Source organism: Ambystoma mexicanum, chromosome 1p, assembly GCF_040938575.1.
Source record: "Ambystoma mexicanum isolate Mex_15411 chromosome 1p, UKY_AmexF1_1, whole genome shotgun sequence".
In the NCBI taxonomy this organism is placed as follows: domain Eukaryota; kingdom Metazoa; phylum Chordata; class Amphibia; order Caudata; family Ambystomatidae; genus Ambystoma; species Ambystoma mexicanum.
In genome coordinates this window covers 634633537-635786969 of record NC_090921.1, presented here as the reverse complement: position 1 = coordinate 635786969, position 1153433 = coordinate 634633537, and the positions used below count along the sequence as shown (strand labels likewise).

The following is a 1153433-nucleotide window of genomic DNA, read 5'->3' as shown; positions in this document are numbered from 1 at the left end:
TGGCTGCCTGCAAGCTGGAGATAAATTGTGCAGACCACGAGGGTTCAGTAGTGGATGCGAGATCTGGGGTCTTCAAATGGGAACTTGCTTGTGTTGGTAAGCGGGAGGGTTAGCAATGTATTTCTCAATATGATTGCTGCACACAGTATTCTACCAGATGGTGCATGCAAACGTAGTAATGGATTTGAGAGCAGTGGCAATCCTATACTCCATTATGATTTTAGGAGGATATTACAGTTGGTGGCCGAGCAACCGACCAACACGCATCCTTTCTCCTCAGCTGAAAGGAAGACCTATTTCGAGGATGTTACATTAATTTTCCCAGAGATCATTCCAGAAAAGGCTAGAGATTGGCACTCAGTGTACATGGCCAGTACATGTGATTCTCTTTCGAGCCACCTCTATCAAGCACTGTTGTGTTTTACCCAAACATCATTGCAGGTGGACTCACATAGCGGTTCAGAGATTATTCCCCAATTATTCTTCTACAATTTACTGGCTTGCATGTTTTATAAGAGTTTTGTCAAAGCGAAGGGCTGTAGGTCCTGAGACACACTCCCGCAACCCATCCCACATTAAATTCTGTAAGATGTCTGGTGTATGCCAATTGAATTGTGTAGGGCCTTTTATGAATGGAGGTAATGTAAATGTATGCTGCTGGAAAGATCCCAACGATTCAGCAAAGTCTGAAGAGGCCACCATGCCCTCTGCAACCAATTGATTTATCCACTTGAAACACTTTTTGTGCAGGCTCAGCCATACGATAGTAGAGCCTTATTGTGCCAGCTTGAATGATTATCCACTTTTTTGCTATAGTTTGAAATTTGTTATAAAGTGAGTAAATCTTTCAAACTGTGGCCCACATGAATCTGAGCCATGCGGACATGTCCACTACATCCCCAAGAGAGAAGGGAAAGACCATCTGGAAGGTCTTGAATATTTCAGCCTGCATCCTGCTGAAACGCACAGGCCCCCCACCCCAAAAAGAATGGAAATTAGGGAATCCAGCCTCTGTAAAGTTTATCTAATTTCAGTTTGGACTAAGATAACCTGTTTCTACCCTTTCCCCATAAGAAGTGGGTCTAGACTTTTGACAAAGGTGTTGGGAATTAATTATGCTTCACCATTACAAGACACGGGCAACTAGTCTCTCAGACTCAAACCTTATTTGACGAATCCAGAGGGATCGCCACCTCTCCCCAAGGGAAAGCGATCCCCTTTGGGAATAGGTCAGTGAGCCTGTTGCGCTTAGGAGCCCCCAGGGACAGGGTAAGCAGGATCCCTCTGGAGGTGACTCCCCCTTAGGTGACAGAGTCGCAGAGCGGGCTATAAGCTACCAACCCTCTCCTGAGGTCACTAACACCTTTGTAGGGTACCTAGGGGCTGGGTTTTACAAAAAACAGATACACCCTTTATCAATGGCTGACTTGGCTACTGAACCAAGGTGTGCCCAATCTCCTGTGCTGTGAAGAATGAGGAGACATAAGTAAACCAGCCACCTGGAGGATTTTCTGTGAGAGAACCAATCATGAAGAAGCGTCAGCAGGCCCGACGGATTCAACCATACCAAACAGGCAAAAGGAGGAGTTCCCGGTGACGGTGAGTGAACAGCAGTGCCAGCAGGTAAGACCTTGTCCTGCCCCTGGAGAGTGCAGCAAAGCACAGGTGCATCTCATTGCCTTCATGAGCAGCCTCAAGAAGCTGCAAGAATGAGGGGGAAGACCCTCAGAAGTGGAGCCGGGCTGAATCATTGCATAAGCAACACTGCACAGACCAAGCTGCAGGATCAGGAGAAGAGAAGCTTGGGAAAGCTGGAGTGAAAAGTCACATAAGTGGCTCTACGAAGCCAGGAAAGCCGACCCAACTCAATACTCCTCCCGTGGAGCACTGCTCGAGAATACGCAGAGGCTGCGCTGGAATGGGAGGTGGGTGAAAGAGACAGAAAGGAGAAGCATATCACAGGCCTGGGGACTGAGAAGAGAAAGAGCCACGAAACAGACTGAGCAAGTCCCAGAGTGGGGAGTGAGAGTAAGAAAGACCCCGGGGCGAGGAGAGCCTGAGAACACCCCATAGTGGGGAAGAAGAGGAAGAACAGCCCCAGAGTGGGGAGAACATGAGAACACCCAAGAGCAGGAAGAGTTGGGAACACCTCAGAGTGGGGAGTAAGAAGAGAACGAGCCCCAGAGCTGGGACAGTGTGAAAACACCCCTGAATGGCGAGAACGAGTAAGAAATGCCCCAAAGTGGGGAGTGAGAATACACGGAGGCTCCACTGGAATGGGAGGAGGGTGAAAGAGAGAAAGGACAAGCATAACCCAGGGCCGTCCCTGCCAAAGTCCTCCTTTGTTGTTTTGAGATAGGAAAAGTAAGCAGGTTAGAGTAGGATTCAGGACAAATGTTATGTTGTGGGCATCGTGACAAGCACCCTTTTTGACTTTCTTCTGTAGAATAGGGAAAGAGTTTGTAGACTTATGGAAAGATTATTTTGGAATTGACAAACATAAAAACTTTTAAATATATCTCGTGGTCTGAGTCCTGATTATGTACTGCCACACATATTAAGCAAGAAGTCCACACTGGAATGTTGAGGGTACTGCAGACAGAGCATGACAACATGTATCTCTAGGTCTTTGGTTTTCACACTATGCCTGAGGTAGCAAAATCACTAGAACACCACTTTGTGAGAAGTGTAACTTGTAGCCATGGACAGCCGAGTATTCATGAACTGCTCACAAATAAATGAAGGAGGGGCTCAGATGGACTGGATGGGTAGACTAGTATATTGTTCCCTTATGTAGATACTTCAATGTTCTGATTCTCCAGTGTAAAGTAAAATTAAGTTCATTTGTACTATGTAGAATTATCACGTGTTCCCCTTTCTTTATGCTGTAATTTCAAAACAGGGAGAGAAGACCCAATTAACCAAAACAGTTTTTTGGGGTTACCTTAAAGCAGTCAGACGAGAGAGAAAAACCACAGGCTAATTTGGTGTTGTACTCCATGGTGGCCCACTTTTTATCTCCTCAGCTTTCCACAGTATTCACAATGTGTAAGAGATGTGTAGTGAATTGTATCAAGTCTAGCTGGCAGTACTTTTGCATACATCTTACGTTCAATATTCAGTGAAATAGGTTGGTTGTTGTTTTTATAGCTGTGGCCTTCTCTGTGCCTGTCCCCAAACCACGCCACAGAGACCAATTTAATGCCCTCAGCCCACAGCTCTTTGGCCTTCTGCAAATGGCGCATAGCCAATTTCATCTCCTACAGCAGTTACGGGTATTGAGAGATGCATTTTCAACCTTATTTGCTTTCGCCACTCAGCTTCTGATTGGTTGCCTTCATGGTGAGGATATGCTCAGAAGTATACAGTTGTTCATAATATTTGGATAAGACTCTGGCAGTCTCCCCAGCTGTATGGACTGACTTACTTTTATTATCGCAGATGCACAGGATATGAAGCATATTTGTTTTTAACTTTAAGGTTGGATCCCAGGTGATTTTTGGCTTGAGAAATTTAAGTTTCAAGTTTGCCACATATTAGATTTCATTGTGGCTACATGTATATTGTTTTTTTGTCGCTCTACGTGGAATGCAGTAGATTTTGTGATTTTGAAAAAGCTTCATTTTAGCACTTGTTATGCAACTTGGGTGTAACTTATTGGCTAAGATAAGATAGAAAGGCTGAAAGAGACTTTTCCAGGAAAATCTGAGCTTCAATTACCCTTCCAGAAATGGAAATCTCCTGCTACAATGTGATTTGTGACCGGGGTGGATGTATGTTTCTTTTTCACAATACGCAAAATCTGCGATTGCCTTGTGTCAGTCAGGCCATATATTTTCTAATGATAAGTGCGTGTCCATTAGTGGTTTCATCAGTGAACACCAACACCGACCTCCCCTCTATATCTCAACTCAATGGTTGCTTAGTAACTAAAAGTTTGAATTCTCTATGGATTTGAGTAGCAATTTCATCTTTCCTCAATTAAATGTTTGGGTGAACAATACTTCCCCAACGCATTGATGATATGACTTACCAGGCATTTAATCATAGAAGTTGGTTTCCTATAAAAAGGCAATTCAGACTCTTTATGTTTGAAGATGTAAAACACATTCTGTGGCTTAATGTGATGTTTTCAAACACTTAACATTTCATGACACAATTGTAAGGACCATGAGTCAACTCGTTGTGATATGTAGTGGAAAGGTTTCTATCTGTATGAAGATGTAGTAGTAGTGTGCACTAGGAGACATGACACAAGGAGGAATAACATATACAATAATCCTCAAAAAAGCAAAGGAGAGAGAGAAAGTAAAGGAAGGTTGTACATAGTGTGAAGAAAAGAAAATGGCATAAGGCCATAACACCAAACCAGTAAAACCCATGGAAAATAGGGATGTGATCTGAGGGCCTGAGTACCTAACTCAGAGGTTCTGCTCCAGCTACTTGATCAATTTCAGGATTTCATAGCAGCATAAAATCAAAATATCCCCCTGAAGAGGCATCAAACCTTGACAGTGAACCAGCCCTGTGCAAATAATTAACACATAATTACATATAACAAATAGAAGCATCTGTAAACTTTAAACAAGCAATTACACCCAAAACCACCTGTAGGAAGGTAGCTATAATGTTGGGAAGTCATAGAAAAGAACACAACACGGATTAGATAGGAGTTGATTATACAATTCATTAACTATAATTAGTAAGGCAATGAATTAATGAAGTCAGAAACAAATCTAAGTTAACAGGATAAGGGGCGAAACATTGATCACATGTCATGGGCTTAGAAGCTCTTGCACACATTATTACCATTATAGGACCAAACTGTCACTTGTTCCAAACATGGTGATATATTAAAAGTACTGTAGTTGATTCAATTATATTCTATCTATATTTGATTTCTTTTGACATTTTTGTAATGAGGAGACCCAAGAGTATCACAGCACTTTGTACAGGAGCAGATATAATACAGAACATGAAGACAACAATGGCATGGAGTGACACCTGTTATTACTCATATTTGTCAAACAGCCAGGTCTTGACAAGTTTCTTGAATGTGGTGAGTGAATGCTTGTTTCTGATGTGCGCAGGTAGGGAGTTCCATAGTGTGGTGGGGGGGGGGCTGATGCAGAAGCTGACACTGCCGGATCTTTTGCTCTTAAAGCGTGGGGCGGTCAGTAGAGTACTGACGCTTGACCGAAGTGCTCACACAGAGACAAGTCTGTTGATGGAGCTATTCAGGTATGAAGGAGCCTCTACGTGGATGCAACGGTGTATGATAGCCAGCGTTTTGAAGTCGGAACATGCATCAATGTGGAGCCAGTAGGATTCACGTCTTATAGCTGGGATGTGGTCAGAGCGTTTTAATCCAAGGGTGGCGCAGAGTGCTTTATATTGAAGTAGTTGGAGTTTGGACATGTTAGTGGAGATTTTGCCCATGAATAGGGCATTACAATAATCCAGTTTGGAGAGAATTGGAGCACGAGCCAGTGTGAGGCAGTTGCTTGGAGAGAGGAATTGCCTACTTAGTGAGATGAGTCTTGCAGTGTAGGCAGTAGATGAGGCTAGGGAGTTAATCTGCCTTGTCATGTCTAAATCGGCTTTGAGGTAGACTGCCAGTGTTTTTATATGTTTGAGGATGGGAATGGTTGACCCATCAATACAGATGGAGGAGAAGGAGGCATCCCGGTGTTTGAGCTGGTGAGGTGAGCCAATGATGAGCAGCTCTGTTTTATCATCATTTAGACATAAGTTGTGAGTTGCCATCCAGTTTTGGATTGTGATGTATACATCATTGATTGTGGACATGCCACTGGCATAGTCACCTGTAATGGGAATGACAATGTGGGGGGAGTCTGTGAAGTTAGCGTAAATGATCTTCCTAGCGTTGAGCAGATCAAAAAGGGGTTTTGTGTATGTGTTACAGAGTGTTGGGGAGAGGCACAAGCCATGCGGGACACCCAGCAGGGTGGGGATAGGGTCGGTCCAGGATTCCTGAAGACTACTCATGTGGTGCAATCACTCAGAAAGGATTTGATCCAGACACAGGCTTTGGGAGAGAAGAGGAAGTGGTGACTTAGGTGGAGACATGTGGGCCTGATCACGACTTTGGCGGTAACGCCGGCGGTGTTACCGCCAGCATTATTAGCCCTACCGCCGAACTCCCGGCGCTTATAGCGCCGGATCACGAGTTCGGCGGTAATGTAATTCCTCATTCCCCATTGAACCCATTCGGGAATGCCCCATTCCCCATTGGGCTCAATGGGGAAAATTTGCGCTCTTACCGCCGGCGGTAATAGTGCGAATTTTCGGCGGATTTCCCCCCAGCCAAGAGCTGGGGCGAAATCGCCGAAGTCCTGATTTGGCGGACCCTTAAATCCGCCGGTAAAAGCGCGACCGCCGGATTTAAGGGTTACCGCCAAAGTCGCGATGAGGCCTGTGTTGTGATCAACTACGTCGAATGGAGCAGAGAGGTCGGACACCAACAAGATTGCTAGATTGACGGAGTCTTGGATGGAATCCATTTGGATTTTGAAGATAAAGCCGGGCCGTTTCCATGCTGTACATTTTGCAGAAAAGGTGGTTTTGCTCCAGGAAGTGGTAGACTTGGATCTTTGCCAGGCGATCCAGGATTTTAAGAAAGAAAGGGAATGTTGGAATAGGTCTGTTGTTGCAGGGGGTGCGAGGATCTGGGGAGTTTTCTTTTAGCAGATGTGTCATCCAAGCGAATTTGATGTTAGTGGGCACTGAGCTAGATGTGAAGAAAGCTTTTGCAAATTCTGTGATGATGGGGGCTAGCATGGAGGCACAGAGCTTTGCTGTGTGGACCGGGCAAGGGTCGCCTTTACAGTTGGATGCTTTCAGTGTTTTAATGGTGTTGATTTCTTGCTCTCGTGTGGCTAGAGTGAAAGCGAATTGGGTGGTGTTAGGGGCATGAGTCCTGCTGGTGAGGGCAGCGAGCTCAGGTGGGGGTACTTTGCTGGCGAGGAGGGCTTCTTTTGGCATCAATCTTGGTAATAAGTGTCTGAATATTGCTTGAGAGGGCATCTTGAATCTTGGTACACCAGGCTTTGTCTGTGCATGTGGCAGACAGGGGGCGGGGATTGGAGTCTCTAGCTCTCTGTGGATAGTAAATAGTTCTCTAGTGCTGGCATTGGAGATTCTGTCATTGAGGCTGTTAGCTTTGCAGGTGATAACCGCTTTCTTATAGGTGTGAGCTAGTGTGGCAGGTGCTGAGCAGTTATTAGGAGTGGGATGTTTCTTGCATATGTGCTCAAGACATCTTTTCTCGCTTCGAAGGCAGACAAGATCATCCGTAAACCAGGTATTATTAGGTGTGTGTGGTTTGGAAATTTTGTATTTGATCGGAGCAAGCTGATCGAGGGTCTGGAGTAGGCCTACGTTATATCAATTGGTAAGGTTGTGTGCTGTGAAGTTCTGACCACAGGGAGAGGAGCTTAGTGAGGCTAAGAGTGAGGGCATGAGGTCCTCGTATTTCAAGTTGCAAGTATTGCAGACTTGTATGGGGCTGAGCGATACATCTGGGATTTTATGAAGTTTTGCTCAGGGAGAGATTGAAGTGGATAAAGAAGTGGTCTGACCAGGAGACTGGGTTGATGTCTGGAATGTTAATGGTGACATTGGTCGTGAGGATCCAGTCAAGGATGCAACTTTTTAAATGCGTGGGATGTTTATATGTTGGGCGAAGTTCATATCGTGAAGGGAATTAGGTAGCATTGAGGCTTTGATGTCAGTGGCTTTGTTATAGCCCAAGTTGAGGTCTCCCAGTATGATGCACTTGGTGGAGGTTTTCATGAGGGAGTGATGAATAGGGGGATATCAAGGTCAGGACAGCTCGGTCCATTGGGTTGCCTATAAATGAAGAGCAGGTTAAATGTTGTTTGTGGGTCAGTGGTGAGCTTCAAGAGCAACATTTCATAACCGGTGGAAGTGGGTGAGGGGCACAGTAGGGAGGATTTGGCTATGAGAGCTGCTCCACCTCCTCTTGCATTAGGGGGGTCAGACCTGAGGATGGTGTAGTCTGGGAGGATGACAGTGGAGTGTAGATGGCCGAAAGTGTCATGTAGCCATGATTCTGTGGTGGCTGCGATGTCTTGGTGAAGCTCGGGGATGAGGCCATGGATTTCAATAGTGTGAGCACCTTGCGATCTTGCGTTGATTAGCACACATTTGAGGAAGTCTGTTTGCTTGAGGATCATAGGGCTGGTGTTGTGGGGAGCCTGTAGTGTCAAATCATGGGTAGGGGAGCGTGTGTATGAGAGCCAAGTCTTGCTTGTCTGGTAGCTTCTAGGAGAGGGCGGTAGGAGCTGATGAGCGTTCTGGAGCATAGTCTATTTTGGGGAGAGAGGCCCAAGATGGGTGAAGTGCTGCCCAGGAGTAGGTTTAGGATGTCAGTGTTTGGGTGTGTGTGACTGGGGCAAAGAGCCGGATGGTGGTGGCTGTACCCAGTGAAGCAATATTGAAAGAGGCCAGTCTCGCCGCAGACCCTAAAAGAGATCTTTCAGCCTTAAAGGAGTAGTTGGGCAGCCGGATTGGTGTCCCACAGTGCGCTACGGCGGTGAGATTGTGTAAAGCAGATAGGAATGATGTTGGAGCTGGGAGGAGATGGTCAGGGTTGTGGCAGTGGCTAGCTGACACTGCAGATGGGGTTACATTTTTCACTACGCGATAACTGTGCAGTAAGGGTAGGAATGGTGTCGGAGTTGAGAGGGTAATGTTGGGGTTATGGCGCAAGGCAGAAGACCTGAAAGGAGCATAGCAGTGCGCCAAAACATATTGTGGACGGATGCAGGCAACATGGGAGATGGCAGCAGCGTGGGTACAGCAGAGTAGACCTGCAATACATCATTTTTCACAGGCTCTGAGTGGAGCGCTGTAGCGCCAAGACAGTCTTGTGCAGACTGCAGATATGGTGCAATACAGTGTGCCAAAACAACAGTGTGGGTTAAAGCAGGCAAAATGGGAGATGGTGGTATGGGCACAGCAATGGATACATAAAGCATATCAGTTCTCATAGGTTCAGAGAATATATATAAAAGGGATATTTGTGGATATGTCTGTTCGAAATGTCAGCATACTTCCCAACATGCTACAAACCTAAGATTTGCCATGTGGGTAGGTTCCATGGTGTAGACAACGAAAAAGTATAATATATATACATATTTGTCTAATTCATTTTTTGGGGGGACATTTGTGGATATGTCTGTGTGTGTGTGTCTCTGTTTCAAATGTTCAGCATACTTCCCAACATGATCCCAACCTGAAATTTGGAATTTGGGTAGGTCCTATGGTGTAGACAATGTAAAAAGTATAAACTATAAATATACCTTTTTCTAATTTGTTTATTTGTTTGAAATGTGTAGATATGTGTGTGTGTCTGTTCAAAATGTCAGCATATTTCCCAGCATGCTACACACCTGAACATTGGCATGTGGGTAGGTTCCATGGTGTAGACAATGGCCCTCATTACGACCCTGGCGGAAAGGGTTTTACGCCAGCGTAATGCATGGCGTACCTTTCCGCCTTACTACGAGTTCCCGTAGCGCCATGGTGGTTTTTTCGCCTGGTTTTTCCGGGCGGAAAAATCCATGGCGCTACGGGACCTGTTGTTAATTACGCCACCGTAATTTACGGTGGCGTAATTAACGCCTTCCCCACTCCCATTATACCCTATGGGGCAAAAATGGGAATGGGGAAGGGTAAATGGGGATTGGGGACTTACCGCCCCGCCAAGGTCGGAATGGGGCGGTAAGTCCGCCAACCCCCATGGCGGAGTTGGCAGCTCTGCGCCATGGACCATGGTGCAAATTGCACCATGGTCCTCTGCCAGGGTCGTAATGAGGGCCAATGTAAAAAGTATAAAAAATAAATATATCTTTGTCTATTATTTTTCATAGGTATTACCGTGCGAAGCATGGGTACGACTGGTAGTAAGAAATACAACTCCAAGAATACGAACTGGAGACACAGCACGGATAACCGCTAACTACAGATTAACATTACAGTCATCCATAGTTGGAGGTCAGGTCTTCAGAAGGGTATGCGTACTCCGGTAAATGAGCACGACTGTCAGTCCAACTCTTCTGGAGCGCCAACCTCCCTGGCCTCCTCCTCAAATTTTCTCAGGAAGGACCTAGGGTCTGCAGAGTTATCGATGGGTTCAGAGTCTCTTAAAAGAAACATATAATGTATGAAAAATTAGATGTTTAGCAGCTGCTGCATGAAAGTGGGTGTCCCAAAGAATTCCTTTCATCTTCTTGCTGTTGCCTTGGCGACAACCTTTGAGTAGAAAAGGATGTTCCCATTTAGCTTCAGCTGCCCCCGCATCCTTGCGAAACTAAACACCTCCTTCAATTGTATGTAATCTTGAAATACTACAATGGGTCCTCTGGCACTGGAATGTGCAGGCAGAGGGACAGCAATCGCAATATTCAAAGGGTGTGTGCCTTCCTGGTTGAAATGTTGTAATTTCCTACTATATCTGCTTTCATTCACAACATTCAGAGTGCCTCTCCATCTCTTACACGTTTCCTTCCAGTCTAGTAGCTAGATCTTGGACGGCGCTGAAATATTGCACGCTTTGGCCAAGTGATTTTCATCAGTAACCCACTGCTCTGCAATGGCTTTGGGTTACTCGTTGGCTACCCACATTAATGATTAATAGGCCTCAACCTGCAGCAGGGTCTCCAACATTGGATTGTGGTATCTAAGTAGCAGAAGGGTTGGTCTGTGCTCTTTTGAGAGATTCAACACCCATGTCCTGCAATTAACTGCACGTGCATCGAAAGAACTAAAACAGACATGAATGGCTGGACGGTGCAGCAAGTACTAAAATACCTGATGAGGTAGGAATGAGCCATCTAGAAGACTGAAAGTGATGTTTGCTCCGGTTTCGCACTGTAAAGTGGCACTAACTTTGTGTCTTAAGGTTACAGCTATCTGGTCTAGACACAGGGCCGAAACAATGATTAGCAGTGCAGCGCAAGACAGGAGATGGGTTGCAATGAGGCAAAGGATGACAGTAAGCAGCTAAAATCACAATCTAAAGGGAAGGCTAAAAATGTAATGTGGGTTTGGAAGTCACCTCAACCAGTCAGTCAAGTTTACCTTTAGGGCTGCACAATTATTCTTAATTAGATAGGCAACGGTGCTATGGGACTTACAAATTGTGAAAGTTGAAAAATGGAAAACAGCTAAGCGAAATAATGAGAATGCTGCTGTGAGCCACAGAGAGCAGCGTCAAGTAAGAGTAGTAGTCAGGGGAGCAGATGCCAGCACCGCAGAGGGGTGTCCAGAGTTAACGAGGGTTGACCCACAACAAATGAAACACACAGAAATGCGGCACAGTGATAGCACAATCGGCACACTATTTGTTCCCCACTGAGCGCCTGTATTATTGACAAAGGACTGTCAGGCACCGGAATGCCAATGGTACTTTGATGAGTCAATCTGAGCAGAATTTCAGAGAATGGAAAGGAGATGGCCAAGTACCCTGCCCCACAGCACCAGCAGCTTGTTTGCCAGAGCACACCCAAGTGCATGCCTGCATCCCTCAGCTGCTCGCAGTGCCCCTTCTAGTATCTAATCTAGGTGAATGCTCAAGATGCCAGGAGTTTTCTTTTCCTATCAGTGAGTAATTTTATTGCAGTATTAGTACTCGGTGGGGGGGATGTGGGGGAGATTGGCAGCCTCCCAGCCAATGAGGAGGTTCGGAACGGGGGATTACTTCTCCATCCCCCCACCCTTTTGCCCTTCTCCCCTCCCCCCTCCCTGCGCTTGCGCGATCTGAATGAAAGAAGGCTTAGTAAGATCGTTGTTTTGTCCTCCCTTTGTCTCCCCCTCCTTGTCTTGTTGCCCCTAAAATCCCTTGTGTGCAGACGTGTTATAAATGCCAAATCATTACCGCTTCAGTCCTTCAACCGTCTAAGTACTACTACGTTTCGTACAATGCGTACATTATGTACTAATAACACCGTTTGTTTTGTTTTTGCACTGCCAGTGGTGGCCGGTGAATTATTTTGTTGGTGGGGTGTAAATATTTTCTACCAATTTGCAAGCGTGACTGAGTGTAGCGCGGGAGCTTGGATAGTTGGTTCTCCCCACAATGTTTTAATAGGTTAAAATGGTGCATTATACAGCACACTCTGTGGAAAATTGGTTAAAAAGCCAGTCAGTTTGCAATCAGTTTTGGAGGGTAATTCCTGAAAAAAATCCAATAGATGTAAGTCGCCAACAGTGCACAGAAGCATTTCTCAGTGCATTTATATGATGCATTTCCCACAATATATGCCAGTATTAAAGCATTTTCACACTGCCTATGCATTTCCTTTTCCATGCTGACTGCACCTAAACATGGCAGTATTCCCATAGAACAACATACTCATTTTTTACTCATAATGCCAGTAATGATACCATAATAAAAATATTTCTGGCCTGGTTCTGCCAATACATGCCAGTACCTGCAGATATAAACATACTCCTATTGGCTTTGCCATTAAAAATACCATGCCTCAAAAAAGAAAGCATGTTTCAACTGGCTGCTCCAATGCAGGCCAGTCTAGACACATAATAACACTCATCATGTTCGCTTCATCATAGAAGGTCATTAAAAAATGCCATGCCATAGTAAGATATTACAGCTAGACTGGCTGCACCAAAATGCCAGTCTAGTCATGTAATAACACTTATCATGCCTGCGTTATTATAGATACCAATTAAAAAATGTCATTCCACAGCAGGAAATGGTTTGGTGTACTAAGTCTACCCATTTCTTATTGTGGCATCTATCGATGCCCAGTAAAAAATGTCATGCCACAGTTTGTTTGTTTGTTTGTTTATTTATTGTGCGCGCCGGACCCTAAGGTATCAGGGCACATGAGAGCAAGTAGGTTTACAGCTTGCTTACAGAAGTTACAAGTATACAGAACATGGGAAAACAAAATGTTCTTAGCACCACAGGGTGAGGCAAGAACAAGTACAGAAGATGCACAGCCTAACAGTCATCATATAGCTAGCGTTAACATGATATCAAGTCAGTCTATATCAGAAGCAGAGGTAGGGGCGTGAAGAGTGTGTAGGTTACATAGCATTCTCAGTGAGCCAATTTATTGTGTTCTTTCTGAATTTGTTGCAAGTTTGGTCAGATCTAAGTGCATGAGGTAGGGAGTTCCACAATTGAGCTGCCTTGACAGGGAAGCTGGATCCTCCAATGGTGGTTAGTTTAAATCTGGGCACTAAGAGGCAATTAGGGCTGACTGTTCTTGGGAGTCTAGTAGGGATTTTTTTATTAAATCGTTCTGTTAGGTAGCGGGGGGCTTTATTATTTATGCATTTGTGGATGAGGGATGCAGCTTTAAGATTGATTTTTTCTTGGGTAGATAGCCATTTGTATTCCCGTCTTATTTCAGAGATATGTGCTCTTCTGGGAATACTCTAAGTGCCGCTCTAAGTGCATTATTTTGGAGCACTTGTATTCTGTTGATTATTTGTTTGGTTGTCCCTATGTAGAGGGAGTTACAATAATCTAATTTTGATAAGATAAGGGCTCTGGCTAGGATAAGACAACTATCATCTGATAAGAAAGGTTTCCCCGCTCATATTAATTTACATGTATAGGCCGAGGATGAAGCCAATGAGTTCACCTGTTTCGTAATGGATAAGGTTGAGTCAAGGTAAAAACCTAGGGTTTTTACTTCTTTGGCGACCTTAATAGTGTTCCCATCGATGATAAATGCTGAGTAGTTTCGGTTGAGTTTCGAGATGCGAGCTGTGGTGCCCATGATGATGAGCTCTGTTTTGTCATCGTTTAAGCATAGGCCGTGGTTGGCCATCTATGCCTGAACGATGCTATAGACTCTGTTCACCAAAGTCAAATCTTCTCCGTAATCCCCAGTAAGTGGTAGGAGAATCTGGGTATCGTCTGCATAGTTAGTGTAGGTGATACCCAGATTGTCAAGATCGTCAAAGAGTGGCTTGGTGAAGATATTGTAGAGTGTTGGCGAGACACAGGATCCCTGGGGCACTCCGCAGGTGATGGGTATTGAGTCTGCTGCCGCTGAGGGGGAGAACACCCTCATGGTTCTGTCACTAAGGAATGACTGAATCCAGACTATGGCCTCCCCTGAGAAGTGGGCCGCAGAGTCCAGGTGATTGCACAGCACTCTATGGTCCACCAGGTCAAAGGCGGCTGAGAGGACAGTAAGAAATGGCTAGACTGATTGCATCAAAATGCCAGTCTAGACATGTAATAACACTTATGATGTTTGCTTAATCATGCTTTTAAAGCAAGCACGATAAGTGTGATTACGTGGCTAGAATTGCATTTTGGTGTAGTAAGTCTAGCCATTTCTTTCTATCGGATGGCATTTTTTACTGGGAATGTATGGACAGTAAAAAATGGCAAGACTGATTGCACCAAAATGCCAGTCAAGCCACGTAGTAACACTCATGCTTGCTTTATCATGCTTTGAAAGCAAACATGATAAGTGTTATTGCGTGGCTAGAAGGCATTGCCATGCAATCAGTCTAATCATTTCTTACTGCAGCATGATATTTTTTACTGGGCATCTATGATACAGTATCATAGATGCCCAGTAAAATAAAATCTGTCCTCCAACACTCCCCACTCCGAAATCAGCTTCCCAGCCTGGCACAAACCCAACCCAAGCTCACCCACATTCATTCACAATTTCAAACACACATTCACGAAGCATTCACACAGCATTCATCTCAAAAAGCATTCACACAGCATTTACTCTCATTCAAACCCACATTCATGCATTCAAACAACATTTATTTGCTCATTCAAACACACATTCACGGATTGAAGCAGCATTTAGACAGCACATACTCGCTCATTCAGACACATATTCATGCATTCAAAGAGCATTTATTTGCTCATTCAAACACACATTCACTCACTTATTCAAACTCATATTCATGCATTCAACCAGTATTTACACAGCACGTACTCGCTCATTCACACATGCATACATACATACATACACATTGAAAATAACATTTTCCTTTCACTTACCTCAGAGTCAGCATCAGTTGGGTGCTGCTTTTGAGGTCCTCTCAGCTCCCTTTGCACAAGTACAGAACCTAGTGTGATGGCCCCGGTATCACAGGCCTGGTGTGCCAGCTGATCTGCCACTGTAAGTATGGCTACAGACGCAAAGAGTTGGAGATAAATGGAGTTGCTACAAGGCAGCCCGCTCATGCATATGCCTCAGCACACAGCATCATGTCATCTTTATTTTACCCACGCAATGACGTGGGTACCAAGTCATCTTAAAGGCGTAGCGGCTAAAACATTCGTCTGTTACCATAATGAACATGAAAAAAACACATGAACATAAAACGTCATTGGAACTTGGTGTATCCGAACCTTAATCCAGAGCATAGTTTATACACACTACAATCTTGAGAGTCCACCATGTAGTCTTCCAAGTGTCTTGGGGACGTCTGGATGACCTAAACGCTTATCTCCTCCTGTCTGGTGTGTGTTATCTCAACCTTGGAGAGGGTAGAGACACCTCCAGCTCTCTTAGTTCCGGGCTACCCGAGATCGATCCATTCCATCTACTTGTGCTTACCCCTTCACTGCCCAAGTCGATCCTGGAGCTTTTAGCCTCATCACCTGACGAGTAGTTGTCAAACACTTTTATGAAAAAGCTGGAGTCCGACCTGTTCTCACCAGCACCAAATTGGAAATCTTGAGATCTTGTCGCCTCAGCCCCCTGCACGCACTCTCTTTATCATTAGCACATTATTGCTCCTGCTGAGGGATGACGCCTCATGGGCACTGTCCGAACAAAGCTTCTGCCAGTTCTACCTTGGTCGAGGAATGGGGGTCAGGTGGACTTCAAACAGAAATTGGTATAGAGCCTTACACTTGTCGACCCCTTGACTGTGTGTGATGCCCATTTGCTCTCGCCACATAGGGGTGGATCTTCCTGTGATCTATTACCCTTCCTTCCAGGAAATGTCAGATGTGTTCCCCTCAAAAAGGTGGACCGTTGTCGGAACACAGTTCTTTCGGGTGACCATGAGCCGCAAACACTTTATCCAACACAGGAATGCCATCCTCTCCTTTGGTCAACTTCACAAACTCTCGCAACCACTGGTTGATTATCACTAGAAAGTGTTCCTGCACTGTGAGTGATCCAAAATCCACATTGATGGTGCCCCACAGGTCTTTGCTCCTGGACATGAATTGTATCAGTGGTGCTCTCTGTTCCGGTGACGCGTCTTGACACCACACACATTTCTTTACGTATTGGTCAACTCTATCTTCCAACATTGGAAACAATACTTTTGAATGAAGTCGTGCCTTCATCTTGGATTCACATTGGTGTCCCCGATACACCAGTTCCATCAATTTTTGTCACCAACTGTCCTGGAATGACTGTCCATGAATCCCGCAACAGAAGTCCCACTGAAGTTAGTATCAGCTCGCTCCTGACTTTCTACAATTTCCTGAGTGAATTCCGCACCTCTTCTGTTTTCTTGCCCAACTGATCCAACACCTATTTCAATTCCCTGCTCACTAAAGCGGCACCGGTTATCTGGAAACACTCATCATTCTTTGATGCCGGGGCGATCTCCTCCAGCGACATGCAGTTGGGTATTGCACTGTGTGTTATCATGCATACATATTGCTCAGTGTCTATCTCCTGGTCCAACATCCCCTTGTTTCAATCATTGGATGTCTGGACAAATAGTAAGCTGGGTTGTCACCGCCTGGGTGATATGAGAGTGTAACGTCATTGTCCTGTTTCGATCCATTCTGGGGCCGCAATGAAGACCCTGCCATTATGGGAAGCAAAGGCTGGTGGCCTGTCACTACAGAGATGGGTTTCCCATAGATGAATAGGTGATAGTGCCGGCAACCCCACAAGAGTGCCGGTGCCTCGCGTTCAATACGGAAGTACTATTGCTCAGTCACTGACAATGCTGTGCTGGCATAAGCTACTGGCCTCATAGCCCCTCCCCTCTGATCTGATTGTGAGAGCACTGTTCCCAAGCCAAACCGGCTCGAATCGACCACCAGTTCAGACTTTTTCTTTTTCTTCAACCCTTATTTATCATTTTCATACAAATATACATTATATTCTTTACATCAGCAACACTATACAAACTTACATTTTCCTTAATCATCTAAGCATATTAACTTATAATACAGTTTCATCTGACATAACAATCAAAGGAGCATGAGTATGAAAGCAGCATCGTTCAACATGTTTAAATTCATAAGTAAACAGGTAGTGAACAAAACCTGTAACACACAACCACATCATAGTACAAAACAAAGAAGAAAAGAAAAACGGGGATCGTATCTCTCCATGACTGAAATCTCTTCACTGGCTCCCAGTGGAAGCGATGATTACTTTCAAAACCCTCTGCATTGTCCACAAGGCCTTCTGGGGCCTGGGACCTTAATACCTTTAACTCTCTCTTCCTAAATATCTTCCCTCTCGAGTTCTTCGCTCATCCGCCTCCAACTCCCTCAGGGTCAGTCGCTTCTCCAAGCAGCGAGTTGGTGGTAGATCTCTTTTTTCTGCTGGGGCCTCCCTCTGGAACAGCCTCTCTGCCTCGCTGAAACTTGAGGAGAACCATCTCCGGTTCCAGAAGCACCTCAACACCTTCCTCTTTGCTTCTGCTTTCTCTCCTCCTCTCCCTGCTGATCTCCTGGCTGAATCTGAAACTGCACTGGTTACCTGGCTATCCTCTGATCTCGGGCCCAGGTCCCCTCCCGGCGAGATGCACACCTGCACTGCCCCCTGGCAACCCTTGCACTTGGGGGCTGTTTCTATATCCCTACAGCCCCTACTAGCACTTGACCCCCGATGTCTGTTCTTACCCTTGCACTTGCCACCAGCTGGCCACACTTTTATTTATTGTCTTATTTATTTACTGTTATCCTATGTACTGCACTGTCCCCGCCCCTTTCGCCCTGCACATTTCCCCTTCCCTTCCCCCCTGCACTTGGCGATCTCAATGTCACCTGGCCTAGTAGGAGCGATGTCTGTCTTCCCTCTGGTTTCCCTCTCTTGTCTCGTCAAGCCTTGAAACACTTGTGTATAAGCGCGTTATAAATACCATATCATATCATATCAATACCCAAAATCATATCTAATCTATCCAGTACTTCTCTCCAATAACTACGTACTTGTGAGCAATTAAAAAGTTGATGCAATAATGTGCCTCTCTCTATTCCACCCCCCCAACACAAGTCATCTTCAAGCAACCCCAATATATACATCTTAACCGGAGTCCAATACAACCGCCCCAATACCTTCTGTTTTATTAATCTCATTGCTGTATCCATCCTCGTCTTTGGAGCGACTTTGAGTAAACCATTCCAATCCCTCTCTGATAACTGCATACCAGTGTCTTCATACCATTTTTCCCTCAATCTTGTCCATGAATCTAAATGAGCAGGTTCCATGGGCATCATATTCATGTAAGTGCACATACTGTGTCCAATTCCATCAAACAAACTAAAGATCCCAGATCTTGTCTGAAGCATCCCAGCCAACATACTCATCCTTACAATCAGCAACTCCTTTAGCTCCCTATAACGGTTCAACTCTTTCCTGAGCAGCCCGAAACGTAGTTGTAACTCTTCAAATTCCAACACCCTGTTCTCCCTTACAACATCTTCTATTCTTAAAATACCCTGATTAATCCAACGTAACCAATGCAGACTTTTATTATGTATTTGAACAGCCAGATTATGCCAAAGTGATGCATTGCCAAAGTGATGCATTGTAAGTAAACCAAATTGTTTGGTCATTCTCCTTAAACCATGTTACCAAGGCCACCTTTGTAGCCGCTATCGTTGGAATTCTCCATTCTTCCCCGGAAGTTTCTCCATTGTATATGAGTTATCTATGAGATACGGCTTATAAACACTCTTTTCTATTTTCAACCAATTTGGGTCAGCTATCTCTTCATTTTCAAAATAATAGTTAGCTTTCTTCAGATGAAACACTCTATGATATTTTATGAGATATGGGTATCCAAACCCCCATATTTTACGCTACATAGTAGGATAGATTTCGGTATTTTTGCACGTTTACCTTCCCCCACAAAGAATTTTGGAAAACTACATCAACCTTCCATAACATCTTTTTCGGCACCAATATGGGAAGGGACTGTATTATATATAATACCTTTGGCAATAAAACCATTTTTATTGCATTAATTTTTGCCCAAATCGATAAAACCATCCTATCCCATCTTTTAATGTCCATTAATAATTTCTCGATTTCTATATCAATATTATGATTAACTATTTTTTTTAAGTCTTTAATAATCTGTACACCTTCATATTTTATTCCAGACACTGACCATCTGCAATTCCATGATGCTAGCACATCTTTATCACAGTCCGCTGTAAGTGGAAAAACGACTGTCTTACTCCAGTTGATGTCCTGATAGTTTCCCCACTTGTTCAAACATTGATTTCAGTAGTTGACTACATTCATCTGGATTAGAGAGTAACACCGTCATATCATCTGCGTATGCTAGTATTTTCAATTCTTCCCGCGCACATCCCTACTTTGTCTAATATATGCAGCTAATGGTTCCAGCACCACGTTAAATAAATATGGAGACAGCAGAAATCCTTGCTTACTGCCCCTTGACAATGGAAATGAGCCCGACACTAACCCATTTATTTGTACCTTTGCCAATATATCCCAGTGTAAACTATGTATTACTCTTATGAAGACTGGACCAAAACCCATTTTTCCTAAAGTATATTCGAAGAAATTCCAGTTGACCATGTCAAAGGCTTTCTCCACATCAGAAAATGCCATTATTGAAGTATTTTTCTCTCCACCCTTCATACCTAGAATATCCAAAATCGTTCTGATGTTATCATAACCAAACCTTCCTGACATAAACCCTACCTGACATTTTTCCACTAGATCACCTATATATTTCCTCAATCGATTTACCAATATTTTTGTAAATATCTTTGATATCAGTCTATAATTACCACATTGTGTATGATCTTTATCTGGCTTAGGTAACAAGACAATTAGAGCTTCCCTCATTGTTTTACACAGCAAGCCTGTAGATATAAAATGATTAAACAGATCACATAAGTGTTGCGCAAGTTGAGATGCATATCAATTATAACATTGTACTATCAACCCTTCAGTACCCAGGGGTTTCCACCATTAAGTTGTTTATTTGCCTTTAGCACCTGAATGATAATGATTTTTGCATTCACCCCAAATTTCCCTTCTGGCTGCAACGTTGGAAGTTTAATTTTCCGAAAGAAATTGTCCAAATTCGTACCATTCAGAGATATATTTTCCGTATATAATTCTGAATAGTAATCCCAAAAACAGTCACGCATTTCAGAGCTTTTTACTCCTGTTTTTCCATCTTGACCTCTCCACTATTCCTTTAAGTTTACCAGCCAATAATTGACCTCTCCAGCATCCCAGAATTTTAGTTTTGAATAGAAAATACCCTTTTCCACCATTAAATCAATCAAGTTATCATGGGCATCTCTCACCTTTTTCAATTCAATCCTATCCCTTTCCAAACTCCATACCGCATATCGCTGTTGTAATATTTTGAGTTTGTCTTCCAGCGCATGCATTTCTTCTATACTTTCCTTCTGATCATGTGCAGATCTACTCATTAGTTCTCCTCTTACCACCGCTTTAGATCCATCCAAACAATTAATGCATCAGCCGATCCCACATTTAATTCGAAGTAGTTTGTAATAAATTACTCCATTTCCACAGTTACTCTTAAATCCTTCACTATCCCTGCCTGTAATCTCCAATTATTTTCTTTAGGTTTCATACCTGTAAGGGTCATCTGAAGTTCTACTAAGGCATGGTCAGAAATCACTCTTTCTTTTATTACTTTATTACTTTATTACCTTATTACCATATCTGCCATCTTCTCACTAACCAGCAAGTAATCTATCTTTGAATAAGAAGTGTGTACGGGCGAATAAAATGTATATTCCTTTTCCTTTTTGTGCATTAATCGCCATATGACAAGTAGATTATACCTCTGTAGGAAATGATTGAATTCCTTACTTATGCCCTCACCTGAAAACCTACATTCTGCTGAACTAGCCATCTTACCATCTAATACACAGTTAAACCCCCCGCCCAGTATGATTTTTCCTCCATGCATCGTATATAACAGTTTGCTTAACACATCAAAAAAGGAGATCCCTGGTGAACAGGGAGTATAAACAGAACCAATAGTATGTATCTTTCCATCATACACAATATCAGCCAAGTCATTCTGACCCTCACTATCCCTGTCTTCTCTACTTGCATTGCTAGACCCTTTCTAAACATAATGCTCAACCCTCTAGATTTCATTATATGCTTACTAGAACATGCATGTGTATAACTAGAGGTAATTAGCATTTTTCCAATAAGTGTGTCTCCTGAATAAACACAACATCTGCCTTGCCTCTCTTGATACTTTCTAGCACTTGTTTTCTTTTTTTATTTGCACAATTTCATCCCTTAACATTCCATGTAATAATATTCAGTGGTTCCATCCTCCAACCTTATCTAACCAGCTATTTACAATCCAGCTAATAACTCCATAAGTTTGAATAATGCACCACTTAAAATAATCCATTTCAACTGACCGAGTGTTTGTAAAAACAAAGCTACAGGACACAAGACAACACACAAGACATACACACAATAACACAATGAGAACGAAAAAGCATTGTAATACTGTTTGCTATTACCAGACACTTTATGAACAAGTTTATATACACAACTCAATACATTCCAAACCATACACACAGGTTGGAACCATGTCCACTCTAGAAAGCACTATATATTGTTTCTAATATCTCTCCGAACTCCATCTATTCTAACTAACCACTCCAATTAATCTCATAAGCACTAAACGTTATCTCTATTATTCGAATGTGTTCATAGTATTTCTGACGGACCATATTTCTATCGAATTCTTACTCGTCTTGTACAATGACACACTGCCAACAGCACACCAAACATCACAATTTCATAAAACAATGGTACTATACAATCACATCCCACATACTTCGCATAATAAACCTGACAAATGTACAGATTTGAAATTGAACCCAGCACTATTAACTGGCTGGCTTTTAGTGGACAACTGTATGCATACCTTTAAGTTACAAGCATACGCCAAAACTACTTTTCACCTAATATTTGACCATTGCATCCCTCAATCAAATGCCATTCGATCTTTCACTTAGCAATTTGCATACCCGGTCTCACCCGTCCACAAAGCATTGCAATTTCATTCACAGACACTAAATAAGGAGCATTTACCCACATTCACAGATGCAATTGCATCTAGTCTATCAGGTTGATAAAGTATTTCATTGCCATAGTCCATTTGTTTTTTAACCCCGTACATACTACCACATTACATTACATTTCCAAATCCGGCAAGATTGCATACCCTGTTATATGCATATTTTTAAATAAACTCAGCAGTCAATTTCCTCCTTGTACAGTCTCGTTATTACCCCTTAACTGCAGACAATGCCCAGCCTCCATTTTGTTAATTTTAACACCCTTTTTCATTTTCTCAAGTAGATATTACAGTACTGTAATTAAACAAATGCTGATCCGACCATTATTATTCCATTCCCTAGTAACCGGTCTCAACCCGTCTTTCTTAGGAAATCACACTAGTAACAGCATTTTTAACTATCGCTGTCTTCACAGAACCTTTGCCGACGTCGCTATCTTTGTTTTCATTCGCCCTTCATCAGCCACATTGAGTGTCCCATGAGATGACACCAATCTTGTATTTTGAAGCCTGGTCACGGTTTACCACTCCTCTCGTACAGCGTAAGTCTGTATTTATGTACACGGAAAACTATTGTGTGCGTAACGTGGCGTCAGCACACATCCCGTATCCTAGTCCTTTACACTATTTTTTTTCAGAGGCTTCCCATGTGAAAATAAACAAACACAAGATAGCTCAAGATTCTAACAGAGCTTAAAGTTAACAGCAGTTTGCTGTGGTCATTTTGTGCTAATGAAAGTCAATTGAAACACCTTAACATAAATTAAACCTTTCCTTTACACATTTGAAGTGAAGTAAGAAAAGTGCAGATTATGCTGCAGTGATATTAAGAGGAGGACAATCTTTTCTTTTTTGTGCTCATTTTGATGTTGTTCATAGATGAAGTACCCTCCATAGGATCCGACTCTAAATAAGATAAAAAGGCTTCTGCACTTTTATGATCTGTGAAAGAATGTAATTGCTCCTCCACAATGACCTTAAATACGGCTGGGTAGAGCATATAATATTTCAGATACTTGTCTCTTGCTTTATCATTTTCTTTATCAAAGGACCGCATTTTATACAAGACATCTTTAATTAAGTCAATGAAAATCATTATTCGGTTGCCACCCCAAGCCAGATGCTTCAACTCACGTGCTTTCTTCAGTATGAGTTCTTTTGTTGGAAATCTTAGAAACTTTACAATTAAGTGTCTCGGTCTTTGCCCTCGGATGTTATCATCCATTGTATTGAAGTGTGATTCAGCAGTATCAACCCTTAGCGAAAGTTCAGTAAATTTCTCTTCTGAGTCAGAGAGCTTAGCCTTAATCTCAGCAATGGCCAGTGTCACTTTGGTGAGGAGCTCCAGCAGTTTATCATCCCAATCATTGCAAGTATCCCTCTTTTCAGCACCCTTTGGTCTTTTGGCGGGTTGAATTGCCTCAGGGGTGCCAGGTACAGACATCTTAAGGATGATGATGATGGGAGTTAGCTTTGGGCATAGGAGCTCAGCTTTCAGGCTGCCATCCTGGAGCTGACAGTTCTAGAACCAGTTCAGACTTTTACAAAGAAAGCAATTGTCAGATCTGAAGACAATGATGCTTTAATTTCCAAGAAGGTCGTTTCCTCCAGTGGCATCCACTGCCAGGGGACATCCTTTTTGGCGAGCTGCCACAATAGTTCCGAAAGGGTGGACAATTTTTTTTTTAACCTTCTGCAATATGTGTCCATCCCCAGGAATCTGTGAATTTCAGAGACATTGGTAGGAGCAGGTGACTCCAGAATGTCCAGCACCTTTTGTGGGTCTGAGGAAATGACTGCTTTTTGGAATATGTCTCAAAAAATCTCAAGCCATTGCTGCAAGAACACACAATTCTCCTGTGTAGGGTGAACCCTGTTGATTGTATTCTTTCCAGTACCTTCTCCAATCTTGCCAAATGTTCCTCCTCAGTCCGGGAAAACACTAAAATGTCACCACTAATGTTGATTGCCCCCGGCAATCCTGCTACTACTCCCCTTACAGCGTGTTGGAAAATGTCTGCTGCAGAGGAGATAACAAAACCGAGCCGTTTATAATGGTACTCGCAGAAAAAAATGTGATGCACCTAGAGGACTGGTGTAAGCTCAGCTGCTGATACTGTGCTTGTAGATCCAATTTTGAGAAGAACGCAGCTCCTTGCAGGTGTGACACAATCTCATAAATTGTGGGGTGATGTGTTTCTCCCTCTTTATTGCCTTATTGGGAATCCTCATGTCCATGCAGATGCACACAGTCAGGTTACTTTGGCTTGTGTACCACAATGATTGGGGAGAGCCATGGAGTCGGTCCTTCAACCGTAATAATAATATCCAGAGACACTAGCTTTTTCACAGAGATTAAAGGGACCCTATTCTATTCAATTTAATTTTTGTAAAGTGCAAGCTCGCCCATAGGCCTCAGAGGGCTGAAGCACTCTGCGGTGCCCTCAAGCACCGTCCGGTGCTTGAGAGTTACGGGCTGAATATTCTTGTATGTGGCGCCTAATGGGTTCCCCTTTTAAGCACCCAATACACTCAAAAACATCATGAAATCTTGCCACTAGGCACTGGACGTCATTGACATACAAAGCAAATGAGAAATTGACAATTTGTAGGGCCTCTGCCACTGCACACCCCAACAGGGTATCTTTGCTGACTGTTGTAACAAAGAAATGTACTTTCATCTGTTGTGAGCCATGCCTGACTGCTCCCACAAAAGCGTCCACCCGTGGAATTGGCTTCCTACCACCAAATGTGAAAAAATAACGCACACGGTTGTCTTCCGTAGTGGCACTGAATTTCTAAGCTTCTTGAAATGCGATGATAGCATCACATTAATGGACACCACCTGTGTCTATTATGGCTGGTATGCCCTTCTCTTGGATGTGCACCATGCATTTGGGCTGGCACTTTTTCTTTTGCCCTGCACCTATGACATTTGATATGAAGAATGCTTCTCTGTCCTCATCTTCCTGGAGTTTTGGGTCGTCGCATTGTACCGAAGGATCAACTTGAGCGACGTAAGGGTGCACCTAGGCATACAGGGTGATGGACAAAGTTACTGTGCGGCCCAAAGGATGTTCTGTCAACCTCTAAGAGGTGGAAAGCAGAAGGCATTGTAAATATATGCAACGCAAAAGTGCGAGAGTTTTGTACTGGAAATGTATCATTTTAAATCATGCATTGGGATGTTGCATGTATTGAAATGTTTCACATTGCATACACCTATTGGATGAATCATTGACTGGAGAGTGATTACGAGTGTCGCTCTTGCATAATAAAGGATGTCACTAATAAAGGGAATTATGCACATTCATTCCTTTTTTAAATTAATTTTTTAAAAGAACTGCATTGCCATCTTGACATTCTTTTTGTAATGTCATGCATACGTTAGGTGAAGGTCTTTCTATGAGCACGTACCTCGAAGATGTAGCCAGGGCAATCAGAAGAGCTTGCAATATTCCCTGGATGAAGGGGAAGGGATTCTTCTTAGTAAATATGAGGTACAGAAGTGGCAGGAGAATGACACCATGGATGAACAGCCCTGCCATCACTGTTATGGCATAAAGGCCCAGTTTCTTCCCAATCGTTGCTGGATCCTCCATATCCAAAATCTTCCCAGCAATGAGGAAAACGATCCCAAATGGAAAATACCTAGAGCGGATGAGAAAGAAACATGGCTAGTTAGCAAGCATGACATGATCCGTGCTCGCCTACTTTAGTGATTTCCAGCACATGGAAAGGGATTGCAGAATGATCTAGGGTTATCTAAGCATATTTATATTTTCACTGAAATCACTGAAGTTCGAATAGTTCAGACTATCATTCAGGTATGCAACAGTCGGGAAATTCAAATGCCATGAGGCTCATGTTCATCAGAGCTGTAACGTTCATGAAAAGAGTAGAAGCCTTGCGTAAGACTCCTACTCCTTCCATTAATGAAATGGCTCATTTTCAAGAATTTGTGTGGCAGAGAGGAGGGGCGGAAAGCAACTTGTGTGTTTGCCCCCTCTCCACCATACAAATGCTCCAGAATGTGTGCCGGCATGGGTTCCCATGCCAGCGCAAATGCTGGAGGTCCCTATGGGGTCCGCCAGCTTTATGCAACAGCATAAAGCTGGCGGACCCCATAGGGATACATTGCACACGCTGACTGCCATGCTGGCAAGCAGCGTGTACAATTACGCATGTCGGGTAGGGTTTCATGTCAATTGGGAACACTGCTTACCATGCAGGTTTAGTGGCGCTCACAATTAGAAGTAAATACAATTAAAAGTAAACACTGCCTGGCATGCAGGCATGCCAGGCACTGTTTACTAACTTTGCAAGGCAGAGTGTAAACGTCTACGCCGCCTTTTGTACTGAACTGGTGGCATACACACGTGTACGCTTCCTTTTGCCCTGCGCTTTTGCACTCCGCCGTGCAAATTACAAAAAGGTGGCAGTGGGGAGTTGCCTACATGTTTGTCAATATGTAACGGCTCCCTGCTGCCAAATGACACTTTCTAGAACATGAGCTCCTATGTAGCAAACACATTTCCATTCCGCCAATTCTGATGACATCACATGTGAAATCATATACAACATCAAATAGGGCATGGTTACTCCCTACAACCTAGTCAACAGTAATACCAAGAGAGGGAGTTCTTTTTTGTAGTTTTGTTTGTATAGAACAGGTTTGCTCCCACCTCTCTATTTTCTTCACCTGGTATTCCCTCAATTTTCAAATGGTTAAGGCACGGCTATCGGTCGTGGGGTTCTGTTTTTTATCTATAATCTCCCAGTAAATTGAGGGAACACAGTCCACAGCAATTTTCTTCACATATCTTGAACAATAGCAGCAGATAAGGTCAAAAGCTATGACGATGAATACCTGCTGGAATTGCTAGCGCGAGCGACAGCATTGGGCCCAGAAAATGAAAATTATCCATTAAGTAATGTGAGTAAATGGGACGAGCAGGAACTATTGAAAAAGAGGTTCATAAGAACAGAACTACATGGAGTGATAATTATAGAGTATATCTGCAATGTCACATTGCCACAAGGTCTAGTGGTAGAAAATGAAACACGTCTGTTTTTAGATAATACGGAATTCATACTACAATGGAGCTATATAGCAAACAAATGCGGCAGAGACGGGATTATTTTGATTATAGATACAGCTAAGGAAATGTCAGATACATTTGCAGCAGAGTTATTAGTCTTGGAAGATGATATCAAATAATTGGTCTCATTAGATATTTACCAGAAAAGACCAGATGAAATCTCTAAAGAAATAGATGATTTCAAAACTACTTGGGACAGAGTTAGACGTATGAAAAATGATATAGCAAACCTTTTGCATGAGAAGTCTTTCGTTTATACACAAGATAATTATAAATCAAATACCCAAATAGAGCAAAAACAATCCAGAGGCAGCAGGGTACGCTTTGGGAATACGTCTCATAGCTCCCATGGTTCACACGATGATAACTTGTATGAAAGTGATGACTTCTACTTGAATAAAATAGGGCCATACAGAGGTTGAAGACAGAACAGTATGAGACGTGGTCAACCCCAAAGATCATCAAGAGGAAGAGTAAGAGCCAATACTAGAGCACAATCGTCTTTTTTAGACCAGGGCCAAGGGAATTGGGACTTCGAACCACGCCAAAGGCGGTGCAAAACACCTTTTTAGTTAATCTATTAACTTATCAACCGACCGAGGCTGAACTATCAGTACTGGAGAAGGGTTTTAGTTTTGTCCCCATGGACAGACATAATGAATTCAGAACTACAACTGATCTGGAACAACTATTCAGAAAAATACACCTGAAACAATTATTTATGAACCACCCCTTTAAAGGTGAAGAAAATGAAACAGGGTTCCGCAACCATTCACTTTTAACCCTCCAACCACAAGCCATACCACAGAGTCGATAGTGTTCGAGAGAAGAGTCATGAGTGCTCTTGAAAAACTTGAGAGCCAGAATATTACGAGAAGTGAAAGTCAAGTCATTCACACCCTTAAGAACAACCAAAAGATAGTTCTGAGGAAAGCCGATAAAAGAGGAGCCATTGTTAGTCTCGACCAGCAGCCGGCAGGACTACATTAATACGTGTAATCACCAACTGAATGACAATTTACTTGTGAGCCTAGACATAGGGCCACATAACGAGTTTGGCGGTAACCCTTAAATCCGGCGGTCGTGCTATTACCGCCGTATTTAAGGGTCTGCCAAATCAGGGCTTCGGCGGATTTCTCCCCAGCTCTGAGCTGGGGGGAAATCCGCCGAAAATGTGCGCTATTACCGCCGGTGGGAAATCCGCCGGCGGTAAGAGCGTGAAAATTCCCCATTGAGCCCAATGGGGAATGGGGCATTCCCGAATGGGCTCAGTGGGGAATTCCATTCCCGCCAAACCCGTGATCTGGCACTAATAGCGCCGGGGGGATTGGCGGTAGGGCTAATACCGCCCAACTCATGATGAGGCCCATAGTGTCTTTGTACACTAAAATCCCCCAAATGGCAACACTGAATATGGTTGATGAAAACGACTAGAATCAAGACCAGTGGGCAAAACACCTAACCCATTCATATTGTGGTGTACTGAAATGTCTTTATTGAAAATTTTAAGCAGATACATGGCACATGGCACGGCCATGGGTTCCGCAGTGGCATCTACATTGGCCAAACTATACGTTGAAACTGTTGACACACATGTAATCTTGAACAACACCAACCAATATAGACAATATATCAAGTTGTGGAAAAGATTTATCAATGACATTCTAATGGTTTGGTCTGGTGACATCCCAACATTAGAGTCATTTACATCCTGAATCCATTCTTGAAATGTACCAATACCCACAGTAAAGAAAACATACATTTTTTAAACTTTACTATTTATGTCAAAAAGACGAATAATGGTTAAACCATACAACAAAACCACTGACAAAAATTCGCTATTGCTATATTCTATTTTTCACCCTAAGCACACAAGACAGAACTTACCAATTGGACAATTTCTTGCGACTTAAAAGGAATAGCACTACTAAGATGGATTTTGTACATGAAGCTGATAAATTGAAACATAATCTCATAGTTAGAGGGTACCTGAGCAAAATAGTAGAAAAATCTTACAAGGGTGTTTCAAACAACCACAGAGAGGTACTCTTAGAATATATAGAGAAATAGAACAATACGATGGCATTGTCTTTGTTAGCTCATATAGCCCCTTAACTAATGAAATTACGAAGATCATTAAACATAATTGGCACATACTGGAGGGCGGAGATTGTTCATTGATACAACCGAGACGTGCGTTTAGAAGAAGCAAAAATCTTAAGGAATTTACCACCACACGGAATTATGTTTTTATTAAAACAGATGGTCAGACTACCCTCACAGAAAAAATGGGGTATGATTAAACCTACAGGTCACAGTCCCTGTGGACAATGCAGCTGTCGCCCACAAACAACAAGAACCAAAGACATTGATCTAGGACTTAGTAAGTTGTGGCAACAGAGAGTATTAACTAACTGTAACTCAGTAATGGTGATTTATGCCATATGGTGTCCGTGCAACTGATTGTATATTGGCAAGACTGAGAGAAAAATCAAGATAAGATTACAATCAGTGAACATAAGAGCTGTATAAGGAACAACACACTCAATGCTCCATTGGTAGGGCATTTCAATGGTCTAGGTCATAAACCAGAAGATCTAAGACTGGCCATAGATTAATGTAGCAGTGTGCCGCTGGCCACGTTTTTTGGAGCGCCAGTGGTATGAGAATCGAGGCAGCGCAGTGTTATTTGTTGGAAGTTGACATTGTTGCCTCACCTTGAAAACCATTCCAACCGAGCACTTGTTCTACTGTAACTCGTAACGATCAAGCAGCTGCAGCTATTTCTGATACTGATCAGACGCTGTTTATATTTGCATGACTTTCAGTGTTCAATTGAAATCGCTCCCATTTTCATTGCATATGTGCGATGCCCTTCACTTGATTACCTGCAATTCTGAACGCATAATCATGCTCATTACGTAAGTGATACTCGTCACAATCCCTGCCAATCAATTAGTCAAGACGTGAGTAGGTGCCACTGGTTGTTCAGATTTGTGAAGTATGCTGATAAGACTTTTATATGTGTGTCCTTAGGGATATTTCGACTACTGTACTGAGAATTTTGCAGTCCATATGGATGCATTACAAATACTGAGAAACGGTAAGCACCAATCGTAACCCTCTCATAGAATACATTATGGTGTTTAAGAAAGGTCTCCCCTACTAATTAGGTACCTTTTCTGTTTTTTTGTTTAAGGTTTGGTCTAGGCTCGTTAACTGCACTTCCACATTGAGAAGCCAAGTGACAAGATATCACGCTAGAACGTGTTTGTTCAACCACAAGTCTCTTTGAGCATTGCTCTGAAGCCACTACAAGCCAGACCTGTTTGGGTCTATGATATTGGCTTTTTTATGACCCCTGAAGAGGTTCCTACAGAGATGCAAAGCGTTCAAAGGAACGATACATGTTGGGGTTTTCTACAGCACTAGTCCAAGTGTTGTGATGGACACTAGTTTTCATTATATGTAAAATAGGCATTGTTGTCGTTGCATATTGAACAGAGTTATACATGGATTGAGAACTCTGGACTATGATAAATAATTGTGGTTCTTTTACTAAAAATATGCTCTTTGAAATGTATTTTTATAATTGTTGTATTTTTCCACTTTGTGGACTGTAGAAATGTTATATACATTATTTTCACTTAGAATCATCTGTTAGGTGACAGGCACAGGACACTTTATTAAGCACTTGTCACTTTTTTTATATGGATTTTACTATAATGTTTTTAACGTGTATGTTTTATGCATTAACGATGTAATGTTTTAGAGTTGTGTGCATTAAGTCTGGTTGAATATTCAATGCACTTTATGTTGTTATAGATCTGGTTGAACCATAGAAGTAATAAATCCCCTACAACCTAGTCAACAGTAATACCAAATCTAAAGAGAGAGGGAGCTCTTTTTTGTAGGCACTTCAGATGTTTTGCACTACATCTTCCATGATCTTTCACTACTACCTATTCTGGATAGGGCTGATGGTAGTTGTAGACCAAAACATCTAGAGGGCCATACGAGTAACCATGGTATAACCAATACTTCTTAAATTGTAGATGCCATACGAGGTACATTCTGATGATATTACTAATTCCAAGACTTATGTGGATGCATGTTTTCGTGACTTTTTCTTTCAAGGAGTTCCATGTGTGCACTGCAATCATTAGCATATGCTATCTTTCATTTTCCATGCCGCGTTTTCCTTTTATCTGTCGTACTTCACCACCACCAACTTATTGAACATTTTATATCTTTAATTGTGTATTATTTCACACTTGAATATGCAAAAAGTACATAATGAATGCATGAAAAATCTGTCACAGTCGAGAAGGGGTACATTCTACCCATGGAAGAACAAAGAAGGAAAACCATAGAATACAGTGTTGTTTCCTTATGGGATGTAGCCTCCAGTTATATAACCATGCACAAAATATGAAGGTGGTTGAATCAAACATACCGAATGCAGCATCTAATAATGATAACATGTATGTACATCAGTGTAAAAAAAAAAATGCACTACAGCTTCACAGGGAGAAATTATGATATGCAGTCTAACTGTGAAATTGTTGCTTGATGGACACTGACCCAGTCACATAACTGGGGAAATACATTGACATTGTTGGAGGGAATCTCTCTCTTAAGCCCTTCCACTGATCAGGCCCAGAGAGCAGGTCCCACCCATGTGGCCATCTAAAACCACTCTGCCCAATGGCCTTGTTTTTCAAGGAGCGCATTGCAATAGGTCGAATGGCCGCCAGGTGGGAAGGTGAGCATATCTCCTGGGAGAGCCAAACCATCAGTGGCCCGCTGACACCCAGGGACAGGAAGAAGCCAATATGTCTCAGACACGCTGCTCAGGGGGTACTGTACAGAAGCCCGACCATGCTTAAGAGTGAGAAGGGGGAAAGAGACTTTCAGTTCCATTAGTTACCAGCCTTCAGCTGCTGGGCCCACACATTCCGACATCTTGTCCAACCAAGTGGCTATTTTGTTGGCTGTACATTGCACAATAGGCTTTCTCAGTCACTTGAGATTCCGCGCTTGGGTGTACATGTGTAAAACGATGTTAAAGGGACGTTATGGTTAAGTTGCTCTACAAAAAACTTTGACATTCAGGGAAAAGAATTCTTTGTTAAAGGGACGTTTGGTTAAATTGTAATAATAAAAACCTTTGAAATCCTTTGTCTTTTGCGGTAAGGTGGACTGAGGGCATGCTACAGAAGGGTATGAATGTGAAACAGTAGAAACTCAAACAACAAAGTAAATAAGTCCCAACAAAAGGAATGTCTAATCAAGGTTGTATACAAATATATATACTTATAAACACCATATGCAATAATAACTAAATAGAAAAATACTACAAAACCCTGACAATGTGGAACGAACACAGAATATGCAAAGACAGGACGATGCAGCACTCTAGGTAATGAAGTAGGGGTGAAAGGCAATCAAAAATCACAATGTTCGAAGAGGATACTGTTGCAGGAGTTGCCAGAATATGTATGATAGAGTGGTTAAGGCAATCTCTGACAATTCTGAACGTGATTGCGTGGAAGAGACCAGCTCTGATGGTGAAGCATATGGTGTAAATTGGTCAGTGTGTTCAGTTGGGCCAACTAAAAGTTTAAATAAAAAACGCATTCCATTGTGTTGATACATGGTATTGGAGTTAGAATGTTAATAGACTTGGTTTCTGAATATACCAATGCCAATTGACAAACTTGGCAAAATGTTAGTTTAAAGCCATCCCATATCAGAGCAAGTGCATATGCGGGGGCAAACATTGTCATGGTGGGTTGTTTTGTTGCAACTTTTGAATGTCAAAAATAACTCACCAAAGCACAAATATGTGTCAGGCAGAAGTGGATGCTTGTTTGGATGGTACCAACAAAGTGACATGGGAATCGTGATTGACCCAAAGGTTCCAGGTAGTGTTGCTGCCATAACCACAGTGCCTGAGAACAACATCTCTGATGTTTTCAGAGAAAAGCTTGGCTGCCTTAAAAGGGTGTGTCATGAGATTTGGCTAAAAAAGAGGGCTGTACCCATGGCAGCTAAAATGAAATGTGTGCTTCTGAGTGCTGCTCCCCGTTGTTGTGGTAGTACGTAAACCCAATGAAAGTGCCTGTCTATATGTGGATTTAAGGGCACTCAACAAGAATGTGAGCATTGAGCGATTTCCATTGCCAAATATTGAAGAGCTTGTCAGTCTCATGGCAGGTGCTAAAATATTTTCTACTCTAGACTTGGCTTCAGCAAACCATCAAGTCAAATTGCACCAGGACTATAGGGGCGTCACCACTTTTATCACCCATGAGGGTACATTTGGGCTTATTTCTGCTGCTGCTGCTTTCTTCCAAAGGGCTATGAAGAATATTTTGGTTGATACTAGTGGTGTATTCTGTTACCAAGATGATACACCTACTGGTCATGGGATCTGTGCTAGAAGACCATGATGTCAAATTAAAAGTTGTGCTAGACAGACTAAATGCTGTAGGTTTAACATTGCAAATACCCAAGTGTTGTTTCAGGATACCTCAGATTGATTATCTAGGCCACAGACTGTCTGGTGAAGGGGTGGTGTGCAGAAATGGTTTAGTAAAATCTATCACTCAAATTGTTCTGCCGGAAAACAAACAGGATTTGATGTCATTTTTGGTGGTCGTAGAGTATTACACCAAATGTATAAGAAACTTTGCAGACAAGTGTAAAAACATCAGGGCCCTATACAAAAAGGAAGTTGTCTTAGAATGTTTGCCTGAACGTGGTAAGAAATGTACAGACATTAAACATGCCATCTCTAATTCACTGGTGATGGCGGCTTTTGACACTTCCAAGGACACTTTTCTGATGACAGATGCCAGCGGTACAGGGCTGGGGCTATGCTTATACAGAGAGACAGGCATATTGACTGAGTGATAGCCTTTGCATCAAGAGCTCTCAAAGATGCTAAGCGTAGGTACTCAGTTATAGAAAAGGAGGCGTTGTCAGTATTATGGGCAATACAATCAATGTAAGGCCTGTTTGTGGGGCAGAGGATTTACTGTTCCAACTGATCACAAACCATTGGTGGCGGTCTTCGTGTCAAAAGTTCTGGATGGTATGTTTAGGCGCATTGTGAATTGGGTAACTGCTCTGTGTTCCCGGCAAGGACAATGTAAGTGCCAACTTCTTGTCCAGGAATGCTGTGTGCGGTACTGATGAAGATGGTGAGGAACAACAGTGATCAGCCAAGAAAACAGCGTTACAGTATTATTAGTAAGTATGTGGTTCCTTTTGAAATGTGCATATAATTAATTGCACATAGAGCGCTGAGGGTTGCATGCACATCAAAAGGAAAAGCAACAACAAAGCACGCTGAACGCATGTTGTCTGACACGCCTCACACGTTCCAATGCCCCTTTCTTCACTCTTCTGCTCTTCATGTCAGCATCACCATGAGCAGGAGAGAGAACACTGGCTACTGGAGATCTAGAAAAGGAACGCTGGCAGGATTCCAGTGATCGCCAGCACCCTCTGCCTGCATAGCCACGTCATCACTCTGAGATGCACTCGAACACGGAGCAGAGCTCTGTGCACCCCAGAAGTTCCTTTTGCCACTACTCGGACATTTTTGCTGCTCCTTGACAGCTAACATGAAAGTGGCAACCCACGGACAACTCTCCATGAGTTTTGATGCTGTCTGGCCGCTCCAGCTTCACTGTCTCAGTGTTGCCATCCAAACCACTGAAGTTGGTTGCCAACTTCCCCTTTTCAGCATTGCAGTGCAGACATTCTCAGTACTGGTACATCTCAGGCACTGCAAGCTTCTTCATCAGTACCTGGCCACTTCTAAAGCTTGTCGCCACTCTGTAACATTCAAAGATGCATACTGGGACTTCAGGTAAGTGAGTCACGTGGAGCAGGAACACCCAGGATGCAAGTAGGTAGAAAAGGAAACCACTTTATTATGTTACAGTGGTAAGATCAATAGTTAGGCTGGAGAGTATAAGTGATGCATCTTCTCAGTTCAAGCTCCTATCCTGAAGTCCTGTCCAACAGACTTCCCTGGAATCTGGAGCTACCCCGATTCTACATTCCAATGCATCTACTGATATGCGATATGTACAGTAATGATGCTACACTCAGCCCCTAGCAAAGAAGACCTGCAGTGCTCCCTGTGACATTTCTTTGCCCCTCAAGGATCTCATTGGCCTCAGAGCATTTCACCTGACCGCTCCCGACCTTCCTTGGTCCACTCCCTCGTTCACAACCACGTTCCCCTGACTGTAGATGGTTGCTGGGTCACGCGTCCCATACTAGATAGCAGAACATCCCAGGGCTGTCTAACAGGGCAGGCAGCTAAGGGCACAGTCAAATGGCACCTCCCTGGGTACCTCCATGACCTGTTTGCCTGCCCACCCTGGCCGTCCGAGCCCTGCCAGGCCCCGACCCTTGTCTGTTGCAAGAATAAAGTAAGGGACCACACATTTGTACCCCTTTTGTTCTGATGTAGGTATGTCATTTGAACCTATCTACTGTTTAGTGTTGTAGGTCTGTAAATTGAATCGAGATACTGTTTTGTGCCACTGCCTTGCATCTTTTTCTAAAGTTACAGTGCTGTAGGCCTGTATTTTTAACATAACTGCTGTTTAGTGCTCTAGGCCTGTATTTTGAACATAGCTACTGTTTAGTGCTGTAGGCCTGTAATTTGAACCTAGGTACTGTTTAGTGTTATAGGTCTGTCATTTGAACCTAGCTACTGTTTTGTGACACTACTTTGTAACCTCCCCACAGGGATAGTGACGTAGGCTTGCTTTTTCCTCCACAGGAGTTAGATGCTGTTTCTCTCAGCTCTGCCCTCCTCCTCCTCCTCTTCCTCCTCCGTCCTAGCACAGACGTCGCACTCTACTACGGCTGCTCTAGTTTCTCTTGCCCTACTCATACTCCTCCCTACCTTAGGGCTGTGGATGCAGGTCCTCTGACCTGCCGAGCAGCTCAAAGATAGAGGACCACTTGTGCACACCAGAAACCTCTCCACACCATCTTCCAGACCTCACTCCTGCTCACCACCTCTCCTTCCCACACATACCCCCTCTAGGGAGTACACATCCCCCAAGCCTTCTCGAACCAACCCTGTAACCCTCTCTACACAGACCACCTGCACCTCACCCGGCCATCTACCAGACCCCTGCTCCTCCTCCAGACCTGCTTTCCCCCTCTCACATTCCCTCCTCTCTTCCACTCAGCTATGTCCCACACTTTGCATCCCTAAACTCTGCACAGGCTATCCAAGCAAGAACCCCTCAATATGCTCCCTTGCTGACACTCACACACACAAACACCCGGACTCCCTTTAATCACCTAACATACAAACACTGCACCACCCAGCACTGCACACCTCACCCTATCTCCCCTCCAGACCCAAGACATTCCCTCCACATACACCCTTACCGCCTTCCTGAAGTCATCCAACCTAGTGATATCCCTCTTCAGCCTATCATACAACGCACCAGACACTGACACCAGACACCCCCCCCGCTTCTCTAGAAGTCAGCCCCCTGTCACCGACCTTAGATGATATTCACCCTCCCTCTCCCTTGCAGGAGGCCAGCATGACTTCCCTAGTCGCTGCCCTGTCAACCTCCCTCCCCCCTTCCCACTCCTCAGAACAGGGATTCCACCCTGCAACCCACCCACACACTCCAACCACCATTAACCACCACACCTGCCAAAACACAAGCTCTCTTCTCACATGCACCAACAATACATTCAGCTTCCCTCACCACTCCCTGTAACAGAGACAATAGGACCATCCCTAGACACTCCTCACCTCCCAACAATTACCAGACCCTACCCGCCCGACCCTTTAAACCCCCTCAAACCCTCCTTCTCTGCACACCCCTATCACCCAACAAGGTCCTGCAAATGGATCTCTGCTCCAGTTCTCACCTACCCTCTCACCACCTTTGCACCCCCACCTGAGGTCAGCCACCTCCATCCCACTAGATCCCCTGTTAATCCTCCCCTCTTCACTGCAAACACCCATCTTAGCAACAGACCAACATGCATCCTAGTTACCGCCAGATCTGTCGCAAAGAACTCCCACAACATGTATGACTTAATATCCTCTGAATGTACTGGCATCCTTTTCATCACAGAAACATGGTTCTCCTAGAACTTCTGGCCCATCACGTGCAAGGCTACAGCCTTATTGTGCATAACAGAAACAGCAGAGCAAGCGGAATTGCTATCTTCTACAAATCCCACCTCTCCATTTCACACTTCGAGCCTGCAACTCAGGCTGCAAATCCCTCATAGTGAAATTTCTCATCACCCCTATACTTACAGTTTCTTACTCATATACAGACCCCGTGCTACAACAAAAATGAGTTCCCAGTCAATTTACCAAAAACAAAACAGAGTGGTACATTTCACAGGAGACCATAATACTGAAAAACACGGAAAATATTGAATACAACTATATAGGGTAGTGGGGGTAAGGGGTTCAAATGGGCCAGGTTGGGGTGGTGTTAAAAGGATAACAAATCATGTAGCTTGCGGGGGACCCCCAAATAAAAATCCCCTCCCAAATAAAAATAAATAAAAGGAAATTCTGTGTTTTTCAGTTTTATTGTTGCAATGAAATGTACCACTCTGAAATGTCTGTCGGTAAAATCCCATATAACCCAAATACTTTGCTGAAAACCTCAGTGACTGGTTACTCACCCACCCCTCCCTCGCCATGCTAGGGGATTTCAATATAGTTCGACATCCCACGTAACCCCATGACACAACCTCTCCTGGACAACCTGGAATCCTTCCATCCAACTCAACTGGTATCAGGCCCCACTCGCTCTGTAGGCCACACCCTAAATGAATCTTCAGCTCTTCTGAACTCGTCTTCAAGCTCCCACCTCGGCCACTAATCTGGATGGAACACGCAGCCATTTTTCTTCACCCTATTGATTGCAGGCCCTCCATCCCCCTTGACTAACCCAGGACTCGCCTCCCACCTCCCTCAATGTAACAAGTTTAAAGTAACCACGGACATGGCTGACTCCCTGCTTGCTTCTTTACCCTCACTCCCACTCCAGGCCGGTCAGTGCTCCATCAGCCATTTTGCCAATGGCTCTCTGAAGTGGTAAGCCATCTCACACCTATCATACCCTCCTCCAACAGACAAGGACACTTTGCCAGATGGTTCACGTCGACTCTCGAATCTCACAAAACCCAAAAGCACATCCTGGAATGCAGATGTCGGTGGACCCTTCACCACAGAATAGAACTTCATACAGCTAACAGATCAAAGCCTACAGGGCAGAAAGTCAGAAGGCTCAAAAATCATTTTACTGGAACAGAATCACCAATGCCCCTAACACCTTAAGGAAACTGTACAAGATCCTCTCAGAATTCAAGGCCCCTCCTTTACACCTCCTACTCCCCATCCCACTCCCAAGCAATCTGTGATGCTCTCTCTGACCACTTCCACAACACATCCATGGAAAGAGACCTCACCATTGGCTCTAAATTAGCCTTGCTCAAGCCCAACTCAAGCCCCACTCCCTTGCATCCACGCCCGGGCTCTCAAACCTGCTAGCCTCCCGCCTATTCTTCTCTTCCTTCTCGCCCAACTCCCATTCTGAATTTCTAAAGCGACCAGCTAGCAGCCATCCCTAAGTATCCACTGGAGATCCCTGCCCTGCTTCTCTTCTCAAAGAAATCTTTTCCTCAACCTGTGCCGACACCACTGCAAGATCGATCCTTAATACATATCTCACTTCAGTCACATTCTCAGCAGATTTCAAGACATCCCACATCAAACCCCTGCTGAAAAACCCTCTCTTGACCCCCTTCTGCTAGCCAACTACAGATCTATCTCATAAAAACGTTTGTTAGCAAAACATATTGACCCAACAGCCTAGACCCAGCTATGCCTTTCACAGAATCTAACCTCCTCCTCAACCTGCACCGTTCAGCATCAGACCGCTACGAGGAACTGAATTATGCCTAGTGTCCATCTGGGATTATCTCAAAAGAACCTCAGACTCAGAAGGTTGTGCCGCATTAATTCTTCTCGACCTCTCGGTGGCTTTTGACACTATTGACCACTGCACCTTCACAGGGAGAATCCACCCCCTCGGTATCAGGGATGCAGCTTTGAAGTGGATCTCCTCCTTCCTCTACAACTGATCCCAAATAACACACATGCCTCCCTTCTCATCGACTCTGCCCTGTCACCAACGGAGTACCACAGGGCGCTTCTGTCTCACCCCTGCTCTTTAACCTCTACCATGGCCCGCCATTGTCCGTTCACACGGTCTGTCTTGCTACAACTACACAGATGACACCCAGATCATCTTCAAGATCCCAAAGGATCCCTCCAACTCTATCCCTGACTTCACTTCTTGCCTCACAGAAGTAGATGTAAGGAACTCATGGTGGCAACAGTAAAGACAGACACAAGTGATCACAGTTCAAGGGTGTTTATTAAATTAAGTTTGCAGGTTGGAAAAACGACTAATGAAACCTAAAGCTAAGATGGGAGCAAGCTACGATCATCAAAATGAAAATAAGGCAGTCCTAGTGGCGTTGTGCCAAATAAAAGGGCCTATACTAACAAAAATACTTAGCTAATTAACAAAAAAGAGTGTGATAGGTTTCATAAGAAAGAAAGTGTCCACAAGTAATGTGTCAGGATACAGTAGTCGGGGTCTCCCTGCCCCATGTTTTGAGCATGCGATAAGGTGGAACCTCTGAGCACAGCACACTTCTCGGGCTTCCCCAGCATGAGACGACAGTTCCACTCTCAACCTTCAATAACCTTGATAGCCAAGTCTCTTTTCCTGCAATAAGTCTCTTGCCTTTGAGGATCGGAAAATAAAAAAACAAAAAAGTTACGTATATACGGTAGTTACAGTGATAATGGCTCACCCCTGGGTCACCCTCTTCTGGGTGTTAACCCCTTAAGAATCGTCCCCTGGGCCCCCCCTTTTCCGGTCATAAACAAAACAAATACAAAGTTCTTTTCAAAATGGACTTTTGGGGTGTTGACTTTCCACTCCAGGATCTCCCTCCTTCGGGTTCGGACCCCTCTCGGACGTCAGCCTCCCTCCTTTGGGTTCACTATGGTTTTTCCTTGGTTCAAAAATCTTAATGTCTTTTTAAGTAATTCTTCAGTTTTTGACCCTTTCTGTAGAAATTCCTCTGCCGGGTTCACTCTTGCCAACTTTTGCAAAACAGTTCACTGTGGACATCTCTCAGTCGGGTTCACTTCTGTCAACAAGCTGTTCATAGGGACTTCATGCTTTGCCGCTTTTTGTCAGCATTCCTCTGCCAGGTTCACTGTTGTCAACTTTATCAATCGTGCCTTTCTCAATCACCTGTCAGTAATTTTTCAGGATTTTTCTAGACCACTGTATGACCACTTTGAGCATCCCTTTGCGGCCTTCCCGTGGCCTTCTGGTGCTAGTAGTCTCAACAAACACCGGATTTACCAGAGTCTCTCGAGTAAGCACCCACGTGGTGCCGGATCCCTCTGCAGCTGGTCTCCCCTTTATTTTAACAGTTCTTTGAACTTCCCTTAAGTTGCTACTTTGCGGTTTTCATTCAGAACAGTTCAGGTTTTATATCGGTTCTCCCCACGACTCACCGGCTGTGATGAACCGCTTGGCTTTTCAGAATATCTGGAGTCAAGGCTTGTACCATGGTAGCAGATGCCTCCCTCGGTCCTGCTTATCAGCGGAGGCACGCTTTGTGCACCATTGACATCTCCTGCAACACATTTAAGCTATTGTCCGCCGTTTTACAATTCCTTCTGCTGAGGTTTCGCAGGTCTGGTTGGAAAGGGCAAGGTTGCGTCTCTCCTTGTCAGCCTCTCGATATTCACCATCTTTTTCCTCCTTTTGAACTGCCGTGCTTGGATAGCTGTCTCATTGTGCGGTCTGCTTTGCTTGTCACGTGCTGTTGTCCTCTACCTTTTATCCCTGTGGGGAGGAGAAAGGGCTGTCAGGTGTGTGTGTGATTCTGGTTAATTGCCTGACTCTGCCCAACCCTTGTGTCGGGACATGTCAGGTAAACAGTTTTAGCATTAGCCCAAGTGTTCGTGTTCGAAAAAGAGGGTGGTAGGATTTTGGAGTATCCTCCAGGGTAGAATGGAGAAAAGGTATTTTTGGAAAGGTAAGATTGGTGGGGTGTATGAATCAAATGAGAATGACCGGAGTTCTTATCGTGACCTGAATAGGTGGGAATTGTGGGAATGGTAGTGTGTTGTCAAAGCAGACTGGGAGTTCGGAAAATAAAAAAGAGAAGAATGACTGGGAGTATTCAGATAGGAAACAGGTAAAATGGGGATTCTGGGATTTATACTTTTTGGGTGACACCGGGTATTGGACCTTAGAGGATTGGTTATGTACGGAGGGGTTGTTGGATCTAGGCAGGAGACTTTTAATAGGAGGAAGCGAGGCAGATGTAATATAATCTATAAAGATCTTAGGGATGCCGTCCTCCTCTCCTTCTTCCTCTCTGGTGCCATACAGCGTCTCACCTGGGGCATATCTCTGGGCATAACCCTGGGCTCCCCAACCCATGTGACCCCCCTCGCTGGTCCACCCCAAGGGTTGGGATATGAGAGCGCTAGCCCTTCCTTGGCCACCTGAATAGATAGTCTTGAGGTCTAATTGGGAGAATACCCCCAGGTTTCTCACAAAGACCACTGGATGACGGCTAACCACCTCCTTCTCAGCCCCAGAAAATCTGAAATCATAATCTGTGGGAAGACTGCATTCTTCCTCAACACACCCCTTGGCCGTCCGCTCTAGGCCCCCTCCCCCTACTTCCAACACAGTAAAGAACCTTGAATACACCATGGACTCAGATCTGACACTATCTCAGCACATCAACTCTCTGTGTCACAATCCTGCTATCTACACCTATGCATTTTCTGATGCATCTTCCCCTACCTTAGTTAGCCAGACATAGTGGCTGCAATCATGAGATTTGTCTATCTCGCCTAGACTATACCAGCACCTATAGCATGGCCCCCCTCATCACAACTTAGAAAACTCCAATGGATCCAAAACACTGCAGCTAGGCTCCTTCTTGCTTTAGGCCCTAGACACCACATCACACCTGCCCTCTGTTTCCTTCACTGGCTTGCGGTCAGGTGACTGTCCACATTCAAGGCTATGTGCATCACCCACCAGGCCCAGAATATCTACAACACAAGCTCACCCGTTACAAAGCCAAGAGAAACCTGAGATCAGACACAGCTGTCCTCTTTGTCATCCTTTTCACCAAATATACCAGAACAGAATAGCGGGATCTTCCTTCTCCGTCCAAGTACCCACCATATGAAACTCTATCCATTTTAGCATCTGGAGGTATCATTTCACCTTCTGGAAGGTACTCACGACCTGGATCTTCCCTTCTGCATCATCCACCTCTTGGGTGAACTTTCACCCCCAGACAGCTATTATTATCATTTCTTATTTATGTATTTCTTGAGCGCAAACCACGGCCCGGAGGCATCTGGGCACTAAAGCTGACCGGTGAAGCAGCAAGATAGTATGCCTTAAAATAGAAATGTTTGAAGAGCAGATGATCGGAGATCCTTCGCGAGCCTTGGGAAAGAGTATTCCACAAAACAAGAGCGAGTACAGAGAAAGAACATCCTCCAGACTGTGACCTACGGAAGCACAGAACTACTAATAGATTTTGAGAAGCTGGTCACAATCTTCATGAAGGAACATAGCCAATAAGCTTTGACTGAAGGAAACCAGGACCTACAGATTTAACAATTGATGTACGATACACAAAACCTTAAACTTGATCCGGCTTCTCACCGGAAGCCAGTGAAGCTCAGCCAATAGCCTAGTGGAGTGAGAAAGTCTGGGAGAGTTTACGGCTAAACGTGCTGCAGAATTTCACTGGATCTGGAGCCTCTGGACGAAAAAGTCAGGCTGCCCAAGGTAGATGCAATTCCAATAGTCCAGAGAGCCCATGATAGAGGCAATGACTAGTGAGGATCGGCATTGAAATGGCAAAAAAGGCAGGACTTTCCTCAGGAGTTTCAACCTAAGAATACCGGTGTTACAAATTGAAGCAATCCGAGCTTCATGCGAGGCAGAAGGGAGAAGTTGTATCCCTAGGCTCTTCGCACTAGGGCCGGACACTGGCACAAAGAATTTGGCCAAAAGTCTGAATTCCAAAAGGAAGGAGAATCTGTAGAGCGGACCACCGGGATCTCAGTCTTCTCCCTGTTATGTTTTAGCCAGTTTCTGGCCATCCAAAACACGATCTCAGTAAGACACTCCTTAAGTCTGGAAGGAGGATCTGAGACCGGGCCCAAGGCAGAAAACCAGCTTAGAGACATTGGCATAGCTATAAAAACAAATGCTGTAGGAGGAGATGAGGTCAGCAAGTGGCCGTAAATAAAGATGAAAAAGTACTTTACTTTATATACTCTGAGGAGTCAAGCTTTACATTATTTATGTATTAAGACAAAGTTAGGATGCAAACCCTATTTTGATTGGATTAGATGCCCATGTAAATATGTTTTATTTGTTAAATTCAGGTTTGATATGCTACCTTTATCAAATCTAGAAGCAAAATGGCAACCTTACCAGTTGAATAAGGGTAAGAGATGTACATTACTTATTGAAACCATTTTGCATTTTTTATTTCAGTGCCCTACTTACATACTAACTAGCGTGAGCTGGCGCTGAGTAGTAAGAGTAATGTTTTTACAGCCATGTATGGGTATCACTACATATTATCCCCACCAAAAATATTGCCCTATATATGGTCGTCGGGAACGACCATAGGTGATATTTTTTGCTCCTTTAAAAATAATGCAGGGGTTGCGGGGGAGTCCCTCGCAGGTTCCATGCCTTAATATCGCCGCAAAAATATGGCGAATTTTTTGTATGGCGATATTTTTGTGGGGATAAGTTTGGTATCACTAACAAAAATACAGGACATTATCGGAATAATGTTGGATATTTAAGAGTTCATGAACTGTTTTTAAGATCTTTAGAAGTATTTATTTTAGACCATTGTTGTTTCATTGTAATATTGTTTGCTTTTATGGATAGTTGTAGTCTGAATTAGGCTATTTATTGATTGATTGAAAGACTTTGACCAGAAGCTGTATTTCCAGGAGTTGCAGCCCAGAGACTCTGTACTTATCTGCAGGTTGGGAAAACGAGGAGTGGAAAGGCTTCATGATAAGTGTTAGTTAACACCCCACGTTAGTCAACACCCCACATCATAGACCACGAGCTACCGATTCTTCCAGTATATTGGGCCTGCACAGAAATAAATGTGAACCCCTGGAACAGGAAGTACAGATACCATCTGAAACACATGAAAAAGGCACTACCACCAAAATACCAGCAAGAACAACAAGTGACAGAATGAGTACAGCGAAGCGATTGACATAACAGAGTCTGTGATTATTATGTGGTTTATGATGAAACCTACAAAGGATTGAGATGAGAGTTAGGGATTCATATTTTTATAGTTTCAATGCCATGACTTTTATATTATTGTTTTAAATTCATTTTGCAATGCACTTTACTTCATTTAACAAAATTAATCTTATAACTGTTGCGTTTTGCAGCATAATTATTCTACAAAACATATAGGTGCTCATTACGCGTTTGGTGGTAATATAGCAGTAATTCTGCCAACAAGCAATTACCGTTTCCGCCCTGGTGTGTGGCAGAATTACTGCTGTATTACAACTCGGCAGGAGCACGCACCCACCGTTGGCGGTACCGCTAATTCTGTCTGGCAGAATTACTGCCAAAAACTAAGCAGATGACGGTAATTCAGCCGATATTCAGCGGAATTACGGTTACTGCAGGGTCAGTCCGCACTAAATCCGCAACAGAAATAACGTCATCGCAGGAAAAAGAAGTATTGCTGCAGCTATCTATAAAAACACCATCCACTGAATATCAACCTGTAGGAGTGCCATCCATCCCCAGAGGCAATCCCAATAATGTCTACTGGGAAAGGCAAGTCAAAGGTACCAGATATGCGAGTGCAGAAACCCAAATTCAACAATCAGGAGATAACAGCCCTGACAGAGCAGGTGGTGGAAAATTATGAGGAGCTCTCTGGGTCACAGCAACGTTAGACCACCCAAAAGCACAAGAATGCCATCTGGGCAGACATAAGCCCAAGGTGGTGTTGTAGGCCATATCCCACGTGACAATGAGGACATGAAAAAGAGGTGGAATGACCCCAAGGCAAGAGTCTGCACCTAATTGCTAACCGCCTCAGGGGGATGGCTGCCAAAGGTGGAGGACCCTCTACAGCTGACCCAATGGGAGGAGATGGTCAGCAGCATCCTGCACATGATAGGCCTGTAGGGTGTGAGTTCAGCGGAGATCGGAGCCAGCAGCCAGGGAGAACCTGGTGAATAAATGAGTGAATGATTGGCCTATTTTAGAACAGCCTTAATGGCATGTAGACTGTACAAACTGCCATGCATCCAGGCAACAATAACCCTGACAATGCATGATTGATCCCTGCTACACTGTAGGCTATTACATCATGAGTCATGGAAGCCATAATCCCTCTTAAATTCCAACCATGTAGGATGACGAGAGCATGGCGATCAAAACAACCAATATCGAACTGCAAGTAATAAGAACTGTCACACATCTGCATTATGCCACAAAAGGGTAAACCTCACAAAAAGTCAAAGACCAAAGGACCAAATCTCATTTGTTGAGGGTGGGTGACAGTGAGATTTTACAAACATGGTTCTGAATCATTTCTGTTTTATGCATCAACCACGTGGTACTGGCATACATTGAGTTTGTCTAAATATGAGTTAGATAGGGCTAGCAGTGCAAGATCAGGACTGTGCATGTCTGAATTGGTTCGCCCTACATCTACAGCCTTTCCCGTGTTTGTAAAATCTCACTGTCACCCATCCTACCTATGCAGCATCATTCCTCATGTGTTTGTCTATGCACTGACGTTACCCTTGCAATTGGCACTATGGAGATCGCGCCTATGACCATGCATGGGCAGGGAATGGCTTGACAGGGTACAATGTCCATTCATCCCCGTTTTTTTTTTTTTTCAGGATTTGTTTACGCCGTTTTTTTACCGCAAACACCCATCGGAAAATATAGGGGGCGGGGTAAAGGGATATAAGGTGTAGGGGGGCGTGGGGACTCAATTGTAAATAGGTGGGAAGTGGATTTGGAGGGCATAACCCCTGCAACAAAAACAAAACAAAATTCAATGAGTTTTTGCAGCAAAAAATCGGTGGCAAAAAATGCTGCAATAAAAAGGGCATTGAAACTTTGCCAGGTGCCGTGCTTGGTGTCACTGATTGTGTTCGGCTACCTTGCATGCCAGGATGTCCTGTGTAAGTCAGTCATGGCTCATCGCCTATTCATTGCTTTCTTGGTCAGGCATCATGGGACTTGTAGTTTGCTCACATTACTTCTCATTCCGTTCTCCATGTGTGTCACAGTGCTATCTCTTTGTCAGATTGACTACTACTACTTACCGACAAGTCAGGTACATGGTCGTCTGGTGTGTCCAAGCGATGGAGTGTCACTAATTGGTTTGTCTGTCAGTGTCCAAGGGGCTGGGCGGACACGTGGTATGGGTGCGCTCCGCAGCACACGACTCTTGCACCTTTGTGCTGCCTGTCTCCTTCCCTCCTGCTGAGGTCTCACATGCTGCTGTAGCTGGATTTATAGTAGCAGGCTGTGGATCCCATAACCGACGTCTGACTGTGGCTGCATGTTGCTTGGATGTGTGTTTGGGGAATGTGTGGGCCTCATACACTCCTCCTGATTTGGATTCGGTGCACCTGTGGCTTGATTTCCATCACCTGTGTGCATATACCACCTCCTTCTATGTGGAGGTAACTGAACTCTGTTATTGACTGAATAACAGCCGATTTTCAGTGGTAATTCAGCAGTCCGCCAGTGGAATTAGCGGCAAGTCTGTAACTCGGCGTTGTGGTTAAAGTAGCAGTAATTCCGTTACTGGCACTTTTTACTTTTACTTCTTACCGCCAAACTCGTAATGAGTCCTTTGTACTTTCCTATTCTTTTCTTTAAAACAGCACAAACATAGCAAAGATGTCAGACACAAATGGTACCTGAAGGCGAGAGGGAAGAACGATGTGACGAGGGGGGAAGAAGGCACTTTAAATGATTATTCAAATTTTAGGAAACCACCTCATACCACAAGATCATTCCCCCCATATTACATGCCATTTGCAGTGTGTTCTAACAAGGACTCACCTAGGTCGTGTACATCAATCTCACTGGACACTGTGATTATGTTCTGCATGTTTGGGTCCACATTAGCAATGTGACCATGTGCCATCCCTCTGCAGACACACCTGCAGGCACTGACTCCACCTTACTTACCCAAAACTATCACTTTAGTTTTATCAACATTAATATAAAGACATTGGGCCTCATTACGAGTATGCTGGTCGGTAACAACGGTGCCGGTAGTCTCACCTGGTGGGCGTAATGGCACCCTCTCGCAGACCTTGATGGATGCACTGGCACTATTGCTCACATGGCCGGTTTATCCGTCCTCCTCATTCCAATTCAGTCCAATGGGACTGGAATGGGAAAGGGGAGTAATTCCTTCCGGCACCCGGCAATGGGGAATTACCGGGCCAGCCGGGGCTGTAATGCCCCGGTAAGTCCCCATCGCCGGGTCATAATGACGCCCATTGGGCCTCATTACAAGTGTGCCGGTCCGGTAACAATGGTACCGGTAAGCCTACCGGCAATGTTGTTATCGGACCGGCACACTCCAAGTCTGCCTGTCGGAATTGCTGTGCCTAGCAGGTCTAAACCTGCCGAGCACAGCGGCCACGGTAGGCAGACTTTCACAGAATCATTGGCACCGTTATTAACGGTGCTGGTGCTTCTGTGTTCCCCACTCCCACAAAGTGCTATGGGACTCTATGGGAATGGGGAACAACAATTTACCGGTGCCTGATTTCCTGGACTGCCGGGGTTGTAATGCCCCAGTGTTTCTGGCAAGCCAGGCACTGGTAAAATTCACAAGTCCCGCAGCAAGCTTCTGGTTTTATCAGCATGCCGGTCTGGTAACAATGGTGCCGGTACGCCTACCGGCAGCATTGTTACCAGACAGGCACACTCCAAGTCTGCCTGCCGGAGTTGCTGTGCCTGGCAGGTCTGACCCTGCCGGGCACAGCGGCAACAGTAGGCAGACTTTCATGGAAGCACTGGCACCGTTATGAACGGTGCCGGTGCTTCCGTGTTCCCCACTCCCATAGAGTCCTAGAGGACTCTATGGGAATTGGGAACAACATTTTACCGGCGCCTGACTTCCCGGACCGCCAGGGTTGTAATGCCACGGTGATTCCGGCAAGCCAGGTGCCAGTAAAATTCATAAGTCCGGCGGCAAACTGCAGGTTTGACGGGCACAGTTACCACCGGACTTGTAATGAGGCCCATTGCCCCTACAGTAGGTCACAAATCCTTCAAATAAACCTTTCAAGGCCATATCGTTACAGCCCAATAACTCTGCGACAAATGTAAAGAGTTAGACAGGGGCAGTATGATCCCCAAATGATGAACCAATCTAGCTCAATGACTTATGATCATTGTTCAAATCATAACTCAAAAGGTTAAATTGAGTGGGGGGCAGTACTCACTATTTCAATTGGTCTAGTGCTTTCAATGCTTGCACCAAGATGGACACAACGCTAAGGCTGTTTGATGACAGAGTCTAATAAAATCTAGAACTGCATGCTCCATCCCTTCTGTAGCCATTGTCTCCCGTAGTCAATCTGTTTTTACAAAATTGAATACTGCTGCTTTGAGATTAAAACAAATGTAATCCAGACGCTCATTCCTAAATTTATAGGGCAGAAATGGGGTGAAGTCTAAATGCTTGGTCTATGGTCCTGATTCCCTGAAACCTGCTTAGGCAAGGCTGACAGGATGTCCTAAAATTTAAACCGATAATGTACACTGGTCCCCATAATCCTGGGGCTGTAGTTACATGGAGCATTGTTGCTTCCCCTTTTGAATATTGAGTAATGATTGGCAGATTTCCTTGTATCAGGAATGAGTCCACTCTTAATTACTGTGCTCTTTACCAGTCCTCCAGGCGAGACACTGTCCGCTGCTTCAGTGAAGCCCCTTCAGTGGATGGTCAGGCTCTGGATGGCTCCATCGATGCTGTATCAATGCTTGTAAATCCCATTGACGGCAATGCAGGACCATAGTGGAGGACAATGACTGGTTTGGCCATCAGTCTAGGGGAGGAAGGCACCCGATGAAGGTCTTTCCTGGTCGCTGAAGAAGATCCAGTGATTCCCCCATGTATAGCTTTGACAATGCAAGTTTCTTAGCAGAAGTTCTTCGACTCCCCTCTTCTGGTTCCAGTGGGTGACATTCATAATGGCTCTGGACCCTCTATTTTTAGCCAAAATCTGAGCTACAGGCTGCCCCACCCTATCAATGGGAAGACTCTGCACCCTTCAAGCAGGCAGTGGCTATCTAATCATGGACAGCCAGCTGCACAACATCTGCCTAGCAACAGACATCCCCTTTCCAGAATGTGGATTGGGACTAGTCTGTCCCCCTCCCCATTCCAGTCAGTTCCAAGCACACAAAGTGCTGACTATGGGGGTCATTCTGAGGTGGGCGGTAAGAGATGCCAGGCACCGTTAAGGAGACTGGTGCCGGTAATCCCTTACCGCCCCATTCCGAGGTCCCTTAGCCGGAAGCGTAAAGAATGTGTGATCTAACTAAAAGTCCTTTACGGTCCCGCTAAGGGACCAGGGCGCTAATAATGGGCCTGCTATTTGCGTGCCCGTTATTAGCGCCCTCCCCATTCCCATTGAGCCCTATAGGAGCTCAAATGGGAATGGGAAATGGTTAGTTCAATGGGGATTTACCGGTCCCTCCAGGGTCGGAATGCACCGGTAAGTCCCCATTGAACCAGACCGGTGCCGGACCCGGTATTGGAGGCAGCCATGGCGTGATAGCGCAATGGCTACCTCCAATCTCGGAATGACCCCCTATGAATTGAAGGCAGGATGCTATGAAAATGCATTGCCTTATTTGGTAGTCTCCCAACTCAGAGGACAGAAAGATGGCCAAAAGAAAGATGGCACAAAGTCCAGGGGCCTCATTACGAGGAAGGCGATAGAGGGTTAACAGCACCGGTAGAGCTGCCGGCGCTGTTAACCCACTACCGCCTCATTATGAGGTCTGCTCGCGTGTCCCGCTAAGGGCGTCTGGTAAAACCAGGCATCCGTAGCGGGACCCGCTAGTAGACCAGGATGCTAACAACGCGCCCGTCATTAATGTGCCCGTTGTTAGCATCCTCCCCATTCCCATTGAGCCCTATGGGGGCTCAAATCGGAATGAGGATGTACTAGGTCTGGGTCTCAGGAAAGGGAATTACTGGGCGCTCCAAGGTCAGAATGGCCCGGTAATTCCTCATTCCTGGAACCCGGACCCGGTACCCGGTATGGGGGTAGCCATGCTGCTAAAAGCGGCATGGCAAACCTCCATACTTGTAATGAGGCCCCAGGTCTTGTATCACGAGGAGCAACCATTTTGAGAATGCAGTGCTCAAAATGGCAATAGTGCAGTATAAAGAATGGGGCACGGCAGTGCACTGGAAAAAAAGTGTAAAAATGTTTTCATCTCCACCAGCCTGTACCGTGTACACCGCAAATGTATCAAAAATTAAAAGGAACGGAAATTGTCCCTTTAACAATCCACTGAATGTGATCTTCTGTTACAATGTAAAAATACATGGAAAGAACTTGGGAAAAACTGTCTTTGCACTGCCAGCTATAGGGACGGACTGGTGCCCCCTAAAAGCATATATATTTCCGATAAAACTATATTTAACATGCATTGACTTTGGCCATGCGAGCCTCCTCCTAACTCTCAATCAGGGGCCTGAACAGCTGAAGGACCACTGCCCAAAGAAAAGAATGCATTATCCACGCCCTCCAATAGCAATAGCAGACTTCCTGCACGTGGTGCTTTTCGTCCACATATGCTTTTGCAGTATATTTAGCTCCCCCTGTTTAGTGCTAAAGCACATCCAAGCTGCCTACACCAATGGTGGGGCTAAATCGTGTTGATAAACGGCACCCACGAGCCAGAATTCATGGTGGCGCTAAAGAGCCAACTGTGACTCAAAACTAAAGGTTGTGATAAATTGCCATCTACGTGCCAAAAAAGAAGCCACCTTTTAGGATGTTTGCATCCTTGTTCTGCCTCCACAAGAGACCCCTCTCTCGACACACCACATCGCCACATAGCTTAGGCATGTATCTTGGTAAAGGGCCATTTATAAGCCAACATCTTTTTACAAGCTTCCTCATGCCATCATACTGCTGGTATGTTCTGGAGGACTACGAGTGCCATTATGATTAAGCTTTATTTATCTGCATGCCCATGGAGATGAACACGACCACCACCATGTTGCCTTTCTGCGATAGGCTTCCCAGTACTGGAAGTCCACTTTTGTACGAGAACATGCATCAGATTTGGACCTCTACGTTTAATTGGCTAAAAGAAAACAGCCATCACACTATCACCAGGATGCTGTAATCTTCCAGGTGTGCCTGCAGGTGAAAAAAGAGCACTCATATTTTGGGAGGTTGTGACCTTTTCAAATACTGGCAATGACATGACAAACAAGGATGGGGCTTTTAAGCTGTATGTGGATCCTTTGAGAAGGCAGCAGAGTGTGTTCAGTTCAGTATAAACTTTATTTCCATGATAAAATACAGCCATAAAGCAAACCATATAATAACATCAAACTTTCAACAATACGTTAAAATACATAAATAACTTGACAAAATCTGCAATATAAACGAGAATACACATAAATCAATTCGCATTTTCATGTTAATTCCATTTGATTGTGTATTCTAAGTGCCCAGACAGCGCACATATTGTAAAACTGCCCTTGTATAGCAAGGAGTAGTAAGAGAAAAAACAAGGCTGAGCGACTATGTTTGAACCCACGCTCCTTTAAAGTAGGGATTTAAAAATTCTTCCTTGGGATTTTGTATTGTGGCCAGCAGAGCAAAAAGTGCGAAATTGATTCAGCAGGTTGGACGGTATTCCGGTGGTAAATACGCTGGAATACTGCCCCAATGGAATTACCGTTACTCCCACCTGGTCTGGCGAAAGTGGTTGTGGTAGAATAGGTCCCCATTAATTTGGAGTCCACAGGAATTACCGGAGCAGTAATGCTCCGATTTTTGCTAATATTTCGGCCGAAAGTGGGAGGATTTACCCCCAGCGTGATGCTGGAGGTAAATCCCCCACTCCAGGGCCCAACTCGTAATATGATGGAGCGTGAAAAGTGGCAGTAATTCTGTTACTTCGAGAGAAAAGACCAAAGCTAATTAGCCTTAGGTGTGGGCCGCACACCCTCTTAGCCACTCTGGGTTAATTGTATTCTTCCAATGCTTATGGTACTTAAAATAAATGACGGCATTCGATTTTTTCATTAATTCGAAAATTTGGTTCGAAATTAAGTTTTAAATCGGTTGTGATTGAAAATGTTATGACTTTACAGAGCGCATCGTGTTCAAGGAAGATGCGAACGACATTCGCATGACAGGTTAAAATGGTTTACCATACCAGCAATTACCCCGGGGAGTCTTATGGGACTCCATGGAATGGGGAATGACTGCCATTCCGACTGTCAATGACTGCCTGTCGGAATTAACAGCTCCTAGTGACCCTCTAAGGGGGTCATAACAAGTGCGACGGTAAGGGATTAACGGCACCGGTAAGCATGCCGGTGCCGTTAACCCCTTACCGCTGCATTACGAGGTCCCTTAGCGGGTCCCGCTAAGGACGGCTGGTTTTACCAGCCGCCCTTAGTGGGAGCCGCTAAGGGACCAGGGAGCTAATAACGGGCCTGTTATTAACGGGCCCGTTATTAGCTCCCTCCCCATTCCCATTGAGCCCTATGGGGGCTCAAATAGGAATGGGGATGGGTATTTTGAATGGGGACTTACCGGTGCCTCCAAGGTTGGAATGACCCAGTAAGTCCCCATTCAAGGAACCGGGACCCGGACACGAGTTTGGAGGCAGCCATGGCGCTAATAGCACCATGGCTACCTCCAAACTCGTAATGAGGCCCTAAATCTTGAATTGACTACCGTGTTCACTGACATGTTTGATGTAACACTTATCCTCTGTTGTTCACTACCAAGTATGAACATCTAGATAAAAACTCAGCATGTACATAAATAATACTTAGGGCCCATTTTACATGACAAAATTGATCGAGTTGCATGATCAGCTGATTGGCCTGCCAAGTGTACACATACAAGTTAGATCAGTTTCATTCTGGCCCCTAATCCTAGACACGAAAACAACACTTAGAACAAAACACATTTTAATTGTGTTACTTACCAAACAGCCACTGAAACAATTTTCATAACAGCTTCATTGAGACACTGACACACATTCACCAAAGGGGCTCCTCTGTCTCCCATTTTTCCCAGAAGAAGCCCTGAAACCAAAGATGAAACGTGTTTAAACATTCAAAATGAGTCTTCTTTAAAGGTGTGAAACTAACAGATAAGGAAATCTTCTGACAACACATACATACTTTTGGGAAGGAGAATAACTACTTTAAAATATATGTCTGAAAGGCACAAGTCCAATTTTCAATATGGGAGAGGCGGCTGCCATGCACTGTGCCTCAGTTCACTGTTAGTAGTTCTGACACAAGCTTCACTAGGAGCCGACGCCCATCGTCCAAAATGCTATATAAACACTTATAAAAGGTTACAGTTTGTTAGAAATAGTCTCTGTAAATGTAACCTGAATTAATTAAAAAAGGTCACATTTTTGCAATTCGTCAAAAGAAATCTGTTAACAGCTTCTGTCTGTCCATCGATGGTCACAAATGTAAAGAGGTAGAAATGAAAAGTTCTGAAAATCCCAGCAGAGAAGGACAACCTGATACATCCAGTCCACCTCCCCTGAACCTACCAACAACAAAATCGCACCAGCTGTAGTCTCCAGCTTTTCCCATGCGTCTCCGCCACTTAGGTATCCATCTCACCTTTCCTTTGCACTTTTTATGGGATAGGACGAAAATGCCGAATCCTATCACTACGGACCCGAAAATGTCGGTATTTTTTGGTTGAATTTTTACACTTTTTCTCGCAGATATAGATGGTAAGTGGGGGGGTGGGGCTGAGAGGGGTCTCCCCAGCATTTATTTGTCAGAAAAAATGCAAACATTCGAGAAATTAAGACATTTTGGGGATTCACAGTAAAAACCGTGCAGTAATCACGTAGATCCCTTTTTATAAGATCCATTATCATTAGTAAAGGTGCATGATGGCTGATCCAGGGCTCCCAAAACATCTAAATTATACATCTCTCTGCACATCATTTAATGGAAAAATATTCCTCCCCATGGTAGAGAACTTCTAAAGTCAAGAGCCTTGAGGGCTTGTTTCTTTCTCTCCGGGGTTTTCTGGAATGCAAAACGTGAATGAATGCGTTATTGCAGCTAAGCATGTCTTCTGGATTCATGAGGGCATCTGGCTGAGAAAAGGAAGTGTCCTGGATAGAGGATACACCCTACCGTGGCACCTGACGATGTGCTTTTTCCAGGGTAAGAAAAGAGCGAGTTATGTAATGCTACTATAGGTATAGGTACGGCTCCTGGGTGAAAGGTATTTGTATTTAGGGGAGGTTAGAAGGTGAAGGAGGAACTAGTAAATGAGGGACTGCAAGGTATATATATGCTGAGGACATCAAGGAGTTTGAATCCTTTCAGGAAATGGCTTAGACCCATTACAGGGTGTCACAATGGGACAGGAGATTTCCCTAGGTCCCAGATGTGAGAGTCCAAAAAAGAATACTGGTTAGGCTTCCAGTTGCTCACCTCATGGTAGTAGTGGTTGAGGAATAAAGGCCAAGTTAACACTTTGTAATAAGCAATGTACAATGCATGAAGGGACCACGCCTGATGTCTCTTGGTGATACTGTTGTTCAGGTAAAGAGGGGCTTCTTTATAGATGCAGTGGTGGGCAATAGATGGGGTTTTAAAGTTGATACAGGTTTTAATAGGCAGCCAGTGAGCCTCACTGCGTGCTGCAGTGATATGATCAGATCGACGGAGCCCCAGTGCAGCACGTACTGCTTTATTTTGGAGGAGTTGGAACTTAGCGAGGTTGGTAGCAGAAGTGGCCTTGAGGCGAGCATTACATGTGCTTTTGCTCTTTCTGTTGAGGGCCAGATTGAGTGCTTGATTTTGTAATCATTGCAGGTCAGCGAGGAGTGGTGTGTGAGGATGCGTAGATTACACTGCACTAGTCCAGAAACACTATGACCAGTACACTAGCCTGAAAAGCGCAGCTCTATGGTCAGTATAAAGGAGTCATGTTTTATTACCTAGCAGGCGTCAGTGGGAGTTGGGGCTCTTAAAGGATGCCTTGATTTAGAAGGGGCCTGGCGCGTTTAAGCAAGATTCAAGGATTGCGCCAAAGTTTGTTACTTTCTTTGTTGTCGCTGTCATTCTAATTCTGACGGCTGTCCCTGGTTCACATGTTCACTAGGTGGGGCAATGGGTATTTTCTCGTTCATCTGTGTAATGGTCTTTTGCTGGTTAATGTGAGCATTCTTCCTGGTGGACGCCTTCTACTGCAGCGGACACACAGAAGATCCACTAGCATAAAGAGAGATCTATCATTTATACCATTGTAAGGCCACTTCAAAACACTGTGAACAGACAGCCAACAGAGACCATAGAAAACAGAATTAGATAACAAAGTATATTAGAGGCTTCATTTAGGGCTAAATATGAAGTTATGTTGAAGGCAATGTGAGCTTATGTTGAGCGTATGTGATAGCTTTGTGGAAGCTGCATGGTGGGTTTTGTTGATTCGGTTCTTAATATATTCATGCGTCTTTGTTACTATATAGTAGAAATTCAGTTTTGTGCAGATTCCACCCTAAAAGATTCACAGAAACAACCTGTTTGAGTGTCCATTGGACAGCCATGTGCAAGGAAGGGTAACGACGAGCCATCTTGAATCTGATAATTCCCGGACGTGAATCACATTACAGCTGCCATCGCAAAATTGGGGGGGGGAGTCAATCCCCTAGAAACACTAAGGAATGTTAGAGAGTGGTCTAGACATCTGTAGTGAGTTGAGGAACAAACGTATCCCGGTGGACCATAGATACCATGATTTGGTTGACCAGCAATAGAAGGACAGCAATGTCAGACACAGAAGTGCTAACATTGGGGCCTGCCTGTCCCAATGTTTTATAACTTATTTACAGTTCCTTTCCTCGACTGTTTGGAGGAAAATAACATTGAGTATACCAACTACACCGACGACACACAATGTGTCATCCCCCTGACAGGCAACCTTGAAGAAGACGAGCTTAACATCAATAGGATTTATAGCCCAATACAAAGGTGGATGTGCAGTAATGGCCTCTCACTTAATACTAGTAAAACAGAGCTAATGTTGGTTGAGACTGAAGTGACAACGCGTAAAATGGAGATGGAATATGCCCAGCTTCAGATTGATGGTTGTGTAATTACAACCAAAAATAAGGTTAAGACCCTTGGGCTTTACTTTGATCGCAACTTGAATATGAAAGCCCAAGTTAGCAGCCTCGTCTCTTCAGCCTCCTACTATATTAAGCTACTGATCCATGCACGTCCATATATTTCAAAAGAGAGTGGGGAAACATTAGCAAGAACGTTGATGGGATCAAGAATTGACTACTGTAGTAGTCTCCTCATTGGCCTGCCGAAAACAGAGGTCAAAAGACTACAAGTGGTGCAAAATAATGGGGTCAGAGTTATTATGGACCACAAGAAAAGGGACAACATATCTGAGGCCAGAAGAGGCCTGCACTGGCTTCTGATCAAAGATAGAATCTGTTTCCATCTCATACTGATCACTTATAAATGCTTGAGAAGCACAGCTCCAGTTTATCTCAAGGATGAACTGGTTGTCAAATCCAATATACATAATTTGAGATCTAACAACTCCACCCAATTGAAAATAGCAGCCTGCACACTGGCGCAGGTGAGGAAGGAATATTTTATGCAGCAGCTGTGGCTGCTTGGAACAGTCTTCTGTTGAGTCTGAGAAAGGAACCCTCAATGATGGTCTTCAGGAAAAGACTTGACTTAAGACTTTTCTATTTAATTAAACTGACATGCCCACCTTTAGCATTGTTGTAATCCACCTCCGGCACTGTTGTAGCAGATAGGCGCTGCCCATATCTGTCTTTTGATTTTTTGTTTTTTTATTGTCTTGTGTCTCTGTCTCCATCGCCCTAAAGCCTCTGGGACAGCAGCAGCGCTATACAAATCAATAAAGTAAAGTAAAGAGTATGGGACTCACAGACCCACCAAAACTGAGAGCTTGGGAAGCAGTGAGAGAGCCAGGTGAAAGATAGGCACGGAGTACTGGAGATCCAGCAGAACCACTGCAAGGTATCCCGATCAGGAATCTCTCATGAGAGAAAACCGACAGACAGAAGGCAGGCAGAGCTTGCAGATTAACCTGACCTGAGAATTGGTGCGCTCAAGATCCTCTCCATTGCCCGCAGCACAACATTTCAAATAGAGTGAACTTTCTGCCCAAAATGCAACTCACACAGCAGAGTCGAAAAAAGTGGCTAGCAGTGGGAAGGCACAGCCCAGGTGGTTGAAGATGGGGGGGGGCAGAGGAAGTTAGAGTTGACAACTCTTTTTGCCTAAGAAATGGTTGATGGTGTTTGGTAGTAGAATGATTGTGGACGTTTAGGACGATTATGGAAAACAAGGCGGGTTCATGGGTTTTCAGGCACAAGCGTGGTCCTGGCGGTGGCATATAACACTCCTCTACCCTCGCCTTCAAACTTACACCATCATCTGGAGCTTGCTACAGATATCTTTGTGGGTATTTATCAGCTATGATAGTGCATGGGAGGCGTGAAAGGGACTTTCAGTTGGCCTTGCAGTATTAAACAAGGAGCAGAGAGGAAAATGCTAAAAGGCCCTCAACAACCAAGACACTTTCGAATTGAGGTCTCCATGTTCTATGTTATTTAGGGAAATAATAATCTTTCTCTGCTGTCTCTTTGTAGATACGGATGTCTCTTAAATATGTGTGAAACTTAAACAAATGAAATAGCAAACCATTCTGCATTCACCAACTCTTTTAATTGTATAAGCATTGCTCATTGTATATTAGGACAGCTATGATTTCCCTTTTCATTTGCATTCTCAAAAAGGAACATCAAATATTTGTCATTCTTACTGTAATTAATTAAAATTGATTATTTAATAGCAAAGGGCGTTTTCATTCTACAAAGTGAACAGAATTATTAAAACAATCTTCATTGACTTAACCCTAATTATTGTTTGTAACTAATCATTGACAACATTTACTTGATGAGCTTCCCATTATGAAATAAGGCAAGGCATCTATACAGTACATACAAGCAAATCAGGTGTGCCTCTTGCCTGTCTACATTAGCCAGATCTGCCGAAATATATTCTTTACACACCATGTACTAATTGGTGTTTTTGTTGATTTCATTTCTATAGATACCTTGCTGACATATCTATTTTGAGTCCTATGTTTCTCCCTGGTGAAGACTCCATCAAATAATAAGTGGGATTTGAAACCAGCTTGCCTGAGAACTGATATGATGATGTGAACAAAATAATATTATGAATTGTATTTCACATGCCTGTGGATACTTTTATAGATACGAAAATTGTCAAATTATAGGAAATGTGTGTTGGGGATGAACATCCCAATTTATCATTGAAAAATAAACTTTTCTGTTAAACTGAACAATTATAAGGTGATTGTATAATAATTTGGAGGACCAACCACACATTGGGCCTCATTCCGACTATTTGGTACTTACCTTTACTGGCACTCGGTGCTGCCGGATTATGAGTACCGGCGGTACAGTTTAAATCCCCATTAATGGAGTCCCATAGGGTAACAAGGGATTTTTTGTACTGTTGGGCATCTGGTTTACCTCCAGCACTTAGCTGGAGGTAACCCAGGTGCCCCACTGGCAATCCCGTAGTTGAGCGGTCTGGTAAACTGCTGGCATCCACGGATACCTGCACTTTTTTACCAGACCGCCTGACTCGGAGTGAGGCCCATTGTTTCATGTCTTTGGAAGTTTCATGTTGTTGTGTACTGCATATGCTTTTATGCAATGATACATTGTTATTTCAACATCACAGATTAGTTAGTAAGTTTGGAAGGAAGGGGGATCAACTCATACAATTGTTATTAGCACCGCACCCAGGGGAGGTTCAGACGGTTTCCCAGCTAATCAAGAAGCTCGGAAAGGGGGCTTTTCCTCAGAAGCGGGAGAATGCCCTCTTCCCCGGTGGGGCAGCCGGTAAGTACGCTCTGCACTCCCCCGCATCTCGTTCCCACTGCACCTCCCCCCAATAACAACACACCCCTAAACAACTGCCACCCAAAGTATGGGTGCCCCCCTGTCGCTCACAGCTGCTGGGAACTCTCTGTGATCCCAGAACCTCCCAGTAATGGCTGCTTCACCCTGGCCTGTAACTCAGTCCCAAGACTTTACCTGAGCCGGTAATGGCCCCACCCGTCGAGGTTTTTTGCTTAATTAATGCTATTTGTATTTGTATATATCCTCTATTAAAGCTAATCTTTGTTGATTACGTTCTAAATATGTTTACTTGTCCATTGCATATCCACTTAAGCGAGTAACATAAATGCTCTTTGTTTTTTACTATGAATAGAATTAGATATAAATAGATAAATAGATTTTGGACACATTTTAGGAAATATTGATGGCTGCCCCCAAATCTAACCCATTTTTACTTATGTTGTGGCCCTCCAGATGTTTTGGATTTAAATTCACAGGATTTCTAGCAAGCTCCATCAGTGGTGAAGGATCTTGGGAGTTTCAATCCAAAATATCTAGAGGGCAGCATAATAAGTAACCATCCTCTAAACAATGCGTCTATGTAGCTGTAGCTGATTTCATTGCATTGATGGATGGTGCCCTTATTAGAATTCTGTCTGTGATCCCCCACCCATATGTTGATCAATCAACAAGGTTTGTTGTGTATTTAACCAATGGCAAGGGGATATTTAAATAGCCTATCATGCTTCATCTATTAGATTCATTCTCAAAGTTGCCACTCAAGCAAGTAACATTTGGTCTTACAGCAGTTCACTGCATATTCCAGAAAAATCATTAGCATATGCATTCCTTTAGGCACATTGGGCCTCATTCCGAGTACGGCGCTAACCAATGGCGCTATTAACGCCTTGGTTGACGCCGTACCCGGACCGGCAGCGCCTTGGTGGATGGCGGAATTACCGCCCCATTCCAAGGTCGGCGGGGCGGTAATTCCCCATTCACCAAGGCACTTGCCCATTCCCAAATGAGCCCCCATAGGGCTCAATGGGAATGGGGAAGATGCAAATAACGGTGACCGTTCATTACGGTCACCGTTATTGGCTCGGAGGCCCCTTTGCGCCCTCGACTTTAACACCTGCTCAAAGCAGGCGTTAAGGACGAGGGCGCAAAGGGAACTCGGAGTATGGCGGTAAGGGATTACCGCCACCGGTCTCGTGGCCGCTATCCTATCCCTTAATGAGGCCCATTGAGTATTGAGTTCCAACACATTTGAAAAGGCATAATTATTAAATCCTTTCCACATTAGAACAATACAAATACATATTTGTTAAGTAGACATGTAGTAAATCTCGACTCATTATAAGGGTGAGCTAAATACTGAAAGTCAACTGGACTCCACTATACCTATAGTCGCAGAGAAGATGACGATTCCTAAAACATTCATTTCTGTGTTGGTCCCAGGACGAGTTTTGTAGCTCATCTGAGGTGACGGGGTGATCTCGAGTAGGACAGGCCGGTGAATTTCAGGATTCTTGTCATCTGGTGCAAAATAGATAAAACTCAAGGATTTCTTCAGAAACTTTGAGTCTTGAGACTTTACAACTGGAATTAGAACGGTTCGATACTGCAAAAGAGCAAACGGCGAAAGGACAATGAAATCCCTTAAGAATAATTATTACTATGACAACTCAACACACCAAGCTGATTGGATATTTGTAAGATTAACATTTTTCCCCCTTAAGAGACCTGATGCTGCAGACCACCTCTGCTCCCTAAAGAATCATCAGCATCAATGCTAACCTGTAGGCCCAAAAGTCAACTCAGATGTTACCCATGCTGAAATTCAAGATCCATGCCTAAGGAACCTCATGGCATAACCCTGTATGGTATATGCACTGATTTCTACATTGAAATCTAAGCTCTAGGATCCTCAAGAAGATCTCCTCCACCTCACAGAAAACCAGCATCTGCATCACTTACCAGAGGTGGAACCTGTGCTTGGTTCAATGTGGCTGTAGGCATGGTTATGCCAAGCTAGTAAAATGTTATGTGCAAGAATGTAACCCCTGGTACACAGGTGTTGTTAGACAACACAAAGCAGCTGAAATTGGGCAAAGAGAAATGAGAAGAATTCTGTAAACATTTGTCCCAATCTATCAGACGGATTTTGCAAAGTTGATGATGGAAATATCCCAGTTTCTACGTAAAATAAGCTTGGTATATTTCTTTAAGAACCACACCCATGTAGAGGGGGACAGAAACACTGGCCTTAAACCTAAGTCTACCTTCTACCCCCCACTCCCGCCACCAATACTATGTCCGAAGAGATTATTACGTTCGGAAATCGGATTTGGTCAGAACCAGACAAACTTGGAAAAAGAAAATACTGACAAAACCCAATATCACAAGAGAGGAACGATCAGCAATGAAAACCCTGAGCTGTGAGCACAACATCATACCCTGCTCTTCATGTTACCTCAGCAAGGCTCACACGTGGATGTTGTGAGCAAGGAATGTCTTGTCTCTACGATCAATTGTGACCCAGATGTTTCAGTTAAAATTCAAGTTGGGGTTATGGTCATCTGGCCAAGCATCTTCTTAGTGTGCCTTTTTCTTTTAAAGCCAATTACTTCAGATGGACCTAATTCGATTTAGAATTGTGTACAACTTGATAATCACAGTCAGGCGTTATTGTTCTGCCTGCGACTTTGCCTAAGGTTATCAGTGTCCTGCACACAGAGTTAATTATGTGTGACTTAACATTTTCTCTTCCAGTTTTATGGTGCCATATTTGTAGAGTGTCTTTTGGTTTTACTTCTTAGTTTGCCCCTCGTTTCTATGCACTGTACCTCTCCACTTATTCACTTGCAACTGAGGCATGGAGGTGCTCGTGCCCGGTTCCATTGCATTTGTGGGTATTTTTCTAAATGATCCTATTCCATATCCCACCGTGGGAACATAACACAACTAAATTGTTTGCTGCTCGGCCCTCCTCCTCATCCTTGAAAGATAAGAATGGTAAGATGTTTTTATTTTTCCCCATCTGCTGCTGTGTCTGGGAGACCATCATAGCAAGTAACCATCGTAACAAGCAACCTCTTGCAGACCCAGGCTTGGTGCTCTACTAATGATCACTGCTTTAATGCCAGTAATACTGAGGGCCTGATTCATGGAACATTTTCCTATGGGATTGCGCCATTGTAAAGCACTTCCATGAATCAGGCCCTGAGATCCTTCTCATTGGGACCCCCGCTCCCTCCTTCCCTCCTACTCTCTGGCCGCCCTCCATGGGTCCCCTTCCCCCACCCTCTTATGAGGCTAAAAACCTTGGCGTTATCTTCATCTCCTCCATCTCCCTATTTGCTCACATCGCAGACCTTGCCAAGAAGGCCCACTTTCAGCTGCACCTCCTCATAGGCATTCTCCCTTACCTCACCTTCCCCCAGAAACTCAATGGGCCTCATTACGAGTCCGGCGGTAGCCGTGCCGGAAATACTGGCAGGCTGCCCCCGGACCATAAAATCCCATTCTGCCTCTGTGATTGCCGGAATCACTGGGGCATTACAACCCCGGTGACCCGGTAATTCCGGAGGCGGAATTCCGTAAATCCCCATTCCCATGGGGGATGGGGACAATGGAAACACTGGTTCAGTCTATGACGGAGCCGGTGCTTCCATTTCCGCCTGCAGGTGGGTGGCGTTACTCCCGCCAGGTCAGACCTGGCGGGAGTGACACCTCCCGCTTGCAGAACTCAGAATCAGCTGGTCTGGAAACAACAGTGGCAGCGGATTTACCGCCACTGTTGTTTCCAGACTGGCAGGATCATAATGAGACCCAATGTCTTCAGAGCTCTGGTCCTCTCTCAGCTGGACTACTGCAACAGTCTCTTCTGCAATCTACCTTTATACGCCCATTCGCCCCCTTCAACTAATCCAGAATAGGACTGCAAGACTTATCCTTGGCCTCCAGCTCAGGGACTGCATCTCTCCAGCCCTAAAACCTCTCCACTGACTCCAAGGATCAAGTTCAAGAGCCTCTGCATCACCCACCACGCTTTCTGGGGCCTGGAACCCAGCGGCATCCAACTCTCTATCCCTAAATACCTCCCTGCTAGAGTCCTTCAGTCTTCTAGCTGCAGATCAGACGGCTGGTCTTGGAAGCAAGACCATGCGAGCAACAGAGGCTTGAATCCCGGTACCACACTTAGAAACCAAACTCTGGTATGGTATTAGGCGCGTTATACAAAACCAAATAAATAAATAATGCCCCCCCCCCCTCTGCTGCATTGACTGGCTGCCTGGTCCCTTCCGAGTCCTACAGGACACCAGGCCCTCCTCGCCCAGTCTACCCCAGCACCCTGATCTCCATGCCGCCACCCTAACCTGCACTTGCCCTTCCGTGCACCCTTCCTCTGACTAGCCTGGCAGGGTGTGCATCCCTACCGAGCCTGGCCCATCATCGCAGTATGCATGCGGTCCTCACTCCCTGCATGCCTCTTGCACATGCCCACCTGGTATCCCCTTAGCACTTGCCTTACCCCAAGGGCCCTCTTCTTCCCCTCCTCCCTCCCTCACATTTATGCAGCCACTCTGGCACTCACTTCCCTTCCACCCTAGCATTCACCCCACACTCCCCTCTCCCTTGCACTTCTTGTTACTGCACTTGTACGACCCGAATGACACAAGGCCTAGTAGCACCGTTATTGTTCTTTTCATCCCTCCCCCAGCCCCCCTTATTGTTCTGTGGTGCCTTGAAACACCATTTGATGTGGCTAGGTGTTCTTTTCAGCACTCATTTTGTTTTGTGCACAACGAGTGTATGTGTGAGAGTTTGCGACTGTAGATGGACGCTGTTGGATGAACTGGTGCATGTTCCGCCAAACACACTGAAACCTGTGCCTTGCAACTGAAGCGCGCACACATGGGCGCGCACCCGAGAGATTCCTACTGCCCTTACCCTAGAATCCCCAGCTAGCAGGGGCGGCAGGCTTGGCCTTCATAGCATACATTTTTGCCAGCAACCATTGTAATTTGACCAGGTGTCCAGGAGCCACTTAGACGAACACATGTTTTATTCCATTAGACAACTCACCTGCTGGAACGATGCTTCTATCAAATTAGCTGGAAACATATTTCTGTAATATTCAAAAAACAAAGATTAATACATTTTATTTTAACTCTTACGTTATATACACGGTACTTCTTTATTTGAATGGAAAGGTGCACAGACTCCAATGCAAAGGTAACAGACACGTGAGGCTACTTTTATGCGTCACATTATTCGTATGTGACTCAATACAATCAGAACCTCAGTGTGGGGAATTGAACTTGCGTTGGATGGAAAGTTTATGTGCAATCAAGAGGTACCTTCGCGGGGGTTACCAATTGGCTTTACATTCACTTCGGCTTGCTGGTACATCTGACCAAAGCGTCCACCCCTAGGGTGACATCACTCAGGTATTTATCATAATGAATGCGCAAGGACTAACGTCAGTCTGCGCGCTTGTGAATTGCGTGCAGGGACTGGCTACACTTCCAAAGCTGGAAGACAGCAAACTGTGACACAGCCCCGCCACATTTCGCACTTCCATGGTCAGATGCACCAGGGTCACCACTGTCACTGCTGAAATAAGGGACATCCTCATGGATTCCAATGTGGTAATGATACAAATCTGACCAACCACCTCAGCCTGTTAAGTGTTAATAATTATGGAAAGACTGCAGCCAATAGAACATTTCTTTGCATGCTGGCTTCTTCCTCTGAGGGTCCCCACATACTACCTAGGCTATTGCAATGGGCTCTGCGCTGGACCCTCTCCTACTACCCCACTTTCCCTCCTCCCTGCTGTGGCGCAAGTCCTGTGTAGTTGTCATACGTCATAGAGACAGGGAAGAGGAGGAGCAAGGATGATAAGAGTGTATAGAATAGCTGTAGAAGGCACCATCCCCCACTACATATTTCGGAGGAACTGCTAGAACCGACCGGCGACATTGTCCCTACGTGTTTACCTACCTGCCTTTACTCTTCACCCCTCCTATCTGCCACATGTCCTTTCACATTGTACTGTTTTTAGCCAGAGTAAGTTTCTGTTTTTAATCTAGCAGTTCCTTTTAGCCATTTATGTTAGGGGTCAGAAACTGATTTCTATGTAAACAATCATTGTCGCTTTTCTTTTTACAAGATTGCCGCCTATTAGGGAGTCATGCCTGACCACCATTTCCTAGCACGAGCCCTGCAATGGCCAGTGCTGCAACCACTCTTGTAGAAGGGCTTAGTGCAATTACCATCCCAGTTGTGCACACGTGCACTGCTACCTTCACCATGCCTAATGGATATGCCTGTTCTATACCTGAGGATAGAGCCGCCAAACTGGTTACTTCCTCTATGGCCAACATCTTCAAGGTCGTCCAGCAAGAAGCCATTGCAGCAAAATCAGTGCTTGGTCCTTACATTCAATGCAGCCCTTCTTAACGGAGAAGGCTATCCTGAGGGTTGAATCTAAATACTAGACTATGACTGACCACCACTCAAATGTTGCATACATGGAGACCCTCTGACAGGGAATAATGGCATGGAGTGATAGAGAGTGTTTGAGGAATTCGATTACGTGCATGGTGCGTATGCGCTCGCCTGGACTTTTTGACATTTTTAATTCAATGGAATGATGGTAGACCAATCTCAGGAAAATGTGTGGGGCTAATCCACACATTCTTCTATGCTCACACCACAACAAACGCATAGACAGTGCACTCTAGGTGGACACAGCCTAGAGACACCGTCCGCCCTGTCATATTTAGTTGGAATGTGACAGCCATAAGTGCATTATGTCATCTTCAGGAAAGGAAGACCCAAGCTTTCCCCTGCAATGGCCAGCCTGATTAACTAACCAATGCTCCATGGATCTGCCCTGCTCTTTTGTTATGCCCTGCAGCTGGTGGTAGCGATTAACATACCAATAAAGGGTACTTCAAACAGACCCACAGGGGGCCTGGCTGCAGAGGTTAACAAAGGAGACAGGAAACCCAACAACCTTTCAGATGTAACTGTATCAACCTAAAGCCAGCTCCTGCCCTCAGTATCAATGACAGTGAGTTGTCATGTCTGGGACTGCCATTTACAGTAAGCTGCCCCGCTAGTGGCACCCCATTCATAAGGTACAAGAATGTGGTTGGCAGCAGCCAGAGAGTCTGGTTTCGTCAAAGCTGTAAGGGAGACCTGCCACTTTAAAAGGGACCACATAGAGAGGACCATTAAACAGAGAGACTCTTTGTTTGATCGACAGCAGAAAGGGAGATGGGGGTGGGTGGGGGACTTAGTATCACAAGGGAGTGTGGCCAGAGAGCTTTCTGTTGAGAAATGATTTTAGTCCTGATTCACCCCTTTACCTTTCCTGTTGCAAGGCACTCTGGTTATGAGCTCACACATACAGGGCATTGTGGCCTACTTGGCTTTAAAAGATGGCAGAGCCCCTCTTTTGGCAGATCATCTGAAGACTTCACCAGAAGTAACAAAGAAGAACTCAATCTTGGACCCTGGCTGAAGGTACAGTCTGCCTTACATCTTCTGCCACTGAAGGAAGTCCAGGCTATCCAAAGCGGGAAGCAAGATCCCTCCCCTAAACCTCTCACAGGGAACGGAGGGAGAAACAGAACTCAGAGGTCCCTCCAGCCACTCCAGAACTGGTACCCAGCCAGCACACAGCGTACCCTGCTAGGCTCTGCAGTAAGCTTCCTGGATAAGGAGTGCCAGAAGGTCTCTGAACCTAAAACCAAGGACAAGGCAGCTGCCTGCAACACACTCCACAGCTGTGGGCTGTCCGCCTTAAAGGACAACGCAAGTCTATTGAAGAAGCTGGGAGAAGTGCCTCGATGAGCATCTACCAACGTCCACCTTTAAGGACATTTTCAAGCCTGTCAGGTTCCTGGATCTGCAACTGATGGCAAACCCTGACCGTTGTTAAGCAGCCGTCGCTTAAAGACATCTCCAACGTCTCGACCAGTGCTTCAGAACTGCTGATCAGCACTGAGACAACGATTCCTGACCCCGAGCTGCCGTGTTGGCCAGCCAGCAGCCATTCGTCTAGCTTTGCTCGCCGAACTGTCTCACAGCCTGATACCCCACAACTGACTCCCATCTCAAACTGTCACAGAAACCTGCAAAGCGCCCTTAAGCAGACTCTACCCTGTCGAGCACCAAGAACACCTACAGCACAGGGTAAATTGTGGTTCTGCCCCTCTGGTCCTTCACAGAAGGACCCAAGAGACATATTAAGACCCATTGATCCCTGTGTGCTAAAGCCAAAAAACCTTAACAAACTGTTGTTATTAACTATACTGACTACCCTCCTGTCAGTATCTAGAGTGCATCCCTTTTCCTTCTTTGAAACTGTCAGTCCTCTGCACTCCTTTACAGGGTGGGTTGTATTTCGTAGTGTTGTTAGACTGTCTGTTGTGATATTTTTATACAACCTTGACTGGACAGTTCCTTTTATCACTGGGTAATAATTGGATTTTACCCAGTGTTGCAACTAACCAACGATCCACGACCTTTCGGAGAAAAGCCTACCATTCCGTCCACGTTACCACAGTTAGATAAGGAGGTTTATAATTTGCTTGTTATTCCAATTTGTTTGGATCCCTTCTGGTGTATTAGAGGTTTAGAAACTGAAATTCCCCTCTGGACCACTGGGCCTGCCTGGAAGTAGATTCGTCACAGAGAGTCTGAAAGGTCCTGCTCTATGCATCACCCAGACACTTCTGCGGATGACATGTGCACTGCGGATGGAGTGTTTGGAGCAAGTGAGTCGAGAACATGGGGATGAGGTGAAGTACTATGCAAACTCCCTTCAAAATGGTGAGAAGCTATCGGAGTACTAGCCTGGATAAAATCTATTCCTTAGCTAGCCTTTCAATGGAAGGCAGTTACACTGCACGGCCTGAACTTGGTCAGGGTGCAACACATCCTACACAGAGCTAGATCCATGCCACTGATGTCTCTGCAACTGTGACTTCAGAGAATAGATCTAGAACCCCTCATCCTTTCAAGAACCTGTCTGAGGGTTGCGCATTCGGAAGGCAGAGATGAAGTACCCAGCGTACAGTCATCCCAGTCAGCTGGTGACCCCAACCACAGCCCCAGAGTGTGACCCGAGATATCAGGTGGAGTAGCTGCAGCAGGCTATCCCAGCCATGGAGCTGCAGAGGGCTCCTATAGCAACACCCAATCCACCAGAGCATGGAAAATACTCTACACTGCTATCACATGAGAGGGAGCATGAGCTTTTTTGACTTGCTGAAGAGCCTAGCCAGCCCAGGAAACATCAATGGTGTAATAAACTGCTCCTGCAGTGGCAGTTCTGTCATAGGTGTGGAAAGAAGAGCCAAGCATTCCTTATGTGCCCAAGCTCACCAGACTAAAAGTGGCAGAGAGATTCCAGGTTTTGAAGATTACAGTACGCACAATGGTGGGAAAAGCTAGTGAGGTTCAGGAAACAGCTCCTGAAACTGTGTCAGTACTATGCTCCAACAGAGTGAACACTAATGACATCAACACTGTGCCACCAGATTAGCCCGAGGCCACAGTTACACCACAGGTGATAAGCCACCTGTGCAGATGTGTTCACCCGGACTGGCTAGTGCATGTCAAATGCTGATTGCCTGCAGTCCCACCCACTCCAAGCGCAGCACAAGAAGATCATGGGCAATGCCTGAAGGGATTTTAGGACCACCAGCCTTCCTGGCAGCTCGCATTGCTGTAAAGTAGGCTGAAGTGCTACTGGATAGTGGTTCACACGTGACTAGTCGTATAATCACAAACACATGGCACAGATTTCGTTGAAGGCATTGGTATCGATGAACCTTCTCAACAATCTGGGGTACATGTGCTGCAGATTTCATGAGCTGTAATTCGAGTCAGTACCCCCATTAGCAACCTGGCTCAAGTGTGCAGCAGTTGAAGAGAAGAATCTGCAACAACAGTGGTGACAGGTACCAACTTTTCAAATTCGACACCCTTGCTGCACTGTGTCGGGAGATGGTGGAACTACAATATACTAGCATGCTGAGACCATGTAAAGAAAATCACCAGACAGACACATTGGAGTTACTCGCACCACGTGATGTGGGCAGATCACTTTCCTGGCACATGCCGTTGTGATGGCTCCTGGTAGAATACGACACAGCTGGGAGCAACAACTGAGATGTCTGGTGATGGAGGCAGTGAGGCACTAGTTCACGGGGGCTCCCAGGTGGATTGCTGGTATAGCAGACTGTAATGATAGATGGTAGACTGTGATGATCTAAAGACCATCGAGGTGCCCGCCATCAAACTGACAAACCAGACTAACCACTTACGAGGATGTGTCATCATCACAGTTGACTGCTTCAGTAACACTATTGAGATTTCAGGTGAGTGAGCGGCATTCCAAAGTTGTATGAAGAAGACAGTGAGGTGACATGGGCCTCCTGGAGTGGCTGGTCTAACTCCAAGAGATCAGTGCACTTGAGATAAAGTTGGGGGACCACAACAGGAGGTTCATGACCACTTGTAAACGTCACCATGGGATGCGCCTATCCAGGATGGAAAGAGGAGTACCATCAGTCCCAAGGCACCTTTATATCTTTCCTGGGATCCCTTCAGTGAGAAATGGATGGAAGGATGACAGCAGAACTTCGGGGATCTGGAGTGGAATGTCTCAAATGCTCCTACACAGATCCCCAGTAGGAATACATCGTGCTTGTAGATGTGAGTTTGGAGGGATTGGAATCTGTCCATTATCAGGAGACAAATTGTCGGATGAGAGCCATTGCTTACACCATCTGAGTCCTACGTGCAGAAGAACAGAACTGCCTGTCTATAAGTTTGCATTCTTGGCATTGAAGGGGCCAGTGCAGAGAAGTTCCAGGATTACCTTTACAGCGCCACCAACACAGTGAGGAATGACACCAACCATTTTATGTATGTGTAACCAGGCCACTGCAGACAAGTCCGCAGAGACAAATGAATACTGAACAATGCCAAGGTTAAGTTCCCCGCCCCCCAGCCCAGCGATCGCTTGGTGATCCACAGAATGGGTATAAGCGGAAGGAATAAACTGGGTGACAAGTGGGAATCTCAACCTTACATTGTAGAACAGCAGCTAAGGGAACTGCCTGTCTACCAACTGCGTGAGGAAGGTCAATTATGAAGACCGTAGACCGTAATCACATGCTCTCAGTTGGAGACTATGTTGAGTTACTGCAAGCAGAGGTCAAGTTACCTCCACCATCGTGGCTAGTGACTAAACAGCAGCGTCTCCAAGCTGAAGACCAAAGAGATAGCATGTTGGCTCAATCCTCAGAAGCCTATCAATCTCAAGTGACACTGAGACCAGGAGAAGGCCATATAAATGCAATTATTTTGTATGGAGAAAACACTGACCCAAGAAGTGGAAAGGGGTCAGTTTGGCATCAGTAGTGATGTGTCACAATTGTGGGTTCACACATCTGCATGTCCTGCCCCTACCCCTGAGTAACATGGACCTACTATGGTACTTCCTGAGAACTGTCAGGCGATTTGTTCTGAACACAATCCTATCACTCCGGCTGCAGTGGACACGGTAGGGGTTACCTGCCCTATGCCTCCATTGCAAGATATGGACTACCAGGTGTCCCTGGCCAAATCTGGAGGAGACCATTGAGGAAGAACCAGTTGCTCTACCCCTTTCCGCCAGAAAGAGCAGACCGGTCATAGACCTCAAGTATGACTCACTAGAGATATATGGGGCTCATTACGAGTCTGGCGGTAATCGTGCAGGTACTACCGGCAGGTTGCTGCCAGACCCGTTAATATTTACGGGCACCAGACTTGCCGGAAATACCGGGGTACTACAACCCTGGCGTTCCGGAAGCTCAGGCGCCGGTAAATTGTAAATCCCCATTCCTACGGATTGGGGACTTACAATTTACCAGCGCCAATAGGACTCCATGGGAATGGAACCACGGAAGTACTGGCACCGTTATTATCAGTGCCGGTGCTTCCATGACAGTCTGCTTACCCTGGCCGCTGTGTCTGGCAAGGCCTGAACTCTCAGGCACAGCGGTTCCGGCAGGCAGACTCGTAGTATGCCGGTCCGGAAACAATGTTGCTGGTAAGCTTACCGGCAACCTTGGTTCTGGACCGACATACTTGGAATGAGCCCCATAGTGTGAGGTTCCAATTTTCCATTCCTCTCATCTTCTATCCCTCCAGTGCTTGAGCTGGTTCATAGGAATTATTGGGTACTGTGGGAGGTGGCGAAGTTCTAGGGAAGTGGATGACAACTGTTGACTGTAAGACAAAAACCATGGTTGGATGCCTTCATTGCTTGGGTGAAGACTATTCTTAGGGGAGGGAGGAGACATTTCCAAGGTGGGAGTGTATAACCGCCCTCCCCAAAATGGGGGTAATTTAAAACCGCTGTGTAATAAATGGTAATAATAAGCATGTACATGTAATAAAAAAATGGTACAGCCCAGGCTCTCCGGCATGCTTCGGAGACTTTTCAAAAATTAACAAACTGGGCTTTTACAAAGCGTTCTAGAATGAAAAACCATTACAGCAGTTAGTCCTAACCCTCCTGTTTTGAGAGCCGTGCTGCCGACACTCTGTTTGAAGACCAAGGACCCCCACCACAGGCCTGCTCAACTGTTATTCCCCAAGTACCTGGCTGATCCTGCTGAGTAGGGCTATCTCTACTGCAGGTACTTAGTGAATCTTATGTATACAGAGATTCTCACGCTAAGTGCGGTATTTCAAGTTTGATTCTGTATTTACAGTAGTGTAGACACATGGTCTAAGGTGGTCAGCCGAAACGTGTTTCGACCCCGAAGGGTCCTTCTCAAAGCAAGATGAGTTATAGAGAGGGGGGTTGCCCCTGGAGTTCCTCAATTAGTCTGCATAAATCAGTGTCTTCCCAGGTCAGGTCTGTCGAAGTTCAAGGCTGATGCCTGCAATTGTGTGGAGTCTCGGATGTAGAGTGAGGGATCTCCTCAGGAACTATGACAGACCTGACCTGGCAAGGGCAAGGGGTTAGGGTAGGGAGGGAAGGGTGAGCCAGGAACAGATGGCGGAAAACAGGTAGAGTACCAGGCACTACTACGCTCAAAGTTACTCAAGCAGTTTGCGAGTAGCAGTCTAACAGAGGGATGTGATGGTGGGGGGGGGGGAACAGAGGGGGGACAAAACAAACAATACATGAGGATAGAAGAAGATGAGAGTACAGGTAGGGAGGAGGAGGAGGAGGAGGAGGAGGGGTGGCGAGGGGGATAGAGCTACTCTCTATGGAAGGCTCAAGATGATTCTTGCGCTTTACAGGGAGCAGTGAGAGAACAAAAAGCAAGGAGGGGGCAGGGAATGGAGGTGAAGTAGGAGAAGAACAGGGGGAGGAGAGCAGAGAATGCAGTCGGTGCTCATGACCAATGCATTTTTCAAGGCACAAGAAGATACAGGGCGCAAAGGCCTAGTGTAGCAGTGAATGCAGGGGTGCATATACAAGTATAAATGACATGTTTAGCAGCCAAAGCATGGGTGCACACGGCCTTAGGTTTTAAATGGACAATACATTGTTCTGGAGAAACATCACGTAATGAGATACAATAGTCCAAGGGTGCAATCGGTGAGCAAGGATAGTAAGGAAATAAGCAGGGTTTAGGGGAGGTACAGAAGGTAAGTTTAGACAGGGGCAGGGCATGCTGCATGCCAGCTGAGCAGTGGTCTGCACTCGCGTGATGAATCAGCGGGGCTCACTGTGTTGGGGTCGATGAACGAGACACAGGTAGGCAGCAGCATGAGGGATTTTTGAAGGTTGCAGAGGCTCCCCCTGACTCGCCCATGCTCGGATTGGAACAGACAGGCGACTTTGGAGGTGGGCCGGCTTCTGTCTGCCGGCTCACCCATAGGTTCTTAGATGGTAGGTAAGGGCCAATCGCATCGTGGCAGGCTCAAAGGTGGAAGATGTCTGTGTATGAGGTCCAAATGCAGTGGCCATGATGGAAAACGCACTGCCCGTTGTTGTGGCACAGTCCAGAAGCCAGACGGCACAGGCTGCAGATGAAAGTTGATGGACACGCTGATGCGTGTTCCCATAGTGCCCCCATATGGGAGAGCACAATGAGTAGAAAAATTGTACTCCAAAACGGAACGCTGCAGAGTCGGAGCGAATAATGATCCAAAAAGCCCATCTAGGCTTACCTTGTCGTGCGGTCCAGTTGGGAGTTGCATGAAGAGACTCAGGAGCAAGGGTGGAGGAGGGAAGGGGATAGCAGGTGTAAAGGTAAGAAGAAATGAGGCAGAGGATGGTTCAGACAGGGGACTTAGCTGGTGGGACATTGGAGGTGAGCCGGATTCCGCCTGCCGGCTCACCCAAAGGTCCTTAAATGGTAGGTAAGGGCCTTTCGCATCACGGCAGGCTCAAACATGAAAGACACTCCAGTGTCTGTGTATGAGGCCGAAAGGCGGTGGCCATGATGGAAAATGCAGTGCCCATTGTTGTGGCACAGTCCAGCAGCCAGACGGCACACGCTGCAGACGAAAGTCGATGGACACGCTGATGCGTGTTCCCATAGTGCCCCCATATGAGAGAGCACAATGAGTGGATAAATTGAGCTCCAAAACGGAACATTGCAGAGTCGGACCGAATAATGATCCAAAAGGCCCATCTATGCTTACCTTGCCGTGCGGTCTAGTTGTGAGTTGTATGAAGAGCCTCAGGAGCAAGTGTGGAGGAGGGAAGGGGATAGCAGGTCGAAGAGGGAAGAAGAAATGAGGTTTTCCTGTTTCAGGGTTTTATTATTTTTTACTTCCGGGGGTGTTTTTCCAGTGTTTTAAAAAAGTTTCAGGATCTGTGTTTATCAGGGTTTCCTGTTTGCCTGCTTCAATAAATCTCAGATGACAGATTCAACACACAAATATTATTTTATTGTTTCATTGCACGCATAAGTAAGGTACTATCTCTTGGAGCAAGATGTTATGAGCACTTTCCGGACAATAAAGATGAATGTGTTAACCCATTATTATCTAACATTTGTATAAGTCAAAATTAATGTAGTAAATTATGCCATGCTTTTTCAGGGACTCCTTCCCCATCCTTCCCCTTTCTTTTCTTCCCATGAAGACTTTGATTTGTATTTGTATTTATTGAAGTTATATAGCCCTTTAATCCAAAGTGCTTTACATAAGAACAGGAAAAATACAAGCATAAGATGGTAATTGAATCATAACACGAAAACAGTTTAAAGAACAATTTACAACATTGTAGGGGTGAGGAGGGGGTAGGGAGGGTCAGGGTGAGCAAGGGAAGGAAGGAGTTAGTGGGGGTAGGAGTGGGAGAAGAGGGAATGTAAGAGAGAATGAGGAAGAGGAGAGGAAAGAGTGGGATTATATGAGAGCAGGGGGTGGGGAGGAGGAGGTAGAAAGGGATGGGAAGAGCAGTGGTAGGAGGTGAGGAATGAAGGTGAGGGAGAAGGACGAGAAGAAACAAAGGGTGCTAGGGAGGTGAGTGAAAGAGGTAAGATTTGAGAGACGAGCAAAAGGAAGGGAAGGAGGGGGAAGAGCGGATGTGAAGTGGGAGGCGGTTCTAGTGGAAGGAGTTGGAAAGAACAGAAACAGGAGGGGGCACAGGGAGATGGAGGAGGAGAGAGTAGGAAAAGATTAGCAGAACGGAGAGAAAGAGAAGGGGTATAGAAAGTTAAAAGGGAGGAGAGATAGGGGGGGCAAGACCATAGAGGGATTCGAAAACAAGACAGAGAAATTTGAATTTGAGATGGGAGTGAAATGGGAGCCAACCTAGAGAGGAAAGAGAAGAGTAGATGGGATCTAGGGGTGAGAGAAGGCAGAGAGAGCGGGAGGCAGAGTGATAGATGGATTTGAGTGGGGAGAGATGAGAGGAGTGGAGTCCAAAGAGAAGGGAGGAACAGTAGAAGAGTCTGGAGAAGATGAGGGAGGTAATTAAAAGTTTAGTAGCATGAAAGGTAAGGAGGGGTCGAATTTTACGAATGTTGTAGAGGTGAAAGCTACAGGATTTGGCAGTAAGGGAAATGTGGTGAGATAGAGAGAGGTAGAATCAATATGAAGACCAAGGTTACGGGCATGGGGAGCGAAGGAGAGGTGTGAGGGGGAAAGAGAATGGAAGCAGGAGGGGAGGGTGGAGGAAGAGAATTGGCAGGGAAGAAGAGGAGTTCCGTTTTTTCAGTATTAAGAGTAAGGAAGTGAGAGGACATCCAGGATTTGATAGCAGATAGGCAAGAAGATAGTTTATCATGAATGTCGGGAGAGAAAGAGGAGAAGGAGAGGAAAAGCTGGGTTTCATCCGCGTAGAAATGGTGTGAGATGCCAAATGAGGAGATGATAGGAGCTAAGAAGGAAGTGTAGAGAGAGAAGAGAAAGGGGCCTAAGACAGAACCTTGGGGAACTCTGTGGTTCAGAGGATAGGAGGGGGAGGAAGAGCCACCCCAGGAGACTGAAAAAGAGCAGTTGGAGAGATAAAATGAGAGCCAGTTAAGAACAGAGTCCTTGAAGCCAAATGAGGAGAGGGAGTTGAGAAGAAGAGGATGGTCAACAGTATCAAAAGAGGCGGAAAGATCAAGGAGAATAAGAATGGAGAAGTGTTTTGAGTAACGTGCAGAGAAGAGGGAGTTAAGAACAGAGGTGAGAGCAGTTTTCAGTGGAGTGCAGTGGGCGGAAGCCAGATTGGGTAGCGGGAAGGAAGGAGTGGTTAGAGATGAAGGAGGAGAGTTGAGAATAGACAATGCATTCAAGAAGTTTGGAGAGGAAGGGTAGGAGAGAGATGGGTCAATAGTTGGAGGCAAGACTGGGATTAGAAGAAGGTTTTTTGAGAATAGGGATGATGGTCGCGTGTTTTAAAGGGACAGGAAAAGTGGAAGTTGAGAGACATATGTTGAAGAAGGAGGTAAGGTAAGGAATCAGGAGGAACTTTAGGGATGAGGGAGGTAGGGATGGGGTCAGCAGGGGAAGCAGTGGGTGAGGAGGAGGGTAACATCAGAATGAGTGACGGGAGAGAAGGAGGACATAGAGAAGGTAGGGGGAGGAGGACAGTAGGAGAGGGAAGAGAGGCTAGATCAGTAGCAGAGAGAGAAGAGGCGGAGGGGGGATCAGGAGTGGATGGAGAGAGAAGACGGGCTAAGGTTTGAAAAATGCGACGAGGGTGGGAGGATTGAGAGTGGAGAAGGTCAGAGAAGTAGGTGCGTTTAGCTGAATTGAGGTATGAGTCGTAGAGGGAATGATAGGAGAAGTAGGCAGATTGGTTAGCAGGGGTTGGGTGTTTGAGCCAAAGACGCTCAAAGTGCCAAAGGAGGCGGCGCATGGAGGAGAGATGAGAAGAAAGCCAAGGTTGAGCAGCACGGTGAGAGCGGGAAAATGAGGAGAGGGGGTAGAGAAGATCAAGAGAAGAAGAGAGAGAAGAAGTTAAGATGGAGGAGGCCTCAGAGGCGGAGAGAGAGGAGAAATGGGAAATGGGGGGAAGGAAAGAGGAGAGGGATGTAACAAATAGAGAGGGGTTAAAGCCACGTAGGTCACACCGGGAGAACGAGGTGGGAGAGGGAGGAGGAGAAGGAGAGGGAGGGGAAAGGGGAAAAAGAAAGTAGAGAGTGATCAGGCAAGTAGGTGGGAAGGGAGGATACAGGGGAGGCAATGAGAGAGCAAGTAAAGATGAGGTTGATGGTAGAGCCAGATTGGTGAGTAGAAGGGGAGGGGAGGGGAGAGAGGAGGTAGGAGTCAAGAATGGATAAGAGAGGAGAGGAGGGAGAGTTGGAAGAGAGGTGGAGATTAAAGTCACCAAGTATGAGTAAAGGAGTGGGACTGGGGGAAATTAGGCTGAGGAGATGGTCAATGTCCTCATAAAAGGAGGAGAGTGGCCCAGGGGGGCGGTAGATAATAGGAAATGAGATAGCATGAGGAGAGTTAAAGAGTTTGAACATGTACTCAAAGGAAAGGAAGGGAAGGGAGGAAGAGAAGTAGGGGAGGGAGAGAAAGAGAAGTGTGGTCGAAAGAGAAGGCCAAGACTGCCTCCGCGGTCAGAAGAACGTTCCTATTTTTCTCTCTTCTACCATTCTATGGTTAGGTAGGCCAATGTGGGAAATTAATGATTGTAAAGGCTTATAATCTTGTTATAAATGTGGCAGTATTTCTTTAGCGAAACAACATTCTATTGCTGGCTTTAGTTGCAATATCTGGCAGTGCAACGTTGCAGTGCTCCATGACTAGGTTTTTGTCCCGTTTTTTGTGACGCATAAAGCATACACATATTTACATAAGTGTTAACCAATGTGAGAAATGTACAATATTGGGCCTCACCATGAGTTGGGCGGTATACAGTAAAAGAGTCAGAAATTGAATTACTGTCACTTTTGCCACACTGCCGAATAAGGAGTTGGAGAATTAGCCCCAGCGGAATTACTGCTGAATGTACCAATGGTGATGGTAATTCTGCCAGATGGAATTACTATTACCGCCAGTGGTATTTGTGCACTCTCGCCATGTTGTAATAAGTCTGTAATTCAGCCAGACACCATAACGGTAATGGAAATTCCACCTCAGAAATTACAGCCGTATTACTGCCAAACTCATGATGCAGCCCTCTCCCCTCAAAAATGTTGCCCCCTGCCAAATAAACACAATGGCTCTTTCAGTCGCCAATCTGTGGTCCCTGGGCCCACCCGGAAATGTGTCCGGGACCTTGGACCAAAGTAGCCAATGGAATCACCAAAAAGTGGTATGGTGAGCTGTGCATTGTTCCGAGCAAACACAGATATTACTAATTGTTTTTTGGCCAATTTTGGGCTGAGTTGAAAGAAAAAGCACGATGGGTTTGGGCCAAATTTGCAAATACACGTTTTAGTGCACGAAAGCTTGGTGTCAATCTGTTCAGAGTTTCGGGAAGTGGAGTTGGAAAAATATGTATTTTTGGTAAATGAATGCGAAAACATACATTTTTGGATATGGCCTATTACTCGCTCCCTTTGATAAAGCGTCACAAAACTGCATGAAGAGTCCAGTTTATATTTGTGTTTGAAATCTTTTTGACGATTCATCAAACCACAGTAAAGCTATAAGCATCAGAAAAAATGCAAATCCCATGTGGAATCCATCTTTTAAAAAAGAAATGTTTTTATTTTATTTAGTTGAAATTCAAGTTTACAGATAGAAAAATGCATTTTCTCCATAAAATCGCAACATTTTTGCAAAAATGACCTTATTAATAATATGCAAAACAACATCCATATAATCATAAATCAAAACCAAGGAATGCAAATGGGACAAAAACACATATCAACAATACATATATACATACTCACATATCAATATCATAACTTTTAGAATTTCTACTCTTAAAACTATAGATGTTCCACTTCTATCCATACATTAGTTATTTCACTTCTATCATTGTGTCTAACGTTTCTTCTCTCTGACTATTAAAATCATTGCGCCAAATACATTTTAGCAGGCTCAATGATTCCCAGTTTTGTCAAGTATCCAATAATAGCTGTGTTCAGAGATATCTGTTGTGCATTATACATTATTGCCACACATAGTTACCTGATTGATTTAAATGTTGTCTTTAAAATATTTCATAAAAAATTCATGCCTTAATGAAATAAGCTTTTTACACTCTATCATGATATGTTGTAATGCTTCCGGATCTTTGTCATTCTTGCAAAATCTACAATTACTATTTGTTTCCTTGCCTATATCCCAGCCAGCTTTAATTGCTCGAGTTGGTACCAAATTGAACCTGAATCTCATCACATCCATTCCATACTGTAGATTCGGATGCCTTTGCAAATAAATTGGAATTTCATTACGTTTGTTAAGCAAAAAAGCTCCCTTTTTTGAAACATTTATATTTTTCACAATCATTTCTTGTTTTCGTCCAGTCTAGCCTCCAATACTTCTCTTTTGCTCTCAATGGATTTTCTGTCAGCAGGCTTTCACTAATTCTTGCTTCTGTCATGTTTTCTCTACATGTTTCTTTCCAGATGTTTATTCTGTCTGTACCATCCTCAGCAAACATTTGAAAAATCATACCAATCACTGTGTTTTTGTATCGTTCTAACATTTTACATTTATTGTATAAATTCAATGAACTCCAATCAACAATGCCTTGAAGAGATGTCAAACCCAGTTCATACCGTATTACTGACATGGGAAAGCTTTTTGGTAGTCTCAAAATTGTCTTCCAATACAAACACTGAAGGAATACCCAATTTGGCTGTTCCTTGGCCAATTTGCTCGAGGCTACATATGTTATTGTAGGAACTACTTTCTGTCGGTAGTACGTAATATTGGCTTTGCTATTATACTGGATAATTTTGTTGGATCAATTTGGCTTGAGAACAAAGCGCAGACATTTTATTTTTAAGCTCTTCTTTGTAGACACGTCCGTCTGACTGTCGTTAATATTTACTCCCAGATATTTATAATGCTTAACGACTTTGATGATCTCGCCTGCGATTTGCCATCTCCTTCTTAGTTTATTTTTAAGTACTTGGTTGTTAACTAAAATTAGTATGTTAGACTTAATCAAATTCATTTGAAGATTATTATCTTTTGCATGTTTTTCCAATGCATAGAGTATTCTGCCTAACCCTTTCGGTGTTTGATCTATGATAATCAAATCATCCGCATAAAGCATATATTTGACCAGATTTCGGTCTCGGTGGAAAAGACCTAGGTTAAAATAGTTGTTTATATCTCGAATGTAAAAGTTAAAGACAGTGGATGCTAACATGTTTCAGTCCTACATTGGTTTCTATCGCTCTGTTAGCAATCCTTCTATATTCAGTTTTACTCTAACAGATGTCCCCATATATAGCTGTTGTATTGCACGTTCAGCAGATATCCTGGGCATCCTTCAAGTTTTAATTTCTTCCATAATATGGGTCTGGACACCGTATCAAACGCTTGCTTATAATCTATGAAAGCTATGTAGAGAGATATTTTATTCTTCATTGCTTGATTTTTCAAAGCTTGTAATATATATAAGTTCTGGGCTGTTCCCAGATCTGATATAAAACCTGCTTAGTTATCATCTAATAGATTGTTCTCTTTTAACCATTTATTCAGTAGATTGTTCTGTTTTAAGCTTTTATTCAGGGCAGCCAGTATGATCTTGGCATATATCTTTCCCGCTGAGTCCATCAATGCTAAAGATCTATAATTAGCAGGATTCAATCGGTTTCCCTTCTTAAAAACAGGAAATACAATGGACTGTTTCCAGGAGTCCAGTATTGCCGTCGACCTGTGAACTTGTAAGTAGATCTGATGCAAGATTAAGGCCCATTTTTCTGGGTGTTGTTTGAAGATAGCATTAGAAATGCTATCAGGCCCAGGGGCCTTAAGAAGTACTCAGTTTTCTTATTATTGCTTCTATAACCTCTGTCTCTATCGCTAGTTTATTGCCCTCAACATTATACATTATACAAGAATGGTATTTCCTGAACCGGTGACTTATGATAAAATAATTTGGTGAAGTGTTTTAACCATCCATCTTCACCGATGGCATTTATGACATTCAAATTGATCTCTGTCCTTGCTCCATCTTTTAGCAACGTTCAAATCTGCGTACTCGATTTACTAGCAAAGAGACACAACATACATTCGCTTTCCATTTGTATTTTATGTATTCGATGCTGCTTAGTGAAATTTCTATAATTTGTATTTATAATCCTTAGTTGTTTCTTGTAATCATACATGTTCTCAAATATGATATTTCTAATAGCGTTCCTTTTTTCTTTTTTCTTGTCTCTTATGATCGGTTCATATGGTTTGACCCTCCTATCTCTCAGGCGAAAGAATGGATTTTGTACATTTTAAAATGTATGCAGCACCTCTACATAGGGTCTCTGTCGAGACATTATCAAGTGATGTAATAGTTTATATATTTTGGTGGCTGTCCATTTTATACTAATAAGTCCCTGATTTACTCTAAGATCATGACCATAAATTTGTTTTTCCGCTTCATTCACTATGGCACATGTAATCCCCCAAATATTATGATCACTTAAATCTGTAGATATGACAGTGAAGTCAAGCATTGTTTCCAGAGATTGTCTAGATACGAAGGCATGGTCAATGTTTGCTGTTGTGTGCCCTGTCTTCCACGTTGGTCGAGGTGGGACATCTCCTTGTGTAAAACCCTTTAACATGACCATATTTCATTCTTTCATAAAACTAAGCCATTTCTCTGCTCTATTTTTAAAGGATTTTCACTGTTATTCACACAATGTGTGTTTAAATCACCTGCAACTATTGTCATGGAAATCGTTGGTTCTGTATCTATTTCATCTAGTAATCTTGTAACTAATGGCAAGAATGTATCGTCTGTGATCTTTACAGGATTCCAATAGGCGTTTATAATAACCATTGCAGTAGGCGGATTCTGGGTTTAAGAAGTTGGAGGCCAGGATAAGGATTTCTCCATTCTGTTAGTTTCCGTTGCAATGTCATTTTTAAAGCCTCAAGTAGGCCCATCATGGGTCTACCTTTGGGCTGTTTTATGGCCGGTAACCAGCAAATGTGGCGATTTGGCCAAACCGGTTCAATGGTAAGCCAGGTCTCCTGCAATAATATTAAATCATACTTGTTTAGTATGTTCACTTTTCCCGGGTTCCATTAAATGTGAGTGTCCTCTAGTATTCCAGATGCCAATTTTGAAATTAGAGGTTACTCTTTTGTCTACATGCTAATCGTGTATGTTGTGATTTCTATTTTGGATTTCGCTAGCATGTTTTGCCCCTATTGTTTTAGGTTTCTTATTGTTGTAATACACCTCTCTCTGCAAATTACACGTGGCTCCTTGACAATTTATCAGTAGTGTATCAATTTTCTCCTTGTAATATTTCAGGTCATCCCAGTTGGCCCTGTCACTATATCTTCTATCCTGCTTCCTCTTTTCTGTGGTTTGTTCTTTACTTCTAATCTTAAATCTCTGTGCATCAATGTTATCTCTCTCTGACCCTCTCAGTTTTCTCACTATTAAGGACGGAGCATGTATATCAGCAGTATCCACTCTTTTATTTCTGATGATGATAACAGTTTCTATATATTGTGTTCTTATCACACGAAGGGATCTGAGTCTTAAATAGAGCTAATAGCGAGGACCTCTTTGGGTAGGTATCTCTCTGCCTTCTGTCTACCATTCTTATAGTAAAGTACTCATTATATTGGATCACGCTGTCTAATGGTGAGACTGCCTCATCAGTTTGTCATTTATTTCTGTTAAGTTCTCTTACTTCCGCATCAAATGCATCTCTAGGGTGCTTATTTATTTTCCCTATTCTTTCTCTTTTCGTCCCTCTCTCCCTTTCCCTCCCTTCTGAGGCCCCATATGTGGATTCACAAGATCAACATTTTTGACAGACAGCCTTTTCTTCTTGCCCCAGTTCTATATCAGTGTATATAGAGGTTATGGAATGCGTAGTTAAGTTCAAGAGATACTCATGTTCACGTCTCTCTCTGTATCCGATAACATACTCATATTTTGTGCAGTTTCATGCTGTTGTACATTGCCATTCACTTCTTTAGTTTCCTGACGTTTTTGAGGTGTATTCTTAACTTCTTTTGATCTCCGTCTATGTGCAGGTGTAGTATGGGCCTTTATGAACTTCCTTTTCTCCATGGTTCGTTTTTAGTTTATAAAGGCTGTCTGACTTTTTTTTTTTCGTTTGCTAAACTCTTGTCCTGTTTTTTCCCCACTTATCGTTGGTAAAACATATCATATATCTGTTCCTCATCTAGGGAGTGTTTATGAACTCTGTTATTCGTACTGGCTTCATCTTCAAATGGAGGTGCATTGCCCATTTCATAGTCTATTGCACTTTCTGCTACAGTTGCGCTTTGAGTTCTATGAGATATTTCAACACTCTGTATTTCATCCTCTTGTTCAACTTAATGTATTAAGTTACTCTCACATGAGACCCTATCACCATCGCTCAGACACACCCCACATATCTCCTTGGGGTTTAACAAGTCACTATTGTGATCACAAGGTGCTTTTAAAGATACCAACTCATTAAGTATAGCTTTTTTCATGTCTGTCATTCTTAAATGTATTTGATTAAGTTCTGCAAACATGTGTTCAAAGCTGATATGAAAGGCATTTATAGTCTGCACACTTTTCACCATCTTGTTTTCCAGGTGTTCATAGATTTTTGTCAGGCTATAAATACCTGTATTCATAGCGCAAGTGTAATATTGTATGCCGGGATATTGGGGATCTTAAACCCAAAGAAGGGTCTGGGGGTAGGTCTAATGTACGACATTTCGGATGACACAGTAGAATTCATTATTTGTGTTGGAGGTCTCGGAATAAATAAAGGTGAAGCTGAAAGTTTTGCCTCTTCTATGTATTGGCCTACCATTTAAGCTGAATTATCATTATGCATTTGGGTACATAAATCTCCTGCTCCTGTAACTCTTTACTATCTATCCTCCTAGTGAGGTCACCTTCAATAGTCGGGGGTGCCCGCCTTATTGGTTAGGGAGCCATCATTTGAAATAAAGGTTTTCACATGATTTCAATTTAGTTCATCATGTGTACATGCAGTGTGTATTTCATCATTATTACCATCTAACTCGCAAGTATTCGAACGCTCACGAGAACCAGTTGACGTGTTCTTACTATCCAAAACTGCTTTTTGTATTTTGGATTTAGATCACGTGACTGCGTATGAAGTCCCCCCTCCTTTTTATCCAACACCTCTGGCTGGGCAATAGAGCCTCCCCCAGTGCCATCAGACCCAGTGCATTCACAATTCCCATGACCAGAGAGAGCCTGTGAGTAAAGTTTAGGAAATTCCAAGCTTTCATTAGCATGAAACTGCAATTGTAGAACATCAGATCTAAGTAAATTCGGACTACATTTTTCACGCGGTTCTGAACAAGCGGACATCGGATTGCGAGTCTTACTGATAGTTTGACATATTTGTGAGTTATACTCCAATATTTGTTTGTCCATGACATGCATAGACTTCTTTGTGGGGAAGGAGGCAGCACGGTTAATAAAAGGGGAGTCCTCGCAACTTTCAATGCGTTCATTACACTGTTGGGCATGTCTGATTTCAGTGTATAAATATACCACCCAAACAGGTTCCAATAATCTTCTCCTAATTTCGGTTTTAACACAAAACACTCTGGTGAAGTGACCGGCCTGGACCCAATGAATTACAAAAACACCAAACACAGCAGAGAACCGACTGCTCGACTGCCTCGCTGCACAGCTGAACATCTGCACAGCTGAACAATCGAACAGTCAGCACTCTCAGGAAGCACTCTCGAGGAAGTACGTGTGCAGGAAGCGCACGGCCAGGGTATTTTATGGCTTTCTGGGAAAGTAGGAGGAGCGTCCCCTAACAAAAGCAAAAAGAGGTATTTCACACTCATATATAGATCCAGAGGTCTATAAATGTTCCGTTTGTATAGATAATCCTACCATATTTGTCACGTAACAAGGGTTGTGATTGCAGCGATGATTTAAAAATCCAACGATCCAGCAATCCAGCAGAGTGGGCAGTCGAACAGTCAGCACTCTCAGGAAGCACTCTCAGGAAGCGTGCTAGGGACTCCATCTTAACCATAACTATCTTCAGAACTGATACTAAGTAGAATTGATCTGCATACCCACTGTTGCAGTACTGACTTTTTTACAATGAAACATTATTCCAATCTGGCTCTAGGTATGCCCCTACTGCAGGACACCCACTTCAACCTGCAAATTATCTAAAACCAGACCACATGTTCATGTGGCAGGTAGATTGAAACAACCAACTTTTTCCTCCTCTTATTTTAACTCGGGGTTGTGAGCACAGTGTTTCAAGGGAAAGCTCACTGATCAAAAATACAAGGCCCCCAACATTCATAAAGTATTAACTCATTCTTTTAGTCTCAACCTGGGTAAAGGGTGACTTATCAACAGGTGCAAAATTGTACTTTAATTTCACAGGGCTTACTGTGAGTCACTATGAATACATGCACATATGGAAGTAATTACGGTTAACTCTCACATGTTATTTACACGGCTGTCAATAAATAGATGCCTATTGATGATTATGTTGTTGAACAGAGTTTGCATTGCCAGGTAGACTTTCGCTTTTAAAAGGTTGAGGAGCTAAGTACCAGGTGTGTGATGGGCAGGACCGGGCCCTATTGGTAGCCACAGTTCATGCTTTTCTTTGGTGTCCAGTGCACTCAGCTATCAGGAATTAGGTCCTCAGGAGTATTGCTAGTGTCCCTTTTCTTCTCCTAAAATAGAAGACCCTAACATGAACCTCCTGAAAGACATGTCCATTAAGGATCCAATTACTTGGCAAACGGGTCCCGTACCCACGTGGCCATTCCATTCTTGTAATGGGAGAGTGGGAGATTGTTTGTTAGTGCTAAACATAGTACCTTTACATATTAGAGATCTAAGGGACTGCTATAGGGAAGGGGAATATACGTTTTTCATTCAATGTTTGGAGAGAAAATTACTGCCCTCTACGTTGCCTTCCTTCACAGCCCACTAACAAGATATCAGTCTTTCTTCTATGCAGCAGAACACATTAGTTAACATTGAATACGAGTTTGCAAGTAGTGCAGGGTTCCAGATCCGCGTTCCAGTTTGAAGTGGATTTGGTATGGGGGCAAGTAAGCTGAAAGCCAAACATACAGCCTCTAGACGGCACAACCAATTTGTGTGGATGTGTTCTCAATATGTATAAAAAGAACGAGGAAGGCAGTTACCCCAATCTTAATTTGACTTCTTCAAGGTTCGTGCACCATCTAGTAACTGCATACTTCAAAAAAGATTGTATGCAGGCTGGTCATTTGAGACGACTCAGTACCATTCAAAAAACATATTTTATTCAAAAATTATAATTACGAAATATTTTTGTTTATAAAAACAGTATGAAATTACTGAATTACAGTTGTTGTAAAGTAAAAATAGATTCCTTTGCATCATTCTCGTCTAGGAAGGTGGGGTTAGTAGATGAGCATATATTTGCAAGTCTTAGCAACAACTAGACCCAAAATGTATCTGTTTATCAATTTGTTATATACATTTCTGTTGTTGCATAATCACAAAATATGGTAGCTGCAGAGGTACACAATTCTAGTCTCTGTCACATAGGCTTGAGTGTTAATAGCCTACAAGATGGTCGACATATGTTTTGGCTTTATGCAGTTTATAGGGCGCTATTCCTCGTGCTTTTTACGCAGATGTAGCAGTCTTCAGGACAAAAGCACTAATTTTCTGATGTTGTATTAAATCACAATACCCCTTCTTTCGACTAAATATTTATGCCCTCTTTTTTGTTTAAGGCCAAGTCGAATCAGAGCAGATTTCCTTATTTTAAGGTTTGGCATTCCTTTTATAAGGTAAAGGCATTCTGTTTGGCCTGTCTACTAGATTGGTTGTTTTTGTTTTTCCTTATTTAAAATTTGCATGATATATTACCACTAGACATGAACTATTCTGTGTCCTTTCCCTTAGTTGATGCAGACGTTTGTTTGCTTGCTTCGTAATGTAGCTTGAGTTGTATTCAGTTATTGGACCGCGGCGGGATGTACGCCTGTTTGTCAGTTTTTTTCACACGCATTTCTGACAAACTGCTTGTAGATAAATACTGAGTTTGTCGGTTGAGATTTTTCTACCAATATGTTTTTTTGAATGGTACTGAGCCGTCTCAAATGACCAGCCTGCATACAATCTTTTTTGAAGTATGCAGGCGCTACATGGTGCATGAACCTTGAAGAAGTCGAATTAAGATTGGGGTAACTGCCTTCCTCATTCTTTTTATACATGTCTCTTCCCCTATGTAAGGCTGTCCCCCGATAACAAAATATTGGGGCCACCCATTCATTTTCACTGTGTTCTCAATATTACTCTTTGTTCTACTCTTGACTTTCTCTAAACTGCCCATTCCTTTTCTCGCTCCCACAAACCTTCTAAACTCTGAGCTGCCGCCTTCGTTTACGTGTTCTATGTTCTCTACTGTGCTGAAAGACTGGAAAAAGATCTTGTTCCGCTTCTGACTTTACTTTCTTCTCGGCATTCTTCTTATGATACCACTCTCTCTGTGACCAAAAATCAATACTTTTCTGATCTTGTCTATTATTATTCTCACCCCGTCAACTCTACTAATTTTTTAGGTTTAAGGCTCACCTGATGTTTGCTGGCAGTTTTGCTCTTGGTGTCATGCACGTTGTGACGGTCCTCTCAGGCTACCAGGACTCCCTAAGTTGAAACAGGGTGGACCAGCCACCAGAGAGGCCGTTGCCCAGAGGAAAAAAAAACTTGAAGGCGAAAAACCATATCCAGAGGTAGGGTGTTTTGTAGATGGAGGTTTCTGATGGAGCAGAAGTCTGTATACTCGAAGTAAGTTGATGAGGAATCTCCAAAGGTAGGATAATAGCGAGAGAGAGACAGATCGCCGTGAGGAGATCTGGAGAGGCAAGGAAGGCAGAGCAGGAGAGGTGGATCAAGGGAGGCTCTGTCAGGAACAGAGCGAGTGGAAGTCAGAAGCAGTTGAGTGAACCGCAAACAGAAAAAACTAGCGTTATGGGGCAAGAAAGTTGCAACGCGAGGACCCAGCGCTGCGTTCTGCATTTGTGTGTGAAGGGAGTGGCTCCTCCTCTGATTGCGCATGGCGTGGAGGCCATCTTGGGATTGGCCAGTATGTTCTCCTCATGATTGGCACAGTACGTGGCCATTGAAGGATTGGCCACTGTTGCATGTCGCAGAGCATTCAGTGAGTGACGGGATGTTCTCCAAAGATGCCAGAACGACAACCAGGGAAGTCGGGATGTAATCATTTGTTAATCAATTATCTTCTGTGTGATTGATTGCCATTTGGCAAAGGCTTAGCAGCCCTGACTTTTATGATTTTCCTTATAAATAAAATGATGCAGGTAATTCTCTCTCAGAAAGGCTGGTCTGCTAACTAGACCGCACTTTCAGCAAACTCCATGCCAATAGCATAGTGTACACCTGTGCCCTGCTGCATCAGTATCCTGATCCTACTCTCCAGTGGCACAGAGGAAGTTCAGAGGTCACATTTGCCCTGTTGACAGCTGCATTGACAGTCGAGTCACTTCAGCACAGGGGCTGCATTTAAAAAAATGCACCTTTGTTAACAAACTACATAATTACAAGAAATCACCATTTTAGAGGCAGTTATAATCTTGAAAAATAGGCCATATCTGAGTTTAGGGTGTGGTGGCTGGTATTGGATATATGTATTAAAGTCACACCTGAATCTGTATCATCCATGTGTCAATACTGCAAGCCAGGCCAGCTATGGATAGGCTGCGTGTATTCCTATCAGGCTGTTTGTCTCTGCTGCACCCACCCAGCACGACCATAGCCAGTGAGACTGTCTTATTCTGATCCTTTGTGAGGTCAGGTAAAGCCTTTCTCCACCAAGACAGCCCCTCAGCAGGAGCTGTTCTAGGAAACAGGAATCAAAGGGCACATCCTATACAAACGGACTAGCCTCACACCAGTATGTTGCATACCAAAGGGCCTTCAATGCTATTGGTCTGGGAAGGGGGCAGGATTAGTGTAGCTAAAGGGAGTTCAGTGTAAGTGGGGAAGGGTTCCATCATCTTGTTTTCCTCTGTATCTTTCTCCTTACTTCCTATCATTCACTTCCTTTAGTACAAAGGAATTTGGGTATGATAACAAAACAAAGACCACTTGTCACAAGGGCAGGGATTGGACCCCGTAAAGTAGGCTTGCTTTTGTCTAATCACTTGTGCTATTTTGCCTATAAAAGAGGGTGTCTTCCACTCCTTCTTTGATTTAATTCTGGACCACCCAGAATTTGTTTGGACCTCTTTTCGGGATAGTTGTTCTTTCCAAAGCCCCCTGCCATTGAGGTGAAGGAGTGTTGCAAGGCAGAGGCAAGCTCTGCTGCCTACCCTCTCCCAAGGCACTTTGGGGTGACTCTTGCTGAGGCCCAGGACACACCACTCTGCACACAATCTCCCTAGGGTGGGAGAGCAGAACCTGAAAGGACTATCCCTGTCTTACAGAGCCCCTGCAGTGGGTTTTACAGCAGACAGAGGGACTCGCTGGTGCTGTTTTTGGGCCTTCATCAAACTTCGAATGACCTCTAATTTGCTCCTGTTGAACTGACTCAACACTACATCATGCCAAGCAGAGAACGTCATTTGTTTGGCTCAAACAACCAGCTCACTGTTGCAGACAAACTCGAACACCATCTCTTCAAACCCTACATTGGATCACTAAGGTCACTGCATCAAACTGAGGGACCTTGACTTGAACCGCTGGAGCTTCGCGTCACTCCGAGACCTAAACCCGGGGCTACTAACATCTCAAAGTGATTCGACCCTCGGACCGACGCAACCCTCAAACCGACCCTGGTGAGCCATCCAAACTACACAACCCGAATGCTGGACCCGACAGCACTGAGCTCCCCACTGCATGACTCAGAACAAATTGCCAAACACAAAACTGTTTCCACCTGCACCACAGTGCAGCTCGAAGCCTGGTTTGATGCTATCATTTGCTATGCCCCTGCTCCCGTGGTCCTCCTTTTGTGGCCCTAGATGCCTTTTTTTAATTAGGACCATATTCTTTTTGAATTCCCCATTGCAGTTGTTGCCTGATTTTGCTCGCTGCTTAAAACACAGATTGCTGAACCAAAACATTCTGGATATATGTCTTTCCTTTACAAGGGTGGGGTTTTTATAGTGCTTTTATAGTTATTTGTACATTGGTGTGTTTAATTAAAGTATATATATATATATATATATATATATATATATATATATATATATATATATATATATATATATATATATATATATATAGTTCAATAGATCCTTGATTGGACATTCCATTTATTTTGGACTGTTGTACTTTGCCATTTGGGTTGCTACTAGATCGCATTCACACCCCTTCTGAGCGTATAGACGTCCCTCGGCCCAGTTACTGTTGGTTTGTAAAAGTGTGGTGGTGGAGTAGGTGGTTTAGTCATCAACCACCCTTGTACTACTCCAGAGAAATGGTAATTTTGCCACATTCTGTCTCCCCAGATCCCTGATTCTACCTGTTCTTCCCCTCTCTCGCCCTCTGATTGTGCTAATTTTTTTTCCAACTACGCTCTTCTCTTTCTTCATCTTTAATTTTTCCAATTACCCCTTTTAAGTCTGCTCCTCCCTCTCATTCTCTCTCCTCTTTTTCTCTCTTATCTGATTCTGACACTGCTCTATTTTTTCATTGTGCCCATCCTACAGCCTCTCCTTTGGATCCTCTACATTCCTATCTTGTCCGTAGAGGTTTTCCCCACATCATACCCTACTTAACTGCTCTCATCAATTTATCTCTTTCTACACCCACTTTCCCCACCCTTTTCAAACATGTTGTTATTCTTTCTTAAACACATTTTTCCTTTGCTTCTTCTAGCTTTTGTCCTATTTCTAGACAAAGTTCTTGAGAAATTCTTTTATTTTCAAATTTCCACCGATCATTATTCTCTCCTCTCAGTCGATCAATTTGGTTTTTGTCTGTTACACTTCACTGAAACTGCTTTTACCTACATCAGAAACTCCCTACTATCTCCCTACTATCTCTCTACTATCTGCACTTCACTCAAACTATCTTCTTCCCTTATCCTCCTTGATTAAACTACCACCTTTGACCCTGTCGACTACCATACACTTCTTAACAATCTCTTTTTTGGGGGTTTCCAGTTCTGTGCTAGAATGGTTTAGCTTCTATCTATCCAATCGTACCTTTTCTGTCTCCTGGGCCAGTAACCATTCTTCCTCATTTCCATTTAAAGTCAATGTCCCATAGAGCTCAGTTCTTGGATCGCTGTTGTTCTCTCTTTAAATGTCTCGGCTTTCTTCCATCATGGACTCCTTTGGTTATTCCATTCACTTCTATGCTGATAACTCTCAGATTTTTCTGCCTCCTTACACTCCTCTCTATCTGCTTGCCTGCTCGAAATCCATTCCTTAATGCACATTTTCTTCATCTTAATGTTTCTAAAACAGAAGTCGTCTATTTTCCCTCCTCTACTATTACCCCCTCCCCTTTTCCCCTCTCCTTTGTTTTTCTCCTTCAGCACGAAATCTTGGAGTGTTTTTTGAGCACTCTCTCTTTTCTTTATATATCTCGAATGTTTCTCGAACTTGTCGTGTTCATTTTTGTACCATTTGTAAAATCTGTCCATTTCTTTCCTTTAGTGACACTAAACTACTGATTCCTGCTTTTATTTTTTTCCTTCTGGACTATTGTGCTGTGCTATAAATGGGTCTCCATCCCCAGCAGCATTCTCCCCTTTGCTCCATCTCTATCCCTGCAATCAGTACACCCTTTCCTTTGCCCTGTGCCCCATTTACTCCTCATCTCTATCTGACAGGCCTTTGAATCCCTCCTCCTTTTTCATTACCTTTCTATTCTCTTCAAATGTTTTGATGGTTTAGCAGCTCCCTATCTCTCTTCTTTACTCTGTGAGAAATTTGACGGTGTCTCCCTGGCTAATCCCTGAGGATCTGTCATCCAGGTGGCCAGGATACAGTCATCGCTAGTGGATCCAGTTCCTGGGGGAGGATCACCTGGATGGGGGGGGTCCTTGGGGAGTGGGACACCGACATGCGAGACGTGGTATACACCTTCTTTCAACACCTTTTCCCCATCCTACCACGTGGTATATACCAAAGAACTGCCCCCCCCTTCTCCACACGAACACTTTCGCACAACATGGATGACAACGGACTAACACCAGAGCCATTTACCTGACATGTCCCAATACAAGGGTCAGGCAAAGACAGGCCAGAATCACACACACACTGACGGCCCTTTCCCTTCCCCACAGGTGGAGCGCAAGAGCACAGGACGAGCAAGGCAGACCGCACGTCGACCCGGCAGTTCAAAAGGAGGAGAAAGACAGCACGAGTCGAGAGGATTTCAAGGGGAGGAATGACCTTGCCCTTATCGACAGTGACCTGTGAAGCCTCAAGAGAAGGAATCATAAGACGGCAAACAATAGCAAGCGTGTGTTGCTGCAGATGTCAACGGTACCCGGGCGCCTCCTCCGCTGACAGCCATGCCAGGGAGAGACGCATGGCCCAATGGTATCGGCCTTGACTCTGCAGACAAGAAAGCAAAAGCAGTTCATCACAGCCGGTGAGTCAAGTGGAGAGCTGATAAAGACACTGAACTGTGTTTAATGAAAGTAGCAAGCGGCTAATTGAACTTTGAATATACGAAGAACTGCTGAAATAAGAAAGGGGAAAGCCAGCGTAGCATAATCAAGCACCATGTGGGTGTTCACTTGAGGCGATTACCCTGAGGTTGAACTACAGTTACCAGAAGGCCTTGGGAAGAAGGTGAGAAGAGGGTTCGAAGTGGTGACAGGGGGGTCTTGTTAAATCCTCCGTACAGTCGAAAATCTTTGACCGACAGATGATTGGCAAACTAAGGGGAACGAATGCTGCATGATAAAAGTAGTACACAAAGTGTGTTGTAAAGGTTGGCAAGAGTCAACCCGGCAGAGGGATGCAAACAAGAAGGGACAAAATCTGAAGTCCCATGAACATTGTGTTGATAGGAGTGTTCCCGGTGGATGGATTTCCTCAATGAAATGTGTAAAAGGACATTGTGATTTGTGATTATGAGGAAAGCCATTGTGAATCCGAAGGAGGGTGGCTGATGATTAAAAAGGGGTCTGAGCCCGAAGGATGGAGATACGGGGATGGAAAGTCATCACCCAAAGTTCATTGAGAAAGGAACTGTTTCATTGATTTGTCGAGTACAACTTGAGAGGGGTTTGCACCCAGAAGAGGGGGACAGAGGGGTGAAACCGTCACCCAAAGCCATACGTGAAACAGAACTTTGTGTTTGGGGTTTGTGCCTGGAAGAGGGGGACCCAGGGGTGAAGACGTCACCCAAAGCCATGCGTGAAGCATAACTTTATGTTTGGGGTTTGCGCCCGGAAGAGGGGGACACAGGGGTGAAGTTGTCACCCAAAGCCATACGTGAAGCATAATTTGTGTTTGTTTGTTGAAAATGTCAGGCCCTCGAAAGGCAACAGACTTTTTATTGAAAAGAAACTTAACCATCGAAGAACCTGATAGACTGGAATGGAACTGTCGGCTTGTTCTGGGAAAGCTCGAGTGTGTGCTTTGCTCAGGAGTTCCATCTTGCCCCGTGCTTAACACGTGGGGAAGGGAGACCCCTGGCAATCACATCCTGACTTATTATTTGTGAACACTTCTTTCTTTATTGAAACCCCTGTCCACACTCTTTCTATAATTAGTTGTAAGGATTTGGCAGTAGTTTTCTTAGTGTATAGGCCTTTTACTTTGACAAGACGCCACACAAGGACTGCCTTATTTTCATTTGATGGTCGACGCTTGCTCCCATCTTCGATTTCGGTTTAGATTAGGCGTTTTTAAACCTGCATATTGTTTAAGTAAAGACCAATGAATCGTGATCACGTGTCTGTCCTTACTGTTGCCACCATGAGTTCCTTACAACTAACAGTATATCATCATCCACTCCTCTTGCCCTGACAGTCTCAATTTCATTGTGCCAGTCCTATACCGCCTTGTGATCAGTACTGCTTTCATTTCTTCTCTTTCGTGTCCCCCAAACACTGGAGCTCTATACCCCTCTCCCACTTTTCAACCCACTTGAAACCTTTTCTGTTATCCTCCAGTGCCTAATGAAATTGAATTCTTGTAATTTGTATTTTCGTAGCCACATTATTGTTGCATTTTAGCATTTTTTACAGTGCTTTTATGAATAAACAATACGAAAACAATACAAAACAAAATCAGTTGTGTGACTCAAGAATGCTTTCAGAACTCTGGTTGGTTGTCCAAACTTGCATGCATTTTGCCTCTGTTTCAATAAGGTTTAAGGGTTTTGGTTTCATTCGATAACTGATTTCATTAATAACAAGCCACCAAGAGTGAATGTTTTCTTCTTACTGAAAAACTGGTTTCATTTCAGCTGCGTTTACCACTATTGCAGAGAGAAGGTCCGAGCACTGTAGGGAGGGGGGGAGGGTGGTTAGAAGATAAAGGGAACCTACAGAGTTCTAAGCCATCATAGAATGTCCAAAAAATGTACATGTCCTGCCATTGTTCCAAGTAGATGCCTGCGGTAGGTAGGGGGGCAGTGATTACAAGTTTAGGGAGCATGCAGGAGGCAGAGATGCCATAAAATGTCCCACGCCCACCCCTCAGCCTATGTGGCTTGCATAAACTTGCTGTGTTTTTCACATTGTCTCTTTATTTTAACCAGTGCTTTCATAACACAGGATGCAGAAGACAACTTATTTAGTGATGAGATAATTGTGGGAAAGACTATCCTCTGACAAGGGACATCTTCTTTTAGGTATCAATGTCTGGTAATTTAAAAGCCCCCAGTTAACTTTTCAATCTGTCTTCCTTCAAAGAAAATGGAATCACAAAGTAAGCCTCATTATTAAACCTCGGAAGGCTGACTGTTAAATGCACAAACACCTTTTTGTGGCACTAGAAATGTCATTAACACCATGTATTTACAAGGCATGTCCAAACAATGACTAAAAGCAGGAAGCAGGTGGCGTACACCTTCAAGCTCTTTGGGCCCTGTCAAATATCTTTTAAGTAAAATTACCCACAGGGAGGTTTACATCAATGTTAAGTTGACCCATATCATGTGTGAACCAATCAGCCAGTCCTAGCATTTAGGGTAACCTCATATTGCCTTCTGGTAAATGTCGTCCTGCAATTATGATAAGAAAAACTACAAATACCGCAGAATAATACTTTCAAGATGTTCTGCAACCTATTCCGTCACTACTGCTTCTTAATAATGATGTTAGGTACAATAAATATCTGTTATTTACGCACCAGTACCAATCTACAGGGTGAAAGTGTGCATGCTATGGTTTGTTATGCGAGAAAAGTGGTCAGTGGTTTATCAAAAATTACTACCTTTTGTGGGTTTTTAAAAGAGATTCACTGGCACAGGACCCCTAACAGGGCCTTTTACATGCATATTTATATTTTAATGTTTCTACTTTTTAAATTGAATTGTACTAGTTGTGCATGAACACATTGTATCTGTGTTGTCTCAATGACATTGGGCCTCATTACGAGGAGGGCGGTAAGGGATTAATGGCGCTGGTAAAGGTGCCGGAGCCGTTAACACCTTACCGCCCTATTACGAGGTCTGCTCGCGGGACCCACTAAGGACGCCTGGTTTTGCCAGACGTCCTTAGCGGGTCCCTTGAGCAGCCCAGGATGCTAACAATGGGCCCGTCATTAACGGGCCCGTTGTTAGCATCATCCCCATTCTCATTGAGCCATATGGGGGCTGAAATGGGAATGGGGATGTACCGGGTCCGGGTTCCCTGAACAGGGAAATACCGGGCCCTCCAAGGTTGGAATGGCCTGGTACTTCCCCATTCAGGGAACCCAGACCTGGTACCCAGAAGGGAGGTAGCCATGCCGCAAAAAGCAGCATGGTTACCTCCTTCCTCGTAATGAGGCCCATTGTCTTTGTATGTGACGTTTATGATCCACCAGGGTCGAAATAAAGGATTGATTGAAAGTGTATACGCAGCTGTTATGTACTTTTGCAGATTACTGCGATGTGGCAAAGCATAGTATATTCACTTCTGACAATGATTCAGATTCATCCAGGAGGACTCGATTCACATACATGGAAATCTACATAAATAGATGTGTGTAAAATGCAAGTGTATGTTTGCATTACAGAGCTGCTTTCTCTGCTTTTCATCATGCTGCAGTCAATGAAATGAGTGAGTCAGAGTTGGTTATTTGCAACATCTATTTACAATGCTGCTAACATTGTGTTAGCAAGAAATTCATAAAAACAAACAAGTTGCGTTGAGCATATTAATGTATTCCCGGCCTATATGGTGGCACATGGGAACATGGTATATTAGTAAATGAGAACACTTAATGAAAATATTAAGCCTCTTCATAATAGGCTGTCATCCCCCTCCAAGAGTGTAATTTGGGATGGAGGAGTGTGGTGGTGTCACCTTCCCCACTCTAAAACTGACCAAAGAGCCTCTGGGTGTCACTCCACACAGGTAGACATGGTGCAAAGTGTCCTTTCCATTTGATGATCATGTTTGCCAACTTTCTGTGACCAAAAAGATGGAGGATTTTTCACGTTTCAAAAATAATTTGCATAAAATGCCATCACAGAAGAATACAAAACATACATTGTGGGCACCATTGAAGCATTCTAAAATACACCACCCATCAAACAACACAACATGGAAAGATGTTCAAATGTTAAAAATGTATAATTCTGAATGGTATATTAACACCAAATCCAATTACATAGAAGGTAATCACACAGAGCTGGTAGGCAACATTTGCCACTTCTCTGTCGCAGCAGCCTGGGCAATACATATGTATTCCTGTGGTGAAATTTGAACACTGAATGACATGAGACTGATAGCCCCCCTCAGTCTGATAGGCAGATGCTGTGTGATGGTGGTACGCTCTGCCACTGCCCTTCACTGGTGGTTCACCTAAGGGTTGTACCGGCAAGAGTGCAGGGCAGAGTCGCGTAGCTGTCAGGGCAGTGGATTGGTCTGAGCCCAATCAAAGGAATCACTCACCTACCAGCCCACTGTACAGACAGACTATTTAATGTGATGCATGCTTTGTCCTGCAGCCTGCCTTAGAGTCACATAAATTACCTGCCAATGTAAAAAGCAGTAGGATCTGCCACCCAAATCTATAGGCGTTAGGACTGCTTGAAAAGCAATAGCCTACTGCCTAAATCTGTAGGGTTGGCAAGTATGATAATGGTTAGCTCGGCTGCTCGTGTACACATACCAGCTTCACTGCATGGAATATACTATGCTCTCCACAAACTACATTATTAGCATTCTGGAGGCCTTGCCACTTTAACCCGAAATAAAGACATTTCATACTTGTAAACATGCACCATGTCATTTGAGGGATGCTTAACCAGCCCTCCTTTTTTCTTTACATTTAGGCACTTGCAGTTTTGCTTGACAATCCAGTTCCAGAATGCAAAGAAAAAGTTATCAGCGTACCTTTGACTTCAAAGTGTAGATCTGCAACACGAAGGGCTTTGTGGTATCTGTGCAGCTGTGTAGCTTCGATCGATTCCAAAACAGAAGTTTCATTCGCACCCAGGGAAGGGTGCTCAACCAATCGGGTGTCTGGAACAGCGGGCGAGAACAAACAATCCCTGCCTGTTGTCCCAGCCACTGAGGCCCTTCTTGGATGGTACTTTTTTCATTTTGTTTTTTTCAGTGTAGGGAGTCAAGAGGGAGCCTCTGCTCTCCTCCCCCCTCACCCGCCCCACCCCCAAATACTCTGATTGCCCTCCATAACCCCTCCACTTACCTGCGGGATAGGAGCATTGCCCTCTGGTCTTGGTGCTCCTCCCGTCTGGCGGCTATATACACGGAAAAGGGACTTAGTCCCCTTTCGATATGACGGTGGCCATCTTTCTTTCCCCTCCATTTTTCATCATTGCAGCTCGCACCCCCTGATGAAAAATTGTGAAAGCCATTCGCACCCTGGACGAACCCCAGAGTGCGAATGGCTTTCACGCCCTGCCAAGAGGGCGATTATGGCCTTAAACGGCCCACAGCCCGAGCTGCATTGGACTGGTGTGCCGTTAAAGGCCATGTCCGCCCTCCTGGCAGGGCATGAAAGTCATATTATTCTCTACGTGGAATACTGGTGGACAGGCAATTTATCATGTAATAGGCACTCACATAATAAGGTGTTTCTAACATAATGCTATTGCAATACCTGCATATAGATGAATGATTACGGTAAAGCTAACTATGGAAGGAGCTTCATGTGGAGTCTTGGGAGTCTGCTGTGCAGGAATCTGGCTCTGAGGGTCTGATTTACAAAAGCTTTTTTCAATGGGAAAACCCCATTAAAACGCTTTGCAAACCATACCATGCGTGCCTATTTGTGAAATTAACAATACACTGGACTACAACATTATTTAGTTGGGCTTGTACAGTTGAATAAGGAACAAAAACAAGTAGAAAGGACACTCCACCCAACCACCCTTCCTCATTTATCAGGGACCAAAATAAGCATTTGATGATCAGGAGCCAAACCTGCCTACATTTCACAAACAAAAACCCTGAAATGTACATCATGCAAGGCCACCCCCAGCCAAGAATCTACTCACCTTCCACACCCATCCCCACTCGAAGACTTCACCCTCCTGTGTACAAATAAACAATAAAAAACACCATGCTGTTGATTGAGCCTGGTCAGGAAGCCAGATATGGGCGGGATTTGCGTGCCATACTGGGTCTCCACCCATACTTGCATGTGATTAGTCCATTATTTCGCCAATCACATGGAGGCGTGAGCACTGCTGGAAAACCCGGAGGCTCCACACTGTTGTGGGGGTATTTGGCGGGGTAACCACAGATGACACGGAGCCAGGGATCAATGTGACTTCCCTTTACTTCTCTCATTCACTAACTGACTTCCTTTCTCTTGTCCCTCCCTTTCCTCCTCGCTCCTGCGCGCCCTCCCTTCATCACGTGTCTTGTTCATAAGGGGGCCGCCCAAAAATCTCCTGCTCTGTAACACACACTGTCGCCCGGAGACCCAGAGGATAGCATGGAAATCCAGAGTCTGCGGGATAAAACGCAGACCCTAGGTAGGTCTGGCAGGAGATAAAAGCAGCTCCTGGCTATCCAGTATTACAGAGTGAGCAGAAGCCACCTCTCCAGTACAAGGAGCCAGCACCTAGCGTGCTGCTAACCTAACTACCGCATGTGATGCAAATCATAACTCAATGGCGATGTATGCCCCACTTTGCTATAAATGTGTTCCAAATGCGTCCCAATGCTCTAATGTACACACTCGCAAACACACATGGTTAATACCACATAGGTAAATGTGTGTGGCACCAGATGACCTGGGAGTCAAAGGTAGCACCTACTAGTTGTTGGTGTCAAGCAACCAGGCTCTCCTATACCATAACTGGGAGATAAACAGTTCCCGGCTTGCAGCAATTTCAAGCCCTGTCTTTTTATATAGAGATAAAGAAGCTACGTTGCGATCAATCCTAACCATGTCGAGGTGTTGGTTTACATTTCCTTTTTAAGATGGAATGGCTCTGAACTCCTTCACTTACTGCAAAATGATTGTATATTGTATCTACCCCATGAATGGATTTTCCATGGTGCAATCGCAGTTGGATAGGAAAGGAGCGCTGTACAAAAGAGGGAGAGTACAAATTGTAGGGGGTTGGGGGGAGAAGAGCAGAATAATGGGAGTTGTAGATGGGGGTCTGCGTTTCGGAAATCAGCAGCTGCAATGTGTTCTTTGAAGAGCAGGGTCTTCCATTCCTCCCTGAAGTGCAAGGGAGATGGGTCCAACCTGATGGAGGGTGGACGTTTATTGCAAAGTACAAATGCCTAGTAGGAGAAGGACTGTCTCCTTTTGGCTTTTCTGCTTGCATTTCTTGGTTTCCAATCTTTCGATATTGTACTTCTAGTGGCATGTTGAATCCTAATGAGACAATTCGTCCAGGTGAGATGGCGCCTAGGCTGTCATGGCTTTGCTTATAGGTAATGCAGACTGTCTTTCATGTGATGCAGGCATGGCGAAGTAGGCAATGGAATTGAGTTTGAGGATGAAGTGGTCCAGTAACTTTTGTCATGTGACAAGAATGGACTGTAGCATGCTGGATGGCTATAAAAAGAGCAAACGTGGCCTTTGGGGGTCAGTAAGCAGAGTGTTGCCCCCATGCAGATATGGGAGGAACACAGCTTTGTAACCATGTATGAAGTTTGGTGCTAGGTTGGAGGGCCTCATTGTACAGAAGAGTGGGAACTGAAACGCTGAACTAATTTCATGTCCTTACATGGTTCAGTTGACACAGCATTAGGACAATATTATGTTGTTTCTTTAATCAACCTACAATTACATTATTTACTCGTTGCTGTAGCTCGGATTGTTGGAGGTGCACCATTAGTTACATATATGTTGTTACTGGCATAGAATTAGAGAACAATGGTTGTCTTCTATCCAGAAGCTGCCAGAAATGCATCAGAAACGCTTTGAATCATGCCCTGTCAAGGCCGGGCTAAGTCAAATGTGTTTGCATCAATTTGATTCTATTATTTTTACAGCCATATCTGTTTTAAACGAACTGCAGAGACATCAATATGCTGTGAGTCAGCACACTTTGAATTATTTTGTGATAGGACAGGCATATCCTCAGGCTCATACATGGACTACATGAATGAACCACATGGCACAATCAGAAAAAAACTTCCAAATTCTAAAAACAGTTGTACACACTTAAAAATATACCATTCTAGCATGTAGTCGTAGTGCAAGGACACCCTATTGGTGTAATCATGGTTTATGTTTAGAAGTTAAGAGAAAAAGAGACTACACTTAGGCTGTTTTTGAAAGCCAGTGCTTTCTGCACCCGGTGTAGCTCAAAAGGTGAATGACAAAAGACATGTTCGAATTTGGCAAAAACATCAGCCTGCCAAATAAATGCAAATTGATAAATACCAATCGTTTTTCAACTTTTCTTTTTTAAGGCAGACATTTTACATCCTAAACGTGACATTTGTTGTTAAAAATTACCTTATTAAATCCAGTAGCGCGTCTGCAGAACTTAGAATAGGCTTCCCACCGATGTGCTCTTCTTTTTGTGCCGCGGCTCCGGGGTGGATGCAGATAACCAAGATGATCCCCACTGCAACCGCCAAGAATGTGGTCCACAGATAATACGTAATGGTGATCAGCCCCATTTTGCCACACACCTTGGAGTCCATGGTTGCTAGGCCGGACATTAAGCTGCGAAGCAAAAGAAAATGACATTTTTAGCACCCAGAATGATGAACTCTCGTCAAAGACAGACACAGTGGCCTATTGCTCTGGGCTTGTGGGTTCTATGTTATTTAATTGCCTGGGGCATGCCACCGGGGTGGATACCGCATCCCGGATTCACATAGGTATGTGCTCAGATATGTGGTGGCTGCTGCACCAATTTCTCACGTGCCTGTTCTCCACTGTTTCATGCCAGGAACAGAAAGCTTAGTACAGACATGGGTCTTTCCAGACCCCAGAGCTGCATTAATGTGCCTGAAATATAAACTCCCGAGCTTGGCTTCTATTTTGTCATTTCATTGCTGCCTATGAAAACAGAGATGGAAATGTAAAAAATCTCATTGGCAGATATATTTATTTTCAGGCCAGTTGTTGCCAATACACACATGGTAGAGTGGCCTTGCTTGGTGCTGTAGTCCTTTGTTTGTTTCTGGCTTGTTTCCTTCTCCAACCCAGCCCTTCAGCAATTGGCTGAAGCAGTCAGGTGCCCCTTTGCCTCTGTCCTGGCAGCCATCTTTCCGTGCTTCTCTCTCCCTTCCTGAATATATTCTGCAGCCTTCCTGCACAGAGACCACTTGGTCATTAGTTGTAGGGCCTGGTAGGTGCATTGTGAGTGCTTTTCCTTGATTGCAGTTTGATTTTGGCTAGAATGTGGGTGCCTTTTGGAGGGATTTGTGCGTATATTGCAATCGTTTTTTTTTGGGCTGCTTGTTGATTTTCAGAGGGATTAATTTTTGTTTCCCTTTGACTCTTAACCCATTTTTTGTGCTGCCTGTAGTGTGCCCTGGCTTGGTGCTGTAGTCCTTTGTTATTGGCTTTTTTCCTTTTCCCACCCAGCCCTTTAGCAATTGGCTGAGGCAGTCAGGTGTCCCTTTGTGCACTAACCCCGTCCCAGCAGGCACCACAACCCGATTTCTTGTTTCTGCAGCTGCCTGCCTCCTAACCCACCCCCGAGTTCGGATTGGCCTAAATAACCCTTTTTGAGAACGCCCCGCAGGGCAGCCCCTGCCCAGGCAGCCCATGGATAAGGGCCCCAATGCAAAGGGCAGCCCCTGAAGAAGCAGCACCAGTGCGTGTTTGCCCATGTTCGCCTGGGAAGCCTGCCGCCATCAAACAACAGCGACTGCTAAGGTAAATTTGGAGTTAGCGGTGGTACATTCATTACTGTCCTCCATCACAGCTCCACCACTCTTATTACCTATTGTAAATATAGCCTATCTGTCTAAGGTATTCATATTTGTGTTAGTCAGCCATATCTCAAACTTTCCCTATTTTGTGTAAAACCTCACCTCTACTATTAATATCATATGCCTACATGCTGTTAGCTTGATTGTTTCATGTAGCTATACTCTGCATTTAGCAATTGCAAACGACACCCACATGTCTCACTTAGATAGAATTATGAAGATTAACCACGTGGCACAATTAGATAGATCTGTGAAGATTAACCATGCAGCACTTTTGGATAGATCTGTGAAGATTAGCCATGCAGCCCTTTTAGATAGATCTGTGAAGATTAACCATGCAGCACTTTTAGATAGATCTGTGATGATTAGCCACATGACACACTTAGATTGTGAAGTTCAGCTATGCAGCACATTTAGATAGATCTGTGAAAATTAGCCATGCAGCACTTTTAGATACATTTGTTGAAGATTAGTCACATGTCACACTTAGATAGACTGTTAAATTAACCTAAGATCAAATCCTATAACCCATACCAATCTCCACCCATGGGTGGGGGGAGGCCTTCACCACCTTACTCCCCAAAGACCACTAGACAGCAGTTACAGAGACATGCCACCACTATGCCCAGAACCCAGCGAGTGACTCACCACAGAACACCCCAGTACACAGCACGGGCAGAGACACCTTACAAAAATGTCAGAAGCAATGAGGTGAGAAAAAAACCCTACTAACCCAACCGCTAAAACCTCAACTCTCTGCATATATCTCTCAAATGCTTAACAAACACAACCAGATCTTTGCACAGAAATCCACAGGCACTTCCCTACACTGCACCAACAAAACAAACCATACATAGTCCCACACAACAGCACATGGGAGTCTACGATTCGTAAATCGCACCCATGCTCAGCGAACAGTGTTAACCGAACTGAAGCTGTCAACAGGACATCACAACTCTCGCTCTACCTTTTCAGCTATGCCCTACTAACCCATCTTACCCTCTTTCATTTCAGATCCACCAGAGCGCCAGGGGACCGCTCCGGTGGTGATAGTGCGCTGTATAAATGTCCTTTAACATTAACATGTGTATCACTATATAGAATTGTGTAGATTAGACACATAAAAGAACTTAGAGAGTAGCCAATGTACTAACCACCACGCTCCTGCTTCCTCTAACACACCGCTAAACACTATATACACCCACTGAGCTAGCCAACCTACTCACTAACACACACCCAATACAAGAAACACAAGCTTATAGTGACAAACCTGGACACTGGACCTTACCCATACAGATACAACAAGCCAGTGCGAACAACCTGAAATACCATCCAATCCACACATAAAACAGTCACATAGAAATAACCCAGACATTGGATCTTACCCGTAGGGATACAATAAGGGCACACAACCAACCATCTGCAAGCCAACACACACAGATGCCAGTTTCTCCTGGTTCTGACCTTATCCTATCACTCTTCCCTCACTAACCAACCCCATCCTCTTTCTTGCAGAGCCAAGTTAGCACCTGGTGACTGCCCTTGGGTGGTAGCGTTGCGCGGTATAAATCAACAGAACATAACAAAACGTAGCACTCCATCATGGGTTCTATCGGCCAATGCATGTTTAGGTCTGGCATAAGTGGTGAACACTTGCATATGGTAAGGGGGCCTGGCTGTGGGTCCACAGTAACATCACCTATTCCCTCCTCCAGCACGCATGTCATCGCTGTGGTTCAGGGGCCTTGCATGCTGGGGGAGATGCCAACGTTCAATTTCACATGCTGCAGCCGCAGCATTTTGAGAATTGGGCCCAAAGTGTATGTCCATTACCCTCCATGACCCCTGTCTCTGTGCTCAATGTCACTATTTTCCGTTCCCTCCATGCCTCCTGTGTGTGTCATCTACCGTCTGCACCCCAGGTTTATATGCACAGCCCGGTCTCAGCCCAATCTCTCTATTTCCCCTTCGCAATGCTTATGGCCAAAGCCTCTGGGCCCCACACACCCCCTGTTCTTACTCTCAAAACTCTGTAAACTCTCTGTTCCCGCCCCCCGTACGCCTTGATAATTCTAGGTGCCCGACTAGCGACCACCCTCCAAAATGAGCAAAGGCATTATAAAATTGTTTTTTATAGCAGCACGTTTGAGGGCAATGCAATTTAAAAGTTTTATTGATACACTTTTAGTGGAAGGCAGGGGTAAACCAAGCCTTCACCTTTGCTTTGAAAATATTGAAATGGACAATCGTAATAGAAAACCTGTTAGATTTCACGGTTACCTTGTCATATAAATATATCACTAAATGCAGCAGCACAATAGGGTAATTCCATGGTCAACGATAAATATGCATTCTGTTGTACACCATAACAATGCACTCTCTATGCATAGCTTTACACTATTTTGCAAGTGTGTGGCAGAGAGTATTCAGCTCAGCAAAGTGTGTCATTTTACAGTAAATTATGGCAAATGCTGAACAAGAGGAATGGGGTATGGACTATGTATTGACACCAACATAATCTGGTCGGTTTAGTAAACACTTTCACTACATTAATACAATTGTCAGACCTGTGACTATTGCCACCATTACCACAAACATTTTGTAAGCCCCTTATTAGAGAGATAGACGCACTCGCACTTTCTTGAATAGCTGCATTTAAATGGATGAGGGGCAGAGCTAGCTGTTGCTTACGGAAATGAACACAGGTGGAGCATGACGAAATAAGTTGAACAATGTCTGGACTCCATCAATTCATTATAATTCATTAAAATAATAACATTTTCGTGGTCAGTTTTTTTTTATTATGCATGGCACTTTAAGTGCAACAAGGGTGTTGCAATATCCAGTTCATACAGAACAAGCTGGACTCATTAGGTAAGTCTTGGAGGTAAGTTCCATGTATTAAGTTCATATTTATGAACTTGTAGTTCTCAACCATAAGTATGAAAAGTGATCTGCACCCACCATCTTCCGCCACCCAGGTAGCCAGCTCTGACTGACATTGCTGGAACACTATGTGGGGGAAACACTGTGGATGACGTCACAACCCTTAACTTCACATGCGCATGTCACAGCCATACCAGCAAGTATACAGAAGAGGCAAGGCAAATGCCACACAACTCTCCCATTTATACACATACACACACACATACACACACTCTCTCTCTCTCTCTCTCTGTCTCTTTCGCTCTCTCTCCTGGACTAATTGACAAGGGGAGAAACGTCGCATTTCACAAGCAGCACACATGGCACAGATGCACCAAGCCCAAGTGTAACACATGGAGACAACTGGACCAAGCACAAACAACACACATGCTGGCCCACAAAGATGAAAGCACCAACCATAGACTTACATCCACAACACCTCCTACTAACAAGTCTGATTCTACACAAAGATACCATTCCATCCTTAACAATTTTGTCCTTAACCACACTCGTAGATGCCATTCCGACCTCAACCACACTCGAGGATACCATTCCATTCTCAATCATGTCCACTGGGACAACACACGGTGTGTCCTCAATCATAAACATTGGACCAACACATGCTCAGATGAGGACACCATTCTGTTCTCAACCACAAAAAGGATACCTTCTGTCCTCAACTGGTGTCTGATACATATATGCTGTGAGAACACTTTTTGGTCTTCAAGCACACTTAAGGATAGATACCATTCCATCCTCAGCCACACATGAGCATATCACTCCATCCACAACCACAAACGAAGATACCACTCTATCCTCAATCATGTACACTGGGATTGATTGATTGATTGATATTTTATTTCTATTGCGCTCATACACAAGTGTTTCAGAGCGCGACAAGGCAAGGGAGGGGAACAGGGGAGAACAAAACAGCAATCTTACTAGGCCCAATGACATTGAGAACACGCAAGTGCATCGGAGAGGGGGGAGGGAAAAAGTGCATGGAAGGGGGGAGAGGTGGAAAGTGTGAAGCAGAGGAGAAACAGATAAATAACAATAAATAAATAATAAAGGCAACAAACAGTGGTAATGCAGCCAGCAATTTGCAAGTGCTAGGTTTAAGGCAGGAGACAGGTTAGGTCCGATAAGTGCAGGAAGAAAAAGGGGGGGCTGTATGGGTACAGATACAGACCCCAATGCAAGGGGTGGCCCGAAGGCAGTGTGGGAGGGACAACACGAACACAAAGCTACCATTCAATCCTTAATCATAAACGAGGATATATTCTGTTCTCAACTGGTGTCTCTGATACGCATAAACTATGAGGATAGACTCCGTTTTCAACAACACTGGAGGATACCATTGCTAATCCACTGTGATGTACATGTGTGGGTTCAAAAGTTGGGTAAGCAACATAATTGAAGAGTGCTCAATCACTGATGCTTTCGGTTAGCATAAAATGTCTGAATTCTCTTAGAAAAAGAACAGAAACTTATAGACAATTCACAGATATTCAGTATCTCTGGAATCACAATCATTTAATTGTATTCAAGTGTTGGTGTTTGTTTATGGAGGTTTGGGAGCATTCCGTCATCTAAAAAAGGGTTGTTGATTCAGGATATTGAATTAAATTGGACAGATAGGTTTTTCTGGAAAGTGGTCACGGTTTGTGGCAGACATTAAACAACTCAGGAAAAGGGGGAACATGAAATAAAGACCCTAACCCCATACCTACCAGGAGCTTAGATAATCTTCTAGGAAATCCAGAAAAATGTAACCTGCTTCCCTGCGATTACAAACACGGGCAACCTGCCTAAAAGACTCTGAGATCTGATGAAACCCCCTGCTAGCAGAGCCACTCAGACGGTATAGAGGGTTCCCTATCATCAGGGCCGGTCTTAGACCAGATTGCACCCCAGGAAGGAAGCATTGTTGGCGCCATCCTCCGCCCCCAAAAAATGAAGACAAAAATAGTTTGTTACAAATGTTTAATGTTAATACGACAGTCAATAAACAACTAGAGGGAAATGCAATACAAAATACATACATTAGATACTGGGTAACAGTCCTAGAATGTTATCTGTATTATGTGTTCAAAAGTAACTTTTCTTGGCTTTGCCTTGCAAATACGTCAGCTTTTTAGAGTACCAACACTGGTCGAGTGATACTGTGTGTAGTAAAAATGTTCTATGTAAAGTGTTCTGGTGAAAGCTCTATATAAACAACTTATCATTACTGTATTTGCGAAACTTCCCCACCAAACACCATGCTCTTGTACAAGGTGGGGTGACTCCATCTTGTACGAGAGCAGGTTGTTCTGTGGGAAGTTTTGCAAATACAGTAATGATAGAGGCACCCACACCGTAGAATGGTGATCACGCTACTCGAGCAGGCCTGGCTGAAGATGTGTGGGGGCCCATTTCAACAGGATGGTTCAGGGCCCCTGCTTAGAGCAAAAACAGTCTGAAGTACCCGTGGGGTACATACATTACAATGGTGACAAAGATAAGATTAATAGCTGCCAATTATCACGAGACGGCAAGCTGCCATGGAGCCTAATCACGAAATGCCCACTGAAGAGCTCTGAACTCTTCTTAGTCAGCAAATGGCTGATGTAGAGGAACCAGTGTTAGAAGGCAATGAGGTGATAACACTTCTGTATTTCCTGCAATGCAAGTGCTGCAAAGCACACATTGTAAACTCCAGAAAGAAAATGGAGACATTAATATATTGAAAGACTGCCTGGGGTGGTTGCTGAGGACCCCTTGAGGCTAGAGTCCCCTTTCATTTGAAAATGTTGAAAGGCCCTGAAACCATCCCTGTAAAACAATTGCGATCACAAAGATACTGGGTCTTCTCTTAAATATGTGTGTGCACACAAAATGTACACAGATTCCAAGGAGTACATCTTTACATGCAAGTAACTCTTTTCAGAGACATTCCCCAAATCTTTAATTAAACATCTTCATAAAGGTTCTTCCATTCATTTTGGACCAACTGAATGTAAAAGTAATTTCAGAGCTAATGCATCAATGTCTCTCAATCAACCACCAGCAGGCTAAAATAAGACGTTGATATCATCATCACCACCACCACCCCATGAGAAATCAAAAAAGGGCTGAAAGCATCGTAAAGTCGCAGAAACTAGCACCCTGAGCAGATTCATTACTTCCAACAGAAGGCCTCCCCACTGAGCCACGTCCCTGAAAGTGGGGTTTGAAAGTGTTGTTTGGGCTGCAATGTAGACGCCACTTCTGCTGCTTCTGAATATAACCACCGTCCTCAGCAGTGAACGTGAAACCTTCACCAGCTGTGCACACGCACACCTGGCTCTAGCTGCGCGAAGTGATCTATCTGCTTGTCTTCCAAAAAGGATGTTGTTGTCAGGCAAATGCAGCACGGAGGGATGGTGCGCAATGTGGGAAGATTAGAGGGGATGTCACTTAACATAACTTTAAAAGGGTGTTCTGTAGAAAGGCACAAGGTAACCACACCAAGAATCTGTGCATGGCAGCATCATCAATCAAAATCTGATGCCTAAATATCGAACACATGGCATTTGAGTTATGTACAAAAGTAACAGTACTATCCTTCAGATACAGTACTTATAGGGTTCTGTTGAGGTTTGCCAGTATATTCCTACAGAAAAGGCATCAGGCCCATTTAAATTTGCCTCGTTTTCAACACCAAGAATACACAAGAACTCTGCAAACAGCAGAAACCAGGAAAAAAACATCAGACCCCTCTCAGATCTATACAGACGGAAGCCTGAAGAAGGGCACATGGTCATGGATTCGAGATGCTCTGACCTCTAGCTCCAAGAGATAGCAACCATTATGGGGTGTTGTTCCAGCTTTACAGTCACCCCAACTAAACCAGGATGACTCTCCAAAAACTATCCTGAACATAGCATCATGGAATACTAGAGGCCACATCGATCTAACCAAACCTTACAGTCACAACCTGGGAGCATACGATGTTCTGTGTCTACAGGAGACCTGGCTGTTGGAAAAACTTGTCCTCGACGGCTTCACTATTGAAATTTCACCGGCGTCCAAAGGGCTGCTAGGTCACCCATCTTCAGGCCTATTGATAGCCATCCGTTCGGTGTCGGGAATAACCATCACAAAGAAAATAGCAGAACGCTACGGGTTGCTGGCCGTCCTTACCACGTGGACCCTCCCAACTCCAGTGGCAAATTTGTCTCCAGGTGTCCCCCTGGCTATTGTCAATGTCTACTGGAACCCTCAAAGAACCCTCAAAGAACTTTGATAGTGAACTTCTGTGACGAGACCTCTAACATTCTAATCTGCGGAGACCTCAATGCCGAATGCACCGTGCCCAACACGCTTTTGCTTAAATCACTGTCCGCCAGTTTGACCGAAGCCAGGGGTTTGGCATGGATGGAACTAATGAAATCTAGAAACTTTCTCAATTTTTTCAACGTGGCAACTATAAACAACGATCAACCGTTGTTACCAACGTGGGAGCGGGATACCTCATCGGCCACGGTTGATTATATCTTTGCCTCCCAAACCGTGCTTCCATGCATAGAGTCTCCTGGGGTAATCAGAACCACAGAGAGTGACCACAACCTGTTCAAACTTACCTGCAGTGCAAGCGCACTTTCCCGACATGCATACAGAGCAGCCATCGAAATCAACACCCAGCAAACCCGTCTTCGTATGACGGGACTTGACATTCGAAAGCTTTCAGAAGAATACAAAACTTTAACATCAAGTAACGATACTCAAGAAGGAACCTATAGGGCAAGTTACATACCGTTTCTCCTACCTTTTAAAAAGCCCAGGAGGGGAGCTCAGAAAAATACTTTAAAGCCTATCCATATGTACAATGCCAACTTAGTAGCCAAACGAAGGGGTTTGAGAAAATTGAAGAGACAAGCAGCCACTCTCAAAACCACAACAGCATGGGCAACCTTCCATTTGGAGTCAAGGAAATACAAGCAATGGCTCAGAAACACAAGATCTGCCCTTTACCAGAGCGATGCAGAGGACATGCTTAAAGCCTTGACCGACAATAAATCTCGCGAGTTCTGGTTACTAATCAATAAAACTGACCAACATCCAAACAGGCAAATGATCAACGCAGTTTCAGAAACAAATTGGATTACTCACTTCTCCCAACTATTCGAGCCCCAGAAACAGCTAACAAATGCAATCAACTGCGCCCGGGAATGGGCATTACAGCCCCGGCAGGCCTGGTAATTGCCCATTCCCGGTTGCCGGAAAATATTACTCCCCATTCCCATTCGAGTCCTATTGGACGCAATGGGAATGGGGAGGACGGATGCACCGGCACCATTCATGAATGGTGCCGGTGCATCCGTCAAGGTCTGCTATTGTGTGCCGTTCCACCCACCTGGTCAGACCTGGCGGGCAGAAAGTCACCCGCTTGCAGACCTCGTAGTCCAACGGTAGGTCCAATAGGATCAGGTCATCTGCATATAGTAACCTTGGGACAGTCTCTTTCCCTACTTTCCGTGCGAAAGACTTGATCCTAGCTTGTGATTCTTTAAAGTCACTGAGGAAAGATATAAAGAGAGCAGGTGCCAGAGGGCAGCCTTGCTTCATTCCACATTCTGAGGATATAGCTTCAGAGAGTAGGCCTTGCTCGTTTAGGCAGACTCTTACGTTGGTATGCCCTGCCTGTGTTGGTTTACGCCCTTCAGGACTTGGTCACTACTGATTTCTTATGAACCCTCCACCCCATTTGGAGACTGGTAGGGGTATCCTGTTGCTGAGTATAAGGGATGTTGATGATCCACACATCTGAATGTTGTTCTAGTGTGTGCAGAGTCCGCAATGGCACAATTGTCATGCCCTTATTGTGCTGGGTTGTCCTGGGTTCCAACTTCAAAAGAAGGAGCTAGAACACATCTAGGGTGATACCTTGATGTGTCTAGGAATATCTGACAGTATGCAAATATTTCAAAGGGTTATGGGACAATTGTAACTGGATACAGAGTGTTGTCTGTGCTCCTGGTGGGGCTTTTCTTTGAGGCAGTGCTTATACCTGTAGTGACTGCCCGAAGTGTACACTACACTAGCCTTGACAGTCACTTTGAGCATTCTAGATAGTAGACCTTTCTCTCTCGTTACTTGGTGAGACTCTTGCAACACAGATAAATTCACTGTAACATAAAATACAATGAAAGGGGAAAAGTACAAACAGAATAAAACATTAAGTAAGAAAGTAAAAATAAAAACCTTAATGACCATGCACCTGGATCCGTAAACCAGGAGTTTGATGGGATAGATGGCACTGGAAAATCCTGTGGTTGCGATGTACATGGGAATCAGAGAGATTGTGGCTTCGTTGGACAACCTAGCCAGAAAACATGATGCATCATAGGAAAAACGTGCACGCATTGTGCAGCCAAGTATTTGAGGTAGAGAAACCAATTAACACATTTGAAGGCACACATATTTAGATAGCCAAAGCTAGAAAGTTGAAAGTAGACACCACGTGATCTCTGCTAAGAATGGGGAGCCAGATGGATGAAACCATATTTTCTTGATGGACCTCCCTTGGGCCACTATATTTGCATTAAGTTTTTATCTGTTGACAGTGAAACTCTTTTTCACCCTCAATGTTCCCCTGGTCTGTTCTGTTTACAACATGTTGCAGAAAGGACCCACAGAGCATGTGGATCGGGGCTGGTACCTGGAGAAGCAGCAGACCACATCACAATTAAACTTGACAACCAACATAATAATCAAGGCATGCATTTCTATGCGAGAATAACAAGAAATACACTGTGCCATCACCCGCCTAAATGTATGAATTTTTGTAGCGTGAGTAGACCTATTTTTTAAGGTACTGCAACCGGCAAGGCATGCCTCAAGATACATATTACAATAGAGCCATCTTTGTCACACAGATCGATTGGCAGGATTTCTCCAAACACAGGAAATAATGAATGCCATTTTTGATGGGGGACCAATTACTGTCATTATGACCCTGGCGGCAGCCGTGCCGGTAAATACCGGCATGGCTGCCACCGGAGACATGAATTATCCGGTGCCCGGGAATGGGCATTACAGACCCGGCAGACCCGGTAATTGCCCATTCCCGGTTGCTGGAAAATATTACTCCCCATTCCCATTCGAGTCCTTTTGGACGCAATGGGAATGGGGAGGACGGATGCACCGGCACCATTCATGAATGGTGCCGGTGCAGATCTGGCCGGCAGAAAGGCACCCGCTCGCAGATCTCGTAGTTTGCTGGTCCGGTAACAATGGTGCTGCTTACCGGTACCGTTGTTACCGGACCGGCAAACTTGTAATGAGGCCCAATGTATTAATATATGAAGCAAATTGTGCTGTACGTTCTGTAATTCAACTTCAACTTTTCAGTCTGGACTGACACATGTTCCTGTGGTGCATGTGAATAAAGGCTCATCACCGAGTTTTACTATTGGGGATGAGGATTAGGTTTTCTCTGTGTAATACGGGGATGACAGTCAGTAAATGAGCCATCTTGGGTGGGGGGTGGCTTCTCCAATTGGTCACACTTGCATCAGTCAAATGCAGGGCAGAGCAAATCAATGTAATTAGCACAAAAATGAAAGTAAAGTGATGATATTTTCAACTTAAATTACTCCGTAGGGTCCTCCCCTTTATCCCGGTTCAGCTCCGCGCTCCGGTTGTGTCAGTCATGGTCACATCTTCTATTCACTATTGTAATTCATGATTTCTGGCACAAACAGTCAGTTTTCTGCGGTGCCTCCAGATCCTTCACAACTCCGAAGCGCGCTTAGCCACTTCCACATCTTGCTGGCGTTACGTCATCTCCACTGGCTCCCCATTACTTAACACATTCAATTCGAAACAGCATGTCTCGTGCACCATGCCTTTTACGGTCACGGACGGAATACCTTCAGGAAAAGTTCCACCTATATGTACCGGATCAAGCACTGTGCTCCTCGGACGCTTGTTTCATTTCAGTCCCCAGGTTCAAGCTGTGCCAGATTGGTGACCTTCTCGCATGCAGTCTCATTGCTATGTAATTCTCTGCCCCCGCTCTTCGGACTGTGTCTAACCATCTCTCTTTCTGCTGGGCCTTCAAAACTCATCTCTTTTAAATGGCGCTTTCCCTCTGTACTGCTGAGTCGCGCCAAGATGCCTCTGTGATATTAGCAGGGGTTGTGTTATACTCAACTAGAGTTAGGGAAGTGTGCACATTTATACATGTTTACATTCAATTAAGATATAGATGACGCTGGCAGAAACATCATTAGTGTGTGAGTACAAAAAATCTATCCTTGAAGCTAAAAGAGAATTTCATAAGTAAGTACTCCTGCTCCTATAGACACCTTTGCGAAAGATGACGCAAACTGGTGTCAATTAATACAAGACGGCCTATTTAATAAACTACACAACATTCGGGCAACAATGTTAGATAAAAAAGAAATCCTCCTTTCCGGTATGCAAGGTTTCTAACAAAGTGCTCGGTCATGACCCCTCGGTTCCTCAATTTGATTTCCACCCCATAACGGTGAGTGAGCTACAAAAAATCATAGAGCATATGAAACCCTCACAATGCATAGGAGATGCTTGCTCCTCGATGATTATAAAGACCTGTCCCCCGCGGTTCCTAGACGCTGTGTGCACATTTATAAACACTTCCTTGAAGGAAAGTAGCGTCCCAGATGAGATTAAATCTACTATGGTAACCCCCATTCTTAAGAAACCGGGCCTGCCAATGGATAACCCACTTAATTTTCGCCCCTTATCCAATACTCCTTTTCTACTCAAAATTTTGGACAGGGTTGCATATGGCCGGTTGGCAGAACATCTGGAGAAATATCCTATTCTCCACCCTAAGCAGTCAGGCTTTAGAAAAAAATTCAGAACAGAAACAGCTCTCTTGGAGCTTAAAACTAAACACTTGGGAGAAATGGATAGAAGGGGCTTGTCATTAATAATCTCTTTAGATCAATCAGCAGCGTTTTATCTGATTGAACATTCCATTCTCATTCCTAGATTACAAGATGTGACTAATCTCTCTGTATAGGCAGTTCAGTGGGTTGCGTCTTTCCTGGAGCATAGAAGCAGCAGAGTCTACTCGGCCTCGGCGGAAGCCACTCCTTTATCAGTGCTATACGGGGTTCCACAAGGGGCGAGTATGTCACCCTACCTTTATAATTTATTTATGGCCCCCTTCTTCTTCATGCTTGAGGAGGAGAGGGTTGTATTTTCAAATTATGCAGATGACACTCAATGTGTCATCTCATTAACAGGACATCATGAGAGTGATGAGCTGGAGGTAAACAGAATCTTTACTTTGATAGAAAGGTGGATGTTGGAAAACTTCCTTGCTCTGAACCGTAGCAAGACAGAGCTATTGATTGTTGGCAGCTCAAAGGCTCTAAAAAATCCTAATCAAGCATATAGCTCCTTTAAACTAGGGGATGATGTCATCTCTCCTCTACCGAAAAGAATAATCTTAGGGGTAACCTTGGATTCGACCTTGAGTATGAAGGCTCATGTTTCTACGGTAGTGGCGGGAGTAGTGTATTATGTTAAGCTACTCACCTGAGGTCTATGATATCTCAGGAATGCGCTGAGACTATTGCTAGGGCAATAATTAGGGCAAAGCTGAACTATTGCTGCAGTCTTCTGCTAGGCATTAGTCAACTTGAACTATGTAGATTGCAGGTCGCTCAGAATTGGGCGGTCACAGTAGTTCTCAGACTGCCCAAGCACAGTCATATAACAGAGGCTAGGAGATCTCTTCACTGGCTTCCGATAGAGTCCAGGATATCTTTCAGATTGCTGGTAATCACATTTAAATGTAGATTACAAGTTATGCCCATGTACTTACAAAGTCACATAAAAGAGAAACGCAGACAACGAATAAGGAGCGTTTAATGTTAGGGCTCCTTTTTTGTGGAATAAACTTCCAGTCGGACTAAGGAGTTTGAACTCTCTGCATGTCTTCAAGAAAGAACTTAAAACCCTTCTCTTTGCCTGATTCCACACAGACATTTTGAACGTACATGGGACTCTCGTAATAACATCTTTCTCTTCTACCATATTAATGCTCCAACTCATTTTTGGGATATGATATCCTGGGTTGACCCAGTTGAACACTCTTTGGTGGTCCCCACATGCCTCTTTCTTCCCGTCTTTATGGGTGGAAGATGTGTCTTTTTTTTGTTTCCATGTTTATCTTTCCTGTCCCTGTCTTGTCTGCGCCTTTATGCCCGAGTGCCAATAGTGCGCATTACAAATGTAATGTAATTAGTAAGGGAACGCTAAAAGAAGCACTGGCACTCTAGGATAATTTGCATGCATTTGCATTTGTTAAAGACCTAATAAAGTGATGCAATGATGACCTGGATGATACACTGATTTTGGGAGGAAACTAATAGAGTAATTCTCCCAGGTGGCACAGCTGTGAAGTACAGGTTGTACCGGCACATGGGGCTTGCTAGTGTTGTGCAAGAAGTAGAGAGGAAACAGTAGTGCCTGCAGGTTCATCCCAGAAGAAGCACGCTTCCGGGGAAAACCCTCCACAATTGCGGACGGAACTGCTCGCTTGCTGGGTTGTTGAAGGGCATTACGGTTTTAAGATGGTTTTAAATGGCAAAGAAGTCTTTTAACAGAAATTTGGTGAGAAGAATGCTGCTCTGTAGAAAGAGGCTAAGAAAGTATTCAGGAGAAGGTTACTGAGAATGACTGGACACAGGTAACTGGAATCCAAGCAAAGGATAAATTGACTAAGTGGAAGTGACATAAGAAGAAATGAATCAGGACAAGCAGAAGCTAGGGAGACCAGGGAAAGGTCAGATATAATCAACTGTAGACAGGATCAGGACTAGCAGAGAAGTAGCAGCTAAGAAGCTTGCAGTGTTGCGATGCATTATACAGAAAGAAGGCACCCCTTCTAAAGCTTTGCAAGTAGAAATGCAGCACAGAAGGGACATGGATATCTCTGCGATTTTGGTATGGATAATAGCTGATGGCATCATGCCAATTCTCCGTCTTGGAATCTCCCAGATCATTCTTCTGCCACAATAGATGTTGCTGGTTCTCTGAAAAACCTGCCACTACTGCTACAGTCCACCACCTCTGAATAGGGAAAACACCACACCCATGACCACTGTCCTCAAAACCCACTCCATTGAACAGGGAAAGTGTTGCTGGAAGCAGAGCAAGGTAGGTCAACGATGATGTTGCCAGCTCTGTGCTAGACTCGCAAAAGCACCCATCCATTGATAGGGAATGCTTCCAACATTTGATCTTAACATAACAAATGTACAATATCTTAATTAATCATCCAATAGTAAAAGAGTTACTTTTGGAAGCAGCTCAGCTTAGAAGACTAACGCAGTACCATCATACGGCTAACAAATTAAAGCAGTATCATAGCGTAACATTTAGTTGAAACATTGATGCATTAACCTATCTTGCGCTTCTGCTAAACTTAATGAACATCAAATATCTGAGCATAGTGAGCCATTTGTCCAAAGTCTGATTCATTTTCAATTTGTTTCTGAAGGAACTATGCATTTCTATTGGGTATGGACTTCCATGCGTCCTAAGTCAATAAGTTGTTTTATTAAAAACTACACAAAAAACGATTTAGAAATACTGCTCCGTGAATGCAAGGAGCGGTCTTTCTAAATCGAACTGTCATGCCCCTGCTGCACAGGAGTGCGTGCATGGTCTGACAGCCACGCCAGGACCTGGAAGCGTCGAGGGAGCCCGGGTGTGTTGTATGTTGGTTTATGTTTGGGTTGGGGGAGTTTTGGGTAGGGAGGGATGCCGGGCTGGCAGACAGAGGAATGTTTGGCGGGTGAAATCGTGCCAGAGAGGGAGGGGGGCTAGGGGTCGGCCGGTGGCTGTGGGGGCGTCAAAATTAAGTTTTTTTCCCGATTTTTGTAGGCTACCTAAAATCGGCCAAAAAAAAACTGTCTTTTTGTTAGGCGACCTACAAAAAGCTAAATTATGACTTAGAGCCTGTTCATGTGATTGACCTCAAGAATACTGACTAAAAGTGGACATCAGGAAACGTGATGCTGCCAGGAAGCCTAAAGAAAAATGCATGAGTACAGTTTGGAAGGAGGTTACATTTCTATATAGGGTTTGTACTTATTTGTTTATGCTCTGTTAGGACCAGAAGGAGGTTAGCGAATGGTGTGGGGTGTCACTATATGTCTCAGGCGCTCCTTTAAAACCCAGGAGGTGCTTTTTTGGGCCACCTTCAATAAGTGATTAGTGGTTACATTTTATATTTCCTGGGGGAGTGACTTCTAATGGTAGGGTGTTTGGGGGCGGGGGGAGGAGTGGGAGGGAGCACAAGGTGAGTGTGAAACAAAAAGGCTGAAGTGGCCTCGAAATCGCAGTGTGCGGGCAACAGTGGCACAGGATATAGAGTTAACTGGCTAGGGAGGGGCTTTTCCATGGAGAGATTTATAGAGCTGAAGAACAGACTAAGAAGGCGCCTGGGATTTCTTAGGTAGGGAGTTATGCTGAGGCGATGGATGGGGTTATCTGAGGGAAGTTGTAGACTATGTGGTTGTTAAAGTTGAGCGAGATAGGAAACTGAAGCACAATAAACTGATGTGCATGCTCCCTTCAGGGAAATGGGAGGAAGCATGGAAGCATGGAAGGAAGGCTGCAGTGTGATGAGGAATTTGCCTGCCGGTGGTGTAATGTGGGCAAAGGGAACCCGCAGTTTTGGTGAGAAACTCCTGCACCCCCATGATGATTGAAAGGTGGAGGCAACGGCGGACTGCAGAAGAAGGGGTAGTGGCACAGCAGTTCAGACAACAATTAGGAGAACATGAAGGATCAGAACAAGAAGTGCAACAGGTTAATGAGACAGGGGGTTGGGGCAACACGGTTAAGTGATGGCCAGGAAATTTCAAGAGGCTGAGCTTCTCGGCAGGTGTGGCTTATTCATACAAATAGTTATTTCTGGGTTTCTAAGTTCCAGCAGAAGGGGAGTTTTCTTTTCTCCCAATGGGTTAGATTGCCAAGCCTTCTTGAAGTATCTTTACTAACGTTTCAGGATTCAGTGTGAGAATGTACTCTCTCCACAGTGTTTGTTACGTGCTTGGGAACCTTAACTCCACGTTCCAGGGTTCTGTGCAAAACGTCACCCTCATCCGCAAAGCTGTTTACACGCTTGAGAAACTTCAGGTTTCAGGATACAGCACAAGATTTATATTTCCCACAGAGTTGGTTTCCTTATTTGGAACCTTGTCTTCAATTCCCAGGATTAAGCACGGAATTTCTCTCTTTCATAGAGCTTGTTTTGTTCTTGGAACTTCACTCTTGGTTCCAAGATTCAGCACAGTCTTGTGTTGCCACTGTTTCTTCTGCAGAAAATCCAGGGACTGCTCAAGTGCCCCTCAGTTGCGTGCCCTTCTCCCCTATCTCTTACATGCCAATATTTTGCAGAACCTGGGAGTACAATTTTCTAAGAGAAAGAGGGAGATTCACATTTTATTCATTGGGTTGCATTGGGATAAGAATTAATTTAGAAGACAGAAAGTAAAAAAGAGCAACCTTTTGGTTAATAAATCAGGAGTCTGTTGTCTAAATCGTGGGGGTTGGCATGTATACTAATTCTGCCTCCTTCCTCAGGATTTCCAGGGCTCTCACCATTATTGAATTTTCATGTTTCTTCCTTGTTTTCTCTCCTGGGCTGCCACCCTCCAGTGATTTCTTCTACTTGTGGCGACTCTGCACCTCTAGGCCACTATCACTATTTGGTGGTTGTGAGGAATTGCCATCTGGAAAGGGTGCAGAACCCTGTAATTCTTCTATTTTTAGTATATAAAATGATGCATGTGATTCTTTCTCCAAAGGGGTAATCTGTTAACCAGGTCCCCCCTTTGTCGCAGCTCCATGTCAAAAGCATAGCGCACTTGTGCCCTTAAAAGAAGGAGTCTCCCACCCCTTCAACAGAATACCTTCAGTTACTTGAGGATCCTTTAAGGCCTAAGAGACACTCTGGGGACTCTCACCTGGCCCAAAGCACTCCGCTGGAGTGAAGACGGAACCGTCCAAGACAGAATGAAGATCTGTCCCCTAACCACTCCCAGGGACTATCGGGAGCGAAAAGTGCTGTGGACCAGGACCAACCAATCTGCAAGGAATCTTCTGTGCAAGAAGAGCAGACCCTAAAGTGGAGTATCCTGTCCCTGAGCCCTTTGCAAAGGCCTCAAAGCAACCCGGAGGGCCAGACCAGCCGAAGCTCCCTGTTCACCTGCATCGAAACTGTCGCTCAGTGTTCACTGCATCCTGATTGAGAGGGAAGGTGCTGGTATCTGCATTCCTCCGACCAGCTGAATAATTGCACTGCATCTCCAACAGCCCGACACAAAATCGTGTCCTAGCAGAGCCCGTCAACTCCCAGACTCAAATTGTCTGCTCAATGACAGAAACCGAACTGAACCTCTGGAGGGCCACTCACCAATACTATCTGGAGGGCCACTCCCCGATTCTGTCCGGAGGTTACCACACGGCTCAGCCCAGTGAGCCTGAGAACCGCCGCCTCATTGCTTGCACCTCAAGGCCCCCTTGATACCACTTCAGGACCACCATCCGGCGGCTAAAGACCAACTTGGCCGGGCGAACATTGAAGTGCTCTTGGGAGCGCCCTGACCTGCAACACTCGAACCGCCGCCGTTCTACCACACCGAACACTCGCATTCAACCCTGCTCGATGCCTGCTTGCTATTTGGGCCATCGTAGTACTACGTGCCCGACTAAGCCTGCCCAGCTCACATCAACATTCAACCCGAGTCTGATGGATCAGCCCACCAAGAAAAAAATTCAGCTACTGTGACACAGAACTCCCTCCCCGCTCTCCTGACCCACGATCCACTTGGGCCCTAGAGACAGGTTGGGTCACAATCGTCCATGTCTCCACCAAACTATCCTTTTTGGTAGTACCTTACCTACCACCCGAGGAACTAAGCTCGAAGTGCTACTTTCTCCAGTCTGTTGCATTTCTTCTGTTCTTTCCTTTGGGGTGGGTTTTTGTACAGTGATGAGGGAAAATCCAAATATGCCTTCAGTCCCAGAAGGCCTCCCAACCGGAAGAAGCACCAGCAACAACATGGCCACTGATCCTATGAGCTCGTACCAATCCCCACTGCTCCCACCTTGGACAACTATCACGACAGGTACCCTACCAGTCGACCACATGACCCAGCAGTAATACAAACTTTGCCTAGAGTGGATGAAGAGACACAAGACAGAGCTGGAAACAACTGCATGGACAGACTTGACTAAAAGCACCAAGAAGCCATGCCTAAAGTCGTTAGAGACATCACAACAACATAGCTACATTAGACAGGAAGCACATGTGCAATCCGCACATTCGGGACACTCACGCACACAATCTACATGAAGAACACACGCGTACAGATCTATGAGGTAGAGGATGGTGACATATACATACCGTCTGCACGTTTATTATTTTGCCCTTAGGCTTGCTATAGCAAGGCAGAAACGCAAGAAGCAAGAAGTGTTTGTGTACCAGTTTGCATTTGCTTACATGCAACTAACTCTATGGAAGAACAGGAGCACCTTAGGGACCTGATCAACCATGACACACATTAACCTATGGACAGTATGGAAAACACATACTAGAAGGCCGTGGAGGCCTTAGGAAAATACTATAGGCTATGATTGTATCGTAGAAATCCCAAGCCACAAGATGCTGTGCAAGCAGAACAGCTATGGCCAGCGCTAAGGCAGACAAGGCCACGATGTTGCGAACAGCATGCCACACACAGAGCCAAGGAGACACCGGCTGCAGCAACAATATTCCCTAACAATATAAGCTAATTCGAGGCAATTAAGCCTGCAAGAGTGGTCTCCAACTACGTGACTCGGTCGAGCTGATATTGGGCCAAGACTTGGAGGCTGGGAAAGAGCAGCCGTCCCACGACTAGACAATGGTTCTCAACATACTTGCTATTCTCCTGTTACCTTGCACGATGGGATTGGAACGCTGTCATGGCATTAGTCTACTACACACTATTGTCTAATACAAACATATATATGCACCTCGGTGACATATAGTATACATGCAACAAGAACGGTGTCTCGCAGGCTGGGAACAGAGTTTGTCTCAGGCTTGGGGGCCCGCGGCCTGACCAATCAGGACACTGGAGTCTGGGGGTAGGGGCTATCGATCAATCACAGGGCTTATCCAATGTAACATTTTTAGAGTAGCAAGTTTCGGGGATGATCCAAGTACACCACCTGACACAGCAGAATCCACTAATATTGGTCCTCTATAGGTTCCTATAAAGGAACTACCACTCAGTGACCAATCCGGAGTACTGTTAGGTCTGGGGAGGGAGCCTGCTGAGTGACACATGTTATGACATCACATGTATACAAAACTGGCCTGCGAGCCAGAATGCAGCGAGCAGTGCCTGGACCTTCGTCACTGCATATAACCCCTGCGTGTTTTGTATAATACATCACTGGCCAGAAAATAAACCAAACATAAAATAAACGATAAGTGTGGCATAAAAGCCATCTGCAAAAGCAAATCTTGGTCTTCTGCATGTGCAGTTAATATTGCACAAGTAAGTATGCATATGTCCTAATCTAAAAGGTGTATAGGCTGTCAACAATGATTTGTCCTTATATATGGATAACAATTTCGTGGAATGGAATGTTAATATACTAAAATGCATAAATGTGCTCTTGTAGTAATGAATGTCAAATGCATATAAATGTTGATTTCATTTTATCTAATTTCTTGACAATTCTATTAATTGTATTTCTTAGTTCATTAATTGGTTTTATAAAATGTGTTTTAGATTTTTGTTTGTTTTTATGATCCTTTTTCTCTTTTTTGATGAATTTTGTATACTTTGAATTTGGTATATTGAAAAGCTAATTAATTTGAGCTAAATACAATAATAAAAAAAAAACACAGTAACTCTTTGCTTCTTGTGTGGACCTCGATTTCTTTGGGACAAAGGAAGGAGTTAGGGCCTTCCGTGAGCTGGGAGTCCGCTGACCCTTGGCACGGCTTTGCCTTCCCTAGAAACTACCCTAACATCAGAACTCTATTTTCATTCTACTGGCAGATTGTGTGTTTTATTAAAGTGTTCATATTTTTATAGAACCTTGATTTGACAGTCCCTTTATTCTGGACTGTGATACTGTGTTTTTTGTGTCAATAGTGGTTCCCCTTCACACCCCTCTTCAGAGTATAGCCTGCCCTGGGGCCGCATTACCACAAAAGGCGAAGGAGGTATATCTCTTGATTGTCCCCGTTTTACCTTTATGATTGCACTGTGTTTTGGTTTGCAGAAGTGTGAGGGCTGAGTGGGACATTTTACCCCTACCCATCCTTCTACTCCTGTGAGGCAGAACGCAAATCCCATGGTGCTCGGCACTTTAATCCTCTGTCGTCTCCCATGGGTTCTCACTCCCTGCCTCTGCTTGCGGCATCTGTGCCTGGCATCAACTGACGTATCCGTCCAGGTAATCCCCGCAGATTAATCGCGTGGCACCGGCTCTGCAGTTTGTAAAGGCCTTCTTTTGGCATTCAGCTTGTTCGGTTTGTCATTGTCACCTCTTCCTGCTAAGAATGTTCTCCTCTCTATGGTCTTCGGAAAGCCTTTGCTTCTCCTAGGAAACTGCATCCACGCATCTGAACATGAAAGACAGACTTCAAAGATTTCTGCTTTTCACCCTGTGATGGAGACACCCCACCCCAAAGGGCTTGTGTATATATGTTGCCAAGGCAAAGTGCCCAAAAGGAAATTATGAGCTATCCCCTTTTTACAGAGTCATGTGAAATAGTGAAGGGACGCCCGCCACCGCCCCTAATGCCTATAATAATGAAAACATTAAAAACACTGCAGCAACATTGACACTGCCTAGCCCAAATTACTGAGGGAAGAAAGAGACACATTTGATGGGAAAAGCTTTGTCTTGGCAACTGTCTACTGATCAGAGTAGGTTCCATGTAATAATGTTCCCTCACAAATATCGGCTTGCAAAAATGTTGCCGAAAAATGGCCGTTTTTTGTGGGGACATTATTGCATGGAACATGCGGGGGACACCCCCACAACCCCCAAACCCTTTTTTTTTCTTTGCTGCCCCTATCCCAATATATATGGTCACTCATATAATATCGCCACAACCTTTTCCCGGCGATATTATATACGGCGACCATATAGATGGGGATAATATTACCTGATACCTCATAGTAGACCTGTCAGTGAAGTACTCTCTGTATTGGCCCAGACAACCAGGCCCCACCATGCAGCCATCTAGTCCTACTTTACTCTGCATCCTATAGCCAAGGGCATGCATTTGCAGCAAAAAAGGTATCTCATCACTACCTGCCTCTGGAACCCCCCGAAGAGCCAACATCTCAGAGTGGTGGAGCGGATGCTCACCAGGCTTAGCACCTATACCTACCCATCTACATTCACTTTGTTAGACATTTATTTCTTCATGCACTTACTTCTTAGCTTTACTTCATCTGCCTCTTCAAATTGTTAAGGGGGCAATGGATATGGCAAGGGTAGCTGTATTGTTTTGGAGTCAAGGGCGGGGGTTAGAGTATGGGTTGAAAAGAAGAGGGATAAGGGGATCTCATCCTGTAATGAGGAAGTGAGTTTTAGATGTGACAGAAGTAACGGCATGAAGAGGTAAAAGTGATGAAGTGAATGTATGGGGAAGTGAATGCAGAAGAAGTAGGGTAGTATAGCTGAGTGGCAACACGCTCGTTTTGGAAGCAAGACAACACAGAGCAACACAGGTTCGAATCCCAGGTCCACACTTAGAAATCTCTTTAGTATAATTAAATTAACCAATTAAAAAAAGTAAAGACATAAATCCACAGGAACACTGGCCAGGAAAGTAAACATGTCTCCTGGAGAGATAAACCATGCAGGGCTGCTGACACCCTGTGGCATGAAGCCATTCTGCATTGAGCGTGCTGGCCCCTTCAGTATTTACTGAAAAAAGAGAATAAGAGCAAGAGAAGAGAGAGTTTGATATCTCCCACTGCGACCACTCTTAGGAAGTATAGGGTCTTCAATGGGCCCTCCCATCTCTTTTACAGATAAGCGTCATAGACCTGTTTTTCGTATTTACCACCTCACGTGGTAAAGGAGGCTGCAAGTGCCATCACTAATCTTTGTAAAAGCAGTAATCAATAAAAAACCCTACAGTCTAGTCACAGGCTCTGATATGAAGGGCATAGATGCATTTCAGCACTATTTTTAGATGCCCCGTTTGGAAAGGTGCGAATGAGCAGTCTGAGGCCCAAGTGACGGCACAAGAAATGTATAACACGACCAGAGGCCTGAACCAGTAAGGAATTAGATTGTACAACGTCTACCATTCAAGTTGTTTAAGAATTGTTAGGAATCTATGTAGAAGACTTTAAGAGGGGGGAAAAGCATCCCGTTTCACTCCAAGCGGAAGTAAATATGGGTCTGCAGACACCAGGGGCCACATTATTTTTAAAATGTGCCCTTGTGTAAAAAATGGACCCCATTAATTTAGCACCAACTTTGCTGCTTGAATAATAGGGAATGGAGCAAAGAGGTTTTCCTCAATCAGTATTATCCAGACATTTTTCATTACGGCAAAAGTGATTCAGCCCGTTTTTTTTTACCAAGCGTTCTGCCGAACGTACAAAGAAATGTAGAAAAACACATGTTTTTATATTATGCAATAAACACAACCTTTTTAGATAATACGGATTCAGACAAAAGCTGTCTCTCCATTCCATATCAGTGCCAAATTCGTGTTGCTCCATTTTAAGCACCAGTGTACATGTTACATAATCTGGCTCTGGGGCAGCTCTTACAGGCTGCTCATAATGATATTCTGGTGTTGGTCTTGCCTGGCAAATACTGAAACAATAGTCTAATTCACCCAGATCACTCTGGATTTGTGGACAAGAAAAGCAGAAGTGTAGAGCCACCAAAGTTATGCCAGCCCTAGACAGACACTGGAATTGGTCTATGCCTCAGTATCCGTTCCAATAAGGGTCCCAATACTATATAAATGAGGGGGTTCAACTGCAACTTTAAGTATATTTATCTCATTATACAGAAAACTCGTTTCCATATATTGTAGAACACATCATGTACCAGAATCTTATAAGCGAAAGAGAGAGAGGACATAAAAGAGATATCCTCCCACCACGTGATAGTTTACTTTTGTGGCGAATTCTCTGGCTGAGTGGTCCCATGTGCTTATCGTGCATAGCTTCTATAGTGCACCGCTCTTTCAATTGAGTGCTATTTTCATTTTCCTTGCTGCTTCAATTGAAAATATGCACTCTCTGCGTATGCCCCTTATATCTCTCTGTACAATCCTTGTTCTTTTTATCTGCACGTGGGGAGCCCTGAAAGCCCAGAAATCAAATCCTCACCCCTCGGCCTCCGCCTCCCATCTCCTTCCTTTCCTCCTCATTTCCTTAGGGCTTCCACCCACAATGCCCTGATCACCGCTTCCTCTAGCCACCCACAATCCCTATCTTCACCAGTCCACTCTTTACCCTACCTCCTGACCCCTCCATCCTTTCGCTAAGTCCACCTTGCTCCCCATCTGCCCTGGTTCCCCCTCAGTTCCTTGACCACAACCCTTGCTGCTCCGCCTCCTGCCTTATATCTTTTTGGGCAGCGGATGAAGGTCCGGGTGAAAAGGCATTACAATTTTCTTTCTCAAAGGTTACTCACACAAAGTTCAGCCAAGCTCTTCTCTCACCTCTTTTCATCGTCCCCCACACTAGTCTGCTACCACACACACCCATGCCATTACACGCATGCGCACCTTCCTCCCTTCCAAATGGCTCCTTGCGGCAGAAGACTGGAGACCATCAATGACACGCCTTTTCCATTAAGAGGACTGGGGCGGGGCTGTCTCTCACCATACACTGGCATGTGATTGCGCATTTCTGTTGTTCACAATACGCGGCTTTGCGCAATTGTGTAGTTCAATCATTCTTCAGTTTAAAAACAAAACGGCTTTGTCAGTCACACCTCACCAAATGACTAACATAAACCAAGTATAGCTTATATTTGTTTAACTACAGAGACCAGATATAACACAACACTTTTCACTTCCCACTTTCAATAATAATTTTCCTGCATGGGAAAATAAAACATCCTTTTAATGCCGTACTAAACTAAACTAAACAGTGTACTACAAATGTTTAGTGGCAATCATTAGTAAATGTCATTTGTGAATCACAAGCCAATAATGGCCATCAGTGGAGGTTCGCCTCTTGTTCAGAGCCACGAGCAATGCATTGTGGGTATGCACATTAGCTCAGAATCATGCATATTGCTACAGATAATTTGTTGTTTATTTTACATAATTTTGTGTTGGATAAAGTGTGGGACTAGCTCAAGAGCAGCAGAGCACTGTGCAGGGTGTCAGTGGCCAGCATTTGAGATGGCATATTTTAACAGTTGTGTTGTACTCTGAGTTGCAGTCTTTGCATCAGTCTCTGCATCCATCGGGATTAGTCCTTGGTCAGGTATTGTTGCAAAAGCCACGTTCTAAGGGCTTTGCAAAATTGGAGAAATGTGCGGCCATTCAAGCCAATACAGGGATCAAATTTCCAAGCGTGGGTGCATGATCAGAGAAGGGTTGTTTTGTCTGTGTGGGCCAGTTGTGAATCGAGTGGGTTGGTCGTTTTGCTGCTCGAGGAGTGTGTGCAAACAGATATGTGGAGCTTAGCCACGAGGTATGCTGGTGTGCCCCAGATGACTGCTTTATAGATGATACATGAAGTCTTGAACAGTTTCATGGCCTGGTGAGGAAGCAAGTGCTCATGTAGGATGGGGATGATTCGGGCAAATTTCTGCGCACCCATAATGAGGCATGTTGCTGATTTTAGGGGTGCTATGTGAGCGACTGGGATCTCGCTCAATAGGACATTTCCTCCATTGATGTGTGAGACCACAGGTGCCTCCAGTACGGTCTGGAAGTCCAGTGGCTGGTGATGGGTGGAGATTTGGAGCCAGACTGTTTGGGCATTCTTGGAAAAGTGTTTCTGGAAGGATACGCTGCTGTTAATGATGAAGCCTAAGGACTTTGCTCATTGCAAGAGTTGCAGATCAAATCCTGATAGGTGCATATCACTGAGCCACTGTTGGACGAGTTATAGTTTAGAAAGGGATACATTGATCATGAATTTGGTCTTCTGTAGGTGACGTTTGACATAGCCAGTTCAGTTGACGATGACTGGGCAATCATCTTAGACAATTGATTTACAGTGGGCTTTTTAGTCTCATTTAAAAAAAATGTTTATTGCATTTTACAATGCAGTGACCTCCAAGGATGTCTTCCAATAAGTATCATTGCACCACTAAAATCAAAACCCAACTCTTCCCCCATGCTCCCCAACTTACCCCCTAGGCTGTCCGATTACCTACATATTGAAAACAGCCATGGGCGCCGCTGCCAGTTCGTAATCCTAAGTACATTGTGCAAGCCAGGGCCTGCCCCATGCCATTACTCTCTATTATAAGTGAGTATCATCAGCATATTGCTGGATTGCTATTTCAGGAACTTTCCGCAGGGTGTGCAGAGGCTTCTTGTAAACGTTTAATAGGATTGGTGAAAGGATGGTGTCTTGAGGGACTTCGCAGGAGACTGGGAGATGGTTCGAATGCAACTTGCTCATCTGGACGGCCTGGTGTCTTCCCGAGAAGAAGGCGGTTAACCAATTCAAGACAGTGCCAATGTATCGCATCCTGCTGGCGAGGAGGGGAAAGAGATTTGCATTGGTTGAGGTCAAGCCGGACGTGGAAGGTTGAATCTCCCTTATCCATGATCTGGAGGGCATCGTCCATCACCTGGATGGTGCCTGTCTCAATGATACACTTAGGGCAGAACGCTGACTGACAGTAATGTAGGTGGTGTAGTCGTATTCTAACGAGTAGTTGTGTAGCAACTATTTTTTCCAAGATTTTGCCAATAAACGGGAGGTTCATAATAGGCCGGTAGTTGACTAGGTCACCTGAGTCTTCGATGGGCTTTGTCAAAGGAGTTTGTTTGAGACCAGTTTGACGGTGTCCAGGAATTACCTTTCAGTGAGGGAGGCATTAATGATGCTGAGGAGTGTGTTGAGCCCCGGTCCTGTCAATTGTTGATGGGGGCCAGGATGATATTGTCAGAGTACGAGGTAGGTTTGAGGGAACAAGTGTTTTAGGAAGTCAGGGGAGAAGAGAAGAGTGAAGTCAGTCCTCAAGGGAAGCAGAGAAATTGGTCCAGAAGGACAGTGTGCATGCTGGAGGTGCAGCGGGGCTAACGCTGGTGAAGGTTCTTTTGATGATCTGTTTGATTTCTTCTATGCAGAAGTTGTTGATTCTGTCACATTTACATTGAGATGCTGTCACCTCAGGGTTAGGTGGTGATTGGTACAATGCTTTACTATTTTGAAAAGGGCTCTTGTAAGAAACCAAAGGATGTCTCACTTACTAGTCCCCGGGGATCTCTCTCTCTCAGGTGCCTTTGGATCCAGACCCTGTGGGTGGACCAGTGCGGGAGGATCACCTGGGTGAGGGCTCTTCAGGGAGTGGGTGTGAGACAAACAATGGTGAGACACAGTATTATATCCTTTCCCGTGCCCATACCCCATCTATTTTTTAGGATTCTCCAACGTCCCAACTTGCCACCTTTCTACACAAACACGGGGCCGAGGAAGAGGACAACTGAGAGTAAAGAGGCTACCCCTTACATATCTCATTGGACATGTCCTGTTAATCAGGTCAGGCAAAGTCAGGCACTTGACCTTAATCAAATACATCTGATACCCATTACATCCCCCCTACATCCCCCCACACGGATAAAAGATGGAACATAGAGACACACTTTGAGCAAGGTGAGACACAAGAAGGAGCAAATCTTCCGGGGCAAAGGCAAACCCACTGGGGCAGGACGACTGACCGAGGGACTAGTGCGAGGGATGGAGAGACCCTGAAGATCCCTGCAGCAGGTTGTTGCCTCTGAGAAACGTGAAGGATATACAGAGAAAGCCAAATCCCAGATGAGAAGAAGCCTGCTTTTGTGTTTCAAGGACGCCAGCGCCCCCCTCCTCTCCCCCCCCGGGTGAATGCCAGAGTTGGGGAAGCGAGGCCAAGCTGTGGTATCAATCTTGACTCATGAATCAAAGCCACAGAGAAAAGAAAGGAATGCACACAACCAATGAGTTAATGAAAGACATGAAAGGCCGTTTTTTGTCAAGGAAAGATTGAAGCCGCAACAGTTTATCTTACAATTCAAGGTTGCACATGTGCTGAAGAGATGCAAAAGAAAGCAAATAAGTAGTGAACTTTAAAGATCCCAATAACTGTGAAGCCAGTGATACAGAGTAGCGGAGTGCTCCGGCAAAAGGAAGTAGCCCACTGGAAAGTCTCAGCGGAATGTGTGATGTCTTGTTAAAAAGCGACAAAGTGAATGAATTTTGAAATGCACAATGGTCAAGATTAACCCCTTCGAAAGGGGAAGTTAAAAGGGCGATTGCTTTAAGATAAAATATCTCTTTGAACTTTGCTGATTGTGTTATGGAACTACCGAGACCAAGAGACACTGGGGCAAATACAAGAAGGGAGAGAAAGTGAAAGTCACAGTGGTCCTGCGGAGGTCTATAGAAAAACCCTTACACAATCGAAAGTCTACAACATCTGTGAAAGGTCCGAGCCTGACCGAGGGAGACCTGGAATACAAAATAAGATGGAGGAAGGAAACCGCAAACAAATGTGGATAAAGCTTGGGTAACGGAACCCCTGCAAGTGCTGTGATCGCAAGGTCCGAGCCCGATTGATGGAGACCTATGTGATGTTGAAGCAGGTACTTTTTCTGTTGAAAGTTCTGAGCCTGACAGGGGGAGACCTACGTGAACATTTGGAAAACTGGAATAAGTGCATTTAACGTGAAAGGCCAAGCGAGCCTCAACCAACGTTTTGAACAGATTTTTTTTGATAACCTGAGCCAGAGTGTTTCTCCCTGCTTACGGAGCCCACCTTACTCTGTGCTGTCCAATGTGGGGAAGAGAGCGGACTCAGTCACCTTGATCGTTTATGTCATAACACTGACTTTCCTTTGCATATGCATTCTGCTTTACACACTTTTTGTATAGGAGATAGGGCCGGCATTGTTAGTAAAGGCTATTTTTAATTGACATAAACTGACTAGGATTGCGTTTTCCATATTATTTGATGGTAGAGACTACTCCCATCATAGCTATAGGGCAAAGTAGGAGTTTTTTCCAAACCCCAAGAATTGACTAAAGGTTTTGCAACCTGTACCTCTTGTGTCAGTGTCATATTTGTGATACCATGCCTCCCTTACATATGGTGTCAGTGGGATCCTACTCAATTGATACAAGTTCAAAACCCATGCTGATCATCATGATACCACATGAAGGGTACAAAATAATTGTTACCGTTCAGAGTTCTGACCAAGTTTATAGCATTAAAGAGGCTCCGTATTCCCAAATTCATATCCCTATCATCCAAAAAGATTTATTCTTTCAAGGTCAAGTTTTTACTAGATATTCTTCCTCTTTCTCACTACCGCATACAGCAGTGGGATTGAATAATCCTAAAAGTAAGACCCTCTCAGGTTTTTATTAGACCTAGTACATTAAGCCCCCCTTTTCCAGATCCTTCTTTCTTTAAAGCTGAATTACCCTCTGGATCAGGCTTAGCAGGTATAAATCCCGATGCTCCGAGGTCTCCTTCTCAATCAGAATCAACCCCCGAAAGTCTATAAAGTTCTGAAACTTCCTCGGAAGAAGGTGAGAACATTTATTATTCAGATTTTCCAGGTACGACAGAGGGAAGAACTCTCACACCCCCGAGAGTATGGCCTCAATAGAAGATTTGCTAGCACAACTGGCCGCCCATCAGATATAAGCCGAAAACCGTCGCCAATCAAGCTTAGAACAATTAGTGGCTTTACAGACCAAAGCCCTATTACCTCAGGGGATATTACAGCCATATCAAGATGGAGAAGATCGGGTGAATGTGTTTCTGAATTTTGACTGGCTAGCAGAGCAATCGAATGGCCTGAAAATATAAAAATGTCTTACCTGGGACCATTGCTGAAAAGGGAATTACGAACTACCTACCAGTTACTCGATCTCCCAGCAGGGGCCACCTTTACCTCGATTAAAGAAGGACTTCTTAAAAGAGTAGGTCAGACCAGCAATTTCTATAGGCAAACATTAAGTAGTATCTGACTGAATCCAGGAGAAACCCCATTAGATTTAGGAGAACAAATTAAAAATACAATATTTTTATGAGTAGCTAAAACAAAATCTGGATGAACAGATAAAAAATGATAACCCTGGAACAATTTGTTAACTCTTTACCTCCATATTTACAAAAGGCAGTGTTGCAGCTAAATAGACCAAGGTTCAAGCTAGCCGGTGAAACGGCCAAATCCCATTCGGAGACCGTGAAATACTTCCATGCCCTGCCTAGAAGAGAGGATAGGAAAGATCAAAAACCATCGTACTACTCTATGCTACACACATCAGAGTGAGGGGAAAACCTTTCTAAACCAAAAGAATGGACGATGAAAGAAAGGGTAGAATTAAACAACTAGAACCTAGACTTCGAGAGGAGACCAGAAGAGAGGAGTCAAAAAGCATTAAACCTCCTCCCCCTATCTCTTTCTCATGCAGAGAAATTAGTCATATGGCAAGACACTGTCCAAAACAGCAAAGGGAAGAACCTATGGAGAGAGGATGTCTGAGAGATGAGGAATGGGACGATCAGGAAGAAATTACAGAGTCATACTTGTGATACCATGTCTCCCTTACACTGTGCTCTTGTTAGCGGTTGACACTAGTGGTGGAGTAGTATGCAGCTTTGCCCTCAGTGATAAAAATCCTATGGCTGGTATGGAGAAATTTGAGGTGGTGTGATCTCTGTGGTTATTTTTTTTTCGCCACTGTTTCTTTAGGGCTCTTTTTGAGCGTTCCTTAGAGGCAAGCTCAGGGGTGATCAAGGAGTGGATTGTTTGGTGTCGGTGCGGCTGGTTTTTAGGTGGACATGAGTGTCCACCAGTTTCAAAGTAGAGCTTTTTCTTATAAGACAGCGCTATTGTATACATAAAGATTCATAACGAGTACGGCAGTGCAGTAAAAATTGAGGTAAAGTGGCAGTAATTCTGTTACCGCCTCATTACTACGCTGCCTCACTACTAGTTTGATGGTAAGGTGGAGGATAAATCACCAGCAAGAAGCTGAAGGTAAAACCTTCACCTTTCTGCCAAAAAACAGCCACATCGGCAGAATGACCACCGGTGGAATGACCGCTGACGGTACATTCGCTGAAATCCCCATGGAGTCCTATGGACTTCGGAAATGGGGACTTACACCACCCTACCTACCACCACTTATAATCGTGCAGAAGATCCACTAAACCAAGTGGCTGTAATGGTAATTCCATTTGGTGGTATTTTGGCAGATTTACCACTGGAACATCGCCAAACTCATAACAAGGCCCATAGTAGTATCAACCCAAGACTGACAACTCTCAAGAATGCAGATAATACTATATATACTCACCCTTATTGGGATCATCAGTGTAGAATATAATCTGACATCCGTGTGATTGTAGCATTGGCTTGTTTAGCAAACACCATCAATGTTATGGTGGGTTTAAAGATGCATAAAAATCCGAAAATGTATATGATGCCAATAAAATGGCATCAGTAGGTTCAGGTGACATTTTAAAGCCACTCAGACTATGCCCTCAAGGCTTATCATGCCACCCCAATACCTTGATACCATTACAGGCGGGGGAGTATCCAGCACTGCAAGAGTGGGTGTGGTGGCGGGGCGGGGGGAAACGAGAAGGCACGAGAAAAATGTCCTGCTGCCCCCAGACCACACACCCCTTCCCCAATCTACTTTATTTTATAACATTAGTGGCATAGGGCATTTTAACACATAACAAAAAACAAAAAAACAGCAGAATCATAACAGATGCAGGAAACACATCTATTAGAGCTCTGCCCAGGCACTCTGGGGCAAAATACATGCAAACCTCCTAATTTTGATATGGATTGCACCAACAGAAGTGACTTAATAGAAAAGGACATCAGTCTTTGATACTTGGAGGCACCATGGAAGTTACATTAGAATAAGTTGCCATAAGTAAGCCAATTGGTGAATACCTTTGTGGTGCAAATTATAAAAAATTGCAGTATTATAATATATGCAGCAACTCTATAATCATTAGGCTTTTTAAAATAATATCATGATATATTAACATTAGCTATGAAGTGAATCAAAATCACTTACAGAGCTGCATATAAGACGCGGTGTGATTAAATGATTTGCTTGGGATCACACACTTTGGTTAAATGATGAAACAGGGATGTGGTCAATTTAAGCACATCTTCCCAGGTTCAGTTGATATAGATATTTATTAAGGTTTTGCTTTGCCTTTCATGTGCTTAAATAATACTTTATTTATAGCAATGCCTTTGAAGCAAACCACATAAACAAATCATCTAGTGTTTCAGAGTAAACTAACTATACACTATATACATTGTCACAGAAATATGTTGAGCAATAAGAGTATGGCTTTAGTTGTATTCTCAAGAGAGAGGGGCGAGAGTGCACAGCTTACTTTCTTGATAGTGTATTTCGTTTCCAATGGAATGTTATTTTGTAAATAAATATGTTAATGGGGTGCAGCCCACTATCATGTGCCACCGTGTTGGGCACAGAAAATGAACATGGAGAAAAAGAGACCGAGGCAACAGTGCCTTCGGTGTGGGCCGCACACCCTTGATTCCCACTAAGGGTTAATCAATTTCTTTTGTGATCGTTGTTCAGTTAATAAAATCCAACTTCAATCGTAATTCACAGATATGTATATTTTTTAATTTTTCAATTACTGTGTTAATAAAGCTCATAAAAAATTGTGCTTAATTGGTTAAACTTCCCCAAAGAAGCTAATTATCTCAGTTGAGGCAAAACAGAAAACCCATCTGGCTAATGCATTTCGGATGTATATCCTTCGTCAGAGCCAGGTTAGTACTACACACATAATAATGCATTATAGGTGGATTTAGAAGGTTTACAATGTTTAAATTAATAATTGTTCCGTACGTCATGTGTAGCAACCAGATATTCAAGAATTAATAACCAAAACAATCATAATAAACAAAACAATCATAATAAACAAACAGGGCGCCCACAAGGACAAACAAATATTTAACAAAAAAGTGAGATTGGAGAAAGGAGAAAAAAACAAACAAGTAAGCATACAAGATTGTAGACAGTATAAATACAATATTTGCACAGATAATGATATTGCTCTATAATTCAAACAATTAATGGGACTAATCAACTGCGTACTAGAATTGCCGTTTAAGCCTTTTTGGTGACTATGTTGCTTAAAGGTAAAGTTAGGCAGCGTGTGTTTATTGTACCAGAGTATTGATAGTCGTACTATATTGTGTGAGAATACCTGTGGCTAGTTAAACATTTCACTAACCTGTGTGTCAGTATGCAACCCACGCGTGCTGTCCGCGTGTGGTGTTTCTCTATGAAGCACTGCCTAGTGTGGGGAGAAAAAATGTGTTATCTCCTCCGAGTAATTAGCTGCTATTGATCTATACGCGATCTTACTTCGCGTCGCTTTGTGCAAAGGTATGGCTTACCTGGAGCGTTCTGAGCTACGTCTTGCTCGATCAACTCCGAACAGCGTCTGAGGCTCGCGGTTCGTGTCGTTGCCCTGGGCAACGTTATGTAAACAAAATGGCCGTTTGTGTATAACCAAGTCGGCCATATTGGTAGAGGCAATACTGGGACATGAGTGGCATAGAGTGTGAAATATAAATGGCAAATGTAAGGGATGTGAATGTTAAGATATTAATTGCACATGTAAAGATATTAAAGCTTCATGATATCTGTGTATTTTAAGTTGAACCTCTAGCACATGTATGTTCTGATAGTAACGTCGTGTACCTCATGGCTAATTGGCTAATTGGCCATTAATGTAAGGTTATATAGCGTAAAGATATACTGTCTAGTACACATCAACAAAGGAAAATACAAACTAATAAATAATAAATGTTTACAACAAATGGTTATAGCAGAAAGCAACAGTGTTTTCAAATCGGGTAGTGATTTATACTTATTGCATGAGCATGAGACAATTTAGCATGTTCATTATTGATATTGCACGGTGAACAAATAGTGACATCATTACAAGAAGCAGTTGAGATCAAATTCCTCGTTGAGCCCTCGTGGTGCCAAGGAATCGAGACGATCTATCCAATAGGCTTCTCTTTGTTGTCTTCTTTTTTTCAAATCAGCATATATGCTTGTCATTTCCAGGGTTTCCAAAATTTGGAACTTGACTTGAGAGATGTTATGTTGCTTTGCATTAAAGTGTCTTGCTACGGCTGAATTGATGTTCTTATTGCGTATACATGATTTATGTTCATTCATCCGAATTCTCAGTTTACGCCCTGTTTCACCTACATAGTAAAGTCCACATGGGCAACGTATGCAGTAAATGCAGTTTTCGGTATTGCAGGTGCCATAGCTTTTTATCATGATCTTTTCTCCCGTGTATGGATGTGGAACCAGTCCTCCTTTGATAATGTTATTGCAATTACTGCAATTTAAACATGGAAATGTTCCCGTCTTTTTTGGTTTGATCCTTTTGGTTCTGGTATCTCTTGTGTTAACTAGATAATCCCTAAGGTTGCTGGATCTTTGATAAGCAAAAGTTGGGGTCTCTAAGAAGAGATTCTTAGTTCTTTCGTCATTTTTAAGTATTGTCCAATGTTTATTTATACATCTTTTGATCTGCATACTTTGGGATGAATATTTAGACACATATACAAGTGATGGGGATTGCTTTTTGTCCTTTGGTGCTAGAGTGCTGGTTCTTGTTATTTTTTGTACCTTTTCTTTTGCTGTCTGTAGATCTTCATTCGGGTATCCCCTATCTTTAAGTTTTTTGCTTAGTTTTTCAAGTTCTTGTTCGTACTCTCTGTTATCACTGATAATTCTTTTTAATCGCAACATTTGTCCATAAGGTAAATTCTTCAGAGTGTTTTGTGGATGGAAACTCATACGGTGTAATAGATTGTTCCTATATGTAGGTTTTGTAAACAAAGAGGTAGTGATTTGTTGGTTGTTTACGTTCACCAGGATATCCAGATAATGGATTCCTGGATTGCCAATTTCTGAGGTGAACTGAATACGCGGGTCTATATTGTTGATATAACTTATAAACTCATTAAGTTCTTCTCTTGTGCCTTGCCAGATACCGAATATATCATCTATATAACGCACCCATGTTTTCAATTTGTTCTGCCATTCGGGTTTTTGCAAGATATGGGTCGTCTCAAATTGGTATATAAACGCATTAGCGTAAGCTGGTGCCATTGTTGCTCCCATGGCTGTTCCGGAAGTTTGGATGTAAAATTCATTCTTATATTCAAAATATGAATTCATTGCGATAAAAGAGAGTAGTGATAAAATGAATTCTTTCACTGCTCCTATATCGTTCTCCTGTAACAGGAGCCACTCTACCGCTTCCTGTCCCAAGTCATGTGGAATGCTTGTGTAGAGGTTAACCACATCTATGGTGAAAAGTATGTCGTTCTCTGTAAGTTGGACTCCCTCTATGATGTTCAGAAAGTGTGTACTGTCTTTCACATACGTGGATGTCTTCTGTATTAAAGGGTTAAAAAAATAGTCTATATATGTTCCTAGTGGTTGTAAAATCCCTCCTGTGGCTGCTACTATCGGTCTTCCAGGTGGATTATTAAGACTTTTATGGATTTTAGGCAGCAAGTAAAAATGAGGAATGTTTGGTTTTAAGTTCAATAGAAAGGCCTTTGTCTTATGTGTTATCATCTCTCTTTCTTCTGCTTTTGTAAGAAGTTCATCTAGATCTTTTAATATTCCCATAGTCGGGTCGTGATCTATTTTGGCATAAACATTATGATTGTCCAGTTGTCTTTTGCATTCATTTTCGTGATCTGAGGTGTTTAATAATACCAATGCACCCCCTTTATCTGCTGGTCTAATAGTTATTTTTTCATCAGAGTATAGGTTCTGAACAATTGACATTTCCCCTCTGCTGAGGTTTCTGTTCTTTGTCATTCCATATTTGATCTTTTTAAGATCTGTTATAACCATTTTTTCAAAAATGTCGATTGCTGGTACATTAATTGGAGGAGAGAAGGTACTTTTCGGTTTGAATTCTATTAATTCTGATGGTTCTGGTGAAGAATTAGTATTTTCCAATTCCGCAAAGAAAACTTTGAGTTTGAGCTTTCTAGTCAATTTATGAAGCTCTACCTTAGTGTTGAATAAATTGGTATTATAAGTCGGTACAAATTTCAAACCTTTCTGTAACACCTCTTCTTCCTGTTTAGTTAGTATTCTGTTTGAGATGTTGACCACTAGGTTGCTCGTGCTTGGAATCTTGTTTGGACTCCGGTATAAACTTCGTCTCTCAAATAGTCAAACGTGTCACGCTTAAACTTCCTTACGCAATCCTAGGCCTAATTAAGGAAACCAGCAGCACACTAAAGGATGCAGATCCTAACAGAAGGATAAAACAACTTGAATACACCATTCGAAAAACAATTAACCGAAAATTGCACGCAGTGACATTAGGCCGTTATTACAAGGCACAAAGGATCCCTAGAGGTTTACGAATTGGACTTAAACCGACTTTGTGCAAAGAAAGCAAGGAATTTGTACACAAATGGGAGCAGATTCTTAATAAATGCTCTTTGGACTTAATTCTACTCACGATCAAAGAGCTCTCTATGAACATACAGAATCTAGAACAAGAGATACAGATTTTATCTGTTGAAATCACAGATCTTACAAGCAAAGATTCATTGGATGAGATATTAGCAGATATCAACACAAGATTAGAGGGATATAAAACTGATTTGGAAGCAAGAAAAATAAGGAAGTTTAAGCGTGACACGTTTGACTATTTGAGAGACGAAGTTTATACGTGGGCGGACAGATTTCAAAATCAACCTCAGAGGCCACACAATCCCAACCGGAACTCAGAAAACAGCAGTTCAGACACAGATTCTAACAGAGATGAACAGACTGCACAACCTCAACAACAAAGAGCGGAAGGAGACAGTGGTCACAACAGAGCTACCCCGAGTACCAGCGCATCAACATCACGACAAACGTCTTTTTTAGACAACCGAGAAGGAAGAAACGAACGAGGAGGGGCAAGAGGAAGGGGCACCGGAGTCCAAACAAGATTCCAAGCACGAGCAACCTAGTGGTCAACATCTCAAACAGAATACTAACTAAACAGGAAGAAGAGGTGTTACAGAAAGGTTTGAAATTTGTACCGACTTATAATACCAATTTATTCAACACTAAGGTAGAGCTTCATAAATTGACTAGAAAGCTCAAACTCAAAGTTTTCTTTGCGGAATTGGAAAATACTAATTCTTCACCAGAACCATCAGAATTAGTAGAATTCAAACCAAAAAGTACCTTCTCTCCTCCAATTAATGTACCAGCAATCGACATTTTTGAAAAAATGGTTATAACAGATCTTAAAAAGATCAAATATGGAATGACAAAGAACAGAAACCTCAGCAGAGGGGAAATGTCAATTGTTCAGAACCTATACTCTGATGAAAAAATAACTATTAGACCAGCAGATAAAGGGGGTGCATTGGTATTATTAAACACCTCAGATTACGAAAATGAATCCAAAAGACAACTGGACAATCATAATGTTTATGCCAAAATAGATCACGACCCGACTATGGGAATATTAAAAGATCTAGATGAACTTCTTACAAAAGCAGAAGAAAGAGAGATGATAACACATAAGACAAAGGCCTTTCTATTGAACTTAAAACCAAACATTCCTCATTTTTACTTGCTGCCTAAAATCCATAAAAGTCTTAATAATCCACCTGGAAGACCGATAGTAGCAGCCACAGGAGGGATTTTACAACCACTAGGAACATATATAGACTATTTTTTGAACCCTTTAATACAGAAGACATCCACGTATGTGAAAGACAGTACACACTTTCTGAACATCATAGAGGGAGTCCAACTTACAGAGAACAACATACTTTTCACCATAGATGTGGTTAACCTCTACACAAGCATTCCACATGACTTGGGACAGGAAGCGGTAGAGTGGCTCCTGTTACAGGAGAACGATATAGGAGCAGTGAAAGAATTCATTTTATCACTACTCTCTTTTATCGCAATGAATTCATATTTTGAATATAAGAATGAATTTTACATCCAAACTTCCGGAACAGCCATGGGAGCAACAATGGCACCAGCTTACGCTAATGCGTTTATGTACCAATTTGAGACGACCCATATCTTGCAAAAACCCGAATGGCAGAACAAATTGAAAACATGGGTGCGTTATATAGATGATATATTCAGTATCTGGCAAGGCACAAGAGAAGAACTTAATGAGTTTATAAGTTATATCAACAATATAGACCCGCGTATTCAGTTCACCTCAGAAATTGGCAATCCAGGAATCCATTATCTGGATATCCTGGTGAACGTAAACAACCAACAAATCACTACCTCTTTGTTTACAAAACCTACAGATAGGAACAATCTATTACACCGTATGAGTTTCCATCCACAAAACACTCTGAAGAATTTACCTTATGGACAAATGTTGCGATTAAAAAGAATTATCAGTGATAACAGAGAGTACGAACAAGAACTTGAAAAACTAAGCAAAAAACTTAAAGATAGGGGATACCCGAATGAAGATCTACAGACAGCAAAAGAAAAGGTACAAAAAATAACAAGAACCAGCACTCTAGCACCAAAGGACAAAAAGCAATCCCCATCACTTGTATATGTGTCTAAATATTCATCCCAAAGTATGCAGATCAAAAGATGTATAAATAAACATTGGACAATACTTAAAAATGACGAAAGAACTAAGAATCTCTTCTTAGAGACCCCAACTTTTGCTTATCAAAGATCCAGCAACCTTAGGGATTATCTAGTTAACACAAGAGATACCATAACCAAAAGGATCAAACCAAAAAAGACGGGAACATTTCCATGTTTAAATTGCAGTAATTGCAATAACATTATCAAAGGAGGACTGGTTCCACATCCATACACGGGAGAAAAGATCATGATAAAAAGCTATGGCACCTGCAATACCGAAAACTGCATTTACTGCATACGTTGCCCATGTGGACTTTACTATGTAGGTGAAACAGGGCGTAAACTGAGAATTCGGATGAATGAACATAAATCATGTATACGCAATAAGAACATCAATTCAGCCGTAGCAAGACACTTTAATGCAAAGCAACATAACATCTCTCAAGTCAAGTTCCAAATTTTGGAAACCCTGGAAATGACAAGCATATATGCTGATTTGAAAAAAAGAAGACAACAAAGAGAAGCCTATTGGATAGATCGTCTCGATTCCTTGGCACCACGAGGGCTCAACGAGGAATTTGATCTCAACTGCTTCTTGTAATGATGTCACTATTTGTTCACCGTGCAATATCAATAATGAACATGCTAAATTGTCTCATGCTCATGCAATAAGTATAAATCACTACCCGATTTGAAAACACTGTTGCTTTCTGCTATAACCATTTGTTGTAAACATTTATTATTTATTAGTTTGTATTTTCCTTTGTTGATGTGTACTAGACAGTATATCTTTACGCTATATAACCTTACATTAATGGCCAATTAGCCAATTAGCCATGAGGTACACGACGTTACTATCAGAACATACATGTGCTAGAGGTTCAACTTAAAATACACAGATATCATGAAGCTTTAATATCTTTACATGTGCAATTAATATCTTAACATTCACATCCCTTACATTTGCCATTTATATTTCACACTCTATGCCACTCATGTCCCAGTATTGCCTCTACCAATATGGCCGACTTGGTTATACACAAACGGCCATTTTGTTTACATAATGTTGCCCAGGGCAACGACACGAACCGCGAGCCTCAGACGCTGTTCGGAGTTGATCGAGCAAGACGTAGCTCAGAACGCTCCAGGTAAGCCATACCTTTGCACAAAGCGACGCGAAGTAAGATCGCGTATAGATCAATAGCAGCTAATTACTCGGAGGAGATAACACATTTTTTCTCCCCACACTAGGCAGTGCTTCATAGAGAAACACCACACGCGGACAGCACGCGTGGGTTGCATACTGACACACAGGTTAGTGAAATGTTTAACTAGCCACAGGTATTCTCACACAATATAGTACGACTATCAATACTCTGGTACAATAAACACACGCTGCCTAACTTTACCTTTAAGCAACATAGTCACCAAAAAGGCTTAAACGGCAATTCTAGTACGCAGTTGATTAGTCCCATTAATTGTTTGAATTATAGAGCAATATCATTATCTGTGCAAATATTGTATTTATACTGTCTACAATCATGTATGCTTACTTGTTTGTTTTTTCTCCTTTCTCCAATCTCACTTTTTTGTTAAATATTTGTTTGTCCTTGTGGGCGCCCTGTTTGTTTATTATGATTGTTTTGTTTATTATGATTGTTTTAGTTATTAATTCTTGAATATCTGGTTGCTACACATGACGTACGGAACAATTATTAATTTAAACATTGTAAACCTTCTAAATCCACCTATAATGCATTATTATGTGTGTAGTACTAACCTGGCTCTGACGAAGGATATACATCCGAAATGCATTAGCCAGATGGGTTTTCTGTTTTGCCTCAACTGAGATAATTAGCTTCTTTGGTGAAGTTTAACCAATTAAGCACAATTTTTTATGAGCTTTATTAACACAGTAATTGAAAAATTAAAAAATATACATATCTGTGAATTACGATTGAAGTTGGATTTTATTAACTGAACAACGATCACAAAAGAAATTGATTAACCCTTAGTGGGAATCAAGGGTGTGCGGCCCACACCGAAGGCACTGTTGCCTCGGTCTCTTTTTCTCCATGTTGTATTCTCCACATCCTGCATGCAAAATTAGAATAGCATCAAGCAGATTAATGTGAGCCTGACATAAATATGAGCCTAACAAATCTCCCTCAGGTTTTAAAGCCATAGTCATTATTTCATAGAGCATGCAACATTATGCACTCTTCTCTCTTCTGATCACTTCCTCCCATTCCCATTTCTAAATGGACAAAAGTCCCTGCTAATAGTCCCCCTTCCCTCCCATCAGCACCTAATGGCTCACATTGTAATGCTCTGTTGACACAGAGCAATGTGAGAGTCCCGTCGCTGCCCGGAGCTCCTTGGAACATTGTCTGGTCAGTGGGACACCTCTCCCGTTCAGTAATGGCAAGGTGTCCTGTTATCAGGACAATGTACGTGTTCAGCAGGAATTGCTCGGTACACATTGTGCTGCCAGCAGGACACCTTTCTCATTGGGAACCCTCATTGAGGTGCCGAACGGGAGAGGTGTACCACTGACAATTGTCCCAGTCTGGCTCTTAAAAGAGCCACAGAGGGGTCAACTTGCCCCCCTGGACCCTCACACGGTACGCCACTGATTATAGGACACTAAGGTATGGTTTCAACACTTTTCAATATTATATACAAATCTCTTCTCTCTAGTAGAATCCCTACAGCTGTTGTTCCCCAGTCGTGGAACTAAATTATTTTGTAATTGGAATATGTCACCATACTCAAAATAGTTGTATTACCCTATCTCTTAACATTGAGTACAAATGTGTTTTTTATTCTTAATCTTGATTTTTTATTGACAGAACAACCCTATTAATGAGCATTAATATGACCAATCATATATTCAATTTTTGGGAATATTGTAGGGAGAGGATCCACTGGGTTCATATTTGCTGCCGAACCCAAGGCTTTTGGATTAGGCAGAACATGGATGCAAATTAGAAACTTGAGAAAAATAGTCTAACGCTCAAATTGTGAGCACGAAGAAGCCGCTATGTTGTGATGTCACACCCTTTGCGTACTGTGATCTATGTAAGGCAGTTCATATTTTGTAAAAGAAACGCAAAATCTGATACTGTTAACACGAGATGGGAATTTATATGGAATAATTCTGGGTGAAAGGATCAATCTTAATACAGAAGCAAAGGAGATGATTTAGGAACCTTGAGTTTGGGAAATACAAAGGCAAACAAAAAAGGACAGTCCAGTTCTATTTGTATTTTCTATCACAGAGATATAAAAAAAAGAAAAATTGGCTGCAATAGTGGTGCTATGGAATCAAAGTAAACTTTACAAATAATTATTCTTTTCTTAAAATAATCTCTCAACTATGCCCGTATTGAGGTGAGTGTAATGTGGTACATAATCTTTCATACTGAGTTAAATGTGATCGTGCCTACACATTTTTGCATTCTGACATAATTCATTCTCTACATCTACATCTACTAAGCACCCACCCAAAGCATGCCCAGCTAGGATACCAGTAGTTATAAATACACAAAAACCACACTTATAATGTGCTCTACTCAACGTACGATCCCTCCCTGCTCATGCCCTCAAAATAAATGACCTTCTGTCCAATCAAGACCTAGACATACTAAGGATTACCGAAACTTGGCTTCACGAGGCCTCTGCCCCTGCCATCACCCTCGCTCTGCCCACAGGTTACACAATCCTCAGGCAGGATAGACACTCCAAAATAGGAGGAGGAGTTGCTCTAATCTACAAAGATTCCTTATCTATCAGACCCATCCCTCACCTCTGGGAGGGCAACGCAGACATCCTATCTGTCAAACTATCGCTCCCACCCAACAACACCATCAATATCCATATCCTTTACTAGCCCTCTGGTCTCCCGGCAGACTTTCAAGGCGACCTCAAACACTTACTCAGTGACAATATAAAAAAATCCACCAAAACGTTACTCTTAGGTGATCTTAACCTTGGATACAATGACCCTAAAGTTAAACCAGCCACTGCACTCACCACAGATCTTCTTGACCTAGGATTCTCCCAAAAAGTCTTAAACCCAACTCACTCCAAAGGCCGTACCTTAGACTGGGTCGCTGACCACAACTGTGACTCAAGCATCACGTCGAATCTTGCCTATCTGTGGACCGACGGCATTAAATTCTCCATTCCTACTGACCCATGCTCTAAATTCCTCACACATGCCCCTACAGCACACACAAGAAGTGCCAAAAAACTCACAACAGACAACATTCTACCATATCTCAACATCCCTTGCCTATCACCTCCTTTCTCACAGGACCCATCTGTTCTAGCAGACATCTTTAAGGACACCCTCACCAATGCAGTAAACTCCATAGCCCCACTTGAATGTAAAAAAGAAAAAAAATCTTTCCATAAGAACTCATGGTTCACTGAAGAACTCAAAACTGATCGTGCTAATAAATGACTTGCTCTTAAAAAACTGGCAGACCAACCCCAGCAACTCTACCAAAGAAAGTGTTAAGATAATTGCACTGCAGTACAAACAGGCTATCATCACTGCCAAATCCAACTCTTTCAACTTACGAATATCCAATGCCAAATCCCATACTAAGGAATAATTCACCATCTTCAATGAACTCACTGCACCTCCAACTAGTACTGACGAGATCGTCAAAGATGAAGCATGGTGCGCAAGCATACAAACTGCAATGCTGAACAAAATAGACTTTCTTCAGAGGAAAATTCAGGATCACTATAAGGCGCTACCTAGCCAGCTCTGACCTACTCTCACCCCCATTGAGCCCAAACTCCCTTACTTGCCTAACTTCTCATTCAAAGACATCTCAGAACCAGAAGTCATAGACCTCCTCAAACACTTTAAACCATCAAAAGGCGACATATGCCCACCTAAGATTATTCAGGACTGTTCCCAAGCCCTTGCCCCACTACTCACAGCCTTCATCAACTCCTCTCTTAAAACAGATATCGGTCCAGATAACCTAAAAGAGGCATGGGTTTGCCCCCTCTTGAAAAAACCCACTTTAGATCCTGCACAACCTAACAACTACCGACCCATAACAACCGTCCCCTTCCTTCTCAAAATTCTGGACAAGACGGCCCACAACCAAATCCAACTATACTTAGAAACAAACTCCATCCTAGGAAAAAGAACCAGGTTTCCGCAAAGGGCATGGTACTGAAACTGCTTTACTAGACCTTAAAAACCAAATAACGCAAATCATGGACAAAGGCAAGCCTGCCCTCCTCCTCCTAGAACTCCCAGCGGCCTTTGATCTCATAGATCACAAGACTCTTATAACCCACCTCACTCAAGCGGCACAATTCTCAAAACAAGCTGCTTCATGGATCACCTCCTTCCTCGAAGGTAGAGTAAGGAAAGTATTCTCCAACATAGATATTGCCCCGCCCACCACCATCCACTGCAGAGTCTCACAGGGCTCATGCACAGCCCCCACACTATACAACCTTTTCATGAAGCTCCTCTTCGACAAGCTTGACGCACTCGGCATAGCATATATCAATTATGCTGATGATACTCAAGTCTTGCTACCTCTATCAGGCTCATATGACCAAGACTCAGAGGCTCTTCACCTAATCTACGCCACCATTCACGCATGGATGGCAGCTAATGGCCTATGGCTCAATGGGGACAAGACAGAGATCCTCATACTCGGTCAAAAGGCCACTCTAGCCAAGCTAGACCCTCTCTATACTAAATCCCTCATAGACAACACCAGCATCCCTAGATCCTCTTCAGTAAAGACACTAGGGGTGCACATTGATTCCACCCTATCAATGAATAAGCATGTAAATGTCATCGCATCATCCTCAGCCCTTAGCACGAAACTCATCATTGCCATAAAATCCTACCTAACCAAATCAAATTGCCTCGCAATTGCTAGAGCAACAATAGGGGCTAAGTTAGACTACTGTAATGCGCTTCTAGCGGGCACATCTAAAAAGAACCTAAGCAGACTTCAAGTCACTCAAAACAATGCAGTAAGAGCTGCATTAAGCATCCCGAAAAGAGACCACATCACCCAAGCCAGACAGGCAGCCCATTGGCTCCCAGTCAAAGATTGCATCACCTTTAAAATTCTTACCATCACTCACAAATGTCTCAATCTCACTGCACCCTCATACCTTTCTCCAACCATATTTAGGACCATATCCTCCCGACCCATCAGAACATGATACACCAATCAAATCAACATCCCACAAATCAACAGGGCCAAAGCAGGAGGGATAGGCTTCCCGTTCCTAGCCCCCAAGCTATGGAACGCGATCCCTACTGACCTAAGAGCTGAAACGTCCCTTACAGCCATCCGGAAACACATGAAAACCTCCCTCTTCAATTAACTCCCTCCCGTATGCCTCCTGCCATTCCAACATTATACACCCCATACACATTCACACCTTTTCTCACTATGCACTATGTACATCTTGGATAATGTATGTGTTAAGAATGTTATATGTCTGAAATGGCTTCCTTTCTGCAACTAAGCTCTGTTACTAAGCTCTTATCAATCTCTGTAACAAGCGCCACGATGCCCAAGGGCTGCGGTGCGCTCTACAAATGCGAATAAATAAATAAATACATTTTCTGTGTGTCTTGTCTTGCAGTGAGGTTACATGTTGTTCTTCCTTCTTGTAGTTGGAGATTGTTTTTGGAAAAAAGATGGTAATTCATTGGTCCTATTGAAAGCATATTTGAACATAATGTAGGAGTTCATAAATTTGTCGAGGGTTTTGTTGATTTTTATTATTTATTGTTGTAGAAAATACATGTTCCTTGATGAAGAGGTGGCCACAGAATAATGAGGTCATACATCGAAAAAGGTTATCATTGTATATAAATTGAATAGATTTTGTATCTGGTTTATACATTGTTGTACTTATTTATGGAACAAATTACTGTTGCAGTACATGACATCAATATTGCAAATATATGAAGAATTTGGAAAAACTTTTTTTGTAATAATGGATGTATTACAAATTGGATTTTAAGGATTTGTTGGCTAAAAGGTTTAAATGTTGTTCGATAGTTATGGTTAATTGGAATCGGATGTATATTGAAAAGATGTAATGCATTGTGGTGATTATTATAACATTGGCTGAATAATTTTCATTATGTCAGTACTAATTACTAATTATTATTATTATTATTATTGTATTTATTGAGCGCGGACATAGCTTTCAGAAGCAATGGAGCACTTTACAGAGGTATACAACAATACAGATACACAGCTGACCGCTTTACAGAGGTATACAACAGTACAGATGCATAACGGAGCATTTTACAGAGGTAACAACCGAACAGCAGGGGTAGGATACAATGAGCAGAAAGGAGGGGTACAGGTGCGCAGGGTGATGGGGAGGAGAGAGGCAGATGGTGTCTAGCAGGTCAGGTGGTGTGGGGGGTCATGATGGCCTAGCTGTTGAGGAGGAGAGACGATGTGGGTCGAGTTCTTTTCTGATTGTAGGAGCGTGGGGCGAGTATGATGCTGACAGAGAGGAGGTTCCATAGTCTTGGGGCGTAGGGAGAGAAGGCTTGTTTTGTGGTCCTTTCTTTTTTGTTGCAGTGGATTTCAAGTCTGCACATGTCCTGGCTTCTGGTGGTGCGCTGTCCACCGGAGAGGTAGATTAGTGACTTGAGGGCGACTGCCTTATAGGTGATGAAGCAAGACTTGAAGGTGATTTGTGTCTGCAATGGGAGCCAGTGAAGGCCGATGAGGGCCGGGGTGATGTGGTCTTATCTGCGTAGACCCTTGATGAGGCATGCAGCTGAGTGTAGGACACTTCTCAGGGGCACAGGGGATGAAGACGGGAGACCTACAAGGAGGACATTGCCCCCATCCAGGTGGGATATGGCCAGTGCTTGAATGGTGGATCTAAAGCTGTCCGACTTGACTTATCACTAGAGGGAGAGCTGATACCAAGCTGAGTCCGGTATGGGCCTGGTGGTGAAACTACAGCATGTTTCCCAGTAAGGGCCGGTATTATGTCATGGTTGGATTTTTTATTTGTTTCAAATAATCTGGATTCCAAACTTAAGTCTTTAAAATTGGATGTTCCAGTGACAAATGGAGTTACAGCCCCTTTATTGATTTATGTAGATAATGCAGTTTTATTGGCAAGGACAGAGAAGGCATTTTGTTCTTTGCGGTTAGCTCTTACCGTTTATTGTGAGAATAAAACTCTAATAATAAACAGCTTGAAAACCAACAAGATGCTTGTGGGGAAAGAGTGTGATCTATGCCACCTCAGGAAACTGAATCGGACACCATTGGAAATGGTCCCCTCATTTGATTACCTAGGGTTATTGTCCTCAAGAAATGGTTCATGGGTGCCACAGATAAATAAAACAATGTCTATCCTGAGACAGGTTGCTGGAAGTATTCTTGCTTTTTATAAAAAAATATAGTGGCTAGGCAAGCACTCATGCTTTCACACCTACCAGACAACTCTTGCTCACAGCTCTGTATGAGGTAAACTTTTGGGCTGTGTGAAATTAAATCTCTTGGCCGCTCTAGATGATATCTTTTACTGATAGCTTACAGGTCTTCATGAAGGGGCTCTGTTGGTTTCTATGAGATGCGAGCTGGTTGCCTTTAAACCAATCATGTACTGGGTACTCCTGCAATCTAATCTCAATGTGGAAGCTCTTAGGCAGGCTATTGATGATGTCCTGTCTTTTGATAATTGCCTTAAGGCTGATTGGCTTCATTACAGCAAGAAAGGATTCTTCAAGTTGGGTTTAAATGATTTTTGGCTTTTATAAGCTAACAGAAAGGTGATCCTGCAATGCAGATTAAGGTCATAGAACTACAGAGGGTAAACTCATTTGTGAAGTCATCTTTGATGTCCTGGGTGTTAGCAGTGCACGGTGGTGGCGCGAGTTATGGTTGCTTAGCTTACCATAACTGGCGAATTTCAAGGGTTTTTTGGTTTTACTTAACGTCCCGTTAAGAAGGTTTTTTTAGGGAATTTCATAGGATTTTAGTAGTGCAACTTAACCATAACGTCCCTTTAACAATGTTTTTTTATTGAATTTGATAGGTTTTTAGAAGCGCAACTTAACCATAATGTCCCGATAACGAAATTTGTTTACTGAATTTCATAGGTTTCCAGTAGTGGCACGTAACCATAATATAAATGAACATTTGACTGTATTGCACACCTTCCGAAGAATGCCACATGACCATACACACTTCACAATAAGATCAGTGCCTCGTGGACAGTGTGGAAGTACATTTTGTACTGCTGTAGGAACGTGCAACGTCAACATTTCCCTTGCACAACTCCAACACCTATTGTACACAGCCATTAACAATCTAGTACACAGTACATACTTTTAGCAAAACTACTATTTATCTTAAAATGGCATCAGCTAATGCCATCCCTCCTCCCCAAGAGCTACCACCACTGCTGTAATCAAGGAGCATGAGAAACACTGCCCCCTACCTTACAAATAACACATGCACAACATTTTCCCCCGTCCACCTACCCCTCCATATTAGTGTTTGGTGCCTCTTTCCTCAGTTCCGTCCGCAACTTTCTTTCTTAGCTATCCTCCCAAACAAAAGCCATCCATAAACAAAATAAATGTTCCTTTATGATCCACCTTTCACAGTTAAAAACTAGAACTAAAAAAAAACGCATAGACTCCATCTACTTTATATTTCGCAGTAAAGTACATAGACGCAATAAGATTTTCCAACCTTTCCATTTGCAGTTTGTGTTATGCTAATGGGAATACTGTAGAGTTCATCCTCCGTTCCAGGGACTGGAACGGTGGATAAAGGACGAGCAGGCCAAGTTATCAGCCCAATCGAAGCGAGAGTGCATAACGAGATCTCTGGATCATTACCCCCCCTTCAACCCCTAAAATGGGGGATGAATGCCATTAACAATCTAGATTTCCAAAGCAGCAACCCGTGCTACTGAAAAAGATGATTTTTTGTCCTAAACCGGGACGCCTCCGGCATCCCGGTTTAGGAAAGAAAATCCTTTTTCAAGATGGCCACCATAGAAAGGGAAGGCCCTTCTTCGCTTTCCATTGCAGCCTGCAAAAAGCAAAAATGAAACCCTCTGACCATGTTGTAATGAGTACATTTTTCTTCCCTTTGCAAATGTATCCTAATGTGCAACAACTGTACCACAAAGCCAGTCCCAGGTGGACATGGCAACTTTAATCCTATGTTTTGTCCCTTCTGGTAATGGCCAATAGCCATATTGTCCGGATCATGACCGTATACCATAACCCTGACATTTTGCCCACTGCCCATGGCTACAGCTTACCCCTCAGTCACAGAAGCTGTACCGCTATTATTTTTTAAGTAGTACATTACGGCACTTGTCAAATATACGAAAACACTGCCACATCTCCAACACCATGCTTTTCGGTCATTGCAAATCAGCCGTACGCACATTTACTGTAAATCCACCCAGTTTTTTTTTTTAAACTGCCGAAAGAATACACAAATGATTCGTCATATTACGTTTGCAGAAAATATCAACAAACTTTGTGAACTCATTCGCAATCATGTCAGAAGTATTCCAACCATCAGCATTAACCCTCACCTTCCAGCACATTATTTAATAAGTTGCACAAGTGGAACGGTCAGAAGATATTGTTATCCCGGGGTTTGACCATGTATTTTTTTTACAAACGTTGATCTATCGCAAACATTTTCGGTGTACCTTACCTAATTTTTCCTCTTTTAGAAAAATACGAAATTGTACAGAAGAGCGCGTCCATCTTGTGCTAATATTGTCCATTGCTGCATCTGGCTAAAATAAATCACCCTGACGTCACTAAATCATATGGCCCGCCTCTGTCTCTCACATAACTAACCCTGGTGATATTCAACACCTTTCTCAATATCGTTCCTCTCCAGCGTAGCCAAATGCGCCCATAAGCATCTACGTGCTGTGATGCAGAACCTGAAAATGAACACACATTGACGTACAACACAGCACATCACATTTTGAAATAATAAACCGTTTTTTTAAAGAAAACAGTAACACTTTAAAATGTGTAAAATACTTTTATTTCACAATAAAGTGTCCGAGAACATCGGACTATTCCCATATGCAAGCAAATAGCAAAATTGTTTCTGCGCTCGTGATCGAAAATGTTAATCGTGAGGCACACGTTGTTCTTTTCCCATACGCAAAGTATTCAATTCCGAGTAAGGAACTGCTTCGGGCGCACAGTGAATTCCACGGCGTCGACATGAAATTGAGCCTAGACCACCATAAAAGATGTTATGTTACTCCTAAGCGCCAGGGCAGCATACGGACACATGGGGCCTGCGCGATCGTCCCACAAAATAGTCACGGTGATGCAGGCGTTCACGAGTACGTGCATCTGCCGTCCAAAAAAGTCATCACTTGGCATCTGGAATCCATGGCAATCGCAGTAAGGCAGCAAGTAACTGTTTGGAAAACATAACAGAAAACACGTGTCAATACCCACCCTTTATTACAATACATCTATTGGTTTCTTAATTCGGCATACAGTTTAAACTAACGATTACTACACACAGCAAATTATTTCAAAAAAGACAAAAATAACATGGAAACTGATACACACATCGATGTGGTCATACATGACATATCAAAGACATATTAGAGTTAAACATGGGTGAATCTAGTGATAGTCTGCAAATGGCGAGATTGTGCACTCCCCATAACTACAAAAAAATGACAACTACACAAGTACTTCAGTTACATTGCCAAAATGAATGTTCAGGTAATAAAAAATTAAAGCTTGTTCCGGTGTAGAGTCGTCAAAAGCAAACTTACATGATATTGACCGTCTCCATTCTCTTCGTGAAAGTCTGACAGCAATGTGCTTGCACCAAACAATCTTCATGAACTGATATTACATGTGTCTTATAAACGTTTGGTATGCATTACCTTATCAAATTGTCCTTATTGCAAACTTCCACTCCCTGCATTCTTACTAAATATTCCCTTTCGCTCAAGGTCAAAAAACAATTGACCGTTATGGGTTCAGTCCCATGCAAAAAATCAAAGTTAGTGACCTTCATGCAGAATCCAAATACGTTCTCACTTTGCAATCACATGGCTCAACGCATTCATGAGAACTGGTACTCCCATACACTTGCAGACCCGCTGTTTCCATCAAACACTGCAGGTGGCTGCCTCAGATTTCAAACTCTAGGGCGCCAGTTGGACTGCAATGTTATTTTAAATTCATTGTAACATAGAAACAGTAATACTTCGCCTGTACTTTACGAACATTATATTCTGCAACAACTTCAAATGTACTGTATGCCTTTCGTAACAAAATGTTTTTCTTCCTGCTGCCACATCCCATCCCAGCCTCATCAACCCTCACCTTCCGAGACAGTATTTGCTAAGTTTAACAAGTGCAATGTTTAGTTTTTTTATATGTTTTAGCAGCGATGTCCACAGACACCAAAACATGGATGAAAGATGGCGGGTGCATCAGAACAATCTGACGCACTTCACCCTCTTCACCGTCCTATTAATGAATGCGTCACATGTCCACGGACATGACGCTGCTGATTACCCAATCGTTATCTTGTCCGCGGAGCGAACAGGGAAGTGTGACCGAGGAGCGGACATAGATATCACACATTTTTGAGACATACTTTTTGGTCGTTTTAAAGAAAACTACTGGACGGATTGTGACCAAATTTACAAAAGCACGCTTTCGGGACCTAGCTCCTGCTCCTGCCGCAAATTTGGTGAAAATCCGTCCAGCGGTTTGGGCTGTAGGCGTGCGCAAAGTTTTTCCCCCATTCAGTCTATGGGAAAAAAAGACATTTTGGGACCCCCCTATAACTTTGCCCCCCCTGGACCAAACCTCACCAAACTTTGCAAAAAAATTCAGAGTGGGCCATATACTTTCTTACAAACTTTAGTGAGGATTCGTCCAGGGGGGGCGAAGTTATAAGCCGCCCAAAAAGTGCTCTTCCTATGGAAACAGCAACTTAACCATAACTACACTGCCACTACTGTGGCCGTGTAATACAGGGGCGGAATGGCCTATCATTCTTTCGGCCGCCGGTCGAATGAAATTAGACTTGGATTGACCCTGGGAACAGTTTTATAAGCCAATAGATGGGCCGGATTTTTGTTGTACTTTGTAACGTTGTCACTGCAAGCTCACCACACAGCGGTGCATGGATGGATACATCATGTATTTTCAATGTGCACTCAGAGTCGGAACGAGAAGCAAACATCTTCAAAGAAATGTAACACTTAGTTACTGAGTGTTCACTTTGATGACTGAATGCACCAATAGCATGAGGTCCCTGTGCTACCAGCCCTCTGCAAGCATAGGGCCAGGTAGCCCCGCTCCCTCGAACCACAATGCATGTCATGTGGGGGTAGGTCATGAGCTTGCGTTATGTGTTTGCTTTTGCCTGCCTGGGGCGTGTGGCTGACTGCCTGGCTCCTGAGCCTCACCCTCTCAGGGAAGGCCAGGGCCATGTTGCTGTGGAGCAGGTAGACAGTGGTGCTCTTCATGCTGTCTGATCATGCACACTGGTTTTGAGTGGTGGATGCGGCCTCGAGGACACACCCCAGCACATGAGAGAGCAGAGAGGAAGGAAGGAGAGGTGAGGGAGGGAGCCAGTGGTCTCAGGCAAAGCTTGCACGACACAGCCTATTCCAGCTGTCTTCCGGAGCCAGAGGCCTCAGGCAAAGCACACGCGACAAGGCCTATTCTCGCTACCTTCCTGGCCCAGCCGAGGAGACAGATTGTGCATGTGGGTCGGTGTGCTTTACTGCTACTCACTTAAGTCAATAAAATGAACAAAGAAGTAAGTCAAATAAAAACATAAAATTGAAGGGGGGAGTCAAGTCGCGAGAAGGACGAGAAGTCAAGTGAAGTGTTTGTTACTGTTAGCAGTTGAGAAAGGGCAATGTCATTGTGTCATGTCAAAATAGAACGAGAAGTCAAGTGTAGTGTTTATTACTTCTGCTGTTACTTGAGAAAGGACATTGTCGATGTCACTTAGATTAATGGGGGTGATGGGAAGAACAGCCCTGGCGAATCGCGAACAGGCTATGAAATTGGTGATTAGAGCGGAGAGCAGAAGCATTATCAGTACTTTGATGCCGGAACCGTATGGCACTATATGCCTAAGGATGAGCGAGGCGAAGGTATTGTGACAGTACTGACACCAGCAATAGGACAGAACTGAAAATAGGTGGGGCTGGAAAAATGGGCAGATGCTGGAGGGACAAATTGCTGAAACAACTACAATAAAAGTGAGACGACCCGATCGACCAACCTAACAGTCGGGGTGATGGAGGAAAGACGCCATCTATAGAAGATGCACTAGCTAACACCACAACGCTAATGGAGGTCAGATGCTTAAAATAGGCCAGACACCTAATGGACCGAGTTAACAGAATACGGGTAACCAAGGAAACGCACAGCAAGGATGGCCGAGGACAGAGACCACGAATGTGACATGTTCTGTCCACTAAGAGTGAATAGGGACAGACATCCGAAATAGGAGCAGATGCCAAATTATGGGGGGCAGGCACTGGTTAGGAAGCTGCGGTCAACCTTTTCTCTGTTTGCCTCGGTAGCCATCCATGGCAATAGATGTGTTCCGCTCAGGGTCACAGAAATACAAGCAGTATTTCACACCAAAATGCTCGGTTTAGAAGCATGTGGAGACCAGCACCATCCGTCCATTGAACATCCTTAAACAGGCAGCCTGCAGATGCTGCTGCTTCGGTTGGGCTGGGGAATATTCCACACCAGCCAAGAATAAGTGATTTGTTCTGCACTGTTTCTGCAGCTTCTTTGCAGCCGGTTCCTAATGTGTTATTATGTGAAGTTTCTTTGATTAACCGTCCTTGCTGTCATAGTGTCCTGTTCTTTCCAGGATGGAACACAGGCTTCCACAGCCCAGGAAGCTGTCCTATTGCCCATGCCAACACTTGATTACTCTGTGATGCAGCGAATATGGGCTGATCAGCAATCTCTCAAATGTCATATTCGACTTCAAGCCGTTTATAAGACTATCCCTTTGATTGTTAATCTGGAAATTTTGCTAGGCTTGTACTGGCTGTTTGCAGCACTAAAAGCCCAGATCATAGAACACGGGCCCTGATCTACAATCAGCAGCGGACCGATATTGCAGGGTTCTCTTTACAGTGGCTGCCATTTGAAGTCATTTTGAGAAGAACCTGCACACCACCTTTATTCTAAGAATTATTCTGCAGGCGGCCCAAGGTTCAGATTCCAATTGGACCATTTTACGGACTGGATCAAGTAAATTATATTGTTTTACAATTTCAAGGTCCATGTAATGCAAGGAGGCAGGGCCGGGGTGGGAGTCGGGACCATTGAATTTATCATTTGATTTGTGTCCCCTTTGTCACGTTGTTGCCACCACTTCTCACGACAGCCTTTGTGAATGAGTGATACATTTTTATAGGGCCGAATAAAATACAGCCGACATGTGAAAATTGCCTTCTGCTTGCCATGAATAAATAGAAACAATGCAAAATACTGCTGTCAAAAAAGCTTGTCAAGACTGCACAAGCTCCTCTGGCCTTCGCATCCCAGCACAGCTGCTAGTGGTAGGTGTTTTGTTGGGCTGTCAGTCTAGAAAAATGGATACCTCTACTTTGTGACCGCAAACGTATTTTGGTGGCAGTGGGCCAACCGTCTCATGCACGATATGACAGAATATAGGTTTTCGGGTTTGCCAATGAACGGCCATTTTGATGTAACAAGAATCGCCATTTTGTTTTCTAACCATTGCTCATTGCTTTCTGTTCCTATTGCTGCGCAGTATATTTTCCGCTTACACTGCTCGACTGTAAAACATTGTTGTCTGTATGTAAAAAGGACAAGGCCGCAGGGCCAAGAGGATAACAAGAGTTTGTTGAAACACAAATGTAGGCAGCGCCAGGAAGAATGCCCGGCTCCCTCCTGAATGTAGCCTTGAAGCAGAGCTGCAGGGCATTTAATCATTTTGCAGCTGCCATCCAGTCTCGTTATATGGTAGAATATGTTAGAATAATACAGCTAAAGGCTTGAATTATGCTCTTCTTACGGCCTCCCTTTGCTGAGCCCGTTAGAGCGTGTCAGCTCCCAGGACACGAATAGCACCTAATAGATAGCAAAGTCCAGAATGCAACTCCCCCCCCCCCCGTATGAAGCTCGCTTCCAGGAACAGAAGCGCTGTGTTCTATTCAACTGAAAGATGCCTTCGCACTCACAAATTGCAAATTGTTACTAGAATAGATGTTTGAAGGTGTCATAGTTGTCGGAGATGTCCATCATCACACCAAGTTCAAAAAAACCTAATAAAAGGGGGGTGTTAAACATGTCAAAGCTGATTGTTTGATATGCATTTTGTATATATGTAACTGATGTACGTAATTCACTCTCTTGCGTCCCTCAAGGTCTAGAGATACAGGTCGCGGGGCGTGAGACCGAGTTGGCCAACTGAGACTTTTGCTTTGCAATAAACCCTAGCTTTGGGAATACAACCTCGTGTCTGGCGTATCTATCGTGTGTGGTGACTAGCCTTGTTTCCATAGACGTCAGGGTCCCCGAGGGACCCCTTTCAAGATGTCGCCCAAATAGGGACCCTCCCCCACTTGTTCCATCGTATAACGTTGTAATTGAGTAAGGCGCAGAACGGCGAGGACGGGGCGATCGAGCCGGGATCAAGAGGTGTTCGGGGCACCCTGTAAAAGTGATGAGAGACTCCTTTGCAGATCTGCACACATCTGATCCCTGATCGACGTGCCTGGCTAGAGAACAAGGAGGCGAGGGTCCCGAAACGAGGCGGAAGCCAAGAAATGCAGACCTGACGTCCTTTGGTGCATCAGTATACAGACGACTTGATTTATCAGGTGAGTCATTCCCCGATTCAAAGTAATCCTGATATTGGTTGAGAGTTGACTTTGCAAAATCAAACGCCCTAGGTAAGGTTGATTAACCAGGGGGAAGGTTGAAACATGCCTGGGGTATTGTCCACCTTAGCAGGGTTTTTACGCTGTGGTAGACAATCTTTGGAAGATGGCCAAATTGTACCACCTGGGGGAATGCCGACGTATGAGATATATGTGAAGTATGGAGTGGGTGCGATAATATTCTGTGAGACTTGGCATAGGCAAACCAGAAAGCAACAACACCATCAGTGGCCGATTAATGGTAGTTTTGAGATAGCGAGGATAGACAACCTGGAAAGGGTGTTAAGAAAGAAAGCGCGCCCTGCAGCATTTGAGACTATTAAAGACTGGAGAAAGGAAGCAATGCTCCGATTTAAAAGCAGAGAGAAGCATGCGCACAGGCATAAATCAAAAGGTGAAGTAGAGGAAGAGAAAGAAGAGGAGGAGTGGACTGAGAGTCTAAGAAGGGCAGGTATGCGAGACCAGTTGTATATAGAAAAGATATATCTACAACGGGAATTACACATAGCAGATGAATTAATAGAAAATATATTGACCCATACAAAACAAGGCCCAAGATCAGAAGTAAGACCAGACACGCCAGTAGCTATTGCCCAGACCCCGCCCGTAGCCCAAGCTCCCCCTCCGGTACCTCAAACCCTCCCACAGCCACAGACCGCGCGCGTAACACTTCCTATTAGCCAACCAGGCCCACAACAGACACTCCCTGTTCCCATTGTCCCATCCGCACCTCCAGCCTCAGACACAGACTCAGAACCGTCTATTCCTCCTGGGTTGAAATTGAAACCACGGGGGCAAGAGGGGGGACTGACCAACGGGGATGCACGAGGGTAACCCGCAGCGCAATCAGCAAAGAATGGATGGTTGAATTGCAGCAACAGGCAGAGATGTATATAGACAGAATGATGGGACGGCAGCATTGGCTTCGATGTATGACTTCCGAAGGAGCAATGAGAGACGGGTAGTGTTGGAATGCATGGGTGAATATTTGGTGGAGAAATGGAAACAGTTAATTGGGAAATTACCACCGCAGCGATTGTTAGTTTTAAATGCATTAGCACGCTGTAGGGAGAGGGATGTTGAAGTGAGAGAACACGTATATGGACTTTTTGAACTTAAAGATGAATTGGATAATGATTATGCCGAAATGTTTGCTACACCTGGTACAGGAGTAGGGATATTGGGAGAAACAGGAAGGAAACTGTAGAGCCATATATAGAACAACGACATTCAATGTCGTCTGTGCAAAGGGGCGACAAATTAAAAGTATGTATACGAGAAGCGTTTAGTTAGATGTCGGATCCCAGTATTCCCACAATGGAGATACACGAGATATTTGATGAATATTCCATGTCCATGAAAAGAAAAGCACTACAATCGATGGCTGAACATTTATTAGACAAAGATATAAAAAACGATAAGGCCAGCCCACCCGAAATAATGGCAGTATATAGAAGAGCACTAGAGCGAGGGATAGGAGAAACAGCCCTATCGTTGGATCTGGGAATATTGTTACATCTAAGAGAAGGGGGGGACGGTAAGTGGGGCATTTCCTATGAGAGAGGTCCACCTACCTTTGTGCCCAAAGTAGAGGTTCCCGCAGTGGGCAATGTAGCGGCGCAGGTAACACCAGCCCATTACACTGCCCAATATGTGCATGTCCCCTTTTCCAGACAGGAGGTGAACAACATAAAGCAGACGATTCCTGATATAAGAAAGAATCCTGCCTACAATCATCCGTGCTTACCATGGGTGATATAGATCTAATATTCCCGGTGATTCTGCCAGCAGATATATGGAAACAAATAAGGAAGGTAGATGACACAACGGCCTTTGGCGCCACATGGGCGGACTTGATAATAGAAGACAGGAATAAAGCGGTTGGAGGGACACCAGGAGAGAACCTGGTGGCATTACCAGCACGTATAGTGCAGAAGTTAAAAGAAATTGTCCCAGAGAAAATAATTCAATGGGACAAATTGACTGCATGTGTACAAGGCAAGGATGAGTTGGCTGCAGATTATTGTAATAGATTTGAAGAAGTATTCACAGACTTCAGTGGGCAGGATGTGGGCTCGGAAGGGGGAAAGAGGTTATTTGTTGACAAATATGATAGGGGGTTAAAACTTCCAATCCAGGATCTAATAATGACATCAGAGAGTGCATGGCAAGCAAAAACGTTGGGCGAAGTATTACATATGGCCCAATATTATGAGCACAGAGTGACTGCGGGAAAAGAAAAAGAAGAGAGGGATAGGGTAAATCTGAAAACACGGGTATTAATGCAGCAAGTAGTAGGACATAATAGAGGGAGAGGGAACACACAAGGAAGGAGTAATTTGAATATGCATGGGAGAACAGTGGGACCAAATCAGTGTGCGTATTGTAAGGAGGAAGGACATTGGCGAGCGCAATGTCCGCATCTACAGAATAGAAATGGGTCTGGTCAGAGGAGACAGCATAGAGGACACCCAGGAGCGAATGGACCAAATAGGAATAGTATGCAGCAGCATCACAATAATGGAGGTAATCAAAACCAAGGCCAAAACCAAAATGCCCCAAACCAGAGTCAGGGACAGCAAAATCAACAATATGGAAACCAGAGTGGGGGAAAGAATGGGAACGTTTTCAATGCACAGCCAAACACGTATTACAGTAATAGTAATGATTACACATCGGACGATGTGTTATTTCCCCAATAGGACAGCCCAGGACAGGGGTCGGAACCAGTGTCTATTCCCGTGAATCAGAGAGGACCCTACGTAGAAGTGAGAGTCGGGAATGAGGAGCACCGCTTTCTTGTAGATACAGGAGCGCAGAAGTGTTCAATAGACCACCACTTGGTTCCGGATATACCACTGTCAGGGCAAAAGAATGTTTCCGTAGGGTTTGCAGGTACACCAGTCATAAACCCAGTGTCCAAACCAGTCCCAGTTACAATAGGACCATTCACTGAACATTGTCCTTTCCTTTTAACAGAAAATTGTGGGGAGAATTTGTTGGGATTAAATTTGTTGAAAAAACTAGGTTCCGTTATACATTGCATGGCGGACAGAGTGTTTCTAACGATTTGGCCACACAATGCCCCTGTGTCAGAATTCATGTCTGAAGCGTTACCAGGGGAACTAAGTTACATATTTGGTGAAATTAGGGGTAATGGAAGACATTACAGGCAGTACATGCAACAGCCCGATTCTTCCGGTTTATTAAAAAGGAGGCAATGAGGTACCATACCGTTTTATAATTGATTTGTGCGCATTGAACAAGGTAGTAGATCCACAATTTCCTCTAGTGCCAGATGTCACTACAATATTAACAATGATACCTGTTTCAGCAGAATATTTTAGTGTGATAGATTTGAAAAACGCATTCTTCAGTATTCCAGTGGACAAGGACAGCAGATATTTGTTCGCGTTCACATTAGGAGGACGATCATTTACATTTACGTGGATTCCGCAAGGTTACACGTCCAAAGTCCAAGTAAACAGTAGAGCATTAAAAGAGCAGCTAGACATGCTGGAATTACCCGTGGGTTGTGTACTCTTGCAATACATAGACAATCTATTGCTAGCTGCAGACAAAGAGGAGATTTGTAAAGAGAGCACTGTATTACTACTGTCACACCTAGCGTCACATGGCCATAAAGCTAGTTTGAAGAAATTTCAATATAATCGAAAGGAGGTGGCCTATTTGGGCTACCTACTTTCGAAAGGAGGGAGAAGACTAACGCCAGAACGCATAGAAAGTATTTCTTGTATGTCTATCCCAAAGACACAAAAAGAAGTCAGAGCCATAATAGGCATGGCTTCTTATAGCCGACAATGGATTGGTAATTTTGCGTTAATTGTGAAGCCGTTGGTGAATTTGACTAGAAAGGATGCGGTTATGCCTTTGCAGTGGGATGAGGAATGTCAGAAAGCATTTGATGGATTGAAAACTGCATTATGCTCGGGTCCAGTTTTGGGTACGCCGAATTATGAGAACATTTGTAGACTATTTGTGTGTGAAAGTGAAGGATGTACATTGGCGGTTTTGACACAGGAACAAGGTGGAAGAAATAGGCTGTGCGGCTATTTTTCTTCTGCGCTGGACCCTGTAGCACGCGCACTACCACGATGTTTGCGATCTGTTGCGGTGGCTGCTGCGTCAGTGAAACAAACGGAAGGGATGGTATTGGGGCACACTTTAATTTTGATGGTGCCACATGCCATAGACGTTCTATTAAATAGGACACAGACGCAACACCTCACCTCTGCTAGATTGACAAGATGTGAGATTATCTTGTTCGCACCCCATATCCAAATTATGAGGTGTAGCGCTTTGAATCCTGCAGAATTAATGCCACCAAACATAAAAGAAATTGGGAAGGATGAATCACCCCCCCACGATTGCTTAATGGTCACTGAGGAAGAAACCAAGGGGAGAGTTGATTTAAGTGATATCCCACAGAAAGAGCCAGATGGAGAGTTATTTTGTGACGGCTCATGTTTTAAATTACCAGATGGCACGACAACTGCGGCATATGCTATCACTACCCTAGAGAGCGTTGTAGAAAGCAAAAGAATTCCCTATAATTCAGCACAAGCCGCAGAGGTAATAGCATTAACCAGAGCCTGCGAGATTTCTGAAAATTTGAATGTGAATATATATACTGGTAGTCAGTATGCTTTTGGAGTGGTTCATAACTTTGGTCGACTCTGGGCTGAGAGAGTGTTTTTGACATCACATGGCGCCAGAATTCAACATGGCCCTTTCATTGTACGATTGCTGTCTGCACTCACGTTTCCAAAGCGCCTAGCAAAAGTGAAATGCGAGGCACATAAAAAAGTAACATGCAAAGTAGGAGAGGGAAACGCGTTTGCAGACAGAATTGCGAAACAAACTGCCACTGATTTGAATACCAAAATCATGACGGTTCAGACTGAGGAAGTACCCTGTATGATAGAAAATGGAGTTACCACTGTCAAAGAAATGCAGGCCGAAGCTATGGCCGATGAAATACAGGGGTGGGCAGAAGGATCTGGAGGGTTGTTGGGTGGACAAGGGAACTAGAAACTGGATGTTGCCAAATTTGTACGTGACTGCAATGGTCACAATGGCCCACAGCCCTATGCACATCTGTGCGAAGAAGATAATACAGCAGCTTTCTACAGTTTGGCAGAATGTAAACATAAAAAAGAATGCAGAGAGGTTGGTGCAGAACTGTATCACGTGTTTGCAACACAATGTAGGGAAGGGAACAGTGACTCCAACAGGCAGTTTTGGCACGCCCTCTATGCCATTTGAGGTGATCCATTTTGATTTCATAGAGATGGAGAGGTGCCAAAACTTCAAATACGTCTTGGTGGTGATCTGTGCATTCAGTAAGTGGGTGGAGGCATATCCCTTGAAGGACTGCACAGCAATGAGCACGGCAAAAGTAATGTTGAAGGAGTACTTTTCCAGATTTGGCTTGCCCTGTGTCCTATGGTCTGATAATGGACCACATTTTGTGGGCGCATTGGTATTACAGATATGTGCTGGTCTTCAGATTGATAAGAGATTCCATAGTTCAAGGCATCCGAGTTCTGCCGGTCTTGTGGAGAGGCACAACGGGATTCTCAAATCAAAGATTAGCAAGATTTGTGCGGGAAGCAAGTTGAGTTGGGTGGATGCATTACCAATAGCACTATTATGCATGCGTACGTCTCTACAGGCTAAAACTGGGCTCTCCTCGTATGAGATCGTGATGGGGAGGCCGGCAAATGTATGGTGCGCACCACAGCCAAAACGACTTAGTGAGGTAGAACATCCTGTGCTTAGTACTTATTGTGGCCTTTTAATGCAGAAATTGTGTTTCATTCATCAGCAGGTGCAGGAGGCATTACCAGTGAGATACACCGGTCCGGGGCATGCGCTGGAGCCAGGCGACTTGGTGCTGCTTAAAAATGTTGAAAGAAAGTCATCATTAGCACCCAGGTGGTGCGGGCCCTATCAAGTACTCTTGGCGACGCAGACGGCAATACGGGTGGATGGAAGGAAGTCGTGGATCCATGCCACCCATGCCAAGAAGATTCCAACTGCACTGAAAGACTTGCCTGACACTGATGACCGGAAAGAAACAGCGGTCCCAGAAACGAAAGAAACTGTTGCCAGTAAGCAGCCACCTAATCTGCCAAAACGAGAAGTGAAACTCGAAACAAAGCCTGAGACGATTGCCAAAGAGGGGGAAGGGCAAAGAGTGCCCCAACGCTGCCCAGCAGAATCGACATCACTGCTGGCCGACACGAAATCTGCCTTGCAAATACCAGCAGAAACAAATCGTGTACCCCTTTGGCGCCCACCAGCACTTGCCAGCACGCCAAAGAACGGATCTGCACCATTGGTGCGGCGCACACCAGCACCTGCAGTAGCGCCACATGCTGACTTTGAGCCTGAATCTGGAAGTGCACCGGCACTGTTCACGGATCACACGATACCCGGAGCAAGGCGATACAACTTGCGGCCTCGGAAGACAAAGTGATCCACAGTTCTTTTTGGTGTTTATGTCAACCTCTGGTTCATCTCATGGAAGGAGAAGGAACTAGAGGTGTAGAGGAGAGAAGCGTGAGAATTGTGCAAGTCGGACAATTCAAGACTCGTGGCTCCTCGGTGCGATCATAAAAGTACATGTGTCAGGAACCAGAGCGGACAAGCTGGGCGCACATGATACTAAGGCGATAAAATAACTGATCAAAGGTCCGCTGAGCAGTATAAGAAAGGACAAGTGTTCTTGCCTAAAAACGAATAAACAAATCCAGGCTAAAAAGGACAGGCAGAACTGAACTGTGACAATTCCGTTGAACTTATTGACATCAGAGCAAGCGCGACGAAGAGAGATATCCACAACGAACTGTGATAAGAAAGAAGAAGGACAACGAGAAACATGCCGGGAACGGTTCCAGCCTCCTCCTGCACCACCACCGCTGAGAAAGAATCAATTATAAAGACTGTAAGCTTAAGAAAAACACATGGTAAAACAAATTGTATGCTGGTACTGACAATAATAATGTGCTTTATGAGCGTGGTAGCACCAATATCGACAGCCCTAATATTATGGTATGTGGAAGCAATACACCCATTAGAAATGTTTTTACCAATAATTAATATATCACTACTGAAAGCCCGGTTCAGGCGATCACCTATAGCCTGCCCCCAATGGAAGAAAGACACAGGGAAGGTTTTGGAAATAATACCTTGCTATTGATCATGAACATGACACATGCAATTCTGAAGAAAACAAATTGCTGGGTATGTGCCCATTTACCACAGCATGCTGGGAAAGGAATAGGGTGGTATGTACAGTCACTACCATTAAGTTCTGCATGTAGTGCATCTTTAGGTGCAATGTTCTATGGGAAATGGAATGAGAGTAGTAGGGGTCAATTAGGCAGAACCAACATGAATTAGTTTGAGGAGATAATAATGAAGCCTGTGGGTTGCTCCATTTTCCATAAAGCACAAGTAATAGCCCCAGATCCCACGAGGAAAAGTACACGAAAGATAACATGACAAAATAGATTGTCCCCACCAGAAAAAACAGCTGTAATGACGTTTCGTGTAAGAACAGAAGGGGACAAAGATATAATCCCCCCATCTTACACGGTGAATTATAGCCTAAGAACTGTCCCTTTTTGTCTAAAAAAGAAAGGCTCTTTTTCAGTCAGAACATATACTGGATGCATGAATACAGTGGTATTAAAATGGGAAATAGAACCAGTATATGTAGGTGATCCCGTTTATTTTATATGTGGAGAGAAAGCATATCCTTGGTTGCCCAGAAAATGTGGAGGTACATGTTATCTAGGTCTACTGTTCCCAGGAGTATTCCTCTTAGAAACAGCAGACATGGCCAGACTATCCAGAACTAGAGTCAAAAGGACTGACGAGGGTGTTTTAATAGCAACTGATGCAGCAAAATCATTCATTCCATTCTTAGGGCAGATAGTCAACTCCTATAATTTAAGGCAACTGTCCAGAATCCTAAAAAATACAATAAATATAACAACAGATATACTATTTAATATGACGTTGGAGGAAAGAGGAATCAGGTTAATGACGCTGCAAAATAGAATGGCTCTCGATGTGATCCTGGTTGATCGTGGGGGAATTTGCAAGATAGTAGGATCAGCGTGTTGCGTTTATGTCGATAACTATTCCCCTACGATCTTTGAAGCAATAAAGAAAATGCACGTCCTAAGCTCAGAACTCCCTACTGGAGAAGGAAGCTGGGGAATAGGATCTTGGTTTTGGAGAATACTACATTCCTGGGGATGGAAGTTGATCTCAATATTAGTAGTGGTGTTTGGAATATTCCTAACGTGCTGTTGTTGTATACATTGTCTACCCATAGTTTACGCTGAGGTAACTGAGGGATGTACGGAAGGATGTATGCATATGATGACAAAGAAAAAACAACCTCATGGTCGAATTGACCAAGACCCAAACGAGATGAAAGCAGTAAAAGAGTTGATGGCAATAGATATTGATGAAGACGATGATGTTTGCGATAGCATGCAAAATTCAGACACACGTACTTCAGACTCATCATCACTAGAGGAGGTTTCAATAAATAGATGAGACGTTTGGCATACGGCCAAAGGAGGGTTTGTCAGTCTAGAAAAATGGATACCTCTACTTTGTGACCGCAAACGTATTTTGGTGGCCATGGGCCAACCATCTCATGCACGATATGACAGAATATAGGTTTTTGAGTTTGCCAATGAACGGCCATTTTGATGTAACAAGAATCGCCATTTTGTTTTCTAACCATTGCTCATTGCTTTCTGTTCCTATTGCTTCGCAGTATATTTTCCGCTTACACTGCTGGCCTGTAAAACATTGTTGTCTGTATGTAAAAAGGACAAGGCCGCAGGGCCGAGAGGATAACAAGAGTTCGTTGAAACACAAACGTAGGCAGCGCCAGGAAGAAAGCCCGGCTCCCTCCCAAATGTCTTGTTATATGGTAGAATATGTTAGAATAATACAGCTAAAGGCTTGAATTATGCTCTTCTTACGGCCCCTCTTTGCGGAGCACGCTAGAGCATGTCGGCTCCCAGGACACGAATAGCACCTAATAGATAGCAAGGTCCGGAATGCAACTCTTCCCCCCGTATGAAGCTCGCTTCCAAGAACAGAAGCGCTGTGTTCTATTCAACAACGGAAAGATGCCTTCGCACTCACAAATTGCAAATTGTTGCTAGAATAGATGTTTGAAGGTGTCATAGTTGTCGGAGATGTCCATCATCACACCAAGTTCAAAGAAACCCAATAAAAGGGGGGTGTTAAACATGTCATAGCTGATTGTTTGATATGCATTTTGTATATATGTAACTGATGTATATAATTCACTCTCTTGCGTCCCTCGAGGTCTAGAGATACACGTCACAGGGCTTGAGACCGAGTTGGCCAACTGAGACTTTTGCTTTGCAATAAACCCTAGCTTTGGGAATACAAGCTTGTGTCTGGCGTATCTATCATGTGTGGTGACTCGCCTTGTTTCCATAGACGTCAGGGTCCCCTAGGGGCCCCTTTCAGGGCGGTAGCCTTTACATGGGCCATCTTACTGCACACACAGTGACAAAGCCGCCCGCTATTCACTGGAAGAAATCTGATTAAGCATTTTTCTGTCTGCTCAGCATTGACAATGGAGACAACATGAGCTCTGATGAAGATCATATCTGCCTAAAACTCCAAGAGAGAAACAAGGAACTCACACAAGCATGAGGCCATGGGCTTACCATGGGAGGGGATACAGTACAAGAAAGCCATCCATTTAATGATGCGCTGAGTGACATTCAGCCCTGGTTACAGGATCGAGAAAATGCCACTATGAGCCCTTATCCACAGCATGCATGTACTTTGTTTGTTATCTATTGCTTTATATTTACAATGGAATTATTTTCCTGCTGAATAGGATGCTTGCCTTTCAATAAAACAGAACACCCCGTTGCGGGGCCCTGGTGCTTCTGAGATCTTTTGATGGTATTTTTCAAATTTAGCCATCAAGGTACGGGCATGCTGCTTCTCAGGCCCTGGATAAAATATACACAAAGGGCTCCTAGGGCCCCACTGAATATAGGCATTCAAGTCTGATCAAATGGTACAGGGAAGTAGATGTAGTTGCCGCCACTTCTTGTTTGAGTGACAAGCATTCATTAGTCTTGAAGGTCAGCTGCTATGGCTGCACAATGTGCCCCCTCGAAATTGGTTCCAAGGTTCGCCTCCTTTATTCCTTTTGGTGCCAAACCTCTGAAGCTGTCTGCTCACCTTCGATGATTCCAGCCCCCAGTCGAACACCTCAGTACACCGGGGCACAGCTCAGCCTTCGGGAGATTGCCCTCATCTGCTCCCGCCATTCATCGGGATGGAGAACGAGATGCACGGGCCCAACCAGTGGAGTAACTTTACTGAAAATGTTCGGGGGGACAGGACAATTGAAGGAAAGGGGCGGGTGGAGGAAGGGTGGATGGTGGCTCTGAAGGATTATGCTAAACTACGACACCACAAGAGTCCCTTGCCGATGCTCTGTTATAACTTGCATAAGACTGGTGCAATATCTTTAATTCACTGCATTGACAACAGTAAAACATGCCAGTCTAACCAATTAATAACACATACCATGCTTGCTTTATTAAGATGCCCAGAATAAAGTCATGTCATAGTAAAAAAGGGCTAGATAGACTGACTGTCCCAAAATCCCAGTGTAGCCATGTAATATTTCATATTTGCCTTCTCGATGCCCATAAATAAGTGCTGCACCTGCCAAGCATCTCTCGCGCACACTTATACATACATAAATACACACACTAAAAATTCATACCCATTCACCATGGACAGCATCAGGGCATTTCAACCTTTTCAAGTAAAGGATGCCCCCAGCCTTAGGGGTGGCCCCCAGCACCTGCCCCCATGTTGCCAGTCAGCACTCAGCAGTCTTGTGACACAGCATTATATTAATTTCTCTCTATTTTAGTTCTGGGGCTTAAAATGTGCACTTTGCAGCACTCGCATTACAAACTGTGTTTTCTCTTCCCACGGGATACACCAAAGTGTTATCACTTCTTTGCCTTCTAACACTGGTTCCTCCACATCAGCCACTTGCTGTCATAAAAGGGTTTAGAGCTCTTGCATTTAGCTGGCTGGCCGCATCAAGATAATTGGCGGCTATTAATGTTATCTTTGTCACCATTGTAATGTATGCACCCCACGGGTGCCTCAGACTGTTTTTGCTCTAAGCAGGGGGCCCCCAACCATCATGTTGAAAATGGGCCCCAACACAACTTCATTCCTGCCTGCCACCCACCTAGTGACACAACAGCATAACATTCACAAAATTAATTCCACCCAGAACAAACAAACCATGCATTATTTATTATTCATTCAGACACAAAAGTCAACACACATATGCTTGTACACACTCACCTACTCACACACACATGCAACCAGTGTCTCCATTGCAATGTAGTGTGTGCCCACAACATTCATATGTACATTACATAAACAATAACACATGTAAATAGTGGCGCACAGCCATTGAGCAGACTATGTTTTATCCCCCCCACGTCCCCCCTCTGGCCCTGACAACTGAAATGTTGGGCTACGTTGACTTAACCTGGCTGAACTACAATGCCATAGCAGGACAGGACCTGACAAACAGTGCTTGGGAGCAGGGGTGCACTTTTAACAAAGGCCAAGCAATTACTAATAATTTAGCGCATTTCATTGTTAGCACCTGAATTTGTATGCATACATTTTTTGGCAATTGAAATCATGATATGTGACTTGGTACTTGCATGTCAGGGGAGTGAGCAGGTCATGGGAGACAGCAGGCAGCTCAAACTCAAAGTTCTTAAGTAAGTGTGTGTTTCTGACGCAGAGAGTCAACAGCTCTTAACATTTAAGCTGACTAGAATAGTCTCATTAGAATATGTAGATGCACCCACAAAGTGTGCGCCTCTCCCGGCGACTCCCACAGTCTCTAAAAGTTAGCCCCTCACTACAGGGTTAGCTCGCAGTCAGGGCCAGCCTTAGGATTTGCGAGGCCCTGGGCGGAAAATGATGTGTGGGTCCCCTCGTAGACAATGATGTAAACAAAATTGTCATTAATATCCGTAGGGATCAGAAAACTGATGCTCAATATCTGAATTTTAACTGTTAATAATACGGTTGTAGCAATATCAGGAGTGAGGCTTATTTTGGAGTAGCCGACTGAGGGAGCTGAATCATTTGTAGAGATGGGGACCTCAAAAGAAAATACTGTGACGAGGAAGAACAGGGCAAAGAGTAATGAAGATCACTGGTAAGTAATCCAAACATACCTAAGTTGACTGCACGCTCCAAAGATGTAAGGGCAGGGATTGGTCCTGTGCCAGACAGGGCAAAGTGCTTTTGCTGCAGGATAGTGCAATCGTAACAAAACCTATTTACCAGAAAGGCAGTCACAGTAAGCAATTCCGCAGGTCTTCAAATGTCATCAATAGGTGTCAAGTCCAGAAAAAAAGTGTGGGAGTTCATTAACATACGCACAGGGACTGAACTTATCCTACAGTGAAATACGTACATTTTATTCAACTGGCCTTTCCTAATGGAAGAAAATTCAAAATAGAAATGAACATTGTCTTTTACAAAATGAATCATCAATACCCGGAGAAAAAAACAGCTAGAGGAGATTTTCCTAGTACACTGCTGGCAAACTGTAACAGGTGTGCACCTTTTAACCCAAAAATCTATATTGAAAAATGATGGAAAGCAAAATACCAATAGAAGATGCCTGCTTTGGGGACATTTATTTTCATGTGGTTTTGTGGGTTTAAATCCTGGTGGGCGAAAACTTGAGAAAACAACCTTTTTTGCATGCTGGCCTCAAATCATCCAAGGGGGATGGAATCGGCACTGTGAAAAAAGTGAGCAGACACAGTCAACGCACATGTAATCTCAACTTGTACCCTGAAAACCAACAAAGGACCAGGGAGAACATCTTCAGTCCAGCAACCTCTCTTCCCAATCCTCACAACAAATGTGCCTTCTGATCCTTTCCCCTCCTCACCATGACGTTTGGCTTTCAGCAATACTCTGTTTTATAAATCAGGCCTGAAAAGTACACCTATCATAATTAAAGAAGTCCAGCAATATAGGAATCCTTATTGAAATATGTCAAACAATAAGAGTACAAATGCATTATTTTCACCCCATCTTGGAGACTACAAATACCAGAATGCAATTCCAAAAAATTATAAAGAATGGCTTGTCTCATAATAAAAGATAATGCGAGATGGTAACTTTTGACAAAGGCACCCCCCCCCCTCAAAAATGTATTTAACACACTAAATGCAAACATATGAATACTATCAATTTCACTCAATTCAGCACCCTGGCAGTGGCTGCTGCCTTTGAGTCAGGCCCCAATCCAGGGTGAGGAACTGAGCCGTGCGGTGTATCCCTGCCGTCCGCTTTATGTAATGGACGTGCGCTGTCCAAATATTTAATTGATGCAGCGGCTGCAATGTGGCACCCCGGCCCAGCTCTGCCCCAGCCAAAAGATGGGGGGACAATTTGGCATGCCATAAAAGTTGGGGGGACTTGTCCCCCCCGTCACCCGCTATAATTACGGCCATGGCCACAACCATCTTGAATTTCCCCACTGTGCAATGAGGAACATCATCATGGCATCTGTGTATGCTAGCTTCCGCCTCACTGCCACTGCCACAGGGATCAGCTGCAGCAAAGGACCAATGTCCCCATGGCAGTGGCAGGAAGGTGGTCACTAGGTCGGTGGTCCTTTGCTCCCCTCTTGAAATTTGAGAGCCTACACATCTAAGCATTAATACGTCAGAGAACTCCATAGTGGAGCAGTACCACATCCCCAAAGTGGTGCGAGTTCTCGGGAGCCTGGCTAGCTCCACCACCTCCAATTCGTATTTTTATACTTAACGGCTTTTATCAATTTTGGTATTTCATGTAATACATTTTATTTTTGTATCTCTTTTGCAATGGCATTGTTTTGAGTTTACCCCAAAATACCCCCAAAAAGTTTGAATGCATGTTTACTGTGCATTCGACCTGGTATAAAATCAAAGCCTATAATACCGAACAAGGGGAGCGGGTGTTGCGGGGGTGTCCCCCGCCACCCTAGATCGAATTAAAAAATGTGAACAAGTGGGATTTGCAATTTTGTAATTCAAGCTTTTGAGATTCGGTTTTATAACGTTGATCCCTTGTTTTACTGACAATACTTTGAAAATGTAATTGATAAATGTATTGAACAAAGAATAGTAGCTTCAAAACACAAACATAATTTAGAGGAATGATATCACATCCATGACTTCTTTTCATGGCTACCTGGTATGTATCGTCTAAACATTACTTGTTTGCCTCGGTTTATCATACAAAAGTACAGAGCTGTTTTGAAAACTCATATGTCATGGCGATAATGTTGCATCCATGAATTCTTTTGCATTATTTACCGAAAATATCTCATTCCCATGAAGTAAGAATTTCACCCACTGTGAACACTAGAATAACAGCCTGGCCAATTACAGCAGACCTCTCGGTTTGTTATGCTACACAAATCCATCAAAGACACTACGGAACCAGTGTGCATGGCTCACTGTTATGCACCTCAGTGTTACATGTTTGGCTGTGAATATGGAACAGACAGCAGAGGAAAATGATATCGTTAGTTCACGGGCATTTCATTATTCCCGTGTCTTGTGGATTCAGACCATTAGAACTCCTGGATGATCAACTTGGTCAATTAACTCATTTTTCTCTGAGAATGGCAATCACTTTTGACTAATCAAAAAACTCTACTTCCGACTACGCCACTGTCTTTTGCTGTACATCATGTACTGGATATAGCAGAGAGCACCAGCTCATCAATTAAAACAGTCCCCTTTGTTTAATCAACAGTCAGCTTTCCATGAAACGCAGACTAACCAGAACTATACTCATTCTGGGTGCTGCATTAGACGTTGAAATCTCCAAAGAGCAGCTACAGATACCCACTGCTCCTGCAGAATAAAATGTTTTTTTTTCTAAATCTTCCAGTGCATTCGTTTATAGCCGACCTACGAACTAGGTAAATTAAGTATGCTTTCTTTTTTACAGTTATCGCCTGGTTCTCTTTAAGGCGCAGCAAAGAGTGGTAAACACCATGCTTCACTGCGCTTTTTCTTGATGCCCAGGTACCGCCCCAATTCTCCAGGGGTCCTGGACATCAGAGTAGAGCACAAACCTGCTGTGTCACAAACTGCCAGGGTTCTATCTCATTTTTAGGTTAACGGGCCGATGCTAGGTTTTGGAAGCATTTTCGTTGAATTGCATGAAATTCGCAATTAACTAAAACACCCATTTGCTGGCACCCAAACCTATCTGATAATTAAGAACATGTTTGTAAATGTCAATAAGCTGTGGAATAGCATATTTATTTTAAGATTTGCCATCTTTCAACTTTGATACTGGTTGCTCTTTCTGTTACCAACCCTGCAGTCGCTCTTTCTGCCTGGTGAGGGAGGTGGGTGACCATACCTCCAAAATAGTGAACGTCCAACAAGCGGACTACCACCAGAGGATGTAGCGTATGTGTTCGACATTTTTACACTGTCGCTAATGTGACGCAGTGACACCAGAATCCAGATGCGGTTGCCATGTTGGTTTCCAGTCAATGCTAGCAACAGGAGCACAGGTTCCTGGGCTGGAGCATTGGGAGCTCCCTCTGAGAATTCTGACATCTACAGAATAGGTGTTAATTACTAAAAATGACAGTAAACCATATTCAGACATTTTCGATAATTAACACAGAGCTGAGAAGCGGGCCCTAAGTACCAAACTGGATACGTATGATAAAAGGGCAACGTCAAGCTCTTGTGAAGCACAAGTTATTGATTGCATATCATGAATACTTATATGTATTCTTAAGCCATTTCTCTTGCGCATAATACCCCTTAATTAGGAATTGTAACTACATTAAATACTTTATATTTTGACAAATAATATAAAAAACACATATAACTATTTATATATATTATCTTATAGGACCATAACAGATGGTCATCCATGAAGGATGCTCTATATATAACATGGTCACTTGTAATCAGAAAATCATATAAACAGTACACAGATTAAATAAATACCGTACTTTGCGCTCAACATTAATTGATACAAGTCTTCCCTGCTCCATGTAACAATGGTTGCATTGCACAGGCCTACCAACTCCCTTCCCCACACAATATCAACTATCTGGGAGAAACATTATTTTAATTAATGACAATTGTAGCCCTGGCAGAGTTTTCCACCTCGCCCCTTCTGACTACTCTATCCTCCACATTAGTATTTCTACCCTCCTCTTCCGGGACAAAAAAGGGAGTCCCAAAAACAAGCTACCTATTGATGTCAAACATATAGGTTGGACATTTAGACTTGCATGAGGTACCTATCAGTCTGAATCTTGTGTGGAAACATATATCACAAGAGAAAAGGCACAGGCCGGTTTTACAAAAATAAACTTAATTTTATTTTGCTAGTACAAGCTAAAAAGTAAGGACGTCAAAAGTCCATGTCTTTTTTTTTATAAAAATACAACAAAAAAAAAACATGTAACAACATGCGACAACAAGATGTGTCACATCTGTTACATGGGCTCCCTTGATAAATCATTCGTAATGTTTATGATTGGAAGTCACCATGTTTTACTAACATCACTCTAAGCTGAGAATGGGCTTTATTGAGTTTGACATTGACCAACTGTTTTGATTTGTATGCTTTTGAATACAGTGTTTCATTTATTGTTGTCACATGTTGTTACATGTTGTTTTTTGTTGTATTTTTATAAAACATGGGGCCTCATTACACGGAAGGCAGTGCTATTAGCACCATGGTTGCCACTGGTACCATACCAGTACCACCATGGAGGAAAGGGGAATTACCACCCCATTCCAAGGTTGGCGGGGCGGTAATTCCCCCTTCCTCCATGGCCCTTCCCCATTCCCATTTTTGCCCCATAGGACATAATGGGAATGGGGAAGGAGCTAATTACGGTACCACAAATTGCAGTACCGTAATTAGCACCAAGATCCCTTTGCGGGTCCCAACTTTAACGGCTGGTCTACACCAGCCGTTAAGGTCGGGTCCCGCAAAGGGACCTCGTAGTAAGGCGGTAAGGGTTTACCGGTACCGTTCCCCTTACCAGTACCAGTAAACCCTTAATGCCTACCGTGTAATGAGGCCCATGGACTTTTGACATTCTTACTTTTTGCTTGTACTAGCAAAATAAAATTAAGTTTATTTTTGTAAAACCGGCCTGTGTCTTTATCTTGTGATATATGTTTCCACACAAGATTCAGACTGATAGGTACCTCATGCCAGTCTAAATTTCCAACCTATATGTTTGACATCAATAGGTAGCTTGTTTTTGGGACTCCCTTTTTTGTCCATGAATTGTAGGCCACATCCCACAAGCCCCTAACAAAAAAGTGGCACCCTTTGTTTGCTCATATAGCAATACCCTACCCTCCTCTTCCTACATTCCTGTTATCTTGAAACGTAAATTGAAACCTGACTCTCTAGCTCCTTAACTAGCCATGGTAAGGTCCTCACTGATCTCCCTTACTCCTCTTCTGGGCTATTCCATTGAGCAGGCCTTACATGAATGTAGACTGGGTGTTTTTCCACCCCTATGATCTCCATTATCCCTCTCATTCCTTCATTTCCTCCCCCACACCACCATCCCCTGATAACTCCTCAGTTCTGCCTCTCCAAAACAGAAATGCAATGTATCCTTTGTAAGTATTACAAAAACTGTAACCCCTTCCTTCCCCTTATATACATGTATTCTAGTCTATCCTTCATCACTACCTTGGACTCTATTAAAGCAATCTATTTCAACAATCTAATCACCAATGTAGGCTTTCATCCATGCAAACTCTGTCCCATACTATAAGCTATCTTGACTTGTCCTCGCCTTAGGGCAAGCTCTTCTGCCCTCTTTGGTAATAACTTTGCTTGCTTCTTCTCTTCTAAAATTGAACAAATCCCACACAACCTTACCACTCTCATATCTCTCCATGTGCCTGCCTCCCCCCTCTGCCTATCTCTACCACCTCCTCCTTGTGTCCATTTAGTCCAGCTTCTCCTTTTGAACTTGCCCCATCCTCAGCAATGCCAACCTCTCCTCTGCCCCTGTTGTCCCCTTTAACCAACAGACAATCAAGGAGCTTGCACCTCTCACCTGCTCACATCTCTCCTCCCTTTTAAACTATTCTCAGTCTGCTTCAAGTAGAGAAGTGTCCTTCTTATCCTTATAAAGCCATCCGCTAACCGTTCCAATTCTGTCAGCTGGTATTTGTCCTTGCACACTACTCTAAACTAATTGAATGTCTCATTTTCAACATGAGCTCCACCTACCTGCAAGGCAACAATCTCAGAGACACTTTCTTATCTGCTTTTTTTATAGGTGGAATTCCATTGAATCAGCCTACTCCCATGTCTCTGCTCACCACTCCAAACTATTTTCCACCCTACTCCTACTCGACCTCTCGGCTACCTTTGACACAGTTGACCACTAATCTCCTCTTCTGAATCTTAATGACCTTGGCATCCAGGGAACTGCTCTTGAATGGTTTTCTGCTTATCTCTCACATTGGCCTGCCCCTACATTTTGGAACCTGGGTAGCTCAGAAAGAACCCTTCTACCTGTTGGCATCCCACAAGAATCCATTAATAAAATGGTGACTGTGGCTTTCCTGATTATTAATGTATATGACACTCCTGGTGGTGCATTTACTGATGAAATTATATACAATCTCTCTGATTTAGTGAACACCTTCACACCAGGCATGGTAAACCCAATTATTTAAACAGGGGTTATTTCTGTGCGTATTGTGCAACAGTAGATATAGATGATTATTCATTATCTAAGTTCTATAACATTCCTGACTCATTTATGAACTTAAAAAACAAAAATAATATTCAAAGTAGAAAATGGGCCCAATTTATCGAAGATCGTGGTCTTGTTACGCTTAGCGGTAGAATCCCAGGGTATGTTCCCGGGCAGCCGACTTGGAAAATACAAAACAATCGATTGACTATATTTATGTAAATGGCTTTCGTTTTCAATTCGCCAAATTTCTCTATATTGTCAGCAACAGTGAGGGTGATTCACGCGTCACTTAGGCTTACTGTGAATTTAGTGATGGTGGTAAGCAAAAGCTTAAACAAAGGACAACTTGCAGATAGCAATGCCAAAAAATGCATTCTTTGGTGTGAATTAAATGTATGCAGCTCAAGCACAGCAGCCTGAATAGATATGTCAACACAAATAAAGCTACCTTGATCGCTTGCATACAAGCATCTACAACAAAAGAGATATCCAATAGTTAGTTAAACTAACTGAAAAGTTTGCTAAACATTCCCGGAAACTGGTAAATGCACAAGCAAAAGCCTCAGCATTTTTTTACGATGCTATTGTGGCTAGGCATAAACGACAATTGAGTTGATCCATTTGTTTTGTTGTGAAAAATAATGACCTTGGTCTTCTGGAGTAGAATCCTTGATTCGCCAATTAAAAATCGGCTATAAAAACTGCCATGATAGATGTAAACATTCAATTAGGATAGTACAATGCAAACTAATGCTAAAGGTTCTTCTAACTAAGAATATGAAGATATGTTGGCAACCACATTGGAATTTTAGGGCAGATCACTCGACCATTGAGATAAATCCCAGCTCTAAGTCAAAGTACAACTCTCACATGAAATCCTTATTTTTTTCTGGTAGATAATACACCTTTTTTCTCTAGATTATGTTAATAACACATTTCAATATAAAGGTGGAAGTCATCATCCACATTATTGGTAAACTAAAATCTTCCCGTGCTCCAGGGCTAGATGGGATGGCGCAAAATTCTTTTACAAATACGATCCAGAAATCTGGGCCTCCGTTTTACATGCACTCTTTAAAAAAGTATGTTACAGGAGCGTACAGTATTCGTGACGTGAATTCTTTCTTATCCCTGTCTATGAAAGAGGCAACAGATCAGAACCTGGAAACGAAGAACACGGAAACTACCAACTGCTGGCTTTGCTGGACAATGAACTAACTAAATAAGATAATGATAACATAATACTTCCCAGATTTCAAACAGGCTTTTGTGTGGGCTCTTCCACAATTGACAATTGAAAGTCATTACAATATTTTATTCGGCAGGTAAGTTACAAGGACATCTCTCCTTTATAGATAGCCTTTAAAGATTTCAAGGCTGATTTTGATATTGTCAATTGCAATGTATCATGGAATAAATTAGCAAAATTGGGTATTCCACTTACCATTCTGAACATAATACAACAGCTTTATTCTGAAACGACTGTGAAAATCCACCTAAATCATTCTGGGAATACCCAAACCGTATTCACACTAATCATGGGTTAAAACAGGGTTGCATTCTTGCACCACTACTTTTTAACATGTAGCATTTATGTTGGAAATTATGGAAGCAACCCACATGAGTAGGTCTGCTGCATGGGCTATGACGACGATGTTGTGCTCATGGATTAGATCCAGGTTGGCTTGAAACACACCCTTGAAGCCCTCATTAAATAAGCCAACTGTAATGAGCTTTACATTCATTTTGAAAAATCTAAGGTTCAGGTATTTGGTGCTAACAAGCCTATTATGACAGTTCCTGCCACATAGCAGAGAGGCGCATGCAAGATTGAGACAGTTAAAAATATTAAGTATCTCAGCACATTGATTCATAAACATAAATTACAACATCATGTCCAATCCCAGGCTACTTCTAATCTAAAGCCCTTGCAAGATTTGCATTTATCAAGAGTGTTACTAAATACTGTGTAGGTTTTTCTTTGGAAGGAGCACAGAGAGCTTGTGGCTTGGAATATTATTGTTCCGTGATCCACAATTGGTTAGCTATCACAAAATGGGAAATATAGAGATCTCTTTTGGGCCTTCAACAGTGTGTGCCTCTGCAGGCGAACCTCCTAGGACTTGGCCTTGTTTCTTTGAGAACTGCAGTTGGAATAAGGCGGAGCTCATTGCATATTAGGATGATTCTAACTTGCGCAGACTTAGTACTATGGCTGTTTGTAGACCTTCTTTGCTTGTGAACGGTAAAACCACTTATTTCAGTCAATCCCGCAACGGTTTTCATGAAAAAACTGGTTGGGTTCCTGAATGGTCTCTTGATTATGCTACTCTCAAGCAGCAATTTAAAAACAAGACACAGCTTTGGGATTGGTCTAACAATGTACAATGTTTAGAAACCAAAAAACGGTTACAATTGATTTTGATGAATACAAAATAACTAATCCCATTACAACTAATACCGTAATAACGAATTTCAAAATAACAAATTCATTTTTCGTTGTTTTTGGGGGGTTGCCACCCCAAGCACCCCTTTCTTTGTTCCTAATACTTTTCCCCAGCCCCTAAACCACTATTCCCACTCCCACCCCCTTTTTTAGTTTTTTCCAAATTCGCTATTTTCGAATGAGTTATTTTCGGTTCATTGTAATTGGATTTGTTATTTTGTTATTCGTTACAATCACTGCATACCCAAAAAACTATGTTAATTTCTTGACCACTTTGCTGAAACCAGTATCTTATTTAATTCTTTGTCCCGGTGATAAATTACCCAGATTGCTAATGCTCCTACGGTATACACTTCTACCATATTTTATGATCATGGGTGCTGACTTCATTCCTGAAGAAGAGAGAACCTGTAGAGGATATTGTGCACTTTCCACTTTGAAAACTATGTGCAATCTGCTAACACAATGTCTCAAGTTTGTCTCAGATATATCGGCAGATATGTGCACAACTGTTCTCATATAGTAACTGATCAATAATGGCATTTTATTCTCCCAGGCAGATCATTATCTTTGGTGAACGAACATTTATTTCCTCGTTAATAAGAATATGGAAAAACTAAAAGACGGAATATGACATTTTATTTGCATTGTATTCTAATGATTTTATTCATAGGATTTTTGCTTCTTTCATCTTTTCTATTTATAATTATCTTGATTGTACTGTACGATGCTATGCTAATGTCATTGTTGTGTGCAAGGTTTACTGTTAACTGAAACACACTAATCAAAATAATGTTAAAAAAATATATATAGTTATCTTATGCTTCTGCCACACTGTCCTTTGCTCAATGTTGCAAAGATGGCATCAGGTGAACATCTGCATTTTTCACTCCATGTCTTACATTTCTGAGGAAGAAGCTACATACATTCTAAGTATTAATACTTCAAGTCCTGAAGGGTGTTCAGACTTGTATTTTTATTATTATTGATTCTGATTCTCAGTAATTGTAATTACAATGAAGTCCAGATATTATAATTTATAAAATAGAAAGTGTTTATCTTCACACTTGGTCTTAATATTCCAAATTCATGGTGTTTGTGTTTGCATTAGAGTCAAAATGTTACATCTTTTGGGGATTCAAACTGTTTACCTTAGAGGAACTTTATTGGTCATCAGACGGTTATATAATCCACGTGGGGATCGGTGTCCCAGATTCTCTGGACAACTGTATCCAGTGCACACCTCAAATTAAGATACTGGGCAGTATTTGGAAAACAAAGCACACGCACACTTGAAGAAATACTGCTTCATACCAAAAGTAAGAAGAGCCCCAGTCCGGTGCACTTCTCATTCCTTTATTTGCATCCCAGCAATTTCCCATGAGCCTACCAGCACCCACACCATTTCTCCCCACTCTCACTCCACCGCCGAAGGTGTCCTGCCAGCATTGCTGCTGACCCGCACCCGAGGGACTACTTGATGAAATCAATCCCAATATACCCCAGAATCTTACCAACACACTTTTCAGCAAACCTCCCACTCTCCAAACGAGTGCTCCGTTGCCGCTACGCATTGTCAACGACCTGCCCCCTAGATCTATGCCCTGCCCGAAGCACACTAGCACATCATCACCAAAACCTGCCTCTTTGGATTAATCTCCCACAATCAAAAACATCCTCACCACCAACCACATATACACCCCTGCGGCCTACCAGCCTCACACTAACGTGAACCCACTACCATGTCTCCTCGCTGGAAGAAAAGACTCTGAAAAACCTGCTTCACATCTAGCTATTCTCACCAAGAACACCAACACACACAGACATCTCTCTCACTCCACTTGCAGAACAGCACCTATCACCCCAGGCCGAAACTTGCCCCAAATACAGCACCCCCCTCTCATATTACACTGCTCACAAAGGTGAACGCAATCACACCTACTAGCACATGCACACTACTAGCGATGCTCCAACATCGCAAGCCTCCAGCAAAATACCCCCACCCCCATTGACACCTTCTTGCATTGACCAGAACAGCAAAGAACCCTAAAATGCACCCTGATCAACGCACACTCCTTGGGGCATATGCAATTGATGGACACGACCTGCTGCTAGAACACCACATGGACATTTTAGCCATCACTGAATCTTGGCTACACTAAGCTACAGCCCCCACCCTCGCATTAGCTGTACCATCTGAGTATATCATCCTCAGGTCAAACCACCCAGACGCCCCAGGGGGAGGGTTTGCACTCATAGTGAAAACCACTCTTCAAATTAGATGCATTCCAATTCCAACCTTGCCAGGATATGAAATCTTGATTATGAAGCTAACCACTAACCCCAAAACCACCTACAACATTCTACCGGTTTATCGACAACCCAACAATGGCAATTGCCCTGACCTGGACATCTCACTACTCATCACACCTCTATTGAAGCCTTTCACATAATTCATTATCTTGGGTGACATCAACCTGGGCTTCAATGACACTGCTGACACCAAAGTCTCAGCGCTAGTATCAGCCCTTGGTGACATGAATTTCCCCCAAAGTCATCAAGCCGCCCACCCACAACAAAGGCAGAACTCACGACTGGATTCTTGCAACTAACTCCAACATCAATATTACTCTATCATGGAAATTCCCTGGTCTGATCACTTTTTAATCGACTTTCACCTTTGCGTTTCCAACATAAAGGTCGCTCCTCCCCGCAAACCAAGCCCTATTTTAGTCAGAAATACCCACAAACTCAGACTCCATAGCCTCCATCACCTCCATCCTACTCTTGCAGCCTCACTCAAGAACCCCAACCCTACCAACACCAACCCACATGACATTGCCAGCCTCTACCATTCATGCCTGCAACTTACTGTAGATGCTCAAGCTCCATTAGTTGAAAAAATCAGAAAACCTGCCAACTCATGGTTTGATGAGGAACTCACCAACATACGCTGGAAGAAAAGAACATTAAAACACTTGTACAACCAAAATCCCTCTATACCAACTGCAACACACTATCCACAGCTACCCAAACGTACAAATCAGCAGGCGTGGCACACAAAACTAACTTCCACAACTCTCACATTTCTAACGCAGGCTCCAATACTGAAGAGCTATTCTCCATACTCAGAAAATTGGAATCAGTCATTCCCACTGCCCCTTCTACTCAAGCAGACAAAGTCTGGTGCACAGTCACTCGAAATGTCCTGGCACACAAAATGGATTCCCTCCTGAACAAAATCAAGACCAAAAGAGATTCCCTTGCTTCCAAATCATCCACACCTATCACTGCTAACCAAGCCAACTCCACCTCCCCCCACACCATTCCCTTTTTTCAAATTCACTAAATTCTCTCAGGATCAGGTATTGTCCACCAACCTCGCCTTAAAATCTTGTAAAGGCAAGGGAGATAACTGCCCTGCTCACCTGGTAAAATGATGTGCCCCCTTCTTGCTCCCATCATCACAGACTTCATCAACACCTCCTTTATCATCAATGCTATACATACCAACATCAAATCAGCTTGGATCACCCATCGCCTCAAAAAACCCACTCGTGACCCTAGCACACCCACATCTACCATTACATCACCACCATCCCCTTCCTGCTGAAGATATTAGATAATGTAGCTTACTGTTAACTTCATCCAGTCCTTAAACGCAACCGCCTGCTTGGCTAAAGGCAATCAGGATTTCTCATGAAACACAGCACGAAAAACTGCCCTTCTAGACCTCAAAATCCAGATGGACAGCATCCGTGACTCAGGTAATCTAAGAACCCCCCCCCTCCTAGAGCTCTCGACTGCCTTTGATTTAGTTGACCATGAAAAACTATGCCAGACCCTCAGCCAAGACTTCCACTTCTCTCCTGAAGCCACCCTTTGGATTAGTTTGTTCCTCTCTGAACGTACCGCTAGAGTCTTCATTGGCGAAGAAGCAGCTGATCCCATCTCTGTACCACTCTGGGTTCTCCAAGGATCTTGCCTATCACCAACGCTTTACAATACATATACAAAACCCCTCTTTGAGGTCTTTGATTCCTTGGGCATCACCTACACAAACTTTGCCGACGACACCCAAATCACACTATCGAAAACTGGATAGCTTCACATAACCTTTGCCTCAATGATGAAAAAACTGAGCTCCTCATTGTGGGCTCGCCCGCCTGTCTCAAATCTCTTGACAACAACTAATCCTTTATCTGCATTGATGGTACAGTCATCTCAGTCTTGAAAAATGTTAAAACGCTAGGTGTCAACCTAGAAGCTGATCCCTCAAAATCCAGACATAGTAACGCTCCATCTTCATCCCCACTGTACATTTCCAAACTCATCTCACTAAGCAGGCAATTCCTGCCACCAAACAACTGTCTAACATTAGCTTGAGTACTGACCCTTTTGAAACTGGACTATTGCAATGTGCTCCTCTGGGGCACCTCAGCTTCCAAACTATCGAAAGTACAACATCTACAGAACAAATCCCTACGAGCCGCCTTTGGACTAAAATGCAGCGACTCCATCTCTTCCACCAGACACGATGCTCATTGGCTGCCCATAACAACACGGTTTGACTTTAAGACTCTCGCCCTGCCCCACAAGTGCATCTACAATGATGCACCTGCCTTCCTCAATGACTGCATCACCCTAAAAACACCTCTAAGTGAATTAAGATCCTGCACCAGCATTTCCTTTGGCATCCCACGATATAAGAGCAAAAGGGCGGGGGCTACAGTTTTATAGTGGCAGACCCCATTCTATGGAACTTTCTGCCTACCCCCATCAGAAATGAACAGTTGTACTCAACATTCAAACAACAACTTGTCAAACCTGGCTCTTTGACAAATATGATTTATAATGCCCCAATATATCTGATTGCCGTTTTATGTAACAAATACGATGTATTTGCCCCACTGCATCTGATTGTTTTCTCATTGAATGATTCTGTTGTAACAAACACTGTGATACCCTTGGGTTTGGATCTCCACAAAAAGCTAAGACTATTCACTGCCTGGTTTGAACGAAATATTCTAAGTATACTAAACTGGGCAATTTATTTGAACATCAACCTAAAATGAGTTCAACAAAACAATTAGCATATTTAATGAAAGAACATGTAAATGTAATTCTGCATGATACAACTCTAGTACAACATTGCCAGGTTAAAAGAATAGAACAAGGCTTAAGGATCTTACTTATATGAACATTATGCTTCAAACGTCTTTATGTGTGTTCATGGTTTAGCTCTTCCATATCTCTGTGTATGCAAAGTATGTGTCTCTCACGTACATTACATTCTCAATTTCAATTCCTCTTTGCTGTGCCTAAACCTCTGAGTCCAGTCTCATTTCTGTTCTTTCTCCAACATGTTCCTAAACACTAGAATTGTTACCTCTTTGTATTTGTTCTTTTCCCAATTTTTTGCTTTTCTTTTCCCACTTGAAAACCTACTTCCTAGTTTCATCAGCCTACTGTATTTCCTCTCATGTGTACTGTTTGTCCTTTAATGGACAGCGCTTTGGTGAGCATGCTTTATAAATAAATATAAAAACAAATAATTAAGACATTTTTAATCAAATGAGAAATGATGAATACATGCTCACTTAATGTGTTATTGTTATCTATTCAAGAATGTTCTATTATTGAAAATGAACTATTAAAAGTGGAAATTAATTAAAGTAAAATGTCATTGAAGAAGAGTTTGAATCCCCAAGAAATGGAACAAACTATGGTTGAAATAATACAATATTGGATGATTATACAAATGATTTGAATAAAACAAAAAATATGTGTAATTTTCTGTACTTTTTATGTGCAATTCCTCTTATTTGTAAGGTTTATTCTTTCATTTGCAGCACATTGGATAAAGCACTTTATAAATAAATAAATACAAATACAAAATTAAAACATTTTCATCAAACGGCAAATTATATTAAATACATGCCTGCTTCATTGGAGATGAGTTTAAATCTCAAGAGCTGGAAAACATATTAATTAAAAAAATAAAATATCAGATAATTATACAACTGATTTGAATACAACAACATTATGCTAATTTAAAGGAGAAACCCTTTTGCTAAATGAAACTGTATGTATACCGGCTTAGAGGAAAGACAACAGCAAAGACAATGGAGTTTAAACAGCAGTATGCTATCAAGTTCATCAACAGACACAGGGGAATTAACAGAGAAATGTGTAGTGACCTGCTGCTGTCGCTTGCTCTCCCACGAGCTTTCCTCCTACGTTCTGAGGTGGCTCGCGGAGAGTGAGCGGCGGTTGGCGAAAGGCTGGTTGGAGGGCTGCTCTCGGTTTCCTCCATGCAGGCCCGTTAATAAAGAACCACAGAAAATACTTACGGCTCCAAGCTGCATCCTTTCATTTGGCGACGGGGATCAGCGGGCCTGCTGCGGATGCTGCCTGCCTCTCTGCCGGTGCCGTGAGCCAGAGGGACGCCTTGGCACAGTAAGGAGCAATGGAAGGAATGACTCCATATCATGCATGCCCCACACCAGAACAAGCCAGTGTTAAGTTCCTCATCACCATTGCAGAGATCGGGCACAAATGGGAGAAAGAATTTCCTGATGTTTTTTTGGAGGAACTGGGAAGACTGGATGGGTTTGAACACCATATCAAACATAAAGAAAAAGCAGTTCCTAGTATGCATAAAGTGAGGCCTGTACCTCAACACCTCAAAGACAAAGTAAAGGTGGAGATTGAGTTGTTACTTCAGAAGGGGATTATTGAAAGGATTGAGGGGTCGGAGTAGTTGTCCCCTGTAGTAATTGCTGTGAAACCTAGCGGTGAAATCAGGCTCTGTGTGGATTTGAGGGATCTGAACAGGAACATATGGGTAGATTGTCACCATCTTCCAATTATCTCGGAGAAATTGTCAACATTAAACAGCGAAAGGGTGTTCTCCGTAATTGACCTGTCCCAGGTTTACCATCAAGTTTCACTGGCTGTTTGGGTTGGCCTCATCGGCAACGGTTTTCCATAGGGTCATGGAGATAATCCTGCACGGAAAGCCTAATGTTGTGATTTTTCAGGATGACATTTTGGTATTTGCAGAGTCAAATGAGAGGCATGAGGAGGTGCTGAGAATGGTGTTGTGCAGATTGAGAGATGTAGGTTTGACTGTACACAGGAGGAAGTGTAAGTTGGCGGTGGAGAAAGTAGAATATGTGGGTCAGGTAATGTCAAGTGAGGGGGTCAGACCGAAATTAAGTTTGTTGGATGCCATTAAGGGAGCACCGTGCCCATTGGACAAGGACCAACTGAGGTCTTTTCTTGGTCTAGTGGAATACTATCATAAATTTGTGAAAGATTTTGCTGTGATCTTCACACCCGTAAGGTTTTTGTTAAAGAAGGGTGTAAGATTTGAATGGTCAGCTGGATGCGAGGAAGCATTTTGCTAAATCTAAGAGGGGATAGCAGAGTCGCCCTCAATAGGGCATTTTGATCCGGGTGACAGGAGTGTTCTGTCTGTGGATGCTAGCGTCCTGGGATTAGGTGCAGCGCTCATACAGTACGACAATAACAACACAGAAAGGGTGATAGCCTTTGCCTCTAGGACCTTGAAGGGGGCTGAAGAAAACTATTCGGTTATTGAGCGGGAGGCTCTGCCAATGTATTGGGCCATTAACCACTTTTTCTTGTGGGGCAGGAGATTCATTGTGAGATCTGATCACAAACCGTTGGTGCAACTATTTGTCAGTGGGAAGTGGGCATTAGGTTCCCCTAGAATCAGTAGGTGGGGTTTAGGTCTTCAGGAATATGACTTTGCGGTGTGTTATCTGCCAGGGAAGAAAAACATTGTGGCGGATTGTCTCTCAATAATGCCCGCTGATGGTGGTGAAGAAGTGGCAAGGAGTGTGGAAGAGAGTAAGGAGAGCGTGATGGCAGAGGTCGATGTGGTCTGTGTTGGGCGTGAGGAATGGGAACAGGGAGAACTGGTAGAAAAGGACCTACACAGTATTAAGAAGTGGACTGTGGAAGGGTGGCCCAGCAAGGAAGTGCTGGAGAAGAGGTTTAAGGTCTGGCGGGAGGTCAAGGAGCAATTGTGTATCATTGAGGGAAGATTGAGAAGGGGTATGTGCATTGTTCCTCCCAAGGGTGTTAGGGTTGCGTTGGTGGAGTTAGCACATCAGGGACACCTCGGGGAAGGAGCCACGAATAGGAAGCTGAGGGACAGCTATTGGTGGCTGGGAATGGATAGGATGGCGGAGAGGTTTGTTAAGGGGTATGTTCCTTGTCAGATGAGCGATAAGAACAAAGTGGTGCGTGAGACCTCGTTAATTCCCAATAGCATCCCAACCATGCAAGAAGTTGGCAGTAGACTTTATGGGGCCAGTCGCAGGCTTAGGCAATGGTTTCAAGTATGTTTTCATTTTGTAGGTTTTTCCTTAGGGAAGGGTTTCCATTGGAGATAGTATCTGACAATGGGATTCAGTTCATTTCTATGTTCATGAAAAAATTCCTAGAGAGTTATGGCATTGAACATTCTCTAATGGCTTTAATTCACCCTAGAGCCAATGGGCTCGTGCAGAGAGCTAACAGGTATATTAAAGGGGGGATCCAGTTGGTGTTGCACACAGGGCAGCTGTGGAGAGAGGTTTTCGACCACATGACGTGGGGTTATTTAACGGCTCTGCATTCAGTCACTAGGGTATCTCCGTTTGTATCCCTCAAGGGCAGGGAACCTGGAACGAGGCTGTGCCCAGGATGGTTTGGTTTGTCAGGCTCAGTTACAGTGGACAGGGAAACTATCATGAATTTTGTCAGGCATAGTAAAAAAAACAAGGATCATTTTGGCAGGAGGGAGTGTATGAGTGATCGAGTGTGGAGAGTGGGTGCTTATCAGGAATCCCAGATTTACTCACAAGTGTGTTGAGAGAAAATTTATTGGCCCCAAAAGGATCTCAGCTGTGAGGGATGGGGTGGTCATCGTGGAAGGTGGTGAAGTCTGGTTGAAGGGCAGGTTGGTGAAGGTGGTGAATGTGGATGTGTTCCTGGCAGGGGTGGGTTGCAGCCCAGTGATGGTGCTGCTCAACCTGAAGACGGATCTGGTTTGGGTGTCAGCAGTAGTGATGTGCGACTTGGTGGTGATCCAGATATGATGAACAAGGTGCTGGGTTGGGATGTGGAACGGGTTCACGCAGAAGGAGGTCACACGAGCCTGGGTGGTTGAAGGATTATGTGTGTTAAGTTTTCGATTTGACTTTTCTGTGTTGATGTTATTGGCTTTGTTTTCTTAACTGAGTTTGACATTTTTACTGTTGGCCTTTAAGGGTTTAATTCTGTTAGGTGTTGTGGGGAGGGAGTTATGTAGTGACCTGCTGCCGTCACCCGCTCTCCCATGAGCTTTCCTCCTACGTTCTGAGGCTGCGGAAAGCGAGCGTCGGTTGGTGAAAGGCTGGTTGGAAGGCCCGTTAATAAAGAACCACAGAAAATACTTACGGCTCCAAGCTACATCCTTTCAAAATGCAAAGTAATCACGGAAAAGACAAGTCTGTTAACATTAAAATGAATGCTTTTTTAGAAAAACCTACAAATAAACAAGGAGAGGGAGGAGGAAGAACTCCAGAAAAAAGGATTACTCGCTGAACCAAATCACAGGGCCTCATTACACGGTAGGCGGTGAGCCATGGCGCTATTAGCTATTAGCGCCATGGCTCATGCTGGTAAAATACCGGCACCGCCTTGGTGGAAAGGGGATTTACCGCCCCATTCCAAGGTTGGAGGGGCGGTAAATCCCCCTTCCACCATTGTCCTTCCCCATTCCCATTTCTGCCCCATAGGGCTCTATGGGAATGGGGAAGGCTCTAATTACGGCACCGCAATTTTGCGGTGCCGTAATTAGCTCCGAGGTCCCTTTGCGGGTTGGATTTTAACGCCTGCAAAAAGCCTCGTAGTAAGGCGGTAAGGATTTACCGGTACCGGTATTTTACCGGTACCGGTAAATCCTTACCGCCATCCGTGTAATGAGGCCCACAGTGTTTAATATATGTTACGATTTCAATTTGATGCACATAACTTTAGATGTAGATGTTTACTAATATTTTACAGAGGACAATTTATCTGTGTACTCATATGAATTTATGCAATCCAAAATAAAGGAAATTAGGATCCTGGTGCTGATTAATATATCAAAGTATATTTTAATGATAATGAAACCGAATTCGGTGGAAAAGTCTTAAGTTCTGTTCCAAACCAACTTAACCTTACTTTTGAAACAATAGTTGGGAAGGAGAAATGTTTATGAAAATGTGACCTAGAATTTTACAATTTCAACACATTGGGAATCTATGGCAACATCTTTCCATACATGGAACAAAAAATAAAAGTACTTGAGCACCAGCATTGATTACACCAGCTTCCCAGGAGTGCTTCCTAAGAGTGCGGACTGTTAGGCCAGCTGCTCTGTTCCATTGTGTACTTTATTGTGGATTAATCCGGCGATAGGACTTTAACCTGCTGCTACATGACAAGGCTCCTCCTTACCCAGAAAGCACAAAAACCTCTGGCCACGTGCTTCCTGTGCGCACGCTTGCCAGGAGAGCTCAGGGGAGCCTTTGAAAGACTCCCCCAAGCTGGCGTGTTGCCCCAGGCAGTTGCCTGGCTCGCCCCCCCCTAAGACCGGGCCTGTTACGACTCTAACTACATCTTGAAAACTGGATTGATACACTTCCGTGTACTACTGCTATAACCACGTAAAACTCACTATTTTCTTTGTTGCAGGCAAGGCTCCTCCTCCTTACCCAGAAAGCACAAAAACTGCTGGCCACGCGCTTCCTGCACGCATGCTTCCAGGAGTGCTTCCTAAGAGTGCTGACTGTCCAGCTGTTCAGCTGTCCAGCGGGACAGCCATACAGTCAGCTCTCTCTCTTTCTACTTGAATTTGCCTTGCCTGCCCTTGCCTTCTTGGTTCTTAGCTGTGACTTGGAAGTATCATCATGTGTATGCTAAGGACCGCAATGCCAGTGAATGCACCAAAAATGCTACAGGAGGTAGCTGGTGACTTGCAACATCCGGGTAAGACATTTTGCAAGCAATATTGTAAAATCCAAAGCTTGACCTGATCCAAGTCAGCGTGAGCAGACCTGAGACAAATGTGGTCTCCAGCTAGGAAATGCACCGGTAGTCTTGCCACCAGTTCAAATAAGTTACAACTTGGGGCTTTACTACCGGTGTTGACTCGCCGTGCAAGATTTCACAGGCGGCTCCAACTCATATTACAGATTAGGAGCTTCTGGAGATCCTCACCCAAGAAGGTCTGTCTTGTCCCCACCCTCTACAGACTTGCTCGGTATGAGAAGGTGTTAATATGCCAAAGTTTGTGCCTTATGTTCCTCAACCTGTGGAATCGATTACACAAATTCATATGAATGATTCGATAAACATTCCAAGATTGTATTCGCAAGCACTAACAGACGTTAGAGAGAGTAAAAGGAATGTTCAAGAGCCCAGAGGAAAGGGGTGGTGCAATATAGATGAGGAAAGTGTGTCTATTGATGTGGGAACCATTGGTCAAAAGCTGGGCACTGATAAAGGTCACCATGTTACACAAATGAGGAGGGTTTTCAACAAAACCAGAAATCAATATCCACACCCACTAAGAACTTATGCAATGCAAGTGAAAAATTGTCATCCCCAAACATACATGAACGTGACGAGACGTTCCTGTGCCAGAAACACAAATGAATGTTGAGTCAGACTTGTTGTCACTACTAAATGTGGGAAATGATCCAGAATTGCTGGTTTCACCCAATTTACCTCTTAGAGAGAGTGAGCATATATTGAATTCTACAGTGTCATCTGATATGTCCTAGATTAGGCCCACTCCAAGACCATCCTTCAGATTTAAAGATCCTTTAATTCCTGCTTATGAACTCACCCTTGCGGCTATGAATACGGGCATTTTTAGTTTAACCAAAATTTAGGAACCTATTGGAAAAAAAATTCAATAGCCCTTTCAAATATTCAGTGTCATTTTGATCAAGTACTAGCTGAGTTAAATCAATTAAACATGAGGCTGCTAGAGATGAAAAATGATATGTTGTCATTCAAAATTCCTGGTAAATGTAATTGTGCGGTGTTATTGTCTGAAATAGGTCTTGGAGTACGCGGTAGGACTTTAACCCACCGCGGTGTGTGGAAGAGGTTAATATGACTAGTTCTGTTTCTGTGTGAGAAGTTCAAGTAGATCAGGGTGGTGGAGACCCCCTCGAGATGAATCAGTGGTTGCTCCGATGTATGAAGAGGAAGTAGGGCTGGGAGCAAAACCTTTGCCCCTTGGTGATGGTGATAAAGGTGTAGTTGAGGTAGACCGGGTCACATCGGAGGAGAATGAACAGATATATGAACTGTTTCACCCACAGAAAAAACGTAAAAGAAAGAGTAAAAAATAGACAAAGAAAAAAACAAAGAACCAGATGCCTACTAAAAGTAGCCATTAGACAAGTGGGAAACAGACATTTTTAAAAGCTCTGACCGTTCCTGGACGGGTTAAAAACAATAAAGAAAGGAAACTCAAATTGCTGCAGGTGGCGAGTGAACAAACCAATACATCAGGCATGAAATTTATATGCGATCTAGGTGAGGCAGACCAAGAGGTAGATATGAGTCTCCTGATGAACCTTACAACATATTATATAAAAGAAGAGTCGCCTGAGTCTGAAATATTTTCCAATTTAAATAACTCTACCCACTGTCTGGATCTGGTAAATCCAAATGGAAATGCTAGCGATTCACGATTCAAAATTGGAAGAAAAAAAATACCTTGGGGACGGGAGGTGAGAAGAGAATGCTCCCAGCTGAACAAGGGGAGATAATATCTAAAAGAAGGAGAGAAATTACTAAAACACCAGGGAAAAAATGTGTGAGCAGCGACTCACGCATTAGAGAATGTGAGCAATTGCATACTGATGACCTAATGGAGATTTATCAATTTATAATACACATGATTGATAGAAGATCCAGAGACCCTTTCCCTAATAGACCCACCTTAATAACAGCTTTTGGTATGATCCCAGCTCTATGAGCTATACAGTCTAGCGATATTGAGTCAGTTACAATTTCCAGAAATGGGCGAATGAATATGGCAATTATAAAAATTCCATTGCTGATAATGAGACAGCTGTTGTGGTATGAGAGGAAAGAAATCCGTGGTAGAGGCTTTGATATAGTACTTGGAATAAGAAAGCGAGCGGAAGAGCAAGTACAACACAGGTGGACACACCCCTTAAAATTAAACACTCTAAAAAGCTCTAAACCTAGCTTTGAACCACTTTTGACAAACTGACAAGGTTCATGTGGCCGTTTGCGAAGAGAAGGAGCGTTTAACACCGGTTGGCCAAACTACCCATTGGGGGTGGCTAACAAAAGCGGTGTCTGACACCATTCATAAAAATAATGCCTAGCTCTAAAAAAAAAAACAGTCATCTGATTTTAAAATAGCCATATGGAATATCAGGGGTTTTACCCATTTGATGTAACCTGATAATGTGGCTAAACTAAGCAATTATGATCTAATCTTGTTTCAGGAAACGTGGCTAACCACTGAACCGGTATGGCCAAATCACCAGATTTGCTGGATACCTGCTATAAAGCCTCCCAAGGGTAGGCCCATGATGGGACTTATGGGCACATTGAAAATGGATGCGCCAGGGAACTTAACTCAATGGGAAAGTCTGCACCCTGGATTACAACTACTAAAATATGAAACAGATACTCCTAGTGAAACCATGGCTATTGTAAACGTGTACCGGAATCCAGTTAACATAGCAGAAGGGCACGTCAGCCAAAAACATCGAAAAGCTGCAGATTATTCAAAATAGCACGCTACGTGCAGCACTATGCATACACTAAATGGAACACATCACTGCAGCCAGGAAACAGACACACTGGTTACCCATTAAACAGCGCAACCTCGTCAAGACCCTTGCACTCACCCACAAATGTGTCCTCCAAGCTGCCCAGCCTTACTTGCATCAGAAAATGCACCGACCCACGACCTCCAGACCTACTAGGACTCCATACTCCAACATGCTAACTGTGCCCAGAATCAAGAGGGTCAGAGCAGGTGGAACCAGCTTCCCCTACCTCGCAGCCCAGCATTGGAACGCTCTCCCCTCAACACTCAGAGGAGAAAACTCACACACGGCCTTCCGCAAAGCAGTAAAAACCTTACTCTTCACCTAAAACTCGTCAGCACCCAGTTGCTGCATACTATGTTTTACAAATGTTTAATTGTTACCATCACTACTTGGCAAAATGTACTCTGTATGTATATATGCAACTAATCCTATATTGATTCCAACAGCATCTCTGATGCCCTATACAACTAAGCTGTGCATGTAACAGCGCCTCGATGCCCCGGGCCTGTTTGTGCGCTATATAAATATAAATAAATAAAATAAATAAATAAGAGGACTTTCTTGAATTGGTTACGAAACTCCTGGATGAAATTAATCTTGATCCAACTATAGCTTGGACGCTAATTGCAGGGGATTTAAATGTACACTGTTTACCGAATAGCCATAAATCACTATCACCTAGAGCAGAAAAATGGCTCAGACTGATGTCTGACAGGAATATGGTCATTTTAAATGGTTGTATACAAGGGGATGTTCCTGCTAAACACACGTGGCAAAGACAATAAATTAAAGCCATCATAGATTATGCATTTGTATCCCAAAAATCCATAGATGTAATCTTAAACTTTAATGTCGTAAATATAAATTTAAGTGACAACAATCTTTTGGTTATAACATGTCAAGGCTCCCAAAGATCCATACGAAATTATTGTACCCCTCATCTTGGAATCAATCAGGGACTGAACAGAATTAAATGAACATCGGGCAAGCTAGATAAACTGTTAGAGGACCTGGCTAGATTCAGGGAAGAACAATATGTTGATGTACTGTTCCAGTTTAGACCAATGGAAAGAATACATAGTAGCTCCAAAGAAAACCCTTTAAGACCATATGATCCTGTGATAAGAGACAAAAAGAATGAGAAAAGAAGAGCTATACGAAAGATTGTGTTTATCAACAGAAATGACTATCATAAACAATGTGCGATAATAAATAATAAATACAGAATCTTTATAAACAGTACCGACGACAAAAAGTACAAGAGGAAAATGGAGATATGTTACACTCAATAGCTTCTAAGTCAAGTGCACAGATTTGGGCTTTATTAAAAAATGGCGCAGGAACATAGAGCAGACCACAAATCCTACAACACCATTGGTGAAGATGGCTGGGTCAAACATTTCACAAATTTATTTTATAAAGAATCTCTACCAAAAGAGACAGTAGTGGAGTATGAGCCTTTACACATAAAAATAGTGTTTGACCTAACAGATATACAAGAGATAATCAAAAAGCTAAGTACATCCAGAACCCCTAGGCCCGACAGCATTTCTAATAACACTATTAAGAGGTTCCCAGAAAAATGGGTGCTTACTTTGCAAGAGATTTTTAAAGAAATACAATTAACAGGGTGTATACCAGCTTTGTGGAAAGAATCCACGGTCATACCGATTTTTAAAAAAGGAGATAGATTAGACCCAGCCAATTACAGACCTATAGCTTTGCTGGATTCGGCAGCCAAAATATATGCCAGGATCATTCTAGTGGCTCTGAATAAATGGCTTAAAGAAAACAACTTGTTGGTTGTGAACCAAGCAGGGTTTGTAGCAGGAGTTGGAAAAATTCTGAATCTTCTACTCCTACAAGCACAGAAATGTCAAACTCTAAACAAAAAAAAAACCTTTATGCGTACCCTTTATAGACTACAAACAAGCATTTGACACGGTATCCCGTCCAATGTTATGGTCTAAATTGAAAGTAGCTAAATGCCCAAATCATCTTCTCAGTATAATCCAACAGTTTTATCCAGGAACAACAATTAAAGTAAAACTGAATAACCAAGGCCTATTAACTAAAGCAATCATGACAAATGTGGGATTGAAGAAGGGGTGTCTATTTGCATCAATCTTGTTTAATTTTTACATCTGAGACATCAATAAATACTTCAAAGAGGTCAGAGCCTTTCCATCGAAGATCAAAAACAAGGTGGTGCAATATCTACTATATGCAGATGATCTAATCATTGTAGATCAAACGCCGGTAGGGTTGAATAGAATGTTGGGGGCCCTGGAAAAACATGCAAGGGACAACAACCTACAGATCAATGCTATTAAGTCGAATATACTAGTAATTGGATGTAATCAACTCGCAATATATAAATTGAAAAAACGGCACATAGTAGGAGAGAGAATTGAAGTTGTGAAAAAATATTTAGGGATTAATATTAATGATAGCAAGTGTGATCGATCATATAAAGAAGATCTTCAAAACAAAATGCGTGTGATGTGTTCTCAGGCCAGGCTCTTACAACAAAGGTATGGGATTTTTTTTTTAACTAAACCTTTAATTATGTACTATAAGTCCAGGGTAATCCCTACAATCACATATGGAGTGGCAAGCAAGTTGCCGATGCACCAGTCAAACTGGCCATAACTGGAGGGTATGTATTGGAAGATGGTTCTGAAGCTTCCAAAAGGTTTTCCTATGCCAATCGTCAGACATGAGCTGGGTTTAACATCTTTCCAAGCGGCGGCTAATTGGAATTCGTTATTATTGTATGAGAAATGCCAAACGAAAGCGAAGTATGACTCCACAGTGATGAACACAGTTACTCAGATGTTTGATGAGGAGAATGTTGACATGATAAACACATGGAACGTCAATTGTAGAGAAACCATGGCTGAAGCTGGTATTAGTGAGACCCGTTTAACAGAAAATCCGGTCAGAGCCAAGACCAAATATAGGATTTGGGACTGGATAAAAACAAGAACTGAATGTGAGAAATACAAATGCTTCAGATCAGGATATTTTCCCACTTGAAAGTCTGAACGAATTGCCAAGATATATACAAAAACATCCTGACTTGCAGTATAGATGTAATGTTATGAGATTTAGGTTTGACTTATTGCCTACAAGAGCCAGAGAAATTAGGTGGGCTGGAAATAATGAGATAAATGGCTCATGCAGATACTGTAAAAAGCAGCTTCAGAAGGAATCCCTCAAACATGTTATGATTTATTGTAAAGCTTTAGGAAACTATAGAAAGGAATACTTTTCGAGACACTTTGAGATGTGTACTCTCCTTGATAATGACAGAATTTGGGAAATAATGTGTGATGCCCAATACATTGATCTAAATCTCTCTATAATGAGGTATCTAATAAGAATAAGATTAGATGAAATAGCGGATCCTATTGATAGGACTGACTTTGTAGGTTGACATTCCTCGCACTGCCCCATAAAAGAACAAACTTGAGACCGAAGGTCCTAGTTTGAGTCCCTAAGGGAAATAATAACGCTTACTGTTAAGGGCTTTAAGAGGAACATTCAAGTAGTGAATTTAGAGTATAGTTGCTCTAAAATGGACTTTTTGGACTTTTATTGTTTGGTTGTACTGAGTGTATTAAGTGTATTGTTACTTGTCTTCTCCCTTTGCTTTTGTTTATATTGCATTTGTTCAGATTGATATTGATGACCGACTATTATTAAAATAACTGTAATCAGTCCTTTTAAATATTTCTCTTTTAAACTGTAAAATTGTTAAATGTGTATATTTCTATATTTGGAAAGTTGCTCTGCAACTAAATCAAACTGATTAATGTTTAAAAAAAATTACACCAGCTTTACATACATTTTCAAAAATGATTCAAGTACAAGTGTATAAAAAGAATTATTAATAAAGGCCTAAATTAGTAAAATATTTCAGAGATGGCATGAAAGGCATTGTTGAGTTTGAAGGAAAGCAAAAACATACATATTGAAAAGGCAGACAGAGGTGCAGCCACTCTTATAATCGATCAAGCAAAATATTTACAAGAATGTTGAAGACAACTAGCTGACACTGAAACATATGTACGATTGGAAAAAGATCCTACCACAGATCTAATAGATTTATAACAAAAACTATTCAAAACGCAAATTGATCAAAAATTGATCTCTGAAATGACAGGTAACATTTTTCACTATACCACTTATTTACACATTGCCAAGGCACATAAACATGTATATTAATCAAGAGAACGTCCAACAGTACCACAAAACGAGTCACTGGTTTGAAGAAGTAAACATTTACTTAGGCAGCGTTTTGCAGCCTTTGGTAGGAAAATGTACAATCACGTATATGTGACTACAGATTTTATTCCCAATTTCATGTGCTCAAAAAACTGAAAATTAATTATGGCAACATTAGATGTGGTTAGGTGGTTTTGAACTGTACCCCATTAATATGCAGTGTAAGGATAAAATATTTTTTTTCTACCAGTTAAGCAAAATGGGTTAGTAATGATGATAATGTTTTATTCTTGAGTAAAGTCTTGACATAGAGTTATTTTCAATTTGATTATGATTTATTCAAACAACATAATGGAACATTGACGGGTATGAGATTTGCATATTAAAACGATCAACTTGGAAGAAGAATGTAGCACTGTGGCTTTTGTTTATTGAAGATTTATATTAGTTTGGCAAGAAAACAAGATTTTGAATAACCTTTTATGACGTAAACCAAGTAAATGAAACAATTTAACTCAAGGCAACAGATGGATTGAAGAAATTAGTTATGATACTTTGGTCAAACTAGACGAAAAGTGAAATGCTTCCAAAGCAAACAGATGTCAATTCATTTTAATGAGGGGACTCATTTACCCTGAAACTTTAATACAGATTGTTCCATATTCAGAATTCTTGCAAAGCAAAATAATCTGTATATGGAGTGATCACTATGACCAAGAGGCATTTAACATTATGATATTGACGCACTCTATAGGACTTAAGCCAGTTTTTCTAAGACTGTTTCCCTTTCTGACTCAGTGCAATAATCCAAGCACAAGCTTCATTTGAATTTATCTGCAAATTTCTAATATTACGTCTCATATGGTACTTACACAAAGCGATCTGTGGATAGCTTGTTGTGGTTTGTGATGCTAATAAGAACTAAGAAGGGCTTCTGCTGCCAGTGTGATCAAGTGGTCGCAGAGGACTTCCAAGAATACATGTGGATTAAAATGTCCAGGGAAACTGTTGCGTCTCCTTTCTTGCTCAGTCCACTCATGCCAATCACCAGAGGCCTTAACCTTAAACAGTGTAGGGGTTTACCCCATAAACTCAGAACAGTACCTTCTAGGTTACTTCTAAAGTCCCTACATATGATATTTGCGAAGCCCGCTGAAGGTACTCTAAACGCAGAGTACAAGTTAAACAAGCATGATCGCAAGGACTGTCAGAATCTATGACTAGAGAGCAAATCCTATACAGCAAAGCATTTGAAATATAGAAAAAACTCAATAGTTGACGATGAAAAAGAACCTATCCAGGTGAACTTCATGGGTATATCCCCTTGTACATTCCCGTAAAGTCTCTCCAAACACCATTTCTTCATAAATATAGTACATCGAATCCCCCATGCAGATCTATCAGGGTCTGATTTCATTTGACCACATTGGGCATTCAAAAACAGTGAGGCCTCATCTTACTCAACTTGTTCATCGTCCAAGCAGAAACAGTTACAATCACTGCTACATGAAAGGGGGACCCCTAATGTCATGAATTGGCGGTGCGATTAAATATACCACAACACATTTCCCTAGCATGAATCTAACTCCATAATTGCTTCAAATCTAGACCTAGCAATCCAGTGCTTTCATATTTCAATAGGCAGTTTGAGTTAGGTATATATCATTTAATTTTTCTTCAATAACTATTTTTCAATCATGTCATTTCTTCATGATTCAATCATTTCATTTCTTCATGATTAATGCTTTTCAAATACAATATACTTATTTCCTCAAACTTCTCTTTATTATAAGTTCAATGAAATACAACAAACAACTGACATAAGGCGGATCGAACAACAGACAGTCATGACTCTGTATCCCTCTGCCCCTCCTCCCGCATAGGTTCCCCAACTGTATCCCCCCTCCCCGAGCACACACTCCTGCCTCCTCCCTTCTGATTTCTCACTGCTATAGCCATATCTTTAGTCCCTTCAGTAAGAAACAATAATAGAAAGTAAACTTTTAGCATTGGCACCTGGCTTCTACACAGGTGTATTGTCCATATCAGTACGGCATTGGTCCATGCCCTACCCGCATTCATTTCCTGCATGGGGTCTGGGCACTCCCCTTCTCAAACCTCAGCATTGGTCATTGCAGGGTTTGCCCCAGGCCTCACATGTTTATCAATGAATTATTTGCACTCAATTTCAAGGGGGCATGTATGACCATGGAGCACTGCAGTTATTCTCTCCATAGTGTATATATTCATAGCCACATTGATCCTTTCCTTCCTGCCTGGGGGTAGAGCACTTTTCCACTTGATGGTTAAACAAGCCCTTGCCGCTGGGAGCAGGGAAGAGGACATTTTCGGCAGCCTCAAGTAACCTCCAGATCAAACAGGACCAGCATCGGCTACTAGGCCCGGGCAATCCTGCCAATCTCCTTAATAAAACCTAGGACTTCATCCCAATAGAATTGCACTCTGGGGCATCGCCTCCACATATGCCAGTAATCGCCCCTAGCTCTGCACCCTCTAAAACATTTTGGAGAGTCTATCTCGGTTATAGTGTCACCTGTGAAGGAGCTTAATGGTATGCAATTTGTATTGACTGGAGTTTGACGTCTTCAAAACTCCCCTACACATTCTGTCCCAAAGTACTGCCTCTATGTCAACCTCCATGTCTTGCTCCCAATTAGTTCTAAGCTTCTCCGTGGACCACTTCCCCGATCCCACCAGAGTCCCGTACAAGGGGGTGAGGTCTCTCCGTGTCTGCTCCCCCCATGGGGCTCCTGTTAGCACCCCCTTCAATTGGAGGTAAGAGAAGACTGAGAGTTTGCCAATGCCCAGGACCTCTTCTAAGTCGAGTATATTGAAGAAGCTACCCTCCCTCCAGAGCTGGCCAATCCTCCATAATCCTGCCTTGAACCATTTTTCGTGGTCCAGAATAGGCTCCCTGACACCCAGTATCCAGAGATGACCTAGTGGTGAGGGCCACATTGTGACCCCTCATGTCTGCGCCTTGTCGCAAAATGTCCGAAATAGTTCACACAATCGGGTGTTCCCGAATTGTGCAAGGGAGCTTACCTCTCGGGACCCATACCCATTATCCGACTGTGGCCGGGCGCAACTGAAGGTTATCCAATGAGACCCATGGAAGATCCCTTTGGACCCTAATATGAGGTATAAGGATACTAAACTAGGCTGCTTTGTAGTATAGTTTAATGTCCGGTAGGCCTACTCCCCCTTTTTCTTTGGGCAGGACCAGTACTTCCCCAGACATCCTGGGTCTCTTTGTCTGCCAGAGAAACTTGGATTGCCCCCCACCCCCTATTTCCCTGAAGAATGAGTCTGGTATCCGAATTGGTAGCATTTGGAACAAATAAAGATCCTCGGGAGAACCACCATTTTAACAGCATTGAGGTGCCCCAGCCATGATATTGTTAATTTGCTCCATTTTTCCAGGTCAGTCTTAATTTTGGCCATCAGGGTGGGGGTAGGGTGTTGCCCCGAATAAATCCCATATGTCCCTTGGTACATTAATTCCAAGATATATGAGTTTCCCAGGTTGACCTGCAAGCCGAGGGATCCAAATGCCCAGCTTCCCATTCCTTCCTCCTATCCAAAGGGAAGAGGACCGATTTCACCCTATTAATTTTGAATCCTGCCAAGGAGCCATATCGTTCGATCAGTTGGATCATGGCTGGTATGGAGGACAGGGGGTTCCTTATGTGTAAGAATATGTCATCCACATATGGGGCAACCTTATAGGTCTCGTCTCCCACCGCGACTCCCTCTACCCGGGGGTCCGCTCTAATATGCGCAAGTGGTTCAACAGAGAGGGTGAACAACATCAGTGAGAGGGGGCAGCCCTACCTGGTACCCCTTCTCAAACCAAACCACCAGGAGTATCCCATTTACCCCTACACATGTCTTGGGGGAGGAATACACTGCCATAACTTCCCTGAGAAACATTTCTCCAATGACGCATTTAGTGAGCACTGCTTTGAGGAATCCCACTCCACCCTATCAATTGCCTTCTCAGCATCTACCAAGAGGAGGGAGGGGTCCCCCGAGAGCCCCCGGGCTTCATGCATCAGGTGTAAAGTTTTCCTCGTTGTGTTGGCCCCCTGATGTCCCTTAATGAAACTTACCTGGACTGGATGAATCAATCTTGGTATGTACCTCTCTAACCTGGCTGCTATAACCGGGTGTAGATTTTGGCATCTATGTTTAGGAGGGAGATGAGGTGATATGAGCCACACGTCTGGGGGTCCCTCCCTTCCTTGTGTATTACTGAAATAAGCACCAGAGTGAAGGACTCCAGAGCCCTACCAGTGTTCAATATATCATTGAATAGTTCCACCATAAATGGGATTAGTACAGAGGAACGATTTGTAAATCCCAGCAGAGAAACCTTACTCCCCCGGATCCTTTCCCAGTGGCAACCTCCCAACAGCCTTCCTGATTTCCTTTTCCATTATAGGGGCCTCTAGTGTACCGGCTTCGACATCAGACAGTTTTGGAAGATGGAATTTTACTAGGTATGCATCTGCATCACCCTGATCCGCGCTGCAGGTAGGAGGGAATCCCCTTTCCTCTCACTGGAGATTTATTATAAATGCAAACAGAAGATTAGGAAAATACCAATACATTATTTATAGGTTTTTTCAGGTGATGCATTCCAGCCCATTCCAGCCTCTATTGAATAGAGGCTCGATGAGTATGGGCTTGAGGCCAGGCGAGCTAAAAGAAGAGTGGATGAATAAGGTTGATGATTCAGATTTAGGTGTCGTTTAGACTAGGGCTGTTTTGTAGTAATAGCAGTACATAGTAAAACAATGTCCAACTTGTTGTTTAAACACAGTGTTCATTCACTGTGCTGACAAAGGTGGTGGAATAGAAGTACCGCCGAAACATCTATTTAGTAGAGTGAACGTTGTTACATTCTAGCCCACTCAGGAGGCGACGTTGACCCTGCAGCACCAATTAAAGGCTGAATAGAAACACAAATCCATGGTCAAAACAAATTGGGAGGTGTATCATTGTTGAATTTATGGGAATGTGTTATGCATGCTGCACTCTCTACATGATGTAATTAACACAGTAAAGAGTGTACATGCATTTAAGAAGGCATCAATATACAAGAGTGTATAGGCACAATATTTCATTAGTTGCCAAAAAGAGGTGGTATGAGAAGAAAAATCAGTACCATACTTTGTTAATACAGGGTGATTAGATTGCCCACTGTGATAACAGGCAATGTGCATATGTCTAGAGTTTCTTATTAGATTTTTTTTGTTGTACTCTATGAATTTTGGAAAAATGCATTTAATTGGGTTTTTATAACACGCTTAATACCCGAGTTCGGTTTCGAAGTGTGGATACAGGACACGAACATCTGTAGTTTCTCGTGGTCTTACTTCCAAGACCAGTCTGTTGCCCTGTGCTATCCTTCATTCATAATTTGCACTACGGGTTAAAGGTAAACCCGATAGCTTTGTGAACCAATCCTACAGATGTATTCTCCGAATTATCTTTTAACTAATTGGTGTAGTAATCTGGTTTGTGTATTTGTTTGTACATTGGAAATCAGTATATTGTATTTGAAAAGCATTAATCATGAAGAAATTAAGTGATTGAATCATGAAGAAATTACATGACTGAAAAATAGGTATTGAAGAAAAAAATATATATACCTACCTCAAACTGGCTATTGAAATATGAAAACATTGGATTGATAGGTCTAGATATGAAGCAATTGTAGAGTTAGATTAATGCCAGGAACAAAATTAAAATAACCAGCACAGAACACGTATGGCGCAGGAGATAAGGCTGCGTTGTGCTCCAATATACCATCTAATTCAGACCAAATGACTTTATCCTCTACAGGCAACGGGTTGCAGCAAAAGATGATTAAGAAAAAAATAGTGCAATGCATGATTTACTTTGATCTGCACGTTAACGACTATCATAGCCTCTGTCTCAAGGGCACAAACAGACACCATTTTTCGTAGCAATCAAGATTCCAGCAGCCGATCTACCCTTTGCGCCCTTCCTGCCCTTTTTTATGTGAACATTTAGGCCCTGATTCATGGAATTATGTGCGTGTAAAACTGGGGTTTGCGTGCCATTCTGCCTGCAAATCCCCATTCGTCAAGCAGGGATTTGCAGGCAGAATGGCATGCAAATCCCTGTTTTACACACAAATAATTCCATGCAGAGTGTAGTCTGAAGAAGAGTTGGATGTCATCTGCATAACACTGAAAGTGCGGGGAGAAATTAGAGATAAGTTGAGCAAGATGGGAGAGATAGATGTTAAAGAGCCAAGGCAAAATGATGGAGCCCTGTGGAACACAACAGGTGGAGATAGAAGTGGGTGAGGTGAAAGAACCCAGGATAACCTGGGAGGGATGGTCAGTGAGGAAGGAGGTCAACCAGTCCAGTGCCCGCTCTGAGATACCACGGTTATCATGGAGCCGCTTTATGAGAATGGAGTGGTTGGCCATGTCAAAAGCAGAGGAGAGATAGAGTAGAATAAGAACAGCTGGTGAGATGCGAGCAATTCTTCACGGGTGTTCAGGAAAGCAGTTTCTGTGCCTCTCCTCCCATTACTCCTGAGGGTGACAAAAATAATGAATGTGTCCTTCTCTGCAGCACAGGTTCCCACATGCTTGCTGGAAGCTTGGATTTCTCCTCTTCTAAATAAGGATAACTGGGATCCAGCTGTAGCTTCCAATTTTCAACCCACAACCAATGTTGCATTCTTGTTGAAAATCCTTGACAAAACTGCCTATCTTCAGTATTGTGAATATGCTGATCAACACAAACTACTGTGTCCTGGAGAGTCAGGATTTCATTCCATTATGGGATGGAAATGGCACTGCTGAATCTAAAATCAACTATTGTAAAAGCTGTTGACAGAGGTCAAACTGTACTACTCCTCTTGCTTGACCTGTCAGCAGCATTTGGCCTGGTGGATAATAAATGCTTTGTTGACCGACTGGTCACAATAGGGAAATGCTCTGACACTGCGGCTAAATGGTTTAATCCTTTCGCGGACCAAGACAAGCAAGAGTAACAAAAAATGACAATCAATCCTCTCCTGTACTTTTGACCTGCGGCGTGCCACAGGGATCATGTCTCTCGCCCCTGCTGTTCAATGTCTACATCAGGTCCCTATGTGACCTAATGGACAGTCTGGGTGTGGAGTTCACAAACTATGCGGAGGATACACAGATTCTTATTGAACTCTCGGGATCTACTGCACAGATGTGGAAAAGTGTACCAAATCTTCTGAGCAATTCAGTCATGGATGGCACAAAACTCGTTAGCCCTTAATAAGCAGACTGAGCTGCTGAATATTGGAACTGGTACAAGGTTAAAAAAAAATGGATCCACAATACAGTCACTTTCGAATTGCTGGTAATATCCTTCCTGTAGCCCAGCAAGTCAAAATGCTGGGAGTCTACCTAGATTTGCAACTAACATCTAATAAACAGATAGCACATCTAAAAATATCATGTTCATACTCAAACAAATTTCCGTGGCAGATAAGACCATACCTGTTGGAGCGGAATAGCGCATTAGTGGCATCTGCCACTGTTAATGCAAAGCTCGACTAGTGCAACAGTCTGATGGTTGGCACTGCACAGGCAGACTGAAAGAAACTTCAAAACGTGCAGAATGGAGCGGCGCGTGAAGTATGCGGGCTCGGGAAGCAAGCACATGTGTCGGAGGCACGCTGGAAGGTGCACAGGCTCCCGTTGGAGCAAAGAATACGGCATAAGCCAAACTTCCTTGTGCACAAATGCCTGTCTGCTAATGCTCTTAATCTATGCTCGCACGTTCAAAAAACACCCATAAGACAAACCTTGCAATCTAATAAAAATAGAACCCTGGCATGCACACCTTTCAACCTGAAAAAGCTTGGAGGAACCAGCTTTGATGTCTGGGCTCTCGTGATGTGAAACGCGCTGCCTAGCATACTGAGGGCAATACCAGCTCTATCCCACTTCAAAAAGAGTTTGAAGGACCTTTTTCTTTGATAAAGGTAAAGCCTAAGGAGTGCTCGGCTTAACAGATTCTACTCCTGAATGTTTTCATGTTGTGTCTGTCTTGTCAGCGCTCTGAGGCCTCCGGGTGAATGGCGCTATACAGAAAATAGAGAGATAGATTAAAACCCACAGGACAGGTCATCCATGGTGGAGACAGCCAGCCTACTAGGGTTAAGGGCATAACAACGCAGCCAGAGGCCTCAACGATAGTCATGCAACAGTTAGCAACAGGGAAGGCGCATCCTGAAGGTTCCTATCAACATTAACACACAGGAGTGAAAGACATGGGTGCTTAAGCAGTTGCCCAAAAAGGAAAACAATTTACCCGAGTCTGTGAATGATTCTCAGTTACTGCATCTGGAAGCAGGTAGTCCATTTTCAGTGTTTATTACAAGGTTATGTTATGGACGCTGAAAACAGACTACTACTGAAAAGAAGCAGTGATGGAGAAGCAAACATGGTGTTACATTATAGGACTTGATAAAACAAAAAGGGCCTTGTGAGTGCTAACTCCTTATGGAGGTTGAGAGGGAGCGGTAAGCAGGAGGTGGCAGTGAGTAGCACGCAGCTGTAAGGCTGCTCAAAATGTGGCCATTGTACCAGTGAATAATACCTATGTTCCAAGCTGCTAATATTGTGATAAACTCATAGCTAGCGAGCTGTACTGGCCAGCTAGAGGACATTCTCTGAGCGAAGTGAGGGACAATTCTGAGGGCTCACAGCTTCTACTGGCTGGAAGGTTTATCTCCATTAGACCACCGGGCTAATATCTGGAGCATTAAAGGGCTAATTTTGAGGGAGGAAAATGGGCCATGGGGAGCCACAAAACACCTTTTAATATAGTTGCCATGGAAAAGGTTTACAGAACAAGCATCTCTTGCATTTACATGGTGGCTGGGAACAGAGGCATGGAAACGGAGGTGGTGAAGGTGAGTACTAGATGGGTTGTAAGTGCTCCCTTAGGTGCTCATGTATGATATTCAGTAGGAGATGGTGGTCTCTGAATGGAAATGTGCAAGTTCAAACATGGTTGCCAAGCTGTCTGGGCAGCAAAAAGACTGATGATCTCTCATATGCCCTACACAGCACTTTACATGAGTGAAGGCCGGCGACTAAAACACCCATCCCTCTACTCCTGTAAAGCTTTGTGAAAAGCATTAGGGAGACCACGGGTGACGTCACACCCCATTCAAGATCCCTCAGAGTTGCAGGAAAATCTGGAGCATGAGGCATCCCGAAGGGCTCTTCACCCCTCCCTCTGCCTGTCTGTCTCAGGGCAGAGATGGCATCAAAAAGCAGACTCTGGCCTCTGCCTCATACGAGCATAGGAAAGAGGAGGGTTGAAGTGCATCTCCTGAGCCCTGACCCTTTTCCTCCAACATGATGATGTTGGAAGAAGAGGTATAAAGCCCAACGAGAGAAGATCAGAGATGCAGCCAGCTCAAGTTGTGTGAGTGTATGTGGGTTTGTGAGAGAGAGAAGTTTGGTGCATGAGTGACAGTGTGTCTGTGCGAATGAAGTGTTCTAGTGAGTTCCATGTGTCTGATCGAGAAAGAGAGGTTGGATGGGTGTGTGACTGCTTGTGTGCATGTGTCTATTATATGAATATGTGCATATGAGTGAGTGCGGTGTTCTGCTGAGTGCTGTGTGAATGAATCATTCACATGGCAACCATCAGAACACTTACTCAGGCAGATGAGCATATCCATATATAAATGACAAGCAGTCACACCCCCATACAGCATCTCTCAAGTTGTCTCCATGCCACACCTACAGTCCTTAAAACAATAGAAGGTTCTTCTCCACAAGCGGTCCCTCCAGGTCTTTCCCTGGTGTCACTCACAGCCTCTTGTCACAACTTGGGCAGACCAGTGAAGACCCCTGAGATGAGAGTTCCAAGGTTTCATTCTTGAGCTTACGCCCTTAATACCAAGGTGCGTCTCAGACCTTTGGTCAGCCTGAGGGACAGCTTTAGGCCTAGAGACAGGTTACCAGCAATGAGTGAGCATGTTCGGCAGGAAGGAAAGTAAGCTGGGACTAGGTGAAAGGATCAGGTTCCAGGACCAGTGCAGTACCATGCTTATGCACACGTTACCACGGTGAGGCTCACAGCTAACATCCGCCAATAAGAGTCTTTGGGCCTCATTACGACCCAGGCGGTAAGTTACCGCCTGGGCCGTGACTTTACCACCATGGCGTAAACTACGTTTACGCCATGGTGGTTGGCGGACTTACCGCCCCATTCCGACCTTGGCGGGGCGGTAAGTCCCCAATCCCCATTTACCCTTCCCCATTCCCATTTTTGCCCCATAGGGCATAATGGGAGTGGGGAAGGCGTTAATTACGCCACCGTAAATTACGGTGGCGTAATTAACTCCATGGTCCCTTAGCGCCATGGATTTTAACACCCGCTAAAAGCGGGTGTTAAAACCTCCATGGCGCTAAGGGACCTCGTAATTGGCGGTAAGGGGTCGGCGCAGCTAACGCTGGCGTAAACCCCTTACCGCCAGGGTCGTAATGAGGCCCTTAGTCTCCTAAGAAGGTGTAATGCTCCTCATCCATGTTTATTCCATGTGGTTTCATGGTCCCCAGATCCAAAATATTTTGCTTTGCAATTGTAATAGTATTCACTCATTCTTCCTTGCAATGTTGTTATATTCAATTGAGTCAATTCCAAAGTAGAAAAACTGTGCAAGTGCCAGGCCATAGGGTATGCAATGCCCACCTTTTCAATGACTCCCATACGCTGTAAATTGTGTCTTGAGGTTGCAGGTAGTGTTTCCTACCTATAGCATCCCAAATGGGCAGTACAGGACATAGATGACTCTTTTACATGTGATTTTCCCCTTTATTTTAACTTTCTTCTTTATATTTACTGAGCGCAGACCTAGCTTCAAGAAGCAATGGAGCCCTTTACAAAGGTATACAACAATACAGATACATAACAGAGCGCTTTACTGAGGTGTACAACAGTACAGATGCATAATGGAGTGCTTTTCAGATATAAAAACAGAACAGATATACAACGGGGGTACAGAAGGGCACAGAGGAGGGGTAAGGCTGTACTGGGTGGTGGGGTGGAGAGGGACGGGTAGCATCTACTGAGCCAGGTGGCCTGAGGAGTGAAGTGATGGCCTAGGTGTTGAGGAGGAGAGACTCCTTGAAGAGGTGGGTTTTGAGTTCTTTTCTGAATTGTAGGAACATGAGGGTGAGTCTGATGCTGACAGGAGGAGGTTCCATAGTCTTGGGGCGTAGGCAGAGAAGGCTTGTTTTACTGTCCTTTGCTTTTTGCAGCAACGGATTTCAAGTCTTGCTTCTGGTGGTGCACTGTCCATTGGAGATGCTGAGTTTCTCTGCAAGGTGATTTGTGTGTGTAGTGGGAGGCCTTGAAGGTCGATGAGGGCCGGGGTGATGTGGTCTTGAGCATGGATGCTGGGAGGTTGTCGTCTATATATGATGTGGCTTTGAGGGTAGCCAGGTTTTCTACCAGGTCCACTGTCATTGAAAGTTGTCCAGGGTATGGAGATTTTGCGAGGAGGGAACGTGTGGTGGGTCTGTGGATGCAGCGCTGGTGTCTACATGCTGGTAAATCTTGCTGATTTTGTCAAAGAAGATGGTGTTGATGGTGGTGAATTTTTCGCTGGACTGTGGTTTGCCAGGGTCAGGTAGGGGGTTGATGCAGTGCTTAACTGCTTTGTAGAGGGCTCTGCTTTTGTTGTCTGCATCTGCTATGGTGTTGAGGAGGCCTTGGCTGTGTTGGTTAGTTGTCGGTGAGTTGCTCAGAGTTCCTTGAGGAGCGCCAGGTCAGATGCGGACCTCTAGCAGCACCAGCTTTTCTCTTGTTTCCTGATGACTCTTTTGCTATGGTTGAGTTCTTGCATGTACCAGGGTACTGACGGTTTTGGTTTGCAGGTGCGTTGTTTCAGAGGTGCATGTCAGTCGATGGAGGCTGGAAGGGTGGCGTTCAGTGCTTCCAGTAAAGAGTTGCAGTTCGGTTGGCGAGGTCTTCTGTGAGGGCTTTTACCAGAAAGTTCTTGAAGGACCTGAAGGTTTGTCTGATGGGTTTCTGCTGGGAGTTCTTGAATGGGGGGTTGTGCAGGATGTTGAAAGGCACAGCAAGGTGGTTAGATCATTAAAGCGGGAGAGGAGAGCTGTAGTGGAGGTAAGGCAGTGTGGGGATGATTAGGTCGTGATTTTATTCTATTCCATTTCTACTGCAAACCCGTTCCTCCCCACATTAATCCAAATGGAACCCTCAGTAGTCCAAAAGTAGAAACAGAAAATTCTGCTGTAAGCACATTGGCAGCAATCTGAGGCAGTGACAGGGACACCGAGGCAGGGATGAATACGGTAAAACCTTTGCAGTCATAGACTGTGATGGACATACCATTTCTAGAAGGTTTTGGTTTGTAGGAGGTAAGTGTATTGGGGGGCTGACATTTATTTATTTAGGTTTACAATGTGCTGCATGCATCTGAGGTGGGGGACTGAGGGTGAGATATTCCACAGGCAAGGGCGTTTGTAGGGCTTCTAGTAGTGAAACTCTGGGCTATGGGGCTTCTGGGTTTTTATGGGTCGGGAGAAAAGCAGACAAAAATGGGCTTATGAGGACTGGGCGAATAATATTGACTGATGCGGTGCACATCATTGGTTTATGGAGCCTACATGCATGTAGCTAATGGGACTCAAGCGTAATGGTGTGGATCTGCATATTGGCAGCTGATTGGAGGCTCCTATAAAAAATAGGCTGGTACCGGGGCGCGCACCACACAGGTGAACGAGAAGAGTGGGGAAAGTTACAGAGTCCACACAATGCTTGCTGATGTAACAGTTCTGACCTTCAAAATGTCTGATGTTCAAAGCCTATCCGATCCCTCACGAGCTAGCCATTCATTTGATATGTTATGTAACCTGGTCTTATCATAGCACAGCTTCGGCCATTTGCATGTCCTCCGTTAGCATTTGTAGTCAACAGTGTTAGGTAGTAAATGCTAGCAAATTTCCTAAGGCACAGCACAGCCTCTCCCAGCCTTACTCTTGTATCCGGCTACTGTGATCTTGGACTGTACATTCTTTGGCTCAAACACTGAATTGAACACTGAAAGCTGTGATGCTTCACAACGCTCACGATGCTCGTCCTATTATGAATCGCCATCTCTGTGTCATAGCTTCAATGATAAAACAAAATTAAAAACACAAAGCATATGGCTATTGTTGCACAGTGATTTAGACAATGTTGAGACACTCCAACCCCCACAAACAATTCTCGAAAGTAGAAATGTGAAAATGCATTAGGCATGTGAGTTGGCAGAAAATGCAGTGGCCGGCAGCTCTTTCAAGCACACGAGTACTCACGGATATTCACTTTCAAGGATGACGTGAAATTAGAACACTTATTTTATGTTTTTAAATAGACTTCAGAGCTTAACGTATTCTCCTGTTGTGAACACTGATGCATGACTGACACCTGCCTCTGTGTAATGAGTGTGACCTTAAGCCAGTCTTGTTTTGATACAACTGCCATCTGCTTTCCGAGATCGGCCCAACCTCAAAACGAAAAAGTAAAACTACACGAGCCATAGTCTAAAGGGCTTTTGGTTTAAGGTCTGGGTGCAGGTTACCTTCATGACACGGATGCCGTTGCCAGCCTCATGGAAACATGCAACTTCCGCTAGGACCAATGTGAGTCACGAGACTCCAGCGGGAGCTTGATTGCCGTGGTCTACCGGCGCCCTTACCTTGACGTAATCAGGGGGAGGATCAGCATCTTCAGCATCCGCATGAGAAGCTCGCCTGGGAAGGAAAAGTACTGCTTCTCCTGCATAAAGAAATGAAGAGATGTCCGGTCAGCCAATCATCTTCAGAGAAATCAGTCATCTGAATACAACATCACTTCAATGAGCAAATGAGATAGCCCATTCCTTACATGATGCACAACATCCACTGTGCTCTGCAGTAGAAAAGAAGCACTGGCTGCCATTTTTGTTTAAGTGCCCGGCCGCAGGGAGGGAATTAACCCCTTAAGTGCCAGGCTATTATGCAAGTCTATGCAAAAAGGACGAGCATACTCGTCCTTGGCACTTTGCAGGGAACTCACGTTAATGCCTTTATGAAGGTTAAGGATAGTTAACCTCCATGAATGCCCCCATCCCCCAATGCAAATGAACTAAGAGTCTTTCCACACGAGGGATGGAGAATACCCACACAAAACAAGCAGTGGCCAAGCCAGTCGTCCTTGACTTTCCAAATTGGCATTTCCAAGGCGTGTTGACCAACCTTGACTTTGAGGATGCCCTTCAGTCAAAGAGTGTTTGTAAAAAGATCCGCCAGTATGGTACCCAGAATTGAGAGTTTAATTTGAATAAAGCATATGCCTTATCTGTACAGAGAGTGCTTCTGTTTTAAGTTTATATATTTCCTTTCTGAGGTTCCCAAATTATATTGAGGTAGGGCCGTAGGAATTAGAATGTATGAGAGGACTTATCCCCCGACTTTCCGTAGTGGGGGTGGGGGGGGGCAAGATGATGAGTTATGCCCGCACCTGTGCAACAAGATGATTCAGCACAAAAGGGCTCACAGGGTTTTCTTTAACCAACTGCTTTCCCAAACCCATGGGGAAACCGCTAGATCTGGAATCAGCTCCTGCAGCCATGGAAATGCAAAGATATCAGTGAGCAGGACACGAGAGGAGTTTTTCGACTTTGCAAATTGATCTGCCCACAATTTCCTATTAAGTGTCTGCATTCAAATTGAGTAGGTGGGAAACTCTGCAGTCAGCCACATGCTGCTCATTTTATGCTGGGGGAGGCTGGGAGTAATAGCCATGATTGGTAATGATGGCCTTTTATGGTAACTGTGCCGCGGGTAGAAAAGAAAAAGAAAACAGCTGCAAACAAACATTTGGAGAGTAATTATGTTTGTGTATTGGAATACTTCGTGTTTCCCCTAATACATATCATAAATACACAAAGGCCTTGAAGGCACTCAGAAATACTGCAATTTGGTTTGGTTAGGATGTGAGCTTTCAGTAAGAACTCCCCTGGCTTTCAGTAGTACCTCACCCCTGACTTTTTGGGTCTTCGATGTACTTGCTTTTCGCTGGTCATTGCTAGAGCTCCATGGACAAATGTGCACAGAAATACAAGTATTTTAGGAGTCGACCTTAGAGTTTTATGATATACACTTATGCATAGTAACCATGTCATGTGCAAAAACAACTAAGTGCCTTGACAAATGTGTCAATAGTACACAATAGAAGCAGGATTGTCGCTGCATAATCAAATACACATATAGGAACACGTGATTGTGCTTTCCTGTGGGACTCCATGGAATGGGAACTTACTGCCGTTGCCGGCACCCGTAATATCCCAGTAACTGGGATATGGGGCACCGGTAACAGTACGAGGAGTTTGCTGGTAACCTCCCGGTACTACCGGCAAACTCCAAATGAGGGCCATTTGTGTCACCATGGCAAACAAAACGGAGACACGCGCTTAATTTGGCTGCACTACCAATATTATGGCAGACTGCAAAGCGCCACCTGTTAAGCTTGTGGTTGTGCATTTGTATACATAGAATGTTGGTGTCCAACTGGACAACGCTGTCTATTAGCGGCATGCAGTAGTGGGCTAGCTCTGTTGTTGCAAAAGGCTGTGAAATGTAAAGATGCACATATTCTTTGCCCCATCTCATCTGGGCAAACGTGAGACAAGGGTAACGTGCCTGCCTGCCTGTGCATTACTTGTGTGAGACTGCACTACACTACATAGGAACCTCAAATATGGTACATGAATGCTGTAGGCACCTGTTAGTGCCAGATTGCACAGCAGCACCAATTAACGACCCACAACTCTGCAACCTTGCATATCCAATATTGGTGCCCCGCTGTAAAATGCTGTTTGTGAAAGTTTGTGATAGAGCACTCCTGTATACCAATTGCTGGCGCCTGGCTCCAGGGTACTGCACAATGCGGTGGTACATAGATGCAAATGGTGGTTTACCCACGCACACCAGATCACCAAATATTTGTCAGTGTTTTGCCATGCATCATGGAGCGGCCTGCTGCCTTTGCACAATTATAAAACAGAAGAAATATACTCCTGTACACCATTGACCCCAAGTGCTGGTGCCTGGCTCCACAGTACAGCACAAGGCCCTGGCACAGCGATTACAAGAGAGGCACACCCATGCAGACCAGAATAGCCCCTTACTAAACATGTGACTGTATTAAGCCTTGCAACATGTCGCAACGTTTAAGAATATGAAGAAGCGCAGGCATTAGTGGAAGGAAATCTAGGCATGGGAGACTAAACGAGCAAAGGTATAGACCCAACGTACAAAGTAGCCTTACCCGCTGCACAATGACTGATACTAGGCACACACAAGCCATTTTCTCCTTTTTCTGGGAGAGTGCCCGCTTCCCCTCTCTATTGCAGGTCTCCCTCTTTCGCTTCATCAGCTGCTTTAGTGTGTGATAGAGGGAGGGCAATGTTGCATAGTTGTTGTGGTCGTCAAAATATTTGCCATTGTTTAGCCATGCATTACTTGTGCCAGACTGCAAAGAACCATTTATTACCCACATGTGCTTCTGGACTGTACCGGTGTCATGGAAACAAAAATGGCACTTAAAAACATAATTCAAGCACAATTCAACAAATCTCTTCCCAAAGCAGACGGCTCGACTAGCATGAAAACATATCACTCTACCAGGCAGCATGAAAACAAAGGTAACATTCAGCAACCTTTACAAATTATAAATATAAATAAATTCAGCACAAAGGTGGAACACATGTCAATGCACTGGGCACTGTAGACTAAAGGAGTGCCTACAAGTAGCATTATTCATCTCTAGGCGAAGCGTACACACCAGCCCAGGGTTTTACACAAGGTCTGATACGATGCACTGGAAACCTGCGTTGTCAATTGTTCAGAGGCAGGCATGCCCAGGTTGGGGCTTTCTAGAGGGACAGCCAACATAGCGTGCTGTCCCCTCTGGCCGCCTCCTTCCGGGGGTGGTTACCCTCTACACTTCCGACCCTGTGAGGTGGAGGAGGCATCCCCGAGACATGACTTCCGGTGGCAGGCACTTGGGGGACGCTTATAAGGCGGGGGCTGCTGCGGGGCAGTCTCTTTTCCAGCAGCCCCTATAAATAAATTCAGTACATAAGGGGAAAAAGTGTCAATGCACTGGGCAGTGTAGACTAGAGGAGCGCCTACAGGTAGCATTATTCATCTCTAGCCGACGCGTACACACCAGCCCAGACTTTTACACAAGGTCGGATCCGATGCACTCCAAACCTGCTTTGCCAATTTTGCTGTGCGTATCAAGCCTCTTCTTTATACTGCACGCCCCCTTCTTTAACTTTCTCAGATGAATTAGCAGCACAGAGGGGAAAAATAGCATTATGTGGCCACAAATAATGTGGTCAGTGTTTAGCCGTCCACTTCTTGAGCAAGAGCACCACCTATTAACCATATGTGGAAGTGGACTGCAGAAGCAGCATGAAAACAAAAAATGTACTTAAAAGCATCAGGCAACCAATCAAAATCTATCCCCAATGCAGACAGTTAAACTAGGAGCACAAAAGCGAAAAAACATTACTCTTCCAGTAAGTATGAAAAGTAGCAGCATGAAAAAAGCATAGGCCCATTAAAGCAAGATTCAGCAAATCTCTCACCAGGTAAACAGCTTCACTGGCCCTTGCAAAATGGTCGCTGCTGTAGCAGAGCATTGGGAAGGAAGCGCTGGTCAGGCATGACCAGGCAGCTGACGGAAAGTGGGGCGCCTCCCTGTGCATATCGTCATTCGCTCTCCAAGGAAGCGAGCAAAGCTCCCTCCAGCCAAACCTTAAAACATTTAAAGGAGAGCTGTTTTGCTCGAGAAATGCTAACTTCTGGCAAACACTTGCTCATTTGAATGCTGACATTGCGTTGGCGTATCTTCTCAACGTAAGTGTGTCTGATACTAGGCTTTAATAACGGTATCCGAGAGTACTTCATTTTTGTATTTAGCTTGGACAGTTTTGTTAGATAACGGAGGGCCTGATTTGCAAAGCCTTTTTCAATGAGGCCTTCCCATTCAAAGGTGTTTCTGTAAATGAGACTGTGTGTTTTAAACTTCTTTATCCTTCTTAATAGTGACATTTGAGTGCTCCTAACGATGGCACATGCCAACATGCGAGTGTTAATACCACCTACTATACAGTTAACATTTGTTTCAGATTGGAGATCTTTTTTTGTTTATATATTCTTTGAAAGCATGCTTTCAGATAACATATTGTCTTTCGTTGTTTGGACTACATCGATTATGCTTTAAGTTTTAGGTACTTTTGATGATTTTTTGTTTCATATTTGTCTATGTGCATTAAGATGTGACTTAATACTTATAATTAAAAATATTTTTTAATTTTTGTAAAGTTGACTTGCAATCACTAATTTCACCTTTGATGTCTTTCTGGATAAACATTTGTTGTAATTCTTGTCTAAATGTGTTTATTTCCTCAGGGGGCTACAAACTAAGAGTGTGAGGGGCACCAGCTAATATGTTTAATTCACATTTTTAAATGCTTCGGCATGAAGTTGGTTGTATACTAGGGTTTTACACCATCACATTACGATTAATTGTTTATCAAATTGCAATTTTTGAACTTTTCTTTTAGTGGTCTGGCTCGCTATGTTTGAGCCAGTCATTGATAACATTCCTGGATGCTGGATGGCAAAGAAGACCCTCCTGGATACTGTGTACCATGAAGAGGTCTAGCCCATGTTTCGCCACATGACCTACACAGAAACAGCATGTTGTGCTTCTACTTAGTTTTCATATGTGCATTTAGTAAAAACATAACTTCATAACAACTAATATATATTGGAATGTATTATTAATATTGGATTATTCATTTTTTTCTCTCCAGAGAATAATTTTGTGTAAGAAAAAATAATATTTTGCCCCTGATGAAGAGTGAAAGCAATACTCGAAACGAGTTGGGCCAGATCAAAATTGAATGTTTTTTGTCAAAATTTGAATAAATATTTGTTTTAGATAAACAAATGAATTGTCAAATATTAATTGGGTTATCTCAGAGAAATTTCCCTGCCATTGCAAGGAAAATAAAACCACTACATTCATAAAACCAAGAACTACTTAGAAAACTAAGAGGATATTTCTGTATTTTCTCCTTAGTAATACAGTTATATACCTCTACTATTCTAAAATTACATACAGGCCTAGGCCCTTTTTGGTAGTGTGCCGGGCACGCGGGTTTCCTTAATTAGGAAACCATTTGTCCTTGGTATATTTGACCAGCCTAGATACCAAGGCTGAGTACTTCTCCTCTGCACCTCTAATTACATTCACCTTAAGATTAATTGCCTTGAGTCAAAATTTGATATACTTGAATAAATATGTGAATACGGTGTGCATCGTGGTTAACACAATGTTTCCAACCAGCGATGGAGAAGTCCATTCACCAACATATGTGCTAGCCCCCCTCCTCCATTCCACCTAGGAGTGAGGGGGCAGCACTCAAGACACTTCATTTGGCAGTACGAAGATCGATGCTGCTTTAAGATGGCCACCGCCATCCTTGTGAATCCAGCACTGGGCTTTGTGCTGGAGGAGTGCCCTTCACCACACTCCGATTGGTTGGGCCTACCCACAGCCGGCAGGTGAAGCTGGCTCATTTCCATCAAGGAGGCGGGCGGGAAAGGCTGCAAGCATGTCTGTGCCTATCTGGGCCTGATTGGGCCCTTAAATATTTACACCACTGTCCGTCTGATCATCTAATCAGAGTAAGACTATCTCTCCTGTTCGCAAAGTTCTTGTCACACGATACTCCCTTTCACTATGCCAGTGCTATTGCGCAATCCTCTGGAGCCCTCCCCCTTTCCTGTCCCACTTCTCTCCCTTGCCTCCTTCCTGCCGGGGGTTGCTGGCTCCTTTCTCCGGTTTCCCCCACCCTACCCCCCCATTTGCTTCTTACACCAGTCTCCACTTGTCTCCTCTCCCATGCACTTGCGTATTCTGAATGTCACTGGGCCTAGTAAGATCACTGTTTTGTTCTCCCCTGTTCCCCTCCCTTGCCTTGTCACGCTCTGAAACACTTGTGCAACTCCGCCCTGAAGATTCTGTTTATTTCTAAGCATGAGGCCTCCTTTATTCTTATTTGCACTCTTTTTCCTCAACCTCTCCTTTCCCCCTCAGTCATGCCTCTTCCTCCTGTCCCCTGGTTCTGCCCGCCGCCTTCCACTGGTTGTGGGTTGTGTTCATCTCTTGTGCTTCTCGTCGTCATCTTTCTCATGTTATTCTCCTCCCACTGATTCACTTTCTCCCCTCTGGGCCCAGCTGGGGTATCCACAGGTTCCCTGTGATGCAGAGTTCCTTCACATGACGGTGCCCTGCCCGCTTCTCCGTCCCTGGACACTTTACCTCTCCCTCCTGACCCAGCAATCGTGACTATTCTTGCCGATTGCCTTTTATTTTCCACTTGCCTTGGATTCCTCCCTCCCCCTTGTTCTGCCTTCTGTCACCCTAGGCTGCTATGTCACCCCTATGAGCCCCTCTTCCTTTCTGATCTGCAGCCACTGCTCTGACTTGCTGTGTCTCCTATTTGCGTATCTGCACCCTTGGTATTGAATTCACAGCTGTTAGGGAGAATTCTCATTCAATGGCTAATTTCCCTTTCCTAGTGAGTCCCTCAGCAGCTTTGCTGGATTTCTGGAGTTTACTTTTTTCCACTTGGTAAGAGTGTGAGCTTTTCCCCCACTCTTACCTGTGTTTTGCCATGTGTATCTCATCTGTTTTTGTGATTGTGGACTCTGGAGCACACCACTTCAGTAGCCCCACTTTTTTGTGCGTTACACAGCACCTTCAGTGCAGTGACACAGGGTTGTCTTTTAGGCTTCCAACCGACTCCATTTCTGGGGCTGACTACTGTCCCCCAGAAAAGGGTAAAGTTGCGATTAACTTTACATAGTCAAATAACCACAGACCCAGTACACCCCATCTTACATGGAGTATTGGAAAGGGTTAATCCTTAGCCCTTTTTATCTGTACCTCCTAGAGCATTGTTTTGCTCTTTTAACATTTCGACTTGGCTGGTGGCAGTGGTATCTACCCTGACTTTTCTACCGTGATTATACTATATAAACGTGGTATTGTTTTAGGCTATTATATTAGCCTAGAACATAAACCCGCTTGACCAAATACTCTTTCTTTTGGTTCTGGTCGGGTTTATTTACCATTTCTTTTTGTTAAAGTCCTTCTTGTGTTTTACTTTGCACGGCAAACCAGGTATGCCTTCTTTCTTCACCTTTTTTGACGTGCTTCTGCCAAGAAGCCCTCCTCTAGGAGCCTGGGTGTCTAGGTGGGCTGAATGTGAGGGAGGGGTGTAGTCACCCCCTGCACAGGGTATCCTAGGAAACCCGAGTCGCACTTTGCCATGATTGGCTGAGGTGGTTGTCCGGGCTGGACAACCCCCCTGCTGCGTGATTGACAGCCAGGCTGTGTGATTGGGTGATTTTCGCATAAAAGGCAGGACTCTTGGGCTGGAAGTCAGAGTTGCCACTCAAACTACAAGGAACCGAAGAGAAGCGGAGAAGAAGACGGCTGCTGCAACTACCCTGTCCCGGTGAAGCCCTGCTGCGGTCCTGAGCTATCTACCCTTCGACGACCAGAGAAGATCCAGTCCAGAGTCTTCTTCCCTTGAGCCTGGTGGGGTCAACCAGCTCATCTTCCACAGCCAGAGGATCCTCTTCGTGGTCGAAATCGCTGCACATTGCTGTAGTGGTCTGGATAGCCATCTGAAGAGCCTCTCCTGTTTTTAAAGGAGCGCACCTTTTATTCACCGTCACTGCTGCTGGCTTCATCCCTGGGTAGTGCAGACCCATCCAGACGTCCTCCTTCTCGTCTCCACGACCGAAGACCCAGGAACCGTGGGTCTGCAGGGAACTACCAGGAACAACTGCCGTTGCACCAGTTTCTTCCTTGAATAAGGTACTGTGTTCTGCTTCGAAGGAACTAGGGTGAATCCCTTTACTCCTCATCCAAGGCTTGGCCTTGTCTTCCCTCCTTCTTATAACTTTTGCTTCCTCTGTTGACAATATCCAAGTACTCCTGGCAACGTTGAATCTCGAACTGTCTGTGTGATCCTCGACAACAGGATTCCGGTTCCACTTGACACTGGCTCTGGCCTATTGACTTTTGTATTTCTGTCAGCGAGTTTTCTCTGATTCTGTCTGCCTTGACAAAAGTATTGCCTATGATTTTTGCCCCCAACTCGCTCTGGTTAACTCAGGTGCTAAGTGTGTTTTTTCCCCGGTAACATTTCTTTCCATGGATAAGCATATCTTTCGTAAAACCGAACTGTCATTACTGTCAAAAAGTGATCGCATATGTATTCCCGGTAAAGTCTTTCTTACCTTGAGTTATACTGTACCAAGTGAAATGGTTGTTTGTAGTGTATTTTACGTGTGGTTTTGAATTAATAGAAGTGTTGTGTTTTACAGATGGTTTAAAAATAAATGTACTTATATTTCTTACCTGAAACCTTAAGTCAGTGTTTGCTTGAGTCACAGTAATTGTGGTCCATTTGTGTAATCTCTGCTACTGCTCATATACTCTTGAGATAAGTCTGGCTGCTCCGCTACTGCTACCACTTTAACATAGTAGTACAGGATTGTACCAAAGGTGAACTTGTATTACCACTTGTAGTCTTAATTGTGTGTAGTGCTCCCTAAGGGAACTGCACAGAATTCTGCCTAACAACAGCCTGGGCTTCTTCTTGTCATTTACCAACCGCCACCCTCCTGACCACGGCTCACTGCCCCGTGCTGTGCTTGTTCTGCCTGCTTTCTCCCTTCGTTCATCCATCTGGGTTCTGCTCCTCCCACCTCACCCCTGGATTGACTTTGGAACCTTGCTGTTGCTGTGCTTTGACTTACCTGTAAACCACTGATTGACTTTGGAACCTTGCTGTGTTTTGCATTGAGCCTTACTGTGTTGTGCATTGTCTTACCTGCAACCACTGATTGACTTTGGAAACTTGCTGGGTTTTGCATGGATTTACCTGCAACCACCAATTGACTTTGAAACTGTGTTATGCTTTTTGCCTGCCTGCCTGCATGCCTGCTGTAGCCACTCATTCCGGGAGACGAGGTTTTTCCAGCCTGTAGTCACTCTAACCTGCTTAGTCTTAATTGCTGTCTGCATGCTTGATGTAGCCCCACAAGGCGAGGCTTTTCCAGTCTGCATTCACTCTTACCTGTTTGTCATAATTGCATGCCAGGTTTTACTTAATGCAGTTTACCTACTTGTTCCTTCACTTTTTAATTGTTGTATTTACTGTACCTCTCACCTCCTTCCCCTCCGGCACTCCCCTTTTTATGTCTCAGCACTTGCACGTGCTAAATTGTCTCACGACCTAGTCAGAGCGTTTTGTTTGTTTTCTTCCCTTCTCTTCATCCTCCTCCCTCTCTCCCCTGCTCTCATGCTATAGCACTTCCGAATGTTTCAAGAACTTTTAAGAAGGTTATTGTTTTTTGTTTTATTCCTACTTCCTTATCTACCAGTGGTGGAACACAAAATGTGGGTGTCCCCCTGCAAGCCCTGCTGAGGGGGCACCCTCCATCGCCACTTGGCCCTCTGCTGGGCATCTGCAGCATGGGGCTCCCTGCATCACAGGGGCTGCGGGGGCCCCTGTTACGCCAGTGCTATCCACCCTCTTGTCTTGATGCGCCTTGAAACACAATTTTGCTGTATAGTGCGCATTACAAATAACTAATAAATAAGAATACAATTTAAAATTCCTGGAAACAGTGAGATATTTTCTGGCGTGTAGGCCTGCCTGCCTTGAGGTGGTAACTGTTCCCTAAAATCCAACTCTGGTGGCCGTAGGAGTCTCAGGGCACAGAAGGATCAAGGGCTATTCAGAAGTCATACAAGACCCCAGGGTTGGGCAACTTGGAAACGAACTTCAAGAGCTAAATAACCCTCTTTTTTCTGTCTTTGACTGTGAAAAATGACTGAAACATTACTGCCTCGTCTAGCTGAGCTAACATCTCAACACATGCATTAATGTGGTTTGGTCATTTCTAAATGATAGGATGCGATAGGTAAAGTTGGAAAGCTAAGTAGGCCCTTTTGTGTGCTCTGGAGTACCACCGGGCTCCCTGCTGCCTGCACCGTTATTTCATATCTCCACCCGCCCACTGTTTGATATATTTCCTAAGTGTGGACTTTCATCCCATTCACATGCACACTGCACTCAAGTACATGTTAATAACGTTGATGGTGCCAATATTAATCGTGGAGACCTCGTTAATTGTCTCTGTGAAGTTAAACATGGGATGTTATCCAATGGGCTACAGCTGAACCTCAGTAAAACAGTCATCCACTTGGATCCAAATAGTAAATGTTGCTGTGCTTTGCAACTCTGCTCTTTCCTGCATTATTTAACTTACCAACAAGTTATGCTACTAAGGTAAAAACCTAGGTTTTTATTAGGAACAAGATTCTGACACGAACGTCCAAATAAACCAACTGTTGAAGGCCACTTTTTGATAAGCTTTGCTTGCTCTGAAGGATTCTGATATGAATGGATAGGAAATGCCTTCCAGTGGCTATTATTCCCCTCATTAGCTCCATACTGGAATATTGTACCTCACTCTCTCTGGGCACTCCTGGCTATCAACTTGCTCGGCTACAGACAGTTCAGGGTTATGCAGTCTGATAGATTTTTCTTTTATCTGGAATGGATTTGGTGACACCTTTAGAAAGGTCCTTCTTTGGCTTCCCGTTAGATGCATAATTGATTGTAAGGTTGTATGTCTTGTTTTTAAGTGTTGTCATGGCTTGACACCATTTAAATCTGCAAAACAAAATTCAGCAGTAAAAGCCGCCTGTTCTCTACATTCCGAAGATTTAAAATGGTTGGGAATTTCTAAATCCTGCTTTAAACCCGCAGGAAAGCACAGATTTTCCATTGCTGCCCCACGGCTCTGGAATTAAGCTAGAGCACATTTAAGTTTTTTTTAAAAACCTCAAAACATGACTTGTTTGCTAATCGATGCATCAGTTTCACTTTACTGGACTCATTTGTTTCTCCGACAATAGAAGACAGATGTTAAACGGCACCTGGGTTTTGCCATTAAGAAGGGCCCAGAGAGGATGTAATGCCAACTAAGAAATGCTAATAAAAATATTTTGAAAAAAAAGAAGGGCCCAGCCCATAAAATTACTAATGTACATCATTTCACTGTTTTACCTGCATTCAAATGCCAAATTTTTTAAGCAATTGAAATTGTGATGTGGGTTTAGTACTTGCATACCAGTGGAGTGATTGGGAGGGTAGAGCGGAAACAGGAGACCAGTCATTCTCACAGCAGCCCATAAGTGGGTGCTTTCAGACCTAAAGGAGAGGAGAGAGTTAACTGCTTGTAACATTGAGGCTGCACTACCATAGTCTCATTAAAATGCGTAAAGAAGTTAGATGCCCCCACACAAATAGGTTTGCACCTCCCCACCACACGTGAAGTTAGCACTCTCCCAACATTTGAAAAGTTAGCCCCCCTGAAATGTAGGTTTTGTTGCGCTCCTGAACACAAGCACACACACCATTACCCATATATTCACACGCACACCCAGCCATCCATATAATTAAGTGTGCAGCCTTTCACCATACAGGCACACCCAGGTAGCCACCTGTACCTTTAAGTGTGCAACCTTTCACCATACAGGCACACCCAGCCACCCATACATTTGTGTGCACCCTTTCACCATGCCGTCACACAGAAATTCACCTATACATTTAAGTGTGTACACTTTCATCATACAGGCACACCCAGGCAGCCACCCATACATTTCAGTGTGCATCCTTTCACCGTACACGCACACACGCATACCCAGCCACTCATACATTTGTGTGCACTCTTTCACCATACACTCACACACGCACACGTCATGGGTTGAGGGGGGCCATAATACTTCAAAAATACATTGGGCCTCATTAGGACCCTGGCGGTGATGGTATGAACGGTGCCGGTTCATACCGTCCCGCCGCATTACGAGTTCTGCTCGCGGGTCCATGACAGCCCGCCAGGTCTGATCTGGCGGGCTGAGCGGCACCCGCAAGCATAACTGCCCTATTTGGCAGAATGGGGATCGGGAGCCCGGCAATACCGCCACCCGCGAATGGGCAATTACTGGCCCATTCATCTTGTAATGGGCCAGTTATTGCCCAATCGCGGGAGGCGGTGCCGGTAGCGAACATGGCAGTAGCCGTGCCTTCCATACAGGCACGGCTACCGCCATGCTCGTAATGAGGCCCATTGTTTCATTTTGAAATCACTCTGACTTCTTAAAGAAATTATTTCCGTTAAGGACTCAACCATAATGGAAATAATTTCTTTATTAAGGCAGAGTGACTTCAAAAATAAACTATTTATTTTTGAAATCATTGGGCTTCCCCCATCCCATGACATGGAGGCCACCAGCCTAGGGTCTTCATGTCATGGGGTGGGGGTAGCCACAAGACTTTTTGTATTCACTCTGCCTTCATAAAGAAATTATTTCTGTTACAGAAATCATTTCTTTAGAAATGCAGAGTAAATCCAAAAAGAAAATGTAAAAAAAAAGTTTTTTTTACTCCAAGCGGGGCCCCTTCCAGAACATGTGGTCGCGGGGCCCCTGTTACGCCACTGTCTGAGTGGCTAGGGAACTCACACCTTGGCGTGGTTTATTCTGTGTGTGGGGCATTACAAGTCCTTTTCAGAAATCACAAAAGAACCCTCCAGAGGATTAGCGGCAGAAGCCACTGACCACATCCGAGAAAGATGATAATCAGAAAAGCACCCCAGGGTACTTTCAGACCTTCTAGGCGCATTTAACCCTGAAGTCCCTAAAAGCATATCAAACGGTCTATGGTCTTCTATGTTGCCTTCTCTGCATTGGCACTTTGTGATATGTGCGCTGTTTTATTTTGGCTTTCCAGAGTAACCAGTGAACTTTATAAGATCACGTAGATCTTTGAACCAGCTATGAACCTTGCCTTCTCCCATTACGTTTTCGACAATGGGAGGTAGTCATTTTATATAGGCCTCATCACAAGTTCGGAGGTAGCCTTGCTGGTAAAACAACTGGCAAGCTGCCGCCGAACTTGCACATTTTATCAGCGCCTAGCAATGGGCAATTACCGGGGCATTCCGGCCCCGCCAGAACCGGTAATTGCTCATTCCCGGGTGCCGGTAAAAAATGCTCCCCATTTCCATTGAGCCCAATGGGAATGGGAAGGTCGGATGCACCGGCACCATTCGTGAATGGTGCCGGTGCATCCGACATGGTCTGCTGGCGGGTGCCTGTACACTCGCCAGGTCAGACCTGACGTACAGGAAGGCACCCGCGAGCAGACCTCGTAGTTTGACGGTCACGTAACAACGGTACAGGCAAGCTTACCGGTGCCGTTGTTACCGGACCTGCAAACCTATTATTTTACTTTTTGATTTCTGTGTGCAGGCACAAGTTCCCCATTGATCTCAGAAAGCCTGCGCAACCCAAAGTGACTTTGCGTATCCCTGCGTGCGTTAAGATTATCTGTGCGCTCCGCATATTCATGGGATTGTTCCCGCAAAGTAACCCCATGCGCAAGTAGCGGCCGGAGTGCCCACGATGAGCCCCCACGCATAGCAATTCCAGCCGCGTATACAGACCTTTGCGCACTTTCCGACTGTGAAGCAACGCACCCCGGCAAAACTGCATGAAACAGCCCCTTTGTCTGCAACCTGTGCCGCCACCAGGAACAATTGCAATACAAGATGGCAGCAAATTCCAATTGTGTATTTGTATAAGAGCACAAAAGCAGCTGCCAGTTGTGCAGCAGAGGAATCGGACATCATAACCCAGCTAGACAACTGAGCGTAACTCCTCCACTCGACCCCTTTACATTGTGCGCGTAACTTATGTCACTGTACGCTCTGCAGGGAGGTCTCACAGTGGAAAGGCTTACAGACCTTACAGTGACACTAGTGGAGCACTGTAGGCGATAAAAGGCACAACCTGATGTCTTATGCCTCCATGACTAATGTTGCTATAGATTCTAGAGGGAATAGCATCAAACCACCACTCATGTACACTATTGCACGGTGCATGAGATGACTGGTGGGACAGACAGGAAACAGTATAGGGTAGATTTAAAAAAAAAACAACAGGGCTAGCATGTGACAAATGCCAAGGATTATACTACCTACGCACATTCCCTTGCATATGTTCACCAGCTATTGAGGTATAATGAGCATGATTTTTTCTTAAAAAAGGCAAAATTATCAAACTCTAACACCAGCACACAAGTGCACAGGGCCAGCAGTCTATTAGTGAAGCTACGAGGCCTGTGATGTATTTGACAATAATGTTATCTGTTAACAAGGTACATACTACAAACCACATGGTCTTTATTTTAACTAACACAATTACTCTAATTTGACAACATCAAGGTTATAAAGCTGATTCAGTCCTGCTTGTATTTAAATCTGTGACCTGCACGTTCCTAAGCAGCAGGCAGTGAGCTCACTGAGCTATATTTGACCATCACATGGGCTTCAGGTGTTACAATCTAAAACACACATCAGTGTTTTGACACAGACTGTGAGATTAGCATTTCAATACCAGATCACTATGTTACACTTAACGCATTTAACAAATTAGGATGCTGCAGGACCAGCAGTTTCCCAGCCATGGTACTGAAATAGCAGAGCACGATGCTCATTCATTTTGAGGGTCCAGGGCCGGCCGTGGGCATGGGCCTTCTGTGCCATCGCCCAGGGCCCGCAGGCACCAGCTGCCTCGTGCATTGCAAGGGTCATCAGCAGGGCTGAGTGAAGTGAAACAAAGGGCCTTCCTTAGGCTGCAGGTAAGTTCCATTAAGCTTTATTTACATCTTCTTATAGCTACATCAGGTAAGCTTATCAGGAACAGTTACAAGGAACAGACACTGGCTCCCATCACCCATGAAGTGACTCTCCAACTGCCTGGGCTCAGAAGCCTCACCACAAGCATTCCCTCATTCACACCATAACATTCCACCTTCCATCACATGCTTCTGCATTCACTTCCAAACACATCGTGTGTAAGGAAACACCAGAGGTTAGGCGCTGGCAGATTTGTATTTGGATCTGAAATCGGAATAACAGGAGTTGCTGTGAGGCAGTATGGAGGTGAAATGGCAGAGTACTGCAGGTCTATTCTTAATACTTAAAGTAACAACGGGCAGGAAGGAGGTGGACCTGTCGGTCAAAACTGACAGAGCTGTGCATGTGTTTCAGTGCTATTATATGAAGCATTTGAGCTGCTCCAAAGGAACTGTGTGCTGGCTCTAGAAACGGTTGCAACTGGTCAGAAGGACGCGGTGATGGTAGAGCTGTGCTCCAGTCCCTGTTGCGGAACCTTAGGGAATGATGCATGTCCCGATTGGGGCGCTTTGGTAGGGCTGACGGGTTGTCACAGTGCATGAGCATTATGGAAGCTGCAAGATTGGGCTGCACTGGCAGAAGTGCACATGGGCACCTGAGATGAAATAGCAGGAGTGTATTTGCAGAGTGGTTGCGGGTATATCCACTGGAACAGCAGGGGCACTCCAGTTCAGCATTCATCTGCACTGTTAGAGCTGTGTGCGGCTCCAAGTACAAGAACAGCACCGCACGAAAATACAGTAGCGACGTGCATTTGCAGAGCATTGTGAATTCCCAAGACCTGGACAATCGGTTTGGGTCTATTTGACCTAAAACATTTGATCGAATTTATTTGACCTTTTTTTTTGGTCTAAAATGTGGGGGGAGACCCCCAACCCGCAAGCCCCCCCACACTTCCCCTCAACCTAATCTATATGCTTACTCACCTCCATCTATATATTTAATTAAATTTGACCCAAAAAAATCAACTAAATTCGATCAAATGTTTTAGGTCAAATGTTTTTAGGTCGATTATGCTAATACCAGACTATCAGGAGGTGAAATTGACTTGGAACGTGTTCCATTGGCAAAGTTGCGTTTCAAACCCATTATTGAAGCAAGCATCAAAGAGAGCTGCAAGACAGGACTGAGGTGCATCGACAGAGTTGAATGTCCCCCCTGAAACAATAAGGGCTGAAAGTGTGTTTGGTGCACTGCCAGGAATGTGTGTGGTGCCCACAGCTGGAGAAGCAGGGGTCTGCCCATTTGCAGAGCTGCATGTTGGCCTTAGTGCTGAAATGGCAATGGGTCTTGCACCATTTTCTCTCTATGTTATTGGTGTATTTAAAATACAAATTTGAACACAAAAAAAACAAAAATTTATTTCTCAGCCACACACTTGACTCAATAGGGGAAAATCGTGTAAAACAGTTAGGGACCATTCACAAGTACTGAGGGTCTCCCGCCATAGTGGTAGGGTTGTACTCTCAGGGCCTGATTTACTTAAAATGTTTTAAAATGGGAATGTCCATTGAAAAGATTATTGTAAATCCGGCCCTCAGTCTCATAGATGGATAAAGATCAATGATCCTTCATGGCAGTCGCACTCACCCAGCCCCAGCTTTCATGACTACATGGAAGGGATGAATCAGTGCGTCTGTGTACTTTGCTTAATGGGGCAGGGTGAGCAAGGTAGGAAGTCAATGGTCCATGTTATTTTGTACCATGGTCCATATAATGTTTTGCTCACCATGGTAGAAATCCCAGCAAGCAGGTTGCAGTCATGGGCCGTTTGCTCCATCCTCTGGTCTTACTGGACAAAGTTGCTTTCACACCAATGTTGGAAGACCACAAATCCAACTCCAATTGTCGGGCAGCACATAATGTGATACAAGAAATCCAACTCAACCTCGGCGCCAACACCCCCATAGACCCCTTATTCTAGCAGCCTGTCAACACAAGTTGAACGGCAGTAGATGGACAAGTGACTTCTGAGATGCCTGCCCACACAAATTTTACATGCAGACTTGGGCGGCAGTTTTTCTAATGTTGTAACAAATAGCGGTAAAAGAGAAGGGAACTCGGGGCAACCTGAAGGGTTGCGGTCACCCGTTCAGCATCCTGTAATCTCTGGTGCCTTATGTCACCTTTTATTTCCCAGGAAGGATTTAGAGTTGGTCTATTTGCAACAAATCAGCTTAGCAGCTCTAAATGACATTGCCTGCAAGGCGCGTTCACTGGGAAGCACGTGGTTTCCAGACCATCACTCTGTGCAAACTGCTGACAGTTCCCAGTCAAAACAGAGCCCAGGCGGCATACCTCAGTGGGTCCCCATAGCATAGCGGGGCACCCCAGGAATCGGATTCATGTCTTTACTTCTTTACTTACTGTGCTTAAGGAGCCCAAACCTAGCCCTGGCGACAACCGGGCACGTCAAGAAGAGGGACAGGGTACAATTCCTTGTTGTCTCAAAAGAGAAAGAATATAGCAAAACGCAATATAATAGTATGAAAACCTATAATTGTATGCACACCCCCCATTCCCCGCTACCTATCAATGAAGATTACCCCTGCTAATTGCTCAGGGAGTATTAATTCTATTAAAGACTAGTAGGCAAGCTGAAGAGTAATAAATAAGTTGAAGCATAATGGTTGCCTCCAGTCTTGACATAGAATGGTAATATCTTTTGTCCTTTTGGTATACTTTCCATATTACTGGCTTGAATTTGTCTTTAAGCACATTTGTTTTTGGCAAATGAGCAGTCTTAGGGACAAGAATATACATTGATTTGCCCTGGATCAAACAAACCGCTGAAGCAGGAAATCCAGAAACCCTTCTTGTACAAAAACTTCATCACAATCCTTATTCTGTGCGCCCTAAATTGCAGGAAAGGTGCTTCACAAGCTTCCTAAGAATGTTTTGCTCTTGACATTTGTCTTTTTCTAGAAATTGTGTTTTGTCTGCTAGCGGTGATGGTAGAAATTGTGTTTTGTCTGCTAGCGGTCAGCTCTTCGAATGCCTATCGTGTGTGCTGCTGTATTTCATAGTTTTGAGGGGGCCAGTTTCTCTTGGTTTAAGCAGGACTGCACTTGCAGGGTTGACTCATTCTGCATCCTACTCTTTTTTTTCAGATCAGGTAGAATTTTGAGAATGCTCCTTAAGTGGAGAAACTGTGTGTAACCAGTGATGTCTCTAAGAATCAAATTTATTGGCGGGCACAAACGGGGTCACATGCAAAAGTAGGAGGGGTGGGGGCAACTAAAATTGGACGATATAAATGTTTTTCGATATTGACGTGGGCGAAGTAGCCCAAAGTGACCTTGGAAGGTAAACATTGTGTATTCCTACAGCACAATATTCGGTGAACGTTGGATTAAAAAAAGACATTTAGAAGCAATTCTGTATGAAAAATTAAATATCCTAATACTTCTGTTGCCAGGGCATCAACTGTAAGCACAATGACAATTATTCTTCATATGTCAGTATAAATTACATGAGTTTTAATATTGTGCCAGGATATCATGGCGTGTAAAGCGTTGTGTTGGGAAAGGCCAGAATTTAACAGAACTAGTTACAGAATTAGTTGCAAGGTGTTACCACCAAATTGTAGACCTTAGTGCTGCTTGAATGGTGCAGAGTGCTGTCTGTTCAGGGTGACCCACGCTGCTCAATTACCGAGAATTGCAAATAAAAGTGGTAACCTGCCTGGGGAAATGTCTAAATACACCATTGCTCTCTTAAAGCCTCCAATGTTCAGCGCAATGTGCCAGCCTGCCAGTTAAGCATAGCCTTGCCAGTTTTAAACATCTCTACTTAAAGGTGTAGTTTGGTCAGAAATTGTATTGGCCCAATCGATCGGGCATGTATTTCAAGCATACATATATCGTTCTTAAAAACTTCCACTGCAATTTACCTGAGTTTTTTGCACTTTGACACATGCGAAAATGACGGGTCGGGGACCGTCATTTTGTGCTAATATTATCCGTTGATCATCGCTGACATCACTAGATGCTCATGCCCCATTTCACAACACCAATCCACATCTCATGTTAACGTCCTCTATTGATGTGTCTCCATGGAAATGCCTAGACGTCTTGTTCCTCAACAAGTGCAATCACACAATGTTGGAGTTTCTTTTTCCTTCGTGCCAGTGTATTTCGTTTCGAGCTTCCGTGACTTGTTTCTGCTCTGTTCAGCTATCTTCCCAGTAAGTCGCACTGAAAATAGGTACTTACACTACCTGAAATGAACTCTGTAGTCGCTTTTCATTTCTTATATTATGTACTAATGTCTTTACCAAACCATATTTAAACATGTGTTCTTGCAAACATTTTAATTTGAGCCTATTAATCTTGTCTTTTCACAATGTGTTTTAGTAACATGGCTGTTTCTTCGCTTGTCTTTCTTTAACATTTAATGTTAATGGGAAACCACTTTTCTTTAATGTATACAAACAAAAATGTTGTTATTTACCTCAATGTTGATTCTGTGCTTCTTCACTATTCAGGAACTATGACCACAATCCAGCCCTACATGTCAGTGTCCTTTGACTGTGTTCCGTGCCTATGGTGCTCGCCTCATCCACATCCATCCCTCTCTGCTATCAATGACAGTTTGCACCTGTGGCTGTGTGCTCTCAAGTGGGCTGCACTGGTGGGTTTGAGGCGGTCAAATATTGTCATAGAGGCTTGGTGGGTGTGAACGAACATGTCACACATCCACTTCTGTAAGTCTTCATTAATACTTTAGAAGTTACCAGAAAAACATCTGTGAAATCGACAACAGATATGGCTATCCCTCCACATTTTACTTTGCTTGCTGAATCGGTTAATCTGTTCTTCTAAGTAACGGTTAATCAACTTACTATTGTTTTCTGTAATGTCAATGTTCTCTGCTAGGCCACTTTCTATTGCTTTATATTCAATGTACACCCTATTCTCATTTTATTTTATTCAAAAAAGTCTATACCATTATCAACCGTCCTACCGCATTTTTTCTGTAATTGGCACATAACATCACAGAGTATTGTTTACAAATGTAATTGTTCATAGTGTATGTTTTCAATGCATGTCTACTTTAGGTGCCATTTTTTGTAAATTCAATATTTTTATTATTATTAAAAGGAATGCGATGTTTGGTTTATTCACTGTGATACTTTTTTGATAGTAATATTTATGTATTTTTTTAATAGATCCTAAGGACAATCCAACAATGCCTTCTTGTATCATTTTGGGTTGCAATAATAACAGCCATGATAAAAGTCAGCGTACAGTTCTACATGTTTTTCCAAAGGATTTCAATTTAATAAGAAAATGGCTCTTGAGCTGCAGATTTCCAGTGTCTGAAATTGAAAGCAGAGCCAAGGATGTCTTGGATGATGTGAGGGGCAATCAATTCCGCGTCTGCAGCATGCACTTCTCAAAAGATATGTATGAACAATTACAGTACACTAAAAAGCATTGCCACAGACTCCTTCGCAAATTACTTCCCAATGCAGTTCCAACAGAATTTCAGCACACGCTGACCCATTTTCTATATTTTCCTGTACAATAGATCTTATAAATGATCACTCAATATATTGAACTAGTCTGTGAACAGGTAACATAACAAACGTTTTTCTGTTTTTGGGGAATATTTCCATTGATATTTTATTACACAAGTTTCCTTCGTAACACGATGTACTGTGGTTTATACATTTTGAACTTTAGATTACTTTGTGTATCCCTACTTTCGGGATACTTGAATAGTTCAGTGCAATGGGATGCCCTTCCAAACACACAGTCATATTGCGTCCTTTAAAAATATGGCATGATGGAAGTACAGACTGTTACCATGGAGGAAACCACAGACACGTCCAACATCCTAATGGTGAGGCCAAGCGACTTGCACACAAACGTTTTTTTAATCATTTTTGATGTGGTCTAAATTATAAGACTAATGTACATTTTCTATCGAATAATGGTATGAAAATACAAATGGATTAAAGGACTGTGATGCTATATCGACCACTATTTCCAAGTCAACAGCAACCTAACTCACCTTTCAAGTACATTTTTTAGAATTGAATTTTTCAAGTTCAACTTAAAACATATTATTAGTGTTATATTTAATATTAGCATTTGATATAAAGTGGCTTGTAGGCTTCTTTGTCAATATCGACCATCCCTTGCATGTCATTTTTGTGTTTTTTTGATTTTGGTTTTACATCTTTATTAGTACAATTACTGCTTATAGGTGTAGCCTGGAACTTCAACAACATACTATTATTCTACTGCAACCGGTTTGGAGTATGATGTATGAGAAGTGAAAATGTATTGATTTATACTAATAGCTATAGATTAAAAATATATTTTTTCCATTTAAGCTAAGTTATTGTTTTGATAATTTGCAATACTTTTTTTTAAACTCTTTATTAATTTTCAACACTCAAACACAGACAAACATTAACAATAATAACAAACTCCTCACTACAACTGGCACTTCGTGTTGGGATCTGCACTTCTTCCTCCATCTCTCGGAGCGTCAGCTCAGCTCACTCCATGATTGCCATTCATGTTCAGCATCGGTCATCCCCGGCACCCACTTTCGGTCCTTTGTAGTATGTCCCCCGTCCTCTCCAGGTTCCCTTGCTCCATTTGACCACAGGAATTCAATCTTCCTCTGGCCTGCTAGGGCCTGTCGTGTCATGTTCTTCCATGCAGTGAAAGAGGTCCTGTATAAGAGAGTTCCAGGCAAGCAGTCTGGCCCCACTCTCCCCCTCTCCTGCCTGCGCCACTGTGGTCCACACTGATGTTACCGCTATTGTCAATTTTCTCAGGTCTGCCCACCACCTTTCTGCTGATGGTCCTGTGTTTGAATTCCATGCCATCGCTATGCGGCGCTTGGCCAGAATACAAATTAGGGGCCTCATTGCGACCCTGGCGCAAAGGGATACCGGGCACCGGTAAGGACACTGGTGCCGGTAATCCCTTTGCGCCCTATTCCGAGGTCCCCCAATGGGACACTTAACGTACGTTTGGTCGGACCAAAGGTACCCTACGGTTCCCGTTAGGGGACCTGGGCGCAAATAATGGCCTTGGCATGCGCTGGGACGTTATTTGCACCCTCCCCATTCCCATTGAGTCCTATGAGGGCTCAATGGGAATGGGGATTGCCATTTTCAATGGGGACTTACCGGTCCCGCAAAGGTCGGAATAGACCGGTAAGTCCCCATTGAACCAGGGCGGACTCGGTACCGTTATTGGAGGCAGTCATGGCGCTAATAGTGCCATGACTACCTCCAATCTCGGAATGAGGCCCTAAGTCTTTCATTTTCGCTATATTTGTCCGTTTTTTATCGCCCCTCAGGAACAACCCCAGGAGGTAGGTTTCTGGTGACCATGCTTGCATTCGCATCCCTCCTGCCTCTGCCCTCGTTTTCACTGGAGACTTTTTTCACATACCGAAGTGTCCTGCTCCACTCCTCATTCGGTGAAGGTCTTTTGGAGTTCCTCCACCCATCTGGCTCTTGCTGGCAACGCCCTTCCATTATTGCTACGCTGGAGCTGTTCATAGAGTCTGAATATCGTGTGTCCTCCCTCCGACACGTCGTACCACGCATCCAGTGCTCCCTCGCTGTCTCCTTCTCCCAGCAATGTCTTCCACCTTTTCTTGATCAGTTGTATCATATCGTTGTACAAAAGGAATTGTCCGCTGTGTACTCCTTGTTCATCTATCAAGGTCTGAAAATCCACCCACTGCCCTTCTTTCCATAGGTCTCCGGTCTGTGCCACTCCCTTGTCTTCCCATTGCATGCGGTAGGGGTCAGGGATGCTGCTTGTGTGTCAACTAGCCCCACGAGGGGAATTTGTCCTGAGTAGGGGGTCTCGCTCTCATTGCATCTTCCACACTCTCCTCCACAGAGTCAGGCCCAGCTGGACCATAGTTGGGAATGATTTAGCTAGAGCCTTTTCCAGCCTTGGGAGTTCCCTCATGTAGTAATGACGTATTGATGGCTGAAAGAGAAGTGTGTCTATGGATGTGTCATCCCCCAACCATTTCACAACGAACTGGAGTTGTACCGCCAGGTAGTAGTGTTCAAAGTCTGGTAGCTTTATCCCCCCCCCCCCCATTCGTAATCCCTCTGTAATGTGTGCAGTGCGATCCTGTTCTTCCCTCCGCCCCATAGGAACTCTCTCGCCAGTGTGTGTACTCGTCTGAAGAAGGGCCTGTGTACCCCAGCTGATGCGTGATGCTCTGGCTTCCAGCAGTCTTTACGGGCCCATTACCTTCCAACCACCGGCTCTGTGTTTAACCCTTGTGCATAGGGGTTCACTCCTGCCTCTCCTGCATGTTTTGCCCCTCTCTCGTGCCGTCTCTCGACCTCCCTGATTGTCGGGTGGGGGCCCCCACTGTTAGTGGCCAGCTGCGGCATGTTGTTATATCCAGCGGTCTCCTTCCCCATGGGAGACCTCGTTGCCGGCTACTCCTATCCATCAGAGTGATACTCAGGGCCTGGCTGGTACAGCCGCCTACGTGACTGCGTGGCAGGCCTCAGTCCTCTCAGAGCCTGCCTTGCTGATGTGTAGGCCAATGTCCTCCACACCCCTCAACTGCGTTGGGGTTCCCCTATCCCCCATGGCACCCCTCCTATGCAGCCGTCCTGGCGAGCGAAGCAATCCTCCTCACTGTGCCGAGCCTCCACCCGCGCTCACCATCTTTCTGTATCCGATCCGTGGGTGTGAGCGGGGTTCTCGATGCAGCCATGTCTGTGTGATCTTGTCTCTGGGGGTGCTGTGCTCTTAAGTGCCCCTCCGTTAGAGGGTCCGTGGGCTTCCTTCCTGCTGTCCGGCTCCTCTTGGCCCCACCTAATGAATTTCCCATGCCCCCCCGCACTTCGTAGGAGACCCAGGACGTGGAAAGAAAGGAAGATGAAGCAACCCTCTCCTGAGAACAAGCTGGAGCGCCGGCACTGCCTCAGGTCTTCCGTGGCCCTGCCACTTCGGTTATGGCTGCCTCCTTGTTCCCTGTGGGGGGGAGGTGGGTTCCTGCTCCGTTCCCCAGTATGGTGTGAATCCCTTGGCTGAGGCCGCGGGCGCCCCCAATCATTTTGTGTTGCCCCTCGGTCAGGAGCAGCCCGACCCTACCGCCAACTTCCTCACCACCTCAACCTGGCGAGCTTGGTCTCCTCCAGCCACTCCGTATTGGTATGGGGTCACCAGGTCTCCCGCCGGGAAATTTCCTCCGGCTGCGCTCACTTGCTTCACCACTGGTCGGCTCCTCACCCACCCGCTCTCCTTGTGGCTTCGTCTGCACCTCTGTCTTCGCGGGGAGTCTTGGTCAGGCTAGCGAGTCGCGCCGCCATTTTATGTATGGCATTGCAGTCACTTTGGTCCTCTTGCTGGCACCAGCTCAGTCTGATTCTTCCCCAGCTTGCAGCTATCTACTCCACAGGTCTTCCGACACCTCCCCTGCGCTTTCCATGCGAATTTCTGTAAATTTTAACCGGTTTTGGCGGATCTATGTGCCAGATCATGGGGATCTCTAAGATTCCGCTCACCCTCACATGGCCGCCAAGCCACGCCCCCGATAATTTGCAATACTTTCAGCAAATTGCAATGTATTAGATGAACAACCTTGATGAATTTATCTCAGAAACACATGCAACAATGAAAGTAAACCTTCATAAAAAATGTACTTTTTTACTGATGTTTTCACAATGTTTTCTGGTTTTACCAGACGTGCAGAGAGGGTCCCGTGAGGGGAAGAGGGAGCAAACAACAGGCCGCTCGTAATTGGCCCGTTGTTTGCTCCCTTCCCCATTCCCATTCAGCCCTCTGGGGGCTGAAATGGGAATGGGGAAGGTCCGGGCCCGGGTTCCTAGAGGGAGGAATTACCGGGCCCTCCTAACTCAGAATGGCCCAGTAATTCCCCAATCTGGGAACCCAGACCCGATTTTGGCGGCAGCCATGCCGCCAATAGTGGCATGGCTACCGCCAAAATCGTAATGAGGCCCAATATGTTTTGCAGGATGATCTTGCACCAACTCCCTGCGACATCTCTGAAGTTTATCAGGTACATTTTTCAAATATGTCTTTTTAAAATGTTACATGTATACAGTGTTTGACTTTATGTTAATACTAATTAAAGATCTTTAATCAGGCGATTAACTGCATCTTTTTACATAGTTTCACTGATATTGTAAGGTCGACAATCATTAAATCAACTTTCTCAAGATGTACTTTCTGCGATCAAAGATTTTAACATTAAATTGTTTAACAATGTTTTCAATGTTCTTTGAATTTGTTATGTACAAGGAATGTACTACTGATGCAGTCGAAATTCGAGAGACACATGGACAAGAGGTATATATAAGATATTGTAAAACATCAGTTATCCATTGCAACTGTGATGTAATATTTTATATTTTTTAGTGGTTTCAATAGTGACATTTTGTTATATTTGTATATATGTATCCATGATTGTTTAAGTGGAAAAGCAAATCTCAAGGTTTATACAATTTCAAAATGCTGTTTTTCAGCACGGTCCAGTGGTCGGCAAATCCAATTTGACTGTTACCAGGAAAATTCGGGAAACAAGGGTACGTAACAGAAAGGTTTTTATAAAAAATAAGTTGTTTTGGAGTTATTTTATTGATATTACACTTTCATGTTGTAATTCATATATTCTGTATGTGTGCTATAAATTAAGCATGTTTTCTTTTCTCTTAAATTAGACACCTAGGAATAAGAGGAGCATAAAAACTCAGAGAACTACACAAACTAATGATGTTGGTTGCCAAATCATTGTCACTTGAAGCAGCTACATTCTGAGGCTCAGCATGGTCCTTGCAGGATTCAGTGTCGTGATGCAGATGTCCAGTGAATTGAATGACAGCAGTGACCCATGGAAAGTAACCCTTGATCATTGTTACAGGACACAATGTTAACCAGAAGAGACCGACAACACAAAAGATGTTTCGGAATTACTTGCAGAACCGCTAACACAATCAACACCCTCTATTAAAATCTATCTAAGAAACATACAATGTTCCCTGTTTCCCCAATAAATGTGGACAAATCTAAAATATCACACACAGAAATAACTGAAGCATCTTCAATACTGATTGACGATTGTGCTTGTGATGTGGTCTTCGTTTTTTTATTTTTTATTTTTATTTTCATATTAGTTATCATTTTAACTTTTTGCACAGAGAAACACAAAATACCAACACTAACATTTTCACAATACTAATTTACACATTAGTGATCTTAATGGAAAAACAAAAAGAAAAAAAAACAAGAAGATACGCAACACATAAATAAATCCATCACTGCCACCTTAGGATAATCAATTTGGAAAAACATAGAAAAAAGTATAGTTAGAAACATAAAATCCCCGAAACTCATATGCTTATCGGTACAGAACAAAGTAAAATCAGCTAAATCTCATTTGCAATAAATTTCAAATCAATTAAAAAACATGTTACTTCATACGTAAGAAATGTTTCTTGGCCTTGCGATAATCTTTCCCAAAACAAATTTGTGTTTAAAATGTTCAAATTATGGACAAATATTTGAAATCTTATCAATCTCAGGGACAATGTTCCCATACAGTTTGATAGCAGATGAACCATGGTTTGTTTTGCACACTCCTCACATCTATCACAGATGTTAGACGGGAAGGCTATTGGGTCTCTAATATGCTGCAATTCCAATGAGAGACCAAATTTAGCCTGAATCTTAAGAAATCTGATCTTAATCTCGGATTTGATGAATTTTTTAAATATGCTGGGAGGGATTGAATAGGTTTGTCAATTTGTGTCCAGGATGATGATAGTTTGGCCGCTCTCATCTTGGAAATGGTTCATATCCAATCCATTTGCTTTATAGATTCCTTTACATTTAAAGGATTTTGGATTAGAATGTCAATGGTGCTGTCTGCCGCTACTAGTATATTATTGCAAAAAGATCTCAGACTATTAAGAAAGGTGTTATTGTTCTTTTTCATCTGATCTGCAGCTTCATCATATAGAGATGTTTTCTGAGGACATAGAATCAATCTATATAGACTCAACCATTTCCATTCCATTACAGACAACAAAGATCCAAGGCCCAGCTCATACCTTACACATGAGATTGGTATACAGTTTGGCAGAGTTATAACTTATTTTCCATAGCTGGCTCTCTGTTTACTCACAATTAACATCAAAAGACTGTGGATAGCACTCTAAGATATAGCTGATAGATGGAAGGACCTTTGCCACATAAACTTTAATCAGCTGTATCAAGGAGAATCTGCAATACTTGATATACACTCTTTTCATTTGCGCCCCCATCTTGCTTTGTTTGGGCTCAATGGTTATTAGAAGATGAGACATGGAAGGATAGGATGGAATCTGACACCCTAGATAGGTAACCCCTTTATCAATAGGAACCCCAGTATTGTTCAAATGCCATACATATGTTTTGGTTATTTTGTTAGGATGTTTAAAGATTACATTCTTTGACTTAGCTGGATTAATAGCCAGGTCATTAATGCTAGCATATTCCGCTAGGGCTATCAGTAGCTGCTGGAGACCGACTTGGGTGTGATCCATTACCACAATGTCGTCTGCGTAAGCCAACCATGATGTTTTAGCTATGCCAATCCTGGGAACCACCAAACCTTTCTCCAACAACCATTGAGACAGATCCGCCATAAATAATATAAACAGAAAAGGAGCCAAGAGGCACCCCTGATGAACCCCCTCTCTGTTTTAATAGTAGTAGAGAGAAGACCCGATTTTGTAAGTCTAACTCTAAGGACAGAATCTTGATGAAGATGGATAAGAATATTTAGGAGGCCGTCTGGAAGACCCCATTTTTTTAATTGAAGCCATGGCCTATTTCTGTTTATGGTGTCAAACGCCTGGGAAAGGTCGACCCAAGCCGCAAAAAGCAGAGTGCCTGCTTTGGCGAATGATGGCGATGTAATACGGGTAAGAGTTAGTATATTCAGAGTAGTTCATGAACCTCTCCAAAAGCCTGTCTGTACTCTTGGAATTATACCATTTGATGTAGCCCATTTCTCCAATTCCATCAGATCTAAACCACTAAAGATTTTTCTATCTGCATCCAATAGCAATATTGGCCTATAATTGATCGCCAGAGTTCGATCTCCCTTTTTATAGATTGGAATAATGATCGCCTGTCTCCATGAATCTGGAGTTGTTTTAGAGACAATGGCCCTCATTCAGAGTAGGGCGGTAAGGGATACCGGGCACCGGTAAGGAGACCGGTGCCGGCAATCCCTTACCGCCCTACTACGAGGTCCCTTAGCGGGTCCCTTCCTTAACGTCTGGTCTGACCAGATGTTAAGGACCGGACCCGTTAAGGGACCTGGGTGCAAATAACAGGCTTGGCATACGCCGGCCCGTTATTTGCGCCCTCCCCATTCCCATTGAGCCCTATGGGAGCTCAAAAGGGAATGGGGAATGGTTTGGTAAATGCGGATTTACCGGTCCCTCCAAGGTCGGAATGGACCGATAAGTCCCCATTGTACCAAACCGGAGTCGGTACCGGTATGGGAGGGAGTCATGGCGCAAATAGCGCCATGACTACCACCATACTCAGAATGAGGGCCAATAATATTGTTAACCAGGGTCTTCAATATTCTGGCCCAAACAAGAGGGTTATTTTTCAGAGCTGAATTTGATAGGCCTTTAGGCCCTGCTGCTCTAGAGCTAGAAGATTTTTTATCATGTAAGAGGATTCAATTCAGCACTACAGCTAAGTTAACGCCTAGTCTAGAATACTGAATGAAAACCCTTATTGATATATCTTTAGGTCCAGTTCATGCGTTCTGGATGACTACCCCTATATAACACCCCTCTCTTGGAATCCCCCTGACCCCACTGAGCCAAGAAGTAGTTCTGTTTTGCAAGTTAAAAGGGTTTATTTGATAATTTAAACAATATATATATATATATGACACTTTATAATAAATTAATAATTGAATATCACACTTAATCTGATATGATACAGATTAACAACAGAGAATCTGGCACTAGCACACTTCTTTATAATTACTAAGGAGTTGAGATGAAATGGATAAGGTAGCACACTGGTAAATAGGAACAAAAGAAGAAGGTGGTACAAAATGCTTTATAGAGTTCAAATGGATGCAAGGTTGAATGAATGAAATGCAGTATAGAGATACTCAATATGATTTCAACAAAACAATGTAATCACTTTTCTCTGGCAATCCCCTCCCCCCCTTGATGCAAGGCAAGGAAATGGAAGGAAAACACACAGTTCTCAGAAATGCAATAAAATGTGATTCAGTTCACCCCAGCAAGCTTAGACTACAGAAGTTTGAAAACACAGATAGGAGTTTTGAAAACACAGGCCCAAATGCTTTGATATGTGCTAGCAATGGATGAGAAATATGCTGGAAATGCTTTTTAATTCCCTTTCAGAGGTTCAGGGTGAGTGGTATCTAGTTAATATTAGTCCAGGCTCACACTAGCAATGATGCAGGGATAGTTAGCAGGTTAAACGAAATTCTGGCAAATGGAAGGCAAGCAGCAGCAGTTTTTACATGTGAAGAAATTTGCAAATCGCGGTAAAATTCGCGGATGCGCCGAGCGCTATTACAGAGGAACCACAAGGACTATCTCTATCGTTTTGGGGTCCTAGGAAAGCCTAGGATCTCAGCTTCAAAATGAAAGTTACGGCAAGTCTCTAGCACAAACGGTCACGGAGATATGAGCGATTTAGTAAAGGTCGTTTTTGGTTTTGCAAATTTTAAACGCACACTTTTTCAGCTTTAAAAATGATGGCAGAATAACACAATTGCTAAGCTGCAGTTCTACTTAGATAAAAAATGTATTGAATTATATTATTTTAACTAAGAGATTGGTTCTGCACAGTTTTACTATGTACTCACACTATATTCTTGAGTGAAATGGGCCTCATCATGGATCTGGTCAGGGTTTTAAACTGGACTCTGGTCTGGTCTGGGTCTCTCTGGGTACAGCACTGCTTTCTCTCTGGTCTGGTCTCTTAGTTCTGGATAGATTGAAGTCTCTAGTTTGGCTCTCTGGTGGTTTGATGGAGGTAAAGTATGGATTTTTCCGGCAGAGCTTCCAGCGGCAGATGGATTTTGAAGGTCCCTATCTGTCCTGTCTGTCTGCTTTTATGTGTTTAGAATGTGGGTGTGTTCTAGCACCACTGACCCTACCTCTCTCTCAGCTTCTAATTGGTCAAACTTCCATTTCTTATTTGATTGGGGAATGAACTGTGAGTCAGAGGGATGTCATTTTATGGCTTGCAGATAGGACACTCCTCTGTCAGATTGCACACATTCTATATTTGATAATAAAAGACATATTTCACAGTTACCCAGTTGCTTGAAATTACATATACATGGTGTGGCTGAATTTAGCCATGTCTCTGTCCAAATCTGCTGTTTCTAAGAGCTTGCATTCAGAAATGGCACATATTTCACTTTTTAACTGATTTTTCAATTTCTGACATTGACCCAACTTTACATACATGTGTGCAGGGAGTATGGACATTAACTGATGAAGTTTCCGATTTTTAACATGCATACATTTAGAGTAATATCCACTTTTCCGCTGACACCCCCCTGAACATGCCACCGGGTCGAAAAACCTCTTAAAATGTGGGCAGAAAAATCACAAGAATTCTGGTATCATTTATAACATTTTCACATGTCCGCTCTATGAGTTATTCATCTTTTTCTAAACAATATTCTGGCTACAAAGGGGTGTGGTTTCCTCTCAGCACAAGGTAGAAATACTGGTCTTTCCAGTTCTGCCAAGCCAGCTTGCTCTCCCAGGCAGTGCTCCTCCCAGCTTCTGCCAAGAGGAAGCTACATTTTACGACCATTTACGACTCCTGCCAATAAAACCTTTGCCTGAGCCAGGACAGGGCTTTGTTCACTTTCCTGCAGAGCACAGGTAATTCAATTATCAGATAGATGGCATATCCTTAGTGTGAGCAGCAAAAGGGCAGCTAGGCCTGGGAACACAGCTGTGACTCAAGTTTCACTCCTGATGGGGGTAGTTGCCAGGCAGAATTCAGTTCCTTAAGCCAGGTTTCAGATAAAATGTCACTTTTTGTTCCCCAGTTCCTGCATTCAAATAAAACTAAACATTTTTACATATGCAGCTAGAATGCTGATTCTAAGTGCAAAACTATGACATTTCAACAGTTACAAAGGCATGTGACACCAAACATAGGTCACTCATTTAATCTAAACATTTTCGATTTTAGTGTCTTTAAATCCAGTGCAACTTAAACTGCTGACTCCATAGCTCAGCCAGTTTTGTTATAAGCATTGTTCTGGGCTCTTCATTTCCCAGATTTTGTAGGCACACAAAACTCCATTCTACCAAATGTCTGCTGGTGTTCAGTGAATATTTTGCACATATTGCAATGTTTGAAATAGGCACTTTGGCTTGCCTTCAGAGAAACACAGGGTGGTTTTAAACTGCCGGCTTTTGGATAGTGGTGAGTACTGGTACTGCACCCATTTTTGGGATTGAAGAACGAATTCCCCACAATTCTAAGTTGCATTTGGCAATCAGCATTGCCATTCCCAATGGTTTCAGACTACTGTGCGGGTAGTCCAATGGTGGTTTTAGGCAGTGTCCTTCTGTGCCCATAACATCGGCAAAAATGGGTGGCAGCCTATTCTTCCTGCAATTCCCTGTGCATTTTCTGGGAAGCTCTGGCCATCATGATGTTTTCCATGTCAGTACTGCACAGTTTTGAGGTACGGCTCGGATGCATGGGTAAATACATCCCACAAGCCCCCCTCTTGCGATGGCCATTCTATTTCACGAATGGGACTCGCAAGACCTGGGATGTTTCCTCATCTTCTTCCAATAGATGGCACAGTTCAGCATCTTTTCCTCCATCCGGTCGGATCGATTGGTTTTCCTCGCCGGTCCTGATGGGAGTATTGGGCGGTCCACTGGGCCCATTGGATCTTCGTTCCCGGTCTCCGGATCGTCCTCCTTGGTCAGTCTCAAGGTCTTCTTTCTCCTAGGACGACAAAGGAAGAGCGGCAATACCTACTCATAGACGTTTTTCCACCACTGTTGAGATAGTGGGGCAGCATATGCATTTCATCATAACGAAACATTACATTCTTATTTTGATAAAAACAGTATAACTAAGAGACAGTTTCATGCAAATCACAATATTTTAGAGACTAGATGTGGTATGTTTATGATTGGAACTGAATTAGTCTGATACAGTACCCGCTAGGATTCCAGAGGATTCCTCCAGTTGTTGCAAAGTGTGCCTGGGATGGCAACACTTCAACTGGTTTATGTGGACCCACTTGTCTTCCCCCTCTGCCGAACCGCCTTTGGGGATGTGGATTTTGTAGACCACAGGTGAGATCTTGTCGATGATCTCAAAGGGTCCCTTCCATGTAGGCAAAAATTTGCGCTGCTTGGCCTGGTTCCTTTGGAAGTTGTATAGATAGACCCGGTCCCCCACCTGATATTCCTTCCTGGAAGTTTTCAGGTCATAGTGGGTCTTCATGCTATCAGCTGATCTTTCTAGATTCCGCTGAGCATAAGCAAAAGCATGTTGGAGGTGTTTCCTTAAATTCTCTACATACTCATGAGTAGTGGAGGCATTTATCAGTGTCTGCTCTTGGGTCCTATAGAGCAAATGCTGAGGAAGCACCATCTTGCGCCCAGTCATCAACTCAAATGGTGACATTTTGGTTGCAGATGAAGGGGTAGATCTGATAGCCATTAGGACCAGAGGTAATCGGATATCCCAACTTGGCCCAGAATCTGCCACAAACTTCTTTAATATGCTCACAATTGTCCGGTTATATCTCTCTACTGCCCCAGAAGAAGCTGGCCGATAAGCAATATGCAACTTCCTTTTGACCCCCAGTATCTCCCACATCTTTGTCATTACTTCACTGGTGAAGTGGCTACCTCTGTCTGACTCAATCCTTTGAGGTAGACCAAAACGGGAAAAGATGTGGTTAATCATCAAGGCAGCTGCAGTTTCTGCCTTGCAATTTGGGGCTGGGAGACATTCCACCCACTTGGTAAACAAGCATGTCACAGTCAACATGTACTTATTCCCCCTAGCCGAGCGAATCACAGGGCCGACAAAGTCGATTTGTAAATCTGACCATGGCAGGGTCATCCCCCTCTTTTGTAAAGGCGCCCGGTGTGTGAGGGATGTCGGCTGAAATTGTGCACACACAAGACAACCCTTCAAATATTGGTTGAGGTCCTGGCCCATGTGTGGCCAGTATGCAACCTCTCTTAAGATTTCCAATGTTGTGTGAAACCCCCTATGACCGGCGGTGGCCGCATCATGGGCGTGACTTAACATCAGGCTTCGGAATGAGGTAGGAACCACCCACTGATCGTGGCCAGCTTTGGATTTCCTTACCAGCAAACCGTCTTGGATCCGGAACATTTTTGGACATTTCATCAACACTCTTAGGTCCTCTTTCCCAATGTAATCGGTATCCGTCAGGGGAAAGTTCTCAGGGTCCTCAAGGTGCTGGTAAAATTTACCAATAATTGGATCCCCCTTCTGAGCAGTAATCAAATCATCATCAGGGGTCTCCTTACTCCATTGTGCAATTGAAAGGTCGTTGTGAGCATTTGTCTGGGACCTAGTGATAGCAGTGACCTGGATTTCCCCCAACAGGGACCCAATCTCAATTAGATCCCCTTGGATGGCCCCGGTTTTGGCCAGCTGATCAGCTAAGTCATTTCCAGTTTTGTCTGGTCCCTCTACTTTGGAATGACCCTTGATCTTCTTCCAATAGATGGTCATCTCGTTCGAGGTGACCAGATCATCAATGTTTTGGATCAACTTCCCATGTTTCAAGGGTTTGTTGTTAGCACATAACATGCCTCTAGTTTTCCAATTAACCAGATGCTCCACGAACCCGTTCCGTACATAATCCGAATCTGTGATTATGACCAGTTCGTGGAGTTGATGTCGGACAGCAGTGAGGATGGCCTGATGCACAGCCATCAATTCTGCCACCTGACGACTTCGGGGACCAATTTTGTATCCAGCGGAGGGTTCTGGGGACTCATTCACCCATGCATTCCCTACGCCGGCCACCAGTTCTTTCTCCCCGTTGTTGTCAACATGGTAAGAGCATCCATCCACATAGACAGTGGGCATTCCCTCACACTTGTCTTCTTCAAAGACCTTGTGTGGGGAATTAAGGTATGCCTCCATGTTGTCCTTGATTTTTAGACTTTCGTCCTCGAGACAGTTTTCTCTGGCACAATCATGCAAGTCAGCCAGACCTTGCGCGAGGGGACTCTTCTTGTTTTGGCCATATCGGACCTCCACAGGAAAGCCTTGCATTGACAGAATCCAGGAAGTAATTCGGGAATTACTCACATTTCCGGCCCGGATTCTGTCACTTTGGAGATATTGCAGAGGCTGGTGTGGAGTCTCCACTATGATGTGTTCCCCCTGGATAAACGGGCGGTAATTCTTCAATGCCCACACCGTTGCCAGGAGTGCCTTCTCACAATCGTTGAATTTTTCCTCCACAGAGGATAAAGTTTTGCTCGCATAGGAGATTACTTTATTGACCTTGTCATGCTTTTGGTATAATACTGCCGTCAAGCACGTATTAGAGAACCCCGTCTCCAGGAAGAACTCCTTGTTTCTGACAGGGTAAGCTAGGCAAGGCGCTTGTGAGAGGCTTCTCTTGAGTTGTCTTACTGCCTCGGCTTGTTCTGGACCCCATTCCCACTTGACCCCCCCCTTCAAGAGATGAATCAGGGGTCTGGTGATCTCTGCGTAGCCCTCAATGAACTTTCTGCTGTAATTAGTCAGTCCAAGGAGGCTCCTTAGTTCCCGCAGAGTTGTGGGGTCTTTCAGTTTTTGGAGGGCTTCCACTTTCTTTTCCTGGGGACAGAGACCCTGAGGAGTAATCTCATGCCCCAAGAAATTAACACGGGTTCTACACCACTGTTCTTTCTGAAAGGAAAGTTTTGCTCCGGCGGCCCTCAACTGTGTTAGAACATAACGGATCTCCGCTATGTGTTCCTCAACAGTTGAGCTTTTGATGAGGACATCATCTACATAAGCCAGGTTACCCCTCGCACCCAGGTCGGGCATGGCCTTATGTAGAAAAATGTTGAATTCATTGCCGGAGTTGAGGTATCCGAAGGGAGTCCGGGTCCATGTGTACTGCTGGCCCCCAAAGGTAAAAGCCAGCTTGTATTGGTCCTCCCTACTGACAGGCACAGTCCAGTATCCATTGGTCAGGTCTATTGCAGTGAATACCTGTGACCCATGGATCTGGGCCAGCCCTTGGTCAATGTAGGGCAGAGGCCATCGGGAAGTATGGACCCGTTTGTTGAGCTCTCTAAGGTCGGCGCAGAGTCTCCACTGGCCGTTCGGCTTCAATATTCCCAGCACCGGATTATTGAAGGTGCTGTGGACTGGACGGATTATTCCCCGGGACTCAAGGTTCTTAATTATTTCAGTAAGGGACTCCATGGATGCGAGAGGCAAACGATATTGCTTCACAAACACTGGAGTCATGCCAGGGTCCGTGGGGATTGTTGTTGTGTGGATGTCAGTGCGACCACAGTCATATGAGTCTACCGCAAAGAGATCTTGGAAATCCAAGAAAACTTGTTTCAACTTTTGCTTTTGTTCCAGAGTCACACAGGCATCAGCTAGGTTGACTCTCTCTTCCACCATCTGCCTGAAGCCTGGAAAGACTTCTGGTTTGGCTATTTCAGCGGCCTCCTCCAGCTGGGTGGAGAAGTCCCTGGTCAGAGTGCTGATTTGGACTGGAGGCTTCAGGTGGGAAAGGCAGCCCTCATGGACCTGGAAAATCACCTCATCCCTCCTGAAATCACAAGTCACATCTTCCTTACCATAGGGGCAGGAAGTGTACACCAGGAAGTTCCCCCCATGCCGGGTAAAAATCCTGTCTGGTGTTGTATGGTCCTCACTGTCACTGTCAAAACAGTCCTTGGGGATTGGTCCTAACAGTTCATTTACAAGATCAATGGAGAAATGTCGGTCATCAACCGCCATTCCAATAATGGTGCCTGCGGCTAGAGTAATACTCTTTAAGTCGCTGTTATCCACCTCTATTAGAATGGTGTCATGTTCTATGTTGACTAATGGAGTTGGATTTACCCCCAACCCTTGCTGTTGGAGAGAAGCGTTTAGATGTATGTAAGCATCAGGGTTTTTCAAATGTTGTCCTCTTTTAACTTTCACTTCCAGGGAGAATTGTCGGGTCCTTTCTGGGATGGTGACCTCCTCTTTAATCTGGATTTCAACTGCATAAGGTAGCAATTGAGCTGACCTAAATGCTTTTTCTGGATCATCAAAGCCCATGGGATTATCCGCTAATCGGGACCAAGCTTTGCAGTTTATTAGGTCCAAACTAATGGCAAAGCGATTGAGAATGTCACTGCCTAAGTAAAAGGCGGCAGGGACGTCTCGCACGACCCAACAATTGTGGACTATGCTCTTGTTGCCAATGGAGATTTTGAGCATACACCTGCTTGGCAGGAGATGTTTGGAATTAGGTGCTTCCAGGTCCATTTCCCATTTGTCTATCAGTTTGAAGGTGGGAATGGCTGGATCTTTTGGGAGTTGGCGGAACATGGCTTCGCTGATGAAGCTCTTACCGTTGTTCACACACACTCGAGCGAGAACAGAGTCCTTCCCATCATTTAACTGAACAGGGATGAACAACTGCTCTCCAATTTGCTGAATATCAGCCAGGCTTTCAGCTGATTTCACATCTTTCTGGACTATAGGAGTGGGAGTTTCAGATTGTGGATTGGTATAGAATTTCAGAGTGTTTCCTTCCAGCGTGGAATACCACTTTAAACTGGAAGGAATGTTGATTTTCAGAAATAGAGAGGACCCTCCATCACCAGTCTGTTGTCCTACTGCTATTACTGTCACGCCTGGAATTTGGCTATTCTGGAAGTGAAATTCTACTTGGTCAGATTTCTGTTCAACCATGTGGCAGGTGCCGTTTAAACTAACATGGTTGACACTCTGTTTTAATTTTATGGGTCGGCTAGTCTGGGTCCAGAGGACCTTGTTTACACAATCTATTAGGGGTGACAACCTTCTCAGGAGGTCATTCCCTAGTAAACAAGGGGTGCCCTCCGGGGTCACAACTATGACCGGGTGTTTCAACTTATGTCGCCCAATTTTAATGTCCAAGTCTGCAGTCCCCTCAACGGGAATTTCCTTCCCGTCAAAGTTCTGGAGTTGTCCAGGAAGAGAGGTGAGAGGAATTTGGTAATTCTCTCCCCTTCCTGCATTCAGTTCATCAAAGGCCCTTCTGGACAGAAGGGTAGCTTGAGATCCAGTGTCCACCAGTGCCGAGATTGTACCCTGCCCCTGTACTTGTACCGGGGCATAATATCTTCCCTCCTTCTCCTCAAGGGGGCACAGATAATGCACATTTTTGGACAACTGGTGGGCTAACTTTCTGGTTTTGGACATTGCTAGCGAAGAGATTTGGGCAGAATTCTGTGGAGAGCCTTGGGAATCTGAAAGAAAAATTTGGCAACTGGAGATCAGAGCCATTGTGGGTTCCCCTGGCTCCGGTTCTGGGCCGCCCCCCCCTTTTTGGAGGCAGTCACCAGGATGGGTTTGAACCAGGGGATTTTCTTGCTGTTGGTTCTGGGATGAGATGGTGGGCGGCGGTAGCTCAGTCTCCACATCTCCCCAGTCTGGATTTGCATCCCTAGGGACCCATTTTTCTTTGGGAGGAGTTCCCCCCTCTCTGAAGGAGAAGATCCTTTTCCCAGGATCCTCTGAGGATCCCTCTCCCTCAAATTGGAAGATCTGTACCTCCTCCTCAAACTGAGTCTGTTTGGGTCTTTTGTTTCTCCTACCCCCCCTCTGCTCCTTAGGAGGCAGACTTTCAGGGGCAAGAGATTTTGTTTCCGGTTCCTGGGTTTCCAGGGGCTGTTTACAAGTGAGGAAGGAAGCTTCCTCCAAGGCTTTACACCCCCCTTCCCTTTGTGCCTCCTCCCTGGGAACCGGTGAGTTATCGGGGTGCTGCCCCCGTCATTGTTCTGGAGCACCAGGTCCAGAGTTGGGTGCGTTCTGCGCCGGCATGCTGATCTGAGGGTTCTGCTGCGCCCTCAGTATATGACCCATATCCCGCGCCATGTTTTGAACCTGGCGCTCTAACTGGGAAACCCGCTCAGGCTGATACGGGGCCCTGTTTTCTCCCCTGGGCTGATCCCGGGAAGGGTAGCTGTCCCTCCTCTGGTAATACCCCGGGTTGGGAAGATTTGGGTACCCCTCCACCCTTGGCCTCCCCTCTCCCGGATTCAGTGGTCTGGGCTCAGGGAATTGGGGAAAGAAGGATGGATGATTTTGGGGTTGGAAGTCGGGTGGATATCTGGGGAAAAAGTTCTGCCCAGGGTTTGGTAAATTTCTGCCCTCCTGTGGGAAGTTTGGAGGGAAGTTCCCTGGGTTAGGTGCTTGGCTGGATCCCCCCCCTTGGGCTGGAGGAGTCCACACATAACCCAGGATGGGTCGATTTCCCTTGTAACGGGGACTTACATAATCAGGAGAGCGAGGGACCCCATTTGTGGGGCTGCCTCCTTGGCTCCCTGTCTGTGACTGACCCGAGGACCTTCTGGGCCTAGCATTATTAGGTGCAGGTAGGTTTTTAGGCCCCCCCATCTCCAAATCCAAAACGGGGGTGACCTTTACCTCTGCCACCTTGGCAGCAGCAGGGGTGCTGTTGGCTTTGGGGTTTTTCTGGGCATTACTTTTGCTATCTACCGGTTTCTGCACCTCATAGATCCGGGTAGCCTGTTCAATGACCCAGTCTAAAGATCTTTTCTCGTGAAAATCCCTCACGAGCTGGGTCATGATATATTTGGGCAAGGCATGGAAAAACGTATTTATAAATTCCCTGCTATCCGTGCGCACCCTTCTTGTGGTCTGTGCAAAAGCACGCTTTAACTCCTGCACAAATTCTTGTGGGGCCTGATCCTCCCCACATTGCAAATTGTAGGCTGCCTTGCGAGCCTCTTGAGGATTTCTGTGAACAGAAAAATGTTTCAGGATGGCCGCCTTATATGTGGACCATCTTAAATGATTTTGGTCCTCCAGCCCCGCAAAGAAACTGGAGTATTCCGGGGAGAATGTCCACTTTACATATTGAATACAGCTTTGGCTGTCCTTCAAATGGAAAGTCTCCATCATTTGTTCAAACAACTCTAAGTGCTCCCAAACAGAATACTTAGCGTTCTTATGGTAAGGCGTGATGACGCTCCTGATCGCCTTAATCTGCTTTAAGGGGTCCTTAAGCAAGGCCCTTTTTGCCTTATTGGCCTTTTTGGTTCGGGTAACCCTTGTCCATTCTTCCTCGGACTCAGAGGCACTGCTCCCAGAGGTTCCCGTCTGTTCTTCCAGGTTTTCCCGGATTCTGCGAGCCTGGGAATGGCTGGCAGAATGTGGGGACCTGGTCTCCTGTGTCCTGCGCAGTTCAGAGGAGTCTTCAGATTCCTCCTTGCTGCCTGGATTTGATGGGTACCCCCTCCACTGACCTAACTGGGCAGAGGTTTTCAGGATGCCCTTAATGGGCCTACTCTCCTGGGGTTCCCCATTGAACTGTACTGTACTTGGGTGCCCATACCCGGATGCCCACCCCTCCATTCCTGAGTGGTACTGGCCTATGAGCCCCATACTCTTAGCTGGATAGTAATCTGCCATCCCTGTGGCCCTGTGCTCATGTGCGCCAGGGGACATGGGGGTGGTAGAGTCCAGGGACTGGGGAAGATGAAGGCCCCTGGTGTTAGGGCTCCTGCGGTTATGGTCAGGAGTCTCTCTTTCCCAGCGGACCTCATCTCTATCCGCCCCTGCTCCCTGTTGCAATGCAAGAGCCTGCATTTGTGCTTTCAGTTCCTCTGTTAAGGCCTTACTCGACTCTATCAGTCTCTCCTGCATCGCTACCTGTTGTTGGAGCCTATCATTGTGTTGACAGAGGGCCTCATTTTCCCTCTGTGCTTCCTGGGTGGTCCTGGAGAACTGGGCCAGTCTTTGCTGCAGGAGGGTTACCTCCTGAGCTGTGTCCCTATTGGCCTGCTCCTTTCTTGCTAGAGCATCTTCCACCCTTCTGGTGTGCTCTACCAAGTTCTGGTGTTCTTTTTGGAGGTCACCCAGTCCCTGGCGGGCCAGGTGATTTTCTTCCATTTTTCTTTTTAAATGGCAGACTTCCTGGCCTAAGGCGTCTCTTTCCTGACTAAGAGCCTGCATTTGTGCTGCCAGGTCGTCCCTCTGCCTTTGAAAGGCACCAGCTTTCTGGCGTTCCTGATCAAACTCTGCCTGGGTATCCAGATCTTTCAGAATTAGTTTGTTGCTCTCTACCTTCACTCTATCTAGATGACTTTGCAGGGTGGCTACCTGCTCCGTGCATGCCCTGTTAAAGTCTAATTGTTGCTCCAGCTTTTTCTGGCTCTGCAGTAAGGAGTCCAAACTGTCTTGGTGCTCCTTCTGCAGGGCCAGAAATCTAGTATCCTGTTCTACCTTTTCCTGTTGCAGCACATCCATATCCTTCTTTATTTTAATGATGTGCTGCCTACTATCATCTTCTGACTCCTGGCTCCTCTGCAGCCTCTGCTCAGAAGAGACCAGGTCAGATTGGGCCTTCTCTAACACCATCTGTTGCCTATTTGCCAGATTTTGGCTTTCAGCACATCTATCCTGCATGTCTCCCATATATAGGTACAGGTATGCTGCTATCCTGGCAATCTTATTGTGTTCCTCTTTGGCTTTAGGAGCCATATATAGTTCGCTCAGGGTCACATGTAATGGACCCTGATCTCTATATATATCTGACCCTGTTTCAGTGACCTGTTGTGTGATTGCCTGCAACCACGCATCCTGGCCCTGTTCGGTCCATTCACCTCTCACAAATAGCTTATGCAAGAGGTGCTCTCTGGCCATTTTCATGTCTACTAAGGTCGTCATTCTAGAGATTGGTCTCTGTCCTGACTTACAGAAGTTTGTATTTTATTTTTGCAGAACAGAACTTTTCTTGGAGTGTCCCTTTTGAGGAATGCTTCACAGCGTAATGCAGCGTGGTGATCCGACCGGATGTATGTATCCCGTCAGTTAGCACACTGTATTAAGCTGCACAAGTGGTAAATCTAACCCAACGTCTCGGCTCGAGCCCCCAATTTGTAAGAGGATTCAATTCAGCACTACAGCTAAGTTAACGCCTAGTCTAGAATACTGAATGAAAACCCTTATTGATATATCTTTAGGTCCAGTTCATGCGTTCTGGATGACTACCCCTATATAACACCCCTCTCTTGGAATCCCCCTGACCCCACTGAGCCAAGAAGTAGTTCTGTTTTGCAAGTTAAAAGGGTTTATTTGATAATTTAAACAATAGATATATATATGACACTTTATAATAAATTAATAATTGAATATCACACTTAATCTGATATGATACAGATTAACAACAGAGAATCTGGCACTAGCACACTTCTTTATAATTACTAAGGAGTTGAGATGAAATGGATAAGGTAGCACACTGGTAAATAGGAACAAAAGAAGAAGGTGGTACAAAATGCTTTATAGAGTTCAAATGGATGCAAGGTTGAATGAATGAAATGCAGTATAGAGATACTCAATATGATTTCAACAAAACAATGTAATCACTTTTCTCTGGCAATCCCCTCCCCCCCTTGATGCAAGGCAAGGAAATGGAAGGAAAACACACAGTTCTCAGAAATGCAATAAAATGTGATTCAGTTCACCCCAGCAAGCTTAGACTACAGAAGTTTGAAAACACAGATAGGAGTTTTGAAAACACAGGCCCAAATGCTTTGATATGTGCTAGCAATGGATGAGAAATATGCTGGAAATGCTTTTTAATTCCCTTTCAGAGGTTCAGGGTGAGTGGTATCTAGTTAATATTAGTCCAGGCTCACACTAGCAATGATGCAGGGATAGTTAGCAGGTTAAACGAAATTCTGGCAAATGGAAGGCAAGCAGCAGCAGTTTTTACATGTGAAGAAATTTGCAAATCGCGGTAAAATTCGCGGATGCGCCGAGCGCTATTACAGAGGAACCACAAGAACTATCTCTATCGTTTTGGGGTCCTAGGAAAGCCTAGGATCTCAGCTTCAAAATGAAAGTTACGGCAAGTCTCTAGCACAAACGGTCGCGGAGATATGAGCGATTTAGTAAAGGTCGTTTTTGGTTTTGCAAATTTTAAACGCACACTTTTTCAGCTTTAAAAATGATGGCAGAATAACACAATTGCTAAGCTGCAGTTCTACTTAGATAAAAAATGGATTGAATTATATTATTTTAACTAAGAGATTGGTTCTGCACAGTTTTACTATGTACTCACACTATATTCTTGAGTGAAATGGGCCTCATCATGGATCTGGTCAGGGTTTTAAACTGGACTCTGGTCTGGTCTGGTCTGGGTCTCTCTGGGTACAGCACTGCTTTCTCTCTGGTATGGTCTCTTAGTTCTGGATATATTGAAGTCTCTAGTTTGGCTCTCTGGTGGTTTGATGGAGGTAAAGTATGGATTTTTCCGGCAGAGCTTCCAGCGGCAGATGGATTTTGAAGGTCCCTATCTGTCCTGTCTGTCTGCTTTTATGTGTTTAGAATGTGGGTGTGTTCTAGCACCACTGACCCTACCTCTCTCTCAGCTTCTAATTGGTCAAACTTCCATTTCTTATTTGATTGGGGAATGAACTGTGAGTCAGAGGGATGTCATTTTATGGCTTGCAGATAGGACACTCCTCTGTCAGATTGCACACATTCTATATTTGATAATAAAAGACATATTTCACAGTTACCCAGTTGCTTGAAATTACATATACATGGTGTGGCTGAATTTAGCCATGTCTCTGTCCAAATCTGCTGTTTCTAAGAGCTTGCATTCAGAAATGGCACATATTTCACTTTTTAACTGATTTTTCAATTTCTGACATTGACCCAACTTTACATACATGTGTGCAGGGAGTATGGACATTAACTGATGAAGTTTCCGATTTTTAACATGCATACATTTAGAGTAATATCCACTTTTCCGCTGACACCCCCCTGAACATGCCACCGGGTCGAAAAACCTCTTAAAATGTGGGCAGAAAAATCACAAGAATTCTGGTATCATTTATAACATTTTCACATGTCCGCTCTATGAGTTATTCATCTTTTTCTAAACAATATTCTGGCTACAAAGGGGTGTGGTTTCCTCTCAGCACAAGGTAGAAATACTGGTCTTTCCAGTTCTGCCAAGCCAGCTTGCTCTCCCAGGCAGTGCTCCTCCCAGCTTCTGCCAAGAGGAAGCTACATTTTACGACCATTTACGACTCCTGCCAATAAAACCTTTGCCTGAGCCAGGACAGGGCTTTGTTCACTTTCCTGCAGAGCACAGGTAATTCAATTATCAGATAGATGGCATATCCTTAGTGTGAGCAGCAAAAGGGCAGCTAGGCCTGGGAACACAGCTGTGACTCAAGTTTCACTCCTGATGGGGGTAGTTGCCAGGCAGAATTCAGTTCCTTAAGCCAGGTTTCAGATAAAATGTCACTTTTTGTTCCCCAGTTCCTGCATTCAAATAAAACTAAACATTTTTACATATGCAGCTAGAATGCTGATTCTAAGTGCAAAACTATGACATTTCAACAGTTACAAAGGCATGTGACACCAAACATAGGTCACTCATTTAATCTAAACATTTTCGATTTTAGTGTCTTTAAATCCAGTGCAACTTAAACTGCTGACTCCATAGCTCAGCCAGTTTTGTTATAAGCATTGTTCTGGGCTCTTCATTTCCCAGATTTTGTAGGCACACAAAACTCCATTCTACCAAATGTCTGCTGGTGTTCAGTGAATATTTTGCACATATTGCAATGTTTGAAATAGGCACTTTGGCTTGCCTTCAGAGAAACACAGGGTGGTTTTAAACTGCCGGCTTTTGGATAGTGGTGAGTACTGGTACTGCACCCATTTTTGGGATTGAAGAACGAATTCCCCACAATTCTAAGTTGCATTTGGCAATCAGCATTGCCATTCCCAATGGTTTCAGACTACTGTGCGGGTAGTCCAATGGTGGTTTTAGGCAGTGTCCTTCTGTGCCCATAACATCGGCAAAAATGGGTGGCAGCCTATTCTTCCTGCAATTCCCTGTGCATTTTCTGGGAAGCTCTGGCCATCATGATGTTTTCCATGTCAGTACTGCACAGTTTTGAGGTACGGCTCGGATGCATGGGTAAATACATCCCACAATCAAACGCTCAATATCATCTACATCAAATTGGAGAGTCCAATTTGTCTCTTGCATATAATAGTAGGATTCAGAATAGTTGGAGCATAAACCTTCAGAAAGTGAGCCACCCATGCCTTTTCCTCAATCAATGATTCTTGGGTTAAGTTGGTATGGAGTTGAGCTGAGTTAACAATAGACAAAAAGTACCTGGAATTTTGTAGGGATATGGGCTTCAGCATTTCTTCCCCATCTTTTTGTAGTAACATAAACCTATGGCTTCTAACCCAGTTCTTATATTGGTTATTAAGTTGTTTAACTTGATCTAAACAAACCTTCTCACTTTTTACTTCTTTCTTTATTTTGTATTTTTCAGCTCTTGGTTGCTTCCTTTTATCGTGGATCTGATTATCGAAGCCGCGTTTATGTTTTTTAGTAGGTTTTCCCTTTCCAACCTTGGGGGGATTGAGAGACCAGAGGAAGCCAGTATAGTTGCTAAGTTTACAATGTTCTTTCAATTGTGCAGCTGATATCTGGCTAATAGCTTTTCCCCGATGATCATTTAATATTTGGCCCCCTTTTTCAATTTTTACAATTTGATTACCCACAGTATTCACCTCAAGAGGATGTGAGTAATACAGATTAGATGATATATCTTCAGTTCTTATAACAAAATCCAACATAGCATGATCACCGTCTAGAGTATGAGGCAGCTTCAGAGTTAGACATTTCTTAAAGATGTTCCCAGAGATGTATACATAATCAATAGTTTAAAAAGAGCCATCTATCTCCCAAAATGGTGCACATGGTATAGCCCCCTTCACATTCCAATTTAACATAGTCAGATTCCATTCCGACATAAACTCGTCCTACTCATACCCATCCTTTGATTTCTTTTTGGGGGGAAGCGACCTTACACCTATATTCACACACTGTGAGTTGAAGTCACCCAATATTATCAATTTATACAAAGGAAATTGTGATAGAACTACAACCAATATATCAGACAAATGTTGCAGAAAAAGTCCAAGAGACGACACCGCAGGATTCCAATATACTGTAATTACAACCCAGTGGACAGGGATCAGATTTTCTTTAAGGAGAACTCTCACCACCAGGAGTCCCTGGACTTTGTTTGATACCGAAATGCATTCATTAAAATTCTCTCTTTTGCAAGCCAACAAAAGACCTCCACTTGGGCGACCCACCTCTTTGTATTCTGCAAGTTGTTGAAAGACAGAGAAACCCTCTATACCCACTGCTTCCACTAGCCAGGTTTCTTGTAAAGAAATTAAACCAAAGTTTTGAAAAATGAAATCTCTTTGATTATCCCCCAAAAATGATTTGTAGCTTCTGGAATTCCATGATAGGCATCTAAGTTCCTGGTTGGCTAGAGCCTCTGTTCAGGCATGCCATCTTCTGAAATTCTTGTGCTATGATTTCAGGCACCATTTCCCAAAGATTCACAGAATCCCCCCTCTTTGAGGACTCTTTCATAGAAGGTATATTTGAACCAGTGCTGGGATTGGATCTGGATATAATATCACCTATGTTTAACCATTCCTCCTTTGACTCCAGCATATACTCAGAGGCCAATCTAGACTTCATTAAGATTTCAGTTGTGCTTATGTTTGGGTAGTCTGGAAAGCTTACTCTGTCAATATCACTGGAGGTCAGAAACTTCAATCAGTTCATCTCTTCCAAGATAAATGCTCGGTTAACCGGATTCTTTGATTTGTTGTCTTGGGACTTAGATAGAAAGATCTTTTGAGATGAGATATTGGTTGCACCTTTTTTAGCAGACGGGAGGGAGGAAGCTTTGGAGTTCAGGTTTGGGAACATTATTTCTACAGGCTTTGATGACCTTAGGTCAGTCTTTTCTAAATGTGATTTGCCATACAGATCTTCTCCAGCCAACATCTTCTGCTTCTCCATTTCACGGCCCTTGTGTGGGTCACTATCTTGTACTGATGGAATAATAATTCCCATACTTTGTTTACGTCCACCCAGTAGTGCATTATCCTTTTTATGCTTCAGAAAAATTGAAGCAATTTTCAAGGAAGGCATATTTGGATGCAATTTTTGTTTTGGAGGAAGGACAATATGGGCAATTTTCTTTGGAGAGGCCAAGAAGTCAGTCTGACTACTCACTGTCGCTTTGATAATGGCCAGCCAGGGCTCACCCTTGTTCTTATTAGGCTTCATCTCTGCCCCTTTCAATGTATGATTGTTGGATGACCCCGGCCTTGGTCCTTTCAAAATTCCTTTATCTTCACATGGCAGAGACAGTTTTTTCAGATTTTTGACAGACTGCTTTATGTTCTGTGCGTTGGATTCCAACTCCTTTTTCTTTTCTTTCAGCTTATTCCTACTTTGTGTCATTTTTTAGCCTTCCGCTTTGCCTTTTCTTTTTTTATTTGTTTTTCCATTCGGCTTCTTTATAGCTTTGTCCAAAGATTTCAGTTTGCCTGACTGTTCCTCGGCCACCTTGGGATCTTCAGGCATATCTTTGTTCTCATTTGGAGTAACTACATCCTCTGCTAGTTGAGCAAGGTGCATGAATTATTCCATAGTAGAAGCTGATAAAGGTGTATCTTCCCAGTTATCTGCCATCTGGCCCTCCTCCAAGTTCACAGGCGCAACAGAGTGCCCTTGGCTTTTCTGGCCCACTTCCCAGTTTTTTTTTAGGAGGGCTAAACCCAATTTTAATTCAGCACCTTGTATTTGTATAGATTCCATTTTGTCCATTTGAGCTTCCTGGAAGGATTCCCAGAGATCAGTTGATGCAGTTCTCTCCTCATTAATAGATGATTTTAAGGCCACCATGTTTGAGTCCACTGACTCCATATCTTTCGATAATTCCAGCAGGATTGCTGAATGAAGTTCCACTTTTGATTTAATATTTTCATAAACCTTCACTAGTGAGCTCAGAACCAAGTTTAGGGCTGCAATAGTTGGGGGTCTCAAGTCTTCCCCTACCATTGCTGCTAGTTTAGAATCCCTTTTCTGCTGCTCAGAGACCGGTTCCTGGTTTGTTGTTTCATCAAGCATTCCTCCTCAGTTGCTGGTCACAGTTCAAATACAGGATTTTGCTCAATGGATAAATCTAAATCTTGGACATGCAGGGCAACGATAGAAGAATGCGAGCTTTGATCAATTTGGTTAAAACAGTTGTCTAAAGATTGTTGACAGTTCGAATACTGTTTCGTTAACATGGATATGCAGTCTTTAGCTGCTGCCTCAGTAAGTCTTGGGACGCGGTCCTCAATAGTATTTTTCATTGTTGTGGCCATGACTGTATAGTTGAAATTCGACATTAGGGTGGATTTGGGTGCAGTATTTAGTGGCGAGGCGTTGGTTGTATCCTTCGGTTTGTCTATCTTAGTTACAGATAGACCAGTGATTTAAGGAACTTCAGAATCCTTTGCGAAAGTGCTTTTTAGCAGCAGAAACCTGCCCCTCCCCAATTTAAAATGGTTTGTTTGGAGATTCTCTGGCAGACTTATCCGGTCCACTGGGGTTGAAATGGCATTGAGGATCAAATAGGTTCAGTTTATCTTCCAGCTGTCCACTTCGCAGATTATAATTGTTCATCATATCCCTTTCTCAGATGAATATACAGCCGCCCAGTTATGCCAGATATGAAGGGAGAAAAGAAAAAAAACCTCTCAGCCACAGACCGAGTCAAAGGTCCTTGACCCACAGTCCTTGTTTCGATCTTTTAAAAAAAATATGGCTATGAGTAAATTGACCCACGGCGGGGGAGCAGCTATGTGCAGAGAGCTCTCACGCTAATAATCAGGGCCTGAAACACGCTTTCAATATTGCCTATTAGCAATAGAGGTTGTTAGTAGCACATAGATCAAAGCAAAGAAAGCCCTGTTCCCGCGAGATCATAGGAGATGGCTCCAACAGTCTCTCGAGATTCCCAATCAAACTAAATGATAATGTAGAAGAGAGCAATCAGTCCTTACCATTCCTTTATGACAGTTATATAGATGCTGTTCAGCCGTGAAGTCTCAGGAGCTTTTCGCTGCGGTCCTCCTCCGCGCACTCCCAGAACAAATGGCAAAAACAGTGAAACCAGACGCGTTTGCCCATGTCACCGCGTTTGGGCTTAGCGCTGCAAGGGTCACAGGGCCTAGCTTATAACAGGTGATTCCCTGATGGGCGTGGCCAGCGACGGCAACCCCCTTAAAGCAACAGGGGATATGTTGTTTCTTTACTGCCTGGAGCAAGTCTTACAAATGTTGCCTTTCCTGATGACACTATCAGGCACTCTCTCCACCGAACAGTCTTTGAACAGTCTTTGATCTTCGTCGCAGTCTCCAGGCTCCAGGCTTCTTATCAGGATTCCAAACACACAGTACAGCAAAAACAGTGAAACCAGACGTGTTTGCCCTTGTCACCGCGTTCGGGCGGAAGAGTGTGGTCTTCACTCTTCCTAGTGTTGAGGACTTATCCACCACCATGGAATCCCAAACCACTATACTTCTGGACGATTGGCTATTAAAGGAACCAAAATACATTGTATTTGACTGCTGCCTGATCGAGATTATGAACATGATTAAATGTGATCATAAATTGCATAGGAGGATTTGTGGGGAGCCATTGGTGAAGTTTACTCGTGTAGTCAAAAGCACCAACCTGAAGATCAAGAGTAGCTATGCACACAACCATAATTCATTTTCATGGTCTGCCTAACATATACTTGGAAAAGTGCCTGCTGGAAATGTACTTTGTTCATCTGCTTTCTTGTTTAGCAGAGTTTTTCCAACTTTATGGGACTCAAGTTCCTTTCAGAACCCAATACTGCAAATATCAGAAGGATTTCTCGTTCCCCGCTATTAGCAAGGCATGGACACTAGAACAGATGTCAATGGACAATGCTCTTGCTGGAAAAAGGCTCTGGCTTACTGGCGATGGACAGTGTGACAGCAAAGGTGTTTCTGCTAAATACTGCACTTACCACTTCAAAGACACGGAAACTAAAAAAATAGTGAGTTCAGTCCTCATGCAAGTATCTGAAATTACATCTTCTGTTGCCATGGAAAAATATGGTTTCATTAAATCCATTCAACCTCTGCAATCCAGAAGAATGCAAATCATGTAATCGTTTTGTGGACTCTGAACAGATGCAAATGTTATTGTAAGGATTCTTTTTGTGGAGACACTAAAACTCATTTTGTTATTGCTGCATGCAAGATGCTCGAAACTTGCTTTTGAAGCAGCCCAAGTTATGAATATTCAAAGACTAGCATTAGCTTTGACTCCATTGGGCAGGAAAACTACATATCCCAGCAGCCCCAGTCTATCTCATATTGGGTGACCAGGCGCACCAGTGCCAGCGCACCAGTGCCGGTGCACCTGAGTCAAGTCCGGTCTTTGCTGATCCGTGACGTTTCACACTTCGTGCTGTCTTGTGGCCCAGTTTACATCACACATGCGGCGCTGAGGGCCTTTGACCATTCATAAGTATGGCTTTTACCTTACTTTCCTGCCCCTGCTACTGTATGTGCAGCTGCCTGGTAATCCTACGTTTGCCTTGGCTCTACTAGACTACGTTCTTACACATGTTTTTCTGTGGGTTACCCTGCCCAAATCCCACTAGTCCTGGCAGCTCAGAAGGTAGCACGTGAAGCTAAAGTCAGAAAATGTCTTAACCAACTTGATGATACCACCCCATCGGCCACCCCTACACCTCCCACCAAAGTGAAGGACATAAAAACGGCACACAAGAAGCACCATCTAACGGCCCAGGTCCAAAATACTGCACTGACAGAAACTGAGTATTGGTCACGCCTCCAGTCTCTTTGACATCTTTTCGGAATAAAGAGCACTGTTCTAGCCTTCCTGCTCGTTCTGAATTAGAACCCTTGGAAGCGTTGACCCGTCACTCCAGCGCCAGCATGGCGACAGAAAGTATGACTTTCAGGCTTCCCTTCTTAACATTAGATAACTGAACTCTCCCACTACTGACATCCAGGACTACATACTTGAACAGAACCTTGATTTACTGTGCCTCACTGAAACCTGGCTTCAGGACAGGCAAAGGGGGAGGGGTGGCAATTATTGCCAGGAAAGACCTTGGTCTTTATGAAGCCTCTATCTCCTGTGCCAGATGAGAGATTATTCATCTTAAATGTACCCCCTCTGACCATTTTTGCTTAAACATCTTTCTGGTGTACCATTCTCCCACAATATGCCTGATTTCAATGACAAACGTTTTCAAATATTACAGCTTTATAACAGATCAGGCAGTGCCACTCTGGTTCGTGGAGATTTTAACCACTGGTCAGAGGAAATCTCAGACCCTGAAGCTACCAATCTTGAGATGAATCTCCACAACTGTGATTTTACTGTCCTTAACCGGGATTCTACTCATAACAAAGGTATAACTCTAGACTGGGTTATGAGCCGGAACTATCACCCGCACTAAGCCCTGCATCTGGTCTGATCATTTCTTTATTGCATTTTTAATTCATCCTATTTTTTCAGTAAAAAAAAACCTTCTAAGTCATTAATGAAAATCTGTAGCAGAAGCCTTAAAAAGATTAATCCTTCGGATCTCTCTACCTGGATCCCCCAGCTAGTTAGGGACACGTCAGATCATGACTGCCCTAACTCTCTAGCCAACTCATACACGAGACAACCCCCTCTTCGCCCCTTTTTTGACCTGTTTCGTGAACTCCTCTTTTAAAAACAACATGGTTCCTGATTGTATCAAGAAAGTAACTGTTGCACCTTTGGTCAAAAAGGTTGAGCTTAGCCCGGAAGACGCTGCTAACCTTAGACCGATTACAAACTCCTTTTTTCTGCTCAGGGTGGTGGATGTAATTGCTAACAAGTAGTTTCAAGCTTTTCCAGACTCGTCATCTTTCTTATACCCTAAGCAATCAAGTTTCAGAGCACATCATAGCACTGGGAGTGCTTTACTAGATCTCCAATCCAACATGCTAAACTTAGTGGATAACAAAAGTGTAGTCTATTGATGCTGCCAGAATTTATCTGCAGCTTTTGATCTGCTGGATCATGATATCCTTATTAAATCCTTAGAAAATGCTGGTCGATTCTCTTCTCAAGCCATCTCCTGGATTCAGTCTTTCTTATCTGGTAGGGTCTCAGCAGTAGATTGAGGAGGCTTTAGCTCCGATGCCTCTGCGATCCTCTATGGAGTCCCTTGGGGGGGGTGCCTGTCCCCTGCACTTTTTTAACTTTTATATTAAGCCCCTGTGTGATCATCTGGAAGAAGCCAACATTCTGTTTTCAAACTATGCAGATTATACCCAGCTTCTACTTCCTCTGACTGGTGGCTATGTCTCTGATTCCTCCGATTTTAATCACATCTTTCTGGAGGTTAAACAGTGGATGAATACCCATCAAATGTGCCTGAACAACTTGAAGACAGAGCTGCTAATCTTCGGCCCCCAAGCTCTAAGATCTAAACTGAATCCCTGATATTCAGAAATTGCAATTGATGGCTCCCCAACTCCTATACTTAGTACAGTTAAAACTCTGGGCTCTTATCTAAATTCCTCTATGAACCCTGACACCCTAGTGGATGCCATAGTTAAATCCTTGCAATATCATTTACATCTGCTTAGACAAATAAGGTTGTTTGTATCTGACAAAAACCGAGAAACCCTGGCCAGAGCTACAATCCTCTCTCGTCTTGATTACTGTAACACACTTCTTGGAGGTGCCTCCAAAGGCAAAAATTTCAAACTTCAAAAAGTTCAGAATAATGCCATTTGCATTATAAAGAAAGTGGACCGTGGTGAGCACAAGCAGCAGACTCAAAAGCAACATGCACAGCATATTTTGGAGAGCTACTAGAAGTGGAGACAGCATCACATGCCCGAAACTATGCAAGGAACATGGTACTGAAGGAAGGGAACAATGCATTGCCAGAAACACAAATAATGGAGATGCAGGGAGCTGCACCCAGGGATGAGAAAGAGCTGTGGACCAGGAGGAGATGTACAGTATGTCCGACAGATGCCCCATGGCAGCAGAACAACACAGGAAAAGTGGTGATGCTACTAGGATTATTGAACACTGCACTGACACAGTTGCACTATCCAACACACACAGGAAAAGAGGTCATTGCTGCCCATATTGGAGAAACATGGGTTTGTCCTAGTTTGGCAGAACAAGCGGCTGAATTTCTAAGCAATTGTTTGGCATGTAAGCAGTTCACTGCAGAACATGCGTTGAGAGTTGTGAGAGGAGCCATACCTCAGCCAGCAGGCCCATTCCAGCATCTACATGTCGACTATGTTGACATGATCCAGGTGTGACAAGGCTATAAAAAATAATTTCTCCTGTTCTCACACACTGATGGACTAGTGATGAAGGCTTTACTGACACATAAGACAAGTTTGAGGCACAGACCCATAGCCTACTACAGTGGAAAATTTGACCCAGTAATGAGAGGACACTACCAATGCGAACCCCATGGTAATCCCTGCTGATTTCTCTATTGCGAATGCGGCAGTAGACAAAGCTTGTTCGCATTCTCATTCCCCACTGCTAACCTCTGGCCCGCTGTCATCCTTTCCATCTCATATATCCATTTCCCAGCACCTGCTGACAATGATGGTAACCTACACCTTATGTTTTCCTTGTCAATATGCTTCCATGGTATATATTGTGGTTGCCCCCCTCCCTTTTCTAGCAGGGGCATCTGTGTGAACCCTACCTCCCCATTCGCACCTCTAGTTAGTCTGACCTGTCTGTCTGCTTTTCTAATGTCGGTGTACACGACTATTGGCTCGGGTATGGGTATTCGGATGTCTTCGTTGGGTCCCTCCGGGATCCTCTCCCTGGAACATACTATAGCTGTCTCCTCCTTCCTTCGTCCTGGGAGGTCTCTGAGCCTCTCTACGTATGGTACTAGGCCATCAATGTGTATAGGGGTGCCAACCCCTTCCCCCTCAACTGAGAATAGATAACATGATATGTAGATGAAATGGTTCTATTATTGCAGAAATCAGGATTATAGTGCCTTTATTTAAGGTAAAAAGTGCTCATGGCACTGTGCATATTTGGGTTAGAATGACCCAAGAAGTGAAGGGTACTTTAAATATCACACACATAAGTGTATAAAGATATATTATGAATAAGGGTTACAAAGTGAAAGATGCTTAAATAAATACATAATAGCTCCCATAAGAATTAATACAGTGTCACACAAAAATATATTTCAAAATGGATAACTCAAGTACAAAATGATGGCCAGTTCTAAGCCAGGTGTGAAAAACTATGACTCATGCCAAGAGTTTTCAGACAAGCAACAGAGGCTGATACATTCTCAGTGAGATAATTTGGTTTGTTAGGTTAAAAATGGAACTTGGCAGGAAAAGCAGTCAAGATTAATGATGAAGCTAGATAAAGCAAGGGAAACGTGGATACATTTATCTATGTTCTTAATGAGAAGTGCACAATGTGCTTCATGGAGACCATTCTGAGAGACCACTGTATAATTTGGCACCATATAATAGAGTTGATCTATTTCTCCACAGTATAAGGCACTAACTAACATGGCAGGACCTTGAAAATCAGATAAAGAGTAGACATTGATATGATGAAAGTGTTTTTGGCAGAAGTTCAGAATTGTCATAAATGTGTGCAGCCAAGTCTAAAATAAGCTTGTCAAATTTATAAGCTTGTCAAATTTATGGGTTAGAGAAAATTGTCAATGCCAGCTATACTAATGTCGGGTTGGTGTACACCAGATAAGCCATCCAATGATATTTAAGTGATGTATTTTCTCTGACTAAGAGGACCTATCAGAAGCATACTCTGACCAAGGTGGTAATTTGCATAAGGATGTTGCATCATCCAAATAGCCTACATAAGCAGGTAGAAGGCAAAATGTTTTCTGAGTGTGTGTCTAGAGCGTGTCTTGTAACTACAGTTAATACAGACTGCTGAGACCCTTCCAGGTGCCTGATTTTCTCTTGTCTCTCTCTCTGAAGAATGTTCATGGATGCCTGGTGTTTGATGGAGGATGGGGACCAGGGCCCTCGATTGAGATGTTACATTTGAGCTCATCCTTGCCACCTCCTGTTCCCCCTGTACCGGTCCCTCTCTCCCATGTCACCCTCTTGTCCGTCCCTGTCGCCATGGACTGCGGCCTGCGTAGCTCCCCCCTCTGATCCCCACTGTTTCGTCCCTCATTGTCGGATCCCAAGCCCATGTTACTGCAAACGTTGTCTACAAAGCTCAGTCTTCTAGTGGTTGTGTCCGTGTTGATTTTCATGGTGATGTCGATGTCCCGAAAGTCATATCTACTTCTTCCCCCCAGGCTTCTAGGCCTGCTCTGTCCTGGTCCGTGGTATTTCTGTTTCATGTGGTCGTGCTGTCCGGTTCTGCTCATCTGCCCCCTTCAGCTCTGTCATTTCCCCGATGCACTGTCCATTGTGTCTTTATAGCCCGTATTGCTCCCTCATCTTCCTCCTTGCGTGTGTGCTCCCTTGCCAATCTCTCCACCTGTGACTTTCTTTGTTCCTCCTCTATCAACTTGCATTTTTACTGCTCCGCTGCCTCCTTCCACCTCTCGATCTCCTCTAGCTCTCTTATCCTCCTGTCCTGCTATTCCTGCTCCTCTCTCTTCCTCTCTCTGCGCTCCCTTTCTATCCTCTCTTCTCTTTCCTTCTGCACCTGGTCCTTCTCTTCCTCTCTTCGCCTTTCCCTGTCCTCTCTCTCTCTCTAACTCTCTTCTCTTTCCTTCTCCTTCCTATCTGCTTCCTCAATTATCTCAACCCAATCTGTAGCTTTGCGGCTCCCCCTCAAACCTTCCATTGCCTTAGTTGCCCCTCTGTCTGCCTATCTGTCTTCCCTTCCAGCTTCCGAGGAATCTGTCAACCTATCAATTTGTTCTTGGCTATGCTCACTAGCCCCTCCTTCATGCTCTTCTGCGCATTGCTGCTTGCTCCTCGCCCAGGGGTCAGCTGCCCTGCGCCTCTCTGCCCCTCTTCCCTAGTATATGATGATGGTTGTTTATATGTCGGGTTTGAATACCCCTCTGCTGCTCTTAATTCTCGTAATCGGTACATCCCCTGCTCATCGTCTGTCTCATCGGAGACCACGCTCGGAGGGACATGTGGTGGAGCGGAGGGTGGGGTCGCGGGCCCCTGCATACCCTGCTGGGTCAGCATCCACTGACACCTCGCTGTGTTCCCCTTGACTTCTTGGAACATTCTTCAAAGCTCAAATATACCAATGTGGCTTGCTAGCTTCTTCCCCTTATAGGTACCCTGTATATGCGTCAGTAGTGATTGCTGCACATCTTTGGAGAAACTTCTGCAAGGTGGCCATGGTTTAGTTAGCTTCCCCTTGGTACCGTTAGACCATTCTATGCTATACTTGCATATCTTGTCCTTATAGGGTGGGAGCGTCTTACACAGGTGCTGGAGGGGCGTGTCACTCCTGCACTTCCCTTGATACATTGCTCTTGCATTTACCTTACCTCAAATTGAGGGTTTTGATAGTCCACTGTTAAGGAAGGAAAACAATGTAATCACAATGTTGTTAATTTACTATGAGCCTCTCTGGCTCCACAACCTGCCAACTCTGCGCACCACCCTTTTTCAGACTCGCTGCCTCCTCAGGCACACCCAAAATCTTGCGCATGCGCCTTCCGTGCACCACCACTGGCCAACCTCGTCTGCCAATCTCAATTTTTCCAATGCTAGCTCCTCACCGTATCGTGCTCTCTGTGTTTTATGATATGATATGATATGATATGATATGATTGGTTTTATGTAAAAATCTACGGGTGACATCACCAATTTTCTATCCACATAGCGCTGAGAAGCTAAATACCGCGCAAACAACTTTACAGCCCATTAGCCCAAAATACACACAACCCCAACACAAACTCCCCCAGCTGTATACCAATATTCTCTTGTGTTCGATCTGCACCTGCTGCGTCGCCTAGAAAATAATACGCCTCCTCTCGATACTTAACCAGTCGAATCAACTTCCGCAATCTAGGTCAGCTCCCTTGCTAAACCTTGCAGAAATACCATCATCTATGACCCGAGCTAAAATGCCCAACCCACAGAAAACCACTATGTACATACTTCTGTCTTCCATGCTTTCAAGTCAATAGTCTAGGTTGTTCACCAGAACCGTTTACCTCTAAACTTGAATGTTCCCTAACCACATATGACGTCTACCTCTGCTCCTGTCCCTACTAAGATAAACAATGCTAAACAATACTTTGACAATACTCGACAGTACTCAACGTTACTTCACAATACTCAGTACCCTCCGTCACACCCACAGTTGCTATGTGACTGGGTCAATACTTGCAATGCGTGGTCTGCTGATGTTGCTCGGCTGCCGCGTCCCCCAAAGCTGCAACTTCCCCGTCCCGGTCTGCTTGGATGCCTCGCTGACCTCGGGCAGGATATTTCCAAGCTGGCTTGTGATGGCCTATTCACGGGTACACACTCCCGTCCTTCTCGAAATATGTGTAACGCTCACCTGACTCCCACGGAGGCGCTGGTCTAGGCTGGGTTGCTGTGGCCTCTTCGAGCGTGATGCGCAGAACTCGGAACACCGACTGAACAGGACCCTCAAATCTTGCTTGTCTGGCCCGTAGGAATATCCTTCTGCAGATGAGAAAGGGGATTAACAGTCTGCAGAATAGTGTGCTTACTACCCCCTTCCCCCTTCGTTCTTCTCTAACTTCCTCCGAAATCCCCGGTTGAAGCTCACCTTATGGTTTGAAAGGATGAACTCTCCATCCTGCTTCTGGTGCAGGGGCGCATGTTTGTCCAGTTACTTCACTGGTTTTCAGAATGGCGCTGGCAAAATCCACTTGACTTTTCCGAGCGGAATGCTGTAAGTATGAAGATTACAAAAGTTCAAGTGTTGAGCCTCCTTTTCTGTTGCCTTCCTAACCTGTGATCTGTCCTTTATTTCAGGAGCAGAATGAAGGCGATGCGTTGAGGGATTGACTTGCCGATGGTAAACTCAGGTGAGTTAGCGATGGGGGCGATCCCTCTTAATGTCTTTAAATTCCTCCAGTAATGTCTTTTGTCCTTTCCCCATAGGGGCCGGGGTGCGGTACCTGCCAACGTAGCGGCGCCGACCCGAAATGAGGAATGATCCACCAACAGAAGACCGGTAAGTGTTATGGCGGAAAATTAGGCTTATCTCAAATGTTCTTCTGCTCACCTTTTGTCTCTTCTTTTCTCCCCTAGGCGCAGAGATGTGGCGACCGGTGCAGACAGTCGTGGTGGAGCCAGAAGAACTCCCGAGGACAGGTGAGTGAAGCGCGGCGCTGCAGCGAGCAACGCGGTGCTTTTAAATGAAAGTCTTTTCTCAGGAACGCTGGGGTGAAGGTTCCGGATGCAGGTAAGAAGTTTGATAAAATTCTTGGTTTTCACCTTTCTCTTCTCTTCTTTCCTTACAGGTTTTCCAGGATCGAGGCGGGCGTGGCTGGAGACCAGATGCAGGAGCAGACAAGGTGAGCGTTCAGCTGCTTGGATGCAGAACAACGCGAAGCGTGAGCTACTGTCTGGGCGTGGCTTAAATAGCCCCCAAAGTAGTTCCAGGTAAGTATCCTTCCCTGGCCACGCCCGAGTGGCAAAATAGTCCCAATGAAAAAATAGTCCCTTTCAGGTCTCAGGGAGGCCTGAATCTTGCAGCATGGTCTGCATCAGGTAAGTGCACAAAACACCTTCCTCTATGAGCCTGGCGCCTATGGCGCCAGGACTGATGTCCAACATGAGCCTGGCGCCAAAGGCGTCAGGACAGAGTCCAAAGAGCCCCTATAAGGGGCCGCTGGGCTTTTACCCGGGGGCATGATGCCTGCTCCCGGGGGTGCTGGGCCTGGCCTGGTGCTCCGGGGGTAGGCATCATGACAATATGCGAGGGTCCTGCAACCTCAGGTTCTGCGGCGGAGGAGACTGCTTCGTGTCGGGCTGGCGCAGTCAACCATCCTCTGCTACCAACTTGTTGGAAGGGACTCCCAGGTATGCCAGAATATGGCTGGGTGTCTGCCGGCTTCGAGGGCCCAACACCCTCCCCAGAACAAACGTAGGATTCAGCCAACGGCAAGTACAAACTGCAGTTTATTGCAAATAAAACACACAGGGATCAATACAAGAAAACAGGAATTCTCTGGTACATCTCAACTTTGCATGGCATGCAGCATGGTTTTGTGTGACTCTGACGTCATCACTTGGACCCTTCCCAAAAAAACTGTCAGCACAAGGGATTGGGTACTGAGAGCATTACTGCCTATTGGAGACTCTATATGTGTTTTTCTACTGGTCCTTAGATGTCAGGTGGTCGGCCTGTCCCATCCCCAAGGAACCATCTATAACATTGTTGCAGAGTAGTGGGCTTACCTTTGGTTCATGCCCCTTGCCATCCACCCCTGGGTTTCCAAACTGTAGAGGAGCAGCCGAATGCCTCTGCAGGAAGTCCCGCACCCCTACTACCTCTATGCTGGAAGACAGAAATCGTGCCATGCTTGACACCAACGGTTGTGACTATTCCACAGAGAATCTTCGAGAAAAGGTATCCGTTAAGAAAGCCCTATCAGATGTATTTCCGAAGAGATGACAATCTCTTGGAGGCAATCCCCAAAGGAATATGAAGAGAGAAAGAGAAGCTGGTGACGTCACAAGAAGCGAGCGTGACGCAATAAGAAGATAAGATGAAGAAGGTGTATGGACTTTATAGATATTGATGATGAAATAAAGAACAGAGTGAACGTTCCCAAGCAAAAAGAAGATTGCACGTGTGAAGGGCACTGCAGAAAATGCAAGTCGTTCGATACCTGGCCTATTCACGGGTACACATTCCCTTAGTAGGGACAGTAGCAGAGGTAGACTAAGTGATCATAGAAGCTAGCTATACGTAGTAAATAGAATGCAGGCAGAGCCGCCTTTATATAGAAACTGGACATCGGTGTCACAAATTTTTGTAAGTTCAAACCCACGGAGAAAGAAGGATCGAGAGCTGTGTCGCAGCAAAGGCTTAAACTGAGATCACAGACTTGAAGGGTGAAGCTGTTTGGCTTGCTCGGTTATCGATTCTTGAAGGCAGCAAACGTGAGTTGCTGGATCAACCCCGATCAAGGTGCAAGAAAGAACACCATCAGTGCCAAGTTTTATTCATTTAAGACAATTAAAAACTGCAAACCAGGCCGAAGTACTGTCACGTGAGCGGAGGATGAAAATATTGTTGGGCATGCAGTTCCAGAACTATGATAAGAGCGTGCTCTCACTCCCTTATATTCCCAGAGACAAGGATTCTTTGCAAGGCCAAGTTCAAAGACAATCTTCATGACAGAAGGCATGGGTGATGAGAGACGTTGGGTTCATTGGGTGGGGACGTAAAGTCAAGTCCACCTCCTGGCACCTGGGAATTAGTTTACGTGCTGCCAGTGGACCGAATGTTCTAGACATGGCACGAGCGTGCCAACCAATTGTAGAGGGCCATATAACGAAGGGCCCTATAGTTTGAGAGCCAATGAGATACTGTGTACTTAATAAGTGTTGAAGATGACTTGGACTAGGGGTGGGCATGAGTTGTCCACCTGATCATAGATACCCAATCACAACCCAACCCTGTATAGAAAGTATACTTAGATGTTCCCCTTGAGCCTATCACAAACCCCCATATGTTTTTCTTATTTGCCACATATAACATCACGTATGATGAAGTTTTAAATAAAAGTATGTTTTTTTATGAAATGCTTTGAGAATGCTGTGCAACGTCCGTTGATGTCCATTGTAACTCCCTGTTTTAGATAATTGTTTGTTAAAACAGTTGACGATTTGCCATCTTCCTGATTTGGTCTGATTATTTGGTGTAATACTCTACCTCCCATCCGCTGCATGACACGCTACCCGCCAGGGCCATAAGTTCAAAACTGTGATTGGTTAGAGGTGATCTGCCCAGGCCTGGAACTCGATCGAGTTCTCAGCTCGCTGTGCACCTCTTCAAGGTGATGTGAGCGATTATGTGTCTGTATTGTAACTGGTGTGCACCACTTTTGCCTATAAGAATATGCTCCTCATGGCGCAACACTTGTTGCAGTCTGCATCTGGCTTGCTGGGATTGGCTTCCTTTTCCCACCATGGATGACGGTCCATTGTCTTGTTTGGCTGTACCACGTGTTTAGGGACGCCCATAAAATCCAGCTCTTCAGCTTTCAATTATGAGGATTTATTCTGTTTTTCTGCAGCTGGTGGGGATTGGAATGAGTCCTTGTATCTCTGACCTTGGCTGTGAGGCTGCCTTTCCACGTCTTACTCTCTGTGCAGCCTGAATCAGCTTTGCTCGTCTCATACTCAATGGCTCGAGGCCTGCTGTAATTGTCCTAACCTTTATACTGCGGTTTCTACATTGTCCATGTTATGCTAGGCTCTCTATATATTTGTCACACTTGGTCCTATCAGGTTCCATATATATCCCTGTACTTCCATGGGTTTATTTGCAGTTCTTCTCCGACACATGTAAAGATTTGCATTGTATTTGGTCTGTATGGCTGGCTTAGAGGATACCTTTCAGTGTACTTGTCAATCATTGGTGCACTCGGGATTCGTCCAACGTAGGATGGGTGGCTGCGAGAATTTCTGGCTCTTCATCTCGACATGAACCTGGGGGTGAGGAGGGGCATCTTCGGCACCCTCTCTTCAGTGTGCAATGCATGCATTTCAAAATAAATATCAATGCATTGGCAAATCAGTCAAGTGTTAGGCACTTTAAAGCCTCTGCGACCACTCTTGATGCTATACAAATGAACAGTAAATAAAAAAGGGGCATGTCCTGAGCTCATGTAGCGCAGATGTGTCCTGCAAAGCTCCCATTGTGATCCTAGGGAATGACCCTTAACGCAGCATGAAAAGGCACTTTTCGCATTATAGTACAACCTACAGGTTGTGTAAATCTGAGACTATGCAGTGACCCGCTTGGATCAGAGAAACAGAGTGCCTGCAGCCCGGGAGGACGCATGGAAGTCTAACATGCCAAGACGCAAGATGGCAGCCAAGCCAGCCTGCTGATAAGGAGAGGAGCAGCAGAGAGAATCCAGCAGGGAACCGGAGAGTTGAGGTGACCGAGACTCCATAACGCAGGCGAGTTGGAAGTTGACTCCGCCTCCCCCCATACTATTGCGGCACGGGATCCAAAGCAGCACCCACTTGGAAGAGGCACAATGACAGCTGCGTGGAAGCAGCTACGTGCGACAAGCGAGCCAGAGTGAGGAGAACACATATAAAGACAAGCTGTGGCTAAAACAGTTACTGTGCTTGCATGATAAGAGACCCCTGGGGGGGCTGTGGTGGCGGGGGACCAGATGCACACCACGGGGAACCACGCAGACTACATCAGATTGGTGGAATGGACGGATTAGCATTGGGGCCACTCTGCCGCATTAAGGCTGCATACAATAGTGTTGGCTGGCGCTCACTGAATTGCTGAACCTCACAGAGCCCCATATGGAGCCGCACTAGGCGGAACCCACGTACTGGACTACCTGACGAAGATTGCACAGCGAAAACATCAGTGAAGACCCTAATTGCTGCGTGCTAGGCTTGCTGTTGTGCATCAGCCCAACCAGTGGTAGGAGAAGTGGGAAATATATGTTCAATTCCCCCAGACCCTCACACAAGCTGCTGGCCGCGTTAGGGCACAATCCAATCTTGTGCTCTGGGTAATGCTATAGGGCTCAGACTAAGCTGGCGGTGCCACAGGAAGACGCACAGGAATCTAAAGTATTGGCTGCCATTGCGGAGCTGAGATCCTCGTTGGAAGGAAAAATCGACGTGGTGAGCATAGATATACAGCTGCTTTGGCAAGATGTGTGCTCGCTTACTGAGAGGGTCACGACAGCAGAGGCTACTTTGAAGGACACGGTTACGACCGCTGGAGACTTAACAGTGAGGATGAAGGTGCCGGAATCATGAAACGGCCATTATGGAGTCACAAGCTGAGGATGCAGCCACAGATCCCGTAGAAACAACATAATGGTGCTAGGACTGCTGAAGACACGGAAGGCCGTGACCCGACGGGCTAAATTGAGAACCTGCTACTGCAGGAGATTTACCTCGAGAAATTGTCACAGGGTTTCGCGGCGGAAAGAGCAGACAGGTCCCTCCAGAAGAAACCACCTGCTGGCTCGTACCCCAGGCCAGTCATCGGCAGGATCCTAAACTTCAGAGACAGAGAAGTGGTGTTTCAATTCTCCAGGGAAGGTGGGACAATCCAGAGAGGCAATGCCAAGATAGCAATATATCCTGACTATACACCTATGATGCAATGGAGGAGGAACACATTTGTGTCCGTTAAAGCGCAGCTACGATGACTCGGTATAAAATACATGCTGATGTATCCAGCCAGGCTGAAGATTTTGTATGAAGGAAGGACACATTTTCTTGAGACCCCTGTGGCAGCAAATATGTGGCTCAAGCACAATAACTTGGGGAACGGTGATGAGGAGTATGCCAAAGGCCTCAGGGAACCACCTGTTTGACTTGCTACTGAATGCAGAGACATGTGAATGACAGTGGCGAACAGCTTGAGACACGCTAAATACAGCTTGATGTGGTGGCCTGCCGCACCCTGATCAAAAGGAACCGGGGTTCCTTGAGAGGTGGGCCTTCGCCTTGCGGGCAACGCAGTCTATGGTAACCTGTTCAACTTGAACTGATAACTACAACTGATTTGGGAATGCGGCCGCATGTAAGCTGTGTACAATGGGGGCTAGCAGTGTCACTACTGGGTGGTGCTTGGACAACCCCGAACTTGGTGTTACTTAGGGCCAGCCATTTGCTGGCCTTGTCTGGCACACAAAGGCTAAGTATAGCTTTGCCGGTATGGGTATCCCCGAATAGGGACTCTCTGTTGGGTGGTGTTTATCCCTTGGATTTAAGGGGCTGTTGAACTTGGTTCTGTTTGTTTGTTATATAGACCTCAGAAAGTGTATGCAATGGGGGGAGAGATATGACTGGTTACAACGGAAAATGGCAATGGGTCGCACCCATAAACCTTTGGGGGCAAGGGTGCGAGGCATACATGGGACACAGATCAGACGTGCCTGTATACGGTGGGAGACATGGCTGAACACTAAATACCTCTATGAAACAAGTTAAGTTTCTATCTTGGAACGTGAGGGAACTGGGATCATACATTAGAAGAAATAGGGTGAGGCCCTACCTCCGCAGGAAGCGTGTATCCATAGCAATGTTGCAGGAGACCCACTTGTTACCGGACGAACAGGAACAGCGCTTGTCAAGATAGGGCGGGACGGAATACGGCTCTACTTTATCACAATTTGCTAGAGGTATCCTTGTATGGGTGGATGCAGCAGTTCCTCTACACTTGTGAGGGAATCGCCTCTCAAGCTTTTGCCTGTCCCCCAAAAAAGTCCATTATCGAGCCTTTCTACTTGCTCTTGGTAGGAGACATCACAGGTGGGTGTCACTTGTTTTCAAAACTCTTGCCTTGACACTTGCCTTCACGGCCTAGAACCCCTGTACCTAGCACAAAGGAACATCAAACAGATATCAACTAGACCTTCCAGAGTTGCTTACTCAAATCGTATCACTGTTCCTCCCACACGCAGAGTGCGGGCAGGTGGCTCAAGCTTCCCTACCATGGCTGCAACCTTTTGGAATACCCTCCCAGCCCAGATGAGGATGTTAGACTCGCACACAGCTTTCCGGAAGGCCATCAAGACTAGGCTATTTGTCTGAGTGGGCCCTGCTCCCCCTTTTATGCATCCATGTATCCGTATCCGTGCAATATATGCATCCATGTATCTGTATCCTTGCACCATCCATCTACTATATTATGTATTGTAACAATTGACTATGTAACTAAGCAGATTGTACTAAGCATTTTCTGTTGGGCCGCACTCCTGTAACCCTCAAGCAAGCCCTCTTACATATCCTTATAGCGCCTCAATGCCCGTGGGCTGTAGTGCGGTCTACAAATCCAAAAATAAAATAAAATCCAGGTATCGGAGGTGGTGACAGATGTGGGTGGAAGATATGTGATCCTCTGTGGCCACATTGGCCAAAGGGGAGTGTGCATTGTAAACTCCTACTCTCCGAATAATGTGATTACGGCACTGAGACGGGATGTGATGCTACTCTGGGGTAGTGATTTTAATTGCGTGAAAGATGTTCTCTTAGACAGATCTACACCCCTCAGGGAGGAAACCCCTGGCTACTGAATCATTGAACACAGCCCTACCTGAGCTAGCTCTTATAGATATCTGGAGGGAGCTAACTCCAAATGCTCAGGGGTACTCGTATTACTTGTCACCACATGACTTATATACCAGGATTGACTACATGTTTGTGGGTGAGCAACAGTTACTGGAATTTGTCAGTGCAGAATATAAAGGACGTACTATGTCAGACCATTCACCGCTGATGACTGTGTGGGAAATGGGGGGTGCTAGGACCCCTATTCCGACGTGGCATATGCCCACAGATACTCTGCGGGATGGGCCAATCAGAGATTCACTGCGCCATTCCATAGTGCATTACTTGGAGACCAATGTAGGCAGTGTGGATAGCTGGGCACAGTTTGGGAGGCACTGAATGTGGTTATCAGGGGTGATATGATAGCAAAGGCTGGGGCACACGCAGAAGACTGAATGCAGAGCTGGAGGCATTGGAAGACAGAATTGCTAAACTGGAGGCCCGTGGGCCTCTGCCGGGACAGCAGGAAAAGACCTTGCGAAAATGAGAATGCTATGTGCGCAGGCATGGGGCAGACTTTCTAACTTTGATTATGAGGCAAGGGTGACACAGTTGTATTCTAAGGGAGATAGGTCTGGTAGGCTGTTAGCATGGTTATGCCAACGGGAACAACCCAAAGCTCTGCCCACGCTGCTGCTAGATGAGAGTGGTGCTCCATGGAGCTCTCAAATAGCTATAAATGACTTCTTTGCTGTGTATTACTCCAAGTTGTATAGTCATGATATGCAGATACTCCATGAGGAGATTGAGGACGCACTTAACCAGATCCGACTCCCACAGCTGACTAAAATACAGGTTGAGGACCTAGACAAACCCATCTCAGTAGAAGAGGTGCGGGATGCAATAACAGCATTAGCTACAGGTAAAGCCCCGGGGAGCGACGGATTACCGTCAGAATTTTACAAGACATATTGCTCAATATTACAAATGCCACTGCTTAAGGTCTATGAGGAGGCATATGAAAAAGGTGTTTTACCACTCGGTATGCGAGAGATGATGGTGATACCCATACTTAAATCTGGGAAGCGCATGGAGAGCTGTGACTCTTACAACCCATTAGCCATGCTGAATTATGATGCCAAAATACTTACGACCATACTGACTGGCTGCTTGCACAGGGCCATAAGCACCTTCATACATACTGATCAAACGGGATTCGTACCAGGTCGTTGTACAGCCTCTAATTTACGCAGGGTAAAACACCTAATAGACCAAACTTATGATCTACAGGCACATCTAGTGATAGCGTCATTGGATGCAATTCGACTGTGTTTTGCCAAAATACTTACGACCATACTGACTGGCCACTTGCGCAGGGCCATAAGCACCATCATACATACTGATCAAACGGGATTTGTACCAGGCCGTTGTACAGCCTCTAATTTACGCAGGGTAAAACACATAATAGACCAAACTAATGATCTACAGGCACATCTAGTTATAGCATCATTGGATGCAATTCGACTGTGTTTTGGGAGTGGATGTATGCAGTGCTGAAAGGGTTTGGATTTGGTGAAGCATACATTAAGTGGGTGGCTAGGGTTAAATCCAGGAAATGCATATCTGAGGTATGGGACATACAAAGAGGGTCCCGGCAGGGTTGCCCGCTTACGCCGATGCTATACATACTGGCACTGGAGCCCCTGGCGGTGTACCTGCGACAGGAATATTTGGCAGTGGTCATTGATGTGGGAGGCACAAGACACCTCATATCATTACTTATTTATTTATTTATGCATTTATAAAGCGCTCAAATCCCAAAGGCAACTAGGCGCTGTTACATACTTAAGGAAATGGTTACAAGATGTTAAACACCTAACTTCAAGGTTGCAGAATTACACTTTTACACAGAGAGCATATACACAAGCAAATATACAGTTATATAATCATTTATATGCAAATTATGTACAAGATTCATGCCAATATTAAACAGATGACTAAGCAGCTATTGCAGGTGGTCAGTCTTACAGAGAAAAGTTTTTAGGCCTTTTCTGAAGGACCAGAAGGAGGTGTAATTTCTAAGATGAATGGGGAGGGCATTCCATAGTTTGGGGGCTATGGTAGGGAAGCTTGCTCCTCCTGCTTTCTGTCTTTTGTAGTTGGGTGTGATGAGGAGGTTAGTGTACTGGGATCGGGTAGGTCTGTTGGTATTGGCTTTGCGGATAAGATTGCTAAGGTAAGGAGGTGCCTTATTGGTAATGCATTAATGGGTGAGCATCAGTATTTTGAAATTAATTCTATCTTGGACCGGGAGCCAGTGGAATTTTCTTCTGATGGTAGAAATGTGGTCATGTCTAGGAATGTTTAAGGCAGCCCTAATGGCGTTGTTTTGGATGACCTGTACTTTTTTGATGCTTCTTGAGCTGGTTCCTGCGAATAGTGAATTGCAGTAGTTTATCCTTGATAATATCAGGGCTCTAGCCACGGTGATCAGATTGTCAGCCGAGAGGAATGGTTTGCTGGCTCTAATCAGTTTGGCAGTGTGCGCTGCTGAGGAAACAACAGCGTTAACCTGTCTGTTTAAGGTAAGAGCGGAATCGATGTACACTCCCAATGTTTTTATTTCGTTGGCGACTGTGATAACGTTGCCATCGATGATAAAGGATTTGAGTCAGTGTCATGGCATCCTGTAACAGGTATTAGTATTTGTGTATCATCTGTATGGTTTGTGTACCTGATACCCATGTTGTCTGGTTTATCTAACAAGTGCTTGGTAAATGCATGGTAATGTGTGGGTGACACAAAGGAACCTTGAGGTACACCACAGGTCACAGGGACTGGCGGGGCTGCCGAGTTATCAGAGAAGACCCTCATGGTACGATTAGAGAGGAATGATTTAATCCACTTGATGGAATCTGCTGAGAATTGTGAGGCGTGTTCTAGGTGCTGGCAGAGGATGTCATGATTTACTAGATCGAAGGCTGAAGAGAGATCTAAGAGAAGGAGGATGCACAGTTCCCCCTTGTCTCTGTATTGATCCATTTGCATTTTTAGATCTAACAGGGTAGTCTCTATGCCGTGACCTGCCCTGAAGCCTGATTGTCTTACGCTGAGGAGGTTGTTTTCTTCTAGATATATTTGTATCTGCAGATAGGTTGCGTGATCGAGTATTTTTAATAAGAATGGTACAGTGGTGATGGGGCGGAAATTAGTGGGGATGTTAGAATCTACAGTAGGTTTCTTGTGTAGGGGTAGAACCCAGGCTGTTTTTAAGTCGCTTGGAACCATGTTGGTAGTGAAGGAGCTGTTGATGAGATTAGTGATGAATGGTGCGAATTCTGGATCGCATTCTTTTATCAGGGTTGCCGGGCAGATGTCGCCTTTGCATCTAGATGGCTTTAAGCTCTTGATGATATTCACTGTGTCTGGGATCGAAAGAGGAGAGAATGAGAATTTATTAGCCTCCACTATGGCAGATGGAATTAGCTGAGTTTGTGTGAGGCAGAGTTTCATTTTTCTTTGTTCTACTTTGAGTTAAAGTAAAGAGATTGTGTTTGCTAATGCATTTGTAATATTAGAACACCATTGCCCGTCTTTCACTGTGTGTGGTCTGGAGTAGGTGCTGGGGATTCTAGTTCAGGAAGGATGATGAAAAGTTCTCTGGTAATAGATTGAGCATTGGCTATTCTATGATTGTAGACTTCACTTTTCGCTAAGAGAATTTCTTTTTTGTAGTTATTGGCTGCTGCCTGGAAGAGGCTTTTGTTTGCTGAGTTTGGCGATTTGCGGCAGTTATTTTCCACAGTTCTTTCAGAGGCACGCATTGTTTTGAGTTCAGGGGTGAACCAAGAGTTGATATGTGCTGATTGTTTATTTTTTTTACTTTTTAAGGGGGCAACTTTGTCAATAACATCTAGCATGATTTCATTATATTGACATACTAAGTTTGATGGGTCATTATGTGATGGTTGGTGTTTATATAGGCATTAGGAGTGGTAGCATATTGTCTTTATTCATTTTTTTAAGGCTGCTAGACAAGGCTGAGGATGCTGTGACTGTGGTTCTGGTTTTTAGTGCTGATGGTGGTGGTAAAGATGATAGTGTTCTGGTCTGACCACGGCGTAGGGGAGATAGATAGTATGTTGGTGGTACAGTTGGTGTCAGCTAACCAATCAAGAATTTTTCCTTTTTCGTGGGTTATATGCTGATGACATTTTGCTATATATATGTCAGCCGACCCACAATCTCCTCATGCTACTAGATGTCATAAACGACTTTGCAAAACTGTCGGGGATCACGTTTAGCAGGCAGAAATCATACCTGTTCCCGCTGGCAGTACTCCAACGGAAAGCTGCAGAGGACCTAACGGACCTGGGACTGAAGTGGGAAAAAGTCACATTCCAATGCTTAGGGGTTCGAATTGCACACACTCCACAAGGCACACACCGACTTAACACAATCTGGACAACAGATGGGATAAGGGTAGAGTCTCTATAACAAAAATGATCATTCTCCCAAGACTGTTACACGCCTTTGCAAATGTACACTATATACATAGAGCCAAGGTTCTTCAGGAACCTAGAAATCTGAATCAGAGATTTCATGTAGGGTACTGGCCGGCGCAGAATAGTGCTTAAGGCACTATACTCACCGTACCAAAAGGGGGAAGCACAGCTCCCGAACTTAGAATTATACTATTTGGCTGCCCAATTGCGGTATGTGACATTATGGCTATCGGATGGCATCACCATGGAAACTAACCAATTGCAGTCGGTAGTGAAGCCAGACAAACTCAAGGAAATACTCCAGGAACCTGCATGGGCACCGAATGCTTGATTGTGGGACTGGGTAGGAAGATTTGGACCATGGTGCTGATATTGGCCCACCTACCACACTCCTACTCACGAAATACCCCTCTTATAGCAGTTACCTGCTCGAACCTGCCAGATCTGAGAGTAGCTAGAACTTGGGAAAATAATGGCATATACGCATGGGGAGACATGTTTGCTAATGTGAAATTTCAGGGAGCTGGACAGCCTGATGCTAAACAAGGGGTTGCCCGCTGCCCAATTCCTATGGTATGCAAGGGTGCAAAAGATGGCTAGACAAAAGTGGCATAGATGGCTTGCCGAGCTGGAAGAGGAAGCACTTTTTTCCCTGCTGTACGATCTGGAAGATGGCTGTAGGCAGACATCCAGAATTTACGAATGTCTCCTGGGCATCTTCAGCACGACACATGAAAGGCTGAAGAGCAAATGGTAGAGCAATAGGGGTACACAGATCACAGAAAAATAATGGGAACAGGCTTTGACCGCTGTAAAAAATGGCGCGATTTCACCTTATACAGCTTAACATACTACACCGTACATACATGGCTCCCAGCAGAGTTGCGCACTTTAACAAAGAAACAGTGCCCGAATGCCCCTGGTGCAACGAAAAAGGGACAGACCTGATACATATGCTGTGGTAATGCAAGTGGGCACAATCATTGTGGTGTCACATTGAACAGGCATGCAGGGCAGCGGGGGTTGTCAGGTTTGAGTGGAACCCACTAGAATGCCTGCTGGGGATATATCCTAAGCCTGCAAAAAGCAGGCATGTGATTACAAATATGGATCTGGCGTGCGTTGTAGCCAAGAGACGTATCGCTATGTCTTGGAAGAACAAGCAGGGGTCCTAATATAGTCAGTGGCGCAGGGAATCTGAATGCTGGTGGCTTGCGGAGACGAAGGTGTGGGCCGGGGCCACAAGAGACGAGGAAGTTGAACAGTCTGATGCGTTTGTTGCATGGAGAGACTCGAATGTGCAGATGTTCCCACCCTCTGATGACAAACCACCCTGAACGAGAAAGGTATCACTGTGTTGTTGGTACGACTGGAAACACGCTTTCACTGGCATACGGTTTACCACCCTGGCCGGTCCTCCCCAAAGTGCTGAGATGACTCGAATGAGCTCTATATATTTTCTTACTGTTGTTTTACGTGCCGTTATGCACAAGCTTGGAAACTAAAAATGTTACTGCAGATCTACTTCACACTACTGTCATTGTAACTCTTTGCAACGCTGGCAAAGCTATTATATGTCACTGATTATGATGGTTGTGTTGTGAAGATGTATCTCAATGCTATGCTGAAAATCAATAAAAACACATTTTAAAATTAAAATAAACAATAAATAAAACGTGTTCATTCACCTGTAATGGCTGCGGTGGGGTAGTCATTAAAGATTTCCATTCTATCACTTGGTAGGCAAAGGTACTATAAGTGTTTAGTATTTGGAATGCAAATGTAAACACACATCCGTGTTGATTACTCTGCTGAAAGTGACCTTTATGTGGTGGTTTGAGGGTGACCTTTGGATGCAGTAAGGGGGGCACAATATGGCAGTGATTATCCAAGACAGCCTGATGCCTGTGAGGGTGGATTGAATTAGTGCATCAGCAGTCAAGTATGAGTGACTGCTCCATAGAAATCCCTTGCAGACTGCGGGGTGCTAGAGAGACAGCCTGCATAGCGGGACGCCCCTCTGGCCACAAGCCCTGCCCGGTAGGCGGGGGTAGCTAACACCTCTCCTCCTCCCCCAGAGGCGTACGGAGGTGTCCTTCTACCTCCAGCAGCTATAATTCCGGGGACATTTGCCATGGGAAGCTTCTTTGTCTGGAATTACTTTAATTTGGTACGCCTGCCGTGTATGTCTTGGGTAAAGTTGGCGGGCGAGCCTTGGGTGGTCGCCGCACCACCTGCTCGTGACCGTTGCTTTGCCGATTGAATGCTGGATTCAGTGCATTGTGTGTGCCTTTGACGGTTGCCGTACCGCGTGGTGCTGTGGTATGCTTCAAGGCATTTTGTGTGCTTTTGACGTTCCCGTACTGTAATGTGCTCACACATGGACCTCCTCACGCTCTGCTGTCGGACTCGCACTCATGCACGCCAAGAGAGGGCCGACAGAGCTGGGGTGCAACACGTCTTTATTTCAGTGAACCCAGGCTCGAACTGCCGTCGGGCAGTAGCCCCGCCCCTTAACACATTCGGGTCGCAGCCTGCGAATAAACACAAACACAAACAGAGGACTTCCGTCGAAAAGAGAGTGAGGACATCACACGTACTACATGGTGCTGTGGTATGCTTCACGGCATTTTGTGTGCTTTTGACGGTTATTTGGGTCTCGAGTGGTTGCCGTTCTGCGATGGCATCATCCTATCTATAACTTTATGTCTCTTTTACAAGCTTTCAGTTGTAGGACACAGTGGTTTACACTATTTGACAGATCTAAGCATTTTATGATAAATTATTGCGAGGGGGCACTGGGGCTGTAAATATGGAAATGTTTTACCCAGAACGGTCACCGCGCTGAGTGGGGAATTGCTTTGGAAGGCTGGGACCCACACGGTAACACGGAAGGTGAGCCTCTTGCGGGCAATAGGCAAGGAAAATACTGTGTCGTGCAGGGCCGGTTGTCGCCTGGTTTATGATTTATGGAGAGGATTTGTGTGTTCAGAATGATTTAGTTCAAATATTCTCTGTGGCGCGCAAGAAAATGGGAGCTTTGCTAATGATTGAACAAGAGTATTTAACTGTTGCACTGTTTCAAAATGGCGATATGGCTTGGTGTTAACAATCGCCTCGCTTTAATTTGCATGCAATACCGCACTGGCAAGCTATGCCTCTGTTGCAAGACCGGAGTTTAGCACTCCATATGGTTGATGCTTGTTCTATATCAAGACCGGAGGCGAGCATTATGCTTCATCTTCACATTTATTCCTGTCTCCAGCAGTTTCAACAAAACAAAAATATTACAACTTCCCTGATGGGAAAACACATTTTTTTCCTGCATGAAAACTACATTTCCCTTAGGTCCAAGTCTATATGTAGTCCATTATGCCTCGAGCACGTGATCATAGTCCTTCCTGTTCCTGTCATCTCCCTCTCTTCTTTCCTGCTCTCCAAGCAGATAAGTCACATATTTGCTTAACTGTGTAACGCTTTATTTATACAGGAGATTTTACCCTGCTACAGTGCGCGCAGCGACAGCAGAAAGCGCACGCGTTATCTAGCATTGTATGGAATATGTATTTTAATTAAGGTGCTAACAGTGTGACGATAGAACATTAGTCAGCTGGAGTCGGCATGCCTAGGGAGCCGCCGAACTCTGCAGCGTGAAAGCGCCAGCCCCCTCCCTCGGGAGGACGGAGCAAGCAATGTGGGCCCCCACCCTTGGGGAAGTGGGCCACGCCTTTTTACCTTTGAGCTCAATGCACCTCAGAAGCGCAAGCAGAGGAGCAGAGCCCCCGACCCTTTGGAGGGAGGAGTTTCCCCCTCGGCTCAACGTGCATTAGTAGCGTAAGTTAAAGAACGGAGCTCCCACCCTTGGGAAGGAGGAGTTTCCTCCGAGATGACATTCAAACGAAGCACGTATAATACAAACAGTCCGTGCTTCGAGTGTATAAGACGGGGAGAAGCAAATTGTGCGCAACGGAGCGCCAGATTACCTCTTCAAGAGGCAGGGAAAGGTGGAGAGGTTGCATATCAAACGAAAGCCTCAGTTCCCCAAACAGAGACATTTCAGCAAGCGGAAAGCTCCTTTGATTGGCAGCAAGACAAGCGCTGCAAGTATAAAGCTCGAAGAGCACATCCTGAGGCCTACACAGCAGGACAAAAACATGGGTGCAGCCACACCATAAATCACAGTAAGTGGACGTGCCATAACACCTGATCAAGGTACACCAAGGCACAGTAACAGCACATAAAAATGACAGAATTTGAATGGAGCGAGGAGGAGCAGGCTAAAGACCTGGCATATAGCTTCTGAGAAGTGCTGGGAAACTCACTGGTAGAGGCAGTGGCACAAGGGGTGAGACCCCTACAAGAGAGACTGGCGACCATCGAGACGGTTTTAAGGCAGGAGAAAAAAAAGGCACCAATAACAAGGAGAACACGTCCACAATGGCCACTCCACAGGCCCCTCAGGGGTGTAACAAGACCCGGAAGAGAGAGAACTCTTCTGACCCCCTAGGTCAACCAGACGGGCAGATGATAAAGCCCCAGAGGCTACCAATGCATTTATGAAATTAAGGGACGTTTTTATGCGCAAGTCGGGAGTGCTGAGCCTCACGACCCCCTACCGAGGGGAGGTAAATATGGGAAATGGAGGGCAGGATTCGAAGAAGAGCCCACAGAAACCCCACGATCTTCGCAAGATGAGGACGATAGAGCTAAGGAGGACCAGCCTCAGCCTCCTCCTAAGAACAACATAGAGGATGACGATAAGATAGCACACATGTTTGAAAAAGAAAATATAATAAACCATAAATCAGCAGTCTGGCTGCCATCACCATGAGTCCCAAAGATTATTACTCAGAGACTGCACAAAGCGCTCGAGAGAGAAGTGAGGCAGCGCATGCGGGCCCAATGTCCGAAATCAGAGTTGCCGGGGAAAGTGGCGGAAGCGCCAGAACTCGACTCGAAAATGCTAGCATTCGTGTCATAGACCTCCAGAGACCCCAGGAAGTGGATAGACAGGTCTTGGAAAAGTTGCCAGGAGAAGGTCCTCGACATCGCTGGCCCCCTGGCCAAGGTTATGGACCTGGTGGAGCAGTCCCGGGACACCGGGAAGAGGTGGACCCAGACATACTAGCCAAATGTGCGCAAAGAGCCGTTTGCCTCTTAGGCAACATAAAATGCGCCATATCCTCGGAGCGCAGAAGAGGCCTCCTTGTAAAGATGAACCCCAAGTAAGGAGACCTAGCCTCATTTGAGGCGGGAGAAGCAGCACAAGGCCTACTATTTGGGGAGACGTTCGGGAAGGAAATGGGGAGGTTTGTAGGCACCTACACCTCCCTATAGAAGGCCCAGGCATCAATAAAGAAGATAATCCCAGGCAGAATTTTCTCTGGGACTGGTCGGTATCGAGGCCGAGCGACCGGTCGCTTTCAAGTCGCAAGAATGCCTCAGAATAACAGGGCCCATTACTGTGAGAATAAGCAGCAAGATGCTTTCTTCCCCACGAGAGGGTGTTTCCCGCGAGGAAGACGAGGAAGAGGCCAGGGAAGAGGACAAAGTTTCCCCAGAAGTGAGACATATCCCATACCTGCCAGTTCGAGGGAGAACACAACAGTTCTGGGACAACTGGTGTGCACTTTCCAGCGATGTCTGGGTCTTGCAGACAGTCAAAGGGTTGCATCTAGAATTTATACAAGTACCCACGCAGACCAAACCACCCCGACCAATGCACATAGCCCAGATAGAGAAAGAGACATTACAGGCAGAGCTGCGGAGCTTAGCACAGAAGAGAGCTATAGAGCCTTGCAGCGCACCCCCAGCATTTATAAGCAACGTGTTCCTGGTGCACAGGAAAGACAAAGTAAGACCGGTAATAAACCTGAAAGAGCTGAGCAGCTGGGTGACATACTGCCATTTCAAGATGGAAGGGATTCACCAGCTCAGGGATACCCTCAGACAAGGAGATTGGCTCACGAGGATCGACCTGAAGGACGCGTGCCTCACAGGACCAGTACAAAGGGAATATCGGCCCTTCCTAGTCTTTGACTGGGACGTCCAATTTTGGCAATTTACGACAATGGCGTTTGGGCTAGCCTCAGCACCTTCAGCTTTCACAAAGCTCATGAAACCGATAGCGGCAGCGATCAGAGAGAAGGGCTGATGGCGAACAGCAGAGAGACACTCCAATATCAGACATGCTGGGTGCAGGGGCTTCTAGCATCACTAGGCTTCCTAGTGAATCGAGAGAAGTCAGACGTGAACCAGACGAGGAGAATGGACTTTCTCGGATTCATCATAGACACCAAGGCAGGCACCTTAGAGCTACTAGCCGGAAAAGTAAGAGACATAAAAAGAGAGCTAAGGAGCTGCCTAGACAAGAGCGTAGTGACCCTAAGGACGATAGCGGGAGTAGTGAGTCTACTAGCAGCGTCAATTTAAGCTATAAGTCCAGGGCCCCTACATTATCGAGCCCTGCAATGACTAAAAATAAAGCACCTGCAGCAGAGGCTAAGGTATCACCAGACAGTACCCTTCAACGTAGATTCCAAGATAGAATTAGAATGGTGGCTACAGAATATGGATGCCTGGAACAGGAAATCCATATTCGGAAACCGACCCAATCTGCTGATAGAGTCGGACGCCAGCAGAGCCAGCTGGGGAGCCCGCTGCGGGGAGCAAGAGACAGGGGACAAATGGAGCGCAGAAGAGAGATGCACATCAACTGCCTGGAACTGCTAGCCAGGTCATTCACGATCAAAGCCTTCATGAAGGGCAAAGATGAACAACATATCAGCAGTCAGATATATCAACCACTTGGGAGGGACGAAATCCAGATTGCTGGCAGAGATAGCCAAGGATTTTTGGCACTTTTTCCTCGAATCAGGGCCCCTCGGTGGTAGCGGACTATCAATCAGGTTCGCTCAATGTAGTAGCAAACAGAAATTTCAGAAACTGGATGATGGACAAGAATATCTTCCAACAGATAGAGAAGCTATGGGGACCGGTCCACGCAGACCTATTTGCGTCTAGGTTGAACGCGAAGAAGAGCAGGTATTTCAGTTGGAAGTTAGATCCGACAGCAGCAGGAGTAGACACTTTCCTCCAAGACTGGAGGGAGCCACGCATTACATATTTCCACCATTCATGATGATGAACACAGTACTAGCGAAAGTGCGCAGAGAGGAAGCTAGGATGATAGTAGTGGCTCCAATATGGAAGTCGCAAGTATGGTTTCTGACGATAATGGAACTAGTGGAACTAGTGACCGATTACCCAAGAGTACTTCCGCCAGGAGACAACATACTTATGGACCCTGCTGGGTCATATCATCCTCTGAGAATGAGAGGGACTCTCCCACTGATAGCGTGCATGATAGCAGGAGACAATGGGACCCAGGCATTTCCACACAAGCTGCTCGCCTCATCGCAGAATCACGGGCGCCGTCCACGAGATGGAGCTACGATGCAGCTTGGAGAAGGTGGTCTCGGTGGTGCAAAGGGAGAAATCTTCATCCCGTTTCAGCCCCTTTAGTAGAGATCTTGAATTTCCTAGCAGAATTGATGCAAGATGTAAAATACAATAGGAGTGTACAGGTCTACCATATCAGCGGGACACCTACCTGTCGAAGACATGCCCATCAGTGAGAACGCAACGGTTGTAGGACTCCTTAGAGGAGTTTGATTCAGGAGACCGTCAGAGCCAAGATACAATGTCATATGGGACGTAACAATAGTTTTGAAACTACTCGCGAGCTGGCCAGGAAAGAGATATCTATCATTGAAACAACTGTGAGGGAAGCTAGCAATTCTTTTATGACTGGTCTCCTGTAGGAGAGTGGCGGACGTCAGAGCGCTGGACGTGAACAGAAAGGCATACGGACCAGAAGGAGTTAACTTCCCGATAGTCAGGAGAACGAAGACACGTTCCACGGCAATAGTTTACCCTTACCTACACAATCACCCCAAGTGGTGCGTATCTGCATAAAGGAATACGAGCATAGGACAGCGGAGATGAGACCAAAGGGGACAGCGCAATTGCTTAAAGCGCGCAGAAAGCCACACAACGCAGTTGCAACAGCCACCATAGTGAAATGGGTGCGCAAGGTGATGCAATTAGCAGGGGTGGACATGTCTAGGTTTGGAGCGCATTCTGTGAGGGGCTCAATGACTTCAAAAGCACTAGCGCAAGGCGCATATTTACAAGATATTCTGCAAGCAGCCAACTGGGCGAGTGATACTACGTTCAGAACGTTCTATTTCAAGCCTGTGCAATCAGTAGCAGCGACAGTAATGACAAGCTTTGAACAAGCATAATGCTCGCCTCCGGTCTTGGCATAGAATGAAGATTAGCCCTGCTAATAGCGCAGGGCTTCTTGATTCTATTGAAGACAAGGAGGTGAGCATTACTTTCCCACCCTAGATACACACGATAGTTAATGACAAATGCCATTGATTGTGCCGTAATGAAATTTCCTTTCGAAATAGACTTGTGTATCTGCCTCCCTAATATGCTCTTTAGGTTTTTTTTGGTAGGAGATGACCAGAAGAACAACTGAGGCAGGCTAGCAAGAGCACAGGCTGGTTGAGCAGAAAAGCCTGTTCAGGCATATACGGAGACCATGCAGAGCAGTGCAGAGGGGAGAGGAGTTTGCATATTTGGTCAAGTTCAGAGTTTTTGGTTACATGCTGGAGTGCAGTTAAGAGCATTAAAGAAGAGGGGGATAATAGGAACAGGAAGGACTATGATCATGTGCTCGAGGCATAATGGACTACAGATAGACTTGGACCTAAGGGAAATGTAGTTTTCCTAAAAAATGAAGAAAAGAAAAATGTTTTTTTCCCATCAGGGAAGTGGTAACGTTTTTGTTTTGTTGAAACTGCTGCAGACAGGAATAAATGTGAAGATGAAGCATAATGCTCGCCTCCTTTTCTTTAATAGAATCAAGACTCCCTACACTATAGCAGGGGTAATCTTCATGGTTTCTCATAAAGAGGGAGGGAGGAATCCAAGACACAGTGGCCCGGTTAAATGGGGATGCATGTTGTATTGTGCACTTTAGCACCACTGTTTAGCCCACACATATATGGGGTGTTATCAGGTCAGATCCCTTTCCTTTTATTACGACATGTTATTGGTTATGTGGATTACATTACAGTGAGGACATACTTTATTGCAAGTTTGCTGTTCCTTGAGCTGCCGCTATATGCTAAATGTGCATCCCATAGAAATATGTTATCCTGCAGTGCTTGATTCCAATCGGGCGTCACACACCGGACCAGGACACTTGGTCTTATCATGGGATGTGGCGCTCAATGGGAATGCTTTTTCTATAATTTAAATGAATTCAAATTGAGCCGATACCCGACCCGTCTCACAACCGCTTTTACAAATACCCCGGGTCACAATGGACCATGAACCAGGCCGGTTGGTGAAAATACAATATTTATTTATTTTAAAACTCACAAAAATCGCACAAATTTTAATATTGGGCAGCAATTACCAATGGGGTGATAATTACAATAGAAACTACTGAACTATACTTGGTTAACCTTCTACAAGGACATTTTCAAAGCACAATTCAATAGGAGCACCTTTTGAATTAGGATAGATAGCACCCAAGTTAAGGTTTCCACCTGCAATATTCCCTCAACCCACAAGTATTCGAATTCTGAGTGGATAGAAAGAATTAGCAGGTAGTCAGGAATAAGAGGCAGCAAACAGAATCAAAATCAGACTTTCCCTCACAAAATAAGAGCCAAACCCTTTTCAAAGGCCTAAAATGAAACTCGGATTTAGATAAATAATTAATTGTATGTGTGTTAAAATAATGCTATGCATATGTTTTATCACAGTATCAGGGGTGTTATATCACTAGCAACTATAAGGTTAAGTGTCACAAAAGCATACAGTTCACAAAGCAGGTTGAAATTGAAAACACAGTGCAGCCAGATTTACACATGGAGACATTGCATTTACACTTTTTTTTAGCTTGAAATGTAAAAACTGGTTTTCAAATAAAACGGGTGAAAAACACTGAATTGGAATGTGGTTTTTTGGCAGGGGGATAGATGTATATCACAGGGACAATATAGAAGTGCAAGGAGGTCTCTAGCTACAGAACTGGATGAGATTTGCTAGATCGAAGAAGGATCGCTTTTGGTAAAATAAAGCAGGACAGGTTTCACTTTAACTAGATTATTAAGACTATATTGTTAAAGAGGGGCACAGTAAGATCCAAGGTTGATTTGCAACATCTACCTTGTCACCCCAGCGTTCAACTTTATGTGGAAATTAGTTTGATTACTCCAAATATGACTAAGGGCTTATGATCAACACAAAAACAGAATTAATAAAGAGATGGCACTAGCACTTAGAAAGCCAAAGACAGGGTGCACTGAGAATTCTAACAGTTTTAACAAGTTACCAGGGTATGGGTAGGATTGCTTAGAGAGTGGAATAAAGACAAAAGGGTCAAGATGGGGAGACTGTGTGTTTCTCTGGGATGAGGAAGTACTCACAGTCCACGCTTGAGTTTTGGGATTTTGGAACAGTCAGGGTTCTGGTCACAAAAGATCCTGGTCAACGGATAGCGGACTCTCCTGGCAAAAGACAGCTGGGCAAAGGTCTGGTCACCGGATCACAAGGACAGCTGGATGGCAGGGTTGCAGCGTGCATGCAGTAAGTGGGCAAAAAGCAGTTCTGGTTTCAGGATGCTTCCCATAGAATACCACAGCTTTTCCCTTTGGTTATTGGGATTTAGTGGGATTTCATAATTCAGGCCCTTCTATGCTTTGGCTTTATGCTTTGGCTTTGCAGTGGGATCTGGAATCAGGCAGGATGAATGTTGAAGATCAGGAAAGCAGGCGAAGGAAATTCAGGAAAGAGTGTGTCGGAGTTCTGTCAGTGTAACGCTCACCTGATTCCCGTAGAGGCGCCGGTCTTGACTGGGCGTATACCGTATCTTCAAAGGTGATGTGTAACACACGGCTGGCTCTTTGGGCTGGACCTCTGTGCACTGTATGTCTGACTCGAAGGGTAAGATGTCTGCAGATAGAAAATATGGGATTAATGAACTGGGTTATTGAATGTCTCTCTCTTCTTCCCTTTCTCTTCTCCTGTAGAACCCCAAAGGTTAACGCGCTCACCTTAGGTAAGTGAACGCCGTGCTCTCCATCTGCCTCGGGGCAGGGTGCTGTAACCAGTTTCTTCACTGGATAAGGGGAGCAGGCCTCTTGACTTCAGAGGACTGCTGTCCGTCGTTTACTGCACGAACGGTAAGTTTCGAGTAATTCTAATGTCTTTAAAAGTCTTTAGTAATGATGTCTCTTGTTTTGCAGGGTTCCGGCGATGGCGGATGACGGGCTGAAGTGAGTTGAAGATGGAGCCCGTGTGATGAATAGAAGCGCCTGGAAGCACGTAAGTAAGCGCTTGTTGCCTGCTTCACAATGCGCTCTAACTGTCTTTTTATTTTGCAGGTACAAGTTCGGAGCGGCTGCAGGGTGCCAGAATACCCACTGGGTTAGATGTGGAAAGGAGTAATGGCACGTGAGTATTAAAGTTCCCCAATGTCTTTAAACGCACCTTGTTTTGTCTTTCAGATGCGGGATGCAGCGCCGAAGGCCTCCGGAGCGTGCGAAGAGTTGGTAAGCTTTTGTCTTTCAGATGCCGGAATGCAGCGCGAGGCGTTGGTGACAGCCGATGGACCAGGTAAGTGAAGCGCTGTCACTGAAGACCGTAATGCTAACCTGTTCTTTCTTGTCTTTATAGGTGTTGCTGAAGACTGGATTCAGGATGGTAAGCCTTTTTCCTTAGGCCCAGGATCAGATGCAGAAGACACGATGAGCGTTCTGCTGCAGAGGATGCAGAATAACGCAAAGCAAGATTCATCCATCGGGTGTGGTTTAAATAGCCTCCTGTAGTGCTTAGGTGTCTCCTTCCACAGCCACGCCTAGGTAAGAAAAGAGTTCCTGCTTTCCAGAAGAGTTCCAGTGTTCTGAACCTAGGGAGTGGCTCCTGCCCCACCCAACAGGAAAAGTAGTTCCAAACAGAAGAGGATCAGAGGCTCAACTGGCAGGCAAGTAAGCAGCATGGTCTGCTGCAGGTAAGTCCACCCAAGCATTATGAGCCCGGCGCTTCCAGCGCTGGGACTGGGCATATTTATGAGCCTGGTGCCACGGGCGCCAGGACTGGGTCCAAAAGGTCCCAATTGGGACTGGTTGGCACTCGGAACCTGGGTTATGGATCTGCTTCCAAGGGAGTTGGGTAAACCCTGACCTTTTGGAAGCAGAGATCATGACAGTACCCCCCCTCAAGGCCCCTCCCAAACCGGGCTTCTCCGGGGGTTTTGGCTTGTCAGGAAATGTTCGGTGAAATCTTTTGATTAGGCGAGGAGCGTGGACATATTCAGCAGGTTCCCAGGATCTCTCTTGGGGGCCGTAGCCTTTCCAGTCAATTAGGTAAAATAGTTTAGATTTGGAGATCTTGGAGTCCAGAATGCTTTTGACTTCAAACTCGAGTTCTCCATCAACTAGGATGGGTTTTGGAGATTTAGTTAGTCGGGTTTGAGGTTGCACGGGTTTTAATAGAGAGACGTGGAAGACCGGATGTATCTTCATGTGCGGGGGCAAGTCCAACTTGACCGCTACTGGGTTTACTATGGTAGTGATGGAATAGGGACCAAGGTATCTTGGGTTGAATGTGCGTGGCCCTTTTAGAGGTAGATATTTGGTGGATAACCAGACTTGATCCCCTACTTGATATTGAGGGGCTTCCTTCCGATGTTGATCTGCTCCTTTCTTGTATTGTTCTTTAGCCCTTTGAAGGTGAGAAACAGCTTCCTTAAAGGCTTGGGTGATTGTAGAATGCAGGTAGTCTACTGCTGGTGTTTCAAGATCTTGGAGGGGATCCAACTCCGAGGTTCGAGGGTGACTGCCGTATAAAAGAAAAAACGGGGTTTTCCCAGTTCCCGAATGGACAGAGTTATTGTAGGCATATTCGGCTATCCAAAGGATGTCTTTCCAAGTTTTTTCAGTTTGTTGCAGCATGCAGCGTAAATACTGTTCCAGAGTTTGATTGGTCCTCTCGGTTTGTCCGTCGGTCTGAGGGTGGTGACTGGTCGATAGTCTCACATCAATTTGAGCCGACCGACAGCAACTTCGCCAAAAATGAGAAATAAATTGACTACCTCGATCCGAAATTAGAACCGAAGGAAAACCATGCAGTCGGACGATGTTTTCGAGAAATTCTCGGGCCAGAGTTGCTGCTGTTGGCAAGCCTTTGAGCGGAATGAAATGCGCCATCTTGGAGAATAAGTCCACGATTACTAGAATCGTATTGTATCCGGAGCATGGAGGTAGATCGGTGATGAAGTCCATAGAAAGCGTATGCCAAGGGCGAGGTGGGATGTCAATAGGGCGTAAGAGGCCTGCTGGTCTTTCCTTTTGACTCTTGTTTTGGGCGCATACTCCACAGGACATTATAAAGTCTCTGATATCTTTTTTCCAAGACGGCCACCAGAAGTAGCGCTTGATCTTTTCTGAGGTCTTGGCCATACCGGGATGTCCTTCCATTAATGAATCGTGATAACAAGAGATTACTTTTTTCTGTAAATCTGTGCTGGGCAGGTATAATCGTTCTTGGAAATACAATAAGTTGTCCTTTACTGCAAAGTCCTTTCCCTGCAGATGCCAATTCTGTATGTCTGCTGGAGTTACAAGTTGCCTGGCTTTATCCTTAACTTCCTCTATGGATTGTGTGGCGATTACACCCAGAATTCTTTGTTCGGGAATGATTGGTACAGGTTTAGGGTTGATCAAGTGTTCTTCCACTCCCATCCGAGAAAGGGCATCAGCTTTACCGTTTTTTGTACCAGGTCGATAGGTAATTATGAAGTCAAACTCGGCAAAGAATAATGCCCAACGGAGTTGTCTAGAGGATTGGGCTTTTGCGGTTTTCAAATATTGCAGGTTTCGGTGATCCGTAATCACAGTAACGGTGTGTCGGGCCCCCAGCAGATAATGCTGCAAAGCCTTAAAGGCAGACTTGATAGCCAGAAGTTCCTTGTCAGTAATCGTGTAATTGATTTCAGGAGGCGAGAATTTGCGGGACCAAAATGCCACGGGATGCAACTGATTGGTTACCGGGTCCTTTTGTGATAGAACTGCCCCCATGGCAAGGCTTGAAGCATCAGTTTCCACGATGTAGGGGAGTTCGGGGCGAGGGTGTTTTAAGATTGGTGCAGAGATGAATTTAGTCTTCAAATCCTGGAAAGCTTGTTCCGCCTTGGTAGACCATTCAAAACGTTTGTTTTTCTTTAACAAGGCAGTGATGGGCTGGACTATTCGAGAAAATTCGGGGATAAACCTGCGGTAAAAGTTAGCGAAGCCTAACATGCTTTGCACACCTTTTACGGAGGATGGTGATGGCCATTTGAGAACTGCATCGACCTTCTTTGAATCCATACGCACTCCGCTAGGTGATAATATGAATCCCAAGAATTCAACTTCAGTCACGTTGAAAACACATTTTTCCAACTTAGCGAAAAGTTTGTGTTGACGCAATCTTTCGAGGACCATTTTCACGTGTTTCCGATGTTCAGATTCCGATGAAGAATAAACGAGGATGTCGTCAATGTAAACAACAACACACACATCTATGAGCTCTCTGAGGACATCGTTCATAAAATATTGAAAGGCGGCCGGGGCATTGCAAAGTCCGAAGGGCATGACTTGATATTCAAATAGCCCATATTTGGTGCGGAAGGCCGTCTTCCATTCATCGCCCTCTTTTACTCGTACCAAGTGGTAGGCTCCTCTAAGATCCAGCTTTGTATATATGCATGCTTTTCTGACTTGGTCCAGGAGTTCAGGGATCAAAGGTAACGGATATCTATTCTTGACGGTGATCTGGTTCAGGGAGCGATAATCTATACAAGTTCTAAGGTCTCCTTCCTTTTTTGGAACGAAGAACAAAGCTGAAGAAGCAGGGGACTTGGAAGGACGAATAAACCCATTTGCCAGGTATTGATCCAGGTATTGTCGAAGGTGAAGGTTCTCAGGCTCGGTGAGGGCATAATTTCTACTACAAGGAGGAGTAGATCCAGGTATCAGGTCTATCTGGCAGTCATAAGACCTATGAGGAGGTAGAGAGTTAGCCTGATCCTTCCGGAAAACATCTTGGTATTCTAGGTATTCGGGAGGTAACTGGGGAGTCTCTGAAGAAATTGCTGCCAGTGCAACACCAGGTGGAGGGTGATAAGTAGAGACACATTCTGGAAACTGGACCATTCTTGCTCGCCAATCGATCAGAGGATTGTGTTTCTCTAACCAAGGTATTCCTAGAATAATCTGAAACTGAGGAGCCTTGATCACATCGAACACGATCTTCTCATGGTGTCCATCTTGACTTACTAGCGTCACTTCTTGAGTGGTATGCGTTACTGGTCCGGAGGCTATCTCCGTTCCATCCACCGTAGAAATGACGTCCTTTACAGCCTTGGGACAAAGAGTTAGATTCATCCTCAAAACCATTTCATGATCCACATAATTGCCGATGGCACCGCTGTCGACGTAAGCTTCAATTGCATGTAATCGATCCGGTTACATGCAATCCGATACCATAGGTATCACGAAATGCGAGGTCACGGAACTGGTTTTCACGCTCGGCAAGAGGACCTCTATTCTTGTCGGGCGAGGTCGTTTCCCTGCTCAGAGTTTGTAACTTTGGTAACTGCAGCTCCTACTGCCTTCTTGGCAGGTTTCACCGGACAGTCTCGAAGAAAGTGCCCTGAGTTTCCGCAATAGAGGCATAATTGCAACTGTTTTCTCCTTTCCCGCTCCTTTTGTGTTAGAGGACCTTTCAGGCCCCCTATTTGCATGGGTTCCCCGGAGTCTACTCCTTTGGAAGGAGTCGGCGGTTTGGAAAATACTCGAGCATCAAACTTGGAACGATCGGCCTTCCTGTTCTGCAGTCTGTGATCTATTTGAACGACTAAGTCTATATAGTCCGAACAATCTTGTGGGGGATTCACTACTTGGTCTAACACATCTTTGAGCTCTCCACGTAGACCTCTATGAAACAGCGTAATCCTTTTGTCCTGAGGCCATTGAGTTTCCACTATCAGTCTGTTGAAAGACGCAATATAAGCCAAAAGGTCTTGATTACCTTGTCGCAACGAAAGAAGCTCATTGTCCAAGGCCTGCCCCTGTGAATGTCTTGCGAACAGTTTTTCCATACTGAGCTGAAAAGCTTGAAAATCATGGAGGACTGGATCATCTTGATTTACTAGAGGGATCGACCAGTCTGCCGCATTGCCACTAAGGTACGAAAGCACGAAAGCTACTTTAGCTTGATCAGTTGGAAAGGCTGCTGGCCGGCATAAGAAATGCAACCGGCATGATTGATAAATACTGCAAACCTCTTTGGGTCACCAGAAAATCGTTCGGGCGGAGCCAGAGGTACATTCCCAGGTAGGTTGATCTGCACTGGATTCATAGAGGATGTAGAAGGAAGATTTCCCCCAGATGCGGGTAACGGGGTCTGTCCGGCTTGTGACTGTAGCAATTGTCTAGCGAGATCATCTGTTCGCTCCTTGGAAATAATCAGTTCCCTTCTTAGAGCGTTCGTTTCCTGACGGGCTGCATGCACTTCTGCCCTTAGTTCCCCAAGTAACTGGGCTAGCTGGTCGGTATTCGAGGTTTCCATAGCGCCTGGACGGGAGTTTTGCGGTAGGCTTTGCGTTCTGTAACGCTCACCTGATTCCCGTAGAGGCGCCGGTCTTGACTGGGCGTATACCGTATCTTCAAAGGTGATGTGTAACACACGGCTGGCTCTTTGGGCTGGACCTCTGTGCACTGTATGTCTGACTCGAAGGGTAAGATGTCTGCAGATAGAAAATATGGGATTAATGAACTGGGTTATTGAATGTCTCTCTCTTCTTCCCTTTCTCTTCTCCTGTAGAACCCCAAAGGTTAACGCTCTCACCTTAGGTAAGTGAACCCCGTGCTCTCCATCTGCCTCGGGGCAGGGTGCTGTAACCAGTTTCTTCACTGGATAAGGGGAGCAGGCCTCTTGACTTCAGAGGACTGCTGTCCGTCGTTTACTGCACGAACGGTAAGTTTCGAGTAATTCTAATGTCTTTAAAAGTCTTTAGTAATGATGTCTCTTGTTTTGCAGGGTTCTGGCGATGGCGGATGACGGGCTGAAGTGAGTTGAAGATGGAGCCCGTGTGATGAATAGAAGCGCCTGGAAGCACGTAAGTAAGCGCTTGTTGCCTGCTTCACGATGCGCTCTAACTGTCTTTTTATTTTGCAGGTACAAGTTCGGAGCGGCTGCAGGGTGCCGGAATACCCACTGGGTTAGATGTGGAAAGGAGTAATGGCACGTGAGTATTAAAGTTCCCCAATGTCTTTAAACGCACCTTGTTTTGTCTTTCAGATGCGGGATGCAGCGCCGAAGGCCTCCGGAGCGTGCGAAGAGTTGGTAAGCTTTTGTCTTTCAGATGCCGGAATGCAGCGTGAGGCGTTGGTGACAGCCGAATGAACCAGGTAAGTGAAGCGCTGTCACTGAAGACCGTAATGCTAACCTGTTCTTTCTTGTCTTTATAGGTGTTGCTGAAGACTGGATTCAGGATGGTAAGCCTTTTTCCTTAGGCCCAGGATCAGATGCAGAAGACACGATGAGCGTTCTGCTGCAGAGGATGCAGAATAACGCAAAGCAAGATTCATCCATCGGGTGTGGTTTAAATAGCCTCCTGTAGTGCTTAGGTGTCTCCTTCCACAGCCACGCCTAGGTAAGAAAAGAGTTCCTGCTTTCCAGAAGAGTTCCAGTGTTCTGAACCTAGGGAGTGGCTCCTGCCCCACCCAACAGGAAAAGTAGTTCCAAACAGAAGAGGATCAGAGGCTCAACTGGCAGGCAAGTAAGCAGCATGGTCTGCTGCAGGTAAGTCCACCCAAGCATTATGAGCCCGGCGCTTCCAGCGCTGGGACTGGGCATATTTATGAGCCTGGTGCCACTGGCGCCAGGACTGGGTCCAAAAGGTCCCAATTGGGACTGGTTGGCACTCCGAACCTGGGTTATGGATCTGCTTCCAAGGGAGTTGGGAAAACCCTGACCTTTTGGAAGCAGAGATCATGACAGTCAGATACCCTTTTCATAGAGCATGGTGACATCAGATGATGTGCGGGGCAGGCTTACCTGAGCACGCCTCTAAACATCTGGATTGGTCAGGGGTAATGGTTGACACCTTGATCTCAGCTGGTTGGGTTTCAAGGGCATGATGTCAGATTTATGATGTGAGTTTTACAATATCCAGATCCTCCCACAGTTACTTTAGCTAAAATCCAGTTTTGACATAAATGGCACATTTGTACAGTGGTGGCATTTTAACAAATTACATAAGCAGGTTACACATTTTATGCAGCACATGCCGGTCCAACTCTGCAGTCTGTAAAACATTGTGTCGCCCTTCTCATAATTTTTGCTCATTTTTAGTGTGAAATATTCGGCCTAAAATGGATTATCATTAGGCATGTCAGCATTGAAATTCGCAATGGCATCATATATACTTTCCTTAGAATACCCAATTCTCTTTCATTTCTGTTCCCAATATGGCAGAGAATGCTAAAATGTCTTAAATGAAAACCCATAAAATCACATTTAAACTGTTAACTTTTTACATTTTTGCGAAGTCCTGTTGCAAAGATAAAAGTCTTACAAGTTTTATTAATAACATAGTCTTTGCAAGCAAATGGGCTGGCCTTTGTCCTTCACTGGACCATTTTTTTTCTCTTTAGCTACCACCAACTGTCATCTCCCCCAGAGGGAGGATGGGAGTTTCCCAGCTTGATTGAAGGTTTATTGCCCTTTATCCACTTCACACATCCCTGTCCCAGAAATCCTATTGTAAGAGACTGGAGCACAGACCAAAGTCTGTAAAGGTAGCAATTATCACTTGTGTTCTAGAATCTACTATGAGGGGCCTTCTGTTGCTAGCATCGTCCAAGCAGAAACCTGTTTTAAGCTAATTTCCCCCATGTAGCCACTGTCTTATAATTCCTTATCTTGTTTATTTTTGTCCTGAATCTTAAGAAAGCATGCTGAATAAAACCTCCCATATATATATTCCACAGCACAATCTCCTTTCACATTGCTAGGCAAGGATACGTTTTTATTCAACATTGTACTTTTAAAACAAGCATTTTTTTCTTTGGTTTGCAAAAGCCCATTTTGACACATGTGTTGAAAGCTGGCATGTTCCTTTCAAATTCGGTTTTTCCATCTGACTTACCAATATTGTTTTGCAGCCACAGTTAGTTCCTTGTAGGCCGGAATTTGTTTAAACACAGATGCACTGAAATTGACAAAGCCCAGAGAGCTGGAGTTTCTTTGAATTATTGGTCTTTGACACTTTGTAACTCAAAAAGTAAATCGTTTCCCGTGCGGCTGAAAATGAAGCTTCTTTTATTTTCCCCAAGTTTGGCTTGACAGAGCCTGTCATTCAGAGTCATGCTTTCTTCTGCTGAAGCACCATGCAGATGTGGATGGGAATGTCAAGGCCTTATTAATAAAAGTAGTTTGGTGAAAAACAGATGAAAATAGCATCAGAGCAGCATTCTTTTTAATTTTAAATATTCCCTTTTTTAATGGGATCTTTTTGTTTTTGCAAGCAGCAGGGCAGCGCTGATTTTATTCGCTTCTTTTGGGTGCACCTCAGAACACACTGGCACCTTTCTCTGTGTGCTCCTGGTTCCAACTCGCCCATTTTGTGTTTGACAAGATGGTGCAGCCATCCTTTTGTCGCTGCAAGGTGCAGTTTTGACACAACGGTGCCCCCAAGGAGCCAGCGCAGCCATTTTGCTGTTGACTGCAGAAGCACAGCTTGGTTATGGAGAAGAATTCTGTTGAGTGGGTCAATGTAGCCCACAGTGCGAGTAGTATGAGCTTGAGGCTGGGAATTCACATGAGGGCTGTTGTCGCGGACTACAATGTATATTGTGGGAAACTATAATGGTGCATTTTTCACGCAGTTGATAATTTTGAAATGGTGTTGTGGCGCAGCGTCTGCACGAAAGCAGTGAAGTAACATTAGGGGTTTGCCACACTGATTAGTGAGGGCTGCAGGGACAATGGACCGCATTTGGATGGGTTCTTACCCGTTTTTGTTTCATGAAACTGTGTCATAAAAGGAACAAATAGCCATTTGCAATTTCTGGTCAGTTTTTCATTGGTGCCCAGCGACAAATTTTATGGCACAGTCAGACCCTGTGAGACAGTATTCTTGTTGTTTCAAGGTAGAGGCTCTGGGTTGCTTGGTTTTAATCCCTGCCATGACAAAGGATGTGCAGGGCGCAAACTGTTGGTTAATTATTAGAGCCGTGAAGATGAGTCAGTGGGCTGAACACTGGTGGCTCAGAGCTGTGTTTGATCCACATGTCCGTATCCCTGAAATTATGCGGGGACTGGGGAGCCAGTATTTAGTGGTCAGCCATCCATGTTGTTATGGCATAAGCATTGAGTGGCACATTTTTATATTTTTAGGGGCTGAATGAACACGGTTAGAGAGTAGCTGCATAGGTCTCGTACGCCCTTCTTAAAGATTTCTACACGCACAATAATGTTGAAACTATTAGGGATGGTTAATTACAGCGCTTTGCGGGGAAAGTATTGTGCGCACTTTCATGGTTTTTAATGGTCCAATGGAATGCCTCTGGGTTTTCTCTGGACGTTTAATGGGTGCATGGCTTAATGCCCAGAATGGGTTAAAAACAACTTCAGCGGGGTCCGAGAAAGAGAAAATTAGGGTGACATGCAAACATTTTCTTGGATGCTTACGTTTTTATGAAGGAGTATGTACAGGAGTGAGAGTTTCTTTCTATTGGTTTGTGATAAAAATGTTTGGCAATTGCATGCTCAAGGTAAACACCCACTGGGAGTACGGCTCTTGCCCAATTTCATAGCGTTATTGGAGTAAAGGCACAGTTTGAGATACGTGTACAGGTTGCATGGGAAAAGCATGCCCCACCGTTTTTAAAGTGCGTACCTCAGCATTGTTTGCGGTACAACATCACGTTTAAATATAAATTGATAGAGCCAGTACGCTAAATGCTACTGGCATTGACCTGTGGTTGACCCGCAGGTCTCAGGTACAAATCCCGGCAAGGCCTACTTCCTCGGGTCAAGAAATAAGTACCAATTTGATTGGGTAGTAATATTAATGTAAGTAAATATGTCCTATGTAAGACGCTGTACTCTAGCGATATAGATAAAAAATACATCATTATTTACTATTGGGTATTTATAAGGTGCCTAGACAAAAGGTTGCTAGACAAGGTTTAGGAGCCCCAAGTGGGTGAGGATAAGAATGCATTATTATGTGACTTTGTTGAATAACGTATTGTTTTATGTATCACACACAGGTCAAGTGTATCTTGAGAGGATAAAGGATCATTTGGCAGGTCAGTCACGTGGACATTAGTGGTAAGGTGCCTATGGATGACTCAGTTGAAGAGTTTTTTTATGGGGCACTCAAGAGGAAAGGATTATCTCCTGATTATTATAACAACTGTAAAGATAAAATGAAATTCCCTCCCTTACTTCCCCCTGCAATATTCCGCTATCACACTTTGATGATCTAATAACAGAAGACCTAGTAAGATTGGTTGCCTGGTTTTCCCCACCATCTCTTTTCCTTTGGGTACTGTCGCATTTAGGAGTACTTATATTTAGGGGTTTTATGAATATCATATCATGCAATGGATGCTGAGGGAACACGGCAGGGAATGGCAGGAGTGGCGCCCCATATCAAGTTAGATGTTTTTGGGCAATAGACATTATACAGAACAGTCGCATTAATTAAGTACATCTGACAAATGGACACTCAAATGAAAGAGCAACCAAAGGCGTGTGGTTTTTAAGGCAATTGCATGGAATGCGGAGGTACGCGCACTGTAGTATGTGTGTGCGCACAGCGTTGCGAGGGCGTGACCTATTGGCAGCACTGCATCAGAGGAGCTGCCACACAAAAAGGAATTAGGGCCCCTTGAATTTAAACAGGTGTGATAGCTGTTCATGAAAAAGATTTGTCATGCTTTTCAGTTTTTCCACGCCCACACATTCCCAGGCTGGTTGCACCGGCGCGGTGCATTTAGATCTTCCAGTAAAAAGATTGAGGCTTGGATGTGAAGGGTCTGAGCAGGGCTAACTCCCTAGAAAACACCAAGGTAATGGAAGGAGAATGTAACTCGGGCCCCCCCACCACAATATATATCCTGGGTAACATTTCACTGACCAATGTTGGCGGTAATTGATAGGTTGTCTGTTTGTGTCTGGTGGTCGCCAGACCTTCAGCATGGCAACACAAGGTTGCCATTTAGAACCTTCCCCCCTCTATCATAGGGCTGGTCAGGTGGTAGGAATGAAAGGATAAATAAATGAAAATTACTGGCCCACCAGAGGGTCCATCATCACCGAGGGGGCCAACTGGGGGGAATTTTTTCGATACTTGCAGTGTCGATATTAACAGACTAATAATTATGTGTTGTCATAGGAAACGGAGATATCTGAGGACGACGAGGACCGCCTCATGTCAGTCTCAGGAGTATGGCCATGAGCACTACAGAAGTACCCAGAATTGTTGTACGGTGTGGGATACTCCCACAAGGTGCAGCCTCAGCGGTAAGACTGGATTGCTGGACCGGGGCTTGAGTGCACTGACAATTTCCAATTATGGTTTTTATGTACAATTAGGAGTCCAAAGGTGGTAAGCATGTACATTGTTACCGGTTGATCAACAAGCCTTCAATAGTACATGATACTATGGATACCTGGCCCACTTGAAGGATATTATGGTATTTTCAGTGCCAGGACAGTTTTTCGAAAGGCCAACTAAGGGCTTAGTAAATACATCACGGGATGGTACAAACCCCCACTCTTAAGCTAAGGATGTACCACTTGAATATTTGGTATAATAGAGATGGCAGCCAGGTTTATTTTAAGAGAGAGAGAGGGCTGTAAGGAAGGTACAAATAACTTGTAGTAAGGCAAAGGTGCAACAGAAACACTTACAACCATAAGAAATAAAGGTTTATTGTGAGTGCAGTCAGGAAAATTTAGCCTTGGGGATGTGCTGTGCCACGGAACAATAAACACGTAGAAAAACAGAACACGATGATTGAAGGCACACAGAGCTAGGCATGCCCCACCCCTGTCAGAATATCTGCATTTCTAACTAAGTGAGACCGTATCAAACGCATTTACTAGGGGATCAGCTATCCAGGGGGAGCGTACACACCTGCCAATTCCAATTTCCTAACGGCACGTTTCACAAGGTAGAGGGACCCCCGGGTCCACCTGTTTTTAATTACAAGTTAAGATTGGACCGATAGTTTAAGTGCAATGTTAATGTTTGCAAAATATGGTCTTAGCCCAAGGTCAGGGACCCTGGAGTGGGAGGTGTACACTTGTTACCGGGGCCTCGGTTGGCCCAGGGCCTTGCAATAGGTAATAGCACAGGATACAAGGATGCTTGGGAAATGTGAGCAGAGAAAGCATGTTACGGCCAAAGAGTTGGAACACCAGCTAACCTGGTGGGCTACTGATAAATAATGTACGACCGCCCAGCGCCGGCCCCTGCAAACTATGGCTAGCAGGGTATTTATTGAGCAAGGAAAATGTGGGAACAGTGCCCAGCGGGAGAACATTTCTCGGTATCAATGACATTACTGAGGGCAGTCTGTGGTAATAATATTAAAAGCACACCAATGCAGGGCTGCTTTAAAGATCGGAAAGGTTGAAAAGACAGCTCTAAACATGTTAACGCCTGGTTTCAAGAGTTGGAATAGCTCTGGGATTGAGCGCTCGCTGCAGTATTTTGGGTTTGGGAGCTGCACGCTGTAGGTCAATATGCGGCCATGGTCGGCTGAGCCCCTCAATTTTCTGAAGCAGATACATGAGAACCGACTATGTTTGTATGGTAATAGCAGGTGAATATCTGCTATGTGCAACACTTTCACAGAAAAGTGATACCCCTGGGTGCCCTGCTACACGGGAATACAACCACTACTGACTGGTGTCACCCGGCCATGGGCACTGCAGAAGAGCCCAGATGTTTGGTGAGGTGTGGGATAGTGCCGCGGGTTACAGGCTCAGCAGTAAGATTGGATAGTAATCCAAATATTGCAGAGAAAGCTTACAATTAGAAGTATGAAATACAGTTAGGGTGAGTGAGGCCTTGGCAAGTACTTTGCATACAGTCATTGGAATATTAAATTAACACAACACAAGCCTGCAAGGTACACAACAGAAGACCAAAAGCATAAAACCTCGTATGACCAAATAATTGTTTTCAGGTGCTTTGCACCATTCAAAATGGACACCCAAAAGAAGGGATGGTGAGAATATTGGCCCGAAACGGTGGGGCCAGTGTTGAGGGGGTACTGACCTGGTGGTCAGATACCATAGGTGGGCCATTCCCACAAGAACGGAGACATGAGTGATCCATAAAAAGGATATCGGAGTGATTGACCGGCAGTCAGACAGCATACGGCAAAAGTTTCCTCGTGGTGTGTTTGCAGCTCTAAAATGGGTAGGATGTGCTAATGAGAGACGAGGAGTGTAGATTTAGGTAGATAGGGTCGGTAATTTATTGGGGGCATTGAGGGCAGTGAGGGGCCACCCCCAAAGCATGGTGGAGTTACAAGGCAGTCCTAGCCAGGGAGGAGTTTGACATTGCGGTTTCGGCCGTGGGTGGTTTCCCGATAGCTGCACTCGAGCCAAATTTGAACGAGTCCCTTATGGACATTATTTATTTATTTAACTTTATTTTAGGTTTTCCATATAAAAACAAACCAGATCTGCACCAATCGGGTGCAGTCTACAAAAATAAGTTCATAACATGCAAAATTCCCTGCTTAACCTCCTTCCCGCTTGTAATGTCAGATTTAAGCTCCATTCTGTTGACTTGTTCACTGTACTTCAGTCCGACACGTTGGTTATAGGAGATGTGGATGCAGTTGCCCTCTGCGTTTGCAAGAGTTGTGATTGAGAATCTGAGGTATCTGAGATGGAGAGTAGGTAGGCGATGTATGGACCCCAGATGTCTGGGGGTCACGTGTGAAGGGGTAAAGTTCTTATGAATTCGGTGTCCATGTCTTGGCAGTACGTGATGTCTTTTCCACGTCCCCATGTCAAGGCAACTCTTCTGCGTGCCAGCACCAGGAGAAGGGCAGCTAGTCTCCTCGACGGAGGTTGCAAGTATTTGGTCAGGCTTAAAAGTGCAATGGTCGGAAGAGGGGTTAGCTCCTCTCCTACTATATCGACAGTTGTCTGTAGGACCGAAGACCAGAACCGGGATATCCCGGGACAGTTCCAGGCGAGGTGGAGAAAGTCAGCGGCCAGGGCGCCACATCTTTCACATTGTGCTGATACTTCCGGATGATGACGCTGTTTTTTCGCAGGGGTATAGTAAGTTTGATGCACAAAGTTGAAATTAATTTGTTTGAAGCGAGTGTTTATAGCGCCTTTCTGGGTTTGGCGAAGAATGTAGGTCCAGTCGTCTTCTGGTATTGTAGACTGGATGGCTGTCTCCCATCGTCGTTTTGTGCGGGTGTCGCTAATTGCTGTGTCTGTTAGTAGGGATTTTTATATCATGGACACTTGTCTTCCCTCTCCCTTTGCCTGGATCACGTTGTGTAGCAAGTCCCATGTCGCTGGCTGCTTGGGAAATGATGGGAACTGGGCTTGTAGTGTGTGACGTAGACTAAAGTAGATAAATATATCGAGTGAAGTATTACCTCCTCTCTCTTTGGCCATCTGTGGGGTTATAAACATGCCTTCAGGGAAAAGGTCACCAAAGGATCGGATATTGATTTTGTTGCGCCATAGATGAAATATCTTTTCACTTGTCAGGGGTATGCCAGGGATGAACTTGATTGGTAGTAGGGGGGGAATATCTCATGTGTATTTAGTATTTTTTGGCGATTTTCTTCCAAATAGCATAAGTGGACAGAACAGTATTCATCGTGTTGTGCGGTACTGGGAGGTTGCTGGGAATAACAGCTCTCAGTAGGTTTGGAGACGCTAGGGCCTGTTCAACCTGCACATGTGGGCGTATAAAGTATATAGTGTACCAATGGCTCAAGAATTGTGCCTGTGCTGCCCAATAGTATTTCTCCATATTTGGGAGTGCGAGGCCACCTTGTGATGTTGGTAATGTCAACGTTGTGTGAGCGACTCTTGCTGGCTTTCCAGCCCATATTAGTTTGAGGATAAGGCTTTTTATTTTTTGGAAAAAATAGTGTGGTATTATCAGGGGTATATTTGTGAATAGATAAAGAAGTTTGGGGAGAATCACCATTTTGGTCAGTAAGACCCGCCCCCATAACATTAGTGGGAGAGACTTCCATCTGTGAATACGCTTCTGAAGGGAATTTATTGTCGTTCCATAGTTGTCTTTGAATATTTGGTTACAATTAAGTGACATATAGATGCCGAGGTATCGGACTTTGGAACTTTCCCATTTAAATCCGAAATCATCAAGGAACTTAGAGGTATTTGGCGTCAGCAGAAATATCACTGATTTGGAATGATTGGTCTTAAGGCCTTAACAAATTCAACTTAATCTCCCACCAATACAAAACAGCCATCACCACTGCTAAAGCCAACGCCTTCAACACACGAATCTCTACTGACAAATCGCATTCTAAAGAAATCTTCGCCATTTTTAAAGAGCTCATCTCCCCCCCCCCTAAATCACCTGATTAAATCATCAAAAATGAAGCTTGGTGTGCTAGTATCCAAGCTGCCATGCTACACAAAATTGACCTTCTCCAAAAGAAAATCAAAGACCATTGCAAAGCATTATCTCAACAGACAGGAACCAAGCCTACCAACTCCACACCCGCCTCGTCTAAGCCTACCATACCTGACTTCTCCTTCAGGGACGTCACTGAACCAGAAGTTATTAATTTACGAAAAAATCTCAAACCCTCCCCTTGTAAAGGCGATATATGCCTGCCCAAGCTCATCAAAGACTGCGCAGACTGCTTTGCGCCGCTCTTTACGGCCTTCATCAATGCGTCCTTTAAATCAGGCATTATCCCAGCTAGCTTTAAAAGAGGCCTGGGTCCGCCCCTCCTAAAAAAACCTACCCTCGACCCCCTTCAACCCAACAACTACAGACCGATAACTACAGTGCCATTCCTCCTGGAATTATTGGACAAAGCCCCACACTGCCAAATCCAACACTTTCTGGAAACCCACTCCATCCTAGGGACCAGGCAATCAGGCTTCCGGAAAGGACACAGCACCGAAACAGCCCTGGTGGATCTAAAGAGTCAGATCACCCAAATCATGGATAAGGGCAAGCCAGCCCTATTGCTCCTCCTAGATCTCTCAGCCGCATTCGATCTGGTTGATCACAAGACCCTCACCTCACACACTCAGCCAATTTTTCTAAATAATCAGCTCTCTGGATCACCTCCTTCCTTGAGGGAAGAGCCATGAAAGTCTTCTCGGACACTGCTAACGCCACACCCACTACAATCCATTGCGGGGTCCCTCAAGGATCCTGCACTGCACCCACACTTTATAACTTGTTCACTAAGCCTCTCTTTGACAAACTCGACTCACATGGTATCACGTACACGAACTATGCGGACGATACACAAGTACTTCTACCTCTCTCAGGATCATACCACGAAGACGCCAAGGCACTCCACACGATCTACTCCATCATCCAGGCTTGGATGGCAGTTAATGGCCTCTGCCTTAATGGAGACAAGACTGAGATTATGATACTAGGTCAACAGAGCACCCTAGACAAACTGGACAAACTGTACGCCAATTTTTCCATTGACAACTCCATCATCCCCGTATCCCCGTTATTCCATTGACAACTCCATCATCCCTAGTATACCTAGACTCCTCACTATCAATGACCAGACAAGTCAGCGCAATCACTTCCTCATCTGCGCATACCACCAAACTTATAAACGCCATCAAGCCATACCTCTCAAAGCCTAACTGCCTTTCAATAGCCAGATCAACCATTGTATCCAAACTGGACTATTGCAATGCCCTCCTAGCAGGCACATCGGCAGAAAACATTAACAGACTACAAGTCACACAGAACAATGCTCTCCGAGCCGCTCTTAGCATCCCAAGAAGAGAACATATCTCCCAGGCCAGACACTCAGCCCAATGGCTCCCGGTCAAAGAGCGGATCACACTCAAAATCCTCACCCTCACACACAAATGCCTCTCTCTTTCCGCCCCGCCCTACCTATCAGAGACCATCTCCAAACCCTCCTCCTCACGTCCCATCAGGACGCAATACACTAATTTACTCCATATCCCACGCATCAAAAAAGCCAAAGGCGGTGGCCTAAGCTTCCCCTACATTGCTGCCAAGTCCTGGAATGCTTTATCTGCAGACATTAGAGCGGAGAACTCACTCCCGATTTTTCGTAGGAAACTTAAGACCTCCTTCCTTGCACAATAATATGTGACACTCGCTAACCTATGTAAATATACTGCACTGTAAATTTGTACAAATGTCATACATGCTCGTGTAAATTAAGTATTACTTGTGTATATGCAACTAAGATATGTCTGTAACAAGCGCCACAATGCCCACGGGCTGGCGTGCACTCTACAAATCTGAATAAATAAAATAAATAAAATGAGATATTACTGAATTTGATCACTTCGCGCATTATCGGGTTGAGGTTTGTTTGGGGATCATTGACGAATAGCATAACATCGTTGGCGTATACGGAGACTACTATTTTATGCGGGCTCAAGGTGAGGCCTCTCTGGAGTTGGTGGGATCTTAGTCTTGAGCCTAGGGGTTCCATTATTAAGGCAAAGATGAGGGCAGATAGGGGGCAGCCTTGTCTGGTGCCACGTTCTAGCCTGATACAGGGTGATTTTGTGTTGCCTAGGGTAATGTAGGATCGAGGGTCATTATAGAGCAGCAAAATCATTTTGATAAAGAGGTTCCCCAGTCCCATTTGTTTGAGCGTCGCAAAGAGATATGGCCACTCTACGGAGTCAAAGGCATTTTCGGCGTCCAGTAGGACGGCGATTGCTTGTTGTGTTGGGTCAAGTGCCGCAATGACGCCGAATAGCCGTCGGATTCCGTAGGTTGTGCTGCGACCCGGGATGAAACAGGCCTGGTCACCTAATACTAGTGCGGGCATGAGAGGAAGTAGTCGTGTCACTAGAATTTTAGCTAGTATCTTGTTATCAAGATTAATTAAGGAAATTGGTCTGTACGAGGCGCAATCTTCCTGCGGTTTGCCTGGTTTATGTATTAAGAACACATTGGCTTTGCATAGTGTGGGTGGGAGGATCCCCTGCTCTAGGGCTTCTTCATATGCTCGGAGGAGTATTGGAGCTATGGTGGCCACGTGTGATTTATAGAATTTTCCTGTAAGGCCGTCGGGACCTGGTGCTTTGGTGTGTGGTAGAGTTTTTACTGCTTCTACTATTTCTTCTTGTGAGATGGGTGTGTTTAGTGATTCGAGAAGTTCTTGGTCTACCCAGTATAGTTCGGTATCATTGAGGAAGTCTTGGAGTATCTCAGGGCTCGTGGTGTTTTTGGAGCTGTATAGGTCTTGATAAAAGTTGCGGAATGTATATACTATTTCCTCCTCTGTATAGACTAGGGTCCTTGTGCGTCACGGATATGTTCTACGCGGGCAGGTGTTTTGTCTATTTTTAGTAAGTGGGCCATAAGTGCCCCGGGTTTTTGGCCTTCGCCGTATTGTCGGATCTGGTGTCTGCGTCCGAGGAACTTCAGCTCGCGCTCAGCTGATTCTTGAAATTTCAGCAATTCTTCTTTCAGCTCAGCTTGGGTCTGTGGATCGTTGGATGTTGTGCATTTAAGTTCGAGCTCCTTCAGACGTCATTCACTGTTTGTCAATTTGCGTCATATTATTTTTAGAATGACATTCTCTTTCGCCATGCACACACCCCGTACATAGCATTTCAGTGTTTCCCACAAAGTTCCGGCAGAGCTAACCGAGTCCTGGTTTATTTCAAGAAAGGTTGTGATCTCTTGATGTAGCTCCGATGCAAATACAGAGTCTGATAATGATCCTGCTTTGAATCTCCAATTGATGACAGTCGCCTTGGTGCTGGATAGAGTAAACTCAAGTGTCACATTGCGTGGTCGGAGAAGGATTGTGGGAGGATTTGACTGGATCCCCAGCAGTATGGGCTTCTGGTCGATACCATAATATAGTCAAAGCATGAGCTGGTGTTGTGGACTGCTGAGTGAAATGTGTATTCACGCACATCGCGATGGGTGTGTCTCCAGATATCGGTCAGTTCGAATGCTTGACAAATCTCATTCACCTGATGGCTTGCTTTGGAGGGTTTGCTGGCTTTGTTGTGAGATTTGTCAATTTTTGGATCTAGTGGGGTGTTGAGGTCTGCGCCCCAGATGATTGTTGCTGTGGTGAGTGTTCCTAGCTGAGACATGATCCAGTTGAAGTTATTTGGTCCGTCCGTGTTGGGGGCATAAGAGTTCACCAGGACTATTTATTTTCCAGCAAGTATTCCTCTCACCAGTAGAGCCCTTCCCTCTGTGTCTTTCCTTGATTCAATTAGGCTGAAGTTGGCTTTTTTGTCAATTAAGATTGCGACCCCTCTTGCAAAAGATGAGTATGATGAAAAGTATCTATGACATCCCCATAAACGGGCCCAGTGTTGCTCTGCAGTTGGCATGAGATGGCTCTCCTGTAGCATGGCAATACTGATTTTATGCCTCCTGAGGTATTGAAGGATCCTCCTGATTTTAGCTGGTTGGTTGCCACCTCTGATGTTCCAAGTGGCTACTTTAAACAGATCCATGGGAGGAGGGTTAAATGAAGACTGCTGGACTCCGCGTGGTCGGCTGGTTTCGGTTGACGCTTGGGCGTGGATGGGAAGCTGTTGATATTTATGGTCATCCTGGTGGGGGTGTGTGGTTGTTTTGCATTAGAACATTGGTGAACAGTCAATAATAACTTAGTGAGATTAACATCCCTCCCCTGCGTGGGCAACCCCCAACTGGCCCACGGTGTGCCCACCCTTGTGAACAAAACTGTCAACATTGCTGTGTTTGGGGCGTTAGTAGCCTTCCAAGAGGGAGAGAGGCTCCCTGTGGTTGTAGGATTGTGTTTCTGTGGTGAGTATCTTGCGTGATGGTGGAGTTGGAGTGGTACCACCATCGTTTGTTGCTAGAGCCGGCTGTTATGGCGGGTCCCTGCACATTCGGTCTCCTCGTTGTGGCCTTGGGTTGTTTGAGGCGGGTCTGCATCCAGCGCGGTCTAGGAAGTCATTGGCTTCTTCTGGTGTATTGAAAAATTGGGCTTTACCCTCGTGTTGGATTCAGAGTTTTGCAGGGAATGGCATTGAATAGAGTTTTTGTTTGTCCTGCAGTCGCCGTTTGACAGCTGTGTATGAACGCCTTTGCGCCTGAAGTGTTGGGGAGAAATCTGGGAAAAATTTGATTGGGTCCCCGTCATATTGAGGTTTTCCTCTTTCTCTAGCAGCCTTGAGTATTGGGTCGCGGTCTTTGTAATTTAGTAGCTTTGCTATGATTGGGCGTGGGTTTGCGCCGGCGATTGGTCTGGAATTGGGGATTCTGTGTGCTCTCTCTATAACAAATAGCTGGGAGAAAGATTCTTTTCCAAATATTTCCATGCAAATCTGTTCAATATGGTCTTCCATTTTAGTCTGAAGTTGTTGCTCCTTGACCCCGATAATTCTGATGTTGTTTCTGCGAGAGCACCCTTATAAATCTTTGTTCTTGGCGCAGACTGCCTTCATTTGGGATTCTAGGATGGAGACTCTGGAGGTCAGAGCTGCAGTGCCATCGTCGAGGTCCAATACGCGTTGTTCGACTGTGTCCAGCCTATCTGCATGTTTGTCGAGGCGGTGTTGGAGTTGGTCTACCTTCGACGATAGAGTATCTAGTTTGCTCCCCAGTCCTCCAATCCAGCTTTTAGGTCCATTAGGATTTCTCTAATGTTGAAATTCTGGGCTTGCTCCTCTACTGGAGCTGTGTCTGGAGTTGGTGACTCCGGTCTGCTGCTGGCGTTAGGTGGTTTAATGGAAGAACTGGGTTCGAAGTTCAGTTTTTTTTGGGACTTGTCAGTTTTCCCCATGATTATCTTTGATTTGGTTTCTGCAAGTTTGTGGATGTTGGTGGCGTGAGCCGATGGTGGTAGTATTCCGGCGTGGTGAGTCGCTTGAGATGATTTTAACTGTTATTTTAGGTAGCTTGTGAGGGGTAGGTTGATGATTATTGTGTGATTTAGGTAATTTGGATCCAGTCTGGGGGTCGTGTTGGGTCTTTGCCGCAGGTTGGCATAAACCCGGGATTCTCTGCGCACGCGGTTGCAGCGAAGGGTATTTTGGGGGAGTTGCATAGATCTTGGGACCTTTGGCCAGCTGTACTGTTCGGTCAGCGTTGTGATGCTCTTGGTGCGGTTTTGGTGGCGTGTTGCCAGCAGCTCTTACAATTTGGTCCCAGTCTCACCGCGAGTAGGCCCCATGGCAGGTATTGTTTATTGCGTTGGTTTGGCTATGCTATGCAGTGTCTCCTACTGGATCCGCGAGCATGTGCCAAAGTGCTTTTGGTTCTTGTGACTGCTGTTGAATGGTTGGGGGCAGTTATTGGTGTGCTAAGGTGGGGCCAGGTGGCTTGAGCTGGCTGCTCAGTTGTTCCTCATTTATTAGTGATGAATGGTGCGAATTCTGGATCGCATTCTTTTATCAGGGTTGCCGGGCAGATGTCGCCTTTGCATCTAGATGGCTTTAAGCTCTTGATGATATTCACTGTGTCTGGGATCGAAAGAGGAGAGAATGAGAATTTATTAGCCTCCACTATGGCAGATGGAATTAGCTGAGTTTGTGTGAGGCAGAGTTTCATTTTTCTTTGTTCTACTTTGAGTTAAAGTAAAGAGATTGTGTTTGCTAATGCATTTGTAATATTAGAACACCATTGCCCGTCTTTCACTGTGTGTGGTCTGGAGTAGGTGCTGGGGATTCTAGTTCAGGAAGGATGGTGAAAAGTTCTCTGGTAATAGATTGAGCATTGGCTACTCTATGATTGTAGACTTCACTTTTCGCTAAGAGAATTTCTTTTTTGTAGTTATTGGCTGCTGCCTGGAAGAGGCTTTTGTTTGCTGAGTTTGGCGATTTGCGGCAGTTATTTTCCACAGTTCTTTCAGAGGCACGCATTGTTTTGAGTTCAGGGGTGAACCAAGAGTTGATGTGTGCTGATTGTTTATTTTTTTTACTTTTTAAGGGGGCAACTTTGTCAATAACATCTAGCATGATTTCATTATATTGACATACTAAGTTTGATGGGTCATTATGTGATGGTTGGTGTTTATATAGGCATTAGGAGTGGTAGCATATTGTCTTTATTCATTTTTTTAAGGCTGCTAGACAAGGCTGAGGATGCTGTGACTGTGTGGTTCTGGTTTTTAGTGCTGATGGTGGTGGTAAAGATGATAGTGTTCTGGTCTGACCACGGCGTAGGGGAGATAGATAGTATGTTGGTGGTACAGTTGGTGTCAGCTAACCAATCAAGAATTTTTCCTTTTTCGTGGGTTATATGCTGATGACATTTTGCTATATATATGTCAGCCGACCCACAATCTCCTCATGCTACTAGATGTCATAAACGACTTTGCAAAACTGTCGGGGATCACGTTTAGCAGGCAGAAATCATACCTGTTCCCGCTAGCAGTACTCCAACGGAAAGCTGCAGAGGACCTAACGGACCTGGGACTGAAGTGGGAAACAGTCACATTCCAATACTTAGGGGTTCGAATTGCACACACTCCACAAGGCACACACCGACTTAACACAATCTGGACAACAGATGGGATAAGGGTAGAGTCTCTCTAACAAAAATGATCATCCTCCCAAGACTGTTACACGCCTTTGCAAATGTACACTATATACATAGAGCCAAGGTTCTTCAGGAACCTAGAAATCTGAATCAGAGATTTCATGTAGGGTACTGGCCGGCGCAGAATAGTGCTTAAGGCACTATACTCACCGTACCAAAAGGGGGAAGCACAGCTCCCGAACTTAGAATTATACTATTTGGCTGCCCAATTGCGGTATGTGACATTATGGCTATCGGATGGCATCACCATGGAAACTAACCAATTGCAGTCGGTAGTGAAGCCAGACAAACTCAAGGAAATACTCCAGGAACCTGCATGGGCACCGAATGCTTGATTGTGGGACTGGGTAGGAAGATTTGGACCATGGTGCTGATATTGGCCCACCTACCACACTCCTACTCACGAAATACCCCTCTTATAGCAGATACCTGCTCGAACCTGCCAGATCTGAGAGTAGCTAGAACTTGGGAAAATAATGGCATATACGCATGGGGAGACATGTTTGCTAATGTGAAATTTCAGGGAGCTGGACAGCCTGATGCTAAACAAGGGGTTGCCCGCTGCCCAATTCCTATGGTATGCAAGGGTGCAAAAGATGGCTAGACAAAAGTGGCATAGATGGCTTGCCGAGCTGGAAGAGGAAGCACTTTTTTCCCTGCTGTACGATCTGGAAGATGGCTGTAGGCAGACATCCAGAATTTACGAATGTCTCCTGGGCATCTTCAGCACGACACATGAAAGGCTGAAGAGCAAATGGTAGAGCAATAGGGGTACACAGATCACAGAAAAATAATGGGAACAGGCTTTGACCGCTGTAAAAAATGGCGCGATTTCACCTTATACAGCTTAACATACTACACCGTACATACATGGCTCCCAGCAGAGTTGCGCACTTTAACAAAGAAACAGTGCCCGAATGCCCCTGGTGCAACGAAAAAGGGACAGACCTGATACATATGCTGTGGTAATGCAAGTGGGCACAATCATTGTGGTGTCACATTGAACAGGCATGCAGGGCAGCGGGGGTTGTCAGGTTTGAGTGGAACCCACTAGAATGCCTGCTGGGGATATATCCTAAGCCTGCAAAAAGCAGGCATGTGATTACAAATATGGATCTGGCGTGCGTTGTAGCCAAGAGACGTATCGCTATGTCTTGGAAGAACAAGCAGGGGTCCTAATATAGTCAGTGGCGCAGGGAATCTGAATGCTGGTGGCTTGCGGAGACGAAGGTGTGGGCCGGGGCCACAAGAGACGAGGAAGTTGAACAGTCTGATGCGTTTGTTGCATGGAGAGACTCGAATGTGCAGATGTTCCCACCCTCTGATGACAAACCACCCTGAACGAGAAAGGTATCACTGTGTTGTTGGTACGACTGGAAACACGCTTTCACTGGCATACGGTTTACCACCCTGGCCGGTCCTCCCCAAAGTGCTGAGATGACTCGAATGAGCTCTATATATTTTCTTACTGTTGTTTTACGTGCCGTTATGCACAAGCTTGGAAACTAAAAATGTTACTGCAGATCTACTTCACACTACTGTCATTGTAACTCTTTGCAACGCTGGCAAAGCTATTATATGTCACTGATTATGATGGTTGTGTTGTGAAGATGTATCTCGATGCTATGCTGAAAATCAATAAAAACACATTTTAAAATTAAAATAAACAATAAATAAAACGTGTTCATTCACCTGTAATGGCTGCGGTGGGGTAGTCATTAAAGATTTCCATTCTATCACTTGGTAGGCAAAGGTACTATAAGTGTTTAGTATTTGGAATGCAAATGTAAACACACATCCGTGTTGATTACTCTGCTGAAAGTGACCTTTATGTGGTGGTTTGAGGGTGACCTTTGGATGCAGTAAGGGGGGCACAATATGGCAGTGATTATCCAAGACAGTCTGATGCCTGTGAGGGTGGATGGAATTAGTGCATCAGCAGTCAAGTATGAGTGACTGCTCCATAGAAATCCCTTGCAGACTGCGGGGTGCTAGAGAGACAGCCTGCATAGCGGGCCGCCCCTCTGGCCACAAGCCCTGCCCGGGAGGCGGGGGTACCTAACACCTCTCCTCCTCCCCCGGAGGCGTACGGAGGTGTCCTTCTACCTCCAGCAGCTATAATTCTGGGGACATTTGCCATGGGAAGCTTCTTTGTCTGGAATTACTTTAATTTGGTACGCCTGCCGTGTATGTCTTGGGTAAAGTTAGCGGCCAAGCCTTGGGTGGTCGCCGCACCATCTGCTCGTGACCGTCGCTTTGCCGATTGAATGCTGGATTCAGTGCATTGTGTGTGCCTTTGACGGTTGCCGTACCACGTGGTGCTGTGGTATGCTTCAAGGCATTTTGTGTGCTTTTGACGTTCCCGTACTGTAATGTGCTCACACATGGACCTCCTCACGCTCTGCTGTCGGACTCTCACTCATGCACGCCAAGAGAGGGCCGAGACAGAGCTGGGGTGCAACACGTCTTTATTTCAGTGAACCCAGGCTCGAACTGCCGTCGGGCGGTAGCCCCGCCCCTTAACACACGCGGGTCGCAGCCCGCGAATAAACACAAACACAAACAGAGGACTTCATCAAGGTACACCAAGGCACTGTAACAGCACATAAAAATGACAGAATTTGAATGGAGCGAGGAGGAGCAGGCTAAAGACCTGGAATATAGCTTCCGAGAAGTGCTGGGAAACTCACTGGTAGAGGCAGTGGCACAAGGGGTGAGACCCCTACAAGAGAGACTGGCGACCATCGAGACATTTTTAAGGCAGGAGAAAAAAAGGCACCAATAACAAGGAGAACACGTCCACAATGGCCACGCCACAGGCTCCTCAGGGGTGTAACAAGACCCGGAAGAGAGAGAACTCTTCTGACCCCCTAGGTCAACCAGACGGGCAGATGATAAAGCCCCAGAGGCTACCAATGCATTTATGAAATTAAGGGACGTTTTTATGCGCCAGTCGGGAGTGCTGAGCCTCACGACCCCCTACCCAGGGGAGGTAAATATGGGAAATGGAGGGCAGGATTCGAAGAAGAGCCCACAGAAACCCCACGATCTTCGCAAGATGAGGACGATAGAGCTAAGGAGGACCAGCCTCAGCCTCCTCCTAAGAACAACATAGAGGATGACGGTAAGATAGCACACATGTTTGAAAAAGAAAATATAAGAAACCATAAATCAGCAGTCTGGCTGCCATCACCATGAGTCCCAAAGATTATTACTCAGAGACTGCGCAAAGCGCTCGAGAGAGAAGTGAGGCAGCGCATGCGGGCCCAATGTCCGAAATCAGAGTTGCCGGGGAAAGTGGCGGAAGCGCCAGAACTCGACTCGAAAATGCTAGCATTCGTGTCATAGACCTCCAGAGACCCCAGGAAGTGGATAGACAGGTCTTGGAAAAGTTGCCAGGAGAAGGTCCTCGACATCGCTGGCCCCCTGGCCAAGATTATGGACCTGGTGGAGCAGTCCCGGGACACCGGGAAGAGGTGGACCCAGACATACTAGCCAAATGTGCGCAAAGAGCCGTTTGCCTCTTAGGCAACATAAAATGCGCCATATCCTCGGAGCGCAGAAGAGGCCTCCTTGTAAAGATGAACCCCAAGTAAGGAGACCTAGCCTCATTTGAGGTGGGAGAAGCAGCACAAGGCCTACTATTTGGGGAGACGTTCGGGAAGGAAATGGGGAGGTTTGTAGGCACCTACACCTCCCTATAGAAGGCCCAGGCATCAATAAAGAAGATAATCCCAGGCAGAATTTTCTCTGGGACTGGTCGGTATCGAGGCCGAGCGACCGGTCGCTTTCAAGTCGCAAGAATGCCTCAGAATAACAGGGCCCATTACTGGGAGAATAAGCACCAAGATGCTTTCTTCCCCACGAGAGGGTGTTTCCCGAGAGGATGACGAGGAAGAGACCAGAGAAGAGGACAAAGTTTCCCCAGAGGTGAGACATATCCCATACCTGCCAGTTCGAGGGAGAACACAACAGTTCTGGGACAACTGGTGTGCACTTTCCAGCGATGTCTGGGTCTTGCAGACAGTCAAAGGGTTGCATCTAGAATTTATACAAGTACCCACGCAGACCAAACCACCCCGACCAATACAAATAGCCAGATAGAGAAAGAGACATTACAGGCAGAGCTGCGGAGCTTAGCACAGAAGAGAGCTATAGAGCCTTGCAGCGCAACCCCAGCATTTATAAGCAACGTGTTTCTGGTGCACAGGAAAGACAAAGTAAGACCGGTAATAAACCTGAAAGAGCTGAGCAGCTGGGTGACATACTGCCATTTCAAGATGGAAGGGATTCACCAGCTCAGGGATACCCTCAGACAAGGAGATTGGCTCACAAGGATCGACCTGAAGGACGCGTGCCTCACAGTACCAGTACAAAGGGAATATCGGCCCTTCCTAGTCTTTGACTGGGACGTCCAATTTTGGCAATTTACGACAATGGCGTTTGGGCTAGCCTCAGCACCTTCGGCTTTCACGAAGCTCATGAAACCGATAGCGGCAGCAATCAGAGAGAAGGGCTGATGGCGAACAGCAGAGAGACACTCCAATATCAGACAGGCTGGGAGCAGGGGCTTCTAGCATCACTAGGCTTCCTAGTGAATCGAGAGAAGTCAGACGTGAACCAGACGAGGAGAATAGACTTTCTCGGATTCATCATAGACACCAAGGCAGGCACCTTAGAGCTACTAGCCGGAAAAGTAAGAGACATAAAAAGAGAGCTAAGGAGCTGCCTAGACAAGAGCGTAGTGACCCTAAGGACGATAGTGGGAGTAGTGAGTCTAGTAGCAGCGTCAATTTAAGCTATAAGTCCAGGGCCCCTACATTATCGAGCCCTGCAACGACTAAAAATAAAGCACCTGCAGCAGAGGCTTATGTATCACCAGACAGTACCCTTCGACGTAGATTCCAAGATAGAATTAGAATGGTGGCTACAGAATATGGATGCCTGGAACAGGAAATCCATATTCGGAAACCGACCCAATCTGCTGATAGAGTCGGACGCCAGCAGAGCAGGCTGGGGAGCCCGCTGCGGGGAGCGAGAGACAGGGGACAAATGGAGCGCAGAAGAGAGATGCACATCAACTGCCTGGAACTGCTTGCCAAGTCATTCACGATCAAAGCCTTCATGAAGGGAAAAGTGAGAGTATTCTGCTGAAGATGAACAACATATCAGCAGTCGGATATATCAACCACTTAGGAGGGACGAAATCCAGATTGCTGGCAGAGATAGCCAAGGATTTTTGGCACTTTTTCCTCGAATCAGGGCCCCTCGGTGGTAGCGGACTATCAACCAGGTTCGCTCAATGTAGTAGCAAACAGAAATTTCAGAAACTGAATGATGGACAAGAATATCTTCCAACAGATAGAGAAGCTATGGGGACCAGTCCACGCAGACCTATTTGCGTCTAGGTTGAACGCGAAGAAGAGCAGGTATTTCAGTTGGAAGTTAGATCCGACAGCAGCAGGAGTAGACACTTTCCTCCAAGACTGGAGGGAGCAACGCATTACATATTTCCACCATTTAGATGATGAACACAGTACTAGCGAAAGTGCGCAGAGAGGAAGCGAGGATGATAGTAGTGGCTCCAATATGGAAGTCGCAAGTATGGTTTCCGACGATAATGGAACTAGTGGAACTAGTGACCGATTACCCAAGAGTACTTCCGCCAGGAGACAACATACTTATGGACCCTGCTGGGTCATATCATCCTCTGAGAATGAGAGGGACTCTCCCACTGATAGCGTGCATGATAGCAGGAGACAATGGGACCCAGGCATTTCCACACAAGCTGCTCGCCTCATCGCAGAATCACGGGCGCCGTCCACGAGATGGAGCTACGATGCAGCTTGGAGAAGGTGGTCTCGGTGGTGCAAAGGGAGAAATCTTCATCCCGTTTCAGCCCCTTTAGTAGAGATCTTGAATTTCCTAGCAGAATTGATGCAAGATGTAAAATACAATAGGAGTGTACAGGTCTACCATATCAGCGGGACACCTACCTGTCGAAGACATGCCCATCAGTGAGAACGCAACGGTTGTATGACTCCTTAGAGGAGTTTGATTCAGGAGATCGTCAGAGCCAAGATACAATGTCATATGGGAAGTAACAATAGTTTTGAAACTACTTGCGAGCTGGCCAGGAAACAGATATCTATCATTGAAACAACTGTGAGGGAAGCTAGCAATTCTTTTATGACTAGTCTCCTGTAGGAGAGTGGCGGACGTCAGAGCGCTGGACGTGAACAGAAAGGCATGCGGACCAGAAGGAGTTACCTTCCCGATAGTCAGGAGAACGAAGACAGGTTCCACGGCAATAGTTTACCCTTACCTACACAATCACCCCAAGTGGTGTGTATCTGCATAAAGGAATACGAGCATAGGACAGCGGAGATGAGACCAATGGAGACAGCGCAATTGCTTAAAGCGCGCAGAAAGCCACACAACGCAGTTGCAACAGCCACCATAGTGAAATGGGTGCGCAAGGTGATGCAATTAGCAGGGGTGGACATGTCTAGGTTTGGAGCGCATTCTGTGAGGGGCTCAATGACTTCAAAAGCACTAGCGCAAGGAGCATATTTACAAGATATTCTGCAAGCAGCCAACTGGGCGAGTGATACTACGTTCAGAACGTTCTGTTTCAAGCCTGTGCAATCAGTTGCAGCGACAGTAATGACAAGCTTTGAACAAGCTTAATGCTTGCCTCCGGTCTTGACATAGAATGAAGATTAGCCCTGCTAATAGCGCAGGGCGTCTCGATTCTATTAAAGACAAGGAGGTGAGCATTACTTTCCCACCCTAGATACACACGATAGTTAATGACAAATGCCATTGATTGTGCCGTAATGAAATTTCCTTTCGAAATAGACTTGTGTATCTGCCTCCTTAATATGCTCTTTAGGTTTTTTTTGGTAGGAGATGACCAGAAGAACAACTGAGGCAGGCTAGCAAGAGCACAGGCTGGTTGAGCAGAAAAGCCTGTTCAGGCATATACGGAGACCATGCAGAGCAGTGCAGAGGGGAGAGGAGTTTGCATATTTGGTCAAGTTCAGAGTTTTTGGTTACATGCTGGAGTGCAGTTAAGAGCATTAAAGAAGAGGGGGATAATAGGAACAGGAAGGACTATGATCATGTGCTCGAGGCATAATGGACTACAGATAGACTTGGACTTAAGGGAAATGTAGTTTTCTTAAAAAATGAAGAAAAGAAAAATGTTTTTTCCCATCAGGGAAGTGGTAACGTTTTTGTTTTGTTGAAACTGCTGCAGACAGGAATAAATGTGAAGATGAAGCATAATGCTAGCCTCCTTTTCTTTAATAGAATCAAGACTCCCTAACTATAGCAGGGGTAATCTTCATGGTTTCTCATAAAGAGGGAGGGAGGAATCCAAGACACAGTGGCCCGGTTAAATGGGGATGCATGTTGTATTGTGCACTTTAGCACCACTGTTTAGCCCACACATATATGGGGTGTTATCAGGTCAGATCCCTTTCCTTTTATTGCGACATGTTATTGGTTATGTGGATTACATTACAGTGAGGACATACTTTATTGCAAGTTTGCTGTTCCTTGAGCTGCCGCTATATGCTAAATGTGCATCCCATAGAAATATGTTATCCTGCAGTGCTTGTTTCCAATCGGGCGTCACACACCGGACCAGGACACTTGGTCTTATCATGGGATGTGGCGCTCAATAGGAATGCTTTTTCTATAATTTAAATGAATTCAAATTGAGCCGATACCAGACCCGTCTCACACCCGCTTTTACAAATACCCCGGGTCACAATGGACCATGAACCAGGCCGGTTGGTGAAAATACAATATTTATTTATTTTAAAACTCACAAAAATCGCACAAATTTTAATATTGGGCAGCAATTACCAATGGGGTGATAATTACAATAGAAACTACTGAACTATACTTGGTTAACCTTCTACAAGGACATTTCCAAAGCACAATTGAATAGGAGCACTTTTTGAATTAGGATAGATAGCACCCAAGTTAAGGTTTCCACCTGCAATATTCCCTCAACCCACAAGTATTCGAATTCTGAGTGGATAGAAAGAATTAGCAGGTAGTCAGGAATAAGACGCAGCAAACAGAATCAAAATCAGACTTTCCCTCACAAAATAAGAGCCAAACCCTTTTCAAAGGCCTAAAATGAAACTCGGATTTAGATAAATAATTAATTGTATGTGTGTTAAAATAATGCTATGCATATGTTTTATCACAGTATCAGGGGTGTTATATCACTAGCAACTATAAGGTAAGGTGTCACAAAAGCATACAGTTCACAAAGCAGGTTGAAATTGAAAACACAGTGCAGCCAGATTTACACATGGAGACATTGCATTTACACTTTTTTTTAGCTTGAAATGTAAAAACTGGTTTTCAAATAAGACGGGTGAAAAACACTGAATTGGAATGTGGTTTTTTGGCAGGGGGATAGATGTATATCACAGGGACAATATAGAAGTGAAAGGAGGTCTCTAGCTACAGAACTGGATGAGATTTGCAAGATCGAAGAAGGATCGCTTTTGGTAAAATAAAGCAGTGGAAGAGAGAAAATCAGCTTAGAAACAGGACAGGTTTCAATTTAACTAGATTATTAAGACTATATTGTTAAAGAGGGGCACAGTAAGATCCAAGGTTGATTTGCAACATCTACCTTGTCACCCCAGCGTTCAACTTTATGTGGAAATTAGTTTGATTACTCCAAATATGACTAAGGGCTTATGATCAACACAAAAACAGAATTAATAAAGAGATGGCACTAGCACTTAGAAAGCCAAAGACAGGGTGCACTGAGAATTCTAACAGTTTTAACAAGTTACCAGGGTATGGGTAGGATTGATTAGAGAGTGGAATAAAGACAAAAGGGTCAAGATGGGGAGACTGTGTGTTTCTCTGGGATGAGGAAGTACTCACAGTCCACGCTTGAGTTTTGGGATTTTGGAACAGTCAGGGTTCTGGTCACAAAAGATTCTGGTCAACGGATAGCGGACTCTCCTGGCAAAAGACAGCTGGGCAAAGGTCTGGTCACCGGATCACAAGGACAGCTGGATGGCAGGGTTGCAGCGTGCATGCAGTAAGTGGGCAAAAAGCAGTTCTGGTTTCAGGATGCTTCCCATAGAATACCACAGCTTTTCCCTTTGGTTATTGGGATTTAGTGGGATTTCAGAATTCAGGCCCTTCTATGCTTTGGCTTTATGCTTTGGCTTTGCAGTGGGATCTGGAATCAGGCAGGATGAATGTTGAAGATCAGGAAAGCAGGCGAAGGAAATTCAGGAAAGAGTGTGTCAGAGTTCTGTCAGATACCCTTTTCATAGAGCATGGTGACATCAGATGATGTGCGGGGCAGGCTTACCTGAGCACGCTTCTAAACAACTGGATTGGTCAGGGGTAATGGTTGACACCTTGCTCTCAGCTGGTTGGGTTTCAAGGGCATGATGTCAGATTTATGATGTGAGTTTTACAATATCCAGATCCTCCCACAGTTACTTTAGCTAAAATTCAGTTTTGACATAAATGGCACATTTGTACAGTGGTGGCATTTTAACAAATTACATAAGCAGGTTACACATTTTATGCAGCACATGCCGGTCCAACTCTGCAGTCTGTAAAACATTGTGTCGCCCTTCTCATAATTTTTGTTCATTTTTAGTGTGAAATATTCGGCCTAAAATGGATTATCATTAGGCATGTCAGCATTGAAATTCGCAATGGCATCATATATACTTTCCTTAGAATACCCAATTCTCTTTCATTTCTGTTCCCAATATGGCAGAGAATGCAAAAATGTCTTAAATGAAAACCCATAAAATCACATTTAAACTTTATAAGTTTTATTAATAACATAGTCTTTGCAAGCAAATGGGCTGGCCTGTGTCCTTCACTGGACCATTTTTTTTCTCTTTAGCTACCACCAACTGTCATCTCCCCCAGAGGGAGGATGGGAGTTTCCCAGCTTGATTGAAGGTTTATTGCCCCTTATCCACTTCACACATCCCTGTCCCAGAAATCCTATTGCAAGAGACTGGAGCACAGACCAAAGTCTGTAAAGGTAGCAATTATCACTTGTGTTCTAGAATCTACTGTGAGGGGCCTTCTGTTGCTAGCATCCTCCAAGCAGAAACCTGGTTTAAGCTAATTTCCCCCATGTAGCCACTGTCTTATAATTCCTTATCTTGTTTATTTTTGTCCTGAATCTTAAGAAAGCATGCTGAATAAAACCTCCCATATATATATTCCACAGCACAATCTCCTTTCACATTGCTAGGCAAGGATACGTTTTTATTCAACATTGTACTTTTAAAACAAGCATTCTTTTCTTTGGTTTGCAAAAGCCCATTTTGACACATGTGGTGAAAGCTGGCATTTTCCTTTCAAATTCGGTTTTTCCATCTGACTTACCAATATTGTTTTGCAGCCACAGTTAGTTCCTTGTAGGCAGGAATTTGTTTAAACACAGATGCACTGAAATTGACATAGCCCAGAGAGCTGGAGTTTCTTTGAATTATTGGTCTTTGACACTTTGTAACTCAAAAAGTAAATCGTTTCCCGTGCGGCTGAAAATTAAGCTTCTTTTATTTTCCCAAGTTTGGCTTGACAGAGCCTGTCATTCAGAGTCATGCTTTCTTCTGCTGAAGCACCATGCAGATATGGATGGGAATGTCAAGGCCTTATTAATAAAAGTAGTTTGGTGAAAAACAGATGAAAATAGCATCAGAGCAGCATTCTTTTTAATTTTAAATATTCCCTTTTTTAATGGGATCTTTTTGGTTTTGCAAGCAGCAGGGCAGCGCTGATTTTATTCGCTTCTTTTGGGTGCACCTCAGAACACACTGGCACCTTTCTCTGTGTGCTCCTGGTTCCAACTCGTCCATTTTGTGTTTGACAAGATGGTGCAGCCATCCTTTTGTCGCTGCAAGGTGCAGTTTTGACACAACGGTGCCCCCAAGGCGCCAGCGCAGCCATTTTGCTGTTGACTGCAGAAGCACAGCTTGGTTATGGAGAAGAATTCTGTTGAGTGGGTCAATGTAGCCCACAGTGCGAGTAGTATGAGCTTGAGGCTGGGAATTCACATGAGGGCTGTTGTCGCGGACTACAATGTATATTGTGGGAAACTATAATGGTGCATTTTTCACGCAGTTGATAATTTTGAAATGGTGTTGTGGCGCAGCGTCTGCACGAAAGCAGTGAAGTAACATTAGGGGTTTGACACACTGATTAGTGAGGGCTGCAGGGACAATGGGCCGCATTTGGATGGGTTCTTACCCGTTTTTGTTTCATGAAACTGTGTCATAAAAGGAGCAAATAGCCATTTGCAATTTCTGGTCAGTTTTTCATTGGTGCCCAGCGACAAATTTTATGGCACAGTCAGACCCTGTGAGACAGTATCCTTGTTGTTTCAAGGTAGAGGCTCTGGGTTGCTTGGTTTTAATCCCTGCCATGACAAAGGATGTGCAGGGCGCAAACTGTTGGTTAATTATTAGAGCCGTGAAGATGAGTCAGTGGGCTAAACACTGGTGGCTCAGAGCTGTGTTTGATCCACATGTCCGTATCCCTGAAATTATGCAGGCACTGGGGAGCTAGTATTTAGTGGTCAGCCACCCATGCTGTTATGGCATAAGCATTGAGTGGCACATATTTATATTTTTAGGGGCTGAATGAACACGGTTAGAGAGTAGCTGCATAGGTCTCATACGCCCTTCTTAAAGATTTCCACACGCACAATAATGTTGAAACTATTAGGGATGGTTAATTACAGCGCTTTGCGGGGCAAGTATTGTGCGCACTTTCATGGTTTTTAATGGTCCAATGGAATGCCTCTGGGTTTTCTCTGGACGTTTAATGGGTGCATGGCTTGATGCCCAGAATGGGTTAAAAACAACTTCAGCGGGGTCCGAGAAAGAGAAAATTAGGGTGACATGCAAACATTTTCTTGGATGCTTACGTTTTTATGAAGGAGTATGTATAGGAGGGAGAGTTTCTTTCTATTGGTTTGTGATAAAAATGTTTGGCAATTGCATGCTCAAGGTAAACACCCACTGGGAGTACGGCTCTTGCCCAATTTCATAGCGTTGTTGGAGTAAAGGCACAGTTTGAGATACGTGTACAGGTTGCATGGGAAAAGCATGGCCCACCGTTTTTAAAGTGCGTACCTCAGCATTGCTTGCGGTACAACAGCACGTTTAAATATAAATTGATAGAGCCAGTACGCTAAATGCTACTGGCATTGACCTGTGGTTGACCCGCAGGTCTCAGGTACAAATCCCGGCAAGGCCTACTTCCTCGGGTCAAGAAATAAGTACCAATTTGATTGGGTAGTAATATTAATGTAAGTAAATATGTCCTATGTAAGACGCTGTACTCTAGCGATATAGATAAAAAATACATAATTATTTACTATTGGGTATTTATAAGGTGCCTAGACAAAAGGTTGCTAGACAAGGTTTAGGAGCCCCAAGTGGGTGAGGATAAGAATGCATTATTATGTGACTTTGTTGAATAACGGATTGTTTTATGTATCACACACAGGTCAAGTGTATCTTGAGAGGATAAAGGATCATTTGGCAGGTCAGTCACGTGGACATTAGTGGTAAGGTGCCTATGGATGACTGAGTTGAAGAGTTTTTTTATGGGGCACTCAAGAGGAAAGGAGTGTCTCCTGATTATTATAACAACTGTAAAGATAAAAATGAAATTCCCTCCCTTACTTCCCCCTGCAATATTCTGCTATCACACTTTGATGATCTAATAACAGAAGGCCTAGTAAGATCGGTTGCCTGGTTTTCCCCTACCATCCCTTTTCCTTTGGGTACTGTCGCATTTAGGAGTACTTATATTTAGGGGTTTTATGAATATCATATCATGCAATGGATGCTGAGGGAACACGGCAGGGAATGGCAGGAGTGGCGCCCCATATCAAGTTAGATGTTTTTGGGCAATAGACATTATACAGAACAGTCGCATTAATTAAGTACATCTGACAAATGGACACTCAAATGAAAGAGCAACCAAAGGCGTGTGGTTTTTAAGGCAATTGCATGGAATGCGGAGGTACGCGCACTGTAGTATGTGTGTGCGCCCAGCGTTGCGAGGGCGTGACCTATTGGCAGCACTGTATCAGAGGAGCTGCCACACAAGAAAGGAATTAGGGCCCCTTGAATTTAAACAGGTGTGATAGCTGTTCATGAAAAAGATTTGACATGCTTTTCAGTTTTTCCACGCCCACACATTCCCAGGCTGGTTGCACCGGCGCAGTACATTTAGATCTTCCAGTAAAAAGATTGAGGCTTGGATGTGAAGGGTCTGAGCAGGGCTAACTCCCTAGAAAACACCAAGGTAATGGAAGGAGAATGTAACTCGGGCCCCCTCACCACAATATATATCCTGGGTAACATTTCACTGACCAATGTTGGCGGTAATTGATAGGTTGTCTGTTTGTGTCTGGTGGTCGCCAGACCTTCAGCATGGCAACACAAGGTTGCCATTTAGAACCTCCCCCCTCTATCATAGGGCTGGTCAGGTGGTAGGAATGAAAGGATAAATAAATGAAAATTACTGGCCCACCAGAGGGTCCATCATCACCGAGGGGGCCAACTGGGGGGAATTTTTTCGATACTTGCAGTGTCGATATTAATAGACTAATAATTATGTGTTGTCATAGGAAACGGAGATATCTGAGGACGACGAGGACCGCCTCATGTCAGTCTCAGGAGTATGGCCATGAGCACTACAGAAGTACCCAGAATTGTTGTACGGTGTGGGATACTCCCACAAGGTGCAGCCTCAGCGGTAAGACTGGATTGCTGGACCGGGGCTTGAGTGCACTGACAATTTCCAATTATGTTTTTTATGTACAATTAGGGGTCCAAAGGTGGTAAGCATGTACATTGTTACCGGTTGATCAACAAGCCTTCAATAGTACATGATACTATGGATACCTGGCCCACTTGAAGGATATTATGGTATTTTCAGTGCCAGGACAGTTTTTCGAAAGGCCAACTAAGGGCTTAGTAAATACATCACGGGATGGTACAAACCCCCACTCTTAGGCTAAGGATGTACCACTTGAATATTTGGGATAATAGAGATAGCAGCCAGGTTTATTTTAGGAGGGAGAGAGGGCTTTAAGGAAGGTACAAATAACTTGTAGTAAGGCAAAGGTGCAACAGAAACACTTACAACCATAAGAAATAAAGGTTTATTGTGAGTGCAGTCAGGAAAATCTAGCCTTGGGGATGTGCTGTGCCACGGAACAATAAACACGTAGAAAAACAGAACACGATGATTGAAGGCACACAGACCTAGGCATGCCCCACCCCTGTCAGAATATCTGCATTTCTAACTAAGTGAGACCGTATCAAACGCATTTACTAGGGGATCACCTATCCAGGGGGAGCGTACACACCTGCCAATTCCAATTTCCTAACGGCACGTTTCACAAGGTAGAGGGACCCCCGGGTCCACCTGTTTTTAATTACAAGTTAAGATTGGAACGATAGTTTAAGTGCAATGTTAATGTTTGCAAAATATGGTCTTAGCCCAAGGTCAGGGACCCTGGAGTGGGAGGTGTTCACTTGTTACCGGGGCCTCGGTTGGCCCAGGGCCTTGCAATAGGTAATAGCACAGGATACAAGGATGCTTGGGAAATGTGAGCAGAGAAAGCATGTTACGGCCAAAGGGTGGAACACCAGCTAACCTGGTGGGCTACTGATAAATAATGTACGACAGCCCAGCGCCGGCCCCTGCAAACTATGGCTAGCAGGGTATTTATTGAGCAAGGAAAATGTGGGAACAGTGCCCAGCGGGAGAACATTTCTGGGTATCAATGACATTACTGAGGGCAGTCTGTGGTAATAATATTAAAAGCACACCAATGCAGGGCTGCTTTAAAGATCGGAAAGGTTGAAAAGACAGCTCTAAACATGTTAACGCCTGGTTTCAAGAGTTGGAATAGCTCTGGGATTGAGCGCTCGCTGCAGCATTTTGGGTTTGGGAGCTGCACGCTGCAGGTCAATATGCGGCCATGGTCGGCTGAGCCCCTCAATTTTCTGAAGCAGATACATGAGAACCAACTATGTTTGTATGGTAATAGCAGGTGAATATCTGCTATGTGCAACACTTTCTCAGAAAAGTGATACCCCTGGGTGCCCTGCTACACGGGAATACAACCACTACTGACTGGTGTCACCCGGCCATGGGCACTGCAGAAGAGCCCAGATGTTTGGTGAGGTGTGGGATAGTGCCGCGGGTTACAGGCTCAGCAGTAAGATTGGATAGTAATCCAAATATTGCAGAGAGAGCTTACAATTAGAAGTATGAAATACAGTTAGGGTGAGTGAGGCCTTGGCAAGTACTTTGCATACAGGCATTGGAATATTAAATTAACACAACACAAGCCTGCCTGCAAGGTACACAACAGAAGACCAAAAGCATAAAACCTCGTATGACCAAATAATTGTTTTCAGGTGCTTTGCACCATTCAAAATGGACACCCAAAAGAAGGGATGGTGAGAATATTGGCCCGAAACGGTGGGGCCAGTGTTGAGGGGGTACTGACCTGGTGATCAGATACCATAGGTGGGCCATTCCCAAAAGAACGGAGACATGAGTGATCCATAAAAAGGATATGGGAGTGATTGACCGGCAGTCAGACAGCATACGGCAAAAGTTTCCTTGTGGTGTGTTTGCAGCTCTAAAATGGGTAGGATGTGCTAATGAGAGACGAGGAGTGTAGATTTAGGTTGATAAGGTCGGAAATTTATTGGGGGCATTGAGGGCAGTGAGGGGCCACCCCCAAAGCATGGTGGAGTTACAAGGCAGTCCTAGCCAGGGAGGAGTTTGACATTGCGGTTTCGGCCGTGGGTGGTTTCCTGATGGCTGCACTCGAGCCAAATTTGAACGAGTCCCTTATGGACATTAATTATTTATTTATTTTACTTTATTTTAAGTTTTCCATATAAAAACAAACCAGATCTGCATCAATCGGGTGCAGTCTACAAAAATAAGTTCATAACATACAAAATTCCCTGCTTAACCTCCTTCCCTCTTGTAATGTCAGATTTAAGCTCCATTCTGTTGACTTGTTCACTGTACTTCAGTCCGACACGTTGGTTATAGGAGATGTGGATGCAGTTGCCCTCTGCGTTTGCAAGAGTTGTGATTGAGAATCTGAGGTATCTGAGATGGAGAGTAGGTAGGCGATGTATGGACCCCAGATGTCGGGGGGTCACGTGTGAAGGGGTATGAATTTGGTGTCCATGTCTTGGCAGTACGTCATGTCTTTTCCACGTCCCCATGTCAAGGCAACTCTTCTGCGTGCCAGCACCAGGAGAAGGGCAGCTAGTCTCCTCGACGGAGGTTGCAAGTATTTGGTCAGGTTTAAAAGTGCAATGGTCGGAAGTGGGGTTAGCTCCTCTCCTACTATATCGACAGTTGTCTGTAGGACCGAAGACCAGAACCGGGATATCCCGGGACAGTTCCAGGCGAGGTGGAGAAAGTCAGCGGCCAGGGCGCCACATCTTTCACATTGTGCTGATACTTCCGGATGATGACGCTGTTTTTTCGCAGGGGTATAGTAAGTTTGATGCACAAAGTTGAAATTAATTTGTTTGAAGCAAGTGTTTATAGCGACTTTCTGGGTTTGGCGAAGAATGTAGGTCAAGTCGTCTTCTGGTATTGTAGACTGGATGGCTGTCTCCCATCGTCGTTTCGTGCGGGTGTCGCTAATTGCTGTGTCTGTTAGTAGGGATTTGTATATCATGGACACTTGTCTTCCCTCTCCCTTTGCCTGGATCACGTTGTGTAGCAAGTCCCATGTCGCTGGCTGCTTGGGAAATGATGGGAACTGGGCTTGTAGTGTGTGACGTAGACTAAAGTAGATATATATATCGAGTGAAGTATTACCTCCTCTCTCTTTGGCCATCTGTGGGGTTATAAACATGCCTTCAGGGAAAAGGTCACCAAAGGATCGGATATTGATTTTGTTGAGCCATAGATGAAATATCTTTTCACTTGTCAGGGGTATGCCAGGGATGACCTTGATTAGTAGTAGGGGGGAATATCTCATGTGTATTTAGTATTTTTTGGCGATTTTCTTCCAAATAGCATAAGTGGACAGAACAGTATTCATCGTGTTGTGCGGTACTGGGAGGTTGCTGGGAATAACAGCTCTCAGTATGTTTGGAGACGCTAGGGCCCGTTCAACCTGCACATGTGGGCGTATAAAGTGTATAGTGTACCAATGGCTCAAGAATTGTGCCTGTGCTGCCCAATAGTATTTCTCCATATTTGGGAGTGTGAGGCCGCCTTGTGATGTTGGTAATGTCAACGTTGTGTGAGCGACTCTTGCTGGCTTTCCAGCCCATATTAGTTTGAGGATAAGGCTTTTTATTTTTTGGAAAAAAGAGTGTGGTATTATCAGGGGTATATTTGTGAATAGATAAAGAAGTTTGGGGAGAATCACCATTTTGGTCATTAAGACCCGCCCCCATAACATTAGTGGGAGAGACTTCCATCTGTGAATACACTTCTGAAGGGAATTTATTGTCGTTCCATAGTTGTCTTTGAATATTTGGTTACAATTAAGTGACATATAGATGCTGAGGTATCGGACTTTGGAACTTTCCCATTTAAATCCGTGATCATCAAGGAACTTAGAGGTATTTGGCGTCAGCAGAAATATCACTGATTTGGAATGATTGGTCTTAAGGCCTTAACAAATTCAACTTAATCTCCCACCAATACAAAACAGCCATCACCGCTGCTAAAGCCAACGCCTTCAACACACAAATCTCTACTGACAAAACGCACTCTAAAGAAATCTTCGCCATTTTTAAAGAGCTCATCTCCCCCCCTAATACACCTGATTAAATCATCAAAAATGAAGCTTGGTGTGCTAGTATCCAAGCTGCCATGCTACACAAAATTGACCTTCTCCAAAAGAAAATCAAAGACCACTGCAAAGCATTACCTCAACAGACAGGAACCAAGCCTACCAACTCCACACCCGCCTCGTCTAAGCCCACCATACCTGACTTCTCCTTCAGGGACGTCACTGAACCAGAAGTTATTAATTTACTAAAAAATCTCAAACCCTCCCCTTGTAAAGGCGATATATGCCTGCCCAAGCTCATCAAAGACTGCGCAGACTGCTTTGCGCCGCTCTTTACGGCCTTTATCAATGCGTCCTTTAAATCAGGCATTATCCCAGCTAGCTTTAAAAGAGGCCTGGGTCCGCCCCCTCCTAAAAAAACCTACCCTCGACCCCCTTCAACCCAACAACTACAGACCGATAACTACAGTGCCATTCCTCCTGAAATTATTGGACAAAGCCCCACACTGCCAAATCCAACACTTTCTGGAAACCCACTCCATCCTAGGGACCAGGCAATCAGGCTTCCGGAAAGGACACGGCACCGAAACAGCCCTGGTGGATCTAAAGAGTCAGATCACCCAAATCATGGATAAGGGCAAGCCAGCCCTATTGCTCCTCCTAGATCTCTCAGCCGCATTCGATCTGGTTGATCACAAGACCCTCACCTCACACACTCAGCCAATTTTTCTAAATAATCAGCTGTCTGGATCACCTCCTTCCTTGAGGGAAGAGCCATGAAAGTCTTCTCGGACACTGCTAACGCCACACCCACTACAATCCATTGCGGGGTCCCTCAAGGATCCTGCACTGCACCCACACTTTATAACTTGTTCACTAAGCCTCTCTTTGACAAACTCGACTCACATGGTATCACGTACACGAACTACGCGGACGATACACAAGTACTTCTACCTCTCTCAGGATCATACCACGAAGACGCCAAGGCACTCCACACGATCTACTCCATCATCCAGGCTTGGATGGCAGTTAATGGCCTCTGCCTTAATGGAGACAAGACTGAGATTATGATACTAGGTCAACAGAGCACCCTAGACAAACTGGACAAACTGTACGCCAATTTTTCCATTGACAACTCCATCATCCCCGTATCCACAGCTGTCAAGACACTAGGAGTATACCTAGACTCCTCACTATCAATGACCAGACAAGTCAGCGCAATAACTTCCTCATCTGCGCATACCACCAAACTTATAAACGCCATCAAGCCATACCTCTCAAAGCCTAACTGCCTTTCAATAGCCAGATCAACCATTGTATCCAAACTGGACTATTGCAATGCCCTCCTAGCAGGCACATCGGCAAAAAACCTTAACAGACTACAAGTCACACAGAACAATGCTCTCCGGGCCGCTCTTAGCATCCCAAGAAGAGAACATATCTCCCAGGCCAGACACTCAGCCCAATGGCTCCCGGTCAAAGAGCGGATCACACTCAAAATCCTCACCCTCACACACAAATGCCTTTCTCTTTCCGCCCCGCCCTACCTATCAGAGACCATCTCCAAACCCTCCTCCTCACGTCCCATCAGGACGCAATACACTAATTTACTCCATATCCCACGCATCAAAAAAGCCAAAGGCGGTGGCCTAAGCTTCCCCTACATTGCTGCCAAGTCCTGGAATGCTTTATCTGCAGACATTAGAGCGGAGAACTCACTCCCGATTTTTCGTAGGAAACTTAAGACCTCCTTCCTTGCACAATAATATGTGACACTCGCTAACCTATGTAAATATACTGCACTGTAAATTTGTACAAATGTCATACCTGCTCCTGTAAATTAAGTATTACTTGTGTATATGCAACTAAGATATGTCTGTAACAAGCGCCACGATGCCCACAGGCTGACGTGCACTCTACAAATCTGAATAAATAAAATGAGATATTACTGAATTTGATCACTTCGCGCATTATCGGGTTGAGGTTTGTTTGGGGATCATTGACGAATAGCATAACATCGTTGGCGTATAGGGAGACTACTATTTTATGCGGGCTCAAGGTGAGGCCTCTCTGGAGTTGGTGGGATCTTAGTCTTGAGGCTAGGGGTTCCATTATTAAGGCAAAGATGAGGGCAGATAGGGGGCAGCCTTGTCTGGTGCCACGTTCTAGCCTGATACAGGGTGATTTTGTGTTGCCTAGGGTAATGTAGGATCGAGGGTCATTATAGAGCAGCAAAATCATTTTGATAAAGAGGTTCCCCAGTCCCATTTGTTTGAGCGTCGCAAAGAGATATGGCCACTCTACGGAGTCAAAGGCCTTTTCGGCGTCCAGTAGGACAGCGATTGCTTGTTGTGTTGGGTCAAGTGCCGCAATGACGCCGAATAGCCGTCGGATGCTGTAGGTTGTGGTGCGCCCCGGGATGAAACAGGCCTGGTCACCTAATACTAGTGCGGGCATGAGAGGAAGTAGTCGTGTCACTAGAATTTTAGCTAGTATCTTGTTATCAAGATTAATTAAGGAAATTGGTCTGTACGAGGCGCAATCTTCCTGCGGTTTGCCTGGTTTATGTATTAAGAACACATTGGCTTCGCATAGTGTGGGTGGGAGGATCCCCTGCTCTAGGGCTTCTTCATATGCTCGGAGGAGTATTGGAGCTATGGTGGCCACGTGTGATTTATAGAATTTTCCTGTAAGGCCGTCGGGACCTGGTGCTTTGGTGTGTGGAAGAGTTTTTATTGCTTCTACTATTTCTTCTTGTGAGATGGGTGTGTTTAGTGGTTCGCGAAGTTCTTGGTCTACCCAGTATAGTTCGGTATCATTGAGGAAGTCTTGGAGTATCTCAGGGCTCGGGGTGTTTTTGGAGCTGTATAGGTCTTGATAAAAGTTTTGTGGAATGTATATACTATTTCCTCCTCTGTATAGACTAGGGTTCCTTGTGCGTCACGGATATGTTCTACGCGGGCAGGTGTTTTGTCTATTTTTAGTAAGTGGGCCAGAAGTGCCCCGGGTTTTTGGCCTTCGCCGTATTGTCGGATCTGGTGTCTGCGTCCGAGGAACTTCAGCTCGCGCTCAGCTGATTCTTGAAATTTCAGCAATTCTTCTTTCAGCTCAGCTTGGGTCTGTGGATCGTTGGATGTTGTGCATTTACGTTTGAGCTCCTTCAGACGTCATTCACTGTTTGTCAATTTGCGTCATATTAGTTTTAGAATGACATTCTCTTTCGCCATGCACACACCCCGTACATAGCATTTCAGTGTTTCCCACAAAGTTCCGGCAGAGCTAACCGAGTCCTGGTTTATTTCAAGAAAGGTTGTGATCTCTTGATGTAGCTCCGATGCAAATACAGAGTCTGATAATGATCCTGCTTTGAATCTCCAATTGATGACAGTCGCCTTGGTGCTGGATAGAGTAAACTCAAGTGTCACATTGAGTGGTCAGAGAAGGATTGTGGGAGGATTTGACTGGATCCCCAGCAGTATGGGCTTCTGGTCGATACCATAATATAGTCAATGCATGAGCTGGTTTTGTGGACTGCTGAGTGAAATGTGTATTCACGCACATCGCGATGGGTGTGTCTCCAGATATCGGTCAGTTCGAATGCTTGACAAATCTCATTCACCTGATGGCTTGCTTTGGAGGGTTTGCTGGCTGTGTAGTGAGATTTGTCAATTTTTGGATCTAGTGGGGTGTTGAGGTCTGCGCCCCAGATGATTGTTGCTGTGGTGAGTGTTCCTAGCTGAGACATGATCCAGTTGAAGTTATTTGGTCCGTCCGTGTTGGGGGCATAAGAGTTCACCAGGACTATTTATTTTCCAGCAAGTATTCCTCTCACCAGTAGAGCCCTTCCCTCTGTGTCTTTCCTTGATTCAATTAGGCTGAAGTTGGCTTTTTTGTCAATTAAGATTGCGACCCCTCTTGCAAAAGATGAGTATGATGAAAAGTATCTATGACATCCCCATAAACGGGCCCAGTGTTGCTCTGCAGTTGGCATGAGATGGCTCTCCTGTAGCATTGCAATACTGATTTTATGCCTCCTGAGGTATTGAAGGATCCTCCTGATTTTAGCTGGTTGGTTGCCACCTCTGATGTTCCAAGTGGCTACTTTAAACAGATCCATGGGAGGAGGGTTAAATGAAGACTGCTGGACTCCGCGTGGTCGGCTGGTTTCGGTTGACGCATGGGCGTGGATGGGAAGCTGTTGATATTTATGGTCATCCTGGTGGGGGTGTGTGGTTGTTTTGCATTAGAACGTTGGTGAACAGTCAATAATAACTTAGTGAGATTAACATCCCTCCCCTGCGTGGGCAACCCCCAACTGGCCCACGGTGTGCCCACCCTTGTGAACAAAACTGTCAACATTGCTGTGCTTGGGGCGTTAGTAGCCTTCCAAGAGGGAGAGAGGCTCCCTGTGGTTGTAGGATTGTGTTTCTGTGGTGAGTATCTTGCGTGATGGTGGAGTTGGAGTGGTACCACCGTCGTTTGTTGCTATAGCCGGCTGTTATGGCGGGTCCCTGCACATTCGGTCTCCTCGTTGTGGCCTTGGGTTGTTTGAGGCGGGTCTGCATCCAGCGCGGTCTAGGAAGTCATTGGCTTCTTCTGGTGTATTGAAAAATTGGGCTTTACCCTTGTGTTGGATTCAGAGTTTTGCAGGGAATAGCATTGAATAGAGTTTTTGTTTGTCCTGCAGTCGCCGTTTGACAGCTGTGTATGAACGCCTTTGTGTCTGAAGTGTTGGGGAGAAATCTGGGAAAAATTTGATTGGGTCCCCGTCATATTGAGGTTTTCCTCTTTCTCTAGCAGCCTTGAGTATTGGGTCGCGGTCTTTGTAATTTAGTAGCTTTGCTATGATTGGGCGTGGGTTTGCGCCGGCGATTGGTCTGGAATTGGGGATTCTGTGTGCTCTCTCTATAACAAATAGCTGGGAGAGAGATTCTTTTCCAAATATTTCCATGCAAATCTGTTCGATATGGTCTTCCATTTTAGTCTGAAGTTGTTGCTCTGTGACCCCGATAATTCTGATGTTGTTTCTGCGAGAGCACCCTTATAAATCTTTGTTCTTGGCGCAGACTGCCTTCATTTGGGATTCTAGGATGGAGACTCTGGAGGTCAGAGCTGCAGTGCCATAGTCGAGGTCCAATACGTGTTGTTTGACTGTGTCCAGCCTATCTGCATGTTTGTCGAGGCGGTGTTGGAGTTGGTCTACCTTCGACGATAGAGTATCTAGTTTGCTCTCCAGTCCTCCAATTCCAGCTTTTAGGTCCATTAGGATTTCTCTAATGTTGAAATTCTGGGCTTGCTCCTCTACTGGAGCTGTGTCTGGAGTTGGTGACTCCGGTCTGCTGCTGGCGTTAGGTGGTTTAATGGAAGAACTGGGTTCGAAGTTCAGTTTTTTTTGGGACTTGTCAGTTTTCCCCATGATTATCTTTGATTTGGTTTCTGCAAGTTTGTGGATGTTGGTGGCATGAGCCGATGGTGGTAGTATTCCGGCGTGGTGAGTCGCTTGAGATGATTTTAACTGTTATTTTAGGTAGCTTGTGAGGGGTAGGTTGATGATTATTGTGTGATTTAGGTAATTTGGATCCAGTCTGGGGGTCGTGTTGGGTCTTTGCCGCAGGTTGGCATAAACCCGGGATTCTCTGCGCATGCGGTTGCAGCGAATGGTATTTTGGGGGAGTTGCGTAGATCTTGGGACCTTTGGCCAGCGGTACTGTTCGGTCAGCGTTGTGCTGCTCTTGGTGCGGTTTTGGTGGCGTGTTGCCAGCAGCTCTTACAATTTGGTCCCAGTCTCACCGCGAGTAGGCCCCATGGCAGGTATTGTTTATTGCGTTGGTTTGGCTATGCTATGCAGTGTCTCCTACTGGATCCGCGTGCATGTGCCCAAAGTGCTTTTGGTTCTTGTGACTGCTGTTGGATGGTTGGGGGCAGTTATTGGTGTGCTAAGGTGGGGCCAGGTGGCTTGAGCTGGCTGCTCAGTTGTCCCTCATTTATTGGAGCGTTGCGAGGAACTATCACGGTGGGCGCTTTCCAGCTGCTCCTCTGGCCGCGAAGTAGGAGCGTGTTGTCTCTGGCTGTTTCGCGTGTAAATATTATTTCCCAGGAGGGCTGGTGGAGGTCGCCAGTGGAGGCGCTTACCTCCGCGCTCTCCACTGATGTTTCTTGTTGCGCAGGTAGGCTGGGGTGCCCTGCGGGCCCGTTGGGGGTGCAAACCCGAAGCCTTGCACGCTGCAGTTTGCTCCTACCTGGGCACCAGACTGGATTTGCTCACACTATCTGGTGTCACTTCCACTCCCCGTTCCGAGCCTCCGCGGGGAAGGAGACTTCCGCGTCTCTCTGGGCACATGGGACGCACATGTCCACCTGCCTTCTTGAAGCGACTCGGGTCTTTTAGCCGGGCTGGATTGGCGCTCGTTGATCGCTCGTCTTGGAAGGCAGTTCGGCTCCATGGGGAACCTCCTTCCTCGCCTTCTAGCTGCGCCTGCAGCTCGGTAACACAGATAGCGTGGGCCGGCGGGCCTGTGATGTTTGGGCCATAAGTGTGCGGATGTTTGACCGCTCGAAGTGAAAATAGTCTCAAATTGTGCAGCAGGGTTTCATAGTACTGCACGGCGTTAGCTGCCAACGAACAGGTCACCACAGAAGCGTTGATGTTGCAGGATTAATTTGGAGCCACAGAGAGCTCTCTAGGAAGCCGCCATCTTGGTTGGCTCTCTAGCACCCTCTATCCTTATGGACAGTTGAGTCTCCTCATCAACGAGATTCAGTGGTCCCTGGAAATTACTGCTTGGCAGTTGAAAATCGGAGGCGGACATCCGCTACTCTGCAAAACTGGAAGTGACAATTGTCACCCAGGACAATAAGAACTATTGCAAGCCCGGGTAAAACCCTAAAGGGCACCTTAGAAGTCTAAGAAGATTGCTTCACTTAGGGCTCAACCGCCCCCAAATTATTTATGACTCCAATAAATGTGATCTTGTTTTTCCAAATTCTATACAAATTGTATGTGTGATTATTACGAATAATGTAACAATTGCATTTATGTTTTGGATCCTGGTGGAGGGGGGGTGCATAATAGGGGATGGCCCCGCTTAGCGCTGTGAGGTGAAGTAGAAAACACACTAGTGTACTTCATGTTTCAACAACACTACAGTACTACATTTAGAATAACTATAATGTAATACACAAATAAAAAGAGGCTTGAACAAAGCACTTATGGCTGCTCACTTTCCACGTCAGTGAAACTCCCTTGGATCGGCATACTGCCCACGGCCGCCTCACGTTGGAAGAGCAGACAGCATGCCCCTGTGATTATATTGATAGGAGAACACCTATGACGCTGAAGCTCAGGGTTCCCCACCCAACTACAGACCAATGCATCTGAATGAAGAATGCAACTCCCAGAGTACAGCTGATGGAGAATGTGAAGCACATGGTTTGGACAGACGCAATTATCCAGGCCCTCTAGCCACTTTGATATAATTAACAGTAAGCAGTTAAATATCTGGGAATTACTGTATCAAACCGATCTAATTATTCCAACATCATAGATCTGAAAACCAGGAAAGCCAAGCAACTAAGCTCTCTCTGCCACAGATTTGTCCACCAGTATGTGGGCTATTCCCTGGTTGGGATAGTCACATCATACAGTCGTTTTTTCCTTCCGTCCTATATGAACTGGAGGCTCTGGCAACGCACAATTTAAGTTGGCTTAACAGACTCGAGGGGCATTCCTGGCCTACTGTGTTGGGGCTGCCTTGATCGACGCCCATGGAATACATATGCCTAGAATTCGGTTTGATCTCTCTGACAGGTATGGCGCTAAGAAGTGTTTACAATCTCTGTTATCCGCACAGTGTCCAGTGCAAGCGGTTTTGGGTAGTAGTTTGCACAAGGAGCCTTTACTGCGAGGTTCAAATTATTAGAAACTAAATAACGAGCAATTGATCTAATGCAGTGGCATCTTGACCTAAACTGCTGCAAAGACTTTAAGACAGCTAAAGGGGTCTTTTGCAGGAAACTTAATAGATGGGACTGGTGATGCAACTACACCCACCTAGAAAAACTAAAAGGTTACTTAGCTGTGAATACTGTGAGTTACACTTTTGGAAAGCCCCATGTGTACTGGGTGCAGTGTCCCCACCCAGGAGTTTGTCAGACGCACATTATGATGCCCTGCAAATTTACTACCAGTACGGGCCATTTGGGGAGTCAGATGGGGTCTTGCTGAAGAAGAGAGGTATTGTCGGATTTGCCGATCTCCCATAATGTGCCCCCTGTATATGACCTCACTTGGGAAGCTAGTCCATGATTATGAGAGTATAAAAAGTATGGACTTTTGGAATTACTGCTTAAACACAGATTCTACATCCACACATGTGGCACTTTATCAGGTATGGACAAAACTGAAGAATTGTTAGGGAATTATATGGATTTTATGATTGTAAGCTAAACGATGGCAACTATGAAATATATGATGTACTATATGAGGAATTGTAACCAGGTGCAGTGCTGTTTCTTTGCACATGAGGTTTGCTGATTTTGATTAAGTGCTGTTATTATTCTGTCATTAATGTTATTGTTTTGTTGTAAGTATGGATTGTGTTTCTTTCAGTGTGATTGTTCAATGTATGTGGTATTAATATATGTTGATTTTATGAAAAGTTCTGATTTGAACTAAAACAGTAATACATTATTATTAATGTTCTATTATTTACTAGTACATTATTAACAAGTTAAAGTTAATCTACCTTAAGCCAACTCTAAAACTGTGCTTATTAAAAATTGAAGTTGATGACTCTCAGTGGTCTAAACCAGCCACCTACATTACGAGACCTAACTTAGAGCATTGTTCACATAGGAGGAATCAAACTCGATTAGTGTATGTTATTTAAGTGATGATGCTCACCCACGTACCAAAGGCTTCCCTGAATCAGGCACAGTTTCCATATCTACTGTACAGTAAAAGTTTATACTGCATATAAGGTATAGCTTTCCTGTAACATAGCCATTATTTCAAACCTTGTTAAACGGCAGTACTAGAAAAAGAAATATAAAAGAAGTCAAAAGTGAGCATCAGTGAACAGGCTCGAAACAGGCAGTCTTGGCTGCTCTTTTCCTAGGGTAGGGGTCTGCACACTGCGCCTCTCCAGATGTTTTGGTCTGCAACTCCCATGACCTCTAACTTTTGACTTTGCTGACTAGGGTCGATGGGAGTGGTAGTCCAAACATTCTGGAGAGCCAAAGGTTGCAAACCCCTGTCTTAAGCTGAGTGGTCTAACTTACCCTCATTCAAATCCATCTATATAGTTGATAGTTACAGGCATTTTAATGTTCACACTAGGTACTTAGTGATCCAAGCATTTTTATCACAGATATATGTGTCATATATAAATATCTGTAGCCACTCTTATGTTTCCAAAATGCTATTTGATTTTATGCCAAACAAACGGGAACCCTCATTGGTGCTATTTGGCCATTTCCTCCTATGGGGCTTTGAAAGAGTACATTAGGAGTGCACCAAACTGTCATATTTGAATGATAATCTTCTATAACAAAAATGTTTGTCGTAATTCTAGGTTAGTTAAAGTGCTCTTCTCAGTAATAAAATTGTAACATTCTTATTATGAGCACAATATATATATATATATATATATATATATATATATATATATATATATATATATATATATATGGGAAGTGATCATTAGAAATGAACATTATACTATTTCGAAAAAGAGACAGTTTACAATGTTAGGAAAATTAAATAATTCCAGAACCTCAATAGATGTCACATAGCAATACCCGGGCTCCCTTCAGCTCTCCACAAAGAATGTATTTTCTCTAAATACCAGGCTGGTTTTCACCCCATGGAATGCCTCTTTCACTGCTACTATTTTTCTACTTTTAACCATAAAATAAGCTGCCCCCATTCACACTCCTTCAAGATATGTGTGATTCGTTTCTGGTGACACTGCTGTCAGCAACCGATGCGGCGTCACTTGACACAGGTAGAGAGAGATAGAGACATAGAGAGAGAGAGAGAGAGAGAGAGGGGGGGAGAGAGAGAGAAAGAGATGGGTGTATTATGCACTATGTTCTGCTAGTATGCAATTATTAGTCTTAAACAGCGCAGGTAAATGATTGGCTCTCTTTGTTCAGCAAAGAACATATGCTAACCACCTATGAACACAACAATCTATTTAGCAGTAGCTCAGAATGAATCTTCCAGCCTCACTTTTTCCATGTACCTCTTCAGAATAATAAATCCATTCTCATCATTTACGTAAGAAAAATACAGGAGATTTTAAAGGGCGTCAACACTTGTGCATATTAGACACGCACCTTCAGATGCCTTCTAGAGTGGCCCCATGAGCAAATGAGCAAACTAATGGGTTGAAGGTGTGGTGTAGCCCAGTCACGTGGATGAGGAGAGACCCGAGTCACGTGATGTGGGTGGAGAAAATAAAGTGGAACCGAAACTACGTCAGTCCGGAGAAAGCACCGACATGAAGTGGTTGCATTGTGTTTTTGTGCGCCCATATGTTTGAAACCCGTGCGGGCCTGCATGCATTACTCTGCCCCGCTACACTGGAGGTTTGAGTTGTCTCGATACAGAACACTGGCGAAGAGGAGACCTGGACCAGGCGTGCACGGCGCAGCAGAAAAACGATGCAATTTACACGCGCGCCACACACGCTGAAAAAAAGGAACGTTCATGGAGCATTCGAACGTCACATTTGCTCGAACGCCTGAAGCGTTCCACTCCACCGCTCCTTCACTCCGGTAAGCAAATGAGCTGCTGCAATGTTCTAAATCCATTGCCCACCAATGCTCAGCTTGCACGGCAGCGATATTGCAGGCCAGGCCCATCCAAGATACGTTTCAATCCACGAACGTGGTCAATGGGCAACCAATAAAGTGAGGATTCAGCGCAGATCCACCCACAATCCAGTTGCATTTTTTCACAGGGAAACTTATAAAACTAGGATTGACTCATCCATTGCAGTGGAGAAGAGTGAGGAACTGTTCATCCCCATCAAAACAAGAGGGGGTTCCTTGGTGTGCTACTGCAACCAAAGAAACCGCGGGAATCATGCAGAATTCGCTTGCTGCAAGCACAACACAAGCAGCAAACATGTTGAGCCCTAATGGGGGCCCATCCTGAGCAGGAAACAGTGCTGCAGACAGGAGGAGCAATATTTTCAGGCCAGAAAACCAAGAGTCATCACAGACAACACTCATGGGGCATTTGATCCCTACACCATAGGGGCTGCGATCCGGTGGGTCATATGGCTACAACAGTTCGAATTACACTTACAAGCAAGAGATATCACCGAGGGGAAAAGGATGCGCACACTCCTCCGGCTGAACATTGGGGTGGCAGCACTGCGCCTATTTAACATGCTCCACAACAATGGAGCCTCAGATCATTACAACGCAGCCAAGACAGCTTTAACAAGAAAATTCAAACCAGATCTCAAACCCAACTACAAAAGATTCCACTTCTGCATGTCCCGCCAAAGGGAGAAGGAGACAATGGACGACTTTCAAGCCAGGCTGAGGGAACTAGCTGTAGGGTGTGAGTCTCCTGACGAGGAGTTCGGAATCCGCCTTCAATTCATAAATGGACTATCACCTGAGAAACTGCGAAGGGCTATTTTATCGGAGAAGAACATTCCACTAACCCACATACTAGAGATGGGATGGCTCAGAGAACGTACGGATGACCAAGTAGCGGTGATAAAAGTTGCGATACAGCACTTACCACTAGATAGCCCCCAAAAGAGGGAAGAAATCGCAGCCATCAAGAGACGGCAAGACAATCGGCCACAGGAAGAAAGGCGCCCTAACTACCAAAAACCTGGACACACGCTAGGGCGAAACGACGCATGCAAATGGTGCGGCAGCCCATGGCACCGAGGAAAACCGTGACCAGCATGGGGCATGACATGCCGAAAATGCAAACGACTACACCACTTGGCAGCGGTGTGTTTAAACCCCTCAGACCCAAAAAAAGCGAACCAACAGGAATGCCTAAGAGACTCTAATCAACGCTGATCATCTTGCCAACCGAGAGGAAGAGGGAGAGCAAGGGCGGTAGACAGCACATGGAGATCGCCCAGCAGCAGTGAAACCGAGGAGTCATCGGACAAAAGCATGTCCCCAGACAGACGAGGGTAAGAAAGGTGGAGATCAGGCAAGAGAGAACATTGTGTACATATGATCTCCGCCATAAAACCTCATAAAACGAAACATGGGAAAGGAAACAGAACAAACGACCGTCCTGCACCATCTTGTCAGATGGACACCCCACCAAGGTGGTCATTGACACGGAGAACTGTAAATGTCATGCCCACCAAAACATTTAACAAACTCAACCCAAACACAATGCTTCAAAACAAGCAAGTACAACTATTGCGTATGGCAACAGGAATCCACTACAAGTGCAAGGGTCGTTCAGATCCAACCTGACATACGACAGCTTTTCATGCCAGACGAGAATATACGTGGTAGACGAGGGCCAATAGACACTATTGAGCTGCCGAACAGCAGAGAAACTGCACCTGATTCAATTTGCTTTAAGCATCAACCCGACAGAGATCGTCAACCTTCTGGAAAAGCATCACCGAAGGGTGCCTTCGCGGCTGAACCATAAAGCTGCATATAGATCCAACGATAGAGCCGACGGCAGTATAGCACCACCGCACCCCCTTTCATATGAGGGAAGAGGTTGAAAAGGAACCAGAGAAATTGGAAAAATCTGGTTTAATCGAAATGACATTGGGGAGAACCCCTTGGGTATCACCAAAGGTTGTCGCACAGAAGCCGAGGCAATGCAATACCGCAAGGATATGCATAGACATGAGGCTACCAAATGCGGCAATCGGATGAGAGTGCCAGGTCACGCCAACCATCGATGAACTAGTCGTAGACCTGACTGGTGCCAAATTCTTTAGCAAGTTGGACCTCAGGTCAGGTTATCATCAGCTGCGTCTTGCTAAGGAATCAAGATACATAACAACATTTTCGTTCCACCTAGGCCTAGGAAGATATAAAAGATTGAACTTCAGCATATCCTCAGCAGCGTAGATCTTCCAAAACGATATTAGGACAGTTCTACTCGACCTGGAGGGGGCCACCTACATAGGTGACGATATACTAGTCTATGGCACCACTGCCAGGGAACAACATGAACGACTAGCAGCAGTCTTACAACGGCTGGAGGAGGCCAGGCTCACCCTGAATGCGGAGAAATGTGAGTTCTGCCAGGAGGAGCTTAGTTTCTTCGGGTATGTTTTCAACTCAAACGGCGTCTCACCAGACCCGGCCTAGGTGAGCGACATAAAGACCACAAAAGCCCGAACTTCAGCAACCGAAGTGAGAAGCTTCATGGGCATGGTGACATACTGCGCAAGATTTATACCCGACCTTGCAACCCTTGCAGCGCTCCTAAGAGAACTAACAAATAAAGACAAACAGTGGGAATGCACAGCACAACATCAACAGGCATTCCAACAAATAAAGGACTCGCTGTCCAGCATCACAAGAATGGCCTCCATTAACATTGAATGAGACACCAAACTCTTAGTTGACGCCAGCCCAGTGGGGTTAGGAGCTGTCCTCACAAAGTTGGATAAAGAAGTGTGGAGGGTTTTGACCCATGTGGAATCATTAGACGGGGTAAATGTGGGGATTAAGCTGTTGCTGCCCATCATTTTACCCCAGAACAAAAATAAATCATTGGAGTGGGTAAAGATGGGGATGCGCTGTTGCCGCCCATCATTTCATCCCAGAATCCAGGAGAGCTGCGCAGTTGTGCGCACACCAAAATGGGTTGCCAAAGGAAAAACAGTAGCGCCGGTTAGCTCAAAACAGCGCTTCAAAAACCACCCTGGTTTCCCTGAATGCAAGCTTCAAATGCCCATTTTAAACATTGCACATATGCAAAATGTTCACTGAACACCAGCAGACATTTGGCAGAAGGAAATGTTGTGTGCCTACAAAAATCTGGGAAGATGAAGAGCCCAGAACTGTGCTTATAACCAAACTGGCTGAGCTATGGAGTCAGCAGTTTTAAGTTTAACTGAACTACAGACATTAAAAATCCAGATGTTTAAAATAAATAAGTGACCTACTTTTGAGTGTCACATAGTCTGTAACTGTTGAAATGTCATAGTTTTAAACTTAAAATCAGCATTCTAGCTGCATATGTAAAAATTGTCTTGACTTAAACTTGGGAACAAAAAGTGACATTTTATCTGAAACCTGGCTTAAGGAACTGAATTCTGCCCACCAGCTACCCCCGACAGGAGATGAGACTTGCACAACAGCTGTGTTCCCAGGCCTACCTGCCTTTTGCTGCTCCCACCAAAAGGGATATGACACTTCCCTGATTGAATTACCTGGGCTCTGCAGGAAATTGAACAGAGCCCTGTCTTGACTCAGGCAAATGTTTTATTATGGGGGCCATAAATGGCTTCCTCTTGAACAATGGGCCTTCCAGGGCCCAGGCAGATGGTTTATTGCAGGTGTCGTAAAACAGCTTCCTCTTGGCAGAAGCTGGGAGGGGCAGGGTCTCTGGGCTTGGCAGAACTGGAAAAACCAGAAATTCAACCTTGTGCTGGGGGGAAACCACACCCCTGTAGCCAGAATATGGTTTTAGAAAAAGATGAATAACTCATAGTACGGACTTGTGAAAATTATTTAAATGATACCATAATTCTTGTGATTTTTCTGCCCACATTTTAAGAGGTTTCTAGAACCGGTGGCATGATCTGGGGGCAAACTAGCAGTTAAGAGGGTATTACTTAAAATGTATGCATGTTAAAAATCTGACACTTCATCAATTAACGTCCATACTCCTTGCGCACATGTGTGTAAATTTGGGTTAATGTCCGATATTGCGAAATCAGTTAAAAAGGGCAAATGTTGCCATTTCTGAATGCAAGCTCCCAGGAAGAGCAGATTTGGACAGGGTATACCTCCTGTGATATGTGATGGGTGCATGCAATTTTAAACAAATGTGTACCTGTGCAAATATGTCTTTTGGGTCAAAATATAGATTGTGTGTAATTTGGCAGGGGTGGGTTCTCTGTATCATAACCAGACCTCATCATGATGACATTTCATTCCCCCAATCAAGGGGAAGAGTATGAAGTGGCCAATGACGAGTGGAGAGGGGTAGAGCTTAGTGATGCTGCACACACACCCACTTTCCAAACACATAAAAGCAGACAGACAGGACAGATAGGGACCTTCAATTCCATTTGCTGCAACGCGCTCTGCCGGACCATACCACATCCAGAGATCCAGACTTCAAATCCATCAATCTCCAGAATCCAGAGAGGCTAGAGAGAGAGAGAGCTGACCCAGATCACTGTGAAGTGCAGAGACCAGACCAGAGTCCTGTCTAAAACCTGACCAGATCCGTGGCGAGGCCCATTTATTTAAAAAATATATTGTGAGTACCTAGCAGACTGTGCAGAACCAATCTCTTAGTTAAAATAATATAATTCAATCTATTTTAATCTAAGTAGAACTGCCTCCTAACTGTCACCTGTCATTTGTAAAGCTGCCACCTGTCATTTTCTAGTTGCAAGTTGCACTTGTCACTTTGAATTTTAACATTCCAAATCCGAAAAACTACCTTTATTTAATCGCTCATATCTCCGTAACCGTTTTTCCTAGAGACTTGCAGTAACTTTCATCTGGAAGCTGAGATCCCAGGCTGTCCTGGGACCCCAAAACGATAGTGCTAGTCCTTGTAGTTCCTCTGTAATCGCGAAAAACGCACTCGCGAATTTGCCGTGATTTGCAAATTTCTCAACCTGTGAAAAAAGCAGTTTTTTTGCTTTCAGTTGCCAAAAATTCGTTTAACCTGCTAGTTACTCCTAGATCCTTGCTAAAGCGAGCCTGGACTAATATTAACTTGATACCACTCACCCTGAACCTCTAGAGGGAATTAAAAGCATTTTAGCATATTTTTCACTTCATTGCCAGCACATGTAAAAGCATTTTGGGCCTGTGTTTAAAACTCCGATCTGTAGTCTAAGCTTGCTGGGGTGAACTGAATTACAGTTGATTGTATTTCTGAGAACTGTGTGCTTTCCTTTCATTTCCTTGCATTGCATAAAGGGGGGAGGGGATTGCCAGAGAAAAGTGATTACATTGTTTTGTTGAATGCATATTGAGTATTTTCTGTACTGCATTTTCATTCCACCTTGCATCCATTTGAAACCATAAAGTATTGTTGCTATCTTATCCATCCTATAACCACTCATCATTGATTATAAAGAAGTGTGCTAGTGCCAGACTATCCATTATTGATTAGTGCTCAGATTCAGTGCGATATTCAATTATTAAATTATTATAAAGTGTGATATATATATCTATTGTTTAAATTATCAAATAAACCTTTTAACTTGCAAAACAGAACTACTTCTTGGCTCAGTGGGGTCAGGGGGATTCAAAGAGAGGGGTGTTATATAGGGGTAGTCATCCAGAACGCATGAACTGGACATAAAGATATATCAATAAGGGTTTCCATTCAGTATCCCAGACTAGGCATTGACTTAGCTGTAGTGTTGAATTGAATCCTCTTACAAATTGGGGGCTCGTGCCGGACGTTTGGGTTAGATCTACCATTTGTGCAGATTAATACAGTGTGCCAGCTGACCAGATACACATATCCGGTCGGATCACCACGCTGTGTTACGCTGTAAAGCACTCCTCAAAGGAACGCTCTAAGGAAAAGCTCTGTTTTGCAAAAATAAAATACAAACTTCTGTAAGTCAGGAAGGAACTCCAATTCCAGAATGACGACCTTAGTAGACATGAAAATAGCCAGAGAGCACTTCTTACATAAGTTATTTGTGAGAGGTGAGTGGACTCATCAGGACCAAACGGTTTGGTTGCAGGACATCACGCAACAGGTCACTGAAACAGGGTCAGATATATGGGGAGATCAGGGTCCCCTACATGTGGCCCTGAGTGAACTATACATGGCTCCTAAAGCTAAGGATGAACAAGACAAGATGGTTAGGATAGCCGCATACCTGTACCTATATATGAGAGGCATGCAGGATAAATGTACTGAAAGCCAAGATCTGGCGAATAAGCGACAGATGGCGTTAGAGAAGGTCCGATCTGACCTGGTCTCTTCTGCACAGAGGCTGCAGGGGAGCCAGGAGTCAGAAAATGAGAGTAGACAGCACATCATTAAAATAAAGAGGGATATGGACATCCTGCAACAGGAAAAGGCTGACCAGGATACCAGATTTCTGGCCTTGCAGAAGGAGTACCAAGAAGGTTTGGACTCCCTGCTGCAGAGCCAGAAAAAGCTGGAGCAACAATTAGACTTTAATAGGGCATGCACGGAGCATGCAAAGTCATCTAGATAGAGTGAAGGCAGAGAGCAATAAACTGATTCTGAAAGACCTGGATACCCAGGCAGAGTTTGATCAGGAGCGCCAGAAATCTGGTGCCTTCCAAAGGCAAAGGGACGACCTGACGGTACAGATGCAGACTCTTAGTCAGGAAAGGGACGCCTTAGGCCAGGAAGTCTGCCACTTAAAAAGGAAAATGGAAGAAAATCACCTGTCCCTCCAGGGACTGGGTGACCTCCAAAAAGAACACCATAATTTGTTAGAGCACACCAGGAAGGTGGCGGATGCTCTGGCAAGAAAGGAGCAGGCCAATAGGGACACAGCTCAGGAGGTAACCCTCCTGCAGCAAAGACTCGCCCAGTGCTCCAGGACCAATCAGGAAACGCAGAGAGAGAATGAGGCTCTCTGCCAGCACAATGATAGGCTCCAACAACAGGTAGCGATGCAGGAGAGACTGATAGAGTCTAGTAAGGCCTTAACTGAGGAACTGAAGGCGCAGGCTCTTGCATTGCAACAGGGAGCAGGGGCGGATAGAGATGAGGTTTGCTGGGAAAGAGAAACTCCTGAGCATAACCCCAGGAGCCCTAGTACCAGAGGCCTTTATTTCTCTCAGTCCCTGGACTCTGCCACCCCCATGTCCCCTGGCGCACATGAGCACAGGGCCACAGGGATGGCAGATTACTATCCAGCCAGAAGCATGGGGCTCATAGGCCAGTACCACCCAGGAATGGAGGGGCGGGCATCCGGGTATCGGCACCCAAGCACAGTGCAATTTGATGGGGAACCCCAGGTGAGTAGGCCCATTAAGGGCATCCTGAAAACCTCTGCCCAGTTAGGTCAGTGGGGGGGTACCCATCAAATCCTGGCAGCAAGGAGGGATCTGAAGACTCCTCTGAGCGGTACAGGACACAGGAGACCAGGTCCCCACATTCTGCCAGGCATTCCCAGGCTCGCAAAATCCGGGAAAACCTGGAAGAACAGACGGGAACCTCTGGGAGCAGTGCCTCTGAGTCAGAAGATGAATGGACCAGGGTTACCTGGACCAAAAGGGCCAATAAGACAAAAAGGGCCTTGCTTAAGGACCCCTTAAAGCAGATTAAGGCAATCAGGAGCGTCATCACGCCGTTTCATAAGAATGCCAAGTATTCTGTTTGGGAGCACTTAGAGTTGTTTGAGCAAATGATGGAGACTTTCCATTTGAAGGACAGCCAAAGCTGTATCCAATATGTAAAGTGGACATTCTCCCCAGAGTACTCCAGTTTCTTTGCAGGGCTGGAGGACCAAAATCATTCCAGGTGGTCCACCTATAGGGCGGCCTTATTAAAACATTTTTCTGTTCACAGAAATCCCCAAGAGGCTCGGAAGGCAGCCTACAATTTACAATGTGGGGAGGATCAGGCCCCACAAGAGTTTGTGCAGGAGTTAAAGCAGGCTTTTGCACAGACCACAAGAAGGGTGCGCACGGATAGCAGAGAATTTATTAATACGTTTTTCCATGCCTTGCCCAAATACATAATGACCCAGCTCGTGAGAGATTTTCATGAGAAAAGATCTTTAGAATGGGTCATTGAACAAGCCACCCGCATCTACGAGGTGCAGAAACCGGTGGAAAACAAAAACCAGCCTAAAAACCCCAAAACCAACAGCACCCCTGCTGCTGCCAAGGTGGCAGAAGTAAAGGTCACCCCTGTTTTAGAGTTGGAGATGGGGGGGCCTAAAAACCTACCTGCACCTAATAATGCTAGGCCCAGAAGGTCCTCGGGCCAGTCACAGACAGGGAGCCAGGGAGGCAGCCCCACAAATGGGGTCCCTCGCTCTCCTGATTATGTAAGCCCCCGTTACAAGGGAAACAGACCCATCATGGGTTATGTGTGGACTCCTCCAGCCCAAGGGGGGGATCCAGCCAAGTACCTAACCCAGGGAACTTCCCTCCCAACTTCCCACAGGAGGGCAGAAATTCTCAAAATCCTGGGCAGAACTTTTTCCCCAGGTATCCACCCAATTTCCAGCCCCAAAATCCTCCACCCTTCTTTCCCCAATTCCCTGAGCCCAGACAACCGAATCCGGGAGAGGGGAGGCCAAGGGTGGAGGGGTATCCAAATCTTCCCAACCAGGGGTACTACCAAAGAAGGGATAGCTACCCTTCCCGGGATCAGCCCAGGGGAGAAAACAGGGCCCTGTATCAGCCTGAGCGGGTTTCCCAGTTAGAGCGCCAGGTTCAAAACATGGCGCGGGATCTGGGTCACATACTGAGGGCTCAGCAGAACCCTCAGATCGGCATGCCGGCGCAGAACGCACCCAACTCTGGACCCCGATAACACACCGGTTCCCAGGGAGGAGGCACAAAGGGAAGGGGGGTGTAAAGCCTTGGAGGAAGCTTCCTTCCTCACTTGTAAACAGCCCCTGGAAACCCAGGAACCGGAAACAAAATCTCTTGCCCCTGGAAGTCTGCCTCCTAAGGAGCAGAGGGGGGGTAGGAGAAACAAAAGACCCAAACAGACACAGTTTGAGGAGGAGGTACAGACCTTCCAATTTGAGGGAGAGGGATCCTCAGAGGATCCTGGGAAAAGGATCTTCTCCTTCAGAGAGGGGGGAACTCCTCCCAAAGAAAAATGGGTCCCTAGGGATGCAAATCCAGACTGGGGAGATGTGGAGACTGAGCTACCGCCGCCCCCCATCTCATCCCAGAACCAACAGCAAGAAAATCCCCTGGTTCAAACCCATCCTGGTGACTGCCTCCAAAAAGGGGGGGGCGGCCCAGGACCGGAACCAGGGGAACCCACAATGGCTCTGATCTCCAGTTGCCAACTTTTTCTTTCAGATTCCCAAGGCTCTCCACAGAATTCTGCCCAAATCTCTTCGCTAGCGATGTCCAAAACCAGAAAGTTAGCCCACCAGTTGTCCAAAAATGTGCATTATCTGTGCCCCCTTGAGGAGAAGGAGGGAAGATATTATGCCCCGGTACAAGTACAGGGGCAGGGTACAATTTTGGCACTGGTGGACACTGGATCTCAAGCTACCCTTCTGTCCAGAAGGGCCTTTGATGAACTGAATGCAGGAAGGGGAGAGAATTACCAAATTCCTCTCACCTCACTTCCTGGACAACTCCAGAACTTTGACGGGAAGGAAATTCCCGTCGAGGGGACGGCAGATTTGGACATTAAAATTGGGCGACACAAGTTGAAACACCCGGTCATAGTTGTGACTCCAGAGGGCACCCCTTGTTTACTAGGGAATGACCTCCTGAGAAGGTTGTCACCCCTAATAGATTGTGTGAACAAGGTCCTCTGGACCCAGACTAGCCGACCAATAAAATTAAAACAGAGTGTCAACCATGTTAGTTTAAACGGCACCTGCCACATGGTTGAACAAAAATCTGACCAAGTAGAATTTCACTTCCAGAATAGCCAAATTCCAGACGTGACAGTAATAGCAGTAGGACAACAGACTGGTGATGGGGGGGTCCTCTCTATTTCTGAAAATCAACCTTCCTTCCAGTCTAAAGTGGTATTCCACGCTGGAAGGAAACACTCTGAAATTCTATACTAATCCACAATCAGAAACTCCCACTCCTATAGTCCAGAAAGATGTGAAATCAGCTCAGAGCCTGCTGCTATTCAGCAAATTGGAGAGCAGTTGTTCATCCCTGTCCAGTTAAATGATGGGAAGGACTCTGTTCTCGCTCGAGTGTGTGTGAACAACGGTAAGAGCTTCATCAGCGAAGCCATGTTCCGCCAACTCCCAAAAGATCCAGCCATTCCCACATTCAAACTGATAGACAAATGGGAAATGGACCTGGAAGCACCCAACTCCAAACATCTCCTGCCAAGCCGGTGTATGCTCAAAATCTCCATTGGCAACAAGAGCATAGTCCACAATTGTTGGGTCGTGCGAGACGTCACTGCCGCTTTTTACTTAGGCAGTGACATTCCCAATCGCTTTGCCATTAGTTTGGACCTAATAAACTTCAAAGCTTGGTCCCGATTAGCGGATAATCCCATGGGCTTTGATGATCCAGAAAAAGCATTTAGATCAGCTCAATTGCTACCTTATGCAGTTGAAATTCAGATCAAAGAGGAAGTCACCATCCCAGAAAGGACCCGACAATTCTCCCTGGAAGTGAAAGTTAAAAGAGGACAATATTTGCAAAACCCTGATGCTTACATACATCTAAACGCTTCTCTCCAACAGCAAGGGTTGGGGGTAAACCCAACACCATTAGTCAACATAGAACATGACACCATTCTAATAGAGGTGGATAACAGCGACTTAAAGAGTATTACTCTAGCCGCAGGCACCATTATTGGAATGGCGGTTGATGACCGACATTTTTCCATAGATTTAGGTAATGAACTGTTAGGGCCAATCCCCAAGGACTGCTTTGACAGTGACAGTGATGACGATACAACACCAGACAGGATTTCTACCCGGCATGGGGGGAACTTCCTGGTGTACACTTCCTGCCCCTATGGTAAGGAAGATGTGACTTGTGACTTCAGGAGGGATGAGGTGATTTTCCAGGTCCATGAGGGCTGCCTTTCCCACCTGAAGCCTCCAGTCCAAATCAGCACTCTGACCAGGGACTTCTCCACCCAGCTGGAGGAGGCCGCTGAAATAGCCAAACCAGAAGTCTTTCCAGGCTTCAGGCAGATGGTGGAAGAGAGAGTCAACCTAGCTGATGCCTGTGTGACTCTGGAACAAAAGCAAAAGTTGAAACAAGTTTTCTTGGATTTCCAAGATCTCTTTGCGGTAGACTCATATGACTGTGGTCGCACCGACATCCACACAACAACAATCCCCACGGACCCTGGCATGACTCCTGTGTTTGTGAAGCAATATCGCTTGCCTCTCGCATCAATGGAGTCCCTTACTGAAATAATTAAGAACCTTGAGTCCCGGGGAATAATCCGCCCAGTCCACAGCACCTTCAATAATCCGGTGCTGGGAATATTGAAGCCAAACGGCCAGTGGAGACTCTGCGCCGACCTCAGGGAGCTCAACAAACGGGTCCATACTTCCCGATGGCCTCTGCCCTACATTGTCCAAGGGCTGGCCCAGATACAGGGGTCACAGGTATTCACTGCAATAGACCTGACCAATGGATACTGGACCGTGCCTGTCAGCAGGGAGGACCAATACAAACTGGCTTTTACCTTTGGGGGCCAGCAGTGCACATGGACCCGGACTCCCTTCGGATACCTTAACTCCGGTAATGAGTTCAATATTTTCCTACATAAGGCCATGCCCGACCTGGGTGCGAGGGGTAACCTGGCTTATGTAGATGATGTCCTCATCAAAAGTTCATCTGTGGAGGAACACATAGCGGAGATCCGTTATGTTCTGAAATGTTGACGGCCGCCGGAGCAAAACTTTCCTTTCAGAAAGCACAGTGGTGTAGAACCCATGTTAATTTCTTGGGGCATGAGATTACTCCTCAGGGTCTCTGTCCCCAGGAAAAGAAAGTGGAAGCACTTCAGAAACTGAAAGACCCCACAACTCTGCGGGAACTAAGGAGCCTCCTTGGACTGACTAATTACAGCAGAAAGTTCATTGAGGGCTACGCAGAGATCACCAGACCCCTGATTCATCTCCTGAAGGGGGGGGGTCAAGTGGGAATGGGGTCCAGAACAATCCGAGGCAGTAAGACAACTCAAAAGAAGCCTCTCACAAGCGCCTTGCCTAGCTTACCCTGTCAGAAACAAGGAGTTCTTCCTGGAGACGGGGTTCTCTAATACGTGATTGACGGCAGTATTATACCAAAAGCATGACAAGGTCAATAAAGTAATCTCCTATGCGAGCAAAACTTTATCCTCTGTGGAGGAAAAATTCAACGATTGTGAGAAGGCACTCCTGGCAACGGTGTGGGCATTGAAGAATTACCGCCCGTTTATCCAGGGGGAACATATCATAGTGGAGACTCCACACCAGCCTCTGCAATATCTCCAAAGTGATAGAATCCGGGCCGGAAATGTGAGTAATTCCCGAATTACTTCCTGGATTCTGTCAATGCAAGGCTTTCCTGTGGCGGTCAGATATGGCCAAAACAAGAAGAGTCCCCTCGCGCAAGGTCTGGCTGACTTGCATGATTGTGCCAGAGAAAACTGTCTCGAGGACGAAAGTCTAAAAATCAAGGACAACATGGAGGCATACCTTAATTCCCCACACAAAGTCTTTGACGAGGACACGTGTGAGGGAATGCCCACTGTGTATGTGGACGGATGCTCTTACCATGTTGACAACGACGGGGAGAAAGAACTGGTGGCCGGCGTAGGGAATGCATGGGTGAATGAGTCCCCAGAACCCTCCGCTGGATACAAAATTGTCCCCGAAGTAGTCAGGTGGCAGAATTGATGGCTGTGCATCAGGCCATCCTCACTGCTGTCCAGCATCAACTCCACGAACTGGTCATAATCACAGATTCGGATTATGTACGGAACGGGTTCGTGGAGCACCTGGTTAATTGGAAAACCAGAGGCATGTTATGTGCTAACAACAAACCCTTGAAACATGGGAAGTTGATCCAAAACATTGATGATCTGGTCACCTCGAATGAAATGACCATCTATTGGAAAAAGATCAAGGGTCATTCCAAAGTAGAGGGACCAGACAAAACTGGAAATGACTTAGCTGATCAGCTGGCCAAAACCGGGGCCATCCAAGGGGATCTAATTGAGATTGAGTCCCTGTTGGGGGAAATCCAGGTCACTGCTATCACTAGGTCCCAGACAAATGCTCACAATGATCTTTCAATTGCACAATGGAGTAAGGAGACCTCTGATGCTGATTTGATTACAGCTCAGAAGGGGGATCCAATTATTGGTAAGTTTTACCAACACCTTGAGGACCCTGAGAACTTTCCCCTGACGGATACCGATTACACTGGGAAAGAGGACCTAAGAGTGTTGATGAAATGTCCAAAAATGTTCCGAATCCAAGACGGTTTGCTGGTAAGGAAATCCAAAGCTGGCCACGATCAGTGGGTGGTTCCTACCTCATTCCAAAGCCTGATGTTAAGTCACGCCCATGATGCGGCCACCGCCGGTCATAGGGGGTTTCACACAACATTGGAAATCGTAAGAGAGGTTGCATACTGGCCACACATGGGGCAGGACCTCGACCAATACTTGAAGGGGTGTCTTGTGTGTGCACAATTTCAGCCATCATCCCTCACGCACTGCGCGCCTCTCCAAAAGAGGGGGATGACACTGCCATGGTCAGATTTACAAATCGACTTTGTAGGCCCCGTGATTCGCTCTGCTAGGGGGAATAAGTACATGTTGACTGTGACATGCTTGTTTACCAAGTGGGTGGAATGTCTCCCGGCCCCAAATTGCAAGGCAGAAACTGCAGCTGCCCTGATGATTAACCACATCTTTTCCCGTTTCGGTCTACCTCAAAGGATTGAGTCAGACAGAGGTAGCCACTTCACCAGTGAAGTAATGACAAAGATGTGGGAGATACTGGGGGTCAAAAGGAAGTTGCATATTGCTTACCGGCCAGCTTCTTCTGGGGCAGTAGAGAGATATAACCGAACCATTGTGAGCATATTAAAGAAGTTTGTGGCAGATTCTGGGCCAAGTTGGGATATCCGATTACCTCTGGTCCTAATGGCCATCAGATCTACCCCTTCATCTGCAACCAAAATGTCACCATTTGAGTTGATGACTGGACGCAAGATGGTGCTTCCCCAGCATTTGCTCTATAGGACCCAAGAGCAGACACTGATAAATGCCTCCACTACTCATGAGTATGTGGAGAATTTAAGGAAACACCTCCAACATGCTTTTGCTTACGCTCAGCGGAATCTAGAAAGATCGGCTGATAGCATGAAGACCCATTATGACCTGAAAACTTCCAGGAAGGAATATCAGGTGGGAGACCGGGTCTATCTATACAACTTCCAAAGGAACCAGGCCAAGCAGCGAAAATGTTTGCCTACATGGAAGGGACCCTTTGAGATCATCGACAAGATCTCCCCTGTGGCCTACAAAATCCACATCCCCAAAGGTCATTTGGCAGAGGGGGAAGACAAGTGGGTGCACATTAACCAGTTGAAGTGTTGCCATCCCAGGCACACTCTGCAACAACTGGAGGAATCCTCTGGAATCCTAGCGGGTACTGTCTCAGACTAATTCAGTTCCAACCATAAAACATACCACATCTAGTCTCTAAAATATTGTGATTTGCATGAAACTGTCCCTTAGTTATACTGTTTTTTTTTTCAAAATAAGAATGTAATGTTTCGTTATGATGAAATGCATATGCTGCCCCACTATCTCAACAGTGGTGGAAAAACGTCTATGAGTAGGTATTGCCGCTTTTGCTTTATCATCCTAGGAGAGATGAAACCATGGAGAATGACCAAGGAGGACGACCCAGGGACCGGGAACGAATATCCAAGGGGCCCGGGGTACCGCCCAATATTCCCATCAGGACCGGCAAGGAGAACTGACCGATCCGACCGGATGGAGAGGAAGATGCTGAACTGTGCCATCTACAGAATTGGAAGAAGATAATGTGGACATACCAGCGCCAGGGTTCAAAACCTCCCTTGCAACCGACTCCCCCTCGACTCAAGTCAAAGCGCAGTCGGGCGGGGGGGTTTGTGGAGGGTTTTGACCCATGTGGAATCATTAGACGGGGTAAATGTGGGGATTAAGCTGTCGCTGCCCATCATTTTACCCCAGAACAAAAATAAATCATTGGAGTGGGTAAAGATGGGGATGCGCTGTCGCCGCCCATCATTTCATCCCAGAATCCAGGAGAGCTGCGCAGTTGTGCGCACACCAAAATGGGTTGCCAAAGGAAAAACAGTAGCGCCGGTTAGCTCAAAACAGCGCTTCAAAAACCACTCTGGTTTCCCTGAATGCAAGCTTCAAATGCCCATTTTAAACATTGCACATATGCAAAATGTTCACTGAACACCAGCAGACATTTGGCAGAAGGAAATTTTGTGTGCCTACAAAAATCTGGGAAGATGAAGAGCCCAGAACTGTGCTTATAACCAAACTGGCTGAGCTATGGAGTCAGCAGTTTTAGGTTTAACTGAACTACAGACATTAAAAATCCAAATGTTTAAAAAAAATAAGTGACCCACTTTTGAGTGTCACATAGTCTGTAACTGTTGAAATGTCATAGTTTTAAACTTAAAATCAGCATTCTAGCTGCATATGTAAAAATTGTCTTGACTTAAACTGGGGAACAAAAAGTGACATTTTATTTGAAACCTGGCTTAAGGAACTGAATTCTGCCCACCAGCTACCCCCGACAGGAGATGAGACTTGCACAACAGCTGTGTTCCCAGGCCTACCTGCCTTTTGCTGCTCCCACCAAAAGGGATATGACACTTCCCTGATTGAATTACCTGGGCTCTGCAGGAAATTGAACATAGCCCTGTCCTGACTTAGGCAAATGTTTTATTATGGGGGCCATAAATGGCTTCCTCTTGGACAATGGGCCTTCCAGGAGGAGCTTAGTTCTTCGGGTATGTTTTCAACTCAAACGGCGTCTCACCAGACCCGGCCTAGGTGAGCGACATAAAGACCACAAAAGCCCGAACTTCAGCAACCGAAGTGAGAAGCTTCATGGGCATGGTGACATACTGCGCAAGATTTATACCCGACCTTGCAACCCTTGCAGCGCTCCTAAGAGAACTAACAAATAAAGACAAACAGTGGGAATGCACAGCACAACATCAACAGGCATTCCAACAAATAAAAGACTCGCTGTCCAGCATCACAAGAATGGCCTCCTTTAACATTGAATGAGACACCAAACTCTTAGTTGACGCCAGCCCAGTGGGGTTAGGAGCTGTCCTCACAAAGTTGGATAAAGAAGTGTGGAGGGTTTTGACCCATGTGGAATCATTAGACGGGGTAAATGTGGGGATTAAGCTGTTGCTGCCCATCATTTTACCCCAGAACAAAAATAAATCATTGGAGTGGGTAAAGATGGGGATGCGCTGTTGCCGCCCATCATTTCATCCCAGAATCCAGGAGAGCTGCGCAGTTGTGCGCACACCAAAATGGGTTGCCAAAGGAAAAACAGTAGCGCCGGTTAGCTCAAAACAGCGCTTCAAAAACCACCCTGGTTTCCCTGAATGCAAGCTTCAAATGCCCATTTTAAACATTGCACATATGCAAAATGTTCACTGAACACCAGCAGACATTTGGCAGAAGGAAATGTTGTGTGCCTACAAAAATCTGGGAAGATGAAGAGCCCAGAACTGTGCTTATAACCAAACTGGCTGAGCTATGGAGTCAGCAGTTTTAAGTTTAACTGAACTACAGACATTAAAAATCCAGATGTTTAAAATAAATAAGTGACCTACTTTTGAGTGTCACATAGTCTGTAACTGTTGAAATGTCATAGTTTTAAACTTAAAATCAGCATTCTAGCTGCATATGTAAAAATTGTCTTGACTTAAACTTGGGAACAAAAAGTGACATTTTATCTGAAACCTGGCTTAAGGAACTGAATTCTGCCCACCAGCTACCCCCGACAGGAGATGAGACTTGCACAACAGCTGTGTTCCCAGGCCTACCTGCCTTTTGCTGCTCCCACCAAAAGGGATATGACACTTCCCTGATTGAATTACCTGGGCTCTGCAGGAAATTGAACAGAGCCCTGTCTTGACTCAGGCAAATGTTTTATTATGGGGGCCATAAATGGCTTCCTCTTGAACAATGGGCCTTCCAGGGCCCAGGCAGATGGTTTATTGCAGGTGTCGTAAAACAGCTTCCTCTTGGCAGAAGCTGGGAGGGGCAGGGTCTCTGGGCTTGGCAGAACTGGAAAAACCAGAAATTCAACCTTGTGCTGGGGGGAAACCACACCCCTGTAGCCAGAATATGGTTTTAGAAAAAGATGAATAACTCATAGTACGGACTTGTGAAAATTATTTAAATGATACCATAATTCTTGTGATTTTTCTGCCCACATTTTAAGAGGTTTTTAGAACCGGTGGCATGATCTGGGGGCAAACTAGCAGTTAAGAGGGTATTACTTAAAATGTATGCATGTTAAAAATCTGACACTTCATCAATTAATGTCCATACTCCTTGCGCACATGTGTGTAAATTTGGGTTAATGTCCGATATTGCGAAATCAGTTAAAAAGGGCAAATGTTGCCATTTCTGAATGCAAGCTCCAGGAAGAGCAGATTTGGACAGGGTATACCTCCTGTGATATGTGATGGGTGCATGTAATTTTAAACAAATGTGTACCTGTGCAAATATGTCTTTCGGGTCAAAATATAGATTGTGTGTAATTTGACAGGGGTGGGTTCTCTGTATCATAAACAGACCTCATCATGATGACACTTCATTTCATTCCCCCAATCAAGGGGAAGAGTATGAAGTGGCCAATGATGAGTGGAGAGGGGTAGAGCTTAGTGATGCTGCACACACACCCACTTTCCAAACACATAAAAGCAGACAGACAGGACAGATAGGGACCTTCAATTCCATTTGCTGCAACACGCTCTGCCGGACCATACCACATCCAGAGATCCAGACTTCAAATCCATCAATCTCCAGAATCCAGAGAGGCTAGAGAGAAAGAGAGCTGACCCAGATCACTGTGAAGTGCAGAGACCAGACCAGAGTCCAGTCTAAAACCTGACCAGATCCGTGGCGAGGCCCATTTATTTCAAAAATATATTGTGAGTACCTAGCAGACTGTGCAGAACCAATCTCTTAGTTAAAATAATATAATTCAATCTATTTTAATCTAAGTAGAACTGCCTCCTAACTGTCACCTGTCATTTGTAAAGCTGCCGCCTGTCATTTTCTAGTTGCAAGCTGCACTTGTCACTTTGAATTTTAACATTCCAAATCCGAAAAACTACCTTTATTTAATCGCTCATATCTCCGTAACCGTTTGTCCTAGAGACTTGCAGTAACTGAGATCCTAGGCTGTCCTAGGACCCCAAAACGACAGTGCTAGTCCTTGTAGTTCCTCTGTAATCGCGCAAAAACGCACTTGCGAATTTGCCGCGATTTGCAAATTTCTCAACGTGTGAAAACAGCAGTTTTTTTGCTTTCAGTTTCCAAAAATTCGTTTAACCTGCTAGTTACTCCTAGATCCTTGCTAAAGTGAGCCTGGACTAATATTAACTTGATACCACTCACCCTGAACCTCTAGAGGGAATTAAAAGCATTTTAGCATATTTTTCACTTCATAGCCAGCACATGTAAAAGCATTTTGGGCCTGTGTTTAAAACTCCGATCTGTAGTCTAAGCTTGCTGGGGTGAACTGAATTACAGTTGATTGTATTTCTGAGAACTGTGTGCTTTCCTTCCATTTCCTTGCATTGCATAAAGGGGGGAGGGGATTGCCAGAGAAAAGTGATTACATTGTTTTGTTGAATGCATATTGAGTATTTTCTGTACTGCATTTTCATTCCACCTTGCATCCATTTGAAACCATAAAGTATTGTTGCTATCTTATCCATCCTATAACCACTCATCATTGATTATAAAGAAGTGTGCTAGTGCCAGACTATCCATTATTGATTACTGCTCAGATTCAGTGCGATATTCAATTATTAAATTATTATAAAGTGTGATATATATATCTATTGTTTAAATTATCAAATAAACCTTTTAACTTGCAAAACAGAACTACTTCTTGGCTCAATGGGGTCAGGGGGATTCAAAGAGAGGGGTGTTATATAGGGGTAGTCATCCAGAACGCATGAACTGGACATAAAGATATATCAATAAGGGTTTCCATTCAGTATCCCAGACTAGGCATTGACTTAGCTGTAGTGTTGAATTGAATCCTCTTACAGGCGGCACCATACACCCGATCGCATTCGCTAGCCGTGTGCTAACGAAAATTGAGCAGATCTATGCGCACATCGAGAAACAGGCGTTGGCAATTCACAGACCCTAAGCCATTAGTTCCAATCTTCAAAGGGTCTGCACCACATCCCCCGGCGAGACTAGAAAAATGGATGCTGCAACTACAACCTTTTAACATCACCGTGGAATACAGGGCCAGAGCTGACAATCCAGCAGATTACCTCTCCCGACATCCCTGACCTGCCACCACTCTCGAAGAGCATCACGCAGCAGAAACAGATGAGCATATGTGTCATGTCATTGCATGTGCACGACTGCGTTCACTCATGCTACAAGAGATAGCGGACGAAACAAAGACAGACAGATGCCTGCCTGCTGCAGACCATGCAAGCAGTGAAATCGGGAGACTGGAAGAACTACCTGATAGCAGTAGCACAGTGCACACCAGCAGCCCAAGAAACAATACAAGCGTTGTTTGGGATCCGCCACAAACTCACACTGTCCGGGGACGGCGTTCTGCTAAAAGGACACAGAATCATCTTGCCAGGCACGCTGGAAGAGTGGGCCCTGAAGCTAGCACACGGAGGCCACCAAGGCATAGTTAAAACACAGTCATACCTAAATTCCAGAATGTGGATTCCACAAATGCACCAAGGCGTGATAGAGCTGGTTGAATCCTGTGCAGCATGTGAATCATCGAGAAGACTTGCTGTGTCAGAACCAATCATCAGTGCACTGTGAAGTCATAGAAGATGGGAGTCAGTCAGCATGGTCTTTTGCACCATCGCTGGGGAGGGGTATCTCCTCGTCCTAGTCGATGAGTTTAGCCGGTAAACAGAGGTTGAGCATTTGAAATCCACAAGTGCTGAATCAGTGATCACCGCACTCGAAAAGATATTTGCTGTGCGTGGAATACCGGCCAAAGTGAAGAGTGACAAGGCCCCCATTTCACTAGTCAGGACCTCAAACAATTCCTCCAGGTCCTAAGCATCAAACACAGAAAAATCACTCCATACTGGCCACAGGCCAACGGGGACGCAGAACGATTCACAGGGTTCCTGAATCAGGTCATACAGATTGTGAAGGAACGCGGCCTCCCATGGCTTGCAGCAGTGTATAGGTTCTGCGGACCCATCGCCAAACCCCACATATGTCAACGGGGGTGAGCCCAGCGGCGCTCATGTTCGGAGTGCCAATTCAAGCAGAACTCCTGATACACCCGAGCTGGGTAAGCCCTGATCCCGACATACCCCTCATCGAAGAAAGACGAGTCGGGAGGAACGAACAGGAGAGCCAAGGGCGCCACACTCAGCGCAGGGAACTACAGCCAGGAGACACTGTGCTGGTGAAAAACAGAGCGCCCCAAAGGAAGATGACGCTGAATTACGAGTCCCGGCCGTGGACAGTCCAGGACACCAAACACAGCATGATAACTGCCACCCGAGGAACCGAAGTGGTGACAAGAAACGTATCTTATTTCCGGAAAGTCTCAGAGACAATGTGGAAGGAACAGCCCGAACACCGGCCAACATAAGAAAATCATCAACCAAGACAGGAAGCATCAGGACAGACAGAAGAGGGCCGCTCATCCCAGATGATGAGCGAGCAAGTCCCCCAACAAGACATAAGAGTTCCAATTTCCCTGAGGGTGGAAGTGCCGGAGAGGGCCCATCCGCGATACCTGCTGAGAGAGAGGGCAAAACCATCATCCTGCCTCCACGGGTATGTATTGCAGGGGATATACTGCCGGTGAAGCGAAATGGAGAATCAGCAGTAAGAGACTATTAATGTGTACATTTTATGTTGGTTTGCATTCTAAGTTTGGGAGGAATGTGGTGTAGCCCAGTCACGTGGACGAGGAGAAACCCAAGTCACGTGATGTGGATGGAGAAAATAAAGTGGAACCGAAACTACATCAGTCCAGAGTAGGCACCGACACAAAGTGGCCGCATTGTGTTTTTGCGCGCCCTTATGTTTGAAGCCTGCACGGGCCTGTCGCGATACAGAACAGAAGGGAGCACTTTCTCACTTCCCAAAAACTCTTCTTGGTTCCCAAATGGGATTTGCATTGAAATATGAAAAATATAGTAAGAGTAACTTATTCGACATTTTGGAACAGGCGCCAGGTGATGTTTACTGCCAAAAATGGTCATGTTTTACTATTCTTATGTATGAACTGCTGATGATATCCTGGCTTCATTGCTATAACTGAAATAGGGATAGAAATGTGCTTGTTTTTTTTAACTTTCCGCAGTGGCAGGCCCTTTAAGAGCCAGTCATGGTCAAATGCACTCTCAGCACTCAAGTGAGTTCCAGGGGCCTATGTTACATTAGTGTCTAACGAATGTATTCAAGACGCCTAACCAAAACATTACTTGCGCTGGCGCACAAACCCGTCAAATGCACATACGCTTCATTTCATGTCTGCATACATAAGGGTTCATGTCTCATAAGCATTTGGAGGGGGCGTAGACATTTCCCGCTCAGTTCTAAAAATGTTGCTTGAAAACAGTGGCAGCTGGTGAATTCTGTAATGGGAGGGGCATAAATGTTTGCTTCGAATATATAGGAGTGACCGAGCATAGCGAGGGAGCCTGAAGCAATTCACAGGAGTTTGGAGGCTTCTCCCACTGAGAAACCGTTTAAAATAATGGGTTCAAATTATGAATTTGCTAGCACACATTTTGTGAGAAATTGGATAAAAGCGGCAAAGTTTGCGATCACTTTTGTATGCAGCACATTCAAAAATCCAATCCATACAAGTTACCAACAGTGCACAGGAGCTTATCCAAAACATTTTCATGATGCCGTTACCCACAATGCATGCATGTATAAACAACGTTTTCATGCTGCATCTGCCCGTCCATATCCATGCATACTGCAACAATAGATGCCATTATTACCATATAAGAAATGACTCCGGTTTGCTTTTGCCAGTAAAAATGCCATGCCACAGTAAGAAAATACATTCATATGACCTGCTAGACCGAACATTGTCATAGGTTGGCGCTGTGTTCTAATGGGAGAGGTGTTGAGGCAAGCCTGGTCTAAGGGGCGAACCTGCTAACATGTCCAGCAAGACCGAATTTATCGTAGTTGTAGAGGCATTCTAAAGTGTGTGGATGGATAGCCGTGCCTGCGGCAGATGTCCACCGAAGTGTTGCGTTTACTGCTGATGTAAGAAAGGTCTTCACAACATCATCTCTGTCAGTTTGCAGCACTGTGGCTGGGCATTGTGATTTTCATTGAACAGAAATCGTCAGTGACCTCTAATATCCTTATAATTACAATGTTAAGTTTAAGATCCATTATTCTGTATACAAATGACGGTACCGTGTCGTCACACTACATCGTTGCTTTTAAGTTTCACTGTTTCGCCACGGATACTTTTGAGGAAAAAAGGCAAAAGATATAAAATACAGTTCACTTGAGTAAAAAAAAATTATCAGTATATGTTGCCACCAACGCATCTAAAAAAATATACCACGCCAAACGCATGCCAGTTGACAGGCTCACCTGATCACTCAGCTCCAGGGCGCGCAGCAAGAATCCTATCAGGCACCCAGTGATGACGGAGAGCATGGACAGGGTGAGGAGGCCATTCTTTTTCCAGTAGTTTCTCAACCAAGTCACAACATCCGCAAGACTAAAGGGGAAGTTGTTTAGCAGAGCCTTTTTGATGCGCTCCCACATGATGGTGTTGCGTTCTGTGGGGAAACTGGCGGGAAACCTGCCCTGTGGGTGCAATCTGCGTCAGCGTCCCCTTGCATCCTCCATTACCGGTGATCTCCCCTGCCCGAGAGATGAACATCCCTTCCTGAGGTTCGGGCGCTCTCTGCGGAGATCAGCGAGAGGAGCCAGGCGCGTCAAGCCTCGGTATTACTCTGTGGGGTGGGCTGAAGGGCGAAGGCAGGTCCAAGCAGCTATTTAATACCACTCAGCCCGTAATTACAACTGACATATTTGCTCTTCCGTCTTTTACGCGCTCGGCCGTTAGTTAATGGAAAGGCTTGGGGCTTTAAGAATCAAAGGCCAGATGCAGCCGTCGGTTGTGGTGTTTTATTTGGCCGACGGTGTTTTATTTGGCCGACAACATCTGTCCCTTTGGGGGTAAATTCTGTAACATTTTTGTATGAAAGGTTAAGTACTACTCATCCATGATTTATACAATAATCTCATGGTACTAATAACAGGTGTGTTACTAATGCCAACTCAATGGCATTAATGTTTTGATCTCAGAGCAAGAGAGAATAGCCAGAATTCGAACCGGGAGCTTGGACTGCATGAACCACAGCTCTCTAGGTATCAGGTAATATTATCCCCATATATATGGTCGCCGTAAATAATATCGCCGGGAAAAGGTTGTGGCGATATTATATGGGTGACCATATATATGGGGATGGGCAAAAAAAAAAATGAAAATGTAAAAAAAAGAAAAAAAAACATTTGGGGGTTGCGGGGGTGTCCCCCGCATGTTCCATGCAATAATGTTGCCACAAAAAACTGCCATTTTTCGGCAATATTTTTGCATGGCGAGATTTTTGTGGCGACATTATTACATGGAACCGCTCTCTAGTACTTTGCAGTTTTTGTCACATTAATAAGAGTTGGCACTGCATGCAGCATTCTGAATATATATATATTCGAAATGTCATGTACATTCCCTGCCTTTTAAGGGACTACTAAGGTAGGCATGCGCTCAGTCTGGCCCTCCCTCTGAGCCAAGGTCTGCTCCATAAACATGGGGACCTCTGTGCAGCCATTGCTGGTTACTGAATGTCTGAATTACTAAACAGTAATCTTAATTACTCTTAGTCATTCTCTTCCTCATCACAGTACTTACTTGTGAGGTACCCACCTCGATCCCCGGGAACCCTTTTTCAATTGTTTGCCATGTTCCAGCCCCGGGTGGAAAAGACAGTACTGTGGCCAGCAGGGGTGTTACTAGGTCTGGAAAAGACCCGGGGCTACGCTGATGTCAGAACTGTCGAGACTGGGGGCTAGCTAGCCTTTTGGCTGTAGCTCCTGAGATTCTATCTGGGAATACAACCATAAGATCAGGGGCTATAGCCCACTTAGCCACCCCCCTGCCCCAGCAATGCCTCTGGTGGTCAGGGAGAGTAGCACTAGGAGTAATGACGATTACCTGTACACAATCCAGACATTGTCTACACGCCTCTCTTCCCGGTACATACTTGTGAAACATGCCATCGTCTGAGATGGATGGGCCTAAAGAAGACTCAGACCACCAGATGCCATGCACACCTACCATCAGCAGTTAATTGGGAAATCACCAATTAATATGATCTTAGTGACTCCCTGCACTCAAAACCACAATACCCAAAACACTAGAGTTCTGCCTTTGTAGGTTCAACTGATAGGACTTAATGAAAGTGTTTGGATCCGCCCAGGTGGCAGCTTGGCAAATGTCCTGGATAGATACCCTTTAGCTCCTGCCCTGGGTGCTGTCATTGTCCTGGTTGATCTCCCCTGGCTGTTTGGTGGGGAAGGGCTACAGCCACCAATTATGTTATGTTACTTGCCATTTATACAGCGCCTTATGTATCATTGGTATGACCTCAAGGCGCTAGTAGGTTGAACGCCCTCGGGAACCGTAGTTCTAGTCAGTAGAGAGAGAGAGTGTCATATGATGTGTGGGCGCACCGGATATGTGTGCAGCTGGGGTGGTTGTTGCATGATAGCTGCTTCTTAAGCGGTAGGTGTGGTGGTGAGGAAGTCAGTTTAATGTGTTCATTCTGGAGGGTGGCCACCCAGACTGAGTTCCGGCTGCGTTAGGCCTGAGGAGACGCCTAAGCTAGCCGGTATGGGCTCAGCTAGCTGTGTTTTAATAGGATGATGAGGTGTTTGTGGGGCCATGTTAGTATGAGAACAGCTAGACCGAATTTTGTCGTAGTATAGCTGTGTTCTGGTTGAGTGATGGTGGATAGGAGAGAGTGAGCATAGTAGTGTGATATGGTGATTGTCAGTAAAGAGCCTGCGGCCAAGCACGAGAGCAGGACAGGGGACATACATAGCAGCATACGTATATAAAGCGAGAGGATTGATGGGTAAACATGGGATACAGATAACATGGGGATATGGGTATGTAGCATATACATAGCATAAATAGGGGATACAGAGATATATAGGGATATATCCATTCCATCCGTTCTGTCTGTTCTATCCTTTCGGCTCTTTTTCCATCTTTTCCACCCACTCCATCTGCTCCATTCTGTTCCATCCGCTTCATTCTTTCCATCTACTTCATCTGTTCCATCCACTTCGTCCGTTCCATCCACTTCATCCGTTCCATCCACTTCATCCGTTCCATCCACTTCATCCGTTCCATCCACTTCATCCATTTCATCCGTTCCATCCATTTCATCCGTTCCATCCACTTCATCCGTTCCATCCATTTCATCCATTCCATCCACTTCTTCTGTTGTATCCACTTCATCAGTTCCATCTATTTCATCCTTTCCATCCACTTCAACCGCTCCATCCACTTCATCCGTTCCAGCCATTTCATCCGTTCCATCCACTTCATCTGTTGCATCCACTCCGCCCGTTTGTCCACTCCGTCCGTACTATCTACACAGTTCGTTCAATCCACAATGTCCGTTCCGTCCGTTCAGCTAAATTGTCTCTCTAACTCATCTATTGATCATATGTACCATTGCCCTCGGGCCAAGGCTTGGACCACAAAATGTCACAAACTGTCAGATCTAAGCGGCCCTGATTTTCCCAGGTGTATAAGGACTTCTCTTTTCAAATCCAGCCGATACCGTTCCACTTCTTCAGGCATGGATAGATTCCGAAAGGAGGGATAGATGAAAGGAGGGATAGATGAAATTTCAATATAACTTTAGGCAGGAATGCCGGGTCACTCCAAAGAAATAATGTATCTTCTTGGACTTCTAGATAAGGAGTTTTGGATGTTAAGGCCCAATTTGCCCCTAACCTACTAGCAGGCTACTAAGAACACTGTTTTAAAAATCATCAATGTCAATGACATCTCCCCTATCAGCTCAAATGGGACATCCCTCAAGATTCTCCATACCAATGGAAGACCCCATGGGGGGACTCCTGACACAGAAGCAGGTCTGGAGAGAGAAAAGTTTTCAGGAATCAGTTAATTTAATTTATATTCCCAAACTCCTCCCAGGATTCCCTGTATCTCCTAATAACCACCCATCAAGCACATAGAGTACAAACTGCTAACATCTTGACAAATGCTTCCTGAAGGAATTGAAGCAAATCTAGAATATGACATTCTAGTGCTATAATCTTCTTCCTTTTGCACCATGTTTGAACATGACTCCAGTGCTTATCATTTCTGAGCTTGGCAGGACCTTTGACATCCTGGACTGCCTGTGCTTATCCCTTGCAGCTGCAACCTCTACCTCTCAATTTCCATGCATCCTAGACTAGTCTTCTTAGACTGGCCCTCCCTGGAACCCCTTGATTGGATACAGTAGATTCTGAAGGAGATATCCCAGGGAGGGTACCGTCTCCATCATCACAGAGAGCTAGGACGTGCAGGCCCAAAAGGGGGCTACCAGGAAGAACTCATCTGATGAGTCTCGAATTTTCATCACCACGTTGGTGAGCAACAGAACAGTGGTAACAGTGTATAATAGACCCACTGGCCACTGAATGGTCATGGCACCCTACACCAAGGCACCACAGTGTCTGAAAGTTGAGCAGAACCTGGGTGTTTTTATGTTCTGATGTGAGGCAAAGAGATCCAACACCGATGTCCTGCATTTCCTGCATATGGTAAGGAACATCTCGTGTTGTAACTCCCACGTCACTGACCGGAATACCTTCCTCAGTTAGTCTGCCTCCAACTAGATTGTTCTTGCTTCTGATATGCACTGCCTTGGTAGACAAAAGATGTATTTCTGCCATTACCTCCATGTCACTAACTAGTTGTTTCAGGTGTCTTGAACGAGTTTCCAATTGCCTGTTGATGCATGCCAAAGTCTGTTTGAAGAGTCACCTTGCGAGACTGCGGAGAAAAACGTATGGGCTTGCATTTTTGTCTCCAACTCCCTCCAGTTGGATGAATTGGCTGCCTCGGGATCCAACTATCTTTCCTGATGCCTTTGACCTTCAACCACTGCGATCACATCTTGCTTCTGTCGTAAGAATAATCAGTCATGGCTAATTCAGATAAAATCCCCTGAAAGTTCGATCCTTCGAGAGCCAACATTTTAGGCAGGAATTCAACCCCAACAAGATTGGAATGAATGTATCGAATTCTTGAGAGTCTTCCCTTCATTTTCTATGGAGATTGGATAAGAGTGGCCTCGTGTGGAGGCGTGCCCATTGAACTAGCTAGACACATGATGCCATGGTTCCCTTGTGCTTTTCCTGGCTTTTTTCTTGTGGTTTGGATAGGAGAACATGGCGGGCTGCGCCTAGGAGACCCACTTTCCCTCCAGCTATCCAAAACCTTGCTTCAATTAACTGATTATCCTGAGAGGGAAGTAGATATGACTCCTCCCAGTTTATCAGGAATCCCACAGATTTGATCGTCCTGCATTTCAGGTGTACGTGCGTGCTGTACTTCAGTTCCTGCTTTGTCACTTTGAGCAACCTGTCATCCAGATAGTGGATAATATGAATCCCGCTTTGATAAAGCCACGCTATTACCGGTCGCAGGATGTAGGACCGGATGTACCCTGACCTGAAAGTGACTCTTGCCCATAGGAAACCTTAGGAACTGCTGATGGCCCTTCCAAATCGGTATGTGAAAACAGCAACCCACAGGTCTAGGAGCATTAGAAAGTCCTTGTTCTGCATTAAAAAAAATGATTCCCTCTGCAAGCATTCCATCTTGAAATGTTTGATCAATAGGCACATATTCAATCTCTTCATGTCCAAAATAAGTCTGAACTTCCCCATAGGTTTTGGTACCAGAAACACAACGGGCTAGAACCCCTGCCCTTTCTCCTGTTTGGGGGCTTTCCAGATTGCCTTTTTCTGGATCAGTTCTTGGACTGCTCGTAACATTACTTTTCTCTTGTCCTTTCCCCTGGGCAGAGGAGTATAGATGTTCTCTGAGTCACAGAACTGAACTTGAACCAATAACCCCAGTACACCAGCCTGCTGACCCAGGTAATATCCCCAGCACACCAGCCTGCTGGCCCAGGTAATATCCCCAGCACACCAGCCTGCTGACCCAGGGAATATCCTCAGCACAACAGCCTGCTGACCCAGGTAATATCCCCAGCACACCAGCCTTCTGACCCAGGTAATATCCCCAGCACACCAGCTTGCTGACCCAGGTAATATCCCCAGCACAACAGCCTGCTGACCCAGGTAATATCCCCAGCACACGAGCCTGCTGACCCAGGTAATATCCCCAGCACAATAGCCTGCTGACCCAGGTAATATCCCCAGCAATATCCCCAGCACGCCAGCCTGCTGACCCAGGTAATATCCCCAGTACGCCAGCCTGCTGATCCAGGTAATATCCACAGCACGCCAGCCTGCTGACCCAGCTAATATCCCCAGCACACCAGCGTGCGGACCCAGGTAATATCCCCTGCACGCCAGCGTGCTGACCCAGGTAATATCCCCAGCACACCAGTCTGCTGGTGTCAGGTCTTTGTGTTCTTGGAGGTGACATTATTCTTGTTCTTTTTGGACCATTTCTGCCTCCCCTCCCCCATTTCCTCATCAAGGGGAACTGGAAGACAGCTGTGTGCTGTTCCTTCTATGGCCTGGGTTTTGTTCCTGACGTGATCCTTAATTTTCTGGAGTGTGTATCTGCCTTGAAGAACTTGTGCACTTTGTCTAGCAAAGTGTCCCCAAATAACATGTGGCCCTCAAAAGGAATCTTCAAAGCCGTAGTGTCTGGGTGCGAATAGCAGATCCGGTGGTGATTGCTGGTGCCATGTCCCCATTATACGCTGTCAGACATACATTCAGTTTGTGTGCAGAAATCTTGTAACACAGGTGTAGGATTGATATAGAGCTCTTTCGGGAAAGTGATTTACATTGAGCACTTTTATATACAATTATTATGCAACCGAAACTAATACTTTAGTACTCATTTGACAACCTCGAAAGAATAAAAGGCTTAGAGAAACTTACCAGTAAACTGCAGATCACAGCAGCAGGCGCTTAGATTGCTGAACTGGTAATACCTTGACTCTCTCTGGTGGGTGGCATTTCCTATTTCCAGCGCTGCCCATCAGATGTGTAGCCGGATCTCGGGATCCCGGGATCCGACCAGCCTCAGCCTCAAATCGCTCGCCGATATTTTCTTTCTTTAAAAAAAAAAAAAAACTAAGAAAACCCAAACCAAAGAGCTTGCAGCGCTATGGTATGGAGTGTGTCACAGCAGGAGCAAAGGCAGATCCTCGGTGAACCTGGGGGCTCGCCTCGGTGCCCTTATGTGCTCTGTGCGAGCCTGTGTGCACAGCGCGCTCGCACAGAACAGATTCGGTTCGCTGAGGGTCTATGGCCCTGTGACAGAGGTGAAAGCGCGCAGTGCGCACAAAGCAGAATCCATTTGGAAAACAGAATTCTCACAGAGCCCCCAGCTTCACAGGCTGGGTGATCATTGCCTTTCCCAAAGGAATTCTGGTATTTGTAGTTCTGCTCAGAAAGATGGCTTGAAAACTACACAAACCATAGTAAAGTATGTTTGCCATGGTTTGTGTACTTTTCAAGCAATGAAAGAAATTGTGCCATTTTTACGAACATTTCCTTCGATTGGAGTTCAACTGGCAGCTCCTCCCCTTCTGAACTCCCTCCTTTCAGAACACCAGCCCCTCCTTCAAACTCCACCACCACACCGGCCCTTGTGGGATCCCCCACATTTTCACCACTGCCTATTTCTATAAACCTATTATTACAGTGCTTAGAAACAGGAGGAATAATGTCATGGCACACTTCTTAAGCGTGCTAATAAAAGTATTTTAATCAAATATTCTGTAGCGCGTGTGGATAGCACAGCACGTGAAATGTTCAACTCTGACATGGTCCAGTCTGGGCTTTCTTTGCTCAAGTATCGGCAGGGGCGTAACAGCCTGTTATCCTTCTGAGGTTGGTAAATTGCATTTGCTAGCACTAACACCTACTGTTACAGCAGCAAGAAGCAGGAGGAATCAGGCATGAATGAATATACACAAACATGTGATGTATATCAACTGCTGTAGCTGAATACGGGAACTTCTAGGCAGCAGGAACATCAACACATGGAGTATTATGTCATACAAAAAATGATAAGCCACAGAAACATAAAACAAGCAGGCTGTCTCTAGATAATCAGCTCCACTCTGCCATTAGAGGCGCAGAAAGGACTGTTTAACAAGTGGGGCCTGAAGCGAATGTAGCTGAGCCCACCACAAGAGCAGCCTGCAGAGGGAATGGTGATTGCTCTCCCCCTGCAGACTCAATTTGGGAAAGCTGGGCATTTTAACTGCAAATTTGTTTTTATAAGAATAAAATAATTTAACTTTGCAAGAGAAAATCATGACGCTGTGTTCAACATAGTACCCCACTTATTTCCTCTCCCAAGACCCCCACCCCCCCACCCCCCGCTTGGCAAGACACACCTATTCCTTCCCAGGTCTTCGTACACTTGCCCTATAGATCAAACTATCCCTTATTCTCGTAGGACAGGGGCAGGACTAAAGTCGAGGGTAAAATTTATCTTGCAGCCTAACAAACAACTGTTGGCGAGCTGGATGTATAGAGTGGTATGATTTCTTATGAACAGTTCGTTGAGTGCTGCGAGGGGATGACTATATCACTCAGACTGCAGAGTGTCTCAGGAACTGGAAAATGATCAATGGTTGTAGTCATACAGCCTGCGCACCTAATACAAAAAATAAGATTTTTCAAAATTTTTGTCAAAAAAAGTTTTTTCTTTTATTTCCTTTTTATCAGTATCAATTTAAGTGATCCCTTAGGGTTAATACAGATCGTTCCCTCAACACGTGTTTCCCCAAGTTCATTGGTTCATCAGGAGGGTGTTTTTGTCATAAAGAATACAGTACTTCATTGTTAAATATATTGTTTGTCATACATAGAGCAATTATCTTGTCAGTGAGCTGTCTGTCCAAATAGATTTTAATTAAATTAACCCCTTCAAAAGCTGCATGTAAGCTTTTTGAGAGTACCAGTGATTGTCGAGTTCATGATTTTTGATGGTGTCCGGTCGCGCAGAAGTCTGTTTATAGCAAGTGAATTCAAAATTCCTTTCGGATGGAACAGCAGTTCTTTCTTTACGGTTTGGTTTCCAGCAGTCCAACAGTTGTTTGTTAGGCTGCAAGATATATTTTACCCTCGACTTTAGTCCTGCCCCTGTCCTAGGAGAATAAGGGATAGTTTGATCTATAGGGCAAGGATGGAACAGCAGTTCGTTCTTTACGGTTTGGTTTCCCGAGCTCTCTGGCTTTGTTTTTATTAGTAAACCTGGGGCTTGGATCAACGTGTACCACATACATGTGGATACATTGGACTTCCTGTACTTACAGCCTACACAGGGATTACCTAGCTAAGGTATGTGGACCCAGTGGGTCATCTATCTTGTGATTTGTGAAGTGTGTGTTTTTTGACTAAAACTTGGTTCTGTCCCGCCAACTGCTCTTTGGGGATAGATGTGAGAGGCACCTCTTTAACGTGAAATTACCATACTATACAATTGATGTATTCAATAATTGAATGCGACGTTGACCTGAGGGCGTCCAACTGTGCTATAGATAGTCGCCCTGGGTAAATGACCAAAAAGATTAAAACTAAATGGATGTAGGCTGTGTGCATTTGCCTACTCACTGAGTTTTTTAGACAGTTAGGAGTACCTATCTGCTTCACCAAATGGAACAGTAGTATCAGTAGTGTTGCACTTGTGAATGACATCTAACCTATTGTGATTCACACTCAATTGATTTGAAGTTATTAGCTCAGAGGTGAACATGGTGTCAATATTTTTTTTGTTTCTCATAGGTTCCCTCCCAATTTGATCCAGCCTCACTGCACTAACGACTAGGTGGTAATGTATTCATGCTTACAATTGTCATATCTGTATTCACTCAATATGGTCAGTTCATAATTCTTTTGACTGAACCGATTGATTGGATTGGAAGACTGTCCTGATGAAAGTGGCCTCACCTATATGTTTGCCACTGAAACCGGTCGACAGTGGTTGCTACACACAAGAGGCATAAATTGGGCCTACCTTGCAGTTTGAGCATACCTTTTACCTAATTCCCACAACCCGCTAACCAACATTACTCTAAGACGGAGAGTGGGACTTTAGTGTCTTCTTGTCGAATGTTATTGTCTAACATTGTCTGTCGTTGTGTTATTGTGTCGTTTTTAGATTTGAGTTCCCCAGGGTCAGATAGACAGTCTATAGGCTAATACAATACACAATACCCTATTAGATGTCTAATTGGTTGACCACTGGTGTACCATTTTAAACTATCAATATAGTTTTTTCTCTTCCAATACACACTCACACATAGAGGAAGAGAGTGGAAAAGGACCAAAAAGGCTGAAAGTATTACCCATCTAGAAGTGGCTAGTTTACCTCTTATCCTATCTTTATTAGATAAGCAGCACACCATCGTAACCTAGCGGAGACAGTAGATTCAGGCAGGGTTAGTTAGAAACTCACTCTATCCTCTCTGTCTTCTTTCACAGCATTGTAGTACACCCTTCTTTGGGTGACAGTACATCGGTCCTTGACCAAGTAGGTTCTAGGATTTGAATGAGCTATAACAAAATGATGAGGCAGTTGGAAATTGCCCAATTTTGTGTTAAAACATGTTAAGAGTAAGGGTAATAACCTGGTAACTCTACTTTTTGCCCCTTTGTTTTGTCAAAACACTTCCCTAGTGTGATCCTTCACTGTTCCTTGTATATTGCCGATATTAACCCCCTCGAAGATGTCGCCCCTTGTACACATTTTTCCATAGCAGTTATCCCCTGAGAGACTCCCTCCTTATTGATAGGGTGTAATAATCAATGACGCAATTGAAGATAGTTTGGTCGGTCTTGCTTGCTAATTCCGAAGTCTGCCTTAAATCTTTCAAAGCTTTTTATGCCGTCCCTCTCAAACATATCTCCCATCTTAGTACACCCCCCTCTTTTACATGCCATTACCTGGGTTTCTCAGACTCCTATTATGTCGACTCCCCCAAAACTCTCAACTGGGAGGCTCTGAAGTAATTCCTCACATTTGGCATCTCCAGTTCTCCTTTCACCCCTTGCCCTCAGTAAAGTCCTTTCATTGACCCGGATCCCCCCCATATATAATGATGCGTTATTTATAAAGCGTTTTTTGCCAAAGCGCTTTACAGAGAACATATTTACATAAATATCACCCAACCAAAGTTGGTACTCATTTATCAACCCCGGAAGGATGAATAACTGAGTTGGCCTTGCTGGGACTCGTACCTGCATCTTGCAGATCACACACAGATTGCATCAGTGAGTGCTCAACCCGCTGAGCTATATTATAAGCTATATATTTGAGGAATATATTTTCAATCCTTTTTAGAGTTTGTCTGGGTAATGCGATATAGGGAGCTTGGAAGACATACAACAATCTGGGAGTGCCCTCATTTTTGGCACGGCTATGCACTCCAGCCATGTAATGTATAGCTTTTTCCACCATTCAGTTCCTTTTGTATGGAACTTATTATTTGGGATAATTGGCTTCATATCATCATGGGATTTTAGTTGGGAGGTTTATTCCTAAGTACTTGATGTGCTTCTTTGCCCACCGAAAGGGAAAGCTTTGCTTCAGGGACTCCATCTCTTCCGATGTGAGGGAGAGATTAAGGATCTCTGACTTGCTTATGTTAACCCGAAACCCCGAAGCCCTAGCGAAATATCTAATTTCTTCTACAACGTAGGGAAGTGATAACTCAGGGTCCTTGACTATCATGTTCGCGTTGTCTGCCAATAAGCACACTGTGTGTGTTTCGCCTCCCCAGTCTTTTTCCCCAATCCTTATGTTTTGCCTAATACGAGTGGCAGACGCCTCAATCACCATGGCTAAGAGAAGTGGTGATAGCCGGCATCTTTGTTCTGTTCCTCTAAATCTAGAATAGTTCTGTAAGCTCTCCGTTGACTCTCACTCGGGTCGTGGTTGTTTGTGATTAGACATTATAATTCTTATCATTTCTGGCCCAACACCGACTATCTTCAGCACTCTAATCATAAAGCCCCAATCCACCCTATTAAAAGCCTTTTCGGTATCTAATGTTAGTAACATTTCTATTTGTTGGCTAGTGTGCTGGTGTAAAGTTTTGCATCCACATTAATCAAATAAATTGGCCTATGTAAGGAGCATAGTTGGGCATCTTTTCCCCATTTAGGAATAATAGTGATCTTGGTCTCCTCCATTGGTGACCGTCAGTTGCCCTGTCTCTCTGACATGGTTAAAGAGATTCTCTATCTTTGGTACCAACAGAGGCACAAACATCTTATAAAAACTCTGACAAACCCATTGGGTCCTGCACTTTCATTGAATTTCAATGTTTTGATTGCCTCTCTTATTTCCGCTCTGGAGATTGGGAGCTCCATGGACTCTGTGTGGGTCTGTTCACTTTCCAATAGGGTCTGTATCTAAGTAAGCTTCTTGGTGTTCTGAAGAGTGTTGTTATGCTGAGTACAGCATTGCATAAAATACCTCAAACATTTTTCTCTTGCCCTTCACTTTCCCTACCAGCTATCTGTCTGTTTTTCTTTTTTTTCCATCTTTATTTAAATGTTCATATATAACAATAATAATACTCGTGAGAATCACAAAAGTAACAACATACTGACAATTCTTTTAAATACAACACATCAACCATGCAATGAACCCTCATCCAAAATTCCCACCCAATACCCGAATCACATTGTAACACACACACAACTAATACACACATACAAACAAAACTATGATTTTTCAATCCAATTTACTTACACTTCACCCAAATAAATCATTGAAGGATTCCCAACTTTCACAATAGTCAGACTCTCGATGAAGCCGATAAGCACGAGACTTTTCATATCTCGATAATATGCGCATATCCACCAACCAACCATCAATACATGTTTTTTTTCGTGATTTCCATACCTTCATAATATGTTTTATTGCTGTCATCAGTGCCCTATTGATCCTATCTGTCTGTTTTTCTGAGGAAAGGGACGTATGTTTTATGCCTCTGCTCCTGCAGTTGTCACACTAATACTGCTCCACACTTATTACAATGTTTATAAAAGCAGTGTTTCACTCTTAATAGCACAGCTTCCGCCCTGCCTGTTGTTGGGGTATTATTGTGTGCTCTAGCCATTGCTAATTCACTGTATATCCGGGTTGAAACAGACTCTTTATGTTCTTTTTCCAGTTTTGCTATGTTTCCTCTCAGGTCTCCCTCTGAGGTGAGTCACCTGCATCCATAAATTTACCCCTAACCAGTACCTTCATTGCCTCCCATGTGGTTCCCCAGGAGGTGTCTGCCGGGTTATCTAAAAAGTTATCTATTGTCTCTTCCAGCTCTATCCTACATACGGGGTTCTGTAAGGGTATAGCCTTCCAATTCCAACCTGTTCCCTGCTTGCTTTTGCTGTCTACTCTTACTGTTATCCACACAAGAGTGTGATCTGATAGCGAAATAATTCCTATCTCGGATTCACTCACCCGCTTATACAGATCTTGCATGCACAAAATATGCTCAAGCCTAGAATATAACCGGTGCACATGGGAATAGAACATGCAATCCGTGCTAGTTAGGTTTGCCATTCTCCATACATCCAATAGCCCCATGCTAAATAATGTTTGACAACATTCCCCCCGACCCCACGCCCCAGAGGCCACTCCCAATATACGAGGACCTATCTTCAGCCGGTTTGTATACTAAGTCAAAGTCCCCCGCTAACAACAATTCTGCCTTTCCTCCCCCCTCCAGTAGTTCCAAGTATGTCTTTAAGAAGAATTCTTGTCCCTTATTGGGCCAGTACACTGATATAATCGTGATATCTCTGTCTCTCAGCCTACCTGACACCATAGCATATCCTCCTTACCAATCTGACTTAGAGGATAGTAATCTAAAAGGTGAGTCTGTATGTACGAGGATGGAAATCCCTATCCTTTCTCCATTGATACTTGCATGTGCTTGAGTGGGATAGTTCTTATTTCTCAGCCTAGGCATCTCCCCCACCTTTAAGTGTGTTTCCTGGAGCAGTACTATATCTGGCTCTTGCGGTTTAATCTCTCTAATCAACCTGAGCCTCTAATTAGGGGAGTTAAGCCCCCCCTATATTAAGAGACCATATTTTGATCATTTCTTTTTTTCCATTTGGGATTGCACTTGTTTCCTGCCTTATATATTTACTGTCCTGTTTTGACAATGACCCCCTGTTCCACCCACAACCCATCCCCTTCCTCCTGCCCACTATTGCAGCTCCAATCCCATTATATGGATTCTGAGAGTAACCCTTCAGCTTCCCCCCAGCGTGATCACACCTTCCTCATTTGCTGACAACGCCAGCTTGGGCTCACCTCACTTCTTTATCTATCTATCTATCTATCTATCTATCTATCTATCTATCTATCTATCTATCTATCTATCTATCTATCTATCTATCTATCTATCTATCTATCTATCTATCTATGTTCTTATATAGCGCCATTCACCCATAGGCCTCAATGCGCTTATGAAACAGAAACCAACAGAAAACAGAAATGAGTGTCGGAGTCGGAAAGGGAGAGTCAGTGCCACAGAACAAGATGGTTTCATTAGCCCACATCAAATAAATGTGTTTTTAGTTGTTTCTTGAACTGGGTGGTAGACTCGCAGCCCTTGAGGACCGACTGAAGCTGGTTCCAGAGATCTGGGGCCCAGGCATGAAAACCTGAGCTACCGATCCTCTTCAGTAGGAATCATGGTTTCTTCAGGAGAATATCTTTATTGGAGCGAAGAGTTCACCCAAGGGGAACTCTGAGGATTCTGACTGACATGTATTTCAGGGCTTTGCCTGACACACATTTATGAACCAGCATAGTGCCTTTGAATCTGATTCTTTGTTTGACGGGGAGCCAGTGTAGTTTTCTACGAGCCTCAGTGATGTGAGTACGTCGACCAAGGTCGCAGACAGCCTGGATTGCTCCATTTTGTATCACTTGTAGGCTTTTTATATTGGTCTGAGGAGATCAATTAAGCAGACTATTGCAGTAGTCTAATTTAGAGTTGATAATGGCCTCCGCAAACATAGCCCGGTTTAACTCTGAAAGGTATGGGGGAATTTGCCATAATAGATGGATATAGAACAAGCTTCTTAAAGGAAAGATGGCAGTCAAAATAAACTCCTAGTGTCTTCACCAAGTCAGAGACCTTAGTAGTGTTACCTGCTATGCAAAAGCTAGCATAAGAGGGATGCATATGATTACGTTTTGCCGGTGTGCCCAATATGAGGAGCTCTGTTTTCTTATCATTAAGGGCCAGAGATTTCGTGGCCATCCAGAATTCTATGGCATGGAAGATGCTGTTAACTTTCTCAAGGTCCTCATTATATTGGCCTGACAGTTCTATCACAATCTGGGTGTTGTCAGCATAGTTTGCGAAATGGACACCCAGTGAGCAGAGAAGATAGCACAAAGGTTTGATGTAAATATTGAATAAGAGTGGTGACAAGCAGAATACCTACGGTACCCCACAAGTCAGTGTTGCCTTAAGGGACTGCGCATTATCCTTGCTCACATATGCAGATCGTGGGCCAAGGAAGGATCTAAGCCAGTTTGCCGCCGACTCAGGTGCCTCTGCCCATCTCAATCAGCCTGCAAGCCAAGATTGCATGGTCGACCAAATCAAAGGCAGCCAAAATATCCAAGAGAAGTAACAATGCCTGGCTACCCTTGTCAATTATATCCACTATATTGGACTTAAGATTGAGTAAAGCAGTCTTGGTTCCGTGATTCACACGGACGCCTGACTGACTAATAGCAAGAATGTCATTCTGTGTAATAAAATCTTGATATTGATCAAGTGAGACCTTATCCAAGATCTTTAACAAAAAGGGAACATTAGTGATGGGCCTGAAGTTCCCAGGATCCCCGATATCGACATTCTCCTTTTTCAGAAAGGGGGTAATCCATGCCTCCTTGATGTTGTCAGGGACAACAGCCTCAGCGAAGGACCGGTTTACAGGAGTGGTGACCCAGAGTGTCAAAGTGTCTCGAAATTCTTGGAATAGTAAAGTAGGGAAGCTATCTCCTTTGCAAGATGTGGGCTTTAACTTTGATATGACTTCGTTAACTTTGCTTTCTGATACTCCATGAAAGAAGAACAGGGAAAGGCTGGGTCATAGAAGGGACCTATTGGCGTTGAATCTTGCTCAGAAGATTGAAATAAATTCAGCTGATGAGAGATGTTTTGTTGGTGTGAAATAACTTTCTTAGCGAAGCAGTAATGAATGTGCTGACACCATATTTTATCGGCTTCTGGAAGAACATTACAGGATTACCCTTAAATTCAGATAGCACTTTGAACAGTTGTCTAGGCTTAGATTTGGCAGATTCAATTCTGGCATTAAGTATTTCTTCTTTGGCTTTCAGAAGCAGATTTTAAAATAATCTCACAGCTGCTTTATATATGTTAAGAGAATCATCAGAGGGATGTTTACGCCAATGGCATTGTGCTGTACATTTATTTCGCACTGGCATCTAAAATGTCTGAGGAGAACCAAAGTTGGGAGGAGAGTGATTTCTGTGAGCAGAGTTGTTTGAGGGGGGCCAGAGATTCAAATGATTGAATTACGGCCTTCCTAAGAGCAAATGAAAAGACGTCAAAAGGAAGTTCGGCATCAAAAGGAGGTAACAGTGGGAGAACGGGGGGGTCAAAAACCTCATGGTTTATGCCTTTCGAGTTCCTTCCAATAACGGTATGTCTAATAGGACGGACAGGTTTGGTCACTGCTGAGTCGATTTGAGAGTTAAATAGGATCAAAAAATGGTCTGTCCAAGGAGATAAGGAGATATCTGGGTCTTAAAATTAAGAATATCCATGTTACAGGATAATATCCAATCAAGGATATTCCCACCAGTATGGGTGGGTTCAGTAACATGTTGTGTGAAACCGAGGTTACCCAGGGTTTCTAGGAGAGATAGAGTATCTCGGCATTGGGGATTGTTTAGCCCAGAGATTGAAATCTCCCAGGACAAGCAAAGAGGACTTCAGTTTGGTGGTAGAAGAGCCAATAATAGTTCTTCACAGAGTGGTGTAACGTCTGGGCGACTATAGAGAAGTAAGATGCTGAGAGTGGTGACAGGGTTAATTTGCAGTTCAACAAGCACTGTTTCCGAGTAATTTAGATGAACTTTATTGGAGATGTATAAATGTAGCTTTTTTCAAAATATTAGGGGAAAGCCCCTCTGCGTCTTGTAGCCCGACTGGTATGCAAGATGTCATATCACTCGGGAATTGTGAGAGATGTAGTGTGAATGGCTGCGTCATGAAGCCATGTTTCGGTTATGGCCATGATGTCCGGTTCAGACTCTTGAATAAAATCAGCAATTTCCATGGCGTGACAGGTCAGGGAACCCGTATTAAGCAGTACGCATTTAAGATGTGTTTGTGTGGCTGATTTTAGTGGATCAGTTATTAAGGAAATGGCGGCATTTGTATTATGAAGCTCTTTCTTTTTGCTGCATCAGTAATTTCCCCCAATAATGGGAGAGATGGCATAGGAATAAGAGAATCCTGTGGCTCATGTGTTACGATGGCCGACAGTTTAGCTGCAGATATAGAAGGGGGAGAAGAATGAGGGGGTGAGTCCTTTACTGATGCAGCAAGCCTCACCCGGCAGTTTTCTTGGATGGCGGCCAGCAAGGAGAAGCGTGTAGACATACTCAAAGAGAAGCTGAGACACAATGTGGAGGCAGTACGCAGCACTTCTCAGCACTAACCGGCACGAACCGGCTTGTTCGCGCCAGGTGCATTCGCGCATGTGTCCTAAATAAAACGGGCCGTAAGAACTACAATTTGGTGCAAGTGTATCTAGGTCACCTGGCCTAAGCCCCACCCACTTTCTTAGCTCAGCCTCTTCCTGTCTGCTCTTAGATCAAGGGTGTTTCTCACCCGGGCGTCTGACGTGAAGGCCAGATGAAGAAAAGGGCAATTCCTGTTTGGACCTGTTCATAATGGGTCCTGAAACTCTGCTTAGACAACAGGCACCAACATGTGCATTTTCCCTCTGTCCCCACAGGCCATCCCCACCATTATCAGGCAATGCCAACATCAATGACATCACCCCTCCTCTAAGGCATGTACTCCTCAATGCAGCAAGCTCACCCACATCAGCCCCAAGTCTTTCAGCACTTCCTCATCATGCACAACACGGATGTTGATGCTCGCTAACGTCTTCTCAGCTATCATCCATGCAACAGACATTGCCAACCTCATCACCGCACACAACCTTGATGCCATCTTCATCACCGTGACATGGCTGACACCCACATTCTAGACGTCCTTGTCCCCAATGGCTACAGCATCCAACACAGAGACCGACCGAACAAGACAGGCAGAGGCCTCGCAGTCATCCACAATACCTTGTGGCCCTGCACCAGATTTGACGTCGACAACACTGACCCCTTTGAAGTCCTCTCCTGCCACTTCCCGCTCTCCCCAATTGACACAATTACCTTCCATCTCATCTACAGACCACCCAAACCCAACACTGCCTTCATCTGAGACTTCACCGACCTGGTGTACGCCAACAATTTCTTCCGAGGTGACTTCAACCTCCCAGGCAACAAGGCAACCAAACCGATGAAGGAAGCTCTCCTAGGTTTTCTCAACACCGTCACCCTCACACAGCACGCAAAAGACCCAACGCGAGAAAGGTAACGTCCTCGATCTAATCATCACTGCACTGTCTCCCCTCCACTACAGCTCCCCTCTCCCGCTTTACTGGTCTGACCACCTAGCCATGCCTTTCAACATCCTGCACACCACCCCAGACAAGCACTCTCAGCAGATGCCCATGAGACAAACCTTCAGTTCCTTCAAGAACTTCCCGGTGGAAGCTCTCATGGAAACCTTGCCGACCTCCACCCTACATGGACCGAACACCCCCAACCAAACTGCTACTCTATAATGGAAGTACTGAACACCACCCTTTCAGCCTCCATTGACCGACACGTCCCTCTGAAACAACAAATCTGCAAATCGAAACCATCAGCACCCTGCTACATGCAAGAACTCAACCTCAGCAAAAGAGCCATCAGGAAACAAGCGAAAACCTGTTGCCATTCCAGGACCACATCTGACCTGGCACTCCTCAACGAGCTCCGAGCAACCCACTGACAACTCATCAACACAGCCAAGGCCTCCTACTATCAGAACTCCATAACAGAAGCTGACAATAAAAGCAGAGCCCTCTTCAAAGCGGTCAAGCATTGTGTCAACCAGCTACCCTCCATCGAAAAATCCACCACCATCAACACATTCTTCATCGACAAAATCAGCAAGATTCGCCAGCTCTGAATCCACAGACCCACTTCACATCCCTCCTCGCAAAATCTCCACATCCTGAACAACATTAAAGACACTCTCGACAGAGGACCTGGTAGAAACCCTGGCCACTCTCAAAGCCACATTGTATGCAGACACCAGCATCCATCCTCAAGACACTCCCTGCAGAAGCTCTCCTTCCCTACCTGGATATCATCAACAGCTTTCAAACCCAAGGCACTTTCATATCAACCCTAAAAACAGGACAAATCCTCCCTCTACTAAAGAAACCCACTCTGTATCCCACCAACCTAGGTAAGTAATGCCCCATCACCCATCTTCCCTTCCTAGGTAAGATCATTGAGAAATCAGTAGCCGCACAACTGCAGCAACCCATCGACACCAACAATCTCCTCCAAACTGACCAATCCGCATTCAGACCCAGATGCAGCATGTAGATAGCAACCATACAGGTGGTAGACGATACTCTCAACATCCTTGATGACAGCCACCCTTGCTTCCTGGTTCTACTCAACCTCTCGACCACTTTCAAGACAGTAGACCACCAGGCACTTATTGACACCCTACATCATCGCATGGGGATCAGCAAGCTTGTCCTACGCTGGTTCAAGTCCTACCTCGCCAACCGCCATCAGTTTGTTCAGATGGACTCCTCTGGATCGTCAATGCTAACCATCACCTGTGGAGTCCCGCAGGGCTCCATCCTCTCCCCAGTGATCTTCAATCTATACATGGAGCCACTGGGAGCCCTCCTAGCCACACACAACATCCACATCCACCAATACACCAATGACACATGGCTATACCACAAGATCGACTCCATCAAGGACACCCATAGGTTCAAAAACCGGCCTTTCAATGATCCAGAGTTGGATGTCCAGTGCATAATACTTGCAGTTCAATCCCTCCGAGACCGAATTCCTACCCCTCACCAACAACACCCAGACATACAGACCTGGCTATCAACCATGAACTCTGAGGGCTTCACACCTGATCTCATCTCCCTTGGGTTCCACATCAACAAACACCTCTACTTCAAGACACACATGGCTAAGAAAAACTCAGACAGCTTGGTATAAGCTCTCTCTCCTGTGGAAGGTCAAGCCCTTACTCCCTTCTGGACAGCTTTAGATCCACCATTCAAGCACTGGTCCTATCCTGCCTGAATAGGGGCAATGCACTCCTCGAAGGCCTCTGTCGTCGTCCCTTGTGTCCCTGGAAGTGTCCTACACGCGGCTGCACGCCTCATCAAGGGTCTATGCAGATACAACCACATCACCCTGGCCCTCATCGACCTTCACTAGCTCCCATTGCACACATGAATCACCTTCAAGTCTTGCTGCATCATCTATAAGGCAGTCGCCCTCAAGTCACCCAGCTACCTTGCAGAGAAACTCAGCATCTCCAGTAGACAGTGCACCACCATTAGCCAGGACACGTGCAGACCTCAAAACCGACACTGCAAAAAGGAAAGGACCAGAAACCAAGCCATGTCTGCCTACGTCCCAAGAGTATGGAATCTCTTCCCCATCAGCATCAGGCTCCCCCCAGGCTTCTACAATTCAGAAAAGAATTCAAGGAATCTCTCTTCCTCAACACCTAGGCCATCACATCACCCCTATGCGCCACCTGACTAGCTAGATGCTGCCCGCCGCTCTTCTCCCCGTCACCTGGTACAGCTTTACACCTCCTCTATGCCCCTCTATATAGCTGTTCTGTTGTTACCTCTGAAAAGCGTTCCGTTATGCATATGTACTGTTGTATACTTCTGTACAGCGCTCCGTTATGTATCTGTATTGTTGTATACCTCTGTAAAGAGCTTCATTGCTTCTGGAAGCTAGGCCAACACTCAATAAATACAATAATAATAATAATAATAATAATAATAATAATAATAATGATAGGGGGCTAGTGTCTCCTCTTGCCCTCCCTACAGATTCCATTGATCAGGACTACAGGTACATACCTAACACACTGCTGGCTCATCCGTGAAGAAGTAGGCATTTCAGGGAGTTATGTTGAACCCTTTCACTGTTGGGGCTTTAATGTTTTCCCATGGGAATTAGGATGTATAGATACTTCTTAAGGCTACACAAAGGGCGTGGGTAAGCGGTGTTTAGAAATGGACATGGCATTGACTACCAGAATTAGTGGAATGTATTGTTGTATGTTGGTTAAGCTGAGCTGTGTAGCTTTCAGTTATCATTGTTTCTGCCCTGCTTGGACTCAGAGAAGTGATGTGAGTGCCTCTTGGTTAAAGTGAATGACCAGTGAATTTTGTGTTGGAAAATAATGCACATGATACAGAGAAAAGTATAATGCAGCTGTGGAGGGTAGTATGTCGAGGATGTGTGATAGAGCAGCAGGTGTGTTGATTCAAGAGGGATTCTTGCTTGGCATTGCTTCACTTGAATAGTTGAAGTGTTTTCATTTGGTTCTTTCATATCTCCTAGTGTCCACAATAATTGTTGTCTTATTGCGGTATTGCTCCCTGGAGTCCCTCATGCATTGTCACCCCTTTGTGCTATTATTATAAGTATTACTAATCCGTGATATCTATAACCTTGTGCCCATATTAAAGGTTGCTCCACTGTGATATTGCTCACTGGTGTCCATATTAATTAGTGCTGCACTTCGATATTAATCACTGGTGTCTACGTCTGTTGCTAAACAATGTAATATTGCTCCCTCTTTAAGTGGTGCCCCTCTGAGCTAGTGCTCACTGGTCCCTCTATTAATTGCTGTCCCACTGTGATATTGCTTCCTGGTGTACATAGTGGTTATTCCTCACTTATTTATTTATTTAAATTTTTGTTACACTCTACACGCCCGTGGGCCTCAGAGCGCTAAGAGAGCAGAGAAGTCAAAGGAGGTGGTCAGAAAAGGAGAGATTTAATCTGCTGTGTTAAAGAGGAGGGTCTTTACTGTTCTCTTAAAGGATGACAGAGAGGAAGAGGACCTTATGCTCAGTGGGAGAGCATTCCATTCTCTCGGCGCATGAGTTTCAAAACGTGTCCCGCCAAATCTTTCTAGATGGTAGCGTGGTTGATTCAGGGCATGGTTCTTGCTAGAGCTCACCGTCCGTGCCGATTGTCTCAAGCAAAGTCTGTCAATTAGGTATTGGGGAGCAACCTGATTCTGGCATTTACAAGTGAGTGTTAGAATCTTATGCTTAATTCTTTGCTTGATGGGTAGCCAGTGAAGTGATTTTCTGAACGACGAAACATGATCGCATTTGGAAAGTCCGTAGATGGCCCTAACAGCTCCATTCTAGGTGGGTTGCAATCGCTGCAAGTTTGCCTGTGATGAACCAGTGAGCTGGCAATTGCAGTAGTCCAACCAGGAATTGATGAGTGCAGTGGGCAAAAGGGCTGTTTTTTATGGAAAGAAATGGTCAGATTTGAAGGAGTAATTTGGTCATGTAGACACATGACAAGCGTATTTGATCGACATGTTGTTTCATGGATAGCTTGTGGTCAAAGATAACACCCAGGGTTTTCAGAGGTTTACTCACTGGAATCTGCATACCAGCGATAGAGAAGTGGGAGTACTGCTTGTCAGGTATTTTCAATTGGGAACCAGATGCAATAAAGAGGAGTTCCATTTCCATCAATGTCCCTTCCTGCGAACTACTCTCAGCCAAAGCAGTGGCGTAACACAAGATGTGGGAGCCCCCCTGCGAGCCATGCTGAGGGGGCCCCCCAACTCAGCAACAAATCAAGGGTCGCGCCACACTCTGGGCTGGCCTAGATTATCACACTTGCGCAATACGCACAAACGTGCTGCTGAACGGATATGCCGCACACTGCACTAGGAGAAAGATATAAATATGTGTTTTAATATAACATACAGCACACTGTCTGAGAAAAATTGGCTAAAAAACCAGTGTTTGCAATTGTTTTGTAGGGTAACACCAATCCAATAGATGCAAGTCACCAACAGTGCACAGGAACATTAAAGCTTTGCTATTAAAAATGCCATGCCACAATGACAACATGTCCAACTGGCTGCACAAGGTAGACCAGTGTAGACATGTAATAACAATATAGTAAAGCTTGCCAGGCCACATTTAGACATATCTAGACTGGTTGCACTAAAATGGCAGTCGAAGCAATAACACTCATCAAGAATAGAACACACATTCAAGCCTGTGTCTCTGTGGCCTCTAACAACACGGCCAAACTCTTTAAAATCTGAAAAGAACTGGTCAATCCTGTTGAGGTCTTTACGTCTCCTGTTCCCTCCCAGGCCCTCTGTATGGCTCTGTCATCTCACTTCTACGCTAAAACTCAGGACATCCTGTCCTCCATCTCCTCTTCCTCTCCCTCTTCCTCTCTCTGCCCCCCTTTGGCCATCTCTACCTCTCTTCCTCCTTTCTCCTCTTTCTCTCTGACAACACCTGACGAGGTTTCTAGACAAGTCCGATCTATGAAAGTGTCATCCAAACAGGTGCTCTCCTGCTACACCAGAACCATCAAGAACCATATTGACACCCTCGCTCCAGCCTTGACTGATTTCTGTAATCACTCTTTCCCCTCTCCCGTTAAGCACTCCCTTATGCACCCACTCCTCAAGAAGCTTTCTGCCTATCCTACCTGCCCGGCAAACTATCGCCCAATCTCCATCACCCCTTTCCTGGGCAAACTGTTGGAAAAGCTGGCCATCTCCCAGCTTACTATCCACACGGAATCTGTTGGTTGTCTCCATGACCATCAGTCTGGCTTCAGAGCTGCCAGAGACATGGAAACTGGTGTCCTAAACATCTGTGAAGTTCTGCTCTCTAACCTTGATTCCAGCATTCCTTCTGTCCTCATCCTCCTTGATCTTTCCTGTGCTTTCGACACGGTCAACGATGCCATCCTTATCAATCCTGATCAATCGACTCATGATCATGAGAACCTGGGCATCACGGATCAGGCCCTTGAGTGGCTGACCTACTTCCTCTTGGACTGCCCCTCCCAGGTCCAAATTGGTCCCTTTCTCCCCGCTCCATCCTCTCACTCTGGTTTTTCAACCTCTATGTGGCCCCTTCGACCCACCTGATCTCTACATTCTCCTCTAACTTTCAGTGTTATGCGGATGACACTCTGCTTTCCTTCAGGCTCCCCTCAGACTCCTCATCTCTCGCTCATTCCCGACTGTCTATCCGCGATTCAGGATTGGTGTGCCTCCAACGATCTCTGCCTTAATGTCAGTAAAATGGAGATCCTTCTCATTTGGACTCCTGCCCCAGCTTTCCCTCCCTCACTCTGGCCGCCCGCCTTGGGCCCTCTTCCTTCGCCTTCCTGCGAGGCAAACAACACTGGTGTCATCTTTGACTCCACTCTCTCTTTCTCTCCTCACAAATCAGACGTTGCCAAGAAGTCCCACTACCAGCTGCTCCTCCTCAAAGGGAATCTTCCCTTTCTCACTTTCCCCCAGAAGCTCACTGTCTGTAGAGCCCTGGTTCTCTCTAGGCTGGACTACTGCAACAGCCTCTTTCTCAATCTGCCTTCCTCTACTATCCAGCCCCTGCAACTAATCCAGAACAGGACTGTGAGACTTATCCTTGCACAGGGATTGTATCTCTCCAGCCCTGAAATCTCTCCACTGGCTCTCAGTTGCTGCAAGTATCAAGTTCAAGACCCTTTGCATTGTCCACAAGGCTTTCTGGGCCCGGGGCCCGCGCTACATCCAATGCTCTCTTCCAAAATATCTTCCTTCTCATGCCCTTCGCTCAGCTACCTACAACTCTCTAAGGGTTAGACGCTTCTCCAGGAAGAAGTGGGGGGTAGATCTCTCTCCTCTACAGCTGCCTCCCTGTGTAATAGCCTCCCTGCCCCTTTCAAGCTTTAGCAGACCACCTGAAGTTCTGAAAGCAGCTCAAAACTTTCCTCTTCTCCTCTGCTTTCTCTCTCTCCCTCCCCTGCTGGCCTACCTGACCTACCTGTCTGCTGTACCGACTGGTTGCTTGGCTACCCTCAGAGTCTCACTGAGTCAAGACTCTTTCTTGATCAGTCACCCTTCCACTGCCTTTGGTCCTACCATGCACCTAGGGGCTGTAACTGTAACCCTACAGTCCCTTGTTCTCCTTGCACTACCCAGAGCTGTGCTTCCCTGACGGCACTTACTCAGAGAATTGCTGCCCTGTTTTTCCCCTCCCCTCTCCCTTGCACTTCCACCGTCCCTTTCCCCTAGAGCTTCTCATTATCGCATTTGCACGATCTGAATGACACAAAGCCTAGTAAAATCGTTTGTCTTGTCCTCCCTCTATCTTCCATCCCTTGTCTTGTTGCGCCTAGAAACACTTGTGTGCAGGTGTGTTATAAATGACTTATATCATATCATTTGATCACATATGCCCAGAAAAATATACAATGCCACAGTAAGAAACGGCTGACTGGCCGCACCCAAATGGCAGTCTAGCCAGGTAATTCACTTAGCAGGACTGCTTTAACATAAATGCCCCATTAAAAAAAGTCATACCAAACTGAGGAATGACTAGACTGGCTGCACCAAAATTCCTCTCTAGCCACTAACACCACATATCATGCCTGCTTAGCCTGGACATGGACAGCCATTATAATTTGTTGTATAATCCTGTCCCCCCACACATCCCCTCTCCCTCTCACCCCAACCTCCAAAATCAGCTCCTTGGCCCAGAATTACCTCCACGTCCCTCTTCCTTGAACCAGAACTTGCGGTTGAGGCTTCTGGCCACATAGTTATGTACTGGAATGAGGAAGAGTGGGACTAGGAATAATGAACATTACAGGTAGCTAAATCAAGCATTACCTCCATGTACCTCTACCTCATCCCAGTACTTGTGTATGAGCCAGAGTGCCTTATACACAAGTACTGTCTCATACACACTGGGACGAGGAAGAATAGGGCTAGGAGTAATGAAGATTACCAATAGGTAATCCAGGCATTAAACACAAGTATTGGTGCAACACCATTGAGTTGACTGGGATTCAGCACTACCCCCTCCCCTGAAATGTTGGGCTATGTTGACTAGACCTGGCTGACCTTCAGAGCAGTTGCCAGACAGAAAAGGACACAGATGTTAAACGGCACCTGGGTGGGTTTTTCTGTTAACAAGAACCCACCAATTACTAACATAAAGCAATTCACTGTTAGTACCTGCATTCAAATTCCAAATTTTTTAGGCAATTGAAATTGTGATGTGGGTTTAATACTTGCATGCCAGGGGAGTGATTGGAAGGGTAGAGAGGGAACAGGAGACCACTCATTCTCACAGCAGTCCATAAGTGGGTGCTTTAAACCTTAAAGGAGAGAGTTAACAGCTTGTAACATTGAAGCTGCACTAGAATAGTCTCATAAAAATGCATAAAGAAATTAGATGACCCAAACAAATAAGTTTGCCCCTCCCCCACCGCCCATGAAGTTGGCACCCCTCCCAACATTTGAAGGGTTAGCCCCCGAAATGTAGGTTTTGTTGCACCCCTGAACGCAAGCACACACACCATTCACCATATACGCACAAGCACACCCAGCCATCCATACATTTAAGTGTGCATTCTTTCACCATACTGGCACACCCAGGCAGCCATCCATACATTTAAGTGTGCACCCTTTCACCATACAGGCACACCCAGGCAGCCACCCGTATATTAAAGTGTGCACCCTTTCACCATACACTTGCACAGGCAGCCACCTATACATTTAAGTGTGAACCCTTTCAACATACACTCACACACACATACACACACATCATGGGATTGTGGGGAGTCCTAACACTTAAAAAAGAAATCGGGCCTCATTACAACTATGCCGGATTGTAAACAACGGTGCTGGTAAGCTCACCGGCACCGTTGTTTCCGGGCCGGCATATTACAGCTCTGCGGGCAGTTGCCGTCCTGCCCGGCAGAACGGCACCCACGCGCATAGTTTTCACGGAAGCACTGGCACCGTTATTAATGGTGCCGGTGCTTCTGTGGTCCCCATTCCCATAGAGTCCGATAGGACTTTATGGAAATGGGGACTTAACATTTGCCGGCACCCAACTTCACAGACCGCCAGGGTTGTAATCCCCTGGTTTTACTGTGAAGTCGGGCGCCGGTAAATCATTACGGGTCTGGTGGCAACCTGCTGGTAGCAATGGCACAGTTGCTGCCAAACCCGTAATGAGGCCCATCGTTTCTTTTTGAAGTCACTCTGACTTCATAAAGAAATTCTTTCTGTTACAGAAATAATTTCTTTATAAATGCAGAGTGAATTCAAAAAGAAAAACATTTTTTCTTTGCAAAAGAATTATTGTTCTTTTTTTTCTACAAGTGGGGGCCCCTCCCAGCACATGTGCTTGCGGGGAACCCGCACCGCGGGGCTGCGGGGGCCCCTGTTACGCCAGTGAGTCAAAGTTTCCATTACTAATACCCAAACCCTCAACATCCATGTGCTCTATCGCCCTCCGGGCCCAATAGGCACATTCAATGAGGATCTTAATACTATTTTATCCACCAACCTAAAAAATTCCACTCAAGTACTCACCCTTGGAGACTTTAACATGGGTTTCAATGACCCTGAAGACCATCTCGCCATCATCACGCTTAATACCCTTACTGAATTAGGATTTACCCAAAGATGTCGGAAACCTACCCATGACAAAGGTAGAATACTAGATTGGGTGGCTGACTATAATTGTTTAGCTAATATTACCAACATCTCACCACTCGCCTGGACTGACCACCACCTGGTATCGTTCTCGCTTTCCACCACCAGACCTCCACCCATGCCAACCAGCAGGGCTCCACCCACACTCACGAGAAATGAAAAGAGTATCACTACGGAGAGACTCCTCCCGGACTTACTCCCTACACTCAACACACTCCCTGACAACTTGGATCCTGAGACTCAGGTCGAGGAATATAATACAATGATGTCCACCTCCCTGGACCTTATTCCCCTCTCAAACTCAGACCAAGCAAGCCCAAAATGCATCTGAACAAATGGTACACACCATTCCTTAAAAACTTAAGACAGCAAAAAAGAAACTGTGAGGTCACTTGGAAAACAGACCCATCAGTAGCCAATAAAATCAAACTCACTAAACTAGCAGCCCCGTACAAAAAAGAAATCTTCCTAGCAAAACGTACCTCTTTCGATTTCCGTATTTCCCAAGCCAAATCAAACATGAAGGAACTATTTTCTATTGTCAAAGAAGTAGAAACTCCCATAGCACCACCAGATACTTGCGCCAAAGACAAGAATTGGTGTACCGAAATTCAAAACGCCCTAGCCAACAAAATTGCTACTCTATAAAACAAAATCTCCTGTAAAAATGCCTCCTTGAATAACGCTTACTTGTTCAAATCATCTGAAAAGCAGATTTCAAGGGAACCTACCCGCTTCAACTTCAACAAAGTGACCACACTTGAAGTTGAAAAAATCATCTTGTCTTTGAAACCCTCCAACTGCCAGGGAGACTTGTGCCCGGCACAGCTTATTAAAGACACTGCCCGCGACCTCTCCCCATTCATCACGAAGTTAATCAACGCCTCCTTCTCTACTGGATCCATCCCAACCAACCTAAAACAACCCTGGGTATTATCCCTACTAAAAAAAACACACTTGACCCGGCTATGCCCACAAACTACAGACCCATAACGACCGTACCATTCCTTCTAAAAATCCTGGACAAGGTTGCATATGTACAAATTCAGAAGTATTTGGAAGAACATCACCTATTAGGAGCCAGACAATCAGGCTTCCGTCCCCAACACGGGACTGAGACAGCCCTTACCGACCTTAAAACACAGATAGATCTGCTCAGAGATAATGGCCAAGCTTCCTTACTCCTCCTCCTCGACCTCTCTGCAGCATTTGACCTGGTTGACCACTCTGTCCTATGCACTCACTTACACACATCTGCCCACTTCTCCACCGAGGCTATTACATGGATTAGATCATTCCTTAACGGCAGAACCATGAAGGTTTTCTCGCCTATAGATGCAGCCAACCCCATACCCATCACCTGTGGCATACTACAGGGATCCTGTGTCTCCCCCACATTGTACAATATATTTACCAAGCCCCTTTTCGATGATCTGGATCATCTGGGTATCACCTACACTAACTATGCGGATGATATCTAGATCCTCCTTCCGCTTTCTGGAGATTATGGGAAGGATTTGGCCTTGGTGAATAGAGTGTACATCATCATCCAGGCATGGATGGACACACACGGTCTATGCCTGAATAATGATAAAACTGAACTCAGCACCTTGGGCACCAATGCCAGCCTCAAGAAATTAAGCCCTGCCTACTCATCTTTCATGATTGATAGCAACTCTATTAGGGTGGGACATGAAGTTAAAACATTGGGCTTCTACCTAAACTCACTAGACTCATCTACGGCCTACACGTGCAAATTGATCCGTGCAGCCAAACCTTTTCTATCTGACACCAGCTGCTTGACCTTTGCCAGAGCCCTTATACTGTCCTGTCTGGAGTACTGCAAAGCTCTTTATCTTGGGTCCCCTAAAGCCACCATTAGTAAACTACAAATTCTCCAGAATAACACACTTAGAGCGGCTCTGGGCATCTCTAGAAGAGATCATATCTCAGTATATAGCCAACAGAACAACTGGATCCCCATCAAAGATAAAATCTCCCTAAAAACTGCTTCACTCACCCACAAGGCCCTCAATAACGCTGCCCCTATCTACCTGATCGACAGATTCCACAGACAGACTTCTCTAAGACCGACAAGAACAGTATACAGAGACTGCCTCTCCATCCCCAACTACAAACGCTCCACTATAGGAGGCAACAGCTTCCCAGTGAAAGCGGCTAAACTGAGGAACTCCCTACCACCTACTCTCAGAATGGACTTACCCTACCAAAATTTCTGATCCAAGATTATCTCCTGGCTGAAGATGCAAGTTCTTTAAACACACCGATCCAAAGACCTGTACCCCCTTTTGACATCTGGACATACTGTACTCACATGTGTTAACCTGTATATATATATATATTCCTTTGCTATTATCATTTTTTGTGTATATGTGTATGTAAATATCATTATTGTTGCAACTAAGCCTTGCAAATTCCTGTAACTGCTGCGCCTTGTTACCCTAGGGTATTCTGGCGCATTAAAAATAATAAACAAACAAACAAACATTCAGAGCCAGTGAGTTAACCGCCATGCATAAATGGATTTCTGACCAGACCTATTTGGAGCCTGGGCATCTGTAATAGTACGGAGGGTCCCAAAGCTGTGCTGATCCTGTTTTCTAATCGACAGGGAAGACCTGTAAATGACGACTTCCTCCCTTAGGCTGGTGGGACAACTAGCCTCGAGACAAACTCTATTTTGGCACAACCCCTGACTTGCTGTGACTTTCCTAGGCTGCATAAGCCCAATCCCAGGTATAACTTGAACATCTGTGAGTGCATTGTCTTCCAAAGTCCGAATCTGGCCAGATCTTCCTGGGCATCCAGAGAACCCTACAGAAGTAAGAAATCTGCATCCAGATTCCCCTCCCCAGAGACCAGGACCGAGGGATCAAGGAAATCCTAACCAGAGCTTTTCGTTCTTCTTTGGCACTGACAAAAAGGTGCCATAACCACAAAGAGCCCCTGAATCGATGGAAATCCATTGCTGCCGAGTCCCTCTCTCAAATGCTGCCACAGGAGCCTACCAGATGTCTACCCTTTCATCACCATAACCAAGGACTAGGAACAAGGGTCTACTGGATTGCATCGTGAAGGCAACCAGCTGGAACACTTTCTTCATTTTCAAGGTACTTTGGGGCTTGGATTATTTGATCCTTTTGCCATTTGAGGTGTTTCCTATCTTTTGGAGTGCGATTTGACCCTACACTAAGTTGACCTCAACTTACCTGCATTGGCCTTAAAGCTTGTGATTTCCATTTGAACACTGACTATTTAAGAACATAGAGCATCAGAACTTTGACTTTGCCCATTGACTCTGGCTGTCCTGGCTCCCTTACAGGTTTTAAATGTTGAACATTTTAATGCTGGTATAAAAGCCTGCCTGCATCCCTTTGGGAGAATCTATCTGTTCTTTTAACTCATCAGTCTGTTCTGATCTAACCCTAACCTTTCCTTCCTTAAAAACTCTTAGTATTGCAAAGGTGATACTATATAAATGCTATCCTGACCTCAAATGACGTCCGCTCCAGGTGCTTGAACATTTTGAATTGAATCCTAACTTGGCATTAATGTTACAGCTATTTACTGCTTTTTAAAAAATGCTTTAAATATCTTTGTGCATAAATAAATACATATTTATTATATAACTTTAAGTGTGTAAGTGTTTAGTTTGATACTTGCATTTACTGGTTTCATTGCAAAGCTCTACAGCTCACATTACCCCTCTTAAGATAAGCCTGGCAGCTCAGTCACACTACCAACATGTGTAGTGCAAGCCTATATTAAAAGGTGGGTTACCTAATACCAAGAGATAAGTCTTGTGTAGTACTACACCAGATGGACTGCACTAATTGTTCCCTAACAGGTCTATAGGACCCAATGGGGATGGGAGGCGCTATTTTCGGCCAGCGGTAATAGTGCCGAAAACGGGCGATAAGTGGACATTTTTACCTCCAGCAAAAAGCTGGAGGTAAAACTCAGACTTACTGCCCAACTCGTGATTGGGCCAACCCTTAAATGCGGTGATAATAGCGGTACCACCAATTTAAGGGCTGAAGCCAATCTCGTGATGAAGCCTATGTAAGGTAAAACCACCTATGTTGTAAGCACCCAGTGCTTCAGGGGAGGTAACACTGCATGACAGCCTGTTACCTGTTTTGTGTTGTTACAAGGTATGGATTGCTTTAATCAGAAAAAACGTTTGCCAGAGCCAGTCTCATCACTAAAGTACAGGAGATGGAATAAATATGTGTTTCAGCTTCATATTTTGCTCTATGATCTTTAGTTACTTCATGGTAGATGTGGAGTTGTTCCACATTTAATTGGGGTACGAGTACTGTCAAATGTACCTCTGCCTTCAATTGATTATTTCAGCCTCACTTACTGCTATTTCAGCTTGATTTTGGATGAGTGGGTCTACCAATGACTCTTGGCTTTCTACAGCGGATGGCTGACTTCCTTCAAGTATGTCTTGAGCTATTTCAGTAACTATGTGTTATTCTTGGCAAACATTATCTTCTAACAGTTGTGTGTTGTAAAAGTCAAATCTTTCATGTCTAATTCAGACTTAAATTGCTTTGAAGTAATTTGTAAACAATTGTATTTTCCTCTCAGTTGTTCTGTTTGCCAAGGTTTGACAAACTGCAGAAGAGCCGTGTAATAGAAATCTTTTTATGTCTGCAAATTGACAAAATAATTTAATGTTGTTAATTAAACTAGCTTTTGCAACTGGAAATGGAAGTTAATCAACCGTTTCATCTACAGACAGTTTTTATGGAATGTGTAGTACTGAGGTATCTCATACAGTGCATGCGTTCCAAATCAGCACTTCTGTTTGTATGCTGGGGTTAATTTTAAATTAAATGTGGGGAGCGCCAACTTTATTTACGTGTCGTTGGGTCTCCTGCATGCAATTTCCATAAATTGTAAAGCAAAGTGTAAAACAGGTAACAATCACCTTCAAACTTCACTTTTACGGTGCGTGTTTTGCAAAAGCACAAAACCTTCCTGCAAACTACGCTTTGCAGGTGGCCTCAATTAATGTAATCCTTTGGAATCCACTTCAGCAGGTGCAACTGCAAAGTGGATCCATAGGTATCCATTGGTTTTACGGATGCGTGAAAACCTCCCACATGCGTAAACCCAGGTGCTTTTCCAGGACACAAGAGGAAATCAAAGTGGAGATGCAAACTCTGCTTTGTGCCCCTTCTATGCCTTGGAAAAGTATGAAAATGAGCTGGAGTGCAAAATGGAAGCATCAAAGACATGCATGCCCCTAGCTTTCATGCTTTCATTGTCCACTTCACTTATTTGAAAAATACTTTGACATTGACATTCCACTGGGAAGCAATGATTGGGCTGTGTTCCCTCAAGTACTTCGAGGCTTCTTCTCTTTTGATATATACATATTTGGGAGACTTGCAAATAACACTGTCCCTGGCAGCTGACTTGAACCTATGTTCCTGACCTTCTGCAGGGATACCCTTGTCTTCCCCGCCTTTGCTTCTGTAACTTTGTCAGCAGTATGCAGCCCACTTATGTTGTTAGAAATGAAGCAATGTTGGCTAAGAGGTAATTAGTGTATTCTGAGGAATAGCACATGTGATATGTTTTTTCCATAATTCCCAAATCAGTGTTGTCACTGCTAAGTCCACATTTTGGGGCATCTTTGATAGACAAAATATGTGCAGCTTTTCTGACTGGTATTCTTGTCATCAAAAGAAATGCTCAACTTGTCCTCTGGCAGAGTAGTGTTTTTTGCAGATGAAATGTAACATGCCATTGAAGTGATGTTAGAACTATCATAGAACATTCAGTGGATCAATTGAGCAGAGTACACCAGTAGTTTTCGGATCAACGCTTTCTTTTTTTTGGTTTCCAGTACATTGGAAGGCATGTAAGTCGTCCTAGACATAACCTGCAAAAATGAGAGTAACAAACCAAGTGGGAGGACCATGATACCTTAGCATTCTGCAAAGACCAGCATTACTGTGGAATAAGAAGTCTGCTGTGCTACATATATTTGCCAATATGTTGGTAATAATTGACTGTTGAAGGTAAGTCCCTTTTTACGCACACTCCAGAATAAAGACAACCCTCTAGGGAAACAAGCCAGGAGATAGCGTTGCAACGATAACAAAGGTTTAATTTTAACAGAATACAAATATCAGCAAAGAACTCTGCTGCTCGAGAGCGCTCTGGTTAATCTAAGGACAAGCAGAAGCTTAAAAGGCCATGTGGCGTCATCATATACAGTAAGAACTGGTGCGACTGATTGGTAGAGCCCTATAGATGTGCCTGATCCATAGGGTATCCCAGGCTACAATTGGTTAGTTCTGCTGCTGTCGATCAGTCTCCATGTGGGTCAGCTGGGCTCATCTAAGTCTTGGGTGAAGGTCAGGCTACTCGTATAGTACAAAGTTACATCTAAACGAACAGGCTAAGCTTCCTATTCCATCACTGTGGCATGCACAGGGGTGGCGCGGAAAAGGGTGCCAGAGGGAAGGGAGGATAAAATACAGTCAGGCTGACCCACTCATTCAGGGCTTCATTGATACTGTACTTCCTGCACTCAAGGTCTCCACCCTGGGTTTGATATTTAATTCATCCCTCCCTGTACCTCATATTACAAAGGCTGTATTTTATGCTGGAAGAAATACTGTTGTGCATGCTTGGATCTTTTATGGACAATTTAATTGTGTTAAGACAGGAGGGTTGCTTGCTTATCAGGGAATGCAGAGTTGTGGGAGTCGAGTCATTGGTGTGGGCCAAGCTTTGGGATCACTGGGTGGGGTTAGAGGCCTATTGGCAGTTTAGTGGCGATGGACATGCTGCGGCGCCTGGGGTTTGTCTCACGCTCTTGCAGGCACATTCCTCTGAAGGATACTAAATGTGTGCAACAGTGAAGGGACAAGAAGGAAGTGCACTTCCGTGAGAACTGACTGCACGGATTCCTAATGAACTGGGTTCATGGTGTTTGGGTGCAGCGCAATCATGCAAGCATGTGCTTTTTGGCCTACTACAAAATTGAGTATTATTCTATGTGTTTTCTAGTGCTGCACATCTACTGTTGGCGCTATAATACTTCTATATTGTGTTTGAGGGTACGGTTTTCTCCCCCTTGTACACTACATCACTTCATATGGGGTTCACCTCACATGAAAGCACCTCGGGTGGTGGGATATGCTCATTTCCATCCCAACACTTTAACACTTCATCTTGTCTTTGCTATTTTGTATTAGTTCCCCTCCACAGTTGTTAGTGTATGGGCAACACTATAGTATAAGATTTCCAGTTCACTTTCAAACACCAAATGAAAGATCAGAATCTGGGCTCTTTAGAGTGCATTCTTAGAGAGTGGTACTCTGAGGCACTTGTTTCTAGACATCTCTCATTGTATCTTTCTCCTTTCCCTGTGGAAAAAAGGAGAGGAAAACAACAAGCTTCTAAACTCGTTTCCCGTACACTCATTAGATGTCTGTTTGCTTGCTGCATTCGATACATTTCCAAAGTATTTCCCACAATGTCTTGAGAATTCAGTAGGTGATTGTGCAGTGGGCACATGTAAAGCATCATGTTCAAATTGATCACTTTGAATATTCTCTTCATATGTGTGTTTTGCTTCCTGTATGTCTATATTGTGTAATATTCATTGCGATCTTTTAGGTTTTAGATATTGAAGAGTCTGTGTTAGGGAGAATTCTCTTCTATGGCTAATTTCCCTTACCTATAGATTCCCCCAGCAGCCTTGCTGGATTTGAGGGGTTTATTTTTTTCTCCTGCTAAGAGTGAGACCCTTTTTTCCCACTCTTAGACAGATTAATAGTGTATGTTTTAGGCTATCTTGTATGCTTATGGTCTATGAGGTTTTCTCACCCTCATAGGAATCATCTTTGTTTACATGTGTGGTACACAGCACCCTCCGTGCCATACCACAGGGGTGTCTTAGCGACTCCCAAACATAGACTCCATACCCTGGAACTGACTACTGTCTCCCAGGGCATGTAAAGTCCCCATTGACTTTACTAGTCAATTATTATGAACAAAACCAGTACAACCCATCTTACTATGGAGGTACTGACAAGGGTTCATTTTCATTTTCAAGGGGGTACTCTACAGTCCCTCTCTCAAAGGTTTCTGGCTGGTGGCAGTGGTTTCTACCGTAAACATTCAATTGCGAACATTTTCCTATGGGATTTCCCCATTGTTCGACGCTACCACTTTTACTGACAGCCTCTAACATACCGCTGGTTTATTTTAATATTAAATTTACTCTGGTAAATTTTTATTGCCAGAACTTTGATTTAATTTCTTTCTCGTGTCTTTCTCTACAGTCCTAATCCAGGTCGGGGATCCTTTGTTCGTCCTTTTGGCGGGCTTCTGCACAGAAGTCCTGCTCTCTGCGCCACTGAGTCTGGGGTAGACAGGATGTGTGGGAGGGGGAATAGGCACCCTGGACAGGGTTGCCTACGCAACCCAAGTCGCACCCTGCCCTGATAGGCTAGGGGGTTCTCCCGCCAGGAGAGCCACCCCACTGTGTGAGTGACAGCTAGGCTGTATGAATGGGGGTCTTGCTGCATAAAAGCAGGGTGCTGAGGACTGGAGGACAAGACATTGCCACTGGAACTAAGAACCCAAAGAGGAGAGAAGCTGAAGACATCTGCAATGACTGAACCACCGGTGAAGCCCTGCTGCAGATCCTCACCACTTTTCTCCAACGACTTGAGAAGATCTTCCTCTGCAAGAGTCTTCTTCCCTTGAGCTGGTGGGGCCAACCAGTTTGCCATTCGCCTTCCAGGACCTGCCTTGGTCGAATCGCCAGTGCCCTGCACTCGGAAACCGGATAGCTAGGCACCCGACCGCGATTTAAAGGAGCGTACCTTTTAATCCGTTTCGGCATCACCGCGGCTGGCTTCTTCCCTGGGCAGTGCAGTAACTCGTACCTTCCTCCATGACGAGATCCACTCTTCCTCTGTTGGACAACACGAACTGCAGGAACTGCCAGGGACCACTGCCACCACAGGAGCCGTTTCCACTTATTCAGGTACATTGTTCCGCCAGGCCTCCTGTTTCGAGGGGTACTGCTAAAGGTGTTTGAAATCCTTTACCTAACTCCTGGGTTGGCTGCCCCTATCGACTAACATTATCTTTTACTTTCTGCACCCTCCTTTTGAATCGTTAAACCAAAGACTTGACTGCAGCGACTAGTACAGTTTGATCCTTGGTATATTTCCCTGTACCACTAACTCTGGCACAGGCCTATTAACTTTGGATAAATTTGTTATAACTGCCTTCACTAGATTGCTTTTCACCCTCAACTGTGTTGGTGCACCACAAACTCTTATAACACTCTTCCTTCCCTCTTAAGTATGTATGACTATTGCTAAAGTGCTACCTTGTCTAACTTGTTCACAATCCACTTGGGAAGTGGTGCTCATGTGTTTAAGAGGTTAATTCGGTATAACTTGTCCTTTCCCTCCCCTTTTGAGAAATTACTAGAGTGCCATTTTTGCTTGGGTGACCCTGTGCCATTTTGCTCAGTTTTCACTCTGGCTCAAACTGGTCTATAATTTAAATAGGGAGTGTGTATACTTTTCTTGACTGTTTTAACTTGCTTTGATAAGTGTGACTTATGTGTTGAACTAGAAGTGTGTAAAATAAATATATATATATATATATATATTTATATATATATATATATATATTCTTTTTAATACAAAGCTTTGGTCAGTGTTTCCTTGTACCATAATACTATAGTCCTAATGTGGAAACCCTGAATACTGCTCATCTTCCTCTTGAGATAAGTCTGACTGCTCAGCCACAGCTACCAAAAGGGAATTTATTGCATATACCTGTAGACTTAATCTGCTGTAGTGCTCCCCAAGGGAACTGCACTGGATTCTGCCTAACAACCTGTGTGGCTTTGTTGAGGTCAACTAGTTGTGACCATATCCTTTGAACTTTTGTCAGTAGTCCATTTACCAAAATGATGAAAGATTGACTTAATTGATGGCATACTCTTTGGGTTTCTAATTTTTCTTTGAGGTGTAGTGGTAAATATAAAACCTTTACCGGGATCCCTTTGAGTATTTCTGAAGCAGGTAAAGTATTGTTTTTGTTGTTGTAGCCAATCAATAGCTTGGAAACGATGTATTGTTTAAATTATGATGATTTGATGTAGATTTAGTTGTTGGGGAGATCCTAGTAGAGGAATCAAGTGGTTACAGTTCATGAGGACATGTGGTTGCCATTGCGATAATTACAGCAATACATACAAATTAACAAGGTAATTTGAACCCACTCAGACTGCACATTGTCTTCAGTTTTAAAAAAGATATCCACTAACCATGTCAGTTTCTTGTAGAATGTTTTATGACAGCAGCCACATGTGTTTTGCCTTGCTTTCAAGTCTGCTATTTCTGTTAGATATTTAATGAAAATGGTGCTCTTGCTTGAAAATTTGTGTACACTATTTGGAGTTGCATTAGGGTTTTGCATTTCTTCAACTGAGAAAGTGGGACTTTTGAATATTGTCCACTAGGTTAATCACTTCTTCTGCTGCTTCTCTCCTAAAAATGATGTTTAAATTAGTAGTTCTAGAGCTGCACACTTAGCACTGTATCATGTATGGGTATGATTGGGCATAAGGTGCTTTTGCAAGATGCTCATGAAAGACATGCCAAAGAATGTACACCTAAACAAATTGTGATGGTGAATAGGACAGGAGTACATGTTGTGTTGTGTTTTCATTTTAGATGTTATGTTTCCTTTTATATACTGTTTAAAAAGTAGTCTCCATGATATGAAGTATTCTAGGTAAAGATCGCAGAGTGAGCTGCAAATCCACTGGTATTCTGGACATGTTGAATGTTGAGAGGGAGCTATAGGGCCATTGTCCATTAAACAACCGCATCGAATTACAGTTTCCTTTTGCATAATTGCTTATTGGCCATCTCATTGCCTCTGCCATCAACATCCAAGGAAATGGGATTTTGTTTTTGGTTGGAGGCTTCCTGATGGAAGAAAGGTTTGGTGTTGGAAGTGTGGTACCAATTTTCCTCACAAAAGTGGCAAAAGATTTTGCACATTTCTAAGTTTCCATTCTAGTTTTGTAACTTGTGTTGTCAAAGCTTTGGTTTTGTTCAAGATGGGAATACATATGTTTTCGTTTTAATTGGCAGCTGCTGTCAATGGGAGCTTCTAGAAGGAGATATTTGGCAAGTTTATATTGAAACTTGTCACTTTTTCAGCAGGTTACTTAGGACTTGAGAAGAAAATATTTTCTGTAAAAGTTGGTTCTTGGAATGGCATATTGGTAGCACATTGACATTGGCATATATGATTTATCTGTCTGTGCTTTGTGTTGTGTTTTCACCTGTTGACAGAAGTATTGCAAAAAGTATATCGTTGCATTTAGCTTTTTGTACAGTGGTTCAGGTTACCAATGTGTCAGTGACTGGCGGGTTTGTTCTCTGCAAGGTGACATCAATTTGTTCTATTACTTTTACATTTTCGATAAATCGTTTGAAAGGAGGGTGTTCCTACAGTGGTGCAGTAATTGCACATGCACATTTTTGTTTTCTTTTTTTCCCTCTTGTTTGAGCTTTGGTTAGCATGTTCTGTGTCTTTTGGTACATGAAGAAAAAGATCTAACATATACCCTTTGAAAAATGTATGTACGTAAAATCATATTGACTTATTTACAGTTTTGATTAATTAAAACAGGTATATTCACTGTATGCGAGGACATATGTTTGCAATGGTAATAGGACAGTATCCTTTTGATATTAGAGAATATTTGAAAGACTTATTAGTCAAAAGCCACACATGTTCCATGCAAATCACACGTGTCATCAATATTTTTTGTGACAGTAGTTTCTTTGGCAAGTTATTCTGCTTAATCTTGCATGGTTATAGTGTGAATATAGAATTATTGACGGGTAGCCATCAAGTATGGAGATCTGTACCATCAGGGGGTTTTGAGTGATGTGTTAGAAAATGAGATTCAAGCTCGTCATTTATGATGTCACTTGGAACTCTGTATAATGATATGATATGATATGATGTGGCATGTATAACGCGCCTGTACACAAGCATTTCTAAGCAGGACAAGACAAGGAGGGGGAAACTGTGGGATGTCTCAACCCACTAATCCAAGCCTTGCAACATCACTGTGCATTGCTGGCAGCAGAAACATAATGGCCGCCGCAAAGCATGCTGCGCGCTTGAAATCACCAGAAAGTGCGCAGTGAAAATCTGATAAATAGGCCGCCATCCACTTTTGCCTATGTCAGTGGTAACACAAGAGACCACTGCCAAAACCCATCATTTGGCTGCCGTCAGAGCAAAACCATTGCAAAAGAAACAAAGCTGTTTTCAAAAATCTGCTTTTATTTGGTGTCAAATTTGCAAGAATCATGGCTCACCAATCACCCAAAAAGATCCAACCTCCTTGTTGGGTGGTCAACATCATTCCACTTCAAGAATCTACATAGATATAAGGTCCACAGAAGTATGTGTTATCTGAACAAAGTCCACTTTTGAGGATTGCTTGCTGGAAGAAAGCTGTCAAAAATGGGTGTAATACCATTACTCACCTCCATCAGAAGCCGGCGATTTAAAACCATCTTATGTAAAGTGGTACATTGAACCCAAACAATGCCGAAGAAAGACTTGCTATCAGAAGTCTAAGAGGTGGAGACAATTCAAAACTATATTCTGAAAAGGCTTGAAGTAAGAAAGGGTTTGATGTATTTGTGAAAAATGTGAGTTATATTATAAGATAAGACAATTTTTAGACATTTGGTTTAGGAGGTAAAGTTTCCCACACTATGCTTCAAACAAATTCCACACTTCTCCTTGAACAAAGGAAACTCCCCCCTGCCCTTGGCTAAGAGATTGACAGGCTGTTGTTGAAAGGAACTAGGAGAGGCACCCTGGCCTGTTGCTCTGAGTGAAGACAATGGAGTCTTTGGGCTGAATAGAAATGCTAATTTGGGTGTGACTGACAACAAACTGCTGGCAGGAAGAAGGACATGTGACACCTCTGAGTCAGCCCAGCTCTGGAGGCCGACCAGACTGAAATGTTGCTTTAACATTGAATTAAATATATCCTTTAGAAAAATGCTTATAAAATATTGCACTGAACTGACAAAAATATGAAACTTTGAGATTGTTAAAATGAAAAATGTGCTCACAGTCTAAGACTAAGCTGGAATCCGTGCGATGTTCTGGGACTAAACCCCGGAATTTTTTCATATTGTAGCCACTGTGTTTATGCTAGGAACATGAAAAATTACAGAAATGTGCCCAGGTGGAGTGTGCATGTGGGTATAAAAATTGGTGCAGAACGAATATTGAGAAACCCACCAAAAGTGTAAAAAAGTTGTCATTTCTGAAGCAAAGCTCTTAGGAAGAGGAGAGTTGAAAAGAAATGTACCTTAGGCAATCTGTCATGTAATTTATGTAGTATTAACAAGTTGTGCATATTGTAAAGATGTTTTTTTTAATGAAAAATAGATTTCCTAAGAAAAAGCAAAGGGGAGGGATTTCCTTTGGGCCATAAACACATCATCACTCTGACACAGAATGGCACACTGCTCCTTTCTCCAATCAGGGGACAGGAAATGCCATGACCTATCAGATCCTTAGAGGGTTGGGCATAGAGAATCAGCCTCCCCACCTACTTTGGAAATACATAAATAGGGACTGCTGAGGACAGACAGGGGACACACACTTTCCACTTCTCAAGTAATTTCTTGGCGAAGCACCCTGCAGGAAGATCCAGACATAGATCCAGAAACCAGACTCCAGAACCAAGCTCTAGAACCAGACTCTAGAACCTTGAAGCAGAGAGGCCTAACCCACAAGCTGAACCCTTCTCAGCGGGCCTTCAGAATCTTTTGCAACCTGATTCTAACCCCTAAACTTCCACAGGGCCTAACCAAACCATTTAACAGCCTGGCCAAGCTGTTTTGCTATCCTAGCTAAGAGCCCTGTGCTAGAACCCAGATCCAGACCCAGAGAGCAGATCTGTATCCAGAACCCGTCAGATCCAGACCAGAGTGCCGAGCGGAGAGCAGAACCCAGTGCCTGAGACTGTCCGGTGGCGAGAGAATTCTAGCCAAATCCTTGACCAGATCTTTGACGGGGCCCACTCCATTCCAAAGCCATAGTAGTGAGTATCTAGTCCAGAACTGTCCATAGTCATCTCTTAGTTTAAAGTAATCCTATTCCAACCATTTCAACCTATCCAGAACCGCATTATAGATTCTTGTGTCCATCCTAAATTCTTCTCTCCTCCACATAATCCTTGATAATTGTAGCAATAATCATCTTTGGCCTGATATTTTTCTGAAGAGGGACAAGTGTTTTGACAGACAGAGGTCAGAGCGGAGGCACCGCTGTTCTGGTGGCTGCCCGTTGAGTGTCTTGATTCTTCATAGCTCCTTATATAAGCCTATCCTTGTTGGTAAATCTTTAAAGCGCATCTATCATTTTGGAAATCTTGACTTTATTTCTGAAAAATCTACCTTCACAAAAACCTCTGTCATTTTGAAGCTAAGATCCTAAGCTTTCTAACGAACCTAAAACGACATTCCAATTCCTTATAGTTTTTCCGTAATCGCGTTTCACGCACGCGGAAAAGTTGCAGCGAATTGCATTTTGGTTAAATTTCACCACATGTCAAAATAGCTGTTTCTTGTTTTCAACTGCTGAAATTTGTTTTCAATCTGATAATCATTCATGAATCATTGCCAGTATTGACCTGAACCAATCCAAAGTAACTCTCACTGATCCTGAGTATCCTTTAGTGAATTAAAATCCTTTTAGCATATTTTCTCATTCATTGCAATCAAGTTCAAAAGAATTTTGACCTATTTTAAAATCATTCCTGTGTCTCTCTAAGCTTGCTGGGGGAACTGGGATTGAACTGCATTGTTGATTAATATTCCTGAAACCTGTGTGCCCTAATTTCCACCTCCTCATATTGCATAATAGTGGGGGGAGTGAGTAGTAACAGGGGGAAAAAGTGATTATACTGTCTTTTGATTGAAGTCATATTAAGTTTTATTTCTGTGTTGCATTATTTCCTATATTGCATTTCCTTGGACCCATACAAAGTATTCTCTGCTACCTTATCCTTCCTATTCCTACTCCTGATTAAAGAGATTGTTGATATTGTAATATTACCCTTGCTGATCACTGTTCATATTCATAAGTGTGCTATTCAGATATTATTTCTATTCATAAAAGTGTGATATATATATTGTTCAATTCTTCAAATAAACCTTTTAATTTGCAAAACAAACCTACTTTTTGGCTCAGTGAGGTCGGGGAGATCCAAAGAGAGGGACGGTATATAAGGGTTCATCATCCAGATTTAAAGAACTTTTGACATAAAAAGATATAAATAAGGGTTTCCATTGGGCATCCCAGACTAGGCATTGACTTAGTTGGAATGCTGGATTGGAGTCACTTACAGATTGGGGGCTCGAAGCGGCACTTCTGGATTAGATCTACCACTTGTGCATTTTAATACAATGTGCTAACTAATAGGATATATAAATCCTGTTGGGCTACCACGCTGTGTTACGCTGTAAAAGCACCCCTCAAAAGGGAACGCTCTAAGGAACCGGTCTGTTTTGCAAAATTAAATAATAAACTTCTATAAGGCAGGAAGGAAATCAATTTCCAGAATGGAGACATTGGTAGACATCAAGACTGCTGGAGAGCACCTTTTACATAAATTATTTGTGAGAGGTGAGTGGACTGAGAAGGATCAGAATGTGTGGTTGCAGGCAATCTGGGTTAGATATCTGGAGAGATCAGGGTCCCTTACATGTGGCCCTGACTGAACTATATATGGCCCCTAAGGCCAAGGATGAGCACAACAAAATTGCCAAGATAGCGGCATATTTATATTTATCTATGGGAGCCATACAGGACAAATGTGCTGAAGGCCAAGATCTGGCAAGTAGGCAACTGATGGCATTAGAGAAGGCCCAGTCTGATCTGGACTCTTCTGAGCAGAGGCTGCAGAGGAGCCAGGAGTCTGAAAACGAAAGTAGGCAGTATCTAGTTAAAATCAAAGAGGATATGGGTATCCTGCAACAGGAAAAGGCAGACCAGGATACCAGAATTCTGGCTTTGCAGGAGGAGTACCAAGAAGGTTTGGACTCCCTACTGCAGAGCCAGAAAAAGCTGGAGCAACAACTGGATTTCAATAGGGCATGCGCAGAGCAGGTAGTCACCCTGCAAAGCCACCTAGATAGAGAGAAGGCAGAGAGCAATACATTATTTCTGAAAGACCTAGACACCCAGGCAAATCAGGTGCCCTTCAAAGACAGAGGGACAACCTGGCGGCACAGATGCAGACTCTTGCTCAGGAAAGGGATACCTTAGGCCAGGAAGTCTGCCACTTAAAAGGGAAACTGGAAGAAAATCACCTGGCCCTCCAGAAAGAGCATCAAAACTTATTAGAGCACACCAGGAGGGTGGAAGATGCTCTGGCAAGGAATGACGAGGCCAGTAGGGACGGGACTCAGGAGGTAACCCTCCTAAAGCAAAGACTGGCCCAGTACTCCAAGACAAACCAGGAAGCACAGAGAGAAAATGAGGCTCTCTGTCAGCACAACGATAGGCTCCAGTGACATGTAGCCATGCAAGAGAGAATGATAGAGTCTAGTAAGGCCTTGATTGAGGAACAGAAAGCTCAGGCTCTTGCATGGTAATAGGGGGCAGGGGCTGATAGAGATGAGGTTCGCTTGGAAAGGAAAACACCTGAGCATAACCTCAGGGAACCTAGTACCAGAGGCCTTCATCACTCCCAGTCCCTGGACTCTGCCACCCCCATGTCCCCTGGCGCACATGAGCCCAGGGCCACGGGGATGGCTGATTACTATCCAGTCAGAAGTATGGGGCTCCTAGGCCAGTACCTCCCAGGAATGGATCTGGGTATGGGCACCCAAGTACTGTGAGGTTTAGTGGGGAACCCCAGGAGAGTTGGCCCACTAAGGGCATCCTGAAAACCTCTGCCCAGTTAGGTCAGTGGGGGAGGTACCCATCAAATCCTGGGAGCAAGGAGGAATCAAAAGACTCTTCTGAGCGTCCCAGGACACAGGAGACTAGGTCCCCACATTCTGCCAGCCATTCCCAGGCTCGCAGAATCCGGGAGAACCTAGAAGATCAGACGGGTACCTCTGGGAGCAGTGCCCCTGAGTCAGAGAATGAATGGACCAGGGTTACCCGAACAAAGAAGGCCAATAAGACAAAAACGGCCTTGCTTAAGGACCCCTTAAAACAGATTAAGGCTATAAGGAGTGTCATCACGCCTTATCACAAGAACGCCAAGTATTCTGTGTGGGAACACTTAGAGCTCTTTGAGCAAATGATGGAGACTTTCCATTTGAAACACAGCAGTAGCTGCATTCAGTACGTAAAATTGACATTCTCCCCAGAATACTCCAGTTTCTTTGCGGGGCTGGAGGACCAAATTCATTCAAGATGGTCCACATATAGGGCGGCCATCTTAAAGCACTTTTCTGTTCACAGAAATCCCCAAGAGGCTCGCAAGGCAGCCTACAATTTACAATGTGGGGAGGATCAGGCCCCACGAGAACTTGTGCAGGAGTTGAAGCATAGACTAAAACAAGAGGGTGCGGACCCTCTTGTTTTAGTCTAGTTCTTAATCCCTTTCCTCACTGCTTATGGGATAATTCCCCCCTTTTTCTTTGTGTTACTACAGGAGTTAAAGCGTGCCTTTGCGCAGACTACCAAAAGGGTGCGCACGGACAGCAAAGTATTTGTTAATACGTTTTTCCATGCGCTGCCAAAATACATCATGACCCAGCTAGTGAGAGATTGTCATGAGAAAAGGTCACAAGACTGGGTCATTGAACAGGCCACCTGAATCTATGAGGTGCAGAAGCCCATAGAAAATAAAAATAATGCTCAGAAAAGCCCCAAACCGACCAGCACCCCTGCCGCTGCTAAGGTGGCAGAGGTAAAGGTTGCTCCCATTTTAGATTTGGAGATGGGGGGGGGCCTAAAAACCTGCCTGCACAGAATAATTCCAAGCCCAGAAGGCCCTCGGCCCAGTCACAGACAGGGAGTCAAGGAGGTATTCCCACAAATGGGATCCCTCACTCCCCTGACTATGTAAGTCCCTGCTACAAGGGAAACCGACCCATCCTGGGTTAAGTGTGGACTCCTCCAACCCAAGGGGGGGGATCCAACCAAGCACCTAACCCAGGGAACTTCCCTCCTAACTCCCGCCAGGAGGGCAGAATTCCCCAATCCTGGGCAGAACTTTTCCCCCAGGTACCCACAGAACTTCCAACCCCAAAATCATTTACCCTTCTTTCCCCACTTTCCTGAGCCCAGACAACCTAATCCGGGAGAGGGGAGGCCAAGGGTGGAGGGGTACCCCAATCTTCCCAACCCGGGGTACTACCAGAGAAGGGATAGGTACCCTTCCCGGGATCAGCCCAGGGGAGAAAACAGAACCCCATATCAGCCCGAGTGGGTTTCACAGTTAGAGCACCAGGTCCGAAATATGGCACAGGATCTGGGTCGCATTCTGAGGGCTCAGCAGAACCCTCAGATGAGCATGCCGGCGCAGAATGCCCCAAACTCTGGACCTGGTGCTCCAGAACAATGACGGGGGGCAGCACCCCGACAACCCACCGGTTCCCAGGGAGGAGGCACAAGGGGAAGAGGGGTGTAATGCCTGGGAGGAAGCTTCCTTCCCCATGTGTAAACAGCCCCTGGAAACCCAGGAACCGGAAACAAAATCTCCTGCCCCTAAAAGTCTGCCACCCAAGGAGCAGAGAGAGGGTATTAGAAACAAAGAACCCAAACAGACCCATTTTGTGGAGGAGGTACAGATCTTCCAATTTGAAGGAGAGGGATCCCCAGAGGATCCTGGGAAAAGGATTTTCTCCTTCAGAGATGGGGGAACTCCTCCCAAAGAAAAATGGGTCCCAAGGGATTCAAATTCAGACTGGGTAGATGTGGGGTCTGAGCTAGCGCCGGCCATCATCCCATCCCAGAACCTACAGCATCAAAATCCCCTGCTTCAAACCCGTCCTGGTCACTGCCTCCAAAAAGGGGGGGGGCGGCCCGGAACCAGGGGAACTCAAAATGTCTCCCATCTCTAGTTGCCACCTTTTTCTTGCAGATTCCCAAGACTCTACACAGAATTCTGCCCAAATCTCTTCTCTCTCCAAGTCCAAAACTAAAATACTAGCCCACCAGTTGTCCAAAAATTGGCATTATCTGTGCCCCCTTGCCGAGAAGGAGGGAAGATACTATGCCCCGGTTCAAATACAGGGGCAGGGTACAATTTTGGCACGGGTGGACACTGGATCCCAAGCTACCCTTCTGTCCAAAAAGGTCTTTGATTAACTAAATTCAGGAAGGGGGAGAATTACCAAATTCCTCTCACCTCTCTTCCTGGACAACTTCAGAACTTTGACGGGAAGGAAATTCCTGTCGAGGGGACTGCGGATTTGGACATTAAAATTGGGCGACACAAGGTGAAACACCCGGTCATAGTAGTGACTCCAGAGGGCACCCCTTGTTTACTAGGGAATGACCTCCTGGGAAGGTTGTCACCCCTAATAGATTGCGTAAACAAGGTCCTCTGGACCCAGACTAGCCGACCAATAAAGGTAAAACAGAGTGTCAACCATGTTAGTTTAAACGGCACATGCCACATGGTTGAACAGAAATCTGACCAAGTAGAATTTCACTCCCAGAACAACCAAATTCCAGACGTGACAGTAATAGCAGTAGGACAACACACTGGTGATGAGGGGTCCTCTCTATTTCTGAAAATCAACCTGCCTTCCAGTTTGAGGTGGTATTCCACACTGGAAGGAAACACTCTGAAATTCTTTACCAATCCACCATCAGACATTCCCACTCCTGTAGTCCAAAAAGATTTGAAATCAGCTCAGAGCCTGGCTGATGTTCAGCAAATTGGAGAGCAGTTGTTCATCCCTGTTCATTTAAATGAAGGGAAGGAATCTGTTATCGCTCGAGTGTGTGTGAACAACAGTAAGAGCTTCATCAGCGAAGTCATGTTCCGCCAACTCCCAAAAGATCCAGCCATTCCCACATTTAGACTCATAGACAAATGGGAAATGGATCTGGAAGCACCCAATTCCAAACATCTCCTGCTAAGCAGGTGTATGCTCAAAATCTCCATAAGCAACAAGAGCATAGTTCATAATTGTTGAGTCGTGCGAGACGTCACTGCCGCCTTATACTTAGGCAGTGACATTCTCAATCACTTTGCTATTAGCTCGGACCTAATAAACTTCAAAGCTTGGTCCCGATTAGCGGATAATCTGATGGGCTTTGATGATCCAGAGAAGGCATTTAGGTCAGCTCAACTGCTGCCTTATGCAGTTGAAATTCAGATTGGAGAGGAAGTCACCATCCCAGAAAGGACCAGACAATTCTCCCTGGAAGTGAAAGTTAAAAGAGGACTTAAATTGAAAAAACCCTGATGCTTATATTCATCTAAATGCTTCTCTCCAACAGCAAGGGTTGGGGGTAAACCCAACACCATTAGTTAATATAGAACATGACACCATTCCAATAGAGGTGGATAACAGCGACTTAAAGAGTATCACTCTAGCCGCAGGCACCGTTATTGGAATGGCGGTTGATGACCGACATTTTTCCATTGATCTAGGTAATGAACTGTTAGGACCAATCCCCAAGGACTGTTTTGACAGTGACAGTGATGACAACACAACACCAGACAGGATCTTCACCAGGCATGGGAGGAACTTCCCGGTGTACACTACCTGCCCTTATGGTAAGGAAGATGTGACTTGTGACTTTAGGAGGGATGAGGGGATTTTCCAGGTCCTTGAGGACTGCCTTCCCCACCTGAAGCACCAGTCCAAATCAGTACTTTGACCAGGGACTTCTCCACCCAGCTATAGGAGGCCGCTGAGATAGCGAAACCAGAAGTCTTTCCAGGCTTCATTCAGGCAGATGGTTGAAGAGAGATTCAACCTAGCTGGTACCTGTGAGGCTCTGGAGCAGAAGCAAAAGTTGAAAAAAAAATTTCTGGATTTTCAAGATCTCTTTGCGGTGGACTCATATGACTGTGGTCGCACCGACATCCACACAACAACAATTCCCACGGACCCTGGCATGACTCCAGTGTTTGTGAAGCAATATCGCTTGCCTCTCGCATCAATGGAGTCCCTCACTGAAATAATTAAGAATCTTGAGTCCCGTGGAATAATCCTTCCAGTCCACAGCACCTTCAATAATCCGGTACTGGGGATATTGAAGCCAAACGGCCAGTGGAGACTCTGTGCTGACCTTAGGGAGCTCAACAAACGGGCCCATACTTCCCGATGGCCTCTTCCCTACATTGACCAAGGGCTGGCCCATATCCAGGGGTCACAGGTATTCACTGCAATAGACCTGACCAATGGTTACTGGACTGTACCTGTCAGTAGGGAGGACCAATACAATCTGGCTTTTACATTCGGGGGCCAGCAGTACACATGGAACTGGACTCCCTTCGGATACCTCAACTCCGGCAATGAGTTCAACATTTTTCTACATAAGGCCATGCCCGACCTGGGTGAGAGGGGTAACCTGGCTTATGTAGATTATGTCCTCATCAAGAGCTCAACTGTTGAGGAACACATAGCGGTGATCCATTATGTTCTGACACAGTTGAGGGCCACCAGAGCAAAACTTTCCTTTCAGAAAGCACAGTGGTGTAGAAGCCGTGTTAATTTCTTGGGGCATGAGATTACTCCTCAGGGTCTCTGTCCCCAGCTAAAGAAAGTGGAAGCACTTCAGAAACTGAAAGACCCCACAACTCTGCGAGAACTCAGGAGCCTCCTTGGACCGACTAATTACAGTAGAAAGTTCATTGAGGGCTACCCAGAGATCACTAGACCCCTGATTCATCTTTTGAAGGGGGGGGTCAAGTGGGAATGCGGTCCAGAACAATCCGAGGCAGTAAGACAACTCAAAAGAAGCCTCTCACAAGCGCCTTGCCTAGCTTACCCTGTCAGAAACAAGGAGTTCTTCTTGGAGACAGGGTTTTCTAATACATGCTTGACTGCAGTATTATACCAAAAGCATGACAAGGTCAATAAAGTAATCTCCTATGCGAGTAAAACTTTATCCTCTGTGGAGGAAAAATTCAACGATTGTGAGAAGGGACTCCTGGCAACGGTGTGGGCATTGAAGAATTACCACCCGTTTATTCAGGGGGAACACATCATAGTGGAGACTCCACACCAGCCTCTGCAATATTTCCAAAGTGACAGAATCCAGGCCGGAAATGTGAGCAATTCCCGATTTACTTCCTGGATCCTGTCAATGCAAGGCTTTCCTGTGGAGGTCAGATATGGCCTTCTGACAAGAAGAGTCCCCTTGCGCAAGGTCTGGCTGACTTGCATGATTGTGCCAGAGAAAAACTGTCTCGAGGATGAGAGTCTAAAAATCAAGGACAACATGGAAGCATACCTCAATTCCCCACACAAAGTCTTTGAAGAAGACAAGTGTAAGGGAATGCCCACTGTCTATGTGGATGGATGCTCTTACCATGTTGACAACAACGGATGCGGGGAGTCTGGAATGGAGGAGGGGGGGAGAGGTGATGCTGAATCGGTTGAGGATAGGGCATGTGGGGTTGAATGACTGTCTGTTTCAAGTGGGGAAGCGTGAGTCGAAGGACTGTGCGGTGTGTGGGGTGCCTGAGACTGTGGGGCATTTTTTGCTTAGGTGTGAAAGACATGTTGAAGAGAGAGAATTGATGAGGGTTCGGTTGACTGCGCTGGGTGTGGCTGAGCTGAGTGGGAGGGCTTTGCTGGGAGGTGATGGGGTGAGAGGCAGGAGGAGGAGCAGTGTGATGTTGGATTTTGTGAGGTAGACGGGGCGGTGGGAATAGTTGTGAGTTTATGTGAGCTAGGTATTGATTGGTGGGTCTGGTGCACATCATCCTTTAGGATGGGGAAGCGCCTGCATGGGTCCGCCCACGCCTCTGATAATTGAGAAGAAGAAGAACAACAACGGGGAAAAAGCACTTGTGGCCGGTGTAGGGAATGCATGGGTAGATGAGATCCCAGAACCCTCTGCAGGGTACAAGATTGGTCCTTGAAGTAGTCAAGTGGCAGAGTTGATGGCTGTGTATCAAGCCATCCTCACTGCTGTCCAACATCAACTCCACGAACTGGTCATAATCACAGATTCGGATTATGTACGGAACGGGTTCGTGGAGAACCTGGTTAACTGGAAAACCAGAGGCATGCTATGTGCTAATAACAAACCCTTGAAACATGGGAAGTTAATTCAAAATATTGATGAACTGGTCACCTCGAATGGGATGACCATCTACTGGAAAAAGATCAAGGATCATTCCAAAGTAGAGGGACCAGACAAAAATGGAAATGACTTAGCTGATCAGCTGGCCAAAACCGGGGCCATCCAAGGGGATCTAATACAGATCGAGTCCCTGTTGGGGGAAATCCAGATCACTGCTATCACTAGGTCCCACACAAATGCTCACAATGACCTCTCAACTGCACAATGGAGTAAGGAGACCCGAGATGCTGATTTGATTATGGCTCAAAAAGGGGATCCAATAATTGGTAAGTTTTATCAACACATTCAGGACCCTGAGAACTTTCCTCTGACGGATACCGATTACATAGGGAAAGAGGACCTCAGAGTGTTGATGAAATGTCCAAAAATGTTCCGAATCCAAGATGGTTTGTTGGTGAGGAAATCCCTAGCTGGCCATGATCAGTGGGTGGTTCCCACCTCATTCCGAAGCCTGATGTTAAGTCACGCCCATGATGCGGCCACAGCCGGTCATAGGGGGTTTCATACAACACTTGAAATCTTAAGAAAGGTTGCATACTGGGCCCACATGGGGCAGGACCTCGACCAATACTTGAAGGGGTGTCTTGTGTGTGCACAATTTCAGCCAACATACCTCACACACCGTGCGCCTCTCCAAAAGAGAGGAATGACACTGCCATGGTCAGATTTGCAAGTAGATTTCATTGGGCCCGTGATTCGCTCCTCTAGGGGAAATAAGTACATGTTGACCATGACATGCTTATTTACTAAATGGGTGGAATGTCTCCCGGCCCCAAACTGCAAGACAGAAACAGCAGCTGCGCTGATGATCAACCACATCTTTTTGCATTTTGGTCTACCCCAAAGGATCGAGTCAGACAGAGGTGGCCATTTCACCAGCGAAGTAATGACAAAGATGTGGGAGATACTTGGGGTTAAAAGGAAGCTACATATTGCTTACCGGCTAGCCTCTAGTGGTGCAGGAGAACGATACAACAAAACTACTGTGAGCATATTAAAAAAATGTGTGGCAGATTCTGGGCCAAGTTGGGATATTCGATTATCTCTTGTCCTGATGGCCATCAGATCTACCCCTTCATCTGCAACTAAAATGTCACCATTTGAGCTGATGACTGGACGCAGGATGGTGCTTCCCCAGCATCTGCTCTACAGGACCCAAGAGCAGACATTGATCAATGCCTCCACAACTCATGAGTATGTTGAAAATTTAAGAAAACACCTTCAACATGCTTTTGCCTATGCTCAGCGAAATCTCGAAAGATCAACCGATAGCATGAAGACCCACTATGACTTAAAGACTACCAGGAAAGAATACAATGTATGAGACCGGGTCTACCTATACAATTTCCAAAGGAACCAGGCCAAACAGCGGAAATTTCTGCCTACCTGGAAGGGACCTTTTGAAATTGTAGACAAAATGTCACCAGTCGCCTACAAGATCTGCATCCCCAAAGGCAGTTTGGCAGAAGGGGAAGATAAGTGGGTCCATATTAATCAACTAAAGTGTTGCCAACCTAGGCATTCTCTGCAGCAAATGGAGGAGTCTTCTGGAACCCCATAGGGTGCCACTCCAGATCCATAAAATTCCAACCCTAAAATATTCCACATATATGGGCCTCATTACACGGATGGCGGTAAGGATTTACTGGTACAGGTAAAATACCGGTACCGGTAAATCCTTACCGCCTTACTACGAGGTCCCTTTGCGGGTTGGGGGATTTAACGCCTGCTTTTTGCAGGCGTTAAAAACCAACCCGCAACGGGACCCAGGGAGCTAATTACGGTACCACAATTTGCGGTACCGTAATTAGCGCCTTCCCCATTCCCATTGAGCCCTATGGGGCAAAAATGGGAATGGGGAAGGGCAATGGTGGAAGGGGGAATTACCGCCCCGCCAACCTTGGAATGGGGCGGTAATTCCCCTTTCCGCCAAGGCGGTGCCGGTATTTTACCGGCATGAAACATGGCGCTAATAGCGCCATGGTTCTCCGCCATCCGTGTAATGATGCCCATAGTCTATAAAATGCAATAATGCAAATGTCTCCTGATTTATAAAATGTATATGTCCACCCCACTACATTAATAGTGGTGGGGAAATGTCTACAAATATGTTTTTGCTTTGTCACCCTAGGAGAGAGAGATGACCTATAGTTTATTGGAAACCATGGAGACTGACCAAGGAGGACGACCCGGGGACCGGGAGCAAAGATCCCAGGGGCCCGGAGTATCGCTCAATACTCCCATCATGACTGGCGAGGAGAACCGATCAATCCACCCCTGATGGAGGAAAAGATGCTGAACTTTGCCATTTGTGGAATCCAGAGAGATGAGGCTGACATCCCAGTCTTGCGAATTTCCATTGATGGAAGATCAACGCCCATCGCAAGAGGGGGGCTTGTGGGATGTCTCAACCCACTAATCCAAGCCCTGCAACATCACTGTGCATTGCTGGCAGCAGAAACATCATAATGGCTGCCGGAAAGCATGCTGCTCGCTAGAAATCACCAGAAAGTGCGCAGTGAAAATCTGAGAAATAGGCCGCCATCCACTTTTGCCTATGTCAGTGGTAACACAGGAGACCACTGCCAAAACCCACCATGTGGCTGCCCACGGAGAAAAACGATTGCAAAAGAAACAAAGCTGTTTTCAAAAATCTGTTTATATTTAGTGTCAAATTTGCTAAAATCATGGCTCACCAATCACCCAAAAAGATCCAACCTCCTTGTTGGGTGGTCAACATCATTCCACTTCAAGAATCTGCGTAAATATAAGGTCCACAGAAGTATGTGTTATCTGAACAAAGTCCACTTTTGAGGATTGCTTGCTGGAAGAAAGCTGTCAAAAATGGGTGTAATACCATTACTCACCTCTATCAGAAGCCGGCAATTTAAAACCATTTTGTGTAAAGTTGTACATTGACCCCAAACTATGCCGAAGAAAGACTTGCTATCAGAAGCCTAAGAGGTGGAAACAATTAAAAACTATATTCTGAAAAGGCTTGAAGTAAGAAGCGGTTTGATGTATTTGTGAAAAATGTGAGTTATATTATAAGATAAGACAATTTTTAGACATTGGGTTTAGGAGTTAAAGTTTCCCACACTGTGCTTCAAACAAATTCCACACCTTTCCCTGAACAAAGGAAACTTCCCCCTTCCCTTGGCTAAGGGATTGACAGGCTGTTGTTAAAAGGAACTAGGAGAGGCACCCTGGCCTTTTGCTCTGAGTGAAGACAATGGACTCTTTGGGCTGAATAGAAATGCTAAATCGGGTGTGACTGACAACAAACTGCTGGCAGGAAGAAGGACATGTGACCCTCTGAGTCAGCCCAGCTCTGGAGGCGGACCAGACTGACATGTGGATTTAACATTGAATTAAATATAATTTTTAGAAAAATGCTTATAACATATTGCACTGAACTGACAAAAATGTGAAACTTTGAGATTGTTAAAATGAAAAATTCACTCACAGTTTAAGACTAAGCTGGAATCCGTGCGATGTTCTGAGACTAAACCCCAGAATGTATTCATATTGTAGCCACTGTGTTTATGCTAGGAACATGAAAAATTACAGAAATGTGTCCAGTTGGAGTGTGCATGCGGGTATAAAAATTGGTGCAGAACGAATATTGAGAAACCCACCAAAAGCGTGAAAAAGTTGTCATTTCTGAAGCAAAGCTATTAGGAAGAGGAGAGTTGAACAGAAATGTACCTTAGGCAATCTGTCATGCAATTTATGTAGTATTAACAAGTTGTGCATATTGTAAAGATGGTTTTTTATGAAAAATAGATTTCCTAAGAAAAAGCAAAGGGTAGGGATGTCATTTGGGCCATAAACACATCATCACTCTGACACAGAATGACACACTGCTCCTTTCTCCAATCAGGGGACAGGAAATTCCATGACCTATCAGCTCCTTAGAGGGTTGAACATAGAGAATCAGCCTCCCCACCCACTTTGGAAATACATAAATAGGGACTGCTGAGAACAGACAGGGGACACACACTTTCCACTTCTCAACTAATTTCTTGGCAAAGCACCCTGCAGGAAGATCCAGACATAGATCCAGAAACCAGACTCCAGAACCAAGCTCTAGAGCCAAACTCTAGAACCTTGAAGCAGAGAGGCCTAACCCACAAGCTGAACCCTTCTCAGCAGGCCTTCAGAATCTTTTGCAAACTGATTCTAACCCCTAAACTTCCACGGGGCCTAACCAAACCATTCAACAGCCTGGCTGAGCTATTTTGCTATTCTAGCTAAGAACCCTGTGCTAGAACCCAGATCCAGACCCAGAGAGCAGAGCTGTATCCAGAACCCATCAGATCCAGACCAGAGTGTCGTGCGGAGAGCAGAACCAAGTGCCTGAGACCTGTCCGGTGGCGAGAGAATTCTAGCCAAACCCTTGACCAGATCTTTGACGGGGCCCACTCCATTCCAAAGCCATAGGAGTGAGTATCTAGTCTAGAACTGTCCATAGTCATCTCTTAGTTTAAAGTAATCCTATTCCAACCATTTCAACCTATCCAGAACCACATTATAGATTCTTGTGTCCATCCTAAATTCTTCTCTCCTCCACATAATCCTTGATAATTGTAGCAATAATCATCTTTGCGCTGATATTTTTCTGAAGAGGGACAAGTGTTTTGACGGACAGAGGTCAGAGTGGAGGCGCCGCTGTTCTGGTGGCTGCCCGTTGAGTGTCTTGCTTCTTCATAGCTCCTTAGTATAAGCCTATCCTTGTTAGTAAATCTTTAAACCGCATCTGTCATTTTGGAAATCTTGACTTTGTTTCTGAAAAATCTACCTTCACAAAAACCTCTGTCATGTTGAAGCTAAGATCCTAAGCTTTCTAACGAACCTAAGATGACATTCCAATTAAGCTTTCTAACGAACCTAAGATGACATTCCAATTCCTTATAGTTATTCCGCAATCGCGTTTCACGCACGCGGAAAAGTTGCTGTGAATTGCATTTTGGTTAAATTTCACCACATGTCAAAATAGCTGTTTCTTGTTTTCAACTGCTGAAATTCGTTTTCAATCTGATAATCATTCATGAATCATTGCCAGTGTTGACCTGAACCAATCCAAAGTAACTCTCACTTATCCTGAGTCTCCTTTAGTGAATTAAAAATAATTTTAGCATATTTTCCCATTCATTGCAATCACGTTCAAGAGAATTTTGACCTGTTTTAAAATCATGCCTGTGTCTTTCTAAGCTTGCTGGGGGAACTGGGATTGAACTGCATTGTTGTCATGATCTCTGCTTCCAAAAGGTCAGGGTTTTCCCAACTCCCTTGGAAGCAGATCCATAACCCAGGTTCCGAGTGCCAACCAGTCCCAATTGGGACCTTTTGGACCCAGTCCTGGCGCCAGTGGCACCAGGCTCATAAATATGCCCAGTCCCAGCGCTGGAAGCGCCGGGCTCATAATGCTTGGGTGGACTTACCTGCAGCAGACCATGCTGCTTACTTGCCTGCCAGTTGAGCCTCTGATCCTCTTCTGTTTGGAACTACTTTTCCTGTTGGGTGGGGCAGGAGCCACTCCCTAGATTCAGAACACTGGAACTCTTCTGGAAAGCAGGAACTCTTTTCTTACTTAGGCGTGGCTGTGGAAGGAGACACCTAAGCACTACAGGAGGCTATTTAAACCACACCCGATGGATGAATCTTGCTTTGCGTTATTCTGCATCCTCTGCAGCAGAACGCTCATCGTGTCTTCTGCATCTGATCCTGGGCCTAAGGAAAAAGGCTTACCATCCTGAATCCAGTCTTCAGCATCACCTATAAAGACAAGAAAGAACAGGTTAGCATTACGGTCTTCAGTGACAGCTCTTCACTTACCTGGTCCATCGGCTGTCACCAACGCCTCGCGGTGCATTCTGGCATCTGAAAGACAAAGGCTTACCTACTCTTCATGCGCTCCGGAGGTCTTCACACTGCATTCCGGCATCTGAAAGACAAAAGCTTACCAACTCTTTGCACGCTCCGGAGGCCTTCGGCGCTGCATCCCGCATCTGAAAGACAAAACAAGGTGCGTTTAAAGACATTGGGGAACTTTAATACTCACGTGCCATTACTCCTTTCCACATCTAACCCAGTGGGTATTCCGGCACCCTGCAGCCGCTCCGAACTTGTACCTGCAAAATAAAAAGACAGTTAGAGCGCATCGTGAAGCAGGCAACAAGCGCTTACTTACGTGCTTCCAGGCGCTTCTATTCATCACACGGGCTCCATCTTCAACTCACTTCAGCCCGTCATCCGCCATCGCCGGAACCCTGCAAAACAAGAAACATCATTACTAAAGACTTTAAAGACATTAGAGTTACTCGAAACTTACCGTTCGTGCAGTAAACGACGGACAGCAGTCCTCTGAAGTCAAGAGGCCTGCTCCCCTTATCCAGTGAAGAAACTGGTTACAGCACCCTGCCCCGAGGCAGATGGAGAGCACGGCATTCACTTACCTAAGGTGAGAGCGTTAACCTTTGGGGTTCTACAGGAGAAGAGAAAGGGAAGAAGAGAGAGACATTCAATAACCCAGTTCCTTAATCCCATATTTTCTATCTGCAGACATCTTACCCTTCAAGTCAGACATACAGTGCACAGAGGTCCAGCCCAAAGAGCCAGCCGTGTGTTGCACATCACCTTTGAAGATACGGTATACGCCCAGTCAAGACCGGCGCCTCTACGGGAATCAGGTGAGCGTTACAGAACGCAAAGCCTACCACAAAACTCCCGTCCAGGCGCTATGGAAACCTCGGATACCGACCAGCTAGCCCAGTTACTTGGGGAACTAAGGGCAGAAGTGCATGCAGCCCGTCAGGAAACGAACGCTCTAAGAAGGGAACTGATTATTTCCAAGGAGCGAACAGATGATCTCGCTAGACAATTGCTACAGTCGCAAGCCGGACAGACCCCGTTACCCGCATCTGGGGGAAATCTTCCTTCTACATCCTCTATGAATCCAGTGCAGATCAACCTACCTGGGAATGTACCTCTGGCTCCGCCCGAACAATTTTCTGGTGACCCAAAGAGGTTTGCAGTATTTATCAATCAGTGCCGGTTGCATTTCTTATGCCGGCCAGCAGCCTTTCCAACTGATCAAGCTAAAGTAGCTTTCGTGCTTTCGTACCTTAGTGGCAATGCGGCAGACTGGTCGATCCCTCTAGTAAATCAAGATGATCCGGTCCTCCATGATTTTCAAGCTTTTCAGCTCAGTATGGAAAAACTGTTCGCAAGACATTCACAGGGGCAGGCCTTGGACAATGAGCTTCTTTCGTTGCAACAAGGTAATCAAGACCTTTTGGCTTATATTGCGTCTTTCAACAGACTGATAGTGGAAACTCAATGGCCTAAGGACAAAAGGATTACGCTGTTTTATAGAGGTCTACGTGGAGAGCTCAAAGATGTGTTAGCCCAAGTAGTGAATCCCCCACAAGATTGTTCGGACTATATAGACTTAGTCGTTCAAATAGATCACAGACTGCAGAACAGGAAGGCCGATCGTTCCAAGTTTGATGCTCGAGTATTTTCCAAACCGCCAACTCCTTCCAAAGGAGTAGACTCCGGGGAACCCATGCAAATAGGGGGTCTGAAAGGTCCTCTAACACAAAAGGAGCGGGAAAGGAGAAAACAGTTGCAATTATGCCTCTATTGCGGAAACTCAGGGCACTTTCTTCGAGACTGTCCGGTGAAACCTGCCAAGAAGGCAGTAGGAGCTGCAGTTACCAAAGTTACAAACTCTGAGCAGGGAAACAACCTCGCCCGACAAGAATAGAGGTCCTCTTGCCGAGCGTGAAAACCAGTTCCGTGACCTCGCATTTCGTGATACCTATGGTCCTCATTAGCCCTGATAATCCGGATCGATTACATGCAATTGAAGCTTACGTCGACAGCGGTGCCATCGGCAATTATGTGGATCATGAAATGGTTTTGAGGATGAATCTAACTCTTTGTCCCAAGGATGTAAAGGACGTCATTACTACGGTGGATGGTACGGAGATAGCCTCCGGGCCAGTAACGCATACCACTCAAGAGGTGACGCTAGTAAGTCAAGATGGACACCATGAGAAGATCGTGTTCGATGTGATCAAGGCCCCTCAGTTTCAGATTATTCTAGGAATACCTTGGTTAGAGAAACACAATCCTCTGATCGATTGGCGAGCAAGAACGGTCCAGTTTCCAGAATGTGTCTCTACTTGTCACCCTCCACCTGGTGAGGCACTGGCAGCAATTTCTTCAGAGACTCCCCAGTTACCTCCCGAATACCTAGAATACCAAGATGTTTTCCAGAAGGATCAGGCTAACTCTCTACCTCCTCATAGGTCTTATGACTGCCAGATAGACCTGATACCTGGATCTACTCCTCCTTGTAGTAGAATTTATGCCCTCACCAAGCCTGAGAACCTTCACCTTCGACAATACCTGGATCAATACCTGGCAAATGGGTTTATTCGTCCTTCCAAGTCCCCTGCTTCTTCAGCTTTGTTCTTCGTTCCAAAAAAGGAAGGAGACCTTAGAACTTGTATAGATTATCGCTCCCTGAACCAGATCACCGTTAAGAATAGATATCCGTTACCTTTGATCCCTGAACTCCTGGACCAAGTCAGAAAAGCATGCATATATACAAAGCTGGATCTTAGAGGAGCTTACCACTTGGTACGAGTAAAAGAGGGCGATGAATGGAAGACGGCCTTCCGCACCAAGTATGGGCTATTTGAATATCAGGTCATGCCCTTCGGACTTTGCAATGCCCCGGCCGCCTTTCAATATTTTATGAACGATGTCCTCAGAGAGCTCATAGATGTGTGTGTTGTTGTTTACATTGACGACATCCTCGTTTATTCTTCATCTGAATCTGAACATCGGAAACACGTGAAAATGGTCCTCGAAAGATTGCGTCAACACAAACTTTTCGCTAAGTTGGAAAAATGTGTTTTCAACGTGACTGAAGTTGAATTCTTGGGATTCATATTATCACCTGGCGGAGTGCGTATGGATTCAAAGAAGGTCGATGCAGTTCTCAAATGGCCATCACCATCCTCCGTAAAAGGTGTGCAAAGCATGTTAGGCTTCGCTAACTTTTACCGCAGGTTTATCCCCGAATTCTCTCGAATAGTCCAGCCCATCACTGCCTTGTTAAAGAAAAACAAACGTTTTGAATGGTCTACCGAGGCGGAACAAGCTTTCCAGGATTTGAAGACTAAATTTATCTCTGCACCAATCTTAAAACACCCTCGCCCCGAACTCCCCTGCATCGTGGAAACTGATGCTTCAAGCCTTGCCATGGGGGCAGTTCTATCACAAAAGGACCCGGTAACCAATCAGTTGCATCCCGTGGCATTTTGGTCCCGCAAATTCTCGCCTCCTGAAATCAATTACACGATTACTGACAAGGAACTTCTGGCTATCAAGTCTGCCTTTAAGGCTTGGCGGCATTATCTGCTGGGGGCCCGACACACCGTTACTGTGATTACGGATCACCGAAACCTGCAATATTTGAAAACCGCAAAAGCCCAATCCTCTAGACAACTCCGTTGGGCATTATTCTTTGCCGAGTTTGACTTCATAATTACCTATCGACCTGGTACAAAGAACGGTAAAGCTGATGCCCTTTCTCGGATGGGAGTGGAAGAACACTTGATCAACCCTAAACCTGTACCAATCATTCCCGAACAAAGAATTCTGGGTGTAATCGCCACAGAATCCATAGAGGAAGTTAAGGATAAAGCCAGGCAACTTGTAACTCCAGCAGACATACAGAATTGGCATCTGCAGGGAAAGGACTTTGCAGTAAAGGACAACTTATTGTATTTCCAAGAACGATTATACCTACCCAGCACAGATTTACAGAAAAAAGTAATCGCTTGTTATCACGATTCTTTAATGGAAGGACATCCCGGTATGGCCAAGACCTCAGAAAAGATCAAGCGCTACTTCTGGTGGCCGTCTTGGAAAAAAGATATCAGAGACTTTATAATGTCCTGTGGAGTATGCGCCCAAAACAAGAGTCAAAAGGAAAGACCAGCAGGCCTCTTACGCCCTATTGACATCCCACCTCGCCCTTGGCATACGCTTTCTATGGACTTCATCACCGATCTACCTCCATGCTCCGGATACAATACGATTCTAGTAATCGTGGACTTATTCTCCAAGATGGCGCATTTCATTCCGCTCAAAGGCTTGCCAACAGCAGCAACTATGGCCCGAGAATTTCTCGAAAACATCGTCCGACTGCACGGTTTTCCTTCGGTTCTAATTTCGGATCGAGGTAGTCAATTTATTTCTCATTTTTGGCGAAGTTGCTGTCGGTCGGCTCAAATTGATGTGAGACTATCGACCAGTCACCACCCTCAAACCGACGGACAAACCGAGAGGACCAATCAAACTCTGGAACAGTATTTACGCTGCATGCTGCAACAAACTGAAAAAACTTGGAAAGACAACCTTTGGATAGCCGAATATGCCTACAATAACTCTGTCCATTCGGGAACTGGGAAAACCCCGTTTTTTCTTTTGTACGGCAGTCACCCTCGAACCTCGGAGTTGGATCCCCTCCAAGATCTTGAAACACCAGCAGTAGACTACCTGCATTCTACAATCACCCAAGCCTTTAAGGAAGCTGTTTCTCACCTTCAAAGGGCTAAAGAACAATACAAGAAAGGAGCAGATCAACATCGGAAGGAAGCCCCTCAATATCAAATAGGGGATCAAGTCTGGTTATCCACCAAACATCTACCTCTAAAAGGGCCACGCACATTCAACCCAAGATACCTTGGACCCTATTCCATCACTACCATAGTAAACCCAGTAGCGGTCAAGTTGGACTTGCCCCCGCACATGAAGATACATCCGGTCTTCCACGTCTCTCTATTAAAACCCGTGCAACCTCAAACCCGACTAACTAAATCTCCAAAACCTATCCTAGTTGATGCAGAACTCGAGTTTGAAGTCAAAAGCATTCTGGACTCCAAGATCTCCAAATCTAAACTATTTTACCTAATTGACTGGAAAGGCTACGGCCCCCAAGAGAGATCCTGGGAACCTGCTGAATATGTCCACGGTCCTCGCCTAATCAAAAGATTTCACCGAACATTTCCTGACAAGCCAAAACCCCCGGAGGAGCCCGGTTTGGGAGGGGCCTTGAGGGGGGGTACTGTCATGATCTCTGCTTCCAAAAGGTCAGGGTTTTCCCAACTCCCTTGGAAGCAGATCCATAACCCAGGTTCCGAGTGCCAACCAGTCCCAATTGGGACCTTTTGGACCCAGTCCTGGCGCCAGTGGCATCAGGCTCATAAATATGCCCAGTCCCAGCGCTGGAAGCGCCGGGCTCATAATGCTTGGGTGGACTTACCTGCAGCAGACCATGCTGCTTACTTGCCTGCCAGTTGAGCCTCTGATCCTCTTCTGTTTGGAACTACTTTTCCTGTTGGGTGGGGCAGGAGCCACTCCCTAGATTCAGAACACTGGAACTCTTCTGGAAAGCAGGAACTCTTTTCTTACCTAGGCGTGGCTGTGGAAGGAGACACCTAAGCACTACAGGAGGCTATTTAAACCACACCCGATGGATGAATCTTGCTTTGCGTTATTCTGCATCCTCTGCAGCAGAACGCTCATCGTGTCTTCTGCATCTGATCCTGGGCCTAAGGAAAAAGGCTTACCATCCTGAATCCAGTCTTCAGCAACACCTATAAAGACAAGAAAGAACAGGTTAGCATTACGGTCTTCAGTGACAGCTCTTCACTTACCTGGTCCATCGGCTGTCACCAACGCCTCGCGGTGCATTCCGGCATCTGAAAGACAAAGGCTTACCTACTCTTCGTGCGCTCCGGAGGTCTTCACACTGCATTCCGGCATCTGAAAGACAAAAGCTTACCAACTCTTTGCACGCTCCGGAGGCCTTCGGCGCTGCATCCCGCATCTGAAAGACAAAACAAGGTGCGTTTAAAGACATTGGGGAACTTTAATACCCACGTGCCATTACTCCTTTCCACATCTAACCCAGTGGGTATTCCGGCACCCTGCAGCCGCTCCGAACTTGTACCTGCAAAATAAAAAGACAGTTAGAGCGCATCGTGAAGCAGGCAACAAGCGCTTACTTACGTGATTCCAGGCGCTTCTATTCATCACACAGGCTCCATCTTCAACCCGCTTCAGCCCGTCATCCGCCATCGCCGGAACCCTGCAAAACAAGAAACATCATTACTAAAGACTTTAAAGACATTAGAGTTACTCGAAACTTACCGTTACCGTAAGTAAACGACGGACAGCAGTCCTCTGAAGTCAAGAGGCCTGCTCCCCTTATCCAGTGAAGAAACTGGTTACAGCACCCTGCCCCGAGGCAGATGGAGAGCACGGCGTTCACTTACCTAAGGTGAGAGCATTAACCTTTGGGGTTCTACAGGAAAAGAGAAAGGGAAGAAGAGAGAGACATTCAATAACCCAGTTCCTTAATCCCATATTTTCTATCTGCAGACATCTTACCCTTCAAGTCAGACATACAGTGCACAGAGGTCCAGCCCAAAGAGCCAGCCGTGTGTTGCACATCACCTTTGAAGATACGGTATACGCCCAGTCAAGACCGGCGCCTCTACGGGAATCAGGTGAGCGTTACAATTGTTGATTAATATTCCTGAAACCTGTATGCCCTCATTTCCACCTCTTCATATTGCATAATAGTGGGGGGAGTGAGTAGTAACAGGAGGAAAAAGGGTTTTTTACTGTCTTTTGATTGAAGTCATATCAAGTTTTATTTGTGTTGCATTCTTTCCTATATTGCATTTCCTTGAACCCATACAAAGTATTCTCTGCTACCTTATCCTTCCCATTCCTACTCCTAAGTGTTTAAAGAGATTACTGATATTGTAATATTACCTTTACTGATCACTGTTCATATTCATAAGTGTGCTATTCAGATATTATTTCTATTCATAAAAGTGTGATATATATATTGTTAAATTCTTCAAATAAACCTTTTAATTTGCAAAACAAACCTACTTCTTGGCTCAGTGAGGTCGGGGAGATCCAAAGAGAGGGGCGTTATATAAGGGTTCATCATCAAGAATTATAGAACTTTTGACATAAAAAGATATAAATAAGGGTTTCCATTGGGCATCCCAGACTAGGCATTGACTTAGTTGGAATGCTGGATTGAAGTGACTTACAAAACAACGGAGGACAAAATAATGATCTTACATGCAGGGAAGAGGGAAGGAGAGAAGTGCCAGGGAGTGTAACGCCCACCTGGTTCCCATGGGGGCGCTGATCTAGTCTGGATTACTCCGGCCCCTTCTAGCGTGATGCGCAGGACCCGGAACACCGATTGGACAGGACCTCCTAATCGTGCTTCCTTGGCCCGTAGGAATATCGTTCTGCAGATGAGAAAGGGGATTAACAGTCTGCAGAATGGTGTGCTACATCCCCCCTTCCCCCCTCCGTTCCTCTCTATTCCTCCAAACCCGGTTTAAGCTCACCTTATGGTTTGGAAGGTTGAACTCTCCATCCTGCTTCTGGTGCAGGGGCGCGCGTTCGTCCAGTTACTTCACTGGTTTTCAGAATGGCGCTGGCAAAATCCACTTGACTTTCCTGAGCGATGCACCGTAAGTATGAAAGTTCAAAGTTCAAGTGAGGCCCCCTTTATGCTGTCTTTCTCTCCTGTGATCTGTTCTTTATTTCAGGTGCAGAATGAAGGCGATGCGTCGAGGGGTTAACCTGCCGAGGTGAGTAGTAATGAGGGCGATCCCTCTAGATGTCCTTATCATTCCTCTGAAATGTCTCTAGTCCTTTCCCCATAGGGGCCGGGGTACGGTACCTGCCAACGGGGCGGCACCGACCCGAAATGTGGAAGAAAAGCCGGTAAGTATTATGGATGTTAATAAGGCTTTCCTTCTGTGTGTCCTTTTGCTCACCTTTTGTTTCTTCCTCTCTCCCCTAGGTGCAGATATGTGGCATCCGATGCTGACAGCCGCGATGGAGCCGGGAGATGTCTCGAGGACAGGACAGGTGAGTGAAGCGTGGCGCTGCAGCGAGCAATGTGATGCTTTTAAATTGAAATCTTCCTTCAGGGATGCTGACGAGAAGATTCCGGATGCAGGTAAGAAGCTTGAAATAATCCTTGGTTTTCACCTTTCTCTTCTCTTCCTTCCTTGCAGGTCTTCCAGGTTCAAGACGGGCGTGGCTGTAGTCCAGGAGCAGGAGCAGACACGGTGAGCGTTAAGCTGCAGGAAGCAGAACAACGCGAAGTATGAGCTGCTGTCTGGGCGTGGCTTAAATAGCCCCCAAAGAAGTCCCAGGTATGTATCCTTCCCCAACTAGGTATGTATCCTTCCCTAGCCACGCCCGAGTGAAAAAATAGTCCCTATGAAAAAATAGTCCCTTTCAGGTCTCAGGGAGGCCTGAAGCGTGCAGCATGGTCTGCATCAGGTAAGTGCACAAAACACCTCCCTTTATGAGCCTGGCGCTTATGGCGCCAGGACTGATGTCCAACATGAGCCTGGCGCCAAAGGCGCCAGGACTGAGTCCAAAGAGTCCCTATAAGGGGCCGCTGGGCTTTTACCGAGGGCATGATGCCTGCTTCCGGGGGTGCTGGGCCTGGCCTGATGCTCGGGGGGTAGGCATCATGACATCACTTCCCCCCCAAGGCCCCTCCCAAGGTCGTTCCTTCTGGAGGTTTCGGTTTGTTTGGGAAATTCCGATGGAACCTTTTTACCAGCCGAGGTGCATGTACGTGATCACTGGGTTCCCAAGACCTTTCCTGAGGCCCGTACCCTTTCCAATCAATTAGATAGAAAAGCTTTGATTTTAAGATTTTAGAATCCAAAATGTTCTTTACTTCGAATTCTGGCTCTCCATCTATCAGGATTGGGTCTGGTGACTTTATTAATCTGGTTCCTGGTTGTACTGGTTTCAAAAGAGACACATGAAAAACGGGGTGAATCCGCATGTTGGCTGGTAGATTGCGCTTGACTGCTACTGGGTTAATTATAGCTTTGATTGAGTAAGGGCCTAAATACCTTGGATTAAAAGTTCGAGGTCCCTTGAGCGATAAGTGTTTGGTAGCCAACCATACTTGATCCCCAATTTGGTACGGAGGCGCCTCCTTTCGATGTAGATCCGCATTCTTTTTGTATTTCTCTTTCGCATGTTGCAAATGTGCAGTTGCATCCTTGAAGGCTTGAGTTATCGTAGAATGCAAATGATCCACTGCGGGCATTTCAAGGCTCGAAGGTGAGTCCAAGTCTGAAGTACGAGGGTGATGTCCATATAGGGTAAAAAAGGGGCTTTGACCCGTTCCAGAGTGTATCGAGTTATTATAAACATATTCAGCCACCCACAGAATATCCTTCCAATTACCCTCCGATTGGTGCAACATACATCGTAGAAATTGTTCACGGGTCTGGTTCGTTCTCTCCGTCTGACCATCGGTCTGTGGGTGGTGGCTGGTCGAGAGTCTTACGTCGATTTGTGCCAGCTGGCAACACTTTTTCCAAAAATGAGAAATAAACTGGCTTCCCCGATTGGAGACTAGTAAGGACGGGAATCCATGCAAACGGATGATATTCTCGAGGAATTCCTTGGCAAGAACAAAGGCTGAAGGTAATCCTTTCAACGGAATAAAGTGGGCCATTTTGGAAAATAAATCCACCATGACCAGAATAGTATTGTAACCATTACAAGAGGGCAGGTCCGTGATAAAATCTAGTGACAGGGTGTGCCAAGGTGCTGGTGGAATGTCTAAGGGCTGGACATCACGAAAGATTTAATATCCTTTCGCCAGGAAGGCCACCAGAATTGTCGTCTAACCTTTTCCTCAGTTTTGGCAATTCCAGGATGTCCTTCCATCAGGGTGTCATGATGACGGGAAATAACCAGTTCTTGCAATTCCTTTTCTGGCAAAAATAAGCGTCCTTGGAAGTAAGGTAAGCCATCCTTGACTGAAAAGTTAGACCCCTTTTTGATCCAATCCTGCAAGGCTGAAGAGTCCAGGACTTGTTTTACTCATGCTTGAATGTCTTCAAGGGTTTGTAAAGTGGTTATTCCCAAAATTCTTTGTTCAGGAATTATCGGCACAGGTTCTGAGTTTGTGTCTATTTCTTCCATTCCAATTCGGGATAGAGCGTCCGCCTTACCATTCTTAGAACCGGGGCGGTAGGTGATTACAAAATCAAACTCAGCAAAGAACAAAGCCCATCGGAGCTGTCGAGACGATTGGGCCTTGGAAGTTTTTAAATATTGTAAATTTCGGTGATCAGTGATCACGGTGATGGTATGCCGGGCGCCGAGGAGATAATGCCGCCAAGCCTTAAAGGCGGACTTAATGGCTAATAGTTCCTTATCGGTAATCGCATAATTTATCTCCGGCGGTGAGAACTTTCTGGGCCAAAATGCTATGGGGTGCAGTTGGTTGGTTTCAGGGTCTCTCTGAGACAGGACAGCTCCCATGGCTAAGCTGGACGCATCGGTTTCGACTATATATGGGAGATCAGGACGCGGGTGCTTCAAAATCGGTGCGGACGTGAACTTAGCTTTCAACTCCTGAAAGGCCTGTTCGGCTTCCTCGGTCCATTCAAAACGTTTATTTGTTCGCAAGAGTGCAGTGATGGGTTGCACCACACGTGAAAACTCCGGGATAAACCTGCGATAAAAGTTGGCAAAACCAAGCATGCTTTGGACACCTTTCACTGAACTAGGTGATGGCCATTTGAGGATGGCATCCACTTTCCGTGAATCCATTCGGACCCCTTTAGGTGTCAGGATGAATCCGAGAAACTCAACCTCGGAGGTATGAAAAACACATTTTTCCAGCTTGTCAAACAGTTTGTGCTGGCGCAGTTTTTCTAGGACGGCCCTGACATGTTTTCTGTGATCAGAATCCGAAGAGGAGCACACAAGAATGTCATCGATATACACGATAACACAGACATCGATGAGTTCCCGAAGGAAATCATTCATGAAGAATTGGAAGGCAGCAGGCGCGTTGCACAACCCGAAAGGCATCACCTGGTATTCGAATAGTCCATATTTTGTACGGAAGGCCGTTTTCCATTCGTCGCCTTCTTTTACTTGTACCAGATGATAAGCCCCCCGGAGATCTAACTTGGTGTATACACAAGCGTCCTTCACCTGGTCAAGGAGTTTAGGGATCAGAGGCAGAGGGTAACGATTTTTAACAGTTATATGGTTCAATGCGCGGTAATCGATGCAAGTCCTAAGGTCGCCCTCTTTTTTAGGCACGAAGAACAAAGCTGAAGATGCCGGGGACTTTGACGGGGGAATGAAACCATTGGCGAGGTATTGATCTAAATATTGTCTCAAATGCAGATTCTCAGGTTCAGTAAGGGCATAAATCCTGCTACAAGGGGGTTGTGCACCGGACACCAGATCAATTTGGCAATCGTACGATCTGTGGGGAGGTAACGTGTTGGCCTGTTCCTTTTGGAAGACGTCCTGAAAGTCTGGAGGTAGTTGCACGGAGACAGAGGTTACTGATGCTAGATTAATCTTTGGATTTTCTGGGTAGCAGGTTTGTGCACAATCCGGGAAGGTTATTCTCTTTGCTCGCCAATCAATTCGAGGATTATGTGTCTCTAACCAAGGATCTCCGAGAATAAGCTGAAACTGTGGAGCCTTGATCACATCAAACACAACTGCCTCCTGATGGCCATCCGGACCTACAAGTGTCACCTCAGCTGTGGAATGTGTTACCAGTCCAGAGGCAATTTCGGTTCCATCTACAGTGGTGATGACATCTTTGCTGGTTTTAGGACGCAGAGGGAGGTTTATCCTAGAGACCAATTCTCGATCCACATAGTTTCCTATAGCCCCGCTATCGATGTATGCTTTTATAGCATGCAACCGTTTTGGCTGTTCCGGATCTATGAGGACCGTTGGCACAATGAAATGCGAGGTCTGAGAGTTAGTTTTCAAGCTCGGCAAGCGGACCCCTACGCTTGCCGGGCGTGGTAGCTTCCCGATACAGAGTTTACATGGATTTTATCAGCGGTTCCTACCACCTTCTTGGGCGGCTTAACCGGGCAATCTCGTAGAAAGTGTCCTGAGGACCCACAATAAAGGCATAATTTCATCTGTCGTCTTCTTTCCCGTTCTTTTTGAGTTAGGGGTCCTTTAACTACTCCGATTTGCATAGGCTCCGAGGCATCAGCCCCCTTGGGGTTAGCGTGGGTTTTGGCCCACACCCGGGTTTCAAACTTGGACCGATCTGCTTTTCTGTTTTGCAGCCTGTGATCCAACTGGACCACTAAGTCTATATATTCAGTGCATTCTTGGGGCGGATTTACAACTTGTGCCAGGACATCTTTAAGTTCTCCGCGTAGACCTCGATAGAATAACGTGATTCTTTTATCCTCTGGCCAACCAGTTTCCACAATTAGTCTATTGAAGGTTGCAATGTAGGATAGAAGGTCTTGATTGCCCTGTCGCAGAGATAGAAGTTCGTCATCCAGAGCTTGTCCCTGGGAATGTCGAGCAAATAACCTTTCCATGCTTGTTTGAAATCCTTGAAAATCACGAAGAATCGGGTCATCTTGAGTTACCAGTGGGACTGACCAATCGGCAGCACAGCCGCTGAGATATGACAACACAAAGGCTACCTTGGTCTGATCATTAGGGAAGGCCCCGGGTCTGCATAGGAAGTGCAAACGACACTGATTCATGAATACGTCGAATCGTTTGGGGTCCCCAGCAAAGCGTTCGGGTGGGGCCAGCGGCATGTTTGCAGGTAGATTAATCAGCACAGGGTTACTGGAAACCACAGGAGTGGGGTTCCCCCCGGAACCGGGTAAAGGAGTTTGTCCAGCTTGACCTTGCAAAAGCTGTCTAGCCAGGTCATCAGTCCTTTCCCTTGTTACAATCACTTCTCTTCTGAGGGCATTAGTCTCTTGACGAGCGGCGTGTACCTCGGCCCGTAATTCCCCCAGTAGTTGGGCCAATTGGTCAGTCTCAGAAGTTTCCATAGCGCCTGGGTGGGAATTTGTAGGGAGGCTTCGCATTCTGTAACGCCCACCTGGTTCCCACGGGGGCGCTGATCTAGTCTGGATTACTGCGGCCTCTTCTAGCGTGATGCGCAGGACCCGGAACACTGATTGGACAGGACCTCCTAATCGTGCTTCCTTGGCCCGTAGGAATATCCTTCTGCAGATGAGAAAGGGGATTAACAGTCTGCAGAATGGTGTGCTACCTCCCCCCTACCCCCCTCCGTTCCTCTCTATTCCTCCAAACCCGGTTTAAGCTCACCTTATGGTTTGGAAGGTTGAACTCTCCATCCTGCTTCTGGTGCAGGGGGCGCGTTCGTCCAGTTACTTCACTGGTTTTCAGAATGGCGCTGGCAAAATCCACTTGACTTTCCTGAGCGATGCGCCGTAAGTATGAAAGTTCAAAGTTCAAGTGAGGCCCCCTTTATGCTGTCTTTCTCACCTGTGATCTGTCCTTTATTTCAAGTGCAGAATGAAGGCGATGCGTCGAGGGGTTAACCTGCCGAGGTGAGTAGTAATGAGGGCGATCCCTCTAGATGTCCTTATCATTCCTCTGAAATGTCTCTAGTCCTTTCCCCATAGGGGCCGGGGTACGGTACCTGCCAACGGGGCGGCGCCGACCCGAAATGTGGAAGAAAAGCCGATAAGTATTATGGCTGTTAATCAGGCTTTCCTTCTGTGTGTCCTTCTGCTCACCTTTTGTTTCTTCCTCTCTCCCCTAGGAGCAGAGATGTGGCATCCGATGCTGACAGCCGCGATGGAGCCGGGAGATGTCTCGAGGACAGGACAGGTGAGTGAAGCGTGCGCTGCAGCGAGCAACGCGATGCTTTTAAATTGAAGTCTTCCTTCAGGGATGCTGGCGAGAAGATTCCGGATGCAGGTAAGAAGCTTGAAATAATCCTTGGTTTTCACCTTTCTCTTCTCTTCCTTCCTTGCAGGTCTTCCAGGTTCAAGACGGGCGTGGCTGTAGTCCAGGAGCAGGAGCAGACACAGTGAGCGTTAAGCTGCAGGAAGCAGAACAACGCGAAGCATGAGCTGCTGTCTGGGCGTGGCTTAAATAGCCTCCAAAGAAGTCCCAGGTATGTATCCTTCCCCAACTAGGTATGTATCCTTCCCTGGCCACGCCCGAGTGAAAAAATAGTCCCTATGAAAAAATAGTCCCTTTCAGGTCTCAGGGAGGCCTGAAGCGTGCAGCATGGTCTGCATCAGGTAAGTGCACAAAACACCTCCCTTTATGAGCCTGGCGCCTATGGCGCCAGGACTGATGTCCAACATGAGCCTGGCGCCAAAGGCGCCAGGACTGAGTCCAAAGAGTCCCTATAAGGGGCTGCTGGGCTTTTAGCCGAGGGCATGATGCCTGCTTCCGGGGGTGCTGGGCCTGGCCTGATGCTCCGGGTTAGGCATCATGACAGGGAGGAGGGGAAGGGAGAAGTGCAGTTAACTCACAAGTGCAGCCAGCGGGTGGCTCATAAGTGCTGAGAGAAGGGACTGTTGGGCTGCAGGTACAGACCCTTAAGTGCTGGGGAGTCCAGAGGCAGTGTGAGGGCGACTGGACATGCCAGAGCCAGGGTCCGAGTTCAAAGGGTGACCAGTGTGCAGAGCGGTCAAGGGCATCAGCAGGGGAGAGGAATGGAGAAAGCAGAAGCGAAAACAAAGGTCTTGAGTTGCTTCCGGAAACAGAAGTGGTTCTGCTCAAGTTTGAGAGAGACAGGGAGGTTGTTCCAGAGGGAGGTCCCAGCCGAGGAGATAGATCTGCCCCAACTCTATGCTTGGAGAAGCATCTGACCCTCAGAGAGTTGGAGGTGAATGTCGGAGAGCTGGAGAAGGAAGATGTTTTGGAAGAGAAAGATGGAGGTACAGCGGTCCCAGGCCCCAGAAAGCCTTATGGACAATGCAGAGGGTCTTGAAGTTGATCCTTGCAGCCACAGGGAGCCAGTGAAGAGGTTTCAGAGCTGGAGAGATACGATCCCTGGGCTTGAGGTCAAGGACAAGTCTCACAGTCCTGTTCTGGATAAGGTGTAAAGGTCGAAGAGTAGAGGCAGGGAGCTGCTGTTGCAATAGTCCAGCCTAGAGAGGACCAGAGCTCTGGAGACAGTGAGCTTCTGGGGGAAAGTTAGAAAAGGAATAATAACTCAGAGGAGGTGCAGCTGATCGTTTGACTTCTTAGATAAGTCAGAGATGTGAGGAGAGAAGTAGAGGGTGGAGTCAAAGATGACACCAAAGTTCTTCTCCTCACAGGAAGGAGCAGGTAGAGGTCCCAGAGGGGGCGGCCACAGAGAGAGGAAAGGAGGGAGCAGGTGTGCCAATGAGGAGGATCACAGTCTTACTGGCATTAAGGCAGAGATCTTTTGCGGCACACATTCCTGAATTGTGACCAGACAGCCTGGTATGAAAGAAGAAGCAGAGGTGGCTGAGCGGAGCCTGAAAGAGAGCTGAGTGTCATCTACATAACATTGAACATTAGAGCAGAAACTAGCGATGCAGTGGGAAAGAGGTAGTGGTTGCAGAGCCAGGGAGAGAGTCAAGACCATTGGGGAACACCACAAGTAGAGAGAGAGATAGAAGAGAGGAAAGGCCCCAGTTGGACCTGAGAGGGTCGGTCAGTGAGAAAGGAGGTCAACCAGGCAAGGGCCTGATCAGTAATACCAAGATTATCCCGGAGACGAATGAGCAGGATGCCATGTTTGACCATGTCAAAAGCAGAGGATAGATCAAGGAGAATGAAGACAGAAGTGAGATTAGAGTCAAGATTGGAGAGCAAGTCTTTGCAACTGGGTTCAGGAGTGCAGTTTCTGTGCTTCTGGCAGCTCTGAAGCCAGATTGGTGGTCCGAATACACCCCATACTTAAAAGCTAACCATCTATAATTGTATATTATGTATGGCCCCCTTGCATCCATGCACTGCTGTTATAGGTCAGGATTGTACTGTGAGCACAGAGACGAGTCATGCGGGAAATATATTTAACATGGAGTGGTTCCCTCTTCCCACATCACAAAACAAAAGGACGTTTGACAATACAAATGCAATACTTCCATGCTGTGATGTCATAGCAGTTGATTACAACTTCCCTAATCCTGCGCCATAGCCTCACCATAGGAGAATGTAGAATTCAGAAAAGTAAATACCTGCTAATGGGTCCTTATGGAGCCTATACATAACATTAAGTTGATGTGTCAAGAGTGGCATAACAGGAAGGTTAGGAAGGTGCTGTTTGTGGACACATTTTGATACAGAAATAGCAAACAGAACAAGAAGGTTGTTTTGCAAATCACACTGTCCAATGTGTAGGTGAGCAGGGAGTGTATGGTGCTATGAGTCTTTCATCTTGCAAATGGAGATATACTGGGTTTATAGGGACCTGCATGTTGTAATCTAGATGCAACTGCCGTGCTCTGAAAAGCATGTAATACATTTTAAAAGCAGTAGCAAAGCTAATAATAGATTATAGAAAGGAAGAGTGCATGAGCTAATGAGGGCAGGTGGGAATGGCTGAGAAGAATTTTATTTTTGAGTATGGGATGCATTGAAATAATGGTTTAGGTTGGTGTATGGTGAGAAAGGGGCTGTTTCCCACTGCATCCAGGCATCCCAGGAGGGCGGATCCATTAGCTCTGCTGCGAGCCATGCAACAACACGTTGCTCTCTAAAGCCGCTTCCTTAAGCACATTGGGCAGTGGCATGGACTATTTCACTGACAACATGTGTGATTTGTCCTTCAAGGATGTGTGCCTGATGACTGATCCTAACTCAACTGTTAACCTACTGGTAAGAGGACGCAGTACTGTGGTTTGTGTATCATGAAGGCTTGAGCAGGGATGGAAGTTGCTCATAAAGTGACTCTGAGCATACTTCACCCTGTACTGTGTATGTTATGGGCCATTGCACAAGGACTGGTGGCATTTATTGGAGCAGGTACTTTGTATTCTCCTTTGTACCTGGTTATGACTTTTGCTGACTGGTACAGTGGTTCTGGGGTAGAAAACCCTGCACACCCAGCCCAGAACCCATATTTGTCAATAAGCTCTCTGACAACATTAAAGTTTTGGCAGTGCAGGCATTTAATAGTTTTAGGCAATTCAGAATGATCCAGACTAATTAAATTGAACAATTTCACTTGATAGCTATCTGCTTTTGTTTGTTTCAATATTTGTATCCTTTTTTATATTTTTAGTAACCTTATTTTACAGATAACTGACTGCTGCAAATGAATCCATGCATTCGGCCTCCGTCAGACAGGCAGTATTGAAAGTGTGTCTCCCGTGGCCAATGTTCAGTTGAGGATCGAAATATGCCCTTAAGTCCTTGATAGGTGGCAGCCTGTCCATGTGCTATAGTGGGGATCAGATCCTCGACTTCATCCCCCATTGGGTTGGTTCAGAGTCTACAGGTACATTTGTTGGAAGAATGTTCGTTGTAAGCCTCTAGATAGTTCTCAAATCTTCTCAACCAGCTCTCCCATTGTGGTCCATGGGATTGCTGCCCCGACAAGTCGAATGGCCTGGGAGAACGAAACGCTGCTGCCCCTCTGGATTCTGCATTGGGCTCATTCGTGTCAGACATGGTGATGGCCGGCTGCGAGAAAGTGCCAACCGATGTGTGTTCAGGATATCTTGCTGTTCATATCCATCTATCCATATCATTATTTATTTATCTTTATTTATTCATTTTTGAAGGTGCAGATGGTGGAATTACCTGCATCCCATCCTCCTCGACATGTTGTGGGGTCACTGTGTGAACATGCTACAATTGCGGGCCAAGTTGAATAAATAAATATACAGAGACGAGAGTGAATGTGTGATATCTTTATTTCGGGTCGGTGCAAACTGTCGGGTCTAGCGCATGTGCATGGCTTCCTCTTCATCACATCACGGCACACAGACCATGCCGCATCAGTGCGATCACATCAGGTTAACCATGCCACGTCAGGGGAGTAAAAAATGTGAGCTTGGTCTGCAATGTTACCAGTGAGCTCAAATGATTTACGAATGCTACAAACCAATGGTTAGGCTGGCATATTGCAATTTGCCCCTAGCCAACTCCAGTCTCTAAAACAGGGCAAAAATAAAAATAAAAAGAAGCCCTTGTAATTATTTCAGGAAAGGTTGTGGAAAAGGCCAGGGTATGGCATGTGGCCACTGACAAAGCAGTCACAAATAGTGGTGTGGGTAGGATTAGACAAGCTAGGAATGGATCGTACAGCACGCAGACAACCCATTTGCATTAAAGTACGTGAAAGTGTTTACCTTTTGATTGCTGACACTGTGTAAATGTCAGAGTTAGCACAGTAACAACAGTTGCTATAAATAAATAATTGTCTTTTGAAAATCAATATTGTGTTTTTTCGGTATGCAGTGATAAAATCGAGTGATAAAATCGAGGCAAAAATGTCGCCTGCACAAAAAATCGCAGCAAAAATGCCATGGTTTGACCTGTTAAAGGTGTGCCCCTTCACACCATTTAAGGGGAGCTGAGTTTGCGGGGGTTGTCTCCCGCTCCTCTTAAATGGTATAATGGGTCCGGGAGTTGCAGGGGTGTCACCCGCATCGTTTACATCGATTGCGGCGACAAAACCACAGCTTTTTTGCCACAATATTTTGTGTCCACGGCCATTTTTGCTGTGATTTTAACACATGGAACCGTTTTTTCTTACCCTTCTTTCACTAAACATTTGGACCAATAACTACTAAAGATATTCACCTAACAAAGGTCATACTTGCACAAGGCGTTTTCCTATCTCATTGGATACTGCTTATTTATCAAGAAGCAATATGGTGGCCACTTAATAAATGGTTAGATATAAAGAATACATTCACTAAATAAAAAGTTCTGATTGTGTGCATTGGGCACTGCGGATTTGAAGCTGCTCATGAGAAATACCCAGGAAACATGTCTGGATGAGCAGATTTTAAGGTGGGTTATCTGCCTTACATAAAAGTCAAATGCAATGCCATGACTTTACAGCTCTCATACTGCCCCGTGTCAGGAGTCAGTAGTCTGAGAAAGTCAGATAAAACTGTTGGCTTTCTCAATGCTTGTTTTTAAAAGGACTTCAGTGCAAGGAACAAATATATATCACAGGGCTGAAGGCAGACTTGGTTAAAATAAATGCCTTACACCGTAGTGCATTTTACAGCTGCAATTAAGCCATACACTCTCAGCAGAGAGTTTAGAAATAATACTGCGTGATAAAGATAGCTCAAAGAGAGCCTGGGAGGTTGTGTTTTGGGCGGAGAGGGGCAGGTACTGGTCAGAAATGGCCATAGAAATTACTATGGCCATGGGCAGTCAATCGGTGGGTAAATACCAAACAACACCTGCAAGCTGCGTATCACTCCTCACGTGGTATCTCCCTCCGAACTGTTCTCCAATGCAATAGTTTCAGCACATAGGCGGCACTGAAGCACCACCTAATAGACAAAAGTAAAAATGTCTGACCCTCATTTTTTTTTTGTGGGCCATCTCTCAGATAATAACATGGGCCCTTATGGCATTTTTGTAAAGTGCATTTAAACTCAGTGATAAAATGTAAAAGGCTTATCTCAAAGTTCATGTATCTGACTGCTTTGACTAGTCTGTGTAAAATCATCAATTTAATCCATTTAATGCTGTTTCTGGCCAAATCAAATGGTGATCTTTTTTTTAATCGTTTTTATTGTGGATTGGTTAAACATAGCAAACCTTATACATTATGAATGGTGATTAATTATGTTATGGCTTGTGTGATATTTTATTATGATGATTTTAAATTGCTGTGCAAAATGGCATTTTATATTTGTTTTGTGTGAACGTTTGTGTGGGATACATCCCCCGAAATAAAGTTTGTTGACTGACTGACTATGGCCCAGGCCTACATGACTTTCGCAGGCAATGACTTGGCATGAAACTGACTTGGCCTGTTCCCTACCGGCCTTTAAGGGAAAGGGCCGGCAGTACCTCACTTGACATCTCTTTCATTCTCCCACTCTACCCAGCATGCCCCAGCACGTGCAGTACGAATCTTGGTGCAGCATTAAAGCGAGCTTCCCCGCAAGGAACCTTATTACCAATAAGGGCATTCTGAAGCGAACGCCAAGATTAATTAATTGCTATTGCAAGAGTTCCAGGTGTACCATTCTTACTCTTTTTATATTTCACTTGGCTCTTGGGCGACATTTCCATATACCGGATGTTTTGGCGGTCTAACAAATTGCGAACTTGGAAGCTACATCTCTTGAAAACCATTCCTTTGGTGTGTGGGGGAAATGACCTCCTTACTCCATGTTGGCATTACTGCGTGCGGTAATAACGCATGCCCCCAGTGGAGGCCTAACTGAAGGCCCTGCAGGACCCTAAATGAAGCAGGCCCGACTTCCCCTGCAGCAAGAGTACATGAGTTTGGGGGTATTGTCATTGCAGTTTGTGTATGGACAGACCCTGTGTCTGCCTCAGTGGCTAGAACATGTCGGAGACCGGCTGGTAGAGCGCGTGTGCAAGGCTTTTCAAATCAAAGGCCTGCTAATACGTTAATGGTAATCTGCTCAGAAGAGCTCATGACGTCACGTGGCGCAATTGTAATCCCCTGATCTCTGGTAGATGCTAATTTGAATACATTGCACCTCGCAAAAAAGGGCGAATGTGCAATAGGTTTTACCACTGTAGTGAAACGAGGTTAACAGTCATCAGACACACAGCAGGATTGCATCATTTTTTTCTGATCTATTTCAGTTTATAGGCAGCTCTGCAAGAGAACAGATAGATCGTGAGAAGGAGTGAGCGTTACAGAGAGATGAAGAAAGAAGAAGACACAATAGTACATGGTACGATTAGAGGGGGAGGCAGGGTGATAAAGGAAGCGGAGGGTCAGGGCGGGAGATACGGATAGGGTCTGACACACAAAGACAGTGACGAAATGAACAGATGTGTATAGAGACGGTGGATGGATGGAGCAAGAGATGAGGGCGGATGGGTAGACAGACAGGTTGGGGTATAGCTAGAGAGGTAGACAGACACATGGATGAATGAGTGGATTTTTTCCACCTGAGCACGGAATCGATGGATAGATAGATAGGCCGGAGAGATAGGAATCGTGTTGCAATTTGTATAGTGCTTTAGACCACATTCTTCCAGTTTCCAAGAGCTGTAACAATCCGTGGCACCATTATTACCCACTCATGGCACTCAATGTATCGACTTGGGACGGATGAAGGGCTGAGTCGTCCCAACCGAGTTATAAAAAGGCACCGTCCCCAAGTAAAGCGAGTTGCACCTGAGCTCTCTGCCCAGCCACCGGACATATCGCTACAGGCAGAATGATTAACAGGCTTGATAGGCCGACTGGCACATAGCAGGTGCAGATAGATAGTGAGGTAGATATAAAGCCAATCACCCAGCATCAACAGTTCGGTCTATCATTCTCAGACATCGGGCCACCGTCTGGTCCACTAGAGGGCAAGTCACGAGGGGCAGCCTGACTAGGAGAATGTGTGAGATTTTATGAATGGGGAGAGCAGATGAGGCGTACAAATTGCCACCAGAACTCAGATCCCGCTCCCCGCCGAGCCACAAATACACACTGCTTGTCAGGAAGTATTAAAGCAGTAAACCGGAAGGGGCCAAACCCGGCCAAATATAACGCGGACACGAGTATTCTGACGGCAAGGTTGCTGCCGACTGTTAATGCCATTATGGGGATTGCTTTTCGGAGTCTGCAGTGTTATACTTCCTGAAAAGCGACCTGAGTGCCATGTGTTGTTTTCATAACCCTACATGTCAACAAGTCCATGGCTTCGCGTATGCTAGTGCTCGAGTGTGTGCGGTGCTTCAGGGCGTGCCTTTGTATTTCTGGATGACTGTGTGTTGTTGTTTATTTTATTTATCTGTGTTCCTGGTTGCACTAAGACGACCTTACCTGGATGAATGTGTGTCGTGCTTGTTTATTTGGAAACGGGCTGGTGTTCGTATGTTTCGGATGAGTTTGTTTCAGTATTTTTATATTCCTTAATTTACTGGTCTGATAATTCAGTGCCTTGCATCTTCAACAAGATGTCATATATATGTAATAAGTGACCCGTCGATTAGAGCAAATACGTGGTCATGAGAAGGAGAATAGCCAATAAAACCCCTCCCCCAAAAGTTCAGCATCTCTCAGATCACCCCTAAACCTTAACTCACTATCATCTGTGGTGGCCTGAAGGAAGACTGGACACAGGTTGTGCTGGAACACAGTGTCTTTTTAGACACCTTCATTAACTTCATGAACTGGGGTTAAGCAGAGTCCAGGACAGGGGCAGAAACAGTACTCACGTAGATATGCAGTCCAATGCATACAGTTACTTCACTGCCTGCTAGGTGTGCTAAGGGGGCACACATCACGCGTCCAAAGCACCCAGGTGGCTGCCCTCAGCCATGGCATTACGCTCTGACTGTGCAGGCCACCATTGTCAGGGCCTAAGGGTAACGGCGCTCCAGGATCAGGAGGAGCACTGGGCAATGTGTCTTCATTCACTGCAAGCTTCTTTCTGCTGCCTCTGGCGTTTTCTGTGCTCCTCGCGCTCTCCGCTCTCGCGAGATCGCCTTCCTGCGATGTCGCGAGACTACGTCCCCACACACCTCCTTTAGTGGGAAAAAAGGATGGGTGCTAGTCCATGACAAAGTCTACGAACTTGATGGGCTTCCTTCTCTCCCACTGGGGTCTGCATTGGTTGGGGTTGAGACCTGGAGATCGAGCGGTGGCGTGGGGAGATTTGGGTGGATCGTGTTCTCCTTATGTTGCCTCCCGAGATTCCCAGGGATGGGGAGAGGGGCTCATGTCTGATTGTTCCCTTTGATCCTGTATCTCCAGAGAGTCTGTCTCTGGATGAAGGGGGTTGCCGGGCGAACCTCGCTGTTCCTGGTCATCTCCTGCTTCTGTGTGGTTGGTGGACGCTCTTCTGCGGTATACGGCCACTCTTTCCAAATTTCTGTCGCTGGTGAGGACGTGGTTGGTTCCCTTTGCAGTGACCTCCATGGGCCTACTGTATTTGGAGCCAGTCTTGGTGTCTTTGTGAGGAAGGCGTATTTTTACTAGATCACCTTTGTTGACCTCGGTATGGTGGGCGGCCTTGCGTCTGTCGCCTTGAGATTTCATTGCTTCCTTGTTTTACTGCATGCGGAATACAATGTCTCGCATGTCTATGTCTTCATCTTCTCTGACTTGGTGAAGCCAGGGCGGTACCAGCATGGGCGCCGCCCTTCTCCCTCGCAACAGTTGGAAAGGTGAAATTCTGGTGATGGCATTTGGTGTGATGTAGTGGGCTGCGACGGCCTCCTTTACTGTCTTGCTGGGGTCTAGCAGCGCGCCTTTGATGAAGTGGTTTGCCATTTCCACCAGCCTATTTGCTTGCGGGTGGTACAGGCTCGCTCTCAACTGGCACACATTTCCATTTCTCGGGATACCAGCTGCGCTCCATTGTCGGTCACGATTTCCTCGGGGAGAGCTTTGCGCTGAAACACGGTGGTGAGCGCCTCTTTGACTGCTGTGGTGATGTCTGCCGCAAATTCGATCTCCACCCATTTGGAAAAGTAGTCAACCATGACTATTCCATACTTGTGTTCTGTGGACATGCCGTCTAGTGGGCCAATAAAGAACAGGCCCATTTTGTGCCATACTCCCTTTGGGATTTTGGTGGGCATCATGGGGCTTGTCTCACGGACAGGCGTTTGTCGCTATTGATGCATTCATGGCACCTTTCAATCATTGCCCTTATGTCCTGGTCCATGGCGGGCCACCAGTAGGCATTGCGTACTCTGCGTCTCATCATGTTGCTTCCTAAAGGGCCTGAATGCGCTCTGCACAGGATTACTTTCCGGATACCTCTTGGGGGAATCACACGGTCACCAATCAAAATGAGACCGTTCATGGCAGTGATTTCATCGCTCACCTTCCAGTAGGGGTACAGGCCTCCAGGGACGGCTCTTTCGTTGGGCCATCCCTCGCAGACCTACGCCGCCACGCGGCATAGGGCTTCGTCCTGCTCATATTCCTTCTGACAGTGGCGCTCACTCAATTCCATGAATTCAATGTTCCTTAGATTACTTATGGAGGTTATGATGCATTCATCTTCAAGGAACGTGGTTCCTGGGGTGTTTTGGTTGATGAGCCTGGACATACCGTCTACCTGGGCGTGCTTCCAACCGGCGATGTGGACTATTTCGTAGGTGTACTCTTGAAGTTTTGCTGCGATTCTGGCCAGTCTTAGAGGGACGGTCTTGGTGCCGCCTGGGTTTAACATGTGTATGAGATTTTTGTGGTCTGTGACCAATCGAAATTTGGTACCCCAGATGTATCATCTTAAATACTCGACTGCCCAGGCGCACACCAGCATTTCCTTTTCCACAGTGGAGTAGTTCTTCTCCAATGCTGATAGGGCCTTTGAGGCAAAGGCTACAATGTTCTCTGTTCCCCCTTTTTTGGGTTAACGTGGCACCTAGTCCGTAGGCACTGGCGTCTGTTGTGATGCATGTTTCCCATTTGGGGTTGAAGAGTTTGAGACAGGGCACGTGCAGGATTCTCTTTTTGATCTCGACGAACGCATCGTCCTGCTGTGGCCTCATGTGTAGGTCACACCCTTCTTCAGGAGTTCGCTCATGGGGGACGTGGTTTCGGAGAATCTGGGGACAAATTTTGCTTAGTATTCCGCGAGGCCCAGGAAGGACCGGAGTTCATCTTTGGATATCGGGGTTGGGGCGTTGGTTATGGCTTTGAGGAGATTCTTCTTGGGACTCACCCCATCCTCCGAGATGCGATACCCAAGGTATCCAACTTCACCTACGCTGAACATGCATTTCTCGTGGCGTAGGTGGGTGCCCGCTTCTTGTAGTCTGCTCAATACCACAGTGAGTGCCCTGTCGTGGGTATCTGCTTTCTTGGCGTACACTAAGATGTCCTGAAAGTAGGAGACGTTTGTGATTCCTTTCAGCAGAGAGCTCATCAATCTCTGGAAGGCCGAAGCCGCTGAGGACAGGCCGAATAGCATGCGCGTATACTGAAATGTGCCGAACGGGTGATGAACGCCGTTAGGGGGCGCAAGGCCTTGTGCAAGCTTATTTGGTGGTACGTGTCACGCATATCAAGCCTAGAAAATATGGTTGCTTCTTTCATCATGAGTACAATTTCGCTAATGCTGGGAAGCGGAAAACTGTCTGTGACCACTTCTAGGTTGAGACTTCTTAGGTCTATGCAGACTCTGAGATCGTTCAAAGATTTCTTTTTGATGAGGACTGCTGGGCTCAACCATTCTGACGACTCCACTGTTTCATCCTCTGGAGGCGGGCTTCCTTCACTGGCCTCGTTGTGACAGGCACGGACCTGACCTTGTGCTTCAAGGGCCAGCATTTGGTTTGAGGCGGATCTTGTGGACATAGTTCCTGATTTTTCCCAGCGTTTTGGAAAACAGACAAGGAAAGGTTTCCTTCAAATTCGGCGCTCATCCTGAAGAGACCAAACACACCTGCTCTGGGGTGCTGGGATCTAGCCTTATGCTGAGCCTGTGTTGATCGTCCCATCCAAGCACAGCGGGGCCTTGGGAAGAGAAGTAAACTTAGGTAGTGGTGGACCTGCCTTTGAATTCGATTTCAGCTCTGATGTAGCCGAGCAGATCTACGGTGGCCCCTCCAAAGACCATCGTCTTCTGTCTGGTAGTTCTGATTTCCACTTGGTCACGCCCCATCATCTCTTTATATGTTTTTATGGGGAGGATGGTGAGGTCTGATCCTGAGTTGGCCATGACTCGTGTCTCCATGCCGTCTACTTTCACTGTGCTGTGAGGATTTTCCCTCCTGGCGTGGGGTGGTTTGACCATGATTACCATGGATTTGTCCTGTAGATCGTCGTCTTGGCTCGACTCTATGTGGCCGTCGACGCGAGTGACGGTTTTTTCCTGCCATGTATGTGTAGGCCACAGCCACGTGACCAAAGCATCGACATTTTTAACACTCCTTGCTCCTAGCGGGACAGTCGCAATCATTCGCAAATTTGCTTGGTGCTGGCACATCTGTAGCACTTGGGTGCATCTCTTTGCGTGGGACCTTTGTCTCTGGGGCTGTCGCGGGGCTGTCTTTCTTTTCTCCCTCTCCACTGCAGCGCAGTTAGTTCGGGTACAGGTCATAGGCCTCCGACTTCTTTGCACCTGCTGGAGCTCCTTGCATGTTGAGCCCACGTCGTTCTGGCCCCTCGTTGCCAATTATGTGGTGGCCTGAAGGAAGACAGGACACAGGTTGTGCTGGAACACAGTGTTTATTTAGACACCTTCGTTAACTTGCTGAACTGGGGATAAGCAGAGTCCAGGGCAGGGGCAGAAACAGTACTCACGTAGATATGCGGTCCAATGCATGCAGTTTCTTCACTGCCTGCTAGGTTTGTAAGGGGGCACACATCACACGTCCAGAGCACCCAGATGGCTGCCCTAAACCATGGCATTACACTCTGGATGTGCAGGCCACCATTGTCAGGGAATAAGGGTAAATGAGCTCCAGGATCAAGAGGAATGCTGGGCAGTGTGTCTTCATTCACTGCCAGCTTCTTTCTGCCGCCTCTGGTGTTTTCTGCGCTCCTCACGCTCTCCACTCTCGCAAGATCGCCTTCCTGCGACTTCGCGAGACTACATCCCCACATCATCCTACTCACTAAAGAGGGCACACCGGTCTGTCAAAATCCTTCTCAGGTAGGCATTAGCTGTGGAGAAATGATCATTGCTTTGTGATTCCACTAACCATATGCCAGGACGGATATATTTGACATCCCTTTACCAGTTTTGGACAGTAAGGGCTCTAAACCACCACCTATAAACCAAAGGTCTTGCATTGGAGTTCAGATAGGATGGAGATGAGCTGTGAGGAGGGACACAAGAGCATGTGGGAGTTGTTTGTATTTTTACCCACCCATTTACCATCCATTGCATGCTAATCCATGTTGCCTTTCCCATGCTACCTGCCTCTCCCCGCCCCAAACCTCACCCTCGTGGGAACGCTTTGGGCTAGCTTTGTCACATAGTAATATCAAGCTTTGTGGTGTATAAGGTCAGTCACTGTTATTCTAATTAGGCTTGTGAGAGGTAATAGCCTAATTGCAACTGTAAATGAAAGCCTGGTGTAATAAAGCTTGTCTTCGCCTAGTGTAACTCCACTTACTTATAAGCACTATGTGTGTTCTCACATATGTTCCTTGCTTTGAAGTACTTTTAAGCATCTCGGGCAAGTACCGAGACAAGTGCCGCTTTGTAGCTGTCGCTGCTTTGCCTCGCTCTTGGTGGACTTGGTGGATTTCTCCTGCTGGCAGGCTGCTAAGAAGCCGCTGAGGACAGGCCGAATAGCATGCGCGTATACTGAAATGTGCCGAACGGGTGATGAACGCCGTTAGGGGGCGCAAGGCCTTGTGCAAGCTTATTTGGTGGTACGTGTCACGCATATCAAGCCTAGAAAATATGGTTGCTTCTTTCATCATGAGTACAATTTCGCTAATGCTGGGAAGCGGAAAACTGTCTGTGACCACTTCTAGGTTGAGACTTCTTAGGTCTATGCAGACTCTGAGATCGTTCAAAGATTTCTTTTTGATGAGGACTGCTGGGCTCAACCATTCTGACGACTCCACTGTTTCATCCTCTGGAGGCGGGCTTCCTTCACTGGCCTCGTTGTGACAGGCACGGACCTGACCTTGTGCTTCAAGGGCCAGCATTTGGTTTGAGGCGGATCTTGTGGACATAGTTCCTGATTTTTCCCAGCGTTTTGGAAAACAGACAAGGAAAGGTTTCCTTCAAATTCGGCGCTCATCCTGAAGAGACCAAACACACCTGCTCTGGGGTGCTGGGATCTAGCCTTATGCTGAGCCTGTGTTGATCGTCCCATCCAAGCACAGCGGGGCCTTGGGAAGAGAAGTAAACTTAGGTAGTGGTGGACCTGCCTTTGAATTCGATTTCAGCTCTGATGTAGCCGAGCAGATCTACGGTGGCCCCTCCAAAGACCATCGGCTTCTGTCTGGTAGTTCTGATTTCCACTTGGTCACGCCCCATCATCTCTTTATATGTTTTTATGGGGAGGATGGTGAGGTCTGATCCTGAGTTGGCCATGACTCGTGTCTCCATGCCGTCTACTTTCACTGTGCTGTGAGGATTTTCCCTACTGGCGTGGGGTGGTTTGACCATGATTACCATGGATTTGTCCTGTAGATCGTCGTCTTGGCTCGACTCTATGTGGCCGTCGACGCGAGTGACGGTTTTTTCCTGCCATGTATGTGTAGGCCACAGCCACGTGACCAAAGCATCGACATTTTTAACACTCCTTGCTCCTAGCGGGACAGTCGCAATCATTCGCAAATTTGCTTGGTGCTGGCACATCTGTAGCACTTGGGTGCATCTCTTTGCGTGGGACCTTTGTCTCTGGGGCTGTCGCGGGGCTGTCTTTCTTTTCTCCCTCTCCACTGCAGCGCAGTTAGTTCGGGTACAGGTCATAGGCCTCCGACTTCTTTGCACCTGCTGGAGCTCCTTGCATGTTGAGCCCACGTCGTTCTGGCCCCTCGTTGCCAATTATGTGGTGGCCTGAAGGAAGACAGGACACAGGTTGTGCTGGAACACAGTGTTTATTTAGACACCTTCGTTAACTTGCTGAACTGGGGATAAGCAGAGTCCAGGGCAGGGGCAGAAACAGTACTCACGTAGATATGCGGTCCAATGCATGCAGTTTCTTCACTGCCTGCTAGGTTTGTAAGGGGGCACACATCACACGTCCAGAGCACCCAGATGGCTGCCCTAAACCATGGCATTACACTCTGGATGTGCAGGCCACCATTGTCAGGGAATAAGGGTAAATGAGCTCCAGGATCAAGAGGAATGCTGGGCAGTGTGTCTTCATTCACTGCCAGCTTCTTTCTGCCGCCTCTGGTGTTTTCTGCGCTCCTCACGCTCTCCACTCTCGCAAGATCGCCTTCCTGCGACTTCGCGAGACTACATCCCCACATCATCCTACTCACTAAAGAGGGCACACCGGTCTGTCAAAATCCTTCTCAGGTAGGCATTAGCTGTGGAGAAATGATCATTGCTTTGTGATTCCACTAACCATATGCCAGGACGGATATATTTGACATCCCTTTACCAGTTTTGGACAGTAAGGGCTCTAAACCACCACCTATAAACCAAAGGTCTTGCATTGGAGTTCAGATAGGATGGAGATGAGCTGTGAGGAGGGACACAAGAGCATGTGGGAGTTGTTTGTATTTTTACCCACCCATTTACCATCCATTGCATGCTAATCCATGTTGCCTTTCCCATGCTACCTGCCTCTCCCCGCCCCAAACCTCACCCTCGTGGGAACGCTTTGGGCTAGCTTTGTCACATAGTAATATCAAGCTTTGTGGTGTATAAGGTCAGTCACTGTTATTCTAATTAGGCTTGTGAGAGGTAATAGCCTAATTGCAACTGTAAATGAAAGCCTGGTGTAATAAAGCTTGTCTTCGCCTAGTGTAACTCCACTTACTTATAAGCACTATGTGTGTTCTCACATATGTTCCTTGCTTTGAAGTACTTTTAAGCATCTCGGGCAAGTACCGAGACAAGTGCCGCTTTGTAGCTGTCGCTGCTTTGCCTCGCTCTTGGTGGACTTGGTGGATTTCTCCTGCTGGCAGGCTGCTAAGTGACGTGAAAAAGGTGATGTGTTCTTGTACTTTGCACTCCGCTGTTACGCTCACCTGGATTCCACAGGGGCGCCGAACGAAACTGGACTGCAATTGTCTCCACCAGCGTGACTCGTAGTGAAGTGACGAGCGACTGCACCTGCCCTCTGAGTTTTGTCTGTCTGGCACGAAGGAGGATTTTCCTAGAATAGGACAATGGTAAGTTAGCTAACCAATAGGAGAAGATCTAACTACTGCTTCTGCTTCTGTACCCTCCTTATGTTCTCCTTACTGCGTCTCACCTGATTGTTAAGAAGGGTGAGCTCTCCATCCTGCGTCTGCATGCAGGGGTGCGTTGAAACTTGGGTACTCAGTTAGTTTCACTGATCCTGTGGCTGAGTTCCTGACAATAAGGACTCTGAGGTAAGTCTTATGTCTTGCTTTTAAATTCTAATTGTCTTTAGTTCACTTTTGCACTATTGTCTTCATAGTGTGTCTTTCCCTTTTTGCAGAATTGCCGCAGACTGGTGTTTCTTTCTCCAAGAGTGCAATTTAAATGCCAAGGTAAGTTTCAGCATTACGAAGAAAGAATAATGTCTTAAAATGCGGTATTGTTCATTCACTCTTTTCACCTGTTGCTCTCTTTCTTGTCTGCAGGTGCGGCACTTTCAGAAACGAAGCTCGTGTGAGGGAGATTAGCAAGACGGCAAATGAATATAGCTTCGGGTAAGTATCTTGCGGCGCCGGATTGAATGTCTTATAGCGAGAAGTAACTCACCGATTGTCATTTTTGTCTTTCACAGATGCGGCTGTTCCGGGCGGTGATTACTCTAAAGTGCCTCGCTGGATCGCCTGGATAAACAGAGCATCGGTAAGTATTTTGCTGCGGTATGCTAATTGTTCTTGAAATGTTTCCTTGAATAGCGCAGTTGCTGGTGTTCCTTCCCTTGCAGGTACAAACTCCCGAATGCTTGCAGGGGTGAATCCAGGTAAGGTTCTTGTTATAACCTGTTCTCTTCTCTTCCTTTGCAGATGCAGACCGAGTCGACAGGTCGGGGGTGGCTGAAGACTGGACCGGAGCTGCAGGCATGGTGAGCGTTACGCTGCAGGAGTGCAGAATAACTTGAAGCGTGTTCTGTTCTCCAGGCGTGGTTTAAATAGCCTCCCAAAAGTAGTTCCCAGGTAAAGTAGTCCCAGTACCACACACAATGAAATAGTCCCTTGAATAAAGTAGTCCCTTCAAGCAGGCTCATGGTGGGCTGTACCTGGCTTTACCACTTGGTAATTTGACTTGCCTGAAAAAGGCCATATGAGCCTGGCGCCAATGGCACCAGGACTGAGTCAAGGAATCCCTTAGGCAATCTTTTGGGGCCTTATAGGTCCCCGTGGGTGCCAGGATTTTGGGTTGACTAGTCTGCTTCAGATGTCTGGGGCAGGCATCATGACATGCGCTCGCTACAAGCTCAACTTTGAAACATTTGCTTGAACATTTGTTGACGCCTACTGATGCCGCTCTGTCTTCGTTTTCTAGAGTTATTGACAGATTGACTTTGGCCCGTCTCTGATCCACTAGGATTGGCCTTCCATTCTCCACTCTCATTGGAACTTGTGTATTTGAACCAGTCTTCGTTTTCTAGAGTGATTGACAGATTGACTTTGGCCCGCCTCTGATCCACTAGGATTGGCCTTCCATTCTCCACTCTCCTTGGAATTTGTGTATTTGAACCAAACGCACGTGCATTGCATGTGCGCATCTCGTGCAAGTACCAAGAGAAGTACCGCTTTGCCGCAGTGGTGCGGCGTGTAAGGCCAGCCTTTATCTTCAGTTGGTTTAATTGGTACCCGCATAGGTGCCCGCTAAGGATAAAGGAGTAAGTGTAGTACGGTGAAGACTTGATAACTTGTGCGGTGCATTGTATGTTGTGCCAGTTTGTTCATTTTTCCAATTTTAAATGTACACACCAAAATCAAATATGCCACTTGGCATTTTGAATATAGCTACAAATTTAAACAGCATTGTTCCAGTAAATACACCAAAAAGGTTATATTCCTCTCACTCCGCCATCACGCTTACCCTGTGTATGTAACGCTCACCTGATTCCCACGGAGGCGCTGGTCTTGGCAGGGTGGTAACTGTATCTTGAAAAGTGAAGTGCAGGACTCGATTGGCTTCCGGGGCTGGGCCTCTTCGCACTGTGTGTCTAACTCGAAGAGTAAGATGTCTGCAGGTGAAAGAATATGGGGTTAATGACTTGGGATTGTCGGGTGTCTCTCTCTCTCCCCCTCTCACTTTTCCGTGGAGCCCCAAGGTCAACATGCTCACCTTAGATAGGTGAATGCTGGACTCTCCATCTGCGTCTGGTGCAGGGTGCCGTTACCAGTTCCTTCACTGGGTTGAAACGTAGGCCTCTTGACTTCAGAGGATTGCTAACCGTCGTTAACTGCACGAACGGTGAGTTTCCGGGCACCTTGAATGTCCTTACAGTCTTTAGGTGCGTGGGCACGTTAGTATGGAATAGGGCTCTGTACAATGTTCTTTTCAAATGGTGCCTTTTGTCTTGCAGGGCTCTTGAGGCGGAAGATGGTGGTTTGAAGAGAGCCGGAGTTCGAGCCAGCGCATAGGAATGAAGCGCTTGGGAGTGCGTAAGTAAGTGCCAGTTGCCTGCTTTCGAAATGCACTCCAACTGTCTCTTTTCTTTTGCAGGTATGAGTTCGGATGCTGAAGAGACTCTGGAAAACGCCGGGGTATTTGCAGGCGCCTAATTGTGGAGGGCGCGATGGCGCGTGAGTAAATAGCCTGCCTAATGTCTCTCCTTTTCTCTTTCAGGTGCAGGAATGCAGCGTTGAAGAAAACCGGAATTCGAGGGGTGCCGGTAAGTAAATTCCCCACAGGAATAATTATGCTTTTGTCTTCACGGGCTTTTATAATGGCGGAGGAGCAGCACAAAGAGTTGGTAACTGCCGATGGATCAGGTGAGGAAAGCGCTGCGAGTGAAGGTTGCTGTGCTAACCTGTTGTTTCTTTGTCTTTGCAGGTGCTTCTGAAGGCTGGATACAAGAAAGGTAAGCTTTTGTTCTCACAGGTTCAGGATCGGAAGAATGAAGACTGGAACCGACACGGTGAGCATTCTGCTGCAGATGCAGAATAACGCGAAGCACGTTGCATCAATCGGGTGTGGTTTAAATAGCCTTGGAGTGATGAGGCGTCTTCCTCCACTGCCTCGCCCAGGAAAGAAAAGAGTTCCTGTTCTAGAAGAGTTCCAGTGTTGTATCCAGGGAGTGGAGCCTGCCCCACCAAGGTAAGAAACTAGTCCCGGCTCGTAGAGGATTCCCATATGGCTGGTAAGTAAGCAGCATGGTCTGCTGCAGGTAAGTCCACCCAAGCATCTTTATACATGTTATGAGCCCGGCGCTTCCAGTGCTGGGACCAGTGATTTTGATGAGCCTGGTGCCACCGGCGCCAGGACAGGGTCCAAAAGGTCCCAATGGGGACCGGCTGGTGCCTAGGATGAAGGTTAGAGGCCTGCTTCCAAGGACGTTGGGCTGGTCCTAGCCCCTTGGAAGCAGTGATCATGACAGCACCCCCCCTCAAGGCCCCTCCCAAGCGCGTCTTCTCCGGGGGTTTTGACTTGTCGGGGTGATTTAGATGGAATTTCTTGACCAGACGAGGTGCATGGACATGTTCTGAGGGTTCCCAAGACCTTTCATGGGGGCCGTATCCTTTCCAATCAACCAGGTACTATAACTTAGATTTGGAGATTTTGGAGTCTAGGATGTTCTTTACTTCAAACTCAAGTTCTCCATCCACTAGAACAGGTTCTGGGAGTTTGGTCAATCGGGTTTCTGGTTGTAATGGTTTTAGTAGAGACACATGGAATACTGGATGTATTTTCATATGAGAAGGCAATTCCAATTTGACAGCCACCGGATTAATTATGGCAGAGATGAGATAGGGTCCTAGGTATCTCGGGATGAAAGTGCGGGGTCCTTTTAGAGGCAGGCGCTTAGTGGATAACCAGACCTGATCTCCCACAGAGTAGTGAGGGGCCTCTTTACGGTGTAGATCCGCTCCTTTTTTGTATAGTGCTTTAGCTCTTTGCAGATGGGCAGTGGCTTCTTTAAAAGCATGAGTGATCACCGAGTGCAAGTTATCCACAGCAGGTGTTTCGAGTTTTTGGGGAGGATCCAGGTTAGAGGTCCTAGGATGGGTTCCGTATAACAGGAAGAAGGGAGTCTTCCCGGTTCCAGAATGGATCGAATTCTTATAAGCATATTCAGCGATCCAAAAGATGTCCTTCCAAGGGTTTTCAGTTTGTTGGAGCATGCAACGTAAATATTGCTCCAGAGTTTGATTTGTCCTCTCGGTTTGTCCGTCAGTTTGGGGATGGTGACTAGTTGAAAGTCTCACATCAATCTGGGCTAAGCGACAGCAACTTCGCCAAAAGTGGGAGATGAATTGACTTCCTCTATCGGAGACCAAAACCGAGGGAAAACCGTGTAACCGGACAATGTTTTCTAGGAATTCTCGGGCTAACACTGAAGCTGAAGGTAGGCCCTTTAGGGGAATGAAGTGAGCCATCTTGGAGAATAGATCCACGACTACTAAAATGGTATTATACCCTGAGCACGGAGGTAAGTCAGTGATGAAATCCATGGACAGGGTATGCCATGGACAGGGAGGGATGTCAAGCGGGTGTAAGAGGCCGGCTGGTTTCTCCTGGCTTTTATTCTGAGCACACACACCGCAGGAGATTACAAAGTCTCTAATGTCCTTCTTCCATGATGGCCACCAGAAATGTCTTCTGACCTTTTCCATGGTTTTGGTAATGCCAGGGTGGCCCTCCATTAATGAGTCATGATAACAGGAGATTACCTGTTTTTGTATTTTCTCACAGGGCAAGTACAATCGTCCTCGGAAATATGGTAGGTCTTGATCCACTGAGAAGTCCTTCCCCTTGAGTTGCCAGTCCTGTAATTCTGCCGGAGTTAGGAGTGATTTGACCGTTGTCTCGATGTCTTCAAGGGATTGAGCGCTGACCAAACCCAAAACTCTTTGTTCAGGGATTATGGGTATTGGTTCAGGATTGGTCAAGTGTTCATCTATTCCCATCCGGGAGAGGGCATCTGTTTTTCCGTTTTTACTGCCTGGTCGATAAGTAATTATAAAGTCAAACTCAGCCAAAAACAGAGCCCAGCGGAGCTGCCTGGAAGACTGAGCTTTGGCCGTCTTCAGATATTGTAAGTTGTGGTGATCTGTCATTACTGTGACTGTGTGTCTGGCTCCCAAAAGGTAATGCCGCCAGGCCTTAAAGGCCGATCTGATAGCTAGAAGTTCCTTGTCTGTAATAGTATAGTTGATCTCGGGAGCCGAGAATTTGCGGGACCAAAAGGCTACAGGATGTAATTGGTGTGTAACTGGATCCCTTTGTGATAAAACTGCCCCCATAGCAAGACTAGAAGCATCTGTTTCAACGATGTAGGGGAGTTCTGGGCGGGGATGTTTCAGAACAGGTGCAGAGATAAATTAAGCTTTTAAGTCTTGGAAAGCTTGTTCCGCCTCTGTAGACCACTCAAAACGTTTGTTTTTCTTTAACAGAGCGGTGATGGGCTGGACTATTCGAGAGAATTCGGGAATGAACCTGCGGTAAAAGTTAGCAAACCCTAACATGCTTTGAACTCCTTTTACAGAGGTTGGTGAAGGCCACTTGATGATTGCATCGGCCTTTTTTGAATCCATATGGACTCCGTTAGGCGACAGTATGAATCCCAGGAATTCAACTTCAGTTACGTTGAAAACGCATTTTTCAAGCTTAGCAAAAAGGTTATGTTGACGCAATCTCTCGAGGACCTCTTTAACGTGTTTCCGATGTTCCTCTTCAGATGGTGAATAGACGAGGATGTCGTCAATATAGACAACTACACACACATCTATGAGTTCTCTGAGGACGTCATTCATAAAATACTGGAAGGCGGCCGGAGCGTTGCATAGTCCAAAGGGCATAACTTGATATTCAAACAGCCCATACTTGGTGCGGAAGGCCGTCTTCCATTCATCTCCCTCTTTTACTCGTACCAAATGGTAGGCTCCTCTGAGATCCAACTTTGTATATATACATGCGTTTTTGACTTGGTCCAGGAGTTCAGGGATCAAAGGCAACGGGTATCTGTTTTTAACGGTGATTTGGTTCAGGGCGCGGTAATCTATACAAGTTCTAAGGTCTCCTTCCTTTTTCGGAACGAAGAACAAAGCCGAAGAAGCTGGGGATCGTGAAGGACGGATAAACCCGTTAGCTAGGTATTGGTCCAGATATTGTCTGAGGTGGAGATTCTCTGGCTCGGTGAGGGCATAAATCCTACTGCAAGGAGGAGTAGATCCGGGTATCAGGTCTATTTGACAGTCGTAAGACCTATGAGGAGGCAGGGAGTTAGCTTGGTCCTTCTGAAAGACGTCTTGGAATTCCTGGTATTCAGGAGGTAGTTGGGGAACCTCAGAAGAGATTGCTGCCAGTGAAACGTCGGGCCGAGGATAACAAGTGGGGATACATTCAGGAAACTGAACCGTCTTTGCTCGCCAATCGATCTGAGGATTGTGCTTCTCTAACCAAGGAATTCCTAGAATGATCTGGAACTGAGGGGCCTTGATCACATCGAACACGATTTTCTCCCGGTGTCCATCTTGGCTCACTAACGTCATTTCCTGGGTGGTGTGAGTTACTGGTCCGGAGGCTATCTCCGTGCCATCCACTGTAGTAATGACGTCTTTTACTGCCTTAGGACAAAGAGGTAGATTCATCCTTGATACCATTTCACGGTCCACATAATTGCCGACTGCTCCGCTGTCGATGTAAGCTTCAATTGCATGCAAATGATCCGGACGTTCAGGGCTAATGAGGACCATAGGCACCACGAAATGCGAGGTCACGGAACAGATTTTAACGCTCGGCAAGATGACCTCTACACTTGTCGGGCTAGGTCGTTTCCCTGCTCAGAATTTGTGGTACAGGTACCTGCAGCTCCTACAGCCTTCTTAGCTGGTTTCACTGGACAGTCTCGAAGAAAGTGCCCCGAGTTTCCGCAATAGAGGCATAATTGCAGCTGTCTTCTCCTTTCTCGCTCTTTTTGGGTTAATGGTCCTTTCATGCCCCCTATTTGCATGGGTTTCACTGTGTCAACTCCCCTAGCTAAGGTCTGCGGTTTGGAAAACACTCGGGTATCAAATTTGGAACGATCAGCCTTCCTGCTCTGTAATCTGTGGTCCGATTGAACAACTAGGTCAATATAGTCTGAGCAGTCTTGTGGAGGATTCACAACTTGAGCTAACACATCCTTGAGCTCTCCACGCAGGCCTCTGTAGAAAAGCGTAATTCTCTTATCCTCAGGCCATTGAGTTTCCACTATAAGTCTGTTGAATGATGCGATGTAAATCAAAAGGTCTTGATTACCCTGCCGTAACGAAAGGAGTTCATTGTCCAAGGCCTGCCCTTGTGAATGTCTTGCGAACAGTTTCTCCATGCTGGACTGGAAAGCCTGGAAATTATGAAGAACCGGATCATCCTGAGTGACTAAAGGGATCGACCAATCTGCGGCACTGCCACTGAGATACGAAAGCACGAAGGCCACCTTGGCCTGATCTGTTGGGAAGGCTGCTGGCCTACATAAGAAGTGTAAGCGGCACTTGTTAATGAACACTGCAAATCTCTTTGGGTCACCAGAAGAGCGTTCGGGCGGAGCCAAGGGCACATTACCGGGTAGATTGATTTGCACTGGGTTTGTGGAGGATACTGAAGGATAGTTTCCTCCTGAAGCGGGCAGAGGTGTTTGTCCTGCCTGCGTTTGTAGCAATTGCCTAGCGAGGTCATCTGTTCGCTCCTTGGATATAATCAGCTCTCTTCTTAGAGCGTTCGTTTCCCGACGAGCTTCATGTACTTCCACTTTTAGTTCCCCAAGTAACTGGGCCAATTGATCGGTATCTGAGGTTTCCATTGCGCCTGGGTAGGAGTTTTGCGGTGGGCTTCGCGTTCTGTAACGCTCACCTGATTCCCACGGAGGCGCTGGTCTTGGCAGGGTGGTAACTGTATCTTGAAAAGTGAAGTGCAGGACTCGATTGGCTTCCGGGGCTGGGCCTCTTCGCACTGTGTGTCTAACTCGAAGAGTAAGATGTCTGCAGGTGAAAGAATATGGGGTTAATGACTTGGGTCGGGTGTCTCTCTCTCTCCCCCTCTCACTTTTCCGTGGAGCCCCAAGGTCAACGTGCTCACCTTAGATAGGTGAATGCTGGACTCTCCATCTGCGTCTGGTGCAGGGTGCCGTTACCAGTTCCTTCACTGGGTTGAAACGTAGGCCTCTTGACTTCAGAGGATTGCTAACCGTCGTTAACTGCATGAACGGTGAGTTTCCGGGCACCTTGAATGTCCTTACAGTCTTTAGGTGCGTGGGCACGTTAGTATGGAATAGGGCTCTGTATAATGTTCTTTTCAAATGGTGCCTTTTGTCTTGCAGGGCTCTTGAGGCGGAAGATGGTGGTTTGAAGAGAGCCGGAGTTCGAGCCAGCGCATAGGAATGAAGCGCTTGGGAGTGCGTAAGTAAGTGCCAGTTGCCTGCTTTCGAAATGCACTCCAACTGTCTCTTTTCTTTTGCAGGTATGAGTTCGGATGCTGAAGAGACTCTGGAAAACGCTGGGGTATTTGCAGGCTCCTAATTGTGGAGGGCGCGATGGCGCGTGAGTAAATAGCCTGCCTAATGTCTCTCCTTTTCTCTTTCAGGTGCAGGAATGCAGCGTTGAAGAAAACCGGAATTCGAGGGGTGCCGGTAAGTAAATTCCCCACAGGAATAATTATGCTTTTGTCTTCACAGGCTTTTATAATGGCGGAGGAGCAGCGCGAAGAGTTGGTAACTGCCGATGGATCAGGTGAGGAAAGCACTGCGAGTGAAGGTTGCTGTGCTAACCTGTTGTTTCTTTGTCTTTGCAGGTGCTTCTGAAGGCTGGATACAAGAAAGGTAAGCTTTTGTTCTCACAGGTTCAGGATCGGAAGAATGAAGACTGGAACCGACACGGTGAGCGTTCTGCTGCAGATGCAGAATAACGCGAAGCACGTTGCATCAATCGGGTGTGGTTTAAATAGCCTTGGAGTGATGAGGCGTCTTCCTCCACTGCCTCGCCCAGGAAAGAAAAGAGTTCCTGTTCTAGAAGAGTTCCAGTGTTGTATCCAGGGAGTGGAGCCTGCCCCACCCAGGTAAGAAACTAGTCCTGGCTCGTAGAGGATTCCCATATGGCTGGTAAGTAAGCAGCATGGTCTGCTGCAGGTAAGTCCACCCAAGCATCTTTATACATGTTATGAGCCCGGCGCTTCCAGTGCCGGGACCAGTGATTTTGATGAGCCTGGTGCCACCGGCGCCAGGACAGGGTCCAAAAGGTCCCAATGGGGACCGGCTGGTGCCTAGGAGGAAGGTTAGAGGCCTGCTTCCAAGGACGTTGGGCTGCTCCTAGCCCCTTGGAAGCAGTGATCATGACAGTGTAATAACAGGGGAGAAGTGACAAGAGTGAAAGGAGGTCTCGCTGGTGCTGTCTCTGGGACACCAAGGCTTGACACCACACGCCCCCTTTCCATCTCTCTGAGTCGCATGCTTTCTGATCAAACAATTTTGGATTCTGTTAACCCTCATGGATCTAAAAATTTGAAAAAATTGCCGGTAGTTTTGTCACCCATCCACTTTCCATCCAATATGGGTGAAAGCTCGGCTATCTCGATCTATGCTAGCCAATGAGAGTCTCCGATCTCTATCATGGAGGAGAGCGAAGACTGCAAGCGCATGGCAGAATCGTTCTCTTCGTCGATTTCGCTCTTACGGACATCCTCTCTATCATTTGTGCAACCAACTCCCAGGGCATGCAAGATCAGGTCAGTGAGTAGCGAAAATAACTCCACCAACCCTCCAAATTCAGGAATGATGGAATTGGCTCTAGCCATTAACAACTCTGTAATAAGTCTGTTTAGGCTGTTGGAAACATTAGATAAAAGGCTAATGAGGCAAACCGAGCTGCTGGAAGAGCTGACAGGGGGAGTGAATGTGAATTATAAACTGCTGTCTGATCTCAGACTAAAACATGCAAATAGAATTGAAGTTGCCCACCCTGTGGGTGGGAAGGATTGGACCAGCCACAGGTGGTATATGTCTCGGCCTCACCGGACGTGGTTTATGGGCCAGCTCTACCAGTCATAACTGAAATCATTCACCTGGTGGGTGGTCCTGGTGCAAGCGATCCCCCACAAATGAGAGGTGCTCCCGTTCCAAGCGATTCTTCACAAATGGCTAAAGATGCCTCATACATTGACATATCAATGAATGACACTGAGGCAAGTAATGGAGCTGTCCCTAAGATTACTTTGCCTTTTTATAAGCTTAAGCCGGGCACTCTTGCTCAAAAGAAAAGCATTGGGCACACAAAGTTAAAGGAACCAAGAGTGATCTCAAAGAAAACAAAAAATAAGCCCAGTATTAAAGGGCCAACAAAAAAACTGAACGCTTTCTTTCAAGCAATTGGTGGAACGATTCCTCCTGTCTCTCGTCCCACAGTAAGTGCCAATCATGGATCGCAGGGGGCAGCCACACATGCTACTATTGAAAAAGCACAATCTCTGCCTAATATGGTTAATATTTAAGGAAGGCAGGATATCGCTCTGTTAGCTGTCCCACCTGTACATTCTCCTTTGAATACTCTTGTTGACTCCTTGAGGCTGGCAGCAGCCACAGACCAGCACACTCATTCTGCCCCAGTGTCAAACCAAGACATAAGGAGGATGGTAGATAAGAATGCAAACATTCCATCTAGCGATAACCAGTCTGAGTTGATGGCTGTCTCCATAAAACAGATGATAGACACGTACTTAGCAGATAGCCCAATTCTGCTGCCTGGACACTCCAACACAGGGACTTTGGGAGGGAACACGCGCCCTGCGCCGCCTCGAGGTGTATATGGGCCAGCACAGCAATATTTTCATAAAGAGAGGATATTAGATGTACATACTTTGCCGGTAACCAACACTGGCATAAAGATACCCTCAACAAATGTGCCCATGACCTCGCGGCTTAGAGGGAGAAACTCTCACTCCTTCCTTATGAAATGTAGGGAAGGTGATTTCCCCTCGTATTTGTTGAATCGAAAAAGTGTCTTGAACATATTTAGTGATGTGAGAAGTCTGCAAGCTGGTTCTACAAATGACATTGAACAAATCGAATTTATTTCCCAATTGACTAATTAAGTCATCAGATTGTGGGTACCATCAGGTGTTGTGGCCAATCTAATATGGCAAGAAAAGATGAGACTGTTCGATATAGGTTTTTTATTGGCAGAAGATCCCGAGTGTTTGGTTACTCAATCACAGTGTGTTATTTCAAAACCCAACATCTACCACAGCACACAACACTTTGTGCGTAGGGAGGAAGACCAAGCTCAGAGAGTGTATAATTAACCACAAAAGCTGCACGTGCCCCCTGTTTTGAATATCGCAAGTTGGAATACGAGAGGACACACACATTTACAAGCCTCTTTACAGAAACTTCCAGTGGCGAATCACATCATTGCCCTCCAAGAAACGTGGCTGACCTCCCTACCACCCTGGGATGGTTATGAAGCAATCTTACTACCGGCCCTACTTGCAGGAGGGCGGCCTTCGTCAGGTTTATTGGTCGCTGTGAATTTGAAATTGGGTTTAACTATTAGCAAATGGTCTACAGAAAGTGCATATATTCAGTTGGTGAAAATTAATGTTGGATCATGGCTTATAGCCCTAGTCAATCTGTACCGCAACCCGGTGGTCTTACCAGATGAGGCCTTCTACATCGCATTACACAAAACCCTGCATCTAATTAACATCACCTCCAATATTACACATACCATCATATTAGGAGATTTAAATCTCGATTGTTGGAATCCAAGTCGCCAAACTAAGAATGTGTGAAAATGGATGTCCTTCATGAAAGAAAGGCAATTCCACATGGTGAATGGAGCCATAAGTGGTGATGTTCCAGCCCAGACAACATGGTTTAGAAACAACAGCACAAGCACGATCGACTATATTTATGTAGACAAACTACTGTTCAATCTAGTAGAGAGTCTGCAAATAGTTGAACGACCACATAGTGATCATAAACTATTATCATTAACTATCACAGGAGTCTGTGATCAGGAGAGAAGATCAGACAGACACCACCCAGCAGGTGGCAATTTACTGTGCAAAAAATAGACTAAAATGGTCTGAGGCGAAGGTGGGGGCGTTCAGACATCTTTTGGAAAATAATGCAAGGTTGGCCACTGTGTGCCAATATACAGAATTACTACTACCCTTTATCAACACTATTTCGGGGCCCTCCGAACCTCATGTGAAACATCTCCATAGTTTTGATCATGATATACAATGCGCGTGTACTGCCTATCGGAAGAACAGAAAGTGTATTATTGCAGCAGGTAATATATCCTGTCAACAGGAGTTAAACCATGTCAAATGTGTCTATAAAAACTGGGTAAAAGCAAGGAAACAGCTCATGTATCAACATGATAGCGAACAGATGTCTTATGCGATGGCAAGCAAAAATTCATCACAGATGTGGATGCTACTTAATAATCAAGTAGGCAATTTGCAAGCTGATTCGCAATTGGTGGCCGTCAATGAACAAACATGGGTTGAATACTTTGGTGACCTGTATGCTGATCCGAATTTTACGGACATAAAAATCAGCTGCTTAAAAGGAGCAAGATGTTCTCTAGAGTTCTCACCAACAAGTATTGAGGGTCTGACACGACAGGCTGGTACTTCCAGAGCGGCCGGTCCTGATGGTATTAATAATACAGCATTAAAATCAAAAATTCAAGAATGGGCGATCATATTAGATCAGATTTTTAAACAAATTGTGAAAGAGTGTTAGATTCCGCCTTCTTGGAAAACCTCAATAATTATTCCTATATTTAAAAAAGGAGATCGCTTGCTGCCACAAAATTATCGGCCTATTGCCTTACTGGATACTCCTGGCAACATTTTCTCAAAATGAGTACTGCGAGATTTCAATGGGTGGACCAAGACAAACCAACTTTGTGACCCGTGCCAAACAGGTTTTGTTCCTGGGATGGGCACGCATATCAACTTGTGTCTGAATGCCCCGGAGGCCCAGTGTCAAGCCACGAGACAACCTACATTCTTTGCATTTGTGGACTTACACTCCGTCTTCGATTCAATTTTAAGGGTCTTACTATTGAAAAAACTAGCAAGAGATCAATGTCCTACTACATTATTTGAGATCATTTTCGCATTGCACTCCGAAACATCCATTCGAGCATGGCTTTCTTTAGATGGGATATTGTCTGCCCCGATCCAAACAGCTCGGGGACTGAAGCAAGGGTGCCTGTTGTCCTCCTCTATCTTTAATTATTTCATACACAATCTAAAAATGTATTTCCTAGGATCGTATCAGACTCACCAAAACTAGGCACATATGTAATCAAGGCCCTAATGTATGCAGATGACTTAGTGTTGATTTCTAAAACCCAAATGGGCCTGCAACATCTCCTTGCAGCATTTGAGACATATATACACCGGAATGAACTTAGAGTCAATACACAGAAGACTCAAATTGTATTGTATGCACCAACTAGGACTGGCCCTAGACAATTCAAATGGATGATTAACCAGGTAGAACTGCAAAAAGTGGCACAGTATACGTATTTGGAAATGTGCTTTGAGGGTGTGAACCATATGAGATCCCAATTGGAGTGGGTGGAGAAGAAACTGGACACAGCTATTGCTCAAACAAAACTACTAATGCATAAATATGGGAAATTTTCTGTCAAGCCGCCATGGGTGTATTGGAACTAAAAGGCAATTCCAGCAATGCTATATGGGCTAGAGACTCTGCCTATTGCAACCCCGTTTAAATTTGATATATGGGAAGCCAGATTTTGGAAACAAATACTGGGCCTACCATGCTGTGTGCCACATACTTGGATTAGATACGAGCTTGGCCTTGTTTCCCTCCACTCGCTCTACAATTGGGGACTTTGTTCCTTATTCAGTAAATGTTTAATTTCAACTGATGATGATGTCGTACTGCAAGCACTCACTATCTGGGTATATGTTTATAACTAAAGACCGTTTTATAACCTCTTGGGTCAATAAGGTCTGTCAAATTATGAGTTTTGCTGATATAACCATTGACCTACTAGTCTCGAATCCAAACAAAGCTAAAGAAAAGCGATATGGGGCTGATTCGATAAGCACATGTGATGCATGTCTGGCACATCAAGGAGGTAACATCAGCCGATTCCCTCCCAAAAAATTGCATAGTCTGATAGTCTGTTTCTGTATTTGCTGACAGCTCCTACTCCTGCTTATAGATCTGGAATTATCCGCTTACGCTTCAATTTATGGCCCACAAAGACATCCTGTTGAAACGGCGTCTAATCCGATCGATTGATAACCTGTGTCGTTTTTGTTCCCTAGGAGGGACGCCAGAGTCTCTAGAGCACTTGATTACTCAGTGCCTGCGCTTGAAGTCTCTTAGACAAATCCACTTTGCAAAGCATTGTAAGTACCTGGGAAATCTGGAGGAAAAAATATGTTGGTCTATTATTTTGAGTTGTCGGGAACTACCGATTCAATTCTAGTTTACACTTGGGACCAGAATTTAATGCATAGTTCCAGAATACTTGACCAATGCATAATTAGCTTAACAAGTAATGGGTCTGGTGGAGCTAGCAATATCAAATATGGTTGTAAAAACAAGTGTTCAGTGACTTGGGCTCTTCTGAATTGTCTTGGATCGGTAAATGACCAGATTTAAGCTTGTTTAAACCTTGTGATGTTAATTTCACATCCTATTTGCTTTTATCCTTTTGTATTTTTTAATCTTATGAACTTGTAAAATGATTGTGTATGTGATTCGAAACAAGAATTTGTATATTGTTTTTTTCTCTTATGTAATATTATTGAAAGATTGATTAAGTTCAACTAAACCAATAAAAAAAATACTTTAAAGAAAACAAGCATTGACAAAGCCAAGGTATTTTCCAGGCACCAACATCATATGGCGTGGTATTAACACCATTTGCCAGTTGTTGCCATCTTATGGTCAGGTAGTTTCATTATGGCAGGGCCTGGCAAAGGCCTATCCCATGCCTGCACATAAACAAAAACTGCTGGCTTTGCCAGTGCATGTTATTGCAGTATGTATCAATGATTCATTCTGCCCGTTGAATTCCCCATCCACGACCTGACCATATCAACTGACTTTGCTTGAAGCCATGCCAAAAAATCCTACCATGATTGAGCAAAACATCAGTACCACTGTATACCAAGCCGGAGCCATTTATTCACTAATGGCCGCATCATCTTGTAGAGATGGGTATGGCAAGGGTGCATAGCTTCACACCTAAAGCATTGGCCTCTGATATGAGAGTAGCCTGCACTTTGCAAGTTTGAATCCAACGGCATGGGCAGGCTCAGCCTTAAATCCTTCGAGATAGATACATCAAGTACCATTCAATTAATGGGACAATCTATACAGAATTTAGAAGCTGGAGGAGTTTGGCATGAACCCTGCTATGTAATAACACAATATCATATTATAAGATAGAAATGTTAATGTAGTTGCCCGTTTCCAATGGCAAATCATGTTGTAACCCATCATTTTTGTATGTTTGAGACACGGTTTAAAGACTCTCATAGCATTGCTCCAGTCTCCTAAAGCATCGTGTATTGAGGAAAAAAATCATGAAAGCAAAATGAGTTCCCAATAACTTTTCCGCATATCCAGGATCCAACTAGAGCACAATTAAGCACACCTTGCAGAAAACCCTTGCCCTGCTTCAGTAATTTCAGATTAGAAATGCCACTATAATGCTAAAGAACATGGTTTAAAGCTCAGTGGAGCCACTTCTAATCTGGAAGGTGAAACAGGTACATGTGGGAATGTAGACAAAAGCATTTTCTTTCAACTTTCATAAGAGAGGGGAGTGACAAGCCCCATACCCACAGCTGTGCGCCAAATAGTTCACCTGCACATATTTGAGCTGTACATTGGATCTGTGCACAAAGCATTTCTAAGGCATTCAGGCAGAGAGTAGTACATGATTAGGGGTCAGAGAAAATGCAAGTGCAAGATTTCTATTTTACTGAATGGCTCATCATAACACACCCACCCCAACTCCTGATCTTTCACTGTCAGCATGCTTCTCTTCCTGTAGCTGCGGCACCACCTTTAGGCCAAGATATGCTGCACCCAGCTTCATAGGGCCCTTTGAGGAATCCAGACTCCTCCTGTATGTATCTTACTCGCCATTTCATCATGAAGGTACACCTGCAGGGTGTCAGCATCCTTCTAACTGAAGTTATAGGGCACCTGCAGCGACAGGTGAAGGGCAGTAGGTGGTTGCAGAGGGAAATTCATTTTAGCCTGTGGCTGTGTGCAATGTGTGTGGGACGTTTTGAGGCTGGTGGGGACAGTGGGGCAGACATCTGGGGATCCTGGCCCCTTCTCTGACTTGCCTGATAAACTCTGTTCATAGCCCTGACAGGCAAAAGTCCCATTTGGCTACTGAGCACGGCACAGTGGGGGCTGAGATGGTGCGCAGACTGCCAGCCTACACACTAAGGAAGTTGAAATGGGTGCCTGTGATCTTCACATCACAAGCAGCCGTTTCTCTGAACCAAAGTTCTTACCTCCAATGACCCATAATACTTAACTAATGGTAATGAATGGAGTCTCCTCCCTCATCTGCCATTTCCCAGCATACAATGTGATAGAGAGAAAGAGAGAGAGAGAGAGAGAGAGAGAGAGAGAGAGAGAGAGAAATCTGACAGTGGCAATATTAGTGAAGCGAGGAAAGCAAGGCAGTAAGTTTATCTATTTCATTTAATAATTAAGAATAGATTTAGAGTCTACCATCACTAGAGATGTGGAAGACTCTTTGAACACCCAGCGGCTTTGACCATTGCATTAGTATCTCCTGCAGCCCAACAGGTTACTTCACTCTCACTGGATCACCCACATGCTCCCCACTGCCTTCCTAATGTCATAATGAGCCTTGTTATAACGTTGGTGCTCCCTGAACCTGTAAACCAGGTTTTCAGGGTCGAAGTACACCCTGCATGGCCTCTGCAGCCAGGGAAGACAACATTTCGTATTGGGTTTCCTGCCTCTGAGGAAATCCATGTTGTTGAATTGTGGGGAGAAACGATGAACAATGGTTCTTTCAGTGAATGATCTTTTTCGTGCAAAACAAAAGGGGGGATGGCTGGAAGGTTAAGAATTAATCTTAAACTCTACCTCTCAACCATCATGTTGGCTTGGGCATGGAACACTGAGCTGAAATGGTGCTGTGTGCACTCTTATGTAAGGAACCAGCATATCTCAACAGAACTAAATTGAACCCTATTTTCCATGAAGAGGACTCTGGGGAAGCCTTCTTGATTAACAATGTCATCTACGAATTGGACTACAGTTTTGGTGGAGATGACCCTAGCGAAGGTGATCTCTGCACATCTTGACAAAGGTGTATTCGAATTATAAATTCGTGTGGTACAGCCTGACTATAAATGGGCCCCAGCAGACCCACTCCCACGCTTTCCTAGGGTAGCTTGGGAACAGGCATCTCTGTCATTGGAGGCTTGAGGGCCTTTTTCCCCCTTCTCACATAGTATGCAGTCCCCGACACCAGTAATCAATTTGAATGTGTTCATAATGCCTTAGTGGCCTTCGTGTGCTAGCCTCACTATTTGCTCTCTTGCTCCTCTCGGGCGGAATAATGCAATCGCCTCTTAATACATATGCTGCTGCCACATCAATTTCACCTATTACAAGCAAAAGTCCCTCTGTCGGGTTTGCGCTCAAGGCATCAGCGCGTGGCGCAGCAATAATTAACGAGACACGGAGCTCTGCTGTAGCGTGTAAACTTTATTCTAACTTTAACACAAACTGCCTTAACCCTGCCTCCGCAACGTCACTTCCCCTTCCTCCCCGCTCCCTGTCCCTCCCGCCCCGTTGTCCTGGAAATGTCAACGTGACATCTCCCCCCTTTTTGAACAGTTACCAGACTCTCCTCGAATGGCGATGGTCTGGTGAGCCTTAGTCCATTTCCTCGATCCACTGACGGGGTGTGGTCCGGGCTCGTTGCGGCCGTGCCAGTCCTGGCACGGTGACGCACCCCTCTCGAGGATTCCTGGTCCTCCGCTCGGCTTCATCCGAGTCCCACTGATCGCCTAGGTACAGTTCATCAGACTCATAGTCCACAGGAGCTTGCACTCTCCCACTCAGACATCTCGTCTCAGATGGTGGAAGTTCCTTAAAATGGGACGAGTTGCGGGTGACCGATCCTGTTGACCCTTGGGCCATTATCATCAACCCTTTCTTGTGCATGACGAGAAGAGGCTCCTCTCTGAAAACCACGGTGTGCTTGTGGGTTACTGGTTGGCGAACTGCTACCACGTCCCCTACTTCCAGCGGGGATGGCTGCGCCTGACGGCGGCCATCAGCGTACTCCTTCATCCGAGCCTTGGCTGCCTCGTCTTGCTCGCGGACCTCCGGGTCCAGTGCCAGTCGCGGGCTGATGCCTTCAGCTTGAGGGATGCGTGTTTGGGTGTTTCGCCCAAACATGAGCTTGGCTGGGGTCTTTCCTGTTGTGCTGTGAGGCGTCCCACGGTAGTCCCTCAACAGCTGATTCAATACCTGTTTGTAGGGCTGTTCTGTCAGGTGAGCAACTTGTAGGGCTCGCTTGAGATTGGCCATGAATCTTTCGATCATCCCATTGGCTTGAGGCCACAATGGAGTGATCTTTCGGTGATGGAATACTAGGTATTCCGCGAATTGGGCGAATTGATGTCCACAGAATGGGGCCCCATTGTCAGTCTTGAGTACCTTGGGGACTCCATATGCTGAGAACATGTGGTCTAGCGCTGGGACAATGTGGTGGGCGGCCGCGGATGATATGAGCCGCACATCAGGATACCGTGAGTACTCGTCCATCACAGTTAACACATATTTCCCCCCTTCAACGGGTCCAAAGAAAAATGCTGCAACGGCCTCCCATATGTTTTGCGGGAGCTCTGACATGCGCAGAGGTTCTGGGTGTCAGTTGGGTGTGATGAGGCAGCAGGTGGGACATGCCTTGATGGCAGCCTCTACTCGGGCGTCCATGTTCGGGAACCATACCTTTTGCCAGAGCATGCGCTTGGTGGAGACCATGCCTCTATGGGTCTCATGCGCTAGTTTGATGACTTTTGCTCTCATGGCCTCTGGGATCACTAGTCTGCAGTCTTTGAGTAGTAGGTGATTGTCCAACACGTCCAGCTCCTCCTTCACCAACTGGAGCCATTCCACGTCTTCCCATACTTGGCCTCCCGCTGCTTTCCTCCTTTCTCGGGCTCTTCGCCACTGTCCCGATTCTAGTCCCTCGAGGATGATGCAGCAAGCTGGGTCGCTCTCCGTCTCTCGGGCGAGTTCATTTGAGTTGACACCCTCCGGTGTGGTCTGATGGACCAGGTATCTTAGGTATCGGTCAGCCACAGATGGTTCTGGTGCGCTTTCTCCCCTCGGTCTTCTCGATAGGAAGTCAGCAGAGTTCTCGCCTTTCCCTGGCCTGTGGATGATGTTGAATGCGTAATCTTGGAGTCTTAACCCCCATCGGGCGATGCGTTGTGACATTTTGGCCTGTGGGTTGCCATAGAGGAATAGCAGGGGTTGGTGATCCGTGACGACTTGAAATGGTTTCCCGTACAGAAACAAATGGAAATGTTTGCATGCCCATACGACGGCTAGCCCCTCCTTCTCTGCCTGGGAGTATGCCTGTTCGGTGGTTGACAGGCTGCGTCTGACATAGGCCTCTATGTGTTTCTGCGAGGGATCTCGTGGGTCGAGTTGTGCAAGAATGGCCCCCAGCCCCTCGGGGCTGGCATCGACGGTTAGTTCCGTTCTCATGTTGGGGTCGCAATAAGACATGTTCTCCGCCTTCGCAACCCTTTCTCTTATTGTCTCGAAGGCCTTTTGACAGTCGCTGGACTACTCAAACTTTTCGTCTTGATGGGTGAGTTTCCTTAATGGCTCGCTGACTGATGCAAAATCGCGAATGTATCTGTTGCAGTAACTGGCGAGGCTCAGGAGTGATCGGAGCTCGGACACATTGGTTGGGGCCGCTGTGTCGTTCAAGGCTGACACTTTGTCGGGGCCTGGGGTCATCCCTGATTCGGAGAAGACATGACCGAAGAATTATAGGTGTGTTCTTGCGGAATTCACATTTGTCCTTATTTAGCGTGAGATTGGCGTCATGTAGGGCCTTGCATACCTTCATGAGAGTCTCATCATGTTTGTTCACGTCTGTTCCGAACACTAAGATGTCATCAAATAGTTGAGGTAGTTAGGGATGTGGTTGATTATGTTATGGACTTCTGCTTGGAAAGTCTCTGTGGCTGAGGACACCCCGAAGCTTAGTCTTTTGTATCTGAAAAGGCCGACGTGGGTGACAAGCATGGTTATGTTGCGGATCTCGGGATGCAATACCAACTGGTGTTATCCCTTCTGTAAGTCCAGTTTGGAGAAGACCGTGGCCCCATTCAATAGGTGGATCATGTCGGTGATTCGGGGCACTGGGTACCTCTCTCTCTTGATCGCTTGGTTTGGGCATTGCATGTCGACGCAAAGTCTAATGGCCTCAGACCCCTTCTTCGGGACGGGGACGATTGGAGAGACCCATGTGGTGGGTCTGGTGGCCTTTTCGATAATGTCTTGTTCCATCAGTTTCCTCAGTTCATCCTCCACCTTCTTCTGAATATTGACTGGCATTCCGCAGTATGGCTGGGCCACGGGGCGTATGGAGTTGTCCATATGCAGTTTGACTTGCCGGTTCTTGAGTTTTCCGATGCCTTTGAATATCTTGGAGTATAGATTATTTATCATTTCCGCCGGGTCGATGTATTTGTGGACCATTATGTTGTAGAGTATGTGTATTAGGCCCATGTCAGCGGCCGCCTTGAAGCTCAGAACACAGCAGCTGTCTGTTTTAGTGGCTAACAAGTGTATCAGGACTCTCATTTCTTTCCCTTTGTAGCGGCAGAGCCCACTGAATTGTCCCACGCATTTCAGCGGGGTCTTGGCCCCGTATGCGTATATGTCGACTGTGGCCGGTTGTAATTTGGGTTTCTGGGTTAGCCCTGAGTATACCTTTTCACTCACGACATTGACAGTGGCACCAGTGTCTATGAGAAACTCTGTCGGTCATTCCTGTAGTTTTATGATGGTTGTTGGGCTGTGGGCGGTCGCCGTGGGGTTTCCCAGAGCATAGACGTATGATTTCTTTTTTTGGTCGCTCCCTGATGAGCTGGGATCCGATTCTGTAGGGGATTGCTCCACCAAGTAGCGCACATGACGTCTTGACCTCCGTTCGGGCCTCGCCCGCATCACAAATCTCCTTCTTTCTCTTCGTCTTTGCCGGTCGTCTCCAGAGTGTCGGTCCTTTTGGTCACCCTGGGGCTGATGCTGGGCGGTGGAGGGGGATGAAGTTGGGTTGGTGTTGGATGGCCCCCCATAGCGACTTCTGGCACGAGGCGTGTTGGCTTTGGGTCGCTCTCTCCCTCGGTCTCAGAATAGCCTACATACTGCCTTGAAGTGTCCTTCTTCGCCGCAGGATGAGCAGCGTTGTCCGACGGCTGGGCATGTCCCTTCATGTGGATATTCAAATCCACACTTGTAGCAGAAGAGTTCGTCTTACTTCTTCTCTAGTTGTAGTCGGTTGAGATTCTCTCCGGCGGCAGCACTTCCGAAGCTTTCTACTTGGGAGTCAATCACCCTCTCAACTCTAGCCAGCGCTAGGATCTCTTCTAGCGTGTGGGATTTCTGCAGCAACTTCCTGCGGAACACTTGAGACTCGCACCCTTGGTGCGTAGTCGCATCATGTAGGCATCCATAGTCTCCCCCTTTGCCTGTTTCGTGCTGTGAAACAGGTGCCTCCCGTAGTCGACGTTCGTATGGGGAGCGAAGTATGCTGCCAGTGCATCCTTGAGGTCTTGTATTGAGTCTATGTAATCCTGGGGCACCTCATCAATGATGTCGCGGGTGGCAGAACCTATGGCTAGTTTTAGGAGGCACACTTGCCTTGCATCTGCAACTGTTCCTGTGGCTTCCATGTAGAGATCAAAGTCTCTGATCCATTTGGTCCATCTGGGACCCATATTGCTTGTGTCAGTGACATCGAAGGCACCTGGCATCATGGCTGCCAGTGTGTCTGGTAGCTGATATGGCACGTGATCAGGCATGGGCGCTGTTGGCGCTGGGGGCCTATTCCCCTGGGCTTGTGCTCCTTGGCCATCATCTTGAGCAGACATTTCGCTGTCCCTTCAGCTGTCCCCGGAGTTCTGGTTGCTAACAATGTTCTCCCTCACTGGGGTGGGATGGCCGCCTGATGAGGCACGAGCACCATCCACCTGTCCTCCCTTCAGTGGGCGTCGACTGCACCCTTTGCTTTGGCCTCATGTTCTGGGAACCTGCCTCTGCCTTTCCTGGGCGCACGTGTGCAGTGTTTCCGTGTCACTTCACTATCCGGGCTTGGTGGGCCACATGGGATGAGTGCTTCTCCCCCCCGTGTTGCTGGTGCCCTAATCCCCTCTCTCCGTGTGTCCGGAGTTATGCTGGCGCTTCCTGTGGGAACTGCATGTGCCCTGCCGTTCGCCGTACCTTGTGAGGGGGGCCTTTTCCAGGTGGGCGGGGCTTCCCGCTCCCCTGCGCGACCTCCGTTGCACCCTCTATGTGTGGGCTGCACCCGTGTGAGGCGTGGTGCACGGGCGGGGCTCCCGGCTCCTTCGCTCGTTCTTCCTCTGCTCGGGTGGGGCTCCGCCGCAGGGTCCTGCCAAGTGTCTTCCGCACCTTCGAGCGCTCTGCCCTTCACCTTGCATGGGCAGGCGGAACGCATCACTCTCACCGTGAGAGGCGCGCTGCCCGGGATGCCACCTTCATCGCCATTGTCGGGTTCGCGCTCAAGGCATCAGCGCGTGGCGCAGCAATAATTAACGAGACACGGAGCTCTGCTGTAGCGTGTAAACTTTATTCTAACTTCAACACGAACTGCCTTAACCCCGCCTCCCCAACGTGACTTCCCCTTCCTCCCCGCTCCCTGTTCCTCCCGCCCCGTTGTCCTGGAAATGTCAACGTGACACCCTCTAACCCCCTTTTTGTTAGGTCTCTTTCGTTAAGTGACCATTTGTCTATTATTACTCTTCTGACGTCACTGAGCTATTCGTCTCCCTCCATGCTCTTGTTCCGGACTTCTCGAGACAAAGCACCCTGCTCAACTGTTAGTTCTTGCTCATCACCCACATCTGTACTTTCGACATTAGAGGAGAGTCGTGAGAGGCCCTCTGCTGCAAATTTTCTCATTCCAGGGGCGTACCTCATACTGAAGGTGTATTCTTGGAGTGATGTGACCCATTTCCTGATTCGGGAGGAGGCACTGCCTAAACCTTTAGTTGTGAGAATTTCTTTCAGCAGTTTGTGTTCTGTGTGGATTCTGAATTTAGTGCCTCAAAGGAAGTTTCGACATTTTCTGATGGCTCACTTTATTGCTAGGAGTGGAGGAAGTTGTTTCTGCTCCCTTGAGGATGCAGGGAGCAAATGCAATTATGAATTCTACCTATCTATCCATTTGTGAAAGGAAAGTTCCTAGACCTACATTGCTATCTTCAATTGACAAAATGGTTCTTCTTCCTATTTTGACCATTATGGTGAAGGGGCCTGATTTAGTACTTGTGTGCTCATTTTGAATTCTGAGTCACATAAGTCTGCCAGTGGAACTGTGTATCTTTGTTATATCTTCTTTCCCTGCATGCATGAGTGAATGAGGTCACTGAGAGACTGTTGAGTGTGTGGGTAGAATGTGCACTTATGAAGCCGGTTCCACTGCAGGCAGTCGGAGAATGTAAACCTGGGTGGTGGGTGCCAGCAGAGTCATAGCCAGGATTTCCTAACAAGTGGCGCCTAAAACTAACATAGTTGGGCCTACTGCAGTGACATTAACATCTGTTAAATGCCCACACAACACTGCTGTGTGGGCATTTGTAGATTTTGGGTGGGCCTTGCCTGCTCAGGCCTTACCCTGTCTACGTCCCTGGGTGCTGGTGGGTCCCCCCTGGGGCTCTGCCCCTATCTAGGTTCCTGTCTTTTAAACATCTTAATAAAAAGGAACTTGTACCAACTTGCATGATGTCTGGAAGATCCATCATTGCAACAACCTTCCTTTAATATGAACTTCATGTTGATCGTATTGTTCACAAAATTTGGAATACATCTTAAATACATTTCGTGCTCATTTTCTTGATCCATGTGCATGTGAAGTTGTGCTGTGTTTTGTGGATATTAACTGAATTTCAGAAACGATTTTGTTGAACTGTATCTCTTATGCTTCTCATTAGATCAGCACTGTTAGCACTGGTCTTTTCTCAGGGACATTCAAATCCGATTTTGAAACAGAGAGCATTGCAGCTTGTGGAGCTGAGTACACTAAAGTGATTTTGAAGCAGGACTACATTGCTGAGAAGGCTTTGAGCCTCTTTAACAACATTGGCAGCGGGTTTGCGGCAACCCGTTTGGTAGCCCGGTTTGGCCAGTTCGTGCAAGTACGGACAGCGTGGTGCATTGAGGTCTTGTTTCTAGGTAAGCTCTCTTTATAAGTTACATCTATTCTTAGTGCTTCAGTGTGTCAACAATGGCAGTAGCTCACATGCAAACCTTTAGCGGTGCTAACCCTGTTAGCACAATCCCAGGTGAAACCCCACTAACATCGGTTCAACCTAAATCATCTCGAGTTGCTGCCATATCAAAACGATATATGGCCATGGACATTTTGCCCATGGAAAAACTACTGAGCCAATCTCGGGCGCAGGGTCTCGGAGGAACACCAAAGAGCGCTGCTGACTTGACTGCAATTCACTACTTTGTCAATACCTTAGCAACAAAGTAAACCACAGATAGCATGCCTAGTAGGATCATGGACAGTGCATCTGCTGTTAAAAGTCTCTCAGATTTAAATCTGTCCACCGTGAGCTTAAATGACTTGAATTCCTTCAACATTTCCACGGAGACAAGGCAAGTTAAAGGAATAGTGTGTTCAAAAACGTTATTGGCGAAAAAGATGGCGCATAATCAAAAATATATATAAAAAATATGTTTAAACAAAGTCCCTATGTAAACATTTGATCAAATGAAGCTCAAACTCCAAATTTTAAGCACTAGGAGGCATCCATTTTGTGAAATGGATGAGCCTCCCTTGCTGCCCTTTCGACACTAATGAAGCAAAAGCCAGCCAGCTGTAATAAACAAAAGCTACCAGTGGGTGGCTTTTGCTTCATTGGTGCCGGAGACCAGAGAATGCAGGCAGGAAAGCTGCATCTAGGTAAGTGCTTATTTCTTTTTTTAAATAAGCACTGCAAATACAAAAGCTGCAGAGCCCAGAAAACTTCGAAAGAAAACTGCAGCTTTTAAAATGTATTTCTGTTTGCGGTGGCTTCAGCATGGAGTCTCCTGGGCTCCAAGCTGTTGTATTTAAAAAGGCTGTGGTTTTCGAGAGGACGGTAGCGAGCCCACCAAGATGGCGGCTCTTCTTTGAGCTCTGTGACGAGCTCCCATTAATCCTGAAACAATTGCCAGTCTGAGGACATGAAGAGGGAGCTGGTCATCGGAGAGAGCCGTTCATTGCCCACGGGTCACAGTGGCACCCGTGTATTGTGGCTGAGTGGGAGTGTTGGCGCGAGGAACGAGGAGCCGGGTCCGGGCCACTCTGCCTGCCACGTCCCTGCACCGTGTGGTCATTCTGCAGAGTCCCCAGGCGCTTCGGGCGAAGAGGCGCTGGGCGGCTGCCACCTTTCCGGGCCGGGAGAGTTTTGGCCGCTGGAGGACGAGGAGAGTGAGGTCGCGTAACTGGGCCGTTGCGGGTCAGAGACCCTGGGCACCTGGCGAGGAGGAGTGGTGTCGGTCTCGGGCTGCCCCTGGGCTGCGACGATCATTGTGCGGTCCACTCTCACGGATAGTGAGGATCCGCCCCCGGCAAAACAGAGCTGACACCAGCCAGGGAACACTGAAGAGCCCATCCGAAGACCACCGGGGGCTGCGCAGGTGAGTCGCTCACGCTGCCGGCGCTCTCGACCCATATACGGGAGGCGGCTCGGGCCGCGTGCATCCCTCGCCAGGGTGGATCTGTGAGTTTGCGGGGGACCGCCGCCGCAGTTGGGCCAGGGAGTGGGTCAAGCTGGATGCCTGCGCTGGAGGAGCGAGTTGCGTGTGGCCCAATACCCCTGCCCCGTGAGCCCTTTCCGCGGTCTGCAGTTTTGGACTGGGGAGGCAGCGAGATACTGGAGTGGTAGGGGGCCGGATAGACCCAGTTGACTGTGGCATCCCAGGGCCCACGATACTCCCTTACACTTGCCATATAGCCGAGGCAATTTGGACAGTGGTAGGAGTGAGGAGGCGGCGGGCGGTGGTGGACTGGATCCAGTCTGATACAGACTTCAGGGTGACCCCAGGCCCTGGTGGCGGTGGAACCCCTCCAGTGGAGCGCACGCCAACTGAGGTCCGTCTGGGGGCCGTCTGCCTCAACAATCTCCTTGTGTAATACTGCCCGGACCGCTCTGACGTGGACTTCGCTGAACCATTCCTCCATCCTTGCGGCGGAGCGGTTTACGCGGCCGGTGGCCAAGAATGGGCAAGGCAGACAAGGCCCAACGGAAACTGACATTTCAACCGGGAGCCGGGGTTAGGACTCCTAAACAGAATATACGACCGGAGTCTCCGGCAGAAGAGATGACCCATGCTGTAGATACTACCCAGGCCCCGGTTCCCGATATTAAGGAGATACTGTTAAAACTCAAGGCGGGCATCGGCGGTCTCGATTGCAAACTGGACTCCCTCTCCTCGAAAGTCGACTTGTTACAACACCGCCTTGACACATATAGCGAGAGGCTGGACGCGGTGGAGCAGCATGTCTCGGATCTAGACGACGGAAGCTCGTCATTGGGAACCAGAGTTACAGCGTTGGGCAGACAAATGAAACTGGTGAACTCCAAAAATGAGGAGCTAGAGGGCAGGGCCCGCCGCAACAATATTAGATTGACCGGGATAAAAGAAAGGCAGATCCCTGGCAAGATGGAAGATTTTGTTGAGAATTTGTGTAAAGAACTAATTGGCGCTGCAGCACTTTCCCATCTTTTTGTTGTGGAGCGGGCCCACAGAGTGCCATCCGCCCGCCCTGCACCTGGCTCAGCGCCTCGCCCAATAATCACCAAGATTCTTAACTTCAAAGACTGTGATCAAATCCTGAAGTTGGCGAGAGACAGAGGGGAATTACAGTTTGATGGTGACACCATTCACATCTACCCTGATTTCTCTCAAGCAGTCCAAACATCGCGGAGATCCTTTGTAGGTGTGAAACGCTGGCTGCGAGAAAATGGAATGCAATATTCAATGCTATTCCCGGCCAAACTGAGAATTCTCCATGCTGGGACGACCAAGTTCTTCACGTCACCAGAAGAAGCATCCGCGTTCCTTGACAGTATTGGCTGCCGGCCCATAAGCAGCAACTTCCCGAGGCCACCTAGAAATGACCAATCAGGAGGACGCCCTGCCTGAGTTCCAGGAAAGCCACGTCATCTACTCGCTCAGACGTTAAGGACACTCCTCAAGTACACACGGCACAAGTGTTTATCCTATCTAGTGGGAGCCAAAACTCTTGGTTAGGCATTAGCACCCCTAGCAGCGCTTCAAGTTCAATGTTATTTGGTTGTAGTAAGGGAGGGACTCTTGACGGGCAGGTTGGGGGTTGCCTGTGTATGGGTGGGGGGGTTTCTGTCTATGTTGGGAGTTTGTTTTTGGGTAAAGGAACGAACTGGGAATGGTACCATGGCCACAATGGCCCATTTAGGGAAAGCCACGCGGTATAGCATACAGGGAGTCTATGAGCACAGTGATCCTGAACCGAGGCCCTTCCCGTCGGGGGTCTGCCTGGGTCCGGAATACACCCGACCACTGTCCCATTCAGGGTAGCAACGTGGAACGTCTGGGGTGGTAATAACCCCACCAAAGCCCGTAGAGTAGCCCAATATCTCAAAAGGCACAATGTCGACGTTGCGCTGATTCAAGAAACCCATCTTACCCCTTCATCCGAAAGTAAATGGATGGCAAGCTGGGAATATCACAGGTATTTTTCCTCTTACTCGTCCTATGCTTGCGGGGTCACAACCCTTATTAGCAGAAGGGTAAAATTTAAGATGAAGTTGGTGAAGCGCGATGAGGAGGGTAGGTCCCGCCTGGTACGCGGGATACTAGATGGAGTAGACGTGACCCTCGTGAACTCTTATGGTCCGAATGTAGACAGTACTAACAATTTCGATTGGGTCATGACCAACCTAGCTAACGCAGACCACACCACAATCATCTGTGCGGGCGATCTGAACACCACACTTAACCCGAATATTGACAAATCCCATACCAACAGCACCACACACACTAAAGCCGGCTTTTAGATTCAAGAAATATTTAGGGCTTATAACCTCGAGGATGCCTGGAGAGCCAGACATCCATCGTCACGCGACTACACCTTTCATTCATGGGTACACGGCACCAGCTCTAGGCTTGACTACCTTTTTGTGTCAAGGCACACTAGGATATGGTGGAGTGATTGCCAGGTTCTCCCTCGGACACTATCCGATTACTCCCCGGTGGTCCTATAATGGGCATGAGTTGGATATGGCGGTGGCAGACCTCCATCGAGGTTCAAGCACGGGGCTCTTCAGGATCAGGGGTTTGCTGAGGCACTTCGGGCTGACATAATGGCCTTCTTGGACATAAATCGCAACTCGGTTGAATCGGCGAGGACCCTGTGGGAAACCCTCAAGTGCTTTGTGAGGGGGGTTTGCATAGCTAAAGAGCATGGGGTATTGAAGCTGATTAGAGCAGAACTGGCAGCTAGTGAAGCACAGCTGAAGAATCTGGAGCAGTCATACGATGCCCAAAACGACAACTGCACCCTCGCCTCCCTCAAAAAGGAACTTGAACATTTCAGAACTTGTGCGGAAAGAGAAGCCAAGTTCATGTCACAATCACACAGAATACGACAGTATGTCGAAGGACCAGAGACCGGGAGCTTCGCTTGCTAGGTTGATAGCTTCGGACAGGAGACCTCCCCCGATAGACTGTATAAGGGCACCTGACGGTACTGTGGCCTGCACTGAAAACAGTATCGTCGAGTTGTTTCGGGCTTTCTATCAAGACTCGTACAACACGAAAGGCGACAACGCATCGGCCCCCTCCAATATCTGGACCAGATTGAACTCTTCTGGGCGGACCAAACGTTAAGAGAGCCATTAAACACCCCCCTATCCTTAGACGAGATAATAGAGGCCATAAAAACACTCCCAGGCTCCAAGGCCCCCGGACCGGAGGGCCTAACGAGTGAATTTTAGAAAGTATTCGCCACGATTGTGGCACCCCTCCAGTTACAAGTTTACCAAGTGGCGACCGAAAAGGGCAGTCTACCTGTGACACTTCGGGAAGCTAACTTTATTCTCATACATAAGAAGAATTCGGGTCATACAGGCCAATTTCTCTAATCAACTTAGATAATAAAATATTGGCAAAAATTGTTGCCGCAAGATTACTTCCCTTAATGCCTGCACTAGTGATAGCAGATCAAGCGGGATTTATTCCTGGCTGCAACATGACCTTTGGGCTAAGGCACATGTTTGGTGCCATTGAGGCTATCGACCCTGCTGCCTAGGCGGTGGCGGTGCTTCTTGACACCGAAAATGCGTTCAATTCAGTGGAATGGCCCTTCCTCTTCTGGTACTGGGAAGAATGGGTTTGGGGAAGCAATTCTTGAAGTTAGTCACACTCTTATATGAGAAACCGGTGTAAAAACATCCTTGTGGGGAAAGCGAGTTCTGCGAGTATAACGCTTCAGAGGGGGACCAGGCAGGGGTACCCCCTATCCGCTCTCCTGTTTGCATTGGCAATAGAACCTCTTGCAGACAGCTTATGTTCGTGGCACCTGCACAGGGGTTTACAGTTTGGCCCACATAAAATAATTATTTCGCTTTACGCAAACAATGTAGCTCTTTTCATTTGAGATCCGTCTGAGAATTTGAACCCACTAATGCATGAGGTGATTAGATTTGGGGAGCTCTCCGGCCTAAAAATCAATAGAACAAAATTGATAGTTTTCCCTCTAACTGATCCCACACAGGAATATGTCGATGATCATGGGCTTAAATGGGAACTTTCCGGAGTACTGTACCTAAGTATTCACTTGTCACAAGATTATCACACCCTTTTACAAGATAATTACGGGAAATTGGTTGACACATTACAGGGTCAAATCACAAGATGGAAAGGTCTCCCGCTCACTCTCTGGGGCCGTGTGTCCATAGTGAAGATGGTAGTTCTGCCCAAGCTCCTTAACCTGTTTGCGAACATTCCCATCGTACTCCCACAGAAACTCCTAGCCCTGTTGTGAAGCATGATCCTCGAACTGATCTGGGCTGGTAAACCCGCAAGGGTGGCCTACACAACATTAATTCAACCAGTCGCTAGGGGGTGCTTGGTACTCCCGGATCCAGGTCTATATTTGCTGGATACGTAAGCTGCAAATCAACAATTTGGGTAACCTGTTCGTTGAGGGGTCCTTTATAATGCTCCAGCAGTCTCGTGAGCGAGGAGCAAGCAATGTCCTAGACATATTAATCTATTTTAGACTCCGTCAGACGGCGCAGAAGCTTTTCCCTACTTTTCCCACCCAACCTCAGATATGGAAATTGTTGCACGACACGATCCAGGCCCAGGGAGAGGGTAAGCTGGTATCATGACTGTATAAAAACCTCTTGAAGGACACTCACGTGCACTCTGGTTCCGCAAAGCTCAAATGGGAGAGATCCCTCGAGAGGAGTATTCCGGATGAGGACTGGGCATTTATTCTTGGCCAAACTCAGAAGGTGGCGCTGAACTCACGATTCAAACAAATACATTTTAACTATGCCCATCAAACCTACCATACCCCGGCCAGACTACACAGACAACGGACTGAGGTCTTGGGGGCTTGTAATCGATGTGTGGCCCAGGATGCAGACTTTTTGCACTTGGCGTGGAACTGTCTGGTTGTAAACATATTCTGGGGGGAGGTTTGGGAGACGTTAACTGCAATTGCGGGAGAACGTATCGAAACTGCCTCTCAGTCCCTAACTTCAAACGTTCCACCATAGGTGGTAATAGTTTCCCAGTAAAAGCAGCCAAACTGTGGAACTCCCTACCACCCACTCTCAGAATGGACCTACCCTACCAAAACTTCCGCTCCAAGATAATGTCTTGGCTGAAAACAGCCGCCGTCTGAAACATAGTGGGCTAGGCTCCGCCTCTCCCTTCTGCCGCTTGACATACCAGGACACACATCTGCTAACTGTATATATGTACATATTCCTGCTTTCCTTCTTTATTACTGTGTATATGCCATGTATATGCCATGCTTATATTTTATTGTCTGTAACTAAGTTTCGCAAATTCATGTATCTCCTGCGCCTTGTTACCCTAGGGTATTCTGGCGCATTACAAATAATAAACTAAACATCGAGCAGGACCCCGCAATTGCTTTGCTTGGACTCACTAGTGGGGTAGCACTACATCCTGGAAACTGGTGGGTCTCCTCCTGGTCCTAGCAAAGAGAAGAGTGGCAATGACCTGGGGAATAGGCCAGCCCCCGAACTCTCGATTGTGGTTGCGTGACATTGCCTACTGTCAAGATATCAAGACATTGTACATTAGAACCTTGCCGCTTCACACAAGACCACCTGATATATGGGGCCCCTATGTGAATTATTTAATTGCTACTCCTACTGGTGCATCCTCTCCCATGTCGACCCCTTAGATGTTTTGCCCTGGGTCGACCCATTGGGCCTATGTGACACTGTGATCAATCTGAACTTCCCTGTTATTGTATTACAGCACATTTCGAGTTGACAGCGATGGCAACGGTGGGTGGGAGGAGGGGGGAGCTCATTGAGTACACAGTTTGTTCCTTTGTTTTATTTCCTTGCATGTTTAATGAAAATCAGAAAAAAAAGTTTTAAAATAAAATTTAAAAAAAACTCTCAAATCTGTTATGAGAATTCCCTGATGGATTAGGACCTAGATATAAAAATCCAGAGGAAATAAATAACAACAAACAGAAAGTTATTACTTTGAGAGATTTGGCAAAACACCACTCATCCCGCCCTGTCAAAGAATGCCCTATTTCTTCAGAAAACTCGGGGTCTGGAAAGGAACATGAAATACATCAAGATTTTGAAAAAAGTCTCTCTGCAGATGACAAGGTAAAGTCCCAACTAGTTGAAGAGTTTTCCAGATCATCGCCTACAGTTTGTGATCCTCAGAGAGTTGACCTTTTACATCAAGCCTCTGGGGAATATCATTCGGAAGAGCTGGGGAAGTTGCAATCTGAAAGCAATTTCGGTGTTTCTTTACCAGACTGTTATAATACTGAAAACGAAGATTCTGTAACGCACATAAAAATTACAATGCTGAATTCTGATGAAATTAGCACATTTTTTCCACAGTTTTTAGTGCAGCCAGCCTTTGATACGAGCATTCACATTCATTGCAGTCAGAATATGGAACAAGCTGTAACTGAATCGCAAAGCAAAGGAAATCCTATTAGTACAAATTTGGATGAAAACAGTTTAGTTGAGCCAGAAGGCAAAGGAGTTGATAAGCAATCTTCCAAAGAAAAACAATGTTTGAATAGTTGCTTACCATCTGGTTACTTGATTGATTCAAAATGTTCATGTATGTGTTTCAGCGAAAATGAAATTGTTAAGAGTAACATAAACGTGGAGGACCAAAATTGCAGTGAGGACAAAGTGCCACAATGGAAAGCCCTACTTTAGCAATAGATACATTGATCAAAACAGGAACAGAACCTAAAGACACAACTAAAAAAAATTGTTTTCCTCTAAGAAATGATGTTAAATGTAAAAAAGATCATATTGACACCTGTCGATTGAAGGTAGAGCCCACATCATCAGTTAAACGAAAGTGCTATCCGCCTTCTGATCAAGACAACTTTCAGATAGTTATGAAAAAGCCAAAATATGAAATTGAAAAAAAAGTATTTGAGCCCAGCTTGGCGAAAAATAGCAAAATCTCAGTTTCTGAAAATAGCACAGAGAAAATGAGGGTGCTGGAGTTGAAAATGCAACCAGAAGCACTTCTCATAGACTGTCTCACTCAGCGATGGTCAATTGAAGAAATGTCGGAGAGCACAGTTGAAGGTATGCTATTCGTTTTTATGTTATGTTGTTTTCACTTTGTTTTTTTTTAAAACATCACTGCATTGTAGGACCACAGTTAAACCAAGTTCCACAAGGAAATGTATGTTCAAGTCCTACCCAATATTTTGCGATTGTGGGTGATAAGGCTGACCATGTCCTTTTCAGTTAGGTGGTTACTTTACCAGCATTGAATTGAACAAGTCAAATCTTTCCCCCGGGAATAAAAACCTTGGCAGGAATTTTGATTGAGAGATTTGATTAATGAAAATTCTATTTTTGGTATTGTAGTAATGCTTGCATCCTAATATTTGGCAGATCTATGTAATCATTGTAGCAATGTAATGTGTATCGTTTGCATGAAATACATAATCCCAATTTAAGTACATCTGATATTCCCCAAAAAAAAAATGCTGCGGTTATCTTTCTAGGTTTCTCACGCTCCTCCGAGCCGGAGGAGCCTGAGAAACTTAGAAAGAAAACCGTTGCATTTTTAAATACAACCACGTTGTATTTCTGCCTGCAGCAGCTTTCACTTTAAGTCAAAGTGAAAGCCGCTGCAGACGGAAACACAACGCAGTGGTGTTTCCAAATGCTGCAGTGTTTCGGCCTGCAGCGGCTTTCGCTTGGAGTCTCCTAGGCTCCCCCAACCCTGAGGAAGCAAAGGAGACTCCAACCGAAAGCCGCCGTAGTGAGAAATACAACGTTCTTGTATTTATGGTTTATGTGGTTTTCCAACCAGAGCAATCACAAATACAATAACGTTGTATTTGTAATTGCAGCGCCTTTGCTTTTTGCCTTCATTTTACGTTTTCTGTGCTTCCCTGGGCTTGGGGAGCACCGAAAACGTAAAATGAAAGTGAAGGCAGCCTCCTCAGCTCATGTTGAGCTCTTCTCTGGCTGCAGTAAGCAAAAGCTCCCAGTAGGGGGCTTTTGCTGCTTGCTTAGTGCCGCCAGGGCAGGGCTTAACATAAGCTGAGGAGGGAACCGCGTGTTGTGAAACCTAACACATGCATGAAATAAATTGAGGGGACCGCATTTTGTGAAACCTAACACATGCATGAAATAAATTACCATCGAGGGAACCGCATGTTGTGAAACCTAACACATGCATGAAATAAATTACCATCTAGCAACGACCGATGTTTCTTATTACCTTCAAGATTCACCAAGAAGGATAACAACATTTCAAGGACTCAACAAAGGATTCTCAATAATTCAAGAATAATACTAGCAAAACTCTTACCACATTAAGATCTCAAGGACTTTAAAATCAAGAACAATTTTGAAAAATTATTTGACTACAGTAAAGACCTAAAGATCCTCTCCAAATTAGGAGCGTTCGGAAGGAACAAAAATCAAATCAGGATATTTTTTGTGCAACCAACAATATATCCAACAATTAGGAAAGAAACTTTCTGCAACAAGGACTCTGAAAGGGTATCTTTTGAACAATCATCAAACGTCTCCAAACAATAGGAATTTTATTATACAAAGGACTATCTAGTTTGCCAAGAACAGGTACCTCACAAACAGACTCTCATTGTGAAATAAACAATGCATTTAAGACAAGATACCCAATGTGGAGCTATGAATTTTACTAAATAAATAAGCACTTGCAACATTCATTGTGTCTCTGTCTATACCTAACAACAGTTATTAATCTTGAGAATACTGAAGGCGCAATTTACAGGTAGTATATCCAACTCCTCGTTAAGCTGAGCTGAGGAGGCTGCCTGAAATGGCAAAATGGATGCTCCCATGTAAATGCTTTGAGCCTCGTATGCTCAAAAGTTTACATAGGAACTTTCATAAAAAATATGTTTAATGTATGTTTTGGATTATTGGCCATCTTTTAAGGGAATAATATCTTTGAGTGCACTATTCCTTTAATCCCATAAACAATGGATCTATAGTCAGGACAGATAATCAGACAGACAGAGAACAACAAGAACACCTCATTGATTATGCCGCCGCCTGAAGTTAGCCATTGAGACATGACAATGACTCATCCTTGTACGAATATATCATGTTTACCTTGTGAGCCTATGGTAACATATAAAGACGGCAAGAGTTCTGATATTAAATGTGCACTCTTAAATACACTTTCACTAGTAAAATATGATACAGAGGTCGCTGACTTCATTATCGAATCCAAGATTGATATGCTGTTTCTTTCTGAGACTTGGCTCTGTTCGGCAGCTGGCCCGTCTCTTTCTTTCGCTATACCTGACACCCATATTATCCTACGTCAAGATCATCTTCATCGTGTTGGGGATGGGGTTGCTGTCACCTATTCTAAACACCTTAATATACATTCACTAAAAATTCAGGATATTCCAGGCTATGAGATATTACATGTTAAGTTGTTAGTCAATCCAACTCGGTTTTACAACTTTACATGTTTGTATCGTCCACCTGAATATATGCTGGAATTTTAAAACAATTTTATTGAAACAATCTAACCATTTATGACCACTAATTTAATAAATATCATAATGGGAGACTTCAGTTTGGAATACATGGACCCCAATGATATTGAATCATTGAATTGTCTGGCCACCCTAGAAGAACTCAACGTTTCCCATTTAGCGAGTGGTCCCACACATAAAAAAAGGGCGAACTATTGACTGGATTCTTGTAAACTATGATGTCAACACTCAAATTACCCAGTATAAATGTCTGTGGTCCGACCATTTGGTTATCAACTTTAACTTAATACTGCAGGGTAAAATGAGGACCCTTAGTGTTAGTGCAACTAAAATTGTGTGTCGAAATTTCAACAAGATCACATGTGAGACCATGATGCCGTTGCTTTCGGAAATACAGGACGATTACCTTTTAACAAAAATGCTGGAACAAAAAGTGAGTTGGTATCACTCGTCTTTGACAGACGAATTGGACCTCACTTCAGCTATGAGGCCTAAAATGATCAGACCACAGAAAAATCTATTCCAATATAATAAATCCCTGTAGGTCTAAACATCAAATGGAAAGAAAAAAAATGGCCTTATCAAACACCAGCAAAAATGGGCTACTGCACAAGCTCAATACAAAGATGCCCTGTTAACCACCAACAAAGAGTTTTACAACACAACAATGTCTATGGCATCCAACTCTTATCGAGAATTACTATTTAATCTATTGCATAACTTAGAGAAAGGGCACGTTACTTCTACCGGCCCTCTTACATCTCCTGAGTGGTGCAATGGACTTATGGACCATTTGGTGTCCAAATTCAAAAGATCAGAGATGCTATTGAAGCTAAACTGCCAACATATCAACTGTCGAAAGAGATTAAACATATTAAAGAGTTACTAAAAAAAAGATCTGGTTTTGTCTTCCAAATTCTCTTTACGACCTGTATCGATTACTGAAGTGGGGAAAACTATACAAGCATTGAAAGCCACAAACTGTGCAAGTGACATTTCTCATGGGAAGATTATTAAAGAATGTTCCCCATGCTTCATTAAAGCAATTACCACAATCGTAAATGAAACCTTCTCTGTTGGTTTCATTCCGGATTCTCTAAACGACACTTGTATTACACATATTATTAAAAAGGCCTCACTAAATCCAGATTACCCTGCAAATTACCAGCCCATTACAAATGTGAGGTTCCTCCAGAAAATTTTAGATAAAATTACTTATTCTCAACTTCAGCACTTTGTCACCTCAATCAAACACTCTATTTGGAATGTATCAATCTGGATTTCATCCTACTCACTGTACAGAAACATCTATGCTCGATATTCAGTCGAATATACTGGACATTCTTGATGAATGAAAAGCAGGGCTACTGATGCTCCTATCTGTCAGCCACCTTTGATGTTTTGGATCACAACATATTGATGGCGCACCTGTGTAATGATCTTAATTTGAGCCAACGGTCCTTCAACTGGATCAATTCCTTTCTACGGGGTAGATCAGCCAAGGTAGTTTTGAGCCAATCATCTTCCAATGCCCACCCAATCTTGCAAGGTATCCCACAGAGCGCCTGCACTGCCCCCCTTCTATTTAACTTCTACATCAAGCCATTTCATGACTTACCTTTAGAGACACCAGTCACTTTTCAAAACTATGCTGATGACACCCAGCTGCTGTTCACTTCGTCTGGCACGAAGGATGATGACACCTGCATGATTCATGACGCATTCGATGTGGTCAGCGGCTGGATGAAGGATAAATGACCAGAAAACAGAGTTACTGTTACTGCCCACCCGACTATGTCGAAGAAACTGGGTAATGTTTATGACTCACTAGCAATTGGCTCTCATTCCCCTTCAGGTAAAGGAAAGGCTTTGGGCATCACATTAAACTCAGATATGAGCATGAATGCTCACATCTCGGCCACTCTCAGTGCCTATCACTACCATGTCCAATTGCTCCTGCAGATTAAACCCTTTTGTAACTTTTGTAACGGACACCAATGCAGCCACCATTGCAAGAGCACATTTTGGAAGCAAATTGAACTATGGGAATGCCTTACTGGTGAGGCCCCCTGCATATGGTATAGCACGACTTCAAGTGGTTCAAAATGCAGCACTAGAATAGTATCCAATGTTAGCAGGTGTTCTCACATCTCACCTGTATTAAAAAAAAGCTCCATTGGTTACCAATTGCGCAGAGGGTCAAATTCAAATCTCTAACCACCCCCCACAAATGTTTATATGGTGAGGCACCTGACTATCTTAAAGAACGCCTTAAATGGCACAAGCCTACACGAGCATTGCTCTCATGTTTCCAGCAGTTACTATGCAGTATGGATGGCAGGTATATTCCTATTCTTGCACCTACATTGCGCAAGAAGATGCCCCCTTGCATGAGATCGGACTCTAAACTCTCCTCCTTCAGGAAAAAACAGAAGACTTTCCTCTTCACTGAATTTGTCACATAGAAGTCTTCTTAACCTGTGATTTTCGGACCCTTGACTTGCCAATTTATGACAGATCGTCTCATGTACGTTTTAGTGTGCTGTATTTTTTTTGTGTTACAGCGCTTTGATGCCTATGGGTTTAAGCTCTATACAAATAAATAAAATAAAATAAATAATACTCTCCCATTCCTAAAACGAATGCAGTTTTTCTCTGTCCTTGGGCGTGTTCTTGATTGTATTGATTATGGGTTGCCTAGGCAGAATTCACCAGCCGATATTACAAGACCTAAGGCGATGTTCTCTGTTGTGCTTGCATTTTTCTTTAATCATGGTCAGTTCGCACTCTTAATATTTGTAGTACTCTTGACACCCTCCTATAGTGTTCACTGGCATTGCTCCTATATACAAGGATGGCATCTTGAAAACAGTGAACACCTGCCCTGATTGGAATAAGTTGTAATTTATTCCTTGAAATACCAAGGCTGCAGACACTAGGCCAAACGGCATCTTCACAAACTGGTAAAGTCCTTCTGGAGTAATAAAAACGGTCAGTTTACAGGAGGTTGGGTGAAGTCTTTTTTGGTGATATGCTGACATTATAGCAAGAGTTTGGCCTCCACTACAGTTGATAGAAATCTTGTGGAGTGATTGTCCGTCTGGGATGACACCGTGATTCAAAGCCCTTAAGTCTATACAGAGGTGACATTTGCCAGTGTGTTTCACTACCATCACTAAAGATGTCTGAACTTTCAATTCTTTTGATAATACCTTGTGGTTCTAGTTTCTCAAGTTCGCTTTTGACATCATCTCTCATCGAGACCAAAATGTTCTGCAGTTTTTGGGCAGCAGTATGGATCCTGGACCCAGGCTGATTTGGCGAACAATCTAATTCTCCTCTGAATACCCGAGTCTTTCCCCTCCTCACAATTTAGGACTTTGTCCAGGGCATTCGGATTTAGTTTTATGTCTACTAGCTTTTGGTGGAGCCAGCTGAGAAGGGGAGTGGACCCCCTGCTAGTGACAAATATTTTTTCTATGGCTACTCTGCCTTTAAATCTAAGTTGAGCCTGAAAGTATGTCTATTTTTACTTGACTATTTGCAATTAGGTTGACGTCAAAAGATTCTCTTAGACACCAGCATATAGTTTGCATCACCAGCATATAGTTTGGTGGAGTTGTTCTTTCCAAAGCCCTCAGCTATGGAGGTGAAGGAGTGCTCCAAGGCAGAGATAAGCTCTGCTCCCTATCCACTGAGAGGGCGCATTGGGGGTGACTTTTGCTGAGGACCAGGCATCCCACTGGTATACTGTCAATGGGCATGCCATCCTGGCGCTCATCTAGATCATCTTCTTTCTTTTCTATGGCAGAGATAGGCTCTTCTAAATCTTTGCACAATTCATCCACCAGATTAACATCTGAAAATGTCCTCTATGTTTGCAAAAGGTTGTAGATTATATGTATGGCAGGGCATGATAGGCTGTTGGCAAGCTGTCCTAGGGCATCACACCTATAGCAACTGAGTTCAGTTGTAGACTCTCGGGGGCCTTCACTTACTCTTGAGTAATGGTTAGATATCAAGGTTATCTTGGAGTAGGTGCGGGTATTCTATTTTTGGGAGGGGGCCCCGGGCTCTTCGTCCTCCTGTATCAAGTGTGTATCTTAGGGTAATTCTCTGCTCGTCTCTTTAATGTTAGGTTGGTGGTTCTGGATTCCTTCTTTCTAGAGATTTTACATTTTTGGATATGTGCTCTACTTCTTTGGCTATTCATAGTACTTCATTGAGTGTAGGATCACCTTTGGACCACAATTGTTCTTGTATTTGGCCATCTCTGCTTTCCACCATGAACTGATCTCTTAACCTCTCGTCCGTTTGCTCACAACTAATTGCATGTCCTAGTGAGGCGTCTGAGAGCAGTGATAAATTGTTCAATGGATTCTCCCTGTTCTCCGGATCTGTTACCAAAATGGAATCCGAAATGGTGCTTGCTTTAGTTTCATAGAGTTTGCCTAATTTCATTATAGATTTTTCATGTTTGTTTAGGCTGTTAGTGTGATTAAGTGACTTCTGCTCTACAGGAGTATATGGATAAGTGGTGGCTAAACCGCCTACTCAACACCTACACTTCTACAAACCAGGAGTGATCCAAATCATAATGGTAAAACAGGCACAGCTGGTAAGGTGGACCGAGGGGAGGCTATACTCTCAGAAGGTGCGTACATGTGATCCAGTAGTAACCTAAACAGCAAATTTCAACTGTCCAATAAAAATATATATACTTAGATTAGCACACCAATGTGCAAATAGATATAAAAATACTATAAAAAGCCACTCCTGTACAGGAAAGACAGAGAAATGCAAAATGTTGTGGTGCAGCACTCTGTGTTTTCAGCAGGGAGTTAAAGCAAGAAGGAATTCAAAAAGGATATGTGCTTAGTGGAAAAAGGTGCAAACGGGTCTTAGCCATCTGCAGGGCCCCAAAAGGAGGACAAAAAGGACGAGGACAGTTCAAAGTACCTTGATCCAATGTTTGGCATTTCAACAGCATATCACTAGGGTTTGAGCTACACTTCGGTGCGAGTTAAACCAGGTTCAGGTGCAGCGAGTAGGACTGGGTCAAGCGTTACATTGTCATCTAGTCAGTTCAAAGCGGGAGCTTAGTGCGGTCGAGTGAAGCATTTGGGTCATACTGTTCGTATGGCTAACCATTGTCGGTTAGCGGGTCTATTCTGTTAGAGAAGGTGGTAACAATTCGTTCGGGTTGGTGAGTGACGTGGTGCTCCAGCAGGTTGAGTTGAGGTCTGTCAGTTTGATGCAGTGATCTTGGTGATCTGAGGAAAGGTTCAAAGAGGCAGGGGTTCAAGTTTGTCTGCAGCGTCGAGCTAGTTGTTTGAGCCGAACAGGTGCAGGTGATGTTCTCCATTTGGCATGATGCAGCGGTGAGTTGGTACGATGGATGCAAAGCAGCAGTCATTCAAAGTTCGATGAAGGGCAAAAGCGCCAACCGTGGGTCCCTCTGGATTGAGTGTGTTGAACACGGGGGAATGCAGTTTGGACTGGTTCCATCCGAAAGAGCAGGGATCCTGACTCATCTGATTCTTCAGTTCCTGTGAGACCCACTGCAGAGGTGTAGAAAAGATTTGGCACAGAGTGTCAGGGCCTGGTCCTCAGCAAAAGTCACCCCCAATGTGCCCTCTCAGTGGATAGGGAGCAGAGCTTATCTCTGCCTTGGAGCACTCCTTCACCTCCCTAGCTGAGGGCTTTGGAAAGAACAACTCCACCAAAAGAGGTCCAAATACATTCTTCCTTAAATTCTAGATGGTCCAAAAGGGAATCAAAGAAGGTGTGGAAGATACCCTCGTTTATAGGCAAGCCAGGGTCCACAGGGATTGGACAAAAACAAGCCTGCCTTAATGGGTCCAATCCCTGTCCTTGTGACAAGTGGTCCTTGCCTTATTGCATCATACCCAAAGTGCTTTGTACTAATCACTCATCACCAGTGGAGTAATAAGGTGAGCAAGGTGGTATGTTTATCTATTTTATTTAATAATTACAGAATGGAGTTCACCCTTTAGTAAGGCCCCACCGGCTAATGCCCTTACTCAACCATCAGATTTTGCAGCAGCATACTTGGCATCGTCTTCTATGAGGATGTGCACCACGAGCCAGAGCCAGAGCCATGCCACAGTGAGAAAATGAATTGGATAGGTCTCCAAGAAGCCAGTGATAGGTGGGAATGCCTTACTATGCCACGTTATGACAGCGATATGTGGTTTCGGGTTCGTCTGAGTCCCTTGCAAACCTGCAAATTGAGGTATCTGAGTGACGCTACACTAAAATGCTTAAATGCTATGTCCCAACGCACAATACTCAAATCAACTAAGCCATCCACACATGAAAATTGAACACCCCTCACAGCCGTGATTAAACATAAAAACAATACACTTCCACAGTCACCTTACATACCATAGACCAACACAATGCATCTTAACACCATGCTCACACAAGTGTAGCCCGTAGCCCAAAAATGGGCACTGCTAGAAAGGGCGACATGCTATATCCTAAGGCAGAAATCTTAGAAATAAAAATGCAGACAACAGGGTGAATAAAGTATTTTATTTTATGTGTGTGTTTTATTGACCTGCTCTCAGACCTTGACACTAACACTCCCTCTGTCCTCATTCTCCTTGACCTCTCCTCTGCTTTTGACCCGGTTAACCACAGCATCCTGATCGCACGTCTCTGTGACACCCTGGGAATCACAGGTCAGGGTCTGGCGTTTTTAACTTCCTTTCTCTCCGACCGCCCATCCCAGGTGGAAGTCTGAGCCTTTCTCTCGACTATCGCTCTCTCAACCTGTGGTGTTCCCCAGGGATCTAACCTATCTCCCTGGTTCTTCAACATCTAAATGGCTGCCTTGGCACATGTGATTGCCACTTTCACCTCTAACTTCCAGTGTTACGCAGATGACATGCAACTATCTTTCAGGCTACCCTCAGCCATCTCCTCCTCCTCGCTTATATCTGACTGTCTGCCCTCTATTCAGTCATGGTGTGCTGCAAATTACTTCTGCCTCAACGCCAGTAAAACTGAGATTGTTTGCATTGGGTCCCCTGCTCCCACTTTCACACTTTCACTCTGGCCGGCCTCCATTGGCCCTGCGCCCACGCCCACCTGTGAAGCCAAAAGCCTTGGGGACAGCTTCAACTCCACTCTCTCCTTCTCCTCCCACATTTCGAACATCTCTAAAAAGTCTAACTATAATCTACACCTCCTCAGAGGTACTCTACCCTTTCTCACTTTACCCCAGTGGCTCACTGTCTCCAGAGCCCTAGTTCTCTCTAGGCTGTACTACTGCAACAGTCTCTCCTTAATGTCCCTGCTTCTGCTCTGTGCCTTCTGCAGCTCATCCAGAACAGAACCGCAAGACTTATTGTTGGCCTCAAGCCCAGGGACTGCATCTATATGGCGCTGAAATCCCTCCAATGGCTCCCCGCGGCTGCAAGGTTCAGGTTCAAGACCCTCTGCATTGTCCACAGGGCCTTCTGGGTCCTGGAACCTATCTATCTGCAACAATACCTTCCTAAATACTGACCCTCCCGGGCTCCCTGCTCATCTGCCTCCAACCTTCTGCGAGTAAGCCGGTTCTCTAAGCAGAAATTTGGAGGCATATCTTTATCCTCTGCAGTGGCCTCTCTCTGGAATAGCCTCCCTGCCACCCTCCGTCTTGAGCCTGGTCTCCTTAAGTTCCAGAAACTCCTCAAGACTTTTGTCTTCTCCTCTTCCTTCTCTCTCCCTATACCCTGCTAACCCATCACTCTGCTCTTTCCCTCTCCCCCTCCTTTTGCTGTACCACCTGGTGTTTCTCAGAGTCTCACAGGTCCCCGGGACCCCTGCCAGTCCTCTCGCACTCGCCTCCGGACCCTGCACTTGCCTCATCATCACTGCACTTGGGCAATGACCCAAAAGAGTGGCTCTCTCTGCACTTACTCCAGTTTCCACTGACTGGGTGCACTTGGACCGCCGACCCCCACCGTCCGGGACTTACCTAATTCCCACCCTTGTAACTGTCAGTGCACTTGCACGATCTGAATGCACCTTGCCTGAAGATCGTCTATCTGTTCCCCCGTGTCTTCACTCCTTAATTGCACTTGGAAAAACTGCAGAATCGTCGTCAGACCATTTTGCTGCTTTCTCAACTGTTAATTGGATTATATGCACTTACTCTGTCTGTGCAGACTATTATCGTTTCAGAATTTCAAGGGCTCAGAACGACTGTTGATTTTTCTCCTTGTTCCCACCCTCCTTGAGCGCTTTGAAACACTTGCCTTGTGTATAGGCACTTTACAAATAAACATTACCATCTATCCGTCTGTGTTTTGGAAAAGAGCATCCATCCCCCCACCCCGTGGGGTTGGATGGAATTTTGAAAGGAAAAGAAAATACAAACAAAGGAACAGATTTCCCCTGCCTATGAATGGGCTTGGAAGAGCAGAAAAGAATATAGAGAAGATTTGAACAAACTGATAAAGGAAGACAGCTTAGAGACAGTTACGAAAAGACAACAAGAAAGAAGAGATACGAGACGAGGGAGAGAAAGGAAAACAACTCTGTTAAATACTTAGTTTATATTAATGAGATGTCGGTGTACAGTTGGTATGCAAGCAGAGTGCAGCACAACATGTATATAGTTAAATGGTTGCGAATGCTCTATTCTGGAATGGGGGTTTAGAATTGTTTATCTCCCTTTGGGAGTTAGGCATTTGGCTGTTGGGCAGAGGCAGGAGAGGGTGTCCCTTAGAGGGGTGCCTCATATATATGAACTCACTTGCTAAGAAGAAAATAAAGTAATGACTTACTGACCTCGAGTGCTCGAGTGGTCATTACAAACACCCTTGGGGGGCCACGGCCTGCAGTGGACCCCCAGGGCCTAAGAACATTTTGTAGGCCGGGTTGCATGTGGGGGCAACCGAGTGAGCGAACCACATGGCCGGGCTGCATGCCAGGAGCAGCCCGGCCGCTGACTTGGTCGTGCTGGGTGTCGGGCCACCCAAAGACCCGACTGGACAGCCCAATAACAGTAATAAGCTGCCCAGTACGGGCCACATGAGGGAGGTGGCTTTAACCAGGCAGCTCGGCCATGCCCCCAAGTCAGCCCTCCTTGTGGCCGGAGAGGAAGGCCCTTTGTGAAAGTCCTCTCGGGCCACGCATGCCAGGCAGGCAAGGTGAAGAGCGTGAAGCATGCTCTCCGTTGGAGGGCGGAGCATGGAAGATAAGTACTGTGCTGGCTTGCTTCATAATCCAGTCTCGGTGAAGAGGGGGATTCTCCAAGTGAAGAAAAGCTGTGGGCTGGTGCAGCGGGAAAGCCCCAGTGAAGATTGCAAGGCCCTCTCTTTGATGCATTTAGGAGACGCAGGGGGCGGGCCCGCAAGTGAGCGCCGGGCTGCAGCAGGGACAAATGGTGGCCGTGGGGACGTCGCCTGGCTCCAACATGGCGCTGCAGTGACGTGGGTGCCCCCATGGCAACAGGGCCATCTAGAGGGCATAGAGGTGTGGTGCATTATCCATTGGTGGCACCCAGCCTATGGGGGCTATGCTGAAAATATTGAAGGCTGCGGGTGTGGTTGTTAGTGGTGTTGGGCCCACCGGCCTATCAGGGTTCACCATGAAGCTACACGGCAGTGAATGCAAGGGAGCCCCCACTTGGGTAGGGGGTCGTCCAAGGACATTTGATGCACAGGCTACTCATGGTGATTATGGGTGGGCACACATAGTGGACGGGGCCACCCAGAAGAACAAGCAGTGGGACCAGGGCCCAGTTACATCAGGTGAATCCCACCCAGCCACCAGAGACAGTCCTTTAACGTACTGTAAGGGGGAGACTGGCTGCAGCAGCCACCCCCATCGTGACCTAATGGTGTATATTTTTTATATGTGGTATGTTATTGTTTGTGTTTAGGTATATGTATGCATATATATTTAGGTATATAATAAATATAGGATAGTGTATATAGTTATAAATAGTAGGAATGTTAAGTAGAGTGGGTGAGTTAGGTATGTCAAATGTTATGTAGGATATATGTAGGTAGTAGGGGTTTGGGGGGAAGAAACCATGGTGTGAGGGAACGAAGGAAGTGGTGGCTTATCTGAGGCTTCCTAGGGAGTTGTGTCTACCCATGGAGGCCATCCTAACGCTTCAGTGGGTGGTTCCACGAATAAAGTAAGGGGTCTGTTGTGCAGATTCACCCTATGGGTCTCCCTGAGACACCTCCATGGATGGGAGGGCCGACGGAGCAGATCCCCATTCAGAAGGAAATTTAGGAAAGGGATTAAAACTGTTTAAAAAGTGAATAGGTTTTTTGTAAATGAGGTGTCCAGGTTAGTAAGGTAAGAACTCAGGGTGTAGCCCATCCCCTGTGAACAGTAATTTTATTTTACAGGTGCAGCGCCTGTCCCTAACCAGCTGGCCTGGTGGGTGGGGTTATAGTTTCCATGGGGATTGTCCCTGGCCCAAGGTGTGGGAGTTGGGCACCCTTGCTTGGACCAGTATCAGACTACAGCAGGGTTCACAACGTTTCCCTTCGGACACAAATGCCTCTATGTTCCCAGAACAGAACACCTCAAAACTGTCCTGCACGCAGAATGCTGCGTATTTCCGGTCTGCACATATCAACACTCCAGCAAAGTTATCTTGCATTTTCCCCTCACTCCTCACTAACCTCCGCATCCTCGTGTCTTTTAGATCCACCAGAGCACTTGGAGAGCATGCAAATGCAGTGGAGCGTGGTGTTAAATCTCAATAACATAACATGACATACTGTATATAGCTGAGGTAGAGGTTTACCTGGCCCACCACCCAGCACGTCTTTGTTTGGCCTGTTGAAATGCCAATTCAATCTCATTGTGTTGCTGCTCTGCTCTTTATTGAACGTTAGCCCCAAACATTTAAAAGGTTTCATTATCTGTGTAGCTCTCTTCTCTAGGTACCACTTGGCCTTGTTTACGCTGTGCGTTGTGAATAACCATCACTGTTTCATATGACTATTCTTCTAGAAAATGCAGGTATTACTTGGAGTGTGTATCTGAATGTGATTGAGTGTGTGTGAAATTGTATAAAGTACCTCTGCAAACTTAATCGACTTTATATGTTGGTTCAACCTGATTCTGTGCAGCGAAGAATCGACTCTACCAGGAGAAAAAAAGTTGCTTTAGCTTGATGCAAAAGACCAGAGTATAAGAAAAGGAACATAAGGTAATTGGGAGTTTATTACACATTAAGGATCTCATTAAAGAGACAGACCATCCCCACTTCCCCACATCACTTGTCAAAGCCAGTATTAACCAAATATTCCTGGGAGCTTCATTCAGGTGGCGTTTGTGGGTCAAAGATGGGGATTTAAAGATAATACTGCTGGCGATACATTGCCACAACTTTGAAGCATCCAGCTGCTTGATAGCACATGTATCTTTCAGCTGGAGGGGGCTACATCACCTACCACTCTTTTAAAATAAATCATTGGCATAAATGCAAGTGTCTGGCATCTTGCAATGGACTGTATCTCCTAGAAAGGGTATCAATGTCCACCATTTCCCACTGGCATTTCCCATCAGCACTGCTGGCACATCTCGGCCATCTCCCCATCTGCGTATCTGTTTTTTCTAGTGTTATATGTGTTGTACATCATGGTTATTCACTTTTGGGCTGTACCCTTTGGCAATTAGTGGGGTATTTACCCCATTTCACCTCTTGTACAAACCGAGTTATTACAACTATGTGCTATTACCAACTGCCCTGCTACTGCTCCTCTCGGTTATCATTGCCAGGCTTTCCCCACCCATGGACCCGCATTCTTGTGGTATATTTAATACCTGGTCTGCAGTAAAACATCAGATAAAGATACATGACTTCTCCAGCATTGGATATTTCATAGATTTACATGATGTGAATATTCCCCGTCGTCAGGCTGGGAATCTTCGGTTAATTCTTGATTCACCTTGCCATAGGCAAGAAGAACCTAAATTGTGTAGCCTAGCAACCTTGTTATGGGTGTTTTTGGCCCAACCAATGGGACCTCAAGTAGCCCTAGACTAGACCCTCCTCTTACTCTTCCCCTCAGATTCTAACCGCATGTTCAGCTATGGGAGTCCTCTCGTTTTCCACAGTCAGAATTTTAGATTAAACTCTTTAGAAAACAACAATTTCAAAAAGACATACTTTTTCTACCACTGGTGGATTCTTCAAGGTTAGGAGGTTTCTGTGGATAGAGGGCAAAAGGGTGCCCCTTTTTAAGCCCTGTGCCACTTGTGACATCATAAATGTATATGAGGGAGATACGCACTCCAACTGCATATACTGCCTTTACCCCCACCACACCTTCGAAAGCTGCACTATCTGTCGAGGTCCGAGCTCCAAGACTCTCAAAGATAGAAATAGAAGGCTTGTCTGCTGGCTCAATTAGGGGAATTACCCTGAATACCCCTCCATTGGGAATCGACCAAAAGCATGGCTTCTCCCACTGAAAACAACCGCGGCTAAGGAAAAGGGAAAGGCCGGGGTAACGGCTGGTAAAAAGACCAAAGAAAGGACAGCCCACGGCTACGAGCCGTTGTCGGCGGCCGAGATTCTGAAGCAGTTGGACAGGCAGTCATTTCCCGCAGAAGGCCAGTCGTCGCCAGGTCAGAAGTCAGCAGCAGAAGGCAGCAAATCAATGTAAGCATGAAAGCACAAACATAAGTCAAGGCCAGTGAGGGAGGGCAAGGCCCTGTCGAAGTTACAGAGGCCAGAAGGGGGAGGGAGGCGCAAAGATCACTTGGGGCGCACAGCCACCATGGCTGGAGGCATAAGTGCCTTGTTATCGTCGCCATGCCTAAAACGCCTAGGCACGTGTCAACGAAAGCTGTTGAGGTGTGGAAGGCACACAAGCACCCACAGCATGACCATGGAGAAGGAGCGGCAGAAGTTGCATGAATGGAGCCTGGTGAAGTCAATGTCGACAAAGCACCAGGCACCTGACCCTTCCACAACGCCACATAAAATTACCTTGTGATGACACCTCACAAGTCCAGTTTGTCCATGTCTTCAATGGCATTACACAAAACTAGCTTACCATAAATAGATCACATCAATGAAGAAATCCATGTACAAAGACCGCACAAACACGGTCCTGTCACCCCGACCTACAACCTTAACAGCGGGGAAAGAGACGCCTCCACGCCCCAAGAAACCAGGGAAGGAGGGCCCGCCGCTGACACAGTCGATGACAGCCTCGTCAACGGAAGGACAGGAACTTCCTCAAGAGGTGCAACCTCCTCAAATAGTCAAGCCCACACAACCACAACACATCAGTGAGGTCTCTCCTATCCAGTACTTCAAACTAATAACAGAGGAAATATTACAGTACGAGATTGATACTGACTTCGAAGCACAGCATCAGCATTCAGACTCTGAACACTCTGAACAGTCTGTGAGGAGACTCCAGCTAGACCATTAACACCAGGGAGTCATATTTAGGACAGAGACAAAAATCATGTGTCTGGCTGGAAAAATACCAAAAAAACACCCTTTTAAATGGATGCTCAATAACAACAATCTTGATATTGTTAAATAATTCCATTACTTGGGGTTCACTATAAAAAGCAAACCATCGAAACAATACTTTTGTAACACACTGAAGCCTAAAATCTGGAGAAAGTGGCGGGCTATAAAGCATTATATAAATAGCCAATGTGGTCACAACACAGGGAGAATGACTGGATAAGATCTAGGGCAAAATGCTACATTCCATCTTTAATGTTCCACTCTCAGTCCCAGTCGTGGCCCTGAGATTGGAGTATGGCTTAGCCTCAATAAAATCTATTTGGCTCCTCAAGCAAACTTTTCTCCACTGTAAACTGACATCATCATATATCAACACTAACGACTTGTTGAAACTAATTAGGAAAGTAAAGGCCGGTCAGACCAATAACAGATTGGTAGAGGAATTGCGGCAATGTGCAGGCTCCCACCTAGAAATGTACCATCTCCACATGTTGCTTTTATACAGCTTGCCTGATTTGGAATCCATCGTAAAAAAACAGACGAAGCAATGGGACAGGATAAAAAATATTGATTATCTCTCTCAATAAGAGAAATACAGTGAATATTCTCAACAGGCCTTTATACCTGATACCCTAGAGCATATCTGAAAAAACTTTAAGGGCCTGAAACGCTTTATATTATACCTTTGACCACTGCAAGAATTCCTGGCAGCGAACTGGTTGCAGACCACTGTATCATGGGTGGACAAGGTGCATATCCCTCTCAAACTGTGCTTGTGGCCTCAGTGTCTGCAAACAAAACCAACGTCTACAGCGGGAAAGCATTCCAGATCCAACACCCGACAAAACGCTGGTTATTGATGCCTTCATCCAAGGGTGGGATACTCACGTGGATCAACTACATGTCAAGGGTCTATGGACGACCGGGAGACATCCCTATCCCTGTGCTGGAACTCAGAGCGGTTCGGTAGGCACTCAAAAAATTCCTCCCAATACTGGAGAATCAGACGGTCAAAGTCCACACAGACAACACCACCATAATGTATTATCTGCGAAAGCAGGGAAGAACGATATCCAGGACGCTGTCCAAGGAAGCCCAACTGACATGACACTGGGCCATCGCCCACTGGATCAGCATTCAAGCATTTCACCTTCTGGGGATACAGAATCAGATGGTGGACAGCCTCAGCAGGCACATGTGCCAAAACCACGAATGGGAGCTCCACCAAGCGACCCTGCAATCGTTATTCCATCGCTGAGAGCCAGCCATCAGTGGGCCTGTTCGCCATGTTCCACAATAAGAAGTGTGCCAGGTACGCCAGCAGCACGGCCCAAAAGGGCTCAATGAGAAACGTGTGTGCTTTTCCATGGGATGGCCTCTTTGTGTATGCGTTCCTGCCGTACCCAATCCTGCGCAGAACAATAAAAATGATGGAACGGCACACCTGCAAGGTGATCCTCATTGCGCCAGACTGGCCTCACCAGACCAAGTAGTCTGATGTAGTAACAGCTCTCCAAGGACAAACCCATCCGACTCAACAATCGATCAGACATCATCAAACAAGGCAAGGAGAAATTTCTGCACCACAACCTCCAATGACTTTGCAGAGTTCGGAAGCCTGAACATATCGCAAGAGTGTAGGCAGGTCCTAGCGGTGGAGAGAGCCCCAGCCACTAAGAAATCATACCGCCTGACATGGAAGAAGTGGAAGTGTTTTTGCAAGTGGTGGGAAACCCAACGCCAACAGCACCAGGACGGGTTGAACCCATTCCGGGTGACATCAGAGAAGGTGATGCCATCTGCTAGGTCTGTCCAAACAGGGCCTTGCCCACAGCTCTATTAAAGTACATTTGATGGGCATCTCTAGGTAGACTGGACGGGAGAAGGGCATTTCCCTCTATGGACGCAGACTCATAAAGCATTTCCTCAAAGGCATGTTTAGAGGTTTTCTGCCAGTAAAACGGATATCGCCAGAATGGAGCATCAACACCATGCTCTCAGGGCTCATGAGGAAACCATTTGAACCTATGGCCTCTGCACCTCATGGGATACCTGTCATGGAAAGTTGCCGATGTGGCATTACACTCGCTCGATCTCAAGCGAGCGCTAAAACAGTACATTGACAGGACACCGTCCATCAGGAAATCAGCACAACGTCTCATGGTATATAGCCTTACCAATAAAGGCAATGCTCTATCCGAGCAAAGCATATCAAGGTGGATCTCATCGGCTAGTCTCTTCTGCCACAAGTCATTGGGGAAGCCCTTCCAGGCTCCCCCACATGCACATTCAATGAGAGCTACAGCGGCTTCCGCGACATGGTGGTTAGGGGTCCCAATTGCAGACACCTGTGAAGTGGCCACCTGGTTAGTGCTGCATACGTTTAGCCCTGCAGCGCCTGTTCCAATAAGGTACATTCCTATGGATTTGCTGTAAGGGGCGCTGGTGGGGGTTTTACCTGCATGAACCTCCTGTGTCTTTATACTGCTACATAATCTATTCACAGCATGTGAATCTATGAAAGATCCAATGATGGAGAAGGAGTATGTTTCTTACCTGTAACTCCTGCTCTCCAGCATTGGTTTCTTTCATGGATTCGCCCCTTCAGGTAAACCCACTCACACCCTATGGACATCTATTACCACAGGGTCATAATCGGAGGGAAGAGGAAGAGGAGGGTCTAGTCTAGGGCTACTTAAGCTCCCATTGGTTGGGGCCAATAAAACCCATAACAAGGGTGTTAGGCTACAAAATGAAGGTTCTGCTAGCCTATGGCAACAGGAATCAAGAAGTAACTGAGGATTCCCAGCCTGACCACAGGGAATATTCACAGCATGTGAATCTATGAAAGATACCAATGCTGGAGAACAGAAGTTACAGGTAAGAAACGTACTCCTTAAATTTACAGAAATAGTTGGACATCCCATGTGTCAAATACACTATGCTCACTCTCACCACTTCCACGATCATTGATTCCCCCACTCCCCAAGGCCCTCAAAATATTGTCTGTTAACAAACGTTTGGAAATGATACAGACTTAGGATCATGCTGTCCCCTCAATGGTTGTAGTTTTGGAATCCTAAGGCTTTTTCTTCCACCCCACAACCCGCACCATTATTGTTTGTGCAGTGTGGAAAATCTGATCTCTTATTTCTGAAAAAGCTTCCAATATCAGAGAGAATCTGTGAGAAACTACTTAACACTCGAACATGCCTACTATTATGCCTTTCTTGATCCTGGTGGACAGGGGCAAAAAAGATTTGCACTGCAATTGATTCAGCCTTTGGGTTTTACCACACTGTTCGAGAGTTTTAAGGGATAAGTTCTCTCAGGAATTCTATTGGCCCAATGGATCTGGCATGTATTACACATGCGTAACTCACGGTTGGAAAACACCATCTTGTGCTAATCTTATCCATTGGTCCATCACCCTAAGATCAATTGCCCTTGCGGCTGTAAATGAGATCATCCCCCCTCATGCTGGCATAACTAGATGCTTACGCCCCTTGTCACAATGCCAGTGCACATCTCATGGCAACATCCTCTGTGCGGCAATCTATTGATGTGTCTCCATGGAAATGTCAAGACGTCTCTTTCCTCGATAAATAACAACGCACCTTTTCTGATCAGGCAACATTGGAGTTTCTTCTTCCTTTGTGTCAGTCTACTTCATTCTCAGACTCCGTGACTTCTTTTTGCTGGTTCAGCTATCTACCAAGCACGACATACTGAGAATAAATACCCACACTACCTTAAATGAATTAACTGTGTAAGTGCTTTTAATTTAAAAGGTTTTAACATATTTCACAAAAGTCTTTAACAAACTATATTAACATTTTAGATTTGTATGACTACTTTTTGACATGTGTCAATGCAAAATGTCAAAGTTAGGGCTCATTCCTCTTGTCATTGCACTATGGGTTTTTGTAACATGTCTATTTCTTCTCATAATTTTCTTTTACATTGCATTTTAAACTAAAACGTCATTTCCTTACTTTATCCAAATTTATATATTTTTCTCCAACATTTGATTTTATATTTCTTCAATACGCACCAATTCAGCCCTACCTGTACGAGCCAGAGTATACAGAAGAGGAAATGTCTGAGAAAGAAGCCAAAAAGATGGGGAATCTACTGAAAGTCGTGACAATCAATCACAGGATCCTGTTCCTAGTCGCATGGAAGACGTTTTCACTTTGTGTACTTGCCATCAATGTGAGGTAATGTCAACTCTAGCAGAGAATTGTTGCTGCAGTGAATGCTCCGGCTGCTTGGTCTACATAGCTGAAGATGACCCACCACCACTATGCGCTACCCAGCTGCCTGACTTCAGGGCAACCTGCCTTACAAGATCTGTTTTGAGACTGATGAGGTCCTGATGGATGAACATAGAGCAACAGTTGCCCTTATCCTCCAACTAAAGAGTATGTTTTCTGTTTATACGTTTTAGTTGTGGCAACCTAAATCTGTAGCCGTTTATGTTGTTTGCCTACTATATTGTGACGATATACATTTTCTTATATTTGAAAAAGGTGTAGTTCTTACTACAAGCCAAAGTATTCAACATTCTGTTTAACAACCTAACCATAACATTTATTTTACATTAAAGCTAAAATAAATGCCCTTTTTTTTCTATCTTTTATTGTTCGAAAGGGCGTGCACATTTCTATATCACCCTTACTTGAAAACAATTGTACTGTCAATACTTTACTCACAAAGGTACTTTTTTTAAACATACAAATGCCTTATAATTGAGAGGGTAGGCCAAACAGATAAAGGTAATTATTGAATTAATTCAACAAAACTATTTCTGTATCTGTTACATGGATGGTACAGTCTTGTGGCCTTTCGAGCGTTTACATGGTAGATTCATGGAAGACTGGGCTTTCGCGTTCAAAAAGTAATAACTGCCTCTGTGGTTCGAGCCATTTGTGAAGAATTCCCTAGTGACTCAGACAATACTAGGGATTTGTACAGACAGTACCTCAACCACAGCAGTATATTTTGTAGTTTGTAAAAACCATCAACCTTTTCTAAAAAAAATCTAGCATTTTACTAAAATATCTAACTTTCTATAAAACATAAATGAATATAATTCTTTATTTTCATATTATTTCAATGTACTATGTGTTTCATTTCAAGTTTTCAGTAAAAGTTAACAATGGTCACACTTTTACTATCATCATCATACAGTATAATAAAAGGGCAGATATATTTATGTCCGATGCAGTCATGCGCAGTAGAGGCTGCCTGCTTTGCCTGTTGTCACTGCTAGTGGGAGCTGTTGTATTAGGATTACATTGAGATATACCACATAACATATTGTCACTCTGAAAATGTCTTTCATTGCACACTTTGGCCCATGTACAGAGGCTTTCACACTAGTACTAAATAAAATCAATGAGGTAATATGACAAATGAATACAAATAATGTATAATTCACCAACACCAAGTATACTATTAAAAAAGGTACTACTGTTACTGCCATGAATCATTTTTAAATATAATTTTGACTACATCATAGTCTAACCAAAGAGTTATCTCTTATCAGTGCACGCATTTATTCAGTGCCTTTTTTTTTTGATAGTTTTTTTGGCAAAACAGCGTAAATGAATGTACTACTCAACGTGTTCTAGCCTCTATCAACGATTGTCCACCTAGGACCTGCTGTCTCCATACTCCCCTTAGAAGCCCACGTCCCTGCATTGAACATATCTCAGTGTCCTTTGTCAAGGGTCCTGGCATATTGCACTAGTTTCATCCTTATACATCCCCCACTTATCAAAGGCAGTTTTAACCTGGGCCCATGAACTCACAAGGGGGTGGGTGGTTGGGCATGCACAAGGTGGCAAATACCATATACACCTCAAAGGTGTCTTTCACATGGGGACCATGGACCACATGCCCATCCCAAGCACTGTGTCTCCGACTCCCCTTTGAAGACCCTGTCCCTGCAATCAACATATCTATGCGTCCTTTGACTAGGTTCCGGGCCTATTACGCTCGCTTCATCGCCATCCATTCCCTCTAAAGTATCAATGGCCATTCGCACCTGTGACGGTGCGCTCACAAGGGGGCAAGGTGGATGGGAACGCACAAGGTGCCAAATACGATGCACACCTCAAAGGGGTCTTTTACATAGGAATCATTGGACACATGGCCACCCCAGACACATTAGGCCTCATTACAAGGTTGCTGGTCCGGTAACAATGTAGTTTGCTGGTCCAGTAACAACGGTGCCAGTAATTTTTTCCAGCGCCCAGCAATAGGGAATTACCGGGATCGCTGGGGCTGTAATGCCCCGGTGAGTCCCCATTGCTGGGCACCATCAAAAATTGACTCTGGGGGCAAATGTGCCGATTTTACCGACACGGCTACCGCCAGAGTCCCAATGAGGTCCATTGTCTACATACTGACCTTTGAAGGCCTCGTCCCTGCAATCAACATATGTATCTGACCATTCACGATGCCCTGGGCTCTTCCACTTGCTTTATCCTTATCAAACGCAGTTCTCACATGCAATAGGTGGTTGTAGGTGATCACATCCTTCTTTGAAATCCGATGTCATCAAACCCTCACCTCCATCATCTTTAATCATACCCAAATATAGGTATGAGAAGAAACTACATCATGCCTCTAATCAAAGAAAACCTCAATTTAGGGGCAGTCTGTCCACACGACACATTCACATACACACCTGCTTTTCTAAGCATTTTTAAACTCCTCAAACTTAGCAAGAAAACATCTCTGCAGTTTACTACGGATATCGCCATCACTTCGCTGGTTATCTTCGTTGCTGAATCACATTGTCAATTTGTCCTATTACAGGCAATTGAACACTTGGTTATTAGAGTGTCCTCATTTTCAGCTTAGTACTTTTCTAATGCTTTTTATTTTTATGCATCTCAATGATTTCACCATTATCAACCTTTCTATGTATTATTATCTCTGGAATAACCACATCACATGACAGTGTATTTTTTTGAAAATCGAATGTTTTGTAATCCCTCTTTTCTGTCAGTGGTTCAAAGGATGATCATGTACCAGGAATACATGTCTTCGTGTGACTGACCAAAGACTTAAACATACTTTGTTCGCCTTGCTGGTTAGACCAGGTTATGGGGCCGTCACCAAAATCTAAAAAAACATTGTCTTTGCAAGCTTTTTTGGTTGAATTAATCCCTGTCATACTTTATTAATTGTAAACTTTCTTAATATTTATTTCTAGATCTTACAAGCAATCAAACAATTCCTTCATATTTTGCTTTGGAGTGCCCTAATATCAACCATGTCAAAACTCTGGGCACAGTTATGCATATTTTCCCAAAGGAAATGACACTGATAAGAACATGTTTGTTCAACTGTGGATTTCCAGTATCCGAGATTGACAGCAGAGCCATGGATGTCTCGGAGGACGTGAGGCGCAGTCAATTCCACGTCTGCCGCATGCACTTCTCGGAAGATATGTATGAACCATAAAAGGTCACTAAAAAGCATCTCCCCAGATTCCTTCACAATTTACTTCCCAATTCTGTTCCAACTGTATTTCAGCACACACTGAGTCAGGTGAGTAGTGAGAGTTGAAAGATTAATGTTTGTTCATACATTCACATTTGTGTATATATATATGTCGGAAACACGATCACACAATTCTTTTAACTTGTGTGCCAATAGCTAATGGGATGAAAGGATTGGAGTTTTTGTGCAATATTGGTATATATATTTTATTGACTTTTTTATTACGTTACAATGTAGACGTGTATTTAAATTGTACACTTTGTCCTTGAATAAATCCCTACTTTAGGGATACACAGATAGTTCACTGCAACGTGAGCATTTCTAAAAACTTTAATAGAAGGATCCGAAAATTGGTTATTTTTCAAAATGTTATCATTATCATGTCTTTTATTAGGTAGACCACAGAGATGGAAGTCCAGAAGGTTACCACAGAGGAAACAACATACACCTCATATATCCAAATGGTGAGCCCTACTGACATGCATGTAAACTGATTTATAGTGTATTAAATTGTCTCTTTTGGATTACTGATATATCTTTTCTATTGAAAATTGTTATGAATATATACATTAAAAAAAGGAACACAATATAACATCGACATCCATTCTGGAATCAACATCAACTTCACTTCCCTTTTAAGCAATTTTCTTTCTATTCTACATTTATATGCGACTATACAATAGATGGATACGGTCAAGTTTAACTTTTAAACAAATTGATCATTGTTATTTATTATATTTCTTATTGATAATAATTAGAATGTAGAATCGTATCACAGTATCTATTCTATTTTAGATTTAATTTATTTTTCTATACTTTTCTTCTAACATTATAATTGTAAATAAAAAGAAAAATGTAGATAGGAGGGGATGCAGGTACTTCTGCAACATACTCTCCTTCTATTGAAAACTGTCAGGTGGATGAGGTATGAGATGTGATACTTTATTGAACGATAGCAATGGTTGGTGATTAATAATATTTTATTTACAAGTAGTAACATGAATTATAATTTCTTTACAATTAATAATAATAAAAAAAAGGAATGCATGCAATCAACAATCTTGTTGGGTCATTCATCTTCCTACATACTCCATCCATCCCAAAAACTATGATTGTAGAAGAATTACATGGAATCTATTATTCTGAAAATGGTCTATTTATGTGTTAATATGCTGTCACTTTGCATCTAAAGTGCACTAAATGAAAATCAACATTATAATAGAGCATAGTTTTGGTGCCAATAATGTATGCTCTTTATTTTTGCAGGATGAGAGTGTAGTTCCAACTCTAACACCAATTCCCTGTGACATCAGTGAAATTCAAAAGGTACATATCAAAATAAATTATTGTTAAAATGGTATATCTTCTTACGATGATGGACTTTCTTTTTTAAAAAAAACATTTGTTTAATGTTGTTACTAAAAATCTCTTCAAGTGATTTACTGTTTCTTTGTTCCATGGATAACTTATGTTGGAAAGTCAACAATCGGTCAACTGAAGATCTAATCTTATTGATCAAAGAAATTAACATTCAATTGTCTAACTAGTACCCCATTTTTATTGAATGTGTTGTTATGTACAAGGAGTCTACTACTGAAGCGGTCGAGATAGAAAAGACACATGGACCACAGGTATACAAATCATACTGATAACCATCTTTTATCTTCTTTTGTACTTATAATGTAATTTTGACTGTGTGTGAATTGCTATTCATACTGAAATTCGGTTCTTGTAATTGTATTTATGTCTCTTGAAATGGACGAGTATTACGGTGGTTTTCAACATTTTGTGAAGGCTCTGTTCCAGTTTGGTGATGAAATCAGCAACACAAGATTGACTGTATCAAAACACACTCAGAAAATAAGGGTAAATACCATCCAGGCTTTTCGATTTTTTTTTTAAAGTGGTTTTTACAAATTGTTTAATTGGTGCTAGATTGTGAGGCTGATATTGATATGTTCAGTAAGTGTTTTTTTAATGTATTAGAGGCAAGTTTCTGAATGTACATCTTCTGTTGCCATGGAGGAATATGGTTTCATTAAATACGTTGTACTTTTGCAATCTAGGGGAATGCAGATAGAACTGGTAGCCACTGACAGGCATGTCGGAAAAGCAAAGGCCATGCGAGAGCAGTTCCTGTGCATAAAACATCGATTTGATGTATGGCATGTTGCAAAATCAATATAAAAAACAACTGCTGGTATAAAAAAGGATGGAGAAGAAATGGTCACACTCTATCAGCAACCATCTTTGGTGGAGTACAAAAGTTTTGAGGGTTTCGTAGATTCTCTTGGTGAAAAGTGGCATTCAATGCTCCACCATTGTTCAAACCTGCACTCATGGGAGGAAAACAAGCATTTTCGCAAATGTGTACATGGACCTTTGAGTGAGGAGCATGAACATAAGAAAAAGTGGTAGGTGCAAGGATCTCCTCACACAGCCCTTGGAAATATTGTGTGTCTGACAAAACACTTACCATATGAAGGTAAGAAGGGCCTGACAGAATTTTGCCACACTGGTGATTTGGAGGTTTTCCATAATATGTGTCTAAAGTACAGGCCTAAAAGGTTGTATTTCAGCATAGATGATAAGGAGGCAAGAAAAAGGCAGGCTGTACTTGCACACAACGAGAACTTTGGTAGGGAACAAGCTACAACTGCAGACACTTTCGATATACTTCGATACACCGTAGCTTTACAAAAAGAAGCAAACAATGATTAGCAAAGCCAGTATTAGAGCAGATGGAATTGGAGTTTGTGAAAGATCTGATGCTGACTGTGCTGGCCATGCAAATGCACAGACTGGCACCAGAATATGTTTCCAGCGGCCAGTCTATTCCACAGAACATTGCTAATATGGTTTGTCTCCGAAACTTGAACTCAAGTGAAGTTTTGTGGTCTTTACAATTTCATCCAAAATAAGTTTCAATCATTTATTTAATGTTTTGAAACTATTGATAAAAACTTGTAAATATTCTATTAATTTACTGTCTGTTCTTTATTAAATGTTAGTCAAAATGTATTAATGAATGTGTTTTTCTGACCTTTTCATTATTTATTTGCCCCAACAGTATCAATTGATATTATAACAATAAATGAGAATGTACATTTTTTAAGTCTGTACCTTATTTGTAAAATCATTGAAAAGTAATTTTATTAATACAATTCAATATATATATGGTGTTTAAATTTTTTCTCATTTGTAATAGGTCATATTCAAATGTTAATATTGAGAAAAGGCACATAGACGGAAAGGACAGCATGGCCAAAATGTAATCGTTAGAGTGAGACAGGTGCCAGATGTGATTATACATTTCTTTTTAGGAATTTCAAAATACAGGTTAAAACAACAGAATAAGATTCATATCCCTACATTTAAATATATAACCATAAATATTTACATTTTATACCACATATCCAAGGAATAACTTATAATGGTTTTCAATGGGGCTATTACAATAGTGTTGAACATGGGGATTCTGCAATGTCATAAGATGGAAAATCCTTCATCCTTACCTCCTTAGCAACTATACTCAATATGATACCATACAAATTGATAACATTAGGATTTATCTTGCAGACAAGACATGGACTGACTAAAAAAGAAGAATTAGTTGTGTGGTTGATAGTAACTGGGGATCATGGTCTGGCTGTGCACAACGCAGAGCAAAGAGGCTGACAATATATGAATTTTATCATGCAACAAAGAGCCACTTTATTGTAAAGTATGATGCAGGTTAGTTCTCGGTTGCATTGCAAAGGCATGGAGGCATTGAATTGCCACAGACTGAATAAACCTCAATACGTCTATGGAAAAAATTATGCTTTGTTTTTATATATAGTGATCTCAATCCATATGTGTCCACCTCTTTATACCCTTCCACCTCTTTTTCTCCATCAATATCCATGCATGTGTATATGTCGCTGTATCCACCTCTCTATGTCTGTCCTTGTCTATCTGTGTTTGCTTGTCTCTATATGAACAGTTACAATGTGCACCATCATTTTATCTGTGTACATCTCTATTGATGTTTACAGATGTATATGTATCTCTCCATCTACCTATATCCATCTGTGCCTCTGCATCATATACATACTCATGTCTCTATCAATCTGTCAATGTACATTCGTCCCAAAGTCCATATGCATATTTATCTTCATATCTTCATTTATATCTTCATTTATCTTCATCTATCTTCATCTATCTTTTTGCTTCGCTGTGTAGACTGACATCGCTTCACATCTGTATATTTCTTTCTATATATTTCTATATGTCTATATAAAGGACATGAAATGCTTCTCTTATTTATACCGAGTTGTCTAACTATCTATTTATATATATATAGATATAGATTCCCATCCTTGTGCTTATCATTGTCTATCCATATCTCTCTATACATTTTATGGAATGTATCTCTTTATATAATAAAATTTATATATATCCGTCACTGTCTGTCTACATACCCTTATCCATAGGCATGTCTTGATGGCTCTATCCATCTCTCCCCACAAATGTAACTATATTTGTGTTTTCATATATATAATTGTATATATTGATTGATCTCTATCTATCTACATTTATTCTTCTCCATGTATGCGTTTACATATATGCTTCTATCGATTGGTCTGTTTACATCGATCTCAAAGTGTATCTCTCTGTCTGCATCTTTATGTATCCATCACTTTCTATGCATCCATCTATATCTGTATCCATTTGTCTGGTGATCTATCAACATGTGTGTCCAAATCTGTAGCTCAATAGACCATTCTTCAAAGAAAGCAAGTAGCCAACACATTCTGTCTATATGACTGTCTGTCTGTTTCTCTGTATGTCTGTAGTATTGTGTTTTTCAACCATATATAATGTATTGCAGTGTCTAATATGCCATTGGTGTGTCCAGTGTTGTGTAGTTTAACTATCTTTTGAAGTCCATAGTCAGTCATGAGAGACATGAGGAGAGAATGTATAAACTTATTCAACACAGAAGGTGGGTAGAGAATGGCTAGGTAGCTAGAGCAACACATAGTTAACAGGTTAGGGAGTAGGTGCAGCGACTAATTTGGAGGAGGTGGGAGAGACACATTGGTGAAATGATGTAACTGATGGACAGAATTCTGCGTGTGTCAAGGTTGTATTGGGTTTGAGGTGGTGATGCATGTTTTCAGGGTGTGTAATCAAGTAGTGTTTATTTAGAAGTGTGAAGATGGGTTGGCTGTGCCCAGGGCGTGATATGGTTATGTTTCTTTGTGATGGAGTGATAGACTTTACATTGAAGAAAGAGTGGCACCTGGTTGTAAAAACTCTTGTGACAGTAATACCATTATATGATCAATAGATTTGCAGTAAGTAGTTAAAATCCCCAAAAGTAAAACAAAATAAGCAAAACTACCAAGACCCAGAGCACGAACACCCAAGCTCTAATCCAGCCTCCTCAACACACAGAGCACAAGCCGTATAGCTTGCATCCTTCAAACCTATTAACAAAACTGCAAAACCCAAGCATGGGACACTGGTACCCACCACTCAAAAGCCAGAGTAGAAACACAGTGCTGGGCACCTATTGGTGCCTAGGTGTAAGAAAGTAAGTGGTTTTCCCCCCATGTTCAAAGCTAGCTGTCTCAATAGAGTAGATGCAAGTATGGAAACACATGAACACACCTGCCAACTGGGTGTAGGTGTTGGTGATATATTATGTATTGTTACTATCAGGGCAGTATCCAGTGGTGTGAGATTGGGGGGAATGCCACGAAAAAACTCATGCTACTTTTCCTACCAAATGCACCTTGGAATATTAATGATAGACGTACACACAATCATGGGACATGGAGCTGTGTGTTCATTCTCTGCATCTGGCTCTGCCCCTTATTGGGCTTGCAGTGCTGTCGATGTCCTGAAGGGTGACATGAATCATGCTCCTGCTGGGACACCCATTGTGAATGTGGGGTACAGAGCAGGAGCATACCACCACACTGCAGTCCGTGTCCTGCTCCAGCCCACCATTCTATAGGCAGCCAGGCCGAACAGGAACACATGGCAACCCTGCTTTACCGGAACAGGATGCCCAAAAGAGAAGTCATCAGGACACTGCAAGAAAGAGCTGAACTGGCAGCCACAAACTGCTCTCCAGCCAAGCAACAATGCACACCATGCTTGCTTTAAAACCTAGCCAGACTGGAACATTAGGGGCAGAAAGACCATCACCTCACATCCCCCACTCCCACTGCTGCAAGATGGTCTCCCTTCAGGACATCTATGACAAACCTTATCATACTTGCCCAGAAAGAAACGTCATGCCACAATTAGGAGTCAGTCAGTCAGTTGGCAGCAGGCAGCTGGTGCCTGCGTGGCCCCTATAGCCAAGGGGCACTGGCCAGCTGCACAGACTGCTGATGACTTGAGCGGCCTTGAGCACACAGCATTGTGTGGCGTCCATGTCCTGCACTGCTTCAGGCTGCTGCAGTAGCCCAGAAGAGGGTGAGACAGGGCACCTGCAGACAATTAAAATAGTAGCAGTGCATGGTATAAATCACAATAACAAAACATGGACACTTGTTTCTGGTGTGCTCCTGCTCAAACTCACAAAAAATGTGGATATAATTGTTGTTCTTTCTGTAGGCCACTGTTTGAATTGGGTTGAAATAAGTTAGTCGCTGTTGATTGCACCAAAATAAATTTGATTTGGAAGACTAGTTATAATCTATTTGCTTAGCAAAATTAGCTGACCAAATGAACACTCTAATTTAAAAAGGTTACATTAAGAATGTGTATATTTATAGTAAATAACAAAGAAAATATGAACTTCTTTTGAAAAGTAAAAATATTATAAGAGTAATATTTTAGAGTACACATTCTTTTAATTGTACTGCTTGCTATTGAAACTGGAAGAAAATATTGTTAATGTGTGTGGTATTTGTTTCTTGAAAACAAAACCTTCCTTTGGAAATGTGACCACACAATACAGGGCCTCGTTGTTATTTGTCCCTCAATCCTTCATACTAACAATTTCAAGGACACAATATGGTGAGTAAGAAATGATAAGATTCACTATAATGAATCCTAACGTAAGAAAGTGAAGTTTCTATTCATAAGAGCTGACAGTGCTTCAACTTTATATTAAGAGAATGGAAAAACAGCAACTAATGTAAGGAAACCTTTACATAATATTAATGCAACTGTATACTTGATAATTAACGGTGGGCCGCATTGATGTGCTGACACAAAGACTGGACATCGTAAATGTTAATTTTACCGAAAATGTTTAATTAACATGTTGATTTATTGTATAATTTATTTTTCAAATTGGGTACTGAAATATATTTTTGCCTTCCCAAATTTACATAGTTACATTGGTGAGATGTGCGTGTGCTATGGATAAAATCTTCTTGTGGATGGCTTTTTTAACCAAAACTGGAGAATAACCCCCAGTAATGGAACTGTAATATCCATATTCTGGGACGATCGTAAGGCACCAGTTTGCCCATTTGCTCTGCCAGTGATTCAGCGCAACATGCCAGCCTTTACAGTATGAATACGTGTGCATTGCAAAGTGTTACATTTTGACGTGAAAGGACTCCTTTGTTCTCACAAACGGAACACCATATGCGTCGATAATCAATCGAAGATGGAACACAATTGCATTAGGTTTTACCACACAGAAATTTGACATGACAATGCAAGTACAGGAATTATTAGATCGATGAGGGCAATATGAAAGATTTTATTTGAATGTGAGAGTCGAAGTAAACATTGGAAATATGCCCTGCAGCAAACAACGTTTTCTTGCAGTCATTATATTCGCAAACATTTTTCAATGATAACATGCATGTAATCTTCTATTTCAAGCGTGATTTTAAAAATATAACGACTTGGAACATTCCCGACTATTAGCATTCTCTTAAAAGTGTAAGTTGATTTCTTCTTTTTGTGAATAGAAAGTAAACGTTTATGCTGTGTGTGTGTGTGCGTGTGTTGATATTCCTGGATTTGCATTAGGTAAAGTGATGACGTAGGTGATGACAGGGTATGTTTGGCTATGGTGTCCACGAACGTCATGAGAATAGGTAGAGCATATCAGTTTGACATGTTGCTGCTAACTTGAGGAGTGGGTGATCTGATTTGTTTGTTTGTTTGTTTGTTTTAATCACTTGTAATGCACACCAGACCCAGAGGTTACCGGGCGCAGCAGTACAGAAAATGCAAAGCTTAGGTTACAGGTTACAGATAATATACAATGAAGAACATAAATATACAGTAATGTACAGGTTACAAATAGTCTGCAGTGATGTGCATATATGTACAATTATATACAGGTTACATTTGAGTGAATACCGGATTTTACATGTAGCATGCTGACAAGTAAAAATTAGACTTTTGAACAATGGGGTGCAGAATAAGGGTGAAATAGTAGCAGTCTACAGCCAGGCTCAATATACATAGACCAGAGGGGTTGATTAGTGGTAGGACAAGACTAGCTTAAATAGGCACTATCTGGCTACCTAGAACAGATCAAGGAGGTGCAAGTGAGATAGAGTGGTAACCGGGAGGTGTCAAGCATGACTGCTCAGAAATGTAGCCAGTCTACTCTAGGGAGTAAGGCAGCTGGGTGGGTACTGATCAGCTAGATGCCAGAGGCTTTCAGGAGATTGATATATTTAGATCTGAATTTCAGAAATGGCTGGTCTTCACGTAAGGTAGGTGGCAGTGAGTTCCAGAGTTGGGCTGCTTGGACCTGGAAGCTAGTTCCTCCGGCCTTGGACAATTTAAATCTAGATGTGATGAGGCTGTTGACATTGGAAGTTCTTGCAGGTCTAGTAGAGCATCTTTTAGAGAATTTATCGGTGAGATAGCTAGGAGCGGCATTGTTTAGGGCTTTGTGAACCAGAGATGCCGATTTTAGTTGTATTTTGTTCAGGGTGGAAAGCCAGTTATTTTGGCGCCTGATGTGCGATATGTGTGATCTTTTGGGCACGCCGAGAGCAGCTCTCAAGGCGTTGTTTTGAAGGGTTTGTAGTCTATTTATGATGGATATGTTAGCACCAATGTAAAGGGCATTACACTAATCAAGCCGAGATAAGATTAAGGCTCTGGCTAGGATCATGCAGTTTTTGTTAGGTATGAAGTGTTTGCCAGCTCTAATGAGTTTGCAGGTGTAAGCAGTGGCTGAAGCCAAGGACTTCACCTGTTTGTTGAATGAGAGGGTGGAGTCCAGGTAGAAGCCGAGCGTCTTCACTTCCTTGGACACCTTGATGGTGTTTCCATCAATAGCAAATGAGGCATAGTCATGGCCTAGTTTTTTTAGGTTGGCATGGGTCCCCAGGATGATAAGTTCTGTTTTGTCATCATTCAGGCATAGACCGTGTGAAGCCATCAATGCCTGGATGATGATATACACCCTATTCACCAAGGCCAAATCCTTGTTGTAATCCCCAGAAAGAGGGAGGAGAATCTGGGTATCGTCTGCATAGTTCGTGTAGGTGATACCAAGATGGTCCAAATCATCAAAAAGGGGCTTAGTGAATATATAGAGTGGGGGAGACACAGGAGCTCTGAGGCACTCTGCATAGTATGGGGATCGGGTCGGCTGCTGCTGAGGGGGAGAACACTCTCATCGTCCTGTTGCCGAGGAAGGACTCTATCCAGGTTATGGCCTCTTTAGAGAAGTGAGCAGCCGAGTCTAGGTGTGCAAAGTACTCCGTGGTCCACGAGGTCAAATGCAGCCGAGAGGTCCAGCAACAGGAGGAGAGCCATTTTGCCTTTATCTCGCAGGACATCAATCTGTGCCTTAAGGTCGATGAGGGCTGTCTCTGTGCCGTGTTGTGGCCGGAATCCAGACTGGCGTGCTCCGAGGAGCTTGTGTAATTCCAAAAATGTTTGAATCTGGTTGTAGGCAATCTTGTCCAAGATTTTGAGCAGGAACGGAACTGTCGTGATGGGGCGATAGTTCGTCGGAATGAGTGGGTCTAAGGTTTGCTTTTTGAGCAAAGGGAGCACCCAGGATTGTTTTAAATTGGTCGGAACAATACCTGTCGCGAAAGAGGAATTGACAAGTTTCGAAATGAATGGGGAGAGATCTCTGGCGGCATCTTTTATAAGCTGGGCAGGGCAAGGGTCGCCGTGGCAATTAGATGGCTTAAGGGAGAGGATGACTTTCTCAACCTCAAGGGTAGTAGTTCTGGAGAACGTGAAACGAACAATGGGATCCAGTTCGTTGGGAGGTAGCACGGTATTTCCGTTGCTAGGCTGGGATAGTTGGCTAAGGGTGTCATTTTTCTTAGATATTTTGTTTTGGAGCGTTATTATTTTGTTGTAGAGTGCTTGTTGGATATTCGAGCACCAAGTTTTGTCTTTGGAACATATGTCTGGGATGGGGGTTGGGGACTCTAGTTCCTTGAGGATGGTGAACAGTTCTTTCATGTTTGATTTGGCATTTGCTATGCATGTGTTATACGAATTTTGTTTCGCCAGATAAATTTCTTTTTTGTAACGGGTGGAGATTTCCATAAATTTGTTTTTATGGTCTATAGAGGGGGAGGACCTCCATGCTGTTTCACAGCTCCTTTTGAGGAGTCGTAAATCTTTTAGTTCCGGGGTAAACCATTTATTTAGGTGGGCTTTGGGTTTACTTGGTCTAAGTTGTAAAGGGGCAATGCTGTCAAGAGTGGTTAACATGATTTTATTGTATTCATCGACCAGCGTTTCGGGATCTGATTGGTCCGTTAGTTGGTTGAGAGTGGGTAAGATGGCAGGGATCACTTTCTCCTTCGTGATGAACTTTTTGTTTCTTGTGGGACAGGGCAAGGCCATGATAGGTGCTGGCGGGATAGGTCTGGAAGTGGCTAATTCAAAGGACACAAGGAAGTGGTCTGTCCAAGGTTGTTGTAGGATGGATTTAATGTTTGCAGTGCAGTTGTAGTCTGCTAGCCAGTCAAGGCTTCTACCTTTGATGTGGGTGGGTTCGAGCGTTCTTTGAGTTAGACCCAGGTTGGTTAAAGAGTTAGCAATGATACTTGCATTTTTATCTAAGGGGTCGTTGTACCCCAGGTTGAAGTCGCACAGGACAAGTATTTGTGATGTAGTTTTCAGGTTGTTGGCGAGAAGATTATGGATATCCTCCTCGAATGTCCCTAAGGGTCCAGGAGGTCTGTAGTTGAGGTGGATAGACAATGTCTGAGAGTTCACTAGAGGAAGTTCAATGGAGAGCCCTTCGCAGGAGTCAGATCCTATGGAAGGTGTAGTTCTTATATCTAAGCTAGTCTTAGCAATGAAGGCAATGCCACCGCCCCGCATGTTGGTTCTGTCCTGTCTCAGTATGGTGTAACCAACTGGGATTGCTAGGGATAGGAGGGGTCCTGCAGCGTCGTGCAACCAGGGCTCTGTAATGGCGAGAAAGTCCAGGTTCTCAGCTAAAATAATGTCATGAATATCCGAGGCATGTGCGGTTATCGATCTGGCGTTGATTAGTCCGCCTGTAATAGGGGAGGCGTAGTCGTAGTGGGGGTGGATACTGATAAGTAGGTCTAGAAGTAGATTCTGGCTTCTGGTTTTTGGTGGAAGGGATATAGGCCTTCAGGGTAGAGGACCTTGTGTTGGCAGGGGGCATGGTTCTGGACAGTGGCTCATGCAGTCTCAACAATCTTGCTCTGCGTCTAATATTTCTGCATGGTAAGCTGCAGGGGATGCTTAGACGCCCACTAGAGGGACTCTTAGATAATCTTCCATAATGGGGGGCGGGATGGGAACTGTATAACTAGATTGGGATGAGGCTGTTTTAGTTACTATCGAGGGGTAGCTATTTGTTTTACAATGGCTAGTGCCCCATAGGCATGTGTATAGTATCAGGCAATGAGCTATACTGTTCATGGTGCAAGAAAGTGGTGAGAGGATGCTGAGTAGGGTGTTCTGGCTGCTGTCAGCAATCTAGACTCAGCAGACCTGGTGAGAGCTGTGCCTGAAGGGAGCAGGAGTACTAGTGGGGGCTGCAGGGTTAGCGATTAGCAGGGCACACTAGGCAAGGTTGGGCAGTGTTGGGATGGGTGTGCAGACAGCGGAGGCTAGATTCAATTAAGGCTCAGATGCAAGAATTAGACTAAGATCAGGTGGGTGCTAAGGCAACAAATAGTCAGTCTATGGCAAGTAATCACATGGGCAATAGTTGGGCTCGGTTCAGGCGGTCATACATGAAAATAATAAGTATGAGTATGTATGTCACTTCAGTACAATAGTGGCCAAGGCAATACAGTTAATAGCTGTTCATAACATTAGCAGCAGAGGCAGTTCAATGATATTGCACATGTAGTGTGTGCCAATAAGGGGGAGAGCAATACTCCTGCAATTTACTGCTGTGAGGGCACTTGAATTTAAGGTGATGGATCAACAGATAAGATTAGCACAAGATGGTGGTTTCCGACCCATGGGTTTTGCATGTTTAATGTGAGAAAACCAAAGGTAAGATGCACTGGAATTGTTTTCTCGGATCGATCGATGTATACTCAAAAATACATGACCGATCCATTGGGCCAATAAAATTCCTGCGAGAAATTCCCCTTTAACCCCACTGATTCTCAAACAGGCCCAGTACCAGGCTGGCTGTTTATTCAACATCTTGTTTCTTTCTGTGAAGTGATTTGCCATCTGATCAACTTTAGATTTTCACCAGGAATTATTCCCTTTGATCTTAAAGCTGGCATCATCCTTCCACTGCTTAGTGAACCTTTTTTCGATCCTAACATCCAGGTGAAGTTTAGGCCAGTTACTGGATGTTATGAGCCTTGATCTGTGACCTGTCATCCATAGCGAAGCAAGGGCATATGAAGAAGGCAAAGAGTTAAAAACATCCAGTATTGCCCAAGGGTTACAGGCAAAATAAATAGTACACCTTGCTGCTGGGCAAGGTGCTACTAGCATCTCATGATTTTGAGGAAAGCAAGAGGAAACAAAACACAAATCCAGTGGCAATGGGGGTGAGCGATGGCCCCACAAGGCATCCACTTACTGGTGGGATGGGCCACAGATAGAAGGGGAGCAGTTGAATAGATCAGGGACAGCAGTGGCAAAGAGTAAGTAGAGCAGGAGCACCCGGCATGAAACATGGAATCCTAAGAGCCTGCAGGAACAATGCATCCCAGTATTCCAACTAGGCATGAATTAAGCAAGACTGTACCAGGCAATAATGGCCCGGGGCCCGAGTTAATAGGCCCAAGCTTAGCAATGGCCTTTAACGACACTAATGGTTGGACAATCCTTGCTTTCTTATTTAGGCAAACCATAGTACTGGAAGAGGATAGACCTCAGGTTTATCACCACTATGACCACGTTCATGATCGCCCCAAAACCGCACTTCCTATTTATTGAAGGAACCCCTCGGATATTGGCATCACTCACCTTCTCGTTTTCCAACCACTGATTTTGTTGCAGCAGTTGTAAATGTGTACCTTTCTCAATTATACTTTGTAAATAGGTATCTGATGCCTGTTTTTGTAATCCTCATTGTATGTCGCCATCACCCACTCCACCAGGCTTTTGTATCATTTACTACTGCACTGCTCCTCTAATGTTTATAACCTAGTAATGGGACTGCTCCACCACTATGTGACCTTTTGTAATATGCTTTTTCAGATGTTCCTTCATTCACAAATAAATTAAAATAAAATGTGGATGCTCATATTGTTTCTCCTCTCATTTTGTACTCTCAGGGTGAAGTGACAGTGACAGTTTACTACCACACCTGAACTGTCATTTGAACAACATTTGTTGTTTAAAGGCCCATTTAAGGGCACATTCTCTTGATCCCCGGTTGGGGGTGGTGGACAATTAGGCATCTACTCACTATTTTGCCTTAGGACCAACACCCTCCAGTAAAGGTCCATCACATTCACGAGTCCTAGACAGAGCAAAACACATCTGTGATTGTGAAGAGTACAATCCTCATTGTTCACATTGAAATTGTTTGATTTTAGATACCTCGATGCCTAACTTGCTCTCAGTCTACTGAGCTGGTTTAAATGATTGAAATATTATAAGAAAGGTAAATTATATGTGTCTACCCTTTGAGTTGCCATGGCAAATCACAGTTTAGTCCTGACGTTTCCAACTGAAGACAAACAAAATGTAATAAAGAAATGTAAATGTACAGTTTCAAAAGCTAACATTCTGGTGTGCATCTTAGATTAATATATTTGAGTCCAAGACAAAGCTATAGAGATAAAAGTGCTTTGGCATTTCTGAAAGTACAATACAAGATAATTAGATTACTTAAAAAAAATTAAGGTGCAATAATTAATACATGTAAACACTATTTACCCATTTTAAAAGGTTGTGATGATTCTTAAACAGTTACACAGTTATTTTAAAGTTGGTACTGTTAGGTAAAAAGTTAGAAATATGATTTAATGTGTACACGATTAATTTAGTGGCCATAGAAAGTATTGGTAGTAAATATTTTTAAATCTATTCCTGATTTATTTAAAAAGAAATAGTTTATCGTCGTTTCAGTGTTTTTGTACCACAAGTAAAGAATCCTGACTTCAGATTTGTGTTGATCATTAATTAAAAACATACTTTAGAGCATTATTCATTTGCCTATCACTTCTATTAGCAGGCTGTTACATTCAATAATGCTAAGACCATACGTTCTGTGTTCCCCCCTTCGGGCAGACACTTGAAATTCGTATTATGAGTATGTTCCTAATATTCTGCAATCATTTATGCTCTCAGGATGCTGTCTCAGAGTGCATTTAGATCGAATCTGTCTATGCTTAAATGTTCATGAAAGAGTGTTGTCATGTTGATAATCCATTTTGCTCAGTGGAGTGGAAAGGAATGCTTCCACTCAACATAATTCACATTTATTAGTTAGGGATATTTAATTGGGAGAATCACATCTGCATCTACATATAAGTCACTGCTCTGGACCTTCTGAAGGTAAAATCATTTATTCTAGAGCACCGTTGCTCAAAGCATGGTTGGCTCACTTGTGCACACTTATCACTCTTCTTGTCTGTATTGGATATCCACCATATAAACCTTCCAATTGAAATCATGAATCAAGATGATTCACAATAACGGAGCCTTGCCTTGGAGCAACTTGCCAGACAATGATTCCCAAGGACAAAACAATTGTTAGTGTCTACAACCCTAGTCATTCCACCTCCCCTGAACCCGCTGGCCATTTTCTGAGACCCCTGCCTGCCTATCAACCAACTATTACTCTGCAGGGGCTGCTGCCCCATTTTGATACTTGAACCAAAACTCTCAATGTGTACCAGCTTCATACTTGTTTTGCTCATAAAGTGTCAAATGATGTCTTCACTGCTTATACATTCCTCATAAAAGCTTCAATTCGTAAGCTTCCATCTAGGATCCTGTTTCTGTCCAACAAGAGCTCTTTCCACTCGCCCACCAAACCATTAATGAAGCCCCATTGTTCTTCTCCATAAAGAGTTCTAGGGCTTGGTATTCTGGGCATCTTTCTTGCCAGACAAATAATATGTTTAGTGGAAGGATAGGTTTTTAGATGAAGCGAGGCCATTTTTAATACATCCTTTTATGTCAGATTCTTCATCCCACGCATGTCCTCCAAAGATACTCACCTAATAGAAAGGGGCAGGAAGATGGAACACCGCAGTAGGAGGAGAGGGCTTAAGTCACCAAGGCAACTCTACTATGCTACTGCTGGATTTAAGGGGAACCTTGCTTCCAGTTTAGTACTGGTGACAGGAAGCACTGCATCTTTATAACTTCTCAATCTGGACTTAAAAGGCCTCGGCCATCAAACTGGGTTCAGCCTGTACATGTATCATCTGAAACTATTAGGGATATTTAACACTGTACGTGAACATGGTTTTAACTGTTCAACAAATAAAAAGTGTAGCAAAAAGGTCAGGTACCTTCTGTACTCTGCATCAGCATAGCTCCCTGCCTTATCTATTAACTGTGGCCAAGCAGCCACTTCAAGTGGCGTCTCTGCTTGTATCCCAGCCAAGAGTGCTCTCCCTGATAGCCTAAGAATTAGTGTTTGTTCAATTTTCACTGTTTCTCCATAACTACACCACTTAATCGGGGTACCCCTTAGCCTTCCATCCTTGCTTTATCAGAAAAAGGAGATTTCTAGAGCCACATTTGTTGCTGCACGGCCATGAGCAGCAGCTTCAATGTACAGCAGGGGCACCATCTGATCCTCAGGAGACACCAGTCAAGAGCGTTGAAAGCCACTGTATGCCTTTTGCAGGTGACATTTCTAACATAGCTATCCTGCCATCAGTCATTTTGTCATAGTTATAGTCTCATAGCAGGGTGTCCAAAATGTAAGTCATCACCACTTCCTTGTAGAAGCGCGAATTGTGCCCATACCTTTTAGTTTAGGCTGAAAGTTGGCAACACAATAAACAGTACTTCAGTTTGTGGCCGCCTTCCTGTAGGGTATTCATCCAATCAGGTGTTTGCCTGTCCCATGCATGACAATATCGTAGAGTCTCCTTTCTCTACATTCTTAGCTCTTCGGCTGGGCCCTCGGTCCCTCTGAGTCCCATATATGAAAGAAAGTAAATCTCATACCAAGGAATCAGGGGTGCTACACTGGGCTATTTCCCACCATTTTGGGCTACAGAGCACACTGCTGTGCTGGAAGAAATTGTGTGTGTGTGTGTGGGAGCGTGCAGTGTCTTGTGATACATGTTGTAAAGCAAATGTCCCTTATTATGCCTGCTGGAGAGGTGGGGGGATGTTAATAGCATGCAGTAGACTAGGCCCGGGGGAGTTTCAGTAGAAAGGTATGGAGTAGCCAGCTTGGCCAGTGAACAGAGTGGAGCATTGAAGCTTCCAGCGGTGTGTGGAGGGACGTTTTTAAAGATAAATGTACAGATTAACTGAAACATGCTTGTTTTAACAAAGTGTGAATATGGTGTATATGAAAACACCTCTAGCCTTTTTCCATGTGATTGCTTAAGGAATAAAATGAAGCTACTTTAAAAAGAAATATGCTAACAATTCACCTTGGCTTCAAAGAAAAGATGCAATTTGTGCATGTTTTGTAAAGGACTGCTTACAGTCTGGGGAAATGTTGTTGACACAATATAATTTGTGTTAAATTCCACCAGCAGAGGTATTCAAAACAATATGCCTAGTTATAGAAATACCACTGTCTCAGTGCTGACAGTAGAGGTAGTTCTGGAATATTGCCATGTATATTTCAGAAAAATACATCTGTTGCAATTTTATTTACATCCATTTCCACCCTCATATTGAGGGTGTTAATGGGTAGTGTATAGTAGGGGTACTACTAATGTACATTTTCTAACTTCTAGTAACTGCTCCCTTTTGATACTTTTATGCATTTTACCTGAAAGGTTTGGAGAGGGTGGGCATCAGAGCTGCACACTTTCTCATTCCCTTCCAGTGTCCCCTAGACAAAGTTTATTTACTGTATTGAAGAGACACACTTGAGCTTCATTTCTGTGCAGAAGACAACTATATGACTATTTTAAGGATAGTTTGCAATGTTGGCACATATGGTGAGTGCAGCTGCAGCATCATGAAAGTTTTACAGTGGCAATGATGACATTTATTGTGGCCATGAGTATCACGAAAGTGTTTCGCAATGAGAATGATGGCATATACTGCGGGCAGAGCATCATGAACGTTTTACATTGGGCATGCTGGCAAATATTGTGTGAACTACACGATTGTAGTGTTTTACAGTGGCAGTGGGTATGGGCATCATGAAAATATGAAATGCTCCTGTGTACTGTGATCTGATGTCTATTTGATTTTTTCCAGTGCTATCCTATTGGGTCACGCTAATGAAGTGTTTTACAGTGGCAATGATGGCATATCTTGTGGACATGGGCATCAAGAAAATCAGGGGCGCCTCGTCTATAATGAGCGAGGGGGCATCGACCCACCGGGTCTTGGACCCTCTGACCCATTATGGAGGAGCCAGCCCAGTAAAATATGAGCACTCCCTCGGCTGTTTCCTTCAGCTGAGGAAGTGCTCTTAAAGGGATGGTCTAGTAAAAAATTTTATTTAAAAAATAGATAGGCCACATAAAAAAAAAATACTAGCATCCTCCGTTTTAAAACTTCCTATGTAAAATTTTGAAAATATTCAAGCTCAAAATTCGAAAAAGCAAGCACAGGGGCGCCGCCATTTTGTGAAATGGAGGCCCTCCTGTGCTGGCTTTTGCTTTTGCGGCACTAATGAAGGAAAAGCCAGCCAGCTGTAGTAAACAAAGTCTACCGCTGGGTGGCTTTCCCTTCATTAGTGCTGGGACTCGGAGGACGCGGACCGGAGACCAGAGCAGGAAAGCTGCAGCTGAATGTCGGTAAGTGCTATTTATTTTTTTTACAAAAAATAAGCACTAGCTGCGGTTTTTTTTCTACGTTTTCCGGGCTGGAGGAGCCCGGAAAACTTAGAAATAAAACCGCAGCTTTAAAAACATTGTATTTATGTTTGCGGTCGCTTTTGAAGCGACCGCAAACATAAATACAACGTTATTGTGTTGGAAAACGCTGCGGTTTTTCTTTCCAAGTTTCTCAGGCTCCTCCGGCTCGGAGGAGCCTGAGAAACTTGGAAAGAAAAACCGCAGCGTTTTCCAACACAACCGCGTGTGTTTCTGCCTGCTGTGGCTATCACTTTGGGTCTCCGGTGCTCCCAGGGAAGCACCGGAGACCCAAAGTGAAAGCCACAGCAGGCAGAAACACACGCGATTATGTTTACATGCCGCGTAGTGTTTCTACCTGCAGCTGATTTCCCATTTGGGGCTCTCGGGCTCCCCGTGGGGAGCCCGAGAGCCCCAAATGGGAAATGCTACGTTGTCTGCCTGAATCTGCTTTTCCATTTGGGGCTCTCGGGCTCGAGAGCCCCAAATGGGAAAGCAGATTCAGGCAGACACAACGCGGTTGTTTTCCGCAATGCCGCGTTGTGTCTGCCTGAATCTGCTTTTCCATTTGGGGCTCCCCGGGAGCCCGAGAGCCCCAAATGGAAAAGCAGATTCAGGCAGACACAACGCGGTTGTGTTGGAAAACGCTGCGGTTTTAAAACCGCAGCGTTTTCCAACACAATAACATTGTATTTATGTTTGCGGTCGCTTCAAAAGCGACCGCAAACATAAATACAACGTTTTTAAAGCTGTGGTTTTATTTCTACATTTTCCGGGCTCCTCCAGCCCGGAAAACTTAGAAAAAAAAACGCAGCTAGTGCTTATTTTTTGTTAAAAAAATAAATAGCACTTACCGAGATTCAGCTGCAGCTTTCCTGCTCTGATCTCCAGTCCGCGTCCTCCGAGTCCCGGCACTAATGAAGGGAAAGCCACCCAGCGGTAGACTTTGTTTACTACAGCTGGCTGGCTTTTCCTTCATTAGTGCCGCAAAAGCAAAAGCCAGCACAGGAGGGCCTCCATTTCACAAAATGGCGGTGCCCCTGTGCTTGCTTTTTCGAATTTTGAGCTTGAATAGCTCAAAATTTTACATAGGAAGTTTTAAAACGGAGGATGCTAGTATTTTTTTTTTATGTGGCCTATCTATTTTTTAAATAAACATTTTTACTAGACCATCCCTTTAACTGTGAAAGGGAAACTTTCCCCATCCACTCAAGCACAATGAGCCATGCAAGGCTGGGGGTGTTTGCTTCCCCAGCCTCACATGGCTCATTTGAAATGCTGGCTGGGGAACTGCATGTCTGTATGTGCAAGGGGGCGATCCCGCGCCTCCTCGCACATACAGACAGAGCCAGTTGGAGTGGGGTATCTCCGGACCCATGCCCAGGAAACTTCCTGATTCCTGTTCATGCTTACAGGGGGCTGGAGCACTGGAAGCTCCGGACCCGCGGCAGAAGGTCCGTTGGTTTATGTTCATTTTTTAAAATTTAAATGATGTGTATGGACGTGTGCATGCTTGTGTTGTTAGGTGAATGTATGATGATGAATTCTGGTGTGAATGAGAGAGTGGTTTCTGTGTGTATGTTGTGTAAATATGAGTGTTTGTATGTTTTTTTATTTAGTATGCTTATGTTTTGAGTGAGTGCATGATGGATGTTCGTGTGAATGAAACAGAGCGCTTGCTCTGTGTATGTTGTGTAAATGTGTGTGTATGTTTTTTATTTAAATATGTCTATGGATGCGTGTATGCTTGTGTTTTGAGTGAGTGCATGATGGATGTTCCTGTGAATGGAAGAGTGCTTGCAGTGTGTAGGTGGTGTGTGTATGTTGTGTAAATGTGTGTGTTTGTATGTTTATTTATTATTTAAATATATGTAGGTATTCATGTATGCTTGTGTTATGAGTGAGTGCATGATGGGTGCTCGTGACTTTGAGTGCTTGCTCTGTGTATGTTGTGTAAGTGTGTGTGTGTGTGTGTGTGTTTGTGCTGGTCCAAGATGATTTTGACGAGTGGGGGTAGGAGGTTTGTACAAAAAAGGCATTTTGAAAATGCCTTTGTTGCACAAACCCCCTCCCCAAGGGCCAAAATCAGCTCTCCATCTGAGGTGCTGTGGGGCCCAGGGGACAGGAATGGTATTATTTTACTATCATATACCATACCTGCCCACCTGGCCCCCCAGCGTCTTGCATTAACACATAATCACTTTCATTGTGTGTGTGTGTTTGGCGCTGTGAGGCCCCCAGGGGACAGGCATGGTATTTTTTTACTGGATATCTATGATAGATGTCAAGTAAAAAATACCAAACCTGACCCCCTTGCCCCCCATCACCTTGCATGCACACATAATCCCTTTGATTGTGTGTGTATGTTTGGCGCTGTGAGGCCCAGGAGACAGGCATGGCACTTTTTTACTGAACATATGTCTAGTAAAAATATCATACCTGCCCACCTGGCCCCCCAGCACCTTGAATACACACATAATCCCTCTGATTGTGTGTGTGTGTGTTTGGCGCTGTGAGGCCCCCAGGGGACAGGCATGGAATTTTATTACTGGACATCTACCATAGATGTCCAGTAATACAATACCAACCCTGCCCTCTGGTCCCCCAGTGCCTGGCATACACACATAACCACATTGATTGTGTGCATGTGTGAGGAGCTCGGGACCCAGGGGACAGGCATGTCATTTATTTACTGGGTATCTATAATAGATGGCCAGTAAAAAAAACATGCCTTACCACAGGCCCCCCAGCGCCTTGCAATCACACATAATCACATTAATCATTATTGTGATTATGTCTGACTGCAAGGCGCTGGCCCACCATGGAGCAGGCATGGTATTTTTTTACTGCGCATGGTTGATAAAGCAAGCATGCTAAGTGTTATTATGTAGCTAAACTTGCATTTTATTGCATTCTGTCTAGCCATTTCTTATTGTGGTATGACATTTTGTATTGGGCATCTTTGATAAAGCAAGCAGGATCAGTGGTATTATTCTTACTGTGGCATGACATTTTGTATTAGGCATCTTTGGTAAAACAAATATAAGTGTTATTGTGTAGCTAGACTGGCATTCCAATGCAGCCATTCTAGTAATTTCCTATTGTGGTATGACATTTTGTATTGGACATCTTTGGTAAAGCAAGCATGTAAGTGTTATTACGAAGCAAGACTGGCATTATTTATGCTACCATTCTAGCCATTTCTTACTGAGGCATGACATTTTGTATTGGGCATCTTTGATAAAGCAAGCAGGATCAGTGGTATTATTCTTACTGTGGCATGCCATTTTGTATTAGGCACCTTTGGTAAAACAAGCATAAGTGTTATTATGTAGTTGGTCTGGCATTTCAATGCAGCCAGTATAGTCATTTCATATTGTGGTATGGCATTTTGTATTGGCATTGTTGGTAAAGCAAGCATGATAAGTGTTATTATGAAGCACGACTGTTACTGTTATGCACTTAGTCTAGCTATTTCTTATTGCAGTAAGACATTTTGTATTGGGCATCTTTGATGAAGCAAGCATGATAAGTGTTATTATGTAGCTCGACTGGCATTTTAGTACAGCCAGTTCGGACATGTTTTCATACTTTGGCATGCATTTTTAATGGTAAAGCCAACTGGAGTATGTACTTATGAGGGCATACTGCCATATATTGGCAGAACAAACATGGACATGTTTTCCTATAGTATCATTACTGCCATTGTGCACAAAGCTTATGAGTATGCTCTTATATGGGGATAATATGGTATAATTTTGCAGTTAGCATGGAAATGTATGGGCACAGCCAGTGTGAAAATGTTTTATACTGGAACATATTGTGGGAAAAGAAAGGCATCATGAAAATGTGTTGGTGAAATTCTTTTCATGAGTTACCCTACAAAATCCAATTGCAAACTGTTTGGCTTTTTACCCATTTTTCTAAAAAGTTTGCTCGAAAATGCACAATTTTCACCCATTATTTAAAAACATTTCTTGGGGGGAGAACCACTCCCCAACCCCCCTCGCTACGCTCGGTTGCTCGGCCATATCAGGGACAAATATTTACGCCCATCCAGTTAAAAAATTCACCAGCCGTCGCTGATGAAAATGTTGTGAAATGCTAATGTGTGCTGTGATCTATTAGATTATTTTCTGTGTTACCCTATTGAACCGATAGCAAAGTGTATGGATTTTTACCCTATTGTTCTCAGTTTAGAGGCACTCATCCTTACTCGGCATACAACAGGATTCATCCACACTGCAGGCCACACCTTCGATGTGATTTTTAGCTCTAACGACCTCGTTTCAGAATCCACCCCTCATCTGGACAGACCACTCAGCCATACCTTTCTCTTGTTGCCTCCACCTCCCAAGGACTACTCTGTCCCCCCCTTCTCAATTCAAGTGCTGGAACAAGGTCAAGGAGATCCGAAAGGCCAAAAAGTCTATTATAATAAAAGAATCCTGAGCTGCTGTAGCAGCAGCAAAGAGCTCCACAGGATCATCATGGAAATCCTGAACCTTCCTGCACCTCTGCCCCGACCACCTCCTTGCAACCGCTCTGCAACTCCCTCTCAGAACACTTCCACAAAACAGCCCTTGACAGGCCGGCCATCTTCAATGCCAAACTTTCCAACCTCCTGGCCCACCCAACACCCGCTCTTCAAGAATCTACCCTCCGACCCTCCGAGACCCCTTGCTTCTGCTCTTTCAACCCTATCTCGAGCGCAGAGTTTGTCAAACTACTATCCGACAGCCGACTGTCCAGTTCACCCCTTGGCCCTTGTCCCGAGTGAACCTACTGGGGTCCTTTAAGATGAGGTAACAGTATCTGAGATGGATGGGGATGCAGATCTTACTCATACATCAATAATCAAACCGACTCAGGAAGTTTGGCAAAAGTCAAAGCTGTTTTAATAGCAAGTCTTTAAAACAGGGAGTACAACGGACATCAACGGACGCCCGCTCAACATCATCTCTCTCAAAGCAGTTAGTGAAAAACACAAACTTTATACTAAAAGTTTGTCATCACTGACGTCATACTACCTGGCAAAATAAGAAAATCTACTAGGGGATGTGATAGGCTGAAAGGAAACATCTAATTATACTTTCTATAAGGGCGGTGGTTGTGATTGGGTCTCTATGGTCAGGTGGACAACTAAGCCCACCCCAAGTGCAAGTCATCTTCCGTGTCAGACTAATACACAATGTTCCATTGGCTTCTCAAACTACAGGGCTCCTTGTTACGTGGCCCTCCACAATTGGTTGGCACGCTTGTACCCTTCAGGATGGTTGGCCTGGTCATTCCTCCCCGCCTAATTAGCCCAACATCCATCATCCCTCCTGCTGTCTACCATTCAATTAAGTCTTTGAACTTGGCATTGCAGTAGCCTCTCGTCTCTGAGAATAAAAGGTGTGAGCATGGCCTTATCTTCTGGTCTCGGTGTAGCTCAACCCACTATTACATGAGGAAAACCTGGAACTTGTAGTTTTTTTTTTTATTTTATGTTTTATTTGTGTTTGGTTACTAAAAAAAGTGTCAATAAAAAAGGGGGGTTGGGGGAAAAACCATTCGAAATGTATTTTTTCAGCAAAATTGTGTCGAGAAAATGGCATTTCGAAAATACGGTGTTCGAAAAAGTCACTATAAACCGTTTTTCCATTACACATCAAACAGGAGCATGACTTGCTTCTCACGTTAATTGTATCTTCTTGAATAGACACACAGGCTCTCAGTGGCCCGACTCTTCACACTGGGCCAGCCAATGCTTCTCGAATCTTCCTTCGCCATCAGCTGTTTGTTAAACTGCGCCACACTTTGAACCCTTTCATTCACGGGTCCAAGTTTGCCAAATTGTGTCGTGGAACATCCAGATTCTATACACACTTATATATATATCAGTAAAAAAACTTTGTTAAAGGGACGTTATGGTTAAGTTGCGCTACTAAAAACCTATGAAATTCAGTGAAAAAACTTTGTTAAAGGGACGTTATGGTTCAAAGTAAAACCGAAAAACCCCTGAAATTCGGCAGTGGTAACATTGCAACCATAACTCGCGCCACCGCGCACTGCTAACACTAACACCCAGGACATCAAAGATGACATCACAAACTATTGTCCCATATTGCCCTAGGTAGTAATCCAGAAAAAATTACTTTCGCATTTGGAAGGATCTTCATTACGGCTTGAACCAAGCGTTCCAAATCAGCCAACAAAGTAGGGGCACTGATGTTGCCCAAATGGAAAGCACCATAGTGCAAAACTACCACATGCGGACTGTTCATCGTGGCCATATCCTCACAAACTTGTACAATTCCCTGTACATTGCAATCAGGCACAGTGCTCCACACCACCTCCACTCCTTTCACATCAAAGTTCTTTGCAACATGCCTGCATTGAGCGTACTGTTGTAAACCATACACAAACATATCTCCAAGCACCAACACCCTGACTTTCTCTACTTCTGCCATCTTCACCACACACAGTCTCTTTCAACACAAATCCACAACCTCGACATCTGATTGGCTGATCCGTACATTCTTCTTTCCATGTTGGATTTCCTGAAAAAACCCAGATGTAGCACGCCCTGTCCACGAACAGCCGCGGTGTCCGCGGACGGCGTCCACTTTACTCTCTGTGCCATTCCCTCATTGCATACAGCTAAGCAATCACACAATACGAATAACGTCCTCAGAACACCCCCATTTTGTGAATTTTCGAACATTTCAGGACAATTATCATTTCATTATTCAACATATTAACATTACAAATATTATACTTTCATCTAGTACTCTGCACACAATGCTATGTTTCTCCATTAGTAGCTCAGTTTACTAGATAGAATCCCATAATACAATGCTATTTATATCAATGCATCGTTCAAAGCACTAATACCGGTATGATATTTATTGCAATATCCTTGACAATTTCTTCGCAACATTATAATAAAAATCCCTAGTACACAAATTCCATGAAAAGTACATACACATGTGATGTCATCAGTGATTTCATCAATGACATTTGCGATGTCATCTTTGATGTCCTGGGTGTTAGTCTTAGCAGTGCACGGTGGTGGCGCGAGTTATTTTTCATAGCTTACCATAACTTGCGATTTTCAGGGGTCTTTCGGCTGTACTTAGAACCATAACGTCCCTTAAAAAAACTTTTTTAATATCACGCAAACAATATACAAACATGGCGTGCAAAAACCAACTTCTCACAGATGCCTTTACACTGAATGTTGCAAAGTAAGAATTTATTCTTGTTCACAGTGAAGGTCAGCTGCTTCCATTTTTTTCTCGGGCCCCGGAGAGGCTCACGAAGGGGACTATAAGGTTGTATTGTGTTTTGACCTTGACAGACAGAGATTGTGATGAAAGACTTCTCTTGAAGGAGTGTTGCTAAAACGTAAAAGAGGATAAGGATGAAATTTCTGAAACAAAACCACTTTTATATATTATATCACTATGCGAAAGATCGTTCACACATGCGGAGTCGTATTTTGGGACTGCACTACTCGTAGACAATGGAAATTGCAATTGTACTGTAAGTAACCCTTTAGATTATTTTATATCAAATATAATTACAATAGCGTAGCATTAAAGACCGCTCAAGTTGAACTTGTTCGTTGAAAGTGGCATAATGTTTTCTACCGCGCACTATCGCCGAATTGATCCCCTGTCGTTTAGAGGGCTCTGAAAAAGGCAGACGACACAGGGTGGGTTAATAGAAATAATTTAACCGGTCTATAGGCGGTCAAGCGCTCTACTCGCTGTGCCACTTCACTGTAGCCTGTCAAGTGGCACAGCGAGTACAACGCTCGCTTTGACATCCGTGCACAGCTTGCTAACGCAAGTTGGAATCCTGGCAAGGCCAAACTCAGCCTTTCATCCTTCCGTGGTCGATAAATGAGCACCACACACCGTGGTTAATAATAAGCACCGCTTAGATACCTCACGGTTCTTAGCGCTATATGAATGGGAAAATATTATTATTTTATTATTAACATACTCCGTTGCACTATCTTCGATAGCAAATAGTTTCACGCCCTAATAAATAAAATTATGATTTTTAATGAAGATCGGCTGGTGAGACTAATTTATGTTTTTTAAAACAGGTATGTGGCCCCATTTTGCCTATGTCACGATTTACAGACTCCAGCGGATGGGGTCTTCAACTGCCAGGTGCAGGTCCAAATATGCAACTTCATGACCCTCACCATTTTATGGGACAATCGCCAAGGACCAATATGCCCTTACGCAGTACTAGCGGCTACAAACAACATACCAACCAATAGGGTGGTCTAATGGCTCGTTGTTGGAGCAACCTTCCGATTATCAGAGCGACCATTTACTGCTTTTATCATACACCAACAGCCTATCTACCGCAAAGGAACAATGCGTGGCTCAAAAGAAACTTTTGCTGATCGACAGCAGAGACAATAGCAAATCGCTGAATATTCACTAAACATTTCATGTGAAATAAATGTATTTTACCAAATGTACAATCCTGCTGTTTACTTTTAAACCACATTTTCATATTCCAAATTGTGGCGCACTGAGTTGTAAGCTGATGTAACACCCTCTGTACCTCAAAGGAACATCGCGTGCCTCAACATGAACTTTTGCGGATCGACAACAAAGACAAATGCAAATTGCTGAATATTCTCTAAACATTTGATGTCAAATAAATGTACTTTACAAAATGTACAATCTTGCTGTTTGCTTTTAAATCACTGTTTCATATTCCGAATTGTGGCGCGCTGTGTTGTGACATAATATGTGTTGTCTTCCGGGTTCTGTGTAAAGTCACTTAGGACTACAGAGGACTGGGCGCGTTTGATGACGCACCCTGTAACGTCACGGAGAGAGGCGGGGAATATGAATGCTTTGATAATATCATGCTTAGGGGCGGGAGATATGATTTAGTGTCACAAAAGCAAGTCAGCTAGGTCAATAGCGCCAGTCATAGGATTATCACATAATGTCGGCGCACACCAACCGGATTTATCGTTTCTTTAGTGGAAAAAAAGTCGGTTGACGCCCATCGGAAATTGTACTATTAGCGGACAAAAGGAGTGGTCTTAAAACACTTTCACCCTGACAACGAACAATACAAACAACGTTCTCAGAACACCCCCATTTTGTGTAATTACAACCATTTCGGGACACCACGAGTGTTCTTAGAACACATTCAACTAGACAGATTACAATACGGACAGAGTCCTGAGGACACCCCCAGTTTGTGTATTTACGAACAATTAAGTACACCGCGAGTGTTCATAGCTCATTTTTAGCTTCCTTGCGAACAAAAATGACACATACTCCGTCCTCTAAACACCCCACCATTTAGTTTATTTACAAAATGTCAGAACAGCCGTGTTCTCCGTGGACAAATCGAACGCAACAAAAACGTCTAGCACATAAAAAAACAAAACATTGAACCTATCTCATACTCCCCCACCCTCCCCAAACACTCTTACACACCAACACACGGCACCAAATACAATTTTTTATCCATGTTTCACCGCGCTGTACGCGGTCGACGGCGAATACAAGATGGCGGGCGCCACAGAAAATCTGATGCGCTCCACGCCCCTCGCCGTCCAATCAGCGAACACGTCGCATGTCCGCGGACATGACGCAAGGCCATGGGCCAATCGGGGTGCTGTCCGCGGAGCGAACACAGATATCACAAATTTTTTTGCCATACGTTTTGGTCATTCTATAAAAAACTACTGGACGGATTTACACCAAATTTGCAAAAGCACACTTTCGGGACCAAGCCCCCGCTCCTGCCGCAAATTTGGTGTAAATTCGTCCAGCGGTTTGGCCTGTGGCCGTGCGCAAAGTTTTTTCCCATTATGTCTATGGGAAAAAAAAAAGTTTTGGGACCCCCCCTATAACTTTGTAATCCCTGACCCAAATACTTTATTTGCAAAGTATGGTGAGGATTCGTCCAGGGAGAGCAAAGTTATAAGCCGCCCAAAAAGTGCTCTTCCTATGGAAACACCAACTTAACCATAACTACATGGCCACTACGGTGGCCATGTAATATTGGCGCATCGCCTGCAGTCCATTTACTACATATAGCCAGCCTTATGGTTACTTCTTCTACTTGGTTTCTGCATCTGTGCAGTTATAAAACGATTTGCATTTTCTTCAGCGCTCTTCATCCATGTAATCTTCATTCCACACATGAAATGTCACTCAATGCTCTATTTTGTCATCAGAATCTATATGGTCTATATAGTTGCTTCTTCGGCTTCTCTTCTTGGTGCATCATTTCTACTTCACGTGACGTCACCATGCTCTTGTCTTCTCTATTTCAAACTTCTTCGGGGATTTCTCCTAAGAGATCGTCAGCTCTTTGTGGATACATAACAAACGCTTTTCTCAATGGATACCTCTTCTCAAAAGCTTTTCGTGTTATGGGCATGATTACTGGTATTTCTCTGGTCACAATGTCTGGTTCCCAACATACAGACAGAATAGGGGCGGAACTTCCGGTGGAGGCACTTCTCTCCTCCTCTTTCACGCCTCTCTCCTCAAAGAAATCTTCACCTCCACTGTGCAGGAAAAGTCGATACTTAATGACTCCCTTACCTCTGGCAACTTCCCAGAACCCTTCAAAATCGTGCATGTCAAACCCATTCTAAAAAAGCATCCCTCGACCCTCTCCAACCGATCAACTACAGGCCATCTCCAACCAACAGCCAATTCTTGGCAAAGCTCATCGACCGTACTGCATATTCACAGCTAAACTGTTTCACGGAATCCAGCAACCTCGTAGACCCCATGCAATCAGGCTTCCGTCCATACCACAGAACAGAAACCACACTGATCTCTATCTGGGGTGACCTCAAAGTCTCAGCTGACTCAGAAGAATGCACAGCACTTGTTCTTTTTGACCTCTCGGCAGCGTTTGACACCATTAGCCACACAATCCTCTTTGACAGACTACACTCTATAGGAATCCGAGATTTGGCACTCAACTGGATTGCCTCATTCCTCATTAAAAGACAGAAAAATCACCTTTCTGACCCCTTTCCTCTCCACTGCATGCCCAGAGTGCCTGCCTCTCACCCCTTTTCTTCAACCTTTACATGACCCCTCTGCCAGAGATCATCTGCTCTCACAATCTCACCTGCTATAATTACAACAACGCTACACTAATCATCCTGAGAATTTCCAAATCTACCTCCGTCCCCCGCTCTGACCTAGCAGCATGTCTCACATACATTGACCTGTGGATGACGAAAATCATCTTCTTCTGAACCCAGGGAAAACAGAGATCATGGTGTGCGGCAATACATCTCTATTCCCACAACCGTCTCCCTGGCCACGCTCTCTCTGCAATCCCACTCCTACCTCCACCACAGTCAAAAACCTTGGCTGCACAATGGACGCTAACCTAACGCCGTCGCACCACATCCATAATGTATCCAAATCCCATCACTTCCGCCTTAGGCTTGTGAGACGCATCTTCCCTTACCTCACCTACCCCAGTAGACTGGCTGCAATTATGTCCATTGTCATGTCCAGACTTGACAATGCGAACTACCTGGTGCACCAGCCTATCAACTTAACAAACTCCAAACAGTCCAAAACTTGTCTACCAGACTGCATCTTGCATTGGGACAAATGGATCATATCTCACCTGCTCTTCGTACCCTACACTGGCTCCCAGTTGTACGAAGGGCCACCTTCCCAATCTTGTACATTACTCACCGAGCGGTGCACAAACCGGCCCCAAATACCTCCAAGGAAAGATTATGCCTTACCTCCCAACCCGCACCCTAAGGTCAACCCTTCTACTAGTGGTTCCCACCTCCGACTCAGCCAGGATTGTAGGGTCCACTTACTCAACCCTGACGCCAACACTGTGGAACTCAGTGCCTCCCCACATTCGGCACAGCAAGACTGCATGGTTTTCCGGAAAGCACTCACAACCTGGATCTTTCCATAAAATCATACAAGGAACCATTTGGCCACTCTGATGACCACCAGCTGCCAGAAATTGCTATATCCCCATTAATACGGGGAGGTAAGAAATACTGGGTCATGGAAGCTGGTGTAATTGATCAATTAATTTCAATGCCAGAAACCTGCTGGCCCTTACAGCTCTGCAATCAATGCCCAGCTTCTCCCATATACCAAACCACTAAATGGGCCACGCTAAACCAGTCTACTAATCTAATGCCCAAGACTCCTAACCCGAGACATAGTAGCACTTGTGGTCGTATGCTATGATGGGGCTTGCTCACTGTCCTCCACCAGGCATACACTACGTTCACAGAACAGCAGAAGTATATCTATATCTGGAAACGAATACCCAAGACTCCAAAGCTGAGCCCTAGTAGCAATTATGTTCTTACACCATGAATGAGTTTGATCATAATCCTCCTGCAGATATACACTACATTTTAACGCCACAAGGTATGCGTTTTAAGTCCTGCAGGTATGCACTACATATTAGGTCCAGGACTACTAACCCAGGGCTTAGTAGAACCTATGTTTCAAACATTATGATTGGGCCTGTTTTGTCATGTGCTATTTGGTCTCCGATCAGGTGATGCTTACCCTGATCTATCAACAATGAATGCCCTGAACTCCTTCACCCGGGACCCAGTACCACCTACAGTCTAAAGCTTTGATTGGGCTTGCTCCATTGTCTCTTGTAGATATACACTACGATCTCCTATCATATGACTGTGCTAGCACACTCAGTTCTCGCAATTCAAACCACAAACTACGATGGGAATACCACTCCACTCGTTAACTAATTCCCGGGACCTGGAAAAAATGGGCATACCAGCACTTACAGTCCAGCACTAGAATTGGATTGACTTTACTCAACCTCAAGGAAATACGCTTCATAACCAGGCAAGGAATCTGGCAAGGCAAACTCCTGCTAGTGAAACCGATGTGCTGTCACCTGCTATTCAATAGTCAAACCTCTCACCAGACCAGGAGCAGTGCAACCTCTGCTGCACGTAACAATGTCAGTCTGGCACACCACAACAACACGGCCTGGTCTGTTGCTGGACCTTCGGGTTCACTGAGCACCAGTCATCATGAGTAGGACGTACTCGTAAGTCTGTTAGTACAGAACTGGAAATAACTGCACACTTAGATGATGTCATCCAATAAACAATTGCAGACTGAACAAGACACAGGGTGACAGTAGAACAGAACTGAACGTAACTTTGCATTGATAGATACAGTCACCAGGGCAGGCACTGGAAGGTCGAACAGGGCTCTCACTCCAACCCACATAGACACTCACACATACTCTCACATACCAATATGCTCACTGTCTCCTCGACACCAACAAATAATAGAATGCAGCTATACCCCTCAATCAATTCGCCCTAGCTGCACGCATACCTTTACACCTCCATGAAAACTTCAACAGTCTTTAGACAGCAGCTATAACCCATTAGATAATCGGCCTAGCTGCACACATAGGGCTCTATCAGAGCCTTGGCGGTATCCCAGCGGTAATACTGCTGGGATACCGCCAATACAAATAGCTTTACCACTACTCGGTCAAGCACAATTAGCGCCAGATCACAAAGTGGTGCAACAGTAAGTTCCCATTCCCCATTGAGTCCATTGGACCCAATAGGGTTGGGGGCGCTATTAGCGCCACACTAATAGTACCGAAAAACGGGCAGAAAGTGGAGTATTTTGCCTCCAGCAAAAAAGCTGGAGGTAATACTCCAAACATTCCGCCCAACTCATGATTTGGCCAGCACTTAAATGCGGCGGAAATAGCTTTTCCGCTACATTTAAGGGCTGAGGCCAAACTCGTGATGAGGCCCATAATCACTTACACAACCTCCACCACCGCCAGAATGCAGATTCGTATGTTCATTCAGGCTTGCTGGACACATTCTACTGATCTCACGCAACCACCGCACCACGCATAGCTTTAGAATGCAGCTACACACTACGTAAATCGCACTTGCTGCACACATACTGAGTGCACCAAAGCACTATTGACTATCCTACTCTCTCCACTGACCTGGACTACTGTCCCTGAGGGGGGTTCAACCCACAGCGCTTTGAGATCATAACGGTGGTAAAAAGGCACTATATAACATAACATTGTGTTTTAAAATGTACCATTTCAATCCATTATTTTTAAAAGATTCTTGATGCATCCTGTCATGTTACAGGCTTTTGTTGAGTTTGTGCATGCACCATCACTTTCGTACTCTTTTATTCTGTGTCGCACATTCTCAAACTTCCTGGGCCCTGAATGCTAAACTGTATGGGATGCATGACGCAGCCTTGCCGTGGGTTTCACACTGCTGTTTTCACACTCACTCAGTTTCCCATTTTGACATTCTCATCGATTCACCCTTTCTAAAGCAAATGTATCCATGTATCCATCTCTACCTGATTATTCAATAATCCTTGCATCCATATTAAACTTATTGATTTACCCATTCATACATCCTCACACTATCACATACCCTTAAACATTCGTTCATCAATCTTTCCATCTTTCATTCATTTCTCAGCACCATACCCTTACCCATTGATCTATCTCCATAATCATTCATTCACACATCTTCCCATGTTCTAATTCACACATCAATCTTCTTATTCATATTTATTCATCCACCCCTTAGAACCCCTCTCCGCTCTCTACTTACCCCCAACATACTCCCATCCGCCTTTGTGTTTATCTGCAAGAAATCAGGAAATGTGTTCATCATTGAACAACCAAAACTATTGGCTTTGCCAATGGCTTATTTGTTGGGTATCTAGACTAATTAGGCATTGACAAAGCCAAAAGTCCAGGCTTTTTTAAAGGTGTTAGTGTTGGTTTATGGATGCATGGATAGAAGGTTGGCTTAATGAGTTGGATTGTGTGGATGGAGGAAGCTGGTCGTACCCGCTCTGGAGGTTGTGAAGCGAGGGATGTGGAGATGTGTGTTGGCGCTGGGTCTGAGTGTTCTGGTGGAGGTTTTTCAGGAAATGCTTTGCCTGAGGTAGATGGGGGTGTTGTCTGTGATGCAAGTGTGGGTAATGGTGAGAGTTTTGTGGAGAATTCTGGCTTGCACTGGAAGCCACTGGGCATCCCTTCTGTGCTGGGATATGTGTTATCTTCTGTGTATACCTCAAGCTGCTCTAAGAGCATTGTTTTGGAGGAGTTGTAGTTTGTTTAGGTTCTTTTTTGAGGTGCCTAATAGTAGAAAGTTAAAATAGTCTATTTTTGTCAGGATGAGGGCTCTGGCAAATGTTAGGCAGTTATCGGTGGAGAGGAGGGGTCTGCTAAGTGTGATGGGTTTAGCAGTGTATGCTGTGGAGGAGGCGAGTGCGCTGATGTGATTATTCATGGTGAGGCTGGAGTCAATGTGAACTCCTATGTTTTTGACTTTATGGGAGATGGGGATGGCGGTGCCATCTATCATTATAGACGAGTAGTCAGAATGGAGTTTGCTGAGTCTGGCTGGGGAACCAACTATGAGAATCTCAGTTTTTTCTCTGTTAAGACACAGACTATTGTTGGCCATCCAGTTTTGGATGAGAGAGTACATTTTGTTAATGGTAGCTGTGTCCTGATCGAGGTTGCCTGTGATGGGTATGAGTATTTGAGTGTCGTCGGCAAAGTTTGTATAAATGACTCCCATGGCGTCAAGTGCCGTGAAAGTAGTTTTCTATAGGCGTTCTAAAGGATGGGGGAAATGCAGGATCCTTGTGGTACTCCTAACAGTACAGGGATGGGGTCAGCTGCTTCTTCTCCTATGAAGACTCTTGAGGTGCGGTCAGAAAGGAAGGTATTTATCCATGTGGTGGCTTTGGTGGAAAAGTGGAAATTGGTGGATAGGGTTTGGCATAGTTTGTCGTGGTCGACCAAGTCGAAGGCCGCCAAGAGGTCTAGTAGTAGTATAATGCACAGTTTACCTGAGTCTCTGATGGAGTCCATCTGGTTTTTGAGGTCTAGGAGGGCAGTCTCAGTACTGTGTCTAGGACAGAAGCCTGATTGTCTGCCTCCTAAAAGGTGGTTTTGTTCAAGGTGGGTTTGTACTTGGGTGTATACAATTTTGTCGATGAGTTTAAGGAGAAAGGGCACTGTTGTAATGGGTCTGTAGTTCGTAGGAATTTCCGTGTCTAAAGTAGGTTTTTTTAGCAGTGGGGTGACCCATGCTGTTTTGATGGAGGATGGTATTTCGCTGGTGTTGAAAGACATGTTCACAAATTCCGTAATGATGGGTGCTAGTGTGGCTGCGCAATCTTTGACAATTTTAGCTGGGAAACCATCGCCTTTGCAATTGGAGGGCTTGAGGGATGCTATTGTTTTAAGGACCTGGTTGTTAGTAACTTGGACGAAATGGAACTCGGGTACATCCGGTCTGGTAGTTGGGGTACCTAGAGGGCGAGACGGGTTGGCTATGAGTTCTAGGAGCTTTTTCTGGCGAGGCAATTTTGCGTTGTAATGTATTTACTTTAGCGGAAAGTGCCATCCTGAATGGTGGTGCACCAGGTTTTGGTCGTATTGATGGGGCCGGGGGGGTAATATGGGGGATTCTAGTTCTCTGATAATCATGAATAGTTCTTTGGTATTGGAGGCTGCGTTGGAGATGCATTTGTTAAGCGAATCAGCTTTGTGGGAGAGTACGCTATTTTTGTAATCTTTGGATAGTTGATGGAGTTTGGATTGTAGTTCGGATGAGGGTTTTTTTCTATAGAGGTGTTCTAAGGCTATTTTTTTCTTCTGAGTTCTATGAGTTCATCATGAAACCTGGGTGGGTTGCTTTTGAGTTTTTTGGTTTTAAGTGGGGCCACTTCATCTATAGTGGTTTTCAGACATTGATGGTAGTGGTCTGCGATGCTAGCTATGTTTGTGCTTTGTAATGGAGTGGTGTAGTAAGGGGTTGAGATTTTCAGGGGTGAGTTTGCGAGAGTTCCTGATCTGTAAGGGTGCTGGGTTGCAAGTTTTGGCTATTGGATCAGTGTCCAAGTTAATGTTCAATTTAATAAGGTAGTGGTCTGTCCATTTCATTTTGAGGATGTCAACTATGGTAACTGTGGTGTTAAGCGTGAGAATCCAATCGAGGATTCTACCTTTGGAATGGGTGGGGGCATTCACAATTTGAGAACATTGCATCTCTTGGAAGGCATTGTAGCAGGCTGTTGCTTTGATGTCCGTGGGGTTGTTGTAGCCTAAGTTGAGGCTCCTAAGAGGATGTATTTGGTTTTGGGTTTCAGTAGTGGTGTAATTAGGAGAGATAGGTCTATGTCTGGGCTGCTCAGGGCATTTGGTGCTCTGTAGGTTATTAGGAAATGTATGGTGGTTTTGGGGTTGATGGCTAGCTTAAGTGAGAGGAGGTTGTAGCATATGAGTTGTTCAATTTTGCATTCTCTGAATTGCAGAGTGGTTTTGTGAATGATCGCTACTCTGCCACCTATGACTTCTAGGCGGTCTGCCCTTAGAAGGGTATAATCGGTGGGGATTACTAAGGTAATTTGGGGGCCTGGGGTTGAGTGTAGCCATGTTTCGGTGAGTACTAAGAAGTAAAGTTTGGATTCTAGTATTTTATAGTGTATATCAATGGCATGTGCTCGAAGAGATCTGACATTGAGTAGGGCTCCCAGTAATGGTTGTATGGTTGTGGGAGAGCTCAGAGCAGGGGTCAAGTTGGTCTTAGTGTGCGCCGCTATGATGTTGGGTGAGGTTTGAAGGGTTTCATTAGTGGTGGTGGTCGACTGGGGGTAGGTGATGGGGTTCTCCTGTATCTGGTGTAGTTTAGATGTAGTTGAAGCGTTGGGACAGGGAGTGGTGCGTTGATTTTTGGAGCATGAGTGTTGGTGGTGTGTGCGTGTTGAGAGTCTATTGTTTCTCTTAGCTTCAGTGACGGGTCTAGTTAGAACGAATTTGTGTGCTGTTCTATTGGAGAGGCGTAAGCAATGTATTCTGCCTAGTAGTGGGAGGGTTTGGGTGTGGTGGTGTGGTGGGGTAGGGAAGGCTGGGGTGTTGGGGAGGAAAGGTGTGGGGCAGGGCAGAGGGTGGTGTCTGGGGCAATGTAATCTGGCCAGGCCTGTGAGGTGCGAGATAAAGGCACCATTGGTGCATGCCGTGTTGTTAATGGGCATGATATTAGGGTAATCAGAAATAGTGTTACAATGGCTAATGTTGTTGTTAGTAATGTTGTGGGTTAGGTGAAGTGGGGTGCAAAGTAATAGGATGAGTTGACTGATAATGGGAAGTGTTAAGTAGCATATGGTGAGGGCTCTAGGGAGTAGGGGCCTGAACCTGGTGGTAGGTGGTTCTAGGGTCTGAGATTGGTATACATTGGCGTGGGGTGGTGCGTGTTTTTGCATTTGGGCAGTTGCTGTGGTGGGCTGCAGGAAGTGCTGTGTAGTATAATTCAAGCACATTGTGTCGAGGGCATGTGTTGTGGATGAGATACACTTGACAATAAGGCAGTTAGATGGTAGTTGAATAAATAATGCTGGAGTACATAAGGCCTGGTTCAGGGGATATTCTCAAGTTTGGGTATAAGGGTGTCGAGCAAATATGGGCAGTGCTAGCACTATGATGTTAGGTAACAAACCAGAGGTCACAGTTAAGGATACATGGGGCAAAGCTGGCAGTAAGTAAATCAAAGTTTGGCTTTAAAATCAGATGCAATGCTAACAGTAAGTAAATCACAGTATGGCTTTAAAATCACCTGCAGTGCTGACAATAAGGTAGGTTATAGGTTCATATTTAAGGTGCGAGCAAATGGGTAGGCACTAAGCCAAGCGCACTGACTACTAGTATGGGAGACAATAGTAGTGTAGCTGAATATGAGGAACGATGTGTGTTGTAGTCGGTATTGTGTGGATAATACAGATATAAAGCTGAGACAGGAAGAGGCCACTTTGCCTAGACGCATTAGATGTAACTCAAACAATCTCCTCCGTGTCAACATTGCCATTTCCACATCAGGCTGCTCATGCCACAATAATAGACAAAGCAATGGGTCAATGTGCAAAGAAGGTGTCTATAAATCAGATCTCTGCTTGATAGCCCCTGCTGCAGTTCCGATTCTATCAATGTTGTAATGACTTTCAATTTCTTGCAACCTTTTACATGCTCACTGAATTTCTTCTGATATTGAAATGTTGCTGTATCTTTGCATACATGCATTAGAGCGAATTAATAATATGTCGAATCACAGCCATAGACTAAATGTTATATGGATCTAATAAGGATTGAACACACAAAATAAGCTCCACTAGAGGGCTAGAACCCTATTTTGGTTCTATATCAGTTTGCAGGAGTTTTTATATTGAAAAAAACTCATCGATTGTTTTTTTCTATTTGGGGCTTCACCACACGCCCACCTTCCCTATATTTTAAACCCCACGCCAAACCCCTCCCTACCTTTTTGATCCCCTTACCACTCTTCTATATTTTGCGTTTTTTCGATGGAATTGTTTCGGTAAAATTTCCATTGAAAAAACTCCTGGCGGACAAATGTCTGTATACGCTCTATTTTGCCCATGAAACATTGCATGCCCTCCCGTTCACCAATCACTTGTTCTGCTCACAATTTAACCCGAGCATGACAGGGTACAGAAAGAGATAGCTGTACGCAGAGGTGGATGGGGAGGGCATCCACAGTCACAGGCCAGGATAAGGCTGCTGTCTAGATACAGAACTAATTTTTTACTAAACACACACATGCAATATTTGAAACCTTGATTAGTGTTCTGGGCTAAGCAGAGTCCCCTGCCAACATTCTATGATCGAAATCTGGACGGATTTTGAAATTTCAAAAATATACATTTTCAGAGTTATGACTTCACAGGGAATGACATAACATGAGCTTTTAGCCCTTTTGACGCAGATAACATCACATACATTGTTAAAAATATCACTAAAAGAACAAATAGCCAATGTAGCAAGCAAGAGGTTATTTTAGTTACCAACCATATTTTGACCTGGGCACTGTCATGATAGGCCATGGTATGGCATGTCATGATATCATGTCATCACATTGCAGGAATACACACAGCCAAAGCATTAGAGGCCAGGGGCACTTCCTTCATATGCCAGTACAGTCACATGTTGCCACTTGCTGCCACTCTGCCCCTGTCTGTTAAGCCTCACATACCAGGTATAATACTACAGCCCCACGTTTCCAAGTGCTGACATAATATGCAAAGGGTAACCTCCTATATGTGAGTATTGCCATGTTATGCCAGGTACACCTAACCTGGATTCCCCTGGCAGGGGCACAATATGCCAGTTCCCAACAGGGCTCAGCGCTGTTCGACTACTATGTTGGTGACTGCTGCCGTAAACAAAAACTCTTAACATATTTCTATTTCTATTTGCGTAATGGAGACAGGCGCTACTGTCCCAAGGTTTCTCAGCGCTCGGCCCAAGAAATCAGGATGAAAGGATGGGCATCATGAAAGGAGCTATCAATGGGAATTCAACAATACAGTCTACAGTCTCTCTCTGAACACCAGGAAAGCAGGAATTTCTCTGATATCTAGTGGAAGGCTATTCCATAGCTTGATACCAGGAACTGTGCTGGATCTTCCAAAGACCCTGTCCCTGACCGAGGTACAATGAGCCCAAGACGAAGCAAAGATCTGAGGGGGCTGTGGGAGCGAAGCCAAGCAACCAGCCAGCTCATATTGAGGGAGCAGAGCCACAAAGGGCCTTATCTATCATGGTCAGGAGTTTACATTTAATTCTCGCGTGAACTGGGAGCCAATGGAGCGTTTCAGTACCGGGGACATTTGAGCTTGTTTACAGCTATTTGTTACAACACGAGATGCAGCATTTTGAAGACTGTGGGAGACGCTGGAGGTATTGTTTTGTTAAGCCTGCACAAACGAAAATTGCAGTCATCGAATTTCACCCCAACTGCCAATGCAGTACAATCAGCTTCAGAAATCAAGGGTTGCAGTTGGCTTAAGATCATGATGTGGTAATGGATGGAACTTGTTACATTATTGATTTGTGGCACCAAAGACATAACATGCCAGATATAGCCTTAATATGTAGGATACACCATGATATGATATGATGTGGTATTCATAACGCGCCTATACACAAGCCATCATGACTTAGCATGTGCTGCCACACTACATAAATGCGTCCTCAAATACCCCAGTAAAGCTATTTCATTCCAGTTGATGCCTCATATGTTGGTATAGTCAAACATATTTAACATATATAATATTCATTGCCAACATGGGGATGTATTTCACATGTTATACTGGTGATTGAAACTTCACACTGCCAAGTTTCAGAGGGGGGGACTGGGTTTGAAAATGTTTAATGACCCCCTTGAACACTGTGCCTCGCTATAATAATGCTCAGCCAATGCCAACTGCCCTATTTAACAAGTGCCTTATTGCCATTGTTGTGTGAGCCCTATGCTATAATGTGCATGCTTTAACTTCCAGTGCTTTAGTTGAATAACTGCCTGGTATCAAGGTGCTCTCTTCCACAGTCCTCACCTGTCACGTGTTTCCCTTTTGGCAGACAGAAGCGTGTTTTAGAATGCTGCTTTCCTAGGCTAGGAGGCTTTAGCAGACAGAAGTTGTCATATTATTAGGCGTGCTTGTATGTCCTGAGCCGTGTGTGAACTTTAGCAGTAGCTTGCACAGCAAGACTAGAAATGTATCACTGTTTCCTTTCCATCCTGATCATGCCTTGCCGAGTGTGAGAACGCAGCCACCTCCTACGACTTGTATGCTGAGAAACTGTTCATTCACCTAGACATTGGGCCTCATTAGGAGTTTGGAGGTAGCCATGCCGTTTTTAGGGGCCGGGTACCGGGTCTGGGTCCCAAAAATAGGAATTACGGGGCCATGCCGACTTTAGCAGGCCCGGTAATTCCCATTTTCGGGACCCGGACCCGGTACATCCCCATTCCCATTAAGCCCCGATAGGGCTCAATGGGAATGGGGAGGATGCTAACAACGGACCCGTCAATGACGGGCCCGTTGTTAGCATCCTGGTCTGCTAGCGGGTCCGGCTCTGCACGTCTTGTCTCACCAGGCATGCAGAGCGGGGCCCGCTGCAGACCTCGTAATGTGGCGGCCCAGAATGAATGGTGCCAGTCCCTTACCGGCACTGTTCATTCCGTGGCCGCCTTCCTCGTAATGAGGGCCATTGTTTCTTGATGATATCATGCCATGTCTGAAACCTCCTTTCAGGGATGTCATTTAGGGGTCACCAGAGGTCGCAATTGCGACCTCTGAGGTCTCCCTTGCGACCTCTTAAAAAAAAAAAAACTTTTTTTTAATTTTATTGTTACTTCTGTTCCAATGAAAGGTCCTGGGCTGTGGCCAGCACCATGTGGCTCTTTACCTCTGGAGTAGCAGGCTTTCTTGTTCAGGCCCCTTAAAATAATAAGAACAGGAGTGCCACAAGTCTAACACTTTCAGCACTGACCCTAAATAAGAAAGAATAGGAATACCAAATGATGTGTCTTTCTGGAATTCTATACAATAATTGCTAGACTCATTAAAGGTTTATTTCAGGCACACTTCAGGGGGTTAGTCACTGATTTACAGGGTAATTCATAGAATTTCGCAGAAAAGTGTCGCAAGCGGCTGGCGCAGAGTGTCCGCGTGCGATTGTCTGCGCCAGGCACGTGCGCTAAAACCGATTTCCGCGCACAGCGTATTCATGGATTTCAGGCTCCCAAACCAGCCGTGGCGCAGAGTATCGCAGTGACCCTGCAGCAGCGCCAGTAACGCCCCCAAGAACGCCCTCGCGCAAGGAAAAGCCATCAAAATCGCTAAATCATCGCAAAGGGCTGCGCTAACCCTGGACCAGTCTACAGGGCTGCCAAACAAGGAACGCAAAGCGGGTAACGTGCATATCAGGGGTACGCGTGAAGTCATACACGCGATTAGCCAGGGTACGTGTACTACAGGGGTACGCAGGAAGTACTACACGCGGTTGGCCAGGGTACGTGTATTACAGGGGTGTGCGGGAAGTTCTACACGCGATTCGGCTGGGTACGTGTATTACAGGGGTGCGCGGTAATTCTCACATGCGATTTGGCCAGGTACGTGTATTACAGGGGTGCGCGGGAATTATCACACGCGATTTGGCCTGGTACGTGTATTACAGGGGTGCGTGGGAAGTTCTACACGCGATTGGCCAGGGTACGTGTATTACAGGGGTGCGCGGGAATTCTCACATGCGATTTGGCCAGGTACGTGTATTACAGGGGTGTGCGGGAAGTTCTACACGCGATTCGGCTGGGTACGTGTATTACAGGGGTGCGCGGGAATTCTCACATGCGATTTGGCCAGGTACGTGTATTACAGGGGTGTGCGGGAAGTTCTACACGCGATTCGGCCAGGTACGTGTATTACAGGGGTGCGCGGGAATTATCACACGCGATTTGGCCAGGTACGTGTATTACAGGGGTGTGCGGGAATTATCACACGCAATTAGGCTGGGTGGGTCCTCACAGGTGTTCCCTGTACACCCTCCACGGCCCCTGCAGGCAGCCCACAAAACAGGGGACTACCCTGCACACCTGCTCATGTCCCCCTGCACCCCCACCCCCCAGCAGTGCAGGGGCACCCTCCACCAGGCCCCCACCCATGTCCCCTATCACCCCCACCCCCCAGCAGTGCAGGGGCACCCTCCACCAGGCCCCCACTCATGTCTCCCACCACCCCCACCCCCCAGCCACCAGGGGCACCCTCCACCAAGCCCCCACTCATGTCCCCTATCACCCCCACCCCCCCGCCACCAGGGGCACCCTCCACCAGGCCCCCACCCATGTCCCCTATCACCCCCACCCCCCAGCAGTGCAGGGGCACCCTCCACCAGGCCCCCACCCATGTCCCCTATCACCCCCACCCCCCAGCAGTGCAGGGGCAGCCTCCACCAGGCCCCCACTCATGTCTCCCACCACCCCCACCCCCCCGCCACCAGGGGCACCCTCCACCAGGCCCCCACCCATGTCCCCTATCACCCCCACCCCCCAGCAGTGCAGGGGCACCCTCCACCAGGCCCCCGCTCATGTCTCCCAACACCCCCACCCCCCAGCATCCAGGGGCACCCTCCACCAGGCCCCCACCCATGTCCCCTATCACCCCCACCCCCCAGCAGTGCAGGGGCACCCTCCACCAGGCCCCCACCCATGTCCCCTATCACACCCACCCCCCCGCCACCAGGGGCACCCTCCACCAGGCCCCCACCCATGTCCCCTATCACACCCACCCCCCCGCCACCAGGGGCACCCTCCACCAGGCCCCCACCCATGTCTCCCAACACCCCCACCCCCCAGCAGTGCAGGGGCAGCAGGCAGTCAGGCAGCAGCAGGTGGGAGCGTGCTCGGGGCTCTGGGGGGCAGTAGTTCGGCCTTCCGGGCAGGAGCGTGGTATTCCGTGTGCGTAGGCGTGGCCAGCTTGGTACGGAGTGATTTTGCACGTGAAAATCCTGCACGTCAGCGTGAAAACCGAGGAAAGGCCCTCAGCGCGTAAGCGCGTCTGTGACGTGACCCGCACGGGTGTTTCCCACACAGCACGTGATGACAGAGCACATGTGGAAAGACTGCACGTCAGAGTGTAATTGCGTGTGATTGGTGGAAATGGCCCTACACGCAGAAGTGACAAAGCGTGTAATTGGTGGAAATGGCCCTACACGCAGAAGTGACAAAGCGTGTAATTGGTGGAAATGGCCCTACACGCAGAAGTGACAAAGCGTGTAATTGGTGGAAATGTCCCTACACGCAGAAGTGACAAAGCGTGTAATTGGTGGAAATGGCCCTAGCGCGTACACGCCGCGTAAGTGACGCTGGACGTGTGGCCCTGTATAAAAGGTATGTGTAGAACACGTTTTCCTTGTACGTGCTTTTCGTGGAGAGCGAGTGGGTGAATTCTGTACTTCTTGTCATTTCACACGCGATTTACTTCACGGCGTTTCAAGTTCGTATTCCTTGTTACCTCTGACAGCTTTTTCTCTTTTTTCGCTTTTACTGGTTTACCTGGGCCTGTTCCCTCAAACAGTGTTCCCTTCTACTGTTGTCCTGTCTCCTCAGACAGCGTACAAATCTTCTTTTGGCGGGGGTGTTGCCAACCAAACGTGCTCCTTTTACACGCTCGTTTACCAGGCAGACGGTGAGTCACGCACGTATCTAACATCTGTGCTTGCCCCGTGTGTAGCCTACCCCTTCAGAGGTCATTCTAGGCTGCGTGTGACACGCATACGTTCATTCTTGTGTTACTGGGTGCCACAGCGTAGTGCAGGTTTTTCTTTCTGCACACGTGGTCTAGGAGGGGTTGCGTGCACGTCATCTCCCTTTTTTGGGGCTCCTGTGCGTAGCGTGACCCGTCATCTTTCCCCAGGGGTTGCAATCAGCCTTGCAAGAGCACTAGGGTACAATTACCATCTGGTACCCAACCCCTTTGACCCCCAATTGCCCAGGACAATAGTTTCCAGCCACTCCCATACGCACATTTACATCAGTGCCATGGCTGGGAGGCGAGGATTCCGTAAGGGTGGCAAAGGTGGAAGAGCCACAAGTGGTGGCCGTGGTGGATCCGGTAGGGGACGTGGTCGTTACTTGCAGGGTGAGCCTGTCCCCCCATGTGTGGAGGACCAGTCAAGGGCACCCATAATCCCCCCCCCCTCCCGTTGAGGCTGATGTGGCTGACACCATCCATGCTCAGCCCTTGTTGGACCAGCCCATTGTGGCACCAGATCTGGCTGACTCCATGGCTGACTTCCAGGTCAGCAAGCCTATGACACGTGCGCTGGTGCACGTTGATGTCACCATGCCACGTGCATCTGGGCCAGCAAGGTCATCTGCTGCACCAAGGAGGCAGGGCGGAGAGGCTGCAGGGGCAGCTGCGGCTCCATCCACCCCAGCCCTCACACACCCAGCCAGGACAGTGTCGGTCCTAGTCCATGCTGCTGACATTCCCCCTGACACCATCACACTAGAGCCAATGCCTGCACCAACTCCCATGCTGAGTGTGCAATCCCACACTCCTGATACAGAGTCCACCAGGGCTCCTGCCCCTAGTGTCCAGAGCGGCGCAGGACACTCAGGATCACCACCACCTTCCAAGCGGAAGAGGAAGAGTGCTCGTCTGGCACAGGCTGATGCCCCAGACACGGCTACACAGTCCGGCCCATCCAGGAAGCCCAGCTTCACGGATGACGAACTGAATGCAATTGTCGAGTATGTGTCCGGACATGACAACGAGATGGTCATTGTTGCAGGATCCAAGACCACACCTGCACAACGCCAGGCACACTGGCAGACCATTGCGGACATCGTAAGTGCCCCTGGAATCGTGAGGCGCACAGCCAATGATTGCTATAAGCGCTGGAATGACCTAAAGCGCAGGGCAAAGAGTAAGCTGGCCTCAAGTCATGCCGCAACTCTAGTGACTGGAGGTGGGTCTCCAGTAGTAGACATGGAACTCACTCCACATGAGTCAGTCGCTGGGACCTACGTCACGGAGGAACAGATCCAAGGCGTGGGAGATCTGGCTGATTACGAGGCATTGTCCGGTGAGTGCACATGCATGTGTGTGTCATCCATGTGCATGGTGTGTGTGAGGGCTTCTGTTTGTGTGACAGGTGAGAGTGTGTGCGCCTGAGTCGTATGGGTCAGCCATGTGCTTCATGCAATACTTCCTGCGCAGCTGCATTTGGCCACAGCAGTATCCCTTCTGCCAACGGTAGACATCTAGCCCAACTGCACGCCAGTTGCCCTTGAAGTGTCACCTTGCCACAACATAGTTGCTTATTTTTCACTGTTCATTCAGTCAGTTTGTTTGCATTCCACCACTTTCACTAGGCATGTCGCTGTCCACTAGTCACATGTCTGACATGGCTATGGTAAAGTGGAGTGACTTTGTTACCTGGATATCATTTGTACACACATGTCCCTGTGCAATTGGACCATTTCAGACTGGCAGCTCCAGGTGAAAAATCTGACCTGTTAGAATTAGAAAAGCGATTACATGCGTGAACTGGACTGAATGAATAGGTGCTGCCCTCCTCTCCATCTTCACTCAATAGCAATGGTACATGCCATCTGTGTGATGGCATGTGTGTATCACCTGGCAATCACAGGCCAATGTGTGATGCCACTGCCAGGCAGCATGCAGAAAATGTGTTCATCTTCCATCTTGGTGTCATCAGTGTGTGCCATTTGCCTGCACTTCATACGCAGTGAGGGTGCATGCATGGGAGGGTTTTAGTCATGTGGGACATGTGTCAATCAAGTACTGGTTCTCTTGCTTCTCAGCCCTCATTGTGTGCCATGGTGCTAATGCCTGTTTCCATTTCTTTGTTTTCATGTCTTTGCAGGGGAAGACGCACCTGATACTGCTGGGGTTGTGGAGATGGTGCAGACCCAGGAGGGGTCCGAGGGCCGACCAACCACCAGTGAGGGACGTGGTGTGGGGGTGGGGGAGAACCCACAAGTGCTGCAGGTCGTGCTCTCAAGGGGTGTCTCTGGCTGCACCTCCCCCGAGCTGTACTCAGGTGTTGATTCGGATGAGACCTACGTGCCGTCGCAGGTGAGTGTTCCAGGGAGGGATTCTGTTCTGTCTCACCCACCTGCACCAGGGTCAGAACCCTCCATGGGGATGTCAGTGTTGGCAGCTACGCCTTCGGTGGTTACGGATGCAGGGTCACACTCCGCGACATCTGATCCTGTTCCTGGGCCAGCAGATCAGAGGGGGAATGCAGTCCTGCAGCCTCAGGCAGTGCCGGCACAGCAAGGCGCAGTTCGCCTTGCCCCAGACAGGTGTGGTGCCCGCCGACGTGGTGGCCGTACGCCACCCGGCAATACCGCATGGGAGCAATCCATTTACGGAATGGCAACCCAACAGGCTGCATCATCCGAGATGATGGCTCAGGCCATGGATAGGGTGGCCACTTCCATTGTCCCCCCAGAAAGGCTGATGGAGCGACTAGAGCAGGCAACCGACTCCATCTGCCAGTCACACAGGGAGGACATGTTGGGGTCCAACAGGGACAGGCGGGCGGCACTGGCGACTCTGCAGGAGGCCATCTCCATTGAGTCCCAGGGCCACAGGGAAGCCCTGAGGCAGGAGCTCCTTCACCTCAGGACGACTCTTGTTGAGCTTGAGGCTTCAACACACCAAAGGACAGAACAGCAGCTGGAGCGTCTCACCCGTACGCTCTCAGCTGAGATGCAGGCAACGAGGGCGGAGGTCCGGGCATCCCGTGAGTTGTTGCATGGGGACCTCCGCACACTCATCCTCCAGAACCAGACCTACCACACCCGCATGCTTGCAGCCATGGAGGAGCAGACTAGGGCCTTGCGTGGGCTGCCTCCCATAGTGCAACCACCTCCGGATGCAGCTGCACAGGGTGATAATAGCGACAGCAGTGATACTCCCACAATAGGGTAGCCGTGTGGGCCATAAGCCCATGGAGGTGTTTTATCTTCCCAGGATCCACGCAGGTGGGTTCTGGTGTGCATCCTGTCCTCGGACCTCCTGGGTGGCCTCCCCAACCCCCCCGGGCCCATCAATGGCCATTTTTGATTGTTTCTTATTTTTATTTTTATTTTGATTTCTTTTATTCCCAATTTTTTTGGGACGATTTGTTGGCTTCCGTGGTTCCTGTGGGCATACGCTGCATTGTGGCTGGGCACATGCAGGCTTGTAATGTATTTGGTTCAGATGCTTGGGTTTGAGTCACACACACCCCTCCTGCTTCCCGTTTCCATGGGCTTGCAAAGGGTGTGCCCAAGTGACAGTGAATTACACAGTGACGTTGGACTCCCATGAGCTGTGTGGGCAGTCTGTAGTCAATACTGTGTATACATTCCTAGTGCATATTGCTGTTGTGTTGTACCCTGCATGTTGCATTGATGTGTAACTCTTCTTCTGTGTCTACCTCCCAATTTGCAGGTCCCTTCCTCATGTCTACACAAGGACCTCTAGTCTGGAGATGGGGTCCATGTTGGCAGCAGTGCACCTACAACTCTACATGGCGCCAACACTGCACAGTTGGTAGTGGTGGGAGTGCAGGCATTTCCAGGTGGTGAGACTACTAATATGTAACATTTGTGATGTCATGTTAATGGTAGTACGTGCTCAAGTATGTTGTTGGTCCGGCATTGCTGTGAGCATTTCAGGTGTTGCAGGTTTCTAATAGGGACACTGTACATAGTGAGACTAGTGTCATGTTGTGGGGATTACTTTGTTTACCTGCAATTAGCATGACATGGCACGGTGTGTCGTGTGGCGGTGCTGGGGTTGGGTTGGCTGACGTGGCACTGTCCTCTTGTTGCATTTTGCAAGTGGGTATTCATTTTAGCTGCTTGAATGTGTAACTTCACAAAACTGCATTGGTGGTGTCTGTGTGGGTAGGGATGCACACATTGTGACACTTCCAGGTGAACAATCTCAGGCTGATATGGTATTCACGGTTCATTCTCCAGACATTCAGGATCAGTGTCAGGTTGAGTCATCATTGATTGTCAGATGGAATGTGCCAGGGCAGTGTGCACTCCACAGGGGTGTGATTTCTATGTGAAGTAATTAGCCACTAGCTGTGTACGGGCAGCCTCCCCCCGTGCCCTTTCCCCTCCCATGCGCAGCGGCTGTGCATGTGGTTGGGGATGTGGGGCCACCACCATGTCCACGGCCAGGCCCCGGCGTGTTGCAACGTTGTGCAGGACACATGCTGCCACTATGATCCTGCACACTACTGGGTGAGCGTATAACAGCTGGCCGCCAGAACGGTCAAGGGAGCGAAAGCGTGACTTTAGCACTCCGAATGTGCGCACCACTATGCCCCGGGTCGTAATGTGGGCTGTGTTATATCTTACCTCGGGTGGCGTGGTGGGGTTCCGAATTGGCGTCATCATGTGGGGGCTGAGAGGGTAGGCACTGTCCCCTGTGGAGGTGGTGATTGGTATCATTGGTGGGGTTGTGACCTTGCTCAGTATCCAACATGCATGCATGTGCAGTGGCATACATACTCACCAAGCAGCCATGTATCGCCATGCTGCCCAGCTTCTAGGTCCCGGTTTAGGGTGGACATTCGGTAAATGAAGCTGTCGTGGGTGGAGCCGGGATAGTTGGCATATACTGAGGTGATGATTCCCTTGGCATTACATGCTACCTGCACGTTGATGGAATGCCAGTGCTTGCGGTTCCTATAGATGTGCTCAGATGCCCTGGGGGGACGTAGAGCCACATGGGTGCAGTCGATGGCACCTAGCACTTTGGGGCATCGTGCCACACCGTAAAAATCCAGGGCGGCAGCATGCCTTTCTGCAGGTGTTCTGGGCAGGTATATGTGCCTGCGGACTGATGGGCGTGCAGTGATGATGTTCAAGACCTGGTGTAGGCAGCGTGACTGGGTGGCCTGTGACACCCCACCCACTATGGCACTTGTCCGCTGAAATGATCCAGTGGCTAAGAAGTGCAGTACATTGAGGACCATCTCCAGGGGGCTGAGTGCTTGGGAGCACAGGGTGGGTGATGTGAGGTCATCCTCTCACTCACTCACCAGGTCCAGTATAATGTGTGGTGGAAACCTGTACCTCCCATACACCTGGTCATCAGGCATCCCGAAAAGGCTGGTTCTGGGTGTGAATATTCTGGCCCTGACTATCCTCCTCCTCCTCCTTTGGTAGCCCACTGCCACTGCTGCTAGGAACGGTATGTTCATCCTGGCGTCTGAGCTTGTTATTGTTAAAGTCGAAAATTTATGCTTTGCGCGTGTTCTAGGCGAGCGTGTGACCCGCGCACCCCTGGAATCCAGTTCCCAGTCCAATAGCGTGTGGAAATTCACACGCACCACGGGATACAGGTTCGCTGACGTACTTGCGTGTGTAAGTGCCCGCGCACCCATGAAATACACGTACATAGGCCAATCGCGTGTACGCGCACTTTTGTCCAATTACACGCGATGACACTCTGACGTGCAGTATTTCCATGTGTGCCCCGTCATCACGTGCTGGGTGGGGAACACCCGTGCGGGTCACGTCACAGACGCGCTTTTGCGCTGAGGGACTCTGGTCCAATAGAATCGTGTATGCGTGCTGACGCGCTTACGCGCTAAGGGCCTTTCCTCGGATTTCACGCTGACGTGCAGGATTTTCACGTGCCAAATCACTCCGTATCAAGCTGGCCACGCGAAAACACACGGAAGACCACGCTCCTGCCCAGAAGGCCGAGTTACTGCCCCCCAGTGCCCCGAGCAGCCTCCCACGTGCCATCTGCTGCTGCCTGCCTGCCTGCCTGCCTGCTGCCACCGTGCCCTGCCATTTGGTGCCTGCACATCAGCCATCTGCAGGGGTCCAGTTGCTGTGTCCACCCCTGCTGGAACTGAAGACTCCCGACTGGGATTACATCGCTCCACAGCCCAGCCCCAGGACCCAGTTGCCCACCCACACCTGCCTCTGGGGTTGCCATGTCGGGCACTTCCACATCTGGCACCAGTGGCAACCCCAGGCCAGAGGGGCAGAGGGGCACCAGCTTCACTGACACCGAAGTTGGTGTCCTGGTGGAGCATGTCCTGGGGCAGTATGATGCCCTCTTTGGATCGTCCCGCGCCAGCAAGGAAGGACGGGAGAGGATCTGGGCCAACTGTGTGGTTGCCATCAACGCGGAGGGGGTGGCAACCCGCAACGTCCTGAAGATCAAGAAGCGCTGGGAGGACTTGAGGTCCAGGACCCTTGTGAAGGCCCGGCGCCTCGTGTAGGGGGGCCGGGGCCGCATGAGTTCCATCCAGATGAGGGTCCTGGAACGCGTACGCCCAGCGCTCCACGCCCAGATCCTTGAGAGGGAGGCCCGTCTGGAGTTGAGCGGTAAGTGTCCAAGCATTACTGTGTGAGACAGGGCATGTTGCGGTGTGCTGGTTCTATGATACTTGCCTGTATGTGTGCCATAGGCCATGTATGCATGTATGTTTGCAGGGACATCATGGTAATGCATGTGCGACCAGTGATGTGTGACCCACATGGTTGTTGCATGTGTTCAAATGCCGCATGGGGAGCCCTATGCAGATTTTGAACATGAGAGCATGCCAGTCTCTGTACCTGGACATGGGTGGGGGTGAGGGATGGGTGCTGATGCCAGGTACATATATGGTAGCCATGTCTGTGTGCCTGACCTGCGTGTCTGTGACTTCTGCATGCCATGGATGCATGACACATGTGTGTGACAATGCACAGATTCAGTGAAGCAGCCAAATTACCCTTGTATCCGCTGTGTTTGGTGTGTTTGGGGCCAGATGGATGTGACTGAGGTGAAGTGTGTGCATGTGATAGGCATGAGCCATGATGCATGTGAGTTACATATCATTGAATGTTTCAAGAGTCCATTGGACATGCATGGAAATGTCCATGGCATGCACCATGCCTTTTACTGTGTGTGTTTTGCCTGGACTGACCCATTTGTTGTGGAGGGACATGATGGAAGTGTACTTTGACAGTGGTGCTCATCTGCTATTGCTTCCTGTCTAGGGGACCATTGTACAGTGCCCTGATGCTTGTGTTCTTTGTCTCCCTCTACGCAGCGGCTAGTGAAGAAGAGGGCGGAGACGGCGCTGTGGAGCAAGGCGGCGGGGATGCCCCCACGGCTGCAGCGGAAGGGGTGGGTGAGCCCCCACAGGGGCCTGCTACGGTGGGAGACGGTGAGGAGCCATCCAGGTTCCAGGTGGTTTGCACAGAGGAGGAGGAGGCCGCCACTGGGGCACACATGGGGCCTGGTGGGGGCATCCCTGCTGGTGCAAGTGGTGCAGTCCAGGGCCAGGGGCAGGAGGCAGCACAGGTCACCGTGGAGGGGCCTGTGCATGTCGCTGTCCCTGACCCTGTGAGTGCACCACCATGCACCAGCAGGGATGCCCCGTCCCAGGCCCGTCCGCAGGTAGAGGGGATGTCCATGTCACCTGACTCCCCTCCACCTGCGGACGTGGGAACCCCTGGCCGTGTGGAGAAGGTCCTGATTGGTGTCGCGATGCGCACGGCTGTGATTCGTGATGCCGTGCGTGCTTCCCGGGAGGAGGACGCATGTCATCACGAAGTGCACCGTGCCGACGTGGGCCAATTGGGATCGGCCATGTTCGGGGGTTTTCTGCATGTGTTGTCCAATCTGGCAGCCCTCTCCTCCTCTGTGCAGGCTATACACTAGTCGTTCTCCTTGCCGTCTTCCGGCCCAGATGCCACCAGGGCCCCCTGTGGACCTGCCCCGACCAATGCAGCCAGCTCGGTGGGGATCCCATCCCTGCCACAGTTGGGAGTCGGAGGTCCAGCAGGGGTGGACAACACAGCAACTGGACCCCAGCAGATGGAAGATGTGACAGCATCATCAGGCAGGGCATGTGCACGACGGCGTCGGTGGTTTCCATCAGCCTGGATGCCGTCATGCTGGCAGAGGCAGTGGCGTCGGAGGCAGCAGCAGGCTCGACGTGGGAGGCATCATGGCTCGGGGCCTTCAAGATCAGAGGGGCAGGCATCGGCCGGAGGGCAGGGCAACCCTGGGATGGTGGTGTCTTCCGTGTGGGAGCAGTTGGTCCAGCGGATAGGTGCGGAGCGGCAGCGGGCGGAAGAGGAGCGGCTCACCATGGTCAGGGCGGAGTTCTCCATGCGTCGGGCGTTGAGGCGGGCTGAGTGCCTCGAGGAAGCTCGCAGGGAGTTTGAGCTGGACATGGGGTTATCCCTGCGAGACCTCGGGGCCAGGACAGAGTCCCGCCTCCAGGACATCGACATGGAGTTCGATGATGCCCTGGCCAGCAACATCACTGAGTGAGCCGCAGGACTTGCCCGCTGCCTTTGTATATAGTTATTTAGTTAGTTAGTGTTAGGTTTCCTTTATTAATTTTTGTTTTTTTGGACCGCTCGGACAATGGCCACTTTTTTGTATATATTATTTTCATAAGGTAGTAGTAGGTTTCATTTATGGTGTTGGGCTCATGGACCCTGGAATTTTCGTGTATATAGTTTGCTTTTTGAAGAAACATTTTTTTTATTAATTATTGTGTTCACCATGAGGCAATGGTTTTTCATTATTTTACTTCCACATGATTTTGCTTTGGACAACATTTGTTTTTGGATTATTTTTGTTATCCCCATTGTTGTATGTTTGATTTTTTTACTTATTTTTCATCTTTAATACATGTTTTTTTAACTTTCACTTGTGGTATTTTCTCATTGGTTTCATACATGTCATGATATGGGTTTTGACATTCACTTGCACCCATTGTGTATGTGTGTGTGACGGACATGTGTTCATTTATAGACTTGCCATTGGGGTTGTATCATGTAATTGCATTCACTATGTGGGTGGATGCAATCCTTGCCTGGGTGTTTGTGCTGGGTATGCTGCCCATTACTGCCATGATTGAGTATCGTCAGGACCTGGGGGCAGGGGGACATGTGTGGGTGCCTGGTGGGGGGTGCCCCTGCACTGTTGGGGTGTGGGGGTGGTGAGAGACATGAGTGGGGGCCTGGTGGAGGGTGACCCTGGTGGCTGGGGGATGGGGGTGGTGGTAGACATGAGTGGGGGCCTGGTGGAGGGTGCCCCTGCACTGCTGGGGTGTGGGGGTGGTGGGAGACATGAGTGGGGGCCTGGTGGAGGGTGCCCCTGGTGGCTGGGGGGTGGGGGTGGTGGGTGACATGAGTGGGGGCCTGGTGGAGGCTGCCCCTGCACTGCTGGGGTGTGGGGGTGGTGGGAGACATGAGTGGGGGCCTGGTGGAGGGTGACCCTGCACTGCTGGGGGGTGGGGGTGGTGGGAGACATGAGTGGGGGCCTGGTGGAGGGTGCCCCTGGTGGCTGGGGGGTGGGGTGGTGGGTGACATGAGTGGGGGCCTGGTGGATGCTGCCCCTGCACTGCTGGGGTGTGGGGGTGGTGGGAGACATGAGTGGGGGCCTGGTGGAGGGTGACCCTGCACTGCTGGGGTGTGGGGGTGGTGGGAGACATGAGTGGGGGCCTGGTGGAGGGTGCCCCTGCACTGCTGGGGTGTGGGGGTGGTGGGAGACATGAGTGGGGGCCTGGTGGAGGGTGCCCCTGGTGGCTGGGGAGTGGGGGTGGTGGGTGACATGAGTGGGGGCCTGGTGGAGGCTGCCCCTGCACTGCTGGGGTGTGGGGGTGGTGGGAGACATGGGTGGGGGCCTGGTGGAGGGTGCCCCTGGTGGCTGGGGGGTGGGGGTGGTGGGTGACATGAGTGGGGGCCTGGTGGAGGCTGCCCCTGCACTGCTGGGGTGTGGGGGTGGTGGGAGACATGAGTGGGGGCCTGGTGGAGGGTGACCCTGCACTGCTGGGGGGTGGGGGTGGTGGGTGACATGAGTGGGGGCCTGGTGGAGGCTGCCCCTGCACTGCTGGGGTGTGGGGGTGGTGGGAGACATGAGTGGGGGCCTGGTGGAGGGTGCCCCTGGTGGCTGGGGTGTGGGGGTGGTGGGAGACATGGGTGGGGGCCTGGTGGAGGGTGCCCCTGCACTGCTGGGGTGTGGGGGTGGTGGGAGGCATGAGTGGGGGCCTGGTGGAGGGTGCCCCTGGTGGCTGGGGTGTGGGGGTGGTGGGAGACATGAGTGGGGGCCTGGTGGAGGGTGCCCCTGGTGGCTGGGGTGTGGGGGTGGTGGGAGACATGGGTGGGGGCCTGGTGGAGGGTGCCCCTGCACTGCTGGGGTGTGGGGGTGGTGGGAGACATGAGTGGGGGCCTGGTGGAGGGTGCCCCTGGTGGCTGGGGTGTGGGGGTGGTGGGAGACATGGGTGGGGGCCTGGTGGAGGGTGCCCCTGGTGGCTGGGGGGGTGGGGGTGGTGGTAGACATGAGTGGGGGCCTGGTGGAGGGTGCCCCTGGTGGCTGGGGTGTGGGGGTGGTGGGAGACATGGGTGGGGGCCTGGTGGAGGGTGCCCCTGGTGGCTGGGGGGGTGGGGGTGGTGGTAGACATCAGTGGGGGCCTGGTGGAGGGTGCCCCTGGTGGCTGGGGTGTGGGGGTGGTGGGAGACATGAGTGGGGGCCTGGTGGAGGGTGCCCCTGGTGGCTGGGGTGTGGGGGTGGTGGGAGACATGGGTGGGGGCCTGGTGGAGGGTGCCCCTGCACTGCTAGGGTGTGGGGGTGGTGGGAGACATGAGTGGGGGCCTGGTGGAGGGTGCCCCTGGTGGCTGGGGTGTGGGGGTGGTGGGAGACATGGGTGGGGGCCTGGTGGAGGGTGCCCCTGGTGGCTGGGGGGGTGGGGGTGGTGGTAGATATGAGTGGGGGCCTGGTGGAGGGTGCCCCTGCACTGCTGGGGTGTGGGGGTGGTGGGAGACATGAGTGGGGGCCTGGTGGAGGGTGCCCCTGGTGGCTGGGGGGTGGGGGTGGTGGGTGACATGAGTGGGGGCCTGGTGGAGGCTGCCCCTGCACTGCTGGGGTGTGGGGGTGGTGGGAGACATGAGTGGGGGCCTGGTGGAGGGTGACCCTGCACTGCTGGGGGGTGGGGGTGGTGGGAGACATGAGTGGGGGCCTGGTGGAGGGTGAACCTGGTGGCTGGGGTTGGTGGGTGACATGAGTGGGGGCCTGGTGGAGGCTGCCCCTGCACTGCTGGGGTGTGGGGGTGGTGGGAGACATGAGTGGGGGCCTGGTGGAGGGTGACCCTGCACTGCTGGGGGGTGGGGGTGGTGGGAGACATGAGTGGGGGCCTGGTGGAGGGTGACCCTGGTGGCTGGGGGGTGGGGTTGGTGGGTGACATGAGTGGGGGCCTGGTGGAGGCTGCCCCTGCACTGCTGGGGTGTGGGGGTGGTGGGAGACATGAGTGGGGGCCTGGTGGAGGGTGCCCCTGGTGGCTGGGGGGGTGGGGGTGGTGGTAGACATGAGTGGGGGCCTGGTGGAGGGTGCCCCTGCACTGCTGGGGTGTGGGGGTGGTGGGAGACATGAGTGGGGGCCTGGTGGAGGGTGCCCCTGGTGGCTGGGGGGTGGGGGTGGTGGGAGACATGAGTGGCGGCCTGGTGGAGGGTGACCCTGCACTGCTGGGGGGTGGGGGTGGTGGGAGACATGAGTGGGGGCCTGGTGGAGGGTGCCCCTGGTGGCTGGGGGGTGGGGTGGTGGGTGACATGAGTGGGGGCCTGGTGGATGCTGCCCCTGCACTGCTGGGGTGTGGGGGTGGTGGGAGACATGAGTGGGGGCCTGGTGGAGGGTGACCCTGCACTGCTGGGGTGTGGGGGTGGTGGGAGACATGAGTGGGGGCCTGGTGGAGGGTGCCCCTGCACTGCTGGGGTGTGGGGGTGGTGGGAGACATGAGTGGGGGCCTGGTGGAGGGTGCCCCTGGTGGCTGGGGGGTGGGGGTGGTGGGTGACATGAGTGGGGGCCTGGTGGAGGCTGCCCCTGCACTGCTGGGGTGTGGGGGTGGTGGGAGACATGGGTGGGGGCCTGGTGGAGGGTGCCTCTGGTGGCTGGGGGGTGGGGGTGGTGGGTGACATGAGTGGGGGCCTGGTGGAGGCTGCCCCTGCACTGCTGGGGTGTGGGGGTGGTGGGAGACATGAGTGGGGGGCCTGGTGGAGGGTGACCCTGCACTGCTGGGGGGTGGGGGTGGTGGGAGACATGAGTGGGGGCCTGGTGGAGGGTGCCCCTGGTGGCTGGGGTGTGGGGGTGGTGGGAGACATGAGTGGGGGCCTGGTGGAGGCTGCCCCTGCACTGCTGGGGTGTGGGGGTGGTGGGAGACATGGGTGGGGGCCTGGTGGAGGGTGCCCCTGGTGGCTGGGGGGTGGGGGTGGTGGGTGACATGAGTGGGGGCCTGGTGGAGGCTGCCCCTGCACTGCTGGGGTGTGGGGGTGGTGGGAGACATGAGTGGGGGCCTGGTGGAGGGTGCCCCTGGTGGCTGGGGTGTGGGGGTGGTGGGAGACATGGGTGGGGGCCTGGTGGAGGGTGCCCCTGCACTGCTGGGGTGTGGGGGTGGTGGGAGACATGAGTGGGGGCCTGGTGGAGGGTGCCCCTGGTGGCTGGGGTGTGGGGGTGGTGGGAGACATGAGTGGGGGCCTGGTGGAGGGTGCCCCTGGTGGCTGGGGTGTGGGGGTGGTGGGAGACATGGGTGGGGGCCTGGTGGAGGGTGCCCCTGCACTGCTGGGGTGTGGGGGTGGTGGGAGACATGAGTGGGGGCCTGGTGGAGGGTGCCCCTGGTGGCTGGGGTGTGGGGGTGGTGGGAGACATGGGTGGGGGCCTGGTGGAGGGTGCCCCTGGTGGCTGGGGGGGTGGGGGTGGTGGTAGACATGAGTGGGGGCCTGGTGGAGGGTGCCCCTGGTGGCTGGGGTGTGGGGGTGGTGGGAGACATGGGTGGGGGCCTGGTGGAGGGTGCCCCTGGTGGCTGGGGGGGGTGGGGGTGGTGGTAGACATGAGTGGGGGCCTGGTGGAGGGTGCCCCTGGTGGCTGGGGTGTGGGGGTGGTGGGAGACATGAGTGGGGGCCTGGTGGAGGGTGCCCCTGGTGGCTGGGGTGTGGGGGTGGTGGGAGACATGGGTGGGGGCCTGGTGGAGGGTTCCCCTGCACTGCTGGGGTGTGGGGGTGGTGGGAGACATGAGTGGGGGCCTGGTGGAGGGTGCCCCTGGTGGCTGGGGTGTGGGGGTGGTGGGAGACATGGGTGGGGGCCTGGTGGAGGGTGCCCCTGGTGGCTGGGGGGGTGGGGTGGTGGTAGACATGAGTGGGGGCCTGGTGGATGCTGCCCCTGGTGGCTGGGGTGTGGGGGTGGTGGGAGACATGGGTGGGGGCCTGGTGGAGGGTGCCCCTGGTGGCTGGGGGGGTGGGGGTGGTGGTAGACATGAGTGGGGGCCTGGTGAAGGGTGCCCCTGCACTGCTGGGGTGTGGGGGTGGTGGGAGACATGAGTGGGGGCCTGGTGGAGGGTGCCCCTGGTGGCTGGGGGTTGGGGGTGGTGGGTGACATGAGTGGGGGCCTGGTGGAGGCTGCCCCTGCACTGCTGGGGTGTGGGGGTGGTGGGAGACATGAGTGGGGGCCTGGTGGAGGGTGACCCTGCACTGCTGGGGGGTGGGGGTGGTGGGAGACATGAGAGGGGGCCTGGTGGAGGGTGCCCCTGGTGGCTGGGGGGTGGGGGTGGTGGGTGACATGAGTGGGGGCCTGGTGGAGGCTGCCCCTGCACTGCTGGGGTGTGGGGGTGGTGGGAGACATGAGTGGGGGCCTGGTGGAGGGTGACCCTGCACTGCTGGGGTGTGGGGGTGGTGGGAGACATGAGTGGGGGCCTGGTGGAGGGTGCCCCTGGTGGCTGGGGGGTGGGGGTGGTGGGTGACATGAGTGGGGGCCTGGTGGAGGCTGCCCCTGCACTGCTGGGGTGTGGGGGTGGTGGGAGACATGAGTGGGGGCCTGGTGGAGGGTGACCCTGCACTGCTGGGGTGTGGGGGTGGTGGGAGACATGAGTGGGGGCCTGGTGGAGGGTGCCCCTGGTGGCTGGGGGGTGGGGGTGGTGGGTGACATGAGTGGGGGCCTGGTGGAGGGTGACCCTGGTGGCTGGGGGTTGGGGGTGGTGGGGGACATGGGTGGGGGCCTGGTGGAGGGTGCCCCTGGTGGCTGGGGGGGTGGGGGTGGTGGTAGACATGAGTGGGGGCTTGGTGGAGGGTGCCCCTGCACTGCTGGGGTGTGGGGGTGGTGGGAGACATGAGTGGGGGCCTGGTGGAGGGTGACCCTGGTGGCTGGGGGTGGTGGGTGACATGAGTGGGGGCCTGGTGGAGGGTGACCCTGGTGGCTGGGGGGTGGGTGACATGAGTGGGGGCCTGGTGGAGGCTGCCCCTGCACTGCTGGGGTGTGGGGGTGGTGGGAGACATGAGTGGGGGCCTGGTGGAGGCTGCCCCTGCACTGCTTGGGTGTGGGGGTGGTGGGAGACATGAGTGGGGGCCTGGTGGAGGGTGCCCCTGCACTGCTGGGGTGTGGGGGTGGTGGGAGACATGAGTGGGGGCCTGGTGGAGGGTGACCCTGGTGGCTGGGGGTGGTGGGTGACATGAGTGGGGGCCTGGTGGAGGGTGACCCTGGTGGCTGGGGGGTGGGGGTGGTGGGAGACATGGATGGGGGCCTGGTCGAGGGTGACCCTGGTGGCTGGGGGGTGGGGTGGTGTGTGACATGAGTGGGGGCCTGGTGGAGGGTGACCCTGGTGGCTGGGGGGTGGGGGTGGTGGGAGACATGGGTGGGGGCCTGGTGGAGGGTGACCCTGGTGGCTGGGGGGTGGGGGTGGTGGGTGACATGAGTGGGGGCCTGGTGGAGGGTGACCCTGGTGGCTGGGGGGTGGGGGTGGTGGGAGACATGAGTTGGACATGGGTGGGGGCCTGCTGGCAGGTGCCCCACAGTGCTGGGGGGTGGGGGTGGTGGGGGACATGAGTTGGACATGGGTGGGGGCCTGCTGGCAGGTGCCCCACAGTGCTGGGGGGTGGGGGTGCAAGGGGACATGAGTTGGTGTTCATTAGTTCAAGGAGACATGTGCCTTTGCTGGGGGGCATGCCCATGTTGGGTGGGCTGCCTGCGGGACATGACCAGGGATGCAGGGTAGTCCCCTGTGGTGTGGGCTGCCTGCAGGGGCCGTGGAGGGTGTACAGGGTACACCTGGGAGGACCCACACTGTCAAATCAAATGTGGGACTCCCCGGCACCCCTGAAATACACGTACCGTGCAGAAATCGCGTGTAAAACTTCCCGCGCACCCCTGAAATACACGCGCCCAGGCTATTCGCGTGTGGAACTTCCCGCGCACCCCTGAAATACACGCGCCCAGGCTATTCGCGTGTAAAACTTCCCGCGCACCCCTGAAATACTCGCGCCTAGGCTATTCGCGTGTGGAACTTCCCGCGCACCCCTGAAATACACGCGCCCAGGCTATTCGCGTGTAAAACTTCCCGCGCACCCCTGAAATACACGCGCCCAGGCTATTCGCGTGTGGAACTTCCCGCGCACCCCTGAAATACACGCGCCCAGGCTATTCGCGTGTAAAACTTCCCGCGCACCCCTGAAATACACGCGCCCAGGCTATTCGCGTGTGGAACTTCCCGCGCACCCCTGAAATACACGCGCCCAGGCTATTCGCGTGTAAAACTTCCCGCGCACCCCTGAAATACACGCGCCCAGGCTATTCGCGTGTGGAACTTCCCGCGCACCCCTGAAATACACGCGCCCAGGCTATTCGCGTGTAAAACTTCCCGCGCACCCCTGAAATACACGCGCCCAGGCTATTCGCGTGTGGAACTTCCCGCGCACCCCTGAAATACACGCGCCCAGGCTATTCGCGTGTGGAACTTCCCGCGCACCCCTGAAATACACGCGCCCAGGCTATTCGCGTGTGGAACTTCCCGCGCACCCCTTAAATACACGCGCCCAGGCTATTCGCGTGTGGAACTTCCCGCGCACCCCTGAAATACACGCGCCCAGGCTATTCGCGTGTGGAACTTCTCACGCACCCCTGGAATACACGTAGCCCGCTCCCCCAGGCCCGATCGCGTGTGAAACTTCACGCGAACCCCTGAAATACACGTAGCACGCTCCCCCAGGCCCGATCGCGTGAGGAACTTCACGCGAACCCCTGTAATACACGTAGCCCGCTCCCCCAGGCCCGATCGCGTGTGAAACTTCACGCGAACCCCTGAAATACACGTAGCACGCTCCCCCAGGCCCGATCGCGTGAGAAACTTCACGCGAACCCCTGAAATACACGTAGCACGCTCCCCCAGGCCCGATCGCGTGAGAAACTTCACGCGAACCCCTGAAATACACGTAGCCCACTCCCCCAGGCCCGATCGCGTGTGAAACTTCCCGCGCACCCCTGAAATACACGCGCCCAGGCTATTCACGTGTGGAACTTCCCGCGCACCCCTGAAATACACGCGCCCAGGCTATTCGCGTGTGGAACTTCCCGCGCACCCCTTAAATACACGCGCCCAGGCTATTCGCGTGTGGAACTTCCCGCGCACCCCTGAAATACACGCGCCCAGGCTATTCGCGTGTGGAACTTCTCACGCACCCCTGGAATACACGTAGCCCGCTCCCCCAGGCCAGATCGCGTGAGGAACTTCACGCGAACCCCTGTAATACACGTAGCCCGCTCCCCCAGGCCCGATCGCGTGTGAAACTTCACGCGAACCCCTGAAATACACGTAGCACGCTCCCCCAGGCCCGATCGCGTGAGGAACTTCACGCGAACCCCTGTAATACACGTAGCCCGCTCCCCCAGGCCCGATCGCGTGTGAAACTTCACGCGAACCCCTGAAATACACGTAGCACGCTCCCCCAGGCCCGATCGCGTGAGAAACTTCACGCGAACCCCTGAAATACACGTAGCACGCTCCCCCAGGCCCGATCGCGTGAGAAACTTCACGCGAACCCCTGAAATACACGTAGCCCGCTCCCCCAGGCCCGATCGCGTGAATAACTTCACGCGAACCCCTGTGATGCACGTACCCTGCTGAAATCGCGTGTGAGACTTCCCGCGCACCCCGGTATACACGCACACGTATTTTTTGTCAGCGGGTGTCCGTGTTTGTGGGTACCCCTTTGCACGTCATTTTTCCTGGAGGGCCACAGTATGGGACATTCATCATGGCAGTATATAGGTGCTATTTGTTGGCGCACCTTTTGGCGCACATTTCTTACAGCCGCAGAGACGCTACCGCCTGCTTTCTTGTGGCGGTCGTGTTTGTGCCTGTGCGCTGGTTTGAGCGTGCGCTTTTTTCCCCTATTCTATTCCATGAATACGTGTTGTAGGCGAGCGTGTGGGCGTTCCGCGCACTTGTGCCCTGTACTTCCCCCGTGACGCCCACGTTTTGGCAAGTTGTTCCCCATTCCGAGTGTTACGCCCGTGTTCCGCCTACTTTTATTGCGTGCGCCGCGCTATGTGCGAATTTCGCTGTGGCCTGTGCGATTTGCGCTGTGACCTGGCGCACGCTGTTAGATGGCCTGTGCGGCAACGTGCGCCGGGCACTTTTTTATCGCACATCCACTGGTTTTCTCGCGCACGGCCTTCCATGAATCGATGTGCGCTGCTTTTCGTGCGATTTTCGCACTTGCACTGCGATTTTCGCTATTCCACTGCGATTCGCACTTTTTTGCCCACTTGCGCCGCGCTAATTATTCCATGAATCGGCCTGTTAGTCTGTTCTTAAACGCCTCAACTCAGCCTTTCATCTTTCTGAGGTCGATAAATGAATACCAACACAGGTTGGGTTATATTGGGTGTATACGTTTTCTATATAAAGCGCTTAAGCGTAAGTGCTATATAATAACACATTATCATCATTTTGGTAATATGGGCCTATACACACTGATCTTAACATATGGCGATCCATTCTTGCATGAAATGTACATCACATTATACTGACATCGTAAGCATATTTTTCGTAGTGTACAATGCTATGTGATGCCACTTCCTGTTTTGTTAACGGGTGAAAGATCGTGTTCCGTTGCTTCCCGCGTTATCACTTCGGGGTGGGTCAAATGACATCACTTCCGTTGATGTCATCAGTGGTCAAGGGTCGTGTGATGTCACTTCCGCTACCCCTGGCACTTTGGTGAAATGACGTCCCTGCTTCCTTCTCCATTGGAATGCTTGTGTGCTCTCCTGTATAAAGCTCAGTGCCTAGAGCGGAGGGGCATTGCTGCACCGAGTCTCGTTCTGCCGTTGGGTTGCTGTTGTCCGGTGTATGCTGGCTTTGTTGACTGACATTAAATGACGTTTCCCAATTCACTGGAAAAGGCTGTGGTTATTTTTTCACGACACATGTGAGCTCTATATTTGTAATATGAGCTGTTTTGCTGCCGGCAGAATGAGTGACAGGCAAAGGAGATGATGAGAGCCGATGTCTATGGTGGGTGCTCTATGTAATAACAGGACACAAGCCAGAACCTAAATTTAAGCAGAACATTTGAAAGCGTGTTCCAAAATAAGAGGGAACTTGCAACACAAATTGTTTTAGCACTTGCATGTTTTTGCCCATGTTGTCATAATCACATTATCAGCTTTGTCGTCTTTTAGGTAGCACATCCCAAACACCCAACCTCCCCCTGTTTTATTCATTGCTTCTCAGTTGCACACTTTGTGTTTTCGCTGCCAGGGAGGAACCAGCAAATGAATCACACTTTGAAGTCAGTTAAGCTGCCACTAGCCAACTCAATGGCACAAATACTGACCTGCCAACTTGTGGCATTCAGACCCCATACAGCTTTGCAGCACATGCATGTACTCACAGAGCTACCATAGCAGTTATTCACTGTGTGCAACACTCGTTTGAAAACTGTAGTCACAAATACTTAATCAATCTCGCTTGGTTACCAAAATAATAACATAAAACACGATTTCACTGGCCTTTTCCAATCCACCTCATTTTATTATTGTTTTTTATATTCTTTCATTAATGTCTGCAGAGTTTATTACAAGACCATTGAATCAGTTGTCTGCATAACTATCTCCTTGCACAAATGTGATGTAGTGGAGATCAGCACAGAGGCTCACAGAAAGAATGTTAGCGTATCTGGGAGGAAGAGGGCTATTTGAGAGAGATGCATCCTGGGAAAGGTGGTTCTTCTGACTCAGGTGACCTTGATGCAAACAGGAACTTCACCTCGCCACCTCTTGGGCCCCATTCTTTCTCTGCACTACAGGATTCCATCTCGTAGCTCCTTACAGCCACTGTGAGCGTTTGCATGATTTCTTACCCCAATACGTCACATGTGAAACCCCTCCTCATTGCCCATGCCCCTCTAATAGACCTACTATCAGGATTCTACATGTATGCCACCCAGGGCTGATACATGCAGACATTCAGAGAGTCTGCTTGGGAGCCATCAAACTACCCCTGCATTCAGTTGCCTGCTTTCCAGAGACAATATTGGACCAAATTAATGCCATGTTCCATTCTTTGTTTTGGTTTAATGCGGCCGGTGTTTCCGTTTAGCCATGCACTTTACCAGAGCCATAGAGCTAGAGGTTGGCCCTTAATTGCATTGGTCTGTTCCAGGATTCCCAGAGCTGGAGAAACCTTGATTGAATTTGGCTGCTGCCCGCTGCCAGGGAAGTACACTTGGTTGCTTTTAGCTGCCTCCACCTATGTGGGTGTGAGCTGGACGGATCCCATAAGCTCGATTGTACCAGGATAGGTTGTTACATCAACTAACTTCAATTGGAATTCCTGCTTCCTGCTCTTATGGCCAGCATTTTGAAACGTTCCTTTAGATCCTAAATTTGATCATGAAGATTGCCTGCAGTGGCTGATGTCCATAGGTCCCCCGTCTGCTCTTATAGCCTTGCAATCATCTCCATGTATACGTGCTGCCTTTCTACTTAAAGGGATGGTCTAGTAAAACATTTTATTTAAAAAATAGATAGGCAACATAAAAAAAAAAATACTAGCCTTTGTTTACTACAGCTGGCTGGCTTTTCCTTCATTAGTGCCGCAAAAGCAAAAGCCAGCACAGGAGGGCCTCCATTTCACAAAATGGCTGCGCCCATGTGCTTGCTTTTGCGAATTTTGAGCTTGAATAGCTCAAAATTTTACATAGGAAGTTTTAAAACGTAGAATGCTAGTATTTTTTTTTATGTTGCCTATATATTTTTTAAATAAACATTTTTACTAGACCATCCCTTTAATTGCTACAGCACCCTGTTATTCTAAGAGAATTCCTTCTTCACAGGCTCCCTGTGTTCTGAAAGTTGTGTGTTTTCTCTGTTTCTCTCTCTAGTCCCAGTTTTTTGCTTTCTAGTATTTTTCTCTTCAGTTGGCATCAACCTTGTGTACTACGCGTTCTTGTTTTCTTCTTCTCGCTTTGCTCGTTAACTTCTGTCCATAGTTGTAAGGTTTTGTTTTTCAGTGCTTTGAGTTTTCCGGTTATTTCACATATCCATTGAGTTGGTTGTGACCTACAGTAGAATCGTGGTTCCTGTGGCAGCACACATTGCCGACTTCCCTGCTATTCCTGATATATATACAATTTTTGCAATTCGATTCTATTTTTCCCTATACTTTATCTGGTTGTTCTATCCACTCTGGTCGTCTGTCTTCACTACAGTTCGGTCCACTGTTGTGTCTCTGTTCCAAAGCCATATACAATGTGACCCCTGATTTCTATCTATTGCAATACAACAACTCACATGTATTTGCTCTTTTCTTGTTCAAATTCTTTATAACAGAATGTGAGGGTTGAGCCATGCATCCCCCCACTATCCTTCTCCACTCACCCTAGCCCCACCCATATTGCCTGACCTCAACCCACCATCTACATTTTGGTGCTACATTTCGAGAAAAAAAAAACGACCAAATTAAATTTGAGCAGTTTTGGTCATGCAATAAACCCTCTACCTTGACCGCTGGCTTAGTCTCTGTTAGAGATCAGATAAGGAATTACTTTGTTGCTTTTGCATAGTCTGTTGTAGTCGTACCTGTCTCAGTATATGATTTCCAGCTTTACCTTACATTGAATAAAACAGTCTGTTTTGCACATCCAAGCTATGACTCTGCTGTATGATAGTTGATAGAGTAATCTGCCGGCATCAATCCCAAGGGATTCCTCAGCTCTCCCAGGAGTCTCTCTTTTCATATTCTAGAACATCACTTTCAGATCATTTCTCACTACTCAGTATATTTTCTTGCCTTTTCTTTCTCTCTGTGTTTTCCTTGCTAGCCGCCAACCTGGGACAACCTGTCCCAAGTTAGATCAGCCTGCTATGTGACCTGTTTGGGGAGGAAGGATAGCTCAGGGGCAATATGTTTGTCTTGGAAGCAAGACACTGCAGCGCAACACAGGTTTGAATCCCGATCCTGTGCTTAAAATCTACTTGTTGGTATTAAGTGCGTTATAAAAGAACAATTATAATTATAAATTCTGCTACATTCCAAGTGTAACCTCCAGAAACCTCCTCCCTGAGACATAATACAGATTTATTAATAACGGCACACCTGAGTTTACGAACCCAAGTGGGTGTGACTGTAACCTTCCAGCACCATAGTAGACCAGTGTCAAGATGTCATAAGCCTGTGGTATATTTCAAAGTAAAATGCTGAGAGGAAAGATTTCACTCACTGAACTTATTCTTTATTTGACTTTGCTCCATAGTTACTCCAACCCACTGTGATAAACGTCTGCGCTCCTAGTCTCTTGCTTCTCGTATTTCAGGGGTGTTTCCAGAAGTCCCTTTCACAGATGCTCAAAAACACTGAAAATAGGCATTGGTTGCAAGACTCACCTTCTGCGAGGCCCCTGCAGAACATTGTGCTTGTCCTTTATGACGACATCTGCTGGTTGTTTGGTGAACAGCAGTCTAAATCTTCATTTGAAATGTATTTCTTGGCTGTGTGTTATCCTTCGTGAGGATATCTGTTGCTTGTTTGGTGATTTTCAGTTTACACCACCATTTTAAACGTATCCCCAATCTCTGTGTCATCCAAACCAAGGGCATACCTTCGCCCTTTGGTGAACTGCAGTCTGCATCACACATTTTACTCTATGCCATAGTTCCATATTATCCATTGTGGCGACATCTGTTGGCTATTTGGTTTACTGCACCCTTCAATATACATTTCATTGATGTATGCGGCTTCACCTTTTCTATACCAGCCAGCTGCCAGAGGCACAACTGTTAAACATGCGTGATCATTCCAAAAAAAGTGCACCTTTTATTGAATGTTATGGATTGGAATTGTAGCTATTTTGTTATTGGAGCTCAAAGTACAGCTTGAAATTCAATAAAATCAATGCAGAAGCAGCAGGGAAACCAAACTATCTTTTTAAAGCATCATTCAGCAAATCTCTCCCCTACTTAATCAGCTCTACTCCCCCTTACAAAATGGCAGTTGAAGCAAGAGCGCTTTGACTTGGATGTACTGGCCATGCATGATGGTGCATCTGACCACACTGTGGCCTCTCTCCTTATGCATCTTCATAAGTTCATTAGCTAAGCTCGCAACACCGATGCCTAAAAAGACAACATCCCAGGAAGAAAGAGCTCTGGCCAAGGAAGTGTTCAGTAGAAAGATCATTCTTGGCCCTCTGTCAAGGCATACTTGCCCCTGAACCTTGTTATCAAAGAGTTTTTTTTCTAAAAGGCAGACTTTAATCAAGACTACTGAAAGTAAATGACCAGGTAACATTTTTCTTTACACATAGGGAACACGCTTAGCATCTTCATTCTTCTTCAAATGGATAGAATGGGGAAGGGCATTTCCCATTTAATCTTGGAGAAATTCCTGAAAATTAAAGTACACACTCACAACTACCCCCAGACTGCTAAGACTCACACATGACAACATGCATTTGGAGAACTGGAGATCTTTCTCCTTGTTTTAATCACAGTAACATTGACATAGTTTTACATAAGATGCTATAAAAAGATGTCTCTCCTGAGTCGATTTAGTATTTTATAGTGATCAACTGCACACTAGTTGTGCTTTTACTATTTACAGCAGGGTATGTTCTAGGGTTTGGGAGGGAGGGTTGGTATTTAAACAACAACAAAGTGACATTCCTAAGGCAGTCACATAGCTAAGGCAGTGATGGACGAGAGGCAGTGAAGTAAGAAAGCAAGTGACATGAGAACAGCATTGAGATGGAAGACCCCTAGAAAAGACAAGTAGTGAGGTGTGGAATGCAGTGAGGTAATAAAGAAGACATTGAGTTCAGAAAGGTAGTGAGCTAAGAGTGAAAATGTAGCCATAACCACCCATTCCACAGGCTGGGCCGGGTTTTAATGGCCCGAGGTCCAAGTCAACAAGGGTCCCGGTGTCGTTACCACCCATTCCAGCCTGTGGAATGGGTGGTTATTGCGAGTAGCGCCCCGGGTTGCCAATCCGGTAACCCAGGGTGCTGACTGCAATGTTCTTGTATGAATGAATGGGACACCTTCCGGCGTCCTGTTTATTTATACAAAATCCTTACTCAAGATGGCTGCCACCGAGCTGTAAGACAGGGGCTCCAAGCGGAGCCCCGCTTCCATTCCCATGGCGTCCAGCAGGGAGACAGAGTGACAGAAGTGGCAGCGGAGGCAGCCACAGCTGTAACCAAGTAAGTGGTGCTGGGGGGGACTGGACATTTGAAGGGGAGAGAAGGGAGGGTGGGGTAAGATGGCGGCGCAGGGGAAGCAACCATCAGGTTGTTTTGAACGTCGACTTGGATCGTGGGATTCAGTCTGCAATCCAAGAAACCTGATTGGTTGCTTCCTCCACCCCAGGTGCTAATAAACTGAGAACCATGGGCAAGTAAAATAGATAGAATGCTAGGGAAGGTGTTCGAGAAGGAAAAGCAGTGAGGTGAAAAAACAGTAAGATAAGTAAAGCCATAAGGGAAACAAGTAGGCAAGGCAAGAGAGGCAGTGATGTTGTAAGGGCGGAGAGATTTGTAAAGCAGTGAAGTAACATAGAAAACAGTGTGTTCAGCACGGCATTTGCATAATAAAGGAGCCATTTTAAAGGGCCAGCAGGATGAATAAAGCAGTGGGACAAGGTATACATTGAGGTAGGAAAGGCAGTGAGGTTGCCAGAATGTGGTAGGCAGCATGTATGAAACAGAACATAAACACGAGTATTCCACAGTAGCATTAGTTACTCCGACATTTATATAGGCATACCGAATGCATTGCCTTTTGTTTCAGACTATTTCACCAGGAAGGATCTTGTGAGAGCGGTCATCAAATCATTACATTATTTGCTTGCAATAGGAAGGTTCACTTGAAGTCACTATAAGTTTGTTTATGTACAGACGTCATGCTTACTCATGAGTCAAACAGGAACCTCATCTGCCTTGCAGAGATCTTAGTCCCTCTATCTGCCCTTGAGATGGTCCTCTCATTTTGAAAATGATCTTACCATAAACTTAAGCAATGAGCTGTGTCAGTAATCTTTCTCTTCCTTTCCTCTCTATGGGCTCACAAGCACACAGAAACCTCCATGCGGTATTGCAACACTATACAAGCACAGAATAAATCCTTTATTGAAATGCACTGCAGCTTCAATGATGTTATTGAAATCCACAGTGGCCTGCTCGAACATATGAATGTTCTACCCACATTTTATAAGATATATTATTTGCAGCCGGGGAAGGGCATGCAAACAATCAGGTGGCTGGAAGAGCAGGTGAGAATACACTGTGTACCACCCACTCTTTCAAGCCACCCGAGGCCCGTCCCCTGGTGGTGCCATCCTGATTGTGGGGAGACAACAGGGAGCCCCACTTACCTGCTAGACCGGAGCTTTGTGCTCCAGTCCTGGCGATCCTCCCTGATTCAGCCGCTACCAGTGAAATGGAAAAGGGACTAAGCCCCTTTTCCCACTAAAGCAGCCATTTTGTTTTGTTTTTTCTAGGAGATTGGGCTCGCATAATACGTGCTGAGACCATCTGATGAAGAAAAAAAACGGGATGCAACAGCTATTGCCCCCTTGTCAGGGTGCATACATGGTCGGTAATGGCCTGCTGCCCTGCCTAGGCTGAGGCTGGTGGGACGTTACCGGCCATGTACGCTACCCGACTCTGGGGTGATTGCTATAGTAGAGGACATCCACCCAATCACAAGAGTCTTTTGAAGCAAATGACAATCCCTATAGCTTTGTTATCTTCACTACAATGCTACACTCTTCCTCACAGTCCGGACCATTTATGTCCACAAAAATGATCCAACTATTGTATTACCAGCCATACAAGCCTGTTGAGGACACAAAATATGGAAGAATAGATCAGAATTAAGATTGTCAACACCGTCTTAACCAACAACTCATAAGGCTGAATTGGACTGAGTTGGACCGAGTTGGGTAACTTTAGGGGCTGATGTAACCCACACAACAGGACAGCTACAGTGCACAAATTGTAATCATTATCTTCAAAACAGTATCCATTATGGCCAGCTGAAGACTGAGGGGACCGTAATGTTAGAGAGCAAAAACTGAGGTGGAGACCAAGTATGCTCTGACTGTTCTGTCACACATAACAATGGGTAGGCTCAAGGGCATGCAAAATCCTTTTATGCTGTCCCTGTATCTGTCTCCAAAGCCAGCAGGCCCAGCTCAGTAATCAGCATCATTCCCTTCATCACATAGTTGCCAAACACTGTAGTAACTTGAGGGTTCGCGTGGGAAAGTGTCCTTGTTTGGTAAATACATCCACTCCTTTTCCTGCCCCCTCCTCTTGAGGGCGCCCAGACCTACTTCCACTGCTACAAGAAGGCATGGCTGAGGTTTCCATTGACCTGATCAATGAGAAGAAGATTGCTGTCCTGGAGAAGCAGAGATAGATGCATGCTACGTCTCATTGCTGTTCTCATCATGCTAAATCATGAGCCAAAAATGTGCTTCAACGCTCAATGGATCTCATTGAACATGGTCTACGGAACTTTATATGCATGTCCTCTTTGAACTTGCTCGATTTTTCGAAGAACAGGTCTTTAAGAGTCCATCAGATGAAATACATGACCACATTTCCAGAGTTTAAACCAGCTGAGTGAAGAGTTTCGGAGGAGACTGCCCACTACTTTTTCTCTTCATGTACCAGCCTTCAGGCCATCTCTTACCCTCTCCCCCACCTGAAGAGTTCTGTGATGGTCACAGAACAATGGTAGTTCCATCTTTGTCCTTCAGATACAGGCAGTTTGTAAGAAAACAAGCTCATGGGCAAATGCAGGGAATTTGCAATGCAGTCTTTCCGTGGACTGGCAGCCATAACAAAACGTGCATTTGAGCATGTCTGGTCCCACGTGCATCCAAGCAACCATCAGTTTGGTTTTGCTGTTACCGGTCCTGCTCGAATGCCTTGTAGTTTTCTGCCCTTTTACTTGGATTAGACGCAGGCTGGGGAGAGAGAAATCATTTGTCATTAGCCTCTGAAATATGTCAAAACAAAGCATTGAAACAGTTGCCTTGTTTACTTTCCCCGGCAATGTTAAGAGCAAAGTGAACTTTCTGTGTACAATGATTGGCTTTAAATTACACAAACAGAAGGACAGAAACATGCAGAAATCAATGATGTGCGAGTGATGTGAAAGATTGAACTTCCAACAGCCTCAATGACATGGTCGATGGTCAAATGGAAAATAAAACCTCCACTCTCTGGTTGATTTTCAAAGATGGCTTTGCATAAAAAACTACATATTAATCAGCCTCCCTGACACCATTCATAGAGTTATGTCATCAAATACAGTCATGAAACTTACAGAGATTCTTCATTCGCATGATCTTTCCCTACTCACAGCAGCTTCTGTCTCTCATAATTGCAGCCACTGCTTGGATCGTGTAATTTCTAGAGGCTATACTTTAATTCATCAGGAGAATATGCCAGATTTATGGTCTGATCATTATATGGTGACCTTTTCTATTCAGATAGACCACGTAGGCCCACATAAAACTCTTCCAACCATGACCAATCTATCACGTAGTACAAAAAGCTCTTAATATTATTACAGGTCCACATATACTTTCTGAACTGACCCCCTTTGCCCTGACCTCAAATGTGAAGATACTATCAGGCCAACATTTCTACTTTACAGAAAACCTGCAACACAATTGCACCTCTAAAATTCATCAAAAAATCTAAATATAAAAACAACATATGGTATTCTGATTCACTAAGGTATTTGAAGAAAGACTGCCGTAAAAAGGAAAAGATTTTGCTTAAGTCCAGCGATCCTAATAGCCACCAGGCTGCTAAAGCAGCTCTGGACATATATATATATAAAAAGGGATTTTTTGGGATAAATTTCGGTTTTTGAAAAGCCAGATAGCTCATGCTAATAACAAACCAAAATAACTTTTTATTATGATAAAGAATCTAGTCACCCCAGCTTGTACCCCTTTCTTAAAAAACTTTACTAGACTATAACCTATTCTCCAGCCATTGACCTATTGCAGGCCTGATTTGGCCGGCTAAGATTCTCGAGAAAGGAGTGATGGTGCAGCTCCAGAACTTCCGGGAAGCTCTCGCCATCCTTGATCATTACCAATATGGCTTTAGGCCAAGGAATGATGGTGCAGCTCCAGAACTTCCGGGAAGCTCTTGCCATCCTTGATCATTACCAATCTGGCTTTAGGCCAAGGAGTGATGGTGCAGCTCCAGAACTTCCGGGAAGCTCTCGCCATCCTTGATCATTACCAATCTGGCTTTAGGCCTGCTTATGCCACAGAAAGTGCCCTTGTGGCAGTCTGGGATGAGGTCCTTAGGGCTGCCCATGAGGGGGATATGACCATGCTAGTCATGCTTTACTTATCAGCGGCATTTGACACGGTAGACGTGGATATCCTCATCACCAGACTGGCTAAGGTGTCTCTGGTATCTGAGAAATCCCTAGAATTCTTTTCCTCTTTTCTTTCCAATCGGACTCAACAAGTTAAAATGGGAACCCATTACTCTGACCCTCGTTCTTTAGGGAGTGCCACAAGGGTCCTCCCTATACCCAGTCTTGTTCAATATCTACATTCAGCCACTACTAAATATCTTCTCTGAGCTTAACCTGAGCTATCATTTCTATGCGAATGATACATATTTTTAGTTAGGCTTAAATCTCCCTCAGAAGCAATCGAACAACTGCTAGATTGTGCTAAAAAAATAAAATGTTGGATGCTTCAAAACAGACTGCAACTGAATCTGTACAAGACTGGGGTTATTGTGCTTGGGCCAAAAAATCGATTGACTAATTTTCACTCCACTGTGTCCTGCCCAGCTCTTTTAGAAGTACCAATCACTTTTTCAGCTACAGTTAAAAATCTAGGCTGCTTCTGGCAGGCGATCTTAAGCTGCAATTTACATGTCAGTGAAGTTGTCAAAACAACGCACTATCAACTTAAACGTTTGCCTCTGATTGCAGAATCTGGCCAACCAGCTGTTGTCGGAACCCTGGTCAATTCGAAATTGGATCATTGTAATGCCCTGTTACTGGGCACTCCAACCACCCAGATGCAATGCCTCTAGGTAGCGCAGAGCTCGACAGTTAGACTCCTTTACAGTCTTCCTAGGTCTGCCCCGATCTCACTGATCCATTGAAATCTTCACTGGCTCCCAGTTCAATAGAGGATCCTTTTTAAAATCCTAAATATATGAATAAAAAATCCTCTGTCTGATAAATTAGTGCATTCATGGCACTGCTCCTAGTTACCTTGCCTCAAAAATTGCTCTTCATTACCCTTCTTACTCACTTCGGTTCACCGGTCAATATCGTCTGACTGTTCCATCTTTGGTTTCATGCCCCATGGCGATAGACGTTTTTCTATCGCCGACCCGCAAGCATGGAATTCTTTGCCTGCTGAACTCCGGAAAATGGATTCACTGTCCTTGTTCAGGAAAAATTTCAAGACCTATCTGTTTCAATAACTAATTTTCCCTCGACTGACTATTTTTCTTCCATCTTCCATTTAAACCACCTGTGCCTAGATGCAGTTCCTGCTTGCTTCCTCCGGGATATGCACAATACGAATCACAAAATGAAATCAAGCATACCAGTTTATGCCAGCTAATATGTGGCCATTCGTCATTGAACTTTTGCTTTACTGTCCAAACACCTGGGGCCTAAATAACAAAGTTGTGCCAGGAGCGTAACAGGCATTAGTGCCCCTATAAGCACTGGCAGTACAATTTCATTAAACAGATGGGACTGCAGCTGCCTGTGCAGACCCATTTCATGAAAAAACGTCCAGGTGCTAAGTAAGCACTCATGCATGCACAAAAGGTTACTGGGCCTGATAACAAGTTTGCCGGTCCGTTAACAACAGTGCCGATAATCTACCAGCACCGTTGTTACCGGACCGGCAAACTACAAGTTTGTGAGCGGGTGCCTTTCAGCCCGCCAGGTCTGACCTGGCAGGTGGTACGCCACCCGCTCGCAGACCTTGATGGATGCACCGGCACCATTCATGAATGCTGCCGGTGCATCCTTCCTCCCCATTCCCATTGAGTCCTAGGACTCAAATGGGAATGGGGGGTCATTTTTACCACGGGCCACGGGACCACGGGGGCTGTAATGTCCCGCTAATTCCCCATTGCCGGGTGCTGGTAAAAAATGACTCTGGCAGCAGCCGTGCCATTTTTGCCAGCACGGCTACCGCCAGGGTCATAATGACCCCCACTGTCTTGTTGGTATGTGGATGTTCCACAGGAAATTGAGAGTCTTGTGCACGCTCCCATTATGGAAGAATGTATCTCTCTTGTGGAATGCACAAAATGGCCATGAGAGATATTTTTGGAGGGACCTTAGAAGTGCACCAAAACCCTCTGTTCTTCCTCTGAAACAAATGTCAGCGCTAATGATGGGTGGGCTGTGGGATTCCCTCCAATTGGCAGGCTGGGGGAGACCAGCAGAAATTCTGCCATTGCGACCATTGTCCTGCCAACAAGTTTTGCATATGCGCCACCCAGTGTCTAGTCAAATGGTCGACAGACAAATGGTCCACACAATTTGGTCGACAGGACAAATAATCAAATTTTTTGTTTAGTTATATATATTTTTTTAGGTTTTCGTTTAGGGAAAAAAAGTGGTTTTTAGCAAGAAAAAGGGGGTGGGGGAGGACCCCCCCCAACAAAAACAAAAAAAATGTGAAAAAAACCAAATTCGATCATTTGACCTGTCAACCTTTTGGTGTCGACCATTTGTCCTGTCGACCATTTAGATTCAACCATTTGCCCTACAACCGCGCCACCCACCTCAAATCTTTGAATATGCACCACCCACCTCAAATTTGACAGAGGGTCATAAGGACCCACAAGAGCACAGGGAGTGAGAGTAGCCAGGCGGAAAGTGTAGGGTGGGGTAAGGCCATAGACATTTTAAAACGTGGCACAAAGGAATTTAAATTCGATATATTAAGAAATGGGTTACCAGTATAGATGGCAAGAAAAAAGGAGCTATGAGGTGAAAAAGCAGGTTATAACTAAAGCAGGCTATACATGTTTGTGGGATCTTATGGCGGATGGAAGGATACCTAGGTAGAGCAAGACGGATAGTCGAAGTAGAGTGTGAAAGGGTGTTTGTGCATGGTTTAGACAATGGAAGGAATTGAGGTATTTTTGTTTTGAGGGTGGGGTAGGCCTCAAACAGCAGATTCACCAGCAGAGCAGCACATCAGGGGTTTGATTGCGAATGAGCAAATGCCATTTGCGAATGTGTAAAAACACATGTGCTTGCCACCATTTTTGGCAATTACTCCCTTGATAAGTTTTCTATGGGGAACAGCAGGATATCAGCTATGTTTTCCATGAGGAGAGGTTAAAAAAAGCAGGACATAGGTATGTTTTGGGTGGTAAGTGGAGCAGGATGGCCTCTGTCGTATGACATGAAATATTGCTAATTGTGTACATAATCTGTACGCTCTCAGACACTGTGGAGTTTAGTGTCTGTACAAAGGTACTTGACGCCTCTCTTCTTTCACAGAGCTCCTCGGCCAGCCAAAATATCATGATCATTATTTTGAAGGTACATTTATGCCACTTTTCCTTCCCAAAATGGATAATAATTGCCCACTCAGACTATTATCACATCCCATTGTGTCAAAGGACGCAAAGCCCATGACCAGAGCTGACTCTACCCAAAGATTTGAAGATTATGCAATTTCCAGTAACCCTGCTGCGGTTTTAAGCAACCTCACTTCTCCCGTTGCCACATCCCAAGTTGGATGTTGCCTTACTTGGCATTATCCAACATACTGCCAGAGCATGAGATTCAAAGCTTTTGTCCCTTCCAAGTAGAAACAGTGCTGTGGCGTCCACACGCACATCAGGCCGGTGGCGTGAAAAGCATGCACCTTCCACAAAGTACTAGAGCTGTGGAGGACAAACAGCCTCCGTTTCAGGCACTGTTTATAAAGGAGTGGACAGTCAGCAAGGCTCTTCTTCTGAGTGCATGTAATTGGGTCATCCCTTAAAGCAGCGGCTGGCAGGGTCCTATCTCAATTATTTTGAAGTCCATGCCAATCTTCAGATGAGCTAGGTGAGAATTACAATGAGTGCAGCCTCAGAGCGGAAAACCAAGCAAAGCAGCAATGGCATATTCCCTGTCACTCTAATGCCACTGGGGGATCTGGTGAGCATCCCACTGAATTGTAAAATCCTGGCGAGCTTCCAAAATGAACCCATAGTAAATTCATTGAATGTGCATTGTTCTCATACATATATCTTGAAAGCCTGTTTGGATTTGACCATTCGGTGAGTCCCTGAGGCCAGCCATAGCAAAGTGTCAGTCTGGTTGGAATTCCAAAAGCAATGCCCCTGTTTGCCTCTTTACAGGAAGATGTGGAGCTAAGATCAGGATTGAGGACAGTGTTGGTCAAAGACAGATGCTCTTGAGCGGGGCCTAAGCAATCAAAAGATGCACATTAAAGGCATGGTCTAGTAAAAATTTTTATTGTCCCAACGGGTCGGCCATGTTTTTTTAAGCCTAAGTGGCTCGATTTTAGAAAACTTTCCTATGGACCTTACCCGAGTTTTCGTCCATTAAACGCACGCGAAAACAAGCACCAGGGAGCCGCCATTTTCTGATAATCCTATCTTTTCCCCAATCACCCTGGCTGACCTGCTTTTGCGGCACTAAATCAATTCCCCCGCCCCTGAGCCTGTCATCAGCAGACTCGTACCGCCCATTTCCCAACGCCAAAGCATGTCTCGTGTCAACATTCGCTGCGCTTCAGCTAATGACGTGTCGCCATGGAAATGGCAGGACGCCTCTCTCCTCAATAAGTATAAACAGACCGTTTCACAACACACAGCAGCCGATTTTTGATTCCATTCCTCTCTCTGTGTTACTTAGAGTATTCTGTGACTCGTTTCAGTGCTCTGGTCAGCTACCTGCGCTGCTTGTAGCCCGTGTGAACAGATACCAGTACCACCGCTATCAATTATTTTAGTTTGTTTAACACACAATGGCTACAATAATGCCCTACATGTACGAGCCCGAGTATACCAAGGAGGAACTACTGGAAAGGGAAGCACGCGAAAACGATGGGGATTCGGACGGCAGTTGGCAGGACGAATCAACAGATGAAGAGCCTGGGCCTAGTCAAATGGACGGCGTCTCCACCTGGTGCACATGCAATCGGTGCGAGCTAATGCCAACTGAGGACGAGAACTGCTGCTGCCGAGAAAACTCGGGATGCCTGGCCTACATTTCGGAAGGCGAGCCACGACCGCAATGCATCACCGAGCTGCCAGACTTCAGGGCAGCCTGCCTCACACGGGCCGTGTTGAGAATAATGATGGTGCTTATGCACGAACTTCGAGCAACTGTTCGTCCTCGTAATCCGAGTAACGAGTAAGTATACTCTGCTTGTCATGCCACTCCTATTTCATGTTCTTCTACTATATCCAAAATTACATCTACATATCATTGTAACGCATGTAAGTCATTCAATAGTGTGCATTGTCTAGATAGCATTTGTCCGTGTAAAATACCATTAGTTACAAGAATTGTCATTGACAACAAACGTTTATTAAACTTATCTGGGTCATTTAAAAACAGTTTGTTTCATTCCCTTTCACAGGTGGTACAGGCTGGTGGCCTATCGTTCCTTTACATGGTGGCTTCACGGGAGGCTTGGACACCGCGTTCGAAGAGTGATACCCGCCTGTGCCGTTCGTGCCATTAGAGAAACGTTCCCGAGTGACAGCGGTCAGTACAGGGGATTTTCTCTCGCTGTGCTGCAACCTGACCTGTATAATCTTTAAAGTCTTGTATTTTTGTTTCATGAAAATAAGATACAAAATAAAACACCACATATATTTTAACAACGTTTGTCTCGATTTTTTAAATGAATCAAGTGTGTCTCCATTCAAGGATGGACGTCAGACATCTGTGCTCCGAATGAAGGTCTGGTTGCTGTGAAGCAGGGTGATCACTATCTAAGCTAACATAACATATTCTCGATAATGCATGCACTAAATAACACTTGTTCAAAGTCTTTCAGTAGGTTATGTCTCTATAAAAGTCACACATATATCTATACTAACAATTACCATTGGATTATACAGGCCTTAGGGTCTTGGCCACTATAATACACCGGTTGAAGTGTGGGTCTGTGCTCACAAGAATCTCCGGTATGTGGCATTTGTTATTGATAAGCAACGATATACTATCATTGATATAAAGGCGATATACTGTATATTGATACAAAGGCGGTTCGCGCCGGTGGATGCGCGCTGGCATGGGGGGCTGTGACGGGCGCAAACGGCCAAGGTGCCAAACTACATGTACACTTCAAAAGGTGTCCCACGCCAAGGGGCCATTGGTCACATGGCCTCCTCAGACCCCGTGTCTCCAGGCAGGCCTCCCCTGAGGCAGGCCGCCCCCCTGCAATCCACATAAGTGTGTCTCCATTCAGCAGTCTTCCTGTGCCTTATCTGCACGCCCCAGGGCCATCCATCCCACCCCCCTCTATCAAAGGCGGTTCGCGCCGGTGGATGCGTGCTGGCATGGGGGGCTGTGACGGGCGCAAACGGCCAAGGTGCCAAACTACATGTACACTTCAAAAGGTGTCCCACGCCAAGGGGCCATCGGTCACATGGCCTCCTCAGACCCCGTGTCTCCAGGCAGGCCTCCCCTGAGGCAGGCCGCCCCCTGCAATCCACATAAGTGTGTCTCCATTCAGCAGTCTTCCTGTGCCTTATCTGCACGCCCCAGGGCCATCCATCCCACCCCCCTCTATCAAAGGCGGTTCACACCCGGGGATGAGCGCTGGCATGGGGGGCTGTGACGGGCGCGAAAGGCCAAGGTGCCAAACTGCAGGTACACTTCAAAAGGTGTCCCACGCCAAGGGGCCATCGGTCACATGGCCTCCTCAGACCCCGTGTCTCCAGGCAGGCAGGCCTCCCCTGAGGCAGGCCGCCCCCCTAATACCACGACATACATACGTCATTCATTCACAAACACACCCCAGTTTCTAATACTTTAAAAACCACTCGATATGTCTCATGAGACAACTTTGTGCTTTGCAAGTCAACTCTTGAACGTGCTACCTGGGAACCACTGAGATCTATGCTAATCTGCTTGTCGTCGTGCTATCCGTGAACTTCTGTGACCGCTTCGAGCATACCCATCAGTGCGCTACCTGTGGCCATCCACCTATTCTCCCGCAACATACTGCTCTGCTTGCTGAACCCAACTGTTTGTTGGTCAAGGTAAGGCCATGTATCCTGGTTATATTTCGCAGATTTTAAAATTTCTATCTATTTTCGAGTACAGTACACAATAGTGCTATGTTCGTTGGTCTCATTGGTATTGACTTGAGTTTCCATTGCTATGCTATCAATAGATCTATTTATTTTCATCTGTGACTATTGTGATTGAATTGCATCCTTCGGGGGTCCAGTCAATAATGTTAGCATGTTTCCTTCTCGTGCAAGACAGAACATCCAAGGGACGAGTCACATGTTCAGATTTCAGTCACATCAATTATACATTTCTGCAACTTATGCAAATACTAAGCAGCACATAATGAACTGGTATAGTTCCTGCGACCAAAACAAACCTTGCATTGATCATTGTATGATTCATTTACTTTTGTATCAAATCTTTACTCTTGAAGATTGTATAATAATGTCGATATTTACTTTTCAGATTTATCAACAATGCCTGCCTGTTCGATTAGCGGTTGCCCTTCGAAGACCCATGCGAAATCTGAAGGAACTACAATGCATGTATTCCCGAAAACTGTTGATCGAATAAGAGAATGGGTCAGACATTGCGGATATCCACTGTATGAGCTGGAAAGTAGAGTCCAACAAGTCTTAGAGGACAAGAGGGGTGATCGATACCGCATCTGCAGCCGGCACTTTTCCTTGGATATGTACACAACTTCTTGGGTAACAAAGAAGAATAAACGGCGAACGACACGGAAATTGCGCGAAAACGCTATTCCCACTCTATTCGTCCACATTCCGCCACCGGTGAGTCAAGTGTCCGGATTTAGCTTTAGGCCTTGCGGTAGTGTGTAGCCAAATGGATTAATAGATATTGTAGGTGTTCTATCCCTTGTAATAATTTCGATATTGATATGAGTGTTAGTTTTTTGAATAATGACATTTTTCAATATATTCTTTTTCGATTTCATAACCCACAAACGCAATGTATATATATATGGGGACAGGGAACTGTGCTGTATTGAGCATTTTTCAAGTATTCTGACGGTTTACATGGCTATTTTTAATATTGGCATTTCATTATCAATCAATAATTGACCTTTACAACTTCTTGACTATCCCTTGAATCTGAAGCAAGAACATTCTACATCCTTGACGTGGTCGCAGTTATCAACCACTTCTAGCGCGTATCAGGTAATCTTACTAGGCTAATCCGCTACATACTTGTTTTATGCATGTCAAGTAATAGTTTTATTCTATCGTGTAATTATTTTACCGAATGTTTGGTTACTGCTTTCCAATTAATATACACCTTAGTTATCGTCCACTGGTGTTTGTTTTCAGTTATAATTAGTGTTATCCATACTAATGCAAGTACTGTCTTTCAGGGAGATGCTGAAGCGCCCGCCACATCTACAACGTTTCTAGATGTTCCTCACCAGCAGGAGGTATGGATACTGACAGCTCCATCAAGCGTCATCATCAGAGCTGGAATTCTTGTCGTTTGATTGTTTTACACAATGTTTCATTCGTGGTTAGCTGTTGATATGTACCTGTGCTGTCGACCCCAGGTGTATGTTATGTTTTCACAATTGTAATCCTCACTAATGCAAGTACTATGTTTCAGGCAGTTGATGGAGCGTCAACCCCTGCACTTGATGCAGAGCCTGACATTCAAGTATACGAATCGGCGCAACAGCTTTCGGAAGTGCGCACTACATTTGCAACATCCATAGATATTCTTCAGCAGCACGAGGTATGGATAATGACAGCTCCATCATGCGTGATCATATAACGTGATTCCATTTGCTATACTTTCTTCCCTATTAACGCAAGTGCTGTACTTCAGGGAGACGACGGAGCTTCCACCACAATCACAACATCTCATTTAGATGATGCAGATGTAAAGGAATCATTGAAATAAGTCGATGAAATGTGATCATATTTGGATTTTCCTTGATTCTTTTGGACAATGCATCTTTCGCGGTTATCTCTTTATATGTACCTGTGCGTTCGACCCCAAGTGTGTGTTATGTTTCCAATATTGAAAACCATACTAATCCAAGTGCTGTGTTTCAGGGAGACGACGGAGCTTCCACCACAATCACAACATCTCATTTAGATGATGCAGATGTAAAGGAATCGTTGAAATAAGTCGATGAAATGTGATCATATTTGGATTTTCCTTGATTCTTTTGGACAATGCATCATTTGCGGTTATCTCTTTATATGTACCTGTGCCGTCGACCCCAAGTGTGTGTTGTGTTTCCAATATTGAAAAGCATACTAATGCAAGTACTGTGTTTCAGGGAGATGCGGATGCCTCCTCTCCAATACAACCATTCATGGCAGTCCATGCAGAGCCAGAGGTATGGATACTGACAGTTCCATCGAAATAGATCATCACTGGTCGAATACTTGTCCTTTGATTGTTGCACACAATGTTTAAATCGTATTTGGCTATTGAAATGTACCTGTGTGTTCGTCCTCACGTGTGTTTTATGCTAACAATATTTTGATACATAGTAATGAAAGTACTATGTTTCAGGGAGACGATGGAGCCTCATTCCGTGCTGTCTATGCGGATACAGAAAATACAGTCCTTGCAGCGCAAGAGGAAGGGAGGACATGCGGAAACGAATCGGAGCTACAGCGTGCAGATGTTGAAGGTCGAGTCAAAAAAGTTGCAAAGAAAAAAAAACAAAAAAAGGTTAGTTACAAACAGTTCACAACTTTAAAAAAATGTTTGTGCTGGGGACTATTTTATGTTTTTTTCCAGTCAATTCTACTACACTCCATCTTGTGTTTAAACTGAACATCCCTTTTCCAATATCTCCTTCAGTTACCCGTGGGTGTCAGAACTATACACACACAGACAGTGAAGCGAATGAGAGATGTGGCTTGCCAGAACGTGTACACTATGGAGGAACTATTAATTGAGGCGAGGCGTGTTCAGGCTCGAGATGCTCATGTCCAATGGCCAGAACATGAATTAATTGTGTTTGGAGACTAAAGCAAAGTTGCATTGGACCATAGCTACAGTGCGACTGCACCACCACAAGAAGATGTTATTGAATGTATTGAAGATAGCTCTGAAGTAGTTGCAGATCAATTTACACAATCTACACCCGCCAAAAATCTACTGTGTGCAGCTGCATCACTTTTTAGTGGCTCCAGTTTTAGAAAGTTAGAGGTTTTCTTTCAGTTTGTGGGACTCCATTTCATTTCTAAAGCGCTGTACTACACATACCAACGTGATTATCTGTTTCCGGCCATTAGTGATGCTTGGAAAATTGAACAATTGTCTCTAGCAAGTACATTCGAAGGCAAACGATTCAGGCTAGCCGGCGATGGACAGTGCGACAGCCCTGGATTTTCTGCCAAGTACTGCACCTACCACTTTCAGGACATGGATAGTAAGAAAATTGTGAGTTCGGTGGTCGTGCAGGTAACACAATGTACATCATCAGTGGTCATGGAGAAACTAGGTTTTATAAAATCAGTGGAATATCTACAATCGAGGGGAATGCACATCGACCTCATAGCCACGGATAGACACGTTTCAATTGCCAAGACAATGAGAGAGCAGTTCCCACATATTAAACATCAATTTGACGTATGGCATCTTGCTAAATCAATCAATAAGAAAATCTCGGCTGCAGGAAAAAAAAAAGTTTTGAAAGTATTTTGCAGTGGTTACATTCTATCACCAACCATCTTTGGTGGAGCTCAAAAACTTGTGAGGGGTCAGTGGAAATACTACTTGAAAAATGGCGGTCACTGATGCACCACTGTACCAACGTTCACCACTGGACAGCAAATGAACATTTCCACCAATGTGAACATGGCCCTTTGTCCCCAGAGGAGGCACGGAAGAAGAAGTGGTTGATTCCATCTTCACCGACACACAAAGCCATTGAGAAGATTGTTTTCGACAAAACTCTATCAAGAGATTTGAGAGGACTGACAGAATTCTGTCACACAGGAGATTTGGAGGTGTTCCACAATATGTGCCTAAAGTACAGGCCAAAGCGCTTGCATTTTAGCTTTCGGGGCATGAAACATCGCACTCTACTAGCGGTCTTGGCCCATAACAGCAATGTCGGACGTGAACAATCTAGGACTAGGGGTAAAGTAAGGATGCCTCGCTACACTAAGGTGTTTTCAAAACGAAGTAAGCAATGAGTGATCAAACCAGTCTATGATGAAATGCAGTTCGACTTTGTGAAAGGCCTTATTGTTGCTGTGTTAGAGAAGCACAGATATGGAATTTTGGACGTTTCTGTGCAGAGCAGTGATCCATTGCCACCGAACATTGCGACTGTGCCATGCCCACCCGATGCACAGCTGATTGTGAAGTACAAATCCCGGTTTAAATAATTGCAATACGATTGTCTTTTTGTAAATAAATGTTATTGTACAGTGTACCTGTAAACCTAACCCCTAACTTCACCATCATGGGTGGCGAACAAGCTGGGTGTCATCTTTGAATTCTCTCTATTCACCTCACATATGTGTATGTATATATTTTTCTCATGTCTCATCTCATGTAAATGTAAATGCTGCGCACTGTTAACGGAGGGGAGGCTTGCGTATTGCAAATAATAAAACAAACAAACAAACAATAAATCTCACTTTTAACTCAACTCCTGTGGTACTTTATACTTTCCCTGACCTTCCGCCAAAAATTAAATGTCTCAATTTGGGCTGCAAAGCTCGCAGACAACGGGGACAAAATTGGGGCACTTAGAACGCGCCAGCCAAGCGGGCCGTGGCATTTGGGAGAGAAGCCAGTTCGCATTTGCACATTGAGGCGCACTACATAGACGGATTCTAAACTTCAAGTTCTCATAGATGCCTATACTATGTGATGTTGCAAATAAAGAATGCGAAGGACAGCGCCCAGATGAGGCCCACAAGTCGCACTGGAAGTATAAGGGTCTATTGTTTTTTGACCTTGAGACAGGGACTATGCCGAAAGAACTACATTTGAAGGGAGTGCGCAATAACGTAAGAGACGATAAGGCAGAAAATTCAGAAACTAGACCGAGTTTCAGTTTTAGGTCAGTATACGAAAAATCATTGTTAAGAGCACGGTCCGTTTTACAGACTGCATTACGAAGAGACACAATGGAAATTTCAAATATAATGTAAGTAAATCTTTACACGCTTTTATACGGGAATGAAGATTTAATGAATGGATGCATGAATAAATGAATGAATGAAGAGCTAGGAAAAGCAAGTAAAACTGTTCGTAGTGGGCACATGGGCATGCAGGTCCACTGGTCTCACCGATCTCGCTCCATGGCCCAGCCACTTTTCCCTGCACTACGGGACTGTCTCTGTATCCCTTCAGCCCCTTCTCCCGGCATTTACCTTGCACTTGCCACCAGCTGGCCCTATTATTTAATTTGTATTCAACTAACCTTGTACAGCCCATCCCCATGCGCGATCAGAAAGACACCTGGCCTAGTAGGATCGTTGTCTGTCTGCCCTTGATCCCCACCTGCCTCGTCACGCCTAGTAACACTTGAGTATAGGCGCGTTACAAATGCCATATCATATATCATATCATTCCCATTCCTCACACATGTAGACTGTCGTTTATCATTGTGTTTTGGCCTCGATTTATCTCGTTACTTTTCGCATTGATTTTAGAGATGAACATACTCCATTGAACTACCCTTGCAAGCAAATAGTTTCTATTAATGAAGTTCGGAAAGCGAGACTAATTATAATTTTTTTGTTTTCATAACAGGTATTTGATCCCTTAATGCCACTGCCATCTGTTTGAGACACCGGCGGATGGATTCTTCAGCAGACATCTGCAGCTTCGTGTCAACAACTGGAGCACGATCACCATATTATGGGGCGATCGCCAAGGGCCCACATGCCCTTACGCTGTACTAGTGGCTAGAAGCAACATATCAACCTTTAGGATGGACTAGTGCCTAGTTGATGGAACAGCCTTGCGGTTCACCGTGCTTCCAAAGTGATTCTTTTTACGAAAATGAACACCCTGTGTACCATAAAGGAACAGCGCGTGACTCAAGATGAAACGGAACAGTTATTGCGGATACAGATAAAAGAAAATAAATGGCTTCTGGAGTTCATATGTCAATTGCTGAATATTCTCTAAACATTTAATGTCAAATAAATGTACTTTACCAAATGTACCGTGTTGCTGTTTCATTTTAAAGTACAGTTTCATATTCCGAATTGTGGCGCGCTGTGTTGTGAGTTGATCTGTGTTGGTTTCCGGGTTCTGTGTGAAGTCGCGTAGAAAACGACTGGGCGCGTTTGCCTACGCAGCACAGTAACGTCACGGGGAGAGGCGGGGAATATGAATGTTTTGATAATGTCAGGCTCAGGGGCGGGGGAATTGATTTAGTGCCGCAAAAGCAGGTCAGCCAGGGCGATGGGGGAAAAGATAGGATTATCAGAAAATGGCGGCTCCCTGGTGCTTGTTTTCACGTGCGTTTAATGGACGAAAACTCGGGTAAGGTCCATAGGAAAGTTTTCTAAAATCGAGCCACTTAGGCTTAAAAAAACATGGCCGACCCGTTGGGACAATAAAACATTTTACTAGACCATGCCTTTAAGCCTTTAGAGCACAGTGTGGTGTCATTATAAATATGCACAGATCCATCAGTAACTTCATGATCCTGATAAGAGTTGTGGACCTACCTGACACGTCAACATATTCGTAGACTTGCCTTTCCCTGAAATGAGAAAAAAATTGAACACTTTGTTAAGACATTTTGATAAAGTTTATAGAACTCTTATTGCAGCAGACTCAGATAAGGTGCGTGTGTACAGCACAGGTTCACCCCGATGGGGTATTCTGGCATTAACAAACGTGTATTGATACCCAACAGTACTCAACCTCCCAAGGATTAAGGGTCTAGTGGATCTGGTAGGGTTAAAAGCTGCAGTTGATGCATTACTCCACCGGACCATAGACCGAGCCAACAGCCAAGGAGGCACACCTGCAAAGAGCACATTCTTCTGCAAAGGGGCCTTTTTTGGTATTTTTGCTTTAGAAGTCCCTTAAACTACAGCTTTTCTTTGTAGGTCTCGGTTTAAATGCCAAAAGCTTAAAATTCCGACAGGTGGAACGCAGTAGGAAATACTTCCATAAGTTCAGCCGAATGTCGCTGTTTTTAGGCACGCTTGCCTTTTTCTCTTTCTCCCCTCTGAGCAGTATCATTTAGCACTTTCCCCTTAACCTAAAACGTGTTTTGGCTGATCTTATTCCGGTCGACATTATAGCAAAAGACATTTTTAAAACACTCTTTTGACATGTTAACATTTGTTGATGCCTTCATCCCGACCATGGCGCTCTCCCTTAGGCTCTTGAGAGCAAGCAATCACCCGCTGTTCTCCACCTCTCTCTGCAATGAGTGCCAACAGGGGGTGTGCGCCATAATGCTTAGCAGCCATGATGGGGTGATGCTAAAGGCTGACCGTGTTGCCCAGCAGATGTTTGTGCATGTGCCTTCTCGTGGAAGGGTAGGATCGTACATATCTCCTTTTGCTGGGACAAAAGAATGGGTTAATGAAGTTCATTTCACCTCATTGCCGCTACTTGGTCTGGTGGACTTACGAGTGAGGTAACAGTGGTGTTCGTCCATCTCCACAGCGTCCTATGGAGTTTGTGGGGGATTTCCAGGAATGATTGCGGGTGGAAGTTCCGCTTGTAGTCATTCCTGCAGTTTTTTTCGATAAAGTGGCGGAGATACCAAACACTGGAGGAAGTGTGTCGTTATCCGGTGAATGAGATTGGTTAACACGTTGTGTGTCTTTAGGTTCTGTGTTGCACTCTCATAGGTCAGGGTCATTGTCCTTGGCTTTGGAATGGCTTTGAAGTTTTGGAACGATGTGCCCTTTTAATCGCTTGTATGGGGTAGATTTTCTCTTTCCTGAAGTGAACCCTGCTGTGGGAAAGCAGTTTCTTTCTGGTGGGTAGTTTGACTTTTCACCCATTCTCCTTTTTAAACTTCCTTGCAATTTCTCCACTTTCATCCTAATGGTGGTGAGGGAAGGGCTGCTCCTCGTCGACTTTTCTGTGGTGTAAACTAGATTTAATCTGGTATTTGGAGTGCCACTGCCGCCTCTCCTCAACTCGAACGGGCACGCTTCTCTAATGGACCGTGCACTCACCCCATGGATTGCTACAGATTCTAAATAGTTTTAATTGCATCGACGTGTTCAGCAAGAGCTCTGCATGTGCAAGACTACATACATCTGTTATTTTCTTTGGAAATGCACCAAAATGTCAGCTTCAGAATTCCGAATCGCGAAATTCCAACTTTCTTTTCTTTCGATCCCCCTTACACCACATATATATGTTCCGGGGTATGGGATATAACAGATGTATGGGGGGTCCTGCGGGGGTCTCCCCTCGCATATCTATGTGGTGTAAAGGGTGTTGAAAGAAAAAAATAACTCACCATTTTCGGCCGTTGGAATTCTGGGGGTCGTATAATTACATAGATCCGTTTCTTTTGACTTGTTCATTTCCAAGTGGATGGTAGATGGATGTTGTGCAGTGCACAATTTCATATTGCCTGAGGTAGGAGACCATGGCTGTGGATATAAACTGCACTTCATGGTTGGACAGAATGATTTTGGGGTATCTTTCCCACTGGAATCGGTCCTGATTGTTTTGCGCGGATGCTGTAGTTATTTCTTTTAGATGTAATACTTCTAGCTACTTTGACATTTAATCAGTCACTATTAACGCGTTATTATGCTGTGGGGAGAACTTCTAATGAGCTTATAAAGACAACCCGGAGCATTTCCCACATCTCCCCTGTTCAGGGGACCCTGCAATTTGTGGGGGCTTGTTTGTAGTCATTCGTCACTCAATTCATGGGTAGTGCACTTGCCAATGTAGTGTTCAACTTCTCTGTCCATGGCTGGCCACCAATATTTATCTCTGAGTCTATGTTTGGATGAGGGTCATCCCCAGGTGTTTTCATGAGCTAACGATGCCAGAATAATGGGTAATGCTGCTAGGGGCACCACGGTCCAATTCAGATGAGGACGTTCCATTCCACAGACTGTTCAGCTGCAACTTGCCGGGACAGAGGCAGAATTTCGACTACTTTCTTTTCTTTGGGCCACACTCTTTTAGTATCAGCCATCACTTTCTGTAGCATGGTGTCAGAGCGTAAACTTTGCAACTATTGTTCTGCAGAAATGACACTTTATGTGACCTCTGACGCATCCTGGGCAGACTCAGATACAAATTCATCTTCATTGTTGGAAGGTTAGACAGACCGTCCATTTGTGCATTTCTGTAGTCTGGTACGCTTTCTTCATCAAGGATGAATTTATGGAGTTTTGAAGTCAAGGTGCAAGAAGAAACAGCGACCCCAAATGTATGAGCGGAAATGCTCTGCAGTGCAGGCTATGCCCGCATGACCTGCTCAATGGCAGAGTAATTAAATTCTGAGCAGGAGAGTGACTTTGAAGCAACTGCTACCACAACCATGGCATCGTTTGACCTTTTCTTTCAGTACGGCTCCAAACACATATGCAGGGCTTTTATGGTTCTCCATATAGTTGGCGAAGACAATTACGATTCAGCTAAATAATGTCATGGCGTCTTTGGGCTGCCTTGATTCACATCAATATGGGTTCCGCCCATGGCATGGAATGGAAGCTGCTCTTTTAACAATCTGGGATCAAATCTTGGCCACGGCTGTTGATGGTGCATTATCTTTGTTGGTCATGGTGGACCTCTGAGCAGCCTTCAACAGGGTTGGCCACTTTTTGACACAAAAGAATTCCTGGTCAACAGATCCCAAAGAGTAAGGCTCGGCACCTTTATTTCACATGCACAATGTGTCCTCTGCAGTGTTCCGCAGGGGTCTCTGTTGTCACACCTTTTATTCAACATTTATATTGAACCACTTATAGAGCTTTTCAGGAAATGTTACCATTGCTACCACTCTTATACTCATGATACTTAAGTGTTTCTCAGAGTCACTAACCTGAGTAAGAGTTCTGAGGAACTCACTACTTGTTTGACTGAAGCCCAGACTTGAATGATAAGTAATGGACTCAAAGGTAATCCTAACAGAGCGAAATAATGCAGGTCGGCCTTTTATACTTGCCATAGGATTCCCTAAAGACTCCTAGTTTTCTGCTTCTTTTGGAATTACCTTGTCAGGCAGAATTATATGCAGTACCCTTTGGGAACACCACACACAATTAAGACTACAAGTGTCAGTACAAATTCACCTTTGGTACAAACCTGTACTATACAGTAAAGTGGTAGCGATGGCTGAGCAGCCAGACTTATCTCAAGAGTAAGTGAGCAGTATCAATAGTTACACAAAGGACAGCAATTACTATGATTCAAACAAACACTGACTCAGGGTTTCTGAGTAAAAGAATATACATTTATTTACACATCAGTTTTTTAACATTTCACTAAAGTAAAGCAGTTGAAAAATCCCACTCTTAATACACTACCTCACACCCAATAGATTCCGGACAAGTTAGCCTCAAAATGAAGTTTGAGAAAAATGACACTCCAGCAATTTAAAAGAGAGGGAAAGACAAAGTTAGGCAGAAATTGAGTAACACCAACAAGTAAGTAAGCAGGGCAATTTAGAAAAAGGAACTACAGTGAGGAAATCAGATTCAAACAGGCCCTGGCCAAAGGTCAATGGGTCAGAGTCTTTTCTCAAGATCACACAGTTCAGGGTAGTTCACGTTTACGTTTTTGCCAAGAGTTCCAGACGAAGTTGGTCGGCAGAAATGTTAGTTAAAAGAATGGAGAAGGACAAGCCCTCGGATTGGCAAAAGGTTTCACGCACTTTCACTGTGCTGGACGAAACGAACAACCGGATTTGAACAGTACCTTAAATGAAGACGTAGGCTGTAGCTGAGGTGGACGTTCCTGGCAGGTCCTGCAGTCTCACTGTTCCTGAAGCGACTGTCGGACTGACACGAAGTAGGAAGACTGGAGGGTCCTGCACTGCCCAGGGAAGAAACCAGCAGCAGAGCAAAGCAACGAATAAATGTTGCGCTCCTTAAAACGCAAGAAGGGTCCGTTCCTCCTGGCTATCCGGTTCACTGTAGCTCTGTACTGCAAATTTGACAAGAGAAGGGAGCCTTGCTTGGAGTTTGGGTGTACTGGTTGGTCCCACCAGCTCAAGGGGAGAAGATTCTTTGCAGATCTTCCCTGTCTTTGGAGTATGAAGATTTGGACCTGTAGCAGGGCTTCACCGGGCGGTTCAGTCGTTGTAGGGGTACTCTTCTGTCAGCTCCTCTTTGTTTCTCTCGTTCCAGTGGCGACTCTGCCTTTCCAGACCCAGAGACCTGCTTTTTATGCAGTTTTCCCCCATTCACACAGCCTGGCTGTCAATCACACAGCAGGGTAGCTGTCCTGCCGGGACAGTCACCACAGCCAATCAGATCAGAGTACGACATGGGTCTACAAGGAGACCCTGTGCAGGGAGTCCTAAACCTCTACCTCACATCTTGCCCCCCCCAGACATACAGGCGCCTAAGGAGGGCTTCTGTTCAGAAGCCCGCAAATGGACAGTGAACAAAGGAACCAAACCTGGTTTGGCGGGCAGAGAAAAACTCGAGAAAGACTTTTACAAAAAGAAATGGTGACTAAACCCAGCCGGAACCGTATAAAAACGTATATGGTCTAGCGGGTTTAAGTTCGAGGCTACCAAGATAGCCTAAAACAATATGAGGGCTATTTAAGATAACCGTGGTAGGGAAAATAGGGTAGTTATCACTGCCACCAGCCAAGTCTTAATGAAATGGGAGCGAAACAATGCTCCAAGAGGAACAGACAAAAAGGGATAAGTATTAACCCTTTCCAGAACTCTATGTAAGATAGTTTGTACTGGGTGAGTTTTAAAAGTCAATGGCAACTTTACATGTTCAGAGAGACAGTAGTCAGTCTCAGAAAATGGAGTCGGAGTTGGGAAGTCAAAAATGCCAACCCTGTGTCACTGCACCGAAGGTGCTGTGTAACACACAGTAAAAAGATGATGCCTAAAGAGTAGGTGAGGCTCCACAGTCTATGAACACAAGAAAATGTTAAACACACACAGCAAAACACATATAATAGTGGGAAAAAAGGGCTCACACTCTTACTAGGTGAAAAAAATAAACCCCAGAAATCCAGCAAAGCTGCTGAGGGACTCAGTAGGTAAGGGAACTTAGCCATTATGGAGAATTCTCCCTAACATACCTTTGTTCTATTGTGATAAAGTGAAGGCTTTAGGAGTTATTTGACAGGCGGACTTGAGACTAGACTCACAGGTAAGAGCTGTTATTAAGGCTTCTTAAAGTGTATTTTACCGTGTCTTTGTGTGAAGGACCATACAGCTGTAGAAGGTTCCCTTATTAATTGTAAACTAGACCATGCCAATGGTCTGTGACAGGTCTCCCAGATAAACCAATTCACAGCCTCCAGATGGTTCAGATTGCCGCTATTAGACTTCCAATCTACCAGAATTTGCTAGAGTCTCTGGCTATTGTCGCACCCTACACTTGATGCCAGTTTAGAACATGATTGTTTTTAAGATGTATGCACAGTTTTCAAGTGGCTGCATGGTTTGGCTCCTTGTTACCTCACTGAAAAAATCAAAGATGCTCTCCTGCCAGACAGAACCTTGTGTTCCCTACAAGAGAATCCTCTGGTTATCTCTCGCTCTAGATAAAAAAAATAGAGGTGATAGAAGATTCTCGGTTTTCGTCCTTACTCTCTGACAGGCTTTACCAGTGCAGCTGTGTACTCTTTGTTTCTTTTGCAGATAGTTAAAAACCTTTTTGTTCTGCTAGGAATGCTACGAATTTTCTCCCATTTCTTCCCGCTGTTGGCATGCCCATTGTTTGTCATCTGTGCCTATGTGCGGTTCTACTTCCCGGTGCGATATACCAATACTCCAATCCATTCAATCCGATCCACTCGTGTCTACCATGAGCACTGTGTAGTTACAGGGGTCGAACGGTTGAACACATGGTGAGGCTAATGTGTTGAGCATGACTTCGCAAAATGCTTGTGCACATACTTCATTCCAGGTAAAATGTACTCCGTTCTTTATAAGGAATCTGGGAGCTTTTTTTTCTCAGAGAAGTCTTTTACGAACTAGGCTTAATACTCGAACATAGCCATGAAAGATCGGAGCATCTTAAATGACTGTCACTGGGCTAATTTCAGGCAATGTTAATTTGAGATATGGTGTACAGTAGGTATTCCACTGAGCTTTGAAGAAATACACGTTTGTCGTTACGTAGACTGAGACCACGCTTGTTGGTTTGCCGTAGGAGTCTCCCCAACTTCACATTGTGTTCTTCTAGGTTGTCACCATATACTTGAAAGTTGCCTCCCAGTGAGGTTTGTGCTTCATGAAACACATACATTCGTAGATCCCCCTGGGAAAGCTACACTCTAGCCGCTGCTAATCTACGATTTGTTGCACTTTCATGCTGCCCAAAATGAATTATTGCACTTGTGTTTTTAATGACTTTATTAATGAGTTTTTAATGAGAGTTTACAGTCTTTTATCCATTCTTTCAACGCCTCTGCAAGAACTATATATCCCGACCCTCCCCCGTGTCTCTGTCTTCTGAGCTTCATTTTCAGGCACCTCAGGCTGGAAAAGGCTTGTGTCATCTCTTTCTGTTCAGGCCTGTGCTAGGGTCCGCGTAAAGTGCTGACCGTTTTCTTATACTTCTCCCATTATGGTATGGCTCTTTCTTCTTTTTGCTTTAGTACTGAAATGAAGAGCTACTCCAGAGATGTATTGTCATCCCTGAACAATAATTTTTGTACACTCACTCTATATTCCATGAACAAGATCCGATTGTGCAATATTGAAAGGGGCCCTGATAAACATCCAACATCTATTACAAGTGGTTCAGCAAATTCATCTAGTACTATTGGCTCTGCACTAGTAAACACAAGATCTGCTGTGACCAATGCCATAACCTTGGCAGATGTTATTGAATCAAATTTAATTGGACCTGGTATTTGTAACCAAAACATGGTTCACTGAGAGCTCTGCCTCCATTTTGCATTTACTGGTTCCTTCCGATTTCTAGATTGAATAGGTTAATTGCAATATCCATGGATGGAGAGGAGTTGCTCTTATCTATGAATCCTACTGGCTTTTAACATATTTTCAGTCATTGAATTGAGAGGAACTATCCCAAATCTGCACTTTCAGATTTTGGCCATCTCCAACTTGCTCATTTTAAATTATGTTATGCTGTCGCCCACCTGGCCCTGCCAGTAACTTTTGTAATCAGCTGAATGCATTTCTGGCCACCAAAGCCCTTAGTTACTTCGTGAGGCCCTTGACAACACAGATTCTAGTAAATTAACTGAGCTACTTTACGTACACAATGTGCTTTTCCTGGTTTCCTCACCCTCCCATTGCCTGGGCCATTGTCTTGAGTTGATTGGCTGCAGAGGCCCTGGGATTTTGTTCCTTGTCACGTTACCGATCTCATAGTTGGACCATTGTGCTAGAATGTTTGTGTCTGAATTTGCCCAACCACATTTGCCCAAAGCTGATCCATCTACCTGTCTTTCCTTGCGCAACACCAAAGATTTAAACAGAATCTGGGAGCAAGATGTTACCTCACTGTTGGGGCACCTTCTCCAAGACACAATGTGAAGAATACATCCTGTCTAATATGAATGAGCTGCAGACAATAGGCAACCACATCGCCCCCATCTAAACTAGACAACCTAAAAAGCACACCAACTATTAGTATTCTGCTTCTCTTCGAGTTCTGAAGCAGGATTGCTGGAGAAAAGAAAAATTGTAAAAAAAACACAACTTCTACATCCTCACACTTAGCCAACACCAAGTAACTATAAAAAGGCCCTTTTTACTGCAAAATCCACCTACCTTCAGAATCATATTGATTATGCTCTAAGCAATTAAAATACCTTTTTGACACGTTTACCCTTCTGATGCTTTCACACGTTTTTTGCCAAATCTGAAGCTGGCAAATGAATGTACTTGCATTTTTGTGGAAATAATTACACTGAATCAGGGAAATCTTATTAATTCCATATCTTTCACCCCTAAAGCAGACCCCCACCATCAGTTTCGAGTTGTCATCAGTTTTGAGTTGTCCCCAGTCCTTACACAAGAAAAAACTTTCACTTCCATTGGCTCTGAAACCTACTAACCACAACTATGATTTCTTTCCAGCTAGTCTGACTCTTAGTCAGGTTCACATCCTAAATAGCTCCAGCACCACATTTCCTAATTTCTCCAACTTTCGAAGGATTGTTCTTATGGATTTGAAAGTTTCTACTACTGAACAAAACACAATACATCACACAGACTGCAGGAGTAGTGGCTCTGAATTTTAACAGTTAGGTTCATCATTTCAGCATGCACATGTTAGCGTGAGTTTAAACTGCAACTGGGACCCACAGTGTGAAACTCATTACTGGACTCAAGAGTGTGAGTCTCAGGCAGAATTAAATAGATGCCAATGGAGTCCAAAATTAAATAGATGCCAATGCACAGAGCATATGATTGAAATTGCACTTTGCTTCAGGATGATATTTAAATGGAATGAGCTGCACTAAATATAATGCTAACATAAATGAACATACTAATTGAACCCAACCCCAGTTAACATGTAACTGAATCTCTTAATAACATTTATTGCAAATTAGTCCATGATGAAACACGCCGAATGCAGATTGGGAAAATTCATGATGCTCTGGAAATGGGAATTTAAACATGCAGGCTGAATCTGCACTGGGTGATAAACAAAAAAAACATTGAAGATCTGTTCTACTGAAAACAGGGCATAGTATTAGGGCAGGAAGCACAAGAAAGATGTATCTTTTGCTCTCCAGCAATGAAATCACCTGCCATTTCGGTGGAATGATCTGCTCAAGGGGAGGTGTTTTCCTTGATTGACAAAGGGGTTTAACAAAAAGGGTTTTGAGACAGACTGGCATTCATTCATTTTGGGCCCGGGGAGATGAAGGAGCAGAGGGCTGGTTAGGCAGATGGAATTCAGTGCTGGCAAGCTGTCTGATGCTGAAGCTGTCCTTATCTGCGTTGACCCTGTGCAAGGCAAGTGGAAAGATTGGGGAGGATATTCATGTCAAAATGAATCAGAAATACTGCCAACAAATCTAGGTAAATATGAAGTTAACTGAGGGGTGCTGTTGTGAACGAGACAAGGTAGTCGATGTTAAGTAGTTCACTTCATTTTAGGTGCTGTCTATTTTTAACATACATGTAATCCTGTGTTTATATTTCTTAAACTCGTACAACGTTTAAAAAAAAAGTGTATTTTCTTGCCAAATTTGACAAGGCCAAAGACTCTGCAGAGATAAGTGCTGAAAGCTATTGCACTGTGAAATATAATGTGGGCATAAGTGTCATTCTGTGTAACGTGTATATTTCTATTTTACAATTTAAAAAAAACATATTCAAAAGTAACTTGATCTAGAGAGGCTTTACAATTGTTGAACCTCAGCCAAAAGGGTATAGTGTGGTATTGTACATAAGGTACCACAGGAGGGCATGAGACATCTATCCAGGGTGTACCAAGTCCAGTATGTTGTTTGTTGTTAGTGACCCTAGTAAAAAATAATGATTAGGCAATGGTCTGAAATAAGTCTGACCACTATAAGAGTACCCAAACATGTTACCACAAAAATACCATGAAGTAATAAATATAACCTCAAAATATATCCAACAGTACCACTAATTGTAACACCTGTAGCCAGATGCAGTTCATTCTGCTGGCTCCCCTGCAAGTGTACCCATTATAAATACCAAATCAAGTTAAATTAGATCAGATGGCACAACATACATTGGAAGGTGGATGCTAGGGAGGATAGTCTGAATGGCATGCAAATGAACTGAAATGTGCCCCCTCTAGTCACAAATGCTGATATGTTTAAAATGTGGTTATAAATGTACTTGGTGGTAGGCGTTCTTTAAGTTCAATTCTGAAAAGAGCATAGCTCTACTCAACCGAAAAATGCAGTCTGTAATGTTCGTTAGCAGATCATAATCTGCAATTATATCAGAGTTCAAGGTGCAAAGATCTATATTCAGGTGTAACCTGTTGCCATCGGGTTTCTAAGTGGTGAGTTATATGGGAGTCGCACATTCTGTAGACTGTATGGGTTCAATTAATCCTTTATTTTGCATGGTTTGTATTAAAGTGCACAGTTCTTTACTAGCAGGAAGCATGACGTGGTGCACTTTGGGGTTGACTGGGCACCCTCCATCCCTCACTTGTTTCTTGTGAAGATAACACTTCATTTGACTGAACTGTGGGCAGCAAACCATGGCATATATATTCAGCAAGCCTTCACAAGAGGGCTGTTGTACCACTAAATCAGGGTTGTCTCTATACGGGTCCAACTTGAAGGGAGGGGACCTTTTATCCTGCCAATCATGTATTGTCGTCCCACTTTAGCCACACAAATCGTTTTCCCACACTATGTTTGCCTTTGAATTCTAATTCTCTCTTCCAATAACCAAGTAGATTTATTTTTTGACATGTATAGACATCTGGATGCACCTCAGCTTTGCTTACGTTCTTGTATAATTGCCTCCAAAGCATTCTTTTTCATACTACTTACAAAACAAGTGTAGTCAGAATCTGGCATCAGGTTTGCTTGTACGCCATCAAATTTGTCTACAATGCAAGCCTTCTTTCAGTAAGAGGAAGTGCATTCTTTGTCTTTGGCTAGACATATGACGCCTCCCACCCAATGGGATTGCCCTCCAAATCAGAAGCAAGCAGGGGAATTGTCCCTGTTTCTACGTGGACCCTCACACTTGATGAAAAACTTTTATTTGTGGTGCATCATCATTTTTAGGTTTGCAACTTAAAATGCAACTTTTGATTTCATACTACAGCTCATGCCTCTACATTTTCATCTGGTCCCTTCATTTTCACCCTGCAGTGCTTGGATTGTTTGACACTTTTTCTGATAACTATTGCGTCTTCAAATGTGTGATCGCTGCTGAGTCACAGAGCTTCTTGCACTCTGGTGTCCCCACACTGGACTATAAATTGTTCACGTATGAGTTCATGTGTCATAAGTCAGAATGTGAGTGTGCTTGCCAATTTGTGAAACCTTTTACAAAGTCTTGAGTTGTCTCATTTGACAACTGTAGCCTGATGTAGAACTTGCGTGTCTTGAGAATGATTATAACTTTCCTGTTGAACCTTCCTTCCACTTTGATATGAGCTTGAATGTATTCATCTGTGGACTGTGATTCTCCATTGTCACCAAGGAACAGATGGAGTTCATGTAAATTTGAGACAGAACTATTGCATTGTATATATTTTTTTTGGGGAAACAAAGAAAACAAAATGAGACAAATCAAACAAATATCTTGGAGCGCAAAAGGTAAAATATCCATACGAGTCAAAGGAAGGAAGGAAGAATAGAAGTGGAGCAACTCCATGCATGGTTTGTACTGAATCTGGCACAGTCACAGTGCCTATTTTGTCTTGAAATATCTCAAATGCCTTTAGACGTACATTGATGTTTTAGAAAGGTGGCTTTGTAAATTGTAGGGTGAGAGAGCCACCATATCTTTGGCACACTGGTGCTCCCCAGGGAAGGGGGCGGCAAGGGCAGCCGACTGAAATCTTATAAATGAGGAATCGCTACCAGAGATATGTAATGACACCATTAGGGACTGGTGAATTTTTGAACTGTTAGGCCAAAAATGTATGTGCCTAACCTGTGGGAGAGAACACGCGCAGCGAGGGTGCACACACCGACCAAGGGAGTTGTGGGGGATACACCCCCAGGATTTTTTTCAAATAATCAGTTAAAATGGTGCATTTTACAACATTTTCTGTAAAAACATTGGCTAAAAAGCCACACAATTTGCAATCAATTTTGTGTGGTAGCACCTGAAAAAACATAATAGATCCAAGTCACAAACTCTACACAGGACCATTTTCAACACATTACATTATGCCTTCTACCCACAACATATGCCAGTATATAAAACATTTTTATGCTGGCTGTGGCCATAAATGTCCATGCATCCTCCACTCATTTATGCCAGTATTACCATGTAAGGACTCCCAGACAATAAAAAAAACTCCATACTGCTGAAAGCAAGTATATGCATACTACCTATACCAAGATAGGCCATCTTACAAGTAATCACACTTATGTTTGCTTTTACCCTTGATGCAAAGTACAAAAGTGCCATGGCACACAAAGTATATATGGCTAGACTGGTGCCACCAATGTAAGCCGGTATAGCCACATAATATCAGTCATCATGTATGCTTTACACTTGATGTAAAATAAAAAGCAACAAATGCCATGCCACAGTAAGTAAATGCAGACTGACACCATAGGCCAAGCTATCCACATAATAACTTTGATCATGTTTGCTTTACCCTTGATTCCAATTCTAAAATGTCTTGCCACATTAAGAAAGTAAATGCAGAGTGACACTAGTAGTACCAGTCTGAATTACTTTTTTAATGCATTATGACAGTTCCTACTTGACATCAAAGGTAAAGCAAATATGATACATATTACTACATAGCTAGACTGACCATGTGCTATACTTTCAGGAAGCATAAACAAAAAAAAATAAAAAAATATATACACTCTTTGCAATACTTACACTTGCAGCAGGTACAGCCTGGGAACATAACCATCTGCAAGAGAAAACATGTATACATGATTTAAAATGATGCAATCTTGATTGTATGGTAAACAAAATGTTACAGGGGAGGGATATACCTCACTAAGTCTGTCTTCACTAAGGGTGAACAGAACCTGCCAACAATGTGACATAGTACAAGTAGAAACAGAGAGACCCTTTCTCCTTACAGGTCTGGCGGTAACTGTTTTGGTGATACCGGCAGGTTGCCGCCGGACCCGTGAATATTTACTGGCGCCTGGCTTCCCGGTAACACCGGGGGCTTAAAACCACAGCGGACCGGAAAGTCAGGTGACGGTAAATTGTAAGTCCACATTCCCATAGAGTCCAAAAGGACTCTATGGGAGTGGAAACCACAGTGGAATGTTTTTACCCATGCATACAAGCCCTACCATAAAACTGTGCAGTACTGGCATGGAAAACATCATGATGGCCAGAACTCCCAAGAGAGTGCACAGGGAAAACATGAAGAATAGGCTGCCACCCATTTTTGCCTATGTTGTGAGCACAGGAGGGCACTGCCTAAAACCACCATTGGGCTACACACACAGTAGCCTGAAACCATTGGGAATGGCAATGCTGATTGCCAAAAAGCAACTCAGAACTGTGGGGAATTCATTTTCTTAATCCCAAAAATGGTTGCAATACCGGTACTCACCACTATCAGAAAGCCGGTGTTTTAAAACCACCAGACTTTTGTGTAAAACTGAACAGAGGAACCCAAACCAGACCAAGGAAAGACTTGCTAAGAGGTGGATACAATGTAAAACTATATTCTGAAATGACTTGAAGGAAGTAATTATTTAATGTATAGTTACAAATTGTAAGTTTGATTTAAACTGGGAACTAAAGTGACATTTAGCTGAATTCTGCCTGACAACTACCCCCGACAGGAGAAACCTGCTCAGCCACTCTTCCCAGGCCTAGCTGCATCCTGCTTCCCCACCAAAAGGAGTTGACACCTCTCTGATTAGATTAGGGGAGGGGCACCGGCAGGAGGTTGCACAAAGCCTTGTCCTGGACTCAGGCAAATGCTATATTGGGGGGGCCGTAAAGTGGCTTCCTCTTGGGAGAAGTGGGAGGAGAAGTGCCTCTGGGAGCCACCCGAGCTGGAGGCGGGGGCAGACAGAAGCTTCCCCCATGTGCTTTGGAACCTAAACCACACCCATCTGGGTCAGAGCATAATTTTAAAAAAGATGGATAATTCATAGTACAGACTTGTCAGAATTATATAAGTAATATCATTATTCTTGTGATTTTTCTGTGCACGTTTTAAGAGGTGTTCGGACCCTGTGGTGTATTCTGGGGGGTTGCTAGCGGAAAATAGGGTCTTACTCCAAATGTCTGCATGTTAAAAATCTGACACTTCATCAATTAATGTCCATACTCCTTGCGCACATGTGTGTAATTTTTGGTAAATGTCCGATATTGGTAAACCAGTCAAAAAGCGCAAAATGTTGTCATTTTTTAATGCAAGCCCCCAGGAAGATCAGAGGCGGACAAGCATGGACCATAAGGAATATATAATGTGTACATGTAATTTCAACAAATTGTGTATCTGGGAAATATGTATTTGAATCAAATATAGATTTGTGGGCAAATTGACCAGGAGAGGATCCTCTGACCCATAAACAGACCTCATCATGATGCCAATCCATTTCCTTCCCCCAATCATGGGAGAGGGGAGAATTGGGCCAATGGCAAGTAGAGAGGGGCAGGCTTAGATAGGCCAAGGCACACACCCATTTACAAAACACATAAAAGAGACTGCTGGGACAGGTAGAGAGATTCAATTCCATTTTCTGCGGGATGCTCTGCCGGGAGACTCCAGACTTCACATCCATCAATCTCCAAAGACCAGAACTTTACTTTAGAACTTAAAGCAAGGGCCTAAACCCACAAACTGGGAACTCTTCTCAGCAGGCCTCAGCATCCTTAAAATCATCTGCAAACTATTCCACAGCCGGGTGAGCTGTCTGAATTCTTTTGCCAAGAACTTTTGCCAGTACCCAGAAAGCAGTGTTACATCCAGAATCCACTTGATCCGGACCGGAAAACAGAGCAGTATCCAGAACCAGAGGCCGCTGTATCCAGAGAGGCTAGACCAGCAGAGCAGAGCTGACCCAGACCGCTGTGAGCAGAACCAGAGATCCGGATCGCTGTGAGCAGAACCGGTGCCTGATTGACCCGCCGAGCAGACAGAAACGCCGCCGGACGTGTTGACCAGATCCGTGACGAGGCCTATTTCAAATTTATATTGTGAGTACCTAGCAGAACTGTGCAGAACCAATCTCTTAGTTAAAATAATCTAATTCAAGCTATTTTAACCTAAGTAGAACTGCCTCCTAGAAATCGTGTCATCTGTCATTTTTAAAGCTGCACAACTGTCACCTGTCAATTCTGCAGCTGCAAGCTGTCACCTGTCATTTTGAGTTTTCCTTTAAATTCGAAAATCTACCTTTATTAAATCGTCCGTATCTCTGGAACTGTTTTAACTTTCATTTTAAAGCTGTGATTCTAGGCTTTCCAACAAACCTAGAACCGACTTCCTACTCCCTATACTTTTTCCGCAATCGCGATTTACGCACTCGCGAATTTGCGATTTGGCTCAAGTTCTCCACTTGTCAAAATAGCAGCTCCATTCTTTCCTTTGTTAAAATCCGTTTGCAACCTGGTAAAAACTCATAGAGCATTGCTAAAGTGAGCCTGAACTAATACCAACAAGCATCTCTCACTCACCCTGAATCTCTAGGGGGAATTAAAATCAGTTAGCACATTTTTCCATCCATTGCCATCACATTTAAAAGCATTTTGGGCCTGTATTTCAAACTTCTGCCTGTTTCCTCTAAGCTTGCTGGGGGGGGGGGGGGGGCGGGACTGAATTCCGTATTGTATTTGATTGTATTCCCGAAGATTGTGTGTGTTACTGCCATCTCCTTGCATTGCATATAGGGGGGGGGGTGAATTGCCACCAGGGGAAAAGTGATTACATTGTCTTTTGTTGAAGCCATATCAAGTTATTTTCTGTACTGCATTTCATTCATCAGTGCATTTCCTTGAAACCATAAAGCATTTCAGCTACCTCATCCTCTATACTACTCCTAAGTAATCAAGTGTACCACTGTAACATTACTCATTGTGGATCCACATCATATGTCTAAGTGTACTATCAGATATTAATTTGTTATAAAAGTGTGACACATATATATTGTTTAATTTTTCAAATAAACATTTTAATTTGCAAAACAAACCTACTTCTTGGCTCAGTGGGGTCAGGGGGATTCTAAGAGGGGGGTGTTATACAAGGGCTGTCATCCAGAGTACTGAACTGGACATATAAATACATCAATAAGGGTTTTCCTCAGCATCCCAGACTAGGCATTGACTTAGCTGTAGTGTTGATTGAATATCGCTTACAAAAGTGGGGGCACGTAGCCGGAGATTCTGGGTTAGATCTATCACTTGTGCAGATTAATAGAGTGTGCTAACTGACAGGAGACATACATCCGGTCGGATCACCACGCTGTAAAGCACTCCTCAAAGGAACGCTCTAAGGAAACGGTCTGTTTTGCAAAAATAAAATACAAATTTCTGTAAGTCAGGAAGGAACTCAAATTCCAGAATGACGACACTGGTAGACATCAAAATAGCCAGAGAGCACTTCTTACATAAGCTATTTGTGAGAGGTGAGTGGACTAATCAGGACCAAACGGTCTGGTTGCAGGCAATCGCGCAACAGGTCACTGAAACAGGGTCAGATATATGGAGAGATCAGGGTCCCCTACATGTGGCCCTGAGTGAACTATATATGGCCCCTAAAGCCAAAGATGAACATAATAAGATTGCCAGGATAGCGGCATATTTGTACCTATATATGGGAGCCATGCAGGACAAATGTGCTGAAGGCCAAGATCTGGCAAATAGGCAACGGATGGCGTTAGAGAAGGCCCAATCTGATCTGGACTCTTCTGAGCAGAGGCTGCTCAGGAGCCAGGAGTCAGAAAAGGACAGCAGACAGTACATCACTAAAATAAAGGAGGATATGGATGTGCTGCAACAGGAAAAGGCTGACCAGGATACCAGATTGCTGGCCTTGCAGAAGGAATACCAAGAAGGTTTGGACTCCCTACTGCAGAGCCAGAAAAAGCTGGAGCAACAGTTAGGCTTCAATAGGGCATGTGCTGAGCAGGTAGTCACCCTGCAAAGCCACCTATATAGGGAAAAAGAGGAAAGCCATAAATTGATTCTGAAGGACCTGGATACCCAGGCAGAGTTTGATCAGGAGCGCCAGAAAGCTGGTGCCTTCCAAAGGCAAAGGGACGACCTGGCGGCACAGATGCAGGCTCTTAGTCAGGAAAGGGATACCTTAGGCCAGGAAGTCTGCCACTTAAAAAGGAAAATGGAAGAAACTCACCTGGCCCTCCAGGGACTGGGTGACCTCCAAAAAGAACACCAGAACTTGTTAGAGCACACCAGGAGGGTGGAGGATGCTCTGGCAAGAAAGGAGCAGGCCAATAGGGACACAATGCAGGAGGTAACCCTTCTGCAGCAGAGACTGGCCCAGTACTCCAGGACCAATCAGGAGGCAAAGAGAGAGAATGAGGCTCTCTGCCAGAACAATGATAGGCTCCAGCAACAGGTAGCGATGCAGGAGAGACTGATAGAGTCTAGTAAGGCCTTAACTGAGGAACTGAAAGCACAGGCTCTTGCATTGCAACAGGGAGCAGGGGTGGATAGGGATGAGGTTCGCTGGGAAAGAGAAACTCCTGAGCATAACCTCAGGAGCCCTAGTACCAGAGGCCTTCATCTCTCCCAGTCCCTGGACTCTGCCACCCCCATGTCCCCTCGCGCACATGAGCCCAGGGCCACGGGGATGGCAGATTACTATCCAGCTAGAAGTATGGGGCTCATAGGCCAGTACCTTCCAGGAATGGTTGGGCGGGCATCCGGGTATGGGCACCCAAGCAGAGTGCAATTTAGTGGGGAACCCCAGGAGAGTAGGCCCATTAAGGGCATCCTGAAAACCTCTGCCCAGTTAGGTCAGTGGGGGGGGTGCCCATCAAATCCTGGCAGCAAGGTGGGATCTGAAGACTCCTCTGAGCATTACAGGACACAGGAGACCAGGTCCCCACATTCTGCCAGCCATTCCCAGGCTCGCAGAATCCGGGAAAACCTGGAAGATCAGACGGGCACCTCTGGGAGCAGTGCTTCTGAGTCAGAGGATGAATGGACCAGGGTTACCCGAACCAAAAAGGCCAATAAGGCAAAAAGGGCCTTGCTTAAGGACCCATTGAAACAAATAAAGGCAATAAGGAGTGTCATCACGTCTTATCATAAGAACGCCAAGTATTCTGTTTGGGAACACTTGGAGCTCTATGAGCAAATGATGGAGACTTTCCATTTGAAGGACACCAGTAGCTGCATCCAGTACGTCAAATGGACCTTCTCACCAGAATACTCCAGTTTCTTTGCAGGGCTGGCGGATCAAAACCATTCAAGGTGGTCCACATACAGAGCGGCCATCTTGAAACATTTTTCTGTGCACAGAAATCCTCAAGAGGCTCGCAAGGCAGCCTACAATTTGCAATGTGGGGAGGATCAGGCCCCACAAGAGTTTGTGCAACAATTAAAGCGTGCTTTTGCGCAGACCACCAGAAGGGTGCGCACGGATAGCAGAGAATTTATCAATACGTTTTTCCATGCCTTACCCAAATACATAATGACCCAGCTTGTGAGAGATTTTCACGAGAAAAGATCTTTAGACTGGGTCATTGAGCAAGCCACCTGGATCTATGAGGTGCAGAAGCCCATAGAAAACAAAAGTAATGCGCAGAAAAGCCCCAAACCAACCAGGACCCCTGCTGCTACCAAGGTGGCAGAGGTAAAGGTTGCCCCCGTTTTAGATTTGGAGATGGGGGGCCTAAAAACCTGCCTGCGCCAAATAATTCACAGCCCAGAAGGCCCTCGGGCCAGTCACAGACAGGGAGTCGAGGAGGTAGTCCCACAAATGGGGTCCCTCGCTCCCCTGATTATGTAAGTCCCCGCTACAAGGGAAACCGACCCATCCTGGGTTATGTGTGGACTCCTCCAGCCCAAGGGGGGGGATCCAGCCAAGCACCTAACCCAGGGAACTTCCCTCCCAACTTCCCACAGGAGGGCAGAAATTCTCCAAATCCTGGGCAGAACTCTTTCCCCAGGTATCCACCCAATTTCCAGCCCCAAAATCATCCATCCTTCTTTCCCCAATTCCCTGAGCCCAGACAACCTAATCCGGGAGAGGGGAGGCCAAGGGTGGAGGGGTACCCAAATCTTCCCAATCCGGGGTATTACCAGAGAAGGGATAGCTACCCTTCCCGGTATCAGCCCAGGGGAGAAAATAGAGCCCCGTATCAGCCTGAGCAGGTTTCACAACTTGAGCGCCAGGTCCAAAATATGGCACGCGATCTGGGTCACATAATGAGGGCTCAACAGAACCCTCAGATGAGCATGCCACCGCAGAATGCCCCAAACTCTGGACCTGGTGCTCCAGAACAATGACGGTGGGCAGCACCCCGATAACCCACCGGTTCCCAGGGAGGAGGCACAAAGGGAAGGGGGGTGTGAAGCCTTGGAGGAAGCTTCCTTCCCAACTTGGAAACAACCCCTGGAAAACCAGGAACCGGAAACAAAATCTCCTGCCCCTGAAAGCCTGCCTCCCAAGGAGCAGAGGGGGGTAGGAGAAACAAAGGACCCAAACAGACCCACTTTGTGGAGGAGGTACAGGTCTTCCAATTCGAGGGAGAGGGGTCCTCAGAAGATCCTGGGAAAAGGATCTTCTCCTTCAGAGATGGGGGAACTCCTCCCAAGGAAAAATGGGTCCCAAGGGATGCCAATTCAGACTGGGGAGATGTGGAGACTGAGCTACCGCCGCCCATCATCTCATCCCAGAACCGACAATACCAAAATCCCATGGGTCAAACCCATCCTGATGACAGCCTCCAAAAAGGGGGGACGGCCCAGAACCCGAAACTATTTCCAGTTGCCAACTTTTTCTTTCAGATTCCCCAGGCTCTCCACAGAATTCTGCCCAAATCTCTTCGCTAGCAATGTCCAAAACCAGAAAGTTAGCCCACCAATTGTCCAAAAATGTGCATTATCTGTGCCCCCTTGAGGAGAAGGAGGGAAGATATTATGCCCCGGTACAAGTACAGGGGCAGGGTACAATTTCGGCACTGGTGGACACTGGATCCCAAGCTACCCTTCTGTCCAAAAGGGCCTTTGATGAACTAAATTCAGGAAGGGGGGAGAATTACCGTATTCCTCTCACCTCTCTTCCTGGACAACTGCAGAACTTTGACGGGAAGGAAATTCCTGTTGAGGGGACTGCAGATTTGGACATCAAAATTGGCAGACACAAGGTGAAACACCCGGTCATAGTAGTGACTCCAGAGGGCACCCCTTGTTTACTAGGGAACGACCTCCTGAGAAGGTTGTCACCCCTAATAGATTGCGTAAACAAGGTCCTCTGGACCCAGACTAGCCGACCAATAAAATTAAAACAGAGTGTCAACCATGTTAGTTTAAACAGCACCTGCCACATGGTTGAACAAAAATCTGACCAAGTAGAATTTCACTTCCAGAACAACCAAATTCCAGATGTGACAGTAATAGCAGTAGGACAACAGACTGGTGGTGGGGGGTCCTCTCTATTTCTGAAAATCAACCTTACTTCCAGTTTAAGGTGGTATTCCACACTGGAAGGAAACACTGAAATTCTTGACCAATCCACAATCAGACATTCCCACTCCTATAGTCCAGAAAGATGTGAAATCAGCTCAGAGCCTGGCTGATATTCAGCAAATTGGAGATCAGTTGTTCATCCCTGTTCAGTTAAATGAGGGGAAGGACTCTGTTCTCGCCCGAGTGTGCGTGAACAACGGTAAGAGCTTCATCAGCGAAGCCATGTTTCGCCAACTCCCAAAAGATCCAGCCATTCCCACATTCAAACTGATAGACAAATGGGATATGGACCTGGAAGTACCCAATTCAAAACATCTCCTGCCAAGCAGGTGTATGCTCAAAATCTCCATTGGCAACAAGAGCATAGTCCATAATTGTTGGGTCGTGCGAGACGCCACTGCCGCCTTTTACTTAGGCAGTGATATTCTCAATCGCTTTGCCATTAGTTTGGACCTAATAAACTTCAAAGCTTGGTCCCAATTAGCGGATAATCCGATGGGCTTTGATGATCCAGAAAAAGCATTTAGGTCAGCTCAATTGCTACCTTATGCAGTTGAAATTCAGATCAAAGAGGAAGTCACCATCCCAGAAAGGACCCGACAATTCTCCCTGGAAGTGAAAGTTAAAAGAGGACAAACATTGAAAAACCCTGATGCTTATATTCATCTAAATGCTTCTCTCCAACATCAAGGGTTAGGGGTAAACCCAACACCATTAGTCAACATAGAACATGACACCATTCCAATAGAGGTGGATAACAGCGACTTAAAGAGTATTACTCTAGCCGCAGGCACCATTATTGGAATGGCGGTTGATGACCGACATTTCTCCATTGATTTAGGAAATAAACTGTTAGGACCAATCCCCAAGGACTGTTTTGACAGTGACAGTGAGGACAATACAACACCAGACAGGATTTTCACCCGGCATGGGGGGAAATTCCTGGTGTACACTTCTTGCCCTTATGGTAAGGAAGATGTGACTTGTGACTTCAGGAGGGATGAGGTGATCTTCCAGGTCCATGAGGGCTGCCTTTCCCACCTGAAGCTTCCAGTCCAAATCGGCACTCTGACCAGGGACTTCTCCACCCAGTTTGAGGAGGCCGCTGAGATAGCCAAACCAGAAGTCTTTCCAGGCTTCAGGCAGATGGTGGAAGAGAGAGTCAACCTAGCTGATGCCTGCGTGACTCTGGAACAGAAGCAAAAGTTGAAACAAGTTTTCTTGGATTTCCAAGATCTCTTTGCGTTAGACTCATATGACTGTGGTCGCACCGACATCCACACCACAACAATTCCCACGGACCCTGGAATGACTCCAGTGTTTGTGAAGCAATATTGTTTGCCTCTCGCATCCATGGAGTCCCTTACTGAAATAATTAAGAACCTTGAGTCCCGGGGAATAATCCGTCCAGTACACAGCACCTTCAATAATCCGGTGCTGGGAATATTGAAGCCAAACGGCCAGTGGAGACTCTGCGCCGACCTTAGGGAGCTCAACAAACGGGTCCATACTTCCCGATGGCCTCTGTCCTACATTGACCAAGGGCTGGCCCAGATTCAAGGGTCACAGGTATTCACAGCAATAGACCTGACCAATGGATACTGGACTGTGCCTGTCAGTAGGGAGGACCAATACAAACTGGCTTTTACCTTTGGGGGCCAGCAGTACACATGGACCCGGACTCCCTTCGGATACCTCCACTCCGGCAATGAATTCAACATTTTCCTACATAAGGCCATGCCCGACCTGGGTGCGAGGGGAAACCTGGCTTATGTAGATGATGTCCACATCAAAAGTTCATCTGTGGAGGAACACATAGCGGAGATCCGTTATGTTCTGACACAGTTGAGGGCCTCCGGAGCAAAACTTTCCTTTCAGAAAGCACAGTGGTGTAGAACCCGTGTTAATTTCTTGGGGCATGAGATGTCCCCAAGAAAAGAAAGTGGAAGCACTCCAGAAACTGAAGGATCCCACAACTCTGCGGGAACTAAGGAGCCTCCTTGGACTGACTAATTACAGCAGAAAGTTCATTGAGGGCTACGCAGAGATCACTAGACCCCTGATTCATCTCCTGAAGGGGGGTTCAAGTGGGAATGGAGTCCAGAACAATCCGAGGCAGTAAGACAACTCAAAAGAAGCCTCTCACAAGCGCCTTGCCTAGCTTACCCTGTCAGAAACAAGGAGTTCTTCCTGGAGACAGGGTTCTCTAATACGTGCTTGACGGCAGTATTATACCAAAAGCATGACAAGGTCAATAAAGTAATCTCCTATGCGAGCAAAACGATTGTGAGAAGGCACTCCTGGCAACGGTGTGGGCATTGACGAATTACCGCCCGTTTATCCAGGGGGAATACATCATAGTGGAGACTCCACACCAGCCTCTGCAATATCTCCAGAGTGATAGAATCCGGGCCGGAAATGTGAGTAATTCCCGAATTACTTCCTGGATTCTGTCAATGCAAGGCTTTCCTGTGGAGGTCAGATATGGCCAAAACAAGAAGAGTCCCCTCGCGCAAGGTCTGGCTGACTTGCATGATTGTGCCAGAGAAAACTGTCTCGAGGACGAAAGTCTAAAAATCAAGGACAACATGGAAGCATACCTTAATTCCCCACACAAAGTCTTTGAAGAAGACAAGTGTGAGGAAATGCGCACTGTCTATGTGGATGGATGCTCGTACCATGTTGACAACAACGGGGAGAAAGAACTGGTGGCCGGCGTAGGGAATGCATGGGTGAAGAAGTTTCCAGAACCCTCCGCTGGATACAAAATTGGTCCCCAAAGTAGTCAGCTGGCAGAGTTGATGGCTGTGCATCAGGCCATCCTCACTGCTGTCCAACATCAACTCCACGAACTGGTCATAATCACAGATTCGGATTATGTACGGAACGGGTTCGTGGAGCACCTGGTCAATTGGAAAACCAGAGGCATGTTATCTGCTAATAACAAACCCCTGAAACATGGGAAGTTAATCGGCACCATTGTTAACAGGGCTGGTGCTTCCATGACGGTCTGCCTACCGTTGCACTGTGCCCGGCAGGGTCAGACCTGTCGAACATAGCGGCTCCGGCAGGGAAACCTGTAATATGCCGGTCTGGAAACAACAGTGCCGGTAAGCTTACCGGCATCGTTGTTTCCGGACTGGCAGTCTCAGAATTAGCCCCACTGTATTACATCTGGTAAGAGTAAGGATGTCTTTGTAAATAAAAAAGGGGACTGCAGTGGTTTCATCCCCAGAAATATTATAGTGTACAGTTTGGTGAATGTAAATTGGTAACCACTGCATAATATACAGAGATAGGGGAGAGAGCTCGCAGGGGAAGAAAACGATTGGAATGCAACAGTGAAACTGCTACGATCAAACAGTACACTATACACTATAACAATTCTGGGGATGAAGCCACATAGAACCATAAAATAGGACAAGAACAGCCTGCATCATTCTCGGACAACCACCAGATTTTGCAAAAAGAACAGCAAGACATGTCTACACAAGTCAACAGAGGAGACACAGTGCATAAAGCATTTAAAACTCTTAGGAAAATGCAGGAAACTGAAAGGACCACTACTGGAGGGAATGTAATATTTTATGTCTTATGTATTTACTATGGCAACATTTGTCTATCTTGTGCCAATAAAGAACCTTGCATTGCATAGTCAAACAGTGCACAATTGATGTATTGTACCGTAATAGACTGAAGTCACTTACATGTCAGGAAGTGTTCAGCTTGGTCTGAAACCCTCACAGACCATTTTAAAATATGGCATTGTACCCTCAAAGTGCAGTGATCAGCTTGGTATGAAACATCACAATACTCAGCATGGCATGATGCCTTTACGTTCGATGCATAGCTTTTTGAGTATGTGGTCCACCTGGTGCGATACCCTCAGAGCGCAGTGTTCTCATTGGTGTGGTAGACTTACAATGCAGTGCTCAGTTTGGTGTAATACAATCACTGTGGAGTGCCCGCCATGGAGTAATTACTGTACAGAGCAATCCTCATCTTAGTTTGATGATAAAAATGTTTGGAGATAACAATGTACAATGATCTTCCTGGTTTAATGAACATCAGATTTTAGTGTTCTGCTTTGTGTGGTGCAAGAATAGCCTACAAAGTCATCATCAGAGTTCAGTGGTCTTTTTGTTGTGGTACTGCAGGAGTCAACTGAGTCAGGATTTTCCCTCTGTGCATGACCGTTTGGTGTAATACCCTCATTGTGCTGTCTTTAGTAAAAACCCTCTCAGTACGCTCCTAAGCTTGGCATGAAACCATTACATTGAAATGTCCAGGACTGTGCTATTGCCTCAAAGTGCAATGTGAAATAAGGTACGTGGCACACCACCTGGTAAGTGAAACAGGATTTATTGTAACGAAACAGATCCTGTGGCCTCCCAGCCGTCAAGCCCCTCAAAAGAAAGGAATGTGGAACCCTGGCCAATAGTAAACATGGCAGGGTTGCATTATAACACTTCTCCCCCCCTTAATGACGCTATATATGAACACAAAAATAACATTTTGCATGAAAACAAAACCAACAAAGAAAAACAAGGAAGGAAGTAAAGAAATGAACAAAACAGATCAAATTCATTTGATAAGTTAATAACACAAAGAGCTTATTTTTGAACTTACAACACACAGAGCTCAGCAAACGGAGCTAATTTCCAAACACCCCACCAAACAAAATTCCTCAATTTGACAGGAGGCAACCTCATCCTAGGAATAACAGAATCCGCTGCAACTCCTGGAGCACACCACTGGACCGCACCCTCTGACACAGCCACCGCATCCTCCTCCCTATGCCCTATGCACAACCCCCTCCTCACACACACCCTCATTCACCTCAACAACAGAACTAGGACTGGGCCCCAAAGTGAGCTCAGATGTGTCACACGATACCGGCACCGTGGGTGCTGCTCTCTCGACCACAATCCTCCTCTTCTTCTACCGGGTCCCATCATCCAGAACCACATACCCTTCACCAACCTTCACTACAGACCGCAGAGACATGTACACACTTCCACCCTTGGAAACAAATCTTGGGTTCTTCACGCAGACACTATCCCCAATCTTAACACCAATGGGTTTGTTATTGGCCTACTGCACCCCCACTCTCTCTTGTCAAGAATGCACTCTCTCTAACACCTCTGACATATTCACTTCAGTGAGGACCCCACCACCAACGGCAGCCATCCTCAACTTGGAATCCGTCTTTCTACCTATCATCAATACGAAGGGTGAGCATTTCTGATACAACTCCACACCAACCCAAACCATTCGCTACAGCCAGTTGAATTGCCCCTTTACCAAATCGGTTCATCCTTTCTGCTGACCCATTTGCAGAAGGGTTATACAAAGAGGTCCTATGAAGTCTGATGCTGAAGATCCGGAAGAACTGCTGCATGCAGAACAAAACAAATTGAACACCACTGTCCGTCTCTATGCTAGCTGGAACACCTTCCCTGTCAACCACCTTAATTAGCCATTCTATGATCTTCTCAGTTAACACTGTTTCCAACACAGCCGCCTCCAGCCACCACAAAGTGTAATCCATCAAAACCACCACCAATCTGAGCTCTCCACCAAGACCATCCATGGTACCCATGATGTCTAAAGCTACCATTGATCAAACTTTACCCGGAACCTCTACAAGATAAATAGGCTCCGTACGTAACTCTTCGCTTTTGTCACTTACTACACAGGCCACACACTCTTTCACTGCCATCTCCTCCAGTATGACTCTCACTATCTTCTTTTAGTCAATGACCTACCCAAATGAACTCTGTGCGCCAGCTCAACCAACTTGCTCCTCAAACTAAGAGGAGGAACTAACCTGTCACCTCTTGAAACGCCCCTCGGGCCCTCTGCCAACTCACTCAGAATATGCCCATATGCCTTCCCTGCTTCCTTGACATAAACATTCTCCCAGCTAACAAGCAGACCATTCTTGATCCACAACAACCCAAAGTCAACTACACTCTCCTTGTCCCACTCATCCTTATCAACAACAGGAAGCTTGGATGCAACCTGGTTGCTCCTTTCTCCCTCCACGCCCCCAAAGGAATCAAACACAGGTAACCGGGACAAACAATCCACAACCACATTCTTGGAACCCTGTAATATATTCCACTCTGAAATTGTACTCTTGTAAATCCACCATCCACTTTGCTATCCTTGGAGATACAGACCCCATGCCCTTGGTAGTCAGCACATATGTAAGTGGTTTGTGATCCATCCAAATCACATACAGAATACCCCATTGAAATGTCCTGAAATGTTTTAATGCCCAACAGGCTGTCAAAACTTCCCTCTCAATCAAAGGATAATGCCTCTCTGCATCCCTAAAAACTCTAGACGCAAATGCAATCGGTCTGAACTGACCATCCTGCCACTGCTCCAAAATCACACCTAGACCCATGTCACTCGCGTCCACAGTGACCACAGTCTTACTTTTAGGATTGAACAAAGTCAAGGAGGGAGCCTTATTCGCATCCTCCTTCAACTTGACAAACTCCTGACAACATTGTGACCACTCAAATCTAAAACCTTTCTTCAAAAGTGCATGCATACACACAGTTTTCTCAGCATATGACAGAATACATTTCACGTAGTACTCTGTAGTTCCCAGGAACAACCTCAACTGTTCCTTGTTCACATGGGAAGGGGCCTCCCTCATTACCTTTGCCAAATCTTCCCTAGGTTTGAGCCCATTCACGTCCAACGTATGTCATAAATAAGTAACACTGAAAACACCCACCTGAAACTTTGCTAAACCACTGTTCTTCAAAATGTCCATTACATAAACCACTGTCTCATAGTATTCACTGTGATCCTTTCCCCAAACTAAAATATCGTCCTGGAAGTAACTCACACTGCATACTTCCCCAAACAGTATCTGCATCAAATGTTGGAAAATGGCCGATGCTGATGCCAAACCAAATGGCATGTGGCAAAATCTGTAAGCTCTGAATGGGGTGACCAATGACGTAAGAATATGTGACTCCTTGTGCAGGTTAATTTAATGATACACCGAAGAGAGGTCAAATATGGAGAACCATGCTGCCGACCAATGGTCATTAAAAGCACATTTATATTAGGCAGGGATGGCGGTCAACGCAGATGCTACCTTTGAGTTCCCTAAGGTCAACACACATTCTGAGGCTGCCATGCAGCTTGCGCGCAAGAACTACAGGCGACAACCACTCTGAAGATTGAATTGCCTATATCACTCTTGCCTCCTTATGTTTCGCTAGTTCACACTTTAATCCTTCTCTGGCCAGCACTGGTACCTTCCTAACCTTATGGGCCTTAGCCACTGCGAGAAAAACCACACAACATCCCCAAATTGTCAGAAAACAAAGTGAGATACACACTCTTCAAATAATCCGCTGACACACCACCCGCTGATAGTTTCTGCTCTTCCGCACTCAACACAGGAATGGCCTTGCCAGGGTATATCTCAATTTCCAAAGCGGCTTGCTCATGACATCCAAGGACGCACTCTTCCTTTGTGCACTACATACAACTTTCCTTCAGTTTTGCACCCTTCGAACTCTATTTGATTGCATCCATACCCCCAAAACGTTAATAGGCACTTGCCCATATGCACTTGGGTTGCTATCAGAGGGTTTGAGGGTTGACCTTTCCATAACTCTCCTTGTATAGTTCCCGGAGAAATCACAGTGTAAGGCGATCCAGAATCTACCAATATTTCAGTTTGTACCCCATTAACAGTTCACATGTCCCACGGTCCTTTCTTAACCGCCACCTCCACATGTAATAGCACCCCTTCATTCTGTCAGCACCCCCTTCTGCATTCACCATCCTGACCATTTGTCTTCCTTACATACCGCCACTCTCATTATTCAACTTGCACATTCTGGCATAATGTCCGTTGGTATTACATCTTCTGCACTCCACTACCAAGGCTGGACACTCCCTTGGCCCTGCAAGAGTGGCCGGTCCCCCCCCACTTTCTTCACACTGTCTTCCTCCGGCACCGAATGGCCCTCTGCTGTTCTTAATAGTGTGATAATCCAGTTTTTCAACTCTACTCCTTGTCCCGCCATTACCCTTCGTGGGTGCTGGTACAGCTTGCACTGATTCTCCCAGTGCCACCCTCTCTGCTTTCTCTGTCACAACCTTTACACTGACACAGGACTCCTCAATGGCCCCTGCAATCACCATCACTTTATCCAAAGGGGGGGTCTCTGTCGATCCAAAGTCTCTCCCTCACTTTGGCATCACTTGTTTTCATCATCACATGGTCTCTTATATATTCATCCAGTATGCCTGTGAATTTACACATGGATATGAGGGTGTGCAATGCCATAATGTAGGAATCGATCGATTCATTTCCACCATGTGCCCTGGAAAACAAGTGGTATCGCTCCAACACAACATTGGGCCTTTTTCCAAAACGCCCTTCCCATTCCTTCAAAGCTGTATCGTATAAGCTCACTATGGTTTTTCATTCCCCTCCGCCAGGGACTGATACTTCCTCGCCTGGTAAATTTCTGAATACCATAAACCCTTCTGCACAATTCAAAAGTGCTGCTTCCCTCTCATCCTCTGTGTACTTGGCTTGGCCAGCTGCGCTTAAGTAGACCTTGAATGCATCTACCCAGAGGTCCCATGCTATAGGAGGCTCACCAGGAGTCGATAGGAATGTGGGAGGAGGTATGGCTTTGCTGCATGATGCTGGAAGTAGCCTGTGTTATGAGCTAGCTTGCAGTGAATGTTGCTCAGTATTGCTATCCTGAAAGCCTGAATGAGTGCGCTTGCTTTCAATAACAGATATACAAACAGTACCTGGTTGGCTCTTCCAATGTTCATTGTGGGCTTGTCATAAAAACTGCAGCATGCACCAGTAAGGAAATGGGCATTCAATGTTGCGGCATAGAAGAAAAGCACTTTCCCACTTTCTGCATTGTGGTGTATCGATGGTTGCTATGCCAACTAAAATAGCCACCAAAATTCTGCAACATTGCTACGTCCTTCCCTCGGACCACTCGTTATGATATGATATGGCATTTATAACGCGCCTATACACAAGTGTTATGTCTGTAAGCGCCTCATTGCCCGCATCTGCTTCTGGGCTTGCGCTTCGGCCACGTCCTCCAAATCACTGGGGCTGTCGTGGGAGAGAAGAACTGCACCTGCGCCTCTTCCTTATGGTGACGTCGGAGGGGCTGGCGTCGACCAATCCTCGCTGTGTGTGTGTGTGGCTGCGGAGCACAGTGAAAATGCAGGTTGAGACACACGCGCGAATTACTCCCAGGGGTCCGCCTTGTCCTCTCTCGCTTTATTATCCTTGTCACCAGTGAAGTAAGGTACGTGGCACACCACAAGGTAAGCGAAACAGGATTTATTGTAACGAAACGGACACTGTGGCCATCAAGCGCTCAACAGAAAGGAATGTGGAACCCTGGCCAATAGTAATCACGCCATGGTTCCATTATAACACAATGATCTCCTTTGTATGATACTACAAACCCAGTTTGGAGTGATACCCTATCAGTGTTGTTATGTTATGTTAATCGAATTTGAAGTGCACACTTTCACCCGAGGGCATCTTGGCACGAGGATTCAAAGGACACAACCTACACCATAATATGCTAAAACAGAAAAGTTTTAAGTGCACATCTATATCGAAGATGATTCACAATACCTCTGAGCACAGGAGGTAGACATTCCACAATTTGCAAGCTGCATAGGAAAAAGCCTGTCCAGCCACTCGGAAATTGCCACCAGATTGGCGTTCCCTGAAGAAAGCGGTTGTCTCGGAAGGTAGGGGCGAAATGTGTCCTGAAGATACTCGGCCCCCTGCTGATGATAGGCCCAGTGAACTGATGTGAGCTCCATAGGGAGAATTGGTGGCCACACCAGCTGCTAGATTTAGTAGCAGTTGCAGATGATGAATGGAACCCATAGGTTGTGGCAAGTAGATCACGTTGCAGTAGTTAATGCGACTGGTAACTAGCGATGCTACCAACAGAGACGGTTGGTGATGGGGCAGAAAAGGGAGTACTTCACCGAATCACTCTTACTGTGTTGTTACTCGTGTTGTCTTCACCTTGATATGGTAATATTATTATGCTCACCTTAGTGTGATGCCTTCACAATGTAGTGCTCACCTTCATGTGATACTATAGTTGTGCATTGGTTGTCTCCATGTAATACAGTGCAGTGCTCGGCATTGTGTGCCACCCTAGTGTGATACCCTCACAGTGCATTGTGAGGTCTTGGTGCAATACCCTCACAGTGCAGAGTTCAGCTTGCAAAGATTCACTGAAATTGCAGTGCCGAAATCTATTTGATATCTTTACATTGCTCAGCTTGGTGTGATCACAATGCAGTGCTCCAGCACAGTGTGACACCATACTAGTGTTGCACCCAACGTGGTGCTGTTCTCATACAGCCCTATGTCTGTTCCCGCTGCCTGTTTCATCCCTAGAGATAATGCTGTTTACTTCATGTGTCTGTCTCTGATTGATGTTCTTCTGGCATGCGCCCGTATGCACATCTTATTGTGTCATAACATTGGACGCTCTGCTGGAGGAGGCGGCGCCGTCTCCTCAGAGTGGAACAATCCATTTAATTTGGTGTACTTATAGAGCTGTTGCTCGGGGCTTCCATAGGAAGCTAGTTGAAACTATTTCCCTTTCTGAATGCTATGTCATCCTGCTAGCCTTTGATCAGGACTGTACTGCTGTTTTGTATTTGTGCTCAATAGTGTGTGCCAGGAAGTGAAACCGTTATCTCAGACTACAGAGTCCACCGCGATTTGAAACGTTATTTGAATGCTTATTTTCGCCACAACTTGCATCGTATAAGTGCTCTGTAATTGTGCTAAATAGTGTTTGCCAGGAAGTGAAAATATTATTTTAAACAATCGAGTCCACCTAGATTTGAAACTTCACTAGGTTGCTCTTTTTGCCGCACCTTGCAATCTGCATTGTATATTTAAATTGAAACTTCATTTTCTGGGCTGAACGAATTTCTGATAATATGTTGTCTTGTAAAATTGTTGCAAGCTTTGTTTAAAGACCGTTTGCAAGTGGTGTTTTTTTCTCTCTCACCGCTTGTCTGCACTGAACTATGCTAATAGGTCTGGAAACTACTATTCCCAATAGCCCTAGTGCATATATTCTAAGGCCCGGCACGCCAGCGCCCCAGGACAAAGCCGGCTTGGCCGGTCATCTTCCAGCATCGACGCCTTCGGATGCCTCTTGTGCTGTGATTTCCAGGTAATCTCTGCTCCGTCACTGTTACCCTCTACCTATGAACAAATCTCCTATCCTGAAGGTACTTTCCTTTGTCGTGAATAAATTGCTGTAGCGTAGCACTTTCCTAAAAGTCACCTAACTACGTCTTCTGGAAACTAGCAGTGTTCTTAGAGGAGTAGGGAAGTCTTTCTGCTTGCTCGGCCCATGGCTAATCGCTTGCAAATATTACGGGCTATACAAAGGGTCTAAATCTGCTTCTTGCAGCACAAAAGGCGAAACGGCTGGAAATGATTAGCAAATATTTCTAGCCAGCACCCTGAGAAGCACTGGAGCCATCCCCGATTCCTACCTCCGCCTGCAATCCCTGCAGTCCCCCAACAGTCCTGGGACAGCCCGGACCCCCTTAACTAGTAGAAGAAACACCAAAGCGCCTAAGGACTCCATCCGGGGCAATTGAAAACAGTACTCCCCAGTTCACAGATATAGTTCACCCACCCGCCCCCGAGGCAGACAAGGAACTGATCCCTGTTAGAGAGCAGACCACCCCGGGCCATGGCTCCTCCATCTCTAACGGCTCTGCTAACTGTAGCCAAGAGTCTTCAAGGGCTCCAAGAAATTCTAGCAACAGCACACTAGATGTGGGCCCCAGTTTCACTAAAGGGCTTAGGAAGACTGAGCCATCCTCAGTAAAACCGAATAACTCTCTAAAAATGGCACTTCTAAATACCAGGTCGCTCAAGAAACATGCCCCTTCACTTAAAGATCACGTCCTCAGATCAATGCCGTGTCAACTTCGTCCGGATTTACCGTTGCCTCTCGGAAATGCTGGGCTTCAACTGATAAATCTCCCAGATCCTGAGCAGAACTCAGACCAAATTGTTGTACCCTCCTTTTAGGCGATTTAAACCATTGGTGGGGCAATATGGTGGATAAGGACACAATTGACCTGGAATCCACTCTTGACAATATTACCTTTCTAGTATGTAACAAGGACCCCACTACAGCCAAAAACAACATTGATATTACAGTATCCACTCCCAAAGCTAGTAACATTCCTAAGAGAGCCATCAGCCGAAATATTTTAAAACGTCTACCTTCCATCCTCCAAGGGTGCTTGGCGAATATGATGATGATGAGCACCTCAGACTCATACTCTGCCAAGAACATTTTGATTGCTTATAACAGCTGAATCTCAGAACTCCTAAATGGAATCGCCTACTTTAAAGCTAAGTTGGTCAGAGAGAGCGCTGGCCATCAAAACTGGTTTACCCCAGAACTCACTCTCTTAAAAAACGGCAAAAGAAAACTTCAATGGTTAAAAAAAACTTCGAAGGCCAATAAACTAGCTGGGAAAAAACTTGAAAATGTTATGAATACACCATCTTGAATACTAAAAAGGAATTTTTTAAGAGGCAGATTAAAGAAGCCACTAACAGTCTGAGGAAACTGTTTGAGATTATTAAATCTATGGAATCACAGAGAGCTCAAACAATGCCTTTACCTTTGTCAACACAAGATTGTGTTAATGTGCAGAAAGCATTCGCCTCTAAAGTGACCACAGCTCACAACAAAATAGGAAAGACCTAATCAACGCTAAACCTATGTGCAACTCTGCTCTCAGCTCTACTAAAAATTCAAGGTATCACCTATGTCTCCCGCTGATATGGAGAGAACACGCGACACCATGCGCCCCATGCCCTGCCCAGAAAATATCTTAGCTCCAAAATTGGTTCTAGAACATGAAAAGGCCTTTGCTCCTTTTTTCACCCATTTGGTCAACGCGTCGTTCCGTGATAAACACGTTCCTGATGACATCAAGACTGTTTTGGTTACTCCATTGATCAAAAAGCCAGGTCTGAATCCAAAGGATGCGTCTAATTTATGGCTCCTTACCATTTGCAACATCCTCTTAAAAATGTCAGACAAACTGGCCACCTCACAGCTTCAAGCGGCTGTAGAGGCAAGTGGGCTCCGTCATAATAGACAGTCAGGCTTTAGACCAGCAGATAGTACCGAGAAGTCCCTAATTGACCTTCAGACATATAGGTTGAGCATCCTCGACAAAGGAAAGGCCGGACTATTGGTCCTACTCGAGCTGTCGGCAGCATTCGACCTTCTTGAGCAGGAATGCCTGCTTCAACGTCTGGGAGACCATGGTAACTGTGGAAAGGACATTACCGATTGGGTCAAGTCCTTCTTGTCGAACCGAATGTCTAGCATTAGTTTGGGGGACTTGTTATCTCCCAGAGCGCACATTTACTGTGTCATTCCCCAGGGAGCATGCATGTCTCTGATCCTCTTTAACATTTATATTAGACCTTTGTGTCCACTTTTAGAGGCGAGGGTGATATTTTTCACAAACTGCACTGAAGACACACAGCTCGTCCTTGAGATTAGTGGAGACTGTGAATCGGACATGGCCAATATTTAAAACACTTAACATCTAGTTGAGTCTTGGATGACAAATAACTGGCTTTGCCTCAATGGAAGGAAAAACCAAACTACTTATTTTCGGGTGCTGCCTAGTAAGAACTAAACTATCTCTGGATTATAAGAGTCTCAAGATCCAGAACAGCGACATCCCAGTTTTGAATAAGGTAAAAAACACTTGGCATTTACCTCGAGCCCTCGCTGAGTGCAGAAATTCATGTCAGCCATGTCTCTATGAATTGTGCATGTCATCTTAGACTGCTATGAAACATATGCACCTTCCTCTCAGAGAAGAATTGTGCAACTATAGCCAGGGCAACCATTCTATCAAGGCTGTTTTATTGCAATGCTCTTTTGATCAGAGCAAATAAGTCTGTTCGCATCATTAAAAGAATTCTGAGGAGAAACCATATTTCTGACTACAGGAGGGATCTACATTGACTGCCGATTTCGGCACACATCCCGTACAAGGCCACAGTGCTAGTCCATCAATGCCTCTATGGCTCGGCTCCCACGTATCTAAAATCGCTAGTGTCACGCTACACTCCAGCGAGGACTTTGCGCTCATCAGATGTGTCCCTGATCAAGTGCGTAGGATTTAAACCCACACCTGGATTGGGAAGTTTTTTTCCCAGTCTGCACAGCTCAAATTTGAAAATCTCTTCCACTGAACCTTAGAAAGGAGCAAAATATAACAATTTTTCATCGATCGTTAAAAACATTCTCGTTTGATTAGTCGACCTACCCTCCCACTGGTCTCCCTGATAACTGGATTGTTCTGTCATTGGTGTTTGTATACTTTGTGTGAATGTGAGCCTTAATGCCTGCGGGCTAACAGCGCGTTATAAATAAACAGATAAATAAATAAATAATGGCAGTTAATTATGGAATTCATTTTTTCAAATCATTTTTGGGTTGCTGTGGGGTGAGTAGAGAGGCAATCTGGTATTTTATTTAATGTTTTGTATGCTTCCCTCGTGCCTCTCCTCTAAACCCTGCAATGCTGGTCCATGGAGACTGTGCAGGGGTAGAACAAAGGTGCAAACTATTCAACTATGGGCTGCATTTCAGCTCGGGGTTCCACCAGGTACCATACTCGGGTTTCCCAGTTATAATTATATACATATGCTGGAAGTGAGTTTGTGAATGGGCTGGTTCCATAAATAAACATCACTTCATCCTCCTTGATGACTATAGTTCTCCCTTTATGCCCCAGAGATACGGATCCTACTACTTACCCACCAAACAAATGGAAACCACTTATAGAAAGATCTAGGATATTTTTATTATGTTGGTACAAAATGTACCGATCAGATTCCCACGCTGTTCAAATCAACATAACAACATCCCAAGCTCACTGCAAATGCTATCATGTCTTGTGATGCTTAAAGGTGTGCTGCCCCATTGCATTCTATTGGGCATTCAATATCAAAAAGCATAAAAGCATAAATAAATACAAATGCATGATAAATAAAGGTTGCTGACTAAACACAGTATACAATCAGGCATAAAGACCTTGGACTGCAAGTTAAATAGACCCAAGACCTCGGGAGGATAGCTCAAGAGCAACATGCTCGCCTTAGAAGCAAGACGATGCGGAGCAACACAGGTTCAATCACCGGGTCTAGATATTAGGCACGTTATAAATAACCAATTCCAAATTACACTGTTGTCATTAAATGTAGACCACAGCTTGAGTCTCATTGTATGTCATTACTGCTGAGCCCTGAAGAAAGCCCCATTGGCGAAACACAGGTTATCTTACATTTTCACATGACTCAATCGGATAAGGTGTGATAGAATCGCATTACACATCTACGCATTGTCTGCAAACAAAACTAGTCTTCACTATTGACGCTTAAAAAAACAACACGCTACACCATTTCACATTGTGTCCCGTTTTTTTTCGAAAAACTTTCCTGATGCATCAATCCTTGATTATATCGATAATAGAAATGCATATTAATGGTTCTTGTAGGTTGAACGAACAAGAAGAAAGGAACATTGTCACACAGCTAGGTACATTTGCAGAAGGACTCCAGAATATACAGATAATCTCCAAAAAATCGACATAAGCAAATGTGTCAAAACATATTCATTCTGCATAGCATCAACTCCTCACAGAATTGTATTGTTAGATGGAACCATGAGCTACATCCATAGTTCTGAAAGAGCCATGTAATTATTTTGGTAATTAATCTGCTGTCTTTTTACCAGCAGAAAAGTAAAATGTTTAAAGTGCTATTTTTGTTGTTGTTTGCTTTACCAGGGATTACCCAATATGCCCGCCCCTTCCTTTCATCTTTTTTATTGACCATTTCCTTTTTTTTCATATTATTATTTTTATTTTATTGCAAACTCCCCCCACAAGCGTAGCACTTAAAAAATGGTACCCTTTGGCGGATATAAATACCGACTCCCCAGGAATGTCATTTAGGGGTTGCCTGGGATTGCAATTGCAACCAATGAAGTCTCCCTTGCTAAAATAAAATGAAAAAGAAATACAAAATGTAAGATTTTTTTTAATTCTGGCTCTTTGGCTGTGGCCAGCAGCATTTGGCTCTTTGTTTCTGGAGTGGCTGGTTTTCTGGTAGCTATAGCCCATAAGATAGCTCAGTGGGTTGAGCGCTCGCTGCTGCAATGTGTGTGTGATCTGCAGGTTGCAGGTTCGACTCCCGGCAAGGTCAACTCAGCCTTTCATCCTGCTTTGGTTGATAAATGAGTACCAACACAGGTTGGGGGATATTGTATGTATTGTTCTATGTATAGATGAGAAAGGATAGCCCAAGGGCAACACGTTTGTCTTGAAAGCAAGACAACGCAGGGCTACACAGGTTTCAATCCTGATCCCACACTTAGAAACCACAACGCTGGTATTAAGAGTGTTAAAAATGAACAATGAGATACATAAATACAATATATGAAGCACTTAAGCATAAGTGTTATATAATAACACATCATAATCATTTGGCCTTGAACATTTGTTTGCATTCACAGTAATTTGGTAATGTGAGCCTATACGCACTGATATTAACTATACATATGGTGATCCATTCTTGTATGCAATGTATATCGCTTTACAGTGATACCGTTACCATATTTCCCGTAGTGCACTGAGAAACAATGCTATGTGATGCCCCTTCCTGTTTTGTCAAGGGGTGAAAGGTTGTGTTCGATCGCTTCCTGTGATGTCACTTCGGGGTGGGGTCAGATGAAATCACTTCCTGTGATGTCATCCGAGGTCAAGGGTCGGGTGATGTCACTTCCGCTACCCCTGACATTTTGGTCAAATGACGTCCCTGCAACTCCTGCCATAGTACTAAAATAATGAAATTTGTATTTGTATTTTATTTGAGCGTGTTCACCAAAGCGCTTTGCTTAAGTAAGTAACAAACGTTACTTTTGGACTTAAAGAATAAATGTTCCGAATACTACAAGGTTCAAGGAAAAACAGATTTATGTACACGTGACCACTCTTTAAGATTGATCTTTAACCTTAAAAAGGTACCGGTGATTGTTGGGAATGGTTTCAGACTCCTGTAGGGAAATTCAATTGGACAAACGTGACCTTCCTTTGATACTGCATTCACTTGTAACACTTGTGGAAGTTAACATCAGGTTTTCTGAATAGTTTTTAACAAGCGTTCCCTTCTTAATGAGACACACGCAACCACTCTGGCAACAGTAAATTGCTTAATATTGGAAATACTCAGCTTTTCTTGTTACGCGTACACTATTGCTCTCACTAATAGTGCGAGCGTTACATTTCCATTATTGATAGGAATTTCCACAATGACGAAAAAGTTTATACTCGCTTTTGAACTTACAAGAGGTGCTTCTGAGCTGGTAACAGTTACTGGCAAGGCTTGCAGAGTGAAACTGAACACTGAGCTTCACTCTCTGGCTCCAGGAACACCGCGGTTGCTTCACGTTCCCGAATTCTTCAACTGCTACTACTGCTTGGGGCACTCTTGTGACGCACACCCTTCTGCAGCACGGGTGTCTCCAGTCCGGCCATGCTAATGAGCAGTCTCCTTCACTCCTCAGTCCCTCGGGTTGCCTTCTGCTATGAGTCTCGGGCTTCTGCATGGTCACGGCTCTGCAATCCCAGCTACTCAGCAAAAATGGGGAAAGCTCCACTCTCAGAACGTCTTCCTCAGTGCAGCCACGGCAATACAGGTTTTGAGACCCTCTCAGAACTTGCAGGTGAAATCTGCTGTCTCCACGCGCCGTGTCCTTTCTGTGATAACACTTACTTGTGAATTGCAAGCCTTGTGCTCTTCTACTACTACTTCTGCTGACAGCCTTCCAATTCCTGCTCCAGCTCCTTCCTTCGCCCCTCTCCTGCTGCAGCCTTTAATGCCTCACAGGTTTGACAATTGGCTTCAGGTTTGAGCCATTGGTTTCAATTGCCTGACCTTTGCAAAAACTGTCAGACTTAATTGCCTGACTATTACACCTACATACTTATTTAGCCCTCATCTGCGTCTCAGTCCCTATAGGATTCTGGGACATATAGTTCACTTGATCAAAGTCAGGTTTTTCTACTTTTTGAGTATCTTTAAGGATAGATTTAATTACCTTAGTAATTTTAACAGAGGGTCTATATGTTTTATCTTTACTAGAGGAAAATGATTTAGAGAAGACACCATTTCCGCCATTCCTTGCAGTGTACCTTTGGTATTGAGGAGAGCATTTATTTTTAGGCACCAAAGGGATTCTTTCTTTTGGTATAATATGCTTTAGTGTTAAAACTTTAGGCTTTACTACCTTAGATGCCATATGATGTTTAGAGACATTAAAATTACAGAAAGCCATAACCTCTTCTGATACAGTGGTAAGAGTTTCCCTGTTAGAGGAAAATAATGTGTCTCATCCCACAGAATCTCCCTACTTTCCTGGGCCTTGTCTCCACCCAGTTGATCCTCCTGCAGTACACCACCCCCAGGATTGGGATCAGGAAGCGGTTGCCTTCCCCAGGCCACGTGGGAGGAGACTTTAGGTAGGGTTTCAGTGAGGGGTCCGCAAGATTCTTCACAAAGCATAGAAGCAGAAGAAAGAAACAGTCACAGAGGAACGAGAAGGAAATAAAAACAAAAGATGAATTGCATAGTTGAAAACCAAGAAGTGAGACATAGGAAGGGGTAAGGTGAGACATAGGAAGACCAAAAAAGAGAACAGAACAATAATTAAGACTGGAAAAAACAAGGGAATGAATTAGCAGTTTAGTAGCCTGAAATGAGAGAAATTGCTGAGCACGCCGAAGATTATAGAGATGAAAATGAGCCCTATGAGCAGTGTTAGAAATATACAAGGAGAAAGCGAGAGAAGAGTTTAAGAGAAAACCTACATTATGCGCATAAGAAGAAAAAGGCAGAAGAGATGGAAGAAAAAGAAGACCAGGCGTAGGAGGAACAAGGGAAGGAGAGGAAGAGGGGAAAAAGAGTACCTCAGTTTTGGAGGGATTCAAGTGAAGAGACCGGGAAGCCATCCAGGATTTAACAGCAAATAGACAAGAAGAAATGGTATCATGTAAAGAGGACGAGAATGTAGAAAAGGAGAAGATTTGAGATTCGACAGCAAAGAAGTGGCAAGACAGACCAAAAGAGGAAATGAGATCAGACAACGGAAACGTGTGTAAAGAAAAAAGGAGCGGACCTACAACAGAACCCTGGGGAACCCTCTAAAGAAGTGAATATGAAGAGGAAGACTGCACAGCCCAGAAAACAGAATAGGTATGGTCAGAAACATAAGATTTAAAGCATTTAAGTACAGAGCCAGATAAACCCAGTGTAGATAGAGAAGAGAGTAGGATAGTGTGATCAACAATATCAAATACAGCAAATAGGTCAAGCAAAATAAGTATTGACAACAATTTGTAATGCCTAGCATAAAGTAAATAGCTAGAGACATGTAACAGAGAAGATTCGGTGGAGTGAGCAGGAAGAAAACCAGACTGTAATGGATGCAGAAGAGAGTGTAGATGTAAGAAGGAAGAAACTTGAGCATATACCACACATTGAAGAAGTTTAGATAAGAAAGAAAGCAAGGAAATAGGATGTATATTTGAGGAAAGAGAATAATCAAGTGTGGGTTTTTTTTAAAAAATAGGTATAATAACAGCATGCTTAAAAGAAGATTGAAAGATAGCAGAGACAAGTGACAAGTTAAACAGCACAGTAAGACACATAACTAAAGGAGGGTAAATAGAAGACATAAGAGCCGAAGTAACAGGATCTAGTGGGGATGCAGTCAGATGAGCCCTCATCAAGAATGAGCATGTGTCTTAATCAGGTAGAAGAGCAAAAGTGGAGAGTGACAGAGAAACATTAGAAGAAGAAGAAGAAGAAGAAAAAGAAAAAGAAAAAGAAGAAGAAGAAGAAGAAGAAAAAGAAAAAGAAGAAGAAAAAGAAAAAGAAAAAGATGAAGAAGCAGGAAAAGAAGGATCAGGAGGGTGGAAGGATGCCCAAAGTGAGGTCAAATTTGAAGTAAAGAAATTTGCAAAAACGTTGACCAAAAGAGAAGAGGAAAGAGAAAGACCAGGGGAATAAGGTGAGAGAATACAGCTTAACATTGAAAGAGACGTCGAGGATGGTGAGAGAGAGAAAGAGTAAGAGAATAAAAGTATTGTTTCTTTCCAGCCAAAAGAGATGAATCATAGGAGGAATAAAGTAAGGATAAAGTAGGAAGGTCAACAGGAGTATAAGATTTCTTCCACCGACATTCAGTCTTACGCAAGGCTGAGTGATGGGGACGAAGAGCAGAGGAAAACCAAGGTTGAGAAGGTCTTTTAGAAGGGGTGAACGGACAGGAAGGATGTGGAAGATCAATCATTGAGGATAAAGCTGAATTAAGATGAGTAGAAGCAGTATCAGCTGAGAAACAAGAGAATTGATCAAGAGGATAGCGCTTAGAAGAAAGAGAGGAGGAAACAATTGTTGGCCAAAAGGGGATAATTAGGATACGTGTCAGGAAATGCCACCATTTTGACATTGTGCAGAATGGGATGTTCTACCTGTGTTCGGTAGGTGGGATATTGTTGAGTACAACATGTGTCTTCAACTAATAGAATGTGGCCGTACAACACGCTCATTTTGAGGTAAATTCTTCACAAACCAGTAATGTATTCCTCGAGCCTGTTGTGAGTTTTCGTCTTGCAATAATTAATGACAAGATGAGGAGATTCCATCAGATAAAAACGAAAATACTAGGGAAAGAGGACACAGGGAGACACAGCTTCTGAATATCCTCTCTCTGTCTGGCTCTGATTATGACAACCACACTATACAATGCTGCATGCTGTAAGAACACATGGCCAGTTGTTTGAAAACAATAGGGTCTTGAGGTAACGGAGGGTGCTTCTGCCTTACACTTTGATGTTGGGGATAAATGGTTGCAGTACACCCACCCAAGTGTGTCTCCAGAGTGACTGCTTGGTGGAGAACCTACGTGTTGAGAGACTACACACAAAGTTCCCACACTTTCTCAAGTTTGCAGTTGGAAAGTGTGGCTCTTAGCATGAAGAAGCTGAATTACTGCACCCTGCAATAACCAATAAAGCCCATTAATTGTTTCTGGTTGTCTCCATGGCTGCTGAGTGGGGAATTGTGGCTGCGGAGACAGATCACACCACTTTGGCAGAGAAGAATAGGGAGACATATAACTGTCAAGAGTGCAAAGATGACCTCCAGGCTAAGGGGAGAGACTCTCTGAGGAATAAAGGGCAACACTCTTACCATAGGGAATCTAGGAGTCACACTTGTACGGTGGCTTGGGGAACCCCACCAATGAGGACTAGGGTGGATATGGTTGAAGGGCTGCAGTCAACAGTGACAACTGGGACATGCCCAAAAGGTGCATGGGAAATTTATGTGTTTCTAGAAAGGATGCCAAGGAGGGTCAGTAACAACCATGCCATGACATTAGGGGCAACACCTGGGGCATTGGCAGGGCGTCTATGCCATGCAATGAAAGAATGGCAAGTCTTGAGTCCATTCTCACAAAATAAATGGCAAGAGGCTGGTGTGGAGCAGTCATGTCATAGGGAAGAAGGAAAGTCAATCACAGGGTGACTCCAATAGGCACCAAAGGTGGTGCATCAAGTGATACATGGTGGTAGCTGCAAAGGGGCTTTGAAATGGCTTTGAAAAATAGACTGACAATGGACTCTGGGAAGACAGGGGTTATGACTCACTTGAGGGCATGCGTGAATCAGGGACCAGGAAATGAACATTGATTGGGGTAGAGCCTGCCAAGTATGTGCATCTCCACCAGTCAGTAAAACAGGTAAGGAGGTGAGCTACCAGTGAGTGAAGAGGGATGCCCTGAAGGTCAGGGAAGAGTAAACACTGGACAGAAGGTAAGAGAGCTAGATCCAGGAGTGTTAAATCTAACAGCAGGAGTCCTTTTCATGGGTTAAAATGGGATTGACACAAGCAGAGGAGATAACACACAGTAATCGCAGAAAACCTAGAGAAAGGGTGAAGTCAGCACAACTGCTCCCCCATATGGGAATAATGAAGCCACTGAGGTCACCTTCACATTGCATTTACTGCAACAACAAAAAACATTTTCTAGTTTGTGATGGAACCATGCACCCTAATGTTTTGTGCCATTGTTCATGCTTTAGATCGTGAGTGGAGTTTTTCAATAAGCATTTAGAAATCTATACCATGTATAGAACCTGCGAAACTGCAGGATTGCAGTGTTATTAGATTGCCGATTCTACCCCCCAACAGCATTTCTTCCTCTGTCAGCATGCTTGTCTTCTCCTTCCTGTAGCCAGAACACCTCCTTTAGGGTTTATGGTCTTTCCATCTAATGCCATTGCATCTAATGCCATTCCATCTAATTTTTTCCATCTAAAAACTTTGCGTGTAAGGCATTTTTTTATGTGTTTTTTATCCCCCATTTTTTACCCTTTATAATGCACCTAAACACAAATTAACCCTTTACACCTCCCCCAAAAAAATGCATTAGATGCAAAGTTTTTAGATGGAAAAAATTCAATGGAATGGCATTAGATGCAAGCCATTAGATGGAAAGACCAGAGGCCCTCCTTTAGGCCACGAAATGTCGCACCTTGCTTCATGGACACTACTAGGAATCCACACTCCTTTATCTTTCCTGGTCCTCATCTCATCGACCACCTAGTTAAGAGCTGCCTGCAGGGCTTCTGCAACATTCTGAAACCAGAATTATGGTGCAGCCTGAATACCAGTGGTGGGATGGGAATGTTGTTTGGACTTGTGGCCACGTGTGCTATGTGAGATAGATTTGAGGCCTGTTGGACACACTTGGGTAGACTTCCGGGAGAAACAACAAATGCTTCTGAGCCCTGTCCCAGTCGCATGATATACGCCTCACACATGCAGCTCTTTGCCAAATGGCCAAGGATCTCAGTAAAAAGCTGAGCACAGCATCTGAGCAAGTCATAGTGAGAGTTGAGATGCCTCTCTGCCTGAAAACCGAGATACTATGGAATGTTAAAAGAGTGCCTTGTTCCTAGTATCTCTGGCAGCTGTTTCTCCGAACCAAAAATGCCATGCCTCCCATTACTTGTCGCTATTCACTTAGGATAAGCAAGGGCATACTCAGTCAGCCCCTTCCTTTTATCTGGCAATTCCTTGTTCCCTGGGCACATTGTGTACAATGTATCCATTTAAGAGAGAGAGAGAGACAGAGGGAGGCAAGGTTTAAGAGAAGCAACGCGAGCAACTGAAATGGCATCTGTCTGCAGAGTGCATGGAGATCATTTTTTTGAGCCCTGTTCAGGTTTTTCATGGCTTGATGGGTCTTTTAATGATTGGTCAGGCCTTTTATGACACGTCATACCTTTATCATGCCTTGTTATGCCCGGTTATAGCTTGCTACAGGTGTAGTCTTGATTCTTTGTACTCCTCACTAATCTGTTCACCATTCTACTTTCTACCTTATACTATAATGCTCCCAGGAGTCCCACTGCAATTCTTCTCCTAGGTGCACCGCTGATTTTGCTACTCGTGTCCCACTGCAGTGCTGCTTTCAGATGTCCCACTGTTAATCTGCTCACTAGGACTGCTACTGAGTGCCTCTGTAGCTTTCCTCCTGCATGTCGCAAAGTAATTTTTCCATGTTGTGATTTTCCTTCTAGGTGCCCCACTGTAATTTTGCCCCACTGTGGTTTTTCTCCTATGTGTTCCACTGTAATGACCCCAATAGACATGGAACAAGAGGCATTTATGGATGAGGCTCAAGGATGGGGACATGGAGGAAAAGGTAACATCAGACAGTTAATTCCCATTGTCTGTGAAGGAAATGTTGACAAGGAAAGTGGTGGGTAGCAGGATCGTGGTCCACTTTGCAGACTCTCCTATGAAGGGACTGATCATTTCCTCGTGAGGGGCGATTCAAGGAAAATCCCGGGCAAAGAATACCTACTCAATCACCAAATGTCTGAGCCGCAAGGAGGGTCGGTGAATGATTTAATTAGGCAAAAACACAGTAGAATGGCAAGTTTGAACGTGGATACGGCAATAGCACTAATAAGATAATGTGGACAAGAGTTGAGAGGAGAGTTTGGGAGATTACTGGGGGAATTTCAGGCTACAGCACAATAATTTAGATTGCTATATGCACTGAAAATTTGGAAAGGTCTGCAATATGTTTGACCTTCCTTTGGATGCAGTTGACTCAGGAAGTATGGTGTATATGCTCCCACAAGACAAGGTGATCAAGCTGAAAGAGTTGGTACGTAAAGAATACATGTTGAATAGGATGCAACAGTTTCTGGGTTATTAGAACTTTGTGAATAGGGTAATGGCCTACAGGAGGGCCTGCAATCGAAACATTATGTTAGCCGTGCGTGGGGGAAATGTGGTCAGAGGAAGCCCCATCGGGGGACCAGGATTACTCACAGGGTCGAGGAATCCCTTTTTACAGATAGCCATGGGCCTTAGCAAATGAACAAGTTGGGAGATGAACTGGAAAATCTATTTCTGGTCCCCACTCAAAACACGAAACAGAAAAAAATGTTGGCAGAGATATGAAGGAGGAAGTAAAACCTAACACCTGACAAACAGATCTTACATATTCTGAGATTGGAGTCACTTCTTGTATGTGCATGTTCTGATGAACATTAAAGCCACTGCTGGAGCCATTGAAAGGCAAGCACAACTTCCCAACCCTGAAAAATGTCAATATTGCTAAACCATGGTCTGTTCTTATTTGTTTCAGGGAAAATGTCTGGTTTAGAATTGAGGGTATAGAGGAAGCAGTCCCCAGGGACATGAAAAGAAGCAGCTTAAGACCACATGACAATTAGTGGTCACAGTCAATGTCTCCAATTAATGGTAATCAGCCAGAGAACTGTGTATGAGGGTCCACAGTAGAACACACATAATCTCACTAGCAGTAGTGATAAAAGGGTAGAGTTTCAGGTTATACAGAAGGTGATGGCACAGAGATACTCAAAGCAGTGAGGAGTAGGAGGCTGCTGTTTAACTGGTATATGCCAGAAGAGGTGAGGCTGGGAAACAAGGCTAGCTCAGTAGAGTGATAACCATGCAAGACACATTGCATACTCCTTTGTTCAAAACTTTGCAGGCTATAACAGGTTGTGCAAACAACACCTGGCGAGGAGTCTAGTTAACATGCTGATAATCCCATTGAAAAATGGAGGGAGATGGGGTTTGCAATTTTATACTAGAGAAAACCTTTAAAAATGTATTTGTTAAAAAAGGAAATAAAGTAAGAGACTCAAAGCACCAGATTAAATCACTTTGAGGTGGATGTTATAAATACGCCTCAATTAGCCACAAAGGGTTTTAAAATAAGTAATAAGCTAATTGAAGAATTTTCACCAATGCCGGGAGGATAGCTCAGGGGCAAGGCGCTTGCCATGGAAACAAGACAATGCGGAGCAGGACGGTTTCGATACACGGTCCCACGTTTACAGGCTGGAGTCCGGCATGAAGAGAGATATAAATGATCAATTATGCTTTTTTTTATAGACCCTGATGAACTGAGAAATGCTGCTTAGGTAGAATGGGAAGAAGCTGGAAGCTAACACATTAATGTCCAGTTCACTAAGGAGATGAAGAACAAACAAAGTAAAAAGAAATGCCCTAGAGACTCACAATAGACAAAGAACTAATGCAACCAAAGTTGAAAGCAGGACAGCAAATTCAATGCCAAGGCTGGCGGAAACATTCCCAGATATTGCTTCTGGCCAGGATGAGCTAAGGGTAGACATGAGATATGGCCCCAAAGCTCTCTAACAGAGCTAGAGAGGTTGGATTCATAAGTCAAACCGCTGGAAACAAGACCGTCTGACACAGAGGACTCCAACAGGATACCAGAACGCCCTATTGTGCCCGACAGCAACTATGATAAAATGTACAGGAAGTTACCACAGGAAGAACTACAATAGGAATTACAATTTTTTTAATGGAAAATTGTGGCCTTTATATACAGTGCCCAGGTAGTCCCAACCTAAAAAGAAAAAAACAACAGATTTGATTTTCCACCTCAATCCTAAATGCGGAATATATTTAACGTGTTTTAATCAATAAGTGTGCGACCCCTAAAAAAATCATAATGGACTGAAAACAAAGGCATATAAATAACATCAAAGAAAAATGAATTCCATATTAAAAAGAAAAACATCTCATAATAAACAAAAACAAGTCAACGTATTTATTTATTTATTTGTATATGGTTAAAAATAACCTTTACAAAAAAATACAATTATAAAAACAAACATAGAAAAATATTATTTAATAAATGATTACAGAACGTAAGCAAAAGCCAGATAAAACACACTTAAAAGAAGATAACTCAGAGCATATGAGCAAGCTATCATAATTACTTAAGAAGAAAAAGAAAGCAAAATGCACTCAATACTTAATATCATCCTCTTAAAGACATAACGAACAGGAAACTACCATTGAAGAATTCCAGCATTCTGCTCTTACAGTTATTTAGTCAGCATTGCCCACATGCAAATCAGTTTGTGTTTCCAATTTGCATACATGTCTCAAAAACCTTACAATTGATATTTGTAACGATTTATATGCTCCATGTAACATTTTTATCCATAGTGATTGCAGATCGATTGGACCTGAAGGAGCCACATATTTACTAAAGGAATTAATCCGATAAGGTCTTAATACAATACAATATATCATCAGATGCTCCAGAGTCTCTTCCACGACCAATACCTCACAAAACCGGCAGCCAAGTTCCCTTACAGGGTCTTTGCTGCGGGCAGTTTGAATTTCTCTAGTCGGTAGGGCATTGCACCTGAAACATGTAAATATATGCCTGGATGTTTTATCGGGGAACAGTGCTAAATATGATTCCACCGTCCCTAAATTTTTGTAATGGGAGACGATGTGTTTTTGGAACCTAGTGGCTCCTACAGAACACATTGTGCTATCCCAGTCCCCGCATTCTAGACTTTTTTTGACCTATTTGGATTAAACATTAGAAGTTCTAGGGATAGGCCCCAGTGCTCAAGATATACCGTACATTCATCCCTAAGGTTATTACTGCGTATACCCGAGCCTAGGAGATCATATAATGTGCCCCTCGTAGTTGTCACCATTTTCCTGATTAGTCAAAGTTTTTTCCACATTATCATAGATGTAATTGAGTTTAGGCCTAATTGATATCGTAAAACTGCCACCAGCGTACACTTCGGTAAACATGACAAAATTGTTTTCAAGAATTTTCCTTCATATTTGGGAAGAATTCCACCCCGTAGCAGAACTGTGGTAATATCTTTTAATAATAATAATTTGGCATTTATATAGCGCTACGGACCCTCAGGTATCTGAGCGCTGCTTATTATTACCCACGGTGTGTGGTGCTCATTTATCGACCTCGGAAGGATGAAAGGCTGAATTTGGCCCCGCTGGGATTCGAACCTGCATTAGTAGGCTCTGCACGCATGTCTAAGCGAGCACTCTATTGCTGCGCCAAAGCGCACCGCAGGTAGAGCCGAGAATTTTCCATATGTGATGTCAAATTTCTTTTGTTGGATCAATAGGGGAGTAATTATTGCATCCATATACTGTCTGTAGTGTGATTTTTGTTTGTTACCAAAAATTGGATACCCCAAATATCGTATATTGGGCTTTACCGTGAATTTTATATGGTTCAGAAACCAAGAATGTTGTTTAAAGTAGGGGCGCGCATGTAGTCGAATAACCACTGTCTTGTTCTCATTAATCTGTAGATGATTTGCTACAGTATAATCTCTGAATCTGCAAGTAATCTGAGTAATCGCTGCAGGCCTACTGCAGTGTGGTTGAAGAGCATGAAGTCATCTGCGTATGCTGACCAGCAGATTTTTATCCCCTCAGCCCGCGGGGATACAAACGTCACCTCTTCCAACCCTTCCCCTACATCGGAGACATATAGATTGAAAATCGTGGGGGCGAAAACGCACCCCTGTCATAATCCATTTGGTGCATCAATTAAACTAGATAAGCAACCCTCAATATTCAAACAAACCTGCAATTGGGACCCCTCATCTAACTTGATTAGAATAGAGAGCAGGATTGGAGGCATTTCCAGATGTTTTAACTTGCCCCACAGCACTATTCGGTCCACTTTGTCAAATGCCATAGACAAATCAATGGACGCAATATAAATAGGCGCAGCATCTTTTTTCCATGCCATTTCTTGCATGACAGTTAACATGAGTCCTCCCACATCCGTCCCCACATTCTTTCTGAAACCAAATTGTAATTTGGATAGTATGTTATTTTTGTTAATCCATGTATGTATATAATTTAATATGATACCAGAGAAGATCTTTGAGTCCACATCCAATAGGGCTATTGGCCGATAGTTAAGAGGATTGGAGGGGTCACCCTTTTTGTATACTGGAATCACAAAAGAAATATGCCAAGAGGACAGGATAACACGAGTCAGGAGAATGTCATGAAACAATACAAATAATATTTTTGTCCAAAGCTGTTTGTTTTGCTTAAAGACAATATTAGCGAGGCCATTGGGGCCAGATGCTGAGGCCCTAGAGATCAAAGCACCGATATCCTCCTAAGTGATATCAATATTCCATTCTACATTTATTATTTCAATGGGAATTTGCATAGTACTATGTTTTATTTGGTAAAGGCTACCAAAATGGCCACCCCACTGATGATCAGAGATTGGATTCGCTAATGCCAAGCAATTACGGGCTGTCTTGTCGTTGGCCAGTGCCCAAAATGATCTAGAAGAATTATCCCTTAGTGCACTCAGCCTTCTTTCCCCATCTAATTGATATAGCATTGTTCTGCGTTCCTTAATCTTCCATTTCCAGCGGTTAGCAACTTGTTTTTTTAATGCCATTATATTTTCAGGAGGAAGTACTGCATTAGCCACTTGCCTCAGGGCCTTTTGTCGCTGACTTTTATAATCTCTTATCACTGAATCATAGACATGCGTATGGTTTAAACGGGCCCGAACTACATTTATGGGAACTGGCGTGTGTGATATTACATTGCCCACATAACTTGAAAAATAACCCTTCGAATACATTATGTACTTTCTATCCAAGGTGGAGGAGTTGAAGTCTCCAAGAAATACTGCGTTTGTTTTTTCTACATTGGTCTTGTGCCACAGTATTCTATTTTTTCTTGGTTTATTTCCAGGTTCGCTAGGTTCAGATGTACACAACTCTGGTCTCTTTTCCCCTCAAAATTAACATACAGTATCTTATGATCACTGCAGTTCATCTTCAACAGCTTAAACTCCTCCACCTTGCCCATGATTGAGTCTGAAAGGAAAATATAGCCCATAGCACTTGTTTGCATGCCTCTAAACCAGGTAGTATATGGGATTTTATCTTTCCACAGACCCAATATATTTGACAGGCCCCATGACTCCACCAAAGTACTCCAGAGATACCCCTGCATGTTTTTATTACACTGTGACCAATTGAAATTTCCCAAAACCTCGATTGTAGTTAGAGAAGATTAATTTCCAATTCCTACATTAAAGTCCCCTGCAATTATTGTTACCAGGTTTTTCGAAATTTCATGACATTTCATCATCAAAGCCCCCCGTTTTTTTAGTTCAATCTCAATGTCTAGTTTCGTATTCCAATAGACATTGATAATCAAAAGGTCACTATCCCCAATGGGCGTGCTGTTTTCAAAACGTATTAACAGTAATAAACACCAATCTGTAATCCTGTCCAATTTTATAACTTTAGGCAACAAGGAAGTAGCTACTCCAATTAGTAGACCACCCGCAGGTCTACCTACTGTACCTTGTTTTGCCAAGGAAGAATTAATGATAAAACCATCTAATACATATTCAGAAGTAAACCATGTTTCCTGTATACAAAAAATAAAACATTCTTTGAGTATATCACATATTTCCAATGAGTTCCTCAGTGGCCAATTCCCTCTCGAGTTCCAGCTAATCAGGGGGAAAATTGCATGACTACTAACTATTGGGTATCAGGCCCTGGAGTTGTAATATGGAATCTCTTAATGTAAGGGCTAACCATCTAAGGTTAGGCTCATCGTAAGTACTTTCCATTGACTTGGAAGGCTGATTTTCCTCCCCAAACTGCTCCCTCTCCACCTGGACCTCAGATCTCCTCTCCAGATGCACCCTCTCTAGATCGTATTCCATTTTGTGGAACATACTACTTTCTTTTAAGACTGTCTCAACAGTAAGATTAGAATGGAACACAACCCTCAGATAGTCATATCTTACTGGGTGGACAAAATCCACCAGCCTGATGTCTCCTGTTGTAATAAGAGAGAGATTTGGTATTTCCTTAAACAGGGCCAAAACCATAGGTCTGTTCAAAGAACGAGGGCCCCTCTTGTCAAATAGGTAGTATAAAAAAATGCTCGGAAATTCAGCGCATATGACGGGATGATAGTTAATGGCCACTGATTGTGCTCCCATTGGTGGTATATCAGTATGGCCCCAGGGTGGGATAGTAGTCCGGAAGTCCTCATGACATTCCTGATTACTTCTGCCATCCCTGGACATATCAGGTGGTTTCCTGAGCCCTTCCCCTTCACTTTGTATACCTTCATTCAATAGGCCCCTAGATGTATTTGAGGCCTTAGAATTTCCATTTTTGCAATCCTCTTTAGTCACCTGCACATTTGCCGCTATCGGCGGCACACGCATTTTGTTGTCAGTATCATTTTGAACACTAGATTCCTGTGTCGGACACAAGGTTACTTTAACAGCATATTCACCTCGTATACTGTCATCATGACCTTCCAACATCAGTTTTATGACCCTTCTGATCACTCGTTCCATCACAGGTATCCCTTCCAGAGAATCAGCTTCTGCCACAACCTCTGTGGTTTCTATACCCCCTATGGATTTAGATCCCATTAAGCCGGCGTTATTTCCCTCTTTATTATCGGGTTGCAGACATCTATTGCGCCCAGGACCATTAGATTGGATGCATTGTGCTGTTGTTTCGGGATTATTGGTGACAATCATAGAATGCACTTTTACTTCATTTGCTCCTTGATTACCAGACTCTAGCACGTCTACCACTTCCAAATCAGTAACCCCCACCCTATGGTCCCAGTTCTCTCCCAATGTTAACCTCGTTGGAACATTAGGGGTCACTGTTGGCCTTGGAGGTAAAGCATCTTTATCTGGGGGTGAAACTGGAATTGAGGTTCTATGGAGGGTATGATGGGTTCTTACTGCTTTACTTGTTTAGGGAAAAAGTTAAATAGGCTTCCCTGGATGTTTTGATCTAACTGCCTAGGGCCCTCAGTGTTGGTGATAGTAGTCCTCAGCGGGCACTTAACGCCCTTATTTTTAAAATTTTCAGATATCTGATCGGGTGCGGCCATACCCTCATTCCTTTTCATAGTAACACATCTGGGCCTTCATCTACCTCAATAATATCAGAATCCAGGTCATCTACCTCCCCTCTTAACAACCATCTCCAATTAATTTTGCCAACTTTATCATTCTTCCGTCTATAACCTGATGTGTTCTTTTTACGCATGATGTTAATTTTCTTTGTGTTGCTTTTATTTTTATTTGAATTATGGGTCATTTGCTTCTGCTTCTGCACCCTATCTTCATTTTTGTTGTTATTATTTTTTACATTAGGCTCATTACTCGAGCCCGCACTTTTGTGGTCCTCATTCACTAGCCATTCAGGTTCTTCAGATGGTCTCACGGGGGTGGGTGAGCCACCTAGTGGCGATGCACTTGGTGTGATGACCCCGCGCCCCTCCCGGGGATCATTAGATATCAGTGCTGGCATTCTGGAGTCCAATAAATTCAGATTAGCCAAGCCACCACTAACTGCAAAACAATTTTGTCTCTCTATAGCAGCTATTAGCTGTTTTAAGAGTATGGTATGTAATGAGAGTTCATTTAATATCAAGCTATTTAGGGTGTCCCCTTAGGACGGCCCCAACTCAGACTCCCTGTTCATTGGTTGTGCTGATGAGAGCTCCCAGTCTGCCTCACTCCCCAATTGATACTGAGACAGTGCCATGAGTGAACTATCAATCATTTCTGGGCTTCGTTCACTATCCTTCTGGTGTATAGAGTCTTCCGGCTCAGTAAGAACCTCTAGGCTCTTACTCGGTTCACCTGAGTCAATCAATAGGATAGATTCATCAGCCACCCCCCCCCCCCCACCCTCCTCCACATTCATAGCAACATTTCCCATGGGGGACGGAGGTGATGGAGGCAGAGGGAGTTTACATGCCATACTCATTGTGCCCTTAAGAGGGGTAAATACTAGAGGTGCAGTTAGAATATCGTCAAAAGGACCTGCCACTGCCTTGGATTCTCTCCTATTGAGTGGTACAGTCCTCTTGTAGGTGTCGATTTCTCTTTTGTTTTTCCTCATGCCTCCCGCATGAGAAAATCAAATCCAACAAAAAACCACTCTTGCCTCTGCACCTTTACGCTCAGCCAACCCTCACCCCGCCACCAAGTTGAGCAGCCCAACCGCACTTTCAGTGCACTTCCGGCTAATGCCAGTTAGCAACCAATCCTTTAAATCCACTCAGTTAAGGTTAGAGCTCCACTACCATTAATTCTCAGATATCTATCTAAAGTGGAACCAATGCCAGCATACATAGCAACATATGCACCTTGCCTCCCCGCCTCTCCGCCACCCGAACAGCCAAACAGCCCACTTGCGTGCCACTTCCGGGTGCGCGCGCGGGTGCGCTAGCACGGGAAGCTATAAGCACGTCGGAGCCGTGGGCTGGAGGCGTGGTCCGGGGAGCAGGGTGCAGAAACAAACAACGGACTCTGTGGAAATAGTAGAAATACCAAAATCAGTGGTGCAGCCTATCTTTAAAGCACCACACTGTCACCAACATGAGTCCGCAAGTCCTCAACCCCCCAAGCACAGATCCCCAAGTCCCAGAGTCCCAGAGTATGTCCCAGAGTATGTCCCCAAGTCCCAGCGCTTGGCACCAGTACTTCACAGTACTTCACAATACTTCGAAGGGTAGCCTGCATGTTTCACTGCAAAAGGGCCTTCTGTCCTTCCTCTTGCCAACTCACTTAACAAAGATACGAGCGTCCACAACGTCCACAGAAAGGAAAACAGCGCCTCAATCCAGGCGTTCCAGTCTCACAGACTCTCCAGCCAAACAGCCCACTTGCGTGCCAGGCCACTTCCGGGAGTGCGTGCGGGTGCGCTAGCACGGGAAGCTATAAGCACGTCAGAGCCGTGGGCTGGCGCAGAAACAAACAACGGACTTTGACAAAGATAGAAGTGTCCACAGAAAGGAAAACAGCACCTCAATCCAGGCGATCCAGTCTCACAGACTCACAGACTCTCCAGCCAAGTCAACGTATTTATAAAAAGACATAATTGGAATCTGATGTACGTTCCATAATTAATACATAAAGAAGAAAAGATTTCTTAATAATTCATAAGTTGTATTTGCTTAGAATATTGCTATCGCATGCAGAGTTGGTAGACTAGTTTTGACAAACGGGCCATCTAAGCCACACCCAGCCTTCCCCAGGACCATTTATGTTGTAATTGGGGATATTCTTATTATACACATATTTGGGTAAGTCATTGATTATGCAGTATGTGGCTACAATAATTACATTATGCTCACAAATGCTAATCATACCACCTAGGAATACCTATCTCAAAAAATGTGTGAAAGAGGAGTGTTTTAATCTGGGAGCAAATAGAATATGGCCAAGACCAAGGTCATTAAATCCACATCACTATAAGAAAATATCTACAACCGGACTGAAAAAAGATCACTTAGCGAGGTTATCTTTATTTGAAAGACGATGCCTAGATTTCTTGCATTTTCTCCAAGTTCTTCCCTTCGATATAGGGAAGGCGCTCTCTAGGCAGCTGCAAATAACCTTGACCAGAACCAATGGAAGCCAGGAAAAGCATCCTAAGTAATAGGTGAGCACCAGACGTTCAATGCATAACTCAGCTGCTACAATAAATACGTTATTAAAGATTCCTATAAAAAATTCAGAGCCATCTAACATCGAGATGTGTTGTTGGAAAAAGTGAAAAGGTTGTGCTGTCTACTTCACATTTGGCATGATAAATACCACACAATGAAGCTGAAGGCCCGCCAGAATGCTGTGGAGGCCAGGACTGGTTGACTGCATTTCTGCGAATTGAATTGATTTCACAGAGTACACCTCTCTGGGCCCCTCAAAATCTCGTTGCTATTTCTTATGCTAGAAACACCAAATCAAATTCTGAGCTAACAGTAGTTTGCAAAGCCAGGGTCAATTCTTTGACCAGAACAAATTCCTTACATTCAAAGCACTATCTCGCAAGTATGTTCTTTCTTGGTGCACTTTGTGCCTGGATGAGGGACTGCATTAAACATTAAACAGTATTGGAATGCGGACAATACATTAAAGATTGCTGGCCTGGGAAACGTGACTCACTAATTACACAATGATCAATCTGCATGTCCATTAAGCTGATGCACAGGGCATTCAGGAGAGGGAATCTAGAGCCAAAGCTCTATAGAACCAAGTTGAGTTTTGATATACTCACTAAAGTTGTACAACTTAGTACAGAAAACATACGCTGACGTCGATGCTTTTTAGAACTAGACTGATATGAAGCATTCATTTCCTTGTAGTCGTGCAGGCTTAGCTGGTATCGGTCCACAAGCTGTTTCCGCAGCATGGATTCAGGGCTATTACCAGTCACATCCGCCCCACTACAAGGACATTAATTCAAAGCCAACAGTTTGAATATACATTAATGATAGTAGCACCCCATGGACGTTGTCCGGAGTGCTAACATTGTTTCTTGAGAAAAGGAAAAAACACTATTGATTTCGTACATGCCCAAAAAATACTACATACAAAGATGACTGCCAGGTGGAGGAAAGAGTAAAAGGACTAACCCTACCACCTTGGGAAGTAAGTTAGTTGGTAAGGTGTGGGAGAGGGCAGGTGGGTAGTAGGCATTAGTAGCGGTTAGGTGAGAAAGGAAACGCGGACTGCATGGTCAAGGCAGAGAAACGCAACATGCGGGCCCAAAGAAGTGGCGTAGGATACAGGACTAGAATGCAGGCCTGTACCAGAAGTTGAAGCTTGCGATCCAAGCCTCCTTTGATATTGATATTGATATTTTATTTCTATCGCGCTCGTACACAAGTGTGTCAGAGCGCGACAAGGCAAGAGAGGGTAACAGGGGAGAACAAAACAGCGATTTTACTAGGCCCAGGGACATTAAGAAAGCGCAAGTGCATGGGAGAGAGGAAGGGGAAAAGTGCATGGAAGGAGGGAGAAGTGGAAAGTGCGAATCAGAGGAGAAACAGATAAATAACAATAATTAAATAATAAAGGCAACAAAGAGTGGTAATGCAGCCAGCAATTTGCAAGTGCTAGGTTTAAGGCAGCAGACAGGGTAGGTCTGATAAGTGCAGGAAGAAAAAGGGGGGGCATTATGGGTACAGATACAGACCCCAGTGAAAGGGATTGCCAGGAGGCAGTGCGGGAGGGTGGCAGGGTGAGCAGGTACCTGGGCCCGAAGGACAGAGGGTGGCCAGGTGCACAGTGCCAAGCGAGAACAGATCAGCAGGGGAGAGGGGGAGCGAAGGCAGAAGAAAAGAGATTGGCTGGCGTCATTCCCTTGCCTGCTAATATAGATTTGTGGCATCTGGTAGCAAATGTGTATATTTCTTAATAGGGATTTTAGTATAGACACATTCCCTTCGAGTTGTAATTGAAACCTGATCTGAATGGGGATAAAAAGAAAAAGATTAAAAAGAAAGTAATACATACATTTCCCTTTGCTGTTGCGGCAAAGCATTTTTTCCAGACTCGTCCGTTCGATAACATCTAGTATTTCTCCTCTTTTGTGTGAAAGATATTTTCCTCCACCTTTCTTGATCTTTGCATTTGGATCCACCATCATTTGGGTCAAAACTTTAATTTCTCCTTCAAGCTGAAATAGATTAAAAACGATTAAAGGCCATTGTGCACAAGGGCCCGAGATGGCATTAGTCTGTGCAGCGCTTTTTAAAATTGGAGTATGAATTTGGCTGAGGAATTTATTTTGCGCTGGGAAATATGACGAAAACCGCGGAGACAATGGGATTGGAGTCTGTGGCATGCAGCCCTGCAGGGGTCAGATTAGCAGTCTCCATATATTTTTTCTCTGCGGTTTTACGGGCAAACATAGCTGATAAGCATCAGAGCACTGTACAAGGTAGTCAAAAACCTCTGCAGCGGAAACTGGTCGGGAACAATTTGCCACTGTGTACCTAATTTGGAAGGTGGGTAGAAGGTAAAGTGACTCACCATACAACAATTTCTTGTTGATTTTCTTGTAAGGATCTTAATCGCATCTCATAGAGCCTAACATACATCCTGCATCAAATGTATAGGATTTTATAAGAATTCAATAAGTAACTGGGTGTCATATAAGTTCTCTAAAGTTCTTATTATTGTTCCCAAAACCCCACAGTTTCTCACCAGTTCTCATAAGCGCCTTATAAGAATCTTATCAGTCATTTCTCTGAGGGTCAGGAGCTAGATGCTGAGCTCCTGACTGCTGGAATAGGATTCATCCGTGAATGAGTCCCAGCAGATTTTCTGCAACTGGTTATGTTCTGTGTTGATGCTAAGTGATTGCCCAAGCCAATGGGCAAGGAGACCCAAATGTTCAAAGGAGTGACTGTTCCCCTCACAAACTATTTTCAATGTTTCATGAAATGATTATTGTGGCTTAAATGATTGCTTGTGTATAGGGGGCAAAGTGAAATAAATGAAGGAACTGGAAAAACAAACTGACAGGGCAATGTGCCCTACATTGCTCTGGGAAAGATGTCAATGTGTCGAAGGTAATGATATCTTTCATTTGAGCAATAGCACCCTACCACGAGGTCTTCCCTGGCCAATAACGGCCTGCCGGCCGCGTTAAAAGTCCCCAGCAAAGCAAGGGCTAATAGCGAGGGTGTAGGCTCCATTAATGCATAGGAACGCATTTATCCATGGGAGGGTTCTACACCCATGGCCTAGATACAGCTACACCTGGGTGTGATGTACGGGTGGCTAATACAGGAGAGATGGAGCATGCATGGAGGGCAAGCTATTATGAATTCCAAGACTGTGGTCGCCATGGAAATGGAGACGGGAACTGCCGGATTCCCACTTCATTTCCATTTCTACTTGCTCCCAATGTGGAGCATACCAATGGAGATGGGAGGTTAGGTGGTTGGAGGGACGCGGTGCCAGCACTAGTGAGGGGTGCAGAGGCAAAAGGGCAGGCAGAGGAGGTGGCCGGGCAGTGTGCAGAGACATTGTGAGGGCTCAGAATGCATGCTCTTACCAGTGGATAATGCCTGAGAGATGCTGCTGGTGTGCTAATAGACCCAATAGGGAAATGCTGGTAGCCTGTCCTACATGAATTATGACAAACCAAAGTAAAATAAAACTGAACTGATGATGCAATATGTGTGAAGTAGCGGCTGCTTCCCTTTCACCCCTGAATACTTGCGCCAGCGTGTGCTTTGCCTGCATGTCTTGTGCTCACCTGTTGGCCTACTCACCAGAGTGACACTCACATAGTGCACAGCTCTGCTCATGCTAGCCTGTGTCACTGTTCTTTGAGTTACCCTAGCATGATAATCCCCACCCACCACCCACCCAATTGGCTGGTTAAGAGCTTCTTTGCTGTGTAATTCAAGCATGGGGATATGCCTTTTCATTATGATGCGGTTCAGCTGACTTCAAGGGTGCATATCATTGTGTTTAGAGGTTGTCGGACACCACACGACCACCAGTTTGGGTGATTTACTATTTAAAAGGGATACAGAAATTGGTCACCTTTGTGTTTGAGTGGGTATGCTATCCTAGGGCCCTGTACGGTGAGATTGACTATGAGAGACAACCTCATTCCTCCAAGCACCAGAGGGTGTGATGCTCATTATTTTCACATGAATCTACATTGAGCCGGAAACCACCACTCACCCACAAACCTTGAACAAATTAATTAACTATATTTATTATTATTATTTTTTGAAAATTAGTATTTGACTTTAAAAACACTTTTACCAATTACGATGATTATCATCAGCATACGTTTTCCCTTCACTACAAAATTTAAAAAGAAAATGTTACGACCATTATGTATTCCTTGTGGCTTGTAGTCTTTCTATTAGGATGAACATTTCTTTTAAAAAATATATCAAGGCCAGGGTCAATGATATTCGTTCCCCTTGTATCAGTAGATCCACCACTGGTCAGACGATAACGAGGGTTGGTCGTTGATGAATTTGTCATACCATTTTGTCCTCAATTCTGTTATTGCCGAGGAAAATTGCACTAAATGCTGTAAAGTTTCCTTGTGAGTGCACAGTCTACAACTGAGTTCAGCTTCGTTCCCCACCAGCCTGGCACCCAAAATCTCTCTGGTTGGGAAGAGATTTAATCGAAAGCACATAAACTGTGCACGGTAATGGTTACTTATGAATTTTAACAGGAATTTGGGAAGTGAGTTGAGCGAGCAGGACTTCAAAAAGGGCTTTCCCATATAACTTGAAGGCCAACTTTTTTTGCTGCGTTTTAATCCAGTCTTGAGCCCACAGCTTGCGTTTCACACCAATGGGGTTGGTTATTAATGTTTCGGCTGAAGTTTCTAAGAGCCTCATTCTCACAACGTGCCCCCTGACCCTTCCAAGAGAGCAGCTTGCAGTAGTTTATAGCCCAGTGGCAGCGTTGATAGTATGTATTTGTGAAACAAGGCCAAAGACTTCCAAACTACCATTGCGTACTGGGAGCTTAAGCCAAGCTCCATTCTTATGGCCTGGATAGGATACCTCCCAGTAGGTCTAAGACCTTCTTCCAAAATAGGCAAGCCAATACCAACCATAATGTTGCCAGGAGAGCAAAAAACGCTTAAGCACTCTAAGTAAGGATAGACAACACCTTCATATGATAGAATGACACTATTGGGCAGATTGAGTATTTGCAGTACTTTTTTTAAGATTATCCGTGCCTGTGCAGCGAGATACTTACCCTTGCTTCGGAGGATGTGCTCTCTTGAGGCGTCATTTGTACTAACATTTAAGCACATTCCCAGGTAAGTCAACAAACTTATTTTAGTTCTTTTCTCGCCATTCAGGAACCACGAGTGTTTGCTTCCTCCTCTGTCGCCCGCTGTTTCCATTATCAATATTCAGGATTTCTTGGCGTTGATCTTAAATCCATTGTCCCAAACATATACTTGAAGAGCGTCTAGTTGTCTTTGCAGGCCAATCAGAAGTTGATCTATAAGGACAAGATCATCAGCATACAATAGTCTATCAACAGGGGCCCCAGCTAATTTCGGTGGAAAGCTTCTCGCTTTCTTCAAGGTGTTTTGGATGTCAGAGATGAAAATGTTGAATAGCGCTAGGGCTAGAGAGCAACCCTGCTTCAAGCCCTTCATGGTCATGATAGGCTCAGAAAGCAGATCCCTCCTGTCCAATCTGACTCTTAAGGGGGTCCCTGCGTAAAGGTCTTTTATGGCTTCAACTATATCTTCGGGGCATTTCCACTCTTTGAGCTTCGACCAGAGTTCTATGCGGTCCATTGTGTTGAAAGCCTAGGCCAAGTCTATAAATGGCAGATAGAATTTAGTAGCTCTCTTCTCCTTTACACATCCTTTTAAGATGTTGATCAAGAAGATGTTCAGGTCTGTGCCCACTCCTTTGACAAAGCCAGATTGCCTTATGTCATAGTTCCCAGAGTTAGTACTCCATTTTGCGAGACCCTGCAGGACTAGTGCTGCACAGATCTTCCCTGCCACGTCCAGCAGAGCTATGGGCCTGTAGTTAGAGGGGACCGACCTGTCCCCCTTTTTAAAAATTGGGACTATAATTGAGGTTTTCCATGAGGGCTGTACTCGCCTTGACCTTTTGATGTGGTCAAATAGGACCCACAAGAAGGATGCCCACTGCTCCGGGTCCATCTTTAGCATTACGTTTGACATCCCATCCGGGACCGGGGCCCTTGAATTACGGGCTTTATTGATTAAGATGAGGATGTTGTCTCTGGTGATCTCAAAGGTCCATCCTTCACGCCTCGGAGTTTGAATGTCGCACTTTACCAGCTCATTAGTCTGGAATAATGAAGAAAAGTGGTCCAGCCAGGCACTGGCCGAAACTGTTTTGGTCAATAGGGACTCCTGAGGGGCACTGAAACCGTTGATCATCTGCCAAATTTCTCTCGTATTTTTGGACGCGATACTCCTCAGCATAATTTCAGAATCCTGTTGGAGCAACTCATATTTCCGTGATCGAATCCAGTTGCAATGGTTTGTTTCAATTGACTTGCTGATGGTTACTGCGTCATTTGAATCCATCCTTTTGATGCGCTTCACATTTAAATTAAGGATCTTTTTCCTCCTTGCCACTACTTGATCATAAGTATGCAATGGTGAAAATGATCATCTTGGATCCAGTTTCCTAGATTCCACGAAGTCCATCATCAGTTTAGGGTAGTCTAGGACTTGTTCTATTCGAACTTCCCTTTCCCGATTCAACTGGGCTTTGAATCTATTAGTCAACAGCTCGATTCTCTCTGGATAGAGGATTTGTCGGTTTCTCCCTTGACCCACTCCCTAACTATATGCTAAGGTTCTGGGCAATATGCCAACTTTAATCATACCCTATGGCCCAAATAGTCTTTGAGTGGAAAAATCAACAAAATGAGGCAAGGTTTTGTATGAAATCCTTTGAAATGACGTAACGTAACATCGAAAATCCTTCACAAACACGCATGCCATTTGAACAAATACAACGCTTGGGGCATTCCAATCAAACCACTTCCACATATTGTTGTTATTCGATTTCGATCAATATGTATTACCTTAAATTTCTTTTTAATGTCCTTCTCCTCTTTTTCTTCCTTCTTTAATTTTTTTAGGTTTTTCTCTTTAGACAATGGGGACAAATCTGATTCACTGGACAGCCTGCAAAAAAAATAGACATTTCAGATTTGTATAAACATTCTTCATAATACTTAAGTCTCTCCAATAAAGATTGGGGCAAAATAAGTTTATCGAACGTCTATTAAAAAAATTATGCGGGCAATTCACAAATCTTTTTCCATGGAGGAGCGGGACTGACGCCTTGAAAGAAAGCATTTTCATGTCACCTGATTCAACGATGGGTTAAAGTTCCACCTGTATGCTTAACTTTCAAGGGAAAACTGTGCTCAATCAGATTTGTAAAAGGGGACATTCCAGAATGTTTGCAAAGAAGGATATGGGGAAGGCAGTACAAGCATTGGCAAGCAAGCACCCACCCACCAAGTCAGAATCTTGCACAGGTGGTCGTTAATGTATGCAAATGCATTTTCCACACTTAGGGCCTAATTCACCGAAGTGTTTTATAAGGTCAAAACCCCATTGGAAAACGCTCTGTTAATCTGAGCCTTACAGTCTCTGCAAGGCTTAATCACACCTGAGTGGTCGAGATGTAAGTGATGACATGAGCGCGGGAATCACACCAATCACTAAACGATTTCCAGGCTGTAGGAAATGGCAACAGTTATGGGTCAATTAATGACAGAGTGGAGGAAAAGGAATTTAAATGTTATAAGAGTTTTAATTCCTTTTTTCACCTTTGTGCATTGCATACGTAGCACACCTGTAACCCCACATTTTAAGTCGTAAATGCATTTTCTGATATGTGTTCCCTGATTCAGTGTGGGTGCCATGTCCTGCTGTGATCCATGCCCCTATGTATTTGCAAATCACGCAAGGTGCAATTGTCTATGCGTGGCTGCCTACGTTTCTGAACCTAACCCAGCGCCCTTGAGACCTTATTGCCGCCTTTAGAGGAGCATCTGGTCCACTCAGGTATACCCAGGATTATGATAGGCACTTGGCCACTTAGTACTCACCCTTGCTGAAATGAAGACACACACTTCTACAAGCACTGCAACCTCCAGCATGTACCATACTCAAGACCTGAATGGTAGAAGTCCCCTTGTATTTTCTTTCCATCTCCTGAGTGGCCATGTCCAGACCCTTAGTTCTCCACGGAGGGGATGCCCAGGTACCGGCTCCACAGTTTATGCACTTATCAAGCACAACCCAGCCTGAATGCTCAGTGCAAATCTGGCTTTCATCTCTAAGGGGCTAGAGTCTGGAAAAGCCTTAAAACCGTTCCAACAGGTTCCATATGACCGGTTTAGGTCATTCAAAAAGGTGATTGTTCCAATTTACAAAAGTTACTTTAATTTCCGAGGACATGATGTATTTCTAAATTCATCCTTGTGACTGTAGGCTCCATGAAGAACTCATTATTTCTCCTGTTCTAGCTAAAATATGAGATGGGCCTATACATTGCCGCTTCAACAGCTGCCAGTAAAAAAGGGTCATGAGAACCTAATTTGACCTGAATCATCATAAAACACGGGGCCTCATTACAATAGTGGCGGGAACGGTATGAACGGTGCCGGTAGGGCACCGGCACCGTTCATATCGTCCTGCCGCATTACGAGTTCTGCTCGCGGGTTCCTGACAACCCGCCAGGGCTGTGCGGCACCCGCGAGCAGAAGAACTCGTAATGCCGCCGGCACAGTTATTAATGGTGCCAGCGCATCCAGAATGGGGAGCCCGGCATTACCGCCACCCGGGAATAGGCAATTACTGGCCCATTCATCTCGTAATGGGCTGGTTATTGCCCAATCGCGGGAGGCGGTGCCGGTAGCGAGCATGGCCATAGCCATGCCTGCCATACAGGGACGGCTACCGCCATGCTCGTAATGAGGCCACTGTCTTTTTAATTCCGCTCTCATTAACTTCAGTGAGAGGGCAGTGTGTGGAATTGAGCCTCAGTGACCACCGCAAGTGGCTGTCCCAGCTGTTAATGATCCGCTGGTCCAATTAAATAGGCTCGAGTGAAGCAAAGGTCTTCATTGACAGCTTGGGGTTGTTACTGGCCAGGTGAGCAACCGCTCCAGCCATTAATACAATTAGCACTTGGCAGGAGGTGTGTACTTTTCAGAGAGATGGCAGCAGAACATCAGAGAAAAGAAATGTCCGGCAGCATGTGCAGCAGGCTCCAACCTGTCAAGAGGAGTGAGTGTGCATGGGAAGTGCACAGGAAGGGCGTAATAAGGGAAGAATGAGTGCGCACACCATGATCAAGGAGTGAAAGAGTCATCGGCTGGACCTGCCACACCCTCGCCTATCGCTATAATGAAACTCACTGCGGGACCGGCCCCCAGAAGAAGAGAAGCGATGTGGAGAAGGACCCATTGCGGGTAGGAAAGATGGCAGCCACTGTAGAATGCGGGAGAGCAGGAAATGTGGGCATTATCGGGTGATTCGCAGGTGTTCCATATATTCTGATTGGAGGGAGCAAATTCTGATGGTGCTTATAAGATAAACACAACAAAAACTAAACTGTCAAAGTGAGGGCAGACAGCTGGGCTGCTCTCGATAACACTCAATTCCAGTTATGACACATTAAGATTCGCCCTAGTGATGGAGACCTCAAGTGTTCCAGATCTAGACGCATGTCAAGGTCAGAAACGTGACCTTTGTAGATCATAACTCACCTCAAAGTCACAGTCCAGAGCTACTCCACATCTATCCTTTTTTGAGATAACAGATGTCAGTTATGTGAGCATCTCCATAAATGTCCTTGCAGTTACTGGACCTGCTCCAAATGCGGATTTGAGGTGATTGGAAGCGCTATAGATCTAACTATGCCTTGAGTATATTGACCTGATCTGCTTCAAATCTAGGCTTAATAAGTCGAAAGTGAACTGGGCTGCCTCAGATCTAAATCTGCTTTATGGTAAATCACCTGATCTGCTCCAGCAAGATATAATACCTCATTCTAAGTCTGGCGGACCAGAAATAAGGGTGCCGGTAGTAATGTACCAGCACCCTTTTCAGGAGCACCGGCCCCTGCGGTCATGGTTTTCACAGAAGCACCGGCACTGTTAGCAATGGTGCTGGTGCTTCAGTGTCCCCATCGGACTCCATGGGAATGGGGATTTACAGTTTACGCCGCCTGACTTCCCAAGCTGCCGGGACTTGTAATGTTCCGGTGGCACCGGGATTTCAGGTGGCGGAACAGTGTTACAAGGTCGGCGGCAACATGCCAGTAGCACAGGCGGGTTATTGCTGACCTTGTAATGAGGCCCATAGGCTTCCATTGAGTTTGCTGGACTTTGTGTCTCAATGTTGCGGTACCCAGACTTCATATTCGCATGAATGGCTTTAAAACTTGTTTTCTCTATCCAACAACCAATTTTGATTCATCCAACTTTTCACCTGGTAATTACAAAGGCTATAATAATACAGACAACTGTTTCTATTACAAACACATACATTCGATAAATTCACGATTGCTGCTCATTAAAACAAATGTGTACAAATAGTTCTACCTTAGTAGACTTCAGCCCTCACCACAATATACACCATTCATTCCCTCATTTGTACAATCACAGTCTTCACATCTATGCTTGTCGTTTGTTGACATCAACACTGAGAACATGTAATACCTGCTCATATCTAGACTTAACTATCATATTATATGATATGTTATTTATAACATATAAACAAGTGTTTCAAGGTGCAACAAGACAAGGTAGGAAAGACAGAGGGAGGACAAGACAAACAATCTTACTAGGCCTTGTATCATTCAGATCGTGCAAGTGTGACAGTGCAAAGTGGAGTGGGGAAGGGAGGGGGTAAGTGCCAGGGAGAGGGAGGGGGAAAGTGCAAACAGCGCAGCAGTTGCTCTGAGTAAGTGCAGCCAGGGTAGCGCAGCTCTGGGTAAGTATATAAAGGCAGGGGATTGTAGCGCTTACAGTTACAGCCCAAATGCGCAGTAGGCCCAGAGGCAGTGTCGTGGAGACTGATCATGGAGGAGCCTGGTACCCAGTGAGACTCTGAAGGTAGCCAGGCAACCAGTCGGTGCAGCAGACAGATGGGTCAGCAGGGGAGGGAGAGAGAGAAAGCAGAGGAAAAAAGGAAGGCCTTGAGCTGCTTCCGGAACTTCAGTTAGTCCGGCTCAAGTTGGAGAGGGACAAGGAGACCATTCCAGAAGAAGGCAACTGCAGAGGAGAGAGATCTACCACCCACTCTCTGCCTGGAGAAGTGTCTGACCCTTAGAGAGTTGCAGGTAGCTGAGCGAAGGGCTCGGGAAGGAAGGTATTTAGGAAGAGAGAGTTGGATGTAATGCGGGCCCGACCTCGGAAAGCCTTGTGGACGATGCAGAGGGTCTTGAACTTGATCCTTGCAGCCACCAGGAGCCAGTGTAGATATTTCAGGGCTGGAGAGAGACGTTCCCTGGGCCTGAGGCCAAGGATAAGTCTTGCAGTCCTGTTCTGGATTAGTTGAAGAGGGCAGAGAGTAGACAAAGGCAGATTGAGAAGAGGCTGTTGCAGTAGTCCAGCCCAGAGAGAACCAGGGCTCTAGAGACAGTGAGCTTCTGGGGGAAAGTGAGAAAAGGAAGAATAAATCTGAGAAGGTGCAGCTGGTAGTGGGCCTTTTTGGCAACATCCGTGATGTGAGGAGAGAAGGAGAGAGTGGAGTCGAAGATGACACCAAGGTTTCTTGCCTCACAGGAAGGCTAAGGAATAGGGCCCAGGGAGGGCGGCCAGGAGAGAAGGAAAGCAGGAGCAGGGGTCCCAATGAGAAGGATCTCAGTCTTACTGGCAATAAGGCAGCGATCGTTGGCGGCACACCAATCCTGAATCACGGATAGACAGTCAGGAATGAGCGAGAGAGGAAAGGAGGCTGAGGGGAGCCTGAAAGAGAGCTAAGTGTCATCCGCATAACACTGAAAGTCAGAAGAGAAGGTAGAGATCAGGTGGGACAACGGAGTCAGGTAGACGTTGAAGAGCCAGAGTGAGAGGGTAGAGCCTTGGGGAACACCACATCACATGTGGAGAGAGAGGTGGTGGAGAGAAAAGACCCAAGTTCTACCTGGGAGGAACAGTCCTAAAGGAAGGAGGTCAATCACTCCAGGGCCTGATCCGTGATGCCCAGGTTCTCGTGGAGTCCATTGATCGGGGTGGCATGATTGACCATGTGAAAAGCAGAGTAAAGGTCCAGAAGGATGAGGACAGAAGGAAGGCTGGAGTCATGATTAGAGAGCAGATTTTCATGGGTAGTGTCCATGCCTCTGGCTGCTCTGAAGCCAGACTGATGGTCATGGAGGCAAACAACAGATTTGGTATGGAGAGTAAGCTGGGAGATGGCCAGAATTTCCAGGAGGTTTCCAAAGGCTTTTTAAGGAGGGGGTGCACAAGGGAGTGCTTGATGAGAGAGGGGAAGGATCCAGTGGTGAAAGAGTGATTGCAGAAATTGGCCAAGGCTGGGGCGAGCATGTCGATTTGGTCCTTGATGGTTCTGGAGGAGCAGGGGAGCACCTGTTCGGACAACACTTTCACAGATCGGACTTGTCTACAAACGTAGTCTGGTGTTGTCAGAGAGAAAGAGGAGAAAGGAGGAGGAGAGGGAGAGGAGGCCAGAGGGGGGCCGAGAGAGGTAGAGGGAGAAGAAGAGGAGGAGAGAGAGGACAGGATGTCCTGAGTTTTAGTGGTGAAGTGACAAGCCAGAGCCATACAGAGGACATGGGAGGGAAGGGGAGAGGTGGAGACTACAGAAGGATTGGCCAGCTCCTTGCAAGTTTGGCCGTATTGTTAGAGGCTGCAGAGATGCAGGCTTGCATGTGGACTTTCTATTTCGATAGGACAGAGAGTCTGTTTGCCTTTGGAGCAAGTGGCAGGCCAATTTGTCAGAGGACGTGCCCGAAGCCCTCCACTTCCTCTCAGCCACCCTGCACTTGCGTTTCAGGACGGCGAGGTCAGAGTAATACCAAGAGTTGTACTTGGAGGTAGGCTTCAGACAGATTCTCATGGCAGGGGCAAGGATGTCCAGAGTGTTGGAGATAGCAAGATGCAGGTTAGAGAGGGCTATGTCTGAGTGTGAGTCAGTTGCAGGAATAGGAGGAGCAGAGAAATTAGGGGCAAATGCATCCACTGACACACGCTTCATGGGGCTGAGAGACCGAGAAGGTGGGTGGCAGTGTTGGGGTGGGTGTAGCCTGAGGGACAGAGAGTTTCAGATGTGAGGAAAGCAGGCAGTGGTCAGTCCAAGAGAGAGGAGCAGTGAGAGGGTTAGAGACGGAGATGACTGGGGAGATGAGAACATTCAAGGGGATGCCGGGCATAGTGAGTCGGACCAGAGGGTAGAATGGAGAGAGTGTCGCAGAGGTTGTGGAAGGAGGGATTTGAACAATCCAGGTGGATGTTGAGGTCTCAGAGGAGGAGAAGTTCAGAGGTAGAGGCAAAGAGAGAAGAGGAGAGGTCACCCCACTCTGAGAGGAAGCAGGCAACCTGGCCAGGAGGCCTGTAGATGGTGGCCACAGTCAGAGAGAGGCCAGGAGATATAGAGAGCCTGCAGACCAGGCATTCAAAGGAGGAGTAGGCCTGCGTAGGAATGACAGAAGCAGCAACCCACTCCAGAAATATGAGAGCTACTCCACCTCCCGGTCGGTTGATTCTGTGCTCGGGGGGGATCTTCGAGCCATCAGGGAAGAGAGTGTCAAAACTGGTGTCAGAGCTGACCGTGAACCATGTCTCAGTGAGCACAAGGACATCCATGTCAAGTTCTTTGAGGCAGGGGCAGATGTCGGAGGGGCAGCAAAGGAGGGAGGTGGCAAAGGGGACAAAGAGCTGATAGTAGGAGTAGCGGGAGAAGGAAGGAAGTAGATATGACGAGGGAGATGCCTATTGAAAAGGAGGAGATTGGGCTGAGGGCCCTGGACCAAGATAGTGCCATGCAGATAGACATTAATGATTGCCCTGGAGGAGTGGAAGGAGGCCAAGAGGACCTCCCACTGGGTGCTACCATTAATTGGAGAGGAAGAGATAGGAGGGGTCCATAGGTCTGGTGAGGGAACGACAAAGAGGATGTCAGTGAGAGTATGTCTGGAGGAGGCACTGATATGGGGTGGGGAAAGAGAGAACCAAGAAGCGAGGTCGGGAGAGGGTGAGCGGGAAGCCACGGGCTGCGGTGTAGCAAAATAAATTAAATTTGAAAGTTAAGGTGCCCAGGCACGGCACTACTAACCCCAAGCACTGAAATGGAAATGGTGCCGAGGGGCAGATGTGGATTAATTATGTTGCCCTCTCGTTAGTTGAGACTTAACATCCATATCTATTTGTGCCTTGCGATAAGACATAAGGGTTGCTTCAGTCCTACACATGCCTTGAGGTATACTCTCTGACAGTGAACACATTTATTGGGTTAAAGCCCTAAATAAACCGGACGCATTTTTCAACCAAGACTGGGGCAGTGAAATTGCTTTTATCGGGGCCTGAAGAATTAATCTAAAATAAAGTTGACATGAACACATACAGAAAGTAGCAAATAGTATCTGTTTCCAAGATATAATATGTACATGAACCATGCATGCACCTTTAGGACGTAATAATTAATGTGTTCCTATTTTGCCACACAGCATGCACGTGAACCCAAATGTGAGAGAGTGGTGCAAGGTAAGTCCTGTGCCCTCCACTCTCCCCAAACCCCATGGAGTCTGAGGCAACACTTTATTTGTCCTTGCATTCTGGGCCCCACACCCCTGGTATGGCTGCCACTCAAAAGGGTAAGCATTACCCAAAACAACACAAATTAATATTTGTCTCTTTAAAGAAATTCTGGGACAGTTGTACAGCAAATTGGAAATTGATACACTATTTTTGTTAATATGAAATGTCAACATGCAACGATGAAGCTTTGTTATCCGGAACTTTCCTGACGTCTTCCTGACCCCCTTCCTGATTCTCTGGTTTCCATCCGCCTCCCGTTCCACCCCCTGCTCCCATTGGCCTTGCTAGCGGCCTTAGAACAACAACAGTCATGGCCCAGCGCTTCGGCTTTCCCGCCACTAGAGCTCCAGTGAAGCAGGTGAGCTTGTGCCATTTGTGCTCTCCGACCCACATTTAAACATTTTGTTCCTTTTTTGTTTCCGTGCCCCATGCGCCCTGTGTGCCATCTCCCTGACCTGCTTCCGATTCCCCCGGCTTCTACCCGTCTCCCGTCCTACCCCCCTACTCACATCGGCTCAAGAGACCCATTGCCTGGGCAGCCCTCGGCTAAGGGCCCAAAGACAAAGGGCAGATCCTGAGGAAGCAGCTCCAGTCCGTGTTTGCCAATGTTCATGTGTGAAGCCAGCCGCCATCAACCAGCAGTAACTGGCAAGTTAAGTGTGGCCTGGGTGAGTACAGCAATTACTGTATTCCAGCAAAGCCCTACCACTCTTATCATCTTAGGCACACCAATTTTAATCACCCAATAAATTAGTTTTTCAATCACTGCTGTATGGCAAAGTAAGATGTCTCTCCATTGACTGTTTACTCTTGAATGTAGGTGTCCTCTCCAGCTGCCCAATTCTTTCAAATCAAGCTGCTTGTTCATTTGCTGCTGTGCCTCAAATCTAGGTGTCACTGCATGTACTGTTGAGTCCCAAACCTAGGCATTTCACCCATGAGAAAGACTGGGAAGTAAGCCAGAACGGAGTGGAATGCTGAGAAGAAGAGAGCCGTCCGGATGGGAGGGAGATGTAGGTGTACCCTTACCTATGGAGTGTAAAAAGGGGACCAGGGGAGAAAGATGGGTCTGACTTAATTGGACAACTGACAGAGCCCCAGAGGAAAATGTGGGGAGAGGTGTGTTGCAATCTCAGAACTTATGGACCCTAGGGCACAGGGAGTGCATCCCCCTGGAGGATCCTGTGGGGGTGGGGGTTGCTGCACACCAGTGTGTGCTAAGGGGGAAGAGATATGGGCAGCACTTGATCTGCACACTGTGGGTGGAAAGGTACCACCACTGAATAGCCCATTGAGGTCCCACTCTTATGCACACAACATAGGAGTGGTAAGTGTAGCACACCAGAATATATACGACAGTGAGGGGACATGGGCCACAATCAAAACAGTGAGGGTAGGATAGGGTACCGCCACAAACCAACCCTACTAAAAAATCTCACCCTTCCACATACAACTCTCAAACTCTGAACTAAGCACAACATACCTCTTCAGCACAACAAACTTCACCACATCACAACAACAAAACAAACCACACATAGCCTTGCACAACAGCACATAATGGCTACCAACCAAAAATCACACCTACTTTTAGTGAACAGTGTAAACTGAACCGAAGCTCCCAACAGCACATCACAGCTCCCTTGCACTTTTCTGCCTCACAGTCCTACTAATTTACACCCTCTTACCGTCTCTTTTTACAGATCCGCCAGAGCACCAAGGGACCACGCAGGTGGTTACAGTGTGCGGTATAAGAACCATTAACATAACATAACATTAACCAGAACACACTATAAACGGGGCACATGTCATTGCCCGTAATAGTCCTTGTCTGGTTAAGGAAAGGCAAGATAACAATGTTTGGGGGTCAGATAACTGAGCGCAGAGGAACCACTCAGCTAACTGACAAACAGTTTTCCGGCATATTTTATTATGTAGCAGTATATGGTTCCATTGGTGCCAGGTAATTGAGGTTTTCTGTAGTACATTAACATTTTAAGATATGCAACATAAACTGAAAGCATCTGTTAGCATTGTAGTTCATCACATTCAATGCAGTGCACATTATGTAAACGATGTCTGATTTGCACATTGTTAATAAACCACTAATTGCCCAAAAAGTTGTACTTTTTCTTACCGGACTTTCGGAGGCACAGTGGGCAAAACCTTGCTGATCAGTTCTATATCATCATATAATTCTTCTGAAAAGGAAATTTAACAAAGACTCATTAGGGTTCAAGCCTGCCTCTGATGTACCTGTATTTGTTATGTTATGGCTGGGAGAATAGTTCAGGGCCAACATGCTTGTCTTGATAACAAGACAATGCAAAGCAGCCGAGTTTGATACATGGTCCCATGCTTAGAGGCCACAATCCGGCATGAATCTCAATATAAATAAGCAATTACATTTTTTTATGGTTAACATTTAACAGTAAGAACTTCTTTGCTCCAACCTTTCGTCATTGATAAGGTGTATACCCTAAAACAATGACTGTGCCTTCATCTGGAGTAAAACCCATCGACAATTTTGGGATGGGAGAGTGATCTTAGAAGAGGATGTGTATATTGCATTGAACTAACAAAGGCAAAGGGGGTTTGAAAACTGATTTGCGAAAAAGAAAGCCCAAGGACGGCACTGCCATGTTTGGGGAAGCGACTTACTTGCCTTTATACTTAGTAAAATGCTCATCACAGGATATAGAGGGATATCAATCCTAAATTTGAAGGAATTTTCCACCCCAAAAATCTAGTAATCTAGTGGTGACATCACTAGCTTGATACCCTTTAGTACACTGAGCTAAGGGCCCTTTAGGAACGTGCATGTAATGGATGGGATCATACAGAATAACTCAGAGTCCAAATAACCGAACCAACACAGGAAGATGGCAACGTACTGTTTTATTAACAATTATCTAAAACAGGGAGTTTACAACGAACATCAACAGACGTACGCTCAGTTTTTCTCTCAGCGATCTTTACACAAAACATTGCATTTATATCAAAAATACATCAAGCTTGACATCATACTACACAGCAATAATTAAAAACCTATCAAGGGTCGAGATTGGCTATGGGGAACATCTAAGTATACTTCCTATAGGAACTAGGATTGTGATTGGCTGCCCACTATCAGGTGGACAACATATGCCTACCTCTAAAACATGTCATCTTCAGAAACATTAGAAACACAGATTCTCATTGGTCTTCAAACTATAAGGTCCTTCGTTATATGGACTACTATGATTGGTTGGCACACTTGTGCCATGTCTGGAACATTCGTTTCACTTAGCAACACGTAAGCCCAGACCCAGGAGCAAGGAGATGGGCCATGACACTACCTCCCCACGCAATTAGCCGAGCATCTTGCATTGCCCACACCTTCTGCCCTGAAGATTGTCTTTGTACTTGCCCTTGCAAAAGTATCCTTGGGCCTCATTACGACCCAGGCGGTAAGGGGTTAACGGTGCCATAAAAGGTGGTGGCGCCGTTAACCCCTTACCGCTTAATTACGAGGTCCCTTTGCGGGTCCCTACCTTAACGGCTGGTTTTACTTGCGGTACCGTAACTACCGCCTTCCCCATTTCCATTGAGCCCTATGGGGGCAAAAATGGGAATGGGGAAGGGCCAATGGGGAATGGGGAATTACCGCCCCGCCAACCTTGGAATGGGGTGGTAATTCCGCCATTCACCATGGCGGAATCGGTAAAATACCGGCAGCAACCATGGGGCTACTAGCGCCATGGTTGCCGCACGGGTGGTAATGAGGCCCCTTGTCTTTGAGAATGCACGGGAGTGAGGGCACTCACTATCGTGTCTTAGGGCTCCAAGTTCGAACTCTATTTTCATCCTTGGCTCACGTGACAGGAGACCATGTTTTGTTCCATTTTGCAGGTTTTAAAAGCTCTAAATGAATTAATCTTGCCACTCTTGGTGTTCTTTCTTTGCACCTTAACAAGGGATGATTTGTCTTACGCACGTCCGATCATTACCAAAATAGATAGCTGACCTTGGCTTCTTCAGTCTTGACTCCAGGCCAGACAACCTCGCCATGCAGATTCACGATTCTGCTTATTCTTGCTGCGCCATAGTTTTCCCTTCCTGCTTCATGGGTCCTGGCTTACTAAATTCATGATACTGATGTCCAGCTTCTATACAATGGCAGTTTTGCCTGCGTCTATTCACTACGTATAGGCAGCTTCTATAATGACTTGGTCTACCTTACGTTTCAGCATCTGTACATTTATTGAACGGTTGAATCTCTGCAGCACTTTGGGCACAAGTAATCTTCTTTGTATTTAAAAGCTCACTTGAATATTTACTTCGTCATTCGTTTTTTAGCATCTATACATTCTCTTCAATCAGTATCTCGGGACGTCATACATACTTTTGATGGCTTCACTAACTTTTCTTCTTTGCTTCTTCTCATATTCCTTCAGGGAGTGCCTCCCTTAGGTTGTCATCACTTTGGGCATACATTCGGTATGGTTGTCGCAACAGGTATCTTCTTTTCGAACACACGCTGCAGTATTGGCACAACGGCTGGTGTCAAACATGGCATGGTCACTCTCCAACATATAGGAGGATGGAGAGTGGGGTCACCTGCAGAGGTATACAGCTGCTCCTCTACAACACCTTCCTACAATAATGCACAGGAGAACATTTGCTGAGGATGGTGGCATGCCCTAGGAATACTTGACCTCCAACCTAATGCCCTTCCACCCATCCTGCAGCTTGGGCAGCCTTGGCGAAGCTCTGGATCAAAGTATGTAGGACCGAATTACCTAACGATTACCCTTTAACCTCAGATACAGGGATATTTGCAGAGATGTTGTGACAAATCAACTTCCGGGGTGCCAGTGGTCCAGGGATGAATATTGGTTTCTAAACTATCAATCAGCTCCACACCTCAGGTAAACCAGAAGGGATCCGAACAGATTGGAAACACAAGTAAATTATAAACCTCCTTGTCCAAAATTGGTAACATGGATGGAACGGCAGGCTTATCTCCGCAAGTTTGTGGATCGTTGGTTAGTGGCAACACAGCGAAAATACAATTATTACCCAATCATAAAAGGGAATGTCCAGTCAAGGTTCTATAAAAATATCTACTTTATCATTATTCAACAGTCAGTTCTAGCACACTACAAAATACAAACCACCCTGTAATGGAACATAGAGTACAGACAGTTTCACGAAGGAAAGGGATGCACTCTGGATACTGACACAAGGGTAGTCAGTAAAGCAATCAGTCTTAACTATTCAAGGTTATTTGGTTTCAGCCCCAAGGGAGCAAGGGGTTGTAAATGTCACTAGGGGCTTTCTAAGAAGGAACAGGATAGAACCACAATGTACCTGGTGGTTGAGATGATCTTGAGGCTCAGCGGTGTCGAGTCGTTTCCAGGACGCTTTGCAGCTCCTGTGACAGAGTTCAAGATGGGAGACAGCTACGGATATAAGGCGGCAGGCAGTTCGGCAAGCGAGGCTGGACGGACGGCTGCAGACTGGTCTCCATGGTGGCTCAGGGTCAAGAATCATTGTCTCTATGCTGGTTGGTGGATCTGGAACGCTGGTCGAGGTGTCTCAAACGGCTTTTGTGACTGCAGCGTGACAACAGTCAGTGGTGCAGCGGGTCGTGGTTCAAGGGTTCGACTGGATCGAAAATGTCCTTAAGAGATGGACACTGGTTGATGCTTATTGTGGCACTAGTCCTAGCTTCTTTGCTGGGCATGTGTCATCCTTTAAGGCGGACGGCCCAAAGCTGAGGAGAGTGTTTGCAGGCAATGACCTTGTCCTTTGTTCAGAAACTCTCTGGCACTTCCCACCTAGGAAGCTTGCTGGCAGAACCTAGCAGGGAACACTGTGTGCTGGCCGGGTACCAGTTCTGCAGTTGCTGGACGGATCCTCTGAGGTCAGTATCTCCCTCTGTTCCCTGAGAGATGTTGTAACGCTCACCTGATTCTCGCAGAGGCACCGGTCTTGACTGGGCGACTACCGTATCTTCAAAGGTGATGTGTAGCACCCGGTTGGCTCTTTGGGCTGGACCTCTGTGCACTGTATGCCTGACGTGTAGAGTAAGATGTCTGCAGATAGAAAATATGGGATTAATGAACTGGGGTTATTGGGGTGTCCCTATCTCTTTCCTCTTCTCCTCTCCTGTAGACCCCCAAAGGTTAACGCTCTCACCTTAGGTAAGTGAATGCCGAGCTCTCCATCTGCCTCGGGGCAGGGTGCTGTAACCAGTTTCTTCACTGGATAGGTAGCGCAGGCCTCTTGACTTCAGAGGACTGCTGTCCGTCGTTTACTGCACGAACGGTAAGTTTCGAGTCATTCAAATGTCTTTAAAGTCTTTAGTAATGATGTCTCTTGTTTTGCAGAGTTCCGGCGATGGCGGATGACGGGCTGAAGTGAGTTGAAGATGGAGCCCGTGTGATGAATAGAAGCGCCTGGAAGCACGTAAGTAAGCGCTTGTTGCCTGCTTCACTATGCGCTCTAACTGTCTTTTTATTTTGCAGGTACGAGTTCGGAGCGGCTGCAGGGTGCCGGAATACCCACTGGATTAGATGTGGAAAGGAGTAATGGCACGTGAGTATTAAAGTTCCCCAATGTCTTTAAACGCACCTTGTTTTGTCTTTCAGATGCGGGATGCAGCGCCGAAGGCCTCCGGAGCGTGCGAAGAGTTGGTAAACTTTTGTCTTTCAGATGCCGGAATGCAGTGTGAAGACCTACGGAGCGCACGAAGAGTAGGTAAGCCTTTGCCTTTCAGATGCCGGAATGCTAACCTGTACTTTCTTGTCTTTATAGGTGTTGCTGAAGACTGGATTCAGGATGGTAAGCCTTTGCCTTTCAGATGCCGGAATGCTAACCTGTTCTTTCTTGTCTTTATAGGTGTTGCTGAAGACTGGATTCAGGATGGTAAGCCTTTGCCTTTCAGATGCCGGAATGCTAACCTGTTCTTTCTTGTCTTTATAGGTGTTGCTGAAGACTGGATTCAGGATGGTAAGCCTTTTTCCTTAGGTCCAGGACCGGATGCAGAAGACACGATGAGCGTTCTGCTGCAGAGGTTGCAGAATAACGCAAAGCAAGATTCATCCACCGGGTGTGGTTTAAATAGCCTCCTGTAGTGCTTAGGTGTCTCCTTCCACAGCCACGCCTAAGTAAGAAAAGAGTTCCTGGTAAGAAAAGAGTTCCTGCCTTCCAGAAGAGTTCCAGTGTTCTGAATCTAGGGAGTGGCTCCAGCCCCACCCAACAGGAAAAGTAGTTCCAAACAGAAGAGGATCAGAGGCTCAACTGGCAGGCAAGTAAGCAGCATGGTCTGCTGAAGGTAAGTCCACCCAAGCATTATGAGCCCGGCGCTTCCAGTGCTGGGACTGGGCATATTTATGAGCCTGGTGCCACTGGCGCCAGGACTGGGTCCAAAAGGTCCCAATTGGGACTGGTTGGCACTCGGAACCTGGGTTATGGATCTGCTTCCAAGGGAGTTGGGAAAACCCTGACCTTTTGGAAGCAGAGATCATGACAGTACCCCCCTTCAAGGCCCCTCCCAAACCGGGCTTCTCTGGGGGTTTTGGCTTGTCAGGAAATGTTCGGTGAAATCTTTTGATTAGGCGAGGAGCGTGGACATATTCAGCAGGTTCCCAGGTTCTCTCTTGGGGGCCGTAGCCTTTCCATTCAATTAGGTAGAATAGTTTAGATTTGGAGATCTTGGAGTCCAGAATGCTTTTGACTTCAAACTCGAGTTCTCCATCCACTAGGATAGGTTTTGGAGATTTGGTTAGTCGGGTTTGAGGTTGCACGGGTTTTAATAGAGAGACGTGGAAGACCGGATGTATCTTCATGTGCGGGGGCAAGTCCAACTTGACCGCTACTGGGTTTACTATGGTAGTGATGGAATAGGGACCAAGGTATCTTGGGTTGAATGTGCGTGGCCCTTTTAGAGATAGATATTTGGTGGATAACCAGACTTGATCCCCTACTTGATAGTGAGGGGCTTCCTTCCGATGTTTATCTGCTCCTTTCTTGTATTGTTCTTTAGCCCTTTGAAGGTGAGAAACAGCTTCCTTAAAGGCTTGGGTGATTGTAGAATGCAGGTAGTCTACTGCTGGTGTTTCAAGATCTTGGAGGGGATCCAACTCCGAGGTTCGAGGGTGACTGCCGTACAAAAGAAAAAACGGGGTTTTCCCAGTTCCCGAATGGACAGAGTTATTGTAGGCATACTCGGCTATCCAAAGGATATCTTTCCAAGTTTTTTCAGTTTGTTGCAGCATGCAGCGTAAATACTGTTCCAGAGTTTGATTGGTCCTCTCGGTTTGTCCGTCGGTCTGAGGGTGGTGACTGGTCGATAGTCTCACATCAATTTGAGCCGACCGACAGCAACTTCGCCAAAAATGAGAAATAAATTGACTACCTCGATCCGAAATTAGAACCGAAGGAAAACCGTGCAGTCGGACGATGTTTTCGAGAAATTCTCGGGCCAGAGTTGCTGCTGTTGGCAAGCCTTTGAGCGGAATGAAATGCGCCATCTTGGAGAATAAGTCCACGATTACTAGAATCGTATTGTATCCGGAGCATGGAGGTAGATCGGTGATGAAGTCCATAGAAAGCGTATGCCAAGGGCGAGGTGGGATGTCAATAGGGCGTAAGAGGCCTGCTGGTCTTTCCTTTTGACTCTTGTTTTGGGCGCATACTCCACAGGACATTATAAAGTCTCTGATATCTTTTTTCCAAGACGGCCACCAGAAGTAGCGCTTGATCTTTTCTGAGGTCTTGGCTATACCGGGATGACCTTCCATTAAAGAGTCGTGATAACAAGAGATTACTTTTTTCTGTAAATCTGTGCTGGGTAGGTATAATCGTTCTTGGAAATACAATAAATTGTCCTTTACTGCAAAGTCCTTTCCCTGCAGATGCCAATTCTGTATGTCTGCTGGAGTTACAAGTTGCCTGGCTTTATCCTTAACTTCCTCTATGGATTCTGTGGCGATTACACCCAGAATTCTTTGTTCGGGAATGAATGGTACAGGTTTAGGGTTGACCAAGTGTTCTTCCACTCACATCCGAGAAAGGGCATCGGCTTTACCGTTCTTTGTACCAGGTCGATAGGTAATTATGAAGTCAAACGCGGCAAAGAATAATGCCCAACGGAGTTGTCTAGAGGATTGGGCTTTTGCGGTCTTCAAATATTGCAGGTTTCGGTGATCCGTAATCACAGTAACGGTGTGTCGGGCCCCCAGCAGATAATGCCGCCAAGCCTTAAAGGCAGACTTGATAGCCAGAAGTTCCTTGTCAGTAATCGTGTAATTGATTTCAGGAGGCGAGAATTTGCGGGACCAAAATGCCACGGGATGCAACTGATTGGTTACCGGGTCCTTTTGTGATAGAACTGCCCCCATGGCAAGGCTTGAAGCATCAGTTTCCACGATGTAGGGGAGTTCGGGGCGAGGGTGTTTTAAGATTGGTGCAGAGATAAATTTAGTCTTCAAATCCTGGAAAGCTTGTTCCGCCTCGGTAGACCAGTCAAAACGTTTGTTTTTCTTTAACAAGGCAGTGATGGGCTGGACTATTCGAGAGAATTCGGGGATAAACCTGCGGTAAAAGTTAGCGAAGCCTAACATGCTTTGCACACCTTTTACGGAGGATGGTGATGGCCATTTGAGAACTGCATCGACCTTCTTTGAATCCATACGCACTCCGCCAGGTGATAATATGAATCCCAAGAATTCAACTTCAGTCACGTTGAAAACACATTTTTCCAACTTAGCGAAAAGTTTGTGTTGACGCAATCTTTCGAGGACCATTTTCACGTGTTTCCGATGTTCAGATTCCGATGAAGAATAAACGAGGATGTCGTCAATGTAAACAACAACACATACATCTATGAGCTCTCTGAGGACATCGTTCATAAAATATTGAAAGGCGGCCGGGGCATTGCAAAGTCCGAAGGGCATGACCTGATATTCAAATAGCCCATACTTGGTGCGGAAGGCCGTCTTCCATTCATCGCCCTCTTTTACTCGTACCAAGTGGTAAGCTCCTCTAAGATCCAGCTTTGTATATATGCATGCTTTTCTGACTTGGTCCAGGAGTTCAGGGATCAAAGGTAACGGATATCTATTCTTAACGGTGATCTGGTTCAGGGAGCGATAATCGATACAAGTTCTAAGGTCTCCTTCCTTTTTTGGAACGAAGAACAAAGCTGAAGAAGCAGGGGACTTGGAAGGACGAATAAACCCATTTGCCAGGTATTGATCTAGGTATTGTCGAAGGTGAAGGTTCTCAGGCTCGGTGAGGGCATAAATTCTACTACAAGGAGGAGTAGATCCAGGTATCAGGTCTATCTGGCAGTCATAAGACCTATGAGGAGGTAGAGAGTTAGCCTGATCCTTCCGGAAAACATCTTGGTATTCTAGGTATTCAGGAGGTAACTGGGGAGTCTCTGAAGAAATTGCGGCCAGTGCAACACCAGGTGGAGGGTGACAAGTAGAGACACATTCTGGAAACTGGACCGTTCTTGCTCGCCAATCGATCAGAGGATTGTGTTTCTCTAACCAAGGTATTCCTAGAATAATCTGAAACTGAGGGGCCTTGATCACATCGAACACGATCTTCTCATGGTGTCCATCTTGATTTACTAGCGTCACCTCTTGAGTGGTATGCGTTACTGGCCCGGAGGCTATCTCCGTACCATCCACCGTAGTAATGACGTCCTTTACAGCCTTGGGACAAAGAGTTAGATTCATCCTCAAAACCATTTCATGATCCACATAATTGCTGATGGCACCGCTGTCGACGTAAGCTTCAATTGCATGTAATCGATCCGGATTATCAGGGCTAATGAGGACCATAGGTATCACGAAATGCGAGGTCACGGAACTGGTTTTCACGCTCGGCAAGAGGACCTCTATTCTTGTCGGGCGAGGTCGTTTCCCTGCTCAGAGTTTGTAACTTTGGTAACTGCAGCTCCTACTGCCTTCTTGGCAGGTTTCACCGGACAGTCTCGAAGAAAGTGCCCTGAGTTTCCGCAATATAGGCATAATTGCAACTGTTTCCTCCTTTCCCACTCCCTTTGTGTTAGAGGACCTTTCAGACCCCCTATTTGCATGGGTTCCCCGGAGTCTACTCCTTTGGAAGGAGTTGGCGGTTTGGAAAATACTCGAGCATCAAACTTGGAACGATCGGCCTTCCTGTTCTGCAGCCTGTGATCTATTTGAACGACCAAGTCTATATAATCCGAACAGTCTTGTGGGGGATTCACTACTTGGGCTAAAACGTCTTTGAGCTCTCCACGTAGACCTCTATAAAACAGCGTAATCCTTTTGTCCTCAGGCCATTGAGTTTCCACTATTAGTCTATTGAAAGATGCAATATAAGCCAAAAGGTCTTGATTACCCTGTCGCAACGAAAGAAGCTCATTGTCCAAGGCCTGCCCCTGTGAATGTCTTGCGAACAGTTTTTCCATACTAAGCTGAAAGGCTTGAAAATCATGGAGAACCGGATCATCTTGATTAACTAGAGGGATCGACCAGTCTGCCGCATTGTCACTAAGGTACGAAAGTACAAAAGCTACTTTTGCTTGATCAGTTGGAAAGGCTGCTGGCCGGCATAAGAAGTGCAACCGGCACTGATTGATAAATACTGCAAACCTCTTTGGGTCACCAGAAAATCGTTTGGGCGGAGCCAGAGGTACATTCCCAGGTAGGTTGATCTGCACTGGATTCATAGAGGATGTTGAAGGAAGATTTGCCCCTGATGCGGGTAACGGGGTCTGTCCGGCTTGTGACTGTAGCACTTGTCTAGAAAGATTGTCTGTTCTCTCCTTGGAAATAATTAGTTCCCTTCTTAGAGCATTCGTTTCCTGACGAGCTGCATGCACTTCTGCCCTTAGTTCCCCAAGTAACCGGGCTAGGGGGTCAGTATCCGAGGTTTCCATAGCGCCTGGGCGAGAGTTTTGCGGTAGGCTTTGCGTTCTGTAACGCTCACCTGATTCTCGCAGAGGCGCCGGTCTTGACTGGGCGACTACCGTATCTTCAAAGGTGATGTGTAGCACCCGGTTGGCTCTTTGGGCTGGACCTCTGTGCACTGTATGCCTGACGTGTAGAGTAAGATGTCTGCAGATAGAAAATATGGGATTAATGAACTGGGGTTATTGGGGTGTCCCTATCTCTTTCCTCTTCTCCTCTCCTGTAGACCCCCAAAGGTTAACGCTCTCACCTTAGGTAAGTGAATGCCGAGCTCTCCATCTGCCTCGGGGCAGGGTGCTGTAACCAGTTTCTTCACTGGATAGGTAGCGCAGGCCTCTTGACTTCAGAGGACTGCTGTCCGTCGTTTACTGCACGAACGGTAAGTTTCGAGTCATTCAAATGTCTTTAAAGTCTTTAGTAATGATGTCTCTTGTTTTGCAGGGTTCCGGCGATGGCGGATGACGAGCTGAAGTGAGTTGAAGATGGAGCCTGTGTGATGAATAGAAGCGCCTGGAAGCACGTAAGTAAGCGCTTGTTGCCTGCTTCACTATGCGCTCTAACTGTCTTTTTATTTTGCAGGTACGAGTTCGGAGCGGCTGCAGGGTGCCGGAATACCCACTGGATTAGATGTGGAAAGGAGTAATGGCACGTGAGTATTAAAGTTCCCCAATGTCTTTAAACGCACCTTGTTTTGTCTTTCAGATGCGGGATGCAGCGCCGAAGGCCTCCGGAGCGTGCGAAGAGTTGGTAAACTTTTGTCTTTCAGATGCCGGAATGCAGTGTTAAGACCTCCGGAGCGCACAAAGAGTAGGTAAGCCTTTGCCTTTCAGATGCCGGAATGCTAACCTGTACTTTCTTGTCTTTATAGGTGTTGCTGAAGACTGGATTCAGGATGGTAAGCCTTTGCCTTTCAGATGCCGGAATGCTAACCTGTTCTTTCTTGTCTTTATAGGTGTTGCTGAAGACTGGATTCAGGATGGTAAGCCTTTGCCTTTCAGATGCCGGAATGCTAACCTGTTCTTTCTTGTCTTTATAGGTGTTGCTGAAGACTGGATTCAGGATGGTAAGCCTTTTTCCTTAGGCCCAGGACCGGATGCAGAAGACACGATGAGCGTTCTGCTGCAGAGGTTGCAGAATAACGCAAAGCAAGATTCATCCACCGGGTGTGGTTTAAATAGCCTCCTGTAGTGCTTAGGTGTCTCCTTCCACAGCCTCGCCTAAGTAAGAAAAGAGTTCCTGGTAAGAAAAGAGTTCCTGCCTTCCAGAAGAGTTCCAGTGTTCTGAATCTAGGGAGTGGCTCCAGCCCCACCCAACAGGAAAAGTAGTTCCAAACAGAAGAGGATCAGAGGCTCAACTGGCAGGCAAGTAAGCAGCATGGTCTGCTGAAGGTAAGTCCACCCAAGCATTATGAGCCCGGTGCTTCCAGCGCTGGGACTGGGCATATTTATGAGCCTGGTGCCACTGGCGCCAGGACTGGGTCCAAAAGGTCCCAATTGGGACTGGTTGGCACTCGGAACCTGGGTTATGGATCTGCTTCCAAGGGAGTTGGGAAAACCCTGACCTTTTGGAAGCAGAGATCATGACAGATGTTTAGGGGAGGGATCTTGCTTTGCTCTTGGAAATCCTGGCTTTCCTTTACTGGCGGAAGCTATAAGGCAGACTCTACCTTCAACCAGGGTCCAAATGAGTCCTTCTTACTCCTTTCGAAGTCATCGGATGATCTGACAAAAGAGGGGCACAACCCTCTTTTACAGCCAAATGGGGCCGAGTGATTGGTGCAGGCTAAGCCTAACTTAATGAACCAATCCTGGGTCACCAACAACGATCTTCTATTATGCATGAGGAAAGGTAAGGGGTGAAAACATGTACTATTAAGTCACACCCATCTTCCTGTCTGTTGTGGATCGATGTGTCTCTCTGGTTAGTTGAGCTCTTTTTGGCTCCTGATCAAAACGCAGGTCTCCCTTGAGTTTGTGGTGAGAACAGACTTTCTGTCTCCATCAAATCACATACTTCTTCCCTCTGAAAGGGGGTCCCCTTGCAGGGGTTGCCCACTATAAACAGTTGTCCCAGACATGCCATTCACTGCCCTTCATACAGATGGGTGGGACCTAGCTTCAAGCTGACACAGTGCATATCAAAGAGGTGCTGGGGTGTCCTACCCTTTGTTAATTCTGTGACCAGGCCTCCTCGCAGGCCTGTTTCAATTAACTCTCATAAGTATGAGCTGCCACCACACATAACTACAATGGGCAGTGTGGATCCATGGAGCCTTTGATATTTAATTAGGCTGGCAATGGCAGGAGGAAAGTGTTGCCTTCCCCCTTCCTGAGATGCTTTCATGCATTACAGCTAAATGTGACAAGGAGGACAGTGCCTGTAGGCTGTGTCCCCCAGAGGACACTTGACTATGTGTTTGTTGTGCTGAAAACATAGGAAAATGTGTGCGTATTAGCCCCCCACATTTTCCGAGGTTGATCTCCCATCAATCAATTTCTTACAAAAATTCAAAAAAGCCCAGGTGAGCACACACTCCCCGTGCTAATGGTCGAATTCCTCACAGTTGTAACTTATCTTTTTAGATATTCATACAGTAGACTGCCTTTTTCATTCACAGTTCAATAGTGCAATACCAACACCTTACACAATTGCAAACATAGATAACAGAATCAAAAATGCCCACAGCGAAAGCCAGTCGAAACACAGGTTAACAGAATGCTGTTCTAACATTCTCACATCAACAGATTCTTTTATCGGTCCAAACCCTGCTAAATAAAATTCAAATAAAATACAATTTAAAAGGATTTTAAAGAAGACCAAAATACCATTTCAATCTGATTTACAACCATAATCTTGCATTCTCCAACATGATAATAGTGAGAGGGTAGACTGGGAAACACATAGCTGCCGGACATAGCAAGCCTAATTCCCGCCAACAGTGTTCACACACTCATACGACTGCCACTTGCTCAAGTGGGGTGTCCATCTATAACTTCAGAAATTGGGCAAGTGTCCAATGTGTGTTCCAACCTGGTTCATCTCTGAATACCACAGAACAAGAATCTAGTTCACTCAAACCCACAACCCTTCTGAAAACAGCCATCATCTTGTGAGCTGCCTAGATAACAAACTGGCAAGGTGCCGTTTTATGGTTCAACCACATCAATGAAGGCATTACTGACCAATAATTGTTTGTAAGACCGTGATAGAGTTTGAGTTTAGTTCTCATTAGCACACGGGGTGGCGGTCGGTGCCAATCAGGTTCCGCGCATCGTGGGCTGAAACCAATAATCTCAGCCCGTGTTCCTCGAAACCTGCAGGCTGCCGCCCTGCCGCTGGCTGCCATCTTCCTTCCTTCCTCCTGGCCCCCCAATGTATCTTTTTTTTAATAAAGTTCCCTACCCCTCGCCCCATCCCTACTTAACTGATTGTGTCACCCGCCGCCACCGCAGCAGCTTCCTGGTTACTTGATTACGTGCAGCGTCCCATTTAAATGAATGAAAAAACGTTTTATTTTAGCACCGCTGATTATCGCTTTGGTAACCCTGGGTGCTTATGGGTTTAACCCCCCGTTCCAATGACTGGAACAGGGGTAATGGACCAGAGCCCTTGTTAACTGCCCTCACTTCGCTCATGCCATTAACTTGGGCTGCCAGGCCATTACCCCTGGAACAGGGCGTTAACTCCACAATCTTTACATTGGAACCAGAAATGTCCCATAATGTTGAACCTTCCTAACGAGCAAAGGGTTAAATGCTAAATATCCAGTTCACTTCAGTGGGAAAGAGAGGAAAGGCAAACCTCTTAAGGTAATCTAACAACTGGTAGAAAATAACCTAATTTACAATAATGAGGTCCCTGACGTTTTACGCTTGTGATCCAAAGATTGTCTACTTCTTCTTGGGAAAATTCTCCCTTCTTGTTATTTCCTAAATTCGAGAAAGGTGCATGGCTATACATTCTTCCTGTTCCTTTGTGTATGCCAGGGCTGTTGTTTAGGACATATGCAGGCGTATGATACTACCTTGAATCCATTTAAATGCATTAACATAAACACCAAATAACAGAAATACTTGATTATATTTTGTAAACATACCAAATATCCCAACGTCGTCATAGATATCTTTCTCTCTGTAATGTTAAAGAAAAACAATTTTAATTGTTTATTTGTTTCTCACTTTTCAAAATGTTTACATATATTTTAATGCACATTAGTCTAGAAGAGTGACAAAGTAGTAAAACAACCTTGGCTATATTTTCCACTGTACAATATACACCAAACTACATCTTAAACATTATGAGCAAATGTTATCATATTCCAGAATGCCCTCAAGCATACACAAGAGTCTGTTGTCTGAGTTAACAGTTTTTAACAGGCTATATTAGAAAAGTCTTAAAGGAGACATGTGTTTGTGAAAATAACATATTTGTTTTCTTTTTATTAATGTTTTATCACCTGACAATTTCCTAACAAAAACTCCCATTGCTTTCTCATTGTTCAAAAAATTAAAGTAAAGACATTCATTCATTGCAACGGCCTCCATTTTGTGCCATTTGCCTTGCAGGAGGATGCCATGGAACAACTTCTGTAACCGTATAGAGGTTCTTTCTAACGTTTCTGGCAGGCCTTCTGAAGGGGCATTACCTCATTTGCATGGGGTGTCTACTTACAATTAGCCAAGTTATGTTATGTATTACCAGAGGAGGTGTAAACATGGTTATGCCCTGTAGCTGCTCACTGCATGGGAGCCACTGGAGCATGGTGCACATGAGGAGAGCACACATGCATGATGTTGTTGGAGGAGTAGAGGAGGGTCAAAGCATGAGTAATCCTATCAAATTGTCCTACCAAAGGAAAATAGAGTAGATTGTCTCTAAAAGGACCATATACAAGAAAATTGGTGTTGACTCTCAGAGTTACTAGTGGGTGACCGTGCAGAGGTTATTTGGTGGCCAACTTTAAAATCCTCCTGGAAACCAGGGACAAAGTAACAGGGAAGGGTGGCTGTGTAATCTTTCCTGGAATGTTGCTGGGTTGAAGCAGCACCTGGTGGACCCAAAACTTTACTTGATGTCTGCTCCGTACACTTTTCTAATCTTGCAAGAAACATTATTGAGCTCCAAAATGTAAAGAGGAAAATCAAGTAGATTGTGTTTATACAAACACAATTTTTTAATGGCCGCGCTAGTTTGGGACTAATAATGATGATAAAGCACCAGCTAAGGTGGGCAACAATACTATTTCTGCAGTTGAAACCTGAGATTGATGGCCGTGGGACCTACAATACAGACGAGAAAAAAATGGGGGGAGGAAAAAGTTGTGAATTATACATTTTTATATCCACTTAGACAAGGGAAGAGATGTAGTGATGGCATTCAATACTCTTGTAGACATAATAACATTAAAAATGGAATATACTTAGTTATTGTCAGGGGACTTTAACAGTTGTTTTAGTACACAAAGGCCTAGTCATACTGATTCAGTGGATGTAGATGTATTTTGGAGGATCCCAGTGCCTGTTTTTGAGAAGTGGGTGGACAAAGAGGTTGGTGAGGTACTTTTGAGCCTCGAATACCTGCAGGTTTATCAAAAACCAACCAGCAGTTCCCACTTAACTGGATGAGGGCTCCACAATCCCAATTGAATACACCTTTCTTTGTATTTTGAGAATCCAAGAGGTTCTTAATTTACCAGGGAATGGCCACGCTGCATAGATTTCCCCTTAAGAAGAATGCAATTGAGAGCTCAAAATTATTCTTTACATGTAAATGTGCTGAATTGGGGAAAAGGGGAAGGGAAGTTGGTGGAAAAGAGTATACAGAAAATATTTAAAAGTTACATCTTGCCATTCACCTCCTAGCCTTTGTGCAACGAGAGCAAGTAGTGGACTTCATGTCATGTTATTTAAAAGTGCCATGGAAAATAACAAAGACAGCTACTGAAGTAGCGACTTTATGTTATCTTGCATTTGTATAGCACCTCCTGCCATATGTTATGGCGTCGAAGTGCTTTGCCTATCAGAGAGGCAAAGGAGGAGAATGATAGAACATGCAATAGTGGTAGGGAGCGGCAAAGCCGGGTAGATAGATGGGATGAGGGCAGAGGATAGATATGATACTCAGGAAGGCTTGAGAAAGAAAAGGTGGAAGAGCTATGTGTACAATTGGACTGAATATATCGTGGGACTCGCTTGTATTCTATGGGGAGCAGCGCTGAAAGGAGAGACAGCTGGAAAGAGGTGATCACCACACAAGGGGGTAGGCCTCAAATGTCGGGGCATGTTGATGCCATGCTCAAGAAAATATCAAGCTCTTCTACTTATTTCCCTAGGCCCCGGGGAACATTTAGAATGGATTTTATGTCAGAAATCCGAGGAGAGATCCTCAGAATTAGTGGCATCAGTTAAAGCAGCTGCATGGCTTAACTCGAAGTGTAACGAAGTGTAAAAAGGCTAAGGACAAACACTCATACAAAGAAAGACAAACTTAGGAACTGATGCAAGTGGAAATTAGAATGCAGATCCCGAAAACATTAAATAGGAATCATAAGCGGATAATTAAGAAGTGGGAAATAATTACCAGGATAAGATGTGGAGCAAAATGTTTCCACCGAAAGGTACAATGTCTTTAGTTTTGGGGGCTATGGGAGAACGCCTTGAGCAATCCAAAAAAACAATTGGATTGCTTTATAAGCATAGTCTACAAATTCAATTATCCTGAGGAAAAGGGGCAGGGAGTCATGTGTCAGCTGGGGACGTGGGTGTCATCTCCCTGGAGAAGAAACATTCTGCAATAGTCAACATGGGAAAGTCATTCTAAAGGTGTGCAGAATGAACCCCTGCTGGAGGCCATTATTCAAACAGGGGGTGGTAAAAGGAAGAACCCCAGCGTCTTCTCCTGGCTCTATGATTTCCCTGGTTTATAAAATAAAAAAGACTGAAAACTGATAGCAATTCTACTAGGATGATTTGCCTTGTGGGTTTATGAGAAAATCTTTGTGAATCTCGTTCCAGGAAATGTGAAACAGTGGGGTTTCAATGTCCACGCTGCCTCATTGTATGTACCAACACATTTGGCACAACATGCACTGAACATATGACAGAGTCTGATCTGTTGCTTTGTACATTTTCACTCAGATTGTCATTATGTTGCTTGACCTGTGGGGAAAGCATCTGGGCTTCTTGGTGCTCTTCCATCCATATCACATTGGAAATGAGCACTGTATGAGCAAACGTGTGCAGGGTAAGAGTGGGTAGGGGAAACCATGTACTGTTAAGATACCAATAAGCAATGCCTTAAATCAGGTGCACATTGGCACCCTTGCGTTTTGAGCTGTACTAAGCCGATTCCACTGAGTTTCTTTATTCTTCCAGCAAAAAAGAATCTTAGGGCAGTTAACTTTTGGCTGTACGATGGCATCACTGGAGTTATGGATCTAACAGAAGTCAATTTGTAGTGACAGTAGATTAAATTACATGAGTACTGTAGCCTGAATTTCGTACTTTTAAATATGGTCAAAACAAACACTCTTATTTTAACTAGGAAAAAGTGAATGAAATGCACTTTAGAGTTTGAAACTAAGGGGGATGGTCTTGTCGCTTGCCTTAAGCAAATAGAAGGTCTGCCTAGGGGCTGCTCCATGGAGCTCGAAGTCTGTCGTATGAAATGATGACCAACGCAGTCTTGCACTGAGCCGAGGTTTGGCATCTGGGTATGTGTTGCGCCTTGTATTCCCTTCCCTCTGTGTTGGCGAGCCTGCAGCTGTGATCTTACAGTGACTGTTGGAATGCATGCAGAGTATGGAAGGTTCCCTCCAAGAGGTTCCAGGAGTTACAGTTGGAAGAGGTACCTGGGTGCTGGGGACCGGTGGGTCTTCTCCTTCCCCTTTACTTATTGTGTTATGTGACTAAGACCCGAATAAAGGAACCTGTCTGTACCTACCTGAGTCATAGGCTTTCAATTACTACACTGGCAATGAGTGGTCTTTCGTGGGGCCTGGAAACGGATCTACCAGGCAGTTAAGGAGCTGTGGAAGGGGGCAGCCAGATGAGAAAAAACCCATCGCCCCAGAAAGGAAGACCCACTACCAAGGGGTGACATCAGAAAAGGTAAAGCGCTGTAAGCAGTGCAGAGCGCTTGACATTTAACATGGGTACATCAGGAAGATGCATAGAGCGTCAAGCAGACACAGCACTGCTAGCTGAGAGGCCTAGCTATTGGCGACATGGAGAAAAGCTTGAGTGACTTCAGTTGAGCAGGGCGCAAGGAATTAGGTAGAAAATACAATGAAAGGCAGAGCGACAGAGGGAATACAACCAAGACACTAGTAAGGTTGTTACTTTTGTGTTGGAAGGAACGTTAAGGGGCTCAGGACGCATCACTGGCAGCTACACACTCTTAGTGAGGTTGCAGAGCTAAGCTGTTAAGATAGATTGATTGCATATGTCTCCAGAGGATAGCTCAGGGGCAACGCGCTCTCCTTGGAAACAAGAGGACACGGAGCAACACAGGTTCGATGCCCAGGTCCACACTTAAAAACCGCTGGGTATTAGACGCTTTATAAATTACCAGTTGCCATAGTTCGAGTAGCCCTCCGTGGCCATGGATTGCTGTGAGAGATGGAGTATTCATAAGATGGCCTACATCTAAAACACCAAATGGCTGTACAGATCCAGGAATTATGCAAAATGAAACAAGTATTTGGGAGTCCTGTAGGTAAAGAACATGTGTACGCACTATTTTTAGCAATTGGGCTGGGAGTTTAAGGCTGAACAAATCCCGAGTTTAAGGTTTCCTTGGCTCCAGAGTACCTCCCAGAGAGAAAGGGTAGTAAAGGTGTACATGGGAAAACCCATGATGCAGTAACATCTCTCCAGGGCTATTTGGGCTACACTAGAGTTTTTTTGCCAGCCACAATGGCTTGGGGGAGTGTGGAGAAACATTGACAGGCAGGAAAAGGTATGTGCATATGACTAATACCTTAAATACGACAAGGCACCTCCTATTTATCGGACCGGTGTTGATGGAAGAGCGACTGGTATTCCTAAAGCAAGTACTACTGGGATCGAGAATCAGAGCAATAAAACCCGCCATGCAGTTTGCATTAGCATTGCAAACAAGCTAATATTTGCTTATTTCTTTTTGTATTTGGGTTTCTTGATGGCAGCGCAGCTATTGAAAAGCCCAGTTATTATAAGATGATCCTTCTGGAGACCGTTGCAGCTAAAAGAGGTGGAACAAATGTTTATTTTGTAGGTTGAGTACACTTTTTTAATTACGGTGAAGAGGGCCTGCAAATGTGTGTTAGTTATATGTGGAAGAAAGGAAGTAACAGGCTTATCAACGCGTTTTCATTTCTGCAACTGAGTGGCGGCCATCTGGAAACTAAACGTGATAAACGTTTTTAACCATAATTAACCATAATTAGCACGCGGCCAGGTGCCACACAGCGTGCTCGGATCGCGGGCCGAATCCCACAATCTGAGCCAACTCAGAACTGCATGCACCCTCCTGGCCATCTTGCCCCCACAGCCCGTCCCCTCTATTCTCCGCTCTCTCTGCCATCCTCACCCACCCTTTCCTGTTTCCTCTTGTGGCGCCGCCATGGCACCTGCCGCTTCTGCATACCGGGCCACAATGGAAATGGAAGAGGAGCACCAAATGGAGCCCCGCCTTCCATGTCTGTGGCATCCATGTTAGGCATTTGTTTGAGTGAACAGAATGCCACGAGATTAAAAATCTAGGGTGCTAATAGCAAGAAGACCCTTGCCGGTGGGCCAGAATAGGTAGTAATGGCACTGGGGCCTAAAGCTAAGGCCCTTGCGTGGCCCACCAGCCTAGGTCTTATTGCCTTGAAACCAGAGGCTTTGCTTGGGGGGGGCACTGAGGGGGCTAGAGCCCCTGGTCTTATAGTTGTAGCCCCAGATAGAATCTCAGGGTCTACAACCAAAAGGATAGCTAGTCCCGAGTCCCAACAGTCCTGGCATTAGCTTAGCTCCTGTTCTTTTCCAGACCTAGCAACACCCCTGCTTGAAACACTTGTGTATAGGCGCGTTATACATGCCATATCATATCATAAGAAAACCATATTCCGCAGGACCTCAGGAGACCAAGGGCCTCATTACGAGTAGGGCAATATTTCTGACATAAATAATGTACCGTAACCGCCACTCGTACTGGCAGATTTCCGGCCAGACTGCAAGTGGAGTAATTGCTGTGCGAATCCTGCTTTTTAGAGCAATTATCATGGGTTCTAAATTCACTTGCCGTAATTCCTCGAGTTTTTGCCAGTAATGTGGAGGAAATACCTCCAGCCGCCCTTTGGAGATATTGCCACCACTTTTCCTGCACCATCATAATTTGGTTGTGCAGAACAAGTTGCAATAAAGTGACTGTAATACTTTTCCTCCACCTTATTGGCACTTTTTCCTGCACCACCAATCTCGGAATGAGGCCATACATTCACAGAATGTTTAGCATCTTTCTCTTTGAGAGTAGTTCATATGTCTCACCATACTCTATTTAGATGCTCTGCTTTCTTTCTTATGATCACAGAATAACGATGAGCTTCTCTGGCTTTCTGAAGGATCTTCCTAGCTACTCCTGGACTTTTTGTCATAGTTTATGTTCCTCTTCTCCACAAGCCTGATCATACCACTACTTTGTTTTATCTTTATTTGCAACAGGGTTACACTACCAGGACTCCCAAGTGTTCAACTAATGTGTGGTAAGGTCATGGACATGTGTGGTTATACCTAACCATCTGGTGTCTATTGCAGGCACATGATGGCATGGTTGGTACTAGTGAGTCTTTGGAGACTCTACTAGACCAGCCTGCAAGTTGGTAGCGCTCAAAGCAACTCACAAGGCCTGTGGACACAGCATGCCAAAGCTGCTCCACTTTTATGTTGCCAACCCAGAGCCTAATAATAAATGCTAGAATTGGCAATGTGAACACACATTTTCTTGCTGCTCGTGCCCAAATACAGTCACAAGGCCTGTCAACACAATATGCACTGGGCCCTTTTCATGCTGCCTGTGCCCAGCGGTGTATGCCAGCATTGCCATGTTCATGCTTCTAGAGCCCCACATAGACATGAAATCTAGTGCAGCCTTTCACAAGCAATGAATGAAAGGAAAAGGGTGTCACCTGTTTGGTTGTTCGCTGTGTCATACATGCCATGCCATACACATTCCCTGACCCATATTCAGACAGCTACCTCTTGGGAGGATAGCTCAGTGGCAACGTGCTCGCCTTCAAGCAAGACGACACGGAGCAACACAGGTTTGATTCCCGGGTCCGCGCCTAGAAACCTCTCGGTATTAAGCACGTTATAAATAATCTATCATATCATACATGGCAAGGTATGCAATAATGTCTTACTGTGATTCTACTGCCTGTCCACCACTATAATTTATGCTTTACTGTGATTTTGCCCCTGGTGTCAGACCATAGTGTGTGCCATACCTTAATTATTTCCCTCTGGTGTCCCACCGTAATCTGTGCACCACTGTGATGTTGCCCTCTGTTGTCCCACCATACTTTGTGCAATGCTATGATTATTCCAGCTCTATGGTTCCCCAGTAATTCTTCCCTCTTGTATTCCACCGCAATTCGTGTTATTTTATGATTTTGTTTTCTGGTGTCACGCAACCATTTTGCTGCTGGCTGTCCGACACTAATTTGTGCTAAACTGTCATTATGCTTCCTAGTGCTGCTCCATAATCTGTGCTATTTTGTGAATTTGCTCCCTAGTGTCCCACTGTAATCCGTGATATACTTTGACTTTGCTTCCTGGTATCCAGCCATAATCCTGCCGCCTTCATTCTGGGGTAATTTCTGCTAATCTGTGCTTTTCCCCCTCTTCCAGATGTCCACTGTAATTTTGCGCCCTATTTTGATCTGTTCTCTGGTGCTAAATGAAAGTCAATTGCTTCCAATGCCCAATGCAGTTCATGTGACTGGCTCCTAAATATCCCACCTGACTTTGTAGCATACTGAGTGGTTCCTAGGGAGGCACCAGGGCTCTGGGATCCCTAATTTAAACTCTCCTCTAGAATTACATTATTCTTGCTCACTGTCTACTTGCTACCCACTGCTGCATACTCACTGTGTTCCCAGTCTCATCTATGACCGGTCTCTGCCCACTATCCACTATCCACGGCTAGAGATACCAGGGTGCCTCAGGAAGTCTCTTCACAAGGGACACCCTCAACCAGATGTCTCCACGGCACATTGGATGGACAGTCTAAAATGCCCACCCAGCAATGCTCAAACACACTATACCCAGACCAACTATCCCACTCACCTACAGACCAAACAGACAGCGGACAAGGAACCATCATAGAACCATGGACACATGAAGACCCATCTGGACACAAATGCCTCTATGCTCTCGACAAAGAACATCTAGAAACAGACCCAGACACATAGCTTAGGTTACTTTTGGTCTGAATGCACAGCAGAAAAGCTATCTTTTCCCTCTCTCTCCACAACCCTAGCCTACCCCCCTCTCCTTCCAGCTCCATCAAAGAGCCCAGAGACCAATCATGTGGCACAAGAGCACATTATGAAACCTAGTAACATAACATTACATCAAAGTCAAAACCTATTGGCTTTGCCAATACTTGTTGCTATTTTATTTGAGCTGTTGCTTTTTCCTGGACATGGCTCAAAAGCGCAGCAGTAGGATTTACAGAGATCATTTATTGTAGCCCATTCAGGAACAGAATCCTCCTCTCTTTCTGGCAGGCCACTGTCCATTCTTTGGTGAGGGTAGTAGAGAATGTGGGCTGGGGGTTGGTATCGAGTGTACATATAGAAGCCAGCACATAACCACTTACTAAACATTCCTCATTGTACAATCAGTGCCCCAAATGCTCTGCCAATCCTGGTAAATGTCAATGTTCTGTTCTTGGGCTACAGTTGTCCTTTCATGAATTGCTTCACAATGACCCTAGAATGGTACACTCCTACTCGTATCCTTATCTGTGTATTGTGCATTGTAGCTCATCTGATTCAAAGAAATACCTTCACCATTTGCGATCCAGGATGAGACCCATCTCCTCAGCTGGATGACTTCTGCATTCTACCACCTATAGCCTACCTTGCTTCCTAATCGTGCTTCCTATCTTCTAAGCAGAGCCGGTTCAGCAAGGGTGTTTCATGGTTTGATGGAGCATTCCCTGCAGAACTCTGGTTTTTAGTTGCTGAGAGGTTTATAGTACAGACAGAAATCACCTACTTTATTGCTGTGACTCCCTAACATCGGTCAAGGTTTGGTCCTAGTGTAGGCGCGGTGCTACTTGTTCATTTATTATGGATGGAGGATAATCAGAGGATGGTCTGACCACAGTTATGGCTGTGTGTAACTAGTAAGAGTAGTTTGTGAATAGGGATAAATATTTCAAATAGTAATTGATTTGGTAATCTTTTATAAATGGGTTGCCTTTGGGTGGGGCTGGTTACGTTGTAAATGCTTCACCTGTGCGGTGAATGAGTTTAGGTTGGCATCAAGATCCCCCTGAGCAGTTTCTTGGGGGTGTGCCACAAGTGCAGAAGCCAGGGTAGGAGAGCAGACTTGTTCCGCAGCAAGAACACATTTAAGAAATGACTGGAACGTATGTTGGTATGGTTTCCTTGTGGTTGGGTGATGATATAGTGAGCTCTCATGCTCTTTTTAGGATGGTTGACCACGCAGTGGCCACTGTGAGTCATTGGTTATAAACTGTCAATCTTTGGACGTTATGAGATAGGTGAAGTTGTTGTGTGTTTCTCGCTGCTCAGATCCCCTCCTGCATGTCCACCAGATAACTTTGGTCAGATTCCATCTTTGATTGCAATCACAGTGACCGGCTTCCTGTGCCGCTTCCTCTCAGCTGGTAGGTGACCACACCCTCTCTGGGCTTTTTCAAGCAACTGCAGTGCAACCTGCTGCAGCAGCTAAGGACAGGCACAGTCAAAAGGCTTCGCTTCAGAGAGCGGGCATCTCAGCCAAGTCCAGTGATTTAGTACACTAGCCACTTTCCAGAAGAGGGATACTATTATAAAGCACTTAAAGGGTATTTACATTGGTTTCCTCCATTTTACCCAGTGTCGGATGTGACTGTAGTTGTTACTGGCCTGTTTCTGTTCACAACTGGGATTAGCAAACAATGGGCTCTCCTCTGATGAGCCCTATGAACTCTTTAATGAGGACAAGATTGTGTGCTTATAGCCCATCCTTCCTTTTTCCTAAAGGTTGCCAGATATTCGTGTAATTAGGATATCTGATTGCCTTCCTTCTTTCCACAGAGGTGGAGAGAGCCTTGCATAGGTTGACTCATTGCAAGACATGGTTTAGTTGTTCAGGGACTGCAGTCCTGGTGTGAGGTTGATCCATCTCACAATAGACACTAAAAGGCATAAATGTGAAGATATGAAATTATCATAACCATTGACATTGCTCTGGGAAGCATCCTTGTCATAGCTTTCAGCCCGCCTTCTATTTTAATGAAACGGACCAGCATTATGCAAATCTTGGTCCTGTCACCAATGGGAGCAGTACAGCCCATACTGCTAGGCCAGGTATTTGATGCATGGAAATACAATCAACCCCAAACATGTTTCAGACTTTTTGGGTGTTATCAAAGAAGTGTAGCAAAACCCATTTCAATTAGGGAGACTATGGGCCGCATTCCGAGATTGGAGGCAGCCATGGCGCTATAAGCGACATGACTGCCTCCAATACCGGGTCCGGATCTGGTTGAATGGGGAAGTACCGGGTCAGTCCGACCCTGGAGGACCCCGTAAGTCCCCATTCAACCAACCATTCCCCATTCCCATTTGAGCTCCCATAGGGAAGGCGCTAATAATGGGCCTGCGAATAGCAGGCCTGTTATTAGCGCCCTGGTCCCTTAGCGGGACCCGTAAAGGACGTGTGATCAGACCACACGGTCTTTGCGGATTTTGCTAATGGACTTCGGAATTGGGCGGTAAGGGTTTACCGGCACCGGTCTCCTTACCGGTGCCCGGTATCCCTTACCGCCAAACTCAGAATGACCCCCTATGTCGCTACAAAAGCAGACTGGATGTTGACCCATCTCATGGCAAGCAAGCCTGCAAAGTCTGAATTTGCCATTTGATGATTTTCATTCTGGGATCCTTTGCAGAGATCTAAATGAACGTTTCCATGTTCATGAAGCAAAGATCAAAGTGTTTTCTGTAGTTTTCCTGTCTCATGTTACTCTGATGTCCTCTGGATGACCTCTGTAGAGCGGCAACATGGGCTTCTGCCCATGCTTTTTGCAATCACTCCTCCATTGTCATTGGCCCCATATATCCCGTTGCTGCATTTTACTTCCAGGACCAGAGCAGGGGAGGCCACTTGATTTTCAACATAAACATTACATTTTCTAGAACTTTGGAGCTTTCTTGAGTTATTTCCCTCGCTTCCCAGTCCCAGCTCCCTCCTCCCAAATCAATGCCAGCATCCACCACTGTCCCGCTGACTCCAGCCTGTTAGACCAGCCTGGTCACATGATCCAGAAGGACCTAACTCATGTCCCTCCTGCCATTAACCCTCACTTAGATTAACAGTACCGGCAAGTCCACAAAATTTGCAAAATGCTTGCTCATTTTTGGAGAGATTTGGCCGTTTCTGAATTCTTACTCTCACCTTTCAGGGTTAGCTCAGCTGAATCCAATCCCAGAATTCACTTCTCCCCTTCTCCTTCCACATCTGACCGGTCAGCCGGGTTATGTGGTCTATCCCTACGCTATAACACAGGTGTCACCAGGGAAGCACAGGCAAAGGGTGTCTGCCTGTCTTATATGCAATCCTTGGTCTGTACTGCCACAGTCCACGGCCTTGGCCCGGACTGCTCATTATTCAATAAGGGGCAAACAACTTGTATTGCTATTGCTTCCTGGTTATCCTGTGATTCTCCTATTTGCCCCTAATTATTGTTCCACTGTGATAGTGCTCCTTGGAGACCCTTACTGAATGCTGTTATATAACTGTAATATTGCTAATGGAGACCTAATCAACAGAACTTTTCATAGTCGCAAGTTTAGTTTTACACAGTACTAGCATCAGGGCACCAAGTACCCTACAGCAAACAAATATTTTATCAATGCATTTTTGCACAAGGGCAAACATCGCCCTATTCCTACTACTGTTCGGTATTAGCACATAAGCAAACTGAGCAGACCAAAAAGAATCCCAAGGGCTGCTGTTAGATAATCTCACAGACATGAGCAAATCACCCTGACATGAGCAAATCACCCTGGCCCACGACTCCATTGGATCCTGATCCAAGGAAGGATTCACTTAAAAACTATGGACATTGCCCACTGTGCCCAGATCCCAGAGTACACCAATAGGAAATGTATTCACTGCAAACCATCTAGAACACGTGCATTCTGCAATACTGCCCTAGTAAAAGTGCCAATCTTTAACCAGAAATGCCACAGAGGATCTTCCTTCTACTTCCTCTCTGGAATTTGATGCCCAATTGCCCGCACATCACCTGACCTTCAGACAATCTATGAAAACCTGGCTGTTCAACCAACACTAGCATGAGAAAAGCACATAATCCTAAATCAACTGATACCCACTCTGGGTGGAATCAATCAGACAGAAACTGTACTGTACAAAATTCCAAGAACTTGCCACAAATCCACATACAACTCATCACCAAAGAACCATGGGAGAGCAAAGTCTAGCTGGTCCGTCCTCTCGCAAACATATTATGGGAAAGAACACAAGCCAACCGAGATATACCAGCGTTTGGATTCCTTTGGGCTGGTCTCCATTCACCCTATAAACCAATCTGGAATATCAGGAACCATTGTTAACGGGGACGATAACTAAATACTACAACAACACCGGACCAATAATGCTGAACCAAAAGGGCCCCTCTCTCTTTACCATTCCACCTCCCATCTGACCAAATCCAATCCTCATCTCTCGCCACTCTACACTATAAACACAACTACTTGCACGTGGCAGCAGCTGCCTACAAACACCACACACTAACCAGCAACACCAGCATTCACTTTTAAATCACTACCATTCCCCTATATTAGCATCTAACTAGGTCCCCACAGAGCTGATTCCAACTGATTGACCTTGAGCTCCCATTGCTGGATGAAAAACATACTCAGTACCACCCCTATTGACCAATACCCACCAAGATTGGTATCCAGTGATATTATTGGTAGAAAGAAACATTGTGTGGGGACTGATTTTGTTTTCCTCCCTCTTTCCAGCACTTTCCCCACATAACATAGGACTGGAGTGTGTTCATACAATTATACCATTATATGAGAGAAGCAAAAACAGTGTGAACCCCGACATTCAGAGAATCCCGGGGATTGCTGTGTCGGCTTCTGACTCCAAGTGTCCATACATGCCAGAGGGTTTCTTCAGCTGGTGGATACCTCGGTGATGTAGCTCAGAATGTGCCCGCGGGTGTGTGGAAGCCCTCCAGATGGAACCCTTTAGAGAGCTAATTCCCAAGGGCTTCTGTAAGGCAGCAGAAACCCATGGGTTATTTTCAGCATGGAGCTGAGCTACTCCGCAGACAGTAAAGAAAGGCGGATGCTTCTGTTTTCTGGTCTCCAACTCCCAGGGGATCCTGTGCCTGTACCTCCAGACCCTGCCATGTATCCATTTGTGAGTCCTCAGAAATGGCTTTTTAGGGTGCCTGAACCAGGCCTGAGATGCCCAGGAATCTCCACAGAAAAGCTGCAGTATCATTATGTTTCCGTTGCTAGCAGAATCGTCATGATTCTCCAGTTTGCACCAGTTTGCAGGGGTTGCCGTGATGTCAACCCAGCCTACGGGGAAACTGCAGTTGGGGAGACACCATTGCAGACTCCTCACTTGAGAGAATCAGCAGATGCAAGAGAAAGACACAGAAGAGCCTTTTTCCACACCTTTTCCCAGCATCAAGGGAAACCAGAATGAGAGCGTGAGGAGGGACTCCAGGTGCCGCAATAGGCAGGGGTGAACTTGGAACCAAAAGAGGCCCTCGAGATCATTTTCTAAGTGCCCCCATTTTACACATTTTCAACAAGCCCAACCCTTTTCCTATGAGAAATAAAATAGGCGACCACACAAAAGAGGCCCAGGGTGCAGAGGCCTACTGGGAAATCTCCAGAGTTCCCCATAGCCCAGTCCACCCCTGGCAATAGGAAAGACAATGTGCAGACTTCACATACATCTAGGTATGAACATTTGTAGTGGCAAAGAAAGGAATTATCAGCAAACTTGACATTTAGAGATAATTTAATATGCAACCGAAAAACGTCCAATACTTACATCGACAGCAGAGATCTCTTGGGCACATACCCGACTGCAAGAGACAAAAATAAAGTACATTATACGCCAAATAAAGTCACAGGACCAGCTTCAGGTCATGATAAGTTACGAGGATACATTCCTTTCAGGACTGGGTCTGGGAGACAGTGAGCGGGACTTGTATGTACTTATGTATGGGATTTATAAAGAGCAAATGGAGGGCTGTGCATAAGGGTCGCACACAGGGGTAGACATCAGTTTTGGCAATTGGCAACTTTGCCAAATACGTTTTTTCTACATTTCATTACATTAGCTGTTTTTTTTTTTTTTAACACAAACTGGTAGATGGTAAGTTGGGGATAGGTATATATTGGGCTGCGGTGGGCTAGAACGGGAAGGGGGCGGGAGGTCTCTCCCACTGTTTGTAGTAAAACAAGCCGGCAAATTCAGCGAAAAATAACTCTGAGAAGTTGCCATTCAGCAAAAATAAATGCGGCAAAGCTTCTTAGAATCCATACAGGGGGTTGCAGGTAGGGTGCCAGGTTAGCAGAGATTGCTGGAACAGATGGGGGTGCCGGGAAGTTGGTGAGCTCTGAAAAGAGAAAGGTAGGGTTAAGTAGAGCAATCAGTGAAGGGTAGGGTTTTCAGGTCATGCCTGAAGCGTAGAATGGGGATGGAACATAACTGCCCTGTTTGCATTGGTTACTTGTTCCAGAGGCAGTGTACGTAGCAGGAAAATGCTTGTTTCCTAGTTTACTCCCTGCTGCAGGTCTTTAATTTCATATGTAAACAAAGGCTCCTGGTGGTGTGTTTCTCTCCAGAGATGGCGAGCTTCTTAGCCAACTAGAATAATATTCTAGTTGGCATATTTAGTATGTGACTGCTTTGTCGGTAACAGGCCGTCTGGAACATGATTCTTGCTGGAAAGGGTAGCTAGTGCTGAGCCTTGTGGACGGTGGTGATGTTGTTGCATTTGTTTAGTCCTGTAATGAAGCAGGCTGCAGTGGGATGGAAGGTTTTCACAAAGGCCATGCATGGTGGCACCACATTCTTGTGAGCCTACCCCTGCACGCGTCCAGGTTGGGGAAGACCTTGGCATGTACAGCTGTTCTGAAACTCGGCGCCTCAATGAAAGACTGGACTTTATAGATGTGATGCCGAGCGGTTTGGAGACCCTGCTGCTTGGCTCTTCTTGGTGAAGTGTGTTTATAATGGGTCAACAATCAATGATAAAGCCAAGAAATGTTGCAATAGGTGAGAGTTTAGGTGTGAATCAGTCAAGGTTTATTCTGTCACTCAGCCAATTCTGGAATCGCGCACCCTTGAGAAGTAAACTGAACATAAGCACAATATATGAAAAAAAAGTGAGGGTATGGCGAGCTACTACCAACGTCAGTGACAATTCAGTTAACACGGGCAGACTGAAGTAAGAAATACATGTGGAACTATATCTTGTAGCTATATATCCACCTTTGCTTTCTCAAATTGCTGGAGACGCCTACTTTAACTCTAGATTCTAGCTTTAAGTTTCAATGTTGAACTTTTTTCTGTTAGACATTCCCGAGCTTGCAAAGTTGTGTTCTTGATTCAGGGAATACATTCAGGGCACCACGTGACAAATCCTGGGCAACGCATCAGTATAACGCAAGAGCACAGAACCGAACAGCTGATGGACACATGGAAATACAATTGTAAGCTCAGGGTTTTGTAATGGCTATCTGGAAAGGAAGAGAGAGGGAGAGAGAGAGAGAGAGAGGGATGGAGAGGGAGAGAGAGAGAGAGAGAGAGAGAGGGATGGAGAGGGAGAAAGAGCGAGAGAGATAGAGAGCGAGAGAGCGAGAGAGCGAGAGAGATAGAGAGATATAGAGAGAGAGAGATAGAGAGAGAGATAGAGTGTGTGTGTGTGTGTGTGTGTGTTTTTTTTTTTTTTACAAAATGACATAGGAGCCTTCAAAATCTAATGAGGAGTGAGAAAGCACAGGAGATCTCCAACCACAAAGAACCACAAAAGAAGGCACTTGGCCAAGCATGGTGGCTCGGGGTTGCAGGGTCAATCGTTACCTCGGAGGCTGCCTGGACAAACATTATGCCTCTGATTTAGCCGCTCATTCCAGGATATTGCCTTGCACCCATATTATTATATTCCACCTCTGTTCTTATGCAACTCAAAGCCAGGCCTGACTCATACACAAAATCAGTTCTCGGATGGACCAAGTACTTTAGCTACTACGTAAGATCACAATTACATATAGCTGGTCTGCAAAAAGAAAACAAGGTCTCAGAAGCTCTTGCAGATATCCAACAGCTCAGAGCCTTGAGAGAATGGGATTGGAAGTAAAACTGAATTTCGATTATGCTTATTTAAATTGTCAACTTTAGGACAGCACAGTAGGTATTTAAATATTATTTGCGAAAAGGAGGCTGAGAGGCAGTCAGTTCTCCTTTGCACCTGACTAAAAAATAACTTGATGACACCCTGATTGTGCCCGAGTGCCGTGAAGAACTATCAGAACTACTTATCATTACTATGGGCTGAGGTGTGTGTTGAACCTGGAGAGGGCAATCATCACCCCAAGCCAAAGAGTTGAATCATGAGGATTTAAGGAGGACACAATAGAGGCAGCGCTCAGACTCCTGATGGCAAAAACCATCGAATTGCGACTGATGGCATTGGGGATTTCTAAAAGTCTAGTCAAATATCTAGCGGTCTTCTCTTGACCTTCATTCCACCCCTCGTTTCAAAGTCCATGCACTCAATGGCACTCCAAAGGCAAAGCCTACCCTCAATTTCATTAAAGATGGGAGAGGTACTGCAGTACTGGCTTCGATCCTTGCAAGTCTTCAAAGGCATATCTACTTTCGAGGGGGAAAGTCTTGCACTAGAGTGCTCTAGTAAACTCAATGAGACAATAATGAGGAGACGTACTTCTGGGTAAGGCTAGACCAGACAAGACCCAGTGAATTTAGTTCATGGGCTGTGAAAGGGTTCAGCCAAAGCCTCGAAATATACCAAGAAGAAACTGGACTGGGAGGGTGACCTTGCCAGGAGATGGTGTTTGCAATTCTGATAGGAAGGTGAGCCAAGGTGGAAGAGCCTTGCTACAAGGAACTCATTTCTCAGACTGACAGAAAGTCCTAAACAAGGGGAAAGGAATACTAACTGGTAGGAGTGTGTGAAAGAGTATTGATGCTGGCCAAGGAGGATGACCAGCTTCTAGAGAGTGAGAATCTCTCAGCCTCACAATAATCCTAAACAAGGGGGCGGGGAGGACTGAAATGGCCAAGGAGCGGGCAGGGTACTATATCCTAGGATTGATATTGCCAACACATGAGCATGGAATTAAATCCCTGAGACTGAGAAATAAGATTGCCAAGAAGCAAGCCAGGAAACCGATATTCAGAAAAGGAGAGGCTGAATATGCCTGGCTCTTTGGGTTGACCCTTCTTCACACCCTTATTATTTCTAGTTCGAGTCCCCTATAAACAATAGCCATTAATCCCGCCCAGCCTGATAAATAAAGTAAAGAGTTTGAAGGTTTTCGACGTGTAACTTTGTCCTGAGTGTGTTCTGCTGGTTCTGTGCCACAGAAGACATCTCAGTACTGGGGGTTATGATGGAGGGTTACCCAGAATCAGACAAGTAATAACATTGTAAATAAAAAGAATGCGAGTGCATACAGCTACAAATCTGAAACCTTTCATGGGAACAAGTCTAACTGAAGAATAGAGCACCTCCTACCTAGAAGCATGCAGGCAGCTAGCACAAAAGGCAAGGATAGAGGAGGCCAATAGACAGAGCGTCCTGAACTTTCAGTAGATGAAATGGTTGAGGGCGGTAGTAGATTTATGCCTCTGTTAAAGTACCAACATCACTGGTGGGAGTCAATTTAAACGGGCAATCTGGGGAGGCAAATCTCGTAAGGTACTAGAGTAGAGCCCTCCAGACGCCACTCTGTTGTTTAAACATTCACAGCGCAAGGTCACAGAGCAAGAGGCAAGTCTCCAATCCATGGATCCTCAAGAGAACTGCTCAAAGGTCATGAGGATAACGAGCACGATCCAGCAACACACGCAGACACACATCTTCCACAGCAAAGTTCAGCTCCTAATCTTCGCCTGGAAACAGCAGGCAGCCTTTCACCATGGGAGAACCCACTGGAATGGGCATTTCTGGGCTATGAGTGGGACAGGGATCACAATCACGAGGTAGGGATCCTGGTCTTACAGCAGCCCTATGATTGTCAGGCAGTAGCAATGATGTTAGCAAGAAACAAGGGCCCATAATACAACATTTCTAGGTGGCTAGCTATACTCCCTTTTCATGCCTTCATTGTGTTGCTGCTGCAAGCAAGTGGCTCTTCAACCCAAGAAGCTCAGCAAACAGGGACCTGCGCATAAATGAGTGTTTTGATGGTCAATTTAAATGAACATGGGAGAAGACATCAAACACCTCTAGTATTGGTAGCTTTCAAGTGGCTGATCTGATCAGTGGGTCTGACTGTGAGGAATCTGACCATCCGCAAGGGCAGTGTGCACTCGCCCTGGCTTTTTTGATTTTTTGGGAAATGAAAATGAATGATGGGAGATCAACCTCCGAAAATGTGTGATGCCTTTCTGCACACATTTCCCCTGCTCACCACACGACAAACGCATAGTCACGCGTACTCCGGGAGGACACAGCCTACATGCGCTGTCCTCCCCTTTCATGTTCAGCTGGAATGTGACAGCCACGGGTACATCAGATCATCTCAAGAAGGGGGAAGGCAACACCTTCCAACAGCCATAGGCAGCCTAATTAAAATATCAAAGGCTCCATGGATCTGCCTTTCTATTGTCTAAACTGCTGGTGGCAGCACACACTAATAGGAGTTAATTGGCACAGGTCTGTGTCAGGCTTGATCACAGAATGGACAAAAGGAAGGCAGGACTAACTCCTCTTGGATATGCAATGTGTCAACTTGAAGCTAGTTCCTACCCCTCTGTATTTAGGACAGTGAATGGCATGACTGGGTCCACTATTTACTGTGTTCAACCCCCGCAGAGTGGACCCCTTTCAGAGGGACGAAGTATGTGATTTGAGAGAGACAGAAGTCTGTTCTCACCACAAACTTCAAGGGAGACCTGCGCTTTGATCAAGAGCCACAGAGGGCTCAGTTATCCAGAGAGACACTTGATTTACAACAGACAGGAAGATGGGTGGTACATAGGAGTACATGTTGTCACCTCTTACTTTTCCTGATGCAAAGCACTCTGGTAATGACCTGACGCATAACAGAAAATCATTGGTAGGGACCCAGGATTGGTTCATTAAGGTAGGCTTAGCCTGCATCAATCTGTCAAATGGGAAATTATATCGTGCCTCCTATTGCAACGAATATGTGTATATTGGCCTACGCCAAGCTGCTTGTAAGCCACTTGAGAAGAAATCTGTGTCGCAAGGTCCTGACCTTAAAATCAATGTAAACCGCCATTTTAGGTCAATCCGCCATTTTAGGTTCTCTCTGTAAAGTCACCCTGTGAGTTAAAATGGTGGACGATGTCATTCCGAAATACAACATGGCCGTCTTGACCTCTGTGTGTAACTAATATGTACCTTGCCTGCAGGCCACTTGTTGGGGTCGTGAACTGAGACCTTGTCCTTCGCTGACCTGTGTGTAAAGGATTACTCGTGCAATGAAACTAATCCACGAGCATATGTTAAGAACAATGCATCCAAATACTGAACTAAGAACACTTGTTTAACTACATTGTATTAATGTTTGAGAAGACCTGTATGGGAAATCCCAAAATACACAGTTGCCGTGTAGGCTTGTTGGCGTATGTATTAAAGGCAAACTAGTTGCATGTGGATATGCGAACTTGGCATGAACCCTAGATCAGTAATGTATTAGAGGAATATTAACCCGAAGTAGGGTTGGACATCATGTTCGCAAAAAAGAGCAACGAATTCTAATGTACAACGTCTCTCAGTAAGCATACTGAACCACGCTGGAGTTCGTTGTGTTGTACTGAGGGCCGATAGCTATCTGTTACTTTTCTTGGAAAACTGTTCAGTATAAATTAAAGATCTTTGTATGTTCCTTTGTAACCCGTGTTCGGTGTATTTCCTTTAGGTGGAACTCGGCCTCGATATTTTGATTTTGTTTTCACAAATCACTAGGGCCCATTTGGCTTTAAATGAGGGCTGAGCTCCTCACTTAGGAGATCATCTGACGACTTTGAAAAGAGTAAGAAGGACTCATTGGACCCTGGCTGAAGGTACAGTCTACTTTACAGCTTCTGCCAGAGAAGGAAGGTCAGGATTTCCAAGAGGGAAGCAAAATCCATCCCATAAACATCTTACAGGGAACAAAGGGAGATACCGAACTCAGAGGACCCATTCAGCAGCTCCAAAACTGGTATCCAGCCAGCACACGGCATGCCCTACTAGGTTATGCCAGCAAGCTTCCTAGCTGGGAAGTGCCAGAGTCTCTGAACAAAGGACAAGGCTGTTGACTGAAAACACTCTCAGTAGCTTTGGTCCGTCCGCCTTAAAGGACAACACAAACCCTGCGAAGAAGCTGGGAGGAGTGCCACAACAAGCATCAATCAGCGTCCTTATTTTACTGACATTTTTGAGGCAGTTGAGCCCTCGAACAGCATCTGGCTGCACCACTGACTGTTGTCATGCTGCAGTCACAAAAGGCGTCCAAGATGCTTCGTCCAGTGTTCTAGATCTGCCAACCAGCACAGAGACAATGATTCTTGACCCGAGCTGCTGTGTAGGCCAGTCTGCAGCTGTCAGTCCAGCCTCGCTTGTCGAACTGCCTACCGCCTGACACCCGCAGTTGTCTCCCATCTTGAACTCTGTCGCAGGAGCTGCAAAGCGTCCTGGAACCGACTGGACACTGTTGAGCATCAAGATCATCTCAAGCATCAAGTACATTTTGGTTCTGTCCCCCTGGTCCTTCTCTGAAGGCAACTAATGACATTTACGACCCCTTGCTCCCTTGGTGCTGAAACCAAATAACTTTGAACAATAAGACTGATTGCTTTACCAACTACCCTCCTGTCAGTATCAGAGTGCATCACTTTCCTTTGTGAAACTATCTTTCCTCTGTGTTCATTTTCTGGGTGGGTTTTATTTTGTAGTGTGCTAGAACTGTTTGTTGTAATAATGATAAAGTAGATATGCGTATACAACCTTGTCTGGACAGTCCCTTTTATCATTAGGTAATAATTGTATTTTCACTGTGTTGCAACTAACCAAAGATCCACGACCTTGTGGAGATAAGCAGCTGTTCCGTCCACATTACCAAAATTGGACAAGGAGGATTATAATTTCCCTGTGTTCCAATCTGATCCCTTCTGATGTAATAGAGGTGTGAGGCTGATAGATGGTTTAGAAACCGATATTCATCCCTGGACCACTGGTGCCCCGGAAGTTGATGCGTCACACTGACCATGCTAGACCTACCATTGGTGGATCCTCTCTTCTAGCGGCCTGCAAGCATTTTCACCCTCTCATGAGACTTGCAGGACTGTGTGCTATTGGGATATCTACAGGTAATAGATTTCAGTGAATCCTAGGATGTCCTGGTAATTGTGCAGCAGACTCTTAAGCTCATCCTGGACTTTCTATAAGTAAGTACCATTATATTTTACAAGACAGACCAAACCAAAATTGTTTAATTTCTGAGATTTCAACAAGGTGTTGCAACATGAGGTGTCCTAGACCAGGGGTTTCTAAACGTGTTATGCTGAGCACCCCCGACTCCTCAACCCCCACATCCCCCGAGTAACAATAATGTGGATGGGCTCCACAAAATCCTAGCACTCTTTATATTTTCTAATAGAAACAGTCACACTCCTCTATTCTAATTGGGCTCTGCACACTTTTGGGCATCCTCTGGGCCTCCCTAAGGGGACAATCCAACCCCAAACCCCACTTTGAAAACTACTGTCCTAGACATTTATATCATTAGTAAACGATAATTAAAAATGCTTTTAATTCTGTCATATAGTTTTAAGGCAATGGTAACATGACTCTTTGGTGTGTGTTAGAGCCTAGGTTCATTCCTTCAGACGAAACTAAAAGGATAGGGGCATGCTCGGAAGCAACCTTTGGTCTGTGCTTAAATTATTGTTTGATGTGGGCATTCCAGTGTGGAGACTGTGTTATTCTAGCGAAGGTTTCATACCACTTCTGAGAAAGGTTGTGTTTTGTGAGATAGGGAAGGAGCTCATACTGGCATATTGCTGAGCTATTATGCATTCCTATGCAAAAAGGCTGAATAAACACGCCCTAATATTCCATTTGAACTGTTTTTATTTTTTAAAAAACGTGCTCGTGTATAAGTAACAGTTTCAAGAAATGCATTGTATTGGCATCCACACGTCTTCAGGGAAATCTTTTTGCATGCCCCACAGAGCTCCTGGAACAGTTTTGGGAGTGGTGTGCTGGGGTTCCGGCTTCTTTTGGTGGATGGGCGAGTGGGTGTTGGCAGAAGTGGTAGGATTGTGTGGGGATGAGTAGATTGTTATATTTTCCTCAGGGTGTTGTCTTTTGTTTTATGGGGCTTATGGAACACTTGTCCTTTTTTGCCCGCCCCCTCACCTCTGCTGTCATCTGATTGGGTAGGTGTTTGTCTGTGTGGCATTCTTAGAGATGGGTGCATTTCACAGACGTCTGATTACATTTAGGGTTTGCTGTTATGAGTGCCAATACACTTGATCACCAATGACTTGTTCGATATTTCATTTGATATTCTGCTCTGCACACCATTTCGGTTTGAGTCTTACAGGATGTTTGTCATAGGTTACTTGAGTGCTGTGGTTAAACATATCTATTGTGTTCCATTGGTTCTTTAGTTTTGGTCATTTCATTTAACATTACTCATGCTAATTTGCGTTATATTGGGCCTCATTCCGAGTATGGCGGTAAGGAATACCGGTCACCGTTAACGAGACCGGTGCCGGTAATCCCGTACCGCCACATTCCGAGTTCCCTTTGCGCCCTCGTCCCTAACGCCTGCTTTTAGCAGGCGTTAGGGACGAGGGCGCAAAGGGGCTTTTTAGCCAATAACGGTGACCGTAAAGTACGGTCACCGTATTTGCAATTTCCCCATTCCCATTGAGTCCTATGGGGGCTCATTTGGGAATGGGGAAGAGCCCTGGGGAATGGGAAATTACCGCCCTGGTCAACTCGGAATAGGGCAGTAATTTCCCATTCCACCAGGGCGGTGCCAGTAAAAGGTCCGGTGCCGACCGAGGCGCTACTACCGCCATTGGTTAGCGCCGGACTCGGAATGAGGCCCATTGTCTTGTATGACTCCTTATCTTTTTTAATTAATTAGGTTTTGTGTACCAGTTTGCTTTACTGAATTTGTTTGCACAGTATGTACTGTGCTTCATTTGCTCTTTCATTCTGTGCCACTGCGGCTGGTGGGTTTTATGGTTTTACAACATCTCGGAAGAGTCTTTTGCATGTGTATTGATGTGGATGGGAGGCAGTTAGGCCAATGTTTAACTGAATGCTAACAGTGAGTGAGTTGGAGCCAACTTGACGGTTTAATGGGTCTGGGTGGTCTTTGATGCTGGGGATCAAGGGTCGGAAAATAATAACCAGAGAACAGAAAGGAGCATTTTTTGTTGTATTAAAGCAAAACGTTTTGTGCAAAAGAAGCATTATGTAGATTAGAAACCGTCTTCCCGTTCTGTGCCTTGTTTTACTACGCAAAGGATTCTAAAAATAAAAAGGGGTAAGTAGTAAGAAATGAGGGGTCCTTCTGATGTGTAGGATGTCCGTTCATATGTTGATGCACATTTTCTCAAAGTTATTTGCTCGGCAACATATCACAACCTGCATTGTTTATGAGAGGCTACTATTGTTTGCAGTAGGTGCAATGAAGATAAATTAGAAAAGCCTTTTCCTTTCACAAAGGGGCACAAGGCAGAAGCAACTCTGATTTACTGGGGACCATGGCCAGCCTCGAATTCCCCAATTCAGATTTTAATTTTCATTTCTAAGAGGAGAGTGGTTAATCTAGTCTAATTTGTAGCCTTTTCTATTCAAAGGCCCACCTGTGAAGGTGTGGCCTGTCCCGCTTATTCCTTCAATAAAATACTATATAGATATAATTCTCTTAGCACGTCTGTGCAGGACAGCCCCTGAAGCCAACGGATGTCAGAGCTGATCTACTCTCACAGCCAAATCCACAAGGTGTCACAATTAGTGTATATGGTTCAATGCTACAAACATTTTAATGTTAGGGTGAGTGCTGTGAAAAATGAAATGAGCAACACGCCCAGTGTGCATTATGTACTTCATTCACGCATACAAACATCTGATCACACACATATTTGTCAAATGTAAAGATCTGTGGGTATTCTTATGTTCCCCAAATGCTCTCTGATTTTATGCAAAGCAGGTTGGAACCCTCATTGGTGTCATTTGTCCCCTTCCCCTTTCTCAAAGGGCTGTTTGAAAAGAGTACAAGAGGAGTGCACCAGACTGTACATCATAAAATGATGATCTTCTATTAGATTCTAGGTTTTGATAATGTTTTTTGCTCAGTAAGACACGATGTTTATGAAGACGTAAGTATATACTAGACATGATCATTAGAAATTATCATTGTAAATTTATAAAAAAATGCCAGTTTGCAATTTTAGTACAATTAATTAAATGACTTTTTATTCAGACTGTTATAATACATACGCTCACACACTCAGAGGTCTGACACATGTCTGTTCATGGAGAATTTCGCATACTCAGAAATGCTGGGCAGCTTCCTTGAGTTGATGCCTACATCTGTGGTTGGGTCCAGTGAGATCACTCATCACTTTGTTGATTACCTCTTCCTGGTGAGCGCTACCTCCCCGTAATTACACAGGGTGCTGCATGCTTTCTTGAGTTAGAATAATGGGGGTGGCACCACTGGCTGAAGGGAAGCCTGAGGGTCCCGGAAAGACTTGTCGCTGGTGAGAGTAGGCTACTGATGGGAAATCCAGGAATGCAAAGAGCAGCTATTGATTTGATTCCAGGCAAGAAAGGGACACCGCGCAGAAGGTATTGACGGGGCAGGGTAACATTGCCTTGAGAGTGAGATGTGTGGGCAGACTGTCTACGGGTGCATAAAATGGTGTAGCATGGCGGAAAGAGAAACCTTTCCACACATGGTTATGTAATTGAAGAGGGTTATACGTTGAGGATGGACTCCCCTGAAGGCTTCAATAGAACACTTTGCTGGCCTTTGATGCCAGCATCCAGTATGGACATATAGGCACTCACAGGTATGCCCACGGGTGCTCGTTTTGAAACGCACTAGTGCATGCAATGTAGGCCAACAGGGTGTGCAAAATTGCATAATTGTTTGTAATTGAAGTGGTCTGAGGACGATCTGTGCTTTTGCCTTTCGTAGCTGGGACTTTTTAGACATTCAGAAATCATGATGAAAGGCCCAACCTTGCGGATATAATAATGTTGGGCTGAATGTTCATGGCATCCCGGACTTAATCTGTTAGATTATCTAAGTCTTAAATGTTTATTAAACGGTGCACATTCTTTTTTCCAGGTTGACTATGTGTGCAGGCAGAAGTACACTGTTTCTAGGTGTGCCATATCCCATGAGCCGCTTTGATTAGCGTGCTTGATGGAGTATCACAAACCTGGTCACACAATCGTGCCCTGATTTATTGCAGTAAACTGAAGACCTTCAATTTTATTTGTATATGGCACTTTGATTTTGTGTCTAATCTAATGCTTATATTATTGTGTGCTTATGGAAATAATGCATCATTCCATTACTGGCACAATATTCTTAAATTTCCATGAAGAGATATGACTGATGAGATTGGGTTCCTTGCAAAACAGGCACTCTCATACCATATCCTTTTGAACATTTATTTTAGCATTGAGTCCAACATACAGCGCCAAAATGGTCTTTTGGTGCTAGGAGAAGATGGTGAGCCGAAAAGACGAGTAATAAGCCAATGCAAACAAAACACAAAACATCTAAATTTAATATCCAAAAACATTCCTAATATTCAAAATGGCCGACCTATCAGACACTAAAATCACATTCCTGAGAGTGAGCAAATCTTTAATTCTATTGTGCGCAAATGGTTATCTGTAACCAGCCTGAAATCCTTGTGCCAGAGCACGAAGGAAGAAACGCCTACACGAATGCTTCTTTGATAGCATGGTCCATATTCCAATAAAAGCGGGCCCACTGACTCCACCCCCTGTGCAGATCTTGGAAGACCACAAAAACGCAGTCAATAATAATGTTGTGTTCTTACATATTCCAAGAGTTTAATAAAAGGTGGTAGTTTTACCACATTTTGAATGCTACTTGTTTTATCGCCCTCCGAAAGGTGACATGTTAAGCCAGCCCTGCTGTGGGATTCAAACGTGTGTAGCGCTGGCTGCCTTCATATCAGAGCCCAAGATTGACTCAGGAGGCTGTCAAACAGAGGCCAGTGGTCACAACAGCCTCCTTCAAAGCTCATGTACCACTCTCTTTAATGAGTTGCCTAGACCAAGCCTTATCCACCCGAAGGTCAGCCAACAAAAGAGAAAATTGCATAACTTCCTCGCGCTGCAGTTTCTCTGTTTGCCAACTTCTAACAACCACTGCAAGGGGAAGTTAGCTCACCAGTGCCGTTTTCAGAGTTTCATTGCCTCAAGAGGCCTTTCTCAGTAGCATGCGCTACTGAGCTCATGTACCACTCTCTTTAATGAGTTGCCTAGACCAAGCCTTATCCACCCGAAAGTCAGCCAACAAAAGAGAAAATTGCATAACTTCCTCGCGCTGCAGTTTCTCTGTTTGCCAACTTCTAATAACCACTGCAAGGGGAAGTTAGCTCACCAGTGCCCTTTTCAGAGTTTCATTGCCTCAAGAGGCCTTTCTCAGTAGCATGCGCCGAAAGGCCAGTATTAGTCTTTTTTCTCAAAATGTGCAATCACCTCAGATCTGTTGGCTCTTTTTGCCTACGCCAGGGATTCCTGGTGGTCATACACGTGTGCTTCTGTGAGACTCAGGTCAGTACTGGTAATCTTTTCTGGAGTGGTGAGAGTCGCAATGTATGCAAACTATACTCAACCTGGGCAATCCTTTTACTTTTGTATACTGTTACCATTCTGGTTACCTCTACCAGTCTCTTCCCGTCTCCTTGTATAGGCGAGCCACAACCTTGCTCAGTACAGCTGTGGTTTCACTCCCACAGTCTCATCTATCGCTCTGATACCAATTTCAATTTTCTATACAATTGTTGACCTTCCTGGTGGGACACCAAACAGCCATGCTATGATTTTACTCTTCGCTCCACTAACCTGTGCACTAGTAGGGACCCCCATAGGCCAGTCCATAAACAGCCTATAACACACTTCCAAAGCCTGCTTAACTGCATGGCCCCCAGTGTGATGGTTAATGCCTATAATTTCCCCCACTAGCCTGCTCCAGATTGGCTCTGCCTTTCTCTGTGTGCTAGATCTGTGAGTTGGGAGTACAGAAGCTCACTCCTAGGTGGTCATAGCAGGAGACCTTCTCAGGGGGGTAGACAATCAGAACAAAAGTGTCTCTTGAGCCGGCATATTCCAAAACAATGGACAAGATGGCAGAAGAGAAGACACAGGAAGCAAAGAAGAAAGTGCCAAACAATGCCAGCTTTGTAGACATACATCTATGGGTTATGGACGAAGGGGGTCTGGTAGAGCGTTTCAGAGGCTACGGGGTAGAACAGAGAAGGCATGACCACCAGACCTGACCTTGTTTTCGCGTGAGATTTGGAGGTGCGAAGTGGAGGTGGAGTGAGGAGGTCTGGTGGGAGGATAAGACTAACATTTGTGGGCCAGAAAGATGGCAACTTTTGGGGTAAGCACAATACATTACATAGAGAGACACTAACTGGTAGGATGGAGGCATGGGAGATAAAGGTTGAATTTGCAGCACCTCAAAAGGACACAGGAGAGCTGTTCTGTGCTCATTGCAGACTGAAGTTAGAAGACAGGGGAAGCTGGAAGGTGTTGCAATACTAAACTCCTGAGTAGATGAAGGTACTGACAATTGTCAATTTGTTAGGGAAGGAGATGTAAGGCAAAACGTTGCTTAAATAAAGTTAAAAGGTTGTGACAACGTTTCTGACATGGGAAATCGAAGATGATGTCAATCTTGATCCGGGTAGAGAGGGAAAGCGCATCACAGACAGGAGGGCCATAACCAGGAGGGCATGTGGATGGCACCTTAAAATAAAGGATGTCATTCTTTTCCACGCTGCGTTTGAGATATTTGGATGCCATCTTGGATTTGCATGCAAGGAAAGAAGGCAGAGGAGGCAGACAAAGAGGGGTTGTATTGGAGACAAATGAGACTCCGATTGTCATCAGCAAATGGTAAACCTGAAAGACGCATTTTATACAGAGTTGCTGGTAGGACCAGTAAGGCTGTCTGAGCTAGCGGCTGTTTACCTCCAAGGGTTTCACTGAATAACAAAAGACCCCAGACAGCAGTGTAATTTTAGTAGTATTCACCCAGTGCTTATGATGAATGGTGACCTGGGGTTCTGTATCGGTTTCTTTGTTTGCACGACATCCAGCGATTTCGGTGATTATCAGAACCTGTTTGTAATTTGCATGCCGTGCCCTTAGAGAAGAGCAGAGGAAGTACCTTAAAGCAATTTGCTTACAGGAACGTTTGTTCGCAGCCAAGGCTGTTGTGTCTGGAGTTTCTTTTAAAGGGTATTTCTAATTGGATGTGCTCAGCAATATTTCATTGATTCTCTGCATAGCGGTATGTGGTTGACAATTTTTTTGTGGGACCGTTTATATACACATTAATTCATGCAAATGATCAACAATTCTTTTTACTAATGTTCTGTTGTGATTGTTATTGAATTTAATTGAAACCTGTCAACAAATACAATTGTAGTTGACTAGCCTATGCACGGTTGCAGTTTGTGGATGGCTGTTTTTTGGGGTTACCAATGAGTTCTGCATCCCTATCTGAACAAAATGCTTCGGCCTCCCCTTCCTTAACTATTCACTCGCCAACCTATGTGGATATATCCTTACAGCCTGACTACCCCTTTGCCTGTGGTGGGCAAGCAGGACTGACCGTTGTGTGTAAACCCTTATCTACAGCTTGCCCGGTAGCTCCCCAGCAATTGCACATGTGCAGAGCCCTATATATGGCTTGACCGGTAGCGCTCCATGGATCAATCCTGATCCTGTGCTTCAAAACTGCCTTCAAATATGCTGAGATCAAGTAATACAAGGGTAGTTCTCTCTTGATCTGAAAGAGCTAATGCCGAGGAGGTCATTTTAAAATGAGTGGAGTGGAAAATATAAGCGTTAAAACAAGATATATTGCTTTCACGCTTCCAGTTTCCTCTCCGGCTCATTCTTATGCCTTTCTAAAGCATGGAAGGGCAGCAAATTGGATTTTGCACTTCTGCTTTGCTCCCTTCCTCCATCTTGGCACTTAATTTTACGCCTGCATGAGATTTTCATTCAAGCGTAAAAACAAAGGCTTCCTATGGAATATGCCTTGGTTCAGCAATGGCTAACGTCCAGGCGGGCTCCGTTGGAATCTTTAATAAAGCACCACGTGCAAAGCATCATTTGCAGATCTTTTTACAAAGCAGAGACTAAAAGTGCAGATTAAATGCGATTTCACTTAGTTTTACTCTTCACTTTTGCACTACGCTTTGTACATGTTATAAATAAAATTGCATGCGCGGGATCCAACAGCGCATAAGTGCCCATTTTGGTGGTCCCCAGAATGCAAATCTACTGCAAAATGACCCCCATTTTAGTCTTGAATGACTCATAGAGCATGGATTGGGTCTTCCTACTTAAAAATTGCGCAGCAGAGCCAGCAGTTCTATCTTGATGACCTTCACAGAAAAGAGAGGTCGATTGCAGGGCCTCAAATCCACCCTTTGTGCTGAGCTGTGGAGATGCTCCTTCTCCGGTAATCTTCAGCAGTCATTGCCCTGTTCCTTTTTCTAATCTACGTTCTTCTTCACTATCCCGGTCCTCTTAGCTTCTGCCTGCTCCAGTGCCATCGTTTTCCCATTGATTTGATCTGCGGCCACCACCTGCAGTGACTCCAATGTGTCAGTGGACACTTGGTGCTGGCTCGCTGCAAGATGGCTGAAGACTACATCAGGCCAGTTAGCCCTGCTTACTACCAAACGTTGCACTCATGGTTGACCCTCAGCCTCCTGGTTCTCAGATGCCCTAAAAGCTACAAGACTAATAGGAAGACAGCTAGAGCGTTGTTGGTGGCGGAACAACACCTATTTTGCTCGAACATTCATAGGTCTACATTAACTAACTACCATCTTGCCATAGTCGTAGCCAACACTTCTGATCATTGTCATTGTATTATTTCCTATTGCAACATCCATTACTAAATCTATGAGGTATTGAGTAAGCTTCTGTCCTCGTTGGTCTTGTCTATAGAAGCTATCCTGATGCCGGTTAATGAGTTAGCAGCCTTTTTGACAACAAAATCGACACACTCTATGATGCTACTCATTATGTCCATAAGACAGACTTGAGTACTTCTGCTTCCTTTATTTAGTTATCTTCTTCTCCTACTCCCACCCTTACCACACCCTCATTGGATGCTAACCCATAACATTCTCTGCCCCCCCTCTTCTGAATGCAGAATAGGTCAATTCTCTTCCAGCACTTTAAGGTGGATAATCATTCAAAACACACCATGAAGCAATGAGAAGTACCTGGGGTGCCCTCAGAATCCCATACAATGCATTGGTCCATGTCATTTAAGGAGTGGTCCAACAGATGTTGATGAGGTTTCATACCTGTACTAAAATGGAGTAAAATCTATATTGAAAGCTATGTTAAATATAATTATGAATTCCCTTCCTTCCAGTGTTAGAAAACGATCAAATTCCAAATGTCTGTAACCCAATGGTCTTCAAACTCTGGATTACTGAGGGGAGCTCGATGGATGTCCAGGGGTGTTGAGGCTCTTTATAATACGACTATGGGGCTGTTTGTAATAGAAAATATAAGCATTTAATAGAAAATATAAGCACTTATAGACTAGGGGAGAGGAGCACCGAAACAATAATTGTCCTCAAGGGGGTGAGTAGATCAGCATAAAAAAGGTTTGATCATCACGGCTGTCATTCTAAATATGAATACTAACATCTACTGGAGACGAGCAGTACCGTCGCTCATCTTTTTTATTTACTTTAGTACGCTAGTAAATCAGGCAGCTGCATGCTAGTAAATAAGGTAGTGGAAGTCATTTCAGGAAGCTGTGGCAGAGTCCTGGATCGGTCAAACCTTTTTTATGATATTCCCGGATCTGGGTCCCAGCCAGCCTAGCACATATAAATCCCTGGTCTCTTCCATTACAGTTGAAGTCAGAACCTCCTTTAAATCCATTCTCTGCTTAGCTTCTGCCCTCCCTCTCAGGGATTTATGTATGTATTTATATGTGTATGGATGGGATTTATAAAATGTAGACCAATCTGGGAAGCAACTAATATAGCTTTAACCCTTTAAAGAGGGTCACTGGCACGATAATACTTGATCTGGGTAGCCATAGAGGGTGTTAACGCTATTAGCAACCCGAGTTTCCGATCCTGAAAACTGGGCTGTTAAGAAAAATGTTTTTTTATGCAAGGAACGGGTTGCCGCGCACGTTCCGTTCCTTGAATTAAAATACTGGCACAAGATAATCGGAAGCCCCTCTTCCATTTCCATGGCGGCCAGCAAAGGGAGACATAGTGAAGCTCACTACCACAATCAGGTAAGTGGGGTTGGGGTGGAGGATCAGGGTTTCTAAAAAAAAATGAAGAGGATGGGAGGGTGGAAAGAAAATGGCACTGTGGGCTGGGGGAAGCAGCCTCCAGGTTCGATGGAAAGTGGGCTGAGATGACCAGTTTCAGCCCTCGATCCAGGGAAAATGATTGGCTGCTCCCCTGCTCCAGGGTGCTAACTGTTGTACATAGGAGAGTGTAAAGTAAGTGAGAGTACATGTAAAGCGCTTTGGCTTAAAGCACTATATAAACGAAATAAACATGAACATAAACATAGGAGAGGCACCAGGAAGCTAGGGGTAGAAATATCAGAGATAGCTGTGGGAGCTAAGGAAAGCAGAGGAGAAGTGAGCTCAACAAGAGGAGGAGAGGTAGGGTTGAGTGGAGCGATCAGTGATTGGCAAGGTGTTCTCTGAAGAGTAGGGTCTCTATGTCCTTCCCAAAGTGTAGGATGGAGGGGATCAGTCTTATCTGTTCTGATAGCTTATTCCAGTGACAGGGTCCACAGCAGGAAAAGGCCTATTTTGTTGGCGTCCAGAGATTTCTCAGCCAGGTTAGTGATGTGATGTTTTACTTGTGACTGTTTTGTAACTGATGCAGGCTGTCTTTAATATGATAAGTCTATAAAGGGGTAACCAGTGAAATTCCTTCACGATGGGGTGCTGTGGTTGAATTTACTTGGGCTGCTGTTTAGGCATGCTGCAGCTTGCTGGATGGCTTCAGAAGGGCCAAGGTGGCACCTGGGACTCCTGAGAGCAGGAAGTTGCCACTGTCCCGGTGGGAGATAACCAGGGCTTGTAGAACTGTTCTAAAACTCAAAACAGGGAGCACCAAGGGCTTGTCTTATGGAGGAGCACAAGCTGGCACGATGCTGTAGGGTCTTATTGGCAATGTGTTTTTTCAATGAGAGGTCACAGTCTATAAAAAAAGCCAAGCACTGGATGATAGTTGAGACATGACTGTTGAGCTTCAAGTCTGTCAGTCAACTGGGCAAGCTTAGTGCTGTTGCCTAGCAGCATGATTTAGTTCTTTGTTGGGTTCAGCATCTGATAGGTGCATGACATCCCGGCTATTGGTCTCGCAGTGCTTGAGTTGATGGATGCTGTTGATGTTGTTTATGTAATTGATCTCTAGGTAAAGCTGCATGTCTTCTGCATATTGAATTCTTTCAAGGCTCCCCTTGCTGGCTTATTAAATGCACCTCTGAAGTCAGGCGAGGTACTCGTGATGTTAACATTGCAGCAGCTATTCCCCTCCTTATGAAACCTTCTTGGGACCCTCTTTTTATCACTATCTACAGGCATATTTCTCTTCTTCCTTCTACTGCAAAGGTGCTGGAATGTACAGTCACTCAACTCCCACGTAAGTTTCTAGATGCCACAAAGGCACTGTACCATTTTAATCCCACCCTCAACTATAGTTGTGTCATTGCCCTAATTATGTTCTATCTTTCAGCAGTTGCTTATTCCATCAATGATAAGTTGACTGTCTTAGGTAGGGATCATCGACTCAGTACTGCTTGTTTTGGCTCCTTCATGGCGTATTGCTCCCAAAGGGTCTCCTTGGGTTCTGACTTCGCTACTCATTGCTCCCTTTTCAGTCCCTCAATGCTCCCCACTTTCCTCACTGCTTCAGTCTTTGCATATGTCTTCTTGTATGTTTCACCCATTAAGTGGGTTTCCCGTTCACCTTATACCCAAACAATACCAATGTCCTTCCTTGGCCTGATCAGGATTTGGGTAGCGCTGCTTATTTCATAAATGGGATTTGCATTATTAATGACTGGATGGCACAGAATTGGTTAAATCTCAAAACTGATAAAACAGCAGTGATGATATTATGGGACTGCCCACAATACGGGGCTCTTAATTCTAGTCCTTCCCCCTCTGTTCGGAATCAGGGCTTTAGGCTCAATATGCTTGACAACCAATATTTCTCTGATTCCCCAGATTGATGCAATCTCTAAGAGTTGCTTCGATTTCGTGAAGATTCTCATAAAGGTTTGCTGTTTCCTTTATACCGATCTCACACTAATGATAACCTCAGTGCTTGGGTTCTCCTGTCTGGATATTCTATTTAGGTGTTTGCTGAGCTCCTCATTTGCATACTCACGGTTTTCCAGAATACTCACCTTGCTTTAGGAGCTCCTTTTCACACTAGGACCTCAGCTCTACTCTCCCCATCACTTGCGGCCCATCCTTCACAAAGTTATGTCTAAGGCTCTTGGCTTGGTCCACTGGTCCATCCATGGTGTGGATCCTTTTCTGATTTCTAAGATAGACCCATATGCTCCTGGCCATCTCTCTTGCTCCAGTAACTCCCAACCGCTGGTAGCACCTCCCCACCACCTCTCTCGTAAGGCATTTTTATTTGCTCATGTGGCCTGGAACAAATTCCCTTTCATTATCAGGTCCAGCATGTTCACTGTTTACTAAAAACTCTCCTCTTCCCTCTTTATCCTCAATATTGTTCTGCCATGATCTCCCAGTTAGCGCCAGGAGGCCTTCAGCAATAGGCTCTCTTCAAAAACCTTACCTATACCCATGCTGTATCTTTAGCTGCTTCCTGTAAATAGGTGACGTAGGGGTGGATAGCTCATGGTTTACATGCTTGCCCCTGACATGGGGCCAGCCTGTGATTTACAGGTTCAAATCCCAGGAGGACTGGAACAGCCCTTCATCCTTCCCAAGTTGATAAATCGAGTATCATTAAACAAGTACAAATATCAGCCATGACAGCACTTACAAGTGTTAGGAATTATTTTGGGAAAATCTAACACTTGCTGGAGAATTAGGAAGATAGACTTTCCTGTACAGTAGGTTATAGGTTCCACACTTCTTGAATTCATTTGGGTCAGCGTGCTTTGTGGTACTACTGTATGTATGATTCTGTCTAGCCAGTCTCCGTGGGCCTCCCTCAAGTCTTCTCAAGTGGTGAGAAACCTTGGAGCCCAAATTGATGACCATTTGACTACCCAACCCCAAATCAGAGCCGTTAGCCAGACCTGCTTTACCAAACTACACCTGCTAAGGAGGATTCTCCATCTTTTCCCTTTAGTTTTCTCCATCACGTCACGCTGCTCAATGCCTCAGTTTCTCCCAGGCGCGACTACTGTAATGCGATGTACTTGCGGCTTGCGAAAGTGACACCAGTCATCTCCAACAGTGGGATTGGCCATGAGTCTGAGTAGACGAGCCTACGCCTCTCCACCCCTGAGGATTCTACATTGACTCTCGATAGATAAACAGATCCTCCCAAAGGCAAACTTTACTGTAAATAAGGCCCATGAGGATTGTGGCCTTCCGTTTATAATAGATTACATGCTCTGCTACAATACTCTGAGAACTGTTTGCTTGACTGAGCAACCTGCTGATATTGCCAGCATACAAAAAAGTCAGAAAAAACAACATAGCATTTGCTGTGCAGATGGCATAGCTCTGTTACTCTCTGTCCACCCGCATCTTACCAAGGAACATTTGAAATTTAGAAAATGCCATGAAACCCTCCAATGCACCCCATAACTGCTTTATCTGTAACTCGAGCAGTGACTTCTCAATGTTCTGTTAGTGTCAATAGGCTTCTTTTGAGGTGGAAATACAAACTGATCATGCACACATACATACATGCATGCATACATACAATGAAACAGAGTCCTGACTGAGGCAGTGTTAGCTAAAAGCAGAAACAGTGGAGGATGTGCTCCACCTCTACCAGACACAAACAGGCTCTAGCAGGAATGGCTATTTCCTCTTGGCCCTTTTCCTGTGCACTTGCCTGATCTCACTCATGAGGAAGGGAATCCTCTTGACTTCCTGCATCCTGGAAGTCAGCCACCCTGATTTCCTGACACAGGTAAATACCACCATTTCAGGTGTACTGGGAACTGCAACCGCAAATCTTTTGATCAGGGCGTGGACTGATGAAATGAATGCCACACTTTCCCAGTCCTCCATCTAAGCTCCTGAGCAGGGTGAAAAGTGGGTCCATAGGGTGGGCAGCAGCGATCCTGAAGGGCCATGCAGGCGACAGGGCTTCTGATGTGCTGGCGGCAGGGTTCCTATGTACTGGGGGACCCGGTGCAGGGGTGGCAGGTTCCAGTGGGGAGGCTCCTCTACAAAGAGCCGGTAGAAAGGGGAGAACTGAAGAGGGAGGGGGGAAATAAGAGCAGAAAGGGAAACATGGAGTGGTGTTCAGAGCTGAGGGGGGAAATAGGCGCACTGAGGATGATTGAAAACCTGAGGGCAAGGCAGGAAGTCGGGAAGAGATGTAGCTGGTTAGTGATTAAAAGCTGGGGGTGAGATAACAGCTGGAAGGAGAGATGAAAGATAGGTGGTGACAGACGTCTGCGGTCTGGAGATGAGACCCGGTGTATGTGTGCTTGTGTGCATAGATGATTTCTATGGAGAAATGAGAGCTGAAGAGTAGATGAGACCCGGTGTATGTGTGTTTGTGTGCATAGATGATCTCTATAGAGAAATGAGAGCTGAAGAGAAGATGAGACCCGGTGTATGTGTGTTTGTGTGCATAGATGATCTCTATGGAGAAATGAGGGTTGAAGAGAAGATGAGACCTGGTGTATGTGTGTTTGTGTGCATAGATGATCTCTATGGAGAAATGAGATCTGAAGAGAAGATGAGACCTGGTGTATGTGTGTTTGTGTGCATAGATGATCTCTAGGGAGAAATGAGAGCTGAGGAGAAGATGAGACCCGGTGTATGTGTGTTTGTGTGCATAGATGATTTCTATGGAGAAATGAGAGCTGAGGAGAAGATGAGACCTGGTGTATGTGTGTTTGTGTGCATAGATGATCTCTATGGAGAATTGAGAGCTGAAGAGAAGATGAGACCCGGTGTATGTATGTTTGTGTGCATAGATGATCTCTATGGAGAATTGAGAGCTGAAGAGAAGATGAGACTCGGTGTATGTGTGTTTGTGTGCATAGATGATCTCTATGGAGAATTGAGAGCTGAAGAGAAGAAATTAGAACTCGGGGAAAAAGGTAAGGGCTGGAGGGGGTGGAGGAGAACCAAGGGAAAGCCTGTGAGCTGATGGTACAGTTGTGAGAGTTGGGAAAATGTTAGATGTGAGATAGAAATCAGATGAGGGCTATAAACGGAGATGGTAAGAGGAGTAGAGAGGTGAGAGCCAGAGGAAGAGGGGCGAGAACTGGTGGGAGAAGAAGTCAGAGTGGAATAGGTGAGAGGTTCCCAGAGCAAAAGTGAGGGCTTGGAGCTAAAGTCTGAAATGAAGGGAGAGACGAGAGGCTATGGTGAAGAGGTGGATCCATGCAGACAATTGAGAGCCTTAGAGCAAGAAGGGGTCGAAGCTTCAGAATGCGGGTGAGACAAAAGAAGGAGATAAGAGCTCCCCGAGGAAGATGTAACAGCTGGTGGGAAGAGGAGAGCTGGGAGCTGACAAGGAAGCAAGTGAGTCCAGGCAGAAGAGAGGCATGACAACTGGAAGGATGAGTTTGGGCGTGGAAGGGAGGTGAGGGAGCACAAGAGTCCTTTCATATCCATGATTACTGAGACAAATGACACTTAAAAGCAAACATGTCACATTTTTTAGACTATGAGGAAGCGTTTCTTAAAATATAAGCTTGATTGTTTACATACATTTCCATGTAATGTTCCGGCACAACATTTTATCTTTCGGGTTTGAGAACTGTATCACATCGAGAAAATCGCCTCTCTTGTGAGGTAGATCATAAGTTCCACACTTCTTGATGATTGCATTGGGATCGACCATCATTCGAGTCAGAATCTTGATTTCACCATCAAACTGGAACACAATTGAAAGAAAAGACATATGAAACTACTGTGACAAGTGTACCATTCACCCACCAACCAATATGGCACCCATAAATAATACATAAAGATGACTGTAAACAGAGCTGGAAGAGGAAGATGCATAATGTATGCAGTGGACAGTAACTATGAAGAATAGGGATTACCTAATAGTTGGGAGAGAGCTGAGGGAAGGTTGCCGAGATGTGAGGGAAAAGGTTAGACATCAAAGAGAAAAAAGGTGAGAAATACAAGAAATAGTAAGATATGTAGGTGAGAGGAAAGGGGTGGAGAGGAGAGGTGTAAGCTAGAGGAGGAAAGTTCAAGAATCTGTCAAAGCATGGGAGGGATACTAGCAGCCAGTCCATACGTTGAGCCAGTCCATACGTTGATCAGTCTATCTGTCAATTTGTACATCTGGCATTTGTGTTGTATATTTCAGGACTGGGCATGTCTCCTTGAAAGCAATCACAGGAAGGAGTCATGGTGCAGCAGGTTCAGAGGTGCACATGGGGCATGTATGAGACATACGCTAGTCTTGGCGGCATTCTGCCTATGCCTCAAGTGCCCTCTCTGACGCGTGTGTCACACATAATGCTGGTCAGGGACTGACTGTAGACGAGTGATTGAAAGTAATCATAAGGCCACAGGTTCAGACATCTTAGGTATAGAGGGTACGTTTGAGAGAAAAGACAGCCCTTGATATTCTGTCTGAAGCGTGAGTGGCCATTGGTTGATCATTAATTGAAAAGAGGGAAAGTTCTGTGGCCGTGCTCTTTGCATACCAAGGACTGCTTTTCTGGTGAAATTCACTTCCAGGAGTTTTATGAGGGGGTATTTAAGTAATTGTTGGTTTATGCAAAATGAATTCATGTAGGTGTTGTATTGAACTGATTGGTTAGGCTCAAGGAATGATAACAAGGGGCTCTTCCTTTTGTGGGAAATCAGTGGGCATGTTCAAGTTGGTGTTATCTTCCCTCTAAGCTTTGCGCATGTGCGCTTGCCCAACTTCTCCCTGGCTGCCGCTCAGAAGAGCATTATCAGTGCCCACAGACAATAACCACCTTCTCAAGCAAACTACTAATGCATCTGTTCCTTAATACATTAAACATGAATATCCTTAAATCACATAAAACATATTTATACATCATTTAGTTATTCCTAAAAATGCTTTAAAACAAATTAAAAATCATAAGGCTAAAAAATATAAAAAATGGCTTAGTTACAAATAAATCTGTTCCTTCTCTGTGTTGATTTTTTAGGAAATGGGGTTATTGCACAAGATGGGGCTACATCTTTGGCCCAGAGTAGATGTATGAATGCCGATCAACACTGTCCTATGTTTCCACTCTGAAAACTGGTGCAAGCAAATTACATCTAAGAATAATATAATTTTTACAAAAAAAATATGCGTGAAATGAACTTTCAGGTTTATGTGAACAAAAGGACAGCAGTGTGAACCCAAGCCTTCCGCATTGTCTGTCCTGATATTGCTAAAAGCGTTGAATTCATTTCAATTGATTCTCTTTCCATTTTAAAAATAATTTGTATTGCTCTAAGGATTTTATACATTTCAGATTTCCCCAACTCTAGACAGTCTATGATTGAACATCATATGTCTACCTTATGTAGCGCTTTCCGCATGTAGTTCTACCACATCACCTTATAGCCTCTTTCTGATTCCATCAGACTACTCAGAATCAGGTTAGGTAATATGACTTTTGTATTTCCCGGATTCTGAGAAAAAGCTCCACCGGGGCAAGACTCATGAAATCTTGTATACATCATAAGCTGACATTATTACATGGGGCAAATGTTGGAACAGCGAACAGAGTGCCAGTAGCTTTTTACAAAATGTGTTCTGTTTCCTTGTGAAGATCATTCGTGCTCTGGTGCCCCCACATCCTCATGCCATCCATCAGTGCAACTGGCAGTACCTTTGCTTCACCGGTGAGCAACCTCATATGAAGAGGTTGTGCATTAAAATTCTGAGCAAAGATGAATATATGCCCCGTGGGCTGTGTCATTTTTGGTAGCTGTTTGTCCTCATACCCTGTCACACACACTCACAACTTGTATTGAGGTTGTAACTCTGACATGTCCGCCAAACCTAACCCCTGCAGTTTACTATTAAGTGTAAAGATCCATACTTATACGCAGATGGTCCATTGGTATTCCCATATCAACCAGAGTAGGCCGTAATCTAGACCTGTCTACAGAATCGGATGCTGCAGTCAGGTCTTAAACTGCTAAAGACATATTTTCCTCCCGAGCAAATACAGATCCGACTGCTAATAAGCAAAGATACTCTGATGTTCTGTCCCCATGTAAGCCCTAAACCAATACTTGGATCTGGCCATCAGATCATTGTTGTCAACCCATTCCTGAAGTCATGCTAAAACAACTCATCCAAAAGATGTGCATGTGTTGTCCAAAAGCGATATTTGTCTATAGTTATTCAGTGATAGCATGTCCTCTTTCTTGAATATAGGGCATATTATTGCTTTCTTCCACCTGGATGGGTATTGCTTTTTGTATGAAGGCATTAAAGGCCTTGGTCAACAATGGGGCCCCAATGTCATCATTAGCTATGAAAAGATCTGATGGCAAATCAGGGCTCAGGCTTTTGCTTGATTTCAAGCCTGGGATGGAAGATAAAAAATCTCAACCACGTCTAGGTGGATAACATGGTCTCTGTGTTTGGAAGGGGACACATTTCTACAGTTGTGTTCCTGATTGTTAACTTAAAGAGCACAAACATGTTGCACCCAGATATTCTAAGGAATAACTGTCTCGTTGTTGCACTTCCTAAGGTAAATGGGACCAGAAGCAATCATTTTATTTCTTTATTACTTTTTAGCTCGGGTACCCGGCCTTTGCCCATGTCCTGATCGAGTGGTGTATCATGTGCCCTGGGGAATGTTGTTCTTGTCCTCGTGTCAGCAAGTCTTGCGTCAGTTTTCTCTGGCATCTCATTTGCCCTGGAGAAAGTTGTTCTTGTCCTCTGGTCAGCAAGTCGTGCTGCTGTTTGTTGTAGTGTTTCAGAAGCTCTTTACATTGATTTTCGCTTTGCATCAGATGGATCTTTTCCAAGTAATGTTCGAATTTTATGTGGCATGTTTCAGTCACTTAATGGCTTCAGCACATTTGAGAAACGGGGCAAGAAAGATTGATTGATTGTGCTCTCTTCTCGTGAATGAACTTAAGTAAACTGTAACCTTGCCATTTCCCATATTTGGAGCGGCGTGATAAAAACATTTTTTACTTTTATTTGGTTTAATTCAATTTAAAAATGATTTGATTAAACAGTTTTGAACTTTATACAGTAGTGATAAATTATAAAGGAAAAACTAACATATCGAACATTTTGCTTTAGACACTTATCACATTTGGACTCCTTCTTGTACCTACTGTAGTGAATCGGGGTGAGCATCAGTAAATGAGGGTGTCTACGGAGTACATTATTTGCAGCCAAACATAGACTACAATCTTGCTCCAGACAAATGAGGAATCCATGCAAAATGTGGTAGACGTGGGTTCAATGGTGTGGATTTGTATAGCCGGACAAACATACACACATACATTAAGCTTAATATATAAGGTTTTCGACCCCAATAGGTCATAAAAGTCACAAACAAAGATTTACAACATATAAAAACATTAAGAAATAAATGTAATCGAAATTAATACTAAAGCACAATAAAATGTAAAAACAGGATAAATGTGAAATGACTAATTAAAGGCCCAAAACCAATGAATCTTAAACCAATGTGGATACATATTTAGTTCTCTTTTTCCAAGCCTGCAACAAGAAATTCCCCATGCACTAAAATACCCTTTCACAATCTCCTGCCAAACAGAGGCACAAAGCCGCTTTTACTTTTCTGACACAAATAAATCACCTAAAAAGCAGTATCAACCATTTTCTGCTTATGTGAAGGTCTGCTGGGCAAAACAGGATGAAGTGCGCAGTACTTTCTTCTACGTTAGGACAAAAAGGACAAACTGCAGGGTTACTGAGGTTCCAATTGTGCTTTAAAATGACAAGATGTAAAATACCAATGCACAACTTCATATATAAAACCTTCATTCATTTTACCTGCATTCTATCTAGATAACATTCAAAGTCAGGTGCAGCTTTCCTAAACAAATAGGGAGCTAAGCTGGTTGAACACGCGAGTTTCGCTCAGGATTCTCTCTCCCACCTGTTTGCATTAAACTTTTTAAATAGCACGTAATAATTTGTTGGGATCAATTCGACTGCAACCAATAACCCTTCATCCCCATAGCAGTCAACTTCTTTTTTTTAGCCAGGAACTAGGGTAAATCAGATCGTCCTGGATTCATTAAAATATCCCTAACGTGAGTGACCTTGCCCGCAGCCATCCCGCACTGGTACGGCTCTGCTCACGGTCACCCCGACCCCCCTGCAGCATATACTTGTGCACTAAAGTGGAGGGGCGCCCTGCCTGCCCAACTTTGCCCTCTGCAGGACCCCAGACAGCAGCCCACCACTTTTGGACCGCGCCCACGGCGCCCACTCAAGACGTGCCTCACGCCTCCTAAACTCTACCGGCTCTCCAATGGTATCCACTGGGGGCCCCACAGCCAGAGGGGAGCCCCCTCGGGTGATCCTGCAGACATCCTGCGAAGCATCCAGCCCTGGTGAAGCAATGGGATATAAGGTACAGGGGCCCCATTACTTACAACACCGCGGGCTGTGCCACACACCAGACACCCAACCCCTGCTACCGAGAAATTGCTTCTGGGGAGGCATTGAAGACACGGCTTGTCTCTTGGGTTAAAACGCATCACTGGATGGTCCCCACTGCACCACACTTCACTTGCATGGCCCGGACATCGCTACATGTGGCAGTCAGCCGGATACTACGACTACAACCAACTCATAGCCAGCTGATCCTCTAACATGCCGGGAATCTCAGCTAACCCCTTGGTCACCTCTGCTCTGACATCCGACAGGGGGGCTACTACATTGCTTGGCCTACTGCTGCAACTGGAACCTTGAGTGCCACTACTAGCCGGGAAGCACGTGCCATACTAAACCCTTCAATTCCACACAGGCTTTACATCATCATGGGACCAGTTGCATACCAGAGTTGGAACTGCAGTTGGCGGTGGCTGGGTGTGTTAAACCCGTGTACAACCACTTGGGGAGTCACACGACTATTATCATTACTATCAATTACCCCACAATATGTGGGAGGTCACAGCCAATGCAGCCGCGCTCAGGGCAGTTCCTACTGGCCATAATTGCTCATACCGTTCATCCTGCTGTCCCAACCCTACCTCAGTACCTAAACCTCGCTCCTGCTGAGACTTCCTTCTGCAGCATGGCACAGGTGACCCTTCCATCCTGGGGACACTGTGTTTCCTTTGCATTATACTCTGATTACAGCGGCCTTCCATTGCCGCACCCTCGCAACGGACCTGCCTCGCCTCACAGAGTTCTGGGACACTGGAATCGGCACCATACCGCTTGGCTGAGAAGTGGGCTGGGCCCCCCTACTGTTCACCTTCGAGTGCTGAGCTGTTCCCCGCAATTCGACTATGTGCCTGCTGATCCCACGGGCGCTCCATAACTCACGGGGGCCCCCGCACCAGGCTCAACAGCTACCACCCGGGCCCTGCCTGGACCAGTACTCAGCAACGGGAACCCTGCGCCAAGGAACCCACTAGTGTTGGGAATCCCTGAATGCCGGCATTAAGGGGGGAGCTGCGCCATAACATATCGCCCCATTATATGAGGGAGGCCACAATCCACATGGCTGTAAACTGGACAAACCCATTAACCGCATTAAACATCACTAGGTGACCCAGTCCATCCACCTCTGCTCCCAGGGTGAGGGGGAAAATAGGGTCCACACCCTCAGTGTGACCGTCTCATGGGCCACTATATAGGAAACTGTCACATCTTTACCCGGAGCTGCGAGGCACCTGCCTGAGTAATCCCTAGACTGGACTGACCTACCGCCGGCATGCGTCTACATCAGAATTGCCTAACCCAGTGACACACTAGGACATGTAACCTTACACCCCAATACTCCACTAAGGAACACCTTGAATATCCTTATATTTTACTACTGCCTGCTGGATTGTTCCTCCTGGTCCGGTGCCCCTCTTCCTGACCCTGAAAGTACTCCACATTTCTGATTTCACGTTATCAACGTGATCACGACCAAGGGTGCCAACAAAAAGCAGAGCTCTATCGATATGTATGCGAAGACTGCGTCGAAACCGAACAAATCCCTACCGGAGGCCAAGGCACACATGTCAGGGGCTCCTGAAACTACTGAGTCACAGAAAATGATGGAATACCTGCGGGAGGGGTTCACTGCCCTCCACTCCAAGCTGGACGACATGAGCGGAACTATCTGCTCGGTCAAAGCCCACATGGAAAAAACTGACGCCATGTCACAGAGGTGGAGACCAGAGTTGGGACAGCCGAAGATGACATTGTTGCCCTACGGGCTGAAGTGACCGCTCTATCCAGACAGGTACAAGACGTCAGCAAGAAAAATGAGGACCTGGAATCGCATTCCAGTCGCAATAATCTACGCATCATTGGTGTCCCGGAGGACAACATCGAAAGCCCCAAGGAAGATTACGTCGAGCGCGTCCTGCTGTCCCTAGTGGATTCCCCAAAACTTTCTCCACAGTTCGCGACTGAGCGAGCCCACCGCTCCTTAACATGGAAAACCAGACCTGGTGCTCCTACCCGCCCTATCATAACAAGAGTACTTAACTATCGCGACAGGGATGCTCTTCTTCATGCGGCAAGGGCCAAAGGTGACCTTTTCCTGGGCTCCTCCAGAATCCACCTTTACCCCGAATTCTCTGTAGCCATACAACCAGAACGGAAAACCTTCCTGGCCACCAAGAAAAGGCTACGAGACCTGCGGGTTAAATACTCTATGTTATACCCGGCTAAGCTCAGTATTGAACACTCGTACCAAGTCTTCTTTACCATTCCCGAAGAGGCCTCCAAATTCATTGATGAACGCTACCCTGGTTAATTGAAACTGAACACTGTCCCTGCAGACACCTTTGATCTGTCCCTTGAAAGGTGTTGAGTGCACCTAATGCCGATTGAGACTTAGATGGCTGATTTAGTTTCAACCTTTGCTTTATGTGCTCAGCTAACTGCCAGTTTTGATCCGCAAGTTCTGCCACTTTTTTGCTACCTCTGTAGTGATTTTACATTGTGCATCACAGAATACCTAGTCACTGCCCCAAGTCGGATGTTCTACCGCTCATGGCCAACGCATGTCCCCCCAGGCGATGACGCCGTTGTTTGTGGTTCGATTAATGGTTTTGTGGGTTATCACCTCTCTGGTTGGGGGACGGGTGGGGGCAGGGGTGGTCTGGGAATGATTTAAAGTTGTTAAAATGCTTGACGTGCAGCTGGAATCCGAGTCTCTAATTCCTTCTGTGCTGGCCATATCAGATCGAAGCCTTGGTGCATTAGGCCTGGTCCCTGTAGATCACAACCTGGCCAGGGCGCTTATTTAATGGAATCCTGATTTGCTGTCTGAATGGCTGATGACACTACAACTTGTATGAGCTGGAATGTCAGGGGGCTAGGTAACCACGCCAAAATGCGCAAAATGTATTTATATGTTGAAAGACACAAGGTCAAATTACTTTTCTTGCAAGAAACACACAATCTTTCTAGCTGATGTGAGGGGTTTGCTAGGATATGGGGCTCCCAACGCTATTACACTGCCTACTCTACCCAGAACCATGGAGTCATGATTCTGATCCATAAAAGTCTCAAATTCCAACATAAAGTGACTCATGCAGAACCCCTGGGACCTCATGTATTGCTATTTGGTGTTCTGTTGGGCAGAGAGGTTGTGTTACTGAACATATATGGTCCCAACGTTGATGACCCCGACTTTTATATACATCTCTCCTCCTTGTTATCTGGATTCCCTCTTATCCCTATCCTCTGGGGCGGGGATTTCAATACTGTTTTAGACATTAACTTTGATAGATCAGGCTCCAGACCTCGCCAACTTTCCAAGGCAGGAAAAACTATCATAGAAATACAGGCCCAGTTAAATATATCTGATGCATGGGCGTTGATTCACCCTAGCTCCCGAACGTTCTCCTTTTATTCCTCGGTACATGACTCACCGATCGACAGATGGATTATCTCCCATACACTTGTCGCAACCATTGCGCAAATGACTATCCTTCCCAGAACATTCTCTGACCACTCCCTGGTGACAGTCTCCCTGAGGTGGGCTGCCGACGACCCAAGGGTCCGCTCGTGAAGTCTGAAACTGAGCTGGGAACCAGCATTGATGATTTTTTTACACTAAACACCGGCTCCGTCAAATCACAAGCCACCCTTTAGGAGGCTTTCAAGGTCTATATTAGAGGCATCGCAATCTCCAAGGAAGCGGGGATACTCATAGCAGTCCAGAGAGACATCACCAAGAGTGAATCTCAACTCGCTTTCCTCGAGACCCAGTACACTTCCTCTCAGTCATTCATCACTCTAACTGATATAGGCACGGAACTAGATGCATTCTGCACCCATGTGGAGCGAGAACATAAGTTCCTCGAAGACCCCCAGTCAGCTCGCAGGTATGAGGAGGGCGAGCACCCAAGCCGCGTCCTTGCCAGATTGATCCGGCAGGAAAACGGAACGACACACATTCTGGCTATCGAGAGGGCAGACGGCACTCTGGCACTGTTTTTGCACGATATCAACACCGAATTTCATTCCTTCTACGAAACCCTGACCTCTAATGTAGATACTGCCTCTACTGCTGACATAGAATCATTCTTAGATAGTCTCCTGCTCTCTATCCTCTCGTCAGAGACGAGAGATGCCTTAGACACCCATATCAGACCTGAAGAAATATCCAAAGCTATAGACTCACTGGCCTCCGGGAAGGCCGCTGGAGCTGACGGCCTTCCCGTCGAGTTCTATAAATGATATAAGGCTCGCCTGGTCCCCCCATTATCAATCCTCTAGGAGGAGGCCAGTGGGATGGGCATCCTTCCCCCCTCTCTTTGAGAGGCAATAATCTTGGTGCTACTTAAACCGGGTAAACCTCCCACACAATGTGGTTCATACCACCGCCCTCTCTCATTAATTGTGACCTAAAAATGTATGCTAAGGTGCTGGCCCTGAGACTGGCTCCCTACATGACATACATTATTCACCCTGACCAGTCCGGTTTTATTCCGGGGCGTTCCACTTCTCTTTATTTACGCCACATTTACGCCGCCTGTTCAACATACTTGCCCAAGTTGACCCAGGTACACAAGCAATTGCGGCTACCCTTGACATGCAGAAAGCCTTCAACTCTGTTTCCTGGAGATATCTATGGTGGGTTCTTGAGAAAAGTAGCTTCCGTCCTCGCTTCATTTCCTGGGTTAAACTCTCCTATTCCTCTCCCGTTGCAAGGGTCTGCACCGAAGACCGTTGCTTGCCCCAATTTACAATAGCCAGAGGTACAAGACAGGGGTGCCCCTTCTTGCCGCTAATCTTTGCCCTAGCAATTGAACCATTGGTCAATAGGATATGCCAACAACACACACACAGAGGCATAAGATTGCCCAGAGATCATCTCCCTCTTTGCAGATGATGCTATCCTCTTCATTCGCTCACTTGAACGCAATCTGGCCCCAATATTAGAGGACGCTGTTCGCTTTGGTGAGCTCTCGGGGCTCCAAGTAAATTGCTCAAAATTGATACTGTTCCCGCTGACCGAGGCCACCACACCTCCTGTGAATCCTCAGGGATTCGAGTGGGCGCAGTCTGAGATTAGCTATCTTGGAGTGGTGGTTACACGTGAGCAGAACTCCCTATGCAAAGCCAATTTTGGGAAATACCTCACCACCCTCAGCGGAAGTGCACAGGCTGGGCCAGATTGCCGATCTCCCTGGCAGACGGAATCGCTATCCTCAAGATGGTGGTGCTCCCCCAGCTCTTGTACACATTTTTGAATGTCCCCTTATGGCCAGGTTGTGAATTCCTTACAATGACTCGAACCATCAATACCTTCTTATGGCACTCTGGCGCGTTCCTCCTGAAACTAGAAACACTAACCATCCCAATGAAAAGGGGCGGACTCAGCACCCCTAACTTCGAGCAGTACTGGATGGCTGCCGAAGCTCACTTTGCGTCACACTGGTTCACACCTACCAACCCTCCTTTCCACGTTAAACTCGAACAACTTGCTACGGAAGGTCGAGATATCCGCTCTTTTGCTCTCCCCGCCCAGTCTGTCAGATTTGAACCCCTTGACCCTGTGGGGTGCACGGTACTGGCCCAGAATAAGATGTGGAAGCAGGCCTGTGTAAAGTTTTACACAGACCTTCAAACCGTCATCTGCAATATAGAAGCGGGAGCCAGCGGAGCCGTTCAACTGTCTTTATTTAACTTAGGCAGTAACTGCCAAAACGCCCCCCGATCCCCTCCCTCGCCCAATGTCATCCCGTACATGCGGAAATAACCACAACTGTGAACAACCTACATAACGATGTGGGAAGGCCCAACAATGAGCCCTAACACAATCTGACATCTCCCCCCTTTTTAACATTAAAGGTCCTGGTCTTTTTTCACTCCATCTCTTCAATAAGTCTGTGAGGTTTCATTCGACTTCTTTGTGGTCGTGCCACATTCCGGGGAGTGCCATCAGTTTCCTGTTATATTGAATCCTGTTGTCCTCTACTTCTGAAGCCTCACTATCACCTAAATAAGGTTCATCCCGCAATTTTCTTTCATCATTGTCTTCATCTCTATCTCTAGTACATTCTAAGATGGACGTTCTTCGTTTGAAATGTGAAACATTGCGAGTCACAGATGACTGATCCGGTCTTTGTGCTGTGATCATAGTTCCTTTTTCTATGTCACAATTAGTGGTTCTTTTGCAAAAGTGGCATCTTCCTTTTGTTGTTTCGGTTGACGTATCCACACCTGGTCTCCAAGATCCATGGTAGACTATCCTTTTGCAATCTGCCTGGTTTTTCATCTTGGTCTTCGCATTTTGATCTCTTTCTCTAGCTTCCAGTTCTAACGGTGTTGCATGTACAGGACTGGGGTCTTCAAGTAAACGAGTTCTGATGGGTCTTTGAAACATTAGATCTGCAGGGCATACCCCCGTCGTGCTGTGCGGCGTATGTCTATAGTCCCTTAGGAATTGGTAAAGAGCTTGTTCAAATGGTTTGTTGAGTATAGCAGCTATTTGTAGTGTTCTTTTAACATTTGCCATAAATTGCTCGACTATGCCATTCGCCTGAGGCCATCTAGGCATTATTTTCCTGTGTTGGAAACCCGTATATTTAGAGACATTTTCAAAATCTTGGCTCATGAAAGATGCTCCATTGTCAGACTTTATCACTCGTGGTATTCCATATGTGGACAACATGCGATCAAGGGCAGGAATGACACTTGATGCAGACGTACTGATAATAATTTGTGCTTCTGGGAATCTTGAATGTTCATCTATTAATACCAAGACATATGTGCCATCTCTTAGTGGTCCTAAGAAATCCGCAGCAAGTTCTTGCCACACATGACCTGGTAAAGGAGACATTTGAAGCGGGTTTGGATGTGGTGGTGGCACTACTTGTGCACAAGTCGGGCATTTACCCACTATTTCTTCCACCATGGCATCTAGCCGTGGGAACCAAACCTTTTGTCGTAATAATCTTTTAGTGGCAACCACTCCTCGAGGACTTTCATGTGCCAGGTGTATTGTTTTGGCTCTCAATGATCTTGGAATGAGTACTTTGCGCCTTTTCAGTACAACCTTCTCATCAACTATAGAGAGTTCATCTCGTACTTGGTCAATCCATTTGATGTCCTCTTGAACCTCCTCCGGTTCCTGTTTTGCTTGTTGTCTCATGTGTGCTTTTCTTTCTTCTTGCATGCAGTGTCGAACTATTCTGAGGGCCGGGTCCAGTTCCGATTGTGAGATTATGTCTGTCCACCCCACTGGCAAAGGTTGTAAATGATGAACCACATAATTAAGGAACTCATCTGCGATGGACGGTTGAGGACTGGCTGATCCTGTCGGGTGCTGTGACAGATAGTCTGCCGGATTCTCTTCTTTTCCTGGACGATGTTTGATGGTAAACTTGTAATCCTGTAATCTCAAACCCCACCTGGCTATCCTCGGGGGTATCCTTGCTTTTGGATCTCCATATATTGTGAGCAGGGGTTGGTGGTCAGTTGTTATGATAATCTCCTTCCCATACAAAAATAAGTGAAAGTACTCGCATGCTCATACCACAGCCAAACTTTCTTTTTCTGCTTGTGAATAAGCCTGTTCCGTGGGAGTTAAACTTCTGCTGGCATATGCTACTATGTGTACATTGGTAGGTGCTTCCGGATCTTTTTGCGTTAGTATAGCTCCCAGTCCTACAGGGCTCGCATCAACTATTACTTCTGTGTCTCTTTCAGTGTCATAATAAGCCATGTCTTCAGCTTTTGTGATGGCGTTTCGTATTGTTTCAAATGCATTTTGACATTCTTCAGACCATATAAATGGTTGATCTTTTCGCGTTAACATACGCAGTGGATTACTTACGGTGGCATAGTCTTTGAGATAACGAGAACAGTAACTGGCCAAACCAAGGAACGACCTCAGCCCTATTATTGTTTTTGGAGGTAAAGCTGAATTAAGAGCCGATACTTTGTCAGGGTCTGGTCGCATCCCTTTGTTGGAAAAAATGTGTCCGAAGAATCGTAGAGATCCCTTTCCAAATTCACATTTTGCTTTGTTGAGTGTTAAACCTGCATTTTCCAATGCCTCTCACACTCTGTGAAGAGCCATGTCATGTTCCTCCTGATTTTTGCCAAAAACCAATACATCATCCGAATAATTTAAACAGTTAGGTATATGTCTAATGACTCTGTGAATTTCTTCCTGAAAAATTTCAGCCGCAGAAGAAATTCCGAAACTGAGTCTCTTGTATTGAAATAAGCCTAGGTGAGTTACAAATGTTGTTATGTACCTTGATTCAGGAGCTATTTCTATCTGATGGTACCCTTTTGTGAGATCCAACTTCGAAAAGACTTGTGCTCCATGTAAAAGATGAATCATGTCCGTAATTCTGGGGGCTTGGTGTCTCTCTCTTTCTATTGCTGCATTGGCTCTTCTCATATCAACACACAATCTTATTGATCCATCCGGTGATTTTTTTGGAACTGGAACTATGGGAGATACCCACGGGGTGGGTCCCGATACCGGCTCAATGACATTGAGTTTGATCAGCTTCTGTAATTCTTCTTCAACTTGTTGTTGAATGTTCACAGGTATTCCACGATAATGTTGAGCAACTAGTGGAACATCCTTATTGATGTGTAGATGTACTATCCTATGTTTTAGTTTTCCTAATCCTTTGAAAAGATTGGGAAATGTTTTTTCTATCGCTTCCGTCCTGGCGAAATGTTTGTGAGCCATTAATTGATATAAAATGTGAACTAAACCCATTTCTACTGCCGTTTTGAAACTTAAAATGCATCAACTATTAGCTTCTATTTTCAATATGTATAGTGTAATCTTTGCCGTATGAGCCTTGTGTACACACCATGCTGAAATGGTCCCTTTGCAAGGTAGCGGGGTCTTCGCTCCATATGGGTAAATGTCAATAGTTGCTTTACGTATTTCTGGTGGGCTAGTGAGCGAATTGTAAGCTTGTTCACTTATGATGTTGACTGTTGCTCCAGTGTCTGTAAGAAATTCTAACGGTGTGTTATTTAATTGCAATGGGACTGTGCTGGGTGGCAGTGGCAATGTTGAGAGCCCACACATATCCTATTTTTCTTTGATCATCATCTGATGACTGTGATTCACTACTAGATGGAGAGCGTTTCTCAATGTATCTAACAAACCTTCTTCTCTGTGACTTTAAGGATCCCTCTGATGGTCTTTTATCATCTCGTGCGTAAAGATTCCTCCTAGTTCTTTCCTCCCGTCTTGATATCGTCTGTTCTCCATCCCCTCTTCCATCTGATGGACTAAGACGTGAACTTCTCCTTCTTTCTTGATATCTCTGCCTACTGGTAATTGGTCCTGGTGCATTCTTGCAGACCACTCGATAGTGAACCATTCCACCACAAGCCGCACAACGTTGTCCTATAGCAGGACATTCACATATGTGTGGATATTCAAATCCACAGCGATAGCAAGTTGCATCTGTCCGTTTTCCACTTTGAGTTGGAGCAGTGTGCAATTTGTTGATGGTGTCGGTATTAGCTGTTGACTGTTGAATGGTAACTTTTCCTAGATTGTCTAATTGTGACTCTACAGCGTCTTCCATCGGGGCCAATGCAAGAATTTCTTCTAATGACCGTTGTTTTTGAAGCAATTGTTTTCTAAAAGGTTGAGACATGCATCCTGCTATAACCTGTGATCTTAGCGCTTCTTCATTAGAATATTTATGAAATTCACAGTATTTTAGCTTAATGCGTAGGCGCATCACAAAACTGTCCAAAGATTCCCCTTTTTCTTGTCTTGCAGTGTGAAACACATGACGTTCGTAGTCAATATTGGTGTGAGGAGCAAAATATTCTGACAATTTGAAGTTCTTCATAAGATACTGTTTCTATATTTAGCAATTCATCAGCTATGTCTCTAACAGCTGGACCTACTGCCATGAACAACGTGTTTTTAAGTCTTGCATCTTCTACAAGTCCTATTGCGCCAGCATAAAATTTGAAATCACGCAACCATATGACCCATTGGGGCCCCAAGTTAGAAGTTTCTCTGACATCAAAAGGGTCTGGCATAGGCATGTTCTGGGAAGCACTACTACCACTTTGCATATGTTGAGCATCATCAGCCGTTGTATCTGCATCCCTTGATGAAGATGCCACAGGATTGTTAGGCTCTGACATGATGACTGGTTTCAGACTTTGTAATCTTAACTCTCTATGTTGAAATAAACTCTAGCACACTGTATGTATATGTTACTTTGCCTCCTGAATTTTACTGTTATGCCACTTTTTTTAATTGGCAATATGCTTCACACTGAAAATGGCATACTTTGCCTTTTGTAAAAACCTCATTTGGCTATATAAATCACCTTTGTCAAGGTTTTCCTCTGTATTATGCAGAAAGTTCCTTATTGTCACTCAATAATTTTTTCCAAAACAAAAATATTTGAACCCTTCAGCATCAGGCTTTCTAATTCTTGTCATGCCTTCTTGAGTTGCTTATCAAATCTATCCAAACAGCAACACTAGGCGTGATACTACACAAAAATAAACCTTTCCTCAGCCTCCTTGACTGAACTCCAGGTACACGTGACAATGTTCTGTCATAAACTGACAGCAATTCCTGCGACACCACCGTAATATAAAAGATTTTTTATTTTTTTGAATATTTTTTTATTTAGGCAGGCCACTTAAGTTGCCTGCTTTGATGCGGGAATAAGGGTGCCACTGCCGCTTTACACAAGGCTTTGGCTCTATTTTTGCTGGAATTCTCTCACCTGAGGAGCGCCGACGTGCCAGGCCGATCGACTGCAGTCCTCAGTGCCTTCCCGTGTCGCAGGCTTGAGGTGCGCCGACACGCTAAAACCGCCGACTGCGGACCTCGCATAGGCACGGGTGGGTGTCAAAACCCTTCGTCGTAAATTGTAAAGTTTTACACGGACCTTCAAACCGTCATCTGCAATATAGAAGCGGGAGCCAGCGGAGCCGTTCAACTGTCTTTATTTAACTTAGGCAGTAACTGCCAAAACGTCTCCCAACCCCCTCCCTCATCCAACGTCATCCCCTACATGCGGAAATAACCACAACTGTGAACAACCCACATAACAATGTGGGAAGGCCCAATAATGAGCCCTAACAAAATCTGACAGCCTGCATCCCGCACCCCTTTCATGGTGACCTCCCCCTTTGGAACTTTTCTCAGACTCTCCCTGTGTGGACACCACAACAACACGTCTTTTGTCAGATACAGGTCTTCACTTGAATGCGAGATGTCTTCGACCAGGGAATCTTCATTGAATGGCCCGAATTACTCAAACCCCTGCGGGGCAGACATTAATGCTTGCTACAATATGCAGGCCTGGGCCGTTCTCTCAAGAAGAGGCTACCTGACTTCCCCCCAATCCCTTCAGATGACCCGATACTATCGGAAATTTAAATACTACAATGTTTAAGGGAAAAGTCTCTAGATTGTACACTATCCACAGTTGCCCATCAATCAAACCCCCAGGTAATCGAAGCTCATGACCTGCTCAATGATACCGCCTCTCAAGCTAATTCTGAGCCTGAGGATTTTCTTGGCCCTATTTGTACTAAACACCATTGGCTGTGTTTTCTGTGCATTTATTGTGAGTCCATTTGCACTGCAGAAACTTTAAAAAATGTCCATTTGCATCCGTAAGCCCCTAGGGGTCAATGAAAGGAGAACTGCAACATCGGCAAATAGAAGAATAGGTATTTGCTCACCTGACAATGATGGGGCATCAGTCTGTACAGCCACTAGCCGATCAATAACCCTGTTAATAAAGAGGCAAAACTGGGTTGGTGCAAGGACACAGCCCTGTCTGAATCCCACGTCAATATTAACTCTAGGGGAAGTTTGCCCGTCACGCCAATGCCTAATTACTACCCCATTATTGTTATAGAGCGACTGGATAGCTCTTAAAATACCACTGGGAATACCCATGTTAATTAAAACATTCCACAATCCCGCTCTAGGTACACTATTTATTTATTTTATTTATTTTTACATTTGTATAGCGCACAAACAGCCCTTGGGCATCGAGGCACTGTTATTTGTGAAGAGCTTAGTTACAAGAGTAATAGAAATACAGGTTTGACATATACATTTATACATTATAGGCAGACAAAGTATATTTCCTACAGGAAGTGGTCAAAGTATTGCATGGATGCGGTAGATGGCGATGATTAGGTGAAGAGTAGTGTTTTTACCGCTTTGCGAAAAGCCATGTGTGAGTTTTCAGCTCGTAGGGGTGGTGGCAGGGCATTTCATTGTAGGGCTGCTAAGTAGGGGAAGCTGGTGCCCCCTGCTCTGAATCGCTGCATTTTGGGCACTGTGAGCATGTTCGTGTAGGGCGCTGTGGTCAGTCTTGTGGATACAGACAAGTGTATTCTTTGGGAAAGGTAAGGGGGCAGTTAGGTGGATACATTTGTGTGTCAGGGCAAGGGCTTTGAAGAGTACGCGCTCTTTGATCGGAAGCCAGTGGGCCTGTTTTCTGGCGGCAGTGATGTGTTCCCTTTTGGGGATGCCCACAGCTGCATGAAGTGCGCTGTTTTGGATGCCCTGCAGCTTTTCCATGTTTTTTGCTGATGTGCCCAGGAAGAGGGCATTACAGTAGTCAAGTCTTGACCCTGTTATAGCTCTTGCTATGGTAATGCAGTTATCCTTGGAAAGGAAGGGTCTGGCTGTGTTTAAGAGCTTGGCGTGATATGCCATGGCAGAGGCAATTGCATTGACTTGCCTAGTCATGGATATGTTAGAGTCCAGGTATACTCCCAGGGTTTTCACTGCGTCTAAGATTCGGATTATGATGGAGTCAATGGTGAAGTGGCTAAATTGTGAGTCGAGATTCTTAAGTGTTTCAGTGGATCCTATCAGGAGAAGCTCAGTCTTGTCAGTGTTCAAGCACAGTCCATTCGCAGCCATCCAGGCCTGTATGGTGGTGTAGATGTCGTTGAGGATTCTGGAGTATCGTAGTCACCTGTTAGTCGGAGGAGGACTAGAGTATCGGCCGCGTAATTGGTGTAAGAGATACCTAATGAGTCCAGAATGTGGAAGAGGGGTTGTGTAAAAATATTGTACAGGGTGGGCGAGATGCAGGACCCTTGTTGCACGCCGCATAGGATGATAATGGGTGAGGCGGAGGCTAGGTCGGAGAAGACTTGTATGGTCCTGCCTTGTAGGAATGTAGTGATCCAGGCGGTGGCATTGGGTGAGAACTTGGCCGTTGAGGTCATGTGGTGGCAAAGGACATTGTGATCAATGAGATGAAATGCCGCAGAGAGGTCAAGGAGTAGAGCAGGTTTACCTGAGTCTCTTGCATCATCCATATGATTGTTAAATTCGGGTAGGATAATTTCAGTACCGTGCCCCCGGGGGAATCCCGATTGACACAGCCGAAGGAGTTTGTTCTCCTCAGCGAATTGTTGTACTTGTAAGTAAGCTGCTTTGTCCAGTATTTTCAGCAGAAATCATCACTGTCAATAATTTTTTTTTAAACTTGGGAGTCTCTATTTTTGTCGGCCTTTGTAAGATCATCCCAAGATTTTTGCATGAGTTCTTGCTTACGTCACTTTAAAGCATGTTGTTAGTTTTCCTATTTGAATTATGTTTTAATGCTCCCAGTAAATCAATCTTCCTCCTTTTGCGCTCACCATCAAACCTGTTTTTGGCAGACATGCTTTGTCAGCCTATCAAAATTGAAAATTCTTTCCTCAGTGGAGGATGTCTATGTCAGACAGGACTCTATATACAATATTTTAAACCCTTTGACCCTGATTCATGGAATAATTTGTGCAGTAAATTGGGACATTGCGTGCCAAAATCAATTTGGCGATGCATGGCATTGTCTGCGCTGGACTTTTTCATACTTTTCAGGGACTTATCGCAGGTTCGGCACATCGAATGGAGAAGATATATGGATTATTGGAGTAGATGTGATTCTCCATAGTTTAGTAGCTCCATATAGGGTTCCAGTCCATGGGTGTCTTCAGTTAAGTGTGTTGAGGTAAAAGCCATGTCCCAGCCTTCTTCCCTCAGCATCTTGACTATGAGCCTTTGCTTTGCTGTGTCTTGCTTCTTCTAAGCCTCACCCTCACCCTCACCCCCTTGTTAATTTGCATATTTAAGTAACTTTGTGTCTCGCCCTCAGTTACTAGGGGAATCCAGACGTGGACCCCTTGCTCACTATTCTTGGAGAGGCACAGATCCACCCTACTGACGAGGTCCAACCAGACCGAAACACGTGTCTGGGGTTTCTGTTGGTACTCTTGTTCAGAGGAGAATTGCGTAGCATTTCGGTGCTGGACTGCCCCAGGGCAGGACAAAGACTGATATGTTTGGGATATTTTTTCTCTATGAAAGATAGTGAGCTAAAGACTCTGGGTAAGTCTCTCGTAACCAGGACTAATGTCTGGCAGAGGGACTCCCAGGACCCCCTTGTTAATTTGCATATTTAAGTAACTTTGGGTCTCACCTTAAGTTACTAGGTGAATCCAGACGTGGACCCCTTGCTCACTATTCTTAGAGAGGCACAGACCCACCCTACTGATGAGGTCCAACCAGACCGAAACACGTGTCTGGGGTTTCTGTTGGTACTCTTGTTCAGAGGAGAATTGCCTATCATTTCAATGCTGGACTGCCCCAGGGCAGGACAAAGACTGATATGTTTGGGATATTTCTTCTCTGTGAAAGATAGTGAGCTAAAGACTCTGGGTAAGTCTCTCGTAACCAGGACTAATGTCTGGCAGAGGGACTCCCAGGACCCCCTTGTTAATTTGCATATTTAAGTAACTTTGGATCTCACCCTAACTTACTAGGGGAATCCAGACGTGGACCCCTTGCTCACTATTCTTAGAGCGGCACAGAGTGCTCACTATTCTTAGAGCGGCACAGATCCACCCTACTGATGAGGTCCAACCAGACAGTAATACGTGTCTGGGGTTTCTGTTGGTACTCTTGTTCAGAGGAGAATCGCCTAGCATTTCGGTGCTGGACTGCCCCAGGGCAGGACAAAGACTGATATGTTTGGGATATTTCTTCTCTGTGAAAGATAGTGAGCTAAAGACTCTGGGTAAGTCTCTCATAACCAGGACTAATGTTTGGCAGAGGGACTCCCAGGACCCCCTTGTTAATTTGTATAAATAAATACATACACTTGATTTTAGTTGTATTTTTCAATTACAAATAAACCAACTACAAGAAGAAACTACACAGTAAATGGTGACCAAAACATGGATCCTTGCTAAAGATTTTAAAAGAGGAAACATGAAATTACGGTATAGCACAACTCTGCTACAACCGCCCCAACCCAAAACATCCTAGTGTCCTTTTCTCCAGGAACATTTCCCATACACCATGGAAATGTCAGGATGAGTGACAATGAAAGTACATCTGCTCTCTTCCATGACCTCACGCATTTGATGTAGACAAGATGATTACAGACACTTTGATAATGAAATATCGGTTGTTAAATATATTTATATAATAATATTTGGTTGAGATGAAAATCATAAAAAGTACAAGCTAGCCTAGTAATGGTCTTTGAAGTGTTTAAATAATATAGCTTAATTTTTGAAAAGGATCATTTGCACAGAGAAGAAAAGGGGACTGATAATAAAGAGATTACTGGGAGTAACTCTGACTTATTCATGGAAAAGAAATAGTGAGTGGGATCAATTCCAGTAACTTTCAATATGAATCGAGGCTCGGATCCTCTGCGGCAAAGCCCTTGCAGGACACAGCTGTGGTGTTAAGCAACGCAGGTGCATAGGAGACGCTGACAGAGGACACGTAGCATGCTCCGCTATGTCCACGCCTATAAGAACCAAGGCGTGGACCCTTTGCAGAAAAGCCCTCTCTGGACAAGGCTGCAGTGTTGAGTGACTGTAACGCTCACCTGATTCCCGTAGAGGCGCCGGTCTTGACTGGGCGTATACCGTATCTTCAAAGGTGATGTGTAACACACGGCTGGCTCTTTGGGCTGGACCTCTGTGCACTGTATGTCTGACTCGAAGGGTAAGATGTCTGCAGATAGAAAATATGGGATTAAGTAACTGGGTTATTGAATGTCTCTCTCTTCTTCCCTTTCTCTTCTCCTGTAGAACCCCAAAGGTTAACGCTCTCACCTTAAGTAAGTGAACGCCGTGCTCTCCATCTGCCTCGGGGCAGGGTGCTGTAACCAGTTTCTTCACTGGATAAGGGATCAGAGGACTGCTGTCCGTCGTTTACTGCACGAACGGTAAGTTTCGAGTAATTCTAATGTCTTTAAAGTCTTTAGTAATGATGTTTCTTGTTTTGCAGGGTTCCGGCGATGGCGGATGACGGGCTGAAGTGAGTTGAAGATGGAGCCCTTGTGATGAATAGAAGCGCCTGGAAGCACGTAAGTAAGCGCTTGTTGCCTGCTTCACGATGCGCTCTAACTGTCTTTTTATTTTGCAGGTACAAGTTCGGAGCGGCTGCAGGGTGCCGGAATACCCACTGGGTTAGATGTGGAAAGGAGTAATGGCACGTGAGTATTAAAGTTCCCCAATGTCTTTAAACGCACCTTGTTTTGTCTTTCAGATGCGGGATGCAGCGCCGAAGGCCTCCGGAGCGTGCGAAGAGTTGGTAAGCTTTTGTCTTTCAGATGCCGGAATGCAGTGTGAAGACCTCCGGAGCGCACGAAGAGTAGGTAAGCCTTTGTCTTTCAGATGCCGGAATGCAGCGCGAGGCGTTGGTGACAGCCGATGGACCAGGTAAGTGAAGAGCTGTCACTGAAGACCGTAATGCTAACCTGTTCTTTCTTGTCTTTATAGGTGTTGCTGAAGACTGGATTCAGGATGGTAAGCCTTTTTCCTTAGGCCCAGGATCAGATGCAGAAGACACGATGAGCGTTCTGCTGCAGAGGATGCAGAATAACGCAAAGCAAGATTCATCCATCGGGTGTGGTTTAAATAGCCTCCTGTAGTGCTTAGGTGTCTCCTTCCACAGCCACGCCTAGGTAAGAAAAGAGTTCCTGCTTTCCAGAAGAGTTCCAGTGTTCTGAATCTAGGGAGTGGCTCCTGCCCCACCCAACAGGAAAAGTAGTTCCAAACAGAAGAGGATCAGAGGCTCAACTGGCAGGCAAGTAAGCAGCATGGTCTGCTGCAGGTAAGTCCACCCAAGCATTATGAGCCCGGCGCTTCCAGCGCTGGGACTGGGCATATTTATGAGCCTGGTGCCACTGGCGCCAGGACTGGGTCCAAAAGGTCCCAATTGGGACTGGTTGGCACTCAGAACCTGGGTTATGGATCTGCTTCCAAGGGAGTTGGGAAAACCCTGACCTTTTGGAAGCAGAGATCATGACAGTACCCCTCCTCAAGGCCCCTCCCAAACCGGGCTTCTCCGGGGGTTTTGGCTTGTCAGGAAATGTTCAGTGAAATCTTTTGATTAGGCGAGGAGCGTGGACATATTCAGCAGGTTCCCAGGATCTCTCTTGGGGGCCGTAGCCTTTCCAGTCAATTAGATAAAATAGTTTAGATTTGGAGATCTTGGAGTCCAGAATGCTTTTGACTTCAAACTCGAGTTCTCCATCAACTATGATAGGTTTTGGAGATTTAGTTAGTCGGGTTTGAGGTTGCACAGGTTTTAATAGGGAGACGTGGAAGGCCGGATGTATCTTCATGTGCGGGGGCAAGTCCAACTTGACCGCTACTGGGTTTACTATGGTAGTGATGGAATAGGGACCAAGGTATCTTGGGTTGAATGTGCGTGGCCCTTTTAGAGGTAGATATTTGGTGGATAACCAGACTTGATCCCCTACTTGATATTGAGGGGCTTCCTTCCGATGTTGATCTGCTCCTTTCTTGTATTGTTCTTTAGCCCTTTGAAGGTGAGAAACAGCTTCCTTAAAGGCTTGGGTGATTGTAGAATGCAGGTAGTCTACTGCTGGTGTTTCAAGATCTTGGAGGGGATCCAACTCTGAGGTTCGAGGGTGACTGCCGTACAAAAGAAAAAACAGGGTTTTCCCAGTTCCCGAATGGACAGAGTTATTGTAGGCATATTCGGCTATCCAAAGGATGTCTTTCCAAGTTTTTTCAGTTTGTTGCAGCATGCAGCGTAAATACTGTTCCAGAGTTTTATTGGTCCTCTCGGTTTGTCCGTCGGTCTGAGGGTGGTGACTGGTCGATAGTCTCACATCAATTTGAGCCGACCGACAGCAACTTCGCCAAAAATGAGAAATAAATTGACTACCTCGATCCGAAATTAGAACCGAAGGAAAACCGTGCAGTCGGACGATGTTTTCGAGAAATTCTCGGGCCAGAGTTGCTGCTGTTGGCAAGCCTTTGAGCGGAATGAAATGCGCCATCTTGGAGAATAAGTCCACGATTACTAGAATCGTATTGTATCCGGAGCATGGAGGTAGATCGGTGATGAAGTCCATAGAAAGCGTATGCCAAGGGCGAGGTGGGATGTCAATAGGGCGTAAGAGGCCTGCTGGTCTTTCCTTTTGACTCTTGTTTTGGGCGCATACTCCACAGGACATTATAAAGTCTCTGATATCTTTTTTCCAAGACGGCCACCAGAAGTAGCGCTTGATCTTTTCTGAGGTCTTGGCCATACCGGGATGTCCTTCCATTAAAGAATCGTGATAACAGGAGATTACTTTTTTCTGTAAATCTGTGCTGGGTAGGTATAATCGTTCTTGGAAATACAATAAGTTGTCCTTTACTGCAAAGTCCTTTCCCTGCAGATGCCAATTCTGTATGTCTGCTGGAGTTACAAGTTGTCTGGCTTTATCCTTAACTTCCTCTATGGATTCTGTGGCGATTACACCCAGAATTCTTTGTTCGGGAATGATTGGTACAGGTTTAGGGTTGATCAAGTGTTCTTCCACTCCCATCCGAGAAAGGGCATCAGCTTTACCGTTCTTTGTACCAGGTCGATAGGTAATTATGAAGTCAAACTCGGCAAAGAATAATGCCCAACGGAGTTGTCTAGAGGATTGGGCTTTTGCGGTTTTCAAATATTGCAGGTTTCGGTGATCCGTAATCACAGTAACGGTGTGTCGGGCCCCCAGCAGATAATGCCGCCAAGCCTTAAAGGCAGACTTGATAGACAGAAGTTCCTTGTCAGTAATCGTGTAATTGATTTCAGGAGGCGAGAATTTGCGGGACCAAAATGCCACGGGATGCAACTGATTGGTTACCGGGTCCTTTTGTGATAGAACTGCCCCCATGGCAAGGCTTGAAGCATCAGTTTCCACGATGTAGGGGAGTTCGGGGCGAGGGTGTTTTAAGATTGGTGCAGAGATAAATTTAGTCTTCAAATCCTGGAAAGCTTGTTCCGCCTCGGTAGACCTGTCAAAACGTTTGTTTTTCTTTAACAAGGCAGTGATGGGCTGGACTATTCGAGAGAATTCGGGGATAAACCTGCGGTAAAAGTTAGCGAAGCCTAACATGCTTTGCACACCTTTTACGGAGGATGGTGATGGCCATTTGAGAACTGCATCGACCTTCTTTGAATCCATACGCACTCCGCCAGGTGATAATATGAATCCCAAGAATTCAACTTCAATCACGTTGAAAACACATTTTTCCAACTTAGCGAAAAGTTTGTGTTGACGCAATCTTTCGAGGACCATTTTCACGTGTTTCCGATGTTCAGATTCTGATGAAGAATAAACGAGGATGTCGTCAATGTAAACAACAACACACACATCTATGAGCTCTCTGAGGACATCGTTCATAAAATATTGAAAGGCGGCCGGGGCATTGCAAAGTCCGAAGGGCATGACCTGATATTCAAATAGCCCATACTTGATGCGGAAGGCCGTCTTCCATTCATCGCCCTCTTTTACTCGTACCAAGTGGTAAGCTCCTCTAAGATCCAGCTTTGTATATATGCATGCTTTTCTGACTTGGTCCAGGAGTTCAGGGATCAAAGGTAACGGATATCTATTCTTAACGGTGATCTGGTTCAGGGAGCGATAATCTATACAAGTTCTAAGGTCTCCTTCCTTTTTTGGAACGAAGAACAAAGCTGAAGAAGCAGGGGACTTGGAAGGACGAATAAACCCATTTGCCAGGTATTGATCCAGGTATTGTCGAAGGTTCTCAGGCTCGGTGAGGGCATAAATTCTACTACAAGGAGGAGTAGATCCAGGTATCAGGTCTATCTGGCAGTCATAAGACCTATGAGGAGGTAGAGAGTTAGCCTGATCCTTCCGGAAAACATCTTGGTATTCTAGGTATTCGGGAGGTAACTGGGGAGTCTCTGAAGAAATTGCTGCCAGTGCAACACCAGGTGGAGGGTGACAAGTAGAGACACATTCTGGAAACTGGACCGTTCTTGCTCGCCAATCGATCAGAGGATTGTGTTTCTCTAACCAAGGTATTCCTAGAATAATCTGAAACTGAGGGGCCTTGATCACATCGAACACGATCTTCTCATGGTGTCCATCTTGACTTACTAGCGTCACCTCTTGAGTGGTATGCGTTACTGGCCCGGAGGCTATCTCCGTACCATCCACCGTAGTAATGACGTCCTTTACAGCCTTGGGACAAAGAGTTAGATTCATCCTCAAAACCATTTCATGATCCACATAATTGCCGATGGCACCGCTGTCGACGTAAGCTTCAATTGCATGTAATCGATCCGGATTATCAGGGCTAATGAGGACCATAGGTATCACAAAATGCGAGGTCACGGAACTGGTTTTCACGCTCGGCAAGAGGACCTCTATTCTTGTCGGGCGAGGTCGTTTCCCTGCTCAGAGTTTGTAACTTTGGTAACTGCAGCTCCTACTGCCTTCTTGGCAGGTTTCACCGGACAGTCTCAAAGAAAGTGCCCTGAGTTTCCGCAATAGAGGCATAATTGCAACTGTTTTCTCCTTTCCCGCTCCTTTTGTGTTAGAGGACCTTTCAGACCCCCTATTTGCATGGGTTCCCCGGAGTCTACTCCTTTGGAAGGAGTTTGCGGTTTGGAAAATACTCGAGCATCAAACTTGGAACGATCGGCCTTCCTGTTCTGCAGTCTGAATCTATTTGAACGACTAAGTCTATATAGTCCGAACAATCTTGTGGGGGATTCACTACTTGGGCTAACACATCTTTGAGCTCTCCACGTAGACCTCTATAAAACAGCGTAATCCTTTTGTCCTCAGGCCATTGAGTTTCCACTATCAGTCTGTTGAAAGACGCAATATAAGCCAAAAGGTCTTGATTACCTTGTCGCAACGAAAGAAGCTCATTGTCCAAGGCCTGCCCCAGTGAATGTCTTGCGAACAGTTTTTCCATACTGAGCTGAAAAGCTTGAAAATCATGGAGGACCGGATCATCTTGATTTACTAGAGGGATCGACCAGTCTGCCACATTGCCACTAAGGTACGAAAGCACGAAAGCTACTTTAGCTTGATCAGTTGGAAAGGCTGCTGGCCGGCATAAGAAATGCAACCGGCACTGATTGATAAATACTGCAAACCTCTTTGGGTCACCAGAAAATCGTTCGGGCGGAGCCAGAGGTACATTCCCAGGTAGGTTGATCTGCACTGGATTCATAGAGGATGTAGAAGGAAGATTTCCCCCAGATGCGGGTAACGGGGTCTGTCCGGCTTGTGACTGTAGCAATTGTCTAGCGAGATCATCTGTTCGCTCCTTGGAAATAATCAGTTCCCTTCTTAGAGCGTTCGTTTCCTGACGGGCTGCATGCACTTCTGCCCTTAGTTCCCCAAGTAACTGGGCTAGCTGATCGGTATCCGAGGTTTCCATAGCGCCTGGACGGGAGTTTTGTGGTAGGCTTTGCGTTCTGTAACGCTCACCTGATTCCCGTAGAGGTGCCGGTCTTGACTGGGCGTATATCGTATCTTCAAAGGTGATGTGTAACACACGGCTGGCTCTTTGGGCTGGACCTCTGTGCTCTGTATGTCTGACTCGAAGGGTAAGATGTCTGCAGATAGAAAATATGGGATTAAGGAACTGGGTTATTGAATGTCTCTCTCTTCTTCCCTTTCTCTTCTCCTGTAGAACCCCAAAGGTTAACGCTCTCACCTTAGGTAAGTGAATGCCGTGCTCTCCATCTGCCTCGGGGCAGGGTGCTGTAACCAGTTTCTTCACTGGATAAGGGGAGCAGGCCTCTTGACTTCAGAGGACTGCTGTCCGTCGTTTACTGCACGAACGGTAAGTTTCGAGTAATTCTAATGTCTTTAAAGTCTTTAGTAATGATGTTTCTTGTTTTGCAGGGTTCCGGCGATGGCGGATGACGGGCTGAAGTGAGTTGAAGATGGAGCCCGTGTGATGAATAGAAGCGCCTGGAAACACGTAAGTAAGCGCTTGTTGCCTGCTTCACGATGCGCTCTAACTGTCTTTTTATTTTGCAGGTACAAGTTCGGAGCGGCTGCAGGGTGCCGGAATACCCACTGGGTTAGATGTGGAAAGGAGTAATGGCACGTGAGTATTAAAGTTCCCCAATGTCTTTAAACGCACCTTGTTTTGTCTTTCAGATGCGGGATGCAGCGCCGAAGGCCTCCGGAGCGTGCGAAGAGTTGGTAAGCTTTTGTCTTTCAGATGCCGGAATGCAGTGTGAAGACCTCCGGAGCGCACGAAGAGTAGGTAAGCCTTTGTCTTTCAGATGCCGGAATGCAGCGCGAGGCGTTGGTGACAGCCGATGGACCAGGTAAGTGAAGAGCTGTCACTGAAGACCGTAATGCTAACCTGTTCTTTCTTGTCTTTATAGGTGTTGCTGAAGACTGGATTCAGGATGGTAAGCCTTTTTCCTTAGGCCCAGGATCAGATGCAGAAGACACGATGAGCGTTCTGCTGCAGAGGATGCAGAATAACGCAAAGCAAGATTCATCCATCGGGTGTGGTTTAAATAGCCTCCTGTCGTGCTTAGGTGTCTCCTTCCACTGCCACGCCTAGGTAAGAAAAGAGTTCCTGCTTTCCAGAAGAGTTCCAGTGTTCTGAATCTAGGGAGTGGCTCCTGCCCCACCCAACAGGAAAAGTAGTTCCAAACAGAAGAGGATCAGAGGCTCAACTGGCAGGCAAGTAAGCAGCATGGTCTGCTGCAGGTAAGTCCACCCAAGCATTATGAGCCCGGTGCTTCCAGCGCTGGGACTGGGCATATTTATGAGCCTGGTGCCACTGGCGCCAGGACTGGGTCCAAAAGGTCCCAATTGGGACTGGTTGGCACTCAGAACCTGGGTTATGGATCTGCTTCCAAGGGAGTTGGGAAAACCCTGACCTTTTGGAAGCAGAGATCATGACAGTGACACAGGTGCGCAGGAGACACTGCCTGACGACACGTAGCATGCTTCACTACGTCCACGTTGCAGTGGGAGTTTAGCTTGCTTTACTCCATGTAGCCCCCCTGACCTGGTGCCCTTTCTCACCCTTCCATTTGCGTTGTTGTTCCCTCCTTGACTTGTCCCTTCCCCTCTGCTCTCTTCACACCCTCGCAATCCCTGATTGCTTGCGCCCACTGTCTTCCTAGGCCACGAGTGTCCCTCTCATCTTAAGCCGTGTGGATTCCCTTACCATCCTAAATTGTATGCGTTCCCTCACATCCTAAGCCGTGGGTGCTCCCTCTCATCTTAGGTCATGTGCATTCCCTTGCAATCCTAGATTGTGTGCACTCCCTCCCATCATGGGCTGTGTTCGTTCCCTCGCAATCCTATATTGTACGCTCTCCCTCGCTTCCTAGGCTGTGTGCATTCCCTCACAGTCCTTTATTGCTTGCACTCGCTCGCGTCCTGGGTCGCAAGTGCTCCCTCTAATCCTTGTATGCACTTCCTCGCCTTCTTCTTCCACTCAGCCAAACGCCCTCTCCTACCCCCTTCGTAGCCCCCTTCACCTGACCTATTGTGTACTTTGTGATTTTGTTCTCCTTGGTTGTTGCATTCTTTGCTTATAGGTTCCCTGGTAGTTTTTGTTCTCCGTGGTTGTTGCACTCTTTTCCTCTATGTTCCCTTGGTAGGTTTTCTACCTTTGTGTGTTACTATTCATGGTTGCTTGCTTACATCGTACTGCCTGCATCCCTGCTGGTCATTCCTTCTTCTAGGTTCCCTGATCGATTTTCCAGTGTTTTTGTTTCTCCTGTTGTTTACTTACATTGTACTGCTGCCATCTTTGCTGTGTCCATTCTTTTCTTCTATGTTCCATTGGCAACTGACGTGTATATATATTGCGTCTGAGTTCTGTCCGCTGTGTGCCCCCCCTCCTTCTGTGTCCCCATCCTAGTGTTTACACCCTCCTACCTGCCCCTAGCTCACCTCCCCCTCCACTCTCCCTTTCCCCCCCACACTCTGCCCTCTGCACCCTCTATGTTGCTCTCTGTCTCTCCTATCTTCTCTAACTGCTTTTCTTTTTACTACTCTGTCCTTCTCACTAGGTCTGGTAGGAAGACATTCAAAAGGGAACTCCTGGTCTCCAAACCAGGCCTCCCTATCGCTGATACCTACACCAGTGCTTCCTCCAGACATCCCCTTACTGACATCCTCTTTGTCGTTCCCTCTCCACACCTATGGACCTCCCATATGGTCTCTGTGCTTTCTCCTTTTTCCTCTTCACCAATTAATGGTGGCACCCATTGGGAGGTCTTCCTGACCCCTTCCACTCCTCTAAGACCATGATTAATGCTTACCTAAATGGCACCGTCTTGGTCCAAGGCCCTCACACCAACCGCCTCCTTTTTTATAGATGCTTCCCGTGACTTATCAACTTCCTTTCTTCTCCTGCTGTCTCTTCTTTCCCCTCTCTGGCTCCTCTGCCTCCTTCATCCTCTGCCACCTCTACGGCTGCCTCTGCTCCTTCTCCGGCCACCCTGTTGCCTCTTTCCTCCGCCACCCCTCGGGCACCCACCTTCTCTTCCTTGGCTACCTTGCCCTCTCCTCCTTCCACCTCTGTCCATCCTCGGGCGCCTTCAACACTTCCTCAGGGCATACCTCCGACCTGTACCCCACTATGGAAGTCTTTCAAAGGGGGCAACCTGCTTCACATTGCCACTCTCAACTCTTGCTCAACTGCCAAACAGTCCTCTGCAATCTGCTATCTCCTGGAAGAACTCCTTCTGGATGTTCTCTGTCTGACGTGGTTCACGACCAGTTCTGTAATGAGCTTTGACACTCTCCTTCCTGATGGCTACAAGATTCTCTCCATGCCCAGAACCAACCGCCCTGGTGGGGGTGTAGCCTTGATCTTCCCAGAGTGGATCCTTGCTTCTATCATTCCTATGCAGGACTACTCCTCCTTTGAATGCCTGATCTGCAGGCTCTCTCTCTCCTGGCCTTTTTCTCACTGTAGCAACTATCTACTGGCTGCACAGCCAGGTAGCCTCCTTCCTCACTGAGTGGGCAGATCACTCCCCCTCCCTCTTCTCATCTACCTCTCAACGTCTCCTCCTTGGAGACCTTACCATCGACTTGGATGCTTCTTGTCTGCAGAACTCTTTTGTAACCTCTGCGACTCCCTCTGTGTCTCTATTCTTCCCTCTGGCCGGACTCACTCTGCAGGGCACATCCTGGATGTTCTGATCTCCTCAGACCACCTCCTCTCCAACCCTCTCACCACTTCTCTCTCCTGGAGTGATCACTTTTTCCTTTCATCCCATTTCTCTCTCTCTACCCCTCAGGTCAAGACGAATCCAGCACTGCCACCTACCTTCTCGGTCATCCGACCCATGAAGCGTGTGCCAGTGGAGGCTTTCACCGCTACCTTCTCTCCTCCTTCTGCACCTTTGGCTGACTCACATCCTGACACAGCACTTTCTAACCTTCATCTTTCTATCTTTGACACTCTTGATGCCCTTGCCTCTGTCATGAGGATCCGCTTGAAGCCCAAATCCAAGTGCAACTCTTGGTACGACTCCCATCCCGTCACCCTCAAATGCAAGTGCAGGGTAGCTGAGGGAAGTAGAGGGCTACAGGTTTGTTTATTATTTATAATGCGCAAGCATACCCTAGGGTAACAGGGCACAGCAGTTACATGTATATGCGAGGCTTAATTACAACAGCAAGAATATATACAACAACAAGAATATATACATACACAATGAAATAATAACTGGATTATATACATATATACAAATAAACAACCGTGACTAAATATGTACAGAAGGAGAGAATATGCAGGACTTGACACCTAGGTGTGTTAGAAGGCTTACGTTTTCAGCCATAGAACTACCTTGGAGCGGAAGTTCTGATAAGGCAGGTCCGTTCTAAAGGTTGGTGGTAGGGAATTCCACAGTTTTGCTGCTTTCACTGCGAAGCTGTTACCCCCTATGGTACAGCGTTTAAAGTTAGGGACAGAGAGGCAGTCTTTGTAGACTGTTCTTGTGGGTCTAAGGGAGGTCTGTCTGTGAAATCTGTCAATCACATAAGTCGGTGCGGTGTTATTGAGGGACTTGTGAGTGAGTGACAAGGTTTTTAGGAGAATTTTGTCTTTGATAGAAGCCAGTTATTCTATTGACATGTGCTGTAATGTGATCTCTTCTGGAGATGGCCAGTGCTGCTCTAAGAGCATTATTTTGAAGGGTTTGTAGTTTACTGGTAGTGGCTTTAGCAGCCCCAAGATAAAGAGCATTGCAATAGTCCAGGCGGGACAGTATGAGGGATCTCGCAAGGGTTAGGCAGCTAGTGTCAGTCAAAAAGGGTTTGGCTCCACGGATCAGTTTGGCCGTGTAAGCCATAGAAGAGACTAAGGAATTCACCTGTCTGTTGAGAGAGAAGTTGGAGTCCAAGTAAAAACCTAATGTTTTGACCTCTTGTCCTACTTTGATGCTATTGCCATCAATTGTGAAGGAAGAGTAGACAGGGCCTAATTTCTTTAGACTAGAGGTAGTGCCAAGGATGATGAGCTCAGTTTTATCATGATTTAAGGCATAGTCCATGTGTGGCCATCCATACCTGGATGATGATGTACACTCTATTCACCAAGGCCAAATCCTTGTCATAATCCCCAGAAAGTGGAAGGAGGATCTGGGTATCATCTGCGTAGTTGGTGTAGGTGATACCCAGATGATCTAGATCATCGAAAAGGGGCTTGGTAAATATATTTTACAGTGTGGGCAAAACACATGAGCCCTGTGGCACACCACATGTGATGGGTATGGGATATGCTGCTGCTGTAGGAGAGAAAACCCTCAAAGTTCTACCTTTGAGGAATGATCTGGTCCATGTGATAGCCTCGACAGAGAAGTGAGCTGATGTGTTGAGGTGGGTACAGAGGACAGAGTTGTCGACCAAATCAAATGCTGCAGATTGGTCTAGGAGGAGGAGTAGGGCAGCTTGGCCATTGTCTCTGAGCTCATCAATTGCTCATCAATTTGTGTTCTAAGGTCAATAAGGGCCGTCTCAGTCCTGTGTTGAGGACGGAAGCCTGATTGTCTAGCTCCTAGTATGTGGTATTCTTCCAGGTACCTCTGTATTTATACATAGGCAACCTTATCCAGGATTTTTAGAAGAAAAGGTATGGTCGTGATAGGTCTATAGTTGGTTGGCGTGGCTGGGTCAAGTGTGTTTTTTTTTAGAAGCGGAAGTACCCAGGATTGTTTTAAATTGGTAGGGATAGAGCCAGAGGAGAAGGAGGCATTGTTTAGCTTTGTGATGAACGGAGAGAGGACTCGGGCAGCATCCTTGATAAGCTGTGCGGGGCACAGGTCTCCCTGACAGTTGGAAGGTTTCAGTGACAAAATTATTTTTTCTACTTCCGGTATGGTGACTTTAGAGAAGTTAAAACGGGTGGTTTCCAATAGCGTAGGCTTCACAGTCAGATTGGGGGTTGGGGGGGGTCATTCAAGGAGGCTTTTTTACAGGAAATTTTGTTTTGTAGGGTAGCAATCTTGGATCTCTGAGCACCAGTTTTTATCTTTAAAACAGGTATCGGGTGGTGCTAAGTGTTCTCTAATTCTTTAAGGATGGAGAATAATTCCTTCATGTTTGATTTAGCTTGGGATATGCGGGAGTCAAAGGTGGTGCGTTTTGCTAGGCAGATTTATTTTTTGTAAAGAGCTGAAAGTTTTGTAAGTTTGAGTTTATTAGCTGCTGTTGGGATTTTTTTCCAAGTAGCCTCGCAGTTTCTTTTTTGCTGCCTTAGGTTTTTAAGGAATGGTGTGTACCATTGATTCAAGTGCGTTTTATGCTTACTCGGTCTGAGTTTGAGGGCGATTAGGTTCAGTGAAATGGACATGATTTTATTATATTCTTCAACCAGCGTCTCAGGACCAGAGTTGTCAGGGAGAGAGTTGAGAGTGGGGAGTAAGTTTGGAAGGAGTCTCTCCACACAGTGATACTTTTTTTATTTCTCGTGAGTGTAGGTGGGGCCTTGCTGATGGGCATAGGTAATGGTCTGCTGGTGTAGAGCCTGAATTAAACCAGATGGTGATCAGTCCAGACTAAGGGTGAGATGGTAGTAATGCTAGCTAGATAATTGTGGTCAGCCACCCAATCAAGTATTCTGCCTTTGGCATGTGTAGGTTCCATACTTCTTTGGGTAAATCCTAATTCAGAGATGGTGTTGAACGTGATGGTGGCGTGTTGGTCTGTCGGGTCTTTGAAGCCCATATTAAAGTCCCCAAGTGTAAGTACCTGGGTCGAGCTTTTAAGGTTGCTGGCTATGATAGTATTAATATCCTCATTGAATGTGCCTATTGGGCCTGGCGGACGATAGATCACGTGGATGTTCAAAGTTTGGGCATTAGGGAGTGGAACTCTAACAGAGAGTAATTCGCAGGAGGGGAGATTAATAGGTGTCACTGATCTCATAGTGAGACTACATTTATGGATGATGGTGACACCCCCTCCTCTGGAATTGGGTCTATCTTGTCTCACGATGGAATAGTTATCTGGGACTGCTAACATGAGCATGGGGCCTGCTGCCGGATGTAGCCAAGTCTCTTTGATAGCAAGGAAGTCAAGGTCTTCTTTGAGGATCAGGTCTGCAATTTCTGTTGTGTGGGCTACTAATGACCTAGAGTTGATTAGGGCTCCCTTGATCTGGGGGCTAGTAGTGGTTGTCATACAGGTACATGGAGTCAGTTGTGAGTCGTTTAAATCAGGAGGTGAACTTCCGGATGACATCTTGTCAGGAATAGAGGAATACATGGTAGTAGGTGAGTGTGGCGACATGCTAAGCAATGTGATGCTATTTATGAAAAGTAGGATGCAGGCTAACTAACTAGAGGCTAAGGAGAGCATACTAACGAGTTAGAGTAAGTGTATATGGGAATCTGGATAGTCGGCTTAACACTTAGACTAGGTACTCAGGCCTTGTCCGATGCTAGGTTGGACACTCCCTGGGCAGGAAGGGTTATGGTAATTCCTTGGGAGGTGGTGGGCTGAACCTATGGTGCTGGCCGTAGTACATCAGGCTATGGAATAGCAAGCAAAATCGATCGGGCAGTAGTGAGACAAAAAGGTGTAGTGCAAGGCAAGGAAGGCAATAACCCCAACCAAATGGGTAGGGAGTATGGTTTCAAGCTCCGTGCCCTGGTGGCGTGGGCCTCAGGCGCAGGCAGTGGGGCAAGCAGACATAAGTGCCTTAGTCAAGCAGTACTAAGCCGACATGAGGGAGAGGCACCCCTACAGAGTAGACACAAAGGATATTTTCCCACTAATCATAAACATTGATGGCAAGTAGACAACAGGCAAATCAAATACAGTGCGAGTACAGGCAATCACTGGTAAAATGATGAGCAATGTAACCAGGTAAATGGAAGCAGTGACTTTTCAGAAGCCGGTAAAAACATTTGAACGGCAGGTAAACAACTGGCAATTCAAATATGGGCAGTCATTGCTAGGATGATGAGCATTGTACCAGGCAAGTGAAAGCAGTGGCTTAACAAGTATTCAAGTACGACATAGAATTGTAAAGAAATGGAAGTGAGCTGAGCTACTAATGGCATGGTGCAGGCGAGTGCACGTGGAGGGTGGAGGGGGTTAGCCAATAAAAAAAATGCATTAGCTATAACATTTAAGCACTGACATAGAGGCAGGACATAAGTAGATGCATATCGTCGCAGCTATGTCGACCAAGCCATGTATAGTCATTAATACGATGCGCAACATGTGTTGAACAAGCTTGCATGTACAATGTATAAAATGTCGTTAGGTTCCATACAAGTTAGCATAGGGAAACATTAATAGACGGAGCATCAGCATCAGTAGGGCAGGTAAGAGAGTTTCGTTTGACACATGGGCCGAGTGTTCAATGTTAGGAGAGCCTCCTTAGTACGAACTGCATCCGAAGCCGTATTATTACGGACTTGCGTGCTGCTTGGCGACGAAAGATGAACATTAGTGGAACTTGCGTGATCGAGCGGGGCTAATCTAAGGCTGGAAGGAGTCACGGGGGGCTGCATTCCGCACACACTATATAGTGATGCGCAATAAGTGGTGGAGGGTTAGCGAGTGAAACAGGTGAATAGGGGTGGCGGGCGGCTCACCTGTGTAGCGCGGGCGCTGGATCACGCTGAGCACAGCCAATGCTCGGTCAGGCTGAGTCAGGAGGGGAGCCTTTGTCTGTTGCCTTCGTCGGGGGCCGGCTTCGCCAGCCGGTGCACCCCAATTGGTCAAAAGGGAACAGGCAACCAATCACGGGGCAACAGGCTTCTAGGGCTTGGAAACAAGGCAGGGTGAGTAAAAGAAAGCGGCGGTGGCCATCTTTAAATGGCAAAAACCTTGTGTTTTTGCATTTCCAATTCTAGCTGCGGTGCACTTCGTTTTTGGGATCCAGTAAGCACAGAGGGCTTATATGATTAGTAAGGCTACACGATCAAAGTGGCTTAAATTAGAGAATTAGGTGATTTTCAAGGTGATGAGATGGAGAAGCCTAAATGCAAATGGTGTAGCCTCCAGGCTTACCTAAAATTTGCCAGAGCTTGTGGCTGCATGGAGCTGCTCCTGCAGCTGGTAGAAGTGGGAGGGGAGCATTTGTCTCTTGCCTTCGTCGGGGGCCGGCTTCGCCCGGTGCACCCTCTGACAAACTGGCCTGCCGCCTGCTCCAAATGCAGTACAGACTCTCTGTCCTCGCCAAGAAGAGAGCACACATCCAAGCCTGCGCCGCTGCAGAAACCTTACAACTCGGTCCGAACTCTTCAAAATCGGCAAGGAGATGGTCAACCCTGCTGCAGTCTCTACCTCTCCTGTTCCCTCCCAGCCCCTCTGCACATCCTTGGCTTCTCATTTCATCTAAAAAAACTCATGATATCCTGTCCACCCTATCATCCTCTTCATACTCCTCCTCCACTCCTGGCCTGCCTGTGGCCTCCTCTCTTCCTCCCGTCTCTTCTTTTCCCCTGATGACGTTTCTAGACTAGTCGGATCTATGAAAGGGGCGTGGCCAGCTGCCATGTGGTGAGGAGACACTTCACAGTGCTCCTGCAGATCTGCATTGATCTGCGCTGCGCCGCAAAACCACAAAAAACTGCCATGTAAGTGCTCCCCTACAGAGGACACTGTGTATGTTAGAAGTGGCGGAAAGCAGTGGGGAGTCCAGCACACAATCCTTTCACCTGAGCGGACACAGGCACCCAAGATGGTGTCGGAGAGCAGGCGGACCTGAGCGACTATCAGAGGATATGAGTGCCAGAACCTCTTACGGCTTGTGTGAACAGGACCCGGACATCGGGCGCAATTAAGGAGAGCAGCAGAAGATCTGCGACGGCAAGCAAGTAAGGCAGTGCGAGTGCCCCCCCCCAAGCCTCTGTGTAAAAAGCAACGTGAGCTGCACTGAAGTCAGCATACCTGCATGGGAAGGGAAAGCACTGCACGTCAATCGGAGGAGCTGGGGGGCGTGGAGCCAATGGGATTTATAACAGGTGGGGACCCTCGTGATTTGCTACACCAGGCTTGCGGCATAAATAAAACATTTGAAGCAGCACAAACATAAGACCGGCACTGGAGCCAGCCCACTTCCTGCCAGGTCCTGTGCAGGTGTGGCTAAGTAACGATGGAAGCACTAAGCCTGGAGTAGGCAACCCGGGCCACCAGCAGGACTGTCACTTGTGGCGGAGAAACCCCAAGCCCAAACGGAGTGCACCACAAAAGGTCCAACCCCGGCCAAGCTGTGGCACGAGATACGGACACAACTATCTAGTGCCCCCACACAGCTGCTTTGACCAGAAGGGAGATAGCATGCAAGGGACCTGCCCCCTGCATACTCAGACAGGAGCATGGCACATAGGACCGCAAACAAGCATAGGACCACAACCCAGCCCAAGGACAGCAGCACATGGTGTACAGTCATCATACCCAGGTCTAATCCCAGGATACACTGGCAGACATCCTGCAGGTGCCCCCCCAAAGGGACAGGACCTCCAGAGGAAAACAGCTCACATATGCCGCCCAAGGCAAGTAAGCACAAGACCAAACAGTCAACCATACACAAATCAAGCAACCACGTCGCAGGAACCTGTATTGAATATGCAGACACAGGTCGTGCCAAATACCAGAATGGAATAGGAGCAACCAGTCCTGCAGGCAATAGCTGCCCTGAAGACATCACTTGAAGCCAAAATGGACTCCATCATGATCGACGTAGGTCTTCTACGGCAAGACATTCAACCTAACAGGCAAGATCGGGATGCTGGAGAAACTGGTGGCAGACAACACCACAAAGATGAAAGGATAGCAGGATGCCATCAAAACACTACAGCAACAGGTGTAAAACTTGGAGAGCAGAGGACGCAGAGGGTAGAGCTCGCAGAAATAATGTAAGGATCATAGGGCTACGGGAAGGCGAGGAGGCAGGGATGCAGCATCCTACATAGAAAACATGCTACTGTAGGAAATAGGCCCCGGTAATCTGACCAAGGGCTTCATGATCGAGCGGGCGCACAGGGCATTAACAAGGAGATGCCCACCAGGTGCCCCTCCTCGCCAATAGAGGGCAAAGTTATGAACTACAAAGATGGGGAAAGTATGTTGTCATTTTTCAGAACTGGCGTTAGCATCAGTAGGGCATCGGCAACCCTCTTGGCATACCCCGACTATACACTACAAGTGCAGAGAAACAGGATGCAATTTAGCTCAATTAAAGAAAGACTATGTAAAACTAACCTCAAATACATATTGATGTAACCCGCCAGACGGAAGGTTTTACACAACAACTGCACCTTGTTCTTCGACACCCCAGAAAGCGGCCATGACTGGATAGAAAGAGAGAGAATTGGTTCAAAACAGGACTAAGCCCACACTCAGGAAGAAGACACAAGATTATCCAGAGACACAACGGCCAGCATGCGGGAAATAACATAAAATACACACAAACAGTACAAATTAGTTTGGCTATGCATAAGCACAATTAAGCAGGATGTAAACAGCAGAAGGCACCTCACTCTCGAAAAAACACAGGTGTACCCAGACCCCCAGGCAACCACACCTTCAGGTTACAGGAACTAAATTATCCACCGGCTGCACTCCAGTCGCTGCAGACAGTAGGGAAGCAGCGCTGTAGTAAAAAGCAGGAGCCTGAGCCTGACAAGTAAAGCTGGGCATTGTTTGAGAGTTGGGATTGGTTCAGGGGGAAGAGGGGTTATATTTAAAAGTTTATGTGCACACCGCAAGGAATACACATAGTAAGCGCAGGCAGCAAGCAGTACAAACACGCAACTGGAATAAGATGCCGAAAAAAGATAAACCAAGATGCCCCAGGCCCGGCTAATATGCCCTTATAGACAATTCACCACAGCAGGCATACCAGATCGAGAGTCTGAAATTGTTAACCTGGAACATCAGGGGACTTAACAATTACATAAAGAGGAATGGAGTCATGACTTACCTACGTAGGCAGAAGATCAATATCACACTGCTCCAAAAGACACATCTCACTTAAGAAAAGTTAAATATGCTAAACAGGAAATGGGCGGGCCGAACGATAGGATCTACGTATGCCCACGGAGTACTAATATGGATAGACCCAGCCACACCATTCCGAATACAGGAAACAATATCAGACGAAGAAGGTAGGATGGTCATAGTGCACGGCTTCCTTGAAAGAAGAGAAGTATGCATCATCAATACATATGCCCCTAACCATGATGCTGCAACCTTTTTCAGATCTTTGTACTCAAGAATAGGCCTATATAGGAACTGTTTGATAATATGGGGGCCGGGAGGATCTCAATTGTACGTTATCCCCAACACTGGATGGATCAGACAGCAAACACACACAGCCAGCTCTCCCCCACCACCAACCAAAGTGTTGGCTACCCTATTGAAAGAGCTTGAATTATCAGACATATGGAAGAACACATACCCACATGCAAGACCCTATTCACACCACTCAGAACCACATAATGTAAGCACTATGATAGATTACTTCTTCGTGGGAAATGAAATCTGTACGCAATTGGTACAAGCAGAGTACAAGGCATGAGTACTATCAGACCATAATCCCCTTCAGATAGCATGGCAAGCAGCACCCCCAGACCAAAACTCTCTAAATGGAAACGAAGAGCGGAAACCCTTCAAGATGGGGTGTTCAAAGAACACATTAGGGAAAACATTCAAGACTACTTTCTACATAACACTGGGAGCGTTAAAACAGCTGACACCCTGTGGGAAGCGCTCAAAGTTATAATTAGAGGTGTAGCCATGTCCAAATCAGGGGGGCTACAGGCAGCAATTACCAGGGAGTTAAAATCGGCAGATAAAAATAGAGATAGAGGAAAATAGAACAAACAATCCCAACATGCACACCCTTGTTCTCACCCAACTGAAGCTTGAATGCATGCAACACTGGGAGGGATTAGGCAAGCTGAACTGCAGAAAATACATGGAAAGTTTGCATGCAGAGGGTGACAAACCAGGTAGATTACTGTCGTGGCTGTATAAGAGTGACATCAGGAAAGAAGTAATAAGCACCATTACGATGAAACATGGACAACATGTAAAACAGAAAGGGACATAAATAACACCTTCAAGGAATACTATAGAAAGCCCTACACAAATACTGGGGGAGCCGCCACAAGCGGATCTAGTAGAGGCCTTAGCACAAATAAAACACCCCCATCACCATAGAGGAAATTAAAGCCATGATTGGAGACTTACCAACGGGTAAGACACCAGGCATGGATGGACTCCCAATTGAGTTCTATAAAGTATATAGCAAAGAGCTAGCAACACCGGCCCGCAGTATGGAAGCATAGTAGTTTAACAAAGCATATGGAGTAGGTGAGCGCCCCAAATCCCTGAGAGAATACATAAACCTTACTCTCCTGAAACCGAGCAAACAACCCACAGACTGTGGCTCGTACAGGCCACTGTCCCTTCTCAACCGAGATAGTAAGCTACTCACATCACTGCTGGCCAATAGATTAAAGAAAGTGATTGCAGACTTAATTCACCCTGACTAAACAGGGTACACTCCTGGTAGGAGCACAACATGGAACTTGCGGAGGCTACACCATATTATACTAAGTAAAAACTGCCTCACAAGAGACTATACGGTAGACTCCCAAGATGCCATTAAAGCGTTTGATTAAATAAAATGCCCTTGGCTCAAAGACACTCTGCTGAAATTTAGACTAGGGGCAAACTTTATCAGATGGGTGATGTTACTATATAACAAACCTATAGCACAAGTTAAAACGGGTAACGAAATATCAGAGCAATGGGAAATGGAAAAAGGAACCAGACATTGATGCCCCCTGTCCCCTATGCTATTCATACTAGCTTTAGAACCCATAGCTGCATAGCTCAGGCAAGAATATGCTGGGACCAGCATTATGTTAGATGGCAAGTACCATCTGGCCTCTATGTATGCAGATGACATGCTGCTTTACATATAGCACCCAGAAACAAACTTAGAATATGGGTTAGAAATACTAGACAGATTTGCAGAACTATCAGGCATCAAGATCAGCCTATAAAAATCGTGTCTGTTTCCACTAGCAGGGCTCAAAGGGCGGGCAGTAAATTAGCTACCAGTGTTGCAGATACAATGGCACACAACCACGTTCAAATACTTAGGGGTGATTATCTACCATGACCCACAAAGAGAGCATGAAAACAATACCCTATCAGTGCTACAAAAAGTGGGGAAGTCCATAGACTTCTGGGTCCAACTTCCTCTATCTCTTATGGGCAGAGCCTCACTATTAAAAATGGTGGTGTTACTGAGAATGCTGCATTTCTTTGGCAACATACAGTACAACATACCCAAGAAGTTCTTTACAGAACTAGACTCAATGCGTAGAAGAGTCCTGTGGCATAATGGGAGGAGTAGGTTGGCCTTTTCCACACTGCATTGCCCAAACGAAAGCAGAGGAATCTGACTGTCTAATTTCAAACTCTATTTTGTATGTAGCCATCTGCAGTTTGTAGCAAGTTGGCTATCGGATGAACCCTCACTAGACATTGATCTGTCACAAGAACCCAGCAAAACCTTCTTCCTTAAAGAAGTATTATGGTTGAAGAATACCCACCTGGTACACCCCCCCCATCTATACACATTGGGAAAGAACATCTGGCTGAGAGCATGCAAAATACGGCAGCAGAACACCCCATTCTCCGCGCAAATTCCATTGGTCGCGCTGGAGGCAGACGCCCAACAAACAAGGCTGAACATACAGAGACATTGGGAACCCTTGGGGGTAGCAACGGTAGGCGGCCGTTTCAAGGAAGGCCAGTTGATTAATTTCCAAGAATTAGTAACACAAAATGGCCAGAATTATTGCAACAAACAAATTCTAACAACACAGTAGACACCATGTATGAAGTATCAGAAGGGGGTCACACCATCTCCCGCATATATGAGTTGCTAATCACTAGCGGGAAAGACGGAACACTCCAGGTGCAGGAAAAATGGGAAGCAGACATTGGGCAACAATTCGCAGAAAGAAGTTTGAAAAACGTCCTGTTATAGCACAAGCATGTATCCAGAAACGCCAGGCTGCAGCAGATGCAATTTATCACACACAGGGCTTACCTCACAGCTAGAAACATGTAAAAATTTAGCAGGGCGCAAACATAGCAATGCCCTAAAGCAGGGATAAAGAGGCGGGCATGTTGCATATGTTTTTGACATGCCCAATAGTCCAGCAACATTGGGCAGCGATCGCAAACAAACTAGCTCAATCAGACATCACACTGAACGTGCAATCCCCAGCAGCATGCTTACTAGGTAGATTCACAAGGAAGAAAAATACAAAACATATTGAGAAAGCTAAAGATTTAGCATACATATTGGAGAAGCACAGGATAGCCATGGGGTGGAAATCACTGAAGAACCCGAGGGTGGAATTGTGGTGGTCAGACTTGAATGGATGGACGATAGCTGAAACAGTAGTGTGTCAAAGAGCGATTAACACAGCTCAAACAGGCAGTGTGACGCATCTCCTTTTTGACGTTCAGAAACTGGGCAATGTCACCACTTAATTCCTGTGCAAGGCAGTGTTTGTCCAAGGAGTGTCCACCATCATGGGTTACTGCAATCTCTGACATTACCTCCCATCACAGCTCACCATCATAAACTCGTCAAACGTGTTGTGGGTTCGGGTATTAATTCCTTTATCAAATTATTTGATTTCTTTTATTCATGGTTCTTTAACATGGTACTGAACGGGCTAGGTTTTTATTAGACTTCTTTCACTGCACTGCTATAGCTTGACCTTACTGATTTGGAAATTACATTTTGTTAAATTCCCTTTCCTCTCCAAGCAGAATATTCGGGTTGTGCATCCAGCTCTAACTTCTTGTCTCTTGAGGTGGGTCACATAAGTGTGGACCCTCCACATGTGCCTCAGTCCTGGCCTGCCAAGGCATGACGTCTTCTCCTGATAGGTACTGTTGAACAACCCTCTGGCAAGGTGCCTTATTCCCGTGTCTGACTTCTATGGGCCTTTGCCACGGTGTCTTTAGGTTCCTGGATCATAGCAGAATATTTGGTGTGACACTGTTGCAGATCCCACGCGAAACAAAAGAGGTGATGGCTGGAAGGTTTGGAATTAATCCTAACCTCTAGCATTTCTCTGGGCAACCCTCCAGACCATCGTTCTTGCTGTTGCAGATCCCATTCTTGCAGAGCTACGGGGCTTGGTGAAATGTGTAATGGCGGATGGGTTTTGGGAGTATAATTAGCACAGACCCTTCTGTACTAAATACAGTTATACAATTTGCAAATCTTTGCTATAAAATCCATTCCTGCGTCCTAGGTAGGGGAATTGGGGGATCGAGTCTTATTTCAAGAGGCAGAGTGGTATGGTGTTTTCTCAGTGAGGCTTTGGCATTACACTTGGGCTCCTGGGCTAAGATTCACCTAAAAGCCCTTTCTGTAGGTTATTTCCCAGGTTGAAAACATCTAAAAGTAGACCCACTAATCAGAGAGTTTCTTACCTCTGTGGAATATTGCCTGTCCTGCAGAGCTTTCTTTTCTCCTAGTGAATAATTGCCTGTATCCATGGTTCGACCTATTGCTTCTGGAAGCCAACTCTCTCCTCTGGTGGTGTGCCTCCCTGCATCTGAGCCTCACGGTTCTGTTACTGAGTTCTGTTTTGGCACAGTGGCCAGAGGTCCTTTTCTCCTTCTGGTTTAAGTCTTGAGGAAGATCTAGCAGGGGGCCAGTACTTACATCTGCGTAGGGCTTTTTATTGGACACGTTTAGCGAGTTGCCATTTTCTGTTATCCGTTTTTGGAACATTCATTTTCATTTCCTATATGTCCTCTGCCAATTTCCTTTCTGGAACTTAGCGTTGCAACTATCATTTGTCTTCAACTAGCGGTCTGAATGCTTAGTCAACCAGTTTAATTATTTTGGACATATTCAAGGAAGTGGCAAGAGAGATTCAAAAGTCTCAACGTCTTTCTACTCTATCTTGCAATTACCATAAGAGCACTATTTCATAATGTTGCTCAGCTAGCCATCTGTGAAGGTAGTCAATGGAAGATTGTGAATTTCCTTAATGATACGGTGGGTAGGGAATTTCCACTCTCAGTTTCCAATGGACCAACATTATGGCTTTTGGGGATTTTGGCTTTACTCTGGGTAATCTATGGCTCTTTGTTCTCTGCATACCCAGAGGAAGAGGAAGACTATTGTTTCTTCCTGGGATTTTCTACTGGACCTATTAATCCCACTGCAGCTTCAGAAAGCCTTTGGATGGTTTGGAGCTCAAGTTCCTTTGCTTTCCTAGACGTTAGATCGATTGGTGATCTATGTCGTGTTTTCTTCTCGGAGTCTTACCGAAAATGTACTGCAGAGGTGGTGATTCTAATGTCCATACCCACTTTTCTTCCTATGGTCTGCTCATACTGCCATGTTAACTAGGATGTAGTTTTCCCGATCCTCTTTCCAAGCCCGTCTTTTCCACAGCATAATGGTTGATGTTTCCCACAACCTCAAAGAGAGATCTGCTTCTTTTTAAAGGTGTAAGGGGCTGTTTGTTTCATTTTGCAGTGTCTTTCCAGGGTAAGAAGCCAGCTTCACTTATCATCAGTCAGTAGATTTGGTCAGCAGTTGTAACCGACTACTCACAAGCTTTTGCTTCCGGTTCTAATTCCATTCAGGTATTTACTGGAGGAATTTCTTTAATGTTGTAGAGGGAGTCCAAATTGGCGGAGTCTTCTACAAATAGTTGAGACCTTCAATAATCCCCTTTCAGTGTGTCTACTAGTGTGTTTAGCTGTGCATACTATGCAACGGCCTTACCGCTGAGCTTCACAGTTTGTACAATATTAAACAGGCACAGCGAGACCGGTAGAATGTTTTTGTACCATGCAATTCTTCACAGCAGATTTTATACCACCCGTTTTTCTTTTTTTTGCTGCAAAATGCAGGGGAGGCCCCCATACCTTCTTGTTCACCCCCTTCCATCCTATACTGCCTTACACAAATACCCCTCTGCATTTTGCGGGAAAGAACATTGGTAAAAGCATAGGTGGGAACAAATAGTGCAGTGAGAAATATGCATTTAAATGACTCGATACCATGGGAAAGCGTAGGGGACACAAATAAATGGGATTCCCTCTTTCACACTGGTGAATTATGCATAGAAATGTGCCAGAGCGGTAGTTAGTGGTATGTTGGGTACCCCCTACTGTATATTGTGTACCCCATATATATGTATATTCCAAGTCACCAAGGAGTTCCTTGACCAAGTAGAGGAATGAGGCCAGAGTCCCAATTCCTTTATAAGGTTACATATCTCTGAGGTGAATATTGCTTTGTACAATAAACACATTTACAAGTAATATGATGTATTTGTATCATGTTATAGATTGTGCCAAACATGTCAACTTGCATGTTGAGATCTGTTCCTTGCACTGAATTCTTGTTAAAATGAAGCACTGGCAACGCCAACCATTTTGGCTCTTGTATAGCCCTACTTCAGTCCCAGCACCGAGGGCAGCCTCACTGCTCGGGCTGCCCTGTCGGCTAAGGGCAGCTCCAGAAGAAGCAGCTCCACCCTGGTTTGCCTGTGTTCGCCTGTGAAGCCAGCCGCGACTTTTTAAGGTAGACGTGGTCTGGGTGGGGAGTCCAGTAATTACGGCATTCCAAAAAACCGAACCACTTTTGTTACCTACAGAACAAGTCACACCAAGGTTAGCCAGCAAGCAAGTAGCTTACAATCATCGCTGTGTACCAGTTTGGGGTGTTGTTGCTTGTATTGTTGTGTGTCCAATTTAGCGTTTTCTCCCACTTACCAGGTATCCTAAACCTTTGTGTTTTTGCTTTCACTGTTGTCTCCAATTTGGAGTTTCTCCCACTTGCCAGGTGTCCCAAACCTAGGTGTTGTTGCTTTCACTGTTGTGTTTCCAATTTAGTTTTTGCCCATTTGCCAGATATCCCAAATCTTAGTGTTGTTGCTTTCACTGTTGTGTCTTCAATTTGGGCTTTTTCTCCTACTTGCCAGGTCTGCAATTTAGGCTTTTCTCTCACATGCCAGGTATCCCAAAACAAGATGTTTTTGCTTTTACTGTTGTGTCTCCAATTTAGGCTTTTTCTCCCACTTGCCAGGTATCCCAAATCTAGGTGTAGTTGATGTTTACTGTTGTGTCTCCAATTTAGGCATTTCTCCTGCTTGACAGGTATCCCAAATCTAGGTGTTGCTTCCTTCTCTGTTGTGTCTCCAATTTAGGCATTTCCCTCTTCCCAGGTATCCCAAATCTAGGTGTCTTGCATTCATTGTTGTATCCCCAATTTAGACACTTTTCTCCCATTGCTGGTTCCTCCTACTCTAGCCCTCCCCCCCCCAGCACTGTGTCACAATTCTAGGTGTTTCCCTTCCACTGCTGTTTCCCCAACCCAGAGGTTTCCTCTTCTTCCGTTGTCCCAATCCTTTGGGTCGTCCCTCACTGCTATATTCAAATCACAAAGTCGCTATCAAAGCAAAGAAAGGCCAGTCACATAGTAGTTCCTGTTACTGCCCACAGCCAACTAATTAATAAGCATAAAACAGAACTACACCCCATAGCCAACCCAAAACCCACTGACCCAGTTGCACCACTCAGAGGTGTGGAACGGTTACTCACCTGAACCAATGCAAAATCTAACCAGCCAAAGTTAGTTGAAACAGCACCACGTGACTGACCAACTCCAAAGCCTAGGAAACAGATAAAGGTGACCCTACAAAAACAAGAAAAGGACCACGCGATTCCCCCAAAAGGACACCAAAAACCACACAAAGTCATAAAAGAAAACCAGTAAACGACTGAACCATGAGGGTAAACAACCCCTGGTTCCACAACATCATCAACTACAAGCAACAACCAACCACAAACAGTGAAGACTTAGCCAGAGGGACCAGGAAACATACCAATCCAAAGAAGACTACTGCTTCAAGGAACACAACCCACAACTCCCACACCATGCCTCACCATAAGAAAGACAATGAAGCTAGAATGGACACCATAAATAAAAAGGAAACATCAACTGCACAGGAAGGTGCAGAGCAGCAAGATCTCAGAACTCCAAATCTTCTGCACCGAAGGACTGTGCACATCTGTGTCATCCACACTGATGCTATGGAGAAATCATTACCAGATTCCATTCTAAATCACACTCCAAACTGCCTACTGCTGAAAAAGGAAATACTCCCTGCCAGCATGAAAAGAAACTGGAGGAACCTAGACATGGAGGTTTTAACAAACGTATTAGACACAACACTACCTAGCACCACAGAACCCACTGAAACAACCCCAGACACAGCGGAAATCATACTCAACATTTGAATCACTGAGGGCCTAAACCACCTGGCATCAGTCAAACCTTTCAAAGCCACACTGAAAAAAATGGCCTCAAAATGGTTCACAGAAGAACTGAAAGAACTAAAAAAAAACAACCACAAAATGGAATAAACATGGGGAGAACAGTACAACAAACAGGAAAAAATAAAATAACAAAGACAGCTCAGACTATACACATCACCAGTACTCAAAGCAACAAAACATACTACACCACAAGAGGTGAATCAGCACATAATCTATAGAAAGAACTCTTCAGAATCATGAAAGAGATAAAGAAAATGCATTCTGCAAGAAATCCATCACCCCGACACAAGCACTTTGTGACAGCATCACCAACAACCTGAGATAAAAAATCGAACAATCCAACAGACCATCAACAAAACCAGGGTGAAAACAATCACAGCCGCCGTACCACAGACAAGGGGCGAAACACAGACTACAGCAAAACTCACCTGCCTAGAACCAATCACAGAAGAAACCTTTGCCACACTGATCAAGGACACCAACTTTGCAGGATCCCCAAGGGGACCTTAGCCTCCTGACATCATCAACGAAATCCACAACCACAAAACCCCAGCGACACACTTCCAGAACCTAATTAACCGCCCAGTTGAAAAAGGAATTGCACCAACCGCCTTCAAATCAGCATTTGATTGATTTGAGTTTTTGTATTTGTAACGCGCCCACGATAGACTTTACCGTATAGGGGCGCAGTTGGAATTTTTGGTATTGAAATACAGATACAGAAACGCACTCAATATCTATTTTGTTACTTTGTGTTGAGTTGGCAAAACAATTAGAAAATTATCGGAACAAGAAAGTTTTCAGATCTTTCCTAAACTGGACAAGTGTCTGACATTCCCTAATTTTTTGCAGAATACTGTTCCATAGTTTAGGTCCAAAGACTGCAAATCTCATATCCCCTCTGGTAACAAATGTTGACCGTGGGTAACTTAGCAGAAGTTGGTTACTTGACCTGAGAGTCCTCACTGGGTTATAGGGTAGGATTGTTTTGCTTAGGTTACTACAGGGCAATCCCTTTAGGCACTTAAAAATCATACAGGTGGCCTTGAATTTAATACAGTCGTCGACCATTAACCAGTGGAGTGACCTCCGTAAAGGAGAGACATGATCTGATTTCCTCAGACTGCCAATGGATCTAACTGCTGCATTTTGGGCCATCTGAAGTCTATACAGTTGTTTGACTGGGATGCCCATCAAAAGACTATTTCAATAGTCTATAGGGGTATTTGTCATTGCTCCAACTACTACCGCATGATCTTCTTTGGGAATGTATGGAATAACTTGTCGTAACATCTGTAGTGAATAGTAAACAGATTGGACCTTTGCCCCTACCTGTGTCTCACTACCCAAATTCTCCTGCAACACATGCCTACTAAGTTCCAAACCTTGGTGGAGAATTGAAGTTTCTCCCCAAGAATGCATGGGACAAAAGACTCTCTTGCAGCTGCTACCTGCTTGTCTGATCCAAACAGAATCAATTCTGTTTTTGCTGCATTCAACTGAAGTTGGTTACATTAAACCACTGGTAAAAAAGGATCAGAAAGCGCAAAAGACCCAAGTAAATACAGACCGATATCCACCTTACCCTACCCAGTGAAGATCCAGGAAAACATGTGTACAAGATCCTACTTAAATACGTCAAAACAAACTGAATACTCAACCTGCCACAAGTTGGCTTCGGAGTGAGAATCAGCACTCCTATTGATATGGACCTGAAAATAAATGCAGACAACAACGCTCAATTGGCCCTCATACTATTGGACATATCTGCGACACAATCAGCCACACAACACTAAAACAAAGACTGTTGGAATGTGGCATACAGGAATTGGCACTTAGGTGGCTTACCTCATTCCTCACAAACCAAATTGAAAGAACCTACTTACCACCATTCATCGCAAACACCAAAAATATATCTTGCAGAGTTCTACCAGAATCCAACCACTTCCCCTGCTTTTCAACATCTACATGTGCCCTCTGATGAAAATCATTTTAACCCACGGACTAACCATGTATGATTACGCAGATGACACACAACTGATAGTGAAGACGACCACAACCCAGGAACAAAATAACTGCCTTAACAACTGCCTCACAGACATGGACAACTGGATGACAACGAACAACCTCAAACTAAACCCGGCAAAAACTGAAATAATCCTCTTAGCCACAGAAATTAACAGACCTAACTCACAAATGGACTGGCCAGCCGGCCTTGGGAACACAGCTGGAGACTTCCAACGTAGTAAATAACCTAGGAATACTCATGGACAACAGACTGTGCCTGAAACCGCAAGTCAATGCAATCACCAAAAAATGTGTCTACCTCCTAAGACTACTCAGAGGCCTACTCCCACACCTCTCCTTTCCTCACAGAACCCTCACAATCATATCTCTGACTACACAAACAGCCTCTATCTAGGAATCCCGGAAAGACTCACCAAGAAGCCACAAAGGGTGCAGAACACTGCAGCCAGGATTCTACTAAGTTCAAACATAAGAGACCACAACACTCCAGCTCCGGAAAGCCTACACTGGCTAACAGTAAAACAAATGCATTAAATTCAAAGCATGCTGCCTCGCCCACAAAGCCTTAAACAGGCAAGGAGCTGAAATCCTCCAAGCCAAGATCAACCGCTACCATCCAAGAAGGGACCTAAGATCAAGCGACGACCTACAAATAGAGACAAAAAAATAAGAAAAAGGAAATTCAGAGGAAGTGCGTTCTCACATCTATTTGACAACCTTTGGAACACATGCCTAAAGAAATTAGGACCATAGAAGACCACATCACCTTCAGGAAATGACTCAAAACCTGGTTATTCAACAGACAATGACAACTGCAAAGGGACGTTAGCACCAATAACATTTTGGAACCAAAAGCAAATACACTCATGGAAACGGTCGCAGATAACGATGACAATAGCTTAGAGGACCAGAACATGGAACCACCCCCACCTGCCCCACAACCATGCCCAACAGCTACAGTGATCAGCAAAGAGAAAGCCGCCCAATCAACGGGCAGAGTTAGGGATAACACCCATACACAATTAAGCTCCAAGGAAACTCAGACAGGCAAACTATTAAAGCCAAAGCATTACCCCAACCTGCCCACCCACAACTATGGCCACCCCAACCTGCCCACCCACAACTAGGGCCACCCAGGTGAGCACCTCCCCCTCTATCTTTATAACTCCTGCTGCGCACCCTTCAGCAACCGACCGGACAGCAGGTCCACACCCAAGAGCCATGACTAACCTAGACGAGTAACCAGGAACACACTAGCTACAACCGTCCACCTGCCAGCATAACGCACAGGGAAGTCAACCCCCTAACATAGAGAGGAGGCAAGATGGGCTGACGCACCACAACCAAGAACGTTGATAGATACCATAAGCAGTGACCGAAGACTCACACCAGAGGCTTCACCAAAACTGGCTGACTTACTAACCCATTCCCCCTTCCTGCTCCTCCAACATAACCCACGCCGCCATTACACTTGACTAGGGGCTTGCCACACTACACATAAACACACCAAAAAGCAATCTAAGGCTCACACCCTGCCATCTTTCTGAGATTCTGGAAGAAAACCCAGAGGCAACTCCCCGGCATATAGCCCATAAATCCATCAACACTACACAAATACAAACCAACACAATAGTCATACATCTAGCAGCTATCCGTGACTCTGGACCCCTTATGGACCAGTGATCACAACCATAATCCACCCAACATCATACAACACACACCAAAACAAACACTAGCACCCATCCGAGTACAAATATTTCTTACCTTAAACTTTTTCCGAAATTCCTTTTCTTCTGCTTCTCTTTGTTGCATGATCAGATTTTTCCAGTTTGTTCTCAGTTCCTGAGATTTACTGAACAATTGTTAAAAAAAAAAAATTGAAGAGTGTGGTTTTTACTTGCTTCCCAATGAACACATTCAATCATATCACAGATTTGAGATCGGATCCTAGCAAAGCAGAGCATTTGTTTCCTACGGTCCCTTATGCAGGACCAGTTGTGGTCACATTTCTAAACTTCCTGCCAGAATATTCATGTATTTGCAGGTGGGGAGAATTCAGAGGGTGACCAAAGAGAAGGACGTGTAAAATGTGCACATTGGTGTGCTCTGGTCATCAAGGCAATCTATATAAACCAAAGCAGACGTTTATCAAAGGGTGGCTTATGGCAGGTGAGCCATTCCCGGGAATTCTCGCCAATGCTATTCTTGCATCAATTTCTCTGCCTTGTGATTATTTTCTCTTGGCAATCTGAAACGATGGGACTTTTAATTCTAAAACGTGGAAGGACGGCAGGGGAATTTTACTCTCTGGCTGAAAAGGTCTATGATTTTGTGATATTAAATGGGTTATTATTTCTGAACTGTCATAAATGGGGGTTTTGACACTGTTTTAAAGTATCACTAGTAAGCTGCGAGTCACCCAGAGGTGATTCACTTCACAGAGAAATGAGTACACTCTAGGCACTGTCCAACCTCCAACTAGGAGGTAGCATAATATTTGAGGCCCCTAATTTGCCTAAATGTCAGGGAAGAAGACGCTTTGGGCAAAAATCCTTGAATTTTCAGTTGCGAAGAAATTTGCCCACAATCTGCCAAAACTCTGTGCGGCCTGTGAAGTGAAGTTGGAGGCCAATTTCCTTTATTTTGCTTCAACAATAATAACTCACCCATCCCAATACCGTGTGTGGGTTCAACATGTGAAACTTCCTTCGATCATAAATAGAGATATCGATTATTTTATCAGCTTTTCTCACTATATGGAGATTAGACATGTGAACCTTTATGTCTATCCCTAACTGCGGTACTTTAACATCCGCTTATGTAAGGTTATTAGACCCATTGTACTTATGTACTTATGCTTGCCTCATTGCAGCATTTTCCTAGCAATAACAGATAGGACACCTCCACCAACACACTCCACAATCGTCTAAATGCAGCTCCATTGGGACTATTCGATTTCAAAGCTGTTTGGTTCAATGCCTATTAGACACCCCTTGCTCGGCCCTGGATTTCTACTTCCCGTTGAATGTTGATATACTATTTTGCTATTGAGGATTAAGACACATAAAGCCCAATCAATTCTCAAGGCTTTCTCAGGAGGACATATGTCTGACCCAAGGGAAAAGTGGTACCTTCTGAAAATGTAAATTATGATTAATTCACAAAAGAGCTTACACAATTCCGAATCACACATTCATGTATTAGTGGGAGAGCGGTGCAGGTTTTGGAGGTTGTTACCCGCAGTTGCATAATAGCTGACTAGGGGCTGAAAAACACACATCTTTGCAGAGATGCACTAAGTTTATTTCACCCAGATTTGCAAATGCATTTTCCAAACCTAGCTGCACATCTAACTTACTCTTCAGTCATGTAGGTGAAGAGGAGCAATAAGCAAGGACATGTTCAGCAAATGCTGTCACATTGCCATGATTTGGGGCAACAGTTATTTGCAGAAAGGAAAAAATGAATTCAACAGCCAGACCACATAAAAACCTCCTTTTTTTACATTGTGAACTATGCAAGTTACTGACCATTGCATACTTAAGAGTTGGATGGATTTTGTGGAAGTACCAACAGGCTTAGGTTACTCAAGTCTTGTAGTTACGGCTACACTAAAAATGTACTTGCATTTGTTATAAAACAAAATACATAGAATTGGAGATATGTATGAATCAGGAACACATTGTATGTTAGAGGGCTGATTCATAAAGATGTGACTGGTATGGTACTTTCTCTAACTGGAGAGAGATACTATTTGATTCATAAATCAGACCCTCCAGTTTATAGCGATTTTGCAATCCCGCGAAATGCCGCGAAAACGGCCGTTTTGCGCAAAATGCCGCAAAAACTGCCGTTTTGTGCAAAAATTGCATCTTTAAAAAAAACAATTTTTTTTTACATTTTTTTTTTTTAAAGTAATCTGCAAAAATTACTGTTTTAAAAAAAATAATACGCAAGGTGACAGGTTCTCAACACATCTCATCACTTGCGCACCAAAAAAGTGCAGCCCAATCCACAAGGGACACATGAATGGGCACATTATATATGCGCGCCCATTCAGATGGCCTTTTTCACCTCCTTGATCAAATAAAGTGGCGTTTTTGTCAATTTAAAAGCGCATCCCTCATTTCCAAGCAAGATGCACTTTTAAATGTGCAGAAATTGTAGGCAACCCTAGGCGCACGGGATGTGGGGCTGCCACTGCATGACAGGGTCTTTCCTGACCCTGTCATGCATATCTTTTAAGGTATGAACCGCTGCTGTGCCGCTTGCATTTCTGTTCCTCAAACAGGATAAAAATGCATTTTTTGGGTCGCATTTTACAGCGGCAGGCACCTGGAGGGCCTGTCCCTGTGAAAGGCGCTAGGAGCTTGCAGAACACTGTTGGGAGAGCGATTCTATTCAAAGTACTGCCCATTTTGATGACAAAAATCTATTGAATGTTACAATTTGACCTATTTCGTCCAGTACTATTTGATCCATTTTTATAAATACTGAACATGTTTTCAGCATTTTTGGTCTAGGGTGGTTGCAGAAGTGTTTTCCCCTTTTTCCTCAAAATCGGAGCCGGGGACAAAAAAAAAAGAAATAACAAAAAAGGGACCCTGCGGAGTCGGCTCCGACCCGTGTTAGAGGGACGGATCTGGCACCGCAGGGTTGCAGGGGAAGTGGCAGCGACCAAGCAGTTAAGTAGGGGAGGGGATGGGGTGGTGGTGAAAGGTACATTTTGGGTTGTTTGGCTGAAGTGCAAATCAATTTGCAGCAAAATTGACTACGGTCAATTCTGCCGCAAATAATTACACTTCGGTCAAACAACCCAGAACACCATTCAAGGCAGCTGGCCAGCGCACATTTTGCGCTACAGCTCAAGCCTGTGGAAATGCGCCAGTCACCTTTGAAAATAAGGTGACCTGCTCATTTCCAAAAATGGGTTGTCTAAAAATTGCATCTCCTCCGTTCTTTTTTTAAATGTCCCACTATTTGAGGAACTGGGTCAAAATGTACATTTTAAAAAAAATAAAAAAATGGTTACACTATGAAAAAGGGAGAGTGATGGGTGAGATGTGAAGTGGTAGGCAAGAAAGCAAAGGGAGAGCAGTGGCTCAGAGGAGGAAGCGCTGCACAAGAGAGCAGAGGAAGCAGTGATGCGGTGGGCCAGAAATCTAAGAGCGAGCAGAGGTACAGAAAGTAGAGGGAGCGTGTGGTCAGTGAGCCAGAAAGCAGAGAGGAAGCGGTTGGCCAGAAAGAGGCAGTGAGCTGCAGATTGGGAAAAAGGATGAGGGAAGAGTGTGATAGAATGGGAGAAAGGGTGCAAGATGCAGAAGCAGCACAAAAGAATGAAACTGTATATTGCGGGAGGAATTGTAGAGTGTAAGGTGTGAGTTGGGAGTATGATTTGGAGTGTGGCAGGGGCTGGGCAGTGCAAATTGTGACTTGACAGTGTGACATAGCACGTGAGTATTTGTATGACAGAGTGAGAGGTTAAGGAATGTAAGTTGTGATGGAGAGTTGGTGAGAGAGGTGTGTGGGTGTTTGGGGATTGGAGAACATAAAAGGGGAATATTTTCAGCATTACAATTGATAATGATCAATTTAGTTAATATTATTAAATAGTTCAAAGAAGGTAGCAGGCGCTCCTCTCCAGAAAGAACATGGCATGATAACACGTGTATGGGGTTGCTTTTGGTACTCTTGTTCAGAGAGGAATTGCCATAGCGTTTCGGTGCTGGACTGCTCTTTGTGGGCGGGACAAAGACTGATATGCAAATGGACATTTCCCATCTGTGAAAGGTACAGTGAGCAAAAAGCATGTGCTGCAAACTCTCATCTCAGAACAGGTTATCATGCCATGTTCATTCTGGAGAGGAGCGCCTGCTACCTTTTTTGAAATACTATTAAATAGGCATGAACATTAAACCAGAAATGTAGCCAAATCAAATGTTCTGCCAAGCCAGAGACATCTGGGACTCTTCCTATTAAATGAATACAAAAGATACATAATAATGATATCCTGGCTCTCTTGTAGCCTTGCACTCTGCCTATTTCCTGCAATGTGGCAATCTTACACCCTCCAGGTAATACACAATGTCCCGCAAAAATGCTGCAATAAATAAAGGTTTGTGCTGCAAAATTTGCCATTTCATGCCGCGAAATCCTGGAAGGTCTGATAAATAAGATGCCAGAAGTAACCTTGACTTACTTCTGACCTACTCCTGGAAAGAGAAAAGAGCAAGTCAGTATTACTTCAGGCTGACCACCAGTAACGTCTTTGCTAATTGGAAAGTCTCTCTCCAGGGGTAACTCAGAGTTACTCCTGGTAGCATCTTTGTGAATCAGCCCTAGACCATTTGAAACATGTGATGTTATATTTTACTTAATACAAATATATCTAACTTACCTTAGTTCAGGAGGTGGAGGAGGGAATACTGTTTCGGTTGATCCCACATCATCGTAAAAGTAATCTGCAGGATAAAAATAACAAACAGATATGGAATGAGGAACAGGTGATCTGCAGACTGACTGTGTGGCCTACAGTAACTGCAGGCATACCATGCAGTGATCAACCCTGCATTCGGGGGTGCAGCAGGCCAGAAATGTCCAAGCAGCCTGAGTATAATGCAGGTCACAGAGAAGCGAAAGTCATGTCGAGGGCACAGGGGGCCACTGGCTCTGTTCACCTCAAACACAGGGGTGATCAACATTCGAACCTGGGGCTGTCTCATGGTTTTGAATAATTTTTAAGTATTTTTGATGAGAATTGGGCTACATGTGTATTGAGAGTGCACAATTTCCTGTCAAAATAAAAAGAAACAATGATGGCCACCACAATGAAAAATAGAAAAGGTGTAATTTCCTTTTCTATTTCAACAAGGGTTGGAGAGGAGCAAATAAATGGGGTGGGATGCGAAGCGTGAGGAGGCGGGTGAGGGACGGAAAGGTGTGGTGGTGGTGATGGAAAGGTTGGAAGAGGTCAAATGGCCGGTAAAAACAAATGACAGACGCATTGGGGAGACACTCGGATGGCCGAGAGAATATGGGCAGTTACTGGTGGATTCTGCCCACTTTCCTAGCCACCTACTTAGCCAGACACGCTCCACCACCCCAGCCATCCTCCCCCCTTGCGAATAAGAGATCATAAAAACACCTAGAAATGCTGTGTCACATTTTCCAGATTAATACGCCTTTTGAAAGAGTATGGCCTTCCTGGGCAAAAGCCACACATGATTACATTTCCGTACTCTGTGCAGTTCCACCTTAAAATTCACAGAAAAGGGAGCATGTGGGTCTCAAATTCAAAATATGTTTATCATTTTGTAGTATTACTATTTTTAGAGGCTTGCACCTTTTTTGAAAGGTCAATTAGGCTGATTCTCACAAATCTGTGCCTCGCAATCAGGTGTGCAATTGAACAAAGATACGCATGCGCAATTGGATACCTTGTTGCAATGCTGCTGTTCTTAAGGAAGAGTGCAACTCTCAAAAAATGCACATGCCAGACATACACAAATGAAATGCGCATATGACATCACATCTGACCCGATGTGTGAAAGCAATCACACATCGGGTCAAATGTGCATGAACATGCCAGATGCGCACGTTTTACGTGTCAATGCCATCGAACACAACATGCTGCATAAAAACTGTATGCATCAGAATGCCTCAACAATATAGCGCTTATACCATCAAAAGTCTGACAAAGTAGACAGTGGCCCTAGAACTCTCAGGTGCCCCAATTTGGTGGTAGAACAAAGCAAAACACTGAAGCTGGCAGACAAGGTGGACCAGGGTAGCAAGAATGGTAAGAAGGGGTGGCATGCCTCTAGAGTCTTACAGAGCTAGACCTCGACCTCTCTACATCCTTCATGGATGAGAATGACAGCATGCTTCTCGGCTTCCATAGAGAATGTTCCAGCATTGTGGTGCACAATTTCCAGTGGCTGAAAATAACCAATAACATCAATTCACTTGAAGTGCACAAGGGAACTCCAAATAAAGTAAAGCTACAGTTGGAGGGATTTCAAGAGACACACAAAGGACTGGTTTGCCCACAGCGGACTCATCCAAGTGATGCTGTTGGGGAGCTGTCTGCAACAGGGCCCACGCAACAATAGAGGAAGAAGTTGCTGGAAGAATCCTAGCACTTACAGAGACGGGAATTGAGGGAAATTAGACACCCCAGAGCCTGATGTAGGTGTGCAGCCATTGGGTCCCAGCAGTGTGTGTCTCCTGTGTGTGCTATGTGCTGCAGGAGGTGTAGGAAGGGTGGCAACCTGAGTATGTAGGTGGGACATGGCCTTGCAAGACACAAGCAAGGATGTGTACAGAATGGAGGAAGGCACCATGGCCCTTGCCTGTGCGTGTGTAATCCGTTTCACTAGCAAGTTATTTAGCGACTTGCTTGAGCTGCCAAAAATATTTTGGAGCATATTTGTGAAGTTGGTGCTGAAGCTTTTTTGGATTCAAGGTGTACCTCTGTGTGAGTTATCAAATGTAGACTCAAAACAGACTGTGCATGCCTAAGGGTCCCTGGCTCTACACGGTCAGCTATTGTGTTAATTGGGGAAGAGTGAAATCCTCCATATTGAGGTCATGAAATCTCCCATTTGTTGCATTGAAACCAGCATACTGGAAAGTATATCATTATTATTGTATTTATTGAGCACAAGCCTAGTTTCCGGAAGCAACAGAGCGCATTACAATGAAAGGGGGAAGAACACAGTGAGGAAAGCAGAGAAAAAGGGAGCAGGGAACTAACAACAGGGGTGGCCCCATGCATCAAGCAATTGCCAGTATGGGGCTCCACAAGCAACCAGGGCAGGAAACACTGAGGAGCAGATCACCGAGTCTCAGGTAGGGTTTGGCGTGAAGAGGGTGTGGACCTAAGTGTTAGGGGGGAGCCATTCCTTGAACAGGAAGGTCTTGAGCTCTTTCCTGAGGTGTAGAAGTGATGGGGCGAGTTTGATGTTGACGGTGAGGAGGTTCCAGAGTCTTGGGGCGTAGAGAGAGAAGGTCTGCACACGTCTTTACTTCTTATTTCTTGTGGATCAAAGGCCTACACCGGAATCCATGTGATCACTGCACCACCCATAATGTCGACTATTCAATTGCTGACTCCCATTATGGCACTGTGCCCTGCATCCCCATAACCGCCTCCACCCTAATCACTTACCTTTTCGGCGGCACACCGTGAAGTGTACCGCCGTATCTCCTCTGTCCCTGCAGTGTCAGTTCTCGCCCACCAACGTGGCTCGGAACTGGCGTCGGAGGGTCCATTTTTATTTTTTTAAACGTTCTTTTTCTTTATTGTTCCCCGCTACCATCTAATGGAAGTGGGGGACATCCCCGCAACCCTAACCCCTACTACATTGACAAAGGGGAGCGGGGGACACCCCCGCAATCCCAGCTTGGTGTAGTGGGGGTCAGCATGTCATTACTGTGCAAAGGCGCAATAATAAACATGTTGCATTGTTCGGGGCAACATTTTTGTATAATTCCCCTCCACAGATGCTGAATTTCTCAGTGAGGTAGATTGGGGACTTCAGTGTGACAGCGTTATAGATGATGCAACAGGATTTGATGATGATACATGTTTGCAGCAGGAGTCTTTTGATGATACGTGCTGCTGCATACAGGACACATCTCAGGAGTTCCAGTGTGGTCACTGTCATCATTCAGGTGGGAGAGGAATAAGACTTGGACAGCAGATCTAAATATGTTTTCTGAGATAAGGGCTTGATTTTCCAAAGGAAAGAAAGTTGGAACCAAGGGAGCCATCTCTAGATGTCAGGGTGTTCGGTGTTGGTCAGCAGTAGGAATTCAGTCTTGGAGGGGTTCAGCTTAAAGTAAGCACTGAACATCCAGGACTGGTTCAATGTGAGGTAGGCCTTGAGCCTGTGAATGTGTTCGATGAAGGATATCTTGAGGTAGATATGCATGCCATCAGTGAATTGGTGGATGTGGATGTTGTGTGGAGTGAGGAGTGTTCCGAGCAGTTCCATGTGAAGATTAAATCACGGGGACAGGATGGAACCTTGCAGGACTCCACAGGTGACTGGTAGAGTTGGTGATCTGGAAGAATTAATTTGTACAAACAAAGGTTACTGAAATGTGGTGGCAGGAGAACACAGTCTGGAATTGTAAGGGGACGGTATATTCTTATCTGTGTTTATCCTGCATTTCTCCTTTTAAGGATTTGTCAAACCAACCTCATTTGAGATCAAGTGCACACATGATTAGCAGCGCTGGAGCGGAAGCAGATTGGAGTTGCCTGCCCAGTTTCCCGTTCTCAGCATTGTTCTAAGCCCTCAGGAAAATGAAGAAAAAGTAACCCAAAAACCGTATGAAGAAACAATCCAAAAAAGGCAAATAAGCACTGCACCTCTTTGCAGGGAAAAAAAAGGTTTATTGCATACAAAAAGGTCTCTGACGATCCCATAGTGCCGAAATGACACAGAGCTCTCTGACTTTTCAAAGGGTTGCATCTTTTTTTGGCTGATAAGCCATAATTAACAATACTAACATGATATGATATGGCATTTATAACGTGCCTATACACAAGTGTTTCAAGGCGCGATGAGGCAAGGGAGGAGTAACAGAGGGAAGACAGACAAAGATCCTACTAGGCCAGGTGTCATTCTGCTCGCGCAAGTGCAATGGAAGGAGGAAAGGGGCGAGTGCGGGGGGAAGGGGAACATAATAATGAGATACAATATAATCTCTCCACCCTTATTGGATACCACCTATATAACATGCTAATACCCCTATAGTCTCTGATAGTCTCTGGACCAATTGGCCACATCTAATCTAAGCCCATTCCCCTATACACATGGTTTTCTACATCGTGACTATTAACTCCAGGAATGGAATGCATGTTTTTACCTTATTGACACAATAATATATCGTAACCAACACGTGATGTGCACCCCTCCAGCCCAGATGCGATCAAAGTAAACTGGCGAGATCAACTCTGCATTAATGGACAATAGGCCTTCTCATTATACCAAATGCTGTGGCACACACAAGTTGCCTCCCCGACCAAGTACTTCATTTATTAGCATCACCTCTGCTCCTCCTATCCCAAATCTCACAGAACATTCCAGACACGGCTCCCCTTTTATCTCATTCGGACCCCAAGTGCCCAGTAATCATGGGACTGTGGCACCACTCTTAAGTCTGAATTTCAAGGATTTATTTGCTTTTGTTTGCGTGTCTACTTGTAATTCATGTTGGATGACTGCTCTTTGGGGAGGGCGGTAGCGCTCTAAATCTTCACCTTGCCCACTGGTATCACAAAACCTTATGCTCTGCTCCCATGAGGGCGCATCACTACCAGTTCTCCCCACAGCTCACATTCTGGTCCCACCCCACTCAGGCTCTGCAGCTGGATAGTTAGCGTTTATCTGTGTACTGCGGGTGCCTCTGACCTCAGCTTCTCTCCTGGGAATGCAAAAGGGGATTTGCTTTTGGTGCAAAGCTACACAGAGCCACACCTCCACATCAAGGCCTGCATTCTATTCTTTTCAGAGTATACCAGGCCTCAACTTCCAATATGTCGATACTTCTGCCATGTTAACATGCTAACCTCACTCCTACCATGGTACCTTTCTGACTCCATCTTTCACCTGTTTCAACTCTTTCTGCACTACCGTCCATAACTTCAAATACATCAACTAAACACTGGGCCTATAATACTGCCCTACCTATAACCTCTGCAACTGCAACAGTAGTACATTTGTTTCTATTTCTGTGTTGCTATATGTGAGCATCTAAAATGTGTCAAACCTAACTAAAACAATACATGTGTCGTCTGCTACGCAAACCTCAGTCTAGTTCCACAATATTTCGGTAGAGTGGGTTTTTCTCCACCTGAACCCCTTTGACTGGCTGGGAGGCTGTACGTGCATCCCAACAGAAACATGGGGACAATGTACGGTAACCCAGGAACTGGGCAGGGCCTAGCACAAGTGTATGGGGAGGTAACAGGGATTTAAATGGTAGTATTATTGCAGATTTCCTTGAGCACTGAGAGAGATTATGGTTGGTCTCATTAATTTATGAAGCCTCACTATGAGTTAGCTGACATTATGAGTGGTGGGTAATGTCAGAGTTGGTGTTGGGGGTTGGTGAGGAGGGGTTGGTGGGTGAATTAATTTTGGGAGGGAACAGTGAGTGGTTGGAGCTTCTTGTGTAATGTTATAAGTTAATAGTTTATGTCAAGATAATGATTCTGGCTGTCATTTTGATTGACAAATATGGTCATTATATTGCTCACGAACACAAATGTAACTCAATGAAAAGTATGCCTCCAGAGGTGCTTGCCCAATGATGCATTCATCTTGCCCTTCAGCAGTCCCAGTATGGTGTGGCATGTTTCCCCACCATCTTCATCTTCAGAATCCTTGGTAGGATGTCATCCTGGGGAGACATGGCACATGCTTGGGTATGTGCATGCTGTGCAGCCTTAAACATGCAATGACTATGTTATACATTAGTTCCTCACTGGTCCATGTGTAGGCCCCAAAACCCCAACACCCTCTCAATTCATCCCTGGGAGTGCGAATAGGCAACATTTGAAGCCATCACTTGCAGTGTCTATGGATTCTAAATGGGTTGTATGAAACATGGTAGCTGGGGATAGTGGAAGTCATTTCGAATTTAGTGAGTCAATATGTATTACATGGATGATACATCACACATGCAGTGATTGGGGTGGGGATCACTTGGACACTAAGTCACACACATGTTCTTGCCAATTTTACTAAGGTGTGTGTGTGTGTGTGTGTGTGTGTGTGTGTGTGTGTGTGTGTGTGTGTGTGTGTGTGTGTGAGGTGTTGCATTGTTGCGGATTGGCATATATTGTATGCTATGCCTACAGCCACCTGAGGCTTCCTGCAATTCCTTCTGAGACTTGTAATGCTGCTTTCCCCTTTTCTAGTGATTGACACACAAGGCCCGGCAAACAAGGCCCCATCCTGTGCCTGTCAGTTTGACATTTTACATTGGGCCCTGTGCCATCTCATTTGATAGGATGGGAATATGTATGTGGGAAACAGTGATGTGTGGAATCTGCTAACATGACAAGACTGTGCAGTATTTATACCCCATTGCTCACTTTGTCCATTTCGTTTGTACTGCCTCACCATATCCCTTTCAATGTCTGTTTTGGTGTGCGTAGATAGCATCCATGTCCACTGTGCTCTGTGTCCATAGATCCTAGCAAGATGCTGTCACATTGCCCCATGTCCTCATGGATTGAACCATGGTATCATGCGCAGCAGTGGCTGATGGTGAGGCTTGCATCACAGGTAGTTTTGACCTACAACTTATGAAGCTGCTTACTGTTCCTTCTAACCTGCTCCTGACATGAAGGGACACCAATGCCACATGTCTGCAGTCCAATAGGCTAGCACATGGGGAATGTGGCAATGACATAAAAGCATTGACAGCTTCCGGTAAGGAAGGGAGGTAGGTAGAGTTCATTTGCGGCATTGCCTAGTAGTGCACAAAGCATCTATACCAGCATAATGGAGGAGCTAACACAGTGACTGAAGAAATAAACCACACAACACCAACACAATACATTTACAATCACAAATAAAAATAAATCACTCATTTCCACCATATTAGAACAAACCGGTAAATACGGTTTAACAGCTTCCTTATTTCTTTTGTGACAGGTGTTCTATTTCAACTTTATTTCTTGAGGCAACTTCAGCGACTTTCATTTCCTGAAGAGCTGATTCCAAATGAAAATGTTCATGCCAAAGTAGGTTGACTTACGACTTAAGTTTCGGCTATGTTGCATTAACCTCTTTGTCTAGCCTTCATCAGGACCAAATGATTTGGCAGTCATATTGTGGCTAATTTAATATGGGTCTGCCATATGCCACACATGCTTTTCACCATTGAAGGCATTCATCACATCGCTTAGTCCGGATTCATTTTCTGGAAAAATGTGGGCTTCACCCATTGAACACAAGAAATTCTGTCGGTAGAGGCTTGCGTGATGCACTTGCAAACTATGATCAAGTATTTACTTAGTAGATGGTCTCACACAAGAACATTGTGGCCACCAAATTTCAGATTGATAAGTATCGTGCTTCTTTTTTTGTGGTGTGGGATCTGGCAGAAATCACTCTGGCCACATTCGATTCATTTATGCCACTCTGTTTGACTGGATCATGGTGGGCAGATGTGTTATAATCTCATGGTTCATGCAAGTGTAATGCGCTGTCCCTCAGTGAGGGCCCAGGCTGATGGTATTACCCTATGTATGGGCAGCCACTGCAACTGCAGTCACCTGTGCCTTTAACCTGGTAGGTGTTGGCCCTTTTGCTGATGTTGTAGCTCTATACAATGCCCAAAGAAGAGCAGGGACTCCTGGATTGCAAGATGTGCTGCTGCTAGATACTGCATCTTGTTGGCAAGTGTTTTGTTGAAGGTGTGGTCCTTATATGCCCTTTTACCACCTATCACCTTATCTGTGCTTGGATTAGCTCCACATTTTGTGTTAATACCAGCTGGAGTGGTTTATTTGTTTGCATTAACGTATGTTCAGCTATCGACTTCAATTGGCACGTGTGTAGCGGTATTACCACCTGTTCATGTGTACTCGTAATCTTCAGGACTGAACAAGCAGACAGTAATACCATTACTGCTAGTTTTTTCTGTTACTACCCAACTCTTAATGTGGCCCGTAGACTGAAAAGGTTGATGAGACCACAATATATTTATTGGGAATATTTCTACTATTCAAATTTAAAATAATAATAAAAAATGTCTGCTGGGTTATAATCTCATCTCTTTACTTTCCAACTAGCTGGAAGACGCAAATGGTTATTACACAGGAATGTAAATGACAGAGCAACCTCCTCAAAGGAAACATTGGTATGTTATAATTTATTGTTATCAATTATTGTTCTTTTATTCAAATATCAACGTTCATGAAATACAAGTGTTTCCAGATGGCTAGGAGGCTTAAATGTTAACTACAGAGGAATGTAAATGACTGTTCCACGCAGATAACAAATGAATAGTTCTCTGGGATGAGCTAAAAGATAACAGCAAGCATGGAAGGCCTCACAGATGGAGAGTAGAGTGGACAGAAAATAAGTTTAACACACACACATCAAGTTTTGGAGACAGCGCCATCTAGATATGGCATACCATTCAAAAGATACTCTAGGCAATGCTAGTCAACCTGTGGCCCTCAAGATGTTTATGCCTACAGCTCACATGATCCCTCAACATTGACTATGCCGGTCAGGGCTCTTGGGAGTGAAGGTGGTCACCACTGCTAGGGTGGTATCACAAACATTTTTACTTTTCCAGACAAATGAAAATGAGACTAAATCAGGCTGTGAGGAGTAAATGCAGCATGTGTATTTATGACAGCGCAGGAAAACAGGAGGGGTTTGGTATTTTGGTATTTTAGAACAATCATGCTCTGCTTGTGTTTCTCTCAAAGTGAACCCTCAAGATGTATCATGAATTTATCAAGAATTTCTGCACTGTGAGCTTTTTCCTGCTAACTAAAAAGGTTTTCCTGGCTTAATGTCTCCTCTTTGATCGACCCTGTCAGGTTCAACTTGGGTCCTTCCTCTCCTCTATCTCTAAATCTACCTGTGGAGTCCCCGAGGGGTCTAACCTCTCTCCTTGGCTGTTCAATGTATACCTGGCACTTCTTGCCCACCACATTACAACGCTCTGCCCCAACTTCCAGTGCTATGCGGATGATACTCAGCTAATTTTCAGGCTGCCCTCAGCCACCTCTTCTCCCTCTCTCATCCCCAACTGTATGTCCACCATCCAGGAGTGGTGTGCTGCCAATGATCTCTGCCTTAATGCCAGAAAGACAGAGATTCTCCTCTTCGGCACATCCACCCCCTTTCCCAACCCCCTCCTTTCCTCTCACTCTCTGGCCGGCCTCTCTTGGCCCTCCTCCTAATCCCACCTGTGAGGCAAAAAACCTCGGGTTCATCTTTGACTCCACACTCTCCTTCTCTCCCCACATCTCTGATGTCTCTAAGAACTCACACTACCAGCTGCACCTTCTCAGAGGTATTCTTCCTTTCCTCTCCTTCCCCAGAAGCTCACTGTCTCTAGAGCTCTAGTTCTCTCTAGGCTTGCCTATTGCAACAGCCTCTTTCTAAATCTGCCTGCTCCTACCCTCCGCCCTCTGCAACTAATCCAGAACAGGACTATGAGACTTGTCCTTGGCCTCAAGTCCAGGGATCGTATCTCTCCAGGCCTGAAATCTCTGGACTGGCTCCCAGTGGCTGCGAGGATTAAGTTCAAAACACTCTTCATTGTCCACAAGGCCTTCTGGGGCCTGGGACCTCTATACCTTCAACTCTCTCTTCCTAAATACCTCCCTTCTCGAGCTCTTCGCTCATCCACACCCAACTCCCTCAGGGTCAGTCGCTTCTCCAAGAAACAAGTTGGGGGTAGATCTCTTTCTTCAGCTGGGGACTCACTCTGGAACAGCCTCCCTGCCTCCCTGAAACTTGAGGAGAATCATCTCTGGTTCCAGAAGAAGCTCAAAACCTTTCTCTTTGCTTCTGCTTTTTCTCCTCCTCTCCCCTGCTGACTTCCTGGCTGATATTGATACTGCACTGGTCACCTGGCCACCCTCTGATCTCGGGCACAGGACCCTTCCCCTGCCAGATGCTTACCTGCACTGCCTTCCTGGCAACCCTCGCACTTGTGGACTGTTTCTGTTCCCCTTAAGTCCCACTACCAGCACTTGACACCTGATGTCTGCTTTTACCCTTGCACTTGCCACGAGCTGGCCGTACTTTACCTACTGCTATTTATTTTATTAACCCATGTACCGCACTGTACCCCTTCCCCCTTCCCATGCACTTGCGCAATGTGAATGATACTTGGCCTAGTATGATCGTTGTCTGTCTTCCCTCTGCCCCCCCCCCCCTCCCTTGCCTCGTTGCACCTTGTAACACTTGTGTATAGGCGCGTTATAAATGCCATATCATATCATATCATATCATAATGATGGACCTCTCCGATGTCAACATTCTTATTTTTGCCATTACCATTTTAGCAGGAATCCGTTCATATTGTTTCTTTTACAAAACAGCGCATGCCCGTTCACACTGTTTATAGTAGGGTTGGCTGCATGTATTCTTTGAAAAGACAAACACACTGCCCCAAATTAAGCAACCAGTGGCCATAACCTGTGACCTTCAGTGCCTGCAGACATGTTCTATAATTCATGCAGGAGCGCTCCATGTACGTTGAAGGCTAGTCCGCGCGCATGCACCACACAGCCCAGCTCCCCTTGCACATCTAAGCCGAGGATGTGAGCATTGAATTTGACCCCTTAGACCTGCAGAGCAGCAGGTTGTACATTACAGATGATGGCCCAATGAATGGCGATCAACTGCCATGCTGAATTTGCATGCCTAACTTCATGACGAGGGTTGAACATTTAAAAATAAGAAAAATACTCTTTTCTTGTGCATGCCTGTATTAGTCTGGCCACTGCAAGGATCTGTAGAGAGCCTTGTCTGCGTTGCACATGCCCTGAATCGGGCGCGCGACAAGGACGACAGGGAAGAACCACCACTGGGAGTACTTTGAGACTAAGGGATTCGCTTCGGGATCCACTTTGGACACCCTTGAAAGCACAGCTGCATGAGCAAGTGGCAAAGGTAGCGTGTCTAGCTGGACTGACAGCCTCCAAAAACTGCTCTTGAACCCAGGCTACTGTTGTTACCTGCAATATCTATATCCTATGGAAAGGAATGCGTATAGAGACATGAGACGCTGTTTTCGGTTCAATCAGAGCAGACTAAGGCTAAAAACCAAAGCTCAATCTGTCCAAAGGAGTATATATGGCTCGTGGTTGCAGGCATTTTACTGTTAGGGAGAGTGATGGGGCAAATGAAATGACAACCAAGCTCAGTGATCATTACATGCTAAAAGCTGCCGTCATTCACATGTTCTCAAGATGCTCTGTGATTTTAAGCAAGGAGGTCACATGCGAGGTATGTATCTCCCTTCATGTTTCCATTTTTTCATTGGTGATTTATGTAAAAGAGAATGAGGGTGATTTACTCACTGGTTGAATTATTTATATGCAGAGTGAGAGTGTTTTACTTGGACATCAATTTATTTAGAACTGAGACAGAGAGTGATTTACAATATGCCCAAAATACATGTTTGCAGAGACTCATGATGTATTGTTTGCATCAGGCGGCACCCACTTTACGCCACACCCAGTACTCTTTTGTTTATGCAATGCACTTAGGCCATGCCCCCCCTCGTTAGAGGCCCCACCCACAATTTCACTTCCCACTTAAAGGGCATGCTTTCTTCTGCAGTGGACGTCATGCATGTAACATGTGTGAAATGTCTATTGTGCAATCAGGGACATCTTTTCACCAAAATGCCAGGGGTAGCGGAAGTGGTACCACATGACCCTTGACCTGTGATGACATCACATGAAGTGATGGAATTTGACCCCACCCTCAAGTGACATCACAGGAACTGATGGCACATGACCTTCAGATGTGTCTAACACCCGTGTTTCCAGGCGCTCTCATTTCAGCCAGATATAAGAAGCAAGGCACAGAGGGAGGTGTGATTTGTCCACAATCACAAATTTGGGGTATGTTATTTTCCAGATTTGATGTGGGGCCTATATGTGAAACATACATAATGCAGTACTTGTAACAGGGTAACCGAAAATCTCTAACGAAGGCTACAGCTAGAGTATGAAACATCTATATATCAATGGACACAGAAGTACTAGTTATCTGTGACATTGATTTGTTAAACAAGCCAAAAAAGCACTGACCTGGGGAGGCGTGCGCTGTCTGTTTAACCAGAAGAAAATTGCTGCACGAGCAAGGCCTGAAAATTAAATCATTGACCAGAATTTAATATCAACAAAATTCCCTGATTATAAATGTATCTATGAGTCAGCTACCTCTACGATAGAAGAAACCTATTGTGTAAGCTGAGGCCGTCTGTTTCCAGGTGCATTTATCTTTACGTTATGTGACAAGCAACCACATGTTGTCCCCCACAAACCAGAGCCAAACATAACACCTTAATGTCCTAGGTTTTGATACATGACTCTTCCTCAATCTTTTTTAACGGGATGAGGTGTGGTGCAGGGGGCTGAGCTTCCCTCAAGAGTGGGGCTCAATGCATCTACTGTTTTTAGAACTCTTTGTGTGAGGGGCGTTATTCAATAACCCTCCCACCCCAAGGACCGGCCCATGAATTAAGCTTCCACAAAGTCCTTTCCATGAAGGAGTTTGAGTGGGGAGGAGTGGGACACTCCATGGATCTCTCACTTCTGAGACTCCTTGTCCAGCGCTTATTTTCTTAAACAGTGTTGCACCAGAGCAGGGCCCTGGTCGAGTTTGCGGCCCCTCTCAACCATTAACTTCACACTTGAATGCGTTCAAGGTGAGCAGAGCCCAATCAGTGTTGTAGCACCAAATGTGCCCTCTAGTGGCGTAACACAAGCTCTGGGGCCCCTCTGCAAGCCATGCTGAGGGCCCCCCCCAACTCGGCAACAAATCACAAGTCGCGCCACACCCTGGGCCGCCCTAGATTACCACGCTTGGGCAATACGCACAAACGTGTTGCTGAAGGCCTATGCCACACACTGCACTAGGAGAAAGATATAAATATGTGTTTTAATGCAATATACAGCACATTTTATGAGAAACATTTACTAAAAAGCCACAGTGTTTGCTATTGCTGTGTAGGGTAACAGCAATCCAAAACATGCAAGTCACCAACAGTGCACATGAACATTAATGCTTTGCTATTAAAAATGCCATGCCACAATGAAAACATGTCCAACTGGCTGCACAATGGAGACCAGTGTAGACACATAATAACATTACAGTAACATTAAGACATACCTGGACTGGTTGCACCAAAATGCCAGTCGAAGCAATAAGACTCATTAAGAAGAGAGCACACATTGAAGCCTCTAACAACACAGCAAAACTCTTTTAAATCTGCAAGGAACTGGCCAATCCTGTTGCAGTTTCTACCTCTCCTGTTGCCTCAACAGGACCTCTGTATGGCTTTAGCCATTCGCTTCTCCGCTAAAACGCAGGACATCCTGTCCACTATCTCCTCTTCCTCTCCCTCTCCCTCTCCCTCTCCCTCCTCCTCTCTCGGCCCCCTTTGGCCATCTCTCCCTCTCTGCCTCCTTTCTCCTCTTTCTCTCTAACACCTGACAAGGTTTCTAGACAAGTCCCATCTATGGATGTGTCATCGAAACAGGTGCTCACCTGCTCCTCCAGAACCATCAAGGACCACATTGACACAATCCAACCTTGGCCGATTTCTGTAATCATTCTTTTGCCACTGGAACGTTCCCATCTCCCAAATTCTTGGAAAAGTTGGCCAACTGCCAGCTTACACTCCACACTGAATCTGTTGGTTGTCTCCATGACCATCAGTCTGGCTTAAGAGCTGCCAGAGGCACGGAAACTGCTCTCCTGAACACCTGTGAAGATTTGATCTCTAACCTTGATTCCAGCATTCCTTCTATCCTCATCATCCTGGAACTGTCCTCTGCTTTCGACACGGTCAACAACGCCATCCTGATCAATTGACTCTGTGAGAACCTGGGCATTATGGATCGGGCCCTGGGGTGCCTGACCTCCTTCCTCTTGGACCGCCCCTCCCAGGTCCAACTTTGTCCCTTCACTTCGCCACCTCTCTCTACATGTGGCGTTCTCCAGGGCTCTATCCTGTCACCCTGGTTTTTCAACCTCTACTTGGCCCCTTTGACCCACCTGACCTCTACCTTCTCTAACTTACAGTGTTATGCTGATGGCACTCAGCTTTCCTTCAGGCTCCCCTCAGCCTACTCTCCTCTCTCGCTCATTCCTGGTGTCATCTTCAACTCCACTCTCTCTTTCTCTCCTCACATCTCGGACGTTGCCAAGAAATCCCACTACCAGCTGTACCTCCTCAAAGAGGCTCTTCCATTTTTCACTTTCCCTCAGAAGCTCACTGTCTCCAGAGCTCTGGTTCTCTCTAGGCTGCTCTACTGCAAGAGCCACTGTCTCAATCTGCCTTCTTCTACTCTCCACCCTCTGCAACTAATCCAAAACAGGACTGTGAGACTTATCCTTGGCCTCAAGCCCAGGGACTGTATCTCTCCAACCATGTAATCTCTCCACTGGCTCTCGGTGGCTGCAAGGATCAAGTTCAAGACCCTTTTCATTGTCCGCAAGGCTTTCTGGGGCTGGTATCTGCACTACATCCAACGCTATCTTCCAAAATACCTTCCTTCTCGAGCCCTAAGGGTTAGATACTTCTCCAGGCAGAGAGTGGGGGAGTAGATCCTTCTCCCCTGCAGGCTCCTTCCATCCGAAATGGCCACCCTGACCCTCCCAAACTTGAGCCGGACCACCTGAAGTTCCGGAAGCAGCTCAAAATATTCCTCTTCTCCTCTGCTTTCTCTCTCTCTCTCCCCTGCTGACCTACCTATCCGCTGTACCAACTGGTTGCTTGGCTACACTCTGTCTCACTGAGTCCAGGCTCTTTCTTGATCAGTCACCCTTGCACTGCCTCCAGGCCTACCACACAGTTAGGGGCTGTAACTGTAACCATACAGTCCCTTGTTCTCCTTGCACTACCCAGAGCTGCGCTGGCCTGGCGGCACTTACTCAGAGTATGGCTGCCCTGTTTTCCCCTCCCCTCTCCCTTGCACTTCCCCCCTCCCTTTCCCCTTGCACTTTTCATTCTCGCACTTGCGATCTGACTGACACAAGGCTTAGTAAGATCATTTGTCTTGTCCTCCCTCAGTTTTCCTTCTCTTGTCTTGTCGTGCCTAAAAAACACTTGTGTACAGGTGCGTTATATATGACTTATCATATCATAACATATAATTTTATCACAGATGCCCAGAAAAATATACAGTGCCGCAGTAAGAAACGGCTAGACTGGCAAAACCCAAATGCCAGTGTAGCCAGGTAATTACACTTAGCAGGACTGCTTTATCCGAAATGCCCAGTTAAGAAAAGTCATACCAAACTGAGGAATGACTAGACTGGCAGCACCAAAATGCCTCCCTAGCCTCTAATACCACATATCATGCCTGCTTAGCATGGACCATTATGATTTATTGCACAACCACACCCCCCCCCCCACACATCCCTTCTCCCTCCCATCCCCTAACCCAACCTCACCTTGCCTCACTGGTAACTACTGGAGGAAGAGTGGGACTAGGAGTAATGAAGGTTACAGGTAGCTAGATCAGGCATTACCTTCATGTACCTCTACCTTATCCCAGTACTTGTGTATGAGGCATAGTGCCTCATACACAAGTACTGCCTCATACACAAGTACTGGGATGAGGAAGAATAGGGCTAGGTGTAAAGAAGATTACCAATAATTAATCAAGGCATTAAACACAAGTAGTGGTGCAACACCATTGAGCTGACTGGGCTTCAGCACTCCCACCCCCCTCCCCACTGAAATTGTGGGCTCTGTTGACTTGACCTGGCTGACCTTCAGAGCAGTTGCCGGACAGAAAAGGACACAGATGTTAAACGACATCTGGGTTTTGCCATTAACAAGGGCCCGGCCAGCAATTACTAGTGTACATCATTTCACTGTTAGTGTCTGCATTCAAATGCCAAATTTTTTAAGCAATTGAAATTGTGATGTGGGCTTAGTACTTGCATGCCAGGGGAGTGATTGGAAGGGTAAAGCGCAAACAGGGGACCAGTGATTCCCACAGCAGCCCATAAGTGTGTGCTTTCAGACCTTAAGGAGAGAGTTAACTGTTTGTAACATTGAAGCTGCACTAGAATAGTCTCATTAAAATGAGTAAAGAAGTTAGATGCCCCCACAGACATAGGTTTGGTTCTCCCCACCACACGTGAAGTTAGCACCTCTCCCAGCATTTTAAAGTTAGCCCCCCTGAAATGTAGGTTTTGTTGCGCCCCTGAACACAAGTACACACACCATTCACTATATATACAGACGCACACCCAGCCATCCATATATTTAAGTGTGCACCCTTTCACCATACAGGCACACCCAGACAGCCACCCGTACATGTAAGTGTGCAACCTTTCACCACACAGGCACACACACTCAGATACCTACCCATGCATTTAAGTGTGCACCCTTTCACCATACAGGCACACCCAGGCAGCCACCCATACATTTAAGTGTGCATCCTTTCACCGTACACACATACCCAGCCACCCATACATTTGTGTGCACCTTTTCACCATACACTCACACAGGCTGTCACCTATACATTTAAGTGTGCACCCTTTCACCATACCCTCACACAGTCACCTATACATTTAAGTGTGGACACTTTCACCATACAGGCACAACCAGGCAGCCACCTATACATTTCAGTGTACATCCTTTCACCGTACACGCACACACGCATACCCAGCCAGCCATACATTTGTGTGTACTCTTTCACCATACACTCACACACGCACATGTCATGGGTTGAGGGGAGCCATAATACTTCAAAAATACATTGGGCCTCATTAGGACCCTGGCGGTGACGGTATGAACGGTGCCGGTAAGGCACCGGCACTGTTCATACCGTCCCACCGCATTACGAGTTCTGCTCGCGGGTTCCTGACAGCCCGCCAGGTCTTACCTGGCAGGCTGTGTGCCACCCGCGAGCATAACTTGCAATTGCGCCGGCACCGTTATCAACGGTGCCGGTGCAACCATGCTCCCCACCCCCATTCTGCCATATTGGGCAGAATGGGGATCGGGAGCCCGGCAATACCGGCACACGCGAATGGGCAATTACCGCCCCATTCATCTTGTAATGGGCCGGTTATTGCCCAATCACGGGAGGCGGTGCCGGTAGCGAGAATGGCGGTAGCCATGCCTGCCATACAGGCACGGCTACCGCCATGCTCATAATGAGGCCCATTGTTTCTTTTTGAAGTCACTCTGACTTCATAAAGAAATTATTTCCTTTAAGGACTGAACCATATCGGAAATAATTTCTTTATGAATGCAGAGTGACTTCAAAAATAAACTATTTATTTTTGAAGTCATAGGACTTCCCCCACCCCATGACATGGAGGCCTCCAGCCTAGGGTCTTCATGTCATTGGGTGGGGGTAGCCACCGGACATTTTGTATTCACTCTGCCTTCATATTGAAATTATTTCTGTTACAGAAATCATTTCTTTAGAAATGCAGAGTGAATTAAAAAAGAAAATGTAAAAGGTCCGGCCCGGACCACCATATGAGTGCAATGTCCATGATGATTATGCCACTGCAAGGGCATGCACTACTCCAAGTGAAAGAAGCAAATATGTTTGTTAATCAAAGCTTAAACGTTTCAACTAGTGTAGAAAGAAGGGAGTGGGGCCTGGTTCCTAAATATACCAGCCATTAGTGTTGGTTGGTGAGTTGTTTTATTAGAGGGTGTAAATATTTGCCACAAGTATGCGATTACGACCGAGCAAAGCGAGGGGGCCAGAACTAACGAAAACGGGTTTGGGAGGTTTGGGGGAATTCTTCCCCCTCCCATGAGAAAATGGTTTGAATAATGAGTTAAAATGGTGCTCTACACAGCACACTTTCTGTGAAAATGTGGGTAAAAGGTCAGACAGTTTGCAATCGGTTTTGTAGGGTGTAGGGTAACTCAGGAAAAAGTACAATAGATGCAAGTCACCAAAAGCCACTAGCACATTTCTCAATGCATTGTCATGCTGGTCCCTTCAATATTTTCACACTGGCTGTGCCCATACATTTTCATGCTGGCTTTACCAACATATGCTAGTATTTCCATATAAGAACATATTCATGTTCACTTTGAGATGGTTTTTACAGTATCATTACTGGCACTAGGCACAAAGCTGGCTCTGATGCCAGTAACCCTATGTAAGAAAATGCTCCCATTGGTTTAGCCATTAAAAGTGACACGTCACAATAAGAAAACTTGTCCAAACTGTTTCTAATGTGAGCCAGTCTAGACCCATAAGATCACTTATCATCCTTGCCTCATCATAGATGCTCAGTTAATAAAAAGTCATGCTATAGCAATAAATATTCAAGCCACTACACCGAAACGTCAGTCTAGCGAGGTAATACTACTTAGCATGCTTGCTTTATCGTATATGCTGAGTAATAAATGTAATGCTGCAGTAAGCAATGGCTAGACTGTCTGTACCAAAATGCCAGTCTAGCCAGGTAAGAACACACATGAACTTGGCTTTGCCGAAAATACTAGTAAAACCTGTAAAGTCAATAAAGGATGTGATCCCCAGTCTCCCAGGGCCTTATATACACACACACACAGGCACATGCACACACACACACTCACATTCCTACTCATTCACCCACCACTCACTGACCCATACGCCTTCTCTCGCATCCACTCACATTGCATTCTCCACACAGACATGTACCCATCCAGAACATTGAAAACACACTATCACATTCATACTCTTTCACCCACCAGTCACTCACTCATACACCGTCTCTTACATCCACTCTCACTGCATTCTCCACAGAGGCACACACCCACCCAGAAAATTCAAACACACACACTATCACATTTCTTCTCATTCCCCCTCCAATCACTGACACACAGCACATACATACATCCAACATGCACTTCACACATTCAAAATACACATCACATTTTATTTTTTTTAAAACCCTTCTCAGATGTTTTCCAGCTTTGGTCCGCCACTCCAGGCCACCCTCAGTTTCTTCGTGCTGCTCACAAACAGGAACCAGGAAACTGGGAGAGAGTACTGCTTCCTGTTTGTGAGCCGCGAGGAAGCCGGAGGAGAAGCCCTAGTGAGAGCTTTCTTCTCGCACTGCAAGCCCCGGCGCAGCCCTCACCCAAGTGGGTGAGTACTGGTCTGGGCCCCCACCCCAGATCTGGTGAGGTGGTGCCCTTCGCACCACAGGGGCTGTGGGCGCCCCTGCTAGACCAGTGCCCAGGAGCGTCAGTTTATTTTTTTTATTTTTTTATAATGCAGGGCTAGCAAGGGAGACTGCGGGGGTAGCAAGGGAGACTGCAGGGGTAGCAAGGGAGAACCCAGGGGTGACGGCTGCAAGCCCCGGTGACCCGCAAATGAAGTTCCTGTGCGCAATGAAGAAAGCAAAAGTGGGCCAGAGAGGAGCGGTAAGTGGGGAGAGAGGAAAAGTGAGTCTGGGAGGCGGGCACATGACCTTGGGAGTTGAAGGGAGTGGAGGGACAGAGGCGGAAGAGGGCAGCTGGAGTTTCAATATGGATGCATTTCAGAATAGGCACCTACAATGAGCACTGGCAGATTAAGAGAATTGCAACTGTACCTTTTTTAGGACTGGGCAACGGTTTTGGCTTTGAAGGAGGTGATGGAGAAAAGGCTGGGCGCTTGATGACCGGTCGAACTGTTTCAACATCATCATATTCCTCGCGTTCATCACTGCAGTACAAAGAAAGGTGAATTTTATGACTCACATTTTCTGTTATTAACTTCCACAGTAACACACAATGAACAAACACAGCTGTATTACATAGGACACATAACTGAACCAGTTAGCTTATGTGGGTAGTGGCGGTGGGGGTGGTGTACGGTGTGCAGGAGCGATACACCTTGATGGTATCATTGTGATGACATTCAGCAACTTTTGATGTTATTAGTAGGTATGAAAAGCTTGCCGAAACACTTTAAAACAAATAACATAGGCTCTATTTATCGGACCCATAAAACTACATTTGAAAAAACGGATTGACATTGTAATGTAATGTAAAACGCTGCATGTCCAGCTGTTATGGGCTCATTATGAGTTAGCCGGTATCCTGCCAGTAATTGCGGTGGGATACTGGGGAACTACCATACCATCTCCGCTGCCCGATATCCTGGTATTACTGGGATATTACAGGTGGTAGAGATGCCAGTAACTCCCCATTCCAAGGACTCCATGGCATGGGTTGCCCGAATCACCTGCACCGTGTTTTAACGGTGCCAGTCATTAAGGTATTTAACTGTAGGCAGGGGCCTAATCAACCGGTAGGTCAGAGCCCATACCGGCAGACTTGGAGGTGGCCGGTCCAGAAAGGTACCGGTATACGTTATTACTGGCACTTTATTTCCAGACCGGCCAACATGTAATGAGGCCATAGACTCGTTGCAGAAGAAAATTACTACAGATAATTACTTTATCATGTGGCAGAGAAACGTTAAAAGTACCTTTACGGGGACTTTCAGAAGAGAATGACACCTCCTTAAAGCAAAAGAGCCCACAAAGAGCATAAGTGAATTCCATTTGAAAGGAGCAAGAAGAGCAAGTGAACAAGAGCAGGAGGGGGCACAAGGGGGACGGAGAAGCAGGAAGCAAATGTGAAAAAGAGCAGAAGTGTCAAAAAGGAACATCAAGAGTAGTGAAAGAGGTGAGGCAGGGAGAGTCAGAGCATAGCTTTCAATTTCAAGGTGTGAAGGGAGAAGAGCCCACGGAGGACACTGAAAGAAGAACAGACATGTGCTGTAGAAGTAAGCATACGCAGGGTACAGATAGCAGCATTGAAGAGGGGCCAGAGGGGCCAAGACATATGCAGGAAGACTGGTGAAAATAGAAATAAAGCAGTAATCAATTTGCTCAAATAAATTCAGGCTTTTAGTAGCAGCAGAAATAAGAAAGGATTGGATTTTACTCCACGACCGTCAGCCAGCTTTTAGGCCCACTACTTGAACCAAATGTACTCCAGTGGGCACTAGAGAGAACATTCTAATGGCATTAAACAACACTCGGCCCATCATTCCCATTCCTTTTTTGGCAGCACAAGATACTGCAAACAATACAATTCTACTGCAGAGCCTCTCCCTAAGGGAGTGAATGGAAATATACGAAAAGGGCAGCTTTGCTCCCTGAAGATCCTTCTTCCAAAGGTCAGTCATTTCCTCTCAAACCTTCTCAAATTGTCATGTGTTGTACCTCAAGATTCAGCCCTTACTTTACTAAGTTTAAATCTTTGGTTGCGGCCACTGGCATTGCTTTTGACAACGTTGCAATGCAGTAATTTACCATATATGTAGTTGAGTACCAAATGGTTACCTGCCTGGAGGAAGATACAATACTTAATGGCATGCCTTGAGAAATTTCCAAGACGTGATGATTAACTCCTTGATACTCTCTGCTTAAATGGATCATATGAGGAACCAAAGACATACAAACCCTGCCACTCACATCGCAAAGTAACATGGTCACAAGAAAGTTCCAACACCAGCTATAAATGCAAAACAAAATCCTATGTTTGCTATATTTTCCCTGCAGGCTTTGTCAGACCCCTAGTTGTTACAAGGATAGATTATTGCAATAGCACTTATGCCAGCTACCCATTAAATATTACTATGCCAACTACAATTGATCCAAAATAGGGCAACCACCCGAATGGTACTATGCCTAAAAGGAACAAGACCACATTATGTAGGTGTTGTAATCGATGGTTCCCCTTCCGGAAGAGAATGGATTGCAAGGAATTATGCATAATTCACACAGTCTACTGGGACCTGGTCCTGTTTACCTCAGGAACCTCGACAACCATTGCATCATTAAGAGGCGGCCAAGATCGGCAACCACACACCTTTTGACTCAGCCAAGATTCAAGAAACAAAGTCATGGCTGCCAAATACTTTTTCAATTTTGTCCCAAACTTTGGGACAACCTAGCACACAACTTGAGATTGGAAAAGCACTATCTAAAATGTGTTAAAACTCCCAAGAAGAGGCAAATGGGGCAAGACAACCCAAACTGATATTAATTGCTTGCATCTGTCATTGAGTCACATTGGCCAAATTGAATCCTGGGGGGGCTTTGATATACAGACACCAAAAATTAAACACTTTATTTGTGATAGATGTCTTTCCTCCATCACCCAATTCCTTTACTCTCTTCTGTAGCCCTTCTTTCTATTCTCCACACCACTTCGCCCGCAGAGCTCTGCAGCAACATTGGTTTGCAAGTAGTGATATGATATGATATGGCATTTGTAACGCGCCTATACACAAGTGTTTCAAGGTGTGACGAGGCAGGGGGGAACAAGTGGAGACAGACAACGATCCTACTAGGCCAGGTGTCATTCAGATCGCGCAAGTGCAAGGGTAGAGGGGAAGGGAAAAGTGCAAGGGGGAAAGGGAGAGGGGAAAGTGCAGTACAGGTTTATTAGCATAAAGGATAAACAACAAGGGCCAGCTGGTGGCAAGTGCGAAATAAGTGGAGGCAAGTGCTGGGAAGGGGGGCTGTAGGGATACAGACACAGTCCCGCAGTGCAGGGGTTGCCCGGTAGGCAGTGCAGGGGAGAGTGGCTGGGCCAAGGACCGAGAATGGTGAGTGGCCCAGTTGCAGATTCAGTAATTCTTTCAGCAGGGGAGAGGGGGAGAGAAAGCGGAGGCAAAGAGGAAGGTTTTGAGGTGCTTCCGGAACCGGAGATGGTTCTCCTCAAGTTTCAAGGAGGCAGGAAGGCTGTTCCAGAGGGAGGCCCCTGCAGCGGAGAGAGATCTGCCCCCAACTCGTTGTTTGGAGAAGCGGCTGACCCTGAGGGAGTTGGAGGCGGATGAGCGAAGAGCTTGAGAAGGAAGATATTTAGGAAGAGAGAGTTGAAGGTATTTTGGCCCAAGGCCCCAGACGGCCTTGTGGACAATGCAGAGGGTTTTGAACTTGATCCTCGCAGTTACTGGGAGCCAGTGTAGTGATGTCAGTCCTGGAGAGATACGGTCCCTGGGCTTGAGGCCAAGGACAAGTCTCGCAGTCCTGTTTTGGATGAGTTGCAAAGGGCGGAGAGTAGAGGCGGGCAGATTTAGATAGAGGCTGTTACAGTAGTCCAGCTTCGAGAGAACCAGGGCTCTAGAGACAGTGAGCTTCTGGGGGAAGGAAAGGAAAGGAAGGATACCTCTGAGGAGGTGTAGCTGGTAGTGTGACTTCTTAGAGACGTCGGAAATGTGAGGAGAGAAGGAGAGTGTGGAGTCGAAGATGACCCCAAGGTTTTTTGCCTTGCAGGTAGGAGCAGGAAGAGGGCCAAGAGAGACCGGCCAGAGAGCTGCAGGGAAGGTGGGAGTGGGTGTGCCGATGAGTAGTATCTCAGTCTTACTGGCATTAAGGCAGAGGTCGTTGGCGGCATACCATTCCTGGATAGCAGAAAGACAGTCAGAGATGAGGGAAGGAGAAGAGGAGGCCGAGGGAAGCCTGAAGATGAGCTGGGTATCATTCGCATAGCACTGAAAGTTGGGGCAGAGAGCGGCGATGTGGTGGGCGAGAAGTGCCAAATACTGGTTGAACAGCAAGGGAGAGAGGTTAGATCCGTGGGGGACACCACAGGTAGAGAAAAAGATGTCAGAGAGGAAAGACCCCAGTTGGACCTGGGAGGGTCGATTGGAGAGGAAAGAGGTCAACCACGCCAGAGCCTGACCAGTGATACCCAGGTTATCACAGAGACGGTTGAGCAGGATGGTATGGTTGACAGTATCAAAGGCAGAAGAGAGATCAAGCAAAATGAGAACACATGGAATGTTAGAGTCAAGGTTTGAGAGCAGGTCCTCACGGATGTTCAGGAGAGCAGTTTCCGTGCTTCTGGCAGCTCTGAGGCCAGACTGATGGTCATGAAGACTACCAACAGATTCAGCATGGAGATTAAGCTGGGAGATGGCCGGTTTCTCCAGGAGCTTGCCCAGGAAGGGAGTGATAGAGATTGGGCGATAGTTAGCTTGGCAGGAAGGGTCAGAGGAGTGTTTTATATCACACCAATAAATTAAAAGAATCAGTAAATTGGCGCTTTACAGAGGCGCACAGTGAAATGCCCTTATTTACCTGCTTTGCGCATTTGTACAAATCAGGGGGTGTTCTGCACATTTTTAAGCACACCCCGTATTGAAAAATGAGATGTGCTTTAAAATGTAGAGACAACAAAGACATTCCCTTGTGACTGTTTGGAACAGGTGCAGGGGAATGCACATTGCATGACAGGGTCATTTTTTTTAAGTGGAACCGTCTTTGCCACTGATGCCCCAATTGCATTTCTATCCCTCAAAGAGGGAAAGGATATTTTTTGTCTTGTGTTTCATAATGCCAGGCTCTTGAAGGGCCTGTCACTGTGAAATGCATGGTGCTGGGAGCCAGTGATACATTAGAGACAGGAGCATGCCTGCAACGCTAACATATGCAAGGGGACTGGCCTGCACCTCTTTTACGCTGTGTCCAACCCCACTGAAATGCACAGGTCACCTCTTAGAAGCTGCCCTTTATGTTACTTTGTTTTTTTTCAGTTTGCCCTGCAGTGTTGTGGATCAGGGCTGTGCCTTAATGATATCTCCATCCCCAATTTGCAAACACTGTATGGTGGGGCCTGGTCAGGCACACCAGTCATGTAGGTTTTTTTCTCCAATTTACTTAGATTTTGGTAAAGAATTTCTTTTGCCGAAGAGTAGGGTAGAAGAAAAAACTATATAAATCATAGAAACATTATCAGAGTAATAATGAGCTTTAAAGAGAAAGAATTAAAGGAAGCGATTAGCGTATGACTAGTTTGGAAAATGCCGCTGCATGTATCATCTTGAAAGGATTAAGTGTTCTTTTAGCAGCCGTCCTTGCTCCTTCCTAGCATGTCCCTTCTTCTTCTCTTCCTCAGCTTTTATCCATTTACTCTACCGCTGCTGGGAAGCATGGTTTCCCTTCTGCCTCTTATAGATATATAGGTCTGTGTAATAGGCATGCCATACCTCTCTTTTCCATGCCCTTGCAGTGGGAGAATTTGGATACCCCCAGTTTCTACCAGGAATTAGGCACGCCACAGCAAATCTCGTGTATGTTTACTCTGGAACCGTTTCGTGTCCTGTCCCATCCCACCCAAGCTTGATGACCGGGATGGCTATCTGTACTTTATTTGCACAGATGTGCTGAATGTGATACAATATTTTAGCCTAGTATAATCATATCTGACAGGTTGATGCAAGCATACACACATCAGTGCCTGCCTCCTCTTCTTGGTATTTTGGGCGTTTAGATCTTCTCTCAATCCATATCAATGCAGTTTATCAGGGGAGATGTACAGATCAAACATTGATCTGTATTGCTGCAACTCATATTTGCCAGATCCTCATATATGGTTCATAATTCACTCATGAATTCTGTGTTGATTGGTACGATCATGCTGTCTGGCCATTTCTCTGCTTCTTCCCGAGGGATTATCTGCTTGTGTAAGCAATAGGATCTCGTGAAGCAGGGATATTTCGACTGTGAATGTTTTTGTTTGTTGTTATCCAGTGGGATGAGTTATCAGGATGGACGGAATTCCTATAAGTGAGGACAGATAGTCCTGTCTTCCCAAATATTTAAAGAAGGAGCTGACTGTAGGCCATATATTGTGATATTTGAGAAAATGTCTTAAGCCAAGGTTCTCCCATGAAATCTCCCAGGTGTACAGTCCCTCCTTGCTCTTACCTTCTGCTTTGTGGGGTGGAGTACATTCTATGATTCCTAAGACACATCATCTATCGAGCAGGTATTCAATAGTGTGGCAACAGTTCATAATTGTTTTTTTACAGTGAGCTTACCGTTGTTAAGTGGGAAATTTACACTGATTGTGTTAATCCTGAAGGTCATTAAGCATAAAGAAGGTTTGACCGTTCTCTTTAGCTTGTGGCAGTAATCATTGCTCACGCTGCCCAGTAATAATTAAAATGCCAACATTTGCTAGGGCAATGTGACCTCTTTTGGGCATCAAATTTAGCAATTTGCCTGTGCACTGGCTTCCCACAGTCCATGGCACTGTCTTGGTCCAGGGCCCTCAGGCCAATCTCCTCCTCTTTGATAGACGTTTCCCACACCTTATCAAGTTCCTTTCTTCTCCTGCTACTCCTACCTACCCCTCTCTGTCTCCTTTGCTGCATCCTTCCTCCGCCACCTCTCTGACACCCTCTGCTGTTTCTTTGGCCACTCTGCCGCCGCCTTCCTCCACCACCTCTCTGGCACCTTCCGCTGCTTCTTTGGCCGCTCTGCCGCCTCCTTCCTCTGCCACCTGTCTGGCATCCTCTGCTGCTTCTACAGCCCTTCTGCTGCTTCTTTGGCCACTCTGCCGCCTCCGTCCTCTGCCACCTCACTGGCATTCTCTTCTTCCTCTCTGTCTACCCTGGCATCTCTTCCTTCCTCCTCTGCCCACCCTCGGGCAGTTCCAACACTTCTGTTGGGTGTACCTCTTGCCTGTACACCTTCACAGAAGTCTTTCAAAGGTGGCAACCTGTTCCACATCGCTACCCTCAACTCTCGCTCCACTGTTAAACATTCCTCTGACATCTGCCATCTCCTGGAAGATCTTTGATTTGGATGTACTCGGTCTCACCAAGACTTGGTTCACGGCCAGCTCTGTCACAAGTTTTGACACTCTCCTTCCACATGGCTACAAGATCCTCTCTGCACCCAGAACAAACCTTCCCGGTGGGGGTGTAGCCTTGATCTTCCCAGAGTGGATCTCTGCGTCTGTTATTCCAATGCAGAATGACTCCTCCTTTGAATACCTGCATCTGCAGGCTCTCTATCTCTCCTGGCCTCTCTCTCACTGTGGCCACCATCTACAGGCTGCCTGGCCAGGACACCCTCTTCCTCTCGGAGTGGGCTGCCCTCTCCTACTCCATCCATGGCTCTACCTATCCACTTCTCCTCAGAGACCTGAACATCCACCTGGATGCTACTAGGCCCTCTGTAGGGTTCTTTTGCAACCTCTGCGACTCTCTCTTTCTCTATTCTTCCCTCTGACCCGACTCACTATGCAGGGCACACCCTGGATGTTCTGATCTCCTCACACCCCCCCTCTCTAACCCTCTCACCACTCCTCTCTCTTGGAGTGACCACTTTCTCCTTTCCACCCACCTCTCTCTCTCTGCCCCGCAGGCCAAGCCGACCCCAGCACTGCCACCTAGCTTCTCGGTCATCCAGCCCATAAAGCGTGTGTCAGTTGAGGCTTTTTCTGCTACCTTCTCTCCTCCTACTACACCTTTGGCTAAATCACACTCTGACAAAACCCTCTCTAATCTCCGTCTTTCTATCTCTAACACTCTGGACGTCCTTGCCCCTGTCATGAGGATCCGCTTGAAGCCCACAACCAAGTGCAACTCTTGGTATGATTCCAACCTTTCCACCATTAAACACAAGTGTAGGGTGGCTTAGAGGAAGTGGAGGGCATCAGGTGCACCCTCTGACAAACTGGCCTGCCGCCTGCTCCAAAGGCAGTACAGACACTCTGTCCTTTCTAAAAAGAGGGCCTACATCCAAGCACGCATCTCTGTGGCATCTAACAACTCAGCCAAACTTTTCAAAATCTGCAAGGAGCTGGCCAAGCCTGCTGCAGTCTCTAACTCTCCTGTTCCCTCCCAGGCCCTCTGCACGGCCCTGACTTCTCCTTTCCCCTCTAAATTCTCAGGACATTCTGTCCAATCTCTCTTCTGCTACCTCCTTTTCCTCATCTACCACCCCTTGTCCATCTGTGGCTGCTCTTCCTCCTTCTCCTCCTCCACCTTTCTCCTCCTTTCCCCTGTTCACCCATGACACGGTTTCTAGACAAGTCTGATCTAAGAAAGTCTTGTCAAAGCAGGTTCTCCCCTGCTCATCCAGAACCATCAAGGACCACATCGGCACCCTTGCTCCAGCCTTGGCTGATTTCTGCAATCAGTCCTTTGCCACTGGAACCTTCCCCGCTCCCTTAAGCACTCTCTTGTGCACCCCCCTCTTAAAGAAGCCCTCTGCTGATCCTTCCTCTCCTGCTAACTATCGCCCGATCTCCATCACTCGTTTCCTGGGAAAACTCTTTGAAAAGCTGGCCATTTCCCAGCTTAATCTGCATAATGAATCTGTTGGTTGTCTCCACGACCACCAGTCTGGCTTCAAAGCTGCCAGAAGCACAGAAACTGCTCTCCTGAACACTCGTGAAGACTTGCTCTCTAATCTTGACTCTAATCTTCCTTCTGTCCTCATTCTCCTTGATATATCCTCTGCTTTTGATATGGTCAACCATGCCATCCTGCTCAATTGCCTCCATGACAACCTTGGTATCACTAGTCAGGTGCTGGCCTGGTTCACTTCCTTTCTCATAGACCGACCCCCACAGTTCCAACTGGGGTCTTTCTCTCTACTGTGGTATTCCCCAGGGGTCTAACCTTCCTGGATTTTAAACCACTACCTGGCACCTCTTGCCCACCACATAGCTACATTCTGCTTTAACATTCAGTGTTAAGCAGATGACACCCATCTCCCTTCAGACTCCCTTCTGCCACCTCTACTGCTTCTCTCATACCAGACTGTCTGGCCGCAATTCAGGAATGCTGTGCTGCCAACGATTTCTGCCTTAATGCCAGTAAGACTGAGCTTCTACTCATCGGGACACCCTCTTCCTCCTTTCCTCTCTCTCTCTCTCTCTCTCAGGCTGTCCACCCTTGGCCCTCTTCCTACTCCTTCCTGTGAAGCTAAGAACCTTGGTGTCATCTTCGACTCCACCATCCCCTTCTCTCTTCACATCTCCGACGTCTCTAAGAAATCACACTATCAGCTGCACCTCTTCGGAGGTAGTCAGCTTTTCTCTTCCCCGAGAAGCTCACTGTCTCTAGAGCCCTGGTCCTCTATAGGCTGGACTACTGCAACAGCCTCTTTCTAAATCTGCCTGTCTCCACTCTTCGACCTTTACAACTTATCCAGAACAGGACTGCGAGACTTATACTTGGCCTCAAGCCCAGGCATCATATCTCTCCAGCTATGAAATCTCTTCACTGGCTCTCTGTGGCTGCAAGGATCAAGTTCAAGACCTGTTGCATCATCCACAAGGCTTTCTGGGACCTGGGAGTACACTACCTCCAACTTTCACTTCCTGAACATCTTCCTTCTCGAGCTCTCCGCTCAACCACCTCCAACTCTCTGAGGGTCAGTCGCTTCTCCAAGCAGAAAGTGGGGGGCAGATCTCTTTCTTTGGCTGGGGTCTCCCTCTGAAACAGCCTCCCTGCCTCTCTCAAACTTGAGCAGAACCACCTCCAGTTCCGGAAGCAACTCAAGACCTTCCTCTCCATTGCTGATGTCCCTGACTGCTCCACGCACTGATCACCTGGCCTCCCACTAAACTCAGAATCAGGCTCCTGCATGTCCATTTGCCCTTGCACTGCCTCTGGGCTTCCCCCGCACTTAAGGGCCTATATCTGTAACCCTACAGTCCCTTCTCTCTCTGCACGTATGAGCCACCCATTGGCTACACTTATTGAATGCCTGCACTTCTCCCCTCCCCCTGGCATTTATTGGGCTACCAGCATTCCCTCCCACCCCCCGCCCGGCACTTCCCCCTCTCTCTTCCCTGCACTTGCGCGATGTGAATGAAACAAGGCCTAGTATGATCGTTGTTTTGACCTCCTTCTGTTTTCCCCTCCTTGTCTTGTTGTGCCTAGAAACACTTGTGTACAGGCGCGTTATAAATGACATATCATATCACAGAACGTTGCTGAAACAGATTCAAGGCATGTGGAAAACACTAGTTACCTTTATAGAAAGTGATTGGGACGGATAAAGGTATCCAAGAAGGCTCATTAACTTTACAAAATAAATTCTCCCAATATTACATGCTGAGAGGTGTGTACATTTATTCTTTGAGTAACGGGATAGTTCTTTCTAAAAAAGGGTTTGCATATTTTCTGTGGTCGCTATAGTATTAGTTAAGATTGCCCCTCTTGTTGTAGATATCCATGTGATTTAGGCCATCTAACAGCAAAGGCTCGATTGGCCATAAAGACAGGACAGGGTGATGCCTCAGTCAGTTCTTAGGAGAAATATATACTTGTGACAAGGGCATCAATCTTACAGCATTAAAAACGCACCTTTTTGACAAAGGGGTAGACTAGTCATCTTAAAATGAGCACGACTACGAGCATCCTACTCTGATGGCCTGGACCCCCTTCTCCCCTTGATTTATTTGTGTCCTCGTTTGCCCTGTTTCTTTGTGCGCTCTGAGGCCTATGGGCGTGCAGCCAGGGGTGGACTGGCAACCAAAAGAGGCCCTGGAAATAATGTTCAAAGTGGCCCCATATTGCACATTTTCAGCAAGACCAACCCTTTCCTTATGGGATATTTTGGAAATAGCACACAAAGAAAAGGCCTAGGGTGCAGAGGCCTACCGGGAAATTTCCAGAGTTCCCTTTTGGCCAGTCCACCCCTGCGTGCATCGCTATATAAAAAATAAAGTGCTGAGATCACCACTTCCCACCTCAAGCAGAAGCCATTTTACAGGCTACTAGACCATTTATAGTCTTCTTAATCGGGGCTGTGCTTTGCCCACCACCACTAAGTACATTTGCATAGTATCAATCTGCACAAACGTTTAAAGACTGATAGGGCTGGTCAAATCTAAACCAGACCACCTCTGATTATCTATAACATTGAAAATATACCGGACTGCTCTATAAAGTGCCAAGACCTCCTCCTCGCTCTGCTTTAAAGCACCCACTCTGAGAACTGCATACATTTAACGTCCAGAGTCAGTGCAAGAACTTCTGCTGCCATAGTCAACGCTCCAAGTTGGCCAACCTTCCACTGCACCTCACTGCTTTCTACACCCCAGAAACACCACCTCTCTTGTACAGCTATCATGAGTACTTTCACGCCAATGACATCCATCTGTGACATTACAGTAGCTAACCATGTATGTCCATGTGTATTTCATTAATTGCGTGAACATGATTCTTGCAGGAACTCCTACAAAATGAACATATCAGTGATTGATGCAATCCTACATCAGGTGGCGTAGAGTGCAAGGAAAGGCGTGTTAAAGTAACCTGTGGAATACGTGGTACACAGACCATGGACAAGACATTGGCCCTAGGAGACTAGATAGACACAGGGTCCATTATGGGGAAGAGTTAGGTACTGGGTCATCAGTAAGGGGCGGCAATGTGACAGTAAGATGTGGAGTCTCCTTCTCGGCTTGGGGGGAGGGGTGAAGATTTAAAGGAGTGGATGGAAGTAGACTTTTTGATATGAAGTTAGGGTGTTTCAATGGAGAGGAGCAAAGAGGGAGAAGGAGAAAATTTGGAGGCTGCACAGGATGGTGTAAAAGCAGAGTGATCAGGGACCGGAGGTTCCCTTCCGGAGAGTAGCAGGAGATGTTGTCAACCAGGTAGGAAGGTGTAAGTCCATGCCGTATTTAATGACAAGCAGTAGGAATTCAAATAGGGGGTATTTTCTAAGAGAAAGCCAACTGGCAATAAGGCAGTGTTGGGCAGTGAGGGAAGAGCAAAGAAGATGTAGAGGAGGAGGGTAGTGAAGTTGACTATTTTGTTAAGCGGAGCAAAGGTGGAGATGCAGAGGCATAGAAGAAAATCAGAACCATGTTTAAGGACAGTTTCTGTAGTAGATTGGCTGGGGGATCCAGACACAGAGGTCATTGGTGTCTATGAAGGAAGAAGTCATGTTAAATAGAGTCATTCAATGATTTTAGAGTAGTGAAGAGGGAGACATCTAGGTGGCTAGCAGGGTTATTGGATTCAGCAGAAGGCTGCTCTAGGACAGTGCCTACCGTGAATCAGGTAGGAAAGATCAAAAGGGAAAGAGAGAAGTTAAAGAGGAAACAGAGGTAGGAGCATGTGAGAGAAGTTAGCTCTTTGACAATCTGGGAGCGAACCGCTCAACAGGGGCGCAGAAGTAACTGTACAATTAAAATCACAATCTTTCCGAAAAGTGCCTCCTAAATCATTGCAGTGGGTAGAGATTTCGAATGTTATAGGCACAAATGGCAGCAAATGCCTGGGAATTGCTGCCTATCCCTTGATCTATCATGTCACCTACTCCTCATGTAACTGTCAACCAACCATCTCCAAAGGTAGGGATTGAATATCAGCTTTTAGGTTTCGATCAACATTTCGCAACTCACAGGCCAAGAGTTCTCAAGTTGCTTCATCACGTCATGTGTGAGATGGCCAGTCAGGTTTAGCTTTTCAGCGCACAACACTTTGCATTATGGTGCTTGTAGTTTTCCTTTTCTCAATATAAACGTTGGATGACAAGATACCACAATGCAGTGAGACGTGAGCTAAAGAGCCTTGACTGTTTGACCTAATGAAGCAAACAAGGAGAAGGTCACATGAGTCACTGACACATTGGTTAACAGGAAACTAGACATGTGTGGATCTCTACTAATACTACTGGGAACTCACCATGATGATGATGACAGATTCAATGGACCAGATCCAGTAGACATTTTTCGTGGATGTGGTAGCAAAGGGGACACACGATCTCTGGCTTCAAACCTTTGCTTAAAGCAATCTAAATTAACAAAGAGAAAAATCAATTATGGAAACATGGTTCACAGCAATTTTGTGGTAACTTATTCTCAAAGGTATGGCTTTACATAGGAACATTGTTTATTTAATTACTCTCCCACAGTATATTTACATACATTACAGTATATTTACATACATTTGAGGACTTTGGCGGGTGACTGTCAGACAGAAGAAATCTTGGTACAGAGAAAATGTTATTAGGCTAACACATACTTTTAGTTGCAAGCTATCAATATCAGACAGATCCCTTCCAAAAGCAGTTAGCTTTCAAATACACCATAGGACCTGTGGACACCGTCAAGTGGATAGCTCAAATGTGCTTACCTAGTACAAGGGGTAAGCCTGCCCTTAGCAGGGTCAAACCCCTACCAAAGCCATTCATCCTATAAAAGTCAATAAACTGAGCACCACTTAATTGATCAATAATGACAGATTTAATACTAATACTTAGCAGCAGGACTAATCCAGTATGACATGCTAACAAATCTGGCACTCTCACATATCAACTGTGTTAAGTTAGGTAAAGAGTTTTTTAGTACAGAGCCAATCACCCATGCAGGGGACTAGCAGCACTGAGGCCTGTTTAGAGAGTTTGTGGAATAACTGGGCGCTCCCTCACACTTCTGCGATCAGTCATTCAAATAATAGTTATTTTCCTTGTTGGTTTTAACTAGAGGTGCTTTAATAAGGTGAATAACTATGTGGAGGTTACAGCATTTATTTTGCATTGCATTCATGTGCAATCTTATTCAGCCATTGCATACAGATGTAGTGATTAACAACCAACAATAACCTCCTTGCGCACGTGCATCTTGTTTCACCAAACTAGGACTTCCTCTTGGCTAGTTACACAATATCTGGCTATTTACCAAGATAATTCATTACATGTGCTTGTGATATCCTTTGTTTGGTTACAGTTTCATTATAACATACAGTAATTCATTATATTTAATGCTGAAACATTTAGATCACAGTACAATTCGTAAGCGTTAGTCCGTGAGGACGTGAGACGGAAAGAAAATGGTAAAGCATGAGACAAAATCATGGTTTCATTAAAGGTTGTGGTTTGGATTGAGTAATTCCTATAACACGCCACTGTGCTTGGTTGCATTACTTGTTTCACAGTTTAGTGGGCTGCTTTGTGCTTCACATGTGTGGCTACCCTCATGGATAGTGAGTAAGAGAGGGATATGCCAGCTGCTGGCTTGTGTTTCAGCAGTTTGTGGGGGACACTAACTTGTCAGTGTGTTGGTTGATGGTGTGATTCAATGTGATGGCTAACACTAGATGCCCATGGGTGGTGGTTGTGGTGGGTGGTTTAATTGTCAGACCAACTGTAATTGTTGTGATTTCTGTGAGTGCTGGTTCTGGTGACTATCTAACATGCATGGAGTGAGGGTAGATAAGGTTCGGTATTTACCTTGATGCGATATGGTTCATCATGTAAATGAACATTCAGGTACTAGAGTTTTGCGTTGGGCCACTCGACGCAGTGTGGGATAGAAAGGAGAATATTTCCTGTAAGAAATACAAGAGGCCAGTATGATTGATAATATTGGCGCCAAGCAGGTTGGTGTGCGGTTTAGTGCCCAATGGTATCCATAATTACCTATGTAGTCTTATGAGCAAAGTTCCTAGTTGCATTTAGGGAGTCCCCTGAGCGGCTATTTGTAATGTCTGCCTATTTTCTTCAACTTCTGGGTATTCGTATGCCCATGGAGTTAGGTAGGTCTTTGTTTCATATTATCTATAGGAATACAAGTGTCAGAGTTCAGAATCACTGCCTTAGGGCATGCGCTGCACTAACCAATCCCTAGTCAATGGACCTGGATTGGAATTACAGAGCAAGCATTCTGTGAATAATAGAAGGGGCATGATTTTACCTTAATCAGTGCTGTGAGTACAGCATGTAACTTCTCCAAGAAGGCAGCAGCGTTCCGCGGCGTCATTCTGCAGCCGCCATCTCGGAAAAGTCTATTTATACAAGCTGGGTGTCATCCGTGATGTCTTCATGGCATTAGGACCTGGATGTAGGCTTCTAATGTGAATGCCTGGTTGGCTTCAATTCGTATTTGAAAACAAAAGAGGGTGTTAGGGGGTTCATTGTAAGGCTTGGTTGGCTAAGTGGATGCCTCTAGTCCAATTATGATCGTTACCCATCACTATGATTAAGTAGATGGTTTAGTTTTTTTACAGAGTTGTCTATTCTGCCCTCTACAGGGGAAGCCATTCCTTGGTTTGCGAGAGAATAGAAAAAAGACAGCAGGAGGCCAGAAAGGGCCAAAGGGGGTGGGGGGGAGAGTACATACACAGGAAAGATTCTCACAGGTAAAAAAGGAAATGATGGCTATGGATGGAGTCTGTGATAGTTTGAATGCCTGTAGAGTCTGTGTTGGATCAAAGAATAGCGCTGATCAGAAAAAGGCACACGCTTAATCCTCCTGCAAACGAGCGTATAACCGTATAATCTTTTATTAACTCTTCTCTCTCTTGATGTGTTTTTCCATCTAGTTTCAAACATGCTTCCCAAACACTCTCTGGATAATTCCCTCCATTTATCTTCCCATCTCTCTTCTCCTTTTTCTTCCCAAACTTCTTGAGTACGTCATCCACTGACATTTCTGACTTCCTCCATTTCCATTCTCTCTTTCCCCTTCACCGCTGGCTTTCATCCTATGCATTCGACCAAGACAGCTTTACTCCATGTAACCAACTCTCTCCTCACTGCCAAACGCTCTAAACACTCCTCGAAACTAATAATACTCGACGGTTCCACCACTTTTGGCATGGTTGACCACTCTGCACTTCCTTTCCAGGGTTTTCTCTGACTTTGTCCTTCTATGGTTTTTGACCTATCTCTCCCACCGCACCTTTTCAGTTTTATAGTCTGGTTCCTGTTCCCCTACCCTGCCACTGCAACTTGGTGTCCCCGAAGGCTCTGTCCTCAAACCCCCCCTTTTCTAACTTTATACTTCCCCCCCTCTTCGAGATTATCACTTAATTTGGGTTTTCATTTCCCTTTTTATGCCAACTACACTGAACTCGTCCTTTCCTCCTGAAACTTCCCTGATTCTCTGTACACTTTCCCCTTCTCATGTCTGCTTGCCATCTAACATTGGATGTATTCTCGTTTACTACATCTCAATCTTTCAAAGATCAAAGTCGTTTTCTTCCCTCCTTCTACCTCTTTCTCTAATCATCATGTTCCTGCTCCCTCATTCCCCCCTGTCTTGCTACCTTTCTCAGAATCTGGGTATACTCATTGATTCTAGCCTTTCTTTTTCTTATAATATTAATGCTTTTTTCTTGTTTCTTTTTTGCTCCTCTTCATGCCTCAGTCTTTCTGCACACCAGTGTTACCTTCTCCATTCAATTAATCATCCCTCCATTCACACTCTTCTTTCCCTTTCCTCTCGCTCCACTATCTTTTATTTATTTAATTCCTTTATGGACTATTTACAAAGTGCCTATACAGCAAATGGTGTTTCAAGGCGCCACAAGACAAAAAAGGGGGTGGGGGCAGGGAAGAAAAATCACAATAATGGTCCTATTAAGCCTTGTTTCTTTCTGATCGTGCAAGTTCAGTAACAAAAAGTGCAGGGGGGGGGGACCGGAGTGTGGAGGGGGGGATGTGCCAGTCAGAGAGGAATAGATAATGCTATGATGGGAAGTACAGGTAGGGAGGAGGCATACAAGCATGTCGCTTTAATTTCTTAAACGTTGTTTTCAAGTGTCTTCCTGACCCCTTCCTGGCTTATCGCTCATCTCTAATATCTTTCTGTTCCCCTCCTCGTTCTCTCTGTTCCCAATCCCTATTTTTCCTAAACCTCCCTGTTCCCCTTCATGATTTCAATCCTTTTCCATCCTTGCCCCTAAGTACAGGAACTCTCTGCCCCTTCTAATTTGCCATTGCATTTATTTTCCATACTAGATTTCTTCTTTTGTCATCTTGTTAATGCCTTTAGTACTTTATTACTCATCACGTTCATGCATTTTGCACCATTTATTGTCTTTGTTCAGTGGTTAGGTGTAAGTGCGTTATAAATTAATAAATAGAAATACAAACCAAATTGACAATTTCTTTTACTTTAGGGGAAGTAGTGAAATGAGTCAGCGAGTAGTTGTTTGATGGGCATAACCTTAAAGTGAATCACATTAGCCAGACAGAGCTACACAAATATATATCTACATGTATGTACATTTATATATTTGCAAAGACAGTGGTGAGCAAATGTATATACAGTTCAGGGAGAAAGGTAAGAGAAAGGTAAGAGCTCTAGAATTTGTAGATCACTGCGCTAGTCCACAGTGCTTAGTGTTGTGACCTGCAGCCGGTGAGTAGGAAAGACAGGGCTCATCCGTCTTGTTTGATGTTTAAATTGGGTATGGTGGTGGAACTGCACTCGAACCAAGCCCTGGAACCATAGGAATCTGGGCTCTTATGACAAATAAGAGCCGAGTCTTGTGTAGTGGTTAGATTGTAAGTGCTTTACTTAGCCACTTGTGCCTATTATTCCAGGTGAAATTATTAAACACCGAAGTCAGCACATGTTTCGACCCAACAGGGGTCTTTTTCAAGGTGTGTATTAATTGTCTGGAGTAGGAATAGTGAGCTCAGGAAGAAGGGCTCTGTTGAATAACCTTGTGGGCCACGGAGGCCACTGCGACTGGGTGAGTGGTCACAGTGATCTTTCGATGATGCAAATACAGCGCTGAGCAAATGTGCTAACTTTACAAAATCTGAATTTGCAATGTACAAAAGGGGCATTCCAATTCTCAATTACGTTTGCAAATTGCAATATCTATATTACAACGACACAAAAGGAAGGTGGATGGAACAGAATCTTCATCTTTCCTTGTAACACACAAGGTGATACATGAATGGTTAGTAAAAGCTCATATAATAGCAAAGCATTCATAATTACAGCCTGCACCAGGGACGTGGCAAATATTCTGCACGTGGACGTTTATCGGCAGACCATTTATTCATCGTCTCCCTGGTGTTACGTTTACACAGCAGCCACCACCCCTGTACTCCCTCCAACGCCGACAATCTGCTCTATAGCGTGGCACCTTTACATTTAATGGCACCCATTTCATTTTAAAACACAGGGTTCATAAGCTAAACACACTTATAACAGGACACATGCACACAGGCCTGCTCTCCCCTGCAGTAATGTATCCCTATGTTTGCTGCTGTAGGCAATGTGGCCCACATATGAGGCACCCTCGTTAATGGGGGAAAAGATTAAGAACTGACAATTGCAAGTACTCCCTTTTCATGTTACTGCATTATAACGGTGAGCTGATACCGTAGACTGCCATGTTTAAACCACTGTTTCTTGCTTGCGCGAGATGAGGCTTTGCATTTTACTATGCATGTCTCTGCAATTAAGGATTTTCCTCTAGTGCTGCCCAGCTCTCGCTCCTGACATGTTTCCTTTTTGGCATATTTAAGCGTGTTTTAGGGTCCCACTTTCTTAGGAAAAGGGCCGTTAGCAGAAGGAAGTCATATTTCAAGCGTTCTTGTCTGCCTCAGAGCATGTGGGAATCTTTAAGGAGTATATTCACCTTGACTAAATGTTTTACAATATGCTGTCTTCCTTGATAACACTAACAAGAAAGAGCGCAGCTGGTATCAAAGGCTTGTATAGTGAGGCTTTGTTCTCTGCCAGCAACATTGTTTCAGTTTGATTCCTTGCCTTGCTTGGATCACCCGGTTCACTGAAATGCGTTTGTTCCTTTGGATATAAAAGAACAGTGAACAGAGGGAGGGGTTCTCACTTGTGTTGTCATTGGTTTTGTTCTTGTTATTGCTTTTTATTAATAAATTGTTCATCATTCCTCAAGGGGCTGCAGCAGGTGAGTGCCTTGGCCCCTCCTGGGCCACCTAATTCGAATCCAGCTGTTTTTCAGTTGCCAGAGCCCCTTTGCAAGGCCTTCTTTTCTCCCCGCTTCCCTCCCGCTTGCACTTCCTGGTTCCCTCCTCATCCCGCCAGCTGAATGGCCTTCCCCACGTGTTGCTGCAGGGCCTAGCGACCCGCAGAGGCTCCCGCTCGCCCATTCCTCAAGGGGCTGCAGCAGGTGAGTGCCTTGGCCCCTCCTGGGCCACCTAATTCGAATCCAGCTGTTTTTTGGCTGCCAGAGCCCCTTTGCGAGGCCTTTTCTCCCTGCCTCCCTCCCACTTGCACTTCCTGGTTCCCTCCTCCTCCCGCCAGCTGATTGGCCTTCCCCATGTGTTGCTGCAGGGCCTAGCGACCCGCAGAGGCTCCCGATCGCCCATTCCTCAAGGGGCTGCAGCAGGTGAGTGCCTTGGCCCCTCCTGGGCCACCTAATTCAAATCCAGCCGTCTTTCGGCTGCCAGAGCCCCTTTGCGAGGCCTTCTTTTCTCCCCGCCTCCCTCCCGCTTGCACTTCCTGGTTCCCTCCTCCTCCCGCCAGCTGATTGGCCTTCCCCACGTGTTGCTGCAGGGCCTAGCGACCCGCAGAGGCTCCCGCTCGCCCATTCCTCAAGGGGCTGCAACAGGTGAGTGCCTTGCCCCCTCCTGGGCCACCTAATTCGAATCCAGACATTTTTCGATTGTCAGAGCCCCTTTGCGAGGCCTTCTTTTCTCCCCGCCTCCCTCCCGCTTGCACTTCCTGGTTCCCTCCTCCTCCCGCCAGCTGATTGGCCTTCCCCACGTGTTGCTGCAGGGCCTAGCGACCCGCAGAGGCTCTCGCTCGCCCATTTTTCAAGGGGCTGCAGCAGGTGAGTGCCTTGGCCCCTCCTGAGCCACCTAATTCGAATCAAGCCGTTTTTTTCGGCTGCCAGAGCCCCTTTGCGAGGCCTTCTTTTCTCCCCGCCTCCCTCCCGCTTGCACTTCCTGGTTCCCTCCTCCTCCCGCCAGCTGATTGGCCTTCCCCATGTGTTGCTGCAGGGCCTAGCGACCCGCAGAGGCTCCCGCTCGCCCATTCCTCAAGGGGCTGCAGCAGGTAAGTGCGTTGCCCCCTCCTGGGCCACCTAATTCGAATCCAGTCGTTTTTCGGCTGCAAGAGCCCCTTTGCGAGGCCTTCTTTTCTCCCAGCCTCCCTCCCGCTTGCACTTCCTGGTTCCCTCCTCCTCCCGCCAGCTGATTGGCCTTCCCCACGTGTTGCTGCAGGGCCTAGCGACCCACAGAGGCTCTCACTCGCCCATTCCTCAAGGGGCTGCAGTAGGTGAGTGCCTTGGCCCCTCCTGGGCCACCTAATTCGAATACAGCCGTTTTTGGCTACCGGAGTCCCTTTGCGAGGTCTTCTTTTCTCCCCCCCTCCCTCCCGCTTACACTTCCTGGTTCCCTCCTCCTCCCGCCAGCTGATTGGCCTTCCCTACGTGTTGCTGCAGGGCCTAGTGACCCGCAGAGGCTCCCGCTCGCCCATTCCTCAAGCTGCTGCAGCAGGTGAGTGCCTTCCCATCCTCCCGCCTCCCGACCTGCTCCCCGCTCTGATTGGGACTGTGGCCTTGCTGCCCAAGCCTTAACCGACCCTCCCAGGGCAGCCCTCTGCCCGGCAGCCCTGTGGCTAAGGGCCCCAAGGCGAAGGGCGTCTCCAACAGAGGCGGCTCCAGGAAGTGTCAGCAGGGGAAGCCAGCAGTCAACCAGCAACAACCAAGGACCGGTAAGGTAAGAGTGGCCTAGGTGGGGGATAGAGCAACAGCTCCACCCTGGAAGCCTAGCCCACTTATAGACAAGCATGCTACATTTGTTCCCATACTGCATTGTATGACATTCAGATTGCATTGATAGGCCTCTCTCCCACTATACAGGTCTCTGAAATTTAGCAGGGGTTTCTTCCCCATATTGCACTGTATGATATTCAGATTGCATTCATAGGCCTCTCTCCCACTATACGGGTCTCTCAAACCTGGCAGGGGTTCTGTTCCCAAATTGCATTGTATGACATTCAGATTGCACTGATAGTCCTCTCTCCCACTATACAGGTCTTTGAAATTTAACAGGGGTTTGGTCCCCATATTGCATTGTATGATATACAGACTGCATTGATAGGCCTCTCTCCCACTATATGGGTCTCTGAAATTTAGCAGGGGTTCGGTCCCCATATTGCATTGTATGATATTCAGATTGCATAGATAGGCCTCTCTCCCACTATACAGGTCTCTGAAATTTTGCAGGGGTTAGGTCCCCATATTGCATTATATGATATTCAAGTATACAAGTCTCCCAAACTCACCAGGGGCTCCATCCCCAAACTGTATCGTATGACACTCAGATTGCATCGATAGGCCTCTCTCCCAAACTTATCAGGGGTTCTGCCCCCAAACTACATAGTGTGATGTTCTGTTTGCACTGATAGGTCTCTCTCCCACTATACAGGTCCCTCAAACTTACCAGGGGCTCCATTCCCAAACTATATCATGTGACACTCAGATTGCATTGATAGGCCTCTCTCCCACTATACAGGTCTCCAAAATGTATCAGGGGTTCTACCCCAATTGTATTGTATGATATTTAGATTGCATTGGTGTGCCTCCCACCCACTATACAGGCCTGCTCCCAAACTGTACTGTACCATATTCAGATTGCACTGATAGGCCTCTCCCCCACTATATATGTCTCCCAAACTTGGAACGGGTTCTGTCCCCAAAATTGCATTGTATGATGTTCGGAATGCATTGATGGGCTTCTCTCCCACTGTACAGGTCTCCCGAATTTAGCAGGGGTTCTGTCCCCAAAATTGCATTGTGTGACATTCAGTTTGCATAGTTAGGACTCTCTCAGAGTACACAGGTCCCCCAAGTCCAACAGGGGTTCTGTCCCCAAGTTGTATTACATGATGTTTGGATTGCATTGAGGGACCTCCCTCCCACTGTACAGGCCTCCCAAAACTATTAGGGGTTCTATTCCAAAATTGCATTGTATGACAGTCAGATCGCTTTGATAAGTTGTATTGTATGATATTCAGATTGCATTGATAGGCCTCTCTCCCACTATACAGGTCTGCCAAAACTATCAGGTGTTCTATTCCAAAATTGTATTGTATGACATTCAGATTGCATTGATAGGCCTCGCTCCCACTACACACGCCTCCCAAATTTGGCAGGGGTTCTGTTCACAGATGGTATTGTGATATTCGGATTACATAGGGGGGCCTCTCTCCCACCGTGCAGGTCTCCCAATTTTAGCAGGGGCTCTGGTCCCGAACTGTATTGTGTAATATTCAGTTTACATTGATAGGCCTCTCTCCCACTATACAGGTCTCCCAAATATAGCAGGGGTTCTAGTGCCAAATTGCATCTTGTGCCATTCAGATTACAGCGATAGGCCTCTCTCCCACTATACAGGTCTACCAAATATAGCAGGGGTTCTAGTGCCAAATTGCATCTTGTGCCATTCAGATTACAGCGATAGGCCTCTCTCCCACTATACAGGTCTCCCAGGTCTCCCAAATTTAGCAGGGACTCCGCTCCTAAATTTTTGAATCATAAGGACTACAATACTCCTTAGGGTCCCCCCTACCATACGAGACTCTAGAACATAGTCAGAACTAGCCTCAAGCACAAACTTAGCTTAACCACCTTAACATACTCCCAGAGAGGGCTAGACCGTGATAGAATAGTTCCAGCCGCCCTTATCCTTTCAGAGAGACCTACACAGACAGCACTGGACTTTGACCTATACCCCGGACAACAGTACGCCCAGCACCAAAACCCCACCAGACAGCGCTCAGAGGACACACAAACCGCCCCACCGGAAGAACAGACGGCACAAAAGCTCCCAAGCCTACCAATACAAGAAGAAACACCAGCACTCCCATCATAAGGCACAGCAGCCAACCGCTCAACCGGCACCTCCGCACTGAGCACCAAAATGCCCCGGACCAGAAAAGGACGCAGAGAAAGGGCACAAGACAAGGCTGCACTGGAAACAGGCACACAAATCAAACCTACCACCGAAGCAACAACCTCATATAGAAGAAACACAACGCCAAAAACCAAAACGCCCAGAACAAAACCCCAAAGGGAAAACTCCCTATATCTCACACCATACCTTGCAACAACACAAGAACCAGGATACCACAAGGACACAAAAGCATCAAGACAGACAAAGAAAATCCAGAGACAACCAGAAAAAAGACGGGAACACTGAAGAAGGTGGCCAGAGTCCAACCCCATCACCCCATACATCAGAAGAACAGAAGGACACCCCCAACACCCGCACCATACCGGACATAACGAGATGAAGATCTTATAACCAACAACCCAAACATGAACCTAACTGACCAATTCAACGAAGAAGAAGCCTTCATGGACCTTCACCAAACCAGCACAAACAAAGAAGCAACACAACTGAACAGCCAAGCTTTCTATCTAGCAGACTGCCTCAATGAAGATGCAGCCTCCGCTGAACCTCATACGCCCTCCTGCAATGAAGATATAACCTTCGCAGATCCTCATCCACCTCCAATCAACGCCAACAATGATGCACCACAACCAAACAACCACAAACCAAAACAAGGTACAACCAACAAGCAAAATCACACCAATAATATCCACTGCAACCTCATCAATGCAAGATCAATGTCGAAACATGCCACTGAGATATACGATCTGCTCTGCGACGGATGGATCATCATCCTATTTGTAACAGAAACCTGGCTAGACGACAATTACAAGATCACCCTCAACAACTGTTTACCTGAATACTTCAAATGCGTCCAATCAAACAGAAAAACTAAAAGAGGGGGAGGGCTGGCAATCATTCACAAAGAACACCTGGATATCAAACTGGAAAACCCACTAATCATCGATAAATGTGAATCCCTAATCATACGTCTAGCAGTAACATCCAAAACAAACTTGAAATTCGTACTAATATATTTGACCACCAACCTACGATGCAACCTTCGAAGACTCCTTCACAGAAGCAATCACCGTCCTAGCCATCAAACACAATCACCTGATAGTCCTAGGAGATTTCAACATCTGGTTTGAAGGAGAAAGCACAACCATACAAAAATCGCTAACCAACCAACTAGCAGCAAAGAACCTACAACAACTAGTCAAAGGAGCAACCCACTCGGCAGGGCATACACTTGACGCAATCTTCACCAACAAACTACTCCTCACCACAGCACCCCCAATTCAAATACCCTGGAGCGACCACCTCATCATCCCCTTTGTAATCGAAATGACCAGACCAACAAACAATCAACCGGACAAAACAACGAAAACCATGAGAAGAAATTGGAGAACCATCAATAACTCCAACCTGCATGAACTCCTGGAGCTAAACAAACCACACCCAAAATTCATGGAAGAAGATGACCTGGACAAAAAGGTAATCCTGCTGCATTCGTGGATTATAACTACTATAGACAACATTGCCAAAGAAAAACCCTTCACTTGTTCTAATAAACGGTCTATGGCAAAATGGTTCACCGCACTACTGTGCACCATGAAAAGAAAAAACCGAAGACTAGAACTTGATTGGAGAAAACAAAACGACGCGGCGAACAAACTGAAATTCCTGAAACACAACCGGGCTTACAAAAAGGAAATACAAAAAGCGAAGAGGAAACACTACGACAACCGAATCTTCGTAGCACCAAACACCCAAAAAGAGCTCTTCAAAATCATAAACGAAATCAAAAACCCTCCAGGATGTAACAACACACCAACTCCGTCCGTGAAACTCTGCAACGACCTTGCGGACTACTTCAGAAACAAAATCACTAACATCCAACAAACCATTCAAAGCAGACCGTCTGATCTGACCACAACTCCAACCTACACCCGGGAGGAGCACCCAAACAAACTACGAAGCTTTCCAGAAATATCAGTGGAGACATTCGTCAAACTGGTGAATGAAAGCAACAACTCAGGGTCCCCCAATGACCCATGCCCACCAGACATTTACAAATCAATTCTTAAACAAGGAACACCCATGGAATATCACAGGAACGTCCTCAACCATTCCATCGCAACTGGGAAAGTGCCACAAACCATCAAAACTGCGTACATCAGGCCACTACTCAAAGATACAGTGGGAAACGTAGAGGACCTCTCCAACTACAGACCTATATCCAACATCCCGTATACAGCCAAGCTGCTCGAACCGTACATATACAAAATGACCCAAGAGTTTATAGAAGAGCACGGCCTACTAGACCAGGCACAAGTTGGCTTCAGACCACTGAGAGGAACAGAATCAGCTCTACTCTCAATATGGGATGATCTAAAAACCAACGCAGACTCGGACAACAGCACTGCCTTCATACTCCTAGACCTTTTGGCAGCATTTGACACAGTCGACCACGACACCCTCATTACGAGATTAGAAGCACTTGGAATAACAGACACCGCCCTACTATGGATCAAATCTTTCCTAACAAAAAGAACGGAAACTGTATGGATGAAACCCTTCAAATCCAGCCCGAGAGATTCCACCTGTGGAGTACCACAAGGATCATCCTTCTCCCCGCTACTATTCAACATCATCCTGTATCTACTTATCAGAGTCATCAAAAGTCACGCCCACACCTGCTACAACTACGCTGACGATACACAAATAATCTTCAAAATACAAGACAACCCGGAAAGAAACTCAACGCTAGAAAACTGCCTCCACGATGTATTCTTCTGGATGAACTCCAATTCCCTCAAAATCAACCCAGGCAAAACTGAAATAACGATTGTCACAAAAAATGGATGAGAATACCAATTCATCCCTTGGCCAAGGGAACTCGGGACTACCCCAGCACCCTCGGCGATTGTAAAAAACCTGGCGGTTCTGATGGACAATAATCTCACGCTAGAGCCACAAGAAAATGATCTCCTCAAGAAATGCTTCTTCCTCCTGCGAGCGGCAAAGAGAATCTTACCGTTCTTATCGTTCGCCAACAAAACGACCACCATCATCGCCCTCGTCATGTCCAAAGTAGACTAAGCCAATAGCCTTTACCTAGGCATGCCTGAACGGCTCCTAAAAAACTACAACGCATACAAAACGCGGCAGCCAGACTACTTCTGAAACTACCCTGAAGAGAACACACTGCACCAGTGCTGAAAACACTACATTGGCTACCAATAAAACAACGAATACAATTCAAAACAATGTGCATTATGCACAGAGCAGTTCCCAACGAAGGCGCTGAGTTTCTAAGAGTCAAACTACGCCTACATCAACCAACAAGAATGCTCAGATCAAGCATGGACATCCGCCTGGAACCGAAGTCCTACAACAAAATAAAACTTGGAGGATCCTCCTTCTCTCACCAAGCCCCGAAAACCTGGAACGACCTTCCAAAGTACATACGTAACACAAGAAACCACCTATTATTCAGGAAATGACTCAAAACCTGGCTCTTCACGTCATAACTAGAAAGACTGGTCACAGGGGCACCGACATACCAAAAAACATCAACGAACGTAGAGCGACCACGATATGCACCGATCAATCAATGGGAAAAGCGGAGGTAAATATCTCACGGCATACTAAAGGACCAAACGGGAGACAGTCGCAATACGACCAAAGACAGTAAACATAGCAAACTAAGACAGAAAGACTAGAACAAATCATCAAGAGGACCAGGACCGAACTATGACCTTCCCCAACAGCCCTTAGAACAAACATAGAGAGGGAAAGGAAGCACTGCATCACGGGCCCAATTCTATGGGTGAGAAACAGAATGTTCCATTACTACACACAGTCCACCAATAGAAAGCAGGAAGCACAATGCCCCACCACACAAACTACAACTAAACAGTCTCAAGGATGTTCACCCCACGGAAATCTAAGAATCAGTCACGACAGAAGGATACGAATGTCTGAATACACACGCTGACCAAGACGAATCCACTAGGACAACACTTCAACATGACCGCAACCCTGAACCACTCAAAGCCTTAACCGACCAGGGTCACACTAGATCACCTAAGAATAGATATCACCCACCCAGTACCACACCTGAAGATTAGGTTCAGACGCACCCACCAATCCAAACTATACTCAATAGGATAAAGTTGGATCAGCGCAACACCACCAAATCAAGTCGGCCACCAGGAACCAGCAACATCCGAACCCACAGGTATACAACTCTAACTGAATCATAAGTACCTGAACCTGGATACAGACCCCACTAACCCAACCCTCAATCTTCTGCATACTTAAACCCACACAAAACCACACAGCCATCTCTCTCCCAGCATTCCGCATGCACTTTACCACACTGCATCAACACATAAACTTCACCCACAGCACTCGAGGCCTTCATCCGATCCGATACTAGCACCAAAGCCCAGCACTCTGTGTATACCGAGCTGAAGCTGCCAACAGAACACCACATCTCCCACTCTCCTTCTCCCCTCCTCCCGACTAACCCTACCCCACCCTTCCTGTTTACAGATCCGCCAGAGCGCCTGGGGACCAATTCCTTTGGTGACGGTGCGCTATACATGTACCGATAACATAACATAACATCAATCCACCGAAATAGTGAGTGGTCTTTTTCCCACCACAGGTTTTGTGCCTTAGGTATCGGATTCTGTCTGCTTTGTGGCCAGGTCCGAGGGCTGCCGGATGCACTTCCCGGAGATCCCAAAGGGTCCAGGAGAGATTATTTTGTCGCAGGGGAGAGTTGGCCAAAGTGCCGGGAGACTCAAGGAGGGTGGGCAGAGCAGATGGGGAAGAAAGAGCCGATTGAAAATCATGGGTTGGTGAACACAGGTAATTGTGTCAATCTACTGTTATGTCTTGTAATTTGTTGTCTGAAATGGGTTGGGTTAAATGTTTGTCACTGAAACTGAAATCTGAAATCAGCAGTCTGAAGCCTCAAATCTGTTCTGATTATCCAAGGATAAAAGAGGGAAAGCACACTGACTATAGAACTGTTTATCTTAATAAAGAAAAGTAATAGCGGCTGGCCATCGCAGTTTAAGAACAGTGCATCCATGCTCTCGACTGATTTAAAAGAACATGAATCCACTGTGCCGGTCAGAGTAGTATAGTATTGATTAGGGAGAATGAGTTCTGTATGAATGTGAAGAAAATGTTTTGGATGAGACCCCCATGATTGTCTTGTCTTAACCCGTCCCTTGTTACTTGAAACCCTAAATGTGCAACTCAGTTGTGACCCAGCTTTATATTTCACGCTCTCTTCTATCCTGGTACAGGAGCTATAGTAGACATTGTTTTTACTGATTATGACCGTTACCTACCCAAGTCTCTGAAACAAGTTGAAACACTGCACTGCATGGTGGGTAGTGTAATGGTATAAGCTGTGAACAAGAAATCATCTAAATCTGACCAACACCTGCAGGTGTTTCTGAAATGTTTGTGACGGGGGAGAAACAGAGACTGGGTGTTGATACCTGAGCTTCTGAATAGACATGGCAGAGCAGTCAGCTAATGAGCCATACACACGCCGCCAGCCACGGGACCCATGGCGTCCCGATGCAGACAGATTTAGGAACAGACCAGGAGAGCGGAGAACCCTGGGAGAATGGGTTCAAGGCAGTCCAGACAATTGCCACTTCCTCCTAAGGGAAGTCCGGCACACTTCATGTTTACTCACTACTCACCAAAAGCATGTAAGTATCTGGATAAATGGCAGGAATATACATAGAATAAATCACCTCAGGAAGGTACATTTGACTTAGACAGGATAACAAACTTACATTTGGTGTTAGAGAAGAAAGGCGCACTAGTCCACCAATGCCAAAGTTAATTAGACTGGCATACCGAAGCTAAGAGAAAGACTGAATCCAAGACCGAGTACTCTAACCTGCAGTCACTGACACATACAGCTGTGTACAAACGATAATATCCTGTTATTCAAGGGGAGCCCCCATTAAAGGAAATTCCAGAGATATTTTGGACACTTACAATCCTGCTATACTAAATGTTAAACCCAAACAACAACCGGTTAGTCCAGATTTTACCCAACCACCGGTTTATCATCAGTCCACTCTAATAAATCATATGGTCGGTCCGTTCATTCCTTAAATACGAGCTCCGATTTCTAAACTCTTTTCGCCTTCCTCAGCCACATTTGAAAGGTTCACCAATACAATGCTTAATACTAGCACTGGTGCATTCTTGCTCAAGCAACTTCCTGGAGGAGGCGATACTTTAGTTGCTTTAGATGCCTGATAGAGCGCTTCTGATTTGTTAACTTTATTCTGAGATTCCCAAAGATACGAGAATATTCTGTGAAGTTCCAGGAGGAACTTCAGGTCATCATAGACTGTTATCATCCTACTTGTTTTGAATTGAATCAGTTGTTTGCCAGCAGTGCTGCCCACAGATACATGTACCTTACTTAAAGTGTGAAAGTGTGTGCTAATTGGCCAGCTGAAGAACATGCTACTGCTAGGTGTTAGAATGTATTTCTCCACTCTGGCCTGGTGGACAGATGTGTAGGAGGCCAACCTAGGTAGTGAACAGGGAAAACTCTGGGAGCTGTAGCCAAACCAATCAAGATAGTATGGGGAGTGGTCAAGACTAAGTCTCAGGAAGGGTGAGCTTGGTAAAGGGTCCACAATGAGTTCACACGCAAGTAATCAAGGATGATTAGACTTAGACAGATAGTTATAAAAATACAATATTTATTTATGGCCAAGGGACATGCTATGAAAATGAATATGTATAGGTAATACGATCACACAACACCAATAATAAAATAAATATATACAGCCCCAGTAGCCAGTGCAATACAATCACAATCCCCCACCCCACAATACTGAAAGAGAATGCAGTGGCTATTATTTGCAAACTGAAGTTGGTCAGTCCACAGGATGGTTCCAGGAACACCTCCAAGGACTTCAGACGGCAGGGCACCAAGCAGACATCAGGAATAGTTGGGTCCACCCCTCCAAGGCTCGAAGCTCCACCGAAGGACTTCCAAAGATCACCAGCCATACAGGGCTCCACCAGGACTGCAGCAAAAGTTGGTCGCCAGGCCTTCTTAGGACGGGTCCACGGGTCTTCCGAATCCTTCACAGCTGGGCAGGATGCTTGGCTCTTCGCAGGATCTCTGGGGAATGGCTGCAGGACTCCTCTTCTTATCTAGAAACACCCCAGCAGTGGTCCAATCTGGGCCACTGATGGTGAAACTCATGAATATTCTCCAGACATACCAAAACCAGTTAGTGGGTTGGGACAACACAGTCCCAACCCACTTCATGGGAACGCACAACATGACCCTGCACTATCCTGCGTAAGGAGAACATCCCTTTGAGTGTAGTCTAGGGCCATACAAAGGAAACCCCATTGTGCTGCATTGTAAGATGCATTGTGAAATGATAATAAGTTACCCAAAAAATAGGTAACATGTAAAAAGAAAAGGGAAACATAGTTTTCCAGTGCTGACAGTCTGAAGGACTGGTCAATTTCCCCATAACAATGAGAAAAAGTGCAGTGGAGTGAAGCTTAAGACTTCACTTCACTCGAGAGAAAGTCAAGACAGGGTACAAAAATAAAAGGAACAAGTTAGGACATCCATAGAAATGGAGGGAACGTCTTAAAAAAGAGAAAACTTTACTAACACTGGGGATTTGAAAATGTTTAATGACAAACTGGTGCAAACTATTATTGAAATGTGTCCTCGAAAGATTAATTGGTCTAAGATAAACGCATGCTAGCAAGCCAAGGGAGAAAATCCTACGGAATATATTGATCATTTGAAACGATGCTTTGAACAACATTCTGGGATTGTTGATGCAGCCCTTATATCGCCTCAAGCTGTGGTGGTTCCCTAACATATCTGAAGGAATGAAAGCAATATTATTAGGATGGGAAAGAAAGGGTTTAGTTGAGGTTTTATTACCTGCACAGCATTTTCATGAGAAAGTTGAAAGATAAAAAGCAACCACTGAATTCAAACCCATGGCATTGCAAATACAGAGTGTAGAACCTCCTCAGGGAAGGTAAGGGTTTCGCCCCATGCCAGGTGGGCGAGGGCAGGGGTTGGTGGGGGGAGACAATAACCCGAGTCATTTGAGCCAGGGCAAACTACTGAGAAGTATTATACGAATACATACAGTGATCAGCGTAACTGCTATCAAGAGTTCAGACACTGGAAAACTGATTGCTCATATCGGCTTCATTATGACGGTCGAGGCGGGCAGCCAACCGTGCCGAACAGAATGATCAGCTCCTTGCCTCCACCACCACCACTTCTGACCGATGGTTAGGATTGCTAAAGGGGCCTCTGAGCTTGCTGCACCACTTACATTGATTGATCCTACTGCCCTGTATGTTGACTGTGCTGATGGTGGTCAAAAGATTTCATGTTTGGTTGACACCGGAGCATCACGCTCCACACTGAAAGCTTCTGAGTTTCCACAAATGATGCATTTTGAAGATGTAAATGCTGTACGTATAGAGGCTGCTCCAACACCTCATCCTGCGTCCACACCACTGATGGTCACAATAGGTCCAATTTCTGACCAATATGTATTCTTGTTGAGTCCCTGTTCACCTGTGAACCTTTTTGGATTAGATTTATTGTGTACATTAAGTAAGCAATTAAGCTCTATTTACTATTCCCCTGATATTCCTGCTCGCAGAGAGCACAAGGTGTGGGCAATATTACAAGAAATAACCCATTTGAACCCTGGGGACCAGGCTGAGACTTCCTGTTCGCAGCAGGAACTGCTGGATCGAGTTGCAGTCAAATTATGGTCAACTCATGCAAATGACACTGCTAAATGGTTAATGCAGAGCCAGTCAAAATTACTTTGAATCCTGCCAAGCCCCTGCCATGTGTACCTCAGTGTCCTATTTCCAGCCAGCCTGAGGAAGGTATTCACCCTCTAATAGAATCTCTTCTCCAACAAGATATTATTGTACTGCCTCCCAACCCCTGTAATACTCCTATTTTGCCTACTTAGAAGCTAGGTATATTGTTTTCTTCAGGATTTGCATGCAGTTAATACCACTGTGTTACCGGCTTTCCCAGTTCTCCCCAATCAGGCTACCATTTTGTCATATATTCCATACTCAGCCAAGTACTTCACTGTTGTAGATTTGAGTTCAGCATGCTTTCACAACCATACATCCGGACAGTCAATACCTGTTTACATTGACCCATAAATCAACACAATATGTGTTCACAATTCTTTCACACAGTGTCCAGGAGGGCCGACGCTGGTGCAGTATTTAATGGATCTGTTCTTAGCATTCCCCTCCTTGGAAGCTTGTGAGGAAGACTCACTTATTCTGTTAAAAGTGCTTGCTGTAAAGGGTCACAAGGCATCTAAAGACAGATTGCAGTAGTGAATGCCCCATGTGTGGTACCTGGGACATGGGATTTCTGCAGGGAAGAGACATGTGTCCCAGGATGGGATTGCAGCAATCCAGAAAGTCCCTAAACCCCAGACAAAGAAGCAAATGAGGGGTTCCTCTGGATGGTAAGTTTCTCTAGGCTGTGGTTCCTGGGATATGTATCCATAGTTAAGCCCCTTTCACAACCCCACACATGATTCATCCCCAGAGGACTGAGAAGCAGTATAAGGATAAGAGGAAATTACAGTGATAACAAAAGGGGAACAGAAAACTGTGACAAATGGAAATGAATGTGTAAGGAAGTGCCATCTGGCAAGGATGTAGAAGCGCTTTTCTTTCTTTTTTATTAATAAAATGATGCACGTAATTCTATTTCTGAAAGGGTGATCTGCTAATTTGATGCCCCTTTTATAAGCTCCATGGAAAGACAATAGTGTATACCTAACCCCTGCTGAATCAGTATGCTGATCTGCAGCGCCAGCTCTGCAGTGGCAAAGAGTAGGTCCAGAGGTCACAAGTTCTTTTTTAACAGCTGTTATAAGAGCCAGGACACTTCAGCATAGAGGCTGCATTTAAAGTCTGCACCACCCTTCCAAAACCATGGACTCATGACGAATTACTATTCTGGTGGCAGTGTAATCTTTAAACATAAAGCCATAAGTGAGTTTAGGGTGTTGTGGATAGTAATTCACATAACTATAAGATGCCACATGAGATGTATATCATACATGCGTTAGCACTTTTAGCCCATGCCAGCTGTGGAAGGTTTATATTAATTCTGGCCAGGCATCCTGGTCCTGTCAGCCTGCAGGGTAAGAGACTGAATGGCTATGCTGCTCCTCTGATCCTTTGAGAGGCCAGGTAACACATTTCTCCAGCAGGACAACGTCCTAGCAGGAGCTGTCTGAGGAAACAGGTATCAAAGGGCACACCCATCCCAAAAGGACTAGCCTCACATCAGGGTGCTGCATATCAAAAGGACCTTCGATGCTATGTACAATGGAAGGGGGCAGAGTTAGTGTAAAGGGTGCAGAGGGACCTCAGCATAGTTGGACGAACATTCCACCATCTTGTTTTTATCTATACCTGTTCTTTGCTTCCTGTCTCCTCCATTTCCTTTAGCTCAGAGCACTTTGGGTATGATTTCAGAAGGCAAATACCCCTTTTCGTAAGGGCAGGCATGGGACCCCTTAAAACAGGCTTGCATTTGTCCAAACACTTCTTCATTGATTCGTTTTTGGGCAAATACTTAAGAAAGAATCCATGTGGACCTCTTTTGGGAGAGTTGACCTCTCTGAAGCCCTCATCCATGGAGGTGAAAAAGGAGCAATCCAAGGCAGATGCAAGCGCTGCTCCCTACCCACTGCCAGGGCACATGGAGAGTGACCCTTGCTGAGGGCCAAGACCTGCCACTCTGCACCAAACTACCTTAGTCTGGGAGAGCAGAACCTAAATGGACTCATCCTGTCGTAAAACACACAGAGTGGGTCTCACAGCATTGAAAGGAACAGATCAGACTAAGCTCCCTGTTCTGCTGCATCCACCTGGTCAAACCACATTTGAACTGTGTTTACCACACTCAAGCCAGAGGGGCTCGAATTCAAACTACTGCTTAATTACATCCCTCGAACGGACTTGCAGCTGCATCGTGCTTAGCGGAGCATGTCACCTGTTCAGCTCGAACAACTCGCTCGCCAGTGTGAGCAAAATTGAACTGCTGCCTGTTTGAACCCTGCATCAGATCACCAAGTTCACCACATCGAACTGACAGATGTTGACTTAAACGGCTAAAGCACTGCATCACACGCCGACCTGAGCAAGCAGTTGCCAAAATCTCAAACCAACCTGACTCCCAACCCAAACCTGGTGAACCATCAGAACTGCACAACCTGAATTCCTCACTTGAGCCACACCAATCACCTAGAACTCAACATGATGCACTGCCCCCGAACCTGTTTTCCACTCTGGATATATGACCCATTCCTGCTACTCATCTGAGGCTCTAATCCACTCCACACCTGTGGCCTATCTTTTGCTTCTCACCTGAGGTCCACCCCTGCTTCCATCTTGAGACCCCCCAATTTACCCCCCCCTGAGGCCCATCCTCACTCCTCACCCAAGACCGATGCTTGCTCCTGACATGTGGTTGGCACATGTTTTTAGCCGAAGTCCATCCATTCTACTCGCTTGAAGCCTGCCCTGTTCCTCACATGAGGCCTATTTTCTGCTCATCACTAGAGTCGTGTGTCATGCGCCGCCTTCAATCTTGGTGCATGTGGCCCAGGTTTAGTTTTCGTGCCCACTGAAGCCCTTTCACGTCCGTGTTTACGTACATCCAAATAGTCTAGTCTTTTTCTCGCTTCCGGATGTACGTAGGTTTACTTAGCCACGCCCTTCATTCAGCGCATCGCATTGCAACCGCTACGGTCAGCTACTCTGCTTCGCTGCTGCCCCTGCGTTACGATTGTGTCTTTACTTTCTCTTTCGCTCCAGTCATTTGTTGGAGCACGTTTCTTTTCCCGGTTCTTACCTTCTCTCTCTTCCCTTGCTCTCTCGCTTGTACTCCGTCCCTCGGTTCCGCTTTCCTCTCTTTCTTCCTTGGTTTCCAGTTCCGTCTCTTCCCTTCTACTTTGGCTTCCTTTTGCTCCTTTGGGCCCGCTTTCCCTGGGTTGCTGTTTGGTGTTATTGTGGGGCTCTGCTAATCCTGTTCCTGGCGCCTTGGATTTCATTGCCCATCTTTTCATCCTTCAAAGAGGAGCCCGGTTTCCAAGAGGATTTCTGTCTGCCATCAGCAGGGGTGTTTTCTGCCGTCAACAGCTTTTTCCCCTCATTGTCCCTCCCTGGAACGGGGTCACAGTGGGGTGCCTTTCGCCAGCATTCACTGTGGCTTCCTCCCGTGTGAGACATAAACGTCCGACCAAAAAGGAAAAGGATTACAGATCCCAAAGATCCCTCAGCCCAGAGGACGGCGATTACTACAGTACAGGTGAGGAGGAGGAAGAGGGGAGTTGGGACATATCAAACAGTCAGAACACAGAGCCTGACATCCTGCCCCGAATCCTCACAAAGCCACACTGTGTATAAAACAACAGGAACCAATAACATACTATGGTCATAAATGGAAATCAAAAAGCAAGGACTTCGTTCTTTGGGCGAATTCAATATTGGTTTGTCCAAGATTATGTGGTGAAGGTTTGGTTGTCAGCTATTGGGTGTGTACTGTTATCTTGATTACCAGAGATAAGAATGTGCAAGCTTAGTGAGAAGTACAGTCCCAATTGCGCCAATCCAATAGTCTGTTGTTAAGGGTTGAGTAGGTGAGAGCCAAAGAAATATAGTCTCACACTGTTGGTGATAATAGTCAAAGATTTTTTATTCGCAGATGATTTCTACTCTCTACATATGTTTCACCCTTTTTAAGATCAAAGGGGATCCTCAGGAGAGTTTCTGTGAAAAAGGCTAATAAATCAAAGCTTCACTTGAATTAAAATAACAAATCAGTTTACATATAAAGCAAATAGTAGATATAAAGCAATCAGTGTAATTATAAACCAAAATATTGAGGAAATAAAATATAAATTAGTTCTGTGCACAATTCAATGCAGTTTTGTGTTTGGCCTTTCTTTTTTGAAAGGATGTGAGATCATTGAGTCTTTAAATGCTCACCATGTCCTTATATTGTAAGTCAAACTAAATATATTAGCTGGTAGAATGATTATCTTTTTATGAATACAGATAGAAAAAATTCTCAGTTCAAAATATTCACTGGCCTGAAATGGAAAACATAAGAAAACTGTTTTTCAGCCACTTCATTTCTCATGTGGTTGAAAGAGAGTTGCTATTTTAAGTTTAAAGCTAAGAATGAGGTTTACAGGATAAATATAACCCGTGAAAGGAGAGTGCACGCTTACCTTGATTTAGATCATAAAATTAGAGAGTCCATAGATTGGAGAGGGATCCGGTTGTTCCCATCCTGGAGCTTCTGGATTGTTGCACACTACTGCAACCGCTCATCACGCTCGCGCTAGGCGTGCGTGATGATGTCATCACGTTTTGCGTCAATTCGGCCATTTTGGATGCCGATTTAGTTATATTTTTCAAGCAATTTAGATGAGGTATGTATTAGTGGAAAAAAAACACTCTTTGTTAAAAAGAGTTAATGCTTGTAAAGAAAAAGGGATAATTTGAGCATACCCTGGCTAGTTGAAAAAAGAGAAAGAACACATTTGTTATTCAGAATTACAAGTTATTACACTTTACCATGTTATGGATATATATAAATTATCTCAGGTTTGTAATTTTTAAAAGACGCCAGTAGGATTACATATATTTCATGTCAAACAGCAAACCTAAGCAAAGGCAAATAAAGCTTGGTTGTTTCTCAAATATAGCAATTGACATGTATGAGTTAAAATGAGAGACCCACATTGTGTAAGAGGTTACCCCATGTGTGTAATTACTCTTATAGCCAGTTGAAAAAATCATTGTCACAATTGAGACCTGTGTCGTAAGTGTCCATAAAACAGATCCATTCTTATTCTCTTTGTCATTATATTAGTTCCTTGTTTCCACCTCTGGGTAGATCATTTATTTGCTCAAGACCAAAAATCTTCAGTTGGTCAACCTTTAGTTGTGGGTGTTCCATAATGCAATGCATTGCCAGTGGATATTTAAGGTCTTTATTTTTAATTGCCCGTAAATGTTCAAATATTCTGGTTCACAGATATCCGATTGTGCTCCCTATGTATGTTTTATTGCAGATGCACTAGCCTGCTTCAATGGCACACGGCTACAGGCAAGCTAGGACTAGCAATCTCCAACTCCTCTACACTCCTCAGGCCATCCATATAAAAAACCTTGCTACATCTCCCAAAATGAAAATCCTGTACTGTAACACCAATTGCTCATTCTTTAATGTATGTAACCCTATATTATTTCACTCGCTTTAAAAGGGAAAATAAAAAACCTTTCACAGGCTGTTTAACAAGCAAAGTACATTTCCCACCCCGATCTCCACTCACTCACAAGTACTGTCCCTTCATCCTACCGACAAAAATACCTATTTAAAGTTTTCATTAAAATCCATTGCACTGAATGAAGTAGGTAGGTAGATATTAACTCCAGCTTTCCGGAAATAAAGCAAAGAAAAACAAAAGATAATCCCTATTTTGGCCTGTGTCTAAACTCCATGTGATTCGAGATGGTTTGAATGTGGAGAGGGAGGTTATTCCATAATCTAGGAACAAGAAAACCATAGTTACCAGGCAGCACAGATATTAACTGTCTGCCAGGGATAAATCGTGACAAACCATTTTGGTTAAATACAAGACTATTGTGATAGAAAGCTTTGAGGACCATACAGAGCATCTTGACTTCAATCCTTCTCACCACGGTAGCCAGAGCAAATCTTTAAGAACAGAAGAGATATGAGCCTGCCTGTTCAGATGCAAGAGGAGGCAAGCATCAGAATTCTGAATACATTGCGATTTAAAAATCTTTTTCTCTGGCCAAGTTAGAGGGTGTTACAATAATCTAAGCAACTCGAGATGAAAACATTCATGATTTGAATCCTGGCTGGGAAACTGATATGGATATGATATGATAGGTTATTTATAATGTGCTTAATACCCAGAGGTTTCTAAGCGCGGACCCGAGGTTCGAACCTGTGTTTCTCTGCGTCGTCTTTGGCCCTGAGCTATCCTCCCTAAAGTAGTCGAGGAATTGTTTCAAAGATTTTAGCTGGAAGAAACAGCTGCTTGCAAGTTTATTTATCTGAGTTCAAAAGGAGAGGTCAGAGTTAAACCAGAAACCAAGTAAAATTAGACGAGGAAACTGTCATTGTTTAGTCAAAATTGAAAGTGAAACGACGGTTGTAATAGCAAAATGATGTCACTGAGTAGCTATAAATACAAAATATTATTATTCCGTTGTGACCAAAAAGACACTGTAGAGGCACTGCATTAACTGTGATGGCATACCTCCTTCACCCTGGCACTATATGGCATGCATCACCTCTGGACATATGGTTGGGGGCCCGTTCTCTGTATTTTCACCAGAAATATTATCGTTATCATTATTGCTACATTTCTATTATTAATGTCGTGACAGTGCATATGATTATTATCGCCACGTGGATTCCATTACAGAGCTCATCTTAGCCAATCAGAAGGCTCGGAATACAGTCTGTTACCTCTGATAAAGACCTCATCCTGACTTGAGCTGCAGCCTGAGAAGCACACAACCATTGTCTTCAGCTGTGTGAGGGCAGAGCGCAGTTTTAGGCAGTTAAATCCCACAATCTACCACGCTGTAATGAAACATAAATATGGGTAACATTCATTGTTACTTGTTCCCTGTTCATGAAAAGAACATTACACGTACTTGTGCGTGGTATTTTTTGCCCACAATAAAAACACTTTACTGTGTTAATAGCCTTACAATCCTGAGGAGGGGGCCACAATCGCTTGAAATGATGACTTTTAGCCAACTCATAATGGCCCTTCCCATCAGTCTATCAGGCATATTTAGGTTCGTCATTAGTAGTTCCTAAGTCTTCATTGGTATTGGTAAGTCAGCAGTGGCAGCACACTGCAATGTGGCGCCACCCTGGGTACTGTGGTATCCACAGTACTGACCCTTCCTTTCAAAACATTGGGCCTCATTATGACCCCAGTAGCCGTGCCGGTAAAAACGGCACGGCGGCTGCCGGAGTAATTTTTTTCCCGGTGCCCGGCAATGGGGACTTACCGGGGCATTACAGCCCGGGCGGTCCCGGTAATTCCCCATTGTCGGGCCCCGGAAAAATTACTCCCCATTTCCATTCGACTCAATGGGAATGGGGAGGACGGAAGCACAGGCACTGTGTGCAACAGTGCCGATGCTTCTGTCAAAGTCTGCGGGCGGGTGGCGTTCCGCCCCACCAGGTCAGACTGGCAAGACGGAAAGGCACCCGCCCGCAGAACTCAGAGTATGCCGGCCCAGTAACAACGGTGCCGGTCAATTACCGGCACCGTTAGTACCGGACTGGCAGGGTCGTAATGGGGCCCATTGAAATGAACAGCTGTGCCTTCTTTATATAGTGACTCTGCAAAACCCATGTAACATTCTATAATCCCTTATTATTTCACCTTGATGACAGCAAATTGTAAACCACACATGACGTTTGATCATGATAACCTGCAGTGAAGAGCCCCTGCGCAGCACATCCGTGTGCGGTACACACAGTAGCATTCTAAGCATCACCTTCCCCATTCTTATAGGAAAGGTCTTGCACACACAAATAGTGTGTGTCTCTCCTCTAACGTAAGTCTAGACCCAGGGTCCTTTTTCCAGAATATGTCATTACATTTTATATTTGATCATGCGCTTAATCAAACTAGGAAATGGAAAAAGCAAAAGGATAGAAGATACGGGCAGGATTAATTGATTCTTCTATTAACAGAGGTTTGTTGTCTCACACCGATATCCACACTGGGATTTAAATCGTCACATGGGCTGTTAGTCACCTCTTCGTACAAACAGCATAATGGGTCTAATTCCGACTCTGCCGGTCTGGAAAAAAAGTGCCGGTATTTCCATATACCGGCACTTTCTGGATCGGCACAGGAGAAGATTGTCTGTATTACCAGTGCCGGTAACACCAGCAATCCCCTCCAGGACTGCTGTCGCCAGCACCTGGAATATCCCGGTAATACTGGGATATCAGGTGCCACCAATGGTAGGTCCATTTGTCAGTATCCTGGCGGATTTGCCGCCAGGATACCGGCAAACTTTGGATGATCCCCTATGCAACTATATTGCATTATTCCATAGCCTTTTAACTCCCCGCATTGGTTGATGTCTAGTTTATCTGTACCCAACAAGAACACAAGCGCTATGGAAGTTATATTCTGTTTTAAACCCGATCACTTCCTCGGCCTCCTGCAGCCACAAACAGCAAAGTGCAGGCCTTAAGCTACACAATTTCGATGGGAACTAATATTTTTGAATTCTTCTGTGGGGCACCTTTGAAAGCCGATTAAAACAAATAATGTCCTACTTGTGCATGTCAAGGGTCTATGTAACTGAAGGGAAAACACTTATTTTTTAAAAAATGTTGGTCAATTCCCGAAAAAAGAAAGGTGCAGGTGCAGATGGCACTGGGCAAGCAGGGCCATCTGGCAGAAACTTTGCATCTGTGCAAGTGATACTCGACCCATGGCCCACTTATGGGATATTCACAGGCTATTTAACCCATGCAGTACTTTCTATGGACACCATGCCATAGATATCCAATATCATCCCAACTTGAAATTAGTTGGTGTTTCAAAAATAGGAGGTACACAGAATACCACTTCTTTTTACTATTATTGGCCCCTAACATTTCACTCTCCAGCCAAACACGCGTCTTAATGCCGGTGGCAGGAAACAACATCATCTCCAACACAGAAAAGTAGGACTGGGCAGAAGTGCACGGACAGGAAACATATTAAACGCAAGTTGCTTTGATTTTAGAACCAGTTGCAGCATTTTGTCAGAAATCAATTAGTTGCATGCAGAGATAGCCAAATTTGCTGCAGATATTTGCAGATGTGTGCCAAGAAAGCCGCAGCTTCTTGTTGACTTCCCAATCGCCCTTAAAAAATGAGCTATATGTAGGCTATGTAAGAAGCATGGTTGACAGTTGCTGATAGACTTGTCTAGTGGCAACATGTACAGCTTCAAAAGGATTGGCAAGGGGTCACAACATCTGAAACCTCTAAACAGACGGCAGAGAGTTCAGACCAAAAGGTGGAAAAGATTTCTTGGCAGCTGTGAATCACCAGGTGAGATGGGAATGCCTTTGATAATGTGATCTGACACTGTAAAATCAGGTCCTGAAGAAAAATGACATTTTCAATGGTATTGAAGGCATAGGAGAGATTACAGAGAATGGGTGGTGAGGTCTGACCGTGATCTCTGAGGGCTAAGAAACATTTCTACACCCTTCAATGGGTTGGTTACTCTAACTTGTGTGGGTTAGAAGAACCAAGGCCAGCTGCTGCTCGAGAGACTGTATTGCTTTACGTTAGACGTGAATTGTGTAGCCTTTACAGTTTCTACAACTTAGGCTACACAGGTCGAGCCTGTGATTGGACTATGGCTAGGCAGACTCTTTGGGGGGGGGGGGGTCATGTTTGGTGTGACAATAGCATAGTTGAGCTTTGCACGACATCCCATGCCCCAATGATCAAGACCATAGCCATTATTCTTTGCCGGTTTCTCAATCATGTTGCTGATGCATCCGACATCATACTCTTTATGGTGATGAGAAAGCTTCCATGCATAGTCCAGGTCGTCCTCAAGCAGAGGAACATTGCATTTACGAGATTGTTATACTGCCACACATCCACATAAAGTGGAAGTTGTGTTAATGCGTGTCAAGAGTAGAGGGACTCGTTCCAGCCATCCGTGGGCATGTAGAATTGGAGGCGGCTTCCAGGAACTAATAATTCTTTTAGTTCCAAGAACTTTAGGACTTTCCTCCTGACAAGGTCACAGTCATTAACGGCAGGTGTTGCTGTAGATCACATGTGACGGGATGGCGGAATGCACACCTGATACTGACAATTCATAGGCCTCTTGTGGCACTGGAACTTGATGAGCAAAAAGTTTGGAAGTTAGGCAGATGTGTAAATGGGTTGCCAGACATTTTGGGGAAAAAAATTCGTCGACAGGACATTTGGTTGAAGCCATTTGGTCGAAAACCAAATGGTCGATTTTTTTTTATTTTTTATTTTCACTATTTTTTTTTTTTGGGGGGGGGGGGTCCCCCAGCTCTCTTTTTTTTCTAAAAAACCCTTTTTTTCCCTAAACTACAACCTAAAAAATATATATATAATTTTAAAAAAAATTCGACCATTTGGTTTTCGATGAAATTACGTCGACCAAATGTCTTTCGACGAAATGACTTTCGACGAAATGTCCGGACACCGTGTAAATGTGCTCCACAGACAGGGTGGCCTAGTGCAGAGATAATTAATACCTTCATAGATTTTGGAAGGGCTTCCGGGCTGGGAGTATGGGTAGTGTAGTAAAAGCATGTCAACGTATTGCCGTAGTGCATGCAGTGATTGGGGCATGGGTTACATGTAAGTGATGATCCTAGTGTCTCTTTCTCAGATGCTCTTGAGTGGTGCCCAAAACCAATGCATTAGGCAACACATTCTCCACTGGATTGTGCCTCCAACACTATGCTACACTGATCACCCAAACCAGACCTATTCGACTAGACCACTCCTCCTTGCCTGGTTCCCGTCGTCTTCATAATAACACTGCTTCGCCACTAGGCCACACATTCCTAACCAGATTACATCTTCTCCAGTAGACCATGCCATTTCCACAAAACTAAACCTCTTGCACTAGATACTATCTCTTTCAAAAGCACACACCTCCAGCAGGAAACTATCTTCCACCGATACATGTCTCCACCACATCACCTACGCAAGATCACTCCTCCTCCAGGAGAGTCCATTCATCCACTGGACAACACCTCAATTTGAGCGCACCTCGTTGGCTAGCCAACATCTCTTGTTCTAGACAACACCTACCACTCTAGATGCACCTCCTACAATATGTCTGCATATGTTTTCAGCAATAATTAAACAATAATTGATTCAGGAGGAGATCTCAGGGGCAACGCACTTGCATTGGAAGCTAGACGACGCTGAGCAACACAGGTTCGATCCCCGGGTTGGCGCTTAGAAACCTACGGGTATTAAGGGCGTTATAAATAACATATTATATCATTATAATCTGTCACAAGTTAAGTTAGCAATTTTACAATAAATTGCAGGGTATTAGAAGTCACATAGTGATGGATATTATATTATGATTGCTATACAGTCTCCCCAAAAGGGTAGACGAAATGAATAATCCACATGTAATGCCTATGTGAAGAGGAAAACAAAACTGGGTCTGAATTTCTTTTACATACTTTCCCAAATTCTGTAGGGAGTTTTCCTCATTTGATATAATACGCTCTTCAGCTCACCCATAGACCTGAAGGCCAGGAGTAATACATGATCTTGTTCTATCAATGGCACGGCTTTAATCCAGTAAAGCACAGGACTATGATGATAGTAAGTATGGATCTGACTTTGCGGGTTCTAGAGTTTCAAAGGTTTTGCTGTGCTTATTGGTGTGCACACTTGTTCAATACTGCTAAAATGGAAGCCGCTCATTGTCTTTGCGACCCTGAGGGATTATCAGTCAGGTCATTTAGAAGGAGTGCTCCACAGCTACACAAGTTGACTGCAAATGGGATCTGGAATGTTTTTAGAAGGCCTCCTGAAACATTTGCACTCATCCTATGGCCGTGTGGAACAGAGGTGGTGGAATGATGGATGTTCCCAGAAGAAGCACTAAGATTTCTGGTGCCAGAGAGGACAGAACAGTGTTGGACTGCATTGGTTGGGACCCAGATGCTAACCTGCACCGTTACTAAAGCATTCACTCATTTGCTGGCAAGTGGCAAGTGACATTTGCAGCTCCATGAATCCGTTTTACAATATGTGAATGATACAGCTCAAATGCATTAAGATGACATTCTGTACTAAAGCCTTCCTTTGCATGTGCTGGTTTCTTTGCATTCTATACTAAAGCCTTCCTTTGCATGTGCTGGTTTCTTTGCATTCTATAGAAAAGCTTGACTTTGTATGTGCTGGTGTCCTTTGGCCCGGCCTTCCATAACCTCTCTGGCTCTCTCGGGACATATGAGAACCAAAGTGAAAAAAGGCAGAGTTGTATTGCCTCAGGGCCGTTTGTAGGGGCCCAGGCAATTCCAAATGTTAATGAATTGTAGAACAGGGATAACTTGAAATCACATCTTGTGGTTATAGAGAATGTATTATATACTCCTTCAGAAAATGCACGGTTTAGGTTGCCTTTGCTTCTGCCCTTAAGAACATTAAATGCAAATTGAAAAACTGCATTATTACTGTGTTCGCTTCTGAAACAAAATGAGTTGGCCAGTACATGATACATAGTCTTCGGTTTAGTAAAAAGCAATGATAATATGCGATCCGCCAGAATCACTGAACCGTGGGTAAAATGAACATTGTGTGACATAAAATGTAAGACAATTAATGACATATCAACATATTTCTGAATGATTCGTATGTCAATGTGGGGCAATTGTACTTTCTTTTCTCATTTATTTATTTATTTATACAGCGCCAAGACATGGCCAGCCCAGTGGCATCAGAGTGCTCACAAAACAGACAACAAATATCTAACCAAAACTCATCCAGAAGAGAAACCAGGAGCCAGCAAAAGAAAATTAGATAGTCTGTACAGAAATAGGTGTGTCTTCAGAAACTGTTTAAACCTAACTGATACCCCTCAAATCAGGGGGAATAGACCTCCAGAGCTTGGGTATAGAGCTACAAAACGTGCACTGGCTCACCACTGCAGGTTTCTTAAGTGGAACTGATACCAGATGCGTGTTATTGGATCAGGGCGCCCTGCTCGAAGGCAGACGGGAAATTCTGTTGGAAAGATAGCTGGGACTGCTGACAAACAGTGCTATAATCAAAGCTCGAAAAGAAATGCGAGCTTCAATAGGAAACCAATGTAGCTCTCTTCTGGCTGCGGAAACATGATCCCTACTTCCAAACCCTTCCATTATTCGCAATGCATTGGTTTGGATCACTTGAAGTTTCCCAATTTCTCCCTTACTAGTTCCCAGAAGAGGACTACTGCAGCAGTCTAGATTGGCTCCAATTATGGCTCTGGATTCTATCATACAGCTCTTTCTAGTCAGAAAAGGACGCAGTTGTCTCAGTAGTTTCAGGGGATAGGAGTCTGTGGCGACCGTATGGTATATATGCGCCTTCATAGTGGGCTGTGAGTCCAGGACCATACCGAGGGTTTTAACTTTCTTTTGAGTAGCTATGGCGCAACCAGCTAAAATAAAGTTACTCTATTCAGGACCAAGTTTTGTCGCTCTATTTGATGTATCCACAAGCATCAACTCCATTTTGGCATCATTCAATGCCATCCCATTCCTCATCAACCAGTGTTGGATAAGTGTTGGATAAGAGAGTACACCTCATTAACAAACGTAGTGTCCCCCTCCAAAACCCCTGAAATTGGGATGAGGCACTCTGTGTCGTCCGCGTAGTTGGTATATAGTATACCTCTCTCATCAAACAGCTTGAACAAGGGCATGGTGAATGTTTTGTACAGAGTGGGAGAAAGGCATGGCCCTTGGTGTACACCATATGGCAGTCGAAACACATCTGCAGCTGCAGTACCTCCGAATACCCCCATGGATCTGTCTGAGAGAAAAGACTTAGGTGCTGATTCATTGAATTATTCTGCCCCCAGATCCCCATTTGTCAAACAGGGATTTTCGGGCAGAATGGCACGCAAATCCCCGTTTTACATGCAAATAATTCCATGAATCAGGGCCTTAATCCACTCTGCTGTTGGGGATGAAAAATGAGCCAATTGACTTAATCTTTTGACTAGGAGCTCATGATCAACCAAGTCGAAAGCTGCCGACAGATCCAGGGGCATCAGTAGCATGATCCTGCCTTGGTTAGTGTTTTTTAAGATTTTAATTTTGAGATCTGTCAGTGCTGTTTTGGTTTCATGATTTTGTCTGAAACCCGATTGACGCAGACCCGGAATGTTAATATTAGTTAAATGTTCCGGTATCTGTAGATACGCACCCCGATCAAGTATCTTTAACAGGAAAGGCACATTTCTAATTAGCCTATAATTGGGGGGAAATCCATGCCTGTTTTATTACATTGGGTACATGACCCTCCTAAGAGAGGCTATTAAACTTAGTAATAAGTGGCATTAATGTCGGTGCACACGCCTTAATCAGGACTACAGGGCAACTGTCGCCCTTACAAGCCGTAGGTTTAGGCTGTGCTAAAATGCCTGTTATTGCAAACTCAGATATACTGCCCCTGTTACGGTGAAATATGAGGCACTGCGGCCTCTGGCAAGTCTGGCATCATTGGGTTATTGATATGCCTACCATCACACATGGTGCCCCCTGGCTGGAAGGAGAACTAAGGACTTTCAGTTGACTGTGCAAGGCGACATAGGTGGAGCAAAATCACCTGTTATGTGAAGCATATTCAATTCACGAGGCAGATTACATCTGCCTGCATAAAATGTATGCTAGCATGTTTTGTTTTAAATGTGTACTTAATGTGTGCACCATATGGCCCTTTGGTATGACTATTAACATTCATTACTACTTACAATACTTAGGGTGCCCAGTTGAGGCTGAGATGTAAATGGCTTTGTGAGAGGCAACTGTGGTGAGGATCCCTGTAACAGTCCCTCAATGAATCCAAGCTTGTAGAGCATCATTATGTGAACGCAAACTGAAAAGTCAATCCCACTACCCAGACAGGAGCAGCATATACTTTCAAGCATAGAAAATGGTATTAGCATGCTTGATCGCAAGCCAAATTGACCTTGACCATTTTTGTCAGTTTTTTTGGGGAATTTCAGTCAATTTAAATTTAATATATTTATGTGGGATGGGGTATGGAAATAGGTTAAGGTGAGAGGAAGACTGGGGGCGCATTTTTGAACAAAAAAACCAAACAAAATAAATTTGGTCAAATTGGAAAAGGTCAGTTTTCGTCGAGCAAATAAGCCTAAACCTAGAAAATTACATGAATTATAATTAGTTCTGATTAATTAGATGGGATAGAAATGATCTATGCATTTGTCTTGGAGTGAATAGGATGGGTGAGATAGTATCATGCATTTGTGCATCACTGAGATATGTGTGGAAAATAGTGGTAGGAAGACCCAGAATCTACAACAATATGAAAGATCAGGAATGGTGATGAGAAGGTTCAGCTTAAGCAAAGGATTCTTCATCTTTGTCCATCCTAAACAATGGTAAAGGGGAGAGTTTTGTAGATGTAAGAAGGTGCAATATTGCGGTAAAGGTGTTGGAGACTTCAATCAGATGTGGTTACACATAACCGCACAACATAATGGAGGAACTAGCAGCCCAAAATCACAATCTTGCTCTCGAGCAGATGAGGCTGGAAAACAGTCATTTAGTACAGGACACGCAAATTAAGGAAAATTATGAACAAGTCAAAAAAGATAATTTGGAAAATAGGAATTAGCACTAAAAGAAATGCATAACCAGATTCACAAATAATCTAAAAAGCATGGGATTACAACACTTTTTATATATTATAAATTAATACAGCAAGAGATTGATGGAGATGACTGATGAAACTGTATTATCACTAACAACAGCCACAGAGGAAGTCAACAGAGTTCCAAACGGGAGACATAATGGGATTGAAAGTCACATCCAGGCACGCTGGTGCAAGGCACTTTGTATTTTCTACTTTCCTTACCTGGTTTGCGCGACTTTTCCCATGCTCAGACCGCAACGACAAACCTCATTACATATGAGAATGCTGCTTGCGTGGCCTTTGCGCCTAAACCTCATATTGTCTGTGTACAGTAATGCCATGTCAGAGTTACCTTAAAATGGTTATAATGGGCTCGGTAGCAAAGGGCCTCAAGGGAGGGTTAGGAATAGTGGGGTGGAAAGGGTGCAGGGTGGGGGCACAGAGAGGGACCATGGAGGGGATTAGAGTGCTTATGTGAAATTGGGAAAATCGTCAGAACTGTAAATACAATTGGCTGGATGATGCAAACAAGGGAAAATAAGAAATATAATTCTTATTATGAGACTGAACCAATGTATTTTCAAGGATGGTACAAAGTGCCAAAATTATTTACTGGAATATTAATGGGTTGAACAGCTCATTGAAAAGACGAACCCCTTCTGTTCATTGCCTCAGTGAAACACACTACTAAGTGTGAGATGATAACAACCTGCAGAAACCAGGTGATTAGGCACAAATAGTCTCTTAGGCATGGTTACTAATTATGTGGCCCAGGAAAAAATGTTTTGGAGTTCAACTCCCATGATCCCTAGCCAGCATAAACAATACTGAAATATCATGGGAGGTGTGGTCCAAAACATCTATGGGCCACATAATGGGTAATCATGCACTAAGTTATCTTCCATGACAAAATGAGTGGTTACATTGGTTTTTTTATCATCAATTACAGTAACAAAGATTAATAAACTATGCATGGATGGTGGATCATTGCTCGAGTGGTTATGAAGGACATGGCATGTACAAATGGGTTTACAGATGTGTGTTATATTAATGGCTGATAACTCAATGAAGAACCACTGGTGTAATGGGTCCAATAGGAGGGACATGTTTTAATCTTTAGTACATATTTCAATGTAATCCTCAAGCCAAGTTTAGATTGTACCAATGACACTAGTGTGAATCATCTACCAAGCCCTACTTTAACCATTCAAGTAATCCATAGGCATCCTGTACAGCAGTCAACGGGTAAGAAGTATTCAGCCTGTTTGGTTTTTTGGGGGGATGGAGGGGTTGTCTGTGTTTTTAGTGGAATTTTGAAATAGATGTTTGTGCTGGGGTGCCTGTGCTTTGTAAGTGATTTTCCTTGGCTTGTAGTTAGTAATCCATTGGCCCCTGCCTGCTTTTCACGCCCTTGGATTGGCCTGTGTTCTTGGTCACATGACCAGGAAATACCCTTCTTCGTCGGCCCTCCCAGGGCAGCCATCGGCTAAGGGCCTGAGGCAAAGGGCAGCTCCCTCCTAAGCAGCTCCACTCTGTGTTTGCCCGTTTTCTGCTGGGATGCTTGACTCAGACAACCTACAGCGACAGATAAGGTAAGTGTGGTGTGGGTGGGGAGTACAGTCATTACTGTACTCAGTAAAGCCCCTCCACTCGTATTACCTAATATCATATAGTCACATGCATATCATATAGCCTATTTGTGTAAGGTAGTCTTATCTTGCATTTGGCCCATCTTTGTTAGTCAGACACATATTGCATTTAGCCTATTTGTGTAAGGTAGCCCGATCTTGCATTTAACCTATTTGTGTTAGTCAGACATACCTTGCATTTAGCCTATTTGTGTAATTTAGCCTTATCTTGCATTTGGCCCATCTGTGTTAGTCAGTCACATCTTGCATTTAGACTATTTGTGTAAGGTCGCCTTATCTTGCATTTTACCTCATATTGTAAGGTAGCCATATTTCATATTTAGCCTATTTGTGTATGGTAGCTTTATCTTGCATTTAGCCTGTTTTTGCTAGTCAGCCATATCTTGCATTTAGCCTAATAGTCTAAGGTATCCATATTTAGCATTTAGCATAAGCGTTTAAGGTAGCCATATTTTGCATTTAGCCTATTTACGTAAGGTAGCCTTATCTTGCATTTAATCTCACAACATAAAGTAGCCATGTTTAGTATTTAACACACGTGTGCAAGGTAGCAATAGTTTGCATTTAGCCTATTTTTGTAAACTGGCCTTATCTTACATTTAGCATAAGTAGCGTTAGGTAGCCTTATCTTGCATTTAACTTCATAGTGTTCAGTAGCTATATTTAGCCTTTAGCATAAGCGGTTAAGGTAGCCATTTTCTACATTTAGCCTATTTTTGTTAGTCATCTATTGCATTTAGCCTATGTGTGCAAGGTAATCTTATCTTGTATTTAACCTCATAGAGTAAGGTAGCCATATTTAGCATTTTGCATAAGTGTTTAAGGTAGCCATTTTTACATTTAGCCTATTTGTGTAAGGTAGCCTTATCTTGCATTTACTCTATTTGTGTTAGTCAGCCATGTCGTGCATTTAGCTTATTTGTGTAAGGTAGCCTTATCTTGCATTTAACCTCATAGTGTAAGATAGTGATATTTACCATTTAGCATACATGTTTACGGTAGCCATATTGTACATTTAGCCTATTTGTGTAAGGTAGCCTTATCTTACATTTAACCTATTTTTGTTAGTCAGCCATATCTTGCATTTAACCTAATAGTGTAAGGTAGCCATATTTAGCATAAGTGTTTAAGGTAACCATATTTTGCATTTAGCCTATTTGTGTAAGGTAGCCTTATCTTCCATGTAGTCTATTTGTGCTAGTCAGCCATATCTTGCATTTAACCTAATAGTGTAAGGTAGCCGCATTTAGCATAAGTGTTTAAGGTAGCAATATTTTGCATTTAGCCTATTTGTGTAAGGTAGCCTTATCTTGCATTTAGCCTATTTGTGTAAGTCAGCGTACCTTGCATTTAGCCTATTTTTGCATGGTATCCTTATCTTTCATTTAACCTAACAGTGTACAGTAGCCATATTTAGCATTTAGCATATGTGTGTAAGGTAGCCATATATTGCTTTTGGCCCATCTGTGTTAGTCAGCCGCATCTTGCATTTAGCCTGTTTGTGTAAGGTAGCCATATTGGATCACACTTAGATCACCTTTGAAATGTAGCACTGTTCCTTGTACATAGATTAAACCCAAGAAGTAGACATTGTTGTTTGCACAGCTAACCCTTTTTTCCTCTCGTAGACCGCACCCTCACAATTTAGCGGAAGGCACAGTCTCACTTGTGCTCACATGTAACACGCACACTATTGCACATTACCTCTACTATAAGAATGAAGCTACTTTTGATGATGAAAATTCAAACTATAGCTCTCTATCTCCTCAAACATAATCCCCCCTTTAGTCCCTAGTATATCTCTGCTCCGCCCGTACACTCTACTTAGACATGGGTGACTAGCAGGGTCTTGGCCACCATCGCATAACTTTAATCAGTGCCTTAAGTGGGCCACGCCCCCTTGACAAGCCCTGGCTCAATGGGCTACTGGCACCCCTGCCAGGCAGCCTTTTGTAGAGATTAGCACCCTATCCCCAAAGGGGGAGAGGGTGCTGATCTCTGCATTTATTTTGTATAGGCTTGCCTGGCAGGGGACAGCGCCTCGCCTATTCAGCCTTAATGGTGGTGCTGCCCCTCACCAGCTGGGGAGGGGCAGCGTCACCATGAAGGCTGAAAGGGTGAGGCCACTGGAATCCGCGGGAGCTTCAGTATTTAGAAAGCAAGGCCTCTGCTTCCAGCGGCCTCACGTTTTCTCCATAATGGTGGTGCCGGCCCAAGTGCATCTCTTGATTAAAGGGATCCCTCGCAGGTGCGGCGCCACCATTATGGCTAAAAGACATTTTTTTCTGAAGCCTGCTCACGAGCGAGAGCTTCAGGCTGTAGAAAAAAATGCCTTTTCATGTAGTGGCCAGGGCTGCCAGGGGAAATTAGTGGGCCCCGGCAGGCCCCTGCCTCAAAACGAAATTTCGGAGCCTGCCGGGGCTCAGCCCCGGCAGGCCCCGGCCCACTTAAAGCCCTGACTTTAATGGTCCCAACTTCATCCCTATTTTTGGACTCTGGCGTTCATCCAAAAGCGTGTTGGGACAATAATTATGATGAAAGGTGCTATAACAAATGTCAAAATGAATGAATGAATGCACTAGCTGATCAACCATCTAGGCTTAGTAGATTGCTGTCAGTTTACCACCCATTGCCCCTTCCACGGCATTGAGAGCGCTTCCAACCAGCAGCAATACCTTGGTAACAGTCACATTAAGAAATTACATATATGGTCATATTTCTTTTTTCCCGGAACAAAAACTGTTGAAATATATGCCCAAGCACTAGCACACAAATGTAAAGCACATGGCTTTCAAAACCTAGCTCCAGTTTGAGACCAAATCTGTAACCTGAACCAATTTAAACTCCTTTCTAAACCCAAAGGAACATTGTCCATAAAGGATATGAACATATCTGGTACCCACATACATTTTGATCTGTAACCATTAAAGAAAAACCTCACTCAGGTCAGATTCCCCAACCTAGATAAAATCATATGAATCTTCTCCAAGGAGGGTACACAATTACTTTGTGCCCAGACAGCATCAATGCTCTCCTTCTTGTTCCATAATATGTAGCTCTCAACCATCTGCCCCTTCTTCTTTCCCAACTAACGATCTCTCACCCTAAAATCTCCTAACACCACATGCACAAACCCTCCATATGACAACGAAGGGCTTTCAGCTACTACATGTACATTAAATGAGTTATAATGAAATTCGCCTCTGTAGCTCTAAATCAGGGATGCACAACTGATTTTGACAGAGGGCCGAAAGTACCTTACATGATGGCTATAGTGGGCCGAAAAGTAAATGTGGGTGGGGCGGAAAATGCAGCGGGGCGTGGCATGACTGAAGGCTTTTTCAACCCCCAATTTTTATTAAACACATGGAAAAAGAATTGGTTTTTGAGGTGTAACGATTTTTATTTGTATTTCAAACTTACATTTTGTACTACACATTTTCCATTGTTATCATTTATTTCTATTTAGTTATTGCATATCGTCTGTTTAATTATATATATTTTATTGACCCTTGATTGGACATTCCGTTATTTTGGACTGCTATACTTTGCTGTTTGGGTTGCCCAAGAGGAGTATGGCCTTCGTCGAGTCAGGTTTCCACAAAAAGCAAAGGATGTACATCTCCTAACTGTGCCTGTTTTAGCTTTATTATTGGGTTCTCGCTGGGGGTCCGACACTATGCCCCATGGCTCCCATCCCCAACCAAACACTATACCCCATGGCCCCCACCCCACAAGCAAACACTATGCCCCATGGTCCCAGCCCCAACCAAACACTATGCCCCATGACTCCCACCCCTCAAGCAAACACTATGCCCCATGGCTCCCACCCCCAACCAAACACTATGCCCCATGGCACCCACCCCTCAACCAAACACTATGCCCCATGGCTCCCACCCCCAACCAAACACTATGCCCCATGGCACCCACCCCTCAACCAAACACTATGCCCCCATGGCCCCCACCCCCCAACCAAACACTATGCCCCATGGCCCCCACCCCCAACCAAACACTATGCCCCATGGCCTCCAACCAAACACTATGCCCCATGGCCCCCAACCAAACACTATGCCCCATGGCCCCCACCACCCAACCAAACACTATGCCCCATGGCCCCCACCCCATGCACCCATACAGACCAGAACCCCCATCCCCCAACTCAGCACACAAACTTACAAGCATACACCAATACACTATGCACCCATACTGACACAAACTCACAAGCATACACCAATACACAATGCACCCATACAGACACAACCCCCCACCACAGCATCTCAACATACACTGCACAGACATACAAATACAAATACCCATACAGACCTGACACCCCCCACCCCCATCTCAACATACACTGCGCAGACATACAAATACAAACGCCCATACAGACTTGATACATGTCCCACACCCCATCTCAACATGCACTGCACAGACATATAAATACAAACACCCATACAGACCCGATACACCCCATCTCAACATGCACTGCACAGACATACAAATACAAACACCCATACAGACCCGATACACCTCCCAATCCCCCATCTCAACATGCACTGCACAGACATACAAATACAAACACCCATACAGACCTGACACCCCCCCACCACCGCATTGCAACAAACACAACACAAGCATACAAAAACAAACATTCATGCACACGCAACACCCCCTCCACCCCGCATCTCAACATACACAACACAAACATACAGAAAAAAAAATTCATGCACACCCGACACCCCACCACCCCCGCATCACAACAAACACAACACAAACATATAAAAACAAACATTCATGTGCACCCGACACCCCTCTCCCCCCCCAAACACAGCACAAACATACAACATAACAGACCTGACACACAAGCACAAACAAACAGACCACTTACCGGACATGCTGGAAGGCAGGCTAACTGGAACGCTGGCGAGGTAAGTTGAGCGGTACTACGGCTGGCGTGGCAAGCAAGGCAGAAATGCCTTCTGGCATCAAGCCTTACTGGCCACGCCAGCTGTAATGCTGGCCCTCCATTGGTGCAGCACACACGCACTACGTGGATCGTGTGAACTGAACCATTGAGGGCCAGTGTTTTGTCCGGCCTGGAAGACAACAAAGACTTTCCTAATAGAGGGCGGCCGATGCTGCTTGCGGGCGGGCCACCCTCCATTAGGAAAGTCTTTGTGCCTCGCGGGCTGGACAAAAAGGCATGGCGGGCCGCAACTGGCCCGTGGGCCGTATGTTGTGCACCCATGCTCTAGATAAACACCCCATCAGCGGCTAACAAAGACACAGAGCATTGTAAGCTGAACCAGGTCTTGGGCCCTCCCCTTCGAATAAACAAATGCCCAAGTGCAACAACCAACAAACCCATAATCAGAGTGGCCCTCACGATTTAGGTACTTCTGGCCTAAACCCTTCAACTGAGATTTTGCATCTGGCTCTCAATCTGGCTAACTTCCAATCCTCCCACGTTTCTCATCAGGCCTTGCACAGCAAGGCCCCCATAATGACAGAAGGGTGCTATAAAATACCACTTTACTTGCCTATATACTTACCTATACCAGCAGCTAACCTTTATACTTGTTTTTTCTGTTCTGTACCCTATAAACTACATTCAATGCTAGGCCTGTCTTAGAAGTCTTACAATATAATATTGGAAATTCTTTGTCAAATTCTGCCTTAAACTATATGGTGGAACTACCCTATAGGAATTAAGTTAAGGCTAATGCGCAAGGGAGAAGTGCATTCGATAAAACATTATTTCAGGAGCAGATGTTTGCTGAAGACCTATCGCTAACCAATAACAGTTTCAATACAATCAAATCATTTCTAAGGGGGAAGATAACTGTAGAGGAGCAGCTAATTGCCTCTACAGGAAGTCCCGCCCCCTGCCCAGCCATATTCTGGAAGCCTGAGATTGTGCCATGCTTATCTCCAGCAGTTGCAACTATTCCACAGCAAATTTTTGAGAAAAGGTATCCACTAAGAAAACCCTATCAAATGTATCCCCGAAGAGATGATAATCGGAGGGAGGAGCTTCCCAAAGGAATATGAAAATGAGAGAAGGAAAAGTTGGTGACATCACAAGAGACGAGCATGATGCACTGAGAAGGCTGGCTGAAGAAGAGAATGTATGGACCTTATAGAAACTGATGACGAAGTAAAGAATCGAGTAACTTTCATATGCAAAGAAAAGATTGCACGTGTGAAGAGCACTGCAGGAAATGCAACCCGTTGAATAAATGTACAATGCTGCAACGCAAGTAGATCAAGAATTCTTAGAAGCTGACTATAGTAGTAAATAGACTGCAGGCAGAGCTGGCATTATATAGAAACCGAACATTGGTGTCACATATGTAATAAGCTCAAACCCCAAGAGAAGAGCCGAGAGCTGTGGCTCAGCAAAGAATTAGCTAAGATCGTGGATGAATCTGGAAGGGCTGTCTAGCCTGGTGTCAGAGCTGAAGCAGCCAAGGCTGGTTATCTATTCTTGAAGGCAGTAGCCGTAAGATAGATAACCATAAGATGCTATATCATCCCTTGTTAAGGTGCAAAGAAAGAACACCATGCATGTCAAGTTGTATTCTTTTTAGACAATTAAATGCTGTAAAATGGACCAGATCGTGGTCTCCCGTAAGTGAGCCAAGGATAGTAATAGTTTCCATAAGCATGCTCACGCTCCCTTATATTCTCAGAGACAAAGATACTTTGCAAGGTCAAGTTCAAAGATAATCTTCATGGCAGAATTGGGTGGGGAGGTAACATCATGTCCACCTCCTGACACCTGTGGTAGAACTGACGTGCTGCTAGTGAGCCGAATGTTCCAGAAGGGCATGAGCGTGCCAACCAATTGTAGATGGCCATATAACAAGGGGCATTATAGTTTAAAGGCCAATGATGTGTCATGTTCTTAGTAAGTGTGAAGATGACTTGCACGAGGGGTGGGCATGAGTTGTCACTGACAGTAGAGACCCAATCACAACCCAATCCCTTATAAAAAGTATACTTAGATGTTCCCCTTGATCCTATCACAACCCCTTGTAGGTTTCTCTTATTTGCCACGTAGTATGACATCACGTATGATGAATGTTTACGATAAATGTATGTTATTAATGAAATGCGTTGAGTTGAGCTGAGTAAGGTGATGAGAACTTTTGTGACATCTGTTGATGTCCATTGTAACTCCCTGTTTTAGACAATTGATATTAAAACAGAGAAACCATTTCCATCTTCCTGAGTTTGTTTGATAATTTGGTTTAAGAGTTACTCTGCCTCCAATCCACTGCATGAAACGTTACCTGATATAAAGACCATAAGTTCATAACCTACAGTTACTATAATTCGAATGACTATAATTTGCAAGGAGGAAGAGAAGTTGCACATTGAAATGCAACAAAAGGAAATGACTCACATAAGTGTGGTCAAGATACAGTTTGAAACTGTGTGGGAATACATCTTGAGTTCATTGCAAAACTGAGAAGTATTTTAAATAAAACTCAAATGACCAGAAGTAAGCTTTGTGAGGCTAGTGAGAAGGTTGGCTAGAGACAGGCTTTACAACTACAAATGGTTACAAAATAATCACTTCAATCAATTACGATACGAACAAGACATCATCAAAAGCAGAATAAATGGCACCTGGAAAGAATTCCAGGTGTATAACTCTCAATTATAGTACTAGGATCCTAATGACCAAATAATAGCTGAGCAATGGCCCTCATTACAAGTAAGTGTTACAGAGTTACCCCCGCTTTTACCACTCCACTGAATTAAGGGTCACAGGAAAAGGTCACTAATTCCTCTGGCAGAATTTGCCATGGCGGAATTAGCGCCAGCAGAATTTCTCCTGAGAAGTGTCCGAAATCATGCCAGCACTACATTTGCCAGTGGAATTTGTATTGGAAATAAAAATGATAATTCCACCACATTACAAGTGGAAATGCCACTGTGATACAGCCAAAATGGGCTGCAAATCCACCAAAAACACACTGTAGTTACCTCCACTGAAAAGGTGAAAGTAAATGCATACAGGTGATGGAAAGTAAGCCACAGGTGCGCAAACCTGGCCCTGAAAGGGTATGCAAGGCCAACACCTTCCACAAACACACTTCAGAACACCATGCAGCCATTAGCAGTTGCGAACCTCGAGATCCAGGTACTCCTGCTCTACATTGAACTGCAGAGGCATGCACTGCAAGACCACAAAGTAAAAGCAGCAGAAAGGCAGAGGAGGTGCCTTGCAAGGAGAGTGCCCATTCCCTGGATCAGGCCATAACCGTGGGCACTTACCATTGGCATCTGATAACGCTCTACCGCCTTAACAGGGATACCAAAGCAGACCTACACTCTCTAATGTAGGATGATCTACAGGATTAACATAAGAACAGCAATTCCACCTTTGCTGATGCTTGTGTTGGTGCTGCACTTTCCTGCCACATGCCCTTCCAGTACATTTTGGGCATGGTGCATGACATGCCATAGCCTACATTTTCTTTTGTGCTTGACCAGGTGCTGGACACAATCATGCACATGTCCCTGCCCAATGCAGCAACACAGGTAAATTCAACAAACACACGGTCCCATGCATCTGCCTACTTCCCTAACATCATTGCAGCTCGGGCCTGCACGCATGTGACATTGGTGGACAACAGGCATTGGGAGAGGTGTTCAGGAACAGGAAACAACATTTGTGTAATGTACAGATGACCGGTGACGCAGACTTCACAGTGACTTACTGCTATGCCTGCTTCCCAGGTTCCACCCATGATGCGATGCTGCTGCAAAACAGTACACTGCCAGCACGTATAGCGACCCACGGACCTGGATCCTGGGTAAGAACAATCTCCATCATGCAACACATGCAGGTTTCTCAGGTATAAATGATAGCAACGATGGAGGAGAGAGGGCACACACTTATTTGATGTCAGTCTAATGCATGCCCTGTCACAGCCTTGTGCATGAAGGACCTTCCCCCTGACACAACACATAAGAAGTACCACCCCACCGGACAAGGCCATTTTGGGACAACATCAAAACTTGAGAGAAATGCATGATCCCAATTGTACCAGGAAATGTCCTAAGAGTGAACTACGGGTACTTCAATTCATAGGGAAACCAACCTATACATGGCACTGCAACACTGGCAGGCAGTGATGACATGACCACTTCAACCCATGAATATAATTTCCCAAGAGCAGGTGCACTATCACAAAGTGCAAAGATTACCAGTAAGCTTATGAGAGCACACCCATGATTGCCCAGTACTGGACAGCCACAGAAAACATGTTCATTGCCAATCCAGTTAACGTATAGGACTGTTACCTCTGGTGGGTCAGTGATATGTGAAATGGCATATTCCTCAAGTGTCTTTGACAATTTACCTACTATGTAATGCAGGGATATACAACTAGTTATCTCACGTGTGCCATAAGTATTATGCCATGACCAATTTTTACACTTGTTCATAGTCCTGTAACCAACACCAACCCCACTGCCTTTGCCGCTGACTCTGGATGTACCCAGCTCCTGTCGCTGGTGTCACCTGTCCAGAAACCTCGCACAGCACAGGAGGAGGTGCACATAGTAGGACCAGCCTCTGTATAGAATGTGCCTTGGGACTGCTGATGGGAGGGTTCCGGTGTCCCCATCAGACAGGAGGCACATTAATGTACAAGCCAGACAAGGTGGCTGACATCTTCGTTCTGAGTGCCATTCTACACAACATGTGCAGGAATAATGTCCCCCTCCCTCCGGTTGTCGATATGGCCCCCCCTGAGGTTGAGGAATGCACACATGCTGGGGACCACTTGTAGCCACACAGTGACTGCAATGAAGGCAGGGACATATGTCTTGTCGAGCAAGAATTGTATTGAGAATTTCTTTTAAGGCCATTTTATTTCACTTATCTTACACAACTGTATATAGTCACATATTGCATCTCTCAAACCCACTCAAAGATGATTATGCTCTCATCTGTTCAAGTGCGTATGTGATGTTATTTCGATTACAAAAAGAAAGCTTGCCCTTCCACCTTCCTCATCCCCAACATTCTGGCTCTCCCACGTCCCTCATCCCAATACGCTTGCCCTACCACCTCCGGGGAGGTCATTTGGGTGTCAGCAGGGTTCACAGCTACCCCTGCAGTCTCCCTTGCTACTCCTGATATTAAAAGAGAAATATATATATATATATAAATACATTTTTTTAACTGAATCTCCTGGGCACTGGAGTAGCAGGGGCCCCTGCAGTCCCTGTGGTGTGAGGGGGGCCGCCACACCAGGTGTGGGGGCCACAACCCAGTCCTCGCCCATCAGGATGAAGGCAGAGTCGGAGCTTGAAGCACGAGAAGGAAGTGCTCAGTGGGGGTTAGAGCTGATTGTGACATGTGGCACATATCACATGGTACGTGTCACATGCCATATTCAGCTTCACCCCCTTTTCCTCTGGCTTCCTCGCAGCTCATATACAGGAACCAGGAAGCTCTCCCAGTTTCTTGTTTGTGAGCAGCATGGAGGAGCCGAGGGTGCCCTGGAGTGACGGACCAAAGCTGGAAAAACAGGTATGAAGTCTTTTTCTTAAATTAATGTGATGTGTATTTTGCATGTGTGAAGTGTGTGTCAGATGTATGTATGTGCTATGGGTCCGTTAGTGGTGGGTGAGTGAGAAGAAATGTGATAGTGTGTGTGTTTGGATTTTCTGGGTGAGTGTGTGGCTGGGTGGAAAATGCAGTGAGAGTGGATGTAACTGAAGGTGTCTGAGTGAGTGACTGGTGGGTGAATGAGTATGAATGTGATAGTTTGTGTTTGAATGTTCTGGGTAGGCGGGTGCATACCTGTGTGATGAATGCAGTATGAATGTATGGGTGGCTGAAACGGGATATTATCTGTGTGCGTGTGTCTGTGTGTGTAAGGCCCTGCAGGACTGGGCATCACTAGAGCATTTTTCACACATCCTTTATTGGCTTTGCATGTTTTACTTGTATTTTTGGGCAAAGCCAAGTTCATTTGTGTCATTACCTGGCATTTTGGTACAGCCAGTCTAGCCACTCCTTACTGTGATTTGACATTTTTTGCTCAGCATCTATGATAAAGCAAGCATGATAAGTAGTATTACCTTGCTAGACTGACAATTTGGTGCAGCGGCCTGTATATTTCTTACTGTAGGATGCCTTTTTATTAAATGAGCATCTATGATGAAGCAAGGATGAAAAGTGTTCTTATGGGTCCAGACTGGCTTACATTAGAACCAGTTTGGACATGTTTTCTCATTGTGACATGTCACTTTTAATGGCCAAACATACAGGAGTATTTTCTTACATAGGAGTACTGTCATATATTGGCAGAGACAGCTTTGTGCATAGTGCCAGTAATGATACTATAAAAAACATCTTAAAGGGAACATGAGTATGTTCTTATAGGGAATATTAGCATATGTTGGTGGAGTCAGCATGGAAATGTATGGGCACAGCTAGCATGAACATGTTTTGTTGTACTGGCATATATTGAAGGAACCGGCATGACAATGCATTGGGAAATGTGCTTGTGCACTTTTGGTGAATTGCATCTATTGTATTTTTTTCATGATTTACCCTACACCCTACACAACTGATGACAAACTGTCTGGCCTTTTACCCACATTTTCACAAAACGTTTGCTGTGTAATGCACCATTGTGAACCCATTATTCAATCAATGTTCTCATGGGAGGGGGAAGAATTCCCCTGACCCTCCAAGCCTGTTTTTCTTAGTTCGGGCCCTTTCGCTGTGCTCGGTCGCAATCGCAAACTTGTGGCAAATATGTATACCCTCCAATAAAACAACTCACCAACCCCCACTAGTGGATGGTATATTTGGGCAACGGGCACCAGGCACCGCCCTCTTATTTCTACGCTAGGTGAAACATTTATGTTTTGATTAAAAAACATATTTATTTATTTCACTTTGGAGTAGTGCATGCTCCTGCAGCAACATAATCTTCATTGACATTGCACACACGTGTTGGTCCGAGCTTGGGGTGGTTAAGGCCCCCACATTTCTTTCTACGCCACTGATTGGGCTCTGCTCACCTTAAACTCATTCAAGTGTGCTGTGAATGGTTGAGAGAGGCCGCAAACTCGACCAGGCACCTACTCTGGTGCAACACTGTTTAAGACAATAAGCACTGGACACAGAGTCTCAGAAGTGAGAGAGCCATGGAGTGACCCACCCCTATTCACTCAAACTCTTTCTTGGAAAGGGCTTTGTGGAAGCTTCATTCATGGGCTGTTACTGGGCGGGGTCATTGAATAATGCACCTTGCACATAGATCTCTGAAAAACATAGATGCATTGAGACCCACTCTTGAGGGAAGTTCAGTTCACCTCCCCACACCCACACCTCACCCTGTTAAAAAAGACTGAAGAAGAGTCATGTATCAAAGTTTAGGACATTAAGGTGTTATGGTCGTCTCTGGGTTGTGGGGGACATCATGTGGTTGCTGGTCACATAACTTAAAGATAAATGCACACGGAGAAAGATGTCCTCAGCTTACACCCGCGCAACTTTGTTGATACTAAATCCTGGTCAATTATTTGATTTTCAGGCCTTGCTCATGCAGCATTTTTCTCCTGGGTAAACAGACAGCACACGTATCCCCAGGTGAGTGTTTGTTTGGCTTGTTTAATGATGAGTGTTTAACTCAATGCCACAGATAACTAGTACATATGTGTCCATTGATCTGTAGATGTTTCATACACTAGCTGTAGCCTAGATCAGAGGTTTTGGTTAGCCTGTTACAAGTACTGCATTATGTATGTTTTACATATAGGCCCCACTTAGAATCTGGAAAATGAAATTCCCCAAATGTGTGATCGTGAACTCCCTCTACCCTCGGTTCTTATATCTGACTGAAATGAGAGCGCTTGGAAACACGGGTGTTAGATGCATCTGAAGGTCATGTGCCACCACTTCCTGTGTTGTCACATGGGGGTGGGGTCAAATTAAATCACTTCTGATGATGTCATCAGAGGTCAAGGGGCATATGATTTCACTTCTGATACCCTGGCATTTTAGTGAAATGACATCCCTGACCACCTCCCTCTTCCCCAAAAGCCATGCCATCCCACCTCCCTTATGCTTGGCGTGAGTGTCACATGGAGTTCAGTGTCATTTGTGTGACCTCTTGGGCATGGCAGTGTGCTTGCTCTGCCTGTGTGCGTGCCAGATTTTGTTGTGGCCGATGACGGGGGCTGCCAGTCAGTGAGCATTCTGTAGGGGTAACAGAAGTAGAAGGTTCTGAATCCTGGTTGCAGATGAGCTGCAAGGCAAGGAGCAGGGTCCACTGCATGGTCTCTGAACATGCAGCGATTGCCTCTGTGTTCTCTCTGACCCTCTGGTCCATGACAGTGTTTGATGCCATTGCTGCTGATAGGTGGTGCCAATGCCTGCCCATGGCAATTGGCATACAGCATGATCATCCCTGCATAGCATCCCTGATTGCCTGCAGGGGTTGCAGTTGCTGCTCTGCAATATTCTCTATGAGCTCCTGGCACTGCTCAATATTGTTGATTCTCCTCCAGATCCCTTCTAGGGTGTGCTGTGACACACTCTAAGGGGTGTGGGCAGGGAATGGGATCTCTACCGCTCAGGTACCTGTTCCCCCAACCACCTGCATCAACTGGTCCACTGCCATCATCATCACGTCCTGTCTCTGGGCCTGGATGCTGTTGATTTTGTATCGATGGAACAGGTAAGGAGGGGGAGTAAGAGTCAGGAGAGTGGTTTCCAGCATCACCCCATGGGTGGCTGGGGTGGAATAGGAATGGTCACATGTGTCCCTAGGGACCTGGTGGTGTTGGAAGTAGGTGGAACTGCAGCATCAACAGCAGTGGCTATTTTTACAGTCATGTCGACATGGTGTCCTACAGCAATGTGTAAGGGAGGCATGGTATTACATGTATGACACTTGTAGAGGAGGTCCCAAATAAAGCCTGCACTCCAGCCACCCATTCTGAAGTACCAGGAACATTCACACCAAAATATGTGACGTGTGACGTATGATGAGCAGATAAATCAACAGAGAGCCATAGTAGGGCTCTGCCCAGTAGCTATCAGAAGAGCAACACCTATTGAAGTACCGATACCAAGAAAACTATGGACAGTGAGGTATCCATTAAGGAAACCTTACCAGCAAATGAGACAAAATGAAGATTGACTAAGTACAGTCCCAGAAGAAACCAAAAAGGTCTTAATGGAAGACGAATGGTGACGTCACAAGGACCCGGACTGACGTACTAGTAGAAGAAATTACAATCCGAGAATGACACCCAGAGACGAAACGCCGTGAATAAGGATGTCGTGAACAGAGAGAGCGATGTTGAAATACAAAGAAGCTTAAGCTGTAAACAGGATGAAGATATTCAGTTAGCTAACACTTGTACATATGCTTGGAACCGCAAGAAAGCTCAGAAAACGATGCGGCTTGCAATGCTAAGTAGAAGAATAGAGCGGCAAGGCAAGCGCCATTATACATAATCTACCTCACAAAGAAGCTCAGCAGTATAAGTGTAACTCCACTTTGCAAACAAAGCAGAATCAACCCAGGTTAATAAAGGCCGAATGAGCAGAAATTCATATTCTATTAACACGAGAAGAGACGGCTGAATCGAAACTCGGCAGATGCAACTCGTGCCAGGAGAGCCAAGGTCATACCAATAGAAGGAACAAACAGTAGCTACATGTAATTGAAACTTAAGAACAGAATATCCTGTCTCTGAAAGGTCAAGATAAGAAGGCGCAGGCAGGTGGGAAGCCGAATAAGGATCAAATGCACAAATTGAGAGAAACTAGACAAATTTACAGTGTGGGAAGCACATGACCATCTGAGCGAGGAGAAGCAGGAGTTCACACCTACGCGTGCCATAAGTATTATGCCATGACCAATTTTTACACTTGTTCATAGTCCTGTAACCAACACCAACCCCACTGCCTTTGCCGCTGACTCTGGATGTACCCAGCTCCTGTCGCTGGTGTCACCTGTCCAGAAACCTCGCACAGCACTGGAGGAGGTGCACATAGTAGGACCAGCCTCTGTATAGAATGTGCCTTGGGACTGCTGATGGGAGGGTTCCGGTGTCCCCATCAGACAGGAGGCACATTAATGTACAAGCCAGACAAGGTGGCTGACATCTTCGTTCTGAGTGCCATTCTACACAACATGTGCAGGAATAATGTCCCCCTCCCTCCGGTTGTCGATATGGCCCCCCCTGAGGTTGAGGAATGCACACATGCTGGGGACCACTTGTAGCCACACAGTGACTGCAATGAAGGCAGGGACATATGTCTTGTCGAGCAAGAATTGTATTGAGAATTTCTTTTAAGGCCATTTTATTTCACTTATCTTACACAACTGTATATAGTCACATATTGCATCTCTCAAACCCACTCAAAGATGATTATGCTCTCATCTGTTCAAGTGCGTATGTGATGTTATTTCGATTACAAAAAGAAAGCTTGCCCTTCCACCTTCCTCATCCCCAACATTCTGGCTCTCCCACGTCCCTCATCCCAATACGCTTGCCCTACCACCTCCGGGGAGGTCATTTGGGTGTCAGCAGGGTTCACAGCTACCCCTGCAGTCTCCCTTGCTACTCCTGATATTAAAAGAGAAATATATATATATATATAAATACATTTTTTTAACTGAATCTCCTGGGCACTGGAGAAGCAGGGGCACCTGCAGTCCCTGTGGTGTGAGGGGGGCCGCCACACCAGGTGTGGGGGCCACAACCCAGTCCTCGCCCATCAGGATGAAGGCAGAGTCGGAGCTTGAAGCACGAGAAGGAAGTGCTCAGTGGGGGTTAGAGCTGATTGTGACATGTGGCACATATCACATGGTACGTGTCACATGCCATATTCAGCTTCACCCCCTTTTCCTCTGGCTTCCTCGCAGCTCATATACAGGAACCAGGAAGCTCTCCCAGTTTCTTGTTTGTGAGCAGCATGGAGGAGCCGAGGGTGCCCTGGAGTGACGGACCAAAGCTGGAAAAACAGGTATGAAGTCTTTTTCTTAAATTAATGTGATGTGTATTTTGCATGTGTGAAGTGTGTGTCAGATGTATGTATGTGCTATGGGTCCGTTAGTGGTGGGTGAGTGAGAAGAAATGTGATAGTGTGTGTGTTTGGATTTTCTGGGTGGGTGTGTGGCTGGGTGGAAAATGCAGTGAGAGTGGATGTAACTGAAGGTGTCTGAGTGAGTGACTGGTGGGTGAATGAGTATGAATGTGATAGTTTGTGTTTGAATGTTCTGGGTAGGCGGGTGCATACCTGTGTGATGAATGCAGTATGAATGTATGGGTGGCTGAAACGGGATATTATCTGTGTGCGTGTGTCTGTGTGTGTAAGGCCCTGCAGGACTGGGCATCACTAGAGCATTTTTCACACATCCTTTATTGGCTTTGCATGTTTTACTTGTATTTTTGGGCAAAGCCAAGTTCATTTGTGTCATTACCTGGCATTTTGGTACAGCCAGTCTAGCCACTCCTTACTGTGATTTGACATTTTTTGCTCAGCATCTATGATAAAGCAAGCATGATAAGTAGTATTACCTTGCTAGACTGACAATTTGGTGCAGCGGCCTGTATATTTCTTACTGTAGGATGCCTTTTTATTAAATGAGCATCTATGATGAAGCAAGGATGAAAAGTGTTCTTATGGGTCCAGGCTGGCTTACATTAGAACCAGTTTGGACATGTTTTCTCATTGTGACATGTCACTTTTAATGGCCAAACATACAGGAGTATTTTCTTACATAGGAGTACTGTCATATATTGGCAGAGACAGCTTTGTGCATAGTGCCAGTAATGATACTATAAAAAACATCTTAAAGGGAACATGAGTATGTTCTTATAGGGAATATTAGCATATGTTGGTGGAGTCAGCATGGAAATGTATGGGCACAGCTAGCATGAACATGTTTTGTTGTACTGGCATATATTGAAGGAACCGGCATGACAATGCATTGGGAAATGTGCTTGTGCACTTTTGGTGAATTGCATCTATTGTATTTTTTTCATGATTTACCCTACACCCTACACAACTGATGACAAACTGTCTGGCCTTTTACCCACATTTTCACAAAACGTTTGCTGTGTAATGCACCATTGTGAACCCATTATTCAATCAATGTTCTCATGGGAGGGGGAAGAATTCCCCTGACCCTCCAAGCCTGTTTTTCTTAGTTCGGGCCCTTTCGCTGTGCTCGGTCGCAATCGCAAACTTGTGGCAAATATGTATACCCTCCAATAAAACAACTCACCAACCCCCACTAGTGGATGGTATATTTGGGCAACGGGCACCAGGCACCGCCCTCTTATTTCTACGCTAGGTGAAACATTTATGTTTTGATTAAAAAACATATTTATTTATTTCACTTTGGAGTAGTGCATGCTCCTGCAGCAACATAATCTTCATTGACATTGCACACACGTGTTGGTCCAAGCTTGGGGTGGTTAAGGCCCCCACATTTCTTTCTACGCCACTGATTGGGCTCTGCTCACCTTAAACTCATTCAAGTGTGCTGTGAATGGTTGAGAGAGGCCGCAAACTCGACCAGGCACCTACTCTGGTGCAACACTGTTTAAGACAATAAGCACTGGACACAGAGTCTCAGAAGTGAGAGAGCCATGGAGTGACCCACCCCTATTCACTCAAACTCTTTCTTGGAAAGGGCTTTGTGGAAGCTTCATTCATGGGCTGTTACTGGGCGGGGTCATTGAATAATGCACCTTGCACATAGATCTCTGAAAAACATAGATGCATTGAGACCCACTCTTGAGGGAAGTTCAGTCCACCTCCCCACACCCACACCTCACCCTGTTAAAAAAGACTGAAGAAGAGTCATGTATCAAAGTTTAGGACATTAAGGTGTTATGGTCGTCTCTGGGTTGTGGGGGACATCATGTGGTTGCTGGTCACATAACTTAAAGATAAATGCACACGGAGAAAGATGTCCTCAGCTTACACCCGCGCAACTTTGTTGATACTAAATCCTGGTCAATTATTTGATTTTCAGGCCTTGCTCATGCAGCATTTTTCTCCTGGGTAAACAGACAGCACACGTATCCCCAGGTGAGTGTTTGTTTGGCTTGTTTAATGATGAGTGTTTAACTCAATGCCACAGATAACTAGTACATATGTGTCCATTGATCTGTAGATGTTTCATACACTAGCTGTAGCCTAGATCAGAGGTTTTGGTTAGCCTGTTACAAGTACTGCATTATGTATGTTTTACATATAGGCCCCACTTAGAATCTGGAAAATGAAATTCCCCAAATGTGTGATCGTGAACTCCCTCTACCCTCGGTTCTTATATCTGACTGAAATGAGAGCGCTTGGAAACACGGGTGTTAGATGCATCTGAAGGTCATGTGCCACCACTTCCTGTGTTGTCACATGGGGGTGGGGTCAAATTAAATCACTTCTGATGATGTCATCAGAGGTCAAGGGGCATATGATTTCACTTCTGATACCCTGGCATTTTAGTGAAATGACATCCCTGACCACCTCCCTCTTCCCCAAAAGCCATGCCATCCCACCTCCCTTATGCTTGGCGTGAGTGTCACATGGAGTTCAGTGTCATTTGTGTGACCTCTTGGGCATGGCAGTGTGCTTGCTCTGCCTGTGTGCGTGCCAGATTTTGTTGTGGCCGATGACGGGGGCTGCCAGTCAGTGAGCATTCTGTAGGGGTAACAGAAGTAGAAGGTTCTGAATCCTGGTTGCAGATGAGCTGCAAGGCAAGGAGCAGGGTCCACTGCATGGTCTCTGAACATGCAGCGATTGCCTCTGTGATCTCTCTGACCCTCTGGTCCATGACAGTGTTTGATGCCATTGCTGCTGATAGGTGGTGCCAATGCCTGCCCATGGCAATTGGCATACAGCATGATCATCCCTGCATAGCATCCCTGATTGCCTGCAGGGGTTGCAGTTGCTGCTCTGCAATATTCTCTATGAGCTCCTGGCACTGCTCAATATTGTTGATTCTCCTCCAGATCCCTTCTAGGGTGTGCTGTGACACACTCTAAGGGGTGTGGGCAGGGAATGGGATCTCTACCGCTCAGGTACCTGTTCCCCCAACCACCTGCATCAACTGGTCCACTGCCATCATCATCACGTCCTGTCTCTGGGCCTGGATGCTGTTGATTTTGTATCGATGGAACAGGTAAGGAGGGGGAGTAAGAGTCAGGAGAGTGGTTTCCAGCATCACCCCATGGGTGGCTGGGGTGGAATAGGAATGGTCACATGTGTCCCTAGGGACCTGGTGGTGTTGGAAGTAGGTGGAACTGCAGCATCAACAGCAGTGGCTATTTTTACAGTCATGTCGACATGGTGTCCTACAGCAATGTGTAAGGGAGGCATGGTATTACATGTATGACACTTGTAGAGGAGGTCCCAAATAAAGCCTGCACTCCAGCCACCCATTCTGAAGTACCAGGAACATTCACACCAAAATATGTGACGTGTGACGTATGATGAGCAGATAAATCAACAGAGAGCCATAGTAGGGCTCTGCCCAGTAGCTATCAGAAGAGCAACACCTATTGAAGTACCGATACCAAGAAAACTATGGACAGTGAGGTATCCATTAAGGAAACCTTACCAGCAAATGAGACAAAATGAAGATTGACTAAGTACAGTCCCAGAAGAAACCAAAAAGGTCTTAATGGAAGACGAATGGTGACGTCACAAGGACCCGGACTGACGTACTAGTAGAAGAAATGACAATCCGAGAATGACACCCAGAGACGAAACGCCGTGAATAAGGATGTCGTGAACAGAGAGAGCGATGTTGAAATACAAAGAAGCTTAAGCTGTAAACAGGATGAAGATATTCAGTTAGCTAACACTTGTACATATGCTTGGAACCGCAAGAAAGCTCAGAAAACGATGCGGCTTGCAATGCTAAGTAGAAGAATAGAGCGGCAAGGCAAGCGCCATTATACATAATCTACCTCACAAAGAAGCTCAGCAGTATAAGTGTAACTCCACTTTGCAAACAAAGCAGAATCAACCCAGGTTAATAAAGGCCGAATGAGCAGAAATTCATATTCTATTAACACGAGAAGAGACGGCTGAATCGAAACTCGGCAGATGCAACTCGTGCCAGGAGAGCCAAGGTCATACCAATAGAAGGAACAAACAGTAGCTACATGTAATTGAAACTTAAGAACAGAATATCCTGTCTCTGAAAGGTCAAGATAAGAAGGCGCAGGCAGGTGGGAAGCCGAATAAGGATCAAATGCACAAATTGAGAGAAACTAGACAAATTTACAGTGTGGGAAGCACATGACCATCTGAGCGAGGAGAAGCAGGAGTTCACACCTACGCCTGGCATTCGCCCAGGAAGAGATATCGGCACTTTCCCAGACAGAAGATGCAGTTTCGAGGCCAACCACAGTAACATAATTAACATAATTGACACATAGTTGTTGAAGTGATTGATTGTAACCTTAATTGGAGAAAGGCCGGATGACTAGGGGGCACCCTGCACCTGGCTGACCATTCTGCGTGCTGCTAAGCAAAGTGGAAATGTATGCATGGGGTTAGTGCAACCCAATCACAATGGACCAAATAATCTAGGGTCCTATAGTTAGTAGAACCAATGGGACATCGTACTTTTAGTGATGTCTACAGTAGTCATCTTTGAAGGAAGGGCTTAGACGCTCACCTGACAATGTTTACCCAATCCCCTCACTCCGTTACCATATACAGATATGCTACCTATATTAAAGTTACCTTTTCCTAACCAATAGAATTGCATATTAACTTTTGAGTGTTATAAGTCAATTATGACGAGTTTTCAGTATAAATGCTATGAATTTTATCAAGCTCATTGGAGTTGAAGCGAGAAGGACGATCGCATCACTGCTGATTTCCGCGACTCCCCGTTTTTTGTACTCATTAAACGGACTCCCTTTGCCAAACCATTCAGTGGTCCTTATTGATTGGTGTTGGAGTAATAAAACTGCACCCCATCCATCTCAAGGGTGCAGCTATCTCGTCTTAAGGTACTTTCAGAGCAAACCTCGGCTCTATGGGCCGGCCGGGGGGTTCTGGAGTACACTTGGTAGCAGAGTATGGTTATCGATTATCGATTATTTGATTTGAAAAAGCACCCATTGACCGTCGACATAAAGTAACTCTACGTCTTCGGCAATGGCCCAAGCCCTTTGCCATTCAGCTGAGTAGACTGTGAAGCTCCCCGTAGACAGTGGTAGTGTAGGAAAAACTGCAGACCAGGGCCTGAAGGGACCCGTGTTAACCACATATCCCTTCCCATTCCTACGAGGAACCATGCGAACGGTGAGTGAAAAAGATTGAATGTTTTGGCAAATATGCATGCCTTACAACAAGTAAAGGGGCAAGGTAACAGAGGGAGGTGGGAAAAAACTAAATATAGTAAGTAGAGAAGAATGTACATATATATATATATAAGGGAATAATGACTTGAGAATAATTAAGTAAACAAAGGTTACCGGGGAGGACACCTGAGAAGAGAGAAGATACTGGGAAAGACAACCGAGAAGTGAGAGGATTCGCCTTATTCCTACGCTTTTAATACAAGCGGTTAGATGAAACAGATACCCAGAGTCCCAGCTAAAGGGGGAACGATTAGACTACCACGACGGTTAAAGACGTCATGAAAGGGGTACGTTTAGACTCCATGAAGGGGTTATGATTAGAGGCAGAGATATCTGTGACCAGCTGGTGTTCGTCTGGTCTGCTAAGCGTCTATCTTACATGTTTTTTGTTGTGACGTCATACATCGAAAGGTTTCCTTGAGAAAACTGATTTAAATTTTACGCGATTGAATAGCTGAGATAATCTTGCATATGAATTGATGTTTTCGAGTAAATTAGAAGGTATACAATTTTGTGAAAATTCGGGATTGGAGCTTGCAGTTTTTGGTGCTCGCTCATATTTTTGGAACTGTTTAAGCCACGCGAAAGTGCTGACAAGTGTTATATAAGAAGTAAGGGAACAGATTTGAGTATGGAGGATATAACTCCATTGACACACTTGTGCAAACAGTTGTCAAAACACACACCCAAACTGAAGAAATATAGTACAGAGTGGGTTAAAGGAACCGCCCACAAGATGTTTATGCCATGGCCACAGGGTGGGTCCTTATCTAAAGCTGTTTTACAACACATGACAACATATTTGCATGCCACATATACGGGCAAAAAGTTAGACAAACGCCTCGCTGTTCTAGAACTTTGGAAAATGTATGGGAAAGGAAGAGGAGCTGCCAATAGATTGGATACTTAATGTATGCACGGAGGGGGGTGAGACGCTTACCGTGCCATCCATCCCATCTCAAACAAAGGGTGAGGAAAGTAAGGACAAGGGATTATAACCGCTGAGAGAGCTCAAAGCAGCCACAGGGTATAGCAACCCCGCATACGAGTCACCTACGCAAAGTAGTGATGAAAATCAAGGGAAAGATAAGGAGAAGGATATTACCTCCATAGTCCCACGGGACAAGGGGAGACGTGATGACGAAAGAAGGGATCAGGCACAGACAAGTGCATCTCTCGCTAAAGAGGGAGAAGGAAAGAGATGGAAGGGAAACGAAGACAGAACTGATGAGATAGCATTCACAAAAAACAAATGGATGTGAGGACACATTTTATTGAAACTTGATGGCAAAGGCATTGATGACGCGAAACAAAAGGAGAGGTTAGATGAGGTACAGAGAAAGGGAAAAGAGAAGGAGTTAAGAGATGGAAAAATCAGAAAGAAAGCCAGACAAAGGCGACAACAGCTATATCGCAAAGAGCAAGAAAGACAGCTCGATCGCAACCCAAAAGCAGCCAATGATTAAGACAGACAGAAGTAGCAGAGGTTAGAGGAAGAGCAAAGGATATGTGAGAAAAGAATAAAGAGACAAAGAGATGAGGAAATGCAAAGGGCAGATGAATGTAGAAATGAAAAGAAAAAGGAAGAAGATAGAGTCAGAGAGGAGGCAAGGAAACGCAAGGAATTTGATGACGATGTAGAACGTAAGCGAAGACAGAGAGCACGCGATCTTGAATATCTGGGAAGAGAGGTTAAAAAATCAAATCCAGTAGTAGATTGGGAAGACATCGAAGAATTCTTTCCTGCATACAATTCAAGAGCATGCACGTCTAGGGCAATTATGGAAGATGACTTCGACACCAGAAGCATCGGAGAAACGATCGATAGCATATATGATGAAATGGGGTTAGAAGAAAACCCCAAAGGGAAGTAGAAGACGAGCGCCTGGAGAGCTCTCAGCTTTACGACACTGAGGAAGTCACCCAAAGTAGTGGGAAAAGGGAACTATCCCTGCATAGATAAGAAATAAGTAGAAACCAAGAAGATACAAGAAGTTGCACGAATTGGGGACAGACAATGTCCGACTCAGAAAGGGAAGAACGCGAGGAAAATGAGGAAGAGAGATGGAGCGAAAGACGACTCCCAAGAGAGAAAGGAATAAGATGGTCAGACACTAGTGAGTCTATACCAAGAGCATCAGAATCAGCCACACAATCTGACCGACAGGAAGAAGTATCTCACGGTCAGAGGGTGGTGTCTTCACCACCCTATGTGGACAGGCTTAGGTCCCTACCAGGCAGGCGGCGATGCAGGAATATCACCCCGGCAATAGACAGGAGAACAATGAGAGAAGAGAGAGAGGGCTATGCATCCCAATTTACATTACTCGAGAAAGGGGGAGTAAGACCACTATATATTCCATGGCCACATATGGATCGAGAACATTCGAAAAACAAGCTTCCAATGCTGATGTCGGGAGCAGGACAGTGGATACATGAGATAGACAAAATGACAGGAGGGAACACGTTAGCTATAGGGGATATCAAAGGTCTCCTAATCGCCATATTTGGTGAGAGAGCAGACGATGTGTGGGCATGAGCAGGCTACCCTGGTGTAACCACAATTAATACTGCGCATGACGGAGCTCCATTTAACAATCGTAGAGCCGCAGTATGGAAAGTGCTACGAGTGCTATACCCAGATACTTCCGATATAGGAGCTCTAATGACATGAAGAATTAAGGAATCTGAGGATCCGTTAATTTATATACAGAATTTTCAAGATGCATGGGTACTCGAGACTCATGAATCTTGGATGAAACCTCTACCTGTGTTCTACCATATATTGTTCCAAGGGCTGCCAGAGCCAGTTCAGAAACAGCTCAAGAGGTTGGTGGGAATTGAGGCCAAGACTTGGGCTGAAATACAGCTCACCATTGCACACTATTGCAGATTGCTGCTGATGGCAGAGTAATCAGGGAGGTTTCCAAAATAATGAAGGAGGTTTTCAAAATATGCAAAATGGTAATCAAGCTATGTCAAACTGGCAAATGATCCGACCACCGCCAGTATGTTGGTTGTGTGGAATAACAGGGCACTTAGCTCACACTTGCAGAAACCAAGGCATGATGCAGAACGGCCATGGAACAGGAGCAGGCATGACAAATGCACCTGCAGTTTTACAGCAGGGTGGTGCACAGAATCACACGGTGCAACAACAAGCACCAGGAGAGCAACAAGGGGTGCAACCACAAAGCATGGGGAATTTTCCACAAGGACAGTCCCAGCAGGCACCGCTGCAACTATCGCAGACGATGAGCACAGGGCAGACCATGAACCCTGGAATGGGAAGTAACAATGGGAATGGGGGAAATCCGCCAGCACACAGTGGGCCAAATTTGTATATGGACTAGGACAGCTCACTGGGAACCTTGATGTGTTCTATCCTATCAGTAACACCAGACCCTCACAGGGAACCTAGGGTGGATGTCGTTATAGGGGATAAAGAAAATTCCTTCTTAGTTGACATGGGTGCAACACGCTCGTGCATACGTGAAGGCAAGTTTTCCTTGTCCGGCAAAGCGCGACGCATCGTGTTACCTTCACAAAGGCACTCCAGTCTCCATAGGAGAATTTGAAATGAATGTGCCTTTACTATATTCATGTCAGACCCCAGTGAACATTTTGGGTCGAGATTTAATGACAAAGTTAAACATGACAATTTCGGTCACGGTGGAGGGCATAATATGTTCAACTCCAGGAATGCACTATTCAAATGAATGCGAAATGATCAGAGCATAAGCAGGACACACAGCAATGAGGGCTATACCATTAGAGCCAGAAATATTTGCATATTGTATGCGTGTGCTTATGGCAGGATTGCCAGGCCTTGCAAACAGAATCATGAGAACCCCTGATGAATTCCTATTCAGGCCAAGAATACCGATGCACGAGGAAAAGGGACAGGTATTTCCCTTGATGATACACACAGCTGCAGTACGAGGGAGTTTGGCCTTGATTGACGGTTATGATGACGAAGTCCGACAATGGTGCGCAATAGTTGCCATTGAAGAAGGATATCGATTGACTGACGTCACCGATGACGATCTGTTTAAAGAACAAGCAGATGTGGGAGAGGCAATGGTGGAAGTGAGTCTCACCTTTTGGGTAAAAATGATCCAAAGAAAAGTACCTCAGAGAATGATGTTGGCACGAAACCATCCTGGATACTTTGATGACAACATGGCCCAAGTGCCTGTCTCAGTGTGGACCACAGGCCCCTATGACGTAGGCCTCTGGAAGGGGGTTGGAGAAGTAAAAATTAAACTGTAACCAGGAGCAATTCTCCCAAGAGCAAGACAATATCCCATGTCCAGAGAGGCAGATGAAGGGATTTTTAAGACAATTTTGGCTATGATGGAGCAGGGCATCTTAGTGACGTCAGAATCGTCATGCAATACTTCGGTTTATCCGATCAAGAAATCAAAGGGGGTTGGAGGGTCTTGGAGGCTAATCCAGGATTTACGCTCAATAAATGATATTGTTGAGGCCGAGTTCCCTTTAGTCCCTAACCCAGCTACAATTCTATGTAATATACCTGTTGAGGCAAAATATTTCATAGTGATTGACCTGAAAAATGCATTTTTCTCAATCCTGTTGCACCGCGATTCACAAGATCTGACATCATTTACATTCAGACAGATGCATCTGTAAAGCATGAGGCTGCCCCAGGGGCAATATTCCCTCTAAGATGTGCGCATATGCGCTTGCCCAACTTCCTTCTGGGTGCCGCTCATAAGAATTTGAGCAGCGCACACAGACAATTCCCACCTATTCAAAAAGATGTAATGATGCACAAGGCACAGCAGGTACCTTATATTTCCTTTCTCTCAAAATGACACTAAATTATATGAACTAGTATTTGTGTTCTGGTCTAGCTTTTTTACAGTGCCCTATGCAAGCTTGACCTTAAAAGTCCCTAAATCCTGAAAGTAGAATACATCCACAATAGCTTAAAAACTAATATATATATATATATATAAGAGATGTCTGCACGCAGTAACCAAATTGTACCTCCCCTCCCTACCCATGACTCCTATACTTGACTCTACCACACTTATACCTTATGACTCGAACTTCCACCCCAGGCCTCATTCAGATATATTACCAGACAACCTTGACTCTGCCTACCTCGGCTCTACAGAAGGTTACCAGACTTGTACCTACATCCACTTGTTTTATGTTTCTAATATGATTGATGCTTAAGCACAATACTTTGTTACTCATGGTGCCTTAGCAAAAGCGTCACCCAGACTATGTAGCCCAACTATCAGCTCAAATATCAGATACTGAGTGCAAGTAACCAGGCTACTTGAATGTGTAACCTCATCCCATGATTCCTATTCTTTGTACATGTGTCACACTAGCGGCCCCCCTTGCAAGTTAATGCATTCTAAAACTCAAATATTAATTTGCCCTCTCAGGATTCTTTGTAGGCAAATTTCATGTCTACTTTATAAGCGGGGAGCTTGCAATATCATTTACCTGGCCTGCAAGGGATAATGGGTATGGACTATACCTGCCATTATTTGTATAAAAAGTATTAGGGCAACGGATATACAGATTACTAGAATGCTTTTCACACAATCTGCCACCTTTCCAAGTTTTTAAAGTTCCATGGGGCATAGACGTTAACAAATTATATGCTAATTTGCAGCTATGCAAAAAATGTTTCACTGAGCATTTGTATAATCCTACCAAACAATTTAAAGGTGGGCTATGTTGCAATCTTGTATACACTTCATAGTATTTGTGCACTTACAGTTTCATGGCATTTTCTTAAACTGCACATACTATCATGGTGAGGTTTCAAATATGTATTCCATTGCATAGTATTGTGGGTATGAAAATATCCCAGTTAGTGTTTTACTGCTACAATCTCTCACAGTTTACAGAGCCCTGTAAACTGGTACTGGAGGCTAGCAGATGAGCCGGGGTGGGGTACTGATGGAAGGGCACAGGAGAACAATCCTTTGTGGGTGAAAAACAAATCAGCAATGTTCAAAAACCAAATTGGACATTTTGGCAGGGCAGTACAGTGAAGGGAATGTGTTTGTTTTCGGAAGAATAGGATACTCTAGGAACAGTCTAGGAAACTGTACCTTCGGTTTCTTTCTCTGCTCAGCTGCTGAGGGCTTTTCAATTTGATAATGTGTTTGTGTTTATTGCCTCTAGCATCCTCATGTATCTTGTCCAACTGATAATAGCGAATTTCATAAGAGAGGTTCCTAGTTAAAGAAGAAAGTACTCAATCAGTTGTACCTATGAACATTGGTGCTATTGACTTAAAAAAGCAAATATATGTGATTTTCTTCAACGGTACTTCAGACAAAACCTCAATAAGACTAGTGGAATTGTGGCTGGGCTGTGGTGAGAAAGGGTGGGCAAAACTGTAAGCTGTATAATGTATCCTGCCATATCATTTCCTATGTCAGGGTAACAAGGAGGGCTCTGATATGATGTTACTCCCTACTCCGAATCAAATGATTTTTCAGGAATTAAGAATGTAATTAGCTTTGCCAGAAGGGATATTTCACGTTTTTTAAAATGTTATTTCCCCAATGCCACTGCTCTGCAGGTCACCGATTCAAAAACAAATATCAGTGGAACTTTGTGGGTAGAATCAGGGGGTAGGTTCCTATATGTTCATGGTTTCCGTTTTTGTTGAGCACATTTTCCTGTTTTTAGGGAATACCAATGGATTGTGCGTCTTAGCTGTAAGGCTGGTTTTGAGCAAATGTCACAGCTCACAGGACCACATAATGTGGATAGCAAGCAGAGACCCAGGAATTCTGATCATCATATTCTGAGGTGCAGTTATTCAAATGTAATTATCGTCCTTACACACATTTTGTGGCATGTTCTCCTGGCCCTTGAAGTACTTCATTAAAGCGGCACATGAATTCCTATTTGCATGTTTTCTGACACATTCCTTTTAGTTGCCATTATTTCATTTGTAAAAATATTACCCTGTCTGAATTTTGAGAGTCACATCAGTGATAAGTGATATTTGCTTTTTGTAATAAACACAAGTATTTTTTTCAAAAGGTTTTACACACTTTCTGCATTGTCTCTAAGCAGTGTCGACAAATGAATAGCCACAGCTAAATATATTGTTTATCCCGACCATAAAGAGCTTTTTTGTGCATGCACATTTTTTTTTCTCTGCACAGGAGTAATTTTGGTAAGGAACACTGCCATATCTTGAAGTCTTGATTGATGAGCTCTCAACATAAAATATTTGTTCTTTTAAGCCTATATATTTGGAAAATGTTATTCAATATGCACCTTTTACACTGACTCATAAAGAATTGCAGTGGTTGGGAAGGAGAAATTCTGTTCCAAATTCTTTGGAGATGGTAGCTCACCAACTACGCATGCTCACAAAGTAGCTTACCTCGTAATTTAGTTGCACACATGAAAATAAGTTGCACACGAAAGCTAAGCATTTCCACACTTAGGGAAAATTAATTTGAGGGAACATTGCCCAGGGGTATTGTGAGTCTCCATCTATTTTTAACAGAGACCTGCAGATGGACTTGAGCAATATTGCACTAAAAAGTGTTGTCCTGCAATACGTGGATGACATCTTAATTTGCAGCACCACGGAAGAGCAATGCAGGTACGATTCTGTTCAGCTATTGACTATACTGGCTGAGAATGGTTATAAGGTTGACAAGGAAAAGTTACAATATTGTCAACAAACCACACACGATAAAACAGATGCAGAGCTTTCTGGGCCTATGCAACTACGTTAGGGCATGGGTCTTCGACTATAGCTCTTACACTAAGCCTTTACTTCAGGCCCTAAAGAAGGCCCAAGTGATGAAAGAAAAGATTAAATGGTCTGAGACCATGGAAAAGGGTTTTCTGAACTCAAAAGAGCTATTTGCACAGCACCAGTTCTAGGGATCCCCAATTATGCAGAGGAATTTTACCTGTTCTCACACACAAATGGCAGCGTTATGACGGCAGTATTCACACAGTGCAATGTTCGCCATAGAGAATGCTACAACCATTGTGATGGGATGCTCAATGACATTGTACATCGAGCACTCACTATTTGCCATTCTAGAGAAATCAAAGGGACCATTGACATCTCAGAGAGCTTCAGCTTATGAAGTGATCATATCAAATCCATCGATTAAGGTAGTCCGATGCAAGATAGTGAACCCATCTATGTTCATAGCCGAGCCAGTCACTGAAGGAAAGCCAACGCATGAATGTGCAAACTATGAAGAATTCTATGATAAAATCCCCAGGGTGAAAGAAAATGCCTTGGCAGAACGAGAGATCGTCTTCATTGACGGGTCTTTGAGGATTGATCAAAGTGACGGACAAAGATATACTGGCGTTGCTGTGGTAAAACACACAGCAAATGGAGAATTTTGAGTACTTATTAGTGCACAAATACCATCTCATTATTCAGCACAGGCTGCAGAATTATTGTAGTTGATACTCGCCATTGAGAATCATGCAGACCAGGAAGTAACGGTGTACAGTGACTCTGCCTATGTGATGTCAACAGTGCACGCAGGCTTAGCACGCTGGAAAAGGAGGAGCTACCTCCGAATGGATGGCACGCCAGTGCAGCATGCAGCCTTATTGGACAGGCTGATTAAGGCACTTCAGCTCCAAGTGGGCATAGCGGCCATGAAATGCGCCACCCACACGAAGGGGGCAGATTTTATCTTACGCGGAAATCAAGCAGCAGACACGGAAGCCAAGCATATGGTATCCAAAAGTGAAACGATCATGGAAGTGGAATTTATCCACGCTGACAAAAGAGAACCTAGCAGCAACGCTTGCTGAAGACTGGTTCATACTGAATTTAGCTGAGCACGTTGCATTTGTTATAGTGAACTGTATAATCTGCCACAATTCACGGCTGCGCACACATTAAAAGTAATGAGAGGAGTCATTCCAAGGCCAAATGGGCCTTTTCAGATCTTGCATGTCGATTACGTCGACATGATTCAAGTATGTAACGGTTACAGATACTTAATTGTTGTGGTGTGTCCATTCTCTAGATGGATTGAGGCAGGTCCATGTACACACCCAGACTCTACCTGTGTGGCTACATTTTTAGTGAGAGAGGTATTCCCCCGGTGGGGCGTGTGCGAGGTCATGAGATCAGATAATGGCCCTCACTTTGTGAATGAAACATTTGAATGGATTAGCTTGCTGCTTGGCATAAAGCACAAGTTCTCATTGGCAAATCATCTGCAAGGTAATGGGTTCTGTGAGAAGCTCAACGGCTTGTTAAAGGAAAGGATAGCCAAGTTGAAGCTGACTCTAAGGAAGGGATGGTAGCACTGCCTTCCTTTGGCACTGTATGCACTTCGGAACCAACCCGGTTCTGACCATCATCTTACGCCACATAAGATAACCACAGGAAGAAGAATGAGAACTCCCTTGACACCGCGAGATAGAGCCAAGTGTGAAGCCCAGTCAACAGTAGACATGTTAGGGTCTGAAATGCAAAACTATCTGAACTGCATGACATCTTGCCTTACTGTAATTTCAGACCAGCTGCAGCGACGACGAAAAGGGTGCAGGGCAGCACCGAACACAGAAGGAGATACTACTACAGACACAGTTCAAGGACTTTGTGTTCCATCCGTCTTCCCTGGAGATACTGTCCTTGTGAGGAATCATACAAGGAAAAAGTGGGATGAGCCAAGATTTAACGGTCCCTTCACAGTGGAGGACCGCACTCCATCCGCAGTAAAACTACAAGGCAGGAGAGTGTAATAAGGAAGCTACACACTGCTGGTAAGTGAAGATCCTTTATTAGTAACCAACCTGAGCCCAGCAGTGCTCAGCCTACTCATCAGCTCTCCACTTCAACTCATAATGGCTGCCCATAGAATGTAGAACCTTAAACAGATGTAAACATGTCATCAGAGCAAGAGTGGAATTCTACAGTGTAGAATTCCACTCAAGAGCAAGCACATATTACAACACTTCTCCCCCCTTTACCCAACCACAGGCACAACCATCCACACCAACCACATACATACGCACACGCACATAACCACGCACAAACACGGTCGGACACACACACACACACACACACACACTCACTCACTCACACCCCAAGCCCAGATCCCACCTGAAGAAAATGGAGAAGAATAAAAGCAGAACGATGCTAATGAACTATAGCTCCCAAAACATAATCCTTGTACTTGGAGGGAACCTTCCTCTCCCTGACAGAATGAGCATAACCCTGGACAGAGTCTGTCGCCCCAGAGGTAGATACCCCCTCATCACATTCACCCACCAGACTATCGGTGGCATCGCGATCATGAACAGAAACGGGGATGGAATGTCCCTCATCCTCCTGGACATCCAAAGCTACTTCACTGCCCATTGGTTGCAAATCATCTTGCCCCTCACTGGCTTCCCTAGCAGAGGAGCGTTTTAACGGGAATCCAAACACCAACCCAGCCTCCTTTACGCCACACCAAGGCTCACCCGACACATCGCCGGCAGAAATCACCTTGTCCTTATCTACCACCACCACACGCCTACGACTCCATGTAGACCCATCATTGAGTTTTACATAACCACGACCATACTTGACAACCATTCTTGGATGCATATACCTGCTGAGTCCCTTGGCCACAAACCTGGGATTCTTGATCTGAACCCAATCACCAATCATCACTGGAAGGGCTTCCTACGGGCCAGTTGTTCACACAAAAAACGCTGTTGCTTACCCCGAACTCGATCCATAACCCCTTGCATATCCACCTGCGACTGGACACCACCACCCAGGGCTAGCACCCTCAACTTGGAGCCGGGTTTCCTTCCCCGTATCAGCTCAAAAGGGGAATGACCAGTGAAAATAGAAGGAGTCAGCCTGTAAGCCTTGAGGGACTCAGATACCACCTTTCCCCAGGGAACACCATTGGCAAGGGCCAACTGAATTGCCCCTTTGACAAAACGATTCATTCGTTCCACCAGGCCATTGGCTTGTGGATTATACAGCGCACCCTTCTGATGACGTATACCTAGATCATCCAGAAAGTTTTGCATGTAATCCGACACGAACTGAGACCCGTTATCGTCACTAAGCTAGCCGGCACACCCTCCCTGTCAAACACAGCAGAGAGGAACTCCACAATTTTTTCGGCCGTAAAAGTAGACAAGGCAGTGGCCTCGACCCATCTGGACGTATAGTCCACCATAACCACAACAAATCTCAGACCTCCTCCCAACGCGTCCATGGGCCCCATTACGTCAAGTGCTACTTTGGACCATACCTCACGGGGCACCTCCACGGGATAGATGGGTTGAGAAACAGGAGCCTTGCTTTTATCACTGGTAGAACACGCTGCACAATCCTTCACTACATCCTCCACATCAGTGTCCATTCTGGGCCACCAATACTCTTCTCTAAGCCTCCTCTTAGTGAAGGACCTGCCGAAATGGCCCTCATGGGCCAAAGCGACCAGCTTCCCTCTAAGGGAACAAGGAGGAACCAACCTCAGACCTCTAGCCACGCCCCATGGACCTTCAGACAATTCTTGCCATACATGCCTATACATTTTGGACAAACCAGTACTAACAACACCACTCCTGAGTGCCGTCCTTACTTCAACCAATTCAGGATCAGCTGCACATTCTGCGCTCCATTCTGGTTCCGATACCGCGTGCACTACACTAGCAACCAAGGAACAGTCGTCCCCCACTAGACCCTGGTCCGTACTACAAGTACTCAGAAAACGTGACAGGCAATCTGCTACCGCATTTCTCAAACCTGGGACATACTCAACCTTGAAATTGAACTCTGTCATATCGGCCATCCACCTCATGATCCTAGTAGACGCATGAGACAACCCATTCGTCGTCAATACATGTACCAAGGGCTTGTGGTCAGTACGAAGAGTGTACTCAATTCCCCACAGAAAGGTTCTAAAATATTTAGAAGCCCACACAACCGCAAGAGCTTCCCTCTCTATGACGGCATACCTACCCTCAGCCTCTCTGAGCACTCTAGATGCAAAAGTAATGGGCCAAAGTTCACCACCAACCCTTTGTTCCAACACAGCACCTATGCCATACTCACTCGTGTCTACAGTAAGAAAGGTTTTCCTGGCTGGAGGAAAGGAACTCAAAGATGGGGTCTGCTCAATCTCCTCTTTCAACCTGAGAAATTCCGCTTGACACTGATCCGACCAGGCAAAATGCACACCCTTTCTCAGTAATGACCTCATACCAACAGTTTTGTCGGCATAAGAAGGGACAAACCTGCTGTAATACTCTGCAAGACCCATGAACGATCTTAACTGGTCTTTATTTGCTGGGGACGATGCGTCATTCAATGCCTTCACCAACTCACTCTTAGGGTGAATACCCTTGGCATCCAGCGAATGCCCTAGGTAGGTCACGCTGGGAACACCCACTTTACATTTACTGAGTTTGACAGTGAGACCAGTAGCCTTCAAGACATTCATTACCTCAAGAACTCTCGAATCATGCTCAACTCGAGACCCACCCACACTAGGATGTCATCTTGGAAGCATTCCACCCCACAAATCCCTGCAAAAAGTTTCTGCATTATCCTCTGATAAACTGCCGAAGCAGACGCCAAACCAAAGGGCATCCTACAAAAACGGAATGCACCAAAAGGGGTAACAAAGGATTTAAGGGGGTGGGAGTCAACATGCAGGTCTATCTGATGATAAGCAAATGACAGGTCAAACGCAGAAAAACAGGATGCACCACACACTAAGGAAAGCATCTCATTGATATTGGGCAGGGGGTGTCTGTCAACCCATATGCTTGAATTAAGATCCCTGAGATCTACGCACATCCTCATGCCCCCATCACCTTTGCGTGCCAGAACCACTGGGGCCAACCATTCCGAACACTCCACTTCCTCTATGATCCCAGATTGTTTGAGTTTGTTAAGCTCTTCCTTTAAAGCATCACGAGCCATAATGGGAACCCTTCTGACTTTATGGACAACAGGCACAGAACCTTTCTTGAGAACTATGTTGTGTGCAAAACCTTTCAATTTGCCCAATTTAGGAGTAAAAACTGAGGGAAACTTGCTTTCCAGAACTTCTGCCGTGAGTCCCGTAGACAACACAGCACCCTCATCCTCTTCACTCACACTCATCAATGGGACTGGCTTCCCCAGCCTTATTTCCAATTCCAGAGCTGCTTGTTCATCCCACCCTAGAACAGGATCACCTTTGTGAGCCACATATAACTTTCCCTTGGCCACCCGGCCTTCAAACTCTATATTGGCCCACTCAAACCCAAGAACCTTGATGGGTACTCGCCCATAAGCACACAGGTTTATGTCAGACGCAGACAAATCAGACACCTTTTTGTGAAACTTAGACACATACAGTTCAGGGGATATCATTGTATATGGAGACCCCGTGTCCACCATCATCTCCATGGGGACTCCATTGACCATGAGTGTTGCCCAAGCTCTCTTCTTGCAGCTTCCCACACTCAATAACGATCCTTCAGAGGTACCTCCATTATCCTTGTCGGAACAACCCATGTACCCCACTATTGTCACCTCCTCCTCATCATCATTAGCGTCCACCATTTTCACTGCCTCCTTAGTGGATGCAGCACTCCTGCACATGCGGGCATAATGTCCCTTGATTTTGCATCTCCTACATTCCACATTGCCAGCAGGACATTCTTTTGCGCCCGCCACATGTCCACGCCAACCGCATCTCTTGCACAGTTCCTTTGACAAAGGCATCGTCCTGCTGTCCTTGTTTCTTGCTCTGGCATCGACAGTCCTGCGGGAAATCACAGCATGCACAGCTTCCCCTTTATCGGCCATTTCTCCGACACTCTTCCTGGATTCTTCAATTGCGTGGGCTATCTCAATTACCTTTTCTAGGGGTGGATCCTTTTCTATCCACAGTCTTTCCCTGACGCACACATCACAAGTACGCATCATCACTTGGTCACGGATATACTCATCAATGGTACCAGTGAATTTGCACGTTGCTATCAAAGTGCGCAGGGCAGTCACATAGGCATCTATAACCTCTCTGGAGCCCTGAGCCCTCGAGAAGAAATGGTACCTCTCAAGACCAACGTTGGCCCTCTTGCCAAAACGCGCTTCCAACTTGCCCAAAGCTGTTTCATAAGCAAGCACCACTCCCTGTACAGCATCACCACCCTCATTGCCTTCTGCGGGGCAGCAGGGGCAGCGTGCACATTGGGACCGGGAAGATGCCTGAACAACCTGAGACCTTCAGTTCCCAAACAATTGAGTAAGGCCGCTTCCTTCTCATCATCTGTAAATTTCGTGCCACCTGCAGCTCTGAGGTACACCTTGAAGGTCTCCACCCACAAGTCCCATACAATTGCCGGTTCACGAGGACTGGCCAGAAATGCAGGAGGCGGACGTGCGTTGTTGTGCTGCATGTTGAGAGGAGCAAGTCAGGGTTTCCTGCACTAGCCAACCTCCCTCCCGTGCTTGGCAAGAGGCAACCAATCTGTGAATGTCACTGTTCACGACCTAAACCTGCTTAGAACAGTTCAGTAACAACGCTGCAGCACCTTGGAGCTCGGCACAGTGATAGAACCCCTCGAGTGTTTGTACGGGGTTAACTTTTCCACTCTTCCCTGGAGAGAATGCTCCCTTGATAGCACTACATGCTGATAGGGCTGAGCTGTCCATGCGTTCAAAGGCCTCCCCCTTCCGGCTGGCGTGGGCATCCAATGTCAAAACGGGGACCGGCAGGCACAAGAAGCTGATTGTAGCGCCTCCCCCAGGCTCACCCCCTCCTGCTCGCCGCGGTGGAGCCGCACGCAGGAGTGAGTAGAGAGCTCTCACCCTCCTCACCTTGAACCCTCTGGGAGCGGAGGCCCCGCGCTCGACCCCGGCTGGGGAGCGCAGGCCTTAGACACGCCGGCTCCGGTGCCGACATGCGTGGAGATACTTCTCACCTCGAATGCCTCCAGCAGCGGAGACCCTGCACTCGACCCCAGCCGGGGTCGAGCGCGGGGCCGCCGCTCCCAGAGGGTTCAATGTGAGGAGGGTGAGGGCTCTCTATTCACTCCTGCGTGCGGACACCACAGCACGTGCAGACGAGATCCATGACGAGGAAGCAGGACGCATGAGCAGCCAAATAAAGACAAATAACTTTTTTGCAAATTGTGGCTTAAATTGGACACTCCTCTAAGCAAAAAAGGGGATAAGGACATTAAAAAAACGGACACTCTGTGCATCCTAGGCACATGGTGAAGAAGAAAATTGCAGGCATAAGCCACAACACAGTCTGATGACTTTGAACTTTGAACTGAGGCATACTTAGGCCTGGATGAGAAAAGAATATGCCAAATTTTTACCGAGAACACTTACATTGGAAACAACTACAGTATTCCGACTCATTCTACACCGAGACCCTATTCGGAATCACTTATGGTGTCCCGCAGTAGTGACATCACCAAGGATGTGGTCACCTATTTTGATCTAGTGCTGAGATCGTACCCTTCATTGGTGGGAAGGCTCACCAGTGTCACTGACTTTCTCCAAGATCCTGAAAACGTAAAGACAATAAAGAGATTGCTTACTGTTATTGCCGAACAATTTCTCTTACTTCCTGAGTACAGTGAGAAAGAACCAAATGTCCCAAACACAGACGGAAATAAATGAGCTTATTAACACATTGTTCTTTCGCATAATGAAAGATTTTCCAACTCTTGTCGGAAGAACAACAGACACACACACGTTTCTTCGAGATCCAGCCAATACAGAGCACCTAAGCCATCTCCTAAATAAAATAGTTATCCTAGTCACACTCCACGTGACCGGACAGTGCAGACATTGTTTACATTAAAGAGAAAGCATATAATCCTGAAATACTCAGCAAGGCAGGACGGATGTCCCTGTCACTAGAAGACAGCAGGCTAGCTCACAATGTCCTTTTTTGCCTAGTCATTGACTTTCCAGAGCTAGTGGGGAGACCGATTGATGTTGACGTCCTCACATTCATCAGAAATCCAGCTAATGTTGCACAGATGAGCATGCTCTTGCATTGAATTTTGTTACAGATAGAGCTCCCGAACCATCAACAGAACGATCTGAGGAGATTCTAAAAGCCTTCCGCCGAGGGGCAGATCAAAGAAGCATTGTCAAGGAATTCACTTATTGCATTTGTTGTAATTTTGTCCCTACTTCTTCATACTGACCAGAGTACAATATGTCCTCAGGACTGAAGCAAATCCAAGGAGTGGACTTGGAGCTTACTTACTTTGAACACGCACAGTAAAAGACTTACTGAGCTGTTAGTTGATTTGATTGTTCCCATAGTCTAGCAAAGGAACAGTATCCTGCGATAAGAGACAACTCAGAATCAACAAGAGGGGGGACACTTGTGGAACACATGACACTCTTAAACACAGAACTTGAAAGACAATATTGTGTAAAGGAACACAATAAAACATTGACCTTTGGTGAATGATCGAGACCAATCTGATCCTACCATAGGAGGAGAGACAACCACGCTTCTCTGGAAGTAAATGCTGCCGTCTGACATACAGGGGCATAATGTATTTGTGTATCATATTCATCATTGTTTTACTGTCATTAATGATCAGAACTTTTTTTTTATTGGTGCACAAAGCATTCCAATTCCAGTGCACCCACCTAATGATGCACGCATGAAACCCACAAAAACATGCAGACGTTACATAGTCATTCCAGTCCCTAGAAGATCTGATGGTGGAGTGAATGAACTTGAAATGGATGAGATTAGCAATGATACACACACTTGTGGTAACAAACACAAATAAAAGCCAGAGATAGGGTCGGCAAGGAAGGAATGAAGAAAGGCTACTGACAACCACACGCATGCAAACACTGAATGCACACAAAACAGTCCGAGTGCCAATGACTGCAGAACCACAAGCTGAAACAGTAGAAAAGAAGAGATTGCTTGCCACAAGAAATTCCACAACAGAAATTGTGGAAAGACAAGAGGAATCGGAAAAGAAACCAACAGAAATGATAAACACTCCTGAGACAAAAGTGAGGGAGACAAAGACAAACTCAAAGAAGATCTCACAAGCACAACTAATAGTAGACACAGTATGGCCGTCATTAGCCAGAGAAAGGAAAACACTACAGGAATTGAAGAATAAAACCCCAGAGACAGTATTAACAAACATATATGTTCCAACACAAGGGACAACTACAAGTTCTACAACACAACCATACACTGGACCAGCATCAGGATGGTTGGAATGGGCATTTGTAACCAGCAGGAGAAGGATGCATGAAGAGAGGGAAAGGGATACCAGACATTTGTCCACTCAAATGGTGCAGATGAGGAGGCCTGCACCATGGACCAGGATACCTGAGAATCCTCCAGCAAGAAAAAGCCATAAAGATGCATTTGGGCATAAAGTTATAGCAAACTACAGGAGAACACTAAGAATCAAGAGAAGCATACATGGAGAAGACAATAAACTAAACGGCTACCTGGACAGCACAGCACATTTGGGAAACAACATATGGTACCAGCACATGAAAGAAGTTGAAAGACGAAGTTCATGAGGGGAATGCTTTGTTTGTGCACTCCTACCATACAGCACGGGGAAATCCAAGATCTTCGTAAGCTGTAGAAATCGATGTTCAGACAGCACATTGTCTGTCACACGTAGCAGTGTGCAAGATCAAAGGCCAGTTCATCGTTAGTGATGCCTCATTAATATGGGCAACTGAAACAGCCTATCCCAACGGAGATGATTATGTTCAAGACATTAAGACAAGAAACAGAGCGCATACTAGGAATCATGTGATCAAGTACAAGAAGTCTGGAGTTAAAGAAGAAGGAATAATATGGGAAGTGAACTCGAGACTAAACGTCCAAGGAAAAACTCCAGAGGAAGCTCGAAAGTGGAAGAATAGAGCCCAAATGCAGATTTGGGGAACAGTGCTTTCACCAGATGGGTGGGAAAAAGGAGTGGTGATTTTCAGAGCCTGGGTGATCACTGGTCTCTACAAAGAAACTGTTGACATCGTGCAGAATGGCTGCAAGCCATTATGGCCGAAACCTGCAAAACTATTGACATGGGTCGAAGACAGAGGAGGACCCTTGCAGATAGTGCCAATAGAAAGCCCAAATTCTGCTTCAGGAATAATGGCATAAGAAAGATGGGAGAGAATCAGACCTGTGGACGAGTTTTTGACGCTCCAGGAATGGTGCATGGAACTGCAGTAATTATGGATCATTATTGGGCATGCAGATCTAAGGCATACATCAGACTGCCAAGAGACTGGTGAGGTATATGCACAATAGTGAATGCCCACTTTCCAGCACTGGTGATCCCAAAAAGTGACCTGAATATTGACAGTTTCCCGAAAGCAGATGCTCACCTGAGGAAGAAGAGATGTGTGGAACTGATAACTCAGATGAAAAGAGAGAATTACTTCTCTGCTAAATCAGAAGAAGCTTTTCATGCAATCCCATATGAACACAAGCTGTTCAGCCTCACCTCATCAGTGTTCACAGCGATGTTTATGCCAAGAATCCAAGTTGGAGTAAATACTAAATGGTTGAAGATAACCAGATGGGAGTTACTGCAGACGATCAATACAACCATAAAAGCATTTAATGCGATCAAGGAAGAGCAAAGAGCCATCCGACTGATAACTCTTCAGAACAGATATGTCCTTGACATGATCACAGCCATGGATGGAGGAGTTTGTGCAAAAATCGGAGAATCATATTGCACATTTATACCATCTCACGATGAGGAGAATAGAACCTTATCAGAGGCCATAATCTCACGATGAGGAGAATGGAACGTTATCAGAGGCCATAGGTATGCTGACAAACCTGCAGAACCAGATGATCTATGAAACTGATGAAGTTGATGATGACAGCTGTTTTGGATCACTGTTTTCATGGGTTCCACAATGGACGGCAGATGCATTCAAGTTGCTGCGAGCCCTGCTAGTGATGATATTGCTAGGATTTTGTATTATCGAGATAATAATCTCGCAATGCCAGAAGACTGCGAAAAAAGCCATAGATATGAAGATCATGATCGATGTCAAGCCATGATGGAAGCCCAAGGACCTGACTGATAAAGAAATAAGAGACTTTGTGAAAACCAGCATTCACGCACCAGAAGGAACAAAGTTTCTCTCTCCCAGAAAGCACAGAAATTATATGGGAAGTTGGGTTTATTGCAGCCTAAATGGACAATGTCAATTGATGACTTGGAATAAAGACGAACATGTAAGAACAGCAGGAAGCTTGAAAGGAGTAATACAAATATGGACTCCAAAGACACACTTCTTCAAACCTTCATGTATAAATCCCGAAAATGAAGAAGGAATGAACCCAGGCGATGGAGTAAAGATAAATACAGAAGAACCGAGTACATTGAATCCAAAGATGGAAGTGAAAGTGGTCGATGAATCGCCCAGAGGGGGGAGGGTAGAGGAGGTCCCAAATAAAGCCTGCACTCAAGTCGCCCATTTTGAAGTACCAGGAACGTTCACTCCAAAATATGTGACGTATGATGAGCAGATAAATCAGCAGAGAGCCGTAGTAGGGCTCTGCCCAGTACCTATCAGGAGAGCAACACCTATTGAAGTACCGATACCAAGAAAACCATGGACAATGAGGTATCCATTAAGGAAACCTTACCAGCAAATGAGACGAAATGAAGATTGCCTACGTACAGTCCTGGGAGAAACCAAAAAGGTCTTAATGGAAGACGAATGGTGACGTCACGAGGACCCGGACTGACGTACAAGTAGAAGAAATGACAATCCGAGAATGACACCCAGAGAGGAAACGCCATGAATAAGGTTGTCATGAACCTAAAAGGGGAGAGCGATGTTGAAATACAAAGAACCCTAAACTGTAAACAGGATGAAGATATTCAACCAGCTAACACTTGTACATATGCTTGGAACCGCAAGAAAGCTAAGAAAACTATGCGGCTTACAATGCTAAGTAGAAGAATAGTGCGGCAAGCGCCTTTATACATAATCTACCTCACAATGAAACACAGTATTATAAGTGTAACTCCACTTTGCAAATGAAGCAGAATCAACCCAGGTTTGCAATGAGCAGAAATTCATACGAGAAGAGACGGCTGAATCGAAACTCGGCAGATGCAACTCGGGCCAGGAGAGCCAAGGTCATACCAATAGAAGGAACAAACAGTAGCTACATATAATTGAAACTTAAGAACAGAATATCCTGTCTCTGAAAGGTAAAGATAAGAAGGCGTAGGCAGGTGGGAAGCCGAATAAGAATCAAATGCACAAATTGAGAGAAACTAGACACAGTGTGGGAAGCACGTGACCATCCGAGCGAGGAGAAGCACAAGTTCACACCTACACCTGGCATCCGCCCCAGAAGAGATATTGGAACTTTACCAGACAGAAGATGCAGTTTCAAGGCCAACCACAATAACATAATTGACACATAGTTGTTGAAGTGATGATTGATTGTAACCTTAATTGGAGAAAGGCTGGGTATCTAGGGGGCACCCTGCACCTGGCTGACCATTCTGCGTGCTGCTAAGCAAAGTGGAAATGTATGCATGGGGTTGGTGCCAACCCAATCACAATGGACCAAATAATCTAGGGTCCTATAGTTAGTAGAACCAAAGGGAAGTTGTACTTTTAGTGACTTCTACAGTAGTCATCTTTGAAGGAAGGGCTTAGACGCCAACCTGACAGTGTTTACCCAATCCCCTCACTCCGTTACCATATAGAGATATAGTACCTATATTAAAGTTACCTTTTCCTAACCAATAGAATTGCATATTAACTTTTGAGTGTTATACGTCAATTATGACGAGTTTTCAGTATAAATGCTATGACTTTTATGAAGCTCATTGGAGTTGAAGCGAGAAGGACGATCGCATCACTGCTGATTTCCATGAATCCCCGTTTTTTGCACTTGTCATTAAACGGACTCCCTTTGCCAAACGATTGAGTTGTCCTTATTGATTGATGTTGGAGTAATAATTCTGCACCCCATCCATCTCAAGGGTGCAGCTATCTCGTCTTAAAGTACTTTCGGGGCAAACCTTGGCTCTATGGGCCGGCCGGGGTCTCCGGAGTACACACTGACACAAAAATGTATAATTTGTAAAACCTTTACTAAATTTTCGAAGTTTGGAAAAACTTATACTTTGCACTATAGCTATGATGAGAGTAGTCTCTACCATCAAATAATAAATCAAACAGTCCTAGTCGAGTCTGTAAAATCAAAATGGCCTATACTCACAAAACCTAAAAAGTGTGTAAAAGGGAATATGTATGCAAAGGAAAATCAGTGTTAGAATATAAAGAATCCATGTGACTGAGTCAACTCTCCTCCCCAAGTTAGACAGCACGGAGTAAAGTGGTCTCCGCGAACAAGATGACACACTCTGGCTCAGGTTCCCAAAACAAAGGCAGTTCAAAACGTGGATTGAGGCCCGACTGGAATTCCATGTTGATGTCTCTTGTTCCAGCTTTCTTTCAAAATACAGTTCAACAAAAAGTTCACAGTGCAACAAAGATTTCACACAGGTCTCCTTTGGCCGGGCTCAGACCTCATAATCACAACACTTGCAGGGGTTCCCAAGCTTAATTCACATTCTTTAGGTGTACCCTTCCCTTAAAATATCATACTTCTGATCTCCCTCAGTCGGGCTCGGACATTTTCCTGATGTCGGAGACTTTCGGTAGTGCGAGGCTTTTACAATAGACCTTCGCAGGACCACTTCGACTTTCCCTTCAGCTCGCACTCATGTGTTATTTGCCCCAGTTTATCTTGGTCTGGGTAGTTCTGTATCATAAGCACAAATGTTCACCATTCACCTTTTTTTACGTTCCCCTTTTCCCATGGTTAATTTTGATAATTTCGCTTTTTAGAGTTGATTCACATTATTGCTTCATACCAAAAACAATTCACCTTTCACAGAGACATTCGAGTGGGCTATTTCCTTTCGCCTGAACACTCTGCTACTCTGTATCGCTGGTTTCACAGCTATCAGTAATTTAAAGTTCACCACAGGTCTGCTTTCCTTTGTGACTCATCCACACGCATGCAGCCTTCAATTGTGCGATGTACTGTTGCAACCTCAACCTTCCCTTACCACACACCAGTCTCTCATTTCGCTCGCCAACTCACCGGCTGTGTGCATTCCTTTCTTGTCTTTTTCCTTTTAATTCACCAGTCAAGATTAATACCACAGGTTTGGCCTTGCCTTCCCAACTCTGTCGTTCTCCCGGGAGGGTCACTGGCACCCTTGGAACAGAATGCAGTCTTTGGGCCTCATTACACGTTAGGTGGTAAGGGTTTACCAGTACCGGTAAGGGCACCGGTACTGGTAAACCCTTACCGCCTTACTACGAGTTTCCTTTGCGGGACCCGACTTTAACGACTGGTTTTACCAACCGTTAAAGTAGGGTGCCGCAAAGGGACCTCGGAGCTAATTACGGTACCGCAATTTGCGGTACTGTAATTAGCGCCTTCCCCATTCTCATTATGCCCTATGGGGGCAAAAATGGGAATGGGGAAGGGCCTTGGCGAATGGGGAATTACCACCACCGCTCACCTTGGAGTAGGGCGGTAATTCCGCCATCCACCAAGGCAGACACAGTAAAATATCAGCGGCAACCATGGCGCTAATAGCACCATGGTTACCGCCTACCGTGTAATGAGGCCCTTTGTGTCTGGGATTTGGCCTTCTCCACGTATCTTTCATGGCTCTTTTTGGAGGCAACAACCTCCTACAAGGAACTCCTGGGTTTCTCTACCCTTTTCTCTCATACCTCTGTCCATTGTTCTGCTCCAGTAGGTTTGCCTCCCCCCCGGAAGTTCGGCTCTCCCTCGTGTTCCACCTTGCTCAGAGTGTGTCTCTATGTTCCGCCTTTTATCCGTGTGGCGAGAGCCAATGGACATCAGATGTACGTGATTAAAGTCAAGTGCCTGACTTTGCCTATCTCGATTAGTGGGACATGTCCACTGGGATATGTAAGGGTTAGCCTCTTTACTCTCAGTCGCCCTCTTCCTCGGCCCAGTATTTGTGTAGAAAAGGGGGGGGAGTTTGGCGAATCCTACAAAATGGGATGGGTCATGGGTACGGGAAAGGGGGGAATATCATCTCTCATCATTGGTCGTCTCACCCCCAATCCCTGAAGCCCCTTACCCAGGTGATCTTCCTGCACTGGTCCACCCCCAGTTCCTGGATCCAAAGGCAGGGCTGTGCCCTGCCCACCTGAGAGAGAGATCCCTGGGGACTAGTAGGTGAGACACCCTTTGATTTGTCACATATGACACTTGCATATCGTTGCAGTGACAATGGTCAAATTTCCTTTTGGCAAGCCAATCTGAAAATGTGTCCAGACACGTCCTAGGCTATGGAGTCAGGTCATGCATTCACATTTGGTCTATGCCTATTAGCCAGCCTCGGGTTGACTGGTTGCTCCAACTTACGCTCCTCCAATTCCTGCAATGTATGTCACCTGCTGCAGCACAATGGGACCACTCACCAACCCTGTCCTCCTCCCACCAGAGGATGGACAGTAGGCTGTGAACCTCCGTTTTCAGGTCATTCCACCGCATCCTACAATCTTAGTTGTCACAGGGTGCAGTGCTAACCTCCACAAACTTCTCCCGTACATAAGCCCAAATAGTTTTTTTCCTCTGGATAGAGGTTTTCCTCTGTAGTGCTCCAAATAACTTCTAGGCATGGCTGATAACCTCATCCACAATTACCTAGTTTCTTACGTCACATAAATTTGGACTTTCTCACCCTCATTTGAGGCACCTTCCCATTGCCTTTGCTGCCAGACATGTTTGGCACAACTTCTGGGCTTGGTTGGCAACAGGAAATGGGCGATTCAGAATGGTTTGTGTTTTTAATGATGGCTGCCACTAAGCTTCCTGTTTGTGGCATGATGCTATTTGAACTTAGCAGTAATTCTGCCGGCAGAATACCATTCAGTAATTCCTCCAAAAATTGGAGGACTTACTGACCTAAGTTGATTTTCGGGGGTTATTCTGTCAGTTAGAATTACCGTTACTGCTGATGATTGGTGCATGCACCCATCAATTTCTAATGTGGCAATAATTCTGCCAGGCACAGGTGTTAATGATCATTCCTGACTGCACCGCCCAACTCATAATCTGTCCCTATGTATTTTAAAGTGCTAGAAAAATAGGCTCAACCCAGAAGTAATTCAAACACTTAAGATGCCAGTCACTCTAGGTGAATTAATTATATAGAGAGGTTATATACTGTGCAAAATCACCACTGTACTGGTTTCATAGCATCAAAAGCTTTCTGAAGTTTTGGTGTATTGTACCAAGTGTATCTAGACCGTGTTCTCTGGAGGAATAAAAGAGGGATGAGCAGTATAAAAGGTTGAAGTACATGTAGTGTTAGATAGAAAAGGAGATCTTTGGATAGAGAGACATTAAAGGAAACAGTTATTAAATATCTTGCAGATTCCTAAGCATCTGACAAGCCCTGAAAGCTGATTATTTTTTTTAAAAAAAACTCTTTCTAGGAATAAGCCTTATTCTGCTGTAGGGAACTTTGGCAGCATCTCCTTCATGCTGGAAAACCACAAAAATATGTTTCATCCTCAAACAGAAAATTCTCTTTGGTCAATGTACACAATAAGGATCTGCTCAATGTATAAGCAAATTAACACTCAGTAAGAAATAATTTCCAACTTTTTTAAGCTGAGAAAATCTATGGTTGCATGTACTCACCCTGACTCTGCCAAGCTAGAAAGAGAAGATCCTGAGGAAAATATTTCTTTCGAAAGGACAAGGCATTTGATCCTGTCATCTGGGTCTTTCTTTGGACATTTCCAGACACAAAAGTAATGAGTATACAATGTATTAACTGGACTAGGATTCAATACCAAACACTTAATTGTGTGATTTGGTCAGTAACAATATATCTGTACACTTCCCAACAACGAAGGGAACCAAGTAGGCGTGCTTTTTGTCACTTCTGCTCTTTCCCTTCCTCGCTCATATATGAATGAAACTCAACATAACCCCTATCATGAAAACGAAAAATCAGAAAAAAACGATTGTGTATGCAGATGCTCCGGCAATCATAAATTAAATCACATGCGCACAATCTGTTGGCAAAGCACAGTAGCCAGTACTCTCTGTATAAACAGAATTTAGAGAAACCTGCAATCATTACCTCTGCATGGGCTTTAGAAAGGCAAAGTTTAATTAAAGACTAATCTACAGACTTGGAAGTAACATCAACCAAAAACTCAATTGATATTTGCCTCAAATTATGAGAAAATATTAAAGGCTGCAGTGGAGCAGTTGAAACCATTGGAATTATTACCAATATCTATGATTGGTTGATTAACATTGTAAGCATTGTGATATTAGCTAATGTGTGAGTATTTGTTCAGATCATTGCCCAAGTATGACACCAATGTTTTTAAGAGACTTGACACTCAAATAAATAGATTTTTCTCATTTTTTGTATTACTTAATTGTCTAAACAATTTTTGCAAGAATGATAAAATTCCTATAAACTCCCGTCTTTATGGTCACTTTCATAGAGATGTTGTTTTCCGTCTCACTGGTTAATTAACATCTTCATTCAATTAATGTTGTAATTGTTCCATCTGCCTAACTAGATTTATTTGGAAAGAGGAAATCCTAAGTGGGCAATAAGGAATTGCAGCTCTCCTAAGAAGCAGAAGGCAAGGCTTTTCATAACTGTATATGTTGTTATTTGGCTATCTTTGTCGAGGGCCTGTGTCACCTAATTTCACTAATTCTCATTACTCGAAGGGTGCATTATAAATGGCATATAATGGTCTGAATTTGTATTCAGATTTAACAGTCCCAAATATTTCAAGAAGATCAAATTGAGGTTCATGGAAGGTCTCTCTCACAAATAATCATAGTTTCATGGTGTATACAGCAATCAACTCTTGGCCTCTTAGAATGGTTATATTATATATTTTATAGGACATTTGTTCAATGCACAAGCTCTGGTACCCATCAACAAATACAGGATACCCTTATAATCCCTTGAGATAGATTGTTTACATATCTTCAGATATGAGGTTACATTCAAAAACGTGTCCAGCCTGATTCAATCTTGATGCAGAATCAAGGGTTTGACAAATATTGTGCTAATGAGACAATCAGCATCTTGTCAAGGTGTCACATTATCACTGCTAATACTCCATCTGATACTGTGCCACGAGTCAGATACTGGTCAAGCATGTTAAGTCAACAGCTTTTAGATTATGGCATTTTGCAGACAATCAAAATTAATCTCACTTACCACCTCGGAACATAAAGTACAGCATTATAAAAGTCTGTTCCATTTCTATTACACGGCTCTTTTGCTGTATAGCTGGGTGTGATTACATCGAGATTATTTTGTCGAAGACGTTATCCTCAAATTAACTTATTTTTAAAAACATTTCACCGCAAATATATACGGGTTGTCCCCCTGACCCTTTCCCCCCGCATCTCCCCAATTTAATTATTACCCATATATTTGCGGAAACATTTGTTAAAAAACATTAATTAAAAATGTCTTTGACCAAATCTTCTGTGATGTAATGTACATATACCATAACTGCCAGATTAAAGCAGGCATCAAGGCCATCATTATGAGGTTGCCAGTAACCGTTAAAACACAGGGTATGTGAAAATACCTCCTCTTTTCCCTCCACTTGATTATGGCCATGTGGTATTTACCTCAGGCAGTATTCTTAAAAATACACATCATAACGAGGCAGTATTTTATGCTGTGAAATAAATACTGACTGTTGAAAAAGTGAATTACCTCATGAGAAATCCTCTATTCTTTACCTTTACCCCGGTGTTGGCAGTGAAAATAGTAACAATACCCCACTCCCCTCCGATTATTTTAAATGTGTCTCATACATTCCCCTTGTGACTGTCTTTTTTTAATATAATGGTTTTGTATGTTCCTGCAGGGAACATATAAAGTAGCACATTCCTTCCCTGTCACCAGTGATATTCCCATAATAAGGAAGATTCACACGATTTCTGCATAGTTACGAAATGCAGTATTCCTTGGAAAACATCTGCAAATTGTATAATGAGGGCCTACATTTCCTAGGTAGAAACAACTTGGTGCCCACTAGTAAAATTGTAGCATGTCCTGTCATCCTTGGCTTTTGGGCATATAAATGTAGTGAGGTATTCCACATAACAGAGCCTAATCTGTACTCTCAGATGTGTTGATTTTATTAGGGACCATCGTACACAAATACACTATGAATTTATATCGAAAGTAATAGGGTTATTATTGATAGCCGAAAGATGGAAATCGGATACACATCCTATGGTATTGGGCTTGAGAACATGACATCTGGAGTGCTGGTATTCTATGAAGAAAATATATTTTTAGGAAGGGTTATATCAGAGACATTTCTGACTGAATGGGGAATGTTATACCTATATAGCCCAAAGGACAGCAGAAGGCGATGTACTGCCATACGAGTATATCATGTGAAAATATTGTTGTATTTACAATATAATGGCATCACTTCTGTTCTCCTGTTAAATCAAAGAATAGAAGTTGTTTAGTTGAATCCTTTATGAATGATTCATAATAACTTTGGGATTTTATAAACTGGTGATGATGCATCTATGGAAGTGGTAGAAGGTAAACTGTTCCTAGGTAATATATTGGAAGATAACACAATCAGATCTTTATTTTTCCCCCTGACATGACTCAGAAATGCGTAAAAAGGAATAGCGTAGAAAAATCTAAAGGCAACTTTTGTATTTCTATAAACTGGCGAGTTAGTGATTTCTTTCCCAATAAAGAGGGCCTCTTTCACAGCTAGTCGAGTGGGGTTCACTGGTAGGTGGCAACCTTTTTTCAATTTCAGTAGGGTGCACCCTGTTTAATCCAGAGCTGTGCCTGCCAAGACCCCTCTGACAAATTCAAGTACAAATCCAAAAGTTAGTCATGTTTCCTATGAATCAGTCAGACTGATAAGCAAGATGGCCATAAAGGGTCATCAATTCTGCTTGCCTCATAAAGCGAGGGCTGACAAAAACAGACAGATTCTATTACCTATTCGTGTATCAGATTCAATTCTGAATCCACACCTCAGCGAAATCCCTGAAGTGAGCCTGCCATTGTTGAAAGTAGTGTTCCAAACAGATTGGGTAGCAGCTGACGTGTTTGGATGCATGCAACCCAGTGATCATGATGATCATTACCTATGTATTGCACTTACCCCTCAAAAGATGAAGGTCTTATCCCTTATCTAACAACTCCTGGGGATGAGCCCTTAAGGAAGATGCCAAATCTAAGATGGATTCTAGCAAGGCACAGACTGAACATCCTCCCCCAACCCCCGCCAAGGCCATTACCGACCACAAACAGCTGCCTGTCTTAAATTTAAAATTCCTTCTTTAATGATTCCATCATTCAAATAATTCAATGGCTATTGGTGCTTTGATGGCCCTCAGTGTAGCCAGCCTTTACCCCAACACTAACCCCTTTTGCAGAACCTAGCAGTATGGAAGCCTAGACAGATGATGTCATCATGATATGGAGAGGCAGTAGAACAGAGGTGTTACAATAATACAGTTGAATACATTCTTCAAACCAACACTTCAAAATTCCCTGCGATCTTGTAGGGAAGACCATTGTGGCCGCTAAATATAATTTTACTGAGGGAGGTGGCATTGGATGTATATATCTAGAGACATTTGATGTGAGTTTGAATCAGGTAGAGTTTGACAAAGCTTTTTTAATTAGAAGTGGAATAGAGGGTCTGTTTTTCTTCTCTATCTCTATTAGAGAGGTGGCACATCAGTTCTCCCTAAGGTAAGAGGATTTCCCCATAGGACCAGCGCAGTTCTTCCTTGAGGGAGAGAATTTGTGCAACCTGAGATCATTCTTAGTTTTTTTGAATTACCCTGTGTTTCACCTGTGTTAAACACTACATGCCAATGCAGCAAAATTAAAATGCCCACCAAGATGTTTTGAAGTACAACTTCCACTAGCTCCAGCCAGAGCAATCAATGGTGAGGAATCATAGGAGTTGAAGTCTAAAACATCTGGAGTGCTCTACATATTAGAGCCCTGATCTAGATGGTTCACCAGCGAACCACAGTAGCAATGTGATCGATGCGTTTGGAAGGTCGACCACCTTTATAACTGCAAAATACTAACTTCAGTCACATTTGGAGGTAGACACAATTTTTCCGCACTGGGACTGTTTTTTTCTGAAAGTAAATATTTCTTTAATTCAAAAAGTGGTACATGTAAAATGCGTGACAATTGTGTGACAGACAGTTATGGCAGAATTGCGCTGTATGTCTTGTGCTAGTGTCACCTTGCTGAGATTAAGTGTACAATCAATTTCTTATGACTCAGAGTTGAGAGTCGAGGAATTACATACCTGCTATTTTTCCATTGATGGGATGCATTTGTGTCGCTATACCTCTGGCTTTGGCAAATCTCGTTAGATCTACCAGTGGTGGGCGTGTGGGTTTTGGTGGTCTTGGCCCTAGTTGCTTTGGGTTTGGTAATGGTTTGCGTCTTGGAACATCCGGCTTACTGGGGAGCCTAGTTCTCGTCGGCTTTGGAGGGAGCTGATCTTTGTTAGGGACACTTTTTGTCTCATTGATCACCACAGGTTGTCGAGAAAGCTTATGTATTAGATTTTGATGGAAATCCACTGGCCGTCTGGTATGGGGGCTGTCTGCTTCTGAAGGATTGCTTTTCCAGTTATTTTCTTTGAGTGGCCTTTGTGGTCCGAATTGGGCCGCAGTGACCTGTTGGCTGGTTACTTTTGGGGATTGCACTCCTTGCTGTGTTTTCCCCATTTCCCCTTTGTGTTTATCGTTAGGGATATTTGTCCCAATCTGACCCCCTGCCAGTTCTTTCAAATTTGGAGATGAAAGCTCTTTTGTTAAATCTCTCCATGCGGCCACTGGGTACATAGGTGAATAGTCATTCTCAGGCTCCACCTTTTTAGGGAAAATGGTCGGTTTGGGTTTGCATGGGGGTATCGCAGGTTTACTTGCAATCGGCGGCTTAGGTTTACTTCCGTCACTTTCTGGGCTCTTTGCAAACTTTGCCATTACACTTTTAAAGTCGACCTTTTCTTCCTGTGAATGAAACAGAAAAATATACTTGAAAAAATCACACAAACATTATTCAAGTCAATTTACACACTTGAGCTAATTCTCATAGCCACAATGCTTTGCTCATGTGGCTCTGAACTGGAGATGAACTTCCAGTAACAGTTACTGGGTGATGCTGTGGCATGTGTGGCTTGGTTCAAATGGTTCATTCAAGTTTTAGATTCATTACTTCTAGATGGATGTCTAACTACACCCAGCGCTGTTCAGAACGGTCTGGTATTTGGCAACATTTCCCACGGATCAGTGCCCCTCAAAGCCCGGTAGTTCATAGGCAGAGTAGGTACCATGTCAGATGAGCCAAGGAAATCAAATAGATTGATGGTGACGCCTATGCCATGTAGCACATTCATTTATTTAATATATTTGGAACACTAATAATAACAATACTAGTGACCCATCTAAGCAGGATATGGAGGCTAAAGAAAATGCATCTTAACAGCGACACACATCCCTGGTCCTGACGTGGAGCAACTCAACAAGAAACAAGAAATGTTGCTACATTTCTCCCATTGAAGGCAGCTACCCTGGCTTCCCATCTCAGCCAGAATCATCGTTCAGGCGGCCTGGATTACCTCTAAGGCAACCACCATTCACAGTCCTGGCTACCTAGCTAGAAAACTCTGTGGCTCAGGCGGGTCGCAATCCTCCAGGATCCAGGCCATCACTAAGCGTGAGACTAATCTGCCTTGCCTGGAAAACAACTGCAAACGGGCCTTATCTTGCTATGCCCCTGCACAATGGAACAGTATTGTAGTGGCAGACTGGACCATGCTAACACGCTTGCAGTTCAGAAAGGAACTCGAGAAGGTGCTCTTCAGTCAATAACTGGTGGCGCCTCCGCTCCTTGCGTTACTGCATCACATTCCACCGCCATAGCCAGAAACATCCCAGGCCACATATTGTAACCCCCCCATACCTCATATGAAACCCTCAACGCCATGTACAGTGCTCCATTGCTTCCTAGCTAAGTGGGTGCTGCAGAAAATCCCAAACACAAATCCACTGCTTCTACAGCGTCATTGTTGCACTAATGGAGGCATCTAGAGAATGCTTTACTTCTATAAAGAGGCAGGTCAAAGATAGGAAAACACCTGTCAGTCTAAGTGCAGTGCGGGGCTGAGTCTGCAGCTCCCCATACACCTAAGCGAAGGCCTCTGAGCTCAGAACCACAGGCAGAGAAAGTCATAAGTCCATACTAAAATGGCTCTCGCGCCAGGCAATGGAGTAATGTTGTTTCTGAAACTCTTTGCTCTGCATCAGACAATGTAAAAAGGTAATGCGCATGGGTGCTGCTAAAAATGAACTCACCTCATTGATAGTTTACTTTTATATAATACAGGCTGCACCAGCAATAATATTATCTAAGCTAATGATGCATACTTAATCCACCTTAGAAGAATGAAAAACTGGATTGGCCCTTCTGAGACCGGATCATGAGACCTGTAGTGTTAACACATATCTCAGCAGCAAGCACCTAACTCAGCGAGCTATGCATCATGCAGCAAACCTTCACTTGGGCAGATGTGTTTGAAGAGTGACCAATCATTTCTTTACAATTACGATGTCTAGGGAAGATGTTTCAGAAAGTGTCAGAATTGCTTTTTGAGTAAGATAATCATGAGTGATTGCAAGGTTTTGCATCCCTTTTAGCAGTCGTAGGCTTGACGTTGGAGACAAGAGGTCAGTCAGTGAGCCCATGCAGCAAGGGTATACAGGATCAATTCGGAGTAAAACATTTTTTATACAAAATGAAAGAAAATTGCAGCAATGTTTAACAAAATACAAAAAGACTAATGAATGTCACCATATTAGTGTGCGTTATCCTTTTCTTTACAAGATAAACACATGGATCTGCTACCATTTTATCTGTTGCACATGATGAATTCAAACAGGCAAATGGGAGCAAGGACTGAGGACTAATTATGCATAATGTATTTGTGATTTTTGTTGGGCATGCACAAGACACCCTTAGGGGTCATAGCACTAATGGTAGACAAATGCCAAAACAATTTGTAATAATAACATTGCATGTGAATGCACATGTAAGTGATTTGGGAGTACTTGAACAACAGACAAACAGCTAAAATTAGAAAATGTAATATATTACTAGCTGTTCCCGGCGTAACATACACCATTCTAGCAAATCTTAAAGGGCAAATATCAGTCGGTAATTCATTGGGTTACTTCTGTCCCCCCTTCTTTTTTTGAAAATAAATTCTTTTTATTGATTAACATTATGTAAAGGTTATCCATACCGTACATTTTATACATAATGTGAAAAGCAAACGTGAAACAAGACAAGGTCGCAGCGCAGAACATGTGTGGCATCTCTAGTACATGACACGGAGAAGCAGGGAGCACTGGCGGGAGGAATTAGAGTCTGCCTCAGTAGCGTGTGCCTCCCTCAGCCAGGGGGCCTTCAGGGGCCACAAAGTTATGCAGTTCCAGTCCACTTGCCCCAGACCTTCAAGAATTTCCTGGGGCAGCCCCTGGAATTATATATGCGTTTCTCCAAGGACGCGCATCAGTCCATTTCATTGGTCCATTGATTTAGGGACAGTCCCTCTGATGCCCCCCACGTGGTGGGTATGAGTCTCTTTACCAGCCCCATTGCAACCGCAAGGAACGTTTTCTCATATCGCATATATTCCTCTTCGCCGCAGATCCCCAATAACGCCACCTTGGGTTCCAGCTGTGGCGGAAAGCCTAGAGCCCCACTGATTTCACCTGTACATTTACGCCAGAAATCTTGAATGACCTCACATTTCCATATCATGTGGAAAAAGGTTCCTTCCACCCTACAGCATCCCAGACAGTCTGCATCATCCACCAGCCCGCATTTCTTCATCGAGGCCCGGGAGTGGTAGGCCTGGAGCAATATCTTATATTGTATAAGCCTGAGTTTGGTGTCAATGCCGATTTCTCGCGGAAACATCAGTGCTTCCACCCATTCTTCGGATTCTAAAGGGCCCACCACCCTCTCCCACCTCTCCCGCAGGCAGGACAGTTCCTGAGCCCCGAATGCCATAGTCACTTGATACGATGTTGATGTGGGTTTCACCAGGATCCTGGAGGACATTCATCTCGAGAGGGGAAAACTTGGGAATGTCTGCAAGGACTGGGAATTGGGCCCTGAAGCATGTGTCAGTTGTAAGTGTTGGTATAGGTCTCCAGGGGACAGCCCAAACCCCTCCCGTATCGCCGTGAATTATAGCAGACGCCCATCCTCTATTACATCAGCCAAGGTCTGTATTCCCCAGTCCTCCCAGCTGGGAAAATGGCCCATTGTTAGAACTTCCGGGATGTACCTGTTATTCCATAGAGGTTGGTCCAGTGTCAGTCGACCACCCCAGCCAATGTGTTGGAGTGTTTCTACCCACACAGTGCGGATTTGGCGCATCATCCCCAGCATATCGACCAATGCACTGTCCGGTCCAATCAGGGTCCGGAGGGGCGATCGCTCGCCCATACGTCTGATCTCGTCCCCCAATGTGTGGCAGTCCAGGGTCCCCGTGAAGCCAGTCATTCAAGTCTCCCATTTGTGAAGCTCAGTAGTAAGCTCAGAGACATGGTAAGCCTATTCCCCACTCCCAGACTGACCACTGAAGGGTTGTAAGGGCAATGCGGGGCTGCTTCCTGCCCCATAGAAGATTCCGGAGGGTGGTATGACGGTCATGAGAGGGACATGGATTAAAGCGTTTTGCAGCACATACAGGAATCTTGCGAGAGAAAGCATTTTGAAGAGGGCTGCCCTCCGCATCAAACTTATCGGGAGGGATTGCCAGTTGGTGACATCCGCTTCAAATCTGATCACCACCGGTTGGGGTTAAGATGGAGGAATTAATCAGGGTTGGGGCCCACCTGGATTCCCAGGTAGACAAAGCTCTGGATGGAGACTGATAGTGTTGCGGGATCATGTCAGCACTGTCCTGGAGGGGAAAAAATAAAGTCTTCCGTTTATTAACTTTAAGCCTGCAGAACTCCTGATATTCCGTGAGGATTCTCGTCACCGCGTGGCACGAGACCCTAGGGTTGATCATATAGATGAGCAGATTGTCAGCATAAAGTGAGACCCGGTCCCCTCCCCCAGGGCCACGCAAACCCAGACCACCTGCTGGATGTCCGAAGCCCAATTGCAAGAGGCACCCCTGTCTGATTCCCATGCCCAGTGAGAAAGGTCTGGAGGGGATCCCATTCACCTGCACCACTCTTTCAGGGGAATTATATAGTATTTTAAACTAGGGCATATATTTGGGCCCGTACCCCATGCGGTCCATAATATCCCATAGGGACGTCCACCCCACAGTCGAAGGCTTTTTCAAAGTAGAGCGAGTGGATCCTTAATCGCTGAGGTTGGCTGATTGCGAAACCCGCATTGGTCCAGGTGCAATAAGGAATGGATGACCCCCAGCATTATGTTGGCCAGAACCCAGGCGAGAATCTTGGCTTCCCCGTTAATAGGAGAAATTGGCCTGTAGCAGGAAAAGATATCTGGGGTCTTTCCCGATTTGGGGAGGATTCCACTCCGCCCGAGCATGCAGCAACATACGATGCATGTGCCCTACTACTGAGTCCCCCCTCCGCCTCCAGGTATCCACCGGGAAGCCATTCAGTCCCGGGTTTTTCCCAGATTGGAGGTGGGACAGGGCCGCTGCCACTTCCTCCTCTGTGACCTCGGCCTCCAACTTCTTCATCTGGGCCTCCAAGAGCCTAGGGAGCACAATGGAGTCCAGGTAATGCAGGTTCCCATTGTCCTGTGTGACCTTCCTGGGAGCGTAAAGACCTTCGTAGAAGGCAGCGAATGCATCCGTTATCTCTGCATCCTCAAGAAGCAAGTCTCCCTCGGCCCCTAGGAGGGCCCAGATATGTCCCCTATTCCTGTCCCTTCTTTTCAGCTAGGCGAGGGTTTTGCCGTCTTTGTCCCAGTAGCATAGATCTGACTGCTCACGGTCCAGTGAGCAATCCTTGCGTTATCTAGCGCCAGGTTCTTAAAGGCTTCCTGGGCTGTGATCATCGCTTCTTTAGATTCTACTGTCCCTGAGGCGAGAAACTCCTCCTCAGCCTTTGTTGCGGCCTCCTCTCTCTCCGCAGTCTCACTAACTTGTTGTCAACGGTATGCCACCATGAGAGAAAGGGCCTCCCCTATGAGTACTGCCTTGTACCCTTCCCATAGTGTTATGGGACTAGCCACTGAGCATTTGTTTAGGTAGAAGTATTCAGTATTTTCAGGGCAAGACCCTCATTCACTTCTGGGACCCCTAGATAGTATGTATTAAGCTGCCAAGTGGGCTGGGGTTTAGTTTGGGCCTGCTTTATAGTCATTATCTATCTATCATTATCTAGGGGGAGTGGTCCGAAATGCCCCTGGCTAGATACGTAGCGGATTTCAGCATGTGTGACATGTCTTGTGGGACAAAGAAATAATCTATTTGGGACAAAGACATGAGAGTGTTGGAAAAGGAGGAGTATCTGGAGTCCGCGGCTTTTAGAGTGCACCATACATCCACCGACCCAAGTGCCGATGCAAAGGAGTTAAGCTTGGTTTGGGCGTCAGGGTTTCTGTTACCTACGTATGTTCTATCCATGATCACATCCATCACCTCATTGAAATCTCCCCCCAACACCCATTTGTTGGCTTGTTTACCGATCATCACCTCTTGAAGGTCGTTAAGAAGTTCGAGGGCGAGTGGAGGGGGAGCGTACACTGCCACAGTCCCCCAGGAGGCCCTCCCAATGTCACCAGTTATCACCACAAAGAGTCCCCTCTAGTTAGTATGGAGCCCTCTCAACTGAAATAGGACCCTTTTATGTATGAACATCATAGTGACCCGTGACCCACTGGAGAACCCTGTGTGGAAGGCTGTTGCATAGTTGGATCTCTTAAAGAACTTACGTTCTGTGCCCATAAGATGTGTCTCATTAAGCAGAGCAATATTGGGTGAGTGCCTGTTCAGGTATTAGAGTACTACCCGCCTTTTTACCCCAGAGTCCATCCCTTTAACATTCCATGTGAGTAGGGTTAACTGGCTGTCATGTGCAATTGGTTTGATTGGAATTGTTGCAAGTGATTTGGGGGGTATTTCCCCCGTGTTTCTGGGCCAAGGGCCCCAGTACCCTTTGTTCTCCTATTCCAAACCACTCCTCTTCTGTTTGCTGCGACCTGTCATAACAACCCATGTGAACTAACCTACCCCCATTCCTAATTAGTGGCATCACTCGAATCAATGACCTATGTATATAACCTCTTCCCCATCCCCCCACCCCGTACTTCCCCGCAACTAAAAGCACCTGTAACCCGAACCAAGCGCCAACTGGGCGTAAAACTTGAAATCCAACCATTATGGGGTGTTTACCCCGACTGCGACAGCGAAACTCTCATCATTAGGCAGCAGCTGCCAGTGCCAAGCCCCTTTGGTCGGTTGAACCGTTGCAGCGCACCAGGCCGTAATGTCATGCGCTACCCTGTCCCGGGCACTGTGACTCCACTGATTCCAGGTCCGGCGGGATTGTAGGCGGTGGGGATCAGTCCGTCCCCAGTTTCTGCGCCGTGCTGATCCTTTCGGTCATCGTTGTGACTTGGTTCCGTTGAGGATCTGGGTCTCCAGCCATTCGCATGCCTCTTTATGTGTATAGAAGAGGTGTGTGGTTCCTTCATGGTGGACTTTCAGCAGTGCCGGAAAGAACAGTGCATACTTGATTGTCAGAGACTTCAGGTTCTTTTTGGCAAAGTCAAAGGATTGACGGGCCTTGTGTACTTCTTTAGTGTAATCTAGGTAAAAGCAAATACGGTATGCATTGTAGGTGATGGGGCCGGTGGCAGTGGCCATCTAGAGAATGGCGTCCCTATCACTGAAATTCAGGAGTTGTGCAATAATTGTCTGTGGTTGCGCACCAGGGACAGGGCGTCCTGTAGGGATCCTGTGTGCACACTCAATTGAAAAAAATGTGGAGAGTTTTTTGGGGGCGAACAGGTGGGTGAGCCAATCGTCCTCCTTTTCCGGGATCCCAAGGATCTGTGAATTATTCCAACACGCCTGTCCCTCGCTGTCCTCCGCCCTGTATTCCAGTTGGGTCACCTTTTTAGTGACCGCAGCCAATTGCTTCTCCATTTGTCGGACAGTGTCTTATGTGTTTGAAATTCTTTGTTCCGTCTCTCCCACCCTCGATGCCAGGTTGCGGAGGTCTTGCCGGAGGAAGGACACTTCCGCAGATAGGCCGCATATTCTCACCTCTAAGGACGACCTTGAGTCCCCAATGGTCTTCATGATGTCTGCTTGGAGTTCCTCGCCCATTCCTTCGCTACCCTGAGTTTGTGTTGTGGGCTTTTGAGAAAACCCTACTGTGAATAGGTCTATTTTGCTTTGAAGGGCAAGCCGTTTGCCCTTGTCCTTGGGTTCTTTTTCGGTCCTCCTATCAGCCGCTGGGTGAGTTCCAATATGCCAGGGGCAGTGCAGTGCATAATGCAGACTGCTCCAGTCTCCCAATATAGCTCCAGAGCAATTGAAGTGGACACAGGGGGGTTACTGCTGCTCTGCCCCTTCCCAGCTCACAGTAGGGGGGTGTGTCAAGCCTTAGCCTCGTGGGGAACCAGGGACAAAGCATTCGGTCTTTAGAGGTTCCAACCTGCTCCTTTGCGGGGGGTCAGACTTCTAGCGGATCAATGCTGTCCTTCCCCCTTGGTACTATACCCCCCATACAGTAGTAATTGGTAGAGTGAAGAGACCTGGAATGTGCAAAAGTAGTAGCAAAGTTTTAGACAGAGAGCCAGGATTTGACCATGGCTCTGATTGGCCTGTGTGCAGTTTCTAGCCTCAGTCTGCTTCCTGGGCTCCAGGGGCAGTGGCGAACTTACCAGGGCCTTAGTTGAGCTGTGCCCATTTGTTGCACTGTCAGGTCCATGGCCAGTAGTCTTAATGCTCCGGGGTGGGAGGGAGAAGGTTAGGATATTAGCATAGGCTTTGGAAGGACCTCCCCTCCACGCAGTGTGGCCTCCTTCACTTCGATGCCTGCGAGCACCCCAGTCTCCATGTAGCTTGCAGCTGGTGTTTCAGGGTTGGTCTTCCCCAGATCCACCAGCGCCCGGTCCCAGGAAGGATGATTGGGACACCAGCAGCCCATGCCACCAAACGGGTGATTGTGTGGTTCTACGGCGGGGCACCGGTGCGACCAAGATGGCGCCCGTCAGCCCTTCGTGTGGTCGTTTAGGGGGTTCTCTGCTCCGGTTTCCAATGCGAGTGAAACCCTTAGCAGTAAAGCGGCTCTGCTTCCCTAAGGTCGAGTTTCATCACACAAACATCACTGGGGATTAGGATTTCTTTCCAGGTGGGCACAGGGTCGCTCACATCTGCATGAGCGCCTCGCACATGCACAGTCTGTCCCCCTTCTTAAATATTGGAATTACCACTGATCTCTTCCAGGAAGGGGCGTAGGTCCCTGTGACTTATTAAAAGTTATTGAAAAGGCTAAACGTATAGGAAACTGTCTTTTTTTAAATTTGAAAGGCATATTTGTATCAGATGGAATGAGAGGTATGTGCAGTATAATACAGTATCTAAGTTTAATCCATTGATTACACAGGCCTCCATGATGTGTCTTTGTAGACGCGTAATTGGCAAATCCTCGTGATGGCATAAGATAGCGTAGTAGCATAATTACAGCACCTACTTTCAGTGTTAGCTTGTGAGGAGGCATTCATTCTACAGCGTTTTGCTCTTGAGAGACTGAAATGTTGTGCCGGTAATTAACTGTTCATTGACACTAGAACCACGTGCCCTGTGTGAAGAGAATTGGGGGAAGAATGAAGTAACTTGAAATTATTCAGAATGTTTGCGATAGTGCAAGGTCACTGCTTGGAATCATGCTAATTCTGTTTGTTAAAATTATAGCTGTTGTTGAAGTGGGAGGGCACACAGAGGTGCACTTTGCCATTTGGACAGCAGAGGGCAACCTAACACTGATTAATTGCATCAGCCAGCTGTTTGTAAAATGATAGCTGTTGTTGAAGTGGAAGGGCACACAGAGGTGCACTTTACTATTTGGACAGCAAAGGGCAACCTAACACTGATAAATTGCATCAGCTGAGTACAGAAAATTACCTAAGCATTTTATATATATACATATAGATCTATGATAAATCTTAGAAATGTTTTTGTTGTCCAGGAGGATAGCCAAGATCTGAGAGCTTGCCTCTGACAAGAGGGCATCCCTACATGTCACAATTTCAAATCTCAGCAGGCCCCAGTCAGCCCTTTACCCTTTCGAGGTTGATACATTGAGCACTAATCGTCATCGAACAATAGAAATCTACAATGCTACAATTAACTTACATATCACATTCCTGGTCATTGCATCCAAGCACCACAACCACACAAGGCTCTTCTCTACATACAAATGACTCTATGCTCTAGACACAGGACACCTAGAAACAGACTTGCACTCAGGGTACTTCATTCTGTTTGCATCAACACAACAGCAATGTTATCTTGCATCTTCCCTCTCTCCCCACTAACCTAAGCCATACCACACTCTTTCCGATCTGCCAGTGCACCTGGAGACTATGCAAATGGCAGCAGTGTGTTGTATAAATCCTAAGAATATAACATGTACCAAGTGCTGCCCCAATGCTACAGTAATAGAACCTCAATACAAATAATGCCTCCTATGCTTGGTGCAACCTCCATACTTAAGGTACTGAAAAAATATTATTATCAATCTCAAGAGCTGATTGTCATGGAACGAAACCCAAGTAGACTAACATAACATAAGATAACACAAATGGTATGGAGGTAAGTGGTCTTATATGATGCAGAAAGCCTTTGGCTTTGGTGAGCGGAGGTCCAAAAGTGCCTATTACCTGTGTGTCAACAGAAAAACTGTGTTGTTTGGTGAGGGCTTTATACGGGTGGAAGCTAGTCATAAATGTAGCCCCTGGTTGTGATGTATCGATTGAAGTGGTTGTTGATAAACAACGGAAGGGTAGGAGTCTGTTAAAAGTAATAGACCTGATTCAAGGCATAAATTAGTTTTCAAATATGGATTAGCTGAGTTTGCTTATTAAAATGTTAATTAGCAAAGAAACCCATTTGATTAGCATTATTGTGCGGATATTTATTTGTACACAAGACATAAAATGAGCAACCATACAGCATTGCTGTGTATCGCTGATGTGTCAGGTTCCCATTAGGTATCTCTTTTAGAAGGAGGCTCAGGGTATGGCACAGGTGTGTTTGCGCAATGAAGGTGTACGTTTCTAGCCTTTTGCCTTGTGAGGTTTGAGTGGGCTGAGAAGTCTGTCCTTTTCCTTAACTGAACTGTTGAAGGAATCAGGAATTGTCTCAATAAATGATGGTGGGCAGGTTGAACGTCAATGATTGGTCCAGAGATCATGAAAATCTCTGAAAAGATTCTAAACTGTCTTTCATTCCTGTCAAGCCCAAGGAAGGTCACAGCTACATGAGGCTCCAGAGAAAATGTAGAGCTAATTGAAGTTTTAGCAGAAGGCAAGAGCTAACCACAAGAAACCAACTTCCTGAGTGATCCAGTGAAAGAAAAGACAAATAGGTGTTGTTGATGTAAGACAGTGAGATGAGTCAGGCCTTGCATATTCTTTAAAAGGTTAACTTACTCGACCTAAATGAAATGCACCTAATCCATTACAACTGAGAAACGTAAATGTGCTTTCTCTAAAATGGTGCATGTCACCACAAACCCACTTAATGTTTGGCACACTGCTGCAACCCAGAGGCTAGCCATGCACAGTGAAACCTTTACTTGACATTTACTGCAAACAAAGTTAATGTTAAATAAACGTTTCAAACATCCCATGCAAATGGTACTCACTCTTCATAAAATCTACTAAACTATACAAGTGGGGGGAGGAGACTTTGCAAGCCCTGGATGAATGTCTGTAATGTGTAAAAGGTTAGCTGCATGAATGTCACAAATAAATAGACATGATAAAAAAAGGATCCGTAAACAGTTTGACCATGTCTCTCCTGCAGGTGCTAATATGTATAATATATGATGCAATCATAATTTTATTTTGTATTTAAATGTTTTGTTGGTTAGAAGTCAAATATGTATAAAACAATCATCAACTTAAAATAAACCTTTAACATTGCATTGCAAACATAATCATAGAGCAAAGAGAGCTCTGGAGGTTTACTACAGTGTATGTTATTGCAGTAGATCTGTGGATGTAGAGACTGGATTGAACTATTGGTCACTACTTGGTGTAAACATCTAGTTAGCATTGTGTATTCCTTATGTAAGAGGAAAGAAAGTGAGAGACTAAGCAGAGTGAATGGCGTAGCAGGCAGAGAACCGGGCAAACTAGTTGGAATATTGTAGTTTGTGGACATTTCACATTCAGTGTAGCTGGTATTAAGCAACGAGGTGATTAGATAGAATGTCAGAGTATTCAATCAGCTCATTGGTTGAGCCCCTAGTTGCACAGATGCATGCAACCAACCGGTCACAGAACTAGGTTTGCCATCACAAGCATTTGGCTGTGTGATCATGTACATTTTCAAGTGTGTTCACTCGTCAATATGATTTATCTTCCCCAACAAAGATGCATCTCCCCCAAAAGTCCGAAATATAGTTGACACTATGAGATTTAGATACACTAACATAAACTTTACTCTAATGCATGGATACAATGCAGTGTTTATTAGTAGCAATACTATCATTTTGCATTATGCAACAACTTACATTTTAGGAATGGAATTTCATGACTGTTTAAAAAAATGAAGCTAACACATACTGTATTTGCAAGACAGGATATAGGTAGCTTCATAAAAGTATCATCCCAATTATTTCTGGGTTGCCATTATTTGAAAAACAAAAATAGTTCTTGCCTAGCACTCCCACACAGGCCTTTTGCACTTAAGAGTGGAGGAGATGAACTGTTGCACTTGTTCTCAATTAGCCCTTTTTAACTTGCAGTGAACAGAGGAAAGAGGGTGGTGAGAGCTGTGAGGGCAAGATAAATGCAATGTGAGCTGTGCTTTCAATGAACAGGGTAACTTAAATAGCTAGCTTTGCTACACAAGTGTCAATTTAATTGGCAAACCTACAGAATTGCATAGCAAATTACTATGCAACACTGCTTATTGTATGCCTTGCTGATGGATCATCTAATGGGAGAGAATGAAGTGATATTTGTAAGATTTTAACAGTGATGGGTTATTTGAGGTATGGGAGGGGTGGGGATTGGGGTGCGGTTACAGTTTTGTCGCTTCTTGAGTGATGTTTGTAGATTTCTTTGAGAGGTTGAGGTGTTGTTCAATGTCACGCAGCAGAAGATGCAAAAACCAATGGGGTATCACAAGATGGTAGTCTGCAGTGGTTTGTGTTGTTTGATGTATAGGAAGAATTTTATTTGGAGGTTAGAAGGAATATTATATTGAATTATTACTCATCCTGAATAGCACCTATTAATTTTACGGAATGTGGGGCCCAATGTTAATGTTCTGCACTAGATGGAGGGTTGAAGAAGGTTGCCATCAAAATACAGCGTGTTTGACTGACAGCTGGAACACCTGTCTGTTTATTTACTCAGCATGGTGCTGTGAGCAGGAGGAGATCTGTTCCATAGTACTTGGTTAACTGCTGTTTCCTCCAGGTTGGTTAGTTAAATCCATTGCATAGCTCTTGGGTAGCTGCTCTTTTTTCCAGATTGGTTAGTTAAAATGCAATATCTTGAGCTGTTTTCTGAACATCAGGTGGTTCACTTACAGGTGAAGATCCTTTGGTAGGGTGTGCCAGAATTTCATGGCCACCAGGAAGAAGGAGGGTCCTCCTTGTTGCATCTTATTGATGTTAAGGAGCAGGACTAGTGCAGCATTGCTGGACCGTATTGTTCTGGAAGGAATGAAGAGCAGAAACTTACTTCTGAAGGATAGTGAATCACTTCAAAGGTAGGAGCAATGGGTGATGCACAGGGTTTTGACATTCATTCTTTCCTTGAGAAGCAGCCAATGGAGAATACATAGTGTTTTGTTTTTAACCTCTTCGTCCTGAGGAGGAGTCTGGTTTCTGCATTTTAGACTCTTTGTAGTCTTCGCATTGCTCTCCAAGAGTCTAAAATAGCAGCTCTTAGCATAGTCTAGTCTAAATACTACTAGTCATACCACAGCCACGGTTCTTTGGGTGAATGTTAAGTGAGGTATGATATGGTGCAAAGTGCAGAGTTGAAAAAAGTAGTTTATGATGATGGTTCTGACCTATGGTTGAAGTGTGAGGGTATTGTTCATTGTGGTTCCGAGATTCCTTTCTGTGGTGGGCATAGCCAAGGGATTAAGGTGGTGTTAGAGGATGGTGGATTTGTAGAGCATCAGGTCTGTTTTGGTAAAGTTGAGTTTTAGTCTGCTGTCATCCATGCATTCACATGTGCATGGCATGTTTTACTATCTGGAGCATTTGGTGTCAGGTTTGTTCTTGATTGTTCTCAAGTTTGTCGGTTATTTGTCATCCACATGGTTGGAGAAGGTGTTGCTAGATTGCTTTCTGAGGTCTAGTAGGGGTGGCATGTGGATGAGGAATGGAAGAGACAGCATGGATCCTTGAGACCTCCACAGGTTAGTGGGTGAGGCTTGGATTTGTAGGGGGCCAGGATAGTGGTTTCGGTGACATACATGAGGAAGGGGAACAAGCGTAATGCTGGTCATTTAATTCCAATGTCCTCCAGTCCTTTTAGAAGGATCTCCTGAATGATAATGTCAGAAGCAGCTGAGAGGACCAAAATGCTGAGTGTGCTGTTTTTAACTGTTTCCCGGATTGAACAAAGAGCTGATTCTGTTCCCCTGATTGGTCGAAAGGCATGCATTGCCTCGTTAAGGAAGTTGTTTGTTTTGATGGAGTTGCTCCCTGATGAAAAGAGTTCTTGAGATTGGGAGGTAGGTGATTGGATCACTTGCGTCAGCTTTGGGATTTTTGTGTATAAGTCCGATGCATGCCCATTTCAACAGAACTGGGACACTTCTGGTATTGATAGAGCCAATGAGGAAGCGATAGGAATATAAGTGTTAGTTCTGGATGTTTCATGAAGGATATGTGTATATTGGGGGGCACACACTATGCATAGATCCCGTTGGATTGCAGGAGTCAATGGTGGCAAGAAGGTCCTCTGCAGAGAAAAGGTATTATGAAGTTAGAGAGGCAGCTGGAAATGTGCAGAAATGATCGCAAACTTCTTGAGTTCAGGTAGGGCTTGTGGGGCAGGCTGTCTGGGATTTTGAATTCTTGTATGATTTGAAAAATGTCCTTTATACTGCGTTGTGCGGATTATGGGTGTTCCGAGTAGTGTGCTTTCTTGGCTTTGATGACTTCAGCCCTGTATAAGCATAGCTGTTTCTCAAGCCATATCTCCATGTGTAATTAGAAGTTGGTGATCAACTAACTGGTTAGACACTTCATCAGCAAGTTTGCAGGGAATACACCCCCATTAATATGACATTTTGGAATTCCAGAAATGATTCCCTCACTATCAGCGACAGATGAGGAATGAGACTTGAAACTTGGGATTCGGAGAAGTACAAAATGTGCATAAGTAATGAGGAGGTGGAGTTCTAAAAATATCAACTTCCAAATGGATCAAACAAACTACATTCCTACAGAGAATTCGACACCGAGTCCAGAATCCCAAACCATGTTCACCTCACATGTCAGGGGCAGTGGTAAATAACATACATGGCATTTGCCTGACACAGGGCTCTGAAAAGCCACTCAGAATTTCCAAATGATGCGCCAGTTGATGCTGAGCACAATGAGACATGGTCAGGCTTCTACAATCTTCCAAGGGAGAATCCCGGTGTAAGCCATTTTTAGATTTGAAAATGAGCAGGCAAACAAATAAGCCAACATGGCCAAATCACAGGTCATTTGGGTTTTTTTGGAACTTATTTGAAAACTATAGACACATTGTCAACACTTATGTTAGAAAATGTTCACATACATGGGCAAAGGATCACCATTTTATTCCAGTAACTCCTTCCTCCTTCTTTGCAGTGCAATTAGCTTTTGATCAGTGGGTGAGATGGTTCCCTCCTGACCCCAGGACATGTCCATAAGGGGACAGTTAACACCATGGGCATGGTTATCGCTGGCAATCCACTCCCGCTCCAACGATCTCCCATCCACAATTATGGGAAATCAACGAGAAGTGTGCACCTCCAGTGCGGTCGGCTCGGGGGCATGACAAGCCTGTAGGGGCGGAGCACTGCAGCGCAGCACACAGAAAGTCAGAGCGCCATACGGAGTCCTGCGGAGTGCCTGCGCCAGGCCAGCGAGTACATTTGGAAATCGAGTACAAGGGTTGCATGAGATCATTCACCTGGGTAGGAGCAGTGGCGTCGCTAGGGGGTCCTGTGGGGGGGCATGCCCCCCCTCTGAAATCCGGTGCCCCCCTTTGTCCGCCCCCCACCTAAGGCGAGCAGTGACCGTGTTCTCTGTTCGCAGTGTCATTTGTGACACTAAGGCAAATGTCTGCATATCACACTGCAAATACTCTCCTTTTGTTTCAAAGCTAGCAGGGATCTAGGTATGTACTCTGGCATCTGTATGAACATGAGCACACACCACTTCTCAGGTGTTCCTGCCTGGTTTCTGCACAGTGACCTCCATAGCCTGCAGCCTGCAGTCCCCCCCCATCAGAATGGAGGGCATGAAACTGCTAATGATGGGCCATTAGTCACTGAATGGTTTGTGCCTGCATTCTGGTGGGAGGGCAGGTGCAGTGGGGTGTGGGTAGTTGATGTGCACAAAAGCCTCTCTGCAGGAGTGCATGTGCCGTCACACATTACCTTTCATAGGCGGCCCCCCTACTTTTGTCTTTGGCCCCCTCTGTGCCCCTCCTAAATTTGATTCCTGGCGACGCCACTGAGTAGGAGCCCTTGCGTTGGAAGAGACCCCAGGGAAGCTGCATCGTATTGCAGGACACCCCTAACGTTTGGTCACAAGGACTATGTGCTATGGAAAACGTCTGTCAGTGCCCCGTTGCCTTGGTTGACAAGATAACAGGCCCGCATTACACAGCTGCTTCTTCCAGGACGCTCTCTCAAGAGTGATTACGTCACTGGGTGCCCGCCCTGCAGCAAAGGAACGACGCCGTGTGGCCATTCTCGAGCAGAACCCTGCTGTGAACCACGCGCGTGTGTTTTAGTCAAACTGCTGACCGGCACTTGACATTAGGACATCATTTCCACATAAAGCAGTAATGACGTTTTATTTTTTTAGATTTGATATCTGCGACAGCACACAACAGACTTGGAGCAATATTATATTCAATTGTGTTATATCTCATATGTCCATAACCTGTTTTAGTATTTGCTGGGCGCTCACCGAACTTCAATTTTTCACCCTTTTCATTGCTATCTTTGTGCGTTTGTTCTGATTACTGCTTTTGCTGTTTATGGTTTATGTAGGAAACGTTTGCAAGTGATGATTGAAAGATGTGCAAGACTGTTTGCGTGCCGGTTATCGTTTGGCATACACCCTTTGCGAGGTCATTAAGGGTGTTAAGTGGCCATTGTCTGCATTCTTCCTGTCCCTGTTTTACTTTACTTTATTGCATTTATATTGCGCAGCCATAAACCTGTAGGTGTGAGGGTGCAGACAAGACAAACAACAGAAAGAAAAGACAGTGAAAAACCGGGAACCGAGAAGATAGTCTGAGGATCGTACACTACTACTTGAAGAGGAAGGTTTTTAGGTCCTTCTTGAAGTTGCTTAGGGCTGCAGAGTTTCTCAGCTGACCTGGTAAGGTGTTCCAGATAGCCGGTGCCGCGAAGGCACCCCATTGTGCTTTTTTGGTCTTGAATTTGGGTTGGAGAAGCATGTTCTGATTATTGGAGCGCAGATTTCTGAGATTGGGTTTTATTCCCATGTACCTTTGTAGATAGGTAGGCGTGGTGCCCTTAAGGCATTTAAATGTGATTTTATGCTGTGACCATTGGCTTCAGTGTTAATTTCATTTAGAGTAAGCCTTATTGGTTGACTCTGCCTTCTTAAGCCAGCATCAGTCTAGTATGCCACCGCTGAGCCAACCTCATCCTCGCAGGAGTACCAAATCAGTAATGTGTGCGATAATACATCACAGAAAGGAAAATATAAACACTAAGAGTATCGTCTAAAAGTTATATTTCCTTACGCCAGGTTATGGCTAGTTCAAAAGTCAAGAGCTAGTCGAAAGTTCAGAAACATGCAAACTGTAAGATAGTGTGCAAACTAGCACGCCTGTTTACGTTCATAGCAGTGCAGCGGACCAGCCCTGCATGGGGTTTAAAATGTGTACGCACAGGTTTAAGTATGCATACAAGTAGTTTAGAGTACAAATGCATGTAATGAGGAAAGTGTACGTGGCAAGTAGTTAAGTGTGCATAGAAGTTGGTTTGAGTTAAACTACAACGTTTATTGTGTTTAGCGGAAGTATCAGGAGTATATTTCACGTATCCAGCGGTCTGGTTGTCAATGCATGCAATTTTTGTTTCTGTGTTCACACTGCGTTAGGTTGAGTCTCTCAGACAGTTTGGCTGCACTGAACGATCAGCATGTAGTTGCCAGTTCAACACGTCGCGCTCGTGTTTTCGAGTCTTCTGATCCATGGAACCTTTCCCTTATGGAACTGTTGTCAAGGTTGTGTCACGGTTTTTGTTTTTAGCTCTTTTGTCTTTGTTCTTCGTGTAGTCATTGGATTTGTACGCGAAAGATCTGAGCAACTTGCACGTCTTCTTCGGATTGTTCATAGTTCTATGTTGCTTTATAGTCTCATCATATTTATGATGTTATATTGTTCGGTTGGAACTGCCAGGAGTACCCATTTCACGTGTCCGCATGTGTTGTTGTCAGTCATGTTGTGAGGTGTGGATAGTGTGTTAGGAAAAGTGTGAGAGTGAGAAGTCTATAGAGTCTGAGCGTAGTAATGTTCGTGGTGGAAGGAGGCCAGTCACGTGCTCCTCGTGTGCTGTTGTGTTGGGCTAGCACAACACTACCCTTGTCATGGACGGTTGGATTGGTATGTATATTTAGCTAGCCAGCATATGGTTGTTTGAGTGACTGTGTCAGGTGAGTATGGAGTGGGTGGAAGACACATGGATATGTTCCTCTCTTCAATTGTTGTGGCAGGGTTGCATGGCACCACCCGTGTAGGTAAGCACACAAGTGGTGTGGTTGCTGCCTTTCCTATCTCCCTAATTGTGCTCCTGGAGTGTGTGTGTGGGATGCTAGCTGCTGGTTAGGAGTGTGTCAGGGTGAGACAGACCCTGTGCCTGGAGGTGGAGGCTCCAGGTGCGAGGTGCTATCCCCGGTTGTGTCGGGGTGCTGAGTGTGGGTGAGTTCTGGAATGGATGCATGACATAAGCCTGTTGGTTGTTAATGTGGATGGGCGGATGTGCTGTAATATGTCTCTGTGTCAAATGCCTCCTGACCATTTCTGTCTTCCATAAAATGTGGAGTGAGTGAGTAACAGATGAGAGAATGCTGATGCATGTTTGTCTATGGGTGTTCCATCTGAGTCGGTTGGGTGGAGGCTGAAAGTAGTGAGGGTGGCCAGTGGGTGTTCCCAGTATTTATCCAATATCAGTCTTGTTATGTTCTTTCCCAGCCCAGTCCAGCCTTGCGACAATTACCATAGGAGTAAGAGGTTATGTACATAACTGTATATCTGTAAATAAAGCTCTTCTGGAAACCAACATAAGGCTCCACAGGTGGACTGTGTTATAGCGCTTTATCCGGGGTCCCAAGCAAGCATACCTCACAACAACCACGACAATAACTGCTTGGGATTCCATCATTCTTTTGATAACTGCAGAACTGTAGACTAAGGGATGATGTAACATTTTCTGTAGGACAATTTGAAGACCCCGCCCCCGGACATAGCTTCAGAGAAAATCTGACAACAGATATGGCCAGCCTTCACATTCGTGGTATCTGGGGTAACAAACCTGGTCCTGGTCTGCAGTGGTCCATTCATTAGTGTTAACACAGAGCTTCCCAGTGAGGTCTGCCAGATGTCTGTAGCTTGGAAGAGGCCAATAATACTGCAAATATGAGCTTGTATGGTTAGGGGATGAGCATCTTACCGCCACACCACCCAACCCACAACCTCCTTTCTTTCACGTCCAGCATGCATATCTACACCTTCCTGCAGGTTTGGCACTCCCTTTAGGTGAGGAGAAGGTGCATCAAGCTTTGTGGGAAACTATGAGGACTCCAGACACCACCTTTTATCCTGACAGCTCCTCATCTCAACCAACTTGAAGAACCCTTGCAGGGATTCAGCAACACTCTGAAACCATACCTGCCTAACCTCTGGAATTTTTCCGGAGGCCCCAGAATTTCAAGCATTTCTCCGGGTCTCTGGAAAAGTTCCTTGAATCTCAGGAATTTTGAGATTCTTTCCGGTCGCGTCATATTCTCCACTAGCCAATCAGGTGGAGAATATGACGGGACCGGAAACGGCGCAAAATGTTCGTGCACAGTGCCTGCACCACTATAATAATAGTGCTTTCAATCCATATCATTGGATTGAAAGCACTATTATTACGGCGGCGGTGCCACGTACGTATTATGAATTCATTATATCTAAGGCATAATGCAGTAATCCATTAACTACAAAACCACTTAATAAACAGTAGATAAACATAAGTTATTATATATAACAGTTAAGACGATTCAGCTAGTATACTCGCTGGATATTCTAACTTTGTAATAAGGCATACTTAAATCCCAATGAAGTATAGCCATATGTTGTGCACAAATTAGTGTATAAACAATCCTAGATTATGATATGTTAAAATGGGGGAGGACAAACACATGACGAACACATAACAAACACGAAAAGATGGGGGAGATGAGGGAAAGAGGGCTAAGTAAGGACGTAAGGCACTATACTAGTTAATATAAATATTCGTTAAAGTATCAGGAGTCCTATTCATATATATACAAAGCTTTGGAGCATCCAAGAAGTGTTATACATTTAGCAAAGTCACATTCCATGAGTGGTTGCATTGAAGTGAGCAAGACAGCAAATGAAGAATGACCATTTAGCATTGTATTTAGGTATAGCATTGAGATTGTTTGCCATGCACAGTTCCATACGTTGTCTGAGACAAATGTTATTCCACCAGCTTCTGATGCACAACCAACGTGAGTTTTTCCAATTAGCGCTTATACTTTTCAAAGCGAGAGAAATAAAGAGATCATAGAGCTTAGTAGCACCTGTCGGTAAGTGGGTGGTAATAGCGAGGCTTCCTAAGACATGAAAGAAAGTGGAATATCTATGAGAAAAATAGAGCTAAGGTATTTCCACACTTGTTGCCAAAACTTGAAAGTATAGGGACACAAAGAAAACATATGCATAAATGATGCTGAGGCAGCTCCACATGACCAACAGTTGTCGTTGTTATTTATCTTGGATACAAATAATTTAGCAGGTGTGATGAATGCTCTGTGTATAAAGAAGAAGAAGTGCTGAGATATATTTGCCGAGGTGGAGATATGTTTAATTCTGGAAAAAAGCATAGACCATGTGTTATCATCGAAGGTGTGGCCAAAGTCTTCTTCCCATTTGTGGCGAATTGTACAAAGCTCTTGAGAAGTGCTATGAAAGTTGTACAATTTTGAAGCTTTAATGTCAGAGGGCATTGTAAGTTGTAGCAGTCTGGAGGCATTCGGTGTTAAAATATCATTGGACGAGGTATGAAGCGCATCTAATTACCATAGCACTGAAAATATTTCATTCAATGCTATAGTAAGCAAAATTGAGTCGGCGCCGCAGCCGCAATAATGCTGCTTTCAATCCATGTCATTGGATTTTTGGAGACACTGAGATAGAAACAACCAGGGATTCTGGCCCATGCCCTGGACCCGGTTCATTCTCAAGTTAGAGTGAGGATTGAGATGGCGCTCAGCCTGCGAACCAACATACCAATGAAAGAGCCTTGGGTTGCCCTCTCTCTGGCAGCCTTCATCTGTGAACCTAATGTTCAGGCCCCCCATATTCTTTAGCACCCTGCTTATGGTAATGTATGGAGCTTCCAAATGGCTCTGCCGCAATATGCCACTTCCCAGGTACTTGCTACATGCAGGGCACAATGTCTATATTTGAAAGAGAAAAATAGGGGGAGAGAGAGAGCGACAGTGAAAGTGGGAGAGAGATTGACAGTGGCAAAGTAAGAAAAGGAAATGGCAGCTGTGTACCTAGGCCAGTGGTAGGAGGCAGGAAGAAGTCCAGGCTGTTTTTCCTTGTTGGGTCTCTTTGTGCTTTGGTACATCTTCTAATGCTTGTATGCCTTATATTGCCCCTATAATGTTCTGCTAGCCCATGTTATGCCTTGCTATATGAGCCATGATAGCCTGCGCCCGTCACTAGCCTGCTCACTATTCTGTATTCTTGTTTCTACATTGTACTATTCTAAAGAAACCCACTGCTGACCCTCTGTTTCCAATTTTCATACTATTTCATGATTACCCTATCGTTCTAAACTGCTAGAATGGCTTGTCTACTCTCAGATTTGCACGTTTGTCTCTAACTCTTCTTTTCTTCCTCAATTTTAGTCTGGCTTTCGTCCTCTTCACTCAACAGAAACTGCCCTTCTTTCTGTGTTGAATTCTCTGCTCCATACTCTAAACAGTCATCTTTTCTTATTCTTCTAGATCTATCAGCTGCTTTTCACTCTGTTGATCACTCCCTACTTCTGGCCTCACTTTCATCTTTCGGTCTTACAGGGTGTGTTCTGTCTTGGTTCCATTCTTATCTATCCAATAGAGCATTCTCAGTCTCTTGGGTGTCAAGTCCTAAATTGTTCCAGCTTGCCCATGGGGTGCCTTAAGGGTCTGTATTCATTCCTTTTCTATTATCTCTCTATACTTCTCATCTTGCTAACATAAGTTCCTCTTTTTTTCGGTATCTCACCACTTTTATGCTGATGATACCCAACTAATTCTTTCTTTTTCCTCTTTTTCTCCTGAAATCCATGATACTCTCTCTGCCTGCTTAGTTGCTATTAAATCTTGGATGTCTTCCCACTATCTGACTCTCAATGCTGCGAAGACTGAAGTAGTGTTCTTTCCCGCTAATACCCTTCCTCCCCATCCTGCACCTTCTTTTATATTGTTTCCCCCAAATAAGCTCTCAATCTCACCCATGGCTCAAAATCTTGGCCTTCATTTTGACACTAACCTTTCTTTTTCTTACCACATTTCATTAACTTCTCGTTCCTGTCGTTTTCATCTTCTCAACATTTGTAAAGCTCACCCATCTTTACTTTTCAATCATCTAAACTTCGAATTTCTTCTTTAATTTCCTCCAGACTTTTCTACTGTTCTACTGCCCTTTTGGGACTTCCTAACTCTTGTCTTGCTCTTCTTAAATCAGTTTTCAGCTCCTCTATTTGTCTTTTGTGCCTTCTCTCATTTCCGGATTCTAGCTCTTCTTCCCTTCTCACTCTTCGATGGCTATGCTTTTATTCTCAAATCAATTTTAATTTTCTTTGTCTTGTTTTCAAATCTCTTCATGGTCTGGCTCCTACTTATCTTACTGCATTAATCTCTTTCTACATTCTTTCTCGCTCTCTTCATTCTTCTCCTCGGTTTCTATTGGCAGCCCGCCGTCCTCCCTGTGCTCAAACGCGTTTTTGCTCTTTTGAACTCCTTGCCCCTCTTCACTGGAATGCTCATCCTCTTTCTCTCTGTTCTATCTCTGTTTACTCTTTATTCTGTGGTTCCCTGAAGTCCTACTTACTCCAACATCCCTGAGTGATTGTTCTCTGCATTTTATTGTTAATTTATTTTTTATTGTACCATTCTTCATCCTCTGTAAAGCGCCTTGGTTTAAGGAGCTTGATAAAATCTCAATAAAATCCCAAATACTAATACTATACTGCCCCCAGTTGCCATACTCTGATTTTCCCGCACTGTTTTTCTGATGTGGTGTCTGTCACACTGCAGTTTTGCCCCTTTGAGTTTTTGCTCCTTAGAGTGTCTCACTGTGACTTTGCCCCAAGGTGCCCAATGTAATGAGGGATCACTGTGTTTTGCTCTCCAATGCCCAGTGTAATTCTTGAGACTGTCTCCTAGATATCACACCTGAACCTCGTCGCATGCTGAGTTGTTCCTAGAGAATCCACCATCTGGAATCCCTACTAGGAACTTCCCATAAGAATTGATTTCACCCACTGTCTGCTCAGTAGACAATGCTGCATGCTCCACGTGTTTCACAATGCTCCTCCTCACCTGCTCACATAAAGGACCAGTCACTGCACACTGTCCACTGCCATAGATACCAGCCTACTCCAGGGTGCCTCAGGGCAACCTTTCACAACTAACTTTCCTGAAGGGCACCACTACCAAGACGTCAACATGGTCACAACAGATGGATGCTTGAAGTTGCCTATAAAGCCCTTCTCTGACCTCCCCACACTTACCTTCTTCATCTCTACACTGAAACAAACTACACATGTACCAACTAAAACACTAGCATACAGCAACTGAATACTCTTTCCAGCACACAACAAAAACAGAATGCTACACCTCTACAATCAACTTTTTTATCAACGGCCCGGCCAATATATCCTAGCTCCATGACCACACAAGGCTCCCCTCTGGACACAAATGCCTCTGTTCTCGCAACATATGACACCTGCAAACAAGCCTGCATGCAGAGCTCACAAAACCTCAGGTCTACATGCATCAACACAGCAGCAAAGCTATCTTGCATTTTGCCTCTCACCCCACTAACCTAACCGAACAGTCCTCCCTTGGTGCACTACCTCTGCCGGCATATTGCACACTATCTATTTTTGCACTATAGGCAAGGAGTGAGAATTGCACAATATACCCTGCATACCCTCCTGCTACATACACTATCCACAGCACATGGCCTACGTGACCTGCCCTACAGGTAGTTCCCAGGGTCATTGAATGAGATCATTACCATTGTTAGAGAATAGTTTTACTGACTCTGACACACCCCATCACAAAATACCTAATCACACTAATTATCCCATAAGGCTAACTCACTCGGCATAGTGATACGCCGTACACTCTAAGATGCAATGAACTAAGGTAAAGCCTAGACACAAACAATGACAGAATAATGATGACTGATGGCGTGTCTGCAAACGTTTCTATAAGATTTTCATTTCTATTCTGTTGCTTACAGCTAACTCTCAATGTGCCACTCTGACACTCATCACCCCCTACTATCGCCTTCTGCTACAGCCCCAGAATCTTAACAAGGACCAATGTGCTGACTGGCTATGACCTGATGCCTGTGGCAATGTCCGTTGCTTTAGGGGCATGGCCTTGGCCCACAGCTCATTAAAGATACCTTTTATGCCCACTGGACATGGCTTGCAGGCACTATGACACAGTGCCAAGGTTATAGCATTTAGTCATGCCCCTGGCACTGTATACACACCCATAGTGTCTAGGGAGCATGTCCTGCAGCCATGGCAAGTGGACACTGTGACAGAGGACCTGGGCACAGCAAATGTACCCCTAGGTGTCGCCGGGCATGGCCAGTAGCCATACCCATTGCAAACTTTGCCCAGAGCATGTCTTTCAGACAAGCCCCAGGCACCACAACGTTCCGTTATGTGCCCACTAGCCATTGCCTGTGGCCTACCTCTGTGGACACTATGCCCTGGACATAGCCCCTCGCCATGGCCGTGTCAATTTACAGACACCCACATGATGGCTTGTGATCATGCACAGTGGATACAGTGGTCCTAGACAAGGCCCTGGCAACAGAGAAGGTGCCCACAGTGCCAGTTCCCCTTTGCCCAGGTAATGGCCTACAGCCATTCTCTAGGCACAGTGAACCTGCCTGCCACCGTCTTATTTATGTTGGACATCAATCGTCCTGACTTACTTTGATTTACTATGAACTCCACCTCCTCCATCACCAACTCTTAGCCCCCACGCAACTTCACAAATCTTCCAACAGTAATCCGAGTCGGCTGGGAATGTTGGTAGGAAAGTTTCACGCAGTTCAACCCATGGGGGAAATGTTAAGAGGGAGACCTTTTTGGGCCAACAGCTATAATGTTGCAGTGGATCTGAATTCAGTTTGGGGGCTAGGCACACAGTGCTGAGCCTGGCTGCAGCCAATAACATATCCATGTTCTTATCAGTGGCTTCCCGGCACTGTCCTTAAGTCTCAATGACCCAGATTTTCCTAACTTTATTTTGGATATTTTTGGCCACTTTTGGAGTATTTTAAAAAAACATTACTGGAAAGATTTTTACTAGATGAACAAAAGATCAGGAGTCAGACCAGGCAATAGCTTCTCACACATGGTTTGTACAATTGCATGCAGCAGCTATAGCAACATTTTGCCTACGAAACACTGCCAGGGAAATAGTTTTGTGCCCCTTCTATACATTGCCCCCACTAGACAGATGTCACACATTTTATACTAAATATTGTTTTAAAAAAAAGGTTTTGCACAGATTCGTTGAATGCCACCAGCGTTCTAATCATCTCCAAAGTGCTTACCCTGCGGGTATTCCGACTTAACCATAACTACTGGGTCACTGTCACTGTGTATGAAAGATCAGTATCTCTTTGGCTTCTCACTGCCTACCTATGTGTCTTCAGTTCTGGGTTGCTGTCATTTCTGTCGCTGGCTGAGCGAGTGGGAAATCTGGGTTTATAGGTTTTGGTCCACCCACAGAACTGGTCGAATTTGTTCTACAAACAAAAGGCAGATGGTGGGTTGAGGTCAGGCAATATAGGGGAGCGGTGAGGGGGTGAGAGGTCTATCCCCCTGCACTCATAGGTAAAAAAGTCAGTTAAGAAATTCAATTAGTTAAAACACATAGCTCTGGTTATCTAAATGGATTTTGTAAATGACAATCTACCCAAACGTTTTGTAGCAAAATAGGCTATGAATTGTATTTCTTTTGTACACAAGACACTTTTTCATATTGTATTGCTTGACTGTAGAGCGTTCGGAGAACCTGCTATGTATAGTCTGAGAACTAAATATCAGCTCCGTGCTGATGTACATAATGATGTATTTCCTATCTATGTTTTGGTTTATATTTATAGTTACGTGGCTCTCATGCCATACTAGTCAGGTTCTCCAAACACTCTAAAGGCAAGCAATAAAACATTGAAAAGTACCTTATATACCAATGGAAAATACACAATCATTTCCATAAGCGACCATAAAGGAAGGTTTATGCTATCACATGCACTCCTCTTGACCACTCTGCCACAATACCCTTTGGGCAGATTGTCATTTACAAAACCCCTTTTTGGTAACCCTCTCCCTTGCCCGGAAACAGAAATGATCCTAACCTAGAACTGAAGACAGGTAACCAGGAAGTGGAACAGATACAGATCTTTCAAACACTAACCTAACTTCCTTCTGAAACCTGAAGAGGAAGTTGCAAAGCTCAATCAAACTTCCACCTTTCGCCTTGACATACCTCAGCCAGATATTTCATTAGCACCTGTGTCAACACTGCCTTGGGAGCCCTACAGCTCCATACCAAACCTTGCAACCAAGGCTGATTTTCCATTGTACAACTTTAGCACCAGATCAATTGGTGCCTTGAACATACCCATGGCTCTGTTCACCCCACCCATAGCCTGTACCAATGTCCCAGTTTGTTTGATCACATGTGGGTCAGCACCAAAGTCGGAACAGAACCTAGCTCCGAGATAATCAAAATTGTGGACTCTTGCGATCTGTACACACGGGCAGTGGAGCGGGCTGCTACTGCTGTGTTGAAGCCTTTGCTATTTCCTGTTTTCCTGCTGAGGTGTGTCCCAAGGAGGAGGAGGGGCAGCCTTGAACCTGAATCCACTTGCTTTTGTTCTCATATACAATTACTGAGCGGAGTGGGCACCATAGGGGTTCTTACCGCTGTTGCTGTGTGACTGAGCGGTTGATGTCTTCCTTTCCTTGTGGCCCCACAAGCTTTCATGAGCTCCCTATAGCGGCACCTTAGTTTATTTTTGGAAGAGGTGGTGGCATCTCGAGCCCACATTAATTGTACCACTTGTAGGCAGACAGAGGGCTGCCAGAAGACAGCAAAGTATCTGGACTAAGCCAGTGGGGCCAGCCATGTGAGGTGTCAGCTGATAAGCTGATCTGACGACTTACTGGCCATTTTAAGGATTGGATGCTCTAAGGACTGACTGTCCCAAGGACCATCTAAACTATAGTCAGAATTTGTGTAAAGCAAGCAAATATTAACTCTGGTTTAGAAGGTCTGCTTGCTACATTGGCTAGGGTGGTAGGGCCGCAATGTGGCTGGGTGGCAGGCCAGCAGACTATGGTGAAGATGAAAGCCCCACCCAGCCCCTCGACATTCCATGGGGTCAAGGCTGGCAATGTCTACAAGAAGCCGAAGGGAAAGGAGGGGGATAAGCCCCCTGCTATTCTGGACTCTTATATGGAAAGGTTTGCCGGGTAGTTGGAGTAGCAGATTCAGGTTACCGAGATGGACATTTCTACAACGATCGTGGGAGCCATGATAGCTGGAGACATGTCCATTTGTGTCCCCGGTTACTGGAGCTAACTTCTGATGAAATTGGTCACTTTAACACTAACACTAACAATAACATGAGAGCTGTCACTGGGCAAGCTGACCCAGGGCAGGCCTCTGCTCCGGATGCTTGTTATATTGGCTTTGCTGCAAGTTGCCCCCCCCCCCTTGTGTGTGTCATCATATGCCCCTCTCCTGGCTCTGGGATTTTCATGCCCCCTTGCCGTGTAGTTAATACAAATCAGTCAAGCAATCCCAAGACAAGTGCTGCCTGCAATGGACATGGTTGATGGCAACTTGGATGGCCTGCTGTAATTGAACTCTGCTTCTAAAAATTTGAATTTGGACAACAAAGATTTGTCATTGAAAGTGAAGTCAGTGTTGGACTTTGTAAAACATTTTAAAGCAGGTGTTTTTAAGACGTTGGCGATTTTAGATGACCTGTTGAGGTCTCTTAAGAAGGATATTATGCAGATTGTGGCCCTTATAAAGACGTGCTGTCAGAAGTAGCCCAACCAGGGTGGTCAATGCCCAAAGCACGGTGTGGGGGGGAGCAGAGGTTGGTGGATGTTTTGGAAGTCAACCATACTCGAGAGGTAAGAGCGTTTATCCATGATGCTCACGACTCACCCTTGTCTATGCCAATGGAGGCGCATGTGGAGGTGTTGGTACATAACTGTGAGATCACTGGGGATGGTATAGCATTGAGACCAGCTCGGAATTTCTTACAACTTCCCCCTGAGGCTATCCCTCTTGTGGCAGTGATTGTGAACGTTCCAGAGCTGCTGCAGGCGTTTCCGAGGATTGTAAGACACTTATAAACAAAACGACCCACTGGGTCAACACCAATATTTTTGCAAAACCCGTAAACCCACAATATATATTAACGGCTCGAAGAGTGAGTGTTGTGGGTTTGTCTAACTAATAAGCATGCAGGGGGCGATTGCATTGTGTTGACTTTTGCCCATGCTCATGTTACTGAGTGTTTTGTCAATTGTAATTTAGGGACGGGTGGCAGGCGCTGTACGTAGATGGTACCTCTGAGTCTTTGTTACCCGGTAAGGGGGGTCTTTAGGTCAAGGCGAACCCAGATAACAAACAGAGGCTCAAGATTGTTCCTAGTAGTGTAACCTAGACTCCTCAGGGCTTAAACCCAGGGAAACAGGTCAGCAAGGGTCCGATTTGGCATGTTTTGGGCCACAAGGGAGCTGCTCGGTTGGAATTCCCTCTTTCTCTAACCAATCGCTTTGAGTTCTGAACCGAGATGCATGACATTGAATGACCGCCACAGTCTGGGCCCAGCTTGTGTATTGTTCCATCTGATACCTTTAATGGCTCTCCAAAGGATTCATTGCTGGCCCCAGACTCTGGTGGTCTTGTCCTGAAATGTGGCAGGTGTAAAATCTAGGCTTGCGAGTCCCGAGACCCTGATTCTCTTTTAGAAGGCGGATATAATCCTTCCCCAATAGATATGGTATCGGGAGGACGTGTCTGTGGATGGTTCCATTGCTCACCATGTAGTGGCCCAGAGACATCAGAGGGGGTGCAGCTTTGGAGGCCTCTATGTACTGGTTAAATCTAACCTTGTGAGCAAGTCGCTTCCTTTGGAGCCTACGCAATCCTTAAACAAGGTGGTCAGAATCTGCAGGTTTGGTATGAATTACCTAATGCTGGTTTTTATGAGAGATCCCAATGCTCTTTCTACCACCCCCCCTCCTTCCTCTGTTCATCTCTACGCTTTCTATTGAGCTCTTATGCTAACCTCTAAACCCTATCCCTAACCACCAACCCTTAAATCTAACTCTCAGCTCTAGTCGTAACATGGAACCTATAACCCTAACCTCCAAGTCTCTCCACAACCCTAACCTCATATACATTTCTAACCATATTTGGTATAGTGGTCACATTTTGCCTATTACATTTTGTTAGGCCATCTTTTGCGATGGTTAGCCTGGTGTTAGGCAGTCTCTCATTTAGGGGCTCACTTTTGAATCTAACACTGATGTTTCCTTAGAGAATGACCCCTTGCCAAGGGCACCAGTATATTTCCTTGTTACAGTTGTTCACTTCACATTAGCACATGTCATGCATTTTATTAGAGAAAAGGCTCTGCTCGTCAACCATTTGAGCCAATAGCCAGAGGGCTGCAAAATAAGAGTTTATCCTCAAAAGCCGGCACCCAGTGTTAGGGGAAGATTAGCAAGCATACTCCGACTTCTGAGAATATTGGTGACAGAACTCAGCAAGCAAAGAGAACTGGTACAGGAAACCAGCTGCAGCCACTAAAAAAGTTAAACGCATGCCTTGATGTGCTGAAACACATCATACTGGTTTCTGTGTAGCTCGACCCACAGTCTATTTCCATCTGACCATGTGACTAGAGACCACATTTTCGAGCTTTTCACTGTATAAAATACTATTAAATGATGAACTCTTGTCATTTTCAGTGTTTTTTCATTATCTCTCAAGCAGAAGTTTGTTTCTTTCTCACGTCCATGTAGTTTCTTGACAGACAACCAGGCTCATGTTGGCACCGACTCTTGGTGCTGGGCCAGCAAGCCTTTCTTGAATTCTCCTTCGCCATTATCTATTTGTAAACTACGCCACACTTCAAGCCCTTTCTATTCACAGGGTTCAGGTTTGCTAAAGTGCATTGTGGAACATCCAGATTCTATACATTCTTATGAATATACATTGGCGCATCGCCACAATCTATTTACTATGTAGCCAGCCTCAAGATTACTTCATCTGCTTGCGTTACTGCATCTGTGCAATTGTTAAATGACCTTGCATTTTCATCAGTGCTTCTTCACATGGGCAATCTTCATTTCGATCCCGAAATGTTGTCTTTCTTTGATACTTCATTACTTTGTCATCAGGTTCTATGGACTATGTATATTCTCTCTTCATTTACTTCTTTACTGAGTGCATCAATTCTGCTTCACATGACATCACCATTCTTCTTTCACGTTCATTTTCTCACTTCTTCATGGACTTTCTCCAGAAGGTCATTATTTCTTCGTGCATGCATAAAGGGTTTTCTCAATGGATACCTTGTCTCAAGGATTCTTTGCGGTATACGTATCCTCACTGGTACTGCGCCTGCTGCAATTTCTGGCAAAATGGGGGCAGAGCTTCTAGCAGGAGTATTTAGCTCTTCCTCCACAACTACATGCTGAAATTCCCACATTTGGGACAATTTAACAGTGTGGGAAAACGCCCAAACTCAACAGTACACAGTGAAACTCCTGACATTGGGATACCTGAGCAGTGGAAGAAAACGCCCAAATGTGGGCTACCAAAACACAAATGTATTTCGGGATTAATACAATGATCAACTGGAAATTAAAGCAGTTTATACCAAACATAGTGACATCTCTAAACCTGAAAAGGGCTACAGGGTTGTAGGTCAAATGATCGAATCTAAATGGTCCACAGGACAAATGGTCGACACCAAAAGGTCGACAAGTCAAATGATCACATTTTTTTTTTTCACATTTTTTATTTTTTTGGGGGGGGGGGGTGCCCCCAACACCCTTTTTTTTGCTAAAAACCACTTTTTTCCCTAAACGAAAACCTAAAAAAATATATATAACTAAAAAACAAATGTGATTATTTGACCTGTCGACCAAATTGTGTCGACCATTTGACTAGACACCGGGCTACAGAGTTTGGCAATTGGGGGATCCTGATCAATTCATTTGCTGTAGTGTACAATCCCTAAACTGTCTACTGGAAAAAGTGCCAGATTTCCTGTAGCATTGACCATAAAAAGGAGCCCTGATTTGACTCACCGCCCCATTATGTGTTCATCTTAAATGGCAGGAACTTAACCAGAGGAGTTGGAGAAATTTAAGGGGCAAAATGTGACATATTCTCTCCCATGGGGCGCCCATTGTAATATCGTGGGACAGGCACCTCTGAAAACTCTGCTAATGAGGGGTTTACTATGAGAACGTTGTGTCGTACACAGCCCTGATCATGTTTCAGTCAGAGCAAATGTGAGTTAATATTGTTAAGACCTGGCACCCGAAGATAAAATTGGATGTCAGAGGAATTCTCTGCCAATTGGCCTACCAACATATCAAATAACAGTCTGGCTGGCTTTTTTGTCTACCAGCAGACCAGGGCAAACAATCCCATCCAGACTGCTGATTGATAGCAATCAGGGCTTTAAGTGGGCCAGGGCCAGCTAGGGCTGAGCCCGGCAGGCTCCCAAATCTCGTTTTGAGGTTCGGGCCTGCCGGGGCTCACTAGTCTGCCCTGGCAGCCCCAGACACTACATGACAAGGCATTTGTTCTAAACATCTGAAGCTCTCGCTCGTGTGCGAGAGCTTCAGGCTTCAGAAAAAAATGCCTGTCATCCATAATGGTGGCACCGCACCTGTGAGGCCTCCCTTCAAGCAAGAGATGCCCGTGGGTCGGCGCCACCAATATGGAGAGTTTCAGTCTTTAGGAAAAAGGCCTCAGCTTCCAGCTGCCTCACCCGTTCAGCCTAATGGTGACGCTGCACCTCCCCAGCTGGCGAGGGGCAGCGCCCCCATTAGGGCTGAAGAGGCGAGGCCCCCTGCCAGGCAAGCCTATAGAAAATAAATGCAAAGATCAGCACCCAAGGTGCTGATCGCTACAAAAGGCTGCCTGGCAGGGGTGCCAGTAGCCCAATGAGCAGAAGCTTGTCAAGGGGGCATGGCCTAACGGGCCAGCAGACGTCCCCCGCCGTTTGGCCACGCCCCCTTGATGAGCACCGGATTATTTAGCAGTGCCACTTAAGGCACTGATAGCAATGCTTATCCGCGTCACACCAAACACCGCTTGATGTCAAGAGTCACACAAATAAAAAAAGATGCGTATAAGTGCGTTTCTCTACTCGCAAAGTCTTACAAAATGCTCCACTTCCTTCAAAATGTGTAGTTTCCCGCAATTGTGGTCTCTCCGAGAACAAGAGAATTAGGCCACGAAACAGGAACATAAAATTCAGAAACTCAGCGCGGTTTCTAAAGGCAATTTTTGCTGACACCACAAACCACGTCTCCCTTTAAATCTGAAGTTACTTGAAACATAGCGGCAAGGGGGTGACCGTCAGATGAGCAGAAGCAGGCGTCCTGAATGTACTACAAAAGGTTTGAGTAGGTGCACACAAGAGCAGGACAGGAATGGACTACACAGCGCCACGCCCTACCAGCAACCTCTACCAACCATTCACACCACTCTAAATTACACCATATTCAATGCATTACACAATATTGCTATGTTATGTTACATGGCATTTGTAGAGTGCTAATCGGTCATTGTGACTGCCTCAAAGCGCTGGAGTTCTCTAGATTTTTGTGGCAATGCGGACTGTGGGCATTGCAGCCCTTTCACAGAATAAACAATACATTAAAAACAGTCACAGTTAATATTTGCAGAGAACAGGTAAGCAAATGTTTTATATTTTTGGAAAATTCCTTAAAACATCTTACTACAGTCCTTTCCCAGCCGATAACACAGAGAAACTGTTACAGCTGTCCAGTGGCAGTGCTTGGACCACCCTCTTGCATCCTGTTCCATCTCTCCCTGTGAATGATGTAGTCCAGGATGGAAACACTGGAGCTAACAGGCCGAATCCCACTGTAGCAAGGAGGGAATGCATTGATGTGCATAGCCTATGGTTGTAAGGGCATCACACATTAGCAAACCTGTTGCACAGGGTAGAAGAGCGAGCGTGCATGGTAGCCACAATGGCCAAATTAGCCATCTGCAGATTGAAGTGGCTAGTTCGGTACAATTGGGCCCCTCGATATCCTGCTATTTCATGATGGAGAAATAAGTGGCCAACAGTTTACAGAGAGGTAGCAAATGTCCCCCCTGCAGGGCTCCCAGAAGAGGCATGGGGTCTATTATAAAATGGTAACTGCCTCCCTGCCCACAGATGGGAAAACGTGCCTGCATGCGCCAACAATAAACGTGCACTGTTGTGGTATAGTCTCAGGTTTCCAAATACAAAATGGTAGCTGAAAAAGGTACACATATATCTTTGGGGATTCAAACTGTTTTATTTGGTGAAGGTTTGCATCCCTGGAGCAAACATCTGAGCATAGAGTACATTAGAGGCAATGGGAAGAATGCACCTTCGAGGAAGCAGCCACGCCCATTGTGCCTGGTGTCTAGTGTGAAAAGGAAATCAATGCCAGGTCAGTGGCAACGAGCACGTTTAACAACTTGTTCTTAAGAAAGGCTCCATATGCACCTCATGTTTATAGCTGAGTCCCAAGAGAACTGTAAACCGATGATTTTTGATCTCATACCAAATAATTATACATGTGTAACTAGGAAAAGATCTTCAGACAAAGGTGAGGGACCTGCCTGCACACATAACCCGCATCTCCCAGCTCACCTTATCTCCTCTCGCGTGTCTGGGAGGAGGTCTTAAAATGCATCTTCACTCCTCAGCAATCTAAACAGTGTTCTGATCAGCTCCCCCTTCCCAAGGCCCAGTAAATGAGCTTTCAGACCAGATTGTGGCATTGGTGGGCAACTTGCCCTCCTTGAATATTCCCGGAGACTTTAATGTCCAGCCGGAATCTTAAGACCCTGAACTCATTGAAGTCATGGATGGATTCCAGCTTTCTCAATGGGCCGCAAGGTCGACTCATGAAAAAGAACATACCCGGCCCTAAACCTGATCTTAAGTATCGAAAAGCCACATCTACAAGTGGAGGTGACCCTCCATTCCGGCTGCCTGGAGCATTTTATCATACCTCGCAAATGTGTCTCCTGATGCCGCAAAATGGGGCAGCCCTTCTGATTACCTCTACAGGCCCTCAAGCATTGGCATCAAAAGCCACTGAGACGTTGCACTGGCTGACAATACATAAAAGAACCACACTTAAGGCCATGTACATAGCACATAGAGCCTTCTATGATACTACACTAAACATCATTGAGGACAGTCTCAGAAAATATCATCCAGTAACACCACTTCACTTACAAGCAGCCTATTTCTTTGAGACCAGGGACATTCATGAATTACAGATCCGGTGGTCGAAGCTTTACCCTCAGACCACCTACACCTGATATGATCCTTGTATGAGTCTGAAGGCGAAGCCGGTCCATTTCCATTTATAGGAAGCTGTTAAAAACATATAGTTTCAAAGTCTAAAGGATTGCCTTGGGTGTCACTTCTGTTGCGTTTTCATTCAGCAACAAGAGGCCATTCCTATTCTTGGCTGCCCATAAACAAACTTTACCATAAAATGACATAACATAATGTAGCATAACATAACAATCATTTCTAAAAGGGGCTGTAAATGGCCACAGACAACAGGCATTCCTTGTGCAGCATGTCAAATAAAGCCTTCAGAATTGCATGTTGCCCTCATATTTAGCCATCTAATCTGTATGTGATCTGGATATATGTGTCATGGAAGTCGTAAGCAATTTGACAATGTAGCCTTGTCTTTGCCCAAAATGTCCGGCTCCACCCCCACTACAGGATCTACAGAACAAGTATATTACAGTGAAACACACACGGTTGGACTGACTGTGGGGGACTGCAATCTGGTAAGGGTGGTAAGGGTGATGGAGCTGTGGCTTCTTGGATTTTTATTAATAAGAAAATGATGTAGATAATTAATCTCATAAATGATGGTCTGCTGAGCAAGCAAAGTCCATGCCAAACGCATAGCGAACAACTATGCTCCTGCTTCATCTGTCTCTTGATCTGCAGCCCCTAGTACAGAGCAGGTTCAAAGGTTGACATCTGCTGTGACACCAAAGTCACTGCAGACAGAGGTTGCATTTTAATCTGCACCTCTGAACCTAAACCATTATAATTGTGCAGACTATCCATTTGGTGCAGGGTAATCTCTAGGAATGGGCCACATCTGTGTTTTTGTGTGGTGACTGATTGTACACACCATTATTGCCAATGCTATGTGGATTTGTAAGCAGACTTCCAGGCTCTGCTACAGCTAGTAGTAAAACCGTCTCTATTTGATCCTTTGGGAGGTTGGGGAACACCTCTCAACAACCCAAGAAACTCTCAGCTGGAGGGCTCCTGGGAACAATGCTTCAAAGAGGCTCATCCATAGCAAAAGGGCCCGTCTCACACTACAGTGACATATAACAAAGGGCATTTGAACGGCAAGCTTATAAAAGGGGTAGAGCTAGAATAGTAAGACATAGCAGAAGGGACTGGAGTAAGGGCTCCTCCATCTTGACTTCTATGGGCTTCACTTTCTTTCGTGTCTCCTCCACTTACTGCAGAGAAGGGCACTTGGAGTATGATGCAAGAAGGCAAAAGACAACTTGCCACCTTCACATGGATTTCACCCCTTAATTCTGGCTTGCTTTTATTCAACCCCCTGTGATCTTTTACCTTTAAAAGGAAGGGCACCCCCACTCCTTCTTTGATTCATTTTGAACTTTCAAGAATTTGTTTGAACCCGGCTGGGAGAGCAGTCCTTTCCAAAGTCCTCCAGTTGTGAAGTGAAAACAGATTTTCCAAGGCAGAGGCAAGCTCTGCCCCCTAACCATCCCCAGAGAACTATGGGGTGACTGCTGTTGGACCAAGACCTGCACTCTTTGGCAGCTGCACCGGCTCACAGGCTCCTCACTGGGGTGAAGGACTGCTGCAGGTGCCAGCAAGATTCCCCAGGGGAGGAATGAAGAGGAGAAATGCCTGTCTAGTCCCTGACCCAATGGATTCCACCACTTCGAACCACCCTCAAGCTGAGTCTACCTCATTCTAACATCTTTGAACCATTCAGGACCAGTGGTGCTGCCTTTGGCACTCACTCTGAGCTAAGAACTACTGTTTTGTTGCATCAAATCAGCTTGCCGCACAACGCACCAGCAGAGCACACTACCTGCTTAGATTGAACAAACCACCATGTCTCAAACAAGGCATAAAACACTGGTATTTTTCAATTGTCCATAGCCCGACGGTCCAAACAACCTGGTGGACTCATTGAACTGCGCCACTTGAATGCTGCATTGAACAGCACAGAGCCCCACTTCGAACCTGACTCAACACAGACTAACCTCCTGAATCAACACAACTTGACTCATTCAAACCCAGTTTGCCCCCCAAACACAAGCACAGCGAAGCCAATTTGGACACTGTTGTATCACCAAGTAGGTAATAATGTACTTGAGTGAGGCCCTGCCCCCATGGTCCACTTTTGGGACTGTAGAGACGGATATAGCACCCTTTTGCACCTCTTCATCAAAGGTTTTATCCTTTTAAAAGAGATATTATTACAATTTCTTGCTCTTCAACCTTTTTACATTACCCAGAGTGTTTTCATCTTTGTGTTCTGCATTTTCTGTGTTCTTGTGGATTAATGATAGTGTTTTTTGTAGTCAGTTATCTTGCATATTGATGTGTTTAATTAAAGTATATATATTTGTATACAACCTTGATTGGAGCCTTCCAAGAGATACATCCTTTATTTTGAAGCCTTGTACTATTGTTGTTTGGGTTGCTACTGTTATCAAATGCACACCCCTCTAAAGAGCATAGCCTGCCTTGGGACCACATTACCGCAAAAGGTGAAGGAAGTATATCTCTTAACTGGACCTATTTTACCTTATGACTGGCAGCATTGTTGGTTTGTAGTGGTGTGAGGAATCAGTAGGTGGTTTTGCCACTACTCATCCTTGTGCTCCTGCTGAGCCATAGTCCTTTCTGCATATTGTCCTGGGCCTTATGGATGTGGTGTTTTTTCACCTGATAGGTTGCTGGAGAAAGGAGCGATTTTGGACTGTGCCTCGAGCCAACTGACCCCGAAAGCAAAATAAAATGTACACCTCATTTTCAACACCCCACAATCTAAGGCACATGAAGGTGAGGGCTTGTTTGACAAAATTTTCAAGGGCTGCTTTTGGCTCCCAGTTGACAGTAGGGAACAGTTCAATATTCACAGCACCACTATAAAGACAAACCAACCTTCACAACACTACTCATATTGTATAGACTGCCCAACATTCACAAAACCCACACCAATAAAATCACCAAACGGAAGGAAAAGCGAGAAACCAAGTCAGTGCAAGGCCAACCCTACCTGAAAAGGAGACAATGTGTTCTACCTCCTCACTACTCCAGTACATCCTGATCCAGAGCCTACTTATCTAAATCCTTCTTGTGCAAGCTCTTTTTGCCTGATTAGTCTGTAGTTACCTAGCACATTGCTTGTTCTTTAACGGTGTTTTGTACCCGAGTTGGAAATCAGCCTTTTCGCAGGACTTTTAAAATCTAGGATGTGTGTTATGATGTTCTACTCCGCTGTCACCCGCTTGACCTCCGCCTTCCCACTTGACCAATCTCCCACCTCACACCTCACATTGCTTTCACCCCTGCACCATGAAGTGTCCTGTGCCAAGGTCCCACCCACCCAACTAGGACAACCTCATTTCATGTGCCCAATTGCTTTACTATGATTCCAAAACGTCCTTACCTCTAAAAGATACACTACAGAAGTGGCTGATTTCCTGAGCAGCAGATATCTTGCAGAATATACCACAACAATCACGTGTCTTTAATGCTGTAGGAATGGCAGGCAACCAAACGGCGGTGGCAACACCACGGGGGTCACCCATATCGCAGTAATGCCCCAGTATTACAGCAAGTGACGTGCTGCCCAAGATGCCAGGAGTCTGATTAACAATCTGAGACACCCCTGGAGAGAGATTATTCAAGTCACAAACAAGCTACTGGTAGTATCTCTGCCTTACTCCTGACTTAGACATCTCTTGCCCACCATGCGTAAGTCAGGAGTAAGTTAGAGTTACTACAGGTTACATCTTTGTGAAGCAAATAAACCTTTCTGCAGGACAAAGTGAAGAGTCAGAGTCACTACTGGTAACCTCTTGTAACTCAGCTCCATGTAGTAAGATTTAAAATTAAACATGGTAGTGCTGTGAAAAGGCTTCCACTTCGCTTTTATTTATTCCTGTAAATCAACAATTACAGGCACTCTACATTGCTGTATCATGTTTGATTTGTCATTCCATTTCAGGGTTCGAGATTAAGATTTGATCAGCAAGAGCAAAAACCGTCTCTTGGGTGTCAGGCTTCACCCAGTAGGCAAGAGCTACCGGTGGGGAGCCAGGAACAAATACACAGCAAACTGCAAAACTCTCTTCCACGCACACTTTGACTTTTTGCCCATTATGTATGATCCATTATGTATAAATGTGTCCTAATCCGTCTTTATATTGCACTCTAAATTACTCAAAGTTAATGTCACATATGCATGCTTGCGAGGCACCAGTTGGCCTGGTGATTTAAAAGTAGCTCCTGGTAACTCTTGCTTTTAAGTTAACCAGGCTCTCCATGTGTAGCAGCAGGAGCTAAGCAGCTGCTAGCTCCCAGCAATTAAGCGCTCTTCATTTTAGCTTTGTAATGTTACTTATAATCAGTGTACATAAACATCATGTTTTGCTTTTTCCAAATAGAGACTCTTTTGCTTCTTTTATCTTGCCAACCCCAGGTCCTAGTTCCAGCTCTCTCAGCGTTTTTGTTTCTGGTACAGGTGTCTCCAGGCAAACTGATTGATAAAGGCCATATGAGAAGTAAACTAATTTATCCAAAAATGGCAACATAAACTACCCGCATAGTACTCTTCGCATTGCCAACGTCCCGTAAGTGCCCCCAACTGCGCTACATGCCTTTGTGATTGATGTAAACAACAGTAAATATCCGCCTGGTACTCTGCATAGCTCTTTAACTTCTTGAGAGCGGATGAATTTGCTAATCAAATATGCCCCTTCACTTTGGCTAAAGTATTTCGCTGCTGAAAGAGAGCCATGGTGAGCAAATGATGTCCTCACCTTTCGTTTCCTGCAGGTTGCAGCACACACCTGCTCAACTACCTAACTTCAAGAAATGTATTATCCTTCAGTCCTGTAATATTATCAATATTGTCAATATTAGCCCCAGTGATTGTAGCCCTGGTTTCCTGCCCTGATCCATGCATGGGTGTGTTCTACCCTTCCTCAGAGCAGGGGCAATCCCTACGAGAACCGCCACCCACATCCACAATTACACCTGTATAGGGAGGGGGCGGCACCTGCCAAATCATATTGCTTTTAACAGGAGAAGGGATAGGCCCTGAGTTATTAGATTACCAATGGACTGAGACACTAGAGTGAATTTCATAGGGCTCCCAACGGGGACCCCTCTTTATTTATAAAAACATATTTATACGTATACAACCTTTACCTTTACTATTCCCTAGGCTTCCCCTGGCATGAGCATCAACTGAATGGTGACCAGCTTCGTCATCTCACCCTTCCTTGGGGGGGTTGCAGGGAGCCTTAGCATGAGCCTGATGCAACAGACCCCTTACCTAAATTCAGGTACCACCCACATGGATTGTGAGGCCAGAGAATGGCCTCTGGGGTGGTCCTTTCTTGCTAGGTGGCCTCATGCATGATACCACAATCCCCCGCTATCTCACGCCAGGTACCTCACCTCTAACCCCTTTTTCTTCTGAATGCCCATGTATATATTTAACGTCCCACCCCTACTTATCTTTTAAGTCTACATAACATTTCCCTTCTAAATAACACCCATTCTACTGTTCCCTACTTAACATTAAATAAATAAGTATATACAAATAACTACACATACATATATATATATATATATTAACATACAACATATAACACACATAAAATGCTATGTCACAATGGGGTGACTGCTGCGGCCAGTCATCCCCTTTACAGTACTGTTGTTCTGTTGCTCCGTGCGGTCACGGGCTACATGATGATATGTGATGTATCGTCCTCACAATAATGAAGGCTGAGAAGGCTCTTGCGGAATTTGAACTCGCTCATAGTAGCAGATCCATCATTTATAAAGGTTCACTGTCATTGGTTAAATCCCACTTTGGTGCACAGGTCATAATTAAGCTGCTGAGTAAAACAGCTCAAAAACATAAAACTTGGTCTTACTCTCCTCAAAAAGTTTTTCTTTACTCCACAGACACTCAAGCGCTCAACACAAATCTACAGAGGGGAATATTGAGATGATCAAAGCAGTTGGCATTAGATAGCATCATCACTACTGGAAGAGGTACAATAACGCTGACAGAATTAACCTTTTACCGAAAGCATTCAAGGCCACCAGGGAGAGTAACAACTTCACCCAGAAGTCTCTAGAGAGTCCCACTTTCCTGTGCACACTACAATTAACGTGATATTTGGGATCACAACAACCTCTTATTCTTCATAGGTGTCTACATGTATTTGCATCCTTTGTCAATAGGAGTACTAACATATTTTGACAATCTCTCCATTTTCGGCCTCCCAACAGCGATAGAAACACTATACAATGCATATTGAAGCATACCATATTGATCAATTCCCTCTCCCATGACAGGTGAAGTCTCACCTGGGCCTATTAATGCACCGAAAGAGCATCTGTGAATAGGGAGCTGAGCTGCAGCCTTCAAGCCACCGCTATCCCTAGTCCGATTAATCGTGTGCAAGGGTATATCATTTAGACTCAGTGGCCAAAGAATAAAGAACCGGTAGAAAAAGGAATGTCTGTCTCGTTGCTCTGTCTCTTTTCAGCAATCTCTCAGATACCAGTCTTTAGCCCTCATCACAAGCTGGGTGGTATCCTGGCAGTAAATCCGCTGGGATTCAACCCAATGCAAATACCATTACCGCAAGTTGATCCGATCCCAAGTTGTGGTGGCAGTATAAGTCCCCATTTCTTTGAGTCCATAAGACTCAATGGGGCATTTTCATCGCAATTAATGCAGCGGTCCTTGTGCCACAGTAATTGTGCTGTAAATGAGTGGAAAGCTGGCGGATTCGCCTCCAACTCCTATCTGGAGGTGAATCCTCTGAGTTTCCCCAAACTCAGGATTGGGCAGTGCGGTAATGCGGCGGTAATCAGATTACCTCCACATTTATACTGCAGCGCCCAAGCCCTGATGAGGCTCTGTTCGGATTCTTGTTCACTTTGTGAGAAATAACTATGGGGTTGAAATTGCATATTGAACTTCCTTTATAAACCCCCTTTCTCCATCTAAAGCGGCCCCTGCATCAGTATGCTGAGCTTCATGGGTACCTCAGGGAAATGTTTCCGAATGTTGATCATTCTGCTCTTAAAGCGATGAAACACAAGTGCTCCATTGCTTCTCAGAAAAGGTTTGTGCTTTATAAATCCCATGCATACATCCAAAAAATGGGCCCAGATGTACCATTACAGAAACCCCCTTCTGTATTCCATTCCCAATCAGCTTTCTTTGTACCTTCAGGTAAGTGTTGTTTAGTGGTGAACATTAACTATAGGAAGCACGTGTCTGTGCCCTAAGTCTGGAAGCAGAAATGTTGTGAAAGAACATTCTTGAAGAGAGCTAGTGTCACTGCCAGGGCAGCCTCCTGGGACTGAAGGCATTTACTACACAACAGGGACAGATACATATTGTGCTACAAGACCCATCACTTCTGGATTATTGTACCCCTCTCTACCTGGGCCTCGCCAAAGCATCAAACAATAGAGTGCAAAAACTGTGAAAAGATCAGTGTACAGAAACAAATAGCCTTAGGAGTCTGTATACCTGGGGCATAAGATCCCCAAAACCCATATTTTTGATTACACAATCTCTGTAATCGTCCCCACCCTCCTCTAGTACCTTCATACAGGTATGTGACGGTGCCAATGGAAATTCGCAAGATCCCACAATAATCTTGCCATAGTCTGTTTACCTGGTACAGCAATGCCTAGGGCCAAGACACCTTTTAGATGATAAAGTTCTTTATTGATGCATGTAAACATAAACATATGGATTCCCACCTGCCATCCCCTTTAGCACTGCTTATATTTCCAGCTCCATCAAGGGGTTCTGTGGCTCCACCCTGTTTGATTGTATGAGTCAATTCACCCCTGCATTCTCCAGTGTATCTACTATCCAAGGAAGATCTGGCAATGCCTGTGGAGCATTGCTTGTAAATTGCTCTTTCCAACTACTCGCTCCTTTCCACTGGAACCGCCTCCCCATCCGCTCTTCTCCCTCCTACCCTTCCTTCCACTCTTCTCTTAAATCTTATCTCTTCCATTCCCCTCCCTAACACCTTTTGCTTCCTCTCCTTTTTCTACCACTACCTCATCCCTCACCTCTTACTCCCTCTCTTACGTCTGTACTTCCTCACCCTCTCCTTCCTCTCTACTACCTCCTACTCTACTTCCCGCTCTTTTCTAGTCTTATTTTTTCCATTCTTCTCCCTCACACCTTCTCGCCTCCTCTCTTACTTCTGCTTCTACCTCTACTCATACCTCCCACTCCCACTCCCTCTCACACCTCGGTCCCTGTCTTCTCTCACCGTACCTCAACAATAATGTAAATTGTTCCTTGTACTGTTTTCTGGTTGTGATTCAATGTGTGTTGTATATTTTCTTGTTCCTCTTGTAAAGCACTTTGGATTAAAGCGCTATATAAATTAAATTAAATACAAATACATATACAAATCTCTCCTTCGAGCAGTAGTCATTATAATTTGTTCATTCTGCTCCTGCATTAGGCAGGATACTATCTTATCACCCTCGCTAAATTGGTCTACCCTCCATTTCCTGAGCCCAAACCTGTGCAGGACCCCCTAAATCTTTCCATATCCACTTCTTTATTCGGTCTGCTTCTGCCTAGGCTTGGCATATCCTGGCAGTTGCCTTGCTATCTTTTTTATGGTATCCTTTTTCCTACCCAATTGTACCAAGAGTGCACATCTGAGAGAATGCATATTTAAGTTCCACGCCAATCAATGGGGACCTTTGCAATTCAACAAAATCCATTGATTCCCCCCTGAAGGAACTTGAGCTCTGAAAGAGATAGTGTGGCCTTTTGCCAGCATATTTCATGTATTTACTCACATCTCCAAAGCTGTTATTTTGTTAACAATTTCGTAATCTTCGGTGGATATTCTGAAGTAGAAATGGTTTCTCCTTAAACCATTGGTGGTGGGTGGGCTCTTGGACATTGCACTATATCGGCAATCGGAAAAAAGGCATACTGTACTGGTGAAATATTAATGGCAACTAAAATCCATCGACCCCAATGAACAGTTCCAGGATTAAACTGGAATGCATTGATTTTTTCTCCAGAGCACTTTGGCAGATGTCCAATAACCTGTGCGCCAGAAACCGTATCCTGTAGAAACCCTAAATGATTGGTCCCACAGGGTACACCATAATGCAGAACTTGCATTCACGTTGCTACATGGCCCTCCGCAGTCCAATGTCCTTCCAGTAGACTGCTGATTTAACCTTCACCACTTCTTATTACGTCTCTTTTCCGATTGTTTTCTGATCCGCTCCGCCCTGTATGCGGCAGAAACGCCTGTTATGCTCTTTTCCCATTGTTTTCCCCTTCTAACTCTCTGTTCTTAGCCTGGGTAACATAGTTTCCATGGAAGGAAAGTCTGTAACAATGGAATCAGGGTATGTTGACGCAGAACAAACTGGGTAAATGGAATTTCCACTCGGGAGTAGCAAATGTTTTTGTTTATGTTAAACCTGGAACCTTAATGATATAAAACACCAAATTGCAACAAAGTGAAAATAGCAGGTCAAAGTCATCAGGGGTGGTGGCTCTCTTGTTAAGCAGGGGCTTGGCGGGGAGTGAATAACTATGAAACAAGATCTGTGCCTTGAAAGAAACTGATTTTCTCTCAGAGTTTGCTATTAGGTTGTGTGAGACTTTACATATTTGTCTCAATAAATTCACAGTGCAGAATGTACCCCGTTATCAGCTATTTGCAAACTCTGCTAAACCTTGAGGCAATGGAGCTGCTTCACCGCTATGGGCAGTTTCCCAGATTGGACAACCCCCAGCGATGTTGACAATAATTGTGTAGAATATTACGGTAGCAGTGTCATAAACAATGTCACAAGCGGAAAACGAGAGGAGAAGTTGCGCATATTGAGTCACTTACCACAACTCGGGACACTGCAGAGGCTGAGGTTATGGAGGATGAAAAGAAATGTGTTAATATGTAGAAAAGATTTCACAATTTTGGGAAGTTCGCGAAAGCTTCTTTTTAGCACTGAAGAGCCATGAAGAAATCATTTGAGCGTAAAAAAAGTCTGCAAGCGTTGACAGGCACTGCACACTTATGCAATTTCATTGGTACAACGACAACATTTCCCGGAAAAATAATGGATCCGTTTGTTCCTTTTATGTAATTTTCAAGAGCGTATTAGGAAAATGAGCTCTGTGTTTTTGAAGTTGTCATGAAAATTATAAATAAAGAATAATGATTGTCTATACATTTGGGAAAATCCTCAGCCAAAAAATCTTGACTGTCCACAGAGTCTCTCTGTGGCAGCTGGTCCATACGGAGCTGGGAGTACCATATGTAAGGGACCCATTTAGGCCGGCTCCTGTTAATGGTTTGGCTGAAGTATGGTTAAAGCCGCTAGCACACCTGGCACGGAACACCATTGAGGACACCCTGGTGCTGGAAGTCAGGAAGCAAGATGATTGGATCAGCTGCATGCCGCGCCTACTGACTCGGATAGGGTGGTCATGCATCTTTGAGAAAAGACAGAAAGTGGATTAGCCAATGGTCAGTAAGTGAATTCCAGCCCAGAATCATAGCTGTATGGATTCCCCTTGCTCCACTATCAAACTTTCCCCCCTCGAATTATAAATATGTGCCTTACACACCTGTGGAAGTAATGGAACCGTAAGTTAGATATGGCATGGATAGAGCACTGGCAAGACTGGTAACTAAATTAGATAGATCTAACCAGCTGCCAATACGAACATGGCTGGGATGGGTTAAAAAGGGTGTTGATCTTTGCATTTGCAGACACGAAGGTCCAAGGAGGAGAGCACAACGTTTCAATGGAGGATGCAAGAAGGGATGGATGCAGGTGTGCAAGAGAAGGGAAATAAAGAGATTGTGCCAGTGCCCAGCGAGCGAAAGGGTGGCAGTGCACAGAGAAAGAGACATCACACACTGGGTTACAATAGAATTGAAGGTCATTTTTGAAGAAAGACACTGGGGCTACCAAACAGTGTTAGAATTTACACTATCAGGTTAAAACTGGGCATTTTGTCCACAAGCACAATGGCAAAGTTGAGGAGCATGCTATGCTACCTTAAAACGTTATTACAGACATAAAGACCCTGAAAGGGTTCATTGGAAAGTTCAGGGGCACAGGTCGCTGGAACCCTGTATGCTTAATACTCAAAAAAGTTCTTACAGAGAGGGCTAAAAGATGGGACTATGCACATAGCTAGGCTGAACGCGTACAAAAGCAATGTCCTGGAAGCGGTAATATATCATTACAATCAGACCCAAGAATACTTACTTCATTTCCCACCGCCAGGGGACCACTCCGGTGGTGATAGTGCGCGGTACAAATGTCCTTTAACATTAACATCTCCCAATCCTAGAAGAATGTACCTGTTGCTATGTATGGATTTTCTGCCCTATCTGGCAGTGATGGGACCTACTTACGGAATACCGACAGAGTAGCGATATTGTTGTATTTGCAAAGATAGAAGTATACCAGAGACCATTAAGCATCTACTGGCCTCCTGTGATATGTTAGCAGAGAGCTATCGCAATTACTGTTCAGGTTTTGTACCATCATTTAAATCAATACATTTTAATTATTTTTGGCTTTGTTGTCTAAGCATTCATCATACCGCTATGATATGATATTTTATTTATATCACGCTCATACACAAGTGTTTCAGAGCGCGATTTTGATAGCTGTGATTAAATGGTGGAATGAAGTTGAGATAACATTTCTCAATAACTAGTGAAACATTATGGACGCTGAGATACACGAAGAATTGGAAAATTGACATCTCATCATCAACGCTGCGAAATACAGGAATGGAAACTGTCAGTATGAATTCTCATGAAATGCTCTTGGTTTGATGGAATGTATTAAGCATTAATCAAATGCATCCTGTATTAAAGACCAGTTTCTGTTTCATAATTGTGTGCATGGTTTGTATAACTGTACCACACTAATAAAAAAGAAAAAGTGACAACCCAGAAAGTGCCAGAACAGAGGGAGTGACTGCGGAGAGAGAAAATGACTACACACTGAGAGAGAATGTAACAGCGCACAGACACTGACAGCTCATATGGAGTGACAGCAGAGAGCAGAGAGACAGCACAGTGACTGAACATAGAGTGCAGAGTGAGAGTGACAGTGTACAGTGACAGTGCAGAGAGAGTGACAGTTCACAGAGTGACAGTGCACAGAGAGATAGTGACAGCATATGGAGAGTATGACCGATAAGGGGGTACACAACAGCTGAGGCCTATGTTCTCAGGAACTGACATCAACGGCCATTTCCTGTGTACTACTGTTTGTGAGGGTCAGTCAGTACCTGTAGTTGTACACCTCATTCCAGCATGAGAGTAAGTGTGTGCTTATCTGCTCAATGGGGTACTGGGGTCTGTCAGCACTTTGGTAAGGGGGAGTCTGCATGTCTCAGCTCTGCGTGGGAGAGGGGAGACCGAGTAAGTCTGCACTTGCCCCCGAAGGAGGGGTCGGAAGGGCAATGTGCTTTCATCAATTATACATTGCATGTGTCAGGACGGAGGCAAGGGCAGTCTATGTTTTGCATGACAACCCAAAAGGTGCGTCTATTCTCCTACACCTAAAGCGAAAGGAAGAACCTGCCTTTGAAACGTTAGTACATTGCCTGCTATTAGGTTATATGTCAGCAGAGTCATTCACATTTGCTCTAGCAGATATTCGTCATTGCAAGGAGGCTCGCTTTTGACATAGAGTGGTACCCGGCACTGTGGCAAATCCGTCAGTTTCTGAAAAACCAACATTTGATTATTGATTGTCCACACTGGAGCTATAGGGGGCTGGAAGGCATGGTGGAACAAGCATTGACAGACAAAGCCAGTCTGAGTACATTGAAACTATGTATGTCGCTGCACCATAGGGAACCAAGCTGCACCTTACTGAGGAGGCCAAACAAGGTCGAAACATGTCTGGGGTTGCTTGTGTTTCCATGCAGAGGGGACCTGGCCTAGCAATTCGGGCAGGGCTGCTCCCATTAGGGGCAGTACCTGACTGATTTGCATATGACTGGACCCCTTTTGCTATGTCGCAGATGGGCTAAAAATCAGTGGTGTGGAAGGCTGCCTAGAGCAATGCCAGTGGTTCAGATTAATTCAAAACCTTCCACCCATCACTTTTTTGGTTTCAGTTTGTCTCCCTGTGCGAGAGAGAGTATGCCCAGACGTGGTTCCCTTGCTCACTGCTCCATAGGGAAGCAAGCTGCACCTCACTGAGGAGGCCCAACAAGGCCGAAACATCTCTGGGGTTGCTTGTGTTTCTGTGCAGAGGGGACCTGGCCTACCAGTTTGGGCAGGGCTGCTCCTGTCAGTGGCAATACCTGACTGATATGCATATGCCTGGGCCCCTTTTGCAATGGTCCAGACCGGCTAAAGAACAGTGGTGTGGAAGGTTGCCCAGAGCAATACCAGTGGTTCAGATTAATTCAAAACCTTCCACCCATTACTTTTTTGGTTTCAGTTTGACAACAGCACCTGTGCCCTTTGATATTGGATGTAAAAATTAGGAGATACATTTCACAGAAGCTGCACCTGCCGTGATGGACATTAATTGTGCTATTTCATGGCAGTTATTTGGACCTTGTGATGTTCCAGCATAGTGAGATCAGGTGGCAAATTGGCAGGCGGCATCAGGAGATTGTGCGCAAAGCTGGAAGTGATTGCATTGGGCATGCATTATCATACTTTTACTGTCCCCAACAAAAGACATAAGTGTTGCCGAGGTGCATTTGACTCGAAAAGCCAGACTCATTTTCTGCTATCAAATAAAAATTGCTTAAGGGAAAGGCGAGTTTCAGATCTCGTATTGATTTCAAAGTGCTGATGTCCGACACCACGCTCTGTAACAGAATGCATTTCAGGGATTTATGTGTACTGGGGGACACAATTTGCATGCCACAGATGCTTTCTTTAAAAACGAGCCAGGATTAAAAATCAGCGCCGTATACAGCAGCTTCAGCACAAGTTTCTCTGCCATAAATAGTGGATTCTGCCCACATTCCGTTGCACCAACCATGCCCTCCATTGCGTCTCCAGCCCGCACGCCTTCACGCCACCCGCTCCGCATCCAAATGAACTGCACCATCTACGGTGCATACAAACCCCCGTGGCTCGCCAACACGATCCAGTGGAGGGAGCATTCTAAGAGCGGGGGTGGCCCGAGAACAATCTGCAGCATCCCAAGAGCTGCCACATCTATCCAGAGAAGGTCAGCCAATTCATTGAAATTAAATGGCTGCCGTGTGGCAAAAAAGCAGACTATCCAACCAATCACATCATAGAGACTTCACAATGCATATCCATTCAGGGACTGCTTCATCAGAACACATTACACACACACATTCACAAATAAGTACATGGACATTTTTAGAGACATTTTGCCAAAAACGTATTTCTAACAGTAGCTTGTTTATTTTTAATCCAATATACCTTCAAATATGTAACATAACTGAAAAGCTGCAGTATATATTTTTCAAAGCATCATTCGAGTCAATGGGCCTCATTACGACCCGGGCGGTAAGGGATTACCGGTACCGGTAAGGGCACCGGTACCAGTAATCCCTTACCGCTCAATTCCAAGGTCCCTTTGCGGGTCCCCCCTTAATGGCTGGTTTTACCAGCCGTTAAGGACAGGACCCGCAAAGGGACTTTGGAGGTAATTACGGTACCGCAATTTGTGGTACCATAATTACCGCCTTCCCCATTCCCATTGAGCCCTAGGGGACTCAAATGGGAATGGGGAGGGCCATGGTGAATGGGGAATTACCGCCCCCGCAAACCTTGGAATGGGGCGGTAATTCCGCCATTCACCATGGCGGAATCGGTAGTTTACCGGTAGCAACCATGGTGCAAATAGCGCCATGGTTACCGCCCGGGTCGTAGTGAGGCCCAATAACTTTTTATTGACATTAACACATGGCGTCTACCATTTTGGAAGTGTAGATAGCAAACAAATTGGCCACACAATACAAATGCAGCCAAAGAGTGCAAAAAGTGGTGTGATTGGAGGGAAGATGGGTGGTAACGGGAGGAAAATCATATAGAGATGGCCGTTAAATGGGGGGGGCACAGAGCCAAATTACATAAATCCATCCTCATATGTCATCTGCATTGAAAAGCATTGCAAACCTATATTCAAAGCCCCTATTTTAAGCTCATGTTAAAGCTCTTATTTTAATGACAATAGTTTCAGCTTCAAAGGTAGTGCTTTTGGCGCTACCTAATAGCCAAATCTATAAAAGGGTGCTGCTACCCACCTCTATGAGCTTCCCATTGCAGGCATCAAAGCACTACATTTTTAATTTGAATTAATCCAGAAAAGCATTAGTTGCAAGTAATTTTTTTACAGAGCATGGGGATAAATACAGGTAAAATGACTACAAAAATAAATATGAATAAATACAGATGGAAATGTTTGAAAAGAAATACCATACAACCGGGAGCCTTATTTAGGATATGTGTAAGAAGTTTGATAGAAATTTCATTGATTGATTAACAAAGAATTACAAAAAATTAAAAGTAGCACTTCAAGACATTGCTAACAATATAACAAAATTACATGTGTGGCAACTGTTTGATGGCAAGCCTGCCAAAAAAGCAATTTCGATGTACTGACCTCCCCTACTTTGCAGCAGTGACAAGTGGGGGGGGGGGGGGTGGCACAGAGGGAAGTTAAGATCTCTGCTGTGCATTCCTCCACCTTGTCATTGCGTTTCGTTTCATGCCTGCATGACATTTTAAGGCAGGTTTGAAACAAATGTATTCCTATAGAATCCACCTTGGTTTAGCACTTGCTAAAGACCAGCAGAATTCCATAGGAAAACATTAAGAGGCTCATGTTTGGCCAGGCACACCATTAATTGAAAGTGTAAAAGTCCTGTGTAGGACCTTTACACTTTCAATTAACGGTGCGCCCATTTTCTTCAATTTGTATGTCAGAGAAAAGTGTGGAGTGCAACTTGGGTTCCCACTGATCCCTTCCTCTCTGCCATGCAAAAACTCCCCGCATTTGCGGCCACATGCATTTTCATGCAGGGGCAAATGTTGGGGATCCCTATGGGGTACACCTGCTTTATGCACCAGCAAAAAGCAGGCAGACGCCATTGAGATCCACTGTGAACCCTACCTGCCATGCATATCTGACAGACAGCGTTTACTTCATTTGCACGACGGAGTGCAAAAGTGCAGGGCAAAAGGCTGTATACGCACTTGTACACCGCTTTGCATGTATGCATTCCCTCATGATAATGACCAAAATTCTGCCGTGGCAACCTGTGCACGCCAAAGTGCATAGGTACAGGTCCCACCCCCGAAAAAAGCATGGACTCCAAAATGAGCTCCTAATAAATGCCGCCTGTAAAGAGTAATTTGCAGGCATAATTTATTTCTTCACATGATGGAGGGGAAAACTAAAGCGCAACCGGGAAAATGCCCCCTTTTATTTTTCTTTAGTGTTCTACTCCATCTTTGGAACTTTTAAAATTGCATCTAGGGAGTCCAGCTAAGTGCTAATGTTGGTGGTCCCTTGCATGCAATTGTATTTGCCTCTTGTGATATATTTTGCATTTGGGAATAATGTATGAAATAGATTATTCAAACCATATTTGATGAGGCCGATAATAAAGTTGCTAATTTCTGAAGAGTGCAAAGACTTATAGAAAAAATATGTATGTTTACATTTTCGTACCCTGTGATTCTGATAAAGGCATCCCTTGGGTTTCCACTGGTCTTGTACTTATCTAAACCCATGAACATTACAATCCAGCAACGTTTCCATGGTATCACTAAGAACTAAATATGAGAAAATGCGCTATTAACGAATCTCAGTGTTGTTTATGTGCATTTCAGTTTGTTTTTAAAACAGTTTTACAAAAAAGCCAGTAAGTTTTACTACTGCATGCTAACTCATATTGTAAACTGCACTTCTGTGTGTACACTCGCATATCACAAACAATGGGGCTGCATTTGCATTGCCAGTCTTCTTATTCCCTATATGTGTGTGGTTACTCATCTTGTAGAGTGGTGCACTGTGTTTAAGCGGTACCGTACATTTCACTGAATCCAATTTCACCTAATCATAAATCTTCCCAAAACATTTCTTCGAATTAGTGAGAGGTAAGTAGGTACATTTTAAAACATAGATGGGGTGGGATAAGGGTATAGGATAAGGTAGGGGAAAGTGAGGGTGGAGGGTCTACCAATGCATAATAAAAAAATCGAATGAATGAAAAACAAATCAAAGATTTTTCCTTTAGCTCAAGTGGATTCAGTGAAATCACATACATCCGTTTTTATGTGCTGTCTAATCTTATGTACTGGAGCTGCGGGCGTGTTTCCTCACTAATCGAGGGCAGCGCAATTGCACCTGCATTCAGCCATCACGTGCTGTTGCGCTGTGTTTTGCGCTCTCTCATCTTGAGGTGTGGAGCTGTGTCTGATCGCTCTCATCCGGAGTACGTGATCAACGTGTGCACGTTCTCATTATTTGCAGTTTTGCTGTGTGTATGGGCATATTCCCTCACTCATCTTAGGCTGTGCCATTGCACCCACACTCAGCCGCACGTGCAGGGTCAGATTGGGCTATGCAATTGTCTTGGGTACCAATAAAAAAATTGGGCCACAGTTGCAAATCGCTATTCTTTTTTGTGACATTGTTTGACTAGTACCCAAGGGGGAGTTTTTTGATAAAATGTGATGCAAATTGCGCATTTTATTGACTATTAAAATTCAGCAACACTGGTCAAAACTACTAGCCACATAGTGAAGTTACTCATCAAACGGGCCCACATTGGGAAAAAAAGTAGCCCATTTTGACCCAAAAAACTGCCCACGCCAGCATTTTGTGTTTTTGATTTGCACATGGGCCGATTGCCCTACAAGCCAGTCTGTGCCTGGTCACGTGCTGTTGCGTAGTGTTTGCGCTCACTCATCTTGAGGAGTAGAGATGTGTCCGATCGCTCTCCTCTGCAGTACGTGATCAGTGTGTGCACTTCTCATCATATGCAGTGTTGCTGTGTGCATGTCTTCTAACGTTTCTTTCTTTTTTGCCCAAATACTTCTTCCTGTATGCTTGTTCTGTTTAAACTGTGCTTGATGGTAACCACAAACGGTACAGACAAACAGAACTGGCTAATAATTCTGCTGATTTCTTTTTTCTGGGCGAGAAGCCATTCTTTTACTCCGTTTCTTAAGGACCAGAAGGAAGGTTTGGCTCTAAGTGCATTAGGGAGGGAGTTCCACAGCTTAGCGGCTAGCACCGGAAAGCTGAATCCACCAGCTTTTTGAAGTTTGTACTTGGGAATGTTGAGGCAGTGTGAGTAGTTTGTACTGGTAGGTCTGGAGGATTGGTTCTTGATGAATTTGTCAACCAGGTATTTTGGTGCTGTGTTGGGCAGACATTTTTGGGTGACTACTAGAGTTCCAAGCGAAATTCTGTCACTCACTGGGAGCCAGCGTGTGTTTCTCATCTGATTGCTCACACATGGTTAGTTTGCGGGATATTTAAGGCTGATCTGAGTGTGTTATTCTGAAGCACTTGTAATTTGTTTAGGTTTCGTACATTGGATCTAAAATATAGGGCCTCATTCCGAGTCTGGCGCTAACCAATGGCGGTAGTAGCGCCTTGGTCGGCACCGGACCCGTACCGGCACCGCCATGGTGGAATGGGAAATTACCGCCCTATTCCGAGTTGACCAGGGCGGTAATTTCCCATTCCACAGGGCTCTTCCCCGTTCCCAAATGAGCCCCCATAGGACTCAATGGGAATGGGGAAATTGCAAATAACGGTGACCGTACTTTACGGTCACCGTTATTGGCTAAAAAGCCCCTTTGCGCCCTCGTCTCTAACGCCTGCTAAAAGCAGGCGTTAAGGACGAGGGCGCAAAGGGAACTCGGAATGTGGCAGTAAGGGATTACCGGCACCGGTCTCGTTAACGGTGACCGGTATCCCTTACCGCCATATTTGGAATGAGGCCCATAGAGTGTTACAATAGTCGATCTTGGAGAGGGTCAAAGTTCTGGCTAAAATAATGCAGCTCTGAGTAGAGCGATATGGTTTGCATGCATTAATCAGCTTGGTGGAGGTTTCTGGTTTGGATAGAAACGAGAATCTGCCCATTGCACAACAGGCCTATGCAGAGACTAAACTGGTTTCAGGTCACCCACTGGTACCCAGTGGAGTAATTGTAAAGCAGGTGATCTGCGGTGTTACGCTTTGACATTTGGACACATTCTGGCTGCATGGTTTTACAGTTCGAGACCCGTATTTTCAGGATGTCCGTGTAGGAGATACTGTTTCACCCCTTATTACCCTCTGCATTAAAGGAGAAAAAGAAAGAAACTCACTTTCTTTGTTGTTTGGAGAAAATAATAGTTTGTTTATCTATGCAGTTGAAAAAATCAACATAGAGTGAACAGTTCTCCAAACAGCATAACATCACACGGTTTAATGAAACCAACCGTACAGGCTTATAGGATATATTTACAAACACATGGGGTCACATAGTTTGACACAACAGTCGTGTAGGTAACGCAAACTCAATCAAAATACATAGTTTGTTATGGTGATTCATATACTTCAGTATAAAACAACACAATTAGACAAAGTAAGCAACAACAGAAAAAAAAAAAAAGGGGTTCGTGAATTGACAATTGGTAGTGGACAGTGACAATGCACTGTTGTTCGGGGTGCGTCTACACCAAGGTGTTTCGGCCGTTTAGGTGGACCAATTATGTCCCAGCATATGTACGGCCTTCATCAGGACGAAGTGCTGCACGGGGTGGAATAGGTGCTGTGGATAATTATTTCCACTGGCACAAATTTCTAGTATTACGCCAGGCGTGGGAAGGATCTTAGTGTAATCCTCACTTGTGAGGATCTTGGAGTGGGATGGACTCTGATTTTAAATATGCGGTCCTCGCGCGGAAACCTGAACACCTTTGTTCATGAATCACGAATAGCGGGCCAGTGGAGAGCGCTGTAGAAATGTGCTGACTCACTCCGGGGCTCGAAAGGGGCCTGGCGGCATAGCGTTAGAGCACTTTTCTTTGTACCTATTCAATTGTAATTTTTGTCTTAAAGTAACCCTCCTGGGTAGAATAGGTCCATAACCAGGAGCCCATTTTTTGAATCACGTGTAGGAGATACTGCAGTAACACAGATAACAAGAATAATAATGTGTTATTTATATAGAGCTTTTATTCAAAGCTCTTTGCATAGAACATTTTTATATACAATGATTATTACCCAATCGAAATTGCTACTCATTTTATCGACCTCAGAAGGATGAAAGGCTGGATCAACAGTGCCAGGATTCAGACCTGTTACCTGTGGATCACACAAGGAGCGCAGCAGCAAGCATGCAACCTATTTTCCCGGTGTAGAAGTGGGATGCAGAAGAGTAGGACCAGGAGTAATGAAGAGAGCCCATGAGGCACCTGCCACCAGCTGTAAAGGTGCTATTGTACGTTATTTCTGATACAAATACAAACAGAAATGCAGACGTGTGTTCTCTGTTCCTGTGCAGTGAACACGTGATCATGATTGAGTGTCACGCTGATCAGAAGTGGTAAATATCATTTCCTGCTTGGGATTGGCCAATATTCGTTTGCGATAAGTACATTATTTTCCGCGTGGAATGGAGTAATATGTCCTGCCATTGGCAAATATCAGCTAATCTAACAAGGAAGGAGAAGATGGGAGGCACTGTTTCTGTTTTTAAAGCACATTGTAATCACCTCGGTTAACAACTGCGAGTGAGTGATTAGCACTCACATTGTGAACCTCGTCTGGCTCAAAGTCCAAGACAGGGGAGCTTCATGCTTCACCACCCACTTCCCATTTTAAGATTTATTTTCATGGCTTTGCAGTATTTGAGGCCTTTGATTTTTTTGTTGAGATTCCTGGTTGACTCTCAGCTAACAGAAGGGAAGGTTAGATTGGAAAAAGTAATGAGTTTATCTACAGGCTCTGTTCTCCCGGAAGGCTCGCTTGCCAGTGCTATAACGATGGCAGGCACTGAGCAGTACCTGTGCAGCCGCTGACGGCTGCTTCAGACAAAAATGACTCAGCAAGCTTTGTTCAGGGAGGAAGGGTCAGCCAGTATAGCCACTATTTGCTTACTCTGAAAGCAATGAGCAGTGCGCTTTTTATTACACCATTCAGTGCCTCGATGCCCCTGGGCTGTCAGCGTGCTTTATAAATGCAAATAAATAAATAATTGTCTAAAGTATTTACGAAGCCGGTAAACATCACAGGAGATTCGATACAAAAAGCAGAAAGCGCAGAATGTGAGGGGCACTTGACCCGTGTCATTCTACACCCACAGTTTCCTGCTTGCAAGCTCCCTTAAGGAAGAGGTACTGCCTGGCCTGAGGCAGGATGGACCAGCAGCTGCCTGACCATTCATGTGTCAGACTTATTGCGTGTAGCCAGATATTGATAGGCCTGCAGCACCGTGGCGGGACCTTGGCTGGGAACAGCCCTCCACCCACACAGGCATCCAGCGCAAACTCTCTCAGATGGCCTTTAAAGGTGGTAAGGGACCAGCAGCCTGCTCCTCTATGAATATCTAAATGTTGGGCATGTGTGCACTGGTCCACAGCACCCTCATGTTTTGGTGTTTGGACCAGTCTGCAACACCCGTGGATGCCTGTTGCTCATTGAAAGCAAAGGACCTCAAATGACCTGTTGCTGCCAATGCCATTTTGACAATGCCACCTCTGCTTCAGAGGTAGACATTGGAAAAGAAAAGCATTTCTATTATGTGCAATGAAATGGAGGTACAGCAATAAAAACGACCCCTATCAGAATTGTGCTTCCCTCTACAACTGGCCTGGGACAAAAGAGACAAGATACAAGGAGTAAAACGGGAACTTCTGAATCCCAATGTGTTTGGGATGCGCCGGACACCTCTGAAGGATATAACTCCTGCTTGACATTCTGCCAACGGGGTATATCTTTCCCGCAAAAGCCACGTGTGCTGGAACATTCACTATTGTGAATCCAAAAAGCGCGCAAGTGCAAGAGCAATTAGGGAGCAGAGGAGGGAGGCGCATTAATGACACAAATGAGGGTCTCCGCTTTATTGTCAAGATGAGGTAGGTTATGGAACTAGGTTTCACATTAGGGCACCCAAATAACTTCCAATGCTGCCATAGCCTCTTGTTTTGCACAGCAAGGCTGTCAAGGCCGATCATTTCTGTGGCAGCTCACAACCGAACATCAGTTACAATGTGCTCGTCACTTTCTATGGCCTGATTTCCAAAGGGACCTTCCTCTCTGGGGAGTACAGCCTTCATTAGAGCACCCACGTCTCGCGCACAGACTTATCGTGAATCCATGCACTCATCTAGAATTAACTCATTTGAAAAGTACAGGTTTCAAATGAAAATAAGTGAGCAAGGAAATATAGAATGCATACATTCATTGCATAAAAAATAGTACAAAAGCAAAAAGCTGTCTGCAACCGTAAAAACAATGCACGGGCACCTAAAGAACAAATAGAGGTGTTCACTGTAAGCCATGACCCTGTCATTTCCCTAAGACCACTACCCCCCTCCCCCCTCCCAAGCACCTACAGTAGAATTGTACTGCAAAACAAATCAGCTTTTGCCAAACCCATACCTCTTATACTACTCCCGTACCAGACATTGTAATTCTCAACAATAAAACAAGTCATTATTCTGATTCAATATTTTCCTTTTTGCTCTGTTATTACATCGACATTATGTACATTCAACATTTTGACAAAGAATCCGCTAAAGAAAAGTCATGTCACAACCAAATGAACAACATCTAAACACCACGTAGCCTTGCTAGTGAACCCAGAAGGATTGGTGACAAGTTTCATGGTGATGTATGTGCATTACAATTGCTCATGGCAATGTTAATTCTGGAGATGGCGCTCAAAATAGCATGTGCATGTATGTTTCATAAGTGTTCCTGGCCCATTGAACATGACCCTTTATGGGTAGAAGCCTGACTGCGTCCACAGGGAGCAATCCATTTTGAAATGCATGGCTGTCTCACATGCACAAGGCGTGACAGAGAGTCCCTTGCGTGATCATGCCTTCGCCCCGTGCAGAAGCTAAACGATAAGGGCTGGGCGGGGTTACCTTACTCTTATCGTCTCGCCTGCCTACCTTTTATCAGGGCCCTGTTGACATCACCGAGTTGCTGATGATAGCGTGGGCCTTAGCGCCGGAAGATGAACACGTGGGGCCGGATTCACAGAGCATTTTCCTATGCGATTGCGCCATTATGCAGCGCTTCTGCAAATCAGGCCCTTGAAGTGCAAATCTGCATACAGTGGCTGGTGGAGGCAGCTTTTGGTGCCAGTGGGTACCAACAGTAGGTCCTGTAGGGGCACCAAGATTCTAAATGACTCATGGGGGATCCCCTCGCGGGCGAGTGGGGAATGTTTTTAGGGAAGGATGCTACATTGTTCTTCAAATTAGCACGAGCAACCGAGCAAAGCAGGAGAGCCCTGAATATTTAAGGAGGGGCTTGGTGCCCCCCCACCTGACAGTATTTTTAAAACTAATGTACTGAAAACAGGAATTTTGGAGAACGATTTTAAAGAAAAATGTGATTGAAAGCCATAAAATGTATAATTGTTTCTCTATGGAAACAACAAAAATATCCAGTACATTTTATTCATGGATAGTCATGCCTGGTAAATATTTTGAGTGCAGGGGCATAAATATTTCCGCAAATTAGCGCGAGAGACCGAGCATAGCGAGAGTGCACAAAATAATTAAGTGGGAAACATTTTTTTAAATAATTTGCTGAAAAAATGCACTTTAAAGCACAATATTTGACAAAAAAGGTAAAAAGCCATACCATTTAAAGCTGGTTCACATAACACAATCTAGGAAATGCCTTACCAACAGTACACTAAAAAGGAACTTTTTTTATTTTCGTAAGGCTGCAGCGACAACCTCTCAATTCCGGTAAGAGTCACTTTAAATCAGATGCATGAAAAGCTTCATTTACATGAGTTAAAGTGACCATTATTGGCATAGTCTATGTCAATATTGGTCACTTTAAATCACATGCATTTGGTGCATTTTATACGGCATCACCATTCCAAGAATGCAATAGATGTGTGTCCCGAACAGTGCACAGGAGCATTTCACAACGCATTTTCATTATGCCTTTGCCCACATTATATGCCAGTATAAAACATTTTCACGATGGCTGTGCCAATGCATTTCCATGCTGGATGCACCAAATTGCACCAGAATTTCTATATAAGAATATACTCATGTTCGCTGTGCACATAATGCAAGTTATGATACTATAAGAAAACATGTAAACATGTCTACACTGACTGCAATATACATACAATAAATTGCAGTATCCCAACAAAAGAACATAATTCTGTTGGCTTTTTGCCATTGAAAATAACATGTCACAATAAGAACATATGTCCAAAATGGCTGCACAATGTATTCCAGTCTAGACACGTATTAACACTTACTATGTTTGCTTGATCCTTGATGGGCAATTAAAAATATGCCATGCCACAGTCAGAAATAGCTAGACTGGCTACACCAAAATGCCAGTCTAGCCAGGTAATAACAAATACTATGCTTGGTTTATCACGGAAGCCCAGTAACAAAAGTCATGCCACAGTAAGAAAAGGCTAAACTGGCTGCCCCGAAATGCCAATCTAGCTGAGTAATAACACTTAACATGCTTGCATTCTCATAGATATTAAGTACAAACAATATCATGCCACAGTAAGAAATGGCTAGACTGGCTGTCCCAAAATGCTAGTCTAGCCAAGTAATAACACTTAACATGCTTGTATTATCATAGCTACCCATTACATAAAAATGTCATGCCACAGTAAGAAATGGCTGGACTTGTGTTGTGGGTCAGCCAGTGTAGGCATTTATTACTGTGGTATGGCACTTGACATGCTTGCTTTATCGTAGATGCCTAGTAAAACAAAGTCATGCCACAGTAAGAAAGGGCTAGACTGGCTGCCCCGAAATCCCAGTCTAGATGAGTAATAACACGTAACATGCTTGCATTCACATAGATCCAGTACAACAAATGTCATGCAACAGTAAGACATGGCTAGGCTCACTGCCTCAAAATGCCAGTCGAGACAAGTAATAACACTTAACATGCTTGTATCATTTATGTCACAGTAAGAAATTCCTAGACTAGCATTTTGGGGCAGCCAGTCTTGCCATTTCTTAGTGTGTCATGACATTTAACATGCTTGCTTTATCATAGATGCCCAGTAAGTAAAGGTCATAGCACAGTAAAACAAAGGGCTAGACTGGCTGCCCCAAAATGCCATTTTAGCCAAGTAATGACACTTAACATGCTTGCTTTATCAGCTGCCCATTAAAATAAAGCCAGGCCACAGTAAGACAAAGGGCTAGGCTGGCTGCCCCAAAATGCCAGTCTAGCTAAGGAATACGACTTAACATGCTTGCTTTATCATAGATACCCAGTTAAAAAAAAAGGGCTGCCACAGTAAGACATAGCTAGACTGGCTGTCACAAAATGCCAGTCTAGCAAAGTAATAACTCTTAGCATGCTTGCTTTATCAGATATCAGTACAGAAAATGTCATGCCACAGTAAGAAATGGCTAGACTGGCTGCCCCAAAAGGCTGGTCTAGCCACGTGATAACATAACAGCCTTTCTTTTATCAACCGCTGATTGATAAAAGAAAGGATGATGCTTTTTTTATTCGGCATCTAAATAGATGCCCAGTAGAAAATGTGCTGTTAACATGCTTCCACCCTGGACACCAGCTCCCCGGCCCAGCACACACACATGCACATACACATTCACAGCACACATTCCCACACAACATTCACATGCGCATCCATGTGTTATACTCTCACTCATTCACACACATAATACATAAAAAAATGTAATCTTTCCTACACACAATCCCAATCCTCAGAGAATCCACTACCGCCTCCAATTGCTTCCTTGTTCTTGTTCTGCTGATGATGATGCAGCATCCTACTCCATATGTGTGTGCGGGGAGGCACAGCGGCAACTCCTTGCACAAACAAATATGCAGTACCCCAAGGGCCTTGCAACACTGGGGAGGCAAAATGCTCCTGGCCTTGCATGACCCACTGGGCATGCGCAACTGGGCTATGAACTGTGAAAGGAAAACAAAAGCCAGACCAGGAGCGCTCCCTCAGCTGCTAAAATAATTAGCTGAGGCAGTGCTCTGGGCTGGCATGGCTCTATCGTGATGGGCGAGGGTTCTGGTGGGTCGTCGCCTCACAAAGAAATCATAGCAGAGGCCCAGCCTCCAGGTTGCTGTCCTGCCATTTCATAGTCTACACCCAGCTGACCACAATACACATCACCTTCCACAGCAGAGCTGACTGACAGGAGCTGACACATGTAGAATGTGAATTGCCATCATAAGTAGTGCCACACACTATTCCTAAACTCGTGCATAGTTTATTTAGAAATTACCCTGCCCCCATCATAGATTACTTATGATTATCGTAGTTTTGGTACAGGGGGCATATCTTAAATGCTGCCCCTGCGCTGCAGGGAGCAGGTGTCACGGATCAGGCTATTTATACAGCAGGGCACAAGTACACTATGCTTTTGGCATGGATTTGATGGAAAAGGGGAATCGGGTTAGCAGACTACTGTTTTGGAGATGGAATTACCCTCATTATCTGAACTCTTCCCTCATTTCCACTTTTGATCATTCTCTGAGATTCTTGTATGCTAAGTTACTTGTATGTTTCATTTTTTATTTTTTATTTTATTTAGGGTAGAATGCAAAACTTACTCAAAAATAGTTGACAAAACACATTGCAACAAATAAAACCAAAAACGAAACCAATGATAACATTAATTAAATTAGCTAATCTTTCATAACACGCTTAATACCGGTGACCAGTCTCTAAGCGCAGGACAAGGGGATTTGGACCTGTGTTGCTCTGCCTTGTCGTGCTTCAAAGACAAATGCGTTGCCCTTGAGCTATCCTCCCGACAACACAAAAAAAATGCAAGCAAAATCCAGAAAGTATTTGCGTGAAGCTGTAAATACTGCAGAAGGAAACATATTGCAATAAGTTTTGCGCTTAGGATGCTACACTGCCGCTGTCCTATCAAACAAGCCACTCTGATATAGAAGTTCATTTCAAGTACTTTTTATTTAGATACTTATTGTCAAGTCTGCTTCTTTTTGTGTCTGGTACGCACACTTTTAGCAGGAGCACTAGAAATTGGTGGCAAGACAAAAAAAGGAAGGGTATGTCTGAGTACATTTGATCGTAAATGCAAATTTGTATTTCATACTAGCACTTGTATAAAAGGTACGTTAATTACGAACTTCCTCTTCAACTGGGGAGGTTTGAAGAAACATACAACGGAACAGCTGGATCTTCTAATGGTGGCGGCTTGAAATACCATAAGTAGTCTTTCTGCGAGATGTGTGGGTAAAAGTAGGACATTATGGTAGCTTGCATTGCATAAAAGTACTTTCCTTCGAGTCAATATTGCAATATCCATAAATCGGTAACTGTAGCAGCAGTATCACGGTTCACAAAAGGGAACAGAGTTGTCTTTAGCTTTCGCCTAAAAACCATTAGAGTGTGAGCCAGACTTGGGGAAACCAGTAGGCTGTTCCAGAGCAGCAGACCTGAGACTGAACAAGCCTGGCCTTGGGTTCTGGACGTGGGCCTTCTGGAGTCTGCAACCATTGCCTGTCATTGCCTGTCAGATGTCACAACTCACATAAGCCTTAGTCATCATACTCAAATGTGAGGGATCATGGGAGTCGTAGGCCAAAACACCTTAGAGATCCACAGGTTGTGGACCACTGTCCAAGGTGTTTGTATTGCCCAAGAGAGCTTCTGTTTGCAGAGCACGTGTGAGCTAAGCAGCCTACTTATCTTTCTCCTTTTGCTTCTTCCTTTATTTTTCTGCCCTATTTTGGTGAATCTTTATTCAGAGCTGAATTCTCATTGATTATCTGTAAACCCACGTTGACTGTTCCGAATTTGATGTTGTAATGTACTTTTTGATGAGTTTCTTGTGACTTGATTCTGATGTGCAAAATAGAAATGGTAACATCATAAAAGTGAAGTAGGCCTCAAAGAGCCAATGTAGGAAAAGCAGTGTGGTCAGATATTCTGTCTCCTATGAAGACTTTTCACTGAAGTATTAAAATTTGATTTCAGAGGCCTGAGAGTAGCCTAAGGCTAACCACGCCTTTCATCCTTCAATGTGGCACAACGCAATGGTTTGAGTATAAATCCTGTGGAAATCCTGATGAATATAGTATTTGACCGTATGCAGCAGAGAGCGCTCACATTTAGGACATGTGCCTTCTTTGTAACGTGATATCTAAGAGAGAGGCTTAGAATCGTGAAGAAATCCCATTGAAGATACTGATTAGGGCAGCGACGGTTCTTCACCCGAAACTGCCAAAGAGGAAAAGCAAATCTGTAGCTCGCATGATTTCCCTGAACCAAGAAGAAGACATTTTAGTGTTGAAATTCAGTCAAGTGGAAGCAAGGCTCTGATTACCGGAAGGGAATGCCTCATTCATGGGACATCGCCCTCCAAGGACAACCCAAGGTGGAGCTGAGCGATAGAGACATTGCAGCCGGTAACCAGATCCCCTGGTGGCTCCACACAAGGTCATGGCACGCATCATGTGCCCCCGTGGCATGCCACTGTGTACTCGGCAGCCTGAAATGTGTGTGAGAGATTGGATTGAAACTACACCACGACAGTCCCACTCGCCCCATGCAATTGGGCGTAATGGAAAGCGTTGTCTCGTGTTTCACCATATCACAGACCACTGGATGGCCCAGTAACATTAGCCAACAGGCGCCCCTGCCATCAGTAACATGAAGCATGTCATCCACCACCTGGAGTGTGGGCTTCCGGGTATTGTGCAGAGTTTGAAAGCCAAATTGGGAAGACCTGAGAAGGCACTATACATCAAAATAAGCATGGAGGGGTGAAGTAACCATCTTCCTAATGATCTTCAATAGAAATGGATGACTAATAATGGGATGAAAATTAAAGAAAGTAGCAGGATCCCCAGATGTTTTTTAAAAAAACAGTGTGACTTGTGCTCGCTAGCAAGATGGCCACTTTAGGGGAGAGATGTGCCGGACCATTATAGACACCCCTACCTATAGCACATTCTTATGCCATGAGCAAGTCATCAGTTGTGGCCCTCGCTGTCAGAATCAGTGCCTCTCTGAATAGTGACAGAATGCCGTGCAGAAACCAAGCCATTTTGCTGTACCAATTGTGAGAACTACTGATGTGGAAACAAAATTGTCAGAACTCTTCTGGGGATCTGAGGAGGGAGAGGCTGATGTGGGACAGAGGGGCAGCCAAGTGGCTCCCTGTCGCCGGACCACTGCAAGAGGCAGAGTTGAGCAGCAGCCAGAATGGACGCCAGTGGAAAGACCCAGCGACATCTGTGATTTTCCCTGCAGCCCTAGAAGGGCCCGCCAGACTGTTCTGCCCAACAGACCTTGTGTGAGGGCAGTTGTCAGAGGGAAGATGGAGATTGAGGCAGTCCCGCTCCTGGTGACACCCCCATCACTAGGCACAGGGGTCTCAGAAGTGAAGGGCGGAGACAGTAAATGCAGTCAGCAGGTTCTTCAAGATCCAGGATGCAGAAGAGGCTCAGCTCCCTCAGCTGCGGCTGCATGGATAAGTGTGCGAACATCGGAAATATGGTGCTCCATAAGATTATAAGGGGGTGTGGCTAGACTGAGAGGGCCAAAGGCAAGGACATCCAACAATAATTCAGGGGGATGTGCACTGCCATTTTGAGAGAGACATATCATATTTGAGTAAGATCAAAATGTACAGAGATCATTGGGTACCTCTGAAATCAAGTGCTAGGAATGCTGTCTTATGATAAATCCTCATAATGTTGTACAAAAACACAACAAAAGTCCATGTGCCACAATGCTGAGGAGGATGAAATTCTGAATGTTTTCTGCCTGAGACCAATGATGAGAAGTATCCGCCCTGGGCCACGTGCCTTGGCCATGGCAAGTAGTGAGAGATCATCCAGCAAACGGTTGAAATGGGCGCGCTGAAGCAGGAAGATCTCAGAACAGGCTACAGAAAAAGAAGGGTGATGGGCTGCAGCAAACGCTGGTGGATGCTTGCTCTGTTGAGACCTGCCTGCTACCCTGAGAAACATTTATGGGATTGGATGCTTAATTTCGGAGGTGTTTCATAGGTCGCTGCTTGAAGGTCTATTTTCTACTTGTGGTCGCTGGCTGTAACTGGAGTGTCTCCTCCTTCTAGATAACCCAAGCCTGACCAAGACAGAAGAGTTAGACGCATGATTGATCAATTACTGACATAATGAACTTAACGTTTCAGTTCGAATGCATATTGGTGCTAAATCGAACGGGATAGAGTGTATGGGATGCCGAGCGGTTAGAGGATAAAATCTAGAGTAAGGTGGCATCTGCAGTTTAAAAATGGTTAGGTTTCTCACCTTTAGTGTAAAGGGCCCTAATGTTCCCATTAAACTCGATAATGTCATACAAAGATCAAAAGATTCCAGGGTAAAGATTGCTTCTCTGCAAGAGACCGATCTCCCCCGATGGGACCAATGCAGACGCCACAGCAAATAGTTCCTGCTCCAATTTTATGCTTCTGACTCATTCAAGACTTATAAGCGTTGAGCACAGTTCTGATTGATAGGTCAACTAACAGACTTCAATGCTAGATTCGTCAAGTTAAGAATGGTGGGAGGGGTTGCATCTATGTCTCCAGTAGCAGGCAAAATAGGTTCCTTAATGAATTGCTCATGCGTCACTCAATTCTCTGGTGGGGAATTGCTCATAGGGGTGACTTTAACATCAGCAGATCAGATTGTGGCAGTAAGGAGGGCGATGGGAGAGTTTGGGCTCATGAGTATACATCCTATTCTCATCTTCACAAAATGATGGCTTCTTCAGTGACCCAAAAGGGATCTGGTATCCTTCTCAGATCATGCCGCTGTAATGTTGGACATGGTACTACTCCTAAAGGAACATGTCTGTGGATTGTCCACTCACATACTGAGGGACCTGGTTTGTAGAGGGGGAGATAGACATGTGCATCAAGGATTTCCACAACCATAATGATTGGTCAGACACAAGCAGGGAGGCACTTTGGGGCGTTCTCAAAGTGGCAGTCCCCGCAAAGCTCGGAGTTCTTGTGTTAAACTACACCAGACAATAAAACATTTGGAGTTACATCATGAATCCAAGTCCTCTAAATAGGTCTGGAGGAAGCTCTTTGCCCAGCTAAAAGGGGGCAGCTGAACATTCACCCACCTTGAAGAGCTGGGAATGAGCTTCTCATAATTTGTCAAAAGTACTATGAATTTAGGGATAGGCCACACAAGATAGAAGCCTATAAACTGTGACCAAAAACGGAGAGCTCTTGTGTACACACCATGTGGTATGTGGGCCATTCACTGTGGCATACCAAGCGGGGAAGGTGGAGAATTTCTAAGAAATCAGCCGGACCCACTATTCAGCAGAAGTCTGAGATGAGGAGGAATAGAGTTGCTATCTGGAGAAGGTGGGCATGCCTAGACAGGGGGAACAACAAAGGGAGTTCCCGTACAGACCCATCAAATTACAAGAGGTGCTGAAAGAAATACTAACATTAGAAATACATACAAATCCTAGGCTTTGATGGCTACTCTATCATATCTTATACAGAACTCTCAGGGAAACCAGTATGTCCACTAACAGAGGCGTTTCACTCGTTCTGGCACTCGGGAAATGTCCCATCTACCATGAAGGAAGTAACATGCACTAAGACCCCTAAGCATGGGAAGGACCTCATACAGGCATGCAATGCTTGTGAATACAGATGTGGAAAAAAAAATCACAATTATCCTGGCCTCCTGATATCAAACACTGATCCTGACATTGCTAGATCGAGAGAGCAGCCTGGTTTTGTTGATGGCTGTAAAATTGTGCTAGGCCCTAATGCCATCAAGTAGGTGATGTCAAACTGTGGGGCACGCAGAGGCGTTGCTAGGGGGGGAGCTGAGGGGGCTATAGCCCCAGGACTTTTGGTTGTACCCCTGATATAAGCTATGGGTTTATAAACAAAAGGTTAGCTAGCCCAGAATCCCAACAGTCCGGCCATTAGTGTAGCCCTGGATCTTTTGCAAACCTAGCAACACCCCTGGGGGCCCGTCTGCTAAGATATCAGTCTGAGAGTGTTTGGCACTCAAGGGGCACTAAGCATGGAGGCCTGCTTTCACCAGTGCTCTTTGCCTCAGTGATGAAACCCCCATCTTTCACCATTACGCTAAAGAACCCATGTAAGGAATTACGATTGGTGATATAGACTAGAAATGAAATAGGGTTTCTGACAAACTCTTCACAACCGTGACATCGCCCGCATGGTCATCCTGATCCCTATGATGGGGCTTAAGGACTATAATAAAGGATTTGCCTTCAAAATTAATTTTCAAAATGTGAGATTTTGCATATCATGGTATCTGGGGAAGATAAATTAATAATTCAAAAAAAAGATATAGCAATCCAGTGGGCTACTAAATCAATATGTTATTTAGGATTTAGATCACAAGAGTCGCTACTGGTGACCAAAATAAGCTCCCAGTTTGCAGAACTTAAAATGGACATGCTAAAGTAGCCCTGCATAGCAGCAGTATTGATGGACAGGACAGCAGCAGCAAAAATGAATGTCCATGTGAGGACATTATACATTTTCTACTACCTGCCATTTTCAAAACCTGCTACCATGATAGCGAAATTACAGAAAGAAATGTGTCATTACATATGTGGTGGTAAACATCCTTGAATTTTTAGGAAGGAATTTCTAGGAATCCCGGGGTGGTGTGGGTTAGCATTCCCAGATATGGAAAAATATTACTATGTAGCCAAGTCGAAAGTAATCTGTGAGTGACAGAAGACATCATCAACCAAATGGTGGTGGTAGATGGAGACAAGTGTTTTACGGTCCTGTTGTGTTTTGTGCTGTGGCTCCCAAAACATCATATCCCGATATTAACACGTGAGACATAAGAGCAGATAAATCAAACCTCACCTCTTTTCCATAACCATTCACTCCCTTTCCTGCAGTCGTCTTCTAGCCAACGTTAATGAGGTCTATCATTATAGGAACCTATTCTGGCAGTAAATCAGCCAGATTGTGAGTTTTGGTAATTCAGTGTTGCCCCCATTCATGAAGCATTTTCCCAAGGATGATATTTCTGCCCTCAGAGAATCCTCCTTTTTGGCGGGAAAAGTGGAGGAAAATCCTGCAGCCAAATACAGGAATTTTGTCTCCGAATTACTGCCAAATTCAGAATTTGGCAGTCTAGTAGAGGTGGCGGTAATTTCATTACTGACTCTTTTTTCCTGCACTGCCAAATGTATAAAGAGGCCTTTTGTATCTATCAAGGTGCATTGCTGCACATGTTGTGGGAACGCCTGGAAATCTCTGCATTTGGGAAGAATATATGCAGGTGGTGGGGGCGAAGTAGTTGTAATTCTGGCTGCCGGGAGGTGGTCTTACTAGGTCTCCCCATACGCCAGATGATAATATTATTGTTGACAGGTAATAAAGGGTCTCTGCTTTCTTTCAAGTTAACCTTCTGAACAAAGAACAATGACGTATATAGTGAAGAGATCTGGCAAATGTGCCACACTAATGGACTTTTTGGGGGGTTATCAGATTTTTTTGCTGCGGCAAAGATTGCCTTATGTTGATTTCCACCTTGGTGTACTTGATTTGTGCAAAAGAAAGACCTAGCTTCAATTCCATTTTTTCCAGACAATGGCCTTCGAGTGCCTATGAAACACTTTCAGGAATGGACGAGGGACATGAACCCGATCATGACACCGGTCACTGTATTACAGGATCCTGACACCGGGCACTGTATAACAGAATCATGACACCGGGCACTGTATTAAAGGTGCCTGACACCGGGCACTGTATAACAGAATCATGACACCGGTCACTGTATTACAGGATCCTGACACCGGGCACTGTATTACAGGATCATGACACGGGGCACTGTATTACAGGATTCTGACACCGGGCACTGTATAACAGAATCCTGACACCGGGCACTGTATAACAGAATCATGACACCGGGCACTGTATTACAGGATCATGACACCGGGCACTGTATTACAGGAACGTGCCACTGGCAGGAGTGCAAATTTCCATAGTATTAGCAAAAGGGCAAACAATTGCCCAAGTTGAAAACACATAGGGGGTCATTTTAAAACTGCCAGTTCGTAAAATGCACGCAAAAAAACACATATATAAAACTTGTATGCATGTATTGTACCAGTAGATTTAAATGATTTCTATGGTGAAGTTAGGAGGTGAAGTGGGAGCACGGATCTTATGTTTTTGTTCCATCCCATTATTCTCCCGGCCCTAGAAATCCAAGTGGATTTCCGCCAGCATCCGATTTTGATGATGGCAGAAATGCTCTGGATTCCATAGGAAACTATTTAAATGATCACTCCCTGCATGTATGGAAGCAGCGCCCACCGGGATCTCCATACATTGTTTTCAATTGCTACAAACGAGGACTGTGTGCGTAAATTGCACATGGGTGCAGTCTCCTCGGTGCAGTTACCATGGAACCGCAAAATAACTCCATATTCTTTGAATGCATTTTTGCACCAGGGAAATGTGCTGATATGGACTGTATTAACAGTAGGGCAAACTTGACCCTGTTGCAAAAATGCATGAAGGGATTAGTTCTTTGCACTAGGGCAATTTCTAGCCTACTAACACATATTTAAGAGGGCTAGGGTTTAGGGCTTGCTAAGCCCAGTCTTGGCAGTGCCCAACAAGGGCCCCCGGGCTAGGGCTCTGCTGGGGCCCCATGATCTGCCTTCAGTGCCTTAAAATCAGAGAAGATAATGAGTGACAATACCCTAGTAGATCTCACACATGTTTAGAATTACTTCATTAGTTTCAGACGCTTGGAAATAAAATAACATTTTATGTGAAATAATGAAGGGAAAATATCGAGAATACATTCTTTAATCTTTAAAACATATCCGTTATACTAAAGCCATGCCATTAGAATGATTTAATAAAATGAATGAATGCATAGGAATTATGGATTTTCTTCAAAGAAACGCGTGGATTTTTCGCACCATGGAGTTATTTTGGCTTGGTTTGTTTTTAATATTTGGATCCTTTTACGTTAGTTATTTTTTGACGGCTAATAATTAAAATAAATGTAGCACATCTTTTAAAATAGATTTTACTCCATTTCTTGATAGGTATGAGAACTCTACATCTTCACTGGTCATCTATTTCTCGAAATCAAACAATTGCTGGCTTCGAACAATATCTCGACAGGATAACCCCAGGCTATGCCCGTGCCCTGTTTATCCAACTGCATACCATTACGTTGAAGCTGGCCTCATTTACAGCCAACAAACGATCCTCGGTGCCAGTCTACTACACATTTTTTATTGTTTTGTGTGGGTTGTAAGGACCTCAGATCTTGATACCTAATCCCGCTATTTTGATTAAAAAAAAATGTTAGGACGTCTGGTTCTGCACTGGACCTTTGCACAAATAACGATGATTTAAATGCAGTCTTTTTTTATCTCAAAATGTATGTTCCATTCACGGCTGAGAAGATCCAAGTGGCCTGCAATTTCATTTACTGGCTGGTTTAATGAATTTATTGTGTACCTGTCGCTGCATATATCTTTTAATGGTACACTGCTTAACATTTTATTACCTTTTTTTAACATGTTTTTATCTTCCCCTCCTGGACAACCATTTTCTTTGAAATCACATTTTCTATCTATTGTGTGTCTGATATATGTATTGAATTGGCAATCTGTTGTATATTTTGCTTGATTTTATGGCTCTACAGCCAAATAAAGTTTTGTATTAACACATCTTTTGTTAGGCCGCTCCTTTGGAAACAAAAGTCAAACTTATTGTAAGGGTCCCTTGGTCACTTGTGAACATTAGGACATGCCGGACATTTCTTAGGCCTTGCCCACAAATATTGTTTCACGGCTCCTTGAGGTTCTCCACCTTGAGTGCTTTTTTCCCACTTAACGCACTGCCTAGTGATAATCCCTTTGAACGTTTCTGTAATACAGCCCCGGGTCTCCCCCCAATGCCGGATGTGACACTTGTTCTGTTCGAGAATACCAGTGATCATATGGTTTATTTTTAGGTTTTAGGTCCACTATGACTCAGATTAAGGGAGAAAGTTACCCCAGCAGAGAATCTGAGACTAAGGAGGCCATTTTGCCCTGATTGGTAATTTGACGACAGGGACTCATGCGTAGCTGGGTCCCCACTGCCACATCTTCATCATTTGCATGACGGAGTGCAAATGTGCAGGGCAAAAGGCGGAGTACACGTGCAAATGTATAAACAATTACAATTAAACTCTGGCTACCATGAATAATTAACACTGCCTAACATGTGAGCATAATAGGCAGTGTTTAGTTGTACAAGCTGCCTGCCATGCGACCAGTGTACAATTGGTCCCTACGGATGAATAAAGCAGCCGTACTCCAAAGGGATCCCCAGCATTTTGCGCCGGCATGAAAATGCATGCCTGTGCACATGCTGAGTCATTTCTATGGAGGAGAGGAAGTGAGGCGAGAGAAATGCCCTTCCTCTCCGCCATACAAATGATTCTAATGGGGCATGACGTAAGAAACATGCTTAAAAAACATGTTTCTTCAGTTACGCCCCCTACAAACACGTGCAACCAAGTGACCCACTTTCATATTAGGTTCATGGTCTATAGACAAGAGAAAAGAATGGAAAACCCAGAAAGTTACACTTGACTGATGTTTGCCAACTGTGTCCTAGCATTGTGTCTGCTATGATTTGAAACGGAACCAAACCCGGTTGAGACCATCCAGCTGTGCTGGATTTTAGCAATGAATAACGGGCGACGATGAGATCCTGAAGTGAAAAATGTTCCCTTTCGCTGTAGGCAACGAGCAAAAATGACTTAAAATTGCTAGGCAGACCAACAAATGTACCGAACAGATTAAAACGAGGACCCTGAGCTGGAAGATTAAACTCACGGAAAAGGGCTGATTAAGAGTAAGAGCACAAGGCAGCACCTATGAAATCTTAGCATTTGTGTAAAAATGAAATCCAGTACAGGGAGTACTAATGAAAGGCACAACAATTTTAGGGATAACACCAAAGATACAGGTGACCATCCAAAGTATGAATTTGCTTTATTAGTACCCGGCGAGAGCCAAGCAGAATGCAACACACATTCTGATTGGCTCTCGCCGGGTCATTACCCGGCTGAGAATCCCTTGATTCTCGGACGGGATTCCAGCCTCCTTGTCCACAGCGAGGCGCGTGGCAGCCCCTCAGCCAATGAGGAAGCTCGAAGCGGGGCCTATAATTATGGGCCCCGGGGCATTACCTTAGTCTGTAATGCCCCCGCCGCTCGGGTCATATTGCTTTATTAGGCTGCACTGGGCAATGTAGTGCATTTTCAGAGATAATGGCAAGTCCCCGCTCATAGTGGCAGGCTGTCATGGAGAGCAAAACCTTTAGGCTAAAGAAAAATGTCTAGCCCCTTGTCACTAATTAGATCATTAGTGACTGCAATAAGGAACATGCCATTAGACCTACATATGATGGAGCCTGCTTGATGGGGAATGAACATATATGAGGAGCAAGTCATAGGCTACAAGGCCTAACAAGCGCTTAGCCAGCTCAAGACACGCCTGTAAATTCTGCCTTTAGAAATCCATTATTTGGAGACTCCAGTCTGGTAAATAAACATGTGTTTAATAATAAAAACACATTGGCTCCCAAGTACAGACAAATCATGACTTAGCTTACACTTCACCATCAAAGGATAGACCATGGGAAACATGCATAGGTCCCTTTAAGAGCAGACCTCTTTTCTCTGAGGCAGGCACACTAGTAGTAACATGTTAACGTTCAAATTTGATGTTTTGGACAAATGTCACTCTACAGTATTTTCATTTTGAAATGAATGTTAGTTCTAGTGTTTTGAAATGTCTAAATTGAACCTTTCATTTGGAAGACATTAGCCTGTTAAGTCTTTCTGGGAAGGGGACAGCGGAAAACAAATCACTGCCGGACTAACATGGAATGAAAATGCTAGTCAAATTTACTAAATGATGGACTCCTCAGAGGTAGAAAATACATCTCTTTTCAGTTCCATAATTCAGAATATTAGCATGGCATTTCTTAAACAACTGTTTAGGTACACGTGCCTTTTCTCTACAGCTCAGCTGAGTTTACTGCTCTAACATCTTTATCATTCCTTTCATAACTTCTGAATTTGCTTTTGTATGTTTCTCGTTTCTCGTGCAACTTCTATTTCTAACCAATAAAACTTCTTTTCAAGTTGTAGTAAGCATGTAAGCAGTTGAAGGTTACAGGTTGCCTAAGACTTAAGGTAGCAAACAGCCAGTCACAGGCTTGAGTCTGGCAGGGCAGAGCCTCACTTAGCCTGTAGCAGACTGGGCATCCTATGGCTTTCTGCTGGTTTGCCACCTGCAGAAATGATTGCTTTCAAGGTTTGCACCATCTTGGCTTTACACCGGGTAACTGGCGGAAAATCTGCTGGTGCCCATTGCCATGCTGATGGATTCCTGAATTGAAGCCAAAACGGTCTAACTTTAAATACACTCATTTCTGCAGGTGGAAACGCGCAGAAAACTGGCGGATTTTCAGTCTGACACACTCTAAATGAAGCCTGTAGTATGTGCAAGTCCAGTCTTCCGGAACTATGGTACTTATGGAGGCAGAGTATGGAGCGTGACCTGCTAGGCAGCCCTTGGTTTTTAGACCACTGCTGTTTCCTAAGCCTGGCATTGCTAGTTCTCAAATTCCGTGTATTACCCACTTCTCTTTACTTTCTTGTAATCGGGTACAGACCACTTCGGGTTTCAGGACGAGTTCCTCAATCTGTTCTGACTTCTGCTACTCACTGCAGAAAAGACAGGTTTCAGTTTGTGGATTGCCTGGTTGTTCAATGCAGCAGTACTAGCTTGGACTGTAGGTTGTAATCTAACTGGGAAATATTCATCATCTGTACCCCACTGGACCGGATCGACCACTACTTCAACCAAATGGACCTACACCGTATCAGCTGCACAAGCAGCAAGCTCACATAGGCCAGTGCGCAAGTACACACTCCACCACAAACTACTGTTAAGAGGGCAGCCCTGCCTTGCCATAGCAATCCCATAGGGTTGTCATTGCTTCTCAAGTCACTGACACTCTTCACAAACAGGCAACTCCTTAGGCAACGGAATTCCTACTGCAAGGAACTCTTGCAAATCTTGTCCGGTTACATCAAGCCGCCTTCGCGCCTCTCGTTTTATATCCACTTCTAGTATTTAGCTTCAGCTTCCTGGGTCGAGCCCACTTTTGCTCTTTTCTGAATCATGACACATGTATATATGTTAGGTTAATAGTTCTTTATGCTGTTCCAATCACCACTGTGATCTCTGAGCACCTGGGCTTGTCTGAGGGTCATGATGTAGTGCCCCGCGGTGCCTTAGACTGTGGAAGGAAAAGGAACAGGGTAAAGATAAGAGGATACAAAACAGGGTATATGTGCTACGGGAGCAAAAGGTGATAGGGCAATAGAATGCATGATGTAGATGGGTTTATTCTAATGTGTATGGGATTAAGTGGAATGCATTGCAGGGCCAATTTGGAGAATAGGAAAATTAGAATGCTCTGTATTGCTTGGATGCATGAATGGCTCGAAATGTTCCTGCGCATTCCTAAAAGATGGGGGTGCGGGGGGCCTTATTTGGCCGGGTCTACCTTTCAGTTCTAGCCAAGGTCAAACTCCAGAATATTAATTCTGGGACTGCCCAGCGTGGTCTATTAAATAATAGTTTGTGTAGGAAGGTGAATGTTTGAAAGATTGAGGGTAAGAGGGTAAGGTCCAACTGACACATTCTTAGGCAAACAATTTTAAAGGCCTGATGCCCCAATCTGCAATGTGGCAATAAGACCCGAGGCGGCGGGCCAATACCGCCACAGGTAATGCCCCTCGGGCCGTAGTTACAGGCCTGAGTGTAGCGAGGGCCTTAACGAAGCCCCGGGGGTATTACCATGGGCGGTATTGGCCCGCTGGCAAGGGTCTTATTGCCATTAGTACCCCGGCCCATTAGACCGGGGTACTAATGGCATTTTTTTCTGTTTAGAAATGCTGCCGCGTTTCAAAACAGAAAAAAAAGTGAAAAAAATGGCCGCCGGGAAAGGGAAAACATAGTCCGTTTTCCCTTTCCATGGCGGCCATCGGGAGCGGACGCGCTGGGACCAAAAGTGTTTCCAGCGCGTTCAATCCCAAGAAAAGAAGAAAAAAAGAAGTTAAGTGGTGTTGGGGGGCGGGAAGGGAAAAAAAGAAAAAAGTACAGCGGCTCCGGTGCCAGATGATGGAAGCCTCCAGGGGATGCCCCGCTCCGAGTCTCCCCACGCCTGGAGGCTTCCATCGTCCTCTGCCAGAGACCAAGCGATAGAAGGTAAGTGGAGTGGGGAGGGCAGGGTGGCGGGAGGAGGGAGGGGAAAAAAAAAAGTCTTACCTGAGTCCCCGGCAGGGGACGAAGGCAACTTCCAGCCATGGGGAGGCTCGGAGCGGGGATTGCCCCGTTTCGAGCCTCCTCATTGGCTGAGGGGCTGCCACGCCCCTCACCAGGAACAGAGTACCCGGCACGCACGGCGTACACGGGAAAACCATGTGGTACGGCTCGGAAAAAAAGCCAATCAACACGTTGGATTCCCGGTGCGCCGCTCGTGCCGGGTACTAATGCTCATTGTTGCCTGAGTGCAGCCTGTTGTCTGAATGTGTCAGCACATGGTTTAACCGGGTTAAGCATGCAACTCATTACGATTGTATAACCAACTGGGTTTGTGTTTTTATTCATATTGGGCTATCCAGAAGAGAGCTATAGACTTTAACGATTAACAAGGATATGGAAGAGTTTGTGGGTGGGTAGCAGCTTAGTGTTAGCAAACGAAATGCATAGTAATGTGAGGGGCCAATTTTAAAGTTTCCTCAGAGAAAGAAAAGCACAGTTTTCTAATAAACATTTGTCAGTGGTGTTTAACTATTTCAAAGCCACTCCTTTAATGCTTTAAGAAGGCTTGCTAGTCATTTGCCCCGCTCTTGCTTTAATGGAGATGTTGGACTCATGGTGTATTGACGGGCCGGTTTCAATTACTGCACCTCCACCAGTTCATTTTTGTGTTCTGCTAGCCATGAATGTACTGTAGCCAGTATTGTCCCGTGATTGTTTATTGCATTCATCCTTCCTCACCTCGTCCATCCCTCGTATTAAACTCCCCCCCCCCACCACCTTCTTGTGCTTTGAAGCATCTCTGTTGTAATTTGGTGCTTTACAAAACAATAAAACAAAAACCATTAAAGATTTCTGTGCCTAGTTCCTGAGTTCTGAGCGCCTAAAGAAACCCACAATTGACCCATCTGACCTGGCAAATGATCGCGCCATCATGCACCTACCTATCCTCTGCAAAACGATTGAGAAGACTGCCAAAATCCAGCTGCAGCAAAGGCTCATGAGCACTTTCTTCTACAGGACTACCAATATGGATTCCGACCATGGTGCAGCACACAGACAGCCACCATCCAACTTTTAGATGATGCCCTCCACATGGTGGACAAAGGAGGCCCCTGGCTTCTTGCCCTACTTCCCCTCTCTATTGCCTTTGATACCTTTCACCATCAAGCCCTCCTCCTCATAGAATCGTATTGCATTGGTTCACCATTTGCGTCTCCAACAGACACCACCTCATTGATATGGACCGCAATAGATCACAAGGAACAGTAGCATGCATGTTTCTGCAAGGCTCCATTCAGTCAACGTCATCTTCAATCTTATTTTATTTTGTATTGTATTGTTTAATGCGCAGACCTAGCTCGCGAGCAGCAGAGCGCTGTACAGAGTGTGGTTAGCCAGTGTTTGGGATGACATCTTTTAACAGTAGCGCAGTACTGTGAGTTGAGGTCTGTGGGTCGGTATGTGCAGCCACTGGAATTAGTCCTTGGCCAGGTGTTGTTGAAAAAGCCATGTTTTGAAAGATTTGTACAACTGTAGAATTGCGGGGGCATTCCGAGTCGACACCAGGATGGAGTCCATAAGGTGGGTGCGTGACAAGCGAAAGATTGTTTGCGGGTCCTCTCTTTGCGGACGAGTTGTGATTCAAGCAGGTTGGTTGATTTGCTGTGCAAGGAGAGTTTGCTACCACATATGTGGAGCTTAACTGCCAGGTCCGCTGGTGTGCTACTCAGGACTTCTTTGTAGATGATACATACAAAAACCATATAGAGACGTGGAGCCAAATTAACGACGTGGTGACCAGGCTCCTCACACAACAATGAAGGACACTCATACAACAAAAGATCACCTCACGTCTTTGGTTACCCCTTAAGGTGTCCCCTAGGCCAGAGATACCTCGTGCTTTATAGCTAACAGATACTAAGTTGACACATTATTTATATATCACTATTTTATTAAATCAACATCACATATCTTTATAACATTTTATAAAACACCTTTTCTAAAAATACAATAATTCCTAAAAATCCTATTACAAACATGTCTCATAAGAACCATACCCATAAATAAAGCAACCTGTGTTGTGCTTAATTCTGTGACATCCTACCTATACAAAGCTAAGTGTTGTATAATATTTTGAAGGAGAACACTCTGCCTCTAGACACACAATGGTCGGTAGCTATCTGGTTCCTTATAAGTAAAGGAGACCACCGATAACATCTAGCATTGGTTCTATACAATTCTACCCCAACTAGTGCTACCCGGGGGTGAAGACCAAATAAATTTATACTTTTTGTATTGTATCGTCACAAAATCACAATACCATAATTGCCCAACATGTTTCGTTCAACAATCCTGTTCACCACAATGTTAAAGAACTTCGTCAGGGGGACCATCTGTACCCTTCAACCTTCTCACTTCTTTTTATGGTTGGTTCAATCCTGCCCAACCCTTCGCTATAAAGGATGCTCTCAAGCTATAGCTTATTTTACAATATTTCTTTCTTAACCTGGAGACACACAAAACAAATAAAGGGGAATATAAACCAAAAATCAACAGTCAATAATGAGAAACATTCTTTGTTGTTGATCAACTTAGTCAGTGTCTAAGTTCACTATACTAAGGCTTACCGTGTTGTGCTTTCACAGAGTCACTCGACACCGGTATATTCAAGGGGAGAGTCCAAGCAATTATGCGGGACTACTCAATTGCTGAAAAACACAAAAAACAGGGCACTCGATCGGTGTATATCCAGAGTGAAAGTTGCACACTCTTACCAAAACAGTCAACATATCGACCATGGTTTATTCATAATGTCTCTAGTACCATCTCAGAGGATACCCAGGTCAACACTATTAGTCCATCTCAACCGTGTACAGTAACCTTAGTCTGAGTTACCTACTGTTACCTCTCTTCACTGACCAAAGATTATATGTCAACAACTGTAGCAGCATCACTCTTAACTTACTCTGTGGGGTCCATAGTAAAGTGTGCTACCACCAACACCCATATGCTAAACGCTGGGCAATGTCATTACCTGATGTCTGTATACTGTATACTGACAAGGAGTTCGCAAAAAACTGATGTCAGTGCGGCACCGCTCTTATTTGTAACTATTTCCTTAGTTCACGAAGCTGGCTTCCTTGCTTCTGCATTCGGGGTCAGACTCCCTCGAGCTCACTTCGGCATAGACACTATAACGTTCTGTTTTTATCGTCCTGTGTTACGCTCAAAAAGAGAGTCCCTAAAATTAAAGAGAAAAGTTCACAGGTGGAGAGTCAGACCAATCTATATCTATTTTACGCCTCAGTCACACACTTGCTGTTTCTATTTGTCCCACTCCTACCTAAATGGTATGAAGTAGACTTACGTTATCTGTAGCTTGTGGCAATCCTCTCGCTGTCCTGCTACAACGTAGCTAACTCTATTATTCCCGGCACATCGCTTTAACCTTGTTAGCTAGAGTCACATGAGTACTCTCCGTATCACGTGTCTTGCAGGCCATCTCGTACCACGTCGTTTTCCACGTCTCGTGTGTCACGTGTGCAACTTTTTTTTGCCTTTGACGCTCCACAGCCTCTACACCTATGTGACCAGTCCCGAACGTCAATACAATCAATACTAACACGGGCGGCCTAAACTACCAACTAATTCATGGTCGGTAAGTATAGGCGTTGTATATTCGAGCCTTCGTGCCTAATATTCCGAGTATTGACCGCAACGCTAACAGTTATGGGACATTGTCTCGTGCGCCGCTAGCTAATCCACTTGTTCCTTGACTGGCACTTGACTCTAGCTTAGCTAATGTAGGCTTCTGGGTTTCTCCCTGTCCGGATTCTTCACACACATACATTTTTATAAGGTGTGTTTCCGGCTTGTTGACTAGTATGTATATATACCACATCATTGTGGGTGTGTAAATGGGTGTGAGTACCTCAGAATGCAAGACACAAACCAAGTACCGTATATGTTGTTATCTAAGGTTGTTGTCACTCCGCATACTGACTTATCTAAGTATCGCAATGTTGACTTGGTCAAGGAGGAACAATCAATGTTTCCAACTCTCAAATTCATTGAGTCCTTTAGTGACTGAATCTGTGAGAACAATCAACCATTGTTCCTTATGCTGCAATTTCCTTATATCTGCATCAGGGTTGCTTGTTCTATTTAGTTTCCACAAGACTGTCCATTTCAATTCATCTGCATCATGGTTCAGAATAATAAAATGATTTACCATTGGGGCTACTGTGTTGTGGTTGCGAATGCAACTCCTGTGTTCTCCTATGCGTGTGGTCACTTTACGTTCAGTCATGCCAATATAAATCTTTTGGCATGGGCACCATACTGCATATATCACATGTGTTGAGTTACAATTGGTGAATGTCGTTTGATTCCACAATTGTGGGAGTCCCAAATCCACCTCTTTTGTTCTGCTGGTAAATTTGCAGTTGACACATTTACCACAGGGGGCATGCCCTACTAATGTCGGTAGACCCCATGCTTGTGTGATGCTCAGTTGTTCTTTAGGTCTTTGAGAAATATCATTTCTAGTTATTAATTCCTTCAAATTAGGTGCTCTCTTGTACGCGCATAGTGGGCTCTCCAATGGACTTTCTCCACCTGTAAGTACGTGCCAATTCTTTTTGATAATCTTGATGACTTCATTTGTTTTTTCATTATAAGTACTCACAAACACAATATCATTTCTATTCTGATTTTTGGGACGATACTCTAATAGAGCCTCCCGATGGTTATTAGTGGATCTTTTGTATGCTCTTTTAACAATTTTTTTGGGGTAATCTCTATTCAACAGTTTGAATTTCAATTGTTCAGCTTCTACATGGAACGTCGAATTCAGCGTGCTGTTTCTTTTCAGCCGAATGAATTGTCCAAATGGCAGATTCTCTCGTGTATGTTTTGGGTGAAAACTATTGAAACTTAACAGGGCATTCTTGTCTGTTAACTTATGAAAAGGTTTAACTTGTAGTTTATTCTGTGTTTTGTCAACCCAGATCGTTATATCTAAGAAGTCAATTTTCTCTGAGCTCTGTGTACAAGTAAACTTTAAATATCGATTCAGTTGGTTGATCCATTCAAAAAATTCCAGAAAAGAACTCACCGTACCATCCCATATTATCAAAATGTCATCGATAAATCTCCGCCATAAGGAAATCTTCGAGAAGAAGGGATTGGTTGTTTGATAGATATGTTCTATTTCGAAATTCTCTACATACAAATTCGCAGCCGTAGGTGCCACAGGGGAGCCCATGGCTGTGCCATGTATTTGATGGTATAATTCATTATTGAACATGAAGTAACTCTCTGTTAGAGCCATTTCTGCACACCACAGAATAAAACTATTGGGTGTGATTCCTGAGCTTCTTTTAGTGTATAATACATTCTCCAATACTTCGAGTGTATCTTGTTGGGGAATGCATGTATACAACGCCACAACATCCAGGCTAACTAACAATTGAGTTTCAGGATCAAAATTCATATGTTCCACGCTGTTTATAACATCAGTGGTATCTTGTAGATATGAAAACATATTGAGGACAAACGGTTTCAAAAATTTGTCAGCAAATTTTGCTAGTGGTTCCAACAATGACCCTATTCCAGAAACGATTGGACGTCCTGGTGGATTGAGCAAGGATTTATGAATTTTAGGCAAAGTATAAAACTTTGGAACCGAAGGTCTGGACACTATAAGATAATCATATTCCTGTTTACAGATCCAGTCTCTCGACAAAGCTTTATCGACTTTTTCTCTGATAAGGATGGATAGTTTTTCTGTAGGATCGTCAGTTAGACTGCGGTAGTAAGAGATATCACTAAGTTGTCGTTCACATTCACCAATGTAAGCTACCCTATCCTGGATCACCACTGCCCCTCCTTTGTCTGCTTTGCGTATAATGATACTGTTATTTTTGGCCAAAGATGTTATAGCTCTCCTTTCAACAGTGCTTAGATTTTGAAATTTACGAGGAGTATGTTCTCTCTCTAAACAGGTAAGGTCATGCCATACTCTTTTGGTAAATACTACGGCCTCTGGGGTATAACTTGCTACCGGAGGATCGAAATCTGATTTTTTCTTTAATCCACTTTCATTCACAGTTTTTGCGAACTCCTTGTCCATAAAATACTGTTTCAAGTGAATCTTCCGGAGTAGCTGTTCTATCTCTATCCTCATTTGGAATTTATTGTAGTGAGTGGTCGGAACAAAGCCCAACCCAAGGTTCAGAACTTTGTTTTCAACTGCACTTGGACTATAACTGGATAGATTAACTAATAGGGGTGATTGCTGCGGGTTCTGCGTTCCTCTGTTCCCCATTGATTCACATCCTCTCGCTCTTCCAAAAAAGAAACTGAAGATGTGGAGGCTTGTTGTTGTTGTGGCGGTGGGCCTGAGAAGTATTGATTGTTCATCCCTCTCCTTCTCTGTGCACGCCTGTTGCGGTAGCTCCCTCTTTGTTGTCTACTCCTACTCCTATAGGGTCTTTGATTTTGTCCACTTTGAAAGCTCCCGTCATTTGAACTCCCCGAGCTGTATGACGTGTACCCTGTCCTATTCTGTTTCTGTTGTCCAGATCTCCCTTGTTGTTGTTGTAATCCAGGGGATATATACCCTTCTTTTGTGTATGGAAAGGCATTCTCGTGTGTGAAGTGTATCAAATCCTTCTTCATTCGTGCAATTCTGTCCTTAGTGCAAAAAATTTTAAATTCCATCATTTCACGAGTTATCTCTTCTAACCGTTTTTTGTACGTATCTAGTGGTACCAATTTTTTGATGGCTTCTCCCATAGTGTCGAGGTCTCCTGTAATTTTCAATGTCATTTCTCTCGCTGTGTCAATTATCAGGATCACCCAATCTCTACCACATTTATTAGCTATATAGCTCCATTGTATGATGAATTCTTTATTATCTAAAAATAGTCGTGGTTCATTCCTTACAATTAAGCCAGTCGGTAAAGTACCCGATCGTAGATACTCAATCATGATGGATCCGTGTAGTTCCGTGCGTATTAGCCTCTTTTTGGTTTGTACTAATTCATCCCAATTGCTCAAATTCACCGATAGTGGTCCTTCGCCTTCCTCAGAGAAGAAAGATGCTTGTGCCAATAATTCTTCCACATATTTCGCATCATAGCTCTTAGTCTTATCTCCCGCCATTATGCAAGTAAATCCTCTGGAATAAAACTCCTACAACCACTCACACCGACTTCAAACCCGGGTTGTCTTTAAACCCGAAGTGATCTCCAGTCTATCAACTCAGTTGCCACCGCTCGCATTACTGTTCTTCGTGTTTTTCATCTTATTCGTAATAAACCCTACTCGTTCTGTCTCACGGGATTACCCGTACTTAACATACAAAAACCATATAGAGACGTGGAGCCAAATTAACGACGTGGTGACCAGGCTCCTCACACAACAATGAAGGACACTCATACAACAAAAGATCACCTCACGTCTTTGGTTACCCCTTAAGGTGTCCCCTAGGCCAGAGATACCTCGTGCTTTATAGCTAACAGATACTAAGTTGACACATTATTTATATATCACTATTTTATTAAATCAACATCACATATCTTTATAACATTTTATAAAACACCTTTTCTAAAAATACAATAATTCCTAAAAATCCTATTACAAACATGTCTCATAAGAACCATACCCATAAATAAAGCAACCTGTGTTGTGCTTAATTCTGTGACATCCTACCTATACAAAGCTAAGTGTTGTATAATATTTTGAAGGAGAACACTCTGCCTCTAGACACACAATGGTCGGTAGCTATCTGGTTCCTTATAAGTAAAGGAGACCACCGATAACATCTAGCATTGGTTCTATACAATTCTACCCCAACTAGTGCTACCCGGGGGTGAAGACCAAATAAATTTATACTTTTTGTATTGTATCGTCACAAAATCACAATACCATAATTGCCCAACATGTTTCGTTCAACAATCCTGTTCACCACAATGTTAAAGAACTTCGTCAGGGGGACCATCTGTACCCTTCAACCTTCTCACTTCTTTTTATGGTTGGTTCAATCCTGCCCAACCCTTCGCTATAAAGGATGCTCTCAAGCTATAGCTTATTTTACAATATTTCTTTCTTAACCTGGAGACACACAAAACAAATAAAGGGGAATATAAACCAAAAATCAACAGTCAATAATGAGAAACATTCTTTGTTGTTGATCAACTTAGTCAGTGTCTAAGTTCACTATACTAAGGCTTACCGTGTTGTGCTTTCACAGAGTCACTCGACACCGGTATATTCAAGGGGAGAGTCCAAGCAATTATGCGGGACTACTCAATTGCTGAAAAACACAAAAAACAGGGCACTCGATCGGTGTATATCCAGAGTGAAAGTTGCACACTCTTACCAAAACAGTCAACATATCGACCATGGTTTATTCATAATGTCTCTAGTACCATCTCAGAGGATACCCAGGTCAACACTATTAGTCCATCTCAACCGTGTACAGTAACCTTAGTCTGAGTTACCTACTGTTACCTCTCTTCACTGACCAAAGATTATATGTCAACAACTGTAGCAGCATCACTCTTAACTTACTCTGTGGGGTCCATAGTAAAGTGTGCTACCACCAACACCCATATGCTAAACGCTGGGCAATGTCATTACCTGATGTCTGTATACTGTATACTGACAAGGAGTTCGCAAAAAACTGATGTCAGTGCGGCACCGCTCTTATTTGTAACTATTTCCTTAGTTCACGAAGCTGGCTTCCTTGCTTCTGCATTCGGGGTCAGACTCCCTCGAGCTCACTTCGGCATAGACACTATAACGTTCTGTTTTTATCGTCCTGTGTTACGCTCAAAAAGAGAGTCCCTAAAATTAAAGAGAAAAGTTCACAGGTGGAGAGTCAGACCAATCTATATCTATTTTACGCCTCAGTCACACACTTGCTGTTTCTATTTGTCCCACTCCTACCTAAATGGTATGAAGTAGACTTACGTTATCTGTAGCTTGTGGCAATCCTCTCGCTGTCCTGCTACAACGTAGCTAACTCTATTATTCCCGGCACATCGCTTTAACCTTGTTAGCTAGAGTCACATGAGTACTCTCCGTATCACGTGTCTTGCAGGCCATCTCGTACCACGTCGTTTTCCACGTCTCGTGTGTCACGTGTGCAACTTTTTTTTGCCTTTGACGCTCCACAGCCTCTACACCTATGTGACCAGTCCCGAACGTCAATACAATCAATACTAACACGGGCGGCCTAAACTACCAACTAATTCATGGTCGGTAAGTATAGGCGTTGTATATTCGAGCCTTCGTGCCTAATATTCCGAGTATTGACCGCAACGCTAACAGTTATGGGACATTGTCTCGTGCGCCGCTAGCTAATCCACTTGTTCCTTGACTGGCACTTGACTCTAGCTTAGCTAATGTAGGCTTCTGGGTTTCTCCCTGTCCGGATTCTTCACACACATACATTTTTATAAGGTGTGTTTCCGGCTTGTTGACTAGTATGTATATATACCACATCATTGTGGGTGTGTAAATGGGTGTGAGTACCTCAGAATGCAAGACACAAACCAAGTACCGTATATGTTGTTATCTAAGGTTGTTGTCACTCCGCATACTGACTTATCTAAGTATCGCAATGTTGACTTGGTCAAGGAGGAACAATCAATGTTTCCAACTCTCAAATTCATTGAGTCCTTTAGTGACTGAATCTGTGAGAACAATCAACCATTGTTCCTTATGCTGCAATTTCCTTATATCTGCATCAGGGTTGCTTGTTCTATTTAGTTTCCACAAGACTGTCCATTTCAATTCATCTGCATCATGGTTCAGAATAATAAAATGATTTACCATTGGGGCTACTGTGTTGTGGTTGCGAATGCAACTCCTGTGTTCTCCTATGCGTGTGGTCACTTTACGTTCAGTCATGCCAATATAAATCTTTTGGCATGGGCACCATACTGCATATATCACATGTGTTGAGTTACAATTGGTGAATGTCGTTTGATTCCACAATTGTGGGAGTCCCAAATCCACCTCTTTTGTTCTGCTGGTAAATTTGCAGTTGACACATTTACCACAGGGGGCATGCCCTACTAATGTCGGTAGACCCCATGCTTGTGTGATGCTCAGTTGTTCTTTAGGTCTTTGAGAAATATCATTTCTAGTTATTAATTCCTTCAAATTAGGTGCTCTCTTGTACGCGCATAGTGGGCTCTCCAATGGACTTTCTCCACCTGTAAGTACGTGCCAATTCTTTTTGATAATCTTGATGACTTCATTTGTTTTTTCATTATAAGTACTCACAAACACAATATCATTTCTATTCTGATTTTTGGGACGATACTCTAATAGAGCCTCCCGATGGTTATTAGTGGATCTTTTGTATGCTCTTTTAACAATTTTTTTGGGGTAATCTCTATTCAACAGTTTGAATTTCAATTGTTCAGCTTCTACATGGAACGTCGAATTCAGCGTGCTGTTTCTTTTCAGCCGAATGAATTGTCCAAATGGCAGATTCTCTCGTGTATGTTTTGGGTGAAAACTATTGAAACTTAACAGGGCATTCTTGTCTGTTAACTTATGAAAAGGTTTAACTTGTAGTTTATTCTGTGTTTTGTCAACCCAGATCGTTATATCTAAGAAGTCAATTTTCTCTGAGCTCTGTGTACAAGTAAACTTTAAATATCGATTCAGTTGGTTGATCCATTCAAAAAATTCCAGAAAAGAACTCACCGTACCATCCCATATTATCAAAATGTCATCGATAAATCTCCGCCATAAGGAAATCTTCGAGAAGAAGGGATTGGTTGTTTGATAGATATGTTCTATTTCGAAATTCTCTACATACAAATTCGCAGCCGTAGGTGCCACAGGGGAGCCCATGGCTGTGCCATGTATTTGATGGTATAATTCATTATTGAACATGAAGTAACTCTCTGTTAGAGCCATTTCTGCACACCACAGAATAAAACTATTGGGTGTGATTCCTGAGCTTCTTTTAGTGTATAATACATTCTCCAATACTTCGAGTGTATCTTGTTGGGGAATGCATGTATACAACGCCACAACATCCAGGCTAACTAACAATTGAGTTTCAGGATCAAAATTCATATGTTCCACGCTGTTTATAACATCAGTGGTATCTTGTAGATATGAAAACATATTGAGGACAAACGGTTTCAAAAATTTGTCAGCAAATTTTGCTAGTGGTTCCAACAATGACCCTATTCCAGAAACGATTGGACGTCCTGGTGGATTGAGCAAGGATTTATGAATTTTAGGCAAAGTATAAAACTTTGGAACCGAAGGTCTGGACACTATAAGATAATCATATTCCTGTTTACAGATCCAGTCTCTCGACAAAGCTTTATCGACTTTTTCTCTGATAAGGATGGATAGTTTTTCTGTAGGATCGTCAGTTAGACTGCGGTAGTAAGAGATATCACTAAGTTGTCGTTCACATTCACCAATGTAAGCTACCCTATCCTGGATCACCACTGCCCCTCCTTTGTCTGCTTTGCGTATAATGATACTGTTATTTTTGGCCAAAGATGTTATAGCTCTCCTTTCAACAGTGCTTAGATTTTGAAATTTACGAGGAGTATGTTCTCTCTCTAAACAGGTAAGGTCATGCCATACTCTTTTGGTAAATACTACGGCCTCTGGGGTATAACTTGCTACCGGAGGATCGAAATCTGATTTTTTCTTTAATCCACTTTCATTCACAGTTTTTGTAGATGATACATGCAATCATGAACAGTATCCTGACCTTGAAAGGTAGACAATGTAGGTTTTTTAGTACATGGGGTGATTCAGTCAAATTTCCATGCACCCGTAATAAGATGTACTGCAGCATGGTGGACTGCTTTTACGGGAGCCAAGTGAGCAATTGGGATCTCCGTCAAGAAAGCACTTCCCCCATCGATGTGCAAGACCACAAGAGCCTTAACTACAATCTGGAAGTCCTGCAGTGTTAGGAACTCACCCCTCCATAGATATGAACCCCTCATTCAGGGTCGCCTGTGGCAACCACATTGGACTCGCCAATATATGGTGGCTATAGGACAGGGTCTTACTAGCCCTTAGTTAAATACCGCCGCCCAGTCCCATTCCATGATAGCTGCCGAGTGGGTAAAGCGTCAACCTCTTCCAAGATTGCCTCTGAATCTGTATGACGTGATGACATCTGCTTACGCGTGTGACGTGAACTGACGGAAGCAGATCGGAAACAGTTAAAAGAAAGAAGACACAAAAAAGCTGCATCTTGCAACAGATTGCATGCCAGATCTGCACCACGCCAAGACACCTCTCTAGGTATTTAAATTTATTTTCCTAAGGATCTTCCTTTTGATCTTTAATCCTCACCGTCCCGATCCACTTATAACCATGCATCAAGAAGGATAACTAATTGATGTTTCAAACCTCCACAGGAAACCTCAACCCTTTGTTCAACATCCTTCTTGATACGGTTACAAGTGGATCGGGCGGTGAGGATTAAAGATCAAAAGGAAGATCCTTAGGAAAATAAATGTAAATACCTAGAGAGGTGATATAAAACAGAGCCTAGTCCCTCATTACTCTCTGGTGGTTTGAGCGAATGAAAGGCTGCATAAAGGTATGTGAATGGAGAGAGGGGCTACTTAATAGTACTACTAGTATCAGTGGCAGATTTAAGGCAAAGGGCCCCATGGGCAACAATGACAGAGGGCCCCAAGTGGGCGGGTCATGGAGGCGGAGCCTAGAGCAGGCGAAGTTGCACAATGAACTTTAGGGATACATAATTCATTTTTTTACATTTTTCTGTGTTTGGGGGTGTGACTCTAGCTAGAGACAGCTGGACCTCCTTGTCACGTTTTGCTTTCAATGGTTGTAATATTGAAAGATCAAGCCTGAAGCTAATGTTGGAAATGATAGGATTCAAGGCAATGGTAAATGGAAGAGGACATTACAGGAAGTGATAACACAGGATAATTCCTACAGCACGCAGATCCATTTTGTGTATGTCGCTGGTGTCCTTACTCCACATGCTTGAAATATCATTACACATCACAGATGTAATTAAAGAAGTGTTCCCAACTATAGCGTTGTTACAAATTAATAATGAAGTGTCCATTCATATGTTGCACAACACAAAATTCTCTTGGTTTAGAGAGGAAAACCTGACATCCAGGATAAGGAAAATAAATGTATAATCACATTCGTTTGCTTGACCTGTTCAAATATGCATATATCTTGTCAGGTTAATTTATTATGTGATTTTCAAGGCACTGCTAGACAAATAATTGTTTACCCCTTTGATTACCAAACCTTTAAAATACTGATATTAAGTATATCTGGGGAGCTACGTGGTCAAGTTATTAAATCTCCACGTGGGATAGAATCCTGGTTTCACTACTTAAAGTACTTTAATCCTGGGCAAATCATTCAATCTTATCGTGTCGGTCTACCAACTTTGGGAGCCCATAAAAGCAATTCAGTTTCTAACTTTTGCTATGAACTAAAATATACTCTCAAAAGTTACTAAACTCTAGTTTTTGATCATTATTGGTGGCTGTGTTGCCAATTTAGCAACTTTCTCGCTATATTTAGCGAGAAAGTATGCCCCCTAGTGACTTTTTCATTGAAAAGCGGCTAGTGAGAAATCTAGCTACTTTTTTCAAGTTGGTTTGGAGAACTGCTCATTTATGCAAGTTTCCAAAACAATTGAAAAAAGTGTGGTAATTCGCCCGTTTTCTAACGGGAGTAATGCAAAAACACACTGATAACTTTAAAGGGAGGTGTTAAAAGGGAGGGGGCCACAGTAAAAGCCATAAATCGCAGGGGGAAAGTGGAGGTAATTATGCAAATTAGGAAGTGACGTCATCTAGCTACTTCTGGCGACTTCTAGGGGAGCCAATAGCTACTTTCTTCACTGAGGAGTTGGCAACACTGATTGGTGGCCCCCCTATGTGGTGGAGGAGCGGGGGGGGTGGTTTACAGTGTGGGGCACAAAGGCTGGGAAAGGAAGCCCCTAAGGCCCGGGAAGACCCGAGAGAAAGAAAAGTGTCCAAACCCGTTTCTTGAGCCCTGTAAAAAGCAAACAAACTAGTGGTACGATTATTTATACTACTCTTCCCGCTCTGGTTAAAGTACATCTGCTGAATGTCAGGACTGAGACATGTGTCTGAGAGAGAGACTGGGAATGGACAGGGCGGGGGACAGGGGCCTGCTCGCCATTTGCCTGCCTGTCGACCGTTAAAGGTACCTCTGCTGAGTATCCTTATTAATCTCAGTCTTTCTGTGTTTCCCACTATGTAGCTCCTGACCTGTAACCAGGAGTACCACAAAGGAGGCACATTACATAAGCCGCCTCTGCCCGGGAATGAGAGACAAACCCTTTACTCCTTCAGGGAGGTCTATCTTTCTTGGGGAGTGGAGGGCAATATTTTGGTGACCCACAGGCGGTATCTACATTGTGTCTTGACCTAAAGGATCTGACATGCAGCAGCAGGAAGGGTTTGATTTTGCAAAGGTCAGAGATTCAGGCCAGGCTGTTTGGGCCTTCTTGGCTATGTGTTTCTGGAAGGACAGCCTGCTGTCAATGGCAAAGCCTGAGGATTTTTGCAGAATCCGCAAGTTGTGGATCAAATCCTTTCAGGCACATATCATTGAGTCATTGTTGGACAAATTGTTTTTTAGAGGGCAAACTAATGAGGACAAATTCAGTCTTGTTTGGGTTTAGTTTAAGGTAGCCATTATACCTTTTCCCACAACATATGCCAGTATATAAAATATTTTCTTGCTGGCTTTGCCTATACATGCCCACGCATGCCTCAGCAATATATACCAATATTACCATCTAAGGACTTCTAGCCTGTAAAACGTGCCCTGCCACAGAAAGTAAGTAAATCCAGACTGGCTATACCAAGCAAGGCCAGTGTACCAAGTAATCACACTTATGTTTGCTTTTACCTTTGATGCAAAGTACAAACATGCCATGCCCAAACTAAGCCTTTCTGAGGTCAGGGTCGTGATAAAATCCCATGGGCAAGATCCCTAATTTGTGGAAATTGACTGAGATCATTCCAATTTATAAGAAGGGAGGCCGAGACATGCCTGGAAAATATAGACTGACCTCACTGCTCGATGCCAGCAGAAACAGAAGAATATATGGCAAAACCCTTCTTCTTAGATTAGAGGATTCGATAATCAACACATCAGCTATTAGCCATCTTCAAGCAGGATTTAGGAAAGGGGTGAGCACCCTGGATCAAGTTTTCAGGGTTATTATAGTCATAAACAAACATATCTCCATCAAGGGTGGCTCTTTATATCTATTATTCATCGATTTGAAATCCGTTTTTGACGAGATACCGAGAACAGGCCTTTGGAGGGAACAGGCACGGATGAATGTTCCATTACTTCTACTGAAAGCCATCGAAGAAATGTATGAAGGAAGTATGGCCCTTGTTAGATAGGGTACAGGGGGAGTTCTCTCAACCCTCTGTTGGCAGGAACAGAGTGAGACAAGGGTGTATTCTCGGCCAGTTCCTGTTCAGCTTATTTTTTAATGGGGTGTTTGAGGACATACCAGCACATACATCAGATGTTCTAACACTTCGGGGCAAGAAAATCCCTTTGCTAATGTTTGCAGACGATGCCGTCCTTATTTCCCGCACTCTGTATGGAATAACCAAGCCGAAAGAGCACATTGTCAACTATCGTGAACACGAGGGTCTGACAATAAACACTGAAAAGACAAAACTAATGAGCTGCGGGAAAAACAAAATCACGTCAGATGTGGCCCGTTATATAGGTAACACTCAAATTGAGGACGTCCCCTTTGTTTTACTATCTTAGTGTCAGGATAGGGTGAACTATGCAATGGAAAAACCAATTTGACGAAGAAAATCTAATTCTTGAAAAGATGGGGAAAGCTATACTGTGCTTCTCAATAACCTTTGGTAATAACATGGTTCCTCCGGCTGTTAAGCGGTATCAAGCCCTGGTCCTCTATGCAGCATTCTATCATGCGGAAATGTGGACACACTGCAACATCTCTTCATTGGAAACAATTGAACTGCTGTATGCCTTAGCACACCAAACATCCCATTACACTTTGAATGTGGTCTCTCTTTGTTCATAAACAATGACCATCTCAAAATGCTGCTTTACTGGATGCGTTTAGGGTCAGGGAATCCATCCCTGTCCAAATATGAGGAAGCATGTTAGATTTACTGGGTACCCAAAAACTAAATCCCTTCCATGATTTAAGCAAATAAAGAGCCACCTATATCCGCGGAATTTGGAGGAATATTGGCTGAATTCTGCATCAATTACTTCTAAGTGTAGACAAATTGCAATCAATGTTCATGTTGAGTGGTCCGTGGGGAAGAATATCAGCAATTGAATGGCACTTTCAATAGGTTATATGCACCTCAATATCAAGCGTGGTCATTCCCATATCTTTGATTTGGAGACACAGGCTTGTAAGAAACAACTGCATAGAGAAGTGAGGAGGTTAAAGAAGGCTCTAACAGTTGATCACAACGAGGAGGTGCATAGACTAAAACAAGACCATAGAAACCGGGTGAAGGGGAGGCAATTTGTACTGTACATTAATGATGCTAAAATGATGTTGGCTTGTATGGCATGGAATAACACAGGCAGATTCTGGCAGCTAATAAAGCCTCAAGGGAGAGAATGTTTTATACATTCCCACTTAATTCCGTAAGAAACCTGGGTGGTGAAGCATTTTTCTCAACTCTATACGAAACCAGGTGTCCATAGTCCACTAATTTGGTCTCAGGCCAGGTGTAAGGGGGCACTTAACTGGGATCTGGAGGACATTATTTATCTGACAAAAAGGAGCAAGCGTTCTTACGCCCCGGAACTCCGATGGCCTTTCAAATCAGACATTTAAAGACAATGTGGATGTCTGGCCTAAAGTATAATCAGATTTATTTTCCAGTATCCTCGTCAATAAAGTGTTCCGTGACAATTGGTCTGCTGCTACCATAATTTTGATTTTTAAAGATGGAGATAAGTCGTCCCCTTCATTTTACAGGCCTATATCTCTTTTGGACGCCTCAAATAAAATATTTGCAAAAATGCTCTTTAAAGAGCTACAACATATGGGCTTGTGAATCTAATTCCCTGGATATTTATCAGGTTGGGTTTCAGCAGGGTATGGGCCCTGCCCTTAATAGTTTTGTGCTGGATTTACTTGCACACCAAGCCAAAGCCCAAGTGAGACCAGTTTGTGTAGCCTTCATGGACATTAGCAAGGCCTTTGATCATGTAAACAGGGCCCTGCTTTGGAAAAAGTTGCACGAACGGGGCTGTCCACCCGCGTTGGTGGGTATACTTGAGGCCCTGCATACAGGTACAAGAATCAGGGTCAGGTTGGACTCCTTTTGGTGGGTATTCAATATGGATCCAAACTAATAGGGGCTTATGTCAGGGGTGTGTGTTGGCCCCCTTTCTTTTTATTTATTTGGTATATCGGGCCATTTGGAAAAAGTAAGAACAAACTCGCCAAGACTGGGAACCCTGGTGATACAATATTTATTGTATGCTGACAATATTGTATTATGTGACCTAACTGCTATAGGTCTCCAAAGAGCCTAAACTGCAGTAGAAGATTTCCTGGCAATCTTGGATTTGTCACTAAACCCTCAAAAAACAAAGGTATTTGTTCTAAAAGGTGGTCACCAAAAACTGGTAGCCTTGAGGTGGTCACTAAGTGTGTGTATCTAGGCTCACTGGTATATGATAACTTGCATGGGCCTGAGCTTCTGGCGGACCTCAAGGCAAATTTCCTGGGAGCTCTGGTTAAATTACGCCTATATGATGCTAAATTGAGGAGATTTTTGATTCTCCCAGTTTTAAAATTGTCCAAACAGAAAATGATCCTGAAACTGATATACGGAACTCAAACTAGGAGTAGACAAACGGATTGTTTCAAATTAGAACGTTTAATCTGGCGAGAACTCCTCCGTCTACCACAGTCAGTGCCATTAGTGGGAATACTCTATGAACTATGATAGCTGCCAATTGAAGCATGTTGTACCCACCGGCTGCATCAATCTACGAGCGTTTGAACTCAGTATGGAATAGGGTGGTTGTAAGGTGTTGGTAGACTGGGCCTCTGGTTGTGCAAAAATATTAGAAGAAATAGGTATCTCCTTAGATGTACTGAGGTCCACACCAACATTGGCTAAGACAAAATTGTTTAGACATGTGTGGGCCAAACTAAGAGAATCCTTAGTCCAATATAAATGTTTTGGGGATCACTTTGTCTGGACATCTAAAGGTTTCAACATGCCGGCTCCCTACCTGAAAAGGCATGCCTCAAGGCACTTTAGGTTCCAAGTCCTGAGACTCACGTTAAACCTAGTTCTAACACAAGAAATTGTGGGCCGGCGAAATAACACTCCATGGGAGCAGAGACTGTGTTGTCACTGTCACACACACATAGAGACTCTGAGGCATTTGTGTGTGCAGTGCCCGACTCTGTGGACTTTGCGTACCCAAATTTTATCTCTGAACTTTATGCCTACAGAAGAAGGTCTTTGGAGAAGGATTTAAAATTGTAATGAGTTAAGTTTGTCCATTCATATTATAGAGTTTTTAGAGGCTTGTGCAGTGGATTTTTAGATTGATCTTAATTCTGATAGACTGATAATTATGTTTAGCTATGATTTTATTTTAAGAGGATGATGACAATTATGATGAAACTTTGTATTATGTTAATGTTTTGTGTTAAAAGTATATTTTGTACTGTAAGACACAATAAATAAATAATAAAAAAGTAATTGCAAGTGAAAAAAATATATATATCAAGCGTGCCAATTTTTTGGAAACGTGTCTACATTTAATGAATAACCCTATTCAAAGGCCATTATACATAAGATTCTGGCTTGATATGCTACCAATAGTCCTCTTTCAGTTTGGGCTGGGACAGGGACAGGCCTTGCTGTTGTCAATTCTGCCCAACTATGAAAGAAAGCAATCCAACATTTCCTTTTTCAATGTCCCAGATATAATAGCGTTTGTGAGAGGAATTTGAATGTATGTCTATGCAGTAGACATACATAAACCTTAAATGCTGCTGAATTGTTATGCAAATGATCTGAAGACAGTGAAGTTGTCTTTGCCATCTCAACCTATCTAGCACAGCCATGGGAGTTCTGAAGTAGATCTCCCGCTACATCCTAAACCAGCCCACTGCAAGTAACTAAGAGACATCGGACCTGACAGCTGATTCTATGACCAATCTCGAAGAAACTGTACATTATATTAATGTTACCCATGAAGTCAAATGTATGGCACAGCAACTTATCATCAATTATGAAATATTGAGAAAGTATACAGTGCTTAATCTGTCCTCCACATACATATCCACATCTGATGAAATGGGGATAGGAAATATATTTATATTTTTAACTGATTTAGTAACTGTCAAAGCAAAATTGTTGAATTATTATCTAATTGATAGATGGAATGTTTTATATGAATTTTATGGAATGTATTTATAGTCTGTTGTGTACTTTTGTGGTTATTTACTAACTAAAATAAAGTTTATGATGATGAAAAATGCCATGAAACTCAAAGAATAGATGGCTAGACTGTAGCCACCAATTTAAGCCAGTCTAGCCACATAATAACACTCATGCTTGCTTTACCCTTGATGTCAAGTAAAAAGTAACAACTGCCACGCCACAGTAAGAATGTAAATTCACACGGACACCATAGGACAAGCTATTCATGTAATAAGACTTATAATGTTTGCTTTACCCTTGATGGCATGTAAAAAAAAAAGGTCATGTCACATTAAGAATGTAAATGCAGGAGGCCACCAGGGGGCGCACAGGCGATGGCTGCCTGAAGACGCTGCTCCCGTCGAAGCTGAGCTGCGATGAGGGATTGAGCCCCCCCGCCTCCCTCCCCACGGGACAATCACGGTCCGCTGAGGCAGTGAGCCCCGTGGGCCCCCCCCGGCCGAAAAGAGCGACGTCGGAGGACCCCCGGGTGCCTGAGATCGAGGCCCCGCGGCCCAACGAGAGGAACCACGAGTAGCCCAAACGGCATCTGGGCAGCGTGAAGGGACGCAGTGCGCCAGAGCCGTGGGAGCTGCCGGCGCACACGACCTCTCCCCCCAGCCCCATTCGTGTGGACACCGGCATACCAGCGAAGGATCCAATAGTGGAGGCCCGAGGTGCTGGGGGACGGCGCCAGTGCGAAGCAGGTGCCCCTCCCTGCAGGGGGCTGTGCTCTACGTCACAGCCCGGACCCGTTGGCGGCGAGGATGCCTACCCAACTCGGCCCCGAGCACTGAATCAAGCAGCAGGGGCACCCGGACCCCGTCCCGCGGACCCTGGGAAGGACCTTTGGAGCGGAGAAACTGTGGATTTGGGCCCGCGGGCCCACCGGAGCATGCATAGTTCCGGAAGGTGAGGAAGACCCGCCCCCGACCCACATACTGCTGCGGCCCCGGCGGAAGGGGGCCTGGGCCAGCGGAGCCCTTTTGGACACAGTAGGGCTGTCAGAGGGATACCGCAGCTGCTGGGCTCTCTGCCCCCCAGTCCCCCAAGGGGGCAATTAAAGGGTGAAAAACCCAGCCCCCACCAAACAGCAAGAATTCGAAGGGGGGGAGACCCCGAACACAGACTCCACACAGGTGGTGGCCCCTGGTTCCCTTCCCAGGGCGTGTGCCTGCCTGGAGGCAAAGCTAGAAGGGAGCAAGGTTAGCCGGAACAAGCTGACGCGCCGCGGACACTGAACCCCCCTCCCCCTGGGGGCACATCCTGGTGCTCTACCCGGGCAGGATCCGGCACACATTGTCGCCCCACCCGCCCCCACCGCAGGAGCAGCAAGGGGACCCAGGCGAATACAAGCCAAAAGAAAAGGGTGTGTGGCCCCCACCAGAGGCCGGTGGGGCGTGTGCCCGCCCAAAGGCTGCCCTCTAGAAGCGGTATGGCCTGAAGGAGAGAGGGCAGACTTCCAGCTTGGTCCTCTCACTCACCCCCCGGGGGGTGCCGGCTGGAGGGGAGAAAGGGGGGGCCTGATGAGCTGCCAAAACACTCTCCAGGAATATCGTTACCAAGAGGCCAGAAGAGAGAACAGCGGCCGGGCCGAAAGAGTGCAATGGCCCAGTCGGAGACCTCGCCCCCCCCCCACCCTCACAATGGAAAAGGGTTTTGCCTCGGTCCTGCAGGAGATCAGGGACATGTGAGCGGACATTGCCCAGAAGATGGAAAAGATGGACCAAAGGGTGGACAAGGTTGAGGACAGACTGTTACAGCTAGAGACCAACCAATCGTCATCAGTGACCCAGGAGATGGAAATGGCCCTGAGACTGTCTGCCCTAGAAAAGAGGGATGAAGAGAGGGCCAGGCAAATGGATGATTTTGAAAATAGGGAACGGAGAAACAATCTCAGAATTTTTGGGGTTCCGGAAATGGAGGGAGAAACGGAGAGAGATTTGGCCCGGGCGGTGAGAGCCATTATCACCCTCCTCTTCTCGGAGGAGATGACAACGGAACCAACATTTGTTCGGGTTCACAGAGCGGGAAGCAGAGCAGGGGGCCCCAGTTCCATCTTGGTCCGGTTTCACTATTACACAGAAAAAGCGAAGGTGCTGGAGGAGGCCAGGAAGGCCCGGGAGATAACATACAACAATGCACAGGTGTCTGTTTTCCCTGACCTCTCTTCGTATACGCTGGCCAAACACAGGATGTGCCGCCCTCTGACACAGTTGCTAAAAGGGAAGGGGGGTGCGCTACAGATGGGGCCATATACTCGACTCACGTTCGAGTATATGGGTCAGCGGAGGACCCTGGTCACAGAGGAGGACATAAGGAGAGCCATCCAAGACTACGTGTCGGATCCGACCCCGCGGAGGGTACCCACAGGGACGGCCGCGGAAGGCGCAAGAGGGGGCAGGCCACAGGGAGAGAGGAGAAAGAAGACGGGCCCACGGAAATTTAAAAGGTTGAATCCGCCGTCCCCGGCGACGGATAGGGAGGGAAACGACCCCGAGTACGGAGGAGGGGGCCGGCTCGGCCCACGGGGGACTGGGAGTTGAGAACCAAGTTGGAAGTGAAGAGAAGACTCAGGGAACCGAGCAAGTAACTCTGATCGAGGATGAAAGGACCAACCCGGCCCCGGGGCGAGCCGGCATCGGGAACCGTGGGGTCCAAGAACACACAGGGTCCCCTTGAACAGCAAGTATGTGGGGTCTCTGGGGAAGAGGGATCGGGGGTATGGGGGCCCATAGAGGAGTGAATTTTGACATCAGCCCAGCCGGAGGCGGTAGGCTGGTGGTCCGGCCAGTTACCAGTAATGGTGGAACTATTTGGCTGGACGCCAGGGCGGGGGGAGGGGGTTGAAGGGTCAGTTGAGGTTGTTGAATTTGAAGGGGGACCAGGGGGCAGTTGGGGGAAGTTCAAGGCCCACCTGGGGGGATGGGGGAGGGGTAAAGCGGAACCGAATATAATTCAAACAGAGCCGGGAGGGAACGTTGCTGGGTGGAAGCTAACTGGAAAAAAGGAGAAAAGGAGAATCTGGACAATGGCTGAAGATCTGCCTGCCCTGGGTGTGGGTTCCCTTAATGGGCGGGGGCTGAACACCCCAACCAAGAGGACCTTAGTCTGTAGGGAATTTAGGAGGGCAAAACTTGATGTGCTCTTTCTCCAAAAACACATTGGGCACAGGGGGAGAAACCAAAACTGTGGGGGGGGGAATCGGGGAGGTGCTCAGCCCATCGCACAGAACCAAGAAGAGGGGGGTAGCCATATTGCTAGCAAGGGACGTTGGCTTTGAAGTAGAAGCCACGGTGAAGGACCCGGAGGGCCGATATCTGCTGGTGAGGGGCTCCCTGCGGGGCTCCCCTCTGACTCTCGCGGTGGTGTATAGCCCCAACGAAGGCATGGCTCAATTCTGGGAAGAATTGAAGGACAGATTGAAGCTTTTTGTTCATGGGATGATGGTGGCGGGGGGGATTTCAATATGGTCCTGGACCCAGCCGCTGTTAGGAAACGCTTGGGGCCCCAGCCCACCAGGGTTGCGAATGAAGCCATGGCCCGAATCTTCCAGAGGGTCAACACGGAGCTGGGCCTGGAGGACGCTATTCCGAGCCCCAGGACTGGACTCCCCTCTTTCACATACTATTCAGCAATCCACGCATCATATTCCCAAATAGATTACATCCTAGTTGATGAGCCCCTACTTCCATATGTCTCTGGCCACAGGGTCGACCCAGTCCCTTGGTGTAACGCTCACCTGATTCCCGCAGAGGCGCCGGTCTTGACTGGGTGAATGCCGTATCTTCAAAGGTGATGTGTAACACACGGTTGGCTCTTTGGGCTGGACCTCTGTGCACTGTATGTCTGACTCGAAGAGTAAGATGTCTGCAGATAGAAAATATGGGATTAATGAACTGGGGTTATTGGGTGCCTCTCTCCTCTTCCCTTTCTCTTCTCCTGTAGAACCCCGAAGGTTAACAACCTCACCTTAGGTAAGTGAACGCCGAGCTCTCCATCTGCCTCGGGGCAGGGTGCCGTAACCAGTTTCTTCACTGGATAAGGGTGCAGGCCTCTTGACCTCAGAGGACTGCTGTCCGTCGTTAACTGCACGAACGGTAAGTTCTGGGCACTTCAAATGTCTTAAAAGTCTTTTGTAATGATATCTCTTGTTTTGCAGGGTTCCGGCGATGGCGGATGGCGGGCTGATGAGAGTTGAGGATCGAACCCGCGTGAGGAATAGAAGCGCCTGGAAGCACGTAAGTAAGCGCTTATAGCCTGCTTCACGATGCGCACTAACTGTCCCTTTTATCTTGCAGGTACAAGTTCGGAGCTTTAGAGAAGCTGAAGGGTGCTGGAGTACCCACTGGATTCGGCTTGGGAAGGAGTAATGGCACATGAGTAATAAAGTTGCCCAATGTCTTTAAACGCACCTTCTTTTGTCTTTCAGATGCGGGATGCAGCGCCGAAGGCCTCCGGAGCGTGCGAAGAGCTGGTAAGCTTTTGTCTTTCAGATGCCGGAATGCAGTGCGAAGACCTCCGGAGCATGCGAAGAGTAGGTAAGCCTTTGTTTTTCAGATGCCGGAATGCAGCGCGAGGCGTTGGTGACAGCCGATGGACCAGGAAAGAGATGCGCTGCCACTGAAGACCGTAGTGCTAACCTGTTCTTTCTTTGTCTTTACAGGTGCTGCTGAAGACTGGATTCCAGGATGGTAAGCCTTTGTTCCCTTAGGCCCAGGATCAGAAGCAGAAGACACGATGAGCGTTCTGCTGCAGAGAATGCAGAATAACGCAAAGCAAGATTCATCCATCGGGTGTGGTTTAAATAGCCTCCTGTAGTGCTTAGGTGTCTCCTTCCACAGCCACGCCTAGGTAAGAAAAGAGTTCCTGCTTTCCAGAAGAGTTCCAGTGTTCTGAACCTAGGGAGTGGCTCCTGCCCCACCCAACAGGAAAAGTAGTCCCAAACAGAAGAGGATCAGGGGTTCACCTGGCAGGTAAGTAAGCAGCATGGTCTGCTGCAGGTAAGTCCACCCAAGCATTATGAGCCCGGCGCTTCCAGCGCTGGGACTGGGAATCTTTATGAGCCTGGTGCCACTGGCGCCAGGACAGGGTCCAAAAGGTCCCAATTGGGACTGGCTGGCACTCGGAACCGGGGTTATGGGTCTGCTTCCAAGGGAGTCGGGCAAGTCCTGATCTTTTGGAAGCAGAGATCATGACACTTGGTCCGACCACGATCTGGTCCGTGCCACCATAGCGGGGGGTTGGCGGAGTGGCAGCACAGGGCGATGGAAATGCAATGACTCCCTGTTGAAGGACAAAGTCCTGGCCCAGGAAGTGCTGGACGCCGACACCGAGTATTTTTAGCTAAATGACAATGGCGAGGTGGGCACGCACGTACTGTGGGACGCTTTCAAGGCGACCATGCGAGGAGTCCTCATTAAGTTAGGAGCCCAGAGAAAAAGGGAGAGAGAAGCCCAGGAAAGGTCCCTGAGAGAAAAAATAGCCCAGCTCCAGCCGGGAGCACCCCCAGAGGAGCCCCTAGAGAGGGAGCGGATGGCCTCCTTGGAAGACTATAAGCTCCAGCTGAAAGACCTCCTGCTACATAAGACTGAGAGGAGTCTTCAACTGGTGAAAAATTATGAGAAGGGGGACATAGCAGACAGAATTCTAGCCTGGAAGCTGAGGGAGGTTCAGAGAAGCAGGACGGCGAAGGCAGTAAGGAACGAGCGGGGGTCATTAGATCACGGTACCCCAAACATAGGAGCCGCCTTTCGCTGTTATTATGAACAGTTATACTCATCAGAATACGACGGGGATGACGCTCAGATTGAGGGTTTCCTGGACTCCATCCGGGTCCCGGCCTTGACAAGAGAAATGGCAGAGGGTCTGGAGGGCCGAGTGACAGAGGAGGAGGTGGAGCACACGATTAGTGGGATGAAGGCGGGGACGTCCCATGGAGAGGACGGCTTCTCAGTATACTTATAAAGGTATCGGTCTACCCAACACCTGGTGAGGGTGTTCAACGCGGTGTTAGAGGGGGGTACTCTGCCGGGAACTATGATGAGGGCCAAAATAGTGGTACTGCCCAAAGAGGGCAAAGACCCCACCGAATGCTCCTCCTACCGCCCAATATCCCTTCTCAATATAGATGTCAAGATCCTGACCAAGGTGGTGGGAAAGCGGATGGAAGGGATAATGTCCAAGCTGGTTCATGGGGATCAAGTGGGATTCATAGGGGGCAGGCAAGGTTCGGATAACATCAGGAAGACGATAGACCTACTCCATCATGTCCAAGAGTCAGATCTCAAGGCAAGCCTGCTTTCCCTGGACTCCGGGAAAGCTTTTGACAGGGTAGAATGGAGATACACGGAACTTCTCCTCCGAAAAATGGGTTTCGGGGCACACATCAGGAACTGGGTATCCGCCCTCTACTGAGCCCCAACGGCGAGAGTACAGGTGAATGGAGAATTGTCTGAATCATTTCCCCTCACGCGGGGAGAAGACAGGGATGACCACTCTCCCCTCTGTTATATGTCCTAACGATGGAGCCCCTGGCTGTAGCGGTGCGTGCTCAACCCGACATTAAAGGGATTCAAAGTGGAGTTCAAGCTCTCCCTGTTCGCTGACGACATCCTGGCATACTTGGTGGAGCCCAGCTCCTCGCCCCCCCCCTCCTGTCCCTAATGGCGACTTTGGGCAGTTCTCGGGGCTAAAAATAAACACATCAAAGTCAGTGTTACTCCCTATGAGGGTCCGGGACCCGGGGTTGGACCACATGGATAGGTATGGGGGGATTGTGGTGGGGAGGGACTCCATTAGATACTTGGGTGTGCTCCTTACCAGAGATCTTTCAAAACTGGCCCCAGCGAACTATGGCCCCATAATGGCGGGGATTACATCGGACCTGAGTAGGTGGGGTGGAATGATTCTATTCTGGTACAGACGCATGACGGCAGTGAAAATGAACATCCTGCCGAGACTGCTGTAACTTTTTACACCACTCCCAACGGGGGTCCCCGACCAAACATTTCGGGACCTACAGAAGGCAGTTCGGGAATTCATATGGCAAGGAAGGACCCTGAGGATAGCGAGGGCCACTCTAACGTTACCCAGAGAGGAGGGTGGTTTCGGGCTGCCAGACTTCCTTCTTTACTACCGGGCCACCCAGTTGCACGTCCTTTTGGAACACATGAAGGAGGGGATGGGCACCTACTGGTCATATCTGGAAGACATGGACACCCACCCTCTAAAAGTGCGCAACCTTCAGTAGATGCCACATAAGTTCATCCCAAGCAGATTGAAGACCCACCCAACCTTGGGATTAATATGGTCGATCTGGAAGGAGGGGCCCACGACTGCACACCTCACTTCATGGCCCTCCCTGATGTCCTCGCTCTGGGGCCACCCGATCAAACTCGACAGCAGGGGATTCAGGAATGCCCAATCCTGGTCGGATGGAGGGGTTGGAATGGCCGGGGCAACTGTTCAAGGAGGGTGAGTTTCTCGATTACGAGGAAATGAAATGTGTGGGGCTCTTGGGCGGGGGTCTCTCTCAGTTTTCGAATACCTGTGACTAAAGGGCATCCTCTGTGACCAGACATGGGGCCAGAACCTACGAAGACAGCTGACCCCCTTTGAAAAGTTATTAGACACGGCTACAACAAGGAAGAGGGCAGTGTCCAATAAGTACCAAATCTTGAATACTGAAAACTTAGAGGAGAGGATTTTGCGGGTTTTGGAATGACTTAGCGGGAGAGGCTCTCACAGAGGACGCATGGTCCAGGACATTCAAAATAGCATTCCATGGGAACCTATTTACATCAGACATGGAGCACAATTTTAAGATCTTGCAGGGATGGCACAGGGACCCGTTAAAACTGTCAAAGATGTTCCCAGGGGTGTGCCCTAGATGCCCAAGGGGATGCGGCCAAGTGGGAACAAGGGGTCACATGTGGTGGTTCTGCCCAAAGGTACAGAAGTTCTGGGAGAGTGTAGGGGGGTGGATGGCGGAGGTCACCGACAAACTACTCCCACAAAACCTGTTGACGATGTTGTTGGGCCTACCGGAGGAAGCGGAAATATATAGGTACCCAAGAATGTGGGAAACAATGCTGCGGGCAGGAAGGGAGGCCCTAGCACAGAGGTGGAAGAGCCCGGAGACCCCCTCCAAGGAAGATTGGCTGAAAAAGCTAAAGAACATGTTCCTCATGGACAAGCTGACGGCAATGGTCAACAATGAGCCTGGCACCTTCCAGGCAAACTGGTATGGGGTACACCAGGCATGGGGGTGGGACGCCCACTGATACCATGGGGACACTCTGCCGTGGGAAGGGTGGGATGCCCAAGAAGCGCCGCCCAAGGACAATGGCGCAATCCACGGCCTGAGGGACAGCAGACACAACACAGCCAACACTAACGCGAAGGTACTGTACACCTCCCAGGCACCGAACGGATGAGTACTGATGAAAGCTCCCGTGGTTGAATTTTTGAATGGACACTGATGGGGGGGAGGGTCGGAGTTGGGTTGGGGGGATCGGGTGGGAGGGGTGGGGTTCCGGGGTTTGATGATGGTGTTAAATCTATATTCACAATGTACCCGGCTTGTTATATTGAAAAATGCTAATAAAATCAAAGTTAAAAAAAGAAAGTAAATGCAAACTGGCACTGCTAATGTGTTTCAGTCTATCCACGTAAAAACACTTATGTTTGCTTTTCCCTTGATACCAAGTAAACCATGCTGTGCCACATTAAGAAAGTATATGCAGACTGAAACTAGTAGTGCCAGTCTGCATAAACATTCTTAATTTGTCATCAAGGTTAAATCAAAGATAAGGGTATTACATGGATAGACTGGCCTACATTCAATGTAAGCCAGTGAAGCCAGTAATAACACTTCTCTTTATGCACGTTATTGTACATCAAGGGTAAAACCAAAAGGAATGACAGGCCCCCAGCAGAGTGCAGCTCCCAAATGCAAGGATGGGGGCTGACACACACACACATAAACACTTTCACACATCACTCATTCATAAAAACAGACACCTACATACATACATGTATACAATCCATAGATGCATGCATACACATTAAATAAAAACAAAAAATGAATGTAACTGTGTGCACCCTCCACAGCCAACCACTCCCCCCATGACCGCAACGTAGACATGCTGCCTGACAGGAGAAGACATCGCACAACAAATTTGTGATGGGTCAGGTTTCAAAGAACATGTCAAGGGAGGTTTGTTAGATAATCACTTGGATAATAAAGAAATGTTGAAAGAGTCCCCTCTACCTTTTGTAAATATATTATGATACACAGCCTGAACATATACTTTGAACGCTTTTGACCAAGCCTCTACTGAGTGCATCAGTTGACCAGAGCCATGTGCACAGCCTGTTCCCGCTCAAATCCATCTTTGGTATGGAGTATGTGGCAATCATCATTCAGTAGAGATGGGAGTAAGGCTGCAAGTGTGAGAGAGGGGCTATGATGAGAAGGATATGAGGAAGGTTTACCAAGCATTGGGATCATTCAGAGATATTTTATGAATATTAATGAAGCCCCAAAACCTGAGCATGATTTGATTGACTTTAAAACAAATATACATTTAAGGAGTGTTGGACGAGTGTTGGACCTGCAAGCTACTCTTCTAACTTGGTGTCTGAGTGGCTCTTCCATTTTCATTGTTTTTGCTAGAGGCTGGAGGTGGACCTTCACCCTATAAAGACTCACTCCTGGCGTGGAGCGTCCGCAGAGTGTTTGACGAGTGTTAGATGAGAGTTGCAGAGGGTGCACTATGGAACACAAACTGAACTCAACCTCAAACTTATGTGACATGTTACATGCACAAGCCCCTCGCACCAGGAGTTACACAAAATTGCCAGAGTTGGGTGAGCCAGCTAAGACGCCTATGGGGAAATCCATGAGGCGGCGAGCAACCCAAGGAAGAAACCTGCCGTAGAACAGGCATGGGAGCGGGCCACAGTTGGAAAAGGTGCACATAGAGGTTGGCGAGTGACCCTTGCTAGATCTGTGGAACACCAAGAGCTACATGACCCGAGCCCGCTTTGCCTGCCTGCCCAACAAACTTCCGGACCAAGGTACGTGCAAAACTGTGCCTGTTGAACACCTAGCAGCCTGCACTGCGCATATGGACAGGTTCTTCCCTTCATCCCCCCCTTTTGATAAACCCCACATACCTGACGTAGACGACCAGCAGTGTCCAGAAGCGCGCAGTGTTGCCACCCGCGATGGCCCGATGCAGCCCGAGGCTCGAGAGATCGTAGCTCCGCCACCTAAGCTGGGAAGCGATTCGGCAGAGGAAAGGTTGCCAGAGGGAGGGGGCAGTGGGGTTCTGGCATTGCTGACATCCAAGATGGCAACAGAAGACGATGAAGCCTTCTGTGCACCGGCGGAAAAAGCCTTCTTCAACCTCAAACAAGGGGTGTCAAAAAATAAATCAAAAACATCAAAACTACCAAGAGAAAGTCCCCCTAGTGAGAATCTTGATTCCCCTACCCACGTGGACGCATTAGAGAGCCCATTGATTCCCTGAAAAATGTGACAATAAATCCAGCTCCAAACTGTGAAAGTGATAAAAGTGGAACGACCAGCAGACACAATCCCCTCCACAAAACACGAAAAAGCTGATTGAGTCTGTGCAAAAAAGACACAATACACGGTATGGACAAGAGAAATAAAAAACTCCCTTCACTGAGGCTCATAAACTCTTTGCCACAAGAAAAACAAGTACAAACAAACAAAATAAATCATGGGGTAAATGGGCTACAAAACAGGCATCCACTCAAAAGCATATACCAAGAGCAAACTCTCTACCAGAGGTGATGTCAATAAGGTGGCATTATAAAAACAAAGAGCCATCACCTTTATTGCAAAACAACATTGACATAAGACAAGAAGATATGGGAATGGGCTGCAAACTACAACAAGAGGATTTGGAACTGTCGGATCACAAACTCCTCCTAGTTTCCAGGAAATGTAACCAAATGAATTGCCACGATGATCTGATGGTATCAGGGAATAGTGACAATATAAATACAACAAAGGATACAACAAAGGATATAACGGCCACAATGAACATCAAGAGAAGGAGTGTTCTCTCAGCAAATACTGCTGAACAAAGCAACAGCAAAAAACAAGCTTCCAGTGAAATTGACTTAGACGACGAAGTACGGATGGTTCTCAAACAACCAATAAGAACATCGACACCTCAGACACAGAGAGAGAAAAGACAGATCGGAGAAGTGGAAGCCAATGAATCAATTTCAGAAATGGCTCTGGGAAAAAAAATAAACGGACAAAAGATGTGTAACAACGCTGGCAGAAACCACAAACAACTAAAACAAAGCTGCAAATAAAAGTGCCACTACTTCCTCAAAATTACCACAATGATGCTCTGAAAAGATGCTCTGAAAAGTCGCTACAAGAAAAAGGCGTTGGAACTTCATTAGATCTAAAATCGGAAGACGAAAAGCCAAATTCTGAAGAAAACACCTCACCAAAAACAAAGGACAAAGAGATTAGATCAGATTCAACCTCTCCTCAGAACCTTTGGCCAAACATGGATCTATTTGCCAACATGTAGGCGGCATATGGCTGTATGATGACGATAACATTGGCTCCATTTCTCAAGTTATACGAAGCACTTCATGATAACTACCGAGATCAGTCCACCTTACTAGCCTTAATTCAGTCCAAACTGATTCACGTAGAAAACGACATCGAGGCTACTAAAGAAAGGAGGACTCGAGAAAAGGATTCAGAAAATGTCATATTTAAGACTTTTATTGACCTAATGGAAGAGGCGCGAGATGATAAGAGAGCTTTCCTACATTGTTTCAGTGATACCATCACCTTATTCAAACCTGACTCAAACAAACATTCTGTGCAGACCTTCAATAAAAGTACTTCAATGGAAAATGAGGGCATAGGCTATGAGTCCTCAAAAGATACAAGAAAGGCAAAATCGGAGCACAACGTTCAAAGCAATATAATGGAATCTGTCACCAAAGAAGCAAATGCCAACACTGACAGGTAAAACGCTGTAACATCCACCAAGGAAAATGAGCAAAGAAAAAAAGACATCTTGGCCAAACCAAACAACACAGCTGTACATGACGCCCAGACACTGGCTCTCAAAAACAAAATAAAGATCTCTTCCCACTATTCAACGTGGAGAACCCAATTGAACCAAAAAAGCAAGATATGGGTGCAAGGCCCAAACAACCAACAGATAAACAAAATTCAAAAGTTGACAACAGAAAACTTAGAAAGACAAAAAACTTACCAAATCAAAAAGGTGCCACGAATGAAGGAACACGTAACTTAATTCGAAACCTAAAACCATTTGAAAATGTGACAACGAGCCTGGGACAAAAACCTGATGCAAACAAAAAGAAAGAACCTGAAAAAACCTAAAGAAACAAGAATGAGAATTCATAAGAGACGTTGAGTCAGGAACTATGGAAGAAAGCACTTTATATGAGTGCGACGATCAAGAAGCTCTGCTACTCCTGTCAGTCTACGAAGATGAGAGCTCACAAGAAATGGAGGCAGAGGAGGCAAACAAAACAACTCATAGGCAGGATAACACTTCAAATGAAGAGCCAGAATGCATACTGTTAAATTCTCAGACGTTCCTATCATTACAAGAAAAAAGAGATCAATTGGAGGCTAAAAACACAATAGATAACAAAAAACACAATCTATTCAAAGCAATGATAGATCAACCAAATCAAGACCGAGAAAGAAGGAGAACACATCCCACTACGAATATTCAAACAAAGGAACCGCAGAACCAAAGAAAAAGTAAAGAATCAATGCACGATAAGGAGAGACGGGATCAACTGGAAAAAAAGAGTAACACACATAAACTACTATTCGAGAGAGTCTTGAAAGCAAATTATGGTCTAATATTAAATAGATCAAACCTAATAAAGCTCTTGTTTAACGTTCCCCAATTGAGAGTCTTTGAACCCAAGGACATCAGTATTATGGCTTTCCCTAGCAAAGAAGAAACCGATCGAATTTGCATTCATCTGACATCAAAAGCCATTATGAACTTAGTATGGTCGGTTGCATATGAACTTAGAGTGCTTGGTTTTGATATCAAGATGGAAGGATCAAACCAGCGAGAACAGGAATCAACACAGACTGCAATAAACAAATAAACAAAAACAGCCCTGAGAAATCCAGGCATGTACGCAAGGAGACACAAATAGAGGAACTTGATCATAGACCAATAAGGTTATCGCCCACAGTTTTACGGGGTCCAACTGCCCTCCGGATGAGAATCAAAGTTGTGACGTTAAGAACGTGGATGTGCAAAAGACAAATGCCCCTCCAATGGAAACAAAAATCGATATAGAAAAATCATGGGGTTGCCTAGCAGAAAACTTAGCCACAAAAAGAAAATGCTAGACCGACTGCCGAGACTCCCCGGGATTGGTGCGATTTGCCTCTTGGAACACACAGACATTTCGTCATGTGACTGAAAAGATAAATGAAGAAGCATTGATGGCGAACATCATTTACATCCAAGAATGGCCTAAATATGGACTGAACCAACAAAAAAACTCCACATGCGAGTACAACAACTCAAAAGCGACAAAAACAGTCAAGACCACACAAATGGCTGATAGAGATGAGGAATTGTGATCTTCTAAAGGTAAATGGAAATGTGAAAGGCGATCTAGAGAGCAATCATACTTGGGCATTCCATAACTCGAGTGCAACACTGGACTACTTTTTTGCTAACCGTGAAACCTTTGGTAGAATATCCTCGCTAAAAATCATTCCAACAACAGGTAGCGACCACAGACTACTGATTCTCTCATGTCTAGCTCCAATTAGACACTTTAAAGGTGACACGGAGGAATAAAAAACTTGGACAACTGAAGTAAAGGTGAACAATGGTCTAAACAGACTAAGATTGTCAGCAAAGTCAATCCCACCTCTGGTAAAATCAATAGAGAAATGGGAATCTTCATCAGAAACCAATGTGGAGTATGTGGCCTGTCTTACAATTTTTAGAGCAACAAATGACACAAACAAAAGAGATACAAGGCCCAAGACACATAAATACAATTGCGAAATAGCGGGAAAAAAACAACAGCTAGCAAGAGAGCTAAGAGCGTTGAATAAACAGAATGCGGTCTGTGTGAGAAACAAAAGCAAGGCCCTAAAAAGAACATATCGAAACTGGGTCAAATCACACAGAGCACTTCTCTTCCAAAGGGATTCGGAGTTAATGCTAATGGCAATTCGCAATAAAAATGCTAAATTCCTGTGGTTGTTGTTAAATAAAAAATCTAAGCCTCAAGGTGCGGAGCTACTCAACCCTATAAATGAAGCAAAATGGAGACAACACTTCCAAGACATATATCATTGCGACTCTGTGGAAGATAAACTAATACAAGATCTAACTTCCAAAAGCGGTTTGAATATAGAGTTCAAGAAAAGCAAAATCTTAGCACTGATCACTAAAGCAAGTGTTTCGAGAGCCCCAGGGCCCAATGGCCTGACAAACGAAATAATAAAGCAGGCCCCGGAAGTATGGGCAGACATGTGTATGGTACTACTTACAAGAATTGTGAGCAGTGGACGGATACCAGAGTCATGGACCACAGCAATAACCATTCCCATACATAAAAAAGGAGATAGGGCGTGTCCTGAGAATTATCACTCGATATCGCTCTTGGACGTGATTGGCAACATTTTCGCTGGCATATTCTTAAAAAGACTAATGGATTGGATAGTAAGCTCAGAAATTATGATCATAGACAAGCTGGCTTTGTGGAAAATGTAGATTGTAGCCTCAATCTACTAATTTCCAACTTATTAAAAGCGAAAACAATTCCAGAAAATCAAAAGCTGTTTCTTGCTTCAATAGATATGGCCGCAGCTTTTGATAGAGTAGATCGACAGATTCTATGGTCATAGATGGAAAAGAAAGGCTGCCCGGTAGATCTAATAGCAGCCATCAAATCAGTTCATACAAATACATTGATGCGAGTGAAACTTGACACAAAAGGAAATCTATCACGGGCAATCATCACGAAAAGAGGGCTAAAACAAGGCTGCCCTTTAGCCTCCATACTCTATAACTTCTATATCCTGGAAGTAAAAGACTGCCTAGAACCTCCTAGAGCTTGCTCGCCGAAAATGGGCGAGACCACAATAGCTCACCTTCTATATGCGGATGACTTGATCGTGATGGACAAGACGCCCGTTGGTTTACAAAGAAAGCTGGAGGCCTTAAGCATGTATGTCGCAGATAACAAGCATAAAATCAATCCAGAGCAATCAGATATGTTGATAATTAAAAAAACAGGACCAATGACAAACAAGTATTCACATGGCATATAGATAAAAAAAAAGCCATAGCAATAGTGAAGAGCTCAAAATACCTGTGAGCAATCATAAGTACCGACTGGAACGACAAGCCCTGGATCGATAATCTCCAACAAAAAACAAACCAACTGACAGCACAGGCATTGGTACTGAAAAGAAAATTCTGCAAATTCTCAATTCAACCAATAAAAGACTTTTATAATGTGAAAGTAATTCCAACCATTACATATGCTGGTGAGACAGTACTGAGAATCCCGTGGAAAACCTGGGACAGGCTCGAGGCCAGGTTTTGGAGAAAAATCTTGAGAATCCCGACCTGTGTACCATTGAACATAATCCACATAAATTGGGTCTACATTCTATGCAGACTCGAATTGTGTGGAAAGCCCTTGCGACCTTCAGAAAGATAACCTCATCGAATTGCCCACCTCAATACACAATTCTAAAAAGGGAGACCGAAAAAATGCCTTTCTGGCCCCTGTCTGAGTGGAAGAAAGGGTGTAATGAGACATTTCAAAACCTGTGCGTGTCAACCGAAGTCCTCTGCAAAACGCCAAAGAAAGTGAAAACACTGCTATTATCTGTCCACTGGTCACAAACAGAAAGTGCCTGTGCAGCCTCGAAATTCCACACTCTATCAACTAAGATTACTAGATTTCCACAGAGCCTGCCAGGATACTTAGAAAAGAGCTCAAATCAGATCCACAGAGATCTAATTTTACGTTTTCGGCTGACTATCCTGAGAACAAAAACAAACTTGTTGAGATATGGCCTGGTGAAGGACAAACGATGTTGATTGTGCAAACAAGAAGAAGAATCCACACGGCACCTGATCTTATTTTGTTCCCGAACTGAAAACAGAAAGAGGAACTTTATTACAACCAATACTAATGCCAACATGCGACTTGTACCCAGAACTATGGTGGGCAGCCTTGTATAATGAGCCAAATCGGAAGATAACAAGAGGACTGGGCATGTTTTTAGAACCAATGCTAAAGAGATTGGCCCAATCCTAATAACACTTCACTCACAGCAATGGAACTAGCAGAAATGGGTTCTAATATGTAAGAAGTGAATCACACAGCCAAACTAGCACCCAAAGGACAAAACGATAATGAAGTTTCGAGAAAATCAATCAAGGAAAAGAAAATTAGGAACAGTTTGGCTCGTGTTGAAAGACTGGAAAACTTCGTTTTTTCACTCCTTCTTGAAGCAAAAGTTTGTATTTTTTTACTCTGAATGCTTTAATACATTTTTTTTTTACAAAAATGTAATAAAAGGAGATCTTTCAAGCCACTGATACTTTTATTGGCTGAATGGAATCATAACTTGACTTGGTAAATCATAAAACTGGCAATCAAATAATTGGCTTTTGCTAGATATGTGGAAACTGAGAATGGTAACGTATGTGCATGTGACAGCGGGAAATAACTGATGCCGGGACGATGTACACTGGCAATACGCTTTTCTGTGTATGTGGTAGCTGACAATAACTCTTAATGGGCATGTGGAAGCCAGCAATATCAGTTTACATCTTGTGGGCAATGGCAACAGCTGTTACTAGGCAAGTAGGAAGATTGGGATATATTCCTGTTGCGCCTTGAAACACTAGTGTATAGGTGCGTTATAAATGCCATATCATACCATTCTTCTGTGCATAAAAGCTAACAATGCCTGGCACTGCACATGTGCAAACAAAACATATCTGGTTCTGTCCTGGTGGAAACTGAGAAGCTTGGGGATGCAGAAGCTAGCAAGAGCTGCTTCTGGGCAAGAGGAGAATGGCAATGACTATTAAACATGCCGAAGCTGCCAATGTTTGTTGACACATGAAAGCTGGCAGTAACTCTTCGTAGCCATGCGCCAGAAATTCTCAGTTGCACTTGGGTATGTATAAGCTGGCAATTACTCGCACCGAAACTGACTATAAATACTTGTCATTGGGCCTTCAAATCTAGCAATCAGGCATTTTGAATCTGACGTTATCTGAACTGGATATGTGAAAATAATAGGCAATATTTGATGTTGGTCATGTGGGAGTTGTCTCCCACTGGTTTTGCGCTTGTATAAGCTGACAATACTTGTTACTGACCACGTATAAACTGGTAATAGCAGTTCATGAGCATGTGGATGCTGGCAATATTTGTTAGAGATTAGCCTTACCTGAACATCACAACCAAGGTAAAGGAGAATGCTCTCTTCTGAGCGTATTGCCAAAAGCAACGATTTCCCGGGACCGGCCCGTGTCCTGAGAACTGGTGCCTGTATCCAAGGTGGCACCTTCAGGGACAGCGCCAGGCTCAGGGACAGGTTACAGCAACCCAGAAGCAGAGCCACGATGCTTTTGGCAAATAGAACAAAGCCCCGTTCTGAATGCAGAGTTCGTGCCTGATCAACATACGCTTACAGACTCATTAAGCCACCCGAGCAATACGCAGGTGGGGGACACTGCTGTGTAGACCCTTCTCCAAGCCACGTCACGCTACAATGCAAGCAGGTGATTCCAATGAATCTGATATGGAGGAGTAACCCCCGCACCCCCCACGCCATGAACTCTTACTAATCCTTTATCATGTCCTCTACCATCTAAACCTATATTCACCACATAATTCCTGGCCTAAACATAACCCCGCACCGCAGCCTCCAACACCCATATTTCAGAACACATGGAAAGCCTTGCCAATCCCAATTCCATCCAGTAATGCAACTCCTGGATACGCAATTAGAATATTACAGCTCGGTCCTCACTAACAAGTGTGTGTATTATAAATACAAGGTTGATTGGGGAGGAGAGGTATTTCTTTTCCATTGTGTGAATTATAGTTAATTCTCTGGCCTGTGATATTACAGACTGGAAAGAATACCCTACTAGACTGTGCAGGCTAGACCTCCAGCCTCACTTGACTTTTCAGCTGTGAGGCAGGGAGGGTGTGACATACATGACAGCATCCTTCAGTGGAGGCTCTGGTGTGTGGCATCCTGCGGTGATCTCCAGGAAAACCTCCAATCATGATTTAACTATCCCAGTACTGAAAATATCTGTACCTTGGGCTTGCCAAGTGAAAGCTGGTAATATCTTCTACAGTCATTACCAAGCTTGAAATAGCTGTTTCTGGGCTGGTATACACAGGAAATACCTGACACTGGGCATGTCAAAGCTCTGACAGTAAAGAGAGAGTTATCATCAAAATATGTTGGATTATATGTGCCTTCCCAACACAATATTTTAATGTAGATATTTCTTGAGCGATTATCTAACAAATCTCCCTTTGACATTGCCTTGGCCAATTTCTGCAGTCACTCTTTTACCACTGGTACTTTCCCCTCTCACCTTTAGCACTCCCTTGTGCATCCCTTACTTAAAAAGCCTTCTGCCAATCCTACCTATCCGGCAAGCTATCGCCCGATCTCTTTCACTCCTTTCCTGGGCAAACTCCTGGAAAACCTGGCCATCTCCCAGCTTACTCTCCACAACGAATCTGTTGGTTGTCTCCATGACCATCAGTCTGGCTTTCATAGCAGCCAGAGGCACGGAAACTGCTCTCCTGAACACCTGTGAAAATCTGCTCACTAATCTTGATTCTCGCCTTCCTTCTGTCCTCATCCTCCTTGCCCTTTCCGCCGATTTTGACATAGTCAATCTCACCATCCTGATCAATTGACTCTGTGTGAACCTGGACATCAAGGCTCAGGCCCTGGTGTGGTTGACCTCCTTCCCCATGGACCGACCCTCCCAGGTCCAACTTGGGTCGTTTCTCTCCACCACCTCTCTATCCACATGTGGTGTTCCCCATGTCTCTAACCTCCCACTCTGGCTCTTCAATGTCTACTTGGCGCCTTTGGTACACCTGATCACTGCCTTCTCTTCTATCTTCCAGTGTTATGCAGAAGACACTCCGCTCTCTTTCAGGCTGGCCTCAGCCTCCTCTCCTCCCTTGCTCATTCCTGACTGTCTATCCACGATTCAGGATTGATGAACCTCGAACGATCTCTACCTCAATGCCACTAAGGCTAAGATCCTTCTCATTGGTACCCCTGCTCCCGCTTTCCCTCTCTCACTTTGGCCACTCTCCTTGGGAATTCTTCCTTCGCTTTCTTTTGAGGCAAAAGACATGGGTGTCATCTTTGACTCCACTCTCTCCTTCTCTCCTCTCATCACGGCCCTATTCAAGAAGTCCCACTACCAGCTCTTTTTTCCTTTTCTCACTTTCTCCAGAAGCTCACTGTCTCCAGAGCCCTGGTTCTCTGTAGGCTGGACTACTGCAACAGCCTCTTTCTATATCTGCCTTCCTCTACTCTCCCCCCTCTGCAACAAATGCAGAACAGGACTGCGAGACTTGTCCTTGGTGTATTTCTCCAGCCCTGAAATCTCTCCACTCACTCCCGGTGACTGCAAGGATCAAGTTCAAGACCCTCTGCATCGTCCACAAAACTTTCTGGGGCCGGGCCCCGCACTACATACAACTCTCTCTTCCAAAATACCTTCCTTCTCGAGCCCTTTGCTCAGCTACCTCTCTGAGAGTCAGATGCTTCTCCAAGCAGAAAGTGGGGGGTAGATCTCTCTCGTCTGCAGGTGCCTCCCTCTGGAATGTCCTCCATGCCCCTCTTAAACTTGGCCCGGACCGCCTACTGTTTTAACAGCAGCTCAAGCCCTTCCTTTTCTCCTCTGCTTTCTCTCTCTCTCTCTCTCTCTCTCTCTCTCTCTCTCTCTCTCTCCCATGCTGGCCTACCTGGCTGCTGGACCGACTGGCTGCTTGGCTACCTTCAGAGCCTTCTCCATGATCAATCTCCCCTGCACTGCCTCCATGCTTACCATGCACTTAGGGGATGTAACTGTAACCCTATAGTTGCCTGCCTCCTTGCATTGTACCCAGTGCAGCGTAGCGCTGTCCTGGCTACACTTACTCAGAGCAATGCAGCCTGATCGCACTTCCCCTTTCTCCCTTCCCCCTGCACTTTGTGTTGTCATACTTGCATGGTTTGAATGACACAAGAGCTAGTAAAATCGTTTTTCCTGTCCTCCCTCTGTCTTCCTTCCCTTGTCTTGTCGCGCCTACGAACACTTGTGTACAGGCGCGTTATAAATGACATATCAAATCATATCATGTTCTTTGAAACCTGACCCATCACAATTTGTTGGGTGATGTGAATTTGAAATATGAGCTGTGCCAGTGAGAGCGTGAGATATTTCTTCGGGGAAAAGACCTAAGTCACTCTTTGAAGTGCTACTTTATGTCTTTTCATTTTGAATGGATGTTGCATATGATGTGCTTGTAAAATGCACCTTTTTTCCAGAAGGGAGACCCAATTCCTCCTTCTGAATTGTCAGTCGAAGCCTCTATTTTGGACGAGTCTGATGAATGCACCATTTATATTTCGTTTTTAAACAACGATTGGTGCAAGAGACTTTCCAAACCCACCTTCAAAGTGTGCCACAAAGCATCATTTGCTACTACACTCTTTAATAATGCATTGGCCGAGAGCCCAAGTCAACTTTAAATCTCTTTTCCATTGCTTTGAGTTTATTTTAGAAGACCATCTTTAGACACACGTGTTATCTTATCAATCGTATCATGGGCGTGGGTTTGGTGTAAGAAAGAAGCAGTACTTTAATGATGCAAAAATAGTATAAGAATAAACCTGTTTGAAAGGAACATAAATGTCTCAATGTACAAATCAAATATACTGCAAACCCTAAAACCACTCTTACCAAATTCAAGTAGTACATTTCGAAATCAAATTTTGCCTTTACACAGTTTCTAACTGCAAGTTACAAAATTCCTGTCTTCCTAGAGTACAAGAAAAATACTGCTGTCCCTGAACTCCCCTTTTCTCTGTCCCAACCTCCAATAGAGGAGGCCGTGCGGCTTGTTTTAATTGGGAGGAGTTGGTTAAACTATTGTAAATAGCTCTATGAGCTATATATTGCAGATGTATCCCCCCACATGTCTGTTATAATGGTCAGGGGTGCCTTTGTGCAGGTTTATGCAGACACAGTCGACCACCTTCTTCTCACCCAAACTTTTATGAGAACATGTCCCACTGTAGTAGGAGGCACTTGGCTAGGGTGACCAGATTTAAAAAGGAAAAAACCGGGACAAGGCAACTAACATAAAAGTAGGACTAACTCTTGAAAGTGGCTGCCAAGGCACTACACTTCACTAGCGGTTGGAGGGGAAGGTGTTACTGTTCAAATAAACACATATTATAATTAATGTATCACTTTTGTATCACAAACTAACGCTATTTTAAGTTGTAAAATGCAGCATTTCTTCTGTGCGAGATTGTGCATTCCTGCCTGCCAGCTATGAAGACCTACTACCAAAAACCGGGACCACTGCAGTCTCCAATGGAAACATAATCTTGACAAAGGGAGACAGAGCTCTAAATTCCGGGGCACAGTCCCGAGGAAAACCGGGACGTCTGGTTACCCTACACTTGGCGAAGTGCTTCTTAAATTCTTCTGTAAGGGCTTGAATGGGCTGTCATCATTGTCCTGTGCCTCAAGGCAGCCAGAAGGGAGCGAGAAAGAGAGATGCAATTACGGAATAAGAACAGATGATCACTTTCAGCACATGTACTTCCTGTCCCACAGTCCCTGACCCCTTGAGCACCCAATACAGCTGGAGAGCTGATGTTGAAGACCCCTAAAAGCTAGCTGTAATGATTGGAAAAGACAAGAAGAATCCCTCTACTGCTGTACAGAACGGAAATTACAGAAACATGTATTGCATTCAGTCTCAAAAGTCTTTGATATTCCACCCAGCTTTCCTGTTACGGAACTATAGTGTGAAAAAAGAAAAGCAAGCCCTGACAGTCCAGGAACAAAGATGAACGCCATGTGAGAGCTCACTCACTCTTTGTGCTCCACACGCCTTCAGCACAATGGACCCTGCTTACACTACAATCGCCCATCCCCTCCATCTCCCATGGGCCTGGTGGGTTCTGCTCTCCGGGCTGAGAGGGCCTCAGATTTAGAGCGATCACCTGGGGAAGCCTGGCAGTCAGGCCCTCTCATGGAGAGGCCATTTTAGAGCTAGAGCCACTCAGAGTGGAAACTTGCCAGAGGCAGAGCCACTCACACTGAGGGGATCACAGTTTACATTCCTCAGGCTAATGGGACGTCAGAGTCCCCCAACGCCGCAGGTGCAAAAGACCCTCTGGGCCTGATGTTTTTATAGTATCTGTATGTCTTGCCCTGGATAGAATGCTGGGCCTGTGACTGAGAGAGTGATGCTGTGGCGTCTGTCTGCCATGTCAGTGTTCCTCGTCTGTCATTTAGGGCCGGTACATCTATCCTCCCTCGGTCTAGGGTGGTAGGTCCTCTAGCTCCACTATACTCACCTATCCTACCTACCTGGAATACCCAACATGCATCGTGGTCTCCCAATAAACCTACTGATGACTATACACCTATGTCCATGCGTTACCTGAACCACCAGACCTCGATGCAACCGTTTTTCAATGGGAAGATCGCATTGGAAAACGCTTTGTAAATCAGGTCCTCTATGTATTCAAGAGCCCCACACCATAGTGCAGTGTGCTAGAAAAAGGAATGAAGAGCTGCTTATCAAGTGAGTCATGACTAGTATTAAGGGATGCACCAGTCTGTCTTATTACCCGGCTCAATGGTGCTGGAAGTATCACCCTCTGGTGTGTGCATGGCCGAGTCAGTCCTGCTGGGACTGCAGGGTGCACACAGGCATCTAAAGCAAGTGCACAACCACTGGGATCATTTACCAGCTTCGAAGGAAGAATGCCCACCTGTACCCGCTGACCGTTTTTACAACAGCACTTATGTGAGTGGGCAAAGTATCTGGCAGACACGACAGAAAAATGCCCCACAGGAAAAAAAGGTCACTACTGCAAAAGCCGCTCTTCCATCATTGCCGTAGTGTTTTAGTCATCACTCCTAACACCTACTTCACATTCAAGCAACTGGTTGGTTCCAGTAATCACCATCAATATTCAAAGAGGTCAATTTCATCTGTGTTGGTGCTGCAATAAAATCAAACAAAGGATGGCTGCTGCCAAGAGCAGGCAGAACCCCCCTAGCAGTGATTAAGGCAACTTCTGTATTGTGTATCTCAAACATCATTGTCTTAAGGTGCTACTTCATGTTACCTCAAAAGGAAGAAGAGAGCAATAACTAGGGATGTTAAGAATTTAAATGCTTTTTCAGCGGTTTTCTCCAAACATTTGTGTTCAGCAGGCAGAGCTAAAGTGGATTTTTTGCAACAACAAAAAAATTCTCTCAGAACTGCAAAATCGCTGCAGACAAATGTAATACAGCCACTGGTTTGTTCATTGGTTGGGCAGAAAGCTTGGACCCAGCCATGTTGAGATTAGCCAGCTAAACCTTGATTCTGAGGAGAACAAGCACGTCACAGGACTGATGAGGAATTAATGCAAAGAAGAGGAGGGGGCGTGGTTTCTACGCATAACAGCCGTTTATTTTCTTGGTTAATTTGAATCATTGATTGCTATACTTTGAATGCACGGACGAATCACAAGCAAGGTGAAGCAAGTCTGTGATTATTGAAAATATTTGAGAGAAGTGTGTCACACTTAAAGGGCCACTGCCATACTTCACAGCTTTCCCTTGGAATCAGTGATGCCAAGTAGGGAGCATTTCTCAGTGGAATTGGCAGATCATGAGTGACTGCTTGTGTCTTGTTTCTGGACTGAGGCTGTCTGGCTGCAGTGGGCAGGTGTCAGAAGTGCCTGTTTATGCCTTGTTTCTGGACTGAGGCTGTCTGGCTGCAGTGGGCAGGTGTCAGAAGTGCCCGTTTGTGCCTTGTTTGTGGACTGAGGCTGTCTGGCTGCAGTGGGCAGGTGTCAGAAGTGCCGGTTTGTGCCTTGTTTCTGGACTGAGGCTGTCTGGCTGCAGTGGACAGGTGTCAGGAGTGCCTGCTTGTATCTTGTTTCTGTTCTGAGGCTGTCTGGCTGCAGTAGGCAGGTGTCAGGAATGCCTGCTTGTGCCTAGTTTCTGGACTGAGACTGTCTGGCTGCAGTGGGCAGGTGTCAGAAGTGCCTGTTTGTGCCTTGTTTCTGGACTGAGGCTGTCTGGCTGCAGTGGGCAGGTGTCAGAAGTGCCTGTTTGTGCCTTGTTTCTGGACTGAGGCTGTCTGGCTGCAGTGGACAGGTGTCAGGAGTGCCTGCTTGTATCTTGTTTCTGTTCTGAGGCTGTCTGGCTGCAGTAGGCAGGTTTCAGGAATGCCTGCTTGTGCCTAGTTTCTGGACTGAGACTGTCTGGCTGCAGTGGGCAGGTGTCAGAAGTGCCTGTTTGTGCCTTGTTTCTGGACTGAGGCTGTCTGGCTGCAGTGGGCAGGTGTCAGAAGTGCCTGTTTGTGCCTTGTTTCTGGACTGAGGCTGTCTGGCTGCAGTGGGCAGGTGTCAGAAGTGCCTGTTTGTGCCTTGTTTGTGGACTGAGACTGTCTGGCTGCAGTGGGCAGGTGTCAGGAATGCCTGCTTGTGCCTAGTTTCTGGACCGAGACTGTCTGGCTGCAGTGGGCAGGTGTCAGAAGTGCCTGTTTGTGCCTTGTTTCTGGACTGAGGCTGTCTGGCTGCGGTGGACAGGTGTCAGGAGTGCCTGCTTGTATCTTGTTTCTGTTCTGAGGCTGTCTGGCTGCAGTAGGCAGGTGTCAGGAATGCCTGCTTGTGCCTAGTTTCTGGACTGAGACTGTCTGGCTGCAGTGGGCAGGTGTCAGGAGTGCCTGTTTGTGCCTTGTTTCTGGACTGAGGCTGTCTGGCTGCAGTGGACAGGTGTCAGGAGTGCCTGTTTGTGCCTTGTTTCTGGACTGAGGCTGTCTGGCTGCAGTGGACAGGTGTCAGGAGTGCCTGCTTGTATCTTGTTTCAGTTCTGAGGCTGTCTGGCTGCTGTAGGCAGGTGTCATGAATGCCTGCTTGTGCCTAGTTTTTGGACTGAGACTGTCTGGCTGCAGTGGGCAGGTGTCAGAAGTGCCTGTTTGTGCCTTGTTTCTGGACTGAGGCTGTCTGGCTGCAGTGGACAGGTGTCAGGAGTGCCTGTTTGTGCCTTGTTTCTGTTCTGAGGCTGTCTGGCTGCAGTAGGCAGGTGTCAGGAATGCTTGCTTGTGCCTAGTTTCTGGACTGAGGCTGTCTGGCTGCAGTGGGCAGGTGTCAGGAGTGCCTGCTTGTACCTTGTTTCTGTACTGAGGCTGTCTGGCTGCAGTAGGCAGGTGTCAGGAATGCCTGCTTGTGCCTAGTTTCTGGAATGAGGCTGTCTGGCTGCAGTGGGCAGGTGTCAGGAGTGCCTGCTGGTGCCTAGTTTCTGGCCTGAGGTTGTCTGGCTGCAGTGATCAGGTGTCAGGAGTGCCTGCTTGTGCCTAATTTCTGGACTGAGACTGTCTGGCTGCAGTGGGCAGGTATCAGGAGTGCCTGCTTGTGCCTTGTTTCTGGACTGAGACTGTCTGGCTGCAGTGGGCAGGTGTCGGGAGTGCATCATTGTGGGGAGCGTTTTCTCATTATAACGAGCTAAGCATAACTTCCTTAGCTCTTGTTTCGGTTCTGAGGCTGTCTGGCTGCTGTAGGCAGGTGTCATGAATGCCTGCTTGTGCCTAGTTTTTGGACTGAGACTGTCTGGCTGCAGTGGGCAGGTGTCAGAAGTGCCTGTTTGTGCCTTGTTTCTGGACTGAGGCTGTCTGGCTGCAGTGGACAGGTGTCAGGAGTGCCTGTTTGTGCCTTGTTTCTGTTCTGAGGCTGTCTGGCTGCAGTAGGCAGGTGTCAGGAATGCTTGCTTGTGCCTAGTTTCTGGACTGAGGCTGTCTGGCTGCAGTGGGCAGGTGTCAGGAGTGCCTGCTTGTACCTTGTTTCTGTACTGAGGCTGTCTGGCTGCAGTAGGCAGGTGTCAGGAATGCCTGCTTGTGCCTAGTTTCTGGAATGAGGCTGTCTGGCTGCAGTGGGCAGGTGTCAGGAGTGCCTGCTTGTGCCTAGTTTCTGGAATGAGGCTGTCTGGCTGCAGTGGGCAGGTGTCAGGAGTGCCTGCTGGTGCCTAGTTTCTGGCCTGAGGTTGTCTGGCTGCAGTGATCAGGTGTCAGGAGTGCCTGCTTGTGCCTAATTTCTGGACTGAGACTGTCTGGCTGCAGTGGGCAGGTATCAGGAGTGCCTGCTTGTGCCTTGTTTCTGGACTGAGACTGTCTGGCTGCAGTGGGCAGGTGTCGGGAGTGCATCATTGTGGGGAGCGTTTTCTCATTATAACGAGCTAAGCATAACTTCCTTAGCTCAGTCTGGCATTTCATTGGTAGACAATGAAGACATTGAAGATGGAAATGAATGCATTCTTGTTTCCTGAAAACGAATCTACAAGGTACGTTTTCCTTTCTGCTTAGACATGATGCACCCACCCATTACCCATTATAATCACCAGGATGGGCCTGATTATGAGTTTGACGGTAAGTCAGCGGTAACTCTGCCAAAGCACTGCCATAATCACTTACTATTACCACCACTCAGTCTTGCGGGTTTACTACAGGATTATAAATGGTGGTATGGCAGTTGAAATGCCCATGTTTGGAGTCCAGAGGACTTTATGTGGATGTGTGGTCTATTTACCAGGAGAGGTCATTCAACACAGAAAATCCACTGCTTGCTGGACATAAAGTAGGGGATTTTCCTCCAGATTGATGCTGAATGTAAATCACTTACTTCAAGTTCAAACCCGGAACCTGGTGCTGCAGTAGAAATGGCAGTAATTCCGTTACTGTCCAAAAAAGTCTTTCCCTTTGAGTTTTGCCTTTCAGTGTGTGTCTACATCTAACAAGGTGACCAATTGCACTTGTTTTCAAGAGGGAAATAATCTGTCAATCTGAAGCACCAGCAATCCACCAGCTACCCCCCATGACTGAAGACAGCTGAAGAGGGCATGAAAGCCCTTGCCCTCAGACTTAGCCCTTTCTGGCTATGATGCCTGTATTCTGATTGGCTGCTGCAATATCTAAGATTACTTATGCCCCACAGCAAAAGAGCAACTGATCTACACAGGGGCGGCCCCTGTGAAGGGGGAATATATCCTGGGGTTGGGCTGCTGGCTTGAGGAGTGTGAAACCAGGGACATTTGTTGAACTTAGAGACTATTGTTTGGCCTTCAAAGCATAGATTTCCTATTGACGAGTACATTCATCTATGTTGGTTGCTTATATAATAATCCCCATTAAACCAGCAACATTTCATGTTAACACTCGATGTCCACCTTATGTTGATTGTCCTCAGCACTGTGACATTTCCTTCAATGAACTGTGAGGTCCATATTGTACTGGAGCTTATCCGTCAGGACTTTTTGAGGAAGAGTTCGTTCAGGTTTTTTGCAGAATGTGATGAGTGAAGGAGCTCAACGTAGTTTGAGTGCAACAGGGGTCAATATTCTTGGGATCTGATCGGTTTAATGCTTCTTGAAGATTGAAATTTCCAAGTGTATTTCCTCTTTGCTGCAAACTGAATGACATTTCCCATAAGTGAAGAGTATTTCTTCTAGATCCTCGGGAGTGCTAGCATGGATGGCTTCGTGGGTGTGGCAGATCTATTAGAGCAAGCAGAAGGCTTCTTTCTATTGGAAGTCAGAGTGATGTGATCAGGATAGGGGTGACGTGGTCAAAGCAACAAGTGGCGGATATCAACTCGGATGTTGAATTTTGTACAGCTGTTAACAATGAACGCTGAAAATGTAATTATTTAAAGCTGGGGTCTGCAACTTGAGGCTCACCAGATGTTTTAGACTACGCGACCAAAGATCCCTCACCATTGGCTACGCTTGCCAGGGCTGATATGAGTTTTAGTCCTAAACATCTGACAGTAAATGTTTTTTCCACACCTGTTTACCTGCCAGAAAATGTCCATGGTTTGTATATAGCATTGTATAATACAACACAGTTCATTTGAAACAGAATCATATACTAACAACACAGTTACAGTTTATGAAGCACCAAAAAATGCTGCAGATGTTCAATTTGTGTAGTGTTGCATAACAAAAGAGTGGTACTTTAAGAATTACAGAAGACAACCAATGTGTTTTATATCTCATATATTAGAACTTCATTTTATATTGAATGCTATAACAACCTAAGTTCAACTTAATATAGCATAATTGAATACAACACCCTCATTTGATAGAACACAGCACAATTCAACAGTCCATATCAGTGAACTAAGTGCCCCCCCCCCCCTCAGAAATCTCTGTGAAACTTGTAATTACTGGTTCAGATCCCTGCAGGGTCGACACGTCCCTTTATATGTTTACGGTCAGTAAACTGAGTAGCAATACACTTGGTGAAAATATCACCTGTTATTTCTGTGTTTAGAAGCAGGAGGAACCCATCATGGACTGATCCATTCAAATATGGTATAACCATCATATAATAGAGCTGTTTCTTTTATATAACACTGCAGGACGAAACATTGTGTGATTTTAATTCATTATTTATTTATTCTATTGTTTAACGTCTGGACCTAGTTCGAAAGTAGCAGAGCGCTGTGCAGGGTGCAGGTAGCCATCATTTGGGCTGGCATCTTTTAACAGTAGACTGTACTGTGAGTTGAGGTATGTGCTTCAGTCTGAGTGACCATCAGGATTAGTCCTGGCAATGGTATTTTTGGTTAGGATATTCTATAATGTAAGTATGTTTTTGTACTCAGCTGATGCAATTTATCAGTGTTAGGTTTCCCTCTGCTGTTTGATGGCAACGTGCACCTCTGTGTGCCCACTTCAACAAAAGAAATTATTTTAACAAACTGAATGAGCAGGGTTCTATGCGGTCACCTTCCACTATCGCAAACATTCATTTCAAGTTACTTTTCTCCACTCCCACTTCTCTCCACACATGGCACAGTAGTTCCAGTGTCAATGGACAGTTAATTACGTTTCAGTCTCTAAAGAGCGGAATGCTGTAGGATAAAGGCCTCCTCTCAAACTAAAACTGAAAGTAGGTGCTGTAATTGTGCTACTAGGCAATCCTATGCCATCACAGGGACTCTGCAATGGAACAAGGTTGACAATTACGCATCTACAAAGACACAACATAGAGGCCTGTGTAATCGATGTGTTGGCTTAGGTATACCAGAGGGACTGGGGTCACACTGTGAGCTCACTGTTTGCTCACCAAGGGCCCAACAAACCCTCCCCCAGTACAAAGATGGAGGACTCAGCCAAGGACAAGTTAGAAGTGTTGTTTATTACACAGACAGGGATCATACAGGACATTGAGTGTCTCCCAAAATCACCACTCCTGAGCCCACCCTGGGCGATTTTGTTCACTTAGTGCATCACAACATGAGGCTCATCCCCAAAAAACATACAAGGGTACAGGATTGGGTAGTTGGGGTGGTAGTGCCTATACACGGCACCTATAGAAGTTACTCTATTGGACCTTGCATGTCAGGTGGCTTGACTGTCCCTTCCCCACAAAACAATCTATTACATTGTTGCAGGGTCACAGGATTACCATTTGCCCTTGCCCTCTACCCCTGATTGGCTGGAGCTGATCTCTCCAGGCCTGGGACCCAGTTCTGTTCTCAGCGCTCAGTGCACCTTCTCAAGGTGATGAGAAAGACTATGGGCCTCATTACGAGTTTGGAGGCAGCCATGCCTTAATAAGGGCATGGCTGCCTCCAAACTCGGGTTCGGGTCCCGCAAAAGGGGGCTTACCGGGCCATTCCAACCTTGGAGGTCCTGGTAAATCCCTTTCGCGGGACCCGGACCCGCTACATCCCCATTCCTATTTCCCATTCCCATTTGAGCATGGGAAGGAGGCTAACAACGGGCGCATTAATGACGGGCCTGTTGTTAGCATCGTGGTCTGCTAGCGGATCCTGCTAAGGACGCCTGGTCTGACCAGACATCCTCAGCGGGACCCGCTGCAGACCTCGTAATGTGGTGGCACGGAATTAATGGTGCCGGTCCCTTACTGGCACCGTTCATTCCGTGGCCGCCACACTCCTAATGAGGCCCAATGTATTCCCAGTGTAGCTGTTAATATTACCACTTTGCCTTTGAGAGGGCCTGCAGGGTTGCAGCATTGTCAAAGAGTTCATGCTTCACTTGATGTCTGTGTCGCTGGTACCTGCTCATCTTCTGACCACTTGGGAATAACCATTGTCTGGCTCGGCCGAACCACGTCGTCGAGGACCGTGAAATCGAGCTCTCTGGTCTGCAATTTGTGAGGATTTATGCTAGTATTTCGTAGGCTGCTCTATGTCTCTGAGGCCCAAGAATGTTTTGTTCATTGCTGACCTTGGCAACAAGCCCTGGTCTGCTGCTCTGTGCAGCCTAATTCTGCTTTTCTTCACCCTTCGTCCCAGGGCACTTGACCTCATGTAAACTCACTACAGTTATACTATGATTCATATATATCTATACCGTGCTACTTTTCTTATAGGTTAGTAGTATCGTGGTCCTTCGAGGTTCCTTGTACGATCCTGTAGTTCCATATGGTTAGTTGCAATAAGCATCTGCAAGATTGCTCTGCATCTCTTCTTCTTGCCTTGCATCTTGCGTTTTTGCGTTTGTCTAATGAGAAAAATAATAAAGGCTTTCAACAGTATGTTTTTGTACCTGTCCTCTACAGAACTGTGTCAGCATCTTCTTTATGTGTGCACATGTGTGTCTGTGTAACTTTGTTGTACATGGGTGAAGAGTTTTCTTCATGACCAACGTTGCTACGTCGTGGTATCACTAATGACGTCGGCACAACAGATGTTCAGGCATTTGGATCCATGATCAATGTTGTGGGACCTGTATCCATAAAGACGTTGACTGGATAAGGATTGAATGGTTGCATGAGTGAATATCTGTTCGCATATGTGGATGTCACTGGCCCCCCTGGGGGCTGTCCAAACAGTAAGTTGCATCTTGCATTCTTGACTCTTCGGGCTGTCATGTTCATGGGGGACGAGGAGGGGCATTCCAGAGATCCTCTCTTCAGATGGATTACACTTAGATACTGTGTTTATACCAGGCATACCTCTCATTCCATCTGATACAAATATGCCTTTCAAATTCAGAAGAAAACTGTTTCCTATACGTTTAGCCTTTTCAATGACCATTAATAAGTCACAGTGACCTACGCCCTCTTCCTGGAAGCTATCAGTGGTAATTCCGATGTTTAAGAAGCAGGCCAGAAGTGACCCTATGAATTACCGACTAGTATTGACCTTTAATATATGCTAGACTGGGGTATGTTACGCCGGCAACAGCTAGCATCTTATATTACAGTTATATCATTGAATGATTTTGTGTTTCATTTACTATAGCCTTGTATAATACAAATGATTTTATTTGTATTTTACATAGGCCTGGCTTGTCCATCCACCGAATAGTAAAATCCAATCACATTTTCAGGAAATACATAAAGAATAAGGATTACAACAATTTGCATAAAAATAATTTTAGTGTCATTTATTTGAATATGTAGGCATTCTGGAAACCCGAACGAGCATCACTTTTGGATGGGATAAAAAGTACATCCCAGATTTTATATATCATTTATACACTGCAACCGTGTTCTAATGTATGATACACGTGCGGGTTCTTTAAAATAGCATCATATTGTTCCCATACATTAGACTTGCAAACCAACCAGGGTAGCCTGTGGATCCATATTATATGAACCACCATTCCTATTACATTTCACCTGGACTGATGCATTAGGTAGACCCTGTCACTGATTCATTTAATACAATGTGGAGGATCATTTTATACTCCACTTTAACCATATCCCCAACGGTCAATGCACTTACTCAAAAGATGAGCAAATACTCTTTTTACTTCTATGCACCACAAAGTGGAAATGGTAAAGGTCACCTTACCTTGAACAACCCAAGAAAGTGATCTGTCAACACTAAATACTCCTATATAGGGTAGCATGAACGGGTCTAGGTTCTAAGATTAGATTCTACTCAAGGCCTTACATGACTCCCCTTTGAAGATAGGATAACCTTGAAAACCCTGTGCTCAGGTCTTTTAACGAGGTTCCTGGGATGTTACCACCTGGTAAGCTAACCTGTGGAGTACTGACAGCAATGTTGTTCTGTGATACAATGGGTCACAGTGAGCACGCAACCCTTTGTTTCATACAAATATTTCCTAACTTAGCAAGGCTGCCAAGGAAATGGAGGACAGGACTGTATACAGAGCCCCCCCACCCCCTTCATTTCCATAGCAGCCATGGGTGGGAGGTGAGTTGCATTGCGGCTGTGCTGTTTTAAGTGTTTTGAGGACTGGTGGGGGAAGAGGAACGGGATGAGGAGAGTAGGGAAAGGGCAATCAGCCAGAATAAAGATGGCCGACGGGTGCGCCCATTGTGTGGGTTGCTCCGAACCCAGATTTCGATCGTGAGATTCAGTCTGTGTTTGAAACAATCTGATTGGTGGAACCACCCACTGAGAGTGCTAAAAACACAAACTGACTAGTGTTTATCAAGCAGTGAGTTGATGTACTCTGTTATTATCTTTTCCCTCCAAGCTCTTCTGTAACCTCAACCTTCTTCTCTGTGGCGAACTGAAGCAAGTTGATTGCAATCCCAATGAATATATGATGTCTCAAGAAACCCACAACCAGACTAATCTGCTCACAAAACGGACTGGGCACAGAGTCAAGATGAATATGAGCAAGAGGGTAGAGGTGCACATGAGAAAGAGGTATTTCTCAAAGTGTTGCGCCTTAGGTGCAGGGCATCATTGTTCGCCCCTTCATGGGGGTACTTACATGAGTGCAACTATGTTTGTCCTGACAAGCAAGGTGACTGATGAACAGCCAACTGGTCTGACCAGGAAACTGAAATTATGTTGGGGCAGCATCCTGCAGCCATAGCTGGAATTGAGTAGAGTCTCTAAGGGTTCTGCTCCATCCCTGAAACATTATGGGCCTCATTACGACCCTGGCGGAAATCGAAAAACGATGGCGGAAATGCAATACCGCCATCGAATAGCGCTCGGTGCGATCATGACCCGTCACCGCAAAGTACGATGCCATTAGCGACACCGTAGTGAACGCCAACGCTAACTGCACCAAGTACGCGCGCGTGCGCGCGCCATGCCAAACCGTAATTACCACCATGGCGCAACGGTACACGAATTCTGACCCTAGCGGACATGCACCTAACGCCATCAAGCACGGCGGAAAGTACCATTCCGCCATGGTGAGAAGTACGGCATCGCGAACCAACCGTAAACGGCCCTACTGAGTGCCTGTACACCGCTCCCTGGCCACATTGTACAACTCCCCGTAGGTGCAATGAAGTCACACAATGCAACCAGTGAAATGTACTAGTCATCCATGCCTGCCAACGAACAAATGAATCTCAAGAGGGGCCAATGGGAGCTGCAGGGCACAGATGGCACGAATACAGAAGCTATACAAATGGACATGACCTCAGTCTCCCACCAAGAAACGCACGCAAACACAGGCACCTGTGACCAGCAATATTCCGATAATCACATCATTCCACCAATCCACCTGGCTGACCGGCATCTGTTACACAAAAGCTAATCCCCCGCCCCTGAGCATGACATCATCAAAACAGTCATATTGGCAGCCCTTATCCCTGACCTCACTGGGCTTCGTAGGCAAACGCGCCCAGCACAGTACCACGCAACTATACTCCGAAGCTGGAACCCAATGCAGATCTCCTCACAATACATCGCTCCCCAAATAGGAATATGCCACATCACTTGCAAAGAAGAACGCTACACGGTTCATATCAGAATAGAAATTTAATGCACAACAAATTCACCAAGCCCATACAGCAATTAGGCCATGAACTCCAAAATACATTTCACCATTGTGGGCTGCATCCGCAATAAATGACCAGCTACTTCTTGTGTGACGCCCTGTTCCTTCATGGTACACAGGGGCTACATTCTCGTACGAAAAGGCAACATGGAAGCGCCTAGAACCGCAGGGCCGTCCCAATAGGGAGGCACTAGTCCAGCTGAAAGGCCGAAATGTTGCTCCTAGCCACTAGTACTGCGTAAGGGCATGTGGCCCATTGGCGATCGTCCCATAAGATCGTAATGCTGCTCCACTGATTAACACGAAGCAGCAGGTGTCGGGAATAAAATCCATCTGCAGGAGTGGCATACAGATGGCAGTGGCAAAAGGGGAGGAGATACCTGTCAACCAAATGAAATGAAAAAGAATAGTATGGCCATCAGAACTACATTTGAATTACTCACTTCAATGATCACACCAAATCCACAGCCATATGCATGCTAGCCCACTCCAAAGGATCATCACCACCCAAAAACCACTTGCGAATCATAACTATCTATATCGAGGTGAAAACACTATCACAAACGAGTGTACCTGTGCATGCGTCTGTTAAAACAGAATCCATCAGATGGGATTGGTAACGTGCATAGACACAAGTGTCTGAAGGCGCGTCGAGACAGGGAGGGTTCAACAAGGGCAGATAGACGATGGTCCCACTATGGCAGCTCTGCATCACATAGCGCAGGGGAAGTGGACAGATTCCAAGAAGCCCTGTACATGGCAAACTCTGTATCAAATCATCTGTCCATGCATCCATACATCATTCCCTCATCCCGTAATGAAAACGCCTGTTTCCATACTCACATAACATGTGAAATTTCCATTGAGTCTGTGCGTTATGCAGCCTGCAAAATCCACTGTGCCCCAGCCCGTAATTCCAGTGTTGTGAAGTAACATGTATTTGGGAACGTCCGGCCTCATCGCCCACTTCGCTATTGCGCATCCCAAACTATTCATATCAATCATTGCATCCTCGCCATGGCCCCTGTCCCAAGGACATTGAACAATAGAACGTTATATTTGCAGTCAGACCTGTGGGCATCTCCTCGCCGCTAGCTGAACACCGAAAGCGCCGCCCTTCGAATTCCTCATTTGCAACATCACGTCGAAAAGGCATCTGTGGCCGCTTGAAATCACAAATTAATCCATCTAGTGCGGCTGTGTGTGAAAATGGCAACTGCCTTCACTCACAAATGGGACGCCCCGCCCGTCGGTGAACCTCGGTACAGTGTTGCATGAGGGTCCACCGTTACTCGAGTACTACGTTCCACTGACCCTTCACAAGTCTGTTCGCGACTGCAAAGATAGTATGTGAAACAATGGGACCATAGCCGAATGAACATATCAACCAATGTTACACTGCCATCGGGTACAAATACATGATTGTAATAGCAAGATGCCATTCGTCGAATTGCAGCGTTGTGTGCGGGACGTGCTCGCCCAAAGGGGAGAGCAGCTTGCACAGGTGGAATGAATCACCACAGGTGGAGGCCATACAGCCTGAAAACACATAAATTGCACACCCAGTCTCCTCCCACAACCACACCCACTCCGAAATGCTACCGGCAGGACTAGCTATGTTGGCCCTGGGGGACCTGATAGCACTGCAAGTACTCCAACTTCAAGAAGAAGACGAACACCAACTACAACCGGCTGCACGGAGGAGACGCAGGAGGAGGAGGAGGGCAAGGCAGGGCCAGCAAGGGCCGCCAGCACAGCCACTACCACCACGCAGGCAGCCCGCAATCCCACGCCTCCGAGCACATCCGTTCAACCTCACTGATGAGCAGATCCACACCCTCTACCGTTTGGACCGGGACACCATAACCGCCATTGTGGACATGACACAGGCTGACCTTGTCAGCATGATAGATAGCCCAACCGCCATCCCACCCCTACTGAAGGTGGTGTCTGTACTCCACTTCCTGGCCACAGGCACCTACCAGCACACAGTCGGACAGTTGCATGGCATATCACAGCCACTGTTCTCACGGACACTATTGCAAGTGCTCGATGCCCTCCTGCAGCACGCAGACGACTACATCTCTCTACCACGCTCGGAGCAGGAAATTACCAACACAAAAGTGGGATTCCATGCACTTGCCGGCATACCGGGTTGCATTGGTGCCATCGACTGCACCCATGTGGAATTGGTCGTCCCACATGCCATGGAGGCCCAGTACCGCAACCGAAAACAATTTCATTCTCTGAATGTACAAATGGTGTGTGACTCCAACAGGATCATTACACATTGTTGTGCCCGATTCCCTGGATCAACCCATGATTCTATGGTCTTGAGGAACTCTACAATACCACGCTACATGGAGCGACACGCAGGGAACAGATCCTGGCTACTCGGTGAGTCTCATTTAATGCATGATGATGTGGGGCATGTGATGCGGCAATGACCTGGCAGGAAGGGGGGGAGGTGGGGTGCGTACGTAGCAATGGCATTCCTCAAAATTCGTTTATTGTCCACATACAGGTGATGCCGGGTATCCACTGAAGAGATGGCTCCTCACACCAGTCCGGAACCCACGGGACCAGCATGAGGAGGACTACAACCATACCCACTCACGTACCCGTGTAGTCATAGAACAGGCATTCGGCCTACTGAAGACTCGTTTCCGCTGCCTCAGCAGGTCTGGCGGGGCACTCCTGTACCGCCATGTGAAGGTTGCAAAGATGGTGATGGCATGTGTCATGCTACACAACATGTGCGTACGTAGAAATGTGCCCATGCCCCCTGACGCAGCACTGCAAGCACCTGAAGATGGTCATGATGAGGGTGGGGATGTGGCAGCACCTCAAGGAGTCTGCGAGGCACAGGAGGGCCGTGACATTCGTCAGCATCTCATAGATGCATGCTTCTAGCACTCACGCCTGGTGGCTGATACATGGACACGGGACTCGTGGCACTGTGTGTGTCTGGAACATGCACAATATGGACTGTACGCCTATAATGGCCTCGTACACAAAGATCAATGTCCACACATCTCATTGGATGATCGTGCATTGTTTATGGCATATGTGATATCATGTTAAACACCCTATCGACCCGCCACCCAAGTGAGCCCAACACACCCCCTCCACCCTCCTACCTCCCCCCCGAACACCAGTGTCCAAAGATGCTCATTGTCAGTGGGCAGTCGCTATTGCAAGCCCCCTCTGCGGGTATCAGGGGCACCCCTGCCTGTGGAGCGCAGGTTCCTCCCAGATCTACGTTGGGGGCTGCCCTGGACGGAACTTGCAACGGATGATGTCTCTGCCTGCTCACGTCCATGCATGTCCCTAAGGGTTTGTGAGAGCTCAGTGAGCACACGGCGCACTGCGGCAAGTTCGGCACATACGTCTTTGGACGTCGCATGCAGTTCCCCCCTCAGGCTCTCGGTGCTTCTCTCCATTTGTACTCTCAGGCTCTCGGTGCTACTCTCCATTTGTGCCCTTAGTGTCTCTGTACTTCTCTCCATTTCTGCCCTAAGTGTCTCAGTTGATGTTTCTATGTCTGCCTTAGTGCCCCCACATTCATCGGCATGGTCCTTGAGGAGCGTGGCCAGTTGCTGCTGTTGCACGATTACCTGGTCGAGGGACTGTTGCCTCTGCTGGGCCATGGCCATTTGCGGTGGTGTCACAGAGTGGCTGATCACCTCATGTTGCCTTGCCACAGGGCTTGTGGGGGATGGCCAGTCGTCGTCTTGTGGGTGCCCCTGCGTGGTATCCTCATGGTGTACGGGATGGAACAGACAGGGGGATTGAGACAGGTCATGGTTGGATCTAACTTCGACATCCCCGTTTTCTGTGTCGGAGCATGCTGCCATTAATGCAGTGTCACCTATGGTGCTGCTGCCACCAGAAGCAGTGCCTGCTGTGGCATCCATTGGGGGGACCTGTGGTGGTGGTGTTGTGGGCATGCTGGCTGCTGGGGTGCCTGTTGGAGTTCCCTCCTCTGTGCTGCCACTTGATTTGTGCTGCTTCCGTGTCTTGATGCGTGCAGCTGAGGTGGAGGGTCTTTGGCCGTTGGTCTTGGCCCTCTTTGCAGGTGTGCTGGTAGGGGTGTCCTGGAGCTCGTCGTTTGGATCGGACCCTGTGGTGGAGTAAAGGAGGGCGAGCGTTATTAATGGGTCTGTGGGAATTGGAATGGCAATGTATCACATGCATTGGGGTGGTACCTGAGGGTGATTTGGGTCGGGGCCTTGGAGGTGGTTTCATTTGTGTGTGGAGTGAGGGTGCAGTTGTTTGGCAGCCTGCAGTTAGGGTGTGCCTGCTGCACGTGTAGAGGGTGTTTTTAGGATTTTTAATTATTTATGTATTTGATGTGAGTTTTAAAGTGTGCTATCAGGCCTATGTATGTGGACGTTCTCCTGGACATGTGTTACTGTTGCACTATGTGGGCACGTGGTACTTCACATGATTGGACATTGTGGTTTTGGCATTGTTTTATTTGGGACACCTACCTGATTCTTCGGATGTCTGCACTCCTTTCTCCATCCCTCCGACTCCCTCTATGCTCTCCATTCCAATGGTGGAGGCACAGATTTCTTCCCAGGGGGTCAACTTGATGGGTGATTCCGATCCTCCCCCGGTAGCTGTGGCAATGTTGCGGTTGGCAGAAAGTATGCTACGGACGCGTATCCGCAGGTCGTCCCATCGCTTTCTGCATTGCTGTGGGTTGCGGGGTGCGGTCCCCACCGCACTTACCCGCTGTGACACCAGGGCCCATATGGCCTTCTTGTTCGCAAGTGCCGTCCTGGTCATTTGCGTGGAGAAGACGGCGGCAGGAATTCTACTGGAGGGTCTCTGAGAGCACGGTGAGTTCGTCACGGGAGAAGTGGTCCTGCCGCTTGCGGTCGCACGCTTTCTTCGCTACTTTTCCCATTTTTCTTGGTTTCACTAGGGTGGATGACGGGTTGGGATGTGTCTCAGGGTAGTATTTTTAATGGTTGTGTGGAATTTGTGGTTTTATAGGTGTACGGCGTGATGTTTCCCGTTCCGGGACCATGCTTTTACTTCCGTTTCCGTATATTTACGGTCACCGTACTTTCCGGTTGGCGCTCACTGCGGTGTCCGCTAAGATGGGTGGCGGTATTGCACCTAGGGCGCCGTACGGCGGCGGTGTGGGCTGTTTTGGGGTCATTTCCGCCATCGCGGACTTTGCACTTCCGCCATGGCGTGGTGCTCGTGCCCGATGGGTTGGAATGAGCCGCACTTTGCTCCATCGTGCAATGGCAGAAACGCTATTTACGCTATGGCGGTCCGGTCGGTTGATTTCCGCCAGGGTCGTAATGAGGCCCAATGTGTTTTAGTGTGTGGTTTCCCGGGTGGAAATTTCTTGGCTGTCTGACAGGAAATGTTTTCGAACAATTGGGCTGGTTGGAATGCACAACATAAGCCTTGATTCACAATTCTGTGCTGTGTTCAACAGCTAGGGAAATGGGGTGAAACAGAATGGTGCAGGTGCATTCCACCCACCCATGACAATCAACACATTATTTTCAAAGGTATAGGGTCCGTGCTTACAGGTACTTTCCTATCCAGCAGCCAATGGGGGAGTATGTCGCTTCAACGAAAAAAAAAACATTATGAAAAAAGGCAAAAATTCCCTTGTATTGGAAATGAATTACAACTTTCAAATTCAAAAGTGCAAAAGAAATGTATGGGTGCTTGGGAGGGTGGTGGTTGGAGGAAACACAAGAGATAGATGGGGCAAACCCCTTAAGTACAAAGGGTGCTAAAATATGTGCTGAATAGGAATTAAAAAATGTACAGAAACCTGATTTGAAGTAACGACACATATCTGCGAGTGAGTCTTGGGGGGATACTCATAATTGCTCAGGCTAAAAGTCTTTCATGCATGGACACTATTTTAGATAGATGACTGCAATTCAAACTGATAAGAATAGGAAAAATAGATATGTTTAATCCAGACAACCCAAAAATACCCCAAAGCAGGTATTCAAGAAGAAACACATTCCATCGATGAAAAGTTTATCGTACACACAGCTAGGTGCAGCCAAAGTGTTGCTGATGGCACTCCTGGAGTGCCCAGGATCAGCCCTTTGCTGACATGTGAACCCACCCCCAGCCCAGGGCAATTACACTATGATACTATGTTGCAGCAAGGGTGTTGAAGGTGACACAGTTGGTATAGATCCGATCTGTTCTTTCTTCCCATGTGCCGTCCCATCAGATCTCGGAGGCCTGTGTTATTTCCATCTCTGTAGTTCTATGATCTCAGGTGGGTCTAGAGTTCCCGACGCTTCACACTGCACTTCTGCTCATGCCGTGCAGGTAGCCCCGCTCTTCATGCTGCAGGAGCAGGCCCAGTCGCCTCTGTCCTCTCATTTGTACTGTGTGCCACAGGCCTCTGAGTCCCTTTTCCTGCATGAGAGCCCATGTTCCAGGAATATTCATACAGAAGATGGATGAACAGGTGAAGCTCGGCACTGGTTTTTGGGGTCCAGCAATTCGAATCTCGAGTTGAACCCAAGCCAGCCACTTGGCGCAAAGTGACCCAAGTCCCATCTGGCTCGCTCACATTTATGTGTTATGGTCAGACCGGGGATTCGTCTCTCTGTAAGGTTTCTTTCAACTAGGCCCCTCTAGTGTATGGTACCAGGAAAGTCAGCGGAAATAACACTAGTTCCCTTTGTGGATTGTTCAAACTAATAGAGCTCAGAGCGAGGCGTGCTTATCAGTTTGCTGTCATCAGCCTTCTTCTCCTATTGATCATTGAAAAAAAAAAAATACCTTAAAATGTTTTTGAGTCATGCACATAGAGACTGTGGCATTTATTGAGCAATAAAGTAATATTTTAGAAAAGGGGAAACAGTGTACTCTGTAGCATATGACATTGATTCATGTTGGGAAACATAAAAGGTGCACTACAAAATTAAATAAGTAATTGCTGCAAAAAACATCTAATAGGTTCAAAAATACTTCTAGTGCTCTGCATAAGTCACTGGCTAGAGGACCTAACAACGAGGGTCATCTAAAAGCTCCCTGAAATACAAGGGGATGCCCAGGCACTCTTGCAGGGATGACCCTTGTAATTAGTGAAATCAACCAATTATATACTGGAATGATGTATGATTTTTAATGTATTTAATTTCCAAAAAACCTCTAGTGTTCAGCTCTAATACATAATCAACAACACACAATTCACAATAGTTTTCTTGTCAACTTTGAGAGAATATTACACAAACAAACAATGAAGGCTCACTGGAGCCTATTTTTCATAACATTAACGGTCTCCATAACTCAAGAGTAGTGTGACAATCATCTGTCTGGCGGATCGCAGAGAACTCTTCTTGTAGTCACTATGCATTCCGAAATTAATAACTGCTTTTTCAGGTGGGTGTGTGCTGTACTATGTTAATAAACAAAAATGGGCGTAACTATACTTGTTGATTGTAATCAATCAATCTCTGCTAATCTGAAAAAAACCTCCACCGACCTTAATCTTCAGGTGAAACTCACTATTGATTCAAGCTGCCATAGAAAGTCATCTTAAAGTAAAGCCAAGAAACTTCTATCAATATTTAAAAGCTTTATACCAACTATCATCACAAGTGCATAGTATCCAAAACAAAATCCCTTCTCAGGCTCAGTGTGCCCTGTAAAAAAAAAAAAAAAAAAAGAACCAAAGAATGGCCTTCAGTACCTTCTTATGTGCAATGACTTCCCAGTAAAGGTGGTAATCTATGTGTTCTGACCTTACATGTCTTTCTCTCACGAGCCACGGGGCAGCAACAGCTGGGGAACCAGTTTCTTGGCCCGCGCTTATATTGTTCACCTGGTGCTGCTCATGGGATAGGTCACGCTACGTGCAACGGAGTGAAGTCATAAGTACATCTGCATCACTTGTCCATAATCTAAATATCCTTAAAGGATCGTAACTGAGATATTTTATAAATTCCCTACCCTACATGGATTTTATTATGTGATCTTCATTAAACTTCTGGAATTTGTACTTCCATATTGAAATTACTGATAACTGTGAAGCCAGTGATACAGAGTAGCAGAGTGGTCTGGCGAAAGGAAGTAGCCCACGCAAAAGTCTCCATGAAAGGTGAAATGCTTTTGTTATAAAGCAACGAAGTGAATGAACTTTAAAAAGCGTGATGATCAAGATTGACCCCGGCAAAAGTGAAAGTGGTAAGTGAATATTGAACTCTTGTGCTTATAATATTAAACTACATAGACCAAGAAAAACTGGTGCAAATAACACAAGAGTGGGAGCTGAAGGGAAAGTCGAAGTGGTCCTGCGGGGTCTATAGTAAAAGCCTTGAACATTCGGAAGTCTTCGACATCATGAAAAGGTCAGAGCCCGACTGAGGGAGACCGAAAGTGTGATAAGTTAGAGGAAGAGAACCCCTAACAAATGTGAATAAAGCTTGCAGAAGGGAACCCCTACAAGTGCTATGATTGAGAGGTCCAAGCCTGACAGAGGGAGACCTACGTGAACTTTTTACTTTGAGAGGTCCGATCCCGATCGAGGGAGACCTGTGTGAACTTTTGTTTGAACTGTGAACCCTATTGTTGAACTGTGAAAGAACCTTTGGAACACTGGAAAAGTGACTTTAATGTGGCAGGCCAGGCGGGTCTCGATCCACGTTTTGAACTGCTTTTTTTGAGAACCTGAGCCAGAGTGTGTCATCCTGTCTGAGGGGACCGCCTTACTCCATGCTTGCTGTCCAACGTGGGGAGGAGAGCTGACTCAGCCACTTTGATTCTTTATATTCTCACACTGATTTTCCTTTGCATACATGTTCCACTTTGCACACTTTTTGTATAAGAGATAGGGCAGGCATTAGGTTTTGTTAGTAAGGGCCATTTTGATTTGACAGAGACTGACTAGGACTGTATTTTCTTTATTATTTGTTGGTAGAGACTACTCCCATCTTAACTATAGGGCAAAGTAGGAGTTTTTCCAAACGCTGAGAATAGAATAAAGGTTTTACAAATTGTACCTTTTGTGTAAGTGTCATACTTGTGATACCATGCCTCCCTTACAATCCACAAATCTGTTAACATTTTGTATAATTTTATTCTTCTCTTTTCATATTTCTAATGTAAATAATCCATATATAATTCATGTTTATGCAGACATTTGTGATATTTCAAGTTTTAGATTTTTGTAAATGTGAATCAGTCTTGAGATGTTCACAAATTCTGAAAACCAAACACTATCCAATTACCAAATAAATCCACTAGTACCTTTGAAACAATCATTCTACCAAGCAACTCTTTCTTTATCATACTTATGAACACAATCTAATATTGTGTTGTAATAGTTAAATTTGCCAGTTCAGACAAATTTACATAATCTCATATTATGCAATCTTTATCACCTCCTAACCATGGTAGGTGAGCAAATGCAAGTGCCACATGGTGCTAAACGTACAGAGGGTTTGTTCTAGTTCTGATTTTGTACCTACTGTCCGAGAACAACTGGTATGAATCCCCTTATCCCATTTCTATGACTATTTCAAGTTCCTGTTATGGCAGTACAAAATACAACTTCTATACATTTTTCAAACGAACACTACTCTAACGAATGCTTCAAACTCCATTCTTGAGTGATCTTTACATGTTTTTAAACAGTTGAGGCTAAATTCCTTTTGCAAAGTTGTACACTTTTAACTGGCTTTGTACTTGAGTAATTAGAGTGTTTAATGTATGTCCATAACACTGTAATATTACTGTAACAAGAGTAGTTAATCTATTTCTATAAAAGACATACTGGGCCTCATTATACGGACGGCGGTAAGGGTTAACGGTCACCGTTAATGGCAACGGTGACCATTAACCCTTACCGCCGTACTACGAGGTCCCTTTGCGGGTTGGAGGATTTAACGCCTGCTTCTTGCAGGCGTTAAAATCCAACCCGCTAAGGGACCTCGGAGCTAATTACGGCACCGCAAAATTGCGGTGCCGTAATTAGCGCGCGCCTTCCCCATTTCCATAGAGCCCTATGGGGCAGAAATGGGAATGGGGAAGGGCAATGGCGGAAATGGGATTTACCGCCCCTCCAACCTTGGAATGGGGCGGTAAATCCCCTTTCCGCCAAGGCGGTGCCGGTATTTTACCGGCATGAGCCATGGCGCTAATAGCGCCATGGCTCACCGCCTACCGTGTAATGAGGCCCACTATATTTATTAAGAATCTGAGTTAATAATTCTGTAGATATTTTCTAATACCTGCATGCACAGTCAGGTGACATGGTTCTGTGAACATCTATTATTCAAACTTTGTTCAAACATAAATCTTGTAAACTTTTATTTTGGAATGTAATACTATCAAATACCTTGGTTAGTTAATTCAGTGCCAGGAAATCAGTCTTTTCTGGGATTTCCCACAATGATTAGGAATCGTTGGTATAGATGGAGGATCAGAAGACTGGGAAGCTAACTGGGATTGAGTCTGATGAGTGACTCATAGACAAGATCTCTCTAGTGTTCTTTCTTTCTATGATCTGTCCACCCAGAATCCTTACTCTGGAGGAATATGTTTACCCAAGCAAGAATTGTCCTGATCATCAGTACTACAGATACCTAACGTCTAAGACTCTTTATTGGTTAAGTTGGGGTAATGTTTATGGTGGGGGGTGGAAGATAGGTGGGGGAGCTCACACAGCTGTTTGTGATAACAAATAAATTGCAGAATTGACCAAAACAATTCAGAGAATTTGCCATGCTGAAAACATTTATAGGACCCTCCTGGATCACGGTTCGAATCACTGTCACCAAACAGATAGAGCATTTCACCCTGAGTCGTTTGCATTCCTTTATGCCAAGCTATGCTCTGTTTTATCTGTGCGTCAGACTGTGAACAAAACGGTTGTATACGAATTGTTCGTTTTACAACTGTTCGAATTACAATTGACTTTTTCACAATTGGCCGAATTGTGAAGGTCAATTGTAACATATATGTGGGGGGGAAACACCCCACAACCCCCCACCTAACGCCAAACCCCCCAAAACCCCTATACATAAATAAATATATATTACCAAACAGATATTACCCTATAAATTCAGTCAATTGTTCATTCGAACAATTGTAAACAAACAATTTGGGTAATACCAACAAAACAGCACACCGCGCTGCAGATTTTCCACACCGCGCTGAGACAGTTTTTGCGTTGTTTTATCTCTTCATTTTCCATCTTTTCGTATTGTTGGCTAATGGCAATTTGTTCAGCAAACGAAAGCAAATTGGTGTCTTTCTTGTGGTCTTGGAAGGGTGCTGTGGTAGGGTTGTTGAAAGGGACCTCCTTATAAATGTCCTGTCGGTATGCCATGTGCAGTCAGTCGTTCCTGCACAGCTACCTGAATGCCTCCCCGTTCACCCAATTGTGCATTGAAGTTTCCCAGACAAAAAATGAGTAATTAGCTTGACCATCTCAAAGGGGTTATGCAACTCTCTTTTTAAATCCGCAATGATTTTGGCAAACACACTGAGATGTTGGCAGTTGGCATAAACATGTGTTACCGTTAGTGTGTCACTGTTCAATAATATTATGTCAATTGCCATTTCATGGAGAGCAAATTATGATTTCTAAGGCGCGGTGGCAGTTCGCCTACCTGCATGAAATCTGAAGGCCACCACAGTTTATTCCTTTTAGACCTTGTAAGGCAGGTGTTCTAAAGTTTGGATAGCCGCCCATGAGTTGACAGAAGGCAGGTTGCCTGAAGGACAATCTCTTGAAAGTTGCTCAAGAATGAGAAAAGGTCAGGCAAGCCTATTCTTTGCGGCCGCCCTGCAACTTTCCAAGATAAAAATGATGTTAGCCTCCATACAATCTGAGTTCCTTCGACACAATTTGCAGGGAAGGCCTTCCCGGAACCGCTGTGGAGTGAGCAGAAGCCTGGATCCGATCCAACTAACAGGTATTTTATTTATTTTGAAACGTGTATATGTATACTTGTGTGCATATATGGGTGTGATTGTAAATGTGTGAGTGAAGGTGTAATGCTTTTGAGAGTGCATGTGAATGAATGCAGGTGACTGCTGAATGTGCAGGTGAATGCATGAATACATTCTGCTGATTGCGTGAGTGTATGCATTTTGAATGCATTCATTCACTCTCATATTCAGCAGAACGTCTACTGGTGAATATGAGAGTGAATGAATGCTTCTGATTGGGGTGTGTATGAATGTGGAATGTATGCAATCGAAGTTTCTGTTGCTTTTTTAATCAGAATGAAGGTTTGAACGCTTTCATTCGAGGGGATCAATGGGCGTATGAATGCTTGTGTGATTAATACACTATCACTCACATATGTACATACTGACTGCACTCTGATAATGCAGTTTGTATATGTGTGAGTGTGTACTGATTTTTAATGTGCACATGAATGGATGCACATGATTGCTGAATGAGTAATTTGAGTGGGGAATGTGTGAGTAAATATATGGATTACATATTGGTAATCTTCATATACTCTCAGTCATACTCTTCCTTGTCCCAGTACTTACATGATGTCGCCCACCTCACAAGTAAGTATTGGTACGGGGAATTTGAGAGGGAATTCATTCTGCTGATTGCATGAGTGTATGATGGGGAATGTGCAAGTGCATGCTGGTTAATATGAGAGTGTATGAATGGTGAATTTATGCAAGTGAATTTTCTTCTTTTGTTATAATCAGAGTGAATGTTTAAATACATCCATGCGAGGGCTGTATGGGTGTGTGGCTGTTTGTGTGATGAATGGGTTTAAGAATGTGCGAATGCTTGTGTTTGCTGGGCTGGGGCACTGTTTTTGGTGGGGGAAGGTGGGGTGGTGGTTGTGTTTCATTTTCTCCTGGGCTTCTATGATAAAGCATGCATTACAACTGATTTTTTATGGCTAGACTGGCATTTTGGTGCAGCCAGTCTAGCCGTTTCTTACTGTGGCATGAGATTTCTTACTGGCCACTTATGCTAAAGCAAGCATGATAAGTGATATTATGTATCTAGGCTGACATTTTGGTACAGTCAGTCTAGCCATTCCTTAATGTGGCATGACAATTTTCTACTAGGCATCTATGCTAAAGCAAGCATGACAAGTAGTATTACATGGCTAGACTGGCATTTTACTGCAGCCAGCCTAGCCTTTTCTTACTATGGCATGACATGCGTATTGGGCATCTGTGATGAAGCAAGCATGATAAATGTTATTATGCAGCTAGACTGGCATTTTAGTGCAGCTAGTCTAACCATTTCCTACTAAAGCAAGAATGATAATTGTTATTAAGGGTCTAGAGGTACCTACGTTGCTGCAGTCAGTTTGGACATGCTTTATTATTGTGGCAAGGCACTTTTAATGGCAAAGCCAACTGGAGTAGTTCTTATGTGGGGCTACTGACATATATTAGCAGAGCCAGCTTCAACATGTTTTGTTATACTATCATTACTGGTATTATGCACAAAACAAACATGAACATTTTCTTATGTGGGAATAATGCCATATAAATCGGTACAGCAAACATGGGCATATATGGGCAGAGCCAGTGTGATTTTCTTTATACTGGCATATATTGTTAAGAAAAACATAATGAAAATGAGTTTTGAAATGCTCCTATGAACTGTTGGTGTACTATATTGGATTTTTCTTGCATTACCCTACAAAACCGATTGCAAACTGTCTCAATTTGTACCCAATTTTTCACAGACGGTGTGCTGTATAATGCACCATTTTAACCTATTATTCTAAAATGTTTTTTGGGGTGACTACCCAGAATCTCCATTGGATGATTCTGGCTACCTCACTATGCTGAGTCGCTCTCGCATACTGTTGACAAATATTTACACTTCTGAAATTAATAAATTCACCAGCCACCACTGAATAGAGACACAAATATTCATGTATGCAACAGCCATAATTTACTGGGCTGAATGAGTTTCTTGCCACTGGTAGGTTGCTCTTCTCTATTCTTTAAAAGGACCCTCATACACTTAGGAATACATTAAGAGGTTCAAGGGCATGCAGGTGGGGATATATCCCGAGTTTGTCAAGAAGCCTGCAGGGAGACAATGTCCATGGAACTGTGAATTACATAATAGGCAGTCTGACTAGAGGGAATTGGACTCGGGCATTACATCCTCGAGGAAGCCACAAAGCTAGCAGGAACCTATATCCCTGGAAATGTGAAAAGTAGGAAATTAGATGCTTGTAAAGTAAGATCATGCACTTAATTTTTATGTTGACACTGATATCTGAACCTTTCCATTTTGTGTTTAGTTGAAACCCCATAGGACCCATTGGAGTTCATGCTGTAAATGTCCTGGACTTTACTGCATGTCTCTCAATAGTTCTGTTTGATGACACAGCGCAATTTAAACCATTGTTCTATGCTGACAGGTTCCCGCCTGAAGGACCTGGCGTGCTGCCACATACTACAATCACCTAAGAGAGGAACTCCAACACGCAAGCAGTTTTAGTGTAGGACACAGTACGATGCTGACCTGGTAATCCTAAGAAATTACCATTAAAGCCACTAAAGGCAAGTCTTCAGAGCAAATTAATCCGGTTTTGCTTTAAGGATCCATTTTGGAAGGAAGCATTCCTACCAAATTCTATATGATAGTGGACATGTTTTCTCTTTGACTGTCTATCTGCCCTACAGTTTGACCTCTTATCTGCTTGACTTTCTGCCCAACAATTATTTTCCACCGTAAAGTAACTTCCTGCAACACTGCCCAATTCCACTTGTGACTTTTAAATGTGACATTTATATAATTTACGACAATGATAGTGGGGTGGATCTAGAGGTCGCCTTCAGACACATTAGTCCCCAGGCAATTGAAAAGTCACAGTGTACTCAGCCCTCAACTAGGTCAAGCAGGATGTTAGTCTACTCAGCAATTTAGGCTTAATCTCTGTGATAGGGCCGTTGATCCAGCCCGTCAATCGGTGGGAGAGAGCCCGACTCCAACAACTCTGGGTGCCAGAGAATATGTAGACAGGCCTCCTCCCACCATCTCCTTATCTGCCAGGACGGTGCCAAGGCAGGACCAGACATCGCCGTGCATAACATTCTCACAAGAAAAATCACAGACCAGAAAAGAAAAAGAGCCAGCTCACCAAGAGAAACTCCCTAATACAGCAAAGCCGCATGGAAAAGGGGGCGGGCCTAAAGCCTCTATGTAACCTCCCAAGCCCTCCCCTGTCACACTGCTTTGAAAGCAAGGTAAGCCATTGGTAGTATAAGTGGCCAATCCAGAGAAGGGGAGGGATATATAAGAGGGACCTTGGGAGCTGTTTGCTGTAGGCTGCAGTTGGGTGAGGACTGGTGGCAGAGGAGAGCATCCAAGAGACAAGATGAGGCGAGAGGGACTGGAGGGTGGAGACCATTGTTAAGGAGGAGGTCTGTAAAGTGTCTGTGCGAGAGAGAGGAGTGTAAGCAGTAGAGGTAGAGTAGGAGTGGTGGAGTGGGGTAGTAGTAGTGGCAGAGGTAGTAGTGGTTGGGAGTAGAGGTGGTAGCTGGTGGGAGTAGCCAGCGGAAGACATTAGTGATAGAGGGGGAAGGTGGTAGTAGAGGGCGAGCAGGGCACCATATCCCTGAGTAACTGAGAAGGTAGTAGAGAGAGGTAGCGGTAGTAGCGGAGTGGGAACAGTAGTCAAGTTAGTAGTGAGAGGAACAACAGTAGTAGATATTGGTATAGAGTAAAATAGGAGTTAATATTGGAAGAACAGTAGGAGGCGAAGAAATAGGAACAGAGGTAGAAAAGTAGTTGGAGACAACTACTAGTAAGAACAGGAGTGGGAAAAGGAAGTCAGGTCGAAGGGTGGAGGTGGAAAGGCTGAGTGTGAGATTGGAGGGACAGTGACCTGGTGGGTGGAGAGAGTTAGAAGGGATCAGTATAGTGAAGGGCCAGGAGTGAGAGGCTGTGAAAGGTGTGAGCGTGACGCGGGGTGAAAGAAGGCACCATTCCGTATTTCCAAAGAGACTAAGCAACGTTAGGAGAGAGAAAGTTAGAAGGTCCCTAGGGAGACAGGACCTTAGGGAAATCACCTATAATCATAGTAATAAGAACAGATAGGTGTTTACTGATCGGTAGTTACTAACAACCCCATATGGACATCTGGGGGTGGTAGGTGGATCTCAGGCCCAAGGAAGTTCAGAGAGGAAATGGACAGCCCTAACACCAATCCTTCAAGTCCCTTAGAATCAAAATCAGAAGCAGCCATTCTGACCATTACGTCTTTTAAATAAACACCCTTGACTTCCCATAAGAGTCAGTGTGGTTCTTTGTGACGTGCCGTCCCATCACATCTCCAATGCCTATATTGTGGGTTAGAGGATAGAGAGGGTAGTCCTCAACATGACTGAAATGTCTGAACAAGGAGTCTAAAGACCCCATAAGCACAGTGGACATGGTCGTGGAAGCAGGTTTTAATTAGTGGTTAGACTCTGGCATTGAGCTGGGTGAGAAAGAAGATGTTATGGCTGTGGAAGTAAAAATGGCTGAGTAAATACAAATAGTATTCATTGTTAACTGATTGACCCTACTAATGTTTGGATGGTCAACTTAAAAGGTGATATAGTTTATTATAAACATGCACATCTGGAGACATTAGGAGTGTCCATATTGTTAAGAATTGGTGCAGAATTTCAACCCGCAAGAAACTCGTTGCTAGAATTAGCTAAGAGCAAGTTTACTCTCAATGGGGGTGGCCGGGCCTGTGCCGGGTATAGCTGAGAAATATCCCCGCTGTGCCATGAACGTCATGCCGTAGGGGTGACACAAAGAAGCTAGATGCAGCATATCATGTCCGCTGTGCCTACTAGATTCAAATAGGCTTCAAATAGCTTTTCTGTAGTCGCTAACTGAACCTTTTGAGCTTGAGAGGCACTGAATGATGACACATGCACAAAGCATGGTGAAAGGCACCATGGGAAATGCAGCTCTTATTGGTGAGAGTCCTAAATAAAGTGGTAAATCGTGCAGAGAAAAATATGAAAGCAATTAATTAAAAGGAAAAAAAAATGACTTGTTGAAAGAGCCATGTTTTGACAGATTTGCCAAATTGGACAATTGTGAGGGCATTCCGAGCAGACACTGGGATCGAGTTCCAGATGGTGGGTGTATGACAAGAGAAGAATGTTTGAGGGACCTCTCATTGCGGACGAATTGTGATTTAAGCCTGTTAGTCGATTTGCTGCCCGAGGAATGTGTGCCACCACATATGTGGAGCTTTGCCGCCAGGTACACTGGTGTGCTACTTGTGGCTGCTTTTCAGTCCTGAACAGTATCCTGGCTTGGAGTGGAAGCCAATGTAGTACATATCGAATGGGGGTGATTCGGTCAATGCAATGTATTAATAAGTCAATAAGGCCTGCAGATAACAGTGCAGTTTAAAGGGGACTACTTTAGTCGGACAGAAATAGTTAATGTTAATGGGGAGAGTAATAGGTGATCTGTTACATGGGGAATTTACCAGAGTACAAGTTCCACGGGAGGTTGTAGTCCTATAGGCATCACTAAAACTCATTGGCACGGAACTGGTTGAGACAATGCTTTGTACCTGGTGGTCAACTGAACCACCACCTACAGCACCCACTACGAGGGTGTGGAAGAGAGCCCGGAAGCCAAGGATATTTGGAAATCATTTATCGAGTGGCAGGTGGCATAGTAGAGGAGACAGGATGCACCGCCAACGTCTTTACCACATATCACACAAACCTAAACTCTGAGGTGGTTTTGTTGAAGCCCTCCACCACCTTTAGGCATTGTAAACACTTGATTGCATTGCACAAGGGCTCACTACCGCGGGACAGTCTAATGAAGTGCACCACCCCCATGTTGTCTCAGGACCCGGGGAGGGACTCATAGTTCCCAGAGAATTGGATAGGGCACAAGTATGGTTTGCTCTAAGAAGTGAACAAACACACTTTCGCTATGCACTAAAGTTATCTGTGTATGTTCAATCTCGGATGGGCGTTCACGCATGTGCAATTTTGGACATTAGTAGCAGAAAGGGACTGAATGAGAGTGTCCCAAATCCCAGATTCACTTGAGGCAAATCCTGGTGGAACTATGCCGGGAGTAGACAGCTTTCAGCACGCCAGATGTCTCGGCCAACACCTCACATGAGCCCTAGCCAGTAAATTCAATAATGAGGGATCATGTCGAAGGCTGAAACATCTGGTCAGCTGCAGATTGCCTAGCCCTGTGTGTGCACACAGGTGTCAGTCCTGGCCCTGCATGGCTTTGCTATATATTATTATTATAATCATCACTATTATTAGAGATGTTAAATGAGCAATCTGGATCCAGATACTAATTGCCTACATATTTATTGTCAGGCCAAATGTGCAATGTGCACAGCATGACCGGCATCTGGAATAATGCCCAGGCACCTTTTTTACTTACACATTTGCTAAAATGTGTGCAATTCCATTGCACCAAATCTCATTTTCCCATCAAAATTAGCAAAAGATACTCGAGCGCTTCTCTATAGACGATTTACCGAAACATATATCAGTCTCTAAAGCATGTTTGCATGAATTGACAGACGACAATGTCACAATGTATTTATTTATTTTATTTGAATGGCGCAGACACACTGGCCCCTAAGCATAGGGGCCCCTGGACAGGAAATATAAAGTGACAGTTTATGTTTATATATTTATATGATCCATGGCCAAAGAGGTGCACACCTAACACAAACAAATACTAAACAAACAAAAGAAAACCTTAAAATCAATAGCAACAGACAGAAAATAAAAGCGCATAACTCAATATATAAACAACAGAACCAGAGCCAAACCAAAGGACTGCTAAAAGGTGCAGGGATGTCATTTAGGGGCTGCCAGGGGTCGCAGTTGCGACCCCTGTGGTCTCCCTTGATACCCCTAAATAAACTAAAAAAAACTTTTTTTCTTTCTTTTTTTTACAAATTGAAGATCCTGGGCTGTGGCCAATGCCGTGTGGCTCTTTCTTTCTAGAATGGCTGGCTTTCTTGTTCAGGCGTTTTTTAAAAAACAGGGGGTTTCACAAGTGTAACACTTTGAGCAGTAACCCTAAATAAGAAAAAATAGGAACAACAAATAATGTGTCTTTTTTGGGATTCTATAAAATAATTGCTAAACTCATTAAAGGTTTATTTCAGGTACACTTCAGGGGTGTGTCACTGATTTAGTCTGTTCTTAAACACCTCAAATTCACAATGCAGACAAAATACTCCAAAAATCATCAAGAGTAGAATAAGCATCCATTTCGGACTATGTTAGAACAAGCATCCATTTCGGACTATGGGCCTCATTAAAAGTGCGTGGTCCGATAACAACAGTGCCAGTAAGCCTACTGACACCGTTGTTACCGGACCGGCACACTACGAGTCTGCGGGCGGGTGCCGTCCCTCCCACCAGGTCAGACCTGGCGGGCGGAACAGCACCCACTGGCAGACTTTCCAGGAAGCACAAGCACCATTATTAACGGTGCTGGTGCTTCCCTCATCCCCATTCCTATAGGACACAAATGGGAATGGGGATTTACATTTTTCCGCACCTGACTTCCAGGAATACCGGGGTCGTAATCCCAATGTGTTTCCGTGGAGCCGGGTGCTGGAAAAATTCACGAGTCCAGCGGCAGCCTGCAGATTTTACCGGCAAGGCTACCGCCGGACTCGTAATGAGGCCCTATGTATTTTGCTTTTCACAAGGTGCAGTTATAGCATGTTTTTTTCTGCTGATACATATGGTGATTCATTCTTTTATGAAATGTTTATCACGTTACAGCGATATTGTAACCATATTTTTCATAGTGTACTTAGGAACAATGCTATGCGATGCCAGTTCCTGTTTTGTCAAGGGGTAAAATGTTGTGTTCCATTGCTTCCCGTGATGTCACTTTGGGGTGGGCTCAATTGACATCACTTCCTCTGATGTCATCAGAGGTCAAGGGTCATGTAATGTCACTTCCGCTACCCCTGGCATTTTGGTGAAATGACATTCCTGAAAAGGTGGTCCAAATCTAGAACAGGAAGGTCAAAAAACCTGACTTAAAAAGAAGCTCTTTTTTAATTTGTCACAGGTGGCATGTTCCAGGAAGGTGGTCCTAATACTCCCTAGTTGTTGCGAACAACTGCCTTTTGTAATTGGGATCTAATGATACCATATAGTACGTAATTTCAAAAGTATCAGATTCCTCATAACACTGGAGATAATTTTGCTCCCGGCCTAAATAAGCCAGGAGGGGGATGGTTACCTTTGCATTTTGATGCAAACAAGCCCCAATCAGTCAGTGTTCATCAGCATAAAACAATGCAGGAGAAATCGTCCTTACTCCTCTCTATTCCAGGTCACAGTACACATTGAGGAAAGGCTGCACTTACGCATCGCATAGTTTACAAGGGATTCCTGTGGAATCTGACTTCTTTTTGGTAGTGTACAAAGCAAGCAGATTCCAAAGAACCCACAGCATGTACACATCATGACAATATCCTACTGGTGTAAATTCGAGTGTATTCGTATGGTGGAGAAGATGGCGGTGCTGCAAATGGCAATTCCATTCTGTGCCCCCTCTCTTTCATAAAAATGAATGTGCAACGTAAAATATATGTGTACTATTTTTATGCAAGCATTGTATGCTACACCAAGACCAAGAGGAGCTCCCTTATGTGAATGATGGCAGAAATAAATAGTTCACATAAAGGGCCTGATTCACAGAAGCGTTTTATAATGGCACAATCCCATGGGAAAAGAACCTGTGAATGAAGCTGCTGCTTCATGGGCAAAGAGAACAAATCACCTGCCTACATTCCTTTCTCTAGCAGCATCCTCTCCATAATCCCTCCTTTATTCCTAGACTTTGAGCTGGATCCACTCATTCCCCAGTGTATATTAGCACATTCACCCTTCCTAGCTTTTTTCAACCTATGCAAGAGAGGTGCAGCTTTATCTACCATCCAATAATGAGAGAATGTGGCTGGATATATGTGACCAAGATACAATGTAAATGACTCTGCTCACGCATGAGAGGTCCTGGAGAGGTTTTAGGATAACCACAGGAACTGTTCTTTCATTTTGGCCCCACCAAGAGCGAGAGGACCAGACTATCCTTGGCAACTTGCTGATCAAAGGTGAAATGGATGAAAAGCTGAGGCAGTGGCACATTGCACGGGTGCCTGCTGGGAAATTGACCTGCGTGGCCAATCTATTGCTTCATGGCAAACTAGAGTTCGGTCCCTACAATGTCACAGACGTCTGACCTTGGTATTCATGGGGGCGGCGGAAGCACGCTTGGAGGATGGATGTAAACAAAGCCAGATTGAGGGAAATTCATGGACCTTGCAATGCTGCTATGAGCTATACTCTGCACTCAGCTGCCTCTGATGCTGAGGCTCTCACACCATTGTGGCTGCCATGTTGAGAGGGGCACTTGTAGAGTATTGCTCTGCACTCACTGCACCTTCCAGACCAGAGACGGAGTCTGTTGGGCGGGGAGACATAACAGGAAAAGTCATTTGAGAGCACAGCCCCCAAACTCAAGCAAACTCAAACATCTTTTTGCAGAAGTCGAGACACCCTGTCCTCCCAACCCTACCAGAGACTGGGTGATCCGTTCTCCCCGTTTCCTCCCCTGATTGCTTGAAGATCTCTTGCTACCAAACTGCCCTGCCCTATTAGCTCCCCAATCCCTTGTTTCTCTGCTTGCCCCTGCATGTTCTTCCCCCTATGATTGTAAAGCGCTCTGTTGCTTGCCGAAGCTAGGTACGTGCTCAATAAATACCCTGTTAATAAAGGTCAACACAAACTTTTCACCCCGTAGGACACAACTGAAGCCTTCGGCAGAAATAAGCCCCTGCCCAGTGGATATGGTATCCACCCTTTCCATCTCAACCATCCTATGAAAGCTATTTCATTTCAACCCATTTCATTCAAAACATGTGTCACAGCAGAGCCATCTCACCAAAAAGTTACAGAAATTTGACAACAAATTGAAAAAGTAACATTTAAAAAATAAAATGTTAATCATTAAATAATGACCAGAGGAGGGACTAGAGCATACACATGAGAAAAACAAGCATAGAGCAAAACAAACAACAATGAAGAGTCAACCATAGATGAGGTGGAGGTATTTAGGGGTAAATAGGGATGAAGCAGGGATTTTTACCATGTTGCACAAAAAAGGAAGAATATAACAAAAATAAATAATTTTAAAAAAGTCATACAAACATTAAGTGAGATTGCTTGAAAAATCATTCAGTTGAAATGTATTGCGTTGCAATGGCTGCGCTGAGTTGGGCTTGCATTGAAATAGCTTTAAGTGGAATGGCATAGATTCCTGGAGGTGCCTGCATCAGGAAAATGCCTCTGGCTGAAAACTCAAATAGTTCCTTCCTCTAGAACGTGTCTCAGTTCTGGACTGAACAATAGTTGTGGGGAGAGTTTTCTTTGCCAGTGACTTCTCTAAAGCAGCTACAAGGCGACATTTTGGACTTGCACAAAATAAATGCATATGTTAGATAACTATCTCGCAGTCTGCGTTCAATATTGCAAGGCAGTTTGAGCACTTGACAAAGGCAGGGTAATCAAAAGATTGATTTGTGTAATGCGGTATCGTGGAGATCCGGAATGCCAAACAATTGTACTTTATGCAAGTGACCTGGGCAACAGATAACCTTCTAATGAAACATTTCAAAGCCTATTGGTAACTTACTTTTTTAAAAAACTCCAGTAATCGGAAATGTGGACCTTTACTTACAGGCTATTGGAAGATCCCATGGTAATTTACTACTTTGTTGATAACGGTAAATATAATCATAATTGTGCATTTATTATGCGCTTAATAGCAATAAGTGGTTTCTAACCGTGGGATCGGGATTCGAACCTGTGTTGCCCCGCTCTGCCTTGCTTCCAAGACAAATGCATTGCCCCTGAGCCTTCCTCCCCATATGCACCTATTCCCATTATACCTTACATGGGCGGCCATATGCAAGGTACTCTGTGGCAGCAACCTGTTTGGTGGAAGTGTATTAGGAGATAGGTCGTACCACTGAAGCTTTTAAAGTAAGGGCCCGTGTATGTGTTACTAAAGTGCTTCCTCATGCAGTGGGTATAAGGCGGACTCCCCAAGGTCCTTCTTTTATCTGTTACAAAAATTAGGGCACCCACAGGCAATAGTCCAAATGCAAAAACTAGACAGTTTTCCCTGAAATAGAGAATCCTCACCTTGAGGATAAATGTAACAGCCGGAGGTTTCTGGGATAATGCCTCAACAAACCTAGTGCTGGGGAAAGTGATATATGGGCTACCCGTGATCCCCCACCCGAGTTCTTATCAAGATATGGTAAAGCCAGCCTGGCAGGAGTGTTACTAGGTCTGGAAAAGATCCGGGCTATGCTAATGTTGGTACTGATGGAATTCAAGGCTAGCCGTCCTTTTGGTTGTAGCCGCTGAGCTTCTATCCAGGGTTACAACCAAAAGACCCAGGGCTGTAGTCCCCCAGGTACACCCTAGCGATGCCTCTGCAGCCTGGCATAGACAGACAGAAAATGGGGCACGAACACTGCTACAATGCAGAATCCATGCAAATCAGTTTGAACACCTAAACAAATACTGGGCCCCAGAAAGAACAAACGTGCCACTTAAATAAAATTCAGAGGATCTTTAGTGACAGGTTTGCATAAAACTGCACAGGGAGAACACTGTAAGAGGCAGGACTGGTTTGTAACTATGTAAACATTAGGGCTACAAAACAGGAAGTGGCTTACTCACTTTTACTTTAGTTTGCAATGCCTGCTATAAACACTGGTGTCGCAGGGACCCCCACAGACCCTGCGGGGTGGTGGAGCCCTGCTGCCCCTTGTCCAGGGCAGCGGTTGTGGGGGGGCTCAGCCCTCATTCTGCCTAAAGTCAGGGCTTGGGCTTGTGCTGGGATGGACTACAGTGGTGGCTGCCTGGCAGCATGGTCTGGGGGCACTCCACCTCTGGCTCCCCCGCGCATGTCATACAGGAACCAGGAAACTCTCCCTGCTTTCTGGTTCTTGTCTGTGAGGAGCACGGGAGCCGGAGGCCTTGCGTGAATACTCATGAGTATGGAGGCCGGTGTGAAACGGGTAAGAAAGTCTTTTTTTTATTATTTGGGTATGCCTGTAGGTGTATTATGCATACATGCTTGTAACATTCTCCTTTGTTTCAAAGCTATTATTCTTAAAAAATACTTGTAGCCTAATGAGCCAAAAAAATAAAACGTTCTCAGTTCTATCTCGGTTTCACACAAATCCACCTTGTTGGCTGGCACAAAGCTCAGTCCCTTGTTCAACACATGTATCTCATCAGCCGTTAAACTATGTCCTGATAGATTGAATATTGGGTTCACCACGTCAGTTGTCCCTGCCACTCTCTGGTTGATCTCTGGTTGAAACCGAGATAGGACTGAGAACGATTTTCAGCTCATTAGGTTAAAAGGAGAATGTTACTGCCCTCAAGTTACCGTCTACTTTTCAACCCCCTCAGATGGCCCTGAAATTCAAGATTTTAAAAATAAAGGTTTGAGGCAGCTACAAGAGTTAGGCCATAAAGTCAATTCAACTAAAGAATCACACACTGGGCGAAAGAACAGCGTTGTGTACATTACAAAATGACGACAATATAGCAATTAAATGTGTGTATAAAGGAGGAGGGATTTCCCTTTGGCATATGAGAACAAGGCTTTCTGCCTTCTGAACAATAGCAAGCACTAATAGGTTAGATGAAAATCCCACTCAGCATTTACTAAAAGAGATGCAAATGCTGTGTGAAAGAGCAGTGAGTGAAGGCTGACTGTGTGGAGATGAAAAGGATTATCTTTGTAACAAAACCAGAGGGTGCGGGTATTCAACTTCCTCCCAGACGTACATAAGAATGTCAGTGATCCCCTGGCAGACCCATTGTTTCAGAAGTGGAGTCCCTTTTGGAATCATTGGTGACCTATGTCGATTTCTTTTTTTAAAACCATTTGTGATTCGGACTAGGTCCTACATCAAAGACAGATACTCTTCTACAGGTGTAACCCCACGCTCTGGTGATAATCCCTCCTACTAAGTGAGGATGTATAACATGTATTTCAACAAAAGGAAGGAATATCAAACAAACTATATCAAACAATGAACATGTCCCCTCAGAAAGCAATTTTAAATAACAGCCGCTACACCAATATAGGCTGCATTATGTATTCTCAATGGACATAAAGCAGTATTGTCAAAAAATATCATTTTTAATATATTAATCTCTAATTCAGCACAAGTAATACAAAAATTGTTTAAAAAACATATACACATAACATAGTCATATACATGTTAAAAAACATTCCACCTCACAGTATGGAAACATTTATGCCGACAAATAGATCAGCATAACACAACAATGGCAACTTAATTGATCTCATTTCCCATTGTGTGTCACAGCCCAACTTATATAAGTTTCTGTCCTCTGTGTTCTCAATAACCGGACATTCATCAGGGGCAGAAGTAATCCTGTGCTTCAGGTAGATTCTTCCTATTCAACCAACAACTTGCTATTTCTAAGGGAAAAAAGAGACAAACATGTATCACTAACACCGGCATAATCGGTTTAATTAATCACCATAGCCACACCCTAATCACCAATAGGGTACCAAGTATACAGTAAATCATACACCTGGTCAAGGGTCTCAAGAAATATATAACTTGGACCTCAAAAGCCAACCCATTTATGACTCTTCACTGCAAAAGCAAGAGGGATTCAGCTTTAAGTACCACGAAAAACCTAACCCAAAGCTAAAATGTAGATCTCTCTGACTCATAATAGCCGTTCTTTCCCCTGAGTAAAAGGAATCTTAGCATCTCAATCACCAGTAGGATACTAATACAACCCAAAAATAGAAATTCTACTATATAGATTGCTCACCATGGGATGTGGAAGCTGTTCTTTTCCTAGATCCAACCAGGTCTCAGTCATGGTAGCCCTTTCTAATTCCTCTAGACCTACAGGTGCCTAAAATACAGGGAGTGGAAGATAGATTTCATTATCCCACCAAATATCCATTATTCCTCTCATCCAACTCAAAAGAGTGTTCTTACCTATCTCAGGCTCTTGTAAGCCAACAAATATCTGTTCTAATCAGAGTCCATCTGAATACGGCCTCTTCCTCTTCACGGATGTAAACCTCTCGCTCTGTAATAGTACAATGCTAGATCAGCAAAATGTAAAGGAGTATCCCCATATAGGACTCGAGTAATTAGACAACATTCCTAGCTCTTACCTACAATTTGATGGATACACTCCTAGTAGGCAGCCACGTATAGAAATTCGAGATTAGGGGCCGGCGGACGCATCCACCGCCAGTTCTACCAACAACCGTACACGAATCCTCCTTACGCGTAAGTGGCATACCGTGATGACGTCATCACGCTAGTTGTCGCGCGGTGACGTAATACGTCATCACGCACCCTTCACGCAAAAGTAGGGCCCGGCTCAAAAATCCCTAACGATAGCGAGGTTGCCAAGCAACCATTGCTACGGGGAAAACAAATGGGGATCTCACAACAACCCCACGTGTACATGGGCCAACAGAGTGCCTACCACAATAACCTCAAAGGTACATCTGGGGCTCAAAATTAGCAACACCAAAATGAAAGAAAACGGGGTAATTTACCAAAATTCTTTCACCCAATGACCATCACTGAAGTCAAAAAGACTATAGGCCAACCATCTGGGTGATTCTAGTTACACTTACAGCAGGAAAACCCCTGACCCGATCATGTCCAACAGTCAAAGAGAAACCACAGAGTCACCTCTCTCAATGAGGATTTACCAAATGAGAAGCAATCACAGATGAAATACACCAACAAGTGGTTTGTGCAATCATGAATTCACCACCAGATATATAGTTCTTTGTTACTACATCTAGAGATTGATATTCTCCCACAGTTGGAACCCTCAGTAAGTGCAACACTCCAATGATTTCGTGAGCCCTATCACTGTGACACCAAGCTCTCTTATCTAATATTATGCCACTCTATATTTTCATTTAATCCTATAATGTGACTATTGGTAAGAAAAATCAGCTTCTGTTCCAAATTAATCAATTTTCTATTGATTTCGTCTTGGGTTCTACCTTTAATCTTTTTAAGGATACACCATTCAAAGTCCGAGAATGTGTGTCCTTTCTCATTGAAATATTTTACTAGAGTAGCTTTATCAATATGATTTTTCAAACAGCTCCTGTGTTCGATCATGCGAGTCTTGCACTTTCTGTTGGTTTTGCCTATATAAATTAGGTCACATGGGCATTTAATCAAATAAATTACATTCTCCGTTTTGCAATTAGTATGTTCTTTCAAAGACCATTCTGTAGTTAAACCCAAATCAACAGAAGTCATTTTCTTAGTATAAGGGCACATAACACATTCTCCACACGGATGATGTCCCATCACACGGGGCAGACCCCACAATGTACTTTGGGCGCCCTCATGATTGACCACCTTGTGTATGTCGTTTTTCATGACAAGATTACGAATGTTAGTGCTCTTTTTAAAGGCTATCAAAGGTACTGGGCTATTCATAGTCTTTTTCCAGTTTTTGCATATAATGTTCTTAACTTTGTAGGACATGTTGCTAAAGGTATTGACAAACACCAATGGGGTGTCATGATTGGCAGTGTTTTTCTTTTTCCTTTCTAGAAGGGCTTCTCGGTTGTTGTTGAAAGCTCGTTTGGCAGATTGTCTCACGACCTTGGTAGGGTAACCCCTTTCAATCAGTTTGTCCATTAGTATGTTAGCGCCTGTTTCATAATCATGTTTGGTGCTACTGTTACGTTTCAGCCGTAGAAATTGCCCAATTGGCAGATTGTCCCGCGTGATGACTCCTATAATGCAGTAACGCATTTTTGTCGGTGCTCTTGACAAACGGTTTCACCCATAGTCGGTTATTCTGTTGGTAAACTGTCAAATCTAGATAATTTACCTCTGTGGAGTTCATAGTAGCTGTAAATTTCAGATATCTATTCTGGTTATTTAGCCAAACAAGGAAATTGTTAGCTTCATCTATTGAGCCATGCCATACCTACATCAAAGACACCACCGATATGATTAAATGTGTAGAGGGTCTTGTGATAGGAACCAATGATCTCTTAGTAACTCTTGATATGGAATCGTTAACATAAATATGCCACAACAGGAACGTTTAAATGTGATTTAAACATTCTTGCAGACACAAGAGGCAGGGTTGGATCTTGTTCCAACTTCATTTATAGTAGACTGTGCAATGTTTACTCTGACAAAAAACATCTTCATGTTTAAAAATCAGTTCTATAAACAGATTAAAGGGAACTAGCATGGGGGAAACCTTTTCCCTAGACATGGTTAATTTGTATGTCGCAGCATTTGAAGAAAGTTTTATCTTTCATACTTCAAATTCCTTTGAGGAATACATTGGCGTGTGATACTGTTTCATTCATGACATTTGTGTAGTTTGGAGGAGTAAATCTGAGGAAATAGAATTGTTCTTAATGTCGCTCAACAACAGAGATTAAAACCTTAGATTTACGATGTCACAGAGTAATAGAGAAATTCCCTTTCTCGACATCTGGATCAAAAAAGAAAATGGAGGGTTGATCATCTCACTGTACAGGAAACCGATGGATAAAAACTGTTTGCTCCATTACGATAGCTTTCATCCACAGGTCATTAAAGACAACCTCCCATTTCGACAGCATTTTCGGATTTGAAGAATTAGTTCCCAAAAAGCTAGTTTAAAAAGACAAGCCGAGAACCTATGAAAAAATCTGCCTACGCATGGATAGCCCCCTAAAATAATAAGACAGCGCAAGAAGAAGGCAGCCAATAAAAATCGAGAGCTATGACTCCAGAAACAGCGAGTGTGTGTGTGTGTGGTGTGTGGTGTGTGGTGTGTGGTGTGTGTGCGTGTGTGTGTGTGTGCGTGTGATCTATAAACATTGGCATCTAATCCAGAAGGGGGATTTCGGTCTACCAAAACCCCATTTAGCTTTTAAGAGAGGAACGAATATTAGACAAAATCTAGTACATGCACAACATGACAAGTCTAATGATACCCCAGAGGTTAACAGGTTTTGGAGTCTTCCACCAGTCACTTTAAATAAGGGCAATGTGCAGTATGTTCATTGACTGAGAACACAACAAATATAGAGTTATATGGGACTATGTGGACATTTAACGATTTCACCAACAGTAGCAAAAATATAATATAAGATATGGGATAAAATGTCCATATAATCTCCTGTATGCAGGAAAAACTAAGAGAGAGATAAAGCAATGCTTCTGTGAAGACAGATCTTTTGTGTAGAATAAAGTAAAAGAAAATCATATAGTTGAACACTACATTTACCCAAAATTAGCACAATGTAGAAGAGATGATCTGCTCTGTGTTGCAACAGGTCAAAACTAAATCAAGAGTAGGCAATGCAGATATTCACTTGATAAAAGTAATGCAGGGGCTAATTAACCGATTGACACTGTTTTTGATTGTTTGTTTGTTTTTTTTATTACTTGTGTTGCGCACCAGACCCAAGGGTAACCGGGCGCATATCATATGACAACTTACATGTGTTTACACTCCTACTCAGACAGGCTGTACCTACTGAGGGTGTGTGCAAAAATACAACAGTGGAAAGACATGCGGAATAGGTCCAAGCAATTGGTAGTCTGTTATTTATCTGCGTCTTTGATCCACCTTGGAAGTTTATTTCAGAAAGTGGGGTATAGTTGATCTGTCCGTAAGGTGGAGGGTAGGGAGTTCCAAAGTTGAGCTGCTTTGACCTGAAAGCTACATCCGCCAACTCTGGACAGTTTAAATCTAGGTGTTGAAATGTTGTTGGAATTAGCGGATCTGGTGAGTCTTGTTGGTTTTATTCTCATGAATCTCGTAGAAAGGTACTGTGGTGCGGCATTGTTTAGACATTTATACACAAGTGAGGCTACTTTTAGCTGGATTTTCTCATGGGTTGAGAGCCAGTTATTGGCTCTTCTAAGCTCAGTGATGTGGGCTCTCCTAGGAATACCTAATGCTGCTCTAAGTGTGTTGTTCTGTAGGACTTGAATTCTTTTGATAACTTCCTTGTTGGCCCCAATGTAGAGCGAGTTATAATAGTCCAACTTCGATAGCACTAGAGCTCTGGCAAGTGTGATGCAACTGTTGTTGGATAGGAAGGGTTTGCCTGCTCTTATCAATTTACAGGTGTAGGCGGTGGCAGAAGCCATCGCGTTGACCTGCTTGTTGAAGGAGGAGGTAGAGTCCAGGTAGAAACCCAAGGGCTTTACCGCGTGAGCGGTTGTGATTTGGTTATTATCAATGTTAAAAGAGGAGTAGTTAGGGCCCAGTTTTTTTTAGGGTAGAGGGTGTGCCAAGGATCATGATTTCAGTTTTATCATCATTCAGGCATAGTCCGTGAGTGGCCATCCATGCCTGGATGATGAGATACACCCTGTTCACCAAGGCCAAATCCTTGTCGTAATCACCAGTAAGTGGTAGGAGAATCTGAGTATCATCTGCATAATTAGTGTAGGTGATACCAAGAAGGTCCAGATCATCGAAAAGGGGCTTTGTGAAAATGTTGTAGAGTGTAGGAGAAACGCAAGATCCCTGGGGCACACCAAATGTGATGGGGATGGGGTCTGCTGCCGCTGTGGTGGAGAAGACTCTCATGGTCCTATTATTGAGGAAAGATTGAATCCAAACTCTGGCTTCTTCAGAGAAGTGCGCAGCCATGTCCAGATGCCTACAAAGGACCTTGTGGTCAACAAGGTCGAATGCAGCTGATAAGTCCAGAAGGAGGAGTAAGGCAGGTTTCCCTTGATCCCTTAGCTCGTCGATTTGCACCTTTATGTCTAAGAGGGCTGTTTTGGTCCCGTGCTGAGGACGGAAGCCAGACTGTCGTACTCCTAGCAGGTGGTTGGTATCTAGGTGTTTCTGTATTTGTGAATACGCCACTTTAGCTATGATTTTTAAGAGGAATGGCACGGTAGTGATTGGGCGGTAGTTCGTGGGTATGGCTGGGTCTAGAGTCTGTTTTTAAGCAGTGGGAGTACCCAGGATTCTTTTAGGTTGCTTGGTATAGACCCTGTTGTGAATGAAGCGTTAATGAGTTTAGAGATGAAGGGAGCCAGGGCTCTGGCTGCGTCCTTTATCAGTTGGGCTGGACATTGGTCCCCCTGGCAGTTTGATGGTTTGAGTGTCATTATGATTTTTTCAGTCTCAATAATTGATACTTTGGAGAACTTGAAGCGAGGAGTGTCAGAGTTATTTTTAGGAGGGGTGGTGGTTATTTTGGATATAGTATCCAGACTAAGTGATGATTTTTTCTTGGCAATTTTGGATTGGAGAGTTGTCACTTTGTTAGCTAAGGCTTGCTGGATATTGGAACACCATAGTTTGTCTTTGACACAGTTGTCTGGCACTGGGATGGGAGATTCTATTTCCTTTAATATGATGAAGAGTTCCTTCATGCTCGAGTTGGCTTGGGCTATTCTAGTGTTATAGGTTTCCCGTTTAGCCGACAGTATTTCCTTTTTGTAGAGGGTAGATATATCTCTCAGAGTACTTTTATTTTCTTCAGAGGGTTGTAGTTTCCATGCAACCTCACATTGGGCCTCATCACGACTTGGGCGGTAACGCCGGCGGTAATACCGCTGGCGGTATTAGCCCTACCGCCGAACTCCCCAGCGCTAATAGCGCCAGATCACGAGTTTGGCGGTAAAGTAAATCCCCATTCCCCATTGAGCCCATTCGGGAATGCCCCATTCCCCATTGGGCTCAATGGGGAAAATTCGCGCTCTTACCGCCGGCGGAGTTCCCGCCGGCGGTAAGAGCGTGAATTTTCGGCGGATTCCCTCCCAGCTCAGAGCTCGGGCGAAATCGTCCGAAGTCCTGATTTGGCAGACCCTTAAATCTGGCGGTAATAGCGCTACCGCCGGATTTAAGGGTTACCGCCAAAGTCGTGATGAGGCCCATTGTCTTTTTTTGGTACGAAGTGTTTTCAGGTGGGGGGTGTACCAGGAATTGAGGTGGGCTTTGGGTTTGCTCTGTCTCATTTTAAGTGGTGCAATTGAGTCCAGTGCAGAGGACATTGTTTTGGTATACTCGTTCACTAGAGTTTCAGGGTCCAGGTTGTCTGGTAGTGAATTAAGTGTAGGAAGGATGAGTGGGAGTAGATTGTCTGGGGTGATGTTTTTCTTATTCCTTGTCACGATGGACGGGCTAGCTGGGCTAAGGTAGGAATAGGTCTGAGTTTCTAGGGCAAATGTTATGAGTTGGTGGTCTGTCCAAATCTGGGGGGAGATCGAAAGGATGGAGGCGTTGCAATTGTGGCCTGCCACCCAATCGAGTATTCTACCTTTGTTGTGGGTAGGGTGAAGCACTCTTTGGCTAACCTACTTTCAGAATTAGGCTTCTCACACTCTACTTGCAAGTGGGTCGTTTTGGTCATTGAAACCCAGGTTAACGTCCCCTAAAAGGATAACCTGTGATGATTTGTTTAGGTTATGAGAATAGTGGAAATGTCCTCCTCGAAGGTTGCAATAGGGCCTGGAGGTCTATAAATCAGGTGGATGGTGAGAGTTTGAGTGTTGTTGATAACTAATTTAGCTGTCAGGCTTTTGCAGGATTTAGTGTCGTTAGATGGAGCTAGCCTGGTAGATAAGTTGGATCTGACAATAAGGGCTATGCCGCCTCCACAGGCTTCACTTCTGTCTGATCTTAGGATGGGGTAACCATTAGGGATCGCTAACATAATGGCAGGTCCTGCAGCGGCATGAAGCCAGGATTCCGTAATGGCCAAGAAGTCAAGGTTTTCTGTCTAGATGAGATCAGCAATCTCAATGGCATGAGCAATCATAGATCTGGTGTTAATTAAAGCACCTTTTAAGTGGGGGGGGTGGATGGAGGTGTACATAAGTTTTCTTGGGTTATGACAGAGGTGTGCGTGAGTACATCCTGTGTCTTCAGGTGTGGACAATGAGGTTTTTCTGTATTCCTGTTAGGTGTAGTCTTGCAACGGTTGGACGTGGTCAGCGTTCTAGCGCGTGGTTCATAAAGTTTTGCAAGTCTAGCATTTTTGGAAGTGGTGTTACACGATGTGGACTCAAATGTGTGGGATGGTTGGTATTCTTCAACCTGGTCATTAAGATTCGTCAGTGGTTGGGATTGTGTCTGTGTCATGGTGGGGAGGAGGGCTAGGAGTTGAAGGGTAGTATAGTCAATGGTAGAGGCTGGATTGATCCTGAGTTTGCAGACTAAGATTGTTGTTAGTGTGAGAAGGGCTAGTGTGCCTTGTAGAGTTTCTTGTGACGTCCCCATGGTAGGGTAGGCAATTCAGGCTAGTATAGTGCTATGTGGGTTGTCCTATCAGGGTTAAACAGATGCAAATAGAAGTAAATGCCTCAAATGTAGTGGGCAGCACTTAAGTATGAAATATTAACAGGTGACTACAATGCAATAGGGCAGCACATGAAACAGTTGACTCAAATGCAATAGGCAGCACCTAGGTTTGAAATAGCAGCAGGTAACTATGATGCAATTGGGCAACATATAGGTTAAAAGTGAACAGTTGACTCAAATGCAATGGGGCAGAGTAAATGGGGCATTGTTTCACCTAGATTCGAAAATCACAGAAACAGCAAAATTCACATTAAGGTGCATTGAGTAAATGGGGCAGTGTTTCACCTAGATTCGGAAATCACAAAAACAGCAACATTCACACTAAGTTGCATTGAGTAAATGGGGCAGTGTTTCACCTAGATTCGAAAATCACAAAAACAGCAAAATTCACACTAAGTTGCATTGGGTAAATAGGGCAGTGTTTCACCTAGATTTGAAAATCACAAAAACAGCAAAATTCACATTGGTTTACACATTACTTTGTTACCTATGAAGAGCAAAGTTGGTGGGGGTGGGAGGCTCAGTGTTAGAGTAGTACAAGTTTTACGTGGAGTGTCTGATTCGGAGATTATTGATGTTAGCGTGGGTAAGCTTGGCTTATAGCGTGTAACAGGAGTTACCTCAAATTGAGTATCCGGAATGCAGCACTTTGTGTAGATGCACGGGCAGGGGGGTCTGGCCCTGGGATCTGGCCAGCTCGGGACAGTCTCAGGACAGTTGCTGGCCTTACCCTGTGAAGTGAGGCCTGAATGTGTGCACAGAGTGGGGGCCTATTAATACTTAAATTAATATTTAAATGAATATTTAGAGGTGAGAACACATGAGTGATGCTCTATAGATTTAGCAACAATCGGACTTAATGTACATAACACTCAGTAACATGGAGAGTACTTTTGCTCTTCTTGACATAGAACACATGCACAGGAAAATAGTGTCCTTAAATGTGCAAATGCGTGGTGTCAGATTGATGGTCTAGTGTTTTTCCCAAATGGCAGCTGCAGCCGAAACGGCAGCCCGATAAGAGTGCGAAGCAACGCCACTTGGTTTACACAAACTGATAAAGGAGGTCATTGGGATGCCGATATGGACGGTGTCTTTATGAGACAGAATTATGATAAGGGAAGGTATGGAGATTATGAATAAGAATAGGCACGGGGAGAAACTCAGGTTAACTGTATTGTGAAAGAGGATTTGAAATCAGGACAATATCTCTGAACCTTGTGATTGTGTAGACGTATTAGTTGTGTGATGGGAGAAATGGAAGGGGAGGAAAGTTGATTCCCACGGCAATAGGTGAGATAGACGATAGAAAGAAGACAAGTATAGATCATCTTGCACTAAATGAGAAAGTGGAAAACATATTGGAAACTTTGAATATGTTCAAGCACATGGAAAATGCGTAGATTGAAATAGGGAGCAAAATTTGAATTCTGTGCAAATTAGTCACGCATTATAATTAATAATATATACATTAAATAATGAAGAGCGATTAGACAAAGAGAGCTCTGTGACATCCCTAGACATCTATATGTTTCTTCAGATTGATCTCAAAGTTACGAGTGCTAAAAATGGAATAGGGACTGGTGCCATGCAGCAGATGGATTGGCATGATGTAGAGGAGGTCCCAGACATGGCCTGCACCCCATCCCCTAATTTCGGGGTACCAGGAGCGTACTCGCCAAGGTATGTGACGTATGAGGAGCAAATGAATCAACAAAGAGCTGCACTGGGACTCTGCTCAGTATACATCAGAAGATCCATACCTGTTGAAGCGCCCATAACCAGACAACCCTGGGCAGCACGGTACCCTATCAGACAGCCGTACCAGCCGCTGATACGAAACAAAGAGTACCTACAGACGGTCCATGAAGAGACCCAAAGAGCCCTAATGGAAGGCCAGTGGAGATGACACAAGGGCTTGAACAGACTCGTGAATGAACAAAAGCAGCTATCAAAGATAGCACGCCAGTGCGAGTAACTACGAAAATAAATGTAATGGACACAGAGAAGAGAATGTTAAAACGTGAGGAAACGTTGCTACGAGACAAGATGGAAGCAACCAACCAGTTAAATGTGTGTAAATAGGCATGGAACGCAAGAAGCTAAAGAAAACGATACTGCTTGCAATCCTTAGTAGAAGATTAGAGCGGCAAGCGCCAATCATGCATCTACCTCAATAAGGCACATTATACAAGTGTGACTCCATTTTGTAAAAGCAGAAATGTACCCAGGCTGCCAGAGGCCTGACAGGCCAAGTTTCGTAACCCAGCCAAAGGCAAGAGAAGGAGCGGAATCGAAACTCAACAAAGAGCGGCTCATGCCTAGGAAATCGAGGTCAACTAGAGAAAGGAAGGAGAGCGTCAGCTAACAAGACTCAAACTTCAGAGCATACCAGCCTGCCTCATGAAGGTCAAGATAAGGGGGGCCCATGCAGGTGGCGAGGCTGAAACAGAATTAAATGCACTAAAAGCTGGAAACTGAAGCAGATTCATGGTGAACTAACACGTGACCAGCTAGGCACGAAGAAGTACCAACGCCTGATGTCATCCAGGACCCGAGGATGCCATACATTTTCCCGATAAGAGGCTACAGTTTCGAGGCCATACCCAGCCAACTAATTGACACATAGCCCTAAGATACTGATTGATGGAAGGGAGGCAGGGTGAAACTTGGGTCACCAGGCACATGGGTGTCCATTCTGCATGCTGCTAATTAAAATGGGGATTTATGTCTAGGGGTGTAACCTGCCCAATCACAATGGACCAAGTTATCTGGAGTCCTATAGATAGTAGAACCAATAAGACGTCATACTTGTAGTGACGTCAATCACGTGTGATGTTGTGGGATGGGCGTAGCCACCCACCTGATAAGAGTTATCCAATCCGCATGCCCTATTATCATATACAGATATAGCACCTATACTTAAGTTACCTTTCCTAACCAATTGTATTGCATGTCGAGTTTTTTTAGAATTAGACGTCAGTGATGACGAGTTTTGCCTATAACTATTGCTGTTTGACTAAAGTTCGAGGAAGTTGGAGCGAGACAGGTGATCGCAATGCTGAGGATTTCCATTTGTTTCTCTGTTTGATGAACCTGTCATTAAACAGACTTCCCTTTGCCAAACTACTCCTATTTATTATTCAGTCATTATTGAGTCATGTTGGAGTAAGTGAATCCTGCACCCCCAGTCTTCACATGGTGCAGCTATCTTGTTTTATAAGTACTAGAGGGGGCACACTCATCTATGGGCCCGTCAGTGAAACCCCGCTCCTCTGTACACTTGGTAGCAGAGGATGGTTTCAGTCATTAATTTTGATTATATAATACTAAGACACCTTTAGACCGACGGCACGAAGTAACTCTGGGCTTTCGGCAATATCACGAGTCCTTTCGCCATTCCGGCTGAGTAGACTGAGAAGCTTCCCGTGGACAAAGATAGAGTAAAACTTCAAAAAACTGCAGTGGGTCTGAAGGAACCTGCCTTCCAAGCATAACCCTTTTCATTCCCACGGGCAGCCAATTGGAAGAAAAACCCTTAAAAGGCTGGAAGAGGAAGGGGTGGTGATCCCGAAGCTCCAGAGAGGAAAAGATGCGATCGGTGAGTGAAACAACAAACTCGTTACTTTGCCACATGTCATGTAGGCATTAGAGCCAGTAAGGGAAAGGTAACAGTGGGTGGCGGAGAAAAAATTAAAATAGTCAGAAGTAGAGAAGACTGTATATATATAGGGGGTAATGACTCGAGCATAAGAGATAACGAGTGGATACTGGGGGGACACCCGAGAGAAATACAAGGAGTACCAGGGGGACATCTGAGATAAAAATCAAGGATTACCAGGGGGACACCGGAGATAAAAACAAAGGATTAACAGGGGGGCACCTGAGATAAAAACATAAGGATTCGCCTTGTTCCTGCGCTTTAATACAGCGCTCAGAAGAAACGTGAACTCATAGCCCATATAATAAGGGACAATTAGACTACGGTGGCGTTTAAAGACGCATCAAAGGAGTTTGTTTAAACTCCATGACGGGGTATTGATTAGAAGGCAGGTATATGTATGACCAGCTGGTGTCCGTCTAGTCCGTCAAGTGTCTGTCATATGTGTTCTGTTGTACGTAGAATGTAAAATAATTGTATTATTGATTGTGTGAAATGTAATTTGGCTTACGCGATTCTGTACCTAAGAGGGAATCGCCAACGAATTGATAGTTTTCTGAGCAAATTGATATTATACAATTTTGGCGGGAAAACATTGGATTGGCCCTTGCGTAGTTGGTGCTTGCTCATACTATTGGAAGGATAAAAAACTGTATAAATATTGTTGGTGTCGAAATCAAGAATGGAGGAAGTTACTCCACTTGCACATTTGTGCAAGCAGCTACCCAAGCATGCACCAAAACTCAAAATGTATAGCACAGAGTGGGTTAAGGGTACCGCCCACAAGATATTTATGCCTTGGCCACAGAATGGGTCCCTTTCTAAGGCTGTTTTACAGCATATGACGACTTTCTTACATGCCACATATGCAGGCAAGAAGCAAGAGAAACGTCTTGCTGTTCTAGAATTATGGAAGATGTTTGAAGAAACGAAGGTGGAAGAACCACCCACAGACTGGATACTAAATGTATGTACGGAGGGGGGTGAGACGCCTACCGCGCCACCAGCCCTGCCTGAGCCAGTCATAGAAGGGAGTAAATCAGAGCGGCTTTACCCGCTAAGAGAACGTAAGGCATCCATGGGGTATAGCAACCCCGCATATGAGTCGCCTACGTACAGTAGTGACGACAATAAGGGAAAGGAACAGGAAAACAATATCGCCTCCGCGGTCTCAAGGGACAAGGAGAGACGCGAAGATGAAGGAAAAGATCGGGCACAGAGTTGTGCACCGCCTGATAAGGAGAAAGAGGGAAATAAATGAAAGGGAAATGAAGGTAGAGTTGATGAGATAGCATTCGCGAAAGACAAATGGATGGGAGGTCAGATATTACTGAATTTGGGTGGAAAAGGAAGTGATGACATAAGGCCAAGAGAGAGGTCTGATGAGACGCAAAGGAGAGAGAGAGAGAGAAAGAGATGGAAGTAAGGGATGAAAGGACAAGAAGGAAGGATAGGCTAAAGCGAGAACTATATCGCGAAGAGCAAGAGAAGCAGCTCTATCGCAAACAAGAGGCAGCCTACAACCAGTACAGACAGACTAAGCAAAGGATGGAAGAAGAGCAAAGGGTGCCTGAGAAGAGAGCGAAGAGACGAGAAGAGGAGGAAATTAGAAGGGCAAAGGAATGTAGAAACGAAAGGATGAGGGAAGTAGACAAGGCTAGAAAGGAAGCGAGGAAGCGTAAGGAAATAGATGAAGAAGCAGAACGTAAGCGCAGACAGAAGGCACGAGATCTTGAATATTTGGAACGGGAAGTTAAAAAACCCAATCCTGTTGTAGAATGGGAAGACATAGAAGAATTCTTTCCTGCGAGCGACTCGGTGCAAGGTATAAGTGGGAAAAATATTGAAGATGCCTTTGACACCAGAAGCATTGAGGAAACGATTGATAAAATATACGATGAGATGGGGCTAGAACAGATATCCGATGGGGGAAGGGAAGATGAGCGCTTGGAGAGCACTCAGCTATATGAGGATGTCACTCGGAGTAGTGGGAACCGGGGACTGTCCGTAGGCAGGCTGGAGATTGGGCAGAACGAAGAAGATGCAAGGAGTTGTGTGAACTGGGAGTATTCAGAGTCTGACTCCGGTGGGGAAATGGAGGATAAGGCACAAGAGGAAGGGAGACGGTGCGAAAAACGGTTCCCAGGGGACCGAGGGTTACGATGGTCAGACGCTAGCGGGTCCACAAGTAGGACACCGAAGTCTGCCGCGCAGTCCGGCCGACAAGAAGAAACACCCCATGGTCAGAGGGGTCACCTGCCTATGCTGATAGATTAAGGGCATTGCCGGGGAGACGGCAAGGCGGAAATGCCACCCCAGTGACAGACCAGAGAGATATGGGGAAAGAAAAGGAAGACTGCGTATTCCAATTCCCGCTACTAGAAAAGGGGGGAGTAAGACCACAATATATTCCATGGCCACACATGGACCGAGAGAACTTAAAATATAAGCTTCCAATGCTGACATCGGGAGCCGGGAAGTGGATACATGAGTTAGAGAAAATGACAGGGGGTGTCACCTTAGCTATAGGGGACATTAAGGGCCTCTTAATTGCCATACTTGGTGAAAGGGCAGATGATGTATGGAAACGGGCAGGCTACCCTAGGGTAACCCTAACTAACACCTCCCATGACGGAGCACCATTTAATAACTGTAGAGCAGCAGTCTGGAAAGCGCTGCAAACGTTATATCCAGACACGTATGATATGGGGGCTATAATGACTTGGAAAATGAAAGAGTCAGAGGATCTGTTGATTTATATCCAGAATTTTCAAGACGCGTGGGTGCTCAAAACGCATGAGTCTTGGACGAAATCTATCCCTGTATTCTACCATATATTATGCTAAGGGTTGCCTGAGCCAGTGCAAAAACAGCTCAAGAAATTGGTAGGAATAGAAGCTAAACCATGGGCTGAAATACAGTTGACAATTGCACATTACTGTAGATTGCTGCAAGAAAAGAATCGGAAAAAGGAAGCAATCCGTAAGGGTGAGGAGGCGAAGCTGGTGCAAAATAAACTCTCAAAGTATGCTCTTGAGGGAGCCATGCTGACAAGCCCAGCTGAACCACGCGCACAGCAGGCGACTAACGCAGCGCAGGATAACCAAGGTAGTGCAGGATTTTACCTGAGGGGAAGGGGTTTTGGAGGAAGAGGATGGCAAAGTAATCAGGGTGGGTTTCGAGGTAACCAGGGAGGTTTTCAAAATAATCAAAGTGGCTTTCAGAACGCACAGATGGGCAGTCCAGCTATGCCAGATGGACAAATGGCCCGACCACCGCCAGTGTGTTGGCTGTGTGAATGACAGGACATGTGGCGCGCGTGTGCAGAAGGCAAGGCATCTGGCAAAATAGCCAAGGGATGGGGCAGGCATAGTGAATCAGCCTGCATCCCGCAGCAGGGCAGTGCACAAAATCACACAGTGCAGCAGCAGGCGCCAGGCTTGCAGCAAGGTGCACAGCAAGTGGTTCAACCCCCACACATGGGGAATGTACCGCATGGACAATCCCAGCAGGCACCACCGCAAATATCAAAAGGCACTAGCGCCGGAGGGGGAGTCAACCCTGGGGCTGGGAGAAAGCAACAATTATACAGTGGGCCAAACTTATATATGAAATAGGACAGCTCACGGGAGACTCTGATGTTTTCTATCCTATCAATGACACCAGACTCTAATAGGGAACCTAGGGTGGATGTTGTCATAGGGGTAAAGTATATTTCTTCTTAGTTGACACGGGTGCGACGCGCTCATGCATACGAGAAAGCAAGTTTTCCTTGTCCGGTGAGGCCATAGATACTCAGAGTTTCATGGGAGCTCACAGTAGAGTTCCCTTTACAGACACACTCCCAGTCTCTGTGAGAGAGTGCAAAATGAATGTGCCCTTATTATATTCACGTCAGACCCCAGTAAACATCCTGGGTCAGGACCTAATGACTAAGTTGAATATAACAATCTCGTTTACCGAGAAGGGTATAGTGTGCTCCACTCCAGGAATGCATTATTCGAACGTGTGCGAAATGATCAGAGCATACTCAGGGCGCATAGCTATGAGAGCTATACCGTTAGAGCCAGAAGTCTTTTTATATGGTGTGCGGGTACTCATGGCGGGATTGCCAGGCCTAGCAGATAGAACTACGAGGACACCTGATGAGTTTCTATTCAGACCCAGAATACCTATGCACGAAGAGGAGGGACAAGTATTTCCCTTAATGATACAATCTGCAGCAGTGCGAGGGAAAGTGGTATTGGTCGAAGGATATGATGACTAAAGCAGACAATGGTGTGCGATTATCGCCATTGAAGAAGGGTATCGAGTGACTGACGTCACCGATGATGATCTGTTCGAAGAACACCCTGACCTAGAAGAGATGAGGGTGGAAGGAAGTCTCACATTTTGGGTCAAAATGATCAAACGGAAGGTGCCACCGAGAATGATGTTGGCGCTGATACGTCCAGAATACTTTGATGACGACATGGCCCAAGTGCCTGCCGCGGTATGGACTACATGACCCTATGACGTAGGCCTCCTCAGGGGGGCAGGTGAAGTAAAAATTAAACTGAAAACAGGAGCAATTCTACCACGAGCACAACAATATCCTATGTCCAGAGAGGCAGATGAAGGAATCGGGAAGACAATTTCCGCCATGATGGAGCAGGGAATTCTAGTGACGTCAGAATCTCCTTGCAACACAGTGATTTACCCTGTCAAGAAATTAAAGGGAGGGTCTTGGCGTTTAATCCAAGATTTAAGAGCATTAAACGATATAGTCAAAGCCGAGTTCCCTCTAGTCCTTAATCCATCCACCATTCTATGCAACATACCCACTGAAGCGAAATATTTCACGGTGATCGACTTGATAAATGCGTTTTTCTCAATACTGTTGCACCGTGACTCTCAAGACCTGACGTCATTTACTTTCAGACAAATGCGCCTGAAAAGTATGAGGTTGCCACAGTGGTACTGAGAGTCTCCATCCATTTTCAACAGAGTCCTGCAGATGGACCTAAACAATATTGCAGTAGACAGTGTTGTTTTGCAGTATGTGGATGACATTCTGATCTGCAGCATCACTGAGGAACAATGCAGGCGCGACTCTGTTGAGCTACTGACAATCCTGGCTGAGAAAGGATATAAAGTTGATAAGGGAAAGTTACAATACTGTCAGCGAGAGGTGCTGTACATAGGCCAGCTAATCTCACACAAAGGGAAAAAGGTAACCCCAGAAAGGGCTGAAGCTATCATGAACACGGCTAAACCACTCAGGATAAAACAAATGCAAAGCTTCTTAGGCCTTTGCAACTATGTCAGAGCATGGGTCTTCAACTACAGCTCATATACCAAGCCCTTGCTTCAGGCCCTAAGGAAGGCCCAGGCGACAAGGGAAAAAATCGAATGGACTGAGGCAATGGAAAAGGGGTTTGCAGAACTTAAGGGGGCAATTTGTAAGGCCCCAGTTCTTGGGATTCCTAATTATGCAGAGGAATTCTACCTGTTCTCACACTCTGATGGCAATTTTATGACAGGAGTCTGGACCCGGTCATGAAGGGCCACTTCCCATGCGAACAAAATCTAGCTGCTGCCGCGTTCGCCATTGAAAAAGCGTCATCTATTGTGATGGGGTGCTCCATGACATTATACGTCGAGCACTCGTTATTCGCCATACTAGAGAAGCCAAACGGCACGCTGACATCACAGAGAGCATCTGCCTATGAGGTGATTATCTCCAACCCATCGATCAAAATAGTTCGATGTAAAACTGTAAACCCTGCTGCGTTCATAGCTGAGCCAGTCACAGAAGGAGATCCTATAAACGACTGTGTGAATTATGAGGAATTCTATGATGAAATCCCCAGGGTAAAGGAAAACGCCCTCGCAGGTGGTGTAATCGTGATCATTGACGGTTCATCAAGAATCGACCAAGAGGACGGACAAAGGTACACGGGCGTGGCCGTAGTGAAACACCTGGCGAATGGGGAGTTTCAGGTACTCGTCAGTGCGCGAATACCATCTCACTATTCAGCTCAAGCTGCAGAACTAGTGGCGCTGATGCTCGCCATTGAGAATCATACAGACCAGGAAGTAACGGTGTACAGTGACTCTGCCTATGTGACATCTACCGTGCACGCAGGCTTAGCATGCTGGAAAAGGAGGGGCTAACTCCGAGCGGACGGCAAGCCAGTGCAACACACAGCCTTATTGGACAGGTTGATAAAAGCACTACAGCTCCCAGTGGGCATAGCGGTCGTGAAATGCTCCGCCCACACGAAGGGGACAGATTTCGTGTCACGTGGAAACCATGAAGCGGACACGGAAGCCAAGCGCATGGCATCAAAAAATGAAACAATCATGGATGTGGAGGTGGCACGTATCCATGAGAGGATGATGGTAGCGCGAGCCACACCTGAGGCCTATAGTAACATGGGGCAGACTCAGCTAATGGAACTCCAAGGGGAGGCACCTCAGGAGGAGAAAAATTTGTGGAAACGTCAAGGGTGTTCCTTAAACCCCTCTGACGGGTTGTGGAGGCAAGACAGCACTGGTAAACTAGTAATGCCTGTCTCCCTGCTGAAGGTAGCATTGAAACAACTACACTACCCTATACACATGCCTAAAGAAAATATCGCTGCAACGCTCGCAGAAGACTGGTTTACACCGAACTTAGCAGAGCACGTTGCATTCTTCATGGTGAACTGCATAATCTGCCAGCAATTTACCGCTGGGCACACATTAAAAGTAATGAGAGGAGTTATCCCCCGGCCAAATGGCCCATTCCAGCACTTGCATATGGACTACGTTGACATGATTCAAGTGTGTAACGGGTACAGGTATTTAATTGTGGTGGTGTGTCCATTCTCTAGATGGATATAATCAGGTCCATGTGCACACCCAGACGCTACCTGTGCTGCCAAATTTATAGTGAGGGAAGTGTTCCCTAGATGGGGGGGTGTGTGAGGTAATTAGATCAGACAACGGAGCTCACTTTGTTAATGCAGTCTTCGAACACATCAGCTTATTGCTTGGTATAAAGTTCTCGTCGGCGTATCACCCGGAGGGGAATGGGATATGTGAGCGGCTCAACGGCCTGTTAAAGGAGAGGATAGCCAAGTTTAAACTCACATTAAGAAAGGGATGGTTGCACTGTCTACCACTGGCATTGTATGCACTTCGGAACCAACCCGGCTCCGACCATCATCTTACGCCGCAAGATGAGGACCCCGCTTGCCCCCCGAGATAGAGCTAGATGTGATGCCCAGCCAACTAGAGAGGTTCTGGGAACAGAGATGCAGGAGTACCTCAACTGTATGACATCCAGCACCTCTGTCATTTCAGGCCAGCTGCAGCGACGGTGAAAAGGGGACAGCGCAGCACAAAACACGTCAGGAAGTGCTGAAGCAGACACCGTGCAAAGTCTACACGCGCCCCTTGTCTTCCCTGGCGACAATGTGCTCGTAAGGAACTTTACCAGGAAGAGGTGGGATGAGCCGCGATTCAATGGCCCTTTCATCGTAGAGGACTGCACCCCTTCCACCGTCAAGCTCTAGGGCAGAAGGGCATGGATCTTCATAAATGACATTAAACCTTATATAGGAGAGAGCCCCCAAGCTACAGCTAACCACGAAGAAACCACAGACAACAGGGAAGAAACTCAGCATGTGCAGACAAGATCCATGACGAGGAAGAAGGACGCATGAGCTGTGAAATAAAGGTGAAAAGAACTCAGTTTTAAAGTGTGGCTTTTAAACAAGACATTATCGCAAACCAGTGAAGGATAATAAAGGAAATAAACGAACACCCTGTGCATCCTAGTTGCAGGGTAAAGAGAAGCACATCCAAAGCCACGACAACATTGATAAAACAAACTTTTGAAACCACGTCATGCCCAAGTAGTACGAAATATCAAGACTCTGATAGACTGCAAATAAAATATTTTCTGAGAGTGTAACACAGTATCCTGAAGTAACCACTGTCAAGACTTTGTTCACAGAACTCATGGTATCTCCTAGCAGAATCCTCAAGTGGGATGTGCTTACATATTTTCAATTGGTGTTGCTGTCATACCCGTCACTCATAGGGAGAGAGACCAGTGTCACTGACTTTATTCAAGATCCTGCAAACAAGAAGGTAATTTGGCAACTGCTGACTGTCATCACGGACACCTTCGCCGAGCTATCGGAGCACAGCAAAGATGACACAAATGCTTCCACCGCCAGTAGACATTGATGAACTCACATTTAATTTGTTCTTTCAATTAATCGAGAAATGCCCAGGACTTGTCGGGAGAACAACTGACACACGCACTTTCATCTGAGATCCAAGAAACCTAGCTAAGTTGAACCAGTTGTGGACTAAACTAAATCACCATGTGGTAGTCCACGCAACAGGAAAGTGCAGAGACTGTGCAAATCAAAAGAAAAACTAATGATCCGGACCCAGCCAACACAGGACAAATGTCCCTATCACCCAAAGACACCCGGCTGCCGCACAACGTCCTACTTAGACTAATCACAAACTATCCAGAAATGGTGGGGAGGCCTGCAGACGTTGACGGTATCACCTTCCTTAGAGATCCGGACAACGCCCCACACATGGGCACACTCCTCCACGGCATAATGCTCTAGGTGGAGCTATCCAACTTCCAGCGAGAGTACCTCAGGAGATTCCAGCAAGACTTTTGCTGTGGGACAAACCGAGGACAGAGACACAGTTCTTCAATTGTCCGCCACAGGACAGATCGAGGAGAGCAGGGACAAGAACTACACCATCCTATTTTTCTTTTTACTTTTTCCTCTATTTTTCCGTATTTTTATTTTTATTTTTATGTTCACTTTTATTTTTATTTTTATTTTTGTTTTTACAACATTTTATTTTGTGTGATTTTTAGCAGTTCCATCCTTTCATTCCTTCGCATTGAACTGGTTCCAGCATGTCCTCAGGACCAAAGCAAATTCGAGGAGTGCACTGAGACCTTACCTACTATAGATATGCATTATGAATGTGATATACCAAGATTGCTAGCCTAACCCTTTTCCATAATCTAGCAAAAGGAACTGTACTGCATACCCAGAGACCACCGACTGCACCCACAAGAGGGGGGACATTTGTAAAGCACTCGTCGCTTTTATAGTAATGAACTCTTGAGCTACGAGATCAGTGCAAGAAGAGGAATAAATAACTGACTATGGACTTGTTTGAAATGGGGGCACAGAACAGTAACCTGGTTTTACCACCAGCACAGGGGCGCCCCCGCTTCCCTGGAAGGAAATGCTGCCAGATGTCCTACAAGTCTATTATGTGTATATGCGTAGTAATTATCATTGTCTTTCTATCATTGACTATCAGAACTGCTTTCTTTATTGGTGCACGTGGTGTCCCAATCTCAGTGCACCCACCAGATAATGAACGTCTGGGGCCTATGAAAGCACCCAGACCCTATATGGTCATTCCAGTCCCAAGAAAACCTGATGGTAAAATGAACGAACTGAAATTAAATGTAATTAGCAGTGATTTAGACACATTTGGGGTAACAAATAAGAAAAGCTGGAGACAGGGTCAGCACGGAATGAATGAAAACGCTGCACTGACCACTGCACGCACCCACACACAGGATGCACACAGACAAGGGCAAGTATCAATGGCTACAGGGCCTCCAACGAAGGCTACAGAGAAGGGGAGACAGCCTGCCGAACAATCAGTTCCAGAAAATAGTGGAAGTAACCAAGAGAAGTCATGTGAGAAACCCAAGAGAGTGCACAGCAAAATCCCTCGAAAGAACAGAAATAGCCACAAAGGAACTCACAGAGAAAACGCAAGCTCTGATAGATTATTTGTTCCCATTCATAGTCAGAGCAAAGAAGCTGCACAAGGAGCTGAAAAATAGAACTACAGAGACTGTAATAACGAGCATGCCACCTCGAACACTGCTAACAAGCACCAGATCTACGACACAGCCACACGTTGAGGAGTTGGTGAGCCAATGGAGGCCAGAGAACCTCGATGAAAAATTACAAGAGCAGAGGAAGAGAAACGGAAAACCTTTTCGTACCACAGCGATGCAGCCAAAGGACCCTGCTCCACCAAGACGCCCAGAGTGGAAAAGCTGCACAGACGCTTCTAAGGACATAGTCATAGCAAATTACAGAAAAACACTGAGAATGAAGAGAAGCCCATACGAAGATAACAATGCACTTAACGATTACCTGGACAGCACAGCCCATCTCGGAAACAACATATGGTACCAGCACATGATGGAAGTAGGACAAAGGCAGTCAGAAGGAGAATGCTTTGTCTGTGCGCTTCTACCATACAGCATGGGAAAATCTAAGATCTTTGTAGCTGTAGAAATTGATGTCCGTACAGCACACTGTATGTCACATGTAGCAATGTGCAACACCAGAGGACAATTTATGGGAAGAAACGCCTCGCTGATATGGGCCAATGAAAAGGATTACCCAGACGAAGATGGCTACGTCCAGGACATTAAAACAAGAAACAGGGCGCACACAAGGAATCATGTGATCAGGTACGAGAACCCTAGCGTCAAAGGATCAGGGATAAGATGGGAAATAAACCCAAGATTGAACGTTCAAGGAAAAACTGCAGAAGAGGCTCACATCTGGAAAAACAGAGGCCAAATGCAGATTTGGGGAACAGTGGTTTCCCCAGATGGATGGGAAGAAGGAGTAGTAATCTGCCGAGCTTGGATGGTACTTGGAGCCTACAAAGAAGCAGTAGAGAATTTGCAGAGGTTATGCAAACCTCTATGGCCAAAATTGGTAAAGCTGCTAACATGGGTCGAAGACAGGGGAGGACCCCTGCAGATAGTACCCCTGGAAAGCCCAAAACTATGCTTCAGAAGTAATGGCACAAGGAAGATGGGAGAGAATGTAAACTGTGGATGAATCTTTGAAGCCCCAGGAATGACACACGGAACCACAGTCATAATGGACCATTACTGGGCATGTGGATCCAAGGCATGCATGAGACTGCTGAAAAACTGGGGAGGTAGATGCATGATAGTGAACGTCCACGTTCCCGCGTTGGTGATCCCTAAGAATGACCTGAAGTTGGACAGTTTCCCAAAAGCAGATGATCATCTAAGGAGAAGGAGGTCTGTGGAACTGATGTCCAGAATGAAGAGAGAAAATTACTTTTCTACCAAATCAGAAGAGGCATTCCAGGCAATCCCATACAAACACAGGCTGTTCAGCCTCAATTCAACAGTGTTCACCACGATGCTCTTGCCACACATCCAAATTGGAGTGAATGCTAAATGGATGCAGATAACCAGATGGGAGTTATTGCAGACCATCAATACCACTATAAAAGGATTCAACAAGATCAAAGAAGAGCTAAGAGCAATGAGACTGATGACCCTCTAAAACAGATATGTGCTTGACATGATCACAGCAATGGATGGAGGTGTTTGTGCAAAAATCGAACAATCATGTTGCACATTTGTACCATCACATGATGAAGAAAACAGAACCCTAACAGCGGCCATAAGTATGTTGACAAACCTGAAAAACCAGATGATCGATGAAAGTGATGAAGTGGACGATGACAGCTGGTTTGGAGACCTATTCTGGTGGGTCCCACAATGGATGGCAGATATATTCAAGTTTCGGGGAGCCCTATTAGCAATGGTACTGCTAGGAGTCTGTGTTATCAAGATAATCATCGCACAGTGCCAGAAAACTGTGAAGAAAGCCATAGGGATGAAAATAATGGTTAATGTTGAGCAAGGGTGGAAGCCCAGAGACCTGACTGATGAAGAAATAAGAGACTTTGTGAAGGCCAGCAAATTTGCGCCAGAAGGAACAAAGTTCACATATCCTAAGAAACGAAGAAGGTATGAAGGAAACTGGATCTACTGCAGCCCAAATGGACAATGCCAGTTAATGATATGGAACAAAGACGAACATGTGAAAACAGCAGGGAGTTTCAAAGGAGTGATAAAATATGGACTCCAAAGGCTCACACATTCACACCATCATGTACAAACCCTGAAGACGATGAACATGACACCGAAGAATCAAAAGAAATAAATGCAGAAGAGGTTGCAGAAGTGGTCGATGAACCAACCAGAGGGGGGAGTGTAGAGGAGGTCCCAGACATGGCCTGCACCCCGTCCCCTCATTTCGGGGTACCAGGAGCGTACTCGCCAAGGTATGTGACGTATGAGGAGCAAATTAATCAACAAAGAGCTCCACTGGGACTCTGCCCAGTATACATAAGAAGATCCATACCGGTTGAAGCGCCCATAACCAGACAACCCTGGGCAGCACGGTACCCTATCAGACAGCCGTACCAGCCGCTAATACGAAACGAAGAGTACCTACAGACGGTCCATGAAGAGACCCAAAGAGCACTAATGGAAGGCCAGTGGAGATAACACAAGGGCTTGAACAGACTCGTGAATGAACAAAAGCAGCTATCAAAGATAGCACGCCAGTGCGAGTAACTACGAAAATAAATGTAATGGACACAGAGAAGAGACGATGTTAAAACGTGAAGAAACGTTGCTACGAGACAAGATGGAAGCAACCAACCAGTTAAATGTGTGTAAATAGGCTTGGAACGCAAGAAGCTAATGAAAACGATACTGCTTGCAATGCTTAGTAGAAGATTAGAGCGGCAAGCGCCAACCATGTATCTACCGCAATAAGGCACATTATACAAGTGCGACTCCATTTTGTAAAAGCAGAAATGTACCCAGGCTGTCAGAGGCCTGACATGCCAAGTTTCGTAACCCAGCCAAAGGCAAGAGAAGGAGCGGAATCGAAACTCAACAAAGAGCGGCTCATGCCTAGGAAATCGAGGTCAACCAGAGAAAGGGAGGAGAGCATCAGCTAACAAGACTCAAACTTCAGAGCATACCAGCCTGCCCCATGAAGGTCAAGATAAGGGGGCCCATGTAGGTGGTGAGGCTGAAACAGAATTAAATGCACTAAAAGCTGGAAACTGAAGCAGATTCATGGTGAACTAACACGTGACCAGCCCGGCGCGAAGAAGTACCACTGCCTGATGTCATCCAGGACCCGAGGATGCCATAACTTTTCCCGATAATAGGCTACAGTTTCGAGGCCATACCCAGCCAACTAATTGACATATAGCCCTAAGATACTGATTGATGGAAGGGAGGCAGGGTGAAACTTGGGACACTAGGCACATGCATGTCCATTCTGCATGCCGCTAATTAAAATGGGATTTATGTCTAGGGGTGTAACCTTCCCAATCACAATAGACCAAGTTTTCTGGAGTCCTATAGATAGTAGAACCAATAACATGTTGTACTTGTAGTGACGTCAATCACGTGTGATGTAGTGGAATGGGCGTAGACGCCCACCCGATAAGAGTTATCCAATCCGCATGCCCTATTATCATATACAGATATAGCACCTATACTTAAGTTACCTTTCCTAACCAATTGTATTGCATGTCAAGTGTGCTGTTCGACTGAAGTTCGAGGAAGTTGGAGCGAGACAGGTGATCGCAATGCTGCTGATTTCCCTTTGTTTCTCTGTTTGATGAACCTGTCATTAAACGGACTTCCCTTTGCCAAACTACTGAGTCCTCATTATTGAGTCGTGTTGGAGTAAGTGAATCCTGCACCCCCAGTCCTCACATGGTGCAGCTATCTTGTTTTATAAGTACTACAGGGTGTGCACTGATATATGGGCCCGGGCCCGTCAGTGAACCCTGCTCCTCTGTACATATCTTTCGCAATAGAAGTCACTCTACGTGAGTCTTGGAATTGCCAATTTTTAAGTAAAACATTTTTTAGAGAACAGAATTTGGAAAAAACTGGGAATGCTGAGGATTGACATATCCTTTTTGGTTTAAATATTGTTGCAGGGTCCTGAAACACATATGTGTCTTTAAAACAGAAAATAACAAAAGGAAAGGGGCGGACCTGTGGCCAACAGAAAAAGAATGTTTGTCCTGATGAAGGCCGAAGAGAAAATGTTGGGGCAGGTTGGTACCTGCACCTAGAGTTAATGGCCAATACACAATTGTGTCGATGTGAAGATTGTTAACACATCATTTCATGGGTTGTTATGGGGATCAAGATCAACTGCGGCAAGCCTCTACCGAATTGAGTAGAGACATTGCCGTTCTGAGTCCTAGCCTATGTGTTGATGAGTTGAGCAGTTAAAATAAGATGTTGAACATTTTAAGAGGTTTCTGATCAAAAAGATTGACATTAAATAAGAGAATAGACTTGTTTAGGTCGCAATTGATTAGGTCACATTTGTACTAACCCCTGTCACAAAAGCATTTTTAACATTGAATTGTTTGCACCTGTGATTTGGAATTTGTATCATTTTATAGTTGATTAATAATGAAGATATTTTTTATATTGAAATGTGTGCTTTGAGCATTCCTTGTTGAAAAGATATTGAGCAGAACATTGTTTCAGTGCTGCTCCCGTTAGGTGCTTTGTATAAGTGTATTAAATCCTAGTGGGGCAGTTGTGTTCCGGGTCCCCACTTTATTATGGATATACTGGCAGAGCCAGCTTGGACATTTTTCTTTACAGTATTGTTACTTGTATTATGCACAAAGCAAACATGAGTGTGTTCTTATAAGAGCATGTTCTTATAAGGGAATAATGACATATTCTGCTATAACCAGCATGGAAATGTATGGGCACAGCCAGTGTGAAAGTGTTTTTATACTGACATATTTTGTGGGGAAGGCATCATGAAAATGCATTGGGAAATGCTCCTTTGCACTGTTGGCGACTTGCATCTATTGGTTATTTTCATGAGTTACCCTGCAAAACTGATTGCAAACTGTCTGACTTTTTACCCAGTTTTTCACAGAAAGAGTGCTATATAATGACCCATTTTCACCCATTATTCTAAAATGTTTCTTGGAGGGAGAACCACTCCCTAGCCCCTCTTAGTTGGCGCAGGCTCTATCACTATGCTCGGTCACTCTCACCTATGTGTGACAAATATTTAAACCACTCTAATGGGTCATGGGGTGGCTGGTACATTTGGGTGCCAGGGGCCAGGCACCGCCCCTTGGTTCTAGATTAGGTGAAAGATTTAGGCCTTGAGCAAATAAACACACATATCTTTCATATAGTGCAATGCGCGGTATGCCCCTGCAGCAGCATGCTCATGATGGGCATTGCACATGCGTGGTGGTCCAGACCAGCCCAGAATGCGGCGTGGCCCATGCTTAGTGTTACATCACTGGTTATAGATAAAAAATGGACACTCTGTTTTTTTCCCGCCTAAACCAGTGCAGCAAAGAGGATTTTCAACATGTGTTCCCTTCTTTTTTCAATTATGGACAGGTTTTAGAGGTATGACTGTAAATCAACACAGAGATCCCTTTCATATACAGTTTCTCTTTTTTGCCCCAAACCATGCAGCTCATGGGGCTGTGTCCTTCGCGCTCTCTGTGCTCCAAATAGACCTGGAGCTAGACAAGCCCACACCCACAAATTTGTAAAACACACCAACACACTGAATTTTCTGGGGATGCAAGATACCAACAAACCAAGGGTGACTTTCAGCTTAAGATCCCTTATTAAGGCACAACACAATCTACAGAAATCCTTTGCCGGCCTACTACCTCCCATAAACACTGTGGCCCACAAACCCCTGCAGGAGCAGAGAATAATAATTAGGAACATTGGTTCTGTGAACTGGTCTTCAATCACACATTTTTAATGGCAAAGTGAACATACCATATTATACACTGTACAAACGGTCACAAAATGCTCAAATTAGGACTAAACAGTTCCAAACCCCAAGGAAATTGCCAAAAAACACAGGCCATTACAGAAACTCAATAACAAAAAGGGAGAAATCTCTAGATATGTTTCAAGGTACTGCACCTAAACTGAATCACAAAACATAATCACAAACTAGGGAACTAGGTCTATTGATTTTTGTTGTTGTTGCTCGAATAGTTTTTTCTCCAATGTTTGCTCAATTGTCCCCAAAAGATGTAGTTGGTGAGATGGGGTTAGGCAATATTGGTGAGGGTGGGGGCGTGTATGGGCAGTGGGAGGGTTCATGGATCTCCCCTCCTATCTCTCAAAAACAATTTGAGCAAATCAATGGTAGAACAAATAATTTGCGCAAATAAAATACAAACAATAGACATACAACTCAAAATAGGGGTCTATGTAAAAGTAATCGCAGGGCCACCTATTAACAGGTTGAGGTTTCTGAACCCAGGTTAAGTAAAACACTAACATCAAAGAAGAAGGATCTTTATGTGAAAAAAGGGGGCGATGTAGGGGAAGAGCAGGCCAGGCAGCAGTCAACCAAGAGGTCCTGCATAAGGGGTGGGTTCTGCCCACAGCCAGAGAATACTCACAAGCATAGATTACTGGAAGCTTCAAAATGGGCAGGGTACTCACATGAAGGCAGGGACCACAGCACCTGCACAGGTCCCTACCATGGTGGGATAGGAAGCAGCGGAGCAGCACACATAAGCTCTCAGGGCCTGCAAGGCAGAGAGGGTTCTAGCAAGAGGTAAAGTGGATACATCATCTCCCAGTTTGACATTGGGGGTCAAAGGCAAAGATTATGAAGGATCGGGTGAGGGCAACTGGGTGTAGCGCTGCAAGATGTCTTCCTCATTCACACTTTTTTCCTCAAGTGCTGAGTCAGCCTCCTAGGTATAATTTCTTTTTTTACTTTCATGTATAATCTCTTCTTCTGAAGTTGATTGGCAATCAAGTGGCTGGAACTATTTACATTCTGCCCCAAGCTGGGAACAAACTTGGGAATAGAGGGGTGCAGTCTAGGATTGGGGCACCTTCAGGTGGCAGGTTTTCTAACAAGTTCCGGTTCTTCTGGCAGCAGGTCAGTTATGTTCATCTCATCCCCCTGCAGGAGGATGTGGTTCTGATGAAGTGTCCATTAGTTTCGTGGCTTGCCTTCTTCTCGCAGCCATTGACTGGCAGATCTTTCAACTGGTACTCAACGAGATAGGCCTTTGACTCTCACTGGTCTCTGATCTTATTCTTTCCTCAGGGACCCAGACTGCAGATGAGGACACAGACATCAGATTGGATATTTTGATATCAAATTATGGCATAATACCTATGCTTGTTCTTTCCAGCATTCCGGTCAGAGGAAGCTCTGGCAAATTAATGGATATACTCCAGTTGTTGTTGGAGCTGTTTTACATGGCTCAGGTAGTTGTTTGACCAGATTCATCAGACCTTACCCCGAAACACAGGTCAACAGATAAATGTGTCTCTCTCTGTCTAATAGGTGAAAATAGGGTGTGCATCCAGCCGCGTTGTCGCGAGTGCAATTGTAGGAATGAGATAGTGAGCCAACGTACTGGCTCCAGCAAGACTTCTGTTTAGATGTTAGAGGCCGAGCATGTAGAGCGGAGTCCTGTTAAAGTGCTTGGCGTGGTAGGGGGAGATCCTGGTCTTTCTGACACCCATCTGCTCTAACATCTTCTTGATCATGCGTGATTCAAAGTCTGGGCACTGATTGTAGGGATTCTGCACTGGCCAGTGATAGTAGAGGAAGAATTATTTTTTCACAGAGTCTTCTCAAATGTATTTAATTGGAAAGGCCTGTGAGTAATGGGTAAATTGGTCAGTTGCCATCAGGTAGTTCTGTTTCCCTCTATAGTCCATCTTAAAAGTGCTGGCAATAGTTCTTGGTTTCTGCTGCCAAGCAAATCCAGTAGAATGTGTTCTGGATGAGTTCAACCGTCTGGTCACTGCCCAGATGCCCATGTTGGTTGTGCAGGGCAAACAGTGCAGTGCATCTGAACTTTCAGGTCAGGACTAGGTAGTGGTCTTGGCTGTGGCTCTCTCTGTACAACACCTCTTGCACAAGGGTCCTCCATTCCCTGATCGGGATGGCATGCTCCAGGTGTCCCCAGAGATTCACAAGTTCCCTAGGCCCTTCAGTCTTGGCCTGGATGAACGGCCTGGTTGTGGGATCATTCGTTTGGGTAACTCTCAGTTTCTCATTGATCAGCTGTGGCAGCTCACATGCCTCTAAAATGGCCATTTTACAGAATATTGGGGAGGTCTTTTTGCGGTAGCCTCCAGAGAGTCAATGCCATGGAACTTTTCAGGATCCCCATTGCTTGCCTTCTGGAAGATGGTTTTGACTCCAGCTTTGTGAACATTCTCCCACCCAGAAAGGTTGACAGATTAAGGATAATGACTATGGGATAAGTCATAAGCATCGATGTTCGTGCAGTCAGGCCGGTATCAGAGGTGAAACTGGTACTCAAAGAGGGCTGCTGCCAGCGGTGGCCACATTGGGGGATTTGAGCACATATGTGAGTGGGCTGTTGTCTGTCATTATGATGAACCGTGCCCCATACAGGTAATCATGAAACTTCTCTGTCACAGGCCATTTTTGAGCACTAGCAGCTCGACCTTATGGACTGAGTAATTCCTCTTGTCAGATACAAAAGGAGAGAGATAAAAAGGAGTACTGCGATATGGGTGAGAAATGTAAGGAAACGGTCTTAAATGGACATGCTTCATTTAGTGATATCTAAATATAAAAAAATAATGGGAACTGCATTGATGCTACTGACATACACTAATGCATCAATACCTGCTTTACTGTGCTGGGAAGGGTAACTGCTCAAAAGATGCATTTTTTTAAAATACTGTAACAGTCAGTGTGTCATATTGCTAAATTCCAAAATCTAGTGTATAGTGCTGCAGTGGGTTACATTTTTAAAACGAGAAATTCAGGAATCCATTATTAGTGGTAAAAAAAAAAAAAGACAGCAACCCTTGACCAGTTACAAAAAAAGACATTGGGCCTCATTACACGGAAGGCGGTAATGGTTAACGGCCACCGTTAATGGTAACGGTGACCGTTAACCATTACCGCCTTACTACGAGGTCCCTTAGCGGGTTGGTGCTTTAACGCCTGCTTTTTGCAGGCGTTAAAAACCAACCCGCTAAGGGACCTCGGAGCTAATTACGGCACCGCAAAATTGCGGTGCCCTAATTAGCGCCTTCCCCATTCCCATAAAGCCCTATGGGGCAGAAATGGGAATGGGGAAGGGCAATGGCGGAAGGGGGATTTACCGCCCCACCAACCCTGGAATGGGGCGGTAAATCCCCTTTCCGCCAAGGCGGTGCCGGTAATTTACCGGCATGGTCCAGGGTGCTAATAGCACCCTGGATCACCGCCTTCCGTGTAATGAGGCCCATTGTTGCTGCTACATGAGGGGCAGTAAACAGGGCAAGAACAACATTTGTTACAGCTTGTTTTCTGGGGAAGAAAGGATCAGATATGCATGGAAATTAGAAAAACATTTAAATGGAAATGTGTTTAATTTGACCAAGGGGTATTAGGTTCCGAATGAAGCATCGATCGCACAACATTACGTTGTGATGATTGTGTGGTGGGTCAGTGAACAAAGAGATTCTGATTGCATGAACTTAAAGATGCCTCTAGAAAGTGTATTCAGGAGAGAAATTTGCTATAAAAAGTCAGCACAAGTTTACAGTATTTGTGGCATTGGCTTTTTGGCTTTTTCTTGGGTAACGAGGGTTATTGTTTTTCTGATTGATTAATAGAAAAACCCATGCCATATACGTTCAGATAATGCAAGGGGATTTCTACCTCTGAATATTTAACAAAATCAAAAGACATCTGTGATCAACCCGGGACACGCCTCACAAATATCACTGCCTTTCATCGAACTGCAAAACAGCGGTCAAGGGAGTAGTGAGGCTCAGATTTCAGATGCACTTCTGACTTCTGTCTGTGTGTCAACACTATCTATATGCATCCTTAGCCGGTAAAACAGATCAACACACTATGAGCCTCATCATGAATTGAGCGGTAGCATGCTGGTAAATCTGCCAGAATACGACCCAATGCAATTATTGTTACTGCCACTTGGTCTGGTGGTATTACCGCACAATCAAAAGTGGCGGTGTAAATCCCCATTTCTTTGGAGTCCATTGGACTCAATGGGGCATAATCACAGTACCACTGTAGTAATTGTGCTGAAAATAAGTGGAAAGTCAGCAGATTTACCGCCAGCAAAGAGCTGGAGGTGAATCCTCCAACCTTTCGCCCCCAGCTCATAGTTGGGCAGTGCAGTCATGCAGCGGTAACACTATTACTGCAGCATTTTTACTGCACAGCCCAACTTGATTCAGTGCATGGGCGACAAGTGTTTATTTATTTTTTTATTTATTTGATTTAATTGATTTAACAATTTTTACAAAAAAATGATCAAATCCATCAAAGGCCTTTTCCGCCCTAGTGCTCCTTTTTATATGAGAACGATAAAAAGCAGAAGGATGGGGGTTTAAAGAAAAGAGCAGAAGTAAAAGAAGAAAGCAAACAGGTCAGAGAAGTCTGGTGAAGAAGTGGCTTCCTAGATGTAGTAGTCCTTGTGATCCGGACCATCCTGATTTCATCTGTCATATTGCTCCAAGTCAATGTTTTTGAAAAAGGATGTTACACCAATCATGCAGCAATTATCGTCACCGCTTGACAGCCCCTTCCACCAATCGTCTTCTGTTAATGTTGTAAAGGCTGCCATGATTCTTCCTAGGGATGGAGTTCTGGCTTGTTGTGTCCCTTCACAAACAAGTAGGAAGTGTCTGCTTGTTTCTACTTGGTCACCTTTGTTACAGTATCTCCACATGTCCATTGAAGAGTTTTTTCTTATAAAGAGTATTTCGTTTGTTTTGAGTTGATTTAGACGAAATCTCAAGAAGAGTCGACTTCGAGTCTTGTCCGGAAATCTTTCAAAATGACTTCTTGTATCGTTTAATTTCATAGGTGATGTAGGGCACTGCTTGGTCAGGCTGTACTTGTTGGCAATCTCGCCCGTAGATATGCAGTCTAGCTCAGAAGGTTTCTTGGTCACCTTGCCTGGATTTGTTAGGAGTTCATCTACAGAGGCTTCAAGCCCTTTTAGTAGGCTGATATTTTGGTTCTTCCAGTCAGTCAATGCTTGGATGTTGTCATCCTCCATTTCTTTATTAATCAAGTTCAATGCTTTTGGTTTAATATCTAGGAGAATTTTATGGTACATCCTCAACGTGTTTCTCTCTTTGGTGGCTTTGAATGATGAGAGACATAGTTCACGTCTAATGAGTGGCATGGGCATAGCATTTGCCAGTCCCAGTACTCGCCTCCAAAAAAAGCTCTCCAATTTGACCCAAAGACTGTCCGGAAGGAAGAGCATGGCCTCTGTCCCATACAGTATTGCTGGTACCACCTTTGATTTATAGAAATGAATTGCAGCGACAAGAGAAAATCTGCCATATTTTTTTATCAACTACCCTCGCTTGTGTGGTTAAAGATTTCCTTTTTAACCATAGCGCATCCTGCATTGCACTCTCGGCGGGGCTGTTGCTCAACGTGACTCCCAAATATTTGAAGGTGTTGACGATTTCTAGTTTCTGGCCTTCTACAAACCAACTTGGTATGTTTTGTTTCTTGCTTGATGATGTTTTCCATGTCATCACCTTTGTTTTCGCTATGTTCATTTGGAGGTTGTTGTTCTTCAAATACGTAGCCAGATTTGTCAATTGCCACTGTAGGCCAACTGGTGTCAAATCCAGCAGAATGATGTCATCTGCATAGAGAAGACGCGATGCCATTACTCCACCAATCTTCGGGGGAAAGCATCTAACGTCGGCCTCAGTGTCTGAGTAGTCCACAATATAGGCGTTGTATAGTGTGGGAGCTAGAGGGCAGCCCTGTTTACCTCCCCTCATTGTAATGATTTCTTCAGACAGAAGGCCTGCTTGCCAAAGCCATACCTTCATCGTTGTTTCTCGGTAGAAGGCTTTGATTGGTGCTAGTATTGTATCGGGCAGTTCATAAGTTCCAGCTTTTGCCATAACAAGTATCTGTTTACCTGGTGAAAGGCTTGGACCACGTCAATGAAAGCCATATGAACTGGTTGGGCAGTCTGCAGGACCTTGGCTTTGATTATGCTAAGCATCAGTATGTTTGTGGTGGTGCCTGCGTTCTTAACAAAGCCCGTTTGGAAAGGGTCACTCCTGTTTTCCAGTTTCAGCCAAGTTTGAAAGCCATACAGTGCAAAGCCCCCAAAGTTTTTCCCCGATAACATCCAGAAGCGAGATGGGATGATAGTGACCCGGGTCCTCTCTGTCTCCTCGCTTGAAGATGGGGAAGACTACAGCCATTCGCCATGAATCAGGTATGTTTTGTTCCTGATTACACTTCTTGAATATTTTACTGATAAAGGATGCCCATAGTCCCAGATTTAATTTTAAGTCACTATTTCAGTTCCCGTCTGTGCCCGGGGCCCTTTAGTTGTTCAATTTCTTAATTTCTTAATTTTGAGAAGGATCTCTTAATTCACTATATGGAATGTTCCAAGTGGGGTCCCCATTTCCTTGAGCGCCCAGGCGCATATTCCCACATCTTTCATTGTAGACTGGGCCATACAATTTCGAGAAGTGGGTCACCCACGTAGTTTCACCTATGCTGTTGTGGAGTGCATTGTTCGTGGAAGACGTTACTACTTTCATAAGGGACCAAAATTATTTCCGAGTTAATTGGATATAGATTACCTCTTTTTTGTAATATCCATGACTTGTATTCCTTTTGCGCTATGTTCCATCTAATCTTGTTTGCTGGAGTGCCAGATGTTACTGCCAGTCTTTTTATTTTTCTCAGTATATACGTCTCCTTGCTACTACTTTACAGCTGTAGGCGTGTTGATGCCCAGGGTGCGTGTTTTCAATCTTCCCTTTTGTCATGCATTTCTGTCGGAGCGGGATATAGTTTAGAGCGCCCTCCCCGCTTTCCCAGATGCTTGTTGTTTTGTTACACATTGTGGTGTAGTTTTTTGTGATTTGTTTGATGGAGTTCTCCGTAAACTCAAGGCGATTACCCCTCTCATTCACTTCTAATTAGTGAACGAGGCATTGCTTTGGTTTCTGACAAGTAATCCATGTTGTATGTAGCAGATTGTGATCGCTATGTAGAGTTTTTTCTACTTTGAATTTACTCGTCAGCACTAGGAGTTCCCTTGACACATATGTGTATGTGTGGTCAATAGTGCCAGTTTGATCGCCCCTTTGCCAAGTCCAGATGTCAGAGTTTTCTTTTGATCTAAGCCAGTGTAGGTTGTGGAAGTCTCTTGCCACTAGAGTTTTTTCCAAGATCCTTCCTCTCTCCAAAATTGGCGCTGAGTTGCTTAAATGGGGTCTTTGGTTTCCAATCTCTGGGCAGATGGCATTGAAATCTCTGGTAATTATTGTATAGTTATACCAGTGATTTATACTTGCTTCATTTAAGATGTTATTCAGCGATTCCAAATAAACGTCGTTAGAATAAGGGCTGCCAGAGACGTGGAGTACTAAAATATGCCTATTAAGATACAGGAATGTGGAAAGGATCTGAAAACTAGTTCCCAGCAGCCTCAGCGTGCCGGGTAGTTCTGCACGCGCGCATGTTGCCAGCTGCATGGGATTAAGCACAGCTTATTAACAGGCAACAGTGAGTGGCAGGTGTGGCTTATATTGTTCATTGGACATTTGGGGAGCAGGCATGCCGCGGAAAGCAAAACGGAACGCGGAATGAATGCAGCACGGTAGCCGTATCAGGAGACGCAGGAGAGACCGCGGAGTGAGCGGGTGAATCACGGCACATCATCCTTCGTCTGGGCAGTCTCACGGGGCTCCCAGACCTGAGATAAGTACAGGGGGAATTTTGTGTTGCTCTGCAAAGTACTTTGTGTCCCGGGTAGTATTACTGCAAACGCATTCTGCGTCTGGGAAGTCCCGAGGGGCTCCGAGACTCAAGATAATTACAAGCGTGGTGTGTCCAAGCTGATGTGCATAAGTTATATGTTATGTTCTAAGTAGTTACTGTCTTCAGAGACTTGCGTGAGCAAATGAATAAGGCTGTGTGCAGAGAAACTCACGCATACTGCATGACTAAAAGGACTCCAGGGAAGCTTCTCTAGTGAAAATAACTAGTGGGGGCTCAATATATGTTGTCTATGTTGCTTATGCTGCCCAAAGGGCCATGTGTAATTGTATGTTCATGCTGGGAGTAATCCCTATTGTTTGTTTCATCCCGTGGCTTGCTATATGTGTCTATTGTGAGTAAATCAGGTGTAGTACACGTATTAAGGTGTGCTGCTTTCATTATAGGCAGGATCAGGATGTTAAGGAGTAGCCAAGTGATTGTATTATCTGTATGTCTATATGTTAGATAGGGTAGGTTTTTTTTCCTGTGTTTCCCTAGTCCTATCCACTGTAGGAGTTCCTTACCCTCTATCCGGTGTTCCTAACTTCCCCCCATCCTATCCACAACCTCTCCCTAACCCCTCTTCCCCCCCACTGGCTGCCACCTGGCGACCTCTTCTCTAAAACCAGGCGCCTGTGCCAACCACAGTGGGAGGGTCGAATTCATTCGGCTTCTGTGGTTCGGGGGAGAGTGTCGATCTCTCTTCCCTTCCATTAAGTTGTGGTTGTAACATAATAAGCCACCCCCATATTGGGATACTCGCAACCACCCAAGCCACATGGATCCGACTCCACCTTTAGCCGATGTGCTAAAGGCTTTACAAGACATTCAGTTGGAATTAGCAAATGCAAGGCAGGAGGCTAGTACATTGAAAGCGCGGGTACAAGGTTTGGTAGCGCAAGGTACACCCTTGGAAGGGTCTAGTTCATCTAACACTACGGGAGCTTCTACTAGTAGGAATCCTACAGTAATTGTTCAACCTCCCAGTAGTGTACCTCTGGCAGCACCAGAATGTTTTTCAGGAGACCCTAGAAAATACATGACGGTTCTCACTCAATGTCAAATCCATTTTTTGTGCAAACCTGCAGCTTTTGAAACCATTCAAGCTAGAACAGCATTTGTGATATCCTATTTGACAGGCGATGCAGCAGCATGGGCAATGCCTTTGGTTCAGAAAGATGATCCTTTATTATATAATGGGATCATTTCTTGGCAGAATTTGGCAGACTGTTTGATAGACGGGAAGTGTCGTTGGCACAGGACAAAGAGTTGCTGGGTTTAAAGCAAGGGTCACGAGACCTGGTAACATATGTTACACAGTTTAACAGATTGGTCATTGAAACAGAATGGCCAGTGGCAAAACAGACAGTATTGTTCTATCAAGGGTTAAATGAGGAACTGAAAGATGCCATAGCCCAAGTAGAACCACAACCAAGTAACTGCACGGCCATGATAGATCTGGCCCTGAGGTTAGATCATCGAATGAATGAGAGAAAGGGAGATAAGAAGAGCCCGGAAGTTGGCCCCTTTGTAAGATTAGATAGGAGCAAAGGGGTAAGGAGTAGTGAGGTGGAACCAATGCAAATTGGCAGTGTAAGAGGACCACTATCCGAGGCAGAAAAGGAACAGCGTAAGATCAACAAATTGTGTTTGTATTGTGGACAGGCAGGCCAATTCATACGTACCTGCCCTAATACTCCTCAGAAAAGTGCAGGAGGAGAACGGAGTAAAAAGGAGGCGGGAAAAGAGCTGGGCCGGCCTTAGGGGGAGCTCAGGTGACAGGCCCAAAAGAATCAAGGTTCCCCAGATGGGTTGCAAATACAGTAAGGCATAAGACCTCTCACTTGTATATTTTGGTGACTTTATGTTGGGCTATGTCCAAGCAGGTAGTACTAGCTATGGTGGATTCAGGAGCTACAGTTAATTTTGTGGATATTACATTGGCCAATCAGTTAGGGTTACCTTTACAAGACAAACAGAGGGTGGAAGGGGTGCAGTCGGTTGACGGTTCTCCTTTAGTGTCAGGGCCTATCCGACAGCCAACGCAAGCTTTGCAGATGATATGTGAATCAGGCCATAGAGAAGACATTACTTTTGATTTGATAGCAGCACCCCAATTTGGTTTGATTTTGGGAATGTCATGGCTAGTGCAACACAATCCAAGAATTGATTGGGAAAAACAGGCAGTATGGTTTGAAGAGAAGAGGTGTCAAGAGCACATGTTACCAGAAATGGGAACCACAGCTTTTCTGGCTAATCGAGAAGGAAATGATCAGGTAATAGGAGCAGTGGAATCAGGAATTCCTTTTCAGTACAGAGAATTTGCCAAAGTGTTTGACAAGGGTGGGGTGGAGAGGTTAGCACCACATCGGCCATATGATTGTGTCATTAAATTGGAAGCTGGGGCAAAGTTGCCATGTAGTAGAATCTACGCCCTTACGGAAACAGAGAACAAACACCTCAGAGAACATCTGGATGATATGTTAGCAAAGGGATTCAATTAGGCACTCCACTTCTCCAGTCTCCTCCCCTTTATTCTTTGTTCCGAAGAAGGGGGAGGACATTAAGAACATGTATTGATTATCGCGCCTTAAATAAGGTAACAATAAAGAATACGTTTCCATTACCTTTAATTTCAGTTTTACTGGATCAAGTGAGGGCAGCGAAAATCTATACCAAGTTGGACCTAAGAGGAGGATACCATCTGATAAGAGTACAGGAGGGGATGAGTGGAAAACGGCATTTCGGACAAAGTTTGGATTATTTGAGTACTTGGTCATGCCGTTTGGATTATGTAACGCCCCCGCGGCATTTCAATTTTTTATGCAAGAAGTTTTGAGGGACTTCATTGATGTTTTTGTTATAGTTTGCATAGATGATATGTTGATTTATTCAGCCTCACCAAAACAGCATGTGAAGCATGTGAGGGTCGTGCTGCAATGGCTGCAGGAGTGTCAGCTTAGTGTTAAATTAGAGAAATGCGCTTTTCACACGAGACAAGTGGAGTTTTTAGGGTTTATTTTAACCCCAGAAGGTGTGGTGATGGATGCAAAGAAAGTACAGGCTGTGACAGATTGGCCATCTCCCCAATGCCTAAAGGATATACAATCATTCTTAGGATTTGCCAATTTCTATAGGCGTTTCATCAGTAATTTCTCAAATATAGTCACGCCAATTACTAGACTACTAAAAAAGGCAGTTCCATTTAATTGGGGTCATGAAGCAGAAAAGGCCTTTCAGGAATTGAAGGTAGCATTCACTACAGCACCTGTGTTGAAATATCAAGACACAAGTAAAGCATTTCAGGTGGAGACAGATGCTGGCAATGTGGCGATAGGTGCTATTTTGTCCCAAAAGGATGTGGAGGGAATATGGCACCCATTAGCATTTTACTCTAGAAAGTTAACAGGGTGTGAACAGAATTATTCTATCACAGACAAGGAATTGTTAGCCATTCAATCAGCCTTTTTGGAGTGGAGACATTATTTGTTGGGAGCGAAGCATCAGGTGGTGGTGGTCACAGATCACAAAAACTTACAATATTTCAAGACTGCCCACAAACTTAGTCCGCGGCAACTCCGATGGTCGCAATATTTTAATGAATTTGATTTTGTGGTGACATTTAGACCAGGGAAAAGCAATGGGAAAGCCGATGCATTATCAAGGCAGCAAAATTTGGATAACGTGGTGGGTGAAGTAAGAGCAATCATTCCCCCAGAAAAGGTCATTGGAGCTATTACCAAGAAACTAATTGATGAGGTAAAAAGGGCTCTACCACACCACCAAGGCAACTTCAAGAGTGTTGGAACAGTCATTCTGCAAGGAGGGTGCAGGAAAGGCTGCCGTATCATCAAGATCGATTGTTTCTGCCTACTAAGGAATTACAGGACAAGGTTCTCTATTGGTGTCATAATTCTCCTTTAGCAGGGTATTCAGGCCAAAGAAAGATGCAAACCATGTTAGAAAAATATTTTTGGGAACCTAATTTGAGGCAGGATGTGGGGGGTATATCTATCACAATGTGAGAATTGCATGCGTAATAAGTCAGATCATGTGAAAAAGGGGGTTGTTACAGCCATTACCACTCCTGAGAAAGCATGGACTCACATATCGATGGACTTCATCATCGATCTTCCACCTGATAAACAGTTTGACACTATTTGGGTAGTGGTGGATTTTTTGTCCAAACAAGCACATTTTATTCCTTGTGAAGGAGTTCCTGGAACAGGCAAGTTAGCAGAGTTGTTTCTTCAACATGTGGTTAGACTGCATGGGTTGCCAAAGAGTATTGTATCAGACTGAGGCCCGCAGTTTACTTCCAGGTTTTGGCGCACTTTCTGTCACATGTTGGGAATCAACTGTGCTCTATCTACCAGTTATCACCCTCAAACAGATGGTCAGACGGAACGAGTAAATCAAACTCTCGAACAATATCTGAGAGGTTATTTGGATGATGGTCGAGAGTCTTGGGCGCAGGCACCGTGGTTGGCTGAATTTACATATAACAACACCTTCCACACTTCTTTGGGTATGGCTCCCAATGAATGTTTATATGGACATGTACAAAACATGCTACCAGAACATCTGCCTGAAATGGAGAATATACCAGTGTTACAGGGTCGAAAACAGTTGCTTCTTAAAATTAGACAGAAAGCGCGCACAAATTTGGAACAGGCTAAGGAAGCATATAAAAGACAAGCTGACAAGCATCGACAGGAGAGTCCTCGTTATAAGATAGGAGACAAGGTGTGCTTATCGACCAGAAATCTCTCTTTAATAGGATCTCGTAAATTTCTGCCTAGGTTTATTGGACGTTATGAAATCATTTCATGTGTGTCTTCTACAGCTATCAAACTGTGTTTGCCTAAGACCTTACCTATACACCCGGTGTTCCATGTGTCTTTGCTTAAACCCGCAGCTCCAGAGATGACTGCTAAAAGACCTCCAGCAATGATGAAGGATGGATAAACAGAATATGAAGTAAAAACGCATTTTTGATGCCAGAAGAAGACAGCAACAATTATGGCATTTGATTCAATGGGAAGGTTATGGGCCTGAGGATTGTTCTTGGGAGCCAGCAAGAGATGTCCATACTCCCAGATTAGTGAAACAATTTCACTTACGACACCCGGGTAAACCCGGTCCTGGGAGGAGCCCTGGGAGAGGAGGTAATGTCAGGAATAAGGGCTAGCAGAGACATGGAGTACTAAAATATGCCTATTAAGATACAGGAGTGTGGAAATGATCTGAAAACTACAGTTCCCAGCAGCCTCTGGGTGCCGGGTAGTCCTGCACGCGCGCGTGTTGCCAGCTGTATGGGATTAAGCACAGCTTATTAGCAGGCAACGGCGAGTGGCAGGTGTGGCTTATTTTGTTCGTTGGACTGTTGGGGAGCAGGCATGCCACACACCGAGGAAAGCAAAATGGAACACGGAACGAATGCAGCACGGTAGCATCAGGAGACGCAGGAGAGACCGCGGAGCGAGCGGGTGAATCACGGCACATCATCCTTCGTCTGGGCAGTCTCACGGGGCTCCCAGACCTGAGATAAGTACAGAGGGAATTTTGTGTTGCTCTGCGAAGTACTTTGTGTCCCTGGCAGTGTTACTGCAAACGCATTCCACGTCTGGGAAGTTCCGAGGGGCTCCCAGACTCAAGATAAGTACTTGGGTGAACAGGGACAAGCGTGGTGTGTCCAAGCTGATGTGCATACATTATATGTTATGTTCTAAAGTTGTTACTGTTATGTTCTAAAGTAGTTACTGTCTTCAGAGACTTGCGTGAGCAAATTAATATGGCTGTGTGCAGAGAAACTCACGCATACTGCATGACTAAAAGGACTCCAGGGAAGCTTCTCTAGTGAAATTAACTAGTGGGGCTCAATATATGTTGTCTATGTTGCTTATGCTGCCCAAAGGGCCATGTGTAATTGTATGTTCATGCTGGGAGTAATCCCTATTGTTTGTTTCATCCCGTGGATTGTTATGTGTCTATTGTGAGTACGTCAGGTGTAGTACACGTATTAAGGTGTGCTGCTTTCATTATAGGCAGGATCAGGAGGTTAAGGAGTAGCCAAGTGATTGTATTATCTGTATGTCTATATGTCAGACAGGGTAGGGTTTTTTCCCTGTGCTTCCCCAGTCCTGTCCACTGTAGGAGTTCCTTACCCTCTATCCGGTGTTCCTAACTTCCCCCCATCCTATCCACAACCTCTCCCTAACTCCTCTTCCCCCCCACTGGCTGCCACGTGGTGACCTGTTCTCTAAAACCAGGTGGCTGTGCCAACCACGGTGGGAAGGTCGAATTCATTCGGCTTCTGTGGTTCGGGGGAGAGTGTTGATCTCTCTTCCCTTGCATTAAGTTGTGATTGTGACATAAGTGTTCATCAAGAGAATCCTCTCTTCGATTTCCACAGATGCTGTTTGATCTAGATGTTTCCAGGTGAGTATAAAAGCCTGGAATAGGTAGATTGCGTGGAGCTGTTCCAACACCTCCAGGCCACTACCGAAGCGTATTGCTGTTAGTAGTCCCGCCGATGGTCGACCGGTCAGTCTTTTTTTAGCTGGTGTGCTGAATGTCATATAACCATCCATCTCTGGTTTCTTTACCATGTCTCCTGGAGACAAAGTATATCCCATCGGCCTAAGTTGACGTCACTTTTTGCTGTTAAATGGCCAAAGCCTCTGGTATTCCATGAGGCCATATCGATGCAGTTTTTCTGACGTGTCAATGGCATTCGAAGTTTTAATTTAGAGAGGTCCCAGGAAACCTGCTCCGTCCTATCTGGTTGATAATTTTTCTGACTTAGATGCGGTGCAGAAGATTTCCATGTCCACTTGGCGGGTGAGCTTTAAGCGTTGTCCTTTTTACCGGACGCTGCCTCATTCTTTTCTTTGTCCATACGAGCCAGTCGGTCCCAGCTAATTTTCTTGTTCTTGGCTAAGCCCTCTGATTGTCGGTCTACGTTTCGCTCTGCCCTCGGGTTTTCATCCTCCAAGTCCATTGTCACATTCTTTTTATGTACTCTGGAATTACCCTGTGGGTAATGCGACCAATGAGCTTGAGTTGGTTCCTGTTCTTCGCTGGCCCTGCGTCTTGCTGTACTTTCATTTAGTTTCCCAAACCTTGTTTTTTCTTTGCGTTCTCGTTCTTCCTTATCGGAGTCTGGTCTATGGATGTTGGCATCTCTTGGTGTTCTCTCTACATTTTTGGGATTTCCTTTCACCTTATTTTTTGATGGATATGTGGATTGATCGATTTCTCTCATGCCATATACCAAAATTGTTAGGTTTTCCGCTCCTTTCTGCAGCATATCTATAATTACTTGTGACCTGATGTGTAAATAGGACCTGTCCTTCCGTCTAGTGTCACAAGGTTCTACTATCCATAAGTCGTGACTCTGTATGTCACGTAGTCTCAGTATCTGTTTGAATAAGTTTATGAGGGTTTTCCTATTCAGAGTTATTTCATCATTACCCCCATACTTGCGTTCTAGTCGGAAAATGCATGTACTTTTTATTTTCGGTGCTGCGATCTTTCTTTGTTCCATCCTTCGTGGAGAGGGTCCTGTCAATTTGTTCTTTAATGTTCGCCGACATCTCAGTGGTGATTCTCTAGTTAAACCTTTCTTGATATTGTTTTTACGGGTGGCAGGGGCCGCAGTCAACTGGTGCTTGTGTAGTTTCATAGTGTTTATTGTCTCACACCATGAAAGTATTTGTAGAGGCAAGGTTGCGTATTGACAGAGTGGCTCTAAGCCACATCCTGTAGTTTAAAGTCACTGTCGGTGACAATTACCTTGCAACTAATTTGCTGCACTTAATTTCAATTAGAATATTTATGGCTCAATTACAATTTGCACATTAGAACTATGATGCTGTATCTTTAATGTCAATGCAAAGAACTTTTAATGAAGTGTGATTCTCTGGTTTAATAAAGACATGTTTTCATGAGTACATTCTCGGCTGTACGACTCTTGTGAATATTACCTTTCAGGCATAGCTACTAACTCATCTACATGTATAGGCCTTGGCAACTGAAATAAGAAGTCTTCTTGGTTTGCAAGATCTCCTTTTACAGGGCTGTAATATCCCCAGATAAATGAAAATGAATGTAGTGACATAAGAGGGAATTTTATCACATGAAAACAAACCATATCTTTCCAAAACTCCTACATGTAAGTAAATTGGTGGCCTGAAACTGAGCCAAAAGAAAAATGAAGTGTGACTAAAGTCATGCAAGTACATTTCATATAAATAAACCAATAAATAAATATATAATGGGAATGTGTGCCACTAAAGGTTTTCTTTCAGGATACTGCAGGTATTGACTGGCTAATATCTTTAAACATATTTCTACATTGATCATCTTTTACCACAGCAGGTACTGAGTAGAAAAATATATTTTAAATATGTTTTTTTTTATTCTTCTTCTTATTGTGACTTTATATTTTTTTGCACCACACAAGGTTAAAGAAATTAAATGGAATTTCCATACATATGAATAAGGCTGTAAAATGAATATTAGATGTTGTAGTGTTCTCATTTTTGGTCTAATTGACTTTATATAGTGCTTTTTGCCAAAAGGGCTAGTACAAAAAAGAAATAAGAAACAGTACAATCAAAAATGAAAAATAATCCAGGTACATCAAGACAGAAGAGGGGAGAGAAAATAGAAATCCATTACTGGAGAGAACAGAGATAAGATGAGTTCTAAGGTTGGTCTGAAAGATACAGAGAGAAGAAGAAGAAGACCGAATAGAAAGAGGGAGAGAGCAAGCATGGAAACAAGAAGAAGCCCCAGGGGGTTTAAGGACATAAAGAAGAAACTGGTACTGAGAATGAAGGACACAGGGGGTGGTACACTGGAAGACAATGGAAAGGTCGAAGAGATATACAAAGTAAGGAAAGGGTGATAGATGCTGGAGGAGAAAGAGAGAAGAGGACACCCACAGCGGATTTATAGATAGAACGAAGGGGGAGAAGATAGGAAGCAGCAAGACCAAAAAGGAGAGCAGAGCAATAGTCAATATTAGAGAAGTTTAAGCAAGAAAGAAGAAGCCTGGTGATGTGAAAAGAGGGAAAGAGTTGAACATGACAGATATTTAAGAGAGCATAGGGAAAAGGAAAGGGAAGAGGTGTGGAAAGAAAGGCAAGAGGGGAATAGGAGGAGGAATCATAGGAGGAAAGAATAGAACCTATGTTTTCAATGGATTGAGGTGAAGAAAATAGGATGACATCCAATTTTGAAATGGAGAAAGGCAGTTAGAAACAATAGAATACAAAGTGTCAGTGAAGGAAGAAAAAGAGAAGAAGATGTGGGTATCATCAGCATAAAGATGAAAGGAAAGATTGAAGTAGGAAAAAAGAGCAGAAAGAGGGGCAGTATAAAGAGAGAAAAACAAGGGGCCAAGGACAGACCCTTGGGGGACTCAATAGAGAAGAGGATGGAGGGGGAAGTTAGTTTGACCAGCACAAGTCACTGACTCGGAAAGTTGAGAAAGGTAAGAATTAAACCACTTAAGAACCGAGCCAGATAGTCCAAGAGTGGAAGGGAGGAAATGGAAAGGGAGTGATCAACAGTATCAAATGCTGCTGAGAGATTAAGAAGGGTGAGGATAGAAGAGCATTTAGAGTATCAAGGTGTGAGAAGATCATTGGAAACATGGAAGGGTACAGTCTCTGTAGAGTGGGATGGTCGAAATCCTGACTGAAGAAGAGGCAGAAGAAAGTGAAGATTAAGATAAGCAGAAATTGTAAACAGAACGCTCAAGAAGTTTAGAAAGAAAGGGCAGAAGAGAAATAGGATGAAAGCTTACGGGGACTGAAGGATCGAGAGAGCGTTTCTTCAGGATAAGGAAAATTAGGGCATGTTTAAAAAGAGAAGGTGAGCAAGAATTATTAAGTGAGACGTTAAGAGTTTTGTGAAGCTCGGAAAGAGGAAAGAAAGATGATCGTGAATAATGATGTGGGGCTACAGAAGTTGGGCGAGAAAGGGGAGAGGTGGAAAAAGAGAAGCGATGAGTAGCCACTTTAGATGTGAAGTAGTTTGCAAAGTCAGAAGATGAGAAAGAAGAGAAGAGGGATAGGTCAAGCAGTTTGGGGGAAAGAATAGTGTGAAAAAGCTGAAAGACACGACGAGGATGATGAAAGAGCAAGATCGTAAGTTCAGAAAAATATGATTCTTTTGCATGAAGTGAACTAAGGTCATATGAAGAATGTAGGGAGGAAAGTGCTGAAAGATCATGAGAAGATTGAGATTTAGGACTGAGTGAGGAAAGGCAAGTGCATTGCAAAGCTAGGGACGTTTAAGGGAAGGTGAGAAAAACAAGCAGGATAGGTAGAGTCAAGAGTAGACAATAGAGTAGAGTGGAGAATACTTGCAGCATCATCAGGAGAGTTCAAAGTGAAAGAAGAAATAGAGGAAAGAGAAATGTGAAGTAGAGATAGAAATTAGGCAGCATTGAAGAGGCGAAGATTACGAGTGAAGGTAGAAGCAGAGGGGGTAGGGATGGAGGGGTGAGATGGAGAGAGAAAGATAAAGAAGATGATGATCCGAGGCTTAAAGGAGGTAGGCAGTGATGGAGTCAAGGACAGGGGTGCAAGAAAAAATAAGGTCTAGACAGGAGCCGGATTGATGGGAGCGGGGTCAGGGAAGGAGATTTAAGGGATAGGAGTCAATGAGAGATAAAAGTGATGATTGAATATAAGAGGTAAGAAGAGGAAGATTAAAGTCTCCAAGGAGAAAGAAAGGCGAAGAAGAGGGAAGAAGGGAAGAAGAGAAGAAGAGAAGAAAGGAGAGAGTCAAGGGGCCTCACCAGGGGTTGGGCAGAGTAGCAAAATGTGGTGTTAACCCTATTACCGCAGCATTACTGCTCTGCCCAATCCCGAATATGGGTGGAAAGTTGGAGATTTACCCCCAGCCTTGAGCTGGAGGTAAATCTCCAGCTTTCCACCCATTTTTGGCACATTTACTGCTGGCACTATTACTGCTGGCAATAATAGCGCCGAAAAACCCCTTAGAGTCCTATGGACTCTTAAAAAAAGGGGAATTATGGCTATACCAAAACTCAGGATCTGGTGCTAATAGCGCCGGACCGAGTTGCTGTAACACTATTTGCATAGGCGGCATCCCAGCGCAATTACCGCCGGGATACCACCAATTCTATGATGAGGCCCAAGATTATCAGCCAAGTCGGTGGATGGACCGCAAGGTCGGCAAATAGTAAGAAATGATGACAGGAAAAGGGTATGAGAAAGAGAAAACATTATTTGAAAGAAGTGTAAGTAGGAAGACCAGAACGAGGGGGTAAAAGCATCCAAGAAGAGTTGAAAAGCAGAGGCGTTGCTAGGGCAGGGCTGAGGGGGCTATAGCCCTGGATCATTTGGTTGTAGCCCTGGATAGAAGCTCAGGGGCTACAACCAAACGGCTAGCTAGCCCTGAATCCCAACAGTCCCGACATTATCAAATCCACAGATCTTTTCCAGACCTAGCAACACTCCTGTTGAAAAGTATTGGAGTACTGCTGGCGTATCCAAAGGGGTAGGGGAATGGGAAATGTGAGTTGAAGAACTGTGGAGAGAGGCAGGGTTAGAAGTATTGTTAGGAGTGATCCAGGTCTCAGTAAGATAAAGAAAATGAAGATTGAATTGGAAGAAAATATCAAGAATGGATTCCAAGATGGCCGCCAGGACGCTCGCATTGTGAGGAGACGGCTCCCACCAGCGCCGCCAAATCAATAAAGATCTGGCATTGCATACCCCACTGGGGAAAGGGTAAATCTGCGGAGTATCCCAAGGATTGTTCCTGAACCTCAGAGGTACACGAGAGAGGTGGATTCTCTTGGATTGAGAGGGACGAGCAGAAAAATTTAGATCGTTATTTTGGAATCTAGGCCTGGGAAGGTCCACGGAGGAATGCACTGACCCCACACACCCCCAACGAGTAACAGTGTAGTGTTTCGGACTTTATTGTGCAGCTGGTCTCGTCATATGGCAACTAAAGGTGTTCACCATCAGTAAACCCAGAGATGATTGGAACACGCTGTGTGCAAGATTAATTCTGAGGTGGGTGTGGCAAGTGGGGAAGCGCGTGGGGACCAACGAACAGTAGCAACACACCCAACAATTGGTGGTCATTTTATATAAGGAAGAATCCGAAAGTAAAGGCGGAAGGGGTCAGTGGGGAGAAGCGCACTTGGCAGCAGGAAAAGGGATCGTGATCATTGCACAAGGTGTGGCTGCAGTCCATGAAGTGGGATACTGGTGAGTCCTGATAGAGTGAGAGAGGGATGTTGGGCTTGACTTTGCATAACCTCAGGACCAGTTAATCACATGAATAAGGAGAAAGGTCCCCCTGGTATGCTTGTTTGCAGTTGGGACAAGAAAGATATCCATAAACCTCTTTAAAAATGTCTAGGAACAAACCTAAAGAACTCAAGGAAGAGGCCCCTACCACCAAAGTGGCAAAGAAACAGCAAGATGGGGTGCTACAGAAGCTCTGGTGGAAGGAAGGGGAGATGGTGTTGGTTGAAGAACAGATTTCCCAGGGGTAGGAGAGCTTGAGAGGGTCGACCAATTTGGACAATTGGACAAGGAGTAACTAAAAAAGTGTTTCAACAATGCTTTAAAGACTTCAGTAATCAATTGAGAGAGACCCTTTAGTCACAGTTAAGTCTGATCAGAACGGAGTTGGCTCAATCCCTGCAGGACGTGAAAAGGGATATTATTGAATTAGGGGAGAGACTTGATGAACGGAAAATGCCATTCAAGAGCTGGCTGAAGACACACACAAGATAGATGCTTTAACTGATCCACTTGCAATAGCTACACAAAACCTAGAGATTCAGACTGAAGATCCTGAAAATCGCTTGAGGAGAACTAACAGTAGGGAAAAGGGCTTCCTGAGTGGAAGACTGAGGCCTAAAAGACACGATGCAACAGGTTTTTGCTGATTTGCTGGCGCGCTGGGGGTGGGGGGAAGGTACCCCTGGAAAGTATTCATCGAGTGGGCCCTACAAGAGCGGAACCAAGCACCAGACCCTGCGATGTAGTAACCGCCCTCAAATAATATTGACAAAAGGAGGCAATTTTACAGGCGGCTAGAAAGGCAAGTCCCATCAAAGTAAACAGCGTTGAAATCCAGTTATATCAAGACCTAGGGCAATATACTGATGCAGAGATTGATAGGTCCTGTGGTCAAAGCTTTGTCGCAGGCACCTATACGATAAAGATGGACGTTACCATTTGGGAGGGATGTCAAAATCATATTACCTCCTGCGAAGAAGGACTTAGAATTATGAAAGTTGAGGAAGATGTTGCGGCGAGCAATAAGATTTGAGGCCGCCAAGAGAGACAGCAAATATTAAACAATGGAATGGATGAAAGTACGAGAGCTACCATTGAAGAAGAAGGCTCTGAGTGATCCTGGTAAATATTGGACAACCCAACCCGTTCGTGAGGACACATAGGTATATTGTACCGGGGTACAATGTACCTATCTGTTCTGGGGAAAGAGGGTATGTTATGGAACGGTCTGGGCAAAAAGTAGAGTAATTACCAATGGGGTGGTAGAACGGTGGAGTGGTGGTGCTGTGGTAGTTGTGAGGTGTTCCCGGCACTTGGAATTAGGGGAGGGTATGAGTCCTAGTAGACCCGACCAAATTATCTCTGGGTTTGTGGTGAGACTCTGCCCCCATGGCTCGTTGCATGGGTGGGGGAGAAGAGGGTTGAGTCCATCTGGAGTGTTTTGGGGGGAGGTGGGTGCGGCAAAGGGATTAGGGGTTAGATGGGCTGGACAGCTTCTAATGAAGAAATTAACATGCCAAAAGGCTCATGGGGTAAACAAGGGTTCCAACTCCTGACGCTGAATGTTAGGGTTTAAACTCCCCAGTGAAAAGATGCAAGGTAGAAGAATGTTTAAGGTGGGGAAAATCAGATATTGTGACCTTGCAAGAGACCCACATATGTAAGAAAGACAGCCATAAACTAAGGATCAAGGGGTACCCCATATAGGGCAATCCAATAATAAGGGGAAGACTGGAGGGGTCGTTGTAGCTTTTAAGGGATTGGTAGAACTGCAATTGCGAGAGAGGTGGACAAGGATGGTATATACATTTGTGTTCATATCCACTTGGGGAGCTCATGGTATATGATAGACACAATATATGCTCCTAATACAGGCCAAGATGGATTCTTGCGGGTGGTGTTGAGCAAACTTGAAAAATGTCCAGTGGGACAAATTATATTAAAAGTTGATTTCAATGTAGCATAGGACCCGCTGGAAGACAGGAATACGACAGCAAATGTCATTGACAGGGGCCCCTCAAAAAAACTCTTGAGCATATATGACACGATTAACCATGGACGACTCTTGGAAAGAAATTCAGAAGGGAACTAGAGGATACACGTTCTACTCTCATGTTCACTGATCATTTTCCCAGATCGATTATATATGGGTGTCAGCTACTTTATTGGGGCAAGTATGTAAAATGGACTTAGGGTCTATTAGTTTATCAGAACACGCTCCCATATCGATAGACATACAGTAGGCACAAGGTTGGTCTCGGCTTTGTAGTTGGACATTTCCAAATAATTTATTAGGCGATCCCATCATAAGTAGCGAGATACGGGGTAAAATTGGGGAGATTTCTAAATAAATAAGACTCCGGGGATGCCTTTAAGGTGACAATGAGGGGTGTGGTAATTGCAAGGAAGGTCCGAAGAGAAAAGCGACTTACCTCAATGCAAGGCAAGCTAGAATCGCAATTGAAGGGGGTAATGAGTAGAATGGAAACGGATAGGGAGGGTGACCCTGAGGAAGGAATACAGGCATATTAATGGACAACTGACACTATTACAGACTACGCAGGCTGAGAAGGCTTATTATTTTTAAAACAGTGGTATTATATCAAGTCAATTAAAGCAGTCTGAATGTTATCGCAGCAAGTGAGGAAGCAGGAGGAAGCAAGGGTCATCCTTCATATTAAAACGGGACCGGAAAGCTTTAGCTCATCATTGGAAGATATAATGCAGGTATTCACAGAGTATTGCTCCATGTTATATACTACCGATTCCCCAGACGTAGAAGCTCAAGAGGCATACCTGAAGCATTGACACCTAAACAGAATTGACCCAGGTGAAAGGGAGGGGCTGGAAGGGGAAATTACTACAGAGGAAGTAGGTGCAACTATCAGGTCTTTACCAATGAATAAGGCCCCAGGACCGGATAGTTTTCCAGCACTGTTTTATATAACTTACATAGACATATTAAACCTGGTAATTACACTCTGTATAACTCTTTTATCATCTCGGGATGTATCACTCAGACCATGGAAGAGGCAATGCTAGCGCTATTTCCCAAGCCTAATAAAGATGGAACACATTTTGGGTCATATCGACCCATAGCTCTCATCAATATGTGAAAATATTTACTAAAATATTAGCAGTAAGAATGGAAAAACTGATACCCAAACTCATCCACCGGATCAGTCAGGTTTTGTTAAGGGAAGACAAACTTTTGTTAACACAAGGAGGGTGTGTTACCTGATTGAGAAGGTAAACAAATCAGGGCTGGCTGCGGGGATATTAACGTTAGACGCGGAAAAAGCATTTCACTGGGTGGAGTGGTCCTTTTTGTTTTGCACTATGGAGGCAATGGGATTTGGGCCGAGATTTTTAAGCATGGTCAAGGCAAACAATCAGTCACCGGTTTTGCGGTTGGCTATCAATGGTTATGTTTCACAGGGAATTAGGGTGTCTTGGGGTACAAAACAGGGATGTTAATTTTCCCCGTTTTTTTATCCGATACATTTGGAGCCATTTTTATCTAGGATTCGGGATGAGAATAATATTAGAGGTATACAATTTGGAGGAGTGGAACATAAAGTGATGGGGTTTGCTGATGATTTGCTTATTACGGCAACCGAGTTAGCTAGTTCACTGCCAGGGCTAACCATAGAACTAAAAACATTTGGTGAAGTGGCAGGATTAATTATTAACACCCATGAACCAGAAATAATGGTTTTACAGAGGGGAGCTGTGTCAACGGGATGGTCTTTAGATGTGGGTCAGTGTATGAGGACACGTAAAGGGCTAAGATATTTGGGAGTGACGATAACCAATTCACCTCAATCTAAGTATCAGGCTAATTATCTCCCGTTGCTAGACTCAATGAAAAAGTGGCTGGAGGAGCATAACCCTCTTTCACCTTCATGGATAGCTAGGATTCATGTTATTAAAACGGTAGTGCTCCCTAGGGTACTATAATACTTCCAAACTTTACCATTAGTAGTCCATCAGAATTTTTGTAAGACTCTAAATAGGATGGTGGGGGTTTTCAAATGGAAAGGAAGCAAACCAAGGGTGGCTTCCAAATTTCAAAATGTATTATCAAGTGGCCCAGTTGTGGATAATATGGGATTGGTTTGGGAGAAATTAAGAGAACATTTGGCTATGAATGGATGGAGTGATAGTCGGTAGGCCCCTACAAGAAGTACTATGGTGTCACCAGGTTGATAGACCAGCTAACATGTATAGGAGTAAAATCATGGCTTTGATAGGTGACGTATGGGATGATGTGGTATGGTGGGTGGGTATAACTAGGTTCCCTTCTCCGTTTACGCCCCTATTTTGTAATCTTCAGTTTACACCAGGGGCAGAGCAGGGAGCATTTAAGTGATGGGAAGAGGCTGGTTGTCAGAAGATGGGCGATATGGTGGAGGGCCAGGAGATTAAGACATTCCAACACTGAAAACAGGTATTTGCTATACCCAAAAAAGAATAGTTTAGATATTCACAGTTAAGACACTTCCTACAGGCTTCAGGAAATAAACAGGCGGCAATAAGGGACCTTACCCCGTTTGAAAAGTATCTGACTACAAATTCAGGTGACCACCATATAGTAGGAACATTATATAGGCTGTTTCTGGAATCCCCAACTCATTTTCATGGGGGGAATATGAAACAATGGAAAATAGTCTTAAGCAACCCTATATCAGAAGAACAATGGCAGGAGGTGTGGCAGGGGATTCCAAAACTCATGAGAGCACTTCAGATCCGAGAGATGTGGGTCAAGGTAATGGTGCAATGGCATCTGACACAGAGTAGTTACATATATTCCACCCAAAAGTGTCTGGGGAATGTTGACAGGGTTGTAAAGATATTGGGACATGGGGGCACATATGGTGGTACAATTTTGAAACCATTTTGGAATAGTGTTAATGCAGCAATGAAAGTTATATAGTTGTATTTGTCCTCAAATACATGGAGACTTTGGGGAGGCAACATTGGGCTTGGGTGATGTATTGAACACTTTATCATCAAAGCCTCAAAGAAAGGAATATATGATTCTCAGTGTGTCAGCTTTGTCGCTTATTGCCCAGAAATTGAAACAATTGTCGGTTTTCGAACCTATGAGTGCTCGGGCAACTTCCAGGCGGTTAGTGGTGGTGAGGAAGAGTTTGCTAGCGTTGATCGGTTTGATGTCATATCTTGACGCCGATTCAATGTGGTTGACCTGGCGGGTCATAGTAAGGGATGAGTCAAGGTAGACCCCTAGGGTCTTGACAGAAGGGACAACAGATATAAGGTGGCCATCAATGGTGAAGGATTTGTATTTCTGGGGTAAATGCTTTAGGCGGGCAGGGGGCCCAATGAGTAGGAGCTCAGTTTTATCGTCATTGAGGCAGAGGCTGTCTTTTAGTGTAGTCAAGCTCTCCCTTGCTTGAGGCGGAAACCTGACTGGTGGGAGTCTAAGATTTGATGTTGTTCAAGGAACGGTTGTATTTGTAAGTAGGCCACTCTGTCTATAATTTCTGAGGAGGAAGGGGACTGTAGTGATGGTGCAGTAGTTAGATGGGCATGCTGGGTCGAAGGTAGGTTTTTTCAGAAGCAGTGAGATCCAGGATTCCTTGAGTGACAGTGGGATGGAGCAGGATATGAAGGAGGATTTAATGATTGTGGCGATGAGAGGGAGCAAAGGTTCTATGCATTCTTTGAGCAGGGATGCAGGGAATGTGTCCCCCTTACAGCGGGATGGCTTGAGGCCAGTGATGATGTTTGCAAGGGCAGTGTTGCTGATAGGTTGGAAGGTGAACAACGCCATGTCATCCCGGGTATGGCAGAGTATGCGGCAGGCCATTGGCAGGGTGGCTTGATTAGCTTGTATTTTGGATTGTAGCTGCGTGATTTTGCCTGTACAGGGTGTTTTGAATTTTGTTTCACCAGCATTATTTTTCAGGAAGGCATCTGGTGGTGAGAGGAGGGTTTCTAACTCGCGGAGGATAGAGAAAAGCTTTCACGACCTGCGTTCGCAATTCTTTTGTTGTAAGTGCAGGATTTGGACGCAAGGATCAGCTGTTTGTATTGGTGCAATAATTTAGTGAGGTTGCTCTTATTGGTGGGTGTGGGATTTTTATGCCAGATGGCTTCAGCGGTTCTCTTCGCCACACATGCAGTTCAGAGTTCCGGTGTGAACCATGAGTTACGATGGGTTGGATTCTTGGACTTCTTAGCTTTGAGAGGTGCAAGGTGGTCTATGGTCTTGAGGAGCAGAGAGTTATAGTGGTCCACCAAGGCTATGGTATCTTGTGTGGTGGGCAGAGGTAGGTTGATGAGTGGAATAATGTTTGTACTGTTCAGGTTGCGTGAGCTACAGGCCATGATGGTGCTCGGGAAAGAGGCAGGTTTGGTAAGTTTGCTAAAGACAGGTATGGTGAATGTGATAGTGTGTGGTCTGACCAGTGGCATGGTCTGTTGGATAGGATGGAGATGTTACAATTGTGACCTAGTACCCAGTCGAGGATATGGCCATGGGAGTGTGCAGAAGATGTGATGGTTTGGGTACAGCAAGAGCTGACACGGAAGTGGCTATGGCCGTGGCATCTATGTCATTAGGGTCATTAAAGACCAGGTTGAGGTCGCCTAGTATTAGGAGATGCCTAGAGGATTTAAGGTAGGTGGTAATAATATGGGTAAGGTCTTCCTTCAAAGGAGGAATTTGGCCAGGTCGACGATATATCAGAGGTATGATGAGTGTGTTATTTTGAGAACATTTGAGCTTGGCTGAAAGGGATTTGCAGCTGGGGATCGTTGTTAGGTTGGTTGAGGAGAGCAAAAGGGAGTCTTTAAAGATAAAGGCTACACCTCCTCCTTTTCTTTCTGCCCTATCGGACTGAAGGATGGCATAGCCTGTGGGGACAGTGATGGAGATAGTTGGGCCCGACGCAGGGGATAGTCACGTCTCAGTCACAGCCAGGATGTCTAGGTCCCCAGCCGTGATAAGGTCTAAGATGTCATGTGGGTGGGCCGTGATAGATCTCATGTTGAGGAGGGCACGAGATTTGAGGGGGTGCGCAGCTGATGGGGGTGTCACTGTCTAGTGGGCTATTATGCTGTGGCAATCTGGGTGGTGTGTTGAGTTTAGTGGCACTCGGTGTGGTACCGTGGGAAGGGTGCGTTCATGGTGAGGCTATCTTGCATGGTTTCTTCCTGTTCTGCAGAAATTAAATTCGGAACGTGATTTCAGGTGGTGTGAAGTGTGGTGTCGTCCTAAACTTAAGAAGGACATTCCGGGCTGTTATTTCCGGTGGGTGTGAGTTGCTGACGATGAGGATAACTTTGTTAAGGGGATGTGTCCTATGGTAGCAGGAGCCAGTGTTAGCAGCATTTGTGGCAGGGTCTAGGACATCACGGGTAATGGTAGTGATCTTCTTTGCAGGAACGTTATGTGCAGAGCTGGGCAAGGTATCACAGTCAGTGGGAGCAACGTTTTCTGCAGGGCATAAGGCATCATATGCAGTGCTAGTAGTATTTTTGCATGCATGATTATGTCTGTCAACATACATGGGGTAGGGTTAGCTAGGTGTATATTGTAAGCCAAACGGCTATGAGCATTAGAAGCTATGCGGGCCACATTTATTTCCATGGGCATAATTTTAGGGGGGGACAGGGGTGTTCGTCACCCCCAACTTTCATGGCACACCATTTTGTCCCCATTCATTTGGCCGGGGCTCCTTTTCTTCAGATGTCATGTTCCCCCCAACATTTTCAGCAAAGTTACTCCACTGTTTATTTCAGGAGTGCAAATAGCCATATTGGCAGGACTCGTGATGATATTTGGCAAACTTAGTACGGTATTGGTGGGGTTTGGGGATAGGTTGGTAGTGTGCAAGTCGTTTTCGTCATTGGTGACAAGAGATCATAGCTTATCTTTGGTTGGGTGGGAGGTATTTCTTGTATAGGTGATGGAAGCGGTATCTGTGCAAGTTCTGTTGGGCTTAGGATAAGGTAGGACAGACTTAGAGGCAGGTGTAGGGTGGGCTTTTTGCTCAACGGGCATGTGAAAGCCAATGCCTTTCTTTGAAGTTGGTTAGTAATTGTGCAGTTAGGGATAGATTTGATGGTAGGCAGGGTGCGGAAGGTGTCTGTGCTTGCAGTGAGCTAATTGATAAATGCTGATAAAGTTTCACAGAAACTACAAATGTCTTTGCACGATTGAATCAGCGAATGCATGGTTACCTCTGCTGAGGGGCAGAACAGGCAGATTGATACATGCCCTTGAATCGGAATAATATAAGAAATGAATACCAAACTTACATGAACTAGAGTAAGCAGGACGCCATAACGTTTCATTGCAGTGAGCCAAGAGGCTCTAGCACTGGGCAAGCATAGGTGGGGGGTGAGCTGTAGGTGGCGGGTCCTCCGTCGGAGATGGCGGTTCCTGTGCATGATGGTCAGGATGATAGTGCATGCGGCGAGAGGGGGCCAGTAAGGACTTGCAGTAGTGTGGTTCTGTGGAGGCTTGTCCAGTGCTCGTGGGACATCAGTTGAATATTGATGAAGTGATTGGTGGGTGGGCCGAAAGGCATACAGTGCAAAAGAGCACGTAGTGGCAGGTTCGCTATGTGGACCAGGACATCCGGGCTGGTATCGGTTTCGTACAGGGAGTATGCTTGGGGTTTGTAAGGCGGCATTTGGAGGAGTGGGCCCAAGGCAGGGCTTGAATAGTGGTCTAAGGAAGGGGGTGGGCATGGGTAATGGGATACTCGTGGCGCACCTCAATCGTATTTTCCATGTAGGTGACCGATATGCAGAGATCAGGAAGGTACGTATAGGGGTCAACAGTGATAGGTGGTTGCTCACCTTCTGTATGTAGCACATGGGTCGAGGCACCGGGCGCTGGCAGTGTGGATGATCTTCATGGGTCGAGTGGGCCGTACAGCCTTTGACCGGCTTCGATCGAAAGCACCCTTATATGCTGGCCTTCAATGCTGGCCGGCTGTGCCTCCTGACAGTGGGCTCTGGGCTTCCCTGGCCAAATGTGCAGGGTGCAGCCAATCGGCACACCTGCTCAACAGAGCATCCTGGTTGCTGTTTGCATTGATAATAGCGGCAGCGCCCATCTTTGTCTCCCCCAGGCACTTCTTTGTGCTGGTGGGGTAGTCCGTGTTTCTGTTGGTTGGGGGCTCCAGGTGGGCTGTTCTTCCTCAATAGACTGGCTGAGATTGAAAGCAGCCTTATATGCCGGCCTTCAATGCCTCCCGGCTGGGGCTTCCCTGGCCATATGTGCAGGGTGCAGCCAATCGGAGCTCCTGCTCAACGGAGCATCCTGGTTGCTGTTTGCATTGATAAAAGCAGCAGCGGTCATCCTTGACACCCCAAGCACTTCTTCGTGGGGGAGTCCGGGGTGCTGGTGGTCGAGTGCTCCAGGTGGGCTGTTTCTCCCTCAACTGCAAGACAGAATGACCTGGCTGCAAACAGACAAGGGTAACCCCAAAAACATTTTGGTAGGCCCAGGGACACAATAAGAGGGTGAAAAAATCCCAAGAAATACTGAGCTAATCCATTTACAAAAAGACTGTGCACGGATTGATACAAATTTAAATTCCCTTCAGCGAGATCATTCAGATTAGTTCCCACAACAGCATGAACTTCAAAGAACATTGGATCAATAGCGATCTGAAATAGAATCCTATTTACACCAGATGACTGTGTTTAAAACACAAATAAAATTATCTCTACATTATAGAGGGAGAGAATTTCAAATAGGATTTTTTTTTATTGAAGAGCCCCTGCGGCGCACTGAAGAGTATGTGCGCATTGCGCATTACAAGAATTCATAATAATAATAATGAACAGCACAAGGCATATATTGATCAATTCAATTACAATATTAGAACGGTTGAAGTAGATAATCATCACATTGCCAAAGAGTCTGTGCTGCTTAAAGGGGAACGTAGCTCACTCCAGGCACATTGTAGAGAAGTATTTCTATACATCAACAACTAAACATACAATCATTACAGGATAAGTTGGTGAAAATGCCAGAACCTCAACAACAATGTTCAAAAGACAGTGCAAGTAAATGAACCGTGACCAAATTAAACATCCTAGTCTTAGGGTGAAGATGTATGTCCCGAAAGCTAGACAGCGAGAAAAGGTTGAGTACTTGACAACAATCTACCCTTTCATCACTGAGCAAAAGATGGCGCGAAGCTAGAAATACCGGCGCAGCACTTTGGGCAGGGCCATTTCGGGGCAGCACTTTGGGCGCAGGTCCCTTTTAGGCATGCGCTGTTGTCTGCGGCCAGCAGGGCGCAGGCACCTGTGCAATGAGAGATTTATGTTTTGCTTAAATATATTGTCAAGCATGGGAAAATGCAGTGCTTTGGTTGACAGTATATTTAAGCAAACACTAGCCACTCAGTACATGGTGCTGCCCTTTGAGAGGCGAAACATGGTTGGGGCTGCTTATGGTCTCGTGCAGAAGGGATGAGACCAAGACGTTTTGGCTGGACAGCCCCTTTTGGGGTGGGGCCAAACCTGATTTGCACATGGTCTTTCCCCTTCTGTAATGACTTGGCAGGCAAAGAACAATGGTTTGGAGGGTTGCCCAGAGCAATGTCAGAGGTTAAGATTCATTCTAAACCTTCCAGCCAGCAACTCTTTGTTTATGATATGTCACCTGAGTGGGACAGATATGCCCAGACGTGGGTCCCGGGCCTGCTCGGCCTAGAGACCCAAGCTACTCCTCACTGATGAGGCCCAACAAGGCCGAAAACATGTTTGGGGTTGCCTGTGGTCTCGTGGAGAAGGGATATGACCTAGCAGTTCAGGCTGGACTGCTCCTTTTGGTATGGGGCCAAGCCTGATTTGCATATGGTCTTTCCCCTTCTGTAATGGCTTGGCAGGCAAAGAATGATGGTCTGGAGGGTGGCCCAGAGCAATGCCAGAGGTTAAGATTCATTCTAAACTTTCCAGCCATCACTTCTTTGTTTTTGCTTTGAGAGAATGTTCCATGCACAAATATGTTGCTGTGTCCTACAAACATAATATGCGGGAAGTGACTGCCAAACCCGAAAATGCTGGTAATTATTCCAATAAAAGCCAAGAGGAGGAAAAACAAAACATTTGTCTCAGACGGCAACGTACTAGAGGTAAATGCCAGTAAACAAACTAGCTTCAGAAACTAACAAAAGCAAGAACAGTGTTCAGAAGAGTCAACAGAATGCACCTCCTCATGAGAAAGTGATTCCCGAAAATACTGTGGGCCTCATTCCGAGTTTTGCATAATGGGTTAACGGGCTCCGCTAAAGGAGGCGGACCCGTTAATCCCATTACGCAAAATTATGAGGTCCCCTCACGGGACCCGGTAAGGACGCCTGGTAAAACTAGGTGTCGTTACCGGGTCCCGCGAGGAGAAGAGGGAGCAAACAATGGGCCGCTCGTAATCGGCCTGTTTGCTCCCTCTCCCATTCCCATTGAGCCCTATGGGGGCTCAGATGGGAATGGGGAAGGTCCGGGCCCGGGTTCCCAGAGGGAGGAATTACCGGGCCCTCCGTACTCGGAATGGCCCGGTAATTCCCCATTCTGGGAACCCAGTAAAGGAGCCCGGTTTGGCGGCAGCCATGGAGCTAATAGCTCCATGGCTGCCGCCAAACTCGTAATGAGGCCCTGCGTCTTCCAAAACCACATTTCAGAGCATTGATTCCATTCAGTCCAACATCGGTCCTCGATACGAAGGATCAAATCCAATTCCTAGGTTTTGTCACAGTCCAATAAAGCAAAGGAATCAGTACATTCAGGCTTCATTTCAACTCAAGTATCCTAGAGAGAGGAGATAATTCACAGAATTGCAATTCTGAGCTCAGTTTGAACTCACAGATGAATGCTGGAGTAGTTACCTAGAATCAATTTAACCCAAAAAGAATGCCAAGATGCCCTCCCAGGATAAGCCAGGAGTTTGGGGGGAATCCAAATTGCCTACAATTTCTTGAGCAGAGTTATGGGAACTATAAGAGAGACCCCAACTACAATTTAAACTACTATAGGCCTAGATTTTAGAGACATAAACGTGAAGATCAGAGATACCAACATTTTGAATGCTTACCGACCAAATTGTAACATTTTTCAGCAGCAAGCAAAAGTGCACCTCCTGCAACATAAAATGAATACACTCTGAACACCACCCAGAAGGCAAATGACTGGTTAAAAGAACACTCAATCAAGACCAGCCAGATACTTGGGCAACCAATCCAGGGTTATGCTCATTGGTACAGTTAGGCTTTGCACTATTGAGAATTATGACCAAAAGTGGAGTTGCCCAGAGTGGGACACAAATATCAAAAACATACAGACACAAAAAAAGAAGTTACAAAAAATAGCACAGATTGGCATGTGGGGGTGCTTTAGGATCTAAATCAAGTAGAAGCGAAGAGGAACAAAGCGAAAGTGTAGCACAGTGTAATTCCAATGTATCAGTAGAGCACAAGGATGCACATACAACTGAAGATGAATTGGTAACTGTGTTGTGTATTCCTTTAAACTTCCAGAACCATCACCTTCAGAACAGATACTTGCATTCAAAGAAGTGGGTCAGAAGGTGGAAAATGTAAGTAACTTAGTGCCGAATAATGAAAAAGAAAGGGACGAGCAAAGTATCGATACATCAGAGGGGTAAAGTGAGGATAAAAGCCAAAGAGAGTCATCATAAGTTTGCCGGTATCTCGCCGGTAATTCCAGCAGAATACTGGCAAACTGCCCTACCGTTTCCTGATATCCCGGTATTATCGGTATACCGGCTGTTTTTTGAAAGTGGGGGCCTAATTTACCTTCAACTCTTGTCTCCAGACAAATCAGGCAACTCCCACCGGCAAACCTGTAGTTTGGCAGTGCAGTAAAAGTGCTGGTGACGCAATTACTGCCACTTTTACCAGCACTTTTACTGCACCGTAAACTTCTAATGACCCCCAAAGAAGCCCCATTCCCAGTGGAATTATGTTTGTTTTCTTCTCATGTACATAACAATACATCTGTTCCCAACAATCCCAGAACTAATGGAAAGCATTCAGCAAATGATCAAGCTCCAGAAGATTGTATCTCTCTGTAATTGCTTGATGATGGGCAAGTAACAGGTACAGTAGAAGCATTGGATACTATCTGTACTTCCGATCTGTCTCTTACGCAGGTTGAAGGAAGTGTTCAAGTGCGGTAAGAAATCAAAGGTCAAACTGCTGTGGCATAGCCAGAACCCAGAGGTAAGTATACATGTAAGGACACTGAAAGACTGTGAAAAGGAGAGTGCACTGCAGTTTAATAAATGCTGGTAAGTACCCAAATTGCTCTTACAGACGTAGGAGATGAACGATAGATGTATCCAACAATATAGAGGAGGACTTCCTTCCACATGCCTCTATGTCTTGCAAGACGTATGCCAGGATTGAGGAATGTTAGCACCGAACTCAGTAATAATTCTGATTTCCTGTGCACTTTGGAAATTGTTAAAGACCAGTACTTTGCACTAATTACTATTCAGGGACAATGCCAGGTCTTCACATTAGTTGGCGCAGGAGCACAGGAGCACATGCGACAATTATGAGCAAAACAATTCTTGAATCAATAAATCAGGAGAATGAGAAGGAACACCATCTGAAAATGCAGCCAGTAGAAGATGCATCTTACAATTTTGATGGTGGAGATCCTAGTAGATGGAGTTGTCAAGGAAGTTATCAAGATAGTAAAAGCATAATCTCAAACATCCAGTCTTAATAGCAACAATTCAGGAGACACCTGTGTTGATGGTAAATGATTTGTTAGGCGGATTATCACCATTAATTGATGGAGCAGATGGGGTGTTGTGGGCCCTCGCCCTCAGGCCTCTGATACTGCAAAAAGTCAATCACTGTGATGGAACTTCATGTGAATGTCACACAGTGGCAAGATCCAGTAATGCAGTTGAGGAATATCTGCAGAAGGTTTAAGTGCCAGACATCACCATTATATTGGTAAGTAAGCCAGAGGACAGAAAACCAGATCATCTTTTTACAGTCGGTCTGGATCCCAAACAAAAGCGCAGGACTCAAGTAGATGAAAACACTTTGAAGTTCTACCCACAGAATGAGAGTTCAGAAAAAGCAGTCTCATTCAGAACATAACAGAAGGGACATACATCTGCTGTGGCACAGATTGAAATGCAAGATGGAAGCCCTTGCAACTTGGTATAACTCAATAACTCCCCAGAGGATGTCAAGACGGATACGTTTCATCAGTGAATCATTATTTGGACAGCTAAAGGACATGGAAGACATGCTTCATTTCATCATTTCAGTTCAGAAGGTATATAGGTTGGATGACTGAAGAACAAGGCAAAGGGTATTACATCAAATATTCGTTTTATTTTGTTATAAATTGTAAAAAAAAATCTTTAATTAGTTCATTTTATAAAAAACATCCTATATAGCAGACATTCATACATTCATTCAACTAATGCAACTCTGAAAATAGTACCTTTACATTTTTTTATGGAAATGTGAAGCAAATGCAACAACTGTTCCACTGTTTAGATAAAAATTACACTTTCAACAAAAACAATTAATGTGATCAAAGGAAAGCAATCAGGTAAACAAATACAATTTCTGTATAATGGGAATGTAAAAAACACTTCCAATGTTTAATAATAGTAGTTCACTCCAGACAAAAATTATCGACTATTAGTGCCCAGACTATTGATGCCAATACAAATAAGTCTTCTTAGTCAAATAGGCTTCTTAGTACATAGTTTCGACTTGGATAGTTATCTATGTCTTCATCAGGATAGGGATGAACCTAACAACATTTCTGGAAACCATACTCGAGATGGTAAAATGGTCTTTGCTTAACCTGCTTCTCATCTATGCTAGAGATGCTGGGTCAAATACAGGTGTTCATTGTTATATAGCACACTCCAGGGATATTGTGAACATAAAGGATCCCTCAATGTCAAAAGGATAAATCTCCTTGGCTTTGTGTAAATGAAGTGTCGGCACTGTCTGCCTCTTATTGTGGCCAACTTTGTAGTGATAAAAAAGAGACAAAATCTGTTTCTAAGGAAAAGTCTAAGTGCCCTTTCCTTCTGAGGAACAACTCCAATATATAGAGCGTAACGCTCCCAAACGTTTCCTGTGCGCGCAATTAGGAGATTAAATGAGGCCGCCGTAACGTCCCCTCTGTGTAGCAGTTCCTACTCTGCATACGACACCGCTTCCAATATATAGAGCGTAACACTCCCAAACGTCTTCTGTGGACGCAATTAGGAGATTAGATGAGGCCGCCGTAACGTCCCCTCTGTGTAGCAGTTCCTACTCTGCATACGACACCGCTTCTCGTGCAGATAACCGTTGCCCACGATGAGTCCCCTCAGTCTGCCGGGACTCATCATGGGCGACGGTTATCTGCGCGAGAAGCGGTGTCGTATGCAGAGTAGGAACTGCTACACAGAGGGGATGTTACGGCGGCCTCATTTAATCTCCTAATTGCGTGCACAGGAGACGTTTGGGAGCGTTACGCTCTATATATTGGAGTTGTTCCTCAGAAGGAAAGGGCACTTCGACTTTTCCTTCGAGAAAGATTTTGTCTCTTTTTTCATCATTACGAAGTTGGCCTCAATAAGAGACAGACGGTGCCGACACTTCATTTACACAAAGCCAAGGAGATTTATCCTTTTGACATTGAGGGATCCTTTATGTTCATAATATCCCTGGAGTGTGCTATATAACGATGAAAACCTGTATTTGACCCAGCATCTCTAACATAGATGGGAAGCAGGTTAAGCAAAGACCATTTTACCATCTCGAGTATGGTTTCCAAAAATGTTGTTACGTTCATCCCTATCCTGATGAAGACATAGATAACTATCCAAGTCGAAACTATGTACTAAGAAGCCTGTTTGACTAAGAAGACTTCTTTGTATTGGCATCAATAGTCTGGGCACTAATAGTCGATAATTTTTGTCTGGAGTGAACCACTATTATTAAACATTGGAAGTGTTTTTTACATTCCCATTATACAGAAATTGTATTTGTTTACCGGATTGCTTTCCTTTGATCACATTAGTTGTTTTTCTTGAAAGTGTAATTTTTATCTAAACAATGGAACAGTTGTTGCATTTGCTTCACATTTCCATAAAAAAATGTAAAAGTACTATTTTTAGAGTTGCATTAGTTGAATGAATGTATGAATGTCTGCTATATAGGATGTTTTTTATAAAAATTAATTAAAGATTTTTTACAATTTATAACAAAATAAAATGAATATTTGATGTAACACCCTTTGCTTTGTTCTTCAGTTGCTCTCGTGTTTCCGGCACCACCACCTGTTTCATATGTATTGCTTTACCTCTAGGTGTCGGAGTTTGGAGGTTCCCACTATTGTTTGTTGGTTTATATAGGTGCGATGAACCAGATTCCAAGAACTGAATAGTTGGAAGATGTATGATGAAGATTGGTCTTGATCCAAGAAAACCTATCAAAATAAATGGATTGTGAGAAATCCAAAATGTTATTTTACGTTGGTAATAATATAGGATGTCCGCTGTGATTGGTTTACTAAATAAGAAGGCCTGGCTTACATTTGGTGGGGATCACCAAGACTTTGTATCAGAGAAAAAGCATTTAATCAGATGCTACCATATGCAGCAGAGTTACAGTTGAAGAAGTAGGTATGCATTCCAGCGTTTAACGTTTCCGTTAACAGGAGGCAAAAATGGAGAAGCAGACACCAAAATATCCCCTCAAGTTTATAGTAGTATGGTATGCAAATTATTATCCAATGGGTAACACATAAGGTGCTCACGCTCACAATCCTAAATAGTTACTGCAAAACAGTCAAAGTAACTTTTCTACAGCACAAACACATTTGACCAACCGTTAGCATTCAATAACAGCAGTCAATAAATATGAAGTGCTCCTAGTTTTAAATATGGATGTAATTAATAAGTAACATAAAAGTACACCAGGTGCGCAATATATATGGCGGTACATCACATTAGTGTACCCCGCAAACAATCTATGCCTTTCCTTGTTCCTTAAAGTCAATATGAATTCCTCATCTCTTAACAAGTGGCATGAACTTAAAACAAAGTTCCTGCAGGCAAACATACATTTGCTCACGGTTCCAATCCTTATCCTAAAGTCTTTAGCTAACAAAAAGACACCTGCATCCTGTCTAAAAAAATAACATTAAGAACAATATAAAAATAGGTCACCCCGGAAATGAAAAAAAGAATGCTTAAGAAAGCTTAGATGTTCATCCACAATGCTTGCCCCTGGAAATTGGGGCAAGACAAAGGAGCCAGGTTCTATCCAATATGGCCAAACCAGGTCTCCAGATACAAAAGCTCATTTTCACAGCAGTGCTCTAGCAATTTCGGTAAGAATGTGAAGTGAGGCCTGGACAGCGTCTCCCTAAATAACACATTAACTCTGGGGCTGGCCTAAGCGAGGCCTTCACTCATACACCCAGCAGACGCAAAGGTTTTGGCAGCCAGATAATCATGCTGGCCCTAAAAACCACCAAACACTCAGGTGCACCCACACAGAAGGTATAATGGGCATGCCTAGGGCAGAAAGCTAGGCTAACCCAGTTTAAAACACTCCATGAAGTAGCGGCTGGGCTCAGAATGAGCCCATGTGAGCACAATGGCCATTTTCCTGGGCCACACAGACAAAGAGATGGCCCAAACCAAATGAGTGGGACTAGGGTTAAGAAACTAAACGAGTGTCCCAGTGGCTGCAGTACAGTGCAGTGGGATACTAATGTTGCAAAAGTGACTACACCTGGTAAAACTAAAACGAAATTATAGCTGCCTTTAGTCTGCTGCCCAACACAAATGTAGGATTATAGAATCACCCTGGGGTGCGCAAAAAGCACCTCTGCCCTGGAAGCCATAAAGGCTACTTAGGCAGCTCTTTCCAAAAAGGGTTGCAGTGCCAGGGGAACTTCAGCAGAAGTCCTTCTGGCCATGAAAGTAAAATAAAAATATCGAGAACCAGAAAAGGTTTTAGGAAGCCCACAAAGCGGGTCCAGAGAATCCCCAAAATGTAATTCTGGAATAAATGTCTGTACTAGGAGCTGTGTAATCTACTGTAATTTGCATTGATGATCACTAACTACAAAGCATTGTCATGTCTGGAATACGAGCATGTCTGATAAATTGACATGCCCCACTTCTCTAGAAATGCTTGCATTGGTGTGAAATGTTATGAAGCATTGTCATTTCAGGACTACAAACTCTAATCTCCTCGCAGGCCCCACTGCTTCAGCAGCAAACTTTGCACTGATGACCACTACATGTAAAGTATTGTGGGGTCATTTGTATTTATGTGGTTGGTCACATGGTTCTACCAGAGCAAAAATGCATACTTGTGGAGAGTGTCCCCAGTGAGTATGCCTTTACAAAGACTCAACGATTATATTGATACAGGGAGGTGAAGGGGAAACACATTGGTACATAACAAAGGGGAATTGTTGACAAGGAGACATACATAACAATGTGATTCACTCACAGATCCCACTCCTCCAGCATCCTTTGTGTTGATGACCAGTGTCAACTACGCATTGACATAACTGGAAGAGTAACAGAGTACCCTATTGAAGTCCCACTGTTCTATCAGCTTTGATACTGATGACCAATGTTTGCAAAGCTTTGGTATGTCTAGAAGGGAGCTGTGGAATATGCCCATAGAGCCCATTCCACCAGCAGCTCTGATACCGAGGATACCCAATATCTACAAGGATTTTCTGTGCCTGGAAAGGAGCCATGCAGTCTATGCTCACTTCCTATGGCTGCTATTTATTTTATTTTTATTTTTTATTTTATAATTGTTTTAATGCGCCACACGCCCATCGGCCTCAGAGTGCAACGAAAAACAAGACAAACACATAATACAGATAATAATGCAGGAAAGAAATCAGAGGTCCATTCCCTAAAACATCAAAACTATAATTCAGAAAAGTCAACAACTAGTTTCAGGTCAGATGAGACTCTCGACAGGTCATTGCAAATGGACAAAAAGTATGGCAGGTTACTTGTACCACACCCCGTCAGTATGCAATCGCTACCATTTTGGGTACACCATCTATCTTGACCCTTCGGATGATTTGAAGGTCTGACAGTCTTACGATGCCTGTCCCGTCTTTTGGCGTAACCATGGCAGCATCTTATTCCTCAGGGCATCCCTAGGTTCATGCCCCACTGATGACTCCACATTGGTGATGATAAAATGTCCACGGTCCATAACTGGCTTCTTCATACAATTATCACTGATTGGAGGCATAATGGTGCAGCTTCTCTACTGTTGACCAATGTTACATAGGACTGGCATTGCTGCGGTGTGTTCTACTCCAAGGTGCCTTGGCTCTAGCATGTTTTCTAGTGTTGAACAATATCTACACCGCTTTGGCATTACTGGACGTGTGTAATCCACTCGCAGTTTCCACGCCTCTAACAACTTTTCTACTGTTGACCAATATCTCCAAAGTCCTTTCATTACAGAAAGGGGACTTGTGCGATCCACTCACAGTTCCCACTGCTCGAGCCACTTTAGTACTAACAGACTCTCATTTGATTCCATCTAGGGCCAGGGGAATTACCAGCCGGTGTAATATCTAAGTTCTGAAGAGTACTGCTCAGAATGGATTCCCCTGCTGTACCCTCCACTGAGGCAGCGAGGCCCTCCGCCATGCAGCTCAGCAAAACATTGGTTCTGATTTCATCGTACACTTGGGACTCTCTGGCTTGGCTTTCTCCGTATTTCATGTTTTCTTCCTCCAGCTTTCAAAACCCTCCATGCACTGTTTCCTAGTACGAATAGCCTTCATCAAAAGCAGTTTGCTACTCTATAAAGGCACGCTATGACTGTTCATTTTTCAACATTTTCATTTATAATTTTGAGTCTTTTGTTTTATTTAAAAAAAAACGTCGACTTCCATGTGTTTGTTACTGATTGTTCTTGTATTTGTTTATTGTATTTGCTCGTGTTCGGGAGGGTACCCAAGAACCCCAAATCCCCCCATGCTGCTCTACTCCTCATGCTCCCTTTTTATTGCAACTCGCTGCGGCTTCCGCTTCCCACATCTAACTTTTTTCATATTTGGGTTCGGAACCTTTGTCCCTAGCCAATACCTGTTGGTGCTTTCTTCTAATGCTGATGCGCACCAGTGAAATGGCAGACGTGTGCGCTCTGACTGGCTCCATATTTTCACAGTGGGGACTGCCAATGGTCTTTCAATGAGTGTAAATGTAATTTATTTTAAAGAATTGCTTTTTATTTTTTATTTTTGAAAAATGGGGGGCTCCCCATACTATCCCACTTGTTTATTATTGTTCTATTCCCTTTGCCCCCTTTTAAATCTATTTTTGATTTTTTTTTTTTAAGACTCTAACATTGTTACCTTTACACTAATGTAAAGACATGCCAGTAGGCTTACACCAGTCTAAAGACATGGCACCACACTGGTTGCCTTTTGTCCCCTGGTCAGGTCCCTTCCTTCGCCTGCATACAGTAATAACGTCCTGTGTCAGAGGGTGCTGACTGGCCTCGTGATAATAAAGGGAGAATGCTGTAGGCCAAGGTTCTGCAACCTTTGGCTCACCAGATGTTTTTGGCTACACATTGTGGTCTGGGTCCTGCGGTGTGACTCCAAGGTAGTGCTCGGGACCATCTTGCTGGATGCCCGCCCCAGATGTGGTTGGTACATGGGTGCAGACACTCGAGTATGCAGTTATCTTCTGCCTCCTCTAGGAGTATTGCTCCTGGTTGAGCTGGGTTTTCACTCACTGGGAATGGGGAGGCCGCCACAGTCGTTATGAGGCCCTGTTTGTTTGGATTACCGTTGCATTTTCTTTTTCTCTATTGGTTTTCTTGTGCTCTTTTGCTCCTTCTTTCTGTTCTATTTCTGTATTGTTTTTCCATCATGGCTTGATATATACCAACTCATTAATATTTGTAAAGCGCCTTGGCGTAAGGCGCTACAGAAAATCTGCACAATACAATATGCAATGCATCTCCCTTCAGCCCTACCCAGCATAGTCAATGGTGAGGGATCATGGAAGTTGTAGTCCAGAGCATCTGGAGTCTCAGGTTGTAGACCACTGCAATAGACCTGTTGTCTTCCGAGTGCAGCAAGGAATACCCTAATGTTTTTGGTAATCATATTATTTTGAAAATTAATTTAGGAAGAAAGGGATCCCATCCAATGATACTGTTGCAAGTCAACCTTTTCACATGAAAATGTAACTCCAAGGTCGTGGTGCTGTAAAGTCTCCTTTTAATGAACATGTGTTTTCTTGCCAGCCTATTGACGTGCACTCTGTAAACAGGAAAGCGGACTTATCTCAAGCAATTAGTAAAGGGCAGTAAATCAAACAAATGCCTCCAACATACAGGTTTTGCCTCAGTGTTGCACAACAAGGAAACCTCAGGCAAGGTATTACTCCACCGGCTGACAGCTGCAAAAACTATGCCTTGTTATTCCAGGAACCACGACAGCATCATGCAAGTTTACACACACTGCGTAAATTGCTAGATTGGGCAACCATGGAAAATATATACTATGCGGTTCCATTGTGGAGAGAGAGAGAGAGAGAGACAGATATATATATATATATATATTACATGGCCACAGTAGTGGCCGTGTAGTTATGGTTAAGTTGCTGTTTCCATAGGAAGAGCACTTTTTGGGCAGCTTATAACTCTGCTACCCCTGGACGAATCCTCACCAAACTTTGCAAATAAAGTATATGGCCCACTCTGAATTTATTTGCAAAGTTTGGTGAGGTTTGGTCCAGGGGGGGGCGGGGGGAGTTATAGGGGGTCCCAAAACGTATTTTTTTCCCCATAGACTGAATGGGGTGAAATGTTTGCGCACGCCTACAGCCCAAACCGATGGACGGATTTTCTCCAAATTTGCGGCAGGAGCTTAAAGCGTGCTTTTGTAAATTTGGTGAGAATCTGTCCAGTAGTTTTCCTTAAAATGACCGAAAAATATGTCTCCAAAAATTTGTGATATCTATGTCCGCTCCGCGGTCACACTTCCCTGTTCGCTCCGCGGACAAGATACTGATTGGCTAATCCGTAGCATCATGTCCGCGGACATGTGACGCATTCACTGATTGGATGTTGAAGAGTGTGAAGTGCGTCAGATTGTTTTGATGCGCCCACCGTCTTCCATTCGTGTTTTGGTGTACGCGGCCATCACTGCTAAAACATAAAACAACACAACATTGCACTTGTTAAATTTATGAAATACTGGGCCTCATTCCGAGTAGGGCGCAAAGAGATACCGGGCACCGTTAAGGACATCGGTGCCGGTAAACCCTTTGTTCCCTAATACGAGGTCCCTTTGCGGCCCCGTCCTGAACGCTTGCTTTTATCAGGCGTTATGGACGGGATCCACAAAGGGACTTCAGAGCTAATAACGGTACCGTAATTTACGGTACCGTTATTAGCACCCTCCCCATTCCCATTGAGCCCTATGGGGGCTCAAATGGGAATGGAGATTGACATTTTCAATGGGGATTTACCGGTCCCACAAAGGTCGGACTAGACCGGTAAGTCCCCATTAACGAGGGCGGACACGGTACCGGTAATGGTGCTAGTCATGGCGCTAATAGCGCCATGACTAGCACCAACCTCGGAATGAAGCCCACTGTCTCGGAAGGTGAGTGTTAATGAGGCTGGGATGGGATGTGGCAGCAGGAAGTCAAAAAGTGCTGTTTTTTTGTCACCAAAGTCATACGGGAAAAATTGGAAGTTGTTGCTCAATATAATGTCCGTTAAGTACAGGCGAAGAATTACTGTGTCTGTGTTACAATGCATTTGAAATAATATTGCAGTCAGACTGGTGCCCTAGAGTTTGAAATCTGAGGCAGCCACCTGCAGTGTTTGATGGAAACAGCTGGTCTGCAAGTGTATGGGAGTACCAGTTCTCATAAATGCATTGAGACATGTTGTTGCAAAGTCAGAATGTATTTGGATTCTGAGTGAAGGTCACTTGCTTTGCTTTTTCGCATCCGACTGAACCCATAAGGGTCAATTGTTTTTGACCTTGAGTGAAAGGGAAAATTCAGTAAGAATGCAGGGAGTGAAAGTTTGCAAAAAAGACCATTTGATAAGGTTATGCATTCAAAACGTTTGTAAGGCACATGTAAAATCAGTTCATGAAGATTCTTTGGTGAAAGGACACTGCTGTCTGAGTTTCACGAAGACAATGGAGACGGTCAATATCATGTAAGTTTGCTTTTGACGACTGTACACCGGAACGAGATTACATTTTTTATTACCTGAACATTAATTTTGGCAAGCTAACTGAAGTATTATCTTTCTGTGTAGTTGTAATTTTTTTTTGTTATGCAGAGTGCAGATTCTCAGCGTTTGTAGGCTATCACTAGATTCACCCATGTTCAACGCTAATATTTCTTTAAAACGTCATATATGACTACATCGATTTGTGTATCAGTTTCCACGTTCTTTTTGTCTTTTTTTAAAGGGTTTGCTAAAGGTTGGGTATTGATACATATGTTCTGTTATGTTTTCCAAAATAGCTACATCGTGCCTTACTTCGATTGCTATGAATTCCAGATGCCAAGTGATGGATCTTTCGCACGCCAGATGCACATACTAGTGACCGGCTGCCTAACCGTGACTGTTTTGTGGGACAATCGTGCAGGACCCATTTGTCCGTACGCTGCAGTGGCAATTAGGAGTAACATACATCTTTTATGGTGGTGTAGACCCAAGTTCATGGCGACGTCTTGAAATTCACTGTGTGACCGAAGCCGTTGCTTTATTGAAAGCAAATACTTTGTGTATGGGAAAAGAACAACGTGTGCCTCACGATTAACATTTTTGATGACGACCGAAGAAACAAAGTTACAATTTGATTGAACATGCGAATAGTCCGATGGTCTCGGACAGTTTATTGTGAAATAAAAAGGTTTGCCTGAGGTAGTCTCTGGTCCAACGACTGTAGCAAGGACTGAAGCGTGGACAGAATTTCCAACGACAAAACAGATTGAGGATTGAGAAGAGGGGCAGATACCGGTATACCGGATCCCCTCGTCGACGACTTGTCAGCCACTCATAGCCCTAGGTCTGCTGGGCCAGCTATTCTCTCATTCTCGTCCTCCGAGGACAGCAACACAGCCTGTTCTTGCAGTAAAGTATCCGGGGGGATCGGTTCAAAAACTTCAGGCCTCCAGGCCTCCTGTAGAACCCCCGTCGACGAGGCCATCGTCGCCGCCGTTGTCGGTGGGACGGTGGATGCCACCTGCGTAAGTGGCAGGGTGGAGGCCGATGACTGGACCGCCGTCGACGACGGTGACTTAGCAGGTGGTTTAGGCAGTCCCGCCTTTTCCACACTTGGCCTGCTTTTACTCGACTCGTGGTCGATCTATGATGATCGCCCGAGGAGATTTCCTTTCCTTTTCATGCTTTTTTGATGAAGATGATTTCTTTGACTAGGAGTCTCTAGCTGAGTGACTCCCAGATGACTCTTTTTCCGTCGGTCGAGATTTCTTCGCCGGTGGTTCCGACGAGGTAGCGCGGCGTGATGTTTTCGTCGATTGTGTGGAGCCTACCTCCGAAGGGGGGTATGGCCCCGCTCCATCATTCAGCCATGCCACCAGTCGTCGACTCCGGTCTTTGAGGGTTTTTTGAGAAAACCCTTTGCATATGTCGCAGTTATCCGCCGAATGATGAGGGTGGAGGCAATATATACAATCCATATGTCCGCCCCCCTCGTAAACTTTTTTCAAGCCGCACGTCGCGCATGGACGGAACAGCGCTTTTCCTGACATGGAGGACATTTTCTCTAACTCAAACTCCAGGAGTACAACCTTGTACAAAATAGTAAGACAACGCGAGGAGATCCCACTACTTTGGAGACGGTTGAAATCTGAAGGGGAGCCGCGGGGGCGGGCCTCTTATACTGGGACGGCCTACGGAGCATAAGTAGGCAGGTCCTAAAAGGACGTAGATAGGACACAAAAGTGTCGGAAGTTTTCCTATAGGAAAAGGCTATATATGTGTACCGAGGGGGTCCCAGTCTGACGACGGGGAATATTCTAAGCATGTGAATCCATGAAAGATCCAATGCTGGAGAAGTACTTTACAAATTGTAAAGTGTTAATGTTTTCTTTTAAAAACCAGTTTATTATTTCAAAATGTGACGTGCTACATTGTAAGTTGCTGTGTGTTCATTTTCAGGTTCTGCGTCACAGCACATAGGTGCTTATGGGTGCATTTGGCTACGCTGGAGAGGAACGTCATCCAAAAAAGGTGTAGAATATCATTAGGGTTGGTTATGTGACGGTCAGGGGCCGCCCATATGATTTAGTGACGTCAGGGCAATTTATGTTAGGCAGATGCAGCAATGGACAAGACTAGTGATTGCAAATGATTTCACAAAGTTTGTAGGAATTTTGTGCACACCTAATATGAAAAATTATTTGTGTATTCTTTTGACAGTTTTGGAAAAAAAAACATGGGTGGATTTACAGTAAATTTGCTTAAGGCTGATTGGCAACGACCGAAAAGCATAGTGTTGGAGAAGTGGGAGTGTTTTCGTATTTGACAAGTGTCAATGTAGTTAAAAAATAGCGGTATACTTTTACTGACTGAGGGGTAGGCTGTAGCCATGGGGAGTGGGCAGAATGTCGGGGTCATGGTATAAGGTCATGATCCGCACAATGTGGCTACTGGGCATGACCAGAAGGGAGAAAAGATAGGATTAAAGTCGACATGTCCACCTGGGACTGGCTTTGTGGTAAAGTTGTGCGACATTAGGATACATTTGAAAGGGAAGAAAAAAGTGCTTGTGGTAATATGTTAACAGAGTTTTGTTTTTGGAGGCTGCCATGGAAAGCGAAGAGGGGCCCTGTATGGAACACCCGCCTTCCCTTTCTATGGTGGCTATCTTGGAAAAGGATTTTGTTTCCTAAACCGGGACGCCACAGGCGTCCCGGTTTAGGACGAAAAATCCTCTTTTTTAGTAGCACAGGTTACTGCTTTGGAAATCTAGATTGTTAATGGCATTCATCCCCCATTTTAGGCGTGGAAAGGGGGGGTAGTGATCCAGAGATCTCGTTATGCACTCTTGCTTCGATTGGGCTGATAACTTGGCATGCTGGCCCTTTATTCAACGTTCCAGTCCCTGGAACTGAGGATGAATGCTATAATATTCCCATTAGCATAACACAAACTGCAAATAGAAATGTTGGAAAATCTAATTGCGTCTATGCACTTTACTGAGAAATATAAAGTAGATGGAGTCTATGCGATTTTTTTTTTAGTTATATTTTTTAACTGTGAAAGGTGGTTCCTAAAGGAACATTTATTTTATTTATGGACGGTTTTTTTTTGAGAGGACAGCTAAGAACGAAAGTTGCAGACGGAAATGAGCAAAGAGGCACCAAACAGTAATATGGAGGGGTAGGTGGACGGGGGAAAATGTTGTGCGTGTGTTACTTGTAAGGTAGGGGCAGTATTTCTCATGCTCCTTCATTACAGCAGTGGTACTGTTTCTTGGGGAGGAGGGATGGCCTTAGCTCATGTAGTTTTCAGATAAATAGTACTTTTGCTAAAAGTATGTACTGTGTACTAGATTGTTAATGGCTGAGTACGAATAGGTGTTGGAGCTGTGCAAGGGAAATCTTGAAGTTGCAAGTTCTTACATCAGTAACAAAATTGTGGTTCCACGAGGCATAGATCTTATTCTTAAGTGTGTACGGGTTCTCGGACACGTCACCATGCTGTGCGCCAGCATATGTTCATGTGGCATTCTCCGGAAGGTGTGCAATGAAGTCAGATGTTCGTTTACATTAGGGTTATGTGCCACAACTAGAAACCTATGAACTTCAGTAAAAAAAACTTTGTTAAAGGGACGTTATAGTTTAGTTGCGCTACTAAAAACCTATGAAATTCACTAAACAAAACATTGTTAACGGGACGTTATGGTTCCAAGTAAAACCGAAAAACCCTTGAAATTCGCCAGTTATGGTAAGCTAAGCAACCATAACTCGCGCCACCACTGTGCACTGCTAAGACTAACACCCAGGACATCAAAGATGACATCACATGTCTGGCTTCCACTTTTTTCCTTTACTGACATATCTAGGCCACATGGTTTTCTTCAGTAACAGTCAGGAATTAAAAAGGTACAATATTTGTAGACTTATCCTTGAAGTATGTTCTTACAGTAATTCCCTTAGGGACAAGTCAAATCATGTGATACATATGCATAGGGTAAGTAGCAGCTTTGAAACAGAGCAATCATTTCTCTGCATAAAGGTAATCAGTTAGGTTATGAACACTTTCTGCTACTACTGCTGCTTTTTTCCTTACTTCAATTTCCTTGTATATACTCATATTTGTATGTGTTGTAGTCTCTTTGGGGCGGATTCATGGAATTATTTGTGCCGAAAAACGGGGATTTGTGTGCCATTCTGCCCGCAAATCCCTGTTTAACAAATGGGGATTTGCGGGCAGAATGGCGCACAAATCCCCGTTTTTCGGCGCAAATAATTCCATGATTCAGCCCCTTTGTGTTTTGTCTATAATAATGCAATTATGTAGTAAGAGGGTTTCATTACCTACTTATTACATGTTTCCCAGTACGCAAAACTCTAATAAGAAAACAGTTATCATTTCACTATTCAACATGGCAAGATTATTAATATTGCACCTCCATCATGTATGCTGCACACAATGCCTATGTTTCCACACGAGTAGTGGCTCAGTATACTGGATAGAATTTCATAATAGAATGCTATTTATATCAATGCATTGCTTAATGCACTAATTAGCACTTGATATTTATTCCAATGATCCTTGACACTTTTTGGTCAACATTGTAATAAGAATCCCTTCTACAGAGTTTTCATGAAAAGTAAATGCACATGTGATGTCATCAGTGATGTCATCAATGACATTTGTGATGTCATCTTTGATGTCCTGGGTGTTAGTCTTAGCAGTGCACAGTGGTGGCGTGAGCAACTTAACCATAACGTCCCTTTAACAAAGTTTTTTTACGGAAGAGAGAGAGAGAGAGAGACAATGTTCATTATTTCCAACATATAGTGGGGGGAGGTGTTAAAACAGGCGAAAACACCTTTACACCTTTTGTTTCCACTTCATTTTGGAACAGGCGTAATTGCCTCTCACAATGAACTATTTGGGATGCATTCACAATGGATTCCTTTGGAAACCACCTGCTTGTAGGGGCTAAATCAGGCGGATTCCAAAGGAATCCTGGCATGCAAATGTCATGCTGGCGTGAAACAGTAAACCAAATCTTTTTGCAAGCGTTACAGGAATGCAAGACAGACACGTTAAGGCCGCTCTGTGGCCTCACTCTGCCTGAAATAAAAATTGAAAATCCTCCAGTTACAAAAAAGGGTGATAAAACAGGTGTAACGCATTTTCACCTGTCCTGCGCAACTTTTTTAACACTCTGGGGAACTCGAAAATGAACCTCTGACATTGTATTCAATATTACATGTTTCGTATTCAATATTACATGTTTCCTACACTTGTTTTGATATATCTGCCCTCACCTACCACATAAACACAACCCCCAGTAGAATTCCCACTAGAATGGCCCTTAAGGGATCAGTACAGCCAACATGTTAAGATCACAACGAAGGCACAGGAACTGAAAAAACATCCTGTGAAATCAGACCATTCCACCAAACATGCAGCGTCTGCGCGTGCAGGCACCACAGTCACACTTCACAATGCTGAGGCTGGGAACATGGGTTGCAGGCACCTGTGGTCTGTCTGTGCAGTCTTTTTCTGGATTCTGTTGTCCTACAAAAGACAGACCTCAAACACTTGACAGACAAACCGTGCTCACAAGTGACAGTATGGAGGCAGGGTGACGCATGATTTAGCATCCCCTCTATCCAATCAATGGGGCCAAAACAAGTTTAGACTCTTGTTCATTCAGGAGACTGGCCAGTTATGCACACTGCTTAAAAGGAGCCCTTTCCTTTTCTAAATGTAGAGCCAGCATGATTGCCCCATTTCTATTTGGGTCTCCCAGGGGTTTCAGCAGGCACTTATCTTGTTCAGCTTTCCCTTACTTCCTTCCTACACAGGGCCATTTTAAGAACTTTTGGGGCCAGGGACATAGACACCTTTGGGGGCCCCCCGCCATCGACCAAAGGAACTAAGGGATCTAGAATATCGGTTTGTGCCCCCACACCATCCTCGTCATGATCATAAGCCATAGCTTGATATGCTGCCTCAGATCAAAATAAGCATGGTAGACTCCCTTTCAGTCTCCTTACCCTCTTCGTTTTTGCTGTGATCAGAATGATAAACAAGTAGCATTTCAAGGGCAACATTAGCAGTCCACAGTAATGGTACTTGTGTTCTAGCATAGGTACAGGAAACACTTCATCAATAGCAGCCACGAGTAAGGTATACCGTACATAGTATGACTGCAGGACACATTGGGCCTCATTACGAGGTAGGAGGTAGCCATGGTGCTATTAGCACCATGGCTACCCCCTTACCACATTCCGGGTCCGGGTTCCCGAAATAGGGACTTACTGTGTCATTCCAACCTTGGAGGACCCGGTAAATCCCCATTCCGGGAACCATTCCCATTCTAGCCCACATAGGGCTCAATGGGAATGGGGATGGAGCTAATAACGGTACCGCAATTTGCGGTACCGTTATTAGCTCTGAAGTCCCTTAACGGGTCCCTTCCATAACGCCTGGTAAAACCAGGCGTTAAGGAAGGGACCCGCTAAGGGACCTCAGAATAGGGTGGTAAGGGATTACCGGCACCGGTGTCCTTACCGGTGCCGGTAATCCCTTACCACCTACCTCGTAATGAGGCCCATTGTATGGAAAAGGAGCACAATAGACAAACGACTCAGATTAGCTGTCTCACAGAATGCAAAAGTGCTCAAGCATGGATACAGGCAACCAATGGGAAGAAAGGAGAACGCCCACACATGCCATAGAGTGCCATTTGAAGATACCAGGAAGGTGTCGTATCCAGACAGACTGAGATTATAAAAGACATGGGGCCTCATTAGGACCCTGGCGGAACGGGTTAAACGGCGCTGTAAAAGGTGACGGCGCCGTTCAACCCGTTCCACCACATTACGAGGTCCCCTCGCGGGACACGGTAAGCACGCCTGGGAAAACCAGGCGTGCTTACCGGGTCCCGCGAGGGGAAGAGGGAGCAAACAACGGGCCATCTCGTAATGGCCCATTGTTTGCTCCCTCTCCCATCCCCATTCTGCCCTATAGGGCAGAATGGGGATGAGGAGCACGGCATTACCGCCACCCGCGAATGGGCACTTACCTGCCCATTCAACTCGTAATCGGCTGGTAAGTGCCCATTCGCGGGTGATGGTGACGGATGCGAGTTCGGCGGTAGTCGTGCCTGTAATGCAGGCACGGCTACCGTTCGAACTCGTAATGAGGCCCATGGTTTTCAAGTAGTGTTGCCATTCGAGAGCAAATAAACAATTGTCTGTGGTGTGCAATATGCTCCCCATGATTATAGAGGAAGCAACATTATACATAGCCAGTGACACTATGAGCGAGTCTTTTTTAAAGATCATAAACTGAGAACAAAATCACTCTGAACAGCAAACCATTTTGAAATGTTTAGGGATTGGCAATTTTGACATGTGAGGCAATACAAGATTAAAAAGATGCCCAGGATCACACATTGGTTAAGAGGAGAAACTGGTGTACAAACCCACTCTGCAATTTCTGCACTTTACCACTTTCTTTTCTAGTTCTTACCCTGAAGGAACATAATTCCATTTTACAGAACTGACTTGAAAAATATGCAAATCACATAACCGAACAAACATTTTTTTTTAAACAAAATAGTAAGCATATTATGCAAAATGACAATAATTCTAACTTCATTCTCTCCATAATCAAGGGAAGTATCAGCATATTAACTGAAGTGATCTTAAAAGACTTCATATAGGTTTCTCTTTTGTATTTTAAAGCTTTAAATACATGCCAAACACAGGCTTGAACAATGGTATTTAAAAACTTGCCGTTTGAGTTGCACAAAAAAGCAAACCGTTTTGTCCCATAAGTAGACCGCCTGCCAGAAGCCTGCAATATCTGGTCTGCTCTCTTGTCTAAGACAGTTTCCACTCAAATAGCCTACATAATAGGAAAAATCCGCTAATTGGCTAAACAATGCCACCAGTATGTGAGATGGGGATGTGTCCATGAACACTGTATAGATTCAAGGATTCAAGCATGAACGTTTTGGTTCCAAAGGCTGGAATTTATATACATAATCACCTCTCTGGAGTAACACTTTATTTCCATCATTAGATGTGCCTGCCTAGGTTTTACAACTCCCCATTTGAACAAACCAATTTCTAGACCTTCGCCATACTGATACCATTTCTATAGAAACTGCAGTCTGGTGCAGGTACATTGGTGACAATAACACCTGGTCTGCTAAAAATCAAAGTACATATTCATGCAAGCTTATCTAATTCATACATTTGAAAGACTGAGTCGGCCTTGCTGGAATTTGGTATTGTAATGTTGCATATGAAAACAGATCTCTGCAATGAGTGCTTGAAACTGTTACGCTCACCTGGTATCCACGGGGACGCCACCCAGCCAGTTGGTCGTTGGTGCCCTTCCCAATGATTCCCTGGTGTGGTCTCGGTGTCAATGGGATTCCACCTGGAAATGAAGACTATATTAGGACTGGGTGACCAAGGTAATTTTTCCCCCACCTCCCTTGTGTTTCCAGCCCCTCCAACTTCTCTTCTCGCCTGATTGTCGGAATCAGTGGGCTCTCCGTCCTGCTCTCTGGGCAGGTGCGCGTTGTCTTTTGTGGGCGTGGGCGGTCCAGTTACTTCACTGACTGTTGCCCTTGTAGTGTCTTTCAGGTAGGTCTTACTGCGATTGATGGCGTCGTAATTCTTGCATGCCTTTTCTCTGCTCTAAATGTCTCTTTTTTTTTATCTCCCTAGTAGCGCGAAGTGTCCGCTTGGAGAACTGTATATGCTGGTTCTCACCGGGAGATGATGGCGCGCTATAGCGCTATGATGCGGTAAGGAAGCGTTTTGCGTAGCCCAGCGATGTCTTGTCCTCACTGACCTGTGCTTTTCTCTTTTCGTAGGTCGCGGTGAGTTCCCATCGCAGATGGAGTTCCAGAGCTATGCCGGCCGAAAAGCAACCAACCAGGTAAGTCTTTAAGTGCTTTGTGGTTGTAATGTCTCCACTACCTCCTTTAATGAGGTCTTCCTCCTTTTCTCAGGTCCTTCAATCCGGGCGGTGAACTCCACCAACAGAGCTGCTCAGGAGCTGCGAGCAGTGAAGGATGATGAATGCGGGTAAGATTCTGCTGCTAACGATGTTCTTGGGTTTTCTGCAGGTCCGGAATTCACCAGGCTCGTGAGAAAGCTGGACACGGTGAGCGTCACGTTGCTAGAAGCAAAGTAACGCAAAGCGTGTTGTCTTGTTCGGGTGTGGTTTAAATATCCACTGTAAAGTAGTCCAGGTAAAGTAGTCCCTAGGCCACCACACCCCAACACTAGACCGCATAGCTTGGTTCTAGGAATCAAGCTATGTGGATGCCTCCATGTTGGCTGAAAGCCTAAATAAAGTAGTTCCTCAAGCAGATGTCTTTCCTTACTGATGAGCCTGGTACCAAAGGCGCCAGGACTGGCCCCAAGAGGGCCTGAGAAGTGGATGCCAGGCCTTATTAGTGATCCGAGCCCTGATTCCACCTGGCCAATGGGCTTGTTAGTGGGGATTAGGGCTGAGGGTCGTGACAGCACTACCCCCCCCCACCCATCCCCCCCGAAGCCCCCCCCCCCAAGGTGTGTCTCCTGCCTGGTCCAGGTTTAGTTGAAGTTCTGATGAAACTTCTTGATCAGACGTGGTGTATGGATGTTCTCACTGGGTTCCCAGGATCTATCTTGAGGCCCAAACCCCTTCCAGTCGACGAAATAGTAAAACTTGGCTTTAGAGTACTTAGAGTCCAGGATGCCCTTGACTTCGAATTCTGGTTCTCCATCTATTAGTATAGGTTGAGGTGGTGTCTTGATTCGTGTACCGGGTTGCATTGGTTTTAAGAGGGACACATGGAATACCGGATGGATTTGTAGATTAGGTGGTAAATTCAATTTGACGGCTGCTGGGTTGATAAATGCCTTGATGGTATAGGGTCCCAAATAACGAGGATGGAAGGTCCAGGTCCCTTTGATGGGTACGTATTTGGTGGCTAACCAAACCTGGTCTCCTACTTGATAGTCTGGGGCCTTTTTCCGATGCTGGTCGGCGAAGTGCTTTTGTTTTTCTTTAGCATGAATAAGATGTTCCTTCGCCTTTCTGAACGCCTGAGTGATGGTTGTATGAAGAGTCTTTAATGCAGGCATTTCCCAGCTGGCAGGAAGGTCAAGTTCTGATGTATGTGGATGTCTGCCATACAAGGTGTAAAAAGGTGTTTGGCCCGTGCTAGAATGTACGGAGTTGTTATATGCGTACTCTGCTATCCACAGTAAGCCCTTCCAATCTCTCAATTCAAGGTGCAGCATGCACCGTAAATATTGCTCGAGGGTCTGGTTGGTCCTCTCGGTTTGGCCGTCTGTCTAGGGGTGGTGACTGGTGGATAGCCAACGTCAATCTGTGCCATTGCGCAACATTCTCCAAAAATTGGATACAAATTGGCTACCTCGATCAGAGACCAGAACTGATGGAAAGCCATGCAGCTTGACAATGTTTTCCAGAAATACTTCTGCTAGGGTGGATGTGTCCAGGAGGCGCTTGAGAGGAATAAAATGTGCCATCTTTGAGAACAAATCCACGATTACAAGAATGGTGTTAAAGCCTTGACTCCGTGGCAGATCAGTGATGAAGTCAAGGGAAAGAGTGTGCCATTGAGTGGGAGGGATGTCCAGTGGTTGTAGGAGACCCGATGGTTTCTGTTTCTGTGATTTATTTTGTGCACAGACGCCGCAGGACTGAACATACTGGACAATGTCCTTACGCCAGGTAGGCCACCAAAAGTTCTTTTTTACCTTGGCTAAAGTTTTAGCGATTCCAGGGTGTCCTTCGATCAGAGAGTCATGATAACCTGAAATGATATGCTGTTGTAACTCCTTCTCGGGTACATATAGCCGGTCCCTAAAATAAGGTAACTGATGCTTGATGCAATATTGTTCTCCTTGAGTTTGCCATGCGAGGAAAGCATCCGGGTTCATTGACTGTTGAATTTTGTTTTGTAATTCGGCTTGTGATAACGCTGTTGTGATACCCAAGAGTTTGTCTTCAGGTATGATGGGTATTGGGTCTGGAGTTGTATCGATGCCCATTCGAGAGAAGGCATCAGCTTTTGCATTCTTGACCCCTGGTCAAAAGGTGATCACGTAGTCATATTCGGCGAAGAAGAGGGCCACCATAACTTGCGTGAAGACTGGGCTTTGGCTGTTTTGAGGTATTGCAGGTTCCGGTGGTCTGTGATCACTGTAATGGTGTGTCTAGCTCCCAGAAGATAAAGTCGCCACTCCTTGAAAGCAGACTTGATGGCTAGGAGTTCTTTGTCCATGATAGCATAATTAATTTCCGTGGGTGAGAATCTTTTTGACCAGAAGGCCACAGAAGGCAGCTGGCCAGTTTCTGGGTCCCTTTGTGAAAGGACCACTCCCATTGCCATACTGGAAGCATCAGTTTCTATGACATAAGGGAGGTCTGGACGCGGGTGCCGCAGAATTGGAGCAGAGGTGAACCTTTGTTTCAGTTCCTGAAAGGCTCTTTCTGCTTCCTCAGTCCAAGCAAACTTTTTATTGCTTTTTCGTAGCAGTACTGTGATCGGGTGCACAACCTGAGAGAAGTCTGGGATAAACCGGCAGTGAAAGTTTGCAAAGCCTAGCATGCTCTGTATCCCCTTCAGAGATGTTGGTGATGGCCATTTTAAAATAGCGTCAACCTTATGTACGTCCATTCTGATGCCTTTTTGCGAAAGGATGAAACCAAGGAATTCTACTTCGGTGACGTGAAAGAAACATTTCTCCAGCTTTGCATGCAAATGATGTTGGCAGAGCTTGGTGAGGACTGAACGAACATGCCCGATATGATCTTGTTTTGAGGCTGAGTAGACCAAGATGTCATCAATGTACACTAAGGCACAAACGTCAATCAGTTCTCTCAAGACATCATTCATGAAATATTGAAACGCTGCGGGAGCGTTAAATAAGCCAAAAGGCATGACTTGATATTCAAATAAGCCATATTTGGTACGGAAAGCGGTTTTCCACTCATCTCCGCTTCTGACCCGGACCAGGTGGTATGCTCCCCGAAGGTCTAATTTGGTATAGATCTGGGCATCTTTGACTTGGTCTAGCATTTCCGGGATAAGAGGCAAGGGGTAGCGGTTCTTCACGGTTATCTGGTTTATTGCACGGTAATCAATACAGGTCCTCAAGTCCCCTTCCTTTTTCGGTACAAAGAACAAAGGACTGGCTGCTGGGGACTTAGATGGGTGGATAAATCCGTTTGCAAGGTACTAGTCCAAATAGGATTTCAGGTGAAGGTTTTCTGGTTCGGTAAGAGCGTAGATCCTGCCACAAGGGATTTGTGCCCCAGGAATAAAGTCAATTTGACAATCATAAGGCCTATGCGGTGGCAATGTGTTAGCCTGGTCTTTTTGGAATACGTCCTGAAAGTCCCGATATTCATCTGGCAAAGTATTCGTTACTCCCAAAGTAGAGGCTCTAGTATTGGAAATCTTGGAGACACAGGAGTCGGGTTCTGGGTCAGGAGAGTAGCAAGTTAGGGAGCAGTTGCTGGAGAAGGTTAATTTCCGTGCCCGCCAGTCTATCAAAGGGTTGTGAGCAACCAACCATGGCATCCCTAGTATCAACCGGAACTGAGGTGCCTTTATAAGATCGAACGAAATACACTCCCGATGTCCACCCTGGCACAGCAAGGTTACTACTGCTGTGCACTGGTTTACTGGTCCGGAGGCGATTTCTGTCCCATCCACGGTAGTCACCTTGTCCCTGGTAGACTTAGAACACAAAGGGAGCCACATCTCTGCTGCCAACTCTTGATCTATATAGTTCCCAACTGCTCCGCTGTCGAAGTACGCTTCTACGGCATGCATCTTTGACGATTGTTGGTGATTTATTAAGATCACGGGTATCGCAAAGTGTGAGGTCAGTGGCTCTTTCCCATCACTCAACAAACTGACCTCTACATTTGCAGAGCTTGGTAGTTTTCCGATTCCTTATCTTCCTCCTTTTCTGTGGCCCCAACTGTCCTCCTTCGGGGTTTTATTGGGCAGTCTTTCAGAAAATGTCCTGGTTTTCCACAATACAAACAAAGTTGCCAGTGTCTTCTTTTATCCCTCTCTTGTTTTGTTAATGGAGGTTGTATCCCTCCGATCTGCATGGGTTCTACGGCGTTGTCTGGCCCCTGTGGCGCATTGTCTTTAGGCCAAACAAACTACTCGAGAGTCTGCTTTGGACCGGTCTGCTTTTTAGTCCTGCAACCGATGGTCTAGCTGCATGACCGGATTTATGAATTCGGTACAGTCTTTGGGGGACGGGGATCAACTACCTGGGCCAAGACATCCTTTAATTCGCCTCGTAAACCTCGATGGAATAACGTGGTTCTTTTGTTTTCTGGCCATCTGGCTTCAGCAACCAGTCTATTGAAAGTTGCAATGTATGTTAACAAGTCTTGGTTCCCCTGCCGGAGGGATAAAAGTTTGTTATCCACTGCTTGTTCCTGGGTATGGCAAGCAAACAGTTTTTCCATTTCTCTCTGGATCCCCCCCATAATCCTGTAACAACGGATCATTATGGGTCACCAATGGCACTGACCAATCCGCTGCACTTCCACTCAAGTATGATAGGATAAAAGCTACCCGAGCTTGATCATTTGGAAATGCGCCAGGGCGACAAAAGAAGTGAAGATGACACAGATTTATGAATGCTGCATACTTTCGTGGGTCGCCCGAAAACCTTTCTGGTGGTGCCAGGGGAACTATTCCAGGCAGCGTGATCTGTACTGGTGTGGGGGTATAAGATAGTGAGATATGATTTTGCATCGGTGGATTTCCTCCAGGCAGGAGTCGTCTGCCCTGCCTGCGATTGCAAGAATTGCCTGCTGATTTTGTCGGTGCGCTCCTTGCTCACCATTAGGTCTCTCCGGAGTGCATTAGTCTCTTGTCGGGCTGAATGAACCTCAGCACGAAGGTCCCCCAACAATTGGGCCAATTGGTCAATTTCTGATGTTTCCATGGCGCCCAGTTGGATTATTTATTTATTCGCGTTCTGTTACGCTCACCTGGTATCCACGGGGACGCCACCCAGCCAGTTGGTCGTTGGTGCCCTTCCCAATGATTCCCTGGTGTGGTCTTGGTGTCGATGGAATTCCACCTGGAAATGAAGACTATATTAGGACTAGGCAACCAAGGTAAGTTTTCCCCCACCTCCCTTGTGTTTCCAGCCCCTCCAGGTTCTCTTCTCACCTGGTTGTCGGAATCGGTGGGCTCTCCGTCCGCACTCTGGGCAGGGGCGCGTTGTCTTTTGTGGGCGCGGGTGGTCCAGATACTTCACTGACTGCTGCCCTTGTAGTGTCTTTCAGGTAGGTCTTACTGTGATTGATGGCATCGTAATTCTTGCATGCCTATTCTCTGTTCTAAATGTCTCTTTTTTTATCTCCCTAGGAGCGCGGAGTGTCCGCTTGGAGAACTGGATATGCTGATTCTCACCGGGAGATGATGGCGCGCTATAGCGCTATGATGCTGTAAGGAAGCACTTTGCGTAGCGCAGCAATGTCTTGCCCTCACTGACCTGTGCTTTTCTCTTTTCATAGGTCGCGGTGAGTTCCCAGCGCAGATGGAGTTCCAGGGCTATGCCAGCCGAAAAGCAACCAACCAGTTAAGTCTTTAAGCGCTTTGTGGTTATTTTGTCTCCACTACCTCCTTTAATGATGTCTTCCTCCTTTTCTCAGGTCCTTCGATCCGGGCGGTGAACTCCACCAACAGAGCTGCTCAGGAGCTGCGAGCAGTGAAGGATGATGAATGCAGGTAAGATTCTGCTGCTAATATGTTCTTGGGTTTTCTGCAGGTCCGGAATTCACCAGGCTCGTGAGAAAGCTGGACACGGTGAGCGTCACTTTGCTAGAAGCAAAGTAACGCGAAGCATGTTGTCTTGTTTCGGGTGTGGTTTAAATAGCCACTGTAAAGTAGTCCAGGTCAAGTAGTCCCTAGGCCACAACACCCAAAACACTAGACCGCATAGCTTGGTTCTACGAATCAAGCTATGTTGATGCCTCCATGTTGGCTGAAAGCCTAAATAAAGAAGTTCCTCAAGCAGATGTCTTTCCTTACTGATGAGCCTGGTGCCAGGACTGGCCCCAAGAGGGCCTGAGAAGTGGATGCCAGTCCTTATTAGTGATCCGAGCCCTGATTCCACCTGGGCAATGGGCTTGCCAGTGGGGATCAGGGCAGAGGGTCGTGACAGAAACACTGAGCTCTCCTCTGAACCATCACAACACTCAAATATGTTAATATCCATTTCCTCTTTATTTTTTATTTATTACATTTGTTACACGCCCAGACCCTGGGGTATCACGGTGTGGTTACAGACAGCTTAGGCATTAATGTTCGCGTACTTACATGTTGATGGACAGTATTTCAAAATTACATTACAGAAAAAGTTTACATACATGTTGATGGGCAGTAATACAGAATGAGATTTCAGAAAAGAATTACATACATAGGGTAAAATGGTGAAGGAAACATACATATTTAAATTTTCTGGATCAGACCGCCGTTTGGGAGTTGACTTTCTGGCAATGAGGAGGCGGACTTAAAATTGACTCTTGTGTCAGTTTATTGGCTATTGCACTTGATCAATATAATCACCACAGAAAGGTGAGAATGATACACGTGTTGTGCCGCACAAAATATGTATACCAAAGTGAACATAGAAAGAATAACGCAATGTAGGTATCAGAGCAGAATGTACTTGTCAACAACAGGCAGGCAAGTTCAGAGCCTCAGCCACACACCATATAAAATCATGACGTTTGATGTTTGATTTTGGTGACTAATGGAAACTGACTCCTTATCAGGTTGCCTTCTGCCCCCCCCCCCCCCATCCAAGGTGGGGGCCTGGGGCAGGTGCCCCTTTTGCCTCCCATAAAGATGTCTCTGTTCCTACATCCACAGTGATGGGGGAGTAGGAAACGCTTGCCCTACTTACGACTCCCACAGAGACGTCATTTAGGAGTCGCCAGAGGTTGCAACTTTATTGTATACGTTGTCGAAAAGGCAGTTTGTAAAATTGTTAACTTCCTTTTAGCTCAATGGATTGTTTCTTTGTAAGTGCAAAGGTCACAGTATTTTCTGTTTAGCGACAAGTGAAACAATTTCCATGTTAGTGAATTCTTACAGAATTTCACAGCATGCCTTTATTTTTGAAGCACTAGGTTTTCTAAAGCAAACTTTATTTTAATGTTGGAATGTTCATGTAATTATGTACGAAAGAATTAAGGGATTAATTCTACATGTTTTATTTGTCTTTCTCAACTGGAATTTGTGCATACGTTTTAATTATGTTAATTATGCATGGTCTGATTTGTAATATGTGAAAGGCTTTAAATTGTGATATGATTAATATTGTTGAAAGGTTTACATTTTGAAACCATAACACATAATTAAAAAAATGTTACATTGATAAATTGCTCTTTATGCTGGGTAACAATATCCACACCTTTTCAGACATATTTACATCTTTTTATTGGTACACACTTGATCTGGGGTTTATTTTATTGATTTAATGTATAAGCAGTTTGAGCGCTCGTTCATGCAATCTCAGTATCATCTGCTGGTCGCAGGTTCAAATCCCTGCAAGGCCAACTGAGCCTTTTATCCTTCCGTGGTCGATAAATGTGTACCAATTTCGGTTAGGTGATAATTGTATGTAAATATGTTCTCTGTACAGCACTTTGGCAAATGTGCTATATGAATAGCAAATCATGATCATATATAGTTCCTCTATCCAAAGTGTTGAACAAACAAACCCAACTGTCAATAATATGTAAAACAAAAAAAACAAGCAATCTATAGTGAAAACCAAATTCTTGAAAACTGACTAATCAGAAAAAGAAACCAGAAATGCAGTATCCAGCAGATCTTGCTTTAGGCGCTTCTCACACTCACAGGGGGAGAGTTTAGGAGTCACAAGTTGAAAGGATCAAAAGTCAGTACAGAATGTACCGGTGAAGAAATAAGTTGAGAAGAACTAAGATACCTAGAATGTTGATACAAAGCAATCAGACTACAAAAGTAGTTCGGTGCAAGAGCATGAATACCTTTAAAGGTATTCCGATGAAAGTGAAAATGGAAACGAACAGGAATCCAGCAAATTTGAGCAAGACATGGAGATTCTAGCAGATAAAATACATTTCAAAAGGACGTGAACATAGAGCTGACGGGTAACAAAGCAGAATTGGATAAACCAACATATGACCAACAGCAGTTTCTGCACTAAAGGAATAATGTTTGTAGAAGTCACTCAGTAGATGAACATTTTTAAAAAGGACAGACTTTATGAAGACTAAATAGCTGAAAACAACAATTACGCAAAACTGAGACACTTTGTTCATTATGGGGAAGATTAGAGTAAAAAATGAAACCAAGATTGATCCAACACATATTTCACAAAATAAGGGTCTTGACTTCCTCAGGGCTACATAAGTTACCAGTTCTGATGACTAGTCCTGGGCTTCTGTGGTGGCTGTCACCTCAAATCAAGTACATGACAGTCTAAGGGCCTAAGTAACCTTTAGAAATGCTGTCAAGCAATGGGAAGAAGTCATCGGAATAAAGATATCGGTATGTGAATCATTAAATGAGCAAAACGTGTTATTTGAGAAACGGATAATTGAAGAATTCAACGAGGTTTACAATCAGAAGCAGTTCAGGAGTAGCGCCTCCTTAACTCCAAAGGCCACTGCGGATCACGCTGTGGAAATCGATAGAGAGCTGCATTTTATTTTGGCACATTGTGGATGCACAACATGTAAGACAAAGCATTTAGGCATTTGCCAAGCCCTGGCGCCTTCGGTTGCCATGCTAGAAGGCAGCATTAATGGGGGCTCCGGCCTGCTGCAGTCCTTCATAATGGGCAACAATGAAGACTGTATCAAAATGGCTGCCTCGTGGTCCCCTCAAAAGGGGAAAGCAGTGGGACCTAAGGTGTGCCTCTGAGAGAGGGCATCACTTAAACTACTCAAACTGAAAATCTGAACACAAATGGCAAGAACATCCACACATAACTGGTACTGAAGAGCACTGACATATTTCTGTTGCTTTTCAAGTTGCACGTTGTGTCTTGGAGGCCCACGGGGACGTCAAAGGCGGGGGAGGATGCGATCGGAGTGCAAATGTCAATCTATGGAAGGCGTCCTGCACTAAGGAGGTCAACGCCTGTTTCTAGTATTGAAGACTAGCTCATTTGCAAATGTCAAGAGGCATCTGCGGTGAATGCAGCCCGGCAACACTTAAGAAAGGTTGAGGGCTGACTGTGCAATCTTCTTTGTGCTGGTCCTGCTGCTCCTTCCACTGACTCAGTCACTTTGCAGTAGTAACTGTCATATCATTGCATTCTGACGTTATAATATAGACTCTGGTGCCTCGTGGCTTATGCAATATACAAGACTTTTGAGATTGTACATTTAAAGTATTTAAAATATTATTATGACTTGTATTGATAAGCATAATGGTATTTTGCTTATTTTCAAATTGCCACACACTATGGGCCTCATTACACGGTAGGCGGTGAGCCATGGCGCTATTAGCGCCATGGCTCATGCCGGTAAAATACCGGCACCGCCTTGGCGGAAAGGGGATTTACCGCCCCATTCCAAGGTTGGAGGGGCGGTAAATCCCCTTTCCGCCATTGCCCTTCCCCATTCCCATTTCTGCCCATAGGGCTCTATGGAAATGGGGAAGGCGCTAATTACGGCACCGCAATTTTGCGGTGCTGTAATTAGCTCCGAGGTCCCTTAGCGGGTTGGATTTTAACGCCTGCAAGAAGCAGGCGTTAAATCCTCCAACCCGCAAAGGGACCTCGTAGTACGGCAGTAAGGGTTAACGGTCACCGTTGCCATTAACGGTGACCGTTAACCCTTACCGCCGTCCGTGTAATGAGGCCCTATATCACCATTTAAATAGTAATACGCCAATACAACCATTTTGTGAATCTACTATTCGATGTTTTTTTTTATCAAAAATTTGCAGTAAAAAACCCATGAAAAAATGTCCCGCGATGAAAGGACGTTGTACCCTACTATGCAACCCATTGCCTGCACACTCCTTTTCACAGAGTGTGCAGTATACTTCTTTCATTAAGCCACCCAGTTCAGATCAATAACACCTTTACATTTGAATCCTCATTTTGAACAACCCACACTAGCCATTTTATTCTAGAATGTGGCAATTTTTACATGATATGTCCGAGCGATTCTGCTAGTGACCGAGAACTAGCACATTGGCCCTCATTACGAGGTTGGAGGTAACCATGCCTCAATTAGCGGCATGGTTGCCTCCTTACCGCATACCGGGCTCGGGTTCCTCAAATGAGGACTTACCGGGCCATCCCAACCTTGGAGGACCCGGTAATTCATCGTCCGAGGAACCCGGACCCAGTCCATCCCCATTCAAGCCCCTATAGGGCTCAATGGGAATGGGGAAGGAGCTAATAACGGGCCCGTTGTTAACTCCCTGGTCTCCTTGCGGGACCCGGTAAGGACGCATGGTTTTACCAGGCGCCCTTTGCGGGTCCCGCGAGGAGACCACCTTGTAATGGGGCGGAATGGGTTTACTGGCACCATTACCGGTAAACACATTCCGCCAACCTCGTAATGAGGGCCATTGTCTTGCCCTCTAAGGATGGGACTTTGTGACTCGATATGCTCGGACAAATCCAATTGGTCCATTTGTGCTTTCATAGCCTCGTTTCCTGGGCCCTGATTCCTAAAGGGAGGGTGACCTTAGGTATAAGAGGAGACTTAACAGGGTCAATAGGAGAATCAATGGGGTGAGCATGAGCAATGTAGCATTCAGTGTCAAAATCAGGAGAGAGAGAAGAGTCTGCAGGAGGGGTACCTAGAGATGACTTAAAGGAAGCAGTTGAACTTGAATAGAAGAGCATAAGAGCCCAACTTTATCGCTAAAGAATTCAGCAAAACCAACAGGAGAAAGCGAAGATGAAAGTGAAGATCAGGAGTAGAGGGTTGAGGGGCTTTCTGCAAAGGTCAAAAGGGGCACACAGGATGGAGAGAGTCGAGAGTAGAGAGGAGACCAGAATTGAGAGAGGATAATGAAGAGTCTGCAGAGAGGTGGGAACAATCAGCAAGGGATAAAAAGGATAAAGAGAGCGTAATAACAAGGTGGTTCGTGTTGAAAAGAAGGAGAGAAAGAGAGAAGGAGAGAAGGAAAAAGAGAGCAGGGAGTGATCGGAAGAGAACACAGGGTAGACTGGGAATGCAAGGAAAATCTAAGATGAAGACATGAACCGTAGGCTCTTGAAGAAGGGGACACAACGGAATTAAAGGAAGAAAGGAATAGGAAGCATGAGTAATAGAAAGGGGGAGATTGAAAGACGCAAGTAGAAAGATCTTCACAGAAGGAGGGGAGGGGACCAGGTGGACGATAGATAGTCAGAAAGGATAAGGGAAATGGCCGGGTGGTGGAGAAGATGTGATCATCAAAAGATGGGCAGCGAAAAAGCAGAATGGAAGAGGAAAGAGACCTGTGCTGCATTCAATGCCAGAAGTGCAAGGAGTTATGAACAAACCTAGTAAGAGAAGAGGTACGTGAGGCAGGAGTAACTGAGTCAGTGGGCAGAAGCCAGGTTTCTGTTAAACATTTAGGTTATTCCAGGCAGTGGCGTACTGAATGTGGTCTGGGGGGCAGCTTGCCCCCCAGTGGCTCATTTAAAGCACGACAATGACACTTGGCAGTGGGACGCCTCTCCTGTTCGGCAACCTCTTGAATAGGAAAGGTGTCCCGCTGGTAGAACAATGACAGTGTTCCTGGTCAGCATCCTCATTGTCCTGGCACACAGCATTAACATGGGAGCAATTAGACATTGAGGGAGGGGGGACTATTAGCAGGGACTTTGTCCCTTAAAAAATATTAATGTGTGTGATCAGAATTGAGATGGGCAGATAATCCTGTATGCTTTATGAAATAATGAGTTGGCCGGTATTTTGGTGCAAAATATGTTGAAATACCACCCAACGGAATACCTGTTACTGCCACTTAGTCCGGCGGAGTTACTGCTGGATTACGAGTGGCGTGGCAGAGTTAATCCCCATTTGTTGAGAGTCCATTGGACTCTACGGGGTATTTTTGGTGGAATTACCGCCAGAGAAATTACTGCTGCAGTAATTCTGCTGATTTTGTCGATTTAAAGTGGCAGGATTTAGCTACAGCATGATGCTGGGGGTAAATCCCCCACTCCCGGGCCATAACTCGTAGCCTGTTAGAGCAGGAAAAGTGGCAGTAATTCTGTTGCCGCCAATTTTTCCCACACCCCTTTTACTCGTAATGAACTTGCATGGCTTTAAAACGCAAGGCGGGGGCGGGCTTTAGGCCCATATTAATCTGCATGATGCTATTGTAACTTTGCATGCAGCATGCGGAGAATACAACTAAAGCCATACTCTTATTGCTCAACATATTTCCAAATGTATATAGTGTTAAGTTAATTTATTATGAAAGGCTAGTTTATTATGTAATGTGGTTTGCTTCCAAGGCATTGTTGTAAAGTATTATTTAAGCACATGAAACGCAAAGTAAAACATTAATAAATATCTATATCAATAAAACCTGGGAAGATGAGTGCAGTTGCTAAATTGTCCACATTCTGGTTTCCCCATTAAACCAACGTGTGTGATCCTGGGAAAATCATTTAATCGTACTTTATTATCTGCAGCTCTGTAAGTGATTCACTTCTTACCTTATGTTAATATGCTGTTATTAAAAAACAAGCCTAATGAATATATAGTTGCTCCATATATAATAATAGTGTAATTTAGGTCTTTTGCACCATCAAGTTATTTGCCACTTGGCTTACTTATGGCAACTTATTCTAAAGTCACTTCCATGGTGCCTCCAAGCATCAAAGACTGACGATGCGCCTTGCAGTGTCCATTTCCGTGAAGTCACTTCTGTTGGTGCAATCCATGTGCTAATGTTGAGGTTTGCATGTATGTTTCCCCACAGAGCCTGGACAGAGCTCTGGTAGATGCGTTTTCTGCATCTCTAATGAGCCTGCAGTTTTATTTTTGTTCTTATGTGTAGCAGATTACAACTTTAAGGTTATCGATTTCTGGAGCGCTGGACACGTCTAACTAGTGGATCCCTGTCTATCTAACCCTCGGGTCTGGCTCGAACTCGTGGTGACAGGCACTGGAATCAAATGGGTCCGAGAATTAACAGACTAGGGGTAGGGGAGAAATACCACTTTTAGAGTTGACTTATAACAGTACAATTATCAGTACCTGTACCTGTACCTGTACCTGTACCAACTGCGGAGGAGACCGACTATCTGACCTGGGCTATCGTAAAGCAGCACTCCTCTCAGAAACGGCGTACCCCTTAAGAATGCCAAGTTGACCATTGGGGGTTCCCGGGTTCGGTATATTCTGGCAGGTGGCGGGCTCTCTTAAAGGGTGGTGTTCCATCCGAGGGGTGGCAGGCTCTGTGTGTCCGCTGGTGGCAATACCCGCACCGCGCCAGAGGCAGTCTGGGTTTGTACTGTGCTCGTGATACCCACGGTTATGAATAGATTAATTGTTGCCAGAGGTGACGCGCTTTTTAAGAGAATGGATACGAAGGTGCTGCCCGCATATGCCAACCCCATGACGCCCCCTCCTCACGCCCCCTTCCACCGCCCCGTCCTATGTCCCGTTGAGGCATGCCTTGTGTCCGGGCTGCTGTGCCAACCAAGAGAGCAGTCCTGAGCCGAGGCATAGCCAGGGTGTTCTCCGAGTATGCACCCATTTGAAGCACCTCTTTCAGAACGCATTTACCTAAGGTCTCTGAAGCGCCTTGAAACTTCTCCACAGGAGCATGGGTTGGCGCTGCTACATACACCTGCGTCCGAATTGGGAAACGTATACCCATTTAGGATCTCCCGCTGTTTGGGGCCATCTGTAAATTGGCTGCAGGTGAAAGGCTTATCAAGTGACACGTGCAGACCTACCATGGTGTGGGGTCGCTCCTCGGCTCTCACTCTGCTGCCATATGCTGTTTGCCGCCGCTGGGCTGGGTCCGGCTCCACTCCCGGCTCTCTTTCAGCAGATATTCAGCGTCTGCCGTATGGAAACGAGATTATTATTAATGGTGTGATCGCGGCAGGCTCGGCGTTGTGCAATTTCAGGAAGTGCTGCTGATGTCACCAGCCTCCCCGGCCGGGCTGACTTTGAGAGGGAAGGGAAATGCAGCCCGTGTTGTGCCTCCGAGAGAGGAGGGGGCGGACGCACAGATTCTGAGGAGTGGGATCACGGTCACAGTTCAAGTCCCGGCTACAGTCTCTGTGTTCCCGTGCAACTTTGGGGAGGGGTGTCACAGCTCCGTAACTGCCCCTGTGAGACTCTAGGGGCGAGTGGAGGGTAAGAGGCCAGTGCTGTGTGCCCGGACTGTGCGACTCCGCGGCGGTGGGGAGAGCGGGGATTAGATTGGTCAGACTGGGTGCAGAGATCACAGTGCCCTCTCTCTAAAGGACAGACACCAAGTGCGTGGTTGGGTGGCGGCAGGTACACACACGCACAAACACAGCCGTCACTGGGGGGCTTGGGGCAATAGCCTTTCTGATAGTTAATAGTTTGGAACGTTTAAAAACGGTCCTCTGTGGCTGACTACTCTTTAAAGCCCTTGCTGGTTCTAGGATTTGCTAGACTTTGTGCAGCAAAGCCGCCACAGGGCCCCTAATTTGCATTACATCAGTGGGGGTGACAATACAAAAAGTGGCGCCACGGGGAGCGGCATCAGTCTGTGATATTCTAGAGGCTTTAGATAACAAGAGACAAAAGACTTTGTGAAGGGTTTATGAATGGTGGCTAGTATCACTATAAATTGAGTCACAATTATAGTATGTTAAACTAGGATTACAGATTTTTTGAAAAGTGTACATTAAAAACGGAATCTCATTTCTATAGACTCGCCATCTGCCGGATACTGCACAGTAAGAGAACATTATTTGTCCAAGGTCACACAACCGTTTACCAACCATGTCTTCTCAGCACTGGGTGTGTGTGTGTGTGTGTGTGTGTGTGTGTGTGTGTGTGTGTGTGTGTGTGTGTGTGTGTGTGTGTGTGTGTGTGTGTGTGTGTGTGTGTGTGTGTGTGTGTGTGTGTGTGTGTGTGTGTGTGTGTGTGTGTGTGTGTGTGTGTGTGTGTGTGTGTGTGTGTGTGTGTGTGTGTGTGTGTGTGTGTGTGTGTGTGTGTGTGTGTGTGTGTGTGTGTGTGTGTGTGTGTGTGTGTGTGTGTGTGTGTGTGTGTGTGTGTGTGTGTGTGTGTGTGTGTGTGTGTGTGTGTGTGTGTGTGTGTGTGTGTGTGTGTGTGTGTGTGTGTGTGTGTGTGTGTGTGTGTGTGTGTGTGTGTGTGTGTGTGTGTGTGTGTGTATATATATATATATATATATACACTAAACTAACCTGACAATCATAGGCGTCCTGACAGAAATACATTACGCACAAAGAATATGAATGTGCATTTATATTGCTACTTTGGAATTAAAGTATACAAGTAAAAGAATGCATAGTAAGCTAAGCGCACTCCACTGCTGCTTCTGCAGCCTACTTTCAAGCCTTAAAGATGTAAAATGTGCCGCGTTTGGCGCAATGTAAAGAAAATGTGGAGTCCCTAAAAATAAATAAGAAAACACTATGTTTTGGGAATTTCAAAAACAGACATCATGGGACTGAATTAGACAGTTTAAAAATGGTGCAAGGGGTTATTTTAGGGCTGATTGCAAGTGCCTTACGAGAAGATGCAGATTTCGGAAATCAACTGGTAGAGCTATGGGGGCGTCAAACGCAAAATCCCCCATCATTTCTTAACCCCACATGAGTTAATGGTAAATTAGGAGGACTTGTTGCAATTCACCACTGAAAAAGAGTAGCCTTTTAAAAAGAGCAGAGAACAGGTAAGGCATATGCATGGACCCAATGTCAGGTGTCGCAGGAAGATGGAAAAGAGGAGGGGTGGTGCTAGGACGCCTCAGCCTCCTAAACTGGGTTCTGAAGGTAAACAGGGGCTCTGAGTCCCCCCAACAGGCGAGACCCACAGCAGGTGCAAAGGTGTCCAATTGTGACAAACTGGACTCTGCCCTGCAGAAGTACAAGGACGAGTAGGGGCTAAAATGCCCACTGAGGCCTCACACTGCTACAAACCAAGAAGTAACAATCATAAAGGTAAAACAGCCACAGTTTAGAGATATACCTCTTTGCCTTTTGTGGTAACGTGGGCAGATGGAAGGCTATGCTTTTAAGAGGCCTTTGCCCAGCTGTTTTATGCCAGCTTCCGTGCAGCATGTGCATTGTTCATTTGGTGGTCTCTGCATCACACTTGCATGGCAGTGTATGTTATTTTGGCAGTCTCTGTGCCACTTGTTCATTGCCAGATTTGTTTTGCAAGAGGGTGTACACATATTTGGAGGCCTCCACTCTGTGTTCATTGCTGTATGGCCGTGCCTGTGCCGCATGTTCACCGCACCACACTTGCATGGTGTAAAGACTGGAGGGAGTAACTGTACTCCTGCCCTCTATAAGGCAGAGTAGAAGCACAGAGCACCCCAGCCAAGGTTTTCTATTTGGTAGACGTGGACGAGCAACCAAGGCTTAGCTGTCGGGGTGATGTGGCTGGTTCTTAAGCACAGAGTATTCCCCCCGAGTCCCTGCAAAGGAATGTCCACACACTATGTTATGTGCTAACACAGTTCTTTATGTAAAAATAAGTTTCAAGATATATACATCAATTAATAACACACTCTGTACTCCGGCACTTCTAATATGGCAAATAAATACAATGTCTATGTGGTACCATACTTAGCTATTGATTCCTATAAAATGCATCAACTGCTGACAGTTATAATGGCATGCAAATCATGCAGCAATGTGTAACAGCATAGATTATAGGAAGGAAGACAAGTTGGGTTAAACAATGGCAGAATGCTTTCTTTAGCTACTAATACACAATTCTGAGTGAGGATCCCCCCCCCACCAACCTGGGCAACCTGTAATAAAAGATTAACAAGCACAGTCCAGTAATGTTTAAATAGTGTATTTTCCTGGTTAAAATGTTCAACCACCCCAATATACTGAGATAGATGAGTTTCTTCGATGGTTGATCGGCATATCCCTCGAGAGTGACTCCCTTTAAAGCAGGAGCCACAGGGCGTCGAGATTCCTCGAAGAAAAGTGAACATGACTTGTGTCGAGACTGCAGCTTGAACCTTTGCGGCGCTCTTCGACGATCGATCATGGAAGTCCTGTGAAGATGAGGTGTGCGGTCCACCTCGATGCACAGTTTGTTGCTGCAAAAGAAGACTTGGTGATGGATGTAGGCCCAGCAGCGGGAGGTGCTTCCGCAGTCCTCTGCCCTGTCGGTGCTGCAGCACATACCTCGGGATAGCTTCAGCGATCAGGGCTCGACCAGGGGCTGGACTTCGGATCTTGACATCGTCAGTGTCCTCAGGAAATCTATGTTGGCTTCTGCTGGCGGGAAACCCACCAGTGGACTTTCCTCGGTAGCCGACGATCTCACCTTTCTCTGGCGGGACAAAATAGTCTACGGTGATGACAAGGGAGCCCTTTATTCAAGATTCTTAGGCAAGGTGGAGCGGTGTGGCTCTGTTCGTCGAGCAGTACAGCGTCAAGGTGTCCCTGCTTCTGGGCAACACGACTCGACTGGCTTCCAGCGGTAACGTAAATCCGCCGAACCCCGGTCGACGGCAACAGGCTTTGATGGCTTTGATGTCCTGGTGCTTCACTTCAAGATTCTCAGTGGACCCCTTCTCCGGTCGACAGCCTTTCGGGACTGGCTTCCAGGGTACCTTGTTGAAGATCAGATTTAGCATGATGTTCCCTCGTAGCTTGGGAAGAGGTTTCCTAGCCAAGTCCACTCTGGGATTGTTAGGGAGAATTCTCTAGAATGGCTAATTTCATTTACCCTCAGCAGCTTAGCAGGGAAAAAATTAAACCCTAGAAATCCAGCAAAGAGTGTGAGTCTTTTTCCCCACTCTTACATGTGTTTTTGCTATGTGTTGTACTTTTTTTGTGCTCATGGACCATGGAGTCTCACCCACTCTATAGGCATCATCTTTTTACTGTGTGTCACACAGCACCTTTAGTGTAGTGACACAGGGTTGTTTTTTCAGACTTCCCACTTTAAACTCCATTTTCTGGGATTGACCGTCTCCCAGAACATGTAAAGTTGCCATTGACTTTACTAGTCTTTTTAAAGTTACAGACCCTGTACAACCCATCTTCCAATAGAGTACTGGAAGCGTTAATAGTTATCCCTTTTTGTCTGATTCTCAAGGAACATTATTTCGTTCCCCTTTCTCTAAGATTTGGCTGGTGGCAGTGGCATCTACCATTTTTATTCTACCGCAAGCTATGAAAATAGCCTCGGTAACGTTAGAGGCTAGGGTGGCAGCCTCAAACTCTAACCCACTGGACCCCCCCCTCTTATTTTTATTTGGTTCTGGTTGGGTTTATTCGCCATTTCTTTTTGTAAAGGTCTTTCTCGTGTTTTACTCTGCGCCCCAAACTAGGTTTGGTTACTTTGTTCGCCGGCCTTTGGCGGGCTTCTGCACAGACGCCCTCCTTAGGCGCCTGAGTGTCTGGGTGGACAGGATGTGAGGGAGGGGTTTGAGGACCCCTGGACAGGATCTCCTTGGAGACCCAAGTCACACTCTAGTTTGATTGGCTAGGTGACTGTCTTGCCAGGGCAGCCACCCTGCTTTGTGATTGACAGCCAGGCTGTGTGAATGGGGGGAAAACTGCTTAAAAGAAGGTCTCTGGGACTTGGAAGGCAGAGTCGCCACTGGAATGAGAGAACCAACAAGGAGCTGAAGGAAGATGACTGCTACAACTACTGGACATCCCGATGAAGCCCTGCTGCAGGTCCCAATCGCTCGAAACTCCGACGACAGAAGATTTGCAAGGAATCTTCTTCCCTTGAGCTTGGTGGGACCAACCAGCTTGCCAAACACCAAACGCCGGCCTTCCTCTCCTAGTCGATTTTGCTGTGCATCGCTACAGTGAATCGGATAGCCAGGAGGAACAGAACCAGTTTGGGTTATAAGTAACACACCTTTTATTCAACGCTTTGCTCTGCTGCCAGCTTCTTCCCTGGGCAGTGCAGGACCCTCCAGTCTTCCTCCTTGTCACCATGAGAGTCGGTTCAGGAACCGTGAGCCTGCAGGAACAGCCAGGAACAACCGCCTCAGCTACAGCATTCTTCTTCATTTAAGATACTGTGCAAATCCGGTCATTCGTTCCATCTGACCGCAGTGAAAGTGTTTGAAATCTTTCGCCTCTCCAAAGGCTTGCCCTGCTCTTCTCCTTTGAATAACTTTTCAACAACCAACTTCGTTTTGCACTCTTGGCAAAGACTTAACCGCAAACTACTCTGAACTGTGTGAGCCTCTGCAAAGACTCTGAACCATTAACATTGGCCCAGGCCTATTTCTTGAATCCTAGTTGTAAGCCTTTTCTAGATGGCCCTGCCTATCACTTGTTGGTGGTGTTGATTTTGAATAACCGTGTCTTTTCCTCCCTTTTAAATTGCTGGAGTGCCATTTTGCTCACACTTCTTTTTTTAGCTTAACTTGTCCAGAATTGATTGGGGGTCATTGTAGTGTATTAAGATTGTGATGCTCTGCTGCTTTATAATAATGAATTGTTTTATAACTGATGGTGTAAATAAATGTATACTCTTTTACTCAGAAACCTTGAATCAGTGTTTGTTTGAACCATAGTAATTGTTTTCCTTTGTGTAACTTCGGATACAGCTCACTTTACTCTTGAGATAAGTCTGGCTGCTCAGCCATCACTACCACTTTATTGTGTAGTACAGGCTTGTACCAAAGGTGAAATTGTACTTGTAGTCTTAATTGTGTGTGGTATTCCCAAAGGGTACTGCATAGGATTCTGCCGAACACTGGTGTACAGTGGTGAGGATAAAGTATAGTGATTACATTTAGAGTTCTGCTATTACCCTGGCTCAACTAACCACAAGGCTAAACACCACTAAAAGCAATTATAATCATGTCTGATATGGAAAGCTACAGTCAGAGATCCTCCTTACTTACACTATTGATCATTTGAAAAATCTGTGTAGAGATAGGAATCTCTCTGTTAAAGGCAACAAGTCAGAATGAATTGAAAAGTTGGAGAACCAAAGTCTGGGGAGTGGGTCTGAAATACCTAACCCTCCAGCAAATGTGGATAATGTGTCAAATATTATGGATGAGTTAGATAAGGCAGATGAGTCTCACAATGTAGGCCCTATTGCTCCTCTACTTGCTCAGCAACCTCAACCTTTGTCCACTGGGACCCCATCAGGTCCCACACTCGGTCCTGAATTCATTGCTCTAGAAAAGAGGCTTGAATTGGAATTCAAATGTATTAATAGTCAAACTGAACAAAAGCATCAAGAATTTAAGCTCAGAGAAATGGAGTTGAACTATGCATTAGAAATGAAAAAGGTGTCTATTGAGAATGCTTCTCTCCCATTCTTCTAGGTCTTCCAGCCCTACAAGACCACGTATGCCTAAAGAAATTGTTGGTATGTATGAGGCTAAGCTTGATATTTTGGATTGGTTGGCAATGTTTGAGAATAACCATGGGAATCAAGACATTACAGGGAATCAGTTGCTTCCTTGGCTCTTCTCTAGACTACCCACTGTTGCATATGATGCTGTGATGGAGTTGGGGGGAGGTCGATACAATGGATTAGGAGTATGTGAAGCTAGCTTTAATTGCTAGATTTGGGAAGACCCCTTCCCAGTAGCTTAAGAGGTTTAGAACCCTCAAAAAGCGTGATGGTACCCCCAGAACTGCCTGGGTATGTGAATGTTTGAAGAACTTATAGGGTTAGATTAAGGGTTACAGAGTTAACACTTATGAAGGTATGAGAAATCCTGTTATGTTGGAGTCATTATATGATGCCTGCTCTCCTGAGCTCAGACAGCACTTGGCTGAGTCTAAGGAGATGCATCCAAAGAAGTTAGCTAAGGCCACTGACTTGTGGGTTGCCAACAGGGCTACTCAAGGATTCTGGGGCAACTCAGAAGGAGGAGGGAAAGCAGCCAAGGAAAGATAACAAGGAGAATTCTAATACCTCCAATCCAAAAGAGGGCCCCAAATATAACAAGGGTAAGCTACAAGGGAAACCGAATCAGGCTAGGGCACCATCTGGATCCAAACCAGATGGTCAAAACAAACCCCCACTCATCACATTTGGTAAACGTTATTTTTGTGGGTCAACTGACCATGTGAAAGGGGATCCCAGATATAATGGTAAACCTTAAAGGGGGCCACACTGTCTCCTTAGCCTTCTCCCCAGAGGAAGTAGTAACTTTGGCAAGTGGAAACTCAACTACTGGCTGTTGAACCCATGAGAGTCTCAGCTAGTGTTTCTTTAGGGTCCCTGAGTTTATGGGAACAACAGAATTTAGATGTCTATAATTCCATCCCAGATAATACTAAAGAGTATTATAAAGATAGTGTTCTTGTGAATGGCCAGGAGACCCCTGCCATCAGAGACACTGGAGCCAGCATAACTGTGGTTGATGAATCATTTTTCAAGAGAGGATGTTGCTAAGGCATCCAAACACCTAACCAAGTTAGCTGGAGGCCCTGTGCAGATGTTTCCCCAGTTACCAGCTCTCATCCAGTGCAATGACATGACTGTCAAGATACCCGTTATTGTGCAGAGTGAAGTGCCTGGGAGAGTCCTGTTGGGTAATGACCTGAAAACTCTTTGTCTAGTACCCCAAGGCCTCCAAGTAAAAGGAAACAGGAGCTCACTAGCCCTGCAAGGGAGAGGACCTCGAGAGGCTCTCCAGGGGAATTGATAGAGGAAACTATCACCCCCAGTCCACAGGACTCACTAAATTCTATTTCAAGAAAGAAAAAGCACCTCACAGAAGAAAGCAGGTAGCACCCCTGTGCTACCAACAAGGACATCCCCAAGATTGTCCAAAGTCACACCAGTGACTCCTCCACCAGCTGTGTGAGGTACAACCCTGTGTGGTTGATCCAGCTTCTGAATAATCAGATCTGGAAGAGGACCTTACTCTAGTTGGAGATCTGGATCCTGCCGACCATGCTGAGCTGCAGTCTTTACTGGCAGAAGGTGGACCTAACAGGGCAGACTTCAGCAGAGGACAAAGAGTGTTCTACTCTTGAAGGTCTTTGCCTACAGGCAGCTTCTCAGCTCCATGAGCAAGAGCCTGGGAAGCACAGGTTGCATTGGGAAGATGGCCTCTTCTATAATGAACCGACTGAGTCTATCCCTGGGGACTGCAAAAGACTTGTAGTGCCCCTAGAAAACAGACTCCAGTTCCTACAGTTGGCCCACGAGATACCTTTGGCTGGTCATTTGCGTTTCAAAAAGTCCAAGGAAAGGCTCCCTTTATACTTCTACTGACCTAAAATGGGGGCAGAAGTTTACAAATTCTGTAGGAGCGGTCACACTTGCCAAAACTCTGGCAAGAGTGGAGCCAAGAATGTGCCACCATTGGTGCCTCTCCCAGTGGTGGGAGTTCCTTTTGAGAGGGTGGGCATCAACATTGTTGGTCCTCTGGGCCCTCCCACATCTTCAGGAAACGGTTTATCCTGGCTGTAGTAGACCATGCTACTAGATATCTCAGCCAGCACTCCTAAATCCCCAGCGCCCTCCAGACTTGAATCAGAATCAACCCACACAACTCAAGGGCTCCACTCACCACCCTCCCAATTTCCCCTTCAATCCTCCCCACCTGATCTCACATACCTACCACCACCGTCCACCTACTCTTCCCTCCCCCCTCCCCCCCTCCCTCAACATCACCCTCTCACCCAACAGTCAAAGAGCACAGGCATCCAGTCCCCTCTGTAACACCTCCCCCTCCTGCCAGTCTCAACCACCCAGAATTATCCTATCACAGCCCTCACCTCATCCGGCACCCATGTCCACCTAACACCCCCTGCAATGAGCGTCACAAAATCCACTTTCGTGTCAGGACCCGGGGGAAATAACCAGTTTAACTTCTTAGTGAATTAATATTGTTTTATTATTTACAATATCAGTTAAGTTAGTTTTCAGACTGCTAGTGGGAGCCCAAGCCAAGATGGAGGAAAGGATCAGGAGTCGCGATTGGTGGATGGGCAAGAAAAGTACTGGGGCAAACACTCTAAACTGCCTTTCATTTAAGAATGTATGTTTGCTGGTCATGTTTGTTGCTCCTGAGTTTTAGGGCCTAGATTCTCACAGAGAATCACCTGTACTTGAAGAAACAAGAGTATATTCAAGCTTCATTCTGGGAAGGAAGATTCCCTTTGAAGATCTACAAGTTTTCTGTGAACAGCAACTGCAAGCTAATTACCTTGTGTGTGTCAAGATCTGTAATCTACTCAGCCTCAATAATAGACTATTTAAGCCTTGGTAAACTGCTCAAGTGGATAACAGTTTCCTAAGGAGGAAAACACTGGACTTTACCGTGCACATGTGTGCGCGTATCGTTTGAGGAGAGAATCGCTCAGATGCTCTCTAACGTTTTTGTTAGACACCTCCTGACAGCGGCTCCTGTCACAGTAAGTCAGAACTCCCCTACATCACCAAACTACATCTCAGCAGTCACCAGCAGAATGGCTGCACTGGGTCTGTTGAGTACTACCGCCTTACCAGCCACACATGGGGCAAGATGAAACACAACACCCAGAGAATTGCTGCCTGTATTTTCTTCGTTTGCACCAGAGAAAAGAAGTCAAAGGCAGCGCTGCTATGCTGCCAACTCAAAACTTTTCACTGAAAAAGAAACAATTCTACTTTTAAAATGACTGTGCCCCGATTCTCTTTCATCTGTTCAACAATACACAGTTCTGATCCAGCGAGACCCAGCTAGGTCCATCCATATTCAGGTTGTGCTCCAGCAAAAAGTGGGCATGTCTCACTGAATAACAGGCTGTGTCAGGCAAGATCTGTGCAATAACAAAGAACTTCAAGTCGTACGCAAAAACGCTTTACATTTGCAACAAAATATCACAGCTAAACTCTTCACAAAAAGCCCCCTCTCTCTCCATGTCAGTTTGTAAGGACCTTTTATTTGAACAGATGTCTGTGCATTAGAAACATGACTGGGGTTTTGGAAAGGTTTGGAAAATGAATGTGAGGAAGACCGCATTGTAAAATGACAGCCAAGGAACATTAACTACGTGTAAAATGGTGCTTTTTACAAAAAAAGAAAATGTGTTTAAAGTGAAATGTTGACTTCAGGCCCTGTCCTTGCAGAGAAATGCAATGGAGGTTTGTTTTACAACATATATAGGATATTTAATTTAAACGAACAGACTTGCTTTCTGGTTCAGGAAAGACAAAAATACATTTGCTGTGGGGTCAGCAGAACAAAATTTACAGGCCCTGGCTTCAAAAGATCTTGCTTCTTGGGAACAGGATCTACCTCCCTTCAAGTGGGCCATCCCCCAGGGCATATGAATAGGCAAGGGTGGAGGATCTCGCAACCTCATCAGACAAAGGCCAAGGGCTCCAGCCATGGACAAGGGATTTCCAGGACACATAGGTGACACTTTCTGGTAGCACCTCCCCTCAACACAAACTGAAGAGCTTCAAAGGCAACTCCATGGCAACACTGGACTCAGGCTGGCTAGAGCCCGACATTTGGCTGTGGGTTGGGAAAAATGCCCTTTTTTGGAAGACAAAGACGTCCCATTTGGGGCAAAAGACTGTTCTTATTTAATAAACTTTAAGACTTATTTCTGCAACTGGAAAACACAGTAATGCGACAGTTTAAATGTAATTTTTGTCATTGAAACAAGACATTATAGCTTTCCCTAGCATGTAGGGGACGCAAACGGCAGGAAAATGTAAATCATGGGAAAAGTATACATGGTACAACTTTGAAAATGAATGCAAACATGCTCTGCGATAATAGGTACACATAAAATTATAGAATTTTAGGTGAAATATTTCCCACCAAAAATTGTGAAAGATTTTTAGAACTAAACATCATACAAACTTGGGAAATGGAATGACAGGTTCAGTGTAAAATATGGAATCTGGCTATGATTTTTCAAAAGTGCCACAACTGTAAAAATGTGCAATTTATGTCATAACTGATTTTGGCAAAAATAACTGGAGGGCCCTGGGCATTGTAAGCACACCATAAAACTGAAGTCATGTCCCTGAAGTCCAACCGGCTGACAGGAAGGCAATGACAGTTACCCCTGACCAATAGTGTTAGAGGCATGCCAAGCAAAAGGTCTGCCCCCATACTAAATCCTGTGAGGTCATCCGCCTTATAAAAAGGTGGAGGCTCAGAGAGACAAGGGACTGACTCTCCTGACTTACAACTTCAATATCTACAGAGATCCATACCATTCATACTCTCCCTGCAGATTCCACTGCCAAGAACGGGATAGCTGATCCAGATCCTCCTATCCAGGCAGACCCACCATTCAAAACTAAATCCCACAAATTCAGTTAGAAAGTGGAAAGGTGGCTGAATCCTCATTGGGATTATCCAGCACTACCTGCTTGCCCTGCTACCCGCTTTATCCAGCTGATGCATCTTGCGATCTATTTAGACCAGACCCCGGTTGCCAGCTGCCCCTTCTAGGAGAGCCCACCACTGTGCCATGACCAGATCCTTGTCCTGCTGTCCAGAAACCCAGTTGGTGGTCCCAAATTCAAGTGCTGATTTAAGTACCCCCCCCCCCTTCCCATAGCAAAACATAGCATACCCCATTTTGATACCTCGCCTTTGTTCCTCCCTACAAGTAATCCCGTCAATACCCTGATAACTTGTTAAAATAGTCTGAATCTTGTGTATTCTGTTGCTTGATTTACAGGTGTCATTTTTCGCCATCCTTATAGTTCATTGCCTAAATCCTTATTTTGAATTTAATGAATTCCCATATAGAGCTGAACGCAGCATGAACAGGTTAACCTTGCAAATTAACCTTCAAGCGTACTGTGTCTAACAATCTAGTCACTAAAATCTAGTTTGAGTGAAACTTGTCATTTCCTTTCCAAACCGATTCTTGTCCACCGCTTTCTTTTTTAAAACCGTATTTCCTTTCCCATTAAGAATCTCCTCCTGGCATTCAATTTCATCCTTTCACTTTCTTATTATTCCTGCGATGTGCATCCACTCCTTAGCATAAAAACCACATTCCAATTTTGTCCATTTAACCCATTTTGACATTTAAAACCATGACATAAGGACGCACAATGTCTCCACATGTGATTTGGCTGCACTGTTTTTAGTTCCGAAGTCGATTTTCTGAAATGTCTGCCCGTTATTAGGCCATTGATTGGTAGTTTGCTAGTGTTATTATACTCATTTGTGCCTTTTCCATTCAACCGTGCCTGTAAAATAAACATTTAGTAATTTTGTGGGTCCTTTTGCTCAGTTTTCAGGGGAGC

At 45.1% G+C, this 1153433-nt stretch overlaps 2 protein-coding genes across 5 annotated transcripts in view; both read right to left on the bottom strand.

Annotated features, from left to right (window-relative positions):
* The window catches only part of LOC138577868 (excitatory amino acid transporter 5-like), a 518879-nt gene extending 152998 nt beyond the window's left edge, over positions 1-365881 (bottom strand). For all 3 annotated transcript variants that reach the window (XM_069649661.1, XM_069649664.1, XM_069649663.1), the window contains exons 1-7: positions 365527-365881; positions 210950-211029; positions 101483-101695; positions 64934-64976; positions 61247-61466; positions 53855-53954; positions 25753-25986 (exon numbers count right to left, since the gene is read on the bottom strand). In XM_069649661.1, the coding sequence (XP_069505762.1) occupies positions 25753-25986; positions 53855-53954; positions 61247-61466; positions 64934-64976; positions 101483-101695; positions 210950-211029; positions 365527-365703 (1067 nt within the window). In that variant the 5' untranslated portion in view covers positions 365704-365881. The remainder of the gene's footprint in view (positions 1-25752; positions 25987-53854; positions 53955-61246; positions 61467-64933; positions 64977-101482; positions 101696-210949; positions 211030-365526) is intronic.
* Positions 365882-575403: 209522 nt separating this feature from the next.
* Positions 575404-1141359, bottom strand: LOC138577796 (FYN-binding protein 1-like). 2 transcript variants are annotated; one of them, XM_069649655.1, is made up of 15 exons: positions 1140980-1141359; positions 892141-892852; positions 805159-805267; positions 792305-792417; positions 772396-772459; positions 767763-767850; positions 716922-717087; positions 693547-693580; positions 679338-679372; positions 665422-665485; positions 655569-655671; positions 650499-650661; positions 606832-606865; positions 593870-593904; positions 575404-578922 (listed from the first exon to the last, which is right to left on the bottom strand). In XM_069649655.1, the coding sequence occupies exons 1-15, from the start codon at positions 1140980-1140982 to the stop codon at positions 578912-578914; spliced, it is 1734 nt and encodes a 577-aa protein (XP_069505756.1). In that variant the 5' UTR covers positions 1140983-1141359; the 3' UTR covers positions 575404-578911. The 2 variants fall into 2 exon arrangements, with proteins under 2 accessions (XP_069505756.1, XP_069505757.1); XM_069649656.1 differs by lacking the exon at positions 892141-892852 and having other exon boundaries at positions 1140980-1141344.
* Positions 1141360-1153433: the final 12074 nt, after the last annotated feature.

Coding starts and splice junctions, on each gene's coding strand:
- LOC138577796 (XM_069649655.1), bottom strand. Junction 693,581..716,921: donor CCGGAACATTACATGGAAAT/GTATGTAAACAA, acceptor TGTCTCTTGCAG/TCGGGTATGTGCCCAAGAGA. Junction 593,905..606,831: donor AGGCTGTACCTGCTGCAAGT/GTAAGTATTGCA, acceptor TTCTCATTTCAG/GGAAAGGCAAGTCTACGAAT.